At 45.2% G+C, this 1,132,798-nt stretch overlaps 8 protein-coding genes, 14 long non-coding RNA genes, 2 other non-coding genes and 4 pseudogenes across 68 annotated transcripts, besides 137 other annotated features; 13 read left to right on the top strand and 15 right to left on the bottom strand.

Moving 5' to 3' along the window:
* Window positions 1-6,749: 6,749 nt before the first annotated feature.
* LOC105370363 (uncharacterized) lies at window positions 6,750-19,118 on the bottom strand. Its single transcript, XR_007063874.1, has 2 exons — window positions 18,678-19,118; window positions 6,750-16,362 (listed from the first exon to the last, which is right to left on the bottom strand). It is a non-coding gene; the product is annotated as an uncharacterized LOC105370363 (long non-coding RNA).
* Window positions 19,119-21,158: 2,040 nt separating this feature from the next.
* Window positions 21,159-27,520, bottom strand: LOC105370362 (uncharacterized). The gene is made up of 2 exons (NR_158538.1): window positions 27,452-27,520; window positions 21,159-22,435 (listed from the first exon to the last, which is right to left on the bottom strand). It is a non-coding gene; the product is annotated as an uncharacterized LOC105370362 (long non-coding RNA).
* Window positions 21,499-21,568: a silencer, noted in NCBI's record as "silent region_5518". NCBI's record gives its function as "represses an Ori minimal core promoter by ATAC-STARR-seq in GM12878 lymphoblastoid cells {active_cell/tissue: GM12878}" and the evidence as "EXISTENCE:reporter gene assay evidence [ECO:0000049][PMID:35858748]".
* Window positions 24,859-25,382: an enhancer, noted in NCBI's record as "NANOG hESC enhancer chr13:111468190-111468713 (GRCh37/hg19 assembly coordinates)". NCBI's record gives its function as "activates a minimal SCP1, AML or CMV promoter by ChIP-STARR-seq in naive and primed H9 embryonic stem cells {active_cell/tissue: H9 hESC(naive and primed)}" and the evidence as "EXISTENCE:reporter gene assay evidence [ECO:0000049][PMID:30033119]".
* Window positions 27,521-28,140: 620 nt separating the features above from the next.
* On the top strand, window positions 28,141-31,549 carry LINC00567 (long intergenic non-protein coding RNA 567). The gene has a single exon (NR_135280.1). It is a non-coding gene; the product is annotated as a long intergenic non-protein coding RNA 567 (long non-coding RNA).
* Window positions 28,456-28,997: an enhancer, noted in NCBI's record as "H3K27ac-H3K4me1 hESC enhancer chr13:111464575-111465116 (GRCh37/hg19 assembly coordinates)". NCBI's record gives its function as "activates a minimal SCP1, AML or CMV promoter by ChIP-STARR-seq in naive and primed H9 embryonic stem cells {active_cell/tissue: H9 hESC(naive and primed)}" and the evidence as "EXISTENCE:reporter gene assay evidence [ECO:0000049][PMID:30033119]".
* Window positions 28,998-29,539: an enhancer, noted in NCBI's record as "H3K27ac-H3K4me1 hESC enhancer chr13:111464033-111464574 (GRCh37/hg19 assembly coordinates)". NCBI's record gives its function as "activates a minimal SCP1, AML or CMV promoter by ChIP-STARR-seq in naive H9 embryonic stem cells {active_cell/tissue: H9 hESC(naive)}" and the evidence as "EXISTENCE:reporter gene assay evidence [ECO:0000049][PMID:30033119]".
* Window positions 42,334-42,835: an enhancer, noted in NCBI's record as "H3K4me1 hESC enhancer chr13:111450737-111451238 (GRCh37/hg19 assembly coordinates)". NCBI's record gives its function as "activates a minimal SCP1, AML or CMV promoter by ChIP-STARR-seq in naive H9 embryonic stem cells {active_cell/tissue: H9 hESC(naive)}" and the evidence as "EXISTENCE:reporter gene assay evidence [ECO:0000049][PMID:30033119]".
* Window positions 46,486-47,383: an enhancer, noted in NCBI's record as "H3K4me1 hESC enhancer chr13:111446189-111447086 (GRCh37/hg19 assembly coordinates)". NCBI's record gives its function as "activates a minimal SCP1, AML or CMV promoter by ChIP-STARR-seq in naive H9 embryonic stem cells {active_cell/tissue: H9 hESC(naive)}" and the evidence as "EXISTENCE:reporter gene assay evidence [ECO:0000049][PMID:30033119]".
* Window positions 47,495-47,995: an enhancer, noted in NCBI's record as "H3K4me1 hESC enhancer chr13:111445577-111446077 (GRCh37/hg19 assembly coordinates)". NCBI's record gives its function as "activates a minimal SCP1, AML or CMV promoter by ChIP-STARR-seq in primed H9 embryonic stem cells {active_cell/tissue: H9 hESC(primed)}" and the evidence as "EXISTENCE:reporter gene assay evidence [ECO:0000049][PMID:30033119]".
* LOC107984613 (uncharacterized) lies at window positions 62,880-69,881 on the bottom strand. 4 transcript variants are annotated; one of them, XR_001750024.2, is made up of 4 exons: window positions 65,179-69,881; window positions 64,488-64,595; window positions 63,608-63,654; window positions 62,880-63,099 (listed from the first exon to the last, which is right to left on the bottom strand). It is a non-coding gene; the product is annotated as an uncharacterized LOC107984613 (long non-coding RNA). The 4 variants fall into 4 exon arrangements; XR_001750023.2 differs by having other exon boundaries at window positions 63,608-64,595; XR_001750022.2 differs by having other exon boundaries at window positions 62,880-63,654.
* On the top strand, window positions 78,049-78,581 carry RPL21P107 (ribosomal protein L21 pseudogene 107; annotated as a pseudogene).
* Window positions 114,458-114,597: an enhancer, noted in NCBI's record as "active region_8015". NCBI's record gives its function as "activates an Ori minimal core promoter by ATAC-STARR-seq in GM12878 lymphoblastoid cells {active_cell/tissue: GM12878}" and the evidence as "EXISTENCE:reporter gene assay evidence [ECO:0000049][PMID:35858748]".
* ING1 (inhibitor of growth family member 1) lies at window positions 117,886-128,602 on the bottom strand. 5 transcript variants are annotated; one of them, NM_198217.3, is made up of 2 exons: window positions 128,248-128,602; window positions 117,886-121,996 (listed from the first exon to the last, which is right to left on the bottom strand). In NM_198217.3, the coding sequence occupies exons 1-2, from the start codon at window positions 128,249-128,251 to the stop codon at window positions 121,293-121,295; spliced, it is 708 nt and encodes a 235-aa protein (NP_937860.1). In that variant the 5' UTR covers window positions 128,252-128,602; the 3' UTR covers window positions 117,886-121,292.
* Window positions 121,264-121,955: an enhancer, noted in NCBI's record as "H3K27ac-H3K4me1 hESC enhancer chr13:111371617-111372308 (GRCh37/hg19 assembly coordinates)". NCBI's record gives its function as "activates a minimal SCP1, AML or CMV promoter by ChIP-STARR-seq in naive H9 embryonic stem cells {active_cell/tissue: H9 hESC(naive)}" and the evidence as "EXISTENCE:reporter gene assay evidence [ECO:0000049][PMID:30033119]".
* Window positions 124,678-125,371: an enhancer, noted in NCBI's record as "H3K27ac hESC enhancer chr13:111368201-111368894 (GRCh37/hg19 assembly coordinates)". NCBI's record gives its function as "activates a minimal SCP1, AML or CMV promoter by ChIP-STARR-seq in primed H9 embryonic stem cells {active_cell/tissue: H9 hESC(primed)}" and the evidence as "EXISTENCE:reporter gene assay evidence [ECO:0000049][PMID:30033119]".
* Window positions 124,678-125,458: a biological region, named in NCBI's record as "H3K27ac hESC enhancer GRCh37_chr13:111368201-111368894".
* Window positions 124,719-124,808: an enhancer, noted in NCBI's record as "active region_8014". NCBI's record gives its function as "activates an Ori minimal core promoter by ATAC-STARR-seq in GM12878 lymphoblastoid cells {active_cell/tissue: GM12878}" and the evidence as "EXISTENCE:reporter gene assay evidence [ECO:0000049][PMID:35858748]".
* Window positions 125,099-125,148: a silencer, noted in NCBI's record as "silent region_5517". NCBI's record gives its function as "represses an Ori minimal core promoter by ATAC-STARR-seq in GM12878 lymphoblastoid cells {active_cell/tissue: GM12878}" and the evidence as "EXISTENCE:reporter gene assay evidence [ECO:0000049][PMID:35858748]".
* Window positions 125,179-125,458: a silencer, noted in NCBI's record as "silent region_5516". NCBI's record gives its function as "represses an Ori minimal core promoter by ATAC-STARR-seq in GM12878 lymphoblastoid cells {active_cell/tissue: GM12878}" and the evidence as "EXISTENCE:reporter gene assay evidence [ECO:0000049][PMID:35858748]".
* Window positions 125,549-125,718: an enhancer, noted in NCBI's record as "active region_8013". NCBI's record gives its function as "activates an Ori minimal core promoter by ATAC-STARR-seq in GM12878 lymphoblastoid cells {active_cell/tissue: GM12878}" and the evidence as "EXISTENCE:reporter gene assay evidence [ECO:0000049][PMID:35858748]".
* Window positions 126,229-126,298: a silencer, noted in NCBI's record as "silent region_5515". NCBI's record gives its function as "represses an Ori minimal core promoter by ATAC-STARR-seq in GM12878 lymphoblastoid cells {active_cell/tissue: GM12878}" and the evidence as "EXISTENCE:reporter gene assay evidence [ECO:0000049][PMID:35858748]".
* Window positions 126,339-126,598: a silencer, noted in NCBI's record as "silent region_5514". NCBI's record gives its function as "represses an Ori minimal core promoter by ATAC-STARR-seq in GM12878 lymphoblastoid cells {active_cell/tissue: GM12878}" and the evidence as "EXISTENCE:reporter gene assay evidence [ECO:0000049][PMID:35858748]".
* Window positions 126,689-126,978: a silencer, noted in NCBI's record as "silent region_5513". NCBI's record gives its function as "represses an Ori minimal core promoter by ATAC-STARR-seq in GM12878 lymphoblastoid cells {active_cell/tissue: GM12878}" and the evidence as "EXISTENCE:reporter gene assay evidence [ECO:0000049][PMID:35858748]".
* Window positions 127,139-127,328: a silencer, noted in NCBI's record as "silent region_5512". NCBI's record gives its function as "represses an Ori minimal core promoter by ATAC-STARR-seq in GM12878 lymphoblastoid cells {active_cell/tissue: GM12878}" and the evidence as "EXISTENCE:reporter gene assay evidence [ECO:0000049][PMID:35858748]".
* Window positions 127,339-127,688: a silencer, noted in NCBI's record as "silent region_5511". NCBI's record gives its function as "represses an Ori minimal core promoter by ATAC-STARR-seq in GM12878 lymphoblastoid cells {active_cell/tissue: GM12878}" and the evidence as "EXISTENCE:reporter gene assay evidence [ECO:0000049][PMID:35858748]".
* CARS2 (cysteinyl-tRNA synthetase 2, mitochondrial) lies at window positions 127,703-199,815 on the top strand. 15 transcript variants are annotated; one of them, NR_147941.1, is made up of 17 exons: window positions 134,710-134,854; window positions 135,654-135,704; window positions 139,670-139,787; window positions 143,258-143,307; window positions 153,207-153,278; window positions 153,399-153,504; window positions 158,091-158,174; window positions 164,122-164,251; window positions 173,752-173,885; window positions 177,707-177,774; window positions 190,125-190,191; window positions 193,986-194,124; window positions 195,135-195,258; window positions 196,742-196,840; window positions 197,043-197,155; window positions 198,704-198,910; window positions 199,617-199,815. NR_147941.1 is itself a non-coding variant. In NM_001352252.2 (16 exons), exons 9-16 carry the CDS (start codon window positions 173,753-173,755, stop codon window positions 199,686-199,688), a joined length of 909 nt encoding a protein of 302 aa, NP_001339181.1. In that variant the 5' UTR covers window positions 134,710-134,854; window positions 135,654-135,704; window positions 139,670-139,787; window positions 153,207-153,278; window positions 153,399-153,504; window positions 155,627-155,839; window positions 158,091-158,174; window positions 164,122-164,251; window position 173,752; the 3' UTR covers window positions 199,689-199,808. The 15 variants fall into 15 exon arrangements, 11 of the variants coding, with proteins under 11 accessions (XP_006720016.1, NP_001339181.1, NP_078813.1 ...); NR_147942.2 differs by lacking the exons at window positions 134,710-134,854; window positions 143,258-143,307 and adding exons at window positions 135,109-135,355; window positions 174,297-174,454 and having other exon boundaries at window positions 196,622-196,840; window positions 197,043-197,160; window positions 199,617-199,808; NM_001352252.2 differs by lacking the exons at window positions 143,258-143,307; window positions 197,043-197,155 and adding an exon at window positions 155,627-155,839 and having other exon boundaries at window positions 199,617-199,808.
* Window positions 128,359-128,408: an enhancer, noted in NCBI's record as "active region_8012". NCBI's record gives its function as "activates an Ori minimal core promoter by ATAC-STARR-seq in GM12878 lymphoblastoid cells {active_cell/tissue: GM12878}" and the evidence as "EXISTENCE:reporter gene assay evidence [ECO:0000049][PMID:35858748]".
* Window positions 128,529-128,868: a silencer, noted in NCBI's record as "silent region_5510". NCBI's record gives its function as "represses an Ori minimal core promoter by ATAC-STARR-seq in GM12878 lymphoblastoid cells {active_cell/tissue: GM12878}" and the evidence as "EXISTENCE:reporter gene assay evidence [ECO:0000049][PMID:35858748]".
* Window positions 128,687-128,855: a silencer, noted in NCBI's record as "fragment chr13:111364717-111364885 (GRCh37/hg19 assembly coordinates)". NCBI's record gives its function as "represses an EF-1alpha promoter that drives an FKBP-Casp9 reporter gene in an ReSE screen in K562 erythroleukemia cells {active_cell/tissue: K562}" and the evidence as "EXISTENCE:reporter gene assay evidence [ECO:0000049][PMID:32094911]".
* Window positions 129,009-129,098: an enhancer, noted in NCBI's record as "active region_8011". NCBI's record gives its function as "activates an Ori minimal core promoter by ATAC-STARR-seq in GM12878 lymphoblastoid cells {active_cell/tissue: GM12878}" and the evidence as "EXISTENCE:reporter gene assay evidence [ECO:0000049][PMID:35858748]".
* Window positions 134,182-134,301: an enhancer, noted in NCBI's record as "active region_8010". NCBI's record gives its function as "activates an Ori minimal core promoter by ATAC-STARR-seq in GM12878 lymphoblastoid cells {active_cell/tissue: GM12878}" and the evidence as "EXISTENCE:reporter gene assay evidence [ECO:0000049][PMID:35858748]".
* Window positions 134,312-134,691: an enhancer, noted in NCBI's record as "active region_8009". NCBI's record gives its function as "activates an Ori minimal core promoter by ATAC-STARR-seq in GM12878 lymphoblastoid cells {active_cell/tissue: GM12878}" and the evidence as "EXISTENCE:reporter gene assay evidence [ECO:0000049][PMID:35858748]".
* Window positions 134,742-135,301: a silencer, noted in NCBI's record as "silent region_5509". NCBI's record gives its function as "represses an Ori minimal core promoter by ATAC-STARR-seq in GM12878 lymphoblastoid cells {active_cell/tissue: GM12878}" and the evidence as "EXISTENCE:reporter gene assay evidence [ECO:0000049][PMID:35858748]".
* Window positions 142,363-142,522: an enhancer, noted in NCBI's record as "active region_8008". NCBI's record gives its function as "activates an Ori minimal core promoter by ATAC-STARR-seq in GM12878 lymphoblastoid cells {active_cell/tissue: GM12878}" and the evidence as "EXISTENCE:reporter gene assay evidence [ECO:0000049][PMID:35858748]".
* Window positions 164,554-165,173: an enhancer, noted in NCBI's record as "active region_8007". NCBI's record gives its function as "activates an Ori minimal core promoter by ATAC-STARR-seq in GM12878 lymphoblastoid cells {active_cell/tissue: GM12878}" and the evidence as "EXISTENCE:reporter gene assay evidence [ECO:0000049][PMID:35858748]".
* Window positions 182,608-182,717: an enhancer, noted in NCBI's record as "active region_8006". NCBI's record gives its function as "activates an Ori minimal core promoter by ATAC-STARR-seq in GM12878 lymphoblastoid cells {active_cell/tissue: GM12878}" and the evidence as "EXISTENCE:reporter gene assay evidence [ECO:0000049][PMID:35858748]".
* Window positions 187,705-187,764: a silencer, noted in NCBI's record as "silent region_5508". NCBI's record gives its function as "represses an Ori minimal core promoter by ATAC-STARR-seq in GM12878 lymphoblastoid cells {active_cell/tissue: GM12878}" and the evidence as "EXISTENCE:reporter gene assay evidence [ECO:0000049][PMID:35858748]".
* Window positions 187,805-187,894: a silencer, noted in NCBI's record as "silent region_5507". NCBI's record gives its function as "represses an Ori minimal core promoter by ATAC-STARR-seq in GM12878 lymphoblastoid cells {active_cell/tissue: GM12878}" and the evidence as "EXISTENCE:reporter gene assay evidence [ECO:0000049][PMID:35858748]".
* Window positions 191,638-192,137: an enhancer, noted in NCBI's record as "H3K4me1 hESC enhancer chr13:111301435-111301934 (GRCh37/hg19 assembly coordinates)". NCBI's record gives its function as "activates a minimal SCP1, AML or CMV promoter by ChIP-STARR-seq in naive H9 embryonic stem cells {active_cell/tissue: H9 hESC(naive)}" and the evidence as "EXISTENCE:reporter gene assay evidence [ECO:0000049][PMID:30033119]".
* Window positions 201,229-225,765, bottom strand: NAXD (NAD(P)HX dehydratase). Of its 6 annotated transcripts, none has more exons than NR_040103.1 (10): window positions 225,578-225,765; window positions 218,859-219,009; window positions 216,946-216,991; window positions 215,947-216,035; window positions 213,678-213,786; window positions 206,630-206,680; window positions 206,449-206,553; window positions 205,637-205,752; window positions 203,976-204,096; window positions 201,229-202,847 (listed from the first exon to the last, which is right to left on the bottom strand). NR_040103.1 is itself a non-coding variant. In NM_001242882.2 (10 exons), exons 1-10 carry the CDS (start codon window positions 225,621-225,623, stop codon window positions 202,697-202,699), a joined length of 990 nt encoding a protein of 329 aa, NP_001229811.1. In that variant the 5' UTR covers window positions 225,624-225,680; the 3' UTR covers window positions 201,229-202,696. The 6 variants fall into 6 exon arrangements, 4 of the variants coding, with proteins under 4 accessions (NP_001229811.1, NP_060680.2, NP_001229810.1 ...); NM_001242882.2 differs by having other exon boundaries at window positions 205,637-205,757; window positions 225,578-225,680; NM_018210.4 differs by having other exon boundaries at window positions 201,229-202,983; window positions 205,637-205,757; window positions 225,451-225,597.
* Window positions 203,685-204,513: an enhancer, noted in NCBI's record as "H3K4me1 hESC enhancer chr13:111289059-111289887 (GRCh37/hg19 assembly coordinates)". NCBI's record gives its function as "activates a minimal SCP1, AML or CMV promoter by ChIP-STARR-seq in naive H9 embryonic stem cells {active_cell/tissue: H9 hESC(naive)}" and the evidence as "EXISTENCE:reporter gene assay evidence [ECO:0000049][PMID:30033119]".
* Window positions 205,344-206,172: an enhancer, noted in NCBI's record as "H3K4me1 hESC enhancer chr13:111287400-111288228 (GRCh37/hg19 assembly coordinates)". NCBI's record gives its function as "activates a minimal SCP1, AML or CMV promoter by ChIP-STARR-seq in naive H9 embryonic stem cells {active_cell/tissue: H9 hESC(naive)}" and the evidence as "EXISTENCE:reporter gene assay evidence [ECO:0000049][PMID:30033119]".
* Window positions 206,173-207,002: an enhancer, noted in NCBI's record as "H3K4me1 hESC enhancer chr13:111286570-111287399 (GRCh37/hg19 assembly coordinates)". NCBI's record gives its function as "activates a minimal SCP1, AML or CMV promoter by ChIP-STARR-seq in naive H9 embryonic stem cells {active_cell/tissue: H9 hESC(naive)}" and the evidence as "EXISTENCE:reporter gene assay evidence [ECO:0000049][PMID:30033119]".
* Window positions 207,997-208,659: an enhancer, noted in NCBI's record as "H3K27ac-H3K4me1 hESC enhancer chr13:111284913-111285575 (GRCh37/hg19 assembly coordinates)". NCBI's record gives its function as "activates a minimal SCP1, AML or CMV promoter by ChIP-STARR-seq in primed H9 embryonic stem cells {active_cell/tissue: H9 hESC(primed)}" and the evidence as "EXISTENCE:reporter gene assay evidence [ECO:0000049][PMID:30033119]".
* Window positions 224,651-224,700: an enhancer, noted in NCBI's record as "active region_8005". NCBI's record gives its function as "activates an Ori minimal core promoter by ATAC-STARR-seq in GM12878 lymphoblastoid cells {active_cell/tissue: GM12878}" and the evidence as "EXISTENCE:reporter gene assay evidence [ECO:0000049][PMID:35858748]".
* Window positions 224,721-224,770: an enhancer, noted in NCBI's record as "active region_8004". NCBI's record gives its function as "activates an Ori minimal core promoter by ATAC-STARR-seq in GM12878 lymphoblastoid cells {active_cell/tissue: GM12878}" and the evidence as "EXISTENCE:reporter gene assay evidence [ECO:0000049][PMID:35858748]".
* NAXD-AS1 (NAXD antisense RNA 1) lies at window positions 224,872-228,143 on the top strand. Its single transcript, NR_182301.1, has one exon. It is a non-coding gene; the product is annotated as an NAXD antisense RNA 1 (long non-coding RNA).
* Window positions 225,051-225,210: a silencer, noted in NCBI's record as "silent region_5506". NCBI's record gives its function as "represses an Ori minimal core promoter by ATAC-STARR-seq in GM12878 lymphoblastoid cells {active_cell/tissue: GM12878}" and the evidence as "EXISTENCE:reporter gene assay evidence [ECO:0000049][PMID:35858748]".
* Window positions 225,221-225,470: a silencer, noted in NCBI's record as "silent region_5505". NCBI's record gives its function as "represses an Ori minimal core promoter by ATAC-STARR-seq in GM12878 lymphoblastoid cells {active_cell/tissue: GM12878}" and the evidence as "EXISTENCE:reporter gene assay evidence [ECO:0000049][PMID:35858748]".
* Window positions 225,672-226,599: an enhancer, noted in NCBI's record as "H3K27ac-H3K4me1 hESC enhancer chr13:111266973-111267900 (GRCh37/hg19 assembly coordinates)". NCBI's record gives its function as "activates a minimal SCP1, AML or CMV promoter by ChIP-STARR-seq in naive H9 embryonic stem cells {active_cell/tissue: H9 hESC(naive)}" and the evidence as "EXISTENCE:reporter gene assay evidence [ECO:0000049][PMID:30033119]".
* Window positions 229,911-230,411: an enhancer, noted in NCBI's record as "H3K27ac hESC enhancer chr13:111263161-111263661 (GRCh37/hg19 assembly coordinates)". NCBI's record gives its function as "activates a minimal SCP1, AML or CMV promoter by ChIP-STARR-seq in naive H9 embryonic stem cells {active_cell/tissue: H9 hESC(naive)}" and the evidence as "EXISTENCE:reporter gene assay evidence [ECO:0000049][PMID:30033119]".
* Window positions 230,412-230,912: an enhancer, noted in NCBI's record as "H3K27ac hESC enhancer chr13:111262660-111263160 (GRCh37/hg19 assembly coordinates)". NCBI's record gives its function as "activates a minimal SCP1, AML or CMV promoter by ChIP-STARR-seq in naive H9 embryonic stem cells {active_cell/tissue: H9 hESC(naive)}" and the evidence as "EXISTENCE:reporter gene assay evidence [ECO:0000049][PMID:30033119]".
* Window positions 239,080-239,948: an enhancer, noted in NCBI's record as "NANOG-H3K4me1 hESC enhancer chr13:111253624-111254492 (GRCh37/hg19 assembly coordinates)". NCBI's record gives its function as "activates a minimal SCP1, AML or CMV promoter by ChIP-STARR-seq in primed H9 embryonic stem cells {active_cell/tissue: H9 hESC(primed)}" and the evidence as "EXISTENCE:reporter gene assay evidence [ECO:0000049][PMID:30033119]".
* Window positions 279,374-279,823: a silencer, noted in NCBI's record as "silent region_5504". NCBI's record gives its function as "represses an Ori minimal core promoter by ATAC-STARR-seq in GM12878 lymphoblastoid cells {active_cell/tissue: GM12878}" and the evidence as "EXISTENCE:reporter gene assay evidence [ECO:0000049][PMID:35858748]".
* Window positions 279,374-279,943: a biological region, named in NCBI's record as "ReSE screen-validated silencer GRCh37_chr13:111213668-111213857".
* RAB20 (RAB20, member RAS oncogene family) lies at window positions 279,503-318,159 on the top strand. The gene is made up of 2 exons (NM_017817.3): window positions 279,503-279,877; window positions 317,028-318,159. Exons 1-2 carry the CDS (start codon window positions 279,706-279,708, stop codon window positions 317,558-317,560), a joined length of 705 nt encoding a protein of 234 aa, NP_060287.1. The 5' UTR covers window positions 279,503-279,705; the 3' UTR covers window positions 317,561-318,159.
* Window positions 279,715-279,904: a silencer, noted in NCBI's record as "fragment chr13:111213668-111213857 (GRCh37/hg19 assembly coordinates)". NCBI's record gives its function as "represses an EF-1alpha promoter that drives an FKBP-Casp9 reporter gene in an ReSE screen in phorbol 12-myristate 13-acetate-treated (for megakaryocytic differentiation) K562 erythroleukemia cells {active_cell/tissue: K562(+PMA)}" and the evidence as "EXISTENCE:reporter gene assay evidence [ECO:0000049][PMID:32094911]".
* Window positions 279,884-279,943: a silencer, noted in NCBI's record as "silent region_5503". NCBI's record gives its function as "represses an Ori minimal core promoter by ATAC-STARR-seq in GM12878 lymphoblastoid cells {active_cell/tissue: GM12878}" and the evidence as "EXISTENCE:reporter gene assay evidence [ECO:0000049][PMID:35858748]".
* Window positions 282,785-283,307: an enhancer, noted in NCBI's record as "H3K4me1 hESC enhancer chr13:111210265-111210787 (GRCh37/hg19 assembly coordinates)". NCBI's record gives its function as "activates a minimal SCP1, AML or CMV promoter by ChIP-STARR-seq in primed H9 embryonic stem cells {active_cell/tissue: H9 hESC(primed)}" and the evidence as "EXISTENCE:reporter gene assay evidence [ECO:0000049][PMID:30033119]".
* Window positions 283,308-283,831: an enhancer, noted in NCBI's record as "H3K4me1 hESC enhancer chr13:111209741-111210264 (GRCh37/hg19 assembly coordinates)". NCBI's record gives its function as "activates a minimal SCP1, AML or CMV promoter by ChIP-STARR-seq in primed H9 embryonic stem cells {active_cell/tissue: H9 hESC(primed)}" and the evidence as "EXISTENCE:reporter gene assay evidence [ECO:0000049][PMID:30033119]".
* Window positions 302,342-302,391: a silencer, noted in NCBI's record as "silent region_5502". NCBI's record gives its function as "represses an Ori minimal core promoter by ATAC-STARR-seq in GM12878 lymphoblastoid cells {active_cell/tissue: GM12878}" and the evidence as "EXISTENCE:reporter gene assay evidence [ECO:0000049][PMID:35858748]".
* Window positions 306,247-307,029: an enhancer, noted in NCBI's record as "H3K4me1 hESC enhancer chr13:111186543-111187325 (GRCh37/hg19 assembly coordinates)". NCBI's record gives its function as "activates a minimal SCP1, AML or CMV promoter by ChIP-STARR-seq in naive H9 embryonic stem cells {active_cell/tissue: H9 hESC(naive)}" and the evidence as "EXISTENCE:reporter gene assay evidence [ECO:0000049][PMID:30033119]".
* Window positions 309,851-310,467: an enhancer, noted in NCBI's record as "H3K27ac-H3K4me1 hESC enhancer chr13:111183105-111183721 (GRCh37/hg19 assembly coordinates)". NCBI's record gives its function as "activates a minimal SCP1, AML or CMV promoter by ChIP-STARR-seq in naive H9 embryonic stem cells {active_cell/tissue: H9 hESC(naive)}" and the evidence as "EXISTENCE:reporter gene assay evidence [ECO:0000049][PMID:30033119]".
* Window positions 313,469-313,763: a silencer, noted in NCBI's record as "tiled region #8993; K562 Repressive non-DNase unmatched - State 13:Ctcf". NCBI's record gives its function as "represses a minimal TATA promoter and a strong SV40 promoter by Sharpr-MPRA in K562 cells {active_cell/tissue: K562}" and the evidence as "EXISTENCE:reporter gene assay evidence [ECO:0000049][PMID:27701403]".
* Window positions 314,944-315,013: an enhancer, noted in NCBI's record as "active region_8003". NCBI's record gives its function as "activates an Ori minimal core promoter by ATAC-STARR-seq in GM12878 lymphoblastoid cells {active_cell/tissue: GM12878}" and the evidence as "EXISTENCE:reporter gene assay evidence [ECO:0000049][PMID:35858748]".
* Window positions 315,464-315,513: an enhancer, noted in NCBI's record as "active region_8002". NCBI's record gives its function as "activates an Ori minimal core promoter by ATAC-STARR-seq in GM12878 lymphoblastoid cells {active_cell/tissue: GM12878}" and the evidence as "EXISTENCE:reporter gene assay evidence [ECO:0000049][PMID:35858748]".
* Window positions 316,458-316,597: an enhancer, noted in NCBI's record as "active region_8001". NCBI's record gives its function as "activates an Ori minimal core promoter by ATAC-STARR-seq in GM12878 lymphoblastoid cells {active_cell/tissue: GM12878}" and the evidence as "EXISTENCE:reporter gene assay evidence [ECO:0000049][PMID:35858748]".
* Window positions 319,290-319,369: an enhancer, noted in NCBI's record as "active region_8000". NCBI's record gives its function as "activates an Ori minimal core promoter by ATAC-STARR-seq in GM12878 lymphoblastoid cells {active_cell/tissue: GM12878}" and the evidence as "EXISTENCE:reporter gene assay evidence [ECO:0000049][PMID:35858748]".
* Window positions 322,566-323,402: an enhancer, noted in NCBI's record as "H3K4me1 hESC enhancer chr13:111170170-111171006 (GRCh37/hg19 assembly coordinates)". NCBI's record gives its function as "activates a minimal SCP1, AML or CMV promoter by ChIP-STARR-seq in naive H9 embryonic stem cells {active_cell/tissue: H9 hESC(naive)}" and the evidence as "EXISTENCE:reporter gene assay evidence [ECO:0000049][PMID:30033119]".
* Window positions 326,456-326,955: an enhancer, noted in NCBI's record as "H3K4me1 hESC enhancer chr13:111166617-111167116 (GRCh37/hg19 assembly coordinates)". NCBI's record gives its function as "activates a minimal SCP1, AML or CMV promoter by ChIP-STARR-seq in primed H9 embryonic stem cells {active_cell/tissue: H9 hESC(primed)}" and the evidence as "EXISTENCE:reporter gene assay evidence [ECO:0000049][PMID:30033119]".
* COL4A2 (collagen type IV alpha 2 chain) lies at window positions 328,016-533,941 on the bottom strand. Its single transcript, NM_001846.4, has 48 exons — window positions 533,697-533,941; window positions 533,278-533,365; window positions 533,102-533,156; window positions 483,673-483,753; window positions 416,357-416,491; window positions 416,228-416,272; window positions 412,642-412,758; window positions 411,269-411,340; window positions 410,789-410,824; window positions 410,618-410,680; window positions 408,865-408,900; window positions 406,783-406,824; window positions 404,858-404,956; window positions 403,188-403,223; window positions 402,557-402,607; window positions 401,392-401,436; window positions 395,343-395,396; window positions 394,361-394,427; window positions 391,436-391,546; window positions 390,771-390,920; window positions 383,790-383,882; window positions 382,291-382,454; window positions 379,039-379,111; window positions 378,841-378,947; window positions 375,619-375,820; window positions 375,163-375,222; window positions 374,129-374,185; window positions 371,901-372,008; window positions 368,075-368,296; window positions 363,061-363,222; window positions 360,835-361,005; window positions 358,566-358,709; window positions 356,198-356,320; window positions 355,389-355,570; window positions 351,717-351,780; window positions 351,440-351,514; window positions 349,885-349,992; window positions 349,048-349,155; window positions 347,943-348,014; window positions 345,758-345,883; window positions 339,441-339,557; window positions 337,943-338,104; window positions 337,744-337,842; window positions 337,232-337,378; window positions 336,961-337,077; window positions 334,619-334,810; window positions 333,004-333,290; window positions 328,016-329,291 (listed from the first exon to the last, which is right to left on the bottom strand). Exons 2-48 carry the CDS (start codon window positions 533,319-533,321, stop codon window positions 329,034-329,036), a joined length of 5,139 nt encoding a protein of 1,712 aa, NP_001837.2. The 5' UTR covers window positions 533,322-533,365; window positions 533,697-533,941; the 3' UTR covers window positions 328,016-329,033.
* Window positions 328,681-329,309: an enhancer, noted in NCBI's record as "H3K27ac-H3K4me1 hESC enhancer chr13:111164263-111164891 (GRCh37/hg19 assembly coordinates)". NCBI's record gives its function as "activates a minimal SCP1, AML or CMV promoter by ChIP-STARR-seq in naive H9 embryonic stem cells {active_cell/tissue: H9 hESC(naive)}" and the evidence as "EXISTENCE:reporter gene assay evidence [ECO:0000049][PMID:30033119]".
* Window positions 332,624-333,123: an enhancer, noted in NCBI's record as "H3K4me1 hESC enhancer chr13:111160449-111160948 (GRCh37/hg19 assembly coordinates)". NCBI's record gives its function as "activates a minimal SCP1, AML or CMV promoter by ChIP-STARR-seq in primed H9 embryonic stem cells {active_cell/tissue: H9 hESC(primed)}" and the evidence as "EXISTENCE:reporter gene assay evidence [ECO:0000049][PMID:30033119]".
* On the top strand, window positions 333,046-338,649 carry COL4A2-AS1 (COL4A2 antisense RNA 1). Its single transcript, NR_046583.1, has 3 exons — window positions 333,046-333,126; window positions 333,474-333,578; window positions 338,297-338,649. It is a non-coding gene; the product is annotated as a COL4A2 antisense RNA 1 (long non-coding RNA).
* Window positions 333,124-333,625: an enhancer, noted in NCBI's record as "H3K4me1 hESC enhancer chr13:111159947-111160448 (GRCh37/hg19 assembly coordinates)". NCBI's record gives its function as "activates a minimal SCP1, AML or CMV promoter by ChIP-STARR-seq in primed H9 embryonic stem cells {active_cell/tissue: H9 hESC(primed)}" and the evidence as "EXISTENCE:reporter gene assay evidence [ECO:0000049][PMID:30033119]".
* Window positions 337,448-338,377: an enhancer, noted in NCBI's record as "H3K27ac-H3K4me1 hESC enhancer chr13:111155195-111156124 (GRCh37/hg19 assembly coordinates)". NCBI's record gives its function as "activates a minimal SCP1, AML or CMV promoter by ChIP-STARR-seq in primed H9 embryonic stem cells {active_cell/tissue: H9 hESC(primed)}" and the evidence as "EXISTENCE:reporter gene assay evidence [ECO:0000049][PMID:30033119]".
* Window positions 341,780-342,279: an enhancer, noted in NCBI's record as "H3K4me1 hESC enhancer chr13:111151293-111151792 (GRCh37/hg19 assembly coordinates)". NCBI's record gives its function as "activates a minimal SCP1, AML or CMV promoter by ChIP-STARR-seq in naive H9 embryonic stem cells {active_cell/tissue: H9 hESC(naive)}" and the evidence as "EXISTENCE:reporter gene assay evidence [ECO:0000049][PMID:30033119]".
* Window positions 348,464-348,998: an enhancer, noted in NCBI's record as "H3K27ac-H3K4me1 hESC enhancer chr13:111144574-111145108 (GRCh37/hg19 assembly coordinates)". NCBI's record gives its function as "activates a minimal SCP1, AML or CMV promoter by ChIP-STARR-seq in primed H9 embryonic stem cells {active_cell/tissue: H9 hESC(primed)}" and the evidence as "EXISTENCE:reporter gene assay evidence [ECO:0000049][PMID:30033119]".
* Window positions 348,999-349,534: an enhancer, noted in NCBI's record as "H3K27ac-H3K4me1 hESC enhancer chr13:111144038-111144573 (GRCh37/hg19 assembly coordinates)". NCBI's record gives its function as "activates a minimal SCP1, AML or CMV promoter by ChIP-STARR-seq in primed H9 embryonic stem cells {active_cell/tissue: H9 hESC(primed)}" and the evidence as "EXISTENCE:reporter gene assay evidence [ECO:0000049][PMID:30033119]".
* Window positions 353,641-354,477: an enhancer, noted in NCBI's record as "OCT4-NANOG-H3K27ac-H3K4me1 hESC enhancer chr13:111139095-111139931 (GRCh37/hg19 assembly coordinates)". NCBI's record gives its function as "activates a minimal SCP1, AML or CMV promoter by ChIP-STARR-seq in naive H9 embryonic stem cells {active_cell/tissue: H9 hESC(naive)}" and the evidence as "EXISTENCE:reporter gene assay evidence [ECO:0000049][PMID:30033119]".
* Window positions 354,478-355,315: an enhancer, noted in NCBI's record as "OCT4-NANOG-H3K27ac-H3K4me1 hESC enhancer chr13:111138257-111139094 (GRCh37/hg19 assembly coordinates)". NCBI's record gives its function as "activates a minimal SCP1, AML or CMV promoter by ChIP-STARR-seq in primed H9 embryonic stem cells {active_cell/tissue: H9 hESC(primed)}" and the evidence as "EXISTENCE:reporter gene assay evidence [ECO:0000049][PMID:30033119]".
* Window positions 355,316-356,153: an enhancer, noted in NCBI's record as "NANOG-H3K27ac-H3K4me1 hESC enhancer chr13:111137419-111138256 (GRCh37/hg19 assembly coordinates)". NCBI's record gives its function as "activates a minimal SCP1, AML or CMV promoter by ChIP-STARR-seq in naive and primed H9 embryonic stem cells {active_cell/tissue: H9 hESC(naive and primed)}" and the evidence as "EXISTENCE:reporter gene assay evidence [ECO:0000049][PMID:30033119]".
* Window positions 356,154-356,992: an enhancer, noted in NCBI's record as "H3K27ac-H3K4me1 hESC enhancer chr13:111136580-111137418 (GRCh37/hg19 assembly coordinates)". NCBI's record gives its function as "activates a minimal SCP1, AML or CMV promoter by ChIP-STARR-seq in naive H9 embryonic stem cells {active_cell/tissue: H9 hESC(naive)}" and the evidence as "EXISTENCE:reporter gene assay evidence [ECO:0000049][PMID:30033119]".
* Window positions 365,213-365,322: an enhancer, noted in NCBI's record as "active region_7999". NCBI's record gives its function as "activates an Ori minimal core promoter by ATAC-STARR-seq in GM12878 lymphoblastoid cells {active_cell/tissue: GM12878}" and the evidence as "EXISTENCE:reporter gene assay evidence [ECO:0000049][PMID:35858748]".
* Window positions 365,893-366,531: an enhancer, noted in NCBI's record as "H3K27ac-H3K4me1 hESC enhancer chr13:111127041-111127679 (GRCh37/hg19 assembly coordinates)". NCBI's record gives its function as "activates a minimal SCP1, AML or CMV promoter by ChIP-STARR-seq in naive H9 embryonic stem cells {active_cell/tissue: H9 hESC(naive)}" and the evidence as "EXISTENCE:reporter gene assay evidence [ECO:0000049][PMID:30033119]".
* Window positions 367,687-368,261: an enhancer, noted in NCBI's record as "H3K27ac-H3K4me1 hESC enhancer chr13:111125311-111125885 (GRCh37/hg19 assembly coordinates)". NCBI's record gives its function as "activates a minimal SCP1, AML or CMV promoter by ChIP-STARR-seq in naive H9 embryonic stem cells {active_cell/tissue: H9 hESC(naive)}" and the evidence as "EXISTENCE:reporter gene assay evidence [ECO:0000049][PMID:30033119]".
* Window positions 368,990-369,129: an enhancer, noted in NCBI's record as "active region_7998". NCBI's record gives its function as "activates an Ori minimal core promoter by ATAC-STARR-seq in GM12878 lymphoblastoid cells {active_cell/tissue: GM12878}" and the evidence as "EXISTENCE:reporter gene assay evidence [ECO:0000049][PMID:35858748]".
* Window positions 369,250-369,299: an enhancer, noted in NCBI's record as "active region_7997". NCBI's record gives its function as "activates an Ori minimal core promoter by ATAC-STARR-seq in GM12878 lymphoblastoid cells {active_cell/tissue: GM12878}" and the evidence as "EXISTENCE:reporter gene assay evidence [ECO:0000049][PMID:35858748]".
* Window positions 369,310-369,549: an enhancer, noted in NCBI's record as "active region_7996". NCBI's record gives its function as "activates an Ori minimal core promoter by ATAC-STARR-seq in GM12878 lymphoblastoid cells {active_cell/tissue: GM12878}" and the evidence as "EXISTENCE:reporter gene assay evidence [ECO:0000049][PMID:35858748]".
* Window positions 369,620-369,719: an enhancer, noted in NCBI's record as "active region_7995". NCBI's record gives its function as "activates an Ori minimal core promoter by ATAC-STARR-seq in GM12878 lymphoblastoid cells {active_cell/tissue: GM12878}" and the evidence as "EXISTENCE:reporter gene assay evidence [ECO:0000049][PMID:35858748]".
* Window positions 371,289-371,494: a silencer, noted in NCBI's record as "fragment chr13:111122078-111122283 (GRCh37/hg19 assembly coordinates)". NCBI's record gives its function as "represses an EF-1alpha promoter that drives an FKBP-Casp9 reporter gene in an ReSE screen in both phorbol 12-myristate 13-acetate-treated (for megakaryocytic differentiation) and untreated K562 erythroleukemia cells {active_cell/tissue: K562 | K562(+PMA)}" and the evidence as "EXISTENCE:reporter gene assay evidence [ECO:0000049][PMID:32094911]".
* On the top strand, window positions 377,938-384,828 carry COL4A2-AS2 (COL4A2 antisense RNA 2). Its single transcript, NR_171022.1, has 5 exons — window positions 377,938-378,202; window positions 382,939-383,134; window positions 383,506-383,542; window positions 383,638-383,700; window positions 383,869-384,828. It is a non-coding gene; the product is annotated as a COL4A2 antisense RNA 2 (long non-coding RNA).
* Window positions 381,875-382,683: an enhancer, noted in NCBI's record as "H3K4me1 hESC enhancer chr13:111110889-111111697 (GRCh37/hg19 assembly coordinates)". NCBI's record gives its function as "activates a minimal SCP1, AML or CMV promoter by ChIP-STARR-seq in primed H9 embryonic stem cells {active_cell/tissue: H9 hESC(primed)}" and the evidence as "EXISTENCE:reporter gene assay evidence [ECO:0000049][PMID:30033119]".
* Window positions 382,684-383,493: an enhancer, noted in NCBI's record as "H3K4me1 hESC enhancer chr13:111110079-111110888 (GRCh37/hg19 assembly coordinates)". NCBI's record gives its function as "activates a minimal SCP1, AML or CMV promoter by ChIP-STARR-seq in primed H9 embryonic stem cells {active_cell/tissue: H9 hESC(primed)}" and the evidence as "EXISTENCE:reporter gene assay evidence [ECO:0000049][PMID:30033119]".
* Window positions 385,130-385,179: an enhancer, noted in NCBI's record as "active region_7994". NCBI's record gives its function as "activates an Ori minimal core promoter by ATAC-STARR-seq in GM12878 lymphoblastoid cells {active_cell/tissue: GM12878}" and the evidence as "EXISTENCE:reporter gene assay evidence [ECO:0000049][PMID:35858748]".
* Window positions 392,071-393,270: an enhancer, noted in NCBI's record as "BRD4-independent group 4 enhancer chr13:111100302-111101501 (GRCh37/hg19 assembly coordinates)". NCBI's record gives its function as "activates an origin of replication core promoter dependent on BRD2, P300/CBP, MED14 and CDK7 cofactors, and independent of BRD4, by STARR-seq in HCT116 cells {active_cell/tissue: HCT116}" and the evidence as "EXISTENCE:reporter gene assay evidence [ECO:0000049][PMID:35650434]".
* Window positions 394,257-394,757: an enhancer, noted in NCBI's record as "H3K4me1 hESC enhancer chr13:111098815-111099315 (GRCh37/hg19 assembly coordinates)". NCBI's record gives its function as "activates a minimal SCP1, AML or CMV promoter by ChIP-STARR-seq in naive H9 embryonic stem cells {active_cell/tissue: H9 hESC(naive)}" and the evidence as "EXISTENCE:reporter gene assay evidence [ECO:0000049][PMID:30033119]".
* Window positions 394,758-395,258: an enhancer, noted in NCBI's record as "H3K4me1 hESC enhancer chr13:111098314-111098814 (GRCh37/hg19 assembly coordinates)". NCBI's record gives its function as "activates a minimal SCP1, AML or CMV promoter by ChIP-STARR-seq in naive H9 embryonic stem cells {active_cell/tissue: H9 hESC(naive)}" and the evidence as "EXISTENCE:reporter gene assay evidence [ECO:0000049][PMID:30033119]".
* Window positions 396,423-396,612: an enhancer, noted in NCBI's record as "active region_7993". NCBI's record gives its function as "activates an Ori minimal core promoter by ATAC-STARR-seq in GM12878 lymphoblastoid cells {active_cell/tissue: GM12878}" and the evidence as "EXISTENCE:reporter gene assay evidence [ECO:0000049][PMID:35858748]".
* Window positions 396,683-396,732: an enhancer, noted in NCBI's record as "active region_7992". NCBI's record gives its function as "activates an Ori minimal core promoter by ATAC-STARR-seq in GM12878 lymphoblastoid cells {active_cell/tissue: GM12878}" and the evidence as "EXISTENCE:reporter gene assay evidence [ECO:0000049][PMID:35858748]".
* LOC124903267 (small nucleolar RNA U13) lies at window positions 426,919-427,020 on the bottom strand. Its single transcript, XR_007063966.1, has one exon. It is a non-coding gene; the product is annotated as a small nucleolar RNA U13 (small nucleolar RNA).
* Window positions 428,729-429,023: a silencer, noted in NCBI's record as "tiled region #13414; HepG2 Repressive non-DNase unmatched - State 12:CtcfO". NCBI's record gives its function as "represses a minimal TATA promoter and a strong SV40 promoter by Sharpr-MPRA in HepG2 cells {active_cell/tissue: HepG2}" and the evidence as "EXISTENCE:reporter gene assay evidence [ECO:0000049][PMID:27701403]".
* Window positions 453,312-454,176: an enhancer, noted in NCBI's record as "H3K27ac-H3K4me1 hESC enhancer chr13:111039396-111040260 (GRCh37/hg19 assembly coordinates)". NCBI's record gives its function as "activates a minimal SCP1, AML or CMV promoter by ChIP-STARR-seq in naive and primed H9 embryonic stem cells {active_cell/tissue: H9 hESC(naive and primed)}" and the evidence as "EXISTENCE:reporter gene assay evidence [ECO:0000049][PMID:30033119]".
* Window positions 460,817-461,767: an enhancer, noted in NCBI's record as "NANOG-H3K27ac-H3K4me1 hESC enhancer chr13:111031805-111032755 (GRCh37/hg19 assembly coordinates)". NCBI's record gives its function as "activates a minimal SCP1, AML or CMV promoter by ChIP-STARR-seq in primed H9 embryonic stem cells {active_cell/tissue: H9 hESC(primed)}" and the evidence as "EXISTENCE:reporter gene assay evidence [ECO:0000049][PMID:30033119]".
* Window positions 479,865-480,365: an enhancer, noted in NCBI's record as "H3K4me1 hESC enhancer chr13:111013207-111013707 (GRCh37/hg19 assembly coordinates)". NCBI's record gives its function as "activates a minimal SCP1, AML or CMV promoter by ChIP-STARR-seq in primed H9 embryonic stem cells {active_cell/tissue: H9 hESC(primed)}" and the evidence as "EXISTENCE:reporter gene assay evidence [ECO:0000049][PMID:30033119]".
* Window positions 480,366-480,866: an enhancer, noted in NCBI's record as "H3K4me1 hESC enhancer chr13:111012706-111013206 (GRCh37/hg19 assembly coordinates)". NCBI's record gives its function as "activates a minimal SCP1, AML or CMV promoter by ChIP-STARR-seq in primed H9 embryonic stem cells {active_cell/tissue: H9 hESC(primed)}" and the evidence as "EXISTENCE:reporter gene assay evidence [ECO:0000049][PMID:30033119]".
* Window positions 487,805-488,317: an enhancer, noted in NCBI's record as "H3K4me1 hESC enhancer chr13:111005255-111005767 (GRCh37/hg19 assembly coordinates)". NCBI's record gives its function as "activates a minimal SCP1, AML or CMV promoter by ChIP-STARR-seq in naive H9 embryonic stem cells {active_cell/tissue: H9 hESC(naive)}" and the evidence as "EXISTENCE:reporter gene assay evidence [ECO:0000049][PMID:30033119]".
* Window positions 493,317-494,175: an enhancer, noted in NCBI's record as "H3K27ac-H3K4me1 hESC enhancer chr13:110999397-111000255 (GRCh37/hg19 assembly coordinates)". NCBI's record gives its function as "activates a minimal SCP1, AML or CMV promoter by ChIP-STARR-seq in naive H9 embryonic stem cells {active_cell/tissue: H9 hESC(naive)}" and the evidence as "EXISTENCE:reporter gene assay evidence [ECO:0000049][PMID:30033119]".
* Window positions 497,124-498,072: an enhancer, noted in NCBI's record as "H3K4me1 hESC enhancer chr13:110995500-110996448 (GRCh37/hg19 assembly coordinates)". NCBI's record gives its function as "activates a minimal SCP1, AML or CMV promoter by ChIP-STARR-seq in primed H9 embryonic stem cells {active_cell/tissue: H9 hESC(primed)}" and the evidence as "EXISTENCE:reporter gene assay evidence [ECO:0000049][PMID:30033119]".
* Window positions 498,073-499,022: an enhancer, noted in NCBI's record as "NANOG-H3K4me1 hESC enhancer chr13:110994550-110995499 (GRCh37/hg19 assembly coordinates)". NCBI's record gives its function as "activates a minimal SCP1, AML or CMV promoter by ChIP-STARR-seq in primed H9 embryonic stem cells {active_cell/tissue: H9 hESC(primed)}" and the evidence as "EXISTENCE:reporter gene assay evidence [ECO:0000049][PMID:30033119]".
* Window positions 500,094-500,163: a silencer, noted in NCBI's record as "silent region_5501". NCBI's record gives its function as "represses an Ori minimal core promoter by ATAC-STARR-seq in GM12878 lymphoblastoid cells {active_cell/tissue: GM12878}" and the evidence as "EXISTENCE:reporter gene assay evidence [ECO:0000049][PMID:35858748]".
* MIR8073 (microRNA 8073) lies at window positions 500,196-500,267 on the bottom strand. Its single transcript, NR_107040.1, has one exon. It is a non-coding gene; the product is annotated as a microRNA 8073 (primary transcript).
* Window positions 502,566-503,067: an enhancer, noted in NCBI's record as "H3K27ac hESC enhancer chr13:110990505-110991006 (GRCh37/hg19 assembly coordinates)". NCBI's record gives its function as "activates a minimal SCP1, AML or CMV promoter by ChIP-STARR-seq in naive H9 embryonic stem cells {active_cell/tissue: H9 hESC(naive)}" and the evidence as "EXISTENCE:reporter gene assay evidence [ECO:0000049][PMID:30033119]".
* Window positions 513,439-514,207: an enhancer, noted in NCBI's record as "NANOG-H3K27ac-H3K4me1 hESC enhancer chr13:110979365-110980133 (GRCh37/hg19 assembly coordinates)". NCBI's record gives its function as "activates a minimal SCP1, AML or CMV promoter by ChIP-STARR-seq in primed H9 embryonic stem cells {active_cell/tissue: H9 hESC(primed)}" and the evidence as "EXISTENCE:reporter gene assay evidence [ECO:0000049][PMID:30033119]".
* Window positions 520,382-521,581: an enhancer, noted in NCBI's record as "BRD4-independent group 4 enhancer chr13:110971991-110973190 (GRCh37/hg19 assembly coordinates)". NCBI's record gives its function as "activates an origin of replication core promoter dependent on BRD2, P300/CBP, MED14 and CDK7 cofactors, and independent of BRD4, by STARR-seq in HCT116 cells {active_cell/tissue: HCT116}" and the evidence as "EXISTENCE:reporter gene assay evidence [ECO:0000049][PMID:35650434]".
* Window positions 520,454-520,983: an enhancer, noted in NCBI's record as "H3K27ac-H3K4me1 hESC enhancer chr13:110972589-110973118 (GRCh37/hg19 assembly coordinates)". NCBI's record gives its function as "activates a minimal SCP1, AML or CMV promoter by ChIP-STARR-seq in primed H9 embryonic stem cells {active_cell/tissue: H9 hESC(primed)}" and the evidence as "EXISTENCE:reporter gene assay evidence [ECO:0000049][PMID:30033119]".
* Window positions 520,984-521,515: an enhancer, noted in NCBI's record as "H3K27ac-H3K4me1 hESC enhancer chr13:110972057-110972588 (GRCh37/hg19 assembly coordinates)". NCBI's record gives its function as "activates a minimal SCP1, AML or CMV promoter by ChIP-STARR-seq in primed H9 embryonic stem cells {active_cell/tissue: H9 hESC(primed)}" and the evidence as "EXISTENCE:reporter gene assay evidence [ECO:0000049][PMID:30033119]".
* Window positions 532,646-533,478: an enhancer, noted in NCBI's record as "H3K27ac hESC enhancer chr13:110960094-110960926 (GRCh37/hg19 assembly coordinates)". NCBI's record gives its function as "activates a minimal SCP1, AML or CMV promoter by ChIP-STARR-seq in naive H9 embryonic stem cells {active_cell/tissue: H9 hESC(naive)}" and the evidence as "EXISTENCE:reporter gene assay evidence [ECO:0000049][PMID:30033119]".
* Window positions 533,479-534,312: an enhancer, noted in NCBI's record as "H3K27ac hESC enhancer chr13:110959260-110960093 (GRCh37/hg19 assembly coordinates)". NCBI's record gives its function as "activates a minimal SCP1, AML or CMV promoter by ChIP-STARR-seq in primed H9 embryonic stem cells {active_cell/tissue: H9 hESC(primed)}" and the evidence as "EXISTENCE:reporter gene assay evidence [ECO:0000049][PMID:30033119]".
* Window positions 534,068-692,262, top strand: COL4A1 (collagen type IV alpha 1 chain). Of its 2 annotated transcripts, NM_001845.6 has the most exons (52): window positions 534,068-534,281; window positions 598,491-598,550; window positions 627,210-627,299; window positions 627,399-627,443; window positions 628,607-628,651; window positions 628,746-628,808; window positions 629,303-629,356; window positions 629,552-629,578; window positions 631,013-631,096; window positions 631,183-631,245; window positions 631,798-631,833; window positions 632,335-632,376; window positions 633,736-633,822; window positions 634,334-634,360; window positions 634,510-634,560; window positions 635,687-635,731; window positions 635,819-635,872; window positions 637,618-637,659; window positions 639,703-639,787; window positions 640,336-640,371; window positions 642,594-642,758; window positions 646,107-646,202; window positions 648,312-648,395; window positions 648,941-649,011; window positions 653,896-654,087; window positions 654,672-654,840; window positions 657,949-658,041; window positions 658,128-658,232; window positions 659,836-659,933; window positions 661,804-661,954; window positions 662,189-662,302; window positions 662,994-663,161; window positions 663,294-663,383; window positions 664,188-664,340; window positions 664,501-664,599; window positions 664,712-664,801; window positions 665,868-666,007; window positions 666,476-666,602; window positions 666,699-666,779; window positions 667,227-667,325; window positions 668,455-668,505; window positions 670,493-670,678; window positions 671,463-671,596; window positions 673,995-674,067; window positions 674,922-674,993; window positions 676,235-676,363; window positions 677,664-677,762; window positions 678,783-678,995; window positions 679,856-680,033; window positions 685,828-685,942; window positions 688,719-688,891; window positions 690,781-692,262. In NM_001845.6, the coding sequence occupies exons 1-52, from the start codon at window positions 534,198-534,200 to the stop codon at window positions 690,860-690,862; spliced, it is 5,010 nt and encodes a 1,669-aa protein (NP_001836.3). In that variant the 5' UTR covers window positions 534,068-534,197; the 3' UTR covers window positions 690,863-692,262. The 2 variants fall into 2 exon arrangements, with proteins under 2 accessions (NP_001836.3, NP_001290039.1); NM_001303110.2 differs by lacking the exons at window positions 653,896-654,087; window positions 654,672-654,840; window positions 657,949-658,041; ... (23 more) ...; window positions 688,719-688,891; window positions 690,781-692,262 and adding an exon at window positions 649,576-650,484.
* Window positions 557,304-557,804: an enhancer, noted in NCBI's record as "H3K4me1 hESC enhancer chr13:110935768-110936268 (GRCh37/hg19 assembly coordinates)". NCBI's record gives its function as "activates a minimal SCP1, AML or CMV promoter by ChIP-STARR-seq in primed H9 embryonic stem cells {active_cell/tissue: H9 hESC(primed)}" and the evidence as "EXISTENCE:reporter gene assay evidence [ECO:0000049][PMID:30033119]".
* LOC124903212 (uncharacterized) lies at window positions 584,541-590,783 on the bottom strand. The gene is made up of 3 exons (XR_007063872.1): window positions 590,602-590,783; window positions 589,640-589,776; window positions 584,541-584,917 (listed from the first exon to the last, which is right to left on the bottom strand). It is a non-coding gene; the product is annotated as an uncharacterized LOC124903212 (long non-coding RNA).
* Window positions 645,626-646,825: an enhancer, noted in NCBI's record as "BRD4-independent group 4 enhancer chr13:110846747-110847946 (GRCh37/hg19 assembly coordinates)". NCBI's record gives its function as "activates an origin of replication core promoter dependent on BRD2, P300/CBP, MED14 and CDK7 cofactors, and independent of BRD4, by STARR-seq in HCT116 cells {active_cell/tissue: HCT116}" and the evidence as "EXISTENCE:reporter gene assay evidence [ECO:0000049][PMID:35650434]".
* Window positions 685,430-686,061: an enhancer, noted in NCBI's record as "NANOG-H3K4me1 hESC enhancer chr13:110807511-110808142 (GRCh37/hg19 assembly coordinates)". NCBI's record gives its function as "activates a minimal SCP1, AML or CMV promoter by ChIP-STARR-seq in primed H9 embryonic stem cells {active_cell/tissue: H9 hESC(primed)}" and the evidence as "EXISTENCE:reporter gene assay evidence [ECO:0000049][PMID:30033119]".
* Window positions 686,062-686,693: an enhancer, noted in NCBI's record as "NANOG-H3K4me1 hESC enhancer chr13:110806879-110807510 (GRCh37/hg19 assembly coordinates)". NCBI's record gives its function as "activates a minimal SCP1, AML or CMV promoter by ChIP-STARR-seq in primed H9 embryonic stem cells {active_cell/tissue: H9 hESC(primed)}" and the evidence as "EXISTENCE:reporter gene assay evidence [ECO:0000049][PMID:30033119]".
* On the top strand, window positions 702,611-709,263 carry LOC101927712 (uncharacterized). The gene is made up of 3 exons (XR_931726.3): window positions 702,611-703,089; window positions 708,025-708,135; window positions 708,635-709,263. It is a non-coding gene; the product is annotated as an uncharacterized LOC101927712 (long non-coding RNA).
* Window positions 702,637-702,716: a silencer, noted in NCBI's record as "silent region_5500". NCBI's record gives its function as "represses an Ori minimal core promoter by ATAC-STARR-seq in GM12878 lymphoblastoid cells {active_cell/tissue: GM12878}" and the evidence as "EXISTENCE:reporter gene assay evidence [ECO:0000049][PMID:35858748]".
* Window positions 703,645-704,259: an enhancer, noted in NCBI's record as "H3K27ac-H3K4me1 hESC enhancer chr13:110789313-110789927 (GRCh37/hg19 assembly coordinates)". NCBI's record gives its function as "activates a minimal SCP1, AML or CMV promoter by ChIP-STARR-seq in naive H9 embryonic stem cells {active_cell/tissue: H9 hESC(naive)}" and the evidence as "EXISTENCE:reporter gene assay evidence [ECO:0000049][PMID:30033119]".
* Window positions 704,260-704,874: an enhancer, noted in NCBI's record as "H3K27ac-H3K4me1 hESC enhancer chr13:110788698-110789312 (GRCh37/hg19 assembly coordinates)". NCBI's record gives its function as "activates a minimal SCP1, AML or CMV promoter by ChIP-STARR-seq in naive H9 embryonic stem cells {active_cell/tissue: H9 hESC(naive)}" and the evidence as "EXISTENCE:reporter gene assay evidence [ECO:0000049][PMID:30033119]".
* On the top strand, window positions 706,873-706,986 carry LOC124903272 (uncharacterized; annotated as a pseudogene).
* Window positions 709,264-712,088: 2,825 nt separating the features above from the next.
* On the top strand, window positions 712,089-857,849 carry LINC03082 (long intergenic non-protein coding RNA 3082). 18 transcript variants are annotated; one of them, NR_187460.1, is made up of 6 exons: window positions 783,915-784,099; window positions 784,997-785,115; window positions 804,254-804,711; window positions 808,416-808,617; window positions 829,572-829,646; window positions 832,085-833,232. It is a non-coding gene; the product is annotated as a long intergenic non-protein coding RNA 3082 (long non-coding RNA). The 18 variants fall into 18 exon arrangements; NR_187459.1 differs by lacking the exons at window positions 829,572-829,646; window positions 832,085-833,232 and adding an exon at window positions 852,981-857,849; NR_187458.1 differs by lacking the exons at window positions 783,915-784,099; window positions 784,997-785,115; window positions 829,572-829,646; window positions 832,085-833,232 and adding exons at window positions 795,885-796,028; window positions 808,991-809,088; window positions 809,614-810,129.
* Window positions 713,511-714,318: an enhancer, noted in NCBI's record as "NANOG-H3K27ac-H3K4me1 hESC enhancer chr13:110779254-110780061 (GRCh37/hg19 assembly coordinates)". NCBI's record gives its function as "activates a minimal SCP1, AML or CMV promoter by ChIP-STARR-seq in naive H9 embryonic stem cells {active_cell/tissue: H9 hESC(naive)}" and the evidence as "EXISTENCE:reporter gene assay evidence [ECO:0000049][PMID:30033119]".
* Window positions 714,319-715,127: an enhancer, noted in NCBI's record as "NANOG-H3K27ac-H3K4me1 hESC enhancer chr13:110778445-110779253 (GRCh37/hg19 assembly coordinates)". NCBI's record gives its function as "activates a minimal SCP1, AML or CMV promoter by ChIP-STARR-seq in naive H9 embryonic stem cells {active_cell/tissue: H9 hESC(naive)}" and the evidence as "EXISTENCE:reporter gene assay evidence [ECO:0000049][PMID:30033119]".
* On the bottom strand, window positions 715,991-719,523 carry LINC03032 (long intergenic non-protein coding RNA 3032). The gene is made up of 3 exons (NR_148221.1): window positions 719,298-719,523; window positions 718,882-719,065; window positions 715,991-718,772 (listed from the first exon to the last, which is right to left on the bottom strand). It is a non-coding gene; the product is annotated as a long intergenic non-protein coding RNA 3032 (long non-coding RNA).
* Window positions 717,640-718,839: an enhancer, noted in NCBI's record as "MED14-independent group 3 enhancer chr13:110774733-110775932 (GRCh37/hg19 assembly coordinates)". NCBI's record gives its function as "activates an origin of replication core promoter dependent on BRD2, BRD4, P300/CBP and CDK7 cofactors, and independent of MED14, by STARR-seq in HCT116 cells {active_cell/tissue: HCT116}" and the evidence as "EXISTENCE:reporter gene assay evidence [ECO:0000049][PMID:35650434]".
* Window positions 719,322-719,421: an enhancer, noted in NCBI's record as "active region_7991". NCBI's record gives its function as "activates an Ori minimal core promoter by ATAC-STARR-seq in GM12878 lymphoblastoid cells {active_cell/tissue: GM12878}" and the evidence as "EXISTENCE:reporter gene assay evidence [ECO:0000049][PMID:35858748]".
* Window positions 720,076-720,575: an enhancer, noted in NCBI's record as "H3K4me1 hESC enhancer chr13:110772997-110773496 (GRCh37/hg19 assembly coordinates)". NCBI's record gives its function as "activates a minimal SCP1, AML or CMV promoter by ChIP-STARR-seq in naive H9 embryonic stem cells {active_cell/tissue: H9 hESC(naive)}" and the evidence as "EXISTENCE:reporter gene assay evidence [ECO:0000049][PMID:30033119]".
* Window positions 724,902-725,021: an enhancer, noted in NCBI's record as "active region_7990". NCBI's record gives its function as "activates an Ori minimal core promoter by ATAC-STARR-seq in GM12878 lymphoblastoid cells {active_cell/tissue: GM12878}" and the evidence as "EXISTENCE:reporter gene assay evidence [ECO:0000049][PMID:35858748]".
* Window positions 743,074-743,374, top strand: RN7SL783P (RNA, 7SL, cytoplasmic 783, pseudogene; annotated as a pseudogene).
* Window positions 775,380-775,879: an enhancer, noted in NCBI's record as "H3K4me1 hESC enhancer chr13:110717693-110718192 (GRCh37/hg19 assembly coordinates)". NCBI's record gives its function as "activates a minimal SCP1, AML or CMV promoter by ChIP-STARR-seq in naive H9 embryonic stem cells {active_cell/tissue: H9 hESC(naive)}" and the evidence as "EXISTENCE:reporter gene assay evidence [ECO:0000049][PMID:30033119]".
* On the bottom strand, window positions 786,273-787,940 carry LINC00396 (long intergenic non-protein coding RNA 396). Its single transcript, NR_126387.1, has 4 exons — window positions 787,914-787,940; window positions 787,312-787,374; window positions 787,043-787,211; window positions 786,273-786,452 (listed from the first exon to the last, which is right to left on the bottom strand). It is a non-coding gene; the product is annotated as a long intergenic non-protein coding RNA 396 (long non-coding RNA).
* Window positions 816,961-817,130: an enhancer, noted in NCBI's record as "experimental_32415 CRE fragment used in MPRA reporter constructs". NCBI's record gives its function as "activates a minimal promoter by MPRAs in K562 erythroleukemia cells, with activity observed for both the introgressed and non-introgressed 13:110676527 variant alleles {active_cell/tissue: K562}" and the evidence as "EXISTENCE:reporter gene assay evidence [ECO:0000049][PMID:34662402]".
* Window positions 822,862-824,061: an enhancer, noted in NCBI's record as "CDK7 strongly-dependent group 2 enhancer chr13:110669511-110670710 (GRCh37/hg19 assembly coordinates)". NCBI's record gives its function as "activates an origin of replication core promoter dependent on BRD2, BRD4, P300/CBP, MED14 and CDK7 cofactors, with strong dependence on CDK7, by STARR-seq in HCT116 cells {active_cell/tissue: HCT116}" and the evidence as "EXISTENCE:reporter gene assay evidence [ECO:0000049][PMID:35650434]".
* Window positions 828,368-829,567: an enhancer, noted in NCBI's record as "CDK7 strongly-dependent group 2 enhancer chr13:110664005-110665204 (GRCh37/hg19 assembly coordinates)". NCBI's record gives its function as "activates an origin of replication core promoter dependent on BRD2, BRD4, P300/CBP, MED14 and CDK7 cofactors, with strong dependence on CDK7, by STARR-seq in HCT116 cells {active_cell/tissue: HCT116}" and the evidence as "EXISTENCE:reporter gene assay evidence [ECO:0000049][PMID:35650434]".
* Window positions 843,031-843,200: an enhancer, noted in NCBI's record as "experimental_32398 CRE fragment used in MPRA reporter constructs". NCBI's record gives its function as "activates a minimal promoter by MPRAs in K562 erythroleukemia cells, with activity observed for the introgressed 13:110650457 variant allele {active_cell/tissue: K562}" and the evidence as "EXISTENCE:reporter gene assay evidence [ECO:0000049][PMID:34662402]".
* Window positions 907,498-907,998: an enhancer, noted in NCBI's record as "H3K4me1 hESC enhancer chr13:110585574-110586074 (GRCh37/hg19 assembly coordinates)". NCBI's record gives its function as "activates a minimal SCP1, AML or CMV promoter by ChIP-STARR-seq in naive and primed H9 embryonic stem cells {active_cell/tissue: H9 hESC(naive and primed)}" and the evidence as "EXISTENCE:reporter gene assay evidence [ECO:0000049][PMID:30033119]".
* Window positions 925,805-926,129, bottom strand: RN7SKP10 (RN7SK pseudogene 10; annotated as a pseudogene).
* Window positions 936,315-937,514: an enhancer, noted in NCBI's record as "BRD4-independent group 4 enhancer chr13:110556058-110557257 (GRCh37/hg19 assembly coordinates)". NCBI's record gives its function as "activates an origin of replication core promoter dependent on BRD2, P300/CBP, MED14 and CDK7 cofactors, and independent of BRD4, by STARR-seq in HCT116 cells {active_cell/tissue: HCT116}" and the evidence as "EXISTENCE:reporter gene assay evidence [ECO:0000049][PMID:35650434]".
* Window positions 982,434-983,633: an enhancer, noted in NCBI's record as "BRD4-independent group 4 enhancer chr13:110509939-110511138 (GRCh37/hg19 assembly coordinates)". NCBI's record gives its function as "activates an origin of replication core promoter dependent on BRD2, P300/CBP, MED14 and CDK7 cofactors, and independent of BRD4, by STARR-seq in HCT116 cells {active_cell/tissue: HCT116}" and the evidence as "EXISTENCE:reporter gene assay evidence [ECO:0000049][PMID:35650434]".
* Window positions 999,976-1,001,175: an enhancer, noted in NCBI's record as "BRD4-independent group 4 enhancer chr13:110492397-110493596 (GRCh37/hg19 assembly coordinates)". NCBI's record gives its function as "activates an origin of replication core promoter dependent on BRD2, P300/CBP, MED14 and CDK7 cofactors, and independent of BRD4, by STARR-seq in HCT116 cells {active_cell/tissue: HCT116}" and the evidence as "EXISTENCE:reporter gene assay evidence [ECO:0000049][PMID:35650434]".
* On the bottom strand, window positions 1,032,360-1,044,255 carry LOC105370360 (uncharacterized). The gene is made up of 3 exons (XR_931723.3): window positions 1,044,056-1,044,255; window positions 1,034,030-1,034,168; window positions 1,032,360-1,033,236 (listed from the first exon to the last, which is right to left on the bottom strand). It is a non-coding gene; the product is annotated as an uncharacterized LOC105370360 (long non-coding RNA).
* Window positions 1,033,034-1,033,534: an enhancer, noted in NCBI's record as "H3K4me1 hESC enhancer chr13:110460038-110460538 (GRCh37/hg19 assembly coordinates)". NCBI's record gives its function as "activates a minimal SCP1, AML or CMV promoter by ChIP-STARR-seq in primed H9 embryonic stem cells {active_cell/tissue: H9 hESC(primed)}" and the evidence as "EXISTENCE:reporter gene assay evidence [ECO:0000049][PMID:30033119]".
* Window positions 1,037,909-1,038,203: an enhancer, noted in NCBI's record as "tiled region #11013; HepG2 Activating DNase matched - State 8:EnhW". NCBI's record gives its function as "activates a minimal TATA promoter and a strong SV40 promoter by Sharpr-MPRA in HepG2 cells {active_cell/tissue: HepG2}" and the evidence as "EXISTENCE:reporter gene assay evidence [ECO:0000049][PMID:27701403]".
* LOC124903211 (WAS/WASL-interacting protein family member 1-like) lies at window positions 1,050,229-1,054,141 on the bottom strand. The gene is made up of 2 exons (XM_047430835.1): window positions 1,053,780-1,054,141; window positions 1,050,229-1,053,625 (listed from the first exon to the last, which is right to left on the bottom strand). The coding sequence occupies exons 1-2, from the start codon at window positions 1,054,130-1,054,132 to the stop codon at window positions 1,053,388-1,053,390; spliced, it is 591 nt and encodes a 196-aa protein (XP_047286791.1). The 5' UTR covers window positions 1,054,133-1,054,141; the 3' UTR covers window positions 1,050,229-1,053,387.
* Window positions 1,054,245-1,054,414: a silencer, noted in NCBI's record as "silent region_5499". NCBI's record gives its function as "represses an Ori minimal core promoter by ATAC-STARR-seq in GM12878 lymphoblastoid cells {active_cell/tissue: GM12878}" and the evidence as "EXISTENCE:reporter gene assay evidence [ECO:0000049][PMID:35858748]".
* Window positions 1,054,435-1,054,664: a silencer, noted in NCBI's record as "silent region_5498". NCBI's record gives its function as "represses an Ori minimal core promoter by ATAC-STARR-seq in GM12878 lymphoblastoid cells {active_cell/tissue: GM12878}" and the evidence as "EXISTENCE:reporter gene assay evidence [ECO:0000049][PMID:35858748]".
* IRS2 (insulin receptor substrate 2) lies at window positions 1,054,642-1,088,530 on the top strand. Its single transcript, NM_003749.3, has 2 exons — window positions 1,054,642-1,059,183; window positions 1,084,917-1,088,530. Exons 1-2 carry the CDS (start codon window positions 1,055,172-1,055,174, stop codon window positions 1,084,919-1,084,921), a joined length of 4,017 nt encoding a protein of 1,338 aa, NP_003740.2. The 5' UTR covers window positions 1,054,642-1,055,171; the 3' UTR covers window positions 1,084,922-1,088,530.
* Window positions 1,055,506-1,056,135: an enhancer, noted in NCBI's record as "H3K27ac-H3K4me1 hESC enhancer chr13:110437437-110438066 (GRCh37/hg19 assembly coordinates)". NCBI's record gives its function as "activates a minimal SCP1, AML or CMV promoter by ChIP-STARR-seq in naive H9 embryonic stem cells {active_cell/tissue: H9 hESC(naive)}" and the evidence as "EXISTENCE:reporter gene assay evidence [ECO:0000049][PMID:30033119]".
* Window positions 1,058,721-1,059,287: an enhancer, noted in NCBI's record as "H3K27ac-H3K4me1 hESC enhancer chr13:110434285-110434851 (GRCh37/hg19 assembly coordinates)". NCBI's record gives its function as "activates a minimal SCP1, AML or CMV promoter by ChIP-STARR-seq in primed H9 embryonic stem cells {active_cell/tissue: H9 hESC(primed)}" and the evidence as "EXISTENCE:reporter gene assay evidence [ECO:0000049][PMID:30033119]".
* Window positions 1,102,253-1,102,753: an enhancer, noted in NCBI's record as "H3K4me1 hESC enhancer chr13:110390819-110391319 (GRCh37/hg19 assembly coordinates)". NCBI's record gives its function as "activates a minimal SCP1, AML or CMV promoter by ChIP-STARR-seq in naive and primed H9 embryonic stem cells {active_cell/tissue: H9 hESC(naive and primed)}" and the evidence as "EXISTENCE:reporter gene assay evidence [ECO:0000049][PMID:30033119]".
* Window positions 1,102,754-1,103,254: an enhancer, noted in NCBI's record as "H3K4me1 hESC enhancer chr13:110390318-110390818 (GRCh37/hg19 assembly coordinates)". NCBI's record gives its function as "activates a minimal SCP1, AML or CMV promoter by ChIP-STARR-seq in naive and primed H9 embryonic stem cells {active_cell/tissue: H9 hESC(naive and primed)}" and the evidence as "EXISTENCE:reporter gene assay evidence [ECO:0000049][PMID:30033119]".
* Window positions 1,107,402-1,107,903: an enhancer, noted in NCBI's record as "H3K27ac-H3K4me1 hESC enhancer chr13:110385669-110386170 (GRCh37/hg19 assembly coordinates)". NCBI's record gives its function as "activates a minimal SCP1, AML or CMV promoter by ChIP-STARR-seq in primed H9 embryonic stem cells {active_cell/tissue: H9 hESC(primed)}" and the evidence as "EXISTENCE:reporter gene assay evidence [ECO:0000049][PMID:30033119]".
* On the bottom strand, window positions 1,111,191-1,112,951 carry LINC00676 (long intergenic non-protein coding RNA 676). Its single transcript, NR_103846.1, has 3 exons — window positions 1,112,680-1,112,951; window positions 1,112,033-1,112,192; window positions 1,111,191-1,111,267 (listed from the first exon to the last, which is right to left on the bottom strand). It is a non-coding gene; the product is annotated as a long intergenic non-protein coding RNA 676 (long non-coding RNA).
* Window positions 1,128,514-1,129,023: an enhancer, noted in NCBI's record as "NANOG hESC enhancer chr13:110364549-110365058 (GRCh37/hg19 assembly coordinates)". NCBI's record gives its function as "activates a minimal SCP1, AML or CMV promoter by ChIP-STARR-seq in naive H9 embryonic stem cells {active_cell/tissue: H9 hESC(naive)}" and the evidence as "EXISTENCE:reporter gene assay evidence [ECO:0000049][PMID:30033119]".

Raw genomic sequence — 1,132,798 nt, 5'->3', positions numbered from 1 at the left:
CACTTTTGCCACTTCTAATCAGCAATTTGCTGAAGTTTCTAGCTAAGGCAATTAGGCAAGAAAAAGAAATAAGCAGTGATGAAATTGGAAGGAAAGAGAAAAGCTATCTCTGTATGCAGATGACAAGATTTTGTATATAAAAATCCTAACGAATCTTCAAATATCTTATGAGAAGTAATAAACAAGTTTGGAGAGATTGCAGAATACAAGATCAAGAAAAAAATCAATTTTATTTTATACACTAGAAAATGAAATTAAGAAACCAATTCCATTCACAATATTATCAAAAAGCATAAATTGTTTAGGAATAAATTTAACCACAGAGGTGCAAGACTCCTACACTGAAAACTGTAAAGCATCATTGAAAGAAATTAAAGGCCTAAATATAAATGGAAGGACATCCCAAACACACGGAGTGGACAGCTTCGTACTGAGAACAGGCAATCTCACCCAAGTTAATCTACAGGTGCAGCACATTCTCTACCAGAACCCAACTGCCTTTTATTGCAGAAATTGATAAGCTGAACCTAAAATTCATGTGGAAATGCAAGGAACCCAGAATAGTCACAATTATTTGAACTAGAAGAACAGTTGAACACACACTTTCTGATTTTAAAATTTACCACAAAGCTACCTTTTCCAAGACTGTGTTGTGCTGGCCTAGGGATTGAAATACAGATCAATGGAAACGGACGGAGAGTCCAGAAATAAACCAATACACTTATGGGGAATTGATTTTTGACCAGGATTTCAAGATAATTCAATGGAGGAAATAATCGTCCTTTCAACAAATGGTGCTGAGACAACTGGATATTTATATGCAAAATAAAGAACATGACCCCTACTCACCCCACATGAAATTAACTCAAAATAGATTAAAGGGCTAATCTGTAAATTCTTAGAAAAAAGACATAGGTGTAAATCTTTGCAATCTTGAGTTAGCCAATGGTTTCTTCATTGTGACACCACAAGCACTCATAACCGACAGCAACTAAAAAATAGACATGTTGGACTTCATCAAAATTAAAAATTCTTGTGCTTCAAAGTATATTGGCAGGAAAGTGAAAACATAACCCACAGAAGGGGAGAAAATATTCAAAAAACAGATGTCTGACAATGGTCTAGTGTGCAGAATTTATAATGAATTCCTACAACTCAACAATAAAATGATAAATAGCAGAATTAAAAATTGGGCAAAGGATTTCAATCCAAATTTTTTGTTTGTACACACACTATATACAAATTGTCAGCAAACACAAGAAAGATGAGCTACATCATTAGCCATGAGGGAAGTGCAAATCAAAACCCCCATGAGAGACAATGTCACACCCACTGAGATGACTATATTCAAGAAGATGGACAAAATCATGTGCTGGAAAGAGAGGGTGGAAGAGATAGAATATGGCACCATCTCAACTTGGGTGGAGTCTGGGTGAAGAGTAGGGGAAGAAATACACAGCTGCAATTATTCTCTAAGTCTGAAATTATACCAAAAGTAAAAAGTAAAGAAGAAATGATATTCATTCCCTTATCCTTCTTCAACCTGTGTGCCAGCCATTTTGCTCATTATCTTTGAAATAATTTTGAAAAATAGTTCTCTGTACACAATTTTAAGTTATATATATATTTACATAATCCAATGAATTTTTTTTTTGGTTATCATGCATTCTATACATGCTTTAAATTGTATTTTTGTCAAAATCTTGGAATTCAGACTTGACTCACTTAGTTCATGCAAAATATCTGCCATATGACCTAATTGGCAAGGCCAGCCCCCACTGTCAAGTCAGGATGCCAAAACCCAGACACTAATTGGTGTTTTTCTAACCTTGTTTTTCTAATTCAAATAAACACATTACTATTATATATTTCTGTGGCAACCTTTTTACTTCTGAATTCCAATTTCAAGATAGGGGAGGGGAGGGGAGGAAAGGGGAGGGGCGGGGAGGGAAAGAAAGGGGAGGGGTGGGGAAGGGAGGGGAAGAGAGGAAAGGGGAGGGGAGGAGAGGGGAGGGGAGGGGAGAGGGGAGGGGAGAGGGGAGGGGAGAGGAGGGGAGAGGAGAGGAGAGGAGAGGAGAGGAGAGGAGAGGAGAGGAGAGGAGAGGAGAGGAGAGGAGAGGAGGAGAGGAGAGGTAGAAGTAGATAGTTAGCCAGGGTGAACACAGAACCCATCATGGTTTGTGAACTGAATGAGATACGCTTCCTGCACATTCAGTTTTTCTTATGGGAATTCAAGGTTCTCCCTCACAGGAGTGATGAACTTGGTCTGTACGGTTCGTGTCCAGGAGTTTCTTATTTCATATTTTCTATCTATCCATCCATCTATTGATCTACCTACCATGTCTCTGTCATCTGTTCATCATCCGTACTATCTTCTGAATCATTGGAGAGAGTGAGTGGCAGGCATAATTTATCGCTAAATTTGGGCCTTCTTTTACATTTCCTGGTACAAATATCAATGTCGGAAAATTTAACATTGACATAAAATGAATACCTAACATATAGCCCATATTCAAATTTCACCACTTGTTCCACTGTTATTTTCAGCAATTTTGAGAAGGCTCCAATCCAAGGTTGTGCATCGTAGTTGGTTGCTGGTTGTTTTTTGTTTGTTTTCGTCACTTTCAACCTGTGGGACATCCTCAGCCTTTCATGGTCCCTCATGACATTGATTCTTTGTTATGAGTACAGACCAGTTATTCTGTAGAATGTCCTTCAGTTTGGGTTTGTCTGAAGTTCCCTCATGATTGGATCAGGTTATCTATTTTTGGCTGGAATCGCCAACGGATAAACATTTGATTTATGGTGTAAATGATGTTGGGCTCCCATCAGCGCGTTGTTGTCAGAAGACACGTGGTGTTGATTTTCTCCTTACTGTTGACGTTAACTTTGATTATGTGGCTAAAATGATGTCCGCCAGCTTTTTCCACTGTAAAGTTACTGTTGTTCTATTTATAACTAATGAACAATTTGTGTCTGTGGAAGGGGTTACTTTGAAACTATTGCAAACTGTGGGGGAAAGAAAAAGAGATCAGACTGTTACTGAGTCTACGTAGAAAAAGGAAGGCATAAGAAACTACATTTTGATCTGTACTAAGAGAAATTCTTCTGCCTTGAGATGCTGTTAATCTGTGACCCTAGCCCCAACTCTGTGCTCGCAGAAACAGGTGCTGTATTGACTCAGGTTTAATGGATTTAGGGCTGTGCAGGATGTGCCTTGGTAAACATGTGTTTGTAGGCAGTATGCTTGGTAAAAGTCATCGCCATTCTCCTTTCTTGACTACCCAGGGACACAGTGTACTGTGGAAGGTCGCAGGGACCTGTGCCCAAGAAAGCCTGGGTATTGTCCAAGTTTTCCCCCAACTGAGACAGCCTGAGATATGGCCTTGTGGGAAGGGAAAGATCTTACCATCCCACAGCCCGACACCCATAAAGGGTCTGTGCTGAGAAGGATTAGTGAAAGAGGAAGGCCTCTTTGCAGTTGAGATAAGAGGAAGGCATCTGTCTCCTGCTCATCCCTGGGAATGGAATGTCTTGGTGTAAAACCCGATCATACATTCTATTTACTGAGATAGGAGAAAACTGCCTTGTGGCTGGAGGTGAGACATGCTGGCAGCAATACTGCTCTTTACTGCACTGAAATGTTTGTGTAAAGTCAAACATAAATCTGGCCTATGTGCACATCCAGGCACAGCACCGTTCCTTAAACTTATTTATGACACAGACTCCTTTGCTCACATGTTGTCCTGCTGACCCTCTCCCCACCATTACCCTACAGTCCTGCCACATCCCCTCATCAAGATAGTAGAGATAGTGATCAATAAATACTGAGGAACTCAGAGACCAGTGCTGGTGCAGGTCCTCACTTGCTGAGCGCCAGTCCCCACTTTTCTTCCTCTGTACTTTGTCTCTGTGTCTTATTTCTTTTTTCGGTCCCTCGTCTCCACCTTGCGAGAAATACCCACAGGTGTGGAGGGGCAGGCCCCCTTCAGTAAACTACAAATAACATCCTAAACCCCCCAACTGACTGAACGGACCCCTTTTTGGCCAATGGAACCCCAGAGAAACCTCAAAAACTGAGTTCCCAGCCATGATCAGGTGGGAGATTGGAGACGCCTCATTACACCCCCTTCTTTTTTCAGTTCAGACACAACTGACCAGCATTAACGTTAAAATAGAGATAGTAAAACTGATTGAATGAACTCTTTGTAACAATAAGATATCGAATTATAAACTAGACCTCAGGCCATGCCTGGCAAAGGTTAAGTCACCCACCCCTACACTTAAAGAGTAAGTCTATGTTCTACTCGCCACAAGGTATTTTTTTTAATTCCTTTTTCTCTAGCAGATAATCAAGCACTGGCCTTGAGTTAAGCAATGCTGAAGCAGCTGCAGCCCACCCACCACCAGACTCTGACTGACTGACTCCCAACTCCACCAGCTATAGCTACAGCTTTGATCGGACAAGAGACTGATTTCAGTAACTTTCTCCTGATCAGAGATCACTGACCATGGCCTGGTTCTGGCTGGTTTACAGAGGCTGCACACTCAGTGCCGTTAAGTCCCTGCCTCAAATTTTGACATACAGGTGAACATGTCATACATGGAACATATATGTTTGCTTATCATACATGCACAGAACTCCCCTTCATGAATATTCATAACCCCCTCTATATCTTGTTGAATATGTATACTCGGCCAGCCTACCCCACCCCTCCCTCCCTAGAAGTGCTTGCTTTCATTCTTTTAGCCTGAGACTGCACTTCCTGCTTGCAGGTTGTAATTCCCTTCTTAAGAAATACGGCTCTCCTTTCTAAATTTATAAAGTGTGTGATTTTAAGTTAACACCATGTAAATATGTTGCTTCTCATTACTCTTTGCAGAATAGTTTTAGTATGTATTGATGATTCTTGCTCAAGTTAAATATTAACGTGGTGTTTGCAAAATGTTGATTTTCTAACTCCGTCAGTCCTTCCAAATTTATTAATTGGCATTCTACTTTAAGTAATGTTCCCTCTTTCCCTCCTCCTTTACCTTCCTTCTTCTCTCCCTCCCTCCCTTCCTTCCTTCTTTCCTCTCTTTTTAAGGTGGATCATTAATTCTTATTTTGTTTAATGGTTTATACTCTATTACTGTTAGCATTCATTTTTATGTGCTTAATTGCCCCAGCTTTGGCCAGTAGAAAACGTCTCCAAGCTGACTTCTATGCCATTCTGACACATCCCTTTCATTTTTTGAGCATTTCCTACTTTATAGACCAAGACATTCCAGGCTTATCTTGTACTTGGCCCGTCTTTTCTCTAGAATCAGCCATTTCTCCAAAATGCCACAGTTCCTTTCACTATAGAATGGTGTTTAGAAATCAAGATCTGCATGCAAAATGTGCTCATTGCCGGGCTGCCAGTGTTTCTAGGCCCTTCCATTGGGAAATGCCACTTCTGACTCTTATTCCAAAAGTTCTTAATGATACCCATGGATCCTTCCTTGCCTTTTCCCATCCTGTAGTTCTCTCTCTTCAACACTGAGAATGCTGGCTTCTAATACCATCAATATGGTTGCTCATTTTTCTCAATTCTACAACATAGCCAAGAGTTTCAGAATCACTACACTGTACGGCAAAACATAAACCTGCTGAGATTTCAAGGTTTGCTTACAGTTTTTTTTTTCCCATCAAACTGAAGATATATAGTAAACTACTGTGTTCAGAAGTTGCTTAGATTAGTTGTTTTCCATCACTGTGGTTATGTTATTCACCTGAAATACAGTAAGTTTTATTTGTTTCTGGCTGTATTCAATTTAGAGTATTTCTCCCTATCTTTAATTATTTCATTTTATTTTCATAAGCATATGAATCATTAACCGCAATTCCAAAATTCAAAACTACAAACAAGATATATTCCCCATCCCTTTCACCCCATTCCCATCCACCTTTACACGAAAATCATTTCATTCATTTTGGGTTATCCTCCCTGTGTTGCTTTTTGCAAATATAGCAGGTATTTCAAACTCCAAAGCAAAGCACCATAGGGAGAAGTGGGATGGGTGTGAGTGGTGGCTGCCTTATGAATGGTGGCAGGGGCTCAAAAGTGAAAGGAGAGGAAGTGTGGCAGAAGAGAGGTGTTCTCAGGTAGACCAGTTTTAAGAAATAATACATATGTGTGTAGGGTTCCCCTAAAGCTCTCCATGCCTGTGAGGCCCAAGAAAACATGTTTCCCCAGAAGTTGGTGGGTGCTCAGCCTAAGGACCCACAAATTAGCAAGAGAGTTGTCAGCGACCAGGGCCCACGATACAGAGGCTTTCTTCCCCTCTATTTGAGACTGTCCTGGCCATAGGGAATTGATTCCACACATTTGGCCTCCCAAGTGCCACACAGGGGCAGAGCAATGCCTCCATGCCTAAGCTTCTCAACCTTTAACGTGCACAGCAGTCCCGAGGAATCCTGTTAAAATGCAGGCTGGAATTCAGCAGGTTTGGAGCGCCCCTGACAGTCTGCGGTGCTAACAAGCTCCCAGGTGGCACTGATAACACTCATCCAAGAACCACAGTTCACATAGCAAAGTAGAGCCCTGGGTCTCAGGTTTGGCTGCACATTGGAAACATCTGGAAGCTTAAAAAAATACACTGGTCTCCACAGCCCGTGATTCTGACAGAGGTGGTGTAGGGTGCAGCTTGAATATCAGAACGTTGTCGTGATTCCCCCGGTGAGACCAAGGGGCAGCCAGGTGAAGAACCCTGCTCTGGAAACCAAATTTGGGAATTATTTTATTATGTGTAACTTTCCATCAAATGTTGACCTTTGGTGAAGGGAGATAACGTGTCAACAATTTCTGCTGAACTGCATTGCTCCCTGAAATTCCTCCTTCCACCCAAATGAGGCTGTAATAGGAGCTTCAGGATGGAGAACATCAATTCTAATAAAGGAACATGTTTGGCCTCAAATTGACACATTTTGCAGCATATTGCTATTAGGATGTGTTTACTGACTCATTTGCCATAGATAACACTTCTTTTACAATGATGAAAAATCTTAAGCGTCTGCCTTTTTGTCTAACAATGAGTAAATTAAACATTTTCATAAGGAGGAAGGGCAAGTGTTCAGTGACGATTCTGACATGGTTTATGGAAATAATTCTTGGCTCATCTTCCTAAAGGTGCTCTACCAGGTGTCCCGTGTGCCTGGATAACCTACCTGCATTGAGATTGTGCACACACACACACACACACACACACACCGCGGCACAGAAACATACATAAGACACACACATACACACAACACACAAAAGCAATTGTGTTCTAGCCTGGTGGAACAACCCATGTCCACCAGCCTGGTGGCCTCCCGCAAACCACATTTACGGCAATGATTTGTTGAAATGGCGCCACCAGTATCTTGAATTCCCTTGCCCTTAAAGAAAAATGTCCCAGTAAGCTTTTGATCCACCGTGGAGGATCTGTAATTTGGAACCATTAAATGTATCTGTCTTTTTCTCCAAACTATTTCATGTTCTTCATCATGAGACTAACAACATGACTGAGCCGTCATGGTTCTAACTCCAGTCATAGATATTTCTGGAAAAATGCTTACAACTTGAAATGGAAGGTAACCTTGAGCACAGTTATCGTACTGTGCTCGGTGCTGGAACGTGGTGTTGCCGGGGCTATTTGTGCTTGGACCTTAGATGAAAATTCCTGTTTAAATAAATATTCTTAACTTTTTTACATTATTTCAGTCCTTGACTCTTCATCAAAAGCAAACAAGACTCTTAACCAAAAGTGGAGCAAAACTGTGCATTTGTTAAATAGCAATATCTTTGCATCTGTTATTTCTCATTTTGGCCAAAAGACCCAATTTATGCTACATCCATTCTCCAGACATGTAGAATTACCTTGCTTGTACATAACATTACCATGTGGGATGTTTTTTAATGCTTTTGAAGTCTGTGCCAATAAAATGCCCTCAGCTTACAAGCAGGTGTGGGCACAGGGCAGAGACAGCCTGTGCTCAGCCTCCTGTCTGGAGCCTCAGTTTGCTGTGCCCGTTGGGGCCAGAGAGGAGAGAGGGCTGCCTGGCCTGGTGAGCCATGGTCTCCTTTCCTGGCAAGGTTCTGCTCACTGCCCTCAGCCCAAGCTGGACCACGCAGTTCCTCGCATTCTCCTGAAGGACTCTGCTTGCAATGCAACTTAGAGTGCTGAATTAGCTTCCTGGGGCTGCTGTAACAACGAACTGGGGGGCCTTAAAACAACAGGGATTATCATCCCCCGGTTCTGGAGGCTGGAAAGTCTGAAGTCAGGATGTCAGCAGGGCCGCCTCCCTGAGACTTGGAGAGTCCTCCACAGCCCCTCCCCAGCTCCCGGGGCTGCCGTGAGGCTCAGGGTTCCTTGGCTTTAGATGTGCCGTGTCTATCTCTGCCTCCATCTCAGGCCTTGTCCCGTGGGAGTCTTCACACAGGGTTCTCGCCTCCCCATAAGGACATCATGCTGGACTAGGGCCCACCCTCATGATCCCCATGACTTCATCATGTTTGCAAGACCCAATTTCCAAATAAGCTCTCATTCACAGGTACCAGGGTTTCGGGCTCCAGAACCCTGGTTTTCACGGGACACAACTCAACCCATAACAAATACCAAGTCTGGGCTTTTCCAAGCTGTGAAAACCCCACTGCCTCGGCTCCAAGTTCATGCAGCATCCTCCGCATGTCAATCAAAGGGGACCCTCTTCATAGCAACCAACAGACCAGCGCCTCTGTGAGGGTCTCTCCAGGGAACACCAGGGTGGTGCCGCCTCTCATGTGCTCTTTCTCCCCTGCCTTCCCACAGCCCTGGGAGGACACTCTTCTTCCCCATGCTCCTCCCCAAGCCCAGCATCATCCTTGATCCTCGTCACCCTTCCTCCCCCCAAGGCACCTTTACCTCCTCCCACAGAGCCCCTTGGGTGATATGAATCTCTCCTCTCCCAGCTCCCAGGCCCCCACCTCTGGCTGCTGTGAGGTGGGGAAGGAGCCTGATCTCCCGCTTGGGCAGTGAGGGAGGGAGGAAGCCGTGATTCCTGGGCACTGATTTTTGTCCCTGCCACCCACGCCACAGAGACAAACCCTGGTTATTTAATGAGGCTGAGGACTCCTCAGTGGGAGGACAGCCCCTCAGGGAGACTGAAGCCCATCACTGCCCACTCGGCCTCCCAGCTCCCTCCCTGGATGGCCCATCCTGCCTGCTGCCTCCCGCCGCCTCGCCTGGGGCCTGCTGGTGTCCACCGTGGTCATCGCCATGGACAGGAGGGGCAGAGGCATGGTGAGCCCCTTGTGGCCTGGTTTCCCTCTTGGTTTTCCTCTGCCCTCATCCCCTGGGTGAGAAGAGCCTCCTGGCTGCCATCCACCCACTCCACATGCACCTCTGGGTGGTTCCCTCGCTGTGTCTGCAGGGACCAGGCACCATGGCCTGGGGGTTCACACAGCAGAAAGCTCCTGCACAGTCTAGAGGTGGGGAGGTGAGATAAGGGTGTGAGGAGGGCTGCGCTCCCTCTGGCTAGGCTTGGGAGGTGAGCTCACCCCAGGGCTGAGAGCTGGGCAGAGGCCTCCATGGGGGGCTGTGGGGGGCAACTGCATGGCAGGGGCAGGGGCTGGGCCACAGGCTGGGGAGAACCTGTGTGGGGCTGCAGTGGGGTAGATGGGGATACACAAGGGGGCCCTGCTTGACCGAGGAGAGCAGGGAGGCTGCCCACAGGGGTGTGCCATGCACAGTATCTCTTGGTGCTTTATTCAGTGCTCGACCCGGCATTAGGTACGTGGAGTGAGGGCCTGGGTTAGGGAGAGGAACAGGAAACACTCTTGTTCCATTACAGCCCCTGCTCAGGACCTGTCCTTGACTGCGGGCAGGGCCTGAGTATTTCCTGCTCGCCCTCATCCCTTCATTTTTTGGTCCCTTGCTCTGGCAGGAGATACTCAATGACTAACCCTAGATTGATGGATTTTGCCGACAGTGAGATGAATTCTCCTTAAGCAATTTGTCCTGTCAATGGATCAGCTTTACTCTGTGAAAACTTGATTTGCTTAACCTTTGTTTGAGAGATAGGAAACTGTCTGGCATCTCAGGGTTTGATGAATGACAGAGCTGCCAGTCACAGAGGAGAGGGAAACCGTTCTGAAGCCTAACCACCTCTGTATCCACCCACTCCCCCGCCAGGTGACAGCCCACACAGGACAGGAGTGAGCCGCGCATTTGGGACAGCAGAGACCGGCAGCAAAGCCTGAGGCTCACGGGATGGGAGTGTTGCTGGGGGCGGAGAACAAGGGCCCCTCCCGGAAAGGGCAGAGGTGACACGAGGGGGAAGGCAGCTCCGCCAGGGCAAATAAGATCAAGTCAGGATGGGCAGACGGCAGCAAAAGGAGCCACGCAGGAGCCACCCCCCGGGAAGGGAAAAAGAAAACCCCACTGGGGAACTGGGCTTCTGAGCCCACCTCCTCGTTTCCCTCTGGCCTCATCCCACCCCAGTGAGAAGTGATTCCGCTGCTGCCCACCTCGCATTTATTCTTGGCTGGACCCGCTTGCCGCATCTGCGAGGACGAAGCACCATAGACCAGGTGTTTGCACAACGGAATCTCTTCTCTCCCAGCTCTGGAGGCTGGAAGTCCGAGATCAAGGTGTGGGCCAGCAGCACTTCCTCCGGGGGCTCCTTCCCTGTCCCTTCAGCTCCCGGTGGCCGGCCATCCCAGCTGTGCCTCGGCTTGTAGATGTCCATGCCTCGCTGCAGCCTCTGCTTCCACTGTCTCGCCACCCTCTTCCCTGGTGTCCCTCTGCGTGTCCTCTCCTCTGCTTATGGAGACACCAGTCATTTGATTTAGGGCCCACCCTACTCCAGGAAGACCTCATCTTCACTCACGACATCTACAAAAACCCCATTTTCTTTTTTTTTTTTTTTTAGATGAAGTCTTACTCTGCCGCCCAGGCTGGAGTGCAATGGCATGACCTTGGCTCACTGCAACCTTCGCTTCCCGGGTTCAAGCGATTCTCTTGCCTCAGCCTCCCAAGTAGCTGCCAAGTAGCACCTGCCATCATGCCCGGCTAATTTTTGTATTTTTAGTAGAGATGGGGTTTCACCATGTTGGCCACGTTGGTCTTGAACTCCTGACCTCAGGTGATCCCGCTCACCTTGGCCTCCCAAAGTGCCTGGGATTACAGGCATGAGCCACCACACCCGGCCAAAAAACCCTATTTTCAAATAAGTGCAGATTCTGAGGCTCTGGGTAGAGATGGATTTGGCAGGGACACAATTCAAACACACTACAATAAGTGATGTCATCAAGGTAGAGAAACAGAAAAATAGAAAGAGAAAACCTCTGTCTCTGTTCTGTGTCTCTGTGATCTTATGAGAACATCCCAGAACAATGTATTCATCCTTAAATGATGTTAGGTCCAGGCAATTCAGCCCAACTCCATGTCTAAGCATCAGAAGACCCAGCTGGACCCATCGCCTTGTGTGCTAAAGACTCCAGTGAAAGCAACTGCCCTACCCTGCTGCCACTGGCCCCACCACCGCCGCTGGCTCGATACACACCAGGGCTGGGGCTGGTGGCGTCAGAGCCACATCAGTGGAGATGTCCACTGGGGAGTGTGCGGGAGACCTTGGGGTCTAACCAAGCCTGTGATCAGTAAATAGGTGAAGACAGAGTTAGCTCTAAGTCCTCTCTCTGCCGCGTACTAGCTCTGCAGCCTTGGGCAAATCTCTGAACCTCTCAGAGCCTCAGTTTCCTCCTCTGGGAAATGGAGGCATCAATGGCTACTGTTTACTGGGCGCTGTGATGTGCAGCAATGCTGTAAGGATTTCCTGCATTAACTCACTTAGTCCCTGCAATGACTGTAGGAAGAGCTTTTCATTATTACAGTCATTTCAGAGACAGGAAAGAGCTTAAGTGACCTGCCGAAGGTCACACTGCCTTAAGAAGTGGGTCTGGGTTTTGGACCAGAAGCCTGAGTCCTGACACTGAGCAACTACTCCTGTGGCTTCTCAGGCATGGCCATCAAAAGGGGACAACTGAAACATCGTGGCGCCAGGCAGCCCGAATGAGGCACTGCCATCAAATAGACACTGATGGCAGACAGCAGATGGCCCTGTGGGTGTGCTCGCAGCAAGACCTGGTGAAATCGCGAAGGCAAAGGTCTGATCGAGTTTGAATGTGTGTCCCCACCCAAATCTCATGTGGAAATGTGGTCCTGAGTGTTGGGGGTGGGGCCTGATGGGAGGTGATTGGATCACGGCGGCAGATCCCTTGTGAATGGCTTAGTACCATCCCCTTGGTCATGAGTGAGATCTGCTTGTTTAAAAGCGTGTGGCACCTCCTGCTGTCTCTTGTTCCCAATCTCGCCATGAGACAGGCCTGCTTCCGCTTTACCTTCCACCATGAGTAACAACTCCCTGAGGCCTCCCCAGAAGCTGAGCAGATGCCGGTGCCATGCCTCCTATACAGCCTGCACAACCATGAGCCAATCAAACCTCTTTTCTTATCAATTACCCAGTCTCAGGTATTTCTTTATAGCAGTGCAAGAATGGCTGAACACAAGGTCCCATATAAAGTTGCTAATTTTTTTTCTTTCTTTCCCTAGAAGCTCTACCTTCCTCACCAGGAGTTTTTGTCTCCCGTAAAGGCTTCCAGGTCTAAGTGGTGAGCAGTTTGGACTCTTTGGGAGGTGTGAATGGAATCCTCCCTCTAACTTGTGATAAATATATGAAGAAAAGTTGAACCATTCATGTACCCCGGCAACCATCCATCCATTAACACTGCTAAGGACCAGTGCTAGGAGATCCAGAGTCTAGGGGCTTCTGTGGGCCCAGTCCCTGAGGAGCCTGAAATTTATCAGGGAGGCCAAAAAGACAAACACCTATGGTAACAGGTGGAATGTGGTGAGGAGAAAAGTATTCTCCGATTGGAGGAGCACTCACGGTACAGAAAGAAGGATGAGGGGACTCCACAGGCTGGGGAGCTTGTCCCCAACATGGCCGAGGTATTCCTGGCTCTTCACAGACCCATGGACAAATGCCCCACCATCAGAGGACATTGGGTAGGCTGCCCATACACCCTCAGCAGACACTGGGCATGGTACTTGTCCACTGCGTTAGACCTTTCTTGCATTGCTATTAATAAGTACCTGAGGCCGGGCACCAGTGGCTCACACCTGTAATCCCAGCACTTTGGGAGGCCGAGGTGGGTGGATCACGAGGTCAAGAGATGGAGACCATCCTGGCCAACATTGTGAAACCTCGTCTCCATTAAAAATAAAAAAATTAGCTGGGCATGATGAGGTGCACCTGTAGTCCCAGCTACTCGGGAGGCTGAGGCATGAGAATTGCTTGAACCCAGGAGGTGGAGGTTGCAGTGAGCCGAGATCATGCCACCGCACTCCAGCCTGGGCAACAGTGTGAGATTCTGTCTCAAAAAAAAAAAAAAAAAAAAAAAAAAAAAAAAAAAAGTACCTGAGACTGTGTAATTTATAAGAAAAGAGTTTTAATTGGCCCAGAGTTCCACAGGCTCTACAGGAAGCATTGTAGCTTCTGCTTCTGGGGAGGCCTCAGGAAGCTTCCTGAGGCAAATGGGAACCAGGCACATCACATGGTAAAAGGAGAAGTAAGAGAGGTGAGGGGCAGGTGCCACATATTTTTAAATGACCAGATTTTGCAAGAACTCACTCACTGTCTCGAAGACAATACCAAGCCATGAGGGATCCACTGCCATGATCCAATCCCCTCCCACCAGGCCACACCTCTGGTATTGGGGATTACAATTCAGCATGAGATTTGGGTGGGGACAACATCCAAACTCTATTATTCCCCATCATTAGACACTGGGCATGGTGCCTGTCCATAATCATTGGACACAGGGCATGGTGCCCGTCCATAATCATTGGACACTGGGCATGGTGCCCATCTACCATCACTGAACACTGGGCATGGTGCCTGTCCATAATCATTGGACACCGGGCATGGTGCCCATCTACCATCACTGAACACTGGGCATGGTGCCTGTCCATAATCATTGGACACTGGGCATAGGGCCCGTCCATAATCATTGGACACAGGGCATGAGGCCCATCTACCATCACTGAACACTGGGCATGGTGCCTGTCCATAATCACTGGACACTGGGCATGGTGCCTGTCCATAATCACTGGACACTGGGCATGGGGCCCATCCATTATCACTGGACAATGAGCTGGACACTGGGCATGGTGCCCATACACCCTCATTAGACAATGGGCATTGTACCCATCCATTACCAATGGACACTGAGCATGGTGCCCATCCACCATCATTGGACCCTGGGCATTGCACCATCCACCATCACTGGACACTTGGCATAGCACCTGTTCATAATCACTGAACAATGGCTATGATGCCTGTCCACCATTATTGGGCATGGCACCCATACACCCTCATCAGACACTGGGCATGGTCCACCATCATTGGACACTTGGCATGTCCAATGACCATAATTACTGAACAATGGGCATGGTGCCTGTCCACCATCACTGGACACTGGGCAAGGCACTTGTACACTCTCATCAGACATTGAGCACGGTACACCATTATTGGACACTGGACATGGCGCCCATCCACTATCAATTGACCCTGAACATACCTGTCCATCATCATTAGACACTGGACATGGCGTCCATCCACCATCAATTGAATCATCATTAGACACTGGGCATGGTGCCCATCCACCATCAATTGACCCTGAACATACCTGTCCATCATCATTAGACATTGGACATGGCACCCATCGATAATCATAGCACACTTGGCACGGTGCCTGTCCATAATCACTGGACACTGGGCATGGCCCATCCAGCATCACTGGACACAGGGCATGGCACAGTCCCCACCATTGGACATGGGACACAGTGTCCATCTACCATCAGGAGACTCATAGCACTGGACATGGCACTCATCCATTCAGGCCTTTGAGAACGCCCAGAGGAACAGTTTCCTTGGGCAGCAGAGCAGCCATGGGACTCTGAGGGAGCCATGCTTGGTGGGAGTGAAGGGCAGGCGGTGGGCAATGTGGCCAGAGAGTTGCCTCACTGGGCTGACCCGTGTTCCCCAGCAGCTGGCAGCTTTGTGGGTCAGTTTCCACCCTCTCCATGGGCTCAGGTGGCCTCAAGTGTTGGGAACCACCCCACTTTAAAAAGATTAATCAATAAGTCACATTAGCAAATTCACCAACAGCAAATTGAACCCTCACTGTCTATAGGGGACATACTATGAGGAGGAATCAGTTAATTTATGCAGATAGCTAATTACCCCTACAAGTAACCAATTACGAAGCTGCTATTTCTTTGGATGAATGCTGAGCCTGCCCACTGACATCTGACCCAAAACACTGGACCTGCACTTGACCGTGGTCTGACGGAGGAAGCACCCGGAGACAATTCCAGCTGGTACAAGAGTTCACTCGGAAAGCAGGGCTTGGAGCAGGGGCCAGCGCCTGCTGCTCAGGGTCAGTTCCCCCGCTGCCAGTGTGGCTAACGTTAGCCTGGGCATGTGGATGAGAAGGAGCTTGAGGGGTGGGTAGGAACAGGAGCCCTGCCCCGGAGGCTGTGGCCATGGGTGGAGTTGGGAGAGTCTGAAGGAGCCCTCACCTCGAGGGTTGTTGTAAAAGAGTGTGAGCTCCCTTGAAAGATAAGCCGCGCTCGGGGAGCTCCATTCCTCACCCCGGAGCTGTGGGCTCAGCCTCTCAGCACCCTGGGCTCAGCCTCTGAGTCCTGGCGTGGGGAAGACGATGCCTGTGTGCCACAATTGTTGGTGGATTAAATCATTCACTAGGTGTCCATCTCCATCCGCAACAGTCACAACTGGCTTGGTGGAAGAGGTTGTTCTGTACTAGCCACAATATTTGTGATTCTCCTCCCTTTAAATGAATTAATCAATAACATCATTGTCAAATTCACCATCAGCAAATTGAACCCCAAAATTAAACATCCAAAACACAGACTGACTCAGTGGTGGTGCCAAGGGGGGCTTAGGTGGAGATGTTCACATTTGTCGAGCACCTTCACCAGGGCGTGGCCATGCCTGGCGCAGGGCTTCCAGCCCACCTGACCTTCTCTGCAGGCGCTGAACACTCCCAGCCTCCCGCATTGGGGTGGGGCCGTGTGATTCCTTTCAGGCCAATGGAGTGCAGCCAGAAGTGACAAACCCACTTCCAGGATTGTCCTAAAAACTCTCACAAAATCATCTCCACTCACCGCACCCGTCGGTCCGCTGGGAGGTGGTAAACTGAGGTCCCAAATCGTCTTGTAGAAAGTAATCTGCAGAAAATCAGACTGGACTGTGATGTAAGCCAGAAATCAGCCTGCATTGGATTCACCCTTTTCCTGTTTAGGAAAAAACAAAAAGTGCAGCTCACTCCCAGCGCTCATTTAATTTTACATAAACACGCTCTTTGAGGCTGAAGCAAATCAGATTTTCAATGTGAAAATAAAATATAAAAGCTGTTCTTGGAGTTATTTCTAAACAGAACTAGCATCAGAATTGTCTGAATCATCAGAATTGTCTATTTTTGAAAAATCAGATTCATCAAATGAATCTTCAGCCAAAAACTGTTTGAGAATGATGTTAACATCACGCGGAGGAATGCTACGTTTTCTAGGATTTGACATTTTCAGCGATTGAGAATGACTGTATTTTGTAAATGGAAGTACCTCTACTAAAAACAGAGTGCTATAAATAGAATGATGTGTTTTGTTTCCAAAGTCGATATACTCGAGCACTGTGAAAATAATAAAAACAAGATATTGTGTGGCAAAGTTATCTCGGGGTAAACGCTGCAGCCACAAGCACCACCAGTGAGTATTCTTGGAGCAAATAGGAAAGGGTTAAACTGCTGGGATTGGGGGGTTATCTGTTACCAGGCTAACGTTTGCTCAATTCGAATACAGAGCATGTATTTCCAAGAAGTTGCTGCCTGCATGGAACAAGCGACAAGTCACCTGTGGCCAGAAGCCACCCCCATTAGATTCCACAAAGCCTTAGTGCGAAGGATTGGTCAGCAGGGGAAGCTTAGAGATTGGACCAGCCTGGCCAACATGGCGAAACCTCATCTCTACTAAAAATACAAAAATTAGCGCAATCTCGGCTCACGGCAACCTCCACCTCCTAAGTTCAAGCGATTCTCCTGCCTCAGCCTCCCGAGTAGCTGGGATTACAGGCACCCACCACCATGCCTGGCTACTTTTTCTATTTTTAGTAGAGATCGGGTTTCGCCATGTTGGCCAGGCTGGTCTCAAACTTCTGACCTCAGGTGATCCACCCACCTTGGCCTCCGAAAGTGCTGGGATTACAGGTGTGAGCTACCACACCCAGCCTGAATCTCCAATTTCTAAGCCTCCCTGCTGACCAATCCTTCTTCAGAATGAAACCATACTCCTTCGGCTATTTTAATGTCAGTTCTCTTGTGTCAAAATAAAATACAAACACCCCAAGTGACACCACTCTATTAATACTGGATTCAGTTCACTGTAGCTTGGATGTTTAACTTTTCAAATTACGAGAAATGAGCCAGGCACAGTAGAGCATGCCTCTAGTCTCAGCTACTCAGGAGGCTGAGGCAGGAGGATCACTTGAGGCCAGGAGTTCAAGGCTGCAATGCACTAAAATCATACCACTGCACTCCAGCCTGGGCAACAAACCAAGAAATAAAATTATAAGAAATGATCATTCGTTATAAAATTAACCTGATATCCAATATTAAGAGTTAAGCCGGGTGTGGTGGCTCACATCTTTAATCCCAGCACTCTGGGAGGCTGAGGTGGGCGAATCACTTGAGGTCAGGAGTTCGAGACCAGCCTGGCCAAGAGAGTGAAATCCCATCTCTACTAAAAATACAAAAATTAGCATGACATAGTGGTGGTGCGCCTGTAATCCCAGCTACTTGGGAGGCTGAGGCAGGAGAGTCTTTGAACCCGGGAGGCAGAGGTTGCAGTGAGCTGAGATTGTGCCACTGCACTCCAGCCTAGGTGACAGAGGGAGACTGTCACAAAAAAAAAAATAAAGAAAGAAAGAAAAAGAAAAAAAAACTATTAAGAATTAAAGAGGCCAGGCGCGGTGGCTCATGCCTGTAATCCCAGCACTTTGGGAGGCTGAGGCAGGCAGATCACGAGGTCAGGAGATCGAGACCATCCTGGCAACACGGTGAAACCCCGTCTCTACTAAAAATACAAAAAATTAGCCGGGCGTGGTGGCGGGCGCCTGTCGTCCCAGCTACTCGGGAGGCTGAGGCAGGAGAATGGCGTGAACCCGCGAGGCAGAGGTTGCAGTGAGCTGAGATTGCGCCACTGCACTCCAACCTGGGCGACAGAGCGAGGCTCCGTCCCAAAAAAAAAAAAAAAAAAAGAAAGACGTTTGAACTTCCTGACTTCTTACACAGGCCTAGTTCTTATAACATCAGACAGACGAGCACCACCTGCGGTGTTCATTCACATACTTGGGTTGAAAAAGACAGACGCAAGCTCAGGCTGGAGTGAGGAAAGGACACAGAGAGGTTTCATATGTGGGCTGTCTCAGGATCCCGAGCCTCAGGAAGTGGCTACAACCCAAACTGCAAAGACCCCAGCACTCTTTTTCTCAGCGTTCAGCCTCCACCTGTGTATTCGCTTTGCTCCTCCATCTCTAGACGGCTTTCACTACTTACCTGGGCTCCAGGCTCCATGAAATTCTGTGTCCGGAATTGGTGGGTTCTTGGTCTCACTGACTTCAAGAATGAAGCCGCGGACCCTCGCGGTGAGTGTTACAGCTCTTAAGGTGGCGCGTCTGGAGTCTGTTCCTTCTGATGTTCAGATGTGTTCAGAGTTTCTTTCTTCTGGTGGGTTCGTGGTCTCACTGGCTCAGGAGTGAAACGGCAGACCTTCGCGGTGAGTGTTACAGCTCTTAAGGCAGCATGTCTGGAGTTGTTCTTTCCTCCCGGTGGGCTCGTGGTCTCGCTCGGTTCGGGAGTGAAGCTGCAGATTTTCCCTGTGAGTGTTACAGCTCATAAAAGCAGCATGGACCCAAAGAGTGAACAGTAGCAAGATTTATTGCAAAGAGCAAAAGAGCAAAGCTTCCATAGCGTTGAAGGAGACCCGAGTGGGTTGCCAATGCTGGCTCGGGCAGCCTGCTTTTATTCTCTTATCTGGCCCCACCCACATCCTGCTGATTGGCAGAGCCCAGTGGCCTGTTTTTGTCAGGGCACTGATTGGTGCGTTTACAATCCCTGAGCTAGATGCAAAGGTTCTCCACGTCCCCATCAGATTAGTTAGATACAGAGTTTCCACACACAGGTTCTCCAAGGCCTCACCAGAGCAGCTAGATAGAGTGTCGATTGGTGCATTCACAAACCTTGAGCTAAACACAGGGTGCTGATTGGTGTGTTTACAAATCTTGAGCTAGATACAGAGTGCTGATTGGTGTATTTACAATCCCTGAGCTAGACATAAAGGGTCTCCAAGGCCCCACCAGAGCAGCTAGATACAGTGTCGATTGGTGCACTCACAAACCTTGAGCTAAACACAGGGTGCTGATTGGTGTATTTACAATCCCTGAGCTACATATAAAGACTCTCCACGTCCCCACCAGACTCAGGAGCCCAGCTGGCTTCACCTAGTGGATCCCACACCGAGGCTGCAGGTGGAGCTGCCTGCCAGTCCTGCGCCGTGCGCTCGCATTCCTCAGCCCTTGGGTGGTCGTTGGGACTGGGTGCCGTGGAGCAGGGGGTAGTGCTCGTCGGGGAGGCTCGGGCTGCACAGGAGCCCATGGAGTGGGTGGGAGGCTCAGGCATGGCGGGCTGCAGGTCCCAAGCCCTGCCTCGCGGGAAGGCAGCTAAGGCCTGGCGAGAAATCGAGCACAGCGCCGGTGGGCTGGCACTGCTGGGGGACCCAGTACACCCTCCGCAGCCACTGGCCCAGGTGCTAAGTCCCTCATTGCCCCGGGCCAGCAGGGCTGACTGGCTGCTCCGAGTGCGGGGCCCGCCAAGCCCACGCCCACCCGGAACTCCAGCTGGCCCGCAAGCGCCGCACGCAGCCCCGGTTCCCGCTCGCGCCTCTCCCTCCACACCTCCCTGCAAGCTGAGGGAGTGGGCTCCTGCCTTGGCCAGCCCAGAAAGGGGCTCCCACAGTGCAGTGGGGGGGCTGAAGGGCTCCTCAAATGCCACCAAAGTGGGAGCCCAGGCAGGGGAGGTGCCAAGAGCAAGCGAGGGCTCCGAGGACTGCCAGCATGCTGTCACCTCTCAGTTCCACCAAGGCAGAAGGCAAACCTTATTCCAGATTTGCAGAGGGTCTAGCCTGAACCAGTCCACTATGGATGGGAAGTGGGCCCCAGAGAGCACACGGGGCATGGGGCTGGGCCTTCCCAGATCAGGGACCCTGAACCCGTAAGTCATTCCCTGCAGGAGCCACCACCCTCAGAGGACACTCAGCTCCCCACGAAGCCCTTGCTGTCCAGTTCCGCTGCTGCTTGTGTTCCCTGGACGCCACGTGCCCATTTCACAACTAAACAGTTAAATCCTCGAGGGACTCACCCCTTATTTCTAAGGGTTTTCTTAGGTGGGCAGGATGGACAGGCTGGAAGCAGAGTCCTCGGTGGAAACATTAACTGCAGAGATAACCACTTCAGAGCGAGGCAGTCCTTAAGTTCCCTGTGTCCACAGAGTCTGCTTGACAACGCCATCAGACACCTGAAAGTCATCCCCACGGTAACAGTCAGCCGGCAGCAGCTGGATTAGCGGCCCATCACCAACAGCCAACACACCTGCTGGCACTGGGGACACATCAGTGCCTCCCAACCCACAGGACGCTTTTTGAAAAAAAAAAACCTTAAGCATTTATGTACTGAAAGCTATTTTCAAGAGATATTATAGGAAAACACGGGCATAAATAAAGTTATATTGTATATTGGAATCTGGTTGAGATAATAAGTTTTAGATATGTGGTAATTTTCTACTAAACCCAAAAAAGAAAAATGGAAAGCCACGTAGCTAACAAGAAATATGTTGTGTTTATAAATACAAGTATATAGGCTGCAAGTAAACACAATAAATTTACTTGTAAATTTACAAGTACTTCACATATCATATAAAAGCAAATATAGACATTGTATTTCAGGAAATGCCAGTAAATAGAAAGCAAGCCACAATATGAAATGAATTAGAATAAATTTATATAAGATTCATACTGACAAGGCAAATGCATTACTAAAAATTCTTACAAAATATGGAGCAAAAAAATAAATTTGGATGAGTCTTTACAAAGGTATCCACAATACATGTAAAGAAAAACATAGTCCAATAAAAACGAAACAATATAGAACACAAGAATTCATTTGAAATAATTACAATGCCAGGTAACAGAAATGTCACTAAATATTTAATACCTGGTGAGCAGTAGGGAAAAAGTAAGTTCTGCTTGAACCTAGTAGCAATGTCGCCATTGCTTTAGGATCACACCTCTGGATGGTATTCAGTTCAAATCTTAAACTTTGTAGGAAAATCTCAGGTTCTGTGTCCAATCGGCTGTGACCTACGGCCGAGGCTGAGGCTGGAGCCTTTGCCCGGGTGCCTGATGATGCTGCCCAACACCAGCAGGGGGCAGTGTTGCCACCCACATGCCAGGGAACTCATGTCCCCAAAGAAAGCCATCGGAGGCAGGGACGTTCCAGGACATATTTTTGAGAAAATAACACGTATGGTACCTAAAACAACATCAAACCTCAGTTCATTTGTGAACTATGCTTGGGGGAGCCACCAATAACTCCACAGCAGCATTCAAGTCAAACCACAGCGCCTCCCAAGCATTGGGGAGCATGGGGGTCTCTGGAACCTGCACCTGCCTCCAACCGGTCAATCCGCAGAGCAGCCCTCTCCTCCCTGCGTCAGCGGCGGCACCAGTGCCATTGGTGAAGGCTTGCAGTGGACTGTGCCAACCCACCCACCAGCAATGCGTCTGGCCCTTCATAGAATCGAAGACTCCCATTCAGCTAAGAGAGATCAAGATTGTCCCCCAAACTAGAAAGCTGCTCTCAACACAGAGTTTTCATTTCGTACCTGTCAAAAGAGCAGTTTTTACTTATTTAGACATAGGTTTTTATTGATATCACTCCTTTGTATACTTAACTAGGAAAATAAGGCAAAAACAATTGGTCTCGATTCCTCTGTGCTTCTTCAGGGTACGTCTGTCTTCCCAGTCACCGCTCCAAGCAGGACTGCATGGTTGGCCTCCTTGTGCCACATCCTTTCCTGTGGCCTCAGGGGCCTGAATTGGGGGCGTTGTGAGGGTCCCCACCAACGTCTGCCAGCGGCTTCTGTCCCACAAGTTTCTATGCAGACAAGGAGACAATGCAGCCAGGCGTGTCCTGAATCCAGAGGTGGTAAAATGGGGACAAACAGGCCTCTTAGAGCTGGGAACACGTGGTGTGTGGCATCTGTAAATACATGGGTATGCAAATGTACACTATGTATGCATATATTTATTAGATATTTTATATATAATAAAATATATATTAAAGATAAAAGACATTAAAATGCTAGCAGTGTTGTCTGGTGGGGGCAGTCGAGGTGATGTAGTAACTGCTTCTTTTTTCCTTTATTTCCCCGTGTTTCACTGTTTTCTACGCAGAGCTTACATTTCTTTTTGAGTAAGATTACTTTAAGGAAACAACAATAACAAAGTAAAAACACCTACTGTAGAGTCAATACAATTTCATCTAAATCACAGATTTCTTTTCTTATGGACCTTGAAAAGCTGATTCTGAAATTTATATGGAAATAAATGAAGGACCAGGTACAGCCAGGACCCTTGTTCTTCAGGAAGGACATGGTTGGGGCTGTGCCCTCTCAAAGCTCAAGACAACTCCAAAAGCGAAGTCTTTAGAACAAGCAGCTTGGCAAGACCACGAACACACGGGCAGTGCCGCAGAGCAGGCCAAGCCCACTCTCACCCAGAAAACAGACCTCCGTTAAAACAGGTCTGCCGTGTTTAATAATGGCATATGCATAAGTGTGTAAACAGCAAATAAACACTACTCAATAAGCAGTACTGAGGCAATGCACTAAACAAAGGAAAATGAGATTCGATCCCTACTTCACATTATATTTTAAAAAATCAATTCCACATGGATTAAAGACTTCGATGTGAAAAAAAAAAGCCATTATGAACCTCTTACACGATGAGGTAGAGGTTATCTCCTAAACCTCAGAGCAGGGAGGGCTCTTAATACACTCATACATACACACAATCATGAAAATAACCAATAAGCTAAGCTATGTTAAAATTGAGAACTTCTACTCATCAAAGGACACCATCCCACCAAGAGATTAAAAAGACGAGCCAGGAAGTAGAAAAGAATGCCTGGGCATGTACCTGACAAAACATTCATATCCAGCAGATGTGGAGAATTCATATCAGTCAACAAGGTAAAAGACAAACAACCTAATAGAAAAGTGCTCAAAAATCCCCACCAGACAATTCACAGAAAAGGAAACAATAAGCTACCATTTTATACTTAAAAATCAGGCGACAGCGAATGCTGGCAGAAATGTGAATGTAGCAAAAAAGGGACTCGTTTTCAATTCTGGGGAAGGTGGAAACTCGGGTGACCACTTTGGAAAGAACTGGGTGTCATCTGGTAGATGTGAGCATGTCCGTTCCATGGCCCATAATAGCCCTTCTTTGTTGTATGCCTGGAAAAATTCTGGCCCTTATGTAATAGGGATGTTTAGAAGAATGTTCACACCAGCATTGTTTGTAATAGTAAAAATATGTAAGCAACACAAACATCTCCATCAGTAGTAAGCTGGATAAATAGATTGTGGTCTGTTCTGTGTTAGAACACTCTATAGCAGTGACACAGAATGAAACAAAGCCACTTGAATTCACATGATGTATCTTGAGCAAAGAGAAGTCATAGAAGACTACGTAATGTAAGATGCCATTTGTGTAAGGTTCACAAACAACAAAACCGAGCAGGACGTTTCTCCACTGAGACACACATAGTGGAAAACACACAGGAAAAGCACAGGAATTGTTGCATACCCTGCAGGTGGTGCCTCCTGTGCAGGGGCAGGTCAGGGTGCCCACAGGTAGGGGCATGTCACCCGGGGGTGCATATGCAGGTGTTTGTCCTTATTCTTTTTCCTTAAACAGATATGCAAATTTTATGTACTCTTTTATATGTATAATCTATTTCCAACATAAGGGGAACAATAATAAAACATTTAGTAAGAATTATGTATTATTTTTCTTTAGTGTTGATCCTTGAGGAAACATTTGCTGTACAAGAAGAGGAAGAAGAGGCTGATGAAGACTACTTTTAAGGGGATTAATTGGTATCCTTGAGGGCTTTTGGGTCTGGTGTCACTGGTTGCTATTTTTATCTTTTCCAAGCCTATGGTCTTATTTTCCTTGCTACACCTTAGTAATGACTGTGGACTTTGGGGCATGTGGTTGTGGGAAGCAGCAAGAGGGGGAGCTGCCAGCCAGGCCACTGGCAGGGACTCTCATGGGACCTGCCAAGCCTGTAAGGGCCTCCTCACAGTGCCACAGAAGCCTCGGTTCTTGTAGAGGGACCACTGCCATCAGTGTTGTCCAGCCTCAGCCCCACCTCCACCCAACTCACACCCAGCAAGCAAACTCCAATCCCACGGCAATGATCATTTGGCCCTGCGTATAGCTTTGCCTTTAAAGAAGGAGCAGGGGAGCCCCGGCCGCTTCTGTCCTGTCCAGTTGGTTACAGTTCTTGCTGTAAATTAATACTCACTTCAGATTCTTGTGAGTTCTTTTAGCAGCCATTCTTAGGTGCTTGATCAATTATTCTATATTATCTACTGACTTCCTGGGCCTACAAAATTGAAGCCAGACCCTGAAATGTGGCAATACCACCCTGTCAAGGCAAACATCACAGTGGGAACATCACAGTGGGAACAGTTGTCGCAGGTGACAACTGGCCTTCCTCCCTGCCTTTCCAAGGGGTTGTTGGAAGGAGCTGCTGCAACATTTCCATTCTGCAGATGAGAGAACTGAGGCGGCAGGGAGGTTGGGTAAATTGATCAAGGCCTTTCAAGCTGGAAGTGGCCACACAGACTGGTTTCAAAGTCAACATCAGAGTGAATGGCAGATGATGGGGCCCCTGCTGTTCGTGTACCAGGAGTGTCTGTGAATCAGAGCTTTGTGGCTTGGGGAGTGAGCCTGCCACACATTTTTGGTGAATTTGACGGTGGAAATGTTCCAGCATAGACCCATCTTGTTTTTGCATCATTCCCCCTCCTGCCTTGATTAGAAGATGCCCAGCTGGTCCAAAGGCCCCATGACCGCTGCTTCTGGGAAGCTATTTAGTCACTTCCCACAGCAATATTTGTTCCTTAAGCAAATAGAAATGTATCCATTTACACGTTTGTGACCACAGGGAAAGGCACCTGGCGCTCAGGAATAAAGCTCCACCCTCTCTTTTCACCAACAAGGACACAGAAGGGTTACGAGGCCATGAAATGCACTTGCCATTCCTTCCTTCACACTGTTCTGAAAAGCCTTCTTAACCGTAACCTACCCTACAGGCCTCTCAAAAGGAATCGATGGAAAGTCCCTTGCAGGACGTGAGATATTGACTAATGTTGCAAAAACACACCTACTTCTGAAAGAATTATCTGGTTACCAGAAGACTTTCCCTTCTGGAAATTCTCCAAGGCTGTCCGGCCCCAGGGCGGGGGTGAATCGTAAAGTACCAAGGAGCCCAAAGCCTTAGAGCACCTGGCTCAGTGGTTAAAGAAGGAAAGATGCAGATGACAGGTTTGAGGCTGGGAAAAAGAGGGAAAAATTAAAAAAAAAAAAAAAAAAACCGCAGAGGCCGGAAAGATCAGATACCTAGGAGCAGCTGACAGAAAAGAAAGCTTCAGATGTGAGCAGCAGGAGGGCAGATGCTACGGCAAGGAAGCCCCTTCTCAGACACAAAGCCCTCCACAAAACGATCCTCTAGGTGGACTTTCTTCTGCAAACATTACCCCATCCCCAATTAGAAGGATTCAGAGAATTGAATTAAGGGTTTTGAGCATATTAACACATTGAATATTTGGAAGGAAAACTAATAAAAGCTGTCTCTTACTATATTACCCATCATGGAATGGAATGCATATACACCACTGTAATAGCAGGTTCTCTAGAAGGAAACACAAACAAAAAACCAGAACCAACAGGATATGTGTATATGTATATATAGAGAGATTACTTTTAAGGAATTGGCTCAGGTGACTATGGAGGCTGGTAAATTTGAAATCTGCAGGGTGGGCCAGCAGGCTGGAGACCCCAGGAAGACCGTGTCTGCAGCCCCTGCTTGCTCAGGGAGGTCAGTCTCTGTTCCATTCAGGTCTTCAGCTGACCCGGGGAGGCCCACCTACTAGCAAGGGCCATCTGCTTTACTCAAAGTGCACGGGTTTAAATGTTCATCTCATCCAAAAACATCCTCACAGGGACATCCAGAATGAGGTTTGACTTCACGTCTGGGCCCAGCCACATGGACACATAAAATTAAGCATCGCAACCATGTAGACGCTACAGCTGTGACCGCTGTTGGTGGATTTAGTGTGCGCCAGCGTCATCTAAGCTTCATGAGGACGGGGATTTTTCTTTTTCTTCACTGCTATGTTTCCAGTGCCTAGCACTTAATAAATAAAATAAAATAAAATAATAAAATAAAAACACTGTTGACCACATGACTGTGTTGCTGTTGTTTGGGATTAGTGTGTGCGGCTGTGCATGCATTCATTTGGGAATTGGTCCCTCTGCTGGACAGACACTAAGGTGGCACCAGGGTCCCCACCTCCTAGTGTGTTCATATCTTGCTGAAATCCTCTCTCCTTGATGTGGGGGGATCTGTGACTTGCTTCTGATCCACAGAATATGGTAGAGGGATAGCACGTCTCTCCCATGATCCAGGTACATTCCCTGGCCTCCACCCACAGCTCACTTGCTCTAGAGCCTCCCTGCTGGCTGATGACGTAAGTGGCCGCACTGGAAACTTCCGCGTGGAGAGAAACTGAGGGCAGCCACGGACCTGGACCTGGGGCCCTCAGAGAGAAAGTGAACTCGGCCAACAGCCTGTGGGAACTTCCGAAGAGGTGGATTCTTTTCCAGGCCGTCCTCGGATCCTCCGCGTAAGAATACAGCGCGGCCAACACTTGATCCCGCCTAGTGAGGGCCCGGGCAGCGCCCCCAGCACGCGTGTCCCGGAACCCTGAGATAACGCACGTGTGTGGCTCCAAGCTGCTCAGCTCCGAACACAGCTGCTGAAAAGGGACGCAGCCCCCATGCAGCCGTGCGTGTCGGAGTGGGAAGACGGCCGGCTGGGGGAAGAGCCTGAGGAAGAAGATCCGTGTCTGAGGCCTGGGTCTGCCAGTCCGCGTCGCCTTGGGCAGTTCCCCGGCGGATTTCTCTGAGCCTGTTTCCTCACCTGCAAAACAGCCCATCCCTGAAGCCTTTCTCTGTTCTGCGACTCTTTTATTCCAGAGGCGGGAAAGTTTGGAAGGAAAGCAAAGGTCAAAAAGAAACCCTGGAGGGTTGAAGGTCAAGCTGCCAAGAGGGGCGGTAGTGTGAGGGGGACGTCGTGAGGGGGACGTCGTGAGAGGGGTGTCCTGAGGGGGACGTCGTGAGGGGGGAGCGTGGTGACGGGGACGTCGTGAGGGGGGCGTCGTGAGAAGGACGTTGTCAGTGGAGGCGTGGTGAGGGGGGGTCAGGAGAGGGACGTCGTGAGGGGGGCGCATTGTGAGGGGGCCGCGTCATGAGGGGGATGTGTCGTGAGGGAGGCGCGACGTGAGGAGGGCACGTAGTGAGGAAGGCGTCGTGAGGGGGACTTTGTGAGGGGGAGCATCGTGAGGGGGACTTCCTGAAGGAGGTGCATCGTGACGGGGGCGTCGTGACGGGGATGTCGTGAGGAGGGCGCGTGGTAACGGGGGCATCGTGAGGGGAGCGCGTCGTGTGGAGGGCGTCGTGACGGGGACGTCGTGAGGAGGGCACGTCGTGAGGAAGGCGTCGTGAGGGGGAGGTCGTGAGGGGGACGTGACGAAGGGGGCGCGTCGTGACGGGGGCGTCGTGAGGGGGATGTCGTGAGGAGGGCGCGTGGTAACGGGGGCATCGTGAGGGGAGCGCGTCGTGTGGAGGGCGTCGTGACGGGGACGTCGTGAGGGGCGCGCTGTGAGGCGAGTCTCTGCCCCCTCCCCCTGGAGCTCCCGCTCCTCAGCTGCCCCCCGCCGTCAGGGGCTCTTCCTGTCAGTGCCTCATGGGCCCTGCATTCGCCTCCCCCAGGCAGCGCGGTCCTCCTGGGGGAGTCAGCCTGTCTCGCCTGAGCCCGAAGGCCGCCTCCCCTTCTGCCACAGCCCCCTTTGGCTCCCGGCTCTGGAGATCTGCCCTCCAGTGGATCTGTCTGAAACCGCCCTCCCTTAGCCGGGCGGGAGGCAGCAAGCGCGCGCGCTGCGGGCAGGAGCGGTTTCTGCAGGAGGGACCCTGCCCGAGCTAAACACCGAGAAGACGGCAGGAGGCAGAAGGCGAGATGGGGGAAAGGAAGATAATCTGGAAAGTTCCACTGCAGGAAAGACAGTCCCGGTGGCCAGCTGGCCTCTCAGAGGCCCCTTAGTAAGCCGAGGACCCGAACCCTTACGGAAATGTAATTGAGACAAGCCCGAAGCAGAGCGGAACGAAACAGAACAGAGGAGACGCGGGCACAGGAGAGCGCAGAGGGAGCTCTGGGCGCTTAAGGAATGGAGACTGCAGCGGGCCAGCGGGGGCTAAGTCCCGGGGTCGCAGATGCCTGTGTGCGGGGGCAGGTGCTTGCGTGCGGGGCCTGCCCCAGCCCCTGCCTGGCAGAAAGCCCCAGAATCCAGGGGCCTCTGCCCAGAGGAGGTCTCGTCATGTGTCAAAGGACCAGGGCGAGGGCGCTGGGCTTCCCTGGGCTTCGCCGAAGGCCCTGGCACTCACACTGCGGGCCTGGCCGTGGAGGGAAGGGCTCGGGGAGTAAGTGCACGCTCCTGGCACTGTCATGCGTGCAGTGGCCCCGGCACCCGTGAGTGTGTCGGCCAGGCAGTGGGGCGGCAGGGAGCACGTTTGCGGCCCTGGCTTCAACCGACCTGGGCTTCAATTCCGAGTTCCACCGCTTTGGAGCTCTGTGGCCATGGATAATGGCTCAACCTTCCCGAATGATTTTTTTTTTCATCTGCAACCATGGAGAAAATTATAACAGCCACATGAAAGGATTGTTGAGGGGATGCAGTGAGTTCTTTCAAAGCACTAAGTAAACATCCTACACAGTTCTCAGGCCCCGGCTAAATGGGGAAAGCCCCTTGAGGATGGGGCCGTGTTAGCAGGTTACTCTCAGTCCTCAGCACTTCCGCATCCATTATTTCTCTTAATGAATTAATATCTGTGAGGCGTGTGTTATAAATAATATTCCCTAACTGGATTTAAAAGGGGAGCTTCCTGGGAATTTCAGGCTCTTTAAGGAGTGTGGCCCTTGTCACCCTGGGGACCAGGGCCACTGCGGCCAGAGGTGTCAGCCAGGGTGAGGACCTCTTCCTTTTCTTTGAGAGCAGGACTAAATTAACAAGCTGAAGCCAGCTTACCTTGGATGTGGATCATTCTGGCAGTGTTCAACTTTGAGACAAGGAAGTGTGTGACATTATTGTCAGCGGAGAGAGGCCCCAGGCAGAAGGTCACTTCCTGAGGTGTCTGGGGAGCACTGCGGCAAGAGACCCCCATTTCCCAGCAAATGCTTCCTTACTCAATCTTTCGGCTACCTGGACTTTACTACCACATCTACAGAGCCATCATTGGCTTCTAATGATGAGCCTGAGGCACCGGGGCGCCTTCTGAATCATCAGAGCCAGATGAAATTGTGTGTTATTGAGACGTGCTGTTCCCATCTTTGCAAAGAGGCCATGGATGCATGCAATGAAAGCTTTTGCTGAGCCGAATACGCTGTTAGCACGACCGTCTCCCCACTGACGTATTGCACCAGACAAACACCAGACGTCAAGGTCATTGGGAAAGCACCAACATATTCAGCCAGGCAGTGTGGGGATGCACCCCCAGTCCCGAGATGAAAACCTCCAGCCAGCCCAGCGCTTCCCAGCAGGGAGCACAGAACACCATGAAGCCTCAAGATGTTGCTTTCCTAAAACAGACCAGCGTGGTTCATGGATTTGGGGCTCTAAGTGCCCCCCATTTCCCTTCTCCTAGACCTCGTCCCCAGCATCGCGACGCTATTGGGGCTGGAGCACCCAGCTGGGAGGTTAAACTTTCCTAACCTGGGCTCAACCTTGGTTTCGTCTCTCAGTCTTAATTTTGCTTCAGCCTGGTCTGTCTTGCTGGTTTATGCTGTCATCTAACACAGGGCCAGCAATGAAGATGCTTAGTAAAAGCTGTTGAAAGGATAAATTTAAAGGTTTTAATTGTTTTATTTTACTATTTTATTTATTTTTTTCATTTCTTGAATATATAACATGCACTGGCATGCCCCTCTATTCCTCCAGCACTTACTTCTACCATTCAGAGATGAGCACGCTTACCAGTTTCTTGGCAATGCAAGTATTATATAATGCATTATCTGCATAAATATATGTCATATATACACATACATACGTGTATACACATATACAATATATTATATGAGTGACAGTATCCTAAACATACCTCACATTGTTTTTGTTTGTTGTTCTTTTTTTTTTCTTTTTACTTCTTCACATTAGTTTTTTTAACTTTCTATATTGGAAATTGTTTCATTTCAGCACATATAGCGCATCCTCACTCTTTGAAATGGCTTCATAGCATTTTATTGTATGGCAGTACAAATATTTGTTGAACCATCCCCACTAACAGACATTAAATTATTTCCGTTATCTTGCTTTGACAAATACCACCGTGCTCAGTGCACTTGTGCAGGAGTCGTTCTGCACCCTTGGGGTAGATCCATAGGCTAAACACCTAGAGTTGCTGGGTTGAAGACGTCATGCGTATTAAATTTTGTTAGCTGTCGTCAAAGAACCTTCCATGGAAATTTTACCTGTTTACAGTTCCAGCAGCAAAGATAAACTGCGCATTTCCCCCCACCCCCCCGCCCCAACCATCTTTACAAATACAGTGTGGGAACAAACTTTATTTGTACTATTCCTTGCCAATCTGATAAGCAAACAAAATTGTATTTCAGTGTTGTTTTAGTTTGCGTTCTTATTGTAAGGAGTTTGAGCACCAAGGAACTGGTTATGTATGTGTGTACAGTTTTCAGGTACTTTTTAAATTAAGTTACTGTCCTTTTTAAATATTGATTTTTAGGAATCAATATTTAAAACACACAACACAATTAACTGTTTTGGCCGTTTTCCTTTGATGTGAAGTACATGAATTTTTCCTAATTTATTATCATTTAATTTTGTTTCTGGTGATGTTTGCCATTCAGGAATATCTTAGTTTGAGGGGTGGGGAGTTGATCAAATTTCTCAATCTTTTCTTTTCTGGCTTAAAGATTTTGTGTCAGAATTAAAAAGGTCCTTTCTGAATCAGAGATTATTTAATAATTCTCCCAGTTTTTTCTGTTACTTTTAAGGTTTCATTTTTTTCATGTGTAAATTTTCCATCCATACGAAATTTACTTTGTAAATGTGAGTGGTTGGAATCCAGCTTTCTCTTTCAGATGATAATACACTTCTCCCACTGATTTCAAATGCCACTTTATTACGTAATAATATGGCATCTATTTTCTGGACTTCCTAGGTAGTTCCATCCCTCTATTCATGAACTAATGCCACATTATAATATGTTTTAATACATGGGAAACTTTATTGTTTTATTTTTCAGTATTTTCCTGGGTTTTCTTGATTGCTTAATATCTATACTACTATTTTAAATAATTTTCTATTTTCAAAAATTATATACTCACATAGTTCAAAATAAAAATAAATCAAAATGAGAGCCAATGAAATAAATCTCCCAGTCATTCCCCCAGTCATCCTATTTCCTTCCCAGGGAGCAGCCAATGGACTCCATTTCTCCTGCATCTTTCCAGAGACAGTTCATGTAAATCTCATATGTATGTGTCTTATAAAGTTTATAATTGGTTTTTCTCATTTTAAAAAATCCTCAACACTTCTCGTATTTTAAATGGGATCAAGCTTAACTTATAAATAAACTACAGAGAAGTGATTTCTGTATGATGAGGTAGATTCCTACCCGTGAACATACTATGGTTTTCCACTTGTTTTATCCTCTTCTTTATCTTGAAGTACTTTGAAGTAGTAGTAATATCCTGCAGTATTCCGAGTAGTTGTTGTTATTATAAAAGTTGTCCTTTATTCCATCAGATCTTCTGTTTGTAGTTGGCATAAATGGTTGTTAATTTTTGCCTATTAATTACACATATAATACATGAGATCCTACCCACCTTATTAAATTCTCTCAATTGCATGAAATTCTAATTAAAACAAGCTGCCGTTCTAGGACTCTGATGCCTTCTGTGTAGGGTGGCAGGAACGAATAAACAAGGAATGATTACATCTTGGAAAATACAGCACTTTACTGGCAGTCATATTCTGAGAACAACATACCACACAAACCAGGAGACCCCCAGGGACCCCCTGAGATCAAGCCCTCTCTGGCACACATAGCCCACTGCCCACTGTATCATAAGATTTGGTTTTTGCAGTTTGACCATGGTGTGTTTAGATTTCTTCTTATTGAGGCTGCTTAGGTTTTGTGGAGTTTCTTCAGACCTGCAGTGATTATATATAGCAAGGTTTGAGAAGAAACAGAAATGGATACTCTGAGTCATTTTGGAAAAGCTTACCAGGATCCTCAAGTTCTTTCCCTAGAAAGGTCTTGAAAAATCAATATAAATTCTTGACCACGTTTTTGGGTTACTTCCAACTGGAAAATCAGGTACTTTTTCTGGGCTCTACCAATGCTTCGCTTATTTTATGGCAATTTTTTTTTTTTTGTCTCTCCATCTGAACCTGTGCCAAGCCACCAGGCACCACTGCTCTCCAATGTCCACTTAACGAATCCCCCGCAGCTTGGACAATATTCCACAACCATTTCTTGGAAAGTGTATCATGACTTCTGCCTAAAAGTAACTTTTTATGTGGTGAAAACTTAAGCATATGGTTTGTCATTGGCACAGCTTTCCTTGGTCATGGTCTAATGCAGACCAAACTGGAAATAACCAAAGTTAGTGATTCTATTTGGTCATCCTCAAATGCTCAAGTGAATGAGGTCTTTTAGTGACAAAACTGCCAATGGAGGTAACAGCTACTCGCACATCCTTGACCAACACAGGATCCTCTCTCCCTGGCACCATCATCCTCATTGGCTTGTTCTCAGCTTCAGGAGATACTTTAGTAGCAGAAGAGGAGGGGGACCAGTCAAGCCAGGGGCAGGGCATGGGTTGGCAAATGGAGTTGAACAACTTGGGCTGTCTGTGTATGGACAATGGCCTCTCCCAGCCACATGTTCACAGCCCCCACCTGCCTGGGCCTAGGTCTCAGGTTCCCCTCCAGGTCCTGGTGCAGCCACTGTCCAGCACCATATGGGGCAGCCTCCCCAGATCTGGAGGGGGCTCCACATGCATTTGGGAGCCACACACACTCTGTCCTCTTGGACAGTGTGAGGCTTGTGTGCAAAAGCACCAGGACAGGTATGCCTGTGCTTGTATTAGAGTTTCAAAGCAGTCTCAAACATACACCCTGAGCTGCTCAGAATGGTAGGCATTCATTTATTTATTTTTGTTTATTTTAATCTAGGACAGCTGCAGAAAAAAATATATTCTCAATGCTAAATATACTCTTCCTGTTTAAGTATGGGTTAAGTTACAGAAGCAAACTAAAGTCCTCCTTCATCAGAAAGAAGGGAGAAGAAGAAATGAAAGAATCAAATGGGAATAGGCCTATGTGCTTTAAACACACATGTGATCTCATTTAACTTTCTGGATGGCCAAATGAAAAGGGCATTTTACTCTATTTTACAAATAAAGAAACCAAGATCTAGAGTAGTTTAGTGACTTGCCCAAGAAAGTAGGAGAACCAAGATATGAGCTCAGGTGCATCCAATCACAAAAACTTCCCAAGACTCCATTACAGCTTTTTAATAAGTTCTTTTGCATATGAGCAGAGAGATAAAGAACAAATACTTCCAAAGCAGAGGCAGTCCCAAGGCACCACTGAGAGTTTGGAAAGGGACCTCCAGCCACTTCCCAGGGGAATTTTGGACCCTGGCACCACTTCATAGGGAAGGTCTGAACCCCGGTTGTGCACCTTGGACAGGGGGGCTCTGAGCGCCCTGCTGTTTTGTCTGTCGCTGAACCTGGGTGCAGCTTTACATTCTAGGCTCAAAAACTCACAAGCACTAGGTCAAGCCATTCCGCATGAATGTCCAGCTGGCCTTTAGGAAGCAGGGCTGGTGCAAAGCAATTCTTCCTGTGTGGGGATGCCTGGCACTTTCTAAAACCTCCATCACTCCTAGCCCTGCCCACCAGATACCCTACCTAGATACCAGCAGCACTGCCAATCATCAAGATGGCCAAAGTGTCTCCATAGACACCAAACAGCTCCAAGGAGGCAGAACTACCCCTAGTAAGAGCCACCCAAGTGAAGTATTAGCAACAGAAATGAAAAAGTAGACTGATGGCTGGACCCAGTAGCTCATGCCTATAATCCCAGCACTTTGGGAGGCTGAGGCTGGGGGATCACTTGAGACTAGGAGTTTGAGACCAACCTGGGCAACATACTGAGACCCTGTCTCTACAAAAAAAAAATACAAAAATTAGCTGGGTGTGTTGACAGGCACCTGTGATCCCAGGTACCCAGGAGGCTGAAGCAGGAAGATGCCCTGAGCCCAGGAGGTCAAGGCTCCAATGACCTGTTGATCACACCGCTGCACTCCAGCCTGGGTGACAGAGCAAGACCCTGTTTCCAAAAGATAAAAAGGAAAAAAAAAGTAGACTCAATGTTTTGTAGGGACCTCTTAAGAGTTGTGTGACCTTAAGAAAGTTACATTAGTTTCCCTTCTGAGCCTCAGTTAATTTATCTGTGAAATGGGGGCTAAGAATCACCTCTTCTCCTCCTTCATTAGGTTAGTATAAATACCAAGAGTGACTTTTGAACTTTAAACCCTGCTGCACCCTCCAAATGCCTGCAAGGCCCCTGAGCCCTGACCCACTTTCCCTCTCTGCCCACAAGATCATAGGCATGGCTCCTGTCTCATTTTCTTTGGCACAAAATTCTATTCATTTGATGGTTTAGAAAGCAACCTAATAGGTTAAATAATACTTCAGCATAAATAGATAATAGCCACCATCTCTTCCAAAGCGTAACTGCATTCTAAGAAATGGCTCCCAGAGGCAAATCTACTACACCCAGAAGGAGATTCTCTGAAGTGGCTGTGCAGAAGTAACTGGGTGTCTGCCGCACCTTGGGTCAGGAGATACACCATCCAGTGGGCAGACTTGAGATCGGAGCAGCGAGCTCTAGGCTTGGCCCAGCTCAGCAGCAGTCAGCTTCTCTGTGCCTGGGTCTCCTTTTCCGTAAAATGAGGGTAAGCGCCGTTCCATCTAAGAGTACCTGTGATGAGATGAGCCAGCCATATGAAGGTGCTTTACAAATGTGAAGCAGTAATTAGGATTCATAATGCTCTCCTGCATGAGGAATAAACTACTTCACATGCTAGGAAGAACGGCCTTGCTACTCTAGGGAATGGCTCAGAGGAGGATTGTGTGCTGTTTATTTGTCGATGTAAATTTACAGGTCCAACTTCTATCTGTTGGACACCCAGCATGTGAAGGCACATTGGCAAGTATTCCTTTAAGGGTCACTGCTGATTTTACGATTTCAGGCTGCATGTCAAGTGGAAAGTCCATTTTAGAACACACCGTGAAGCCCTGAGGACAGTCTCCATTCTTAGTCACAACCATGACATGAAAAGAGCCAAAAGCTTTGGTTTCCAGTCCCGGCGAATCCCTCACTGCTTTGAAAACACAAATACATTTTTTAACTTCTCTAGATTTCGGGTTTTCTGAACTAAAAACTAGGCACAACTATTGCCTGAAAAATAATACCTGCATCTCATTGTTGTGAGAATTAAATGAGATAACGCATGTAAAAATTCACTCTGCAGTACAGTCAGATAGTATTTGGTTTACCACCTTCAGTGCAGTCATTTATAACATTTTTTTAATCTTACACCCCTATCTGTGAAATGTTTGAGCAAACCCACCCAATGCATACATAGGTATCTATAAACTATACGTACCACCATGCTGGCATATTATGTATATTATAAAACAATAAAATGTCTAAAGTATGATTTAAAGATTAAACTAATAGTACTCTAAAATAATTTTATATTATTTGTCATATTAAAACCTTTTATGCTCACTAAAATATTACTGTTCTTCATGATATTTTTAGTGGAGAGCAGTGCGATTGAACACACCTCACTATTTTTGAGAATCTTACTTTAACATTTTCTGATACAGCATCTGAAGGTCTGACTCTCAGTTCGGTTAATTTCAGTACTTGATTTTAATGGCTGTCAAACTGATCTAAAGTACTTCTCAAAGAAGCACAGATCCAGATAGTAATGAATAATTGACTTATTGAATCGTGTTACTTATGTTTCAATTTCATCTTCCAATTATGTAAACATTTTTTGTTGAAACTCAGCTGGTAATATCTTCCCTGATATCAATTAGCTGTTCTGGCAAACTAATCAGAAGGTTTACATTTTAATACGGTCATGTACCACCTAATGATGTTCTGGTCAACAACAGACCACATATACCACAGTGGTCCCGTAAGATTATTATACTGTATTTTTCCTGTTCCTTTTTCTATGTTTAGGTGTGCCTAGATACACACTTACCATTGTGTTACAGTTGTCTACAGCATTCAATACAGTCACATGCTAAACAGGTTTGTAGCCTCGGAGCCATAGGCTGTACCATCCATACTATGTGTGGTACATACATAGTGCAGTGACACACAGCCTACTGCACACCTGTTCAGGTTCGTGGCCTAGGAGCCATAGGCATACTAGGTGTGCAGTAAGCTGTATCACTAGGTTTGTGTAAGTGTACTCTGTCATTTGCACAGTGACAAAATCACCTAAGGACACATTTCCCAGAAAGTATTTCCATCATTAAGCAATGCATGCTTGTGTTTTTTAACAAATGGACTTAAACTCACCGTTGTTGGGAGGATTGTTAGATAAGATAGAAAATGATATCGCTATTTTTTCAAGTATGCAGACAGGAACATTTTCACAGGTGACATCCATTACTTTTAGCATCAATAAAAATTTTAGCCCATCTGCTTTCAAGTGGTTCTCTCAAGTTTTTTTTCCAAAAGATGTTACTTTCTTACTCATTATTTTTTTAAATCACATATTTTGAAGGAACAAATTAACAGTGTTTATTCTGGTTTTTTTTTTTTTTTTTTGCATTTGCCAAGAAACATACTTTTAACAAACATTTGTTTTCCCAATGATAGGTCACAAATTTTGAACAACTGGGTTTTTTGTAAAAGAAAACTGTGTAATTCATCTTTAAGTTCAACTCCTTTCTAACTACCCTGCTACTATTTATCCAGAATAATTTTGTGTGGTACAAAATATTTTCATGGTCATTTCCACCTCATTACAAAGTATTATAAATATTCTTTTATATTTTAATGTCTGTTTGTTATCTTTAAATCAATACATTGGTGATCTGTGGCACCTGGCTGACTTCTGCTTGTTGTAACTTCATGCAGCACACAACGGGTGAGTTTCACGTGTCTTGCAGCAACTGTGACCTCACCCCAGATTCATTGTTTTGTTAACTTCAGTCCATAAGGCTAATAGTTTTTCCATCAAAAATTTTTTATTGTAATAAATACTGGTAAGAACATATGTTCTATGGCACATCTTTCTTCGGATACACAGGGACAGATATATCTTTTTAAAATTTTATTTTTTAAACAGAATACAGCAAATATCATGAGTCAAGACACATTGGAGATAAATATATATATATATATATATATATATATATGCCTTGATTAGAAACAAGATATTTGCAGTATCAAAGTGTTTCCCCACAAGATACTTATTAATTACAAAAGGAAAAATATTAACTTTATAGGAGAAATCTGCCAGACAGGCCCTTACCTCAGAGATCAAGTTCAACATCACCAGGAGATCATATCAACCTCATGTACCCGCCACCTCCAAGAGAGGAGCTGAGAATGACCCAACATGTCCCCCACGTGTTCCTGCACCACCTCAGTCTATCCCTGAGAAAGAAATCAGACAAGCTCAAAGGGAGAGACATCCTAAAAACACCTGCTCAGTGCTCTTTAGAAGTGCCAACACCACGAAGGACCAGGAGAACCTGAAGAACTGTCCAAGTTGGAGAAGTCAAAGGAAACCCACAACCAAACACCATGTGGGATCCGGAATGGGGTCCGACTGGAAAAGGACTTGAGTGGGAACCTGTTGAAATTCAGATAAAGCTTGAAAATTTGTTCATAGTGTGGTGTCAGTGTTAATTTCCTGGTTTCAATTGCTGTACTGTGGTTATGTAAGTGTTAACATTAGGGGGACTGGCTGAAGGGTATGTGGGAACTCTCTGTACTCCTTCTGCAATTTTCCTGTAAATCTGAAATTATTTTTAAAATAAGAAGTTAAAAAGGGAACATCTATACTTTGCTCCAAGCGTGTGGCAAATCTCCCACACGATGTAGCCTGTTCTATCCTATTTCCTTCTGTCTTCAGTGACGTTTCCCACATGCGTTCCGAGAGTATTTTATGACAAGGAAATACATTTTGGTTTGCCACTGTGTTATTTTCTTTGTATCAGCAATTTGAACCACAGCTGGAAGTGTTTCCTCAATAGTATTTGACTAAAATTGCTACTAAGTCAGAAAACTCAAAAGAGGCTTCTGGAAATTTATCACATGCTTCTTGAATTTTTATAATGTACTGTAGTGAGGATCTTACAAATGATAAGAGTTCATCTCCATCTCCAAGTGTCTAGTACTTGACTGTCTTGTTTATCTTGATTTGAGACGGTTTAGTTAATATTTCAAGACACAGCATATAATTACGGTGTGGGTCACCCTTGGCGACTGGGCATGTAAATCCAGACCTCAAATAGTCTTGGTCATTGTGATCTGTGCAGCCTTCTTGTCAGACGTGATGAGATTGTCACTGTTGAAACCTGTAGAGCGGCCAACACCAGCTCGTGGGAGGGGTAGAAAGGCCATCTTTATCGTCCAACATTGTTTGCTTAAGTTTGCATCTTCACAAACAGTGTCAAGCTGATTGTATGCAGGTTTCTGTTTAGGTCAATGCCTCCCTTAGCAAGGATTAGTTTTCTTTAAAAACAGATAGTTTGTAAATCCAGTAAAACAAGTACACCTCAGCTATTTATGAGATTCCGATAAAAGCCACTAAGGCACCACTGCCCCTCTCTGGCTGGGGACCTTCCCCAGGACCCCTGCACATCCACATGGCAGTGACCACTGAGAAACAAATGCAGCAAGGGTCCCAGTGTTGCTCTGAACATCACATATTGGTAAAGTTAATTTCTCCATTTCTTAGATGAAAATAAATGTAAATAGTTCAGATTATTTTCTTCCCATTCTCCAAAGCTGTACTGTCCAATAAAGTAGCCATCAGACACATGTGGCTATTTAAATGTGACTGTAAGTTAATTGAAAATAAATACAATTAGCATTCAGTTCTGCATCTGCACAGGCCACATCTTGAGTGCCCAACAGCACAGTCCCAACCTGAGGACCACCATGTTGCACAGAGCAGATGCAGAACCTCTCCATCGCTGCAGAAGATCCTGCTGGAAACTGAAGCTCCAAAGCTTGTCCCGTGCATTGCCCTCTGTAGCTGGTGACTTCAGAGTAGCATCCCCTCAGTCGAACACTGGGGTGAGCTAGTGACTGCCAAGCGCTAGTGCACAGGCTATACCCAAAAGCCCCGGGCTGGGGAGTCTGCCATGGCGGAGGCACTCCTGTCAGCCTCCCTGGGCAGGGTTTTTCACGACTTTGCTTCTCCCAGCTGCTGGAGAACCCAGACAGACCCTAGGATGCTCTTGTCACCCTCTGCTGTGCTTAGCAACATCTGAGAAAACCATTACCTCAGGTCTAATTCCCCATAAATCAAGGCAAATAATAGCTCAAACTGTCAAAACAGATAGAGCATTATTATTTGCCCTGTGTTGTCTTCTGGGGCAGCTTATAAGAATGTCAAAGAAATACAATTCTGGGTGAAAATCCTTTAGAAGGTGTAACTATGTCCACAAAATGGGAGAGAGAGAGAGTGCGTGAACACCTTGAAGGAGAGGGGAGGGGCATCCTGGCAGGTGGGAGGAGGGCTGCCATTGCAGGGGACCGAGAGGCGAGGAGTGAGCAAAGCACTGCAGACAGACACTGCCCACTGCACAGGGAGCCGCCCGGGTGCCTGAAAGCATCGCCTTGGCATCTGCACATCTGTATTTCCAGCAGCAACTCTTGTTAGCCTGGGCAAAGAAGCAAATGCCACTTTCCAACACTGGACAAATTAGATGGGTGGGAGCTGAGATACAATCAGTCAATCAATCAGCCAGCAGCCCTGACCCCCTCACACCTAATGACAAAGAAAGTCCTTCCATGAGGTTGGGCGCGGTGGCTTAAGCCTATAATCCCAGCACTTTCGGAGGCTGAGGCGGGTGGATCACGAGGTCAGAAGTTTGAGACCAGCCTGATCAATATGGTGAAACCTTGTCTCTACTAAAACAAAACACAAAAATTAGCCGGGTGTGGTGGCGCACGCCTGTGATCCCAGCTACTCAGGAGGCTGAGGCAGGAGAATCACTTGAACCCGGGAGGCAGAGGTTGCAGTGAGCTGAGATCGTGCCACTGCACTCCAGCCTGGGTGACAGAGCCAGACTCCATATCAAAAAAGAAAAAGAAAAGAAAAAGAAAGTCCTTCCGTGAACAGCCGCTGCGCTCTCTGAACGCTCGGTGGAGAGGAGTCTGGGAGGGCACTGACATTACATTTCCAGCTGCTGTGGTGAAGGGAAGGGAAACGATGATGAAATATAGTTCAGTAGGAAAAACATCTTTTCTGCCCACTTCTCACAAGACGAATGACAGAGAAGATGAAGTTGGAATTCTTTCCATTTGCTTTTGCCTCATGGATCGGATCCTGGAGGGAGAACGAAATGCGTGGGCTGCCAGTGTGTGTGTGTGGAAGAGCTACAGCTCATTTCTGTAACAGGAAACAACATCTGTTTCTACTCAGGGACCAAATAATATTTTTCAAAGTCTGAGCTGAGCAACTAGGTTTCCTTTTACTGGAAAACCCAGTGTGGCGCCTCATACACTGGAAGCTCAGCCCTTTTTCCTAACTTGCCCTTTCTCCTGACCTGCCAGGAAACAGGAAGGCTTCTACCCTTCCATCCACGCATGGTCCTGCGGTTTCCTCAGCCCTGGCCGGGATTGCAGTCAGCGCTGGGAGGGAGGACCGGGTGCTGTGCCCAGACTGTCAGTCTTTCGTGCTGAGCCCGACAGTGTGATCCACTCTCTGTTCTGACGCTACGCTTCCCTTCCTCGGTGCCCAAGCTGAAAGAGGTCTTTGTCCATCCAACAGGGAGAGAAAAGTGCGCTAAGTTAGTTTTTCTAAACGGAGGGCCAGCACACATACCACACAGTAGAGGAAGTGCGCGAATCTTAAGCGCACAGCTCTGTGACCTTCCCATGTGTGCCTCAGGTCCAGACCCAGGACATGCCCAGGGCCAAGAGTTTCCTCTCATGCATCTCCCCAGCCCATGACCCATCCACCCAGGGATTGAGGCAACGCAATTGCGATTCCCAGAAGAATCCATTCTTCCTACGCAACGTTTTGCATCTGGCCTCTCTATGGACCTTCCAGGCAGCCTGTGGTGTAGGGGACTTGTGAGGCTAGGGAAACTGCCCAATAGACCTCCAGGTGACCCCTGCCAGAGCTGCCTAGAAAAATGCCACCAGCTGTCACTTACTGAGTGTCTCTATGCACCGGAAACCGCACCGAGGGCTCTAATCTTTATAGCAGCCCCCCAGGTGGACACTGGTTATTTCTCGTTGCCAGGCCGTGCAGCTAGTGCGTGATGGATTCTGACTTTACCCAGGTCTGTGGCTCTTTACTCTGCCCCACCAGCTCCTGCACTTGCTTCCTCCTTCCCGCCTTCTCCCCGTGCCAGGGCTGACTTGTCCACTGCACTTTGGTGGGTGCAGAGTGTTCCCAGGGAAGTGAGAGGTGGACTTGGTGATACCCACAGGCCTGAGAACCCAGACTCCGCCAGGGCACGCCAACCACAGTTCCCAGGATGGCCAGAGCTGTTAGCCCCGCCTCCCTACTCCAAGTTCAGTGCCAGCCGTTTGGCAGCTTGAAATCGACAAACACTATCCAACAAGGGTTTTGTTTATCTCAGGACAAAGGTGAACCTGAGGCTATGGGATCCCGATGGCCACAAGGGAATGCCCAAGCATTATCTGAGGATTTGCAGCAGGACTGCCCGATCGCAGATTCTTCTCTCTTCCATTTTAAGCCTCTGTTCTATGCTGGGCCACATCCATACAAATGCTTTTCTTCCCTCCACCGTGAAACGTACTAGTATTTGTTCCAGTGCAATCTGATCTCAAGACACGGCCCAGCGCTGCATCTTTCTCCAATCTCCTAGGCTGGCTCTGACGTCCCCACCCAAGTCCCAGCCTCAACGCTCCTAGTGTGGCTCTGGGTCCATCGAATCCACTTTGGGCCCCTTCAGTTTTGCAACCACTCTGGACTCACTTTCAAATGTTTTTCCATCTCAGCACCCACCTCACTCTTATCCGAGAGGTTCCCTAGTCCTTAGAAGAGGACTTGGCAGAAGCTCTAGTGTGACCCCCAAGCCAGTCTCTGAATCCCCGCCATGGCAAGAGGCCATAGGGCTTGGAAGAGCAGAAAGGAAAGTGAGTTTGGGAGGCTGGCAAGTGAAGAGAACAGGCTTGGGAGGCAAGTGCAGGTGGGCTGGGATCCAGCCTCTGCCACTTTCCAGCTGTGAGACCATTGGCAACTTATGTAACCTCTCTGAGCTCCAGGGATTTTTTTTTTAATTTGTTAAAAAAAAATTAGAATAACTGTTTCATTGGATTGTTGAGATTATTAAGATCATCAATAGGATATGTTTAATATATTCAGTATTTTTATTAAAAGATAGCAATTTTTTTTTCTACCGTTGACTTCCCTAAATATATGTATTTCCTTTTCTATAAGGCAGGAATAATACCCTACAAAGAAATCCCAGATAAGGAGTAAAGTAAGTCTGCAGTGGGTAGACTGGGTTCTGTGGTGTAAAAAGGCGTTCTTCCTCACCATGTGTGGCTTTCACCAGCATGAGTTTAAACACTTGATCACAGCAACCCACTAGGAGCCAGCTAATCTCTCAGGACGAGCACATGTTAACTAAGTTCATGAGGCAGGTGTATGAAACTGTGATGCCAGTTTATTCATTTGCATTACAAATGCAGTTTTCACGGGAACTTGCTCCCTGCTGGCAGAGCCTCTCTCCTGCCTGGAGGACAAGAAATACTCAAAGCCAATTTCCTAAGCCGATTACCCTGAGCAAGGTCAAGGTGAGCATCACTCACGTTTCTTCAATGATTCTCGTTGTTGTAAGCTTCCCTACCCCAACAGCTCTAACAATGCAATAAACCCTAAACTAACATGAAAAAGACTGACAGTGCCAAGTGCTGGTGAGGAAGTGAATCAGCTGGAGCTGGCACACGCTGCTGGGGGAGTGCAGATTGGCAAAAGGACTTCGAGAAACTGTGTGGCAGTATCTATAAAGCTGAACAAATGCCTATCTATGACAAGCAAACCAGTTCCTACATTTCTGGCTAACAAAAATGTCACATGTTCACCAAAGAACATGGACTAGAACGTTCACAGCAGCTTCATTTGTGATAGCCAAATGCTGGGAATTGCCAAAAGCCCATCAGCAGGAGAATGGAAAAATATAACAAAATACTATTCATCAGCGAAGCACCAAAATGATAGTGACACATCTAGCGAGTGGCAGGGCCAGGGTTTGAACCCAGGCACAGCGGTGCCAGAACCTTGCTCTTATCTGTGAGATGACCCCCGCCTCTGGTGCAATGTGCCAGTCACAGTACTTACAGCCATGAGCAACAGAAACTGAAGCTGGCTCTAATGAGAGTAGAATTTATTCAGAAGATAAAAAGATATAAAAAGAAGAGAAAAGAAAGAAGAAAATGTAAAAAAAAAAAAAAAAAAAGAACAGAAAGAAAAGAAAAGAAGAAAAGGAAAGAAAAGAAAAAAAGAGAAAAGAAAAGAAAGCAGGCTGGACCTACTGGGAACCTGGATGTGGAAAACCATCCCAGGGACCGAGGAGGTTACTCTGACCACACTAGCCCCTTAGTTCTTCCTCCCTGGCCACTGCTCCCTTTGCCTCTCTATAGATTCTGTCCCTCCGCGGTCATATTTCCTGCTCCCTGCTCACAGGCTCCCAGCTATGGTGGCCCTGGCTCTGAACCTCCATTCATACAACTAATGGCAGTGCTTAGGACTGACTGGTCTCAGTTATATATATATAAATATTAATTTACCCACCTAAATAGTTCATACATGCACATGATTTTCTTTAAGTCAGAAAGTGACACATTAAAAAGTTTCCTGTCTGACCCCAAGACACACCTCCCTCCTCCAAGGTCACCCTATGTTAATGTTTGTTATACCTTTCTACAGGCATTCTGTGTATAAAGAGTAATTTTTTTAAGCATCCAGGTTGGTGGAAAGAAAAAAAACCAGAATAGCCAATGAAAATCCAAAGACTTGCCCAATCTCACCAGTAATCAGGGAATGGTAAATTTAAAATTTAAGAAACCAGGCTGAGCATGATGGCTTACACCCATAATCCCAGCACTTTGGGAGGCCAAGGTAGGAGGATCACTTGAGGCCAGGAGTTCAAGACCAGCCTGGGCAACATAGCAAGACTTCGTCTCTATAAAACATTTAAAAATTAGTTAAGTGTGGTGGTACGCACATTCCTGGCTCAAGTGATGCTCCCATACTCAGCTTGGAGGCTGCGTATGGGACTCTGGGAGGATCACTTGAGCCCAAGAGGTTAAGGCTTCAGCGAGGTGTGATCATATCACTGCACTCCTGAGTGACAGAGCAAAACCTTGTCTCTCCATATATACATACACATATACATATACATATACATATACATATACATATACATATACATACACATACACATATACATACACATACACATACATATACACATATACATACACATACACATATACATATACATATACATACACATACACTTATACATATACATATAATGTCTTGCATGAGATTTTTTTAATGTCATGCATTTTTAATGCATTTTTCATAAAACCTAGCAGTTTGTCCACTAAGATATACTCTGACCAACACTCACAGTTTACACAAGAAATGTGTGCAAGCACAGTTGCAATAGAAAAAGGGGATAAACTATCACATAATTATAAGATAGAATGCCATACAGCCATTTTAAAAATAGGTCTACAAGTATCTATTCAAAATATAAACAGGTTTCTTGCTTGATCTACGGATTCTACTCAAAAGCACGAGTAGATTTTAAAATCCGAATGCCATCTCAGTTTCTACTTGTGGATGTCAAAAGCTGGAAAGAATATTTATTGCTTTCACCCTTATAACAAGAAGAAAGGCAAGCTAAAAATTCATGACTTTTCTTGAACCCATAAGAACACTGAGGTCAAAGGACATGGCTTCACTAGGAATTAGAGGAGAAACAGGGGCCCAAGGCAGACACCTGCTTACCTGGGGCAGATGCAGCCAGACACCATGAGGAGAAGCTGGTGGGAGAGCACAAGCCCTTGGGGGCCACAGATGTAGGCTGTTCCTACCATTTTGTAGTTTTTCCTACATCAGACCAATCAGGCACTCAGGGAGAACACGGGGAGTCTTGAACAAGCTTCCCTCATGTCATAAGCCTAGAAAACTTGTACTGAAGCATAATATAGAACATCAGTGAACACATGCTCTTGGCCAGCGAACATAGGCTAAAAAGCGCTAAGTAAAGGCAGCACTGGAATACTGCTGGGCAGCGGGGGAGCAGCCTCTGCAGGAGGAACACAAAACTCCGCCCAGACCTTTCCTGTCTCCTTTGGAACAAAAGCCTTAATCTGGGGAGGGGAGCACCAAAATAATTACATTTTAAAGCATTTGTCAAACCCACTGCACCTGGGGTTAGAGGGAGGGAAGAGAAACAAAACAATCTACCTTTGGGAGGACATGTGTACATTCTGGGTCCAGGACAACACCTGCAGAAGGGCAGAAGCATGTCTGAAAGCCATACCCATGAAACCCAGGGATGCAGGGTCTGGATTCGGTCCAGCCTAACACTGAGCATGATGAGAACATTGTGGAGCACATTTTTTCCCTTTCACGAGGTAGCAGGCATCAAGTCAAAGTCACAGTGAGACACTTCCGAGAGAGCTGCAAAGACAGACTCTCACTGAGACCCAGGGTCAAGAAGCCCCGCAGCTGAAGGTAGAGCAGACACAGAGAAAAACCCTCTGGAAAACCAGCCCCACCCTAAAGACAAGCTAATGTCACAAGATCTTTTGGGTGTCACTTTGCCAGCTGGAAACCTCTGTGGCCAGCGGCACCTCTGCTTGGGTTTTGCTCACACCAGCTGGGCTTGTTTCACCCACTCAGCCTGGCAGTCTGCACTCAGCTCATGCTACCAGCCCAGATTCCACACCTGCCAAGGGTGAGCCAGACGCAGAGTGGCGAGGGATATGTGGGCGAGCAAGCGCAGGGTCCAGCCACTGTACACAGCCAGGCATACTGGCTGCTGTGGCAGAACAGGCAGCCCCAGGTGCCGGCACAGGTGCCAGCTCTGTGAGAGGCTGAAACTGGACCAGACGTACCACAGGCAGCTTCCATTGCAGGCGCCAGCATCTGGACAAGGGGAATGCAATGGCACATTAGCAGGGGCACCAGGAACCCCAGAGCCCCAAAGAGGGTGTTACAGCATATCACAGACCTAGGTCAGGGAACCCCGAGGGCTGGGCTCCCAGAAGGGCCACAGCTCTTCTCACCTTCTCATTGCCTGCAACATGGCAAGCGGGGGGCATGTTTCAGCCCTGCTTGTGTTACAGCCCATTCAGTCCCGACATTTGGTTGGTGCGGAGTTCTTGTCTTACATTCAGGAAGAATGAGGTATGAGGATAACTGGAGGGTGAACAAGGGGGAGAGGAGCTTCATTGAGCAACAGGACAGCTCTTAGGAGACCTGGAGTGGGTAGCTCCTATCTGCAGGCAGCTCATCTTGATGAGTGTCCAGCTCTCAGTGGAGAGGAGACCCAGAGTGGATAGCTCCTTTCTGCAAGTGAGTCATCCCAACGAGTGTGCAGCCCTCAGCAGAGAGGAGGCCCACAGAGGGTAGCTCCTTTCCACAGGCTGGTTGTCCTGACTAGTCAAGGAGACCTGAAGTGGTTAGCTCTGTCCCACAGCTGGTAGTCCCAAAGTCTCTGAGTCTGGCTGAGTCCAGGGTTTTTATGGGCTTCAGAAGGGAGGAAGTGCATGCTGATTGGTCTATGGGTGGCCATGGTGGGCCAGAGAAAGCACTGTAAGTTCTCACTCCGGGCTGTGGACTCCACTCCTAACTGACAGCCAGCCCCCATGCTTCAGGCTATCCCTGGCTTGAAGGTGGAGCTTCACCAGGGACCCACCCCTTTCTGCCAAGGAGCCTGTCTGCCTCCTGCCACCATCAACATGTTGTCCACGTGCTCAGGCTGTTTGTGCTGAAAGGATGCCCACAGGTCCATATTGAGGTGCCCTCAGCACCTCCTCGACCTCCCTCCCATACTTGTTGGCACCCAAAGCTCGGAGGAGGCTAAGACAGCAGGGGGCTGGCATGACAGCACAGCTCTGAGTGTGCGCAAACCCAGCCAGGTTGTGATAGCACCCAGGCTTGGCCACAACTATGCTTCAGCCCTGAGTGGGTACTGGGAGCAGGGAGAGGCCAGGTGGCAGGAGCAGGCACTTTGGAGCCTGTGAAGGAAGGTGGCTTCCTGGGCCCTCAAGAGCTCAGGGATACCTGGGTCTGGAGCCATGGCTGGGCAGGTGCAGTTGCACCCAGGAGTGCAGGCCTCCCACCCTGCCAACTTGGGAGGGAGAAGGGCTCCCACCTGTTCCCAGCTCCCACCAACTTCACAGAGCATGCAACCCTGGCCATGCCTCCTCTGCTTCAGGTGGCATCTTTGCAGCAGCCACTCCAAATGGGCCACCGCTGCCCTCACTAACACTAGACCAATTTGAAGCATGCAGCACACCATGGATAACCATAGCAATGACAAACCTCAACTCCAGCTGAACTACTGACTAGACTAACCCAAACCACCACCCTAAACACCTAGCCAAAGTAAAGACATTGTCATTTTCTAACTTTAAAGTACTTTCCTTAGTTTCTGACCTCCCATTCAAGATGTCTAGCATTCAGCACAAAATTATGAGGAATACAAAAATGCAAGAAAACAATACACACCTAAAAGACAAAGCAGTGAGCAAAACCAAATAATTCAGATATGACACAGATGTTGGAACTAAATGATGGGGAATTTAAAATAACTGTGATTAACATGTTAAAGGCCCTGATGAAATAGGAAGACAATGCAAGTTCAGAGGGGTAATGTTATAGGCTGGGTGTTTTCATTCCTCCCAAATTTATATGTTGAAGCCCTAACCTTCGATGTGACGACATTTGGAGGGAAGTCTTTGGGAGATAATTAGGGTTAGATTAGGTAATGAGAGTGGGGCCCTTGTGAGGGATTACTGTCCTTGTATGAGGAGAGCAAGATCCGTCCCTCATTTCCTTCCTCTCTCTCCATGTGCATGCACCAAGGAAGGCCACGTGAGAGTGCAGTGAGAAGATGGCCACAGGCAGCCAGAAACGGAGCCTTCACCAGGAGCAGAACAAGCTGGCATCTTAATCCTTGACTTCCTAGCCTCCTAAAGTGTGAGAAATAAATTTCTGTTGTTCAAGTCATCTAGTCTATGATTTTTGCTATGGCACCCTGAGATGACTAAGACAGGTAATTTTAGCAGAAATAAAGAGTGCTGAAAATTGAATAAATGAAGATAAAATAAAATTCATTTTTTCTTGTTTTTGAATCCTCCAAAAGATAGCTGATTATCTAAACCAAAAGTAGTAGTAGCGTATTGTGTGCTTATTTATAAAATATAATAGCACCAATGATGGGAGAGAGGAATTAGGAACAAAGAATTATAAGATTCTTACACTACACGTGAAGTTGTAGACACTATAAGAAAGGACCAATTGGAAATGCTAGATATAAAAAGTGTCATAATAGAGATGAAGAATGCCTTTGAGGACCTCAGTAGCAGAACTGACACAGCCAGGGAAAGAATCAGTGAGCTTAAAGACAGGTAGAATTACCCAAACTGAAACACAAAAGAAAAATGAGTAAAAGAAAAAATGGAACAGACAATCTAAGAGCTGTAGGAAAATGTCTAACAAATGTATTATTGAAATAGCAGAGGGCAAACAGAGAAAGAAAATGAGACAGAAGAAAATTCAAACAAATAATGCTGAATATTCTAAAATTACTGACTGACAGTAAAGCATATTTCCAAGAAGCTCAAAGATCACCAAAAAAGATTTAAAACAACAATAACTAGGTATATGCTATCTAAACTGCTGAAAACAAAAGGCAAAGAGAAATTTGCAAAGGCAGTGAGAGAAAAAAAAGAGATCTAACATACAGAAGAACAAGCAAAAACTGCAACAGACTTCTCATCAACAGCCATGTAAGTCAGAAGACAATGGGTGATATTTTTAAGTGCTAAAAGAAAGAAAACTGTAAACCCAGAATTCTATACCCAGCAAAAAATATCTTTCAAAATGCAGAAGAAAAACAAAAACTGAGAGAATTCATTGACAGTGATATATACCACAAGAAATGTTAAAGGAAGTTCTTGAGACAGAAGGACTATGATATCTGCGATTGACAGAATGTCCCCCCACCCAAGATGTCCAGGTCTTAATTCCTGAATCCGTGAAGAGGGTATGTTATGTGGTAAAAGGGAATTTGCAGATATAGTTAAGATTATGAATTAAATAGGAAGATTATACTGCATTATCAGTGTGGCCCAACTCTAATTACAAAACCCTTTAAAAACAGAGAACTTGGCCAGACATGGTGGCTCACATCTGTAATCCCAGCACTTTGGGAGGTTGAAGTGGGCCTACTGCTTGAGCTCAGGAGTTCCAAACCAGCCTTGGCAACATGGTGAAACCCTGTCTCTACAAACAATACAAAAAATCAGCCAGACATGATGGTGCATGTCTGTAGTCCCAGCTACTGGGAGGGCTAAGGTGGGAGGATCGCTTGAGCCCGGGAGGCAGAGGTTGCAGTGAGCTGAGATGGGGCCACTGCACTGCACTCCAGCCTGGGTGACAGAGCAAGACTCTGTCAAAAAAAAAAAAAAACAACAAAAAACAGAGAACTCTCTTTAGCTGAAGGCAAAGAGATATGGCAAAAAGAGGGAAGTCAGAAATTCAAAGCATGGGAGGAGCTTGATCTTTCATTGCTGGACGGAAACTCATGGCAAGCAGGAGAGAGAATGTGAGCAGCCTCCAGGAGCAAAGTCCAGCCCCTGCCTGACAGCCCACTGGGATCTGGAACCTCAGTCCTACAACCACAGAAATTACATTTGGCCAGCTACCTGAATGAGCTCAGAAGTGGATTCATGCAAATGACAGCCTTCTGAACCTGCATGGAAAGCTGTGAAATATTACATGAAGCCACACTCTGAGTAACTAGGGATGTGTATTGTAAGCCCTAGGGCAACCAACCACTAAAGATTTTCTTGAAGGTTTATAAATAATAAGTCAACAGTGGAGATATATTGAAATTATAAAAGTGTTAACTAAGACAAAAAGGGAAAAGAAGCAAAGACAGATGGAATGAGTGAGTAGAAAATAGCTAACAAGATGGCAGATTTTAATTCAAACACATCAATAATGATATTCAACATGCATGGTCTAAGCGCACCAATTAAAAGACAGAGACTGCCAGCTTGGCTAAGAAGCAAACCACAACTATATGCTGTTTTCAAGGCCCATTTTAAGTATAAGAATGTAATGTTGAGGAGGAGAAAAGCTATTGGCAGAGACAAGATACGCTTGTTGTAAATTTTTGTGAACACAAAAAGAAGACATATTGTGTGTAAGGCTATATGGGCCTGTCTGTTTTTATGCAGCAAAATTATAATAATATTGACTGAACAGAGATACACAGTGATCCCTCTGTGGAGAGGAGGAGACTGAGCTTGGAAAAAGTCACCAAGGAGGTTTCAACTATATAATTACCAGTAATGTTTTATGTATTTTATTTTTAAACTAAAGTAAATATGATTCATCATTAACATTTTTTAATATTCAGGGTAGGGAGCACAATAATATTTATTATATTTATTGTAGGTTAAGTTGTATTGATATCTTTTATTCATACACATTTTAGTGTATATTACAAAAAAGTAAGAACTCCTAAAAATAAAAATATGATCATCAAACAAAGTTAACAATTGTTCCTTAGAATCATCAAATATCTAATCAGTGTTTGAATTTTCAGTTGCATCATAAATGTTATAACTTCTTTTAACAGTGTGTTGTTTGTTGGTATTGGGATCTTAATCAAGTCCAGATATTCTGAATGGTTCTTAGTCTTTCAATATATACATCTTTCAATTTTACAATTTATTTTTTCCAGGAAACTAAGTTACGAGTTATAGTTTCGATGTATGTTCACTGCTGACTTATGATTTATAAACCTTCAAAAAAAGTTTTTTAGTAGTTGCCCTAGGGCTTATAAAACACATGTGAGCTTCTAACTCTTGGTACCTCAGAATGTGTCCTTATTTGGCAATAGGTCATTGCAGATAAAATTAGTTAAGTAAAAATAAGGTCATACTGGAGTAGGGCTGTGCCCAACCCAATATGACTGGTGCCCTTACGAGAAGAAACACGGAGACAGGCAGAACAGAGCGAAGGTTATACGAAGAGACAAGGGAGGAAGCCAAGTGACGGCAGAGGCAGAGACCGGAGCGATGCATTTAAAGCCAAGGAACGCCAAGAGGGGCCACAGCCACAGAAGGTAAAATAGGCGAGGACGGGGCCTCCCTAGAGCCTTCAGAGGGAGCACAGCCCCGCGACGCCTTGACTTCAGACTCATGGCTTCTAGAGCTGGGAGACAACCCACGTCTGCTGTTTTAATGTTTTTTTATCCAAAATAAGAAAACAAAGAAAAGCAAATGGTTCTTACTATACATGCTCTTTAGCACTTGTTAATATTTAAGAATATATGTTGGAAATATTTCCAAGTAAGTGTGGCTAGAGCTGCATCATGTCCCACTATATGGAAGCACCATAGTGATTTAGTCAGTTCTCTATTGGTGGACACATTATTGCTCCCTAGTTGTTGCCATGTGAAGTATTTGTACCTCTGGATGGAAGAATGGCCTACTCTTTTTTTGTTGTTGTTGTTGTTGAGACGGAGTCTCGCTCTGTCCCCCAGGCTGGAGTGCAGTGGCGCGGTCTCAGCTCACTGCAAGCTCCGCCTCCCGGGTTCATGCCTTTCTCCTGCCTCGGCCTCCAGAATAGCTGGAACTACAGGCGCCCGCCACCACGCCCGGCTAATTTTTTGTATTTTTAGTAGGGACGGGGTTTCACCGTGTTAGCCAGGATGGTCTCCATCTCCTGACCTCATGATCCGCCTGCCTTGGCCTCCCAAAGTGCTGGGATTACAGACGTGAGCCACCGCGCCCGAAAGAATGGCCTACTCTTATGTAGCCTTGTCAAAAAACAAAAACGTGCATCTGAATCCAACTATCAATTTACAGAAAATCCCAGGGACAAAAGAATACATCAAATGGAAAGTGAAGATGCAACAAGCAAAATCCAAAGTGTGAGAAACTCCATAGGGCAAATAACTTAGTTTCTTGAAAAAAAGTAAAGATTTATGGATTGAAAGACTAAGAACCATTCAAAATATCTGGAATTGATTAGGACCCTGACACAAACAAACAACTGTTAAAACAAGTTACATTTATGATGCAATTGAAAATTCAGAATCTGATTAGATATTTGATGATACTAAGGAATAACTGTTACTTTAAGTTTGATGATTGTATTGTTGTTTTTAGGAGTTCTTACTTTTTTGAAATATATACAAAAATGTATACGGATAAAAGATGTGAAGTCTGTGATTTGTTTCAAAATATTACGATGGACTAAAAGTAGTGAGGAAATCGACAAACTGAGATTGCTTGCAAGTTGATAATTGCTAAAGTTGGGATACAGACACTCACAAATTCATTATTATTTTTTCTATTTTTGAATAAGGTTAGCATTTTCCATAATAAACAGGTTTTAATGTTGTTTCAGTGAACATACTTGTGTTCATACATCTGTTGCCATTTGTGTGATTAAGCCTGTAACATAAATTTCTGAAAGTGAAAATGACAAGTCACATTAATTTCAACGTTTATAGATTTTGTCAAATTGCCCTCCACAAGAATATACAAATATATATTCCCACAAGGCAGGAGCATGGGTGAGAATGGTAGGGCATGCAGGAAATCTTTATATATTAGAGACACTAAGCGTTTGTCTGTGACACTACCTTTCTTGTATAAGGGTAAATGCAAAACAAAAACTATTTAAAAATTAATTTTTCCTACTACAAAAAGGGGTAAGAGATTCCCCTCTCCCTTTTCTTAAAGCATTTACTTTAGACAATTTGTTATTTTACATTCTCTCTCTGTCTGTTTCAGAAGTGTGTAGCTATTTTTTAAACCTGTGTTAGTCATTTTGCGTTGCTATAAAGGAATACCTGAGGCTGGGTAATTTATAAAGAGGCTTATTTGGCTCACAGTTCTCCAGGCTGTACAGGAAGCATGGCTCCAGCATCTGCCTCTGGAGAGGCCTCAGGGAGCTTCCGATCATGGCGGAAGGCAAAAGGGAAGCAGGCTCATTACCTGGTGAGAGCGAGGGCAAGAGAGAGATGCCAGGCTCTTTTAAACAACCGGCTTTCATGTGAGCTACCGGAGTGAGAACTCATTCATTACCATGGGGAGAGCACCAAGCCATTCCTGAGGGCTCTGCCCCTAAGACCCAAATACCTCCCACTAAACCCCACCCCCAACATGGGGGACCATGTTTCAACATGAGATTTGGTGGGGACAGACATCCAAACTATATCAAACCTAAATAAGCTTCTTGCCAGCATTACAACCCAGGAATGTCTTTCCCAAGAACCTAGAAGCCATCTCTTTGAAATGCATCAAGGAAGAGAGCAGTCCCTCTCCCAGTTTCCATGGGAGAGCAGGAGCTGACTTGTGGGTGCCTGGCTCCCAGCTGCAAGCCTCTCTCCTGTCATGAAGATAGGAGAAGTTTTCTTTTTCCTTTGGATAACTACAATTAGCAAACACAGATGGCCACCCAGTTACCAGGTGAGCTGAAGATGAGCTAAGTGTGGCAAGTGGTGCTGTCAAGTCCTCCTACCTTGTTTCTACTGAGAACATGAATGTGCAGGTTGTATCGCCTAGAAGGAAAGGGGGAGATTTCTTTCCATCTTTGCCATCTCTTGGCGAAAGCCTGTGATGCACATCACATTCTGGTTTCATGCTTATTCAATTAAAAACACTGTTTTTCTTCTCTACTTTCTACTTTTGTGGCACGATCTTCTGGGTTGGCAAGACACTTTGTTTTTCATTACATTTTCCCATAAGTTGGTGATATTTTTCCATGAAGATCTTTTTAATTTTTTATGAAGTTGACTTATCAGTCTATCACAGCTCCTGCTATCAAATCTTATTTTTAAAGAGAAGTTTTTTTCTTTCTCCCCTCAACAATTTTTTTCTAGTTACAAAAGTAATACATACTCATGGAAAGTGCAATCAACACAGACATGATGTATTGATAAATGATACAATGTATGAGGATAGAGGGCATCTGCCTCATGTCTCAACTCTAGAACAACAATGACCAGCTGGGGGAAAGGCTTCCCATCCTCTGTCATACACATTTTTCAAAAAAAATTGACTGTATTCTCTGTATTATTTAATAACAGCTTTATTGCAATATTATTCACATATGATAACACTCATTTTAAAGTTTGAAATTCAGTAGCTTTTAGTATATCCAGAGAGTTGCATGATATCCCACTATCTAACTTCAGCACATTTTCACCCCACAAAGAATCCCCTTACCCTGTAGCAGGAATGCCCACTCTCCCTTACCCCCATCCCAAGTCCTAGGCAGCCCCTAATCTGCTTTCTGTGTCTATGGATTTGCCTATTCTGGACATTTCATACAAATGGAGTCATAACAACACGTGGGCTTTTGCCACCGGCATCCCTCCCTGAATACTATGTTTTCCAAGCTCCTCCATGCCATGGCATGGGTCGGTGCTCCATCCCTCTTTATGGCAGGTAATATTCACCAGATGGACAGACCACACTTCATTTATCCACTCACCAGTTGATATGGTTTGGCACTGTGTCCCCACCCAAATCTCATCTTGAATTGTAACCATGTGTCAAGGGAGGGAGGTGATGGGATCATGGGGGTGGTTTCCCCCATGCTGTTCTCATGATAATGAGTAAATTATCACAAGAACTGATGGTTTTATAAATGGCAGTTTTTCCTGCGCTGACACCAACTCACTTTCTTGCCTGCCGCCATGTAAGATGTACCTACTTCTCCTTCCATCATAATTATAAGTTTCATGAGGCCTCCCCAGCCATGGAGAACTGTGAATTAATTAAACCTCTTTCCTTTATAAATTACCCAGTCTGGGGAAGTTCTTTATAGCAGTGTGAGAATGGGCTAATACACCAGTTAATGGGCATTTGGGTTGTTTCCACTGTTATGAATAAGGTTGCTATAAACATTCATGTGCAGGCTTTTGTGGGGATATATGTTTTCAATCCTTGTGGGTATGCACCTAGGATTGGAAATGCTGGGTCATATGCACTGTGTGTGTAGCTGTCTGAAAGCTGCCAGCCAGCTTCCACAGTGGCTGCACACATATTCATCTGTAGCTTTTTCTTTTCTCGCAAATGTTCATGTCAGAGCAGTAGATTCTCCTCACTCTTTTTGACAGCTGCACTGTATGCCATAGTGTGAATATGCTGTACATTTCGTCAACAGTCCTTGAGTCATAGATAGATTGCTTTTTAATTGCTTACTGCTATAAATGATGCCTCAGTGATTTGAACACACATTCTTGGACAGTGGTGCAATGGTTTCAGCAGGACAGAAACCTAGAATGACTGAGTTAAGGGTGCATTTACAATTTTGATAGCTACTGACAAATAGTTTTCAAGTTCTTTATGACTTAAAGTTTCAGATGGCTTGAAAATTCTCTCACTATGAAGCCCAGGCTTTAATCCTGAAAGTGAATTGAGATTAATCAATTGTCATGATCTGACCATGGTTATTCAGAAACTTTGAATAAGTTCATGAGAAGATCATTCTGATCTGAATACAGGTTTCAAGAAACTCAACTGGAAGCTAAAATGTTATGCAATTCTAATATTCTGATATTAGGCTGTACATTAGGTGAGAAAATACTTGTTCTTGAAGGGAAGTTACAGTGTTTTGATTCTGAGTTAAAAAGCTAGAGAAACGGTGAGCCCATGATCATGAGCCTCTCAGGCATGGAGCGTGTGCACCAACAAAACCCGGCTTGCAGAACAATGCTGCTTGTTGTCACATATCATCTGCCTGACAAGCAAGACACAGTCACACAGCACTCTGCACTTACACACCCAACCTGTCTGAAGCACATTTGGGATTTTCCACCAGGGACTGTATTTTGGACCCATGAGGTATTCTAATAGTTGTAAAGCTTCTTTCTTTGAAATTAAGTTTTAATTTTTCAGTGACTCAAAATAACTAAAAACAAAGACTAATAAATAAAGTGATTTATTATACAGAATGAGGCACTTTCTTTGGGACAGGAGAGGGACTTTGATAATAGGGGAGGCTGTGCACATGTGTGGGGAGCAAATATGGGAACTCTCATATACCCCTAAATACACCTCAATTTTGCTGTAAACCTAAAGTGCTCTAAGAAACTAAACATTTTTTAGAAGAATGGTGTTTTGAACGCTGGCCTGAAGAAATTTTCCGAGAAAGAACTCCAAAAGCATTGATCCTGGCAGCACCATGAGGTAAATATGCACCTTGCAAGCCAACCATCTGGACAAGAACACGGTGACTTGGATGGGTCTGTACCAGCACATTTGTTCAAAACCACCTTTACTTTTTGATACGGTTTGACTCTCTGTCCCCATCCAAATCTCATCTTGAATTGTAATCCCCATGTGTCAAGGGAGGGACCTGGTGGGAGGCAATTGAATCATGGGGGTGGTTTCCTTATCATAGTGAGTGAGTTCTCATGAAATCTGATTAAAGTGTGGTATTTTCCCCTATTCTCTCTCTCCCTCTTTCTCTCCTGCAACCATGTGAAGAAGGTCCTTGCTTCTCCTTTGCCTTCCGCCATGATTGTAAGTTTCCCAAGGCCTCCCCAACCATGTGGAACTGTGAGTCAATTAAACCTCTTTTCTTAAATTACCCATTCTCTTGTAGTTCTTCACAGCAGTGTGAAAACAGACTAATACAGGAAATTGATACTGGGAGCTTGGGGAGCTGCTACAAAGATATTTGAAAATGTGGAAGTCACTCTGGAATTGGGTAACAGAGGTTGGAACAGTTTGGAGGGCTCAGAAGAAGACAGGAAGATGTGGGGAAGTTTGGAATTTCCTAGAGACTTGTTGATTGGTTTTGACCAAACTGACCATAGTGATATGAACAATGAAGTCCAGGGAAGTGGTCTCAGATGGAGATGAGGACCTTCTTGGGAACTGGAGCATACGTTACTCTTGCCATGCTTCAGTAAAGAGACTGGCAGCATTTTGCCCCTGCCCTAGAGATCTGTGGAACTTTGAACTTGAGAGAGATTATTTAGGGTATCTGGCTGATATGGTTTGACTGTGTCTCCACCCAAATCTTATCTTGAATTCCCATGTGTTGTGGGAGGGACCCAGTGGGGGGTAATTGAATCATGGGGGCAAGTCTTTCCCATGCTGTTCTCATGATAGTGAATAAGCCTCATGAGATCTGATGGTTTTTAAAGAGGAGTTCCCCTGCATAAGCTCTCTCTCTTTGCCTGCTGCCATCCATGTAAGATGTAACTTGCTCCTCCTTGCCTTCTGCCATGACTGTGAAGCCTCCCAGCCATGTAGAACTGTAAGTCTATTAAACCTGTTTCTTTTGTAAATTGCCCAGTCTCAGGTCTGTCTTTATCAGCAGCATGAAAATGGACTAATACACTGGTAGAAGAAACTTCTAAGCAGCAAAGCCCTCAAGATGTGACCTGGCTTTTTCTGAAGGCATACAGTCATATGGGTTCACAAAGAGATGATCTGAAATTGGAACTTATGTTTAAAAGGGAAGAAGAGGATAAAAGTTTGAAAAATTTGTAGCCTGACCCTGTGGTAAAAAAGAAAAACCCATTTTCTGAGGAAAAAGTCAAGTCACCAGCTGCAGAAATTTGCATAAGTAAAGGGAAGCCAAATGTTAATAGCCAAGACAATGGGAAAAATGTGTCTAGGGCATTTCAAAAATTTTCAAGGCAGTCCCTCCTATCACAGGCCCAGAGGCCTAGGAGGTAAAAATGGTTTCATGGGCCAGGTCCAGGGCTCTACTGCTGATCTGTGCAGCCTCAGGATTTGGTGCCCTGTGTCCCAGCTATTCCAGCTACAGCCATGGCTAAAAGGGGCCAAGATACAGCTTGGGCCATTGCTTTGGAGGGGGCAAGTCCCAAGCCTTAGCAGCTTCCACATGATGTTGGGCCTGCAGGTGCACAGAAGGCAAGAGTTGAGGTTTGGGAGCCTCCGCCTAGATTTCAGAGGATGTATGGAAACACCTGGATTTCCAGGGAGACTTCTGCTGTAGGGGGTGGAGCCCTCATGGAGGACCTCTACTAGGTTAGAGCAGAGGGGAAACATGGGGTTGGAGCCCCCACACAGAGTCCCCACTGTGGCACTGCCTAGTGGAGCTGTGAGAAGACAGTCACCATCCTCCAGACCCCAGAATGGTAGATCAACCAACAGCTTGCAATGTGCACCTGAGAAAGCCACAGAAGCTCAACACCAGCTCATGAAAGCAGCTGTGGGGGTTGTACCCTGCAGAGCCACAGATGTGGAGCTGCCCAAAGTCTTGGGAGCCCACCCCTTGCATCAGCATACCTTGGATGTGAGACATGGAGTCAAAGGAGATCATTTCAGAGCTTTAAGATTTAATGACTGCCCCACTGGGTTTTGGACTTGGATGGGGCCCGCAGCCCCTTTGTTTTGGTCAATTTCTCACTTTTGGAATGGAAGCATTTATCCAATGCCTGTACCCTCATTGTATCTTAGAAGTAACTAACTTGTTTTTGATTTTACAGGCTCATAGGCAGAAGAGACTTGCCTTGTCTCAGATGAGACTTTGGACTTGAAGTTTTGAGTTAATGCTGGAGTGAGTTAAGGCTCTGGGGGACTGTTGGGAAAGCATGATTGGTTTTGCAATGTGAGAAAGACATGAAATTTGGAAGGGGCCAGGGGTGAAATGATATGGTTTGGCTCTGTGTCCCCACCCAAATTTCATCTTGAATTGTAATCCCCAGCCAGGCTTAGTGGCTCACACCTGTAATCCTAGCACTTTGGGAGGCCAAGGCAGGTAGATTGCCTGAGCTGAGGAGTTCGAGACCAGCCTGGGGAACATGGTGAAACCCCATCTCTACTAAAAATACAAAAAATTAGCTAGGTGTGGTGGTGTGTGCCTGTAATCTCAGCTACTCGGGAGGCTGAGACAGGAGAATCACTTGAATCCAGGAGGTGGAGGTTGCAGTGAGCTGAGATTGTGCCACTGCACTCCATCCTGGGCAACAAGAGCGAGATTCTGTCTCAAAAAAAAAATAGAATTGTAATCCCCATATGTCAAGGGAGGGACCCGGTCGGAGGCAATTGCATCACGGGGGCAGTTTCCCCCATGCCGTTCTCATGATAGTAAGTGAATTCGCATGAGATCTGATGGTTTAAAAGTGTGGCACTTTCCCCTTCATCCTCTCTCTCTCCTGCCACCATGTGAAGAAGGTCCTCACTTCCCCTTTGCCTTCCACTATGATTGTAAATTTCCTGAGGCCTCCCCAGCCATGTGGAACTGTGAATCAATTAAACCTTTTTTTCTTCATAAATTACCCGGTCTTAGGTAGTTCTTTATAGCAGTATAAAAATGGACACTTTGTTCCTTTTTTTATATTGAATATGGTCAGTAGACTCCTAAGTAATGGGGATTAAAAATGTGTAAATGAGAAATTTCTGCTTCCAGTAATGACTGAATGGGTAATTTGGACCAGACTCTCTGTGGAGCACTACTAGAAAAGCTGGCAAAACATGCAAACATCTGCTCTGTGGTACGGGTGTGTAAAATGGTCAGGCCAATGAGTAGGCCTAGGGAGGGGAATCTGGTGCTCAGGAAGTTGAAAAAACGTAAAATAAACACAGAGAAGCTAGATGGAAGAACATAATAAAGACAATAATAGAAATTTAAAAATATTAACACTCAGTAAAGAGAATCAAGAAAACTAAAACTTGGTTCTTGCAGAAGTCTAGCAAAATAAATAATCCTCTGGCAAAAGTGACCAAGAAACAAGTGGCAGGGAAGTGGGGGTGGGGGACACAAAATAATATTCAACATCAAAAATGAAAAGGGAGCATATCTACAAAGCCTGCAGAATTAAACATGGCAACAAGAGGATGTCATGCGTAATTTTATAATTATTTGAAAATTAAATGAAGTAGACAAGTTCCCATAAAGTTACAACCTACTGTTGGTAGAACTTAACCCTTTACTGTTCGCCTGAGCATACTCGCTGGCTATGTTTGTGGCTGCAGCATTTACCCCGAGATAATTCTCCACAAAATATCTCACTTTTATTATTATCTTTGCATAGCTCGAATGTATCAACTTTGGAAACAAAATACATCATTCTATTTATAGCATTCTGCTTTTAGTAGTGGTATTTTCCATTTACAAAATACAATAATCCTCAATTGCTGAAAATGTCAAATCCTAGAAAATGTAGAATTCCTACACGTGATGTTAACGTGGTTCTCACAGTTGTTGCTGAAGATTCATTTGATAAATCCGATTTTTCTAAAATAGATGATTCTGATGATGCAGATGATTCTGATGTTAGTTCTGTTTCGAAATAACTCCAAGAACAGTTTTTATATTTTATTTTCACATTGAAAATCATTTAGATTTGCTCCAGCCTCAAAGAGCGTGTTTATGTAAAAGCAAATGAGCGCTGGCAGTGAGCTGGACTTTATTTTTCTAAATGGAAAAGGGGTTAACTTACTTATGACTTCTACCAAACATTTAAGGAAGAAGCTAAAGCCAGTGCTGGGAAAAGAGGGGCCTGATCTCCGCTCGTCTTATGAAGCCGCAAGAGCTTTGATACTTAGTTCTTACCGTAAACTAAATGTTTGTGTCCACCCAAAATTCATACATTAAACCTAATCACCAATGTGATAGATAATGTTCAGAGGTAGGGCCTTTGGGAGGTCTTGAGCTCATGGGGCAGATTCCTTGTGAATGGGATGAATGTCCTTATAAAAGAGACCCCAGAGAGCTCCCTTGCCCCTTCCACCATGTGAGCACACAGCAGGAAGGCTCCATCTATGAACCAAGAAGCCCTCACCAGACACAGACTCTGCCAAAATAATTAAACCTCAGTCTGGGATTTCCCAGCCTCCAGAACTGTGAGAAATAAGTTTCTGTTGTAAAAAGACACCCAGTCCATGGTATTTTGTTATAGCATCTGGAAGACATTTAGACAGTTCTATACACAGTATTAACCAATTTAACTCAGCAGTAAATAAAAAGCGTAACACATTGTGATCAACCGTTGCTTATAGCAGAAATGCAAGGTTGTTTTACTATCCAGCAATCCGGCTGGGCATAGTGGCTCATGCCTGTAATCCCAAAACCCTGGGAGGCCAAAGTGGGAGCATCACTTGAGGTCAGGAGTTCGAGACCAGCCTGGGCAACATAGCAAGATCTCATCTCTACAAAATGTTTTTAAAGTTAGCCAGGTTCAGACCCGGTGCAATGGCTCAGGCCTGTAATCCCAGTGTTTTGAAAGGTCGAGGTGCAAAGATCACCTGAGGTCAGGAGTTCAAGACCAGCCTGACCAACATGGTGAAACCCCGTCTCTACTAAAAATATAAAAATTAGCCAGGCATAGTGGCAGGCACCTGTAATCCCAGCTACTCTGGAGCCTGAGGCAGGAGAATCGCTTGAGTGTGGGAGGCGGAGTTTGCAGTGAGCTGAGATCGTGCCATTGCACTTCAGCCTGGGCAACAAAAGCAAAACTTCATTTCAAAAAATAATAATACTGATAATAATAGTGATAAAATAAAATTAGCCAGGTTCAATGGCATGTACCTGTAGTCCTAGCTACTCAGGAGGCTGAGGTGGGAGGATTGCTCGAGCCCACGAGTTCAAGGCTGCAGTGAGCCAGGGAGCTATGACTGTACCATTGCACTACAGCCTGGGTGACGGAGTGAGACTCTGTCTCCAAAAGTAAAAAGACAATCAATATAATTGCATACATTAACAGAATAAAGGAGAAATATCATATGATTAGCTTAATAGATGTAGATATAAATAGATGCCTTCATTAAAAGTCAACATTTATTAATGATTTCTAGAAAATCTCATAGTAAACTTAAAATGGAAAGAAACTTTTATAATATGACAATAAGTATTTACAGAAAAAAAGTCTACCACAAACGTACTCAATTATGAAATGCTGAGAGCTTTCCCTTGAAGACTGTGAGAAGATAAGAATGCCTTCTCTCTCTTTCTCTTTTCAGCCTTGTTCTGAATGTCCTGCCAGTGCAGAAAGGTGTGAAAAAGATGCTAAATGTTTAAGTATCAAAAAGGAAGAAATAAAACTGCCATTTTCTCAGGAAATATAATTGCGTGTGTAGACCATCCAAAATAATCTACGAATAAATTATCAGAACCAGTAAATTGGTTTATTAGACATAAGACCAACAGGCAAAAATCAACTATATTTCCATATATCAATAATAAACAGTAAGAAAATCAGTTTTAGAAGAGCTAAAACAAGTTAAAATAGTATTGAAAGAACATCAAAAAGTTAGGAATAAATCTGATTGACACACAGTATCTCTAGATGGAAAACCATAAACTACAAGAGTGACAAATTGAAGAAAACCTCATAAAATGGAGAGTTTAACAAGAGGAAGCCTCGTTTTTGTAAAACTATCAACACTCCCTAAAGTATTCTACAGGTCACTGAAATCCCACCACAATTCAAACAGATCTGTTTGTGAAAAATGACAAGCTGTTTCAGAAAGCTTACGTGACTCACAGATCTTGGTTTTTGAACATCATTCTTCACTCTCAGGAACCTGGACTCTGTGGGAAAGAGGCTGACTTCAGGCCAGGCATGGAGAGAGAACAAAGTGGGCCTGTCACACCCTGGACAAAAACAATGATGAGGCAGGTCCAGAGGACATGGCACCAGTGTGTGGGACTCTCCTGCCTCATCTAGGACAATGCAAGCAGCAAAGTCCCCTAAGTTCACACTGATCAAAGTAACTAAACCAATAAGGGAGGGCCAAAGAACTCTTCCTTATCATAGAGAACTGTTTCCTAGGGCTGCTGTAAAAAACACCACAAACCCAGTGGCTTCAACAACAAAAACGTATTGTCTCACAGCTCTGGAGGCTGGAAGTCCCAGATCAAGGTGTCCGTAGGGTTGACTCCTTCTGAGGCTGGGGGATTATCTGTTCAAGCCTCTCTCCTTGGCTTGTAGATGGCTGCCTTCTCCTGGGCCTTCCTATCATCCTCCTTGTGTGTGTCTTTCCACCTAAATCTTCCCTTATTATAAGGACCCCTGTCTTGTTGGATTGGGGCCCACCCTAATAACCTTATTTTATCTTGATCACCTCTGTAAAGACCAAACTCCAAATAAGGGCACATGTTGAGGTGCTAAGAGTTATGAATTTGGGTGCTAGAGGTTATGAACACACAATTAACCCATAACACCAAGGAATAAATGTAGGAACAATGGGGTTAGAAAAATCATCATTTGAAAACCACCATGTTAACAATCAACTCAGATTAGAATCATCAACAAATGCTAAAACTAATGGATTAAAGAATGATGTGTAACAGTATATTTACATAGTATCAAAGTATCTCCCTCTCAGAATAAATACTAATTACAAAAGCAAAAAAAATATTACCTGTACAGAAAAGAGGACTGTCAGACATCTCCTTAACTGTGTGGCGCTGGGAAGCATGTGTTCCTGACGTTGCTCTGAAAAGGGCATCATCTCACTTCTGTGGTTCTCCTGCCAGAAATTCACAACCTCAGTTTAATCAGGAAGAAACATGAGACAACCCCTAGGTGAGGAAATGCTACAAAATCGTGGTCAAAATGTCAAGGTCTCAAAAGAGAAAGCCAGACTAAAGAATCCCCCAGATTAAAGAAAACTGAAGAGACCTAGGAAATAAGTACAACATGTGACCCTGGACTGGATCCTGGAGCAGAATGTTTTTGCATAAAAACATGTTATTGGAACAATTGATTGGTAAAACAATAAATAAAGTCTGAGGAATAGAAAACAGTATTGTACATGTATTATTTTTACATTCTTTTTCTGATTTTGATAACTGTGCCTGTAGTTACTAAGAGGATGTCTTTACTCTTAGTGCATACTTACTGGAATCTTTAGGGATAAAGGAACATCATGACTGTGACTTACTCTGAAATTGTCAGAAAAATAATGTGTATATTACATACATATGGAAGGAGAGAGACCATAAAGCAAGTATCAGCAATTGGCGAATCTAGGTGAAGTATCTACAGAAATTCTTTGTGCTATTCTTGCAAATTTTCTGTAAGATTCAAATTATTTCAACGTAAAAACTTACCAAATTTTTTTAAGTGAGTTATACAAAAATGCAAAGGCCTGGAAGAGCCTTGCAGGATCCAGGCAGGAGCTTGCTCTGCTGGGCAGTCGCACTGCCCAGAGCTGAAGGTCAGAGATGCCGTGGTGGAGGTGGAAGACCGTCTCAGCATGTCCTAGCTGTTATGACACAACACCACAAACCAGGTGGCTTCTAACCACGGAAATGTATTTATCGCAGTTCTGGGGACTGGGAAGTGGAAGATCAAGGTGCTAGCAGATTTGGTGTTGGTGAAGCCTGGTTCCTGGTTCAGGGAAGCCATCTCTTTGCTGTGACCTCACATGGCAAAAGGGATGTGGGAGCTCTCTGGGGCCTCATTTACAAGGGCACTAATCTCATTCCTGAGGATCTGCCCCCATGAACTCCTCCCTCCCAAAGGCCCCAGCTCCTCATTCTATCACATTGGGAATTAGATTTCAGCATATGAAATGTGGGAGGACACAAACGTTCAGACCATAGTGCAGACAAATAAAACACTGAAACAGAACAGACTCCAGAAACACACTGCATGGATGGCCTCCAGGGTTGTGACAGAGGTGGCCCCGCAGAGTGCAGGGAAAGGCAGGACTTCTAATACATGTGATGGGACAATTAAGTATTTATATGAGGTGAAAGAAAAGAGAAAGAGGGAAGAAAGGAGAGAAAGAAAGAGAAGGAAGGAAGGAAGGAAAAGAAGAGGGAGAAAGAAAGATTTAACCTCCACTTGCCTCCATACATAAAAATCAATACCAGCTTACCAAAATGTGAAAAGTGAAACAGTAATGTTTTGGTAAGAAAACACAGCAAAATACCTTCATGACCTCAGAGTAGGGAAGGACACTTTAAGCAGACACAAAAAACTCTACCATAAATGAAAAAGTGCAATTTTGGATGACATTTTAATGAAGAACTCTGTCCTTTATAAGAAGCCTTAAATGAGCAAAAAATCCAAGCCATAGAGTGGGAGAAGATATTTAACTGACAAAGAGATTGTATCTCAATGATACGAAGAACTCCCACAGATATGAAAATAACAGACAACCCCATAGAAAACCAGGAAAGACCTTCACAGGTGCTTTGCCAAAGAGAGTATTAAAGTTGCCAATCGCATATAAAAAAATTCTCACCCTCATTAAGATGAAAATGATTACTTTGAGATTCTACAACACACAGAGAATGGATAACATTAAAAAGAATGACGGTAATACATTGCTGTGGTCCAAATGTGTATTTCCCACCAAGTTCATTTGTTGAAATCCTAACCACCAATTTGACGGCATCTGGAGGTAGGGCCTTTGGAAGGTGGCTAGGTCATGAGGGTGGAATCCTCGTAAGTGAGATTAGTGTCCTTATATAAGGGTTGAGGGCCAGGCACAGTGGCTCACGCCTGCAATCCCAGCATTTTGGGAGGCCAAGGCGGATGGATTGCCTGAGCTCAGGAGTTCGAGGCCAGCCTGGGCAACATGGTGAAACCCTGTCTCTGCTAAAAGTACAAAAATCATCCAGGTATGGTGCCACATGCCTATAATCCCAGCTACTCAGGAGGCTGAGGCGGGAGAATCACTTGAACCCAAGAGGCAGAGGTTTCAGTGAGCAAAGATCATGCCACTGCACTCCAGCTTGGGCAACAGAGCGAGACCCTATCTCAAACAAAAAAAGAAGTGGAGGGGCTTGAGGGAGCCTGTTTGGTCCTTTATCCCTCATGCCATGTGAGGACACAGCAGTGAGGCACCATCTATGGAGCAGAGAGCAGCCCTCACCAAATGGCCTGCTGGTGCCCTGATTTTAGACTTCCCAACCTCCAGAACTGTGAGCAATGTTTCCATGGTTATAAATTACCCAGTCTAAGATCCTTTGTGATAGTAGCTTGAATGAACTATGACACACCTGTGGTGAGGTTGTAGGAAAACAGAAGCTTTCAGACACTGCTGGTGGCCTGTAAATTGGACTACCACCTTGGAAACTGTTTGACTCTACCTACAGAGGTTAAAGATACACACACCCACTTTCACAGCAATTTCCCTGCTAGGTAAATGCACAGCCAAGATTCATGAACATGTGTACCAGAGAAGGGCACTTCACCTCTATTGTGTTATTTCCAAGAGCCCAGAACCCCACTTCAATCGTGAGAAAACAGACAAACCCAGATTGAGGGACATCCTACAAAATACTGACCTGTTCTCCTCAAAACTGTCAAGGTCACTAAAAAGCAAAGAACATCTAGAAAACCGTCACAGACCAGAGGAGGCCAGGGAGACACGGTGACTATACATGAGGTTTCTGAATGGGACTGTGACACAGATAAAGGACATTTGTGAGAAGCTGACAAAACCCACATGACGTGCAGAGTGCATGGTCCATAGCAAGGTGGCATCACTGGTTTCTCGATGCACGATGATAACATAAGATGTTGCCAACAGGGGAAATGGGGTGTGGGCTCTCTATGCGAGAGCGCTCTGTACTATCTTTGCATCCTCTTTGTAAATCTAAATTCATTCAAAACTTAAAAATTTATTTTAATAACAGGTTAGTGGGCATCCACCTGTGTATAATTGGCTGTTCTCTTTGGGTCTAACTTAAGGAGACATTTTCTTTTCTCTCTCCACCTCCACCAATGTTGTGGATTATCTATTCAACGAAATTTCATGGAAATGTATTCCTCATCTCACATTGAGATCCATCCTAAAAGGATGAATCTATAGAAGGGATTTCCTACCGGCTTACATTGAGATGCCATTTCTGTTTCTCTCACCCTGGTGAACCTTCATGGCTTGAAGGAAAGGGGCAGAAACATTTATGGTGAGACTAGTGGAGCGTGTGGGGATTAGAGAAAGAGTTTTCCAAATGGAAAAGGTCTAAGAATTCTGATCAGTAAGAAAAACAGTAGAATTAAGGACATGGACTTTAAAGAAATACATAGCAACCTGAAGGTTTAAGCCATCTAAATAATTATAATTATTTCCCAGAGCAAAAATGTAATAGACAGGCCCATCTGTCTGAATCAACTTTTACAAAACCCAGGGAAGGATTTCTGGTCTGTTTTTTCTGTATGGAAACTCAGCCACAGAGCTCAAATAATTGCAGCTCCCAATACTGTAATCCTGCAGGGGCCCATTTGGGAAGTCCCTTCCAGTCACGGAAACAACAAATCAGGCTTTATACTGAATCCGATTTCCTTTAATGTGTGGTCATTTCCCAAAGGGATCAATCAGGCTCAGAAATGGCCACAGCTGACTGGGCCATGCTGAAGTCTGACCGGTCATCAGCACAAGAAAGGCTCCGTGTGCTCAATCCCCGACCTTGAGTCCCAATCCTCCTGTCTTGTCCAGCAGTCCCTGTTGGGGGTTTAATGATCAAATCTGACAGATACCACACCTGAGCACGCTGGGCAAAGGCGCCATCCCCAGATCACTTCAGAATGAGGAAACTGAGCTCAATTTTCAGTTCGGGGCCAGACAGAGCAAAGCATAGCCAAGAGAGGCAGAATTCTCTTTCCACTGTTACTTGGACTTTTTCACCCAAAAAGGAAGATCTGGCAAATTAATTTGCATCACGTGCCCTTGCAGGGATGCAGAGGTGAAGGATTTTCCTTGACTTCTGTTGCCATTGAGATACCTTCCATTAAGTGCTGCTTACAGATTCACAAATCTTTTACAGTCACATGACAGTGGATGAGGAGCCTTCTGTGGCTGATGTTTCATCTGTACATTCCCCGAGAGGGCAGCTGCAAACTTGAAACTGGACTTGCTCCAGTGGTTCCCAACTGTGTGCTAAGGAACACTGGTGAGACCATGGACTCCCAGGAGTGCCACAGGACAGTTTCTGCTTTCAGAACACACAATCACATTCCCGGAAACTAGTAGGCGATGCCATATCTTTGTGGAGCTGGGTTTTCCTCAGCTGCTACAAAAAAAACGAGAATCAAACAAAAGTCAAGGTGGACCAGGAAATGAGGGTGACTGTGTCCAGCGATTCCAGAGACGGGGGAATTGTGTGTGACCAGCAGGTGTGCTCACTCATGAGCCAGTGGCCCTGGCTATTTAAGGATGAAATGAAATATTTTCTTTTAGTTTGATTTACGTGTGTTATTTTTGTATATTATACCTGGTTGTGAGGACATGGATATTTATTAAGTTGTCTGAGCATTATTACTTAGTAAACAAAACTGTTAGGTATTACTTTTATCCAAGGGGTGCCACGAGAAAAGCTGCCATGCCCTAAAAGGGTGCCCTGACTTAAGTAACCTTGGGAACCTCTGGAGCAGGCAATGTTGTCCTCAAACAAAGGAGGTGAAACGACTTGCTTATTTCTTTTTGAAATTCTTCCTATTATTTTCTACAAGTTGAACGGCTCATTGAGCTTTAGCCATCTGTATCAAAACCTCAAAAACATACTTTAAAATGTTATTAAAGAAAAACATCTTTTTAAAATGGAAAACATTCCCCGTGACTAAAGAACGATATTCAGTATCAGATTTGCAATTTCAATTTCCCAGTCCTCTATTAACTGATGGTTGCGTTGGCTGGCCACTTAACCGGAAGTTCCTTTTGCCATAGATCAGCACATCCTTCCTTGTCACATTAACACTCCCTTAGACGTCAGGGGCAGCAGGAAACTCCCCTGTAAGGGCAAGGTTATAAATGAAAAGCAAGCGCACACACACACAAAAGCAGCCCAGTGGCTGGGCACAGTGACTCACGCCTGTGATCCCAGCACTTTGGGAGGTCAAGGTGGGTGGATCACTTAAGGCCAGGAGTTCAAGACCAGCCTGGGCAACACGGCAAAACCCATGTCTACCAAAAATACAAAAATTAGCCATGCGTGGTATTGTGCACCTGTAGTCCCAGCTGCTTAGTAGGCTGAGGAGGGAGGATCGCTTGGGACCAGGAGTTTGAGGCTGCAATGAGCCGAGATTGTGCCACTGCACTCCAGCCTGGGCAACAGAGAAAGATACCGTCCAAAAAAAAAAAAAAAGCAGCCAGAAACCATTTAGTGACAACTCAATTAGTGAATTGTTTGGGGACAAAAATCTACGTGAAAACATTGTCTCTGATTGAACAGAAAGAACCAGAGAGGGCAGCAGACACCTCATGTCATGTCCACAGTCCTGCAAGTCATGAGAGCTGGGGCTGACCGGGGACTGAGAGCTCCTCTCCCACCTCCAGCCTCCACACACCCCAAACATGAATGCGAGCAAGACTGTTGCCTCACCTGCTGAGCCCGTCCCCGTCAAACTCACACACACATCTGCGCCAATGACGAGAACCTCAATTTCCAGTACATTCTACTCTACACTACTACTGCCGACTAAAAACGCTCAAAGCCATCTGAATTCAGTCACAGAGGCTGATAGATTCTTTCCAATTTTCTAGGCTCTGGCTTATGTCCCTGACAAGAAAAACACAAACTTCTAAACACCTGAGCAGCTCCTCAAACCATCCTGGTAAGGGATGAGAAGCTTCCACAGCCCACCCCTTACTCCTGAGCAGCTCCCCTAACCACCCCTTATGCCTGAGCAGCTTCCCTAACCACCCCTTATTCCTGAACAGCTCCCCTAACCACCCCCTTACCCCTGAGCAGCTCCCCTAACCGCCCCCATTCCTGAACAGCTCCCCTAACCACCCCCTATTCCTGAGCAGCTCCCCAACCACCCCCTTACGTCTGAGCAGCTCCCTAACCACCCCCTACCCCTGATCAGCTCCCCTAATCCAACCCTTACCTCCTGAGCAGCTCCCCTAACCTACTCTCTTAACCCTTGTGTGGGAGTGGCACCTCTTTAATTGTGAAAGGTAAGCAATCTCCCAAAATGAGATTTTCTTTTCCCTAGGGAGATAGACTCTTAGGAAGTTTGCAAAGACAGGCATGAAAGATAGAAGTCAACTACAGAGCAAGGAAAACGTTAAAGAAGCAAGATCAGAAAAAAAAAAAAGTGATTTGGTAGGCCGGGTATAGTGGCTTAAGGCTTTAATCCGAGTGGTTTGGGAGGCTTGAAAAAGAGTTCAAGGCTGCAGTGAGCTATGGTCACACCACTGCACTCCAGCCTGGGTGAGAGAGACAGACCCTGTTTCTATTTTTAAAAAAAGAAGTATGGGGGCTAAGCTATGAGGATGCAAAGACATAAGAATGACATAATGGACTTTGGGTAATCGGGTAGAAGGGTGGGAGCAAGGTGAGGGCTAAAAGACTACACATTGGGTGTAGTCTACACTGCTCGGGTGATGGATGCACCAAAATCTCAGAAATCACCACTAAAGAACTTTTCCATGCAACCAAACACCACCTGTTCCCGAAAACCATTGAAATAAAAATAATAATCATAATAATAAATGTTTTGTTTTAAGCAAAAAAAATTTCAAAGATGAAAAGTTATTAGTCCTTCCCAAGTATAATAGTTCATTTCCAAGGGGAAATGAACAACTATGTTCATACAAAAAGTTTTACATGACTGTTCATAGCAGTTTTGTAATACTCATCTCAAATAAATATTAGAAAACAACCCAAATATCCAACACCAGGTGGTAGATTCATACAATGGAATACTATTCCACTATAAAAAAAAAAAGAAATGGACTAAAATGCATGCAATAACATCGATGGATATCCGGAGAATCATAATCAGTGAAAACAGCAAAAACAAAAGGCTATGTACTGTATGATTCCATTGATGAGAACACCTAGGTAGGCAGAATTGTAGTGACAAAGTGGATGAGTGATTGCCCAGGGCCAGGTGTTGGGGAGAGGGACTCTACCACGGAGGAGTTAACAGGAATTACTCAGAGGCATAGAACCATTCTTTATCTTCACTGTGATGATGGGGACATGACTGTATCCAGCTACCAAAATTCATTAAACTATTCACCTAAAATAAGTCAATTTTAATGTGTTTAAATTATGCCTCCAAAAATTATTTTTAAAGTAATTGGCTAACATTTGTTAAAAGAAAAATGTTTTTATTCAAGATGCTATTTATTTATGATTTTAATTAATGAGCTTTATTTTTAGATTGGCTTTAGGTTCAAGGGTGAATTGCGTGGAAAGTACAGAGTTCCCATATGCCTGCTGTCTCCGCACACACGCCACCTCCCTGGCACTGTCAAGATCTCGCGTCTCCGTGGCATATTTGTTACGTTCCATAAATCCACACATCATTAGCACCTAAGGTCCATGACTTACATTAGGTTTCACTCTTGATGTTGTACATCTATAGGTTTGGACAAATGTATAACGACATGTACCCACCATTGTGTATCATGCAGAACAGTTTCACTGCCCTAAAAGGCATCTGTGCTCAGTCCGCTCGCCCCTCTCTCCCCTGTAACACCTGGTAACCACTGATCTCTTTATTATCTCCATATTTTTCTTTTGCAGAATGTCGTATAATTGGCGTCATACAGTCTGCAGCCTCTTCAGATTGGCTTCCTTCTCTTAGTATGCATTTAACTTTCTTCCATGTCTTTTCAGGCTTGTCGACTCATTTCCCTTTAGTGCTGAATAGCATCCCATTGCCTAGATGTACCACAGTTCATTCACTCACCTACTGAAGGACATCTTGGTAGCTTCCAAGTTTTGGCAATTATAGATAAAGCTCTATAAGCATTGTGTGTAGGTTTTTGTTTGGACATAAGCTTCCAATTCATTTGAGTAAATACCAGTGAGCATGACTACTGGATCCCGTGGTAAGAAATGTTTAGTTTTGTAAAAAACTGCCAAAGTGTCTTCCAAAGTGGCGGTACCATTGTGCATTTCCACCAGCAATAAATAAGAGTTCCTGTGGCTCCATGTCCTTGCCAGTAAAAAAAAAATAAATATATATATATAAATTTAAAAATTAAAAAACAAAATTAAAAAAAGAGGTAGAAAGCTAACCTGGCCATTTTAGACAGAGAAAAAATGTATCTTAGAGGAGAGGAAGATATCAAATTTACTTAAAATTAAAAGGAGAAAGTCAAGATAAAACAGAAATATGTCATGAAATTTATATAAATAGAAAATGGGCCCCTTTGTGTAAGCATTTAAAAAGAATTACATGTAATGGATGAAGAAATGTTGGCATGCAAAGTGAAAAAAAAATAAAGTCACTTATAAAGTATTTTAACATTTTATCCCAGATGGTGTTACAGAAATAAGCTGAGGGAAAACAGGCTTAACCTAAAGAACAAAATCAAAACATACAAGGATTGAGTGAAAACAACCAGTGTCCGGGAGGTGCAACGGACGCTCACCATCGGCTAGCATTTTGTTGAGGGTTTTCATGTCCCTATTCATAAGAGATATTGGTTTGGAATTTTCTCTTTTTGCAAAATATTTGTGTGGGTTTGGTATCAGGGTAATGCTGGCCTCAGAAAATGCGTGGCGAGGCATGCCTCTCTTCTATTTTCTGGAAGTGAGTGAGGAATTCATACTAATTCTTCTTTGAATAGTAGTACAAGTAAAGGGTGAGCCATCTGAGCTTTTCTTGGGAAGTTTTTAGATTCCTGCTTCTATCTCTTCCTTTGTCCCCTGCAAGTCCCCGGACCTTGCCCTCCCCAACCCTCCCAGCCTCTATCAGCCAGCCCTGTGCCAGCTCTTCATCCCAGCTTGGGCTATGTCCTTCTCCATTTGTGATGGAAAGCCAATAATCTGAGCACTCACGTGAGCAGGATTCCGTGCCTTGCTGTCACTCACATTTACATGCTGCTGTTTCTGGACCCCATACACATAGGGAAGAATTTAGACATTAATGCAGTCCCCAGGGGCATATGGTCCCTGGTTTTTAGCAATGTGCTCATCTGTCAGTGGGCCCTGGAGATGCCTCTTTTTGGTTTGAAAAAGCCAGATGGGCCTTTTCACAAGAACCTTCAAGAAATGAGAACATCCCTGAGGCTGAAACCATAGTGGAGAAACTCGGAATCTGTTCCCATTGTCATCCCTCAAAAACTGATTAGTCAAAGAGACAAAAGACTGCAGTCAACAGAGATGAATCTGTCTCTCCCTGTAGACACAAAGTAGACAATATCTGGAAGGACTGCTCTGGTCTCGTTCTGAACATCCAGATGGCTCCTACTTTGGTCACTAGGTTCATAAATGGCTTACACCAGTAATTAGGATGTTAGCCAAAAACACTATGTAAATTAGCAAAATGCTCCTCTCTTTGAAATGCATGTACTAGGCCAAAAACATGAGGACTCCATTGCAGAAAAAGTCAAGTAAACACAGTGCAAACTAATGGTTTCACAACTTAAACACTTCAGAGAAAACAAGCCAAGGCAATCTGTTCCCTCCAAACCCCCACAGATTGGGATTCTTGAAGATACTGTAAAGAAGTGTAGATATTATAAATAAAGACTCTGGATTGTCTAGCCTTAAGATGCAAAAAGGAGTAAGTGTCCATCTCCCCAGTTCATTTTTTCCATGGGAACTTCCCCTGTGTGCCCACACTAACCAGATGCATGAAGAGAATTCATCAGCCCATCGATGGCCACACACCACCTTCCTCGTGGACTCAGGGGCAATGTTCCACCACGAGCGCCTCTTACTTTCTGACCATGCTTAGAGCACGAAAACCATACTTGGTCATCTCCTACATGACTTGACTTTACCTAAACCTCTTCCTTTCTCACTAGGACCTCTGAGTGCCCAGCACAGCTTCCTACTCAGCTTCACAACCCTGAGCAAACCTTCTGGGAGGAGAGCTCCTCCCCAACCTGAATTCCAGTATTCTTGGCGCTGCCAAGGGCCTGCCCCTGAAGTCCCCGACTCCATGTCTGTGAACCTTTGTCCTTGTGTAACTCTCATTGACCACTTACATTTTCTTGCTCCTGTTCAAAGCCCCTGAACCCCCTTTAAACTCTCAAGTACATAGTACCTGTAGTGTATATTCACTGCAACACCTGACTTCCTTTGGGCTGCTTACTCACCTGATGTAGACCAAATTTGAGAGGCTGAAATAGATCTTTCCATGCCCTCCCAACATGGTTGCATAATTCAAGGCTTCCTTGACCAGGGGCTCTTTGTCCCCATGCCCAATCCCTGTAATAACACCATCTTCCCCAAAAAGCAGACTAATGGTGAGGGAAACTACCTAGTCCCAGACAGAAACAATAAACAAAATAGTCAAACCCAGAACTCCTCCAGTTCCTAACTTCAGCAACACCCTGGCCTCTAGCTCCCCTGGCCTCTAGCTCACCTGGCCACTCACTTCAGTGATACTCTTCTGAGTTTTCAGTATACTTCTTCACCTCAGCTTACAAGACTTATTGCCTTCACATGGAAAAATCAACAATGCAGATGGACTTTTGTGTCTCAGGGGCTTACTGAGCCCTACTTATTTCTCTTGAACCCTAAATGCAAACCTGAGGGATTTAACTTTTCTCTAAAGCCCTGTCCTCATCCAGTGTGTACATGTCTTAGTCCGTTTTGCATTGCTGTAGAGGAATATCTGAGCCTGGGTAACTGATAAAGAAAAGAGGTTTATTTGGCTCACAGTCCTGCAGACTGCACAAGAAGTGTGGCACCAGCATCTGCTGCTGGGGAAGCCTTGGGAAGCTTCCACTCAAGGTGGAAGGTAAAGGGGAGCAAGTGTCACATGACAAGAGGAAGGGAGCAAGAGAGAGGGGGAAGAAAGGGCCAGGCTCTTTTCAATAGCCAGATGTCATGTGAACTAAGAGTGAGCATCCACTCACTACCGGGAGAATGCAACTAGCCATTCATGAGGCATCCACCTTCATGACCCAAACACCTCCCACAGGCCCTGCCTCCAACACTGGGGATCACATTTTAACATGAGATTTGGAAGAGATAAACATCCAAACTATATCAGTAGATGACTATCTTCTCTGCTTTTCTGATTTTGGCAGCTTGCAGTTGACATCCAGCATTTACTCCAAGCTCTCACCTACAAGGACCACAAGGTCTCTAAAGAAAAAATGCAATTATGCAGCCCCCACTGCATTACCTGGGACACAATATCTTCCCTTCAGGGGAGAGTTTATTCCCTAAAGAAATTAACACTACCACCCACTCCCCTCTCCCTGAGACCAAACAATGACACAGGGGGTTTCTAAAATTGGCTACTGACAGAACTGGATCCCTAACTTTCCCCCATCTTATCTTCCTTGGATGCTATGACTAAGGAGACTGTCACTGAATCCTATGCCTGGGATTCTCCTTCCATGTCTACATTTCAAACCTCAAATCCTCTCTGTATTAGTCCGTTCTTGCATTACTATAAAGAAATACCTAAGACTGGATAATTTATAAAGACAAGAGGTTTAATTGCCTCATGGTTTCACAGGCTGTACAGGAAGCATGATGCTGGCATCTGCTCAGCTTCTGGCGGAGACTTCAGGCAACACAATCATGGCGGAAGATGAAGGGGGGAGCAGGCACATGACAGGGCCAGAGTAGGAGCAAAAGAAAGAGAGCAGAGAGGAACTATACACTTTGAAATGACCAGATCTCACAAGAACTCACTTACTATCACAAGAACAAAGCCAAGAGGATGATGCTAAACCACTCATGAGAAACCCACCCCCGTCATCCAATCACCTTCCACCAGGCCCTACTCCAACATCGGGGATTACAATTGAATGTGAGATTTGGTGGGGACACAGATCCAAACCATGTCATTCTCCAGACTTTCTTCCCCCACTTAGACTCCCCATTACCCATGGCCAATCTGCCTTTCTACACATGAAAGGGCAGGACCTGCCTCAGTTGTCCTCATTGAAGAATACAATGGCGGCCAAAGGCCGATTAATCAGGCACTTCAGCCTTGGACTCTGTGGCTCTGGCATCAGCCTCTTGGCTGTGTGCAGTTACCACTGCCCCCAAGTCAGTCCAGCCCACTGCTGACCGAGTTCTGAGCCATCCACTTGACCTCAGTGTTCCCCATGTGGTTCAGACCTGGGAACACCCAACACTTTTCTGTTTCCAGACTCACTTGCTATGAAATCCCAGTATGCCCCGCTCCTATTGCTGTTCGCCACCTTCCCAACCTCAGTGCAGCCCCTCCCTGCCCCCTCTGAGGGACGACTTCCCCATGCCTCGCCATCTGTCTTCTACTCATCCTCACCCCAGCCTTGCCAAACTCCTCTCAAACACCGCAAGTCACCTTCTTAGCAGAAGACTCCTACCTTTGGAGCACAAAGGGGGAGTTTCAGACAGGACACACCCCACAGCTCCCCACACCCATGGAGGGCCAGTTCCTGAGGCTACATTAGCCTGAGTGGCCACACAGACACAAGCTCACCCCCAGGCATAAGGTGATAGGGCCAACAGTTACTCAGAGGGCAAGCAGACGCCTGGGCTCCAACGTGATTTGGGTACGCTATGGAAACAAAGAGAGTTCAGGACAGTGCCGGGGAGCCCTCAACACGGAACCCAAAAGGAACCGGGAGCAGGACTCAAGCAGATACCTGCACCCCCACGTCCACAGCAGCGTTGTTCACAAGAGCCAAGAGGTGGGAACAACCAGTGTTCATCAACAGATGAATGGATCAACAAAACACAGTGTGTATGTCAATGGAATATTACTCAGCCTTAAAAAGGAAGAAAATGCTAGTTCCTGCTACAACCTGGGTGAAGCTTGAGGACATTATGCTATGTGAAATAAGCCAGTCACAAAAGAACAAATACTGTCTGATCCCACTTATTTGACGTCCCTTATGTAGTCAAATTCGTAAGAGAGGAAGTAGAATGGCGCTGGGGTCAGGGGAGGGGGACAGGAAGTGAGTGTTTAATGGGCACAGAGTTTCACTTTGGAAAGATGAAAAAGTTCTAGACATGAATGTTGGTGCTGGTGGCACAGCAATGCGAATGCGTTTAATGCCCCTGAACTATACACTTAAAAATGGTTAAAATAATCAATTTTGGCCTTTTCAGCCAGAACCGCCATATTCCAGTAATTCGCCAAAATGACAAAAGCAAAGGGAGAGAGGAGAGTCACTTTAGACCTTTTAGAAAACATGGAGTTGTTCCTTTGGCTACGTATATGCGAATCTATAAGAGAGGTGACATTGTAGACATCAAGGGAATGGGAACTGTTCAAAAAGGAAGCCCAACAAGTGTTACCATGGCAAAGCTGGAAGAGTCTACAGTGTTCCCCAGCATGCCGTTGGCTTTGTTGTAAACCAACAAGTTAAGGGCAAGATTCCTGCCAAGAGAACTGATATGTGTATTGAGCACATGAAGCACTCTAAGAGCCAAGAGAGCTTCCTGACACGCGTGAAGGACAATGATCAGAAAAAGAAACAAGCCAAAGAGAAAGGTACCTGGGTGCAACTGAAGTGCCAGCCTGCTCCACCCAGAGAAGCACACTTTGTGAGAACCAGTGGGAAGGGCCAGTGCTTCTGGGACCTTTTCCCTGTGAATTCATGGCATAATAGGTGTTAAAAAAAGACCTCTGGACTGTAAAAATGTTTCTTTTCATTGAATAGAAGTGTGGAGTCCTCTCCCCCAAAGAAATATTTAAAGCAAATTTTAATTGTGTCCTGATTCATATGTAATGTCTTTACTATTCAAATTTCATGTATTTCTTGCTGAAAGATGTGATGTAGCTTATTGTGCCACAAATTACTCCGTTGGTTAGAAAACAGCCAGATATTATTTATGAAATATTTGTACTGATTTGAAGATAATCCCCTAAATCATCATGGAAGAAATAAAACAATTTACAAAAATTAAAAAGAATAATAAATTTTTTTGTTATATATATTTTGCCACAATAAAAAACAATTTTAAAAATGGAACCCAAGAGGCTAATTTACAAGAGGCTTTACTGTCACTCAAGAAATTAGCTATTCTCAAATGAAAGTTCACGTTAACACCCTGAAGCGCAAGGAAAGTCCTTGGCTGACAAATATGCTAAGATAGCCAATTCCTAAGACGACTCTTCCTCAACCACTGCCTGCCTCCACTGCCCAGTCTCCTCTAGGGATGGAAGCCTGACTTAGGAGACTCAAGGCATAGTGGCTGCTGGCACAGAGGCTGAAAGGGCTCCTGGGAACCAGACTGGGTATTTTATCCACTCAGCTGGGGCTTGGAGATACCCAGGCGACTGCTCGGTCTCTCCCATGTCCCTCCCCTGAAATACAGTTGTATCAGGTCATTCTCGCATTGCTATAAATAAATACCTGGGATTGGGTAATTTATCAAGAAAAGAAGTTTAGTCCAGGTGTGGTGGCTTATGCCTCTAATCCCACCACTTTGGGAGGCTGAGGCAGGCAGATCACTTGAGGTCAGGAGTTTGAGACCAGCCTGGCCAACATGGTGAAACCCTGTCTCTACTAAAAATACAAAAATTAGACGAGTGTGGTGGCACATGCCTGTAGTTCCAGCTACTCGGGAGGCCGAGGCACAAGAATCACTTGAACCCAGGAGGCAGAGGCTGCAGTGAGCCAAGATCATGCCACTGCACTCCAGCCTGGGCGACAGAGTGAGACTCTGTCTCAAAAAAATAAATAAACAAAAACCAAAAAGAAAAGAGGTTTCATTGGCTCATGGTTCCACAGGCTTTGCAGGAAGCATGATGCTGGCATCTGCTTGGCTTCTGAGGAGGCCTCAGGAATCGTACAATCATGGCAGAAGGCTAAGGGGGAGCAGGCTCGTCACATGGCCAGAACAGGAGCAAGATGGTGGGTTGGGGAGGTGCAGGAAGTGCCACAGACTTAAACGAGCAGAGCTTGCAAGAAGTCATGATCACACAGACAGCACCAAGCCATGAGGGATCCACCTCCAGGATCCAAACACGCCCCACCAGACCCAACCTCCAGCATCGGGGATGAAAATTCAACAAGAAATCTGGGTGGGGACAACATCCAAACTGTATCAGCAGTCCAACGACCTCCACAACGTTACACATCGCAGCAAAGGAAATCCACAAGTACTGGTGGTCCAGGCAACCTCAACTTGCCCTGACTGCCAGAAACAGTCCTGGTCACAAGCAGAGATGGAGCAAGGGCAAGGGGGACGATAGCCAGTTCTCCGGTCCCTCTCCACTGGCAAATGGATTTGTTCACCTCCCAAAGTTTCCTGGGAATGAACACATTCCAATCTCAGCCTGCACATTTTCAGATGAGAGGAGCTTTTCCCTGCAAACAAGCCACTGCCATCACTGAAGCCAAGCTGTTGCTGGAAAGAATTCTCCCCACCGGAGGAATCTCTGTTTCTCTCCAGCAAGAGAGAGACTCGCTTCTCCAATACGATCATTTGAGTGCTACCACTCACAAGAGCAGCACTGTCCTCACCCCCTCAATCCTCTGGAAGTACAGAATGAGCCAAGGGAGCTCTTCAGCTCCAAACAGCCAAACTCCCAGGACCTTAGCCTGCCTTAGTCCTCGGTCTTGCCTCTAGTCCGGAAGATCCCTCAATCCTCCCCTCAGTCAACACTGACTATCCTCTTATGAAATAATTGCCACCCGCCAGTGCAAGTCTGACTCCTCCTGGACCTTAGGAGACCTGAATCTGAGCCAGTCCCACCCTCAGTACCGCCAGGTTCTCATACAGCGCACTCATGTTTGTCCCCCGACGGTCCAGGCTGCCTCTCCCCAGACGTCCCACCACAGCCTTCATACAATCTTCAGGTTCGAGACCTGGCCTTCCGGAAAAGACACCAATGAAAGTCAAACCTTGAACCCAGATGGAAGGGACCCAATTCTGTCCTCCTGTACTGGCTTCTTGTGGCTGCTCTCACACGGTCCCACATGCTCTGGCTTAGAACAACTCAAGTTTATTTTCGGACACTTCTGGAGGGCAGAAGACTGAGTCCGTTTCATTGGGTGAATTTCAAGGTGTTGGTTCCTCCTGGCAGTTCTGGGAGAGCAGCCTCTCCTTGCCTCCCTCCAACCATCACTTCTCCTGCCTGCTGCTTCCTCCTCTGACCTCCTCGTGTCCTTCCCATGAGGACCCTGATGACTAGGGCCCACCCAGATAATTCAGGACAGCCTCCCCATCTCAAGACCCTTAATTTAATCATATCTGCAAGGTCTTTGGTAACGAGTATGGAAACATCCACAGTTAAAGGGGATTTGAACTCCTAAGGTCTCCTGGGAATGCATATATTTCAATCCCAGTCTGCACATTTTCAGAATGGGAGGAGCTTTTCCCTGCCATTGGTGGGACGCATTATTCAGCCTACTGAGTCACTAATGACACAGCAAAGCTACCAGAAGTACAACCTTGGGTTCACGTTTCACAATATTAAAAATGCAAGTCTTACTCCAAGTGGAAATCCACCCCCAGCAGAAAACCTTAAACTGAGGTTCTTGCAGGAGCCCCCAGACACACATGACAATATGAAATAAACTGACCTCCAAAGACCGGCAGAAGCCTCAGATGACATGAAGCAGTCAGCTTCCACCCGAGACACTGAAACAAGGCCCTCCAAGATTCCCTACTTAATCCCCACGTCTCCCTTCCAGTCCTTCAGCCTCTGACCCTACCTTCCCTCAACACCCTGCACCCTAAGATGATGTTGCCCTGTACCATCCTCAGTGTCCTATCTCCCAGGCAGCCCCACCACACAAAGAGGAAACAGGCTGGGTGCAGTGGCTCATGCCTGTAATCCCAGCACTTTGGGAGGCCGAGGCAGGCAGATCTCCTGAGGTCAGGAGTTTGAGATCAACCTGGCCAACTTGGTGAAACCCCGTCTCTACTAAAAATACAAAAATTAGCCAAGCGTGGTGGCAGGTGCCTGTAACCCCAGCTACATGGGAGGCTGAGGCAGGAGAATTCCTTGAACCCAAGAAGTAGAGGTTGCAGTGAGCCGAGATGGTCCCACCGCACTCCAGGCAGGGAAACAAGAGTGAAACTGTGCCATTATTTAAAATAATGATCAATAGTAGTATAAATTATAAATAAAACTTCAATGTAAACATCTCTGATTATTTTCCTATGAAAAACTTTCGGAAGTGATATTGTAGGGACAAACAGGAAGTGCATCCTAAGTTTGAAACAACGGCAAATCGTCTTCTCCATTGATTACATCAATTTACAGCCCACCCCTCCCCATCAGAGCAGAAGAAGGTGGAACTTAGAAGTTTCTCTAAGTTTGTTAAAATAGGATTCTAGGAAAAGATTTGGCTAACCATGGGTCCTGGTGATCCAGAGGGGCTTCTTGGAGTCCAAGGTCTAAAGAAGCTGATGCAGAGCCACTGAAAGGCCAATGAAAAGTCACACCCTCTCCCTCACACTCATCTCTCTTTTCTGATCTAGAAATCTATTGCATTTAAGCTACGCTTTGGGTGAAAAATCTGAAAATAAGACTAGAAGGGAAAGATATTGAGAATGACAAGTTTCTCGGGGTCGGGAGGTGCTAGTTGGGAGGAGGAAGAGGGTCTGTGGGGTGGACCTTGCTACTTGGAGAGGGCAGATTTGGGTGAACAACACAGTGACCCAGGAACTTGGAATTCCCTGCTGAGGGAATTCCCTGGGAAAACTAGGAGACAGTGAGGAAATGAGAGCTCTGAGGCTGGGCAGCTTCATGAAACTGCCTGAGGTTAGGTGCCACCCAAGCAACTGAGCAATAGAATTTTTTTTTTTAATGATCTCAATGTTTTAGAATTATTTGTGTTTGGTTGTGATCCAGAACACAATTGATTTTCATAAACATTTCACACGTACTTGGAAAGAATTCAAAGCCAGGCATGATGACTCATGCCTGTAATCTCACTATTTTGGGAGGCCAAGGTGGATGAATTGCTTGAAACCAGCAGTTCGAGACCAGCCTGGGCAACATAGCAAGACCCTTGTCTTTACAAAAAAGTGAAAATATTAGCCCAACATTGCAGCATGTGGCTGTGGTCCTATCTACTCAGGAGGCTGAGGTGAGAAGATCATTTGAGACCAGGAGGTCTAGGCTGCAGTGAGCTGTGATTGTGCCACTGCACTCCAGCCTGGGTGACAAAGACCCTATCTTTAAAAAAAATCTATATATCTATATATCTATATATGTGTGTATGAATTTGTCATTGTTGAGTATAGTTTCCTATGTATGTCAGTTAGGTCAAATTAGTTAATTATAATATTATGATCTTTTTTTTAGATTTTAGGGGTACATGTGCACGTTTGTTACATGAATATATTGCATGATGCTGAATTTGGGGCCAAGTATTAGAATTTAACAAAAAATTAGCTGGGAAAAGGCATCTAACTTGAAGTATAATAAATAGCAACTTGAGATTATAAACTTTATAACTTACAAAGTATGTTTGTTCACACCTTTGTCATTTAGTTTTCATAATAACCCCATTAGATTAAGCGTGCTGGGTATTCTTAGTCATTATTTAACCCATTCTCAGGTTAAAACATGAAGTCTTGGGCAAGAAGCCCCGCTGGGAAGTGGCAGAGACCCAACCCCGTCAGCTGGTTTCAGACTTCACACTGCAATTCTTCACAGAAGGGCGACTGCTTCAGAAAACCATTCCGAGTGGATCTGACGGAGACTCGCAGCCTGACTAGTCACAGCGACTGGCGGCCAGCGTCTCCAGGCTCCTGCATCCCACTGTCAGGACCAGCCACTCCTACCCAAAGGTCAGGCCTCATGGCCGAGCCATGAAGAGACACTCATGGGGTGGCTGGAAAACTGCTCTGACTTCACTGAAGGACCTAGCAATGGTGAAACGAGAGCGGAGAGATTCACGGGCGGTGAAAGACAAGGAGCTCCTTCCTGGAGGCGCACTGGCACCTGCAGGTGTTAGCAAGGAGTTGGGGATCAGGCAAGAAGATGAAGGGGCACGGGGCAGAGGAACAGGCAGTCACAGGGCCCGTAGAGTTTGCCGCGTCCTTGGGTGGCCACACTTTGTTACTTGTAAAATAAAAAATGTGGAAACATTCAAGCTACTTTTGAAAGATCAAAAGCCTTATTTAGGAATGACTTGTGTTAGAAAGGCACCTGAACCTAGCTAACTTTTCTTCATTTGATGCAGATTCCAAACCATAAATTATCAAAGGGCCAAGATTCCAAGACGTCTTTTCCTCGGAAAGGCAGTGCGATGGGCTTCAGCAGACGTTTCAGTGTTGAGCCCATTTTAAAATGTGATGAAGAGAACTTCACAAGAAACACAAGAGACCTGGGACTCTTTGGATGAAGTGAGCCTCCATCACCCGTGCTGCAATGTATAAGGAGCCACAAAACTCATTCTGAATTCTGAATCAGGTACATGTAATAAAAAAATTAAACTTGATATTAAACTTGTAAAATGTTGTTCATTTCCCACTGAATTGGCAAAGAAAAGCAAACTAGGCTTTAAAATTGTTCAAATTTTGTTTTAAAGTAGAGGTGGGATTTTAAAACTTCTAAGCCCGTGAAATGATGGTGCAGGCATTTGTGAGGTTTTCAAAGGGGCACTTGATTAACTAGAACTAATTATCAGGGCAGAAAAAGGCTTCACCCCTGAGGTCTGTTAGTCAGGAAAGACCCTTCAGTTCCAGGGCCACAAGGAGTCCACGTCAGTAAATGCTCAGATGACGTGATTTGAGGGAGGAACTGCCAATTTATGCTTTTCTCAAAGTATCTCCCCCACCACCTCCCAGGAACCTCCATCCTTACTAAGCAGCTCAGGAATTCTTGGCATTAGAAAACAAATTCAGAAAGACAACAAAATTCTTATCACTGAACAAAACATTAGCAAGATAAGGCTATGTTTATGATTCAGATTTTTCACCCCTTTAAGTCTTATGTTAGGCAGAGCTGCTGAGAGGATTAGGAAATGGGGGCAGTTGCCTGGTAAAACCAGAAGCATTTGGCTTGAGAACAGGATTAAACAAACCAGTCCACCCCACAGCAAGTAATGTCTGAGCATGCACCCTAGCTTAGCATATTCGCTTATAAATTATGCCCATGAAATATACTAACATATATTAGAAAACATGCACAATAGCCATTCTAGAAGGATAAGATTTAAAAAATACATTATAAATATTAGTTCTAATATTTTCTTCCTGCATGCAAATGTATAATTTTGGAGAGTCTACTAAAATACTATAGGAAGTAATGGAAAAATATATGCAAACTGCATTTTAATTCAGAATATAAGAAATGCGAGTTGAAGAGAGGATGGATAAGTGAAAACAGGAAGCATGCTCTTGAGGGACTAGAAACATGTTTCTAGTTGGAGACCCTGTAGACTGGACATTTGTATTGTGTTTTCTCTTGGTTTGTATTAAATTTTATCACTTATGTTTCTAAATTGAGATAGGGCAATTTGAATTTATATTTATTTAAGATATTAAATTTCAACTTAGCTCTCATAAGAAGAGAGCTATAGCAAAGAATAAATTAAAATTCTATGTGATATTAAGAGAGAAAGGGAGGGAGGAAGAAGTAGGAGAAGAAAGGACACTGAGGCCAGAGGTATGTGAAAATGCACACTGTCTAGGAAGAGCAAAGACAGGCGGCAGGCCATCTGTTAAGCAACTGTCACCTCAGAAGGGCCAATGAACATAGTCCTAGGAAGTGGTCAAGAAAAATTAGGACTTCTTGAGTGGTCAAGAACATTGGAGCACTGGCCGGGCACGGTCACACCTGTAATCCCAGCACTTTGGGAGGCTGAGGTGAACCAATCACTAGAGCTCAGGAGTTCAAGACCAGCATGGGCAACATAGTGAAACCCCATCTCTACTAAAAATACAAAAATTTGGTGAGTGTGGTGGCATGCACCTGTGGTCCCAGCTACTTCAGAGGCTGAGATGGGAACATTGCTTGAGCCTGGGAGGTGGAGGGTGCAGTGAGCTGAGATGGCACCACTGCACTCCAGCCTCGGTGACAGAGTGAGACTCCCATCTCAAATAAATTTTTAAAAAGAACATCTGGGCATGCATGAGCATTGAGCAGCCTTGTCCATCACAGGAAGGCAACCTGGGACCCCTAATGGGGAGACTGGGCCAGACACTGCTTCCTGCCTCCCTGGTTTCACATCTCTCCAGCTTCAACAAAGGACTCTCTTCTCCAGGGAAACCTTCCCAGCTGTTCCTAAATACAGTAGCCCACCCTCTCCTTTGTGCCACTGTTGTGCCCAATACATACTTCTACTGTTGTTTTTTTAATGGTATTGCGATTATGAATGTGAGCCTCTGACTGGGAGAACACTGAAGGCAGGGAATATGCATGACCTTTGCAGGCCCAGTGTTTAGCACAGTACATGTGATGCACACTCCATAAAAGCTGATTGAAGAAATGAACACTGAATTATGAAGGAATGGACCAATGGGAGAATCCAATGATCATGGCAAATATCAACACCAAGGATGAAATGTAAAATATCATTGGAAAGTAGAAGGAATAAAAAAAATTTTTTAAATTATGCCACGAATACTTTTCTAACCTTTGCAATCTGATTCATGTAATTGGGCAATTTAGCTACAACATAAACTTTTCTACTGTCCTATTGGAGTGAACCCATGTGATTCAAATTAAAGTACAAAGTGGGCATATTGCCAGTTAATTTAACTAAAACAGATAGCTCATAAGGATAACCAACTTCCCAGGGAATTCTCTAATCTAAATTATGGTGTTGAGTTAAAGCCTTGAGAGTTTTTAGAAAGGAAATTGCTTTGATTGTGTTTAGAATTTCAAACCAATGGCCGAGTGTGGTGGCTCACACCTGTAATCTCAGCACTTTGGGAGGCCAGGGTGGGTGGATCACCTGAGGTCAGGAGTTCGAGACCAGCCTGACCAACATGGTGAAACCCAGTCTCTACTAAAAATGCAAAAATTAGCCGGGAGTGGTGGCACATGCCTGTAATCCTAGCTACTTGGGAGGCTGAGGCAGGAGAATTGCCTGAACCCAGGAGGCAGACGTTGCAGTGAGCCAAGATCGTGCCATTGTACTCCAGCCTGGGCAAAAAGAGCGAAACTCTGTCTCAGGAAAAAAAAAAAAATTCAAACCAATTTCTTGAACTTGAAATGATTGGTTTTGGCATTTATTCAAATAATACCTGTGCGTCCACTAATGTATGTCAGGTCCTAGGGTATAAAGATGAATCAATCACAGTCCCTTGTCTCTAGAAAGTCAATGTTTATTGGGCAGGAGGGAGTTGATAAAAGACTTCTATATCCAGCAATATAGCGGGCTACATATCCTAAACAACTCTCAGACTGAAGTGCTGAATATGCTAAAATGTGTTTTTTCATGCATTGCTGAGATGGCAGGAGGTTAAAAAAAATCCATAGAGGCTGAAACTTTAATGAAAACAGAAATCCTTGTTAGTACCAAAAGTATCTTTTATCATAGGCCAAAGCCAGAGCTCCTGGGCTCCTTCTTGGATGGCTATGTGGGGCCCAAGGTGCCAAGGGGAATGAAGAAGAGGTCAAGCCCCAGGCAGAGCTTCCCACCTTTTCTCATGGCTCACAAAGACTGAGGAACATCACTTGCAAGGATCTGGCCCAGATCCTGCATCAGTTGGAAAGTCTATGGTAGCCCATGCTCACAAAGCTAAAACTTTACTTCAATATAAAGAAAATGAGAATAAATTTGCCATGCAGAAAAGAACAATAAGGAAGCTTTGTCTTTCTCAACCTCGTCACAACATACTGTGTGATGTGGGAAATTTTAAGACACAGCCAGCTTTTATGAGTGTTTACAGTCTGCATTTATACCACTTATTGAAAAACCCCAAGCTGAGATTTTAACTTGGTTTCCAGATTGTTAGTGACCTCGGTCAGTTGGTAGAATAAAAGCAAATCCCCAGTGAAGAAATTCACTTTCAACTGAGGCATTAAGAATTCCTACAGGTGAAATTCCAAAGATATTAGCTTCTCACAATAAAAAGAAATAAGTAAATACATTTTAAAAATTGCAAAGCATACAAGGGAACAAGGTACTACAGCTGAGAACCAGATAGAGAGTAACGTAAAATCCTCAAAGACTTCAGAAATTAGAACTAGCAAGGATTATAGAATAACTATGTTTAATAGGATTTTTAAATATTAGAAGCTCAACGATATGATCAAAGAAGCAGGAAGTCTTAAAAATAACCAAGCATGCTTTAGAAATAAAAAACATAATTGAAAATTTTAAATTGGCTGGGTCCAGTGGCTCACACCTATAATCTCAGCACTTTGGGAGGCTGAGGCGGGTGGACGAGTATTTTCTAATACTGTTGACAGCTTCCAGTCTTCAGATCAATGAAGCTCAGTGGATCCTTAGAAAAATTTAAAAACAAAATAGACCAATCAAAGTAAAACTACAGAATTCAGAAGGTAAATAGTTCTTAAAAGCTGGCAGAAAGAAAAAATAGATCAGCATAAAGGAAGGGCAGTTGAATGAACTATTGACTTCTGTACTGTGGCAATGGAAGTCAAAAGTCAGTGGAAGAGTCTCTCAAAGTGTTGAAAGAAATAAAATATGTCACTCTGGAAATCTTTGCCTCAAGCAACTGCCTTATAAAAATGAAGGTAAAATATATATATATATATATATATATATATATATATATATATATATATATATATATATTTTAGACTGAATCTTAAAGGGTAAACTGATAGATTTTCATTAAAGAAAATCCTGAAGTCAGTACTTAAGGCAAAAAAAGCACTTCTGAGATGCAAGAAGGCATGGTAAGCAAAGATATTATTATAATAAGTTTTAATGAAAGCCAAAAAATTGACTCTATAAAACAATGTCTAATTTGTGAGAAAAAAATATCAAAATACTGGATAACAACGCATATAAATTGCTCTTTATATTATTGGGGAGGGCAAAGATATTAACTTCAGGTCTTGCAAAGTCAATGGCTACAGTAACTACTAGAAAAACAAAGAGTATGTATAACTTCTAAACAATAAAAATTGAATAATAAAATATCTTTAATTTTTTGAAAGAAAGCAAGAGTGATAGATAATATTTGTTTAGCAACATTTTTTCTTCTATACTCCTCTCTGAGTATAGAAGTGGGAAGCCAGGCTCCTTGCTGTCTGGCTTTCTGCTACATTTTGCCAGTGGAAAGCACCTGTGGGGATTGAAGAGTAGGAGGGAGAATTCATTTTTCCCCTAGTGTTTGGTGGCAACAAGAGTGGCAACTGTCAGCTAGGTGGCTCATGCCTATAATTCCAGCACTTTGGGAGGCCAAGGTGGGTGGATCACCAGAGGTCAGGAGTTCGAGACCAGCCTGGCCAACATGGAGAAACCCCATCTCTACTAAAAACACAAAAATTAGCCAGCTATGATGGTGCATGCCTGTAGTTCCAGCTACTTGGGAGACTGAGGCAGGAGAATCACTTGAACCCAAGAGGAGAAGGTTGGAGTGAGGAGATCACACCACTGTACTCCAGCCTGGGTAACAGAACAAGACTCCATCTGAAAAAAAAAAAAAAAAAGAGTGGCAACTGTCAAGTGTAGCAGGCAGCATGGTTTCAACTTCATTTTCTCTTTGGCCTCTTTAGCTCTAGGAATAACAATAATCATTTTTAGTTACTAATTTTTGGGTAACATCATACTCCCTTTCTGCTCCAGTACTTCTAATACTTTTATAATAATTTCCCTTTATGTGAAATATGTACGGTATTTTCTGTTTTCCTGACTGGGCATTTAAATGATATAGTAAGAAAGAAAGAAACAAAACAGAAAGGGCAGGATAAATAGCACATAAGCAGATGGCATAGATAAATACAAATAAGAAATCACAACAAATATAAGTGGACTAAACTCTCAAGTTAAAAGACAATGCTAGACTGGATTTTAAAAAAATAAAGAAAGAACATGTAGCTATATGCTGTTAAGCAGAGACATACCTAAAACAAGAAAAGTCTGGGTGTGGTGGCACACTCCTGTAATCCCAGCTACTCAGGAGGATGAGGTAGGAGAATCGCTTGAACCCCGGAGGCGGAGGTTGCAGTGAGCCAAGATCACGCCACTGCACTCCAGCCTGGGTGACAGAGTGAGTCTCCATCTCAAAAAAAAAAAAAATGTAAAAAGCATAATTTAAAAACAAAATAGAAATAAACAAATCCACAAACATAGTGAGGAATTTTTATATCTCTTAGTAAATGATAAGCCCCCTCAAAAAATCGTAATGATATAAAATAATTGAACAGCTTAAATAACAAATTTAACCCAGTGGATATATGAGAAAGTTGCACACTTGCTGGTTATTCTCTGTTCTTCAATCTCAGATCCGTTTCCTGCCCTTCCTTCCATGCTCTGTGTCCTGGGCGTGCTAACTCCACAGATGGCATCACCCAGATTTCATGACGCTCTGCTTCCCTATTGAAATCAGCCAAGGGGAGTCACTAGTAGATGGTCAGAGAATGGAGAAATAGAAAGGTCAGAATACATCCTCCATTTCCAGCCTGCTTCAGCAACACAATTCTGGCAATGTAATGTCTCTATAACAATGTCTCTATAACTATGGCTCCATCCTCTGACCTCAGCCTTGCAAGTAGCTGGGACCACGGGCGTGTGCCACCATACCTGGCTAATTTTTTTTTTTTTTGTGGAGATGGGTTTTTGCCATGTTTCCCAGGCTGGTCTTGAACTCCTGAGCTCAAGCGATCCACCCGTCTCGGCCTCCCAAAGTGCTGGGATTACAGGCATGAGTCACCACTCCCGGCCAAATATGTTAATTTTGAAAAGGTAAAACATAAGACTCTAGGAACAAAGCTAACAAAATATGTACTAGTCTATTGCGGGGGCAGGAGGGATCTAGAAAATTAATAGAAGACCAAAGTAAATTAACAGACATTATGTGTTAAGAATGTTTGTCCAATTTATGTGTACATTGAATGCAATTGCAGGTAAAATCTCGACAGGGCTTTTCATGGACTATGATAAGAGATTCAAAAATGTATATAAAACAGTCAATAACCAGGTGACATAGCAAGCCCTGAAAGAAAGAAAAGAAAAGAGAGGAATAGAGGAAAGAAAGAAACGAAGGAAGGAAGGAAAGAAAGAAAAGACGGCAAAATATCTAAATATCAAGATTTTTTTTTTGAATGTGGAAAAAAACATTTCTCATGTAAGACAAAAGAGCACAAACTATAAATAAATTTGACCACATTAAATCTGTAAACTTGTATTTCTGAGTTAGGTGGAAGACATATGCTGTTTAACACATTACTTCCTCTACCTCTGATATGTTTCAATTAATTCATAGAAAAAAGTGAGCCACCTGTATGCGGAGACTCATAGTGCGGGTGCAGCATCTTAACAGAGAACAAATAAAGCATGTTAACTTCAAACACCTACAAAGGAACATAGCCAAGGCAAGATTAGAAAGACACCAGATTTCTCCCCAAAACTCCTCGAATACATCTCTCATTACATTTATAATGCAATATATAATAATAAATCCTTCATTACATTTACATCATTAAAAATGTAAAAGCTGGCCAGGTGCAGCCATTTTACATTTTACATTAAAAATGTAAAAGCTGCCGGGCATGGTGGCTCATGCCTGTAATCCCAGCACTTTGGGAGGCAGAGGCTGGCAGATCACTTGAGGTTAGGGGTTCGAGACCAGCCTGGTCAACATGGCGAAACCCTGTCTACTAAAAATACAAAAATTAGTGGGCGTGGTGGCACATGCCTGTAGTCCCAGCTACTTGGGAGGCTGAGGCAGGAAAATTGCTTGGACCCAGAGGGCAAAGGTTGCAGTGAGCCAAGACTGGCCACTGCATTCCAGCCTGAGTGACAGAGCAAGACTCCATTTAAAAAATAAAATAAAATAAAAGTAAAAGTTGGCCAGGTGCAGTGGCTCATGCCTGTAATACCAGCATTTTGGGAGGCCAAGGTGGAAAGATGACTTGAGACCAAGAGTTTGATACCAGCCTGGGCAACACGGTGAAACCCTGTCTCTACAAAAAATTTTAAAATAAAATATTGGCCGAGCATGGTGGCGTATGCCAGCTACTTGGGAGGCTGAGGTGGAAGGATTGCTTAAGCCCAGGAGTTCAAGGCTGCAATGAGCTATGATCACACCATTGCACTCCAGCCTGGGCAAAAGCGCGAGATCCTGTCTCTATTTGTTGTTTTAAAAAATTTCTTCAAGTTATAATATTACAGTAGGTAACGGTGAAGAACAAGTAGGGGATATGGAAAATATAATTGGAGAAATCTTCCGGAATATATAGAGCAGTAATAAGAGAAGATATAAAAGATAAGTTAAACAAAAAAGAATTATCATTATTATTATTATTATTATTGGCTTCTGCTAACAGTGGCTTAGGTAATGCAGCTCAGGTCTCCAACTCCCAGGCTGGATGAAATATGAAACAGCATCCACTCGAAGGCTTGAGAGAGGCCCGAAGAATTATGGGACAAACCTGGAAGAAGAAAAAAACATACAATGTATATGAAACAGTAAATAACTGGGTAACATAGCAAGCCCTGAAAGAAAGAAAATAGGAATTAAACAAGAAAATAGGAAGAGGAATTCCAGAAGGAATATATTTTTTAATGGAGGAGAATAAGTTCAGACATGCAAGAAATTGAACCACCCAGCAATCATCTATTCTGAATTAATATATGCAACTGGGAAAGTGGTTCTTATGAATTGGGTCATTCCTGTCATGCCCAACTAACCCAGAGTCAAGAAGCCCGGGGGGCAGCTCTAAGCCCACACAGCATTGCTCCGAGAATTGAACCCTTCGCATGCCTGGCTGCTGAACTTCTGCTGTAACCTGAAACCAGTTTTACCTGATAACTTCTGAAACAACGTGCTGCACCTCTAAGACTAGTTTTACCCACTGCTGTCACTCACCATCAGAACTTGCCAGCTCCCCAAAACTTAACAAGTGCCAATGATCAAAGAGTAATACATAGCATTTCTCCTTTTTATAAAATCTCCAACCTCAACTTTATTCTTTGGACATCCCAAAGACCACCTGGTCTGTGTGTATATGCCCCAAATGGCAATTCTCATATCCCAAATAAAATGTTAAATTTAGAGATTTTTCTCTACAGATTTTATTTGACTTTATCATACACAGCGTCATTAGTAAAATCCAAAGCTGACTCACCTCGGGAAGAATTACTGGTTCTTGGAACAGCGGTGTGAGGTGCCCACAGTGGAGCCTTTTGAACCCCGCTGCATCTGCAAGTGGCCTCTTCTCCCCCTCCATTTTGTTCGAGTTCCATTTTATTCGTGATTTGGTTGGGAGGGTTTGTCCCACTCCTGTTGGAAAGATCTCCTCTTGGGGAAAGTTATTTTCCTCCTGTTGACCTCAGCTCCAAGGTTTGGATGAGGGGATTTTGTCCTTCATTTGGAGAAGGCCTATCGTCCTTCCTGGGAGGTACACACTTTATTTTCCATCTGCACTTGCATTCAGTTGGCCTCTGCATATTCAGTGCTACATTTAATTGGCTTTGTGTATTTGGCATTAAACTAGAGCACCCATAAAATGTAACTGTTAAAAACAAAGAAATTAGATGATTGTAAATAAAAATAAATGTTTATAAATAAACTTTTCATGTAAATGTTAAAATTATGTTATGTAAAATTAAATAATGCACATTAAATATCTGGATTGTAGCTAAATAAGATTTCTTAAAACTGAAACAAATTGCTAAATAAACAAAACGTCATTTTTGGCTTCTTAAATTTTATAAAAAGTAAATATATTTAGATCTATTAATTAAAATATGAATTTAGGAAAAAATAATTTTGCATGAGAATTTTATGTGGTAAATCTTTGTCCTATGACAAAATAATTTGTTGTTTAAAAATAAAATTATGGGACTAAGACTGGAAGTTTTAAGAAAGTGATAAAAGGTCTAAACAAGTCAAAGAGGATTTATAAAAGATGGGCCTAATGAAGTAAGTTACATGTGTAATCAGATTGTCTGGGATTGGAAATAAATTATGTATTTTTCTAAAAGTTCCACATTGGTGTCCACGGCACCGTGACACAGGACCAGAGTCTATACCTCTATATTTCAAATGAAAGTTTTCTGAAAGTATTGATCTGCTGTGAATTAAATTGCAAGAGGTTTTGATTTTTAATTTTAAAAATCTGTTTCTTTAACAGCCATCTGCTTTTTGAGATTCATTTCCCTAGTTTTAGATTTAAAATGCTGTCCTCTTCATTTAACATAATTTTTTCTTGAGCTAGAGTTTTGTTTTAGAGATTTTTCAAATGTGTATCTCAGAAGTCTAACTTTTGCTGTATTTGCTGCACATAATTTGCAGTCATATATCATTGCCTCCAACTTACTCTCCCCTTGAAAAGTCCTAGGATTATAACTCTTTCCTTCAACTTTCTTGCACACTCCTGTAACTTTATCCCCCTCTGTTCTAACTCTGCTGCCTGACACTGAAATGTTTACCCTGAAGACCTAGAAAAGCAATGTTTTGTTTAGCATAACTTGATTCTGTACTCCTGGCTTTTCTTAATATGTCTGAATTGTTCCATGTAACCAAGAAACTTCCCATGCTGTTACTAAAAGCCATATATTCCTCTGCTTAAGCTGCTAGTTTTCTTGTTTACATTCCTTTATGATGTAGTGTACACTCATAATCTTGAACACATTTTTCCTCTGTCTAATTAAATTCAAGCACCCTTTTTTTTTTATCAGGTTTGACCTCCAGGTTATCTAAATGAACTTTCTGTAACGAGAAATCATCACACTGTGCAAGGTTCTTTGCCTTTTTGGTAGCTGACCTAAGAAACAAAGATTTTATGCTTTACCAAGATAATTTCCTGTGTTGCCTTTTGTAGGTTTTTGATTACTTAGGAAAAGTGAGCTTGGAAGGGTTAATATTTTTACAATCGTGTAACTTTCCATATTGCTTTTGAAGTCTTTCAGTTGTCACTCTGGTTAAATGAATGACTATTATTTTATAGTGACCTCTGATTCTGTTTTGATCAAGTGTTTTGGGCCTTTTTTTTTTTTTCCTTTTTGAGACAGGGTCCCACTTTGTCACCCAGGCCAGAGTGCGGTGGCACAATCATGGCTCAATGTAGCCTCAAATTCCTGGGCTCAGGTGACCTTCCCACCTCGGCCTCCCTAGTAGCTGGGACCACAGATATGTACCACCACACCAGGCTAATTTTTTGGTTATTTGTAGAGACAGGGTTTCATTATGTTGCCCAAGCTGGTCTCAAACTCCCAGGCTCAAGTGATCTGCCCGCCTTTGCCTCCAAAAATGCTGGGATTGCAGGCGTGAGCCACTATGCATGACCTGTTTTGCACCTTTTGACATCTTTGACAAATGTCCCTAATATCAACTCCTAACTTAAGTTTTTTTCACCTTGAATTAACTCTGAGATTTTCCAGTCAGACCTGTGGAAAGCTTTGAAAGATATATTTCTCATCTTGTAGAGATATTAAATGATTAGGCTTATTTGGTAAATTGTGTGAAAAACATTGTCAAATAATACATGATACTAGATCTTTTAGTTACATTTACAGGTATGCTGTTTATATGTTTCTAAAATTACATAGTCATAGAAATCTAATATGCTATCAGTCATAATTCTGGTTATCTTGAAATACTATACGTAATAGAAATAACTAAATTTCCTTGTTGATTATGTTTATCAGATTTTTAACCATGACTACTCTAAGTTTTTGTCATCCACAGTTATTCTTTAAAATTCTTCTCGGCTGGGTGTGGTGGCTCACACCTGTAATCCCAGCACTTTGGGAGGCCAAGGTGGGTGGATCACCCAAGGTCAGGAGTTCAAGACCAACCTGGCCAACATGACAAAACCCCATCTCTACTAAAAATAGAAAAATTAGCCAGGTGTAGTGGCACACACCTGCAATCCCAGCTACTCAAGAGGCTAAGGCTGGAGAATCGCTTGAACCCAGGAGGCAAAGGTTGCAGTGAACTGATATCATGCCACCGCACTCTAGCCTGGGAGACAGAGCAAGATTCTGTCTCAAAAAAAAAATAAAAAAAGAAAATTCTTCTCAAAAAATTTTATAATCAGATTTGTGGAAAAGACTCCAGCAAGTACTGTTAAATACAGGTTTCTGCCACACCTAAGATAAATAAAGATTTCCAGAATTTTAATAAAGAGGCGAAGAACTCATGAAACTAATGGAGATCAAGCAGAACAAAAGTTGACTACATGAGATTGAATAACTGATGAAGATAATGCTTTTATGAGTGTTATTTGAAACATTGTTCTCTACTGAAATGCTTTCTTTCACGGATTTAAGAAAATTTTCTCTCTTAAACTATCTATAATTTATAGCAATTTGGTGAAGTATTGATATGATTTGGCTGTGTCCCCACTCAAATTTCATCTTGAATTTTAGTTTCCATAATCCCCACATGTCATGGGAGGGACCCAGAGGAAGGTAATTGAATCAAGGGGGCAGTTACCCTCATGCTGTTCTCATGATAATGAGTTATCACAAGATCTGATGGTTTTATAAGGGGCTTTTCCCCCTCTTGGCTCTGCACTTCTCCTTCTTGCCGCAATGTAAAGAAAGGTGTGTTTGCTTCCCCTTCTGCCATGATTGTATTTTCTGAGGCCTCCCCAGCCATGCTGAACTGTGAGTCAATTAAACCTCTTTCTTTTATAAATTACCCAGTCTCAGGAATGTCTTTATTAGCAGCATGAAAATGGACTAATAGAGTAAATTGGTTCTGGGTAGTGGGGCAATACTATAAAGATACCCAAAAATGTGGAAATGACTTTGAAACTGGGTAACAGGCAGAGGCTGGAACAGTTTTGAGGGCTCAGAAGAAGAAAAGAAGATATGGGAAAGTTTGGAACTTCCTAGAGACCTGATGGATGGCTTTGACCAAAATGCTGATAGTGATACGGACAATAAAGTCCAGACTAAGGTGGTCTCTAATGGAGATGAGGAACTTTTTGGGAACTGAAATAAAGGTGACTCTTGCTATGTTTGAGCTAAGAGACTGGCAGCATTTTGCCCCTGCCATAGAGATCTGTGGAACTTTGAACTTGAGAGAGATGATTTAGGGTGTCTGGCAGAAGAAATTCCTAAGCAGTAAAGCACACAAAAGGAAGCAGAGCAAAAAAGTTTGGAAAATTTGCAGCCTGATGATGTGCTGGAAAAGAAAAAACAATTTTCTGGGAGGAAATTCAAGCCAGCTGCAGAAATTTGCATAAGTAATGAGGAGTTGAATGTTAATCACCAAGACAATGTGGAAAATGCTTCCATGGCATGTCAGAGACTTCACAGCAGTCCCTCTCATCACAGGCCTCGAGGCCTAGGAGGCAAAAATGGTTTCATGGGCTGGGCCCAGGGCCCCTCTGCTCTGTGCAGCCTAGGGACTTGGTGCCCTAAGTCCCAACTGCTTCAGTGCCAGCTGTGGCTAAAAGGGGACAATGTACAGCTTGGGCCATTGCTTCAGAGGATGTAAGCCCCAAGCCTGGGTGGCTTACATATGGTGTTGGGCCTGTGGGTACACAAAAGTCAAGAACTGAGGTTTGGGAACCTCCACCTAGATTTCAGAGGATGTATGGAAACACCTGAATGTCCAGGCAGAAGTTTGCTGCAGGAGTGGAGCCCTAATAGAGAACCTCTGCTAGAGCAGTGCAGAAGGGAAATGTGGGATTGGAGCCCCCACACAGAGTCCGCACTGGGGCACTGCCTAATGGAGCTGTGAGAAGAGGGCCACTCTCCTCCATACCCCAGAATAGTAGATCCACCAGCAGCTTGCACCATGCACCTGGAAAAGCCGCAGACACTCAACATCAGGTCATGAAAGCAGCTAGGAGGGGGCTGTGCAAAGCCACCAAGGCAGAGCTGCCCAAGGCCATGGGAGCCTACCTCTTGCATCAGCAGGGTCTGGATGTGAGACATGGAATCAAAGGAGATCATTTTGGGACTTTAAGGTTTAATGACTGCCCAATTGGATTTCGGACTTGCGTGGGGCCTGTAGCCCCTTTGTTTTGGCCAGTTTCTCTCTTTGGAATGGGTGTATCTACCTAATGCCTATACCCTGATTGTGTCTAGGAAGTAACTAAATTGCTTTGATTTTACAAGCTCATAGGTAGAAGGGACATGCCTTGTCTTAGTTGAGACTTTGGACTTGGACTTTTGGGTGAATGCTGGAATTAGCTAAGACTTTGGGGGACTGTTGGGAAGGCATGATTGTGCTTTGAAATGTGAGGACATGAGATTTGGGAGGGGCAAGGGGCAGAATGATATGGTTTGGCTATGTCCCCACCCAAATCTCATCTTGTAGTTCCCATAATTCCCATGTGTAGTGGGAGGGAGCTGGTGAGAGGTAATTGAATCATGAGGGCTGTTACCCTCATGCTGTTCTTGTGAAAGTGAGTTCTCATGAGCTCTGATGGTTTTTATAAGAGGCTTTCCCCCAACCTTTGCTCTGCATTTCTCCATCCTGCTAGAAGGGCATGTTTGCTTCCCCTTCTGCCATGATTGTAAGTTTCCTGAGGCCTTCCCAGCAATGTGGAACTGTGAGTCAATAAAACCCTTTCCTTTATAAATCACCCAGTCTCAGGTATGTCTTTATTAGCAGTGTGAGAATGGACTAATACATGTGTACTTTTGTGAACACAGATAAAAGCATTTGTTTTTGTTTCCTTCTTACTTGAGTCCCAGAATTCAAAAACTATTTCTGGGTATTTTTATGGCAATATGATTATTTACCTAAGTCCAAGAAAAATCTACTCTCTCTTTATAGCAGAATACAATACAAAATATTTGTTATATTGCCAAGGCTTCAACTGAAATGTCATATTTGAAAATATAGGTCAGTTGTGGTGGCTTATACCTGGAATCCCAGCATTTTGGGAAACTGAAGTGGGAGGATAACTTGAGGCCAGGAGTTCAAGACCAACCTGAGCAACATAGCTAGATGCTGTCTCTAAAAAATAATAATAATAATTAGCCAGGCATGGTGGCACACACCAATAGTCTTATCTACTTCAGATTCTGAGGTGGGAGGATCACTTGAGCACAGGAATTCAAGGCTTCAGTGAGCTGTGATTGTGTCACTGTACTCCATCCTAGGTGACAGAGTGAGCTCTGTCTCTAAAAAAATAAATAAAAACAAAACATGCATACACCATCTGACTTCAATGGTTCTCAGCCTTACAGTGAGTAAAGAAAAACGATCATTCACTTCCCAGCAGGCCCAGGAACCTTAAGACTATAAGTAAAATCTAAAGTTTGCCTCTGTTTGGCTTCCTAATTTCAAGAGGTTTTTAAATCTGAGATTCCTATAAGATCAATGTGGGGGGAAAAAGTCATGCCTCTAAAGGAGAGCTATAATACAACTGTTATTAAATTGTAGCTCTGTACATTTTCCAAATTCTGTTATGTTCCTCTATTCCAACTTTCTTCTATAAAGGTAGTAAAGTGGGAACTTCTCTGTTCCCAAAGCCCTATTAGCTAAAACAAGATGAATTTTAAGGAACAAGTCTCATGCTTGATGTATGAGCCACAAAGAAAGTTCACCAAACTGCCAATGCTATACCAAGAGACATTGAAACTGCAAATCAGAGTGAGAAGCTGACATTTTCCACACTGTAAACAGCTTTTCCTAAGATTTCAGAACAAGACTCTGTTTCATAATGAGATTTTATCCACCTTAATACTATCTTTTTCATTCGACAGTATAATGGTATAATTAAAATTTCACAATCAGTAGCTTCTGCTGGTAACTTGAGAAAATCTGACCTAAAAAATTATTATGCTGGGCATGGTGACTCATGCCTGTAATCCCAGCACTTTAGGAGGCCAAGGCAGACAGATCACTTGAGGCCAGGAGTTAGAGACCAGCCTGCCCAACATGGCGAAACCCCGTCTCTACCAAAACACAACAGTTAGCTGGGTGTGGTATCACACACCTGTAATCCCAGCTACTTGGGAGGCTGAGGCACAAGAGTCACTTGAACCCAGGAGGTAGAGGTTGCAGTGAGCCAAGCTTGCACCACTGCACCCTAGTCTGGGTGACTGAGCAAGACTAAGACTCTATCTCCAAAAAAAAAAAATTATTTTAGTCCATATAGTGGGAAACTTTAAAAATATCCCTAACACAACTTTTTGTTCTAATTGTACTGATGGTCTTTTTTGTAATATTGGCATTCTCTGCATTGATTCAACCCAGTCATAAAATGCTACTCAGTAGCTACAGCAAGTCTCACCAGATATGCCTGGACTTTTTAATGTTTACAGTTGGTTGCCTTCAAAATTAGATTCATGACTTTGAACTATTATACAAACTGGATTTATTATATAGTTGCTGATTATTTTTTGTAGCATAGTTCTTTAAGCTTTGCTCTTACAGCCTGTCTAATCCTTGTAAAGCAAACTCTCTTAATAGAATAATATTAGCCCAGTGCTTCAAGATGATTGCTGATGCCTATGGAACTGACCATATGGAACTTGATGCTGGATTCCAAACAAACCTGTCCTGAGAGTTTTCCTTCTGGCCTCTTTGTTATTCAAATGTGTCCTGGGACCCTTATATAGACCAACCTATATTCCCCCCAACATGGGACAGACACAATTGTGACAGGTCCATCCTGGCACTGAAGGAAAATTAAGCCTAACTTCAAAATGGTTGATCAGTGCTGCTTTCAGAGAAAGATTTTGATCAAAAGGGGTAAGTGTGAAAGTTGATCATATGAATTGGGTCACTCTTGCCATAACCAACTAAAATAAATCAAGAAGCCAGAGGAAAAGAGACTCAGGAAACATAACACTGCTCCAAGAATGTAATTTTCTGCAAGCTTTCCTGCTAAAGCTGCCTGCTATAGCCTGAGACCAGTTTTATCTAACCGCTACTGAAACAACCTGCTACAACTGTAAGGCTAATGACTACCATTTTCACTCACCGATCAGAGCTTGCCAGCTGCCCCAAACTTTGCTAGTGCCAATGAACTTTCTCAAAGAGGAATACACAACATTTCTCCTTTTTATAAAACCTCCAATCTCCTTTTTATTCTTCAGACATGCGGAGGACCACCCACCTGTGTGTATGCCCCAAATTGCAATGCTTGTATCCCAAGTAAAGCATTAAATAAGTTTTGTCACTACATATTTTATTTAACTTCAACAGAACCCAGAACAGAATGACCATTTAGAATGAAGTCTAAATAATTTTTATGGATATTTGCCTATGGAGAAAAAGTTACAATCTCCCAAAAACATAAAACAATAATGAACAGTTAAGCACCTTGTGCGCGCGCACACACACACACACACACACATTTTACATTCTATAAATATATGTGTGCATGTACATGATATACATATATACACCATTGTGTTAGTCCATTTTCACACTGCTATAGAGAACTACCTGAGACTGCGTAATTTATGAAGAAAAGAGGTTTAATTGACTCACAGTTCCACAGGCTTAACAGAAAGCATGGCTAGGAGGCCTCAGGAAACTTACAATCATGGCAGAAGGCAAAGAGGAGGCAGGCACATCTTACCATGGTGGAGCAAGAGAGAGGGAGAGAACAAAGGGGAAAGTGCCACACACTTTCAAACAACCAAATCTTGTGAGAACTCAGTCACTATCATGAGAACAGCAAGGAGGAAATCTACCCCCATGATCCAGTCTCCTCCCACCAGACCCCTCCCCTGACACATGGAGATTAAAATTCAAGATGAGATTTGGGTGGTGACACAGAGCCAAACCATATCATTCTGCCCCTTGCCCCTCCCAAATCTCCTGTCCTTGTCACATTTCAAAACCAATTATGCTTCCCCAACAGTCTCCTAAAAAGTCTTAATTCATTCCAACATTAACTTAAAAGTTCAAGTCCAAAGTCTCATCTGAGACAAGGCAAGTCCCTTCTGTCTATGAGCCTGTGAAATCAAAAGCAAGTTAGTACTTCCAAGATAGAATGGGGGTACAGATATTGGGTAAATGCTCCTATTCCAAAATGGAGAAATTGGCCAAAACAAAGGGGCTATAGGCCCCATACAAGTCTGAAATCCAGCAGGGTAGTCATTAAATCTCAAAGCTCCAAAATAATCTCCTTTGACTCCATGTCTCAGATTCAGGGACCGCTGATGCAAGGGATGGGCTCCCAAGACCTTAGGCAGATCCTCCCCTGTGGCTCTGCAGGATACAGTCCCCTTGGCAGCCTTCACAGGCTGGTGTGGAGTGCCTGTGACTTTTCCAGGCACATGATGCAAACTGTTGGTGGATCTACCATTCTGGGGTCTGGAGGACAGTGTCCTTCTTCTCACAGCTCCACTAGCCAGTGCCCCAGTGGGGACTTTTTGTGAGGGTTCCAGCCCCACGTTTCCCTTCAAAGTTCTCCATGAGGCTCTGTCCCTGCAGCAGACTTCTGCCTGGACATCCAGACATTTCCATACATCCTCTGAAATCTGCACAGAGATTCCCAAGCCTCAATTCTTGTCTTCCTCTCACCCGCAGGCCCAGCATCACATAGAAACCACCAAGGCTTGGGACTTACACCCTCTGAAGCCACAGCCTGAGCTGTACCTCGGCCCCTTTTAGCCACAGATGGAGCTGGAGTGGCTGGGACACAGGGTGCCATGCCCCAAGGCTGCACAGAGCAATAGGATCCTGGTCTGAGCCCATGAAATCATTTTTTCCTTCTGGGCCTCTGGACCTGTGATGGGAGGGGCTGCCATGAAGCTCTCTGAAATCCCCTGCAGACATTTTCCCCATTGTCTTGGCTATTAACATTTGGCTTCTCTTTACTTATGTAAATTTCTGCAGCTGGCTTGAATTTCTTCCCAAAAAATGGATTTTTCTTTTCTACCATTGTACAGGCTGCAAATTTTCCAAATGTTTTATGCTTTGCTTTCCTTTTAAATAAAAGTTCCAATTTCAGACCATCTCTTTGTGAACACATACGACTGCTGTCAGGAGCAGCCAGGTTATTTCTTGAATGCTTTGCTGCTTAGGAATTTCTTCTGCCAGATACCCTAAATCATCTCTCTGAAGTTCAAAGTTCTATAGATCTCTAAGGCAGAGGCACAATGCCACCAGTCTCTACTAAAGCATAGCAAGAGTGAGCTGTACTCCAGTTCCCAATAAGTTCCTCGTCTCCATCTGAGACCACCTCAACCTGGACTTCATTATCCATATCATTGTCAGCATTTTGGTCAAAACCATTCAACGAGTCTCTGGGAAGTTCCAAACTTTCCCACATCTTTCTGTCTTCTTCTGAGCCCTCCAAACTATTCAAACTGCCCATTACCCAGTTCCAAAGTAGCCTCCACATTTTCAAGTTTCTTTATAGCAGTATCCCACTCCAGATACCATAATCCATATTAGTCCATTTTCATAGGATTATAAAGAACTACCTGAGGCTGGGTAAGTTATGAAGAAAAGAGGTTTAATTGACTCACAGGTCAGCACAGCTGAGGAGGCCTCAGGAAACTTACAATCATAGCAGAAGGAGAAGGGGAACCAAGCATGTATTACATGGTGGAGCAGGAGAGAGAGTGAGCAATGGGGGAAGTACCCCACATTTTCAAACAACCTGATCTTGTGAGAACTCACTATCATGAGAAGAGTAAGGGGGAAGTCTGCCCCCATGATTCAATCACCTCCCACCAGGCCCCTTCCCAAACACATGGGGATTACAATTGGAGAAGAGATTTGGGTGGGGACACAGAGCCAAAGTATATCCACCATATACATATAGCATATACATATATACACATATATACACACCATATACCATAAATATACACAGACGCATATACGTACATACATGTATAAAATGTGGGTATATATGTACATATACATATATGTATATGCATATAGCACATATATACACATAGAGTAATATATATGTACATGTATATACATAGGACACACACAAAAGTGAAAACTTGTAGAAATAAAAGAAACTAACAAATCCACAACCATATAAATTACATGAATACACTTTTCTTAGAAATTGACAGATTAAATAATTGTGGCTACACAATGTCTAAATAATAGGAGATTGACCACATGCAAGAATATCAGAGGGACAAAAAGATTTCTAAAAAGCAGAAATCAGGCCAGGTGTGGTGACTTATGCCTGTAATCCCAGCACTGTGGGACGCTGAGGTGGGCAGATCATGGTCAAGAGCTCGAGACCATCCTGGCCAACATGGTGAAACCCCATCTCTACTAAAAATACAAAAATTAGCTGGGCGTGGTGGCACGCGCCTGTAGTCCCAGCTACACTGGAGGCTGAGGTAGAAGAATCACTTGAACCCGGGAGGCAGAGGTTGCAGTGAGCTGAGATTGTGCCACTGCACTCCAGCCTGGTGACAGAGTGAGACTCCATCTCAAAAAAAAAAAAAAAAAAAAAGCAGAAATCATGAGGACCAGAGAATGCCTGGCCACAGCATCATAAAATCAGTGATAAAATTAATAGGATAGCTGAAGGAGAGTATTATACCTATGAAAAATTTAAAATGTGCTTCTAAGTAACTACTCACAGAAAATATAAAATTAAAAATACAGTCTATTAGAAATGAATGACATTATAAATATGCAGGATGCAAACAAAGGAGTATTTGGATGAAATTTTACGGTGTTAAATTCATGTATTGGAAAACCAGAAAGACTGAAAATACAAGAGGCTTTTAACTCAAGAAGCTATGAGAAAAAAAACTGAAAGAAATGTAAAAATCAGGCTGATAATATAATAAATCAATAAAAGAAAAATAATAACAGGCCGGGCATAGTGGCTCATGCCTGTAATCCCAGCACTGTGGAGGCCAAGGCAGGTGGATTACCTCAGGTCAGGAGTTCGAGACCAGCCTGGCCAACATGGTGAAACCCCATCTCTACTAAAAACACAAAAATTAGCCAGGGGTGGTGGTGTGTGCCTGTAATCTCAGCTGCTTGGGAGGCTGAGGCAGGAGAATTGCTTAAGCCTGGAAGGAAGAGGCTGCAGTGAGCCAAGATATCACCATCACACTCCAGCCTGGGCAACAGAGCAAGATTCCATCTCAAATAAAAAAAATAAAAAAAAGAATAGATTTAATCAATAAAACCAAATACTGGTTTATTGTAAAGATCAATTAAATGGACTAGTATGTGACAAGCCAATTTAAGAAATAAGAGAGAAGATACAATCGATAATATTAGAAATGAGAAAGGTGATACAACCAGAGTCATCAAGGTGATGAAAAAGTAAGTGCTATGTTCAACAGTATGCCAATGCATTTTAAGACCTAGATGAAATAGAACATTTTCATGGAAAATATAATATGGGATAAAGAAAATAGAAAGTGATAACACTGAGTCAAGAAGAGATAGAGGCCAGGCACAGTGGCTCATGCCTGTAATCCCAGCACTTTGGGAGGCTGAGGCGGGCAGATCATCTGAGGCCAGGAGTTCAAGACCAGCCTGGTCAACATGGTGAAACTGTGTCTCTACTAAAAATACAAACATTAGCCAGGCGCAGTGGCATACCCCTGTAATCCCACCTACAGGGGAGGCTGAGGCAGGAGAATCGTTTGAACCCAGGTGGTGGAGGTTGCAGTGAGCCGAGATCGTGCCACTGCACGCCAGCCTGGGCGACAGAGCAAGACTCTGTCTCAACAACAACAACAAAAAAAAGAGATAGAGACCCTGAAGAGAAGAAATTGAAAAGGTAGTCAAAGACTTACTGCAAAGATTATTGTTTGCCTATTATTTCTAACAAATATTCAAGGGACAAATAATTCCTTGAAGAGGAATTTGCCCTCGAAGGATAAATAAATGCTTCCAGGGCATTAAAAAAAAAAAAAAAAGGTAAACCTCCTAAATTCATTCCATAAGGTTAATATACTCCACACACACACACACACACACACACACACACACACACACACACACACACTACAAGAATAGCTTTTTTAAAAGCCCCATCTCAGAGACACAAACTTACTAATAGAATATTATCAAATCAGGCCTGTCATACCAGCACTTTGGGAGGCCCAGGGAGCCGGATCACTTGAGGTCAGGAGCTCGAGACCAGCCTGGCCAACATGGCGAAACCTTGTCTCTACTAAAAATACAAAAATTAGCCGGGTGTGGTGGCGGGTGACTATAATCCCAGTTACTCGGGAGGCTGAGGCAGGAGAATCACTTGAACCCGGCAGGTGGAGGTTGCAGTGAGTCAAGATTGTGTCACTACACTCCAGTCTGGGTGACAGAGCAAGACTCTGTCTCAAAAAATTATCAAATCAAATACAGTGGTGACTAAAAGAATAATCCATCACAGCCAGGAAGAGTCCATCCCAATAATGCCAAGATTTTTCGAAATTCATTTATTATTATTATTGTTTTTTAAGCTACATATGCTGGAATGGGATCAAAATTTACTGAATTGAAAAAAAAAAGGCCAGTATGGTGTCTCACATCTATAATCCCAACTGCTCAGGAGGCTGAGGCAGGAGGATTGCTTAAGTCCAGGAGTTCAAGGCTGCCGTGAGCTTTGATCGTAGCACTGCACTCCAGCCTGGGTGACACAATGAGACCGTGTCCCTAAAATAAATAAATAAATGGAGAAGATCCACACGTAGCTCACATAGCTATCCTCAGCCTCAACCCCAAAAAAGTATTTGACAGAATTCAGCATTAACTTCTGGCAATACTCTAAAAATACCAAAAATCATAAAAGAAACTTGCCTGTACCTGACAAAACAATATTTTTTGGAAATACCTGGCACATCAGAATAATGGTGACATATTCAAAGCATTTCCATTTGAATCAGAACAAGACTCTGATGCCTGCTATTGCCAACTGTACTTAACCTTTCATTGAAGTCCCAGCTCATTCAGTAAGAGGGAATTAAAGGACGAAAGGAAAGGAAGCAGAGATGCCCACTATCAGTCACGGGCATGGCACTGGCAATGTTGTACTGACAGTCCTCTACCTAGAAAGTCTACGAGAGTCAACTGACAAACTTCTAGAACAAATGAGAAATATCAGCAAGGTGGCCAGATCTGAGATCAACCTACAAACATTAACTTGTTATTACATGTAAATAGGAACCAATGGAGCAAAGTCATGGAAAAAAGATCCATGTGTGGTAGCAACTAAAACACAACACACCAGAAAGAAATGTGAAGAAAACTGTAAAATATAACTGAAGGCTATCATAGATAGCGTGAATAAATGGAAATACTTCATATTCTGCATGAGAAGATTCATGTTCCAAACGTATAGGTGTTCTCCAAGTTAATCTATAATCATTAACGGAAGTGATATGGTTAGGATCTGTGTCCCTGCCCAAATCGCAGGTCAAATTGTAATCTCCCTTGTTGGAGGAGGGGCCTGGTGGGAAGTGACTATGTCATGGGGGTGGATTTCCCCCCTTGCTGTTCTTGTGATAGTGAGTTCTCACAAGATCTGGTTGTTTAAAAGTGTGTAGCACCTCCCCCTTCACTCTCTTTCTCCTTCTCCGGCCATGAAGGACATACCTGCTTCCCCTTTGCCTTTCACCATGATTGTAAGTTTCCCGAGGCCTCCCCAGCCATGCTTCCTGTACAGCCTGCAGAACCATAGGCCAATTAAACCTCTTTTCACAAATTACCCAGTCTCGTGCAGTTCTTTATAGCAATGCAAAAATGAACTATACAGGAAGCAAACAGAGCGCTTGCCTTATTAAATATTAAAAAGTACTATAAAGCTAGTGAAATGAAAACAGTGAAGATTTTTCACTGACATAAATGAATAAATCAGTGGAAACTAACTGAGACACCCACGTGTCTATGAAAATTTAATATATCATAGAGCTGACATTTCATGAATGAGAAGGTAATGGAGTATTCAATACTGGCTTGAGACAATGACCATCTATTTGAGGAAATACTTAGAGGGGTTAATACACATCATTAAGTTATGGCCACTTTTACATATATTATCTGATATGGTTTGGCTCTGTGTCCCCACCCAAATCTCATCTCGAATTGTAATCCCCACATGTCAAGGGAGGGACCTGGGTGAGTCATGGGGGTGGATTTTCCCCATGCTGTTCTTGTTACAGTGAGTTCGTTCTGACAAGCTCTGATGGTTTAAAAGTGCGGCACTTACCCTTTGCTCTCTCTCTCTTCTTCCACCATTAAGACGTGCCTTGCTTCCCCTTCACCTTCCGCCATGATTGTAAGTTTCCTGAGGCCTCCCCGGCCATGCCGAACTGTGAGTCAACTAAATGTCTTTTCTTCATGAATTACCCAGTCTCAGGCAGTTCTTTATAGCAGTGTGAAAATGGACTAATACATTATCTCATTTGAACGTCGTATGAATTAACACTCTGAGGGGTAGGCATCATTACTCATTTTATAAATGAGGAACGAAGGGTCAAGGAAATGAAGAAATTCCACCCAGATCACACAGCTGGTACGTGCCAGAGACTGAAACCAGGTCCTCTGGCTTCAGGGCCAGCACTCTTTCCCTATACCACATGGCATCCCTCACATTCTTCCATTTTGTCAAAGAATTTCAGTGACTCCCCACCCTAAAAACCAAAATAAATTCCAGATGGATAAAAGAGATATTTGAAAAACATGTAAAGACTGTAAGAGAATATTTTATAATTTTGGGGGTGGGAACAACTTTCTTAAGCAAAATATAATATAAATTCTGTAAAGAAGAGAGCTCAGACATGATGATCTCAAAAATTTAAAGCTTTGTTATGACAAAGATGCCATAAACAAATATAAGATAACAGACTTGGAGAAAATTTTTGTCTGTAATAAATAGAAAAATTAATCATTTTAGAATAAATACAAATGGCCAATACCATCTGAAAAGTTGTACAAAGGCAACAGAAACAAGGGAAGCGCAAATTATATATTCTTAATACATATGTTTATATACCTAAAATATACAATATGAGCCAGGTGTGGTGGCTCACGCCTGCAATCCAGCACTTTGGGAGGCTGAGGCGGGTGGATCACCTGAGGTCAGGAGTTTGAGACCAGCCTGGCCAACATGGCGAAACCCTGTTTCTACTAAAAAAAAAAAATACTAAATTTAGCAGGGCATGGTGGCAGGCAACCATAGTCCCAGCTACTTGGGAGGCTGAGGCAAGGGAATTGCTTGAACCTGGGAGGTGGAGGTTGCAGTGAGCCAAGGTTGTGCCACTGCACTCCAGCCTGGGTGACAGAGCGAGACTCTGTCTCAAATAATAATAATAATAAAATATACAATATGGATATATTATATATGTATGTACTATATATGTAATATTTTAATTATAAATATAATGTATTACATAACTATGTATAAATGTTTTTTCTCAAGACAGGAAAAATTCTATTTGGTTAATATCCAATGACAGCAAAGGTAAGGAGAAGTAAGTACTCACAGATGCTGGTGGGATATATCTTAAAGTAGATAACATAGAAATCTTAGAGGCCTTCCTGGAACTGGGCTTAATCAGATGTCAGCATGGTGGATTAGCATGTAAGAATGGAGTTGCCTTAGCCTCTACAGATGGTGTGAAAACCTTTTTTGCTAAAATTTTATTTCTGTGTATCAATCATAGAGAAATATTCATATGCAGGATGAAAACAATACACAGATATTTATCTCGGAATGGTTTGCCATAAAGAAAAATTTGAAACACTCTAATCATTGATCATTAAAGGAATGTTTCAATTATAGCATATCCATAGGACATAATTGTTTGTGATAGTTAATAACATGTCAATTAATTTTTATGTATTGATATGGAATGACCAACAGGGCAAAGTATTACACAGGGGAAAAAAATTGCTTATTGCAAATCAATACATAGGGTATGATCGCATTTCTGTAAAAGAAAAAGTAAAGCAAAACTGTATCTTTACATAGGTATTGTTCTGGTTATCTACTGCAATATAACAATTCACCCCACAGTGTAATGGCTTAACACAGTGACATTTAATTTGCTCATGAATCTGCCATTTGGGCAGGGCTGGGAAGGGACAGTTTGTTTCTGCTCCACTGGGTGTCAGCTGGAAGCTGGGGCTGGTAGCGCCTTCAAGCGATCTTGCCCATGTATCTGATGGTTGGCACTAGCTACCAGTTGGGACCTCAGCTGAAGAAATGGCTGGAACACCTGTGTGCAGCCCTTCCAGGAGGCAGACTCCCAAGTGTGAGCATCCACAGACAGGAAGGGATCAGTCAGAAACTGTGATTGTTGCGCTGCCTTGGAAGTCTCATGGTGTCACGTCCCATGCATTCTCCACGTTAACCCAGGCATACAGGCTCCTCTGCAGTTAAGGGAGGGAAACCAGGCTCCACTCGGATGGGAGGAGTGTGAGGTTTGTGCACATTTCAAAACCACCCTAAAAGTGTGTGTATCATCTCATAGAAAAAGAGCTGTGGGCTGGTCATGGTGGCTCAAGCCTGCAATCCCAGCATTTTGGGAGGCCAAGGCGGGCAGATCGCCTGAGGTCAGGAGTTCGAGACCAGACTGGCCAATATGGTGAAACCCCGTTTCTACTAAAAATACAAAAATTAGACAGGCGTGGTGGTGCACACCCATAATCCCAGCTACTAAGGAGGCTGAGGGAGTAGAAGTGCTTGAACCTGGGAGGTGGAGGTTGCAGCGAGCCGAGATCCAGCCTGGGCAACAGAGTGAGACTCTGCCTCAAAAAAAAAAAAAAAAAAAAAAAAAAAAAGAAAGAAAGAAAGAAAAAAGAAAAAGAGCTGGAGAGATAGATGCCCACCAACCGCTGATGACTGTTGACTTGGGGAAGTTGGGAGGATTGGGAAATAGAGGTGGTGGGTGAATTGGTTAGTATGCAAACCCAGCTTGAACTAGCTTAAGAACAAAAGGATTTATTGACCTCCATAACTGACAGTTCCAGGGTTCATGTGGCTTCAGGGGTTTCAACAATGCCATCAGGACACTGTATTTCTCTCCATTTTCCAGGCTGACTCTCTGTGTGCTGGGTAAGATACCACCAGGTGTCCAGGCATACATCCTCATGGTTTAGCAGCAACAATGAAAAGACAAAAGGTATTTTTGCTGGTGGCTCCAGAAGAAAAGTCCCAGGAAAGATAGGTAGTGATGGATGTGGGGTACCTGCCCATTCATACCCTGGTCACTGTGGCCAGCAGGGTGGGGCACCTTAATGGACAGACCTTGGTCACATGCCTACCTCTTCAGCAACTGCTTGCCATTTTTGCTCTGATTTCTTTTGTGTTGACACACGGAGAATTCTCTTGTGTTTCCTCTTGGGTATGTATTTAAAACCTTTCCCTTCCCCCATATTTCATACAAAATTTGTATGTGTTTAGGGACTAGCCTAGTCCACCATGTTGAAACGATGCTCTTCATGGCTTCTATAAGATTGAGCAGACCAGCCTGGGCAACATGGTAAAACACTGTCCCTCCAGAAAATACAAAAAACTAATTAGCTTGGCAGGGTGGCGCACGCCTGTGGTCCCAGCTACCAGGGAAGCTGAGGTGAGAGGATCATCTGAGCCTGGGAAGTGGAAGCTGCAGTGAGCCAAAATCTTGCCACTGTTCCATAGCTTGGGCGACAGAGCGAGACCCTGTCTCCAAAAAAGAAAAAAAAGATTGATAGTACCAACTGACTTCCTGCTGTCTGGTTGATAGCCATTAGTTTCCAGATCTTTGTTTCTAGGTTTGACCCTCTGCTTTCCCTGCACTAGAGGAATGTTGGCCTGGCACCCTATAAAAAGATTTCAAGTCGCCCCATCATTGAAGAGAGGAACACAACGCCTTTGGTAATAGAACAATATTTTATCCCATGAACACACTGCAGTGACATAATTTCACAGTAAAGCCAGAAATGTCATTCATTAGCTTCTCCCCTATGCTGGATATTAAGAATATAAATAAAACTGTCATAAGAGTCATTCTACAAAATAACATTATAGAAATATAAGAGGAAATAAAATTAGTAAATCTGTCCATGTATTTTGGTTCCTCAAGAAACAGTATTCCTGGTATTATTAAATTTGTTCTTCTATGGTCTATTTATGTCTTATATTTTTCAAAATTTAGGTTGCACTGCATCCTCAGTGGCAGGAGTTGTAACCTCATGTAAGATCTGCCTCACACCAGTGTCCTGTGAGAGCTTATCACAGTCCTCCCGTGCTGCTTTCCTTTGACCTTTCTAGATCATTCCTGAAGTATGGAGCCACATGCAGTAAGCCTCACAAGCTGTTTCCTAATTGTCCTCACACATTCTATTCCCATTCCTCCCCTGCAGTGCAATCTAGCTGTTACTTCTGTAGACTGGGTTCTTAGCTGCTCATCTTTTTATTCTCCACATCCGACTTGGCACTTTCTAAAGAATTAACGTCTTGACTGGGCGCAGTGGCTCACACCTGTAATCCCAGCACTTTGGGAGGCTGAGGTGGGTGGATCACCTGAGGTCAGGAGTTCGAGGCCAACTTGACCAACATGGCAAAACGCCGTCTCTACTAAAAATACAAAAATTAGCCAGGCGGGTGGCTGTAATTACACGTGGCGGGTGCCTGTAACCCAGCTACTCAGGAGGCTAAGACATGAGAATCGTTTGAACCCAGGAGGCGGAGGTTGCAGTGAGCTGAGATCGTGCCATTGCACTCCAGCCTGGGAGACAGAGCAAGACTCCATCTCAAAAAAAAAAAAAAAGAAAGAAAAAAAAAAGAATTAAACTTCTTGGTCGAGTGTAGTTTTCAAAATTTGCAAAGTGAAATGGTTCTTACCAGCCTTCCAAGATGCCAAGGAAGGTCATCCTTGTATATCTTGACTTTCAACTACCTCATATTATTGAAGATCTTTGTGTCATAAAAGTATTTCATTGTTAGTTGACTTCTAATTTCTCATGTTTATGGAACAGATTGATGGTGCAAAGAGTCATAAATATTTTGAAAATTGTGTATATTGGCCATGGAAAACTATAATTTCCCCTCTTCCATCTAACTTTTACTTACTTTAAAATACAAAAATTAATTTCCATTCCCTGAACACATCCCAATTAAAGGGAAAAGAATTAAGCCAGAGCCAGTAGCTGTCAGGGTGGCACAAGCGTCTATTCAAACACAGCACCTATCAGGGCAAGTGTTTGTTTTTGGTTTTGGTTTTGTTTTTGAGACGGAGACTCGCTCTGTCGCCCAGGTTGGAGTGCAGTGGCATGATCTCGACTCACTGCAACCTCTGACTCCCGGGTTCAAGTGATTCTCCTGCCTCAGCCTCCCGAGTAGCTGGGACTACAGGCAAGTGCCACCACGCCTGGCTAATTTTTTGTATTTTTAGTAGAAACGGGGTTTCACCATGTCGGCCAGGATGGTCTCAACCTTCTGACCTTGTGATCCACCCGGCTCAGCCTCCCTAAATGCTGGGATTACAGGCTTGAGCCACCACACCTGGCCGGGGAAGTGTTTTTAAAATGGAAAGATTTGCTCTAACATAGCACCTGACTGTCCACAACAGACTCCAGCAGCTCAGTGTCCACCACACCATCTACCCCTTGGCCACGGTGAGCCTCGTGGATGGGTCTCCACCTGGTCCGCACTGTGTCTGAACACATCTGTGCTGCAGAGAAAAATCCTTGCTGCGGTGTCCTCATTGCTCTTCCGATTCCTGAATTTTCTGACACTTCTCTTATCTTTCCTGTCTTTGCTTGAGACATAGTCAATTATTGTTACTTGCAACCAAAAGATGCTCAAATAATAGAGAAAATAAGTATTTATCTAACAATTTCTTATGTTAAATAAACACTTTGGGAGACAGCAAACTGTTTCCAGGCATCTTTGTAAATGGATACATTGTTAAACTCTGTGATTGATCATTACATTTGTTTTTATAAAATTTTATAATAAAAATTTTATAATAAAAATAAAATTTATTAAATGTAATAAAAATATTACATTAATGTCTCAAATATTACATGTCTCAAATATGTAATGACATTACATGTCATTACATGTCTCGTTACATTACATGACATTACATGTCTCATTACATTAATGTCTCAAATATTAATCATTTAGAAATATTGCATTTCCAATGGCATACAGATTTATCCAAAAATATTCCCTTCACACAAATCAAACTGAAATTCCCTTTTAGGTGTGTTTTTAGAACTGGTTTCCAAGTTAGAAAAGAAAATGTTTCATGTTTAAATGTCAATTCTTGGATTCAGGCTTTACTCTACACGTCTTTATTAAAGGCCTATGGCTTAACACGAGAGACCCACGGTTCCTAACGTCCACATAAATGAGAACAGGTGCACCCATGAAACAGCATGGCTGATGAAGCGGGGGAGTGGCTCTGGCCTGGAGTAACAGCACTTCATCCTGCCGGCAGCCCCACCACCAACTCACGGAGTGCCTTTGAGGAAGTGGCTTCATCACCCTTGGGCCTCGGTTTCCTCACCCACACAGTGAAGAGATTGAATGAGATTTTCTGCCTACTCTGAATTCAATCAAGAGGTGAGTCAAAAGGAAGTTTAGTAGGCTCTGATTGCTACTAAAAATAAAAATTCGATGTATTTACTTCTGTGTTCTACAACGAGAAATGGAATTGTTTATAGAAAAGCAGCCATGGAGGACTTCCTCCTCGTGCAGCAGGAACCTGGCAGTGACCGCTAACATGCTAAGGGTGGACTTGATTCTCTTTAGCTGTAAGGAATCACAAGTCCATTTTTTAAGAATACATGTGTTAAACTAGAATAATTTGACCAAAAATATTACTCAAATTGTTATCTGTACAGTGCTCTAGCATTTCTGAAGTATTTTCAGACATTAACAAGTCTGGGCCTCCACTCCTGGGATGGGCATTATCACTGTCCTTATTTTGCTTCTGAGAACATTGGGTACAGAAGAGTGACTTCCTTGAGGTTAACCTGTGATAAACTAGTCCTGATTCAAATCTGACTTTGACTCTCATGCTGATTCTAGCACCGTGCATGGCTCCTAGTGAATTGCTTAAAACCTTGCAGGTAGGCTGGGCACGGTGGCTCATGCCTGTAATCCCAGTACTTTGGGAGGCCGAGGCGGGCGGATCACCTGAGGTCAGGAGTTCAAGACCAGCCTCACCAACATGGAGAAACCCCGTCTCTACTAAAAATACAAAATTAGCCAGGTGTGGTGGCGCGTGCCTGTAATCCCAGCTACTCGGGTGGCTAACGCAGGAGAATTGCTTGAACCCGGGAGGCGAAGGTTGCAGTGAGCAGAGATTGCGCCATTGCACTCCAGCTTGGGCGAAACTCCATCTCGAAAAAACAAAACAAAACAAACAAACAAAAACCTTGCAGGTAAATTACAATCCTAAAATTCACTGTAGGGCAAAACAAGAAACTTGAAGTAAGCATCCTGGTTTACCTGGAGGAAAATCAGAAGCATGAGAACTTGGTAGTGCAAATACCCGTGGCTCCTGCAGATCCCTTCATTCAGGCAAAGAAGCCCAGCAATTAAGACTTTTTCGCTCTCTCCTCCCGTGAGACCATGAGCGTTTCTTTCACCTTCTATGGCTTTCTCAGTTGTAAGACCCCCACAGAGCTGGGAGGACAGCACACTCCTGGCATGTTAGGCGTTCAGGGAAGACCAGCAGCAACGCCAGGTCCTGACCATGAGGAGGCCTCCGGGTGCCAGGCGGTGGTCAAGGATGCTGGTTTTGGAGCCAGATGCAGGGCGTTGGCCTTGTGCAAGTCAGGTCCCTGGCTGGAGTCTCAGCACCTTCATCAGGAAAAGCAGCCATTTTTTGGCAGGGTTGTCATAAAATATGAAGTATGCAGTGCTAGCAATGTCTAGCATATAGGAGGCAATAAATGGTGGCTATATTGATATACATACACCACGACACTGAGTACCTTTATTTAAAGTTGCCTGCTGAAACAAGCATTTTCTTGTTTCGTAGAAAATTCTACTTTAATATAAAATATTATACCATTGAAGAGTTTGGATGTGTAACTTGTGATGCCTTAGAAAAATATCCTAAGGGGCTAGGTGCTGTAGCTCATGCCTGTAATCCCAGCACTTTGGGAGGCTGAGGCGGGTGGATCACCTGAGGTCAGGAGTTCGAGACCAGCCTCACCAACATGGAGAAACCCCGTCTCTACTAAAAATACAAAATTAGCTGGGTGTGGCGTGGTGGCGCCTGCCTGTAATCCCAGCTACTTGGGAGGCTGAGGCAGGAAAATCTCTTGAACCCAGGAGACGGAGGCTGCAGTGAGCCAAGATTGCGCCATTACACTCCAGCCTGGGCAACAAGAGCAAAAATCCGTCTCAAAAAAAAAAAAGGAAAAAAGAAAAAGAAAAAAATCCTAAGCACAAAATAAATTTTTCTAACCACTTCAAAAAAAAAAAAAGAAAAAAAGAAAATTTCTACTTTAGCCAGGCACGGTGGCTCACACCTGTAGTCCCAGCACTTTGGGAAGCTGAGGCAGGTGGATCACCAGAGGTCAGGAGTTCAAGACCAGCCTGGCCAACATGGTAAAACCCTGTCTCTACTAAAAATACAAAAATTAGCCGGGTTTGGTGGCACACGCCTGTAATCCCAGCTACTCGGGAGGCTGCAGCAGGTGAATAGCTTGAACCCAGGAGGCGAAGGTTGCAGTGAGCCGAGATCGTGCCATTGCACTCCAGCCTGGGCAACAAGAGCAAGACTCTGTCTCAAAAAAAAAAAAAAAAGAAAAGAAAAAAGAAAAAGAAAAATTTTACTTTAATGGAGTTTACTGGCTCCAGTCAAGATTTAACCTGGGCTGGGCGTGGCGGCTCACACCTGTAATCCCAGCACTTTAGGAGGCTGAGGCGGGCGGATCACGAGATCGGGAGTTTGTGACCGTCTGGCCAACATGGTGCGACTCTATCTCTACCAAAAATACAAAAAAATTAGCTGGGCGTAGTGGTGCATGCCTCTAATCCCAGCAACTCGGGAGGCTGAGGCAGGAGAATCGCTGAACCCAGGAGGCAGAGGTTGCAGTGAGTTAAGATCAGGCCACTACACCCCAGCCTGGGTGACAGAGCAAGACACCGTCTCAGGGGAAACAAAAAAAAAAAAAAAAAAGATTTAACCTGTTACTCAGTTTGTAGTAGCTTCTTTTCAGATTGGGGTTTTTAATTGGAAAAATACCAACCCCATCTTTATGAACAGTCAAGTAATACAGAGTATTTGAGGTAAGGAAAGAGAACTGGCCTAATGATTTTCTTCATTCCAGTTATAGAATTCCTCTCATTCTTTTGGTGGCACAGGGGGCACAGCTCACTAATGTTTGGTTTGTTAGAAAAAAATGTAATAGTTGGATTCTCACTGATGAGCTGCTTAAAAAACAAAGACGGAATAGTTAAAATAAATACTCTGAAACAAAGCCCCTCATAAAAAGCCTCAGGAGGCAATTTTGACTTAGTAACACAACACACATTTGCTCTCCCACCTCCTTCCCATTAGCGGTGTCTTCCTAAGCCCTCCACGAGTTCACAATGAGAGCCTGTGCAGAGAACACGAGTGCCTCAAGAAATGCAGTCACGGACTAGCAATTTTTCCAGATTAAAAAAACCCCGGAAATCTAGCCCCCAAGGTGCTGAGAACTGCCTGGACTCTGCGATGAAAGAGGCACATTCTACACGCTAAAATGGAGAGGGAGGCAGACAGTATCAATAAAACCTCTCTCCATATATGCCAAGGATTCTAGAGCCATAAATTACATTAGATAGAAGGAAAAAAGCTAGATGTCCTCGAGAGCACATCATGTCTTTAGAAGTGCACAGATGAAGCTCTTAATCATTTTGCCTAAGAAAAAGATTTAATACTTTAATGAAATATTGAAGTGTTCAGGTAAGTTCCAGGTAACTTATTACCTGGAACACTACATAAATGTGAACTACAAAAGGATATCACAACTAAATGTGTACTCTTTCTAAAATAATATATAATAAGAGGAAATGGCTTTTACTTTGATAAATGCTTTATTCAGCATTGGCAACCACCGACAGTCTCAAGTATTGAGACAACTCACATAGCTCTAATCACACCAAAAGAGAACCACCAGCCAACGTCCCAGTCACTGGCAAGTGCGTGCCTGCAGGTCTGTGACTCCTGCAGCACCTCTCTCAGCACCTGGGGAGCCTGTCCCAGGAACACCATGGCTGCTCAACACTTCCTTGAACATACAACGTTTCTTTAGTCCAGTTTACAATAGAAAGTATTATATCATAACGAAAACACTTTGGACCCTTTATCTGAACTGTAATAACTTGGTTATTATACAACAAATATGCATTGAACATCTAAGTAAAAGCAACTGTTCTATATTAGATCGCTTTTCAGTAATCTATTTTTCAAAAAGAATTCAGTACCATTTTTGTCCTCATGTCGGGATTCCAGGATCTTTCTATTGTATCTAATCATGATCTAAATCCCAAATCTTGAGTGTTTTAAGTACTTATCTGTGATTTTTTTTTAATGTCCACTGGAAATAACAAGAGTGATTTAAGACTGCCAGTCCAACACGACTCTGTATTGTATCTATTTTTTTTTAAAGAATAAGTGGCTACCCACCTGTCCTTATGAGAAACTTGAAGAAAGCTAGAGAAAAATTATCCAACATTTGAATATGCCAGTGCATTTATTTATTGGAACCACCCTCTGTGAAACATACTTTAAAAGTGTAGAACTATAGACCAACTGTTAAGCAATTTATTCAAGATCAAGCCCTTAAAGGACAGGGCTGGGCTCCTAGATTGCAAGGCTTGGCCTCTGAGCCATCTCTCTTCACCAGTTGTCTACACCAAAACTGAATATGAAGAAATCCAGGATGAGCAACTGCATTTCATTGAATCTTCATTTCTATAACTTAATTTGCATTATTACCTCCAATTAATATAGAAGTGAAAAATTAGCATGAAATTTTATATAAGCAAAGACTCAAGCTATTTTTATTGTCACTGGATGTTTATTAAGTATTTTAGTTTCATAACTTATTTTCATAAACCTTTTGTTCACTATTTGTTTGGGTAAATCTCATCAAATTTAAACACCCGAGACTCTTAAATGTTCTGGAGTTTTGTGGGAAAATAAACACCTATTTGTAAGTATTGATATGTAAAAAGTTCAAATTTTAGTATATGACCAACTACAATTTGCATTTCTCTACCAAGTAACCCTCTATAATGGAATTTCACTGTAAAACAGACACTTATGTCCAGCACAAATAAAGTTCACAATAATTGTTTATCACAAGTAAACAATCAGCAAACTTAATGTTTTACTTATAATAAATACATGCCATATACTTAGATTCTAGAAAGTCATCACTCACTACTTCTTTGTGGTAGGTAGCTTCACAGAGACTGTGAAACAGATCATGGAAAGAAACTGATTTTACCATGTGCGAAGTTAAAGGGAACCACGTATCACTCAGCGCACGGTGGCTCACGCCTGTAATCCCAGCACTGTGGGAGGCCGAGGTGGGCGGATCATGGTCAAGAGCTCGAGACCATACTGGCCAACATGGTGAAAACCCATCTCTACTAAAAATACAAAAATTAGCTGGGCATGGTGGCACGCACCTGTAGTCCCAGCTACTCGGGAGGCTGAGGCAAGAGAATCGCTTGAACCCGAGAGGCAGAGGTTGCAGTGAGCCAAGACTGGGCCACTGCACTCTAGCCTGGAGACAGAGTGAGACTCCATCTCAGAAAAAAAAAAAAAAAAAAAAATGAAAACTCCAGCCGGGCACGGTGGCTCACACCTGTAATCCCAGCACTTTGGAAGGCTGAGGCAGGTGGATCACCTGAGGTCGGGAGTGCGAGACCAGCCATGACCAACATGGAGAAACCGCGTCTCTACTGAAAATACAAAATTAGCCAGGCGTGGTGGTGCATGCCTGTAATCCTAGCTACTGGGGAGGCTGAGGCAGGACAATCGCTTGAACCTGGGAGGCGGAGGTTGCGGTGAGCCAAGATTGCGCTATTGCACTCCAGCCTGGAACTCAATCTCAAAAAAATAAAAAATAATAAATGAAAACTCCACTGACCCTTTCAATATGTGGGCAAATCAATGTTAGATGCTAGTCTAAATCAGAGGTCAGCAAACCCTTTCTGCAGAGGGCCAGAAAATAGTTTTGGCTTGTCAAGTCAAATGGTTTCAGGTGCAACTATTGAACTCTGCCGTTTTGCAAAAGCAGTCAGACAATACATACGCACATAAGCACGGCTGTGTTCCGCTGAAACTTTATTTATGGACACTAGAATTTAAACTTCATATAATCTTCAAACAGATGGTGGGCTGAACTTGACAAGTGGGCAGTAATTTCCTGACCCAGGGTCTGAATACAGATTCTTTTTTGACACGTATTTATTTGCTGGCAATTAAGTAACTTCTACTTCATTATTAATAATAAGTGAGAACAATAATACAAAATTTGCTTAAGGCTTTGTCTAAATTGCTGGTGTATAAATTTTTAAGACAAATTTTAAAAGTTACTTATGTCAAAATTAAATATACTACTAGAGGAACAAACTGGCCAAGTTTCATTTATTTCTTCACGTAACATTTTTACAGCTCACATACAGCAGGAAGCACACCTTTGCACATAATTGTGACATTAGCTTCACAACAGCATCTGCTGACTGCACTTCCAATTATAATATAACAAGTGCAAGTTCATTTGGAAATGTACATTTATACACCTGATATAAATTAAAGATGGGTACACTATGATTGGTGATAGCAAAAGCATGACTTGAGGTTCCTTGACTAGACCACTTAAGAGAAGTGTACCCAAGCATTTTAAAATGGCCATTTGGGGAACAGGCCAATAGATAAAATATCTGTCATGTAAAATTTAACCATTTACCTTTTTAAAAAATAATCTTCAAACTTTAAACCTTTGTTACTGAATTGTTATATGGATATACATCATGGCAGCAAGAAACACATTTACTATAGGCTGTATTTTTGGCGACATGGCCAATTAAAAAAAATTGTTCATAAAGTAATAATATTACTTGTATTAAAATAAAAAAGCTAAATGAAATATTTTCCTTCCACATTTAATGTGTTAGGTTGAGTTTAGTCCCCCTCCTCCCGCAAGAAATCAGTCTGAGACTTAAGTGTTGAATCAAACCTATATTTGTAGTTTCTAAAATGCTGATCCACAGACCACTTTCTTGTTACACGTGTACCAATGAAAACAAAAGGCAAACAGAATCACTGCCATCCCTATGAAAGGAATGGTTCCTTTACTAACATTCTTTAAAAATATACATTTTACACTCCTTGCACCTCAACAAAGGCAGCAATGTAATAAATACACGGTTTATTTTGTCCTCCTCACACCAGGCGCCTGTCCACAAACTACCTGTTGTAAGCCCTCTCTTTTTTGGATTTCTCCAGGGCTTTGTCCATGGTCTTCTCGTTCTCCCCCCGGCACTTGGGACAGTACCACTTGCCCTTGGGTTTATGATTGAGCCCCACGCACGAGAAGTGGAACCACTCGATGGGGCACTCGTCGTTGTCGCAGCCGATCATCTCCCCATAGGAGACCTGGTTGCACAGACAGTACGTGGGTTCGTTGGGGTCGATGGGGAGGTCGGCAGGGGACGCCTCTCGCTCCGCCTTGGCCTTGGAGCGCTTCTTCTTCTTGGAGGTCTTGGCCTTCTTCTCCTTGGGTGTGCCCGAGGCGCCGTCGTCGTGGTCGTGGTTGCTGGACGCGTTCTCACGGTTCTCGTTGTTGCGCTGCCGCCGTGAGCGCTTGCTGTTGGGCTTGTCAGCCTGCGCTGCCGCCTCGCCTTTGGGCCTGTCCGCGCCAGCCTTGCCGCTGTTGCCCGCTGTGTCGCCCAGCTCCTGCTGCGCCTCGAACAGCTCCACGTGGCTGTCCACCTGCCGCGTGCGGTTCTCCACCAGCTCCACCATCTGGCTCACGATCTGGATCTTCTCGTCGCCCAGCTCCTGGCTGCGGATCAGCGCGCGCTGCACACAGTGCAGCATCCGCCGCTTCTGCGCCCCGTCTGTCTCGCGACTGAAGCGCTCGTAGCACTCGTCTAGCTCCTTCAGGATCTCTGGGGGCAAGAAGGACAGGCGTCACTCGCGAGCAGGACACCGGGACAACCCACACGGCCCCGGACGGGTCTACGGAGAGGGCTGGCAGGGAGCCTAGGGGCCAGCGCACGGCTTGCCCAGAACAAAGCCCACCAGCCACAGGCTCTCCCGGGCCTATCTGTTCCTGTGCTAACCACAACACAACACAACACAACACAACACAACACAAATGCCGGCCCAGCTTCCACAGCGGCAGGAGCCGCTCCAGCCACCCCAGGGAACCTGAGAACAGTTCCCAGGCACGCACGGGTGACAACGCCCGAAGCCATTAAGAGGAAACGTTTAAATGAGGTGCAGTGCTCGGGACCCAACATTTATTAATACTTTCTATTAATGACTATGTCTATACTGCCATCATTTTTACTCAAATGTTTCTATTTGAATACAATTATTAATATACATATAACATTATATAAACATGGTATTTATTACATTTATACACAATATACAAACATTAATAAAATATATTATAAATTATTTGAATATTTCAAATAAAAAAGGTCTTTATTTTCTTTATTTTAATATACCAACATCTAGAATACCCTGTTAAATGAGAGAATGTGTATAAATTTATATAATAGCTCTCTATGATTTAAAGAACCGGGTTAACAGTAAAGGTCCAGGATACTTTGTGACTTAGGTCCTCAGTTTCAGTCCCCACATTTATTCTAGCATGTTATCCCTCTGTATTAGTGACAGCAAGAACAGTTCTGCCACAATAATCCAGAAAACCTAGCTTTGCTTTATTATTATTACGACTTGTTATTATTTTGGAGACAAGGTCCGTCTCTGTCGCCCAGGCTGGAGTGCAGTGGTGCAATCTCGGCTCACTGCAGCCTCGACCTCCCAGGTTCAAGGGACCCTCCCACCTCAGCCTCCTGAGTAGCTGGGACTACAGAAGCACCACTGTGATGGGCTATTATTATTATTTTTTAACTGCAGTGAATGCACTAGCCTTGCTTTAAAGCGAAGCTGGTAGGTTTTACTTTTGCATCTACTGCTTAAACAAAAACATCTTCACATCTGTTAAAGTCAATGGACTTTAAAATGTTATCAAAAACAAAAGAAAACCTCTTCAGTATTTAAATGTAAACCTTCCTGGGCATGTTAGAGGACAGTGTATATGATTTTAAAGTGTAATTTGGCAAGTGTAATTAGGCAATTTCTCAAGAAACAAAAGCTATTAAAAAATCTAGTTGAAGTAAACAGCCTTGCTAAAAAGGCTACTTAAATACACAGAAATTCCAGAGTTCTTTTTCCTCAAACAGTAACCATTAAATTAAACAGTACCAGATTATTCTCCTAAAACCTTTTTGCAGTCTCTTTAAACAAGGCAACAATACTACCTTTTTTTGTTGTTGTTGAAACGGAGTTTCACTCTTGTTGCCCAGGCTGGAGTGCAATGGCGCGATCTCAGCTCACTGCAACCTGCCTCCCAGGTTCAAGCGATTCTCCTGCCTCAGCCTCCCGAGTAGCTGGGATTACAGGCATGTAATACCACGCCCGGCTAATTCTGTATTTTCAGTAGAGACAGGGTGTCTCCATGTTGGACAGGCTGGTCTCCCAACTCTCGACCTCAGGTGATCCGCCCGCCTCGGTCTCCCATGGTGCTGGGATTACAGGAGTGAGCCACCGTGCCTGGCCAACAATACTACTTGTAAACTAGGGGAGGGGCTGAGAGTGGGAGGGATTGTCTAAAATGTTACCCCCTTCCTTTCCAGATCTTATCTCCAAATAGTTATAAGACATATACCTAACACTAGAGTAAACATAAGAACTCAGGCCAACGCTGAAGCTTCTCTAAATGGTAATATTTTCCAGAGTATATTCTCAAACTAAAGACAGCTTTGAAGACTCCTAGAGGAACAATGCAGGCTGCCTGCCACCAGGAGGAAAGCCCTAGTCTCATATAGTAATTAATTATAAAAATAAATAGCTGTGTTCAACGTATCCAAGTAATACCAATTTATTCAACTTATTTATCATAATGTTAAAATATGTGTACCATTTATTTTTAAATGGATTTAGGGTTACAAAATGGTATCACTTCTTTTCATCAGTAATCAAAGTTCTAAAGACAATATTGTCATTTCACAGAAAACTGTATCATATAAATTTAAAATTTAATAACACAGAAGTTATTTTACATCACAAGCAAGCTTCCATCCAGGTGAAGCCTAATTTGTGGGCAAGAGAAACAGATATCCCATCGCAAAATTACCAAGAAGTATTTCTGTTACCTAATATTTCTTTGATACTCCAAGCAAAGTATTTTATCAACAAAGCCACTAAGTACAAATATTTATAAACAGGAACAACACCACTGCTAAATAGGAAGCCATCCTTCCAGACACTCTGCTTTTTCAATGCCAGCAACTCAGCTTCAGACACTACTGCCTTTTTTCCAAACATATTCCACACCAACATTACCATGGAAAGCAGCAGCACATGCAATTTACAGATTAAATGGGGTTGTAGCAACATTTAAATTGGTTTGTCCAATTATTTTAAATGTATTTTAATTTTACATACGGGTTGCACTGAAGTTCTTTATGAAGCGAACTTCCCAGGGGGTGGGTGGGTATTTTTATGATAATGTTTGAAAAATAATTCAAGCAACCTCAAACACCATTTTAAATCGACAAACTAATTATAATCCAAGTTTATGAATTAACATACAACTGATGCCTACTAAGCAAAAGACGTTTGACTTCCTACAGAGTAGGTCTGTGGAAGTCTTTCAGAACTACGCGGCAGAGCTCAGCATTTACACCGAAGTCCAAGGAGCTGTGACCCTTGCGACAGATTCGCTCGCTTCTCGGCGCTCCCAGCTGCGCCGCTCCAGTACTCCCGGGGGGGCAGGACTGTGATCTTTCCTGAAGCCAAAAAGTTCATCACCCTAGGTGAACATGAAGCAAGCAGCAAGCCAGGCTCTCCCCAGCAACGACAGGAGGACAAAGTGGCTCCATGAACTTTGCTGTCTGGACAGCTGGAACCCTGCACCCCGCCCCGCGCTACTTTTTTCTATCGTCGAACGATCAAAGTGGTCTCAGCCCCTGCCTTCCTTCCGTCCGGAGCCCCAGGGTCACCCCACGGGGCCCGTCCGGCCCGAGGACAGCACCTTCCAGAAAAGTTTCTGCGCCGAGGGTCCCCCTCGTGGACGCAGCCCCAGTCACTCACGTTTCCACGGCCACGCGCGGCCCCACCCTCGGGTCAGCAGAGATGCGGCCTGAAACTGTCTCCGAGCCGGCCCCGCGGGTCGCGGGAGGCGGTCCGAACTGCAGCCCCGGCCCCGAGCCCACAGGCCCGGGATCACTGCTACTGCTATAAATCCGCGCCCGAAAGTGGCCGGGCTGAGCGGGGAGAGGGGCCGGGGCGACACCCGCCAGGCCTCCAGCCAATGGGGAGGAGGCCAGCGGGAGACTCGCCCCGCACCCCGAGAGCCGCCGCCTATGGGAATCGCCGATTTGGAGGGCGGAGGCCAGGAGGAGAACCAACCACACCGCAGGGCGGAAGAGCACGGCCCGCCCCAGCAGCGAGAAGAACCAATCCAAGGCTGGAGGCCGAGCGACCCGAAGACGTTCAAATCAACTCGTCCACCCTCCACCCCGCTCCTCCCCGAAAAAGAAAAAAGAAGACAGCGGAAACACAGACCCATACCAGTTATTGCGCTAGGCCCGCCTTCATCCGCCTCAGCGACCAATCGTTCCGCAGGGGAATGATAAGGACATTCCACGAAGGACATCACAGCCAACTACTGGGGGGCTGAGGCGGGACGTTCCATAATATGCTAATGAAGTTCCTATAAAATTCGCTGCGAAGCTACGTCTCGGATAGAACGCGCAGGGGCGCCTTCCCGGCAGAGGCGTCTAGTACTTTCGGGGATAGCGGTCAATTTTTTTTTTTGCCCCCACCCAACTCTTCCGTTTCCCTACTGCGCAGCCTTGTAAACATTAGTAAACTCCGAGTGGTGATCCACATTCAAAACAGAGCCCCCAAAGCCTTGACTGACCTCGCAGGAAAGTTTCCCCAACAGCCAACAATTCCCGGCGGACACGAACTCGCCACCTCTCTCTGACACCCGGGGCGGCCAGGTCTGCAGAGAACGACGCACAGGTCCTCTCACCTGCCACAGTCCTCTCCAAGCCAGCGATCTGCCCGCGCCCCCCCGAGCGCAGCGCAGATGGGCGCCTTCCCCGCCTCCGCTCCTCCCCTTCCCTTCCCTTCCCTACGGCACACAGAGAAAAGCCCTCGTCCTCCGCAAACTACAACCGGCGGCGTCGCCCCTCGCAGTCGGCCCCTACTCGGTGTCCAGCTCCAAGTGAGGGCCGGAGGGGGCTGGGCGGGGGCGGCCGACCTACCCCGAGCGGAGTACTACCCGGTACTTTATGTAACACTCAGATTCGGGACTGAGTGGGGGGCGACGAAGAAGGGCCAGAGGAACGGCGTTGCCCGGGACCGAGGCACCGGGTCCGCGGGAACCCCGGCCCACAGCCGCCCTCCTCCTGCAGCCCCGTCTCGGCGCCCTATAGCCCCAGGCGCCGGCACATCCCTCCATCTCGCGCCGTAATCTGCACCCCCTCCTAGAGGACGCGGCTTGGACCCGCCGCCCCCTCCCCCGCAGCACCCGCCTCATCACTTCACTACAAAGAGCGCTTTGGTCGCGCAGCCTTGCAGCGAGACCTCTCGCGCCTCCTTCCTCCTCCGTGTCCCGGGCTTTGCACACAAGGACCTTGGCGAATCAAAGGCGCTCCAGACCTTTTGTTCCTGCCCCTGCCGAGGGCCGCCGCTGCGGAGCCGGCCGCTTCCTCCGGTCCACGGCAGGACCGGCCCGGCTCCGCGGCGCGCCCGGACCCGCCGGGAAGGAGGCGGCCGCCCCCGCCCATCCATCACCCGGCCGTACCTTGGTATTTCGCGTCGATCTCCCGCATCAGCGAGACATTTCTCTGCAAGTCGAAAGGCAGGGACTCGATGGAGTCCAGGTAGTCCTCCACATAGTTCACCAGGTGGAGCTGCTCCCCGTTGGCAGGACTCAACATGGTTCACCCCGGAGGTCCCCGGCGACTCGGCGCGGCTTTCCGCTTCCTCCACCCCCCGCCCCCCTCAAAAAATAGCACTGCAAAATGCAAAGCCCTCGCTCTCCCGGCGCCCCCCCGCCGGCTCCTGCTTCGGCCCGGCGGCTACATCTGCCGAGCCCGTCCGCCGCCTCCGGGTCCGCGGGGACCCCAGCGCCTGAGGGCGCGGGCCGCGGTGGCGGTGGCTCCCGGGCGCACGCCCCGGCCGGCGGCGCAGGCCCCCTCTCAGGCGGCGGGGCTGGCGCCGGGGGCCGCGCGTACGAGCGCGCACACACCGGCGGGAGAGGGCCCAGCGCCGCGGCCGCCGCTGCCCACTCGCCCACTGGGCTGGGTAGAAGAGAGGAGCGGAGCGGGCAGCGGGAAGGGGCGCGCTCCGCTGGCCGCCGAGCCGCACTTGTCCAACGTGGAAAACCCAAATACCAGTTTCAAACACTTGGGAAACATTCAGCCCCGCTGCGCAGCGCGCATGCGCCCCGGCCCCCTCCCCCGGCAACGGCCCCGCCCCCCGCCGCATTCACGCCCCTCACCGTCCCAGGCCCTGGGGGCTGCGGGCTCCAGGCCGGCCCTCGCGGGGGCGTGGCCTTGCCTGTCACTTTTTCCAGAGGCGAGGGTCGCGGAGGGGACAGCGTCAGGGCCGCTGGGGTGTGGACGGCGGGCGAGGCGCAAACTTTACTAGGAGTTTTTGGCACTTGGAGGCAGAGCCTGTTGGGCGGCACAGCACGCCCGCTGGGAAACGCAGGGGAGCGGCCTGCTTCGCTGAAAACCCGACCAGGACCTAACGGGCCGCGGGACAGAAACCTCCGAGACCATGGTACACAGCAACTACCGCAACTCGCTCCTCAGCCCCTGACTCTTCGTCCCCGCCCCACAGAGCAGTATAAGTAGGGCCCGAAACAGAACTGGCAACCGCAGTAGCCAATCTACTTGCCAACATCACTTTGACAGCCCAATCACGATGAAGAGGAGGCGGGGAGACCGTGAGTAATGCCCCCCGGACTCTTACTACTAGAAACCCAAGTCCTCCGGGAGGCGGAAGGAAGGGGAGGGCCGGGCACGGGCGGAAGTGGCGGCGCATGCGCACTGGCACCCTCTCGGTGTCCTTTGAGCTGCGGCCGCAGAGTGCGCGGGAGACCTACCCATTCCGCGGCCGGACCACCACTCCCAGCAGCCTAGGCGGCTCCCGCGCCTGCGCCATCCGTCACCGCCCTCCCTTTGTGTCGTCTCCCGGTACTCAGTTTGGAACGGCTTGGAGACAAAGGGGCCTGAGAGGGAAGCTGCTTCCTAGTGCCGAGCCCCAGAAGAGGTGGATAGGCCCGAGGGGCGCCTTCCCTAGGCCTTATCTCTTCCCGCCCTGTGTCATGGACACCGTTCTCGGAGGCCGCTCCCCACACTTGGAAAGGCCGCCCACAGTATGCAGACACCCGGTCGGCCGGCGTCCTGAGGCCATTCAGCTCCCCGGACCGCCCTCCCCCGCGTCGCCCCTCTACCCTCCCAAAGCTCCCGGATTTTGGGCTTTCTGAGAAGCCTGGACGCCACGCGAGCCCGTTGCCTAGGCGACCGGCCCCGCGCGCCGGCCCCCCCCCTTCCGGCCAAAGGGCCCGCCCCTCCTGGGCGTGGCCTCGTGCCTTTGTGCACTTCCCGCCTGGCTCTCTGGTTCCGGGGCGGCCTCGGCTTCGGCCTCCGCCCCGCTGCGGCCGCCGCGGGTCCCCTCCGGGGTGGCCCCGAGAGCTGTGTTCGCCACGCTTGGCTGCCTGCTTTTCTCTGATTTTCTTCCGCCTTGGACCCTGCTCTATTTGCATTGTCTTTTTTTCAGCAAGTCGGAGAACGGTGCCTTGTCAGTTTTCACCTTTCTCACTGGACTTTCTCTTTTCCGGAGAGCCGGGTTGGTGGTGCTGCCTGTGTATTCCACGAACTAAGCCCTGTCCCCAGCCCTTGCAGTGTTTCTGTATCAACTCCACGCCAGCGCGGTTCTCCATTTTTCTTAGCCTCTTAATTAGGACAGGGTCGGATTTCAGCTTTTATCCACCGGGTTTATCCTGTTGCAAAGCAGAGTACACAGTTTTAGACACAAAATAATTGCAGTTGAAATGGATACACATTCTGGTGGTAAGATTTGGAAACGTGGTATTTGATGGAACCCTGTTGTAACATCTAAAACTCTTTGGATTTTTTAAAAACGTATTCTGTGTAATCCAGTAAAAATTTGGATTCGTCCAGTATTTATAGAGTAGATTATTAACCGCAGTGGTGCTCATTCCAGGGCCCTGCCGGGTATTTTGTGCTATGGATGTGAGTACGGCAAAGAGACTGAATTAAGCTGTTTTGTATTTGGAATCGGATTGTTCACGTTGCAACGTTGCTGCAATGATAAATGGATGGATACTCTTTACACTTTGAAGTGGATTTAATCTTCACTTTTAAGCCCCTTCATCTCACCTACACAGCAGGAGAGCTTTGGCTTTGATATTTGGGGAAATGGCTGTTATTTTACTTACAGATCACGCTATTCTAGTCTTGGCCTAGTTAAAAGCAAATGAGTACTTTAGTTTCTACAAGATTTATTGGCCACTACTTGGTCTGCACAAAAGACTATAACACTTGGCCGGACGCGGTGGCTCACGCCTGTAATCCTACCACTTTGGGAGGCCGAGGCGGGCGAATTGCCTGAGATCAGGAGTTCGGGACCAGCTTGGGCAACATGGTGAAACCCTGTCTCTACTAAAAATACAAAAAATTAGCAGGGCATGGTGGCGCGTGCCTGTAGTCCCAGCTATTGGGGAGGCTGAGACAGAATCACTTGAACCTAGGAGGGGAGGTTGCAGTGAGCCGAGATTGTGCCACTGCACTCCAGCCTGGGCGACAGAGCAAGACTATCTCCGGAAAAAAAGAGAAAAAAAGACTACGACAAGATAACATTATGTGGAAACAAACATTATGTCGAATACAGAGTATAGAGGGAGTACAAAGTTGAATAAGGAAAATTACGCCTTTCCCTCAAAAAGCATATAAGTAATTTAAAAGTACAATAGTAAGAAATAGACCGGTTCTTCTATTCCTAGCATTCATTGGCTCTAGAATGAATAGTGTTTATCTGAACTCAAGAATAAAATTGGAAGTAATTTACCCTTTACAAAGATAAGATGGAGTTTAACCTAGGTTTTCTTTTTAAAAAAAAAAATCACAACACAGTACAATCTGAGTAATGATTTTGTTCCTCTAGTTATGTACTCTCTTCACATACACATAAACCAAAAAGGCATCTTAAGCATTCAACAAGGAATATTGACGAGTGTCTACCATGTGCCAACTACTGGTCCGTGCGCTGGGGATACAGTAGTGAAAAGTTTTTTGGAGCTTTACATTCCATAAAACTTTTAGCCCACCCCTTGGGATAAAAAGTCAAAAAAGATTTTATCTTTTTTGGAACAAACTTAGAAGATCAAGCAATAAAACATAATTACCTTTGATAACGAATTTTAAATGTCATTGAAGAAAGGTGCTTAATTTTGAAGATACGTTGAAGAATCTTGTCTCTTTCAGTTTTGTTTCCTGTGGCGTGTTGCAAAAATGGATGTTAAAACTTTTCCGTAGAACAGAAATTTCAAATGGATTAAAAAGAAACATTTAAAATTAAACTTTTTTCTAAAATTATATTTCCAGTCTAACTGAAAATGCTCAAACCTATGAGAGTCAGATATAAGAGATGAACATATAATTCTTTTTCTTTTTTTGAGACGGAGTCTTGCTCTTGTCACCCAGACTGGAGTGCAGTGGCGTGATCTCAGCTCACTGCAACCTCCGCCTCCCGGGTTCAAGCGATTCTCCTGCCTCAGCCTCCTGAGTAGCTGGGATTACGGGTGCCGGACGCCATGCCCAACTAATTTTTGTATTTTTAGTAGAGACGGAGTTTTGTCATGTTGGCCCAGGCTGGTCTCGAACTCCTGACCTCAGGTGATCCGCCTGTCTTGGCCTCCCAAAGTGCTGGGATTACAGGCGTGAACCACCGCGCCTGGCCAAGCATAGAATTGTTTAAGTTTCAAAGTGCTTAAAAAATAAATGCAAACTCATTCATCTTAAACTTGAAAACCCCTAAACCATATGCTACCGTAATCAACTCTACTTCTGATTTACAAGATTTTGCCTTGAAAGAAAATGTAATACTGAGAACTTGATTTTGTTATTGTTGTCATTAAGGACTGAGAAATGGCATTAGTGATATTTTGGAATCATTAACTTTAACACACTTCCTCGTTCTGACCTAGATTGGAGAGGGAGGTGACTTCAATTAAATGGATCCTCTTTTTATGTATATATGGTGTATTAGTCAGGGTTCTCTAGAGGGACAGAACTAATAGGATGGAGATATAGATATATATAATGTATATACATATATATGTTTATTAAGTACTAACTTACATAATCACAAGGTCCCACAATAGACTGTCCGCAAGCTGAGGAGCAAGGAGAGCCAGTCTGAGTCCCAAAACTGAAGAACTTGGAGTCTGATGTTCGAGGGCAGGAAGCACCCAGCACAGGAGAAAGATGTAGGCTGGGAGGTATAGTAATGAAGAGCATTAGCAGTCTATTTTACTTTACCTTAATATTCAACCTGCAGATATTCAATATGCAAAAAGATCACATTTCTAACCATCATTAGGTAATGAGCTATGTTTCTCCTTGTTTTGATGATCCGCAAAAGCCTTAAGAAAACAGAATTAGCTGCCGGGCACGGTGGCTCATGCCTGTAATCCCAGCACTTTCAGAGACCGAGGTGGGCGGATCACCTGGGGTCGGGAGTTCAAGACCAGCCTGACTAACATGGAGAAACCCCATCTGTACTAAAAATACAAAATTAGCTGGGCATGGTGGCACATGCCTGTAATCCCAGCTACTCAGGAGACAAGCAGGAGAATTGCTTGAACCCGGGAGACGTGAGAAAGAGGCAGGAGAATCGCTTGAACCCAGGAGATCACGCCATTGCACTCCAGCCTGGGCAACAAGAGTGAAACTCCATCTCAAAAAAAAAAAAAAGAAAAAAGAGAAAAGAGAATTGGCCAGGTGTGGTGGCTTAGGCCGGTATTCCCACCGCTTTGGGAGGCTGAGGTGGCTGGATCACTTGAGGTCAGGAGTTCCAGAGTCCCAGACCAGCCTGGCCAACATGATGAAACCCCATCTCTACTAAAAATACAAAAATTAGCTGAGCGTGGTGGCACGCACCTGTAATCCCAGCTACTCGGGAGGCTGAGGCAGAAGAATCACTTGAATCTGGGAGGTGGAGGTTGCAGTGAGCCGAGATCGTGCCACTGCACTCCAGCCTGGGTGATAGAGTGAGACTCTGTCTCAAAAATAAATACATAAAAATAAAAATAAAAATGCAAAAATTAGCTGGGCACGGTGGTGTGCACTTGTAATCTCAGCTACTGTGGAGGCTGAAGCAGGAGGATTGCTTGAACCAGGAGGCAGAGGCTGCAGTGAACCCAGATCAGGCCACTGCACTCCAGCCTGGGTGACAGAGCAAGACTGCCTCAAAAAAAAAAAAGAAAACATAATAGAATCACTGCCAGTGAGGGGCTAAAAACATTACATGAATTTTCTGAAGACAGAAGATACTATTGTTAATTTAAAAGTTGTGATGTTCTATGAACAATTCAAATATACCGCATGTCCAGATTCATGTGCAGATTTGATCTTCAGTGTTACTAAGCTGCTTTCAGAATCTCTGCTCCAGTTATTTCCTTGAATTCGTGTGTTCTCACAGATTGCAACTGAGCTTTTTGTTAATTTGCTTTATTTACTGGCACATCTAATATCTGAATCAGCTTTATCAGGTATTTTACTACCCAGATTTCTTCCCACCTGCACAATTAATCCCTTTCGTAAGGGATTAATTCATCAACATTCAACAAGCCCTTTTATTTCTTCTAAATTTTTTTTTTCCAGCCACAGCAAAACAAAACAAACAAAACCCAAGTCCTTTTCTGAATTTAGTGCAGGGCACAGTGAGAAGTTCAAAATAATGTACAATTTAAGATACTCAGGGAGATAAATATACACACAGCACTGGAAAGTTACAAAATAACATAAGGCAGGCAAGAAGTGATAATATTCAGGAGAATTTAGAGTAGTTAGGTAACATGAGTGGTTAGCATTGATGTAGGCTATAGGGTCTCCTAATTCTAACATTTTAACCTTATTAAATTAGACAATAGATTACATTAGACTACAGTTAGCTTGAAACAGAATTGCAGAGTTGGACTCCAGGATATTGAGAAACTACTCTAGGTACACACTTGTTTGTCTCTACTTAAACCTTTGCTTTTTAATAAAACACCAAAGCAAACTAAAAACAACAACAAAAAACCAGAGGAACGTCTCCTGTTTTGAGAACTGGAAAAGCAAAGGGGACTTTTTCTTTTTTTTGAGACATCGTATTGCAAGACACCAATAGAGGCACTTTTTTTTTTTTTCAGGCGGAGTCTCCCTCTGTTGCCCAGGCTGCAGTGCAGTGGTGTGACCTCAGCTCACTGTGAGCTCTGCCTCCTGGGTTCAAGCGATTCTCTTGTCTCAGCCTCCCCAGTAGCTGGGACTACAGATGCACGCCACCACGCCCGGCTAATTTGTGTATTTTTAGTAGAGACGGGGTTTCACCATATTGGTCAGGCTGGTCTCGAACTCCTGACCTCAGGTGATCCATCCGCCTCAGCCTCCCAAAGTGCTGGGATTACAGGTGTGAGCCACTGCGCCTGGCCCAATAGAGGCACGTTTGTCAAGCTATTGTGAGTAACTTTCAGAATGTTTTTGTTCTCAAGATACGGGATCATGGTGGGGGAGGCATGCTGTGTATTGGAGTGCAGACATGGTGTGTGTTGGGTTGCACACTGTGTATTGGGGTGCACACTGTATTGGGGTGTAGATGTGTGGGGGCGCACACTCTATTGAGGTGCACATTGCATTGGAATGCAGACAGTGTTTGCTGGGATGCACATGTGCTGTGTTGGGGTGCACACTGTACTGGGGTGCAGACATGGTGTGTGTTAGAGTGCACAGTGTATTAGGGGTGCACACTGTATTGGGGTGTACACTGTACTGGGGTGCAGACATGGTGTGTGCTGGGGTGCACACTGTATTGGAGTGCACACTGTATTGGGATGCTGATGTGGTGTGTGCTAGGGTGCATACTGTGTATTGGGGTGCAGACTGTATGCTGGGTTGCACACTGTGTATCGGGGTGCACTGTGTTGGGATGCTGATGGTGTGCTGCAGTGCACACTATTGGGGTGCAGATGTGTGTGCTGGGGTGCACACTGTATTGGGGTGCACACTGTATTGGGATGCTGATGTGTGTGCTGGGGTGCATACTGTGTATTGGGGTGCACACTTCTTGGGGTGCAGACTGTGTGTTGGGTTGCACATTGTGTATCGGGGTGCACTGTGTTGGGATGCTAACGGTGTGCTGCAGTGCACACTGTATTGGGGCGCAGATGTGTGTTTGGGGTGCACACTGTATTGGGGTGCACACTGTATTGGGGTGCTGACGTGTGTTCTGGGGTGGACACTGTGTATTAGCGTGCTGACGTGGGCTGTGCTGGGATGCACACGTGCTTCGCTAACAGGCCAGGGCCCGGCAACAGAAGCTTGCACTGTAAACGCTCCTCCCGCGCGGCGGACACAGCTCCAGGCTGGTACCGCGCGCACACGGACGCCTCGCAGGACCTGGGCTAATAAGGAGAGGAGATCGGCACGGTACCGCCTCTTCCCACGGCCTCCCGGCGCGGCACCGCCCTCCTCCCTCCACCCCGGGCCTTCCCCGCCCCAACCTCTTCGGGCCCTGGTTCTCCACCCTTGCCGCGGGCGACTCGAGCCAGGCCAAAGGGAGGCGCTACCTGAGGACTGCTTCCGGGAGTGGGCGTGGCCCCAAGGGCGTGGGCGGGGCGGGGCGGGGCCGTGCTGCTCTTGAGCGACCGGCAGCGTACCCGGCGTGGCTCCCGTCTCCGCCCAGTCGTAGGCGCTGGCCGCTGACATGTTGAGGACTACGCGCGGCCCAGGCCTGGGCCCCCCGCTGCTCCAGGCCGCGCTGGGCCTTGGGCGGGCTGGGTGGCACTGGCCTGCGGGCCGGGCGGCGAGCGGGGGGCGCGGGCGGGCCTGGCTGCAGCCCACGGGCCGGGAGACGGGTGTGCAGGTGTACAACAGCCTCACCGGGAGGAAGGAACCCCTAATCGTGGCGCACGCCGAAGCCGCCTCCTGGTGGGCCGCGCGGGACTGGGGCACGGGCGGGGGCCGATCGTGGCGGAGACTTCCCACGGCTGAACGGGATCTGGGCTCGGGGAGGGCGTTTAGGAAGCTGCATGGAGGGCGCCGTTCTAGAAGCTGGGGGTGCGCGGTGCTTTTGCAGGTTTGGGTGTGAATTGAGCAAGTATGAAAACCCCGGCTATTCATCCCCCAGAAGTGATTACTTTAAAAATTATATGATCATTATAACTCAGAATCGAATGTCCTTTCTTGCAAATATGTTCCACACGATGGATTTTAACTTTGTTTCCAGGTATAGCTGTGGACCAACTGTATATGATCATGCGCACCTTGGCCATGCTTGGTGAGTTTCCTGGATTTGAATTTTCATACTTCAAAGGACCATTTATTTTTGAAAGCCTTTTGCTGATTTCTTTTATCTCTTAAGTGGCAACTTAGGGATGCAGAATAATTCCTACATTCCAGGCATTGTGGGAAATGTTACAACCTCATTTGGTTCTTATAGGGATTCTGAGCACTTACACCCGTTTTACAGGTGAGGAAACTCAGGGAGACAATGGAGCACTGAAAAATGACCCGTTTTGGAACTAGATGTTTTTTGCTGGGTTTAGTGACATCAAGAGGCCTTTGCGGGGTCCCGGGGTCCTGCTGATCAGTCATTCCTGGGCCCCACCACTTCTTAGCTTCACAGCACTGAGCAGGTCACTTTATTGCTTTGAGTCCTGGTTTCTTCATCTTTGAGATGGGAATGATAACTTGGATCTTATAACAATTTTAGTAAATAATGCCCATAAAATGCTGCTTAACACTGTACCTCACATGTGAGATGTCACGGGGCTCAATAGTGATTGAGTAACTTTCCTAAGATGACACATTGAAGAGGTATTGGAACTGGGGTGAGGCTTGGTTTCTCTGACTGCGAAGTGGTTGCTCTCTTGACCTCTTTAACTGTAAGATGTACTGCCTCCTACATTTGCCAAAATTACCACTTTTCCTAATATTTTGTACATTTCCAAAATATAATGTACAAAAATGACATATTATAGATTTTTTAAAACTTAGTATTGTTCAGTCCTAGACTAAAAGTAAAAAGTTACATTTACTCTGTATACTTTTTTTTTTTCTTGAGACGGAGTCGCTCTGTCGCCCAGGCTGGAGTGCAGTGGTGCAATCTCGGCTCACTGCAACCTCTGCCTCCCAGGTCCAGTTGCCGCCTCCTGGCAGCAATTCTCCTGCCTCAGCCTCCGGAGTAGCTGGGATTACAGGCATGTACCACCACGCCCGGCTAATTTTTGTATTTTTAGTAGAGACGGAGTTTCACCATGTCAGCCAGGCTGGTCTCGAACTCCTGACCTCAAATGATCCACCTGCCTTGGCCTCCCAAAGTGTTGGGATTACAGGCATGAACCACCATGCCCGGCATACTCTGTATACTTTAAATATACATTTTTCCCCTTTACTTTGGGCTAACATACTTTTAATTATCAAAAGCATATTTCGACATCTTTCTTGAATTATAAAATATGTTGGGGAAATATTAAAAACAAAACCCCCACCCTGGAAAACCTTTCCACAAAGGTAGAAGAGAAAGAAAACAGTTCTGTTACTGAATAAGCCTTAAACCAGAAGGGGATGAGCTAAAATAACTGCAAAGACAGAAAGAAATCTCATCCTTCTATGGAGCTTTGGGGATACAGCCTGTCTCAGTCTATGAGTCTGCTGTAACAAAATATCCTAAAATGGATGACTTATAAACAACAGAAATTTCTTTCTTTCTGGGGCTAGGAAGTCCAAGATGAAGGCACCAGCAAATTTGGTGTCTGTTGAGGGTCTGCCTGCTGTGTCCTCACATGGTAGAAGGTAGAGGGAATTCTCTGAGGTCTCTTCTATGAGGGCATTAACCCCAGTCATGAGCTCTCTGCCTCCATGACTTTGTCACTCCCAGAGGCTCCACCTCCTAAAACCGTCACCTTGGGAGTTAGGGTTTCAACCATGAATTTGGAGGGAAGACAAACATTCAGACCATAGCATAACCCATTGCTTCAGGTGAGTTACAGTGTGGAGTCAGATGACAAGGTAGGCCCATCTCCTCCCAGGACACTGGGAAACGGGGCGTTATTTTCCTTGATTACATTTCAGAGGTGGGTCCCAGGTTTTGAAATTTTCTTGAGTTGTAAAACTGCCAAGAGGTTTATTTAGCCATTTAAAAGATTGACATGCATTTGAAGAGGACTGAGGAAGAAATCCTAAAAGTTGTTGGGGAGAGAATCTCTTCTCATTTCCAACTAGGAGAGTCAAGTCTTGCAGTTTAAATTTGTATAATATTTACCTTTATGACTACAGAAAAGAATACACATCTTAAGTGCGCAGCTGAATGCATGTTATAAGCTGTGTCCACACAGGGCCTTCCCAGGGGCTGGTGGGAGCTTGGGACTCTCCTGTTGACCACCTTCCTGTCAGCCTGGCCAACCCCTCCAGGCCTTTGCTGGGCTGGCCTGCCCCACCTCCCTCTCCCCATCTCAGCTCTCCTAGCATTGTACTCCTTCAGTGGTTATTTATGCAACCATCTGATGTCGTTAGCATGATGTAATTATTTCAGCTCCAGCAGGACAGGGATGCACACAGTGCCTGCTGCAGAAAGGTAGAATTTGAGCAATGGGTAGCACTCAGTTCACTGGAAAGAGACACCCTGAAAAATAGCCTCCACCATTTCCAGAAGAGGTCAGAGGGATGGAAACCCTGTTTGGGGAAAACAAATAGATCAGTTTGGTGCTAGGGGGGAGGAGCAGGGGAAGGGATGGGGCGTCAGTTGCAGCCAGACTGGGGAGGGTGCTGCGTGGTCTGGCCCAGAGAGTTTGGATTTCATGCCATGGTAGACGGAGTCACACTGGAGCGTTTTGAGGGAAGACTCTTAGCAAATGAATCATTTCAGCGATCACCCAGATGAGCACACTCACCCAGTGGATGGAGAAAATGGGGCAGAAAGAGCCGGGCTGACGGTAGCATGGTTCATGGTGGAGTCACAGAAGCAAGCTGAGGTCTCCTGATGCCATGTTCTTCAGACTTGGCTGCCCGGCACTTGCAAGGCGTGTGTGTGCGTGTTTGTGTATAGAGTGGCCCCTGTGGTCACAGCCTGCCTGCAGCGTCTCAGGGTCTCAAATTGCTCATGACCCTGCATTCCGCCAGCTCTGCCAAGCTGTGGAGCCTCTGCTGTCTCCAAGGGCAGTTCCGGGACTCAGCCTGGGCTCCTCTGGGCCAAGCAAGGGACTTGACTCTTGTTTTCATTTGCTTTAGGTTCCTGTAATTTTTTTCTTGTAAATCTCACATCTTTTAGACTCTTTCCCAACTTGAGGTGAATGAAGGAGCATGGTGATGAGAATGGTAATAATAGCTTGTGTTTTTAGAATTCATGCTGCACAGGCGGTAAGGCTGGACAGCAGTCCTGTTAGGTGGTGGGATTTTGCCAAATTTATAAGCAAGCCGACTGAGCTGTAAGAGGTTAATTATCTTGTTGAGTTTTGGAGATAGTTTTGTCCCTGGAATCAAGATTTGGTCTCAGCTGTGTTTGGAGAGGGAGGGGGTGTGTGGGAGGTTAAAGTGATACAATAACATGGCTAGGATTCCCCCACACCACCCTAAGAGAAAACAATTTTACGAACTGAAATTTAGGCCACATGGATAGCAGAGGTGAGTGTGACATTAGATAACCTTGAGTTTTAAGGTAACTTTTATGGGAAAACAGATTCTTGAGATGCTAAGTAGATTTTAAACCCTTTTAGTTTTACAAGTCTGAATTACCCCAGTGTAGTATATAAATAAGCTGGCATTTTTAAATATTCTACACTAGTGTGTGCATTCTTAGGAGTAATCTTATATGGCTTTAATGGGATCGTACTTGTTTTGATTTGGTATTTGCTTCTGTTTTGTCATAGTGAAAAATTAGAATTACTCTAGAACATGAACAAGAATGGTGAAAACACGATCTTAACTGAGAGATTGTATTATGAGTGAATTTTTATACAATTAAATAGACTTCAACTCACTTAAGCAACAACTCCAAAATTAAAAATGCTAATATTGTGTCCTGAAATTGATGCAATACCTTTGTCAGTTTCTCCTGAGAACCCTTGTGGCGCAGGCCCTGGTGCCATCAGTGAGAGGGAGTTTCCTTGTACCTGCTCCGCTGACCTGTCCATTGTGCTACACAGTAGAAGTTATGGAGCAGCATGTTAAAATGTAATGGATTTTTTACAAAGATAACTGATGACTTTGTGTAATAAAGACATCCTGACACTTTTTTTCTTTCAGCTCATATGTTAGATTTGATATCATTCGAAGGATCCTAACCAAGGTTTTTGGATGCAGCATAGTCATGGTGATGGGTATTACAGATGTAGATGATAAAATCATCAAAAGAGCCAATGAGGTAAGTGGAGAAGAGTTACATCTATTGATAATGCCATTGATTAGTGTTCTGAGCCCTTCCTGAAAGTGGTTCTTGGCCGGGCGTGGTAGCTTACGCCTGTAATCCCAGCACTTTGGGAGGCCAAGACAGGTGGATCACTTGAGGTCAGGAGTTTGAGGCCAGCCTGACAAACATGGTGAAACCTTGTCTGTACTAAAAATACAAAAATTAGTCAGGTGTGGTGGCGGGCTCCTGTAATCCCAGCTCCTCAGGAGGCTCAGGCAGGAGAATCGCTTGACCCTGGGGGGGCGAAGGTTGCAATGAGCGGAGATTGTGCCACTGCACTCCAACCTGGGTCATGGAGACTCTGTCTCAAAAAAAAAAAGAAAAAAGAAAGTGGTTCTTGTTTGCATTTTACAAGTAGTTCTCACATCTTATTGTCCATGTGTGGCCAGTGGGTGTAATCTGAGACATGAAACAGTGCTGGGTTAGCAGGGTTTCTTTGGTGCCCTAGTAAAGGAAGTTAACATCTATCGTATTGTGATCGCTGAAGGCTTTTCTGTGGCCTCGTGTCGTTACCTCCTTCTGTGGTCGTCTCCTGGCTCCAATCTTACTCCCTCCCCTGGCCCCTCGGCCTCCAAGGGAAATGACTTGACTTTCTCTTTACTGAGGGAACCAGACCCACTGATTGGACGTATTCATATTTGTGCTAATGATGCCTTTCATGTCTGTGTCTTGATAGTTTAAAAAGTACTTTTTGTATCTATTAGTATTTCAGTCTCAGAACAACCCTGTGTGCTGCGCAGAGCAGACCTTATTGTGCTTTTTTTAACACATTTTATTCCATATTAAAAAATTATTTGAAGCGATTTGAGATCTACAGAAAAATGACAAGAATAGTACAAAGATCTCCTGCAGCCACCCTGGGTTTCCTCGTGGCCATTGTTGGCTGCGTTGGGCCATCATCTTCTCTCTGTTCTAGACTTTTCCCACCAGGCCGCCTCCCCTCTCTGCACACGCCACGCGTGCCTTCAGAGCAAGGTCACTGGCTCTCGAGGCCCGCACAGCCCTCCCAGTCAGGAACCGGACATTGATGCAGTGCGCTGGTGTGGGTGACATGGACGTCAACCCCAGGTGTTGTCCCTGTCCCCGAGCGCCTCTTTCTTTTCTGTTCTAGAACCCCTTCCAGAGTCCTGTTGTCTCCTCGGTCTCCTTCAGTCTTCAGTAGTTCCCTGTCTCATGTCCTTGACACTGTCAAGGATTGTAGGACTTTGATTTTGTAAGGTGGCCCTCCACTCAGGTTCATTGGATGTGTCCCCATCTTGCAGAAGAGTCAAGAGGTTAAGGTGATCACATCTTGAGGTTGCACAGACCTTCAGGGGCAGGGCCACTCCCACAGCTCTGACTTCAGCTATCTCTGGGCAAGTACCCCTGCCAGGTGGGAATGGCCTGCGCACTTGTGGCGGGTAGCAGAAGTCTCTTTCCCGTGCAGGCTGAGGGCCCCACTGGAGTCTGGCCCACACCTGGAGTGTGGTGCCTGGCAAGCTTTGGGAAGACACAGTGGATGAGGTTGTACAGGCAGGTGGGACATTGGAGGCGCCTCCTCGGGCTCTCCCTGTTGGCTGGGGGCCAGTGCCCCGCACATCACTTCTACCGGAAGGGCTTTGGTGGGTCCTTTGACTTTAACTGCTGGTGAGGAAGACTTTTCCTAAAGAAGCCATTCTGATGAAACGCTGTCACTCTTTGCCCCACATGCTGTCTTGTGTCGGCTTTCTCCATTGCGGGTGCTTCCTCTAATCACCATTCTCTCTGGACATTTTTGCCCATTTTCACAATTCACTGTGGTTTAGCATACAAGACAGTCTATTCATTTGTGTGTTAGTTAGGATGACTGGCTATTTCCTTTTCCTGAATCTGATGAAGGAATTTAAGTAAAGCTGACCTAATTTTGATGTAGACGAGATGTAGTCTTGTGATACTTTGCCAGTTACCACTGCTTTTACCAGCATGTGTTACAGTGGAAATGTTCTAACATACATGAAGTAGAGAGAAGAGCATATGAACCCATGCACCTGTCACCGGCGTCCATGGTCAGCACCTGTTCCACCCCTGTTCTCTCTGCTTTTTGTGGAGACCACCTGTGGATTGTCCAGTGGTGGGCTGCTGTTTGGCAGTTTGACCCTCCAAGAGCATTAGACGGTGTTTGTCTTAGTCTGTTTTGTGCTGCTGTAACAGAACACCACAGGTTGGGTAATTTATAATGAATAGAAACGTATTTGCTCACTATGCTGGAGGCTGGAAACCAAGATCAAGGTGCCAGCATCTGGCAAGGGCCCTCTTACTGCATCATCCCATGGTGGAGGGCAAGAGGTCAAGGGGAGAGAAAGAAGCCCTGCCAAAAGCCCCCTGCCCCCACCCCTCCTTGGGTTTTTTTTTCTTTTTTTTTGGAGACAGGGTCACACTGTGTCGCCTAGGCTGGAGTGCAGTGGTGTGGTCATAGTTCAGTGCAGCCTTGATCTCCTGGGCTCAAGCTGTTCTCCCACCTCAGCCCTCCTGGTAGCTGGGACTCAGCTGTGCACCACCACACATGACTAATTTTTTTCTTTTTTCTATTTTTAGTAGAGATGCGGTTTCACTATGTTGCCCAGGCTGGTCTCAAACTCCTGAGCTCAAGCAATCCTCCTGCCTCGGCCTCCCAAAGTGCTAGGATTACAGGTGTGAGCCACTGCACCTGGCCGGAAAGCCCTTTTAAGAAGGCATGAAGCCCATCCAAGAGGGTGGGGCCCTCACGGCCTAATCACTTCTTCAAGTTCTCACCTCTTAATACTGTTACAAGGGCAAATAAATTTCAACATGAGTTTTGGAGGGGACAAACATTCAAACCATAGCAGTGTTTCTGGTGCTTTTTAAAAAAAACTTGCTGGATTTTTTTTTTTTTGAGACAGAATTTCACTCTTGTTGCACAGGCTGGAGTGCAATGGTGCTATCTCCGCTCACTGCAACCTCCACATCCCGGGGTCAGGCGATTCTCCTGCCTCAGCCTCCCGAGTAGCTGGGATTACAGACACCCACCACCATGCCTGGCTAATTTTTGTATTTTTAGTAGAGACGGGGTTTCACCACGTTGGCCAGGCTGGTCTCGAACTCCTGATCTCAGGTGATCCGCCCTCCTCGGCCTCCCAAAGTGCTAGGATTACAGGTGTGAGCCACCACGCCTGGCCTGGATTTCTTTTTTTGAAAAAAAAATATACATATACATACTTTTTAAGTCAGTGAGATTTGAATTATAGCATTTGTCTGTCATTGTGGCTTCCCTTCCTCTTTAACCTCCCGTCACACCCATGCATCTTCCTTTTGTGAAATGGGGTGGAACTAGTGACTAAAGATTTGGATTGGAAGTCAGAGGCCGCCTTTGGGCTGGGGCGTTTATCTGAAAAGAGGCTGAACTTTGTCATTTGTTGAGTGAACAGAGCTCTTCTCTTGTCTCTTAGGCATGAGTCAAAGGAATGGTGTGAGGTCCTTGAGGAACATTTTCACTGAGGTCTCTGTCTTCCTATTTTCTATTGATTTGTCTTTCTCATAACTGGGTAGTCTCCCACCGCATGGGGCTGTTTAGCAGTTCTAGCCTTTTCCCAATTGCTGTTTGTATTGCTTCTGGCTGTTAAAAAGAGTGCTGCTATGAACATATATGCTTTTGTTTTGTTTACTTATAAATATATTTCCTGTGGCTGGGTGCAGTGGCTCACGCCTGTAATCCTATACTTTGGAAGGCTGGATCACTTAAGCCCAGGAGTTAGAGACCAGTCTGGCCAACATGGCAAAACGCTGTCTCTACTAAAACACAAAAAATTAGCTGGGTGTGGAGGTGTGCACCTGTAATCCCAGCTACTCGAGAGGCTGAGACACGAGAAGTACTTGAACCCGGGAGGTGGAGGTTGCAGTGAGCTGAGATCGTGCCACTGCACTCCAGCCTGGGCCACAGGGTGAGACTCTGTCTCTAAATAAAAAGTTAATTAATTTCCAAAGCGGAATTGCTAGGTCAAAGGGGGAACAGTTTATTTGATATCTTGCAACTGAGAGTCAGATCATTGAGAGACTGGCAGTGCTGGAAATCGGCTCCCACTTTAAATGTATTTCTTCACATCCTTACCCCCAGCCTATAAGAGGCAGGATTTAGAAGGCAGGTGCGTGATGTCTAAGGCTGTGCGTGAATGTCTAGTCACCAGGTAACCCTCAGCAGAGGTGGTGTTTGGAAATGCCCCACTGGTAAAGAAGGAAGGTCAGTGGTTCGGGGCTTTCACCTGCCGTCGGGGCAGCCAGAGCCTGAAATGAAAGCACTTGGTAGCTTCGTGCCTCTCATGAATCTTCAAGATCAGAAAGAATTGTGTCAGTCCCCATGTCCTGGTGGCAGGGAGCTGGTAGAGGCTGAGACACTGGCTGAGTTCTGGAGGGAGCCCCATGGGACAGAGAAAGGGCCCCGCAGGGGATGGGAGGAGAGGTGAGGACACAGTGTACTTGGAGGGTGTCATGGGGGCGATGGGGAAGGTGGGGCAGGAACGTTGCCATCAGAGAAGCGGGACAAGAGCCCCGAATCCAGGGAGCAGAGAACTGCAGGAAGGAGGAGGTGGCCAGCGTGGTAAAGGGAGGAAGAAGCAAGAGTTAATTTCACAGATGCCACAAGGAGGGATTGGTTGTTAACTTTTTTAAAAATGTTATGATTAGAATATGAAAAACTTGGTAGAATTGGTTAAACATTCTAACTGTAGAGAGTAGTTAATTTTTGAACCAGAGAATTTCCATACTTGGTACACAGCAAGATCCTAAGATGGTATTGAATAGTTTCTTTCCTCAAAATAATGTCTGACTTCAATGTAATAAAACATGTATCTGAAACCCATAGTTATGAAAACATCTGTTTTTTAGTATTTAGTGAAAAGGTAATTCTTTAAGAAATGCAAATCAAAACCACAGTGAGATAACATCTCATGCCAGTTAGAATGGCGATCATTAAAAAGTCAGGAAACAACAGATGCTGGCGAGGATGTGGAGAAATAGGAACGCTTTTACACTGTTGGTGGGAGTGTAAATTAGTTCAACCATTGTGGAAGACAGTGTTGCGATTCCTCAAGGATCTAGAACCAGAAATACCATTTAACCCAGCAATCCCATTACTGGGTATATACCCAAAGGATTATAAATCATTCTACTATAAAGACACATACACACGTATGTTTATTGCAGCACTGTCCACAATAGCAAAGACTTGGAACCAACCCAGATGCCCATCAGTGATAGACTGGATGAAGAAAATGTGGCACATGGAATACTGTGCAGCCATAGAAAAGGATGGGTTCATGTCTTCTGCAGGGACACGGGTGAAGCTGGAAACCATCATTTTCAGCAAACTAACACAGGAACAGAAAACCGAACACCGCATGGTTCTCACTCATAAGTGGGAGTTGAACAATGAGAGCACATGGACACAGGGAGGGGAACATCACACACCCGGCGCCTGTCAGGGGTTGGGGGGCTAGGGGAGGGATAGTATTAGGAGAAATACCTAATGTAGATGACGGGTTGATGGGTGCAGCAAACCACCATGGCACGTGTATACCTGTGTAACAAACCTGCACTTTCTGTACATGTGTCCCAGAACTTAAAGTATAATTTAAAAAAAAAAAAAGGTAATTCTTTTTATCCAATGTAAACTTTTTTGAAGGTAAAATTAAAACTTTTATTTTTCTTCTTTACCTTTTTTATAATATAAAATTTACGATTTTAAACATTTTTAAATGTGCAATTCAGTGGCATTAAGTACATTTACAGCATTAAATGGTGCATAATTCCTCAAGGTTCATCCACCTGCAGCCTGTGCCGGAAGTTCCTTCCTTTTTATGGCTGAATAATGTCACATTGCATGTACACTCTCCTTGCTGTCTATCTTCTGAATATATATGCTTTTGTTTTGGTTCCAGGACCCCCTCCCCACATACCAAAATCCTTGGATGCTCGAGTCCCTGATATAAAATATATTTGCACTTAATCTATGCACATCTTCCCATATACTTTAAATCATATCTAGATTACTTTTAATAACTAATACAATGTAAATGCTCTATAAATAGTAGTACTATATTTTTTAAAAATTTGTATTATTTTTTATTATTTATTTAGTTTTAAGATAGGGTCTCACTCTGTTACCCAGGCTGGGGTGCAGTGGCATAATCACGGCTCACTACAGCCTCACCCTCCCAGGCTCAGGGATCCTCCCACTTCAGCCTCCAGAGTAGCGGGGACCACAGGCATGTGTCACCATGCCCAGTTAATTTTTGTATTTTTTGAAGAGACAGGGCCTTCTAAGTTGCTCAGGCTGGTCTCTAATTCCTGGGCTCAAGCAACCCTCCTGCCTTGGCCTCGCAAAGTGCTGGGATTACAGGCATGAGTCACTGTGCCTGGCATTATTTCTTAATATTTTCTATATGAGATCGATTGAACCCACAGATGCAGAACCCTAGGATACAGAGAGCCGACTGTGCTGCGTTTTCTTTACCCATATTCTTCCACCGTTGGACATTGGGTTTCTTCTCATGCAAGCTTTTAAAATGATAACAATATCTTTCGTGCCATCTGCTCCAAGACTTGTTTTTAAAATATTTTAAATTATAATAATACACTTTCCTGAGTCACTCCCTTGACTTTAATTTTTGGCACCATTTTATAGGTTGTCAGAGATGGAAAGCACAGGTTTTAAACAAATCTGGGGTAAGAATTAAAAGAGGTAGGATATATTCACATAGTAACATTTTGTTTTGTTTTTGTTTTGAGACAGGGTCTCACTTTGTCATCCAGGCTGGAGTGCAATGGTGGGATCTCAGCCCAGCGCAACCTCCGCCTCCCAGGCTCAAGCGATTTTCCTGCCTCAGCCTCCCGAGTACCTGGGACTACAGGCGTACACCACTACGCCCAGCTAATTTTTGTATTTTTAGTAGAGATGGGGTTTCACCATATTGGCCAGGCTGGTCTCAAACTCCTGACCTCAGGTGATCCAGCTGCCTCAGCCTCCCAAGTGCTGGGATTACAGGCGTGAGCTACCACGGCCAGCCAGTAACATTTTATATTAAGAAAAATCATTAAGCCAGGCACGGTGGCTCACGCCTGTAATCCCAGCACTTTGGGAGGCCGAGGTGGGAGGATCACCTGAGGTCAGGAGTTTGAGACCAGCCTAACCACCGTGGAGAAACCTTGTCTCTACTAAAAATACAGAATTAGCTGGGCATGGTGGTGCATGCCTGTAATCCCAGCTACTCAGGAGCTGAGGCAAGAAAATCACTTAAACCTGGGAGGCAGAGGTTGCGGTGAGCTGAGATCGCACCATTGCACTCCAGCCTGGGCAACAAGAGCAAAACTACATCTCAAAAAATAAAAAACAAAACAAAAAAACCGAAAAATTATTATATATGTCTCCAAGTAATTCAAGCCAAAGTTTCTCTTTTTGTGTGCCGGGACACTGGCCTGCATCACCCTGGCTTTCTGGAAGAAGGTGAAATGTTGAGGAAGGGCTGGACACAGGGCCCAGCCAGCGGGCTCCTGTCCTGGAGAGATAGCTAACTTAAAATGATTTACGATCGTTAGAGCTACCTGAGAGAATCCGAAATAGGACTAGGACCCCATTTTAGCGCCTTTCTACCTCGTCTATTTGTTTTATGGCAGTGAGAAAGCAGCACTACCCCGGTATGAGGAATGATCATATGTTTCAGGTTAAATGTAGCAAGCAGTTTGACTTTTAGAATATGAGTTTCCAGCCGGACACGGTGGCTCACGCCTGTAATCCCAGCATTTTGGGAGGCTAAGGCAGGTGGATCACGAGGTCAGGAGATCGAGACCATTCTGGCTAACACGGTAAAACCCCGTGTCTACTAAAAATACAAAAAATTAGCCGGGCGTGGTGGCGGGCACCTGTAGTCCCAGCTACTCGGGAGGCTGAGGCAGGAGAATGGCGTGAACCTGGGTGGCAGAGCTTACAGTGAGCCGAGATTGCGCCACTGCACTCCAGCCTGGGCGACAGAGCGAGACTGCCTCAAAAAAAAAGAATGTAAGTTTTCTCTCCCCAGCACCAGCAGCAGTAGGTGGGTATTCCACTTACAACTCCTTGTCATTGTAGCATTTGTGAGCCATGTCCTCCAGGACTGGGCCGTTGGTGCTGGTGCAGCCACGTGCAGAGAAGGGAGTATTGGGTGTTTGGGGTGTATTCTACCTGATGAGCCTTTAAAGTGTGTGTGCTTGTGTGTTTATATGTTGTCTCTTTCTGAACTAGATAAATTAATTCTTTTTTTTTTTTTTTTTTTTTTTGAGACAGAGTCTCGCTCTGTCACCCAGGCTGGAGTGCAGTGGTGCAATCTCTGCCCACTGCAACCTCCGCCTCCCGAGTTCAAGCGATTCTCCTGCCTCAGCCTCCCAAATGGCTGGGATTACAGGCGCCCACCACCACACCCAGCTAATTTTTGTATTTTTAGTAGAGATGGGGTTTCACCATGTTGGTCAGACTGGTCTCGAACTCCTGACCTCATGATCTGCCCACCTTGTCCTCCCAAAGTGCTGGCATTACAGATGTGAGCCACAGCGCCCAGCCAATTAATTCCTTTTTTGAGACAGAGTTTCACGCTGTTGCCCAAGCTGGAGTGTGGTGGCACAGTCTTGGACATTGCAGCCTCCATCTCCCAGGCTTAAGTGATCCTCCTGCCTCAGCCTCCCAAGTAGTTGGGACTACAGGTATATGCCACCACGCCTGGCTAATTGTTTTGTATTTTTTGTAGAGACAGGGTTTTGCCAGGTTGCTCAGGCCGGCCTAGATAAATTAATTCTAAAGTTCATATAGAACAGCAAAAAAAAAAAAAAAAGGAAGAATAGGAAAAGTCTATAAAAGATGAATATTGAGAGGGACTAGCCCTATCAAATATGAAAACTTTTATTTATTAATTTTTTTTTTTGAGACGGAGTTTTGCTCTTGATGTCCAGGCTGGAGTGCAATGGCACAATCTCAGCTCACCGCAACCTCCGCCTCCCGGGTTCAGGCGATTCTCCTGCCTCAGCCTCCCGAGTAGCCAGGATTACAGACATGTGCCACCACGCCCATCTAATTTTCTGTATTTTTAGTAGAGACGGGGTTTCTCCATGTTGGCCAGGCTGGTCTTGAACTCCCGGCCTCAGGTGATCCACCCACCTCAGCCTCCCAAAGTGCTGGGATTACAGGTGTGAGCCACTGCGCCCGGCCACCAAATATGAAAACATTTTAAAAGCTATAGAAGGTTTTTGTTTTCTCATATATATGTATATATATGTGTGTGTATATATATATATGTATATATGTGTGTGTATATATATGTATGTGTGTATATATATATGTATATGTGTATATATATATATGTGTGTGTGTGTATATATATATATATATATATTTTTTTTTTTTTTTTTCTGCACAGCTTTATGTGGTAGGATTGACCTACAATAGATTGCATGTATTATTCAGGAAGGTGCAGTTTGCCAAATGTTGACCTAGGGATGCCCCTGTGGATGCATCCGTCACCCCTGTGTCTGTGCCCCTCGGGACTCCTCCCTGCACCCCCTAACCCTCTGGTGTCCAAGCATCTGCTGATCTGTTATCTGTGGCTTTAAAGCCTGCAGAAATTAAACACCTGTACAAAGCACGCATAAACAGATGATGGAATACACCAAAAAGTCCAGAAACAGCCCTGATAATCAATGGGAGTTTGTTTTATGATAAAAGATGGCATTTCAAATCAGTAGGGGTGGGAGGTAGAGTGTTGGCAGCTAGGGGTCATCTGGAGAAAAACATAAGCCAGAGGTAGATAGAGGCGTCATAGCCGCATTCAAGGCAGGTCAGAGATTTAAATATAAAAGAGACCCCAAGGCAAATTTGATAGCCTCATACTGGGGAGGCTTTGTAAGTTTGTTTCCAAATCCAGAAGCCATTTATGAGAAAAGATTCAGAAATATGAAAGATTGCTAAGTATAAAAATGACAGTTTTTACATTTCATGAAACAACCATAAAGTTGAAAAACTGTGGAAAAATGGAAATTATATCAGCGATAAAAGGTTAATTTCTTTAATATAAAAATACTTCCGGCCTGGCACGGTGACTCACATCTGTAATCCCAGCACTTCAGGAGGCCGAGGAAGGTGGATCACCTGAGGTCAGGAGTTCGAGACCAGCCTGGCCAACAAGGAAAAACCCCATCTTTACTAAAAATACAAAAATTAGCCATGCATGGTGGCGTGTGCCTGTAGTCCCAGCTACTTGGGAGGCTGAGACAGGAGCATCGCTTGAGCCCGGGAGGCGGAGGTTGCAGTGAGCTGAGATTGTGCCATTGCACTCCAGCGTGGACAACAAGAACAAAACTCTGTCTCAAAAGAAAAAAAAGAAAAGAATTCCTAACATCCAATAAGAAAAAGACCTATACCACTCAATAGAAACACAGGTGTGGATAACTACAGGTCATTTAATGCAGATAGTTCCTAAACATGGGAGATGTTCAGATTTACTCAAAAGAGGTAAAAGCTTAAAGAGCAAAGCACTTGTCAGCTGTCACACTGACACCATGTGAAAGTTGGCTGACCCTGCAGGTGAGGGCAGAGGAAGACAGACACCTCCAGGTGTTGCTGGTCGGGTGTAGCTGGCACAGCTTTCCTGGAAGGCAGCTTGCAGGAGCGGCCAAGTCCATGAGCCTGTGCCCTCTGTCTCCTGCCTACGAGTGTAGCTCACAGGCACACTTGGGCTGCTGCAAAGTGACCTGTGCACAGTTGTGTTTGTAGTGGTGAGGATGGGATGTGCATCGGGACAGGACCGGGTAAGCACGTAGCGACACATCTGGAAGGGGGAGTAGAGGCCACCTTGAAAGGAGCGAGGCAGCTCAGTGTGTCCAGCATGATGGACCCCCAGGATTCTGTGTGCTGCGAGGGAGAGAAGCTAGCAGCACAGAGCAGAGTGTGGAATGGGCTGCATTTGGGGATTCCAAGAAAAAGATGCAAATGTATATATATAACCACGTTCATGCTTGTGGGAAAACTGGTCGCTGTATTTTCCTTCTGGGAGGAAAGCCAAGTCTGGGCACCCCTTCATGCCATTTGACTTCTCCTGGCAATAAATTACCTCTGCAGAAAAATATAGATTAAGCAACCTGCTGATCTTTATTATTTTATTTTTTATTTTTTTGAGACAGGATCTCGCTCTGTCGCCCAGTCTAGAGTGCAGTAGGGCAGTGTTGGCTCACTGCAACCTCCAGTTCCTGGGTTCAAGCGATTCTCCTGCCTCAGCCTCCTGAGTAGCTGGGATTACAGGCGCCTGCCACCACGCTCAGCTGATTTTTTGTATTTTCAGTAGCAACGGGGTTTCACCATGTTAGCCAGGATGGTCTAGATCTCCTGACCTCATGATCTGCCCACGTCGGCCTCCCAAAGTGTGAGGATTACAGGCGTGAGCCACCGCGCCCGGCCACCCCACTGATCTTTAGGCCCAAAATTGCATGGAATTTGAGACTTCCGGGGGAGTCTGAAGCGGCAAGAAGACACAGTACTTTTGGGTTTTTTCCTTTGGTCTTTTGTCCCCTGGATAGACATACATTAACTGATTTATTGTTGTAAAGGTCTGCTTTGCCACAAAACTGTACCGCAGGAGAGGGGCTGAAGTGTATTGGAGTACCAGCTATGTGCTAGGTGCTGTGTATTTTCTCTCTTTAATGTGATATTTATGTAATGTTTTCTTTTACAAAGCTGTCCTGCCCGTATATACACAGTGGTTCTTCTAGCAGTCTAAGGGATTACTAGGTAGAATATCTCCATGCTGTAAAGTAACTGAAGGCCAAGAGGTTTGATTATTGATTTGCCCAAGACCCCAAAGCTTAAACAACACCTGGGTAGCAACGCATAGTTCACCAGCTTGCTTTCTTCAGTGGGTATTCTTTGGTGGGGCTTTCTGGGTTGACTATGCCATTCAGAGCCCTGGGTCTCAGGGTCACATGGTTGGGACCTGGCCCCACGTGTGGCGTTGCGCTTGAGAAAGTTTCTCAGTATTCTAGAGTGGTAATTCCTTCACCTGTGAAATGGGGAGACTTGGTTCCCGAGGCTGCGTGGAGCAGCTCGGAGAGACTAGCAGGTGGCAGGTGCTGTGCTTGGGAGGCCCAAAGGCCATTTGAGCAGGACCAGCAGTTATGATGCCCGGCTCCATTCCAGAGCTTCACAGTGTCTTGTGCATCTGTTCATGTAGAGTTTTTCATTGAAATTATGAAATAACATGAGCGAACCTAGTCTTGTGTCTCAGCCTCCTTGGATAATGTGGCAGGGGCTGCAGATGCGTGCCCCCAAGGCCCCCACATTTGGAATTGATTGGACTGTTTTGATGGTCTATCTCCAGAAACCCAGCCATGGGACCCGAGGGAATGAGTACTCCATTAAATCCCAGTTGTAGTGTGTTAAATTACTTTCAAAATATTTCTTTAGAAGTTCCTTTTTGATCTTTCTTTTTTGTTTGTTTTGGAAGAGAGTCTTGCTCTGTCGCCCAGGCTGGAGTGCAGTGGCACCTTCTTGGCTGACTGCAACCTCCGCCTCCTGAGTTCAAGTGATTCTCCTGCCTCAGCCACCTGAGTCTCTGGGATTACAGGTGTGCACCACCATGCCTGGCTAACTTTTGTATTTTAAGTAGAGACGGGGTTTCACCGTGTTGGCCAGGCTGGTCTCAAACTCCCGGCCTCATGTCATCCACCTGCCTTAGTCTCCCAAAGTGCTGGGATTTATAGCTATGACCCACAACACCCAGCCTCCTCTTTAGTATATTTTTGACTATTTTTTTTTTCTCCTGAGGATTAAGGGATAAGATAGGAACCTAGTTTCTTATCATACAGACTGGACTAGGGTGATTTTGCCCTTGTCTTAGAAAAGTGGAGGATCCTTGGTATGTTTTGTTTTCTATTTTACTTTATTTTTATTTTTGTTTCGGAGATGGTGTCTCGTCCTGTTGCCAAGGATGGGATTGCAGTGGCACGATCATGGCTGTTCGCAGCTTCAACCTCATGGTCTCAAACGATCCACTCATCTTGGCCTCCCAAAGTGTTGGGATTACAGGCGTGAGCCGCTGCACCCAGCTGGTTTGTTTTTTACTATATAATGGAAATTGTGACATTATTTCTTCTCTAACCAGAAGACAAGGTCAATAAGCCTTTTTTTCTAGCTAAGCTACTAGTAAAAGTTCAGTACCTAAAATGAGTGCCCCCGCTTTGGTGAGTGGGTGGGGGCAAACTGAGGCCGAGGCACCGGAGGTGGCCGGGGTATGTTTGCTGTCGTGTTGTGCACGTGGGCTTTCTTGTGGCTGGGTGGTTCTGTTGCGAATGCCCCAGACTCATTAACGTGCACATCTAATCCTTCTGCAGATGAATATTTCCCCCGCTTCCCTCGCCAGTCTTTATGAGGAAGACTTCAAGCAGGACATGGCAGCCCTGAAGGTAAAGTGTGGGGCTGGTTGTTCCTGCCATGAGGGTGACAGGCGTGAGCAATGACAGCTGGTGCTGGCTGACCTGTGCTTCTCACGAGGGAAACACGGTCACGTCTCCACTTCCTTGCAGGTTCTCCCACCCACGGTGTACCTGAGGGTAACCGAAAATATTCCTCAGATAATTTCTTTCATTGAAGGAATCATTGCTCGTGGGAACGCTTATTCAACGGCAAAAGGTAGGGTTTATGTTCTTTTTTTTTTTTTCTTTTTTTTTTTTTGAGACAGAGTTTTACTCTGTCACCCAGGCTGGAGTGCAGTGGTGCTATCTCAGCTCACTGCAACCTCTGCCTCCCTGGTTCAAGCGATTCTCCCGTCTCAGCCTCCTGAATAGCTGGGACTACAAGGTGCGTGCCACCATGCCCGGCTACATTTTTTTTGTTTTGGTATTTTTAGTAGAGATAAGGTTTCACCATGTTGGCCAAGCTGGTCTCAAACTCCTGACCTTGTGATCCACCTGCCTCAGCCTCCCAAAGTGCTGGGATTACAGGCGTGAGCCACTGTGCCCAGCCGGTTTATGTTCTTAAAACTAAAACATTACTGGGATTTGGAGAAACTGGATGTATTTATCAGCTGTAGGAACATACTAAAATTTACTTCTGTCTTGCTAGGATTCCAACAGCAAAGCTGTTGTGGGGTTTTCTACAATATTGTGTCTCTTTGCGAAATGGTTGAATTAGTTCTAAATATCTTTTCCAGGGAGAGGGGAACGTCTGGACAGCTAGTCTTGGTAACAGTCGTGGAATCTAGGTGGTAGGTGTACAGGTGTTCATTGTGGTGTTATTTCATCTTTGTTTAGGTATTTTCCTAACAAAAAGTTGGGGACAAACACAGTACCTCCAGAGACCTGCTCTCTTCTTATTAAAAGTCAGCCCAGGTCACCCCCGTCTGTTTGGCTATCGTTTTTTCACAGGCCATTACGAGTGAGTTGCGGGAGTCAGAGGTTGCAGTGAGCCGAGATCACACCATTGCACTCCAGCCTGGTGACAGAGCAAGACTCCGTCCACCCACCCTCCCCTGCACAAAAAACAAAAAGTTGCAGGGCCAGGCATGGTGGCTGATGCCTGTAATCCCAGTACTTTGGGAGGTGGAAGCGGGTGGATCACTTGAGGCCAAGAATTTGAGACCAGCCTGGGTAACATGTTAAAACCTTCTTTCTACTAAGATGACAAAAAATCAGCCAGGCCTGGTATCGCGCGCCTGTGGTCCCAGCTATTCTGGAGGCTGAGGCATGAGAATTGCTTGCACCCAGGAGGCATAGTTTGCAGTGAGCCGAGATCACACCATTGTACTCCAGCCTGGGTGACATTGCCAGACTGTCTCAAAAAATAAAAATAAAAAAGTGAGTTGCAGGGCTGGGCGTGGTGGCTGATACCTATAATCCCAGCACTTTGGGAGGCAGAGGCAGGTGGATCACTTGAGTCCAGGAGTTCAGGACCAGCCTGGGCAACATGGAGAGACCCCTTCTCTACAAAAATAAAATATAAAAATTAGCTAGGCATGGTGGCGTGCTCCTGTAGTCTCAGCTACTCAGGAGGCCGAGGTGAGAGGATAGATTGAGCCCAGGAAATTCGAGGCTGCAGTGAACCATGATTGTCCCACTGCACACCAGCCTGGGAGACAGAGCGAGACCTTGTCTCAAAAAAAAAAAAAAAAAGCGTGAGTTGCAGATGTTCTGTCGCATCAGCCATGACACTTCAACATGCATCTCTGCATAAAAGGAGTCCAGATGTCATGGTCAGACCTCAGACAATGAAGAATTTCTGGCTAGCTTCGCGTGTCCTCTCTGTATTAAATATACTCACTTGTCCCCAGGGCATGTGCTGCGTGTGCATTTGTTGGTTTAGTCTCCTCACTTTTTCCCCTCCTCTTTCTTTTTTTCTTTTTTTCTCTTTTTTTTTTTTTTTCATTTTTTCTGGGTAAGCACATGTAGATTCAAGACTCTGACAGGTCAGTTTTCCTGTGGAGCAGTCTGTGTTTAGATTTGCATGTTGCTTACTGCAGGTGGTTTCATTGGTTTGCGGATGCTAATCTTTGTCTGGTGGACCCCAGGCAAGGCTGGCGTCTTGCTGTTTTGCTGCTTTGGTGATGAAGCATCGCCATAAATCCGAACTAAATCCCACCCATCCTGGCTGCAAACCCTGACCACAGCCTCATCTCTCCATGAAGTTCTCCTTCACCCAGCACAGTTGAAAGTGAACTTACTTTCTCAGCCTTGATATCTCTGCTGTACCATTTGGCAGCCAGTTCTGCACTGCCATAGTTTGCTGTTTAATGTATTCATATTTTGTCCCCATCTAGATCATAAATTCTCAGACCATAAAAACCTTTTGCTTTACTGAATGACGCCTTAAAGTATCCAGCCGACGGCTGAAGATACGTAGGTATTGAATGTTTGTTGCAATGAGTCAGAAAGCATGAAGCACTGCCCTGGACGTTCCTGTCCTTCCTGGGTCCTACTTGGAGCGTAAGATGAGCACGTGAGGCCCTGAGGATCTGCTCAGTAGGCTCTGTGTATGGAAGTAGCTTTTTACTTGTTCTAATGTGGTATATTTAGATTTTGTTTCAAAGAAAAACTTTTTTTTTTTTTGAGACAGAGTCTTGCTCTGTCGCCTAGGCTGGAGTGCAGTGGCACAATCTTGGCTCACAGCAACCTCCGCCTCCCGGGTTCAAGCAATTCTCCTGCCTCAGCCTCCCAGGAAAAACTTTTTTTAAAGGACTTAGGTGGTTGAATTAGAGTTTGCACCAGAAAACACAGGAATTAATTTTTTGCTGTCGTGTAACTTGAAATAAGATATGTGGGCCTGTGCTTCCATTTTAGGAATAAAGTGATAAATGTTCACGAGTCTTTAGGGATTCTCGTCTTCACAGGCTTGAGGATTGAATGCTGTTTGTTGTTTTGTTACTGTGTTTTATTATAAACAATTTAATGATAGTATAAATATAATTAATTCAAAATACACTTACATTCAATCAAACCCCAGTAATTTGGACTTTGTTACAATTCCACAAGGGCTTGGTTGTAATTTGATCTTTGAACTCTTGGTGAAAAACAATTTCTTCAGCAAATTGATAACATAAAGCAAAGTGAAGGGGGAATGTTTCCACCATTTAAGGGAGTGGTTTCTCTCCAGTGAAGCGCTTTTAAAGCACTGTTTATATTCTGACTTCATAGAAAGCAGCTCCCAGGGCCTGGATGTCCCCCTCCTGTCCTCTGGTTCATCCCCAGCACCGAGTGCCAGCTTAATGGTCAACCCTGAATGACCAGAGAGGACGCTGCAGGGACAGGGCAGGGTTTTCTGAGCACAATGGTCACTGGTGGGAGGAAAGGCCAGTGTGGCTTGGGCAAACAAAGCCGGGTGACATTTCAACAGAAAACCCTGCCCTGTCCCTTCAGCGTCCTCCCTGGTCATTCGGGGTTGACCACTAAGCTGGCACTCGGTGCTGGGGATGAACCAGAGGACAGGAGGGGGACATCCAGGCTGAGGACATGAGGCAGGTCCTGGGTGCAGCTTGTGTTTGCCAGTTGCAAAGTTTCCTTGATCTTACCAACACCAGTGTCCGCAGTAAGGACAGTACTGATGCAAATCAGTAACTGCATTAGTAAAAAAGAATGTGAAGACTCAAACTTTGTAAAGGCTAAAAGTTGCACCCACGCCTGGGGCCTGAGGACAGCTACATGCTGCTGTGTGGTTGGAGGGTGCTGGATGGTGGCTGCGGATCTGTGGTACTGAGAATGGCCATGGTCACAGCCCGGATGAGCATTGCCTCCTTCCTAGGGAGACACATGGCCTGGAACACACAGCGGCTGCAGCCGGGCAGCCTTGGAGCATAGGTTGGTAGTGCTTTCTTCTTGACAAAGCTCCCACTCTGAGTGCCTCCTCCCCAGCTCTGCTTTCTTAGGCTTTGTGGTGGAAGGGGCAAGGGCAGCCCAGGCTTGCAGGAGGCTCTGGAGAAGGTTCTGACCTCAGACTGCAAAGCGGACCTTGGCACTCAGCCTCACAGACACTTCAATATGCAGATGATTTTTTTGTGTGTTTTTTTTGGTAGAGATGGGGTCTCACTATGTTGCCCAGGCTGGTCTCGAACTCTTCAGCTCAAACAATCCTCCTGCCTCGGACTCCCAAAGTGCTGGGATTGGAGGCGTGAGCCACTGCACCCAGCCAGATGATGTTTTCAATCTGAGTAAAAAGGTAGTTTTAGAAGATGACTGGGCAAAGAAAGAGTGTCTTTGCTAGCTGGTGTGTAACATAAAGTAAAGAAAGAGTGTCTTTGTTAGCTGTTGTGTAACACAAGGCACAAGATCTAAATGAAGGTCAGTGATAACACTTTTCTTTTTTCTGATTAAATAATTGTCTCAGTAGTTTACAGAGAACTTACATTTGTGTTTTCACTTTCACGTCTGTGTACTCATGATATGTCCAAATCATGCATTTATCTTATAGTATTGTTTTTAATTCTGGTTAACAAATATATTAAGCCAGGCATGGTGTCACTCCTATAGCCCCACCTACTGGGAAGGTTGAGGTGGGAAGACTGCCTGAGCCAAGGAGTTCAAGGCTATCGTGAGCTGTGATTGTACCACTGCACTCCAGCCTGAGCAACAGCAAGACCCTGTCTATAAAAATATAAATACTATATATGTATATGGGGCCAAATGCTATGTTCTGTATTTAAATTCTAATTACTTGTTAGATGTTAAGGTTGTCAATATGCTGATATTCAGACTGAGAAGTGATGAATTCATAATTGTCTTTATAAACAGGCAATGTCTACTTCGATCTGAAGTCTAGAGGAGACAAGTATGGCAAATTGGTCGGCGTGGTCCCTGGTCCAGTCGGAGAGCCAGGTGGGTTGGCCGGGCTCAGCCCTGTGGGTCCCTGACCTCTGCCTCGGGTCTCAGCTCTGGGGAGATGAGATCTGGAGCGCAGACCCCTCCACTTGCTCAGACACTGGCCTTACCCAGGTCACAGCTGTGTTTTAAATTTAGTGTGGTTTCTGTGGATGGCTCCAGCTTGTGAGGCATATAGTTCAAACGGCAAGTGGGGCATCGTCCACCCCCGCCCCCAGCGTGCCTGGCTCCATTCCCTGGAGACAGTGCTGGTCACTGTCTCCTTTTTCCTCCCCAGGGTTTTCAGCGCACATGAAAACCTCATACACGTACATCATATTTTCGCGTTCTTCTGTGTTACCGTACATTTAATTCCCATACGTGTCTTACTATGTGTTAAACTTCCAATCTGTTTGAATCTCTTCCTTGCTCTATTCTGTTCCAGGGAGTTATTAGGTCAAAACATTTTTATGGAGAAGAAATAGTAAGCGCAGTATATGGAACTAAATTTAAAATAATTTGAAAAGGATACTGTCTAAGGGAATCAAACAAGAATAACAGGGACAGACCCCAAAGACTGTTCAAGGTATTTCTGGTTTTAGGCACTGTCTTTCTGCGCCATAAACTGTGCCAATGAATCCTAACCATCCATAGCACTGACCCCTCAGGTTCTTTCCTTCCCCCGCCGTGGTGCCCTGTCCCGCTCCCCGCACAGGCCGGAACACAGACGCCCACATCAGCCACGTGTGAGGCGTGGCTACCAGCAGGCCGTGTGGGCTTTGCTTACACATGTGGAGGAGAAGTTTCTGAGAGTTGTACATTCTGGCATCAGGAAGGTTTTTTAAAATTATTTATTTAATAGATTTGCTTTTTAGAGCCATTTTAGCTTCATAGCAAATTTGAGAGTAAGGTACAGAGAATTCCTGTCTACCTGCTACCCTCCACACCGCCCCCCACACTGTCAGCATCCCCCACCATTGACGCATCAGCTTTGCCCAGAGACCAGAGTTGGCATCAGGGTTCACTCTCGGCACTGTGTGCTCTGGGTTTGGGTGAATGTATAGCGACATGTTTCCACCATTCCAGCATCACGCAGGATACTTGCACTGCCCTGAAAAATCCTGTGTGGTCTGTCTGCTCATCCTTCCCTCTTTCCCATCCCTGGAAATCACTGGTCTTTCTACAGTCTCTAGTTTTGCCTTTTCTAGAATGTCATATAGTTGGAGTCATACACTGTGCACCCTTCTCAGAATGGCTTCTCTCACTTAGGAATACACAGTAATTTTCCTCCGTGTCTTTTCATGGCTGAGAGCTCGTTTCTCTTTAACACTGAGTCACGTCCCAGTGTCTGAATTTACAGCAGCTTAAGCACTCACCTACTGAAGGGCATCTTCGCTGCTTCTGAGTTTTGGCAATTATGAATAAAGCTGCTGTAAACATCCACGTGCAGGTTTTCAGCTCATTTGGGCAGATACCAAGGAGCACAATGCTGGGTCCTCTGGGAAGAGGCTTATTTGTGTCAGAAACTGCCCAGCTTCTGCCAGAGTGGCTGCACCATTTTGCATCCCCACCAGTGAGGAATAAGTCCCTGTCGTTCCACATCTTCACAGCAGTGCTTTTTAAAATAAAAAATATTTTCTTATACAAAAGCAACATATTTATATAATTTATAATGGTACAAAATTAGGAAATAGAATTACACAAAACAAAGATAATAAAACCACCATTTTTACATATGGTGAAAAAAAATTTTAATGCCTTAGTGTATGTTATTTCCAAAGCAATGGTGTTGTCTTTTTAATTTTCAATTTAAATTGTTGTAATAACACAACAATAGAAAACACCATTAAAAAATGTCCAACTTGGTTGAGCATGGTGGCTCACACCTGTAATTCCAGCACTTTAGGAGGCCAAGGTTGGAGGATCACTTGAGGCCAGGAGTTCAAGACCAGCCTGGGCAATGTAGTGAGACCCCTTGCTGTCTCTACCAAACAAACAAAAATGCCCAGCTCAGTGAATTTGTGTTCAGTGGAGACCCTGCGGTCACCCCCTAGTGGAAGGAGACAACAATGGCAAGGGAGCGAAGGCACCTGAGTCCTCCGGGTCCCACGCCCTGGCCGATAACCTCCCGGGCCCTGCCTGCCAGCCTCTCTGCCCTGCCCTGGGGGCAACTACTGCCCTAACTCTGACAGCGGCCACCTCCTCATTTTTCTGAATGGGTTTATTGCCCAAACACGTGTCCCTTAACACGACACTTAGCCTTAGCTGTTCTATATTTGTGTCTTGTTTTTAGTCCACATGTTCCTCCCCTGGCTTCTTCCCCTTGCTGCTCATTTGAGGGAGAAACGTCATGTGTCTCACGGTTCCCCCAGTGGGATTTCGCTTGCTCTGAGTTTTGGAGTGTCTGTAACATTTCCCTCTGTCCTGTGTGTTTTTTTGCAAACTGGTAGTTGAATGTAGAGGCTTAATCCAGTTCTAAATTTCTGGAGAAGGCTACTTTGTAGATGGTGTATTCCTCACCAGGAGACACGTAAGGGCTCTGCCTCTGTGTGTCAGCAGCCCTGGCCGCTCTAGGCTTAGATCCTTCACTGCAAAAAGAGGTGGCATGGTGGTGCAACTCCCATTCTGCTTTATTTGCTGGAATACCTTTTTTGTTTGTTTGTTTGTTTGTTTTTTGAGACGGAATCTCACTCTTTTGCCCAGGCTGGAGTGCAGTGGCATGATCTCGGTTCACTGCAACCTCCACCTCCCAGGTTCAAGCAGTTCTCCCTGCCTCAGCCTCCAGAGTAGCTGGGATTACAGGGGCATGCCACCACACCCAGCTAATTTTTGTAGTTTTAGTAGAGATGGGGTTTTGCCGTGTTGGCCAGGCTGGTCTTGAACTCCTGACCTCAGGTGATCCACCCCCCCCCCCCCCCCCCTCGGCCTCCCAAAGTACTGGGGTTATCGGTGTGAGCCACCGTGCCTGGCCCATTTGCTGGAATACTTTTATACAGGCAGACTGTCATCTGGTTACTCAGTGGTACAGTTTGTATAAGAAAGGCAGGACCTTTTCCTTAACTTACCAGTTTTCAGAACAAGGAGTTGGCTTCCATATTTTCCTCTGGCAGTGACCAGTTCATGTTCTTCCGTTGCTGAGAGCTCGTGGGCTTCAGTGCACATGCCGTTTTAACCCATTGCTGCCATCACCTTATTGAGCCTCGGCGTGCCCCCTCTTTTGCTGGTAGCAGCTACTCCCGAGTCCCTTACACTCAGCCCTGTTGTAGTTAATAGTTTTGTGGCTGTCTATCTGATATGGTAAGATATTCCTGGCTCATCTTAAAATAAGCTGTTTCTCCTGGAAGTCCCATTTTTCTCTTTTCTTTCTTCCCTTTTCTTCCCTTTCCCTCCCTCCCTCCCTCCCTCCCTCCCTCCCTCCGGTCACGCCCGGTGTCCCTCCCTCCCTCTCTCTCTCTCTCTCTCTCTCTCTCTTTCTTTCTTTCTTTCTTTCTTTCTCTCTCTTTCTTTCTTTCTTTCTTTTCTTTTCTTTTGTTTTTTTGAGATAGAATGTCACTCTTGTTGTTCAGGCTGGAGTGCAATGGCGCGATCTCGGCTCACTGTAACCTCCGCCTCCCGAGCTCAAGCGATTCTCCTGCCTCAGCCTCCACAGTAGCTGGGATTACAGGCACCTGCCACCACACCCGGCTGATTTTTGTATTTTTAGTAGAGACGAGGTTTCGTCATATTGGTCAGGCTGGTCTCGAACTCCTGACCTCAGGTGATCCGCCCGCCTCGGCCTCCCAAAGTGCTGGGATTCTAGGTGTGAGCCACCGCGCCCAGCTCCCATTTTACTTTTAATGGGAAATGGTGTTTTGAGAACACAGCATGGGCACCATGGATACTCATTGTTGCCATCTGTCATTGCCGTCTGTCATTGTTTCCTGGCCTCTCCCATAGACTGAGGTAATGAACGCATCTGCTCCGTAGGTCACACTGATACTCAAATTCAGGGCCACGGGGTTTCATTAACCCCTCTGTCTGTTCACATGTGTGGTAAGGACAACGGGCGTGACCGGATGACCAGTGGGCATCCACCTGCTTTAGTCCATCACGGACCAGCCCTGCCCGAGGCTTGACCACGGTTAGAAGGTTCCCATGCACGTGCCTCCTCCCCGCCCCGCGTGTCCATATGTTGGAGTGCCCAGCCTCCGCCTGCGCTGCCTTCTGTAGCCCCGTCCACTCTTCCCCCCTCCCACCGTCTCCAGGTCCGCTTTTTCCCTGTTGTTTTTGAAGCTCATTCCCCAGCAGTTTCTGAAGGAAGAGCCCTTTCTCGGGAACAGTATTCTCTGCATTTGTGCCTGTGGATGACAGTGTGCTGCCTTCTACTTCAAAGTCAGTTTGGCTGGAAATACAGTCCTTGGCCGCATTTTCTGTCCTTAAGTATTTTCCTTCGGCATAAGGTGTTATTGATGCTCTCGTTTGCCATGCACTATGTAGGAATTGTTCTGTTTGCTTGGGTGCCCAGAGGATGTTATTCTTAGTAAAGTGACTAGTAATGAAAACGTAGCCTGTCCAGTCTGACCCAGAAAAAGTATCTGTGTCTGCACTCTTTAAATTCATCAAAGGTGATGGACGCCTGTGTCAGTGCTCCCGGGTGGAAAGGGTGATATTGGGACGTTGTGCACATGGGGTGTGCCTGTCCTGGGCAGATGGGACAGCAGGTTTTGGTGAGCATGCGCCACTGGCAGCCTCACCGCACGGTGATGGGCACCTTGCTCAGAGTCTCGGGTCCATAAGCCGCGTTACCTGACACGATCACGCGCCTTTCACTCTGTGTGATTAGTATCTTTTTGGAAAAAACAACCCTGAAACTCAGTTACTGATAAGCAGAGTATTTCTCGTAAGACAGAATAAGGAAAAATGGGAAAACCCCACCTGGTCCACAGTACATTCCTGAGAAATGAGCCTCTGTGGGTTCCCGGCCGCCCAGCTCTCCCTGTGCGCTGGTGCATCTGAGGTGAAAGCGTTGCCGGTGCTCCTGTCCCTCACGTGGGTGAAACAGGAGTGAACGAGAAGCCAAGGCTCCTTCGAAGAGACACAGCCTGGGGCGTGCTGCCCACTGGCGGCTGGAGGGGCTTCCACCGGGGTGGCCGGCTGGATTTCCCTGGTGGGGGTGACCAGCTGAGTTTCTGTGGTGGGGGGTGACTATCTGGGCTTCTGTGGTGGGGGTGAGGTGGTGGTGACAGCCTGGGCTTCCCTGGTGGGGTGACAGTCTGGGCTTTCATGGTAGGGGTGACTGTCTGCGTGTCCGTGGTGGGGTGATTGTGTTTCCATGGTGGGGGTGACTGTCTGGGTTTCCGTGGCGGGGTGGCTGTCTGGGTTTCCGTGGCGGGGTGGCTGTCTGAGTTTCTGTGGTGTGATTGTCTGGGTCTCCCTGGTGGGGGTGACTGAGTTTCTGTGGTGGGGTGACTGTCTGCGTGTCCGTGGTGGGGTGATTGTGTTTCCATGGTGGGGGTGACTGTCTGGGTTTCCGTGGCGGGGTGGCTGTCTGAGTTTCTGTGGTGTGATTGTCTGGGTCTCCCTGGTGGGGGTGACTGAGTTTCTGTGGTGGGGTGACTGTCTGCGTGTCCGTGGTGGGGTGATTGTGTTTCCATGGTGGGGGTGATTGGGTTTCCGTGGTAAGGGTGACTGTCTGGGTTTCCATGGTGGGGTGATTTTCTGTGTTTCCGTGGTGGGGGTGACTGGGTCCCCGTGGTGGGGGTGACTGTCTGAGTTTCCATGTTGGGGTGATTTTCTGTGTTTCCGTGGTGGGGGTGACTGGGTCTCTGTGGTGGGGGTGACTGTCTGGGTTTCCATGTTGGGGTGATTTTCTGTGTTTCCATGGTGGGGGTGACTGTCTGGGTTTCTGTGGTGGGGGTGAATGTCTGAGCATCCGTGGTGGGGTGACTGAGCTTCTTCCCACTGATGTACCGTTTGTCATCTGCAGCGGACTCTGACAAGCGTCATGCCAGTGACTTCGCCCTGTGGAAGGCGGCCAAACCCCAGGAGGTGTTCTGGGCCTCTCCCTGGGGACCCGGGAGGCCGGGCTGGCACATCGAGTGCTCTGCCATCGCTAGGTAAGGTGCCTGCCGCTTCCTGGGGGTTGGGGCTCAAGTTCCCCTGGTGCCTGCTCAGGGCAGCAGAGGATGTGCATGGGAGCAGGTGCAGCCTGGCACGTGTGCCCATGGGTGATTTTTTGGGAAGAGATTTTTGCCGGAGTGTGACGGGCCATGGAACGGGGTGAACGAAACCCATGACACATCAAGCTTTCCTGACCTCAGCACTTCCTCTGTTTAGTGGAGAGGCTGCTTTTTGGTTCACACTTGCAGCTGCCCTGTTCCCTCACCCTTCTCTGTAGTGGCTGGTGCTTGGGGCCCTGGAGGAGAGTGCTTGCACCTACATCCCTCCTCGCTTCGCACTTCTCTAGCCCCCAAATCCCTCTCCGCCTTCCCGCCAGCTCTTCTAGCTCAGGCAACTCGCATGCCAGGGTGCTCTGTGGCGGAAATCTCCAGCTCCTCCCAGATCTTCCTGGAGTCCCCCAGCCACCCTCATGTGGGTCCTCTGTCACCAAAGCTCCTCTTCCCACTGTCTGCCTGGGACCGCAGCTGCCTGCCGCCCCCACTCAGTCACACGACACTGCTCTCCTGGCCCACTGCGGCATCCCCTACTCTGGAAACACCCTCTCTGTCCTGGTTTCTGCCTCTCAGTAGAGCTTTCTCCGCCTTCTCCCTGGTCCCCTTGGACGCACCTGAGGTGTCCACACCCTGTGGCTCTGCCCACAGCCAGGGGCACCTTGGGTGGGGTGTGTGAAAGACAGCATACCGCCCGTGCCCCGTGCTGCACAGCTGCCCATGGGGCTCGCCACAGTTAGTTTCATGTTCCTGTTTTTTTGTTTTGAGACGGAGGTTCACTCTTCTTGCCCAGGTTGGAGTGCAATGGTGCGATCTCGGCTCACCGCAACCTCCGCCTCCCAGGTTCAAGCGATTCTCCTGCCTCATCCTCCTGAGTAGCTGGGATTACTGGCATGCGCCACCACCCCGGCTAATTTTGTATTTTTAGTAGAGACGGGATTTCTCCCTGCTGGTCAGGCTGGTCTCGATCTCCTGACCTCAGGTAATCCGCCCGCCTTGGCCTCCCAAAGTGCTGGGATTACAGGTGTGAGCCACTGCGCCTGGCCCACGGTTAGTTTGTTACCGTGGTGCTGGTTTGTGTGGCCTGACCCTCTGCAGGCAGCAGGGTACCCAGCCGCGCGTTTAGACTGTTCCTAGCGTTTCAGTGTTACAGATCTCCTTAGTGAATAACCACGCGTATGTTTCCTATTTGTAGAAATGGGTTTTTTTTTTCATTATATTTTAACTTCTAGGGTACATGTGCACAATGTGCAGGTTTGTTACATCTGTATACATGTGCCATGTTGGTGTGCTGCACCCATTAACTCCTCATCTACGTTAGGTATATCTCCTAATGCTATCCCTCCCCACTCCCCCACCCCATGACAGGCCCTGGTGTGTGATGTTCCCCACCCTGTGTCCAAGTGTTCTCATTGTTCAATTCCTACCTATGAGTGAGAACATGCAGTGTTTGGTTTTCTGTCCTTGTGATAGTTTGCTCAGAATGATGGTTTCCAGCTTCATCCATGTGCCTACAAAGGACATGAACTCATCCTTTTTTATGGCTACATAGTATTCCATGGTGTATATATGCCACATTTTCTTAATCCAGTCTATCATTGGTGGACATTTGGGTTGGTTCCAAGTCTTTGCTATTGTGAATAGTGCCACAATAAACATACGTGTGCATGTGTCTTTATAGCAGCATGATTTATAATCCTTTGGGTATATATCCAGTAATGGGATGGCTGGGTCAAATGGTATTTCTAGTTCTAGATCCCTGAGGAATCGCCACACTGTCTTGCACAATGGTTGAACTAGTTTACAGTCCCACCAACAGTGTAAAAGTGTTCCTATTTCTCCACATCCTCTCCAGCACCTGTTGTTTCCTGAGTTTTAATGATTGCCATTCAAACTGGTGTGAGATGGTATTTCATTGTGGTTTTGATTTGCATTTCTCTGATGGCCAGTGATGATGAGCATTTTTTCATGTGTCTGTTGGCTGCATAAATGTCTTCTTTTGAGAAGTGTCTGTTCATATCCTTCGCCCACTTTTTGATGGGGTTGTTTGATTTTTTCTTGTAAATTTGTTTAAGTTCTTTGTAGATTCTGGATATTAGCCCTTTGTCAGATGGGTAGATGGTGAAAATTTTCTCCCATTCTGTAGGTTGCCTGTTCACTCTGATGGTTGTTTCTTTTGCTATGCAGAAGCTCTTTAGTTTAATTAGATCCCATTTGTCAATTCTGGCTTTTGTTGCCATTGCTTTTGGTGTTTTAGTCATGAAGTCCTTGCCCATGCCTATGGCCTGAATGGTATTGCCTGCGTTTTCTTCTAGGGTTTTTATGGTTTTAGGTCTAACATTTCAGTCTTTAATCCATCTTGAATTAATTTTGTGTAAGGATAGGGATCCAGTTTCAGCTTTCTACATATGGCTAGCTAGTTTTCCCAGCATTGTTTATTAAATAGGGAATCCTTTCCCCATTTCTTTTTTTGTCAGGTTTGTCAAGATCAGATGGTTGTAGATGTGTGGTATTATTTCTGAGGGCTCTGTTCTGTTCCATTGGTCTATATCTCTGTTTTGGTACCAGTACCATGCTGTTTTGGTTACTGTAGCCTTGTAGTATAGTTTGAAGTCAGGTAGCATGATGCCTCCAGCTTTGTTCTTTTGGCTTAGGATTGTCTTGGCAGTGCAGGCTCTTTTTTGAACTTTAAACCATATGAACTTTAAAGTAGTTTTTTCCAATTCTGTGAGAAAAGTCATTGGTAGCTTGATAGGGATGGCATTGAATCTATAAGTTACCTTGGGCAGTATGGCCATTTTCACGATATTGATTCTTCCTATCCATGAGCATGGAATGTTCTTCCATTTGTTTGTGTCCTCTTATATTTCATTGAGCAGTGGTTTGTAGTTCTCCTTGAAGAGGTCCTTCACATCCCTTGTAAGTTGGATTCCTAGGTATTTTATTCTCTTTGAAGCAATTGTGAATGGGAGTTCACTCATGATTTGGCTCCCTGTCTGTTATTGGTGTACAGGAATGCTTGTGATTTTTGCACATTGATTTTGTATCCTGAGACTTTGCTGAAGTTGCTTATCAGCTTAAGGAGATTTTGGGCTGAGATGATGGGGTTTTCTAAATATACAATCATGTCATCTGCAAACAGGGACAATTTGACTTCTTCTTTTCCTAATTGAATACCCTTTATTTCTTTCTCCTGCCTGATTGCCCTGGCCAGAACTTCCAACACTATGTTAAATAGGAGTGGTGAGAGAGGGCATCCCTGTCTTGTGCCAGTTTTCAAAGGGAATGCTTCCAGTTTTTGCCCATTCAGTATGATATTGGCTGTGGGTTTGTCATAAATAGCTCTTATTATTTTGAGATACGCCCCATCAATACCTAGTTTATTGAGACTTTTTAGCATGAAGGGCTGTTGAATTTTGTCAAAAGGCCTTTTCTGCATCTATTGAGATAATCATGTGGTTTTTGTCTTTGGTTCTGTTTATGTGATGGATTACGTTTATTGATTTGTGTATGTTGAACCAGCCTTGCATCCCAGGGATGAAGCCCACTTGATCGTGGTGGATAAGCTTTTTGATGTGCTGCTGGATTCGGTTTGCCAGTATTTTATTGAGGATTTTTGCATCGATGTTCATCAGGGCTATTGGTCTAAAATTCTCCTTTTTTGTTGTGTCTCTGCCAGGTTTTGGTATCAGGATGATGCTGGCCTCTTAAAATGAGGGAGGATTCCCTTGTTTTCTGTTGATTGTAATAATTTCAGAAGGAATGGTACCAGCTCCTCCTTGTACCTCTGGTAGAATTTGGCTGTGAATCCTTCTGGTCCTGGACTTTTTCTGGTTGGTAGGCTATTAATTATTGCCTTAATTTCAGAGCCTGTTATTGGTCTATTCAGGGACTCAACTTCTTCCTGGTTTAGTCTTGGGAGGGTGTATGTGTCCAGGAATTTATCCATTTCTTCTAGATTTTCTAGTTTATTTGCATAGAGGTGTTTATAGTATTCTCTGATGGTAGTTTGTATTTCTGTGGGATCGGTGGTGATATCCCCTTTATCATTTTTTGTTGTGTCTATTTGATTCTTCTCCCTTGTCTTCTTTATTAGTCTTGCTAGCGGTCTATCAATTTTGTTGATCTTTTCAAAAAACCAGCTCCTGGATTCATTGATTTTTTGAAGGGTTTTTTGTGTCTCTATCTCCTTCAGTTCTGCTCTGATCTTAGTTATTTCTTGCCTTCTGCTAGCTTTTGAATGTGTTTGCTCTTGCTTCTCTAGTTCTTTTAATTGTGATGTTAGGGTGTTAGTTTTAGATCTTTCCTGCTTTCTCTTGTGGGCATTTAGTGCTATAAATTTCCCTCTACACACTGCTTTAAATGTGTCCCAGAGATTCTGGTATGTTGTGTCTTTGTTCTTATTGGTTTCAAAGAACGTCTTTACTGCTGCCTTCATTTCATTATGTACCCAGTAGTCATTCAGGAGCAGGTTGTTCAGTTTCCATGTAGTTGAGAGGTTTTGAGTGAGTTTCTTAATCCTGAGTTCTAGTTTGATTGCACTGTGGTCTGAGAGACAGTTTGTTACAATTTCTGTTCTTTTACATTTGCTGAGGAGTGCTTTACTTCCAAATATGTGGTCCATTTTGGAATAAGTGCGATGTGGTGCTGAGAAGAATGTATATTCTGTTGATTTGGGGTGGAGAGTTCTGTAGATGTCTATTAGGTCCGCTTGGTGCAGATCTGAGTTCAATTCCTGGATATCCTCGTTAACTTTCTGTCTCATTGATCTGTCTAATGTTGACAGTGGGGTGTTAAAGTCTCCCATTATTATTGTGTGGGAGTCTAAGTCTCTTTGTAGGTCTCTAAGGACTTGCTTTATGAATCTGGGTGCTCCTGTATTAGGTGCATATATATTTAGGATAGTTAGTTCTTCTTGTTGAATTGATCCCTTTACCATTATGTAATGGCCTTCTTTGTCTCTTTTGATCTTTGTTGGTTTAAAGTCTGTTTTATCAGACACTAGGTTTGCAACCCCTGCTTTTTTTTGTTTTCCTTTTGTTTGGTAGATCTCCCTTCATCCCTTTATTTTGAGCCTGTGTGTGTCTCTGCACGTGAGATGGGTCTCCTGAATACAGCACACTGATGGGTCTTGACTCTTCATCCAATTTGCCAGTCTGTATCTTTTAAGTGGAGCATTTAGCCCATTTACATTTAAGGTTAATATTGTTATGCGTGAATTTGATCCTGTCATTATGATGTTAGCTGGTTATTTTGCTCGTTAGTTGATGCAGTTTCTTCCTAGCCTTGACGGTCTTTACAATTCGGCATGTTTTTGCAGTGGCTGGTACTGGTTGTTCCTTTCCATGTTTAGTGCTTCCTTCAGGAGCTCTTGTAAGGCAGGCCTGGTGGTGACAACATCTCTCAGCATTTGCTTGTCTGTAAAGGATTTTATTTCTCCTTCACCTATGAATCTTAGTTTGGCTGGATATGAAATTCTGGGTTAAAAATTCTTTTCTTTAAGAACGTTGAATATTGGCCCCCACTCTCTTCTGGCTTATAGAGGTTCTGCCAGGAGATCTGCTGTTAGTCTGATGGGCTTCCCTTTGTGGGTAACCCGACCTTTCTCTCTGGCTGCCCTTAACATTTTTTCCTTCATTTCAACTTTGGTGAATCTGACAATTATGTGTCATGGAGTTGCTCTTCTCGAGGAGTATCTCTGTGGCGTTCTCTGTATTTTCTGAATGTGAATGTTGGCCTGCCTTGTCAGGTTGGGGAAGTTCTCCTGGATAATATCCTGAAGAGTGTTTTCCAACTTGGTTCCATTCTCCCTGTCACTTTCAGGTACACCAATCAGACGCAGATTTGGTCTTTTCACATAGTCCCATATTTCTCGGAGGCTTTGTTCATTTCTTTTTACTCTTTTTTCTCTAAACTTCTCTTCCTGCTTCATTTCATTCATTTGATCTTCAATCACTGATACCCTTTCTTCCACTTGATCAAATCGGCTACTGAAGCTTGTGCATGCATCACATAGTTGTTGTGCCATGGTTTTCAGCTCCATCAGGTCATTTAAGGTCTTGTCTATGCTGTTTATTCTGGTTAGCCATTCGTCTAATCTTTTTTGAAGGTTTTTAGCTTCTTTATGATGGGTTCAAACATCCTCCTTTAGCTCGGAGAAGTTTGTTATTACCGATCGTCTGAAGCCTTCTTCTCTCAACTCATCAAAGTCATTCTCTGTCCAGCTTTGTTCCATTGCTGGTGAGGAGCTGCGTTTCTTTGGAGGAGAAGAGGCGCTCTGATTTTTAGAATTTTCAGCTTTTCTGCTCTGGTTTCTCCCCATCTTTGTGGTTTTTGTCTACCTTTGGTCTTTGATGGTGGTGACATACAGATGGGGTTTTGGTGTGGATGTCCTTTCTGTTTGTTAGTTTTCCTTCTAACAGTCAGGACCCTCAGCTGCAGGTCTGTTGAGTTTGCTGGAGGTCCACTCCAGACCCTGTTTGCCTGGGTATCACCAGCAGAGGCTGCAGAACAGCAAATATTGCAGAACGGCAAATGTTGCTGCATGATCCTTCCTCTGGAAGCTTCGTCTCAGAGGGCACCTGGCTGTATGAGGTGTCAGTCAGCCCCTACTGGGAGGTGTCTCCCAGTTGGTCTACTCGGGGATCAGGGACCCACTTGAGGAGGCAGTCTGTCCGTTCTCAGATCTCAAACTCCGTGCTGGGAGAACCACTACTCTTCAAAGCTGTCAGTCAGGAACGTTTAAGTCTGCAGAAGTTTCTGCTGCCTTTTGTTCAGCTATGCCCTGTCCCCAGAGGTGGAGTCTACAGAGGTGGGCAGGCCTCCTTGAGCTGTAGTGGGCTCCACCCAGTTCGAGCTTCCTGGACACTTTGTTTACCTACTCAAGCCTCAGCAATGGCAGATGCCCCTCCCCCAGCCTCGCTGCCGCCTTGCAGTTCATCTCAGACTGCTGTGCTAGCAGTGAGCGAGGCTCCGTGGGCGTGGGACCCTCCGAGCCAGGCGCAGGATATAATCTCCTGGTGTGCCGTTTGCTAAGACCATTGGAAAAGCACAGTATTAGGGTGGGAGTGTCCTGATTTTCCAGGTACCGTCTGTCACAGCTTCCCTTGGCTAGGAAAGGGAATTCCCCGACCCCTCACACTTCACAGGTGAGGCGATGCCCCACCCTGCTTCGGCTCACACTCCGTGAGCTGCACCCACTGTCTGACGAGCCCCAGTGAGATGAAGCCAGTACCTCAGTTGGAAATGCAGAAATCACCCGTCTTCTGCGTCGCTCATGCTGGGAGCTGTAGACTGGAGCTGTTCCTATTCGGCCATCTTGGAAACGGCACCAGAAATGGGTTTTAAAAAAATCACTGTTAACTCATGGATTTTAGTATACTTGATAGCAAATATTTATTTTAATAAACAGTTTTAAAAAATTAGAAACACAGGAAAGGATGATTAAGGTAAACATTTTAAGCTAGTAGCTACATCAGAGATTTTCAGATGGATAAATCCAGTCACCTCGAAACCTGTGGGCTTTGTATCCAGGATGTGTTTCCTGGCTGGGTGTAGAGGGGGTTTGGGTGGAGATAATTATCTCCCACACGAGGACTCTGCTCCATTCATGGACTCCCAGACAGCTTGAGTATTCAGCGCCGAGTAGGGTCGCCCCATTCCACCAGGAGGGAAGGCCTTGTCCCCCACGACCTGCCTATCTAAATTTTGGTGGATCTTCTTCAAGACCCAGAAAGAGATTCCCTTTTCTGCTAAGCCCCCACCACTTGCACTGTGGTTATGCGGCTCATCTGGAAACGCTTCCGTCATTCCTCAGACCTCAAACCCTGTTGTTAGTAGGAAGCATGGGCCTGACTTTTGATGAAAAAAAAGTAAAAATGTCCAGTCACCAGTCACACTTTACTTCTATGTGTTTATCAATACTTAATAGCAGACTATGGCATATAAACTGGGTTGTAGATTCATTTTTTAGATTCAAATAATTTCTCTAAAGCAGGTAGAAAACATTTAGTGAGTTTCAAATGTAATGTTATGTGAAATTCTTATTTTTGTTGAAAGATTAAATAATGAAGAGACCATTATTGTTGTTCCTTCTGAGCCTTCTCTGATTTTAAAATAGGTGTAACGTAGAGATCAGGAGCGAAACTAACATAGTGAAGGTTGTGGCCCCATAGTTCAGCTTGTGAAACTTTCACGTCGTTGTGTTGGCTTCAGATCTTCGGAAGGGAGAATTGCCCATCCAAATACAAATGAGGCCCCTCCCATCCCCTCCCCACTCCTGGTCCCACAGTCTCCTTCACAGCATTTGAACTGCAGGGAATGTTAGAGTTACCCTAAGACGACCCGTCACTAAGATGTAAAAATCTTTTTTTTTTTTTGAGACGGAGTCTCGCTCTGTCACCCAGGCTGGAGTGCAGTGGCGCGATCTCGGCTCACTGCAAGCTCCGCCTCCCGGGTTCATGCCATTCTCTTGCCTCAGCCTCCCAAGCAGCTGGGACTACAGGCACCCGCCACCACGCCCGGCTGATTTTTTGTATTTTAGTGGAGACGGGGTTTCACCATGTTAGCCAGGATGGTCTCGATCTCCTGACCTTGTGATCCGCCTGCCTCAGCCTCCCAAAGTGCTGTGTTTACAGGCGTGAGCCACCGCGCCCGGCTAAGATGTAAAAGTCTTAGAACGTCACACTACAGCGTGTGTTTCTGTGATGCCTGTTTCCCCAGGCTCGAGACCTCCGTGTGCAGTGCTTCCCCGAGCACAGGGAACCAGACCAGTGGGAGCAGGAAGGACCTCTGCGAGGTGTTGGCACCTTAGAAATTTCTCTATCTATCATTTTAAGAAAATCCACCGGCCTGCTGCGTCGCCATGCTTCTGCAGCTGGTCCAGGGACAGAGCTTCGAGTGGGCTGGCCCAGCCTCATTTCCCCCATCAACCCCATTAATTTTTTTGTATGGGTTTGCAGAAACGCGGTTTTTATGGAGGCATGGCACAGCACTGTAGGAGAAATGGCAACCTGTGTTGCTTTGAACTCTCTTACCTTGTTATTCGTAGGTGACTGTTAGTTACACTTGCAAAAGCCAAATGAAACACTGTCATGATTTTATAGTTCCATCTCTTGTTAAAATTGGAAAACCACTAAACTCTACCTATTGAAAGTAAGTAAAGGTAATTTTTTGAGTTGAAAAAGAAAGAAAGAAAAAGAGAAAAAAAGAACCTGGAGCAAAAAGAATTAAGTGCCTTTACTAGGATGAAAAGTCATGAATTACGGGCTTGTGATGACAGGATTTCAGTTTTCATTTGAATCAGTTAAATTATCATGCAAATTGATGCAAAACTGAGATCCATTTATTCATTGAATTAAAAAGGCTGGAAGGAATAAATAGACGAGGTTAGAAGAAAATATGTTGCTTGATTGAATGAATTCACTACTTTGCACTGTGTCTTGCAGTATGGTATTTGGAAGTCAACTGGATATCCATTCAGGTGGGATAGATTTAGCTTTTCCACATCATGAAAACGAAATTGCACAGTGCGAAGTCTTTCATCAGTGCGAGCAGTGGGGAAATTATTTTCTGCATTCTGGTAAGTAATAACTTCAGATTAATTTGTTCTGTTTCAATTCTAGCAGTTCTGTCTTTGTCGGCGGAACAGCTACATTTGGAAATACATAGTAGATCAGCTAATAGGTCAAGAAATGGATTTGCCTCTTAAATTATTTTTGAGTTTCAATCATTTGAACATGAGCTTCCTTGGATTGCAGCAATGATTATACCTTTTTGGAACTGACTAGAATATGGAAAATGTTTGGCAATGCTGTTCTATATAAGGTTTCTTTCAAGTAAAACTATTAAGAAGGAACTTGAAGTAGTACAATGTAACGATAATTATGAACATCCTTTCTGAAGCTATAATGTTGTCACTAGACATCTCTGCCATCTTCTAATAACATTGCCCTTTCTTCCACTGTTCAAACACCTAACTGATGAACCCCAGCTGTCTGCTCTCAGAAGTGGATGCAACACCATGAGTTAAGCAACACCTCGAACCCAGCAGTTTTGGAATTCACTTGGATGCACTGGAAGAGTCGTATTTCCAAGTTTACAGGGTCACGATTAACTAGTCTTATTACCTTTTGGGGATGGACAGCTAAGGTATTTGAGATGAAGAAAGATAAAGAGTGTTTGGTAGTGATAGGATTTGGAGATGCAAACTTCGACATCTAAAATACAGAAAATTAACAAATACTATCTTTTGAAGTCCTTGAATTGGGAAATTAGGATGTCACAGTAAAGTGACATTAAGTGCAGAAGTGCTCTGGTTTTCTGGTCCGCAGCAGAGTTCACTTGGGTTTCTTCGTGAAAGTACATGAGGCTGATTGCCCCGAAGTCACTTCCTGCAGCATGTCCTTCACCCCGGGCTTACCCTGTTGAGTCGGGGAACCCAGCAGGCGGCTCTGCCCCTACCATTACCTACTATGTCTGCCTCTCACAGTGCCCCAGTTTTTGTCTAAAAATGAAGCAGAAACAAAGCTGGCTGCGTGGCTGTTTGAGGACTTAGGAGCTGTTGTCCAGCACCCCATACCATTTCCCTGGGGAGGGCTCAGCACTAGCTGAAATCCACTTTATTCCGGTGTCGGTGGAGTTTCTAATCAGAACAAACGCCTGCCGCCCTCACTTCCGTTTCAGCTGGCGCTCACATGGGAAGGGGGTGCACGCTGCCCAGTGGTGGAATATTTAAGGCATCGCCCCTCAGGGAGCCGAGCACTGATTTCCACAGCCGGGGGCCTGCACTCCACTTTTGACCATGGGGAAGGAGGTCTCTCTTCCGTGGCCCAAGGACTTCTGAATTGTGTTCTTGGAGAGGAAGCGTGCTGGGAGCCCAGATAGTGGGGCTGAGACACTGTGTCTCAGGCACAGAGGTAGTCGTGTCCCTTGTCCCAGATGAAGAAAGATAAAGAGTGTTTGGTAGTGATAGATTTGGAGATGCAAACTTTGACATCTGAAATACAGGAAATTAACAAATACTAGTTTTTGAAACCCTTGAATTGGGAAATTAAGATGTCACAGTAAGGTGACATTAAATGCAGAAGTGCTCCGGTTTTCTGGTCCGCAGCAGGGTTCACTTGGGTTTCTTCATGAAAGTAAATAGATGAGGCTGATTGCCCCGAAGTCACTTCCTCGTTGACTTCGTTCAGGGCTCAGTTCAGCGCTCCCTGAACTGTCTGAGGAGCTGGAGTTGCTCCCTCCGCAGGCACGTTTCTGTCTGCAGGTTTATCCTGTTCAGTAGGTCAGGGTTTGTTACTGACAACCATGACCTGCTGTGAGCCCTTCTGCGAGTGTGGAGCTGGGGGGCAAGAAGGGCAGCCTTAGCTGTGCCAACGCTTCGTCCTGTCAGGTAATGAGGAGGGGCCGGGTCTAGAAACGGAGGTCGTGTTCACCTTCCGATGTGGGAATGGGAAAGCATTTGCTGTTGTTGTTGAAACAATTTCGCTCCGTCCCCCAGCCTGGGAGTGCAGTGGCACTATCTGAGCTCACCGCAACCTCTGCCTCCTGGGTTCAAGCAATTCTCCTGCCTCAGCTGTTCTAGTAGCTGCGACTACAGGTGCATACCACCATACCCAGCTAATTTTTGTATTTTTAGTAGAAGCAGGGTTTCACCATGTTGGCCAGGCTGGGCTCAAACCCCTGACCTCAAGTGATCTGCCACCTCTGCCTCCCAAAGTGCTGGGATTATAGGCGTGAGCCACTGCACGTGGTGGGAAAGTTTTGTGGCTATTTTTCAGTGATTTTTTACTACCTGTTAAGATACCAGCGATCTTTTTCATACTAGTTTGGCCCCAAACAAAACATCAGTGTCTCCTGACGCAGGAGAAGTGACACCTGTTCTCCTGTACCCAGTGGATGGAAGAGCTAAGTGGGCAGACACTATCCCAGCCTGTTAGGGCTGCTATAGCCAAACTGAAAGCGGGCGTGTTATGAACAACAGCAATGAATTCCTCACAGTTCTGCTGGCTGGGAGTCCTGCGTCAGCGCACTGGCAGACTCGGTGTCTCGGGAGGGCCTGCTTCCCATTTGTAGACGGCCGTCAGCTCTCGAGGGGCCTCTGTTATGAGAGCACTGATTCCATTCACACTGGCTCTGCCCCTGTGACCTCATCACCTCCCACAGGCCCTGCCTTCAGTTACCGTCACCTGAGGGCTGAGGATTTTGACAGGAATTTGGGAGGACATAAACATTCAGGCCTTAGCAAATGTGTTTTATTTTCCAACTATCATCAATTTTAAAAAATCAGAATCGTGCTTGGTGTAATCACATTATATAGAATTACATGTTCAAAGTTATATATGTTTTTTGGAAATCACATTCTAATTGGTTGGTTGGTTGGTGTATTTATTTATTTATTTTTGAGGCAGAGTCTCGCTCTGTGGCCCAGGCTGGAGTGCAGTGACATGAACATAGCTCACTCTAGGCCCAACCTCCTGGGCTCAAGCGATCCTCCCACCTCAGTCTCCTGAGTTGTTGGGATGTTGGGACTGCAGGTGTGCCCCACCACGCCCAGCTAATTTTTAATTTTTTTTGTAGAGACCGGGTGTTGCCATGTTGCCCAGACTGGTCTCCAAACTCCTGGGCTCAAGCGGTCCTTCCACCTTAGCCTCCCAAAGGGCTGGTATTACGGGTGTGAGCCACTGCGTCCGGCCTGGAGGACTCCTGTTTGAAGTTGTGTCAGAAAAAGAGGAAGAGTCTTCTGTTAGAAACAGAAAGCCCTTCTCTTGGAGATAAGCCTTGTAAAAAGCTACAGGCCAGGGAGAATTTCAGGGTCAGATTCAGGAGTTCCTTAAATGAGTTTGGTTTTCCTCCTGTCTTTCACATACATAGGGGATGAAATAATACCCAGGTCATCAAAGTCTGTGAAACCAACTGCAACAGGACCTCTGATTCTTCCCACTCAGAGACCCACAAGTGCCACTCTGTTTTTGGACAACGGTCAACAAGCTTCACCGCCAAGTGCCTGATTTGTCAAATGAGAGCTTTGTCGTTTCTTCAGATGCTGACCAGTATCTGAATTCAGTATCTCTGAATTACAGGAGAGGAGAAAATAGATGAAATACTGCTGTCAGTACCACGGTTGCTGGCTCTTGTTTAGCTTCTGAGTCAGCTGGGGCACCCCTGCCATCTGCTCTCAGTGTGGGGCTGGGTGTCCCTGCACCGTGGAACAAGGGCAGGTCCTGTCTTCCCGGAAGGCCCAGCACGGGTGAAGATTTGGGGGCAGATTTATACCAACATACACTGGTCTATACATTGGATATGTGCAGGTTCCCATTCGTTTCCTGGGGAGCCATGTGTCCCTGAGGCCAGAGAGTCTCCTCACCCAGCTCAGACTGAATGCTTTTGTTTTTGTTTCAGGGCATTTGCACGCCAAAGGCAAAGAAGAAAAAATGTCCAAATCATTAAAGAACTACATTACTATTAAGGTAACGTGCTTTTTGTATTGTATCTCTGAGGTGCCGATAGCTTGTGGAACCCATCTTAAAGGCTTCTGTGTCATTTGAGAACCACGGAATCCCATTCCCAGTGCCCTCTGGCCCCTTTCTTATGACGAGACCTGCCTCACCTCCCTCCCACTTTAAGTGGCTCTCCGCCTAATCGCGCCCTCAGCTGTGCGCCTCCCGCAGGTTTCCGCAGTCCCTTTCTTGGTGGAGCTTCCCTTTCTCTTTCCGTGTTTCAAGGCCGGCGCCCTCTTCCTTGCCTTTTCCTTTTATAATTGTTGTCTCCCTCTTGGTGCATCTGCTGACTTCCTTCCCGCCCTCACCCACCACCTCTTACTGGTGTGGCTTTGGGATTTGTTTAGGTTTTGCTGTTTGCCCTTAATAGGCTCAGAGCTGGCTGGATCCTTAACCAACCTGAAAAATGGCATCATGCTATGCTGCTGACACATGGAATGTGAATTTTCGTGTGAATGGAAAACAGGCACACCCACGGAGGGCTCTGGCTGACATAGTTTGAACTCCTCCTTTGTCTTCTGGCCTGTCTTTAAAGCCAGATTTAATTTAATTGCAAAATAAATGGAGAAGAATAGTATCCAGATCTCACCGCCTAAATAGCAAACCAGTGAAAGCTGTACCCATCAGATTTAGGATACACCAACAGGGACTGCTCCTCACAAAATAATTTGTATATAGTTTCCTTAAGTAGAATTTTTCCGTTTTATCCTAGGCAAAATTTCAAACCGATAGAAAAGTTGAAAGAAACATCACTATGGCTCCACCCAGATTCAGTAGTTGTGATGATTTTGCTGTATTTGCTGTGTAGGATCTTTTTCGCCTACCCAGCTTAGATTCTCCCACCGGGGAGCCTCAATTAAATTGGTAAATTAGACTCTGGCCAAAGACAGATTAGCAAGAGAAAAACAAAGAGAAATGTGTTAGAGCGTGCACGGCACACGTGGAGGTGGAGCACAGGGTTGCATGACACAGAGGAAGGTTGGAGCCCGGGGCCACGGGGTTGCATGACGCAGAGGGGGTCCAAACCCAGCCACGGGGTTGCATGGTATGCAGTGGGGTCGGAGCCTGGCCATGGGGTTGCATGACGCAGAAGGGGGTCCGAAGCCGGCCATGGGGTTGCATGACGCAGAGGGGGGTCGGAGCCCGGCCACGGGGTTGCATGACGCAGAGAGAGGTCCGAACCCGGCCGTGGGGTTGCATGACGCAGAGGGGGTCCGAACCCGACCATGGGGTTGCATGGTGCAGAGTGGGTCGGAGCCCGGCCACTGCAGGGACCTTGCTTTATTGAGCTTCACTTGACCGCACTTCGCAGATGCTGTGTCTTTACAGATTGAAGGTTTGTGGCAGCCCTGCACCAAGCAAATCTGTTGGCACAATTTTGCCAACAGCATGTTCTCACTTCCTTTCTGTGTGTCATGTTTGGGTAATTCTTGCAATATTTCAAAGTTTCTCATTATTAAATCTGTTATGGTGATCTGTGGTCAGTGATCTCTGATGTTACTGTTGTAATTGTTTTCGGGCTCCATGAACCACATCCATGGAAGACAGAACTTAGTATGTGTTGTGCATGTTCTGACTGCTCCACCAACTGTCCATTCCTTTAAATCTGCCCCTCCTTGGACTCCCCTATTCCCTGAGACACAACATTATTGAAATTAGGCCAGTTACTAGCCCTACAGTGGCCTCTAAGTGTTCAAGTGAAAGGAAGAGTCACACATCTCTCACTTTCCATCAAAAGCTAGAAATGCTTAAGCTTAATGAGGAGGGTATGTCAAAAGCTGAGACAGGCTGAAAGCTAAGCCTCTTGCACCAAATATTTAGCTAAGTTGTGAATGCAAAGGAAAAGTTCTTGAAGGAAATCAAAAGTGCTATTCCAGCGAACACACGAATGATTAGCAAGCAAAACAACCTTATTGCTGATAATGGAGAAAGTTTGAGTGGTCTGGATAGAGAAGATCAAACCAGCCACAACATTCCTGTAAGCCACAGCCTAATCTGGAACAAGGCCCTAACTTTCTTCAGTTCTATGAAGGCTGAGAGAGATGAGAAAGCTGCAAAGAAAAGTTGGAAGCTAGCAGGGGTTGGTTTGTGAGGTTGAAGGAAAGAAGACCTAGCTAAAATAAGTGATGAAGGTGGCCACACTAAACAGCAGATCTTTCGAATGTAGATGAAATTGCCTTCTATTGGAAGAAGATGCTGTCTAGGACTTTTGTAGCTAGAAAGAAGTCAATGGCTGGCTTCAGAGCTTCAAAGGACAGGCTGACTATTGTTAGGGGCTAATGTAGCTGGTGACTTTAAGTTGAAACCAGCGCTCATTGACAATTCAAAAAATCCTAGGGCCCTTGAGAATTACCCTAAATCGGCTGGGTGCAGTGGCTCACGTTTGTAATCCCAGCACTTTGGGAGGCCCAGGTGGGCAGATCATGAGGTCAGGAGTTCGAGACCAGCCTGGTCAACACAGTGAAACCCTATCTCTACTAAAAATACAAAAATTAGCTGGGCGTGGTGGTGGACACCTGTAATCTCAGCTACTTGGGAGGCTGAGGCAGGAGAATCACTTGAACCTGGGAGGCGGAGGTTGCAGTGAGCTGAGATTGTGCCACTGCACTCCAGCCTGGGCGACAGCTAGACTCCATCTCAAAAAAAAAAAAAAAAAAGAATTATGCTAAGTGTACTCTCCCTGTGCTGTATACGTGGAATATCAAAGCGTGTATGACAGCACATCCATTTACAGCATGGTTTACTGAATATTTTAAGCCCACTGTTGAGACCTACTGCTCAGAAAAAAGGATTCCTTTCCAAATATTGACAGTGCACCTGGTCATCCAGGAGCTTTGATGGAGACATACAATGAGAGTAATATTGTTTTTATGCTGCTAACAGAACATTCTGCAGCCCATTGATCAAGGAATAATTTCAACTTTTAAGTCTTATTATTTAAGAAAAATATTTCATAAGGCTATAGCTGCCATAGATAGTGATTCCTCTGATGGAGCTGGGCAAAGTAAATTGGAAACCTTCTGGAAAGGATTCACCATTCTAGATGCCAGTAAGAACATGTATGATTGATGGGAATAGGTCAAAATATTAACATTAACAGGAGTTTGAAAGAAGTTAAGTCCAACTCTCATGGTTGACTTTGAGGGGTTCAGGACATCATTGGAGGAAGTCACTGCATATATGGTGGGAATAGCAAGAGAACTATTGGAATTGGAAATGGATCCTGGAGATGTGACTGAACTGCTGCAACCTCATGATAAAAGTTGAACAAACGAGGAGTTGCTTCTTATGGATGAGCAAAGAAAGTGGTTTCTTGAGATGGAATCTACTCCTGGTGAAGATGCTGTGGACATTGTTGAAATGACAACAAAGGATTTAGACTATTGCATAAATTTAGTTGATAAAGCAATGGCAGGGTTTGAGAGGATTGGCTCCAATTTTGAAAGACATTCTGCCGTGGGTAAAATGCTATCAAACATTGGATGCTACAGAGAAATCTTTCATGAAAGGAAGAGTCAATTGATGGCACAGACTTCATTATTGTCTTGTTTTAAGAAATTGCCACAGTAACTCAGCCTTCATCAACCACTACCTTGATCAGTCAGCAGCCATAATATTGAATCAAAACCTTCCACCAGCAAAAAGATGACTCACTGAAGGCTCATATGATTATCATTTTTGTTAGCAATAAAATATTTTTTCATTAAGGTACGTACATTGTTCTTTCAGACATAATGCTATTATATACTTAATAGACTGCAGTATAATAGTGTAAACATAACTTTTATATGCACTGGGAAACCAGAAAATATGTGTGCCTTGCTTTATTGTGATATTCGCTTTATTGTGGTGGTCTGGAACCAACCCTTCAGTATGTCTGAGGTCTGCCTGTGAACCATGCTAGGCCAAACAAAAAAAAAAAAGGAGATCTGGGCTTGAGGAGGGGCAGGCAAGTTTTGGGAGGGTGACTAGGAAAAGTGATAAACAAGGATTGTTGAGTAAAATTTGTTTTGCAGATTGAGCCTCTCTATTGAGAGTTGTTAGGGAGTCCTCACCCTGCTACAGCAGGATACATCTTTTACAACTGGGAGCTTTGTTTACAAGGAAAACTTGCACCCTGTTTTTAGAGCATTTCCTGCATCTGCTTGTTCTCAGTGGTCTTTAGCTCAAAATAATCTGTATGCCAGGGAGGCATATTCAGGGCTGGCAGGCTGTGGTACCCTTCAGGGGCTTTATCTGTGTTTATGGGAGTGGTGAGCGTGTGTGTGCATGTGCACATTTGTGTGAGCATGTATGCACATGGACACCTGTATATAATGCTTGTTATTGACCATTAGGAAATACATTGAAGACATCATCACACTTCTCTATTCTGTAACCAACTCCTAAAAATAAGGATGCTTTCCTACATAATCCAAACACCTAAAAAGTTAGCAGTAATTTCTTAATATTATCTAGTCTGTAGTCTGTTTTTCTTTTTTTGTTTGTTTGTTTTTTTGTTAGTCTCACTATCACCCAGGCTGGAGTACAGTGGCGTGATCTCAGCTCACTGCAACCTCCACCTCCCAGGTTCAAATGATTCTCCTGCCTCAGCCTACCGAGTAGCTGGGATTATAGGTGCACACCACCATGCCTGGCTAATTTTTGTTTTGTTTTGTTTAGTAGAGACAGGGTTTCACCATGTTGGCCAGGCTGGTCTGGAACTCCTGACCTCAGGTGATCCACCTGCCTCAGCCTCCCAAAGTGCTGGGATCACAGGCATGAGTCACTGCGCCTGGCCTGTTTTCTCCAGTTATCCCCAAAATGTGTTTTATACTTTTATTTTTAAACGAGGAGTTGATCAAGGTTCATATGTTGCATTTGTATGTTGTGTCTTTTTAGGGTTTTTTTTAATGTGGTTAAAAAAACCACGTAACATAAAAGTTATCATCTTAACCATACAGTTCAGTAGTGTTAATATGTTCACATTGTTATGCAACAGATCTCTAGAATTTTTTCATCTTGTAAAACCAAAACTGTGGACTCACTGAACAACTTCCCATTTCCCCTTTCCCCAGGCCTTGGCAACAACCCTTCTACTTTCTGTTTCTATGATTTTGGCTGCTCTAGATCTCGTGTAAGTGGACTCACATAGTAATTGTCCTTTTGTGACTGGCTTATTTCACTTAGCATGGTGTTCTCAAGATTCACCTGTGCTCCTTTATTCCATGTCAAAATTTCCTTCCTTTAGGCTGAATTATATTTCATTGTTCTTTCTAGGTTTCTAATCTAATCTACAGCAGTCTTTCTACTTTTATTTTTCCTGTGGTGTTGACTTTTTGAAGAGATTGAGCCACTTGTCTTGTTGAACATCCCACATTTTGGATTTGTCTGTTTCATTGTGTTGTCATTTAGCTTGTTCTTCTATCTCCTGTAGTTCGTTTCACGGGAAGTGAGGGTTAAAGGGTCAGTTTGATCCAGGTAGAAGCTTTTTGGCAGGAATACCTTGTAGTTGATGCTGTGAACTCACAGTGCATTCCCTGGGGGCTGCAAGGTCAGGTTGTCCTACGATTCATGATGGTGAGTTTTACCATTTGTTAAGGAATGACTACCAGATCCCTCTACTGCAGAGTTTATTTTCTTCTTATGAATATTAAGCATCTGAGAGGTGGCATGCTGCATGGTAATTTGTTTCCTAATAAGCTTCCACCCTATGGTTTTAGAGGCTTCACTTTGATCAGGTATTTCATTGGTTATTGCAAAGTCATGGTTGTCTAATTGTTCCCTCTTTTACATTTATTAGTTGGCATTCTTCTTAAAGAAAAGTGTTTTTGTCTTTCTTTTTTTAGTAGACAGAGTCAGTGATTTATATTTATTTAGTGTATTGTCAATTCAGTCATTATCTTTTGGGTGTTGAAATCATCCCGGATTTAGCCAGGGAGGGCTCTTCTGACTGGCTCCGGTCCCCCAGGGACAGACCCCTCGGCCTCTGTTGTGCCCTCCTGCACCTGCCTGCCTTTTGCTTTCCTACCCAGACCTGCCGTTTCTCCAAGCAGCCACCCTGCCTTTGAGGGGAAATGGGATTTTGAAGGCAAGATTTGGGCACTGCGATGTTGATTGCTACCAGAGTGACACTGCGTCTACGCTTTTTCAGGGGTCAGAGCTAGGGGAGAGGGAGATAAACCTGCACATACAAAATAGATTCCTTATTTGGGTTAATTTTGATATATCCAAATAAAATTTAATATCACAGGGCTTTTTAGTTTTAGCTCTTTATTTTCCTCTCTTACTAAACATAAGAGCATATCAACTTTTTGTTTTATCTTAAAATACACACAAAATAAATTTAAAAACTTAATACCAATATTACCATTAACAGTAAAACTATTGAGTAAAACTTAAGGCTTCTCTTATTTCTTTTTAAACTAATAGCTTTATTGAAATGTAATGCACATACTATATAAGTATACTATTTAAATGGTACTGCTTAGTGGTTTGTAAGATATTCGCAGTTGTGAAACGACCACTATCTAAGAACGTTTTTTTTTTTTTCTTTTTGAGACAGAGTCTCACTCTGTCGCCCAGGCTGGAGTGCAGTGGCACAATCTTGGCTCACTGCAAGCTCCGCCTTCCGGGTTCACGCCATTCTCCTGCCTCAGCCTCCTGAGTAGCTGGGACTACAGGCGCCCACCACCACGCCTGGCTAATTTTTTGTATTTTTAGTAGAGACGGGGTTTCACCATGTTAGCCAGGATGGTCTTGATCTCCTGACCTTGTGATCCACCTGCCTCGGCCTCCCAAAGTGCTGGGCTTACAGGCGTGAGCCACCACGCCCGGCCTCTAAGAACGTTTTTATCACCCCAAAAAGAAACGCCACATCCATGGGCCATCACTTCTCACTCCCACCTCCTCCCAGCCCCGACAGCCGCTCATCTACTTTCTGTTTCTGTGATTCACCTATTCTGGACTGAAATTTCTTTTTCTCGTGGACTGCACCCCACTAAAGCTCTGTGGTCTGAACATACACTCGCGGCATGTAATGATCTCCTTTCATTAACACAAGAGGTTCATTTGTTCTGTTTGTTTCCAGTGTGGTGGTCTCTCTCTTCCCCTTTTCAATTTACTTTTTGTTTTGTCTTTTTTGAGAGTCTTGCTCTGTCACCCAGGCTGTAGTGCATTAGTGTGATCTCAACTCACTGCAACCTCTGCCTCCCAGGTTCAAGTGATTCTCATGCCTCAGCCTCCCAGGTAGCTGGGATTACAGGCCTACACCACCACACCCAGCTAATTTTTGTATTTTTAGTGGAGATGGGGTTTCACCATGTTGGCCAGGCTGGTCTTGAACTCCTAACCTCAGGTCCACCTGCCTCGGCCTCCCAAAGTGCTGGGATTACAGGCGTGAGCCACTGCATCCAGTCCCAATTTACTTTTATTTGTCATATCTGTGAAACATTTGCAGGGTTCAGCATTAACACTAAAGAGAGCATGGAGAAGGCTGGCCTGGAGCCCGCCTGCACCCATTCCTTCCCCAGCAGCCACAGTTGTGTTCTCTGTTTTGGATTCATCTTCCTGTGTTCCGTTACACACGATAGGCCAATACACATAAACCTTTCTCCTCTGTCTCATTCATGAGGCAGTGTCGTATGCATGCCGCCTCTTCCCTAACAATTTAAGTGAGGTTTTAATTTGATTATAGACATGATGGGTTTAATTTCAGAAAGTTTGAAAACTGCAGACAAGACAGAGAACCACACGGTAGAAAAATTCAAAGGTACTAAGTCTGGAAAGCAGGCCTCCTGCCCGACCACGTTCACTGTTGCCCGGCTTCTCTCCTGAAGCAGCGGTTAGTTTTCTCGGAGCAGGTGTGTGTGTGCACACATCTCCCTATAGCTGTGCTTCTCACTTTCCCTTCACACACAGTCGTGTAGTTTTGCGCTTGCTTGATTAATCTCTTGGCCTCAGTCGGTTTTCTACCATATGGAGTTGGTTCATTCTCTCGAATGGCTGTGTAGTCCAGTGTGTGGGTGCAGCTTAATTAAAGAATCCCCTATTGATGGTCATTTAAATCCTACTGTATTTTCCACTAGGGTATGTGCATTTTCAATTTTCACAGACATTGCCATGTCTGCATTATTTTTAGCAGCCTCTTAGTGGCTCATGGCAGGGAGGCACCGTGATTTTATTTCCCTGTTGTTGGGCTTGTTTGTGAGACCTGTACTCTGCAGGCTGCAGTGCTGTGATGAATATCCTTTAGCTAAATATCTGTGCACATCTAATGATTAGTGACTTGAGAAAAGTGCCTTGAGGTAGAATCGCACATCAGAAGATACGGGCACATTCGGAATGTTTTGGATAGAGCCCCTGGTGACTTTATCAACGAGTGTGATTTACATTCCTACTGGCAGTAGATTAAAATGTCTGTTTCCCAGGTCTCTCCAGCATCAAATTAGAATTTTAATCAGGTTACCTTTTTTCCTTTTTTTCTTTTTCTTTTTTTTTCTTTTTCTTTTTTTTTTTTTTGAGAGAGGGTTTTGCTGTCACCTGGGTACCTGGTGCAGTGGCACCTGGTGCAGTCCTAGCTCACTGCAGCCTGGAACTTGTGGGCTCCGGCAAACCTCCCATTTCAGCCTCCTGAGGAGCTGGGACCACAGGCATGCACTACCACACCTGCTGATTTTGTATTTTTTCTAGAGACGAAGTCTCACTATGTTGCCCAGGCTGGTCTCAAACTCCTGGGCTCAAGCAATCCTCCTGCCTTAGCCTCACAAAGCGCTGGGATTACAGGTGTGACCCACGGCACCTGGCCCATTTTTCTTGTTAATTTGTGAAGAATGGCAACTAGATTTTAAATTTCCATGCGTTTGTCTATTTGCTGTGTTGATTTGTCTATATGTATTTACTGGTGATTTTTCATTTATATTTTTGGTAGCTCGCACCTACCCTAGCCCATAGTTCCTTGGAGATGTTAAGTTATTGCCCTACATCTTAAAAATACTTGCCACATTCCTGGTTTCTAGCATAAGACCCTTTCCCGCCAGTCCTCTTTGTCTTGGAGACCACTGATAGACCTTTATGATAGCCTGGGTGAAAACCCAATGCTTTCTGCGTAATGGAGGCCACAGTCCACGTAGAAAGAGCTCAACCCTGGAGCTCAGATAATGGTTTAAAACCTGCTTTCTAGTTACTGTACGTCTCAAAGCAAGCTAGGGCCTGGCCCAGTAGAGAGGCTCTGGTGCCTGCTTCTGCCCAGGGGCTCCAGGGGTGTGTGCAGCGCTGGCATCATAGGAAGTCCCTCGGCAACTGGCATGTGTACCCAGCGGGCTCCCTGTGAGTGTGCACCCTGTTACCTCGTGAGCTCACTGGGGCTCACATGGCTTGTTACCATCCCCACCTGAAGGCCAATCCGGTCCTCCGGCCTGGGCTCTGGGAGATTGCTTACCTCCTGGAGAGTTCCAGCACGAGCTTACACTGCCGTCGCCACATTTTGCCTCTCAGGGAGCCGTGGCAGGTTGCACGGTGGAACCGGAGTAGTATAGAAACTTGCTGATATCAGCCGGCACAGAGCAGGAACACGCTAAAAAATTAATGTCCGTGTGCACCCACAGTATTCAAGAGTTTTCACATCATTGTCAGAATACTGTGTAATGAAGAAGTTATAATATGTTTCTCCTTTAGTCCGTATAAACTCAATGCTCTAGAAAGATTAGATTCCAGATTTCTATTAGAACTACTACTATAGCTCGCTGCAGTAGCGCCCGCCCCCGCAAGAGCAGGGAAGATAAGCCTTTAATGTTGTTGGGGTTTCAGAGAACTATGAGATGCGTGAAAACACATTGAGGCTAATTCTGCATGCGTTTACATTCTGAGAGGAAAACCCCTTTGAGAGAAAGCCAGGTGAAATCGTTTTTGGAATGAAGTGGGGAGCGTGGAGGCTGCTTGTGGAGTGGTGTTTCCACACCGAAACCCGGAGACCTAAATAGGGCGCAACCTGAACTGAAACCGGCAGGACATGGCTGTGTGCGTTAATTGGAACCACAGCACCTCGGGTGAGGGAGGGTGTCAAGTAAGCCTGCGAGTTGCGAATTAGAGGACCCAGGAGTAATATTCCTTTTTTCACAATTTGGGAAGGAGCACCCGGGAGATGGACAGACGGAAATGGAATTCCAGTGTGATTACTGATGAACTACTGTTGGATTGGACAGGGGCTCTTCACACACACACACACAAACACACACACACACATACCCCAGCCCCCCTCCCCACCCCAGGCCCCTGTGGCAGCCTGGTGAAGTCTGTGGACCCAGCCTTACAATTTGCTTTAAATACGTAAAATAAAATACATAGGATCCCAAAGGCCGTTGATGATACTGAAGTAGAGGAGCGGGGGCTCTGCTTGACTCAGCGGTTAGCTCAGCGTGGGTGGGGTCTGATGGCTGCCATCCTCTCGTGTGAGTTGTGGTGTGTGATGTCATCCCTGTGGGGTCACCTGTGGCAGCTGTGGCCACCATGCCAGGCTCTGTGCTTCCAGATGCGTTTGCTGCCTACACTGACCATCGAAGGAAATACCCATTTCGGTGCAAGGCTGGCAGAAATAAACACATAACTGTTGAACCATCCCAGTTCACAGATCTCCCCGCCCTCCCACCTTCTCTCTGTGGGCCCCTAGGAGGTCTGTGGACCCCAGGTTGAGCACCCCTGTGTTAGGGCATTGGCCCAGCAGCTTTCTGATTAACGCCACCCCACATGAGAATGCCCCTCACTGCCTCAGGCACAGGCAGACAGGAGTTGGGCTGTGGGGTGGGGGCTGAGCTCCTTCCTGGTAGAAGACAGACCAGACCTGCTCCATCCTCTGAAGGGACTGAGCCCTGGAGGCAGGTGGAGCAGTGTCCTCCTCCTTCCAGCTCAGCAGTCCAGGGAGCCCCCTCCTTTCTACTGGGTGGGCGAGGCCGCTGAAGCCTGAAGCAGGGACAGCCCCTTCTACCCCAAGACGCTCTTCAGTTGTGTGTGTTTTGCTCTCAGTAGGGTTGTTGAGCAGCACGGCCTTAGACTGGTCTTTTATGCCTCATAAAATACCATGTGTTGTGATGCAGTATTTTGAGCTGGACTCCGCCGTTTCCGGCTCACTCTCCCTGGCAGCTCTGTGCTCCCACGACCACCCTGCAGAGGAAGTGGGTATCTGAGCTCTGATGAGCGGGTGCAGACTGTGGGTTGGTGTCAGCCCCTGTGCTCTGGGCTTGTGTTGCTGCCCATCAGCCTAGAGAAGAGGGTATCGGGTTTACCCGAGGGAGACGGAAACGCAATTCTCACTCCAGCAAGGTCAGCGACAGCTTCCTGCGCAGTGGACAGGCATGGGGTGAGCCAGTTCTGTCTTCTGAGGTGGTGGCAGGAAAGGGGGCTTTGGTCAGAGCCGGCACCATGTGCTGCAGATCCAGGCAAGGAGCCACTCGGGCTCCCGTCGGAGCGCGTCCCTGGCCAGGGGTGCAGTCGGAGCTCGGCTTTCTTTCTTGGGGCCACAGTGGAAGCCCAAGCTGGGCAGAGCCCTCTTCCTTCTCTCCCCCACTCATCTCATCTCTTAAAAGTAGCTGCCAGAGCTGAACCCTGAGCGCCCCACAGGAGGTTTTGCTGAGGGCTGAGCTGCTTTTGCAGTGCCTCTAATGACCTCTTCTAAGCTTCCTCATGTAGAAAGCTCCACTTCTTTCTGGACAGACGTTTTCTAATTGATCTATAGGAGGATACCGGTTGGGTTCTGAGTTTTACTTAGGTTTAACCAGAAGCTGGGTGGTTTAGTCTTCAAGAGACAGACTTAGCGCATGCTTTAGCCCAGTGTTTACAAGAACTGTGCCACCAAATAGGATGAGTGAGGCTGTCGCCCCTTGGCTGGGCTGAGCTGGAGGTCAGCCGGGTCTGACGTTCACCGCAAGCTTCTCCTGGGGGTTGCAGGCAGGCCAGAGCTGGTGTGCCTCCCGCCACCTACCTGGTCTCTTCCTGAGCACAGCATCGCTCCATGCTGTCTGTCCCACGTCCCTGTCGTGCAGAAAGAGAGCCCAGGCTGAGCACAGGACACACTCCTCCTGGAGCCTGCGCAGGTGCGGATTTTCAGTGCAAACCGGCTTTCTCTTCTTGCTCTTTCCACAAATACTGAGATCGAACGTGGAAAGTTCAGTGAGGAAATCACCAGGAAACAGGTGGTAATTGTGAGTTTGGAGGGCTCATTTTCATCAAGGTTCCTGATTTCTTGATAGGTAGAGATAACTTATGTAATTGTAGAAAGTAACATATTCTCTGAACAGTGCGAAGCGTAAAAGCAAAGCCTCGTGACTGCCTGTCTCTCGCTTTACCAGGACTTTCTGAAGACCTTTTCCCCCGATGTCTTCCGGTTCTTCTGCCTGCGGAGCAGCTACCGCTCAGGTGAGCCGAGCACACGTGGAGTGGACTCCCCCCCCAGCTCGGAGACAGTCATTCTGACAGGACTGAAAACAGCAAAATGCAGGCCAGAGAATAAGCAGAACCTTGTTGAGTGAGGCTGCTGTGTGCCTTACGGTTCGGGTTGAGAGTGAACCCAGAGGACGAGGGATCCCAGTGCTGGTCTGGGCCCGGCCCACAGTGGATGTGGGCTTCCTCGTCAAGCTCGAGTCCTCTCCACTCCTTCTCTCTGGGTCTGGACAAGTCGTGAACCCGCAGCACCTCGGCTTCCTGCTGTGTGAACTGGGAGATTGGAAGGGGCCAGCCTGGCACGGCCCCTGAACATGGGAGCCCTCAAACGTGACCCTGCCTGTCCTGCCCAGGGGCAGCACTTCCCCGAACGGTGTGTAGCAGAGCAAGGTCTCCTGGATGGGTGATGACGGTTCCTCCCATGCTGCACAGTTACCTGCTGCCCCGGGCTAGGCTCTTGGCCAGGAGTTGTCTAGCACTGGCCTGGCATGGTGGCTCACGTGTATGATCCCAGCACTTTGGGAGGCCGAGGCTGGCAGATGTTTTGAGTCCAGGAGTTTGAGACCCGCCTGGGCAACATAGTGAGATCTTATCTCTACAAAAAATACAAAAGGCCTGGCACGATGGCTCACACCTGTAATCTCAACACTTTGGGAGGCTGAGGCAGGTGGATCACTTGAGGTCAGGAGTTCGAGACCAGTTTGGCCAACGTGGTAAAACCCCATCTCTCCTAAAAATACAAAAATTAGCCAGGCATGGCGATGTGTGCCTGTAATCCCAGCTACTCAGGAGGGTGAAGCAGGAGAATTGCTTGAACCTGGGAGGCAGAGGCTGCAGTGAGCCATGATCATGCCACTGCTCTCTAGCCTGGGTGGCTGAGCAAGACTCCATCTGAAAAAAATACAAAAAAATTGGCTTGGTGGCATGCACCTGTAATCTCAGCTACTCAGGAGGCTGAGGCAGGAGAATCACTTCAACCCAGGAGGCGGAGGTGCAGTGAGCTGAGATCGCACCACTGCACTCCAGCCTGGGTAACAGAGCAAGACCCTGTCTCAAAAAAAAAAAAAAAAAAAAAAAAGTCGTTATCCAGAGCTGCATCCCTGGTGGCAAGTGAGGGCTGGGGACAGTGATACTGCCCTGCCTGGCTTGACCACCTAACTGGCAATAAGGTCCCAGTGTATGGCTAGTGCTGCAGGAGCAGGGCCAGTGTCCTCTGGAGATGGTGACAGTTCCTTCCTGGTGAGCGAGGGTTGCTGTCCTTCTGGCCTCTGGTGTCCCCTCTGCTCCATTGACACTGCCGAGGCCCTGGGTCGCTGCTGTTGTCATGCCACCTCCCTCTCCCCCTTCTTGTCCCTCCTACGTAGCTCTCTTGCTCCAAATTGATGATTTCACCTTTTTAATGAAGACGATGGGAGTGGGGACATGCAGCCGAAACATAGTTTATTCTCATTCCCCCATGGGGTGAATCTATCTGGCCAGCACACTTTATGTCACACACAAAGCTTTGGTGGGTTTGGGTGAGCCCCTGGGCTGGTCCCCTATCCATCTCCCTCCCCTGTGCTGTGCCTGCAGAATTTCACCCGGCCTGCAGCTCCTGTCAGCGTGAGAGGGGCACACAGACACCTGCACCTTTGACCACCGAAAGGCTACCTTGGGCCATGTCTTTATCCTGGCTCTGACGCCACGTCGTTGGCTTTCTACTGCAAACTCAGGTTTTCTGAGACGTGGTCTGAACCTCTCCCCTGGGTGGAACTGCAGTGCATCGGCCCAGGGGACCTGCGCTCACGGGCGCACGAGCTTGAGAAAGAAGTGTGGCCAGCCTCGTGCTCGCCTGGCCTCGTGCAGCATCTGTGTGTGGTGTGCACTTACGCGTGATGAAAGCAGCCCAGCCGTGCCGTGAGAGGAAGAGTCGGGGAGGCGAATGGGCTGGAGAAACTGTTTCCGCCTGGCTCCGTGTTGCTGGAAACGGGCAGAGGCGGCGGAGATGAATCCCGTGTGCGAGCGCAGAGCTCTCTTCCCGGCTCGTGCTTGCTCCCCTCGTGGCTGGGGGCTGTGGTCCTTTCAAAGCTGTTCCCTGCGGATCCCTTCCCAGGGGCACTTTGCCCTCGGAAGCCCCGCCTCCCTTCTCGCAGATTGTGGCAGGATTAGGGGCAGCATCTTGTATGACTGTCCTAATTGTGTGCAGTTCTTTTTGAGCTTTGAATACGAAGTTTGGTCTGAAAAGAGGCTTTCTCAAGCCTGGGCAGCTCTTTCAGGAACACATTCCCAGTGGGAATTTTGGGTGGGATTCAGGAGGCACCGATCTGCCAGTGAGGGATTTCTAGGAACACAAGGTTAGTCAGGACGTGGATCCCCACAGTGGACACGACTGCCCCACCCCGCCGAGGTCGGAGGTGGCCTTGAGGAGCTGGGCCGTCGCTTGCTGTCTGAGCTTCCATCCACGAATGGTGTGGGAGTTCGGGATCTTCCCAGACATTCTTTCTTCACCTTTGGGAAGATGGAGGGGGACGGTGGTGGCATCCCTTGCAGTCTGTGCTGCGCTGACACTTTGGAGAAGTGTCTCCCATCTGTAGAGCAGAATCCTCTTTGGAGAAATGCAGCTGTCCTTGACCTTGAGGCAGAAGGCGTCTCCATCCTGGGCATCTGTCTGCCCCTCCCCATCTGGATGCCTCATCTTGCTGTGTCATTAATGGTAATCTTATTCTAACAGCCTCCCATGCATCAACTCTATCAGTCCCCGAATATTATCTTTAAATTTTGTCAGATCGCTTTGTGGGTTTCTGGCTTTTTCTCTTTTCTATCAAGCTATTCAAAGCAAAAACTGAAAGTGAATTTAGAAAAAAAGGAAAAATGTTAAGTAAGATATTAGACAGCCCTGGGGGAGGTTTTCACTGTGTTGCTTCCAGCTTGAAGCCATGTCTGATTTTGGAATTCTCGTTTTGAAGTCAGGACTTGGAGGCATGTTGAGATGTAATTTTCAGCATATGTGTCCAGATAGGCTCTTTTTATTCTTGTGGTTTTCAAAGAGCTGTTTAAAGCAGCACTCCTCAAAAGCATGGACTGTGGACTCAGACAGCCTGGGAAACAGAGTAGGCACGAGAAGGTTCTAGAAATATGTGGCTGGCTTTGCTGATATCCAAGGATATGTGATCATTGCAAAGCGATTCACTCCTGTTGTCTTACCCATCAGAATGCAGTAGACTAGAAACCACAAGAAATGAACAGATGTAAACAGAAACACTGGCCCCTCATCCAGGTGGCCTAAGAAACACCCACAGACTCTAAAGCCAGGTCTGGGGACTGCTCCTCCCTCCCTCTTTGGGCTGTCCCATCACACACAGGCACTTTCCCTCGGGAGGGCCTTCCCTAGAGGTGCCTCTGACCCCAGGGCGGGGCTCCCTCTTTCCAGAGCTAGCCATTCATCCGCACCTCCATCCATCCAGGGCGGGGCTCCTTCTTTCCAGAGCCAGCCATTCATCCGCACCTCCATCCAGTCAGTGGAAATGCACCTCTTGGCTGGAAGCACTGGGAGCATGTCTCCACCGCCACCTTGTTCTCCCACGGCAGGTGCCACTGAGCTGGGACAGACCCTGTGGTCTGTGTCCAGTGGGCCTAGGGACTCGCGGTCACTGGAGGGCGTGAGAGCCACATGTCCCGCTCTCCGTGTGGTCCCTGGGTGGCAGTGCCCTCAGAAAACACTGATTCTGCTGGACCAGGGCAGGGGCACAGCATGGTGGGCACCGCCTCAGTGACCATCTCTTCCTCCTCAGCCATCGACTACAGTGACAGCGCCATGCTCCAAGCTCAGCAGCTGCTCCTGGGGCTGGGCTCTTTCCTGGAGGACGCACGTGCCTACATGAAGGGGCAGCTGGCCTGCGGCTCCGTCAGGGAAGCGATGCTGTGGGAGAGGTAAGAGGCCCGCCTAGCACCCGGCGTGGCACCCCTCCTGTGGCCTGCTGGGTGCTGCTGGTGGGCTCTTGAAGGGGAAGAGGGGCCCCCAGGAGACAGGGCGCTGGACAGGAGGTTTGGGGTCAGGGACTGCCCAGAGAGGCCCCAGGAGACAGGGTGCTGGGCAGGAGGTGCAGGTGTGGGGTCAGGGGCTCCCCAGAGGCCACAGGGGACTGGGAGCTGGACAGGAGGTGTGGGGTCAGGGGCTCCCCAGAGGCCACAGGACACTGGGTGCTGGACAGGAGGTGTGGGGTCAGGGGCTCCCGAGACATCCCAGGGAGACGGCGCTGGCAGGAAGTGTGCCTGGGGCCCTCGGGCTCTGAGCCCCCTGCTCAGAGTGGCTTTGGGCTCGGGTTCCCTGTGCGAGGAGCGGAGCTGCTCATCCCTCCCAGTCCTGACTGTGAGGAGCCAAAATCTATAAAACACACAGGCCTGGGCCCACAGCATCGCCTCCACTCCCCACCCACGGGTGTCCTGGGCAGCGCTGCACATTCATCCCGGCATGCAGAGTCTTCCGGATGGTCTTGGTGATAACCCACCCCTGCCACTTCAGCAGGGTAGGCAGCCAGTGGCCACGGGAGGCTGAGATCCGGGAGCCCCGGGCTGGGCCTCCCCAGCCTCTCTTTGTGAGTGGTCAGCCGTGCCGTCTCTCCCCCACCGAGTCTTCCTTGCCACTCCCCTCAATATCTATTGATTTTTAAAACCATCATGAAAATGCCCACGTGTGTCTTGTATTTTAAGTGTCACAGGTGACCTCTGCTCTGGGACTTTTTCTTGGGGTAACATGACAGTTTGCAGTTGATGTTACATAATTTTCTGCTACTCAGGAACTCAAGTCTTTGGGAATATGACCTAGAGAAAGTCCCCAGATTAGAGCCCCCAGCGTCTCTCCCTGGGGAAGGACTGGTGTGGGGGCCGCCTGGGGAGAGTGGAGCTCCCTCTGCTGTGACTGTTCTCTCCTCTTCCCTCAGGCTCTCCAGCACCAAGAGGGCCGTGAAGGCGGCCTTGGCAGATGATTTTGACACACCCAGGGTGGTTGATGCCATCCTGGGCCTTGCACACCACGGGAATGGACAGCTCAGGGCGTCCCTGAAGGTAGCTCAACGAACAGGTGGCCTTGCGGTCCTGCTGCCAGGGGCATGGGTCGGGTCCTCTGGTGGGTTTTTCTCATGTCGGCTGGGTGGCATCTCTGCTGATTTCGCCTCCCGCAGCTTCTGTGGAGGAACTCATGGAGCCCGAGTCTGCCGCTGACACACGGGATGGCACCCAGCCTGGGGCTTGACCCTCCCGGGCCTCAGGGCCACCTGGGGAACAAGCTCTCAGGAGCCCCTGAGGCTGAGAAATTCTGTGTGCTTGATCCTCAGGGGACACATCTCATGTCCCCACTGCATTCATGGCCCTTTCACAGAGAGAGCTTTTGTGGGGAACTTTTTAAGGAAAGACCCATTTACCCCAAGGCACTGTTATGCAATCTGCACCCCAGTGTGATGACCACACCAAGCACCCAGGGGTCTGAGCCTGGACTCGTGGGTCACTGCAAGTGTTTGGCAGGTGGGACAAAGACCGTGAAGGCGGCGGCAGGCTTTGGTTCCTGCACGTCTGAGGGTCCCCTGCCAGGCCCTGGGAGGCGCTGCGTCAGGAGCCCCGTGACCTTTGATGACCCGGGAAGCCGAGGCTGTTTGTGCCTCTCCCACCTCTGGAAACACCTGGGGGTTCTGGCCACATGCTCTGTTAGTTGAGCATCTCTGTGGAGGTCTCCATCCCTGGCTGCGTGCAGTGTTGGGTTTCAGAGCACCAGCAGGTGGGGCAGGGTGCCATGTGCCCTTGCCGGGTGCCTTCGGTCCAAATACTGCAGACGCGCAGGGCTCGCCTCTGAGGGGGGCGGGCATTTGAGTCACAGCCGGCTGCAGGAACAGGCTGCCCCGCACTGAAGGCAGCCAGGCCGGGCTGGGGCAGGTCCCGCAGCCAGGCTGCTCCTGCACGGGAGCTCCTCCTCCTCAGCCCGTCCGCGGCCTCCTGCCTTCACCGCAGCTGCTGCCGGCACTACCAGGCTGGCCCAGCTCTAGGGCAACAGGGGCCTCTTGTGGCAAGGGGCGGGACAAGTAAAGAGGCTGGCTTTTGTCCTGCGCTTTTCCTTCCCAAGCTTTGCAATTCTGGGGCACCTGCAAACTAAGGCTAGTGTCACCCAAGGGTCTCTGTGCTTGGTAACTGATGTGAGCCACGTACCAGGATTTCCCCGTTTTCTGAGAAACCCAGCCCAGTGCCCACTCAGCCTCCACCTACCATGCGCCACCTGCCATACTCCACGGTCATGCTTCACCCGCGAAGCCTGATGAGCTAGTCACCACCCACATGACTGATGGGTAAACTGAGGCACAAGAGATTCCTCATGCACCTATAGTTGTATGGTCTGCAGTGAGGTAGCCGATGCCAGAGCTGTGTCCTCCCTCCATAGAAGCCAGGAGAAAGGCCAGACTGAAGTGACCTGCTGAAGCCTTTGTCTTTTGACATTGAATTCCGTTTGCCCACTGCCATCAAGACTGCTTTTAAGGAGCTTCTGCGACATGATCTCTTACAGGAACCTGAAGGGCCGAGAAGTCCTGCTGTGTTTGGTGCCATCATCTCTTACTTTGAACAGTTTTTTGAAACTGTTGGAATTTCTCTGGCAAATCAACAGGTAGGTCCTATTATTTTAAATGCTTAATTCTGGAATTTTCTCCATGTTGGGACAATAACCTTTACCCTTTTAACTTGGAATAGAGCATTATGATGCCACACTAATGTATTTACCTGTTTAAAAACATGTTACTTTCCTGGAAAAATAAACACACTCAGAGCCAATACTTATTAATTGGAATTGCACAATTCTACTTCTGCAGTTGGCAAACTCTCGTGCGCAGAACCAGAGATGAGTCCATCTCAGCAACAGAATGTCGCCAGCTCTGCACACACGTTTATGTTCAAAGACTCTCAGAATGTGCAGAAGTCACAGGCACAGTAAGAGAACATTTTTTCCTGACCCATTTGAGGGCAAGTTGGCGACCTGAGCCCCCTTGCCTGGCACATGTTTTGTACGGACAGGACGGGCTCCCCGACAGGCACGAGTCACCTGCACCTTCCCAGCGAGGCTCACCCTGGCTGTGCAGTGAAGGTGGACGCTGCCAGGCTTCTCCACATTCCTTCTCTTCCGTTGTAACTCAAGAGCATTTTTGCAAAGAGACTTGGATCCTATGAAAATGTCCTCTTCCTTATCAGGCTCACCTGAAACTCGTTTATTCTATCAATACAGATTTGAGGTTTCCTGCCTTATTCTTAAAGTCCCCACCATCACTTTGTATGTGGCTGACAGAGGCCCCTTGGGGCTGGCGCTGTGTCCCTGAACATCCCTGTCATTCTTTGGACACCCTTGTAGAATTCTCAGCACAAGGCGCTCTGGCTCTTTTGGGGTGTGGCTCGGCTGCTGCTGCCTGGACGGGGGCTGCCACTCTAGACCAGCTGCCCAGCACCCCGAGGGTCCCGCCGCTTGGGACTGGGGCCCAAGCAGGTGTGCTGAAGGCCTGGCTCTGGGCCAAACATGTCTCGCTGGCTCTCAACAGAGAACTATAGTGTCTTTTCCAAGTTTGGCTCATTTGTATACCTGTTGATCACCTGGTAGACTTAGTTCCCCTTTCCAGCAGTCCGGCGTCTGTTGCCAATCACATAAAAGTCGACTGGTGTGAGATGACCCAAGTTTTTGCAATGTACATGTTCATTTTTAGGGGTGGCTTTCCGGAGTCTGTTTTGAGTAAGAAAAGTGGGATCTGGCCAAGCTCTGCCTAGCCCTTGTCAAAGATATCTCATTCACCTTCCTCTGGCCGCAAGGCCCAATGTCTGGGCCCACTCTGGGCTCATATTTCTGTAATAACAAAAACTGTCTTTTATCATGGAAGCAATAACTGAGGGGTGTGTGAGGTTTAAGTAGTTTGACACCAAGGTCAAATGTTGTGTCTGTTTCTTATTTTACACACATGGATTTAACAAATAGGTACAGCTGCCCCTTCCACACCGCCCCAGGATCTGTTCTCAGTGGGAGGACAGCGCGAGGCCTTCTGCGCAAATCCCGTCCTCAGCACCTGAGGCTGTGAATCTCAGACCATTTGCCGAAACACACGTGTGCAAGCGCTCAGTCGCTGCCCCCCAGCCTCATCCTCAGGTTGCTCCTGATACCTCGGCCACAATTGCGTGAGGTCTGGAAGCCAGGGAGCGTTTGTGTTCAGGGCGGGGCGGCATGCAGCCCCCAGCCCTTTCTTCCAACTCCCGAGTGAGGATCACTCAGCCTTGCTTGGACGACAGATGCTCAGAGTTGAGTGGAGCCTTGCCCAGAGCCCAGCGCTCGCGGGCTGTACCCATCCCTGCCAGACCCAGAAAGAGGCCCAGCTGCAGGGAATCAGGGAAGCCCAGGGCTGGGTGGGTGTCGGCCCAGAGCCCAACCACGGGGTGGGGAGGGGGCATCCACAATCCACAGTCTCCGGGGGACGTAACCGCGCCCTGCTGGCTTCAGTACGTTTCAGGAGACGGCAGCGAGGCTACCTTGCATGGTGTGGTGGACGAGCTGGTGCGGTTCCGGCAGAAGGTCCGGCAGTTTGCGCTGGCCATGCCCGAGGCCACGGGGGACGCCCGGCGGCAGCAGCTCCTAGAAAGGCAGCCCCTGCTGGAAGCATGCGACACCCTGCGCCGGGGCCTGACTGCCCACGGCATCAACATCAAGGTGAGTGCCGCACCAAGGTCAGGGACATCACCCCAGGAGCCGGGTAGGTCAACAGGACGTGGGGCCATCAGAGGCCCAGACATCCCCCGTGACCATGCTTTTTTTTTGAGACGGAGTTTCACTCTTGTCACCCAGGCTGGAGTGCAATGGCGTGATCTCGGCTCACCACAACCTCTGCCTCTGCCTCCCAGGTTCAAGCGATTCTCCTGCCTCAGCCTCCTGAGTAGCTAGGATTACAGGCATGCACTCCCATGCTCGGCTGATTTTTTATTTTTAGTAGAGACAGGTTTTCTCCACGTGGGTCAGGCTGGTCTCAAACTCCCGACCTCAGGTGATCCTCCCACCTCAGCCTCCCAAAGTGCCAGGATTACAGGCGTGAGCCACTGCGCCCTGCCCATGCTTCTGAGTAGAGAAACCCACCCCCATAAAAAATGAGGTGGGAGGGCCGTGAGGGAGGGGCCAAGTTGGCTGCAGGGGACGCTGAGCACGGGGACGTGGGTCCTGCTCAGCCCCCGCCACCTCCTGCAGGTGCCTTGAAGCTCCTGGCCTTCTGCTGGAGGTAGTGGGGCCCTTTCTAAGCGCCTGGCAAGCTTTTTAGGACAGGCCGGTGAGGGAACAGGCACCCTGAACCTGATTACGCCTGTCAGCCCCCTGTGCCACATGACGTGGTGTCTGCTCAGAGTTGGACCTCACTCTTCTTCTCCAGGACAGAAGCAGTACAACATCCACGTGGGAACTGCTGGATCAAAGGACAAAAGACCAAAAATCAGCGGGCTGAGGATGGAGCACAGCCATGAACCTGCTCACGACAAGACGCACCCATGCTTCTCAGGGTCAAGGCTTTATGTTAAAGCTTCCTGTCGGGGCTGCTAGGTCAGCATTAAAGTAAGGCAACCAACAGTGTCCCACTGGCGTCTGTTTGTTAGTAACTGAGCCTAAACACTCACTGCGTTCTGTGGCTACAGACTCACCGTCGATTGAGTGAAGTAGTGTCAGACATTCAGTAGCATCCAGCAGCACACGTGCCTGTGCGTGAGACCTGCTGGCCCTGTGCCCAGGGAACAGACAACACAGCCAACAGAAGAGCAGGGACCCCGGGAGGCGGCAGAATGCAGCCTGTTTCCTCCTGAGGGAGGGGCTGGGGATGGGTGAGGTGGGTGGGCCACGCAGCATAGTCTGAAGCAGAGGTGGGACGCCAGCAATGCTAACCCCGGGACACCTCCCCCAGCAAGAACACAATCTTACGTTTTCTCTCTGGTTACAAAAGTAACGTATTCAGCATAGGAAAAATGCAGCTGAGAACCCGTCTGCAGTCCCGCTGCAGTTAACATCCTGGCAGCTGCAGGCCATCTTGGTGGTCATGGTCTGTGCAGAGCAGTGATGGGGTCGAGCTGGGCCTGGGAAAGGTTGGTTCCGGAGGAGTCAGGGCAGCCAGGCTGAAAGCCAGCTGGCGAGCTGTGACAGACAGGATTCCTGAGCGGGAGGTGGCGGCCAGCACACGGCAGGCTGCCTGGGCTACAGGACCGGTGGCCTCCTGAAGCACCCACCTTGCTCCTGATCTCACCCTTCTGTGGTAAGCCCAGCGCCACAGCTGTCAGTGACTCAGCAGGGTGACCCCTCTCCACTCTTCCTGCTCGCAGACCCTGGGCCAGGCCTCTCCCTGTCACACTGGCATCTCTGAATCCCAAGGGCACAGGCAGCAGCGGGACCCGTGACTGGGGATACGGGCTTGCTCATCATTTAACCGTGACCCTGAGGTACAGGTCTCCTGTCTACAGTTCAGAAGTCACTCACCTAGAAAATCACCCTAGTAAAGCTACCCACATAGAAAAAGTCCCCAGAGGGCTCCTTACAATGAGGCATCTCGACAGGGCTGCTCAGTACTGGGGCATTACGGGCCGCCCACCCCCCCACACTTTCCCGTTGCTCTCCTGGTCCAGGGAAGCTCCTGGGAGCGTGTCCGGCTGGAGCGAGTGCGTGAAATACGTGGGTTTGAGAAAGAACATGGAAGCAATGAGCTGCTTGTAAAAAAACCCATTCTCTCCTTTAAGCAAAGGGATGTTTTACTTAGAACAAAAACCAGACGAATAGTTCCTGTGACTGCTGAATTCTATTTCCTAAGGAAAGAAGGGGCTGCCTTGGGCTTATCCTTCAAGGTGCTTTATTGCAGCCACCACGGGAGAGGCGCTGGCGAGGAGGCCAATCTCACACAGACAGGCTTAGATATTCTTATCTCCCTGGCATCTCACACAATGTCCTCACCTAAGAAAGTTGAAAGGTGAGCTTTAGCTGTTTAAGGAAAAAAATACAATACTCAATTTAAATTAACCAGATCTGTCTTTTAATAGTTACCAGAATTTAGATGTTAATTCCCCAGAGGAAAAATGTCCATGGCACAGTTTTTCTGGAAAAGTTCACATGTAGACAGTGAAGCTTCTGAAGTTAGGCGTCAAATTAGTAGTGACAATCTTTTTTTTAATCTTGAAAGTCCCTAGTTTTAAAGAAAGTAGAATCCATCTGGGGCATGTCTGCATCACAGGGTATCACTCAAGAGTCATCATCAGGCCAAAAAGACTCTGAAGGGAACCAGGAGGGTTTGGCCCTTGCTGTGGAAAGATGCTACTGAAAGTATAAGAGAACACCCTAATGCACGCGTCAGGCACGAAACCGTACCATGCCCCGCTAAGACATGGGACCAGAGAACACGTCAACGTCAGGCCGCTCCAGGAAAACCATCCACAAAGACAACAGAAGCTAACCCGAGGTCGACACTGCCATGAAGAGTGTTGGCTGAAACCGCAGTTACCAGTGTCTTTACTGGACGCGAACATCCCTAAGGACACGGCTGTGCTGCTTCCTAAGCATACGTGACCACGATACTGTCTTTCCCCGGGTCTCCTTAGCGCCATCACTGCACCAGGCCCAGCATGCCTCAAGTCCTCCAGAGCCTTCTCCTGAGACAGCACTAGGGGCCACGTCAGACCCCAGGCTGCAGCCCTTCACCGTGCCCGTCCCCGGTCCGGTCTGCCCTGCTGGGGCCGGTGGGTATCATGGGGACCCCTGTGTAGACACGGACACCGGAGAGCGTGGGACAGGAGGCGTCTCAGAGCTCCCCACCCACACACTCAAGGGTCAGCGTCACTCATGTTTCCTTCTGTTCCCATGGTGCCTCCAAAAGGGTTTCCAAACAAAGTCATCATTGATTACCCTGGAGTATGTCAATAAGCCAAACACCAGCAGCCAGATACCACCAAGCTAGTCACCACTTTAAAAGAAGATGAGCTGGAGAACGAAGCAGCCCTCTGATGGACCCAGTCAGTGCAGTCGGGACTCAGGGAGACACCCGGGGACCCCTGCCCAGCTCCCTGCCGGAGGAAAGACTAGGGAAGGGAAGCAGAGGAGGAACGAAGGGCGCCGGCAGAGAGAGTAACAAGTAGAAACTTCGCCGATCTGGGAGCAGGCCGAGAAACTCTGTTGAGCTGCTAAAGAATTCTTCATTCTCATGTGATTTTCTTCATTTCTGTCTTCCCAGTTACTACCAAGGAGCTAAGGAAAGTTCAGGAATACTTTGTTTAGTGTCGCCATAACATCTCCAACCATGCATTAAGTTTAACCAAAAGCTGCAATATTCCAGATTCTTAAATTCTCAATGGCAACCAATTTATGCTCAAGTTGAAAATCTGGCAAGCACCGTACGCCTTCAGCACACGCGTGGGTCCGGATTTTCCCATCACACACACGCTCTCCCCCGTCCAAGGTGCCTGTTTACTTCTGGTCTGCGCGGGCTCAGGTTTCAAAGAGCTTGCTGAAGGCGGCCCCCACCTCGGCGATCATGTCGGAGGTGGTGGTGGAGCGACCGTGCTTCTGGAAGGCTTGGTGGTTGCACTGCCTGGTGAGAGAGCAGGCGCCAAACGCGGCCACCAGGAGAGGGCTGGACCTGCGGAGAGGGGGACAGCAGGAGGTGTGGGGAAGTGGGCGTCGTGGTCCGGGGGCCGCAGCTACCCTGGGCTCTGGTTTTGACTCCTGTTTCAATCTCAGGACCCCAAATTGTCAATTTCAAGTCTGATATGCCCCTGAGGAGAAAGCAGGTTTATCACAGCGAAAACCACCATTAACCCTCCACTACTCCCTGGCAGGAGGCACACAGGAAACGTCTATGTACTCGGAGACAGGTCCAGGGCTAGGGCACACAGTGGGCCAGGTGTTCCCGGGGAAAGCCAGGCGGCACAAGCTGCTTAGCCCTGTTTGACTGTGCTCTCAGTGCCCAGGTGCAGAGGGCATCTGAGGTCTGAGAATGGGGATTCCTGCTACCAGGGCTCCATCTCCTGGGGGAGGGGTGGAGGCAACTCGAGTGAACACAGCAGAATGAACAGTAAGACTCCTGCCCACACCCCTACCTCCTCGGCTCTCAAATTCATGTGGACACACCTAGTTTGGGGGATGGTCCCAGACTCTGCCATCCCGGCAATGAGGACACATGAGGCCACTGGATGACAGCCCTGCCCACCCTCCAGAAGCCCGGGTCTGCCACACCTAGCACCTGCAGCCACCACCTTGATGGGCTCACAGAAGAGAAATGGAGATGCTTAGAGGTATGGGAACTGCTTGCATTCATAAAGTTCTCTGACTACAGAACTGGGCCAAGGGCCCTGGTCCTAGAATTCTGCTGTCTCTTAAAGAAAATTCACATCTTTAAGAACAAGTGTCTAAGTAAGCCTTGACCCTGTCTGTTTTCTATCTTAGTATTCTGTGTTACACAGAATAAACCACTCAACTTCCCAGAACAGCGTGCTGCTGGGCCTTGGTTGCACCTCGGAACTCTCTGGAGAGCTCTGAAGACCACCCCTGCCCCAGGCCCCATCCACAGTGAATGATGGACAGGCCCAGGCCCAAGTGTGGGGTGGAAGCTTCTGCCAAGAGGGTTCGTCTGTGCCGAGATCTCTCCAGTGAAGCCTAGAGTTCATTGTCAGTGTTTCCAGGGCTACTTATTCAACGCATGAGCTACTGAAACAGCTTAGAAAAATCAGACGGTTTCAAAGTAGAATAAATGAAGACGTGGCCTTACCCATTTGTTTTCTGTGGTCCAGCAAGGAGCGCCCAGTGTACCAGGACGCCCAGGGAGCCCGACAGGAGGTCCCCTTGCCCTCCACACCTGCGGCTGCTGCCTTCCTGGCTGCACACAAGCACTGCACAGGGCAGAAGTGAGAGCAGGTGTCAGCATGGCCATGTGTGTGAATGTGACAGTAGCCACGGGTGTGGAAGGCCGCACGGCAGGCAGAGCCACACCCTCCAGGAGCAGCCTGAGGCTCCACTCACATCCTGCCTGCTACGGCTCTTCCCTGTTTGTTCCAAGGGTTGGAGGCAGCCTCTGTTTTACAGAAGAGGAAACCAAGACACGCAGTGGTGAGGCTGCCCCAGACCCCGCTGTGTAGCACAGCAGGTTGGTGGAGACACCTGCAGCTCGGAACCGCCTCAGACGAGCCCAAGCAGGCAGCTCTGAGCAGGGCGGCGCCAGCCTCCAGCTCCTCCCACCAGCTCCCAGGGACGGAGCCCTCACCTGCAGCCCACACTCCAGAGTTCACCTTAAACCACAGCTCAACCATACAGGGCAACACCGAGCGAGGCCTCCACCGGCCTCATAACGTCACGTATGCCTGTGTATGGGAATTCTCTATTTCTTTGAAAAATGTTTTGAAAACCAGGTGTTACATTCTCTGAACCTGTTAGACCCAAGAGAGCCTTCCAGTGATTAAAAAACCCTCATCTCAAAGGTGTCAGAGTCCCTCTGAGAACATCTGCTCTGTGTTCCTTGTGCACAGCTGTGTGTGGATGAGTGTGCGAGGGCGTGTGCGAGGCTGTGAGCATGACCATGCATGTGTATAAGTGCGAGTGTGCAAGGGCGTGCGAGGCTGTGAGCACAACTGTGCATGTGTATGAATTGCATGCGTGTGCACATATGTGCATGTGAATGTGAGTGTACAAGTGTGGATGTGCACACACCCGCCCACAGACGCCTCAGTGTTCTACCCTGATTTTGGTACCTAGTCCAGCCCCACAGCTCAGCAGGTGAGCACATTCGCTGCCCATCATCTGTCCAGGCCTGAATGGAGGGGCTTCCATTTTCAGCGCTAACAAGGGCACGGCTCCCCAGATGCCTCGCTGGCGCTGGGCCCGGCCTCTGCCCTGCTCTCACTTGGCTCTTGCTGAAGCCTCCCCAGGCTCCGTGGGAGTGGCCAGTTGAGACTCGCCACACTCAGTGCCTGAGATTCCACTACCAGCATCAGCTTCGGGGCTTTCTGCACTTTCCAGTCATTTTGATAAAAGAGAATGAAATGCAATAAAATACCCAAATAACTGCATGGATGGTGGATGCCACAGGTGAGATGAAGGTGGCAGCTGGAGACGCGGGACCCTGCACTGTGCCCTGCTGTTGCAGGCACCCTCCCGCCAGACTGCTTCTCATAACTGAGGCAAGGGAATTCAACCAACGGGTAAGGCCCACGGCTCGAAAGCCTGCCCTCACCACTGTCACCTCCCCTGGCAAAACAGTGAAAAGTCAAAACATGGACTCTGAAGAAAGTGTGGTTGACGAGCTCATCAGGAATCCCTGTGTGAATGTGTGTGAACACGGGTGTGCACGGGAGAGGTCTTCCAGGGCTCATGCTCGGTGTGGCCATGCTGACTGACCTGGCACTGGCCCATGCACAGAGGGCAGCCGCCACTCACCCTGCTGGCCGTTGGAGAGGATGTCGCGCTCTCCTTTCTGGACCACCGTCACGTTGCCCAGGGCTTGGCTGAGTCTTAGCACAGATCCATGGCTGTCATCGCTGTCCATAGGGCCTCTGAGCTATGACAACACAGGAAGACAGAGAAAAAGCAAAGTCTTCCTCAGACACACGACGACAGATAGCCCTGTCCCATCCGCCATGAGACTCATGCTCTCGTGTCTAAAGGGATCACCCAGGCACCTGTTAAAGGCCATGTAGGTGGGAGGATGCCCAGGATATCACCTGCAGTGAGTCCTCCGAGCAGGTGCTGACACGGTGCCTGCTCCAGTGCCCATCCTCTACCTCATCAGAGCAGGCTGAAGGAGGACCACCCAAGACTGGGTTCTGAGAGCTTTGCAGGAGTAATACAAATTCCAGTCGTACTGGGCACTAACATTGATGGGACACTTACCATGTGGGGACTCACGGCTTTACATAGGTTTCCTCATCTCATCCTCACAACCCCGTGAAGCTGATGCCATCATCACATTACAGATGAGGCACTCAGGACACAGACAAAGTGACCTGTCCAGAGTGCACTGCAGGAGGGGCTGACTGACCCGAGTCCCTGCCTGTCCCAAGCCCACTACACCATCGTTCATCCAATCCAAGCGCATTAATGGGAAGACGCGCCATCCGCTGGGAGAGGCACAGCGATTACTTGCAGGTGTGTCCACAGGGACAGGCTGGGCAGAAGCATGGAGCTCGTCCTTCACCCTCTTCAGGACGAACAGGGCTTGCATCTACCCTCCAGGGGGTCCACTGACTCACCACAGCGTCATACAGTCTGCTGAACTCCACGTGGTTGGGAGTGAGCACAGCCTTCCGGTAGCCATGGATGAGGGCCGGCTGCTGAGCGACCAGCCACAGGCCATCCTGCACAGAACAAGGAGCCGTGCTCACTGCACAGGCCTTCCGGGAGTCCGAGCCAGGAGGAGAGAAGTCAACTCACCGCGTCGATGACAACAGGGATGTCCCTGGCCTTTGACACTTCCAAAATGCCCTGCCAGAAGAGAAAACCAGACTGAGCACCATGCCTGCTGCTATGGTGTGGGTATGTGTCTTCTCAAAACTCATGGTGAAACTTAATTGCCAAGGGAAGGGTCCTGGGAGGTGGGGCCTTTAAAAGGTGATGTGGCAGTGTCCTCATGGGTTGGTTTAATGACCTTTAAAAGAGGCATAAGGGTCTCTCTCCTGCCCTTCTGCCCTCGCCAGATGCCGGCACCTTGATGTTGGACATCCACCTTCAGAACTGTGAGCCAGTAAACGCCTGTTCATTATCAATTACCCAGTCTGTGGTACGGCTACAGCAGCGCAAAACCGACTAAGACACTTTTCCCAAGAGTGACAGAAAATTGAGCAGACTCTTAATAAAATGCAACATCAGGCCATCAAACAATAAATGGAAAATAATCAAGTAAATGAATAAAATAGAGAAGCAGAAAGACCCAATGAACTCGCAGAGCCCGTAAACAAGGCAGGACACTGGGAACTCTGAAAGGCGAAGCCCACTGGAAACGCTATGAACAACAGCTGGGCTCCTAGGCTAACCCATGAAGACAGCCCCCGCCCCAGCAAGGGCATCCAGTTCTCCAACAGATACTAATACGCAGCATTCGGAGGCAGGAAATCTGAATTCCTGAGAATTCCCCAAATCATTAGTCATTATGTATTTTTCATATCACTTTACTTACACGTTTTAAAATAACAACAATAATAAACAGGGAATCATTTTTCCCTGATAGGATTACAGTGAAGGTTTCAAAGGTTTTCTATTAAAAAAAAAAAACTACATGTATAGATACACACACATATATGTAATATTTGGTGGTTTTTATTATTATGAGCCAATACATTGTGACAAGATTATACACTGCAGTAGCATGTAAAGTGATCCTGACTTGACAGACACCTGATAATACAAAACATTAAAATAGAAAACATTAAACAAAATGAGAGGTGACAGCATGCTGGCAGTCCTCAGAGCCCTCGCTTGCTCTCAGCACCTCCTCTGCCTGGGCTCCCACTTTGGCGGCATTTGAGGAGCCCTTCAGCCCACCACTGCACTGTGGGAGCCCCTTTCTGGGCTGGCCAAGGCTGGAGCCCACTCCCTCAGCTTGCAGGGAGGTGTGGAGGGAGAGGCGCGAGCGGGAACTGGGGCTGCCTGCAGCGCTTGCGGGCCAGCTGGAGTTCCGGGTGGGCGTGGGCTTGGCGGGCCCCGCACTCGGAGCAGCCGGCCAGCCCTGCTGGCCCGGGGCAATGAGGGACTTAGCACCCGGGCCAGCGGCTGCAGAGGGTGTACTGGGTCCTGCAGCAGTGCCAGCCCACCGGCACTGTGCTCAATTTCTCACCGGGCCTTAGCTGCCTTCCCGCCGGGCAGGGCTCGGGACCTGCAGCCCGCCATGCCTGAGCCTCCCACCCCCTCCATGGGCTCCTGTGCGGCCCGAGCCTCCCCGACGAGCACCACCCCCTGCTCCACGGCACCCAGTCCCATCGACCACCCAAGGGCTGAGGAATGCGAACGCACGGCGCAGGACTGGCAGGCAGCTCCACCTGCAGCCCTGGTGCGGGATCCACTGGGTGAAGCCAGCTGGGCTCCTGAGTCTGGTGGGGATGTGGAGAGTCTTTATATCTAGCTCAGGGATTGTAAACACACCAATCAGCACCCTGTGTCTAGCTCAGGGTTTGTGAGTGCACCAATCAGCACCCTGTGTTTAGCTCAGGGTTTGTGAATGCACCAATCGACACTCTGTATCTAGCTGCTCTGGTGGGGCCTTGGAGAACCTTTATGTCTAGGTCAGGGATTGTAAATACACCAATCGGCACTCTGTATCTAGCTCAAGGTTTGTAAATACACCAATCAGCACTCTGTGTCTAACTCAGGGTTTGTGAGTGCACCTATCGACACTCTGTATCTAGATGCTCTGGTGGGGCCTTGGAGAACCTGTGTGTCGAAACTCTGTATCTAACTAATCTGATGGGGACGTGGAGAACCTTTGTGTCTAGCTCAGGGATTGTAAACACACCAATCAGTGCCCTGACAAAACAGGCCACTCGGCTCTACCAATCAGCAGGATGTGGGCGGGGCCGGATAAGAGAATAAAAGCAGGCTGCCCGAGCCAGCATTGGTAACCCGCTCGGGTCCCCTTCCACGCTGTGGAAACTTTGTTCTTTCGCTCTTTGCAATAAATCTTGCTACTGCTCACTCTTTGGGTCCACACTGCTTTTATGAGCTGTAACAGTCACCGCGAAGATCTGCAGCTTCACTCCTGAAGCCAGCGAGACCACGAGCCCACCGGGAGGAACGAACAACTCCAGACGCGCTGCCTTAAGAGCTGTAACACTCACCGCGAAGGTCTGTAGCCTCACTCCTGAGACAGAGACCACGAACCCACCAGAAGGAAGAAACTCCGAACACATCTGAACATCAGAAGGAACAGACTCCAGACGCGCCACCTTAAGAGCTGTAACACTCACCGCGAGGGTCCACGGCTTCATTCTTGAAGTCAGTGAGACCAAGAACCCACCAATTCTGGACATAAAAATACATGCTAAGAATAATTTAAAGTATTGAAAACTAAAGCCGTGTATATTAAATGAAATTTGAAAGCTGACAAAGCATTAGCTGCTCGCCTAACAAAGTGCTCATTTCAGCCTGTTTATGACGCACATTCCAGCCATAGGAAAGTGTGTATTTGGCTCTGACACTGGTCCGAGCATTAGCAGTGTGTCCTGAAGCCCCTTCCAGGGAGGCAGGTACCTGAGACTTCATGGAAGTTTATTATTCCCTTTATTAACAATAAAAATTCTTTGTCTGCTTGCCCTGAGTTTGGCTTTACTGTTAAAACTGGCAGGCTTTTGCTAATTCAGATTTTAGATCAGTTTCTGATTTCATGTTGCAGTATTTGGCAACAATCTGACATTTTCATCTGTTTCTGTGTTTTCTTTTAATGTATTTGCAAATAGTACTCAAAAGTGAATATTCAAACCCTGGAAAATGCAATGTTACATGGGTCTCCTAGAAAGGTTTGCAGCATCAGAGCACCCAGCGCAGAAGGGTGTCCCCACCCATGGGAAAGCAAACCTTGGTACACTAGGGAGAAATCTGGGGGCATCTCTCAAAAATTTAAACGTCCTTACTCTGATTCAGCAATGGAACTTCACCCAAAAGAGTGCACAAAACACATAGATTCAGGACACCACTGATGTTAACATGAAGAAAAAGCTGAAAACAGTGTAAATGAACTAAATACACTGTAGTAGATCCATAAATTCTGATGTGGCTGTTAAAAATAATGAGTATCCACATATCCTTCCATGAAAAAGTCTCCAGGACACACTGTTAACGAGTGTGCAAAGAGCACAGTGTGAGGACAGGTGCATTGGTCAAGAGCCTGCGCTCCAGATTCAGACAACGTGGGTTCAAAGCCAGCCCAGGAACCAGAAGACTTAATGTTGTTAGACATTCCCCCAACTGATCTTCAGTTTCAACATCATCCCTACCAAAGTTGCGGCTGCCTATTCCACAAATCAGCAAGCTGATCCAAAACTGGAATGCATGGGACCCAGGAGAGCCAAAACAACCTTAAAAAGAGCGAATTTGGAGGACTCGGGCTTTCGACGTCAAGGCTTCCTACACAGCCACAGCAGTCAAGACCGGGCAGTTGCAGGACAGCTGTACAGATCAACAAAACAGAAACAACAGTCCAGAAATAAGCCTTCACATTTAGGGTCAACGGATTGTCAGGGAGGATGACAAGTTGGGAGGAAAAAGGAGTCTCTCCAGCACATGGTGCTGCAACAGCTGGACACCCACAAGCAAAAGACTGACGCTGGAGCCTCCTCCTACCACACCAGCATCAGCTCGACATGCACCGCAGAGCTAAAGTAACAACCAAAACAATAAGGCTCTTAACATGTAGGAGTAAACCTTGGGTTAGGCAGAAGCTTCTGAGATAAGACACCAACAGCACAAGGGACAAAAGAAAAAACAGCTAAATTGGACTTCAAAATTAAAAACTGTGCTGTAAACAAAACCATCGAAGTGAAAAGACAACCTACAGAATGAGAGGATATCGGCAAATCGTCTCTCTGATAAGGAACCTGTGTCTAGAACGTATATGAAGAACTCCTAAAAGTCAATAAAAAAAAGGCAAAAAACAGTTTTCAAAGTGGGGAAAGGGTATGAATAGACACTTCTCCAAAGAAGATACCCAAAGAGGCCAGGCATGGTAGCTCACGCCTGTAACCCCAGCACTTTGGGAGGCTGAGGCGGGCGGATACCTAAGGTCAGGAGTTCGAGACCAGCCTGGCCAACATGGTGAAACCCCATCTCTACTAAAAATACAAAAATTAGCTGGGTGTGATGGTGGGCGCCTGTAGTCCAAGCTACTTGGAGGCCAAGGCAAAGGAATCACTTAAACCCAGGAGGTGGAGATTGCAGTGAGCCAAGATCACGCCATTATACTCCAGCCTGGGTGACAGAGTGAGAATATGTCTCAAAAACAAAACAAAACAAAAACAAAAAAAAAGATACCCAAACAGCCAATGAGCACATGCAAAGATGCTCAACAGCATCAGCTGCCAGGAAAACGCAAACCAAACCACAGTGAGGTCGCTCCACGCCCACTAGAGTGGCTGCTAAGTAGACAACAACAGTAACAAGTGCTGGGAACGATGTGGAGAATCAGAGCCCTCGCACACTGCTAGAGGGAATGGAAAATAGTGCAGCCGCTATGGGAAACAGTGGCAGGGCCTCAAAATGTGAAACACTTAACACCCAGGAGAGTGAAAACACATCCACACAAAAAGTGGAAACCAATTTTCCATAAATTAATCAACAGATAAACCAAAGGTGGTGTATGCATACAGTGAAATATTAGATATAAAAAGGAATGGAATACTGATACATGCTACAACACAGGTAACTCTAAATATAAAATTATGCAGAGTGACATAACTAATCACTAAATAGCACACGTTGCATAATTCCATTCATATGAAATGTCCTGAACAGGCGAATCCAGAGAGACAGAAAGCATACTAGCTGAGTGGCTGCCAGGAACTGGGGAGACTGGGGAACAGGGAGCAGATGCTAACGGGGATGGGCTGCTTCTGGAGGCAATAAACATATTCTAAGGTTGATCATGGTGATGGTTGCACAACTATGAATATACTTGAAGCCACCGCATAGTTCACTTTAAATGGGTGAGGGGTATGGTAGGTAAATCATCTAAATAAAGTCGTTTTTAAAAAACCATCTCTGCAGTTTCTTTGCTACCAGATCCCACGGGCGTCTTGAATCCTTGCCAGGACTCAATCTGTCATCAGAAGAATGGGGCTATGAATAGGAATCTACCTAATCGGGTTGTTTTCAGGCCTACACCAGATGATGACCTCATTCAGGAACGTCGACGAAGTAGGAAGCCTCTGCTCCGCACCAGACACGAGCTGGAAGCTGACGAGGAGGCGGCAGCCCACGCTAGATGACCTGAGGGCTCTCAAGACCACGGCAACAGTGTACAGGAACCAGAATGCAAGGTCCAGAGTCTGGGCTGCAGGGGCAGCGACGCACACCCTCACTTCCCACCTTTCACACTTCCACGCAGTACAGTGGTTTTTTAAGATACCAGTTTTTAAATTGTGAACTTAAATTCACAAAGAAAATAACCTGAAGCAGAGCACTCTGGCTCGTTCACCTCTAATTCATCCGCACCCCCAGGATGCAGAGCTGGACAGGAAGCAGCAGCCGTGCACCGCAGACCCGCAGCCTGCAGATGGGACTCCCCATTGAGAGCCTCTCCCCGGGGATGACAGAGGGTTCTACTGCTCCTAAACATGGCCACCTCCTCCTTCCCGGTGAGCGGGTAAGACCTTAAAGCTCAAAGACGGGCTCCCGTGCTGACTCCACGCCGCTTTTCCTGGTCTGTGCAGTGTCAGCCTGCGTCTGCCTGCCCCTCAGATGACTCATCCTGCACTGCTGGCTCCATCACTCGCCGCCTTCAAGCCCCGCAGCCTCAGAGACCCCTCCATTAACTAAGCACCCAACAGAGTGCCATGCAGATGGCTGGCATTTTCAGGGTGACTGCTGATCTGGGGAACACAAAATGGCCAGGCACCTTCTAAGGGCTTCAAGCGTAGTCCCTCACTAATGCCCGGCCTCTGATCCCCATGCAGTCACCACGCCTTGCACATGTGAGCACCCTGTGGCACCAAGCCATCTGGCACACTGTGTCTTCCCCCAGGAGCTCTAACAGGGGTCCCCCGGAACTTGAGAAAGGGTCTCAGAGGGCAGCCCCACAGGAGCACAACCCCCAGCAGAGACACACCAGCCCAGGGAGCGTCAGAGGACGCAGGGAACACAGAGCTGGCAGCCATCCCCATCTTTTTATCGCCCCTGATCCCAGGTGGTATTTATTTACAGCAGGCACAAAGTGATCAGAATAACTTTCATCTTTTGGATTTAGGTGGGCATAAGATGAACTTTAAGAAAGAAATACCAGCATAAATGAGAGTCCATGCGCATATGCATGTGGGCACGGACAAGCAGGCCCGTGTCACCTCACAGCCTGATGTCAGCAGAGCATGGCGCCAGGGCTGTGTGGGAACAACGGCCCAGGAGGCTGAGGGAACCCCAGGATCCCCCAGCAAGAAGGGGGTGGCCTGGGAGATACACCCAGGCCTGACCCCAAACCTCTGTCACCTCCTCAGTCCTGCTCACCCTCTCCTCACATCAGACATAAAACAACTGAGCAACTCCACACACACACCTCCTGCAGCTGCTCCATGAGAAAACAGTCGGGCCCGGAGAGAAGCACATCTCAGCACAGTTCCTCCCCACCTTTGCACTCAGTTTCTCCTCCGTCCCTCAAATCTTATCTCAATCATGCCACAAAGAGGCACACGGAACACTACACAAAATGCAAGAGAAATGCCTCTGTTCCAACTTCACGCCTAAGGCTAAGCCTGTCATGAGGGAAGTGAGTGAGTATACACATTACCTGGACATTTCTGAGAAGCGCATCATCTCTACCCAAGCCAGGTCCTACGACAAGAGCATGCAGCCGGGGCAGCCACTTCTCCACCTCATGAACAGCATTGGGGCTGTCACTAAAGAAGGAAAGGAAGGCCAGGATGGTTACCCACAATTCCTCATTTACTTACTGTCATGTATTTGTTTACATTTTATTTTGAAAAAATAACTTATAAATAGTAATGACTTTTAAATAATTTCTGTAATTTAGATTTATTATTTAATCAGTACAGAAGGCTCCCATGTACCCTTCGCCTAGCCTCCCCGAGGTTAACGCCTCACACACCCACATTCCGGATCAGCATGACCAAGTTCACATTGGTTAATACTATTCATTAAACCACAGCATTTTCCAAATTTCCCATTTCCTCTTGATGTCCTCTTCCCATGTCAGGACCCAAACCAGGCCCCACACTGCATGTGGCCATTGCCTCTCCCTGATCTCTCTTTTAATGCCCAGATTTACATGCCTAGCTTTCAACAGTTACGACAAGTTAGAAAAAGAACGATGGCTATTTTCAAAATCATCTTTGCCCTCTAAAGTTAGCCCGTTTGTTTCCATCACATACATGTGTGGCTGTAAAGCCTACTTTGTGTGCTTATAGACCAGGCCCCACACAACGCACTGACCCTGCTGCAGTTTCTCATTCAGAACAGGGCAGGGGTTTGCTTTTTCAGAACTCCTTCCTGTTCGGTGTGACCTCTCCTAGAGCCCACTGTTAAGGCTTCTGTCCCCTTTCCTCCCCGACAAGCTCCCTTGTCAGGGTCACCCCGCACTGTGAGATGCACCAACTGTTCTCAGGCCTCATCTCCAACTGACCCAGAGTCGCACACACAGGCCCTTCTGGAGCTGTCTGGAAACAGCGGCTTCACTGACTCCTGGAGGCCCCTGCTGCCTCCTCCCCAGCCCGTGCTCCCAGCATCTGAGTGCCAAGTCCCCCCTGCCCCCAACCCCAGCCCCCCTCCGCCTCTTACTCCCTCGTCTTCCAGCTTTAAGCACCGTCCACATGTGCATGACTCCCAAGCCCGTGTCCCCACTGTCCAATGCCCTCTAGCCACGTCCCTTGGATGTCTAACTGGCAGCCAAACTGCGCCCTACACCCAACGCCTCATCTTCATCCCACCCAAGCCCGTTTCCACCACATGGAGTGACCACTCGCTCAGACCAAAACCCTTGGTGGAGTCTGTGCCCCTTGCCTTTTCCAATCCAATCTGTCGGCAAATTCCACCCCCAAACTTTCCAAACATACCCAGAATCCGGCCCCTCTCACCATCTGACTGCACCCTTCCCTCCCACAGGTCCTTACCACAGCCTCCGGCCCAGCCCCACAGCCGCGTAGGAGCCTTTATGACCCACACTGGCCCTGCCCTGCTTACTCAGGGCCAGAGCCACAGCCCTGACAGCAGCCCCACACCCTGTGGGGCCCAGCCCTGCACCTCTTGGTCACCCGACACATCACAGCACCGCACCTGGAGCTCCGCGCCGGCTCCTCTCTGGTGTGGAGAGGCCGGGCTCGACCCAGGCGTCATCACACTGTGCTGCCGCCCCAACTGCCCCTCTGCCCACTCTCACAGCCCCCTCCCTGCTGCCGCTCTCTACGGTTCCTTCACCACCTGACATCCTCCTCTCCCTTGTCTCCAGAGCAGCACAGCCCAATCCAGTCGGTGCAAACACACACAATGAAAAGTAAACAAGAGCAAACGCTCTGCTCCCGCACCTCCCAGCCACATTTCAAGCCCTCAGTGGCCACAATCCTGGACGGCAGAGAGAACACCTCCACACAGCAAGCTCTATAGCATAGGCGGTCTGGGGGAGCCCCACGGGGGCAGGTTTTTGCCTGCCCAGTTCCACGCTGACCCATGGAACACAGGCTAGGGCCTGGCACCAGACATATGTGCCGAGTGCAGGAAGGGTCTTGTTATTGCTCAGAGGCCCTTCGTTTCCACCTTCTGCAAACCTGTCACACACAGCCCACAGGGCCTCCCTGCCTCTGGAGCTGGGCCCCGGCCATTTCCAACAGGCCCAAGCTCCCCCACCCACCTCTCCACCCCGCCGTCTCTGTCTTATTCTGACCCCAGAAGAACGGGCTCCTTCATTTCCCTACTTCCTCTACAGCACCTGCTGAGAAACTCTGAGGATGGAAAATCCATCAGGACGCTTTCGGTGTCAGTGCCAAAACCCCAAATGATGCAGGAGGGAAAGAGAACCTACGAGAAGCCGGCGCAGAGCGACTCACAGAACTGGGTGGACGATCAGCTCCGGGCTGTAGGCCTTAATCACAGGTGCGGCCGCACTGGCACAGAACACGTGGGACAAGTCTGCGCCCTGATGAAGGAGCACAAGAGGCCGACTCAGGGATCGCTCCGGCATCGCTGCCCACCCGCCAGACACAGGCGTCCAGCGCTCATTACTCAGCCCTGGTGACGTGCATGAGAAACGTACTAGCTCGGATTACACCCAGCCAGGTGGCTTAGCAAAGGGCCAGGGCGCAGAGCACAATACCTAAAAAGAAAGACTTTTGCCGCCACTGCAGAGGCAGGGTCAGAGCCACACACACCAGCACGGCCCAGCTCGGTCTGGTCACCCTCCAGGAGGAAGGGTCACAGGAAGAGGCCGGCCGTTAGCACTTGCTCAGCTCATGGGAAACTGCAGGATCAGCGGCTTCAGCTGCGACCTACAAAGGCATCCCAGGTGCACTTTGGTGGAGTACAATACAAATCACGCTTTAGGTTTTAAAAATGGGCTTCAATTGAGGCCAGGTGCAGTGGCTCACGCCTGTAATCCCAGCACTTCGGGAGGCCGAGGCGCATGGATCACGTGAGGTCAGGAGTTCGAGACCAGCCTGACCAACAGAGAGAAAACCTGACTCTACTAAAAATACAAACAAAATTAGCCAGGCGTGGTGGCAGGTGCCTGTAATCCCAGCTACTCGGGAGGCTGAGGCAGGAGAATCGCTTGAACCCAGGCGGCGGAGGTTGCTGTGAGCCGAGATCCCGCCATTGCACTCCAGCCTGGGCAAAAAGAGCGAAACTCTGTCTCAAAAAAAAATGAGCTTCAACTGAAGTGATCTTGTTTATGCACAGATGTCAGGATAGACTTAACGGTGTTTCTATTAGCTATGATTACCCTAAGATATTATTTAGATTTCTATCAGAAAACATTTGCTTTAATCATATTTAAATAATCAAACTCTCTACCAGAAAAATCCCAATAAAGAAATTTTAAGTAAACATACCACTTTGAGAGCTGAGATTGCTGCAAAATATGGGGCTCCAGTGTACCTAAAAAGAAGGTATTTAGAGTCAAAAACTTCTGAGAATAAGGTAAGCATACCTTGATCAATAAATAGGTTATCAATAAAAAATAGACATAAATAATATAGACATGGTTTATCAATAAATAACAGAGACATGAAGCACACAGCACAAACCCAACACCTAAAAGATGCTCAGCAAATGTTCAATGAACATGAACCAGGTTCGACTAGAAATGTCTTTTTTTTTTTTTTTTTTGAGACAGAGTTTCACTCTTGTTGCCCAGGCTGGAGTGCAATGGCACGATCTTGGCTCATTGCAACCTCCGCCTCCTGGGTTCAAGCGATTCTCCTGCCTCAGCCTCCTGAGTAGCTGGGATTACAGGCATGCGCCACCACACCCGGCTAATTTTGTAGTTTTAGTAGGGACAGGGTTTCTGCATGTTGGTCAGGCTGGTCTCAAACTCCCAACCTCAGGTGATCCGCCCGCCTCGGCCTCTCAAAATGCTAAGATGACGGGCATGAGCCACCGCGCCCAGCCAGAAATGTCGATCTTTTACATAAAACCTTCATGCATTTCAGGAGAGTGAATCTCTGGCAGTAATGCCTGCAGTCTCCCTGCAATGTGAATGTTCAAGGTAAGGAGCTGACCGCAGGCTTCTGCCTGGAGAGAAGAAAGTGACAACCACATGTTCGGAGCAGTCGGGCATGGACAGGGTCCCAGAGTGGGCAGACCCCGTCCTCCAAGAGTCACAGTCAGCAGAGGCCAGATGGGGGCCACCTGGGACAAACAAGAAACGGCACCCACCACCCAGCTGCTTCCGCCTGGCTGTTCTGGAATCCCTGGCTCTCCAGGTCTAAGGGCACTTCAGGCACAGAAAGGAAGAGCCCTGCCCTCCGTCAGATGGGCAAATGCAACCTTTATGTCCATTCCGAGCAGTGAAATGTTTTGCTAACCCAAGAAAGAGAGACCTGGGCAAATGCTGATACCCATCACCTTACATGGCCTTCTCCTGCAAAGCGGTGTCAATAGCGTTGTAAATGCAAAAGACAGTACAGAACAGGCAACATACATGCACACACTCTTCCATCATGTGAAAACAAGCCTCACTAATAAGAGAAATGCATTAAAACAACAAGAAAGCTTGTCGACTTCACTAGCAAAGGTTGTCCTCCAAGGGCTGCAGGGAACAGGTGCTCTTGGGAGGCAACACACACTAACGCAATGGGGGGACAATTCGGCAGCGTCACCAGCATGTAAAATGCACACATACCTGATCCAGTAACAACTCTAACACACCCTATGGCACGATCAACAGCTGCAAATGGAGGGATGGGCAAAGAGAGATACCACATCCATGCAAACAGAAAGCAAGCAGAAACAGAGGAGCCACGGCAGGCTTTCCGTCAGAGGCAGAAGGTATCCTTCACACCCAAGGACAACTTACAAACAGCTACGTACCAAACACAGCAGCAAAACAGAACAGAAGCAAGCTAGGGATTTGTCAAATTTCATAAATGACTTTCAGTAACATCTTTAAATTGACAAAGTAAACCAAGAGGTTGCTGAGTGTTTCTATCCTAAATACAAAAAACATGCTTGTGGTATGAAGTCCAGTTAAATACAGAAAAGCAGAAAGTGGAAAAAACAGGCTCATTTCCCCACTACGACAAAACTTAACACTGACACACATGAGGGAGTAATTCAGTCAGGGCTCCTCAGAGTTATTTCCTAGTTAATCAAAAAGTGGATCACTGAAAAATACTGAGTGTCCTATCAGGCTGCATTTGGAAATGATTACTGAGGTCAAACTAGACAGCGTGAATGACAGTCAGGTAAGCAGCCAGCCAGCAACTGACTTTTTAAACACCAACACTGCACATCAGCTACTTACTCCTGACAGCCTCCAACTACGCCTATTCTTCCATCTTGCCCTTTGTGCTTTGTGGAAGACAGAGGAGGTATGATATTTCTCACCAGCTGCAAAGTATTTTCCATATCCTTTATCGAATGTGCTTTACGTAGCGAAAACGCTCTTTCTAAAACTGAAAGACAAGAAAAATGAATAATTCAGAAAGGTAAACAGATATTGTTAGTACACATAATAGCCCATTAACCAAAACCCTCTCCAAAGTTATTACGAATGCTATAGATTTTTACCCAATGGATTTCTGTAAGCAAATATGATGTTCAAAATTACATTAACACATGCAATTTTTTTTTTCTTTTTTGAGACGAACTCTGACTCTGTCACCCAGGCTGGAGTGCAGTGGCGTGATCTCAGCTCACTGCAACCTCTGCCTCCCAGGTTCAAGCAATTCTCCTGCCTCAGCCTCCTGAGCAGCTGGGATTATAGGTGTCTACTACCACACCTGGCTAATTTTTGTATTTTCAGTAGAGATAGGGTTTCATCATGTTGGCCATGCTGGTCTAGAACTCCTGACCTCAAGTGATCTGCCAGCTGCAGCCTCTCAAAGTGCTGGGATTACAGGCGTGAACCACCATGCCCAGCCTGAACACATGTAATTAACACATATAGTAACACATGCTATTTATTTATTTATTTGAGACAGAGTCTAGCTCTGTCACCCAAGCTGGAGTGCAGTGGCACGATCCTGCTCACTGCAACCTCCACCTCCTGGGTTCAAGCGATTCTCCTGCCTCAGCCTCCGGAGTATCTGGGATTACAGGCACCTGCCACCCTGCCCTGCTAATTTTTGTATTCTTAGTAGAGACAGGGTTTCACCATGTTGGCCAGGCTGGTCTCCAACTCCTTACCTCAAGTGATCTGCCCGCCTCAGCCTCCCAAAGTGCTGGGATTACAGGCATGAGCCACCCCACCAGGACAACATATGCTATTTCTATCAGGTTTATTTTTGAAATGTATCTGAAATTTTGGAAGACCATTTAATTTTCCAGAAAGTTTTATCAAGTAAAAAAATGCATTATTACTTAATAAACTATCACTTCATTTCAATTTCCCTTTAGGATTATTAGGTCTTTTCTCTCCTCACAAACTGGAAAGCAAGCTCCCACCTGTAATCCGCTGGGGTGCTCAGAAGTCTGACAGATTCATCATATTACTCCCAACTGTATTCCAACACTCAACTGGGTATTAATTAAATAACCTAGAAATGGCATTCTAAATATGGCACACCTCTTAAATTGGGTTCAAAGTGGCATTTAATGTATTTTCATCATCTTGAGTTGTCTCTAAACAGCTACACTTCAATTGGCCTTTCTTGAAGAGCTTCCTGTGTTATATATTTTACCTTAATATTTAAAACAGCTCGGCTATGAGAGAAATGCTGGTATGTTCTATAGAGCTCAATGAATAAAGCATACATTCTCCCTAGAATGAAAGGATCTTTGCAAATATAAACAGTATTTTTTCAAACAAGGCACTCAATATTTTTATCCTTCCAATTATCTCAGCAGCAGAGAAAAACCAGTGTCACAAGTTCCACTGACTGCAGTCCAAAGCTCACTGAGCGTTTCACAGCAAAAGAGCTTTGTCTTTTAACTCTTACAGTTTTACTTTTTACTCAACAAAACTTTTGAAGGAATTTTCTTTATGAGTAGATGTAACTGCCTTAGCTGATAGAGCAGATGCTGGGATTCCCCAAGATAAAAAGATCCTATGAATCCCCATCAACCCAAATTCTTTTTTTTTTTTTTTTTTGAGACAGAGTCTCACTCTGTCGCCAGGCTGGAGTGCAGTGGTACAATCTCGGCTCACTGCAACCTACGACCCCCTGGTCCAAGCAATTCTCCTGCGTCAGCCTCCTGAGTAGCTGGGACTACAGGCGCATGCCACCACGCCCAGCTAATTTTTGTATTTTTAGCAGAGACGGGGTTTCACCATGTTGGCCAGGGTGGTCTCGATCTCCTGACCTTGTGATCTGCCCACCTCGGCCTCCCAAAGTGCTAGGATTACAGGTGTGAGCCACCGCGCTCAGCCCAACCCCAAATCTTTTCACCTTCTTCCAGACCAACACACAAGACCCGGCACAGAATCACTATAAACTGTGGGCCAAGGAGAGACACAATGAAGCTTGCTGAGCTACCTGCAGGGGACCAATGCACCCATCCTTGAAATCCCTCCAGGAGGGCTAAATTATGGTTTTAAAACAATACACTTGTCTAGAAGAGACATTTATGGGGCCAGGCGCAGTGGCTCCCCGCTGTAATCTCAGCACTTTGGGAGGCCAAGGTGGGTGGATCACTTGAGGTCAGGAGTTCGAGACCAGCCTGGCCAACATAGTGAAACCCCATCTCTACTAAAAATACAAAAATTAGTTGGGCACGGTGGTGCATGCCTGTAATTCCAGCTACTCGGGAGGCTGAGGCAGAAGAACTGTTTGAACCCAGAAGGTGGAGGCTGCAGTGAGCCAAGATTATGCCACTGCACTCCAGCCTGGGTGACACAGCGAGACTCTTGTCTCAAAAAAAAAGACATTTATGGGTATCGATCAGCATCCTGTCTTTGTCGTGGGGAGCTGTTCTATGCACTGAAGGATGCTGAGCAGCATCCCCGGCTTCTACCCAGTCAGCAGTGCATGTACACGCACCCAGTGGTGACAACCAGCAATATCTCAACACTCCCAAATGTCTTCTGGATGGGGCAAAATGAGCCTGGGTTAAGAACCACTAGTAGAGATGCATGCGTGTAGTTTTAGCACCTTTAAATATACCAGTACTTCAAATTAAATATTTAAGGTCATATAAAATATAAATTGTGACTTATGAAATCACAGAGAAAAACAATTTAGTCAGACTTCAACTTACGGATGTTAAAAATCAACATTTATATCAATGTACCCTGCCTGATGAAAACAACTCCTAAATGGTAATACTTCATAAATGTGTATTTCTCACAATAAGAAAAGGAATAAAATGGTTCCACCAGATAATACTGTATATTTTCCAGGAGGCTTCTTTCTCCCAATATCCAAGATTCATATCTTACAAACATCTGTATCTTAAATTTCAGATTTAAGTCTTAAAAAAAGTACTATAGGTGAGGTATGAAATATTTAATGTTTATATCAAAAAGGGCAAATACCATAAACCCACACTGAACTACCCATTTGCACTTTGCCTCATAGTTGAAATAACCTATACATTACCGGAAAGGATCTGACACAAAATTAAGCTGCAGCCACGAGTCCAGGTGGAGCACCTGTCAGGTGGAGGGGAGCACCAATGCCCCTCTGCAACCAGTGTCGCCCAGCACTCCCAGGAGGGCACAGCAGGGCCGCCTCGGGGTCACAACTGCAGCACCAGAGCTCCCAGGGATGCTGTGTTCCAAGTGCTTGTCCTCTCCGCATCTGCTCCCCAGAGCGGAAAAGCTTCCCTTCTGCGTCACACTCTGCTGAAAGTCCTCCCAGTACTTTTGGTACTGGGATAGCACCTTTCTGATCTTTTTGGTTGAGAAAGAGGAGATATGCTAGTCCAGGCAAGGATACGCTTAAAACCTACAGGCTTTAAAGCTAATACTGATTTTTGTTGTTATTCAAATAATGACAAGAACACATACAATTTTTCCTGCACTTCAAGGTAAGCTTTGTTAAAATGATAAGATATCAGGGGGCTCAAACATCGAATACAATATACGAATAAGGGCCACTTTCTAAGGCGGATTTTTCTACAGCAGGTTAAGCATTAAAGTCCCATTTACCACAAGCCAAAAATATCAATTCTGAGTGTGTAAAACCCACTGCATTCACACGGCAATCTTTATCATAGCTAGGAAGAAAACACGGGGGGAATCCTGTTCTGAGCTATTCCTTTATCTTATACAGAAGGTAGTGTTTTGAAGCCCAAAATGTGCAAACCACCTTCACAGCAACTTGATCAACCCACCAGCGGGAGTCGCCTCCTCCTGCTCCTGTTCCGTTGTGAAATCTTAAGACTTTGTGAGATTCCCAGTTCCCTGGCCATGATGCTACCGTAAGGGCTGGGTCTAAGAACCCTGGAGAACAAGAAGCGCCATCCAGAAACTGAATATTTCAAGATTTACACATGAGAACAACGGCTCTCAAATGGAAGCTAGCTTAAAATTATGTTAAACTCATAATATAATTAATAGTAACTTTTTTGCTACATAATTTTAAAAATTCAAAGTGATACCAAAAGTAACTATTATTACATGTGGGGTTCTGAAACCTTTCGAGCACACAGACAACCTACATGGTAGGGGCTGACCTGGACATAAGAAGGAAGTTCTTATGTCTGGACTGGCAGAGAATCAGCACCCTACTACTGCCTGCCCACGAGGAATGTGGCACCATCCGCAAGCTGCAGCACTGACTGCTTCCATGTGGGACTCAATCACCTCGAACACAGCCTGGCACAGAACAAGACACTTGATACATGTTCGATGAAGTCAAGACATCGTGATTCACTCTCCTCACTAGCACTTTATCTTTCTTTTACAGATAAGGAAACTGGGGCCCAGAGAGAAACCTGTGCAGATGCTGTGGTTAGTAATGGACAAGCCAGGCCACAAGACACTATTTTACCAAAGTGCTGCCATGTTTTTGTTTTTATTTTTGTGGGCACACAGTAGGTGTAAAATGCTGCCATTTTAAGGCAAAATAAGAAGTATAGCATTTTCACTTGAATAGAATTGTATTAACACAAAGTAAAATCCAGGCTGCTCACCAGCATTCACCTAAGATAAACAGCTTCTGTTAGCAAAAGGGCCAAAGCAGGTCAACTAAACTTCCCAGCACTTGGCAGTGAAGCAAGTTCCAGCTGGCTTACTGACGTCACCATTTGAACTTAACATTTCAAATGTTAACACAGAAACATTTACATATAAAGATCAAAGTTCTGAAGGATAAAAAGGCCTTGACAATAGGCGACTTAAGATGTATCCCATTCGGTAACTCTTCAGACAATTCTGAGTCTGGAAGAACAGGTTAAATTTGTTTGGCTTTTGTTTTAAGGAAGCGTGTCTGGGGAAGACTATCACTGCTGCTTTGTGCTAAAAGTGCTTTTAGTACTGGAAAATTCTACTTAAAAAAACAAAAATACTTTAAGTTAATGTGAGTTATAACTAATTTAGAGCATTTAACCACAATCCCTAAGTTAACTGAAATATTTCCTAAAGCCTCAGTAATATACAACTCTACCTGGCTTTTCGTAAAAGTTTAGGCAGTCTGATAATAAATCCTCAACCAAGCGCAATGAAAAATCTTGCTACTAATCACGGTGTGTGAATTTAAGGTAAAGAGCTACAAATAAATCTCTAAATAAAGTGTTAAGAAGCCTCCCTGCTGGTGTGAGTGAGGTGCAGTGTAGAGTACCCTCTCAGCGCCACCCAGTGCATTCTCAGTGTGTGCTGATGAAAACAAAAAGCCAAACTCTCTGACGATGCCCAACATACACACAAGGTAAAATCTATCTAATGACTACAGCAACAAATGGTGCGTTTAACCATTTCGGCCACTCACTGGCTGGAGAATCCTGGCTAAGTCACTTTCTCTGAGCTTCTATTTATCTTCTATACCAAGGTGGATAACAGCAATCTCTCCTTATGAGAAATGAGATATACACGAACTACTTCCTGTATAAAATATGTTAGATACACCAATACCAACAAGGCAAACAGAAAGACAAAAAAACCCTATGAAGAGATGGGGCTCCAAGCACTTGCTCAGCTCCTGTTTAAATTCTTTCTACCTTATCCGTTCTATTTGAAAAGGCATCTCAGCGTGCAAGGACCAGCCAAGGCCAGGGCAGGGCCCTCGGGGACATCTGGCCAGCACTTCAGGTTCTGGGGATGACTCAGGTGAGCCTCCCTCCCCAAGGGACCTCCTACACGCACACACACACCCCGAACCGGGGGCGGGCGAAGGAGGCCTGGCTGGTGGAGTCCTTTTCTGCGGCCCAGGCGTCGCAATATCCAGTCCCTCTCGTCCAAGGACGTGCAGGGTCTGTACTTGCCCAGTCGCACTGGGACTTCAAATTGGGGATGCAGACACGGCCCTGCTCCTGGTGTGCGCGAAGCCCGCTCAGCCGGCCAGCTCGCCTGCACGCCCGCCGCGTCCCTGGGCCCCAGGAGGGCCCCCGTATCCAGCTCCGACCAAACAGCAAGCCCGCAGTTGGCGAGCATCTTTCCCAGACCGGGAGCGGGGACAGAGCAGAGCAGACGGATCCGACCAGCGCACCACGGCGCCCCAGGGCCCTCCTACCGTCCTCGGCCCTCGGCCCCCCGTTCCCCGGCCACCGCGCGGGCTCCGCCGCTCCTGGGACGCGCACTGGCTCCGGCCCGGCGCCACCCTCTGCCCCTCTGTCACCCCGCACGGAGGCTCCCATCACCCAAGCCGCGCCCAGCCGTCGCCGCGCCGTTCCAGGAGGCCTCCGTCCTCTCCCTACTCCGCCCCGCAGGCCACACGGCGCCCCGGCCCCGCGCGCGGGCTGCCCCTCGGCGGCGCTTCCCCCCCGCGAGCCAGCAGAGGCGGTCAGCGGTCGGGTACCTGCGTCCAGTGGCGGCCCGTACAGCGCGAGTGCGGCCGAGAGCAATGCGACAACGACCGCGCCGGCGACGGCAGTTCCGGCCCCCGCGCGTGTGACCATCCCCGGGCCAAATGGAATCGACCTTACCTCGTCTGCAAGCCCGGATTGCCCCACAGCGAGGACCCAGGGCCATCGGGCAGCATTCCGGATTCCCAGCTGCCCCCGCGCCGTCGCCGGAAACACAGCCATTGGAAGCGTTTTCCGGTTTCCCGACCGCCTCCGCGCGGCTGTCGGCAGTGGGATCCCAACTCGCTCAATCACACCCGGTTCTAGATGATTGACAAGCGCGACGCCCAACCCGGCCTGGTCCCAGCTCTGGCCTAAGAGGTTCGGCTGGAAGGCAGGTTGAAGAGTTAACAACGATCTGGTTCAGGGTCTGGTTTGTGTTTATCGGCCCATTTTTAGGCTTGCGGCGTTATAGAAAATGATTTTGCTGGCAGGTGGAGTGCCGAGGCCCACTATGTGCCCCCAGTATAGCAGTCAGGTGCCTTTCTGCTCCAGGCGCAACCTCTGCCCTGAACCCCAAACCAGCTCGCTGCGAGGCCCCTTCGCTTTCCACCGTCTCAGGTCAGGGCAGCTCCATCACTCCAACGCTGAGGCCCAAACCCCTGGAAGGCATTCTGACCTCTCCTGCCCTCCCACCCACGCTCCTCCTGTGGCTGATGGCCTCTTACCTCCACTGCCGCCCTATTTGAAGCCACCGTCATGGTGCTAAAAGAAACTTGTGGGGCCAGGTGCGGTGGCTCGCGCGTGTGATCCCAATGCTTTGGGAGGCCAAGATGGAAGGATCGTTTGAGCCCAGGAGTTTGAGACCAGCCTGGACAACATAAGGAGACCCCCTTCTCTACCAAAATTTTTTTGGAAAATTAGCAGGGGATGGTGTGGCACACCTGTAGTCCAGCTACTTGAGAGGCTGAGGTGAAAGGATGGCTCAACATGTCAGAGGCCTTTTAACCAGAGCGATTCCATCTTGAATAGGGACTGGGTAAAATGAGGGTGAGACCTACTGGGCTGCATTCCCAGGGGGTTAGACATTCTTGGCCACAGGATGAGGTGGTGGGCACAAGATACAGGTCACAAAGACCGCACTGATAAGATGACACAGTAAAGAAACTGGCCCAAAGCCTACCAAAACCAAGATGGCCACAAAAGTGACCTCTGTGTCCTCATTGCTCATTATTTGCTGATTATAACGTATTAGCATGCTAAAGGACACTCCTACCAGCGCCATGAGAGTTTACAAATGCTATGGCAACATCAGGAAATTACTCTATATGGTCTAAAAAGGGGAGGAACCCTCAGTTCCAGCAATTGCCAACCTCTTTCCCAGAAAACTCATGAATAATCCCCTCCTTATTTAGCCTATAATCAAGAGATAACTATAACTATGTGTGGAGTTAGTTCCTGCCGGTGGGTTCATGGTCTCACTGACTTCAAGAATGAAGCTGCGGACCTTCACAGTGTTACAGCTCTTAAAGGTGGCATAGACCCAAAGAGTGAGCAGCAGCAAGATTTATTATGAAGAGGCCGGGCGTGGTGGCTCATGCCTGTAAGCCCAGCACTTTGGGAGGCCGAGGCGGGTGGATCACAAGGTCAGGAGATCGAGACCATCTTGGCTAACACGGTGAAACCCTGTCTCTACTAAAAATACAAAAAATTAGCCGGACATGGTGGCGGGCGCCTGTAATCCCAGCTACCCAGGAGGCTGAGGCAGGAGAATGGCGTGAACCTGGGAGGCAGAGCTTCCAGTGAGCCGAGATCGGGCCACTGCACTCCAGCCTGGGCCACAGAGCGAGACTCCACCTCAAAAAAAAAAAAAAAAAGATTCATTATGAAGAGCAAAAGAACAAAGCTTCCACAGCATGGAAGGGGACCCAAGTGGATTGCTGCTGCTGGCTGGCGGGGGTGGGGGGGTGGGGCAGCTTTTATTCCCTTATTTCTCCCCTCCCATGTTCTGTTTCTGCCCTATCGGAATGCCCTTTTTTCAATCTTTCCTGCAATTGGCTACTTTTAGGATCCTGCTGATTGGTGCGTTTTACAGAGCACTGATTGGTGCATTTTACAATCCTCTTGCTAGCTACAGAGCGCTCATTGGTGCATTTTACAATCCTAGCTACAGAGTGCTGATTGGTGCATTTTACAATCCTCTTGTAAGACAGAAAAGTTCTCCAAGTCCCCACTCGACCCAGGAAGTCCAGCTGGCTTCAAGTCTCATAAGTATATTCAGTCAAGCAGCCAGTGCCACTGCTCTGCCTATGGAGTAGCCATTCTTTTATTCCCTTTCTTAATAAGTTTGCTTTCAATTTATGGACTCGCCCAGAATTCTTTCTTGCACAAGGTCCAAGAACCCTCTTGAGGTCTGGATTGGAACCCCTTTCTGATAACAGAGTGAAACCCTGAACTACACCTACCAGACCAAACCAGTAAGGAGTTTAACTACAGTAACTGAGCTTTACTTCATGGCAGGAAACTCTGTAACCAGTTAAGCAATGAAGTTATAATCAAATTAGCTGTCTCCATCACACACTTCTGTTTCCTATAGGTGCTGTCAGATCAGGTTCCTGATTGGAGTTCTCTTATCTGCTCTGGTTTGGAGGGCTGCCCCATTCGGGAATCTGTTTTGTTTTGCTCAAATACACTCAGTTAAAACATACACGTGTCTAAGGTTTTTCCATTTAACAGTGTGTGGCCTGGATGATGGCAATAGTCTGCTGCATGAGTGTCAATGAAAAGAGTCAAACTCTAAAATATTCGAGATTTATTCTGATCCAAAGATGAGTGACCATGGCTTGTAACATAGCCCCTGCAGATCCTGAGAACATGTGCCCAGGGTAGTCGGGCTAAGCTTGGTTTTATACATGGTAGGGATACGGAAGACATCAATCAGTACATGTAAGAAGTACGTTGGTTCAGCCCAGAAAGGTGGGACAACTCCAAGAGAGGAGCTTCCAGTCATAGGTGGATTCAAAGATTTTCTGATTGGCAATTGGTAGAAAGTTTACTTAAAGACTTGGAATCAGTAGAAGGAAGTGTCTGGGTTAAGATAAGGGGTTGTGCAGATGAGGCCTCCAGGTAGCAGGCTTCAAAGAGAATGAATTGTAGATGTTTCTTTTTGTTGTTGTTGTTGTTTGAGACAGAGTCTCACTCTGTTGCCCAGGCTGGAGTCCAATGGCACAATCTTGGCCCACTGCAACCTCTGCCCCCCAGGTTCAAGCGATCCACCCTACTCAGCCTCCCAAGTAGCTGGAACTACAGGCGTGCACCACCACACCCGGCCAATTTTTGTATTTTTAGTAAAGACAGGGTTTCACTGTGTTGGCCAGGCTGGTCTCCAACTCCTGACCTCAAGTGATCCTCTGCCTTAGACTCCCAAAGTGCTGGCATTACAGGTGTGGCCCACCTCACCTGGACTTTGTAAATGTTTCTTATCAAACTTCAGGTGCCGGACTCTTAGTAAATTATCTCCTGGATCAAGAAAAAGACCTGGAAAAGGAAGGGGAGTCTCCTCAGAATGTAGATGTTTTTCCCCAAAGAGACAGTTTTGCAAGGCTATTTCAAAATATGCCAAATGAATATATTTGGGGTAAAATACTCCAGTTTCTTTCAGGGCTTGCAATCTGTCACATTGGTATCTTATTGCTACAAAAATTCTGCTTTGTCAGTCTTAAGGTCTCTGTTTTAACGTTAATGCTGGTCAACTGTGCCTGAATTCCAAAGGGAGGAGGGTATAATGAGGCATCCATCCCCCCTTTCCATCTCGGCCTGAACGAGTGTTTCAGGTTTACTGTAAAATGCCCTTGGCACCCTCCCCAGCCTCTGCCTCTGTCATCACATGATGGTCTCCTTGTCCTCACGTGGGATTTTCCTCTCCTTTAAGGACACCAGTCATATTGGAGTAGGGCCCACCCTAATGATCTCATCTCATCTTAATTCAATAATCTATAAAGACCTCACTTCCAGTTACGGTTATAGTCACAGGTACTAGGGGTTAGGATTTAACATATTCTGAGGAGACACAACTCAACCCATAATACCTTCTGTTAATAAATTAACCTCCCTGCTTTCCTACAGCAATAGAATGATCTTTCCTATAAGTCAGATCATGTCACTCCTCTGCATAGAACCATCCAACTGTTTTCCATGACACTCAGATTAAAATTAAGGTGCATTCCATCACTCTCCGACCCCTATGTGATTGGCGCCCCCAATCACCTACAGCTGTCGGAGGTCTCCGGAGGGTCTCTGGATGCCACTGAGACCCCAGCCCCAGCCAGTTTCCAAGTTCTTGACACCAGCATGAGAAAGAATTCAGGGACACGTCAGAATGAAACGAAAGGCAAGAAGCTTTTACTGCAAAGCGAAAGCACACACGTAAAAGAGAATTGCGGGCGTGCTCAGCAGAGTGAGTCACATCAGAGTTTGAGTTTCTAATTTTATGGATTTTTTTTTAATTAGGGGGTGGAATAATCATAAGGTATTCTGGAAAAGGAGTGATTTCAGGGACTCCCTCCCCCCATTACCACAGACTTTTACCCTTATTCAAGTTTTCCCAGGATCATGGACATATCACCCTGACCAGGATTTGACCATTTTCTCTTCCTTATTTTGGGTTTTCTGTTAACCTGCGGTTTCTTTGCCTCGTTCTTATTCTAGCTGTTGTTTGGGTTTTTCCATCCTCCTGTGACCACCCAGTGCTATTCCCATTTCATTTTCCCCCTTGGAGATTTCCATCCCTTCTTCTTTTATTTATTTTCTTTCTTTCTTTTTTTGAGACAGGGTCTCACTCTGTTACCCAGGCTGGGATGCAGTGGCATAATCATGGCTCACTGCAGCCTCCCCTTCCCAGGCTCCAGCGATCCTCAGACTTCAGCTTCCTGAGTATCTGGGACCACAGGTGTGTGCTACCACGCCCGGCTAATTTTTGTATTTTTGGTAGAGATGGGTTTTTGCCATGTTGTGCAGGGTGGTCTCAAACTCTTGAGCTCAAGCGATCTGCCTACCTTGGCCTCCCAAAGTGCTGGGATTACAGGCATGAGCCACCTACCGTGCTCAGCCATTCCATCCCTTATTCTTGAGGGAGATGAGGGAGGAGGTCAGTCTTCCGTGTCATCTTCCTGCTGATTTAAGAGCACTGGCCCTGCCTACCGAGGGCATGGGAATCTCCAGCTGCTTGATCTAAGGGTCCCCAGGGGACAGCAGGAGCGTCTGATTCCAAGACAGGAAGCAGCTGGAACCCTAGCTTGAAGATCACCTTTACCTAGATCTGCTGTAACCAGAGACAGGCACTTTACAAGCAAGTTGAATATGCATGGGCCAAATATTAACGATGAGCTCACCCTTAACGGGCCCAAAAGTGGTAAAAACCAGGTACTAGAAGGTACAGCAGCTTTAACAGCATCCCACATAAAATCAGCAGGAGGGTTTTTCTTTTCGAGGGTGCAAAGGCATTTTGCCTGGTCATTTGTGCCTGAATTCCAAGGCATGGGGGAAAGTGGAGTGAGGCGTGTCTGACCCCCAGCTTTCCATCATGGCCTGAACTAGTTTTTCAGGTTTTTTTTTTTTTTTTAATTGGATCCCCTTTGGGCAAGAGGCGTGTCCATTCTACTAGGGAGGATGCAGATTTTTTTTAGTTTATAGTCCGCTTTTTGTAAAGGTATGCCAGAGGCAGTGTCAATGGCCAAGCTTTTATTTTGTCCCATATTGATGCCGGGGGGGGGGGGGGGGGGGGGGGGTGCTACCTGTGCCAGGTCTATCATGTCCCTCAGTGGGACCCCTACGGCTAAGGGACTTAGAGTCAAAAGACTTATAACCAATTAATTATTCTAAGCCAAATGGAATGGAAGTGCGCAGGCACTCATTAACCTTCGAATCTCTTTTAAGCAACATAAGAACCAAAAACCAAAAGCCAAAAGACAAGGTAACATAATTGACTTATTTATAAATTATGTGCATTGAGCCACCATAATCTGGTTTGTAGCAATTAGCTATACAAAACACAAGCATTTTGTTAAGCTGCTGAGGCATCTCTGTGACCATTAATGACTGAATCCATTAATTCAGTTGGAGGATCTGAATTAATTTTATTCCTCAGAATTGGCCCTTACAATCTTATGCTGGGCCTGGAGGGATTGTATAGTTCAAATTCTGGAGGCACAACAAACGCAAGGAGCTAAAAACATTTTAAACAAAAAGGTCACAAGCCCTGCCTAGTTTTGCAAATGATAGAAAAAAAATTAAACCTTTAAATTATTTAGTATCTAGGCATAGAATAAATATTACATTATTTCAAATAAAGGCAAAATTATTAAATGAACCTTTTTTTTTGAGACGGAGTCTCGCTCTGTCGCCCAGGCTGGAGTGCAGTGGCGCGATCTCGGCTCACTGCAAGCTCCGCCTCCCGGGTTCACGCCATTCTCCTGCCTCAGCCTCCCGAGTAGCGCCCGCCACCACGCCCGGCTAATTTTTTGTATTTTTAGTAGAGACGGGGTTTCACCTTGTTAGCCAGGATGGTCTCGATCTCCTGACCTCGTGGATCCACCCACCTCGGCCTCCCAAAGTGCTGGGATTACAGGCGTGAGCCACTGCGCCCAGCCTAAATGAACCTTAATGTATTTGAATACAGGCCTGTCCCTGTGTTTCATGAAAGCAGTTTACTTTGAGTGTCACCTTTGCCCAGGTCTAAAGATGAGGCTTTGGTCATCTTGAGTTTGGTGTCAGTTTCTGGTAGGAGTCAGTGCGTTCTTCAGATGCGACATGTGTACCCAGGAGTCAAGGCCCTGCAACTTAACAGCACGAAAATTAGTTAATAGACCCCGATAAGGACTCCCTCAAGGGGCTAAGGGAGTTCTTCAGCTGATTTGCTTCCAGTAAATGTAATTATCAGGCCAGAGGTGGTGATAGTGGAGTTCATGGTCTGACTGGAAGCTGTAAAAATGTTCACAGCCGGACGAGGTGGCTCGCGCCTGTAATCCCAGCACTTTGGGAGGCCGAGGCGGACGGATCTCTAGGTCAGGAGTTCGAGACCAGCCCGGCCAACATGGTGAAACCCCGTCTCTACTAAAAATACAAAAAATTAGCTGGAACGTGGTGGCACGTGTCTGTAATCCCAGCTACTCGGGAGGCTGAGGCAGGAGAATCACTTGAACCCGGGAGCCGGAGGTTGCAATGAGCCGGGATCTCGCCATTGCACTCCAGGCTGGGTGACAGGGCGAGACTCCGTCTCAAAAAAAAAAAAAAGTTCTACAACCTTGCAGCAATTAATTTTTATAGATTTAATAAGCCCCAGCAATAAGACACCTCAGAGACTTAATTTAGGATTTTGATTTTGAGGACGTTTATTAAAGATGTTAAAAGGCTCAAAACATCTGATCCAAACAGAAGCACAGGTCATTGTAAAATAATAGTTACTTACTTAACAAAAGTGATAATCAAAAGACTTTAAAGGCAATACAGAAGGTAATACGGATGTAAAAACCTTGACCCTTTTACATTTCAGATTTTGCAATCAAAAACCTAATAAAGACAGCATGAGAATTATAAAATCTTGTCTCTTAAGCCAGTTACCAAAAAAGCAAAGAAAAATCTGCAGTGACTGCTTCTCCTTATGAGAAGCCCACTTAGATAACCTGGAAGTCAAGTTTGATGAAAAAGTACTGGAATTTAATCAGACACAGGAAGAGTGTGTTCAAGGTTATGAGCATACCACGGGAATACATGACTCTTAGGAACAGCATGAGAAGTTTCTTGATTACACTGAAAATTTAGACATATCAAAAAAAGCCTAGAGTACAGAACGGAGGAAAACAATGTTTTCTGTTTTGACCTTCAAGATAAAACATTTCAGCCTTAGGCCGTAACAGTAAAATTGAAACCAGAAGAAAAAAGTTACAAGAGCTGACAAAAAGGCTGAGTTACCATCTCAGGCCTTCTCAACAGAGAAAAGGCAGAAACAGATTATAGAATTATTATGAAAAGCAGAAGTTCAATTAATTTTATTGAGAGCAAATCAATACTTTAAAGAAGCTTTGTTTTAACATACAGGACTATTATAAATGATTTCCTTTTTTAAAAAGTCCATTAAAACATTTTTTTTTAAATTTTTTTCTAAGAGAGCCTGGCTTTGTCACCTAGGCTGGAATGCAATGGCACGATCTTGGCTCACTGCAACCTTCGTCTCCCAGGTTCAAGCGATTCTCTTGCCTCAGCCTCCTGTGTAACTGGAATTACAGGAATGAGCCACCATGCCTGGCTATTTTTTGTATTTTTAGTAGAGACGGGGTTTCACCATGTTGGTCAGGCTGGACTTGAACTCCTGACCTCATATGATCCGCCCACCTCAGCCTCCCAAAGTGCTGGGATTACAGGCATGAGCCACCGTGCCTAGCCAATTTCCTTTTAATTATAACCAAGTTGCCTCTCCCCTCTCCCCTCTCCCCACGGTCTCCCTCTCCCTCTCTTTCCACAGTCTCCCTCTGATGCCGAGCCGAAGCTGGACTGTACTGCTGCCATCTCGGCTCACTGCAACCTCCCTGCCTGATTCTTCTGCCTCAGCCTGCCGAGTGCCTGCGATTGCAGGCGCGCGCCGCCACGCCTGACTGGTTTTCGTATTTTTTTGGTGGAGATGGGGTTTCACTGTGTTGGCCGGGCTGGTCTCCAGCTCCTAACCGCGAGTGATCCGCCAGCCTCAGCCTCTCGAGGTGCCGGGATTGCAGACGGAGTCTCGTTCACTCAGTGCTCAGTGGTGCCCAGGCTGGAGTGCAGTGGCGTGATCTCGGCTCGCTACAACCTCCACCTCCCAGCCGCCTGCCTTGGCCTCCCAAAGTGCCGAGATTGCAGCCTCTGCCCAGCCGCCACCCCGTCTGGGAAGTGAGGAGTGTCTCTGCCTGGCCGCCCATCGTCTGGGATGTGAGGAGCCCCTCTGCCTGGCTGCCCAGTCTGGAAAGTGAGGAGCGTCTCTGCCCGGCCGCCATCCCATCTAGGAAGTGAGGAGCACCTCTTCCCGGCCGCCATCCCATCTAGGAAGTGAGGAGCGTCTCTGCCTGGCCGCCCATCATCTGACATGTGGGGAGCGCCTCTGCCCTGCCACCCCGTCTGGGATGTGAGGAGCATCTCTGCCCGGCCGCCCCGTCTGAGAAGTGAGGAGCCCCTCCGCCCGGCAGCCGCCCCGTCTGAGAAGTGAGGAGCCCCTCCGCCCGGCAGCCACCCCGTCTGGGAAGTGAGGAGCGTCTCCGCCTGGCAGCCGCCCCGTCCGGGAGGGAGGTGGGGGGGTCAGCTCCCGGCCCGGCCAGCCGCCTCGTCCAGGAGGTGAGGGGCGCCTCTGCCCGGCCGCCCCTACTGGGAAGTGAGGAGCCCCTCTGCCCGGCCAGCCGCCCCGTCCGGGAGGGAGGTGGGGGGGTCAGCCCCCCTCCCAGCGAGTCGCCCCGTCCGGGAGGGAGGTGGAGGGGTCAGCCCCCCGCCCGGCCAGCCGCCCCGTCCGGGAGGTGAGGGGCGCCTCTGCCCGGCCACCCCTACTGGGAAGTGAGGAGCCCCTCTGCCTGGCCACCACCCCATCTGGGAGGTGTACCCAACAGCTCATTGAGAACGGGCCATGATGACAATGGCGGTTTTGTGGAATAGAAAGCGGGGAAAGGTGGGGAAAAGATTGAGAAATCGGATGGTTGCCGTGTCTGTGTAGAAAGAGGTAGACATGGGAAACTTTTCATTTTGTTCTGTACTAAGAAAAATTCTTCTGCCTTGGGATCCTGTTGATCTGTGACCTTACCCCCAACCCTGTGCTCTCTGAAACATGTGCTGTGTCCACTCAGGGTTGAATGGATTAAGGGCCGTGCAAGATGTGCTTTGTTAAACAGATGCTTGAAGGCAGCATGCTCGTTAAGAGTCATCACCACTCCCTAATCTCAAGTACCCAGGGACACAAACACTGAGGAAGGCCGCAGGGTCCTCTGCCTAGGAAAACCAGAGACCTTTGTTCACTTGTTTATTGGCTGACCTTCCCTCCACTATTGTCCTGTGACCCTGCCAAATCCCCCTCTGCGAGAAACACCCAAGAATGATCAATAAAAATAAATAAATAAATAAATAAATAATAAAAAAAAATTTGAAAACCAATCAACATAGTCTACCAAATTAACAGAATAAATTTAAAAATAATCATTTAAAAAAAAAAGAAACACACACAAAAAAAATAATAATTATTATAACCAAGTTAATCGCAGACAAAATTTCTTTCCTAAATTCCCATTTGCAAACCTTATGACAACTTACACAGACCATCTACGAAATGGCTCAAGCAATCCTCCTGCCTCAGCCTCCCAAAGTGCTGGGATTCTGGGTGTGAGGCACTGCATTCGGGCAATGCTTGGACTTTCTGACTTGTCCTAAACTTCCCTCTTTTGTAAATATTAGGTTGGTGCAAAAGTAATTGCGGTTTTTGCATTGTTGAAATTTGCCGTTTGATAATATATTCTTAAATACATGCAGTCATGCTATACGTCATTTTAATGCACATTTCTCACTTTTTTTTGCTAATGACTTATTACTTGCTGCTTTATTATATATTTATTTAAGACTATGGAAATAATGTTAGACAAAAAGGAAATTCAAGCAATTTTCTTTTCTTTTTTTTTTTTTTTTTTGAGACAGAGTCTTGCTCTGTTGCCCAGGCTGCAGTGCAGTGGTGAGATCTCGGCTCACTACAAGCTCAGCCTCCCGAGTTCATGCCATTCTCCTGCCTCAGCCTCCTGAGTAGCTGGAACTACAGGCGCTCACCACCACGCCCGGCTAGTTTTTTGTATTTTTAGTAGAGACGGGCTTTCACAGTGTTAGCCAGGATGGTCTCGATCTCCTGACCTTGTGATCCGCCCACCTCAGCCTCCCAAGGTGCTGGGATTACAGTCATGAGCCACCACGCCCGGCCTCAAACAATTTTCTTATTTGAGTTCAAAATGGATAGTAAAGCAGCGGAGAAAACCTGCAACATCAACAATGCATTTGACCCAGGAACTGCTAATGAACACACAGTGCAGTGGTGAGTCAAGAAGTTTTGAAGAGGAGACAAAAGCCTTGAAGATGAGGAGCGTAGTGGCCGGCCATCGGAAGTTGACAACAACCGAGAGCAATCATTGAAGCCGATCCTCTTACAACTACCCGAGAAGCTGCTAAAGAACTCAACGTCAACCATTCTACAGTCAATCAACATTTGACACAAATTGAAAAGGTGAAAAAGCTCAATAAGTGGGTGCCTCATGAGCTGAGCGAGAATCAAAAAAATTGTAATTTTGAAGAGTCATCTTCTCTTATTCTCCACAACAACAGTGAACCATTTCTTGATCTGATTGTGATGTAAGATGAAAAGTGGATCTTACACAACTGGCAACAACCAGCTCAGTGGTTGGACCGAGAAGCTCCAAAGCACTTCCCAAAGCCAAACTTGCACGAAAAACAGGTCCTGGTCACTGTCTGGTGGTCTGTGCCAGTCTGATCCACCACAGCTTTCCGAATCCCAGTGAAACCATTACATCTGAGAAGTATGCTCAGCAAATCGAAGAGATGCATCGAAAACTGCAACGCCTGCAGCCGGCATTGGTCAACAGGAAGGGCCCAATTCTTCTCCACCGCAGCGCCCCCACCGCACGTCACACAACCAACACTTCAAAAGTGGAACAAATTGGGCTGTGAAGTTTTGCCTCATCCGCCATATTCACCTGACCTCTCACCAACCAACTACCATTTCTTCAAGCATCTCGACAACTTTTTGCAGGGAAAACGCTTCCACAACCAGCAGCATGCAGAAAGTGCTTTCCAAGAGTTCGTCAAATCCCAAAGCATGGATTTTTATGCTACAGGAATAAACAAATTTATTTTTCGTTGGCAAAAATGTGTTGATTGTAATGGTTCCTATTTTGATTAATAAAGATGTATTTGAGCCTTGTTATAATGATTTAAAATTTACGGTCCAAAACTGCAATTACTTTTGCACCAACGTAGGACAATAATTTACCATACAAGATCCTTTTTCTTTTACTTTTTCTTTTCTTTTTTTTTTGAGATGGAGTCTTGCTCTGTCGCCCAGGCTGCAGTGCAGTGTCACCATCTCGACTCACTGCAACCTCCGCTTCCAGGGTTCAAGTGATCCTCTTGCCTTAGCCTCCCAAGTAGCTGGGACTACAGGCATGAACCACCACACCCTGCTAATTTTTGTAATTTTTTGCATAGACAGGGTTTCACCATGTTGCTCAGGCTGGTCTCAAACTCCTCAAGCAATCTGGCCACCTCAGTCTCCCAAAGTGCTGGGACTACAGGCATGAGCCATGGTGCCTGGCCCACATCCATAACTTTCATCACATCTTTCTCTTCCCTACTTACTGGCTCCTTTCTTCCTTATTTCAGGTGAGCAGCACCATGCTCAGCTAATTTTTTTTTTTTTTTTGTATTTTTAGTAGAGACAGGGTTTCACCATGTTGGCCAGGCTGGTCTTGAACTCCTGACCACAGGTGATCCACCCCCCTCAGCCTCCCAAAGTGCTGGGATTACAGGCCTGAGCCACTGCGCCTGGACCATTCCACAATTTTAGAGATATGTTTTCCGGTATCCTAAACTTTCCTTAATTGAAAATGACCCAGACATCCAATCAGTAATCCAAGGAGAGCTGTGGACCAAAATTTTGGGTAAAGTAATCTTTATGGAAATTTGGTTTTTAAAAAGCTTTTTTTTTTTTCTTATCACTTCCTTCAGTTTTGTGAACCCCAAAAATTTGAGACAGGTCTTAGTTAATTTAGAAAGTTTATTTTGCCAAGATTGAGGACATGCACCCATGAGTCAGCCTCAGGAGGTCCTGACGACAGGTGCCCAAGATGGTCAGAGCACAGTTTGGTTTTATACATTTTAGGGGACATGAGACATCAATCAGCATATGTAAGATGAACATTGGTTGGGACTGGAAAGGCAAGACAACTCGAAGTGGGGAGGGGTCTTCCAGGTCATAGGTAGATAAGAGACAAATGGTTGCATTCCTTTATTTGTTTTTATGAGATGGAGTTTCGCTCTTGTTGCCCAGGCTGGAGTGCAATGGCGTGATCTTTGCTCGCCGCAACCTCCACCTCCCAGGTTCAAGTGATTCTCCTGCCTCAGCCTCCCAAGTAGCTGGGATTACAGGCATGCGCCACCATGCCCGGCTGATTTTGTATTTTTTTAGTAGAGATGGGGTTTCTCCATGTTGGTCAGGCTGGTCTCAAACTCCTGGCGTCAGGTGATCCGCCTGTCTTGGCCTCCCAGAGTGCTGGGATTACAGGCGTGAGCCACTGCGCCCCGGCCAAATGGTTGCATTCTTTTGAGTTCCTGGTTAGCCTCTCCCAAGGAAGCAATCAGATAAGCATTTATCTCAGTCAGCAGAGGGGTGACTTTGAATAGAATGGGAGGCAGCCTTGTTCTAAGCAGTTCCCAGCTTGACTTTTCCCTTTAGCTTTAGTCATTTTGGGTCCCAAGATATTTTCCTTTCACAGTTTCAAGTGAGTTTCTAAGGTTTACATTTTAGCCAGAACAAATTCTACAAGTAACCTTGAGAAGTAAGTTTTATCTCAACATGGGTAGCCTAATAATAGCAGATTCAAAGCAGGCAGAAGAGAAAAGAGAGAAATAAATAGAGAGCTTCAGAATTTTCTATTTAATTTTATACTTGCAGGGCAAAAATAACCACTGGAATGCCAACAGGCTGACACTTCAGACAAGGGAATGGGACTCTGGGTTTAACACATTTTATGTCTTTCTTACCTTTTTTTTTTTTTTTTAATTTTTGAGACAAGAGTCTTGCTCTGTCACCAGGCTGGAGTGCAGTGGCACGATCTCGGCTCACTGCAACCTCTGCCTTCCGGGTTCAAGTGATTTCCCTGCCTCAGCCTCCCAAGTAGCTGGGACTACAGGCGTGCGCCACCATGCCTGGCTAATTTTGTATTTTAGTAGAGACGGGGTTTCACCATGTTGGCCAGGATGGTCTTGAACTCCTGACCTCGTGATCCACCCACCTTGGCCTCCCAAAGTGCTGGGATTACAGGCATAAGCCACCACACCCAGCCATTTCTTACCATTTAAGAAACCAGAGCTGCAAAGACAGGGACATGGGTCTTTGAAAACATTTCTCTAAAACTGTGGAATGGTTGTATCTCTAGAATGCTAACATCTGACAAACAGTTCAGGATTTCTTCCTTCCAGTGAGTCTGTCTAGTCAAGAGGCTGCTTCCAGAGAGGTGAGTTCTTGTCGAAGGTGCTGAACCTTTGGTGAGGATGATTTGGAGAGTAGATGCAACAAATCTCCGTGCCTGGTGACATGGAGAACCTAGGAATTTCGAACCTAGTTCAACTCTAAAAACACACCTGGGAAGGCAGGCATCCTGGGCATGCTGACACCCATTACGGCTCGAGGCTAGTTTTTACAGCAGCTATTTATGGAAGTTTGGTTTTTTAAAAAAAATTTTGAGAGACAGGATCTCACTCTGTCTCCTAGGCTGGAGTACAGTGGCATGATCCTAGCTCACTGCAGCCTTGAACTCCTGTGCTCAGGCGATCCTCCTGCCTCAGCCTCCTGAGTAGCTGGAACTGCAGGTGTGTCACCATGCCTGGTTAATTTTTAACTGTTTTATTTATTATTTATTTATTTATTTACTTATCTATCTATCTTAGAGACAAGGGGCTTGCTATGTTGCCCAGGCTGGTCTCAAACTCTTGGCCTCAAAGGATCGTCCTGCCTCAGCCTCCCAAAATGCTAGGATTTCAGGCATGAGCCACCACTCGCGGCTGCAAGTTTGATTTAGAAGTAAAAACAAAACAAACCCAAAGCAACAAAGCAACAAGTCAACAAAGCAACAGGGAAATACTTGCACTCGCTACAGTTTCTTAGCGACTGTTTCCGAAGCTATATTTTAAAATCTTGCTCTTCTCTCAAAGTGCACTGACTCCTGGGAGGGGAGCGCTCTTCCCCTTTGCAAAGCCAGCTATTGCTGGGGCAAAGGACACGGGAGGGTAAAAGCTCTGGGGCTGGCTGGGCGGGAGGGAAGGAAGGCTTCCTGCTGTAATGGTTAATCCTAGTGTCAATTTGTCTGGGACACAGCAACCAGATATTTGGTCAGACACATATGAAAATTGCTGTGAAGGCATTTTAAAGATGAGATTAACATTTAAATCAGTCGACTTTGAGTAAAGCAGATTATCCTTCACGATGGGGTGGGCCTCATCCAATCCGCTGAAGGTCTTAAGAGAAAAGAACCACCTTTCCTTAGAAGCAGGGAGCTCTGACTACAGACTGCCTCAGGCTCCCTTGTCCCCAGCCTGGCCCCTGCCCTGCAGACTGTGCACTTGCCAGCCTGCATGATTGCATGAGCCAATTCCTTAAATCTTTCTCAACACATACACACACACACACGCAAGCGCACGCACACACACTTGCGTGCACACACATCCTATTGGTTCTGTTTTTCTGGAGAAGCCTCTCCAACACAGCCACCAAGGGTAAAAAAAGGGATAAAAAGGCAGAAGGCTGGGTACAGTGGCTCACGCCTGTAAGCCCAGCACTTTGGGAGGCCGAGGTGGGTGGATCACCTGAGGTCAGGAGTTTGAAACCAGCCTGGCCAACATGCTTAAATCCCATATCTACTAAAAATACAAAAATTAGCCAGGCACGGTGGCGGGCGCCTGTAGTCCCAGCTACTCAGGAGGCTGAGGCGGGAAAATCGCTTGAGCCTGGGAGGTGGAGGCTGCAGTGAGCTGAGATCGTGCCACTGCACTCCAACCTGGTCAACCGAGTGAGACTCTGTCTCAAAAAAAAAAAAAAAAAAAGAAAAGAAAAAGTAGACAGGCAGATAGCACCCCAAATAAAAATCCAACAGGTGAGGCCTGGGGTAGAGGAAAGAAGGTTGAACTAGGAATTGGGGGCTGTGGGTTTCAGTTTACGCTCTGCTGACAAAAGGGATATGTGATTGTTTTTCTTATTTTTTCTTTCTTTTTTGAGACAGGGTCTCACTCTGTCACCCTGGCTGGAGTCCAGAGGGGGAATCAAAGCTCACTATAACCTCAAACTCCTGGGCTCAAGCAATCCTCCCCTCTCAGCCTCCCTCTGCTTTCTCGTGTGTAAAGTTAGGAGGCGGGGTTTGGTATGCGTGGCCTTTCTTGCTCTGAATGTTGTGGCTCAGGGTCTCATTGTTCCTCCCGTGGCCAGTCCTGTGTGTGGCTTCTGCCTGCTCCGGGCAGCGGGGTAGGTCTGGTGCTGGTTGGCCCCCTCAGCTTCAGTCTCCATGTGAAAGGCCTGGCACCTCATTCTTCAGGAACAATATTCAGAAACAAGTGGCAGAACTTACATTTTCTTTGTGATTGAAACTTGATTTTGCTACATCCAAGTGGAGGTCACATAGACTAAAGATTAGCCATTCGATCACAAATAAGAGAGGACATGTGTGACCAGGCAAAACACAAAATTAAAAGCAAAACTAACTAGCATCTTCTCATCCCAGGGAGAGGGTAGCTGGTGGTAAGGTCCGGGGATTCATGATGGAAGTCCAGCTCTGTCTCCAGAACCTTCTCCTAATCCCAGCCCAGTCTCCCACGAGTTGTGCTCTGTGTACCCGGCCTGAGGCCACATTCTCAAAGTTCTTGAGCACTCTGGCCCTAAAACCCTGGCCCCTCTGGGGACCCTGCTCACATTTCCTGCGGTGCTCAGGAGTTTGTCTCTATACTTTCCCACAGCCTGTGGGAAGATGTCCTCCACAGAAATGATTCAGTCCAAGTTCCCAAAATTGATCTCTGTGGCCGAATTTATGCTGAGACATGGCATGCCAGGAGCCTGCTCAGGAAGGGAGACACTGAGCGACCTCTTTCTGGCCTTGCTTTGCTCCTTTTGTCTAAGCCAGGGGTGTCTGATCTTTTGGCTTCTGGGGGCCCCATTGGAAGAAGAATTGTCTTGGGCCACACATAAAATACACTAACACAAACGACAGCTGATGAACTAAAAAACTCACAATGTTTTAAGAAAGTTTACGAATTTGTGTTGGGCCTCATTCAAAGCCCTCCTGGGCCACATGTGGCCCGTGGGCCTCGGGTTGGACAAGCTTGGTCTAGGCGTTTTGGTTCTCGACAGAATTTCTCTGCGTTTTCCCTTTCCACGTTTCTGCCAGGCCACCTCTCCTGTCACATGGGACGCCTCTTATGTATTTATTTGCGGGCCCATGATCTCCAGGTTTCTCATAGTTTTAGACAAGGACAAACCCGGAGAAATGCTTGGCTGAAGCTTGATTCAGCAGAACCGTGGAGCATGCGCCCTGGCAGGTGTCAGCTTCCCGGGTGGAGAGCCGCAAACCAGATCCGCCCCACCTGGTTCTCAGGGCCTGGCGGGGAAGGCACCCGGACCTGCTCAATTTCTTTTGGTGAAACTTACATATTTTTTTAAAGCACATTTTCTTGTACAAAATAGCCTTTCGGTCTATTTAGTGCAGTTTTGTTTTTTGTTTTTTTATTCATTTTAGAGATGAGGTCTTGCTATGTTGGCCGGATTGGTCTTCAACTCTTGGCCTTAAGCAACCCTCCCACCTTGGCCTCCCAAAGTGCTAGGATTACAGGCATGAGCCACTGCACCCAGACTGATTTTTAAAAATTATTTTATTATTGTGGTAAAATATACATAACATAAATGTTAGCATTTTAATCAGTTTTAAGTGTACAGTTCAGTGGCATGAACTGCATTCACACCATTGTGCAGCTATCACCACCGTCCACCTCTAGAACTTTTCATTATTTTAATCAGAAACTCTACCCATAAAACACTGACTCCCTGGTTCTTCCCTCCCCCAGTCCCTGGTACCTACCATTTCACTCTCTGTCTCTGTGAGTGTGACTGTAATTTTTCAGAATTAAGGGGAGTTACTGAAGAAAAGAAACCAAACGTTGAGTAAGCATGAAGGGACTGGAATTAACATAACACTAACAAATAATTACATTCTTATTAATTTAATTATGTTCGTAGGAGGTGCTGTTCTTCCTGCCTAGTGGAAACGGGGAGATGAGGTCTTCGTTGTCACACTTTACCCATTATTTTCAGCTTTATGATGAAGAGGAATATGGTTATGGGATACAGCCAGAGGAAAAAATAAAATTTATCTCCAGGATCAGGCAAACTTTATCTTTCAGACTTAAGGAAGAACCGGTCAGGCTTGGGTAGACTTAGTTCCCCTGGGGGCTTTTTTGAAAGGCAGAAGCACAAAGGTACATGTTGTTACCCATAAAAATTAAGTCATCTATTTTCTAAGTGATTGCCATGATTCAGCATATTTTTCAAAAGCACAAATGATCAGCGAAAATGTTGATGCAGTTATTGATCTGCTTGACCATGGCTGGGACGCTTCTCTCCTCAGCCTTCTCTCTCAGCTGCCGGTTGCAGCAGCGGCAGCACCCTCAGGGGCGGTGGGGGAGATACAGGCAGGACCCCTGGAGGAGCACAGAGCTGCCTCTGCAACTTCACTCCCACTGCAGCTCCGCAGGTCAGCGTGGGGGGCCGGGGAGCAAGCTCGTTATCAGCATCTCAGACGACCCCGGCCCTTCCCATGTTCCTCACACGTGCATGTGGTGCTGTCGGGGTATTCTTGTTCATTTTCTCCTACATCAAACTCACATTTGGATGGAGACATGTATTTCTCCATCGATTTTTTCCCATCCATTCTCCCTGCATTTACCAAAACAAGCCACATTGAACCAGAGGATCTGAGAGCATGGAATTCACCTTTCTGATCCCTATGCAGTTCAGAAAGTCAGACTGAGAGGGAGCGAAACACAGCTGTGTGTGTGCACTTCTGTATTACATATCAATCATAATACATGAAGTGACAGGCTTTTCTTCAGAGCTCCAATCTCAAAGAATCTAGAAGGCCCACATTTTCAATAAAAACCTCTAATAGAATCATAACCTAAAGGAAAAAGCACCAGGTTGAGTTTGGATTTAAAGTTCCAATTCCTAAGCTTTAAGAATTTAAGAGAGTTACTTAAACTTTTTGGTTCACAGAGTTTTTTTATCATCAAAAAATGAAATATTTGGATTAGATAAACTTCAATGTTTCTCTAAGCTCTAGAGACGTGTGTTTGGTATAGTAATATATTTGCTTATATTTAACCTTTATTTAGTTTGTAGCTTTTTTGTTTGTTTGTTTGAGATGGGGTCTTGCTCTATCACCTGTCTGGACTGCAGTGGTGTGAACATGGCTCACTGCAACCTCCACCTCCCAGGCCCAAGTGATCTTCCCACCTCAGCCTCCCGAGTGGCTCATGCCTATAATCCTAGCACCACAAGCCTCAACCACCATGCCCGGCTAATTTTTGTTCTTTTTTAGTAGAGACTAGGTTTCACTATGTTGCTCAGGCTGGTCTCAAACTCCTGGACTGAAGCAATCCATCCACCTCAGCCTCCCAAAGTGCTGGGATTATAGTCATGAGCCACCATACCCAGCCAGTTTGTAGCTTTTAAAATATTGTTTTAAAGCTTTCTAAGATGAGAGCCAGGGCCAGAACTTTGAGAGCCTGAGGCAGTAGGATTGTTTGAGGTCAGGAGTTCAAGACCAGCCTGGACAACATAGCAAGACTGCATCTGTACAAAAAATGTAAAAATTAGCCTGGCATGGTGGCAACGTGCCTGTAGTCCTGGTTCCTCAGGAGGTTGAGATAGATAACAGGATCACTTGAATCCAGGAGTTTATATTTACAGTGAGCTAGGAATATGCCACTGCACTCCAGCCTGGGCAACCGAGCTAAACCCTGTTCCTAAAAAATAATAAATAATTAAAAAGCTCTCTTAAGATGCATAGTAATGTTCTCGAGGATTCTCAGTAGTCTGTAATTTGTATACAGCAAGTTGTAAATGATACAGAGACAAATATCTCCCCTGTACCTTTTGTTAAGTTTTTCTCCAAAGTGAAAATTAGAGAAGGGTGGCTAGGTGACTTCACCTGATTAGAAGCCAGGTGACTTCATTTCCACAGATGTCATTGGTATACATGACAGTCTCCATAAGCTGAGGAGTGCAGCCTCCATGCTAGAATAGTTCCTATTTCTCAGTTACTCTTAGTGAATTGTGTAGGGCAGGAAAAAAAATGGTTTCCTCTGTCTTCTTAGGTACTGTAGCTGGGGCCTGTGAATCACACTGATAAAAGATAGATTCTTTTTTTCTCTTTTTTTGAGGTGGAGTCTTGCTCTATTGCCCAGGCTGTAGTGCAGTCACGCAATCTCAGCTCACTGCAACCTCTGCCTCCCGGGTTCAAGTGATTCTCCTGCCTCAGCCTCCTGAGTAGCTGGGATTACAGGCATATGCCACCACACCTGGCTGATTTTTGTATTTTCAGTAGAGACGGGGATTTCACCATGTTGGCCAGGCTGGTCTCAAACTCCTGACATTAGGTGATCTGCCCGCCTCAGCCACCCAAAGGGCTGGGATTACAGGCGTGAGCCACTGCGCCCGGCCAAAAGACAGATTAATAGGAGGAAAGGCATATAAATTATATTTTATGTTAATTTTTTTTTTTGAGACAGAGTCTTGTTCTGTCACCCAGGCTGCAGTACAGTGGCATGATCTTGGCCCACTACAACCTCTGCCTCCTGGGTTCAAGCGATTCTCCTGCCTCGGCCTCCCAAGTAGCTGGGATTACAGGCATGCGCCACCACGCCTACCTAATTTTTGTATTTTTAGTAGAGATGGGGTTTCACCATGTTGGCCAGGCTGGTCTCAAACTCCTGACCTCAAGTGATCCGCTGGCCTTGGCCTCCCAAACTGTTGGAATTACGGGCGTGAGCCACTGCACCTGGCCTTCATGTTAATATTTTAATAAGTTTTAATTTTTTGTGTGCATGGAGGACTTCACAGGAAAGAAATGAAGACCCACAGGAGCAGTTAAACATGGGGCTGGGGGCCAGCCGCGGTGGCTCATGCCTGTAATCCCAGCGCTTTGGGAGTCTGAGGTGGACAGATCACCTGAGGTCAGGAGTTCGAGACCAGCCTGGCCAACATGGTGAAACCCCATCTTCTAAAAATACAAAAATCAGCCAGGCATGTGGCATGCACCTGTAATCCCAGCTACTCAGGAGACTGAGGCAGGAGAATTGCTTGAACTCAGGAGGCAGAGGTTGCAATGAGCCAAGATTATGCCACTGCACTCCAGCCTGGTGACAGAGCAAGACTCTGTCTCAAAAAAAAAAAAAACAAAAAATGAAAAACAAACAAAAAACAACCCACAAAAAACCAAACAACAAAAACCGTGGGGCTGGGGTTCTATGCCCTTTTAACAAAGGGCTATAAATTGTGGAGACAGGACAAGACCAAGGAAAAAGAGTTTGGGCTTCTAGAGGTGGTAAACTGTGGAAAGGAGCATATGAGGAAAATGAACAGAAGGGAAGGGTTATAGGGTTATTTAGTAAAGCTAGTTTACGCAGACGCATCCTGGTGCCATCTCCATTGTCAGTGATGATGTTGTTCTTCCCTTCCCGGTATGAGAGATGGGGACACCCCCATGACAGAAATTTATGCCCGGCTTTTAGGCAGAGAGGGGAGGGCAGAGAGCCTTTCCTGTGTCTACTTTTTCTCAATTGCCTTCCAGTTCAAAATAATCTTTATGCCAAAGTGGCATATCTTGAGGCGGCATATTCTAATCCCCTTCTATTGTAATATATAATGGAAACTGAGACTTCAGCAGTGCTGTCTACTAGAACTTTCTGTGATGAAGGAAATGTTCTGTGCCCGCACTGTCCTATATAGTAGCCACTAGCCACATATCTGTTGAGCACAAGAAATGTGGCTGGTACAACTGAAGAGCTGAATTTTAAATTTTATTACATTTTCATTAATTTAAATTTAAATACGCATGTGTGGTTGGTGTCTGCCATATTGAATAGTAGAGCTCTAGAACATTAAGAACTTAAACAGAAAACACTCATTTAGCTTTGAGCATGAGAAATTTTACATTGTTGTATTACGTACGACACCTAATACTCCAAGTTGTTTCCTGACGGGACATTTACTTTTTAGTTTAATATTTGCCTGTAGTGCCCTCTACTGTCTCTAGGATGACTGTGTTGGGAAATGTCCCCAACTTGAGTTCCTTCAGATGACATTCTGTTCCAGGGGCCCTGCAGTTTAGCCCAGAGCTGTCATTATCAGATGGTTTGTATTTAGGTCTGATCCTTCAAGTAGAACTTCTGATGAAGATAAAACTTAAACCAATAAAGAATTATGTAATTCTATCTTATTAATGAAAGGATCATAGACCTTTGGGAATTTTTTTTTTTTTTTTTTTTTTTTGAGAAGGAGTTTTGCTCTGTCACCCAGGCTGGAGTGCAGGGATGCGATCTTGGCTCACTGCAACCTCCACCTCCCGGGTTCAAGCAATTCTCCTGTCTCAGCCTCCTGAGTAGCTGGGATTACAGGCACATGCCACCACACCCAGCTAGTTTTTGTATTTTTTAATAGAGGTGGGGTTTCGCCTTGTTGGCCAGGCTGGTCTCGAACTCCTGACCTCAGGTGATCTGCCCGCTTCGGCCTCCCAGAGTGGTGGGATTACAGGCGTGAGCCACCGCGCCCAGCCTGGGATTGTTGATTCTCCATTGTTTCGTTCAATCTTTCCTTCTTGACGGAAGTAATATCGCTGGGCGTTGTTAAAGGCTTATGTCTAACATTTATATTCTGTGTTAGAGTAAAAATAGCCAGAAAATCCAGGACTTGATTTGCATGGGTCTGAGGCATATGTGGGGCAAAGCCGCAGGAGGCCCTGAAAATGACACCAAGGAATTCAAGTCCAATCCAGAAAGTGTGGAAACCCAAAGAGTCATCTTCAGGAGGGGCCACAACTGCCATTTGTTCTATAGATACATCAATTTTATGAGTCAGAATCATTTCTCATAGTAGACTCAGAGGCAGGGAAAAAAAAAAAGAGAGAGAAGTCAGACTGGGTTCTGCTTAGGGGATGTGGAAATATTAAATTCAAAACAGTATTTGGCATAAATGTTCATGGGGAGAAAAAACGATGGCCTTTAGGGAGGAAGATGATTTTCATACTCAGTATGCCACATGAATCACGAAGTAAAAATTCAAATATCAAAGTTATATTAACTTCCCTCTAGAAGATGGGAGGACAATTAGAAACATGAATAAACCGAGCATGATGGCTCATGCCTATGATCCCAGCACTTTGGGAAGCCAAGGCAGGAGGATTGCTTGAGCCCAGGATTTAGAGACCAGCCTGGGCAATATAGCGAGACCCCATCACTACAAAAAAAATCTTAAAAAGTTAGCTGGGTGTGGTGGCGTGCGCCTTAGTCCCAGCTACTCCGGAGGTTGAAATTGTAGGATTGCTTAGACCCAGGAGTCTGAAGCTGCAGTGACTGCACTCCAGCCTGGGCGACAGAATGAGGCCCCCTGTTTTTAAAAATAAATAAATAAGTACATAAAAATAAAAACAAAAGAAAACATAAATAAGAGTACAGAAATTCATATAGGTTTAGATGGATCACAAATAAATATTTTTATTTTATCTGTTTTTTTGAAATGGGATCTTATTATGTCACCCAGGCTGGAGTGCAGTGGTGTGATCTTGGCTCACCACAGCCTTGAACTCCAGGGCGCAGGTGATCCTCCCATTGAGCCTCCCAAGTAGCTGGGACCACAGATGGCACCCCACCACGCCTGGCTATTTTATTTTACTTGTCTTTTTTCATTTTATTTATTTATTTTTTTTGAGACAGAGTATTGCTCTTGTTGCCCAGGCTGGGGTGCAATGGCGTGATCTCGGCTCACCACAGCTTCTGCCTCCCAGGTTCAAGCGATTCTCCTGCCTCAGCCTCCCAAGTAGCTGGGATTACAGGCATGCACCACCACACCTGGCTAATTTTTGTATTTTTAGTAGAGACAGGGTTTCTCCATGTTGGTCAGGCTGGTCTTGAACTCCCGACCTCGGGTGATCCGCCTGCCTCGGCCTCCCAAGGTGCTGGGATTACAGGCGTGAGCCATGGCGCCTGACCTATTTTATTTGATTTGTAGAGATAGGGTCTCAGTATGTTGCCCAGACTGGTCTTGAACGCCTGGCCTCAGGTAATCCTTCCTCAGCCTTCCAAAGTGCTGTGATGACAGGCATGAACCGCCACCCCCAGCCAGCAAAGAAACATTTTAAAGAAAAGCACGGAGTTAACAATAACACTGTCTTGCCTTCACTTCAAAATGCCAAATGAATAAATCAAATGTAGGAGTGCTCAGAAGAGCAAGAAACATTTGCAGCTCTGCATCTGCGGAAATTAAGAGACACTCTAGGTAGCCAGCTTGGCGCCTGATGAAGTTTCTAATGTGGACCATCGTGATATGGTTGTGGGTATAGATTTAATTAGACATTTGAGAGGCAGAATCAATAGGTTGAAGGCTACTGAATTCATTTAAGCAAATATGTGACTATGCTTTACATGCACGGGGCACCTGCAAGATGCTGGAGGATAACCACATGAACACGCGCAGTTTCTGGTGTTGACCCGCTTAGATCTGGCGGGTCCAGGAAACACAACTCAGGTGCCCAGAGCCACGCATGTTAGGCCATTGGAGTCCTGAGAAAGGAGGAAGAACAGCTCTGGGGGGCCACCCAAAACCTTCATACTGGCTGGCATAGATAGAATTCTGCCACTTGACGCAGGAAGGCTGGTTCTCCTCCGGGTCTGGAGGTAAATCCAGACGGGCCCAACCTCAGCACTGCGGTCCCATTTCCCTTGCTGATTGTGATGAACGAGTGGCTTTTTATCATCACTGTAGCAACCATAGCCACCAAGCTGTGAGGGAGGGAAGCCTCCAGGAGTGGTTTCTTTGCTCTTAGAGAGAGGTGAGAGACATGGGGACCAGTGTGCACATGAAGCCTGGAACTGGAAAAGCTGCCCCGTAACCCTGAGGGCATCCGACTTGAACATGAGCCAGCATTCCAAGGAGGGCAGGGCGGGAAGGTGGAAAACCTGAGTCCTTGGCGACACTGAGTGAGCGAATTCTGGACCTGCCCTGTGGGTGACCAGCTGTCCTGGCTTGCCCAGGACTTTTCAGTGATAGCACTAAAGTCCCTCCTACCTGCCAGGCATTGTGCTGAGGAATTTACATACATCATTCTCTTTGCCTCTCACCACGACTTTTTTCTAAAACTACTGGAGATAATTATAGAATCACATGCAGTTAAAAGAAATAATACAGAAACAGCTCAAATGCTCTTCACCTAGTTTCCTCCAATGATAGCATCTTGCAAAACTACAGTACAAGATGGCAACCAGAATGGTGACATTGTTACAGGCCAAATTTACAAACTTTCTGTCAGCACAAGGATCCTTGATATTGACCTTCTGTAGCCATACTCACTTCCCTTTCACCCCAACCCTCTCCTTAACCCCTGGCAACCATGGAACTGTTTTCCATTGCTATAATTTTGTCATTTCCAGAATGTTATAGAAATGGAATCTACAGTATGTAACCTTTGGAATTGCTTTATTTTCCCTCCAGCTCAGTGTGATTCTCTGGAGGTTCATCCGGGTTGCTGCCTGTGTCAACAGTTTGATTCCCTTCTCTGCTGAGCAGTAAGTATTCCATGGTATGGATAGGCCAGAATTTGTTTAACCATTCAGTCATTGAAGAGCATCTGTGTTATCTCTAGCATTGGGCTAGTATGATTAAAGCTGATGCAAGCATGTATGTGTAGTTATCATGTGAACATGTCTTCAGTTCTCTAGGATCACGCCCAGGAGTGCAATGGCTGGTCATGTGGTGGTTGCATATTTAGTTTTTGGTTTTGTTTTTAAGAAACTGCCAAACTGTTTTTTAAAGTAGCTGCACCGTTTTACATTCCTGCCAGAAATGTATGAGAGATCCAGTTACTCAAAATCCTCATCAGCATTTGATATTGTCACTTTTAATTTTAGCGATTCTGGTTGGTAGATATGTAGTTATATCACATTGTGGTTTTAATTTGTGTCTCCCTAATGGCTAGTGATGTTGAATATTCTTTCATGTCTTTGTCATCCATATATCCTCTTTGGTGAAATATATGCTCATTTTTTTTTTTTGCCCATCATCTAATTGGATTGTGTGGTTTTTTTTAACTGTTAAATTTTGAGAGTTCTTTATATATTCTAAGCACTAGTCAGTTGCCAGCTATGTGGTTGGTAAATATTTCTCCCACTCTACAGCTTATATTTTCATTCAATAGGGTGTTTCACAGAGCAAAAAGTTTTAGTTCTGATAAAGTTCAATTTAAAAATTTTTTTATTGACTATGCTTTTGATGTAAAGTCTGTGAACTCTTTGCCTAGCCATAGATCCTGAAGATTTTCTCCTATTTGTTTTTCTAAAAGTTTTATAGGCCAGGCACAGTAGTTCATGTCTGTAATCTTAGAACTTTGGGAGGCTGAGGTGGGAGAATCACTTGAGGCCAGGAGTTCTAGACCAGTGTGGGCAAAATAGTGACATCCTGTCTCTACAAAAATTTTTAAAATTAGCCAGGCATGGTGCCGTACACCTGTAGTTCTAGCTACTTGGGAGGATTGCTTGAGCCCAGGAGTTCGAGGCTGCAGTGAGCTATGATCACGCCATTGCACTGTAGCCTGGGCAGTAGAGTGAGACCCTGTCTCAAAAAAAAAAATTTTATAGTTTTACATTTTACATTTAGGGCTGTGATTCACTTTGAGTTCCTTTTTTTGTATAAGGTGTAGGTATATTTTTTTCGCTACGGATGACCAATTTCTCTAGCACTATTTGATGAAAAGGCTCTTTCCTCCATTAAGTTGCTTTTGAATCTTTGTCAACAATCCACTGGGCATATCTGAGTGGATCCATTTCTGGGTTCTTTATTCTGTCCCATGGAGCTGTGAGTCTATTCCACTGCCAACACCACGCTGTTGTGATTACTGTAACTATATAATAAGTTGTGGAATCAGGTAGAATATTTCTTTCACTTCATTCTTTTTCCAAATTGTATTAGTTCTCTCATTCCTTTGCCTTTTCATATACATTTTAGAATAATCTTATCTATACCTATAGAAACATTTTGCTGGGGTCTTGAGAGGAATTGTGGTAAACCTGTGAATCAGTTTGAAGAGATCTGACATCTTTATGATGCTGAGTTTTCCAATCCATGAACATAATATAGCTCTCCATTTATTTAGGTCTTCTTTGATTTCTTTCATGAGGATTGTGTAATTTTCAATCTAGAAGTTCTATAACTGCTTTGTTATATTTACACCTAAGTACTTCATTTTTTTCTGAGCAATTATAAATACCACTGTACTTCAAATTTTTGTGTCTGTGTGTTCAGTTCTCTATGGATGTCCAATTTCTGGTTAACAGATACAAAACTGATGTTTGCACCTTTCTCTTGTATTCTGTCACCTTGTGGAACTCACTTATCAGTTCTAAAAGATAGTTTTATATCCCTTGGGATTGTTTATATAGATAATTATGTCCTCTGAAAACAGAAACAGTTTTATTTCTTCCATTTCAATCTCTATGCTTCTTATTTACTTTTCTTGCCTTATAATGTTATCTAGAACTTCTAGCACTCTGTTGCTAGACATAGCAGACATATTTGCTTTGTTGCCAGTCTTAGGAGAAAGGTACTCAGCCTTTCACCACTAAGTATCATGTAAGCAGTGGGGGTTTTTAAATAAATAAAGGTTTTGTAGATGTTCTTTATCAAGTTGAGGAAGTTTTTCTCTGTTCCTATTTTTCTGAGAATCATATTTTTCTCTATTCCTATTTTTCAAAAATCGTGTATAGGCATTGAATTTTGTTAAATGCTTTCTGCATCAATTGATATCATCATGTGATTTTTCTTCTTTAGCCCGTTAATATGTAGATTACATTAATTAATTTTCCAGCATTGACGGAGTCTTTCATCCTTGAAATAAACCTCAACTATGGTATATAATCTTTTTTATATAGTACTGAATTCTATTTGCTAATATTTTGTTAATGACTTTGCATCTATATTCATTAGCACATTGGCTTGTAGTTTTTTTTTTTTTTTTTTTTTTTTTTTTGAGACGGAGTCTCGCTCTGTCGCCCAGGCCGGACTGCGGACTGCAGTGGCGCAATCTCGGCTCACTGCAAGCTCCGCTTCCCGGGTTCACGCCATTCTCCTGCCTCAGCCTCCCGAGTAGCTGGGACTACAGGCGCCCGCCACCGCGCCCGGCTAATTTTTTGTATTTTTAGTAGAGACGGGGTTTCACCTTGTTAGCCAGGATGGTCTCGATCTCCTGACCTCATGATCCACCCGCCTCGGCCTCCCAAAGTGCTGGGATTACAGGCGTGAGCCACCGCGCCCGGCCGGCTTGTAGTTTTTTTGTTTTGTTTTGTTTTGTTTAGACAGAGTCTCACTCTGTCACCCAGGGTGGAATGCAGTGGCGTGATCTCGGCTCACCGCAACCTCTGCCTCCCAGGTTCAAGTGATTCTCATGCCTCAGCCTCCTGAGTAGCTGGGACTACAGGCGCCCACCACCACTGCTGGCTAATTTTTGTATTTTTAGTAGAAGCGTGGTTTCATCATGATGAACAGGCTGGTCTAGAACTCCTGACCTCAAGGGATTTGCCCACCTCGGCCTCCCAAAGTGCTGGGATTACAGGCGTGAGAGCCACCGCACCTGGCCTTGCAGTGTATATATATATTTTTGGTACTACTTTTGTGTGATTTTATATCAGGGTAATACTAGCTTCATAAAAATAATTGTGAAGTATTCCCTTTTCTTCTATTTTCAGAACAGATTGTGTAGAATAGGTATCAAATATTTTTTATATATTTGGTAGAATTAAACAATGAAGCCATCTAGACCCAGAGATTTCTTTTTGGGGATTTTAAAAAAATTATTAATTCAATTTCCTTAATAGTCATAGGGCTATTCAAATGATCTATTTCATATTGGGTGAGTTGAGATAGTTTATATTTTCTGAGGAATTGATGCATTTCATCCAAGTTTTTGAATTTATGTGTGTACCTGGCTGTTTGTAGTATTGCTTTACTGTTCTTTTGATGTTTGCAGGGTCTGTAGTGTTTCATTCCTGGCATTGGTAATTTGTGTCTTCTCCCCTTTTCCCTTGTCAGTCTTGACAGAAGTTTGTCAATTTTATTGATCTTTTCAAACAACCAGTTCTTTGCTTCATTGACTTCCTCTATTGTTTTTCTTTTTTCTATCTCACTGATTTCTGTTTTTTATTATTTTCTTCCTTCTGCCTGCCTTGGGTTTACCTTACTCTTCTCTTTCTAGGCTCTTGAAGTAGGAATACAGAGTATTGCTTTCAGGGTTTTGTTTGTTTGTTGTTGTTGTTGTTGTTTTTGAGATGGAGTCTTGCTCTGTCGCCCAGTCTGGAGTGCAGTGGCATAATCTCGGCTCACTGCAACCTCCGTCTCCCGGGTTCAGGTGATTCTCCTGCCTCAGCCTCCCAAGTAGCTGGGATTACAGGCGTGCACCACCACGCGTGGCTAATTTTTGTATTTTTAGTAGACAGGGTTTCACCATGTTGGCCAGGCTGGTCTTGAACTCCTGACCTCAAGTGATCCGCCCACCTTGGCATCCCAATGTGCTGGGATTACAGGTGTGCACCACCACATCTGGCTAATTTTTGTATTTTTAGTAGAGATGGGGTTTCACCATGTTGGCCAGGCTGGTCTCGAACTCCTGACCTCAAGTGATCCGCCCGCCTCGGCCTCCCAATGTGCTGGGATTACAGGTGTGAGCCATCATGCCTGGCTGATTTCAGTTTTTTTAACATATGCATTTGGTACTAGAAATTTCTCCCTCAATATTGCATTAACTGTGTCCCACAATTTTTGATATGTTGTCTTTTCATTTTCATTTCATTCATTTAATGTCTTTGTTGTTTTTGTTTTTGAGACAGTGTCTTGTTCTGTCTCCCAAGCTGGAGTGTAGTGGCGCGCGCGATGTCGGCTCACTGCAACCTCTGCCTTCCGGTTTCAAGTGATTCTCATGCCTTGGCCTCCCGAGTAGCTGGGATTATAGCCACCCACCACACCTTCCAGCTAATTTTTGTATGGAACTTCCAGTTTAGTATGGAACTAAACTGGAAACCATGGACATGTCTACTCTTCTCAAGACAATCTATCAAGTCAATGAAATTCCAATCAAAATCTCAACAGGTTTTGCTTGTTTGTTTTCAGACAGTCTTGCTCTGTTGCCCAGGCTGGAGGGCAGTGGCGCCATCTCCGCTCACTGCAACCTCTGCCTCCTGGGTTCAAGCGTTTCTCATGCCTCAGGCTCCAGAATAACTGGGACTACAGGCACACGCAACCACTCCTGGCTAATTTTTGTATTTTTAGTAGGGACGGGGTTTCACCAGGTTGGCCAGGCTGGTCTTGAACTCCTGGCCTCAAGTCATTGTCCTCCTTGGCTTCCGAAAGTGCTGGGATTACAGGCCTGAGCCACCATGCCCCACCAAAACATAAACCAAAAGTTACCAAAAAAACCCCAAAAAACCATAAGATATGTGAGACTTTTGTGCAGTAAAATGAAATCACTGGAAAAGACATTTTTTAAGACTCAAATAAATGGAGGGTTGTGCTATGGTTTCTGTACGGAACTAAAATGGAAACCATGGGCATGTCTGCTCTCTTCAAGTCAATCTATACAGTTAATGTGATTTCAATTGAAATCTCAACAGATGTTTTGTGGAAATTGACAAGTATGGCCAAAAATTTACATAAAAGCATAAAGAACCACTATACAATTCAATAATTCTACTCCAAGGTATACACCCAAGAGAACTGAAGACATATATACAAGTACAAAAGCCTCGGTATGAATGTTTATAGCATCATTATTCGTAACAGCTAAAAAGTTGAAACAATCACAATGTTTATCAGCTGGTGAATGGATAAATAATACATAGTATCTCCCTACAGCGGAATATTTTTCAGCCATGAAAAAGTACTTTTGGGCCAGGTGCGGTGGCTCACACCTATAATCCCAGCACTTTGGGAGGCTGAGGCAGATGGATCCCTTGAGCTCAGGAGTTTGAGACCAGCCTGTGCAACATGGTGAAACCCCATCTTTGCAAAGAATACAAAAACTAGCTGAGCATGGTAGCGCATGCCTGTGGTCCCAGCTACTAGGGAGGCTGAGGTGGGAGGATCACTTGAGCCCTGGAGGTAGAGGTTGCAGTGAGCCGAGATTGTGCCACTGCACTCAAGCCTGTGCAACAGAGCAAAATCCTGTCTCAAAAACAACAACAACAAAGCAGTACTTTCATATGCTACAACATGGATGAACCCTGGAAGCATTATGCTACACGGAAGAAGTCTGACACAAAGGTCATATATTGGTTCAATTTTTGTGAAGTATCCAGAATAGGCAAATGTATAGAAACAAAGCAGACTAGTTGTTGCCTGGGGCTGGGAGGCAGTCGCTGCTCATGGTTTCTTTTAGGAGTGATGAAAATGTTCTAAAATTAAGAAAACAGTATGAGTGGACTTGCCCTACTTGCTGCTGAGAGCTGTTATCAAGCTATAGCCATTAAAAAAGTGTGTCGTTGCTGAGAAGACAGGTATACAAACTGAATTGAATAGAGAGCCCTACACAGACCCATACACCTACAGAAACTCAGTGTCTTCCCTTTCACTCCACGACTTATTTCTTACCTTTCTAACTGCCTGCCTAAACACGTCTAGGGGCTTCTCAGACATTTTCCAAGTGGTACCATGATGATGAATTTGCCCCTTATGAAAGCTGTATTAGGCTGTTCTTACATTGCTATAAAGAAATACCTGAGGCTAGATAATTTATAAGAAAAGAGGTTTAATTGGCTTATGGTTCTGCAAGCTGTACAAAGAGCATAGAGCCCACATCTGCTTCTAGGGAGGGCTCAGGAAGCTTCCAATCATGGTGGAAGGTGAACAGAAAGCCGGCATGTCACATGTGAAAAAGCAGGAGGGAGAGAGAGAGAGAGAGAGAGAGAGCAGGGGTCGGGGGCGGCGGGGTGGGGTGGCACTCACACAGTTTGCAACAGCCAGATATTGAGAGCACGCTATGAGGACAGCACCAAGCGATGAGCGCTCTGCTCTATAACCCAAACACCTCCCACCAGGCCCCACCTCCCACACTGGGGATTACATCTCAACATGAGATTTGCAGGGACATCCAAACCATATCAGAGGCATTTTATTTTTGCAAGGAGAATCAACACTTTGTTCCAGCCACAGATTCTGTAGCTAGCTCACAAATTCGTACTTTTGTCGTCTCTACAGAAGAGAGTGTGCTAACACTTTTGAAACCTTTCACTGCAACTGCAAACATAATTTGAGAGCCTGGAAGATGTGTGAATTGCATTGTTCTCATACTTGAGAAAGGTGCCAGATGCCTCTGTGTGTGTGTGTGTGTGTGTGTGTGCGTGTACACGTTTTTCTTTACAAATTTAGGAGGCACAGGCCATAAGACAATGGTGCGATGAGAGGTGGATGGAGAAGCTCTCATCATGATGAATCTTCCCACCTGGTCCACGAGTGTGCTGTGGCTTTGGGTTTGCAAACTCCTTTAGTGAAATGTTGATCCTTGACCTAATTAAATCGCTATGGTAAATCGGCTCTGATGGGCATACAAAAACGGAGTTAACCAAAAGAAAGAAAAATCGGCCTGTAATACTCATCTGTTGGTGTGGCCTCCAAGACCTCCCTTCGCTTAATTAATTAATATTTTAAAAAATTATTTGGTTGAGGAAGATGAGTCCCAGAGGTGTTAAGTGGGATAAACTAACTGTAGCAGGAGCAGGGAAGGTCTGCCCTCAGATCCCAGCTCTGCCACTTTTTAGCATGATGTGTGATATCCAAGCCTCTAGGACCTCCGAATGTGGCCTTGTTTGGAGATTGGCTCGTTGCGGATGTGATTGGTTAAGCTGAGGTCATGCTGGGGTGGGTGAGCCCCTGACCCCACATGTCCTTACAGGAGGAGGCCGTGAGAGGGTGCAGATGGGGGAGAAGCAAGCGTGGAGAACGTGCGAGAAGGCAGATGTGAAGGTGGACAGCGGAGGAATGTGCTACAGGCTGGGAGCATGACCAGGAGCCACCAGGACTAGAAAGAGGCGTGGCATTCCCCTGCAGGCTTCGGAGGGAGCATGGCCCTGCTGATGCCTTGATTTCAGACCTGCAGGACAATAGATTTCTTGGTTTTAAGTCACGCAGCCTATGGGACTTTGTCACAGTGGCCCCAGCACACATAGAGATAATAGTATCTACCTCAAAAAGTCACTGTGGCCGAAGATGAAGTGGTTCCACCGAGTCTGCCTGCAAGCCCCCTCTGCAAGGCATTCCACAGAAAACCAGCCTGAGGAGGCCCTGGAAGCTGGAGAGGAGAAGGCAGTTGCCAGCACCTCGGGGCAGGTCCAGGGTGTGCTGGCGACCGCTCTGGGTTTTCTCTTTGCTCCTTGAATCCCAGACTTGGTGTTGAAGAAGCAGCAATCCAGAGAGGCCAAGGGACACAGTGAATAAGAGCCCCCGAAAGCCAGCTCTGAAACCAAAGCCCCAGGAAACGGGCACTAGCGGGACAGAAAACGCAGACAATTGTTCTGTCGCAGCCAAACACCATGAAAATTGCGTGGTCGCACCTCCACCTGCGCCAGAGAAGGCCAAGAGGTGAGCCTAGACTTTGAGACCTCCACCCTCACCAGGCTGCGGTGAGGCACCCAGGCCCCCACCCCCACCCCTGACCTGCTGGGGTGGTGTCAGAGAAGGCTGAGTGGGGAGCCAGGACTGTCACCTCTGCTACGCAGTCATGAGCCACCCCACTGCAGTGTCAGTGGAGACCAGGTTGGGGGCCGCCACCCACTGGGCAGTAACAGGGAGCCATTTCTTGGGTGTCAGTAGAGCACAGGTGAGGACCCTGGATTTGTAACCCCTGCCTTGGGAGGCACCTGTGTGCCCTCCCTTCCCCCTGAGGGAGCAGCATCAGGGGAAGCCACAAGACAAGGCCTCATTAACATCTAGACTCTCGTAACATGATGTGCAAGCATACAGCATTCGCCAGACAGCCACGTATCACACCCAGACCAGGAAACACAGCACGTGAATGAAGAAAACCATGAACAGGTGCCTGCTCTGGAAGGACAGAGGTTGGACTCCGTGAAAAGGATTTTTTGAAATAAATGAAACATTCAGCTCAGCAAAGAAACAGAAGTTATAAAGAAGGAGCAGACAGAAATTTTAGAACTGAAAAATCCAATAACCAAAATTCAAAATGTAACTTATGAACTCAATAGCAGAACAGAGGGGCTGGCGGTAGAGGAAAGGATCAGTGAACTTAAAGACAGAAAAATAGAAATTACCCAATCTGAAAAAAGGAGAAAACCTACTGGAAAAAAAAAAAAAGGAGAGAGAGAGAGAAATGAACAGCACCTTGGAGACCTGTGGGACTATAACAAAAGATGACATTTCAGTGATCAGAGACCTGGGAAGAGACAGCGGGGTGAGGCTTTAAAACTACTTGAAAATAGTGACTGAAAACATCCCAAATTTGGCTAAAAACATAAATCTACACACCCAGAGGTTGACTGAACCCAAACGCGATAAATTCAAAGAAACCTGTGCCAAGACACATTATAATTAGACTTCTGGAAACTTAAGACAAGGGAACAATCTTGAAATCAATGAGAGAAATGAGAAAGACAGTTCCAATGACAGCAGAATTCTCACCAGAAGCCATGAAGGCCAGAAGGAAGTGATGCAACAGGTTTCAAGTGCTGGAAGAAAAAAATCCAGTGTCCTAGACCCAGTAAAAATATCCTCCAGGAATGAAAGAGAAATCAAAACATTCTCACATGAAGGAAGGCAGGAGAGTTTGTTACTGGCCAAGCTACCTTAAGTAATTGCTAAAGGAAGTTCTCTCCACAGAAATAATTGTTTTTTTTTTTTTTTTTTTTTTTTGAGACGGAGTCTCGCTCTGTCGCCCAGGCTGGAGTGCAGTGGCGCGATCTCGGCTCACTGCAAGCTCCGCCTCCCGGGTTCACGCCATTCTCCTGCCTCAGCCTCCCGAGTAGCTGGGACTACAGGCGCCCACTACCACGCCCGGCTAATTTTTTGTATTTTTAGTAGAGACGGGGTTTCACCGTGTTAGCCAGGATGGTCTCGATCTCCTGACCTCGTGATCCGCCCGCCTCGGCCTCCCAAAGTGCTGGGATTACAGGCGTGAGCCACCGCGCCCGGCCATAATTGTTTAATAAAAGGAATCCTGGAACACCCACAAGAAAACAAGAACACACTGAGCAAAAATCAAGGCAAATGTAACAGACCTCCCTTCCCTTTTTGAGTTTTCTAAACTACATTGGAGGTTTGAAGCAAAAATTGTAACACAGTCTGATGTGGTTCTAATTGTATACGTAATTTTAAAGGGAATTACTGGCTGGGCTTGGTGGCTCATGCCTATAATCCCAGCTCTTTGGGAGGCTAAGGTGGGAGGATTGCTTGAGCCCAGGAGTTGGAGACCAGCCTAGGAAGCGTAGTGAGATCCCATCTCTACAAAAAATAAAAAAATTTAGCTGGGCATGGTGGCACATGCCTGTAGTCCCAGCTACTTGTGAGGCTGACGCAGGGAATTGTTTGAGCCTAGGAGTTTGAGGCTTCAGTGAGCTGTGATCGTACCACTGCACCCTAGCCTGGGTGATAGAGCAAGACCCTCTCTCAAAAAAAAAAAAAAAAAAAAAAAAAGAAGAAAATTACTAAAGGTCTAAAGGTGGATAGGAGGACATTATGTAATAATAAGAGGGTCAATAAATCAAGAAGACATAGTAATTCTAAATGTATATGCAGCAAACCACAGAGTTGCAAAATATAGGAAGCAATGCCTGAAGGAGCTGAAAGGAGAAATAGACAAATCCATAATTATAGTAGACTTCAATACCCCTCTCTCAACAATTGATAGGACAATTATACAGAAATAAGCAAGGATACAATAAAAGAATTCAACAACACCATCAACCAACAGGATCTGACGGACATTTACAGAAAAACAACAGCAGAATACACATTCTTTTCAATTGTCCATGGATAGACTATATCCTGGGCCATAAAAGAAGCTGCAACAATTTAAAAGAATCTAAAACATACAGGGTATATTTCTTTGACCATAATGAAATCAAACTAGAAATCAAAAGCAAAAAGATAATAGGAACATCTCCAAACACTTGGAAACTAAACAGCTAAACAGCACACTTCTAAATAACGCATGGGTCAAGCAGCGGGTCTCAAAGGAAACTAAAAAGCACATTAAATGGCCGGGCGCTGGGTCTCCTGCCTGTAATTCCAGCACTTTGGGAGGCCGAGGCGGGTGGATCACTTGAGGTCAGGAGTTGGAGACCAGCCTGGACAACATGGCAAAACCTGACTCTACAAAAAATGCAAAAATTAGTTGGGCATGGTGGTGTGCATCTGTACTCCCAGCTACTCGGGAAGCTGAGGCAGAGAATTATTTGAGCCTGGGAGGTCAAGGCTGTAGTGAGCCAAGATTATGCCACTGTACTCCAGCCTGGGTGACAGGGTTAGAGCAAGACCCTGTCTCAAAAAAACACAAAAAATAAATTTCCTCTTTTATACCAGGCATATTGGACTTAGGGCCCATACTACTCAAGTATCTTAACTATCACATCTGTAATCCTAGCACTTTGGGAGGGCGAGGCGGGCGGATCACTTGAGATCAGGAGTTCCAGACCAGCCTGGACAACATGGCAAAATCACATCTCTACTAAAAATACAAAAATTAGCCGAGTATGCTGGCACATGCCTGTAATCCCAGCTACTCAGGAGGCTGAGGCAGGAGAATCGCTTGAACCCGGAAGGTGGAGGTTGCAGTGAGCTGAGATGGCACCACTGCACTCCAGCCTGGACGACAGAGCGACACTACATCTCAAAAACAAAACAAAACAAACTAGTTATGTCTGCAACAACTCTCTTTCCAAATGAGGTCACAATCTGAGGCACTAGGGTTAGGACATCATTGTATCTTCTGAGGGACGTGAGCCATCCCATGGCAGGTGGCCTGGGGATGTGTCCCGCTCTCACTTCTGCCGGCGCAGGGATGAGCAGCTGCCCACATTGCTCTTCCTTCTTTCACCCTACTGGCCCCATCTCCATGTGCTCCAAACTCCCAGTGTCTATTTCCATGGTTGGTCTGCAGCAGCGGGCTGAGGTCATCATGAACTCACGCCCACGAGTGGCTGTAACTCAGACCCAGAGGACCCGGAGTACACAGCGCTCAAACACCCATGCTGGAAGAAGAGGTTGGAATCTTCACCGCAGAGTGACCTGAAGGAATCCCCTCCCATTCATTCCTTCAGAGATGATGGTTGCTGACAGTTTAGTATTCACATCCCATACTTTTTCTGTGCATATCCAAATATACGCCGCATAGACTTAAGAAAAGATTTTACTGAATCACATTGCACAACTTTAGAGAAAATAAAGAATTCAAAAGTTTTTTTTTTTTTTTCTTTTGAGACAGAGTCTTGCTCCGTCCAGGCTGGAGTGCAGTGGTGCGATCTCGGCTCACTGCAAGCTCTGCCTCCCGGGTTCACACCATTCTCCTGCCTCAGCCACCCGAGTAGCTGGGACTACAGGCACCCGTCACCACACCCAGCTAACTTTTTGTATTTTTAGTAGAGACAGGGTTTCACTGTGTTAGCCAGGATGCTCTCGATCTCCTGACCTCATGATCAGCCCGCCTCGGCCTCCCAATGTGCTGGGATTACAGGCATGAGCCACTGCGCCTGGCCCAAAAGTTTTCTTTTAAGTGAAAGAAGCCAATCAGAAAAGGCTACATACTGTATGATTCCAACCATATGACATTCTAGAAAAGGCAAAACGATGGAGACAGTAAAAGGATCGGGGTTGCCAGGGGTTGCCAGGGGTTGGGGGAGGGAAGGATGGATAGGAAGAGCACAGAGGATTTTTAGAGCAGTCAAACTATCCTTCATGAGGGCCGGGTCTGGTGGCTCATGCCTGTAATCCCAGTACTTTGGGAAGTCGAGGCAGTTGGATCGCTTGAGCTCAGGAGTTTGAGACCAGCCTGGACAACACAGAAGCCCCATGTCTACAAGAAACAAAAAAAATTGGTTGGGTGTGATGGCTCACACCTGTAATCCCAGCACTTTGGGAAGCCGAGGTAGTTGGATCACGAGGTCAGGAGATCGAGGCCATCTGGGCCAACATGGTGAAACCGGTCTCTACTAAAAATGCAAAAATTAGCTGGGTGTGATGGCACACGCCTGTAGTCCCAGCTACTCGGGAGGCTGACGCAAGAGAATTACTTGAACCCAGGAGGCAGAGGTTGCAGTGAGCCAAGATCGTGACACTGCACTGCAGCCTGGTGACAGAGTGAGACTCTGTCTAAAAAAAAAAAAAAAAATTAGCCAGGTGTGGTGGCACATGCCTCTGGTCCTAGCTACTTGGGCAGCTGAGGTGGGAGGATCGCTTGAGCCCAGGAGGCAGAGATTGCAGTGAGCCGAGATGTCACCACTGCACTTCAGCCTGTGCAGCAGAGTGAGACTCTGCCTTGAAAGAAAAAAAAAAAGGAAAAAAAGAAAAGAAAAAACCAAACTATCTTGGGTGAGACTATAATGGTGGATACATGTCATTATACATTTGTCCAAACTCATAGAAGGTACAACATGAAGAATGAACCCTAACTTAAACTGTGGACTTTAGTTAATAATTATGTATCAATATCAATGCTTCCATTGTAATACTTGTGCCAATACTAATGCAATATTGACTCCTCCATTGTAACAACTGTACCACACGAATGCCAAGCTGTTAGTCATAGGGAAAACCGGAACAGAGGGAGTGTGAGCGGGGCATGGGAACGCTGTATTTTCCACTCGTTTTTGCACACCTAAAACTGCTAAAAAAATCTATTTATTTAAAAAATTTTTTATTGGCTGTGCATGGTGGCTCATACCTGTAATCCCAGCACTTTGGGAGGCTGAGGTGGGAGGATCACATGAGGTCAAAAGTTCAAGACCAGCCTGACCAACATGGTGAAACCCAGTCTCTACTAAAAATACAAAAAAATTAGCTGGGCGTGGTGGTGCACGCCTGTAGTCCCAGCTACTTGGGAGGCTGAGGCAAGAGAATTGCTTGAACCCAGGAGGCAGAGGTTGCAGTGAGCCGAGATCACAACATCGCAGTGGTGTGTTCTTGGCTCACTGCAGCCTCAAACTCAAGGGCTCAAGTGACCCTCCTGCCTCAGCCTCTGGAGTAGCTGGGACCACAGGCAGATGCTCCCATGCCTGGCTAGTTTTTACATTTTTTGTGAAGACTGCATCTTGCTATGTTGCCCAGGCTAGTTTCAAGTGATTCTCCCCCTTCAGCCTCCTGAATCACTGGGGGAAATGTGGACAATTTTCTACGTAACCAGCACAGAGATGAAAACTGGCAAGGCACCTGGCAGGTGTTTGTGGAGTTTATTTAAAGAGCAAACCCACTTGATCAAAGGGAGATCCCTGGGGAGGTAAAGGGCCCTGTGGTCAGGTGGGTTGGGAAGGTCCAGGATCGATTTTCAAAAAGAAGGAAGTGGGGAACAGGGTGCAAGACAAGTAGATTGAAAGGCTAAAGCGACTGCGAGATTGGGCCACGACGAAGTCGCAGGTGATGTTGGTTTCAGGGTCTGCTGTGTAGGAGCAGGTCCCCCAGAGCGGGTGGGGGATGGACAAATGGGCTGCGGGACGCCCAGCTGCTGTGATGACCTCTGGGGTGTGTGGGAGGGAGGGAAGGAGAGAGGTGGTTGTGTTGGGGAAGCGGGGCCTCTGTCTGTGAGCCCACAAGTCGCCCTGTGGTGGTTTTGTCCCCACTGCTTCCTTCCAGGTGAACTTTTCTATTTGACGTTTGGTGACATTGGGGAAGTGACATTGGCCTCCCTGCTCTCATCTGACTCAGCTCTTCCCTGCGGTGAGGGGAGGGCTCAGCTTGGCCGTCTCTGCAGAAGTTCTCCATCCAGCGGGAGAAACTGACCTGCTAACCAATGAAGGATGAAAAAGGAGCCAGGGCCAGATGATCCTGCCAGCGGAGGTCACCACGGAGCTTCCCCAGAGGCTGCACAGAATGAAGTGGCTTGCTGGGCAACAAGGCTCTGAGGTCAGGGCTGACATGGGGGGTGGAAGGGTGAGGATCAGAATCAGCATCTGGTGACGTCAGCCTGCGTTTGGGAGCCACCCAGAAGTTCCATGTGTGTCAGGGAGAGGCTGGAAGGGCAGATGGTAGCCCCTGGGGAAGGCATCCTGTCCAGCGAAGAAATGCGTTCCTTCTCCTGCAGGTTGTGAAGAGCAGCAGCAGATTTAAATTTAGTAGCAGCAGATACATTGCTTCAAATTCTGGTTTTGAGTCATGTTGAAGCCAGATACACTTTTTGCTCAAAAGTAGAAAAAATGCCCCTAAGTCCAGCATAATGGATTTGCTGAGTGCACTGTAGCCATCTGAAAATACACGGATGTGTGCAGCACAACCACACTGCACACCTTAGAATGTGGAATGATTTTGCACACCAATTCCTGGTGATTCCACTGAGGAAGTAAAGATAAAGGACTGTGCTGTCTCTTTCCTCTCTGGACTGCTGGGGTCCTTGTCCAGGTACTGGTGGGCAGCTTGGACCCGTGGAGCCTGTGGGAACCGTGGCTCAGCTCTGTGGCTCCTGCCTGGTGTACTTGGTGGGGGACATCACCTCTCACGATCGGTTTCTTCTGTAAAGCTGGAGGACAAAGCTTACTTCCCAAGGCTATTGTGAGGATTAGGTCTGATGAATGTATCTTCCAATGCTATTGTTGGGTCTTTTTTTTTTTTTTTTTCCTAATGTGTAAGTAGTCACTTCAGATCTTAATTAAGGAGTGGTTCCTGTCTGCAGATTTTGGGGGGGTCTCTGTGCCGTGTGAGCTAGTCTGTGACACCTGCGTGGCTCTATCTAGGAGATGGGAGTAGATCCCCTCTGCTAAAATTGATTGAAAAATTACAGTGGCTGATTGGTTAGCGTCCTTGAAATTTGTAAAATCTGCAACAAACCTAACTCTGATGTGTCTTACTTCACATTGTGAATATGCTCTTCTATTGCCTTCTCAGAATCCACGTACAGTTAGTGAGGGATTTTGGCTTTTTTAACAGGTAAGACTAATTTTGGTGCACATTGAGTATGTGCCACAATGCTTTACTAAATCCTCTGGATCTTTAAAGGTATGTTAGTTCTCAGAGGCTGCAGAAACACAGTACCACCAATCGGGTGGCTTAGAACAATGTCAACGCCTTGTCTCCCAGCCCTGGAGGACAGAAGTCTGAGGTGTCAGCAGCGTTGGCTCCTCCTGAGGCTGCGTGGGAGCCTCTGTCCAGCCTCTCTTCCGCTCCCGGCACCTCCAGTGTGCTGGGGCTGGTAGATGGCATCTTCGTCTCAGTGTGGCTGTGTCCAAATCCCTCCCTTTAATAAGGGCACCCGCCTATTGGATTGAAGCCCACCCTAATGACCTCATTTTAACTTGATTGCCCTGTAAAAACCTTATTTCCAAGTAAGTTCACACTCTGAAGTACGGTGGGTAGGATTTCAAAGTATCTTTTTTTGGGGGGGCGGGCACAATTTAACCCATAACAAAGGGCATCTTTGCTTCTGAACTATTAGCTGATTTAGTCTTCCTACCATTTAATGAAAATTCATTTGCAATTACAGTTGTGCTATCATTTCATTTTAGTGTTTATCTCTAAAGAAACTAAATTTAGTTCTTTATTTTCTTTCCTTACTCTTTTGTGTTGTGAACATATCATAATTTAATTTTTATATGGCTTTTTAAGTGGATGTGACTCTTGTTTCTTTTCTTCCAGCACTTTAGATCCACTCTAGAAAATGACATACGGTGCATCGCATAGAAGTGGGTAAAATCCTAATTGCAGAGGAAATTTTTCTTAGTCAAGTGCTGTATTTTAAAAATAAATGATTAGATCTCTCACAGAGTAATCCTCCCTTACATTCTGAAAAGAGCTTGCAGTCTATCCAATTGAACTGACCTTCACTGATGAAATTAAAGTGGAATTCAGCTGGAGAGCAAGTACCCAAATGGAGAAGAAGAAAGGCAATCCCTCTGGGTGGGTTTGTGGTTTTCAGCTGAGTGTGGGGATTGTGAACAACGGATATGTCCTCATGCAGAACATAGGGCCTCTGTTTCTTAGGAGTTACAGACGTGGGGAGAATTCATCCATCTTTCACCCAATTATCTATTGTTTGTCTTCAGAAGGTTTCTCTTTTCTCTTTTCCTTTTGTTAACTTGAGGGAAAAGTGCCTCGTCGGCCAGGCACGGTGGCTCACACCTGTAATCCCAGAACTTTGGGAGACCGAGGTGGATGGATTACTTAAGGTCAGGGTTCGAGACCAGCCTGGCCAATGTGATGGAGCCCCGTCTCTACTAAAAATACAAAAATTAGCTGGGCATGGTGGCGTGTGCCTGTAACCCCAGCTACTCTGGAGGCTGAGGCAGGAGAATCACTTGAACCTGGGAGGTGGAGGTTGCAGTGAGCCGAGATGCGCCCCTGCACTCCAGCCTGGGCTACAGAGCCAGACTCTGTGTCAACAACAACAAAAGGCGCCTCTTGTCGATGATTAGGGTCATAAAATAAGACCTGTTTTAATAATTTAGTATTCAACTGCCTTAGACTAAAAAAGACAGGATCCCTTAAGACCTGGGTTAAGGTCCTGGACAGCTAATAGGAAGTTGTTTCGGATGTCTCAGCATTGCTGTGTTACCCTCTTGGGTTTACATCTGACATCAATCACCTTTTCACTTCTTCTTTTTTTTTTTTTTTTGGATGGCTCTTAAGTTAGCTTAGCCCTTACTATAGCATGGTCCAGACAGTTAGAGTTCTCAGAAGCTACTTTGAATTCTTCAGCTGCTCTGGTAACAAAACCATGAGTGTGCCTTTGAGTGAAGGGCTTCCCACAGAGCCTACCTCCCCGCACTTGGGAGAACTTCCTCCGTCTCTGCTGTCCACACTGCAGGAGTAGACCCTGCAACGGAGGGACACCCGGAGGCTTTGCCATCAGCACCCTGATGCAGACGACGTGGACTCACAGAACACGGGCAGGGGGTCGGCTCTGGTGGGCATTGCCGGGTGCTGCGGCTGGGTAGGGACCCTCTTGCCATCTGCCCTGCCTTTGCCTGCAGCATCCCTCACTGGCGCAGAAGGTCTGGTGCAGACACATGGACATCTTCCTGCCCTCTTTTGTACAATGTCTTTGGTGCCGTCTCTTTAACTACAGTGATCAGCTCACTCCTTGCCTGCTTCTTGACTGATTTTCAAGTCTTGAGACCCTCCAGGGTGTGCCTTGGGAGGGGATGTGTCTCAGGAAGGACTTTGAGGGGCTTCAAGGGACAAAGAAAGAAGGATGCAGGGGTCAGCATGGTGGCCGGGCATGCTCCTCGTCAGAGGCAGGGTCCGGCCTCGGGCTCCGGTTTGGGGGCTGCCCTGGCCCCTCCCTGCTCCTTGCTCTCTGCTCTCCTGGTATAAACACTTCTTTTCTTTCTAAGCCCCAGGCTTCACCGGGGTGCCCCTGAACTCACAGGACACCTCTTCAGCTTTCCTTTAAGACTTTGGATCCTGAGGGTGTGGCCCATTTCTTTCAGAACTCTTCAGGTGTTTATAACCCAGTAATCAGGACGCTTTTCCACTGGGTCCCTCAGTCTGAGAACATCTTAGAAATGCGAGTTCTCTGACCCCCAGCCCAGGCCTGCTGAAGAAGTGCTGGGTGGAGCTGGGCTGCCTCTGTTTTAAGGTCAGCTGGGAGCCTCTGCCCTGGGCTAATACCTGGGTTTATCTCACAAATGGTCCCTGGTCCCATCCCCCAGGCTGGGGGCCCTGTCTATCCATCCATCTCACATCGGCTCCCCCACCAGACATCTTTGCTCTTGTTCCAAGCAGGGCAGGTGTGCTCAGCAGGGGAACCAGCAATTTTGCTCCCGCAGCCTCATTTATTTCCAGTGTTTGAGATGCCCATCATCCGCACGATGTTTGCCCCAGGCTGTGTTCCTGTTTCTGCTTCTCTATCCACAGGCCCTCAGCAAACTTCTTCCAGGAGGCCTGGCCTCCCCCAGTTCTAAGCATCACCGTGTCTACAGTGCTTTTGAAAACATTCAGAAAGTATAACAGAGTGAGAGAAGGGTCCTCCCCTCACACAAGTCCCAAGTTTCTAGGATTTGAAAGACTTATGTTAAAAAGGTTTTAAAATAGTTATATATTTTCCTCTTTTTGTTCTTCTACCTCCCTCTAAATGTAGGCAATTCCTTCTTTATTCTTCCCCATAGTTTATTATTATTTTCATTTTTTTTTTAGTCGGAGTCTTGCTCTGCCACCCAGCCTGGAGTGCAGTGGCACGATCTCGGCTCTGAATGAAGGAAATGAATGAAGGAAAGGAAAAGCATGAAGGGAAGATTATGCTTATCTACATGGATATCTGTGTTTAATAAGGAGAATAACAGCTACCAGATGTGATTTGCTGGATAGTGGAAAGTCACAGGACTCAAATACCTTTCCTAACGGCCTGCTAACTGCAACCTCTGCCTCCCGGATCCAAGCGATTCTCCTGCCGCAGCCTGCAGAGTAGCTGGGATTATAGGCACACCTTGGTAATCCGCCCGCCTCGGCCTCCCAAAGTTCTAGGATTACAGGTGTGAGCCACTGCACCTGGCCCTTCCCCATAGTTTAATACTTTAGGCTTAGGTTTTTCCTTTAACAGTTCAAATTCCCCTTGCTAAGCCCTAGGAACCGTCCTTTGCAGACGGAATAAGGAACTATTCCAAAGTACTTGCTGGCCGGACACAGTGGTGCAAACCTGTAATCCCAGCACTTTGGGAGACGGAGGCAGGAAGATCTCTCGAGCCCAGGAGTTCAAGACCAGCCTGGGCAACATGAAGAAATCCCGTCTCTACAAAACAAAAACCAAAAAACAAAAAACAAAAATTAGCCAGGTGTGGTGTACACCTGTAGTCCACACTACTTGTGAGGCTGAGGTGGGGGATGGTTTCAGCCTGGGAGGCAGAGGTTTCAGTGAGCAGAGATCATGCCTCTGCACTCCAGCCTGGGCAATAGAGCCAGACCTTGTCTCCAAAAAAAAAAAAAAAAAAGTTTAAAAAAAACTATTTAGAGCTGCAGTCTCACTATGTTGCCCAGGCTGGAGTGCAGTGGCTATTCATTGGCATGATCATAACTCACTGCAGCTGAACTCCTGGGCTCAAGCAATCCTTTCACCTCAGCCTCCAGAGTAGCTCAGGCCGCCACGCCGGGCTGAATGTTTTTAACATTATACCTACAGGTCTTTTCTAAGTTGTGCAAATTCGTCCATGTTACCTCCTTGACTTGCCTGTCTTGCCAGTACTGCAGCCACTGTCTAGAGCATCAGATGGTCTCTGACCGAGGAGAGAAAAGAAGATGGTTTGTCTTCTCTGTGAAAGCATTGCCTTTTCTGGTGTTTTGTGGATGTGCCCGCCTTGAAATATTTCACTTCTTACTTTTTTTTTTGAGACGGAGTCTAACTCTGCCTCACCCAGGCTGGAATGCAGTAGCGCGATCTCAGCTTACTCAGTCTCCGCCTCCCTGGTTCAAGCGATTCTCCTGTCTCAGCCTCCTGAGTAGCTGGGACTACAGGCACCCACAACCATGCCCAGCTAATTTTTGTACTTTTAGTAGAGAGAGGGTTTCACCATGTTGGCCAGGCTGGTCTTGATCTCCTGACATCAGATGATCCACCAGCCTCGGCCTTCCCAAGTACTGGGATTACAGGCGTGAGCCAAGGTGCTCGAACACTTCTTCCTCTTTACATCTCTTGATTTTGTATTCCTCACTGACTCCAGCTCAAGTTTTCAGACTCATTCAGGCTACAGATATTTATTGAGCATAACTGGGTGCTGAGAACGTTGTCCACCCCCTCTCCCTTTTCCCTGACTCCAGCCCTTGGCAGTGTGGACCACACGCAATGCCTATTATGTCTCGAGGCTTGTCCACACATCTGTCTCATGATGCATGTGGGTCTTTATGTTTGATTCCCCACAAACGGATGGCCATTCCATCCATTCTTGTTCCTTGGGAACAAGAACAGAGGCCTCTTTTCCCCCTAGTCCTCCTGTGCTGCCACAACAAAGCATCCAGACCTGGTGGCTTTGAAGCAGCTACGTTGTCGGGGTATATACCCTGGGGTTCGTTGTCGCGCACCAGGAAAGTTTAGGACACGGACGCACACGAGGAGTTTAGGAGGGGAGGTTTAATAGGCAGAAGAGAAGAGAAAGAGAAACAGCTCTCTCCATAGAGAAAGGGGTCTCCAATCGGAAAAGACTGGCTGGTGGTGAATGCGCCCGGTTTTATAGTCCAGTTTGAGGAGGCAGTGTCTGATTTACATAGGACTCACAAATTGGTTTGATCACGTATGGCGTTTACATAGCATACCAGGAAGGCTGGTCACCCCACCCTAATCTTATTATGCAAATGGGCTTTTGAGTTGATGGGCCATCGGTGCCATTTTTTCTGCTCCTTACATTACACGTGGCTGGCAGAGAAGGGAAGATGCAGCCGCCATCTTGAACGTTTCTAGACCCTAGTTCCCGCTGGCATTCACCCGTGCAAGCTCCCAGCCTGCTTGTCCATGTCTGCAGCTCCACTTTACAGGATGCTCTTTGTTAGAAAATGATCTGGGGCTGCTTTTCATGAAAAATAAAAGCCTTATTGAGGACACTCACACCCTTACTATCTGCCTAAGTGATTTCTTCTTAACTCTTATATCAGCTTCAACAACAGATGTTTGTTTTCTCACCGTTCTGGAGGCTGGAAGTCCAAGATCAAGGTGTCGGCCGGGCTGGGTTCACCTTCCCACCCATGTGAGGCCTCACATGGCTGCCCCTTGGTCCATGTGTCTGTGTCCTAATTACTTCTTATAAAGACACCAGTCACATTAGATTAGGACTCTCTCCAGTGACCTAATTTTAACTTAATCACCCTTTCAAGGCCCCCTCTTCAAGCTCAGGCTCAGTGTGTGGTGCTGAGGGTTAGAGATTCAGCATGAATCTCAGGGGGACTCACTTCAGCCCTAAACACCTGTATTCTCTAAGACACTCGTGCCGTGAATAATAACATGGGCATTTGATTATGTTCTCTCCGTTTTTCACTATTTTTAAAAGATGTGTTTATTTCTTATAGTATTCCAAGCCCTGTGCTCAGTGCCGGGGTCGTAAAGAAAAGACAGACGCGCTTCCTCTCACAGAGGGGCTCAGAATTCCTTCAGGCACCACTCACTTTTGGGATGGGCAGAGCAGGCTAGTGCTGCAGAAGAACAGATTTTCTAAAACTGTTAAGCAATATATGAACATACAATTAAACATTATTCACGTCCCATTGAAATACTGAGGGTCACTGCTGTCTCACTGTCCATCATTACGGCTTTGGTGATTTTTAAGCAGGGGAAGTGGTTTCCACACGGTCTCCATTGACTTTCTCCCGCTTGTGAGTGGATGTTTATGGCTCATCATCTCTCTGCGAGTCAGTTTGCCCAGCAGCCCCATAAAGAGGACAGAGTCCTGGATCCCCCATTTTGATGATTTAAGTTCTTATATAAAATTATAGTTAAAATGTCAGTGAACCCAAAAATATTTTCTACGCTCCAAGCTGTCCTCGAGGCCATTATCAAGTCCCAGTTCCTAGTGCAGGATCCTCTCTCAGACCCCAGATGTGGGCTCAAGCCTCTAGCACTCGACCGGAGATAATAGCAGATGCTCTCCCCCCACCCCATTCCACCACCCCTTTGAATAAGATGGAATGTGCAGGCGACCTCCATGAACGAATGTCAGGGTGGGCAATGGCGTCAGGACCGTGCGAGTGCTTTCCTTATCTGTGGTTGTCATGCGTTCTACAGTTTGCTGTGCCTCATTATTGAATAGAGGTACAGAGAGGAATGTCTCTGTTGTCAGTTCGGTTTAACCTTTCTTGGGGGTGAAATATACATACGGAGGCTAAAGCAGCTCCACCTGGGACGCGATCTGCCGGGTTCACTTCTGACTAACCCCAGTTCTGGGAAGGCCTCTAGGATTTCCAGTTTATTGTTCCTTGAGTAAGAGCAGGTCCTCATTGTAAATCCTGTCCTTAGGTTGAAACAACCTTGATGTTATCGTCCTTCAATTCCCTTGCACATCCCCTCTGAGTCACCCTTTTGCTGTAGTACAGAAGGCCTGCGTCTGGCAGGTAAGGGTGCCCAAGACACAGACACGGCTTCTGTTCGCCAATCTTTATTAAATGTTTCTTTTCTTTTCTTTCTTGTTTGTTTTTTTTTTGAGATGGAGTTTCACTCTTGTTGCCCAGGCTGAAGTGCAATGGTGCAATCTGGGCTCACTGCAACCTCCACCTCCCAGGTTCAAGCGATTCTCCTGCCTCAGCCTCCTGAGTAGCTGGGATTACAGGTGTGCACCACCAGGCCCAGCTAATTTTTGTATTTTTAGTAGAGATGGGGTTTCACCATGTTGGCCAGGCTGGTCTCGAACTCCTGACTTCAGGTGATCCACCCACCTCAGCCTCCCAAAGTGCTGGGATACAGGCGTGAGTCTTCCCGCCTGGCCCTAAATGTTTCTTTCTAGGAAACTGGGTATGTCAGCCTCTTTATTCAGCCTGTCAGTTTCCTTGGCCTTTGGGGATAGGTTTGCACAGACCTAGCCACTGCAAAACCACACTAATATAAAATTCACCACTTTGGCCAGGCATGGTGGCTCACGCCTGTAATCCCAGCACTTTGGGAGGCCAAGACAGGTGTATCACTTGGGGCCAGGAGTTTGAGACCAGCTTGGCCAACATGGCAAAACCCCATCTCTACTAAAAATACAAAAATTAGCCAGGCGTGGTGGTGCACGCTCGTGGTCCCAGCTACTCAGGAGGCTGACACACAAGAATCGCTTGAATCGGGGAGGCAGAAGTTGCAGTGAGCCTAGATCGTGCCACTACACTCTAACCTGGATGACAACGTGAGACTTTGTCTTGAAAAAGAAAAAAATATATAAGATTGTCTTTATACCCAAAATCTACCTTTTTGAAGCTTGTAGTCACTTTTATTTCCATTTCTATACAATTCCATTAAATTAGTTTTGAAGACCTAGGATAATTTTTATGATAAACAGAAAATGAACCGAAGGAAGGCACCAGTATTGAATCAAACGAAAACAGTTTCTGAAATCTAAGAAGAAATGGTGCGGGCAGATTGTTGATGTAAGTCCTTACCTCATTCTAGCACTCGCTGAAATTCTATCTTTGTCGACATCCTGTTTAAAATGGAGCCCCCTGCCACCGCCTCAGCCTGCATTCCTCCCGTCTCCTCCTCCCTTTTCTTCATCTAGCGTTTAATCAACACCAAGGGTGCTATATCCTGTGTGTTGCTGTGTATTTTGTTGGCTCTTTCTCCCAGCAGGTGCTGAGGCCCAGGATGCTGTCAGTTTCCCTCACTGCTCTATTTCTGGGTTGGGACTTAAGAGTAGAATGGGCGCTTTTGCTCCTATCTGCTGAATGAGTACATAATAAATGGATAATACATTTTTTTTTTTTTTGAGCCAAAGTCTCGCTCTGACCACCAGGCTGGAGTGCAGTGGCATGACCTCGGCTCACTGTAACCTCTGCCTCCTGGATTCAAGCGATTCTCGTGCCTCAGCCTCCCAAGTAGCTGGGATTACAGGTGCCTACCATCACGCCCAGCTAATTTTTGTACTTTTAGTAGAGATGGGGTTTCACCATGTTGGCCAGGCTGGTCTCGAACTCCTGACCTCAGGTGATCCATCTGCCTCAGCCTCCCAAAGTGCTGGGATTGCAAGTGTGAGCCACCACACCCGGCCTATATTTTGTTTTTAAGAAAGGAGGAAAGTAGCTTAAAAGAGAGTTGTTCTACAACAAAGTGTCTAAAAATGCTCCTTAGCCATTTTGCAAAATCTAAGAGAAACAATCATATTTTCTTATTTCTTTAATGAGACTGTTAATGGTCACAGAATTTCTCAGTTTGCATCTCTTTTAAAAAAATGAACTACATAATTTTCTTGGCCTCACAGCACATTTCTTTGATGAAACTGGAAAATTAAGTACCCTGTTAAGCCAGTGGTTTAAACTAGACAGAATAAACATCTAACTTGGCCCTAAGCAGCTGGTTTAAATAGACCCTTAACCCTATACTACCTCCTTCCTCAACACTGCTTCCTGCAGGTGAATACGGTGATTTACAGCCTTTAAGACATTTTTATAAGGAGTGGCTGAAATTTGATATGGAGACATTCTCTTGGTTTAGTTTTCAAAGTGCTGGAAAATTCCTTTAACTTTTTCAACCAACTTGCTCGGTGAATTCCAGGTGCCAGTCACTGGGGTAGGTGCAGGGAACAGTCCCTCCCTCCACAAACTCTAAAAGCAGCAGTGTTTCAGGTGGTGTTTCAGTTCACTAGCGAATTTATTAAAATGTGTATTGATTGAGCATCAATTGCCTTCCAGGGCCAGGTACTTGGGAGACATAAGAGAAACAAAACACAAAGATTCCTGCCCTCATGAGGCTTCTTCAAACATTTACTGAGTAGAAGAATGTGCTGAGAAAGGGACAAGGCACTGGGTGAGGTGTTGAATGAGGTTAGGACCTGCTCCCTGACCCTAGGGAATTTTTAAATTACTAGAGATGATGAGAGTCAAATGAGTCCGTTAGTCATTGTCAGGGGCTAAACTGCATCGAAGAGGCCAGCAGGGTGGTAGAAACTCATATGAAGGAGCAGGAAAGGTCTCCCCAGAGGGAGAGGATTAGAAGGGGGTGTGCCTGGGCTGCACCTCATGGAATCCCTGAGTCCTGCACAGAATTCCAAACCTGCACAGATGAGGGGTTGGAGGGCTTTTCAAGTGGGCAAACTCAGTGAGCAATGAAGTGGAGAATAGCTGGTCATGATATGCTTACAGGATGTTGCTTCTGGCCTCACCAGGGAGGGGAATTCATTCATTCTTCTGCGACTCAGTGCCTTCTTCAGTGCCCATTGTGTGCTAGGTGCAGTGGTGTTCACCAGGCACAGTGGTGAACAACACAGAAGAAGCTGCTTCCCCATGGAGCTAACACCCTAGAGAAGGAAACTGCACCATCAAACCTGTAAATAAGCCACACACAGGGCAACAGGAGCTAAAGGAGGCGGGAGAGCTACTGTAAAAAGGGTGGTAAGTGTGTGTGTGTGTGTGTGGCGGGGGGCAGGATTTGGACTTGTGGAGATAGAAAGTAGGGAGCCGTGGCAGGTCTCTGGGTAGAGAAAGCAGTGGTTATGAAAGGTTAGTCTGACAGTGATTGGGACGGCAGGAGCTTGGAGTTAAGGAGACCAAATAGGAGTGGATTCTAACTATTTAGGTGTAAGAAGGTTCCAGACAAGTGGGCGTCTGTGGGAAAAGAGAGAGAAGATGTTAGAGGGATTTATTTAGAAGGGAAAATCCATTGGGCTTGGTGATGAATTGGATATGGTTATAAAGAAGGTGAAAGAATGAATGACTCTGCATTTACAGAAGGGCAGATGAACGATGTGGTGGGTTGCCATATTGAGACATCCATGTAGAAAGGCTTAGTAGGTGGATGAAGAAATGGACAAAGAGCTCAGGTGAGAGAAGCAGACAGGGGGTAAAATTTGGAGAATCAAAAAGCATGCTCCAGGAAGTGATTAAACTTCCTGATGGTAAAAAAGTAGAAAGAAGTGTAAAAATTCTAGGTGAGCCTTGAACACCCGCTGAATAAATGGAGAGGTATACCATGTTCATAAATGGGACATTTTAATATTATAAAGATATCCACTCTTCCTAAATTTAACTATATATGTCATTAATGTGTTTCCTGAGGTTAGATACATTGATTCCAGAATTCATATGGAAGTGTAAATGTTCCAGAATAGTCAAAGCAACTTTGGACTAGGACTACAGGTGCACACCACCATGCATGGCAAATTTTTTCTGTAATTTTCATAGAGACGGGGGTCTCCCTATGTTGCCAGGCTAATCTTGAACTCCTGGGCTCAAAGGATCCATCTGCCTCGGCCTCTCAGAGTGGTGGGATTACAGGTGTGTGCCACTGCGCCTGGCCAACAGGCACCAAACCTGACTCATGTTTGTGTCGTCCCAGGCCAGGCACTGTAGCTTGTGTGAAAATTGTCAGAATCGAAATGGAGCCGCTAATGTTAAGAAAACCCTGACAAACAGAGCCGGGGAAGGCCATGAAGAGAGGGTTCTTGCGCGTGCATGCCTGATAACAAAAAGGACTCTCTGGAAAAACCGCAACCTTGCACAAAGGCCACTGCAATCTCCCACAAAAAACTAGTCCTGCAAGGACATGGCCCAGCCACTGGCTGTCCTACTTTGAACTGGCATCGCCTTCGTTATGGATCTTTGTAGCCACAGATAATTATTTTCAAACAATTGTGCAATCCGCCTCATTTTTTTTAAAGCCTTTGCTTTCCTTGCCTCTCTGAATATGCACAAGTTTACCATGGCATGCATATTTCTACTGCAAAGCTCTATTGCAAAATAAATATCTGTTTCTTTTAGAGATCCTCTCTGTTATTTAGGTTGTCACTTGCATGCAACAGGCATTGAATAAATGCTGAATTGACTTAAATTTGTTCTGAGGATGAGGCAGTGCTGGCTGAGAAGGAGCCGGGGTCTCCTGGTGCGCTTTCCACGCCCCAGAAGGTCCGCTTCCACCTCAGCCCCACACTGCTCGGTCTCAGCAACCTGACATGCCAGGGCTGAGCAGGTACGAAATACCTTGGCATTCCTGCCTTGTCGGAGTCTCAGGGCACCTACGAAGGAGGCAACGGGCCTATTTCCCTTTACAGGACACCTTCAGGACACGGGTTTTAACCTGCTCAGGGTCTCATCGCCTTTCCCAGCCAGGCCAGCGGCCAGAGTGACACTGTCCCCCAGGGTTTAACTTAGAGTCCATTCTACCTCTCATTTTCTCTAAAAAACCCCAACCAACCAACTAACCAAATTCTACACGCTGCATATTTTAAAAGCATTTCAAGGTTTATCCTTTAAAACGGAAGGAGGACCTGGGAGGCCGAAGCGGGTGGATCACGAGGTCAGGAGTTCGAGACCAGCCTGGCCAACATGGTGAAACCCCGTGTCTACTAAAAATACAAAAATTAGCCGGGCATGGTGGCACATACCTGTAATCCCGCCTACTCGGGAGGCTGAGGCAGGAGAATCGCTTGAAACCGGAAGGCGGAGGTTGCAGTGAGCCGAGATCGCGCACTGCTCTCCAGCTTGGGCAACAACAGCAAAACTCCGTGTCAAAAATAAAAAAAAAAAAAAAAAAAGAAGGAGGAAATATTTCTCAAGTAGCGACTGCAACTTCCATAGTCAAATTTTCATTCCAAGCTATAAATGGAGATGACTGTCCACTTTTCAGGACAAAAAGCTTCTTGCAAAAGTAGAAGAGCAAAAGCAAAATCCTCCACTAGAAAGCGCCCCCATCTCTAATCTGTAACAGTGAGAGCCTCAGGACGAGTTCCGCAGACGCTCATTTAAAGCAAACTTTTTCAATGACCTTGAGGGTGGCTGTACTTACACGCGGAGAAGCAAATCGACCGCAGCTGGAAAGGCGCTGGGTCGAGCGTGAGAGGAACACGGGTTTTACCTAAGGGAGAGTGGAAGAGAGAAGGGGGTTCCCCAAGGGCCCCGGCCCCTTCGCCTCGTTCGGGCCCCGCGGCCAAGCTCCTCGCACCGCAGCCCCGGCTGTGCAGAAGCGGAGGGGCGGAAGGTGCTCTCAGAACTTTCATTTTCCACCCTGCAGCAGTCCCGAGCCTCGGCTGGAGAACTCGGATGCTTGCGAAACGGCGAGGTCCAGCAGGGGCGGGACGGGGGCGGTGGGCGGAGGAGGATAGGGCGGGGCCGCGGCGGTGAAAGGGCCCGGGGGCGGGGGCGGGGGCGGGGCGAGGCGAGGCCGCCGCGGTCCGGGCCCCCGACGTGGGCTCCGTGCTCTGCACCCAGCTCCTTCCCGGGCGCGCACACGCGCTTCCTCTCTTGAGCTCCCGGGCGTCCGGAGGCGAAGGTCCCGGAGCGTTCACGAGAATCCGGGTCCCGGCGAGTCCGGGGTCCGCTCCTCCAGCTGCGCCCAGGGCGCACGAGCCGGCCAGCCTCGGGGAGAGGGCGCGGGGGCGCTGGGGGTTCTTACGGGAAGATGAGGAAGCCCGACAGCAAGATCGTGCTCCTGGGGGACATGAACGTGGGGAAGACGTCGCTGCTGCAGCGGTATATGGAGCGGCGCTTCCCGGACACGGTCAGCACGGTGGGCGGCGCCTTCTACCTGAAGCAGTGGCGCTCCTACAACATCTCCATCTGGGACACCGCAGGTGAGGCCGGCGCCGCATGAGCCACACCGCCCTGGGGCTCCGCCGGGGACGGGGGGCGCGGGGCTTCCAGCAGGGCACCCGGCCGCGCACAGGGTCCCGGCCTCGGACAGCAAATGCCTCCTTCTCGGGGTTTCCCACTCGTCCTCCCTTGCTGGTTGGGCTGAGCGCTGCCTCTCAGCCACTCAGTGACCTCAGGGACAACCCAAGTTGCAGAGAACCCGCTGGTCATTTGTGTACCTAAGCTGCCTTTGCTCCCGAGCCCCGCGTTCCTGCTCTGCCGCCCTGGGAACCAGAGACGCTCCTCTGTGGCTGCTTTGTTAGGTATTTTCAGTTTTCACGTACCCGTAGGAACATGATATCCTTTGAGATTCACTTGAGGGGTGAGCAGAGCTGGTGTTATTAGCCCCTTTCTAAGAAAAAGTAAAATGAGGCACAGAGTGTTCCCCCCTGTTGGGTTTAGTCAGGAGAGAGGAAATAAAACTGGAGCCTCCGGACCTCTTAGCCCGGAGCATATCTGCCTTTTACAGTTAATCTTCTGCTTGATCTTGGCTCAGATACGTCATATGGGTTTGGGTTGGAGTGACTTCCGGTGGAAGCATTTTTAAGATAGGTAATGAGTTATTTTTATTGTGTAGTATTTGTGACTTTTCAAAAGTACAACTTAGAGGATCTCAATTCAGGCTTTCTGTTTAACTTTGGAAAATAACACTGGTGATTGTAGCATTGCAATGGAATATATTTCCTTCTCCTTACAAAAGAATAAGATATTGTAAGTGAATGAAGAAACTGGAAATAGTGTGACACATTTTCAATGAGTGTGAGTTTTTAGAAGCCTGAAACTCTGAAAGTTCTGACTTCTTTTATGTTAGCATCTTAAAAAGTCATATACCCAAAGGCCCCGTCCAGAATTCTTAAATTGCCATCTTGGGTGTATCAGTATGCTGAATAAACAAGATGATAATGAATTCTCTCTTTAAAACTGAATTAACGAAGCTCACAGAGGTACTTCCAGTTCTCCCCCTCCCTTTTGCCTTCTTTGATGCTTTTTTATTATTATCCCAGTTAACATCGTGACTAATTTATTGGCAATCATCTTGTGAAAACAATGTCCCCCAGGTAAAGAGGTGCATTTCCCTGATCTTTGCTCCAACTCTGTCTTCTGCCTCAGGCTGCAGGATGAGGTTTACTGAGCTGACTCCCTCACACTGAGCATTTGGTAACGATGGAACACACGCTCTAGAAGTCAAATCGAACCCAATTCACGAACCCAATTTGCTTCTGTACAAAGTCAAATTGAACCCAATTTGGTTTTGTACAAAGCTTTGCCCCTCTGCTGCTTTTGCTGGTTGGCTGGGATTTACTGCTGCCCTTGGTTTACAAGTAGCAAGGTTAATGCAGGAGTGTTATTGGGGGACCCTAACCGAAACCCCTGTAGTGGCCACCGTTGGAGGCAGACTCTTAACACACGGTGTGTTTCTGGAACAAGAGCTGCCCTGCAGTGCTGGAACGGCCCCTGCATCGGAGGGAATGAAGCAGCAGTTTCGTTTCCACTGGCCTCTTGCTTCTTCAGCACCAAGGACGTGATGCAGCCGGAATCCTGATCACCAGAGATTTTGCAGTTGTGCTGATGTGACGCCCCAGATGTCTTGAAGCGTTACTGGGGGGCAGCAGCTCATTTCCTGGCATCCGAGGCTGCTGCTGCTTGTTCGAAAGATCCTAAGGGTGAATTACTAGAGCTCCTCAGAACAGAGAGTGGCCAGGCCCCTTCTCCACATTCCTGACTTCCTGTGTACACACTCAGGCGGCCCTTGCCCAGAGTTGGCAGGGACACAGGGCACCCTTGCCTGCCTCCTCGGTGGCCTGTGGCCTGACCGGGTACTTGAAGGGAAAAGAGAGGTAGGAACAGATACCTTTTCTATAATTGTTGGAAATTCAGAATTTAACATTTAGGGGACCCTGTTCTTTTCCTTCTTTTGCTGAGCTCCTAAACTTTCTCTCCACCCCACAGACATTGCTTTTCAAGTTGTTTTTGTTGTAATTGTCATAACCGAGGCAGAATGGTAAGGACCAGCCGGAGGAGGAACCATTTTGAAAGTTGCTTTTAGCCACACAAGGCAGGGTGGGCTGGGGTGGGGGTGCAGGTGTGCAGAGGGCGACAGGATGTTTAATAGTAAAAACGATTGCATGGGGGTCAGTGTACACCCAATGCCTGGCTGCTTGTAGCCTGCAAGGCAGGCAGTGGATGGAGCTGAAGAGGGGGAAGAGAGTTGGCAGGGCAGAAGTACATTACCCTATTCCATTGACACAACAGTCCTCCAGAGGGAGGTGTGATTATTTGCATGTTAAAGATGGGGCCAGGCGTGGTGGCTCATGCCTGTAATCCCAGCACTTTGGGAGGCTGAGGTGGGTGGATCACGAGGTCAAGAGATCAAGACCATCCTGGCTAACATGGTGAAACCCCATCTCTACTAAACATACAAAAGTTAGCAGGGCGTGGTGGCGCACACCTGTAGTCCCAGCTACTCGGGAGGCTGAGGCAGGAGAATCGCTTGAACCAGGAGGCAGAGGTTGCAGTGAGCCAAGATTGTGCCACTGCACTCCAACCCGGTGACAGAGCGAGACTCTGTCTCAAAAAAAAAAAAAAAAAAAAAAACAGATGGGAAGACAGGGCTGCGCGGTGGCTCATGCCTGTAATCCCAGCACTTTAGGAGGGTGAGGCGGGCAGATCACCTAAGGTCAGGAGTTCAAGACCAGCCTGGTTAATGTGGTGAACCCGTGTCTACTAAAAATACAAAAATTAGCTGGGTGTGGTGGCTGGCGCCTGTAATCCTAGCTACTTGGGAGGCTGTGGCAGGAGAATCGCTTGAACCCTGGAGGCGGAGGTTGCAGTGAGCCAAGATTGCGCCATTGCACTCCAGCCTGGGTGACAAGAGTAAGACTCTGTCTCAAAAAAAAAAAAAAAAAAAAGTGGGAAGACAGCAGAAGTTAAGTGGGATTTAGACCTTGGTTCATCCAACTCCAACTCACCTTGTCTCATTATGCCCTTTTAGGGGGCACTTGCCACTCCCAGCCCTTGTCTAATTGGGCACACAGATGTGGAGTGGTTGCTGTGCATGGGTGGGTACATCCAGGAAGCAAAAGGAGGTTGCCCAGCGAGGAGGCAGAGCCCTAGAAGACGTACTGCTGTGCTCCTCTGTGTTGCCCGGTTGCTCAGGACAGCCTAAAGTGGTGTTGCCTGTTGTTGGCAAATATAAACTGAGGCTCCCCGGTGCCGGGCACTGTTTGGGCCCTCGTTCTACAGCAGTGAGCAGGCCGGCTGGCCGCTGCCCCGCAGGCCCTGGATTCCAGAGGAGGGGGAAAGGCAGGCAAGAAGTGAATGGTACAGCTTCACATCTGATCGTTGCTCTGAAGAAAATACGACAGGCTGATGAGAAAGCGGCTGGTGTGCCCAGCACAGACCTGGTCCCCAGAGCCCTGGAGACAGAATGCTCTCCACATTTGTTTTCCTTCCCTTCTAAAGGCCGTGGCCTGGCGGCCGGGAGGCGGGGGGAGCAGGGGCATTACCTGACTCACGTTTGCATCCCCAGCACCTGGCCCTTGAAGAGCCAGCTTGGAAGGCGGCGGGGAGCCCAGACTTGCGCCACTTCCCTGTGCCGGCATCCAGCTCCAGCTGCGTCTCTGGGGACTGGGTGTTGGAGAGAGTGAGTGCATTTTGCATGTGGAATGGATGCACGTCTGTGGGAGCCTGAAGCCAGGCTGTGACAGACAGAATAGTGGCCACCGCAAAGATGAGACATCTTGGTCTCTTGAGAGTCCTCTGGCCTTTGGGTCCTTCTGAGGCACCAGCAGAAGGTTATGTGGCCACACCAGGGCCTCCTCTCCAGCACAGGCGTTCCGGATGGTGGGCCTCCTAGTGTGAGCCTCCCAGCAATCTGCCTGACTGAGGACTTCCCACATCACCAAGTCCTGCTCCTCTTTGTTCGACAATTCTTCCCTCATCCTATCTGTTCTTCCTCATCTTAATATAAACAGCAAGAAAAATCCACACCTTCAACACTTTGCTTGGAAATCTCCTCAGCTACATATCCAACTTCATCACACAGTGATGCTTCCCTCACAGCTGTGGGGCACGACTCAGCTGAGCTCTCTGGCACCACATCCTCCCTCCTCCAGCTTCTGATAACACAGTCCTCATTCAGACCCCAGGCTTCCACCTGTAATTGGCTCCTTCTGGTGGAGGTGTTCACTACGAGGATGCAGGTTTTCTCTGCTATGCTTCTCGCTTCCTTCTGATTCCTCACCAGCAGGGCTGTTCATGTGCACCTTCCTGCCAACCATCTGTTTAGGCCAATCCGGGCTGCCCTCTCATGATCCTCAGATCCTCCCAGATCTGCCATTGCCCAGTTCTAAAGCCACTTCCATATTCGTGACAGCCTCTCTCTGCTCCCAGTTCCAAAGTCTGTGTCAGTTTCCTATTGCTGCTATAACAAATTAGTTACTTAAAACAACACAAATTTGCTGGGCATGGTAGCTCCTGCCTGTAATCCCAGCATTTTAGGAGGCTGAAGTGAAAGGATCACCTGAACCTAGGAGTTCAAGACCAGCCTGGGCAACACAGGGAGACGGTTTCTACAAAGAATAAAGAAGTTAGCCAGGTGTAGTGGTGCGCACCTGTAGTCCCAGCTACTTGGGAGGCTGAGGTAAGAGGATTTCTTGAGCCTGGGAGGTTGAGGCTGCAGTGAGCCATGATCATACCACTGCACTCCAGCCTGGGCAACAGAGTAAGACCCTGTCTCAAATGAATAAATAAATAAAAATTAAAACCATAGATATATTGTCTTTAAGTAGTCTGGAGGTCAGAAGTCCCAAATGAGTCTCTCACTGGGCTAAAGTCAAAGCTTGCAGGATTGCATTCCTTTCTGGAGGCTGAAGGGAGGAACCTGTTTCTTAGACTTTCCTAGCTTCTGGAGCCTGCCTGATTTCCTGGTTTTATCCTCTCTCCGAAAAGGCAGTCAGGTCAGGTCTGTCCTACACAGCATCCCTCTGAACCAGCCCCTCTGCTTCCCTCTTCTAAGGGTTTAAAGGACCCCTGTGATTTTGTGGGATCCATCCTGGCCCTTGTTTTCAGGGTGGTTGACTGGCAGGCTCAGCGTCCCTCACCCATGTGATGAGGGCACAGGTTCTGGAGATCAGGGCATCTGCCGACCACAGCTGTGGCTGTGGCTGTGTCACCTCCTTTTGCATCAGGCTCCTCCTGTGTAATAAGGGAAGAAAGGGGCACCTGTCTGAGCTTTGTTAGGAGTCAGCCAGTTAACACTGGCAAGGTTCTCAGAACAGTGGCCAGAATGAGGAAGTACCATGTGAGTTTTGCTAAACAAACATTGTCTCCTGGCCTTGGGTGCCTGTCACTGAGGTTACACCAGCAGGCATGTTACAAAGGGAGGAGGGAGGCTCAGCTGGGCCCCTAGCAAACAAGTCTCTAATAAATGGGGAGGCCACGGCGAGAGGAGGGAAGGCTGGGGGCACTCGCGGTGGCCGTGGTAAAGAGTGAGAATAAAAGTCGCCATCTGCCACCCAAGGGCTCAGCAACCTGGGAGACCTGGCCATATTGAATTTCTTCCTTTGCTGTTTGGAGTCGAGCAGGGGGCCGGCTGATGACTGGTTTCACCCGCAGAAGGCACAGGCTGATTCACGTTTGCGCTTCCGTGGCGTCCTCTGCCCAAGCTGCGAGGAAACAGTTCCTCTGTCTGTCTCAACTAGAAGTCTGAGCTTTGGCATGAGCCTTGCAGACCCCAATGTTCTTGGTGCCAGAACCCAAGGACGGGTGGACGGCAAAGATGTGGAAGAGAGATGGGCCCAGCCTCTGGCCTCTTTAGAGGATGCTGATGGCTGAGCCACCTGAGAAGGGATCAGGGTGCAATGGCCCTGGAATCTGTGTGACAAAAGGCAGGACTGAGAAAATGGGGGACTCTGTGGTGTGGAATGGAGAGGACTGGAGCCCCAGTCCCAGGAAGTTTTTGAGTGTTGGAAGGTTGTCACGTGGAAGAGGAATTCAAGCCTCATTTGAGTTCTATTCCGGCGCGTTAGAGTAGTTGGAGGTTTGTGGTGGGAGAGCAGGTGTGGCCTGTGTGTAACAGGACGGGCTGCCTCCGAAACTCGTGCTTCCAACACTTACAGTAATTGCCACTGTATGTGGGTCCCTGCCACGTGCCAGGCTCTGTGCAGGCTCCATACTCCCGGGCTACATCCTTTTCACAAGGCTCCTCCTGGGAGGCGTCAACGTTGCCGTCCTACAGACTGGGAAGCAGCATCTTACAGAGGGGAGGCGGCTCCCACAGTCGCTCCCTGACACGGTGCCAGGGCCGCTCAGCTTCACAGCTTGGTCTTCCTGCCCTTGGGAACCCAAGGTCTGGATGCTGCTTGGCTCAGGACCTAGAGTACGGGTTTCTCAGTGGATCAGGTCCCTCCCTCCCAAGCCGAAATGCAAGGATTTTTCAAGGAAAGGCTCGTGATGGGTTTAGGATCTCAGGTTCTCCAGGCCCTCTCTGGCCTCAGAGGTGCTGTGAACCCAGGCTGGGCTCTGCAGCAAATGAAGATGCTGCTTCGCTCATGCAGGCTCTTTCCTAAGCCCCAGGCAAGATTCTGAGCAATTGGTTTAAGAGCTTTCTCTTTACCTGAACAACTGCAGTGCAGCCCAGGAGAGGATGCTGGAGTTTCTGGTTATGAAATCTTGGGCCTGGAGGAGGGAGAATGTAAGTGCTCGTTCCCGTGAAGTTAGCTAAGAGATTGGCCTGCATGCTGTGAACTGCTGTCTGTCTGAGGCAGAGCCCAGGTGGCTTTTGTGAAGGACAAAGGTGGCTTGTGGGTGAAGGTGCCGAATGAGAGGGAGAGTTCAGCTCAGAGGACCGCGAGCCCCCACCTCTCTCCTTCCAGTCCACACACAAACCTCAGCCCCCAGCCACATGACAGCTGCTCCTAACGGAATGGGGTGGAGGCTGTGTCATATGTGTTGCTGCTTCAGGTTGGAATTGTGATGATGCTGTGGGTGGGCCTGGAGAGCAGCTCTCTTTGGCAGGGACCCCATGGCTGGCTGACATTCGGCACTTTTGACTTGTGTGAGGACTGCACATTTTTTAAAAGCCTTGAGAGATTGGTGCAAAAGTGAATGCACAGCCTGCAAAACACGTGGAGCCAGGGGGATTTTATTTATTTATATAATTATTTAATTTTTTTGAGACAAGGTCTTGGTCTGTTGTCCAGGCTGGAGTGCAGTGGGGTAACCACAGCTCACTGTAACTTCAAACTCCCAGGCTCAAGCAATCCTCCCACCTCAGCCTCCTGAGTAGCTGGGACCACAGGTGTGCACCCTTATTTAAAAAAACAATTTTTGTTTTTGTAGAGACGGGGTCTTGCTACATTGCCCAAGCTGGCCTTGAACTCCTGGGCTAAAGTGATCTTCCTACCTTGGCCTCCCAAAGTGCTGGCATTACAGGCATGAGCCACTGCGCCCAGCCAGGAGTCAGATTTTAGCTGGCTTTCCTATTACATTAGTTTCTATTTTAGCCTCAGTCGGGAGAGGCTTCTGAGTGGTTTTTGAGGCCTTAATATGGTGACCCTCAGCCTGACAATTAGTGTTTGTGTGACTGGAGACCATTTGGTCAATCACATGGTCTTTCTACAGATCTGGGGCCTGACGCAGGCCTGCTGCTGGTTGTTGTAAATAAAGTTTTATTGGCACAGCCACATGCACATGCATGCACTTAAATGCATTGTCTATGGCTGCTTTCACCTTGTAATGGCAGAGTTGAGTCATTGCAACAGAGACCAGACAGCACCGAAAGCCAAACATATTTACTATCTGGCCCTTTGCGGAAAACATTTGCTGATCCCTGGTTGGGTTGTGTAAAGGAGACAATGCTTCTCTAAAAGTCTGTTCCCATAGGTATAGACGCTTCTAAAAAGGTTTAATATTCAGCAGTTGTAGGACACCAAGATTCAGTTCAACTCAACAAGCAGCTCTCAAGTTTCTACTGTGTGTGTGTACTGAGCTAGAGTGGAGTGAGGGTGGATTTAAGATGAACACCAGCTCCTACTGAACAAAAGATCTTGGAAGAAATGCCAGTTAAGGTTTGTATCTGGAAGGTCAACCTGCAAAACCCCAGGCACATGTGGGTCCACATGGTCACCTCTACTGAGGACTTCGAACAGGTGCCTTCTGGGTGCAAGGCCTCATTTGTAGAGTCCCTCTGCTTTATTGACCAGCAACAGTGGCCTGAATATGAATGTGGGTATTAAGATGGGGGAAAGAGAATTAATTGGTTGTCCTGGCCTCAGCAGGAGTGGACAAAGCGACATTATACTCGGAGATTGCAGAGCACAGTGGCCGCTTGCGAGCAGTGTGCGCTGGGAGGCTCGGCCCACAGCCTCCTGGAGTGGCGCCTGGGAATCCTGGGGTGCCAGGGGACCTTGCAGGCTCTTTAGTGCACTGTGGTTCAGGAGAAACTTAATTAAGGTCAACTGTGTTTGTTAACGAGCACCTGAGTCACACTGAATGCCTTTGGGAGACAATTTCATGCTTTGTTATCTTTAAGCTCTCTGGAGAAATAGAAATTTTTATTTATTTATTTATTTATTTATTTATTTATTTATTTATTTGAGATGGAGTCTCACTCTGTCCCCCAGGCTGGAGTGCAGTGGCATGGTCTTGGCTCACTGCAAGCTCCGCCTCCTGGGTTCACGCCATTCTCCTGCCTCAGCCTCCTGAGTAGCTGGGACTACAGGCGCCCGCCACCGCGCCCAGCTAATTTTTTGTATTTTTAGTAGAGACGGGGTTTCACTATATTAGCCAGGATGGTCTCGATCTCCTGACCTTGTGATCCACCCGCCTCAGCCTCCCAAAGTGCTGGGATTACAGGCGTGAGCCACTGCGCCTGGCCCTATTTATTTATTTTTAATTTTTTTTTTTTTTTGAGACAGAGTCTCACTCTGTTGCCCAGGCTGGAGTGCACTGGCACGATCTCGGCTCACTGCAACCTCTGCCTCCTGGGTTCAAGTGATTCTCCTGCCTCAGCTTCCCGAGTAGCTGGGATTATGGGTGCCCACCACCATGCCCGGCTAATTTTTGTATTTTTAGTAGAGACAGGGTTTCACCATGTTGGTCAGGCGAGTCTTGAACTCCTGACCTCAAGCAATCCACCCACCGTGGCCTCCCAAAGTGTTGGGATTACAGGCGTGAGCTACCGCGCCCGTCTTATTTATTTATTTATTTTTTGAGACAGGGTCGTCTTCTGTCACCCAGACTAGAATGCAATGCTGTGATCTTGGCTCACTGCAGCTTTGACCTCGTGGGCTCAAGCAGTCCTCCCACCTCTCAGCTGGGACTACAGCACCACCACACCCAGCTAATTTTTGTATTTTTTTTTTTTTTTTGTAGAGACAGGGGTCTCAGTATGTTGCCCAGGCTGGTCTTGAACTCCTGGGCTCAAGATATCGTCCCTGCTTGTTCTCTTCAAGTGCCGAGATTACAGGCATGAGCTACCATGCCTGGCTGAAAATTTATGATGCCAGATCAAATTGCCCTTCTTTCTGTATTGAGACTTCATATAACATCCCTCTCCAAGAAAAATAAATTTTGTACAAACATACACACACGTACAAACACACACGCCTAAACAGCTGTTGATTCTTAGGATAATGGATTCATCACTGCGACGACAGAGTTCCATGGTCCAGCTGGCCGCGAACGCTGGCCCAGGCAGGTTCCAGCTTCGTTTCAACCCTGGCTTCCCTGGTGCTGTCTCTTCTGCACCTCACTGAGGGGTCTTTCTGCCAGGCCTCCTGGATCTGGTCACCTTCCCTGCTCAGAGCCCCTCCAGCACTCCCCAGCTTATCACTCCTCTTATCTGCCTGCTGGCACTTGAGCCCTGATGTACGATTTGCAGTTCGTCCTGTGTGCCCTGTCTTTGCTCGGTTCTCACAGGTGCTTACAGCGTCTCTGGCCATGCCCAGCTTGAATTTTATCCCATCTTTCAGTGAAGCATTTCTTGGTCTTTGTAGCAGAGGGAAGAATTCCTCCTTCCACCAAACTGCTACAAAGTGACCTTGCACCCCATAGTACATACTGCTGGTTGTCTGTTTTTCTGATCTCTTTTTCTTTCCTTGGATTTATAAACTCCTTGGGTTTTACTCACTTGGAGTTTTCCATAGAATGTAATGTTTTGCTCTGTGATATTTTTGAAACTAAGTTTTTGCTGAAGGAAACTTTTGAAAGCAGTGGGGAAAATTCACAGACTGACATTAGCAGTTTCATTTTCTTAGCGATGTATTGACCCTGAATGATAAAATTAGTGTGGAAATATCATTGTCCTGAGTGCTGTGATACAATAGGCCATTGTGTGCGTGGTAGGGAACTGTGGGTCTGGGACATTAATTATATGGTATCCTAAAAAACTTCTTTAGTAGCTCTTGATTTCTTTTGAGTTCAATATCATTGCAAATCTATTAAAAAGACTAACATACCAGGACTGTGTTTCTGGGAAGTTGGAAAAGATGTATTTTCCCCTACTCTTCCCTCTAATTACAGCCCAAAACCTTGGATTTTATCTTAAAAGCAAACATAAGACTCTGGAAGGTGGCAAGGAGAAGGCAGATCCACTAGATACCTCGGGAATGTGTTTCAGGAAAAAACTCTAAACCCGAGTTTTTCCTCTGCTCTCACAGCGCCACAGCCATCATTGACACAGGAAACTCCTGTGAGCAAAGGTGTAGGGTTTTTCCCACACAGCGAGCAGTGGATACCAGCTGGGTGTCCTCCAGTTTAATTCTGCCACTATCTACCCGGAGGTAGCGTCTCATACCACAGGGTGAGGGCTCAGTCTCACAAGACCACCCCTTCCTTCCCCCTAGTTGCAATTCCAGGCATCTGGAATTTCTGATCCACCGGCTTCAGGTGGGGGTTCCCACGACCCCCTCTTTGGGTTCAATTAATTTGCTGGGAAACGGTTGCTTATGTTTGTTTACTAGTTATTAGACAGGATATTGCAAAGGATACAAATGAACAACCGCATGAAGAGACACATGGAGCAAGGTCTGGAAGGGGTGCCACGGAATTGGGGTGCCACAGAGTTGGGGTCCATGGAGTTGGGGTGCCACAGAGTTGGGGTGCCCTTGTGGCATGGGGGTGAGTTCTTCTTCACCTTCCTGTTGGCCTCCATGTGCTCGGCTTTCTGGGAGCTCCCTGAACCCTGTTTTCTGGGCTTCTTATGGAGACTTCATTGGTTGTCTGTGGTTGAGGCATGGGCATCATGTCAAAATGTGATTGGAAAGGCCGGGTGTGGTGGCTCAGGCCTGTCATCCCAGCAGTGTGGGAGGCCGAGGAGGGTAGATCACTTGAGGGCAGAAGTTCAAGACCAGCCCGGCCAACATGGCGAGACTCTGTCTCTACTAAAAATACAAAAATTAGCTGCGCTTGGTGGCGCGTGCCTGTAGTCCCAGCTACTCAGGAAGCTAAGGCAAGAGGGTCGTTCGAACCCAGGAGGCGGCAGAGGTTGCAGTGAGCTGAGATTGTGCCACTGCACTCCAGCCCGGGCAACAGAGCAAGACTCCATCTCAATTAAAAAAAAAAAAAATTTAAAAAAGTGTGATTGGATAAAAAGGGTGCAGTCTAAGCCCAGCAAGGCCTGTCTGTTCAGATTCCCCAGGCCTCTCTGCAGCATTCCTTCCTCTAGGGTATGGGGCAGGACCCTCTCTGGAAGGAGGGTCTAATGACCCACAATCAGATTAGAGTCCGGCCTGGGCCAGGTGAAAGGAGGACAGGAGAAGGTCAGAGAGAAAGATTTTGTTCCTGAGGCCTAAGGCACCCAACATTATAACAATAGATTGTAACAATGGCTGTAAGAATCATGAGCTAGGAACCGTGGATGAAAAGACACAGTGGTGAGTTCCCTGGATTCCAGATTCAGGGCTGAAGAAGCTAGAAATTCGGAAATGCCAAAGGGCACAGGCAAAATGAATCTGCATTCAAGAATTCAGCTTTTGTCTGAAATATTCCTTCCTGCTTAACCCAAGCTGATACAAATCAACACACTTAACTTTTAGTAGCTTATATTCTAACACAGACCAAGCTAAGCTTGTAGCTCCAAGCAAAGCATTTTGTAAATATTTGCTGATTTGTTTTGTGGACTCACAAGATGTTGATGGCAACGGATGTCTTTCCTCCCTCTGGCCTAACCGCTCTCCGCACACTGGTCTTAAGCCTCTGAAATAGCTCAGCTACCTACTGCTAGGGTTCTGCAAGGAAGTCAGGGTAGTGTCCTATGAAAAACTGGCCTGGGAAGTTTGGAATCATCACACACATGTTCAGGCCTCTGGGTTCTGTAGGGACCCAGCCCTTACCTGGCTGGAGCCCTGGGCTGTGAGAGCAGCAGGCATTTATCATGCTTCTGGGTGCCAGACATCACACTCAGTGCCTTCTGGCATTGTCCATTGTTCCGGCATCCACTTTGTGTGCTTGGTGTTATCCTCACCTCTCGGTGCAGATGAGGAAGCTGAGGCCCAGAGAGCCTAGGGAGCTTGCCACAGGTTGCACTCCAGGTTGGGGAGTGCAGATTTGAGGTGGGTTTTTGTCAAAGTCCACCCTTCCTGGCACTGAGCTGGTTAAGAGGCTACGATGGAGCCTGGACCCCTCACATTGGAGCAGTGCCCACCGACAGACCCCGCATAAAAAAGGAACAGAACAGACCTAACCAAGAAATCAGGTGAGCCCACCGCGCTCCCCTGGTGCCTTCATGAGGATGGAGGCAGGTGAGACTGAATTGTGGACATTTCCAGAATGACAAGAGTTTTTTTTTGTTTTTATTTTTGTTTTTGAGACAGTTTCATTCTCTTGCCCAGGCTGGAGTACAGTGGTGTGATCTCGGCTCACTGCAACCTCCACCTCCCAGCTTCAAGCAATTCTCCTGCCTCAGCCTCCCGAGAAGCTGGGACTACAGGTGCACACCACCACACCTGGCTAATTTTTGTATTTTTTGTAGAATTGGGGTTTCACCATGTTGGCCAGGCTGGTCTCGAACTCATGACCTCAAGTGATCTGCCCACCTGGGCCTCCCAAAGTGCTGGAATGACAGGTGTGAGCCACCGTGCCCGGCCGAATTATGGTGTTTTCTAATCCATAAAAGAAAAATTGTTGGATCAAAAAGATGTAGCATTCTAACTGAAGTTGCCTTGAGGATAACAGTGTCTTTTATTTTTGTAGTCTGTTGACCAGGTTTCCTATTTGTATTTTGGAAATTCTCAATTTTATTACTAAGAGCCTTGACGGCATAAGGAGTTGCTCTGGTGGTAGCTTCACAGTTATAGAATACCTGCTATGGGAAACTTTTTGCTCCAGGTTATATCTGAAATGCTTACCTATATTTTAAAGTAAGTGTTTAGATACAAAGAATAAATGGGACGGCCTATTTGCAATACTGTTGTGTAGGCTGATTAGCATTAGCTTGTGGGGTCATGCAGGCTTCCCAAGACTGAGGTTCCAGTCTACAGACTTTGGCCTTATAGCTTTGGCCTTAAATTATAGCCGATGCTTCCACAACACTTAATATGTGCCAGAGGCTCTGCAAAACGCTTCCCCATTTTAGCTCCTTTAATCCTCTCTGGCACCGTAGCAGGTAGCAAGGTTATTTTCCAGGAGTGGTGGAGTGGGGATCTGATCTGGGCAGACCTGTCCGAGGATTTATGCACTTAATCTCACCAGCCTGCTGTGTCCTTCGTAGAAGTGACTTGGATCCTAAAGTGAGAGTGGAACTGGAAAGGAATTGCTCCAAGTATGCATTCACTCACACAAGGTAATAAATGTACATCGGGCTACGTTCTATTTCGTGCATGGGGTGCCTGTGAACTAGAAAAGTCCTGCTGCACCCAACGATAGTAAATGAAAAACAGTTTCAACCTGTGGCCTGTCTCATCACTAACGAGATCAATGTGTTAAGATTCCTGTTAACGCTTTCCCCGTGTAGAATTAAGCGCACTTCATTCACATAGGAAGCTTGTTGCGCCTCGTGTCTGAGCTGCGCTTTCTCATTTATGCAGAGCCAGCTGATTCAGTGTGTTTGGGGCAGGGGTCCGTTCCCTTCCCTGACCTTGGCTGCTCTAGTTCAGGACAGTCTGGTTAGAGGAGGCGCCGTGTAGACCGCTGTGATTTGGCGCAACAGTCAGCTTCCTGGCCTTGACTGGCGGCATTCCAGGCTTCTGACATATGAGTCCTTGAGAAGGAGGAACACTTTCTATTGTTTGTGGTACAGAAGTTCAGCTTGGCCAGGCGTGGTGACTCACGCCTGTAATCCCAGCACTTCGGGAGACTCAGACGGGAGGATCCCTTGAAGTCAGAAGATAGGTACCAGCCAAGGCAACATAGCGAGACCCTGTCTCTACTAAGAATTGAAAAAAAATTGCCAGGCATGGTGGTGCACACCTGTAGGTTCAGCTACTGGGGAGGCTGAGGTGGGAGGATCACTTGAGTCTGGGAGTTTGAAGCTGCAGTGAGCTGTGACTGCACCACTGCACTCCAGCCTGGGCAACAGAGTGAGACCCTGTCTCAAAAACAAACAAACAAACAAACAAACAAACAAAAAACCCAAAAAACAAAAAAAAACAGAAGTTCAGCTTGTACTGTTCACAGATGCTCCAGGTCAGTTAAGATTTGTGAGCCTGGGTGTCACCCAGCACCATGCCATGACACACGCTTAGTGGCCCTGTCACACAGACCAAGGGTGGCCTGCAGAGCCGCTGAGTGCATCAATAAAAAATGAGGCATTTCTACTTAGAAATGGAAGACTCATGTGTGACTGTGCTTCCTTGTGGGTTGGAACTGCCTTTCGGGACGCTACCATCTCATGGCATAACTTGAAATGACTTATGTTGCCCAAATAGGTGAATTTAGGGTTGTACCTTTCCCTCACAGCTGTATTTGGGATCAGCAGGTTTTCTTTTTAGATGAATCAATTGGAACACTTTTAGAAAACAAAATGAAGATATGATCCTGTCTCTGAGTCTCAGTGATGTCTTCTTAAAACTGTAGTAATAAACCTTATTTCCAGGGACAGTTATGAAGCTTAAATAAGATGACAGATGTGCAGGGAGCCCAGCATGGTTCTCGACTCTCAGTAATGCAATGTCATCTTCTTTCTCCTGGCACATCATAGGTTCCCTTAGCTTTTGTAAAGGGTGATAAGGATTAAATGGCTGAGGCTTTTTTTTTGGTGCCTATCTCATGGGGTTTCTCTGCTATGTGAAGGAATCACTTTCAGAATTATGGATTGGAATGGCTCTGGTTGGACATTGACTTTTCATCTGCTTTGCTGTATGCTTGGTCCTGGCTTCTGGGTGAAGACTACAGGATCCACGGTGTTTCTGTGGAGTCAGATCATGAAACAGGAATGTAGAGCTCAGAAGTAAATGCAGCATTTTCCCCCACAGCAAGGCTCTAGTCATTAATTGCTTAATAATAGAGAACGAAGGACTGTAAAGAGGTCCTTAACATTACAGGGCATATTTTACAGACTCCTATTGTGCCCTTTTTATATGTTGCTTTGTATTTCCTTCTTTTTGAGGGGGAGTGCAGGAATTTTATCATCTTCCCAAGGTGGCACTGATGCACTTCTCTAGACTTGCCCAAGCTCTGGGGGCCCATGTGTCCACCTCAGTCACCACCTCAGCACAAGGATCTCCAAGCTCCTTCTAGTTTTAATATCCTGATGTGTGTAGAGTGAACACTCAGTGAGTGTGAACTTGCTCATTTATTCAGCACTTTTTGGAGGACTGCCTATAAATCAGATGCTCTGCTAAGCGTGGGCAAGTGGCAGTAGACAGAATACGCAGTCCAGTTGGGGAGACCGACCACAGACAAAGAGCATTCACAATACGATTTCTAACACTTGCTGTGAGGAAGAGAAGGGGGTGCTAGGATGGGCACTATTTTGGGAGACATAATACACTTATTTAATACTTTTTAAATTTTTATGAGTACATAGTAGGCGTATATATTTATGGGGTACATGAAATGTGTTGACATAGGCATGCAATGCATAATAATTGCATCGTGGAAAATGGGGTATCCATCCCTCAAACATTTATCCCTTGCGTTACAAACAACCCAGTTACACTCTTAGGTATTTTTTAATGGAGACTGTGTTAATCCGTGTTCATGCTGCTAATAAAGACATAACCGAGACTGGGAAGAAAAAGAGGTTTAATTGGACTTACAGTTCCACATGGCTGGGGAGACCTCAGAATCATGGTGGGAGGCAAAAGGCACTTCTTACATGGTGGCGGCAAGAGAAAATGAGGAAGAGGCAAAAGGCAGAAACCCCTGATAAAACCATCAGATCTCATGAGAGTTATTTACTACCACAAGAGTAGCACGGGAAAGACTATGCCCCCATGATTCAATTGCCTCCCTGTGGGTCCCTCCCACAACACGTGGGAATTCTGGGAGATACAATTCAAGTTGAGATTTGAACGGAGACACAGCCAAACCATATCAGAGACCTACTTGAGATTTGAGGGTGTGTGGTGCGTCACTTTCCCTCGGTGAGGCGCTTTACCTGTGTTTCCACACTCACTGTGGCACTCCTCTCTGGTTCTCCATGTGTCTTCCTAGATGTCACCCTCCACAGGCTCCAGTATTCCCGTCTGTCTGCGCCACACGTCTCTGTGCCTTGACTTCTTTGAGTTGGTTATGACCTAGGTCTGGCTCCTTCATTGCATGAGTTTAACGTGTCTTTATTTTTACATCTGTATTAGAGTCATGATTTTGCCCTTTTTGGAAAATTATTTTTTAACATGTGTCAAGGTAGAATTGCTTTAAAATCCCACTCATAGATTCAATGCAATCACTATCATAATTCCAATGGCATTTTTTACAGAAATAGAAAAAAATTCTAAAATTTATGTGGAACCACAGAAGACCCAAAATAGCCAGCAAAATTCTTGCTCAATTTTGAGCAATAATAAAGCTGGAAGCATCACACTGCCTGACTTCAAAATATGCTACAAAGCTATAGTAATCAAAACAGCATGACCTCAGCATGAAAACAGACACATTGACCAATGGAACAGGGTAGAGTGCCCAGAAACAAATCCACACGTTTACTGTTAGTTGATCTTTGACAAAGATGCCAAGAACCTTTGGGGGAAAGGACAGCCTCTTCAATAAATGGTACCAGGGAAACTGGATATCCATATGCACAACGAAACCAGACCCTTGTCTCACACCATATACAAAAATCAGGCTGGGTGCCTGTAATCCCAGCATTTTGGGAGGCTGACGTGGGTGGATCGCTTAAGTCAGGAGGAGTTTGAGACCAGCCTGGCCAACAAGGTGAAACCACATCTCTACTAAAAATACAAAAATTGGCCGGGTGTGGTGGCAGGTGCCTGTAATCCTGCTACTCAGGAGGCCAAGGCAGGAGAATCAGTTGAACCTGGGAGGCAGAGGTTGCAGTGAGCCGAGATCGCACCACTGTACTCCAGCCTGGGTGACAGAGTGAGACTCCGTCTCAAAAAAAAAAAAAAAAAAATAACCCACATTTGATTAAAGAGTCAAGCATAAGACCTGAAACTATAACTATTAGAAGAAAACATAAGAAAAAAGCTTTGCAGTATTGGTCTGGCTAATGATTCTTTTTTATGTGACTCCAGAAAGCACAGAGAACAAAAGCAAAAATAGACAAATGGGATTGCATCAAACCAAAAAGCTTCTGCAGAACAGAAGAAACAACCAACAGAATAAAGAGAGAACATCCAGAATGGGAGGAGATATTTGGAAAGCATACAGCTGATAAGGGATTAATATCCAAAATATATAAGGAACTCAAACAACTGAGTAACAAGAAAACAACCAGATTAAACAATGAGCAAAGGGCCAGGTGCCGTGGCTCTCACCTATAATCCCAGCACTTTGGGAGGCCGAGGTGTCAGAGGATCACTTGAGGCCAGAAGTTCAAGAACAGGCTGGGCAACATAGTGAGACCCTGTCTCTACAAAAAAATAAGAAAAATTAGCCAGGGGAGGTGGTGCACATCTGTAGTCCCACCTACGTGGGAGGCTGAGGCAGGAGGATCGCTTGAGTTTGAGGTTACAGTGAGCCAAGATCACACCACCGCACTCTAGCCTGGGTGACAGAGTGAGACTTTGTCTCTAAAATAAAAATAAAAAAAAATAAAATGAGCAAAGGTCCTGAACTGAATAGACATTTCTCAAAAGAAGACATACAAATGGCCAACAGGTATATGAAAAAATGTTCAATATGACTAATTGCAGAGACAGCCAAGTTAGCAGTACAGTGAGCTGTCAGGTCGCACCTGTTAGAATGGCTGTCATCAGAAAGACAAAGGGTAAGTGCTGGTGAGGATGTGGAGACAAGAGAACCCCGCACATTGCTGGTGGGAATGTGAACGGGTATGGCCGCGGTGGAAGACATGATGGTTCCTCAAAAAATTAAAACTAGAACAAATGATCCAGCAGTCCCACTGCTGGGTATCTGTCTAGAAGAAAGGAAATCAGTATTTCTCAGAGATGTCTGCACTCCCGTGTTCACAGTAGCCAAGATACAGAATCAACCTAAGCTTCCACTGATGTGCACGGATCAAGAAAATGTGGTAAATATACACCGTGGAGTATTATCCAAGCTTGGAAAAGGGAGAAATCCTGTTGTTTGTGAACCCGGAGGACATCATGGTAAGTGAAATAAACCAGATACCGAAAGACAAATACCACATAGTCTCACTGATGCCTGGCATCTGAACAAGTTGAACTCACTGAAGCAGAGTGGAATGGTGGTTACAAGGAGCTGGCAGGTGGGTGGGGAGAGGGAATTGGGGAGTTTTTAATCAAAGGCTACGAAGGTTCAGTTCTGCAGGCTGAATAAGTTCTGGAGGTCTAATGTAGAGCCCCAGGCAGGTGACTGTAGTTAACCAGTACCATGTGATAGGCTTGAAATTGGCTGAGAGGGTGGAGTTTCAATGTTCTGTCTGCACACCCATGGTAGCTATGTGCAGTGATAGATGTGTTAATTAGCTTAATAGGGTAATCATTTCATGATACATCAAAATATCATGTTGTACATCTGAAATATTTACAAATTTTGCTTGTCATTTATACCCCAGTAAAGCTGAGAATAAAATACAGCAAGCGTTCTGATTAAAAACAAAACAAAACTCGTCATCCTGCATGTTGTGCACATGTACCCTAAAACTTAAAGTATAATAATAATAAAATTAAAACAAAACAAAACAAAAACAAAACCAACAAACACCCTTATTATTTGGCAGTTCCTTCCCCAGGCTGTTTGCACCCCGTTCCTGCTGATGGTGGCCACTGGTTACTGTCTCCGTGTGTGAGCATCTGGGGTCTCTGATTCCAGATGTGTGAAATGTGGACACAGTGGGGAGAAAGAAATGCAACTGTGAGTATGTGTATGTGTGCATGGCATGTACGTGCATGTATGTGAGAGTGTGTGTGTGTGTGTGTGTGTGTGGCTGGACACTCCGCCTGGCACTTGAAGTAAACTCGCAGTCAGCTAGCCCTTAGGGAAGTCCCTGGAAGGAACACTGATTTGGTTAAAGGGATCAGATCCAGTTGGTGCAGGGACACTGAGGAAGCTGAGCCCCAGGCAGGCGAAGGGCTCTGGCCCAGAGAATTCCACTAATACCAAGATTAGGGCAGGCAGTTCCCTGCTAACTTGGCTGCTTTTCCTGAAAAATGAGAAGTCAGAAGGAATGGAGGAAGTTTTAAATACTTTCCAAATTGACATTGTCACTGGAAATCTTCTAGCGAATCTTGTGTTAATGAGAAGATAAGAACGAGGTGAGCTTTCATGTGGCAGTTGTATTGCTATTGTGCCTGGGCTGATAACAATTTCTGGATTGTTTGAAGACACTTCGTTCCCATGTGCTAAAGCTGGTGGCCTATTGTTTACTTAGCCAGGCACTTTTCTACAGCAGTTGCAAAAGCACATTCTAAACCTAACTAATTCCAAATCTGATTAACTCTGGCCTGTTACCCTGTGCCACAGACCCAGGCAGGAGTGATGTTCCTGAGGCCTGGGGGTCAGCTTTCACTGCTTGAGGAATCTGTTGCTGCGCCGTGACCGTGACCAGGTGGAGAGTATCAGAGGAAGGCAGGAGAGTGGTGAGGTGTGAAAAGATCAGCTGTCAGGTTTTACTTAGAGTGAGGGGTGGTCGGCTCTCACCTTGGGTTGATGAGAGGCTGAAGCGTGGCCGTCTCCTCCTCGGCAAGGTCCTCGGGCTGGCAGCAGCAGAACCCAGGACCCAGCCAGGCCTCCTGAGCCAGATTCTGTACTTTAACCCAACAGCCAGGTAACTCCCATTCCAGGGGCATGGGCAGCTGCGCGGGGCTTGCTGCAGCCCAGCAGAGACCAGCCGTGAGGGTCGGGGCAGTGGAGAGCATGCTCTTCCAGCTCCTCGCCTTCTTTGTAGACACTATTTTGCGTGAGAGAGATACGTATATATTCCATATATAATGTGGAGGTTTTTTATTGTGGTATAATATACATAACAAAATTTACTATTTTAACTTTTTTTTTTTTTTTGAGACGGAGTTTCACTCTCGTTGCCCAGGCTGGAGTGCAATGGCGCGATCGCAGCTCACTGCAACCTCCGCCTCCTGGGTTCAAGAGATTCTCCTGCCTCAGCCTCCCGAGTAGCTGGGATTAGAGGCACCCACCACTCCGCCTGGCTAATTTTGTATTTTTAGTAGAGACAGGGTTTCACCATGCTGGCCAGGCTGGTCTCGAACTCCTGACCTCAGGTGATCCACCTGCCTCGGCCTCCCAAAGTGCTGGGATTACAGGCATGAGCCACTGCGCCCGGCCTCCCTGTTTAGATTTAAAAAGTTTTCTTAATATGATATTTATAATTCAGTCTTGACTTTGAAACAGGTTAAAATGTGCTTTGAAAAGAGCTGAAATAATTTTAGTTTTACTTTATTTGGAGACATTAGCAAATACCTGCACTTTTATTTGATAATCTCATTCTAAACATTCGTTATTACAGGACAACAGAGTATCTCTTGAAGGTAAAGGAGATTGGATTACATATGCTGGCATGTGCCAGTGTGTGTTTTAAAGCTAAGTCTGTTATATACGTGTATTTTTTGGGACTTGCCTGTTTCTGTTAATATCGGAGTGTTAAAGAACATCTCTGAGTAATTTGGTTTTGTCATTGAACTATTTTTAGTACATTCATGTCTGAAGAGTGATGTGACTTGAGAACTAAGCTTCTTCCTGCTTTACATTCATCATTTTTCCAGAAGCCACGTAGTGGGCCACAGGTGGAACTACTCTACCTGCAGTTAGTGATGTGAGTGGTTCATGTGGCGTATGACACTTGCTTTATTTTTAGTTTATCCTTCAGATCATCAAGAAGAAACAACAGAAATGACACATGCAGATTTGGGTAAAAATGCATTGATGTGGCCGGGCGCGGTGGCTCATGCCTGTAATCCCAGCACCTTGGGAGGCTGAGGCGGGTGGATCACCTGAGGTCAGGAGTTCGAGACCAGCCTGGCCAACATGGTGATACCCCGTCTCTACTAAAAATACAAAAATTAGCCAGGCGTGGTGGCGGGTGCCTGTAATCCCGGTTACTTGGGAGGCAGAGGCAAGAGAATCGCTTGAGCCCGGGAAGCGGAGGTTGCAGTGAGCCGAGATTGCACCATTGCACTCCAGCCTGGGCAACAAGAGTGAGACTCCATCTCAAAAAAAAAAAACAAAAAACCCAAAAACAAAAACAAAAAACAAAAAATGCATTGATGTATATTTAAAGGTGAAAAATCCATTTTCCTGGAATAATTCTCCTCTGCCTCATATGTTGCAGTTCCGTTAACTGGAAATAGTTTTAGGTTTGGACTCTTTTTTTCAAAAAGGAAAAAAGCTTCATTTCGCGGGCAGGGGTTTGGATGGCTGTCGGTCAGTATTTGCCAAGCAGTCCTGGTAGTTGAGTCTCTGGATGTAGACAGTCATTAAGCAGGACTGCAATACTGATTTTTATTTTATTACCAATATAAACCCTTGGACTTGCTAGACTAGAAAAGTAATCATCCTCCTTTATGTCATAAAGCACAGCTATGTTTTTGAATGCCCTTTAATTGTCATAGACTATTCAGAACAAAATTAAAGCAACTATAAATGCAAGCAACTACATTGGATTACTGAATTTGAATTATTAGCTTATTTAAAAAATAAGGTCACCTAATCGCCTCCTTTCTTCCTGTGATTGATTAATTTGTCTTGAGGTTTTAGTTCTTTCTTCTGGCAGAAAAGCATTACTATTAGAGGGGTAGGGTTGTTGTCAACTCCCACAGTCATATCCGGCTGCTGGATGTTGGCTCAGAGTATTTTCTTGGTACAATTGAGCAGAGTTTTCATGAGATGTTTCCTGGATGGTGACAGGTGACCATTGTGGGGCTCTTGCCTGGCCAGGGACAGTGGAGGAAGCTTGGTCTCAGAGTAAGAACGTGAGGGAAGTGCACAGCTGAGAACACAGGATGGTTCTTTCACGGTCTCGCCCCTGCTGCCTTGCTGGGAGGAAACAGCCGTCCCCAGGGAGCTGGTTTTCTGGGAGTGGATTCAGGCATTTTGCTCTTGATGCATAGCTTGACTTTTGGGTTTGCTCAGCCTTTCTTTATTTCTTTTTCTTTTCTTTTCTTTTCTTTCTTTTTTTTTTTTTTTTTTTTTGAGAGAAGATCTCACCCAGGCTGGAGTGCAGTGGTGTGATCATAGCTCACTACAACCTCTGCCTCCTGGGCTCAGGTGATCCTCCCACCCCAACCTACCCAGTAGCTGGGACCACAGGGATGCACCACCACACCCTGCTAATTTTTGTATTTTTTGGAGAGACAAAGTCTCACCATGTTGCCCAGGCTGGTCTTGGACTCCTGAGCTCAAGCAATCCTCCCTCCTCTGCCTCCCAAAGTACTGGGATTACAGGCATGAGCCACCGTGCCTGGCCTATTTCTTTTAGATTAGGAAATACCAATAGTCTTTTTTCTTTTTCTTTTCTTTTCTTTCTTTCTTTCTTTTTTTTTTTTTTTTTTGAGACAAGGTCACGCTCTGTCACCCAGGCTGGAGTGCAGTGGCACAACCACGGCTCACTGCAGCCTTGACCTCCCAGGCTCAAGTGATCCTCCTGCCTCAGCCTCCCAAGTAGCTGGGCCTATAGGCGAACACCACCATGCCCACTGATTTTTGTATTTTCTGTAGAGATGTGGTTTTGCCATGTTGCCCAGACTGGTCTCAAACTCCTAGGCTGAAACGATCCGCCTGGCTTGGCCTTCATTCTTTTTTCTAACTCTTTTTTTCCTGATCCATCCTGGTGGAGGACCTGAAGCTGATAGTGTAGCATGGTTGTTGGGAATAGGAGCCCTGGGCTCTGCTTGCTGGAGTTCAAGGCCTGCCTCTTCCATTTGCTGCCCATGTGACCAGGGCCCCTGTGACTGGGGCCTGCATGCTTGTCTCATCTGGGCTGGGGGTGATGCACTGAGCCCCGCAGGGTCCTGGGAGCTGAACCGCTGAAGAGGCAATGCCTGCACATAGTGAGGGCTCAAGGGCGTCAGCTGTTTCTAAAAGCTGTTAATAGTGGCTGGACTCACTTTAGGAACCGGAATGTCATACATCCCAAGTCAGCGCCTGGCCCTGTTCTTCTGCTTGATTGAGGATGCAGCTCCTTATGTCTAGGAGATGGTGTTGGTCCCACCCTGAGGTTGGTCTGTTTATGATGAGACACTTTCCTCTTTATGAGTTTAGTGGCAGCTTCCTCTTCAAGGTGCGGACAATTGATGGCTTCTTTGGCTGGACAAATCATTCGTTTTTCTTTGATATCTTTTTCAGTGGTTACTGCCTCTTTCTTCTCACATATCTGAAGAAGGACAATGAACTGGACAACTTCTTGTTGTGTAAATTGGGTTAGAGGGCATTGCTTATTCCTTATACTGGTGGCATTAGGTTGATGTAAAAACAGTAAAGCGGCCGGGCGTGGTAGCTCATGCCTGTAATCCCAGCACCGTGGGAGGCCAATGTGGGAGGCCAATGTGGGAGGACTGCTTGAGCGCAGGAGTTCAAGACCAACCTGGGCAATAATAGTGAGACCCCATCTGTACCAAAAAAAAAATAAAAATAAAAATAAAAATTACCCAGGCGTAGTGGCGTGAGCCTGTAGTCCCAGCTACTTGGGAGTCTAAGGCAGAGGATTGTTTGAACCTGGGAGGTCACAGCTGCAATGAGCTACGATTGCACCACTGCACTCCAGCCTGGGTGACAGAGCGAGACCCTGTCTCACACAAAAAAAAACACTTGGACACAGGAAGGGGAACATCACATAGCGGGGCCTGTTGTGGGGTGGGGGGAGGGGGGAGGGAAAGCATTAGGAGATATACCTAATGTAAATGATGAGTTAATGGGTGCAGCACACCAACATGGCACATGTATACATATGTAGCAAACCTGCACGTTGTGCACATGTACCTAGAACTTAAAGTGTAATAAAAAAAAAATTCCCATTAAAAAAAAAAGTACAAGTAAAATAAACATAAAAACAACCCCCCCCCACCGCCCCAAAAAAAAGCCATTTTAGATATTCCTGTGCATGTGATTTCTGTGAGCTGTGACTTGTTTCAGGAAGCGAGCAGTTCTGCTGACGGGCTTGGAGGTGGCCCTGCCTCCTCCTCTCTGAACTCTGGTTGTCTGAGTTCAGTGTTCTCCGGCCCATCCTCACTGACTTCTCCTTTAGTGGGGTTCACTGAAGTTCATCATCATCTTGATTCTTCCCCGGCTTTCCTCGGGGAGAGGAAGTGGGGAGGCAACGGAAGCAGAAGCTTCTCTTGGCTGCCTGACTGTCACATGGACCTTGGTGAGAGGAGATATCATTCTTCCTGACTTTCGGTGCCTGTCTAGGGGGAGGCCATCCACCTGCCGCCCAGTCCATGCTTTAGTAGGGGTCTGAGTCACCAAGTTCCACAAAGTGGGAGGGCTTCAAACAGCAGAAGCTCATCCTCTCCCCATCCTGGAGGTAGGGTCTGAACTGGCGTCGGCAGGGCCGTGCACCTCAGGAGGCTCCAGGGAGAGGCTGTTCCCGCCACTGTCCAGCTCCTGACTGGTGCTGGCCGTCCTTGCCTGCGGAGCTGTGGCTCTCATCTCTGCCTCTGTTTCCCCATGGTCTCCTCCCCGGGGGTCTGCCTTCACATCGTCTTTGCCCCTGTGTCTCCGGGTGTCTTCTCTAATAAGGACACCAGTTAGATGTGATTAAGGGTCTGCCGTACTCCATGTGGTCACATTTTAGCTAATCACTTCTGCAGAGACCCTGTTTCCAAATGAGGCCACATTCATGGGTGCCAGAGATGAAGACTTGAATGTATATTTTTGAACCCATAATAATACATTTATGATTCCATTTTTAAACAGAAAGTGCTGTTTCCTGCCCTCTGGTTCACCTTCAAGGAGAGAAATGAAATCCATTTCTGTGTTGGAAGGCCTTGCGCGGCCGGAGCTTTGGGTACTGCTGCTGGGCTGAGAGCATGGTGTGGTCCAGTGGGCGCTCAGAGGCGCTGGGCCAGCCACTGCGTGGAAGGCCTGGGCCCAGCGTGCCGGGTGTGTGCGGTGCTTCACGGCTGCCTGTGAAAAGTTAGTCACTGCACAGGCATTTAATGGAAGGGCCCAAGCTGTGAGGCACTCAGAGCAGGCAGGAGGAGGAGAGGTGGAATCTAGGGAATGGGTTCCAATCTCGCCAGTAGAGTCTCTGAGCCTTGACTTGTAGATCTGCGAAAATGGAAAACAGAGACTTCCCAGAGTGGTTTAAGGATCCATGAAGACGTGACCCACGAAGTGGTTGTATGAATTAGCCTCATGTGTTATTTATTCGTTTCTGTAACTTCACGCCTCCTTCATGCCTGTTCCAAGCAGCCCGTGAGTGTCTGCTGTGGTCCAGGAACTGTACCTGGTGTTCAGGGTGGGTTCGGGTTGGGGGTCTCCGGCTCTGAGCAGAGTCTGCTCTGTGCCATCCAGCATGGTAGCCACTGGCCACACGTGGCTTGGACTTAGAGATGTGGCTAGTTCTAGGTGAGATGTGTGCTTTTCAAAATGAGGAAGAATTCTGAATTTAAATTTCTCACTACATTCTCCATCTCTGCCAGTAAAAGATGTTCCTGGGCTGGGCGTGGTGGCTCAGGCCTGTAATCCCAGCACTTTAGAAGGGCAAAGCGGGGGGATCACTTGAGCTCAGGAGTTTGAGACCAGGCTGGGCAACTTAGTGAGACCTCATCTCTACTAAAAATTAAAAAATTAGCCAGGCGTGGTGGTACACACCTGTAGTCCCACCTGCTTGGGAGGCTGAGGTGGGAGGATCGCTTGAGCCCAGGAGGATGAGGTTGCAGTGAGCCATGATTGAGCCACTGCACTCCAGCCTGGGTGACAGAGCGAGACCCTGTCTCTGTTTCCACAAAAAAATATTGCTGGATATGTCTTCTGCTCTTCGTTTTGGAAATCATATTTTTCCTATTTTACTGTTTAGTTGCTGAACAGCTGGCAGGAGAGGACTTGTGCATTTATGATGAGGTCCAGTTTTGTGGAGTTCACACTCTTTTGAAGCCTGCTAGGAAGCCCCCTGGGGTGCACAGTAGAGGGTGTTCATATTGGATCAGCATTTGGAAAGATAACTGCCCGGGCAAGGAACCCTCAATGAAGAAGTGACCAGTTTGGGTCAAAGTGATCCTTGCAGTTTTCTGAAAAGCCCCTGTCATGCCACTTCCCCTGCCCTGGACATTTGTTTGGCTGAGGGGCAAGGCAGGGGTCGGGGCGTGGTCGGCACCCTTGACCGGCACACTCGTACATCACGGTGGCAGCACCTCTTTGTAGGGGCTCGGCCTCAGGGGACAGCCTGAAAATGGGGGAGCTGTACAGGCCTCTCTGGAGAGCCTCAGCTTTGCAGACAGCCTCCATCCCAGGGAAGCAAGTGAGCAGTCCACGTGAATAAGGCAGCCAGGCTTCCCCAGAGAAACAGACCTGACAGAGGGTGTGTGAGCTCAGGCAAGGTTGCTTTGTTGCTGTCTGGGGGCTGAATTCCTTCGTGTCTGGAAGAGCTCAGTCTTTACTTCTCAGGCCATCAGCTGATTAGACGAGGCCTACCACATCACAGAGCACTGTCTGCTTTCTCACATCCACTGATGTAAATGCTGATCCCACCTAAAAAACACCTTCCCAGCCATGTCCAGGCTAGTGCAGGACCAAACTGCTGGGCACCGGGGCCCGACCAGATACAGTTCCCCATCACGGTGGGTGGAGGCTGGCAAGCCATTGGCTCTCTGGAGGCTTTGGTGCATGTGGGTTCTGGGGGGAGGGCCTGCCCACTGCGTGGGGCCCTTGCCTGCTAGCTCTCCACTTTCCACGTACTGGTGGGGGCAGGTGTGTCCAGCCAGGCCCTGTGCTGGCTCCAGGCAGCCCAGCTCCATTCATGCACCCAGGGACTCTTGTGGGCCTTCCTTACTGCACTAAAATCAACAAACAATTGAATACAGTGTTGGTTATAGTAGTCAATTATTTATTCTTTTCTAATGCTCCTGAGGGGATGGTTGCTTCCACATCCCATTCTCTCTTTTTGAGATAGGGTCTTGCTCTGCTGCCCGGGCTAGAGTGCAGTGGCAGTATCCCAGCTCACTGCAGCCCAACCTCCTGGGCTTAAGCGATCCTCCTGCCTCAGCCTCCTCAGAGTAGCTGGGACTACAGGCACATACCATCATACCCAGCTCATTTTTAAATTTTTTTTTGTAGAGATAGGGACTCACTGTGTCACCCAGGCTGGTCTCAAACTCAGGGGCTCAAGGGATCCTCCCACATCAGCCTTCTGAAGTGCTAGGATTACAGGTATGAACCACTGTGCCTGGCCTCCACGCACCATTATTTAACCAAGTTCACTATCGGTTTTAAAAAAACAAACCTAGAGGGAATGTAGATCATGCCTGTGGAGATGGTCCCATGACTCTCAACTTTAGCCAAAACTCATCAACTTTACAAAATAGAACTAAAATAACCTTTTGGCTCGTATTTGTGGATGCAACCTGCAAACACTGGAGAAAGCATGTCGTGGTGTTTTTGAACAATCTCTGATGGGAAGTGTGTCACAGCTCCTCTAGGCTGCGCTGCTGCTGGTGCCATTGCTGGAGTTGCTTATTTTGCTCCCATCTCTGGTCTGGGAATATGCACTTTTCCTTTCCTCAGGTTGTCACATCGATGTTTTGTGAGCTCCCTGCCAGGGGGCTGTCCGATCTGGCAAGGCAGAGAACTCATCTTAAAAGTTTCTGTTCTCCGCTGGGCACAGTGGCTCATGCCTGTGACCCCAGCACTTTGGGAGGCCAAGTTGGGAATATAGCATGAACCCAGGAGTTCAAGACCAGCCTGGGTAGCATAGTAAGTCCCCATCTCTACACAAACATAAAAGAAATTAGCTGGGTGTAGTGGTATGCACCTGTGGTCCCAGCTACTCGGGAGGCTGAGTTGGGAGGAACACTTAAGCCCAGAAGATGGAGGCTGCATTGAGCCATGATCGTACCACTGCACTTCAGCCTGGGTGACAGAGCAAGACTCTGTCTCAAAAAAATAATAATTAAATAGGCTGGGCGTGGTGCCTCGCGCCTGTAATCCCAGCATTTTGGGAGTCCAAGGTGGGTGGATCACTTGAGGTCAGGAGTTTGAGACCAGCCTGGCCAACATGGTGAAACCCTGTCCCTACTAATAGTACAAAAATTAGCTGGGCTTGGTGGTGTGTGCCTGTAATCCCAGCTACTAGGGAGGCTTAGGCAGGAGAATTGCTTGAACCCTGGACGTGGAGTTTGCAGTGAGCTGAGATTGCATCACTGCACTCCAGCCTGGGCAACAGAGCAAGACTCTGTCTCAAGAAAAAGTAAATAAATAAATAATGAAAGTTCCTGTTGTCTCAGTGTTTGCATTTCCTGGTAGGGCTCACTTTTCAATGAATTGAAATACCAAGCTTTCTAATTCTTACATTTCAATAGCTGCCCTTTTATTTCCCACTTTCACTGGGTAAATTGCTGATTTTCACTCCTGGTGCACCTGGTATTCACCTGGGGCGCTTTTAAAGCTGATACAAATGCCAGCCCCACTCTTGCCCTGGCAGCTGGGTCAGGGTCTGAGCATCAGTATTTTTTAAGTCTCCCCACCCCATGCTTAAGATGTGAGCCAAGGGTGTCCGTGGCTTCTGATGGCTATCTCAACCCACTCTTATTTAAACCAATAGTGAAAACGACACAACACTTGGGGTAGAAGCCTGGCTGTGTTTGGCTTTGGGAAGGCTGAAGAGTGAAATGGAAAGCACTTGGGCAGTTTTTGGTTCCGCAACAGTGAATCAGGATTACTGTGGGTGCTGACTTCCCTTCCCCTTCTGCCTGAACCCTGGGCCATGTCAGCTCCACTGATCTGGCAACATCCGGAGCACCCCCAGGACCAGGGAGAAGGTCATCATCTGAGAATAAGAAACGTAGAAGATTGGTCCACTGCAAAAGCGCCCAGTCGGCCCCAGGAGGTGGTGTGTAAATGGAGGGATGATGAGACCCGGGACATGGGCAGCCCTGGGACGGTGGCATCCATCCTTAGGTTTGGGAGGAATCTCACGATTTATGGAACAAGCACTTCTATTACAGGGCCTAATGTGCTGGGTGCAGCTCCAGCCAGTTCACCTGTGTGCAGATTCTGCTTTCTCAGCCACCCTTTGGCAGGTGTAACCCACATTTTAGTGACGGGGAAACTGAGGTACCGCATGTCTAAGTGACTTGCCCAAGGTCACACGGTGGGGATTTGAATGTAGTCTGTCTCTAGAGTGGGGGCTGTTTACCAGAACGCTCTGCAGTCCCTGCCCAGCGAATTAGCCGGCACTTCCAGGATAGTTCTCTGCGTAAAATTTGGAGCTCCTGGGAAGGTGGCTGCATTCTGCAAATGCCTGTGCTCTGTGGGATCACAGGGTGGAGGCAGGCTTTTCTCCTGCCCAGCAGCCCACCTCAAAGGGGCCCTAGGCCCCTTCCTCTGCCTCTGGGGGTGGTTAGACCAGACTCCCTGGGGTGCCTGTTGCCAGCGTGCTTCTCAGGGCTCCACCGCTCCTGTGTCTGTTGCCCACCTCCTTCTCCATCTGTGCCTCAGTTCCTCCTCCTGTAAAACATGGGAAAGGGAAGCCTGCACGAGCATAATAAACCCTGAGGACTCACACTGTGCTGGCCATGCTTCTTCCCATAGCTAATGCAGCGCTTCCTATCCTTGATACAGGACGGGATCGTGGAAGTTAACAGCTCATTCCCTGCTATAAATTACGAAGTCCTGTTCTGGCTTCCATTTCTCTTGTTTAGACAGAACTTAAACCTCATAAAGTGAGTGGAATTAGCTCTTTAGGTGAACAGACACAATTGTGTTTTTAGATCTGTAAATTCGAGAAACAAACCTGGTGGGACCTGCCTCCTGAGGGCCCTGTGTCTGTGTAGAGGTGGGGTGGGTGGGACCTACTTCCCCAGGGTCCTGTGTCTGTGTAGAGGTGGAGCGGGTGGGACCTACTTCCCTAGGGCCCTGTGTCTGCGTAGAGGTGGGGCGGGTGGGACCTACTTCCCCAGGGTCCTGTGTCTGTGTAGAGGTGGGGCGGGTGGGACCTACTTCCCCAGGGTCCTGTGTCTGTAGAGGTGGGGCGGGTGGGACCTACTTCCCCAGGGTCCTGTGTCTGTGTAGAGGTGGGGCGGGTGGGACCTACTTCCCCAGGGTCCTGTGTCTGTGTAGAGGTGGGGCGGGTGGGACCTACTTCCCCAGGGTCCTGTGTCTGTGTAGAGGTGGGGCGGGTGGGACCTACTTCCCTAGGGCCCTGTGTCTGCGTAGAGGTGGGGCGGGTGGGACCTGCCTCCCCGGGGCCCTGTGTCTGCGTAGAGGTGGGGCGGGTGGGACCTGCCTCCCCGGGGCCCTGTGTCTGCGTAGAGGTGGGGCGGGTGGGACCTGCCTCCCCGGGGCCCTGTGTCTGCGTAGAGGTGGGGCGGGTGGGACCTGCCTCCCCGGGGCCCTGTGTCTGCGTAGAGGTGGGGCGGGTGGGACCTGCCTCCCCGGGGCCCTGTGTCTGTGTAGAGGTGGGGTGGTGGGACCTGCCTCCCCGGGGCCCTGTGTCTGTGTAGAGGTGGGGTGGTGGGACCTGCCTCCCCAGGGCCCTGTCTGCAGTGAGCAGGGCGTCTTCATTTCTGGCTGCTCTGAACTCACGGTTAAAGTCCTGGTCAGTTTTGCTGCATTTCAGTAGTTTGTCCAACAGTGTGGCTGATCAGACATTGGAGGCGTTCTTACAGATTCAGGTTTCCCTCACCACCAGGGGTAATTGACCTCTTCGTCTGTATGTGTTGGTGACATAAAGCTGAGCAGATCACTTACGGATTTGCTACATAGACGAGTAATAATTCCTGGACAAGTCGAACCTAGAGCCCCAGGCTCCGGTCACTCACCCATCCTCCCGTCTGCTTGGCCTGGAGACAGCCCAGGCAAAAAGGCGGGAGAGTCTGGCGGAAGGCTGGGCTCCTTCCTCAGGCTTGAACCCGTGCCCCCAGCCCTGATGATGTCAGGCCCGTGTTGGTAGTGGCCACACAGGCTCGGCAGCCTGGCTCCGTTCACCAGACCAGGGTTGGCAGCTCACTGACCCTTGGCTGCATTGGTTGAATTTGAACCAATTTGTGATTTTTCTCTTTTGCCCTGTTTCTGGGGCAGCCTGGGGCTCTGGCATCCCCAGAATTGGACCTGAGGCTGTTTATTTCTCCAGGAAAGTCCAGGTAAACCACCAGAACTCTCAGTGCTTTGGCTTCACGATTGGTACTGACGGACTCCGGTCTGGGGGAGAAGGCAATAGAGATAGAGATGCCTGATCCTGTTTCCAGGGAGAGGGACTTTGAAGTACTCAGTTTAAGCCCATACTTGTAGACAGGAAATCAATATTCTGAGAGATACAGGGGCTGACATGTGTATGGGGTTGGCAGCAGGGGGCTGACGGCCCGGCTCAGAGCACATTCACAAACTTCCAGAAAACGCGTGAGGGTCCTTGGATTCAAATACACTGTGAATCTGTCAAAGCCAAGTGCAAAAGGTCAAGTTGTAGTGACACCATTTTATTTTCATTGTCTTATGTTCACTCTCATGCCTTACATACCAGAGCCCCTACTCAAATTCAATTAGGATTAAATTCAGAACTTCTGTTCCCTGCGGGACTGGCCCTTCTTGGTGTGGACAATGCGCTCATTGAGAGCAGCCTGACTCTTCCATTAGCAATCCTAAAAGCTATACATTATCTCCAAAGCAGTATTTTAGAATTTCAAATATGAAAACTGCTTGCTTGTAAATTCTTTAGCTGGGGCAACTGCATTTAATTGGTTTGCATTCATTAATGGGTAGATAACAGATTATAGGGTTCAAGCAACAATTCTTACTTTTTTCTGGCTAGCATTTGTGATTCTTCAGTTCCTGTTTCCTTTCATTACTAAGATCTTTCCTTTTATATTATTATTTCCTTTTTTAGTTTTTTAAAGGCAAATCAGGCATTTTTATCTGGAATGGAAAACTATTTTAGGCATAGGCATCAACACGGTTCTCCCTTTGGCCCTAGTGAACTATGTAACAGAGACTTGAAAACCATTCTTCCAGGGTAGCTGGAGTGCCCCTGACTCCGCATTCCCATAGTCACACTCTTGTGAAATCTGGTGGGTAGAAGCTGATGACGTTTTTAGCTCATGTAAAAACCTCATGATGCCTGGACTGTTATCTATGGGATTAGTGTCCCTGAAACAAAAGTCTTAGTACTGTGGTAATGACGAAGAAGCATTTTTCTTTCTTTTCTGTTTTTTGTTTTTTTTTTTTTTGAGATGGAGTTTCACTCTTGCCCAGGCTGGAGTGCAGTGGCGCTATCTCAGCTCACCGCAACCTCCGCCTCCCAGGTTCAAGCAGTTCTCCTGCCTCAGCCTCCCAAGTAGCTGGGATTATAGGCACATGCCACCATGCCTGGCTAATTTTGTATTTTTAGTAGAGATGGGTTTTCTCTGCGTTGGTCAGGCTGGTCTCGAACTCCCGAACTCAGGTGATCCGCCCACCCCGGCGTCCCAAAGTGCTGGGATTCCAGGCATGAGTCTCCGGCCTTTTTCTTTCCTTTATTATTACCATTTTAAATTTATTTTAGATATGGGGTCTCACTGTTGCTCAGGCTGGAGTGCAGTGGCATGATCATAGCTTATTGCAGCCTCGAACTCCTTGGCTCAAGCAGTCTTCCCTCCTCAGCCTCCCGAGTAGCTGGGACTACAGGCATGCGTCACCATGCCTGGCTAATTAAAGTGTATGTGTGTGTGTGTGTGTGTGTGTGTGTGTGTGTGTGTGTGTGTATTTGTAGAGATAGGAGCCTTGCTATGCTGCCCAAGCTGGGCTCCAACTCCTGGCCTCAAGCAATCCTCCTGCCCTAGCCTGTTCTTTTTGAAGCTAATGCCTGCTGTATTGGGTTTTAAAGGCTTTTGATCATCATCTTCTGTAGTGGGAGAATGACTGTGGATTCCGGGGACACTGTCTGATTTCTGCCTGCTGGGGTCCAGTCCAGCTTGACTGGAAACGGATTGACTTCTCAGTCTGAAGCTGACCCCTGGTAGGCGTGCGGAAGGGAGGAATGTTGCCCTTCAGGTGCTGAATTCCAGAGCACAAGCTGCTTGCCAACAGGGTGGCTCTGTCGCCCAAACAACAGCATTCCCAGGCTGGCTTTTCCCAGAAGAGGGAGGTGACCCGGGTAGCTCTCGCACTTTGACCCTCAGACTGGCAGCAGGGCACATTCTTCTGACTCCTACCGGAGCTGGTCTGGGCTCAGCTCCCAGCTCGCTTTCCCTCCACATCCCCAAAGGGCACACTGTCGGCTTTGCTGAAGGGGGAGCTGGAGTCCACGCTCGGGGCCTGGGAGACCACAGTGGTCAGTAGACAGGTCTGTCTGGCTCTTCTCACAGGACATGAGTGTGTGTCTCTGTGGGCGCCTCTCTCCAGGGTTGCCCAAGGGGTGACCAGCCTGCCTCAAAATCCAGGCAGCATCGCCCAGCAAGGTTTGAGGACTTGGCGTCATCAGAATGTGTGGCCATTTCAGAAAGATTGGGGATGGGAATGGGATGAAATTTGGTTGTGCTTCTTGGCTATTTGGCTCTAAACAGTGGTTTATTGGCAAAGGACAGTCTGCCTTAGAGAGCCACATGTGTGCAGGTGTCATGCGTTCAGTCCATGCTCCAAAGCCCCACAGACCAAGGGGCCTTAACTTCATTTGTGTCAAGACCCCTCGGCCCCCGAGGGGTACAAGCCCAGGACCCCTTCTCAGAACACTATGCCCAAGTGCGTGCAGTCACATACAAAGGTAACCAGCTGTCCTTAAGTACAGTCGTCTTGAGCCTTTTTAAATTATGATTGATATGTGGTTCATGGTCCACATATTAATGAATGAAGGCATGGCAGGTCTGAAGGGTCGTGGGCATCACGCTGGAGTGTCTGAGGCATCTGGCATGCGGATGGAAGCACCTGCTGGCCCTGTTGGTGATGAGTGCCCCTTACTGCCATTTCTGCAGTTTGCTGCCAATATTTGTGGTGAAAGGAAATGGTAAATTTCAGGTAGAGGGTGGTGAAAACAAAGATGATGTTTTCTCCCTCATTCAAGGTCATGGACCCTGTGAATTTGGTTTATGACCCCAGTGGTTAAGAGCCCTTGCTAGTGGTCGACACTGTCCACACACTCAGGGGAAGTTGCCCTCAGAGTGACATGGGACCATTTATAATTTAGAAGCTGCCAATGATGGGCCACTGTTGCATTTTGGTTTGCCTAAATGTGATCTTTAGAAAATTTTGAATTAGTTTTGAGTGCTTAAAACTTGGGAGATTAAAATCCACATTGTTAGCTTCTTTTTAAAAAATCAGAACCAGGCTTACTTCTCCCAGGCGAGGGATTGGAATGGGGCCTGGACACTCCCTGGGTGCCACCTCTCTCTGCGCCAGTGCCCCAGCAGCCTCATCCTTGTTCAGAGGCACTTGACCTTGGCGTTCTGAGCTCGAGAGTGGAGGCCAGTGCTGTCAGTCGTTCCCAGCTCTCCCTCCTCTTGGCCTAAGGGCATGGCCCGGGAGGCCACACATGCCCCAGGGAGGAGGGGATGAGCTGGCCTGCAGCAGGTGCTATGGGAGCTTCCAGGCCTGTCTGCAGAGGCTCCTTGGGATGGCGTCTGAGCACAGGTCTCAGTCTCATTCCTCTTCGAAAGCGTGCCCCCGGCAGGTGTGGTTGGGAGCAGGTGCTTTGTGGTTGGAAGATCTCACTTGGGGTTTGCTTGTTGGTGATTGAAACAAATGCATCACCAGGAGCGTCTGTGAAGCCCCTTCCTGCCAGCAGGGAGGGCCCATGCCATGCACAGCCTGCTCGGTCCTCGAGAGGCAGGTGGGGGCCAAGGTGCATGCTGCTGCCTCTCCCACAGCTGCTTCCTGAGAGCTCGTCCCCCCAGTGCGGCAGATGTGTCCAACGATGAAAAGCACGCCAAGGCTGGGAGGACATACCAGCAGGCGTGCTCGGCTCGGCCCTCCCTGCTGGGGGCTCTCACCTGCTGCGTGCACTGCACCTGTCCCAGGAACACCTGCCTTGGCCAGATCTGCTCCCCTTGTGGGAGTCTGTCCTCCACATCTGAGTATGCAGAAAGCTTGTGCTACAGACAGGGGTTCAGAATTCTGCCAGAAAGTTCCTAGGTAGCCCTTGAGTGGACTGGCAGGGAGCCGCCTGCTGGTGGGGAGGTGAGCGGGCCCCCTTGGGGATCTGTGCACTGTTGGTGGGATAGAAAGGTGGTCCTGGGGCAGACGTTGGGAACAGAACAGTACGGATGTGCAGGTGTTACCTGTGGGGAGTGTATTCTGACCCGGGTTGATTTGATTAGATGACTGCATTGTAAAAGTACACAGAGCTGGGGACCTTTTAATCTTCCTTTTTAGCCATCAGTTCGGGGGTCTCTGCGTTTAAATGTAGGACGGTGGCGGGTGTTCCAGTGCCCTGGCCCAGCCTCCCTCTAGCGCTGCTATGCCTGACTCCCCCACACTTCAGTTTCCTCATGGAAAGTGTGTGTGCCCACATCGACCTCGTGAGGCTGAAGTGCTGGGGGCACGGGGAGAGCAGATGCCCACACTCCAGGCACTGCAGGGGTGCATGCCAGCTGGCCCTGTTCCCCGCCAGACCCAGTGACAGACAGCACCTTGTCAGTAGCCAATGTGTTGACGTTGAGCTGTGTCCCGAGGGTTTGATCTCAACCTGGAAATGTTTTGGGAGCAGGTTCCCGGCTTGCCTGCAATTGCCCGCACCTCTGTCTGTTTTAAACCTGGAGGGCAGGCGGGGCTGCGGCACCCACAAGAAGTGCGAATGCTGGGGCCTGGCTCCTCAGGGATTCCGATTCCAGCGTGGGAGGGGAGATGTCCACTGTGTCCTAAAAATATCGTGAGCACCGCAGGGTGCTGTGTGATTCTGGGCAGATAAGGGCAGGTGTGGTTTACAACTGCTGTTATGAACTCAGAAGCCCTCCCCGCAGCACTTCCTGGGCAGGGCAGCACAGGGCAGCTGGGAGCACCCAGGGGGTGTAAAGGAGGAGGGTGAAGGGACATGGGCACACTTTGCTTCCGGAGTCTGCATTCCCGAGTCAGCTTCTATCTCAGCAAGGGCCTTGGCAGTCGCTGCTTTTTTCTGGACATCAGTTCTTGATTCCTTCCATCTCCAGCCATGGCTGGGGCCAGGACTCCTTTGGAGTTGGTGCTTGAAGGCAGGGAGGGCTGTGTGAATGCCTGAGGCCCGTTCTTCCTGAACATTCTTGGATTCTGTTTCCCATCTAGTCTGGGCACCCAACAGCTTGTTTTCTCGAGGGGCTGCCTGCTTTGGGGATGGTGCCCATGGGTGGCACATTCTCCATCAACTATGTTTAAGCATTTCATCCTGTGTGTGTTGCCCTAAAAATAAACATCCCTGTGGGACGTTCCCTTGCAGTGTGGCTGGTGGCTATGTTCTGAGATGAGAGATAACCACTCTTTCTGTCCCTCTCTTCCCACCAGGGCGGGAGCAGTTCCACGGCCTGGGCTCCATGTACTGCCGGGGGGCGGCCGCCATCATCCTCACCTATGATGTGAATCACCGGCAGAGCCTGGTGGAGCTGGAGGACCGGTTCCTGGGCCTGACAGACACAGCCAGCAAAGACTGCCTCTTTGCCATCGTGGGGAACAAAGTGGACCTCACTGAGGAGGGGGCCTTGGCGGGCCAGGAGAAGGAAGAGTGCAGTCCCAATATGGACGCTGGGGACCGTGTCTCCCCAAGGGCACCTAAGCAGGTGCAGCTGGAGGATGCGGTGGCCCTTTATAAAAAGATCCTCAAGTACAAGATGCTGGATGAGCAGGATGTGCCGGCCGCTGAGCAAATGTGCTTTGAGACCAGCGCCAAGACCGGCTACAATGTGGACCTCCTGTTTGAGACCCTCTTTGACCTGGTGGTGCCAATGATCTTACAGCAGAGAGCTGAGAGGCCGTCACACACAGTGGATATATCCAGTCATAAGCCACCCAAGAGGACCAGATCTGGGTGTTGTGCCTGACTTTCGAGGGCCTCCTGGACTCAGACTGTGCATGTTGGGAAGGGGTCTGACCAGGCAAGCTGTGATCTGAAAGGAGCAAGGAACAGCAAGGAATTATTTTCCAGAATGACACCCGCAGCAGAATGTTGGAGTGGAAATGATGGCTGGCTATGAAGAGGAGGTCAACGTGTGTGGTCTCCTCAGTCTCTGTCAGAGGGGTGGGGAGGTGGGAAACAGGAATCCTCTGCAAAGCCCAATCTGCAGAGTCGAGACCCCTGGTGCTCTCTGCCCCGCTGCCTGGCACTGGTCCTTTGCAGCCAGCCACCAACGGCCCCCTTGCCCTTGCAGAGGCAGAAGCCTGCGTCTGCACCTGCACCTCTGACCGTTTCAGCACCCTGGGTTGTTACCACGTCCTACAACTCTGACATTTCTTGTTCTCAAGCGTTTCTCTTCACTGTGAGTTGTCTTTGGTCCTCCCACTTGGTACTTGTATCTTGATGCTTTATAATCCTGACTCTCGACGTGTTCATTTATACAAAATCAGGAATAACTTTGTTTTTATACTGATTGCAGCAATGTTGGCTACATGTATTATTAAAGAGGATTTTTGGAACAACTTAGGTATTGAGACTGAACTGACTTCATTTGCACCCCCAGTCCCAGGGACTCTCTGTGGGGTAGGGTGGGGGGCGCTGGGGAGATGGCTGTGAACTTGAGATACGTCTCTCTTTGTGCGGAAGCTCTGTGAAATCCTTACCAATTGCAGAATATTTAGATTGGCCCATCTGTCTAGTTTTCTTGATGACTTGAATTCCAATAATAGTAGCAAAGCTTAAAGCTCTGGTTCTGCTGAAGTCTGGGGCATCTGAGCACCCAGGTCTCTGAGTCAGAAACCCCCTTCGGGTCTGCTGCTGCTGGCCGTGGGGTGGCTGCTTTATTGGAAGATGTCAGACAGAGGTGCCAGGAGACAGCAGATTTGTTTTCCCAGAAATGTGACTGAACGAAAGCAGGCTGGGGTCGGGGCTGTTTGTTGGGAGGCAATGTGGGGCAGATGGCACTGGGCAGTGGGTTTCATAAGTGCTGTTTTCTTTCTTTTTTTTTTTTTTTTTTGTGATAGGGTCTTGCTCTGTCACCAGGTTGGAGTGCAGTGGCGTGATCTTAGCTCACTGCAGACTGTACCTCCGGGTTCAAGCAATCCTCCCGACTCAGCCTCCCAACATGCTGGGATTACAGGCATGTGCCACCATGCCCCAATAATTTTTTTTTTTTTGGTAGAGTTGGGGTTTTGCCATGTTGCCCAGGCTGGTCTCAAACCCTTGAACTCAAGCAATCCTCCCTACTCAGCCTCCCAACATGCTGGGATTACAGGGTGCTCTGTTTTCTGGGGAGCTGTTCATAATTTGCTGAAGGCCTGTGCTCTCCGGTTTCTGGGCTGCTGCAGGCCTAACTTCTCCGCTCCTGTGGAGTGAGTGCTTTCAGGCAAGGAAGGGAGCTTGAACCCCAGGAGGAAGCACTGAGGCAACCCCTGCGATTGCAGGTCCTCAGCTCCCCTGAGATGTGGTTTCGGAGTTTAAAACTTCAGTTTCGCAACAGCAGCCCATTGAGAAGTGAACGCAAATCAGCCTGACTCGTGACTTTTTATTGACTTGGTTGAATATACCACTGTAGGGACAGAAGTTATATTTATTTTCTATAATGTGTATCTTTGCTAGTGACCCATCTAGGAAATAGGCTAATCAAAGAGACCTTGGAATCTTTTTTTTTTTTTTTTTTGAGACAGAGTCTCACTCTGTTGCCCAGGCTGGAGTGCAGTAGCACAATCTCAGCTCACTCACTGCAGCCTCGAACTCCTGAACACAAGTGATCCACCCACCTCAGTCACCCGAGTAGCTGGGACTACAGGGGTGTGTCAGTATGCCTAGCTAATTTTTTATTTTTATTTTTTGTAGAGATGAGGTCTTGCTGTGTTTCCCAGGCTGGTCTGGAACTCCTGGGCTCACGCAATCCTCCTGCCTCAGCCTCCCAAAGTGCGGGGATCATAAGCATGAGCTCTGGCCCTGGCCAGAGTCTTTCTTTGAAGGCTGTGAAGGGAGAGAAAGTATCATATGGCACTGTTTTTGCAGTTGGTGCTTGAAGGCAGGGAGGGCTGTATGAATGCCTGAGGCCCGTTCTTCCTGAACAGTCTTGGATTCGATTTCCCATCTGCTCCGGGCACCCAACAGCTTGTTTCCTCGAGTGGCCGCGTGCTCCGGGGATGGTGCCCATGGGTGGCACATTCTCCATCAACTCTGTTTAAGCATTTCATCCTATATGTGTTGTCCTAAAAATAAGCATCCCTGTGGGCTCCTTTTAAATGAGTTCCTCTGGGCAGTCGGCGCTGCAGTCTCTCCTATGCTAGCAACTTCCAGCTGCCCTTACAAGTGCTTTTGTAAGGGCATGAGGGGCTCATTAATTCAGCACATCTCACTGAGCACTCTCCACGGCCCTTCCTGGAGCTGAGCTATTGGGACAGTTTCAATGACAGTGCCGCCACAGGCCCCCTGGCACCCTGTGTCCTGGGCTGCATTCCAAGTGGACCTTGGATACCAGCCTGGCTCCTCGCTGGGGAGCCTGGTCTTGGGTCCTACTCCCCCACCCTCATCTCATGTGGCCTCTGTTTCCTTCCAGAAACCACGTCAGTTCTTGGAAAGCTTGAAATCCCTCGGTTGGGCAACTCAGCTGTTGGCGCAGATTTCCCCACTGGGTGTGGGTTTGAGCTCGTGACCTCGAGCATCCGTCTTTCCTTTGTACAAAGCGGCCACTCCAGGGAGGAGATGAGCAAGTGACGGTCCAGGGTTCATGGCTGTGTGTGGTCTTGGAGCTCCCTTCTGCACTTTCCAGCTGTCCATGTCCCCATGCAGATGAGAACCCTTTCCTCAATGACACCTCATAACCAGGTATTTCCTAGTGCCCTTAAAGCCTCGTGCCTGGCAGTGGTGTCAGGGAGTCCTGGGGTTGGGTATGTGGTAATCTGGGTGCTGTCAGTCAGAATGTCCCCTTCCCCAGGCTCCCAGGCCTAGTTTCTTAAAGAGTATGACGTTGCCATTTCTGGACCCAACTTCCTGGTTTAAACAGCCCTGCTGTGCCAGGAAAACAACCTCACATGAATGTTCCCAGCACATAGATCACCCCAGCACACGGGTGCCCCCCAGTACATGGGCCCCCCCCAGCACATGGATACCCCCAGCACACGGGCTCCCCCACCAGCACACGGATCTCCCCAGCACACGGGTTCCCTCCCCAGCACACGGGTTCCGCCAGCACATGGGTCCCCCCAGCACCCAGGTTCTCCCCAGCACACGGGTTCCCTCCCCAGCACACGGGTTCTCTCCCCAGCACGTGGATTCCCCCAGTACATGGATACCACCAGCACATGGATCCCCCCAGCACATAGGTCCCCCCAGCACACAGGTTCTCCCCAGCACACGGGTTCCCTCCCCGGCACACGGCTTCCCTCCCCAGCACACGGATCTCCCCAGCACACGGGTCTCCCCAGTACATGGATCCCCCCAGCACGTAGGTCCCTCCAGCACACAGGTCCCTCCAGCACACGGCTCCCCCCCAGCACACGGATCCCCCCAGCACACGGATACCACCAGCACACGGGTTCCCCCTCCCCCAGCACACAGATCTCCCTAGTATACGGGTCCCTCCAGCACACGGGTCCCCCTAGCACACGGATCCCCATAGCACACGGGTGCTCCCAGCACATGGATCCCTCCGGCAGAGGTGAGCTGCTGCTCAAGGCCCATGAGACAGACCCCATGAGACATGGAGATGGTGCCTGTCTTCCAGAGAGAAGGGGCAATGGCTCTGAGCTCGGCCTTCACTCCGTGCTCCTGGGAGACTCTAACCAGGCTGAGTCCCTCCTGAGCAATGACCACAAACCTCTGAAGAAGGAAGAAGAGTGGGACCCGGGCCCCAGAGACCCTGGTGGGAGTGCCGTGGTGTGGCCTCCAGGTGTTTGGAGGATTTCAAAGGCACAGATCCTCCCAGCCCTGGTTGGTGGAGTCCAGGTCGTATCTTCCCTTCTGTGGCCAGGCAGAGTGGCCGGTGCCCTCGTCCTCTTACATGCCCTTATTAGAAGCACAGACTCTTCTCCACAGTGTGCAGGGGTCTTCCATCCTCCCACTTCACAGAGCTGGATCTTTCGAGCCTCATTGTCGAAACAGGACAGAGAGGATGGGTGTGGTGGGTGGACGCACAGCTGAGACCCTGCTCACACAGCTGAGACCCTGCACACACGCACAGCTGAGACCTTGCTCACACAGCTGAGACCCTGCATGCACGCACAGCTGAGACCCTGCACGTGCGCACAGCCGAGACCCTGCATGCATAGCCAAGACCCTGCACGCACAGCAGAGACCCTGCACGCACAGCAGAGACCCTGCACACATGCACAGCTGAGACCCTGCTCACACAGCTGAGACCCTGCATACACAGTCGAGACCCTGCACACACGCACAGCTGAGACCCTGCTCACACAGCTGAGACCCTGCATGCACGCACAGCTGAGACCCTGCACGCACGCACAGCCGAGACCCTGCACGTGTGCACAGCCGAGACCCTGCATGCATAGCCAAGACCCTGCACGCACAGCAGAGACCCTGCACATACATGTGCCGCCTGCACTCAGCCTCCTCTGTGCCTGCTCTGGAAGCTCTTGGGCCCAGTCCTCCCTTGTGGTCCAGGCTGCCTCCTTCAGGGAGAGCTGACGCCTTCAGAGCAAGCGTCCTTGCGTGGTTATGAAGCTCTGTGTCCCTCCCCTTCACTTTGTGTTTGCCTTGAAGCCACTGGCCCAGCCCTCAGGTATCGGATCTGGAGGGCACCTTGCTGGAGGATATGTGGACCCAAGGCCCGAGAAGGTGCCTCCTGGGTCAGGGTGTCAGTGGCCGGAGTGAGACACGCCCAGGCCTTGGCTCCCAGCCCCACCCACTTCCTCACCAGGCCCTCCCAGCTCAGTCTACGTTGGCTGTTTTCTTGGGATGTCATTGTGGAAGGTCCTGCCTGGGGCATGGCGGCTTGGGAATCTGAGCCTCGGACTTTCAATGCCACGTTCCAGTTGCTGCCATGTGTTTCCTCCCCTAAAGGTGGGCTTGGTTGTTCGGGCTGCAAATGGTGGATACCCACGGATCCAGGACAAGCCTCAGCCCCTTTTTTTATCCTCCATCCAGATTTTCCCACCGGGAGAAGGCATGGGGGCCTGGAATGCTGTCTCTTGGGAGCTGGTCTCAGTTAAGTAACCAGGGTTGGCTCGTGCCTGCTCTTGGTCTGAAGGTGGCAGGCCTGGGACTGGCCACTGTCATCCCCAGTAGCACTTCCAAACCCCCTCCCTCAGCCTCACTGCGTGGCGACCTCATTCACCAGCCCCTGTGTGGCGGGCGGCTCCCATGGCCAGGGGCGAGCTCTCTCTGCTTTGAGGGAGGTGTGAGAGCCCCCTGGACAGAGTCCTCATAATCTGAATGCAAGAATTCCTTTCCCAGGAATCCTGCAGATAAAATGGATTATGTTTGTGAGTGTACAGTTAAGAATAAGCCAGCTCAAGGCAAAAGAATGGGTCCCACCCAGAGGAGAAGCGGGGTCCTGTCCCATGTGGGATGAAATGGCCTCTGCAGGAATGGCTCCAGCTTTAGGGCTGGTTTATGCCGTCACAGGACCCACATCTTCTAAGTGGCCTCCACCCCATCTGCCCTTTGTTCTTGTACTTTGGCCATAAATGCGAGGAGAAGGTCCCTGAGTCACCCTTGCATGTGGCAAGGTCCTCTCAAGTGTGAATCTGCAGGTGGGGTGGGGGAAGAGGGCTCCTGGGTGTATTTTAAACTCGGGAAGACAGCAGTCCCCTCCTGCCCCATCCCATGTGGCTTTGCAGCTGCAGCCTCTCATCTCTAAGTGTTCCTGGCCTCTGAGAAGAACCTAGTTAATTAAAATGGGCTTGTACAATGAAATTGTGAAATACCCCTCAGGTGCAGGGACTCTCGAGTATGTGGAAATGACCCCACCCTTTGAGGCTTCTGGACATGGCAGGTAATGTTATATGAAGTGCCTCGGGTGCCTGGCACATGGTTGATGCTCAGTGGTCACTGTTTTTAGGAAGTCAGCTCGGTTCCTGAAGGGAGTGTAGAGGTTTGGCTTGAATGCCCCCTGAGCACGTGGGTTGTGTTATCTTGGGCAAGTTGATTTGCCATCTTTGGGGAAAATCTCTTTATGAAATGGAGTATATTGTACCTACTTCACAGAGTAGTGGGAGGCAGGAAAAGCACCTGGGAGAGCACTTTGCAGAGGCTGGACCACAGGAGGAAGATGACCATCCTCTTCCACCTCCAACCCCAGCAAAGTAATGTCACCATGAAGCAGCCACTACAGAAAAATGGCCAGAAAGCAATGATTTTCCCTTTTTCTGTAATGCCAGAGAGACAGCCAGCTTCACTTTAAAGCACATTGCCTTGGGGCCAGGCGGGGTGGCTCATGCCTGTAATCCTAGCACTTTGGGAGGGGATCACTTGAGGTCAGGAGTTCAAGACCAGCCTGGCCAGCACGATGAAACCCCATCTTTGTTAAAAAATACAAAAAAATTTAGCCGGGTGTGCTGGTGCACACCTCTCCCAGCTACTCGGGAGGCTGAGGCAGGAGAATTGCTTGAACCCAGGAGGTGGAGGCTGCAGCGAGCCGAGATCCTGCCATTGCACTCCAGCCTCCAGCCTGGGCAACAGAGCCAGACTCCGTCTCAAAAAAAAAAAAAAAAAAAAAAAAGGCACATTGCCTTTGTGACATTTCGTTTTTCATCTCCCTTGGTTTTGGCAGAATTGTGAGAGGTGCCTGACGGGGAGGTGTAGGAGCAGGAAAGGTGCTTCTTTTCTGGGGAGGGTGTACGTGTGCCACACGTGCCACTGCACAGCTGCACACACACGTGCATCAACATCGGAGCTGTAGCCGCCCCACACAGCTGGGCACAGGCCGTGCAGGAGATGTGCCACCCATAAGTCACTCTCCCTCGGACACCGTTCAGCCTTGAGAACCTCGCTGAGTGCTGGGAACAGCAGTTTATCCTTAGAGAGGAAGGCTGAGGACTCAGAATGGACTCGTGGATATTTATTCTTTGGGTTGTTATCCAGTACTGTCTCACTTTCTTATTCAGATGGCTTCATCTTGGGAGCTCTTTCAGATGGCTCCCGTGTCCCTTCCACATGTCTCCATTTGGGGTTTTATTTGAGCACTTCCTTACTTTCTGGCACTACAAGATGTTCCAGTCTCATGGTCTATATTTCCTGCCCCCGTCTCGGAATCAGCCATCTCCCCGAGGAGCCTCGGGTCCTTTTATTGGAGAAGTGTTAGAATCCCAGATCTGGGGCCAGGTGTGCTCACTGCTCCTGCAGGGCTGCTTCTCTGAGGCCCTCTCAGCTGACAGAGTGAAGAAATACATGTGTCTGTACTAACCCCTACAGATATTTCTTTATGTGACTATAGGTGTCTATAATAGGTTAAACCCGAGTTCCTACTGATATCTCGGACTCTAACCATTGTGTCATTTCCCCACTTTGCTGTAAATTCTCCTTCAACAATGAGAAACATGGCTCCCACCATCGACCATCCGCTTAATTAATGGTTCTTTTTTTTTTTTTTTTTTTTTTTTTTGAGACAGAGTCTCGCTCTGTTGTGGGATTACAGGCGTGAGCCACCGCGCCCAACCAATGGTTCAGTTTTAGCATGAATATAGTGTCAGCACTGTTCACTGGTACTCCTGCAAGAAACAACTTTATCCACTAGAGTACAATGCTGTGTGCAGTTCTCTTTGCCTTTGTTCTTAGAGACGCCACTCATTTCCAAATTACTTATATTATTAATAGCACGTTTCCCCTACCGGCTTCAATGAGCTCCTGAAACTTCTGTGGTTTTTTCTTTTTAAATAAGTGGATGGCCCTTTTCCAGGAAGGCAGCCTCAAGGAAAAGCCACCTCCAGGTGTAACCAGAAGCACTGAGTATTTCTCAGGGGGAAGGACAGCCTTACATTTTATTGGCTGAGCTGAACTTATGCTGTATGAATACAAATAGCTCATAGATGTTTGTAGCTTGGTGCCTTCCTGAGTCTGCAGAGTGAGGCTCTTGCTGTACCACGTGTGGGAGGTGAGGATGCTGTTCCCTCGTTGCCTTCAAGACATCTGCTTGGGTTTGGTCTGTCACTTTAAGATCAGCTCAGTGTTACCCTTCCCTTCCTTGTCTAGCATGTCATGGAATTTACTTTCCAAATCATTCTCCTCCCTTCCCTGCACTGTGCATTTTAAATCACAGTCCTCAACCTCAACACATTTAGAACTCCCAGGTTGCAGCGATTCTCTACCTCCTTCCTCTTAGGTCCTGGACACGTACGAGTGCATACATACCTGCGGCTTTGGGCACGTTCACGTGTAGTGACTGATTTCATTCTCCTGATGTCACTCTGATGCACAGGTACTTTCATTCATTTTACCGGAGGCCCAGCCCACTGAAGCAACCCATCCAGGCCGTCCTTGCCAACGTGCTCTTCTTGGGTGGTTTAAAGGCTGATGTGCTCTCCAGGGCTTGTGAGTCTTCCTGGGCGCCCCTACCCAGTCAGGATGGCTGCAGACGCATCTTCATGCGCATTCCAGCAGCGTCTCTGCCAGGGGTGCTGAAAGTCACTGTCTGAAGCAGCTGGGAGATGGAAGTGATTCTGACTTTGGGGCACCCACCCTCTGGAAAATGTGGCACATCATTAGAGGGTGGTTCAAGCACACTCAGCTCTCAGGGAGCAGTTATTCCTGGCACCAAGAAACTAGCCTGGAAAAAATCTGTCTTTTGCAACATGCAGGATCCATGAAGGACAGAGCTCTGATTTTCAAGGTGCAGGATGTTCAGCGGTTCGATTCCAGATGAGGCATCTCCACTCACTATACTTCAGCGGGATCGTGGGCTCCCTGGCACAGATGTCAGGGTTATGAATTGTGATTGGTTTATATTTTATGATCCACATTTTGGAAACCAATTATTTGTTGAGGATCTTTGTCTTCTCATTTATTTTAGGTCTAGGGTGAAACATTTCTTTTATGTTTAACACTGGGCACTGACGCTGAGGTGTGATCCACACACAAGGTATCAAGCCTACCTCAAGTCGAGCAGGGGTCTTCAGGACTGCAGCACACTTTGCGGTTGCCTCCTTGGCAGTAGGGGTGGAGTCTAGAATGAATTGTTGCTTCCCAGCTTCTAGAGTTGCTGTGGTTGCGAGCTCTGGTCTCTTGATCCCCGTCTCACACGCTCTGGGCCCACTGTTTTGCTACAGCTATTGCTGTGGTGACTGGCCATGAGCAGGTGTGGCCTGACACACCGTGTCTCAGCTCTGCCTGGTTCTCTACCACCTCCACCTGGCATCTGGCAGGAGCCCACTCAGCCATGCTGGTGTGTGGTGCACCTGGGAGTGTGAGGGAATTAGCACCCTCAGGCAACCCCTGACCAGTCGAGACCGCAGCTGATGGAGAACACTTCCCTTTCCAAGCCATGGCTGGACCATCTGAGGATCCTTCCTTGGTGGATCCCCAGCAGGATCAAGCCTAAACAGCCCACAGTGGTAACCCCCTTAGTCCCATGTCCTTGAGTTGGCTTTTCTTCTTCCTGGTATCACCCCCTCCAGGTCCCACTCAGGCTTCCTGATATCGCCTTCCCATATAGCCGTGCTGTGTAGAGGTCGTGGCCTCAGCCAGCTTCTGGGGGAACACGCGCCAGGGCGGCTGCGTATCTATTTCAAATAACATTATAAGGTAGGATACTTATTTCATAATGTGAACCTTTTTCTTAGGAAAACTTCAATTTGAGATTGCATTTCAGAGGGTCAAAATAAACTGTGAGTTGAATCTCGGAGATTGTTTCTTTGAAATACTGAGCTTTGACTTGGGAAGTTATGTGGGATCTTTTTTTTTTTGTAGACATGGATCTCACTATATCGTCCAGGCTGGTCTCAAACTCCTAGGCTCAAGTGATCCTCCCACCTCAGCCTCCCAAAGTGTTGGGATTACAGATGTGAGACACTGCACCCAGCCTATGTTGGAACAAATTGAATGACTTACATTTGTGAAGTACCCTTTCTCCAAATTCCCACAAGTGCTGGTTCAGGTGTTTTCTTTTCTTTTTTTTTTTTTTTTTTTTAGATGGAGTTTCACTTTTGTTGCCCAGGCTGGAGTGCAGTGGCACGATCTCAGCTCACCGCAACCTCTGCCTCCCGGGTTCAAGTGATTCTCCTGCCTCAGCCTCCCGAGTAGCTGAGATTACAATCACCGGAAAATTTTTATGTTTTTAGTAGAGACGGGGTTTCACCATGTTGGCCAGGCTGGTCTCGAACTCCTGACCTCAGGTGATCCAGCTGCCTCGGCCTCCCAAAGTGTTGGGATTACAGGCGTGAGCCAGCACGCATGGCCTGGTTGGGGTGTTTTCTGTAAGCATTAGTGAGTTATAAACAAACACATTCCCCGAGAAATGGCTGTAATACCACGAATGGGTTCAACTCTACTGAGATGGATTAAAAACAGCAGCGTGGGCGGACGCTGTGCCTCGCATCCATCTGAGCAGACGTTTTGCTCTATGGACACGAGATTAAGGCGGTCAACAACTCGGGGTTTAAAAATATTCAGAACCAAGTTTTATTTTGTAGTCGTTACACAGGAGGGGGCAGTCAGAAGAGTACAGCTCACCCCCAGCAGTGGAGGGGTTAAATCTCAGGGACAACGTGGGGCAGTGGGGACAGCACCTCCGACCCTATGGGGTGTACCTTCAAGTAGCAAGGCTGACAATGATGTCTAGAAAGGTCTCCACTTCTGCCTGAGTTTTGCCAAACCCAGTGGTCTATAGGGATGTGGCAAAAGAATGACCTACCGCAGTGTGATTATCAGTGTTTTTTAAAATAAAGAGCACGGTTTTGCCTTTAAAATAATTCACATCAACGGTATTTGGGAGAACATGGAGCTGGCATAACATTGGCGTAGAAAGCAGGGCCAGGCCCACCCACGGGGCCCTCGTGTGGGGACGGGTGCCTGAGGCCCTGAGCCCCTCGAGCCTCTGGCCACGGCTGGCTGCCTGTGTGCTGTTGTCTCGTCTGTCCCACCCCGAGAAGGGAGTTGAACAATGTGAGTTGTCTGTGGCATTGGAAAGTGCAGTGGTTACATGGGTGTGTGCGAAGTGGTTAGCTGTGCCTTCAGGCGGTGCGTCTAGCAGGGCTGATGGGGGCCAGGGCTGCTCCTGGCTTTCTGTGGGCAGGGCTTGCCCTCCAGGGACCCCGAGTGCTTGCACCCGCTCGGTGACAGTGGCTGGCAGGTCTAAGTGCTGCTGCTGGATGCAAATTCCTTTGGTAGACTTTTTTTTTTTTAAGAAAAAAATAAAACCAATTTTTGGGTTGGCACCTGAGGTAATAAGTTAAGAATAAGCACCAAAATGGCCCTTCCTGGCACGCGCCGGCTCACAGGTTCTTCATGCACACCTGGCAGCGGCTGATGTGTGTGCGGATGAGGCCGGCCTTGAGCGTGTCGGCGGAGGGCGAGCCCTGGAAGCTCTGCTCGGGAATGGTGGTCAGCCAGAAGCTGTACTTGTTGGCGTAGTAGTGGCAGGTGCCGCGGCCTCCATTGCATTCGATGAATGGTGTGGCGCGGAAGTCCTCTAGACAGCTGCCCGGTGACACCAGTGATTGGCCACCGCCTTCGTCTCCCGCCGCCGTGTGCTGCACAGAGAGGGGGGCAGGACAGGGTTAGGAATCACAGCCTGCAGGTGGCACGGGGTCAGGGCATAGCCCTCTTCTGTGCATTTGTTTTTACTGAACAGCAAACCATGAGTGTCAATACGGACATGAGGCATCCTCGCGAATGCGCCTTCAGCAAGAGGGGGCTGGTGAAATACACATGGGCCCCCTGCAGGAGGCAGCCCCAGGCACCAGGACGTGCTGCAGAGGCAGCTGCATGGACACTAATTCACAGCCAGGCTGGCCGTTCGGTAAGAACTAGAGCCGTGACAGCAGATACGAGCGGTAGATATAATCCACTGCATTTCAGTAACAAAACAAAACATCTGCCTAATCATCCATTCAAAGAAAAATACCTGGCAGAAGAGATAACACAATGTTTACTCTTTTTAGAAGAAAAAAATAAAATTAAGATGTAGGCTGGCATCTGAGGCTAATAAGTTAAAAATAATCACCCAGCCAGGCCTCCCAGCTCCTTCTCTGAAAATGCTGATGATCAGGGAGGAAAGATGAGTGGTTTTATTTTTTTTTTTAAATCTGTACTTGCTGATTTTTCACAATAAATATGTATTACTTGTGTAATTAAATATATATTTTTTCAATCAGAGGTTGTTAAATAGTTGATTCTGAGGCTGGCTGGGAGATGGCTGAGGTCTTCAAGGAAGCCTTTTTTTTTTTTTCATTTTAAAGTTCTACTTTCTGTTGCATCAACATGTTTAGCCTTTATGGAAGCGCACGGCAGGCCTCCTGGATCCCAGAGTTGGTGTATAAGGGCCATTTGGCTTGGCTGAGCAGGCTTTGAGTGGTAAGTGGGCTTTGGAATCTGTTTACTTAGAATAGAAATATCTCAGTTCAGTTTGCAGGGAAAAAAGGGGCTGTTCTATGATATATTTGGGCAGGGGCCCCAGTTTAAGCTTTCCTTTAAATACAAAAAAAAACCCAAAAACCTTTAAAAAGTGTTCTGCTCACATAAGGCAGAAGCCTGTCCAGCCCTGAGCTGCCTGCTCTTGTCTGCTAATGAGCAGGTAATAAGAAGTGGAGACGTCCTCCAGGGCACCTCCGGCTTCACTTTGGTCTGAAGGAGCTGAGGCCATGCTGGGAGCTGCCCAAAGGAGACACCTGGGACTCCCAGAACGAGGTCAGAAGGGAGCACAATGTGAGAAGTCTTAGAGGCTGGCACCAGCCAGGTAAGAGCTGAGTTTGCTGCGCACACACACATGCATACATGCACACATGCACACACATGGTGTACACTCATGCACACACACAAATGCACGCATGTACACACACACACACACAGTGCATGCTTGTGTACACACCCCTATGCACACACGTGCATAAGTGCACACAGTCCAGGCACACGCACCCTTTCCAATGTGCTTCTCTCAGTGGACAAACCTCTGGCTTGGTACTCATAGCAGCTCATGTATCTTAAGAGAATTGCCTGGACGAGAGGCTGACCTGGAGAAGGGGCTGTGAGGGCTCCAGATAGTAGCCAGAATTGAAAAAAGAGGAACTAAAATAACGGCTGGCTAGATACTTGTAGCCTCTGCCAGAGCAGCTTTGAGAGAGGCCACCGAGGGGAGGGGAGGAAAATGACTTTTGCTGCTGCAGTCTGCATCCGGGGCTCTGCCCTTGTCCTCCCTCCCACGTGGCGCTCGCTTGTAGGGAATGCAGAAAATGCATCCTCTGGGGCCACCCATCCTCACGGACAAAAGAAGGGTGAGCCAGGCGCTAGCCTCAGCACTGCTCTCGCCTTCTGCGTACCCACTGGGGACGGTGGGGCAGTTGCTCTCAGCCAAGCTGTCCTCTCCTCTCCAAAGTCAGCTCTTATTATGCTGAGATGCCAGCAGCCCTAGTGGTACCATATGCTTGTCACCACACAGAAGGGATCAAAGAGTATTTAAAGTGCAGACGAGGCACACAGCTGTCTTGGTTTAGGTCCTGCCTCCTAGACGGCAGTCAGGGCACATCTGGAGGGGGCACATCTCCAGTACACAGATGTGTCTGCTCACTTATCCATTGTCAGGGACAATGGGGACTTTCTGTTCTCAGAAGTCAAGGTACTTCTGGCCCATCTGTCCTGACCCAGGAGCCGTCTCAACCCATGCCTTTTGGGGATGTCAAGTTCCAGGCTTGCTGGGGCTGTCAGCCATTTATGTAAGCAGAGAGTTACGTGTGCAGAGGATAATGTCTGCTTATCTCGTGACAGTCATTTGAAACCTGATGCTAATGGAACAGGGGATGCCTGACCTTTCTGGATACTGTGTAATCATGCCCTTCACAAGGGAGAGGCTCATTTATTTTGAATTTAACAACGGGAGTGAAAAAAACAGGAGCAACCAAAGCTTACTTCCTGACACAGGGGCACCCTGAAGGTCACTGTGAAACAAAAGAAGGTTGCTCCAAAGTCACCTTCCATGATAAGCTTCTGGAAAGGTAGAAATTGTGCCTGTCCCTGCCCAGGATTTAGCATCCTGTTGCTCCAACTTATCATAGCAACGATACCTATTAAAATGCCAATACTTGTTTATCTTTTCCTTCCTTTCCTAGAATCCGGATTTTTTTTCCTGTTGTTTTGAAAGATTAGCAATCACTATGTAATTTATATTTTATGTTGTGTGTGTGTGTGTGTGTGTGTGTGTATATATATATATATATATATATATAATTTATGAAATATTTAACATGCTGGGCATCCAATCCATATAGCTGGAGTTATGACAGTTATAATGCATATAAATAAACTCACTGGAAGACCCACTGTCCTCAGTGAGACTTTCTTTTCTCCCTACAATAGTATACAGATGGTCCCTGATTTACCATGGTTAGACTTAGGATTTTTGAGTTTTCGATGGTGCAAAAGCAATATGTATTCAATTCACTATTTGATTTTTGGTGGGGTTACATCCAGATAAACCCATCATAAATTGAAAACGCACTTTCAACTTATAGTATCTTCATCTTACAATGAATTTATCGGGACGGGACCCTATTCCAAGTTGAGGAGCCTCTGCTTTAATAGGCAATATTGCAAGAGACACTATGGTGCTGTGGTCTCTCCCCTGGAGGTTAAGCTAAACCTAATCTGGCCAAAGCTGAGGGTTCTCTATTTTATACCCAAAGGCGATCCGGAAGGGTGGGCGGTGCCTTCCCAGGTCCTGGTTGTGCACCTTCTCCTGGCTTTCAAAGTATCCACAGGCTCTCTATTTTATACCCAAAGGTATTCCAGAATTTTCCTCACGAATATATATCCATTTTAAGCCAGCCAGTTAATAGGTATTTCTTCAGGGTATTCTAGGTTCCAGATAGATTCTAAATAAGATCAGGATTCTAGAGAAAAGTCTCCCATATATTTAGACTTCTGGTAAACCCAAAGCAGCTGCACCTTTGGTGTTGGTGTTGTACCTAGTAAGACGGATAACAGGCAAGTTCGTCCTGGTTACACTCCTTACAAAGGCCTGGTGGCAAATTAATGAGCCCTTTCTGGGTGGAGGAAGCCCTGTGCCCAGCATGTGGCTCAGTTAGCCAAGTGTAAGCTGTGTTCCAGCTCTCGCTCGCTTCCTGGGCCAACTACCCTTGTGCAGTGCACACCCTGGACTGCCGTGTCTGATTCTTCTCACAAAGGCAGCTGTTCTTGCTGTGTCCCCAGCAGGGTGTGGTTGGGGAGGGGAACTGGGCAAATACCACATACCATGAGGAAGGAATATCCGATCCACAAACTCCGCCACCCAGCTGGGCAGTGTGGGATGGAGACATCCTGACTGTGGACCGCGATGGCGATGGCCGGGGCCTCACACACAGAACAGCGGCTGATGTAGGGCTTGATCTCGTCCTCGGCCACGGGCATCATGGGCAGCGGCGCAGTGGTAGAGAGCCAGTAGGACTTGTCGTTCCGGCTGGCATAGTAGCAGACATCACCAGGGTTGCAGTACAGGAAGGGCATGGTGCTGAACCGCGCCAGGCAGGAGCCCGCCAGCCCTGTGGAAGGAGGGGTCATGAGATCACAGTGCAGTGTGGCTAGAAGACGCACCTGCCAGCCCCAGCCAGGCCCAGGAGGCTGTGTGTCACGGACTCGCCCCAGGGCACCTGGTGGAGTTTAGCCACCTACTGGAGGGCCAGGCTAAGGCTTCCCAATTTCTTTCTTTTTCTCTTTTTGATCAGACTCCACTGGCATTTTGGAACAGCTCTGTTCTTCTACAAGTTCTCACACATACTGGGCCAAGTTGGATCACCAGGGAGTGGCGTCTTCATGGAATAGCATTTTGGGTGAGCCTTACCTTAGTGGGGTCTTAACAGCACTGGCCCCAAGAAAACTCTGATGGCCTCCAAGGGGTCGCTCTTTGACCCCAAGGAGCCACCCCAGAAGGAGTCCTGGCCCTTCTCCCTTCCATGTAGCTTTATTGCTTCTGGAGACTAAGATAGCCTTTATCTCCTGGCCACAACGAATGCTGCAGCTAAGCAGGTTTCCCTCTTCACATGGATTGCTGAAAAGCTCAGACCCAGAAGTGCAGCCACCTTTAGCAAACATGCCCGGTGCTAGGCTGCCTCCTTGGCCCTGTTCCTAGATCTATTTTTGGCCCTTATCCTTGGCGGCCTTTGCCCCGTTGTTCTTTAGAAACTCATTGTGGAGGCGGGGCGCACAGGCAGGAATGTGAAGGCACCATGAGCCAGCAACATGCTTCCCGGGGGCAGAACGCCTGATGTAACCTGCACCGAGGAGGCAGAACACAGCCAGTATCCCAGAGACCCTTCCCGTCACCCCCTCAAAGAGGACCTCAGACTAAGCTACCTCCACTTGTAATTTGTGTGTATTGCATTTTCTGTATTCGAAGTCGCGTTAATGCCTTTCAAAGGCTTCCTTAAATAAGAGCATGCACACGTGTCCATGGGTCCATTTTCCTCGGGGGGCTGTATGGGAGAGTCTTACATGAACCCCAGCCCCTCATGGCCCCTGCCTGACTCCAAGTCTACAGAACTTGGGTCAAAAACAAGAAGGAGGTGAAGTAATTGGTGGTCTCCACTGGAGAGGGGTCGGGGGTCAGACGGGTCACATGGGAGCCTGCGGAAGTCAATACCAGGTTAAAAGGCAGGTCCCTGTGTTAAGGTCCTGAGGTTTAAGGGCTTTGTAAGGCTTCTGCTTCAAAGGCCGTTTTAATCTTTCTGCACTCGAGGAATGTAGATGGACCCTTCCGTCAGGGGAACTTACCAGCCGTGGAGGGTTTGGGAGTCTCGCTGTGGCCCTTTGATCTTGGCCACTTCCGGGCCAGCCCTGAGCAGGCAACGGGGGCCGGGTGGGAGGTACCTACCCAGGTCCTGGTTGTGCGCCTTCTCCTGGCCCTCGAAGTACAGCAGGCTGTATCCACTCCAGAGTTTGTTCATGCCCACTGGGCACATGGGCTCCTGGTCCGTCTGGCTGTGCTTCACCAGGAGGTAGCCGATGCTGACGCTGCGGCCTGGCATACCCGGCAGGCCCGGGCTCCCTGGACGGCCTGGTGCACCTGCAGCCCGAGAAAGAGAGAGAGTGGACGGCCTGGTGCACCTGCAGCCCGAGAAAGAGAGAGAGTGGACGGCCTGGTGCACCTACAGCCTGAGAGAGAGAGAGAGAGTGGACGGCCTGGTGCACCTGCAGCCCGAGAGAGAGAGAGAGAGAGAGAGTGGACGGCCTGGTGTACCTGCAGCCCGAGAGAGAGAGTGAGTGGACGGCCTGGTGCACCTGCAGCCTGAGAGAGAGAGAGAGTGGACGGCCTAGTGCACCTGCAGCCTGAGAAAGAGAGAGAGAGCAGCCCCCTTGACAGCCGCCCCACAGAAACCTCGGGACCCAGGAGTGCAGGGCAGTTTCCAGGTGCGCCTAGAACCATCGCTCTCCTTCCCCAGATCTTGGGGCTCAGTCTGTTGAGATCAGGAGACTCTTGGGAAGGATTTGATCCACACTTTGTTCTCAGTAGCATGAAATGATGGCAGTGAGGGCACTGGGCACAGAGGAGGGGTCCTTTCCATAAAAGACTCAGTCAGCCATAGGTAGGCATGTGCCCCTCAGGATGTGCCCAACGTGCCTGGCGTTGGAAGTGTCCGGAGGAGTATCGCAGGCCAGCCCCCACCCCCAGCAGTGGCCTCCCTCCGCTGGACACTTCCAGGAGACATGGCTCATCGCAGGCCATGCTGACTGCGCACTTGACCACAGCCTGGGTTAGAATGTTCTTTCTGCGTGCAGCCTCCTGTAACTCCTACCCGAGGAGCACACGGGGGTGGCTCATCTGCCTCCAGCACAGCAGCTCTGTGAATATTTCTCAGCTATCCCCAGTGACCCTTTCTCCCATTGTCCCCTCCCCTTCCAAGGGACACCCATGGTCATGGCCCTTTCTCCCAGGACACTTCCCCTCCACCATCCCTAGCTTGTCTCCTACCCTGGGCGGGCTCCCATTTGCTGGCATTTGTTTTCAGGTGCACCCCACACTACCCATAATTTGCCGGCTGCGGATCTGTCCCCAGGGGCAGGGGACTGCTATTTCCTTTGACTTGGACACCAATAGTACTACCCATGTTTAATTTTCTTTTTTTTTTTTGAGACGGAGTCTCGCTCTGTCCCCCAGGCTGGAGTGCAGTGGCGCGATCTTGGCTCATTGCAACCTCCACCTCCTGGGTTGAGGCCATTCTCCTGCCTCAGCCTCCCGAGTAGCTGGGACTACTGGCGCCCGCCACCACGCCCGGCTAATTTTTTGTATTTTTAGTAGAGACGGGGTTTCACCGTGTTAGCCAGGATGGTCTCGATCTCCTGCCCTTGTGATCCGCCCACCTCAGCCTCCCAAAGTGCTGGGATTACAGGCGTGAGCCACCGCGCCCGGCCCCTATGTTTAATTTTAATTTTAATTTTAATGCTCAGACCATTGGCTCAAACTGAGCTCAGGTTGATTAAGACAAATTTTGAGGTTTTTTTTTTTCATGAATAGCTGTTATTCCTGGCCTATTTCATTCTGTATATGTGCAAATAATTTTAAAAAATAAGACGACCAGGCACGGTGACTTACACCTGTAATCCCAGCACTTTGGGAGGCCAAGGCTGGCGGATCGCTCGAGGTCAGGAGTTCGAGACCAGCCTGGCCAACATGGTGAAACCCCGTCTCTACTACAAATACAAAAAAGTTAGCTGGGTATGGGGGCACATGCCTGTAGTCCCAACTACTTGGGAGGCTAAGACAGGAGAATCGCTTGAACCCGGGAGGCAGAAGCTGCAGTGAGCTGAGATTGCGCCACTGCACTCCAGCCTGGGTGAGACAGAGCGAGACTCTGTCCAAAAAAGAAAAAAAAGTAAGACAGGGCTTCGCAGTGCGGCTCTTGTACATTTTAATAGTCGGTTTCTTTTGGCTCCTTGTCTAATCCTGACCCTTGAAGTCTACTGATCCCTGCCGCCCACTCCACAGCACCGCAGGTGTCCCAGGAAAAGGAGGGAGGCTGTCCCAGGACTCGGGGCCAGGTGTTCTGCTGGGCATAGGAGTGTAGCTGCTACGCCCAGATTAGGAGCAGGAGGGTGGGGCAGCGCCTCATTTCTGGCTTTTCTGGGCTCTCGTGTGTCCCCTTCCTGCAGACCACAGTCTGTGAGTCAGATCCAGAGCACTAGGACCTGGGAAGGTCCTTCCCCACTGTCACTCACCTTCTTGGCCAATCGGCCCCTGGTGGCCTATGGGTCCTTCATCTCCCCGGAAGCCGGGAACAGCAGACACACCACCTCTTCCTTGGGGCCCAGCTTTCCCTGGAGCCCCACGGAAACCTGCAAGCCACCAAAGAAGCGTTATGGCTGGAAACTGACCACGCCTGGCACGGCCGGCGATCCACAAAGAGAACACAAGAGGACGCAATGCCAGCAGGCCCTGGCCTTGCCCGGGCAGCCCCGAGGGGCTCCAGGCCCCAGCTCAGCACTCTACCTGGTTCTCCGGGGGGGCCCTGGGGCCCCATCTCCCCCGGTGCCCCAGGGGGGCCTCGCCTCCCCTGGGGACCCACTGTCCCTGGTTGGACGGCAATCTTCTGGGGGATTCCTGCAATCCCGGGGGCTCCCACAGTCCCGGGGGCACCTGGAAGGGAAACAGAGAGGCCCCAGTAAACACACAAGGTCGTTCCACTCTCTTGCTCCGAGTGCTACTGCGTTTCTCACCAGGGAGGCTTCTTTTGGAGCTTCCCAGACAACTGTGCTTTCTAGAGATGAGCCAGACACTAACGGGCCTGAGCCGTGACTCAGCGCCTGCCGTTTGAATATTAAGCTCTCCATTCCCCAAGGTCCTGTGACAACATCCGAGGCACAGCCTTGGTTTCCTCCCTGCTCTTTACAACATGTGACCCATGCCAGAGAGGATCCTGGCCGTTTGACCTCCAGGATGTCCCCAAGCCTGGAGAGGCTGGGCTGAGCCACTAGCTCTGAAGATACCAGACGGTCACTTACCAGGGAATCCTGGGTCTCCCTTGGGTCCCTTGGGGCCTCTGTCGCCCACCGCCCCAGTGGGTCCAGTGTTCCCCATGAAGCCTTGTTCACCCCTGGGCCCTGCAACACAAACAAGACGTTAGGGACACGAAAGTCTGTGGGGAGGGGGCTCCTCTCACTGTGGCCAGGGCTGCTGGCCCATGGCCATGGGCACTGTTACCTTTTTCTCCTGGGAGACCAAACACACCAGGCCTGCCCTGGGGCCCGGAGTCCCCGGCCCATCCTTTGGTCCCTGGGGTTCCTGGAGCTCCTGGGTTCCCTGTGTCACCTTTGCTTCCAGGAAGAGCAGCAGAACCTGGTGGCCCTGGTGGGCCCCGATAACCTGTTGGCATTAGGGACAAGAAAGGAGGGTTTAAACAGGGCCCCAAGGCCCCTGGGGGCAGTCAGGTGCACCGTCACCCATTCAGGCGACAGTCTCTGGCAAGTCTGTGGCATGGAATGACTTTGTCTATGTTTTTAAAAAATTGTCGTAAAATACGTAGAACATAAAAGTTACCATTTTAATCATTTTTAGGTGCACTGCTCAGTGGCATTCAATATATTCACCTTCACCGCCGACCAGCTCCAGAACTTTCTCATCCTAAACTGAAATCTGTCCCCGTTATACACGCACTCCCCGTGTCCCTCTCCCCCCAACCCTCAGCAACAGCCATTGTACTTTCTGTTTCTATGAATTTGATGACTTCAGGGGCCTCGTATGTGTGGAATCACAGAATCCGACCTTTTGTGACTGGCTTCTTTCACTCAGCAGAATGCCCTCAAGGGTCATCTAGGTGGTAGCAGGTGATAAGAGTTCCTTCTTTTTAAGACCGAATAAAGGCTGGGCAAGGTGGCTTACACCTGTCGTCTCAGCACTTTGGGAAGCCGAGGTGGGAGGATTGCTTGAGGTCAAGAGTTTGAGACCAGCCTGGCCAACATGGTGAAACCCTGTCTCTACTAAAAATACAAAAATCATCTGGGCTTGGTGGTGGACACCTGTAATCCCAGCTACTCAGGAGGCTGAGGCACAAAAATTCCTTGAACCCGGGAGGCGGAGATTGCAGCGAGCTAAGATCGTGCCACTGCACTCCAGCCTGGGCGACAGAGCAAGGCTGTCTCAAAAAACAAAAAACAAGAAAACAACCCAACAAAAAAGACGGACTCCTCTTGTACTGGGTGGATACTGACTGCATTTTGCTTCTTAATTCCTCTGTTGATGGACACTCGGGTTGCTTTCAGCACTCGGTGCTTGTGAGTAGTGCTGCTGTGAACCTTGACGCACAAACACTTGTTTGACGGGTGACTTCATCTTTACGCCATCTCTTTCCAATATTCAGCTCGTTCGTGATTAGGAAGTGCAAATTAAATTTAATACTTGTCTAAACACAATACAGTGAGGAAGAAGAAAGCCGTTCATACTGCACATTTCTGAGCCCCCTGCAGTTTGAATATCTGCTATTACAGCAAGTAAATGACATGGCCTGTGTCTCAGCTTCCCAGGGACCAGGTCGTGCAGGTGATGGAAATGACACAGGAGGAGCCATCATGGCTCCTGCCTCTTTGACCGGAGTCTGGGCACAGCGTGGAAATGAACGTCTGTTCTCCCCCTACATTAAGCGGGCCATTGCCAGCTCCTGCCCCTAGAGATGTCGAAGCACAGATGTATAAGTCCTGCTTACCTTTCAGGCCAAATATCCCTGGCGCCCCTTTGTCACCAGGTGCCCCAGAGATGTTGGAAGGGGGTGTGATACCAGGGAACCCCTGAAGTCCTGGGCTCCCAGGTGGGCCTCGTTCCCCTTAGGATGAAAACAGAAGAAATTATTTTCAGCGTTAGCACCCAACTTTTCAAATCTACTATTTTCCCTCCACACCATCACCTGTGGTGGACCAGAGCCTAGCGAGCGAGACAGTGATGGGAGGTGCCCTCAGGCCAAGGAACATCTCATGGTGGGGCTGGGGAGGCCCTCAGGGCGGGGTTGGGGGGGCAGGGGCTATGTGAACCCCTCCCCCACCCCAGCCTTTCTCCTGTGAGGAGCCCTCCACTGGGATCCTGTCTGCCTGTGCTCGACTTCCCCAAGGCGCTGCCCGATCATGCTTAGATGGAGCCTCAGCACCAGGCGAGGCACAGCTGGTCAGACTCTGATCCTGATATGTGTGGACAGTGGTCAGCACAGGTGATGGACAGAAGGTTGAAAAATTGCAAATGAGGCTTACAATTGACATCACTATTGTCAACCCTCCCTGCGGCTGTCCTCCAGTGCCTCGGATCCCAGCTTGGATAGAGTTGGTCTTCATTATTCACAGATTCTGTGTTTCCCAATTTGTCCACTCACTAAAACTCACTTGGAATCCCCCCCAAATCAACACTGGCATTCACAGATATACACAGAGGCAAAATGAGTCCCAGCTGAGATCCAGCAAGGTGACGCTCCTGCCTTCTTGCTGCAGCTCATACTGTACACACGTGTCCTTGTCTTGGTCTCTGTAGTGCCCTGTTTTCCACATTTTTGTGCTTTATGCTGGTGATTTTGCTGTTTCAAATGCCCCCCATGTATTGTGTTGAAGTGCATCCTACTGTTGGTAAGTGCAAGAAGGCTGTGAAGTCCCTTATGGAGAAACACATATGTAAGAGAAGCTGCATTCAGGCACGAGTGAGTGCATGTTGACTGTTCCTGAATCAGCAATCCACACTAAACAAGGTGCCGTTACACAGAAAACCAGCTTATATACTGATCATTGACAAACATCTTGTGAGCAGAGGCTTGCAGGAACTTAGCCTTGTATTTCCCCTAGGAGCAATGGTTCAGTATTCACTAAGTCAGTGTTCTTGGTGACTTCAGAACATAACTACTGCGAATAATGAGAACCAACAGTTTTTGGGTCAAAGGCTGGAGCTCTTTGGCACTAGTAGGAGAGTAAGAGGGAAATGGCCACATAAGGAAATCTGTGGAAATTCCACTCCTCCCTGTGCTGTCAGCCAACAAGACACTAATGGAGCTTTATGTGCTGTAGGGCAGTGGTGGGTAGAAATCAGTGTGGACTTGAGTGGGCGGATTAAGTCTACTTTCTCTCCTAAGCACCTTCAGCCTTTTGTTTTACCTCGGGCTGGGGACCAAGATTAGTATTAGAACCCTGCAAAATGTCAGAATGTCCAAGTGGGCAAGGAGGGCATCACTTCTGCTCTGCAGGAAATAGTGAGCTGGGCGAAACAGTGCAAATCTATAAAAATGAGAAAAGGTAGCAACAGTGGTTTTCTGTTTCCCCTCTGGCTTTATGACTAATCTACACGCATCAGCAGCAGGAAGAGATTTTCCCTTTGGAAGATCCTGGTATCCATTATCCATCCCAGGGGAAAGGATTCCATTCATGCGTGCTTCCAAGTAGGACAAAACAAACAGCAGGATAAATATTTAGAGAGGTGAGGCTTGTCTCACAAATCACAGACAACATGCAAGTGGGTTCATTAGCCCTGAGGGCATGAGTGAGCCACCATCTGTAGTTTGATATAAAATGACACCAATTGAACTGCTTCTAGCTATTGTCACAAAGTACCCGAAACAGATGGTGAGTGTCAGTAAATAATGGCAGACTCCTGAGTTAGATGATCCAGTGCAATCCGCAGACTGGCAGATTCCCACGAAAACATAATTAACTTAACTGCAGTGATGAGGACTGTTAATGAGAACACTTAGCAAACATGAGTCAGTTTGCTGGAATCTAGACGGAAACCGCTATGATTTCTCAGTAGCCCCCATGGATCGTCCTAAGTACTGACATAAAAGAGTCTCACTAACAGGGGTTCCGTGAAGGCCCATGTTGCATGACTCAAGGCCAAATCAGGAACTGATGCTCGAATGTCAGCTGCAGAAATAGGTGAGGTTGCAGACTCTAGCTTCAGTGAGCTGTGATACGGTTTGGCTGTGTCCCCACCCAAATCTCGACTTGTAGTTCCCAAAGTCCCTACATGTCGTAGGAGGGACCTGGTGGGAAGTAATTGAATCACGGGGGTGGCTATCCTCATGCTGTTCTCGTGATAGTGAGTTCCCAGGAGATCTGATAGTTTTATAAGGGGCCTCCCCCCACCCTTTACTCAGCACTTCTCTCTCCTGCCGCCAGTGAAGAAGGATGTGTTTGCTTCCCCTTCCGCCATGATTGTAAGTTTCCTGAGGCCTCCCCAGCCATGCAGAACTGTGAATCAATTAAACCTCTTTCCTTTATAAATTACCCAGTCTCTGGTATTTCTTCATAGCAGCATGAGAACGAACTAATACAAATGAGATGCAACTCATGCGAAGGAAGATGACGGATTCAAATTATTCCCATATTTTGAGAGAAGAGTGTGTGTCCTGAATGACATTATGATCAGTGTGTGAACGTCATCATGGAAGGTCGTCTTTCCCTCATCACTAGCCAGAGGCAGTGGCCTCATATGCCAAGGCCCAATGGCACTGGGCAGTGTCTGCCCTGGCCTCCAGGACCTGCTCTGAAGTCATCAGCTCATGGGCCCACTGTGACGTTCATGCAGGTCGAGGGTGGGGGCATGGCTTGCAAAAGTCAGCATGCCGCACGGTGGCTTGGAAGCCGGGGACACCGTCCAGGTCCCTGGGATGGAATGCAAGGAGGGCCACAGGAGGTCACGGAGAGTTTTGATAAATGGGTCCCACACAGATCAAATGTGTAATAAGGCCATCAATGTTACCTTAGGGGTGTTCTGAGCTACACGTAACTCTCCACTGATGTCAGAAAATTATCCTACAATTTCACAATATTCTTCTCCAGCAAGTATTTGTTGAGCACTTACTCAGGGACAAGCATTTTGCTGAGGTATTAAGTGGAAAATAAATGAGATAAATCTCTGTCCTTGGGGATGGAAATCTTAAATCTTTTTTGTGGTCAAGTACAGGGCCTGAACATCATGCTGTGTGAATCAAACGTTAACAATGCATGGTCATACAAAATGCTAGCAGCTGTGTTCTGTGACCCCCCTCTATGGGCCACTGTGTGCACCCTGTCGAAATCCCATCTCAGTTTCCTCCGCCCCTCCCTGTGCGGGATCTCCTCTCCACATCTCCTGGCCAAGTCTTCCCCGTTGCTGCATTCCCAGATGCCTTTCAGGTGACAGACTGGTAAACTGATCATCATGACACTCTGAAAACAACGCTATGTTTCAAGGCCTTTAAAGATAGCAAACATTTATTGCTGGCCTCCTGTGTGCAAGAGCTTTACCTGTAGTATCTCATTGTATCCTCCCAATACTCACAAGTGCATTTTTATTTTCATTTGACAGACAAAGCCAGAGACATTCAATACCATGGCCAAGGTCACATGGTGAAAATATGGTGCACGTGAGACGCAGAACAAGAACCCAACAGGTGTCTGATTTAAAGGTCACGGGCATGGTCAACTCTACTGCTGGGCTCCTGGGAGGATTATGCTGGTGGACTGACCCCAGATCCTCACCCCTGACTGAGGCTGTGCTGGTGGACTGACCCCAGATCCTCACCCCTGACTGAGGCTGTGCTGGTGGACTGACCCCAGATCCTCACCCCTGACTGAGGCTGTGCTGGTGGACTGACCCCAGATCCTCACCCCTGACTGAGGCTGTGCTGGTGGACTGACCCCAGATCCTCACCCCTGACTGAGGCTGTGCTGCTGGACTGACCCCAGATCCTCACCCCTGACTGAGGCTGTGCTGCTGGACTGACCCCAGATCCTCACCCCTGACTGAGGCTGTGCTGGTGGACTGACCTAGATCCTCAGCCCTGAGTGGAGGTTGTGCTAGTGGATTGACCTAAATCCTCAGTCCTGAGTGGAGGTTGTGCTGGTGGACTGACCTAGATCCTCAGCCCTGAGTGGAGGTTGTGCTGGTGGATTGACCTAAATCCTCAGCCCTGAGTGGAGGTTGTGCTGGTGGACTGACCTAAATCCTCAGTCCTGAGTGGAGGTTGTGCTGGTGGATTGACCTAAATCCTCAGTCCTGAGTGGAGGTTGTGCTGGTGGACTGACCTAGATCCTCAGTCCTGAGTGGAGGTTGTGCTGGTGGATTGACCTAAATCCTCAGTCCTGAGTGGAGGTTGTGCTGGTGGACTGACCCTAGACCCTCAATCCTGGCTGAAGCTGTGCTGGTGTACTGACCTAGATCCTCACCCCTGAGTGAGGCTGTGCTGGTGGATTGACCTAGATCCTCACCCCTGAGTGAGGCTGTGCTGGTGGATTGACCTAGATCTTCACCCCTGAGTGACGTTGTGCTGGTGGAGTCACCTTGGATCCTCACTCCTGGGTGGAGCTTCTGCTGGTGCGCTGACCCTAGATCCCTGGCTGAGGTTATGCTGGTAGACTGTCCTAGATCCTTACCCCTGACTGAGGCTGTGCTGGTGGGACTGACCTTAGATTCTCACTCCTCAGTGGAGCTTGTGCTGGTGTGCTGACCCTAGATCCTCACCCCTGACTGAGGCTGTGCTGGTGGACTGACCCTAGATCCTCACCCCAACTGAGGCTGTGCTGGTATGCTAACCCTAGATCTTCACCCCGACTGAGGCTGTGCTGGTGGACTGACCCTAGATCCTCACCCCTGACTGAGGCTGTGCTGGTGGACTGACCCTAGATCCTCACCCCTGACTGAGGCTGTGCTGGTGGACTGACCTTAGATCCTCATCCCTGGCTGAGGCTGTGCTGATGGACTGACCCTAGATCCTCATCCTTGACTGAGGCTGTGCTGGTGGACTGACCTTAGATCCTCACCGCTGGCTGAGGCTGTGCTGGTGGACTGACCCTAGATCCTCAACTCTGACTGAGGCTGTGCTGGTGGACTGACCCTAGATCCTCATCCTTGACTGAGGCTGTGCTCGTGGACTGACCCTAGATCCTCAACTCTGACTGAGGCTGTGCTGGTGGACTGACCCTAGATCCTCACCGCTGGCTGAGGCTGTGCTGGTGGACTGTCCTGGATCCTCACCCTGACTAGGGCTCTGGCAGCACCATGCAGCCTCCCAGGATAGTCTGGCTCCTGTTGGCAGAGCCCCTCCTCTTTCTCCTATCTTCAGATCAGTGCTGTGGAGCTCTGAGGCTAGGGGATTCTGGAGTTTCCAGCTGCTGGTGAGGGGAGAGGGCAGGCAGCAGATCCTGGAGAGTGAGATGTGATCTGCAAGCCTCGAGACATCCCTGCACCCCAGCAAAAGCCAGGGTTGCTGGCCTCCTTGGTCCTGACTTCCTCTCCTGTGGATGTCTGGTTCTAGCTTCATGGGGAATTGGCACTAGAAAAACTCAGGCCTTTGTGGATGGAAGCCAGAGTTTCTGTTGCCAGCATGGAGCCCAGGGTGCCCAGGCTGTCCATCCAGGTGTGCTGCCCAGCTCCCGTACCTGAGCCAGGAGATGCCCCTGGTCAGGCTGGTGAGGTGGGCGGGGTGGGGGAGGGGCCCATGGATCTCAGGAGCAGACTCTGGGGCTGTGGGCTCATGCACAATGAGACCGCAACACCCTTGGCAGACTGGCTCCCAGGAAGGTCCTGGTTTCTATCTAGGAATGTTTCTCACTGCCATTTAGACTTGAGCCCACCTTGGCTGGTGAGCAGGGAGGCTATGGGGTGGGAAGACAAGTTTCTGGGCATTTCCTACCCAAGTATGGGTCAGCGTGGCTCTGCTAGGAGGTTTAATGCATTTATTCGCACATTCACTACCCAGAGTGCTTGTTATGGCAAGGCCTGTGCCAGTGCCCCAGGCGCACAGAGGATCTGATGGGGTCTCTAGGCCAGGGAGCTTATCAGTTACTCCACGGGATGGGTGGTCAGTGCCTCACTAACACTGATGGGATAAAATAAATTGCCTAACAAACTAAGACTAGCTGAGAGGTCCTGCAACAGGTAGTCCTCCCCAGAAAAACCAGCTCTTTCCTGCACTTCTGCACAGCCTCTCCCACCCCATAGACACTCCATGGCCCCACCTCTGGGTGGGTTCTGGTTACTGGGACGGCAATGTTGGCTTGGAATGTGTGGCCTCACCTGGAGCTCCTTGGTCTCCTTTCTGTCCTGGGACTCCCACAGGGCCTGGAAGGGTGTTGGCCTCTCCTGGGTCACCTCTTTCCCCAGGAGGGCCTGGGAAGCCTGGGTCTCCGTGGATGTCAGAACCTGTGGAAGAGTTATAACAGCAGCTGATGTCGGTGTTTCCAACCATACAGTTGACTTTCCTAAGTGAAAGAACAGCTTGGGGTGCCTCAAAAGCAAAGAAACAGAGGCAGCCATGGTGATTTCAGCTTGCATTGCAATATATGGCCTCCAGGTCACAGGAGCTGAGATTTGGAAGGGATCTTACAGAGATCACAGTGGAAGCCCTTGGCTCTATGGATAAGAGGATCGAGGCCCATCAGAGGGTTCAAATTCACAGAAACAGTGGGTCAAGGAGCTGGGACCCCTCCCGGGCCTCTAGGCTCCTGGGGGCTTCTCTTCAGGCTATGCTTAATTAGGTTTTCAAAGTAAACACTATCTAAAGTCTTCCCCCTTCTCCTATCAGGTGCTCATCGCCATCATGGCAGGAAACAGCAAGACAACTTGACGAGGATTTCCCGCCACTCGCCCACTGGAACTGTAATGGAGTGTTAATGACGCAGGAGTGCGTGAATTTACGTGTAATATACACACATACAAATTCACCTGTAGACAGAGCAATATTTGGTTATATGAAATGTCTACAAACAGCACATTCTAAAAGCAGCTTTAGGATTATGGGTCTTTTTTTCCTCTTAAATGTGTTAATTTTTTTTTTTTTTAAGACGGAGTCTCGCTCTGTTGCCCAGGCTGGAGTGCAGTGGCGCGATCTCGGCTCACTGCAAGCTCCGCCTCCCGGGTTCACGCCATTCTTCTGCCTCAGCCTCCCGAGTTAAATGTGTTTAAATGTGTTAATTTTTTTTTCTCCACTGAACATAAATAATTTGTATAAATTGAAAAGAAAACAAGGTTATCTTTTGAAAAAAAGACATAATAATAAAATGATTCCCCACTTAGTGCCTGATGTCCTTCAAATGTTATTTTATTAGTCCTATAATAGATTTCAAAATTAAATGAAAAGACAAGGACATTAAAATTTAGGATGAAAATAGCTGAATTTAAAATAAAGAAGTTCCAAGAAGCTGCCAAGCCTTCCTGCACTATGCTATCTCAGCTTCTTGGGGAGGACAGGGTTAAAGGGAGGCCTTCTGTGGGAAAGTCTGATGATCCTTTTGAGGATCATCCAGTTGCTGTTATTATACCCTGGAAGGGCTCAGGATGGAAACCTTATTCTGCCATTGGCTTTTGGAAATAATGAGTCTTTATATCCCCATTCAGGGAAAAATGTGTGCTACAGTAGTTTATAAAATAAGCCAGAAAGTGCTATGAAAGTTGTTAGTTTCTTTTTCCTGTGGTAAGAAGCCCTTGGTTCACCTTGCTATGGACTGATTGTGTCATTCTCCCCAACCCCAAAGTTCCTAAGTGGAAGCCCTAACTCCAGTGTGATGGCATTTGGAGCAGGGGCCTTTGGGAGGTGATTAGGGTTAGGCCAGGTCATGAGGGTGGGGCCCCAAGATGGGGTTACTGCCCTTATAAGAAGTGACAGGGGAGAGCGGGTGCTCTCCCTCGTGAGGACACAGCGAGCAGCCAGGACGCGGCCCCCCCCAGAACCCGACCACGCTGGCATGCTGATCCCAGCCTCCAGAACTGGGAGGAAACCCATTTTGGTTGTTTTTGGCTCCCAGCCTGTGGGTGCCCAAGCGCTATCACTGTCTCCAGCATCAGAACTGCCCAGGGGCAGGTGGAAACCGCTGGCTTCCTTAGGCCAACAAAATGAAAGATCACAGACAGGCAATGGGCAGAGTGAACACTCCAGACACCTGAGGGGCGCAGGTGCATCCCACCCTCCCAACGGTGCTGCTGAAAAAGCAAGGACTCTATTTCTCTCTCCGTCTAAAAGCCTGATGAGTCCATTCAACCCAGCAACTGCCTTGAGAAACCGATTCTTAGGGATCACATCTTAGCAGCGTACAGGACCACAGGGCCCGGACCCGCCCCTCACGGCCGATCGCATAGCACTTCAGGAAGCCCACCCTGCTCTCTGAGACCCTCCATTCCCTGAAGTCTGGAGGGCAGACTCAGCACAGAGTCCCCACCCTCGACACCTCTGCGTGGGACTCGGGGCTGGGACGGCACAGAGTACCTGGGGATCCTGGAAAGCCCTTGGTGCCTGGCAAGCCGTGTAAGCCGCGGATCCCACGGAGTCCCGGAAAACCTGCGGGGGTGTCACTCATCGTTATTTATTTCACCTGCGGGGGTGTCACTCATCGTTATTTATTTCACCTGCGGGGGTGTCACTCATCGTTATTTCACCCATGGGGGTGTCACTCATCGTTATTTCACCCATGGGGGTGTCACTCATCGTTATTTCACCTGTGGGGGTGTCACTCATTGTTATTTCATGTGTGGGACAGCACAGGGGGTTCTGGGTGGGAGAAACCCTCAAGATAACTCAGATGTGTTTTGTTGGCTCTGAAACTGTCACCTGATACTGTCACCCATACAATCCTGCTAAAGCCCCACAAATAGGAAGCAGCTAAGCCACACGCTCAACTTACACGACATGTAAACTAAGCACTCTTATGTTACCTAGGAACACCATTGAACTGGAACACTGTCTTCATAGAATCTTTTTAACAGACTCACTAGGCCAGAAGGGGCCTGGGGAGTGACATGTCCCATGCCTCTTCTTGACGCCTCGCCACTGCTGTATGTTTGGTTTGTAAAAGCTGCTTGGAACAAATAGCCCGGTGTCATTTCCATTCCCTCTGGATTTCTGAGGGTAAATATTTCTAAAGCAGGACACAGCAAACAGGTGGCAATTCCTTCTGTTACATGGGCAGTGAGCATGGCAGGGTGGCCCGTCTCGGGGCTGTAAGGAGGCCCCGGGGGTGGCCCGTGCAGCACAGTGGTACACTGAGGCTGCTCCTGCACCCTGATCTTGCTGTGCGTCCCTGTGTGGCGATGACAAGTGGACCCTGAAGCCTCTCTGGGAGGCTTTCATTCATCCTTCTGGGAGGTGAAGCCCTGGGCAGATTTGTGCATCTGGCTTGATTCCCAGTTGCCTGGGGCGCCAGTATACCCTGTGCTGCTATGTTGGTGCAGACCACCGTAAGCCACAGCAGACCTGCCTTTGCTCTCGTATGGGCCTTAGAAGTCGCCCTGAGAGAGGCTGGCCTGCTCAGCGGTGCCTCCTGCACAGCCCACGACTCTGGGTCTGGGTGACCACGTGTTTTACGTGACCTTACCTGGTAAGCCCGGAGCTCCCGGCCAGCCATCATCTCCTTTGCCACCAGGCAGTCCAATCCGCCCCAGCTCTCCCTGCGACCCTGGAGGCCCAGTCAGCCCTGGAAAGCCTGGGGGTGAACACAGCATTAAGTCTGAGCACACAGGACACCTTGGGCGCTGTGTGGTGAGGTCCTGGCAGGAGGGGCAGCCGCTCTGGGAGGGGCCGAGGGCCGGAAGGGCCGCAGTGCCAGTTGGAGGAGAGATTAGAACTGTCCCTCAAGCTGGGGATGCAGGTGGTCTTAGACCCCACATACAAATTCAATAGGATTTGCTCAGCCTTGCCAGAGAGAAAATAGCGTGTAGTTTTAATTGTCGCCCTATTATCCAAATAGACGTCTGGAGAGGACCCTGAGGCAGTGCCTGGAGAGATGAGCCTCTTGGCATTCCCCGGTGCTGAGTAAACACAGAAAGCAGCAGCAGCAACAGCGTGGGAAGCCAGCCCACTGTCCGCTCTCCTTCTCTAACCTAGGATGTTCATAGGGGTTTCTGCATATTCAATGCAAGCAAAGGGATCCCTTACAAACCGTCGGCTTCTATATGAGAGACAGAGGCTCAACCGAAGAGGCACTTCTCATTCACCCCCATGCTTCTCTCCAATTCTCAGGTCTCCCCCCAGCCCAGGTGGTTGTTTCTCTCCATGCCATCAGCACTGAGGAAAGCTCCTAAGCTGGCAGCAGGCACGAGTGAGCTTCCAGGGTTGGGTGTGATTGGAGGAAATTGACAATGTTGACCGCCTTTGTTCTGGGGTCTCCGGAGGGCCTGCCTGAGGAAGGCTGTGTGGCTGCGGGAGATTTTACCTGTTTGTCCTTTAAGTCCAGGAGGGCCTTGGACTCCAGTCACGCCTGTTATCCCAGGGAAGCCGATGTCACCTTCTGTTCCCTTCTCTCCAAAGAATCCCTTCAGACCTGCAACCACAGACATGCTGCTTGGAACAAACAGACACCGCGCCCCTGTGGGTTCCCTGGAACCCCGGCTCTAGGATGTGCAGAACCACACTGCTGCTCCTTCAGGAATGGAGAGAGGCATCCAACCGTGCTCCTTCCTTAGCTGATTTTTAACCTACTTCCTCCCTCTGAGCCTGCACTAGCCAGCTTCCAAGGCAGCACCCATGTACCCATGCACCCCTCACTGTCTTAGGGAAAACAGGACACCCCCAGGGATGATGGGTACAGCTGGCCCCACCCTTCCATTGTGGGACCACAGCTCCGAAATACCGTCTTCTGGTGATGGATGCAGGGGAGGCTCCACTCCAAAGCCTTTCTGGGCCCAGAGTTTAACAAAAACCAAAATGTTCAAAGGTAACAGCAAAAATAATTCTTGGGTGGGGGTAGCGTCTCTTCCCTGACACATTTTCAGTTGAACAAGTGAAGGCATCATTAGAGACGCGTGGTAATGATGGTCCACGTTTCTGTGTTTATAAACCAAATGGCCGGACTAATGGCCTAGGGTGGCAGACACAGCCAGCCCAGCGCCGGATGGCTCAGCAGTACAGAGCTCCCGTCACTCAGGAGGAAGCCACCGGGAGCCCAGGTCACAGATAACAAAGGAGCCCGGGAGGGCTGGTAAACAGAGGCGCCTATTTCCCAGCGGCGGTTCTCTGATCCTGTGCTCAACTGAACACGTCTTTCCATTCCAGAGCAATTTCTAGATAAAGAACTGGCCCAGCAGTCTCCCCACTGGCCAACCCTGGACAGACTCCTTCCCTCCCACCAGGGCCAGCCCTGCAAGCCCCTGGGGCTCCAGCAACTTGAGCAGTGTGGGGTCCCCCCAAAAGAAAATCCCCAGAAAGAAGAAAACTATCACAGTCCCCTTGAGACGTCACTGCAGGCAGGAATTTAGGAGTGGAACCTCAGTGATGTGCAGAAGGGAAGGGAGGCACTGTGCCGCCCCAGGCCCCCACAACTCGCTCGGGCTGGTCAGCTGCCTCCATATCTCTCTCAAGCGATGGCCTGACTCCCACTCCCCCTTTCCTGGACCCTTCGCTGTTTCTGAGAAGCTCGGGTCAGCGACCACCTGCTGCACGCCCTCAGGTGTTCCGGGAGTCAGGGTGCTAGCTGGCTTTTCATCAGTTACACTTTATGGACTGCAGTGATTCTCATCCACCGAGGGTCCATTCTGGCTTTTTTCAGTATCAAAGAGAGAGACAGAGAGAGAGAAAGACTTCCTGATTTTATCTTCAGATTTAACTTAATTAAAAACGACGGTCTTTCTTGCACATTGGACTTGAAGACCTCATTCACTATCAAGTGCTTTCTGGTTGTTACTGAATTTGATCTGTTTGGCAAGTCGGGCTCCTAGACAAAGGCTCAGGGCTGTTGTTGAAGATGAAGACAAGGAAAATAACTTGCGTACCTGGTATTCCAGTGGTGCCCCGCTCCCCCTTCAGGCCTGGTCTTCCTGGTAAATTTATAGTGTCCCCGATGTCACCTGTTACATGCAAAAAAGACGGCTAAGAACAGGACTTTCCACTGGGACTTTGTGAGTTTTGCAACTTCTATTTTGTTATATTCCTAACAAGAATAATTTGTTTTAAAATACCTAACAGCACTTGCAGGTCTGAAATTGGCTCACATGCTCAGAGAGCTCTGAATTGTGGACTCCCTGTTTTCACTGGACGGGCAACACTCACCGAAATCACCAGTCGCGCCAATCTCGCCATACAGGCCTGCTCTCCCTGGGGCACCTTTGTCACCCTAAAGACAGACATGAACCATCTTAGAAGGCTGTTAGCGAAGTCAGTTGTAACTCTGAAGTTAGCTCACTTATTTAACTATCCAGTATGCTAACGACAATACTCAAGGTTTGTGATCTTGTCATTTTGTGGAAAACTCGTGTTTTTTAGTGTGTATCATAGGCGGTTTGCTTAGCTGTTCTTTTTGTTTATTTATTTATTTATTTCTTTGAGACAGGATCGCAGTCTGTCACCCTGGCTGGAGTGCAGAAGCACAATCATAGCTCAATGTTGCCTTGATTTCCTGGGCTCAAGTCATCCTTCCGTCTCAGCCTCCTGTGCAGCTGGGATTACAGGTGTGAGCCACTAAGCCTGGCTGCTAATAGTTTTTAAATTTTTAGTAGAGATGGGCTCTTGCTCTGTTGCCCAGGCTGGTCTTGAACTCCTGGGTTCAAGTGATTCTCTCTCCTCTGCTTCCCAAAGTGCTGGGATTACAGGCGTGAGCCACTGCACCTGGCCTTGCTGTTCTTATGGAACTGTGAAGTGATACAATGAAACAAGCTTGGCAACTGCATCATAATGAAGAGCATCAGTGGCCCAGGTCTCCATCACGACAGTGTGGTGATGTCAGCGGCGGCGGTGACTCTGACTACATCCTCGCTCCACCATGCTTTCCCGCGTGCACATGGTGGACCCCGTCTCAAGAGCGTATTCACGCCTCATGAAAACCCTGCCAGGCAGGCACCGTTACTTCCCAATGACAGGCAAAGGAACTGAAGCACAGAAAGGTTTTGCTTAAGGTCACTCAGCCAGCAAGTGGCAGAACCGGGATTTCAGTTTGGGCAGCCAGACTGCAGAGCTTGCTCTCTGCAGATTATAACACAGATATGGGGCTGTGCGCCTCCATCTGTGCACAGAGGGAGACTTCTCCAGAAAGACACAGGTGGCTGGTAAGGAAATTGAGAAGATGCCTGAGTTGCTCGGTGGCTTCCTGGAAGCCCTAGTTTTCCCCTCCAGAGTGGCTTCCTCCCCAGAGGGAGCATGAGAGTTCTGGTCTACCTGGGTGCCACTGGGACTTTAGTACTACAGCATCAATGTACAAGCATGGCCTAACATGAGTCGCTGCAGTATTAATATAGCTAGGCCGGGGGTGGTGGCTCAGGCCTAGAATCCCAGCACTTTGGGAGGCCGAGGTGGGTGGACTGCCTGAGGTCAGGAGTTCAAGACCAGCCTGGCCAACATGGTGAAACCCTGTCTCTACTAAAAATACAAAATTAGCTGGGCGTGGTGGCGTGCGCCTGTAATCCCAGCTACTTGGGAGGCTGTGGCAGGGGAATCGCTTGAACCAGGAGGCAGTGGTTGCAGTGAGCTAAGATCATGCCATTGCACTCCAGCCTGGGTGACAGAGTGAGACTCTGTCTCAAAAAACAAAACAAAACAAAACAAAAGCTCCTTTGTGGGAGGAAGGGGGAGGGTATCCACAGGCTGCACCTTTGTTTAGGTAATGCTCTATTTTTCTTTCTCAAAGCTTACTTTTCTGAAGCAAAACTTAAATACAGTAATGTCCACTCATCTTAAACGCACAGCTCAATGCATCTGAACTCGTGTGTCACTGAAAGACACAGAACACTGTCAGCACTCTATGACAACCCCACCTAAAGCAGCTGTGCTCCCGATACCCCATCTAACAGCCTTGTCAGTTCTTGAACTTCACATCGATGAAACTGAATCGTGTACTTTTCTGTTTCTGGTTTATTTTGTTCAACATAAAGTTTGGAAATGAAGTTAGGTTGTTGGATTTTACCAAGAATTCTCATTTATTGCTGTGTATGGAGATAAAATGCACAGATAATGCTGTGTCTGGTTAGAATATACCACGTTCATTTATTCTTTTCCCTGTTGATGGACATTTGGGCTGTTTCCTAGTTTCGAGCTGTTATGAATAAAGGTCCTTTGGATGTTGTAGGTGTCTTTGGCAGAAACAGGCATCTTTCTTTTTTCTTGTCTTTTTTTTGAGATGGAGTCTTGCTTTGTCACCCAAGCTGGAGTGCAACGGCGCAATCTCGGCTCACTGCAACCTCCGCCTCCTGGGTTCCAGCGATTCTTCCGCCTCGGCCTCCCCAGTAGCTGGGATTATGAGTGCGCAGCACCAAACCCGGTTAATTTTTTATATTTTTGGTAGAGACGGGGTTTCACCCTGTTGGCCAGGCTAGTCTCGATCTCCTGACCACAAGTGATCTGCCTGCCTTGGCCTCCCAAAGTGCTGGGATTATAGGCAAGAGCCACTGCACCTGGCTGGCATCTTTCTTTTTTAAAGTGACCTGAATAGCACACACAGACTGGCTAGAAGATACTCTCAGCTGCAGATTTTGGGAGTGAGGGGAGGAAGACCCCTGAAGAATTCTGTACACCAAGGTGGGCCAGACAGACACACAGGCAGGCCCTGGCCTGCTACTAAGGGTTCACACTGTCAGGCCTCTGAGCCCAAGCTAAGCAATCATATCCCCTGTGACCTGCACGTACACATCCAGATGGCCGGTTTCTGCCTTAACTGATGACATTCCACCACAAAAGAAGTGAAAATGGCCTGTTCCTGCCTTAACTGATGACATTATCTTGTGAAATTCCTTCTCCTGGCTCAGCCTGGCTCAAAAGCTCCCCTACTGAGCACCTTGTGACCCCCACTCCTGCCCGCCAGAGAACAACCCCCCTTTTTCCTTTACCTACCCAAATCCTATAAAACGGCCCCACCCCTATCTCCCTTCGCTGACTCTCTTTTCAGACTCAGCCTGCCTGCACCCAGGTGAAATTAACAGCTTGATTGCTCACACAAAGCCTGTTTGGTGGTCTTTTCACACGGACGCGACTGAAACACATCAAGGGGCCCAGACCTTCTGATCTGCTCCAAATGTGCCCATCCCCCTGGGAAGGCCAGCCGTGTGCTAGGGACTGTGAGAATACACTATCTTCATATGAACGAGGCTAGAAATGGAATTCTAGGAAACGGAATCTATGGGGAGCCACGCTGTGCTATGTTATACACACTGTCTATACAGCACTCAAGAAAACTGCAAGGTAGCTACTACCTTCATTCTGCAGCTGAGGGAGAAGGTGTGGAGAAGAGAGCCCTGCCCAGGGTCAGGGCTCACCATTGTTACCATCACAACAGCGTGTCTGGCCCATGTCAAGTGCTCAACAGACATCCGCTGAACAAAGGCTGAGTGAACGGTGGCCCGGATGGGAAGCCAGGCTGCCGGGCCCAGGTCTACGCTGTGATTCGGCCATGGGCTCTCAGGCCTGGTGTCACTGATGTGCTCAATTTTAGAGCTCTGATCCCTGAAAATTCAAGTTTTGTTCTCTCAAGGCCACCATGAAAAATGCAGACAACATGCTTCACCCAGCACAAGCCCACAGAAGGGCCACGGCAGCCGGTTGGACTCACATCACATCTGCATGGTGTCCAAGTGCAGCAGCTCCTTCCAGGGCTGTGTGGACCCCACCAAGCCTGAGGCTGCCCTGAACCTGCCACTGACACTCTCACCCTAGCAAATTCCAGACCAAAGCATGTCCATTCACAAGCAAAGGGGAGAGGAGCTCACAGAACAAGGGGAGTAAAAGACGCCCACTCACCCGGCTTCCTATGAATCCTGGGAATCCCGTAATTCCAGGGGGGCCAGCCACCCCAGGGAATCCTGGCAAACCGGGGATGCCGGGGACTCCGATGTCTCCCTTGACTCCTTTGATGTGGCCGGGCCTCCCAGGCAGCCCAGGGATTCCTGACAGCCCTGGGATGCCTGGCATTCCTTGGATACCTGCAGGAAGACCCTGGTGTGTAACACTCTGGTGAGGACGCAGCACCCGCCCTCCAGTTTTCAATTTTGCAGCCTGGATGCATTTTGCTGTCCTACGTGCTGTGAATCTTTTTTTTTTTTTTTTTTTTTTTTGAGACGGAGTCTCGCTCTGTCGCCCAGGCTGGAGTGCAGTGGCGCAATCTCGGCTCACTACAAGCTCTGCCTCCCCGGTTCACGCCATTCTCCTGCCTCAGCCTCCTAAGTAGTTGGGACTACAGGCGCCCACCACCATGCCGGCTAATTTTTTTGTATTTTTAGTAGAGACGGGGTTTCACCGTGTTAGCCAGGATGGTCTTGATCTCCTCACCTTGTGATCCACCCGCCTCGGCCTCCCAAAGTGCTGGGATTACAGGCGTGAGCCACCGCGCCCGGCCAGTGCTGCAAATCTTAAGATGGGAAACCGAGGTTACTCAGGCATCAGAGAACAACCCTGCGCCAGCTATGGACACACAGGGCGCCCAGAGATGAAAAGCACGAAGAAAGCCAGGTGGAGGGCACGGGCGTCTCTGGGGACGGAGAAGGGCACGAGCTGGTGCGGGCTGGGGCGGCAGGGACTAGGGGCCCCTGGCTGCAGGTCAGAAGCCTCACCTTTTGCGCCCAGGTATCCTTTCAGCCCCATAGGCCCTTCATCTCCTTTCTCTCCTTTAATGTCTTTCATTCCTGGCAGGATGACAGGAGGTGGTCCTGGGGGCCCAGGGTCCCCTCGGCTGCCTGGAAGGGAATAGAGTGCTGTCATTTTCTGGGGGCTCCAGACCACGCAGGAGAACACAGGTGAAGGCCTGGTCCCTGAGCCATAGGGCTGCACGTCTCCCCCAAGCAGGGAAGCCTTGGAGAGAGACCAAGGGCGCCGGAGAAGCCTCTCCTGTGTCCATCGGAGTAGTTGGAGTTGGGGGTGGCTCCAGGGTCCTGGGCCTGGGGCTGGTGTCACTGAGCACACAGCACCACAGTAGGGGGACGTGCCTGCCAGCAGATGCAGAGGGAGCGGTCAAAGCCAGTGTGACTCCCATAGGATGCTTTGTGAGAAGGTCATTTTGTTGTGTGTGCTCTGATGAGACCATGATGGACCTCGGTCACAAGCAGGAAGGCCCGTGAGGCAGGCGCCAGCTCCGTGCCCTCCTGTAGGCACCTTCACAGGGAGGAGAAGCATGGAAGGGAGGTCTCCGGGGGGTTCTGAGGAGCTGAGAAATTGCAGGAGGGGAGGGGCCCAGAGCTGCGGGCCGGGCGGGAAACTGTGCTAGTTCAGGCTGGGGATGCCCCGGAATCCATGCTCACTGGAGGAGTAAGTGAAATCTGGCTCAGTGAAAATAATTGAGCTTCAGTCTCTAAGCATTTACTGTGTATTCAGTACTAGGCTAGAGGCTGATGGGATCAAAATCATAAATTGGTCCTGACCCCACAGAGCGTGCCCACCAGTGGAGGGACAGACACCCCCATGGTTAACTTCACCCTAAGGAGGCTCGAGGAAATAATTACCATGGAGCTGAAAATTACTTAATCTTAAAATGTCATTTTTTTTTTTTGCCTGAAATAGCCTGAAATCTCTGCTAACAGGAAGACTATTTGAAAGCACAAGTGTGAGTAAAAATCTTAAAAAAAATGAGCACCCTAGATTGCAATTTTTATTTTGCTGAAAATTTGTAAAAGCTGTAAGTCTGAAGAGTAATTAAGGTTTTCCAAAACAGCTTATTGATGTATAATTTATATACCCTACAACTCGCTCCAGTAAACAGAACAATTACATAACTTTAGTGTACTCACAGAGCTGTGAGCAAGCAGCACCGTCTAACTTGAGAACACTTTATCCCAGAAAATGAAACCCTGGAGCCGCTGGCAGCCATGCCCTAATTCTCCCCTAACCCTTCAGCTTTAGGAAACTGCGAATCCATCGCTTCTCGGCCTTTTGGCTAAGATCAAGTGTAGGAAACTGCGAATCCACTTTTCATTTCTGTAAACTTGCTTACTGGGGACATCTCATATACATGCAGTCAGACGACACGTGGCATAGTGTTCTCAAGGCTCGCCCACGCGCCATGTCTGAGAGCCCCATCCTTCCTCAGCACTGAATGTGCCCTTGCACAGCTCTGCCATATTTTACTCATCCATTCATCAGTCGATGCATTTTCAGGCTGTTTCCAATTATGGCTGCTATAAAGGATGCTGCCATGAGATTTGTGTCCACATTTTTGTCTGTACCTATGTTTTCAATGATCTTCATCTAGGAGTAGAACTTCTGGGTAACTCTATGCTTAGTTTCTTAATGAACTGCCAAACTGTTTGGCACACTGGCCGCAGCGTTTTACACTCCTGCTGGCAGCCTGTGAAGGTTCCCATTTCTCCACCTCCTCACCAACACACACTCTTAGTCATTACGTTTTTAGAGACCACTGTGATTATTTCAGAACAAAAGCATCTGAACAGAAGTCATGAAAATGTGACTTGTTAGTAATAAACTCAATGAACGAGGGGCCTTACGTGGGGGGTCTTGAGATGCCTGTCCGCGTGAGGGTTTGAACCCACCTCATGTGTGGACCACGTTCTCTCTGGCACCGTGTTATGTCCTTCCACCTGGAAAGCTGTGTCCTCCTGTGCCTGGTGGTACTCCCTTCTCTGGGAACTCACCTGTCCCCTGCTTTTCACCGCCCCCTCTTCATGTTTACCACGGTATAATCATGGTGGAATATGTTTCATGACATATTTGGTTCTTAGCGATGCCATCATTTTGGTTCTCAAGAGTTTCCTTTGGTTAGGATTATTCCCTTATCACATGGTCAGTGTGTTGAGGCAGGGATAAAGCCTTTGAGTTTTTGTTAGCTCATTTTGTTTGTTTTGTCTAGCTTTAGGGTTCCTGGATGCATGGGTTTTCAAAAATTCATTCTGGGCAATGTTATGCCACCAAGAAAGGGTAAGGAGGATGCCACCATGACCAGGTAAGGAGGATGTTAAGAGAGGGACATACCTTTAAAACCTGGCTCACCAGCCAGACCCTTCAGACCGGGTATTCCGAAAAATCCAGCCTCGCCTTTGCTCCCTGGAAACCCGGGTCTCCCTTTGAGTCCAGGCATGCCTTGGAAACCATCCATCCCAGGTGAGCCTCTATCTCCTTCAGAGGAAAAGAGAAAAGTGCTGGGTTAGACATGAATAAAATGCATGGGACATTTCAGTCTCACGTCTCCGTAACATTTCGGCAATGTAACTCAAGTGAGAAGATTCTGAACCTAAAATAGGGATTTCCGGGGACACCATCTTCTAAGCAACTTCTCTCTGTTGACCTCTGCTGTTAACAGACAGCATTCCAGAATCAGCCTGTCTTCAGACCGGACATTGGCAACAAGGAAACACACAAAGATCAGGCAGGAAGGCTAGGAGGGAAATCTGAAGATGATGCAGGTTCACTGGCCCACAGGCCCATCAAGACAAAGGCAGAGGAGCACGCTGGAAAGGAAGGCAGCAGTAACACTGCACCTGGCATGGAGATGCGACACAGGACCGCAGAAAGTCAGACCAATGTCGCCAGCACCGGAAGGAGAGGTCAAGGTGTCTCCAGCAACAGAAAGACAGACTCATATGTCTCTAGTAATGGAAAGACCAACCCATGTGTCTCCAGCAATGGAAGGACCGACCAATGTGTCTCCAGCAACGGAAGGACAGAACAGTGTGTCTCCAGCACGGAGGGACAGAGCAGTGTGTCTCCAGCACGGAGGGACAGAGCAGTGTGTCTCCAGCACGGAGGGACAGAGCAGTGTGTCTCCAGCACGGAGGGACAGAGCAGTGTGTCTCCAGCAACGGAGGGACAGAGCAGTGTGTCTCCAGCAACGGAGGGACAGAGCAGTGTGTCTCCAGCAATGGAGGGACAGAACTGTGTGTCTCCAGCAACGGAGGGACAGAACAGTGTGTCTCCAGCAATGGAAGGACAGAACAGTGTGTCTCCAGCAATGGAAGGACAGAACTGTGTGTCTCCAGCAACGGAAGGACAGAACAGTGTGTCTCCAGCAACGGAGGGACAGAACAGTGTGTCTCCAGCAACGGAGGGACAGAACAGTGTGTCTCCAGCAATGGAAGGACAGAGCAGTGTGTCTCCAGCAACGGAGGGACAGAACAGTGTGTCTCCAGCAATGGAAGGACAGAACTGTGTGTCTCCAGCAACGGAGGGACACAGCAGTGTGTCTCCAGCAACGGAGGGACAGAACAGTGTGTCTCCAGCAATGGAGGGACAGAACAGTGTGTCTCCAGCAACGGAGGGACAGAACAGTGTGTCTCCAGCAACGGAGGGACAGAACAGTGTGTCTCCAGCAATGGAGGGACAGAACAGTGTGTCTCCAGCAACGGAAGGACAGAACAGTGTGTCTCCAGCAACGGAAGGACAGAACAGTGTGTCTCCAGCAACGGAAGGACAGAACTGTGTGTCTCCAGCAACGGAGGGACAGAACAGTGTGTCTCCAGCAACGGAGGGACAGAACAGTGTGTCTCCAGCAATGGAGGGACAGAACTGTGTGTCTCCAGCAACGGAAGGACAGAACAGTGTGTCTCCAGCAACGGAGGGACAGAACAGTGTGTCTCCAGCAATGGAGGGACAGAACTGTGTGTCTCCAGCAACGGAAGGACAGAACAGTGTGTCTCCAGCAATGGAAGGACAGAACTGTGTGTCTCCAGCAACGGAGGGACAGAACAGTGTGTCTCCAGCAACGGAGGGACAGAACAGTGTGTCTCCAGCAATGGAAGGACAGAACTGTGTGTCTCCAGCAATGGAAGAACAGTGTGTCTCCAGCAACGTTCATGGGCTGGAGGGCTCTGCTTCTAGATTGGCCTGCTTGTGCTGAAATAAACCTATCCCTGTAACCAACCACTTTGCTTTGCTTTGGTTTCAAATTCACCAAATAACCTCTGGATCTGAATCTAGGCCCCTGAGTGGACCTCTCCACAAATTTCCCTGTGCAGATGGTGATATTTACAATAAGACGATGTTTCCCAGGCAGGAGCAGTTTGTCTTGGTAAATTCATAAACTGGCTTTGTGAGGCACATTGGTCCCACCCGCGTCTAAGCAGCATTAACCAGCTGTCCTGAGGCTGCTGTCTCCTAGGTCAGGAGAGTCCCAAGGCCTCCAATCTGCAGAAGTGTGAGGCCAGCCCCACGGCCCACAGAGGCGCCCAGCAGAGCTGTCTCAGGTCAGAGTTGATTAGACCCAACCTCCCCGCCAAGGGATCCCTGGTCACAGTCACACAATTACCTTTTAGCCCGGGGGTCCCAGGCATTCCATCAATTCCTTTAAATCCAGGGCTTCCTGGATGGCCTTGCTCCCCTGTGAAGCCAGCATCTCCTCTGTCACCAGAGAGACCTTTCATGCCCACAGGGCCAGGAGCGCCTGTGTCCCCAGGGTCCCCTCTATCACCAGGCAGACCTGTCAGGAAGAGGAGCAAATCAAACAGGGTGGACAAACACACACAGGGGAAATTTCTCTTCTGCTTTTACGGCATTGAGTGTTCAGTAAGAAAAGCTCCTTAGAAGGAAAGTGGAAAACCACCATGTTGGGGTGAGTTTCCAAAGTGTGGCCGGAGCGGGACCCTGGGGCTGGCCTTTCTGGAGAGGTCTGTATCTGGAGGTTGAGGCTGTGCTGGCGGGGTGCCAGCCAGCATGGCTTTCCCACTGCAGTCTTCAGAAGCCAAGGGACAAAGCTGTGTGGATGCTGATGTGAGTGGGGGCCTTGCCAGCTCTGGCTGGGGCATGGTCACTGGGGTTAGTCAAGAGCTGGCCTGTTCCTCGCGAACATCACTGGCTCCAGCCCGGAGTTAGTCCCGGGGGACCCTCCAGCTGCCCATTTGCTGCTGCTGCCCTCTCTGGTCTCCGTGCTCCCATCTCATCACTGCTACTGTCGTGAGCTTGGCAGCTCCCGCCCACAGCTGTCCTCCCGCCTCCCCCGACTCCAAGCCGTCCAAGGGCTGCCTGCTGGGTCCCTAAAATCCCTTCTTAATGCATTTCTCTGTTAAAAACTCCCAAAGGCCCCCTCTGCCTCGGGGCTCCAACTCCTTAGCTCCAGCATTCACTGCTCCCAACCTTTGGCTCAATCTTCTTATCTAAACCCCCAGCCCCCTCAAATCAGGCTCTCTTCCCCAGCCGGTTTGGGGATCACAGGCTCCAAAGTGTTCCCTGGGCAATTCTGCCTCTGCTGGGGTGGTCCCCCTTTCCTAGAGAGCACCCCACATTCCAGTCCCAGCCTTCTCCCCGCTGGCACCAGGTACTTCTCCCCTTGGGCTTGCTCTGACCTGCCTGTCCCCGCCTCCTCTGGGTCACCGGGGACCGCGTGGCCTTGTCACTCTGCTGGCTTGCCCAGGCCAAGTGGGAGCCTTTTAATGTGTGTGTCTCTCTCCCCACCTAAAGTGTAGGCTTTAGTTCAGGACAGGCTTTCCCATGGGTCTCGTAAGCACCACACGACGCTGTGTTCAGCTGATTCTCAGTAGTTGAGAACCAGCACGGCCCTGTCGATACTGAGATAGGAGCCTGAACCTCCGGTCCAGGTTTGCTACCCCAGGAAGCCAGTGGCTAGTGCGGCAATAGGGGAGCGGGCCCTACCTGAGTCCAGCCCCCAGCTCTTGGACACAGGCGAGGCCCCACATGGGGGAAGCCAGTGTGTATCTTCAAGTGGAGTGGCAGTTCCCTACCAAGATCTGCTAAGGTCCTGGACAAAGCTGTTGCCTGACTGTGGCAAACCAGAGAACTATAGTAAGATTGAGAGTTTCCATGGAGACAACTCCTTATTAAGCAACTGCGTCTTTCCCACTTTACAGTTACGGTGTCCTTTGGTGACATACAACACTTCCTTAAAAAGCTGTTTTTCTGGACAAAACAAAAAGGGGGGAAAGTACATTGATTCCTCCAACCAGCACTGACAGTTTCCCTGGACCGTGAAGTGTAGGAGTCTGGGAACTGGCTGTACTGAGTGTGGGAGAGCGGCCTGGGCAGTGGTGGGCAATGCCCATGGATGCTGTGCCCTGCCTGCCTTCTGGGCCACCTCTGCCACCTGCCTTGGCCTGTGTGGTGGGCATGCAGCCGAGCCTCCCCTCCCCGCTCCTCTGCTCCAGCCCATCTACCCCAGGTTTCCCTGACGGAGCCACCTGCCTTTCCAACCCACACCCTGCACTTTCATAAAACCATTTCTCCTCTCCACATCAGAGCAGTGATTCTGAACTTTTGTAGGGGGAATTTCTTTCTTTTTCTTTTTTCCCGATGAGACCTTCCCTAGATCCTTAATATATACAACAGGTACAGAGGATGAGCCGATGTCTCAGGCTGTTTGTGTCTCCTTATTAGGTGAAATACATGTTCTGGTTTGGGAACCCCTGCACCTCTTAAGGGGTTCCATGGAACAGACTTTGAGAGCTCCACAAGAAGACAGTGCTCATTCTCTTGGCAGGACCAGTGAGGACCCCACTCGTTTATGGGAGGGCTGGGGTCTTACCTTCACGGCCTGGGATTCCTGGCAGCCCCAAGGGCCCCTCTTGGCCAGGAGCTCCTGGGAATCCATGCAGTCCTGGAGGCCCATACAGGCCTGGCTGGCCGGAAGGTCCTGGGAGGCCTGGCTGGCCCTTCAGCCCTGGCATCCCAGGCATCCCTTGGCTTCCTGCAGGAATCAGAGACAAGAGCTGTGGGGGCCAACTCTGGACTGTTCATCACAGACAGCATCTCCCTCCACACACTCATTCTGTAAAAAGAGCAATTCATGCTTTTCTGGACTCTAGAGAATCAGGAAAACACAAAGAAGTATAAAGGATAAAATCAGGTAAGGCACACCATCACCCAGCGGTAATGACTACCACTGGGAATTTCCTTCCTGCCCTTGTCTATTCCTATAAATAACTAGACATTTGCAGAGTTGACATGGCACTATAAGTATAGTTTTAACCTAGTTTTCTTCACTTGACATTATATTTTGAACATTTTGCCACATTTAAAAATAGTCTTTGCAAACATTTAAAATAACTACATGAATAAAACTCTATCATCTGGACACATTGAATGTATTCCATCGCATCCTCCCCATTTTTTTCACTTTTGCAAACAGCACTGTCAGGAATAGTTGGGGAGTTTTCTTTTTTTGCTATGTTTATCCATGTCCATGTCGTAGGTAATTTCTTTAGGAAACTGCCTGAGAAACTGACATCGTGTATCAAAGCAAACACTAATTTAATGTTGTTTAAAAGATACATCGCACTGATTCAGAAAGTCTAAACCCATTTATTCTACCAGTGTTTCCCCAGCACTGAGCGTTAGCACTGAAGCAAAATGGAACCCTGGCAGTCATGATGCAGTGAAACGTGGTGTCGGGGGATCCGCTTGCTTGTTCTTCATTATGATCTACGTTTCTTTCTCCTGGTTATTGATTTTGGTGAAGTTTTAGTTCTTTGCTCATATCTTTTCTTTCTTTCTTTCTTTTTTAAATGGAGACAGGGTTTTGCCATGTTGCCTAGGCTGGTTTCAAACTCCTGAGCTCATGCGATCTGCCCGCCTTGGCCTCCCAAAGTGCTGGGATTACAGGCATGAGCCACTGTGCCCGGCCTCTTTGCTCCTATTTTCCTCTGGGGAGTTTTATATTTTCCTGATAGATTTTAGTATTCCTCATATACACTGACGAATTTTCCTTCATATCTATTGTAAAGTTTATTCTGCTGCTCAAAGTTTAATTTTGCTTTCCACATGCAGGATACTAACCTTTGTATTCAAACTTCATATGGTGTGTGTGTGGGTGTGTGTGCACATGTGTGATTTCTTCTCTTCATTTTAAGTTTGGAATATCCTGTCCTGCCCAGTGGTCAGACACTAAGGGCATCTGTTTTCTTCTAGTTTTTAACACTAGCTCCCTGGACCTCCTTATATTCAGGCATTTCCCCCTCTCTTCGTGAGCCTGACGCTTGTCGCAGCTGCTCTCCGATTATTAACACCGGAGGTGCACACTCCTGCCACCACTTTACAGTCCACACACTCACGTAGCCTCACAGCCACCCTGCAGGTGTGCAGGGCTGGTCCAGGACAGGGAGGCAGACAAGCCAGGGGGGTGCACAGGAGGGGGCAGTGACAAAAGGGACCCGGTCAGTCTTGGACCAACCCAGAACCGAGAGTCAGGCTGCTGACTGCGCACTGTCTGACCACGTCAACCTGCAGCGAGGAAGAGGGCTGACTGAGCAGGAGGCGCACTCGAAGCCGAGGTCTGAAATGAGATTCTCTAAGATGCACGGATGCATCGGTTCTCACCTCCTCCTGTAGTACTGTGAGAAATGAGGACACTTCTATTTTTTGGTCTTCTATCTTTAGAGTGAAGAGCTCCAGGGGAAATGGATTGTTAGTGGGTGCTAATGGTTGTGAAGAGTTGGCAGGCAGCACTGCAGGCTGTAAAGGATTCGCAGCGATGGCAGGTCCACCCCACTCCTGCTCATTGACAAGAACAATGGGGTGGGGATCTGACAGACACCAGGTGACATTCATAACCCAGGGACATGGACTGTGGGGGAACTTGGGGGCTGAGCAGGCGAGATGGCCTCAGCAGGGGGCAGCAGGGCTGGAGACAGTCTGGGCGTGCTTCTGAGCGCTGCCCTTCCTCCCCTTCTGGAAGTGGACAGCACGGTCTCCGGGTGAATGTGCACGAATGCCCGATCCTCCGGCAAGGACTGCCTTGCAAAAATCAGGCACCGAGGTGCTTTGTGATTATTTCTTTAGAGCTGAATGTTTCAGGTCAGTTTCCACTTATAGACTATCTGTTAAAAAAGGAACAACTGCTAAAAATCAGCCTCCCTCAGTGAAATCACATCTCATTTGTGGACGTCTGCATTACTTCATTCCGAGAGTTCTGCTCAGAAGCGCAGGGTGCACCTGCGTGTGTTTGTGGCCGTCCTGCACAGCCAGTCGAATGGAAGCAGGACCCGCTGCACGCTGCTCCTGTAGCACTGGTGAGCGGAACTGAAACTGAAGTAGTTACTTGGAATGTTGATGCTTTGGGAGTCAGGATTTTTACCATCCAAAACATTCTGCCTAACAAGGCATATGAAGCTTGTCATAAAGGTAACATTGATCATGGTAAAGACCTTAATAAGACATCGAAAGTAAGCCTGCTTCCATTTGTTTTCATGCTCAAACATTCTGAAGCCTGCAGGAAGTAATTAAGTTTTAAAAAAATTCTACCAGAAGTACCCTTATGTCAAAGAGCTTGGGGCAGGATTTTGACAGCTGGGTTGCAGAACAGGTCGATGGTGGACACTCGAGTCACCTACGTATGTCCTTCACTTTGCCTTCTGTGAACTCATTTAAGTGCCTTCCAGGAAGGCTGACACACAGAGCCCCACCTCTCAGCGCCGAGTCCTCAGTTTCTGCAGACAGCGCTGATTTGCATCTTATCTTCCATAAATGACCTGGAGAGTCAGTAGGACTGGAAAGGGGAGATCTGGATGGCCGAGCACGAGGCCTCCCCATCCTCGTAATTTCACCCAACAACCTGCTCTAGCTGGCTTGGTTCAGGGTTGGATGTGTATGTGTGAGCATGCATAGGCACGTGTGTGTATGTGAGTGTGTGATCATGTGTGAGCGTGCATAGGCACGAGTGGGTATGTACGTGTGTGTATGAGTGTACGATCATGTGTGAGTGTGCACAGGCACGTGTGTGGGTATGTACGTGTGTGTGATCGTGTGTGCACAGGCACGTGTGTGGGTATGTGCATGTGTGTGATCGTGAGTGTGCATAGGCACGTGTGTGGGTACGTGTGTGTATGGAGTGTGTGATCATGTTTGAGCATGCACAGGCACGTGTGTGGGTACGTGCATGTGTGATCATGTGTGAGTGTACACAGGCACGTGTGTGGGTACGTGCGTGTGTGATGTGTGAGTGTGCACGGCACGTGTGTGGGTACGTGCGTGTGTGATCATGTGAGTGTACACAGGCACGTGTGTGGGTACGTGTGTAAGGAGTGTGATCATGTGTGAGCATGCATAGGCACGTGTGTAGGTATCTGCATGTGTGTATGTGATCATGTGTGAGCATGCATGTGCATGAGTGTGACCGTGAATGTGTGTGTGTGTGTGTGCATGCATGCACTCTGGCCATCTTAGGCTCTTCCTTGCTCTCTCAGTGAACTGTGGCACCCATGGGCGCTCCCTAGTATCAACAGCTGGGGGCACTGATCAGTCTCATCATCATCAAAACTCCCCTGTCCTGGGTCCCAACCCTTCCAGGCCTTGCTAGGAATCTCACAGGCTCATCCGAAAACCAATTCATGCTCCTGAGCTTCATGGGTTCGCCTGCCAGTGGAGGCCTAGCCTCCATCTCGCTTAGGATGCCTGATGTGGGCTGATGGCAGAATCAGGGGAGCGACACCTGCTTCCCACACCACAGAGAAGCCTCTTCGGGCTGGGGTTGGCAGCAGGGACTAACGACAATGCCATCAACAGATAAACAGTGAATGCACCGAGTCACAGTTTTAACCCACATTTTCTTTTCTTTTCTTTTCTTTTTGAGACAGAGTCTCACTCTGTCACGCAGGCTGGAGTGCAGTGGAATGATCATAGCTCACTGCAATCTACAATTCCTGGGCTCAAGCAATCCTCCCACCTCAGCTTCCCATGTAGTTGGGATTACAGGTGCACAGCACCATGCCCAGTTAATTATTATTTTTTTTTTGTAGAAATGGGGTCTCCCTATGTAGCCCAGGATGGTTTTGAACCCCTCGGCTCAATCAATCCTCTTACCTTGGCCTCCCAAAGTGTTGGGATTACAGGTGTAAGCCACTGTGCTCAGCCTCATTTTTGATTTGGAACACTGAATGGCAGGTTGCAATGATCTAGCAATCCCCAGCCTGGGGTTCACCCAGTGTGAACATTTGCTGTCCATGGCATCATCTTTCATTAAAGCTCGGGGCTCGGGTTCCCAAAGCCGATTTGGCATCAGTTGAACCCTTAAAGCCACCGGGTGCCTTGTCACTCATGAAACCAGGGATGCTCTGTCTACTTTGATAGAGATACATTGATAACACTGTAAACAACATTAAGACATTTTAAAAAATGTATTAATTTTTACACCAATAGAATTGCATTCCAGATTATTTCTATTTTCCTTCTTCACCTCTGACTAAGCATGGCCAGGGCCCATCTTTTCTTCATACCACCTGTACAGATTCTGCCAAGACAAACAGTGAGCCTGTCACGGCCCCTGTCACAGCCAGGCATATGCAACTTGACAACAGATTACATCAGTGAATCCACACCTGTCAAAGTTCTCAGATGGCCAGATCGCACTGGCTACCGTGGGTAGTCACAGTGTTGTGACAGACACATTCTAAAGGAGTGCTGGAAGGCCATGGGAGAAGGTACGCATGGCTAGCACTATAGGGCACCGCTGCTTCCTACCAAATCCCCCGGAAGGGATTGGGGTCGCCCTTGGAGGCCACTGTGCATCTGGGATGGGGCCCCCGGCTCCCCGATGGGGCACTCACCTCTGAATCCAGGGGGGCCTCTGTCTCCGGGAAGGCCTTTAAGCCCAGGCTGTCCAGGCACACCAGCATCTCCCCGTGGCCCGGGCTGAGCTCCCAGGACTTCTCCAGGGAGGCCCCTTTCCCCAGGGGGCCCATCTGGCCCTGGCAGGCCGATGGGACCTGGGGATCCATCTGGGCCAGGGAGGCCCACTGCACCTTTGGATCCTCGGGGTCCTATGAACCCTAAAAGGAAACATGGGTGGGCCCCAAACCACAAGTTAGCATGGTGACGTTCTAAGAGAAGAGTCAAAAAGAGGCTGGAAACAGCAAAAATTTGGCTATGGGGTCCTCAGAAGGCATTCCTCAGCTCGAGCCCTTGTCCCTGTCGCCCTTTTTGGAACCTACAACCTTCGCCATGTCGTTCTGTTGGTTATGTTTCTTCTGCTTGCCCCGCCATTCGGCCCCCCAGCCCTAAAACTGAGTGAAGGTGGACAAGCCAACAACGCCTCCTTGGACCTCGATTTGCATAATTCATGGGTTCCCCTGCTTTGCAAATAAGCCCCAAAGAATAGCTTTTTGTGGGACCTTCTAGGTTGTGCTGAGTGAGGAACAGCACTTCGGGATGGAAAATCCCAGGGAGGCAGGAACGAACAGGGCCGTCAGAGCCAAAACGCTGCCTGCCGTAACATCTCCCTGGTAGAAACCCGTCACTGTCGGTTGGGAAACGCTTCAAAGAGGAACGACACCCCTCTGTTGTATTGACCATGAAAATCATCAAGTCCCAATCCCAGCACTTTGGGAGGCCGAGGCGGGTGAATCACGAGGTCAGGAGATCGAGACCATCCTGGCTAACACGGTGAAACCTCGTCTCTACTAAAAATACAAAAAATTAGCCAGGTGTGGTGGCGGATGCCTGTAGTCCCAGCTACTCAGGAGGCTGAGGCGGGAGAATGGCGTGAACCCGGGAGGCGGAGCTTGCAGTGAGCCAAGATCGCACCACTGCACTCCAGCCTGGGCGACAGAGTGAGATTCCATCTCAAAAGAGAAAAAAATAAAAAGAAAAAAGAAAATCATCAAGTCCCATCTGCGGATGGAGGGAAGGCAGCTGTCCTGTGTCTTTTGTGGGTGCCACTGGATAAAATGATCTCATCAGGTCACTTCCTTTTTCGGTGCAGTCAGCCCTGACATGGCCTCAGAATGAACTCCCACAGCTGACAGTCACGCAGTGCTCAGAAGGAAAGGCTTCTGAGGTCACCACCACCCCCGCTGTGCATGCAGGAGAGAAGCCTGCAACGATGAGACTGGCAGGTGATTCTGTGGGACAAGATCAAGTACACGGCAGGCTCGGCACTCCTATGTATGGATACGGAAAAGGGAATGTTTTCTGTGTTCTGTGGGGTGTATCCCACCAAAAAGATCCAATGAGCAGGGCCCGGGGACCTCCTGGGCCGGTAAAGCCATCACTGCCTGGGAGCTGGGAGTAACTGGAATACAGAATAAAGGATCTGGATTAACCTGACGTTAATCAGCTAGACCGTACTCAGAGTTTTAACGGTGTGATTTACTCACAATGAAGAGACATGACTTTCACTGGCAATGTTACAAACTGTACCCAGGGAGCCATGCACTTGGGTTTGCATGTGTGGGTCTTAGATCTGGAATAGACTCTCTGATTTTTGCAATCCTTGAATTGGGCATTTTATCCTCTTCTGCATGTGGCGACAGAAGGGCAGTATATTTCAGCACCATAAAAAGTGACATGCGTTTCAGAAACTGATCAGTTCCTCAATCACCACCCACCCCCAGCCTGCCCCAGCCTCCCTGTTCATGACGTAAGGGCTCACATTTGATGGTGGAACAGGCTCCCAACTCACGTGGGCAACTGTCCAAATCACCTGATAATGGGTGCATCCCATCCATTCCCCCCTACAGGGGAGCCCCGTGTGGCGTTCACGCACACATGGCTGGGCACTCCAATCACAATTACCAGAGAACTTTCATACTCACAGCAAGAAGCTGTTCAGGAATTATTATCCTTCTCTCAAAATCATGAATGCTTAAACTTAGTATATATGAAATCATGAGAGTGGCAATGTTACACTTCTAAATATTTAGACACTTCCAGCAGGGCAACAAAACCACAGAGACCAACCCCTGGGGCAGAGGCATGGAGACTTCCTTTGCTTCATTCGAATGCAGAGTTGTTTTTACCAGGGCCTTGATACAGACACAGGAAGCCTGCTTCCCAATTTTGCAAAACATGGAGAAACGCATCATATGAAAGGAAACAGGGTCAGGGTTTGGAACAATCCCTACGGGCTGCAACACAAAATTCCGAAAGATACCATCTATCAGGGACGGACAGACACTTCTGCATTGAGGCTTAAATCAGCTATCTGAGTGGAGGTCAGGGGAGGGGCAGGGTTCAATTAGTCTTCACTGGGAACATTTGCAAGATGTTCAACCTAAGGGCGCAACAGTCCCGATGTTCTGTGTGATATTCCAGACATGGGGAGCGCTTTATTCAGTTTCTAGAGCCCAGTTGGAAAAGAATCCTGATAAGTGGGGGTCCTAGAAGGTTGCTCAGAATTCCAAGGGCATGGAACGATGTCATTAAAAGAAAGTATGTGTTCCCGGGGTCAGTTCTGCCTGTTCATGAGACGTCTGTGGGAGATGTGGCCGCCTCTCTCAGGGTGTGTGGTTATGAGGAAGTCAACTGTGTGGCTCAGGAACAGCCCGGTGAGAACTCCCTGGGAGGCAGGCTGTATTCCAGGGAGGAACTTTCTAGCAACAAGAGGGTTCCAATGTGCCACAGGTTCTAGGTGACAAGTGGGACTCCAGCAGAGGCTGCAGGAACCTGCCCAGGACCCTGTGGAAGGATGTTTCATCTCGGGTGGAAAGTTGTCCACAATGGCTTCCATGGTTTCATTAGACAAACACTATTGAAGATGTGTGCGGCCTGGCACAGTGGCTCACGCCTGTCATCCCAGCACTTTGGCAGGCTGAGGCGGGCAGATCACCTAATGTCAGGAGTTTGAGACCAGCCTGGCCAACATGGTGAAATCCCCGTCTCTACTGAAAATACAAAAATCAGCCAGGTGTGGTGGCACATGCCTGTAATCCCAGCTACTCAGGAGGCTGAGGCAGGAGAGTCGCTTGAACCCAGAAGGCGGAGGTTGCAGTGAGCTGAGATTGTGCCACTGCACTCCAGCCTGGGTGACAGAGCGAGATTCCATTTCATTAAAAAAAAAAAAAAAAAAAAAAAGACGTGTATGCCCCTGCAATCAAGGCAGTGCCATCACACTCATGCACATCGCCTGTGGCACAACTGCAAGACACCTATGTCTGCAGACGCCTGGCTGCATTCCAGAGCATGCTGACACGCAAGTGGGTACTCCTCACCAGAGCTGGTTAAGGGAAACCTCATTTTCCTCCACATACAGATTAATGCCTTAAGCTCTTGCAGCCACATTGTGAGAGGGCTATTTATGCCTTTAAGGGTTCTTTCAGGAGAGGATAACTTTGTGTTGCCCTTAGAATGTTTAATATTAATCATTATTAACACTGAGGACATACCTGGGAGACAGGTGTTGCGGAGGACAGCCATTCCGAAACACCTGTCTCCTTTTTCCTGCAAGATCTGTAGATAGCTTCTGCAAAAACCCAGTACAATATCAGTTATGAAAAATCAAGAATTTCTAATCTCCCAAGGACAAATGCAAAAGTTGTCAAGTATTTGTTAAAACAGCTTCTACAAAGTGGAAGATAATAGAGCTGGATGCTTATGAATCACACACAGGTTCCCGCTGGAACCCAGGGGCTGAATGGGGGTCTGATCTCAACTCACCTGGGGGTCCTGGGAACCCTTCACGACCTGCGTCTCCTGGCAAGCCCCTGGGCCCTGGTCCTCCATCAGCTCCTGCGAAGCCTGGGATTCCTCGGAGGCCTTTGGCACCTAAATAACCAAATAAACCACAAACCACATCAGGCTCCACGAGGATAAATGGGCATGGTCATGCTTGGCATCTGACTTAATGTGGATCTCATGAAACCGGGAAATGATGAGGCTGGGGGGAATATCAGCCTGAAACAGCACCTCCAGGCTTACAGAATGATTTTCAGTGTTTAAAATCCTGTTTACGGACTGGAACCATAAGAATGATAATATCCAATATTTAGATTCTACAGTGCTCTAAATGAGGGCTTTGGAGGTGGGGTCAGATGCTTGGCTATAAATTTTGGCCCTACCATTCTATCTGTGTGACCGTGGACAACTTTCTGTGCCTCAGTTTCCTCACCTGTAAAGTGGGGAGAAGGATCGCCTGCCTCATGAGGACGCCACGAGGACTATGAGGTGACTCTTTTCAAACACTTGAATCCTGCTTGGCCCAGTGTGTGGGCTCCAGAAGTGTTTTCTGATAATTGAAGGGCTGAGGTTCCTCAGCCATGTCACAAAACCCATCTGCCACACTTTTTTATCCCCGTTCCTGGCGCCTCTTGGGAAGGGGATGTGTGTGATCAAACCCACCCTCACTCTTAGAAAGTGGAGTGCGGACAGCAGGAGTGAGAGGGAGGAGCGGATGGGAGGCCAGCAAGGGGCTCCCAGTAATGGGGGCCTGGGCATGAAATGGAAATAACTGGGTATGGCTGGGGGAGCCCCGGAGCCTCAGAAACCCACACTCGCATCACTGGAGCTTTCCCGGAGACCGGCCTTGGCACACGGCTGTAGTCTGGGTGTGTGCTGAGCGTGCTGGCCTCTGGTTCTCCCTGACCACCTGAGACATGCAGAGTTGTCACCATTTTGGGGGTTGCTGTATGAGTGACGGTGTTGAAATCCATGGATGGAATTAGACCGGGGGCAGGTCTAATGGAACGCGGAAGATACAAGCTCAGTTCTCAGAAGACAACACAAGGAGCCTTTACCTCTGCTCACAGTGCAAATGATACCTCTGCATTTGTCCTGTGCTCCCCAGGCCCTGTGATCACGGTGCACTCCGAAGACCCCCTTAAGGTGCAGGGCACATAGAATGTGTCCGTCCACTTTCCTAACTCTCATTGCTGTTCATACTACACTGGTGTCGCTCTCTACAGTTTATCACGGGAAGCAGTGAGGGCATGATTTGTGCAGCAGGAAGCATCTAGAACACCTGTCTGCACTATTCATCTTGCATAGGTGGGGACTTAGTTCCAGAAGAAACAAGTGAGAACAGCTCTGGCTGTGTCTGGTGCTTGTGACACTGAGTTACCCAAGTGACATGCTTCCCCGGCCCCATCACAGGCCGAGTGGAAGAGACATCCAAAGGGGAATTCCTACTGCTCAGAGAACTTGCTTTTCTCAGGCTGATGGACACAGGCATAGAGCCACCTCTCAGGGTCCAGCCCTCCTCCTGCTTGAGTGGAAGCCCTGGCTCTGTGTTCCCCGATGCTCACAGGCCCACGGAGACCCTGGAGTGCAGGGCAGCAGAATCGCAGCGCAGGCGGGACGGCAGTGGTGGCCAGCCAGGCCTGCACCGCCAACACTGGACACGCAGGCGGCCTTAGGCATGGGCTCTGTGAAGGGCACCCAGACTCTTTCTCACATGGGCTGAGAGATGGCCTGGGCCAGCAGATAGAAGCCCAGGTCCTCCCAGGTGCTAGAGACAAAACACTCTAGCCTTGTTTATTCCCGTTTCCTGTTAATCAAAACCCAAATGAAAGCATCCTCTCCTGTAGGTTCTTCCCCTAGATCCTGGGATGGAAAGGCATAAAAAGAAAATACATAGAAGTGCAACCCCTTTCCAGTCCTAAACACGAGGCTTCCATCTCTGCCCCTGGGGGCGTTCCCCTGCAGCCATGGCTGAATTTTCTCTTCTAGCCTGGCCCCAACTAAGTGTCAGCTACCAGACTCCTTTTTCTATAGTGGCAAATGACAGTGGGCTCCCTGTAGGCGCAAGACCAGTTTGTGCTGAGATGCTGGACACGACCATGTCTGGGGTGGGGGATGCAGGACCAGAGGAAAGATGGGCGGGGGAGACACAGCAGTGTGAAGATGTGGGAGGAAGGCTGGGTGCACTCCAGGTTCCCTCCGTGCATTACCTGTGGGGCCTGGGGGTCCTGGCAGGCCTGGCAATCCCTTGGGCCCTCCTATGCAACCTGGGGACAGAAAGGAGAAAAGATGAGCCCAAGCAATCCTAAACACTGAGTCCCACGGCCTTGGGGATCCCCAAGGGCAAAAGCACGAGCTGTGCAAACCGGCTACCATTCTGGGATCAGAGTAACTTAATGATTTAATTCATCTTGGTTCTGATGTAAATAAAAGTTTAATTTCATTGTGTAATGAAATCAAAATATTCGTATAAAATGCAAACTAAGCCAGTCTAGTCAAATAAAAACTGGCACTGTGCTGGCAAACAATTGATTCCCTCCTGCAGGGCAGTAGCCTGGGTGCAAACCGAGTTAATCTGGCTGCTACCCTGCAAGTCAGTGTGGATGCTTTTCTTTTGTCTGGAAGCATCTGCCAGCAATGGAGATAGCCTGCGATTTCAAAATGAATTATTTGACTTCTCCTTTGTGACTTTGTTTACTTTCAGAGTGAACCACAGCAATCAGCCACCTTGCAAAATTAAATCAAGGCTGTGGGCACTTCTGGTTGGTGTGGCTGGGAGCAGTGACACTCCAGCTGGGGTATTGTGAGAGCCCTTTGTCTAAGAGGCTCTCTTGCAAGAACAGTCACTCTTGGAGCTTTCTTTTGTCTGTGTGCCTGGGAATCTGGACCAGGCTCCCATCTTGGCCTGACATCCTCGCCACCGTCTGGGCTGGGCTCAGCCTCCTCTGCCTGGACCCTCCTGGCAGCACACGTGCCTGTGGAGCTGAGTTGGAATGCACTGGTGCTTTCCAGTGAAAAAGGATTTCTGACAAGAGGGGTTTGGTTAAATGTCTCTCCGTCTCTACCAGGTTGTCATTCATGCAATGTATAGTGCTCACCAGGCCACTATGTTGTGCCATGGAAATCAAACGTGGCTTGCACATATTATTAATATTTCTTATCCCACGCATACTGCAAGAGCTTAACCAGCAGACCAAATGAGAGTTCTCTAGTGTCCTAAAGCCACCTGCACTTCCCAGAGTACCTGGCTGGATGGCCTCCTGTCTGTCACCTCCAACGGCCCTTTTCACATCTGTGTCACAATCTGGGGGGAAGACATAAGGACAGAGTGAGGCAATTTTGAAACAGATAAGAGTTACTGGCTCGTCTGGGGCGTGCACGTGTGTGAAGGTGTGTCGTATATGTTGCTGGTGGGGGCAGGAAGGCTTTGAAATGGGCAGGGAACGGGAAAGCCATCTCTGAACTTCCGGGCAAGGCCTCTGTCACTGTAGTCCTACAGGAGAGGCTGCATGTTTCAGCTGCTGAGGGGAGGCTGGTGGGGGCTCAGAAACCTCACAGTTGGGTCATCCCTTGTACGTGCGAGAACAGATGAGGCAAAACAGCATCCTCATCTGACTCTACTGGGAAACGTCTACACTGACAAAGGAAAGCGTGGAATGTCTCAGGACTGTGAAAGGTAAAAGGGAGGATTCCTTCATACCTATTTGTCCTGGGGTCCCTGCGGGGCCAGGAGGGCCCAGGAAGCCTGGTGGTCCAGGTAAGCCGGCGTCTCCAGGGAAACCACGTTGGCCTTTGAGGCCGGGAAGGCCCAGTCCTGGGGGGCCCATTTCTCCTGGAGTACCCTTCGTTCCAGGTATTCCTGGATAGCCTGGGTCCCCTGGAGGGCCCTTGATGCCATCACCCTGTGTGAAAATTCAGTTTATTTCTTAAAATATATACTAATGTTAAAGATCGCCTCGACTTCCCTGTTTCCTTTCCCATTTCCCGGAATTCTGAGCTATGGATCCAGAACAGAAAGACAACAGAGATGAACAGGAACCTAGTGCCATGGTCAGCCAGGTCACAGGAGCCAGTGACAGACTGTGTAGCAGTCTAAGCAATGCCACGGAAGCCGGTTCTGGAAGGCACATGTACATGCTTGAGCATTTCTCTCTTCCCACCCGCCAGCTCCCCTGCATCAGCCTGGGCCTTCATCTCCAGAACAGCGAAGGCACAGGCTTTTGTGTTCTACTGTGGGTGGAGAAAGAAACACATGATTTTGTTGTTATAATTTAGCATCGGTAAAATGGCTGTTATTTTAAGAGATGCTACGTTGTTAAAGGAAAGGAAGCTAATTTGGACAAGGAAAGAGCCGTGTGCGCCTCAGAAGTCAGGAGAGATTACAGGATTGGGAATGGAGAGGGGCTGCCCTGTGGATGAAAGCACCAGCTGCAGGGTGCGGGGGGGAGCTGGTGGGAGGTGCAGGGATGGGGTGGGGAGGCTGGCAGCAGTGATGCTGGTGTGATCTGCGCACACACCACGGCACGGCTCGGTGCTGTCCCCACGTGCTGGTGGAACAGCCATGCGCATAAGCTCCCGCTCATCTGCTGAGCCACGGGACGAGGCTGGGTGTTCTCATGACAATGAGGCAGCTGCTTATAAGAAATCAAACCCTGCTCTCCACTGACACCACAGCCCCTTCCTTGTCAAAGGCATGACGGAGCGGGGCAGGGACACCGGTCCAGCTCTATTTATGAGACCTTGATTAAGTGGTGTACCCCTGTGTTTTAGCTTTTTTTCACAGGGGAGGGGGACACAAGGCTGTTGCAGAGATCACAGGGCAGATGCCCCAAACTTAGTGGACAGCAGTGGGGATGATGCCACTGGAAGGTGGCACAGGCAGGATCACGAGTTTTCTAAAGGCAGAAGTTGACATTCTTGGTTTAGAGATGCCACCAAACAAGGAAGGCACACAAGCACTGGGAAAGTCCCTACACCCCGAGAATGGGAAGCTGAGGCTGCAAGGTTCTCCCTGACCCTAACCCTCACCCCTACCCCTAACCCTGCTCCGACCACCTGCCCCCAGCTGGGCTGGGACTGGCAGCCAGGCTTGGGAGCCGCAGGGGTGGGTGAACCCCATGGCTGGACAGGTGCACCTCCTGGTCACCAACTTCACAAGGCACCAACTCCAGGGAAGGCCACCACTACCGTAACAAATCCAGACTCAAACGGACCACACACATACACACATGAGCACACCACACACCACACATACACTCACCACCCCCACCCCACATGACACTGAACAGGCCAAAGACTGTTCCAACCACAGGAATCATCACTCATCCTCCTCTTCTGGCTAAAGTGACCAATTATGACTTTGCCTCTTATTTAACCCTGTTGCCTCCCAGATGAGATTTTTAAGATACCCAATCATAGAATTATCTGTGTTCTCTGGCCCCAAAAAACTGCACTTAAATTGTAAAAATGTGGGCCGGGTGTGGTGGCTGATGTCTATAAAACCAGTGCTTTGGGAAGCCAAGGCAGGAGAATCACTTGAGCCCAGGAGTTTGAGACCAGCATGGGCAACATAGAGAGATCTCATCTCTACAGAAAATTTTAAAAATATTAGGTGGGTGTGCTGGTGTGCACCTGTGGTCCCAGGTACTCGGGAGGTTGAGGCAGGAGGATGGCTTGAGTCCAGAAGTTCGAGGCTGCAGTGAGCTTTGATTGTACCACTGCACTCAAGAGTGTTATTACAGACATGACCCACGTTAAAACTAGAGAAGACATGGGTTATGGAATGAGGCAAATAAGCTGCGAATAGAATTCAGGCGTGAGGCTCTGAGGAGGAGAAAGAGGATTATGACTTCAATCGTCCTCCAATGATGCTGAAGTCTTAACCCCCAGGACCTAGACATGTGACCTTATTTGGAAATAAGGTCTTTGAGGGTGCTCAAGGTCAGATGAGGTCTTTAGGATGGGCCCATTCCAATATGACCGCTCTCCCTATAAAAAGGGGAAATTTGGGCCCAGAGACAGACACACAGAGAGGACAGATGATGAGAAGACAGAGAGAAGACAGCCGTCTATAAGCCAAGGAATGCCAGAGCTCCGGGAACCTGGGAGAGAGGCAGGGACAGATCCTCCCGCACTGTCTCAGAAGGAACCAGCCCTGCAGACACCTTGATGTCGGCTTTCAGCCTCCAGAGCTGTGAGACCATACATTTCTGATGTCTAAGCTGCCCAGTCTGTGGCAGTTTGTGACCTCAGCCCCAGGAAACCAGTACAAAGAGCTTAAGGAGGTACAGGCTTGGTGACTAGAGGGAGGAAAATGGAATCTAGAAAAAAAGACGTGAGAAATAAGGTTGCAAGGTCCTTCTGAGAAGAGAATGCTCCAGAGCTGGCAGTGGGAAAGGCGTGGTGGCAGGAGAGGCTCAGAGGCTGGAGGGTGCACAGGAAGGGGTCTTGTCTCCCTCCATGGCTGCCTCCCGCGCCTCTGACCCCAGCCTCCCCTGAGGAAATGATGCTGGGGTCTCTGCAGGCTACTAGGTAGCCCCTCCTTCAACACCAGTGTGTGTTTGTTGCAAAAATGAAATTGTATATTTCATGATTTACCTTGGAAAAATAGGGTTCCACCACCCATTTTAGAATAGTCTACTTTTTTTGGCGGGGGAGGGTTCTTAGTCTGTTACACCAGGAGGAATATTTCTTTGATTGTTGACTTTTAAATGTTCATTTGGAGCTTGGCTTCTAACTTAATTCACCGTTTCCTAAAAAGTCTGATTTCTGCTCATTAGAAATAGAATGAGCAGAATGAGCAGCCTGTCCTATGCACAGGTTGGTTTAGTGCTCATGTCAATACTGTTTGCTTCTGGGGTGTTTGGAGAACCTGAAGGATGAAGAAGAGAGGACGGAGCTGCCGCAGTTTGTGGCTACTCACGGGAGGGCCTGGGAGGCCGGGGAATCCATCGAGCCCATCGCGGCCTGGGCTGCCATCGTCACCTTTCATCCCGGGCACACCTGGGACGCCGGGCTGTCCCCGCTCACCTAGAAAGGGATTTGCATGTGAAGCTGCCCAGGCAGGTGCCCACAGGAAGGCTCAGTGCCCCAGGGGCCGCGTGGCCAGAGAGGAACTCACCTTTGGTTGTGATTGTTCTGGAATCTCCTTTTGCTCCTTTGGGTCCGGGAGCACCAATGTTGCCAGGCACTCCCTGTGGAAAACAGACAAAAAAATATCTTCCTTCTTTGTACTGTGAGGGCATCTGAGAAGATGGCTGGCAAGCTTTTTCATCTCACACAGCTGGCAGGCAGTCACCCGTCACCAAACCGAGCGCCACCCAAGGAGCACTTTCTGCGATGCTGGATACGCCCCCATCCAGCTGTCCAGTGTGGGGCCACTGGCCACAGTGGCTGTGGAGCACTGGAACTGCGGATGGTGGGACTGAGGAACTGGATGGTACCTTTTCTTTAATTTTAAATAATTACAATGTGGCCGGGCGCGGTGATTCACTTCTGTAATCGCAGCACTTTGGGAGGCTGAGGTGGGCGGATCACTTGAGGTCAGGAGTTCAAGACCAGCCTGGCCAACATGGTGAAACCTTGTCTCTACTAAAAATGCAAAAACTTAGCCGAGTGTGGCAGTGGAGTGTGGTGGTGCACGCCTGTAATCCCAGCTACTCGGGAGGCTGAGGCAGGAGAGTCACTTGAAACAGGGAGGTGGAGGTTGCAGTGAGCCGAGATCTTGCCACTGCATTCCAGCCTAAGTGACAAAGTGAGACTCTGTCTCCAAAAATAAATAAATAAATAAATAAGTAAATACAATGCAGTGGAAGTAGCCACAGGTGGTTGGACAGGGAAACCCAGGTCCTAGGCCCATCTTCAGTGTCCCTGGGCTCTGCCCAATGGTGCAGATGTGCAGGCCCCAGCCCGGGGCAGCTGAATCATTGCCTTCGTGTCCACAGAGGCCCCAGGGATCCACGGGCTCGGTGCCTTTTGAGAAGCACTGAATTAAAAGTCAAGGTGGCTTCCTCTAAAACACAGTCGTTTAGGAGCCAAGCAGGTTAATCCAGGTATGGAGGATAAAATTTTGTGATAATATTGAGAACAATAAATGGTATTTAATAGAAATTTGTTTCCTGCACTGAGGTTAAGGTTGAGAGAAAAAGATACTTTAGAGAGAAGCTGCCTGCAGGGACTCTCAAATCGCAGCCTGGAAAATCGCGTCTAGCTCTTTCCACGATGAGCAGGGTACCCATCAGCGTTGTGTTTTCAAACGTGAGCTGTGCTAGCTTTTGACATATCTTGGTTGACGCTATTTCCAAGAATATGGGAATGTGTGGAGTTGCTTTAATTAAATGCAATGTTGAAAGTAATTGGGAGTTTCCCTTCTAGAAAATTCCACAGATTCTTGATTTATTTAGTGCTTTGCAACATTACTTTAGAATCTAGGAGAGTTCCTCACACACAGACCAGACCCAATCGATCAATACACGTTGGGTATATGGATGGAGGGATGGGCTTATTGACCCACTCCCACACTTCAAGCGCCCTGCCACTCTACCAGTACAGATATTAAAAACCAAAAACAACAATAAAAACAAACAAACAAAAACTAACCAAAAAACTCCCAAATGGTCTCAGGTATTCCCACTTCAGTGTGGTTTCCATACACACAATCATAGAATTCAGTGCAGGACACCAGGCACAGCCAGAGGCGTGTGAACAAAAGTTCTGTGGACGTGTGTGCTTGGAAGGTTTTAGACATTTCAGGGGCACAGAATGGGGTCCATTTGGCTTCTGGGAAATATTCGGTCACGTTTTAAACAACTGAGGATCCTACTAGCTTTGCCATTGGTATATGTGCAGTTCTCACCCCACGCACTTTTTCTGAATACTAGAGCCACTTTTACTGCTAGACAGCCATGATTCAGAGATCGCATCCTTTTTAAGCTGGGATAAAATGAGCACCTGCTATTTTTTGTTGAATTTTCCTATCTGTTTTCTGAGAAAACCTAGGGCATGGATCAGCGAGGTGCCCGGGTCTCATTTTCACCTGCACAGCTCCGTGCCATGAAGCAGTTGGGAGTCATGGCCGTCAGCAACACAGCTCTGCGGGGCTGCGGTTCCTTCCATGCTGTGGGCTCAGATCCTTTAAGTTTCCTTGGCCAAGTGTCCTGACCAACTGTTTTTCCTCTATTGCTGAATATGTTAAATAATGAACTTTTTGCTTTATAAATTTCCCAGAGTTCTCTTTTTAAGTTAAAAAATCAACAAAAAGTATACTTTCTTTGTCTACATCTGAAATTCACTTTGAACTCTTTGGTCAGCTAAAATCTGCCACGGAAGAAAGGTCTGCTGCAGGTGACCTTTGCATAAGGCACAGAATAAAGGCCATGAGCTGATGTGTGTGGGGTCCACACCTCCACACAAGCACGTGCACAGTTTAAAAATCAAAAGGTCTTGCTTTTTATCAGGTGAAGGAAGCCTTCCAACAATGCTGAATCAGTTCTTGCTAAACTTCAGAAGGCGAATGTTCGATAAATAAATAATGTCCTTTACATTAAAAATGATAGGTTTTTTTGAGATATAATTCATATAGCACAAAGTTCACTGTTTTAAAGCATAAAATTCAGTGATTTTTAGTATTTTCACAAGGTTGTGCAACCATCACTCTTATCTAATTTCAGAACATCTTCATTATATCAAAAAGAAACCCCATTCCCATTAAGCAGGTACTCCCCACCCCCACCCCCACCTCCACCTGTGGCAGCCACCAATCGACTTCCTGTTTCTAGGTTGCCTGTGTGGACATTTCATAAGAATAGAATGAGAGACCATGTGATAGCATGTGTCCTTCTGTGTGGGTCTCAATCCCCATGGCATAACATGTTCCAGGTTCATCCACAGTGTGGTATGGCTCAGCACCTTGCTCCCACGTGAAGGTCAGGGCTATTCTGTGGTATAGATGCTGTATAGATTTAGCTGATCCATTCATCAGGTGACGCACATTTGGATAGTTTCACCTTCTGCCTATTTTGAAGAATGCTGCTGTGAACATTGGTGTATGTGTGTTTGTGTGGACACGTGCTTTCAAGTCTCTTGGGGATACACCAGGAGTGGCATTTCTGGGTCACGTGGTGACCCCCTATTGAACTCTTTCAAGAGCTGTCGGCTGCGGTTCCCACAGCAGCGCCCCTTCTCAGTCTCACCAGTGGACATGTAGAAAGTCCGCCTTGGGGTATGTGGGTTTTTAGAATGGTTTAGCCATGCCTTGGGTCCATGAGTGTTGCCGGTCTGAAGCTGTGTAAACTTAGGAGATAAAAGGCAAGAACGGGACACCTGGGGAGGCCTCAGAGTGTCTTGCCAGCTTCATGATGAAATTGCTCCTCACCTTGAGCCCTGGGAACCCAGGGAGGCCGTGTTGGCCGGGGTCTCCTCTGTCCCCTTTCCTCCCCGGCTCCCCGTTGATGCCTGCGAAGCCCTTGGGTCCTGGCAGTCCCGGAAGACCTTTGATAGCTTCGTCGCCTTCTGTACATCTGCATTCCCCAGCGTCACCTGCAGAGGAGGGAGAGGAGGGCCTCCTTGTTCCGCATTCCTCTTAGCGTGGCGGGGAGAGGGGTATCAGGCAGCGGGGAGAGCTGGGTGGCACACTTGGTGCTTTATGGACACTGCCTGTTCTGATGGGCACTATGACCCCCATTTCTTAGATGGGAAAACTGAGGCTCAGACTAAGTGACTCAAGTGTTCACTCATAGTCTCATGGGGTTCAGAATTTGACTCTGATGTTTACTAAAGATACTTAAAAACTGGGACCACATTCAGAGGCATAGGTTGAGTTGCGGGGAGTGTGAAGGAGGTTAAGGAATTCAGTGCTTAGAGCTGAAGATTGCCACCACTGGGCCTGCGGGCCAAGGGGAGGAGCCGGCTCCAGGGAGCCGTCAGGGAGGGCAAGAGCCCTGGCCTCAGAGGCCAAGGTCATGAAAGGTCATAGGTGAGCAGGGAAGACATGCCTGACCTCTCTTCCTCTGTTTTGCCACAGCTGAACCCAGGGAGTTGGGCAGCAAGGCAGCACCATGCTGGCGGCAGGGGTTGGCTCCCCCAGGGCACAGAGGATGCCCAGTGGGGAGGCCCCACTTCCTCCAGGTCCTGCGGTGCCTGCTCTCAGGTCATGCCCATCCACAGCGGGGTGCTGAATGCACTGCACATCCTACATACGCCAAAACGGCCAAGACGTGGTAAGTCCCAGGAAGTGCTCCCCATGTTCTGGGAGGGGAGAGGTGAGCAGGAGCACAGCCTGCACCACACCAGGGCCCACAGAGCCTCACAGAGGACGGCCTCGAGCTAGGGGCAGAGTCCCTGAGGTGACTGGAAAGGGTCAGGTGCAAAGACCACCTGTTCCAAGTTCGCCTCCTCATCAACGGGAAGGGAGACCCGGGCAAACCACGTCACTCTACCGAGTCTCAGTAGGACCAGGGATGGTGACTATACCAGCACCTTGCTATGGACAGAGCTCTCTACAGACCTCTGTTACAATGCCTTGGAGCTGAGCCCTTGAGACACTACCTGAGTGCAGCCTAAGAAATAACTGTTTTCCCTTTTAACCCAGCACAGGACTCAGCATCAGGCTCACTGCTGCTAGGAAGGTCAGTGACGAGGATGGCAGATGGAGAGCAGGGACGGTGAGCCTGGGGGCCGAGTGCTCAGACAGCACCACTGGCTCCATGCGCCTCCCTCTCAGTGCCACCGCCAAGGGGACAGGAGGCTGGGAGAGACATGCAGGCTCATTTTCATGTCCAAACACGTGAGTGGGGGATGGATTTCACCTTCTGTAAGGTGAGGGACTTGGAAAGGCCAGGCTGTCCTCATCCCGTCCCTCCCAGATGTTCTTACCTTTCCACCCCTTTGGTCCGCGGGCTCCAGGGGAGCCGGGAAGCCCAGGGAAGCCTGCTCTTCCTTTTGCTCCTTTCAGCCCAAACAGGAAGCCTAGAGAGACAACCACAGATGCAGGGCATGAGCCCCACGGACGCCTGGGGTCCCACGCAGACGCAGGGCATCAGCCCCACGGACGCCTGGGGTCCCACGCAGACGCAGGGCATCAGCCCCACGGACGCCTGGGGTCCCACGCAGACGCAGGGCATCAGCCCCACGGACGCCTGGGGTCCCACGCAGACGCACGGCATCAGCCCCACGACGCCTGGGGTCCCACGCAGATGCACGGCATCAGCCCCACGGACGCCTGGGGTCCCACGCAGACGCAGGGCATCAGCCCCACGGACGCCTGGGGTCCCACGCAGACGCAGGGCATCAGCCCCACGGACGCCTGGGGTCCCACGCAGACGCAGGGCATGAGCCCCACGGACGCCTGGGGTCCCACGCAGACGCAGGGCATCAGCCCCACGGACGCCTGGGGTCCCACGCAGACGCACGGCATCAGCCCCACGGACGCCTGGGGTCCCACGCAGACGCAGGGCATCAGCCCCACGGACGCCTGGGGTTCCACGCAGACGCAGGGCATCGGCACCATGGGTGCCCGGCATCCCACCCAGTTGTGAGGCACCAGCATCAAGGATGCCCAGGGTCCCCCCAGACACAGGGCATGGGCACCACAGAGACGCCTGGTGTCCCACCCAGCCCAGGGTGGCTTTCAGCCAAGCCTCCCCAAATGATCCATAAACCCAATTTCATAAACAAAAGCACATTTTTTCAAAAGAAAACTTAGACTATTTTGTGGCGATAGCCTTCAGGGTTGGAAAGAAATATAAGAGTCTGCAAATTTAGTTTTTCCATTAAACTATAGGGATAACAATTATTCCTTTTGAGAAACATTGAGTCCAAAGAAAAGTTTTGATTTTTTGATCATGTAACTTGGATTCCAAGACTGCTACACACTTCTGGTTCCCCCCCAAAAAACTAAAAAAAAGATGAACTCAGTTTCCCATTTTGATCTTTTTCTGATATGGGAATGGGGGCACACGTGTGCATCCCTCCAGAACACTGTTTCCTCTTTCATGCCTTACATGCACACACACGGAGTTAGGATAACTGTTATGCTAATTAAATGTTGTGGCCAATCTGGATTCAGCATGGTCAGCCATGTTGGATGACCTCGCCCACCACCTTCCCCTTGTAAACCTCTCCCCACTAGCTCCTGCAGGGCTCAATGATCCCGGCGGGGGCATCCCTGATGATGACGGTGCAAGAAACACGGTGCTCTTCACACCAGCAAAGAGCGCGCCATCGCACTGGAGAAGAAGAGTGCCATCTCGTGGCAGGAGGAGGGTGTGTGTCTGCAAGACACACAAGCTGCTGCTGGGGGCAGGCTCTGCAGGTGTGCCCTGCAGCTATCTGTCCTCCTCACTGTTAAATAATAGGGCCAGAGCTCCAATGGGCAAATGGCACTCCCCCAGCAAATTAAAAGGCATGTTGCTATACACACTACATGGAACCTGAGAGGAGCAGGGGATGAGGCCGTTACACACAGGAAGGTGAGAAAACTCCAACTTTAAAGAACCCAGCTATCTGCTTGGAAAAGAGCACGGGAGTTTGCAAGTCAGAGAACTGCCAGGTGAGGATAAATGTCTATGAGAATGAGGACATGGATACCGTCCCATGTAGTTTGCTCACTGCACGTTTACCATAGCTCATTCATTCATTCGCTCATCAAACACTTATCCCGTGCCTATGCTGTGCCAGGCTGTGTGCGAGGTGCTGTGTGTATACAACTGGAAATGAAACCGATGGACTCTCATGGAGCTTACAGCTTAGACGTGGAGACACACATTAAACACACAATGCAGGAAACACACTAATGCGGATTTTCAAATTATGGCCCGTGCTGGGGAACAGGGGAAAAGCAGCAGGGAGAGGCCCAGTGAAATGTTTTGGGGGTAGTCAGCTGAGTCCTTTCTGAGGAAGTGATGCTTCAATTAAAGCCCAAAGAATAAAAAGGAGCCCCTGAAGTGGGGAGCGGGAGGGAATGCTCCAGAGTGAGGACAGGGTTTCTAAAAGGCCCTGAAATAGGCAGAAGGCCAGCGCCCGCAGAGTGGTGAGTGAAGGGCAGATTTGCACAAAGGGAGGGGAAGAAACCGGACTTGGCTTTTACCCCGAGGGCAGTAGGAAGCCATTAAAGGGCATCAAGGAGGGAGGCTACGCGGTCTGCCATGTGAGTCTGCCGTGTGGACGACAGGCTGGAGAGGGAAGGAACAACGGGTGCCATCCTAGCAGGCTACGCGGGCGGTGGTGGTGGATAGCAAGGGCACACACAGCACTGGAGTGGAGGACCCGCCAGGATTGTGAGGGAGCCAGTACAGAATGGGTGAGGTAGGCAGAGTAGCCCAGGGCTCTGCTGGAGCTCCCGGGTTTGTGCAGGAGGGTGAGGACCAAGGGAGAGGTCTGTGGGGTGGCAGGGGGTGGGGACGGAGGAGGCCCAGAGCTCCATTTTGGACATGGAGAGCTTGAGGCATTTGTGAGACACGTGCATAGGGTTGACTCTGTGTCGAGTTAACGGTTTCTGTTAGTAGCTCAGCACACAGAACAGGGCCAGAGAGGAAACGAGCGAGTGACCAGCACACACTGCATGTACTTTCATGTGGAGGACGAGTTCATCCGGCGGGGAGTGCAGGGAGGGGCAGGGACTTCAGGGGAGAGATGTCGGGGGCCAGTGGGATTTCCCGGGAGTGGAGGGGAGAAGACAGCGTCTCAGGAGGAGAGGCGGCCGCACCCCGCACTGCTGGGGACAAAGGGTGACCGGTGACCAGGTCAGCTGCGTGTCCGGTCAGTTGTGGACTTTTGTGAGCTTTGTTCTCTGTCTCCAAGCTCTCCCTCTGTGTGATGAGACGTGCAGTGTCGCAGGTAGAGAGAAATTTAACCACACACACTTCAGAGATGTCACCATTGTCAATCTGAGACACGTCATTCATTCAGGACAAAGAGATTGTGGGCGCTCCTTACAATGGAAGCACTGGATGCTTTGCAAATTTAGTCCTAAAGGCACACAGTGGCTCTCTGAGGGTGACAGCCTTCCTCTGCCCCCTGCTGCTCTCCTTTTCTCTAATATATTAGTCATTTTAAATAAGTCCTATAGAATAGCAGTGTGCCTCTTAGATGTTTGCAACATGATTTCCACAAAGAGCCCCTGGCCAAACAAGCCAGGCCTATTTTGACTTTTTCTACGTGGAACAGAACTTCCCAGAACTCAATTCAGCTAACTGAACTAGAACAGGGGGAAGCAAAATATTTCACCCAGAAAGAAAACTGTCTTCGTGGTTTGATTTTACTGGAGCTGCAAAAGACTAAAAACTCTGGTTTTCATCAGTAGCAACCTATAAAACAGGATGAAATGTAGTTAACAAGAGAGGAATCTAACAATTTCATTCCAGGGGAAAAGTCAGAGAACTCCATGGGAATCAAGGTCATTCCTACTAAACTACAACCACACACACATTTTCTAAAGGCCATTATGGTGGACTACTTTTTGCATAAGAACTTGCTTTAAAAATGTTGATTTGGAAACCATGTGTCTCACAGGGGTAATATATATAATTAGAGGACTTAAGTTGTATGCTTTTAACATTTTTAGCTGCTAACATTGATCTGATGCCATTCATTTTATTACTTTCCTCATCAGCCCACACTACAGATCAGAAATTAAATTGTTCGCAGTTGACTTATGCTAGTAAACCACGGATTTACTAAGCAAGACTTGAAAAGCAAGATGGCATATGCTGTGACTTTATCAAAATGGAATTTAGTTACAGGAATAATGGCAACGTTAGCCTTTGATCACCGTTCTTTAAAGTGGATTTTTTTTTCCTTTTTTTAAATTGAGATGGAGTTTTGCTCTTGTTCCCCAGGCTGGAGTGCAAAGGTGCGGTCTTGGCTCACTGCAACCTCCGCCTCCCGGATTCAAGTGATTCTCCTGCCTCAGCCTCCCGAGTAACTGGGATTACAGGCATGCACCACCGCACTTGGCTAATTTTGTATTTTTGGTAGAGATGGGGTTTCACCATGTTGGTCAGGCTGGTCTCGAACTCCCGACCTCAGGTGATCGGCCCCCCTCGGCTTTCCCAAAGCGCTGGGATTACAGGTGTGAGCCACCATGCCTGGCCGTTAAAGTGGAATATTTGTATGCTTTTGTTTTTAACATGTCATGTTCTGCTCCAGAAAAAGAAAACTCAAAAGATACCATTTGCTTAGGAAATATAATGCTCATAGAAACCTAGCTCTTATCACAGCAGTCCAGGATAATGAAAAAAATTAAAGGCCAGGTGTGGTGATTCATACCTGTAATCCCAGCACTCTGGGAGGCCGAGGTGGGCAGATCACCTGAGCTCAGGAGTTCAAGACCAGCCTGGGCAACATAGTGAAACCCCCGTCTCTACCAAAATTACAAAATTAGCCAGGCATGGTGGTGGTGCATGCCTGTAATCCCAGCTGCTCAAGAGGCTGAGGTGGGAAGATCGCTTGATCCCACGAGGTGGAGGTTGCAGTGAGCAGAGATCATACCACTGCACTCCAGCCTGGGATACAGAGCGAGACCCTGTCTCAAAATAAAATAAAATAAAATAAAAAAATAAAGTTCACACTGCTCAGACTCTTTGGCAGGTTCATGATCCAGGGAAATATCTGCACCTAAAAATTTTCAGAATAATGTGAGAATATGTGGGTTTTCTAATTGAAGAAAAATTGAGAAAGTAGAAAGCATATTAAGTTAAAATTTTACTTTATAATATAAAACAGACACAGAGAAGTGACTACTACCTTTTAAATAGAAGACATTGCCTCTAATAACTCTAATGATTTTCCTTCTAGATATGTCAAAGAGAAGTAATCTTCCAAAAACAAACAATTAAAACAGAGACTTTGGGCCGGGCGCGTTGGCTCATGCCTGTAATCCCAGCACTTTGGGAGACCGAGGCGGGCGGATCATGAGGTCAGGAGATCGAGACCATCCTGGATAACATGGTGAAACCCCGTCTCTATTAAAAATACAAAAAATTAGCCGGGCGTGAGGGCGGGCGCCTGTGGTCCCAGCTGCGCGGTGGCGGGCGCCTGGGTCCCAGCTACTCGGGAGGCTGAGGCAGGAGAATGGAACGAACCCGGGAGGCGGAGCGTGCAGTGAGCCGAGGTCATGCCACTGCACTCCAGCCTGGGTGACAGGCGAGACTCCGTCTCAAAACAAACAAACAAACAAACAAACAAACAAAACAGAGACTTTGACCTGTTACTGAAACCAAACACTGTCCACTAGCAAACATGGTGTTTTTCCTCCCCGAAGGTAGGAGGCTGTAAGAGATTATTAGGGGCAATGTCAGGGAATTTAAAGTAAACTACTTTGGAAAGAAGAGGCTGTTAACTTTTGGTCAACGTCACACAGAAAGAGACTATGACCTCTTATTTTCTCCCAATGTCTCCTATATTCACTCTTGTGAGAGAATGAAATATTCCTATTAGGCATTTCACAACATCGAAAGCAGGAGTGTCCAATTTTTTGCCTTCTCTGGGCCACATTGGAAGAAGAATTGTCTTGGGCCACACATAAAATACACTAACACTAATGTTAGCTGGTGATACGGTTAGGTTTTGTGTCCCCACTGAAATCTCATCTTGAGTTGTAGTTCCCATAATCCCCAGATGTCATGGTGGGGACCTGGTTCACAGGAGGTAATGGAATCATGGAGGCAGTTTCCACCATGCTGTTCTCACGATAGTGAGTGAGTTTCTCATGAGATCTGATAGTTTTATAAGGGGCTTTTCCCCTCTTCACTCCTTACTTCTCCTTCCTGATGCCACGAAGAAGGACATGTTTGCTTCCCCTTCTGCCATGATTGTAAATTTCCCGAGGCCTCCCAAGCCCTGCAGAACTGTGAGTCAATTAAACCTCTTTCCTTTAATAAGTTACCCAGTCTTGGGTATGTTCTTATAGCAGCGTGAGAACGAACTAATACAGCTGATTAGCTACAAAAAATTGTAAAAATGTTTTTAAAAAGCTTATGAATTTTGTTGGGCTGTATTTGAAGCCGTCCTGGGCCGCATGTGGCCCGTGGGTTGGACAAGCTTGGTCTTTAAAGCATAACTCTCTGAATGCTGAAGCTGAAAGAACAGCCTTTTCTGACAGCAAGCTCCAGGCGGGACTGCATGTTTCCCTGCTGCCTGAGACAGGTCATTCTCAACTCAAGTTGAGTCACCTAACGTTATAACCTGAAAGAGCATCTTTGCTGACTCAGGGATGCACTACTGGGTGGCAGGTGGGTCCACACTCCTGTGCCTGCCGGCTTTATTGACTTTCATGGGCATTTGTCTGGGCCTTGGGGGACGGCTGTCACTTATTTTTGCAGATAATGCAGCCATCTCTTTTTGTCACCAGCTACTCTCACCTGTTCAGTTGTAGCTTTGGCTGTGCACGGGCTGAGAAGGCAGATTATCAAGGTGGCTTAAACGTGATGGAGTAACACAGGAGAGAGGCTGCCAGTCAAGGGTGAGCCCTCACCCTGGATTAGGTTTGTGGAATGTATCACCCCGACACAGAGGCAGCAATGTCAGCTCACATCTGTTTCCAGACTGCGCAGCTCAGATGTTTCGCTGAAGGATGGATTTCACCGAAGCTGCAGCAACTAAACCTCACTGTGTGGCATCCACGGGGCTGTGATACTCACAGGCTTACAGGGCTTCAGCTTCCATCCCCAGCTCCTGCGTGGACCCCAGAGAGCACCCACTACACCCTAATCTACCTGGATCCACTGCACCCTAATCACTGGCCTACTGGATTCGTTCCCAGAGTCATTTAGCAGAGAATCCCAAATAACATCCGGCTGGGACCGGGCTTCATCTGAACATTAGGCTACACCCTCCCTTTTGTTTCCCTCCACTCACCATCAGGTCCAGGTGGTCCAGGGAGCCCGGGGGGTCCTGGAGGCCCTCGCTTTCCATCAGGTCCAGGTGGGCCCCCGTAGAGCGCAGGGATGCCGGGGTCTCCGATGAAGCCCTTGGGTCCCATCTCACCCGGCAGGCCTCTCCTCTGATCTGAAACCAAACAGCATTCACCTGCAGCGTGAGTCTCCCATACCACACCGCTGCCTTTGTGTTCGTGTCCAGAGGGGCCCACTGGGGCACTAGCGGGCTTCATGGCCCCGTCAATAACTCCGATGGGTAGAAGCCATTGGTATAGTTCATTATCCTTTTTCAACATTAAAAACACCCCTCTCCTTGCCCCTCAAATAATGGCTTGATAGTTGTGATCAACACTGGGCAACAACACCTGATGATTCTCCGTTCTCTTCCCAACCCACAGGTGGAAGCATGCCAGTTACCCATCGTGGCACCATCTAACCTAGTTGGGGAGTTACTGTCATATGTGCGAGGGTTCTGTGAAGGTGTCCAAAGCATGTGTGCGGGGCTCCTTAGAGCTGCTAAGACTAGTCAGTGGGGAAAAGTAACAACGACATAGCTACGTCGTCAACGAAGTCTCCCTTGTGTGTGCTAGGACCTGAGTGCAGGTGCTTTGGGTCTCCGGTGTTGATATTATGAAGCCACATTACCTCCATCTCCGATGGAGAGGCCAGGGGGACCTGGGAGGCCCGGGTCTCCTGGCTCACCCTGGCTTCCTGGCTCCCCTTGGGCCCCTGGGAATCCCGGGTCACCTCTGGCACCTGGAAGGGAAACAAGTCCCACAGTAAGAACAAGACCGTGGTCTACGGATCGCAGCTGGCGTTCACTTTTTCATTGACTACATATTTACCAAATGCTCCATATGCTGTATGCGGCCTGATGAGGAGTTAAGATGATTAATACATGGGGTGGTCTCTCTTTTTAAGGGGCTCATTCTCCAGCAGGGGAACAGGATTAGTGAAAACCGGGTGAGGAAGTAGGTGAGTCCAAAGCTCGAATAAAGAAGGAACTAATGTGGTTGCCAATTCTGCTGGTGGCCTGGGAGCGAGGAGGCCTCACTTCCCTGCACCCCACTCTGCCCCTCAGCCCCAGCTTTAACCCTATTAGGCTCTTCTCATCCCTGTCTGCTGGATGCATAACAAAATTTGGCTTTTAAAAACTTTCACCCCTGAACAAACAAAGACAAAGTGGCATGGCTATGTTCCTTTGCTGTGTAAATAGCAACGCTTTACTGTAGAACACACTTTTTTCTAGACTATAATTGGGAAAGATGAGAAGAATGAGAAGAAAATAGGACTTTTTATCATGTAGGCATTAGGAATTTCTAGGAAAGCTTTCACTCTGCATGTCGTCTTACGAAGTTCCTTAAAATAAGGAGAGGGCTTTGCTGGGCGTCACACTGAAGTCCCACGTGCAAGGGACAGAAGGCCTGACTTCCGTGTATGGCGTCTCCTGCTCGGGCAGCTTCGTGCCGAGTGTGCAGGGGGCTGCGCTCCGCAGCCAGAGGCCCTGGGCCTGAACCTGGCTCCTCCACTTAAAGGCAACCCTGGGCAAGGAACTCAACGCCCTGCGCTTCCATCTCTCCCTCAGTAAAAGCAGCCAAGTCCATCTCCACCTCACAGGGTCACCCAGAGGGGTAAACACACTGAAAAGTACAACTAGGACAACTTGGAGCATCGCCTGGCACACAGTGTGACCTACACTCCTGTTAGCCATTGTTGATTCCATAAAAAGACACAAAATTGAAAGCCACAGACCTTCTCACTTGTTTGGAAGAATAGCAAGATTACTTTTATTTCTAGGTACCTTGGAATCATTTCTTTTAATACAAACCCCTCTATCCTTTTTGTCTTTTGACAAGTTCATGCAATGTTACCTTGAAAAAGATACATTTACTGCCTCTTTTCCCTGAGGGAATCTGCTGGTTAGTCAACCTTTGACTTTAAGAAACCCTGGAATGCAAGTCAGTCACATTCCAGCTCACCAATAACTCGGGAATGTTGTCCGGTAGAAAAGGCGGCAGGCAACCTCCGCATTTCTGAATCCGCTTGTGGGAAAAAGTGAATTTTGAAAGCACCCGCCTTTGCAGTGTGAATTCCAGGAATATAGTACGGTGAGAAGGGAGGGGTTGGTGAGAGTTGGGTTCTCAGTCAGCAACATTTTTAAAAAATGCAAAAGAAACATCGCCAGCATTAACTTAAAAATTATGTTCTTAAAATCTCAAACAGCATATTTCCTTTTTACCAAAATTATTAATAATGAGTCAAGTCAAAGTGGGCTCATGGCTCTTTTTAGTGGGTCTCAGGTTTGGTAGCCAGGTGTGCGCCATGGATGAGGCAGGAAATGCCAGCTTCGTAGTTACGGGCATCATGGAAGCTGAGCATGGATTTCAAAATATCCCCATTCACGGCTCCACGCCTCCCCAGACAGACATCTCAGGGGCTCCTGGAGGCACTGCCCATGGCCCTGTTCTGTCCTGCGTTTTGATCAGCATTGGATGAAGACATGCAAAGCCATTATTAAACTGACAGAGGGCTCGCTTCGAAGCAGGGAGGTGAATTCTTGACACCTAGGCTTAGAGGACAGGGAGACCAGGTGACCTGCTGAGTTCAAGAGGTAAACACCAGAGCGTCTGTATTTAAAAAACCCTACCCTTCACAATGCCTGTCTGATATGTTTCTGCACGTCGTCACTCAGTCAGGCGTTTGCTGAGCTCCAACTCTGTGCCTGTCCTGTTCCAGGCATTGGGAATACAGCAGTGAACAAGATGGGCTGAAATGTCTGTCCTCACAGAGCTGACTATAACATGGGCCAATGATCCGCAAAGATATATACGCACGATTATCAGGAGGAGGTTCTCGAAACATTTTTTTTTTAACCTAGAAGGATGCGCATTCTACAAGGTTCAGAGCCAAGTGCTCTAGTTGCAGGACTAGGATCAGATTTCCATATGATCTCGCCAATTTGGAAGCCGAGCCTTAATAACAAGATGAGCATTAGTGACGACATGCGCAAAGTCCTTCGTTTACACTCCAAGGTCAACTGTGACAGTGGGGAGTGGTTGTTATGTGTAAATATCTGGGAATTTAGTTGCCTTGAAGCCTGAAAGCATGTGACTGTTCACTGGTTATGAGTTATGATCAATTCCAGGTGTCGGGCTGGCAAGCAGAGGGCTTAAGAACCTTGGTGCATTTGGAGAAAAAATCCGAAGGCGGCTGGGGCTGCTGCCCTGGATATCTTCAGCGATAGTCCAGACGGCAGAACTAGAACTCTACAAGTTAAGCAGAAGTGAAAGAATTCCCCAACGGAGGGGATTTCTCACGTGTAGGTGGTGAGGACTGTCTCAGGCACAGGCAACATGAAGGTCTCCCTGTGACACATTTAAGCATGAGGGAAATTGTACATGAAGTTATGTTCTAAATTTCGTGGTTTATTTTTTATTTTTTTTATTATTATTATACTTTAAGTTTTAGGGTTGCTTAGAATATCTGTCTTGAAAGTTCATAGCTCTGTGTCCCTAACAGGAGAGAATGTGTATGCGATGCTGAACTATGCAGGTGAAATTGTTCACACACCTTTTGCTAGGGAAGGGTGAGGGGAGTAGGCAGGTAGTCCAGGGGGCCCTGGGTCTCCGGCTTCTCCCTAGAGAAAGAAAAGAGAAAAACAGGATGTGAGAATAGCCTTTTGGAGTTTTTGACAGTACACATATTTCCAAAGAAGAAACCCGAGCGTGGACCGTCAGGCTGGCAGAGCAGCTATTTCAACCAGTGGAACCACAGACAGTGCCTGGGGCAGCATCCCCATGCTAGGGTGGCAGAGCCTGGCATCCCAGCCACCAGCCACAGGTGCCCAAAGAGAACAAGACAGGCAGGGGCTCATCTCATTTTGAAATCCTTGTCGAATGCCAGGAGACTGTGCTTTCTGTAGTTCAGACTATTACATTTTGGGTAGTGATAGCCGAGCCGCCTGGCGAGGGTGGGCTGGGAGATGATGCGGCCGCAGGACCCCCGTGGAGCGCCATCTGTGTCGTAAGGCAGCATTTGTCATAAGGCAGCATCCCGCGCACCACCTTCACCTCTTTGAGCCTCACCCGGCTCAGAAGTCCTCTCCAGATGTGCCCCCACCCAGGTTCCCCACGGGTGCGTTCCCCTCTCAGCTAGACCAGCAGCACCCACCTGGTCTTCCACCTAATGGTCTCCCCTCCCTGCAAGCCCAGGAATTACTCACACAAGCCACATCCTCCCTTGGAAACCAGGGGCACCGCACCCTCTTGTTACTACAAGGCCTGCCTTCCCCAGGGCTGCTGGCTTCCTCTGTGCCTGAGCGCACCCCTACGTGGCCCTGAGTGGCAGGTGGCACCCTTCTCCCTGGCAGGGAGCACACGTGGCTCGTAGGTCACCATCCACCTCGTCTGTCCAGTGTCAGAGGCCGTGTATTTGGGGATCTTGTACTTTTTAGGGCAGGGGATGCCTCCACAGGACACCATCAAGAGGGGAGTAAGGCCAGCCAGGGTGGGCGAGACACCATAAGTGGCAAAGACATGAGAAACGGGCTCACCTTGGGTCCCCGGGGTCCATCAGGCCCTTGATAGCCATCCAGGCCTCGGCTTCCCTGCAAGAAAGATATTTGCTTTTAATTTTTGTCTCTGATGTATAACTCCAAAAAGGGACTGCAATGGCATTATTATATCTCACAAAATGAACAACAGTTTATTAAAGTCATGTATTAACCCAGTCTGTGCTCAATTTTCCCTGACTTGGGTCTCAAAAATGTCTTTTTAAGGTTGCTTTGCTAGAACCAGGAGCCAAAAAAGTCCAAATATAACACTTGGATGCTATGCCTCTGAATTCTCACTTAATTCACAATAGTCCCTTCTTCCTTTCTATGTTTTTAGTATCATTTTGTGGTTGTTGAAGACACTGGGTCATCTGTGCTGCAGATGTTCTTTGTGGTGGGCTGCAGTCAGTCTCACCCCCGTGGTGTTGTACAATCTGTTCTTCTAACCCCACGTTTCCTCCACGTGAGTCATTAGGGCTGGAGGCTGCCCTAGGTGCAGGTTCCCCTTTTCAGCAGGGATCATTTGCGGAGGATGCTGGGCACCTCTTCTCCTACAGAAGATATGAGTGTCGGGTTGCTTTTATGATTGATCGTGGGGTCAGGTGTTGACAACCTGAACCAACTGTTGAAACTCTCTCCCAGGGTAGGTTTTGAAAATCTTCATTTAGTACCAAAATAGACGCATTAAGGTTTCTTAAGTTAGAGTTTTTTCTCTTCATTAAAAAAAATCTCTGCTGGGTATGGTGGCTCATGCCTGTAATCCCAGCACTTCGGGAAGCCAAGGTGGGAGGATCACTTGAGCCCAGAAGTCTGAGACCAGCTTGGGAAACATAGTGAAACCCTGCCTCTACAAAAAATACATAATGTAACCGGGCATGGTGGCAGGCACCTGCAGTCCCAGCTACTTGGGAGGCTGAGGTGGGAGGATCGCTTGAACCCAGGAGTTTGAGGTTGCAGTGAGCTGTGATGGTACCACCATACTCCAGCCTGGGCAACACAGCAAGACCCTGTTTCAAAAATAGAAAACAACTATAACACTAAGTTTTGTTTTCTCATTCCCTTGAACATTTTTTGAAAGAAAAAGTTTATCATTGAGTCATATCATGAGGTATCTGGACAGAAGAGTAAAGCTCTCTAAAAATCTAGCAATGTATTCCCTCTTTTAAAGAACATGCATGGTTCAGCTCTCAAAATTCAGAATGCCAGATGCCACAGGTATAAGAAAGGTCCATTCTCTGATTACTTTCGAGGTTATCTTGACACCCAGGAGCAGGTGTGCTGAAAGTCATGTTGTTTAGACTGAATTGAGACGGGCTTCACTTTGTGTGTGTTGTTGTGGTCCTGTGGTTTGGACCCGGACTTTCTCTCACGCTAGGTGGAGCTGAAGACTCAAAAGTAAAGACAAACTTCTGTGATTTTAAAAATGAGGTCCTGTTTAGAGGCCACGTCATAAGCTAAGCTAGGAATCCTCAAGTACCTGGCATGACAGGAGCTGGCAGCTGGACACTCAGTGGGAGCTGTGAGCACAGCCACAGACTGGCCAGCTCAGAGGGTGCCCTGGAATTTGTCAAATCTGAGCTTCACTCTGGGCCACGAGCATCACACACCTATGCTGTGGCATCCTCAGCAAACAAAACAAGCACCCCAGACACCACGTGTTGCCATCTCTGCTGAAGGGTCCAAGACAGCATGGGCACTTTGAACCATCTGAAATGCACTGGGCATTATAGAAAACCCATTGGGGAAGGGGGACAACTTAAGAAGCACTCAGGATTCCTCTGAGGCAGCTGGAACCCCAAGAGCCAAAGCAATGAGCTAAAACTTTCCAGGGGAGTTCCCAGCGGCAGGTCAACAGGTCAACTGACTCGGGGGAGGCTGAGGGTTATGCACGACTTAAGGAGAAAATGCACCCTCAGGGTTCATCTGAGACCACTGGCAGTGAAACCCAGATAGGCGGGAACCCTAAGTCAAAATGACGATCAAAACTTTTTCCTCTCTGTTTCTCAGTGGCAAACACAACAGGGTCGGGGAGGCGCAGGGATGGCCAAGGAGGAATCACCCAGGCGCTCCCAGAGTCAGGCTGGCAACCACCCCGGGAAGGACCCAGTGGAGGCTCCGCCGGGCTCCCTGAGACCCCGCTTCCAGGCAAGGTCTGTACTCCTGCTAGCAAGCTCACCACAGAGCCCACCCTTAGGGAAAGCTGAGGTCAGGAGACTGACATGCAGATCACTATTTTAGAATGGATAACTGTGAAGGGCTTTGAAACTGCAACCTCCTTTCTCCCCGGCCCTCCCCCAAATCTAATAACTTATCACTCATTTGAATTCAGTGAGGTCATATATATGATTCATAGGAAGTTCTGATTATGCAATTTTAGAAGTACAAGGTTGATTTTATGTTTTTCAAGGGTGGAAATAACTGGAGTAAGGAAAGTCCTTGGGCAGAAGTCCTCAGGGACTAGCTGACACAAACAGATGAAAAGAATGTATGGCTAGGCTTTTTTAGGGAGATGCATGTTTCTAAAGCTTAAAAGCAGTCTGCTGTCTCTCGTGGTGTGAACTGGCCTGTTATCTTTCTGTTCTTCATTTGCCTGTTGTACCCTTTTCATTGCAGTGGCCGAGGGAGCACCTGTTAGGCTAAATAGAACGCATGTGCCTCTTGAAAGAGGCGCCTCTGCAAAGAAACCCTGCCAGCCTGCAAATGAGATGCGATTTAGTATAAAAGACTAAAGACAGTGAGAGTTCCATAAAAGAACTCAATCTGAGGTCATGTCTGCCACTTCAAGCTTTGCAGAGGAAACCTACACACAGCCACAGGGAACACTGAGGCTGCATCTGGTGAGTCCAAGTCATCGACACTGCAGCCTGTGCAAATGCAACATCCCTGAAGTCCTGGACAGTCCTCATAGAGGACAATGGTCCTATTGAGGGGGGACTTCCCACAACACGACGCGTGTTGGTGTGGCATGTATTCCTCAAAGGAGACTAGGTCTCAACGAACACTTTTTAAAATAACTCTGTGGAGTTATTTCAAAATTATAAAATAACTCTGTGGAGTTATTTCAAAATTATAAAATAACACTGTGGACAGCATTTGCTCAGTTACTAAAGATATGTTTCCCCTAGAAAGAGGAGACGAAACCATCTCTAATTTATCAGAAAATTGAATATAACCAAATTCATAAATGCTACGTCTCCATTCCTTTTTAGAAAAGGCTGGAACTAATAGAAGTTCTGACAATCTCAGTGGGGATGACAGGCAACCAATTCTGTGTTTATGTAGAGGAGGGCAAGTTCCTACCCAGGATATCTTTTCTTTTCTGGTTCCTCCCATTTTGATGCACTGTTTATGTCACCGAGCAGTTGCTCCTTGGAGGGGCTTTTGGTGTCTAGGGGGAGGTGTTGGGTGGGGAACAAATGAAAGTCATGGAGTGATGGCCACCTGGCCAGTGGGATGGCAGAGGGCGGACATAGCTGTGGTGCAGATCGGTGCTCACAAGCACGGCGGCTGCGTCATTTGTGTATGTCTGCCTATTTCCCATTTCTATAGTTGAGTAAACTGCCTCCCTGTAACCCACTTAACTGGAAATATCTGCATCTTCGCAAGTTGTTGCAACTGCAGAAAGTAAGCTGGGAAATGAAAGCCTGACGCCTCACCATCCTCACATCTGGGCCCCAGCCCTGGAGCTGCCAGGTGGCCACTGTTTACACAGCATCTTGTCTTTCATTAACTTTGGAGTTCCAGGGAGCAGCTCTGTGGAACTGCCCTTTTTTTTTTTTTTTTTTTTTTTTTTTTGAGACAGAGAGTCTCACTGTCTCTCCCAGGCTGGAGTGCAGTGGTGCGATCTTGGCTCACTGCAACCTCTGCCTCCCAGGTTCAAGCAATTCTCGTGCCTCAGCCTCCTGAGTAGCTGGAATTATAGGCATGAACCACACCCAGGTAATTTTTTTTTTTTTTGTATTTTTAGTAGAGACAGGGTTTCACCATGTTGGCCAGGTTGGTCTTGAACTCCTGACCTCTATGATCCACTCACCTTGGCCTCCCAAACTGCTGGGATTACAGGCACCTGGAAATGCACTTTTAAATACTACAAGTCCCTTGTGTTGAAGATGGAAAACTAAAGATAATTATAATTTTACCAGCACATGGTAGGAAATTAACAGCAGCACTTTAATCACATGGGGTAGGTGGAAACGGGTTACTTTTGAACGATAATGTCTGCTTTAGCCTCTGTCCCTTTACAATATTTGCTTTTCCTAAGCCATGAACTAGAATGTGGCCTCTGGGTGGGGTGCATTTGGATAGCTCTTGTTCTAGGTGTGCCGCCTTTGGGAGTACTCCGATCAGTAACTGATGTTATGAAAGGCTGGGTGTGATTACGGCAAAGCCTGGCATTGGCTCCCTGGGCTGAGTTTAGCATAAAATAACAGAAATGGGAACAGTATGATCATTGGAGGTTGCAGGAAGTCATCAAGATTGGTGTTAAGTTTGAATGGTCAAAAGCAGAATGCTGGGTCAAGACGGCCCGTGTCTAGAGCCAGTGGAGGTCAGAAAGCGAGTCTGGGAGGCAGGTCCATCTGTGGTCCTGGAACAAGCATGGCGGAACCCCCACCAGGCCTGCCGAGCTTCTGTACCAGCTAACTGAAGCCCATGGGCCTCCAGACGCCACACTACTCTCTGTGCAGCCCTGAGCAGGATTCAACGGAGTTGTGATTCTGAGGCTAGTGATTTTGATAAAACTCTATCTCTGTGCACCTACTAGGACTGAGTGATGGACATACTAGCCCATGGGCAGGCAGCCAAGCCCTGTGTACCACCGAGGTGACTGCATGTTTGCTGGAAATATGAAAACCACCTCGAGGGCGTAAGGAAATATGGCGCACCTATTGACTGCCATTCTCTGCAGCTTTAAAGAACGAGGCAGATGTGTACCTGCCGACTTGGAACATTCTCTAAGGGGCACTGGGCAGAGCAGCACAGACACATTTCTTTTGTTGCTCCGTTACATGCATGTGAAGCTACACGTCTTTGTGTGTATGTTGGCATGAGTGTGATGTGAGACCCAAGGGGCTGTCAGTGGTGGTGTCTGGGGAGCCTGCCGGGCCTGCCGTAGGAGGCGTGTGCTGTGTGCTGTGGGGTGGGACCCGCAGGCACAGTGAACAGTGAAAAGGCATCAACCACTGAACTATAACATTGTGTATGACCTAGAGTTCAGACGGTTCTAAATCTGACCTAGATTCATAATACATTTCTTTTTAAAAATTTTATCATTATTATTATTATTTTATGATGGAGTTTCACTCTTGTTGCCCAGGCTGGAGTGCAATGGCGCGATCTCGGCTCACTGTAGCCTCTGCCTCCCAGGTTCAAGTGATTCTCCTGCCTCAGCCTCCTGAGTAGCTGGGATTACAGGTACCCACACCATGCCTGGCAAATTTTGTATTTTTAGTAGAGACAGGGTTTCACCATGTTGGTCAGGCTGGCCTCATACTCCTGACCTCAGGTGATCCACCCTCCTCAGGCCTCCCAAAGTCCTGGGATTACAGGCATGAGCCACTGCACCTGGCCCATAATACATTTCTTACATAACATTTTTCTCCTAAAAAAAAGCCAAAAATCTGTCCACAGAACTCATGATAAAAATAATTGGGTTGTCATTAAACATAAATGAAGTGTCACAGTATGGGTCAATCTATAAAAAAATTTAGGTGGACCCTGGGTCACCAAGTCCAGGAGCTTCCTATGAGTGACAAGGACATGGAGGAGGGGTGTGAGGTTGGACGATATAGAAACCATGGCTGGTGGGGTCGAGTGACGGACACTTTGAAAGGGAGGAAGCAAAAGATAGTTTGCAAAAATGAGAGCCAAGGTAATGACCCGGTTCAAGTATTGTGAGGCAGGATTATCTTTGTGACTGCAAATACAAGAACCATTTTCAATGTTTTTTTCTGGAGACAATTTTCTTTCCTGAGATGCCAAGGCCTATTTATTTAACCTCTGTGGGATGTCGTGGGCCCAGAGCAGACTGCAGTTCATGCATCCAACTTACCTTCTGTCCTGGTGATCCTTTTTCACCACTCAAGCCAGGGTAACCCTGGAATGAACAAAAAACAGAAGCAAACAGCTCAGAATATGCAGTAGACATTTCCAGAGGGCTTGACTACGGCACCTGGCTGTGATCACAGCAAAATGCCGATGGACAGATTGAACAAGTCTCAGGTCCAGATTTTGAAGAATAGCAACAAATTGCCAAATTCAATACCAACTATTAATACAATTCTTTCCCCTTTACAAAGTTGTGGGGAGGTGGGGATGGGAAATAATGACTATGATAAAAAGGCTCGAAGAAAGCAGAATCCATCCTAATCTCAAAGCTGCTTCCCTGTGGAAGACGTCAGAGCCACCCCAAGACTCTCATTTCCTGAGGGAGACACATCATTTTAGCAATACTTTCATAACGTGCATCATTTCTACCACGTAAAGAAATACAGAGAAACTCACAAAGATAGTACAATGAAAAACTAAAAATGTAAAAAGGCTTGTACTCTAATGTTCTACTGTGTCTCTCTATTCTTATTTTTGGAGAATGTAAAATACGGTCTTTTGAGTGGTAGCAACTGCCAGATAGCCACCAAAATTCTGCTTTCTCTTCCTGGGCCCAGGGCTCTGACCACCCGTCCCAGCCCTCAGCTAGGTGTGGTCGTGGAGTGAGTGGGGTCAGTCCAGGCTGGGGCTCTGAAGGTGAGGTCTGTCTCCCAGGTGGCTGAATCACCGTGGACGGTGACCCCTTCCCGACCCTTACGACTAGGGACATTTTTGTTGGGCTCTTGGGACAGTCGGAAATCAATGTGTGTTTGAGATATTCTACATTTCTGGTTACTACAGACTAACTGAGCTGAACACACACAACCAGAAAGGTTTTGTGCGGTACTCGCGCCTCCTCCACGGGGAGGGCCGCGTCTGCACACCTGCTGCTGGGTGAAGACGGTGTGTCAAGATGGTTCACGGATTGTAGCCAGCGCAGCCCCCAGTGCTAGATGTTCGTGCTGGGGGGCTGCTGTGTGTGTGTGTGGGGGGGGGTGGGGAGTAATAACGGGAAATCTCTATACTTTCTGCTAAATTTTGCTGTGAATCTGAAACAGCTCTAAAAAGGAAAGCCTACTGAAAAAAACCAAACCAAACCGACAACTGCAGTTATAAAAGGCGTGGTTTACCCTCAGTCCAGGAAAGCCCATGATTCCTTCTTCTCCCTTCAAGGAAATGCCCTAGGAGAGAGCAGAGGGGGCGTAAGGAGCAACCCAGGGGCGGCCCCTCCAGCCAACAGGGCCCACGTGTCATCCTCTGCTCCAGGACTCTGTGTTCTCAGCCCCGATGGTGTCCAGACCGCCTGGCGATGCTCAACTCAGGCGCAGTGCAGGGCACGGTCCTAGGAGACCCGCCAGCCTTCCCGGGCTGTCACCCATCCAGGACTGCATGTGTCATGTCACGTGGTAAGCGACCGCGAGGGAGAGCTGGAGCTCTGAGGACAGGCAGTGACAGAGGGGACGGAGGGCAGAACCCGGTGGCGCCTGAGTGGAAGCCACGCCCCTCCGCCATCTCCATGCTCCCTTCCCAAACCTCAGAAGATGATTAGCCAGTGTTTATGATGCCAAGAGGAAGAAATTCTAGAACTGACTTCTTAAAATACAGTGTAAAAATGCATGCTAATACTGTTCTGCTATGGACAAGGGGATGAGAGACTGGCGGTGTGCGGGCCCCGAGCGCATGGTGCACCCCGTCATGCCTGGCAGAGCGCCGACAGCCCAGGAGCCACAGGGGAGGGGGCATGCTCATTACTCGACTTACTCTTATTCCTGGTTCCCCCTCACTGCCTTTTTCACCCTGTGAAGAATATGAAAAATAAGAAACGCTTATTAATTTGAGGATGGTAATGGGTAAAAATCAATCAGGGTTCATGACATGAGCTGAAAGTACTGAATCAATCCTCACACAATCATCATAAATTGATTACAACACATGACTCTTAAATTTTGCAGCTTCAAAATTCAAGAGAAAAGAGGTGTCATTTCTTCTAGATTTTCACAAGATAAATTAATTCCTGTATTCCTCTTGGTACAAGTGAAAGTCTGTCTTTCCTTCTCTCTGTTTTCCTTTATCCCCCACACCGTTCCAGGCAGATGTTTACATCCGTATGGTGGGAGAACGTGCCCAAGGAAAAGCCTTAATGAAAATACTCTTCGGAAGAAAACATTACTAGGAGGCCCTCTGAGAAAAAGATACACATGGAACATATTGAAACTTGAAGCAAAAGTGGCTGTTGAAAGCCATGTCAATATCATAGATCAAAAACATGATCTACGTTTTTCCCATTTCTCTTCGTCTAAAATGGTGAAAGAAACAGCAATTGGCGGGTCCTTTGTCCCCGTCATTTCTGAGGGTACCTTGGATTCCTGCAGGACACAACTGCCCCTGCGGGTTGGCCATTCCCAGCCCCGGATCCCACCCTGGCCTGGGTTGTAGAAAAGGTGGGAAACTTGACTCGGAAGATTGAGCACCTCCACGTGGATCAAACCTGCTCTGGGCTCCAGTCCAGAAGCTGGACAGAGGCCCTCCCTGCCGTCTCCCAGGACATTTTTGTCAACGGTCACTCATAACTCGAGCCTCAGCCACCTGGGTTGATTTCCCCCACAAGGCAGTGGTCCTGCCTGCCAAATCCGCCCCAGGATGCAGGACCCAGGACACAGGACCCAAGCCCCACCCTGCTCAAGAGTTGGGAACCAGATTCTATTTGGAAAGTTAAGATCTCCCCGTTTGGGGTTTCTATTTTAGTTCCCAGATATTCTGCGTGCCCGACATGGTACTGAGTGTTTCACAGTCGCCTGCAACCTCCTCGTCAGCTCCAGGAGGTCAGTGTCGCCATCCCCATTTGACAGGGGGAACAGGAAGCCCTAGAAAGGCTGTGGGACCTCCGAGTGGGTGGGTGGCACAGCAGCCTCCAAACGTAGAGAGAGTGGACGCGGCAATTCCTATTTCAGACTAAGAGCATGATTTCAATTAAGCAAAATGTTAATTGAATGATTCAGAAACTGTCAAAAACTGACTTTGAACCTCCAAAAAGGTGCTTCATGTCAGCAAAGAAGTAGGTTTTATTTTGCTGAACACATTTTGCTAGACAGTTCCATGATTCTGGCTTTGAATTACGGTATGACCATTAGCCTCCACCTACACTGAATGTAAGGATAGATATAAGTTTTTTTTTAAATGAATTCTCTTGTTGCTTCAGATTCATCAGAATTGAGATGATGGACTGACGACGGGATCGCACTGTGAATCTAGTAACCGTCTGGAAGAGTTGAAAACATTCTGGGAGGACCCGGTTATGTTTTCATGGGTAATGTGCCAAGTTGGTGGTGAGGCTTTTTCTACTTGGAATGTGGTTGAATACAATTGAAGAAATGTACTTTTACTCTCCTTTTTTTATTTCAACTATGAAAAGAGTCAATTTTGCTCTTTACCTTGTACTGATCTGGGTGGAAGGTGACTCCTGTGGGCGCGATGATGGGGTGGAGGGTGTCTGATGGAATCCCGTTGGGTCCCGGCTGCCCTACGTCACCCTGCATATTGTTAAGCAAAAGCAGTTGTCTTTAAATCGAAAGGAAACTACAAAACTCGAATACAAATACAACCTGGCCAAAATACTGCAGTTTTAATGTTTGCATATTACTTACCATATGTATACCTATTTACAGTATAATAACCACAAAATAGAGTAATCCTAATGTAAGTTTTTTATATCCTCCTTTCATTAGCAATCATTTAGAATTTATGCATAAAAGCCATGTAGGTTGTTTACAATTCTGGACTGCATTTGTTTCTGTGGGGTTGTTTCCTTACAATGAATTTCTATATATGGGAATTATTAGGTATGAGGGCTGAATGTCTTTATGGTTTTTGACAGGTATTACTCTACTGGTTGCCAAGATGGGCACCGAGATAAACGAAATGCTGAAGAAATGAAAGACTACTTCCCCAGCTAAAGATGTTTTTATATAATAAAAAAAATCTTAAGTAACTATAATATCCCAAGATTGCTTTAATTTGCATTTTTATCATTAGCAGAAAACACTTTTTGATGTGGTGCACAGATGGTGAAACCGATCTATCTAGAACATTACTGGACCGTTATCCTTGCATAATATTCTGGGTTTACCTCCCAGAAACTGATTGACACAAAAGAACATCATTGTCTTTTCCTTTCTTTCCACATTAAACTGTATCATACAAGTCTGAGCCCAGATATCACATAACACGGACAGCAGTAAATGGAGATGATGGGTCAGCTGCAGAAAGTGATACTCCATAGTGTACGCTGAGTGTCCACTAATAGAATATCTTAAAATACCCAAACTGTTTGTTCTCCTCCCTTGTACCTGTTGGGCCCCTGATGTTTTTTATTCATTATTTGCATAAGTCCTTTGTAGACTGTAGACTCTAACTTCATCTCCATTATATCTAACGGGACTATTCTCTTCTCCCACCAATGATTTCTTCCCAGATTTTTCTTGTTTTTATTATTTTGTTATATTTCATTGTATGGGGCTATAAATTTTTATGTGTTTGGATCTTCAATGTTTTTCTTTCTTTTTTTTCCCAGAAGCCCACTGCTTGCTAATTGTCCTTTTTTGACTTCTTCTATGGCATTAATGTAAAGAAGGAAGAGTTTCTTCTTCACACATGAGCAGGACTTGATTCAACTTACTGTGCTGTTCCATCAAAAAGCAGAAGGGAAAACAAAATAGAAATGTTCCAATCATGAGGCCAAGGGTCAGGTCTACTTTACAGTGGGCTCATGGCTTTTGTGGTGAACGCAATGGGACTGTGTTGGTGAGGTTTTGCTTGCGGGGTGTGGCGCTGCGTTAAGCCTGTCATGCACGTGATCTCACACGTTCCTCTCAAAGGCCATGAGGTCTTTGGATCTTAGCACTCTAAGGAAGGAGAAAAGCCACATGGTCCTTACGGCTGCCTTTGTGCCCTACCAGGGCTGGTCCCTGAGATCCCCTGGTCCCTGAGATGGCTCCATGTCAGCCTCTGGCTGTAGTCTCAGTCCCCTCCATCACCTCTGGGCTCCACACAGGAGAAGATGCACTCAGTGACATGTCCTCACCTCCACCTTCTGAAGATGAGCTGAGCTTATGTCTCTGTGTCAGAGTCTCGGCTAGCCTAGATGGTCTATGTTTACCGTCTTGTTGATGCAGAATTATCACTGGTATGTAGGTGACAACCTAGCACTTTGCAATGATTATTTCCCTATGCAAATGGTCTGTCTGCAGATCAACTCAAGGTAAAAGTTTTACAGCACAGAACTTAGTAATTAAAATGATTTATTTCCTGGCTGAGAAATGCTGCATGCCTCTGCTGGAATTGACCAGGCTTCCTTTACCTTTTCACCCTTAACTCCGTAGAAACCAAGTCCTCTGTTGCCCTGAAAAGATAAATAATTTCTGTAAGTTTTAAAAAGCCAATAATCAGAGAGAAATAAAATTATTTTTCTTAGAAAAAGAAACCCAAGGCCTATTTATCGGCAACTTTACTGAGCAACTATATTTGCATAATATTCTTGCTTTGCATTGTAGAAACTAATTGACAGTTTGTCATGTCAGTTGACCAAGGCCTCAGAGTGAATGAGTGGGAGCTGAGATTGGACCCCAGGTGGTGCTGGCCCTCGATCGTGAGTATATGGTCTCTGCAGACTGTAGTCTAAGAGCATGTCCCTGGGTTCTGGCCCCTGCAGATGGAAGAAGCAGCCCCATTTCACTCCCTGGACTCTGCATTTGAAGATCATGATTCGTCTTTTCTTCTGGCTCAGTCTTCTCTCATTTTGGCAAAATAATCCTCATTTCATATAAACTTTACCTATCTTTTTAATAATCTTTGGAAATTTAAAATCAATCAGAATGTAATGATTTTACGTGATTCTCTGGGCTTTATCCAAACTTTTTGTCTTCCTTTTTTACCTAAGAAGCAAAGCTAGGCCCAGTATCATAGTAAGGATTTAATAATTTCACGAACGTAGTAGCCACGTGTGGGAGGACTGACAACGCTGACCTCTAAGATTCGTGCATAGAAAAAGCAAGATGACAAATTTGTGCACATCACGGGCACTGTCCTCTTCTACTCCCAACAGCTTTGCTTCTTTCCCAGGGTTTCTGTGTGTTCCCACAGTGACAGCGGGGTCACATAAGCCCTATCTGATCTCTCTTTCTCTGCAGTCTACCGTCCGCCCCCTCCAATGTCCAGATATTTTCTGAAAATAAAAACAAAGCCTTCAATGAATTTTTGCCTTTTGCTTCTTCCCCACCTGGTGGGGAGCTGAAATCAAAGCACAGAAACGCGGCCAGGCTGGATTAGAATGCAATTTGTGTGAGTCCCCCACAGTCCCTCTCTGCCTCCTGAGCTGGTCGTCAAAGTCACCAGGAAGTGACTTGGTCAGGGGTGAGGAGGGCTGTTGATGTTTGCCGCAGCAAGGGGAGATCTGAGGCTCACGCCTGGGCTCAGGGCTTGGCTGCTGCCTCCTCAGCCCGGCCGCCTGGTCCTATTTCTGCTGCTCTTGGCCTGGGGCCCATCTCATCCTGCTCCAGGCTGCCAGGCGGTGGGGCGTCCAGCGCAAGCCCTCCAGCCAACCGGAAGCTGTGTCAGAGGGGACAGGAGCCTGGGGGCATGGGCGGTGGCAGCTGTAGTCACCAGGGGTCACAGCAATGGGCAGGCATGGCAACGTGTGGGCTTGGCACGTCCTCCATCGGGACACAGGGCAAAGGAAACGTTCCTAGATGCTTCCCGCTGGCAGCCCAGCATTTCTGAATTATGTTGCATTTTGATCAAATACTTCCCTTGTCAACTGCATTCGTTTGTCTTGGACATTTATCCAGCTTTCTCAGATAATAAGGAACCCTAGTTCTGTCCTCCGAGTTTCTAACAAACCACCTACTTTGCTGTGTTCCAATCAACTTAATAACCTTTCTGGGATGAAAACAGTATACAGCTTTGGGCTCTAGCCTAACTTGATTATCACTGAATATATCCCTAGAGGCTGACATTAGACTCCTGTAGAACCTAATTCTAGCCAGATAAGAAGAATGACATTGGCCTCCCTACAACAGATAGAGTTACATTTTGTCCATTCTCGTAAATCAATGCATGTGAATAAATGTGAACTGTCCCTAAATTGTTCTAATCTTCGTTTCAATCAAATGTTCCTCAGTGTGGTTTTCATATACCAACAGGCATGTGGTAATTAATTTGCAAACAACAAATCATTCCACCTGTTTACTTTTTTAATGTCCAGAGGCACCATGGATCTATCCTTGGAGTTTAACATTAAGTCTTAAAAACCTCCAAAACTGTTTTCATCATAATATAAACAATAAATAGTTGCCAACCAAGAAGTTTTATGGTAAAAAACAAACAAACCCACAAACACCTAAGTACCCCCTTCCCTCATCCTCACCCCCCAAAACCAACTTACTTGCTGTCCTTTTGGTCCAGGGGGTCCAGGTGGTCCCTGTACAAATACAAAGAAATGTGTAAATGGTTTTCTTTACCCCAGGACCCAGATAACATCTGGTGGAAAGCTCTGGGAAAGCCATTGACTGTATATTTAGGACACAGTGTAGGATGCATGGAGGTTTCTGATGCATTTGGCTTGGCAGAGATGACATGCTGGGGGAGAGGGACTCGGGTCAGCTCCAGTTCTCAGAATCTGCCGGCTGTCTACGGACAGCTGTTTCTGCTTTGCTTTTGTGTGTTTGGGCTTTTGACTTCACCCATGTCCTCTCTGTGTTTGTTCTGATCCCTTTGCAAGGTCCCAGGCCCTGTGACTGCAGCGACAGCTTCCCTGACTTCCTCTGGGAGTCCCCACGAGACTCCATGCAGGACTTCTTCCTGGTAGCTTGGCCAACTTTCATGGACAGAATGAATCTACAAGCTGGCACTGCAGAGCGGAAAGTCCATCTGCAGTATCATGGTGTGTCTTTCTGCAGAGCATTCAGTGTCAACACTGTGCTTAGGATTAAAGCATTTCAGATGCAGGGGAAGAGTGTTTAAGTACAAATAAGTGGATACAAAGGAGTGGATAGGGAGGGGGTTGTGGATGATTGCATGGCTCATGTGAAGAACCAAAAGCTGTCAGAGCAGCTGAGGACCTAGCAAGTACAATCTGTTGTGCCGGACTTCTCCGAGTGGTGCATTTAAAGTATGAAATCCAACCATGTGGCATGTGTGCCGTGACTAAGCCAATAACCCTATGGAGTGAAACAGCAACAGCGCCTCGTATGACCCTGATTTCAGCCACCTTGACCAGGTCTTTCACAGACGGGGCTACTTGCAAGAATGACTTTCACAGCACCGGGGAAATTTGCTTTGTAGAAACAAAATCTATTATTATTATTGTCATTTATTATAATCTGAAGAGAATTATGAGTACCCCCCAACTGTTAGTTTGACTGAGTCTCCCCAGACATATATGACTTCATTTTTTTCTCAGTATCTGTCAAGGAACTGGTGTTAGTGTCCCTTGATAGCTTGTCTCAGTCTTGAGCAATGGCTTCCTGTGAGAAGATCTCTCTCACCTGCAGCCCAAATCGCTCCTTGTGTAAGTTAAGGCCTATTTATCTGATTACTAACATATGTGGGGAATGAGCGAGTCAGGAGCTCTCGCAGTGGCCAATCCACCTTCCAGCTCATTGTGCAGTGGTGGGAGTGGCCAGAGAGCTACACAAGCCTCAGCAAGTGCCTTTTTCTGCTCTTCCCTACTTGCAATGAGCCCTCTAGGGCCATTGTGTTAAACAGTGGCCAGTATCTCACCTGCTGTAATGAGCCCAGGTGTGATATGCCTGCTAGCATGGGTGTGGCACAGGCAGACCTCCATTTCCTCCTTATGAACCTGTGGGACTTTGGTTTGCCTTGCCCAGGGATGATGGGCTGTCTGTCACTGGGTAGGTATGGGGTGGGGATGGAAGGGCACCCTGCCGGAACCAAGTCAAAATTTGACATAACTGGCAGAGAGCTGGTGACCATAATTTTAAGCCCTTATTCTTCAACCTTAACAGCAGCAAAGTGTGCAAGGAATGGTCCGTTTTGTCTTGATGTTCTCTGCTACGCCTATAAGCATCATAGTTGTTCTTAAAGCTCTCATCTGGAGTCAACCATTGAAGAAGTGGCATCTGGAAGGGATGACCGGACGATGGTCCCAGAGTGGGCACCTGTGTCCAGGTACTTACTGGTCTCCCTGGAGCTCCAACTGGACCCATCTGTCCCACATGCCCAGGGCGGCCGGGAGGTCCCTATGGATAGGCAGCGGGAGAATGTTTTTAAGAGAGGTAAACTGGTACTTGGAGTTCTGAAGCTCTTAAACTTTTGTTTGGAATATCGTCCAATAAAAATAAACTTACCTGGAAACCGACCAATCCAGGCTCTCCAGGTTCACCCTAATGGAGAAGAAATAATTTTAAGAGTGATAGCTTTTAACCATCTTTAGATTTACTTACCTTTTATTGCAGAGTTGGAAATAAGCATATCAAACAGATCAGCCCTATCAGGACCTAGTAATGTTAATTTACTAATATTAATTTTTACTAATATTGTTATTTAGTCAGAATATATTTTAGTAATATTAATATTTACTAATATTAACTACAAGTACTAATTTGGCTTGGAGTATTGTGAATATGGGAAAGAGATAAACACACAATTAAAAATAAGATTGAAAACATCCTGATCGGAAGTAAGATGACTTTTAGATTATGCCGCCATTCTAGGCATGCCTTCAGTACATTCATTCTTACATGCAAAGTTCACTTGGCAATTAACTTTGTTAGTTGAGAATTTACACTGGGTCCCTTCATTACCCCTCCCATCTCTTGCAAACGTACCCGATATCTGTCGCGCTCCTCTTTAGGCAGTGCATAAGGCTCACCTTTCTGCCCTTTTGGTCCTTGGGGCCCCTAATTAGCAGATATATTGTAAAAAGAAAAAACAACAAAAAGAGTCCATTAACATTCGGTGCAGCTATGGTAATGTGGATGACTGAACATTGACTTTTGTGGGCAAGGTCTAATTGTTCTTATGGCTGATGGGGGTTATTCTGAACACCAACCCTATATTCAGCAACAAGGGTAAGACCTTTAATTTCCTATTGACCCAATCATATCTTTCCTAGAGTTAAAACAGAAATACTTTAGGATTTAAATTATTTTCAAAACCCAAATGAATGCTCTGTCAACCAACCCTCTAGTATGCCAATGTTATTTTTATTTCTGATAATACTATTACGTGCTTTCTTTGGCATTAGTGTACTGAACATATTAACACAAGCACCCATTTGCAGAATAGATACTGGGTCATTCTTTAAAATTGGAATTGTGTCAAATATAAACAGTAGGCATATACATAATACATATGTGCATGTGTAAATATCTTTCAACATCTACTATAAGAATCACTTAAAGTAATAGATATGTTTCTTGATAATGAAATTGATGATATATAGAGTAGAAGATGACGTAGTTTATTGAAAAATTGAACCACATAAAACAGAAACAGCCGAGGAAAGGTGAACTAGCAGGTGGAGGTGGAACTGAGTAGGAGAACTCCATTTGCTTCAGGTGAAAACGTGATGAAGGTGATTAATGACTGTTCTTCCCTCCCCACTTTAAAGTTTTTGTTTTTAAATAAAAAGTCTCACCAAACAAAATTTTAGTCTAAACCTGAATTTGCAAGATTTCCTTGGAAATAAGGTAGCAACGTACTACTGAAGACACATTTCAGGATGTTTTACCAAGACCTTAAAAAATAAATGAGGCCACAAAACAGATGATTATATAAAAGTTCCTCCATTAAAAAACAAACTCCTGCATCGTATCTGCTGGAGAATAACTGCACTCCCACGTCACAAAGTATTTCATAATCTGATAAAGATGGTGATGGACAGAATTTTGTCAAGGTTTCAGCTTTTTAATTTGCGTTTACGATTCCACTATTACGCATGAGAATTTGGGAGAAAATGAAGTGACACTTGGGAGACTGAGAGTGAACAACATCAACCACAACAATGATTTTCTATCTAACATTTAAAGAATACGAAAAATGAAGTTACTTGAATCCAGAAACGTCATGTCTTGGGCGTCAACATACAGTTATGCTTCCGTTCTGGCCACAGTGAGCGGGAGGCTCCCCCAGGTTATAAAGGCAGGGCTTAGCAGGGGTCTGCCCGTCCCTGGAGCACAGGCGCTGTGGGGATACTCACGGGAGGCCCGGTGAACCCCTCAGAGCCGGGGGGCCCCTGTGGACCTGAGTCTCCCTGGGTTCCGTTGCAGCCATCGTAGCCCGGCCTTCCCCTGGGCCCACCTTGCCCCGGGTGTCCCTGGGAAAGAGAGCAGTGAGAGAATCAGCCAACCAGCAGGCTTCTAGTTGTCATGTAACTGTGAGATAAAACAGTCTTATATTCTCATAAGCCATGTTCCCGGCATGAATCCAAGGAAAAGACACCTCAAAAGTGAACAAATGAATGAATGAAAGATTAAATAAGTGAAGGCATAAGGTATCGTTCTAAGCAGGGAAAAGATTTCGAAGCAAAGTTCTGCTTCACCTGGGCTTGGGTAAGAAGTACACTGTCGGGGTTTCTTCTGTCTTACTAGTTGAGTGACTGTCTATCAGCAGGGACAAGTAAAATTACATTTCAAAAATTCTAGGAAAGATTTTAGAAGCAGCTACCTCCTTCTCAGGGATAACAGGAAGGTCCTTATCCCTGTAGAAAACAAGTAAAGGTACATTTTAAAAATTCTAGGAAAGATTTTAGAAGCAGCTACCTCCTTCTCAGGGAAAACAGGGAGGTCCTTATCAGTTGTACCCAACTGCATTTTAGATAGTGAGTTTCACAGATCCACATCCTAAACAGAGAAGACACACCCGCAACGTGATTTTATCAATGGCCTTGTCATGTTTAGAAGAGCTGATTGCCTCTTGTTTGCTTTCTTAGGAAACATGACCTTTTAGATTTTAAACATGAATATAAAGCAAGTCAGGTTTTCTGAAATGTCTGGGGGTGGGGAAAGGCAACACAGCCAAGTGTCTGCAATGACTAGAGGGACTCAGGCTAAATTTGTGGGCATCTTCACTGCATTAAGCTGGTTCCAGGAGACACACAGGGGCTGGGTTAATAATCTATAATTTATGCAGTACCTGGCCACAGCCTGTTTTGCTGTTTCTTTAAACAATAGATATTTAGCTATATGCTTTGTTATTGTGTAGTTACTTTTAAACTTTAGTTTTCTTGATAATAAACCAAACATATATTCCAGAGTGATTTTTGAGAGCATTGGGATGTCTTTTACAGTTACTTTGAGAAATTTGGAAAATTTCAAGATAAAGAAACAAACTTGGCTGGGCGCAGTGGCTCATACCTGTAATCCCAGCACTTTGGGAGGCTGAGGCAGGTGGATCACTTGAGGCCAGGAGTTCGAGACCAGCCTGGCCAACATGGTGAAACCCTGTCTCTACTAAAAATACAAAAATTAGCCAGACATGGTGGCAGGCACCTGTAATCCCAGCTACTCGGGAGGATAAGCCATGAGAATTGCTTGAGCACAGGTGGCAGAGGTTGCAGTGAGCTAAGATCGCACCACTGCACTCCAGCCTGGGCGAACAAGACTCTGTCTCAAAACAAAACAACACAAAACAAACAAACCTCAAAACCCCCACACAACAAATCCTACATATAGTTCTCCGTAACCTGAATGATATTAAGAAATAAAATAAAAAAGTAGAACTTTTATTTGCACATTTCTTTGCTTCAGATGTCCACAGCCATTGGTTGAACTGGTGCCGTCAGATGAGAGATCCAACAGGCTCAGTCAAACTCTCTGGTGAGCCAGAGGAATCCCTGTTTGTTGGCAGCTTCTCGATCTGTTTGCAGAGCTGGCACTCTAGTGGCCTTTCAAATAAAGACATAAGGGGCCCTTGCACTTCAGCTTGAGAAAACAGCTCTCCACATGTTCTGCTCCAGATTTTTAGTATTCTGTGATGCTTTTGCTTAAAATGAACTGTAATGTTTAAATTTTTCTCTATTATTTGTCTGCCGTTGGTCTTTCTTACTTGCTTAGAACTGATCTATTTGAAATTGCATGTCAATCTAATCTGAGTCTGAAATTGTGCTTCAAAGAAAAATTTCAGTTATATTGAGCTAAATGTCTGTCTCTGCTCAGCATCAAATTAGATTCACTGCTATATGAGACCACTCCTCTAAGATTTTACTGCATATCGCTTCTTATATATAACTTCTAATCAGCTAAAATGATCCAGGTCCTTCAAACTCTACATTTGTTAACTGATTACTTATGGCAGGTGATATTTATGTTAACTTAATTTGTAGTATCAGAGTTCTGCGGTTAAGAGACTGGATCCTTTGAGCAGCAGGTTCAGTAGAAAATGGTCTTCACCTGCTCACCACAATCATTCCTCCAAATTATGATTACTTCTTCCCTAGTTTGTGAGACATCTGCCTCTGATATTAAGTGAGTGTAAAGTGGAAACATGAAGGAAACTTGGTACAGATGAGTTGCAATTGCTTTCCATAATGTCATTCCATTTTAACTCAGATTTCAGCTGGAGACAAAACTGAAAGACACTCCAAAGAGTTCAAAAGAGTAGTTTAAAAATGGGTGATTTAGATTCAGGCCATTAGTATGAAAATACTTTCCTAATTTGTTTAATCTTTGGGTTGTGCAGATTCTTCATTTCTGTCCATTTCTCAAGATTCTGACTGATGTGAACATTATTTCCTTATTTGTTCAGGGCCATGTGGTAAACCCAAGTGCCTGTTTGAGCCTACCATTCAGGTAGCCCCGAGATCACTGGCTTGCAGCTCTTGTCTTGGCAAATGTGACTTCCTTTATTTTGCCCTGACTGTCTCCTTCTGCTCTGCGGATGTCTCCTCGACGGTGGGACTAAAGATCTCATGGAAACGCATGAGTTCTCTGGCACTGCCCTCCACTCACTCATTCCCTCCTTCTCTTCTGCAAGGCATGGCCCTACTCGTGCAGCCTGGGAATGGAGTCTCTCTCCCTGTGCGTGTGCGTGTGTGGTGATACAGAACCTGCCTCTGCAGGACACGGGCACACACATCTGTGTATATGTGTGAGGTTTGTGAAGCAGATGTCTCAGAACCACAGCAGTAGCCGGATGGGAGGTGGGTCAGAACGTGCGATAAACACATTGATCCCTGAGGTCAGGTCTGGCCAGGAAGCCAACCCTGGGAAATCTGCTCGTGGGTCCCTGTGAAGAAGGCTGTGAGTCAGGCTGTTTTGTTTATTTTTTTATGCCACGAGAAGTAAAGTAAACTAGGTTATAAAAACACATTTTATTGCATTTTGAGATTTTTCTCATGAACAAACCATGCCTTTTGTTTTTCGTTTTATGTGAGGTTGCTGTAAAGAACTTGAGAAGCTGCACAAATGCTCAGCAGGGCTTCATTCTGCCCATGCTCTTGGCTGAACGACTTTATATGCAGGTTGCTCTATAGTTCGAACGAGATCACAAGACTGGCTCTTTAGGGCGAGTATCTGGACAGCACTCTAGCTTTTTATTACCAAACAATGTGCAGTTTAGCAAAATCGTCTCAATTCTGAAGCCAAGTCTATAAGGACGTTTACAAAGCAAACAATTTGTTCACTGTCTGACTGAATTCCGCGGGGAGAATACGCACGTATAGTCCCCACGTGTTTTATGTCATAAACAAAAAAGGAGGTCTCATTCAAAATGTTTCTTTAAGTCACAAAATGTATTGCCTAGGATGCACGCAATGTTTTAAAATTCCAGTCTTCCATAAAACTTACAGGAATTCCATCGGCACCAGGGAATCCAGAAACGCCTCTTGCTCCCTATGAAGAAAGCAAATGCAATTAACCAAGGCTGAGATACCCGCCACCCTCATGAGGCCAGGGGAATACACCAGCGGTGCGTACCACGTCGCCCTTGGGTCCCGTTACTCCGGGGGCTCCCCTTTCACCCTTGTCTCCTTTACGTCCCTGCAGTCCCGGGAATCCTTGTAATCCTGGTGGCCCATTGTACCCCTGGGGGCCCACTGGCCCAGGCTGACCCTGTGGGAACAACAAAGGTTCAATTTCCACGATTAATCACAATACATACTCATGATCAGTTACGGTTACTTTCAAAACTACATTTTTTTTTTTGTTTTTAAAGAGCTATAATCTACAGGGAACATTATATGTAAACTATCATCTACTGCCATGATAGCTAACAAAAGAAGTCATAGAGTTTAAGAAGAGAAAATATGGAATGTGAGAAAAAAATTATCCTAAATTACTAAAGTCATGTCATTGTGAAATGATAATACTGGGTTGGGATGAAAGAATTAACTTATTTGGGTTCTTTTTAAGGTCATTTCAGTATAAAAAATTTTCCAAATGAATTTCTACAATTTTATCTCTATTTTCCTCAATATAATGCATCCAGTAACTGTGGAAATGTGTATTGCATTCAAATATCAAAAAGACCCTCAGATGTTTAAGTGGTTAATCTCTCCTTTTGTTCACATAGAGGGAAAAAAAAGAGCTTCTGAAACATATAAAAATGTTTGTCCACACTAAATAGGATGGCTGTTATTAAAAAAAGTTATAAGTATTGGTGAGGATGTGGAGAAATCAGAATCTCCGTGCGCTGCTGGTGGGCATGTGAAATGGTGCAGGTGCTTTGGAAAACACTCTGGCGGCTCCTTAACACATTAAAAAAAGAGAATCACTACGGGATCCCACGATTCCACTTCTGGGCATACAGAAAGCAGGGGCTAGCTTTGGTACACTTACACGCACAGCAGCGTGATTCACAACAGCCAAAAGGTGGAAACCACTCAAGTGTCCAACAATGGGTAGACACCCACACAATGGAATAGGACTCAGCCTTTAAAGAGGAAGGAAGCAGTCACCTAGGCTGTGACACGGAAGAACCTTGAGGACTCTGTGCTGAGTGAAATGAGCCAGTCACAAAACGACAACTCCTGTATAGAGGCCCCTTATATGCAGTCCCTAGCACGCTCAAATCCATGGAGACAGACAGTAGAATGAGGGCTGCCAGGGGCCGGGCAGAGAGGGACAGGGGGAGGCAGTGTTTTCATGGGGACAGAGCTTCGGTTTGGGAAGATGAGAAAGTTCTGGAGATGGATTGGTGGTGAAGGTTGCACAACAACGTGAAAGAACTTAATGCCACTGAATCAGACACGCCAATATGACTCAAAAGGTAATTTCGATGTTATGCATTTATTTTATTTTATTAGTACCCTGGAACTTAATACAATAAAGTATCAACCCATCACCTAGGTGTTAAGCCCAGCACGTATTTGCTATTTGTCCTGATGCTCTCCCTCCCCCCGACCCACCCACAGGCCCCGGGTGTGTTGTTTCCCTCCCTGTGTCCATGTGTTCACATTGTTCAGCTCCCACTCATAAGCGAGGACATATGCATATTTCTAATACAAGAAAAATTTTAAAATGTTACATTAAAAAAATTAAAAATAAATTTACCACAATAAAAATGTTTTAAAAATGAGAAAGGAGGGGAGGGGAAGTTCTATCTCTCCTATGGCTGGAACTAACTATTGTATTATAGTTATATTTTAACATTTCACAGGCTAGCCCAAACTTAAAAAAACGTATGTCCTAATTTCCTCTTGAGACGAATGAGTCTGCTGTTGATTCATCACACGGCACCTTTACTTGCCAAGCCCCATTTGCTGTGAAATGTCAAATTCCTGTCTTGCCCTGAGATTGAGGGGGGAACTTGAGCCATTTTTCTAGGCTTTTCTTCTGTTGCCTCTAGGTAACTTCCTAGGTAAACTGTTCAGCTGAGACGTGTCTGTCTTCACAGAATGTTCATAATGCCATTCTCAGCAATCCACACAGTTGAAGTGAAATGGGAATTTAAAAACGCAGCCCAGGGTACAGTGTTAATGTCATTGAGGCAGTAGCATGGAGGGGTGTGGGAAGATCTCACCTCCAAATTCATTACTGTTCCTAACTGGCAATTCCTTGAGATGTTAGGCCCCAGGCATCACGGGAAGTAGTTAAGATGATTTTTTGGGGTGGAAGCTATCCATGCAGATTAAGGCTGTGGATGGAAGATGATGTATCCCGAATCTTGGGACCCCTGTCCCCTCAAACCAAGGGGAGCTGGGAAATCTCCCTCAGGGTAACCTGGTCTGGACCGAAGTCAGAGTTTTAGAGACAGTGGGTTCTCCTCTGCCCTCCACGTGTCCCAGAGGGGTCCTGTCAATGCCACATCAGTACTCACCTCGGGCAGCCTAATTTCAGGCCTCCTAAGTCGTGGTGAAGCTTGTGCACTTTAGTGTCTTTGGAGAACATTCTACAATAGAAGCTATTGCCACTGTGTTTCTACCTAGGCGAGGAGACTCATGGAAGATGGGTGGCCCTGGCCCTGGACGCACGATATCCCAGACTCATTCTATCTCCAATGCTTAGTGGTTTCCTACACGACATTTGTTGTTAAGTTTGGGAACAAACTATGTTTTGATTCCGACTTTTGTGGATCCTTCCCAGTGGTGCTCAATTTTGTTTAGTTTGTGGCTATGCTAGACTATAACCTTCTTAAGATTACATACCATGCCACGAAGCTCTACGCTCCCCTCACTATGTTGAGGCCTGCGGTTTGTTAGTGTCTGCCGGCTGTCTTCTGGGGGATAAAATGTTTCTTATCAGGACTGTCGCTTTATTGCCCATAAACTACATATCTATCCAGTGGGATTATTATTATTTTTTAGCCAACCAAACAAGCAGCAGTGACCAGGGGGATTATTTCATACAGTCAACTCAAAGGGAACATCTGCTACTAACCAAAATGGAAATATGCACGTCTTATTGATGAAAACCACATTCTTATCTGCATTCGTCAACCCTTCCTCAATTCCCTTTGATGGGGGAAAGTGGCTAACCACATCATGAACTCATTTTCCTTTCACTGTCAGTAAACCCCTTTCTCATCTTTATTTCTTGGTTAGGGAGTCTGACTTTGGAATGAAAAACTCTAGTCTTTCCTTTCCTGGAGTATGCTGTAAACTTTTCTTTTTACTGAAGTGAAATTCACATAGCATAAAGCTAACCATTTTAAAGGATACAACTCGGTGCCTTTCAGTGCATTCACCATGTTGTGTGACCACCACCTCTATCTAGTTCCCAAACATTTTCCTCACCCCAAAAGGAAGCCCCAAACCCATTAATCAATCACTCCCCATTCCCTTTCCTCCCAGCCCCTGGCAACCATCACTCTGCTTTCTGTCTCTACGGATTTACCAATAAATAGAATCAGTCATACGATGTGTGACTTTTTGTGTCTGGCTTCTTTTAGTGATCATGTTTTTGGGGTTCATTACCTCATTCACTGATGGCTGAATAATATTCCACTGTACGGATAGACCACAATGGGTTCATTCATTTGTTCGTGGACATCTGGGGTGTCTCTACCTTTTGGCTACTGTGGATAGCGCTGCTGTGAATATGTGTGTGTGAGTGACTACTTGAGTCTCTGTTCTGAATTCTTTTGGGTGTGTTCCTAGGAGTGGAATTGCTAAATAGTGCTGCTGTAAATATGTGTGCACGAGTATCACATATTTGAGGTATTGCTAAATTTCTTTTTCCACACTGACTGCACCCTTTTACATTCCCACCAGCAATGCACAAAGGTTCCAATTCCTCTGTATCCTCACCAATACCTGTGATTTTCCATTTTTTGGGCTATAGCCATTCTAGTAAGTGTCAAGATGGCATCACTTCTAAACAGTCCATCCTGAGCTTCTGATGAGATGGAACATTTCACAGAATTCCATCCAGCTTCCCCGCTGAGAGAGGGCCAGGAAGAGCCTGGGCAGAATGTGAGTTAGACCTTAGTCCTCCCAGATGGATCCCTCTCCGCTGTGCACAATGTAAAGCCTGCCTTGCTGGGATTAAATGGACATTTACAGCATGGCCCGAGGAGGCCACGCTTTGGTCATCAGGATGGAGCTTCTCCCCAGGATTTCCTGCCCACTAAGGAAGTGTGGTGCATCTATAAAGAGCAGCTGGGAGGACCAGGTACATGCCAAGGGTTTTCCTCTGTGCTAATCATCGTCCTTATCAACTTCCATCCTCAGTCAAAAAGTCCCGACAGGAAAAGTTATTTTCATCTCTTTCTTTCCTTTTGTGATAAGTGACATTAAAAATAAAAATTACTCCCAGAAAGTGAAAAGAGTCTAGTTTAAATGTCTTTGCATAAATCTCAAAAGCTCCTAAATTTCTAAAGCTCCTAATATTCCTCCAACATCCTTGAGAAAAATATTTCCACAAAGTACTCAGAAGCCAGGAGACGCTGTGGACAGGAGTGGTAATGTCATGTCCCCTGCCCCCCGCCCTGCTCCCACCACCAGACCATGTAGAGGTACTATTTCCTAAGAAACAGGATAATGAACAGTATCGTTGAACTGCTTCTATCTTTTGAGATGATGCGTTGTTACAAGTTTTAAATATGGTTTCTCTCATTTTGTCCCCACGGCAACTGCATGTAGTGACACGAACTCCAGTGGAGAGGAGAGAGGACAGGGGCTCAGATGGGACCAGTGTCAGGGCTGGCCGGGGTGCACTCAGATCTGGGGAGCTGGCTGACTCCACCAGGCCCTTACTGCTCCAAGGGAGGTCTGTGTCGGCGTCACCTGGGGGCTTGCTATAAATGCAGAGTCTCAGGCCTGGCCCCAGAACTCCTGAATCTGCATTTGAACTGATCCCCAGGATACTCCTTGGTACATAACAGTTTGAGAACCAATGCACGAGACCACCATAACCCCCATCCTGGCATTCCTGAGGGAAGAGATAGGTGACTTTCAATAAGAAAAACCTCTTAAGCATGGAGTTGGGGCTCAGTAGAAAGGTCTGGCTTACTGGGTCATGCAGAGGAACATAAGAGTATTTATGTGGGTTAAATATTATCTCTAATTCAATCAGTCTTGGCCTTATACTTCAGTGATATCTACAAGACAGACTCCATTTTGACTATCGTGAGGACGGGGCGCGGGGGCTGCCCATTGTTTTCCCTCTCTGAAGTCATGGCTGGTGCGCACATGGGCCATCCGGGCTGGTTTTGGAAGCTGCAGTCTGAAAAGGCAACAAATCCAGACTTGAACCCACATTACTCAAATACCACGACCGTGGAGAGAATGCGCTCAGGGTCCCGACACTCCCGCATTCATCAATTGGGGAATTTCACTTCTGAGAAAAGAGGCAAAAGATGATCAGATACGGGCACACGCAGTGTAGCCCTACAGCTTCAGACTTAAACAAAGGTGGACAGATGGATGACGCATCAGGGCCCCACATCACACAACCCTGTGGTTTCCATTCATTGTTCATTAACCTTAAAATATTCCCTGGGTAAGGGAGTAGAAAGAGTTTCATTTATCAGAGAAGGATAAAAACAGTGTTGCCCAGGATAAAACTGGCTTCACTACACATCAGGATTTTTAATCTACAGTACAGTATTTTACTGGTAGAATAAGAATGAGCTTTTCATGACTTACCAGCCGAAATCTGAATAGTAGGAAATCCCTTCTCCTTCCTAAGCGGACTCTTCCTGTCTCACCTTTTATGGGCACTGGCGCCCAGCAGACGCCCATATCCTCTCCATTCCCCAGGGCGGACCCTCCCTCCCTTCCGCAGTGTGTTCCAGACCTTCAAGGCCTGTCCAAGGCTGCAATTCCTGGTGATCCTCCGGGGATTCCAACCTAAGACCTAGTTAATTTCTGTGAGCTCTTTGCCACACATTTCAAATACGTAAAATGTCCCAAAAGGTGGAAAGGACTACTTTTTAGGCTCTAGAAAAATAATTCCACCGGCCAAAATTTAGAAATATTCGTTGATTTTGAGGATGGTCAGTTAGCATTTCTGAGCAATTTTTAGACTACCCTGGCAAGATGAAATTAGTAGCATGTTCCAAGGTAACAATAATGTAAAGGCTAGTATTTGTACAGTATATTACACAGATAACTATCAGCAGCCTATTCCATGCAACACAGAGCTGAGGTTAAGTTGGACACTTTCTATCTCTGTCTCCTTATTTAGTATATAAAACATTTGTCCCACCCCTGGGTACTATTCTTTATTAAGAATTTCAGTTATATGAGGTAGAACTATATGGACCCTTGGAATTTCTGCCCTCCAAAATTATGTGATGCAGACTGTAGCACTAATGTCAATACAAAGTAAGTAACATCCACATGTAAAGAAACACACCTTCACCTTTATGTCACTTGATATACAGACATTTACTCCAAATGGACCTAAATGTAAGAGCTAAAGCTGTATCGCTTCTAGAAGAAAACACAGGGGAAAATCTTTGTGACTTTGGATTAGGCAAAGCTTTCTTAGATAAGACACAAAGATTACAACCTATAAAAGAAAAAGTTAGCTAGATTTAAAAAGTTTGATTGTCAAAAGATACAGTTAAAAATAAAAAGGCAGGGGACAGACTGGGAGACATATTTGCAAAACACATATCTGATAAACAACTTCTTCCGGAACATATAAAGAACTCTCAAAACTCAATACTAAAGATATGAACAATCCAACTGCAAAATTTGGCAAAAGATTTGAGCAGACACTGCACCAAATAAGTTGTACACATGAAAAGATGCTAAACTTCAGTGGTCATTAGGGAAAAGCAAATTAAATCCACAGAGAGATATAACTGTGATGGACTCAAATGGTGAACATACACAGAAAAAGGTGGCCACGCCAAGAGCTGGGAAGGATGGCACCTCGAATTCCATGGGCTGCCGGCAGGAACGCAAAAGGGTGCAGCCTCTTTGGAAGACAGTTTGGCAATTTCTTCTAAAGTTCACAGGACCCAACAATCCCACTCCTAGGTATATACCTAAGAGAAACGAAGGCCTATATCCACACCGAGACCTGTATGAGAATGTTCATCCTGGTTTTATTAAATTAGCTCACTCCTGGGATTGCTATTTGGCAATAAAAATGAACAAAATGCCCGATGTGTGCAGCAGTTGAGGCTGAATCTCAAAGGCATTCTGCTATGTGAAGGAAGCCAGACACAAAATGCTACTTACTGTCTGATGCTATTTTTATGACATTCTAGAAAAGGCGAAACTAAAGACAGAAAACAGATGAGTGGCTGCCAGGACTGGAGGTGGAGGGGAGGGACTAACTGAGAGGGCACAAGGAAAGTTTCTGGGGTAATGGACCTTCTCCATAGCATGATTCTGGTGGTTCTATCGCTGTATACATTTGTCAATATTCAATGACTTGCATGTCAATTATGCCTCAATAACCTTGACCTAAAAACAAACAAACAAAAGAGGAGCTGAGTAAAGGCAAAGATGAAGAAGACAAGCTGTGACATCACAGGCATGTTGCCCGGCGACCGAGATTATGTCCCTTCCAGGTTTTCCTGCAAATGAGCTTATGTGATAGAGAACAGTTCGAAAAGGAAGGAGAGTCTACACCTTTAAAGTGACATTTGGAAAAAAACACTTAGCCGAATGCTTTTTAAAAATGTCTGCCAGGGGCTGGGCGGGATGGCTCATGCCTGTAATCCCAGCACTTTGGGAGGCTGAGGCAGGCGGATCACTGGCCAACATGGTGAAACCTTGCCTCTACTAAAAATACAAAAATGAGCCAGGCGTGGTGGTGGGCTCCTGTAGCCCCAGCTACTCGGGAGGTTGAGGCAGAAGAATGGCGTGAACCCAGGAGGCGGAGCTTGCAGTGAGCCAAGATCGTGCCACTGCACTCCAGCCTGGCAACAGAGTGAGACTCTGTCTCAAAAAAAAAAAAAAGAAAAGTCTGCCAGGGAAATAATCTGAAGAAACCAAGACCTAGCTTTCCTTGTATGGAATCTGGTCTGTCTGATGGTGATACTGACAGAAATTTCGAAAACTGTCTGGGACACAGCCCACAGGGCAGCAGAACTGAAAGTGGGTCAGGACCGAATTAGATTCAGGAGTGAAGGCGAAGTCTGGGAAGCCACTGGTTTCTGTCATGCTTTATCTCTATAGACAAATTTTCAAATCCCAGAAGGTACCACCTATAATTCTAAGATGCTATTATATAGTTTTATCTGAAATGATTTGACTGGGGTAGATGTACATTTTAAAGCAGAGAAAAAGTGGATGATCTCCTCTTCCCCACCCATAGTATCAGTGTCTGAAAACCCCTGCTCCTTATTCTAAAAATAGGCAGCACATGGGTGGTTGTGCTCAATGGCTTTTAGCCCAAACTTTTTATATTCTGGATATGATTTTGCCTGGCATGTGTTGGAAAAGTTGATTTTCTGGGAAAGCCTTTTATTACCTCTGTGCTTTTAGCAATAAATGCATTTCATTTGTCTAAATGTGAATCATTGTGTAATAGACTGATGTGATTTCCTAAGCCTGCTTGTCCTCTAAGAAGACTTGGAGTCTGATTGTGGATGAGTTCAGGGCCCTGAGAGCCCAGACTGCACCTGAGGAAAGGGCCAGGAGGAAGCAGATTCTGGAGCTGCAGGCAGCATGCAGAGAGCTTTGGCTGTCAGGCCGCGAATGGGTATGAAACGCTCTTTCTAATTTAGCACTGCTGACATGCAATGTGTCAATGCTCAGAGCATCACCCTCATGCAGCCTGGATGTCATGAAGAGGTTACGGATGCTGTGCTGGTGGCCTCCACTTACACGGTTAGAGAGTGACAATTAGCATAGGCGGCAACTACTGAGCTACCAGGATCACACGATGATTGGCAATTAAAAGAGCTAATTGTCTATACTTACGACCTCACTCACAGGCGCAGGTTACTAATTTTCATGTGCCAATGGCACGTGCCAATATTTTCCTGGTATTCTTAGGTCATCTTCACACCCAAGAGCATGGCATGACTCATGGCTGAGATGGTGTGTTCCCATTGTGCCATGTGACTGTCATTACCCCATGGGGCCTCTGCAGGTAGTAAGCAGCTAACAGCCCTGCAGAGTCTGCCCCAGGTGGAAGCAGAGAGGAAAGGCGTGTGGGTGGCCTTCCAAAGGCGGGCTCCCGGTGAGTTGAGCAAGCAGGCCGCCTGTCTTCCAGGGTGACTGCTCAGGATCTGTGGCACAGCCCAGGGACAGGACCAAGAGTTATATCTATTTTGCATTTAGACTGAAAAGCGGTCTATATATATGAGAGAAAAAAAAATTCTTTAAGTTAGCATTATATTGAGTTGGTTCCGCTACGATAATACAAACACACACCACATTGGCCAAGTAAGAAAAAAGGTTACGAGCCAAAAGTGGGGCAGTGGGCATGGGGAGGGGGTTTGAACTGGCTGTGATGCACAGCTTTTTTCCCCTCTTATCTTTATTTGAAATGTTCCTGAATAGGACATGCTTTAAATAGAACTCCACCTTTTCTGTTGTTACAAAATGCTTGATAACCACCATTGTCCTTCTCCTCCTTTGGCTACTGCCTAGTTAACTGTTAATTTTATTTTGACTTCATTTTCTTACTCCTTTAAAAAAATTTTATCTTTTAATTTACATACAATAAAATTCACTTTTTTTGGTGTGTTATTTGGTGTGTCATTAACAGACACAACAAATAACAGAGTTGTGTAACCACCACTATCAGCAAGAGACAGCAAAGCTCCATATCACCCAACATTCTGGGTGTTGCCCCTTTGTTATCAAATGCTCCCTTCTCCAAACCTCGGTCCAACCCTCATGTTTCTCCCTCCATGTAGTTTGCCTTTTCTAGACACTCACAGAAATAGAACCACGCAGTGTGGAGTCTTGAGCCTGGCTCCTTTCACTTAGCACAATGCATCTGAGATTCCCCCAGAGTGCTGCTGCTACAGAAAGACAGGGGAAAAAGATAATTAACAAAAAAAATTCTACCATACAGAAACTAAAGAGAAACACGGCTCCAAAGTTCTTACCTAGAGTATGGATTCATTTTATTTTGGATAAAAGAATATTTCCTTCTCATACATTATGATACAAAAACAACCTTTGTCTTGCTTAATACGCAAACACAAGCCTCATTCCCTAGCAAGAGTCTTACAGATTATAGACAGTGATAGCCATTTGAAATTAGACCAATATAATATCACTTTTCACATTTACATCTCTGCTTTTTGCCATTGGTAACTGATTATTTTCCCAAAGGCTTCATAAGATGTTGGACTTGGAAGGGACCTCAGAGAGCATCTGGGGCATCTGAGAGAGATCGGGGGGGTCGGCAGCGTGAGAGTCACCTGGGGGCTCATTAGCAATCAGGCAGGGCACTTGGGCCCTCTCCTGTCCTGGATTTTAACAGGGTTCCGGGTGATCGTTCTGAAGTGGTCCCTGTCCCAGGACTGGCCTGGGCTGGCCGCCAAAGTACCAACAACGGGGAGTCTCAGACCTTGTGAATTTTCTGGTCTAGCAGTTTGGGAGTCAAGGGAAGGAGCCTGGGAAGAATTTATATATGTATTTTTCTTTTTCCTTGTTTTTTTCTTTTTAATTTTTTCATGTGAGATGGGTCATGTGCTGACATCTTAACAAGGTTTGAGAGAGGCATGTCTCACACGAGTGTGAACGCCCCAGCATCATGCTGATGACCCACAAAAGGACAGGGAATTTATATATATGGAATACATATCTTTTGAGTCAGGGTTTTGCTGTTGCCCGGCTGGACTGCAGTGGCACAGTCATAGCTCACTGCAGCCTCAAACTCCCGGGCTCAAGTCATCCTCCTGCCTCAGCCTCCCAAAGTGCTGGGGTTACAGGCATGAGCCACTGCCCAGTCAGGAGTTGATGTTTTCAGCAAGGCCCCCAAGCACTTAAGATTCACAGGCAGGTTTGGGAGCCATGGAGTGTGTCTAATTCTCACGTAGACAGGTGAGGGGGCAGCCCAGAGAGATGAGCCTCTCACCCACAGCACCTGGACCCAGTGGTGCTCTGCATGCAGCAATACCGTTCCCCAAGCCCTGAGGGTCCCACATGCTGAGGGTCCCACATCACAGTCCCGGCTGCTCACCACCGCCAAGCACTGCTGGCTCATGTCTCATTTGTGAAGCAAAGGTAAGGGGGCCTCTGAGAGACCTGTCTGCCTTGCCCCCAAGCCACTGTGTCAGCTCTGCAGGCTCTGCGAGCCACCCCGCCATAGCCTTTGCGTTTTTTTGTCCCCCACTGCCCTGGCACACCCCTTCCCACGCTGGCACAGTGCACTGCACTCTCCAGTCTAACTGAGTGCCTAGCGGTTGGGCCAGTTTCTCTGGAACCTCAGGGCCATGGCACACGCAGCCCTCGCTGCCTGAGGCTCTCAGGGTCACTAGAGGATGTGACTCAAGCATGGGCTCTCTGGGGGCATCTTCCCCTCCTCACAACTGGAGGAGGCGGCCGGGGCTTCTTCCCCATGGCACACTGCAGGGCACTGCCATACTACATCTCTGTACCCACATTTCACGTGAGACCGCGAGGCCCTTGGAGGTAGGGACCATGCCTCATTCACACTCTGTCCCCGGCATCTCTTGCAGGATTTGACACACAGAACACACTCCATGTGCTGTCTGTTAAACACATGCGTTATGGCACTGCTATTTACCCCCTCTGCCTGGCTCCGAAATTCATGTTCTTCCCACATGGAATCTTCTATTTTTAGACCACGTTTCTGACCATTATAATGACTTCCCAATTTCTGATGCCGAGCAGCAGTGGGTCATGCTGTGGAGGACTTCACCCTCTCCTTTAGTCCCCTCCACCCTCCATTCAATTCCTTCAGTCACCTTCATCTACCGGAAAACATCATCCGCAATCTCAACTCTTCTCCAAGCCCTGTGCCCGCCCAGTGGAATTTCTGATTGTTCGTTCCACCAGATGATCTGGTTTTATCACCTGCATTATCAGGGAGAATGTTTCCCAGGCCTCTCAAGTGGAGTCATAAAAAAGGAGACCACCAGACTTGTGGAAAGGAGGGCTGGGCCAGTGAGGCCCGCGCTCAGCATCTGATGAGATACATCAGACCATCTGCTGGGATCGCGCTAGAAAATGAGGCAAGGGCTCTGGAATGCCAGGACTCCCTCCTCCAAATTTAGTTCTGGTAACATTTGAACCAAGTGTTTTGAGGACAACTGTCGGTGATAAGCCAGACCTGCGTAAGCAATTCAGGGCAACTACTGTGACTCAGGGGCGTAAAGGTTATGGAGGGAAGGGGTGAGTTTGTCAATGTAGGTCTGTGAGAAAGCTATAAAAGGAAGATGTTTAATGCTTACTGAATGTCTCTGTTTTAAAATCAGATTTCAACCTTGGGTCCAAAAAAGACACGTTTTTGTTTGGTCTTTTTACTGTTTCTATGCCAGGGTATGAGGTCAGCAGATTCGGAGTGACGTGCAGTTCTGGTGGTGAACACGAGGTGGCAGGCAGTAGCATCCACCGGCCCTTGGCTGGAGGCACAGATTTGCAAGCGGCAGTGATGTCAAAGATTTTGAGATTGTTTTGGGTTACAATGACTCATCTCAGTGGGAGAGAGGGCAGCTCCCTCATTTGTCACGGGGAGCTCACCTCCCATGGGGAAAGTCCTGACTGCAGAGTTCCAAAGATGTCGAAAGAGCACATCGAATTCCATTTTCCTTTCTACAGGGTGGTGGAACAAACTCAATCACTGATTGGTTGGACAATTCCCTTCCCTTTGACTTGCTTAAAGGAAAGTGTTCCAAATTTGTGTATTGGCGGACCTGTTAGGCCCAGCCCATTGCAGAGGGTCCACAAGAGAGTGTTTCAGGTTATTAGCTTTGACCCCTGGTTGGGACTAAGCTAGAACAGCAGCTGACATTTTTACTCTAGACTGTTCACTGTTCGGAGCACTTTCCAACAGTCAGCCTATGTAGTCCTCACAAACCTCTACGAGGTAGGTACTGTCATTGTACCCATTTTATGGTGAGGAAACTGAGGCACAGAGAGGTTTGGGCCATTTGGCTGGTATATGAAAGAGAAGAGTCATATGGGGCTTTTCAAAAGAGTTCCATAGGGCATTGTCATCCACACAGACTTCCCTTGAGGAACAGACATGACCTTGGACTCTGAATACATCTTTTCCACTGATCTTCCTGAAGCGATAATTAAGCCAAAAGCAGATGGACAAATTGTCTACAAAAATAAACAATGTATGCCTGGGGTTCATGGAAATCCGTACAAAACCAAGCCAGCCACAGTCCTGCAGAGGTGATTTAAGAACATGGCTTCTCTGCTTTAACCCTACCCTGCTCAAATGTAGCCATTTCACGGCTCATTAATCCCCCTCCCTGCTAAAGAGTGATGGGTAGAAAAAGAAGGTGAAACCCAAACAAGCCATTTCTGTTACTTTTTAGCAATGCTGGTCAAAAGGTATGCAGAGGAGGCCCCTGGAGCTGCAGGCTAATACTCTGAAGTAGTAACACACTCCAGGGAAATATTTAGACATAACCTATGCTTTCTCTACCTTCTCTGAACAGATTCGTTGTTGAAAACAGGCTGCATTAGGAAGATTTTCTAAACAGCTGTGGAGTTCTGCATGCTAAAAAGGTTGGCTGTTTAAGCATATTCTGAAGCAGGGTTTAGCTGGACCTTGGAGAAGACGAGCTTTGTGTTCCAGGGGAGTTGTGGGGAATCAGGAGGCCGCTTCGCAGAGGCCCAGGTTCCTTGGGAGAAGGCTGTCGTGGCTGAGAAGACCTGTAGGGAGGCCTGGGTGCTGACCACAGATAGGAGCTGAGATGGGACGTGGGAGACGGTGGTAGAAGTCCCTGCAGTAACCCCACAGGCCGTGAGTGAGGGCTTAAGAGCATCGAGAAGAAGGCAGCTGAGAGGAGAAAAGGGCAGAATGGTGGCCATTTGGTTTGTGAACAAACCGAAGTGATTTAACACTGATCAGTTAAACACAGATTCACGTGATTTGGAGCCCCGTGCAGTCAAGAAGGAAGAGTACCAGATTTGAAGTGCTACCGGGGTTGAATCCCAGCTCTGCCAGTTCTATGACCACAGGCAAGTCACTGCCCTTCCCTGAGCCTCAGTTTCTTTATTTGGGAAATGGAAATATTCACTGATACCACCTAGCTGGGTTCTGATGATCTTTCCACCAGATGGAAGAAAGATGTCACTGTTTTGATTTCTGAACAAACCAAGCTGATATAACAGTAACATCAGTAACATATTTTGTCGTGAAGAAAACAAAAGGGTATGAAAGTGGCTTCGAATTTGACGCCAAGAAGAAAAGGAAAGCTACGGGAGAAAAAGAACAGGTGCTGGGGGTCATGTACGAATGGGAAGGTTTTAGGAAGGTGCCAGATGACAGCACCAGTGGCAGAAGCCCATACATCAGATGGTGAACTTGGAGTCCATGTCACTGAACCCCAAGGGGCTGTCCAAGAACAGAATGAGTCTCACAGTGATCAGAATTATGTTTGTTTACAGCCAGAAGCTACCCTCAGGATGTTAGCAGCAACTTAAGGTATCTAAACATACATTTGACCGTGAACATGTGGAATTATGAGCTTGGCAACAACGCCTAGAGAACAACCTGGGCTAACTTTGAGTGTGATAACTGCAAGCCCTGCGAGGGGACAGGGGACGTGGCCCACGAGTGGCTGAGCAGCCTGGCTTCTTGCTCACGGATGTCTCACGCTCCCTGTTGCCTTGAAGCTTGGTGTGAGGAAGGTTAAATGGCGGACAGTAAAAGCCAGATCCCAATTCAGTCTTCCTCATCTCTGTCTTTAAAGGTATCTAATATTTTGGAAATCACCTCGCTAGGAACTTGTACAAAGCTACTGTCCACAGTAACACCGAGTGTCTGATGCTGGTCCTGGAACCACTGGCTACCAGGGCCACCTGATGGCCCTAGCATTGGCTCTGGGGCGGGCGGGACGTGTGGGCCGGGTTTCACCACGCCGGGGTTATTGTCTGTCGTCTCTCCAGTTAACAAAGGGCTGGTGCTATCTGGACATCCTGCACTCCCCCAAGACTCCCCGGTTTGGAATGATTATTTGGGCGAATGCTGAACACACATCCGCAATTAAAAAAAGAACAACAAACCACAAGAAACTGATCTTTCTTTAGTCTGGTGGAAAGATAATGCATGGCTCATTTGTCCAGACATGAAGCCCGGGTCCTGGGTGAGAGGAAACCAAGTGACATTAAAGTCCATTCCAGAGAAGTGACTCAGCTGGCGCCCTGTTCTCATGACATGGGCGAAAACAGCCTCCAGAACACTGGTTCTTCCCAACAGCACTTGTTAAAAGAGAAATCAATAGCAGTTTTCATCCACGAAATAGAAGGCAACAACTGAGTGCAGCCGTGCTGCTCCCGATACGCTTCCTGCGCATTTGGTGTTCACAAAGGTGTAGCGGCAGCAGCGCAGACACCAAAGATGCACGCGGTTCATTAGGAACAAGGAGCATTACTGGGAGAGGGAAACTAGAGACCCGGGGTGGGTCTGCGCTGATCACGGTACATTCTTGCTTTCTTTGCGGTTGGAATATCCATATTGCGATTTACCCGTCACAGCCTGGGTGGTCAGCTTCGTAATATTAGTAAGATTATTCCTAGAAAGCTTCACCCGTGATGTTCTTGTGAGATTTTTGTGCAAGAATGTGTGTATATGTGTGCATGTGTATATGTGCGTGTATGTGTGTACATGTGTATATGTGCATGTGTGTACATGTGTGCGTGTGTGCATGTGCATGTGTATATGTGTGTTATGTGTATGTGTCCGTGTGTATATATGTGCATGTGTGTACGTGTGTGTGCATGTGTATATCTGCATGTGTGTAAACGTGTGCGCGTGTCCATGTGTATGTGTGTGTGTATGTGTGCGTGTGTGCATGTGTGTGTATATGTGCGTTATGTGTATGTGTCCGTGTATATATGTGTGCGTGTGTACGTGTGTGTGCATGTGTATATCTGCATGTGTGTAAACGTGTGCGCGTGTCCATGTGTATATGTGCGTGTATGTGTGTATATGTGTGCGTGTATGTGTGTGTGCATGTGTGTGTGTATATATATGTGTGCGTGTGTGTGTACGCGTGTCATGTGGCTGTTGTGGTCTTCTGCTCTCATTATGACCTGTGTTTGTCTCACTGTGAATGTGCTGTTCCACCAGGCAGGAGCAATGCCGCAAGGATGTTTGGCGCTTTCTCTCTGTGTCCACGCCCGACCATATGAAAGGCCTTCCACACCAGCGCATCCCGCTTCCTCACTCCTAAAGGATCCATGACCCCGACGATGGCCAGAGGGCGGCTCTGCATGTCTGGAACTTTGGATACACTGCAGTGGCAACACCTCTCACATCAGACAGGAGCGGGAGAAGGGGCAGGACTTGGGGACGGCCAGCCGACGGTGAAGCCAACTCTCCTGGCCTCACATCCCAGAGTGTGGGTTCATTCTCTTTTCAGGAAGCATGGTCATGGAGGAAATTTTTCTCTATTCAAAAAGAACCTGGACACATTCCAAAGCCACTTCCTGTCCCCCATTCACACCTTGAACCATGGTGAGCTGGTTTCTGGCCTGACACTCTTCTTCAAGGGCCTGCAATGCCACTATCCCCAGCTGTGAGGGCCCCTCCCCGCCCTGGGGACCCTTGTGGCCCCAGCACAGCTGCCCCCTCCCTCCTGGAATGGGCTCTTCTGGTGGCCACGGACCCGCCTGCGTTTCCCCTCACTCCTCTGGCCCCTTCCTGATTCCTGTTCTGCTCAACATTGGAGTTTTGCTGCTCTCTTCCCCTCCAAACTCATGAGGTGGGATACTTCATTCACACCAAACGGCTTCAGTGAACGCTCAGAGGTGGATGGCTCCTACCTCCCTCCTGGACGCCTCTGTCTAGAGGGTCTAGAGATACTTTAAACTCAGCAGGCTTCAAGTTGAACTTCTTACCTCATTTCCTCCAACCTTGCTCCCAGCAAAACTCCAAAAAACAGAAACAACCCCCCTTTCCTTCTCTGCTCCTTAACTCGGTGAATTGCAAGGCCCACAAGCCAGGCTTCAGAACCTGAAATGGGGGAGACACTGCTGTCCCCCGTCCTCACACTGCACTGGGAGGGCACTGATTCCACTGGGCTTTCCGCCAAGCATCTCCGGAGTCTGCCGTTTCCTCTGCATTCCCAGCACCTCCTTCCTGGATCGGACTTCCTCCTTGCTTGCTTGCATTAACTCTGGAACTGCCTCTGTGCACCCCATCCCACTGCACCCTCATGCATCTCCTCTCTTAGCTGCCTTCATTCAAATTCTGAAATCCAACGTGTTCTCCGACTCCTTTCTAATGTAAAAACGTGAAGGCCCCTCTGCTCCCTGCAGAGTGAAACTCGGGTCGGTGGATGTGATGCCCAGGCCTCCTGGTGCTGCGTGTGCCACGGCTTTCTAGGTGCAGCTCCTCTCTACCCTGCACTCTGGTGGCTGGAGCCCCGCATCCATGGTCCCTCACTGTGTCTGCTGACATCTCCACAACTGTGTGACGCTCTCCTCGCTACACTGGCCTTTCCACGTTTCTCCTGGTGAACTGAACTGACGCATCATTCCTCCTCGCTCACTTCTTCAGTGTCCCAGGCGGGAGCTTCTCCAAGCCGTTTCCTGCAGGGTTGGACTCTCCCACACCGGCTTTCCCACCCGAGGGGCGCAGTGCTGCCCTGGGCCAGAGAGGGTGCTCGTGAAGGGTTGGTTTCATGGTCAATGCAAGTAAATATCAATTATTTGAAATAATCTCCTCCATCCCACCGGGTTTATATCACAGAGATTCCCAGCACCATGGAGAAGCATTGCCTCCTAACTGCCCTGCCCTCTTCCCTGAGGAGGCGATCGGGGTGGGCTGCTTGGATACCAGCCGCCTCTTGCAGGATGAGCCCCAGGAGCAGGAGACCCTGCCGGGCCCCTGAAGGCATAAGGGGAACAAGGCAGACTCTGGTCCTCTACCTTTCAGCCAGCAAGGTTCAATTCCTCACAGTTTACCAGTCCTCAAATGTTTAGTAATCACCAAAGGAATGAGGACTGCTGCCAAGGATACATATACACACACGCACAGATGTATACATACATGCTTCTTAAATTTAAAAGGTGTGAAGAATAGGTGACGGAGAAAAAACATGAGAGAGAACAAAATGTATGAACTCTATTAGAAGTTAACTTCTGGCAGTGTAGTAGGAAAAGCGTCTCGGCTAATGTATAAATTACCAAGAAAAAAAAAAGAGTCCCACTAAAAAAACCAGGTACTCACATCTAAATTTCTAATTAAATTACAATTACTTTTGAAGCTCATCCCCCATAGAGAAACTTCTCCTGGGATGTGCTCTAGGATGGACCTGAGTTTTGCTTCTATTGGAGCCAGTCATGCAAGAGTGAGAGGGTCCATTTGCAAATAGAATTGCATGCAGGGTCTTGCTGTGAATTTACTGACATGCTCCTGCTTATGCTGTCACTTCCTTAAGACCAGACAGCCTGTGAACCCTGATGAGTATTTCCAGTCCTGTGCCGGGCTCTCAGCCTGGGACTGCTTGGGGCCTACACCTCGCCCACTTCTCCCCAGTCTGCATCGATGAAGGAAGCCATCAGTGTCCGTAGGGGCAGCAGATCAGCTTCTGCAGGCCACTCCCACATTTCTCTGATTTCTGACAGTCCGCTGGTTATGAACGACACTTTACTATCTGGTTTACATTTGGGAATTATGGTGAATGCTGTCATAGAATTTACTGGCTGCTCAGTTTGGCAGTGTTTTCTTTGAGCCAAATATTACTTTGTCATGCAAGACAGTAGCACTTTCTCGGAAGCTGCAAATCTGACATGCCAGGAAAGAATCCAGGCGGCAGACACTTGATCACTGCAAGAGCAGCCATGGCTTCCCCCGATCGGGATTCATCAGAACATGACCTCCAGCCACAAATGCGCTTCATTGTTTTCAGTTGTTCTTCACTCACCTTCCCAAGCTCATTCCCAGAGACCCCAAAAATGTGCTGGGCTGATACCAGCAGGTTCCTGGGATGCTCTCTTAGAATCCATTGAGCAGCATTAAAACCAAGGCCACCTACTAGTGGGAAAGACATGAGTCACTCTCCCCTCTTAGAAAACCCCAGAAACCAAAAACCAAGGGAAAAAGTGAGGTGGCTTCAAATAGTATATAAATTGCTCAATGTGTAAGTTGTCCATGCCTGCAGCTACCACGTCTTCACAAAAAGGGCAACTCAAACACATTCACCTCCACAGAGCTGAGATCAGGTGACTGGGCCCTGACTGCGGGGCCATTCATGTCCTCCAGCTTCTCCCCCTGTCTAACGTGGAGGTCCCCTCATGGTGTAAGTTTTATGCCCTTCTAGGAAAACGTCGGGTGATGGAGAAGACGGGTCTGGGAGTGGAGCAGAAAGCCAGAAGGGGCAGGAAGGGGTGGGGGCCGGGGGTGGGTCCCACACCGGGACCCACTAGTGGGCCTTTCCTGGGACACAGACTCAACCCAGGCTTCCATACAGCCTTGTTGAACACATCATGAGTCCCACCCTTCCCGAACCTCCACAATATACACCAGCATCTTTTTTGTGTTAGTCCATTTCCCAGCCATAATTCACCCTGGTGACCTCTGAAATAATCTGCTGCATTTGGATTTTACATGGATTTTCTAAAACGTTTCTCTGTAGCCCAGATCTCCCTCCAGGTACCACCCTCTTCTTCCTCTCTTCCTAACGTTTTTAAATTTTATTTATTTCTTTGTTTAATTTTGAGACAGTGTCTGACTCTGTCACCCAGGCTGGAACGCAGTGGCATGATCACAACTCACTGCAGCCTCAACCTCCTAGGCTAAAGCAATCCTCACTTCTCAACTTTCTGAGTAGCTGAGACTACAGGCATGCACCATCATGCCTGGCTAATTTTTTTGGATTATGTTGCTTACTTAGGCTGGTCTTGAGCTCCTGAGCTCAAGTGATCCACCTGCTTCAGCCTCCCAAAGTGCTGGCATTACAGGCATGAGCCACCGTGCCCAGCCCCAACTCATTTTAGAAATGGTGTGGTTTCTACCCTTGTCTCCCAGAGGCGCTAGGTCCTGTGGACCACTCCCTCCTCCTAACCTCCTCTTTCTCTGGGAGAACTGTCTGTGGCTCCTTTCCTGTCTCTCTATCCACTTGGTCTTCATTTTCTTTTCAGGGATTCCTTCCTGGACTCCTTCTTAATCAGTACTGTTTCTCAGACCCACCTCCCTGGTCCTGCTCTTCTTCTTACACACACTCAGCAATGGTGGGTCCATATGGGGACCCTCCTGTGAGCCTTGGCGGCTCCTCCTTGTTGTATTACACTCCCGGCACCTCCCTGTTGGCCTAGCACAAGCCATGCCTTGTGTCTTAGCTGGGGACAGCCTCCTGGCCTCCCCCTGCCAGGCAGTGAATTCTGAGAGAGTAGCTGCCTGATACAAGTCTGCACCCCCTGCCCATATCACAGAACCCTTCACGCAGTAGGTGTCAGCATGTTCGCTGAGTATATGAATGATTGCAATATATTGATTTTTATAAGTCTGGTATTGTAGAGGAGTAGCAGAACCTTCAAATATGAGTCGGCATCTAAACAGCTCAATTGACCCAGAAAGTTTACCTTAAAAAGGCAATGAGCAATACTAAAATAAATCTAAATACATCATACTTATATTATTTGCTAGCTTTTACTTCTTTGTTTTGAGCAGTAACTGTTATGGTCTGAATGTCTGTGTCCCTCCAAAATTCATGAGTAGAAATCTGATCCCCAGTGTGTTGGCATTAAGAGGTGGGGACTCTGGAAGGTGAGTAGGTCCTGGGGGTACAGCCCTGGTGAGTGGAATTAGTGCATCTCTCAAAGAGGCCCAGGGGAGCCTGTTGTCCCTTCCGTCATGTGAAGACATAGCAGCAAGGCACTGTCTATGAAGCAGAGAGCTCTTACCAGACACCACATCTGCTGGTCACTTGCTCTTCAACTTCCCAGCCTGCAGAACTATGAGCAATAACATTCTGTTGTACATAAATCACCTACTCTTAAGGTATTTTTGTTATAGCATGGACTACGAATGGACTGAGACAGAAACTGGTATTAAAAGTGGGATGCTGGGGTAACAAATACTTAAAAATGTAAAATTAGCTTTAGAACTGGGTAATGGGTAGGGTCTGAAAGAATCTGGAGGTGCATGCTAGAAAAAAACCTACATGGCCATGAACAGAACCTTAAGGGTGATTCTGACGAGGGCTCATAAGAAGAGGGGGGCTGTAGAGAAAGCCTCAACCATCTTAGAGATTCCCTAAGTGGTCATGATCAGAATGTTGGTAGAAATGTGTACAGGAAAGGCCATTCTGATGAGGTCTCAGACAGAAATGAGAAGCATGTTATTGAAACTAAAGGGAAGGCCATCCTTGTCACAAAGCAGCAAAGAATTTGGCTGAATCATGCTCATCTACTTGTGTTTTGTGGAAGGTAGACTTCTGAGCCATAAAATAGGATATTTGGCAGAAGAAATATCTAAGCAAAGTGAAGGTGTGGCATGACTTTTCTTGACTGCCTATAGTAAAGTGTAAACAGAGAGAAACAAATTAAAGATGGAATTTATCAAGAAACAGAGAGCAGAACTGAAAGATTTAGAAAATTCTTAGACTGTCCAGGTAGTAGAAGAGTAGAAAACATGTTCAGCAGAGAACATCGAGATTGTAGCCAAGCAAACATTTGATAAAGAGATGAGTATGGTAGAGGGAAGCCAGATGCTGCTAATCAAGACAACTGAGGAAGGACCTCCGGAGGCAATCTTTGGGGCTGCCCCACCCATCTTAGGCCCAGAATGCCAGGACCCTGGGGCCAGAACAATTTCAAGTCTCTGCTCCCTGCAATCGGATGCAGTGCTCCTCGGCTGCCCCAGCTGTGGCTCCAGTGGGTCCAGGTGTAGCTCAGATGGTCTCTCTGGAGGACACAAGCAGGAAGCCTTCGTGACCTCCACGTGGTGCCAACTCTGCAGGCACACAGAGTGCAAGAGCTGTGAGAATGTGGCCACCTCCACCCAGCTTCCAAGGGATGCCCTGGAGAACTTCTGTGACCAGGCACAGACCTGACACAGGAGCAGGGCCAACAACAGAGGCCCCACAAGGGCAGTGTTGTGGGAGAGGGGCTCCTCACTCCGTAAGGTGAGGGCTCATAAGAAGAAGAGAGTTGCAGAAAAAGCCTCAGTCTGTCAGAACACCATGAATAATATTCTGTTCATGGCAGTGTAGGTTTCTTCTAGGTGGGGAGGTGTGGGAGTGGGGCTGCCCCCAGCACCCAGAACAGTGGAGTGACCAGTTTGCCCAGCCTGGAGAGCTGCAATGAAGGCTGTGCCCAGTGAAGCCATGGGAGGCGGGGCTGCCCCGAGACTCAAGGAACCAATCCCCACCCCAGTGTGTCCAGAAGGCGGATATGGAGTCAGAGATGACTCTCAAGACTTAAAATCGAATGTTCTTTGCCCTGTTGGGTTTTGGACTCACCTGGCATCACTTACTCCTTTAGTCTTTCCTGTTTCTCCCTTTTAGAATAGAAATGTCTGTCTTATGCCTGTCCCACCATTGTATTTTGGAAGCACACAATTTATTTGATTTCATAGGCTCATACTGGGAGAGAAATGTGCCTCAGGATCAATCATACCTGGACTCTCACTTGATTTAGATGATATTTAGATGAGACTGTGGACTTTAGACTTTTTAGGTTGATTTTGGAAAGAGTTAAGACTTTTGGGGGCTATTAGAATGGAATGAATGTATTTTGCATGTGAGAAGGATATAAATTTTGGGAGGTTAGGGGTGAAATGTTACGGACTGAATGTGTCCCTCCAAAATTCATAAGCTGAAATCTAATCCCCAATCTGCTGGTATTGAGAGGTGGTGCCTTTGGGAAGTGATTAGGTCATTAGAGTGATGTCCTCATGAGTGGGATTAGTGCCCTTATAAAGGAGGGAGCATCTGTCCTTTCTGCTGCGTGAGGACACAGCAGCAGGGCACCATCTATGAATCCTGGATCTCATCAGACACCAAATCTACTAGTACTTTGATCTTGGACTTACCAGCCTCTAGAACAGTGAGAAATAAATTTCTGTCATTTATAAATTATCCAGCCTAAGGTATTTTTGTTATAATAGCCCAAGTGGACTAAGACAGTAACTGATTCACAGAAATTTGGTTTTCAAGACGTTTTAGACCAAGAGAACCCCTAAACATATAGGTGGATGTAAGCTGGTTAACTTATCTTGCGCTGACTGTGCTGAGCATTATCAGTTTCTAATGATATCAAGCTACTTAGAAAGCAATGAAGCTGAAAGTTCTTCTAAAACAAAATGAGAACTTTGAAGAAGCTTTTTAAAAGTAAGTTTTGTTTGTTTTAGTTCCCCTGGGTAGGCAAACATATAAACAGAGCTCCATTGTCTCTTCAAAACCCACTTAATTAGGTTTTCTCAAGTTTATATGGAAAACACCTTTGTGGAGTTTGACACATGCCATACTTCATATTGTTTTAACTACTCTTCTTCATTTTGAAAGATACAGATGGTACTAAAATGAGTTGGATTGATTCTCTTGAGCAAAGGCAATGCTAACAATACAAGGAACCAATCCTCATCTACAAAACAGGTTTTAGTTTTGACAAGGTTTGTACCTATGAGCTTGTTCTCTGGTCCTCCTCCCCACCTCCCAATTAACAGAAGGTAACCAATACTATGCAATAAACAAATGGGAATGAATTTATGATAAAGGGCAAAGCTGAACAACTGTTTGGATGGGACAGTCAGCTATAAAACTGAAAACTGCTGAAGCCAACTCACTGGTTAGGAAAAAAGTTGGAAATGCGTGGGTGTGTTCTCAAGGTCTTAGGAAAATTCCGGAAGTCCAGCAGATGTTTTCTGTTAGGAGGCAATGGAAGCCCCAAGAGCTACATCTTCTTCTTCATTCTCTTAATTATAAGTTTACTTATGAAATCATTTTTTTTCTTAAGTATCTCTCTGCCAATACTTACAAAATAGAAGGCTGGCCAAAGTAGTCAACTCATGAGCCTTCCTGTGTAACCAGAATATGTGTACGTGGGCAGGAAATCTCTATAGGAAGCAGAAATCTAGGTCCATCATTATAAATGCTTTATCTTCTGAATAACTCTTTTAGTTACTGAAGTGGAATTACAACTTTTTTAATCTTATCAATTATAAAAGTATATTCAGGTTTCATTGATTACAATATTTTTCCCCCTTTTGGAAAATGATGTAATTAATAGTCATCATAGTAATTTTTCTGTTTTTTTGGTTCTCTATATAAACATTAATAAATGGGGATAGATTCAAGGAATCAGAAGTTAATGAAGCATATTTTAAACATTTAGACTTTCTGCTGTCTTAATTTTGAATACGTGTTTGAATACCTATGGGAGGCTACTTTTCTTACTGCATTTGCTTTACTAGCTTCTGTGTTATGAAATCTAACCATCAACTCTTTCAGGGAGAAGGAATGAACATTTCCGTCTGACCAAAGTTTCAAAAGTCAAGAGGTGAATTAATGTTCAGAAAATACTTAAAATCTTATTTAAATTTCTCATCTGCTTAAGAACTTTTTCACTTTTTTTTCTGTAGTAGGTATCTGAAGACCAACTTTTTCACTTTTATCACATATGCAAATTGATCTCCAAAAGGTTTATTAGAGATTGGGTCTATATATCAAAAGGTACTTTATGAATGAATTAAGAAGGGAGTTTCCTATCTAGGCTGGCTAGTTAGTGAGGTTGCAGAAGCAGTCAGCATAAAAACTTTGTTAAAGTTCAGGAATCCAGCTGGCTGTATGTTTTGGAGAATTTGTCTGATTACTACACATGGTTACTAGATCTATCGTGAATATGGAACAAATTCAAGAACATTAGATTCTCTTGGCCTTGTGGAGATTACTCAATTCATCTAGAATTTTAATCGAGCATCTTACAGATGGAACTTCTGCAATTATCAAGCTTCAGAAGCCATGACCAAAGCAAACCTCACTCAAATCTTCTCTTACCCTCAAAACAGAATGTTTTCCCCTAAAAGAAGCAGGTGGCCTATCATATTCCTGCCAGGAAGATCCTGCAGGGCAGGCATAATCAGATTAAAATCAATTAGATGAACTGTGTGGGAATTTGCATTTTAAACATTCTCATGGCACATCCCCCCAAATTTAGACAATTTTTGAAAAGTTCCAATATTTTCATATATTTCACAAAACTGGATTGTGTCACCAAGGGAATGCTATGCATCTGGAGAATAAAAGGTTTCACAGGACCTAGGCTCAGTTCCACACATTTATTTTTGTCCTCTGTGGGAAAGAAAATAGGTAAAGTGGTTCAGAGATGCAAGACTTTAGGTCTGGGGCCAACCAAACTCAAAGAGCTGCTTTAAAGCCCATTATGGGTAAAGCTAGACTTCTTCATTCTCAGACCAAGTCAATACGGGAGCTCACTTATGCCCCACATGCCAGCATGAATATGTCACTAATATATGATGGCCATCAAGGTTCTCTGGTTGTTTTGTGAATGTTATCTCTCAACAAGGTGTCTGACATCACAGGCTCTGAGGGCTTACGGGAGGAACAAGATTTTATCTTTGCTCTCCTTGGTGATCTAGACAAGTGGTTTAACCTTGGGCTCCTGTGCGGATGTGTGAGTTAAGTAGCTAGTGAGGGAAAAATGTGATAGGTGTTCAATAAATTTTCTTCACCTTTCTCCCCAATGCCCTTTCATTCCTTTGACCTGCTTCTTAAACATCCTTCACAATAGTTACCAGAATACTGGGCACAGAGTGGCCTGGCTGCTTAACAACTTACACATTCTCCCAGTTTTCCTGCCAATAAAAAAAGCTTCTTACAACTAAAAACCGGCAGGAATTTGTGGTTGATCTCCTTTGATAAAATGGTCTAAGTGAGCCAAAAAAGATACAGTTATATATAAGTAAGGCTAAAAATACTTTTTTTGACTTGGCTAAAAAAAAAAATTGTTAAAAAAAAATCAACCTAAATTGATTTGGTTGATGGACTAGATGATCTCCAACTCCACCCTGCCTCTGGGCTGGGTATGTCTGATATCTTATAATGCTGACTGTGCTTTTTGTTATTTGATTCTTTCTTCCTTTCTTTCCCTTTCTTTCTTTCTTTTTCTTTCTTTCTTTTTTGACAGAGTCTCACTCTGTCACCTAGACTGGAGGGCAGTGACACGGTCTCGGCTCACTGCAACCTCCACCTCCTGGGTTCAAGCGATTCTCCTGCTTCAGCCTCCCAAGTAGCTGTGATTATAGGCATTTGCCACCACTAAAATCTAAAACCACTAAACTAAAAACAAAACACTAAAAACACCATTTGTGTTTTTAGTAGAGTCGGGGTTTCACCATGTTGACCGGGCTGGTCTTGAACTCCCGACCTCAACTGATCCACCCACCTTGGCCTCCCAAAGTGTTGGAATTACAAGTGTGAGCCACTGCGCCCAGCTCATTATTTGATTGCTAAAGGAAGTGATGGCTATACACTTATATCTCTGATCTTTTGCTTATTTACATTTACCGTTGTCATTTCTATAGGCAGTTGAGTTTTCCTCATAATAAACATGTATTTTATTATTTTGAAAAAGTTGCACTTGAATACATTTCACACCTTATCTTCCCCCCACCTAAAGGAACATGTAAAAATAGCAATAGAAACAACCAAAAAGGAGAAGGGACAAGAGAAGAAGAAAAAGGAAAAGGAAGCAGTAGGAAAAAAAAAAAGAAAAAATCTGATTTTTGATTTAGATTTTTGAGTTTTTCTAAAAATAACTTCAAAGCCCTTCAAAATGTAATGGTGTGGAGAGTTGATCTTTCGCTTTAGCCTGCATCTGTTCGCGAGTTTTCCCAGCAGAGATGACTTCTTCTCCATACGATACAGCTGCTCTTAAAGCAAGGATTTGCCCATCTTTTCCAATCATTAGGGGGTTGCTAAAGTTTAACGTTTGTGACTCTTTCTGTTGGACTCAAAATAACATAAATAAACTTGTGAATATAAAATATGGTGTAAAAGCCTTCTTCTGAGTGTCCTCTCACAGCCCCCAAACACAGAGCTGATTCTTTCTCCTGCCCTCATACCCACCCACTCCCTCTCCTTCCTGCCCACAAAGGACTATTCATCCACATGCGGCTGACACGCCCGTCTCAGATCGCTTTCTGCGTGGTCCACATGATCCATTATTCCTTCTGCTACATCGATTTGCAAGTGGTAGTTCAGTTCAGAGCCAGTACTTCTGGCCTCCAGTTTCGATTTACTCCAAAAACGTCTGCCTTGCCAAGATTGTGAAATATGCCACCTACGATGTTCTTAAAAACTGAAAAAAGTTCAAATGTTTATTAGTGGAAAAATGTGCATCCATCACTAAGTGGAAATGAGAAATAAAAATTCATTTAAAAAGTGCTCATACGGCTTACTTCCCTCCAATCAAGCCTATAAATACTGACAACCTGAAGCCTGAATCCCTATTTAAATGACAGGGACCCAGAGTGATGGCTTGTGATGCTCTGAGGGGTTCTTCGGTTCCGGGGCTGCCCAAACCACTTCCCTGTTAGACTTGTATTTGGCAGAACCTCCGTGCAGAAGTCCAAGACTGTTCTGACGCATTTGTAAGTAAACAGACTGTATAACTTATCTTCAGACAAATATCAATGGGGGCGGATAAACAGTCGGCCAGAGGAGGTTTTCCAAAAACTCTCCGACGGTCATGTGATATTAACAGGGCTACACTGTGGTCTTGGCAGGCCTGCTCGGGCCTTGAGCAACGTTATGACCAAGGATGGTAGCAGGCTGTGAATAAACTCCTATTAGTCATGTCCGTGAAGCCTGGGTGCTCAGGAGGGAGAGTGAGGCTCAAGCCTTGTGGAATTCAGTGCTCTGACTTCAAACTCAAAATAAAACCACAAAACATTTGCACATTGACTAGACCTCTGAAATCTCTCTATGCATACCATCTGACACGTTCAACAGTTTAAAAAATGAAAGGAGACAAAAATTTGCTGTTTGTAAGAAAGAAATTGCAATTCTCTACAATTTGATGCTGGTTTTATCATTAGGGATTGGAAACGCCTTTAATTCTCTCCTCACAAGAAAAAACGGTCCGCTTAGTCATTTCTAGTAAGATTCTGAATGGCTTAATCTTAGACTGCCATGGGGTTTAATGACGGGGTGGTCAGTCCCCATCATTAGCAATGTTAAAGGAGGGCGTGGTGAGATGTCTCATGATCAAAGGGCCAAGAAGGCATGTTCTCCAGAAAAGACAAGAGCCCCATTTCACAGAACATCTTGATGGCCAGATTCTACCACTCCTGGAGCTTTCTTGAGCATAAAACAATCCCCCTGCCTCAGCTGAAGTCCAGGGTGATTCAACCCAGAGGGCTACTCAAGAAAAACACGGGGCATGGAGTTAGACTGTGCACGCTCCCCCATTTCCAACGCAAGCCTGCATGGGAACCATCTTGTCCCTCTTATTTCAGAGTCAGAGAAACTTCCACATGTTTTTACAAGCATGGCTGGTTGTTAAAAATCGTTCTCAATCTGCGAGATTCAGTCACACAAATCCCCAGAGTCAGATTCACATTTAAAAGAATAATGGAAGGCCAACACTGGTATCAGTTGTAACAAATGCAGCACGCTAATACAAGATGTTAATAATCGGAGGAACTAGGGGTGAGAGGTAGCGGGAGGGGATATGGGTACACTCTGAATAATTTTTTTGTTTTTGTAAATCCAGAACTGCTTTAAAGATTAAGTCTATTACAAACAATAGAAGGGGGAGAAGAGTACATTCATTTTCACTAAAACCTTTTCTTTCTTTTGACTCGTTACTTTTTATGTACTTTATTCCATATCCCTCAAATGGAATTAGAAATGGACTTTTATTTTGAGACAGAATCTTGCTCCGTTGCCCAGACTAAAGTGCTGTGGCGCGATCTTGGCTCACTGCAACCTCCGCCTCCTGAGTTCAAGCAATTCTTGTGCCTCAAACTTCCGAGTAGCTGGGATTACAGGCATGCGCCACCAAACCTGGCTAATTTTTATATTTTTAGCAGAGACGGAGTTTCGTCATATTGGCCAGGCTGGTCTCGAACTCCTGACCTCAAGTTACCCGCCCTCCTCGGCCTCCTAAAGTGTTGGGATTACAGGCATGAGCCACTGCGCCCTGCCAGAAATGGACTTTCGCATTTGCTTCAAAAGCACAAAAACTTTTGGGGAAAAAGTTTTCAATTAGAAACAAAATGTTATATCCAGTTGAATATAATGACCACATCTAAAAATGTAAAATGAAAATCACAGGAAAAATGTGTCACGTTCTCATTTAACTTTGCAACATGAGGAGTGGGGCAGGGAGTGGAGAGAGAGACACAGACAGGATGAACAAGCACTGAGATCGTGGGACACCTCCCCTGCCATCCTCCCCATCAGGAAATCCCTTATGTGCCTTCATATAGTATCTGTCCACAATGAATGAAACCCCTTTAAAGACTGTCCTCTGTCACACAACATGGCAGTGGCAGTCACTTCCCAGGCAGTGCTCCGTAGAAGGAAGAGTGACTTGTTCTAATGTTGAAGGGAACTGGCTTTGCTGGACCTCCTAAGACACAACCACTGTGCTCCAAAGTTGCCCTGCCTGAAGGATTTGTAAGGGGAATGCTGGCAATACCTAATTATCATCTTACGCATTGATATGAGATCCAGTCCTCCCAGGAGGAGACAGGTCTCCACTGTTGACCTCTGGGCACTAGGGCCAACCCTGTGGAGGACCCGTGGCTTTGTAGAAAATGGAGGCTGCTAGGAGTTCTCCAGCTCTGGGTCCCCGGAGACGTGCTGCACCCTATCTTTCCATGTGTCTCCAGCAAGAAGCTGTGGATAATTTGACATGTGTCTGCTAATTCCATCAGATCTTTTTTACTTGTTTTGAATTTGTTCTGAATTGAAAATCAAATCTATGTCAGCAAGTTGTGGGAGTGGAGAAAATTAGGGAGTGGCCAGGGGATCTGAGCAAAGAGCACCAGATGGGCCAGAACTCTGGTGTATGTTTTGATGTATTACATGATGGAATGCATCTCACTCTAGCAAAGGCAAAGGCAAGTAATTCATCGGCCCACCCGCGGAGGAGCCCACCTCTCCAGCAGCAGTGTGGGAAACAAGACTGACTGAAGCGTGGCAAATGGCAAGGCGAGAACAAGGAACTGAATATTGGCCAGAAAATGGACCGAGAGGTCGTGTGCACCAAGACCATCCTTGTGTAATTGCACGAGTTAGGAAATGAACATAGGTCAACACAACTGGGGTACGGGTCATGCAGTCTGGGACGCATGTTTGGATTTGTGGCTGTGAAACATCCCCAAGGTATGATGGCGCTACCAGGAGAAGACCTGTGACTCAGAAGTCAACGTTCCTCTCTCTACTTGTGCGAATGTCATGTGACTGTCCTATCCTCCATGTTCAAATGCTGACCAGCCTAACCAGGTTAGAAACAGTGGACAAGTGGCAAACTACTGAGCCTCTCTGCTCCTCATGTTAAAGGGGGAAAATAGTAATAAGTGAGTTAATTACACACAGACACACACACGCACACACAGAGCAAAACAGTGTCTGGCAGAAAGTAAGCACTACATCAATGTTTTCTCTTGTTTTACGATTATAAAATACCTATTTGCCAAATTATCAAGGGAGTTAAAAGATCCTTAACCTAAAGACCTGTGAGAAAAATTTTTTACAAAGTCAAGCACAGGTGGTTCCAGCATGGATTTTCTCTCATGCTTCTACTGTCCCATCTGACTCTTCAGCACACAGATATGGTGGAGAAAGTCATCATATAGTGGCAGGGGGTATGGCCAACACCTCATTCTGCTGGAAGGTTTTTACTATGAGTCCTACAGTAATGTTTTGGGCAAAGATACTTTGACCCTCATTGTATCTGAGTCATGTAAAAAAGAATTTTTTTTTTGACAGCATCTCACTCCCTTGCCCAGGCTGGAGTGCAGTGGTGCGATCTCGGCTCCCTGTAACCTCTGCCTCCCAGATTCAAGTGATTCTCTTGCTTCCGCCTCCTGAGTAGCCGGGATTATAGGTGTGTGCCACCACGCCCGTCTATTTTTTATATTTTTAGTAGAGTTGGGGTTTCACCATGTTGGCCAGGTTGGTCTCGAACTCCTGACCTCAAGTGATCCATCCACCTTGGCCTCCAAAAATGGTGGGATTACAGGTGTGAGCCACCGGGCCTGGCCTTTTTTTTTTTTCCCTCTTTATAGTGGGATTCTCTTAAAATGGCCTAGAATTTCAGCACTAAATATAGCTGAAACTTGAGTAACTAAAATCCAATAATAAAATCCTCACTACTCAGACAAAGAATTGAAATACATTTCAACAGAAATATTTCATTTTATATAGCCTTACATTATACTGGATTGTATTCATAAAAATAGGAGTCCTAACATAATTTCCACATCCAAGTATTGCCATTTATAAATTCCAAACTTTTGAAATTATTCTTGGATGGGAGAGCAATTTAGCATTAAGAAATTGAGCCAGCGAAAGGTTCAGTTTTATATTTTAATTTTATGTTTCCCTTAAATAGCCTTTAAAATGAGCTTGTTAGAGAAAAGAAAGAGCTCAATTTTACCTTACAAAAGAAAAGCACATGAGATGAACTGTATTCAGCATTTCTCATGAATTTACACTGCCAGAAGGGATTTGAAGCCAACCTCCATACTGTTGCCTTCAGCACCACCGTGGGCCAATCCTCCCAGGTGGGCGACACCAGGGGGAGATCAACAATACTTCGCAGCTGTTCGTGTGGATATTTGCTGAATCACTGTGAGTTCTCGCTCCAGGCTAGTCAGAATCCTCCATGTAAGTTTTTCCCTTCTTATTCTCTACATGGTGAGGATGAAAATCAACCACCTGCCCCATGGCTATCAGCCCTTTCTAAACTTACAGACTTAATACAATTATTTCTTAACTTTACTTTCTTGGTCCTAAATTGTCTCAGTTCTTCTACTTCTTTCTTTTAGGACTTAATTTATAGTTAAAGAGGAGGGAGGATAGAGGGCACCACAGCAGACCAGATGGTTTCCAGAGCAGGAAATGGCCAACAATTATTCTTGACCACAGTTAGATAAGGGTCGGGAGAGGATTTTAAAGCAAGGGATTCTCAGGCATCCCCTGAGGAAACAGGAATGAGACAGGCGTTGTACTAATATGGTCTTTTTTTCTGCATGGGGTAGGGGACATCTGCTGCTGCACAATACATTTTTGGGTGAACAATTCACAGGCATTTTTCACATACTGAGTGGACACACAGGCAGAGGGGCCGGAAGAGCCCCGCGGACTCACAGCACTGCTGTGACCGTCTCTCCTCCCACTGCCCTCGAGGGTCCCAGCTCCTGGTTCCTGCAGACTTCGGGTATTCTGTCCTGGCTTCCTCCTCTTCAAAACCCACCTTTCTCCCTGCATCTTGGAGATAAATACCCAGTCCTCCTCCATTTACGTTTCAACTATAGCATCATTCTTTGAGTTTACTTAAATTGCTTTGGAACGTGAATGCAAGAATAAATCAGTTCTTTAGACTCTTCATATTGGTTCTTTTAAATCAGTCAAGTTGTTGACTGACTGACTTGTTTTCTTGATGATTCTTTATTTTACTCTTAAGTTCTCACCATATTCAACCGTGACTTTCAGTATTTCAGTATTTCTTTCAAACTCCTCTTTTTTCCTAGAATCTCAAATTTGAAGTTCTTCACCTCCTGCCATTTGTTGTTGAAAACTTGGGTCTTTGTTACCACTCCCCTCCAAATCCACCCTGGGAGCAAACAGAATGTGTGGGGCCAAGAGGAGAGAAGGCCCCAGAGGAGACACCTGCTGGGATGTGCAAGACACGTGGGGGCAGAAAGAGCCCAAGAAACCTGGGTAAATATCCAGCAAGGGCAAAGCAAAGTGAGATTTTCAGAGCAAACTGAAGAGAACCAGCAGTCCACACCTGCCAGCCGGGAACACTGAAGAATGCAGTGGTTCACTCTCAGGACGGGTGGAGGCTGCCTTTTAGCGAGCACCTGGGGACCAATGATCATGTGACTAGATACTAAAGATTACTTTGTCTACCTCGAATCCCAATGACGACCCTGAAAGAAAGGTGTTGCTCTTCTGTTTTGCAGAACTAAACACTGAGGCTTACAGAGATTAGAGAATTACTCAAGGGCATCGCGCTAGTAAGCGGTAGAGCCAATTTTCAGAGGAAGATCTGCCGGGCTCTGAATCTGTGCTTTTCACTACTCAATTTCTTCTTCATAAACATTCTTAATGACTCAGACAAAGAATGCATTGTTATATCTCTGGATATTCTTTTAACTCAACAGATCCTGACTATGATAAAACATTTACACTGGCAACAGCAGGGAAGCAACAGAGATGCTGGAACCCCGGCTGCCGGACTCCTCACAAATGACCAAGTCTGGCTACTCCTATTGGGTAAGGTTTTCTGATAGTCACCATTTTGCTTCTAGTTCTTTTGTGACCTAAAGTCACATCCCTGCTAATAGCAGAAGGGGCTCTGTAGAGGCCCTGTAGATACTGCAACTATTTAATATTTTCTTGAAGTATGAGTTTGATACAGGCAGTGGGTTATGGACCCCACCACAGCCAATCCAGCATTCTGGAAACAGAGCTTCCAACAAGACTCTTCTAGAAACAAAACCAAAGAACAAACAAAACACAGAATCCAAAGCACTACTAAAAATAAACGCATTTTTTCATGAATGAGGGAGTATCGTAAAAAGAAGTCTTAACCTCCAAGTTTCTTCCTTAAGTTGATGAATTCGTAATTCACTTGGGACCCAAATGATTGGATAAACAGTTTGAAAAGATAGTGTCAGATACAAATGAAATAGCTTCCACTTGACATATGTCTTTTTAAAAAAGGAATTTCAATATAAAAGATGAGGGTTGAATTCAGATTTGGTAATAACTGCAAACGTTTAGGATACCATGGGAACAGGGACTCATCGGCCACAGCCCTAAACAAGCGGATTACTCAGTCAAGTGTAACCGCAGGCTGCCCTGTCGCTTCTCAGGCCTGTACACAGCCCTGCCATATAGGATTCCTCTGGGGAAAACATCCTGAGAATGTGTCATTTAGAATTAACATCAAGGAAGTCAAAGGGCATGAGAATGGACTTTCCAGTCCCTAAAGAATGGTTTCCAGCTGCCCTATGGAATAACTACTGCTGAGTTCAGTGAAGTTCCCAATACACAAGTTTTAAAACATGGTTTAATGGGGTGTCAGTTTACCAGAGTGAGTGTGGACCAGGTTCTGCTCCTCACCCATGGCATGGCGTTGAGTGCAACACATCACCACTCGGGGTCCCACCCACAGACTCCCAGCGCTGGGCTAGAAGGTGTGTGGAGTCCCTCTGGCTCCAACTGCAAAGGTTTCAAGGCTCCCTGTGCAGGGTCACTGCGTGACCTTTGGGAATCTGTGGAGACAGAGACTCCAGCCACCTTCCATGGAAGTCTTCCTGGAATTCCCAACGAGCTCAAGAGCCCTGGTCCTCCTGTGATGGGACATGACCTAGAAACCCACTTTGGAGGGGAGTGGGTCTCTCCAAACTTTCCTCTTCACAGGACAATAAAAGTAGACAGCAAAAAATCCTGAGTGGGGTGATTGTGTCTTACGAATATTTACATCCTTGCACCTAGCATAGTAGCTGGCACCCAGAGCAGGCTCAATACATGCTTTTTGAATAAATGAATTGAGGCCGTTAACACTGAGAGTCTTCATCTTAAATCATCCCATGCCAATAAAATAGGCATTTAATAAAACTGAGTTAATTTCATCAAGTGTGTACTATACTTGGTCAAATGCTATTATCGAACTTAGGAAACACTGATATTTTTGAGAAGGGAGTAAAAGTCATAAAAGAAGTAGGGTAGTTTTAAAAATTTTTAAACTTTTTTTTTTTTTGCTTTAGAAAGAAAAGCACCCACTAACACAATAAACACGAAAGGCTGCTTAAACCAAATGCAGTGAATGCTTATCTTGGTCAGCTGGAGTTCACCTAAGCAAGGACTGGACCAGGCAAGGAGGCCCTGAACAGCAGCCTGCTTCTGGGGCCAGCTTTCCTCTTGGAGCCGCAGTCCTGGAGAATCATGCTGGGAGGTGTTAGTGCTCGTGAGAGTGCACAGAGGAGCACAGCCTACAGTCGATTTGATGTCCATCATCTTCCCTTGCATGGGGAGATTAATAGACCATAGGGAAGACAGAGGGGTCTGAGAAGGACTCCCTGAGCCGGGCCCTCCTGCAGGGAGGCAATGCTGACCACATCAAGCATGGGCTCCCCAGCTGTGAGGGTCATCTTCGCTGCTGCTGATCACTGCTCTGTGATTTCAATTAAATCATGAAGGGTGGATTCTCGCACACGCACACTTCTACAGATACACACATGCACAGATTAGGGAGAAGGGTGATGGTGCTTTACAGATACGAAATGTCCTCCACATGATGCACTACTTTATAGAAAAGGGTGATGGTACTTTACAGACACGAAATGTCCTCCACATGATGCACTACTTTATAGGAAAGGGAAGCGATGTGATCTTTGGCCGGGGTGAGAGCAGGTTTCAACTCCTGTTCTCATGCTGCCAGCGCTGCCACCACTCATTCACGGGCTGGGCTAGGTCTCCTTGAAGAAGCTGATCTGTGAGGACGTCCTGCATGGGTTGGGAGAAGTGTCTTGCCTTTATAAACCCAACCAAAGACATCAGACACAAAGGAAGGATGGGTCTGAGTGTCAGCTGCTTAAAGAAAGGGTGAGGTGGAAAATCTGTCACAAGGAGACAGGATGGAGATCGCAGGGCCACAGCCATGATCACAGAGGGTGAGGGCAGACCGTGAGGAGTGGAGACAGGGGAGCCAATGGGTCAGAAGGGGCCCAAGGAAAGACACAGCTTTGAAGCAGCTGGCCTGTGGGATCACACGAGGAATCTGTCCCCTGGGAGGCAGGGGGAGGTCCCGGAAGCAGTGGAGACCAGACCTTTGAAGTTTGAGCAACACAGTTTATCATGCACAAATTCTGATGTCAGAGTTTTCCCTCAAGCTATATTTAAATTTGAGTCTGTGCTGCACACTAGTAAAACTGCAATCAGTGAGCTAATCAAACCCTCGTATATGTGAGGGGTGAAATAATTTTTTTTGCTGACTCATCACAGGGACACTTTTTCACCATATGCCATATTTAAAGTCGCAAGTATTGCTCTCTGATGGATTAAAAACTGTCTCTCTCATAAACACATTCCTTCCAACAGCATTCATCTTGCTCTGTGGTCTAAAAATGGGGCAGCAGTTTGGAGCATGACAGAGTACAGGGCTCATTCTCTTTTTCGTTCAACGAGTAAAAATAAATCTTGAAATTTGGGCAGAGGAGAGGCCGCGGTGCCAGGAGTCCCAGAAACCTTCCCTTTTCAAGTAGTGTCTGGAGCACCGAGCCACGCCCACACCTACTGGCCAAGAGAAGTCACCAGCGTGCTCCCAGTGCCTCCCAAGGTGCCGGCAGCTGCCTGGCTGCGGCTGGGGAAATGCAGACTGCGCTTGAGGGCTCGCTTGCCGCCGTCCTGGAGGGGCTGTTATTAAGCCTTGTTCTCAGGTTTCATATTGCATAGAAATGTTACCTTACAGCTTAGGAATTCTGTTCCCGTGAAGCTTACATAGGCCCCTGTCCCTCAGCCTTCTGGGCCACTTTTGGCGTTTCCCTCTAAAGGTGGCACTGTCAAGTCTTCTTAACATAATCATCATTTAGTCCATTTTCAGTCATGCAGTCCACGGGGAAGCTTTAGAAACAACCGAGGCACACGTGTTTGGACTGCAGGTAAGAAGAGCAGGCAGGAGGGAAAACACACCCTCAACGCAGTTAAAGCTCTGCTTCTTTAACACACACCGAACTGTCCCAAACCCAGGCACAGCCAAGCCAGGGCAGGTCAGAGCTCCGCAGAGGTGGAGGCCGAGGTGGCTCTGAGCAGCTGCAGCAGCTGGGCGGGAGGGGCCTGGGGAGAAGGAAGCCTCAGAATCGCCTTAAAAGAGGAAACCGTGATGTCACTCCCAAGGCTGCCTACTTGGCCCCATTGCCTGCCTCCGAGTCTCCGGGCTGAGGTGTATTTAGAAAAACCGAACTCCAGATCCCGGAAGCCACCTATTCTTAGAAACAAGCGCAGGGCTCCCTCGGGGCTGCAGCCGCCTGCGTTCCTCCCCAGCTCGGGGCCCCCGACTGCTGGGCTGCCTCCTCGGGCAGGTGTGAGACTGCAGGGGACGGGTGGTGAATGCGGCCGACACTTGGCTTCCCTGGAATGGGTCCTTGTCCCTACACATTTCAGAATCCCTCTGGCCACGGAAACACCCACATGGAAGCGCCCGTGATGTCCGGGCATCACAATTCTCTCCGTGGGGACGTGAGATGCCATTCTCAAGGCCTCCAGCAGCTCAGGGTCTGGCCCTCGGCAAGGCTATTTCCTTCCAGCCTTTGGAAATAGTGATTGTGCTAATGCACCTGGTATATGTGGGTATCAGTCGCTCCTTTTTTTTATTATTATTACTTATTTGAGATGGAGTCTAACTCTGTCTCCTGGGCTGGAGTGCAGTGGTGCGATTTCGGCTCACTGCAACCTCCACCTCCCGGGTTCAAATGATTCTCTTGCCTTAGCCTCCTGAGTAGCTGGGATAACAGGCGCCCGCCACCACGGCCAGCTAACTTTTTGTATTTTTAGTAGAGACGGGGTTTCACCATGTTGGCCAGGCTGGTCTTGAACTCCTGACCTCGTAATTCACCCGCCTCGGCCTCCCAAAGTAATGGGATTACAGGTATGAGCCACCGTGCCCGGCCTCAGTCGCTCCATTTAAGTGAGTTTTCTGGATAATGTTTCCTCATTTAGCACCCAACTGTGGGCCATTTTCAGTAGACCCTTCTAGCAGCCCTTCATGGGGATGGCCAGCAGCCTGGGTTTCGCACGTCCTTTCACAATCAGTAGAAGATCCCATGCTTCCGTCTCTGTCCCACATCATGGTCTTCTAGAGCGTAAGCATCTCACTTTTCTTTTTTATCTGAGTACTCTCTACATAGAAGTGGCTGAATTCAGGTTTGTGGGCCAAAGTGGAGAAATAATAACAATGCTATTATTATTATAATTGCATATTAATATATTACATATCAATGTATTACATACTATTACACAATTATAATAGCAATAGCACTTCTCCACTCCATATGGTGCACTAGTTGCCTTATAAACTCCACATAAAACCTATGAGTATTTTCATTTCCATTTTTTACAGACAAGGAGGGATCAAAGATACTAAGGGATACACCCAATTGCATGGCTAGAAATGATGGCTGAGATTGGAGTGGGGTTGGTGATCCCCAGGAGCCATCCTACTTTTCCAGCACTGTGGCTTACACAAGAAACACACCTGAGTCTCTCTTCTTACAAAGTGAATCCTGCAGTTGTTTTGTTCTGTAACTTGAGCATGTGTCCGAAAACCTTGGAGGATTTTTTACACCAAAGGTTGCTCGGTGCAGTCAGGGAGGCTGAAAGCTACTTAGCGTTTCTCAACACTCTACACACTTTAACCAGTGTATCCGCAACTGCAACGACAATCTAGTCACACAATGTAACCACGGTCTACCCATAACTGCAACCACAGTCTATCCATATGCTGTAGCCATGGCCTATCCACATGCTGTAACCATGGTTTATCTAAACACTGTAACCATGCTTTATCCACAAAACGTAACCACGGTCTATCCACACACTGTAACCACGGCCCATCCACACGCTGTGACCACGGCCCATCCACACGCTGTGACCACGGCCCATCCACACGCTGTGACCACGGCCCATCCACACGCTGTAACCACGGCCCATCCACACGCTGTAACCACGGCCTATCCACACGCTGTAACCACGGCCCATCCACACGCTGCAACCACGGCCTATCCACACACTGTAACCACGGCCTATCCACACACTGTAACCACGGCCTATCCACACACTGCAACCACGGCCTATCCACGCACTGCAACCACGGCCTATCCACGCACTGCAACCACGGCCTATCCACACACTGTAACCACGGCCTATCCACACACTGTAACCACGGCCTATCCACACACTGCAGCCACGGTCTATCCACACACTGTAGCCACGGCCTATCCACACACTGTAGCCACGGCCTATCCACACACTGTAACCACGGCCTATCCACACACTGCAGCCACGGTCTATCCACACACTGCAACCACGGCCTATCCACGCACTGTAACCACGGCCTATCCACACACTGTAACCACGGCCTATCCACACACTGTAACCACGGCCTATCCACACACTGCAGCCACGGTCTATCCAGGCACTGTAACCACAGTCTATCCACACACTGTAACCTCCAACTATCATAATCACTGTGCCTCCCTTAGCAGACACAGAAGTCCAGGATGAGGATTTTCTTCATGGGAACAGCCTCAGATTTCTAAGCCCTTTTAGTTCATACTGTGGTTTTTGTGTTTAACTTTTTTTTTTTTTCAGACGGAGTCTCACTCTGTTGCCCAGGCTGGAGTGCAGTGGTGTGATCTTGGCTCACTGCAAGCTCCACCTCCCGGATTCACGCCATTCTTCTGCCTCAGCCTCCCAAGTGGCTGGGACTACAGGCACCCGCCACTGCGCCTGGCTAATTTTTTCTATTTTTAGTAGACAGTGTTTTACCGTGTTAGCCAAGACGGTCTCGATCTCCTGACCTCGTGATCCGCCTGCCTCAGCCTCCCAAAGTGCTAGGATTACAGGCGTGAGCCACCGCGCCCGGCCTCTGTTTAACTTTTTTGTTCCTTGCTGTCAGTTGTGAATATCACTTCTTCCCTACAGTGTACCCTCATCTCCTCTTTTCTCAGCTCCTTCTAAACCCCTATTTGCAGGGAAACTGGACCACAGAGCTTGCCTCAGCCTTCCTCACTAAGTGCTGCTACATGTCTGCTCTATGCCAGGGAAGGAGCATCCTCCAGAAGCTCGCAGTCCACTGGGGGATGGAGAGGGAAGACAGTGGCTTTGGAGGGTGCTAAGGACACAGGGCTCAGCTGTGACTTGGCTTGGGAAGGCAGGTGTTTGGGACCAGCGTCCCCCAGAAGGTGACATTGGGTGTGGGCTTTGAGCATGAGCAGGAGACAGTCAGATAGAGAATGAAGGCGGCAGCCAGGCACTCCACACGCCAGAGGACATAGCAAGTCCAGGGAATTGGGAGTAATATTAATAGCTGGACGGTGGCCTTGTTGGAGGAGCAGGGGGACTCAAGCCACTACCTGAGAGCATGGCCCGCAAGAGTCCATCTGACGTGTGACTCCCCACTGAAGCGTTGAAATTACTGGTTAAGTTCCCTTGGGACAAGTGTGATAATGCTTCACACCGAATCATAGAATTGGATACTTAAGGAGGGTTTTAGAGTTCACCTTGGACTTCCTCTGTTTTAATAAGGTGTCGAAATTCCCTTAAGTAATTAAGAAGAGATGAACCATCAAGATGGTAGCTATTTCTAGAATATCCTTCCAGGTCTTCCATGTACTTCTCTGTCATTGATGTATGATTACGACCTAATTTGCAGCTTTTAGGGCAATTTTGCTACTTTATAGATGGCTTTGGTATTTAATTTTCCTTCTCACACAGAGTGAGCCACAAGTCTAAACACACTACCACTCTTTTGATCATATTTCCTGTATGCGGCAGTGAACAGGGTAGGAACCTTCATCTGTGCAGTCTGGCAGATGCCATTTACCGCCTGCACAGCAGTCCTTCTTCCATCCTCTGTACATCATCTGCCAATGGCTCACCTCTCAGTGGCCAAGTGCATCAGTGTGAGTGTTGCTGCAGCTTGAAAAGGGCTGACACAGCCAGGCGCAGTGGCTCATGCCTGTAATGTCAACACTTCGGGAGGCCGAGGTGGTCAGATAGCTTGAGACCAGGCGTTCGAGACCAGCCTAGCCAACAGGCTGAAACTCATCTCTACTAAAAATATAATTAGTTTGGTGTGGTGGCATGCGCCTGTAATCCCAGCTACTCAGGAGGCTGAGGCACGAGAATCGCTTGAACCCGGGAGGTAGAGGTTGCAGTGAGCTGAGATCGTGCCACTGCACTCAAACCTGGGTGACAGAGCGAGACTGTCTCAGAAAAAAAAAAAAAAAAAAAAAAAAAAAGAAAAGGGCTGACACAAAATAACCACTGATTGCATCCTCCTGTTAGCATCTTGGTTTATTATGTGTATAAAACCTCCTACAATCTAAAAATCACCCCCCAACAAAATCTATTCTTGATCTGACATAAACCTATGAATGTAACTCTCAAAACCACAACTGCACTGCAGTACAGTATTAGCATTTATCAGATAAAAATACAGTTGATTAATTTCTGAATCCATCAACCCTTAAAGGGTAAAATTTATAAAAGATTAGCTTGCAATATTCAGATACAATTGTTTTTTCCCTCTCTTCCTTTTGTCCCCCAAGAGTATTGTAAATGGTACATATGGCTAATCAAATCAACAAGAAAATAACGAGTGTCCTATTTGTTTTTTCCGGACCCTGTTCTGACAGCATCTTCCATGGCTCAAAAAGGCCACATCCTAGCGTGGATACGCAGAACATGGCACTATCCCCATAAGTTTGAGCAAACATTAAAAAAATAAACAAGAGTCACTTAAAAAATGTGGTACATTAAAAGTGATGCTTAAAAGAGCTAGTTGAGTTGATTCTCTGTCAGAATCTTATGGTTGAAATTAGATAAAATCATCAGTGGAATTTTGTGTACATGTTTTATACAATAATATCCATAACTCATAATGAAATGGCCAAACTCCATTCTGAACACTCTTTCTTAAGGTTAATATAAACAGAAATCTATTACCACTAAGCTGAGTAAAAATCTTTAAAAAATTATCTGCGGATTATTTTTCTGTTATTCAAAGTGTATATTTTCAATAGGAAAAATGTGATGCAACTATTTTTGACTTTCTTAAAATGTGGTTTGGGAAATAAGTTATTCACTCATTAAAATAGATAGCTAGCGTTCCTTAAAGTTTGAATACAGGAGGAATTTTTGTTGTTGTTGATCTCTCCTATTCAAATTCCTCTTTCAAAATTGGATCAATTTAAGGAAACAATTTAATATAATTGTTAAAGTGATATTTAATAGATTCTTCAATTTTATTTACTTTGTGTGACATTGTATTTATTTTATATAATTCATTGTAAATAGAAGTTTACGCACAGAGTTACCATAAATACATCCTGTTTTATTTACAAAGTATCTAAGGAAGAAGATGATTCATGCTCCCTAGTCTCCAGCACCTGTTTTGATACTTTACTCATTTACTGCTATGTGATTCATATATTTCTCTCTGGGGAAGTGGGCGGAAGACGGGTGCACATTGTTCTATGAAAACTTCAAGTCTTGCAAGTCTTGTTTTTTCCCCTAAGTCTTTTAAAATGTGCTGTGGAAAGAATTTATTCTAATTGGCTAATCAACAAGGATGCTATAGCACTATGCAGCTGTTTATGAGAAAAAACTGTCCTCAAATACTTGTCCACCATAATTGCTTTGTTTGAAGACATTTGGAATGGAGAGGTTTAGTAATGGATAGAAGGGATTGTTTTTTTCTCTATTTATGATTCGATGAATGGAAATCCTTTTAGACTGGCTAAACTACTTCTATTTTCTGATCTTAAAGTAGTTGTTCAACAGCAGTAGGACACAAATGATGCTGGATATATATATGGCAACCGTGAAAAATTCAGTGATAACAAATACTGTAGTTCTAGTGCAAATTTGTCCCATTGAAATAAGTAATAATCAAGGCATAGCATCAAGCTTCTAGAGAAAAAATGAAATCCAGCAGAAAAAGGGAGAGCATAAAATCTCAGTATGGGTACTGAGACCTAGGGAGTGGGGTTATCATCACCACCACCATTTTAGACTAATAATAACGATGATATGAAGATGATGATGCGTTGGGTGCTTGGCTGTGTGGTTTACACACTTCCTTTCATTTGTTTCTGAAAGGGAGTGAAAAAGGAGTGAGGCAGATTCAATCCCAGACTGCGTCCAGGGTCAACCTTTCTACTAACAGGAGGATTCCCAGATGCAAATTCAAGCAGGTCGAGAACACATTGTTGACCTGAGGCTCCTTTTCTGACCTGTCCTTGAGGCTGAGAGTTCAATCACGTGTTCACTGGTATCTCCAGTTGTGCGAGACAGTCACTAATAGGGTCATAAGGACCCACCTGGCAGAAAGATGCACAGCCTAAGTTGATATCTGGTGGCTCCTGATGAAGAGGTTTAATAACTGTTATTTCCCAATAGGATTTACAGTATTTTAGATTTTTAAAGAATCATTTTTTTCCTAAAGAAATCTGGCTACGGTAGAGGAGCAGGCGGATGTCAAGGAAAGGGGACGCCAGAGTGCTGGGCGTGAGAGCCCCGTGGGTGTGAGATAGAGCCGGTGGGTGTGACATAGAGCCGGTGGGCGTGAGATAGAGTCCGTGGGTGTGAGATAGAGCCCATGGGTGTGAGACAGAGTCCATGGGTGTGAGATAGAACCTGTGGGTATGAGATAGAGACCGAGGATGTGAGATAGAGCCCGTGGATGTGAGATAGAGCCCATGGGTGTGAGATAGAGCCTCTGGTTGTGACATAGAGCCCGTGGGTGTGAGATAGAGACCCATGGGTGTGAGATAGAGCCCGTGGGTGTGAGACAGAGCCCGTAGGTGTGAGACAGAGCCCGTGGGTGTGAGATAGAGCCTGTGGTTGTGACATAGAGCCTGTGGGTGTGACATAGAGCCCGTGGGTGTGAGATAGAGCCCATGGGTGTGAGATAGAGCCTGTGGTTGTGAGATAGAGCATGTGGGTGTGACATAGAGCTCGTGGGTGTGAGACAGAGCCCGTGGGTGTGAGATAGAGCTCTGTGGTTGTGAGATAGAGCACGTGGGTGTGAGTTAGAGCCCATGGGTGTGACATAGAGCCCGTGGGTGTGACACAGAGCCCATGGGTGTGAGACAGAGCACGTGGGTATGAGATAGAGCACGTGGGTGTGAGATAGAGCTTGTGGGTGTGACATAGAGCTCATGGGTGTGAAATAGAGCCCGTGGGTGTGAGATAGAGCTTGTGGGTGTGACGTAGAGCCCTGTGGGTGTTCGATGAGCCTCCTAGTGCCCTCTTGCCCGAATATTGATGGAAAAAATCCCTACATTCTTCTAATGTGAGTGTGTGCATAGAAAACCATCTTATCTCTAAGTGAGTGTGAGAATCCGATGAGTCAGCACGTATACAAATAGAGACTTATTTAAAATATTAATATTTAAATTTTAACAGTTAACACATTAAAGCTGTATAAACAAGTGACTTATAGTTACTATGCATTAGGCAAAGGCACAGGAAAAGTTCCTCTTGTGAAAATCTCCTCTATAAAATCATAAACAATACTGATAACTCATGTCCATGCTGGTGGGAGAAAAGTCTAAATAAAATTCTCTGTTCGACCCTCCCCTCAGAAGAAAAGCCTCTCAGAAGACTTCCTTCAAGACCCACCTCTTAAGAGGCTCCTGGGGGTTAAAAAGCTGTTATCAAATGCAAATCACTCCCAGCTGGGTTGAGGCCATGACTAATGTGCTCTTTGGTGAAGTTTCTTTTCATCTGCAATCCACAGATGCTTTGCTCAAACATGGAAGGTGTGGGGACGGTTTGAGTGGAGCAGATCCTCTCAGAACAGGACTAGCTGGCAACACAGGCCATTGCAAGGGAAGGCTGGCCTGCGGAGGGCTCACTGGGACACGGGAGAGAGCTGCCTGGTGACACAGAGGGGCTGGAGAAGGTGGAGGAGAGGAGGCAGGTGGAGGAGGGTCAGCTTTCCAAGGCGGAGCGGGTTGCTAAGTAAGTCCTTCTACCAGGAAGCTCAGCTGCACCTCCCAAATAATGACAAGGGACCCAGACACCATCCTAACGTGGCTCTCATGTGTTAGGGGTGCACAGGCATAGCCACCTAGGGAGTGGGGGGCTCATCAACACTGCCATTTTAGAGATAAAACACGGTGGTGCCAAGAGATTAACTAATGTGCCCAGCAGCCCGCACTTCCGAATGGGGGTCCATGGGGAGTACTCCGACCCCAGCACCCCAGCTCCATGGTCTGTGCACCCGCCTGACACGGCACCTCCAGAGTTGGATTTGGGGGTGCATGAGAAGGGAGGAGCCTTGCAGCTTCTGCTGCAGCCAAAAGTCTGTGAGCCCCACTGCTGCCCGGCGCCCCTGGCTCCTCAATTTGAGGTATACACAGAGCCTGACACACAGTAGGAACTCAGGTATTTGCTGAGTACATGAAAGAAATGAGCTGCAAGATGGAAGGTCATGCCAAGGAATTTTGCAGGGGCTTTCTGAGGGCAAGGCTTTCCCTCGGGTGCACCTGCACGCGTACTCGCCTCTTAGCTTAGGGTGCTGAGCACTGCTCTAGCCCAGGGTCTCCCACCTTCAGCACTTCAGATAATCTGCACCAGATAATTCTTCTTCACGGGGCTGTCCTGTGCATATAGGATGTGTAGCAGCGTCCCTGTGCCCCACCAGATGCCAGAAACACCCTCTCCACAGTATGACAACCAAAAGTGCCTTCAGATTTTGTCTGATGTCCCTGAGAGGAAGCTGCCCCTTTTCAAGAAGCCCTGGTGCAGCCACCTAAGAGCAGAAGGTGCAGTCTTCTCCGTGCCTGCGGAACTAGGCAGGTGCTGATGGGTCAGGGCCAGGCAAGACTACAAACGGGGCCCAAATGCCCCCGGCTCCATGATCTCCCCTTTACAGGAGCCGGAGAGTGCGTGAGGTGGGACACGGAGGCTCTGCCTCATATGAAGCAGCTTCCATTCATGACTGTGTCCACCGACACCAATGTGGAGCTCTCCACCATGATCACATTGTGGAGAAGGAAATACACCGCGGGACCGAATTCCTTGTCTAAGGACTGTCTAGGTCAGACTGGGAACATTCTTCCCAGTGGTTCGAAGGGTTTGCTTCCTAAGTATCGTTCAAATGCTGTCTGCAGGGAATACTGCATTCAGGAAGTGCCCACTGGGGTGGGTTTTAATGCGACTTTTCATGCAGAGGGCATTTGCTTCAATTATTTCCTTGTAAAAGAAATTTCACTGATTATTTCTGTTTCTTGGAAACAACTCCATTTAGTATTTTCTCTTAGCTCTTCCTAAATCAATCTTAAAAGGCCTCCTGATTTGGCTGTAATTCCAGAATCTTTCTCCATCTCAGAGAATCTCCTGAGGCGAGGGACCCGGAGGAAAGGGCCTGGTTCTGTCTCATGAGGCCGCAGGCGCACCTCTGGACCATGGAGGGCCTCAGTTTCCTCAACTGGGAAAGGAGACTTGCTAGTGTATCAGGTCCTTCCTATATCTACAATTCTCTGAATTTGTTCCATATCTATTTTTTTGGACAAAACTTTTGTCCTCCCTTGTCTGTATTTCCTTACATCTGAGTTTTATTTACAAATGATTTGAGCAGCAAATCCTTGATACTTAAGGTTGCCAGTGAAGACCTTGAATAAAGGGAGATACAATTAAAGCTGCATGCATCTTATTTTAGCCAAGAAAGCAGAAAACTCTGCTCAGATAGAACAAAAGCCTAATGAGCCCTGTTGAAATTCTTCATTTCACATTACATCTCGATTCGAGACGCCTGGGCTATTCCTTTTGCCAAAACTGTGTAAAATGTGACCGTGGTTTTAATATTCTTACAAGCCGTGGGTTATTCTTCTGTTGAATTCCCACAAGCCCTGTTTGTTGTTTTTCAGAGCAAACCACTCACTTTTCCAAACTGGGTTTTGATTGCTAATAAGAGAAACATTTTGACAGTATACTTTTTTTTCCAGAAAAGTTCTGTGAAGAAGAAAGTTCTGTTGAAATATACTTGTGATATGTTCAAATTAGGTCTGAATAAAGCCATTAAGTATTAGGCTGAATTTTATAAAGTACGTATTCAGATGATTTTACCTTCTTTAACATGTTTTTCTATTATCTCTATTTTTAGTATTGTTTCACCAAGGTTAGCTCAACATAATGAATTTCCCCATAGTCAAAGCCAAAAATATGAAGGCGGGGGAGGAGTTTCTGTAAAGAGTTGGTCCTTGGGGATTATTTCGAAAAGCTTTTCCTGAGTCAAATGATTTTAACGGAATCACAATTCCCACCCTCCTGATTCCCCATGGAAAGCCCATTAGTTGAGGGGAGCTCAAATCCCAGTGGGGGTGGGGTGGGCACACCCAGGAGCAGCTGCAGGGATGTGCGGGGTCCTGGGATGGAGATGGATACAGGGAGAGTGTGTGCCCTTGCTCAGTGCACCTCCAGAGCCAGAAAGTAAACTGGAGGGTCAGGAGAGTGACCAGGCAGGAGTGAGGGGTAGGCTCACCACACAGGAAGGACAGCTGCAGATGAGCCGATAATGACAGATGCAACCAATACTGCATCTGGATTAAAGCACTCTGACCCCAAGCAAGGGCAGAGATGGCACCTGTTGCATGTAGAATGCAGATGTCCTAACCAAGAAACATCTGACAATGCACTCTGGTGACCATGAGCAGAATGCTACAGCTGGCATGGTGGTATAAGCAAGTCTCCCCACCCCCACCCTAGCTTTCAGGTGTATAAGACACTCACCACCCAAGTCTAAGCTGGTGGGATAATCAATAACTGAACATAGTGACATTCAACGTAATAAGTAAAATTAAAGTTTTCCCCTTAATAAGATGAACCACACTGGCCATTCTAAAGATCAACGATCACTGAGTGAAGACAGGTCTAGTTCCATATCTCAGCAAGAAAGATAACTTTTAGGATATGTCTTCTAGGCACACAATGAATTATCTATCTGCTTAATAACCTGGCCTCACCAAGGCAAGCAGGATGCGTCAGTCTCAGGAGAACACCTGAGGCTGCACTCGGCCTGGCCTCGACTCTCCAAGGGGGTTTCAGGAAGGTCCTCGGGGGCCTTGAATTACAAGTAGGGCCCCTGGGCCAGCAGCTACCATGTCACTGGGGAGCTTGAGGCAACTGCAGAACTTCAGGCCCTCCTGGGCCTGCAGAACTAGCATCTGTGCTTTACCAAGGGGCCCAGGCTGCTTGCAGGCACATTACAGCGTGAGAGGCATTCCTTCCGATAATTTGCAACATGAAACAAATATGTAATGTAAAAACGATGATTTTTATAAAAAAGTAAAGTTTCCAAAACTAATATAAAAATTTGCTAAAACCATCAAAACTATCAGAAAAATAGTGATTTTTTTTTGGGTGGGGGGGCTAATGATTATGGAATAATGAATCACAATTCATCTACCAAGAATACAAATCAAGGCAGGATGATTAAAATGTAGTTAAGCAGGTCAGAGGCTCATGTGATATCAAGCAGCAACCAGAAGAGTCACTGCAATAAAAACAGGCTCCGACCTTCTGACGCTCACAGTTCCAGACTGTTGCTCTGCCAGGAACAGTGAAGCGGGTGGAGATAAGAGACTATTTCCTTACTTATACCTTACCTAGTTCTTCTCAGTCAGATCAGAAGTGATACATAAGAGATTTAGGAATGCATTTCGTACTGTCATGAACAAGCAGGAGGCCACTCTGCACTGCAAGCTATCGTGTCTCCCCAAATATCCCTAAGCCAGTGAATGTCAGATAGTTCTTTCCTTAGCAAAAATTTTGTTCAGCTGAAATAGACACTGTGATTCTACTGGTGCTTACTCTGCATAATGATGTATAAATCACCCAAATCAGAACAGAGGCTGACAAAGCCTTAATTTACTCAGGGAATGTCAAAAGCCCAGGAAATGCTTCTGCAGCACAGAAGAAAAATTAAATGAATAAAAACTTGTACGGACCACTCCTGTATAAAGATGTAGCATAATCACGATGATTTTCTCTGTCAATTTTTTTTTTTTTGAGACAGAGTCTCACTCTGTCATCCAGGCTGGAGTGCAGCGGCGTGATCTTGGCTCACTGCAGCCTCCGACTCCCGGGTTCAAGTGATTCTCCTGCCTTCAGCTCCCAAATAGTTGGGATTACAGGTGTGCGTCACAACACTAAGCTAATTTTTGTATTTTCAGTCGAGAAGAGGTTTCGCCATGTTGGCTAGGCTGGTCTCGAACTCCTGACCACAAGTGATCTGCCCACCTTGGTCTCCCAAAGTGCCGGGATTACAGGTATGAGACACTGCACCGGCTCTGTCAAAAATTTAAAAAGACTCAAGGTCCAAAATACCTCCTTTATGAGACTTTAATGGGAGCCCTATTTGCAGGGATGCTCGCCCACAAACCCAACAGTCCCTGCAATGCCCAACTGACTGGCATTTTCTGTCATTTTGCGGATGACTGTTGCGGAAGTTCCACAGAAAGAGAAAACGTGGTAGTATCCACCATCTGTTGAGCCTCTGCACTGTGACAGGCACTGCGCTGATCTCTCAATACCATCGCCACATTGGAGCTGCTGGAGGCAGTAACTATGATTCCATTTTCAGAGGCAGAATTCGACGGCAAAGGGGAACATGGCTCACCCAGGGGCTGGGACAGAGGTGTAAGGGCTGGAATGTGATGCCAAAGTCAAGATGCTTACCCGGTGAGCCATCCTCACACCTGAATGGCGAGAAGTATCGCATCTCAGAGTCCAATTGGGCAACAGCTCTAACCCCACACATCTTATAGTGAGGAATGTCTTCTATGTGCCTTATTGGAGTAGATAAGGACTAAAGTAAAAGGGCCCCAGTAAAGAAAGGGCTTAAAACCAGGAGCTATAAGAATTTCTTTTAGGATTAAATAATCCTCTAAGGAGATTAATTGGCAGATCTACACAGTATCTCACCTTGACTTAGAGGGTAAGACTTGAACAACTTCCAGTGCATTCAGGGTGTTCTTGACTCAGGAATGCTTCTGAAGAGGGGAAAACTATCCACTTAATGAAACTACAGAAGTATAATCGGCATGAGGTTAGCAGAGTCAGGGGTGGAGCAGTGGGACAGAGCAGGAGAGTGGGAGGAGAGGAGGAGAGGGGTAACTAGGATGGATGGAGATGAGGAAAGCATTTGCTATATTTGGAGAACCTTTCTGGTTTTCAAAGAGGAGATTCCCTGTGAGCAAAGAGGAAAGCAAAAAGAGCCAAATCGATTTGCCAGTTCCTGGAACAGAGCTGCTTCCAAAAGAGGAAAGAGAGTAGGATAAACGCAAACAGATGGGGAAAAGGATGGATATTTAATTCACAAAACTGTGGCCTTATAGACTTTTGCTTCTTTGGTTTAGTGATTTTGTTTAGGGAGAGAAAGAGTTGATGTGGAAGTTAAAGGTTGAGAAAGAAAGAATAATTTTGAACAACTGAGTTTCAAGGTGCAACATCATACCCAGATTTTAAAGGATGCCCCTCAGGGAAAGTTAAGTGTTGGCTCCAGATCTCGGGTCAGAGTTTGGTTCCTTAACTCTCTAATGATGTGATTTTGGGCAGCTCACATCATTGTTCTTCAATTAATTTCCTCCTTGTAAAAGTGGGTTACATCACGGAGCTGCCCTAAGGAGGAAGTGTGAATGGATGTAAAGTGCTCCCATCGCCCCGGGACCACCGTAAGCTGTCAATCAATGCTGGGTATCATGACAATGCATGCTGACCCAACGGGCCATCGTTTTCTCCTTTTTCCTCTAATTCATACCAAGTACTAAAATTGGACGTGACACGATTATGATGAACATTAATAAAACTTCAGTTCAGTTGAAAACTCTCAAGCTGGATAATTGCTGGAGATATTCCAGGGTGCCAAGTCTCTACTGCGGCCGTGCAAAAACTGGCCACGGCTGCACAGGGCTGCATTATATCCTTGAAGAGCCTTAGCATCCAAAAGGGGGTAAAAAGAAAACGGATGCTGCCCCTTGGCATGTGCCCGATTAACTTACACTCAACAAGGGATAAGGAAAACACAGAGGCGGAAAGGAGCCAACTCCACAGATGCTGGAGGACGGAGGCATTAGGATGTCATAGATTCTCAGGCAGTTTGGCAGAGTTTGATATAATTTTAGGGATGCCCTGGATTTCTACGTCCTCACACCCTGCGGCTTGGGTATTTATCTCTCATGTGCACAACCAAGCATGTGTAAGCAGTGGCTGTAGCTGGAGGCCACTTTATTCAACACAGGAGACACCCCTGAGTGTGAATAAGCCACACATGAGGACAGGAGAGAGCAGCTTTTTGCTTAAATCCTAAGTTTTACCTAAGTCTAATGGCTGCTTCAAATTTCTTTTTAGCTGATCACATCAGGAGGACTGTTCTATAAGTTGTTCTGATTTTTGCTTTTTTAAGAAAAGTAGTCAAATATTTCACTACCCAAAGCCCTCTACCATAGATGCCCTCTGAAGGCAAGATTTAAAACGTTCTTAAGATTTGTACTTGCTACTAATGGTCCAATTAAATATCAACTCTGTGAAGGTAAAGAAGGCTAACATTTGTAAATCATTTCCCTACCTAAAAAATGCGTTCACAACACAGTTGGTACTGGTTGGGTGGCAGGTAGAATGGAAATCCTAAAGTTTGGGTTGTTCCATCAATATGAATATTCTGCAGCCCACATGTGCTATTCAAGTGGATCAGACACCCCAAATGATTCATAGTGCTGGCAGAAAAAACTTACAACTAAATCATTATGCTTCCTTTTAAACTGTGAAAACAGGTAACAGACATCCCAACTCAGAGAAATATTATGTATAAAGAAATAAACTGTTTAGTCACTAAACCACATGGCTAGTAAGAAATGGGTACACAGCTACACAGCAGCCAACATACATTAGAACCTATACCACAGTTTGGAAATAAAATCATGTGAACCAGAACAATGACCTTCCATGACATGCAGTGTGCACATCCCAGACAATGGGAAATTTAGACACACAAACAAAAGACAAACAACAAAACCTGCCCAAAGGCATAGGAAACACCTGCAATTTTTAAAATGGAACAAGCTACTAATGATTATTTCATATGAAGCTTTTAAAATAATATTTGCTTCACTGTAGTGGCCACAAAATAAGATTTAAAGCTCTGTAAATAAATCAATGGAATGATATCTACAGTTTAAGTTGGCAATTTTCTGTCTTTTCAGGTTATCTCTCTTGGCAACAGGAGAAGAGATCTTTACAAACAAGAAAAAAGCTTGCCTGCCTTCCAGAAATAACACACATTAAAAAAGAAAGGCAATGATACACAAAGAGTAAAATGTCTCCAGATTTGAAACAATAGCATAACACTGATTATTTTTATTAAAAAATAACACAAGACAAATTCCAGAGAAGAGAAACTCTACAGGATGACACTTCTCATTTCCCCATTCCTGACCTGTCAGAGAGACTTACGAGGTTCTGAAATAGCTCACAAATCACATGAAGGAAAAACGGGTCACCTGACTTGGTGTTCAGAGACGGAAACATTATTATTTTCTTAAACAAAAAAGTCTGTTGAAGGGTTTTGGGAAAGTTTTCTCTTTGTGCTTGATCCCACCCCCGCACAGGGTCCTCTGCCCCCTCTCTCAAGGAACCACCTCAACAGTGGAATGACCGGCCCGGTGTGCTGGGCTCTGAAGACAATGGGATGTTGTCAATCATTCATCAAAATACCCAGTTGTTCATGCTTCAGTTATGTTTTAAGTTCCTGCCAACTAGAGTAAGGACAATTGGAAACCCCCTGAGTGGGATGTAGCATTCTTACAGAGAGAGAGAGAGGTGAGCGGAATCTCCCAGCTCCTCAGGGTGCAAATGTGGTTCCGGCCTTGTCCACCCACTCCTGCCTCCTTTCCCCTCCATGAGCCAATTCCCTGTCTGTTCATTTCTGGAGTTCCTATTGTCTCAAAGCCAACAGCATATAGAGATCAGTAGGATAAGAACTGGGGGAGACGGAAAGACAATGAGCTCCCGGCACGGCCAACGTCAGACCCCAGGCAGAACAGTCTTTGCAGCGCCCAGGCCCCAGGCTTTCCCATATCCCAGACGGCCCGCCGCCCGCCCTACACTATGCTCAGAGAGCAGGGAGTATCGATGCTCACAGCAGAGCTACGTGGAGAGCGCCTGATGGTTTCAAAACCAGCTATTGTTCAAAACACTTAGGAACATCTGGCACAGGCTTGATATAAAAACATGATAAATTTTAAAAAGCAACAGTGTCTTCTAATAAAGTTGCAGGACATTAAAAAAACACACACTGGGTTTCATTTTAAGTTCTCAGATAAGATTAAGTGCTAAAAATAACTAAAATCCTATGTTGAGCACTGGAGGTTGAAAAGATTTTCTAGGATAGTACATTGTTATTCCCCTGGAAATACACGCATACAGAAAATATATAAATACTTGGTAAATATAAGATGTATACAATTTCAGAACATAAATGTAAATAGGTCTAGGTACATGCACACACACATACAACGCACATCATGTACACTTTAAGATCCTGAGCTTCTTTGTTGTATCATAAGTATCTTAATTGTAGGAATAATTAATAACTAATTCTATGCAATAAGATAATTCCAGAGGCTTCTCTTACTATGTCAGCGGCTGCTAGGAAAGGATGCAGAGTGCTGGTGAAGAACCCTTGTCCTCCATAAATGCCAGTTTTAAAGGACGCATCTTATTCATCTTTGTGATCAACCGGGATTTCCATTACTCATCTTTCCTTCCAAGATAACTGACATTTTTGAAGGGCACCCTTTTTGTTAAACTTTATTTCCTTCTACTAAAGAAGTCTTTTTAATCTTCTGGAATTAAGGAGTTCATTTCCACCCACAAAGTTCTTTTTGTTAACTTCCTCAGTCTGATTATTCAACTTGAGGGTATGCAGATGGCTGCATAGCTATCCCTTTTCATCCATGCTATCCTCAAAATAAAGTCCCAAAAATACTAGTAGGAATTAGCATTTAGAAATCTCCTCTTTGGTCAATAGCCATCTTCATGGACTGTCTATGTCTGAATTAGATCAGTATTAGACAAGTAGGAGAGAGGGAGAGAGGAAAATCAAGGGCAGAAGAACACCTTCAATTTCTCCATCTCCACATCAGCAACTGTAGCTGCACCTTTCCACAATTTAACAGGAATCAAAACAAAATCCTGAATCAAGTTCAAAAATTAACTGCACAAGTGGAAATCCAAGAGTGAAGAAGCAGAAAAACAACAACAACACAACAACAACAACAAAATACAAAGCTGTGCACGGTGGCTCACACCTGTAATCCCAGCACTTTGGGAGGCCAAGGTGGGCGGACCACGAGGTCAGGAGTTCAAGACCAGCCTGGCCAACACAGTGAAACCCCGTTTCTACTAAAAATACAAAAAATTAGCTGGACATGGTGGCGGGCTCCCAGCTACTCGGGAGGCTGAGGCAGGAGAATTGCTTGAACCCGGGAGACGGAGGTTGCATTGAGTCGAGATTGCTACATTGCACTCCAGCCTGGGAGACAGAGTGAGACTTTGTCTCAAAAAACAAAACAAAACAAAACAAAACAAAAAACTTGTCAAAAGTAAAAAAAACCCTTGTTTTTTTTTTCTTTTTTTTGGTAGAAATACATTACTAGTGAGCCAATGCAATGCAATAATCTGGTTGGTAAAAGAGAGTGATGTGATTCTAGGACAGAGTTTTAGAAGTACAGCTTCCAAATACAGGGGGAAATCATTTCACTTCACTCCACGTTGATCAGGCAGCGGCTAGAAAGTAAAGTTGAAATCTTAAGGTCAAGACCTAAGAAGGAAAGTGAGACGCTCAGAACAAGGTGATTAGAATGAGGTGCAGGTTTTCCTATGAAGTCAGGGTATATTGCAGCTATTGATAATTAATACTTTAGGATGGAAAAGATTCAATAAATCATGTTCTTCCCTATGCTGTGCTGCGATCAATGAATTGAAGAAAGTGGGGCTGGACAGGGGGCTGGTGGGTGGATGATGGGAGAGAAGGCTCATCTGTGCAATGGGGAGCTTTGGGGTGAGGCTGGCTGGAGTCACCTGAGTATCATTGAGGTATCTGAGTTAGTGCGTATTTGTAAGCTGAGGCGGGAAGGGTGGGATTGCTGCAGAGAAGTCGGCACGTGTTAAAGCTAAAATTTTCCTTTGTTGCAGTTTTATTAACCATAGCCTATGCCATAGTGCCACCTGTTGAGTGCTACCGATGGGCATTCTGGCTGGAAGAACCACTTGTCCATAGTGTTAATAGTGCTCTCTATTAATGGTGTTAGATTTTAAAGGTCTCACAATGATTGAAGCTCATCAGAGGGTGAGTGCTCCTTATCTGACATGCTTGGGACCAGAAGTGTTTTGGATTTGGGAGTTTTTTGAATTTTCAAATATCTGCACATACTTACTGGTTGAGCAACCCTAAACTGAAAAATCTGAAATCCAAAATGCTCCAACGAGATGACCTTTGAGTGCCAGGTCGGTGCTCAAAAGGGTTCTGATTTTGGAGCCCTTCAGATTTTGGATTTTTGGATTAGGAATGGTCAACCTGAATAGCCATACTGTAACTCTAATTGCTTTATTTATTTATTTATTTATTTACTGAGACAGAGTCTCGCTCTATTACCAGGCTGGAGTGCAGTGGTGTGATCTCGGCTCACTGCAACCTCCAACTCCCGAGTTCAAGTGATTCTCCTGCCTCAACCTCTCAAGTAGCTGGGACTACAGGTGGCGTGCCACCACGCCCAGCTAAATTGTTTTGTATTTTTAGTAGAGACCTGGTTTCACCATGTTGGCCAGGATGGTCTCCATCTCTTGACCTCGTGATCCGCCCTCCTCGGCCTCCCAAAGTGCTGGGATTACAGGTGCGAGCCACCGCGCCTGGCCTAATTGTATTATTTTAGTCTTCTTGGATTTCACATTAAACATCCTAATGCTATTATTGAGCTCAACCCCCCCCCCCCCTTTTCTTTGGCCTTAGTTGATTGTGAATTAGAAAAATAGCTTAAATATAACAAATTATGGCACTAATGTAACTATTCTACCATTTGTAGAGATTAATTACATGTTCTCAGGATGCTTCTTGACAATACTGGCTTTCTGCAGTGAAACCTCTACAGCTCAACTCCTACGCAATCCTTGAAGATGAGCAGATGGGTATCACTCCCTGGTCATCTCTCCCCTTCATGCTTTAAAGTGAAAACAAACTCATGACAAATGCTGTCCAGACGAGCAATCATTTCTAAGAAAGAGGTGAAGCTGATAAGGAAATAGAAAGAAACCTCTCTTTCTATTTATTTTCTCTAGAAAGAATGCTTACTTTATGTCTAGTCAAAGGCATGTCTACCATTAGGTTTCATTTAGTGAAGCTGTGAAATGAAGCTTATTGCTTTGAAGTTTTAAGTGGGACTGAAAGTCTCTAAGTAAAACCTTATTTGGAAGAAGAGGAACTTTCTTAGTTCAACTTTTGGGAGTTGGATTATTTTCTTTTGCAATAGTATGTAATACCTTTAATGACTTGAGGCCTTTGTGAATTTTACTCTGGATATATATAAACCTACGCCTTTTTGTCTTTCCTTAAGTTACCAGTAAAGTCTATCCAATTTCTCTCCCTGGAGTCCTTAGAACAGAGTGGATATTCATCAGTCTCCAATGCATTCTTCTGTCCTTCCTGAATACGGGGCTGGGAGAAGACTAGTCGATGTTCTAGACCAATAATTCTATCATTCTTCGAAGAGAAGTCCAAATATTTGCAAAATTTCAGGTGTTAAATGATGAGGAATTTACCCCAAGGCCTTCAAGTGCAGGAAGCCTGGCTTCCTGTTTCAGAGTTTTGCTTGAATTTTCTGGACTGCTTATTCAATCCTCTCTTTCTTTTAGGTTGCAATGGTATGGCCGGTTGGGGCTGTGAACGTGTACAGTAAAATCTGTTAAAGATTATGGATCTTGCCCTCTGTGGCTGGCATATCCCAGCTGCCTGAGGGTATAAGATCTGCCACTTCTCTAAGCAGGGTTGAAATGAGCAGTATGCTAAAAGCAACACAAACAAAAGTGAACTGCTTCCTCCAGGCTCATAGGATTCTGTTAATTTTGCTCTAAATTAGTGGAAACTCATCAGTCCTCAAAGGCCACGGCAATATTCCTTTCACCAAACCTGAGAAAGCCTGCTTTTGCTGACAGATGCGAAGCATGGGTGCAATGCACAAAACTGATTTTGATAGTAAGGTTCTCTTGACATACATCTCATTTTCATAAGACTTTTACAATGCCATAATCACCACCCTAAGTGCATTTTTTTAAAAGTAATTATTGCCATGCAGAGCTAAGACATGCCAGAACTTTAATCTTCATTAGAGAGAGACCAACCTAACTATAGAATTCATCCAACCTTCGGTTTCTTTATTCAAAACAGACTTTAAGAGGGAAGAACTGTAATAATGCCTCACAAAGACAACAATTTAATAGAAAACACGGATGCTGACAATGGAGCCAAGAACTTGTTAGGCCAAAGATATTATTTACCCAACATTAATTACTTCCATTTTATTTTGTTCTTTTTCTTTATTTCTGGTTCCAAACCTCTAAGAGTTATTCACCCCAACAGTGTTTTAGATACAAAAACTTTTGTTCCTACGGTGGGGATTTTTCACACGCTCACAGTGGCTTCGCAGGAAGCTGCCATCGATACAGGGCTTACATTGGGTTCCTGGGAGGTGTCTGGCTGCTGCCATTCTCCTAGAATGCAAACCTCTAGGCTGGACACAGAGAGGAAAGGGACAGGGGTGTTTTGATCTTTCTAATCAGTGGGGACATATGGCCTTTGGAAGGCCTGCTTTGTGCTTCCCAGGTGAGTCAGACCTCTGACACCTTGAGCGCTTCAGTGGTCTACACCACAATGAACTCATTTGGGTGAGATGCCAGAGGGCTCAGAAGTGCAGGCAGCTCAGGGCCTCAGGTTGACCAGCTTCCTAAGGACATTTTGAAATGACTGTTTCATTTAAAAATACATTTATTATATGTTTACCCTAATGTCAATGATAGTAACAGACAATGTATGCAGCCATCTTCACCCTTCGAAGATGAAGGACACTAACCATGTCCTTCTGATTTAATGATGGACAAAATAAAGCAGAGATGAAGGGACCCCATTTCCTCCTTCCTGGGGTACCCACTGCATGCAGCATTTAGGTGGCAAATTCAAAGGCCCCTCAGGGAGGAAAATGTGCATACGGTTGCTTGGTTTGATCATTTGTGCCATTTTCTCCCCTTGGCTATTATTTTACTGTCTCCAGAAGAAAACAACAACAGTAATTTCAAAACTTTGCAAAACAATCTAGTAGTTTTCTCTTTATTATTGAAGTAGTCTAGTAGAAGACCGCTCACAGGCAGGAACATTTAGAGTCTTGTGTAGACCACCTCTAAAGGACCGCTGAGATAAACCCAACTGGGAAGACTGACTGTGGACGCTGTTTCTATATGAAGGTAGCATAGCTTCAGACATTCTTCCTGCTGCATGAGGGAAGACAGATTCAGAGAAAACATTTCTATTCAAAGTAGCTTTTAGAAAGCATCTCATGTCTGGTAACTACTATGGTCTGGTCTTTTTAGAAATCCTGCAATTGTTTACTAAGAATGAATTGGAAGCGAATAAAACAAAACAATGGTCTTTGAAGATTGCCATTTCTCCTCTAGCAGAGAGGGGGAAATGCTTCAGTGCTACACTTGTCAAAACTTTCCATCAGGAGGTCGGAAAAAAGGATTTCGAAAGTCAGCATTTTAGTTTGGTTTATAAGAAGAATGGAACTGTGAATTCCTTTTGCTCTAGTTTATCAACAGTTCTGTGGAGTCTGTGTGAGGTTTTTAATCAAGACATGAAATGGCTATTATTATCTGATCCCAGCTAACTTGTCAATCTGATGGAGTGTGGAGCTTTGGAAGTGGCATTTTCTTTCATGTCCTCCATCCTAAGAAAGGCCCTAGCTTCGTTTTAGCAATGGAGTTTTACATTCCTTCAACGCTCAAATATGTATTTTCTATCAGCAACTGCATGTAAGGCACTGGTGTAAGAGAAGGAAGGAGTCAATGAACCGGGGAGGATGCCCCAGCAGCAGGGGCTGCAATGGGGCCAGGGTGACTCTTGGAGAGCCAAGGCCATTGCGTGGAGAAAGGGCAGGTTCAGAGAGAAGGGTAGGGGGAGGGGTGTGCAAAGCTCTGGAAGGCCCATTTGAGCAAGGTGTGAAGCCCTCAGGAGACTCCTTTAAAGAAGTCATGTGCCCTACCCAAGGTCACAGAGCCCTTTGTGACAAAGTCTCGAGGTTCATACTTTGGTGCGCCATTCAATGAGACATCTAGTTCTAATTAAAGAAAATGCCAGGCCGGGAACAGTGGCTCACACCTGTAATCCCAGCACTTTGGGAGGCCGAGGCAGGTGAATCACCTGAGGTCAGGAGTTCGAGACCATCCTGGCCAACATGGAGAAACCCCATCTCTACTAAAAATACAAAATTAGCAGGGTGTGGTGGCGCATGCCTGTAATCCCAGCTACTCGGGAGGCTGAGGCAGGAGAATGACTTGAACCCAGGAGGTGGAGGTTGCAGTGACCCGAGGTGGCGCCACTGCGGTCCAGCCCAGGCAACAAGAGCGAAACTCCGCCTCGAAAAAAAAAAGCAAGAGAGAAAATGCCTTGAAAAACAGGAAACTTGGCCCCTAACACAGGCAGTGGATTATGCATAGCCACAGTTGGCTACTAAAATTTAAAAACAATATGTATTCATTCAACAAATACTTAGTATATATCCACCATGTGTCAGGCCCTGCATAGGCCCCAGGAATACAGAAGTAAACAGAGCAGTCATCTTCTGGAGTTGTGGCTATGCGAGTACTTCAGGTGTGGCTAGTGAACAGGATAACTGAATTTTAAATTTTATTTCATTTTAATTAATTAAAACTGAAATTGAAATAGCTGCATGTGCCTAGCAGTTACCATACTGAACATCCAATCTCCGTTGAGTTTGGAGCCAGGGGTAGAGGGAGGATCTGGGGAGAGTGGAGAGACAGGAAACTCATAGCAAATGTGTAAGACTATTCTAGATAGTAAATCCTAGATGAAAAGAAAGCACAATATAAAGTCAGGGTTTCATGAAAGTAAGACCAAGATGGGTGACCTATTGGGCTTATATATTCACAAAAAGAATATTTTCTGAAACTTGGAGCTTCAGAGCATAATGTGGCTCTTTCTTTCCAGCGAGATTTAACCATTCTCTTGAAGTGGGACTTTTAATAAATTGTGGTAGAATTGAGTTAATTATGCAGCTGACAAAGAGAGAAGCAATTACGAATTTCTGGCCCCTCCTCCACTCGCCATCCCACCCATATGATAAATATTTTATGTCAAAAGAACCACTATAACACCATTGAGGATTTGATAGATAATGGGCCAGTTTGGAGCTCACCCACAGAAAATAATCACGGGACCCAGTTGCCACAGCCCCTGCAGCGCTGGATGAGCCAGACCACCTTTGCTCCAAAGCCACACTAAAAATAACTGCATGGTTTTGAAAGTGAGTGAGAGCTATGTGTAGACAGGGCTATAAAAGCCTGGAAGCCAGGTGGTGTTTTTGCTATTTCTGACTAATTCCTTGCCCTTTCTGTGCAGCATGTAAAAAGCTGGAGATTTCTTTTTCTAAGTATGCTGGGCACACCGTTTAAAAGTATCTGTCTGGAAAAATTGCAGTTGGTTTGCAAAGAGGTCCGACCAGCAGCACTGATGTTTTTATTCCACACATGCCCACATCTTCAAAGAACTAAGACAGAGGCCGGGTGCAGTGGCTCACGCCTATAATCTCAGCACTTTGGGAGGCCGAGGCGGGCGGCTCACCTGAGGTCAGAAGTTCGAGACCAGCCTGGCCAACATGGTGAAACCCCATCTCTACTACAAATACAAAAATTTCAGAACCCCTCTAGCCACGGAAACACCCACACAAAAGTGCCCATGCTGCCAGGGCATCGCAATTCTCTCCTTGGGGAAGATTTAGTTTTATTTTAAAATCCTGGCTATCTACATGGAAGGGTAGGGTTTATGACGGCAATACACAATAGAAGATGCCTTTGGCAAGACCGCTGCTCTCCTTAGAGAGAATATCTTGCCAATGGCTTTGCTTCATATCTGCGTGGGGCACCCTCTCCTTTCCTTCCCCAAGGCTGGGGACTTTTCTTTTTCATCTCAAGATGACCCCTCTGAGCTGACAGCAGGAGCCAAAGACAAAGAATTTTCTTGCCTTCTCGTTATCTGCCTCCAACCCGCCCCGAGCACTCGTTCCCTCTTCTCTTGGCAGCTATTTTTGCTCAGTTTCTCTCTGGTTTCTTTTACTTTGATTTATAGTGTTGAATTTAAGAAATCTGGTGAGGCTAAGGACTATTTGACCCAAGTCCAGGGACCCATAGACTGTGGGAAACTCTTAGCTACATGAAAAAATGCAGTCGCTAAACACAACTTGTTGCCCTAAGCACTCAGCCACTGCTTACTTGAGCGAGCTTGTCAATCGCAACCTTCCAGAAGCATAGTCTCCAGGCTCTCAGCTGCAGCTGCCAGGCCACAGGGGGCACTGTGGGTACCGCCTGGATGCATGCTGAGTGATGCAGAGGCCTCCACTCACTCGTTCAGGGGCTGATGACGTGGGTTCTCTTTTCCCTGTTGTCGTGTGACAGGGCCATTTGACCATCTCACTAATTCCCAACACGGAGTTATCCAACCAGTCTTCATATTTACCAGTTTCTGGAATACCCAAGTGCCTTAGGACATAGGAGGTGCCCTGTGAAGGTTGATGTCATTAAAAAATTTGAAACAACCTATCTGATCAGAGTTTATGGTCAAAAATCAGATGTTTGGGGGAGAACAGGAACCTGGCTAAGTTACTGAAATAATGAACTAAAATTGACCTTACTTGGAAAAATCCAAGACTTTCACCATCTGCTAGGTGAGTTAACAAGCAAAGCAAAGCTGTCTTATTTGTTGACTCCGATTTCCTATCTGCCCCTCTACTGCTTTCTATATTATTAACCTTTACATTGCGTGGTGCTGATAACTCTGACAGAAATTCTGTAACTGAAACTCACTTTGATGCTTCCCATTCAACTGCCTTCCATCTCCATGGTGTATAAAGAAAGAAAACTGAAAAGAGAATAGAAAAAGAAGGCTGGGTGTGGTGGCTCACACCTGTAATCCCAGAAGTTTGGGAGGCTGAGGTGGGCAGACTGCCTGAGCTTAGGAGTTCAAGACCAGACTGGGCAATATGGCAAAATCCCATCTCCACAAAAAAAAAAAAATACAAAAATCAGCCAGGTGTGGTGGTGCATGCCTATAGTTCCAGCTACTTGAGGGCCTAAGGCAGGAGAACTGCTTGAGCCTGGGAGGGCTGCAGTGAAAGGTGCTAGGGGCGGGCACCTTGTTTGGTGCTGATGATTGCCTGGTATTCAGTGGAGGGGTAAATCTGAGAACATGCAGTATCAATGAATCGAACTTATCATTTATAATTATTCCAATATGCTTACTAGAGATTATTTGAAATACAGACCCTCAAATAACAACAGAGCCCTGAATCATTTGTTAAAGTTATTTTTTAATCCACAAAACAACTGAAGAAGTGGTTAGAGAGTTAACTAGGGAACCATAACTCTTGCATAACGAGGGGAAACTCTCTTCTCACGCTGCCTATGTTCTTCCCTGCATCCCGGAGAGCCTCACTCTTCTAGGCTGACATATGGGAAGAGGAGTACGGACACAGAAGATGATTATGCTGGAAAAAGAATTTGTCTAAGTCCCCAGACTTGAGTTTTGTTTTGGACTCTGCCACAATCTGGGTGTGAGATTTGCAGAGGCCATTTCCCTCCTGAAGTCAGTGTGCTCGTACGTGAACTACAGGACATGGGCTGGCTCCTGGCTCAGCTCCTCCCAGCTCTGCCCAGGGAGGGGAAGTGGGCAGTGCCAAGCAGCCGGTACACAGCTCCTGCCTTGCCTCTTCAGGCCTCAACTCTGTGGCTTGCTGGAATTATCTATGGGACTGGGTGGTTCTGTCTGGGTGAAGCAATTCTCTCCCTGCTGGGAGAGTCTACCACTCACCGCCCAAGGATGAACAAAGCTCTGCAAATTGACCCAAAGCTCATTCACTGGTCACATGAGAATCCATTTGGAACTGGAATCCATAGTATGCTTGTGATTTCTGCTTCGTGTCCAAAAGTTATCCAGTGACGTACAACTTCCGATGTTGGCTGTCACCATGGTGACGCACAGATGAACTGGGGTACCATGCCCATAAAAGGCTGAGCTAGCCAAGTGCTGGGGTGTGGCGAGTCTGCAGCCAGGCATTTCCAGGGCTGTTACAGTAGCACCACAGGGAAGAGAGACGGGAGCCACCCCAGGGGAAGCTGTGGGAAAGAACAAACTATGCACACAGCCCTTTCGACAGCAAGCTCTGTCCAGCTGCTATTTTTATGTATTATCTTACTTTAAAAAAATACTATCAGTCCAAAAGTAGGGCAGACAGAGCAATGCTTCTGCAAGAGCACATTTGGGAAAATCTGTTAATTAATAAATAGTTAAGCCACATGCACCGGATTTGTAGTATTGAAACAGATGCTCTATCTTAAAAATGTTTTAATACAGTAGATGCAGCAGTCCTGAGAGTAATTGTCTCCTGTAACACACAGAAGAATATCTCCAGGAATAAGAAAATGGTAAATGGCATCACTGATCTCTTTCTTACCTTTTATCATCAGCTATTTCTATCACTTTATCAGTGAATGTTCAGGGTCTCACCTGAATTAACAGAGCAGCCCTGTGTGCTGATTGTTAACACACTCCAGTGACTGGCTGTGTGGTCCCTTGGCAGCACGGGCCTCGGCCCAGGTGAAATGACAGTGTCAAGCATCACGCAGCACCCAGAGGTACAGGTACAGCCAGATTTCAGGCCACATGAGTGCTGCGCGTGCACAGTGGATCCCACAGTCCAGGCCCCGGGGTGGGGGGCGGGTATCGTTTGCCTCTGTCTTTTGTACAACCCTTCAGACAGCTGCCAATCACAGCTTAATTGGATCAGTGTTGATAACCCGTCTGGATAACTAGAGGACAGCCAAGCCCACACGGAGTTTTGGATTACTCAAGTTAATCAGATTAACCAGAAGGTGTCGATTTTTCATTTTACTTGGCAAAGTATAGAAAGAGACTCAAGGTGTTTCCTTCACTAGGGACGCTGGGAAATAAAAAGGTCTCAATGCCTGTGCTGTGAATTCGTGAAATCACAGAGTCTTGGGGATCCTTAGAAATCCCCTCCTAATAACCTCACTGAAAAGACCTCTGGCATCGTGTAACAGTACACTGCTATGCAGATGCCATTATATACTGAAATAATCTGAACTAGCTATGTTTACTGAAGAATCAAATTCTCCTAAAGGCATTATGGAAAATGTTACTATGTTGATTCTGCATTAAATAATCATAGAAAGTGAAAAGAACAGATCCGGTCACCTCTACTCAGTTTGTTTGGGTTCTGTTTATCTGATGACATGGAGAAGAATGCAGAGTCGCTCTAGACACGAACTCCGTCCCACACAGCTAGTCTCACAGATATGTGTATACCACCAATTCTATCCATGCCCATATAAGGCTGAGCCAGTCAAGGGCTGCGGGGTGGAGAGTCTGCAGTCAGGCATTCTCATCACTGCCACAGAAGTGTCGTTGGGAAAATCCATAGCATGAGACCCAGGGGAATTTTACATCTTGTGAAATGGCTTCCATAAACTTAAAAATTATTTAGCCTTGTTAAGTGCTGATAAATGATCTTCAACCAGCAATTTCTAAACCATAAAGTCCCCACAGCAGGCAGAGGAATGCTTAACCGAAACAAAAATAACTGTTTTGAGAAGTGCAACTAATGATGAATGCAGCAGGTGGAGAGATGGGAGCTTTGATCAAAGGGGCAGGAAGCCTCCTCAGTTGTGATTTTTGACAGTGAAATAATGATCAGTCACAGGTCAGGAAATAGGAAGACAGTATTTATAAAGAGGTTCCCTATCACGAACTGTGCCCATTTGATTTTGTGGAGGGGACACAGGAGAGGAGGCAGCGGCATCGCACCTCAGCCCTGGAGGCCAAGCTCCAGCAGAGGGTCGTTCTTCCTGGCAGGTAGGGATGGGAAATGGCTACGGTAGAAACTGACTTCAGGATTCAACTTGGGGAAACTCATTTGGACACCCAAGGGCTGTTATAATTTCTGATTCCAACAACATCAGGGCAATTCAGGGAAGAGTTTCCAGTTGCCTTGACAACCTGGCATTTGCCAAACGAAGGTGTAGACAAGCATGTGTCCTAGGGTAGATACATGAGTCCAGGGAATAAAGGCAAGGAGGCTGTGTCATAAAACAAAATACTACTCCCCACACCTTCACACATGCAAGATGGACTTAAAGGTGCACATATAAATAATACTTTTAAACCAAGTAACACCAAGACTCAGTTTTAAAGATATCAGTTTTAAAGGCAACAGAATCAGAGATCAATCACTTTGATTGAACATATTAAATCCAATATCAGGGCAATATTTCAAATTCTGCCAGATGTAATGGTGATGATTTGGGGTACCCTTTTTTCCTCTTACTTATCTATCAGACGGACCACATCAAAGACATTCAGGGAGTAAATATTTTCAAAGTGAGAATTGTTAGCAATGATACAACTGCCAGTGCTCCCTAGTTTGTATAACTATATTGCAGTATAAATGCAACTACTTTTTTCTTTACAGAATATTTTTATGACATTTCTGCTTATTATAACTATAAAACATCATTGCTTTATATATGCACATATATACACACATGCAAACACACGTACGTACTTATAATGAACAATGAATGAAAGAAAAGATGCTTATGAAAATTAAAATTGCTCTCAATTTTGTAGGAAAGTGGTATACATTGACCCAATTTTGCATTATATTATTGTTTGTTCTAGTGGAACAGAATACAATTGATTAAATTTCTTAGCAAAGTATGCAATGACTTACTCAGAAAATTTAAGACACTCTCATTTCAAATGGAAGTACAATCAGGCACCGCATCATGACTTTTTGGTCAACAACAGACTGCACTGAAGATAGTGGTGCCCTAAGATGACACCGGATCTGCCCAGCGCATAACCCACATGTTTGTGGTGGTGCTGGTGGGGACAAACCTGCTGTGTTGCTGGTTGCATCAAAGTGTGGACATGCAGTTACATGCAGTGTATGACACTTGGTGACAAGCAACTGCGTCACTGTTTTCTGCATTTACTATACTCTACTTTTTATTGTTATTTTGGAGTGTACTCCTATTTATATGTGTACATATGTTAACTGTAAAATAGCCTCAGGCAGGTGCTTCAGGAAGAATCCAGAAGCAGGCATTGTTCCCAGAGGGGATGACGGCTCCATGCGTGTTATTGCCCCGAAGACCTTCTGGTGGGACAAGATGTGGAGGTGAAAGACAGTGATATTGATTATCCTGAGCCCGTGTAGGCCCAGGCTCCCATGTCTGTTTGTTTCTTTGTTTTTAACAAAAAAGTTTAAAAAGTAAAAAAAAATTTTTTTAATAGAAAAAAACATCGAATAAAAACGTAGAAAAAGAAAATATGTTTGTACAGCTGTACAATGTGTGTTTTAAGCTAAGTGTTATTGCAAAAACAGTCAAAAAGTTTAAAAAGTTTAACAGTTTATAAAGTAAAAAAGTTATAGTAAACTAAGGTTAATTTATTACTGAAGAAAGAAAAATATTGAAAACGTAAGTTTAGGGCCGCCTAAGACCCAGTGTTGATGGATCTACAGTGGTGCGCGGTCACGCCCCAGGCCTTCACATCCACGCACCCCGCACTCCCCAACGCAGACAGAGCAACTTCCAAGTCCCGCAAGCTCCGTTCATGGTAAATGCCCTACACAGGAGTCCCATTTTACATCTTTTTACTTTCTTTTTACTGTACCTTTTCTGTATTTAGATATACAAATAGTACTGTGTCGCAACTGCCTACGTACAGGTTTGTAGCCTAGTAGCAACAGGCTTTATCACACAGCCGGGTGTGTAGTAGGCCCGGCCATCTAGGTTTGTGTGAGTACTCTCCAGTATGTTCAAGCAATGATGAAACTGCCCAGCCACACGTGTCCCAGAAGGTACCCCGTTGTTAAGCGAGGCATGACTGTATGAGGAAGATAATATTATTTATTGCAATGCTGTGACTTACACGTCCACCTTTCTCAGGGTAGCACTGGCAGCCCCCACTGCAATCTCTTCCTCCACACGGCACATCAAACTTCTTCACACCCTGCAACAATAAAACACAAGGCAAAGAAAAGTTACCTAAACATTGCCAACTACAACATGTATTAAAATATCATCTGTTGAGAATCCTTCCAACTCTAGAAACGATTCATTCAAAACATTCAATAAGGCTTTTTTAAAAAAATAGACTAATTTTTAGAGCAGTTTTTGGTGCACAGCAAAATCGAGTGTAAGGTCCAGAGATTTCCAATATACCCCTGTCTCTCCCACCCCTGAAATCCCCCACCATCGACATCCTGCACCAGGATGTACAGGTTGGAACCAACCTGTATGCTGGTTACAATCGCTGAGTCTGCCCGCATCACCATCACCAGAGTCCACAGTTGAGACCAGGGTTCACCCTTGGTGCTGTATGTTCTATGGTCAAGGAGTCTTTAAATAGTTCTCACTAGGCTGGGCGCGGTCGCTCACGCCTGGAATCCCAGCACTTTGGGAGGCCGAGGCGGGTGGATCACAAGGTCAGGAGATCAAGACCATCCTGGCCAACATGGTGAAACCCCGTCTCTACTAAAAATACAAAAATTAGCCAGGCGTGGTGGCAGGCACCGGTATTCCCAGCTACTTAGGAGGCTGAGGCAGGAAAATCGCTTGAACCGGGAGGTGGAGGTTGCAGTGAGCTGAGATCACACCACTGCACTCCAGCCTGGGCCACAGAGTAAGACTGTCTCAAAAAAAAAAAAAAAAGTGCCTATAAACTGCCCGATGCCAAGCAAAGTCCTGGACCTTCAGCGTCAGGAGAACATTCCGAGAATCTGGATTCCATGTGAAGTGAGGAATCAGGAAGGAGCAGGCCTGTGGCATGCATGAGAAACTCCGGGGCATGGGCAGCAGCCCTGCCTTCTGCCTGGACATGTGGAGCATGTGCCTGGAGAAAATGCTGGCGGGGAACCCAGAGAGGTGGGCAGGAGTGGGCCACCACGGAGGGGAGGAGGAGGTGTCGGTGCAAACGGTGGCTCCCTCATGGGACACCCATCATGGTGATCAAAGGGAGGGCCATGTGAGGAGGAGGGACTGGCAGGTGCATCTGGCGGGATGCCAAACCCTCATCTGCACCACCGATATCACTTGCGACTTCATTTGAGGGGTGTCGGCAGAGGAAGTCCACTTTCTTTCCCCTTCGCCCTACGGGACACACTTATGCTCAGTAAGGAGGAGGAATGCCGGGAAGAGGCTTTCCTCAGGACCTATTCAGGCAAGTGGGTGACCCCATTGAGTGTTTCATCAGAGAAGGAGATACAACCTTAAGTGAGTCAGTGGGAAATGGAGGGAGTTCCCTGGATGGGCAATCCCGATGGGGCAAAAAGGTGTTTCTCATCCTTGATCTCAACATTCAGATCAAAGATGGACTTGGAGATTGGGCTACTGGACAAGTACCTTAGCTCTTCCTTTCAAATCGTGACAGTATTAAACGTTTTGAGATGATGGCAATCAGAGTGACCCTCTTTTCTCCCCTTTCTGATCAGCCGAGTCTCAGCGCAGGCCTCCTCTCCCCTGACAGGTAAGCTAGTACAACCTTCATTCCACAGGTGAGCCAGTGCTGCCCTCCGCCCTATACAGGTGACCTAGTGCAGCCCTCAGCCCCCACACAGGTGAGCTAGTACAGCCCTCCCCCCCACACACAGGTGAGCTAGTGCAGCCCTCCCCACTCACACAGGTGAGCTGTACAGCCCTCCACCCCCACACACAGGTGAGCTAGTGCAGCCCTCCCCCACACACACAGGTGAGCTAGTGCAGCCCTCCCCACTCACACAGGTGAGCTGTACAGCCCTCCACCCCCACACACAGGTGAGCTACTGCAGCCCTCCCCCACACACACAGGTGAGCTAGTGCAGCCCTCCCCCACACACACAGGTGAGCTGGTACTGCCCTCCCCCCACACAGGTGAGCTAGTACAGCCCTCCCCCACACACACAGGTGAGCTAGTGCAGCCCTCCCCCACACACACAGGTGAGCTAGTGCAGCCCTCCCCCACACACACAGGTGAGCTAGTGCAGCCCTCCCCCACACACACAGGTGAGCTAGTACAGCCCTCCCCCACACACACAGGTGAGCTAGTGCAGCCCTCCCCCCACACAGGTGAGCTAGTGCAGCCCTCCCCCACACACACAGGTGAGCTAGTGCAGCCCTCTCCCACACACAGTTGAGCTACTGCAGCCCTCCCCACACAAACAGGTGAGCAGTGGCTCACAGGTGAATCTTAATCTAGCTTTTCACCCTCAGCCAGCCTCTGCCAGCCTGCCTGGAGCCTCCCTATTATCACACAGTTACACCTAAGGGACCCTGGACAAGGCTGGCTTCTGGTGTTCACTGATTGAAACCTTATCATGCAAGTAAAACTTACCAGATGACAGAACCCTTTCCAATGTTAAGCAAATTGTATTTTACCACAGCCTTTTCACTCTCTTCTGAGTTACGTGTCAATGACTAAACAGGACTATCACTTGGGGACTCCCTCTGTAAGTTGTTTTGTGATAGCGGGTCTGCTGGAACCTTCCCCTTTCCTGTCACCAGCTGCATGTCCACGTGGAGGTGCAAGTGGCATGGCCAGGCCCACTCTGCCACTGCCGCCCAGCAGGGTCTTCCAGATAGTCCAGGGCAGAAGGGCAGGACACGCAGGCTTCTGACCCAAAACCTCCTGGCAAGAGTTGGCCTTGGGTTCCAGCAATGACTCCATGTTCCTTTTGTATGGGTGATTTTTTTTTTCTTTCAGCTAACAATTTTCTACTAGAGAACTCTCATCTGAGAGTTTCACGTTTTTTATGTTCTTCTTATAATTCTTTACCTAATATAGTATCTGATGCATCAGTTACTACTATAAAAAAAAAAAACTCCAAAAAGTGGAAAGTCCCAAACCCTTCAGAGAAAACAGTACCTTGAAAGCTTTTACATTTCTTTCCAGTGATCTTTTTGTCTTGAGTGAGGTAATGAGGCAGCTGGAGTTTATGGTGTAAAAGTAAACATATATAAAATCCTCTCACGCCCTGAAAACACGATCCTAGGTATTTGCCAATTTTTCAATGGCTCCAATGTTTATCTGCAATGGGGCTCATAAATCCCATGATTTGAATATGTGATTTCTAGAAATCCAACTCCATACTAAGCCAGAAAGTTTAGCACCAAAGCTCAAGACTAGATGGGCTGGCGCATTCATGCCTTTTACTACACGTGAGGGAGGCATGAACAGGCGCTTGGCAGAGGTCCTCAGTTGACCCAATAATTCATTGGCCAGTTGTCTGGGAAGGGCAGGCGGGCCTCCTGGGTCTATAGGGTAAAGCATCAACTCATATCCTCCATCTGCTGTTTCCCAAGCTATTTTTAATTTTGATTTTAAAGCCACTTGCCAAATCCCTCCATATAAATCAAAGGTTGAAATGATTTGAATGGTTTCAAATTGATCTAACAGACTCCTTATTCTAGGTTTACGATATTCACTGTATTTAGTTGTAGTGAGTTATTCATAACCCACTCAAAAATGAATGATGCATTCTTACTTTTGGAACTAGGACTTGTAGGCTGATTAAGATACCTCCCAGTAACACTTTTCTACATGTACCGATGGCTCCAGTGCTATATTGTGAGGGAAGGAATACCTCATTGAGAGGCAGCCCTGCTCATTCCACGCCAAGGCAGTTTCCATGGACATGCCAGCCGTGCGTGCACACACGCACGTGCATGTGTGTATGTGTGTTCCCACTGACATCTTACCTGTCCTCCAGAGAGAGTCTTAGGAATTCCAACATTTACAAGAGCCCGAAGTACCACACTTTGGAATGTGAGGTCTCCAGGAGGAACAGAAATATTGACTTATTAGGGCAGGGTGTGTGCTTCAGACAGTCTCTTAAAAACTCAACAAGTCTCTGACCTGAGCCTTGGCATCTCCTGAGAAGACATGGGTCTCTGAAACAGTCTCGAGACACAAATGCCTCCCTGAGGACCTCAGAGGAGGAGTGTGAGGACTGCTATGTGGTGTCCCATGTCTGTGGCCTGGCCACTCCCTCCAGCAGAGGCATACCGACTGCACGCACCTGCTGCCACCCTGCTCTCAGCCCTCCAGCCTATCCCTTCATTTTACTGCTTAACGCAAATCAAAGACAAGCCGCGATCCTATTCTTGTCAACTCCTTAATAAAAATGATGAGTTTCCTCCCACCCTGCAGCCTCCTCAAATCTCTGCTCACCCCCTTCATGAAGAAACACTGGCCCTGGTCCATATTTTAACTTCAGTCTCCGTGAGGCCTGTTTTTCCCTATAAGGTCTGGTTTGCCTCAGTGTTCTTTAAAGAATCCTGCATGGGTCTCACCAAGCATTTGACACACCTCTTTTTACAACAATCACAGGCTCATGAAAGAAACATCAATTCAATCCTCCATTAATTTCTCATTTCAAGTCTGAATTTCCAAGGCAGCAACTGTGTAGGGCAATTCCAATGCCCAGCTCTCACTGACGCCCCCTGCAGGTGTGCCTGGCTGCTGACCCCACTGAAGCTCGCAGGGCCAGGAGGTTCCTGCAGCTCCTACTGCAGGTGTGGAACGTGATCCAGGCTCGTGGGGCGTGCTGTAGCCGTTCAGCCCGGCTGGCCAAACTCCTGTGGTTGTCTGGGTGTCCTTCACCCCAAGGCAGGAAAGGACTCAAGGCCTGGCGGGACCAGTTTTACAGAAGGCCTGTGAAAGCTGGTGGGGGCACCCTACTCCCTGGAGAATGCCTGACTCTCACCTCCTCATAGGCACACAGAACCTCCCCACCCAGGGAACTCGGGACCACCGAGGAATCTGAACCGTATCCGGCACCTTCCTTCAACTGCACCAGTGAGAGGACACCTCACATCCCCAATTCCAAACTAACATGACAAAGGGCAAGGGGCTGGGAGGTCCTTCATCCACGCTTTCACTTTACAAATTCATTCACTCATGATCACTGATGTGAATTTCCTCTGAGCCATGCACTGTGCTGGGCTCTGGGTATAGAGTAGGGGGCAGATTAGACATTGCTCCTGCCCTGTGGCAGGTGACCAAGTAGACAAGAAGGTGAAATAAGTAAACAAACAACTAAACCCACATAATTTAAATTCTGGTAAGAGCTGCGAAGAAGAGGATGGTTAGAGAGCAAATTAGGAACAGTGGGTCCTTAAGTATTGCATTATCCTGTTCACAGAGAGGACTGGCTGTGTTCAGGCCTGCGCCCTAGGGCTCTGCTATGCTCCACTATTCCTTCTATGCCTACCTCCCAAGGCCAACCTCCCTGCCTGACAGCCTGAGGCTCTCACTGCTAGAAAGCAGAGACAGACTGGCTACCCCTAACCTCCAGGCCTAGGAGGGCACCACCTTCATGCCATCATCATCGTCATCATCATCATCATCATGATCATTATCAGGGAATCAGGAACATCCTGAGTTGGAGTGACTCGAAGCCCATTCTTCCTATGACTTTCAGGATGCTCCAACACTGCTGTGCTCCCCAACTTGCAGCTCAGGACTCCATTTCAATCTAGTGCCGCTTTTCAGTACCCACAGTTGAACATCCTTAGTCCCTACTCAGCTGACAGCCAGCTCAGTGGCTTCCCAGGCGCATTGGCCAGGAAACTTCAGACCTAAATTCCAAATCATGGAAGGAGTTTGCCTAGGGGGATGAATCATTACTTCCCTCAGCAAATGAATGAACATTTACTGAGGACCTGCAGGCAGTCCTACCTTGCCAACTATCTCATCACACACCAACCTGGAGGCCAGACCCCATTGGACTTATCTGCTCCTTCAAGAAAGGCAGAGGAATTAAAGAAGCTGGCAGAGGCACTGTGGACAAAGGGAAGGGGTGCTAAGTCTGATTATTGTAAGCTCTTGACATCTTTAGTGTTGTGGAACCAAAAGGAATAGTTCTGAAAAATAAATGTGAATTATACATTTTAGGAAATAAGTGTCCAAAGCAGCATAAACCTAAGAAGCAAGGTAGACTTGAAAGTCTCTGAGCTGCAAGGAAGAGATGAAGGACCGGTCATTCTTGCACCAGTTCTTAGGGACAAAACCCACGCCGGCAAGGGAGGAGCAGGGTAGAGAAAGCCACAGGCAGCAAAGAAGCAGGAGAGAAGGCTGGGTGCGGGGGCTCATGCCTGTAATCCCAGCACTTTGGGAGACCCAGGCAGGCAGATCGCTTGAGCTCAGGGGTTCAAGACCAGCCTGGGTAACAAAGCAAAACCCTGTCTGTACAAAACAAACGAACAAACAAACAAACAAACAAACAAAAAGAATAGCTGGGTGTGGTGGTGCACGCCTGTGGTCCCAGCTGCTTGGAGGGCTGGGGTGGGAAGATGGCTTGAGCCCGGGAGGTGGAGGTTGCAGTGAGCCGAGATTACGCCACTGTACTCCAGCCTGGGCAACAGAGCAAGACCCTATCTCAAAAAGAAAAAATAAAAATAAAGAAAGAAAGAAACAAGAGAGAGAGCAGGTAGCAAAGAAGACACTGGACAGAGAGTTTGAGGAAGATTTACCTGGAAGTTGTACCACAAATAAAATGGGAGGGAATAAGAGGGAAACAGAGAGGAAAACTGATCAGAGGCAGGGACTTAGACACAAAGTCAAAGAGGTCATGAGTGCTTGTCTGAAGGGCAGCTGCTCTCCCAGCTGGCCCCCGCCATGGCAAGTGTGCTGTGTGGACAGGGCCCATCAGCATCACCCTGGAGCTAGTGAGGAATGCAGGCCCCACCCCACCTTTCTTGGAGCAGAACCTGCTTTCTAGCATGACTTCCAGGTTAGCACACCGAGGTTTGCAAAGCCCTACACTAGGTGGTCGGATGGGCATTGTGAAAACAGGCTTTGTTTAGAGATAGTGAGAAAGCTGGAAACCACTGAACCATCACCCTGGGTGCAACAGAAGGTAGGAGTTATTACAGGTTCAGCATGTTCCATGACTCAGTGGGTGCCTGGCATGTCTGTCCTAGAAAAGTGATGGCCCTTGGACCTTGCTTTGACCTCTGTGACCTGTGCTGCATCTGGGGCGGCTCTGAGCCCTAAGGACTCAGTGGCTGAGCCTCTAATCCCTCCAAGTGCTAAAAAAAATTGTAGTTCTCTCTTTTAATTTTTTTAAAATTCAAAATATCCTTCTAGAGCTCTTCTTTTTCCTGTTCTGAAACTGGTAGCCAGCATTGCTGTGCCAATTCAAAACTGTAGGAATTGGAAATGTTTAGGAGCCAGTTGGCAGTGTATGTAAAGGCATAAGATGTGTTTTCCAGAAACCTTAGATTACATTCTACTCAATTGGAATGCAACAGACATTTTTTCCAGGTGCAGAACGGGAATCTTTGAGTGAGGGATTTCTTGGTTGACTTCATATATGGAAATTCTTTTCCTTGGAGTCTTATTTAAATCTTGGCATCATTACATTTAGAAAGATGTGGAAATTGGGCTGGGTGTGGTGGCTCACGCCTGTAAGCCTAGCACTTTGGGAGGCCTAGGCGGTGGATCACTTGAAGTTAGGAGTTCAAGACCAGCCTGGCCAACATGGTGAAACCCTGTCTCTACTAAGAATGTAAAAATTAGCTGGACATGGTGGCTCACGCTTGTAATACCAACTACTCACGAGGTTGAGACACAAGAATCACTTCAACCCGAGAAGTGGAGGTTTTAGTGAGCCACGACTGTGCTACTGCACTCCAGCCTGGGTGACGGAGTGAGACTGTGTCTCAATAAAAAAAAAAAAGAAGATATGAAAATCCATCTGTTTGCATGGATAGATTTACCATAGACATCAAATCACTCCAGATGCACAATCTAGATTCCTTGGTGAGTCTTTTACCTCTGGAAGAATAAAAGTCATGGAACCCTTTAAGGAAAACCAGGTTCTAGTTTCTTGAACCAGGCTCCTATCAGGATCAAATGCAGAATTTCTTGCTTGGAGTCACTAGCTGCCTGGCTGCCAGCAGAGACTCTGTCATTTATCAATGGGATACAGTGGAGTTGGAGCAGAGATCAAGAGTGGCAGCTGCAGGATTAAGAGGACATCCGGTCCTCCTGGTTGCTGCCCTGGCTCTTCTGTGAGTGACCCAATGACAGTGAGAAGAGAGTATCGTGTTGCCTTCACTAGGATCCTGTGCCACCAGGCAGAGGGAGAGTCCCTCCTTTGCCACCGGGGAAAAGGGTGTCCTCCTTGGTAGATGTCTGAGGAATCGCCCATCTCAAAACGTGGAGAAAACTGCCCAATGTCACTTCTCTCCATGGCAGATTGGTCCTTATATTTAGGACACTAAAAAAATAGGTTTAAATGACAACCTGAATGCCAGGAAACAAAACACATAAACAATTTAAACTCTTTGAGACTACTATTTCTCTACTACCACTGCAAATTGTCAACATATAGCAAGGGAACAAACCATGGAAATGCACCCAGCCCTCTTCAGACATGAGTATCATTTAAAGTGGATGCCATGTAGACGAATGAAAAAAAATGCTGGTCATTGTTCTCAACTTGCACATAGAAAATGAGCAGTAATCGAGTTATATGAATCGCAAGAACAAAACTCATCTGTCCCAAAACAAAGAATATTTTGTCCTCTACATGTTCCAAGAAACTTCTTGTCCAAGGAAGTCTTTTTAAGCCAATTTACCTCCAGCCAACAAGAGCCATCCTCTGAAGGGAATTTACAGATAGCTGACGATTGGATTGTGCCTAGCATCTAACCCAAATTCCCTCCACAGAGGAATACTGAAAAACCTACGCCAAGTGACAAACAAGATCAACATTACCTATTGTTAAAAAGTTATCATCCTTTTGAAAGCTAAAAAGTTATCTTTTCAAGGCAAAAAAAAAAAATCTATACAATTCTTTGTCTTTGACACAAGTCCAGTCAAGCTGGACTTTTAGAATTACTATTTTAATCAAAAAAGAGGCCAAAAGAGAAGAAAGCCAACTCGGGAACAAGGTTCTCAGTAAAGTTCTATTAGTTTATCAAAACAGGAAATATAAGCCATTTCCGCACATGCAGCTTTAGAAATTAAGGAAATAATTCCAACATGGTATTAGCAGGGCAAGGTATATGGAAGAGGAAGTGCAGGTCACAGTTGTACCACCCAGCACAAATCCTTCTTCTATATGCCGGGCAGCAAAGCCAGCCAATTCAGCTTCCTTTGTTTAACAGTACTTCAAGGGCATCCTAAATAAATGTGTTCACTCTACAGAATGGTCTTGAACTAGTCACCAGCTCAAGATGGTGAAATGCCTGAAGGACAGGGGCGCTCCCCCACGTACAATGAATAAGCCCCATGGGCTTTTCTGGAATGCCAGTGAGTGCCAGCAGTTATGACTGCGTCGATGCCTGTCCTCATGGAACTGAGAGACTCAGAGAAGGAGGGAGGAGCTCAGGCTGTGTATTTGGAACAGGAGAACCAGAAAGAAATGACAGTAGTTCAACGAGTTGGGCTAGACACTCTTTAGGAAGACAGACGTCCTTCCTGTCTGGAAGCAATCCTTTACGGTCTCCCAGACGAATACCTGAGGAATGGGATCATTCCCCATCCTGGTTCAACACGGCGGCAAGACATAACCAGGAGGCATGACGTTCGGTGCCCTCCCCTGAGTCATCGGCAACAAGCCCCGTGTTTTCATATCTGCACACCTTTACATTTTAACGAGCAATGACCGGCCAAGTGGGCCACCTTCCATTTCTCCTCAGGCAGCTCAATGTCTGGGTGTTTTCCACACACAGTGTGCTATTGGCAGGGCCACCTCTGACAGCCGTACTTTAGTGCTGGAGCTTGGGTCCTGACGGGCAGGACTGGCTCCAGAAAAAATTCAGGAATTTGACTGCCAGGGCATGCAGTGTGTGGTGGGCCAAAGGCCAGGGCCAGAACACATCCCAGTGACATTAGTCATCCTGAGACATTTAAAGCAGGCTGAATGACAGTGGAGGGATGGCAGGCAGGGCCCCAGGTAGGAACTGCTGAGAACCCAGGATGCTGAAGAGCAGGTGTGAGGGGCCAACTGGGAACATGAATGATGTAGCAAAGGGCAAGAGTTCAGGCAGAGAAGTGACTGGTCCTTTGAAGCCACAGCATCTTCTGCACAAAGGGAGGATGATGGCACCCTTGCACAGGGCTGCTGTGAGGGTTTGGTGATGTAACTCAGCCCCCCGAGCCTTCCCAGCTAAAGGGTCTCCAATGCCTGGCTCCCCGGCCTAGAGCTCCTGACACATGAATGAGAGGTGAAGCCCAGCCAACATAGTCTAAGCCAACGCTGCCTTGGAAATGCCTTGTCCTGGGCTAGAGATGATCTCAGAGCATGGGTGGGCCTGGTTTCAGGTGAGGACAGGTAGGCCATCTGGCTGAGTGAGGAAAGGGGGCTTGGCATTTCCTGACACACATCCTCTGCCCTGGCCACTTCTTCACAGTTCACACTCAGTGCCTTTCTAGAGGCGAAAAGCAGGCTGAGATGCGCCCTCTCACCAGCGAGGAAGGCAGGTGTGCACACGGGCCCGGCATGCGGAGGCGTGGACCCAGGTGTTCGCACTTGGCAGTGAGCCACGATAAGCGCAGGGGATGAGGCTCTGTCCAGAGCCAGTCTTCCCCGTTCTTTCATGGCCTCCCCTTAGTCAACAGAGCACCCTGGCCTTCACCCCGGGAGGAGCTGAGCCCTCATTTGTTGGGTGGTTTTATTAGGTGCTGGGTGGAGACTCACATGTGCCTCATCTTGAGTCATCTGGTCTAGAAGCCTGGAACCTACACAGCAAACACCCAGGGTGTAGACATGGGTGTGGGGCCGTCGTCAGCCGTCAGGCAGGCAGGACAGCGACCAAAGGGGCCGGGTTGAGCTGGGCAGCACAGGTGACAAGCAGCCTTCACAGTGGGCATACAGCAGAGCACTGGAGCCACAGAACAGGGCACTGAAATGCAGGCAATTTCCATCTCGGAGCACTGGAGGGTGCCCCGTCGAAATATGAGTTGCCTGCATTTGAAGGTTTCCTTGCCTGTCTTCGAATGTCTTGGTCACTAGAGTTCTGGGGCCCCTGCTTCTCTCACTCAAAGTTACTTCCTGAAATCTGTTCCATCACTCCTGCCATAGACACTGCTCCTTATATTGTCTATGGTGACCACGGGATCAACGGCTAAGACCGCTGAAGATTTTCATTGCAATTTAGATATATTTATTAACCCATGGCTAAATTCTCCTTTGAATCAGGTCTTACTCACTTGATTTCAAAAGTTAATCTTAAATGACTTTCTGTCTGGGATTCCCAAGGCTTTGAGTTACGCAGGAAACAACGCCCCAAAAGCCTCAAACAAGAAAGAGTTCTCTTTCTTTTCAAGTATTTTGATACTGTTCCTTCAGTACCCCAGGAAAGCTCCTCATTTCCAAATTCACCTCTCACTGGCCTTCATTGCTGGCTCCTGGCCCCCAGGTTGTGAGGGTGATAGAGGCAGCCCAGGATCCTGGCTGGGGTTGCCCAGATACATCAGCAGCGCCCCGGAGCTGGGTGTGGGCAGGATCCCAAAGCCCATCTTCTTGATGTCATCATGAAGTGGACACACAGCTGGCACTATTCTGAGAACTAACACGCACCCCAGCTACCTTGCAGAAGGTGGTCCCCCTGTGCACAGGTACACATGCCCAGGCACAGATGAGATGGAACAAGATGAGAGCCTGGGTGTTGCTATCTGACTCACGTGACTTCTGTCCCACACAGCAGCTGGGGGTGTGTCAGTGGACCAATTGCCAGAAACCACCTTCCCTTGCCCCCTGTCCTTCTCCACCCCTAATATAGATGGCCACCCTTCATGTTTTTGTAAATCACTAATGGCTGTCTAGGTCGGTACTTAGCTAGGTGGGTGCTTCTGGTATTAACCCTTTAGTTGAGAGCCCATATCAGGTTAAAAAGAACGGGTGAGGACGAGATGTGCATCAATGTGAGTCTGACTTTCTTCTTTCCCAGGTGAGTGGCTGGTGTGTTTGAGGAGGCCTCGACTGTACCCATAGGGAAGGTGAGGGTGTGAAGCCAGCATCTGCTGTCCTCTGATTCCTGCACCCCACTGCTTCCCAGGAACAGCAGGCTTCGCTTCTCCTGAGACCCGCCGACTGGGGTTCTGCTCCCCTGCATCCACTGTTCCCTCCACTTTCAAAGTCTCTTTTTCTTTCAACTACAGCGGAATGCTTAATCACTTATTTTACATGCTGAGGGAATGTGAGGATTTTCAATGCATTGAGTATGAACACCTCTGAAGTTCCATCCTCGCAAAGAACTTGCGTTTGTACACACTGTTCCTTCAGCTTGGAATGTCCTCCATACCCTCACCTTCCTTGTCAGTGTAGTCAAGACCAACTCAAACACACCAGCCACTCACCTTGGGAAGAAGAAAGTCAAATCACATTGATTCACATCTAGTCCCCACTCATTCTTTTTAAGAACAGGCTTTTCTGCTGTAACACAGTATATGACTGTTTCTGAAAAATTCTCACACTCTGCAAAACCACACAGCAAACCACCGAGGTCCATGGGAAAAACAGAGCTGGGGCAGACCACTCAATACCGATGCAACTTTGTAACTAGGGCCTTAATAAAATTGGTAGCAATCCTAATACAAATAATAGCACAGTTTAATGGACATGTTAACTTCTCAAGTAAAGAAATATTGCAGTAAATAAAACAGTTTATCTTGAAGAAAAGTGATGGCATAGTTTCATAGAAGGGGGTGTAAGGAAGTGCTGAGACTGCTACACTGCAGAGAGCAAGGACAGGATGACCAAAGATTGGGAAGAGCTGTGGAGAAAGCATTTCTAAGGAGAGTATGTGGCCTGAGCGAGGCAAGAGAGAGAATACTGCGGCCCTGGGGTCTCGTATAGAGTTCCATTCCTTGACAGTTTGCTGTGCTGATGTGTATTCTTCTACTTACCCTCAGCTATCCTGTTACTCAGTGGTACAAACACCATGCTGGGAAAAATGTCACGCATGAACTAACATGACTTCCATCTCATACTGACATCATTCTCTTCTGTTCCAATTACCTATCAGCAAGTATGAGTTAGAGGAGATGTGCTGTAACAAACAGCCTACTTCAATATTCTCTCATTGGCTACTCATTTAAACCTCAATGTTGTCGTCAAATAACTAATAAGAAAATTGGCTGCATAAAAGACCATCTTTTATGAAGGCTATTTGTCATGTCATCCTTTTAATAGCCTGAGGGATTTTGTTCTGTCTCCGTGTTGAGAAGAACAAGTTACAAGGAGCTTTTAACTCTTGTTCAAGAGGCCATCAATGTAATCATAGTTAGAAGTGAGTTTTCAGACTCATAGGTACACATGCAGTGAAGAGTTTCACATGTTACATTTAGAATAAATACCCTTACATATTTATGAGCTATGTTGTTTTTCTTCTGTTTCGTTAGGGAGAGAGTTCACCGAGACATCATCTAATATAAGCATTACCTCACACATTATCTACACTAAATTTTAATTATTTATACGGCATGCCAGTTCTTGGTATTCTTTGGCAATGAATGAAAATGTGTATGTGGTTAGTATTGGCATATAGGTCTAAGGTAAATATTTAGCCCTGTTGGTAATAAACAAAGTGGGTCCATCTCTTGAAGCTATTTATTCCAGAGAAGTACCTTCAGTTTAAGAGTTCTGTTCAAAACCTGCCCTCTGTGCTAAATTTGGGAGAAAAAAATCTGAAAAGCATGGAATGAAAGAGATCCAGGAATCCTTTTTCAGAATACAATAAGATTTCTGTTCTGGTTGGTGAAGACTGGTCTAGGCAAGGAAGGTCCCCGTTTGCATTGGCACACAGCAGCGCTGCGCTGCCCGGGCAGGCTCAGCCTCAGGTGCCTGCAGCTTTATCTTTGCAAACTTGACCATCAAAGTCCCAGGGGCTTTGGGGCCATGGACAACACCACACCCATGCGACAGCCACTTTACCTACCTGCTGGCCTGGCTTCTGGGTTAGAATTTCTGAATTTCTGCCCCGCCCTTTCTCCTGGAGGTACGCTGCCAAGTGAATCACGCCTGGCAGCTTTCAGACGGCGTGTACCTATGCCTTCCCACATCAGCAGGGATCGAGGATGCCTTTGCTGTGAACTCACACTCGGTAGTTTTTTCTCTGCCTGGAAGAAGGTCTGTGCATAAAATCTGCTCTAAGTCACAGCAGACGCCTACTCCTGGGGCCAGCAGAGGAGAGCACCCACTGGGTACGGACAGGCGCAGGCAGCACTCCGTTATTTGGGAGTGGATTATCTACCTGGATATTTCAACAGTGGATTTTCAATCCCACTCCTCTCTGCCCCTCACTAGGTTGTTGGGATTTTAATTCTTGTGTTCGATGGACAATCAGAGACCACACACACAGTCACTGCAGTATGAAGTTGCAAAGATTGCATGTTCCCTGGACTAGGTTAGACCAAGTTTTGGACGCTAACCTCTGTCGATAAGGCTAATTTGGAATTAGCATGCACACATTTTTAGGTTTGAGCACGATTTTTAGAGTCTCCTGAGTGTGAAATTTTAGGAGCCAGCTCTACCCTGCTCTCCTATACCAGTGCATGAAGACAGTTGATTTTTCTAGTCTTTTTACGCTTAATCTGGAGTGTTTGCAAGAAGATGGGTTCTTCCTGGGCTCCAGAGTGCTATGATGCTGTCTTGTGCCTTTGCCCTGCCCTAAGCTTCCAGTCGGGTGTGCGGGTCTCCAGTGCTGCAGATTTGGTTTGCTCTGAATGGCACTGTGTTTGGGAGAAACTTGATTTGCTTTGGACCAAGGGTGCCCGGGCTCCAGGCCATGTTTCGTGGGGGCGGTCTTGTGAGGAATGCTCATCCCACATGCCCTGCAGGGTCCTCATTTAAAAAATGGGTAGAACCTACTGTTCCTGCCTCCTGGGGTTGCCGTTAGGATGAAAGGAGATTAACCCACGGGAAGAGGTGAGGATAGTGCCCGGCTCCCGGCAGGAAGTACCCAGCATCCATGGTCCATGTTCTTAACCTGCATTTTATCATCTTCCCCTAGTGGGGGAAGATGCTGGTGTATTTCCATCTCACGATACAGACCTGGGGAACAGCAGGTGTCAACACTGTTATTGTTCAAGGAGATTGCTCTTTATGGAGACACTTGCATGCTTTAGGATTTTCACTGAGTAAGCATGCATATAATGCTGACTCTATATGGCTTCCAGAATTCACCTTAAAAGGGTCTTACTTGATTTAATGTTAAGTTCTAGGTACCATCAATTTCTCTGAAGTAAGATTTCAAAAGGAAAAAATTTAGTAAGCTAATTCATCTCTAATAAGTCAAATTCTTAGCTTTCTTTATTCTATCTCTCTCTTTCTTTTAAAAAATTCAATGAGTAGCTGGCTTAGGCACAATTTAAATGGCTCATCTATGCCGAATCTTGTACCCGAGGTCAACCAATGAGCCAGGGTCACTTGGGATCCAGGCCAAGATCCCCATTCTCTGTTCGTCACTATGAGCCTAAGATAAAAATTCGTGAGTCCTGTCTAAGCAACAAGGCTTGTAGTCCTCCTATGTATCAAAAGTGCTCTTATCATATTACAAACAACTAACATGCTGAGATTATAAACATCCACAAACGCGGACTTCCTCCAGTATTCTATGTGATGTCATCTGGCCCTTCTTTCATATCCGCTTTTATTATGCTCCTGTCCTTTCAAAACAGACTGTGTGCCACAGTACAACAAAAGCCAGGAAACGTCGGCCCTCTGGCAGCGAGACAGAGCTGGAAACAAGGAGAAACTGATAAAGCAGAAACACCTCCAGATGGAGAAGTAAAGAATCAATCCTGACACAGCAACTCAGCCTGGCGTCTTTAAAGCCGGTATCCCCTTACGCACACCTAAGGAAGGCTCCTGCTCTGCTCCTCTCAAAGTGGAGTTGTTACTGAGTTGTTTTCATCAGTGCAGGTGGACATTCCCCAGAAAACGTCCTCTAGCAAACACTTCTGAGAGTCTGCTAAGTGCTAAGATCTAAAAGCCAATAGGCAGGCCCCTTGTCCTTGGGAGAAGACAAGCCAGTGGCAGAAATCAACAGCCCTGAACAGTAAATCCTTAACAACACCTAATCAGCCACAAACTATGTACACCCAACCTAAGGCTCGTGAGTGAGTCCCACAGCCACCCTTAGTCACTGCTCCATAGGGGCTGGACGGCCAGCAGCTGGGATTTCTGGCTATGGGTGGGAACATGACAGAAAGCAGGGAACACAGAGCTTTGTGCAGGGCGGTGTTGGTCTGACACTCTACTGGGGAGAAGCCCGTCGTCCCGATGACGCCACGCGCTTGGATGTGTTTTAAAATGGGGTTCTGATGCGAAGGCAGCGCTGGCCACCGACCTGCTCAGTGAACACCGGAAGTGGCGGGCGGGCTTCTTTCCCTTCTCTGTCGTGATTCAGTGCTTCCTGTCACCCCCAGCACACCCCTCCCCACCCCTGGGGAAGCCACTGCCAGGAACCAGCTCCCTGACATACCATAAACAGTCAAACACTGACGACGCTCCCTGCTGCCAGGTCACTGAAATCTTTTCCCTTAATAGACAATACTCCTCCTCCTGTTGGGAGCAATCCACAGACGCCGGAACACGAGTCAGAAAGGAACAGAGTCCTCTGAAGTCCCCAGAATCGCATGGCTGAAAACGCCCCGAGAGTACCCAAGGGTCACACTCACACATGCAGAGCCTGAAGCAAGCGAGAAGCTGGGGTTTGCTCTCGGGGAACTTAACAGCCAAGGACATAGAGTGAGCTCGAGACCCTAAAGACTCTCTGTCCCTGTGCAGTTCTTTGTGCTTCGTAATGTCTTCATGAGCTACAGGACTGCTCTCCTTTCTTCCGCAGCTGCCCCAAAAGACTGGATCTTTCTGCCCCTGGGCTAGGAGAAGTACCCTTCAGAAGATGCTGCCAAAGGAACTCCCCAAGGTGGGGAGGGGATGAACCTTAAACATTTTCTTTCTACACTTCCACTCTTCTCAAGTCTTCTCATCCTCTTCCTTTATCTCTTTTTGTTCTTTTACATCTTTAGAATGAAGTCTTTGGAAAGGTGGATTTGCTGTATTTGTAGTCAGCTTACATGAGGACCATGGCCATATCTGTGGCTAGAGTAAATTGTCCTTGGCTGGGCGCGGTGGCTCACGAGGTCAGGACGTCAACACCAGCCTGGCCAAGATGGTGAAACCGCATCTCTACTAAAAATACAAAAATTAGCCGGGTGTGGTGGCGTGCACCTATAATCTCAGCTACCAGGGAGGCTGAGGCAGGGAACTGCTTGAACCCAGGAGGCGGAGGCTGCAGTGAGCTGAGATCAGGCACTCCAACCTGGGCAACAGAACAAGACTACATCTGAAAAAAAAAATTGTCCTCTTAGACTGGACTCTGCAGGGGCACCAGGTGCCCATTGGGTGAGAGGTTCTCAGGCTCTGTGAACCAGGAGGCCCATTTATTATCCACTCTACCTGTCACCCACCCTCAAGGATTCAAGCCATTCTGGCAATGTCATAAACCGCCAGGATGAACCTTCTTCCTTCCAATCAGTGTAAACAGTGTTACTGTTCTATACTGGGTTAGTTACAGGATACATTATGAGTTTATACAGCTTCATGGAGTGCCATTGTTCCATTTCTGGAATGCTTCTGAAGTGCCACAGACTGTCATTATTTGGATGGTCCAGGTTAGCAACTCCTCGGCACCGAGCACCTCTATTTTGACTCCTTCTTTGATTTTTTCCTCCCACCAAGTTTACTGAGCATCTATTATGGTCCCAGGTATTGTGCTAAGACTGAGGATACCAGGTTCAAAGATCAGATTTCCAGAACTGGAAAAGATGAGCAAGATGATTAATTCTGGGAGATCCCAGTCTTTTATTAATGAAGACCTACTTTTGACTCTGTTTTTGTTTTTTTTCCCCTATATCTGAGGCTTGTAGAGAAAGGGGCTGTGCTGCTGGAGGCTGAGGCTGACATGCACTCCCTCTGGCTCAGTCCTCACAATTGGGTCGGAGGCAGTAAACTCGTTTGAGACTGACCGGCCAGGCTTCCAAGGTCAGGGAAGCCCCTGCTCCCACGACATTCTTCCCACGAAAACTGGGTGCTACAGAGATTTTAGGGAACTTCCCTAAGATGAAGCCCCAAATATGCAAGCACCAGTGATTCCCTCCATCCAGGAATCTCATCACGATGCTATTGTGATAACATGCTGCCCCTCCCACACCTACTGTCCATCAGAATTCAGTCCTCTTTTCTCTAAACGAAGGCTTTCTGCACAAAAGGTAAAAGAAATCCAACTGTTTGGCCCATTTAAAATCAAGTCACTGAAGTTTCTCTGAGCTCAATCACACTCTTCATCTCTGAGGTTCATCTCTGTTCTTACCACATGATAACGTGAAAAAATAGTTTCTTAAAGAGCTGGCCCCATCATCTCCAGAAATGATGTTAGGGAAGGTCCGTGGAAGGCACAGGCCTGCAGTACTGAAGGCAGAGGCATAACTGCCAACCACAAGTCACTGATTACAATCCAAGAGCACCATTTTCTTCCTTTTATGGGGCATACGACTCTTCCAAACATTGTCCTGCAGATACTTAAGAAAACAAAACAAAGCCCCAAACAAAAACCCGAGCTCCTTACTCCACAAGCGTTGTGACCTCCCGGCTCAGGGCAGCAGCCAGTCGTTCTTGGCTGTGGGAGAGAACCTGGGAGGGCGGCGAAGAGCAGCCAGACATTTTTTCAGCTTGCGTCTTCAGGGGACAGAAACAAGGCATTCTTTCCTTCTGCAAATCCAGGCTAGCAGCTCAGGAAAACAATCACTCCTTTTCCCAGCTGCAGAGATGGCTGGATTGCCTTGGCTGCCTTGCACGTTTCTCCCCTAATCTTCCAGATAAACCATCCCTGGGGTCCCAGGTTTAGCTTCTCGGCAGAGGCCCGTTGTTTTCAGTGAGTGCTAACTGGGAAGGCCCAGGCCAGCTCCCTCCTGCTCTAGTAGAATTATCTGGGTTTAACGGGCTCCCTAGAGCCTCAGTGCTCTTCAGGGGGAGCATTTTACCCCCACCCCCCCCCACACACAACATTTTCTGTGTCTTTTCTCCTAGTTTTAATAGTTGGCCACATGGCTCAGTAACTGTGCCTCTCTCCTCTCTCTCTCTTTCTCTCTCTCTCTCCCTCACTGTTTTCCATTGCATTTTTGCTCTTTTTTGCCAGCTAATGGTAGAAGCTCACCATTGGAGCCTTCATATGCAGTAACTGCTCAGCCTTAACAGACTATTCCCTTCTCTCTTAAATTGATGAAAGACACTTTTTCTCTAATTATTAGAAACAACTAGTGAAATATTTATAGAATATAATAAAATGCACATGAAACAGACTCAACAAGGGATCACGGAAAGATCTAATTTAAAAATCAGCTTAGGATCCAAGTGAGCAATACGCAGTTCCTATCACGGTGGCATAAATGGTTCCTTTGGAGAGTTTTGTGTGATTCCAGAATACTGTTAATCCACACCCCTGGCCTCATTAACCTACAAAGCAACAAGAAAAGGAACTTCAAGCCCTTGGCATCATGCTGTTTACTTTCAATGCATGTTCATTTAGTGAATATATGCTCACTGCATATATTTTAGTGAGTACATATATCTTCACAAGTATCAATGCTCTCTCTATTTTTAACAGTTAAAAAGTGCTTTTCCCAAAGCTGTCCTGAAAAATGTCTTGGGGACACAGACACACACAGCAGAACCTGCTGCAGGGACTTCCCTGGGACAGGCAGACTTCAGATTCTTAGAGCCTCCAGCACTGTGTCAGAGGGCTGCTTGCGGTCAGATGTGGAGCAGGACCTTTTGGATAGCAAGGGTGTGGCTAAGGGGGAACATCAGCCTAAGCCTTCAAAAGCCCCCAGTCTGGACACCATGGGCCATGCTTTGTGAATCCCAAGGCAACCCTCTCTGAGCCTGCCACCAGTACATCCGCCCTCTGACGCTGGTCCAATCTCACTTCCACTGCCCATCAGGAGCTTCCTGCCCATGCTGCTCTGGCTCGAGCCTGGCAACAGCTTCCAGCCTTGGCAGATGCCGCTGGAACGCTTGCTGGGACCATCACTCTGGACTCCACTGCCCATCAGCTGTTGAGCCCTCACTGGCACTTATTAGTTAGGAAAGCCCATTTTAAATCTTACGTTTATGATTCCAAACAGCAGGGTACAGTGTCCTTCACACGAGCCCAGTGGTTTCCAAACTTGGCTGTGATCAGCATCATGCCGGGTGCTTCTAAAACTTCCGGCGCCCATGCCCCATTCCAGAACCGCGGAATCAGAGCGCCAGGACTGCAACTGTCACTGGCCTACAGGCTTACGGATTGAATGCAGTGAGCATATATTATACGTCCTACGTGTACAAAACAGCATCAGCATCCATAGATAAACGCAGTCTGTTTTCCTCATTTCCCCTCATTTCTCCTTGGAACTTTGAAAACTGCATTGCTAACCAGTGCAGTACCCAGAGCAACATTTGGGAACTTCTGATGTAACCTGTATAGGAACTGGTGTGAGTGTCCCGTGAAGGAGCACAGAGGCAACCCAGGCCACGTGGGAATGGATGTTGTCCAGAGGATGCCAGCCCCAGGCTGAATGTGGTGACTCTTCCCATGAACTGCTTCAGAGGGAGCAGAGGAAGAACTGCCTTTGCTGGAGGCTTCCCAGAAGCTGATCAACGAAAGCTTCAGGAATAAGGCCCTGGGGTCAAGGCTCTGTATATAATATGTTCAAACATCCTCGGGAAGGAAGCTCCCAGATGAGCTGCTTGCAGATGAGATGCCACCCCCTGAGGTCCATGTCCTGCCTCCTATATTCCCCAAGCAAAACCCCTGATGCAGATAAAAAGGGACCCCCTTTCCCCAGGAAAGGGAACAACAGTATGTTTAACTCTTTCCTCCACAACATAGTCCTTTACAGATGAAATGAGGCCTACTAGGCCAGGTCGTCGTAAGGATCAGAAAGAAAGCCCAGCCCTGGGCAGCGCGCAGGAGCCCTCCTCCAGCGGCCGCTATTGTTATCCCACCTCCCAGGCCTCTTCTAAGATGCATTTTGTTTTATGGAGCCTATAAAAACCTACTTGTCCAACTTCATTTTGATATTCGCTTCCCATTTTTTTGAATTCATCTATTTTCATGAATAGCACCATTATACTCAACTTTCCGAGTGCAGCGCCATTATGATTCCCTGCGTGTTCATGAAAGATCAGTTATGCTTGAGACAATCAGACAAATTATCAAAGAGAGCCATCAGAATATTTTCCAGGAAAAGAGGAAATGGCCTACTCTCAATTCTCTACTTCAATGTATTAGAGCAGTGGAGAAAATAGTTCAAAATAGCCGAGACTAAAAAAGTTAAAAATCAAAAAACTCCAAGAAGATACATAGAGGCAAATTTTTGCAGTCTTCATTTTCACATATGTCAGCTCTGGGGGGAAAGGTGGGTTAGAAGTAATGAAGTGGCCATCCACAGGAGACTGGATGAGTCTACATTGCCAACAGAAGCCCACGAGAGTCTTCTTTTTGCAAAGCACACTACAGGGGAGCAGACTTCCAGGATCTTGTGGAAACTTTGAACAGTGTGTGCCACAACTATCTGTTTCCCACCCTTGTTTCAAAAACGTGGTGTGAGGATAGTGAAATAGTATATGTGAAGTAGTTTAAACTCCATAGAAGAAAGGCATCTAGTAATTTTGGATCCCAGAATTTTATCTTCTTCAGTTTGAGAGTAAAATGTCACCACCTTGGAGATGGGTGGCCAAGCCTTGTCATGTGATGGGTTTGGATCAGCCAGAGTGGACATCAGGGACAAGAAACTGGAGCTCAGTCACCACTTTGGGCACCAAGGGAGCTGTATTAGTCCATTTTCATGCTGCTGATAAAGACATAAGTGAGACTGGATAATTTATAAAGAAAAAGGGGTTTAAAGGACTCACAGTTCCATGTGGCTGGGGAGGCCTCACAATCATGGCAGAAGGCAAAAGGCACGTCTTACATGGTGGCAGACAAGAGAGAGTGATAACCAAGCAAAAGGGGTTTCCCCTTATTAAACCATCAGATCTCATGAGACTTACTCTACCGCAAGAATAGTATGGGGGAAACCGCCCTCATGATTCAGTTACCTCCCACTGGGTCCCTTTCAAAACATGTGGGAATTATGGGAGCTACAATTCAAGATGAGATTTGAGTGGGGACAGAGCCAAACCACAGCAGGAGCCATGGCTGAAGCATTACAAAGAGAACTCAGGAGTCGCCTGTGTTGGAGACACGGTTGCAGGCAGTGGAGGAGGTCAGCAGACTCCCAACCACAGGATCAATGAACAGGATCCATGAATGTCTGCACCTGAGCCCAGAGGGCCAAGGAGAAGCCCAGGGATGAGAAGTGTGACACAGGCTGGGGGCTCGGCCTCTGCAGAGGGAAGATGCCCAGGGATCAGGGCAGCAGCACAGGTGAGGGACAGAGAGATAGTTGAGGTCACCTGGAGCTGGGCCCCCAGCTCTTTATCTTCCTCCTCCCTGGACTGAAGACGGGCTGCGTGGATCTGACTGTGCTGAATCAGACCGAGGGCTGAAGCAGGCCTGCTCCGGGAGAACGTTCAGCATTTTCCCTGGTCTTTTCTCTTGCACTTCTTTCTACATAACTCGGATTATACTTTCTATACAATTTTGCATCTTTACTTTGTCTTCACATTAAGCATTTCTCCATATTCCTAAATGCTCTGCATAAACAAAGCATTGTTATATACTGGCTGCATAACATTTGTTCTTGGGGAATGGAATTTTCTTGACCTGTCTCACAATATCCTGCATGGAGGCTTTTCCAAGTTTCTTAGACTATAAATCCACACTGTAAGGAGCAAATATGTTCAGCTCATAAACATCTTGAATGAGTGTGCCATGACCACGACAGGTATGAAGGAAATGGAATGTGTTTCTACTTGGGAAGGGAAGCCGCTTCCAAGTGCGAAACCTGGATTTTAGTAGAAATGAGCATGAACACTCTTTCTGGAATGCGGCCATGGGTCTGCTCCCCAGGCAGACGGCTGCTCTGTGGTCTCATCTAAGGGAAGCCTCTGGAACAGAATCCTTAGGGCATCGTGCAGGCACTTCCAACATGCAGATGGTGGTGGTGCTCACAACAGGTTAGATGCGGGCCACATCTGCTGTGCTTGATAAACAAAGGAACGAACAAACAAACCAAGCAGAGTTCCAAAGCTGGGTCAGCCTTTCTGAATGTCAAGAAGGCCGATTTTACTGTCCAACCTAAGGGCATGCGCTATTCAGCCCCAAAGAGAGGCACTGACTGTGCGTCATATTGTACATTTTTTATCAAACGCCTCTGTGTTCAGGCCGTGTCTAGGCACCTGGGGACACAGGCCACACCTGGGTGTGACCCTCGCCCTCAAAGCAAGCATGGTCACTGCCATCCAGCCGAACTCAGCAGGAGCATGGGGCCAGCACCCAAGTCCAGCTCCATGGGCGGTGCCGGCCCCACCATGACCTGACTTTCTAGACTCGGTTTCTTTGTCTGTGAGATGAGGATGACATTAGTTCCTATCTCAGAGGGTTAATCTAAAGGTCACTTGAGGTCATTCGTGTAAAGCACCTTGCCCAGGACCTAGATCGTGATAAGAACTTATCACACAAGGTAAGAGCTCTTATTATTTATAATCATAACTATACAACAAAACAGATGGGACTGCCCAAGGCCCAGAATAAAAGCACACAGAAATATGGCAACGAGTTCAGACTCGCAGAGGCAGTGGCTGTGTCCCGATATGAAAAGTTGTACATTATTGGGGTGTGGGAGCAGGACCACGGTTCGTGAGCGGTCCTCTTCCCATCTCAGGTGCAGTAGGTCGTAGCCAGGGGACACCTCAATCATAACCCATCTTAGGTAAGTTAGAAAATGTTTGGAGAAGAAAAAGTGCTACAAGAAATCGCCCCCATGAAGAGAATTAAAGAAGAGATCAGTGAGGAAAGACAGTGCTCACGGAGCCTGTAGGTACCAGAACACACCTCACAGATAGCAAAGCTGCCTCTGAATGTCACAGCAAACAGCTCAGAGGACCTGGCTTGGACGAAGTAGGCTGGATGTGGGATGGACACTGGGTCCCAGGACATCAGGGCTGCAAGAGGTGTGGGACTCCTAATGTTTTCCAAGAATAGGAAGGTGGAAGCATCTCAGATTTCATTAACAAAGAGTAAGCGGTGGTCCTTCTGTGATGATGAGAGGTACACCTCGAGGCAGGCAGCATTCAAAGAGGTACATTTCTGAGTAACCGGGCCAGTGGCCTTCAGGTGGTCACTACACCCCTGGAGGGGTCATAAGTCAAGGTCAGAAAGTAGGGTGGAGCAGTGCTTTTCTTGGACACTCAGGAATATCTCCTTAGGATGATGGGGCTGACCACATGCACAGCTGCAGCCCTTCACCCTCTGCCCTCTCCAGAAGCAAGCCTGGCTGCCTGCAAGGACCTGGTGGGTTGGGAAGCCTCATGCACCCACTTCTTGCTGACTCAGAGATACAACTTACATAGCTACCATGGGAATTTGGGCTTCTGGAAATAGCACCGTGTGTTCAGATTGTGAAGGACTTTGAGCTCAGCAGTGAGCTTCACCATTGCTGAAAGTAAGCGTGCATTTGAGAATACTGTTGATGCAGAAATATGTGACAAGTCAATTACTAAGGAAACCAGGTACTACTGGAAGGACTCATTGGTCACCTTTCAACACAGAGTTTTTAAGGATGGCAACACATGGTACAAACATAGAAGGGGATTCCTCTATTAAAAGTTAACACAGTAGAAATCTGGATGAATTCATATTTCCGTGGGCCCAACGTTTCTCTCTATCTGCCTGTGCTTGTCTTTTTAGGAACATCATGTACCACCATCAATGTTCAAACTCAAGAGGACAAAAGGAGAGAAGAGGAGGAAAAGTGCTCTAGAAGAAGGTGCTGTGTGTGGGAGCCGTCCTGTCTATCATTGCGACAGGAGAACGAACTTGTGTTGCTGCCACTATCACTTCATCCCTGGTTTACATCCCTCTTGCATTTGAATCTCTGACCGAAACCTAACTAAAGATGAGGAGGACTTGGAAAATTGTTTGCCATGGCCCTTTCCATTCAAAGGTAGTCCAGAAAGCTATTTTGGAGATCCCGCGGTTTTAAATGTGAGCTTGGGTTCTGCAAATAGCCCTTATGTAGGTTTCAATATGCATTTCAAAGCTTTTTGGTGAAGTCTACTTAATGTATACTTGGCTAATAAGCCTTTCTTGACTTAACATTGCTAATATATTCTAGACAGTATAATAAGGTTGAAAAAAGAAAAAAGTATAATGACTAAAAGGATGTAAAACCATCATTATTTGCAGATCACATGATTTTACATACAGAAAACACAACAGAATCTATTGTAAAATTTAGAATTAATGAATGAGCTTGGGAAAACACTAACCATAAAAAATTGATAAATTGGATGACAATAAAACGTAGGCATCAGCTTATTGGACATCATTAAGACAGAAAAGACAGAGTGAAAAAAGGTCTTTGCAACACAGGTAACCAAATGGGCGACTGTATTTAGGATACAAAGAGTTCCCAAGTGGGTATGGAAAATGACACCCAACAGGAAAATGGGCACAAGGCTGGAAGTGGCAGATCACAGAGAGAATAACCAAATGGCCAGTAGATCTATACAAAAGTGCTTGAACTCATTAGGAATCAGAGAAAGGCAAACATTGTGAGAGTAAATACTAGATAGCACATTCTTTTGTTGGTGGTTTTGAGTCGGTGTTTGGAATATTGCCTCCATTCCTCCTACTGCCCTTGGTCTTAGAAACTTGGCTTTGTGGTTGTGAATGATTTGAATCAAGAGCTGCCGGCGGTCTGTGAACACATCACCCTCCCCACCTCCCATGGGCTGTGGGTGCACCTCCTTTCCCACCTCTCAGCACCGTGGAAGTCAGCGGCCCAGTAACGAGGGTCAGGCGTGAGTCTGCATGGGCCAAGGCAGCCACGGCCGGCTGCTCTCCTGGCTCCAGGACTTCATCACTGTTGACGTTAATAAGCCAGAAAAATTAGGATTCGTCCCCTCTTTCCAACAGCCTGGACATCTGAGATGAGTAAAAGGAAAACTACTGCAGAAAAATTATTATGGAGATTTGGGGTAGGTTTTCTATCTCTCAAATAACCCTGTTCTTACCTCCTCTTTTAGGATGATTCTCAAATAATTGGGAACTGTAATATATGACTTTCTCTGTCCTTTGCAATGGCCTGGCACTATCACACGATTTTATTGGCATATTTTAAGACCAGTATAAAATGTTCAAGCTGATTTTTGGAGGATGGTAAGACCATTGTGATCTTTCTAGAAGAAAATTATATCAGTAAATTTCCTTTAAAAAAAAAGCTGCATGGAAAGAAAAAAATATTACTGATCCTAAGAGAATCTGAACACCCAGGGTTTATTTAAACAGCAATTTCATGAGTAGTGATGGCACGGCGAGATCGGGTAGATGGAAGACACACCATAGAGGAATGTGGTGGGGAAGGCTCCCCAGCAGCCTAATAGTCTGATTACCAAACCATTTAGAGAGGAACCACTCAGCCAAAATAGGTCAAAACAGGCAACTCTGCTGGCAGTTACTGCTAGCAAACTCTTCTTAATTGCTGTTTTGGAAACTAATTGCTCTCAGCAAAAAGTATCTAGTAGGAGGTCTTTCATTTAAAGGAGAAGGCCCAAGTCAGCCCTGCTGCATGTAGATACAGCCTGGGAAGGCACCGCAGGCCGCGGGGACCCCATCGTGCCCTGCGGATCGGAGAAGCGTTTCCAAGAGGAGAGGTAGACAGACATCGGACACTTGGAAAAACAAAGATATGCACTCTGCTTTGAACCATAACAGAATCCCAGAAATACTGGCCTGAGGAGGTTTATCCTCTTTTCAGAGTTGCTTAGATGAATTGTGAACAGGCAGATGGGGAGTTTCAATAGACTTCAGGGGATTTGCCCCAATCAGACTGACATTCTGGCTGGGAAGAGCTCTGGAGTTGGGGCTGCCCCCCCGCCTCCACCCCGCGCCTCCCAGCTTCATTCCGACTCGCCACCCACCTACACAATGAAGCCACCGAGTAAAACATCGTGTTACAGCAGTATCTTTCCACACTCGCCCCGAAACCTTACCCCTTCTAATCGCTGACACGTCAGTTGTCTGCTTAGTGACCGTTATAATACCGAAAATTCCTTTATTTAGCTTGCTTGAGATGAAGTCATGCAGCTGTAAGAGTGACTCGCAAAACAAAATCAAGGTCCATTCTCAGTTAAAGGGGCCGTGGAAAGCCTTGAGTCCTTAATGGTAAAACTCATTCTCCGTCTAATTTCATTAGAAAACTGTCACAGTGCTTCCAAATTTTCAGAAGAGTAATTTGTATTTACCAAAAAGCAAAATACACACAGTGTTCATTTGGCAACTTAAAGACATATACTTGAATCTGTCACACTTGGTCTTGTCCTTTAAACAGATGAAAAGTTGGCCTCGTCATATCGTATTTCACTGCACGCACCAACTCACCCTTCACCCTCTGGAATTATGCACTTTGCTGGGTGTGCTGAGCCATCACTGGGCGTTTTTCTCTCCTCCTGCCAGTGCCGTGGTGGTCATAACCTTCCTCTGTCTCTTTCATGGGGTGGTTGAGAATACCAGATGGATGCATCCACCGAAGTACTTCAAACAGAGCCGTGTGGACCTGGAATAATTCGCTTGGGACAAACCCTTTGAGTAAAAGAAAGTCAGGGTTCCAGCACCAGCTCTTCACAAACCAGAGGCCTCAGGCATGTTATTGACTTCCACTGGCATTTTTCCTTTGTCTGTATTTGGTATGACTGCACCTGTGCCCTCTATTTCCAAGGATGCCATGAGGATAAAGTGAGATAACACCTATGAAACTTGGCTTTGACAACCACAAAGAAACCACAACAAATATGTGGCACCCGCAGTGAGGGAAGAGGGTGGGAATGCTCTGTGGTACGGAGGGACCACTAGACGCCTTCCCCTGCAGGGCACGCCCACCTGTGGCTGGCTCTATCTTCCTTCTCCAGCTCCAGAACCACTGCAGCAAGTATGTTTTTTCTTAAAGCGTTGATTCAAGATGATGTTAGTGGGGTGGTGGAGGGTGGTTGCTGCTCTCAGAGGTCTACCGGGAATGTAAGAGTGATTGCAGTGGTGTCTTACATTATTTCAAAATTAGTGTATCTTTGAAAACATTTGCATTAAAAAATCGAATACCCCAAGTATTGAAGTAACAAGCAACTTGCTTAAAGGTCTAAACTTCTCCATTTACTTCTTCATTTTATTCAGATTAGCATGTTTTCTATTTCTGTATCTGATTATGGGCTTTAAACACATTGTGCTAAAATAGAAGAAGAATTTATTTTTCGCCAGAATACAGGACCTCAAAGAAGTATAAAATTTGTTCCATAATGTTGTTCTACAAAGCTCAATGGGTTTTGGACTACTAGAAGGTTCTGTTCATCATTTCCAAAGCAGGCTTTTAAAAACAGTGAGTCATGTAATTTTCTCAAAAAGTGATCTAATATATGAAGTGATTTAGCTAGTGAATTAGATGACAGCATGAGTTTATCAAGACTGCAGTGGACTAGGGCTCCATGGTAGCTTTGGATCCGCTAGGATCTCAGATCTGCTAGGAGACGCTGCTGGGTGACGGAGCCCGCCCGTCTCTCTGGGCGTCATCTCTCTGTCTGCTCTGGGCCCCTGGATCACCTTCACAGCAGTCTGGGCAAGCTGGTCTAGAACGAGCCCTTCAGAGAACAATGTCCTTATCTACCATCCTTACCACCGCACAGTCGTTGAATTAAACGTGCCCAGCAGCCCATTAAGGTAAATGTGTCTGAGCCATCGATTTCTTCTGAAAAGTGCGCTGTTCTATTTTCATATTTCATGAAACCAAGGGATGAGACAGAGAAAGACAGTAAAATGCTCGATGGACACAAATCTCAGCTTGCACCGCATTTGCTTCAGATAGCAGTGAACTTGCCTGCCAGGGGTTGTCTCTTCTCCCATGCCAAGCCAGAGTGGAAAATATTCCTAATTTTATTTAATGGTGGAACAGAAAAAATATCTGAATTGGAAAATTTTGAAAACAGAAACAATGTTTAACTGATTTTTAAACAATCCAACAACTGAGCAAGGAACTCATGGTCCTCCGACAGAGGCTCTTCAGGACGAATTAAACAAATTCGTAATATTTATCAAGAACGTTTGATTTTTGCCCACAAGTAAGTGTCCCAGAAGTTCCTTAAGAAGATTTTTTTCTTAAACAGATTATATTCCTGATCAACTTTTCCAGACTATTAATTTAACTGAAGACTCCTTCTTGCCTACAGTTTACTGCAAAGTCAGAGTGATTAGTCTAGGTTGATGAGGTTTGTGGTGTATGATTTTGAGTTAACAGTTCTATACATCACTTCATCATTTAAAAAACCTTTCATAAAAAAGATTTTAGGAAAATATGATAAAAACTTATTTAGACTTTACTAAGACTATGAGAAATGAATCATTTTGTGTGTGTGACCGAAGAGTTGCAAAGCTGTTTACAGTCACAACTTTGCTTCAAGCGTTAAGTTTTAAAAGATGATGGACAAGTGCTAAGACTTCACCCAGGACAACTGCCTTAACTAATGACGAAAACAGAATTAGCTGGGGTGTGGGCCACAGCAGGGAACTATTTCTCTGGAGCTGTTGGGGGGATTTTAATGCTTCACTGACACCCACAGAATGAATTCCTCTCCTAAAACAACACAAGCTGACTACTTCAAGCTGAATTTCTTTGTTTTCCAACCCAACACCCCACCCCCAATCTCTTCACTATAGAAAGACACACACTTAAAAACCATCTGGGACTATTTAAGAGAATCACTCTAAAGCACATTCAATTGCTTGTCTTTTGATGACAAGAGTCAAATGTAAAATGCAGAGTTATATTTCTGAGACTGACCTGCTGGGACGGCTGGTTGGGTGGTGGAGGTGATATCACAGATTGTGTTTTGGATGGAATCAAATGTGGTCTGTGACGCGAGGAGAAGTTTGTCTGAAATACCCGGAGTGGGTGATTGTGTGTGCTGAGCTCTTGGGGGTTGGTGAGGACCCCCCGGGAAGGGCAGGAAGCAAGCCAGTGGAGGGGTAAACAACCCAACCAGAGTAACTGGGGACGCCCAAATTCCATGGGTGGGGGCCCCCTGGGAATCATAAACCAGGGAGGGAGCAGATGTAAGAGTGTGTGTGCTGGGGACAGGCCAGCCTGGGTTAGCACCTTAGAGTTGGAGCAGGAGGGGTGTGTGTGTGCTGGGGACAGGCTAGCCCAGGTTAGCAACCACAGGGCTGGGGTGGGAGCGGTGTCTGCTGGAGACAGGCAGAGGTATCTGGGTTGTGACTCTGAGTCGCTAATTGAATATTTCTTAAAACTTCTGGGAATAAGAGGAGGGGATACATTAAACAGGCTTATCACGAAGCCAAGCTTATTGTCTATCTTTGATCAGGTCACAAAGTGGTCACGCTCTTGAGCGGGCGGGTGACTGCCATCTGAGACTGTGTGAACTGCTCTGATGTTGGGAACCAACCCACACTCAAGGGAAGGCAGTGCTGTCCACAGGTGGCCGAGCAGAGGGCCAGGTTGACCACCAGGAAATAGATTAGGAATCGGATGGGATGTAGGGGGTTCCACTGGGCACCTCCCAGCAGACCAGGAGTCACTGATGAGGCAGCCAGACAGGCGCGGGGCAGCAGGAAGGGCCCAGCGTGTCCCCTCTGTGTGACCTCGCCCTGAAGGCTGCAGGGCCCAAGAAGGGCCCCAGCATGCTGGGGTGAGTGAAAGCTCAAATGACAGATGTCCTCAAACAGCCTGTTTCCACAATTCCTGGGGCCTGCAATGTGCTAAGGGAAAGAGAGGCTGAAGAGCTATCTCTGTATTGAAACACTTTGGGCAGTACTTGCCAAGACGCCGTGACTCAGGGGAGCAGAAGGCTGGCAGCTGCCACTAGGGAGACAGACAGAGGAGGCTGAGGTTTAGGTGCACGAGGATAGAGAGGAAAGTGCAGGAATTGCACCTTTTGGGTGTTTATTCTATGCCAGACACTGTGGTTAAGTACCTTATGTACACTGTAGAATTTAATTCTACCAGCAACTTGCTGAGGGAGGATTATAAATTCATCTCACAGGGGATGCATTTTCCAATAAAAAAATTCAGATCTCCTCCCAGGTTCCACAGGGACTGATGGAGATGAATTTGAACTCCGAGGTGGAAGCTCCTCACCCCTGGGCGAAGGGCAGGTGCCATCTGGGTTCTGAGCAAATGACTTAAAATGAAATTCGGGGCTGGGCTTGGTGGCTCATGCCCGTAATCCCACTACTTTGGGAGGCCAAGGAGGGAGGATCACTTGAGGTCAGGAGTTCAAGACCAGCCTGGCCAACGTGGCGAAACCCTGTATCTACTAAAAATACCAAAAAATTAGCCCGGCCTGGTGACGCACGCCTGTAGTCCCAGCTACTTGGGAGGCTGAGGCAGGAGAATCGCTTGAACCCAGGAGGTGGAGGTTTCAGTGAGCTGAGATCTCAACACTGCACTCCAGCCTGGGCGACAGAGTGAGACTCCGTCTAAAAAAAAAAAAAAGAAATTCAGGAACAGGACACATTCATAAGGCAGGAAGTGCCTGTTTCTCCTCCTTGACAATGCACAAAGCAAAGTGTAGCTTCCGTGTCCCGAAGGGAAGGGCAGCACCTACCGGGGTAAGCAATCTGAGAAGACAGAAAGGCTGAAGCGACACGGGGATTAGAAGCCTCCAGGAGGAAGCCTCCAGTGATCAGGCAGCCTTAGTTAAGTGTTCAAGCCCAGCGTCCTTTACCTCAGCCACTGATCTTCCAATACGATTTCCCTGGGAGACACTTCTATGATCTATCTGGTTACTTAACCTTTGCTTTTATCTCTAATAGGCGGTTTCTTTCATGGAATTTTCCAAAGGACTCTGTCTGAGAGATGTTTTAACTAGAGCCCATCAATGCATGGCAGACCATCACCAGGGAGAATCAAGTATCACTCCAGGAGAAACAGGGCTGCCTTTAACAACTTAGGGAGGTAACAGGTGGGGAGGAATGTGCTTTTGACTTCATTTCAAAGAGAAAAAAATCTTCGGGTAAACTCTCCACAAAGCATTAGTGTCACTTTCTGTTTCTGATCATTGGTTCTAAATGCTTATTAAAAATGCGTTGATTTCCGATTATTATTATGGACACATGTGGCTTAAACTTTGGTAAAAGGCTGAGCTAAGGTGGATGGTGTAAGAAAGTCCATCTTTGTGGGGACGCAGACGTTTTCATACAGTCAGTTACGATGCCTCTTCTCCCCATCCTCCTTGTGCATGTGAAGGCTGCTTTTGCCATGCTAAGGGTCGAACGTGCTCTCAGGCATGACATGATCCTGGAAGGCTCAGTCCCACACGTCAAAAGATAAAGAGCTTTGTAAATGAGAAATTCCTTAACCCTTCCAAAGAACCAACAGATGAAAATTATCTTTCCCTCACCCAATTCCTAAAGCTGTATCAATCAGCAGGCAAGCGTAGGGTGGTCCTCACCACGTTTTAAAGATTGGCGGGAGATTCCAGGGGCCGGGAGGCCCCACCTACACATTTTTCTATTGCTAGAAAGCAACCACTCAAGGCAGAAACAATCCCGAGGCCAGAAGAGCCCTCCAGAGGCTGTCTTCTAGGACCTGCTGCTCACTGTGGCACCCTGGGCAGCAGCACCACCATCACCTGGGAGCATTAGGAATGCAGAGTCCCAGGAGCCCCAGACCTGCCTGATCCAAATCGGCTGAGTCAAACGTGCATCCGTTCGGGCAGTGCTGCTCCGGCCCATCTCTTCTGACCCCCAGCCAGGACTGGGGCTTCATGTCCAGTATGCTTTCTCATGCATTCAGGCGAAGAGACCTCCCCTCCCCTGTGGACTCAGATCCCTCTCCTTGTGGAAGTGCCTTCTCAGGCAAGCTCCTTCCTCCAGTAGCCTCAATATCAAGAGCCCAGCAGGACAGGTGTCAAGAAGGAGCGAGTCCAGTTATCGCCCACCAGTGGACATTGGTGGATGGTGACCACCACATCCAGGGACTGTGTGATTTTGGCCACCAGACCACCTTCCACATTCTTACCCTTGACGCCCATGAAGCTGAGTTTCTGGGAGTGCCAAGAAGGCCACTGGCCAACCTCTGCCTGCCCTGAAGAAAAGCACAGCTCAGCTCATAGACTGCTCACTGGCCAGATGCCTGGCTTCCCTTTGCATTGAAGCTCAAGAAAAAAAAAAACCATGCTATTAAATTGAAATAGTTTGGCACTCTGTCTTGCAGTTGAAGCATATTTTGCATTAGTTTGACTTTGCAGATAAGCCAATGTCTGTCTACCCAATAATTTTTTCGACTGTAATTCAAATCAAGTGAAACCAATGAGAGAGGAACCTTCAGTTGACCCAAGGTGCACATTTTTGAGGGCCATGCCTTTCGCACTCAGCATAATGATTTGTGTTGTGATTCTGAACAAAAAGTCCCCAAACTACTTAGCTTCGGTCCTGGCCAGGAATCTCGACTTTCCCTCTCTCTTTCCTCCCACCAGCTCTGTCTATTGTGTGGCTTAGACTCCAGCTGCTACAGCAGATGCCCAGCTGGGCGCTGGGGGCAGCGTGCCCATGGCTTGGTCCCTGTCCTCAGGGAGCCACCTGGGGCCTGTGCTTAGATTTGGTGTGGAGGAGGAAGCCCCTTTCCTTTGGAATTTTCTGACTTCAACTCCACCTGCCCTTATTGTATGCAATACTGCAGGTAGCAGGTAGGGGAAGCTGGCACTGGGCATCCTGCATGCTCTGTCTGTCTAGGAGAGGAGCCTGTGGGCTGGCCCCCAGCTTCCCAGACACTCATTCTCTTCAGCTCCAGGTTTTACAGCTGCAGAGACATTATATTTAGCATGACTAACTCAAAAAATATAAAAGCAAACAGCAAGACGGCTGTCCAGCTTCCACAGGGGGGGCCCTCATCCCGATGCCTGACATCATCTCAGGCAAGGAACTGCCTGTGGATGCGCTCCTCCTCCCAGGCATCGGGGCATCACCTGGTTAGAGCTCCCTGACCACAGAGGGTGCAACAGAAATTCCAGAGTCACCAGTGGGCCTCTGATGTCCAGTCATAGGAATCTAAGGCAGTGGGGCAGCAACAGGCCCTTGAACTCTGGGGAATGTAGCTCCCAACCCCTGTGGTATGGACTTCCCATGGACTGACACCTCCCCTCAATCAGCTGCAAGTTTTCATAGAATCAGTGGATCCCTATCTTTGTCTACTTGCTCCTCCTAGACTGTGCAACAGTGCCCAGGCTGGGTTGGTTGTAACAGCTGGTATTGGGGGTCATGCCAAAGCCTTCAAAATGTAAAAAGGAGATGGCAACACGCCCTTTGTTAGCCTCCTCTGGGCATCCGCCCTCCCGCTCCAGCTGACCTGACTCGGGCGGCCTCAGTAGCCTCTGATCATGCTGCCAGCTGCGCCTGCAGAGAAACCTTAACTATCTTAGGGTCCCCGTGGAAGAGTTAAATAACACACTGATTTAATAAAATTACTCCAGCATCTATGTGAAGGTCCTGTGCTGTGGGAGGACCTGGTGATGAATAAACCAAGTTCCCAGCCCTTAGCAACCTGAAGTCTAGCAGGGAAGAAGGGCAGTGACCAGAGGTGGACATCGGCTCCCTGTCTCCACTCTCCATCTTCTGACCCCAGTACCACAGGAAGAGGGGAGGCTGGTGACCGTCAGTTTGGTGAAGCCATGGGGAAGATCTAGGCCTGCACCCGATCACAGCCTCCTCTCACAGCCCCTCCCGGGGTTCCCCATATGTCTTCTCCCCTTGTCTTGACGCGTCCATCCCCTGTCCTCCTCCTGAGGAATCTCACGCAGTTCTGGGGCTTCAGGAACTGCTCCAGGAGAACTGCTTTAGGTCTGGTGCCTGCACCTGTGTGGGCAACCCAGACCTCGCTCACTGGCTTCCCACCCAGACACCCGGTTCCCTCCTGGACAGCTTCCCATGCCTGTCCCAGAGGAAACCAACTCAGTGCGGCCCAAGCCAACCTCCTTCGGGAGAGTGGTGAACGTTTACCAGAAAGCAAAACAAACATCAAGAACAGAGGCACGGGCAGGCCGCCTCCGAGAGACAGGCAGGCAGGCCAGCCCCAGGCTTCCTTGCCCCCTGCTCCTTCATCTGGAGCTGGGTCTCACATCGCCATTTCCTAAACCTCTCTGATTTGCAATACCTGACATTAACCATTTGAAACCTGTCAACCAAAGAAACAAAACTGAGTTTAAAAATAAGAACTTTAAAAAGCATAGCACTGTTACTGGGGCTTAAAAAGGAAGGAAATTCTGCCACTCACTACAACATGGATGCATCTTCAGGACTGATATGGTTTGGCTCTGTGTCCCCACCTAAATCTCACCTTGAATTGTAATCATCCCCACATGTCAAGGGTGGGGCCAGGTGGAGCTAACTGAATTATGGGGATGGTTTCCCCCATACTGTTCTCATGATAGTGAGTTCTCCTGAGATCTAGTTTTATAAGCATCTGACATTTCCCCTGCTGGTACATTCTCTCTTTGCCTGCTGCCATCCATGTAAGACGTGACTTGCTCCTCCTTGCCTTCTGCCATGATTGTGAGGTTTCTCCAGCCACGTGGAAATGTAAGTTGATTAAACCTCTTTCTTTTGTAAATTGCCCAGTCTTGGTTATGTCTTTATCAGTAGCATGAACATGGACTAATACAAGGACATTATACTAAACGAAGTAAGCCAGTCACAAAAGGACAAACACTGCCTGATTCCACTTCTGTGAGGTCCCTAGAGTAGTCACACTCAAAGTGACAGAAAGTAGAATAGATTAACAGAGGGTGGGGGAAGGATGGGATGCAGAGGTATTTAATGCACATGGAATTTCTGTTTAGGATGATGAGCAAGTTCTGGAGACGGACAATGGTGACAGTTGCACAAAAATGTGATATGTTTAATGCCACTGAACTGTCATTTAAACATGGGTACAATGGTAAATTTTATGTTACATATATTTTACCACAATTTAAAACAATGAAAAAAATATTAAAAATGGACACAGGTTTGCATTATGTGTATATATATATGTACACTCTCTATGTGTGTGTGTGTGTGTATATATATATATATATACACACAGACACATACACACACACACACACATGCACACTATATAAATACGCACATATATGAGACCTGATGTGACATTAGTAAGATTATCTTCAGATGGTTAGTTTATCAACACTGTGTTTGTAAGGTAGGTGCTATATTGATAATGTGCCAAGATTTTATTTTTTATTACAGGAAAGTTACCTAGTTTTTAAACACATGAAATATTTAGAAAGAATAAAGATCTAAGGTAATTTTTTTAAATGTGAAAGACTAAGAAAAGCCCATGAAACAGGCCTTTTTTCTATGTTTATTCTTAGACACTCTAGTTAATTAAACCCAATGAGGAAGAAAAATCAACATGAAGGCAAAAATGTTGCCTGAATCAACAGTTGTAGCCTTTTGTTCTCTCTCACTGATGAGCTAGAAGTGTTGAAAGAAGAGATGTTTTTGAAAGGTGCTATAAAAAGGAGAAAAAGGCAACTTTTAAAACGGATGAATTCTATCTACCTATGATCTTTCCTTTTAAATACACTTATTTTCTTTGAGACGCTGCTCTGTTTTGATATAAAAAGAAGCAGATGGCCTCAGAGTTAGACTTTGTTCAGAGGGAACTAAACTTTCCAGTTATTTGAAATATCTATCGGTGTCATCCCATTCCTTGTTCTGGAACTTCTAGGCAGGATTCAGTACTATTCTTAATTGCTTTTACTTCTTAAGTAAAGAATTCTTGGATTAAAAAAAAATCAAGCACCAGCATGACTAATCTGACTTCCTTCCCCCTCCTGAGTGAAATAACTCATTTGTTTCTAGACCATTAAATTCCAATCAGGTGAGAAGCAGATAACAAATCACTCTTGTTGGAGAGCAGAGAAATCGCCCAGAAATCACAGCACTGGGAGTCCAGGGGAGGTGCCAGTGGCACCCACGCGGCAGGGGGTCGCCGTAGGGGGCCAATGACTGGGTCACCCAGTGCCCGGAGGTGACCTGGCAGTGCCACCCGCCAGCCCCGCCTAGCCACCTTATGTAATGGGTTAGGACTGTTCCTGGGTTGTGCGGCTGCGCCTGGCAAAAGGAGAGCCCAGTATGCGAGAACCAGAACCTTCGGGTGGACAGAGACACATTCACAAAAGCCAAGGCAGACAGCTGAAAACTCACTGTGCGGTGTGCCTTAACTAGAAATGCGTTGACTTTTCCAACCTCTGGCGCCTTGATGTGGGTAACCACCACAAAACCTGATGTCTGCACTTACCGGCAGGAAATTGACATATCACTGAAGATACACAATTTTGGCCTACTTGCTGTTAAGATTCCTTGTTTTACAACAGGAAGGAGGAGGCCGGACAATAAGAGCTGATGACTAAGACTAAGGAAATCCTGTCTGAGCTAAGACTGTCTTGGGAGGAGAAGGGAAGAGGGCGCTGAAATCTGGCGGGAACAGCTAGGAAAGGAAGGTGGATTTCAGACAGGACAGGAGATCACCTCAGGTCCCTACTTGGTCTTGAATTGTAACTTGGATGCTTGTTACAATTAGGACAACTACCAAATAAGGAAGAAAGGGAAGGAGGTGAGGTTCTTCCCTGAAATTTCCAGCGGGAATCTTCCTCAGGGAACCCACGTCTTGGCCTGACTCACCTGGCTGTTGGAGGGTACGGGCTAGTCTGGGAGGCCTTTCCATGCTAATCTGAGAAGTAGTTGCGCTGCTAGGAAATGGTATGGAGGGAATCTTTCTGCTCTCTCAAGAAGGAAACTCTCTCCTAAGATTCTGTTCTGCATTTTTATGTCATGTTGCCAAACCAAAGCCTCTTGAGTTTTCTTGCTTTGCTAAATTATACTTGCATCTCATGGTTATTTGAACAAATTGTTCTTTGTTTATAAGTGTTTCCATTTGTTCTGGAAATAAGTTAGTTACACCTTGACTGAAATTTAATTAATATTAAAATGTTTCCTTTGGGTGACATTTCCTAAACTTAAGGAAAATGGAAATAACCGTCTCAAGGCATCAGGAAGGCGCATCTCCACCAGTTCTCACTCAGCGGCCATCTGCTCAGAGCCACCAGGGTCTCAGCACTCCAGGCACCAGAATCGTGAAGACTAAAACCTCCCCCCACAGGCCCCCGCACCCACCAGTCCTGCTGACCCACTTCCTCCTGTCCCAGTACCATGGCTAAGGTAACTCTAGGCTAAGATGACTGCACTCAGGAGAGGCCCTTCAAGGATGACCAAGAAATACGTGAGAATGGGCAAAGGGACAATTTCACCTGCAGAACCGAGAATCCTGCAGACACAACCCCCAACCTGCCCATAATGAAATATGGAATATTTCATTATTTCATACTGTTAACTAGAGTTAACAATAACTCTAGTTAACTTGAACTTCACTCTCTGTGGCTTCAAGTTCTTTAGGTATTGAGGATGAAGACCTAAAAAACAACAACCTAAAGCCAGGTAGATGTGAACTAGTGTTGATCAAGCACCGCAATGCTAAGATTGCTAAACTCTCTACAGCCAATTTCTTCTTGCTCCTCTGGGCACGTGCATAAGGTAAGAACTATTTTAACCCAGTTTTAGAAATGTAACTACAGTGTAAAGAGTTGAATACTCGCACCAACATCACCTGGCTGGGCAGCAGCAACAGCAGTTTCGAACCCAAGACCCCAGCTGGCCCTATTTCTGTGGGGCCCATGCCTGAGTCCTGACATTTCCTGTGAGCAGGGTGAGTGGGGGCTCTTATAGGTGCTTGCTGATGAGTACAACTGCATACAAAATCAATCGTACTGAACGTCTCATATAGAACAAATAAAGTGGCTCTCAAATAGTGAACGTCTGCAGGTTGCTTTCTTACCATGAATAATCCTAGATGACATATTTAAAGTAAAGTTGGGTCAGATATTTGGACAACCCAAACCATACCCGCGCGCACACACACACTGATCAGACTTCACGGTTCCTTGCTTGTCCTTGCTCTGACCCAGACACGAGTCCATGGTGTTCTAGAACTCGTGAGTGAATTATTCCTAGCAGCATCAGACATGTTCATTTAATGAACGAATGTCACATACATGAGACCCTGGGACATAGTTTTCAGTATTCCCGTTTACAGATGAAGACAAGCATTCTCAGAAAGGAAAAGTGACTTTTCCCAGTCGCTGGGCTCAAGCCCACAGGCTCCACTTCTTTTTAACAGACCACACCTATCCTCCTGTTGGCGCATGGGGACTTCCATGAAAAACAGCAGCACAAACACGGGGCGGTGAGAGAAGACCCAGCGTAAGGAAGCTGGCATTGGTCCAGGGAAAATGGAATCCCCTGTCTCTCTGTAGTGCCCACTGGGTTTCCTGTACGTCTAAGATAATTTTGGGAAGGTCTCTTTTGCCCATAGCGTTTCAGTAAGTCTTTCTCTAAATTAGGACTAGCAGAATTTTCCAACAGCCAAACATAAAGCCGTGTTTGCCCCTCCTTTTCCCCTTTACATAGCTGCAGCAGCATTTACCCCAGTGGCCCGGAGTTTCAAGCCAGACTTGGAGAGGGCCGGTTGGGGGTTGTGTCTGCAGGACTCTTGGTTCTGCAGGTGAAATTGTCCCTTTGCCCATTCTCATGTATTTCTTGGTCATCCTTTAAGGGCCTCTCCTGAGTGCAGTCATCTTAGCCTTTACTTTTCAGAGTTCATGAGGCTACTCAGTCACCCTCCCGCCTCTGTCCAGCCTCTCTGCAGAAGGGACCCTAAAGAAACAGGTCTGTTTGATGCTCCCCAGAGGCAGGTATAGTCTTTTTCTGCCTTGGCTGCTCCCATGAAGAAAGAAACCAGGAGCGTCCTCCGGCTAAGTGTGTGTGTGTGTACACGCATGAGCATGTGTGTTTATGTGTGTGTACATGTGTTTCTGTGTGTGTGTGGGTGCAAGTGTGTGTCTCTGTGTATTTGCATCTATGTGTATGTGCGTGTGTGTGTGCATCTGTGTGTATGTGTGAGTGTGGTGCAAGTGTGTCTATATGTACATGTGTGTGTCTGTGTGTGTGGGGTGCACGTGTGTGTCTATGTGTGCATCTCTGTGTCTATGTGCATGTGTGTGTGCATCTGTGTGTCTGTATGTGTGTGTGGGGTGCAAGTGTGTCTATATGTGCATGTGTGTGTCTGTATGTGTGTGCTGGGTGCATGTGTGTGTCTACGTGTGCCTGTGTGTCTATGTGCATGCATGTATGTGTGCATCTGTGTGTCTGTGTGTGTGTGAGTACAGGGTGCATATGTATGTGTGTGTTCTCTCTCTCTTTTATCTCTATCATCTATGTCTGTATATTCCATGTAGATTGATAACATATTTTCTACATATAATATACATATCTATGTTTTACATGTACCACAATTTCTGTATTTTGACGTGTATATATATTCTGTGGCTGGGGCTTATTCACCTAGCCAGTGGTTAAGAGCAGAGGTTTTAGAATCGGCAAGTTCTAGGTTTCACTCCCCACTTTGTTCCTATTGACCTACCAGGTGCCTTCCTGCACATGCCTCAGTTTACCCATCTGTGAACCATCCGTGGCTTAGAGCAGTTTGCAGCACCAGTGGCTCAGCAAACAGGATTTGCTATGTTTCTTCGCAGGGTGTTTTAGCTGCTCCGAGAGGTTCTGGAATGCTGGAAGCATCTTCAGGATGCTCTCTTAGGTTTGGTTCTGGTGATCCCACAAAGAATCTCCCAGGGGACCTCTTCCTTTCACCTAATCTGGAGCCAGTGTCACTGGAAGGCGGGGAGGACAGAGCGGGAAGGAGGGCCGGGCTGGTGGCTCCAGGGCCTGCATCGCTGCGATGCTCCTTCCCGACACAGTTTGCAATGATTGCATCACGGCTGCCAATCGGCATCTCCTTTCTCTCGTGGACAAACCATGGCTTTTGATGCAGTCCAGGGCACGTGTGTCTGACCCTGTGCACCAACAGAAGCCCTTTTCCTGGATCTCACAGGGTCCCATTACTCCACAGTCAGGGATCCAAAAACACTCAACATGTGGAAAAATATTGTTATATAATATTTACCACCAGGTACCAGATAATCAGTCCATGAAATTCAAAAACACACATTCTTCTCTAATTCCCACATGAGAGATCACTGAACTGGGTAAAAGCAACAAAACAGGAATTCTATGGGTGGGGTTGAAACAATCCCTAGGAAAAAATGCAAATCTTTCAGACTGATCCATGATTCCTTTATCATCATATACGGCTAGTTTTATCCAGTGGGAGAAAGCAGATAATTTGGGAAAAAAAAACCCACAGTAAGAATAAATACATTTTAATCTCCTCTTTTATTAATAGTTCCATGACTGTACTCCTCATCCAAAGGATCTGCTTGCATTGCTGCCAACTAACTGCAATCATTTATGTAACAAGCTCTGTTGAGGGCCCACTGTATTTCAGGCCTCGGGCAGATAAAGGTACCCATGAATCATTCCATGAGGGCCGATGCAAGATGCCCTGAACTTGGACTGTGGGAACAGCAATGTCAGCTAAAGAAGACATGTTACTGGGAGAAAAAGTGGATGATGGCAGGGCGTGGTGGCTCATGCCTGTAATCCCAGCACTTTGGGAGGCTGAGGTAGGCGGATCACCTGAGATCAGGAGTTTGAAACCAGCCTGGCCAACATGGTGAAACCCTGTCTCTACTAAAAATACGTAAGTTAGCTGAGAATGGTGACTCGTGCCTGTAATCCCAGCTACTTGGGAGGCTGAGGCAGGAGAATCACTTGAACTCAGGAGGCAGAGGTTGCAGGGAGCCAAGATCACGCCACTGCACTCCAGCCTGGGTGACAGAGTGAGACTCCACCTCTAAAACAAAAACGAAAACAAACAAACAAAAAAAGTGGATGATGGGTGAAGACAAATGTTTCAAGTCTATAGAGCTACAATCATGACTTATAATCCTCGATCCTAAAGAATTTAAAATCCTATCAGTGGAGAAGACACTTTAGCTAGACCCTGAAATGGGCCTCAGTTGCAAAGGACAGAGGCTCCAGCCATGTGCAGGTGTGTGATACCTGCTGCGGGTCACCTGATAGAAAGGGACAGGCCATCCTTATCCCCCCGGGGCTAAGGCCTGGAGTGCAGACAGGGTGTGCAGAGCAGAACTGGCAGGGGCCGGGCAGAGGCGGCTCTGCTCATGCTTCTCATTTCCAGTTATCAATGGCAGGGTGATGACAGGCAACTGTGCAAGGCAACAGCCACTGGCCATCCTGGCTCCAGGCCCCTTTCCCTTGGCCCCTAACTAACACAGAAGCTGAGGCCACTGAGAGGCTGGGACTCTGAATCCCACTGCCATGGCCTGTCCCTTTCTATCAGGTGACCCACGTGTGCAGGAGGCCTAAGTCCTCCACCAGCCACCAGCCACCTGCCACCTGCCCGTCCCTGTGGCCCATGGGGTTTCCTAGGCAGGCGGGAAGGGGGCTCCCATTCTGTGCAGCCCAGGAGGGCACGAGGGTACTGCCTGATGCGTTCCTAGGGGTGAGCGCGTATGGGCAGCACCGGGCTCCTCCACTGTCAGTTTTCTGTCCTTGCAGCGACACTGTGATACAAGCCTGCCCTTCCATCTTGGGCTCAGGAAACAACGGAGCGGCCACTTCCCTCCCCAGCGAAGAAGAGGCCCCATGACAGCTCCACCGGGCCTCCCATGTGGTGCTGCAGAAACTCCACAGGGAAACCTCCCCGTCTTCACAAATGACTCCACCCACGGCCAGGGGACAAAAATCCTTTTACTCAGGCTTCGCTTGGGTCTACCTCTGCTGTATTTTCCACTAAGTGGAAGAGACTTCTGTTCACTTACTCTATGAGAGAAAAGAATGGGAGCAACATTTCCCTCTTGCTGCCCACATCTGCTCATTCGAGACTGGCTGCTTTCAGCCTTCTCCATGCACTTGTCCATCTGACCCATGCACACCAAATGTGACTGGCTGCTGACTCCTGGGAGCATTTTAAAATTCTGAAGCAATTGAGATTTGCAGAAGAGTTGCAGAGATAGTACAGAGAGTCCCTGTATACCCTTCACCCAGACATCATGATGTCATATTGACATTTTATAAAACTATGGCACATTTCTGTGAAAACTAAGAAATCAACATTGGTACAGAAATCAACATTATCACATTGAACTGCAGCCTCCGCTAGAATCTCACCAGTTTTTCCACTAGTGCAGCTTTTCTGTCCCAGGACCCGCCCCAGGATACCAGGCTGCACTTCAAAGGAGCCGGTTTTACAAAAAAGCATGTTGCTTCAAAAGGCAGCTTCATCCAAGGCAACAGAAGACAGTGAAGCAGAGTACTCAGGAGCCAGCCAGGAGCTCAGGAGACAGGGGAGGGGCTGGAACCCAGCACCGAGGTAGGAGCCTGCCGGGTGGACGCGGGGCACCGGGGTGGGAGCCTGCCGGGTGGACACGGGGCACTGGGGTGGGAGCCTGCCGGGTGGACGCGGGGCACCGGGGTGGGAGCCTGCCGGGTGGACACGGGGCACTGGGGTGGGAGCCTGCTGGGTGGACGCGGGGCACCGGGGTGGGAGCCTGCCGGGTGGACACGGGGCACTGGGGTGGGAGCCTGCCGGGTGGACGCGGGGCACCGGGGTGGGAGCCTGCCGGGTGGACACGGGGCACTGGGGTGGGAGCCTGCCGGGTGGACACGGGGCACTGGGGTGGGAGCCTGCCGGGTGGACGCGGGGCACCGGGGTGGGAGCCTGCCGGGTGGACGCGGGGCACCGGGGTGGGAGCCTGCCGGGTGGACGCGGGGCACCGGGGTGGGAGCCTGCCGGGTGGACGCCGGCTGCTCGCACGTCCTTTGAAATTCACTCTCTGGCCACATCAACAGGACTGGAGACACCTGTGAAGTCTCCCTAGAATTAGATGCCGCCTTCTCCTTTCAGGGGTAACCAAAATAAAAATTACCGTCCTCCGGAGCCACCAATGAAATCAAGAGCAGTGAGTCACTTAGGCCGTCACCTGTCCTGACAGGGTCTCATTAACTGAAGGGAGTGGGCACCAGAGGGAAACAGCAAGAGGGGACTATCCAGGAACTCTGCCCTTTTCCTCATCTCAACTGAGAAATGTCACATATTTACTGGATTCCAGAAGCTTCTCGACACCGTGAAGATAAAAAGTCCCATGTGGCATATTGATTTCTAAGCGATATCCTGGTGCAGGCTGGATAGATTCTATTCTGGAGCTTATCTGGAAGGGCTTTCTCATCCCCAGCATCACAGCGGAGACCCCGGCTCACCCTCACAGGTCTTAGCACACCTGCACAGGCCAGCCCTCACTGCTGACCTCTAACTTACTCATGGTATGTTGATCACCTGAGAGATCCATTCCACACAACATTCTCTTCCAGGCTCCAGAGCCAAAGCACGTAAAGTGTCTTGCCCTGAAGTCAGAACCCGGTTAGCAACAGGCTGGATTAGACTTTATGGCCTCTCAAGACTATTGTGTCATTCCTGGTCCCTGATTCACAAGCTCTATCAGCCAAGGCTGGGGGTTGCAGACATTGCCTCCTACCTTCAGCAGTGATCACACAGTAGACACCAGCAGACACAAAGCATGAGGCCAGTTTCAGAGCTTTCTCTAAAACCCTCTAATCAAAGACAAACATTCTTCTTCAGATAAAAAGAATGAGACATTCTCAAACCACTTTCTAGATGGTGATCTCTTCATTATATTATCAACACAGGGTTGAAAAGTTAAATCTCCATGGCACTCAGTTTTTCCCTTGAGTTTCTCTATTATTTAAACTACACATCCATTTTCTTTCCCTCTCCCCAGAAACACAATTAAACACAGTTCTTTGATTTTTATTATTTTAGCAAAATCTTTTTTCTATTCTAGAACCTTTTCCTCTTCACCTCTCTCTCTCTGGTTGTAAACATAGCCGCCTGGTCGTACAGAGCCTGTTTCCTCTCCTGCGCTTTTCGGTTTACCCTTCCTACCCACCTCTCCTTCTGGGATGCTGCTGACAAATCTCTGCTATTATTTATCGTGGCCAAGTCCTACAAGCCACCCATGGAGGAAGACTTTAACAGCCTCCAGAGAGCTGAGATATGCTTGTTTATCCACGAGCAGAGGAGGAACCCCGTGCTTTTCCCTTCTTCTCAGAGGGCCATGTTTTGAGCAATAGCGCTTCAGCTCCAGGAAATGCAGGAAAGAATTGTCCTTCCCGATCCTTACAGAAAGCTCTGGGCCTCGTGCGGCATGAACACCTCTCCTCCCTGTACCAAAGCCTGCGGAAAGGACTTGCCACCGCAGCTGCCGGCCTGGAGGGCAGGGAAGGCGGTGGCAGCCAACAGGAAGGTCAGGCGAATTTCCTGGGGCTGGAGCCCCGAGGACAGCCTGGAAACTAAGCGGCAGGGTGGCAGGCAGGGGCCCCGCACTGATGCCTACGTGAACCCACGTCTATTGTGGCCCCAGGTCCCGGCCAGAGGTCCTCAGGTGACCACCCAGCCGGCTGCATATTTGATCCCTCAGGCTGCTGCCAGCCTCTGGAGATAGGTGACAATGCTCAGAGCGGCTACAGTGAGTGCTTTCAAGCCTCCATGAAGGTTAGAATAGGCAGCCGAGGGGAAGTCCCTTAAACAGGCCCAGGGGATACCTCCTGGCACCCAGGCTGTGCCAGACCCTCCAAGGCGCTTCACATGCACCCACACACCTCACAGCACCCCCATCTATGAGGTGGGTGGGATGAGTAACACCTCCGTTTTGGGGGAGAGGAGAACTAGGACGCAGAGGCTTGGCGAATGTCCGCCCCAGGCGGCAGCCCCTCAGCTGCCCACCAGACTGAGAACTGCACCCCGTCACCTGCCTCAAGTCTGGGATGGGACCCCTGTGTCACACTGCCTTACACGAAGCCATTTTGTGCATCTTGGCACCACATTCAAACAAGGGCACCTTTAGAAAGGGCACCTTGGACAGCAGGGAGTGTGTCCTGAGGTGCCCACACAGATCACCTGGGTTCACACTGAGTCTAGAGCCCAGGCTGCCCCGTGGGATTTCGGCTTCCTTTCCTCCCTTTGGGAAGGGTCTTGCTTCTCTCCTTCACTTGCTGCCCCTGATCCTCACAGTGGGAGAAGCAGAGGAGGAAGGAGGGGGAGAGCCTCCTTCCTAGGAATCAGTGCCCGCTCCACTGTTAGTCCACGGTCAAGACCAAGAAGAAAGCACCCACACCCCAGGAGACTCAAAGACTGAAACTCAGGAGTGCCCTCCCGGCCACCTTTCAGGCCCTGGGAAGCTCGGTGTGGAGGAAGAGGCCTGGGTTCTAATCCGTCTCATTCAGTTACAAAGACAGGAACCTTGGGCGAGGGCTGCAAACCCTTTGTGGCTTTTCTCACCTGTAAAATGGGGGTAATAATAGTTACCTAGCTCATCAGTGTGCTTGCTTGTGAGGATTAGAAGCATTAGTACAGACAAATTGGCACACAGGAAGTGCCCAATAAGTAATCACCAAGGCTCTTCACTGCCCATCCTAGCTGCTTCCGAAACAAAACAAGCCAAAGGGCTCCCAGCGGCAGCCCTTTTTCCTGAACTGACCTACGCAGGAAAGAGTCCTTGCCACAATTAAGAAAAATCTTTAATCAATACAGTTGAAAATTGAAACATTATTTCACAAGGAACAGCCATTAAAGCCAGTGGTTACCAAGAAGTGAGTAAGTAGAAGACCAGCCCCTTGTTGAACGTAACAAACTACATGTCTCTTAACAACACATATTACTAGGTCCCTAGTAAAATGATTAAAAATATCTATTTTTTTTGGTTGAGTTAGAATCTAAAGCCCAGGAAAATAAAGTGAATTGGCAAGTAATCTCAACTGCCTCTCAACCCAATACTGTAGCTCAGTGGTTCCCAGATTCTGGTATCATGTGGGGAGGCGGAGTCCCGGACTCCACCCTGGAATGTCTGACCTGAAGGTCTGAGATGGGGCCTGACTTCTTAACAAGCCTTTCAGGGTTTAGGTCTGGGGGTCTAGGGGGCCTGCACTTTGAGAAGCTCTGCTGGGCAATCAATGTTCTTGGTGCCATCCAAAGATCAAAGAGTCAAAGAGACTGGGGGTGAGCTTGCAGCAATGATGAGGTTTTGGGGAGGCATAGAGGTGTCCTATCTGCCTTAGGGCACTTGGCCTCTGTGAAGCCGTAATTCTTCAGAGTACGGAAACTGGGGCTCTGGATTTAAGAGATTAGGGCAGAGCTATGTTTAGTAACTAGGTTTTTTTTGTTTGTTTGTTTTGTTTTTAGACAGAGTCTTGCTCCGTCGCCCAGACTGGAGAGCAGTGGTGCTATTTCGGCTTACTGCAACCTCGGCCTCCTGGGTTCAAGCAATTCTTGTGCCTCAGCCTCCTGAGTAGCTGGAATTACAGGCAAGCGCCACCAAGCCCGGCTGATTTTTTTGTATTTTAGTAGAGACAGGGTTTTACCGTGTTTCTCCCAGGGTGGTCTCGAACTCCTGAGCTCAGGCAATCCACAGGCCGCGGCCTCCCAAAGTGCTAAGATTACAGGCGTGAGCCGCCATGCCCAGGCTAATACCTAGATCTTTAGACCTAGGTGCTTGGTGGTCTTTCTACCAATTTTAGGATGAGTTCAGAAAAGAATACCTGGGACTCCCACCATCCTTAGGCATGAACATATGGAAATTATAAAAGTGGCTCTAAGGGACAAAGGGGTGCAGGTGGCAGCACAACCAAAGCACACACAGCCCGATGTGGTATTTTCTAGGGATCGCCCCCTTCTTTGAGTGTGCGTGCGTGCGCGTGCATGCATTGCTTCTGGTTCATAAATCTGAGCCAAGTCTTACATGCAGTACAGACCTGTGCATTAGAATTCACAGGGTCACTGGGCTAGTTCAAATATCTAGGTTCTGATCTTAAGTCGGGGCTGGGACGAAGAGACAGACCTGAACTGGAAGAAAACTTTGGCCTGGAGTGCTCTGGTCAAAGTCTCCGAGTCCTCCTCTTACTTCCCAAACCGAGCTTTGAACCGGAACCAACAGCAGCGGAAAAGTAAAGTTAGCAGCTCTTCCCCAAGTGGGAGTAGCTCCTCATCACTCACTGCCTTTAAAATCCTGGTTTGTTTTACATCAGGGCAGAACGATGTAAAAACAACAGAATTCAAATGAAATCATGAACACGTTTGCCCTTTGTACCTGTGTACTGCTCTGGCACAGTGCGCGCTGAGGAGGGAGGGGTCGTTCCCAGGAGGAATCCACCTGGGCCCCGGCTGCCACAGGGCAGGGCTACTCCATCGGCCACAGTAAGGAGAGGAGGGACAGCGGACATCTCGAAAGCTCCCTCCGCTTTCAGCTCCTGTCTAAACATTTGAGTCCTGCACCGAATTCACCTACCAAACCTCTTCATTTTAGCCATGGTTACATAAAGCTCAGTAAAAGTGGCTCCTACTCTTTAAACAAAACGTATAAAATGGACAAAGCCTCGCAGTGCAGTCGCCAGCTGCACCCACGGTATCGGCAGGGCTGTGCACGGCCGGCGTGGAGGGGCAGGCTCGGCGAACAGGATCCCAGTGTGGCGCCCGGAGCAGCTCTTCCAGGGCCGGAACAGGACTTGGGAGAAAACGCGGTTTTTCTGCCATTGTTCCCTCGCAATGCTTCAATTCAAACAATACTAAGGTTGTCTCGTTCGCCTCCTCGCCCCGCCCCTTTACCCAGAGACTCCCATTTAAAAACACAAAAAACCCTCAGTCCGTGACAGAGACTCCCCACCAGCTCCCGAGTTCCAGGAAAACTTTTTTCGCCCTAAGCCTGGCGTCTCACTGCCTAGTGACTGACACACTTTCCTGGCCTCTACGGCTGCAGCTTTGCCCAAAGCAACGAAAACGGTGCCTCAGGCTACATTTTAAGTTCCCAGTTCCCGTGAAAGGCCGACGCTTGCAAAACACAGGATTGACGCTGGGAACCCAAGGGGAAGGAAAGGTGGAAAGCATGATGAGGGAAGAGCAAGCTTTCTCAGAACCTTGGTGGGCAGCCTGGCGAACATCCACACGCACACACACACTCGGGAGCGCACGGACGAGCTGCCTTCTCCAAGGCCACTCAAACGTCCCAACCACTCTCGGGCGCGCAAGTCCAAGCGCGGGAGCCAGGACTTACCGCCAAGACGCTCTGGGCGAGGAACCCCACGGTCACTGTCCCCAGCAGCAGCCACCTGCATGGGAAAGGGAGGAAGAGAGACGTGAACGTGCGGGCCCGGCTTGTCAGTCCCCGAGAGTTACACCGAAGGGTCCATGCGCGCGTGACCCACGGGGACCAGGCAGAAAGTCGCTTACCGCCGTAGGGCAGGGCCGGCCACCGCGCGCTGGTCTCTCCCCATGCTGGCGGTTCGTCCACTCTGGGCCCCGGTCAGTCCCACTTAGCCTAGAGGCGACAGACAAAGCGAGTTTAGCGCAGGATGAGGGAGGCAGCCCATCCTCACCGCCGGTCTCGGTCCGCGAGACGCGGGGACAGCGCGGTGCGCGGCCCGCATGCAGGGGTGACCGGAGGGCCGTCCCCCCCACGACCCGGAAAGAAGGAGAGCCTCCCGTTAGGCCCCTGTGGGTGCTCCTTGGCCGAGGAGCTCGGTCTTCGCTCTCCCACCCTCCCCCTTTCTACTCCCAAGCAGGAGAGCGTGCAGCCCTAGCCTGCACAAGGCGCTCCAAGTCGGTGCTCTCGGGCCAGGGTCTGGGCGCCGCTCGGGGGTCGCTCTCACCTCGGGCTCGGCTTCAGGGGCTGCTGCCCGAACGCATTGGCCCTTCCAGAAGCACCCGCCGGCGGCACACCGGCAGGGCGGCCGGCCTTGCTGGGCTCTCTGGGCGCCGGCCCCGGGGGCTCGGGCGGCCCCTTTCGGTCCTCGGCCTGGATCCGCGAACGCGCGGGCGCGAGGGGTTGGGACGCGGGAGCCTCTTGAGTGCGGAGCGCGGAGCCCTGGTGTCCCGGCGCACTGCAGCCACACTCCCGGGCCGCGCGCTCCCGCCGCCTCTTACCCGCGCCGCAGGGTCCTCCCCTTTGAGGCGCCGCCCGCGCACCGCCGGGGGGGAGGGGGCAGCGCCAACAAATTGGGGAGCTCGGCCCGCCGCGCTCAGGTCTCCGCTTGGAGCCGCCGCACCCGGGACGGTGCGTAGCGCTGGAAGTCCGGCCTTCCGAGAGCTAGCTGTCCGCCGCGGCCCCCGCACGCCGGGCAGCCGTCCCTCGCCGCCTCGGGCGCGCCACCATGGGGCCCCGGCTCAGCGTCTGGCTGCTGCTGCTGCCCGCCGCCCTTCTGCTCCACGAGGAGCACAGCCGGGCCGCTGCGAAGGTGAGTTCCCGGCCAGCTCCGCTCCCGGCGTCCCGCCCCGAGCTTGGGCGCCCCGAGAGGCCCCTTTGTCCGCGCCTGGACCCGTCCGCCTGCCCCTCGGGGGTCGCGCGTGGCACGGCCAGGTGCATTCTCTGGGCCGGGGTTCGTTGGGGGTCCCTGTAGGCTACGATCGCGCATTGGTGGACCGAGCCTCCTTTGTTATGGTATGGGTACTGGAGAGTTAAGGAATTCCTCCGGGGAAGGGAGGAGAAACAGCCCGCGCTGTGGCGGGGTGAGGGTGCCTGGGAGCCGGCGGGATTTGAACCCGCGTCGCGGGTATGCTCGGCAGCTGGGCGCCTTCACCCGTCCCGGGTGCGCGAGGGAGTTGGGGGCTGGAGGGCCGGGAGCGCCCACCCCGCGCTGCTCAGAGACCCACACTGGGAGCTCCGAGCTCCTAGCCCCTGGGAGCAGCTTTGGGCGTATTTCTCCTTGTCTGGAGACCCTGGTGGCTGAGGCTGAAAAGCTCTGGGCCCTTTGCCTGGAAACAGCTGTATCTGAGCTTTCCCACGACTGCTGCCTAAGGCGCGCTCCAAGGCAGAAGTGGGGCTCTTCTGGACGCCCGGCTTGAAGAAGCCACCATCCTCAACTCGTTGCCTTCTATTAATATATATTTTAAAAAATTATAACCACATTCATATTTGAGCATGAAACCAAAGTGAAACTCCATGTCATTGTTCCATGCACAAATTGTTTTTCTAGTTTTCATTTCCTTTGGTTATGTGCTTGCCCAGAAAGGATCTGGGAGATCGGTTTGCAGGAGGTTTGCAGGAGTCGAGGCTTCCAGCCGTGGACAAGCCTGGACTGACTGTTGTTTCCTTTTTTCCTTCCCCTCCGAGAGAATAAAGACTTCAGCTGTTGCTCAGTGTCACAGCCATGCAGTCCCACAGGCCGGAAGGTGTGGCTTCTGAACAGATTTTGCAGTTTCTCCCTCAAATGCTTAAAAATGATTTTTGCTACTTACCAGATTTTCCATACTTATTCTTTTACTGTTCTTAATCTTGTTCTTTGTTTTCCTCTTTAAAAAAAAATTTTACTTCTCTCCTGGAAGAATGATACTCACTAAATCCACTTAACTGTATAGAAATTGTTAACTGTTACATGCCAGAGAGAACTGGTGATATACACACACGTCTCCTAATTGAGAGCTTATCTCCCTGGAGGCAGCTTCTCCACTGGGTATTGAAAGGACTAATGATTACATCAGCAATTAACTTCAGATTGTACCTCCCAGCCCAGTCTCCCCAAACTTCATAGCCAGTTATTTAAACACTCTTTGGTAATGATGACAAAATACTTTCCAAAGAACAGGCTTGAGAGCACTTTATTTTGGTCTAGAAATATTGACCAAAAGATTGAACGCTTCCAAGGTGAGATGGTGAAGCCTGATGATGGTAAGGTAAATCAGAGAAAGTTCTTCATTGGGAAATAGGAGCTGTTTGCATTTCGATTTTCTGATGGATAATGTTAGCAAAGCAAAGAAAGCTAACTGTAAGAGCTGGCTTTCCAAACATCCAGGACTGTAGAAAGAAAGAACCACTCAGTTACGCAAATCCTGTTCTCACCCGGGAAATCAAACGCATTAATGTTGAGTTGGAGATGATTTTACTTCCCTTTAATCATTTCCTAAAGCTCAATTACATTCCCGGCCACTGTCTTTGCAGTGTCCCTTGAGGTGCCATGGACTGTTTTTAAGAGATGCAGCCTGTGGGCACTTCTGATCACAGCTGACCTCACAGATATTATCATTACTCTGTATTTTCCCTGGCTTAATTAGAGAAAAGTGCTTAATGTGCAGATGATGTATGGGTATACAAGAAAATCACTTAAAAACTGAATCTGCCTAATTTTAAAATTTGTCTCACTTTTCATGCCATCAATAACATTTTGGCTTACCTCCTTCCAAAATCAGCTGTTAGATGTACCATAACACTGAAATAGCTTCAATACTGATCCAAGCAAAACATAATTTAAAAGCACATTTTGAATGATAAGATGCTGTGGATTTGATCAGATCCTCATTCAGAAGCCAGTGGAAGTGACTGTTGGCTTACCTCTCCTTTGCACTGTCTGAATCACACTTCACCTGCATTTGTACATCCAGACATCACCTGCTGTGTGCCAGGCATGAATTGCCCTTATTGTTTTTTCTTCATGAAAGGCTGTTTAATTTTGTATTTGCTGTATCTGCTATGGTCATATTGTTTACGTACTCATGGGTGGATTTTCTAAACCATTGATTTTATCCCACGCTGAACCTACCACTCTACTCCCCGCTCCTCCCTTCCTCCACTTTTCTTCAGCAAGAAAGGAGGAATAGCTTGCAGGCTCCAGACAAACACGTGCCAGCAGTGTTCTGATTGTGAGCACCCTCTACTCTTAGTCACTCAGTTGCACTGGGCGGAATGAACCCTTCCTGCAGCAGCTTTCACACTCCCCTCTAGCTGGTTCTGTGTGATGCTTCTTAACAGATTATTTCTCAGGATTAGAAACGTGAACTTTCCCCTCAGTGTGGTGATGCTTGTCCAGCAATACTGTCATCTCCTGACCATTAGTCACCACCTCTGGGACTGAATGACCTAGAGTTCAAACTAAGTGAGATTTCATTCCCATATAAGTATGGACCATGTTCTACTGGAAATGTAGTTTAGAAGAGAAGGCTGGTTTCTGAATCAGTCCCAACAAGAGCAGCATCGCCCAGGATCTCAGGAGTGATATTGGTGAAGCTATTCCTTATATCTGCAAGCTCTTTATATTAATAGATGGAATTGGACTAGGGTGAAGGGACATAACTTTAAGACCAACCAGAAGACACAATGTTCATGTACTCTGACTAGATTCACAGAATTATCAATGCTATATATTATTAATAGTCACGTGTACACAGGATGAGTGTGCTTTAGGCACCAGAGGACCTTACATTTTATACCTGCTTTTAAGCAGATGATTTGGGGGTACTCATCAAACTCTATACCTCAGTTTCCCTGGCAGGTCTGTCCCTTCCTCACACGGACCCGTTTGTGCCTTCCTTCATTCCACACACACATCGGGAACACCTCCTTCCTGCCATGACCTTGCCAGGTGCTGGCCATGCGGCAGGGACTCACCCCCACTCTCTGTCCTCAGGAAGGTCAGGTGAGAAATATTGGAAAAGAAACAGACGAATCCAAGTCAGGCTGGTAAATGTCACAATCAGGGGAATCGAAGGGCTATAGGAACACTGAATCCAGCTTTGGGGAACTCAGAGGAAACTTCTGGGAGGGGCTTCCGCCTCTGAAATATGAGGGAGAAATAGGAACTATACACCAGCATGTCATTTCCATGTGCACTGTGATGGTGTACTATACACAGAAGACATGGTCATTCTGCCTGTCTGCTCTCAAGTCTAAGGGTCTTTGCACTGAAAGATGACCTTCAAGTTTGCTCCTTTGAGATACCAAAATGTCATTGTTTCTGTGATTAACAATCTTGGTGGCTGAACTTTGCTCTCAGAGGGGTGGAAAGAATTGGAAGGGCAGGGTTTAGGAGACCAGTGTTAAAAAAGAGCTCCCAGCTCCAACTGAGGCCCCAGTATGTGGTCCTGTCCCTTTTCTCGGAGGTGGCAGGTAGGCAGGCAGGGGATGTTTGGAAAGTTGCGGCATGGATGACTGATTCTAGTCAGGAGTGCCTTTAGGAACTGACCCAGAAAACCTACCCTTACTTGGGCCAGGCCATGAGGGAATTCACAAAACCCTACATTATTCATTAACAAGGCTGTTGGCAAATTTCTGAGAACTGGCAAGGATGGTCATAACAAGTTCAGTTATTTAGTTAAGAGCTGGTAAAGATTTTGCAGACAAATGGAACCCACCAGTGATGATCTAAGACAAACCTTTGTAGACAGTGGAAGAACATCAAGAAGTGGCTAAATGACAACAGTGGTTTTGATGAATTCTATGATATTTGTTATAATAATTGTTCCCCAAATTGAAGAAGGATTAACCTCATTAAAATGTCTCACAAGGAGGTTTGGTATTTTGAGTTCTTGGGCTAGAGTCAGCTCAAGCAACAATAGAATGCCTAAAATAATGTTAGAGCATTGTTCTTCCTGCTATTATTAAGCAACCATGAAAAAATGTCAACTATAGAACAATACAAAAGACATATTCCTACCATTCTTATGCATACAATGAAAAGGGATGTCAACCAGAGCATGTTTTAATGGTGAATTTCTTCTGAGTCTTTTGACACTGTAGGAATGACTTTGGGGTGAAGACTTTGATAGTCTGGTACACAGTGAGCTGGTTCCAGCCTCGTTTCCCTCCATTGTTCTCCTGGTCCTAACTCTGGGACATGGGTCCCTCCTAGCGCTCTTTCCGTGTCTCTGCTTCTGTCTTCTTCCTCTTCCCATGCCCCTCAGTGTGGGTGAGCTGCAGGGGCAGCTCTGCGTGGTTCTCTTTGTTCTTTGCACTCTCTAACTTCCACTGGGGGTCTGCTCCATGATGCACCATTACTCCCTGAAGGGGACTCCAGAACTCCTTCTTGAACTCCAGTTCAACGTCTTCACATTTCCACGCGACGCCTCCCCTTGGCTGTCTTGCTTTGATCTCAAACTGAGCAAATATGTTCAGGACTGAACTCATTTTTTACCTGGACTGACAACCCTTCCCGACTCTGCCATTTTGGTCCTGGTGCCCTCTGATGTTTCTGGGTACAGAGCCCAGAGACTATGAGGCTTTAGCCTTTCCTCTTCTTTATCCTCTGCATCTGCTCAGTCACAAAGTCTCCTACTTCTTTCTGGATGCTTCCCAGAGGTGCCCGCAGCTTTCCCTTCCCACGGCTGGGACTCCCTTCCAGCTCTCTTTGCCTTGTGCCAGGATCACCACTGAACCCTCATGGCCCTGCCCCTCCTCCCAGCTCTCGTGCTCTCCAGCCCATTCCTCAGGCTGTGAGAGGCTAATTGCCCTCAATTCCCTAAGTTATGGTCATAGACTTGCTGGTTCAGGATCTGCCATGGCCACCTACTATCTCACTGGGGTTCCCCCTCTTTTTGGCTTGGCTGTGCATTCCCTTTGTGGTACGGATCTGTCAAATTTTTCTGGCCTCGTTCCTTGCTACTCCTCGACATACGGCTTTGGTAACTGTAAGGAAGGATAATCTCTGCATTCCACAGAAGCTGTTTCATCTTCTCCTGCTCCCCGGCCTGCAGTGTCCTCTCGTCTTCCCTCGGCTAGCACGCATTCCACTGAAGCTCCTGAAACAGTTCGCAGCCTGCCCCTTTTCCACGTGATCCCCTCTCGAGTCAGAGTGGTAATGTGAAATATTGTTGACTATCTGGATTTTAAAAAATCCAGCCTAAATTGCAATTCTTGCTCTGCCATTCAGTAGCATTGTAATCTCTTTGAGCTTGGAGTCTCTAATACATACAGTGAGGGTAGTCGCCATGTCTAGGGAGAGCATGTGCACATGAAGTAAGCACTCGAGCGGTGCTGGTTGTGGTTGCTGCCACATGGCTTGGAGTTACATTGTCATTTGTGTCTTGGTTCCAACACTTGCCAGGACATAACTTCTTTTTAAAGCATCCCACCATGTTTGGGAGAGTGCCCGACACAGAGGAGGAAATCAGGAATTAATTACTTGTAATTGGTTCCAATTTTCTAGCTGCCATTCTCTTGGGAGCCCCCTCCCCACCCCCGGAGTGTCCTAGAGGGAGCTGCCTGCTGGCTTACACTGTCCACCCCTGTGGTATTACTAGTGAACACAAAGATGAATCTGGGCAAACGAAGGTGTTTCCCCTTAATTTGGAATTTGGAGTAGATATTCCACCACAGACTAAACATGACTTGGAAATATGTACACTGCTGAACACTTTATGTAAATAGTTTATTCCGTGGTTTAGTAATTTTCTCTGTGGAAGCTTTGCTGGATTTGGTTTTTAATCTGCATACTATAAAAACATTTCATTTTATCTGAGTTTTAAAGCTCACTTGATCTTTAAGGTACAAGACAAATGCCAAGTGTCCAAATCAGATATTAAAGCAATCTTTTCCAGGCCACTTGGGCTTTTGTGTTTCTGTTGTTGTACCTCTTACCTGATAAAGGAGAGCTATTCAACCTCCTCATCTTCTGTTGCTTTTAGAATCAGTACATTGTTCAGTTGTAAAATTACCATTGTTTAGTAATACATACACATACACATCTTAGTGTACTGTGGCCACTGATTCCAGCAAGGACCACAGCCAGAGATACTGGCCGTGAGCTGGAAGCATCCAGTTTGATGTCAGTTGCTCTATTTTCATTTCACCAAATACACCAACAATTGGGGAAGCCATTTGTGTATTCACTCATAGAGAGTGCAGCTAACTTAAATAAACATTGCTCAATTCAGCAGAAGATCTGGAGGCACACTATTCCTGTATTGGACACAATTAAAATTGTTTAAAGATTTTATTAAGTTTCTGCTTTAGAAAACAAGGATATTCCTTTGTGAAGAACAAAACCCAGTGTGTTCCAGCTGTAATTCAATGTTTTGAAAGCTATTTCCACAAACTTTTCCCAGCAGCCACACTCATCCCTAGAGATGATCCACATTCAGAAGAAAATGACAGATGATGCACGTTCAGAGGAGAATACTATGTGTCTTCATTGCACAAAGATAAACCTTGCCTAATCCTCACATTCAGCACATGGGGCATTTTTGAAGGTACTAGGTCAGTATTTGTTCTCTGTTTCAGCGTTGTACAGATAAACTCAATGATAACCATTTTGGTATTGTTTCCTTCATATTTATTAAATAAACAATATTAATATCTAATCTAATTGGTGGAAGATTTGGCTATTACATCTCTAATAATGCTTTATTTATATGTATATTACTATGTAATATAAAACAATCAAAATTTATTTTCAGATCCGCAGTTCCCTTGTGTGCAAGTAATGCCTGATTTCTGAGCACAGTGGCATTTATTTTCATATCATCCAAGAGCACCAGCTTTGAAATGTCATTTTAAAATATAAGCAACTCTTTTTTATCATTAGCTTGAATTTTTGAGTTGCATTTTAGAGTTTTTTAAAGAATGCAATGCCATTTTAATGTTACAGAATTAATACTGAGTTGTGTGTGACGTATTTGCTACCACCAGACTAAGGACCCTACGATTAGTCTGGCAAAAGAAAAGTCTGTTTCTCAAAGAAGCTGGCATTAACGGGTCAGACGTGCACACGACTTTTTGGAAAGGCGATGGCAACGTCTCAACTACATCCAGAGAGGAGACAGTCCAGGGACACACTGGTTGTGCACCAGTCACAGGCCCTGCAGGGAAATGTGTGGGCCCTGGTCTTCCTCATGTGTATGATGGGGATGAGGGCAGTTGCTTTCCTTAGGGAGCAAATGTAAGGATTAAGTGAGTTAATGTCTGTGAAGCATTTATACCGAGCTTGCTTTGTGCCAGGCACTACTCTGTTAAATTAAAGACAAATTCAGAAGCATAAACAGCAAAGTAATGACATCAAGACCCCTTGGGGCTGGAAGGGCCCACACAAGGATCTCCTTCAGCCGTTGTCCAACATGAGCTCACAGCAGCATCAGCTGGAGGGCTCCACGAAACAGCTCCAGAGCTTCTGTTTTTGGAGGTGTGGGGTATGCCGAGAATCTGCATTTCTAGCAGGTGAGGGTGCGGCTACTGACAGCCCGACTTCTTTCACTGAGGCCGCCGCTTGAGCAGCCTTAGGTGCAGGCCTGCAGTGTCGGGACGTTAGTTTGCACTCACTTTGAGGCTGAACCCCTGCGTGTAACATGGCCCTCCCCGTTCTCTTTGTCTTCTTTTTCCGTTGATTTCTGCTCCTGCCCGCAATCCCGGTTCCAGCTGTGTGGTGCAGTTTGGAAGGTCAGATGGGCGGGGGAGGAAGGTTCCAGAAACATGCATGTGGCGTGTCAGGAAGTGGAGGCTCCTGAGTGGATCTGGAGAGGGCTGGGCTGATGGTAAATGAGCACAGCGGTGCCTGGAGCAGACTCTGCCCTCCGTGGCTTTCTCCCCTCTTCGGGAGCCTGGCGTGGGTGTCTCAGAACTGATCTGCTTTCAGTCTGAGTTTTGCCATCCTCTGCGGCGAGCCTGCGAGCTTGCACACTTGGGCAGGATGCGCTCAGCGCCCTAGCTCAGAGGCCGACCCAGGGCAGAGCCAGTCAGCGGGCGCTGGGACGCAGGACTCTGAACATGGGTCCTCTGCCTCCCTCCCACCTCCTCCAGGCCCGGCCACTCGGCTTCCTGGTGAGGAATTCTTAACGACCGCCAAATCCGGTTTCTAGAGATAAAAGACGGTTGAAGGTTAGTGGTTTAAAATAACTCCTAAATTTTGGTCCGGAAATGGCCTATACAATGAAGATAAACTTACCAAAGCAGGAAAATGGGTCAGTGATGGGGGAAAATACCATCCACGGAATGGTTAGTTCAGCCTCAGCATCCGATTTATTTCGGACACATACACAAACCCGGTCCAGAATCAATAATATTAACTGGAAAAGGGGATGACACGGTTTTTATTACGTAGGATATGTAGTGGGCGATCTTCTTGAAAGATTTCTCATTCCTAGCTTATCTTTAACAAACATGTTTTTCATGTAAACATTATGCTAGCGCCAGATGCTTTTTATCAATTGTTAAAGCCTGTCTAGTCTGACTAAATAGCCATTGGGCGCCTCCATAATAATTAGATTTTGTTTTCCCAAATACTTGAAAATAATAAGATTGTATTTCTTCAGGAATTTAGGCTTTTAAAACTTTTTTTAAAAAATTCTATAATTCATACTTCTTTATTATTTCATGTTGATCATAGATATTTTCTCTTTTTTCCATGGAGGTTATCATCAATTAATATATTATGATATATGGATTTTTTTTTCTCTTGACTAGATCATTTATTTAAAACATAAATAACTTTGGGTATTGTCCTAGGCGAGAAGCCAATTTGTAACCAAAGGCCCATTTCTCTCTCTCTTTTTTTTTTTTACATCAGCGAAAGTAAAACAAGAGTAAGAATTCACATGAAAACAAAGTAGGAAGTAATAGTTTGATAGCTCAGTATCTTGCTTTTGGCCTTTAAAATTTGTTCAGTAAGTGTGTGTTCAGCGCTTACTCTGAATTAGGAAATATGCAGGTGGTTGGAATTGTTCTTATACTTTGCATTCGGACATGTGCCTGAGTTAAAGTGAGAATAATTTTGGTAATGGTATGATAGATGTTACGTTGAAAATTTAGCACTTGCACTGTTCTCTTCTGGCTCCAAATCTTTTCATTTAAGTTCTGAGACTGCAAAAGGCATCAGTTTCAGACTCTGGAGTCAGATGAGATGGATTTGAATTCCTGATGACAGTTTTAGTGATGGATTTTAATAATAAAATTAATAAAAATAAATTTATTTGCCCAAACAGCAACTAGCTGTTTGACTTTGGGCAACCTTCTTAACTTCTTTGTGCCTCAGTTTCCCCATCTATCCATGAGGGATAATAACGTATTCCTTTATTGTGTTGTGAAGGTCGCAGACACGATACTGGTAAATGAGTGACTGCCATATCATAAGATTTCATGCTGTGAAGTAGATCTTTGGTCTTCCTCTTGTTTCCTGGCATACAATTCCTGAAATTCTTGGAATCCGAAGTGATAAGTGTCTTTGTATGTTAATGAGTTGACTGGTGGCTGGCCCCCCCACCCCGCAGCTTCAGAGTTAGGCTGGTCCCTGGGAAAGACCAAGGCAGGCTAAAGGATGGATTCAGCCCCACTCACAACCTCTGGGGAGAGGGGCCGTGTAGGAGGTTGAGTTAATTACCAATAGCCAATGATTTAATCAATCATGCCCTTATATAAGGAGGCTTCCATGAAATCCCAAAAAGACGGGCTTGAGGAGCTTCAGGATGGCTGAAGATGTGGAGCTGTTCCTAGAAGGTGGCATGCCCTGGTAGGGCTGGAAGCCCTGCCCCTTCCCCTACACCTTGCTCTGTGCCTCTCTTCCATGTTCTGGGTATTCATCTGTATCCTTTGTAATACAGTAGCCTTTATAATAAATCAGTAAACATAAGGGTTTCCCTGAGTTCTGTGAGCCTTCCTAGCAGGTTAATCAAACCCCAGGAGGGGTTCATGGAAATTCCAATTTATAACCAATGGACAGAAGAATAGGTGACAATTTATTCCTGGCAATGGGGTCTGAAGTGGGGCAATCTTGTGGGACTGAGCCTTCATCTGTGGGAGCTGATGCTGTCTTCAGATAGATGGAATCAGAATTGAGTGGAATTAAAGGAAGCCTAGCTGGTCTCCCCTGAAGAAATGATTGCTTGCTTGGTATGTGGGGAAACCTCCCACACAGCCGGTGTCAGAAGCTTGTTGTGAGAGCAGAGGAAAAACTGTTGTGCCTCTTTGTATCTTCAGATGAGCATTCATAAAATGTTAGCTTTTACTATTGATTTCGTGATTATACTATCGATATTCGTATGTACTTAAAACTATGAAGTATCTTTCTTTTACTACGACTTTATTTCTTATAAGAGATCAGCTTCTTGGATAATTTACAAAATATTGGGATTATAATGATATTCAAACAATCGAATACATCTTGAGTGCATAATTCTTGAGGGCACAATTCTATCCCTAATGTATTCCAAGATGGAGCCCTTGGCTTTGAGGTATAACAATTATGAGATGAACAAAAGCAAATTGAAACAAGGCACGTTGCCGTGGTTTCGCGTAGGTGGTGGCAGAATCTCCGTAGCTTCACTTCTCATGAGATCCATCATAGCCACTCAGAGAGGAGACTGTCATAGATTTCTTCCTGTAAGCGATTTATGGGAAGGTCCTAGTTTAATAGGGCAGAGTGCAAAATGGGAATCACTTTTGAGAACTTTCTCTGGTCTCTTAATCAAGTGGGAGAGGCGCAGGGCTGAAGTTAGCCAGCACTGCACATCTGAGTTTTGGCTTGAGCACAGTGGAGACAGCTGCCCACAGCAGCTCACTCCCCGCTAGAAAGCGCACCTGTCTCCCCGGAGAGCTGGAGCTGACTTTGGAGGGGTTGCATCTCTGGCTGCCTCAGCCTGACATTTTCCATGGTAGAAAATGTCTCTGGGGCTCCAGAGGTGGGGCTTCCAGCCATGTAAATATTTGCATGTAAATATTTTAGAATTCAGCATAGGTTGAGGTCAGAAAGCCATTTACCGTGAGGCTGGGTGCGGTGGCTCATGCCTGTAATCCCAGCACTTTAAGAGGACGAGGCGGGTGGATCACCTGAGGTCAGGAGTTCGAGACCAGCCTGACCAATGTGGTGAAACCTTGTCTCTACTAAAAATACAAAAATTGGCTAGGCGTGGTGGCGGGCGCCTGTAATCCCAGCTACTTGGGAGGCTGAGGCAGGAGAATCGCTTGAATGGGGGAGGTGGAGGTTGCAATGAGCTGAGATAGTGCCATTGCACTTCAGCCTGGGCAACAAGAGCAACACTTTGTCAAAAAAAAAAAAAAAAAAAAAAGGAAGTGAACTACAAGAATATTTTGTCGTTGGCTGTTGTTTAATGGGACATTCAAAAGCTTTAATTGAATTCAAAAAGGAGTTATTTAAGATTTGGACTTAAAATCAGCCCATTCCTTTATTGTGTCTCTGTACAAACTCCGTCTCAAAAAAAAAAAAAAAAAAGAAAGAAAGAAAACCATGTAGTGTGAGAGCCTAAGAGAAAAATCTGAACATGCTGGCAGATTGAGGATGTTTATCCATTAAAGAGTCTAAAAGTGGGATCTTCACATACAACTTCATAAAGTCTTCTGAGCTCTGTACATGTCTTAAGGAAATGAGTCTGATTTGTACATTTTTACATTAAAATGATTATTTCTAGGACATTATGGCTTTTGTATATTAAGTGTGCTCAATGAACAGAACTGTAATCTAACTTCACAAAATTAGATTTTAAATACATATAAACATATGTACACATATACACTACATAAGTAGACCATGTGTGCATTTCCTATAAAATGAATGATATTCATTCATTCATGTAAGAAATATTTATTGTACACCCACTATGTGCCAGGCACTATTCTAGACTTGGAGACAAACAGAAAAGAATTGCTGCCCTCAGCATTTATTTATGGGATGAATACAGAGAAGCAAACAATTTCTGCCTTTTATCATGCTGAACTAGAAATTATTTAAAAGGATATCCCTCTCTGCTATTTTAGGGATGGTTCAACCTCCCAAATTCAACTTTGTTAAAATAGTTGTAAGGAAGAGACTGGAGTCCTTTATAGGAAATTGTGTCTACTTTGTGTCTCAGAAGTACATTCATGAGACTAACAGACATTGAGTTGTTCCAATTTTTGGAAATTTTGAAATATCTCTCCAGTAGGAAATGGGTTTGCAGAGCTCTTCTCTCTTCCCTGGGAATTAAGTACAGCTAGCCATGGGAAATACCACTTGGGTTTAGAGTGGATGAAACCATCAGATGTGGAAATACCAGATGGAGGAATGGGAGGGAGGCTGTGGACAGCAAATGTGTTTCTCCAGTGTGCAAGATTTCTTGGCACTTTGATGAGGATGTTGTGTGTCACAACTGTAATGATGCAAGAATATTGTCCTTTGTCTTAAAATTGTGTTGCTCTTTGGCCATGTCAGCCGGACCCTGTGTGAAGGGGCTGGAGGCAGGCAGAGAAAAGAGATGCTCTTGTAATCATCAGGGACACACCTCAGACCTCTAGTTCCACAGGACCCGAGTGGTCGTGCTACCATCTCTGCACAATGGCAACCCTCAGGGACAGACTGTCACAATGTATGGCAGCACCAAGAAATTGGGGGCTCGTCTCCTCCAGCTCAGCGCCTACTCAAACCTGGAGGAGTTCTGGTCACAATGAGCACTTGAGCCTTTTCTGAGAGTCAAAATTAAAATCTGGTTCCAAGGACCAAGGCTTACCAGGTTTCCTGGGCAAAAGAAACCTAATTTGTGAGTTAGGGATAAATGAATCAGAAACATGAAAACTATTGCTGTGAGAACACTCAGAGGCTTAAACAAGGAAACGCAGGTCAAAGTTCTTGGCAAAATATGTTGGCGAATTGTCCTGGACAATTGGCAGTGCATGTCCCACATTATCCTGCAACAGTGACACGCTGTTAATAAGGGAAAGGGTATAATGTGAAAAGCTCTGATGAAGTGTGCTAGGTTACAGAGCCTTTTTGGTGGAAAATAATTCTAGAAATGGTCCTTAATTTGATTCCTTAATTGGCAATTGTCTTCTTAAAGTGTCAGAGTGAGGAAGATCAGCTGGTGTTTCCAGTATGTTCAAACAGCATGTTCGAAAGTGCAGGCCTGAGTTTGGGTTGCTGTATCTGAGCCTATCTGCCATCTCTGAGCAGAGTCAATTGCCATCTCAAGTCAGATGATTGGCAGTAACTTCTAGAAGATAATGTCAAATTTTTAATACAACTTTTTCTAGTTCTATATGATGTGCACTTGTGCCATTTGAGAAACTGTAGCATTAACTTGAAAGCTATAGTTGGCAAAGCGAAGTAATTAGGTTGAGTTTCTTATCATTCATAGCCTTCTAGGTAGACGCAGCAGCCGCTACCTCTACAACATTTTACTGACTCTTCCCTGGGTCAGAGCAATGCCACAGGTGCGAGCCCCCAGCTTTGGCAGCCTGCAGACGTCCAGAAACACTTCTCTAGGTGCCACAGTCCTACACACCTTTGGTCATGTTTGCCTAAGCTTTGGGACTTTGCTAATTTGCATGGGAGGGCTAAACCTCCAGCCCCCAACGGTGGCACTGGGGAGTAGACTAAGTGTTCCTGCACGGTGACCTTGAATGGAATCCAGCATTTATCACTAGTTGAAAGAGAGTGACTGCACTTTTAGGGGGTGCTCTGGGTAAGTTGTGTAGGTGGGAATTGAGATTTTTTAAAAATAACAGCCAATTTATTTTCCCACAATTCTAGAATCTACTTATGAATTTGAGGCGTGATATCTTTGGCTGTTAAGTGACACAGATTACCTGGCAGTTGCCTTTGTATGCTAGTGAGAACCCTGGACATATCCTGTTTCTCCTGACCCTTTACATAGAGATAATTGACTTGATGACCCATTGATCCCATCTGCCTACCTGCCAGTCATCATCCTTTGAGTTCCTGTCCCTCCCTACATGTTGAGGGAGGGACCTGGTGGGAGATGATTAGATTATGGGGGCAGTTTCCCCCATGCTGTTCTCATGATAGTGAGTGAGTTCTCATGAGATTTGATGGTTTTAAAAATTGTGCTTTCTCCTTCGCTCTCTCTCCTGCTACCATGTAAGACATGCCTTGCCTCCCCTTTGCCTTCCACCATGATTGTAAGTTTCCTGAGGTCTTCCAGCTATGTAGAACTGTCAGTTAATTAAATCTCCTTACTTTATAAATTACCCAGTCTCAAGGAGTATCTTTATAGCAGTTATAGCAGTGTGAGAATGGACTAACAAAAATAACCACCTCCAGATTGGAAATATATGAAAAGTTGAGAGTCAAGAAACTATAGTCCAGTCTAGACCACAGCATGGCCTCTTTTGGGGGGCCCGTGAACCCCTTGAGATGATATGCAAATTTTTATGAATCTGTGCACAAGTGCATTTTTAAGAAGACAATGCCTGGAACTTTTATCACATTCTCAGAGATGTATGCCACAGACTGCTGGTCTAGAGGGCCTTGGTAGCAGATTTTTATAGTAAGAACTGTCAAAAAGATTTTCCAGGGAAGAAGACCCTGAATTTGGCAGTAGATAAGAATAGAGCTAAATTTGACAATGCTTCCAAAGCTTTGGCTCTCAGCGGCAGGCAGGATGCAGGCACTTCTGAGGGTGGTGGGAAAATCGGTCGGAAAGACAGTTTTGGCGAATGTTAATCTTATTGTTTGTATCAAATGTTTGGCATGAATCTCTCGAAAGACATGTGTGCAGACCCCATCTTCTCAGCTGCATTTTGGTTTCTTTCTCCATGCCCCTCCAGGGATGGCACAGTATCTGAGCATCGCCATGTAGAATCTATGCTCAGTAAGTGTGTCTCTTGATTGACTAATTGGTTGTCAAGGTCATGCTAGAAAATGGAAATTTGAAGGTGAATCTAGATTGGTTCATCTGCAGATGGTGGAACTGGCGATTATGATCCCTCTAGGAACCCAGCTCAGAGCTCTTGAAGAGGGAGACAAGAAGTAAATAACCCACTAAAGAAGCCGGGTCTGGTCACAGGAGAGGTGTTTCTGTGAACACTTTTATGAAAAGGTGCGATGTACTTGGGGGCAGTCAGGGCTCTGCACAATTAGTGAAGGCCATTGCATTTTCAGCACTTGACATGGGGTGGGTGATAAGGAAACTGACAAGTCTAGTCCCTGCCACGTGGCCAGCCTCGCAGGGCTGAGAAGGCGATGGGAGAGGGCTGACTTGTGGTCTGATTTGCCCAGGCCAGCGAGGTCCATGCTGTGACCTGGGTGAAATTACTAATGGCGCTCCCGTGCACCCCTAGCACATCCCGACATGGAAGATGAGTTCTGTGGACAGCCAGCTGTGAGGAGATGGCATGGTTAAAGCTCCCTCGCCATTGCCTCCTAGTTGCAGAAAAATATGGCAGATTCTTGGTTGCTGAGAAATGCTGAAGAAATGAAAAGACAAGATCAAGAGTTTAGATGAATTTAGTGCAAAACGTGAAGATGATCAAAGAGACAAGTGGGTGGCTAATGTGATGCCAGGCTACTTGGCATCGGTGTACTTTTTCTAGACACCAGGTCCTCGACACACCTTAAGGTCAGGAGGGGAAGCCCCAGTGTTCTCGGACAGGTGAGGTGGGAGCTGCAAGTGTCCTGAGGAGAGGGGCGGGCAGGACACTCACGTCTGTGCACGTGATTCAGGTCAGGACAGCCCCCCACCCGCCCTGTGAGCACCTCTGTGCTGGTCCAAGTGCAAAGAGGCCCACCCCTGGGGGACGTGCAATCGCCCTTGGCTTCTGCCACTGCACGGCGACCCCCCTGCCGAGTTTCACTGGCCACTGAAGGCAAAGAGAGTAGCAGAGTGCCCAGCGTCACCGGCAGGATAGACCCAAAAGTGACACCCACGTTTTAAAAAGTGGGCTGGTCCAAATGCAGTGATATTGACAGATCATTGATCACAACCAGTTATAGATTTCTTTGTTCCTTTTCCAGTCCCCACTTGCTCTCGTGCACCCAAGCTTCACTTGCTAAGCTTTAAAATGTAAAACAAAATAAAAACTAAAATAAAAGTGGGGTGGAGAGTGGGTCTGGTGGAGGTGTGGACAGGGATGATGAGCTGGAGGTGACTCCAGGGTGAGTGCCCAGAGATTTTGGTCACCTGGGGTGGTTGATGAGTAGTTTGCGAGTGAAGCTAGAGTCCAAAGGGAAGGAAGGATCGAGGAAGCCGGAGGAGCCTGTGGAAGGAATGCTATGGGTTTGTAACCTTTTAAGGGAATCTTGAGTGTAGTGTAAGCATGGTGGTCATTAGATGTACTGATTAAGAGGGTAAATCATAAAAGAAATTATGACTTGGACATAAAATTTAAACAGTGCAAGGACATGTTAATGATAAAACGAATGCTGCACAGATTGTGTTCCCTCTGGGGAGTCTGGAAATCAAAATCCCAGAAGCCGCCTGCCGAGCGCTTGTTAGCTTGCAACGCGCTCACGTGTGTCTGTGTAGCTTAGTGTGTTCGCACTTGTTGTCTAACCAGGAAAATGAACTTTAAAAGGCCTTCAACTAGGCTTTAATTAAGAGGAAAAGATGACAAAACCTACACAGCAGCATGTCAAAATTACCGAACATGAAACAGGACTCTTCTGTTTAGAATAGCACCGAGTCACCTTTGGAAGGAGTGACGCCCCTGCGAGGGTGCTGTGCCCCCCGGCAGCATCCTTTCAGCCAACCCTTCCCTTCACGCCCCTTTTCAGAAGCAGACCCTCTATTTTTACTTCCCAGGGGCCTTAAAACCCACCTGCTTGTCCTCCATGAGGATGTGGGTGAAGCGCTGACCCTCATTCCGTCTCTGGGATCTGTCCACTGGGGGCAGAACATGTTTCTGTTGGAAGACAGAGGAAGAAGCGGTGGTCCGTGCCAGCCACCTTGAGGAGCAGCCTGGGATCCGGAGCATCTCATGTTCCATTTCTTCTTGAGTTTTCCATGCATCAGGAACCTGAGATGTTGGTATTTAGCCCTGAAGGTGGCTGTGGGTATTCTCTATGCGCTTTTGGACTTTAACCCAAAATACAGATAGCGTAATTTGCAGTGTAACGTCTAACATGTTGAACTCTTTACATATTCTGTGAAGGACGAACCTGCAAGGGCACCGACTTGGAGTATCTCATCCGTTGTCTTGGGTGAGGAAACACTGACAACTGACCAAGAAATCGGTGAACTCAAGGCCTGCAAAGAGCTTCCTGAGAAGGTAGACAGGAATAGTAACAGGGCTGCCTGGAGCAGTGGGGGATGGGCAGGGGGTCAGGGTGGGTGCGCAGGGCCTTGTCCCCTCACAGGAACGAGTTGATTGCAAGGTGATGAGGAGCCAGAGATGCTGGAGAAGAGGGAAGCTGTTCTTTTGCCTTGGGAAGGGTCTCCTCTTGGTCGCGGCAGTGGATGGCACCCCGGCCTGGATCGTGCTAGAGCTGGAACTCATCACTCCAGCCCTCTACCTCCAGGCTTAGGTGCGGGGCCATTCAGACCCTGTTCTTTGAGATCAAAATCCCCTCTTCCATCCAGGAGAACTTAGGAATCCAGCACTCGCCAAAATGAGGAGATCTGGAATGGAAGCCATTGCTCTCCCCAGATACTCACTGACCTTAGTCCACTCTGTCCTCTCCTCTCCACTGAAGGGCTAGGCCTGTGACACGCATCTTTTTTTTTTGAGATGGGGTCTTGTTCTGTAGCCCAGGCTGGAGTGCAGTGGCACGATCTTGGCTCACTGCAACCTCCGCCTCCTGGGTCCCAGTTCAAGCAATTCTCCTGCCTCCACCTCCTGAGTAGCTGGGATTACAGGCGTGCGCCACCACACCCAGCTAATTTTTGTATTTTTAGTAGAGATAGGGTTTCACCATGTTGGCCAGGCTGGTCTGGAACTCCTGACCTCGTGATCTGCCCACCTCAGCCTCCCAAAGTGCTGGGATTACAGGCGTGAGCCACCGCGCCTGGCCTGACACCCATCATTTACAGGTAGCTCCCGAGGCTTGAGGCATTTCAACAACCTGTCCAGGGTTTTACACAAGGACATGGGAGGGATAAGAATGGAAAATCAGTCTGTTATGCTCAAATTGTCAGGGTTAATCAGTGTTCATTATTTCATTTCAAATGACATACATTTTTGTGATTTTTGATTTTTGTCTGTGCAAAGAAAATACATATACTAAATAAAAATAGATATAGTGAAGTGGGAACAATTCTGTCAGTTGCTCTACCCTGTGGTTAGATAATCCTTAAAATAGACATTTTGGTTGCAAGAGACAAAATTATGCTGATCTCCTGAGCCATGGATTTTTCTATAGTGGCAATAGGAGTCTCTCTTTTCACATTTTGCTATTTTACCAGCAAGATCAAAGCTGAGTTTCAAGGCTCATAGTAGCAGCGATTCAAGGCTGCGCTCAGGCTTAATTATTATTATTATTATTATTATTTTTTTTTTTTTTGAGAGGGAGTTTCGCTCTTGTTTCAGGCTGGAGTGCAATGGCACGATCTCGGCTCACTGCAACCTCTGCCTCCCGTGTTCAAGTTATTCTCCTGCCTTAGCCTCCCGAGTAACTGGGATTACAGGTGTCTGCCACCACTCCTGGGTAATTTTTTTTTTTTTTGTATTTTTAGTAGAGTTGGGGTTTCACCATGTTGGTCAGGCTGGTTTCAAACTCCTGACCTCGTGATCCACCTGCCTCAGCCTCCCAAAGTGCTGAGATTACAGGCGTGAGCCACCGCGCCCAGACCACTCAGGCTTCTTGAATTCACCAATTTCTTGGTCTGTTGTCAGCGTTTCCTCACCAAAGACAATTGATGAGATACTCCCTATTGGTGGCATTGCCACCACTTGAACGGCTCTCTTCTGAGTCTGAAAATAGTTTGTGCTTCCTGTGCTGCAGGTATTGTAGCGCCTGCATTAGCCCCTGAAAGGAAACGTTTCTCTTGGAAACACCAGTGTTGGGCTCTCATGTGCTTCCTCCTTGTATATAGATTGGAAGTGTGTGTGATTTTCAACTTCATGTCCTTGAGCCCCAGACAGCCGCCCAGGCAAGGCCATCCCACTGTACGGCGCTCAAGGACGTGCCGGCTTCTTTCTGGGTCTCACAGCAGGGTGAGCATTCTGCTCAAGTGACAGCTCATGATGCCCGGCCTTCTGACCTTTAGAGAAGAGTTCATCCGATACAATGAGAGCCCCAAATGTAAACTCACTTCATTTCATTCCATGTTCCAATGGAAAAACCGAGTCTTGGCTGTGGTGGTGCTTCTTGTTTAGAGAGGAACCGGGAACTTCACAAAGATAAGATATTAATAGGACTGGATCCTTTGTGGGCACGAAGTAGGGGAGTATTTAGATTTGCAGCTGTGTGCAGCCATTTAGACTAGATATCTGAGTGGCTGGCCTCGGGCTTTAGGGTGGGGACGGCAGGCTGTCTGGCTTGCCCCTGAGATGTCATGCGGCCTAAAGGAATTCTGTTACTATTGTTGAATGGCTGAATAAGAGCAAATGAGGGCGTTCCTTCCCTCTGACACATAGTGGGGAAAAGTGCGTCTCTGCATGTCCAGTGCCCTGTGGCTTGGCCTTGCAGCCCTCATGTCTACACCTGGGGTGCCCGGGGCCTCTCCTGCCTCTTCCTAGGTGGGTGGCCTCTGTGTGAAGAAAGACAAGACAAACAGCATCTCTGTGGGCCATTCTCCACCCTCAGCCTCAGGTTTTCCAAATGCCACTCCTGAATTTTCTGGAGTTTTGTGTCGTTTCCAAACTTGTTTCGAAGAAGAGCTTTGAACTAATGTAGCAGAATGCAAAGTGGAATTCTTCCCAGAAACGAATTCTGTTTAACTCTTTGGGTTTAGTGGAGGTGTCAAGTAGCTTGGGACACAGTCAGAAGCACACACTGTTTATCGTGTGGACTTGGGAAAAGTGAGCATTTGGGATCTTCTGCTGGTCTTGCCTGAGTCCAGGCATCCATGTAATGCAAGCTGCCTCTCTGCGAGGCCAGCAGGGCTGCAGAGCCGGGGCTCATGGTTTGTTCACCTTTGGGATCTGGGAATACAGCTTCAGCCAATCTCAGTGCCCCACGAAGTAACCCACCGCCTTTCTGGCACTCCGGGGTGCCTAGGATTTCTCTGTCCCTATAGGCGGCTCCTCTGTATCCCAGCTGGTGGTCTTACTGCCTCAGCCCCATTTTCCTGGGAACTGTTCCTCCTCTTCCAGGAATGGATTTCTTGGCATGATACTTCTGCCTCTCTCCCCCACACAATCTGAATGCCACACAAGGCTCTGGACCCTGAGGCTCCTGTCTGGGCCTGACCGGACAGCGGGCCCCTCCAGGCATGGCCATCTCTCCCTTTAGCCTGCTCAGCCCTCCTACTCTGCCTGCAGCCACCCTCAGGAGCTTCGAGTGTTCAGCACCCTCATGTGAATAAACCAGATGGTTATTGGCCTGGGTGTGATCCCAAGCCCCCATTTCCCCTCCAGTGTCAAGTGGCTGAGTCCCACTGGCTTCAGTGTACCCTGAATCTGCAGCTGCAGCCTTTGAGCCAATGCTGTCCTTGGTCGTTCTTGGTCTTGTCAGTATTGCCCCTCCATGGCAGTTTCTCCTTAGGGCATTCCCGTATCCAGTCCTTTCCCTCCTTCCAGGCCTCTCCAGACTCATAGCTCACTCATATCAGGGAGCCGATGTTGCACCTTTGCCCTCTGCACTATGAGAATCTGGGGCAAAAATTAAACGGGGTCCCATTTCCAGAGGGTCTAACCAAGGCTTTGGACAGGGGATGTGGTCATCGAGTAGTAGCTCTGAGTCAGTTTTCCCAGAGAAAAGGTACCAATACATCCAGATAGTTTATAGAGATATAAGGATTTATTATAAGGTCTTGACTCACACATGACCATGGGGGCTGAGAGGTCCCACAGTGTGCTGTCTACAAGCTGTGGAACTGGGAAAGCGATGGTATGGCCTGAAGTCCTGAGAACTGGGAGCACCAGGGGCAGGAGAAGGAAAATGTCAGGGAGCGCTAATACAACCTCCTTCTGCTTTTTGGTTTTGTTCAGGCTCTCAATGGCTTGAGTGAGACCAGCCTACTCTGGGGAGGATGGTTCTGCTTTACTCAGTGCACCAGTTCAAATGTTCATCTCATGCAGAAACACCTCACAGACCCACCCAGAAATACCGTTTCACCAGATATCTGGGCATCCCATGGCCCAGGCAAGGTGACACATAAAACTAACAATCACAGTAGCTTAGCTCAAGTGCTGATTTATTATGAGTGGTAGTATTTCCACTGCAGAAGACAGACGCTTACTAAGGGCTGCTGTTCCTAAATGTGTAAGGTACAAAGGCAGAGCCAAAACTCTGTATTCACGGATTCACGGAGACAGTCCCAGTGAGTGAGGCCCACAGGGTGAGGAAATATGCGTGGGATTCCGCAGCACACGTAAGAGCCCATCCTATTTCTTCACCATTGTAGATTCACGTTTTTGGAATGTGCATTTCCAATGGAAAATCGATGCTTCCTGGCTTCAACATTTTAATAAAAATACTTCTGGCTAGTGCCCTAGTCTTTCATTTTGAAAATAACTCATGTTAGAAAATTGATCTATTGGTTACATTTTAAACATGAAAAGATCCAAACACTGCTCAGAGTGTTCTTTCCCTGAAAGCCTCAGCCCAGACTGACGGCCATCCCCTGTGCTGCTGAGGGCATGTGCCTCGCTACAGAAAGGGCCATTGCCTTGTAATGGAATTATTCTGACATAGCCTTTAGACCACACCATCAGCTTTCCCAAGGGCAGGGACGGTGTCATCTCTAGGCTTATCTTCCTGGCCACAGCACATTGTCTGGCACTTGTCACTGTTCATTTCTCTTGGAGATGAAATAGGCAGAAAGTATTAGCTACAGTCAAGGGTTGCATCTTCTTTTCAGATGTTCAGGAGATGGTAATCTCCATCAGCATTTGCCTTACTGTTCTGATTAGGTGAATACTAAGCCCATTCGAGCCTCTCTTTTTCATATCATGAGGATGGAGCCATGTTTCTGCTCATTAAAAAGGCCTTTTACAAAAAGAAGACAGCTATGGGGAATATATTTTGCTTGCTCTATCTGTGTTAGGAAGTTAGTATTCATTAATCATGTGCTACTTCTCCATGTGTTTTGCACAAAAATCGGTGAAAAATGATGGCTTTCTACTTCTACATTCTTGAAGCGTGTGCATTAGATTTTTCTATTTCTTAAGGGACTGAAGGCTAATATTAGGATATCATGTTGACTTCTCAAGACGTTAAAACCAAAAGACCTCTGCAGCTTCCAAATCATGCTTACTGATTTCGGGATTATGCCTCCAGCCCCCAAAATCAACACCTATAATTTAAAAGCTGTGGGGGTCACATTAGTCAGATGTTAGAGAGATGCTTGTGGCTTGTGGGTTCCCAGATTCCAGAATTTGGGCTTTCCTCCCAGCTTAGCTCTGCTTGTGACAGATGTTTAAGTTAGAGAGACACTAAGAAAACTTCCAGGAGGAGAGGGGTGAAATTTAGCAGCCTCTTTTTAGATGATTCTACCTGGGGGAGCACATCCTGTCTGGGTGTGAAATTGAGAGCTGTGTGTTTCCACCTGCACCACAGCATCCAGGTGCACGCTCTGTGGGATCCCTGCCCGTTGGTGGCCTGACCTACAGACCCTTTGCTGAAGGACCCTTTGCTGAAGGCTCCTGGCCTGTGGCCATCACCGGACAGACCCTTTGCTGAAGGCTCCTGGCCTGTGGCCACCACTGTCATACAGCGCTGTTCCTTGGGCTGGAGGGAGAGCTTTTGCCACCTCATCTCCCATCCTGTCGACATGTGACAGCTTTGCCAGCCCAGCCACAGTGACTAAAGTCTTCAGGGTCATGAAAAATAACCCCCCAAATGCCACCCACTGCTGCTGTCCAAGCTCACCCCACCAGCATAAGGCCTGGCTTAGTATGGTGGGACCTGGGCATGGTGAGCCCCAGATGAGCTCACAGATGGCAGGCAGTCTTTGAGGGAAACTTTGATGTGCATGTGTGGGTGTGTGCATGAGTGTGAGAGCATGCACATGCCTGTGTGCATGTGCCTGAGTGTGCATTGTGTTCATATGTGTGCCTGTATGTGAGGGAGTGTATGCATGTGTCTGCATATGCAGATGTCTGTATACACAGAAAGGTGTGTGCAGGTGCACATGTGCGTGTGTGTGCGTGAGAGTGTGCGTGTGCCTATGGGGCGCCCAGACACCTTGGCCCTTCCCTTTGTATTCTTGCTGTTCTTAGTGAGTTTACATCATGGCTTGGGCACGGCTCACATTCTCATCTCCCTACATTAGTGACATCAACACATTTCACATTTGGCTTATTAGCCACTTCTATTCAATGTCAAAAAGCAAATGTATGATTTAAAAACTAGCTGCTGACATAAAATTTTCTAGTCTACATTATTCTTTATTTTCTTGAACCTCTCTTTTCCTGAAATCTCTGATTCGATGACTCGTCTTTTCTGAACATATTATATTATTTGATGACAGAGAGAATCAAGTAATTACTCTTCAGTCTCTGTCTTTCCTATGAAGAACTGAACATCCTTCAAACTGGGAACACTAAATAAAACATGGTAAGGAGAGAACTGAATCACAGGCAAGGCAAAGAGAGAGAAAGATACCATGCAATTGCTTAAAACTAACTGAAGCCTTTATGCTTGGAGGTGAGGCCCCAGGGCCTCAGGGGCACCTGGAAGCGACTGGGATCACTGGCTCATTTTGATTTTGAAATGTGGAGACATGCAGGAAGATTGGAGAGGGCAATGTTCCGATGGCCACGAAAGAACAAAATTGAATTCCAGAAATCACATATCAGTGAACTTAGCATGGACAATTATATTTCCAAATTGATTTTTTTTGACAGAAAGCTTGTGAATACTTAAATAAAGAGTTCATGATCCCTGGAAGCCAACACAGGTGCCCCAAAACAGGTCAGGAGAATCAGTAGGCACAGCAGGGATGCCATTCAGGGACATATACTTCAGGGTACAGACCCTGTGCTTGGAGAAGCCATGTCCCAGGGTAGGACACACAGTTATGTGAGAGCACTTCATCTCAATGACCTTGGCAGGGCCTCAAAATTCTCCCCAATTCAGAGCTCCTGCAGCCATCCTTGACTGGTAGGAATTGACACTTGAGTTGAAACCAGCTTGCCATTGCTAATCTAAAGGATGTGCATTGGAAGTGAGGACAGGGTGACTTGCGTGGATGCAGCCATGCCAGGGAAGGTACAGTAGGGATGAAGATGGCATTGAGGAGACACAATGAACAGCTTAGAATGCACAGCATGAGTAGGAAAGTGATAATACCTAAGAGTCACCACCAGCTTCCCTTGATGTGCCAGTACTCTACATGAGTCCCCCACAGTCTGCGCAATGACAGTGTGAGGTGGGTTGTCTTACTCCCATTTTATTGATGAGAAAACAAAAGGTCAAGGACTTTTCTCCACTAGTATTCAAACTCAGGTCTGTCTGAATCCAAGTTTACAATATTGACATTGATATGCCACCTCTCCAGCATTGGTAGGGAATTCTGACAAGGGGAGAGAGGTCAAATTGTAAAAGTTTTATACACTAGAAACTGGTGAGTAATTGGTGATTTGTGACCAAGGGTCTTTGCTGGGGAGAATCCTCTTAAGTAAGACTAGGTGGATAATGGTAAGCAGGCCCTAAGGTGAGGCGAGGACACGCAGCCAGGAAAACTGAAGGGAGCTGTTGTGTTTCAGGCATAAACTGATGGAGATCTGAGCAGGGAAGGTGGCCAGGGGAATGCGAAAGAAACTGTAGATGTCAGGGCCTTTTGCAGAAAACATCCACAGAACTGTGTGCCGACTCTCTGAAGGGCAGAGAAACAGATGGGTTGAGTAAGTTTACTAAAATGTGAGAGGGGAATTGATGTTCCTGCCAGATTGGTAAACGGCCATACCATTAGAAGAAGAGTCCCTTATTTTGTGAAAATTCATTGGCTGAGAGGTACTAATTATTTCAGATAGTGGAGGTAAAGTGGGTAAGACTTTACTCTTTGATCAAGGGTCTACCCAAATCTTGACTAGTCTTCTTAATTACTTAATTTATAGATTTTTGATGAAATTGAGTTTCTGTGTGAGCCCCCATAGTGGAAATCTAAGCTTCCTACTGTTTTTTTTAAACATTTTCTCTCTATATTGCAGCAGGTAACCACTTCCTCTTCTCTTTCCCTTCACTGCAGTTTGTGAATGATCTGGCTGTTTTTGGCTTATGGCACATCTGGGTTCTCCTTTGGTCCTTCTCAAGAATTAATTACTGTTCATAAAGTATTTTGAAATAATGTCAGAAAATGTCCTTCAAGGAGCACAGAGTACTTTTTGGAACATTAAAAAATTCTCAGTATTTCTGCTTCTCACGTTTTGTTTTGGGAAATAAGAATTCTGGCTGTAGGAGATGGCGGGGGGAGGTTAGTCTTCCCAGAGTCGTGTCATCACAGAACAGTGTTGCTCCTTACAGCTGTTATCCCAAGAGAAGAAAACGGGAGAGAGTGCCGGCCACGTTTTGTGGCTTACACAAGCCAGTTGATGGTGTCAAAGATGTTGTTGAGTTCTCTGGCCAAAGGATGTTCTGTTTTCTGAAAAAGTTTAGAGCTGCAGAATTGTTTTTATGCTCGAGTGGCTAAAAAAATGGGACACATGGTTGGGGTGAGGAGAAAAGCCATATTTTACTGATCCAAAGGAATTGGATCACTCCTGAAGCAAACAAAGTATAATACGGCGATCTAAGTAGATAGTTGCATATATTGAACACAAAGGCAGAGCATTAGAGTAAGAAACCTTCAGCCAGATCTCGGATGTATTTCATAACATGTGTTCGTTGAAAGAATATAAGAAAGGCTCTAGGTCTTGAAAAAAGAAAGAAAATTCTCCTTCACATTTATATTCATGTATTACTAGCAAGATTACAAGTTCTCAGAATAGCACCAAGATGAAAGAGGCTTACCAGAATTATTGAAAAGGGGATTTTTCGAGGCCACTTATAAAACCAACACACCAAATTTGGTGTTGCAGATGTAGGCGTGGGATTGTCCTCTGTCTTCAGAGGTGTAATACGTAAAGCCCATGCCATGCGGCGCTGCTAAGCCAAAGCAAACCATGATTTGTGAGCAAGAACTTGAAGATTCTATATAATTCATTTTTTGAATACTTTCTCTTGTAATACAAGCATAGAATTGTTTTCGTTTTCAATGGCATAATGGTGACTTTGTGATGTATTCATGAGAATTATGAAGTTTGGAATGTGACTTTTATTTTAAGATTTTGAGGGAACTCCTAAAGGCATTTCACTTTTGACCTTTATCTGAAACTTGTGGCTGACTATTGCTGGGTAATAGGCACCAAGTGTGCATTTTTGTTGTGTCTGAAAATCTGGATGTGCTGTTCGGCACAGATGGAGCAAACACGCAGCAAACTAAGGACCGTCAGTGGCTTCCCATTGGCTCATTGAACAAGTTAACACCACTGCAGTATTTTAGTTATTTTAAAAACTAACTTTAAAGAATCCCAAGTTCTTTATACGTGGCAAACTTCATCATTTGGTAATGGATTTAGAAATAAAAGTAAGCTCCAAATTAAAAGAAAATTGCCAATAGAAACAGAAAATATTCATAAGGAAGGGTAAGACAGGAAAGGAATATCAGGAAGGGAGAATCAAAGTGAATTCAGTAATGTGCAGACACTGGAGTTCACAGGACCTAAAGCAGGTGCAACGTGGACGCTCTCTGGAGGTGTCTGGCAGACCCAGGAGAAGACAGTGGCCACAGTAAGGAGGGCAGCCAGCCCTCTCGATGCAGGCCCACGGGAGACAGGCCAGCACTGCAGAAGGGACTCACTGAATAGTAGTGCCAAGAAAGTCAGTGTTGAGAATGAAAGAAAATACTGTGAAATGGGCACTGGTTAGAAAGTTGAACAACAACAGCAAAACTTAAAATATGAAGTCTTGGGGAGGGAAAAACTACCTGAAGCAAATCCTGTTAAACACTTCTGTGTGGCTGGTTTCTGATGCTAGGAGGTTTTCCCCTGCAAGAAAAGACACAAGTAATAAGAATTTGGCATATTTTGGTTTCCTCCTATAATCTATATGTGTGTGTGGTCCTCCAGCCCCCCAAAAGAATAGATTGAATGTGTCTAACACAGGTTCAGGATATGGGGAACTGAGCAAAAAAATACATTATATGGTTTGCACATTCAAGGAGCTTACAATCTTCCTGGAAACACTAGTCATTGAAATGATATCACAATGAAACCAACCTGAGCATTATGTACATGAGCTCAGAGAAGGAGCCCGTATTGTGGGGAGGAGCAGTACTGGGAAGCATCACTGAGAAGGGCCTCAGGTGTGGAACTGGACTCCAGAAAACCTCACCTTCCATGGGGAGCGATGATTATTGATATGTATGTGTCATAAGAAGCAAAAATAGATCAGATGTGCAGGGAGACATAGCTGGAAAAGGAAAGGGCGCTCCAGTGTATATGATAAAGATTGGTTAGGTAAGTGCCCCCCAAAAGTGCATGCAAAGCCAAGTAGGTAGAAACATAAAAAACAGTAGGACATTGAGAGCACCTGTGGCCGACTCGAAACACTTCATATGGAATTGGAAGACCCCGGGCAAAGCACTGAGTTGGGTTCCGCAGAGGAGCCAACCGTGACAGTGGGCAGATGAGATGAAGTTGGGCCTGAGGGTTTCATCATAGTCCTAGATTAAGGGAAGATATTTTACAGGAAAAAACATGATTTGTAGTTTGAGAAAAATGAAAAGGAGGTGTGGGACGCCTCTGAGCTGCTGAAACATCTAAGGTAGCATATATGTACCCAGCAATCCCACCCAACATTCCCACAGTCTAGGCAGATGGAGAAGGTGATCCTGTCAAGAGGCGTGGCTGGGAGAAGAGTGGCCATAGTTTGCAAGTCCAAAGAATACATAGAAAATAAAAGAGGAGGAAATGCCCATGAAGAAATCAGTTATGAAATCAATCAGGAGCATATTTGTTAAGCATTTACTATGTGTGGAAAATGGGTATCCTTGGGGAGGAAAGCCTTTTTAAAAAGGCTGTGAAGTCACTACATAGTACTTTGCAGATGTGTGTGTATATATGTGTATATATATATAATGATTAGAAGAATGAATGAATGGATGAATGAATGAGCACACCCAAAAGAAATGTCTAGGAAGTGCTTTCATAACCTCTCTAGTGAGTCCAGAGTATTGTATGAAATGCAATGCTTTCAAATTGTGGGAAAATACGCAGGTATTTCCAGAATCCAGGTCACAAAGACCAAAGAAGAATGATAAGGCTAGGAAGGCAGAATACATAAGATAGTGCAAAGGGAATAAAAATGTCAGATGGGCTCATAAAAATTCTGTGAATACATTGTGGAAAAAGCTAGGTGCAAAATAGCATTGGAAAGGAGGAGAAGAAAATATAAAACTCCTGTCAATGTAGGCAGTGTCTCCTTGAAACTCACTTCACCTTTTATGAGATTATCATTTATACCCATCTGCCACAATTCTAAGTGGCTCTATTGAAACTTACTAAGTTCTTCCGAGTTATTGGGAGAAAATATTATTCTAAATACGTTAACGTATGTACTTCTCAGTGAAGGGGGCTGGAAATAAGAAACTAGAGTTCCATTTGGGATCATTTTGAAAGGGGAGAAAAGGCTGGGGTAAATAGGAAAGAATTTTTTAGAAACTTTCATCAAAGGCAATAATGCTAGCATGGGTTACTTAATAATTATAAAAGATGATATGGGAATTAAGGGAAATGAAGCCAAGTGGAGATTGGGAAATCTGAAGAAAATGAAATTGCTTGTTTGAAGTGAGTGACCTTTAACTTACTCAACTTGCAAGACGTGGGTCAAAAGATAGAGGGAGGGGAGGACAAAATATGTCCAAGGGTCAGCTCTGCAAAGGATGGCCTGAGTCACCCAGAGTGAATCTGAAATGCCTGGTTCCAAGAGATTTCCATTTTATTTATGTTTACAGATTTAGGGGTTATGAGTGCAATTGTGTTACACGGACATACTGTGTGGTGGTGAGGTCTGGCTGGTGGATGCCCATCACCCGAACAGCAGTTCCGAGAGATTTGAGAGCAGAGTGCAGACCCTGGGAAGCTGGAGGTGGGTCCCACACACAGCTGAGGAAGAAAAGGGCCTTGTTGCCAGTACTCTGGCTACGAAGTTATCATAGTACCTTTGCAGGAGGGATTATTATATTAATTAGCTTAAAAACCTTGATAAAAAGATGTTCTGAAAAGATGACTCATCCTATCACAGGTTTCAGGCAAAGACAAATTGGGGAAAATAAAGAATGGCTTAGACAGAACATGTCAGCAGCCAGTTTTTAAATGACATGTTTGCCATGTGATATTTCACAGAAATGGCTACACAGAAATGAAATGTGTTAACATTGATGATACAGAAATATCCAATAAAAATAGCTTAAGAGAGTGCTTTTATGCCCTGGAATATAACTACAGAGGACCGTATTGATAAATTATATGGTAAGATTTATTGGGATGCAAATTTCAATCATTTAAGCTCGATTAACGTACTATACATTGGTTATCTAAACTGGAGTTCAAAAACCCAGATGTCTACTGAGGTCAGGCAGATAACTGGGAGCAGCCAGCTTTGTGAGAAAACGCACATCCCTGCAAAAGGATCCCAGTGGGTCCCTGCTTTTAAAGGTCTGGGAAGGAATCAGAAGCCTGGGGCCTCAATTTTAAAATATTCATTCAAAAACTTCTAGAATATGGTGCAGGCCAAACAGGGTACATCTGTGGCCCGAATCTGGCCTGCGGGTCACCAGTTTGCAATCTCTGTTCCAAAGTTAAGGCACCCGGTATCTTTATACTGCAGAGTTTTGAACTGTGTTGTATGGATTACGTAGCAGTCGTGGAATTAAAACTGGTCACAACAGCAGGAGAGCAGGTTCAAGGCCAGCATTTGTTCTGAGTGGCTGGTGTGGAGTACCACACTGAAAGTAGGGGTTTTTGAATGTTATTTTGCCTACAGTCAGAACATTTACATACTTAATGGAGTGCATAGAAATTGATACTGAGAAATTAATTATTGCCTGTAATATTTGGATTTAGTTTGTAGTAAATATCCTACAAAAATTTGGAACCCTCCCATGCAACCTGTATAAAAACGCTCCGGGTGTAGAGGAGCCTCAGCAGAGGAGATGGATTTGGCGGTACAACGAGAATCAGTCTTGAAGGCCAGGACGCATTCCCCAGGGGCCTAACAGGAGGCTCATGAACATCTGCAGTGATTTATTGAACCAGTGCTGGAAGGAAAATGACAAAATATTTGAGTCAACAATAAAACAATTATGCAGATGTTTTACGAAGCTCTGTTCCACTGTTTCGCAATCTGGGGTGGTACACATGCAGGTTTTTATTTTTTAATTGACTTGATTTTTAGAGCAAGTTTAGGTTCACAGCAAAATTGTACAGAAGGTACCAAGAGTTCCCACGTACCTCTTCTCGGGCACACGCATGGCCTCTCCCATGATCTCTACATCCCGCACCAGAGTGGGTCATTGGCTACAGTGCGTGAACCTGCACCGACACGTCACTATCCCCCGTCCATAGTTCATGCTGGGGTTCACTCTCGGTGCTGTACTTTGTATGCATTTGGACAAATAGATAATGACATCTATCCATCATTATAGTATAACATAGAGTTGTTTTACTGCCCACAAAATTCCTCCATCCTCTGCCTATTCATCCCTACCCCCTTACCTCTGACCCCTGGCAAACTATGGATCCTCTTGCTGTCTCCGTAGTTTTGCATTTTCCAGACTCTCTTATAGTTGTCTTATAGTTGGAATCGTATGGTATGTAGACTTTTCAGATTGGTTTCATTCCCTTAGTAATATGCATTTGAGGTTCCTCCATGTCTGTTCACGTCTTGATAGCTCATTTATTTTTAGTGTGAATATTCCATTGTCTGGATGTCCCACAGGTTGTTTGTTTGTTCACCTAGTGAAAGACGTGGTGGTTGCCCCCGAGCGTTGGCAGTTATGAATAAAGCTGCTGTAAACATCCATGTGCAGGGTTTCGTGTGGACATAAGTTTTCAGCTCATTTGGGTAAATAGCAAGGAGCATGATTGCTGGATTGTGTGGTGTGTTTGGTTTTATCAGAAACTGCCAAACTGCCTTCCCGAGTGGCTGCACCATCTTGTATCCCCACCCGCAATGACTGAGAATTTTTGTTGTTCCACACCCTCACCGGCACTTAGTATTGTCACTGTTCTGGGTTTCAGCCACTTTAATAGGTGTGTACTGGTATCTCATTGATTAAATTTGCATTTTCCCCATAACCTATGTGGAACGCATTTGCATATGGTTATTTTCAACCTGTTTATCTTCTTTAGTGAAGTGTCTGTTAAGGTCTTTGGCCCATTTTTTAATTGGGTTGTTTGTCTTTTTATTGTTGAGTTTAAGATGTCTTTGTATATTTTGGATAACAGTCCTCTATCAATCAAATATATCTTTTGCAAATATTTTCTGTGGCTTGTATTTCCATTCTCTTGAATGTCTTTCCCAGAGCAGAACATTTTGATGTTAATGAAGTCCAGCTTGTTAATTCTTTCTTTCATGGATCATGCCTTTGGTACTGTGTTTAAAATGTTTGGTCATCTTCCTTGGGGAATGAGCGGAAGGTGACGGCTGCGAGCAAGGATTTTTGGAAGAGAGAGAATGCATATTTTGCTTTTGCCTTTGAGGTGCTGCAACATTTAAGTAGAAAGTCCCTCAGTGCTGCCATCTGTTGCTGTGGCCACAGCTTCCCTCCTAGGGCCTGGCGTTGGCACAATCACTGCTTTATGGACATCAGTTCTCTGTTCTACATGACAGGGAGGTTCAATTAGTACATCCCTAAGCTCTTGCTACCTATACAATGTTATGATCTCATGAGCGGATACTGTGGCTATCAGTGCACAGCCAGGCCACTCTTGGTTTCTTTTCCTGACACTCCTCCCATTGCATTTCTGTCTAACAACGGTGACGAGGTTGGAGAGAGCTCCAGGGGTGGTGTGCCTGCCGCATCCTTTCACATATATTGTATATCATTTCAACTCAGCAGGATAGATGATGCTGACCCCACCTGACCAGGAGGAATTGAGAGGTGTAGGGAGTTAGTGACTTGCTCAAAGACACACCAAAGGCAAGGAATGCGGCCAGATCCAAGTTCAGACCAGCCTCCCGAGGGCTGTGTGCTTTGATTTGATCACCTGTTTCTCTTTGAATTATACGTGCATCAGATCAGAACATCTAATAACACTCATGGGAAAGGGGGCTTCCTAAAGGTGGAGTTACTGCAGGTATCCTGATGCCTGCTTTCCAACCTGCCTTGAATTTTCATTGACTTAAAGTTGAGCTACATACGACGTATTAGAGAAGAAAACCATGGACTTCTATCCCATTATAATAATTAGCTGATGATATTGTCATTATTCATACCACTGCTGTCTCCTCATTAGGTATTGTGTTCATTGGGAACAGGGCCTTAATATTTGCCCCTGTTTACCCCTAGTACTTAGCACATTTTATCTTTTATAGGCATTTAATAAATATTTATCAAAAATAAGCAAATGCACAATACAGTAGTAACGCTGTATTTTTAAATAAAAATTCATTTTTAATTTGATGAGGCCCTAGATCTTTTTGGTCTGTCTTCTGAAGTCAGGATTTTTGAAATGTAGTGAGAAAGGAAGGGAAATGGGATCATTTAGTGCTTTAAACTGCAGTGTAAGCACTCAGTGTGTCTCAGTTGTAATGCTCTTTTGGCAGATGCGCGTCTGCAACCCTGAACAAGTTTCAGCCTCACTTGACTGATTAGTTGCCCTCATTTAAAAGAGGAGCCACATCTGTGCAGCACTGATGGACACTGGGGTCAGTCTGAATGACCCTTCTAACCTCAGAATTAGAGGGTGAGTTTTCCAGACTTTATACCCATTCCCTGGTGCCTATGCTTTTGAAAGAAGAAAGAAGAAAAATTCTAGGTGTTTAGTTCTTTATTATTCAGTTGCCATAAACAATTTAAACCCCTTTTTTCCAACCAGACAGTTAACTGTAGGATCTGAGTTTGGAAACAGACTCTGTCCTAGGATCTGTGTGTTTAGGAGCGAGCTCGGCTGTCTGAAGACTTCTTCCCTGACTAGGTGAGATATATAGAGACGACACTGCTGGATGGAGTTGTCACAAGTGGAATGAGGTGATTTAGGTAAAAAAGCTTCTGCAAAATGCTGTGGATGGTGGTCTAAGATGCACTCAGCCACTAACAGAGCCTTTTTGACACAGGTAGGTCATTCCACTGATTCTCAAGACGAACCCATAATAGACCTTTAGGTCCTTCAAAATATACATCCCGCGTTAGCAGGGACCTTCTCCACTTTTCTCCATTTCGGTACCCACAACAGTGACCGACAGTTACAAGGGTTAAATGGACATTGCTGAATTCATGTGAGTGATTTGCCAGGCCCATAATGCCCCAAAGGCCCAGTAGGTAGTTGGATCTGAAAGCACTTGCTCTCTGAGACATGATCAGGCAGCCATTTACTGTCTAAAAACTCTCTGAAAATTTTAACCATGCTTATTTAAATTTTACCACACATGTGCACACACACCCCATTTATTTCCCTGGAAGGAAGGAGAAGGTGGAGGAGAACGTTCCCTTTGCTTTAGGATTCCCTTTGGGCATATCTGGCACAGAGGAGCGATGCCTGGGGTCCAGCATCCCTTATCAGTTTCCATGGGCACCTTATTGATGGTGACAGGTGAAGGGTCGGACGTTCTGACATCAGCCACATCATACTTCCATAGTAGAGGTGACATTCCAATGTGGCTTCCTTTTTACCTGCTCAGGGTGTAGCGAAAAGCAACTTCTGCCTTGTCTCACTGTTGACATCTTACCTTACTGTTGGCAAGAAAAGGATTAGGCAAATAGGAAGTGACTAGTGTTAGGTACTGGCCTTCCCGGCTTTCTTCTTCTTTTCATTTGTAGCGAAGTGTCACCATTGTGGAACATCCATGTGTGCAATGCTGAGAAGAGTTCCCCCCCTTTTCTTTTAGAGGGGACTTATGATGGAGGATGGAAGAAATGAGAATTCAGAGAGACAAGCATGGGCCACCTGCCACGCCCACAGGTGATCTGCGCTACATGCATGTGCTCAGAAGGGTTTAGGGGTTGCTCTGTGGGTTGAGGTGTTTCTTAGAAAGAAGTGTGCAATTTCGAGAGTGTTTCCACTTCAATTTTGAGTCCACTATATACTGTGAGATGCAGAAAAGGCAGAGTCAGCATTTGCCTTCTTCATGTGTTCACGTATCTACGGTCTATGTGAAATTACAGAATTATTACTTTCTCTGTCTATGGAAAAATGTGTGTAGGTATACTTCATTTTTTCTGAGTTACTGAAAAAGAAAAAGAGGTCTGACTTTTAGTTCAAAGCCATTTTTCACCTATGTGCTGTACATTACAGTTCTTAAAACAGTAAAACTTTAAAGGATATTTCTGGCGGAGAAACTTTTTTTGTTTTAAAGAGGCTATGACCAGAAATTTCTGGCCTAATTTATGTACTCCACTTTGATATTGAGTATTGACAAATATTACCTGATCTTACCCCTTGAATATGTCAATTCTTTGGGTAGTGTACCTGTAAAACTGGCTTTGAAGACCACAAATACGATGAGCTATTTAGGATTCATTTTTCAAGTAGTTAATAAAATTCTTAAATTTTGAAATAACTTCAGACTTAGAAAAAAGTTCCAAAGTATTCCCGTATATCTTTCATCCAAATTCCCCAAATGTTAATGTCTTACAAAACCACAGAACAATGATGAAAATGAGGAAAATAAAATTAAGATAATACTCTGATCTGATCTACTGACCTTTTTGGAATTTTGCCCTTTGTCCCATCGGTGTCTTTCTCTGATCTCGGCTCCAGCCCAGGATTCCATATTGCATTTAGCTGTCACATCGCCCTGGTCACCTCTAATCTAAACACATCCTCAGTCTTTCTGTGTGTATGTGGGTCAGGGCGGGGGCTGGCAGGGGTGACCTTGGCGAGTCCTGGCCAGTTATTTTATAGAAAGTGCTTCAACCTGGGTTATCTGATGTTTCATGACTAAATCCAGGTCATGTGTTCTTGACAGAAATAGCACAGAACTGACGTTGTCTCCTCCTTGGGAGGTGTGTGATGCCAGTTTCCCCAATGCCTGATGATGGGACTCTGAGGGTTGGCTCAGGTGGTGCCTACCAGGTCTCTCCATGAAGTTACTGTTTTTCTTTGGCTCCTAATATGTATCTTGTGGAAAGGGCCTTTGACACAGTATGAATATCTTGCTTCTCCTCTTACTTTGCACCGTAACGTGACTATCCCTGAGGATTCTTGCCTGAAACAGCTCTTGCTGCAACGTTCAGTGGTTGGCGCCGCTGTCTCCATCCCGTCTCATTTGTTAGTTGGGATTCTGCAGAAGGGAAGAGCTTTCCCTTTGCTCCCATTTGCTTACATGTATTCAGTTATTTACTTAGATCAGAATGGGCTTGATGATTGGTTTTATTCTATGAATTGTAATCCATTTCCATCATTGTTTTTCAAATCATCTCCAATTTGTTCTTTGGGAGCTCCTTCCAGCTGGCGCATGTGTCTTTGTGACACGTGCTGTCATTTTATGAACATGTCGTTGCTTTCCTGGAATCAGAAGTTCCAGGCTCACTTTGTTCTCTCCCTGCCCCACCCCTGAAATCAGCCTTTCTCTTAAGACTTCTGGACCCTTCTATGGAAAAACAAAAATCTAAGTTAGGGGGGCTAGGCATGCCCATTGCTACTGTGGTGTCTTTGCTTCTAGACCTAACTAAGGCTATATTCTCCGGTGACGCAGTAAATGGTCGCTGTTAGAGAAATGGACATCTCCACTAAGGGCACAGTTTCGGCCAGTGCCCCCAGCCATGGCACGTGTGTGGTGATGGTGGAGAGGCTGTGTGGAGTGGTGGAAACACTGGCCTGGGAGGTCAGAGACCTCGTTCCCATCTGCCCCACCCTAAGCCTCAGCACCTTCCAGTGTACAAAGGGGCCATGAAACGACCCTACAATGATTAACCCTACAATGGTTGTTGTGAGAACAAGTGAGATAATACAATACAAGCCTAAAACAGCAAGAGAAACTAGAAACTGATAGCTCTTCCTTTTATCTCCTTTTCTTACCCATTTGCATCAGAACCTTGGGTCCTTTATGGCAAATTACTTGCTTCTACCATTGTTTTGATCATTTGAATAATTCTCCTCTTAATTAGATGTAGATTTAGATTCTCCTTCCTTGTAGTCTGATTAGAAAACTTTAAGAGGAAGGTTGCACTGTTATGCACTAAAAACAATATTTATCAAGGAAATCGTTAATGTGCCCCTACTGGGTATGGTAGGATGAACACAGGTCAGTTTCAGGTAGATGAACTTTCCTGTTATTTCTCTGAAGAAGGTCGCAGCCTTCACAGCAGCTTCACAGTCTTGCCAGGTGATCTGCAGTGACATCTGGCTGATGCAGACCAAGTATTTCAAACTCAAACCAACAAGCAGCTGTTTGTGTTGGAGTGGAGTGCGGGGTGAAGGCTGGGGGTGCGTGGAGAAGAACGCTCTAGTCCGTTACCAGATCTGGTTTCATTCTGGCATCTCCCTAAATCAGGTCACAGCCATTTCGGCAGGTATGTGTTTCTGGTCTCGCAGTGCCAGCCTCCTGCTGACATTTCACCCTGTATGTGAGGCTTCAGACCCCTTCACCCAGCTGAGGAGGCTAACACGTTTCCTTCCTTCTGCTTGAGAGTTTTGGACCTGAAATATGATCTTTATGGTATAATCACTTCAGAATCTCATACAAAGGCCTCTTGAGGTTGATGGTGTCCAGGGCATGCAATCGGGATGCGCCCTGTGGTCAGCTGGCACCTACCCTGCCGGCAAGGGCCTGCCGTTTGTGTTGCGTCTTCCATCAGATGTCACCTGTGCTGGACACACGTGGAGACCTAGCCAGCCCCCAGAGACCCAGTTCCAGATGCAGCTTAACTTTTATATGCCTAGTGTGTTCCAGGTGCAGCTTAATTTTTATAATTTCTTGTTTCTGACACTGATCATCATAAATACATAAGATAAATGTAAAATAACACCACTATTTTCATAATTCCCAATGTACTTCATTACTTTGATTCTGTATTTCTTTTCTACATGCCTGTGAACTACAGGCCCAATCTTGCAGCATAATTCAAAAAGCGTTTTTATGACAATGTTCTCTCTATGTCGTAGGAAAAATATGTATGCTTCTGATTTTATAAAGGTTTTTAGTTTACTTATTCTACATTTTCCTATATTATTAAATTATATCATAAACAAGGGTGTTTTAACATATGCTTCGAGCCCTGGAGAATAGAAAAGTCTTATTTTACTGGCATCAGGAAATGGATTTTCTTCTAGGTATGAGTTAATTTTCTGGAACTTTCCTTAAAATGCTACAATTATTTTTCCATTGATGTCTTTACTGAAATAGGTTATGCACAGCCCTTTGTTAGTAGAGCATGCTGTCAATACAGCTGGCACTTTTCCAAGTGGCTCCGGGTCATCGTGGTGAGCCTGGATCAGTTCTCCGTGCGCCAAGAGGTGGGCCGTGGTGCTGCAAGGCGTGTGGAGGTGCGCGGAGGTTCGGCTTTTGCACGTTGGCCTCCTCTGCTGGGCTCTGGAAGGTGGTGTTCCCACTCCCTCCTCCTTGGGTTCCTTTCCACTTCTCACTGCTTCAAACAAGTCCCCTCCTCCTTGTGTCTCACCTGCCCTCGGCTGGAAGATGGGCGGATGACAGAGTCAGATTTGTTGAGCCTCCCACGTGCCAGGCGTGTGGTCCTGGAAGTCAGCTGATTTCCTTGTCCCAGTTGTGTTAAGAGGCAGGTGTCATTCCCACATGGGGTCATGGACAAGGCACCCGGGTTTGGAGAGGTAGAGCCCCTTGGCAAGCCATGCAGCCAATGGCCAGCAGAGCACAGTGGCACGGCCAGCATTTTAACTGAGGCTTGAAGCTCAAAAGCATTTTCCCTGCCACACCACCCTGAAGTCATCTGCAGAAGCCAAATGACCAAGTTTTTCTGGCACAGCAGTGAATGTTATCCTACTGTCATTCTTTTACTCGACACATTTTTGTTAAAAGCTCACTTGGACTGGCGAGGATGGTTGCCTTCTCTCTAAAGAGAGCAGAGAGCTGGCCATGCCGGCTTCTGCATACTCACCTCCCTTTCCCTCCCCTCCCCACCCAAGAAATCCCTGCCATCTTTTGCATTCAGGTCCAAGCTCCTGAGCCTGGCACGACAGGCATCAGAGTGCTCATCACAGGAGTGTGCAGAGCCATTCGTCATCCATATGCCTTTCCTGGTTTTGGACTGGCAGTGCCGGTGCTCTGAGGCAGGACACAGTTGGCATCGGCCCTGCTGAACCTGGCCCCTTGTCTTTATATGCTAGGGGTTGACTGAGGCCAGTGAATGTCTTGTATACTGTAGGTGCTTAACAGCAGTCTGTCAAACTTTCCTCCTGGAGTCAAATGTCATGAGCTTTGTGACCACTGCTTTCCAGAGAGTTTCTTTTTTCTGTATTTTTTTTTTGAGGGGGGCAGCTGTGTTCTAGGTGTTGATGATGTTTGGAGCATACCCTGTGAATAACAGATGTGCAGCTCTGTATAGGATCTTCATGGGGTTTAAAATCCTGACCTACATATTTTTTATGTATACATAAATACACATATACATATAAATATACATATAATAATAATTACCTATTGCCCTCAATGTTATACAGGACTGTGTTTTAAATTAAACATGTATTGTGTGTCTTATTTTGAAGCTATTCCAATGCCATTATTTGGGAACCATTGAATCTGAAAATCCTGAAATATTGCAAATTTTATCATAGCTATTATCTACTCCATGTTAATTTTCAGTTGTTTCCAGCTATAGATCAGTTTTCTTTGTCTAAGTGCTTCTTACACTCGTGTCACTGAAAACCTGAAGAGTACAGAGCCCAGCCCCTGTTTTGGGTGCTTGGATAAGGGGAGCTTACTGGTGGATAAGGAAAACTCCAGAGACTGAGAGCTCTTTGGAGTTTTCTGGGTGCTCCAGCACAGGGATGCTTTGCAAAGATTCCTCAAGCCCTTCTGCTTGTACAACCACCAGAAGGTGCTTTAGAGAAGGGGAGGCACTGAGATGACAGCTGTGCAACTCAGGATGCACCCAAGACAGAAAAAACACGTTCATCTTTGTGAGCTTGAGTTGGGCATCCTTTCCGCCGTTCTCCCTCTGTCCTTCTTGGAGGTGCTGAAAGTGTGCGTAGCTCCGTCTCCCTGCCCCTCCTCCCTCCACTGGGTCATGCAGGGGCTCCCTGGACACCAGATAGTGCGAGGTCCTTCCCCTCGCCTGTGTGGATGGTGGGGAGGCTCAGGGCCCACTGGGTGACCGGAAATCCTTTCTCCAGTGGGCTCATTGTGCTCTTTGTGCTCTGCTCAGCAGCCGCTGCCCTCGCTGTGGGTTTCCTTTGTGATTAATCCTTATCTGCTCAAAAAGGCTTGCTTCACATTTGCCCTTGGCTGCTGGTCCCTGGCAGAGTGCAACTCTGCTGCCTTATGCCTTTTTTAAGTTTTTGGATTCCTTTCAAATTTTCTCAAATCTCATTACCCTGATTAAACATTTTTTCGATTAAAAATTAAATTTCTAGAAAAGTGTCAGGAAGTATGCAAATAAACGCTGGCATGCTTTCCACTTGAGAGTCATCAATTGCTTACATTTTGCCACATTCGTGGTTTTACTGCCTCTCCATATTACTCTTGTTTTTTGCTGTGCCATTTGAGATTAAGTTGTAAAGGTCATCTCCCTTAGCCCCTGAACATGTCAGCGTTAGACCCAAGGACAAGGATTTTCTTTTACGTAAGCATGATACCTTTATTAAGTTCAGGAATTGTAACATTGTTGCAATTTTATATCCCATGTCCAGTGCACGCTCACTGTGCCAGTTAGCCTAGCACTGCCCTGTGTGTTTCCCCAAGTCAGCATCTGGTCTCCGCGACGTATACTGAGGCCCCACATTGCCCTGCCTTTCTTTGGGCTGCTGTTCTTTTGCTAGATGAGTTTTGAGTTTTAAGGTTTTCTTACCCCCATCCAGCTCCGTGGCCACATTTCTGCTAGCGTGACTCCAGGGCTGGAGGACCGGGGGTTGGCAGCCTTCTCTTGCTTTTCCTGAGCTAGGATTCGTGGCGACAGAGTTGGAACTACTCCAGGCGGGTTGTGACACGTCCGTCTCCCCACATGGAGAACGGTGGCTTGCCAGTTCCCCTTGCGTCCCTTCGGCTGGCCCGGAGCTTGGTGCGTGTGGATGCTGCCGTCTGTGAGCCCATTGTGAGACCGCACGGCTGAAACAGCTGAATTGGGGAATAGCTTTCAGCTCTTTATCTCAGTGGCGATCTTTCGCTGTGTGCAGTTTCCCGGGTGCAGGCCGGGGCATGACTTCATTCTTTAGGTTATGCGGCACCCCCCGCGCGGGCTGCTGGCTCAGTCCCCCTGCTTGCTGTATCTGCGTCTGGGGACCGCCACCACCCGCATCTGTCTCCACGTGGTGGCCATCCAGGACTCTCAGTGACGACACCGCAGACGGTTGAGCTGGGAGCCCTCACACACTTGCAGGCATCATCATCCCAGCAGGCATGGTGGAGTCTGGGGAGATGCGCAGGAATTCCCGCGGGCTCTTAGAGTCTAGTGTTCAGTGGAAATTCGTGCTGGGGATAAAGAATGGCCCTGGCTGGAGTGGAATTTCGATGACTGCCACATCATCTTCAGGAACTCCATTGTATTCTACGGGCAGCTCCCAAACCCAAGACTGCTGGCAGCAGAAAGGCCTCCAGGAAGGCACCTAGTGACGTAGATAACAAATCCGTTTTACGTGCCACATTTCCTCATAGGATGTGCATAGGATCTCCTTTCCTGAAAGCCAGGACTGGCATGCAGCTCCCTGGTTTGGGGTTGCAGCCACCTGTGTGGAGTCAGTTGGCTGGGCTGTGTCCTTGTCACCAGAATCAGCTCCCCTGACTCTCAGCGTCACACACTTCCTGATCCCAGGCTCACGCGCTGTGAAGCCTGGTGAAAGCACATGTGTCGTCTCTCCTGGGTTCACAGCCTGAGCTGTGCGCTATGAATGCGACTGCACACAGCTGTAGTTTAGGGTGCCTCAGGCTCAACACTGTGTGAGACTTGTTTTTGACTACTTTAATACTTTTCTTTATTTAGAATGTACCCCACACCTTTTCTGGCTTTGTGATGTACTCAAATTGCCTTCGTAGAATTAGGAAATCTGCATATGGAAAATAAACCAAAATCGTATTGCAGTCGGCGCTTTCCTCTTTCCTCTTTCTGTGATTTTCTACCTCCCTACCTTTCTTTATCCTTTCTTTCATCTGTCTGAAAGGAAGTGAGGTCACACTCCACTCATTCCCAGATCACTTGAAACATTTGGAGCCTAAGGGAGAATGGAGAAGGCAGCGAGAAGGTCTCTAGCAGTCAAGGCCGATCGATGATGGTGGGACGGCGCCCACAGCCCAGCATCTTGCAGAGCCGAGGTGGGCTGAGCTGCAGCAGCACTTGGCGATCCAGCAACAGGGAAGGAGGGGAAGAAAGCCCTCTTAAGACACAGTGAGAGACAATGGGGAAAGTGTAAAAAGCATGTCCCAGATCTCAGAGCCTAATGCCCTGGGATCACGTGGTGCAGGGGCCATTGGCCCTGTCAGCTCAGGAGCTCCAGTGGCCTTCAATCCCCCCATCAACCCCTGAGTAAGGGGAGAGGAAGGCAAGGAAGGAGAGATGGAAGGAAAGAGGAGAAAAAGAGAGGGAGAAAGAAAGAGACGGGGAAGGAGGAGACAGAGAGAGAGGAGAGGGAGAGAATATTATTTAATACTTTTGATTCACTGGGCCAAAGTAGCATGTCAAAACAATTTCCTTCTTTAAAACCTTTTGGATTTAATTAAAGTATGGAACTAGAGTTGGCATTCTTTGGTAGATTCTGAAGCATGAGGCCTGAATGTGCATCCATTGAAATACATTATTTTAACCTTTTACTTCTTTCTCCTCCTCTCCTTCCCTCCTTTTTTCCCTTATCTTTCTACCGTCCTCCCTCTGTTGTTCTTAGGAATTATTGGGAATTTGGATTTGGTTTTGGGCGCAGGTAGGGGTTAGGAGGGTGGTTGCCAAGTTTGAGTTTTAAGAGGGAACCTGCAGCCAGGTTAGTTGACTCAGCTAACTCCAGAGGACAGAATGAATGATTCTACTGGGAATGGCAAACAGGGTTCTGAGAGCTGAAAATACACATTTTATGAGGTCTGCAACTCCTTAAAGTCTATGTCTTTCCCTCCCATGAAGAAGGACCAGAGTCTGCGGTCCTTTGACCTCAGAAATAATTAACCTGGACTCCTGAGGGGTGGGTGTGGAATGCCTCCTCCCCGTTCAGCCTTCATTCCTGGCTGGGAGGGGTTGGGGACGCAGTCTGGGGTGTGTGTTGGAAAGCAGTGTCTCAGAGCAGGCTGGGAGCACAGCTGCCGCAGCAGCCCTCTCCTGCCAAGCAGTGCGAGGGATGAGGATGTCCTGAACTTTTTCTTTTGATACAGTTTTTACAGATGTGTTGGCTCTGAAAAAATGCTGGCCTACTTTTTTCTTTTTTAAATAATAGTAAACATTCAGCTGTTTAATTTTAGGTTTTCCTTTATTTACAATGAGGAATTCATTTTTACTTGGCCCTAATGTTGATAGCCTAAACTTACATTTCTTTAAAGTTTATTTGAGAGCCCTAATAAGTGTTTGTAAGAAATGATCTATAAAATAATATGCCATTTAATGATTAAATTTACATTTTCATTTAATATATAATTGGTGAACTGTTACTATCCATACAAGAGGCAAAATCTACTTTTTCATTCGTCTAGAAGATAGCATCAAATTCCATTTTGATGATAAAAATAAACACAGGAGCTGGGCATGGTGGTACACGCCTGTGGTCCCAGCTTCTTGGGAGGCTGGGGCAGGAGGATCGCATGAGTCCAGGAGTTTGAGGTTGCACTGAGCTACAACTACAGCACTGCACTCCAGCCTGGGCAACAGAGCGAGATCCCATATGCCAAAATTTTAAAATAATAATAAGAATAATACGCAGCTTGCTCATTTTAATGCATCTTTCAAAGTGGGTCTGTAAGGGCGTGGTGGGGCTCAGTTTATCTTAGTAATCTGTTTTGTGCTTGACATGGTAAAGGGTTGGGTGGTTTTCCCAATACTTCTTGATTACATGCTGTATTCTGTCTTATCTGAACCTCCGTTCCTGATTTTGAAGTATTTCATGAGGGGTGTGACATCATTCCTGGAGGCCAAGGCCGTCGTGAATTCACTGCAGACAGCTGTCTCTCCTTGGTCTGGGGTGGTTTGTCTCTGGCTTGGACTGGAGAGGATACACTGTGTATTCTTGGCTTTGAGTTCCTTGACTGCTTTCTGCTGCGTGGGAGTTTTCCAGGCATGTTTGGAGAGCGGACAGGGTTCAGCCAGCTAGACCTACCTGCCTGCTCTGGAGAAATTTGGTTCACTTGATCCAAGTTCAGATGCACAATTTATGGTGTCCAACTCTGGTCCACACACTCAGGAGCTCCTCTAAGCTCACGAGGTCCTTGGGGGATCAGTGCTAGCAGCCGCCTTTAGGGCACAAGTGTTGATGGACTCCTTGCAGCCCTTGAAATGAAATACTGGTTTTAAAATACAGCCGTAAACTGGAAGGTTATCATGAAGGAGACTTAGACCCATTGGGGAACACATCGAAGTGAAGCAGATCAGGACAGCTGGAAATTCCAGGCAGGGAGGATTAATCAGTGCAGCAGAATCAGGAGATGCGTGTTTCCCTGAAACATGTATTGTTTCACTTTCCTTCCCATTGTATGAACTCTGGACCCTGGGGGTTAAAAGCCTGGGCCATGCTTCCTCTTCTTGTACAGTAGCAGGAATGTGGGATGAAAAGCACTCCGAGATTGTTGATCTTTGTGAGATTTTTGCCTAAATAAAAAGTAGAATTAAGAGGGAGGAGGAAGATCAGTAAGATTTAAAATCCCATACTTAAGTTACGCACATGAAAGGAACTTCTGAAAAATGCTTTTGCCTTCTGATTTGCTCTAAATATGTGTCAGCTTCCAGTTGGACAGTTTAATTACCACCACTCTGGGAGGGCAGACGCATTTTGAAGTAGTAGCTGCATTTTTCATGTTGTATACTGGGAAGGCTGATGGTGGAGGGTGAGGGCGCTGGGTCCTGCCCTGGGCGGTCTCAGCCCCCCACTTGCTGGCGGGCAGGTGCAGGGCAAGCTCTTGGCCTTGCAGACCTCGCGGTCCTTGCCTGTGGGACTCAGGCAGTGACCCCCACCTCTCGGGGTGCGGTGACCGTTAAGCAGGAATCTGTTTCTGAAGCTCCTACTGCACACGGGGTACTCAAAAACACTGGTCCTCTTTCCATTCCTCCCCTAATGTGGCGTTGAAGAAACCACACTCCACCCAGTTAAACCCTCAGATGGAAGCATGGGCCTCCTGCATGTTTCTAAATTCCCTTTAAATAGGACCCAGTGTTTCCCAGCTTCCCGCCCGGTCACAGCTGGGACCCACCTGCCCTGTGCCCACCTGCCCTGTGCAGCCACTGTGTGCTGGCCTCGAAATGAGTCACTCACTGTCACCGGGGGACAGCCGGTGTCCCGGCTCTGCTCTGGCCTTGCAGAAGCTCTGAATGAACAAGTGGCAGGCACTGCACCAGGCCCGGGGTGGCAGAGGACGCAGAGTGTCCTTAGGAGACAATGTCTGGCAGAGCCCCTGCCCCTGCGCGGCTTCCCTCACTGTCTCCACCTGGGCAGCTCACAGGAAGCGCCCTCAGCTCTGATGCAAATCCCCAGATGGCTTGAGGAATTCCCCTTGGGTGCGGTTCCCTGGGCACAGCAGGATGTGAGTTCTCTCTAGGAGGGATGGAACCTGGGCAGTCCATCGCTTCTGTGTCTTCCTTCTTATCTTCAGTAATTTGAATCTTAAATTTTGAGGAACTCCACTTGATCTAAAAGCTAGGGAGCCCTTGGGCTGCTGGGAAGCCACAGAAGCAGCACTGGGGTTTTTGCTCTCCAAATCTAAACAGCGGTAGCACTTCAGGAGAACGCAGCAGCAAACCAGTGAGTTAGCAGGCTCCCAAATCCGAGAGGTGGAAAGGAAGCAACTTCAAATGTTGTTTTGAGAGAATCCAAAATTGCCCAAGAGCTAATAGCTTGGCTGTGGAATTCCATCAGAGGCAGTCCCTTCTGGGTGAAGTTGTGATGGGTCGGGGGGCTTCCTGCGCCAGGGCGGTGTGTGGGGGCTCCATTCCCCCTTCCTGGGGAGCAGGCTGCCTCTTGTCCTCTCCTGTGGTGAGCTCTGCTGTGACCACATTGGGGCTGTAAGGGGAGTTCATGGAATTGGTGAACAAATCTTTTTCACATTTTTAAAATTGTGGTAAAATACACATAACAGAAAATGTACTATTTTGGCCTTTTTTTTTTTTTTTTTTGAGACGGAGTCTCGCTCTGTCACCCAGGCTGGAGCGCAGTGGCGCGATCTCAGCTCACTGCAAGCTCCACTTCTCGGGTTCACGCCATTCTCCTGCCTCAGCCTCCCGAGTAGCTGGGACTACAGGTGCCCTCCACCGCACCCAGCTAATTTTTTGTATTTTTAGTAGAGACGAGGTTTCACCGTGGTCTCCATCTCCTGACCTCGTGATCTGCCTGCCTCGGCCTCCCAAAGTGCTGGGATTACAGGCGTGAGCCACCGCGCCCGGCCCACTTTGACCATTTTTAAGTGTAGAGTTCACCGGCTGTGAGTACAGTCATACTGTTGTGTGACCGTCCCCACCATCCACTCCAGAACTCTTTTCCTCTTGCAAAACTGAGACTCAGTACCCATTAAACAGAAAAAAAATGTCATACTGTATGTCAGCACGAGAGGCATGCATTCCGTCTTCATCTCTAGAAAGCTTGGGCCGGAGATGGCCTTTTGTACCACCCTTGCCGTGGTGACACTTGGTTTTAGTTGGCTGTGACTACTAGGGATCTATGAGTTCAGTAAGTCACAAGCCTGTCCTGTGTGGAGAGGTTACCTGTAATGGTGTGATGTGGTTTCACTGTATCCCCACCCACATCCCACCTTAAATTGTAATAATCCCCACGTGCTAAGGGTGCAGCCAGGTGGAGGTAATTGAATCATGGGGGCAGTCTACCCCATACTGTTCTCCTGGTAGCGAATAAGTCTCAAGAGTTGCGACGGTTTTATAAATGGGAGTTCCCCTGCTCAAGCTCTCTAGCCTGCCGCCATGTAAGATGTGGCTTTGCTCTTCCTTTGTCTTCTGCCATGATTATGAGGTCTCCCCAGCCATGTGGAACTGTGAGTTCATTAAACCTTTTTTCTTTATAAATTACCCAGTCTTGGGTATGTCTTTATTAGCAGTGTGAGAACAGACTAATACAGGTGGCACGGAGCAGAGATGGCACGAGATAGAAGAATGGCTCCTGACTTCAGAGTGAATGAGAGAGATGTAAGATTAGGTTGCCTGGTAGCATGATCCATGTACAGCAGCCTTCAGAGTAACGGGGATGCAGCTTTACATCCATTACGTAAAGAAGGAAGAGCGTCTGGGAAGCTGATATTTTGGCTGTGGCCCTACTATGCCATGCATGTCAGCCGACTAGTCCACCTACAGATTCAACTATTGCACAAGAACAGATGCAGAGCCCGGAGGAGAAGGCAGCACTTAGCTCCCACTTCCTTTCTTGGTCTGATTTCTGTGACCATTAAATTAATATAATTAAATTAGGTTGACTGACCTATTTCTATTTTAAATTAGAATATTTTACCATGTTGCAAACACGTTCTTAAAAATACACTTTTAGTTTCACTTGTTTTTATGAACCAGAAAGTCCAAAAACTGGACAATAAGCTCAGCATAGTGAATTGTTCCAGTAAAGATTCGCTCTGGTTTTTGAAAAGGAAAATTCATGTTAAGCCAGTTTCCTGTCTAGTCAGCAGAGTGCAACAGAAGAGGAAAGATGGACAATGTTGATTCCTTCACCTCCTTAGGCTAAAATAAGATTTCCCATCTTGTGTTTTGCTCCACCTAGATTTTGTAGACACGCTTAAAAATTTTTTTTAAGTAGTATTGTTAATGAAATACTTTCAGTTTGTTTCAGATTTGCACAAAGTTTAGAATAAATATGTCCTGACTGGAGAGTGAATCATGCAATTAGTCACTGGACTGAGTGAGTTAGAACCACCTAATTAGGGTCAATGAGCTAAAAAATAAAAATAAAACAATTAAGGCTAGACGGAAGAGGAGGAAATGGTGACTTTTTGAAAAGAAAACAAGGTCTGGAGAGTATTGCCTTAAAAAGGTAAAATGTGCAAATTAACAAGATGGAAAAAACCATTGAGTGTGGTTCTGAAAACTGAGCAAAGGGCGCACGCGTCAGAAATGGCTTTGGAAGCCAAGGGCCTCACTCCAGGGACCGGGCGGCCCCGTGTCATCTGAAGTCTTTGCATCCGCAAAGGATCCCATAGGTTGCTCAGGATCGCCGGTGAATGAGATCCTCAGGTTAAATAAATATTTTGGTGACAGATCAAGGCTGCATATATCTATCATACATGTATTTTCCACTTTTAATGCTATGAAATGCAATGAAAGACATCTAATATTAAAACTATGCTGAACTTATTTTTTGAAGATATTTAATGATTTAAGGATTTAAAATATATATATTGTGGGAACTACAGTGTATCAGCTTCTTTGCATAGTAAGACTACCAAGAGCTCTAGTTAAACCGAAATTGAAGTCAAAGCAACAACCAAAAAGTTAACATTGTTTATTACCTTATTTATTAAATTATCATTTATATCACCTGGCAATTTCAGATTGACTATTTTTTAATAAAGAGGCACATAGTTGGTGTAAATAGATGGAAATACATTTTCAAATTCAAAATATTTATTACCATTTAAATTTTCTTTTCTTTTTTTTTGAGATGAAGTCTCACTCTGTCACCCAGGCTGGTGTGCAGTGGCATGATCTTGGCTCACTGCAACCTCTGGCTCCTGGGTTCAAGCGATTCTCCTGCCTTAGCCGCCCGAGTATCTGGGACTACAGGCGTGCGCCACCACGCCTGGCTAATTTTTGTATTTTTTTAGTAGAGATGGGATTTTACCATATTGGCCAGGCTGGTCTCGAACTCCTGAGCTCATGCGATCTGCCCGCCTTGGCCTCCCAAAGTGCTGGGATTACAGGCATGAGCCACTGCGCCGGCTTAAATTTTATTTTCTTGAGTGCTGCCCGGTTCACTTTGGCTCCACGTGACTTCTGCTCATTTAAGCTTCACAGTATGTGGTAGCAAAAGGTTTTCTAGAATTTTCTGGATGTTAACATGCTTAATACAAGTTCTTTGTCTTTAGGAACCATATTTCTATTTCTACAAATCTCATAGCCTTGTTGTATTGTATGCACTGTAGGCAATGGGAAAATAAGTATTCAATGAATGTCAGTGAGAAAAGAAAGAAACGAGGGCTATTTGTGTATTACTCATTCAAATGGAAGGACCAGGGACATGGAATGAATTATATTTTCCATATTTTATGTATTTCTTATTTATTTTTATAATAAATTATGAATGGTTTAAGGCTGCTAAATATTCTTCTTAGGTTCCTTTGGAAAAGGCAAGAGTTCCTGAAGTTGTAGCACATTTCAATAGCTACATAGCATTACGCTTGTCAATTAATTAGACCATTTGGCTTCAAGAGTTGCTGGTAAACTCTATTTATGTATTCTCTTTTTTCATGTCTTAAGAGTGAGACTCCCCTCTCAGGGTTATAGTGGGGAAGTGTGGTTTGGAAAGGAGGCCTCAACATGCACTGACCTTGTACAGTTAACCACAGTGTCTCACAGGGTCCTGGAGAGATAGCTCTTGGCACCCTCTGCCACTGTTCAAATACCAGTGTATGTCATTGAGAGACCATGGCTTTGACCAGCAAAAGTTCAACTTTTCTCTGTGGTATACCTCAGTTTTTCTTCTTTAACCACAAATGTACTTGTGCTTTTAGGTAGGTCCTTTGGAAGTAGCACTTACGGTTTGCAGAGTAGCATTTTTGGTTTACCAGCCGTTATCTTCCATATTCTTATGGAGAGTTTTAGTTGCTGTTGTGCTCACATTTGCTCATGGCCTTGGAAGGATGTCGCATGGAAGTCTCCCAGATGGATCTCTGACCACTTGTCAAATGCAGAGAAGGTTTGCCGCAGGATCTCTTCCACATGTTCGTTATTCTGTAGGGTTTGTTATGTGCAGTTTCTATTTACATTATGTTTGAGTTTTCAAACCTGGTTTTAAAGATACAAATCAGATAATATTATCCTTAGAAGGTGATGTTTTCAAGAGTGATTTCTTTGGGTTTTGGGAACTGTGCAGCAGCATTTCAGAATCTATCTTTTATAAGTAGTATAAATTCTTCCATTTATTTTTGAAAAGTGGCTTTGCAAGTGAGTGCAGTTATGAAAACTACACTTTAGTTTCATTCTGGCTGGCTGGGATTAGTCTAAACATGAAGATTTTTTTAAAGACATGTCTGGTGTCTGACAAAAGAGATGAACAGCTATGATTGCTATCATAGAGACTATTTAATAGTCCCTCTGTGAAATGGAAGTAATATTAAATTAATCAATAGAATGCATTTGTTGAATGCATAGTGAGTGCGTGGTTAGATCCTATCCCACAGGAAAGAATATCTATTTGCTATCCTTGTTGCTGAAAGTATCGGATAGACCCCCCCGCCGCCGGTCTGGGGCATGAATAGAGTGTAGCTGGGTTAAAGTGGATGCAAACCCCTCACCCCATGGCCGACCTCCGCATTTCCAGTTGCACCTGTAAATACACCAGGGCTTCAACCCTCTTTAAACTTCCCAATGTTCTTCAAACTCCCTGTGCACGTTCTCATTTCCATATTTGGTTCCCTTGCTTTCTCTTTCTGGAATTTCCTCCTTTGCTTTCCCGGGCACTGACATCCTCCCTGTGGTTCTGGGCTCTGAGGTCCAGTTCACCTGCTCCCTCGAGGATGCACGTTCACAGTGCCTGCTGGTTCCTGACAGGGCAGCACCACTCAGCAAGTGGCCATCCTCCTCTGCTGTCTTCACCTCTTCCTCCCGAGTATCATCCTCGTCCAAAACCATTTTTCCTTCTCCAGCATCTTGTAGGTTTGTTGCAATCATCCTGTGGAGTCATTTAGTTTTTTTGATGTGTTTTTCCCCCCGGACTAGAATATGCCCGAAGGTAGAAACCACGCCCTATTCACCCTGTCGCTTGGGGCCCAGGACAACTCTTGAACATCTTAAACATTATATAGGTGTCTTGTCTCTAGCCGGAGATTTCATGGGGAGGAGGCTGAAATGTTAGGCAAGATTTTAAAACAGTTAGGTATGATTTAATAGATAAGAAGAACATGAGATATACAGCGTGATTTGTAGAATAAAAATCTTCACATAAAATTTGTCTAATTGACAGTAGAATTACCAGCTAAGAAAATGAGACCTATTACCTTCTCCTGTCATAAGATAAGGTCAGTCACAGTCTTTTCTTTCCTCTGCCTCCTTCCCCCTCCCTTCCTGCCTTCCCCCTCCCTTCCTGCCTTCCCCCTCCCTTCCTGCCTTCCCCCTCCCTTCCTGCCTTCCCCCTCCCTTCCTGCCTTCCCCCTTCCCTTCCTGCCTTCCCCCTTCCCTTCCTGCCTTCCCCCTTCCCTTCCTGCCTTCCCCCTTCCCTTCCTGCCTTCCCCCTTCCCTTCCTGCCTTCCCCCTCCCTTCCTGCCTTCCCCCTTCCCCCTCCCTTCCTGCCTTCCCCCTTCCCTTCCTGCCTGCCTGCCCCCTCCCTTCCTGCCTGCCCCCTTCCCTTCCTGCCTGCCTGCCCCCTCCCTTCCTGCCTGCCCCCTTCCCTTCCTGCCTGCCTGCCCCCTCCCTTCCTGCCTGCCCCCTTCCCTTCCTTTCCCTCCTTTCCCCCTGTTCCTGGTGGAATCACCGTTCTTTCATTGGGAAACCTCCTGTCTTCCCCTCATGACACTGAATTGGTCCTTGAGCCATGACCTGCCTCCCTCCCTTGCACTCTTCTCCCGCCTTCTTGCGGCTGCCCTGCTCTAGCTCCCATCCCCAAGGGCAAGGACGTCCTTGCAAGTCTCCTCATTTCCCTTCCCTCCTCATGCTAATACACTTGACACAAGTCTCACAGATGAATGCCACCAAAATCCAGCGAATGGGATAGGTCTCCCTCATCTCTAAACTTTTAGACCCTACCCAAGGCCTGCTAGAAAATGAGGTGGAAAACACTTGGCCTTTTGTGGGCACAGGCAGCTGCCCCACCAGTGTCCTTGCAGCACTCTGGCCTTCAGGCAGCCCTGTGCAGGGCTGAAGCCGACACCTGGGCTGTTCTGCTGGCACACAGACCTCCTCCGCGGGAAGTGTGCTCCTGCTGGCTTGTCCAGCCACCTTCCTTGTAATGGGCTTAGCGTGGTAGGGGCCACAGCTTCTCTCCTCTTAACCAGCAAGCTCCTTGAGAACACAGCTCATGTCTAAGTCATCCTTCACCCTCCAGATTGCAAGTACAGTGGCAAGCACATAGTAAGTGCTCATTAAATTGCTACCAAGTGAGTAAGAGTAGCAGGCCTGTTCAGTTGCATATTCCCCAGTTCTGTGGAAAAGGAGGGCTTACCTAAGTCTGCTTTTTAGAAGAGGAATTTATCTTTTTAGGATGGGGACACACAGAGAATGGCAGGAGGTCATATAATTTGGGTTACATTCCAAATCTCCACTGGAAGAGATTAGTGATGTCGCTATTCTGGGGGAGAAGATGAGCACAAAATCAGCAATGATTTAAAATATTTAATTGTTTAAGGAAAAAAAGTGGTCCTACTGCCACCACTGGTTTTACTAAACTCTGTTTTTGAGTTGCATGTCCGTCATGCTTGAAATATTTCACTAGTCACTTAGGCTTTTCATGTTTCCTTTTAAAGTATGTTACAAACTGTAGGGCTCCTTAAAGGGTCAGCTGGTGGAACGCAGTGGGATAAATAGAACATGGGCGCTGCTGTGTCTTCCTCAGAGCAAAGCCACCCTCCCGCTTCTGTGCTGTGTATCACTTCCCAGAGGCAAACGGAGCCCTCATGATATGCTTCAAAGAGAGTTCTGTTGATGGGAAAACTATCTGCATACTCCCTCTTGCTAGCCGTCCAGTAAACCTATGGATCATGGCATTAAGCTAGACCATTTGTTTGGAATTTCTCGCTTAATGTGACAATATGCAGTGCACTTCCTGGACCACAGAGGGATAGACAGCAGCTGTTGGCTAAGTCATCCTCTGATAGGAGCTAAGTGATCCTCTGTTAGGAGCTAAGTGATCCTCTGGTTTCAAACCTAGACCCAGTTGGGAGTTCTTCTGAAGGCTGAGTGCAGTAAAGGTTGTGGGTGGGGTCAGAGGGCATGGAGTTTTCCATGTGTGGTATCATGTTGGCGCTCAAAAAGTTTTATATTTTGGAGCATTTTGTATTTTGGATTTTGGGGTTAGGAATATTCAACCTGTAGCGCATTTCTTTTACAAACCTTCTCCTACTCCAATTAATCATGTTGATGGGCATGAAGACAGCACATTATACTTTATATATATACACACACACATACATATATACGTATAATTATACGTATATATAATACATACATACGTATAATTATACATATATACGTATAATTATACGTATATATAATACATACATACGTATAATTATATGTATATGTAATACATACATACGTATAATTATACGTATATGTAATACATACGTATAATTATATGTATATGTAATACATACATACACATATAATTATACGTATATGTAATACATACATACATATATAATTATAAGTATATGTAATACATACATACGTATAATTATATGCATATGTAATACATACATACGTATAATTATATGTATATGTAATACATATATACTTATAATTATATGTATATGTAATACGTATAATTATATGTATATATAATACATATAATTATATGTATATGTAATACATATAATTATATGTATATGTAATACATATAATTATATGTATATGTAATACATATAATTATATGTATATGTAATACATATAATTATATGTATATGTAATACATATAATTATATGTATATGTAATACATATAATTATATGTATATGTAATACATATAATTATATGTATATGTAATACATATAATTATATGTATATATACCTAATTATATGTATATATACCTAATTATATGTATATATAATACATACATACATATAGTTATATGTATATATAATACATACGTACATATAGTTATATGTATATATAATACGTACATATAGTTATATGTATATATAATACATACGTACATATAGTTATATGTATATGTAATACATACGTACTTATAGTTATATGTATATGTAATACATACGTACTTATAGTTATATGTATATGTAATACATACGTACTTATAGTTATCTGTATATGTAATACATACGTACTTATAGTTATCTGTATATGTAATACATACGTACTTATAGTTATCTGTATATGTAATACATACGTACTTATAGTTATCTGTATATGTAATACATACGTACTTATAGTTATCTGTATATGTAATACATACGTACTTATAGTTATCTGTATATGTAATACATACGTACTTATAGTTATCTGTATATGTAATACATACTTATAATTATATGTTTATATGATACATACATATAATTATATGTATAATACATACATACTTATAATTATATGTATAATACATATATACATATAATTATATGTATATATACATATTATATGTATATATACATATATACATTTTGTATATAAGTATATATAATATATACAATTATACATATATAATACATATATACGTATAATTATACGTATATAATACATATATACGTATAATTATACGTATATATAATACATATATACGTATAATTATACGTATATATAATACATATATACGTATAATTATACGTATATATAATACATATAATTATATGTATATAATACATATACGTATAATTATACATATATAATACATATACACATATAACTATGTGTAGAAACATGCTTTAAAATTAAATGTTATTATAAATTTGGAGATTGTAGATGGAATAGATTAAAATGTAATTTATTTGGCTGGGAGTGGTGGCTCACACCTCTAATCCCAGTGCTTCGGGAGGCTGAGGTGGGTGGTTCACCTGAGGTCAGGAGTTCGAGACCAGCCTGGCCAACATGGTGAAACCACGTCTCTACTAAAAATAGAAAAATCAGCCAGGCATGGTGGCAGGCACCTGTAATCCCAGCTACTTGGGAGGCTGAGACAGGAGAATTGCCTGAACCCGGGAGAGGGAGGTTGCAGTGAGTTGAGATCGCGCCACAGCACTCCAGCCTGGGCAACAGAGCGAGACTCTACCTCAAAAAAAAGTAATTTATTTATGATTAGGAATTAATAAAGAAGACACTTATGCCCAGTTGTTGGAATTTCTGTAAGTCTTCCCGTAAATGTGCTATCACTTTTCAGACAGCAATTATAGACTCCTTTATCAGAGTCAGTGTTACTGGGACTAAGGAGAATTAAGGCGGAGAAGACTGTGCCTCTGCTGTAAGTCAGGTGTGGGTTCAAGGTCTTTATGCTCTCAGGCTGTGCGGCCAAGATCTGAAAAGTTAAACTCCTGTCTGCCTCAGGAATGTGCTGTCTTAATTCTGTACCGGCTTGCACCTGTGCCTGTCTGGCAGCCTGTTCTCGCCGTCTTTCCCTCATCCTGGGTTCTTCCTAGGTGAACAGCCCTGACTTTTCGCAACTCAGCTGAAGTGTGCCCTACCTTGGGGGTCCCCGAGTCCCCCTCTGGCATGCCCGTGAGTCTCTGCTCACCTCCCTTGCAGCCCACGTTTTATTGTAATTTCACCTTTCCTTATCCAGCTTGCTCACACACTCAGCTCTGTATTCTTAGCACTGGGGGGTGCCTGGCCCATGCAGGCGTGCAGTAGATGGGAAGTGAATCTCACCACCTGTTAAGAAAAAGATAAGTATGACTGGGCACTGCCAGGAGCTGTGAAGGAGTGCCTGGCACAGGCCTGCTGGTGCTTCCCCTGCCCCACCCACTCACCCTAGTCTTGGGCATGGGGCCTTGGGGCTGTCTTGCGTGGGCTGGGCTTGGGAGTCAGATGTTGAAAGTGAAGGCAGAAGCCCACATGGCCGGTGCAGGCCAGGGTGGCACCAGGGTGTGGAAGGAGTAGGCCATGGAAGATGAAAACCGGGAATAGCTGGGAGAACTCCCTGCCCTTCAGCACAGCCGGGAGCCGCACAGTTCTCCAAAGCTGGAAGAAATAGTCCAACGTCTTTTTTCGTGCCTGTCTGGGTAAAATTTGCTGTTCTTCAAAGGGTGCCTGTAAAATAGGCACTGGTGGAATGAAGGGGTTAAAGATGAAAGTTACAAAGGATGGGAGCAGGGCTGGTGGGAAAAGAATCCGGGGAACCGGGAAGAGTAGCTAAGAGTGACAACTCTATGGGTGGGAGATTCCTTCTCTGGAATTAGGGAGTTTGAGTTTCATTGAGAGAACGAAATGTCTCTCAAGTCTACATATTTGCCTGGAGCTGACACTTGGTTTGGGAGGGGCTCCGTGGGACCCGGATGCTGGGGACGCACTGGCCTTGCCCCACTGTGCTAGTGCGTCAGGCCAGTGACTCACAAGCACGGGAAGGCTCGCCCCAGGTCATGCCTCCCAACAGTGTTTCCACCCATGGGTCCCAGCAGACACACACGAAGCCCACCAACTCATTTCACACACAGCCATCCAAGGAACCACTGACCCATGGCAACTAATCATACTCACATCTGCTTGCAGCTGGACAAAGACCAATGACCTGGAGGTGAAGTGCCGGTCTTCATGGTCATTCCCTCCAGGCCATCCTATTCCCCAAGCAGGAACATTTAATGTCCACCCCCGTTTAGTGGGAAAAAGGGAAGAAAAGAAGTGAAACATGAGTCAACAAAATTATATGACAGGGAAAATGAGACCAGAACTTTAGTCACATGTTGTTCCTAAGAGAAGCCAAGAAAACACCCTCATTTCCTCAAGGCGTGTGGTTTCTTGGGAGCCTTTCTGCCCTGCAAACTCAGTCTCTAATTGAGAAGCAGAATAGAGCATGTACCTCACATGTACAAATCTTAGTCATACTACAGCACAGAGAGAGACATGTTACATATTAGAAATTCACTGTTTCTCACATTTTTTGTGCTTTTTTTTTTTTTTGCCAAGAATGTATCAACTCTTGTTGTTTTCAAATTAGGGCAGAAATATTGTGTAACTCTAAACAGTAGTAGGGACTGTTTTGTTTCTATGTCTTCCATTATTAAATGGAACAGAAATATTATTTTATTTACCTAAGTTGTCCTTTCAGGGGAGTTAATGATGAATAATTATTTTCACATCTTTGGGATCACATCTATCTTACATTAGTCAAAACAAATGATGATGATAATAAAACAAATGCAGATGAAAGCACAATGATTTTGAGTTCTGTGAGAATAAGGGAGAGAAGTTAATTTTACCTTTAAAACCACAATACTAAGTATATTTTTGGAAGTTGAAAAATGTTATGCAAATGTAAGCTTTTAAGAAATCATTATTTGTACTACAACATTTGGCCTATATTTTACTGTTTTTTAAGTAATTTTTAAATGCCATGGACACTTTTTTGGGGAGCTAATTTTATTGAAGTTTATCAACTTACAGAAACATATCAAAGGCGAAGGGTACAGCTCAGTGCATTTTCCCCAAAGTGAACATAGCAGTGAACCCAGACTACGGACCAGAACATTACCAGAAGGCACGAAGTCCCTGGAGTCCTCTTCTAGTCAGTAGCCCTCACGAGTAACCAGGATCCAACGTCATCTTGTTCGGCTTTGACTTTTACAGGAATGGAGTCACCCAGTTTGTCTTCTTTTGTGCCTGCTTCAGCTTGCTGCGGGTGCTGTAGCTGGCCTGCCCTGGTGTGGCCGGGGACTCCCTTCCGTGAATATACCCCATCGTTTCTCAGTCCCTTGAACTGTTTCCAGCTGGGGCGATTGTGGATAGTGCTGCTGTGAACAGGCTTAAGCACGTCCCTTTTTCTCGAATTTTATTGAAATACAACAAAGTGCAAACATCACAAGTGCACAGCTCGATGAGTTTTTACCGACGTATACACCCGTGTAGTCACCGCCCGCAACAAGCAAAGAATGTTTCCTGCACCCCAGAAACCTCCCTTGTCCCTACCTTTGCCACACCCCCGCAGAAGGTCATCACAATTCTGACTTCTTTTCCCCATAGACAGATGCCTCCGTTCTTGAATTTCATATGATGGGATCATACAGAGTGTGCTCTCTCTGGAGAAGTTTTAAGATTCTTTTTTAGGGCATTCTTGGGCCCTGGGGGTCCATGGAGCTGGGGAGAGCCATTTTGCAGAGCCTCACAGCCACCGCGGTTAAAACAAGCGTGACACAAGCAGCACAGCGGCAAACAGGACAGAAGCTAGAAAGTCCATTCTCCACGTGCAGTCTTTGAGGTTTCGCTATCCGAAAAAAGTGTGAGTGCCTGCTGCATCTGTGTGTGGTTATCTTTTATTCACCACACCAGCATTTTGTGTGTGTGAATGAAGTGGAATTTAAAATAATAGAATTGAGGCCGGGTGCGGTGGCTCACACCTGTAATCCCAGCGTTTTGGGAGGCTGAGGCGTGTGGATCACTTGAGGCCAGGAGTTCGAACCAGCCTGGCCAACATGGCGAAATCCCATCTCTACTAAAAATACAAAAAAATTATCCTGGCGTGGTGGCCCGTGCCTGTAGTCCCAGCCACTCGGGAGGCTGAGGCAGGAGAATCGCTTGAATCCAGATGGCAGAGGTTGCGGTGAGCCGACGTCGCGCCAGTGCACTCCAGCCTGCGCCACAGAGCGAGACCCCAGCAGGACGTGATGAAGGTCAATGGGGTTTTGTCCAACTTGCCTCAGTTGGAGCAACGTACCAGTGCGCCCCTGCCGTGTGGCCGTGGGGCTTATCCCTGGGAGTGGAATTTGGGGGAAGGAGCCGGGGCCAGGGGCCAGGGCCCAGCTACAGCGGAGGCGGCTGAGCGCCTTCCAGAGGGTTGGGAATGTCCCGCTCGCAATCCCGCCGGGAGCGTGTGGGGCCCGCGCTTGCTGCGTACTCTTAATTCTGCCCAAGTAGCCCTAAGATACAGTCTCTTGCCTCCATACGCTTATTTAGTTGGGTAGGGAATTATTTAAAAGACTCCCCGAGGAAGTGCTGCAACCAGGAAGAGCCCTCGACGGCAGTATCACCAGGAAAGTATTTTGACATTTTTGCACAGCATAGGGAATGCGAGAAAGAATTTGAAAGATAAGCTGTTTAGACTTGGCAGATCTCCACATGTCCCTATTTGGTGGGATGTGAAACACATAAAAATTGTGAAAGCTGCGATGTTAAAGGTCTATCTTCCATCAAAAGCAGGAAAAAAAATCAGAAAATTGAGGACCTCATCCTGTTTAACTCATTCCAAATATGCCTTCATCAGAAGACATGTCCCAGTTAAACTGTATAACACTGCACCCTTCTCCCCTCCCTCCCTCCCTCCCTCTCTCTCTGCCACACACACACACACACACACACACACACACACACACACACACACGAGTAGCATAGCAGCTGGTATTCTTCGGTTCAGTTAAAAAGGCATTCTGTAAACAGAATGAGTGAGCTTTCCTCTTTTTGCATCCTCTGGAATGGAATTCACTGTAATCTTGAGAAGAGCGCCCTCTTGGTCTGTAGATGCGAGAAAACCAGAAATAGGCTTTATTTCTTATTAAAACCATTGACTTCTCTTCCTCCCCTTTCTTCTTTGGCACTCGTACTGTGTATTGTAAAATCTTTGTGTATTTTAAGAACTTAATATACTTTATAACGTGAATACTGATGGTGGATCTCTGAATATCTTAATTGGAGCATGAAAGAAAAGTTTCACAGTATTAATTATTTTAACATATCCTGAAAAGTTTAAGAGACTTTTAGAGAATATAAAAGATATTTGGTTTAGGGATTACTTTGTAGTACCTTTTGCATTCCTTTCATATTGTATTTTTTGTTTTCGTTTAAAGCTGATCTCTGCTATTGAAGTTATGTGTGCGTGTGTGTGTCTGACAGAGTCCACTGGGGACTATTATTATTATTTTCTTTTCTGTTTCAAACACAGTTAAGTCAGTTTGGCTTCCATTTGGAGACAACTTATTATACTCTGTAGGCCACATGGTCTATGGGGAAGAGGCTAAAAGGACTTTCAAAACTGACTTGGTTTTCATTAAGTTTGTCTACAGTTTTAGGAGTATAAATAATAAATTCACCCCCAACCCCAAGAGCTTTCTAGGGTCCTCTTTTTCCACATTGGTCTGGGGTACCTGTGTTGCTGTTGTCCATGGCTGGTCTGCTTTTATAAGAGAGACCGAGACCCCCGCCTTTCTTTCCTTTGAGAACTCCCAGCCATATTCCCCGTCTTCCAAGTGGAGACTGCCTTCGTGACCCACTTTCATCCTCATGACCACTCGGGTTAAGTGTGTGCCTCACAGGAGCACAACACAGGCATTGCTCCAGGAACTTGGAACTCATTGACCCTAGAACACCAATGAGGGGAAAACCAGGAAGAGGATGAGTACCGCACAGAATGTACCAGTTCTTCCCATTCTAGAATCTGAAACAGATGGTATGGGAGCTTATCTGTAGGGTCATCCAGACACCGGGAGAATGCAGAGCCCTCATAAAGGCCCTCAGATATGCAGCCAGCAGGGAGCCGGTGGAGTCCACCAGTCTGCATATAGCTTTAGATTTTTCTGGGAGTCCAGATGCAAGGTGTATTTCCTCAGGAAATGATGAAATGGTGACATAGCTTTTCACATGTCAGGTCACCAATGAAATTGTGAACCTGGGTAACCTGCATTATTTATGTACCCCTTTTAAACACAGTAATTTACAACAGTGAATTAAGACTTGCATTACCTGACTTTTATTTTAATTCACCATTTGAAGCTTATACATTACACCTGAGTGAAGGGGGTACTCAGGTCATCCTTTGTATTTTTTTTTTCTTTTTAGCAGTGAACCATTGAACTGCAGCTAAAATACCTTCATATGCCAGGGTGAAACCCAGCACGGGCCCTTATATGACAGAAAGGACCAGAATAGTGATATTTTAAAATAGATTTTATTTAACAAAGTAAACATACATCTTAGGATATTTGTTTGTCATTCTTGTCATTCTAAAGGCTAGCTTTTTTGTTTTTTTTTTTTAACAAAACCATTTACATAAAATGCTAGGCCACCCAGAATGTGACACAAAAATCATGATCTTAGACATCTTTTGTTCTGAAAAGCTAACCCTAATTTAGATATTTTTGGAATGATCAATTTTTTAGAATTGATAATCAAATTCCCTACACACATAAAGCCATGCATGTTTTTGGTCCAGGATTAAAAAAAATTACTTGCTTATGAAAAAGCGTAAGGTGGTGGGGGAAGGCCGGGGTCGGGGGTCAGTCCTGTCTCATCTCTGATTTTCCCCAGTGTTCCTTAGTACCTGAAGTGGTCCCCAGGGTAAAACTACCCACCCGCCTGTCACCGGCACCGGCTGGGGGTGTTTCTGTACCAAAAGCACAAGAAGCGTCTTGACCCGAGGGTCCACAGTCACAGCCTTGCAGCCTCTTATCTGCAGTCCCAGGCAATGGAAGCATTCACGGATGGCTTAAGGGCCCAGTTCCAGGAAATTCATTTTTATAACCTCCCTCAAATTGCAGAAAGATAAAGCTTCTGAGATTTTATCAACCTTTCAGAAAACTCCAGATCACCAAATAGCCATTTTCAGCTTCAATCCCTTAAATCCCTGCTTAATCTGCTCTTTCCCAGAAAGCAGCAATTGACTCACAAGTCGAAAATCCACACTACTTCAGGCTGGTGTTGAGTTTCTGCCAGCTAAGCCCAGATGACTGCTGGACATTTCCTAAATGGACTCTGCAGATACATGAGACTTAGCCTGGTGGGTTTTCCTTTTGGTATCTGTAGGAGGGGGATGAAACACTGCAGAGTTTAAAGAACAGAGATGTGTTTCCAAACTTGGCTCAAACGCAAACAGGTTGTGGGCAGTGGCATAATCCCAGCAAAGAGGCTGCCCCGAAACTCCAGGGACTTGGAGATGACCTGGTGATGGAATAGCTGGTCTGGACGGCTCCAGGTGTCAGGTGCCAGATGCCAGCGCACTCCCCAGAGTCCCCGGCTCTTCCCTGGCTACTCTGTGATCTGGAGCAGTCAGGTAATCATTGCCGAGTTCCCTGTTTGGAGCTTTGTCCCACAGTGCTGTTGTGCACGAATGCACTGTGGTTGAGGTGCGCGGTGCCACTGGATTTCCATCTACAGTTGTTACTTAAGGTTGCTTAGATGGGTAACACCAGTAACAGCACCAAGAATACAACCATAATTGGGTACTGATTTCATCAATTCTAAGATGTGCATTTATTGATGTTTTAACAACTCTGGAATTGGGATAGATCTAACAATTGATAATGTGTCATTGTTTAATTAGTACCCTTCTTGATTTCTTAGTATGGGTTTTACAATTGGTGTCGTCTTAGATGAAGTACAGCTCACATCAGGCTCAATGCTACGGGAGCCTGGTGTGAGCTGTATGTGAGGCTGCCTCCAAAGCACTCAGGGTGTACCGGGGAGACACAGAAGTAAACAACGAGAAACGTGATAAGCCTGACAATAGAGACATGCAGTCAGCAATTCGCAGGAGCCAGGTAGGGAGCAGGTGACCCTCACCTGGGGATTAGACACATGGTAGTACTGGCTGAGTTAGGTACCTCTGGTGAGGTCTCTCAGTACTGGTATTTGTCCATTTTGGAAGAACCTCCTGGAGCACAGGTTACAGATTTTGGCCTCATCTCTTTGGATGCCTCTGAGTGGTCACCAAAACCCAGATTATGAAGCAAATCTGTGCACATGGATTGATTTAAAATGTTAGGAGGTTATGAGAGTGTAGGCTGAAAATTGCCTAAAATGTGAGTCAGAGAAAAACACAGACCTATCATCTCTGGAGTTTTTTTGGACTGTTGTCAGCTGTCCCCATTTCCAAAATATAAAATTGAGAACAGCTTACTGTCTTGGAGGCACTTGTTCAGATTTAGCTTTACAAAATAAATATCTCCAGATGTGATTGTTTTATGCAGGCGTCTCCATGGCAATGCAGCTGAGGCTGGAATATGTTGTTAAAAATATACACTTTGCATGATCACAATACTATTAGTGGCATGATTTTATTTTCAGGAAATGATAATCACCTGAAGTAGAATATAAGTAAACATTTTATATCAGACTTAAAGCAGAGCCTCTAATAAAGCTTATTAACCCGATTATTCATCTCATACCTCTTTACATTCTGTCCACAATACCTGTGTCTGTCATGGTTTAAAATTGGGATTCTTCTAAGGAAATTGCAAGTGCGTGTATGTACCGACGTATTTCTATCTTTTCATGTGATGACAATTTTACATAATGGAAATTGAAGTTGGGTTCTAATTTCAACTTTGTCCTAGCGTGTTATAATAAATCTTCTAATTCAGTTTCCACATCTGTAAATGGGGATGGCACTACCTATCTTGAAATGCTTGTTATGATCATTAAATAAGATGATCGCTGACTGTGCGTGGCACCTGGTAAGCGTTTGAACACGTGGTAGCTTGCTTCCTTTCCAGCTTTTATCACAGGCTTGGATTCATTTCCTTCCATTTTAAAAGTTAATTTTTATGTTAGAAGTGAACTACAGGCTGGGCACAGTGTCTCATGCCTATAATCCCAGCACTTTGGGAGGCTGAGGCGGGTGGATCACATGAGGTCAGGAGTTCGAGACCAGCCTGGTCAACATGATGAAACCCCATCTCTACTAAAAACACAAAAAATTAGCTGGGTGTGGTGGCGGATGCCTGTATTACCAGCTACTTGGGATGCTGAGGAAGGAGAATCACTTGAACTGGAGAGGTGGAGGTTGCAGTGTGCCAAGATCACGCCATTGCACTCCAGCCTGGGCAACAAAAGCAACACTTTGTCTTAAAAAAAAAAAAGTGAACTACAAGAATATTTTGTTGTTGACTGTTCTTTAATGTGACGTTCAAGCTTTAATTGAATTCAAAAAGGAGTTCTTTAAGATTGGGGCTTAAAAATCAGCTCATTCCTTTATTCTGTTCTGTACAAACTTTTTTTTGCGCGGCCGTGTGTCCTTGAGACCACGTCATTGGGAGCTCTCAGCCTCCACGGTCTTAGGTCTGACACCTCTAAATAAGAAGCATGACATTTGGGTAGCTTTGCAAATATGGGTGTTGCCCTGTTAAACTAATCCCCGAGGGAGTCAACTTCAAATAGAAATTAACAAAGGGCAAAAAGTATAGGTGACATTGTTCACTTTTTGGGCTGAGTAACACTTGGGATTTGTTCTACTCAAGGATTTTTTTTTATCTATTTGGGCAGGGGATCTGCACCCTAAGTGGAACTGCATGACAGCCCCATGAAAACCAGTGCAGATAAGATTGTGTCCGAAGGACAGGGCAGGCTTCGCTCATAAACAAGTCAAGATGCCAGAACCATCTCCATTTGCATAGTGCCCTCGCTTTGAAAGTGTTCTTCTATTTAAAGAAGTTTTCTTTTCCTTCCAGGGTGGCTGTGCTGGCTCTGGCTGTGGCAAATGTGACTGCCATGGAGTGAAGGGACAAAAGGTGAGTTGCCGAAATTTAAATCACAACATTTCTTTGTGAATTGGACAGTAAGTACTACATTAACAGTAACCGAATAATCAGCAATTCAGGTGAAAGCCTTATTACTGTTTTGATAATTTCCCCAGAGCAATACAAATGAAGCCAAACCAGGCTTGACATTACTTCTGAGTAGTAATATTATTATAATAGCTCTTCTCCAAAGAATGTAATAGTATGTGGCAATTAATGTAGAAAAACATATTTGGTTTATTTTCCTTTTTGACTCTTGGTAGAAAATCTGTTGAATCTATCGTACTTTTTCGAATTGATGTATAAGAACTAATTTTAACATTTTTCCGGAAAAAGAAACTAGTTCCTATTCTACTTGAGGACCTTCTCTTCAAATTAGTATTTTTAAACCATCTTTTAATCCATCACATGCTTGTCTAGATTTATTTATAAAAATATTGCTTGGGAAACTTAGTGTTTCCCAAATGTAAAATTAAAATGTATTTCTTTGCAAGCAAACTGTTCCCCTCCCTTTCATTTAAGAACCAGGGCTCCAGATAAAGATAAGTTTCTCTGGAAGGCAAGTTGAATCTGTGCATTTCAGTTGGTTGGAAAGAGGGTGCCTGGCTGTTTTTTTATCCAGAAAACAGTGCAGCATCCTGGTACTGTCTGTGGGTCACCGTGGAAACCAGGTGTGGCTGTGAGGAAATGCCACCACCTTAAGCCACTCAGCCTTTGGTGCAGGTGCGCACAGCAGGTTGGGACCCTGTAGAATGGAGTGGATACTCTGTAGGATACTGTTTCCAGAAAGCTGAAGGTGTCATTCTGGCTAGCGTGTGAATTCTTACTTCCCTCCCCGGCATGCCAGAGGTTTTATGGGGCCACAGACTGATGCTTTCGAAATTCAGCAAATTCTAGTTTACAGAAAATTCTGTGGTTTCTTTTTGACTATTTGCTGAAATGCCAACATTATTATTTTAAAAAATATGCCTGATAGGTGATGGCACTAGTGTTACCTGGATAGTTTTTGAATGAATGGAGTATGTAAGGAAAGTTTCACATCTTTTCATATCAACTCTAATTTATCTTCATGCTCTGCTCTCTTACTTTGGATTTTTCTAGCGATTTCCAGTGTGCATGCTCAAGAGTTATTTTAAAGTAGACGCAAGTGTTTCTCATGCCACAGACATTTTGTTAAAAACCTAACTTGAAATATACAAGTGAGTTCACCAAACTCATAAAAATGTCCTTAAAATGATAAAATGGAGAACTTTGGGGTCCCAACAAAGAGGAATTAAGGCCTGGATCATGATTACCTCTGTTTTCCATGTGACTTTGAAAGCAGCAGGGCTGGAGCCAAGTTGGCCCTGCTCCCTCCTAGGGACAGCAGGGTTGATGTCCACCTCCATTTCCATTTGCTTCTGTCCAGCCGGCAGGCCTTGGCGGCCCCTCCTGGCTCTGGAGCTTTACATACTTTCTTATTCTATCCGCATCTATAAACTTATATATATTTTTTAGGCCAGGCATGGTGGGTCACGCCTGTAATCCTAGCAGTTTGGGAGGCTGAGGCAGGAGGATCACTGGAAGTCAGGAGTTTGAGACCATCCTGGCCAACACGGTGAAACTCAGTCTCTACTAAAAGTACAAAAATTAGCCCAGCGTGGTGGCACACACCTCTAGTCCCAGCTGCTCAGGAGGTTGAGACAGGAGAATTGCTTGAACCCAGGAGGCGGAGGTTGCAGTGAGCCAAGAACACACCATTGCACTCTAGCCTAGGCGACAGAGCAAGGCTCTAACTCAAAACCAAAAACCAAAAACCAAAAAACTTGTAACTTTTTTAACGTAATTTATTTCAGTTTTTCCCAAAAATCCACTCATCAAAACATGACAAGGGAGAATGATAGGGTGTAGCCTTCCCTACCTGTCAACTGACATCTCCACAACCTGGTAACACCCCTCAGAGCCAAGCCGCTTCCACTCCGAGTGGGCTACACATGTGTGGGGAAGGCAGGGGAGGCGGTGTCCAGCACCTGGCCTGAAGGAAAGGGGCCGCCAACATTTCATCTCAACATTGCCCAAGGAGGAGCCCTTGCTGGGGGTGGCCCCCTCTGGCCAGGCGAGGTCTGTGCCTGTCCTGGCTTGGAGCCTGCGTGGGGCTTGCGCCCTGCTTAGGACAGGAAGGCAGAGAAGTGTGGGGCCACGTGGAAGTTGTGTCCCGAGGGAGGCTCCATGCCAGCTTCCTACAGGGGCCAGCTTTAGCCTTGACACTGGGAGTCAGCAGAGCCCGGGCCAGGACTGGGATGGAAGGAGCAGGATCCTGCTCCCCTCCTTGTGTGGCCTTAGCCAGGTTTCCCACCAAGGGACCTAGGCCAGGGAGCCCAGCACCTCCAGGACTTTTTTGGCCTGACCTGCTCCTCTACACTCCTGTTTCTCCATTGCCAACTTTGGGGTTCTTACTGTTTTTTTTTAATTTTTTTTAATTCCATAAAGAACATTTAAAATAAAATGCTAGCAAGCTCTACCTTAGACCATTCTGAATTTGTGATTTAAAAGGCAATGATGATTGAATGGATTCAGAAGACCTCTTGAAGTCTAGGCCTAGGACAATAGCTAAATGGTTTAGTATTATATCATTTTAACAAAAATGGAGAAGGTCTATTTTTTTCTCATCTTGAGCATAAACATTTCAGGTCCTATGGTTCACACAGCATTGAGAAGGGGAAAGAGCCCTTCCTCCCACTGACAGAGGAAATTTTAAACAAACTTCCCCTTATTGTCTTGGAAGTCCTGTTAAAATAATCAATTTAATGATGTGAAATGCCTCAGCTTCACTGAGCTAGGGTTTCCGATCTGGTTCCCTTTCTCTCATCCCAAAGTCAGCTAAGAAAGAAATGTACTCTAGGCTGGCAGGTCAAGAGAAGAAGTGGATCTTCCTCAGTGGCTGCCACCTTCTACCTTCTGCACTTCCTGCCACCTTCTGCATATTCAGAGCGTCCCAGCCCTAGAAATGCCGACCTAGTGTAAAAACAAAATGACTAAAGGGGTTGGAATAATGGAATACAAATCTACTGGTTTAGATCACTAGTCTGCTTATGAGCTGCAACTGAACGCCTTCTATCCTCATAGAAATTATTTTGATATTCTCAAATGTCTACACATTAAATTGATTTTGATTGGTTGTTCTTTAAACAGGACAGTAGGAGGCACAGCTGAGATGCAGTTAAAGTTACCAAGCTGGGTCAGAATGTCACAGCCTTAGAAATTTGGAAATTATTACTTCTAAGACATATTTTCCCACGTCTCTTTGAGGAGCACTTTGACACTATTATTTGCAAACCATCAGTATCCTCAACAGAAACTGGAATATCTCCAGTACAAATCTCTTTTGACTAAGTTCTGCTTTCTATGGCGATATGACAGAATGGACAAAATGTCTTATATTCTGTAGATACTATAAATACATTTTAGTGCAACAGATCATTGCTGGCGTTATAATCTCATAGTTTTCAAGTAATCAATAAATACTAGATAGCTTGATCTGAGTTCAACAGTTAAATTCAGCAGGTTTCTACTGGATTTCAGAGAGTCTTTGCTGAGTTGTTTATTTTCCCACTTGCTTGGAAGGCCACTCATATCTTCAGATGTTTTCTGTTAGGTAATTAATTTGGCCTTGCACACAGTGGCTCTGTGCTCCTCCAGAGACTGCGGCAGTGTGGGAATGCTGTCTGCTTGTACTGATTAGGGTTTTGAATGCTTGCCTTCACAGAAATAGCCAAAAGTTAAGCTCTTCTTTTGAGTGATAATTTGATTTTCTCAAGTATTTAAGATAGTAGGAAAGGCAACACATTCCCAGAAGTTACTGCTATATGCTAAGGAAATTAACCATTTATGTTTTGCTAAAATAGAGTTTACACAAGACCTCTTTCAAATAATCTAACCTGGGAGCCCACGTTTCCATAACACTATCACCATAGTCTGTGACCCTGCAGTGTCCAAAAAAGGGAATTTAAAGTTAAACTAGAGATGGAAGACTGGTGTACATAAATAACAAGGCGAGAGTAAACCATCACATTCCAGGAGAATCTGTTGGGAAAACAAATACAAAAGTCTTTCTGAGAAGGAAGTGATCCCTGGGACCTGGAGCATAAAATCAAGGGACAGCTTCCCCAATTCAGCAGGACCCCAGCCTCTCATGTCCTCACTAATTTGCCAGGCTTGCTTAGATATAGACTAGGTTCTTCTGTCACACGTACATGTGAAGACACATGTTAATTGAACTGCATTAATCAGAGAAAACAGCTCTTGGGACCAGCTGATAAATGCTGTCATAGCAAAGATTTGACGGTTTCTACTATAGTGACTCCAAAAAGGGACATTCCCAAGCCACAGTCTTGTGAGCAGAGTCTCAATTAAGTAGAATTGTAGCATTTCTAGTGAGTAGTGACAACTGTGTGGATATCTCATACCTTCTTGTAATACTTTAACCCTGCTGATACCCAGATCCTCAGCAAAGATATAGAGAAGCAGCACATTATCCTGTTATTACTAATTAGATTGTCTATAAATCACAGCTCCTGTCCACATTGGCTCTGCATTGCAATAATATTGTCATCAGATAGAACAACCAAGACTGCTTTCCAAGCAGAGAACTTTGAAGATGGCATTGCTATCTGTCTGTCTAAAATGTGTATCTTATCTGATTTGAAAAGGCTGGAGAAGTCTGTGGCCAGTCTGGAAGTGATTTCATTGCTGGCCCAGGAAATCTGGGAAGAGTTTAATGTCGTGTATGGCTGAGCTTGTACAGGATACCCTTTCTTTTGTTATGGCAAACAGTTTGTAGCTTTACCAGCCATTTAGCGCCTAGATATTTGACACAATCGGTGTATGTCCATGTCACACCTTTGTATAAACCTGTCTCTCTGCATCTCAACATTTGGCTATAGCTGCTGCTTTTACACAACGGATCTAGGCTAGGATAGAAAAATCCTGGCTTGTGAGTGTCAGAGCAAGAAAGAGAAAGAGACTGTATCTTGGGCCAGGCCTGGGGCCGAGTATGTTTTATGCACATTATTGTAATATCTATTATACAGTGGAAGAAACCAACCAGCCCGGGCTTTTTCCACTTGGTGGTATTGACAGTTTGAGTGGGATAATTTTTGGTTGTGGGTCTGTCCTGTCCATTGTAGGATGTCGAGCAGCATCCCAGCCTTTACACATCGGATGCCAGGAGCACCCCCACCCCAGCAGTCGTGACATAAATATATCTCCAGCTGTTGCTGAATGTCTCCTGGCGGGGGGTGGGGGGTGCAGACTCACCCTGGATGGAATACCGCTGAACTAACCCCATCTTCTATAGCTAATAAAAGACAAATAACAGGATTCAGGCACTAACCAGAGTACGACTCAGTTTCTACTCCTTCAGATAAGCAGACCCTAATCTGAGGGAGTCGGGCCAGCTGAAGACACGGCTCAGAATATCCGAAGTCTTGAGCAAGTTCCTTTCCTCTTACTGACTCTGTGGCGGACCCACTGCGCCCCAGGCCACCTGCCAAGGACAGCAAGCCTTCTGAAGCCTTTCTCTAACGGGTCGGGACGGGGAGGACTGCTGGAGGACCACAAAGAAATGAGCCTACTCCTCTGGGGCCCTGGGCAGACCTCCCAGTTCCTGTTCTACAGGAGTCAACGTGGGCCTCCAGCCCGGTTCAACAACTAACCCACAGCGAGCCCCTGTGTGTGACAAGGGGCAGGTCAGCCAGTCAGCAGCCACTCCTGCCCCATTGTCCCCTCCTGAGACAGGTTAGGGGTGCCCAGCCCATCAAAATATGCATCCCACCCCATTCTGGATTGCTTTTCCCTGTGCATTAGGAATAAAACCTCTCTAAGGGGAAGGCATTTTGAAGTAAGCCTGTTTCAGGCCTGTGAGAGGTCTGCAGAAACACCCCCAGCGTGAGCACTGGGTCACCCCACAGCCCCTGCCTTTCGGAAATCCTGGTGTAGAGTCCGCTCCACAAGGAGCTCCTTCCTCTGTTTGAAGGCTGGTCGTCTTCACTGTGTCTCCGCGATTACCCAGGACGTGGGCATGGCCATGCTTCTCACACGTCCTCTCTTTGACTCAGGATCATCGACTTGTGCCTCTGCCTCCTCCACATCTGGAAGAGGCATCTTCTTTTCCCTTTTCACAGGCTACTTAGAGCTGGAGAGGGATTGTGTCTGTCAATCCTTAGATACATGATTAATTAATCAACGCATGTTTTTCAGTTGTTACTTTGCTGGGCACTTTGAGAGATGCAAAATGAGCACTCTTAGTATATTTCTCTCAAGGACATACAAAATAAGAAGAAAAATATTATCTGTAAGGAATACCATAAATCTAATACCTAAATACAAGAAGAGAAGAGGACAGATTTTCCAGTCTGTTGAATTAGATGTGCCATTTTACATTGATTGTTTTTTATTAGCTCCCATTGCCAGAGACATTGCAATGTCTACGTGATAAGGAGTTTAGGCTTGAGCTTGCATGCTGGTTTTAAACACATCATCTACAACATTCTAGTCGTTTTTGTGCTATATTGTAACAATTGTCAAAGTGCCTTAGAATCTAACATTACCTTTAAGGTATGGGACTCACTTTTTCCTAAGATCATAAATTTAGGGTATTTTCATAGTTGTAATTAAATCTTAGATGAAATTCCTTTTTGAGACAGGGACTGTACTTTATTTGTATTTTTGGAGAATTCAATAATCTTCAATTTATAAATATATTTATTTCCATGATCTTTCCTCTAATTTACACATGGGTAACAATAGACATAGTTTTAGCCATGTTTTCATTATGAAATTAAAATATACAAGGACAGAGTGCTTTAAATATTCCACCATATAGATAGATGGACTGGCTCTTCTCCTGTTATTCCTTGTTATTCCTAGTATCTGTGTAGAATATATTTGCATCTCCAGTAATTATTAAAGAATAATAATTACCTTCTTGTATGATTATCTTTCTTGCATATCTTCTTTTTTTTTTTTTTGAGACAGAGTCTTACTCTGTCGCCCAGGCTGGTGTGCAGTGGCGTCATCTCAGCTCACTGCAAGCTCCACCTCCCGGGTTCACTGGTTCACGCCATTCTCCTCCCTCAGCCTCCCAAGTAGCTGGGACTACAGGCACCCGCCACCATGCCAGGCTAATTTTTTTGTATTTTTAGTAGAGACGGGGTTTCACCCTGTTAGCCAGGAAGGTCTCGATCTCCTGACCTTGTGATCCGCCCGCCTCAGCCTCCCAAAGTGCTGGGATTACAGGCGTGAGCCACTGCGCCCGGCATCTTCTTTCTTTTATTGCTGTTTTTAACAGAATATTAAAAAATTTTTCCTATAAATTATATTAACCATTGTTTTAAACGTTAAAGGTGTTATGCTTCTTAGATACTAAATTCTTTACTCAAGCACATGAAAGCAAATATTTTTGTGTAGACTCTTTGAAACTTTGGATAAGTTCATTCATTTGAACTAATAATGGTGAGTTATTAATAATAACAGTAATTTATTAAGTACTTAATATGTGAGACGCACTGTGCCAGATTTGACTTAGTGAGAATTTCAAATCTAGTCTATTTAAAAAGAAATTCAATTTTCTTACTTATAAGGTGTGAAATATATACCATAAAATCAAAACGCATTAAAAAGTGTTCCTTAGTGTACAATACTAGGGGGATTTAAAAAATAAATATAAGCTTTGTTTAGGTAGTGCATTAAGCATATTTGAGATTACTAATTTTTTGAGATCAATTGAATGCCTTTGTTTATACATGTTTTGAATATTCCTGAGAGACAATAGTGTCTAGTTTAGCCTTTCCCAAAATATGATCATCAGACCATCTTTAGGATGTCAACAGATGTTTCCTCCGGGATGGAAACGGGAAGAGGTTCCAAGGACACAGGCGTTTGGGGAAAACTGAGTTCAGGTTAAATGGACATTTGTTGTTTTGCCCTGGGATGTCTCAGAGCCTGTAATAAGATAGTGTATCATCTGGACCTTCCGTGGGTGCTGCGTCATATACAGTTCCCCACACTTATTTGAACGCCCCCCTGTTTTTTTCTTTTTCTTTTTTGAGATGGAGTCTCACTCTGTCACTCAGGCTGGAGTACAGTGGCACGATCTCGGCTCACTGCAACCTCCATCTCCTGGGTTCAAGTGATTCTCACGCCTCAGCCTCCCAAGTAGCTGGGATTATAGGCGTGTACCCCCCCACCTGGCTAATTTTTGTAGTTTTAGTAGAGACAGGGTTTCACCATGTTGGCCAGGCTGGTCTGGAACTCCTGACCTCAAGAGATTTGCTGTCTCGGCCTCCCAAAGTGCTGGGATGACAGGCGTGAGCCACTGTACCGAGCCTCTGACCCTTTTTATTTCTGAAGCCAGGAACGGCCTTTGTGAAAGAGTGGATCGGTGGATAAAACCTTGATTCTAGTGTAAGTTCCCCCATCTACCCACTGTTTTTCACCAAGTTGTTTTGACCAAGTTATGCCCTGACCTGGAAATTCCCCAGAGTTGCTAAAAGAACTGAATGGGGGATACTGTACATAAGAGCACTTAAGCAACTTAAAATGTCACATGTAGGGACATATGCGTGTCATGTGAATAGCAGCTGCATTTTGAAGTTGCAATAAGTGTGAGGAAAATGTGCTTGTTAGCTCAGCTCTAGACAGATCCATGGATAGAAAGACATAGACATGGATCCCCATCCAGCTAAGTATTTGCAATCCGCAGGTGAAGCCTGGAAACCCAGAGAAATGGACCTGTTCCATCCGTGACAGAAGCGCTCCCAGGACCTAAATTAAAGGGATGTTAGAATGTTTTGAGAATCTTGGCAGGGCCATTAGGTAGTGTTTGTAGCTTTTGGATGCTTTTGGTGGAGGGAAAATGAGATGGGCTCACTTGGGAGGTCTGCCTGCAGTTTCCATCCAAATTTCTAATCAACGTTGTGGTTTTATCATCCATTTCCGGAATCATTACCCCTTAAAATGTGAGGAAAACGACTCTCCTTTTCTTCAACTCCCCAACTTTTCCAAATACCGCTGCGAGTTTTTGTTGCCAACAGCTTTTCCCAATGTGCGTGTACTTACCAACGTCCAGACTCCTCCCTCCCATCGGCCAGCCTTGCTTGGTCTAGCTATTATTCAAAGGGGAACATGCGTGAGATATCACTTCGTTTTTGCCATCTAATGGATTCCACCCCCCAAAGTATCTGACTTTGACACTCAGGCTCATCTGCAGGACCCGAGGGTGTCTTCCCTCCCCTCCCGTTGGCTGGCTAAATGGGTTAATAGAATACATTCTCTTTTCCTTTTCCGTGTTTTGTCTGGCGTTTGCAATGCCAAGATTTTTTTCCAGATGTCCCCTATTTCCTATTTCCACATACCGCACATGAATCATCATCTGGCAGAGGAATCGTGAGAATCCATGTGATCAGTGTGCGTTCCCACATTCACCTACTTTTGTCTTTTTTGATAGTTCTTTGAAAACAATGAATTTTTTTAAAAATATGCCTGAATTCAAGGGTAAAATATCAACAATGTACCCTAGAAAAGCCCCTGGAAGCAGATCTATGCTAAATGGTTTATTTTATTCTGCACACGAGGCCCACCCGTCGCTGGCTCCCCTATGCCTTGGACGTCACTGATACACACACATCCCGTTCCCGAACAGGGAGAGTGAGCTGCACATTCTCGTTTCCAGCTCCACTTCCTAGTTCTGCCCACCGTAAAATCTGCCCTTTTGCCATGCGCTGTGGGACCTGTTAGACTCAGGAGAGACCATCATACAAATTGATGGCTCTTGATTTGCAGCTGTATCTGGAGCTTACCGAATCTAGTGCAGCTTTAAAAATAGGGAGCCGATTCTGTTTCCAAGTTCAGAAGGAGCAGCAGAAAATGAAGTATCTCGAATGGCAGATCACATGCCATGACTTTTAAAGCCCAGAGCACTCTCCAGGAGTACAGGCTGTCATTGGTGTGGCCCAGCACCGGCAGCCTCTGTCCCGACTATTTATGGGAAAAAATATTTTTTTGTAAATATGATCTTGACAAAACATTGGCTGGCAGGAAAATAGCTTTCTTTTCAGGGGAGCAAAATGAGAGTGTATATTTTAATTCAAGATCAAAGACTTAACATAAAACAAACCCTGACAAATGAAAACTGGGCAATGGGATTTTCCTCCTGTTTGTTGGTAGAATATTTTGAGCATTCAAACACGTTTCTAGACAGCAAGTTGTGATGCTAGATAATTAGGTAGTGTGGGTGTGGAGAACTGCACGCTCAAAAATGGTATTAACAGACCTTCATCCTTGTGAAGTGGTTTAGCACAATGTGCAATTAAACAAAGGAAGAATTAGTCAGAGTTAACGAGCAAACCAGATGGCTCTGGGGACGTGGTGCCCCTTTGTCAGATTTTTCTTCCTTTGGCAAATCCATTAAACATGGTAAAAGTATACTTCATATAGCTTAGCTTTGGTTCGTCACATAGTTTTATGAGTTTAATGCTAACTGGCCCCAAATTCAATGATTCTGGATTTCCTCACATGAGAATCTGACACGAGAAGCTAACAGTGATTCCTGGCTAATTTCTAAAAAGCTGTAGTGAAATCAGAAGGGTTAAAGACCCTTGGTACGGTTTCTCCTTTATTAGATATTTGGACAAATACCTGAAGGTAATGAATGATAGATGTGAATTTCTTACACACGTCTTGCTAGAGCTTGAGGACTTAACCAGAGAATTTTCTGTGGGCGTCCCGCTGTAGCATGTTAGGGCCTTAGGTTAATTTGCCCTCCTAGGTGAGAAATCCACAACCCTAAGACTTGAGTACCCAAGTCTGTGGCATGTGGTGACATGCTTGATTTTGAAGTGGTTTTCCCTAGAAGATTGGTAAAGGAATGACATCTGTCTATAGTAGAGCCAGTAAATTCCTTGAGCTGGAGAACCAATGTCCACTCATCCCAGTGCCTCCTTGTCCTGTGGGCTCCTGCTGTACCCGTGGGCCTGGGTAGTGGCCAGCGGCAGTCCTGGAGCCTGCCCTACAGGTTCATGATGGAAGATGCTAGCCAGTAATAGCACAACTGAACCCCCAAGTGAACACTCTGCTAAGACCTCCAGGGAGGGAGAAGGCACGGCTGCGAGAATGGATGTCCAATGGGAAGAAATTGATCTGCAGGGGGCAGGGAAGGGCAAACCGAACGGTCATTCGCAGGCCCCAAAAGCTCAGGCAGCCGCTCAGGTGCGGTGGCCCATGATTTACGCCTCCAAATTCCATTTCCCTGTTTGACGTCAGGTTTTTCCCGATTTGGAAATGTTGGTGCTTTGAGAAATGTCCATGGACAACTGTGCCTCCTCACCTCCCCCTTCTCACTTCCACGTACAAGACTCCAGAATGTTAAAGGACACATCTCCATGAGTGTGAAACTGTTTGTCGCTGTTTGACTCTCTGTGTCCCCATGTGGGGCTCCCCAGTCTCATCGATATGTCCTGGGCAAGGGCAAGAGGCACCTCGGTGGATCTTGTTCCCACACTGACTGTCTCCTCACCACGCGGGCTGGAAATGCTGTGTGTTTTTCTGAGTCAGGGCTTTGGGAGGCAGCACCCTGTCTCCAGGTTCTTGGAGTTTTATGGATGCAACGTCATTAATCATCCTGACGGGGCTGATGTGGGTGGCAGGTGTTGGGTTCTGCCTCCTGATTGGGAGGAGGGGCTGGGTGCCCTGCCCTGAATCTGAATGTAGAGGCCCTGGGTAAACGGGTGTGCCCTGTCCTGCCTGGACCACACATCAGGAGCCCTGGGAGCAGAGGTTCCGGGCGGCTGGAGGCCTCCTTGCTTCCGCCTCTGCACGTGGAACCTGCATTTCTTCACAGGAGACCGTGGCTCCACAGGTGTCCTGCCTGTCAGGGCAGAGGAACATACCACGGGGGGACTTCCAGCAAACGTGAGGAACAGCACGCTGGCGTGACTGGGGCAGAAAGCAGAGTGGTGTTTTCTTCTTTGGGGGCCTTTGATAGGGACCTGGGCAGGGTGTGGTGGGGGCCGGAGGTGCAGTGGCTTCTGCAGGAGGCTGGGGAGGCTCCCCGTGGTCTTAGAGGAGGTGCACCACCCGTCCCACCTCACTCGCCCCCTTTACCCTTCTTCCCTTTATAAAATTTCTGCCCTTTCTGTTCCTCCCACCACAATTTCCCATCCACTTTTCCTTTCTCTCTGTTCAGGGCTCATGTACACCTGTGTGATTTTCCAGGGTGTCACGACGAGCCCTGATGACCCGCGCCTGCCACCTGTGTGCTTTGTCCTCTCTACTTCACATGTGTGCATGCACACATCACGTGCATGCACATATCACATACACGCACACACCACACACATACATATACACGCACCACACACATAACATATACACACACCACACACACATACATACCACACACACCACTTACATATACATGGAACACACACCGTGCACACCCACACCACGGGCACACACTCACACACACACGCACTTTCTTCAGGAACCTCCCAGCCCTCCCCCTCCACCACGTGGCCTGAATGGAGCCCTCCTCGTCCACCTGTTTTGGGCTTGGTTCTGCTCCTTTTTCCTGAGTGGGGGATTTTGGAGGGTGCTGCCCTTGGGCACTCAGTGTGGATTTGATGCTGTGGAAGGGGACAGGAGAGCTGGTGGGCCAAGCTGGGAGGGCAGTTACCGTGGAGTGAGAGCCAAGGCCAGCCGGCAGAAGTCACCCACAAGAGGGTGAACGTCGGAAGTGGGGCCCAAGGAAATTACTGACATTTTACAGGGCAGAGGCATAGGGCTTTTTCTTTTCCTCTTAGTCTCCCCAGGATGCTGTAATAGGATACCACAGACTGGGTGGTTTCAGCAGCAGAAGTGTGTTCCTCCCGTGCTGGAGGCTGGAAGTCCAAGATCAAGGCTCCAGCAGATTCGAGGTCGGCTGTGGACCCCTTCTTCATAGGCAGCGCGAGGGCGGGGGCTCTCTCTGGGGTCTTTTTTCTAAGAACACTAATTCTGTTCATGAGCCTCATCACTTCCCAAGGCCCCACCTCCATGCCATCACCTTGGGGGTTAGAATTTCCACACAGGAATTTGGGGCGGGGCATGGACATTCAGAACACAGCACTTTTATTATCCTGGGATGCAGGACACGTACAGTGATGTGTGGCGACAAAATGCATCCCAGCTGTGTTTAAGTAACTGTGTAATTGGCTGGAAATTTCTCAATGTGAAAAAATTCGAGTCATTCAGATTTAAAGTTGAAAACCTCCTAAGAGGAAAGAGTTGGGACTCTGACCTCTAAAACCCTTCTAAATGTTAGTGTCCTCTGAGTTGAGATCTTTCCTGTGAAGCTGGAGGTACTTCAACACTCTACTGTTACTGGCCTTTCTAGAGCAAAAGCTATTTTACTGAAAAGAACTTTGGTATGCAGTACATGTCAGAACTGTCCACTCATTTGAAGTGAAGGAAGATCAGGCCCATAATGGGTGATTACTTCACAAGCAGACATTTCCTCAGTGTCAGCTATGTTTTCGGTGATGTATTCTGAGGAAAGGGGAGCGGTGACTCTGCAGTATTGAGCCAATGTGCCTTCATCCTCCCTGTCTCTTCACATCTGCTGATGGGAAAACCAAAGTTTGTGGAATCCCCAATGCCATCTGGTTTTCCTCCCCTTTTTCTTTTCTGAAAAATCACGTTCCAAGTTGAAGCAATCATAGCTGGGAAATTTTGTTACATTTTCCTCACTGTCTGTGGTTTTTTCCATTCGCTAATCAATTTGATTCTCCATATTTTATTCCTAAAATCATTTTATCTGGGCATGTGAAGTGGACGCTAGTACTTGAAGTCACTCTATTTAAATCTTGCCTGACTTTCTTAACTAGCTGTTCTGATTTCTGTCCTCCTCTAGAGACAATTGACCAGATGCCATTTCTTTGGGCTTCCTATTGGATAAGGCCGTGAACCCAAAGGGAGGGGGAAATAGATGATAATTTAGGAACATGGGAGTTGGTATAAGCATCCGTTTCCTTTCCTGTCTCACTCATTTGCCTTTAGGAAGTTATATCGTTAATCCTAAATGTGTGTCTTCCCTGTGTTTCAAAGAAGAGTCCCCCAGCCTGGAGGCTGCTCATTCGCATTCTGGGTCACGTGTTCCCTTCCAAGGCTTCCCTGTTCTCCCTGCCACTTGGAGGGGGCGCAGGAGCCGCCTGCTGGGTGCGACGGGCCAGAAGTGGGTAGTGACAGGCCCGGAAGTGGGTAGTCATTAAAAACTTGCCTTGCACGGAAGCTACTCAGTATGTGCCCTTCAAAATTGGATTTTTAAAGGAATCTGCTTCACCCAGTGACAGAGAAGAACACACATGTTCTTTTCCATCCTGTCCAATATTTTGTTCCTGATGTAGACCCCCCCCCCGCCCCCGCACCACCACTCCTCAGGGGCATCCTGTGCTTGATAGCGGGGTGTCAGCTCTGGAAGCATGTGGGTGATTTTACTGCAGAAGCACGTGGCTTGGCAGGTGCTCCGCGATGGTCCCGCCCAGCTGCGCTTCCTGAGTCCTGTAAGGCGCGTGTATGTCCCTGTGCATCCCTTTCCCACCTGTCACCGGGCACCTCTTGCCCAGCGAGGGTGACGTTCAAATGGGCACCTGAGGACTGTGTGTGCAGCGAGGTGTAGCTCCACCCAGGAGGGTGTATTTAGGGACCGCAGGGACCAGGAAGGGCTCTGGGATCAGCTCCTCCACAGCGGGCCTCCCCGGAGACCCGAGACAGGGCTGCCTCCCTGTCCTTGCCTGATTTGTTATCCCAAAATTCTGGGCCTAACCCACGGCAGGATATTTATGTGGAATATCAAATAGTTGTTAAAAAGATGACTGCTTTCCCTGTTTCTTCACAGAACGTGCTGATTCTCCCTGTGGAGAACCAAGGGTGGGCACCTGTAGGTTTAGAATTCCCATGAGAGCTCAGTTTCCACCAAGTTGGCAATTGTATATTTGGGAATCAAGGGAAGGCCATTTCAGGGTGCATGGCTGACTGGCCCTCTCTTGCCAAAGACAAATTGCCTCAGTGATGTGTCCCAGACCTCAGACCCTGGGAGTGGGAGGTCTGGGGGCGTGGGAACCAGGTGCCCCCAACCTGCCTCTTAGTGAAGCTTCTCTCTCTTTATGTCTCTCTGTCTCTGTCTCTTCGTTTCTCTCTCTCTTTCTGATTCTGTGTTTGTGTGTGTTTGTGTGTGTGTGTGTGTGTGTGTGTGTGTGTGTGTGTGTCTACCGTACCCATACTTGGTCATCTATCGCCCAATTGATGTAACTTAAAAAAAAATCCATATACGTGGGAAAGTGTAACATGTTTATATACTCTACAATCTATTTTTATTAGAAAGTTTATACCTCATAATTTGCAAACTGTAACCCAGTTGGTCTGTTTCCACATCTTAGTTTCTAGCCGAAGATCTCAATATTTTAGTCTATTGACATTAAGTAGTTAAGAAAAAAAGGCAGGAAATGATACTGTAAGTTTAATCTTTAAAACGTCTACAAAGTAGGCATAGTGAAAATGGCATTAAATAAGGTCTTACTGATAGAAATTTTTAAATAATTGGGCCACACCTTGGATTGAAATATATCTCCATATTATCTTTTGAAAACAGGCTTGCCAACTTTATGAAGAGCATTGAGGTGAAGAGAGATTAGCAGCTCAGGGAAGACCATTTTTAAGTATTTATGAAGTAGCTATTTATTGTCTTAATTAAGCACCGGTATTTTGCATTGAGTTTGCAATTATATGCTTTTCTTATCTATTCAGTTTTAAAACCAAGATTTTAAGCAAAACACAAAAGAAAAAACTTCAAGATGTTGGCTTAATTTCTTTCTTTGGGTGACTGTATATGTTTTAAAGGAATTAATGGTGTTTACTTAAAAGAGATTAAAATTCAGTTATTTATTAATTTAGATTGATCTCACTACTGCTTTTTCAAATTAATGAGGTTAGGCTAATAGTGGGTTTTGTAAAACCTCCAGCTCTGCTGAGATTACCTTGTATTCTATGGGCAAAGTTGGTTTGTCTAGTTTTAACCTGGCAATTGTATATCTGGGAGTCAAGGGAACTGTTCTTATCTCTTAGATTCCAAGTATGATTAATGGAGTATTGAAATTATTGCAGCATGCTGGGGGAAAATGTTATCAGTGATAAGATACAGACAAGTAACTTGCTTGGGGGTAAGGAAGTAATCTGGGGATTTCAGACCGGTGTATGTCGTTAGCTACTTCCAGGCTAACCATGGAGGAGTGTGGTGGCTTTACTAAGACCCAGGCTGACCTGACAGAATAAATGGAATGTTCTATGCTTGAACTGCCTGAATTACAGAGATATTTATTAAGGAAAAAACACAAAACCTTGAGTATAAGATAAAGGGGGGAGTTTCTTGAAACTGTCATCTTTTTTAAATACTCAAGAAATTCCAATTTTCTTATGTCTGTCTTAGCCACAAAAACAGGAATGAGATACTTCCTGGGTCATGACTTGTGGGAACACTAGCAGTGTGGCCTTTTCATTCTCTTTTAAAACATTCTGTGGCTTCAGAGGAAATGCAGCTGGCTTGTTGGACATAGAAATCGTGAGAATAAACACAAAATATTTACGTGTTTAAAAAGCAGTGAAGTCAGACCAGTTTCTTTCAGAACCATTTGTACAGCATTTAACTGAATACTTGAGCACGTTTGATTTTTAAAATAATGCTGCCAGGTAAAACAGGCAGGTGGAGTCATCCCTGACTTACAGATGATGGCAAAGCTGATTTTCAGAGCGTCCCAGGGGTTGGCGCTGGAGCCAGCACCAGAATTCCAGGCTTAGGTTCTTTGCCCATCCATGCAGTGACTGAAGAGAGAGCATGAAAAGCAGGGCGCCCGGAGCTCCGCGTGCTCACCCGGAGTGCAGGTGCTTGTTTTTGCAGTCATTTGAAATTAAGATTCCTAAATCTGCACCCTCTTGTAGATTTATATCATTTTCTTGGGATCTTTCCTGAGTCACTCATGAAAATATTTTATTTTTGTTTATTTATTTATTTATTTTTTGAGATGGAGTCTGCTCTGTCACCCAGGCTGGAGTGCAATGGCATGATCTCGGCTCACTGCAACCTCTGCTTCCTGGGTTCAAGCGATTCTCCTGTCTCAGCCTCCCAAGTAGCTGAGATTACAGGCGTGTGCCACCACGCTGGGCTAATTTTTGTATTTTTAGTAGAGACAAGTTTCACCATGTTGGCCAGGCTGGTCTTGAACGCCTGACCTCAGGTGATCCACCCGCCTTGGCCTCCCAAAGTGCTGGGATTATAGGCGTGAGCCACTGCACCCGGCCCAGTCGTGAAAATATTAATTGAGTACCTACCCTGTGCCATCTGTTCGAAGTGCTGGGGGGAGGGAACGAGAGGGAATGCCAGTCACTGCCTGCTGGGTTCCAGCATCTCCTGGAGGTGCTATGTACGCGGCTCTGCACACCCTGGCAAGGGAACCGCAGGGACTACGGAACCACTCAGAGGATGGGGACCCTGGATGTCCCCTGGCAGGGCACCTGTAAAACCCAATTTTGATAAATAATTATATCTAACACATTTTTAAGGAAAAAAAAAAGAAAGGTTTTTCTTAATTGCCAATGAGCAATTCTCTCAAGGTTTAAACCTGAAGACTGTCTTGCATGCTTTTGTATTATTAACTATAATTCTTATCTTCAGAGTATTTCATCTGCAATTTTCAAGTTTACTTTTATCACAGACCAAAAAAAGAAAAAAAAAATCCATCACCTACCTTGTGGTGTTTCCTGCCTTTGCTGTGTCCTCGTTTTGTTCCACAACGCTGCCCCACACCCACATACATTATTAAGTTCACGTTAATAACATCCTCGGCTGTCTAAGTACTTAGGCACTAATTGGCATTTTTCAACATTTCTGTTAATGTAGAACATGTCTTTCGAACCCTCAGGGGCCTTGCTTTGGAGCTAATGAAAATAAAGCAAAGTGTCTTTATAAGAAAAAAAATTAGGTCAGGAGCGTTGGCTCACACCTGTAATACCAGCACTTTGGGAGGCCGAGGCTGGCGGATTACCTGAGGTCAGGAGTTCAAGACCAGCCTGACCAACATGGTGAAACCTTGTCTGTACTACAAATACAAAAATTAGCCAGGCATGATGGTGCACGTCTGTAATCCCAGCTACTTGGGAGGCCAAGGCGCAAGAATCGCTTGAACCTGGGAGGTGGAGGTTACAGTGAGCCAAGATCATGCCACTGTACTCCAGCTTGGATGACAGAGCAAGACTCCATCTCAAAAACATATATATTTTTTTCTTATACAAACTCAGAAGAGAGCTAACCTCTTATTGATATTTTGTTATCAATTATTTATGTTCCTGCAGTCTTTCTTCTTACCCCAAATCTTTTAACTAAGTCATGACCTAGAATTGTGATAAATTTCATGGAACTTCAAAAAAAAAGACGGTTGTGCTGGTGAGCAGAGGCGTGATTTCATGTGCAGACTCTCAGCACCTCCTAAGTGTGATCATTCCTGCAATGGCTGGAGCTCAAGTTGGAAGCATTCATTTATGCCATGTGCATTTCTAGGTCTTTGAGGATAGTATTCCATATATATTTTTTTTAATGGAGTAAGTAAAATCCAAAACCAAAAGTTAACCAAAGTGTTGGCAGTGGTGACTGGGCATTTCAGCCCCTGCCCTGGGTTAGGGCTCTCTTGAGGGACATTCCTCAGTTGGCTTCCCAACTCTTGGCAGGTCAGTACCAAGCCTCTAAAGTCTACACGGAGGCTGCCTCTTGCTTGGTGTGTCCTGCCATCCTTGGGGTGTCACCCAGGCAGGAACCCCCAGAGAGCTCTGTGCAACTTATTTGGAGGATGGTTTTGCTACCACTGGGCTTTTTCCAGCTTTGTCATATTAGATAAAGGCCTCCTGCTGTGCCAACACCTAGCTTCGGTGGCTGATTTTGGCCTCTGATTGCTGCAGTGTGCAACATGCACAACCATCCACACCGTCCATAGCTGCAGCAAGTGAGGTTCCAAGCCTGTAGCAGAACACTTGTTTTCTGTACTGTTTTTCTCGTTTTGAAGATGTTTTTAAAAATATATATTTGAGAAACAGAATGTTAGGTAGTAGGTTTAGAAAGAGGCATCTGTGATTTTGGTTTTAATGAGTGTTCATGCTGATAGGTTAAGCAAAGGAGAGAATGTTATCATCTTTTTTGGGATCCAAAAAACTGGATAGATTTTTTTTTCTTTTAGAATTGGCAAAACTCAGGAGAATGGACTAAATTACCTTAATGCATAAGTTTTCTATAAACTTATAGTGGAAGAAGACCAAAGAAGAACCTTTACATAAGTTTTACTGGCAGTGGGATGTTTAGCAGTGGTTTCTTAGAGACCTCCCTGTGATTACATTTGTATCTATTTTATGCATGCTTTGTAGAATGTAATTTTTTCAGTATTTTCTATTTCCATACAGCTATTTTAAAAATTGAATTTGCTATTTTTTCTGTATTGTCATTAGATTCAAATACTCTCCCAATTTATAAAATGGATGTGAAAATGCTATCCAGAAAATATCCATCATTCTCATTATTTATAGGCTGACCGCATTTACCTGTAACGCAATAGCCTCGATATTCAGGTTACTAGTTTTTATATTTAATTTTAATTAAATTTTGAATCCTAATTAAAAATATTTACCATAGAGTTCTTTTAGGCCATATCAAAGTGATTTCTCTCACTCCGCCCACAGAATGTGTTCAATGGCACTGAATATTTAATATTTTAATAGTAATATATTACTACAATGAATATTTAGGAAAAAGCCTTAATTCTTTTTTTTTTTTTTTTTTTTTTTTTTAAAGCAGAGTCTGGCTCTGTCGCCCAGGCTGGAGTGCAGTGGCACGATCTCGGCTCACTGCAAGCTCTGCCTCCCTGGTTCATGCCATTCTCTTGCCTCAGCCTCCCGAGTAGCTGGGACTACAGGTGCCCGCCACCACACCCGGCTAATTTTTTGTATTTTTAGTAGAGACGGGGTTTCACCATGTTAGCCAGGATGGTCTCGATCTCCTGACCTCGTGATCCACCCGCCTCGGCCTCCCAAAGTGCTAGGATTACAGGCGTGAGCCACCGCGCCCGGCCTGAAAAAGCCTTAATTCTTTAAGGTCCACCAGGGAGGTTTAGTTTATTTGGGGGAAAATGTATAGTCCCAGAGCTCCCTCTAGTGGCGAGCAGCTGCAGCCCACGGAGACTCCTCACCCAAGCCCTGATTGAGGCCGTTGGTTCCTCCGCCCGGGCCTGTCACGGGCTGGATCCACTGTCTGCCAGAGTTTGGGTTTTCTCCAGATCATTCAGTGTCTGAGTACTTCTTCAACAAGGGGGTGCTTGGCTGAGATCCCATGGGTGTGTCTGAGGTGCCAGGGCCCGCCGGGGAGGGTGTGAATGTGCCTGTTTCACATGAAGGCAGCGCTCTCGAATGTGCTGAGGGGTGCCAGGGCCCTGGGGTGCTGCTGTGTGGGTCGCAGGTGCCTGGAGGTGGATGAAGGGTGGGTGTCTACGGACGCCCCGACCAGGAGCTTGGCCCTTCACATGGGCATTTGAATGTGTTGTTGATGGAGCCCGGAGCCAGGAAAATACAAGTGTTTCCAGAGAACGCACTGTCTGCTGGTGTGGTTTGATGCGAAAACGGAATTAAGCTGTTGATGACAGACGCGCTGCCTGAGCGCAGGCACACGTGGAATCTGACTGAGCAGGTTCACAAGCCTTTGGAAAAAGATCATCATCATATTTTTCTTCCTTTCCAACGTGGAAATCTGACTGCTCTGGGGGACTGACTTAAAATGGTTCTGTTTAACAATATTTGAAACGGAGTACTGCTTTGGAGTAAGAATTAATGAGAGCATTTTGGACTGTTTTTTCTGAAAAAAGATAAGAAAAAACTCTTGAAGATAATAGTTGCCTCTGGAGACCTTTGCTGCTGCTCACAGCTTTACTGTGCGCTTCCATGAGTGAGTCTCCACTTTCATCATGGACAAATGTCTGGAACTTTGGTAAGATTTAAAGACCTTTGGAAATTTTTAAGATTTTTTTTGGCTGCCAGTAATTTATCAGCACTCAGTTCTCCTAGAACATTTTTACTGGATCGGGGACGTCAGATGGTTTGTTTGCTTTTGGATGGCTTTCGGGGAACTTTTAAATTGTTTATAAGAAGACCATACTGAGGGCCCCCTTGAGTTATTCTTGTGTTGAATGATAGTTCTTTAGAAAGTATTTTCTGAAGGACTCTTTTTAATTCATTTTTTTCTTTTAAGCTGATGTGCAAAGTGGATTTTCATGGATCAGAAAATATCTATGGTTTTATTTCTTTGTAAATGTGGATCTATCAGAAATATTCACTGTGCATCTCCTTTGTAACCATCGCCTTCTAGCTTTGGATTACATATGACTTGAGTGTTCAGCTCTGTCAGTCAACTTCATAGTGAATGTTAAAATTCATATTAGAATACTTGAGCCTAGAATTGTGCCAGAATTCATCATGGGCTCAGATAATGTTTCAACATCAGGATTTGTCCAATAGAAATCTCTCCTTGAACATGGACACCTGGAGACAATTCTGCATTAAATGCTATAGCTGCAGGCAGGCTTTCGCTGAGCACAGGGTGGACCTTCTTCATCACATGGACCTTATCGTGAGGGCTTGGGATTTTCCACTCAAGAATCCTGGGGCCAGAAGTCCAGTATAAAAGTTGTAGTCCAGGCTTGGCCATACGGAGGAAGGCATTTTCACTTCTAGTTTATCCAGCCCAGCTCCCACCCCTCAGACCCCAGCCACTGTTCTTTCGGCCAGGAGACTCCAGCACTGAGTTCTCTCCCATTCTTCACACAGATTTGCTCATCTCCATCATCGGCAGCCTTGGGAGTAGTCAGAACCAAGCTAATGATAGTCAGAAGGAGGACGGTGGAGGCCCATGAAATGAGGAACTTGCCCAAACAACCCCACGTGCTTTAGAAGAGGCAGGACAAGTCCCGAAGTCTCCTAGAAATAGAACAGCTCTCATGATATCTGAAAGTCATGGATTTTGAAAGATCAAAATTCAAAAGATAAAAACTTTGAATTTTGATCTTTTCCTGGGCTAGCATTGTGCGATAGGCAACTCTTGCAATGCCAGTCAGGAGCCACAAGCCGTTCTGGTTTTCACTTTTGATACAGAATTTGATAAATTACACAAGATATTAAACACTTTATTATAAAACAGGCTTTGTGTTAGACCATTTTGCCTAACGTAGGCCAGTGTTTAAGTTTTCTGAGCATGTTTAAGGATGGCTAGGCTAAGCTATGATGTTGGGTAGGTTAGGTGTATTAAATGTGTTTTTGAGTTAAAAATATTTTCTATTGGGCTGGGTGCAGTAGCTCACGCCTGTAATTCCAGCACTTTAGGAGGACAAGGCGGACAAATCACATGAGGTTAGGAGTTCAAGACCAGCCTGGCCAACATGGCGAAACCCCGTCTCTACTAAAAATACAAAAATTAGCGGCGCATGGTGGCACACTACTATAATCCCAGCTACTGCGGAGGCTGAGGTTGCAGTGAGCCAAGATAGTAACACTGCAATCCAGCCTCAGTGACAGAGTGAGACCCTGCCTCAAATATATATATATATATATGTATATGTATGTATGTGTATATATACACACACATATACATACATATATATACACACATATATATACATATATATACACACATATATATACATATATACACACACATATATACATATATATACACATATATACATACATACATATATATACATATATACACATATATACATATATACACATATATACGCATATATATACATATATACGCATATATACACATATGTATATACATATATATACACACATATATATACACATATGTATATACATATATATACATATATATACACATATATATATATATACATATATATATATATTTTCAACTTACAATGGGCTTATTGGGACATACCCCATCATAAGCTGAGGTGCGTCTGTATGTGCTGCTCAAGCTCTTGCGTATACCCACATAGTTGATGGAGGGCCACTGCACACATTTCCTGATATTCACTGTCTCAAGCTAGACGTCTGGGCTGGAGGGAGAAAATGAGAATTTCGGGAAGAAGATACAGATTTGCAGCCACGCTTTTTATGCATGATTGGTTTAATCTTTGCTGCTTTAATGTTAAATATTTAAATGCAAGAAATAATAGTAATGATAAATGTAGCTGCTAAGTGCAACAATCCACACTGTTAAATTTCATTCACATACTTCTAGTGAACACATATACATCCTTTTAAGAGTTCAGTTGTATGTCTCATAGAGCAAAGGAGAGTGAGCACTCACGCCTTCCTCTTAGGCAAAGCAGACCCTCTAGGGGATCTCCTTGCATCTGTCCCCCCTCAAACTGTGGTGGCAGTATTCCTGCCCTGACGTCAAGCCTCATGGTGTGGAGGGAGCTCCCGGCGGGGCCTCGCCACAGAGTTTTCCATGACCCCGCGGCACCCACCGCAGCTTTCCCACCCCTTTCCCAGCGGCGGCATTCAGGAAATGGTCCTGCAGATGTCTCTTCTGATGTCTCTTCTGATGGTGGTTGGGCTCAAGGAGTTGGCCTTGTGGAATTTCGGAAAGAGTTCTGCAGTCACCCACTGACTGTGACCCATCCTTGACATCATTTCCCTTTCACTGGATACTTGGTGAGCTCTGGCTTCAAATGTGAGGGCTTTCATTCCCTGAATGATTTGCAGTCTGCTCGTAAATGGAAATCTCGAGGCGCTAGATGACAGAAAGCAGCAGCAGGGCCATCGTGGTCCCGAACGCAGCTTGCCCTGCACCTCTCAGCCACTGCTGCGGACTCCAGCCAGTCTGGAATGGTGCCTAGAATGCTTGGACTGCAAAGGCGACGGGGGTCCTGTCCTGCCCAGTAACCTTTCACTACCTCTTAAAGTTTTTAGGATTCGTATGTGGAATCCTACCTCATGCTGAGCGTCATGTTATGCAATTGGCTAGTTCAGCATCCCATGACATTTTATTGAATTCAAACACCATGAATGAATAAAACAATTTCATTGCCTGTGAAGAAGTTACAGGGTTGAGGTGGAGAAGGAATTGCAGTTTCCCTGATAAGCATTGCTTGTTTCCCTTGGATGCACCCAGCACATGGAGGCTGCCATACCCAGTACACTCAGTGCTCAGTACCAAACCCGGTACCCGTACTCATTCCGTGCGTAGAGGAAGCCCCCGAGAGCTGGCAGCATCTCTGTGTGTGCTTCAGTCCATTGTGAAGATCCGTGATCCTAATATTTCAGATTGGAAAAATCCATTAAAATTTTGATTTAAAGATATGGATTCCATGTCAGCCACTGAAACAGGCCTTTGACAGTAAGAATTTTGATGACTGCTTATTCTAGGTATATTTTGTGTTAACATCAGTTTTTGTTGTTGGTAATTATATTTTCCCCCCACATTTAGAAGCTTCATGCTATTTTAACTTCAGCTGTCCTGGGTATTTGATTTGTATTTGAATTTCTGACTTAGCTATGACGGAAGCTTATTAGAGTATTTGCTTTCCTGAATCATGAACTTGTTTCTACAAGCATTGGAAGAGGAAGGGAAATAATTGGGTATTATAAAATGACTTTCTATCCACGCATTTTAAGGATTTTTTAAAAAGTATATGCTTGCTTTAGATAATGCATTAAGCAAGAATTTTAAGTTGCTCCATGCATGAAACCCTATTTCATGCCTAATTTACAATGCCTAATTTTGGTGCTAAGATTATTCTCCATGTTGTATTCTTTCATCTTTATAGACAATGGCACTTTGTTCTCCCTCCACAAATTCTGAATTTCATCATTTGGGGACACAGCAGTAGTCATCTCCGGCTTTGGCGTATGATTTTCCTTTTTTGATCAGTGCTCTGCATTGCACTGATGTTCAGGAATGAGAGCACAAGGTTCAGCTGCACGAAAACTTTCTGTGTAGTATTTTTCAAGTTTCTCGTTTCTTTCTTCCATTTTAAATAGTCTTTGCTGTGACAGACAATGGTTGTGGTTTTCATTTTTGCCTGACATGAAGTCTGTGGCCGCCATGGATTTTTGGACCTTGCCTTGAGCACACCATGGGAAACAGATGATCGAGGGTCCTGTTGCTCCCTGACTCTAACTGTGCACATTCTGCCTTGAGCTCCAGTGGAAGTGGGGGGTCACTGTGGTCACGTTAGTAGCATTGCCAGTTGCAGCTGCAAAGTCTGGCTTGGACCCTGCTAGCTCCAATAACCTTTGCACAACATGTCCAGCTCTTTGCTCTTCTTACAATCCTGGTGGAAATGTGCTAAAATCTTGGAGGAATAATTTGGCCCCATACTGCATGCTGGTCGCCAGCTAACTGTATAGCTGTTTAAGTGCTTATTCTGTCCGTTTGCTCTGCTCTGGTTCCCATAATAACCTTGGACAGGGTACAGAGTATTAGATTATTCGTGTGCACTTTTATCTGGACAAAAGATTAAGAACGTTAAAAAAATATGTGGGGAATGGCAAGAACCATGTCCATGGAGGAGTCACTTCCTTCTTAGCTCCTTCATTTCAAAGCTCTGGGGATACACAGATTGCTTAAACTTTCTGGTGACATTTGGGAAAGAATGTGTTCTTGCGGTAAAAGCAAGGTCTGGGAATTTGGATTTCTGTGTTCTGTTCCCAGCAGCACGAGGGGTCACCCAGTGACGTACGACAAGTCAGTTAAGCATCGGAATCTTAATTTCCCTATCTGTGAAATGGACATAGAAGGGTCGGTACCTTGGGCTGACATGAAGTTGGTGAATTGTTTGATGTTCTGCTGGGAACCGGCTTGCTCTAGTGACCCAGAAAAAACAGGGACTATGGTGGAGGCTGACCTCATTTCTATTTCTGGCTGTAGTGCTGACTCAGTGAGAAACTTGTAGAAATCAGTTAATCTGGCTCTGGTCCTCAGTGCATTCCATGGTTAAATTGAGAATTATAAAATCTTATCATCGCTGGTCTCATGGCGATACTGCCCATATTAATTAAGTACTAAAAATACTCCACCAAATGTATTAGAAAGCTTCTACATGGACCTGCCTTTCTCATTTCCTTCCTGTCTGATGTTGGGTTACTTGGGGCTACACAAGTCCATATTTATTTATTTATTTTAGCCGCTGTTTGGAGTTCAGTCCTATTCTGGTTTGAGCAGACTTTTCCTATATCCGAAAACTGGGTGCCCCAGATTGGTGACCTTGTGCACTGTAACTCCTTACAGCAGGATTTTCTGCCATTGTGTCCTGGGGCCATCACTGCAGGGTGTATTTAAGGAGCTCTTCATTTGAACAAGTCCTGGTCTGGGAATGTTTTTCCTTCCTCACTGTCACAGGCCTCAGGGAGAAGGAGCCAGCCTTCCCTGTCAAACCTTGGGATCAGGGCCCTCGTGGAGTCACGTCTGTGCTTCTGGCCGACTCCCTGGATGCTGCTGGCCTGAAGGGGCAGTGCCACAGTATGGGGCTTGAGGTTCTTTAATCCATTTACTGTTTGATTCAATTCTTTAGGGTTTGAAACAATCTCTCCCATATTTATCCACATACTGTGTCTAGACTCCTGACATATCCTTTCAACGAAACACAGCTCTATGGAGGTGTGGCGGCTGAGTCCCAGGTTCATAACGTCCTTCCTGCGTTTGTAAAAATGGAGCAGGCAGTTAATTCACCAGTTAAGTGCCAGGACTGGCTGAGTGGTTTGGAAAGAAGGACGACTTTGGATGTTTATGTTATGTGGTGTGTAGCTTGTCGGTTGATTTTTACTTTCAACTAATGCAACTTTGAGAAAGGCACTGAACACTAAGTAATCCTGCCTGTGATCTCCAAACTGTCTGCCTTATGTTTTTAAATCAGCTAACAATGGTTACTGAATCTACCCAATTCGTATGGTAAGGCTGCACTGAAGTCCACATGCTGTAAAGTAAATAGGTTTTCTTGATTTCTTACAATGGTTATGGGTTGTTGTTTTTTTTTTTTTTTTGAGACAGAGTCTCACTCTGTCTCCCAGGCTAGAGTGCAGTGGCATGATCTTGGCTCTCTGCAACCTCTGCCTCCCAGGTTCAAGTGACTCTCCAGCCTCAGCCTCCTGAGTAACTGAGATTACAGGCGTGCACCACTACACCCAACTAATTTTTGCATTTTTTAGTAGAGAAAGAGTTTTGCCATGTTGGCCAGGCTGGTCTCGAACTCCTGACCTCTGGTGATCTGCCCGCCTCTATCTCCCAAAGTGCTGGGATTACAGGCATGAGCGAGCCACCGCACCCAGCCCAAAAAATACTCTTGAAAGACATTTCTCATTAAAGCCCACCATCACCCCATGATGGCCCAAGGGAGGCTAAGCATCTTGCATGAGGTGCACACTGTGGACTCTGCCCACCCACATCTCCTAATGGTCTCTAAAGAGGAAGACGTCTTGGAGGCTCCATCACAGAATCTCAGCACTGAGGCTGTTGCTAACAAGAGAGTTCCATTGATTGAGCGAAATTATAACCAGTTCAGTGAAAAACACCTCGCTATTTGTTACTCTATTTACCCAAGAAATTATTTGGCATTAAGTACATATAAAGGATTGTGCTAGGAATGAGATATAAATATTTCCTGCCCTCAAGAGTTTAAAACACAGTAGAGCAAAACCACCTGAAGTAGTCGTTGCTATCTGTTTCCAGACACTCACTGTGGACTTGCGCAAGGCTGGATGCTGCTTAGATTTATTATGGGAAGTGGCTCATAGGATTATAGAGGCTGAGGAGTTCCATGATCTGCCGCCTGCAAGCCTGGGAACTCAGGACTCCTGAAGTGTAACTGGGTCCAAGGCCAGCGGCTGGAGAGCCCAAGGGGCTAGTGGTACAAGTCCCTGAATCTGAAGGCCAGAGAACCCAGAGTTCTGATGTCCAAGGGCAGGAGAAGATGGGTGCCCAGCTCCAGAAGAGAGAGAATTGGCCTCTCTTCTGCCTTTTTGTTCTATCCGGGCCTCAACTAACAATGACACCTGCTCACCCTGGGTGAGGGCAGATCTTCCTTACTGTCCATGTATTCAAATGCCCATCTCTTCCAGAAACACACCCTCAAAAACACATCCAGAAGTCATGCTTTACCAGCTCTCTGATTATCCTGTGACCCAGTCAACTTGGCACCTAAAATTAGGCATCACGGGCCAGGCGTGGTAGCCCATGCCTGTAATCCCAGCACTTTTGGTGGCCGAGGTGGGTGGATCACCTGAGATCAGAAGTTCGAGACCAGCCTGGCCAACATGGTGAAACCCTGCCTCTACTAAAAATACAAAAATTAGCCAGCGTGGTGGCGCACGCCTGTAATCCCAGCTACCCGGGAGGCTGAGGCAGGAGAATCCCTTGACTCAGGCAGTGGACTTTGCAGTGAGCCGAGATCGTGCATGCACTCCAGCCTGGGCAACAGAATGAGACTCCATCTCAAAAAAAATATATATATAGCCATCACAGTTGGTCACCAATTCCTTCCTCTGTTCTTTACTGCTGCCTTTTGCCTGACTGATGTTCCTCTTCTGTAGGGTGAAAGAGGCCTCCCGGGGTTACAAGGTGTCATTGGGTTTCCTGGAATGCAAGGACCTGAGGGGCCACAGGGACCACCAGGACAAAAGGTAAGCACGGCTGTGGGATTGGGGGTGGGTGGATGTAAGATTGCCCGCATTCTTGAGATAGCGGTGATCAATGACAATGGCATTTCTATTCTGTTCCAGGGTGATACTGGAGAACCAGGACTACCTGGAACAAAAGGGACAAGAGTGAGTACAGTTGCTACTCACAATCGATGATTCCATGCGTGGGACAGGCCCGCTTCCAGAGCCGGGCACCTTTTCCCTCCTTTCTCCTTGCCCTCGTCCTCCATCTCCTCTCCCAGCTCACACAGCACGGGCAGGCAGGCGCGAGGCAGGCAGTGAGGAGCAGCCCGTGACTCCCTGAGCCCCAGTCCTTCCCATGGGGACTGTGCACAGGCTGAGCTCCTTAGTCCTTGGTTCTGCAAACTTGCTTTCCCCCATTTGTTCTTCTTCAGGAATCTCTTCTGGGCATTTTTTAATTTGGGGGAAGGGGCAATTGATGATGTGTCCACAGTCATTAGACAGAGATGACTTCATTTAATGGAAAAGTCATGGTATTTTCAGAGCCAGCCTTGCTCTTCCTCCTCTCCACCTCTTAGTAATGATGAAATGGGAGCAGAGTTATTTTGTGCATGGGCAGCCTTATGTTTGAAGGGATCAGCAGTCAGCTTTTAAAAACTTATTTTTTTGTTTTTTTTTATTTCAATTTTTTTTGGTACAGGTGGTGTTTGGTTGCATGTATAAGTTCTTTCGTGGTGATTTCTGAGATTTTAGTGCACCTGTCACCCAAGCAGTGTACGCTCTACCTGTTACGTAGTTTTTGATCCCTCACCTCCTTCCAGCCTTCCCCCCACCTGAGTCCCGAAGTCCATTGTATCACTCTTATGCCTTTACATCCTCATAGCTTAGACGCCACTTATACGTGAGAACATACGGTATTTGGTTTCCCATTCCTGGGTTACTTCACTTAGAATAATGGCCTCTAGCTCCATTCAAGTTGCTGCAAAAGACATCATTTTGTTCCTTGTTGTGGCTGAGTAGTGTTCCATGGTGCATGGATTCCACCTTTTCTCTATCCACTCGTTGGTTGGTAGGTACTTAGGTTGGTTCCATATCTTTGCAGTGGCGAATGGCAGTAGTGTGCTTTGGGTGTAGCATTGCTCCTGTAAGCCTGGGCCATCTGCCCTAGGCTGTGCCCTCTGCTGCCTCTTGTGCAGAGTGCTCTGTCTGCTTTGTGTGTGTTCTGACACCAAAAATGAGGGCATGACTCCATTAACCGGGGAGATGCAGGAGGAGGAAGTGAGGCTTCCCGGCTCTTCACTGACACGCTTTTACTTCCGCCCTCACAGGGACCTCCGGGAGCATCTGGCTACCCTGGAAACCCAGGACTTCCCGTATGTATAGAAAACGTGCTCTACTTCTTTTATGAAATATTCTTCCATCAGGCGATTTTCTGCCTGGGTTACATTTTCACTTTCTTCATTGCAGGGAATTCCTGGCCAAGACGGCCCGCCAGGCCCCCCAGGTATTCCAGGATGCAATGGCACAAAGGTAAATCCAGAACCGAGACCCTCCTTTTTGTGTGTGTTTACGTAATTTTTGCATATTAAGGAGTCAGGTAGTGTGATTCTGTTAATAGAGTTTTATTTGCCACAATTGGAAAGTTGCTTGTCTTAAAGTTTGCTTTATTTAGTAAGGAAATACAGTTTTCCCATATTTAGTGTACCAGAAAGATATAATTGTTCCTTTCTTTTTTGTAGACTTTTATCCTAAAATTGCATTTAAGCACGAAAGTTATTACCTATAATCATTTACTACATCACGTAAGAAAATGCCATTATGGGCCTTTGTCCCTATTAATGATACTATCAAGTCTATTTCTTCTTTCATAAAGTGGTACCCAGTAGCACAGCTTGTGACAAACTGTTTTTAGGAAATGATTTTAACCAACAAATGAAGGGTAGGGCAGAGTGATGCATGCGATGTCAGGGCTGATGTGTCTGCCACACACAGTGCGTATGAATGATGCTCTGCTGTCTCCCCAGGGGGAGAGAGGGCCGCTCGGGCCTCCTGGCTTGCCTGGTTTCGCTGGAAATCCCGTGAGTAGAGGTTATTTAGGGCAGAACTTCTTTCTTTTAGTTATGACTTCTCTCTTTTCATTCCATTTCCTTTTCTTTCTTTCTTTGCTTATGTTTTAATAACTTATATTTTATATATAATATTACATGATAACAATTTTAATGCTAATGATATTTTGAGAAAAACAAAACTAACACCAAAACTTTCTTTTTTAGGGACCACCAGGCTTACCAGGGATGAAGGTACATTTTATTTTATTTTGCTTTATTGGATTCATTACAGGGAATCTGTTTACAACAAGTGCCATAGAAGCACATTCTCTTTAAACCACTTTGGCTGATCGATTGTTTCTGAACACACTTCCCTAAACTCTGTTACATGAAAAGACTGTACAAGTAACCCACAAACTCAGATCTCAGACTCTAACGTTCAGACACTTGGCACAGCTTCTTAATGGGGAATAAGCAGCGGAAGGAGGCCTGGTGTGGTGGCGAAGGCTCACTTCACCCAAACTGGGGAGGCAGATGGGAGAATGGGGCTCCCTGGGTGCCTCTCAGACTTCCCAGGAGGGAACCTGGGGCAGCTTTTCCCAGGCGGGGTGTTGATGTCTTGGGGCTCGGCTGCTGGCATCAGCCCGACCTCAGACTGTGCAGTCATGTAATGTGTCGGCTGTGCTTGGGCACAGGGCGGGGACCTCGGGCATCTGGATGTTGGGATCAGCCTTGTCAAAGGGAGGCTTACAGGTCTCAGCAGCTGCAGTAGAGATAACTGCTTACCTGGATGAAGGTGAGAGTCCCTGTGCTCGCTCCTGTGATTCAGAACACGTAGGAAATAGATCCTCATAATAGCCCTGTGTGTTAGCATGCTCCAGAGACACAGAACCAGGAGCATGTGTGTGTGTGGCCAGAGAGAGGAGAAACTGCTTCTAAAGCATTGGTTCTCATGATTGTGGGGGCCGGCAAACTCAAAACCTGCAGAGTGAGGTGGGCAGGCCAGACACCAGAGAAGGGGTGGAGTTGTAGTCTTGGGTCTGAAGGTGGTGTGTGGGCAGAATTCCCTCTTCCTCCAGGGAGGTCAGTCTTTTATCCTGTAAGACCTTCAACTGATGGGATGAGGCCCACCAGCATTATGGAGGGCCATTTGCCTTATTCAGAGTCTACTGATTTAAGTGTTAAGCTCATTTTAAAAATCCCTTCACAGAAACATCTGGTCTGGTGTTTAACCCAATAATGTGGCCTAGCCAAGTTGGCAGATAAAATTTACCATTACGCCGTGCTTTTATAAAAGTATTCATCCTGAGCCTTTTCTCAAAAGAGAATTCTTGTTTTGTGAGGAGAGCCTGTGGTCACGCAGTAGTCTTTCAACCAGAGACAAGGGCCCTTGTCTAGAGTTGGGGGTGGTCCTCGGGCAGTGTGGCAGACCCCTTTGCTTTGCCGTCTCTACATTCAGTCCCGGCTGCGGCTCAGTTGACCAGGCAGTGGTTAACGCTGGCCATTAAGACGGCAATCATGATGGGAGAGATGGCCAGGCTATTGATTTCCAGTGTAGACGGGGTCTAAATCCCAGACTTAGGCTAGTCCTGTAACACTAATATATGCCAACTATCAAAGAGTTTTCAGCTTCTTTACATGAATGTCGATATTTGCAACTTTCTATTTTCTTTCTTCATCCTCTAGGGTGATCCAGGTGAGATACTTGGCCATGTGCCCGGGATGCTGTTGAAAGGTGAAAGAGGATTTCCCGGAATCCCAGGGACTCCAGTAAGCATTTGCTGAATCATTATGAACATGTGCCACCTCACCCTCCCAGTTCGCATCTGAACTCATTTCTTTCTCATGCATTCTAGGGCCCACCAGGACTGCCAGGGCTTCAAGGTCCTGTTGGGCCTCCAGGATTTACCGGACCACCAGTAAGTTTTGGGGGCTGTCTCTCCGAGGCAATCATTTAAAAAACAACTATATTGAGGTTTGAAAATAAATAATAATTTAGTAAAAACTTTACACAGTTGTGGTCGCTCTTAATTTGGACATGGCGGAATCAGCTTCCCTCTTACTAAACGTTTGGCTGGCATCCCGGTACCCATATACCCAGAGCTGTGGGAAAGGGATGATGATAGTACCATAAACTGATACCCTGAAACAAATAATGCAGTCATGGTTGAAGGGGCTGGCGGGGTACTGCTGATAGTCACAGCCTGTGGGAGTGAGTTCAAAGATGGACAGACAGGCTGTGCCCCAGGTGACTTCACCAGGGAGCAGGGGAGATGGATTGGTATTGGTATGGTCACACCTGAGGGTCCTGCACCTGCTAGGAGTGGGGAGGGAGGGGAAGCCCAGGAAAAATATTTCACAAATAAATTATCATGTTGACCAGAGAATCTTAAGATAACGTCAGCCTGAAGAAGGGCTTAAAGCTCCCTAGAGTTCTGAATCCTATTTAATTAAAATGCTGTCTCTCCCAGGGTCCCCCAGGCCCTCCCGGCCCTCCAGGTGAAAAGGTAAAAGTTCTTTTCATTTTTTGTTCTTTGGCATTAGTATAAGGCTATCATGAAATTGCTATAGCTCACTCTTCTTATTCTTTCAGTCTCTAAAAAAAAGTTGGAAAATTAACACTATATCTAACTATACCTTTAAGTATCTATCATATATCATTTATTATCTATTGATTATCTATCAATATATTGATCTTTTCTTTCATCCATCCCTTAGTCAATACTTTGGAATCACACTGATATTTCCCTTAGTTTTCTAATGCAAGAGTTTAAAAACTGTAAATTTTTAAAAAGGTCTTTGGAATTTTTGATCAGTCATACTTTAAAAACTTTTTCATAGACATTGAATTCAGCATGATCGTTACTTTCCAGAAAATTTTATGAGAGTTATGGGACAAAGCTATTGCCTGAAATCTACCATCTTATTGCATTTTGTGTGAGGTTTGTAGAATGACTTTGAACGAAGTAGACAAATCTAATAATGAGAGCCTAATTTTTAATCCACAGGGACAAATGGGCTTAAGTTTTCAAGGACCAAAAGGTGACAAGGTGAGTGCATATTGCTCTGGAGTGCTTTCATGTTGAAAACCACAGTCCTCACCTGACAGTTCCCACCTTTGGATCAATGTCTGGACTCTTACAAGTATAGTTACTCTTCTCTGCATGTTCTTGCATTTGGTAGTTAGTGTTTTCCTTAAAATGCCAGCATTATTGAATTTATTCTAGCTTATTCAGTACGCTAGAATTTATGGAAGTGCTCTGTGATCTGACAAGCAGAGAACAACGAGACTAACTCCAATTATCTGTACAAAGAGTTCAAACTCTTCTTCGTCAGTGATGAGGTCAGACCTAGGATTTATGAGTCAAATTTAGGACTTGACCATTAGATGAGTAACCCTGTAAGCCCTGCAGAGCGGGAGTCCACCGCCAGGAAATTGGGAGTAGCACGGTGGGCAGCGGCCCCTCACCACCGGCCTCTCTTCTCAGAGGCGGGCATGTCCAGGGCCACCACCAGGAGAATTAGGACTAGCACGGTTGGCAGTGGCCCCGCACCACCGGCCTCTCTTCTCAGAGGTGGGCAGGTCCAGGACCAAGTGGGTGTGGGAGGAGATGCAGTGTGGAGCCGGGAGGGCACAGACCACACAGCAGGTGGCTTCATCCTGCAGAGAGGAGGCAAGTGGTGGGTCCCTGATCCTCTCCAGGAGTTTCCCTGGATCAGACCAATGAAGCAGGCACTGGCTAAGAAGGGATGCCTGCCATTGCTGTAGCCAGCCTGTGGAAGGCCAGATTCTCCTCTGACATCCAAGCTGGTGGAGGCAATTACAACCAGAGCGCCCAATACAGTGGGGCCTGGATGGATCTGGATGTGCAGGTGGCCTCTGCTTGCCACCCAAGATTTTGGCCCAGTCTTTTCATAAACTTTGAAATATAGTGACTCTGAAATGTATGCAGTTGTAATTTTTAGGCGTACCCGGCAGTTAGGATGCCCGAGGAGGGAGACTCTTGATGGTTGTCTTATTCTGGGATTACCTAAAATGCCTTCTTTTTTCTCAAGCTCTATTAGGTAGTTTGTATTCCTTTCCTCCGTGCCATCAGAAGCCAGTATACACTATACAGGGGCACGCAAGTCCGGAGGTGTCTTGCAGGTGTTCAGATTCCATGGTTATTCCTGAGCTAGTGGCCACCCATAGAAGAAGTGAAATTCTCCTCCTGGGTTTAGATACTTGTTGTATCATCTTCCTATTGAAATTTGATTTTCTGCAGAGGCAAGGATGATTAGAACAGAATAGAGTATAATTACATTTTAAAAATAGGTGTTTTATTTTAGGCTTTTACCTCTCTCTGCAATTTTTCATGTCTGCATAATTGTTTTCATGCCTAATTAATTTTACATTTTTATGTCGACAGGGTGACCAAGGGGTCAGTGGGCCTCCAGGAGTACCAGGACAAGCTCAAGTTCAAGAAAAAGGAGACTTCGCCACCAAGGGAGAAAAGGTATGAGTGGGCTTCATCAGTGAATACTGATTTTCTAATTTTGGACAAATTCCAAAAGATAAAGAGAAAATGGGTCAAAACTCAGTTTTTCCAGCTACATTCAATCCTGGTCTGGAAAACAGATTTATAGACTGTTCAGTCCATAAAATACGAGCCCCTTTGAGAGCAGAGACAGCTGGAACTGGATTGGTCCAAGCCTGATCTGAGGCTCACCCCGCTGGATCAGGGCTTCTTAAATGTGCCCCAAGTTGGAGATGGCTTGGTCAGGAGGAGGGAGCTGGGCTGGGGGGCAGGAGGGGGGCAGGGCCAGTCATCATGGGTCAAGCATGATAAACCCTGCCCTGCTTACATTTATACCAGTCAATGTCAAGTGAGTGCTGGAGATCAACATGAATTTCTTTGTTAATATATCAGAAAAAGGTTTTTTTTTTTTCTGCTGTGTGTTTAATGCAGCATATAACAAATGATACAGCTGTTTGATAGTGCTGATCTGTCTCTCGAATTCTTTCAGGGCCAAAAAGGTGAACCTGGATTTCAGGTCAGTACTCAGTTTCTGCCTATCATTTTTAGGTCAAAGACCATAAAGATTTAAGTTTCAAGTTTTTTTCACCTTAAGTTTAATATCTATCTAATTTAAATTTTGCTTAAATAGACGAATAAATCTCTTTGTCTTTTTATTCCTTTAAGGGGATGCCAGGGGTCGGAGAGAAAGGTGAACCCGGAAAACCAGGACCCAGAGTAAGTGCTTTCCAAAGTCCTTTTATCATAAAACAATTCTCCTTCCATGCGGAAAATCGCAGATTCACAGAAACACAAGAACAGAAAAGGCTCGTAGGGACTTCTAGTTTATCCCTTTCATGCCCCGAAGGGCTTTTCCGAGACTCTCCTGAGCTATATCAGTTGCAAGGCTTCCCAGGCAGGCGAGGTCCTTCCCTGTTTAAGGATCCAGCACTGAAGGTGCCACCGCCGGCTGTTCAGAGAGGCTTCTGAAGAGCCCTGGGCCATCCCTGAAACCTTCGGTCCTGCTCTGAGAGCAGCAGGTTGGTTGGACTTTGCCACCCAGAACACCAGACAGTGTTTGCACAGCCACAAGCCTGAGAGGCTGAGTTGCTTTTCACTTTAGGGATGGTGGTGGCGTGAGACCCACCCCACTGCCAGTCAGCTGGGATGGTTCTGGTTTCTACCTGGAAGGAGCATGCAGAAACCTGCATTAAATGAAGCATTTGCATAAGCTTGCAAATACTCAGCTGCCAATAGGCAAACTTCTCTAATGTTAGCTTTGCTACCAAGATACAATCATATTTTAGAAGACTTGTAGCTCATCGGACTCTGCTCTTTAAAAATGGAGTTCTCTTATATTGTAACTGTTTCATAATTATTCATCATATACAATATTACTTATTATTGTGGTATTGTCAACTTACATAGAACCCTCATTTACCTTGCTTGTGTTTCATAGGAGAGACAACATATTAAGCTATCTGAATCAGAGCTTTGGTGTTATATCCGTTATTATATATATATACATATATATATATTTGAGACAGAGTCTCACTCTGTTGCCCAGGCTGGAGTGCAATGGTGTGATCTCGGCTCACTGCAACCTCCGCCTCCTGGGTTCAAGTGATTCTCCTGCCTCAGCCTCCCAAGTAGGTGGGACTACAGGTACCTGCCACCACACCCAGCTAATTTTTGTATTTTTAGTGGAGACGGGATTTCGCCATGTTGGCCAGGCTGGTCTCGAACTCCTGACCTCAGGTGATCCACCCACCTCGGCCTCCCAAAGTGCTGGGATTACAGGCATGAGCCACCGCGCGCAGTCTATTATTTATTAAATACTAACGTTTACATCTTTATTCTACAGGGCAAACCCGGAAAAGATGGTGACAAAGGGGAAAAAGGGAGTCCCGTAAGTGTTTCTCTGTGGTTTTTACAAGCAGGCTCACTGTTCCTACCACTGGCCTCTGACGGTTACTGCTTCTCTCTTCGGTTTCAGGGTTTTCCTGGTGAACCCGGGTACCCAGGACTCATAGGCCGCCAGGGCCCGCAGGTAAACGCTGGCACTATTGTGAGCCTTTATCTTCACTTTCCAATTCAACCCAGAAGTCTGTTTATTCTTTCCTAGAATAAAGGACTCTGTACTCAAGGGAAAAAAATCATTTATGCTTCTTCTGGGTAAAAACACAATTTAGTGGTTTCCTTTATGTTCATGATTTTTTACAAAATAAAAATATATGAAATGTGCCATTCATTCAAATTTTTATATCTTTTTTTGGTAGTAGATTATTTTTTTCCTGATCATAAAGCAATAGAAAATACAGAAAGATATCACGAGGTAAAGAAAGCTTACCTAATTTTTTCTGTTACCTGTTCAGAAGTGGCCAGAGTTCGCCTTGTTCCTATGTGCATACACAAGCAGGCAGTTTTTAAAGGTGATAGTGAACAAGACATCTTGCTTTTTCACGTAATGATAGAAGGAGGATCTATTTCAATGGCCGTCAGTGTAATTATGATGTGAACATCCATGCCTTTTGTTGCGTGGTATTTAGGCCATTTCCAAATTTGTATGCTTACAAGTATTTTTGCTCACTTGTCTGGTCATTTCTCTGTCAAATTCCTAAAAGCGTAATATTGGGGTCCACAGTCAGACACTTGTTTTGAAATTTTTGCCACATGCAACCAAATTGCCCCAGAAAGTCCTTCTGCCAGACCAGGGCCCTTTTAGTTGGGGAACTAACTAAAAAAAAAAAAAAATCTAAAAAATATTTGTCAATCTGACAGGCAGAAAAAAAAAACCTCATTATTGCTTTATTTTTCTCTCTTAATATGAGACTAGGTAATGTAAGTCTTTACTAATATAAGAGATAATTTTGGAATAGTCATCACCAAAGGCGAATGGAAAGCTGCGGGGAGGGCCTCAGTAGCCTACGGTTAATTTATTAAAGCCAGGGACAAAAGGAAGAAACCCTTGGCTGTAATTTTTTGAGGAAGTAAAATCCTGTACATTTTAAATGGTAGATATATTTAGAATATAGTGGCTAAGATATTTATGTCCTCTAGATATTTCTAAAATCTTCTGGTATTCATATAAGAAAAATCAAAACATTCAATTCTTGTTTACTGCCTTAATTTAAAAGGAAAATATATACATTCATGGTAAAATGTACATATCTTTGGACTGTTTAAATCATTACGATGACGTTTATATAAAAATATTTGATATGAAAGGGTTAATTTCTTTGAGTTTTTCATCTACTATGGATGAGATTAAACCTTAAAGTGATCAGAATTTATCCACTAATGTTTTCAGTTAATATTAGATTTTACATTATGACCTCCAATGCAAATTTGAGAAAATCTTCACCTAAAAACATCATATAAAATGATTTATTTAAGAAAATGTATTTGGAAATCATGCTTTTATATTATTTTATTTCATTTCTCTTTTTAAAATTGAAAAACCCTGGTTGCCAGTTCCGCTCATCAATGATTCTGTTTTCCGAGGAAGTGTGCAGTTGATGGGACAAGTATCTGGGCTTTTGTAAGGAGAATAATTAGCCCCCAACTTATATTTTGCAGAGATCTTTATTTTCATGTGTCATGCGTGTGCAAAGCAAAATGAAATCTATTCATTTTTGTTGTAATCGTCACAGAATGAGAGATATTAAAGAGAGAAAAATAGTTTTAATTTACTGTAGGCACACTCTATTTTACCAGAAGAAATGTTTAATCTGCTTTCTGCAAGACAATCTTTATAGTAAGAATATGCAAGGAAAGTTATTTTTTCTTTTGTAGGGAGAAAAGGGTGAAGCAGGTCCTCCTGGCCCACCTGGAATTGTGAGTAAGAGTGCTGTCCCTGGGTCTGTGAGAGCGCTGGGGGAGGAAGGAGAGGACCCTGGGTCTGTGAGAGCACTGGGGGGAGGAAGGAGAGGACCCTGGGTCTGTGAGAGCGCTGGGAGAGGAAGGAGAGGAGATGCAGGGCACACACCCACAGCTGTCTCTAGAATTGCATTTGTTATGTAAAGTGGTTCATGCTACTTGAAATGATTTTCTAATTTGTTGTACGGAGTTTCGTGTTTATTATTTTTATTATATTTTGATAATTTCTGCACATCTTTAAATCACTGAAAATGAAAAGGTTTGCACATGAATGAGAATATTAGCAACATATTTGACTCCTTTTTTTTTTTGAAATGGAGTCTTGCTCTGTTGCCCAGGCTGGAGTGCAGTGGTGCGATCTTGGCTCACTGCAACCTCTGCCTCCTGGGTTCAAGTGATTCTCCCATCTCAGCCCCCCGTGTAGCTGTGATCGCAGGTGCCCGCCACCATGCCCAGCTAATTTTTGTATTTTTAGTAGAGACAGGGCCTGACTATGTTGGCCAAGCTGGTCTCGAACTCCTGATCTCAGGTGACCCACCCACCTTGGCCTCCCAAAGTTCTGGGATTACAGGCATGAGCCACTGTGCCTGGCCTTGACACCTTTTTTAAAAAAACGTGGTCCATTGAGGAAAATTTTTGTAAGAGAAACAGGTCATCTGTAATTTAACTATCCTGGTAAAACAATTTTTATTTTTGCAAATAACATTTTACTACTGGTCAACATACATATTTTGCATACTTGTCAGTGATGTGTGTGACATTTAAAAATGGGCATTATCATGTTTGCACATATCTTCATGGTGATCATTTTCAGTGTCCTATCAGAGAGTTGTGCTTTAATTTTTTTAGCCATTTTGCCCCCAGACTTTTTTGAAATAATGAAAATGTTACCGTTCTCTCCTTTGCTGCCTTCCTTGCAGTGCCACAGGTAATGCGTTCACACAGCCCATTTTATTTATAGATTTACATTGAAGGGTTTTACTTTCATTTTTTAACTGACAAAAATTGTATATATTTATGGTATACATCATGATGTTTTATATATATAACTTGTGGGATGACTAAGTCAAGCTATTTAACATTGGCACATTTTAATAATATCTATTAATTGATACAAAGGAATTATAGTTCAAAGGTAATATGCAAAAGTTGACTTTGCCGCTTGTCTTGAATTCCATTAATTTAGAATCAGGGCCAGTGAATTTTCTCCTTGTTAAGGAGCCGAAAGTGCCTCTTCTTGTCTTGCGACCTTAAGGAAGCGCCTACTTTTTTTTTTTTTTTTTTTAAGAGTGTTCCTCTCATAATACGTTGTAAAGTAAAACATTCTGTTTATGGCTAGTATGTACAATTAGAAATTATAAATCTAAGCCTCAAATTGATGTTACTCCATCTTTACCTCACTGGAGTGTTACAAAAGCTGCTGCCAGGCAAACTATTACAAAAGGAAGCAGAACCGCCTGCCTGGCAGGATCCTTTGCAGGGATGGTTGCAGCATGTTTATTCCATATGCTTTCGTTGTTGTTGCTGTTTGTTTCTTTGTTTGAGACAGAGTCTCACTCCGTCACCCAGGCCGGAGTGCAGTGGTGCCATCTCAGCTCAATGCAACCTCCACCTCCTGGGTTCGAGCGATTCTCCCGTCTCAGCCTCCCAAGTAGCTGGGATTACAGGCATATGCCACCACGCCCGACTAATTTTTGTATTTTTAGTAGAGTCGGGGTTTCACCATATTGACCAGGCTGGTCTCGAACTCCTGACCTTGTGATCCACCTGCCTCAGCCTCCCAAAGTGCTGGGATTACAGGCGTGAGCCACCGCACCGGCCTGTCCCATATGTTTTAGAGGCTTATCCCCTTCCTCCTTGTCCGCTACCATTGCTGCTACTTCACTTTCATATTTCTTGAAATAAAAACAAATATGTACATTTCTTCACTCATACTGCTTTACTATACAGGACTAGCCATTCCCATGCCACGGGATGATCACCTTTTCCTTCTCGATTCAGGTTATAGGCACAGGACCTTTGGGAGAAAAAGGAGAGAGGGGCTACCCTGGAACTCCGGGGCCAAGAGGAGAGCCAGGCCCAAAAGGTAGCTTTCTTGCCTTTTTCCCCCCTCCTCCTACTCCCCCTCCTTCTCTCCTCCTCCTCTTCCTCCTCCTCGTCCTCTTCCTCCTCCTCCTCCTGTTCCTCCTCCTCCTTCCTCCTCCCCCTCCTTCTCTTCCTCCGCCCCCTCCTTCTCTTCCTCCTCCCCCTCCTCCTCTTTCTCCTCTTCCTCCTCCTCCTCCTTCTCTCTCTCTCCCCACGCTTTCTATTTCTTCCCCTCTTTTTGTCTAGTTTTGACCTGTGTTCCTCCATATTTTGGAAGCATCTGCAGGCCTTGCAGGACTGTCTGTGACCAGGTCTCCTCCAAGTTCCTATTTCACTGTCACAACAGGCTTCAGGAGCCCTTCGCTGTAGCTTTGAGAGCAATGCATTTCCAGAGTGGGGGCTCGGGTGGTCTCCCGCTCTGTTTTCTACGTTCCCTTTGGCCATGGACACTTACCAATGCACCAAGCAAGGCTTTCAGTAGAGAAATAAGAAGTGTATACAAACGGGTGAACTGTTCTGTTTGATCCAACACTCTCTTTCTCTTTTCAGGTTTCCCAGGACTACCAGGCCAACCCGGACCTCCAGGTGAGACTCCTTAACTGATTTGTTATAGCATACTTGCACACCTTCTGTGCTGTTTATATTCTGAATATATAATTTATCACGAATGTTAGATATTTGCACACAATCGGTAGCAATCTTACGACATCTTTTCTAGTGATGAAAGCAGAGTAGACAAGTGCTTGTAGATAAGTATCTTGTCTTTTGTAAGTGACCACTTAGCATGTTAATGAACATGTACACCCTTATGTCTCTCCTGGGGATCCAGATCTATTCTGCCCAGCTCTGATGTAACCCCACCAGAGCCAGCCTGCCCCCCTCTTTTCCCACGGCTCCCACTGAGCAGGTCCTGTCTTTCCACAGAGCCCCGATTCTAGCACAGTCAGGCGCCTTCCTCCTCAGCGTCCTGACCACTTTCCCCTCTCTCTGGGATGTTTCCCAGCTGGAGATCAGACTCCAGGACAAAACCCCTTCCAGCTGCTGTGCCCAGCCCCAGCCTTGCCTCCCTGGACCCCGGGGCTCCTCAGGGTGAAGTCATTCTCCAGTCACTCCAGACGTGCCAACCTGTGTTTCCTGGCAGACTGCGCTTTGCAGAGGCTCGCTGTTGTCTCTGTCCATATGCGCAGATGCACGTGTGTCCACGTGTGTGCGTGTGCACCTGTGGTATTCTCCCAGGTCCCAGAGCTGACCCGATAAGCGTCTGATGGAAACGCTCACGTGCCCTAGCATTGGCACACAACGGAGTGTTCGCAGCCTTTACGCTTTTTGCTTTGTTTTTGATGTTTACATTTATTTTTGTTTTTATCCCCGTTTATTATTTTATATTTGTTTCCTTTCCAGCTGGTCTAAGTTCTTGCAGAGCCCCCTTTTTTCCTTTATTGGGAACAGACGACACCCCACACAGCCCACGCCTGGCTCAGGGCAGGGCCTTCGTCCACTCCCACTTTCTCTCTTTTCTGTAAAAACTCTGACTCTACCCTTAAAAGCATCCCTTTTGTCTCTTCTTAATTCTTGGATTCTCGGAAATGTGTGACTTCATGTCTCCTCACAGAAGCCTTGTTTACTGTCTACAGCCTTTTATCTAACCCTTAGTGGTCTCTTAACCCAGACGCTTGATAAAAAGCCATTGAAGTTGCTCTGGCTGGAGGAGTTACCCACGTCCCCCTCCCAAAGTCGCTGCGCTGCTCTCTGTCCAGTCCTGCCCTGGGCTCGCCTGTGGCCTTGACCATTGCCTCTGCCCGCCCCCAGCTCCCTGACCGTCCTCCTCACCCTGAGGGTCTGGTTGGCCTCGTGCCCGGGTAGTTCCTTCATTTTCCTCTCCATTAGACATGCTGCCCCTCATTCACCACTCAGGAAGGGCACACAGTATTTTGTGGAAGCCCACAGGGGCCGCCCCTCGGGGCTCTTGGCTGCCTTGGAGCACGTTGTGCTTGTGGCTTTTCTCCCCAGTGACAGGCTGGATGTCTCAGGCTCTGTGCCCCTTTGGTCAGCGCTCTTCCCTCTCCTCTCCATGCTGCTCTTCATTCCTGCCAAGTCTTCCTGCGTCCTGTTTCCCTCGACTGTCCTTTTTCTCACACTCTCCTCATCATAGCCTGATGCTGGGAGCAGAAGCTGGTGCGTCCCTCACAGAAGCAGCAGAGCTTTCTCCATGCAGCCTCCTGCACCACCACTCTCTCAAGCCCTGCGTCCGGCCTCAGCTCTCCCAGGGGCACATGGTCTTACCCTTACAGAGTTACAGTGGCTGAACCTGACCTGATATGTTCACACCTAATGGCTACTCTGACTTCAAACCCTTTTACAGAACCATCTTGTGTGTCCTTAGTTGTGATTTTCTGCTCTTTCTTCTAGATTGCCAACCCACTGACCATCCCTTTGCTCCAGGTCCACTTTAGCTTTGTTGAATGACATTTCTATGCCCTCATTGGCCAAGTAGAAATGCAGTGCACCCTCTACAGCCTTTTTAAAATATGTTGGGAATACTATTTGCACTGAGAGAAATTCACAGATTTTAATATCTACGTAATGAGTCCCTGTTCTTTGAAGTTAATTTGTAGGAAACATTTGACTGTCAGCATGAAATGGCAAGACACCTGCCAGCTTAATTTGGTTTTACATGTCTAAAGCAGTTCCCTTTTCAGTGATGGTCTGGTTGGATTTTTACCTTGAACAGAGTTAGGAGAATGAGTTTATGCTGTAGTTGCTAAGTGGCCCTGAGGTTACTGATGTGAGCTTCTGTCTGGTTGCAGGCCTCCCTGTACCTGGGCAGGCTGGTGCCCCTGGCTTCCCTGGTGAAAGAGGAGAAAAAGGTGACCGAGGATTTCCTGGTACATCTCTGCCAGGACCAAGTGGAAGAGATGGGCTCCCGGGTCCTCCTGGTTCCCCTGGGCCCCCTGGGCAGCCTGGCTACACAAGTGAGTTCCCTCAGAAATGGTTTAATGTGGGGTGCAAGCAGACACCAGGGTGCCGGGCAGACCCAGGTTGGGGGCTGTGATAGTCCCCCACAGCCAGAGTGTAATAGAAAGGCGTGGATTCTTCTAATCATCCATATTCCTCTAAGGGAATCTTCAGAGAATGAACCATGCTACAAAAAGCAATAGTTAAAATTTCAAAATAAAGCTGGTTTAACGGAGTAAATAACACGTTAACCACCTCTGAGACTCCTGGCATCTAAAGTTAAAAAGCAAAACTGTTGAGTTATGTAATTTTTATTGAAAACAGAATGCATTCTTCTTCATCTAGAGATACAAATGAATACTAGGACACACACACACACACACACACACACACACACACACACACCCCAGAAACAAGGAAGACAGGATTACATGGGTAAAGATTACATTAGTAAAGTCCAGAAAAGCCAGCTTTTATTCCAGAAAAGGTGAACATGTAACATGGAAGTCTTGACTCAATTAAGATGGCCGTGTGGTCCCAATACAATACCAAAGCAAATTCGAAGAAAATCTCCAAGGATTTAAGCCAACCTGTGCAATGGGAGTGTGTTCAGATACCTGGAGCCAGCCTTTGGAACCTGCTGGATCAAAACCAACGTGTGCTCTGTGGGGCCCCTGAAACACGAATCCTCTGTGGGGTTGATTGAGAAAGGATTCACAGGCTTCAAGTCCCAGCAAGATTTATTTGCTAGAATTCAAGCAAATCTTTACGAAAGGGAGTTCTCATGGATGAGGCCACTGTTGGGGGCTGGGCCAGGACTAGATGGAGCCATGGATTCCAGCCTGGCAGCTTCGATGGGGAATGTGATCTACATGAATTTGGGTAGGAGAAAGAACAGATCATGTGTGACTTTGGGGAACTTTTCTCCTCTGCTCTTGTGATTGTGTGAAACATGGGAAATGAAGATAAAATATTGCAGTCCTGGAGACACTCAATCCAGAGGCTCCTTTTCTCTGTGTGTCTGAGAGAAGGTTGTGAGCTCTGACCAAGGGGCCTTTGGGTTCCAGATTCATTCAGCGGGGAAGGGAGTGCCTGGGAGGCAGAGATCTAGCAGTGGTGACAAGACTCAACAGATCCTGCTGTCCTGGAGCAAGTATTCCATGGGGCTGACAGGGGTTACCCAAGACAAGGGAATTCTCATGAATGCAGGAGATGATAAGTCCAGGGATAAACTTAAGCAGGAGAGTCAACAGAGGGTTCTGGGGTGGGGGGTGGGCAGGGGATTGTGGTTTTAAGCAGAGTGATTTACAAAGACATGAAGGGGGTGAGGGAGCCAATGGTGGGGAAATCTGGGAAAAGGACATTCTTTTGGATGTTCGTAATTTTGCAAGTGATGAAATATAAACACACGTCATGTAAAAATATGAACTTTACACTCTTGTTAATTGAATGGGATGTGTTAGCTGAGCACATTGTAATATTTACTATTCCAGGTTTTCTAGGTGGCCTTTTTAGTCCACGTAAATTAAGTAATTCTCAATCACAGAGTATCGAGTAATAATTTAGAAATGAGATTTGTACTAAGATTTATAATGTATGTTAAAGAGGCTACATCTTAAAGCCATTGCTACCTCAGGACTTATCGATAGAGCATTAACCACACAATGCAGCCATTTGTGCATGTAAGTTCTGCCACTGCATTCTTGTCTCAAGTGGGTACAGCCAGCTCTAAACCATCTGTGGCTGCAGATACCCTTGATGAGAAGGCGTTGTAAAATGTAAACTCTAGATTTGCACTTTAGAACTCCTCAGAAATAATCACTGCATAAAATGAATTTAAATGGACTTTGGTGAGGATGTACTATTTTTTTTTTGTTTGTTTGTTTTTTGTTTTTTGTTTTTTTGTCAGGGATTTGAAGGGATTCTGGTTGAGCTGAAGCAGGCAGGAGTTATGCTCTGGAAAAGGAGTATAACAGTTACATGTCTCTCAATATTCTTGAGCATACATTTCTAGAGTCAAGGAATTAGTATACCCTAGGCTCACAGGGATGAGAGATGTGGGTTCTTTCAGTGAAGTAATTTAGGGGCTGCTCTTTGAAGCATAAACATGGAGTCCACTTTGTTTAAGACGATGGTGCCAGCTGCACCAATGTCGAAGGGCTAACGAGGAGCCAGGCAGGACCAGAGTCACCAGGAGCAGGTCCCTAGCAGTGGCTGTGGGGGACCCATGGTGACCCCACTTGGGCTTTCTTGCCTCCTGTGCTTTGTGGGGAGAAACTCAGGGAAAGACACATAAGCACATAAGCAACAAGCAAAGCAAAAGCACCTCCCCCATAGTTCCTACACAGCGGAAGCTAACTTGTTCTGCTGAGCTCTAAACCAAGTCATCAAACAAGGTGTGGGATCTTTTTAGGCATTCTGGTTCTAGCTGGGGTGGGCGAGCTGGAGAGTTGACCTTGGTTAATATATTCAAGCCCGAGGGAGGGCCCCACAGCCCCACTCCACACCCTGGGGCCCTTCTATAGTCTGGGACTCAGGGCGTCCAGGTGACAGCTGAACAGAGACTGCCCATGACTTTGTCATTAGGTGAAGACCCTGTAAGGGAGAGGGGAGGGCCTTCAGTGCTGGTGCATGAGTGTTAGGGTTATGCCTGGGCAGGGATGCTGGATACCAAGTTGTTCACTGTGTCTTTTTTCTTCAAGGATCTTGGGGAAGGAAATATAAACTCCATCTCAGTGTGTATCCAAATCATAAAACAATAAACAATACTGATATTTTTTACTAGAACCTAGGACAGATGGTGTGTACATTACTGCAGTTTATTTTTATGCCTCTTTACATAAATGATGCTCAGAATTGAATGTGAACAATTTGAGGCATTTCCTCGTGGGCAGTCTGCAGCTCTAAAATAATGATTAGTTTTGCTGTAAATTGGGTTAGAGGGGGAAAAAAGGAAGAAAATTTTTCTAGTCTCAGCTTTGACTAGATGCATGACCCTGGACAAATCACTTACCTTTCTTGAGCCTCAGTTTCTTCATTTGTAAAATAAGGGTGATGGTAGGCACTTCGCAAGATGAAATGAAATAGTATACAGGACAGGGCTGATGCACCTACAGATACTTCAGAATTTGTGAAATAGAAATGTTGGCAGTGATGGCTTGGGATGGTGAGTGGGTGGTGGGTGGTGTGTGGTGATTATGTTTTGCAAGTGGTGGATAGCCTAAGATGATTTTGAAACAAACTAAAGCTGAATTTCTAACACTTGTCAAATAGCCTAAAATATTTTGGTTTTATAATAGAGGTTGAGTTAGGAGAGGGTAAAAACACCTAGCTATGATCCTATAACTCTGACAACTCAATTTCAGATGGAATTGTGGAATGTCAGCCCGGACCTCCAGGTGACCAGGGTCCTCCTGGAATTCCAGGGCAGCCAGGATTTATAGGCGAAATTGGAGAGAAAGGTAAGAAATTTTGATTTTTTTAAAATGGTGGTTGTGTCTTTGCGTATGATTTTTTCCCACATACTTACCGGCTTTGGAGCCAAGTGGGGGTGGGCAGAGTTAGGGCGTAGGTTCCTTTTATTTGGAACCCTCTTCACAATCTCTTCCTAGAATAAGCATCTTCCGGAACTTAGTTGATGATCTGGGTGGGAAAGGTGGAGACAGCCCTGAAAGTCAGAGTTTTGCCCCTTCTCCCTTTCCGAGGACCGTGAAGTCAGTCTTGCTACAGTGGGCGTGGTCAGCAGATAAAACTCAGACTGATTTGTTACCGCAATCTTTCCATTCAGTGTTTGAGAAGAGACTTCTGTTACCAAAGAATGCTCTTCCCTCCTTCAAGCCAAGTCAAAAATCTGCACATGGAATGCTCACCAATTCTTCCAGTGGTGTTTGCATCATCAGTGTGAGCAAATCTACCGTTGATGCATTAACCAGCTTCACTCTGGGCTCTCGGTTCCATCTTTAATCTTTCCAAGTGTTTGCCTTACTACCCGCACAGGACACTTATTTATCTCTTCCGCCATCCTAGACACAGAGGTGGATTATCACTGCATCAACAGTCCTGCCTTAGAGGGGAATAAGCAATGGATATTCTGATATTTATATGCCTGTTAGTAACCCGAGAGTAGGACAAATAGGAGGCTGTCCCTCAAATCAACCCCACTGTGTACCATTTCTGCCTGTGAACTGTAAACATGTTTTAGTCTTCAAATGTGTAAGACAGAAATGATGCATGGAAAAGTTTCAGCCAGCATCTTAGAATTCTGACAGCCACATACACTGCAGGACCTGAAATGGAAGCGATCTTGGGCGTCATCACAGGGGTGCCACTGATCTGAGTCAGTGTACAGTTTGGGTTTTAATGAGTCTGTCTGCTCTAGTTACCAGGCGCTCAGTACTTTGTGAGATGGGCTCTTCCATTTTATGACAGATCCAGCGTCCAGAGGTTCTTCACACTGCAATCTTAGCTATCCATCCCCCAGATCCTAGGAGAAGCATCTGTCTTCTCGAGTCTTCCCATTCCTCTTTCGACTCCATCGTCTGCTGGGAATGCACCTTGTCTCCCCACCCACCTGAAGCCTTGCGAACAGACACACCCACGAATGCCCCAGTGCCCAGAACTTAGCTGGGTTCTCAGCTGTGTTGTACCGTGCCCCTTCCACTGATGGGCTCCTGCTCTGCCTCCTGAAAGAGCTCGAAATGAAACCATGTGCCTGCTCCCACACTTCGGGGGCATGGCCTACCTGCACTGGCCCTGTTTTACTTCTGACTGAGGGGCATCCCAGGGCAGAGTGGGCAATAGCAGTGCCCGTGTGCGGCTGCCAGCCAGGGCAGGGATGGGAAGAACATGGCCACGCCGCCTCGATGTCCCTGGCATGGGCTTCTCTGCGAGCACTTTTTGCTCTGTATTATGCCTGATTTGTGCCTAGAAACCAGACATTTCAATATTTAAGACACAGGAATAGCTAAGACAATGTAAGGTCTCTGAGCTTGGCTTGAAAATCAAGACTTCAGATGTTAGAATTTCCAAAGAAGAGCATCTCCTCTCCTTTTTCAGGGCTGCAGTCTCTCTCCTCTTCTGTCCTGGATCACATATGTGTTCTTGCTTTTGTGGCTTCTTATTCCCAAGTCCACCAACCAGTGAAGTCCATGAACTGGACTAAGCACTCAACCAAAGAGAAAGGGGATGGGTAGTTTTCACATTACAGACAAATTACAAAAGTCAAGTCTTTTCAGGCTGATAGGCACAGTTGAATTTCTGGACCACTTTTTACTGAGGCAGCCCTGTCTTTTCGCTGGGAGAAGAACTTGGATCTTTAAGCAGTGCGTCTGTGGTCACACGTGACGCGTGCTGGGGGCAGTGGGCCCGTTCATTGACAGACAGGGACGTGCGTTTGACTGCAGTTTCCACCCATTAGCAGAGAGCTGTCTGGAGGAGCCATTGCCACTGAGCAAACCTAAGTTTGGATGTAATATGTTAGTGACAGCCTTGCCTTTTTCTGTTCTCTCAGTGCACTGCGGAGACTTCTGGTCACATGTTACACGTAAGCACCTTTGTGTTTTCTTTTTTAGGTCAAAAAGGAGAGAGTTGCCTCATCTGTGATATAGACGGATATCGGGGGCCTCCCGGGCCACAGGGACCCCCGGGAGAAATAGGTAAGACCCACATGTGAAAAGGACCAGGTCAGAGTTTGCTTTGGTGTGTTGGCATCTTTCCTGTGAAAGGGATTTCACTCCATAGAAGGCCTGATTTTCGGCAGCCAATCCTAAAGCATAATCAGAAGAATGTTGGGCCCCACTTCCAGGATTTGTCCACATTGCTGGGAATGATCAAGATGGCCTCATAAAGATTTCCTAATAAAAGACAGCAGCATAACAGTTCCCTCCATGCCACAGATTCTGTTATCTCACAAGCAGTTAATGGAATTCATGTTTTTCCTTTAAGTGGTCCCTGGGTGTGTGGGCAGGGGGGCAGGTGTGGGGTGCTGGAAGCATTCCTGCTTCCGGGTGTACATGTGCGTCGGGTCACCTATTCCCTTTCTGAGTCCGTCTTGGGCATTTTAGTTATTACTCTCTTTGGATTATCCAAGCAATCATCCACTTCCTATACAGATTTTTATGCTTTTGAGTCTTAAGAAAAGGTTTTGAGAAGTGTCTCATGAATGCTGTGTTGCTGTCTTTTTCCCTCTCTCTCACGAAAGGTTTCCCAGGGCAGCCAGGGGCCAAGGGCGACAGAGGTTTGCCTGGCAGAGATGGTGTTGCAGGAGTGCCAGTAAGTAAACCTGTCTGAGTTCATGTACATATCAGAAGTTGCCACCAAGCACGTGGACAGAGTTGTGTCGTTTTGCATTTGCAAGCATGGCTTCTGCCTTGTGTGGGAGCTGGTAAGTGTTGCTGTGTCGAGCCCTCTGGAGTGACTCCATGCGGCCCTTGTCTCAGGAGAATGAGCAAGACTGTTACCCACAGAGCCCAAATCACAGCTGCCTTTCTTCTCACCTGGTCAACATTTTTTCGGCTGCTGCCGACCTGTGTTCAGGTGTGGCTGAATGGGAGTGTGTCCTTCCCTCAGGGTCTCTGGGATTTCTGGAAACAAATGGTGTCACAGGAGCCACCCCCACACAGCCACAGTGCAGAGCCGAAGTGCCGTCTTTCTGTGTTACCAGTGCTGGTAACATCATATCAGATCATCTAAAAGCTGGTTAGTCAGTAGGTTCAGCATCAATAGTTTCTATGAAAAGATCAAGGAAAGCAGATCTGTTTGCCTCTGAGGATTAGAAATATGTTTTTATTCTTCTTCTTACAGTTGAAAATTTCTGTTACAACATCTATTGTGCAGTTGCTTTTTCAAATCCATAAATGAAATATCCGGATCACATTGACATGAAACCTTTCAATGGAACAAAATACCAGCTTCTTAGCTTTTGTAGTTTGTTTTAAAAGAATCCACTAAATAGAAGAGCATAATAATAATCTTGAATTTTGAAGGACATTATTTTCTTGCATATAATGACTTCTGTTTCTGAAGTTTTGAAATCTCAAGGCATTGTTCCTCTCGTATTTTCTTTGTTCTTCTGAGCTTTGCGAGCATGGACTGGTTTCCACAATTCCTTTCATTCCTTTTTTTCTTTTTGTAAGATATTGAAAGTCAAATTTCAGAATTATTCATTTCTGATGTAGCCCTTCAAATTTTTTAATTTTTAAAGATATTGCTGGAAGCTTCTACAAAAGAAAACCAGGGCAAAAGCGAGTTGAAATAGCAATGACCCAGCTGGAATTCAGCAATCATTTTCTGCTTTTGAAGTTAGATCTTGGGCTTTTGCTCTCCAGAACTTCCCTGGTGCCTGGGGAGCTGAGTTAGAAGTTGCAATTGTTTAAGATATATCTAAATAAATTAGAAGTTCAAATAACTGGGTAGCCCTGACTGTAGTGGGGATCAAAGACAGAAGAACTTTGAAGGAAGCAGAAAAGGACGTTTTTAACCTCTATGCACCGCTTCATCTCCTGGGCTTTCCTGGTGGACTTCCTGCCTCAACTCTGGCTGAAACTCAGTCTAGACATATCTAATAAAAGACGGAAAAAGAGGAAAGAGGTGAGAAAGAAGGAATATTGAGGAAAGATCATAATATAGAAGAAAAGAAAGAAAACATACAACCCCAATTCTACTCCTTATGCCTTCATCAGGAGCTCCTTTCTTTCCGGAGTTGGAAAAAGTCTCTAAAAATAAATTTATGGGTAAATAATTCAATTGAGAAGTTAGTAATTTTCCTTTTATTGGAAGCTGTATTTGAAGCTCCGTGATTTAACTCGCTCAGAAATGTGGTTCTCTTATTTTGAATTTGGCTAGAGGCTAAAAGAGATATCCATAAACGAGCACACAGGAGAGTAGATTAAAATGTGAAATGCTCTGATTTTTCATTTGACTTAGATAGCATTTCTGTGACATTTCCTTTTGAAAGACAAGTATTTGATTTTGGGGAAAGAATAATGAATCACAAAAGGCCGACTCCCCGAGCGGATTGATGATGCCCAGGTTGGTCTGAGCAGGTTTCATGGTTCCTGGTCACTGGGAGGATGAATTGAAACCAACACTCCCTGACTTTTTCCACAGTGGCACCACTTTTTAGAGGCAGACAGCGTAGGTGTCAGATTTTCTCCAATTAATGCAGCCAATGCTAAATTTTCCAGGCAGTAGTTGAATCCTCAGCATTTATTTTCAGGGAGACGGATCAAAAGACCTTTGAACTACTTAGAATCAAGAAGTTCTGTGGCAAAGAAAGCACACGAGATGTCCTAGGGTCACCAATGTCACTGTTTTAAAAACCCAGATTTCTCCCGTAAATAGAATGATGGCAGGCAAGGTCATCATTGTTAAAATAAAAAATTATATTTTCTCACCCTAAGATCACAGTATTGGGGAGCTTTATATTTTTAGGCTGTGAGTAATCACCATAAAATAATATAATGATGTTTGCAGGTTGAGAAAAATATACATTGGTTATAATTTCTTACACTAGTATTTTTTAATGGATGAATATTGCCAGTTCAGTGTATACTTCCTCCAGTATCTCTTTTGTTCTGGATGCCAAGGATACAAAGATAGGAAACCTTGGTCCTACCCTCAGAGCCCTGAAATACTAGTGGAGAGACAGCTCTGCAAATAGACTGTCCTAATGAAGCAAAGTGATTTACAGAATGAGGACCAGAAGGCAGCCCGAGCCCACAAGAAAGGCCGCATAGAGGAGGCTAATTTTAGCTGGGATTGAAGGATGCATAGGAGCTAATATTAACTCAAGAGAAACAGTTTAAAAATCCCAAAACACCTTTCAAGTAAATAACAAATTTTCCATGACTCTCTGCTACAATTTCTGGCAGGTGGCTCATAGAAATAATTTGTTGCCTTTCCTGGGACCCAGAGCAAATAGACTGGGTGTGTTCCACCTTTCCTGAGTAGATCCAAGTGAAGTGTCCCAGGTCATAAGGGGCATTAGAGTGCGGGGCCAGCTCAGACCACTGGTAGTCGTCCATGAGAAGCTTCTGCCATGACAGGAGCGTGCTACGTCAGTGCCATCTGATCTGGCAGCTGCTGGCCAGTGGTGGCTGTTGAGTCTTTGAAATGCAGTCACTGCTGGGTACGGTGGCTCACGCCTGAAATCCCAGCACTTTGGGAGGCCGAGGCGGGCGGATCACCTGAGGTCGGGAGTTCGAGACCGGCCTGACCAACATGGAGAAACCCCGTCTCCACTAAAAATACAAAATTAACTGGGTGTGGTGGCGTATGCCTATAATCCCAGCTGCTCGGAAGGCTGAGGCAGGAGAATCTCTTGAACCTGAGAGGCGGAGGTTGCGGTGAGCCGAGATGGCGCCATTGCACTCCAGCCTGGGCAACAAGAGCGAAAATCTGTCTCAACAAAACAAAACAAGCAAAAAACAAAACAAAACAAAAAACAAAAACAAATGTAGTCACTGTAATGGAGGAACTGCATTTTTTGTGTTATTTAATTTAACTTTCCAAGTCATATTGAACAGTGCAGAGAGTTGCTGCCGACTCTCTCCATACTTCTGGAAGCCTGCTTGATGGGATTGGGCCAGGAGTCAGTGCATCGTGGTTGGTATGGAAGATGGAATGGGAGGCAGAGCAGCTTCTCCCGTTCCTTAGCCTGCGATGTTTCAGCTGTTAGGAAGCAATTCAGGCAGGAAAGCAAGTCTGCTCCATTTAGGTTAGTCCCACATTTGCTGTTTGTTTGACTTTGAGCAGGACACAGAAGTCCTTCAAGCCCCACCTCTCCCCCTGTGTAATGGGCAGATTTTACTCGCTCATCCCTAACTCTCCTTAGCACTCCAGAGGCACAGGCATAAGGTACAAGTTTTGCAGCTGGAAATGCATAAATGTGGATCCCAGTTCCAGCACTTTCTGGCTGAGTAGTCTTGGATCTATCAGCTCACTTCTTTGAGTATCAGCTTCTTCCTCTGCTATGTCCTGGTTTCCATGTTTTCCTTGCAGAGCTGCAATAAGGGTCAGAGATGCTATAGAATGGGTCATAGTGCCTAGCAGGCTGGTAACCAATGCTAGCCATATTTTCAGTCTAAAGATTGGGCAAATGTTGGTCTGTCCTTGGTTGACCAACTTCTTCCTTTGAGAAGCACATAGCATCTGTACACACAGAAGCGTGTGCATGTGAGGGATTCATACATATCTAAGAACCTTCTGCAAGGAAGTTTATGAAAAAAAATTCACATTAAGTGAATTGTGCCAGAGTTAAAATTCTGCCAAGTCGACAGGGAGTCTGAAGATGCCTTTCTCAGGCCTAAGTGAACAAGTCAATGGGACAATTGTTGGAAACATTTTCTGTTTTTCTTGTGAAACCCAAGTCTCAGGATGCTGGAGGAGAAGCCATTGGTGGGTATGGGTGTTCTTTGCAGTTTTAACTTTCCAGGAACTGAGCAACGTTCTAGTGTGAGTCTCTTGGGAAAGTCAATTTGACTCTGCTGACTCAACATAACTCATTTTAGAGCTGGCCCAGTGCCCACTCCCAGAGTTTCATCTCTCACTGGTGCCCTGGAAGTCCTTATCTCTTCTGGAATTCTGGGCATGAGCATAAAAGGAAGCCTGTTCAATATGCACAGGAGTATTCAGCACTGGCCAGGAGGTGCTGACGGGTAGCTCAGTGGGCCCAGAAGCTGGAGAAAAGGCTTCTGCGTGCTGCCGGTGGGGCTGAGGCAGCAGGCAGAGCTGAGGACAGCGATTGTTCTTTGAGTCTGTCTGTTACTGAAGCTGCACAATGAACCACACATCAATCAGAACCTTCTGACAGGTGCTGTGTGTTCCTATGAATGTTGAGCAGTTGTTAGGGTAAGAAAACTCCTGGAGGAGAGCTGGGTGCCCAAAGCCACACTATAACTCCCTCTGCCCCATCCAGGTCTTTGCTTGAAATATCTAATTAAGATAAGTGTTTTTAAGAAAAACACAAGAAGTGCAGCAGACCAGGGCTTTGTCACAGAGCTCCTGGCTTGCATCTAGAAAATCAATGATGAGGCATGAATGCATGACCATTTTCAAGAAGGTGGCTTCTTGATTCTATGGTTGCTTGTGTTACAGTCACACTGGTGTGCTTCATGGATGGGTTCTTCTGTGGATCACAAGGCTTTGTTCTTACAGGGCCCTCAAGGTACACCAGGGCTGATAGGCCAGCCAGGAGCCAAGGGGGAGCCTGGTGAGTTTTATTTCGACTTGCGGCTCAAAGGTGACAAAGGAGACCCAGGCTTTCCAGGACAGCCCGGCATGCCAGGGAGAGCGGGTTCTCCTGGAAGAGATGGCCATCCGGGTCTTCCTGGCCCCAAGGGCTCGCCGGTATGTTTATCTCCAGACTTTGAATGTGCATTTTACAGTGTGGATCTGCAAAGCATTGAGAAATGAGTAATTTGAATCATATTGATGTATTTCTATCTCCTTGATGATGGCACAAATGAACTTGTTTCATGATTCATGGTTCATGGAACAACTTAAGTCTATAAACCTAGGCATTGCCAGTTATTATTGACAAATAATTAGGTGATAACAGATCAGTGTCTTCTGATGCATTTGGGGGAACTGAACAGATGTGTTTGTGTATCTTTTTGCTTTGGATGGGAGGTGAAATCTAAAGTTAATAGTATTCATGTCATTGTTTTCAAAAGATTCCAGGTATCAACATCTCATTCTCTAAAGTATCTCCCTAAGTAGATGAGGGAGGAAGAATGCTCAGCTTAGGGAGAAGAATGCTGGTTTCACTTATTAACTACAAGGTGGCCCTCCTGGGAGGGTAGATGAAGTAAATAAATAGTGTGAGCCAGTTAACTCTAGTACTTATTGACCACAAATGTCAGAAGAATGCGATAAGGACAGGGTGTTGGTGTGTCTCTGATAACGGTGTCTTTTTCTTCTTCTCACATCAGGGTTCTGTAGGATTGAAAGGAGAGCGTGGCCCCCCTGGAGGAGTTGGATTCCCAGGCAGTCGTGGTGACACCGGCCCCCCTGGGCCTCCAGGATATGGTCCTGCTGGTCCCATTGGTGACAAAGGACAAGCAGGCTTTCCTGGAGGCCCTGGATCCCCAGGCCTGCCAGGTGAGGCCTGAGAAACTCGTGATGCAGCATGAAGTTGTAAACGGAGGTTAGGGCAGGCACCTCGGGTGCACACAGAGGCCTGGGGTTCGCATAGGCCAGGGCGCACACTTGGCTTTGATTCTTCCAGGAATTGGGGCAGGACCTGGGCAAGCCTTCAGCCTTTTGTGCCTCCCTTTCCTCATGTATGTGATGGGCCAGGTAATATGCAGGTGGAGAACTTGGGTTTACAGTCCTCATAAGTAAGTACACAGCACGCACCAGCTAAAGTCAGCCTTTGTATAGAAGTCACACCGAGGTCAAGTCATTTTCCTCTCCTTACCCATTTGGCTTTCCCCGATGAGCAGCCCATTTTGGCTTCTGTGCATCCCGAGTGGTGTGATCTCCACCTCTTCACAGTCGGCAGACGCCTGTGAATGGATTTAGAGGTCCTACAGCGCGATGACGATTTCATTCCATGGTGGTTTTAGTTGTCTGCTGTTTTTGGAGTGAATCACGCGCCAAGCTCTATGCTGAGCATTGACAACACATGGTCAAAACCACAGACGTGGTCCCTGCCCTCCTGCACAGCCTGTTCAGAGGTTTTCCAGAGAACCTGTAGCAGGGATGAGTGTGGGCTCCCTCGTCGTTCTCCTCTCCCACGACTTGCTTATTTTCAGGGCCAGCGGGAGGGGGCTGTGGCGCTAGGCCTTGCACACAGCAGGTGCTAATAGTTTATTATCTGACTGCGATTCCCAGTAGACATGGAGCACGCCTGTTCTTCCCTAGAAAATCCCGGAATGAGAAGAGGAGAGGCTAGGAATGCCTTGTGTGTAGATGAGGGAAGTAAATGCGCGTTGCTAGGAAACATTCAAAAGTTGTAAAAGTGAGTGAAAGGACTTAAGGTGATTAAAAATATCTAACTAGTAAACCTTAAAAAACATAGTTATTTATAAAGTAGCTGGGGCCAGGTGCGGTGGCTCACGCCTGTAATCCCAGCACTTTGGGAGGCAGAGGCTGGCAGATCACAAGGTCAGACATTGGAGACCAGCCTGGCCAATATGGTGAAACCCCATCTCTACTAAAAATACAAAAGTTAGCTGGGCATGGTGGCAGGCACCTATAGTCCCAGCTACTCTGGAGGCTGAGGCAGGAGAATCGCTTGAACCCGGGAGGCAGAGGTTGTAGAGAGCCAAGATCTCGCCACTGCACTCCAGCCTGGGTGACAGAGTGAGACTCCGTCTCAAAAATAAATAAATAAATAAATAAATAAAGTAGCTGGATATTTGAAATACCCAACAATAACCACGTTGGAGCAATTACAGCATGCCGTTCTGGCTCGCAAGTGTGCTGATTATGTCAATAACCATATTGAGCCTGTTTTATGAATTCCTATTCCCATTAGGGACTAATATTTCCTTATTAATATACAGTGTATAGGCTGGGCACGCTGGCTCATGCCTGTAATCCCAGCACTTTGGGAGGCCAAGGTGGGCAGATCACCTGAGGTCAGGAGCTCGAGGCCTGCCTGGCCAACATGGTGAAACCCTGGCATCTGTAATCCCAGCTACTTGGGAGGCTGAGGCAGGAGAATTGCTTGAATCCAGGAGGCGGAGGTTGCAATGAGCTGAGATCGTGCCATTGCGTTCCAGCCTGGATGACAGAGCAAGACACTGTCTCAAAAACAAACAAACAAACAAACAAAACACACACACACACACACACACAGTCCAGTTCCTAAGCATTCCAGTATGGGAAATGTCAGCCAGTGTTTGATGGAAGCCCAGGTGTAGTGTGCTAACATAACTGTTACTCTTATCCTTCTCCCTGTTGGTATAATCAGTGAGTACTTAGCATCAAGTTCTGACTCTGTTGATGGTTGTTCTTTGTTTAGAAGCGTCCCAGAAATGTCTCTTTTATGACTCCATTAGAGGTAGGGGATACCGGGTTTGATGGAGGAGGACTTCGGTGAGCCAGGCATAGGGACTTCCGATCACTTTCCCTTGGGTCTCTTGATTCCACAATCAACAAATCAAGTGCTGTCTTTGTGCTTGTGACATCTGCAGATTTCCAGAGCTGTCGAAGGGAATTAGCTTTTCTTTTGGCGAGAAACTACCATCAGAGAAACCAACTGGAGTACTCACAAATATACCCTAGCAGATGGGGAAGAAGGCTTCTGGGGAGGGGGAACAGGGCTGTTGATCCTCTCTCCCCACAGCTGTAGGGCTCCTTGGCCATCCAGAGCCAATTAGCTTCGAGATTAGAAAACAGATGTCTTTGATCTGCCAGAGCTGTGTGTAACTGTGGTAATCATAAAAGCCTGGTGCCCAGGGTGTGTGTCACCAACAGCAGGCATTTCCTAGGGTCGTTCAGTTGGCGTTTCCCACAGTCTGTAGCTAAAGAATGTGCTGGCTGTTCTAGGGAGGCCCCACATAGCTTGAACTCTTACGAGGTGTACGAAGATTCAGTGCGTGCATTCTTGGAGGGGAAGCCTTTGGTCCTTTCTTAACAGCGAAACCCTGACACTCCGGTGGCTCTCCTAGGCATGAGTGCCCAGAGGGCCGGGGCTGTGCTTCCTGGCTTGGGAGGAAGGATGGTTTTGCCTGTGTTGCTCAAGTGAGCGCAGAGCTCTCCAGCTGCACCATTACAGATAATGGATCGTTCGTAATCACCCGCGGATCATGTTGTTTGGATAATTTCCCACCAAACGACCGTAATTTAGGTCAATCTCAAAGCAACTTAGACTTTGGTAAATTGAGAGAGAACAGCAAAAGTATTTTGACTTTTTGAGACCGGCTCACTAAGAAATCACCTAGAGCCACCTCACATGTTGTTGTTGTAGATTTTTCAGCTTCTTGTGACTCTTAATTGTGGACTCTTAAGGGATTCTTGTGTCCAACAAACATCTTGGTCATTTTGGACATGCAAACGCATGGGGAGAAGCGTAGCTCTCTGTGAAAGATCCTAGAAACACCAAGGGAAGAAGTGGAGAACACAGGCAGAGGCTCTGCTCTCCGGGCACTCGTGGTGCTGGGTAGGATGTGGCGTGCAGCCCACCCACTGCGTGTCCTCCCTGTGTTCCGTGTGGTCCTCATTCCTTCATCGTTTGTCTTTGCTCTTTTTTTCCTCTAGGTCCAAAGGGTGAACCAGGAAAAATTGTTCCTTTACCAGGCCCCCCTGGAGCAGAAGGACTGCCGGGGTCCCCAGGCTTCCCAGGTCCCCAAGGTACGATTGGAATTCCAGCTCACCGGGATACCACGAGAGTTTCCTCACGTTTTTCTCACGCTGACTGTTGGTCTTTCTCACCACAGGAGACCGAGGCTTTCCCGGAACCCCAGGAAGGCCAGGCCTGCCAGGAGAGAAGGGCGCTGTGGGCCAGCCAGGCATTGGATTTCCAGGGCCCCCCGGCCCCAAAGGTAACCCTGCCAGACGGACCCGAGCCTTTGGTCCACCTGTGACTTCTGTGAGAAAAGAGGAGGTGGTAGACATCAAAACACCACAGAAGCTGGTGACCGCTGTTCAGGGAGGCTTTCAGAAGAGCCCAAGCAGTGCTGAGCCCAGTGATTTCAGGAGCTTCTAGGCAATAGCTGCCTTGCAGTGTAGGGTTTGGTTGGGAAGATGGGACGCTAAGGCTGTGCAAGCTGCATGGGCACTGCCACCAATGGTGCCCGCTGAAACCCACCCTCCAGGTGTTTGCTTTTTATCCGTGAGGAAGACTCGCAGTCCACCTGAACACAGCCAGGGTGGGTTGGGAGTTGGGGGAGCGCCCAGGGGGAGGTGCAAGGAGTCGCAGGGAGGGGCCTTTGCTCCGAGGGGAGGAGTCCTACCGGTGTTAGAGCCGTCACTTCCTGCTGAAAACTGGAAGGAGGTGAGGAGGGAATTTCTTTTCCCCCTGCTTTTCACATTTCTTAGGTCTACTTGTCCCTCAGGTAGACCTTGATCAACACACTTGTCATCACAGACCTTCTGTTCAGGACTGAGGAGAAGGTGCTGTGAGCACAAAAGGGACGTGTTGTGTAAGGAAGTTTGTCTTCGTACAACACACCACGCAGCCACACTTAGGTTGAAATCTCCTCCAGGCTCCCAGGCTTCTTACCCAGAGGCTCCAGGCCCCATCCACCCTCACTGCTGTAGGCTGCTAGCTTGGAGAACAGGAGACGGCAGCCCCTTTCCTCTGACAGCCACGCAACGCCCACCCACACCACGGCTGCTTCCCTCAGGCTGGGCGGGCAGCAGAGCATCCCTGTTCAGGAGGGCCAGGCGCTGAGGCCTCGTCACACTCACAACTCCCTCACATTCCACCATTGCCTCACACAGTGCCTCCTTCACCTGAGGCCGTGACCCATGTGACATGGAGTTGCTTGGCTTTGTGGCAGTGAGGAGGACAGACCCTATCTGTGCAGCAGCCTCACAGAAGATGTGATTCGGGTGTGTGCCACTGCAAACTTACAAATTACTGGACATCGGAGACCTCAGTGTTGCATACAAAGGGTCTGAACTAGTGGCTGGCCAGCTTCATAGCCCATCAGAGCTTCCAGAGCGGGGCCCAGACAGTGGGCAGGTGTCCTTCAGTGACAGATCCTGTGGGATCTTGAAAAGTGGGCCTGCCTTATAGACCCCTGGGGTCTGCATTTCTAATGAAGTGATGGTGGTGACCTGCCCCCCCAACCACACCTTGAGTAGATGAATAAAGTGCCCTTCTCACCTGCAGGCGCCAAGGGGTATATTTGTTTTGTTTGGGGAGAGTAGGATGGGAAAGAAAAGTTTGAAGAGAGCAGAAGAAAAGGAAAGGAGAGAGAAAGAGGAGGGCAGAGGTGCTGGAAGAGACAGCAACGCACCTGACCCCTCTGCCGGGCAGTCTCCCCTGGCCTCTTCCAGCCACCTCGGAAGGCCTCCACAGTTGACCTTCTCAGATCAGGTCGGCATCTCTGGGCAAGACTAAAAGTGAAGAAAGTGGGGAACGGCATTGTAATCGCAATGATTGTTTGTTTGTTTTTTTTTTTTGACTCTTTAAAACAGGTGTTGACGGCTTACCTGGAGACATGGGGCCACCGGGGACTCCAGGTCGCCCGGGATTTAATGGCTTACCTGGGAACCCAGGTGTGCAGGGCCAGAAGGTGAGTGCCAAGCATTCCCTCCATGACCCTTCTCCCCCATCCTTGTTATTAGTTGGATGGAAAAAATGCAGGTTGTGAACGTCCCAGGACATGTTGGGCCAGCAGATTTTTGTTTTTGATGAAATAACATAGAATAGAAAGTATCAGAGAACGTAGCACATGGAAGTAAGTATTTTGAAGGGAAACACTTGTTTTGATTTTATGAAACATTTGTTTCAATTTTATGAAATTTTATGACAGACATTTTCTTGCCTGTGTAAGCTGAAACTCAGGGTAAAATATGTTTCTTACTGTGAGAAGCAGATGAAGGCTGTTTGAAAGCCACTGTCCTGAAAGAAAGCATAGTCACCCAGGATGGTTTCTCAGCCTCAGCACTACTGGCATTCTGGGTTCAATAGCTCTTTTCTGTGGGGGGCCACCCTGTGCCTTTGTAGGGCTTTTGACAGGAGCAGCCCTCCCTCCACCTATGGGTCACCAAAAGAGCATCCCCCTTCCACCCAGTCACAACTGAAAATCTCTCCAGACATTGGCAAATGTCACTAGGGCGATCAGATTGCCCCGGCTTGAGAACTGTTGGTACAGGGTGAAGTCAGGATTCTCCTTGCCCTCAAATATTCTGCTACCAACTTGCCTATACTTGAAATTCTGCTCAGCAAATGTGAGCGACTACCGATTAGATCCTTTCCTGTCCTGATTGTAAGGAACCAATGTGAAATTGCCAGAAGGCATTGGTACCAAACGGGAGAAAGGGCCAACGGCCATCGATAAACGTTGCCAGTGATGGACCCAGGTGGGGCCTGCTCCCTGGCCCTCAGGAGAGGGCAGATGGGCACCACAGGGGCCGTGCCTCTGGGATCCCAGGGGGGTTTCTTCCGGAGAAATACCTGACAGCAGGGTGCCCTCCTCTGGTGGCTGAGGCAGAAGAGAAACCTTTGGACCTTTGTCTTTGTACAACCCGCCACCAGCTTCCCCTGATAACCTACGTTGCATTTGAACATTTAGTCAACCGCGGCAACTTGCGGATCATCTTAAACTTAGTGCAAGACTCAGGAGTTAGTAAATGCCTAATGGAATGGGAATGAAAGATTTAATTTATGATTAAAAATACCATGCTTTTTCAAGCATCCCCTTGATGGAGTTTGTTCCATTTTGAGAATTTCCTTCTGGGACAAATAGGGAAGTTACCACTGCCCACTAATGTCCAAATCCTCCCTCTCTGGAAATATCATTTGCAGACAGGGGACACCGGTGGAGCCCTGTGATTTCATGGCCACCTGCTTGCTTTGGAGCCTCACATCTATGCCTAAATCCAGGCTGTTTCCAAGGCACCTTCACCCTTTATTTTAATCATCTGTATCTATCAAAGCCCAGTGACTCATGCCATAGTTTAAAATGCTTAATTTACTGTGAAACCTTCATTAATCCAAAAAACTAAATAACTGGTGTCCATGCTAGCCCTGGAACCTTGCCATCTCTTAGGAAGAACTCCATTAACTACTCACAAATCATATTTGGCATTTTACCGGTTACTCAGGGCCAGTGCTTTGTCACAGGCACCAGGCTGCAGAGTTGAGGGGACAAGCTCAGGTCAGAAGACTTGAGAAAAATGTCATTTATCCGTGGGGAGCCTTGCTTTTCCTCCTTTGTAAAATGAAAACAATGAAAGTTACCCACCTATGGGGCTTGTGGTGAGATTGAAAAGATATAATAGGTATGAGGAAGCTTTGCAAACGCTTGAAAAGGGTTGAGCAGATAATATTCTTACTAAATGCATTGGCAGTATCTGTTAAGTCTTCACTTACGCTATTGGTTTGATAAAAATACTGACTTTGCAAATCAATTTGCTTCTCTGTGCTTTGGGGATTTTCAGGGAGAGCCTGGAGTTGGTCTACCGGGACTCAAAGGTTTGCCAGGTCTTCCCGGCATTCCTGGCACACCCGGGGAGAAGGGGAGCATTGGGGTACCAGGCGTTCCTGGAGAACATGGAGCGATCGGACCCCCTGGGCTTCAGGGGATCAGAGGTAACTTCATGCAGATCAGTCTGGAGGGTTTCGAGGACAGGATGTGCTTATTTTTGCATTCCCAGAGCCCCTACCGAGTATATTTGATATGTATTTGTTGAACGAACGATGCAAATCTTAGAGGCCTAGAGCTCGTGGCTTTCCGTTGCTGGGGCCATTCGTGTGCATGGGTCTCCTAGGCCGGGAGACGTGCCACTGCTCCTGTACAGCTTACTCTCAATTTTTCTTCTCCAGGTGAACCGGGACCTCCTGGATTGCCAGGCTCCGTGGGGTCTCCAGGAGTTCCAGGAATAGGCCCCCCTGGAGCTAGGGGTCCCCCTGGAGGACAGGGACCACCGGGGTTGTCAGGTGAGTGACATGCTTCTAGAATTATCTGTTCCCAAAAGCATGCTTTTCTGAAGCATGGGGGATGAGGCCGGGGTCCCTATAAAGTGAAGCTTAGCACAATGTATGAGATAAAAAGAGAAAAAAATAAAACTCGAGTTTGTGAAAATAGGTTTGATTGTTTGCTTAAATGTAGTCCCAGATTCTTCTCCCACCCACTGAGATGATGTGCCAAACAAAGAGACCTTTCCTTTATTGTGTACTCCGTCACGTTTCACATTTTATTCTAACTGATGTCTCTATATTATCTTTCCATAGGACGGTTAATTAGTGGTGGATAATTTCAACTAATTGAGTCCATGTCTAGAACCTAGCTTTGCCTTTGATCATAATAATCATAGAATTAAGGTGGTGCATGGAAATTAGAGCAAAACTAGCCCTAGTCCTAAGTACTGCGACAAGGCAGTGGTGGTGCTTAGGGTGGCCTTGCTGACTCTCAATGACAGGAAAGGGGAGTGCTTTTCTTTTAGAACAAGAGCCATTTGATTATCCTGATGACCCCAAACACCAACACCTAACAGATGATCCATTCAAGTTCCCAGTGTGGGCGTGCTCACGGGCTTTCTGCAGAAAGTCATAGTTAAACAGAGCACTGTACATTGTAGATCATTCTGTAAATTCTGCTAAAAGTTATTTGTGTTTCACCCAACTGCAGGCCCTCCTGGAATAAAAGGAGAGAAGGGTTTCCCCGGATTCCCTGGACTGGACATGCCGGGCCCTAAAGGAGATAAAGGGGCTCAAGGACTCCCTGGCATAACGGGACAGTCGGGGCTCCCTGGCCTTCCTGGACAGCAGGGGGCTCCTGGGATTCCTGGGTTTCCAGGTAAGTGATTTTTGAACTTCTGCCTGGATCCATCATGAAGACATGGGCCTCACCTTATTCTTTTTATGACTCAGCATTTACTGTCAGCATTCAGAGCAAGAAAATGTTCACAGTCCTTTCCTTTGGCCACAGGTTCCAAGGGAGAAATGGGCGTCATGGGGACCCCCGGGCAGCCGGGCTCACCAGGACCAGTGGGTGCTCCTGGATTACCGGGTGAAAAAGGTAGGGGAGCTGATAACCCTAGAAGCTCATTTTGTGTCTATTTCTCGATGCCACTTGGGAAATTCTCAAGTTGTCATAGATCATATTTCCCTTTAAGACGCCTACAAAAGAAGTTAGGAACATCAAGCAGAAGGCTGGGAGACCCCCTTCTTCCAGTAGGATTCCTGGTGCTCAATGCACATGGGGTTGAAACTGTGCTTGGCCAAGCAAATCAGAAAGAAGCTGGGCTTTCCTTCTTGGCACAGATGAGATTCTTCTTGTGAGAAATGGTGGAATCTTCAGCCATGCCAAGATACAGGGACCGAGTCCTTAGGCTCAGATTAACAACCTGCGCAAGTTTACAAGGCTTCGTCTTTATTTCTTATCGTTATTTGAAGTTGTTCCAAAATAATGTCTTTTACAAAGAAATACTGTAAATATGACACATGAAAAGGTCATTTGTTTTGTAGAATGATAAAATTCCTGTTCTATTATTTTGTATAGAACTGAGGGGCACTATGAATAAGAGTGATAAAGATATGTAGGAAGGAGAGAAATGTAAGTTATCTAAACCTGAAAGCCAAGTCACATGCAGTAGAGTTATTAGCGAATAATGAATTGTAGAAAATGGCTTTTTACTGCTCATTTACCTGGGGTTGGATTCTTCTGTGTCTCAGACACTGGCCATTAATGCCATTTTGGACAAGTTATGAGTGCTTTGTAGCCTTTTTGCCAGCTGCTGTCCCTGTCAACAAGAACGTGAGCCTTTTGAGCACCTCTGTGACACTGGCCCAGGCTCACCAGTGCCTTCTCTTTCCTCTGCAGGGGACCATGGCTTTCCGGGCTCCTCAGGACCCAGGGGAGACCCTGGCTTGAAAGGTGATAAGGGGGATGTCGGTCTCCCTGGCAAGCCTGGCTCCATGGATAAGGTGGACATGGGCAGCATGAAGGGCCAGAAAGGAGACCAAGGAGAGAAAGGCAAGTCCAGGAGGCTTCTCATGGCCAAGCTCGGAACCACAATGTGCCTTTCCTGGGTTATCGGGTCCTCCATAAATAATAACCAAACCAACCTGCGTTTCTGCAGCAACTTGCTTGCAAGCAAATGCGGGTCATTGCTATTTTCTTCTCTGATGTGTAGGACAAATTGGACCAATTGGTGAGAAGGGATCCCGAGGAGACCCTGGGACCCCAGGAGTGCCTGGAAAGGACGGGCAGGCAGGACAGCCTGGGCAGCCAGGTACAGTGTGGAGCTCCGGTCCCCAGTGTGGCAAGGGCTCAGGATGAGGCCTGTGTTCCCCAGCTCTTTCTGTAGATGTCAACCTGTCAGACTGCTTTCTTTATGGTTCTAGGACCTAAAGGTGATCCAGGTATAAGTGGAACCCCAGGTGCTCCAGGACTTCCGGGACCAAAAGGATCTGTTGGTGGAATGGGCTTGCCAGGTAAACTGGATTTAGAAGAGGATTCTTTAGCATGTGTGCGTGTGATACTGGTAGGGCATGTCTGCAGAATGAGATCCTCTTCAGCTGAGACGGACAGAATCCAGGCACGTGTGTCTTTCACATGAATTCACATCCCCAGCTCTGAATGGTCTCCTGCTCAGGGATGGATGACATTTGGCTGACAGAATGGCCATTGCTAAGAAAACTCACCATCTAATGGAATAAAACATGGGCTGTATACAGTCAACTTTTGATGATCTCCAAGTGACCATCCCCTTGTCTAGGATCTCCCTAAGAGACGACGGCTTCTCCATCCAGGCTTGTCAGCCTGAGTAGCTTATGGCTCCAGAGCCCTTTGTGTTAGTTCAGAAGAATTCTCCGGACTCCTCTGCTCCAATCCCGGACTAGCCTTAATGCTTTGCCATCAGTGTCTATTGTAGTGAGAGCAGCCGGGAAGAGGAGGAGAGTGCGGGAAGGGCTGGGTGGTGATGGTCCTCAGAGCTCACTCAGAAAGGGGGAGAGTTCAGATGGGAAGCCCATCTTTCCATCTCCTCTTGAGTCTTGACCAGGTGCTGTTATCACTTTAATTAAAATATAAGCATCTAGATTGCTGGTCATGCCTATGTGTGAATAAGCCTGGCTACCAGCATGCATCACAGAACCGAGTGTGCACAGACTCCGGCCTGCCCGCCTCATAGTCCCTGTGACGTCTGGCTGATGAGAGCTGGCTGTATAATAAAGAACATAAGATCCATTTTTATTCTGTTGAGAAAGTAAATATTCTAGGTAGTTAATGTATTTCTTCCCTGTCTTATAACATGATGGTCTTAAAGGACGGGAGAGACATTTCCTAGCGTGGCTCTGATGTGATCTGGGTGACTGACGTGTTCTGGGTCATGAGCCGATTGATACATGAGGGATGTGCATTCTTGTATCTCAATCTTGGCTGGTTGTGGGGGATTCACGTTCTTGTATCTCATTCTTGGCTGGCTGTGGAGGCACTTTTTCATTTGTAATACCAGCACTAGCTAAGCCCAAATCAAGTTTCAATTGTTTGTGTTTATAGGAACACCTGGAGAGAAAGGTGTGCCTGGCATCCCTGGCCCACAAGGTTCACCTGGCTTACCTGGAGACAAAGGTGCAAAAGGAGAGAAAGGGCAGGCAGGCCCACCTGGCATAGGCATCCCAGGGCTGCGAGGTGAAAAGGTAACCAGCGCTCTGCGTGGAAAGGTCCCCTTCTCCCAGCTCAGTGGAGATGCTGCCTGAGAAATGCTCAGCAAATATCTCAGCACACTCAATGAGCCATAACACACAGGGAGTCCCATAAGGCAGCACAAGTCGCCTCTCCTTCCCCTTGTATTCACTACCTCTCCCCCAAGGAAGAATCTAGAGACTGGTGAGAGGCTAAGGTGGGAGACAGCTGTCAGTGGGATAAAACAGAGAGGATGGAGGACGAAGAGGAATGGCAGGTAGAAACCAGATGGTTGGCTCTACTGCTCTTAAGTTTTCCTCTCCATTCAGAAGTGGACTTTGATTCTTTGATGAGAAATCTGGAAATGGAGTTTTGCAATGCAATATTCATTGCACCAAAATGTATACCATTATCTATAACATGCCTACAGATGCATGCCCATGGACAAATGTAAAGTTAATATGCCTGACTTTTACTTGCAGGGAGATCAAGGGATAGCGGGTTTCCCAGGAAGCCCTGGAGAGAAGGGAGAAAAAGGAAGCATTGGGATCCCAGGAATGCCAGGGTCCCCAGGCCTTAAAGGGTCTCCCGGGAGTGTTGGCTATCCAGGTAGGTGAGGGGGGCTTCTCTTGGACTTGGGGAATCTAAGAAATCAAAGAAAAGCCCAAACTTATGGATGTTCTGGTGTTTTGTTTTTTTCTTTAGGAAGTCCTGGGCTACCTGGAGAAAAAGGTGACAAAGGCCTCCCAGGATTGGATGGCATCCCTGGTGTCAAAGGAGAAGCAGGTAGAGGGCCCTCTTTGGGACACAGCCCGGGCACATAGAGAACAGTGGCCAGGGGATGGGAGGCCCCAAGGAGTTCCCATCACAGACGGGGAGCAGGGAGGCCAGCTGTCCTGTCTCCCATCTTCAGATGGGCAAACTGAGTCTAGTGCAGGTTACAGGATCTTTCTGAGGTCTTGTCACTAGCAGGATCTAGGACCTAAATCTCCAAACTGTTTTTGTGGCCATCATGGAGTTTTTGTCACCAGCTTTTGAGGGTCAGGGTTTGGTGGTGTTGCTGAAAGCACGCAGGGTCCTTTCTGAAGGGAAGTCAGAACTGACCTCAGGAAAACCAGGTGTGCTTGGGAGGGAACAGCTCCCTTAAAGGATGTCAGCAAAGGGCCATTTTGTATGGCAGCTAGGGTGCTGTGAGAGGTTATGCGGGTGTCTGATGTGACTTTTCTCTTTGAGGTCTTCCTGGGACTCCTGGCCCCACAGGCCCAGCTGGCCAGAAAGGGGAGCCAGGCAGTGATGGAATCCCGGGGTCAGCAGGAGAGAAGGGTGAACCAGGTATGGCCCAACGCCCCATTCCCTATCAGAATCAGCAGTGTCCACTCCCAGAGACCTGCAGACTGCCTGTGTTCAGTGAATAAAGCTGGGCACAGAATGGCCCCTAGACTGCACATCCCTGCAACTACTTAAACACTGATGTGGATGTGTGGAGTAGAGTGGGATGAGTGGAGGGGAAGAAGGGAAGGGGTATTTATTATCCCATAAATACTGAGGGCATCTTCCCCTGAAATAACCTGAGCTCTCAGTGGTGAGTCAGAGACACATAAAATACCTGCTGTTAGAACACTTTCCATTTCCCTTGTGGTTGCTATGACAAAACAAAGCAAAGCAAAACAAAACTCTTTTCTTTGCCCAGCATTTCCCCATTTGAGGGGAAATGGTTGGAAATATTGGTTGGCCCCTGAGTCTGCTCCTGTCACTGGTGGGCTTTAACTTGGCCATAACTTGGACAAAAGTGCAGGTGTGATGATGACAATCACATACACAGTAATATTTGTATTTAATGCAAGAGAGAGATAAACACACCATTTGAAGCAGGTTACCCCTGACTTGGGGGGACACTGGGAGGACCACCAAGAGCATCCACAGCTATTGGTGCTGGCTTTCTTTTCATTTTTTTCATTCCATAACTTTATATTCTATACATTTGTTTTTCTATACAAACAATTCATAAAAATACCCCTGCACTCCTTTCCCCCGATTTGAATCTTCCCTCAAGCCCTTTGCTGACGTTTGTCATCTCCCCAGCATCTGCTGCCCCAAATCTCTTTGGCTTTCCCCACCTCCCTGAGAATAGCAATTAGTGGATGGTTGTCTGAGAATCCCATTTGCTTATCTCCAGACGGCAGCAGGAAACAAATACTCATTTGCACAGATCATTTGTGCTAAATGCCGTGGTGGTTCTGAGCTGAAAGGTACTTAGGAAAAAGTACTAAATTAGGAACATTCAGTCAAGGGTATCTTATAACTGTAGGAATATCATTTTATTACAAGGGTGCAATTAACTAATATCTATGTACTCCACAATATACGTAGTATTATTGCAGAGTTGATAGTGCTTTGTGTTGTACCTGCAGATGGATTGTTTAAGTAAAGAGAAACGTGGCATTTTACCCTCATCTTATAGGTCTACCAGGAAGAGGATTCCCAGGGTTTCCAGGGGCCAAAGGAGACAAAGGTAATCTTTGCTCACTGTGCTCTTCCTTTTCAACCAACCGCTGCTGCCTGATTAGCAGAACAAGGGGCAGTGTCTTCAGGATGAAGCCCCATGCCTGTTGGCCAGGCAGCAACGGGATGGAGGATGGGTGCTGAGCCCAGAGGGCAATGCCTGCAAGACACATGTGGTTCCCTTCTAATTAATGGATCAAAATGGCGTGCAGTACACTCATGATCAGAATTATCTTTTACTTGGACTAATTTTGTAAAAATCCAGCAGAGAGGCGAGACCCCTGTCATTTTTATGCCTAGAAGGTCATCAGAATATTGAAATTCTGACTTTCTAGAACTGGTTATACTTATGTGAATGCAGGACAGTATGTAGCACACACCACGAGACAAAAACATGCCCTGCGCAGCCACGATGTGCTCAGTACTAAGTGCAGCTGAGAGTTGGCCAGGAGCTTGGGAAGGCAGTCTCTTCTCTCAGAGAGCTGAGCATTTCATGGGAAAGCAAAGGGGACACAGAAAATACAAGGCATGTGAGCTGCACGACACTGAAGAGAAGCCACAGGTGGCCGCAGCCAGGAGCTCACACACAGCATCCATGGGCATGCTTATGGCCCGTGGCTGGGCTGGCTGAGTGATCCCACTCAGTGGGAGGATTCAGAAAGCCCTGGAAGGCCTTGGACTTCAGCTGAGAAGGAGCAGGGGCACGGAGGTGTTGTTTCTCCCACCCCCTGGTTCTCCCCGAGACCAGCCCAGAGTGTTTCCTTGGCAGGCATGTAGTCTGACACTGGGAACCCCTGGGTTGAGAAGGATGGCCTGGTGCCGGGTGGGCTGCCTTGGGAATGGACACTTCCCTCTCCCTTAACTCACAGAATCCCTCAAACACAGAGCCCCTTGCAAATGCACCTGCTCAAGGGGTCGCTGTGGGCTGTTCCTGCCCTGCCTTTCCTACCTTGCCATGTGATCCCGCACACTCCTTTGGACATGCTGCACTGCCCTTGCACAAACTCTACGCAGCACCTTGCGTTTTCCACTCATTGCTGTGTGAAATAGCAGGGAGAATCCCCAGGAGAAGAGAATCCCAAATGACCACTTTAGGTCTTGACCCTATTTCATTCCCTTTTCCTTTGTTTTGGAAATAACCTTAGAATTTTGGCATTTTTATTGGTAAGATTTGGATACTATGTTTAAAACTAAACATAGAATTTCTTTTTCCTACAAGCTGTTACTTTTTAATTTTTTAAACCTGCTCTATTGAAGTTTCACTGACAGGTCATAAACTACAAATATTTAAAGTGGACAATTTGATAAGGCTGACATAGGTCTACACCATGAAAACATCCCCACATTCTAGATAGCAGGCAAAGCCTTCCCCCAAAAGTCTCCTCCGTGGCTTCATAATCCCCCCCTCCTGCCCTCTCCCCATTCCCCAAGCAACCGTCCATCTGCCTTCTGGTCCTCTAGGTTAGTTTGCATTTTCCAGCAGTTTACAAAAATAAAACCATACACTTCGTAGTCTTTTCAGCCTGACTACTCTCCCACGACATAATTCGTTTGAGATCCAGCCCAGTGGTTGCTCACTTCTTTCTATGGCTGAGTAGTGTCCCACTGCATGGATATAACATGATTGGCTTGTCCAGCCCATTCATGTGCTGATGGAGTGAGGCTTTCGTTTAGCAGTGCAGTTGCTGCAGATGTCTTTAAACACAATTCAGATGCCTTTGCCATAGAACACGTCTCGTGAGAAGTATGAAAACGATAGCTGGGTTCCTAGCATTCTGAGCTCTTTTTCCAGCCAGGCCATGGTCGGATTCTAGTGTGTTATTAAAGAGAAGGAGGGATCGGAGCCCTTGCTGCAGTTTCCTGTGGTGTCCCTGGAAGCTCCCTCTGAGCGGTACCTACAGGATGAGGCACGCCTCATCCCATCTCTGCCGTCCACGCTGGAGATTACTGTTCTGCTGCTGCGTTTCCCATCACCTCAAACTGTTTTTCTTGTTCAGGTTCAAAGGGTGAGGTGGGTTTCCCAGGATTAGCCGGGAGCCCAGGAATTCCTGGATCCAAAGGAGAGCAAGGATTCATGGGTCCTCCGGGGCCCCAGGGACAGCCGGGGTTACCGGGATCCCCAGGCCATGCCACGGAGGGGCCCAAAGGAGACCGCGGACCTCAGGGCCAGCCTGGCCTGCCAGGTAAGGGCATCTCGCCAGGGGCCAGGGCTGAGGACTGGGACAGAATTCACAAAAGGAAATAGCGTAAAAGAAATAGTTAAATTCTCAATTGGGCTTTTTTATTTAGAAGTCTGCAGCATTTATTACAGCTTGAAATTGTGTTTGGCCCCCATCGAGTCAAAGCTTTTCTTGTATCCTTTCTGTCAAGGAATTTAAGTAATTAGGGAGATGCAAGAAAGGAAATGATTGGACAAGCCTGGACTCGTGCCCCGTCGGTGGCGTTGGACTTAAACCAGCGCAGCACTTGGGCCCACTTGTGGGTTCTGGTGAAGACCCCCGTAGTGGTAGCACAGATGCCCGGGCACCACTGACCGCAGGCCATTTTGGACACGGAGACAGTGGCATTTCTATGTCTGTCCTTCCTTCCTTCCTTCCTTCCTTCCTTCCTTCCTTCTTTCCTCCCTTCCTCTCTCCCTCCCTCCTTCCCCTCCCCTCCCCTCCTCCCTCCCCTCCTTCCTCCCTCCTTCCCTCCCTTCCTTCCTTCCCAGACCTTCCTCAATTTCTGTCTCAAGGGTTCACATTGTCGGTCCAGTGTTTTATCAGAGATAGTAGTGTTTCTATTCCCTCCCTCCCTCCCTCCTTCCTTCCTTCCTGGACCTGCCTCGATTTCTGTCTCAAGGGTTGTCACTGTTGGTCCAGTGTTGTATCAGTGAGGGGCCGTGGGTGGCAGTATTGATAGCCCCACAGCCCAGGGACACTTGTGCATATTTAACCCCAAATGTGTGGCTTTCTTCTCTTCCATTAGGACTTCCGGGACCCATGGGGCCTCCAGGGCTTCCTGGGATTGATGGAGTTAAAGGTGACAAAGGAAATCCAGGCTGGCCAGGAGCACCCGGTGTCCCAGGGCCCAAGGGAGACCCTGGATTCCAGGGCATGCCTGTGAGTTATTGATTTGTAGATTTTTATTTTTAAAGGAGTCTTTTCTGGCCAGAAGTATTCATATGTGTCTATGTGTGTATGTATTTTGTGTATGTATATATATGTGTGTGTGTGTGTGTGTGTGTGTGTGTTACACTCCCACATCCCCACTAAATCAGTTCTTTCTTTCTTTCTTGCCAGTAACCCACATCTTTATTGGCATCAGAGTAGGAAACTATTGTAACATTTTTTTACAATCCAGTTTTCCAAGAACCATAAAAGGGAAATGTTATACTGCTGGAAATTATGGCTCAATGCCTAAATTTAAGACCTATTTACAAACTCAATGTAAAAAGCAAGCCAATGTTGTTTTGCAGAGAACAATTCTGTAAAACTAGCCCAGCCATCTCTTAGGACTGGCAGGAGGACAGGGAATTGCAGTTGAACAGTTCAAGTCATAAAAGATAACCAGCAATATTCCATCTTTCTTTACTGACCTGATCCAGATACAGAGTCTAAGTGGTGACTTAGACAAGCCTTCAGAAGAGCACATCTCAGGGTGCAATAAGTGACCAGCAGCCTTGTGTATTTCTGTGTGTGTGTGTGTGACTTTGGCTCTTTGCTGCACCTGAATATATAGCCCTTCTTAGTGGTGGTCATGGATCTTTGGTTTGATTTTTAGCTTAACCATGTCCATGGCTAAAGGATTGTGTTTACGTGGCTCGCTCATTCAAATAGCTGGATTAGCAGAGCTTTATTCTCTGTGTCTGTCTCTCTGTTTCCTCTATCTGTCTCCATCTGTCTGTCTCTCTGTCTCTCTCTAACACACGTTAGGAGAAAGAGAGAGTATATCAGGGGAGATCATGAATAGGAGGGATTTGAGACAGACCTCTGCAGTTATGTTGGAGCAAGCGGGGTTCTTCTGTAAGTCAACACATGTTCTCCCTTAAAGGGAAAGCTTTGAACTGCTCATCAGCAGCAGAGACATATCTTAGAGTCATCAGACTACTTTCTCAAGGATGGATACAGAATAGCTAAGCTTGCTGGGTGCAAAACAATACGTGGTGCTGATTTACTTCTGAATCAGTAAGTTATGAAATGCTTATAAATAATTATGCAGAACTGGCTATAAGGAGTAGCAACAGTCATGTTTACCCATTCCTTGTCCTCAAAGCTGTGTATATCTCCACAGTATAGCAAATGTGTATGTGAATGTATTTTTGGGCCCCTATTGCTATATTGCAGTTTTCCAGTAATGTAAGCCTAGGTAATTTGTCAAATATTTATGTATTCTCATTTTTATTCCTCAGTAACATAGAAATATACCCCATTCCCGGCTGGGCCTGGTAGCTCACGCCTGTAATCCTAGCACTTTGGGAGGCCGAGGTGGGCAGATCACCTGAGGTGGGGAGTTCGAGACCAGCCTGGCCAACATGGCAAAACCCTGTCTCTACTAAAAATGCACAAGTTAGCATGGTGGCTCATGCCTGTAATCCCAGCCACTTGGAAGGCTGAAGCAGGAGAATTGCTTGAACCTAGGAGGCAGAGATTGAAGTGAGCCGAGATGGTGCCACTGCACTCCAGCCTGGATGACAGAGCGAGACTCTGTCTCAAAAAAAAAAGAGGAAGAAAAAGAAATACACCCCATTCCTGGTGCCAGTCAGTGTCTGTCTGTCTCTGTATACATACTTATGTATAAATATGTGTTTGTATATATGTTTATATACATATATATTTGTTCATGTTATTTTGGTTTGACACTTTTAAAATAAGGCTAAGAAACAAATCTACGTAAGAAATAAAACAACTTGTTACATGTTGCTGTCCACGACTTGAGAAAGGAACGACTTGTTGAAATGGAAAGAAAATGAGCCCCTATTTTAAAATACACGAATATTGCCACAGTATAAAGGAAAATACTCGTTCCTTAGCATTTCTTAATTTTCTTTGCATATTTAAAATCAGTTTTCAGATAAGACATGAAACTAATTCTAAAGAAAACTGATTGCACTTGAGGATTAAGGGGAAAGTTTTCAGAAAAGCTCGTTGGCTGGTGCTGGATGGCTATGTTGCCGTCACAGGTGTTGAGGGGGCCCTGGCTCTGTCTATGGCATCGTGCTGTGAGCTGGAGGTGGCAAGGGCAGGACATTTGCCTGCTCCTCAGGCGCTTCCCCTGTGGATGGACAAGCAGAGGAGATACATGGGAGGGAAACAAATGCTTCTACTTTCCAGCTTCCCGATTGAGGCACATGCAAAGGTGTTGTTATTCTGTCATTTAAGAAACCACAAGGCACCATTTGTTCACAAATGTGCTTTCCAGAACATTGAGGGGCTGTTTCCATTTTCCAACTAGCAGGTTACTGGAGAGACTTAACCTACATATCCTGAGCAATTCCCAACCTCCTCTTTGCGTGTCTAGGGTATTGGTGGCTCTCCAGGAATCACAGGCTCTAAGGGTGATATGGGGCCTCCAGGAGTTCCAGGATTTCAAGGTAAGACAGCACAGACCTTGCTGCACAGCCTTTGCAGCAGCAGACGCTGTGTGAAGAGCTTGCTAACCTCGGGCACCTTAGCACTGATAGCACCGCTGCCATTATAGCACGAGATACTGTTCTCTTCAAATTAAAAATGGCATTTCTGTGTGGCAGCCCAATTTGTATAATCTTATGGATGCCAGTGTAAAGACATTCTGATTTTCTTATTAAGAATCAGTGGATCATTAATATCTCAATAAGAAGTCATGGATTTGGGCTATTCATTAATTTATTCATATATTAAACACACATTTTTGGGCTGCTTACCAGCTCCCCAGGCACTGCAGTTTTTACTGCTGAGTCAGATACACGTGAAAGGTGAATAAAACAGGTCGCAGCCTCAAGGTGTCTTGTGGTCCAACTGGGGACATGTGTGAATCAGATCGGGACCAAAAACAGTGCCCTATGCCCCTCCACTAGTTGGATCATTTTACAGTTGGCTGCATGCTTATAAAAATGTAGCTTCTGGGTTCTAGAAAAAAGAGTTTCATTAAAAGTTTTACACACGTGACCAGAAATAATGCTGTTTTCTTCCTTGAAGATAAATTGGAAATTTGTTCACTGTCTATGTGTGCATATATGTGTATATATGCATATATGTGTGTATATGTATGTGTATATGTATGCATGCATAAGCAGGTGTATGAATGTGTATATATGGGTATGCATATATGAGTATATGTGTGTGTATATGCATTTATCTATACATTTGTGTACATGTATGTGTGTGCACTAGAGAGAGATATATACACACACATATTTGTATATCATTGGGAATTCTGTGCAAGACAGTGCTTTCCCTCTGCTTTTAGGTCCAAAAGGTCTTCCTGGCCTCCAGGGAATTAAAGGTGATCAAGGCGATCAAGGCGTCCCGGGAGCTAAAGGTAGGAGAGTTTGTTGATCTGTGGACACCTTACTGGTGCTTTGTGAAAATGTAAAAGCCAGGAATGCACAGAATTGGGGTGTTTGGTTTTTCATATGTGAAATGACTCAAAAATCATTAAAAACAATTGATAGGGAATTCTTTGCAGCAAGTCAAGATTCCTGTAGTTGACATTTTAACCAGCGACTTGTCTGAAAGTAGAATCTGATAAATCCAGGACTGAGGGAACTCCAGGGGAGGGGTGGCCGAGGTTCTCACTGACAGGCTCAGAATTCAGAAACTTCCCAAGGCTCTCAAGTTAGCCTGAAATCAACCACTGAAAGTTATAATAGGAAAGAAAATCAATCTTGCACTTAGAGACGGAGTGCATTCCTGCTGCACAGTAAAGAATTCTTCCTGGGAAAGGTGCTGTTGGCTTCTCCACCGGTGGGAGCCTACAGCATGAAAGTCGCCGAAAACCACATCATCTCAAAAGGGAATGGTTTAAGCACAGTATTCATCCTGCTTCCTCTTTACAGCAGACCATACTTCTAGGGCATCATTTAATTTTCCAAACCATGTTTTGGGAGAGAGAATGAGAAACCACATGCCCTGAGAAGTGGAACCCAAGGAAGGAGAGGGGAGGGAGGGTGTGTGGAAGGTGAGGGAGGGTGTGTGGAAGGGGAGGGAGGGTATGTGGAAGGGGAGGGAGAGTTGAGGGTATTGGGCTGAAAACGGGGAGGCTGAGGGGAACTCGCACTTTGTGTGGTTCTTACCACATGCCAAGACTTGCCATGCAGAAGAAGGATTAAGTTCATTCGTCACTCAAAGATCAGGACCAGTGTGATACTATACAGTAAGGCAGGTTTCAGATGAGTGTGGGAAAAATGTCCTAATCGCAGAGTGGCACTCTCCACGTCAGAAGCGGGGGCTGCTTGGGAAGAACAAGCTTCTCTCCCTGCTGGGAGGGCTGGCATGAGGCTGCAGGGCAGTTGTCAGGGGTCCCAGAGCCCAGAATGCAGTGGGAAGTTACGCTGATGCCCCAATGCCTTTGCCCGAGAGTTCAGGATTTCAGGTTAAATAATAAAGATGTGCAGATTGGACATGTTTTGTGAAGATCTGATTACCTGGGTTTTGATAATGACTTTACCTTTGAGAAGTACGTTCCATTTGGATAGCTTCACCCGGGATTCTCCTTCTAAAGTTGTTTCCGCCCCAGTATGTGGACAGTGAAATTGATCAATGCCTTCCCTATTCCCACAGGTCTCCCGGGTCCTCCTGGCCCCCCAGGTCCTTACGACATCATCAAAGGGGAGCCCGGGCTCCCTGGTCCTGAGGGCCCCCCAGGGCTGAAAGGGCTTCAGGGACTGCCAGGCCCGAAAGGCCAGCAAGGTGAGAAGGCTTGGCCTGTGCAGGGCGGTATGGGGAGCCCAGAGGGGCAGTGGTCAGAGTTCCTCCTCACCCATGTATCTAAAATAAGTTTCTGGGTAATGATTATACACACACATATGAATATGAGTTTCTTACCTCCCTTCAATGCATATCAAAACCTATGACATTTTTAAAGGGACCTAAAAAAAATCCAGAAGAAAACCCAGGAAAAGCTAGAGGAACACATAACAACACATCTGTGTTCAGTTAGAAAAACATGGGCTCAAAGAACCAGATCATTACCTTTCCCCCTCCTGCCTCCCGCTCCAGATGGGGGTGGCATGTAGCAATCTGGAATGGTAAAAATCGGTGCTCTCCATCCATGCCCCCAGGAGCGCTGCCTGATTGGCACTGTCTGTACAATTCTCTGTTATTTCCTGAAACCCTAACATAGTCTTCTGCTTATTTGAGTGAAACATCTCCTATTTGAAGAGCTACTGATAAGGAGTGGGTGGGAAGTAAAGGAGAATGAAAACATTTTAAAGTTGAAAGCATCAAAGAAAATTTAATGATACTTAAGAATAAGCTAGCCAGGCTCACTGGGTCACACCTATGTAATGCCGGCTTTTTGGGAGGCTGAGGTGGGAGGATCACTTGAGCCCAGGAGTTCAAGACCAGCCTGGGCAACATAGGGAGAGTCTGTCTCTACAAAATAATAATGATAAAATTAGCCAGGTGTGGTAGTGCATACCTGTAGTCCCAGCTACTCGAGAGGCTGAGGTAGGAGAATCGCTTGAGCCCGGGAGGTCGAGGCTGCAGTGAGCGGTGGTCACACCACTGCACTCCAGCCTGGGTGACAGAGCGAGACCCTGTCTCAAAAAAAAAAAAAAAAAAAAAAGAGAGAGAGAAAGAAAGAAGAAGAACAAGCTATGTACATGAAAACAAAAAAACTATCCATGTTGGTATATCTGTTGCCTAAAAATTGAGACCCCAGTATATGGCTGAGAGGGAAAGTTATCCAGTCTCTCATTCCCTCCACATCACCTGCCTTTTCCAAACCAATCTGCCAAACAGCAAGAAACCAGGGAGAACTCAGAACGAGGTGCCCAAACACACACCCCCTTATGAATATCCAGCTGCTTCTGCAAAGTCTGTACTCGACTTTGTGGGAAGCAACTCCTGGCTGTCCGAGAAAACGTTCTCATCTGCAGTGAGACTTTATGCTTGGCTCCTTGAACACTGAAAAGGACATTTAAGAAGGGAAGAAAGAGATACAGCTTACTGCCATACAGGATCATAAATTATTTTTCCTCTGCCTCAGGTGTTACAGGATTGGTGGGTATACCTGGACCTCCAGGTATTCCTGGGTTTGACGGTGCCCCTGGCCAGAAAGGAGAGATGGGACCTGCCGGGCCTACTGGTAGGTTGCGAAACTTCCAACGTAATTACCCTTGACCAGGATCTTTGGGATAGAAGGAGCAGAACCAGGCATGGGGAAACAGCAGAATGAAGTTGGATATATCACTTGACAGATTTCCGAAGAAGTCTGTTTCTTAGAAGAAATAGAATCAAATAGAAGAGCTGAAGAAGTGTTCTTTTTTCTGTGTAGAGACAGATATTGATCAAAGTGTACGTTTCCCAGATGTTGTTGAAAGGCAGCCAATAGTGGTGGCCCATGTGGTTTCCTAAGTGGGATGTGAGCTGCAGCTGTGAAAATTCTATTTCAGCAAAGGACAAGGGAAGTAGAAATGAAAATAATGCCAGCATTGGCCCAAAGGCATGGGATGAACTTGATCTGCTTCCTTAGGAGAAGGCACACTCGAGTGTCCGGTGAAGGCTATGATGCAAAAGGCTGAGGCCACTGACTAATTGAACAAAGAGCTCAGCCCAGCAGACCTGGGCACAGTTTGGCACGTGGCACAGTTAGAGAGGGGACAGAAGCAGGCCTTGCCTGCGAGGTCCCTTACTGCTCCATTTCCATACGCAGGCTTTGGGCTGCTATGGAGGAAGAAACACCTTAAGATGAGGTTGTTTAATAATTCTATGATAGTCCTCCCCAACAGGAGCCCCACGATTCCGTGTGAATGACATGCACAGAGTCACGTCATTCATTTATTTTCATTTATTCATATATCCATTTTCATATGTGTCATATATTCATTGAACTAAATTGTTCAAGCATCTGCTCTGCACCGAGAACTGTGCTTATAAAAATATCTTGAGGTGGCAGGTAAAAAGAAAAAGTTAAGACACCATGAAGGAGGTAGGCTGCTGTATTTAGTTAGCCATGCATTCTTTTTAGACTTTTTTGGTAACATGAATAGGTAGGATACTTTGTGGAAATATAAAATATTAAAAACTCTTTGGAGAAAATGATTTTGAAAGCCTTTAGGGGAGCGTGTTTGTAATTAGGGAAACTAATTTGTCTCCTATCTTCCAGGTCCAAGAGGATTTCCAGGTCCACCAGGCCCCGATGGGTTGCCAGGATCCATGGGGCCCCCAGGCACCCCATCTGTTGATCACGGCTTCCTTGTGACCAGGCATAGTCAAACAATAGATGACCCACAGTGTCCTTCTGGGACCAAAATTCTTTACCACGGGTACTCTTTGCTCTACGTGCAAGGCAATGAACGGGCCCATGGCCAGGACTTGGGTAAGAAGCCTGCAGATCCATGCATTCATTCAGTGTAGGTGTGTTGAGTGCCTTCGGTGTGCAGTGCTGGACTCGCCTCTGCTGCTGCAGTGAGGGCAGTAGCGAGTGAAACACTGCGCCATGAGGGCGGTAGCCAGTGAAAAAGCAGCCCGGCCCCATTTCCCTCCATTGATTACAAATAATCGGTTCAACAGCTGCTGTATTACTAATGGCAAGCCAAGAAATGTGGAGACTGAATCTTCGAAAATCTTTAAATTAATAAAACTTTAGATCTCATCTTCAAATTATCAAGTAGGATCAAGATTCCTGGAGTGCACTTAACAATTTGCATTGATGCGGCTTAACCATTGCTCTTTGTAAAAAAAAAGGTCCATGTTATCCTGTCTGAAATTCTCTACAGCTGCTGAGCTCTGCTCCTCTAGTTTAGATCAGCAGAAAGCTACATATCTGTCCTCATTATCTTAATCTGACCCAGATATCCTCCACCAAACTGTGTTTTAATTTTCTCTGCCTTTAACTTTTATCAGGGTTAGAATCAGCAAGCTGCTATAGAAAGAGCATCTGCATTTTCTGCAAAACTGTTGTGAAAGACATTGCCCAATTTGTTACTATCCATCGTATAACGAACCATGTGTTAAGTTCCTTCTAGAATTCAGCTTTAGGAAAAGGTTTCTTTGTGCTGGTAAACTGGTTTTGTTTCCTTTCATCAAAAATGTCCTACATAATCCTTTATACATTTCCATTTCAGTGATTATGTTGATTATATGTTTTTGCTTGTTGTCCAGCTGAAATCCACTTTACATAGAGATAGATTGTGAATTATAAAGGAAACATCTCACATTGTCTTCTTCCTTGTCTAGGCACGGCCGGCAGCTGCCTGCGCAAGTTCAGCACAATGCCCTTCCTGTTCTGCAATATTAACAACGTGTGCAACTTTGCATCACGAAATGACTACTCGTACTGGCTGTCCACCCCTGAGCCCATGCCCATGTCAATGGCACCCATCACGGGGGAAAACATAAGACCATTTATTAGTAGGTGAGTCGAGCATCTGTAGGAACAAATGCAAAATTGAAGAGGAAAAGTCTCTAGTCTGGACAAGCATATGTTTTCTATTTTTCTCCAAAACGTTGAATCCATTGCCATTTAGCTTATTATTTGTGATATTCGAGTTTTGTAATGGAAATCTACCATAAAAATTATTTGACATAAAAGTCAGTTGGCTGGGCACAGTGGCTCATGCCCGTAATCCCAACACTTTGGGAAGCCGAGGCGAGAGGGTTGCTTGAGCTCAGGAGTTCAAGACCAGCCTGGGCAAGATGACGAGACTTCATCTCCACAAAAAATACAAAAGTTAGCTGGGCGTGGTGGTGTGAGCCTGTGGTCCCAGCTACGAGGGAGGCTGAGGTGGGAGGATCACTTAAGCCTGGGATGTTGAGGCTGTAGTGAACTGAGACCACACCACTGCACTCCTGCCTGAGCAACAGAGTGAGAACCTGTCTCAAAAAGAAAAAAGAGTCAGCTATTCTCTTTTAAAATTGTGGTGCAAAACCATGGTGAGATAATGCCAGGCTTGCAGAGATAATTTATATTTTGCCTGACTCACTGTGGTGGTTGCCTTTCCTCCTGTGAGCAAGGTGATGCCACTCGATTCTTCAGCAAGCGTTGGAACAGTGTTGCTCAATCTTTCTTTTTAAAAAGTAACAGCTTCCCCAAGGAGCCTTTTAAGACATTGTTTTCTGAATCATCCCTGCCCCTATGAATTTTTTTTTTTTTTTTTGAGACGGAGTCTCGCTCTGTCACCCAGGCCGGACTGCGGACTGCAGTGGCGCAATCTCGGCTCACTGCAAGCTCCGCTTCCCGGGGTTCACGCCATTCTCCTGCCTCAGCCTCCCGAGTAGCTGGGACTACAGGCGCCCGCCACCGCGCCCGGCTAATTTTTTGTATTTTTAGTAGAGACGGGGTTTCACCTTGTTAGCCAGGATGGTCTCGATCTCCTGACCTCATGATCCACCCGCCTCGGCCTCCCAAAGTGCTGGGATTACAGGCGTGAGCCACCGCGCCCGGCCCCCTATGAATTTTTTTAAAAGTTATTTTTAATTTTGGTAAAATGGACATAACATAACATTTACCATCTTAATAATTTTTCAGTGCACAGTGTAGTGGCATTAAGTACATTTGCAGTGTTGTTTTACCATCACCGCCATCCGTCTCCTGAACTTTTTTATTTTCCCAAACTCAAACTCTGTCCCTGTTAAACACTGACTCCACATCCCTCCTGCCAGCCTCTGGTGACCCCCCATTCTACTTTCTGTCCCTGTGAATTTGACCCCCGTAGACACCTCATGTAAGTGGAATCATACAGTATTTTTCCTTTTGTCACTGGCCTGTTTCACTCAGCATAATGTCCTCAGGGTTCATCTATATTATAGCATGTGATAGGATTTCTTTCCTACTTAGGGCCAAATAATATTTCATTGTGCATAGGTGCCACGTTTTGTTTCTCCATTCCTCTGTCACTGGACACTTAGGTTTTGTCCACACCTCAGCTATTGTGAACAATGCTGCTATGAACATGGGTGTGAAAATATTTCTTTGAGAGCCTGCTTTTAATTGTTCTGGAGGTACACCCAGAAGTAGAATTGTGGGATCATGTGGTAATTCTATTTTTAGTTATTTGAGAAACCTCCATGCTGTTTTCCACAGTGGCCACACCCTTTACATTCCTGCCACAGCGCACAGGGTCCCAGTTGCTCCACGTCCTCACCAGCATGCGTTGTTTTCTGCGTTTTTGATAGTAGCCATCCCAATGGGTGTGAGGGGGCCCCTATGAAATCGTAATACCGCAGACATACTGTGTATCTCCTCTGTTTGTGTATTGTATGTATATCTGTGCTTTATACATAAAATTATACAGATTTATACATAAAAAGTTATACAATAATACACACACTCCCCAGTTCCACCAGTTTTTGCTCCCTTGGGTGATATTGTACCCATCGAAAATGCATGTGTTGGACTGAGCGATCTCCCTTGAGTGTTTATCCGCACTAATATCTGAAGTACGTTTTCAGGCCCCAGGAGCCTCCCTGATAGGAAGTAAGATGGAAAACTGAAATTATTACCACTGAAAATAACATGACTGTCCTCTCTTTGCCTCTTTCCTTCTAATTAAAAGTTTATTGCTGGCCAGGCACAGTGGCTCACGCCTGTAATCCCAGCACTTTGGGAGGCCAAGGCAGGTGAATCACCTGAGGTCAGGAGTTCGAGACCAGCCTGGCCAGCATGGCGAAATCCCATCTCTACTAAAAATACAAAAATTAGCTGGGTGTGGTGTTACATGCCTGTAATCCCAGCTACTCAGGAGGCTGAGGCAGGAGAATTGCTTGAACCCAGCAGGCGGAGGTTGCAGTGAGCCAGGATCGCACCATTGCACTCCAGCCTAGGCGACAAGAGCAAAACTCTGTCTCAAAAAAAAAAAAAAAAAAAAGTTTATTTCTTAGAAATATTCAGAAATAATAGGAAAGTGGCCAGTGAACAAATTCATTTGACTAAGAAGCTATTCCGTAATTTTACTTTTTACATATTAAGATAATGATAAAAAAAGATACAAAGTTTTTTATATTCCCTTTAAAGAAATCAGCAGTCTTTGAATATGAAGAAAGATGTAGCAGTATCAGGTAGGAAGTGCCCTACATTCAACAGAAAAGGGAAAAGGGAAGCAAATGCTTGGAGTCACCCCTGGAGCTCCTGCCCAGCTGCCCCAGGCTGTGCCTTTAGCCCAACTCCTTTCATTAGATGAACATGCCCTGTTTGGGGGAAGACCAGGGTTACGTGCCAGGCAATTCCTGGCAGATGACAATTTAGTGAGAGAGCTATGCCACGTGGGACCATGGACCAGAGGGCTGGAAGGTGCCTCCTATGTAGGAAAATCTTAGATCTTTGATCCCCTTACATTAAAATATCTACTGACAGTTTTCTTTGATTTTTTTTGAGCTATAAGAAAACTTATTTTATAGGTCTTAAAATGGAGAATATCATTCATTACACTTCCAGAATGGCACTTTTCAGAATGCAGGCAATACTTCACCTGTGTGAGTGGCTGCCAGATATTGACTGTTTTGAGACTTTTCTTGCTCAGAACCATGCCTGATAACTAGAAGGAAAAGTAACAACTTTTGTGGGTTTCTTTTTTTAGCTTCTTTTACACAACAGGTAGAAAAAGACTATTCATTGATAGGTTTCCTGTTTACTTTCTTGGCAATGTTGACATTTGACCTTGATTCAGAGCTCCTTGACAGGAGCTCTGGCATGCCCTGGTGGTAGTCCAAAAACAGGTCTCAGAGAAGCTGTGTGTCTGAGACCAGCATTTCTGTGTGATGCATTCCTCTCAGTAAAACACCCCTGGTCTTTGAGCACCAAGAGTCTAAGTCTCTGTATGTTTTGATCCTGAGATGAGCTTCTAAAGCCAACGGGGAGGTGCTAAACCTTAGAGTCTAAGCAATGGGGCACAGCATTTCCCACTTAACATGTCATTGGACCAGAAAGTCCTGAAATGTCCCAGGACTTTACATTTCCAGATTTTTATGTCTTCCTGTTAGTTGACACATCGAAGCTCAGCATGAAGGGACCTTCCCAGGCATGTACTTGAAGCTGCTGCTTTTGCATCAAGTCTGCCTCTACTTCCCTCTCGTAGAGAGGCTGCCCCTTTGTCCCTGTCTCTGAGCAAGCAGGTTTCCACGGTTACTGAACTTAGTGGTTTCCACGACTTCTCAGGACTTACAGGTTCCTTCTCAGCTCTTCCCTTTAGGGAGGTCCGAAAGCTAAATTTTAGAAACAGCAAATGACACAAAAGCCTTCGTTTTGAGCAGAAAAGGTGGCAGTTTTCCAGCTTTCATCCGATAGTAGGGCACAATTTTCTAAGTACTTTCTAGCTTTCTGCAGACAAGACTCACGAAATAAATACTGATTGCTAATTGCTCTGACGAAAAGACCGCTGGATTGAGAGCAAGGAGAACTGCATTTTCGTTCTGTCTTGGACACAACTAACCCTGGCCTTAGTTTCTTCATATGCAATATGGAGAATTTGGCCATGTGAATTTTAAGGAATCACACAGCTCTTTAAGCCTGCAATGGGGCAGGACCCTTGAATCCCTCAGCCCAGAGACAGTCTGAAAAAGACAAAACCCTTCCCTCCAGGCTGTATTTCTAGGTCTCGTGTCTAGCAAACAGATGGTGGCAGATGTATAAGGCCAATTTCAGTCACTGTTGTTTAACTGAACCTTTTAATTCATCTGCATTTGGGTGAATAAAATAGAAAATTGCACACACCACACATACACACACACACAGACAGACACACACACAAGTCCATGGAAAATCAAATGACTCATTCAGCCCTATTCCCCCTTCTGATCCACGTTCATGCAAATGTCCCAGTATAACTAGGTGTAATTATTGACACCATTTATAGTCATTTATCAGCATTGTTAACACTCTGTTCATTTTGTGACTTGAATGTAATTATTCACTGTTGACGTTTAATTTTTTTTTAAACAAAGCATTATCCCACCATCAAGGGTTCCCTTCATTGAGAGGGTCTTAGTCAGAACACTGTGCTGTTTTAATGTGTTTCTGGTGCAGTCCCAAGGCTGAGCTGAATCAGCCTGGCTTGGGAGGCATCCTGTCCTTGGGAGGGTCCTCTGGAGGTCACTTCAGCGGCAGTGGATGCTGACAGCCTTGGACCTTGGACATCTGAGCCAAGAGGGCAGACCAAAAAGACAAGTTTCCCGCAGGAGGCCCATGTGGACATTCAGCCTTAAGTTCATTAAAGCATGCATTATTTGTCTTAGTTACTCAACTCACTAAGTGCATTTCTTATACTAAAGATTATTAGTAGCTTCAAACTGTTGCATTCCAGAAGGAGTAGCTCTTGGATTTCACCAGCATTTTTTCTGAAGCATTTATTGTGCTTGTGGAAATACGTATGCATTGTTGAAAGATTGGAAAACACTCAAATGCCCAAAGAAGAAAAGTTGCCTGTAACCCCAGCCCCTCCAGGAGAGCCACTGTTAGAGCTTTGCCTTCCTATTTTCCCCTTCTACAAGACAGACAGTTAAATAACTCGTGTTGGATCTATTTTTTAAACAATATTTTAGGGGCAGGTCTCGCTATGTTGCCCAGGCCGTAGAGCAGTGGCCCACAGGCAGGCCGAGCATAGCTCCCTGCAGCCTTGAACTCCTGGCCTCAGGCAGTCCTGCCTCAGCCTCCCCAGTAGCCAGGACTACAGGCCTGTGTCCTGCTCTAATTTTTTTTTTGAGACGGAGTTTCACTCTTGTTGCCCAGGCTGGAGTGCATTGACACAATCTCGGCTCACTGCAACCTCCGCCTCCCAGGTTCAAGTGATTCTCCTGCCTCAGCCTCCCGAGTAGCTGGGATTACAGGCATGTGCCACCACACCCAGCTAATTTTTTGTATTTTTAGTAGAGACAGCGTTTCTCCATGTTGGTCAGGCTGGACTTGAACTCCTGACCTCAGGTGATCCACCCGCCTCGGCCTCCCAAAGTGCTGGGATTATAGACATGAGCCACCGCCCCCAGCCATCCTGCTCTATTTTTGAATTGAATGTTTTAATACTGAGACAGGCTTATAAAACCAACGGGGAGGTACTAAACCTCAGAGTCTAAGCAATGGGCACAATGTTTTCTACTTAATATGTAATTGGACCAGAAAGACTGAGTGAGGATGTTGAGTGTAGGTAACGGGGCAGTGCATGGAGGGCGGCCTCTGCCCTGCACCCCGGCTGTGCTGAGTGTCTCTGCTCCACTTCCAGGTGTGCTGTGTGTGAGGCGCCTGCCATGGTGATGGCCGTGCACAGCCAGACCATTCAGATCCCACCGTGCCCCAGCGGGTGGTCCTCGCTGTGGATCGGCTACTCTTTTGTGATGGTAAGTGTCTGGGGAGACGCCATATTTCCCGGGAAGAGCCCCACTCACGCCCCATAGTCGCCTCTGTCTGGTGCCTCCACACCTTGGAGTTCTCTGCATCTCGCTGCTTAAGCCCCTCCTTCTTCCTCCAACCATCCCCTTCCAAAGCATGCCTCAAAGCCTGGCCTGCCCTGCCTGGTGACAGCAGGGGTCTCCAGCACCAGCCAGAACCCTCCCCTGCTCACAGCCAAGGTAGCTGGGATGAGCATCTTCCTGGAAATGCAGGCCCAGGCCTCTGCTTCCCTGTGGCTGCTCCACTCAGGTGCTCTACGGGTCTGTTCCAGCACCAGCAATATGAACAGCTTCTCTATACAACCAGCTTCTCCATACAACCAGCTTCCCTATATGAGCAGCTTCTTCATATGACCAGCTTCTCCATATGACTAGCTTCTCTGTATGACCAGCTTGTTCATATGACCAGTTTCTCTATATGACCAGCTTCCATCTTTGAGCAGCTTCTCTATATGACCAGCTTCTCCATATGACTAGCTTCTCTGTATGACCAGCTTCTCCATATGACTAGCTTCTCTGTATGACCAGCTTCTCCATATGACTAGCTTCTCTGTATGACCAGCTTCTCTCTATGAGCAGCTTCTGTATATGACCGGTTTCTCTATATGAGCAGCTTCTCCATGTGACCAACTTCTCTATATGACCAGCCTCTTTACATGGAGTGGAGGCCTCTTTCAGGGAAAGGAGGAAGAGAGCCTCCACGTGGGGAGTACACATTCTACTACAACATGCACGAGCTTGAAAGCAGAAGCTTGAGTTAGGGAGAGAACACCCGAGGGCTGGCCGTGGCCTCCACGAAGGCCCTCCTGGGGCAGTGCCGCCTGGGACCCTTCCCAGAGGGCAAGGACTGCTCTCCTAGCCCCAGGGCTTCCCTTTCCCACAAAAGCCAACTGAAACAGAAAACAAGGCCCCTGTTTGATACACTCATTGTAGCTTATTTTATTCTATTACCCCAGTTGGCAGTATTGATTGAATATATACAAGCCGTGAACTTGTAAGATCAGAGTTATCCCGGAATTTGCCAATTCCCAGTAAATGACCCTACACATACATCTGCACCATCATTGGAAGTCCTAGTCCCATCTTCACACTGTCAGGAATGGGCAAGTTGTACATTTGACCCACAGATGAACATTATTTATTATCTGATTGACAGGCTTCATAGCTATTTTCTTCTGTAAATTATTCCAATTGTAGAAAAAATTGGCGGGAAAGCATTTTTTTAATGTTTGAGTGAGGACGCTGAGGGTAGATAACAAGGTAACTCACGGATGGTGTGGCGTCTGCCCTGCGCCCCAGCCGTGTGGAGGGTCTCTGTTCCACCTTCCAGACGTGCTGTGTGCGAGGCGCCCACCATTGCCATTTCCTTCTACTGGTTTTTTCTTGTGCTTTTCTACACATTTTTCCAAGTGTAGAAAAAGTTGGCAGGAAAGCAATTTTTAAAATGTTCGTGCACGTGTACAAGTTTGATTGTATGATTTGCTGGGTTGATTGTACTGCAGCTACACTCTTCATGTTGCAACCACCAGATTAACAGGTTGTTGCAATAATTCGAAGTGCTGCATTGTAACTACTTTATCGAGAGAGCCAGAAAGGTTGAAAATGCTGTATAGAGAAATCAGGACACTAACAATGATGTAAGCTTGCCATGTTCATTAAAAGGTAGATTGGATTCGCCACTCCATAATCATAAGAAATACTGAGTGGAATCTCTGTGTGTCAGAGAAAGCCCACAGTTGCATTGAGGACCCACAGGAAAGCTGTTGTCACCACCAACCCTTGTCCGGGTGTCAAAAGGCCTGAAACAGTGATTGCCCATAATTTGTCTAAATCAGGAGCAAACGAAAATAGTGACGTTCTAGAGAACAGTGTCTTCCAGCACCTCCTCTGAGTTCTCAGGACGGTGGCTCTGATCTGGAGGTCTGGAGACCCCGTCCTTGCCTCTGCTCCGCCTTGAAGCTATGTGATCCTGGTCAGATCCGAGAATGTCCTCAGCTGGGAATCAGTGGAGTTAGCCTTGTCCTCAAAGGTCCCTTGTGTCTCCAAAATTCTAGAGTTCACATTTCCTATATCTGAAATAATAGTCACGGGGCTCTGTTGTAATGTCTTAGTCAAGTTTGTATGTCATTCATTTTAAGGTCTTGATTTCTGAGTACAGGAAGGTCCTACTTAAACCTGCTAGACCAAAATGCAATTTGATATAGTAGTAGCTATTTTTTTCTCTTTCTCTTGTTTTTCTCTCTTTTTAAAGAAAAAAAATTGAATGATTATTCTTTACCTTATTATAAGATAAATAGCATCTAATATAGCAAATACAGGAATGCATTTGTAAAGTCTGATTCCACATCAGTTGTTTACAACATTATTTGAACATTTTGGCTATTGTCTCATGACCCATGTTAGAATGGGTTGGAGTGTTTCAAATCTAATACACAGTGAGCTCTTCTTTAAACTCTAATGAAGCTGGGCTGGTCACCTATTTGGGAAGCAGCCATTAGACGATCCCTGGGGCCATGCTGAGCACCATGGGGCCCCAGCCATGCAGGCACTGGCTTGCGGGCCAGCCCGATAATTTGGGCACAGAGTGTGTCCTGTGGTGACCACATGAGGCTGCAGTGTGTGGCTTTCCAGAGGGAACACCCTGGCGCCTTCCTGGGAAGGATCGATCTCTTTCCTGGTGTTTGGGGAGGGAACCTCTGACTCACGGCTCGCATCTGTTCTGCAGCACACCAGCGCTGGTGCAGAAGGCTCTGGCCAAGCCCTGGCGTCCCCCGGCTCCTGCCTGGAGGAGTTTAGAAGTGCGCCATTCATCGAGTGTCACGGCCGTGGGACCTGCAATTACTACGCAAACGCTTACAGCTTTTGGCTCGCCACCATAGAGAGGAGCGAGATGTTCAAGTAAGTGGGAGCACTGCTTTTTTGCAGGCTGCTGGCCCCTTTGTGACTTTATTTTTTAATCATCCGCGATCCGTAACACCTTCCAATGCAAAGTCTCAAAGATGGTTAGCAATGAATATTTGATGCTGTTCGACATGGGCAGATGACCGAGACGATTTTCAAAGGCAGACCTTCAGTCACAGGTTTAATTTTTTCATTTACCGAAGAACCATGAAAGAAAAAGGTCATTTTCCATTTTTTCTAGGTGAGTGTACTAAAATGTAATTAAAGCAACTGAAATCTCCAAACAGAGCATGTTTGAAATACAGTATATTTAACAATCCCGGGGAGAAGAAGTGAGCAGCGTTCATTTTCATGCCATTCATAACACTGATCGTAATGTACACTTTGTGTAAGTTCTGAGTGACTTCACAAGGTATTTTTTTAGACCTGTGCAAATAAAAATTAATTTCAGCACAAATTCAGCTGAAACTGAGAGGGAAGACCCTTCCTTCCTTTTCCATTACCAAAATCTCACCTTTAAAATGACTGGCCCAAGTGGCTACTAACCTTGCTGGAGTTGACTGGGAGCCGGGCCGGTCCCCGAAGGCCAGGAACGCATAATGAACCCTCTATCCCGAGCCCCAGCTGCAGCCCCGCTGGAGCCAATGCAGGAGGCTGACGGAGCTGGCACAGCTGCTTACTGTTCATTTCCAAAACAAGCGCTTCTCACCCCTGGAGATGAGCCTTTCCATCTTCACCTTTTTGGAGAGAATTATATGGAACCCTGCTATGATCCTGTCTCTTTCCAGCTTAGATAGTAAGAGGCAGAACAACATACACGCTTCTCTAATTCGTTACTCATCCAAAAAGTGCCGCGTGCCTAACTGGTGGTTTATTGGAGCCTTTCAAGGAACTGGAAACTTGACATCCATGCTGCAGATAGAGTTTAACCATTCACTACCAAAATGAGCGCACTTTGTTCATGCCTCAGCCCTTGCGGTGTCCTCTTATAAGGTTGATAGGTAATGATGGGTTTTTTTTTTTTAACCAGCAGCCTGATACAATAAACTAAAATGTTTTCCCAAAGCAAATTAGGTAAGATCCCATTAATTTAAATAATAAACTTGAGGGTACTAGAATTTGCACCAAAAGTTAATAAAATAAGCAGCCTCAATTTTAGGATGAGGCACTCTCATAAATGGCTATTTTAATTTAGTTTAATTAATTTATTTATTTTAATAGAATTTTCTCAGTAACAATTTTAGTTCAGATTTTACCTTTTCAACAATCAAAATAATGTAGAGTTTCTAAGCTTGAGAAACACTTGGGACATTGAATGTCTTTCCCTCTTTTTGGTCTCAAAGCAGACCATCTGCATAGAAATCCTTCAAAAGTTATAAAAGTATTTCGAGGTCTAGGGAATTACTCCAGATTTATTACTCATCACATCATTCCACAAATATTTAATGAATACTTACTGTGTGTGTAAAGTGTTGCAGAGAAGAATAATATCTTCTTCTTACCCTGGAGGAGTTTATGATCTAGTGGAGGAGAATGGAAAAAAAGTGAAATTGTAGTACGAGGAGGCAGGGTGGCACAGAGGGGAATGGCCAAGGCTTCGGAGCCAGACTGATGTGGCGGGACTTCAGCTGTGCCCTATGGGGCTGTGGGCACTGGGGCAGGTGCCAGGGCCTGGGTGTGCAGCTGGTAACCTGCAGTGTTCTGTGTGCGTGGGACCGTGTGTGCACTGCACCCAGCACCTGCCTGCTCACTGGGTGGTACCAGGTTGAGGCCTGATGCCAGGGGCTGGGCTGATCCCTTAGAGATTTCCGAGCAGGGCAGGAGTGCCATGTTTCTGACGTGCTGTGAGATGATGGCCAATGGTCTGTCTCTGTGTCGTGTTTTAGGAAGCCTACGCCGTCCACCTTGAAGGCAGGGGAGCTGCGCACGCACGTCAGCCGCTGCCAAGTCTGTATGAGAAGAACATAATGAAGCCTGACTCAGCTAATGTCACAACATGGTGCTACTTCTTCTTCTTTTTGTTAACAGCAACGAACCCTAGAAATATATCCTGTGTACCTCACTGTCCAATATGAAAACCGTAAAGTGCCTTATAGGAATTTGCGTAACTAACACACCCTGCTTCATTGACCTCTACTTGCTGAAGGAGAAAAAGACAGCGATAAGCTTTCAATAGTGGCATACCAAATGGCACTTTTGATGAAATAAAATATCAATATTTTCTGCAATCCAATGCACTGATGTGTGAAGTGAGAACTCCATCAGAAAACCAAAGGGTGCTAGGAGGTGTGGGTGCCTTCCATACTGTTTGCCCATTTTCATTCTTGTATTATAATTAATTTTCTACCCCCAGAGATAAATGTTTGTTTATATCACTGTCTAGCTGTTTCAAAATTTAGGTCCCTTGGTCTGTACAAATAATAGCAATGTAAAAATGGTTTTTTGAACCTCCAAATGGAATTACAGACTCAGTAGCCATATCTTCCAACCCCCCAGTATAAATTTCTGTCTTTCTGCTATGTGTGGTACTTTGCAGCTGCTTTTGCAGAAATCACAATTTTCCTGTGGAATAAAGATGGTCCAAAAATAGTCAAAAATTAAATATATATATATATTAGTAATTTATATAGATGTCAGCAATTAGGCAGATCAAGGTTTAGTTTAACTTCCACTGTTAAAATAAAGCTTACATAGTTTTCTTCCTTTGAAAGACTGTGCTGTCCTTTAACATAGGTTTTTAAAGACTAGGATATTGAATGTGAAACATCCGTTTTCATTGTTCACTTCTAAACCAAAAATTATGTGTTGCCAAAACCAAACCCAGGTTCATGAATATGGTGTCTATTATAGTGAAACATGTACTTTGAGCTTATTGTTTTTATTCTGTATTAAATATTTTCAGGGTTTTAAACACTAATCACAAACTGAATGACTTGACTTCAAAAGCAACAACCTTAAAGGCCGTCATTTCATTAGTATTCCTCATTCTGCATCCTGGCTTGAAAAACAGCTCTGTTGAATCACAGTATCAGTATTTTCACACGTAAGCACATTCGGGCCATTTCCGTGGTTTCTCATGAGCTGTGTTCACAGACCTCAGCAGGGCATCGCATGGACCGCAGGAGGGCAGATTCGGACCACTAGGCCTGAAATGACATTTCACTAAAAGTCTCCAAAACATTTCTAAGACTACTAAGGCCTTTTATGTAATTTCTTTAAATGTGTATTTCTTAAGAATTCAAATTTGTAATAAAACTATTTGTATAAAAATTAAGCTTTTATTAATTTGTTGCTAGTATTGCCACAGACGCATTAAAAGAAACTTACTGCACAAGCTGCTAATAAATTTGTAAGCTTTGCATACCTTAGATTATTTTTATTTTGCACTTCTTCCAAATGAGAGTCACAGACTGGGGGTGATTTATAGTGACTACAACAAGGAAAAAAAGATTGGTGTTCTCCATCTCTTCCTCTTTCGTCGCCTCCTCACTCCCTCCTTTGCATCCTTCCCTCTGTCCCCCCAGAGAGCTGTCATCTATCTCTCCATCCTTCCATTCATTCACTCTACAAATGCCACTTCCCAGGCATTGGTTAAGTAGAAGATAAACAGCGATGAATAGCACACATATATAGCCATTAAGTGTGAATCCACTGGGGGTTAGAGCTGAGATTTTAGTTATATTAGGAGTGGAGTAGAGGGCTGGATTCCAAGTATTACTTGATATAGGAAAAAAAAATAGATGGCTGATTTCTTTTCCCTAATGACTTAAGCTTCAGTCTGAGCTGGATCAGAATATAGTCCACGGAGAATGAGTGAGTTACTGAATACTCAGAAAAAAGCTCTCAATACGATGATGCTCTCAGTTAACTCACCCACCAGAGCCATTGTGAAGACGAAGGACAGAATGTGAACACGCAGCACAGTGCTCCAGGCAGGCCATGCGGCAGGGACCCGATTCGCCACCTTTTCACCACTTTTGACAAAACCATTGAAAAGCGTTCTTTTGCTCTCCTTAGTATATAGAAGGGTAGAGAAGAAAATTAAAATCATTAGACTTAGTTTCTACTGAAGTTACTGAGAGGTATTAAGAGCCACTTCAGAGCATTTCGTACATGTACATATATTTTGTGTACAAAATTTTGTACACATATATACATATATATGTATAAAGTTCATTTATCATGTTTATTATATACAATTTAGTATCCCTAGGAAAGTACAAAGAAGATAATATAACACTGTGGATCCCAACATTCAAATCCCATGCATCTTATACCAGTTATTCTGAAAGCAGTTTTTATGTTTTTTAAATTAACTTACAGTAAAACTGACTTATTTGGATGTACATTTCTATGAATTGTGAACTTATAAATAGGTTCACATACCCATAACCAAATCAGCACGCAGAACAGTTTCATCACCTAAAAACCTTCAAACCTGTACTATGTATAACACGCCCAGGCACCCTAACCTGGTCTTCAACCATGGAACTCTCCCCCATCATAGATCATCTATTCAGGAATGGAATAATAGACTTGAAACTGTCTTCTTTCACTCAGCATAATGTATTTGACATTCCTCCAAGTCGTTATGTGTATCAATAGTTCGTTCCTTTTTATTGCTGAGCGGGATGGCATTTTATAGACATACCACCCTTCACTTATCTATTCACCTGTTGAAGGATATTTGGTTGTTTCTGGGTTTTGGTGGTTATAAATAGGAATAAACATTCACATTCAGGTTTGCATGTGAATGTAAGTCTTCATTACTTCATTACTTTAGGATAAATGCCCAGTACTAAGACAGCTGTGCCATAGGGGAAGTGTGTGTTTAATGTTCTAAGGAGCTGCCAAACCATCTTCCAGGATGGCTGCACCATGCTGCCTTCCACCAGCAACCAATGGGAGCCCCAGTGGCTCCACATCCCCTCCAGTATTTGACTTTGCCAGCAATTGTTCTGTGTGTGCGTGGTCTTCTCACAAGTATGTAGTGGCATTAACTATGGTTAATTTGCATTTCTCTAATGGTTAATGATGTTGAACAGTTTTTGGCTGCCTGTATATCTTGTATATCCTTTTTTTAAAGTGTTTGTTAAGCCTTTGCTCAGTCTTTTTAAAACCTTTATTTTATTTTATTTTATTTTTAGATGGGGTCTTACTCTGTTGCCCAGGCTGGACTGCAGTGGCCTAATCTCGGCTGGCTGTTAACCTCCACCTCCTGGGCTCAAGTGGTCCTCCCACCTCAGCCTTCTGAGTAGCTGGGACTGCAGGTGTGTGCCACTCACCCAGCTAATTTTTTTTGTATTTTTGTAAAGACTGGGTTTCACCATGTTGTCTAGGCTGGCCTCAAACTCCTAGACTCAGGTGATCTGCCCACCTCGGCCTCCCAAAGTGCTGGGATTACAGGCGTGAGCCATCGTATCCAGCCCCTTTGCTCAGGTTTTCAGTTGGGTTGCTCGTTTTCATACTGCTGCATTCTGAAAGTTTTTCGCATATTCTGGTTACAAGTCCATTTTTGGATAAGTGATTTGCAAATTCATCCACTTAATGATGTCTTTCACAGAGCTAAACTTTTTTGCTTTTTAAAATTTCAGCTTTTATTTTAGATACAGTGGTGTATATGCAGGATTGTTATGCAGGTGTATAGTACCAGGTGGCGAGCGTGGTACCCAGTAGGTAGCTTTTCAACCCAGGCCCCGTCCTCCCTCCCCGCTCTAGTATTCTGCAGTGTTGATTGTTCCCATGTTTATGTCCATGAATAGAGCTAAACTTTTTAATTTTGATGATATCCAATTTATCAATTTTTGTTTTCTTCCATTGGACATGCTTTTGCTATTATGGTTAAGAACCTGTTGATATACCCTCGCTCACGAATATTTTCTCTTGCATTTTCTTCTCAAAGTTTTATGGTTTTACTTACTACATTTCGATTTGTAATCATTTTTTAATTGATGAAATTCACATAACGTAAAATTCACCATGTTAAGGTGAACAATTCAGTGGCATGTAGTACATTCACAATGCTGTGCCACCGCCTGCGTCTAGTTCTAAGCCACCTGCTTCTAGTACTAAACCAGCTTCATCTAGCACTAAACCACCTGAATCTAGCACTAAACCACCTACATCTAGTTGTAAACCAGCTGCATCTAGCTCTAAACCACCTGCATCTAGTTCTAAATCAGATGCATCTAGTACTAAACCGTCTGCATGTAGTTCTAAATCAGCTGCACCTACTTCTAAACCACCTGCATCTAGTTCTAAATCAGCTGCACCTACTTCTAAACCACCTGCACCTACTTCTAAACTACCTTCATCTAGTTCTAAACCAGCTGCATCTAGTATTAAACCACCTGCATCTAGTTCTAAACCATCCGCATTCAGTTCTAAATCAGTTGCATCTCATACTAAACCACCTCCATCTAGTACTAAACCACCTGCATCTAGTACTAAACCACTTGTATCTAGTACTAAACCACTTGTATCTAGTACTAAACCACTTGTATCTAGTACTAAACCACTTGTGTCTAGTTCCAAAACTAGTTCTATCACACCAAAGCCCCATGCCCATTCAGAAGTCACACCCCATTCCCTCCCTACCCCTCCGTCCCTGATAAACACCTGTCTGCTTTCTGCCTCTATACATTTGCCTACTTTGGATATTTCATACAGTGCATGACTTTCGTGTGTGCTTTCTTTCACTTAGCATGACCTTCTCAAGGTTATCCACATTGTGGCATGCCAGTACTTCGATCACTTTTATGGCTGTATAACTTCCGTCATGTAAATATGCTACATTTTCTGTATCGACTCACCCATTCATGAACATGTGGACTATCTTGATGTTTGGCTACTGTGAATAGTGTTGCTGTGCACATGCATTTGTTTGAGCTCCTGTTTTCTTTTCTTTTTCTTTTTCTTTCTTTCTTTTTTTTTTTTTTTTTTTTTTTTTTTGAGAAACAGTCTTGCTGTGTTGCCCAGGCTGGAGTGCAGTGAGTGGTGTGATCTCAGCTCACTGCAAGCTCTGCCTTCTGGGTTCAGGCCATTCTCCTGCCTCAGCCTCCCAAGTAGCTGGGACTACAGGTGCCCGCCACCATGCCCGGCTAATTTTTCGTATTTTTAGTAGAGACGGGGTTTCACCATGTTAGCCAGGATGGTCTCGATCTCCTGACCTCGTGATCCACCCACCTCAATTCTTTAGGGTATCCACCTAGGAATGGAATTGCTGAGTCTGTGTTTAACTTTTTGAGGAACTGCCAAACTCTTTTCCACAGAGGCTGAACTGTTTTACACTCCCACCAACAGTGCTGTGGGCTCCAATTCCTCTATGTCCTTGTCCACACTTACGATTTTCCAATTTTTGATTATAACCATCTTAGTGGGTATGAAGGGGTCACGGTTTGGTTTGCATTTTCCTAATTGTTCATGATGCTGTGCATCTTTTCAATGTGCTTCTTGGCCATTTATATATTGAGTAGACATTTGAAATGTTTACTCAATTTCTTTTCCATTTTAAATTAGGTTGTTTGTCTTTTTGTTATTTATTTACTTTTGAGACAGGTTCTCACTCTTTCACCCAGGCTGGAGTGCAATGGCACAATCATGGCTCACTGCAGCCTCAACCTCCCAGGTTCCAGTGATCCTCCCACCTCAACCTCCTGAATAGCTAGGACTGTAGGGATGCGCCACCACACTCAGCTAATTTCTCTAATTTTTTTTAGAGATGGGGTCTCACTATGCTGCCAGGAATGGTCTCAAACTCCTGGGCTTAAGCGATCCTCCTGCCTGGGCCTCCCAAACTATTGGGATTACAGTTGTGCACCACCGTGCCTGACCCGTCTTTTTGTTGTTTACTTGTAAACATTCCTCATATATTCTGAATAGTAGACCCTTATCAGATATATGATTTGCAAATATATTTTCTATTATGAAGATTGTCTTTTTACTTTTTTAATAATGTACGTTAGTGCACAAAGGTTTTTAATGTTGATGAAGTACAATTTATCTATTTTTCATATGTTGCTCATGCCTTTAGTGTCATATCTAAGAATCCATTGCCAGATCCAAGGTCATGAATATTTACTCCTATGTTTTCCTCTGTCTATTTCTTCCTTTTCTTATTTCAGCCCTCCTACACACACACCTCTTTTTCTTTTTCTTGCCTCTTTGTACTCTCCAGAATTTTAAGTACAATGTTAAATAGGAGTGGTGAATATGGGCATTCTTCCCTTGTGCTTGATCTGAAGAAAAAAGCATTTAGTCTTTCATCATTAAATATGATGTTAACTATAGGGTTTAAAAAAAAAACCAGATACCTTTATCCCTGTAAGTATCATGAGTGGATATCAAATGTTGTTGAATGCCTTTTCTGCATCAACGGCAATCCCATATGCAATCCCCTATGATATGATTATATGGCCTTTCTTCTTCAGCTTGTTGAAACAGTGGATAATAGTGATTGATAATCAAAGATCAGACCAGTTTTATATTTCTGGGATAAAGCCCACTTGGTCATGATATGTTATTCTTTTTATATATTGAGCATTTGATTTGCTAGTACTTACTAGAGTTCCTTGTGTCTGTGTTAGTGAGGAAAATTGCTTTTAACTTTATTTTCTTATATTACCTTTGGCTTTTCTATCAAATAATGCCATTTGCAAAAAAAAAGAAAAATGAGCCAGGAAATGTTCCCATCTCTTCTGTTTTCTGGAAGACATTATGTAGAGTTGTTTTTTTGTTTGTTTGTTTTGTTTTTTAGATATTTAATAGAATTTGTCAATAAAACCGTTTGGTCCTGCAAATTTCCTTTCTTGGTAGGTTTTGAACTATAAATTTAAGTTACAAATAGTTATAGGACTATTCAGGATATCTATTTCATCTTGGATGAGTTAGATAACTTTTTCTTTCAAGGATTAGTTCATAGTAAGTTGTCAAATTTGTGTGTGTAGAGTTATTCCTAGTATTCTATTATCTCCATGTCTGTGAAGCCTGTAGCAGCATTTATTATTTCTTTCCTGATATTGAACATTTTCATCTTCCATCTTTTTCTTTGTCAAATTCTTTAGAAGTTTGTCAATATTATTGATCTTTTCAGAGAACCAGCTTTTGGATTTATTGATTTTTTTCTATTTTTTCTGCCTTCAATTTCATCAATTTTTTCTCTTATCTTTATTATTTCCTTTCATGTTCTTATTTTGTGTTTATTTTGCTCTTCTTTTTCTAGTTTCTTAAGGTGTAAGCATACATGATTAATTTGAGACTTTTTTCTTTTTAAGCATAAGCATTTGATGCTATATATTTCCCTCTAAGCACTGATTTACCTGCATCCCATGAATTGTGTTATGTTGTATTTTCATTTACATTCAATTCAACATAAGTTTTAATTTCTTTGATACTTCCTATGATCCATGGCTTATTTGGAAGTATGTAGCTTAGTTTCCAAATGTTTGTAGATTTTTCTGTTATATTTCTGTTTTTGATATCTGGTTTAATTTCATTATGAACACAGCACATACTACATATGCTTTCAATAATTGTGCATTTGTTAAAGTTTCTTTTATTCTTTCTTGGTGAGTGTTCCATGTACAATTGAAAAGAATATGTATTCTATTAGTGTTGGATAGATTGTTATATAAATGTAGTTTATGATCCACTTGGTTGATGGTATTGTTCAGTTCTTTTATATCCCTGTGATTTTCTGTCTATAGTTCTGTCATTTATCGAGAGATGAATGTTGAAGTTTCCAGTGTGTTTTATGGATTTCTAAATTTCTTCTTTCAATTGGAACAGTTTGCTTTTTCTATTTTTAAGTTCCATTATTAGGGGTGCACACCGTTAGTATTGTTCTGACTTCTTGGTGAGTCAACTCTTTTACCATTATACTACCTGCCTTTTTATGTCTGGGAATTAGTTTTTGCTCCAAATCTACTTTGTCTGATATTAATATAGCCACTCCATCTTTCTTTTGATTGGCATTTGCTTGATAAGTCTTCTCTATTTTGTTATTTGTATCCTATCCATATTCTTATATTTGAAGCAAGGTTCTTTCTGACAGCATATAGTTGGGTCATATTTTTCAAATCTGTTCTGGCATCTTTGTATTTTAATTAGTGTGTTTAGACTGGGCTTGTGTTTAAAGCAATTATTGGTATGTTTGGATTTAAGTCTAGCTTTTTATTATTGATTTTCTATATGCTACTGTTGATTTTCTCTTTTTCTGCCTTTTTTGTTATTTACACATTTTCTAGTTTGCTATTTTAGCTTACTTGTGTTGTTTCCTACATTGATATATTTTTAAAACCCAAGAGAAGAAAAGTGTTTCATATTTACCCAGCTATTTCCAATTTATATTTTACTTTCTTTATTCTTGATATTTCAAAGTATCTTTTAATATCATTTTTCTTATGTTTAAATAACTTCCCTTAACAATTCTTTTAGAGAAATGTATACTCTTTTAGTTTTTCTTCACTTGAAAAATGTCTTTATTTCACCTGTTCTGGGTATTTTTTTCTTCATTTGAAAAATGTCTTTATTTCACCTGTACTGGGTATTTTTTTCCACTGGACATAGAATTCTAATAGTTCTTCGCCTTCAACAATTTAAATCTGTTGTTTACTTTCTTTCCTTCTGGCCTCTATTTAGTGTCTGATAATAAACCCTGAATCATTCAAATCGGTGTTCCCCTCTAAGTAATGTGCTGTCTCTGGCTACTTTTAGGATTTCTCATTCTGTCTAATTTTCCGACATCTAATTATGACATGTCTGTGTGTGGATTGGGTTCTTTAGCTTTGTGAGTCTGTAGATGTATGCCTTTCTCTTATGGAAAAATGTTGGTGTTTGGGGGTCTTTGCAGGCCAATGACTGGGTCAGGTTCCAGGCTGCAAGCTTCAATTCACCTTCTATAGGTAGAACTGTTTTTGCGGTACTATTCAGATCTGTCCTGCATGCGTGCCCACCAACGGCCTGTCTGGGTGTGGGCAGTGTGGGCAGTTTTCAGTTTGGTAGCTGTTTAGAGTCAGATCCATGCACGCGCACATCAAAGATGAGTCCAGGAGTCCATGAACAATTTTACTGGATCTCCTTCCCTCATTCCACCGTCCCACTGAACTCCCCATTACTTTTCAGAGCCTAACATTCCTCTTGTTGACTCCTTGTTTCTAAAATTGTGTCTTTACTTACTCTGCACATAATTTCTGTGGCTGCAGCCATATCTGGGCTAAACAGCAGGAGAACTGGAGAAAAAATATGGTAAAATTGTCCTGCTTTGGTGGCACATCTAAATCTGGTTTTCTTCCCCAGTCTGTCTGCTACCGTTCACTGACAGAGTCCTCTAATAGCTGCTCCATGCACTCAGCAGGAGAGACAGGCTGGGGTGGCCTGCTAAACTTTACCTGGGACTGGCACCAGCCACAATACAGAGTACTTGTTTTGATGGTTTTAAGTATGATGGTGATAAATGGAAGAGAATGAAACGGTTCAACTTTGGTCATTTAAAAAATCTTTTCACTCTCTTTTCTAAAGCTTGAACATACCATAGTCTACCAATTTAGTTAACCATCATTCATGGGCTTTTCGATTTTAATGGCTGTATGCTGGCTCTTTCCATGCACTTTTTCACTCTAGCTTACTGGACTTTAAATTACATGCATTAGCTTGTACTCATTAGGGGTACCATCGCTTTTACACCAGAATTCTTAAAGCCTAAGACTCAGTGCACCCATCCTGTATCTGAACCCAAGAGTCATTTTGTCGTCCTCATGAAACTAGACAAATCTGAGTTCAGATGCTGACTCTGCCACTTACAAACTTGTGACCTTGGGTAAGATATAAAACCTCTCAGAGATCTGCACAAATTAGGTCATTTTTACTTGTAATTCTTCCAAATCAGAATCATAGACTGAGAAGGATTTACAAAAAAAGAGAAAACCTGTTTGGCTGTATCACTTATCATCCTTTTACTCATTCTCTGCTTCCTTCCATCTGTTCCTTCCATCTACTCATCCATCCATCCATCCATCCATCATCCATCCACCATCCATCCATCCATACATACATTCATCTGTTCATCCATCCATCTATTCATCCATCTGTTCATCCATCCATCCATCCACTGATCCATCTCTTCATCATTCATATTCTGCGTGCTTATTATTTCCCAAGTACTAGGTTAGGTACAGGATAAATGGAAATCGATAATGTCGTCCTTAAGAAGTGTTGTGCAAAAAAAAAAAAATAATAATTGTGGAAGAAACCTGTAATTTGTCAGGTTAAGGAATTAAAAAGGAGTTATGCAATAGATAGGGTGAGGTTGAGGGTTGGATTACAAATGGAATAAAGGTTGCCCACATCTGAGTGTTGCCTGGAAGATTAAATGAGAAATATGCAAGACGAAGTGCACACGGCATCTCTTCCTTCATCCAGGCCCCGAGTGAGGTCCAGGGATGCAATGTCACGGCATAGCCCCTGCCTCAGGAGACTTTATACCAATGTGGATTGTTTCTGCATTCTCCTTTACACGTGTGTCTAAATCATTCTGAGGATAATTTTGTGGTCAACTTCATTTCTACCTGAATGACAAATTCCCTATATTCAATTCCCATGATGCAAAAATAGCATTTAGTTTTATTGGGCCTAAGATGATCTCTCTGCAATATTAAAAGGTGTCCCCTAGAGTAATTTTTAAGTATCTGAGGTTTTGTTAAGATCATTCTTTTCATAATTCATATCTTCTTTAACCTTTGTTATTCCAGATTTAAGAGATGTTTTCAAGTCGTGTTCTCAGAAGCTTCTGATCCTTATCCTTCTGATCATTTGAGTTATACCTGTCTGACTCTACTATGTCTCCCTGCTGCTTTGATAAAAGACAATTTCACATACTGTGGAGGTCATCAGTCAATCTAATGTTTATTAATCATCCCCTCATTTCACATGGCTTTCTCTGGACCCCTTGGGAGGAGACAAGGTAATAAATCCTATCCTCCATCCCAGGTTCATGATCATTTGGATAGACAAGGTATATATAGAGAAAATATTTAATAATTAGAGTCCTGAAGGAGGGACTTTGCAGTGAACTTCAACATCTCAAGCCTCCTTCTTCTCCCACTTCCAAACCACCCTGAATCACGCGGGAGAAGTGAAAATATCTTTTAAAGACATCAAGAGAAAAATATTTCACAAGCCTGTTCGATAACTTTCTGAAAACACTCATTGTTCAGGGTGCTGCTTAAATGATCTTTCTGCTTCTGCCGGTGGCAAGGCCCCTCCAGCTCTGAAAGCATGCAGAGGACAGCCCATTGTTCCCTTAACGCCTGAGCATCAATCACCTGGTCACCCAACACTCAGCCAGCTCTGCGCAGAATGTTTCTAAGTGATTTTGACTGCAAGACTTTTCGCCATTGGGTCCACGTGGGAACCTCTCCCTCTGGCTCTCCTTACACCTCCACATGGGTGGACACATGGCCCCGGCCTCTGGAGGGATGGAGAGGGAGGGTGCTTCTGGAGAGAGGAGATCTGATGGGGCTGGGGTCTCTCCAACCCTGCACGTGGCACCCTGTGAACTCACAGCCTTTCATACCAGCTCCTTCCCTGGTCCTTAGCCCTTTCGTCAGTGCGGTTTAGGGCAATGGTCACCTGAACGTTTGTTTTGACAGTCACAAATTCCCAGAAACAGGGAAACGGAACTCGCTAGCGACGTTGTGTGGATGAGTTTGCTTTAGGCTGGAACAAGCCTTGCCTTTGGGTAACGGGCTTCCGGGTGCGCCCTGGCCGGCTGTGTGCGCGCGGAAGGCGGTCACCTGGGCCCCCTGGGCGCGCGCGCCGCCCGCCCGCCCGCCTGCCCCGCGCGCACCTGCAGGAGGCTCTGGCGCGCTCCCTCCCTCCCTGGCTGCGCTGCGAAGGGCGCGGGAGAGGGGGATTCTAGCAGCGCTGAATCACTTTCCCACAGCCTCTGCGTGGGGAGCGCTTCCTCTGATGCACGCCCTATTTGTACTTCCTGAGTGCGCGTGGACTGCGGGCCCTGCTCGCCGCAGACTTGCCCGAAATAGCAGCGCGCGGGCTCGGCTCCCCGCGCCGCCCGCAGCATCTGCCTCCCCCTCCCGCCTCGTGGGCAACCGGGCGCGGCTGAGTCACGGTGACACTGAGTCACTCGCCAGCGTCAGGAAATGCCTTTTTTAGACTTCCAGTTTGAAATGGAGCAGCAGGTGACTTTTTAAATTCGGTTTTGTGTTTTATCTTCAATTTCCCTGGGGGCAGTTCTTGCTGGTTTCACATTTCCCCACGACTTGCTGCTTGGGGCAAGTTCCGCACCAAATGTACCTAGGCGGAGCTCCGCCTTAAGGGATATTCATTTTTCCGATGTAAATGAGGAAATTCTGCAGACTGGTTTTGAAGCAGTCTTCGCTAGACACTCCATGCAACAGTGTGTATTTGTACGTGGGTGGACGGCTTGCTATCTGTGACGCGTTCCCAGGACAGACTGCAGGTGGCACCAGGGTCCCCTGATTGTGAAGTTCCACCTCTGCAGAATGGCTTAGGTGCAATTTATAGCAGCATTGCCCTTTTTAATTCAGTGTTTAACAAGGTTAACCTGAAGCAGGTTACTAGGTGCTAATTAGGATCTGTGGCCAGGTCAATGCATTTTTTTTTTTTTTTTAAACGGGTAACTAACTGTGTTGGAAAGAAAGTGGATGGAGAATTATTCCAAATATACTAAATGAAGCCTTTCACCAGAGTTTGCAAATATGAATTATAACAGTAAAAATACAATGAGAACTCACATTTTTAAGGAATTACAAATGAGCATCCGTGGCACTGTATGCGTCCTTACTGTCGTTGGGCGGTTTCTTCCTAAAGAAAGAAGCCCTCCTTGGTACTTAAAGAAATTCAACCTCTAGCGCCCTGTGCCTTCCCCCATGTCACTGTTAACAGCTACTGCCACACATGTATCTAGTATAGGAAGGATTGGCAGCCTCACCTTGTTGCATGGAGGGTGAGTGCTCCTGGAACACGTTAAGGAACTGAAGTTGCGAACGTGGTGAGGGGAATTGCCCTCAGAAGCAATACGGCAGGGGAGTCCTGTGAGGGTGGTTTTCTCAGCTTTGCTGGGGTAACAGGACACATTGGCTGGGACTTTCCCCATTGTCCAAATTCCTAATTAGAGCCCCAGCTAAAGCAAAAGAGGCCACAGCGCCGCATATTCTGAAGAGAGCTGCCAGCAGTTGGGGGCAGGGTTCCTGTCCTGCTGAAAGAGCCCAGCTCTGTCAGCCAACCCAGCTCTCTCCAGGCTGCACCCCTCTGGAAGAAGAGAGGAGGAGAGAGTGGGGGAGGAGGCAGGAGACTCCAGTCTGCAGGGGTCCTGTGCTTTCCCCTCTGGGAGGGGACATCTTCCTTGCCAAGTTCCCTGTCTCCACACCCCACGGCCACAGGAACATCTCAGACTTTGCGGGTGTCTCTAGCCCTGGCTGGATTCTGCTCGCACCCCCCACACCCATCTGAGGGGGCAGTTCAGAGCTGGCGGAGCAAGGCACACCCACAGCTTTGTGGGGGCCCGGGGCTGTGAGCTTTGTCTGGGGCCTGTGGGAGAGAGCTTGGCTTGAGCTCTCCTGGCTCTCTCCACAAAGAGTCTTCTCTGGGGAAAGCTATGAGGTATGCTTTGGGGTGTGAAAGGAAAATTAATCTTGGGGCCCCCAAGTCACTAAGCTAATGGGAAAAGTCAGGCTGGGAACTGCTTAGGGCAAACCTGCCTCCCATTTTGGAAAGGCTCATCAGAAACTCAAAAGAGTGTGACCATTTGTCTCTCACCTACCTGTGACCTGGAAGCCCCCTCCCTGCTTCGAGTTGTCCTCCCTTTCTGGATGGAACCAATATTCATCTTACATGTATTGATTGATGTCTTATGTCTCCCCAGCCACCTTGGGCACACACCATCAGGAGCTCCTGAGGCTGTGTCACAGGCGTGCATCCTTAACTCTGGCAAAGTAAAATTCCTAAATTGACTGATACCTTTCTCAGATATTCAGGGTTCACAGGGGGGCAGGGTGTGAAGCGAGAATGGAGAGAGAAGTTTGAGGGCTCTCCAGGGTGGAGGGCCTGGGGAAAACTCATCTGCAGACCCCCTCACCCTCACCCCGAGAATGCCTGGGGACCACAGAAGGCTCAGGGCAGTGTGGGGAGGGCCTTTACTTCCACAGTTCAGCTGTAAAAGGCTGGTCCCTTCTCCCTTGCCCCTGCCTGGTCCCCAGCCGGGAGGAGTAGGATGGGAGGAGGAGGAAGGAGAAAGATGCAAAGAAAGGCTATGCCTGCTTCATGTCCCTCCAGCCCAGAGTTCTTGTTTGTTTGTTTGTTCTGTATGTTGTGGCAATTCAACAGAGCCTATGGAAATCTTTTTAGAAAAAAATGTTTATTTTAAAAAGGCATGTGCTAAAATACGTAGTATTATAAAGAAAACTATATTAAAATGCACTTATCAAAATATTTAAAAAATTATCAACATAGTAATATACATATTTCTTTATTGATACATTAAATAATACTGTCTAGAAGACACATTTTAGAATACTGCTGAGTATAAATAATATTTCATAATACCTGAAATTATTGTAATATGATACCTATTTTTTCTATTGGTGACAATGCCTCAGATACTGTTAATACTATAGTGGTTTGTGGCCTTTAGTCATAATTGAAAGAAATGCTACATTTCAGAAGGTTGGTGAGAGTAAACATGTACTTTATCCCCCATCCAAGTTCATGGATGCTGGACTCCATGGAGCTGAATCTGAGGGTCACTGCGACAAGAATGGGCAGGGCCTGAGGGTAGCACAAGAGGATAGCTTTTATCTAGACTGGACTGGACTGTCCCTAGTCCCTAAAAGGAATCCAAAAGCTCAGGGATCTGTTCAAGTTAGTGTTAAGGGATAGGAACCACCACTTTGCACAGTGCAGTTTGCCCTGAGTGCAGGCAAGTGAGCACTTTCGTCCCCCTCAGATGTCTGTTTCAGTGTATTTAACAGAAACGCATGGGCTTTGAAACTGGACTGCCTGTGTTTGAATTATAAATGAATATGGACAATTATTTACTTACTCTGAACTCAGTTTCATCACTTGTAGAACTTTGTAGGTTGTGGATAAATTAGATGACCTGTGTAATGCGCTTAGAACGGAATGTGGCAAGGGTTTGAATGTGGGCCCCTGGGCAGTGTGACTCCCCCACAGGGTCCTTCCCCCACGTCCTTTCTCAACTCCACGAGGGTCTGTGGGTTAAAGAAGGATCAAAATGAGCCCTGTGGTTTCCCAGCAGATGTGATTGTTCAATTCTCATCATGTTGCCGTTGCTAGCAACCTGGTTATAAATAGAAAGAAACTCATGTCCTCGTTGCTATGTGATCCCCATGGCTCATATGACACAATGTCCCAGGGAAGCCAACCTTCGTCGCTACAAAATAGCTTCCTAAATAGGCCAGCAGGCATTATTAGCATCCTAATAGGTTCTGTTGATGAAGTCATCCTTATCAGGTAGTATTCCAGGGGCTTTGGGTGGCATCATTCAAACACAGTAAGCCCAGCAATGGTCCATTTTAATTATCGCTACGCTGAGCCCTGACTTAGAAATGTTGACTCCTCTGAATGTCCAGCTTTGTAACTTAATATTTGTGAGACAAGGACAATAACGCCTTCATGGCCTTTTAATTTTCCCAATTGTTTTGTATGAATTACATTAAGGAAAGTCTGAAGATACTAAGATTTCCAACTTGCTGCTCTGTGTTTAAGGTATTTATGCAGGAACAAGGTAAACGCAAAAACCAAACACAGGCCACTTTTTAATACTTTGTGTTTTATTTTGTTTTACTTCAGTTATTTAATGATAGATTTCCTTCTTCCACTTTTGTATTCTATTTCCCTCCGTCCTTTCCAAATGGGATAGTTCTGTTTAATTGAACACAATTATATGAAAAACACTTATTACTTTTAAAAAATTAAAAATCATCGCTTCTTAGGCTTTTGGCTAAGATCGAGGGTAATATCTGTTCTTATCAGTTTAAAAAATTAACAAGAAAGTATAAGAGTTATACTTTTATTATAAAAGTATAAGAACATTTTAAGAATTATAAATAAAAAATTAGGCAATTCAAGTAACCGGTTTTTCAATCATATTGAAACTTATTTTCAAAGTAAGACCCATTCTAATAGATCTCCCAAATGAAAATTACAACTTGTGACACATCCCCCAGTGTCCCTGCGCCCTGGCCATCCAGGGAACCTGAAGGGCCCTGTTCTGCTCCTGGGGCTTCACGCACCCTTCCTGACTTTGTGTTAAGCATCTGACCTTTGTGTTGGACTTGATCACGAAGTCAGACATGAGAATAAGTCTCTGTGTCAATTAGCCTTGGTTGAACAACAAGCCAACCCAAACATGACTTAAACCATTTTATCTGCTGACTGTTGCGTAGATGTGCACACGTAATTTGAACTGGGCCCCCCAGGATGGCTCTCTATGGTGCTGGCTCATTCAAGCACCTATCAGTGGATGGTCAATTGCTTCACTTATATCTGGCATTGGCTGGGGGGCCGGAGGCATATCCTGCTCATCGCCCTGCAGCACAGCCTCTTCCTGTGGTGCCACACAGTCAGAGTTCCCAAGAGCAGCAAGAGAGAGGCCTCAGTGCAAAAGCACTTAGCCTCTGCTGATGTCACATGTGCTGATGCTTCCTTGGCCAAAGGAAAGCACATGGCCAAGCCCAGATTCAGGGCTTGGTACCATGAACTCTACCTCTTGAGGTGGGGACAGGGGCCACAAAGTCACATTGCAAAGGGATGCGAATATAGGCGCAGAAATAATATACTGTTTTTCTTTTTATTTGCCATAATATACTTATGTGATATCCTTATCTGCCATAATATCCTTAACATAATGTTAAAGATTGATCATATATTCCTAAGAGAGAAATAGGATCGTATAATTCTAACCTGTCACAATATTATTGACATTTTACTGGACTTTCTAGACATAAAATGAAATTCTAATTCCCAAGAGCTTTTCCCCCAGTATTTAACATTCTTTTCTGGGCTAGATTTTTCGCCGGTCTCCCCTCTCCTTTACTACCAGGTTATTGAAGCTGTTCTTTTAAAACTACAAGGAAGAAGAAACAGAGCGCTCCCGGGAAATGTTGAAAAAGCAGAGCCCCATTCATCACAGCACAGGTTGAAGAGACCAGCTCTCCCCGATATTGGCAGAATTTCCATCACAGGTGAGGGTGTGTGTCCTACAACCCCAGCATTTAACTAAAAAGCAATTCTGTGTATGAGCTTCACGAAAAGGCAGAAATGAAGCAGTGCCCATAGGGTCTCCCTCCCTCGCCCTGCCTTCTCCTTTTAAATGCAGCTCTCTCCTTCCTGGGCCAGGATGATGTGGAACCGTTGCATGCGAGGGTTTCTAAGGGGGCGTTGTGAGGAGTCATCATCAGCAACCAATACTGCCGTTCTCACCAGTGTGAAACAGGCAGCCCCACCCCAGGGGCAGGCCCTCTTCCCCTGTGCCCTGGCCTCCCTGGCTCCAGGCATCCTGACTCCAGCCGAGAGCCCCCACCCTTTGCTGAGCTCTGAGTCCTGTCCAGCTGAGCTCCCTGGGGGCCTGTGAGTTTCTGCCTCTTTTCCTGCAGCCTCCTGTGCACTGGCAGGTGGCATCTCTGCCACTCTCCTTAGAGATGAGCCTACACACTCATTTTCTCTTTTTTTCTCTGGACAAAGGAATAAGCTTTTGAAAAGCAAACTGACAGATGAGAGCAGTGAAATCCACTGAGTGGGCCGTGGAGAACAGCTGTGTTTGAGAGGCATCTCAGCGATGTGAATGAGGCCAGGAGGAGCCATGAAGACGGCACTGCCTGTGGGGCCCCCGATAAATGATGGCACTGAGCAATTGGCAGGACTGTGGGCATGGGAGGGGTCCCTAGGCCCCACCCCCCTCTGCTCCTGTTTGTGTAATTAACAGCCCGCTTCCTATCAGGTGCTCTGCCTTCAGTGCTCTCTGCTGCGGCTCTTACCAGCGAGGACTGGAGGGGCGGCTCCTTTACCTGCCCTGTCCTGGTTTTTGCTCCCGCCTGCCCCGTGAGCCAGGGGATGCACTCACAGCTGCTCTTTTTGATGTATAAAGTGTGTTTGAACATTATGCCAAATATCAAAATGTGAAGGACTAATCCAGGATGCAAAAACGTTATGGGGGGTTGTAAATACGAACTATACAACAGTTTAGGATGCAATTATGAGTGTAAACTGTGTGCCTTATTTATACTTCATTGTCTCCAGCTTCTCAGATAAAGTTTTGATGTGTTGTACAGTGGAATATCTTAGATACTTTTTGGAAAGTTTTTACATAAGTTATATCACAATTAAAATGTTGAATTTCAAAAAAAAAAAGAGGCATTCGTTTGAGATTGCCTGGGGTCCTGTGGTTTGCTGAATAAGACTCAGTGTGGGGAACTGTAGACTCTTCCTGAGAAGCTCAATTCCAAAAGGAAAAGGAAAATGCCGACTGGGATTCCCTGACAGGCATTGGTTAGCTGCTGTCTCTGTCCACTGATAACTGGAGCTTTCAGAAAGGCATCCTCTGCAGCCCAGCATCAGCTTCTCCGCCTGCTGTTCCCTCCGGGAGGCGGCCCGCACCTCAGAAGCAGACACCGTTGTGCCTGGGTCCGGTGGCGTCTGGCCAACAGGGGCTGGATGGGGGGCAACAGCAGCAGGAGGAGGACAGAGGAGGTGTTTACTCAGGGTCTCCTGTTAGGGTGCTGTGGGGTGTTGGGTTTCTCTGCTGGAAGCTGCAGCTCTGGTCACCACCTTCTCAAACTATAGGGCTGCCCACCGGGCATGGTGGCTCACGCCTGCAATCCCAGCACTTTGGGAGGCCGAGGTGGGTGGATCACCTGAGGTCGGGAGTTCGAGACCAGCCTGACCAACCTGGAGAAACCCCATCTCTACTAAAAATACACAATTAGCCGTGTATGGTGACACATGCCTGTAATCCCAGCTACTCGGGAGGCTGAAGCAGGAGAATCGCTTGAACCCGGGAGGTGGAGCCTCCTCCCATCTGCCCCCTCCCTTGGGCTTTCTGGAGGGATGGACAAAGTACAGTATTAAGGCTACTGCTTCTCTCTGTGCAAACAGCCCTCTTCCCATTTTAGGAAGGGAGTTGTCTATGCTGGAGAGACCCCCATGAACCAAGGAGCAGCTCAAAGCGAGCTTCCATGTCCTTCCAGGGGTCTGCGGATCTTCTGCTACTCTTTTAGCATCTCTGCTCTCCTCCCCTTCCCAGGCTCTGATAGAACCCTGAGGGCCTCACTTCCCTTGCTCCTGGACTTGCAACTAGGAATACATTTAAAAAGTCTCCTCCAGAGGAGCACAATTCCAGCTAAGCCGTTTGTTGTTGCTGTGAGCCGAGATCACGCCATTGCACTCCAGCCTGGGCAACAAGACTGAAACTCCACCTCAAACAAAACAAAACAAAACAAAACAAAACAAAACAAAACAAAACACTATGGGGCTGCCCTCCAGGGCCATGGATAAGACTTCTTCCCCCTCTCTGCAGCCCTGAGGCTGGTGACCCCTGGTTTAGTGGACTAAACATTACTGCTTTTCCTAAACTCTGCCCCTATCTTGGTAAAATGTCCCTTCATCCTAAGGTCCTTAATGTCAGCTGTTCGCTGCAGCATCCTGACTAATGCACAGCTGAGAGGCAGTCAGAAGCCAGCAACAATGAGGGTGATTTTAAAAGACCATGACGAATGTGTACACAGAATACTCAGTGGCCCCAATCCCATACAGGTGCTGAAGGTGGGCTACGAACTGCACACTAAGGTTCTGTAGGGAAATGAATTAGGATTGGTGGTAGATTTTCCACTGAATCTTCTTGTAATACAGTTCTCTAAGTGCTTCCCTGTACCCACAGTTCTAAATGATCTTCAGTGGAGCGTATTTGTCTGTGTGTGTGCGTGGGTGCCTTAATACTTCTGGAAGCATCCTCTTAACCCACTGTTTTCATTTATACACATATCACCTGTTTCATGGCTAGGACTTGGTAGGATTAGACATACATGGGCCAAAGGTAACTTCAGTCAGACCCTGTTTAATTATAAAATGGCAGAGTAAAATAGATCTAATATGTCAAGGGACACACCTTAAAGCTTATCCAGCCTGAAGAACATTAATGGTAAGTAGAAACAAGCGAACAAAGAAAACCTTTTGAAGTGGCAACAGAGGGGAGGGGTGGGTGCTGGCTCCTACTGAGTTGAGGACAGAGCCATTCCTCTCACTGATGTGCTTCTTCCCTGGAGGTGAGTGTGGGGTGCATGTGGGTGTGCGTGGGGTGGATCCCATGCTGGTGCCAGGACTGCCAAAGTGTGCGTTGGTGGGAAAGAGAAGGAAGGGAGAGCAGGATCCAGTGTCCATTGTGCTGATTTTTTGTGGACACAGAAATGAGAAGGCAGAGAAGATGTCCAAGTCTTCTGTAGGAGAGCTCACCCTCTCCTGGGTAGTTAAGGTCAACCACACTGCATCCGGATCCTGCCAGGAACTTGGAACGCCCAGAGGGCTGGCAGCGACGCAGTGCTGGACATTCCCACCCCACCCGGGCTGCTGCGCTGGGGGCAGCCGGATCCACAGAGATGCAGAAGATGTTGTGGGAAGAGACCATGGGAGAGCCACAGAAGCAGAAGCGCCTCCCTCCCCACTCCCTGCACACCCACCCCCTAAGCTGGGAGCGCCCAACATGCAGCCAGAAAAAAAAAAATCGTTGAAGGCCGGTTCACATCTACTGCCTAGAGAGCAAATCCTCACTGATGTCAATTTCACGTATATGGAAGTGAATATATTCACTTCCTAGGCTGCTGAAACGAAGTGCCACAAACTGCCTGGCTGAAAATAACAGGAATTTGTGTCTCACCATTCTGGAGGCTGGAATTCTACGATCAAGGTGATGTCAAGGCCAGACTGTCTCTGAGGCTCGGGGTAGAAGCTGTCCTGCCTCTTCCCGGTTTCCGGTGGGGCCAGCGGTGCTCGCGGATGCTCCTGCAGGCTTGTACATGCGTCGTCACAACCTCCGCCTTCAGCCACACCCCGTGTTCTTCTTGTGTGTCTCGGTCTTCACGTGGCGTGCCTCTTTTTTATAAGGACAGTGGTTTTATTGGATGCGGGGCCCACCCCATTCCAATGTGACCTCGTTCTAATTAATTACATCTGCAAGGACCTTATTTCCAAATAAGGTGACATTCTGAGGTCCTGGGGGTTAGGACTTCAACATCATTTTTGGAGAAAACCATTCGACCTTTGACAATGCCCAAGTAAAACGGTTTCATTTTTAGCGAGTGGACGTTCGAGTTCTCTATTTGAGGCATTTTTCTCAAGGATTTCTAACAATAGCTCACGTTATAGGTTGCGTTTATTTTTCACCATAATGATTTTTAAAATGTCAAAGCCTTGGCCCAACGACATGGGTGAGTTTGTTTTTATTGTTAGAAAGGATTCTATGCTGCTTTCAAATGTCTGCAGGTTTATTTTTAGCTGGACAGGAAGTGCATCTTACGCTTATGTTGGTTTGTAGGCTGCCCCCTTTTTTGGAGGAATGTTATTGTTAGAAAACCACGTTCAGTTTGGAGATGAGTTTGGATTGAGCACCACGCAAATCTAAGTTATAATTATACTACTCTCCGCTATAGATTTTCCAAAATAATCTTTCTGTTCATCAGAATTTGAAACCTTTCAAATAATGGTTCCGTTTGTTATTCACAATTTCACAGCCCAGCAGCTGCCTTTTATTTGTCTTTAAATGAAAGGTCAAGAGGTTTTGATGTAACCTGGGGTTGAATTGAAGGTAGCATGTCCATGTAGTGAGATGTAAAGTGAAAAATAAAAAAAAAAAAACATAAAAATGCTATGTCGTGACCACAAGATACCAGAATCATTCTTATTTGTTATGACTAAACATCCAGTTATTTCAAAGGGAGGGAAATAGTTCAATCCAGAGCTTACCTAAATTTTTCATTGTTTCAGCAAAGGGGCTTGTGATTTGGGGGAAGTTTAGTTCTTAAGTAGAGGACCTTTCCATCAGACAAGCTGCTTGTATTTGTTGCTGGTGCCACGGATAAGCTAGTATTTCAGAAGAGAGCAAGGTAATCCCATCCTAATGCCGTAATGAGGGTCACAGTGAGGTACGGGAAACGGTGGGACTTTCCACCTAAAAATATCTGCCAGCAGTTATATTGTCAGTTGGCTGTGATCTCCACCTCCAGCAGTGAACCTTCGGGGAGGAGGTTCTTTGACCTTCCTTGGTGTGATTGCCTGGGGAAAGTGATCATTTCATGGAATCGTGTCTGTTTCTCCATCCTCTTCTTTGAGGGACTTCTGAATGAATAAGGTATCACTCTCACACCCCAAACCAACACTTTAACCCTCTGTTGAAATACTATTTAAAGGATGGTTGCATGAGGATGGATTCTATTTTTGCCTGTGACCAAACACAATGAGTCTTAAAAAATAGCCTAGATTTCTTTCTGCTTTGCCTTGAGTGATGATTACAAACACCCCAGCCTTCCACGTTGGTAAGGGCCACTCTCAGGTTCACTAGTATATCTGATGGTGACCACTTACTAAGGTGCCTCCTGTGAGCCGGGCACATATCATGTGTGTGGCACGTCCCATCTCATTTACTCCTTACAACAGCCAGATGAGCTACAACACCCAGATGGTGCTCCCTATATCGCCTTTACAGAGAGGTGACATGGTGGTATGGAGGTAGCCAGGAAAAACCGCGCGGAGGCTCCGACCATCCATCTCTTTGCTTTAGGCCTGGGATCACTTGCAGATGAACCATCTGCCCCCTCCCTTGGGCTTTCTGGAGGGATGGACAAAGTACAGTATTAAGGCTACGCTTCTCTCTGTGCAAACAGCCCTCTTCCCATTTTAGGAAGGAAGCTCTTTATGCTGGAGAGACCCCCATGAACTAAGGAGCAGCTCAAAGCGAGCTTCCATGTCCTTCCAGGGGTCTGTGGATCTTCTGCTACTGCTTTAGCATCTCTGCTCTCCTCCCCTTCCCAGGCTCTGATAGAACCCTGAGGGCCTCACTTCCCTTGCTTCTGGACTTGCAACTAGGAATACATTTAAAAAGTCTCCTCCAGAGGAGCACAATTCCAGCTAAGCCAATCATCCATTCGAACCTTCATGTCTTGGGTTATCGGTTTTCTACTGCAAGGGACGCACCTCGTTCCTTGGAGGGTTACATGGGGTTTGTTGATGGTGTAATCAATTGCCCATGTGATTTGGAAAGACAAACTCGGCGGGTTGAAGCAGGATGTATCCTTCCACATTTTAATTGCTCCCAAGAATGATCAGATAATTGCCTTCCTTTGAAGGATCCATGAGAATGTGCTGAAGTGTCCCAGCAAAACAAAAGAGAGTCTCTGAGCGGCTTCTATTCTTGTCTGGCTCTGTTGACAGCGATTGAATGCTCTGGGGAAGAGAAAAGGCTGGCAGGGAGCCTGGGCCCAGAGGAACGTGAGGAGAGCTGGGCCCCCTCCGAGAGACGTTAGTGTGCTGTGCTCATTAGAAGGAGAATGTGCCACTTGTACTGCCTTCTGCTTACTGCCCCTCCTCCAGGGAGGACTTGTTGAAGGCATGAGAAAATATGAAGCCCGACCCCAGGGCTGGCAGCTGCCGCTGCACCGGAGAGCCTGCCTCCGGGAGCCAGGGACGGGCCGACCTGAGCACACACTTCCTTCCTAGCCTTGTTACAAACATTCCTGTGAGATGGGCAATTCTAAAAGGCTTGGCTGGCTTTAAATGGAGATTGTGAAAAGGCTTAAGCACTTTTGTGAAGTCAGATGTGACTCATCTCCTGCCTGTCCTTATGACCTGCTCGTCCAAACAAGTGGATGCATTGGTGAGAAAAGAAAAGGAAAGAAAAAGGAAAAAGGAAAGAAAAAGGAAAAAGAAAAGAAAATACAACCTCGGTATTTACTTTTTTGGTGGTTTCTATGCTTGATTGTCAAAATCCCTGTGGAGATTGGTCAAAGCAACAGTTTCTGGTGTGACCGGGGACCCTGGCTGCGTTCAGGTGCTGGTTTCTAATGGAGAAGATATTTCTTTTTGTGTCCAAGAGTCATGGGTTGGGTGGTCTGGGGGTGAGATGATGTCAGGGTTCAGGCCACAGGGTGTAAATGCAGAAGGACTTCGACATTGCGGACTCCAAAGTCCTACAGGCAGGCTGGGCACAGGCAGGCCCCAGCACAGTGCCTGAGACGGACCTCTGTGTCTTGAATGAGATCACCAGTCCTGGTGGGTATTTCAAGGTTGTTATAAAGTCAGGCAATGGGACCAAGACAGAAGCTTTGAGGACAGAAACAGTGGTTCTATGAGTAGTTCAGTAATGCAGAATCAGGGCCACAGGAAGCTCAGCTTCTGCAAGCTGGTGGCTGCCTCCGTAAAACATGGGTCTTTACAAGGCTCGTGGCCGCTGCAGTTATCTGGGGTGTGCACTGGCTTTTATTCTGATCACTTGTGAGTCTACCTGTCTCCCTGTGTATTTAGTTGCCCTTCTGTTGTAAAGGGTTTAGGGCTTGGGAAGGGCTGGATTCCTGCCCCCAAGTCCTCACCCCTCCCTTGGACTAGTGCCATTGGACTGTGCCTTGGTTGTGTCCATGGACAGTTGTGCATGTGAACAGGCTTGACCACGTGCCCGGTGCACCAAGACATAAGGGCACCAAGTGCATCTCCTCACACCTCTTGCTCTCCTGAGCTCTGTCAGGAGACAGTGTGTCTCAGGTGGCTTCCTGGCCGTGAGGCTGACAGGTGTGGAACACACCTGAACTGAGCCCAGCCGATCCACCCCTGCAGCAGAACTGCACCAGCCCCCTGCTGGCCTTCAATGCAAAAAATAAAGGCTGTAGACCCATGAAGGTTGTACAGGCAATCCTGACCTCAATGGCGGGGATGGGCTGGTGCCCTCCCCCGAAGTAGGAGGGACCTCACAGTCCGTGATGACGCATTTAGTTCAGAGAGGGTGAGGACTTGGCAGCAGCAATCCCATCCACCCCGCTGAGCCACCGAGACTGTAGCCGCCGAGATGTTCAGAATTCACTTTATTAATCAGCACAAATGGATGAATAGAGCATCTTCAGGTCCCAAAGAGTCCTGGGTGAGCCTGGGTTACATGGAGGGTCAGCTGGGAGGTCAGAGGGACCTCAAGATGCAGAGCTGAGCCTGTCAGGACAGGAGGGTCCTAGCTGTAGAGACTTCGACAGGAGAAGGAGAAGGCAGGGAGCCCGGCCAGTCGTGTTTTTCTCAAAGCCCACCAACAGCAAAAGCAACAGCAGCAGCAAAACCCACAGACCTCATCGTTCCCGCAGAGCTCCTTCCTGGAGTCCAGCCACCGCAACGCATTGCCTTCCTGTCATTTGGGTGGTGTGTGCCGCATTCATAGTCATCGTTGGGGGGCGTCTCAGGAACCCCCTCACATCGCTGTCCCTTTCAATTACCCCCCATTTGATCTCCCTCTTTGAAGTGGGGCTTTGAAAGCACATTGACAGCATCATGTGGGTGACTGGCCCCGCTCTTGTACAAAGGTTTAAGGAGATTAGCTCAGCCCCTGGATAAGATGGGTGAACTTCATTGCTCCTTGGCATCCAGGCATTAATCTGTTCTCAGAGCTGCTTCTTGAAGTGGGGAGTGCCTAGGAGACAGGCTGCAGACCTCAGATAGTGAGGCCCTTTGTAGGACACACACTCTCAATAGCACTCGGCCTCCACTGTGCACAACAAAAGACATTTTCCTGAATTATGGGAGGCAAAGTCCATTAAGTGCAAAACTACGGTGGAAAAATGGCTATCACGGTTTCCTGGGAGGTAGCCCCTGTGATTACAAATCCCACAAACTTTCATACATGAGAATTCAGCAATAAACCCTGAATTTCCTGGGGGGCTGTCTCTTGTTAGTTTTTGTCAATCACAGCCTTTTGGAGTTCAAATGGTCTTCCTTGTGCTATCTGTAGTACTTCACCACCTTACGGTGCCACGATGCTATCGTGGTCCATTTCTGAGCAAAACAGATACTCCACAAATGACGTAGGTTTCCATCCTTTTAAGTCTTATTCTAATGTTGGAGAACCTGCATGCACATGTTTTTAATATCTAAATGCCATGAGAAGAAAATGTACCGATGAATTGTGTTTCAAAGCTGTTTTCAAGTTTTTAAAAAATCCCTAAAGCGAAGCACTCTCTTGTGTAGACTAAGTTGGGAAGGGTGCTCGTCTTCCTGGACCAGTTCACACGGGCTAGATAAACCATAACCGCTGAGTTAGGATACCAAATACTGCAGGAACTAACCCCAGTACCGACGAAGCTTCTGTCTGCAGAAAAAGAGTTACACATATCCTCTGGGCATTAGGAAAACATCCTCCTTGTTTCCTTTAGATTCCAAAGTCTCTCCTAGTTTCCCTCCTCTTCCCTCCCACGGACTTTGAAGGGGGAATGGAAGTCAGGAGCTGTGGCTGCTAAGACACAGAGGGCAAAGCCCTGGGAACACAGGGCTTCCCCAGCAGCCCCAGCCCGGCTGAGTGGCACGATGGGGATGGGGGCTCTTGCAGGAGCTACTGCCGTGGAAAGAGAGATTCAAAATCGCCGGTTCTGATGGGCAGCGGGAAGCATGGCTCCCATGCTTATTTGGCAGGGGCTTCCCTGGAAGTGGGATTGGACGCATATGGGTTTTGTCAGCACCTTCTTGCTGAGCAGGGTCTGGTGAAGCTGTAGAAGCTGGGGACCTTAAGTCGGTGGCCCTTTGTCAGAGATTCTGAATGGCTACCCCTTTCAGCTGTGATCCACAGAAGGCAGTTCCCGGCTCCTGCTGGGCTCCAGCCCGAGGTCCCTGGGTCCTCCCTGAGTCAAACCTGGGCGGGGGTGTGCTCGCCTTCATGTTCCGCTCTGTTAGAAGGTTTCCAAAGCAGCGCTCTTTGTGTCCCTGGGTTGAAAAAATTCTTTCCTGGAAGAGCTGTTGCAGTTTTAACTTAAGCTTTCTTTTTCCCCTAAGACCCAACTGTGTGCCCACAGGACTGGACTGAGTGGGTGTCTGCAGCCAGCTCCCTGCGGAGTCTTTGTGACCAGTCCAGTTTACACTTGGCTTTCTATTTTCTCAGAAACTGTGGTCTCCCAGGAGTCACGCCAGCTCCGGGAAGGTATGAATTCTATGAATGCTGTGTGGGTCGGTGCCACCATGAACAGGGCATGCCCAGGCACGTCTCACCCCCATGGCTTCCTTAGGTTCACCTGCTTTCCACTGGCAATTTGATTTGGCTGACAGCTCAGGTGCTCTTTATAACTTCTGTGGGGAAAATTAGAACCCTTATCTCATCAATTACATGAGGGAGGGCTTTCTATCAGATACCTCACCCCTTTCACATGTTCTTTAAAAATATCAGCAGAGATGAGTGAAATACTATTAACAACTAGTGGCTCAATCTCATTGACACAGAATGTCCAGACCCCTGATTATTTTCTGTGATGAGTTGAACTGTGTCTCCCGAAAAGTTCATGTCCTAAACTGGGTACCTCTGAATGTGGCTTTATTTAAAAATAGAGTCATTGCAGGTATGATTAGATGAGGCCATATTAGAGTAGGGTGGATTGTAGCCCAATATAACTGCTGTCCTCATGAAAAGAAGAAAACATCGTATGAAGACAGAGATGCACAGGGAGGGCGCTGTGTGAAGATGATGGCAGAGGTTGCAGAGATGCTTAAAGAGCCAAGAACATCAAGGGCCGCCGGCACCACCAGAAGTCAGGAAAAGGCAAAGAGGGTTCCACTCAGAGTCTTGGAGCATGGCCTCCCGATGCCTTGATTTCAGACTTCTAGCCTGCAGGATGATAAGACAGTAAATTCCTGCAGTTTTAAGCCACCCAGTTTGTCCTATTTTCTTACTGAAGCCCTAGCAAATGAATATACCATTTGTTGTGCACACTCACCTAGACTGGTAGATCTTTTATCCCCGTTTGAAGATAAGAACACCAGCCTCAGAGAGGTTGAGCAGTCTATTCAGCATCACACAGCTTTCCTGGAGCTCGAAGTGGTGCTTGGGCTGGTTGCCGTAGTTCTGGTCTCATCGTTTTGTTTGTTTTCTGCTTTTACCAAAAGGTACATTCCCCTGGTCTGTGAAGCAGGCGATGGAAAGGACCAACAAAGTGATTCAACAAAGTTTTGAAGTGTAATTTCCAGACATTAAGTGTTAAAATCAGTTTTGACAAGTGCATACATCCATATAACCCAAATCATGTCAAAATACAGAACTTTCCCATCACCCAGAGGGCGTTCCCATCAATTACAATCCTCCCACCTTTGATCTGACTTCTCTCCCTACAAGTCAGTTTTGCCAGTTCCTGACCTTCGTAGAGGGGGACTCACTCTATCTGTTTGGCTTCTTTCTTCTGCATGGTTTTAGATCGTCCACACTGTTAGGTACTCAGGGAATTGTTTCTTTTTATTGCTGAGTAGTTTCATGATATGAATTCACCGCAATTTGTTTGCCCATTCGCCTGGTGATGGACATTTAGGTTCTTTCCAGTTTGGGGCTATTATGATTAAAGCAGCTATACATAGCCACACAGCCTTGTGGATATTGTTCCTTTTGTCTCGGGTAAATACCTAGAAGTGGAATTGCTGGGTTACACAATGCAGGTTTATTTAACTTTATAAAGCAACTGAGAAACCATTTACAAAATAGTGAAATCATATGAAGATGAAGGCATGTCTGCTTGCTGCCCTGTGACAGCCCCCTCTTCCTCCTATGACACAGCACAGTCTAATCATGGTGAGAAAGTGAAATGGGTGCATTTGGCTTGGTAACTTGCTGATTTACAACCACACACAGATGGGTCCATGCAGGTGCTGGTTTTCACTGTCGTGTTTCGTAGACATCTCTAGACCTACATATTAAAGTCTCTGGAGGGACAAAACTAATATGGGAAAACTTAGAAATACAGTTTTATTTAAAGATAGAATTTACTTAAATATAGAATTTGTACCTAAACATAGAATTGTTTTACTTAAATATGAAATTTGTTTTACTTATAGAATTTTACTTAAGTATAATATTTGTATTTACTTAGCTATAGAATTTACTTAAATATAGAGTCAATTTCCTTGATTTCAAAAATAGCCAGCTCCTTTCCATAGAATTCACAGGTCGCAGAAGCTACCATTAGAAAATAACATGGATTTAGGGATCTTCTTGGCGTTTCCGTTTATCAAGCACATTCGCAGAATGGGCAGTTTCTTCCACATTCGATCTTACAGAAGGCTGTGGAGGACAACAGAGTAGAGAAACAGCAGGTCGTGTCTCTAAGGAGCCTGGCACAACTGCTAGTGGGGAGAGGGGAGAAGGATGGAAGAGGGTGAAGGAAGAGACGCGGGGAGCCAGGGGGAGCGGCAGGGAAGGGCCAGGGGAGAATGAGACGAAGTCCAAGAGAGGTGAAGAGGGGAGAAGCAGGAGACACGGATGCTGTGGCATAGAAGAACATGGACTGCTAGTGAATCACTCACAGAAGGTGACTCACAGAGACTGGGTCAACATCTCAGGTGGGTGCCACATAAACGTGGTGAATGGCGTGGCTTACCCCATCACTGCGTCAGGGACTGACCAGAGGACACAGAGGTGTGCCCTGCACACGCCACAATGTGTGCACAGTGTGGGGGTACAGTGAATGTCCGCAGCGGGGGGCTGGGTTTCATCTTCAGCTTTGTGGATGATGAATTCTTGATTGGGAAACCCAGCATCTCCCTGATGCCGACTACTCTGAAGATAAAACATCCACAGGGCACAGCAAGTCCCCGATTAAGGTTTTCATTGCAAGGTGGAATGTTGCCCCTTGGGTAACCGTGTGTCCCCAGGGATGGCAGAATGCCACAGCACACAGCACCTGAAAGAGACCTTGCCTCGCAATGTGGTGGGGCTGGCCCTGAGCACTGACTCTGTAATAACCAACTGTGAACCTGGGGCTGCGCCTCTGCCTCTCTATGCCTCAGTAGGTTCTTCTATGAAATGGTCATTATAATCATGGAGTATACAACATAACACAAACCACTGAGCCGTGTCCCCAGCATACAAGGTATGCTCCAAGGACACCAGCTCTTATTATCAATACTTCTCTTTACTCTTTTATTATCATGAGAGGAGTAACAGGAACACTTAGCGCTTAGCTACAAAGCATTCTATCTTTAGAAAGTTTGCATGATACAGGGTGGGTCCATTTAAGGTCTGGAATCTACCAGCTGTGACCTAAACTTGTTTAAGTTGTTATTTATTTTGTAAACCTATTAACATAAATTTTTGAATAGGTAACATTCATATGCTTCAAAAATAAGAAGTAAAACACTGAGAAATCTCTCCTGTTCCATTCACTCACCTCCTGCTTGTGCCCATCTCTACCACCCTAGGAAGCCACAATCATTTGTTTATCTGCTTCTAGTATGTATTAATGCATATAAAATAAATATATTTTTATTCTTTTTTTCTTGAGTTTTTTAGACAAAAGATTGCATACAATTCACATGTCTGACTTTGCTTTTTTATGATTAATTTAGTCTACCTTGGAGAGCTTTAAACACCAATATGCATAGAATTTGCTCCATTCTTTCATTACAGCTGCATATATTGCATACTATGGATGTACCACACTCTAACTAGTCCTCTTTTGTGGACTCTTGAGTTGCTTTTCTAACACTTCACTCTTACCAAAAATTTTGCCATAAATAACCATGTGCAGGCATATCTGTAGGGTATCTTCCCGGAATGGGTCAACAAGTATCAGCATTTTAATTTTAATTTTTATTTATTTATTTATTTATTTTTAGTTGGAGTCTCACTCTGTTACACAGGCTGGAGTGCAGTGGCATGATCTCAGCTCACTGCAACCTCTGCCTCCCAGGTTACAGCAATCCTCCTGCCTCAGCTTCCCGAGTAGCTGGGACTACAGGCATGCGCCACCATGCCTGGCTAATTTTTGTGTTTTTAGTAGAGATGGGGTTTCGCCAGGTTGGCCAGGCTGGTCTTGAACTCCTATCTTCAGGTGATCCACCTGCCTCGGCCTCTCAAAGTGCTGGGATAACAGGTGTGAGCCACTGTGCCCAGCCTAGCATTTTAAATTTTGATAGATATTGTACATTTTCCCTCTAAAACAGCATCAATTTACATTACCACCAGCAGTACACAAAGATGACTATTTCTCTTCAGCCGCAACAACAAGGTGTACTATTAAACTTATGGAAATGAGTCTAGGTCAAAAATACTATGAGTGAAGTTGAGCATCTTTTCAGCTATTAAAGGATCCTCTGATTTTTCTCTTTCTCAAACTCTTGTTCTTGTCATTTTCATACTTTTTATTGGATGGTTAGTCTTTTTTAAAAGTAATTTTTTTTTTAGAATATCTGTGATGAAAGTTACATATATTTCTGTCCTTGATTTTGAACTCAATTTTGTCTATGGTATTTTAAAATTATTTTAATTAATATTCCATGTTGGCACGTAGAATTCCTAACACAAATTCAGAATTTTCAACTTTTTAAAGGCTTCTCTATACTGAATCACCAGTTTGCAAGTTCTGCTCTATCCCAAGACGGCGGAGGAATTCCCCCATGTTTCCACGGGAAACGCTCATGGTTTCCCTATTGACATTTGGGTCTGCTGTCAGTGGTGTGCTTGTGAGGACCTGGAATCAGCCGTGGCAGGGTATTTTTGCCATGAAATTGGCAAATGCCAAATTATCCAGGGTTTTTTTTTTTTTTTTTTTTTTTTTCTTAGAGCCATTTAGTAAGCCCTTGTGAGCATGCTACCACCTTTAATCGACTTGAATTTTTAACCGGATGTCTGCCACTTCCCATAGCAGGGTTAGTGCATCCCCTGGGACGGGAGGCAGTCAAGGGCAGGCACCGAGCCCATGAAAGCCTCGACAGAGGCAGCTCTGCTCCCCTACGAGCTCCAGCAGGAAGCCCGCAAGGACCCATTTTCCCCATGTTCACGGAGCTGGACTGGAAGCCCAAGCTGGTCCAGCCGGCACGGGCAGTCAGAGGTTGGAAGCTGGGGGGGCCTCCCACATTTCTGCTGGATGCTGGGGCCCAGAGCACTGCGCTTCCTTGTCAATCAACATGTTGTGATAAGGGGAATATTGGGGGTGCATCTATCACCTCAGGGGGAGAAGCATGAGTTTAATGGTGGAGGAAAGGTTGACCTTAGTGTATGACAAATTGTTTGTTTGTTTTTTTCAATTGTTTGAGAGACCTAGATTTTCTTTAATGTTCGGGTAGGTGGGGACCAAGGAGGCAGCCAGGACAGCACCTAATCACAGGTGCTGAGAAGGGCTCAAGTCCCAGGCAGGTCCTGGTGGCTCACGCCTGCACTCTTAGCACTTTGGGAGGCCAACGTGGGTGGATCACTTGAGGTCAGGAGTTTGAGACCAGCCTGGCCAATATGATGAAACCCCATCTCTACTAAAAATGCAAACATTAGTCAGGAGTGGTGGCACACACCTGTAATCCCAGCTACTCAGGTGGCTGAGGCATGAGAATTGCTTGAACCGGGAATGTGGAGGTTGCAGTCAGCCAAAATTGTGCCATTGCATTGCAGCCTGGGCTACAGAGCAAGACTCTGCCTCAAAAAAAAGGGGGGGCTCAGGTCCCCCAATTCCTGCTTGGCACCTGGTACCCAGCTCCCATGGGAGACAGCAGGGACCGCCTCCCGCCTTCTGAACCTCCTGAGAGTCCATTTCATGTTACCTCCTTTCTTTTTGTGCTTGCTATGGATTGATCGGGGTCATTTAGTGGCTGTTTTTCTTCATATTTTATTTAAGCCAAATTCTTAAATAAACATACCTTGGAGGTGCAGGCAGATAATACCAGTGGGAGATTTTCCTGAAGTCCTGAAATTTTCTAACAATGGCTCTACGTGGAATTGTGTCTAGCACAATATTTTTTAAAAAATTAGAGTAATTCTCATAAAAATAGTCGTTGACTCATGTTCATACAAAAGAATTTTGCCTCTAATTTTTTTCCTTTCCATGTTTTTTTCTCTTTGTGCCTAACTCTTCTGCTCCCCACGCCCCAGAGGAAAACTCCTTACAATTCTTCCCTTAAATAACTGTTGAAAGGATGATGGAGACGCTCCTGGGGTGACCGAAGGAAAAAGGGGAAACCCATGGTAACATGAAATGAACTCTCAGGAGGTTCAGAAATTGTGTCTCGGGGTATTTAAAGCTCATCTGGGAAGAGCGTTAGATGCCTTAGAGGAACTTCCCCAAAGGGCAGGGAAGTGTCAAATCGGCCCCTTGCTCCGCTCCTGACTCCCCGCCATACAGGGCATTGCCGCACCTTGAGGGCCCAGCATGGGCGTTCCTGCCTCTGAGCCTCTCTCCCTGCTGCCCTTTCTGCCCAGCCAGGATGGCCACCCACTGCCAATGTGAGCTCACAAGTCATCATCTCTCTGGAGGGTCCTAGTCCCCACCCGGCCTTCTAGGCTGTGTTGTTTCCCTTTTCCGTTCCCACACCACCTTTGCTCATTTCTGTGAAAGCACCGATCCCATCGCATGCAACACTCGCCCCCCGCAGCACATGTCCTATTGTGGTGCACTCTTGAAGAGTGGGCCAATCTTATCGTTTAAAAAAATTTCCTTTGACTCCAGCTAAATGCACATGGAATATTCTAAGCAGATGTTTGAATGCATGAGTTTGCATTTGCACGCGTGCACACACACACACACACACACGGCCCTCCATAGCAAAATGCATCACTTTTTCGTTATTTAAAACATTTAGATAATTCTGGTAAAATTATGCTCTGTTTTCCCCTATGTTTTCTTCCTTGTTTTGCAATCCCCTTGTCTACCAAGGATCTCAGCAAAAAAAAAAAAAAAAAAAAAAAGTCTTTCCCTTGGATAATGCTCGTATTAGCTTCCTATTGCTGCTGTAACACATTGCGACACACTCGGGGCTGAAAACTGCACGGATGCATTGCCTTCCAGTTCTGTGAGTTGGAGTCTTGGCGGGTCTCCGGCGGCGCCCGGTTCTGGAGGCTCAGGTCGGGGAACCGCGTCCTTCCCTTCCCAGCCTCCAGAGGGCGCCCCTGCTCCTCGGCCGGTCTCAGACCTAAGCGCGCGCCTGGCCTAGGAGCGCTTGCGCCAAGTCCCAGAAGGAAAACCCGCTTTTTAGCGGGTAGAGGATCAAATGATGGCAGAGGAAAACACGCAAGCACAAAAAGAAATGGAAATGGATAGACGTTTTCCATTAAAAAAAAAACTCACTACTTTTTCTCCTATATCTTCAGTATCTGTGTCTTCTTTTCTAACACAACACAAAATACAAAACTGAATAGAAAACAAATGTGAATTTTAAAAAAAGCAGTCAACTTGATTTATCACAAACATACGTGCAAGCTATGCTCTAGCAAATATATGTCGGTGTGTTTTATGTTCGTTCAAATTACGTAAGTCACACAACAGAAGGAAATATTTCAATTCTTCATGGTCTTCTATAAAGCACACAACTTACTGGAATTGTGGGTTCTCTACCATTTGCACACATTTGAAGATTTTAATCAGATCCAGTTGGTTTTCTTATATTGCATCCTTTGGTTTTCTGATGCAGGGCCTGCAGCTGCATCTGCTTAAATGCTGAACATTTCAGGAAACTCCCTTCTGACCATGGCAGCTTAATTCACTGGTAGCCACGTCAAGATTTGAGGCACTTTTCTCCTGTTGGGCAGTCTCCGCCCTTCCTGCACCTTTTTGCAGCTGGCCACGCCCCACAGAACTCAGAGCACACCTATGCCTTGCACTGTTCTGGGACATCCTCGAGTGTCGGTGGACAGATCAATCGTCTTACCGTGGCTGCTTCTCCTCAGCCGGAGAGAGACCACTGAGGCGCAGAGGAATGAGAGGAGTCCAGCTATGGCCTAGGCAAGTCCCCTGGCCTCATGGACCTCAACCCATTGGCTAACAGAGAAAAAGTGCTGCCCTGCATACCTCATGTGATACGACTGGAAGAGATAATGGTCATAAAAACATATAGTCTTTTTAAAAAGTAGTGGAACTATCTCAGGTTCTTTAACCTTTCCTAACAGTACCCATAACCTATTTCACTGGACAGGTCCACCTAGTTCAGAGTGCAGTGAGACTGTTACACCTCCCACAGCCTGGACATCACACTCAGGACATCATATGTCTGTTGTTTTCTTTAAAAATTGCAGGGACATTATGCAGTTGGAATCACCTCTGTAGACAGCAGGTAGAGTGTGTTACTCTAAGAGGTGAACCTGCTAAAAACATCAATCAAGTCACACACAGTTGCTAAATGCTCAGTAGAAAAACAAACTCTGCTACAGGGAAGACAAAATTGGCAGAAGACATAGTATCACTCTCAGGAATTTATGGAAGAGTTGAGAGATCAGACAAAGCACATAAAACCACCAGAGAGCAATATAAGACAATATGTAAAGAAGGATAAATCACCTGAGGAAAGACAGAAACTCCACTGGCCTCAGAGATGGGAGAATGTCAAGGAAGGCTGCAGGGAGAAGGAGAGGGGGCAGCCCAAGTCTCGAAGGTATGAATTTGAGCTGGAAGAGAGAGAAAAAAAGGTCAAGTTGCCAAGGAAAAAGAGAATAGCACATAGAAGGGCTATGAAACAAACATCTGGAATGAAAACAAACCACCTCAAGGAGAGTTTACATAAGATCTGTATATAAACACACAGTTGCAGGAAGTTGAGCTTGTTTGAAGGATACAGCTAACATTTAGGAAGGAAACCTGCCCTTTTCCCCAAATATCTCTTGAAGATGCTCTCAGAGACTGACCGTGTGTCATTCCCTTAGTCATTCATTTACCAATACAAGCCAGCCACCCTCCAGTGACAGATGTGGGGGCATGAGTGTAAATGTGGCACTGGGTCTCCCCTTGGGGGGTTCCCGGCTTAGCTGGAAGGAAAAGCACACACATTCTGCTTTTATCAGCACGTACTCTGGGCTTCACCCGAGCTCTGTCTGCAGTGATTTGGGAGGACGGAGAAAGGAGCAATTCATTGTGCCAGGTGAGGGCTCTGGGAAGCATTCATATCACAGATGGCATTGCAGCAGGTTGAGGAGGGTACAGTGTTCCCCACATAGATGGGGACAACGGGCATTCCAACAACCCTGCCTGAGACATACATGGAGAGACCAAGCACAGAACAAATGTATGCAGTGGCAGACACTCCAGTGCGTCCTAGGGCTGTGTTTCAATCAGGGAGCTCATCAGATAACATGGAATGCTTTCCCCAAATGCACCGGGCAGGATCCCTCCTCTGGAGGTTCTAAGTGGCTGGATCCTGGGCATGGGGATTTGAAAAATCTCCCTACAGGATTTTGGCGTGAACCCTTTGTTAAAAAGCAAGGCGTGGGGGCGAGGGTCATGGGCGGCTGGGGGTTGAGAGGGGAGGCTGCCCCAGCCTGTATGGTGGCCCTAAAGGTAACTCACACCGAGCTCTGACATTCTTCCCTTCAGGAGATGGAGCTTCATTCCCCTCTTCTTGAGTGTGGTTTGGACTTAGCAACTCATTTCTAGCAAACACAATCAGGCAGCATGAGGATGTGCGATGTTTGAGATTGGGTTGCACAAAGGCTGTGCAGTTCCTCTTTACTTTCTCTCCTGGGCCTCTTACTCTGGAGAAGCTGGGTGCCTTATCATGCAGATACCCTGCAGCCCTCTGCAGGAACCCAAGTGGGAAGGAACTGAGGCCTCTGGCCCACAGCAGGGGGATGACATTAAACATGATCCTCCAGCTCTGGCCAAGCCTCCCAATGCCTGTGGCCCTGGCTGACATCCGGATTGCAACCTCATAAGACAGCAGGAGCCAGAAACACCCTGTATTCATCATACCTTTTTAGTTCTGATGACACATCTCCTTGCTGACACAAGAGAGCCTGCCCCTTCCAGGGCTAGCTCATTCCTAGAGACAGCAAACATGCTTTGAGCATGCTGTGGGTGCAAACCAACCTGGAACCCACACCATAGCCACCACCTTTATAGGGCTTGCTCACTCTGGGCCAATGCTCACCCTCCCTAGGTGCCCCGGGGCCAGCAGCAGACAATTAGGACAGACACCCCCAAGTGTGCTGATGGTGCCTCACCTCACTTTTCCCACACAAAGCGCAGTAAAGGCAAGAACCCAGGTCTCGTCTGCTCCCTCTGCCCCTTGACCCACTTGGAGCTTCCCTATGTGCCCCCCATGGTGTGGCGTGACCCCTTACCATGGTGTGGCGTGCCCCTGTGCTTTTCTTCCTGGGAACTGTGAGAAACAAACTGTCTTTCAATGGCAATCATCTCCTGCCCCACTGGCTTCCTCATCCTTACAAACCACACGTTATACAAAACACCCAGCTCAGCTGCTCTTGAATTCCCACCCCACAGAATCTGTGAGGTCATGAATGTAGGTTGTCTGAAGCAGGTAAATTTTGTGGTGGTTTAATTATACAGCAGCAGATAACTAACACAGCCTACGAAGATCTGGAGATTTGGAAATTAGGGAGATACTACAGTTTTCAAGGACAGCAACATGCTGAGTCTCTAATTTATTATTAGTTTTTAAAACAAAACCATTTATCTTCTCAGTTTTGATGGGTCAAGAGTTTAGGAGCCGTGGGGCTGGAAGGCTCTGGCTCAGGGCTTTTCACAAGGTTGCAGTCAAGGTGTTGATGGGGGCTGTGGCCAGCAGAGGGCGTGACTAGGGCTGGAGGACTCGGTCTTTTTTTTATTATTATTATACTTTAAGTTTTAGGGTACATGTGCACGATGTGCAGGTTAGTTACATACGTATACATGTGCCATGCTGGTGTGCTGCACCCATTAACTCGTCATTTAGCATTAGGTGTATCTCCTAAAGCTATCCCTCCCCCATCCCCACACCCCACAACAGTCCCCAGAGTGTGATGTTCCCCTTCCTGTGTCCATGTGTTCTCATTGTTCAATTCCCATCTATGAGTGAGAATATGCGGTGTTTGGTTTTTTGTTCTTGCGATAGTTTACTGAGAATGATGATTTCCAATTTCATCCATGTCTCTACAAAGGACATGAACTCATCATTTTTTATGGCTGCATAGTATTCCATGGTGTATATATGCCACATTTTCTTAATCCAGTCTAACATTGTTGGACATTTGGGTTGGTTCCAAGTCTTTGCTATTGTGAATAGTGCCACAATAAACATACGTGTGCATGTGTCTTTATAGCAGCATGATTTATAGTCCTTTGGGTATATACCCAGTAATGGGATGGCTGGGTCAAATGGTATTTCTAGTTCTAGATCCCTGAGGAATCGCCACACTGACTTCCACAAGGGTTGAAAGGCCTTTGACAAAATTCAACAACCCTTCATGCTAAAAACTCTCAATAAATTAGGTATTGATGGGACATATCTCAAAATAATAAGAGCTATCTATGACAAACCCACAGCCAATATCATACTGAATGGACAAAAACTGGAAGCATTCCCTTTGAAAACTGGCACAAGACAGGGATGCCCTCTCTCACCACTCCTTATTCAACATAGTGTTGGAAGTTCTGACCAGGGCAATTAGGCAGGAGAAGGAAATAAAGGGTATTCAATTAGGAAAAGAGGAAGTCAAATTGTCCCTGTTTGCAGATGACATGATTGTATATCTAGAAAACCCCATTGTCTCAGCCCAAAATCTCCTTAAGCTGATAAGCAACTTCAGCAAAGTCTCAGGATACAAAATCAATGTGCAAAAATCACAAGCATTCCTATACACTAATAACAGACAAACAGAGAGCCAAATCATGAGTGAACTTCCATTCACAATTGCTTCAAAGAGAATAAAATACCCAGGAATCCAACTTACAAGGGACGTGAAGGACCTCTTCAAGGAGAACTACAAACCACTGCTCAATGAAATAAAAGAGGATACAAACAAATGGAAGAACATTCCATGCTCATGGGTAGGAAGAATCAATATCGTGAAAATGGCCATACTGCCCAAGGTAATTTACAGATTCAATGCCATCCCCATCAAGCTACCAATGACTTTCTTCTCAGAATTGGAAAAAACTACTTTAAAGTTCATATGGAACCAAAAAAGAGCCCGCATCGCCAAGTCAATCCTAAGCCAAAAGAACAAGGCTCAGTCTTTGTTAGATAAGGTATCTGGGAGAGCTGCCAAGGGGATGGTAAGGGGGTGAGCAGAGATGGGAAAGCGCCACGTGGGACACCGTTCTGTCCCGCCACCCAGCCCGCCACGCAGCCCTCCACGCAGCCCGCCACCCAGCCCGCCACGCAGCCCGCCACGCAGCCCGCCACCCAGCCCGCCACCCAGCCCGCCACGCAGCCCGCCACCCTGGCCAGCCTTATCTTCTTAGTCTGTTAATCTTCTGCTGATATTGTTTGTTTGTTTGTTTGTTTGAAATGGAGTTTTGCTCTTGTTGCCCAGGCAGGAGTGCAATGGCGAAATCTCAGCTCACTGCAGCCTCCGCCTCCCAGGTTCAAGTGATTCTCCTGCCTCAGCCTCCCGAGTAGCTGGGATTACAGGCACCCACCACCACACCTGAATAATTTTTTATATTTGTTTTAGTAGAGATGGGGTTTCACTATGTTGGCCAGGCTGGTCTCGAACTCCTGGCTTCGGGTGATCTGCCTGCCTTGGCCTCCCAAAGTGCTGGGATTATAGGCATGAGCCACTGTGCCTAATATTCTGCTAATGTGACCATCCTAGACTCCGTAGTAAGAGATTCTAACTTTGAAAACAGCAGAGTTTGCCTGATTTTATTTGCTATTTTTCAAAGCGTGCTGTTTCATCAGTGCCTATGCAATGATGTCTATTTTCCATTGGGGTCCTGTCAATACCAGGTGAAAGAGGGGCACCTGTCAATACCAGATCTACTTGGCTGCTCTCCAAGAAGATCTGGTATTTACGGTTGCCCCTCTTTCAAGCTCAATCCCTATCTGTTTGGAGTCTAAAACAACCTGCAGACTTTCTTCTTCCCTGTGGGTTTTCCCTTGTTTAGTTTATTTATATCGGAAGACTCCACGAAGGGATCAGAGCGGACAGCTTGGGACTGAAGGGCACGTGGTGTCTGACTGGTTAGACAGTAGGGAAATAAGAGCTCCACAGAGGGAAGGGAATGGAGTAGCTAGCGCTTGGAAAGAGACGGCTGGGGGTTGACTTGGCAGCTTCTGGGAGTGCATGGCAGGCTTATCCCTCCGTGGAGGACAGGCCTGACTCAGCCGCCTGTCTCCATAGGGGGAGGAACAAGGCGGAGGCGTGCATGGCCCGGCTGCAGGACAGCTCAACAGCAGGAGCATCAAGGGCTGCCAGGGCCCTGCAGAAGGCACCGCTCCGCCGCAGAAACTGCCTTTTCCGTATTAGGATCATGATCCTGTAAAGGTGCAGCTGCTGTACCATGCTAATGAGCTCTTAAAATCTGTATTGCAGCACGTAAGTAAAAAGTCTGAACAAACTGTCTTAAAGAAAGAAGACGAAGAAGAATGAACTATCAGTCACTGTTGTGAGCACTCTTTGAGGAGGCAAGGAGAAGTGTGCTTTTAGAATTGACTGCGTTTTAAAGGACACAATGCCATTTTCTTGGAACTGGAGCAAGATAGAAATGTATGAATTTGTTGTCCCAGAGGGTGACGAAACTGTCTCTCAGGCAGAGTTCAAAGACCCCGAGGGACCCAGGAGATTTGTGGGAACGTCAGTTAGTGGGTTTCCTTTTTCATATGAAAAGGCTCCAGCAGTTAACCAGGCGTATTTAGGAGCATGGTGATGTGAATTTCCAAGGCTCCTCGGGGTAGCATTGCAGTTTCAGACCACACAACAAAGTGAAGCTTCCTGAAATTCAAGACATTGTTGGGGACTTATCTCCAGTAAGGATCAGTTTAGGGACACATAAGGGAGACAGGCCACGCCTCTCTCCTGGTGTCCTCTAATACCCTTAGCCAGCAAGCACCTTAGACTACGGGAAGGGGGAAAATGGGGAAGAGGTCCCACTGATGTGGATAGATGGTCCAGTAGGGGTGTTTCTGAAGCCTGTGCCTGGGGTCTTGGCGCTTTCCCCTTCTCTCTGCCGGGGCTAGTCCCTGACTCCTGGCCCCTGCACCCTATATGTCCTTTTTCTTGTCTGAGCCTAGAGACAGAAACCACCCAAGACCAATGTCAACTTGCCATGTCAGCCAGGAGCCTTCCCCTGGGTGGCAGCACACTCCACACAAAGCAGGCAGAGCAGGCCCGCTGCAGCATCCAGGCCCTGCTGGGAGGGATCCCTACTGGAAGTGCACTCACAGCCTGGTCAGCCTCATTCCTGGGCCTCTTGAGGCTCCCATGCATTTGCCAGAGCCCGCCCACACTTGCACTCCTACACTCACTTAGAAACACACACACACACTGCCACAGCCACACACACACTCACATGTACACAACCACATCAACACTCACACACTTATTCACAAACTCACACACACACTCATACATGCACACAGGTGTATACTTGCACATCCACACTCATAAATGCACATCCACAGCCCACACAACCTCATGCACATACACATATACACACATTCACACTCATCTCTACCCACACACATGCACACTTATTCACAAACTTATACATACACACACAGGCCCATACTCACACACACCCAACACAGGCAGTCACACACGCACACACCCTCTCACTCTTGCACGTGCACACACATTCTCACACACACTCCTATACTTATTCACATACACACTCTGTGACACACTCATGCTTGTAGACACTCACATGCACACTCGCCCATACCTAACATGATGTTACACACACTCAATCACAGCATGCTCACAATCAAACCCACACACTGTCACACACTCACACACGTGTGTTCTGTTGCACACTCACACTCTCACACTGGTGCAGTGCCTCCCTTGGGCACCTGCTGTCTTTGGCTCTAAAGCTTACGGAAGTGGCGGCCTTGCCCGAGCCAGGCCTAGTTGCTTGCTAGGGCCTTGTTAATGGCGCCTCAGTGTGGAGAACGGCGGGAAGTACGTTTTGCTTCCCAGGGTGGTTGATCCCGAGACCACAGGTTCCAGCCTGTCTGCCGCCCCAGGGTGCTGACAGGAGCTGCCTCCACTGCCTTGTGTGCCATGTCTATATTAAATTAGGGGTCCCCATGTCCCCAAGGCCCACTCTCCGCTAGGCTGTGCCCCTGACGTTCACAGAGGCAACACCCTCTTTGATGACTTACCAGCGTCCACAGAGTGACTCCAAAGGCCAGAAGTGCCAACAACTCAACTGGGCACTTGGCACCACACTTGGAACCTCCGACTGCCCCAAGCATGTGACCCGGGAGCCTCCTGGATCCATGCTGCTGTGGCAGCTCCCTCCAGAACTTCAGGTCCCATCGCCAAGGGATCCCTGAGAACAGGGCTGACGGAGAAGGTCTGGGCCTAGTCTTAGCAGTGCCACCCTTTTGTGGAGGGACAGTGTTCTGAGCCTCGATATCCTCCTATGGAAAACAAAGGTTTTAGGACTTTGATCTTAGTGCACTCGGGCCACTGCAATGAATTGCCACAACCTCGGGCTTGACACAAGAAGTGTGTTTTTTCACAGTTCTGGAGGCTGAGGGTCCAAAATCATGGGGTCCACAGGCCGTGGTCCCTCTGAAGGCTCCGGAAAGGGTCTCCCCTGCTTCCAGCCTCTAGTGCTGATGCAGTCCTTGGCATTGCTCGGCTTCCAGCCACATCGCTCCCGTCTCTGCCTCTGTGGTCACTTGAGGTCTTCCCTGTGTGTCTCGGTATAAATTTCCTCCTCTTAGGAGGACCTCCATCATTGGATTAAGTCCCCAGGTAAGCCAGCATGACCTCATTTTAACTCGATCACATTCACAAATACCTATTTCCAAATAAGGTCCCATTCACAGGTACGGTTTACAACTTGAACTTGGCTTTCTGGGAGACACAATTCACCCCTAACACTGACCTTCAAGATCGTGACATTTAGAGATGATGTGTAACCAGAGATTATTAATATTACAGTAAATGACATGAAGAAAAGGAATAAAGTGTCAGGCAGCTCTACCCACCAGCCTGAGCACATTTCTGAATCTAACTGGCAGCTCAGTTTGGGGGCAGTTCTCACCCTCATCTGATCTTCTGCTGCTCAGGACTGAGAGTCCTGCTTTAGAATCTGCTCAGCCCTAACATCTCAGGGCCCCACAGAGGCTCGGCCTTCCTTCAGCGAGGCTGAAGGACCTGGGAGGTCTCTGAGATGAGGTATGGGGGAGTGCCACTCTACTTCCTTATTAGGGGCGAGCTGTCTTGGAGCTGGTCTCGGTAAAGAGCTGTCTCTGCTCCTGCCCCCAGCCTGCTCTGCCATGCAGTGCCTCTGGGCAGCTTCCCAGGGCTCAGGTCCAAGCTGCAGCTCCTTGCCTCAGAGCACACACTGCTTTTAGCTTCAAAGTCATGGTCAGCACTCCAGCCCCAGCTCTCTAAGCCTGAAATTCAAAGCAATTCCCAGAGTCAGCGTGGCCTTTTGGAGGTACCCCCTGTTATTCATCGATGGAGCCCCTGTTCCCGTGCAAAGGACAGCCCACGTAATCACAGCTCCATCCTGCGCCAGGCCTCGGGGAATGAAGTTCATCCTCATGTTGGATGGCCGATGTCCTCCATAAACATTCCACAGCTTCGTAAACTCATGACTGTCTTTGAACACAGGCTGTTCCTATCAACCTTCAATCTTCAACTCTTTCCCTTGGGCGACCCCTTCCCAGAAAACCTGGCGTTTCTACACTTTCATCTTTAACGGAGTGTCTTTGATATATGCTGTCACTTCTGTAATATACTTGTGAAACATTTTCTATGACTATTGTCGTAAAAGAGGAGACCAATCCTCAAGCCATATAACAACAGCAAGAAGTCCATTGACCAACATAAACATATGTCTACATAATTAATGCTGTTTCCTCTAAGAAGCTGGCTTGCATGTGAAATGAATGAGAGGTGCTGATAATGAATTGAGAAGTAGTCGCCATACGGCTAATGGTTCCAGGACCTGTCGTTGGCTCTGGAGACAGAGTGCTGAGTTAGGTATCATGGCTCCATCTTCACCTGCTGGCTCTGTGTCCTCATGGGAGTGAGTTAACTCATCCAAGCCTTAGTTTAGGCATCTGTAGAATGGAAATACTAGTAGGCCCCATCTCCTAAATGGATTCTCAGCTTGCCCTGATGCTCCCGCTGCTGGGCTGTCCTGCAGGCCGGCCATGCACCCCTCTGCCTTGCCCTGAGGTAATCCATGTGCAATTCCTTACTGTGTTACTTGGCTCATAGAGGCACTTAGTAAATGTTAGGCATTTATTCTTAGCAATCACACTATTAACAGAAATAAAGGAAGCCAATGGAACAGTGATAGAAAAACCTGGAACTTGGGTTCAGAATGAACTCTTTCATGTTCTAGTTAAGTTTCTTCAGAAAAGTCAAAACTTCTTCCAACCTCACCCACTGCACCTCTAAAATGGGATAATAATGACATTCCCTCACACGGATGCCATGAGGCTGCAATGCATGGAAAGATGTGGAGTTGCTATTCCAAAGTTATTTATCACTAAAGTCATTCAAGCTCTGTTTTATTCCCAAGAAATAGGTAGGAGAGTTAAAGACATCTTGACTTTGTAGAATGAATGAGACCACATGTGCTGAAGTCCTTCAAAGTTTGTCAAGCTTTCACCATGTGAGGCACCACGATGGTTACTAAGGAGACACTGAGCAAGGGCCATAGATGTGGCTTCCAGTGTAGGTCTTGAAAAGGACATGACTTGTCCATGAACCTGGACTTGAATTCTGGCCCTCATTCCTCTCAATTAAGTGTCGCCGTGAGTGGCTGGGCCACTTTTGCACGGAGTTACTTTCGGTCAGCTGCCTCTGCCTGCCCTTGCTAAGTTCTCAAGAGAGCAAATGTCACAGCAGTCTGTGCCCTGGGAACAGGGAATGGGCCTCACACTGTCCCTCCCACCACATGGCCCCTGTCTTGTGCTTTAAAATATGACATCTAAAAAATGCAAACCTGCCAGTACACAGTGGAGTCTAATCTCATGATGTCAGAATGCTTGGCAGGCCTTGAGATATCGTTGAAGATAAAGCCGAAGGGGGCACTATGGGAAGTGCTCCTGCCATACTGTGGGGAGAGACTTTTTCTAAAATAACATAGGAACTGTTTGTCAGGGATGGAAGAGTTTGGTGGTGGTGGTTGTGGTCATGTCTTGGACACCATAAAAAAGGTGGGAGGAAAAATCTGCAGAGGACCTGCTGAGACACCGTGGGAAGCAGCCTGCATGGGGGCTGCCCTCTGGGAAGGAGCAGGCTGTGTCGGGCAAGTTGCTAGCTCCAGGGCCTGGGCACGAGGCTGTGCAACATGGGCCGGATTGGACTGCTCCTCACGGGACCAGCTTCTCGCTCACCTGGCAAGGCCCAGGCAGAGAAGCCTGAGGTGGGCTCCCACAATCACAGACCCAGTGCATTTGGAAACAAACAAACAAAAAACAAAACGCCAGCTCTGGCTCCCAGATATGGATGAGATGTTACTGTCCTCCTCCCACAGGCAGGTGCAGGGCTTAATCCAGGTGTTCTCAGACAGCGGTCCCTGCACCAGCAGCATCACCATCACCACCATCACCTGGGCTCTTGTTACAGGTGCAGATTCTGGGGCCCCATCCTGCACCTTGTGAATTAGCAACTCTGGGCTAAGCCCCAGCAATCTGCGTTTAGCAAGCCTGTCAGGAGACGCTGACGCCAGCTCAATTTGGAAGCTCTGGGCTTATTTAAACATAAGTCTGAAGATATACATACACATATTTAAAGTTATAAGGGGTTAAAAATAAACTGCTTTTTTCTAGTTATTCATTTTCTAGGAATTTATTGCCTTTCTAGAGATTTATTCTATGGATACACTCATATAAGTATGTAAAGATGTGGGCATGAGTTCTATTAGAAGTGAAAGTAATATAAAGGTTTATCAATAAAGCAATGGTTAAATAAGCTGTGTTGTATATACGATGGAAACCCAAGCTTCCTAAGTCTACATCTAAGTATTAAGATAATAAGGTAGGTTTATAGATACTCATCTATACACATGACTAAGATATGTTGTTAAAGGAAAAAAAAAACAAGTTGTAGAACTGTATACAGAATGTAATCCCCTAGTGTTTGTAAAAGGAGGCCACACACACACACACACACAAGCATATTAGTTTGTGTCTGGAAAATACACAACATGAGCTTGTATTAATCTAATAATATTACAACTACCCCATGATAAGAAACAAAAGTCAAAAAATTAAACGGAGAAAGAGTCTCCAGCATTTCTCTGGGCACTGCGCTTCCTCAAGCACCCCACTCTCTGGTCTGTTATTACCATCATCCTCCTCACACCAATACATAAACCCACTTCCTCATGACTGTCCTCCGTGCAAACCATGATAGAAGGTTTCCTGATCCTTGAAGGCATTAAATAGCCCTCATCACCTTTATTTCCAGACTAAATAGTTTAATTTCATCATCTAATTTCTCCTTAAAAACCTTAGTCATCTCCTTAGTTTTCTTGTGGAACTGTCTGTAGTTGTGCCAATTTAGAGATGTCAGGCTGAGGCATAATTAACTTCCCCGGATAGGTTCATGTTCTTAGGGTAGCTATGAATCAATGGTTAATCATGATTGCAGTGCTCAAGGTAATCATTGGCTGAGGTAGATATTCAATTGACAGGTAAAACAGGAGAACATTTTTTTTTTACCTTAAAAAAAGTGTGGTGTGAATAAAGAAATGAAAAGCATTTAGAGAGAGAGGTGAATGTTAAGGTTTTCAATAATCAGCTCTTGCCCACGAGCCTTGGCTGAGACAGGGCTTGACAGAGCCTCTGTACAGGGTTGATGTCCTGCGCCTGTGAGCCTGCACCCCAGGAGATCAAAGGTTCTGCAATGGGGAGCTCACGCTGATAAGATATTAAGACCATCTGTGAATCACTGATGTGGTCGGATTGCAAAGTATCAGCAAGGACAGCTGCCTCCACAAAGGAGCATGGATTCCCCAGGCTTTCCAGAGCCTTCTAAAAGACCTGCAGAAGAGAAACTAAAAGCACTGCTCTCTGCTCCAGTTGGGAGTGACAAGCCGCATGGGCAAGCATGAGTGCTTGCATGTACCTCTGTGTCCGAGACTGAGTGGAAGGGAGAAATTGAAGGGAACTCAGCCATGAGTAGATGTGAAGAAAGCACAGTTAGCATGCCAAATCTGAGTGCTTTCTTTCCTTTCACCATTCTTTCTGAAGTTCTTTCGTCACAAAAGATGTATTTACTCATTTTATTTGGGGAAAAGAGAAATATGGAGATAGGAGTTAGTTTCCGTGGAATTGTGCAAACCAGGTACAATTTTCATTTGGGTCCCGACTGTGTTGCAGGTAGCTTGGCAGATGCCCCAATGTAATAAAATCTGAATGCGGTTCTTCAACTTGGAATTCAGTGTTATAAGAATGAAAGAATTGTGAAGTATTGAAGCACAGCATGGGTGAATCATATGATGGCATAATGGCGGCTTGTAAACTGCTTTAGGCACACAGAGAAGGGGTAATCCAGGTATAAGCCCAACTTCCCTTGGGATTGGCAAAATTTCCTAGCATAGCTGAAGTAGTGGCTTATTCTTAGTGTTGGCCTGTTCTTTCTCCGAACTTTGCACTATCCTTTTATCATTTCTGCACTTAGTTTCTGTGTTAGTTATCTACTGCTACAAAAACAAATTTACTCCCAAGTTAGCAGTTTAAGCAACAACCAGTTATTGTCTCACATTTTCTATGGGTTAGGAATCTGGTAGAGGCTTAGCTGGGTGGCTCTGGCTCAGGGTCTTCCATGAGTCAAGGTGTTAGCCAAGGTTGCAGTCATCTGAAGGCTCCACCATGGCTATCACCCACGGCTATTGGCAGGAGGCCTCAGCTCTTTGCCACATGGGCCTTTCTGCAGGGCTACTTGAGCTTCCTCATGACATGGCAGGTGGCTTCTTCCAGAGCAAGCAATCTGAAAAGGGGAGGAAGCAGGGAGCCAAAGATCTTTTAATCCTATCTCAGAAGTCACACATCAGCACCTCCACCACATTCTAATTGTCAGAAGTGAATCTCGAAGTGCCTTGCACACGGAAGGGGAGGGAGCTGGGCTCCCCCTGTGAAGGGAGGGGTCCTGAAGAATTGGTGGACATAGTTTAAAACCACGGCAGCTTCCATGAGGTGGTCACACTCACTTAGTTGTTTGTGCATCCATTTATTCATCTCCCTATTTATCCAACACATTTCCATAAGTGCCTGCCAGATCCACAGCACAATGCCAAGTGCTAGGTAAGGGATGGGTGAGGCAAATAAAAAGGTAGTCCTGCTTCTCCCTCATCTGTCACCAACCCCGCATGCAGTGTTTAGGAAGATATAAGCAAGAGTAGTAGTTTAAAAAATATTTTAATATCTGCATGAGAATTTCTTAGAGGGATGGCGATGGTGTTGGTCTATGTTTCATTGAGGAACTATGTGGACAGTCACTTTCAGAGGGAAAGTAGGCTCCTGAGGGCCTCCTACATGCATGCTCCCCAGGAGCTGAAGCTGCTCTTCATGGAGGCGATCAGGTTCGAGTGCAATGCTGCAGAAGGCAGGCCGCTCACTGCCAAGGAAGGCACTCAGGTGAGCTTCAAAGGGCGCCTGGCCACAGGGAATTCTCACATTCAGCCCAAGCTGTCTGTGTTGCTATGATATCACCTTCTTCCCTATTTCCTGAAAACTTCCAGCTCACAGTGCCTTGTGTGAGAGAGTCCTCAAACTGTTGATCAGATTTGGGATCCCAGTGGAGGCTGGTGACCCTGAACTTTTGGAGATCCTGTCTGCTCTGTGCAGTGGATTGAATGTTTGAATCTTCCCTAACATTTGTATCTTGATCTTAACCTCCACGGTGATGGTATTATAAATAGTAAGTGGGGCCTTTGGGAGGTGATTAGGTCATGAGAATGGGCCCTGATGAATGGGATTAGTGACTTTATTAGACGGACCCCCAGAGAGCTCTTGCCCTCTTTTTACTATGTGAGGATTCAAGGTGAAGTTGGCCTTCTAGGACCCAGAAAAGAGACCTCACCAAAACTTGACCAAACTGGCATCTGAAATTTGGTTTTCCAGCCTTCTAAACCATGAGAAATAAATTTCTGTTGACGATAAGCCACCCAGTCTGTGGCAATTTGTTACAACATCTCAAATTAGCAAAGTCACTTTGGCACATTTTATAGTATAAAGTGAGGGTAGGCAAGGACTGAGCTGGTTGAGGTTTGTGAAGCAGGTGGGACAGGCACACAACCACACAAGGGAGGTGGGTCATCGTCAAGGAGATGGGGGTGGGGCATGTTGGGACACGGGCTCCAAGGAAAGCAGGACTCCAGATAGGCTACTTGATGGGGAGACAGTAGAGCAGGCAGTGGGTGGGACATTCAGAGAACACTGTAGAACTAGGAACAATGAAGGCAATGACGTGAGAGAACAGGAAATTACAATCAGAGATGGAAGTTTTAATTTGTGATATCACAGATTCAACATTCCTGGGTGGTCCAGGGTCTTCAGTATGGCCACGAAGTCAAAAGCTGAAAAGGAGCAGAGGTTAAGGTGATTAGGGATGAGGAGTTCACGTGGTTGAGAGGTGTTGGACACCAAGCTTGTGAGGGAGTTGAATCACTCAAGAGCCCAGCAGCACCCGAGGTGGAGACCACATCTGGTTCAGCACAGTGAGGGTCCACTGCCGGTGCTTTGGTGAGCAAAGGGAATAAGGGGGTAATGGATGAAAAATAGTGGTTGCATGGTGTCAAGGCCACATGGACTTTCCTCAGAGGCTGGAGGAGGAGGAGGTGTGAAGACATCATCTCCATATCCAGACTGGGGTCCCATGGTGTGAGGAAAAGGAGCAGACTTCTCCTGTCAGGGCTTTGGGACAGCTGGTTCTTCAGGGAGACAAGTCCTAGGGAACCCAGGCTGAGATCATGGGGAAGGTTGTGTTCATAGAATAGGAGCACCCAAGAGAACCATGGAAATGGTTGGAGATGCCAAAGGGAGCATTTTCTAGAATGGTCTTGAGTTGGGTACACAGAAGACATGGATAGCTCTGGCTTATGTCTGGTGTAACATCTGAAGAATAAAGTGTCCATCCACAGTGGGGGTGGTGGTGGTGGAGGTGCATCTTGTGGAGGACGGAGTGGGCCTGACAGTAGAAACACAGGTCTTCAACACTGGAGGGAAACTTGTTTGTCAATGGATTCAATTAAACCCAAACTTTCAAGTCAATTTATTGAAGTATGGTTGACATACACTAAAATTCACTCTTTTGAAGTGCAGAGATTGATGAGTTTTGATAAATGCGTATCTTGCATAACAACTACCACAATTGAGGTAGGAAAGTTTTCCATCATTTCCAACATTTCCCTCATGCAGTCAATTGCCCCCCTGACCCTCAGTGCCTGGTGGCTACTGACCAGATTTCCTTCACCCTAGTTTTGTGTTTTCTAGAGTGGTATAGAAATGTAACCATGCAATATGGTGTCCTTTGTGCTGGCTTCTTTTACTTCACATGATGTGTTTGATTTGCAGCCACCTGGTTCTGAGATTGTAGTCCTTTCCTTTTCATTTCTGAGCAGGATTCTGTGAAATGGACATACCACAGCATGTATAGGAATTCACCCATGAATGGATATTTGAATTGTTTTCTGTTTTGAGCTGTTATGAATAAATCTGGTATAAATATTTACATATGGGCCTTTGAATAGAAATAGGCTTTTCTTTCTCTTGGACAAATACCTAGAAGTGGGATTGCTGGGTCAAACATTAAGTGTAGTTTTTACTTTTAATAAAGTGCCAAAATATTTTTCGGAGTGGTTGTACCATTTTGCATATCCACCAGCAATGTGTGAGAGTTCCAGTTCCTCCACATTCATATCAACACTTGACATGGTCAATCTTCTACATTTTATACATTCTAGTAAATGTGTAGTGTTATTTCATGTAGTTTAGTATGCATTTCCTGAGTGACTAAATGTATTAAGCATATTTTAATGCATTTATTTGCCATCTTATTTGGTGAAGTGTATCTTCAAATCTTTTGCTCATTAAAAAATGACTTTTCCTTTCCTCCAACCCCTTCTCCCATCCTCCACCTCCTCCTCCTCTTCTTTTTTCTTTTTCTTGAATTACAAGGGTTTTTCATATATTCTTAGATACAAGTTCTTTATCAGATATGTAATTTTGCAAATATTTTCTCCCAGTCTGTAATTTGTCTTTTCATTTTCTTAATACCATCTTTTGGAGAGTATAAGTTTTTCAGCTTGATAAAGTTAAATATTTATTTTTTAAAATGTGTTTTTGCTTTTTGTGTCCTAAGAAGTCCTTGCCTATCTCAAGGCCAAATATATTTTTCCCCTATGGGTTTTCTTTCATATCCTTACTGTGTTGGTCAGGGCTTTCCTGAGGAACAGAACCAGTAGGAGATTATACCTATACCTATACCTATACCTATACCTGTCTTTATCTATGTTTATATCTGTATCATCTATATCTATATCCATACTATACATATATCTATATCATCTATATATATCTATATCTATATCTATCTCTATGTGTATATCTATGTCTAATCTATGTCTATGTTATAAGGAATTGACTTGTGTGATTATGGAGGCTAAGTCCCAAGATCTGAAGTTTGTGAGCTGCAGACCTCGAAGAGTTGATGACATGCTTCCAGTCCAAGTCCAAAGACCTGAGAACCAGGAGAGCCAATGGTGTTGTTCTAGTCCAAAGGCAGGGAAAAAAAACCCCAGCATCATAGTTCAAACGCAGCCAGGCAGGAGGAGCATTCTCTTATTTGGGGAGGGTAATCCTTTTTGCTATATTCAGGCCTTCCATTGTTTGGATGAGGCCCACTGCATTAGGCAGAGCCATCTGCCTTACTGAGCCCACTGATTTAAATGTTAAGCTCTTCCAAAAACGCCCTCATAAAAACACCCAGAATAGTATTTGACCAAACATCTGGAACCTCATGGCCCAGTCAAGTTGACACACAAAAATAATCATTGCACCTACTTTTCTATGAGAAATAAAACCACCTAGCCAGGTATGGTAGCTTGTGCCTGTAGTCCCAGCTACTCAGGAGGCTGAGGCAGGAGGATCGCTCGAGCAGCCCAGGAGTTCTGAGCTGTAGTGCCCTATGCTGATCGAGTGTCTGCACCAAGTTTGACTCAATATGGTGACCTCCTGGGAGCAGGAGACCACCAGGTTGACTAAGGAGGGATGAACTGTCCCAGGTCAGAAGTGGAGCAGGTCAGAACTCCTGTGATGATCAGTAGAGGAATCGTGCCTGTGAATAGCCACTGAACTCTCACCTGTGCCATATAGTGAGACCCTGTCTCAAAAAAAGAAAAAAAAATAAACAAACCCTGAAGCCTAGAGAGGTTCTCAAATCATCCAGGAAGTTCAAGAGGTTAGTAGCATAATTAGTATTAGAACGCAAATCTCTTGGCCCTTGGTTCTCTGCCCTAGTAATATCTATCATTTTTCTTTTATTCTGATACATAGAGTTTTTGGCTATACATGTTGCTGTCAGTCATTGACCTTTTACCCTTTCACCCTGGCTTTTGCATTTTACACATTTATGCACTGTGCCTCTTTGCTACGCTGAAGACACTTTGAGCCTTCATTCATTGTGTGTTGGCTCAGTTACTTGACCTCTGCTAATGTATGTTCATTTTTTGTGCTGCTTTTAAATCTGCTTCTCATGGCGACATGGTCCCCTTGCCACACAGTTGCTGGATTTATTCTCTAAGTGGTCATTTCTTTCCTGTCCTTCCAGTCTCTTTGGCCAGTAGGAGCACGGTCCTGCCTGGTATTAGTGCAAGTCTGTTGTCTCCATGATCGCCATGATTCACCTCTCAGCCAGGTCTCTTGGCTCAGTGCTATGCAAGTTTCCTCCTTTGCATCTAAGTCATTTTTAGAAGTGCTTCTCAAAGTGTGACCTGTAAAATCCTGTCGATTCTTGAACTGTTGGCTGTCTTTCTACAACAAGATGTAAGTATAGAAATTGAAAGTAAACATTTAGAAAGGTTTCCAGTAATCTGACATCATCATGACATCCAAGCACACATACCAAACTAGGTATTGTTGGATATGTGAGGTAGGTTGAGTGTGGCATGGGCTGTTTAGTAGCCCGGTAGTGCCACATGTTAGTTCACGAAGGCTTGGGAATTTATAAATATACAGATTATTCCTTTACCACACCTACTTTGAGAAGTACTGACCTATGCCTCTTTCAAGGCTTATAATAGTATTTTTTCTGACTCAATCAGAAAGGTGAAAGACCCTGAATGATGAATGAATGTGTTCTTTGTGTTATTTATCTGTAGATTCAGATTGTCCCACTCATGTTCCTGCTTCCTTTAAAGATTCTAGTAGTTCACCCCCAGACAGTCTGATTTCATAGGAGTAGGGGGGCCTGGGAATCTGCATTGCAGCCCCCATCCCCAGGGGATTTTGATGCAGGCATATGGAAGGTTCACACTTTGAGAAGAGGTGACCCACAGGAAGAAAAGAAAATGCTACCAGTGGCCTCCCAGTTGTCAGGATGTCGGGGAATTCTCGGGGGCTGCCATGTTATAGAGTTGTGAGTTGTGGGATCATTGGATTCTGGCCATGCTTGGTACCAGGAGATGCTCCAGTTGCCACCTGAAGCTCCAAGACAACCACAATATTTCTCTGGAAGAGTTGACTTCCTATATGGAAAGAAAGAGGCTTCATGCTGCTTCATAGTAAAGTTTTCAAAAAATACCATGCCATGTTGGTAATGAGGTCTTACTCTCAGTTATTGGAGAACCCATTAAAACAAGGTGGGCGTGCTTGGTCTTACTTCTCTTTCCTTTTTGGTCTCATTAGCATCATGACATGAGACACAGAACCAGCCAGCTCTTTGTAATAAAGTCGTTTCAAACAGAAAACAGATTTTACATGGTCTGGCTCTTTTGCTGTCATGGTTTTCCTAAAGCAAAATTCGTATCTGGTTAAGTCACTTTCTTAGCTTATATTGTTTCTAGTGCCAGTTTTAAATATACACAAAAATCCCTTAATTATTTGGAGTTCAAATGACAAGAAAGGCCAAACAACCAGACCATTGTTTGGGGACTTCTCCATTTCTTGTGTTCTTGTCCTGCTGCTATTGAGATGCCAGATGCTGGTCCACCCGGATGATGACCAGACAGCATGGAGCAGAGGGGAGGAGAAGTAAAGGTGAATGCTGTTCACAGCACTGGTGCTCATCCAGCCCCTAGAATAAGTCACACTGGGGTATTTAATATGGGGGTGTAGGTAAAAGGGAAATCCTCCCCCTAAAGGCTTTGTAGAAGAAGCAAGGCTCACTCTTTCTCCAGAGCACAAGGGCCTTTTCTCTCCTTATTGTTTGTTTGTTTTTGTTTTTGTTTTGTTTTGTTTTGTTTTGAGATGGCCCCCAGCTCTGTCACCCAGGTTGGAGTGCAGTGGCATGATCTCGACTCACTGCAACCTCCGCCTCCTGGGTTCAAGAGATTCTTGTGCCTCAGCCTCCCGAGTAGCTGGGATTACAGGCGCCTACCACCATGCCCGGCTCATTTTTGTATTTTTAGTAGAGACGGGGTTTGACCATGTTGTTCAGGCTGGTCTTGAACTCCTGACCTCAGGTGATCCACCTGCCTGAACCTCCCAAAGTGCTGGGATTACAGGTGTGAGCCACCACACCCAGCCCCTTTTCTCTTATTTTTGATAGAAGGAATTTTGGGGAATGGGGTTGCAAGCGTAACCCAGTTCTAAGAAATTTCCTGGCCAAGCGCAGTGGCTCACACTTGTAATCTCAGGACTTTGGGAGGCATGGCTCGAGGCCAGGAGGTCAAGGCTGGGGTGAGCCATGATTGCCCCACTGCACTCCAGCCTGGGTGACAGAGTGAGACCCTGTTTCAAAAAAAAAAAAAGAAAAAGAAAAAAAGAAAAAAGAAAAATCCTAAACATCTTAAAGCTTTGAAAGTAAGCCCCAGCCACAAACCCTAGGGGGAGAGCAGGCAGGATGATCAGAAGCACAGACCAGACATGGCGCTAAATAGAAGTGAATGCTGGTCAGATCAGCCTTTGAACATTTACGACTATGGCATTTAGCAGACAAGGGCAGGCATGAGAATGATTGGCAGCCTGCTCACTCGCAGCAGAAATGAAGCTCCTGCCATCAGGTTGCTGAAGGGGAAGCAGGGGCTGTGGCCTCTCCTCGAGTCAAGCAGACAACGGTGCAGGTATTGGCTCACCAGGCACACTGGCTCTGCGATCCAGTTCTAGCACAATCACGCCTTGTTCTGAGAGTTCCAGGCCCACGTTGCATCAGCTTTCAAAGGACTCTGACTAATATGTTCCAACTGCAGTGGAAGATTCTGAGAATGAACATGAGGGCAGTAAATGTCACTATTGTGTGGGGCTGAGTTTTTGTTTACCGTTTCAAATAGACCTGGCTGGGCTTGCTAGTGGCTCAACTGACAAAGCATTGTGCAATCCCGAGGGAGGTGCTGAGCTGGCGGAAGGGCTGGATCCAGCAGTCGCACAGGAGGAATTGCTCTGGTTAACTATGGGAGCCGATGTCAGCACACTGCAGTCTTAAATCCAACTGTTTTTCTTCAGCCAAACCCCCTGTATTAGCTTCCCAGGGCTTCTATTAAGAAGCACTACAGACTGGGTGGCTTAAACCACAGAAATTTATTTCTCACGGTTCTGGAGGCTGGGAAGTCTGAGACCAAGGTGTCGGTGGGGCTGGTTTCTCTTGAGGCCTCTCTCTTTGGCTTGCAGATGGCCGCCTTCTCCCTATGTCCTCAAGTGGCTGTCCCTCTGTGCCCATCTGTGTTCATATTTATTTTTCTTATAAGGACTCCAGTCATATGTGGGCTCATCCTAATGACCTCGTTTTAACTTCATCACCTGCTTACAGACCCTATTTCTAAATATAGTCACATTCTGAGGTACTGGGGGTTAGGGCTTCAATGTATGAATTTGGGAGGCACACAGCCTCCACATTACCAAATCATTGTTGTTACGAACACACAGTGAGCACAGAGTGAGCACGTGCTGTGAAACTCACTCGTTTGGTACACAGTTCTAGGAGATTTGATGAAGGCATAGTTGGGGCATATTCTGCAGGCCATTCATATCAGGTACCTCATCATTAAATAACCTAATTATGACAAATGCTACCAGAATACAGGACTCCAGAGTGTTCCCATTGAAGGAGTCCTTCAAGAGTCTTTACTTCAATTAGCCCCTCTATTGATGAGAAATGGAAGTGGTGTGGAGAGGCGTGAAGACTCACCCAAGGCCACAGGCAAGTTAGGAGCAGAGCCAGGGTGGCCTCGGTAGCCTACCCATGCCTGTCATTCTCACAGGCAGGGTGGACTGCAAGGGGGCCTCCCTGAGAACTTTCAAAGTTTACCAATTCCCCTGGGTGGTGGGATTCAGTAGGCCTGAGCACTGGGAGCTTCCATGGGGTTCTGCTACCCAACCAGGATTGAGAGTCACTGCTCCTTCTACGATAGAACAGCGGTTGGATTTCCTGCAAAAGGCCAGTTAGTAAATGTCTTTGGTTTTGTGGGTCATACAATCTCCATTGCAACTACTCAGCTCTGCTGTATAGTTTTGAATTACAACCATAGTTTTCAATCAAAAGCTATCTATAAAGATATGGATTCAAAAAAATAGAAGAGCAGGAAAAGAGTTTGGGACATCACAGAAGGCAAGATAAGGTCTCTATGCACAAGTGGAGACAAAACATGTTCACAGATCCATGAGAAAGAGACTCAGCAATATCAGTAGCTCGGGGCTCCCTGCAGAGAAGAGGTTCCAACCCTGATGGCCACACAATCATCTGGCCAATGTGAAACATTCAGTATCTCGGGCCCCACCCACAGAGGCTCTCAGAGAGAGGGTCAATGTGTGAAGACTCTGTAGTTTACCAATTCCCACATGCTATTCTCAGGTCACCAGGGTTCAGATCCATATAAAGGGATCAGGCAGTGCCTGAAAAAGCACTTTAGAGGCATTGAGATGGGAGAATGGTTGTGTTGTGAAGGTATCAGAGAGGACTTTGTGGAGATGTTGCCTGAGGGGCAGTCATAGGCTTGGAAGAGTTGATTTAGGATGAAGCGGTACACAAAGGCTGCTTCAGTCAGGAAGCTCACTGTCCAAGATAGGAACATGTGGCCAGAGAAGGGAGTTCTTGCTGTGGGGTTGGCCAGTGGGCTGGAGAATCATGTGGCCATGTGAATGCAGGCTGAGTCAGTTAGGGCATATTCTGCAGGCCAGTGATGTTCATTGTATAAAGCAGATAAAAGCAGAACTATACTAGTTAAAAAAGGGCTGGGGAAATAGCCAAAAAGTAGAAATTGAAAAGGAAGAAACGTGGAGGACTCACATGATCTGATTTCAAGATTTACTCTAAAGCAACTGCAATCACTCAGTCTGGCACTGGCAAAAGAATAGACACATCAATCAATGGAACAGAATGGAGAGTCTAGTAAGAGACCCACACAAATACGGTCCATTGATTTTTGACAAAGGTGCAAAAGCAGATCCATGGAGGATGGATAATCTTTTTAAAAATTGTGCTAAAATAATGAGAAAACCATATGGAATAAATACAAAAGTAGACTCAAACTGTATCATAGAACTAAGTGTAAAATGCAAAATCATGAAATTTTTAACTCTAAGAGGAGGAGATCTATGGGAAATTCTGCACCTTCCACTCAGTTTTGCTGTGAATCTAACACTTCTCTAAAAAATAAATGTGTGTGTGTGTGTGTTTGCTTTTTGTGTTTTGTTTTTCTCTGAGACAGAGTCTTGCTCTGTCACCCAGGCTGGAGTGCAGTGGCATGATCTTGGCTCACTGCAACCTGTGACTCCCTGTCCAAGCAATTCTCCCACCTCAGCTTCCTGAGTTGCTGGGATTACAGGCGTGCACCACCATAACTGGCTAATTTTGTATTTTTAGTAGAGATGGGGTTTCACCATGTTGGCCAGGCTTGTCTCCAACTCCTGACCTCAAGTGAACTGCCAGCCTCAGCCTCCCATAGTGCTGGGATTACAGGCGTGAACCACCGTGCCAGGCCAAGACTGTTTTTTAAAATGGGCAAAAGACTTGAAAGACACTTCATCAAACAGGATATACTGATAGCAAATGGAACATGAAAAGATGCATTAACATTGTCAAGCATTAGGGAAATGCCAATTCAATCTACCAGATGATGCCACCACAAGTGGGTAAAGTTAAAAATCTGATAATACCAAGTCCCAGCTAGGATGCAAAAGAACAGAAGCTCACACACTAAAGGCGCTGGTGCAGAGCAGTGCAGCCACTTTAGAAAGCTGTTTGATGACTTCTTTTCAAGTTAAACATACATCTACCAAATTAGCAATCCTGCCTACCTGTTTAATCAAGTTAAAAAAAACGAAAACAAGGAAAACTATGCTTACACTTTCTAAGTATGTAAATATTTGTAGCGGCTCTATTCATAATGGCTTCAAACTGAAAATCGATTAAACCAAACTCCTCTGTGGGCAAATGGATAAGCAGGCTGTGGCATATCCATGCAATGGAACACTACTCAGTAATAAACAGGAACACACTGTTGACGCGTGCAACAGGACTGATGGATTTGCCTTATGCCACTGAAAGTAGCTAGACTCAAAGATGTCCTTCTCTGTGGTTTCATTCTGAAACCTTTCTTTCTGGAAAAGGCAACAGAGGTGGAGGATAGATGAGTGGAGCAGGGCTGGCCACAGAAGGGCAGCATGTGGAATCATCTGGGGTGATGGAGTTGTTCTGTATCTTGATTGTGGTGGTGGTTAAGTTTCTACACCTTCATCAAATCTCCTAGAACTGTATACCAAATGAGTGGGTTTTACTGTATGTAAACTCAAAACTAAATAAATAAAAACTTAAAAGAAGACAGGAGATCCCAGAGTCTCCCTGGTCAGCTGTGTTCTAACCCTCCACGCCTCTTTCACTGAGTGTGATTACTCCACTCAAAACTAAATAAATAAAAACTTAAAAGAAGACAGGAGATCCCAGAGTCTCCCTGGTCAGCTGTGTTCTAACCCTCCACGCCTCTTTCACTGAGTGTGATTACTCCACTCAAAACTAAATAAACAAAAACTTAAAAGAAGACAGGAGATCCCAGAGTCTCCCTGGTCAGCTGTGCTCTAACCCTCCACGCCTCTTTCACTGAGTGTGATTACTCCCCAGGACACGGGAACACCCTTGCTGCAGGCCACGAGCTCCACCTCCACGTATTGGTGCCATGATGTGATTAGAAGACAGAGTGTTTTAGGAAGAAAATCATGGTGGTGATAAATTATGTGCCTTAGTGCTGCTCTCTGCTATGAATTGAAGAGGATTAAGAAAAGTGGGAGGGGAGGCAGGACCTCATCTCTCCCGTCTGAGAACTGTGGAGTCTCAGTGCTGCAGAGATTTTTTTCAGTGGCTGCTCTAGTTTCTCTTGGTTGAAACTCCCCTTTTCTGTCCTCCCTAAGAGGGGCCAACCTGACTGTTCTTCACCTTGGCAGGAGTGTAAGGAGGAGCTGGAGTGCCATGGTGTCCACGTCCTCCCTTGGCCACTGCCTGCTGCTGGGTGGATCCCTGAGTGGCTCTGGGCCTCATCTTTGATTTGCAAAACTGATTTTGAAATTGGATCTGGGCATCCTGCAGGGGTAGCTGAAAAGCTGGAGGTGTGTGTATGTGCAGGAACAGATGGGCTAAGCTTGTGCACTTCCATACACACATCCCCCAGAATAATTCACACTTCTCCATTTTACATACTGGGCTTCAAGTGTGCCACTTACTAACAAGATGACCTCAGTTTCCTTATCTGTAAAACGGGCCCACTAATGGTGCTTGCTTCATGGGAGAGTTGTAAGGATAAATCATGTATGCCGAACACTTCTAGCCCATAGGAAGAATTTATAAAGTTTAGCAATTATTATTCTTGAGAGTTTTCATTAGAGGTAAGTGCCCGTGAATAAAATAAGCAGAAAATCATCCCGCTAGATACTTTCTAAGGCTCCATCTAGCTCTATCATTCCATGATTTTATGATTTCACTCATGAGAAATTGGTAATAAATAGCTGTTCGTCTGTCATAGATGGTGAAGCATTTCATTTTTATGCTGACATTTGTACCCTGCAGTACTACTTCTTTCCACTGGGATACCATGAAAACCTATGCCTCCTTCCCCAGGGCATCAAATAAATAAAGAGAGTCACAGTGTTCTTCTTTTCTCCAGGAAATATGGCTCTGGCTCCCCGAGTGTCCCACAAATGCCAACATAGCCATCACATTGTCATAACAGCATGATTGAAAGTTTGCCATGTCCTGTACTGAACATTTTACAGAAAGGATCTCATTTAAGCTTTCCAAAAAATGTGGGAGGCAGGCATTATTACTACCCCATTACTACAGGAGTACCTATAATAATTGATACTACCCCATTATTATGGGCTTGGAGAAATTCAATAATTTGCCCAATACCAAGAATCTAGTAAGTGATGAAGCAGGGATTGGAATTGAGGCAGCAAATCTCCAAGGCCATGGCTCCTAACCCTACCAGAGCTGCTTCTCCAAATCCTCTTTGTTTTTTGGAGTTTGGGTTTGCCTATTTGTTCTTTTTGTTTGTTTGTTTGTTTTTTGAGTTTGCCTTTGTCATTTAAAAACTTGGTCTATCTGGAATGAATTTTGTGTATGTGTATGGTATGAAGTATGGATTCACTTTCATATATTTAAATCAGTGAAAAGTCCAAATTTTTCCACAGATCTACAGTAGAGATGGCAGTAAATCAAATTTTCCATAATCATAGGTCAGTTTCTTCATTCTCTTTTTGGTTCCATTGCTCAGTGTGCTCCAGTACTGCACACAGTTGTTTTAATGGACTTTGATACTGGGCAGCACAGATGCCCTCACCTTGCTCTCTTTTTTCAAAAGTGTCTTCATGGTTATAGAGTGTGAAATTATAGTCATTGGAGACTCAAAAGGGTGGAAAGGTGGGAGGGGGATGAGGGATGGTAAATTACTTAATGAGTAGTAGCACAATGAAATATATATATATATATATATATATATATATATATATATATATATATATATATAATTATTATTATTATTTGAGACAGAGTCTCGCTCTTTTGCCCAGGCTGGAGTGCAGTGGTACAATCTTGGCTCACTGCAACCTCCATCTCCCAGCCTCCAAAGATTCTCCTGCCTCAGCCTCCCGAGTAGCTGGGACTACTACACACCACCTGCCCAGCTATTTTTTATATTTTTAGTAGCGACAGGGTTTCACCATGTTGGCCAGGCTGGTCTCGAACTCCTGACCTCAAGTGATCTACCCTCCTCGGCCTACAATGTATATTATTTGGGTGACGGGTACCCTAAAAGCCCTGACTTCAGCACTGCACAGTATGTCCACGTAACAAAACTGCATTTGTACCCCTCAAATTTATACAAATAGTTTTAAAGAGTGTCTTAATTATTGGGTACTTGAACTTCCGTATATACTTTGCAACCAACTTGTCAAATTCCATAAAATATTTATTTGCATTTTACTTAGAATTGGATTAATTTCATGAATTTACTTGTGGTAGAGTTGATGTGATTTCAGTAGTGAGTCTTCCTATCTATTAATATATATCTGATGTGTTTCTATTTTATTAGGTTAGTTTTTAGTGTCTTTTAACATAGTTTTAAAATTTCTTCCATTGAGGTCTTATATACATGTTTGCCGGATATATTTGTAGAAACATGATTTTTCATTGCTCCTGTAGATAGTACCTTTTTAAAATTAAATTTGTTTGCCCTTGGTATATAGAAATGGAATGGATTTTTGTTAATTGATCACAAGTCAATATAACTTTGCCAAGATCCTTTATTAATTTTTGACAATTGTCTTGTAGATTCTATATTTTAATATAAATTATCATTTATTGATAAGGATTTTAAAAATATTGTCACTTCCAAAACTTACATTATTTATTTCTTCTTCTTAGCTTATTTGGATTGCCAGATTCTCCAGTAAAATATTGAATAGAAGATGTAGAAGCAGATCAATAAAATACTCCTGAAAAATTTTCCACGTATATTGAGATCATAATATGGGCATTTCTCTTTAATATATTAAAGTGCCAAATTATTTGAGTGAATTTTCTAATATAAAATTTAGCAAACTATCGCAAGGACAAAAAACCAAGCACCGCATGTTCTCACTCATAGATGGGAATTGAGCAATGAGAACACATGGACACAGGAAGGGGAACATCACACACAGGGTACTGTTTGGGGTGGGGGGAGGGGGGAGGGATAGCATTAGGAGATATACCTAATGCTAAATGACGAGTTAATAGGTGCAGCACACCAACATGGCACATGTATACGTATGTAACAAACCTGCACGTTGTGCACATGTACCCTAAAACTTAAAGTATAATAATAATAAAATTTTTTAAAAAATTTATCTTTCATTCCTAGAGTAAACCAACTTGTCCACAATGTATTATTATCTTTTCATACATTGTGGGATCAGTTTGCTAATATTTGGTTTAGCGTTTTTTCTTTTCTTTTTGCTTATGCTTTGTTTTCACTTTTAAAAATGTTCAATACAAATTTTTATATATATTTATGGGATACATGTGATATTTTGATACAAGCATATTATGTGTAATGATCAAATCTGGATAATTGGAATATACACCACTTCAAACATTTATCATTTCTTTGTGTTGGAATTTTCTGATTTTCTTTTCTAGTTACTTTGAGGTAGACAAATTATTTTTAACTGTAGTTGCCCTATTGTGCTACAAAACACTAGATGTTATTCCTTCTGTCTAACTCTTTTTGTACCCATTAGATAACCCCTCTTCTTCCCCAGGTCCCCATTGCCCTTCCCAGCCTCTGGTAACCATTATTTTCAGATCAATTATTTTTAACTCCCCTATATGAGTGAGAACATGCAGTATTTGTCTTTCTGTGCTTGGCTTATTTCACTTAACATAATATTCTCCAGTTCCATCCATGTTGCTACAAATGACAGAATTTCATTCTTTTTTATGGCTGAATAATATTCCATTGTGTGTATGTGTGTGTATAATATTATTCCTGTGTGTGTACATATATATATATATATAGATACAATATTATTCCAGTGTGTGTTTGTGTACAAATTATGTTTTCTTCATCCATCTGTTGAAATTTTCTTTATCCATTCATCTGTGTTGCACACTTAGGTTGATTCTGTTTCTTGGCTATTGTGAATAGTGCTGCAATAAACATGGGAATGCAGATATCTCTGCTATACAGATTTCCTTTCTTTCAGATATATACCCAGATTTCCCTTCTTTTGGATATATACTCAGGAATGGAATTGGTGGATCATATGGTAGTTCTATTTTTATTTTTTTTAGGAACCTCCACACTATTCTCCATAGTGGCTGTACTAATTTACATTTCTATCAACTGTGTGGGAGTGTTCCTCTTTCTGCAAGTCCTTGCCAGCATTTATTTATAATTTATTGATTGATTGATGGTAACCTTTTTAACTGGGGTGAGATTATATCTCCTTGTGGCTTTGATCTGCATTTCCTTGATGATTAGTGATGTTGAGCATTTTTTCATAGACCTGTTGGCTATTTGTGTGCCTTCTTCTGAGAAATGTCTTTTCAGATCTTTTGCCCATTTTTAATTGTATTTTTTGTGCCATTGATTGTCTGAGTTGCTTATACATTCTGGTTATTAATCCCTTGTTGAATTAATAGTTTGTAAATATGTTCTCTCATTCTGTAGGTTGTTTACTTTGTTGTTTCCTTTGCTGTGCAGAAGCTGTTTAGCTTGATGTAAGTCCATTTGTCAATTTTTGCTTTGGTTGCCTGTACGTTTGAGGTCTTACTCAAGAAATCTTTGCCCAGGTCAATGTCCTGAAGTGTTTCCCCAGTATTTTCTTCTGATAGTTCCATATATTACATTTAAGTCTTTAATATTTTTGAGAGATAGGGATCTAATTTTCTGGTTTTGCATATGGATATTCAGTTTTCCCAGCATCATTTATTGAGGAGCCTGGCCTTTCCCCATTGTCTGTTCTTGGTGCCTCTGTCAAAAATAAGTTTACTATAAATGTGTAAATTTATCTCTGGGGTTTCCTTTCTGTTCCTTTGGTCTATATGTCTGTTTTTTATGCCAGTATCACACTGTTTTGGTCACTATAGCTTTGTAGTATATTTTGAAGTCAAGTAATATAATGCCTCCAGCTTTGTTCTTTTTTCTTAGGACTACTTTGGCTATTCAGGGCCTTTTGCTGTTTCATATGAATTTTAGGATTTTTTTTTCTATTTGTGTGAAGAATGTGATTGATATTTTGATAAGGATTGAATAGAATCTGTGGATTGCTTTTGGGACTATGGACATCTTTACAATATTAATTCTTCCAATCCATGAACATGGTATATCTTTCCATTTTGTTGTGTCCTCTTAAGTTTCTTTCATCTGAGTTTTATAGTTTTCCTTGTAGAAATCTTTTACTTCTTTGGTTAAGTTTATTCCTATGTATTTAAATTTATTTAGCTATTATAGATGGGATTGTTTGCTTGATTTCTTTTTCAGTTCACAGTTGGCATATAGAAATGCTACTGATTTTTGTATGTTGATTTTGTATCCTGCAAACTTACTCAATTCATTGATCAGTTCTAATAAATTTTGGATGGAGTCTTCAGGTTTTTCTAAATATGAGAATATATCATCTGCAAACAAGAATAATTTGACTTATTCCTTTCCAGTTTGCATGCCATTTGTTTCCTTCTCTTGACTAATGGCTATGGCTTGGACTTCCAGTAGAACATTGAATAAAGGGGTGAAAGTGGCCATCCTTGTTTTGTTCCAGATCTTAGAGGAAAGACTTTCAATTTTTCCCTATTCAGTATGATCTAGCTGTGAGTTTGTCATAGATGGCCTTTATTGTTTTGAAGTATGTTCCTTCCATATCCAATTTATTAAGCGTTTTTGTCATGAAAGAATATTAAATTTTATCAAATGCTTTTCTGGCATTTATTGAAATAATCATATGGTTTTTGTCCTTGATTCTATCAACGTTATGTATCCTGTTTACTGATTTGCATATGTTGAACTATTCTTGCATCCCTGGGATTAATCCTACTTAATCATGGTGAATGATCTTTTTAATGTGTTGTTGAATTTGGTTTGCTAGTATTTTTTGAGAATTTTTGCATCTGTGTTCATCTGTGATATTAACCTGTTTTTTTTTTTTTTTTTTGATGTGTCTTTGGTTTTGGCATCAGGGTAATGCTGGTCTCAGAATGAGTTTGAAAGTATTCTTTCCTCTTCATTGTTTTTGAGAATAGTTTGAGTAGAATTGGTATTGGCTCTTCTTTAAATATTTGGTAGAATTTTGCAGTAAACTCATCACAACCTGGGCTTTTCTTTGACGGAAGACTTTTCATTGCTACTTCTATCTTGTCACTTGTTATCGGTCTGTTCAAGTTTTCTCTTTCTTCATGGCTCAATCTTGGTAGGTTATATATGTCTAGGAATATGTCCATTTCTTCTAGGTTTGTCAATATATTAGCATACAGTTGGTCACAATAGTCTCTGATGTTCCTTTGAATATCTGTGGTATCAGTTGTAATGCCTCCTTTTCTACCACTGATTTTATTTATTTGGGTCTTCTCTCTTAGTCTGGCTAATGGTTTGCCAATTTTTCTTTTTTCCTTTTTCTTTTTTTTTGAGACGGAGTCTCACTCTGTCACCCAGGCTGGAGTGTAGTGGTGCAATCTCGGCTCACTGCAAGGTCTGCCTCCTGGGTTCATGCCATTCTCCTGCCTCAGCCTCCCAAGTAGCTGGGACTACAGGCACCCGCCAACACGCCCAGCTATTTTTTTTATATTTTTAGTAGAGACGGGGTTTCCCCGTGTTAGCCAGGATGGTCTCGATCTCCTGACCTTGTGATCTGCCCACCTTGGCCTCCCAAAGTGCTGTGATTACAGGCGTGAGCCACCTCGCCTGGCCCAATTTTGCTTTTTTTTTTTTTTTCAAAAAAACTAAGTTTTCTTTCTGTTGATCTTTTGTGGGTTTTTTAGTGTAAGTTTTATTTATTTCTGCTCTAATTTTTATTTTCTCTTTTCTTCTAATTTTGAGTTTAAATTGTTCTTGCTTGTTCTTTAAGGTGCACTATTAAGTCATTTAAAGTTTTTCTATTTTTGATGTGGGTGTTTATTACTCATAAACTTTCCTCTTAGTACTGCTTTTGCTGTATCCCATAGCTTTTTGCTACACTGTTTCCATTTTAATTTGTTATCACCAATATCAATGTTTTTTCTTATTAGTCTAGCTTTGTATCAAGAATATATTATTATCATAAATTGATTTGGGGAGAATTTCTTCTTTTCTGTCCTCTGAAACAGTTTGTGTAAGGGTGGAATTCTTGATTTATTAAACATTTGGTAGAATTACAAAACCCACATGAAATGGTTAATTCTTTTTGCAGAAATTTTTTTATGACTAATTTAATATCTTTAACAGTTACATGATGACTTAGTTTTTTTTTCCTGAGTCAGCTTCAGTGATCTATATTTTTCTAGGAATTTATTTACTTTTTCCTCGTTTTGACCGTATTGGCATAACGTTGTTTGTAATTTAATCTAACTTAAAAAAAATCTTTTTCATCTCTAACATGCTCCTTTTTTCATCCATTCTTATGTATTTGTGCCTTCAATTTTTTAACTGATAATTTTGTCAAGGATGAGTCACTTTGTTCAAAAAATCTTCTTTTGTCTAGTTTAATCCTCTCTGTTATATATACATACATATAGATATCTTTCTTTTATATCACCTCTTTCTATTATTTCTTTCTGCTTTGTTTCATTTTTTTGGTCTTTTTCTAACTTCTTAAGTTGGATGCTTAGCTAATTTCCTTTTAGCTCATCTTCTTTAATAAGTTCAAAAACTTAAGAATGCTCCTACACTTAATGTCTTAATGCATTCTACATGTTTAAGTCACATAATAATACCTTAATTTTTATTATCATTATGCACTAAATTTTTCTACTATAATTTATTTTGGAGTCACACATTATTTAGGAGTGTTCTCATTTGTCCTCGATTTCTAATTTCTTAGAATTTAGATTAGAGAATGTGGTCAAACTGATCCTCTGAAATTTGTCTCTCTTTTTTTTTTTTACCCAGCATGTGACCAATATTCATATATATATTCCATGTATATTTAGAATGAATAAACATTTTCCAGTTTTTGAATGCCGCATTCTTTATTACATTCATTAGATCAAACTTCTCAATTTCTTTATCCTTCCTTATGTTTTACCTGCTTAAGCTCTTTATTACTAATATATTTTATTAAAATTCTGAGTTTATCGTTATTTCAATTCAGAATTTTGAAGATGTATTTATTGCTGTCTGACTTCCACTGTTGCTTTTGAGAAGTCAGCTGTCCGTCTAATTACTATTGTTTTACAGACATGTTTTCTCCCCAGCCACATAAGATCTCCTCTGCATCTTTGGTGCACTTTCATTTTACTGTGGTGTCCTTATTATGAACATCTCTTGACTGTACTGCCTGGAACTCTTGGGAATTTATGAATATGAAGATTTGTCTCTTATTAATTTTAGAAAGTTGACAGTCATTCTCTCTTTGAATTTCGTTCTCTCACATTTATTTATTCTCTTTCTGGGACCCTAATGAAATGCATATTAGACACTCTCACTCTATGTTTCTTAACCCCTGTTTTATATTTTCTATATCTTTGTCTCCATTAACTGCATTTGGGGTAATTTATAAAAATCTACTTTCTCAAGCAATGGTTTTCTTCAGGCTATTTCGAATTGGCTATTATCATTAAATTTTACTTCTACAACATTTCAGTGTTTGGTAGAATTTATCTATAAGATCCACCTGAAGCTGATGTTTTCTTTGTGGGACTAAGTAAATATCTTTAGTGGGCTGATGACTATTCAGACATTTGAAATTTGTTCTTGAGTTGGTTTTGACAGTTGGTATTTTTCTACGAATTTGTTAGTTTTCCATTTGTCAAATGTGTTGGAAAAGGTTGTTTAAAATTTAATTTTTAAAGCTTTTCTTCTCAACACATTCTTTTATTATTTAAAAATATACACTTAAAAATATTGAACACGTTTATTTTGGTTCTTTAGAAAATTGTTTTAATATCTGCAATTTCTGTGGGTTTTATTCTACATATAAAGAGTGTGTTCACTGACTCTTCCTCATAATTTTTTTCCTTATATGTTTTGTAATATTTGCTTGTGACTTCATGATCTTTGTAACTGTATTTATGAAAAATTATAAGGTCCCTAGAAGCACTTTATGCCAGTCTATTTCTTCTTTTAAAGTTTTTTTTTGCTACAAAAGTTGGATGAAATGAGACTTCAAGCTCACAGAAAGAGGGGCTTGTCATTAGAGAGTTTTCTATATTCTCCCTCCACCCAGAGCCAAAATCAAAACAGACAAGTATGTTTGCCAACTGTCTTGGTTGGTGTTTCACCTTTTAGGGGTTCAGCTTTATTCAGGAATCTGACGTGACCTCCCTTTTTGAGGCTCTTGTCCTGACATCCATTAAAGCCCATGATTTAAGCTAGTAGGAATTGTGTAATGTCCCTATAAAATGCTGTCTTATTGGCCCTCTTAAATTCTCTATTGGCACTTTATCATCCTTTCTCCCCTCCAAAGATTTCTTACTTTTGTACCTAGCAACCACACATTTGAAATGTAAGTATACGTATATATTTGCATATATATTTTACTTGGCAGATTCAGGTGCTGTGTATCAGGAATGTTTTTCTGTACGTGAAAGCCACTTTACTTCTGGGAATGAATTCTTTCTTTAGTTAATCTTTATAGGAAGCTGGACTGTGCTGGAGGATTTCCCATTCCATCAGAAGAATGGACCAGCCTTTCAATGGGACAGTACTATCGTCATACATCCCCATCAGTCTTCAAGGTCATAATGCACACTTTTGCAAACAAATTGAGATGTCAAGGGGTAGATGAAAGTTTTTAGAATGCTATAATTTTATTTATTCCACAAGAAGTTTAAGTACATTTTGGGAAATGGAGACAAAAGCACTCATAATTTCACTCCCTTGACATAACTTCTGTCTATATTTGTGTAATTTATCATTTTTCCTATATACATATAACATTTTCATTGCTATTGCATTGTTTAAAAAGTATTTTTTATGTTTTTAGAGTATTTATTCATCAGCATTATAAATGCAAAGGAAAGAAATTTTCCTTCTAATGGGCCCTTTCTGCACCACATTGGAAACAGAAGATCCCCTGAGGACACAAACAAAACGAGAAGTCAGCACAGTGTATTATCTCATTTTGGGACCAAACCCATTTTTTAATGGGAAGCACAAGTAATGCTTGATAATCCTGCAACAAAAGTAACCATTTGAGTGATTTGCAGGTAGGTCTCCTGAGCATAGAACTAGGCCAAGAGAGGCAGAACTGTGAAGAGGGAAAAAGCCAATGAGTTCTCCCTGGAAATCTGTATGTGGCCAATCAAGAGTCAGCTTTACCTTTTTCACCCTGAGACCGGTGCCCAACATTGAGTAGCCTTTGGTTATGTTACTCTTGGTGGCTGTGAAACAGGGTCACACCTCTCAACATCATGCTCTGGGAAGGTGACTTAGGTGAGAATGTCAAATTGCTGAAATCCCATCAGCAGGAAAGTAGAAATCTTGATAGCTGGTATGCAATCCACTGTGACCTCAGCCAAAGGTGCAAAACCTGAGGCCCCGCTGCACTCCACAGATTGAGATATGATCTCCCCCCAGGCCAAAAAAATAAATAGAATATGATGGCAGAGGGTGCCCATTCTGCAGACCTAAAGAAGTGAACTCTGGTCTCTGATCTTTGAGACAGCTGATGGATAGCCTACACCAGCTCTCCAGTTGGCTGGGCGGCTTCTCATTTGGGGTCATGTTAGTTGCCTCAGTTGCCTCAGGCTGCTTCTGGGGAATGGAACTACCTATCCACATGAAAGGTTTGTTTCTGGGCAAGTTTCTAAGGTTGCCAGGACAGTTTTACTATTACCTTAATTGCCCTGATTTCATTGATATAATCTGAATGCCAGTGGAATGTGTATGTTCTTATAAGTTTATAGAACATTTTATCATTTTTGAAAATAAACTCAATAGTGAGTTTCTTAATCCTGATTTCTAATTTGATTGCACTGTGGTCTGAGAGACTGTTTATTATGATTTCTGCTCTTTTGCATTTGCTGAGGGGTGTTTTACTTCCAATTATGTGGTCAATTTTAGAATAAGTGCGATGTGGTGCTGAGAAGAATGTATAGTCTGTTGATTTGGGGTGGAGAGTTCTGTAGATGTCTATTAGGTCTGCTTGGTCCAGAGTTGAGTTCAAGTCCTGAATACTCTTGTTAATTTTCTGTCATGTTGGTCTGTCCAATATTGAGAGTGGGGTGTTAAAGTCTCCCACTATTATTGTGTGGGAGTCTAAGTCTCTTTGTAGGTCTCTAAGAACTTGCTTTATGAATCTGGGTGCTCCTGTATTGGGTGCATATATATTTAGGATAGTTAGCTCTTCTTGTTGCATTAATCCCTTTACCATTATGTAATGCCCTTGTCTTTTTTGATCTTTGTTCATTTAAAGTCTGTTTTATCAGAGACTAGGATTGCAGCCCCTGCTTTTTTTTTTTTTTTTTTTTTGCTTTCCATTTGCTTGGTAAATATTCCTCCATCCCTTTATTTTGAAGCTATGTGTGTCTTTGCACGTGAGATGGGTCTCCTGAATACAACACACTAATGGGTCTTGACTATCCAATTTGCCACTCTGTGTCTTTTAATTGGGGCATTAAGCCCATTTACATTTAAGGTTAATATTGTTATGTGTGAATTTTATCCTGTCATTATGATGCTAGCTGGTTATTTTGCCCATCAGTTGGTGCAGTTTCTTCATAGTGTCAATGGTCTTTGCAATTTGTTATGTTTTTTACAGTGGCTGGTACTGGTTTTTCCTTTTCATATTTAGTGCTTCCTTCAGGAGCTCTTGTAAGGCAGCCCTGGTGGTGACAAAATCTCTCAGCATTCGCCTGTCTGTAAAGGATTTTATTTATCCTTTGCTTATTGAAGCTCAGTTTGGCTGGATATGAAATTCTGGGTTGAAAATTCTTTTCTTTAAAAATGTTGACTATTGCCCCCAACTCTCTTCTGGCTTGTAGGGTCTCTGCAGAGAGATCTGCTGTTAGTCTGATGGGCTTCCCTTTGTGGGTAACCCGACCTTTCTCTCTGGCTGCTCTTAACATTTTTTCCTTCATTTCAACCTTGGTGAATCTGATGATTATGTGCCTTGTGGTTGTTCTTCTCGAGAAGTATCTCTGTGGTATTCTCTGTATTTCCTGAATTTGAATGTTGGCCTGTCTTGCTAGGTTGGGGAAGTTCTCCTGGATAATATCCTCAATAGTGTTTTCCAAGTTGGTTCCATTCTCCCCATCACTTTCAGGTACACCAATTCAACGTAAGTTTGGTCTTTTCATATAGTCCCATATTTCTTGAAGGCTTTGTTCATTGCTTTTCATTCTTTTTTCTTTAATCTTGTCTTCATGCTTTATTTCATTAAGTTGATCTTCAATCTCTGATATTCTTTTTCCACTTGATCAATTTGGCTATTGATACTTGTGTACGCTTTGCGAAGTTCTCGTGCTGTGTTTTTCAGCTCCACCAGGTCATTTATGTTCTTCTCTAAACTGATTACTCTAGTTAGCAATTCCTCTACCCTTTTTTCAAGGTTCTTAGCTTTCTTGTATTGGGTTAGAAAATGATCCTGTAGCTTGGAGGAGTTTGCTATTACCCACCTTCTGAAGTCTACTTCTGTCCATTTGTCAAACTCATTCTCCATCCAGTTTTGTTCCCTTGTTGGTGAGGAGTTGTGATCCTTTGGAGAAGAGGCATTCTGGTTTTTGGAATTTTCCATCTTTTTGCCCTAACATCACCATTAAAAGTACTACAGAAGCAAGAGCAAACAAATTCAAAAGCTAGCAGAAGACAAGAAATAACTAAGATCAGAGCAGAACTGAAGGAGATAGAGACATGAAAAACCCTTCAAAAAATCAATGAATCCAGGAGCTGGTTTTTTGAAAGGATGAACAAAATAGATAGACCACTAGCCAGACTAATAAAGAAGAAAAGAGAGAAGAATCAAATAGACACAATAAAAAATAATAAAGGGGGTATTACCACTGATCCCACAGAAATACAAACTATCATCAGAGAATACTAAAGCACTTTTACTCCAATAAACTAGAAAATCTAGAAGAAATGGATACATTTCTGGACACATACACCCTCCCAAGATAAACCAGGAAGAAGTCAAACCCCTGAACAGACCAATAACAAGTTCTGAAATTGAGGCAGTAATTAATAGTCTACCAAGCAAAAAATGCCCAGGACCAGAAGGATTAACAGCCAAAGTCTACCAGAGGTATAAAGAGGAGTTGGTACCGTTCCTTCTGAAAATATTCCAAACAGTAGAAAAAGAGGGACTCCTCCCTAACTCATTTTATGAGGCCAACATCCTCCTGACACCAAAACCTGGCAGAGACACAACAAAAGAAGAAAATTTCAGGCCAATAATCCTGATGAACATCGATGTGAAAATCCTCAATAAAATACTGGCAAACCGAATCCAGCAGCACATCAAAAAGCTTATTCACCACAATCAAGTTGGCATCTTCCCTGGGATGCAAGGCTGGTTCAACATATGCAAATCAATAAACATAATCCATCATATAAACAGAACCAATGACAAAAACCACATGATTATCTCAATAGATGCAGAAAAGGCCTTTGATAAAATTCAAAACCCCTTCATGCTAAAAACTCTCAATCAACTAGGTATTGATGTAATGTATCTTAAAATAATAAGAATTATTTATGACAAACTCATAGCCAATATCATACTGAGTGGGCAAAAGCTGGAAGCATTCCCTTTGAAAACAGGCATAACGCAAGGTTGCCCTCTCTCACCACTCCTATTCAACATAGTATTGGAAGTTCTGGCCAGGGCAATCAAGGAAGAGAAAGAAATAAAGGGTATTCAAATAGGAAGTCAAATTGTCTCTGTTTGCAGATGACATGATTGTGTATTTAGAAAACCTTATTGTCTCAGCCCCAAATCTCCTTAAGATGATAAGCAACTTCATCAAAGTCTCAGATGCAAAATCATTGTGCAAAAATCACAAGCATTCCTATACACCAATAATAGACAGCCAAATCATGAGTGAGCTCCCATTCACAATTGCTACAAAGAGAATAAAACACCTAGGAATACAACTTACAAGGGATGTGAAGGACCTCTTCAAGGAGAACTACAAACCACTGCTCAAGGAAATAAGAGAGGACACAAACAAATGGGAAAACATTCCATGCTCATGGATAGGAAGAATCAATATTGTGAAAATGGACATACTGCCCAAAGTAATTTATAGATTCAATGCTATCTCCATCAAGGTACCATTGACTTTCTTCATAGAATTAGAAAAAACTACTTTAAATTTCATATGGAACCAACAAAGAGCCCATACAGCCAAGACAATCCTTAGCAAAAAGAACAAAGCTGGAGGCATCACATTACCTGACTTCAAACTATACTGCAAGGCTACAGTAACCAAAACAGTATGGTACTGGTACTAAAACAGATGTATAGACCAATGGAATGGAACAGAGGCCTCAGAAATAATGCCACACATCTGCAACCATCTGATCTTTGACAAACCTGACAAAAACAAGCAATGGGGAAAGGATTCCCTATTTAATAAATTATATTGGGAAAACTGGCTAGCCATATGCAGAAAACTGAAACTGGACCCCCTTCCTTATACCTTATACAAAAATTAACTCAAGATGGATTAAAGACTTAAACGTAAGACCTAAAAACCCTAAAAGCCCTAGAAGAAAACATAGGCAATACCACTCAGGACATAGGCATGGGCAAAGACTTCATGACTAAAACACTAAAAGCAATGGCAGTAAAAGCCAAAATTGACAAATGGGATCTAATTAAACTAAAGAGCTTCTGCACAGCAAAAGAAACTATCATCAGAGTGAACAGGCAACCTACAGAATGGGAGAAAAATTTTGCAATCTATCCATCTGACAAAGGGCTAATATCCAGAATCTACAAGGAACTTAAACAAATTTACAAGAAAAAAACAACCCCATCAAAAAGTGAGGAAAGGGTATGAACAGACACTTCTCAAAAGAAGACACTTATGCAGCCAATGAACATATGAAAAAAAGCTCAATGTCACTGGTCATTAGAGAAAGGCAAATCGAAAACCATGATGAGATACTATCTCATGCCAGTTAGAATGGCGATCATTAAAAAGTCAGGAAACAACAGATGCTGGAGAGGATGTAGAGAAATAGGAATGCTTTTATACTGTTGGTCAGAGTGTAAATTGGTTCAACCATTGTGGAAGACAGTGTGGCGATTCCTCAAGGATGTAGAACCAGAAATACCATTTGACCCAGCAATCCCATTACTGGGTATACACCCAAAGGATTATAAAGCATTATACTATAAAGACACATGCACATGTATGTTTATTGCAGCACTTTTCACAATAGCAAAGACTTGGAACCAACCCAAATGCCCATCAATGATAGACTGGATAAAGAAAATGTGGCACATATACACCATGGGATACTATGCAGCCATAAAAAGGATGAGTTCATGTGCTTTGCAAGGACACGGGTGAAGCTGGAAACCATCATTCTCAGCAAACTAACACAGGAACAGAAAACCAAACACCATATGTTCTTACTCATAAGTGGGAGTTAAACAATGAGAACACAGGGACACAGGGAGGGGAATATCATGCACCAGGGCCTGGTGAGTGTTGGGGGGCTGAGGAGGGATAGCATTAGGAGAAATATCTAATGTAGAGGATGGGTTGATGGGTGCAGCAAACCACCATAGCATGTGTATAGCTGTGTAACAAACTGGCACTTTCTGCACTTGTATCCCAGAACTTAAAGTATTATAATAATAATGATAATAGTAATAATAAAAGTTATCTTAACACTAAAAAAGAAAAGAAAAGAAAAGAAACCCACAGAAGAAGCATTTGAGATGCTTGTGAGGATTAGGGCAGTGCTGTGTGTTTATGGGCTGTGTTAACGGTATATACACACACATCTAGGCATGGGGGAGGGTGCGTGGGTATGTTTCTGTCTGAAGTTCTCTGCAATAAAGAGAGAATTTACTTGAACTCTAGGTTTTATCTTATAATGCTGATGCTATGTCCTATGCCATAATATAGCCAGGCTTTAAAAATAGAAACTTAAGTTTTCCCTCAATATTTTTAAGTAAAAAACAGATGTTCCAGAGAGCTGTTCCATGCTTATCTTAAGGCATTGAAGCACCCTCTATCCCACTACCCACTACCACAGTGTGAGGGTTGTGTAATTTATGCTAAGTTAAAAGCTAAAGTGAAGTCACATTTTCCCCTCCCCCCTTGCTTTACAGTGTACCAACAACTGTTTTTCAGAGTCACCTCTGAAGTGTTATTTGAAAACTTTGTCTTGAATTGTTAATCAAAGATGAATACCTCAGCAGCTGTCAGTCAGAAGGTGGATGCTGTGTGAATTTTTGTCTATGAATCTATTAGTAATGAGATTCTTGGAAGATGTATAAACACAAGGAAATTTATTGACATAATCTTTTGGCATTGCCAGTAAACACCTTTGCATCTATTTTATTTTATTTATTTATTTATTTATTTTAACACCAACAGAAGTGATAACCATTTTTGCACACAGAACACTGAAATCTTTTTTACCGGCTCACAATATCAGAGACCAGAGTTCTCCTTATGAGAAACCCAGGTCAGCAGTGCCCCGTGCATCACCTGGACAATGGCAGCCATTCTTTCATTTGCTAGAAGGCCCAAGGTCTTGTCGTCCACCAGGAGGCTCTCCTTGGAAGGGTGCCTTGGACTCAGGCTGTGCATAGGCACAAACGACAATGGGCCTAGTAGTCTTCATCACAGGCCACATGCCAGCGGCAGGAAAGCTTCTTTTCTACTGCAGGGAAAGCCAATTAGTGCTGTTTAATGAAAAGCGACTTCCTTTTGTTTACTTTATAGAAAAGCAAATTAAGTGTTCTAGTCATCATCAATTTAAATTAAGACTAGGAAACAAAGACCGAGCTAAAATTAATACAACTATACCTCAGTTCTGCAGTATGACCAGATAGAAAGAAAACGAGGAGTATAATAAAGAGATAGGAAAGCAGAAAAAAGTATGGCAAGGCTCTCAGAGGAAGAGGCACTTGGGCAAATGGGCAGACAGACCCTTCGCCGACACAGACACCCGGCACAAGAGGTCAACAGAACATGCAACAGCGTGTCACCCCGTCTTGTGTCTTTTGGGATACTGGCAATTGACACCTGAAAAAATCGGGTTCCCTTTTCACAGCTATAGTGATCAAGCTCCTCTTGGGACCTGCTCCATCCTTTGGAAGACGGATTCATTTATTAGCAGAAGTTTCCCATTTGTGGCTTTATGGTCTTGGGAGAGGAATCGCAGAAATATTACCTAGCTAGGAGACAGCAAACGCCTGGACATTGGTGAGGATGAAAACAGGCTCAGAAGCTAATTTTCAGGAAAAAGACTCAAATTATTACAGAACTACAAAAATGAAGAGAAAAAATTCAGACACATCGATATTCAAATTCAAGGGGGATACATTTAGGAAAAGGTAAACCTTAACCCAGCATTAGGCTTAGCCATATCTTCTAGAACACCTTATGCTAATATGGCTCCTTCAGATGCTACATTGAGTTTAGGCACCAAACATTTAAGTCTCTCCTTCTCAGAGCACTTGGGGTCAAGACCCACAGAAGGGGCTGGCCCACCCTTCGGAGGCTGAAGATCTTTGTGCTAGAGGCTCCCTCACCAGGTACCTCCTGTGGGTTTCTTCTGGGACTGGCGCTAGATGTTGTTCTGGACACTCTCTCATTAATGAGTGCCTCCTTTGCAGGCTTGAATTCTTCCCCTTCCATTCCTTCTGAAACATTGCTTTTCCCTTTTACACGCACCTCCATGTAGCCCTGAAATTCTGCGGCCATCGTCTTCACCTCCAGACAATGACACCCACCTTTCTTTCTCTGTAAGAGTGGGTTCCTGAGGGCCAAATGCATGGCTAGCTCTGATGCGTGTTAGCTCGTGGCCTCTGGCTGATTAGACGTACTCATGGGTTTTCCATTTACCAAGCAGGATTATTCCTCCTCCCTGACATGTGTTGAGAGGACAGAATGAGACAGAATGTGTGGGCACCTGGTTCAGTGGCTGGCGGGAGGGCACCCCATCCCTCAGCAAGCCGTAGGCCTGCCTGGTCCCCCTTCCTTCCCCTTCCATCCTCTGCCCACCATCGCGTCTCTCCCAGCCCCTGCTTCTGATGTCCTGGGTGTTTTGTCAGCAAATATTACCCAGGAAACAGCAAAAGGGAAAGGATACCCTAACCCACGCAGTCCTGGGGGCCGTCATCCAGGCAGAGTTGGTCTGCAAACAGAAAACCCATCTGCCTGCAGCAGCCTATGAGGAGGGAAGGCCTCTCTCTCCAGCTCACTCCAGCACCTCCTTGGTGGACTCTTGCCTGGAACCAAACGAGGAAGGAGATTCTAGGAAGGACGGCACTGGCTTTTCCTCAGGAGTAGAGGGAGTGGCAATGTCAGAAGGGAGAGTCCAGCCAGGACGCTGGAGCTGGTGAAACACCCCAGGTCCTGACTGATAGAAACCTGCCCGAGACCAGCTTCCTCACTGCGCCGTCCTTCCCGCCCTCAGGGCTTTCGTAGGCGCTGAACGCAGCGCTGTGAGTATGGCCTTGAGCACAGTGTGTGCAGGTGCCCGACTATTTTTTGTGTGTGCACATACACACACTCACACACACATAGTCCTGAGGATCATACACACAATGCTAACAGTGATCATCTCTGGGTCATAGAATCTTACTTTTTATTTTTAATCTTAGATGCAGGGGGTACCTGTGCCAGTTTGTTGCATGGATATATTGTGTAATGCTGCAGTTTGGGCTTTTCTTGAACTCATCACCCGAATAGTGAACATAGTACCCATAGGATTAATGCAGAATCAGAAAATCAAATACCACATGCTCTCACTTACTAGTGGGAGCTAAACAGTGGGTACCCGTGGACATACAGATGGAAATAACAGACACTGGGATGCAAAAGGGGAAAAGAGGGAGAGGGGCAATGGCTGGATTGTGAATTTTTGTTATCTTTTTTTCTTACTTCTCATCTCTGTATTTTGAATTATTATTTTCCACTGAAATTAATATTGTGTTACTTGTTTGACCAAAATATAAAGGGAGACATTTCTAAAAATTAGATCTATACCCCCGTTACACAGGAAATTTAAAATAGAAAACATTCTTTAGGACAGCCACAATTCAACTATAAAGTATTAGCATAAAAATGTCATTAGCCATTGATCATACTCAGAAAAAATAAAAAAGAAAATACTAAACTCCCTCAGAAGTAGGAAAAGGTGACTCCACTTCTGCTAACTTACCTGCAAACGATGGGAGTGGATAATGTGATCATTCTGGTAGGCGTTTCTTTATGTCAGGAGAAGAATGCAGGATTTGACCTCTGTAGGCATCAGCATCTCTCATGTTGATTTGCGTGAAGTTTCCAAACATCCTACTTACATCTGCTGGGATTCTAACTTTTCTGGAGGTGTGAATTGAAATGGAAGTCTTTGAGCTACCTGAAGAAAAGAGACTATTTTTTTTTTAATTAACAGAATCATCATCTTTCCAATGTTTTTGTACTACCAACTGACGATGGACGGTGAACAACTGTTGCAGACACACATGCGTGCACACGTTGCACACACTTGCTTCTTTGGGTCTCTTTGAACCCTTCACTTTTTTAGTTTAGCGTGTTCAGGATGAAAGGAATCCGATGATCAGCAATTTGATGGGTAGAGTGAGGGGGGAAAGAAGTGGCAGCTTTTTAGAGGAATTCATGTAAGGTAAGTTTGCTCGACTTGCAAGTTAAGTATCTGAATATTTAACAGCATTGTTGATAGAATGGGAAATAGAAATATGAAATTATGAAATAGAAATTGAGAAATAGAAATTCTGGGTTGGTTTTTCAAGAAGCACATGGGTCTACCTTGTTTGGTGATGACACCATTCTGCCTGGCTGACGTTCGGGCCCAGACCTGCTTGCTAATGTCACGGCCTGAATAGCTTTGCAAGGCGTGGGAGGCACGTTTGCCCTGTCTTTTCACATCTCTGCTCTAATTGTTATGGTTACTTCTTGGTACATATTGTTATTTGGAAATAAAGTCAAAACAAATTCTTTGTTGTTTTTCTTTTTTAAACAACAAAATACTAAGTGTTCACCTAGAAGTCAGATGATGTTATTAATTGTAATTGTGTGGCCTGGCTGAGTAATTCCCCATGAATCATTAACCACAGAGCATCTGCTGCTCCTGTGTGCGGAGAGTGATGTATTTAGACTCTCGAATCCTGTACATTGCTCTAAAGTTCAGAAAAATATGTCCAGAAAGAATTTCAAAAGTTTAAGGAAAATTGTGACGTTGCAGAGCCCCTTATTGAACTTTCAATGGCTAGAATATGAAGATTATACATTTATTTTTCAGGCTTGTTTGTTCTGTCAATTAATGTTCAATAATGGAAAAATTTGGTCTACCCTCTCCTTCTCTTGTCAATCACCAGTTTGAATGACAGAAAAAAAATACTCCTAAGAAGGAATAAAACCATAACAATGCAGTAGAAAATAAGACAGGAGATTTTCATAGGCAAGACATCGTGAGGAATTCCTGCAAGACAGAAGGCACGGGGATTAGAGGGCTGGGGAAGGGAGGGCAGAGGGGGATTAGAGGGGTGGGGAAGGGAGGGCAGAGGGAACTGCAACGCCGGAGCTTGCCAGGAGGGTCTCAGGGAAGTTTCACTTTCTGAATTAAATATGCAAATACTAGAAATAATTAGCTTCAAAGTACTTTACTTAGTACAGTTACTCCTTAAGGCCTTCTTTAAAACCTTTAGCTAAAGGCTGAGAACCATTCTCTAAAGAAAGCAAACCGCATGGCTAGAAAGGACCCTGAGAAGTAGAATGCAACGTCCAGTAACCCCAGTTCCCTGCAGAAGAAAGGGGAGAGAGATTATTTTTTGAAAGAAAAGCAGCTCTTTTTAGGACAGAAATACACTGAGTGATCATGTCCCAGAGTGAATTGTATCTTAGAATGGCTAGTATGGGCCATTGTTATTCTGGCAGGTTCCTCTTATCCATTCTCCGAGTGGCTTCCCGAATTCACAGAGGTTCAGGCGCTGTGGAGACCCACCGGGGGTACAGATCCACACCACCACCAAAGCACAGAAGCAAGAGTGGAGTTTCTCATTCAAAACTCTAAGAAAAACAAGAGTCACCAGATATTTGCAAAAATGAAGAGCATGAAAAAGAACAATCAAGACCGTGAAGCAAAGCAACTAACCATTGAGAGCAGCAGCAATTCGCAGAACAGAAACGAATTTAAAATGTTCTAATTAGTGTTTAGTGAGCAGTGAGAGGATAATTCCTTCATAAAACATGAATAAGTTGCCTTGAAAGAGGAGCTGTCTGAGAACAAAAAAAGAGTTCTTATTAAATATGCTAAAATTAAACCTTTCTGGATGCACGCAGAAGTCACAGAATGGATGCGATGGATGAACCAGCCGTGAGCTGGAAAATAATGTTGAGAAAAATTCAGCTTATAGAATAAATGGAAGGGAATTAACAGATACAGTAAAGATATGAAAAATAGATTCAAGACTTTCAGAAATAAGAGTGAAGTTGGCCGGGCGTGGTGGCTCACGCCTGTAATCCCAACACATTGGGAGGCCGAGGCGGGTGGATCATGAGGTCAGCAGTTCGAGACCAGCCTGGCCAACATGGTGAAACCCCATCTCTACTAAAAATACAAAAATTAGCCAGGCATGGTGGTGCATGCCTGTAGTCCCAGCTACTCAGGAGGCTGAGGCAGAAGAGTTGCTTGAACCCGGGAGGCAGAGGTTGCAGTGAGCTAAGATTGCACCACTGACTCCAGCCTGGGCGACAGAACGAGACTATGTCTCAAACAAACAAACAAACACCAGTGAAGTTAAGAGTAGATCAAAGAAATCACAGGCAATTCATGTCCTTGAGCCGCGGATCATTCAAGTTTTGATAAACGAGTTAATGGCTAAGCAGAATCATTTACGAATACAGAGCCATTCTTGGAAACATAACATGTATTTTAGAAGAGCAAAGATGGAGACAGAACCCCCAAAACTTACAGAGTGAATAAAGTATAAACAAGCACCAGGTTATATAAGAAGGGACAAGGCTCCAGCCTGGGCGACAGAGCAAGGCTCCGTCTCAAAAAATAAATAAATAAAAATTAAAAAAATAAAAAAAAAGAAGGGACAAGGCAGGCAGAAACACCAGACCCCCCATCATCTGGCAGACGATGCTGCCAGACCACAGGGTGGTGGCTTCAGAGTTGACTTCACCAATCAGCAGATACATCCTCAGTGTGTTCTACGAGCCAACCACAGTTCTGGACAAAGGTCCCTGCCTTCACGAAGCTTAGATTCTACTGTGAGAGGACCAGCAACAAACAAGATGGACAAGTAAAATACAGTGAGTGTTAGATGGTGTTAAAGGCTTAAGAGAGAAAAATAAAGCACGTAAAGGAGAAATGATACATCGAGTAGGGAGAGAGGCGGCAGTGTGGAGAGGTGTCCAGGCAAGGACTGTCTCAGAAGCTAGCTTTGAATGAAAATTCACAGGAGGAAAGGAGGCTGGAAGGAGATCAGTCTGCAGACTCCAGAATGTTCTTGGCAGAGACAGCAGAGAGCATGAAGTCCCTGAAGCAAGGACTTTTTAATCCAAGTTTTGAGAAAGATGAACTTCAACCTTGCATTGGTCTGAATATTTGTGCCTCCATGAAATTCCTATGTTGAAATCCTTATCTCCAAGGTGATGACATTTGGAGGTGGAATCTCTGGGAGATGACTGGGTCTTAAGGGTGGAACCCTCCTGAATGGATTGAAGAGGCCCCAGAGAGCTCCCTCCCCGCTTCCATCATGTGAGGACTCTGTAGAAAGATGGCCTTGTATGAACAGGGCGTAGTCCTCACCAGTGCCTTGATCTTGGACTTCCAGTCCCCAGAACTGTGGCTTACGGGATTTTGTTATAGCATCCAAAATGAACTAAGACAAACCTAGAATTCTATGCTATGCCAATATCTAACAAAGTGTTAGGGCAAAATAAAAACATTTTTAACACATGCCGGTTTTCCACCTACACGTGCTATATGTAAAAACTTAAACACACAGATATTCTCGAGCAATATAAACAGGAATCTGAGGTAGAACATGATCTGAAATATAAGAAATAGAGACAGCTGAGTAGGATTCAGAAGGAAAAATAAAAACAAATTCAAAATGAAATAAATGTGATAAGAACAAACTATTACAACACCTCAGGATGAAATTAGCAGTGTCTCAGATTACTCAACATGCTAAAATGAAGGAATGTAATAAGATAACTAAAAGTCTGATGAAAGAGCAACTGTCAACTTATATGAGCTATCCACAGAAAGTGCCAAAATCTATCTTAATTAATGAGACTTTTTTTTTCAATGTTGAAGAGACAACTGTGGCTAATTTACATCAGGTTATAAAAGCCTGTTGGTAGCAAATCCAAGTTGATTTCCATAAAATGGGTTGCCAAGCCAAGGATGGATATAGGAACAGCCATGGAAATTTTAATGGGATTGTAGCCTTAAAGGACGGGATGTGTATAAAGTCATGTACAGAGAGCATCTAAAGCAGGAATGATTTAGTGAGCGACCAAAATATTCAATGCTCAATGGTATTTAATTGTTGGATGGGTATGAAAATGCATGCTGGTTTGTATAAGCAGAGAGTTCGTTTATTGAGCCATTTCAAATGCCTTATGGATAAAGATATTTTTACAAATAAAAAAAGCCATCAGTTGTTTTGATGGCAGAAATTTTATGGAAACACCACTCATGATACTCTACTACTTCATTTACTACTGATTTTTCCAAAGATCCCATTTAAAACCATGTAAAAACATGCTGCCATAATTATTCCTGTCAACAGGAAAACACCACAGCAGTAGCAATGGCATTTTGATAGCATGTTGCCATTGATATATCTTGGAAACTTTCATTCTGTAGAACTTCATAAGCATGACAGGCAATTGCATTATAACAACCATAAGGGAATTCCACCCTTGTACCTCGGACAGATGATGTGTTTAAACACTGTCTAGGAAAGCAAAGAGTGCTTTATTTCTTCATGTGTCCACTTTGTTCATGTCTTAAGGTGTTTCAAGGAAAAGAAAGGCAGGATGTGAAAGACATTCCTTAGAATGGGTAGATTGGGCACCCTATTATAAGTGTTTATTTTAGGAGAGAGAAGGATCCGTGTTGACAGCAGGGTTTCTGCATTTGTTACGTTTGAGTGTATGATGACATTTTTATACAAAACTTAGGGCGGATTTTCTATTAGAGAAGAAGTCCTATTTGGACCTATTAGGCACTGAAGGAGTTCAGGGTGCATACATGGCTAATAGACACTTGCAAGTTCTCTGTGGAGATCTAGGGAGAGCATTGGGTTAAAGATCAGGATTCGGTGCTGCTATTCCATGAAGGGTTGTTAAAATCATGGTGGATAGAATCAGCTGGAGAAATAAATGCCGCCAGACTGGGTGGGACTCAGCACTGCCTTCTAGAAAGCATCAGGTTGGGCACTGGCAGAGACAGAAGGAAAGGAAGCATGAAAGAGAGAGAATTCAGTGAGGGTGAGTGTGCATGTGCAAGGGATGCTGGCAGGGCCAGGCCAGAGTGGGCCACTGTGTAGGAAGCCCGCGAACACAGGCTTTCAGGATTCTGTAATAACGGACCATTGGATTCTTTCCTGGGTCCCATCAACTCTAAGATTTCCTGTATAAAACTACTCTTAATCTTTCATGTAAAAAATACAGCAGTAGCGGAATTAGGTGTTTTTCTTCTGCCACAGTATGCAAGATCATAGACAAGTTGACCAATTCCTTGAAATTAAAGAAAACACATGCTATTAGGTTGGTGCAAAAGTAATTACGGTTTTTGCCTTTTTTGTTTTGTTTTGTTTTTGAGACGGAGTTTCGCTATTGTTGCCCAGGCTGGAGTGCAGTGGTGCGATCTCAGCTCACGGCAACCTTTGCCTCTGAGGTTCAAGCGATACTCCTGCCTCAGCCTCCTGAGTAGCTGGGATTACAGGCGCCTGCCACCAGGCTCAGCTGATTTTTTGTAGTTTTAGTAGAGATGGGGTTTCACTATGTTGGCCAGGCTGGTCTCGAACTCCCGGCCTCAAGTGATCCACCCACCTTGGTCTCCCAAAGTGCTGGGATTACAAGCGTGAGCCACCCCGCCCGGCCACTTTTTGCCATTTTTTTTTTTAAAAGGTAATAGTAAAAACTGCAATTACATTTGCACCAACCTTTCAGGTAGGGGAGGAGGACAAAGCAGAAATCATATAGTGGTTGGGTTGGGCAGGATAATGGCCCTCCAGGATGTCCACACCTGGATCCTTGGAGATTCTGAATCTGTGCACCCACATGGCAAAGGCACCATGCTGGTGCGATGATGGCCAGGATGCTGGGGTGGGGGGTCGTTCTGGATGGTCCAGGAGGCCCACTGTCATCACATGACACCTTACCATGGCAGAGACCTCATGCTGGGAAACCCAAGCCCAGCATGTGAGAGGCCCAGGGCTGCTTTGAAGATGGAGGGAGGGGCTGTGAGCCAAGGACTGGGCTGCTTCCGGAATTGCCAAGCCAGGGACCCACTCAGCCATTGAGCCCGGAAAGAGCCAACCCTGACGACACCTCTGTCTTAGCCAGTGGGACCCACGTCGAACTTCTGACCTCTAGCACTGTCCTTAAACAGGGCACCAAGTGTGTGGTAACTTACTACCACAGCTCAAGAAAACTCCTAAGTGCTTCTTAAACATACAGTGTGGTGAAGTTTGTATTCTTAAAGTTTATGTTTAAATAGATAAGTGAAGGAATTTTATGTATTCTTAAACTTAAAATGGCCTTGTTTGGCTGGGTGTGGTGGCTCACACCTGTAATCCCAGCGCTTTGGGAGGTCAAGGTGTGAGGATCACTTGAGGACAGGAGTTCAAGTCCAGCCTGGTCAACACAGTGAGACCCTGTCTTCACAAAAATAAAAAAAAATGAATAAATAAAAGTAAAAGGGCCCTGTTTAATCCTACATGGCTTTCTGTATATACAATAAAAATACGGTCTCGGCTGGGTGTGGGGGCTCATGCCTATAATCCCAGCACTTTGGTAGGCCAAGGTGGGGTGACCACCTCAGGTCGGGAGTTCAAGACCAGCCTGGCTAACATGGTGAAACCCCATCTCTACTAAAAATACAAAATTAGCTTGTCATGGTGGCATGTGCCTGTAATCCCAGCTACTCGGGAGGCTGAGGCAGGAGAATCGCTTGATACCGGGAGGCGGAGGTTGCAGTGGGCTGCAATCGTGCCATTGCACTCCAGCCTGGGCAACAGAGTGAGACTCTGTCTCCAAAAACAAACAAACAAACAAACAAACAAACAAAAACTATCTATCTATCTATCTATCTATCTATCTATCTATCTATCTATCTATCTATCTATGGTCTCAGATCTGGGAAAAAGAGGAATTGCTATTTATAGGAGGAGTTCTTATTCTCAAACAAACCTAGCACTTTGCTCCCAAGGAGAGAAAAACAAAACCTGCCCGAATTTTGGGGCACCTGTGTCACAATGTGATCATGTGATGCTGAGAATATTCCGGTTCCTGGGCTAAAAATAAGCTGATGACACTGTGTTCTATTAATGAGTACACGATCTTATCAGAGGACTCAGAGCTTTGATCTAAAGTTCATCAGCTTAAAGCCTTTATAATTAGCTTTCCTTGGGAATGCTGGCCTTACCTCTTTAGTCTTTATTTTGCTTCTAATTGAATGATCGCTAAGTACCTCTTACCATTGCACAGATGGATGTTGTTTTTCAAAAAGGAACATTTTTTCCTCTAAAGTCTTTCATGTAATAATTCTTGTTCCTGTTTTATTTATAACACTAGTGATTCCCATTGCTGTAGGCACAGATTATGCCAGATTGTGTTCTTCACTGCGGTCAGATCAGTGCTCTCTTCTCCAGACAGCTCCAACTTACACATGGGTTGTGTCCCGCAGCTCATGTTTAAGTCTGTTCTTTGGAATTTGGAACAGATTTTCCCAGACAAACAAGGTAATAAAAGTTGATTTGGTCTCCAGGCTGCTTTTTAATGCACAGTTGAATGGCCCAATCCTAAGTGCTAGGACCTGGGGTTAGAGGCCACTCAGTGCGGCAGAAGAGGAGCTAAACAGACCAAGAGACTCTTCGCCCTGTTTCTGGGCATGGAACTGGTAAACAACATGCCAAAGAGGAGAGGCCCATTTTCTTCCTCTCCCCAGCTCCCCCTTGCCAGCCAGTGCTCTGCTCCCATAGGCCCTCAGCCCCTCCAGCCGTGGTCAGCCCTCTCCTGTGAGGTGAGCCCCCAGCTACTCCAATGCTCATTTGCAGATGGCACCCTGAAACTGTCATCTTCAGAGGAGTGGCGCCTTCTGGAGGAGTCCCTCAGAAATGTTGCCTTCCCAGACGTGGTCCTCCTCTCCCCACGCTCCAGGGAGTTTAACTGGATGGGGCCCGTGCGGTCTTACTCGGTGAGCAAGCTCAGCACACGTTTCATAGGCGCAGCCCGTGCTGGATGCCTGCCAGTTGTGCTGACACCTGCTGAGGGTCCTCTGAGTCCATGCCATGCCCTCTCCTAGTTGTGGGCTGGGATGCTTTACACCTGCTGGCTCTGTCAGCCTGACGACTGCGGGCTGGACCAAGGATGGACATCTGTCCTGAAGAAGCCATCAGCAGAGGGCTTGTGAGCCGGGAGGGCAGCCATGCAGGGATGCTCCGCACTTGGGCTGATGATCCTATGTCCTGGGTCTCCTGAGATAGCGCAGTTCAAATGTAAGCTTTTCACCCTGAATCAATTATTAATAGTGCTCCTTTTCATACTCACAACTCCCTTAGCTCAGGCAGTAAATTCCACGGTCAGCGTACCTGCACTGCGTGGGGTGTGGCTGAGTCGTGAGTTCTGAATGGGCAACACAGGGAGGGAGGTAGGTTTGTCAGCACTTGGAAGGAGCAGTGGCAGCAAGGCTGGAAAGCCCACAGACTCACAGCGATAAGAAACTCCAGACAGAACCCCCAAACATCCTCTTCTCAAGGGATGACCTCAAGATAGATCAATCTGCTCATTGATTCAGCAAATATTTATGGAACCCATCATGCATGGCAGATGCTGCCAAGGTCAGGGGAGACTGCCATGCATAGCTCAGTGTGTCTCACCTTCCCAGAATGTGTGGCCTCTCAGCCAAGCTGGCAGGCACAGCCTGTGCATGTGACCGCGCCCTGTGGGGAGAGCAGGCAGCATAGAAAGTCCCTTCTACGAGACACCCAGATTTGTGGAGTCAGAAAAGGCTTTGCAGGAAATGGCATCTACCCTGAGCCCATAAAGGGTAGTGGTTGCAAATCAGATGGAAGGAGAGGATGGAGTGGGGTGGGGGCCAGGGTGAGCAAGGCAAATGGGAACAAGGAGAGTGGCTGCCAAGTCACCAGAGATGCTCCCGACACACAGAATCCAAAGCCGGGTTCCAGACCAGCAGTGTCGGCATCGTGGGAACTTGCAGGAAGTGCACGTTTTCAGGACTGAGCCCCGACCTTCTGAGTCAGAAACTCTGGCAGGGCCCCCACACCTGGTTTTACCAAGGCCTCAGGTGGTTCTGAGGCCTGCTGAAGTTGAGAGCTCCCTGCTCAGCTCTCAGAGCAGCTGGGCCTTCCCTGGACGCCTCCATGCAAAGGTCTCTGGAAGGCCCAGCTCCTGGGGCATCCCAGGCACACTCCACAACTATGGGACTTCTCATGCATGACACTCCTGGCCTCAGATTTGGCAGCCTCAGACTTTCCCACCCTTTCTGGGATATCCTCATGTCCAAACTCGGTGGGGTGATGATGAGCACTCGTCTTTATGTGCACATTGCCTTAGCAGAGAGAAGGGAGAAAGAAGAACGTGGTTCCACTGGATCTACGGGGCCCTCTTTTCCACTATGCCAACTTCTTGACATCTGTCTTCTGTCTGTGATTTTTCACTAAGAAAACACAAGCCACAGAATGCAGCCTGGTGCAGGGCAAAGGGCACAGATTCCGGAGTCGGCTGGCTTGGATTCAGCCTCACTTTACCACTTGCTTGTGTGTAGCCAAGAGCAGGATATCCCACCTCCTGCTGCCTCAGTCTCCTTATCTGTAAAGCGGAGATAATCTTACCTACCATATGGGATTATTGTGAGTAATAAACGGGTAAATGAATGCAAAGCCCTTTAAACAGTGCCAAGTGCAGAATATGTATCTAGAGATATGCCCTATTGTTTTGGGCTTGATGTCATCTTTCCATATTATACAGTTGTTACTGCCTGTTTCCCCAGAAAACTCCTGGGGCCACATCCTTCTGCCTGCTGCCTGTGGAAGGCACTATTTCCCACTTACATGCAAATAGCTAACGTACTCTGCTTTTCCTTGACTTCTGTAACCAACACATCTCAAATCGCCAAAACGGACCAGCAGTTATCTGGAGGGCCACCTGATGAACTGGTACACTGTAGCATGCAGTGGTTCCAGCACCCCACCCCTCATAGGCTATTAATGATTGTTTGTTAAGGTAAAACCCCATGCTTTGCTACCTTTTTAATCTAAAATTGACATCTTTTGTCACTGTGGATGCCATTGCAGACTTAGGAGTGTAAGCTGGCAGTGGCTGGGTTTTGACAAGACTTAATTTGGTGGTGCCAAGAGTGCTGCCATGAAGAGATGAGCTTGCCTGGACACAGCTGTTGCCAGCCGAGTTATAACACAAGTGCTCATGGCTTTTATCAGTACTTTTTTAACGTGGTGAAAAATCTGCCAATTTCATGTAATTTTCCTATCATAACAAACATTTTTTTTTTCATGCTGTGGGGAATTATGAAGAGTCTGTTTCATCCCCACCCCATCGCCCTTGGGTTTCAGATCAGTGGACACCGTGAGGACAACCCACACTGCTCTCAGGGCGCGTGGATGCTGAGCTTCATTGAACCTATCGGTTTGGGCATGGAGCACATTATCAGGTCTTTCTTTCTCATCTGTATCTTCGCAAGCAAACTCAACATCAAATATGAAAGTGTCTACACCTTGCATGGCATGATGAGAACTTCCAGGTTACCTTTGCCAAATTGAAAACGTATTTTAATTTTTCCAAATCACTGGAGAAAAAAAAGAACAACAAAAAATCCTCCTTAAGTCTATAATTAAAATTATTTTATGAGCTATTTTCTACCTTTAAAGTAGATGCTATGCTAATGTTCTGCTGCTTCTGTGAGTGGCTCTCACCCTGGGAGCAGGAGTGAGGTGGGTAAGTGGATTAGTTTGGAATCCCCTCTCCAGAGAATTTGTTCCTCCCTCAGGAGAAGATGGTGGGCGTTTTAATGAGCTCCACATGGTGTATTCTCCAGGCTCTTCAATCTTTCAATAAAATGTTGCAAACCAGGGCTGGGCACCGTGGCTCACGCCTGTAATCCCAGCACTTTGGGAGGCCGAGGCGGGCGGATCACCATGTCAGGAGTTCGAGAGCGGCCTGACCAACATGGTGAAACCTCGTCTCTACTAAAAATACAAAAAAAATTAGTCAGGCCTGGTGGTGGGTGTCTGTAATCCCAGCTACTCGGGAGGCTGAAGCAGGAGAATCGCTTGAACCCACGGGGCGGAGGTTGCCGTGAGCCGAGATCGCGCCATTGCACTCCAGCCTGGGCAACAGAGCGAGACTCTGTCTCAAAAAAAAAAAAAAAAAAAAAGGTTGCAAACCAGTCATTGCTGATGGGCACACCTAAAATACTGCTTTATATTTTTAATTGCCTAAAATACTTTATAATTGATTTCTTATAAGAGGTGAGTCGGGTCATTGGTGGAGATAGTTATCCTATTTTTTCTTTATTCCACTTTCAACTTTTTTCGGGGATTGGAGTAGAAGAAATAAAGAAGTGCCAGGCCCAGGAAAGAAATTAACTGATGAGCTAAGTCTGGAAGTAGTGGATTGGAAGGTTGATTGAACTGTGACTACAAGCTGGAAATGCAAGAAAAAACGACTGGAGAGAGATTGCTCTTCTTATATTCCTATGAAGAATCACAGTCACCATTTGAAATCTTATTTATTAGGACGTGACATGCCATGGACTGGCTAGCTTAGGAACAGACTGTGAGCTCCAGGAGTCAGGAACTAGGTCCACCCCAGAGAAATCTACAACTTCCCAAATAGTCTGAATATGCTTTGCAGAGAAGAAAAATCTACATCATTTTCAAAACTCCCTTTGGATAAAAGGTTCACATCTGGCAAAATGAAAGAACTGTGATGACTGTATCATTTTTAAGAGGGAACAATAATGTAAAATTTAAGGTAAGGGGGTAAAATAAATTGCCAGTAACTATGGCAGATATCTTCCTTCAGTAGTGAAGTGCCTTCAGTAGTGCCTTCAATAGTGTAGTTGTGAATCAAAGTGTTACAAATATTAGTCAATATTATAATGCAGACTATTAAAGGGGGCTTCCATTTGAGACGGAGTCTTACTCTGTCACCTAAGCTGGAGTGTAGCGGCTCAATCTCTGCTCACTGCAACCTCCACCTCCCGGGTTCAAGTGATTCTCATGCCTCAGCCCCCCGAGTAGCTGGGATTACAGGCACGTGCCACTATGCCTGGCTATTTTTTTTTTTTGTATTTTTGATAGAGACGAGGTTTCACCATGTTGGCCAGGCTGGTCTTGAACTCCTGGCCTCAAGCAATCCACCTGCCTCAGCCTCCCAAAGTTCTGGGATTACAGGCATGTGCCTGTAAGTATTATATTAATATTTATCTTTATATCCTAACTAATAGTAGTGGGTATCCCATTTAACAAGGGATTCTACTAAAAATATCATATTCAGTAGTCTCTTTTCACCCTTAATGACCTTTCAAGCCAAGACATTTCTCAAAATTCAGAGCTGTTAAAATATATCAGTATGTTAATATACTTTCAATATCTGTTTTATTGTTTTAATTTTTTAAAATTTTAAGTTAGTTTTTTATTACAAAAGTAATGTATGTATGCTTATGGACAAAGTTTCAAATGTTACTGAATGGCACAAAGTGAAAAGCAACATTTCTTTCTGAATCCCTGCCTTGTCCCTACAAGCTCACCACTCTGGACATTTTTTGGTGAGCATCCTTCCAGAAATGTTTACTCAAATGCTATTCTACTTCTGCAATTTGCTCCCTGCCTTCACGGAATATTACTTGGACCATTTTCCATGTCAGCAAATATATGTCTACCTCATTCTTTTAAAAGACCGTGTGCTGTTTGGGAGGACATTCTATAATAATTTTAACAGACATCTATTTGTGAACACTTAGCTTCCTTCCAACTGTTTTTCCAGCTTCAGGAAATTGCTGCAGGGAACATTGTACAACATATACCTGCAGCCTTGATCAAGTATTAAGTACATTTCTGGAAGTGGAATCACTAGTATAAGGGGGGCTTGCATTTTGAATCACTGATTGCTACTGTAAAAATGCCCTGCACGGAGGCTGTAGCCAATTCCACTCAAGTGAAAGGATGTTTGTTTATTCCTGGCCTCACTGAAAATTACCAAGCTCTTTATCTCGTTTTTTGTCTAGCAGGTAAAAACCTATGTCTTCTTTTTATTTAAAGTTCCTTTATAATTATATGTTAAATGTGTACATATTTTAATGTTTGTCTGTGTTTTTAAACTTTACTTATTTTTATGTAAGGTGATTTAAGTTTTTTTCTTCTGTCAATTTGTGAGTAGTATTTGCATAGTAAGGAAATTGGGTCTTGATATGTTTTCTATGTTGTAAATATTTTTAAGTGGATTTTTAATTTGTTTATGGTATTTTAAAAGCATGCATTAGTTTAATTTGTTTGATGTTTGCATAGTCATATATGCTAATCATGTTCTTCCTGACTTCTGGGAGATGATGTATTTTTAAAGCTACTTTGATTCTGTTCTCCCACTCTTTTCTCTTGCTATGTTGGTCATACTTTTTATTTGCAAGAGAAAGAAAAAAGGTTTTTGCTGATTTTTTCCTTCAATTCTTTATCTCATCAAGGACAATTTTAAGGGGTATCATAGCCCTGCCGTACGCCAGAGGGGTGCAGTGAACTAAGGCTTTGCGTGTGCTGAGGACAGGATTACTTTGTTGAGATCCTCGCATGCATATATGATCACAGCCCAGGAGGGCAGTACAGCCAGGCGGCAGGTGAGGGCAGCCCAGGGCTTGGGAGATTCCTACATTTCAGGATGGCTTTGGTGTCTGCAGGTCACATATAATTTAATGTTTTCAGTTACACTGTATCAACTTTAAAAATAATTCGGTGAGGGAAGGAACCTCGATCTTGGCATCCTGGGGTTCTGGGTTCTGACCTCTGTCCTGGCATCCCGAAGGGTCTGATGATGTTTGCTGGATGTGTGGCAGCTCCAGGGCTCGGCTGCCTCTTTTTGGTTATTTGGTTTCTTGTTCCTCCCAGTGACTGAAAACCCCTCCCTCCCTGGCTTTTTATAGAAGCTAAGAAAAGAGCTTATTTTGTGACTGCATCCGGACCTTGAGTTCTTTGGCTCTTGTGTGAGTGGATGGTGACACCAGGCCAGCTGGGGATTCTTCCCAGGCTGGGCTCACAGGCTGGGGCTGGGCACACGGAGCAGCTGCGGGAAAAGGATCTGGACACCAGCCCCCCAGCGTGTCACCGGCAGGAAGGTGAGGTGGGAACAGAGTGACGTCCATGCATGTTCAGGTGAGGCCTTTGTCTTTTCTTTGCTTGCGCAGTGGGACTTCATGCTTTAACTTGCATCGGGTGACCAGAAAATGGCAGAGGAGCCCCACCCTGGGCAGTGATTTTAATATTACGATGACATTCAAATGAGGAGAAAGGCGTGAGGGTCAGGCTGCAGTCCCTCTGGTCTTCAGGCAGCTGGACCTGGTCAGGTCCTTATAGGGAATGCCAGAGTCCTGTTTCAGTGACCTCAGAAGGCATCACTCAAAGAGATAGATAGGTCCTTCCTTGTATGGTCAGGAATTCAGCCTGGTCAGCAGATTTAGGAGCACCTCCACCCCTTCCTGCTCCGTGACTCAGTCTACTTGTTAAGGGGTGCAAGTGGGGGAGGGAACGTGCCCGGATGTGTGAGGGCCATCAGGACCTGTGTTGCTTTGTCACATGTCTGCAGGACCCAGTCTCTTTCCTCTCCTGCCTCAATTTGACAGAAAATCAAGACACCTAAGAAATTTGGGATGAAATGTTGTTACGGAAAAAGTGAGGGATGACAGTCCATGAACATGACTTTAGGGACAATAAGGGGTCTAAAAATATCCGACGAAGAACAACATCTCATCCATTTGAAAAGTGAAAAGTGGAATCTTGTTTGAATTTGTATTTCTTTGATGACTGCCAAGGGTAAATATTCTTTCCTTCCTTCCTTTCTCCTTCCTTTCCTTCCTTTCCTTCCTTCCTTCCTTCTTTGAAACAGGGTCTCGCTCTGTTGCCCAGGCTGGAGTGCAGTGGTGCCATCATGACTCAATGCAGCCTTGACCTCCTGTGCTCAAGTGATCCTTCCAGCTCACCCTCCCCAGTAGCTGGGACTACAGGCGTACACCACCATGCCCAGCTACTTAAATTTTTTCTTTTTTTTTTTAGAGACAAGGTTTCCCTACGTTGCCCAGACTGGTCTTGAACTCCTAGCCTCAAGCAGTCCTTCTGCCTCAGCCTCCCAATGTGCTGGGATTACAGGCATGAGCCACTGCACTTGACCAAGGGTAAATATTTTCTGTACGTTAATTACCTTCTGTATTTTTTGCCATGAAACTTAAAACCAATCCCTTTAAAACTTGTTTATATGGATGCCTCCATAAGCAATTCTTTACGTGTATTTAATCAAGCACGGATCTAGGTGTTGCTGTGAAAGTATTCTACAGATGTGCTCAGTCTCTGCAATCAGTTAACTTGAAGTAAAGGAGATTACACTCTGTAATGTGGGTGGGCCTCACCCAGCCAGCCATAGGCCTTACTGTTAAAGACAGAGGTTTCCATAGAGGAAGACGTTCCACCTCAACATGGCAGCACTGGCTCCTGCCTCAGTTTCCAGCTGCTGACCTGCACCACTGATTTTGGATTCGGCCGCCGCACAATCGCATGGCAAATTTCTTAAAATTGTCCTCTCTCTCATCTCCTGTTGGTTCTGTTTTTCTGGAGAAACCTGACTGATACAGTAATGGACAAGATCAGCAGCTGCGTGGAGCCCTATGTCTGAGCTAGGGATGAGGCCTTCGGAATGTCCTTCAGTGTTGACACTAAAACACATCTGCTATTTCTCTCTCATATCATCATTATCAACCAGCAGATCGCCTTGCTCAGAAGAACACTCTAGCTCTGTCATTGTTTTATAAGCTCAAAGAACAAAGAGCTGCCAGTATCTTAACCCCTCCCAAATCTAAATTAAAGGCACCATTGGAAAAGAAAAATGACCTAGATAGAGAAGAAGGGCAAGTACAGTAATTCACAACACCTTGTGCAGAGGCGAACATCTATGCTGACACAGACAAGCTCCTGGAATGCCCCGTTGTGGTGAGACTGTGGTTTCCTCACTGAGCAGGGTTTTCATCTAAAGACTGCCCTGACCCAACAGAGCCTTGAAGCTGTTTGTTGTCTGCTGACTGTGGATCAGGCATCTTGCTGGGCGCTGCAGAGGGCACAACACAAGTAAGGCACATAGAGCTCACAGGCAATGCTTATTTTGGTAGAAACATGAGCAAAGGGTGTTTCTGCTTTATTTGTTTTGTTTTTGCAAGGATGAGAGAGGAATCCAACTAGGTGCATTTGTTCAGAATGCAGGCTAAGGGGGATTCGACAGTCACTATGAGACCAGGTAGGATGGGATAGGGATATGAAGTGGAAGGATGACAATGGAGTCAAATGGAAGGAATCGAATCTATTGCTTAGGCTCCTGTGGCTTCACAGTTTTCTTCAACTGTGTTGCCTACACACTTTATAATAAAATTAAAATTAAGATGATGGCAATCAAATAAGCAATTCACAAGGGCAGATCTTGTTCTGCTTCATTATCTGATTCACCTCTGAGGAGCTTCCTGAAAGCCTGAAAAAAAAGAAGAAAAAGGAAAACACAGTAAGTGACCAAACTTTTGTTTCCAGAAAGTAAGAAAATACTAATTAGGACCCATTTATGAGACACAACAGAGTACTGGTGCTGAAGTATCCCTCTCCACATCAACAAGTAGAAACTGAACAGAATGCATGAAGCACCTGTTTTCAGACACTGAGGACCACAGCCAAGGGTGGGATTCCTGGCGGGTGCGTGGGGTGTGCTCTGGGATTGCTGAGATGCTCTCTCTGGACTGTGGCATGAGCGGGTGGAGCCCATGTACAGCATGGTGGCCTCATGGAGTTGCGGACAGATGGTAGAGGTTGGGGTGTGTGAGGAGGTGGCAAGGTTTGCAGTGGGTGTCTGACAGGATCTGAAGAAATCTGCGGAGAGTCCCCTTGAGCCTCATGGAGAACAAAGAACACTTTGAGCAGAACGGAGAGTCCAGAGTAGCCCACGCAGAAGGTTGGGGAGACCGCACTGCACACCTGCATTCAACAGGGACACAGAACGGCACGCGCCGTGCACGGGTCTCTCTCAGCTGCCAGGTAGGGCTATGCGGGGACTTCTCCAGTTAAACTTACAGGGAAGCCTGCGAAAGTCAGCCAGTCCCACCGATAAATTCACTGCTGACCAAGCAAAACTCAGCAGCCCTTACATCTGACTGATGTCCATATGAGAGAAAAGAGAGGAGGACTTCAGAGACACCCACAGCTCCAACGACAGAGTGCAGCATTTCAGCAGGATGGCATCCTATAATGTTAAACGCACAATTAAAACAATCGCTAGAGGTGAAAAGAAGCAGGGAGATGAACACCATAACCAGGAGGGGAAAAGGTCAGTGGAGACCTACCTGGATGTAGTGGGAATGTGGGAATGAGCAGACGAGGACTTAAAGCAGCTGATATTTCAGAGACTTGAAGCAAAAGAGAAACAAAAAGGTGAATGGCTGGGGATTTTAACAAAAATTCCAAACTATTAAAAAGAATAAAACACAAATTCTAAAGCTGAGAAATATAATATGGGAAATAAAAAAATTTACTGGACTGGCTTACAACAGCTTGGATATGAGAGAAGAAAAGAATAGTGCCTTTGGATGCAGGGCAATAGAAATTATCCAAATGAAGAACAGGGAAAAACTGACAATAATTCTAGATGTGTGTGTGCCTGATAGCAGAGCTTGAAAATACACGAAGAAAATGGCATAACTGGTGGAGAAATAGACAAAATCCACCAAGACAATTCCATGGCTTCAACATTTCTCTTTCAGTGATTGGTAGAACCAACAGACCAAAATTTGGTGAGAATAAAGCATATTTGAACATCATGGCAGAAAGAAAGTAAGTTATTTTCAGAAATCATGCTGGAACTGGATATCCATGTGGAAAAAAGGAACCTCAACTTCCACTTCCTACTCACTGGGTTGACTTGTGTCCTCCAAAGGTTCACACCCACCTGGGACTTCAGAGAGTGACTATTTGGAATTAGAGGCTTTGCAGATGTAATTGAAGATCTTAAGATGACTCATCCTGAATTTCGGATGAATCCTAAATCCAGTGACTGATGTCCATATGAGAGAAAAGAGAGGAGGACTTCAGAGAAACACATAGGAAGAAACCCACTAAAATGGCTATTTTTTAAATTCTTATACTTTAAGTTCTGGGATACATGTGCAGAACGTGCAGGTTTGTTACATTAGGTATACACGTGCCATGGTGGTTTGCTGCACCCATAAACACGTCATCTACATTAGGTATTTCTCCTAATGCTATCCCTCTCCTAGCCGCCGACCCCCAACAGGCCCCCATGTGTGATGTTCCCCTCCCTGTGTCCGTATGTTCTCATTGTTTAACTCCCACTTATGAGTGAGAACATATGGTGTTTGGTTTTCTGTTCCTGTGTTAGTTTGCTGAGAATGATGGCTCCTAGCTTCATCCATGTCCCTGCAAAGGACATGAACTCATCCTTTTTTATGGCTGCATAGTGTTCCACGGTGTGCCACATTTTTTTTTATTATACTTTAAGTTCTAGGGTACATGTGCACAATGTGCAGGTTTGTTACATGTGTATACATGCGCCATGTTGGTGTGTTGCACCCATTAACTTGTCATTTACATTAGGTATATCTCCTAATGCTATCCCTCCCCCCTCCCCCCACCCCACAACAGGCTCCGGTGTGTGATGTTCCCCTTCCTGTGTCCAAGTGTTCTCATTGTTCAATTCCCACCTATGAGTGAGAACACGTGGTGTTTGGTTTTTTTGTCCTTGTAATAGTTTGCTGAGAATGATGGTTTCCAGCTTCATCCATGTCCCTACAATGGACATGAACTCATCATTTTTTATGAATGCATAGTATTCCATGGTGTATATGTGCCACATTTTCTTACTCCAGTCTATCATTGATGGACATTTGGGTTGGTTCCAAGTCTTTGCTATTGTGAATAGTGCCGCAATAAACATACGTGTGCATGTGTCTTTATAGCAGCATGATTTATAATCCTTTGGGTATATACCCAGTAATGGGATGGCTGAGTCAAATGGTATTTCTAGTTCTAGATCCCTGAGGAATCACCACACTGTCTTCCACAATGGTTGAACTAGTTTACAGTCCCACCAACAGTGTAAAAGTGTTCCTATTTCTCCACATCCTCTCCAGCACCTGTTATTTCCTGACTTTTTAATGATTGCCATTCTAACTGGTGTGAGATGGTGTCTCATTGTGGTTTTGATTTGCATTTCTCTGATGGCCAGTGATGATGAGCATTTTTTCATGTGTCTTTTGGCTGCATAAATGTCTTCTTTTGAGAAGTGTCCATTCATATCCTTTGCCCACTTTTTGATGGGGTAGTTTGTTTTTTTCTTGTAAATTTGTTTGAGTTCATTGTAGATTCTGGATATTAGCTCTTTGTCAGATGAGTAGATTGCAAAAATTTTCTCCCATTCTGTAGGTTGCCTGTTCACTCTGATGGTAGTTTCTTTTGCTGTGCAGAAGCTCTTCAGTTTAATTAGATCCCATTTGTCAATTTTGGCTTTTGTTGCCATTGCTTTTGGTGTTTTAGACATGAAGTCCTTGCCCATGCCTATGTCCTGAATGGTATTGCCTAGGTTTTCTTCTAGGGTTTTTTTTGTTTTTTTTTGAGATGGAGTCTCACTCTGTCCCCCAGGCTGGAGTGCAGTGGTGAGATCTCGGCTCACTGCAAGCTCTGCCTCCCAGGTTCATGCCATTCTCCTGCTTCAGCCTCCCAAGTAGCTGGGACTATAGGTGTCTGCCACCACGCCTGGCTAATTTTTAGTATTTTTAGTAGAGATGGGGTTTCACCATGTTAGCCAGGCTGGTCTTGATCTCCTGACCTCCTGATCCACCCACCTCGGCCTCCCAAAGTGCTGGGATTACAGGCATGAGCCTCCATGCCCGGCCCTCTTATAGGGTTTTTATGGTTTTAGATCTAACATTTAAGTCTTTAATCCACCTTGAATTAATTTTTGTATAAGGTGTAAGGAAGGGATCCAGTTTTAGCTTTCTACATATGGCTAGCCAGTTTTCCCAGCACCATTTATTAAATAGGGAATGCTTTCCCCATAGCTTGTTTTTGTCAGGTTTGTCAAAGATCAGATGGTTACAGATGTGTGGTATTATTTCTGAGGGCTCTGTTCTGTTCCATTGGTCTATATCTTTGTTTTGGTACCAGTACCTTGGTACCAGTAACTGTTTTGGTTACCATATCCTCGTAGTATAGTTTGAAGTCAGGTAGCATGATGCCTCCAGCTTTGTTCTTTTGGCTTAGGATTGTCTTGGTAATGCGGGTCTTTTTTTTGGTTCCATATGAACTTTAAAGTAGTTTTTTCCAATTCTGTGAAGAAAGTCATTGGTAGCTTGATGGGGATGGCATTGAATCTATAAATTACCTTGGCCAGTATGGCCATTTTCATGATATTGATTCTTCCTATCCATGAGCATGGAATGTTCTTCCATTTGTTTGTATCCTCTTTTATTTCATTGAGCAGTGGTTTGTAGTTCTCCTTGAAGAGGTCCTTCACATGCCTTGTGAATTGGATTCCTAGGTATTTCATTCTCTTTGAAGCAATTGTGAATGGGAGTTCACTCATGATTTGGCTCTCTGTTTGTCTGTTATTGGTATATAAGAATGCTTGTGATTTTTGCACATTGATTTTGTATCCTGAGACTTTGCTGAAGTTGCTTATCAGCTTAAGGAGATTTTGGGCTGAGACGATGAGGTTTTCTAAATATACAATCATGTCATCTGCAAACAGGGACAATTTGACTTCCTCTTTTCCTAATTGAATACCCTTTATTTCTTTCTCCTTCCTGATTGCCCTGGCCAGAACTTCCAACATTATGTTGAATAGGAGTGGTGAGAGAGGGCATCCCTGTCTTGTGCCAGTTTTCCAAGGGAATGCTTCCAGTTTTTGCCCATTCTGTATGATATTGGCTGTGGATTTGTCATAAATAGCTCTTATAATTTTGAGATACATCCCACCAATACCTAATTTATTGAGAGTTTTTACCATGAAGGCTGTTGAATTTTTTCAAAGGCCTTTTCTGCATCTATTGAGACAATCATGTGGTTTTTGTCTTTGGTTCTGTTTATATGCTGGATTATGTTTATTGATGTCCGTATATTGAACCAGCCTTGCATCCCAGGGATGAAGCCCACTTGATCATGGTGGATAAGCTTTTCGATGTGCTGCTGGATTTGGTTTGCCAGTATTTTATTGAGGATTTTTGCATCAACGTTCATCAGGGATATTGGTCTAAAATTCTCTTTTTTTGTTGTGTCTCTGTCACGCTTTGGTATCAGAATGATGCTGGCTTCATAAAATGAGTTAGAGAGGATTCCCTCTTTTTCTATTGATTGGAATAGTTTCAGAAAGAATGGTACCAGCTTTTCCTTGTACCTCTGGTAGAATTCAGCTGTGAATCTGTCTGGTCCTGGACTTTTTTTTGGTTGGTAAGCTATTAATTATTACCTCAATTTCAGAGCCTGTTATTGGTGTATTCAGGGATTCAACTTCTTCTTGGTTTAGTCTTGGGAGGGTATATGTGTCCAGGAATTTATCCATTTCTTCTAGATTTTCTAGTTTACTTGCGTAGAGGTGTTTATAGTATTCTCTGATGGTAGTTTGTATTTCTGTGGGATCGGTGGTGATATCCCCTTTATCATTTTTTATTTCGTCTATTTGATTCTTCTGTCTTGTCTTCTTTATTAGTCCTGCTAGCAGTCTTTCAATTTTGTTGATCTTTTCAAAAAACCTGCTCCTAGATTCATTGATTTTTTGAAGGGTTTTTTTGTATCTGTATCTCCTTCAGTTCTGCTCTGATCTTAGTTATTTCTTGCCTTCTGCTAGCTTTTGAATGTGTTTGCTCTTGCTTCTCTAGTTCTTTTAATTGTGATGTTAGGGTGTCAATTTTAGATCTTTCCTGCTTCCTCTTGTGGGCATTTAGTGCTATAAATTTCCCTCTACACACTGCTTTAAATGTGTCCCAGAGATTCTGGTATGTTGTGTCTTTGTTCTCATTGGTTTCAAAGAACATCTTTATTTCTGCCTTCATTTCGTTATGTACCCAGTAGTCATTCAGGAGCAGGTGGTTCAGTTTCCATGTAGTTGAACGGTTTTGAGTGAGTTTCTTAATCCTGAGTTCTAGTTTGATTGCACTGTGGTCTGGGAGACAGTTTATTATAATTTCTGTCCTTTTACGTTTGCTGAGGACTGCTTTACTTCCAACTATGTAGTGAATTTTGGAATAGGTGCAGTGTGGTGCTGAGAAGAATGTATATTCTGTTGATTTGGGGTGGAGAGTTCTGTAGATGTCTATTAAATCCACTTGGTGCAGAGCTGAGTTCAATTCCTGGATATCCTTGTTAACTTTCTGTCTCGTTGATCTGTCTAATGTTGACAGTGGGGTGCTAAAGTCTCCCATTATTATTGTGTGGGAGTCTAAGTCTCTTTGTATGTGCCACATTTTCTTTATCCAGTCTATCATTGATAGGCATTTGGGTTGGTTCCAAGTCTTTGCCATTGTGAATAGTGCTGCAGTAAACATATGTGTGCATGTGTCTTTATAGTAGAACGATTTATAATCCTTGGGTACATACCTAGTAATAGGATTGCTGGGTCAAATGGTATTTCTAGTTCTAGATCCTTGAGGAATCGCCATACTGTCTTACACAATGGTTGAACTAACTTACACTTCCACCAACAGTGTAAAAGTGTTCCTATTTCTCCACATCCTCTCCAGCATCTGTTGTTTCCTGACTTTTTAATGATCGCCATTCTAACTGGTGTGAGATGGTATCTCATTGTGATTTTGATTTGCATTTCTCTAATGACCAGGGATGATGAGCTTTTTTTCATATGTTTGTTGGCCACATGAATGTGTTCCTTTGAGAAGGTCTGTTCATATCCTTTTCCCACTTTTTGATGGGGTTGTTTGATTTTTTCTTGTAAATTTGTTTAAGTTCTTTATAGATTCTGGATATTAGCCCTTTGTCAGATAGGTAGATTGTAAACATTTTCTCCCATTCTGTGGATTGCCTGTTCACTCTGATGATAGTTTCTTTCACTGTGCAGAAGCTCTTTAGTTTAATTAGATCCCATTTGTCAATTTTGGCTTTTGTTGCCATTGCTTTTTGTGTTAATCATGAAGTCTTTGCCCATGCCTATGTCCTGAATGGTATTGAAAATGGCTAATTTTTTAAAAACCTGAAAACAGCTATTGGTGAAGCTGGGTAACCACAGGAGCTCTGGTGTCCAGCGCACCCCTTGACTAGACTCTACTCCCTCTGCGGGTGTTCATCTTGGTAAGCTCAGCCTACGGTAAAAGGATATTCAGTAACTGTCTGCTAAATTGGGGAATGAAGTTGGAGCTGTGCAGTGCATGGCTGGCCCCTCCCATGAGGTCACTCAGGAGTTGCTCATTCTCATTTGAAAGGAGGTTGTCGTAACATAGTTTTATCAATGGTTCAGTTGGCAAGAGTATGTTTACTGGTGCGAATACAAATGGATTTGTCTGGAGTGCAGTGGGAGAGAGGCCAAAGTAGTCAGTCCACTTGAGGGCTGTGGGCGGGTGAGCAGGAAGCTGGATCACAGATATGGAGAAGGGGAGGGAGTCCACCAGCTCACTTCAAGTCAGGAGCGGGGGACGAGGAGCCTGGGGTGGCCTGGAAATAAGGCCATTTCAACCACCGTCTGTTTCCTGCAGATCTTTTCGAAGCCCCCCACCCCCACCACCTTTTTAAAATCTCCTGTGGTTTTGTGTACTTCTGCCTACATGGGTGTTTTTAATGCTGGTATTTACAGATTGTGTGTGTTTGTTTTATCTTAAATCTCTTACAAGAACTCAAGCATAAAGCACTCCAACAATTTTTAAAAATTAAACTAGTTTGCATGATTGCTTTGGAGGGCCTGGAGAAACAATCTCAGAAACAGTGGGTGCAGCAGTTTCTATATTAATTTTTGTACTATTGTACACTCTTTCTCTTCTAGAGCAGGCAGTGAGAGTAAGAATCGTTAGACCTAAATTTTTTTTGAAAGTAGGCTTGAAATGTTGCATTTTATTTATCTTGTATTTTGAAGATTACTATGATTTGAACATAATAGTTTATGATATGTATGATTGTGCCTTGGGAAATGTATGGGCTGAGTTTTGGAGAATTAAAATCTATTGGTCAGATTTGACAAGTGAGTACAATCACTCCTAATTATACGGAAGTGCTTTCGAGACCACTGTGCACGCGAATAAACTTTACAATCCTGGCTGTTGGGCAGAATCTAAGCTGTCCATTTACAAAAAGCATTTTCCAGGCCCAGTGTTGAAATATGAAAGGGCTCCTCCCAGACTTTCAGTCCAGCTCAATGTTTCAAGCTTTCTGCATTAGACCATGAGCACCTACAAGGGCTGTTTGGATATATATATATTTTTTTTCTTTTTCTTTTTCTTTTTTCTTTGAGATGGAGTCTGTCTCTGTCACCCAGACTGGAGTGCAGTGGCGCCATCTCGGCTCGCTGCAAGCTCCGCCTCCCGGATTCATGCCATTCTCCTGCCTCAGCCTCCCGAGTAGCTGGGACTACACGCCTGGCTAATTTTCCTATTTTTAGTAGAGATGGGGTTTTGCCGTGTTAGCCAGGATAGTCTCGATCTCCTGACTTTGTGATCTACCGGCCTTGGCCTTCCAAAGTGCTGGAATTACAGGCATGAGCCACCGCGCCTGGCCTGTCTGGATATTTTTAAGGAGGATTAGGGGATTGGGACGGGCTCTCTTGGTTAAGGAGAAGAAGCTATATTTTCCTTTTTTATTTTGTAGAGACCATGAAATAAGACATTGCTCAAAAGTGTCCTATCAGGGGGCAACCACCAAGCAGGAGAGGAGGGCTACCTCCTTCCCAAGCGCTGTTTCAACTGGACCCACCTCCTACTCCCCCTCTCCACAGGACAGTGCCTGAAATGCCACTCTAAGATTCAGTTCTTGAATCATAAGACTGTTCCAAGCAAGAAGTAGATAATTAAAAAGTGTTTTTTTTGCGTTGGGCAAATCCTGTGAAATTGCAAATATACTTACCGGTTATCAATGCTGGAGAGTGGGGGATATTACACAACTTTTTTTTTTTTTTTTAAAGTGAAAGGAAGTTTGGACTGAGAAGTCAAAGTCCTTCCCTCTGTGTGTGGACTTCAGTGGAACTCTCAGGTCACAGAGATTCAGGGTGGTCAGAGGCGGTTTGATGTTTTGGGGAGAAAGAACAGCCGTGAAGGATTCTGTGATGCAGGAGAAGGTGGGAGGCCTCAGGACAGAATCAGCAGGTCACCATGCTTTCCTGCGTCATCCACCTGTGGGCCTCTAATGTGTTTCTATGAAGTTTGCATTAAAGTTTCAGCCACTATTTTTCAGAAACATGGTCAACCTCTCCTTCCCTCCTCTATCTGCTGATAGAGTTCTACAGAAAACAAGGGAATGACTTGAGGAGGTGAGGTAATGCGAAAGGGAGACAGGTCTTTTGGGTTTCTTTCTCCATCGGCTCAGCTGTCAGAATTGCAATTTTGTTTAAATAATTTCTTATGCTCAAATTTATTCATCCATTAAAAGGTGCCATAAATGAAATGCAACTGCCATTTCTTATAGGGGGATTCTGAAGGTTGTTGGTGGATTCCTAGAATGTAGCCCGCAGAACTGTGCCTGGAACGATACCGGATCACTGCAAAAGTACAGCGAACAGGGTCGCTTTGAATATTAAAGGAGGACTTTTTCAAAGTGTATAGAGAGCAGTCAAAAGATCGCCACAGTTGCTCTGTGTTTTCGTGAGCCAGCTTTCTCGGAAGGTGAGCTGGTTCCGCTCTGCCTGGGTTTACTGTTTCAGAGGAGTGGTTCTCAGCTGCCGGACTGGCATAGTCCTGTGTTCACACAGTTTCCTAATCCTGAAACCAGCAATCACAAAGTCAGTTCCTCATCAAGAGATCAAAGTCATTCATTTTGGATACAATCATATTTTCAGGCTAAAGGGAAGGTTGGGAAGGTCAGGCATTAGAATGCTGGAGGAGTGTCCTTGGCAGAGAAGGTAAGATTGCAGACCTTGTTGTTTTTTTCTGTCTCCTTTGAGGCTCAGACGGTCTTGGAGAAACCCAGTCCGGTATTTGGTCTGAGTGACAAATCCATTGCATTTTTAATTACTGCATATCATAGGCGGTGAGACGAGACGGGTAATGATGATTATTCAGCTCAAGAGACTGGGAAGTAGTCATCTGGGTATAATTAGGGAAACGGCTGCTATCTAAATACATAACTTAGTGTAGGTCTCCAACGTTACACACTCTCAACATCCCATTAATGTGTGAAGTGATGGAGGACCCTGTCATATGATTTTAGAAGCTGCTTTGTCTGAATGCCCCCTCCCCCTCCAATGCTTGAAGTCTTGCTGAGAATTTTAAGTAAATCTGTTTTCAGTTAGATTTCGCTCAACGCAAGCAGTTCTGTTTTGTAAGTTCTTCAAGTCAGCTAAATGCTTAGGGAAACTGGTGTTTCCGTGTGAGTTAGACTCCCTGGTGGTGATGAATGCAGCTGCGAAGTGTTCTCCTGGGAGAGGTGGAGGTGGGGGGTGAAAGCGCATTTCAGAATCCCGCGCTCATCCACGCTGCGGCAGTGACTCTTGTTTCTGGACCAACTGGGCCACTGGCGTGCTTGGTGGTGAGGACTGAGGGTCCCTAGGTCATATGTGATTGACTTCTAGAAAGTCCCTAGACTGTTACATGAGGAATTGCATTTTCAAGGGAGATCTTTGAACGATCTGCCCCAGAGATTGAACAACATCAATTAACAGGAATGCAGTGGGCAGAGGACCCAAAGGGTTTCATTTTCTGTCTTTTTTAAACAATCAAAATGAAAAGGTGAGTGAGTGGTCACTGTGCCTAAAGATACATCTGTTTTTAAAAAGTCCTGTAAAAAGTCAAGAATTAATGGAATGGCTCTATTTGTGTTTATGTTTTTTAGTCAAGGAGTGCTGAGATATTTTTCCCTCAGGAAAGAGGTAGAATTCATGCTTCCTGAAAACCATTTTCTTGACGCTCAGTGGAAAGTGAACCCTAAAATTGTGTGGTCTATGGGAAATAATGGCTAGGAGATGAGGAGCAGCCTTTGTTTCCTTTTAAGTTTGTTTCCTATTATTCACACGTGTACTTTTCTGGGATTTTGTGAACATTTACAATTCACGTGAGATAAATGAAGTAGCGTATTTCCCCCTCTGTAGCTAGCATGATTTGCAGGTTCTTAAAGAAGTTCAGACTGTGTGTGTGTATCTGTGTGTGTGCGACTATGTGTGGTGTGTGTTTGTGTGTGTATGTCTGTGTGTGGGGTGTGTTTGTGTGTGTGTATGTGTCTGTGTGTGGTGTGTGTGTCTGTGTGTGGTGTGTGTGTCTTTGATGTGTGTGTGTCTCTCTGTGGTGTGTGTGTGTGGTGTGTGTGCCTGGGTGTCTGTGTGTGTGTGGTATATGTGTGGTGTGTTTCTCTCTGTGTGTATGGTGTATGAATGGTGTGTGGGGGGTATGTGTGTTTGTGTGTCTGTGTGGTGTGTGTTTGTGTGTGTATGTGTCTGTGTGGTGTCTGTATGTGTTTCTGTGTGTGTGGTGTATGTGTGGTGTGTGTTTCTGTGTGGTGTGTGTATGTCTGAGTGTGTGGTGTGTGTGTGGTATCTGTGTGTGTGGTGTGTGTGTGGTATCTGTGTGTGTGTCTGTGTGCATGGTGTATGTGTGGTGTGTGCGCTGTGTGATGTGTGTGTCTCTGTGTGTGGCGTGTGTGTGTGTGGTGTGTGTGTGCCTGTGTGTGTAGAATGTGTGTGTGGTGTGTGTCTGTGTGTGTGTGTAGTGTGTGTGTGATGTGTCTGAGTGTGTGGTGTGTGTGTGTGGTGTGTGTGGCTGTGGTGTGTCTGTGTGTGGGGTGTATGTGTGGTGTGTGTGTCTGTGTGTGTGTCTGTATGTGTGTAGTGTGTGTGTGGTGTGTGTGTGTAGTGTGAGTGTGTGGTGTGTATGTCTGTGTGTGGCATGTGTGTCTGTGTGTGCAAGTGCCAATGGAGTGGCTATCTCAGTACATTTCCGGGGAGGCTGGGCTGTGGGGAAAGAGGCCAGGTCTTGCACAGCAGGGCCCTGAAGGGGACGACAGTTCCGGAGCAGGACCCCTAGAAGGTTGATGATGGTTGCCATGCTCTTCTGACAAGGCTGGGAAACAGGATGGGAGGGACGCGTCTATCCCTTCGGTGATGGACGGCCGCATCAAGGAGTGTTTCTTGGAGATGTTTTTGAGGTTCTTGGGATGAGTTTCAACCTTCCTGCCAGCAACCACAATGTGATCTACCAAGGCCTCTGGAGTCCCCAAGTGTGGAGAACGGGATCTGCCCGCATGTCTCCCACTTAAGCCGGGAGGTTTCTGTGCAGTCCAAGAGCTCGGGGTGGGTGAGGGTTGGCAGGCATTCCGAAGCTGACAGTTGACCTGAGCCTTCACAAATGTCCTTCCTGCAGAACTCTTCAAGCTCGGTTTCCGTTGAGTGCTCTCGCCTTCTTTATAAGGACAGAAGTTAAAGACACAACCAATCCCCCAAGGGCTTCTTAAGTAAAGGACTCACGAGGGAACAGCTGATTCCCACTGGGGACCTTCACTTGCTCATTTGCAAGGAGGAGGCTGAGATGTTCTTTTCCAGTTTGAGCTGAGTGGGCAGATAAAACATTTTTTCAGGCAAGCGTGCTGAGAAAGCTTTAAAATCACCTTCGTTTTTTTCCTCAAGATTGTTTTGGCTGTTTGGGGTCGTTTGTGGTTCCATAAACATTTTAGAATTACTTGTTTCTACTTCTGTGAAAAATGCCATTGGAATTTTGGTAGGAATTGCACGAATCTACAGATTGCTTTGGGTAATATAAACGTTTCAACAATGTTAATTCCTCCAGTCCATGAACACAGGATAGCTTTTCATTTATTCATGTCTTTTTCAATTTCTTTCATCAGTGTTTTACAGTTTTCTCTGTACAGATCTTGTAATTCTTTGGTTAACTTCATTCTTTTTTTTTTTCTATATAGAGCCCTTACAAATTTATTTTTATTACTTTTTTATTATTATACTTTAAGTTCTAGGGTACATGGGCACAATGTGCAGGTTTGTTACGTATGTATACATGTGCCATGTTGGTGTGCTGCACCCATTAACTCGTCATTTACATTAGGTATATCTCCTAATGCTATCCCTCCCCCCTCCCCCCACCCCACAACAGGCCCTGGTGTGTGATGTCCCCCTTCCCATGTCCAAGTGTTCTCATTGTTCAATTCCCACCTATGAGTGAGAACATGTGGTGTTTGGTTTTTTGTCCTTGCGATAGTTTGCCGAGAATGGCGGTTTCCAGCTTCATCCATGTCCCTACAAAGGACATGAACTCATCCTTTTTCATGGCTGCATAGTATTCCATGGTGTATATGTGCCACATTTTCTTAATCCAGTCTATCATTGTTGGACATTTGGGTTGGTTTCAGGTCTTTGCTATTGTGAATAGTGCCACAATAAACATACGTGTGCATGTGTCTTTATAGCAGCATGATTTATAATCCTTTGGTTATATACCCAGTAATGGGATGGCTGGGTCAAATGGTATTTCTAGTTCTAGATCCTTGAGGAATCGCCACACTGTCTTCCACAATGGTTGAACCAGTTTTCAGTCCCACCAACAGTGTAAAAGTGTTCCTATTTCTCCACATCCTCTCCAGCACCTGTTGTTTCCTGACTTTTTAATGGTTGCCATCCTAACTTGTGTAAGATGGTGTCTCATTGTGGTTTTGATTTGCATTTCTCTGATGGCCAGTGATGATGAGCATTTTTTCATGTGTCTGCTGGCTGCATGTCTTCTTTTGAGAAGTGTCTGTTCATATCCTTTGCCCACTTTTTGATGGGGTTGTTTGTTTTTTTCTTGTAAATTTGTTTGAGTTCTTTGTAGATTCTGGATATTAGCCCTTTGTCAGATGAGTAGATTGCAAAAATTTTCTCCCATTCTGTAGGTTGCCTGTTCACTCTGATGGTAGTTTCTTTTGCTGTGCAGAAGCTCTTTAGTTTAATTAGATCCCATTTGTCAATTTTGGCTTTTGTTGCCATTGCTTTTGGTGTTTTAGACATGAAGTCCTTGCCCATGCCTATGTCCTGAATGGTATTGCCTAGGCTTTCTTCTAGGGTTTTTATGGTTTTAGGTCTAACATTTAAGTCTTTAATCCATCTTGAATTAATTTTTGTATAAGGTGTAAGGAAGGGATCCAGTTTCAGCTTTCTACATATGGTTAGCCAGTTTTCCCAGCACCATTTGCTAAATAGGGAATCCTTCCCCCATTGCTTGTTTTTGTCAGGTTTGTCAAAGATCAGATAGTTGTAGATGTGTGGTATTATTTCTAAGGGCTCTGTTCTGTTCCATTGGTCTGTATCTCTGTTTTGGTACCAGTATCCTGCTGTTTTGGTTACTGTAGCCTTACAGCATAGTTTGAAGTCAGGTAGCATGATGCCTCCAGCTTTGTTCTTTTGGCTTAGGACTGACTTGGCAATGCGGGCTCTTTTTTGGTTCCATATGAACTTTAAAGTAGCTTTTTCCAATTCTGTGAAGAAAGTCATTGGTAGCTTGATGAGGATGGCATTGAATCTATAAATTACCTTGGCCAGTATGGCCATTTTCACAATATTGATTCTTCCTATCCATGAGCATGGAATGTTCTTCCATTTGTTTGTATCCTCTTTTATTTCGTTGAGCAGTGGTTTGTAGTTCTCCTTGAAGAGGTCCTTCACATGCCTTGTAAATTGGATTCCTAGGTATTTTATTCTCTTTGAAGCAATTGTGAATGGGAGTTCACTCATGATTTGGCTCTCTGTTTGTCTGTTATTGGTGTATAAGAATGCTTGTGATTTTTGCACATTGATTTTGTATCCTGAGACTTTGCTGAAGTTGCTTATCAGCTTAAGGAGATTTTGGGCTGAGACAATGGGGTTTTCTAAATATACAATCATGTCATCTGCAAACAGGGACAATTTGACTTCCTCTTTTCCTAACTGAATACCCTTTATTTCTTTCTCCTTCCTGATTGCCCTGGCCAGAACTTCCAACACTACGTTGAATAGGAGTGGTGAGAGAGGGCATCCCTGTCTTGTGCCAGTTTTCCAAGGGAATGCTTCCAGTTTTTGCCCATTCAGTATGATATTGGCTGTGGGTTTGTCATAAATAGCTCTTATAATTTTGAGATACATCCCACCAATACCTAATTTATTGAGAGTTTTTAACATGAAGGGCTGTTGAATTTTTTTCAAAGGCCTTTTCTGCATCTATTGAGATAATCATGTGGTTTTTGTCTTTGGTTCTGTTTATATACTGGATTACATTTATTGATTGGCATATGTTGAACCAGCCTTGCAGCCCAGGAATGAAGCCTGCTTGATCATGGTGGATAAGCTTTTTGACAGGCTCTGAAATTGAGGCAATAATTAATAGCTTACCAACCAAAAGAAGTCCAGGACCAGACGGACTCACAGCCAAATTCTACCAGAGGTACAAGGAGGAGCTGGTACCATTCCTTCTGAAACTATTCCAGTCAATAGAAAAAGAGGGAATCCTCCCTAACTCATTTTATGAGGCCAGCATCATCCTGATACCAATGCCTGACAGAGACTCAACAAAAAAAAAGAATTTTAGACCAATATCCTTGATGAACATTGATGCAAAAATTCTCAATAAAATATTAACTTCATTCTTAAGTATCTTACTCTTTTTGTTGCTATTGTAAGTGAGATTGTTTTCTTGGTATCTTTTTTGAATAGATTGTTATTGGTGAAGCGGCATGCCACTGATTTTTTGTATGTTGATTTTGTATTCTGCTATTTTATTGAATTCATTGATTAGTTGTAACACTTTTTTCTCCATGTTATCTGCAAAGTGGGATAACTTTCCTTCCTCCTGTCTGGTTTGGTTGTCTCTGATGATTTTTTTCTTGTCCAATTGCTCTTGCTATTACTTCTAATATTATGTTGAATAGAAGTAGTGAGATTGGGCATTTTTGCCTTGTACTAGATCTTAGAGAAAAAGCTCTGTTTTCCCTTATTGATTACAATATAAGCTGTGGAATTTTCACAAATAGCATTTAGTATGTTGAAGGAATTTTCTTCTGTACTTATTTTGTTGAGAGTTTTTATCATGAAAGGATGTTGAACTGTGTCAAATGCTTTTTCTCCATCGACTGAGATGACCATGAGGTTATGTGGTATGCCACACTGATTGATTTGCATATGTTAGTGGAGAAAGGATGGTTTCTTCAATAAATTGTGCAGGAAAACTGGATATACACATTCAAAGGAATGACAATGGGCTCTTGTCTCACACCATACACAAAAATCAGCTCAAAGTGAATTAAAGACCTAAACAGAAGACTTGAAACTAAAACTCCTGGAAGAAAACATAAGAAGAAAACTCCTTGATATTGGCCTTAGCAATGCTTTTTTTTTTTTAATCACACCAAAAGCTCAGGCAAAAACAGCAAAAATAACCAAGTGTGACTATATCAAATTAAAAACTTTGTACAGCAAAGGAAACAGTCAGCAAAGGAAAGAGACAGCCTATGGGATGAGACAACATATTTGCAAACCATACATCTGATTAGGAGTTAGTATCCAAAACATATAAGGAACTTGCACAACTAAATAGCAAAACAAACAAACAAACAATAAAAAACCCAAAAAACAAAAAACAAATAATCCAATTAAAAAATGAGCAAAAAGTTTGCAATAGGTCCTTCTTTTTTAAAAGAAGACATACAAATGGCCAACAGATAGACAAAACAGCCTCAACATCTGTAACCATCAGGGAAACGCAAATCCAAACCACAATGAGATAGCACCTCACACCTGTTAGGATGGCTGTTACCAAAAAAGCCAAGAGAGAACAAGAATTAGCAGGGATGTGGAGAGAAGGGAACCCTGGTGGGAATGTAAAAAAGAGCTGCCATTATGGAAAACACTATGCAGTTTCCTCAAAATAATTAAAAATAGATCTACCACATGACCCAGAAATCCCTCTGTTGGGTATAAACCCAAAGGAAATGAAACCAGCACCTCACCAAGAGATCTGTGCTCCTATGTTACTGCGGTACTATTCACCATGGCCAAGATGGGGAAACCACCCCAATGTTTGTCAGTGAATGAATAGAGAAAGAAACAGTGGTGTGTGTGTGTGTGTGTGTGTGTGCCTGTGTGTGTGTGTACATGTCATCCTTAAAAAAGAAAGATATCTTGCCATTTGTGACAACATGGGTAAACCTGGGGGATGTTATGCTAAGTGAAACAGGCAGACACAGAAAGAAAAATATTTACATGATCTTACTTATATGTGGAATTTTTTTTAAAAAGTCAAATACATAGAAACAGAGTAGAATGTTGGTTACCAGGGGTAAGGAGGGGAAGAAGATAGGGAGATGTAGATGGAAGGGTACAAACTTTCAGGTATGTAGACTGAATAAGCCTAGAGCTCTGAGGTCCAGCAGGTGCAATATAGTTAATTACATTTTTTTTGTGTGTGTATCCTCAAAGTTTGCTAAGAGATTCGATTTTAGGTGCTCTTACCACATGCACACACGAGATCTCTAAGTGAGGTGATGAATGTTAATGTGTTTGACTGTAGTAATCATTCACTATGTGTATATGTGTCAAAATATGCTACAGACCTTAAATATATATACAATAATAATAAAAATAAAGACACATATAAAACATTTTAAAAAAACATAAAATCACATCTCCTCTTCCCTTGGACTTGAGATTGCCTATAAGACATGAACTCCCGAATCTCTGGGCTGTCCCATTTAAGGTGAGAAAGGAACAATCCTCTGGGTGCTTTGTAGAAATCAAATAAGTGATTCAGGGTTGGTGTAGTGAAGTAAACTACTTTTGTTCAATCATTGCCCCTAGAACTTAATAGCTGTTAGACCTTTATATCATGAATTCTCATTCTTGCATATAAAATGGTGATAACAAAATCCTTAATGCACTGATTAATTTTGAAGGGTTAGTGAGATATTTCAAGTAAAATTGCTCAATGCCATGCCTAACACAGAAAGTGCTTCATAAGGGCCAGCTGCAATGATGATGGCAATGATGATGACTCCATGAGAATGGGAAGATGGGGATTTGGGCACCTGCACTGGTCCTGCCAATGGGATGAATACCCCTGCGATGCCAGGCAAGTCATTTCCCCTCACTGACCCTCAGCCTTCTCACCTTTTTTTTTAATGTAGGACTAAGCCAGTGGATCACAAACATCCTGGAGAGCAGTGACTCTGTGATTCCATCACAAGAATATGAAGGACTGAGAAGATCTCCAGCTCTGCCCATTGCACCTTCCCATTGAGAAGCAGCATGGCACCCTGGTGGCAGGGGCTGATACTCAGCCGGGCCAGGGTGCTCTCCTGTTAACCATAACCAAGCTCACAGGACATGGGATGAGCCCACTGTGTGACACAGGGAGCGGGACACAGTCTGTTAAGTCTTGCACAGCCATGCTCTGCCACGCAGGCAGGCCTTTCCTTGGCCTCCCTCTCCCTGTTCGTGCTCATGTGAACATCCACCTACGTGGATAGACTGGGCTTTGGTTCATTATTGCTCTGTGAATTCCTCGAACTTCCGCATCTGCCCAACCTCCCCCACCCCATTGTTTTCATTGTGTTTCACCAAATGGAAATTCTAGAGTAAGCATGTGAGTCCTCTCCCAAACTTGTTCACTGTTGAGAGTGCTAAAATGCTAACCCCAGATGCTAACTGAGGGGTAGGGTTACCTTATCTTTAGAGCACTGCGAATTGTATGTTAAGTGGAACTTAATGAAAAAATAGTTAATTGACCAACATGAATATCCCCTGAACAGAATCTCCCCTGAACAGAATCCTACAATGAAACTAAGGGAGATAAATAAAGCTGTTTACCTGAAAGCTCTCTCTAATCAAGATCCTTTGAAATTTATAAAACATGGTCAATATTTGCACTGGACTTTGTAAAAATAAAGCTTGATAAGAGAAGAGTTTGAAGTGAAATGCTGCCACTTTCTATGCAATATTTGATTTAAATTTAATTCCTAGAAACCTCAGATGAATGTGGTTCATGTATCAAAGCACTCAGCATTATTTATCGCGGCCTTAAATACACAGTGAGCTTACATGTGAATGAATACATATATTATGTATCTCTCTCTATATATATACTATATAGATAATATAGTATATATATATATATAGTGTATATATACACTATATATATCGTGTATACATATACTATCTATATAGTATATATGTATATGGTATATATATCTATCTATAGATAGATAGATAGATATACTTAAAAAAACCCCATTCCCTTAAGAGCAGTTAAGGGACACCATATATCAAATTTCTTGGCACGTTGTGAATATTAATATCCCCAAAGTGTCAATGTCAAATGATTTGACTTGAAATCACTAAGCTTGGTAATCTCACTATTTTTAAACAAGGCCTAACATCTTTTAATCTTGAATACCAGCAAGTTCTCAGACTTCAGTTGTTTATTTTCTCTTTTCTTTCCTTTAAAAAATTCTGACAAGCTCTTTTCCTTGACACAAAGAAAGCGTATAAATTTTATTTTGGTTTGAACAACAGAAATTTGCCTCTCAGAATTCTGGAGATTGGAAAGTCTAAGGACTAAGCTGCTGGCCAATTTAGTTCTTAGTGAGGACTCTCTTCCTGGCTTGTAGATGGCTGCCTTCTCACTGCATCCTCAGAGAGAGAGAGAGAGAGGGCTCTTGTGTCTCTTCCTTTCTCATAAAGCGTCAGCTCTCTTGTATTAGGGTCCCACCCATAATTACCCCCTTATATGCCCCATCTACAAATAGAGTCACATTGTGGGTTAGAGCTTGGCAGTGAATAATTATGGAGGTTATTGTTGGCTTTAGAATTTCGTGGTAGAAACAATAAATTGCCTTTGTGTTTACGTTTTATTTTATTTTTTTAACATTAACATGTATTTGCAACAATGAAAACAGCAGGTGAATACATTCTGGGTAGGGGAAAAAGTTAGAGGAGTGCTATCCAGAAGTTATATTTCCTAGGAATATGGGGAATAAAACATTCAATATTGGTGGTTCTAATAGATGAATTAAATTTAATTTGATGTGGAGTGGCCATGTCCCCTGTCTCGGGATGCCGTGTGAAGCCTGGCTCTTGTGACAGCTGTTTAGATTTGCTGAAAGATGTTTTAAGTGTCCTAGGAAAGAGGTTTCCATTCATTCTAGAACTGATAGTTTTCTCTTAAAGTGTTAATTTACATTTTAATGTTGATGTGGTATCCATCTCAGGTTAATGTTTGGCACTAGGTAATTGAATTTTTAAAAATCTCATTTTATTTTCTGTCTGCTTTTGGGAGAGAGAAGTGGTTAGGTTTTTATTACAGGAAGGATTTTTCTCTTTCTCTATTATAATACCTGAAAGCAAATATATATAAGCTATACATGAAGTCATTACAATTCTTTTTTCTCATTTTATTTTCACTTTTGGGAAAGATTGCTGCCAATATTTGTGAGATCTCTTTTCAGTTCTATCTTTTACTTCTGCATGTCCGTTATCTTAGCCATGCAATGTTTAGTTTGAGGCAGTTTCACCCAAGGGACATACCTTAGAATAGACTCTCATGGCCAGTAATGAATGACTGATGGAGGGAACAGCAGTTTATAGGTTTTTTGTTGTTTTTAAGGAGAAAAATTAACACCCTTCATCAAACCTCCTCTTTCTTCCTTCTCTCCTCCCCTCCATCTCACCCTGCCTCCCCTTGGGATCTTACTCCTGTGATTAGTTTGGGTTCCACACAAAGAAAGATTTATTACTTTAATGTCTTTGTGATTTAGTTTTATGTGATCTTCCTAGGGACACCAGGGAGTACACGCTCCCCTTTCTGAATATGTTGTAAGCTCCTTTGAGGCAAAAATGAATGTTCCTGTGTTACAAGAACAGAGCAGCCCTTATCATCTTCTCGAATCTTATCTTTCTGAGTTAAACATTTGGCATCAGTGACGAAGTAAGACCAGACATTGAGGATGAGACGTCAAATCCAAGTTTGTAGAAAACACACAGTTGATGCATCTCACATCTCTCAAATTCTTCTCTGTGGACTCTATGCTTACTGTTCCTGAAGATGTTCACCAAATGGGACCAAACCTCCAAAAAAGGAGAATTTTAATTTCTTCTTACCCTACTTAGATGCTGGATTGCATAATGTGGTTGTAATCTTTAACTATTTTTTTAAAAAATATTTGAGATTAAAAAATACTTAGAGGGGCAATAGTTAGGGCAGGGGAGTGTTCAGTCCCTTTATGAAGATGTTTTTTGGCTGGGCTAGCACCTCGGCCTTGTGTTGAAGGAGTGAGAAGTAACTTGTACCACCGGCCACAGCTCTAGCTTGTGTTGGAAGTTTTGCAGAGTTGTTGATCCTCTGCCAAGTAGACCAGTGATTCCACCTAAATGGGTAAGTTGGTTTTATCATCCATTATTCCACGGAGGTGTATATTGGCTCAGGTTGAAATGTTGTTGATATCCACTTTGCACTCTGAGCAAGCCCGCCACATTCATGATTGGATTGATTGGTGTCTCACAAGAACTCCAGAGACACACCATCTCTCCTGTTTGGCAGGTGATGAACCTGAGGCTCAAAATGAACAAGTGACTTCCCAAGGCCAATGATAAGCACTAGACCATTAATTTCTTCTTTAGATGTCAAGTCCTTTCCATTCTGCACTGGCACAGACATCTCAAGTTGAGGCCTATAAGCAAACACCTATGTCCTAACCAAAAGACTAGGATTCCCAAAGAAATTATACAAGATGATTTAAATTTCCTGGACCTTTCCTTTTATGGTGTGCCTATCAGTTAGGATTCTTTACAAATAACAGATAACCCAAATCAAAATGCTTAAGCAAAAAACATGATTTTTTAAAAATCTCATGTAGCTGAAAGTACAGAGTAGGGCAGATATCAGAGTTGATTGATTCAGAGGCCAGATGATGTCATCAAGACCTGCATTCTGCAGTCACGCTTCGTCTGAAAGCTGGGTCCCTTGTTTTCTGGGAAGAATTCAGGACAATTCGCAGACGGAGAGCATTTTCCCAAGCAACAATTTTGAGAGGAACCCTGATCAGATGGTTTATGTAAAACGACCAGATGCTGTGGCCAGGGAAGGAAAGATGCTGCCCTGGTCACCCCTGGCATCATGTAGTGTCAGCCTTCCCCATAGCCCATGGAGCAGGGGAGGATAATGGGATAAAAATCCACATGGCCTCTTTAAGGAGAAGCGGGTGGGAAGGTGAACACTGGATAGTAAACTAATAACGGCCATCCGGTGTTCACATGCTACAGACATCAAAGCCTAATTCTCTTCGTTTTCAGATAGAATCTTCAACTCGGAGGCACCAGTCTCTCTCACTTGAGGAAAGAATGCGAAGGAAGGAATGGCCTGACTTCCTCATGTGTGCCCTGTTTCTCGGTAGGCACCATGTGGGGGCTGCCACACATGTGCCGAAGCTTTGGGAACGTTCCGTTTAAATACCAATTTCGATGCCAATGCCTAACATGGAGCACAAATATCCAGGTACCTCTCTGATTTCTTCTCTTATGCTTCAAACTCTTTGAGAACAGAAATTTTTCTCATTTGTGTTTGTATCATCTGTAGTATTTAGCAATGCCTTGCCTATAGTAGGTAGGTGCTTAATGACTATTGTATTCCATTAGGGCCTATTCAGTGATGGTTTAAGTTTAGAAAAGAGTTTCCCTTGCATTCAGTTTGCCAGTTTTTGATCAGCATCATTAAAGGAGAACTAGCTTTACCTCTTTAATAATTTGTTTAATTCTAAATCAGTAAAATTTTTGTGGTATGCTGACGACATGGCCTAAGCTATTGCAGGAGGTTGAGATATTCAAGGTGATAGAAAAATATCTAAGACCAAATTCCTGTCCTGAAGAAGCTCACATAGTTGTGGGAGCCATAGATAAGAAAGAAGCATTTACGAAGCACATCAAAAGTGTCTCAGAAGAGCTGTATACTTGGCCATGGGGGCAGCAGGTAAGAAGAGGAGGGAAGGGAAGAGGAGGGGAGGGAAGAGTAAGAGAGGGGAGGGAAAAGGAGGGAAGGGGAGCAGAGGAGAAGACTCCCGTAAATCACAATATCCAAATTTGGCAACTATTTTGTTCTGATTTTATTGGTTCTTCACCCAAAACATATTGCCTAAGACACCCCTTGATTCAACCTTCCTCCCTCTTAATTTCCAGAAATATGAAGTTGTCAGTAAGGTCAGCCAAAAATCACGTTTGACATGTGGTGGAAATTCTGGGTGTCCTTTGTAGATGAAACTCATATAAGCAAAAATTCTAGTGGCATTTTGGTGGGAGAAGGAAGAAAGGGAAGAGTGAGGTTAAGGAAATATTTCCAAACGTATTAATTGAACGTGTACAGGTATAACAACACCTCCAACACTGTCCTCTTCTAGTCTGACTCCTGGGGGGAAAGGGGGAGTGAGACTAGAAAGGGTTGTCAGGGTGGAACACAGGGCTGGAAGTTGGAAGGCATCCCTGGGTGCTCACCTTTCAGCTCCCGCTCAAGCATCCCCTCAGCCTGCACACCTCCAGGACTTGCTGCTTTCTGTGCTGTTCTCAACACCAGGGTCCTTTCCTCCAGAAGTGGGACCTCTTAAGTGTGAGAAAAGAACTTGTTCTTTTAAGATGGTACCTGAATGACTTTTGAAATTTAATTAGAACCTGTAGTTTTTCAAAGCCTCCTGTTATAGACCGAATGGTACCCTCCTACATTCATATACCGAAGCCCTGACCCTGGCGTGGCTGCATTTGGAGATAGGGTCTCTAAGGAGGTGATTGAGGTTAAATGAAACCATAAGAATGGAGCTCCAATCCAGTAGTGCTGGTGTCCTTGCAAAGAAGAGGAAGAGGCATCAGAGATGCACAAGCATGGAGAAAAGGCCATGTGAGGACACAGCAAGAAGGTGGCTGTCTGCAAACCTGGAAGAGTGTCCTCACTAGAAGCCATCCATGCTAGCACCTTGAACTCCAGAACCATGAGAAAATAAATTTCTGTTTTTAAGCCACCCAATCTGTGGTATTCTGTTACGGCAGCCCAAGTAGACTAGTATACCATGCAAATAGACCACCATCATACACTCTAGCATCAACGGGCACAGGGGGATTCCCTCAGCTCTCCATGTTGGGGCATTTCCTAGTAGTTTGGAAGGTGCTTTCTATGGGATAATTCATACTCATATTCCTAACAATGACTTTTAATTTGTTTTTAAAAGTGCTGATTAGCCTATGATATATTACAGATGGCTAGGCTGCCATGTTTGTATGTGCAGCTGTTTCTTGAATTGACACTTCTACGTTTTCCTACAGCCAAGTGTATTCATTACAACATTCACGGTCAACAATAGTCCATTAAGCAACACACTTCTGACTGTGGGCAGTGGCTTTTGGAGTTATCACTAATTGTGAAACTCCAGAAAGGACAGGGCTAATGTCTTTGGATAATGAAGGTCACCTTCTAATGACACATGAGCCTCTCTGGCCAGTCCCGTGTCTGGTCTGGCCCCCAGCTTACTGACTTGTAAGGATGGTTTGCACTTCGGTTTCGTCTTTCAGTTCCGGGGTTGTGCACCTGTTGCTTGCTCAGGAAGTTTTGTGTGATAATTTGTGGCCCAACTGCTGACTTCCGTGCCCATCACCAATGGCTATGGCCAGCACACTCCTGGTCCAAAGTGGTAGGAAACTTGGTCCAAAGTGGTAGGGGAAGCTTGAGGATTTAGTTTATCTTTCTTTCTAGAGAAGGCTACTTGCATATTAGGGAGTACCGACACTCTGGTGTGAATAAACAGACACCAAACTGAACTCTTTAGAGCACTGCTGGGGCTATTTACTCTACTTAAATAATTTTGTAAAACTAGGCTTGTTAAAATGGACACTAAAATAAAAACCCCTTGAGTTTCTTTGATAAGGAGAGTATCCTGACCAAAGCACCCTTTTCAAGTCTAACCACCTGGTAGATGCAGGAACATCCTTGTAGATTCAGCATCTTTTCCACTGTGTGTGGTTACAGCCATGGAGAAAAAGTTACATCCCTGTACTTCCACTGATTTTTTTCTTTAATAATACTTTCCGTGTTTTAGGATGTTAGATATCAGAGATTTCACAAGCTCTGACTGTAATAGGAGAATGCATAATGTGAATTATGCACTGCAGAGGTGAGTACACAAGTTGGCTAATGATAGGTTACATGGCTTGCAATTTGGGAGCCAGAAGCAAGTCAGCCCAGGGGATCCCTGTGGTGTGGAGCAGCTCTGTGTCTTGACTATGGTCATGGGTGTACAAATATAGATGTGATGAAGCTGTATAGAATTAATACGCATACACACACACACACAGAGTACAAGTAAACCTGGGGAAATCTGCATAAGACAGGTGGATTGTCTCAATATTAGCATCCTTGTTGTAATATTGTACTATGGTTTTGAAAGAAGCTAACATTGGGGTAAAATGAATAAAAAGTACATGGGCTCTGTCCCTATTATTTGTTACAACTGCATGTGAATCCATGTTTATTTCCATAAAAATTTTAATTTATGAAAGTTAGATTTACCTCCTAAATATAATTTTAAAATCTCTAGATGTTACCAAAACAGTGGGCGAAATATTATCTGATAAAGCACAAAAGTGCAATCGCTCTCTTAATTACTTTAACTGTGGATAATGTTTTCCAGACTGTTCTACGGATGGGCATGAAAAATCAATTAACATGCACTCCTGTTAGGCTGAAAGATGGTATCCCTATCCCATGGAAGTCTTGGGGCAGATAAGTGAAGACATTTGAACATTTAGAACTATGCTGCTGAAACAATTTCAAATTTTTTCTGATTATAAACATGAAATCAACCATAAAGAAGAAAAAATCTATTATCCCAAGATTCAGAGATGACCATGGTTAACACTTTATTATAGTTTCATCAGTCTTTTTCTCTTTTCAAATATATATTTACTTATAATAAGTGTTTCCCCGTTTTCTAGGAAACCCTCATAAACGTTTCCACGGCTTTCTGAAGCACATTCAAAGTGTGGTTGCACAAGTCTGGTACTCTCACAGTGCACATCTGTGTGGCTGTCAGGCTGGTGTCCATGCTGATGGGCTGGCATGTGTTCCAACTGGACATGCCATGCTTTATGAAATACAGCTAGGAATTATTTTGAATATCACCCCTGGATTGTACTATTTGGATTAACCATCTCTTTGATGTTGGGTAGGAAAGTTGTTTCGAAGTTTTCATTATGATAAACCATGCTGTAATGGAAATATTTTTGCCTAATGCCTTTTCTGAATTTTAGGTTATTTATTTAGGATAGATTCCCAGGAGTAGAATTAATGGATAAAAATGTATGACTGTTTTTCAGGCTTTTAATATGCATTGCCATATTTCTTTCCAAAAAGGGTGCAGTCTTCAGACATACAGACTGTGCAGGGGTTTCCAACAGTAGGCAAGCTCTCTCTCCTCTTTGTCTCAACTTTTCTGACGTTATAGCTAAAATTTGATACATACCTCGTTGCTTTAATGTGAAATGAGGTCAGGTATTTTCTTAAATGTTTGTTAATGACATTTGTGTTTTTCTTGCTTATGAATTGCTTACGTATATACTTTGTGTATTCATTGGGACAGGGGCCAAATCACGCCACACTAATGTTACTTGTCATGAATATTTGGATATTAATGGCTTTCTTTATTGAGAACTTTAGTACTTTGTAATACTTAAAAGTGTGAGAGACTGGGGACATTCAATTCTTTTTTGTAAACTTAACTGTCATCTTCTTGCTATTTCCATGTTGCATTTAGAATACAGATACCCCTTGACTTACAGTGAGGTTAAAATCTGATAAACCCATCATAAGTGGAAAACACTGTGAGTCAAAAATGCATTTAATACATCTAATCTAACCACCATCTCATAATCTAGCTTACTTTAAACATGCTCAGAACACTTACAATAGCCTACAGTTGGGCAAAATCATCTCACACAAAGCCTGCTTTGCTTGACTATCTCATGTGACGTATTGAATACTGTGCATTATGTCAAAGTTGCGATGGTTTCGTGCCATTGTGAAGTTGAAAAATTGTAAATCAAACCATCATGAGTCAAAGGCTGTCTGTGCAGTGAGGAGAGTGAGGTTTGATGTGAAGCCCAAACTACGGGCAGTGAAGGAGTAAGCGTGTATGTGGTGTTATCCAAGTCCAGGCTGCCATCTCAGTGCCCCAATCCTGGCTGATGCAAGGACACACTTTAAGAGAATAAAATCCACTTTCCGAATCCCCAACCCACCTGTCTGTACCCTGCTTACTCCTTTCTGGGCCCTCATCCTCTCCCCTCTCTCCTCTCCACAAAGAGCACATTGAGAATATGCACTCTCAGACCCCATTGCCTATAAGATGTGGAGTTTTAAAGCATTAGTCTCTGTTGGAGATTTTGCATGTCAATAGATTCAAGTCCCTACAACACACTGGAGAAACAGAATGTGAACCTTTAGGCGGCAGCTGAGAAATGAAGCAGGATTTGGAGGTTGCTCAATTGTTCTTGAGTCAACTCTCCAAGACCTAATGATTGGAACCCAGTTGGTAATCACATCATGAGAATGAAAGCGTGATTCTATACAATGACACTTTACATATTAATATGTTCATGCCACTGATGATCACATCAAGTGCCAGAAAAAAAAATTTGTCACCAGATTTCTCTATTCTCAAGTCATGTCTCTAATTCTTGAACCCCAAAAAAGTAAACAAATATTTATTTTTCCGTATGAATAAGGACATTTGGGAAATTGTGGTCTTAGCTCTGTATTTGTAAACTGTTATGACTCACTCGTTATTGCATTAGGCCTCAGCATTAAAAGCTGCCCAGATATTTACGCTTAGTACATCCCCAAAGTACAATACATGAACTTCTTTCACCAGTTGGAAGCAATAGCAGAAAATATGTAGGATTTAATGATGACCTTTCTCTATACCTTGATTTTGGCCATGGAGTAAATAGATGGAAATGACAGTGTCTTTTGCCACTTCATTTCTTCCTAAATGTCCTGCAAGTCTCCCTGGAGGTGCTGCTTTATCTGCAGAACTTTTCCAGGCCCAACTGGGTTATGGCCCCTCCAGGTATAACACACAATACTGTGTCTGGGCGGCTGTCTGCAGGGAACAGCATGTGGTAGATTTGGGGGAACTCATCTGTACCTCTATTTGCTGTCTCCCCAATGTCTCGGGGACCATGTCCTGCTCACTGCTCTGTCCCTGGAGCTATAAGCTCTTCTGGTATATAATGGGCACAAAATGAATATTTTTATCAGTGAGTGAATTTAGTGGTAGTGTGTGCCTGCAAAGACCGAGCCTGAGTCAGAAGCCTGCTCGGCAGGGCTGGGGGTGCAGCCCTGGAGGGTGGGCCTCCCCAGCCAGCAGACCCCACCTCACTCTCTGCATCATTGTCCTCACCAAGAGCACTGTGCTGCTTCCTCTGGGGAAGCCCAGCAGTGGACATTAGATGGCTGCCACCACCCTGTAGAGTTTTACCTAAAAACTTCTGTATCTTGGGTGAGGAGGTATTTTTTATTTTTTGTTTTTTATTGGTTTTTGTCTAGGAGGACAAATCCTAGCATATGTCACAAGAAGCTTGACATGGAAAGGACTCTTAAGTCCATTAGGCTTAATCAACATCCTATATCCATCACAGAGTGTATGTCAGGTGTTTTAATAATTTTTTAAATTGACAATAACTATATTTATGGAGTACAATATGATGTTTTGCTTTATGCATACATTATGGAAAGGTTCAATCAAGTTTTGTTTTTCTCTATTACATCATTGTTCTTATTTTTTAAGAGGAGCTTTCTCCCTAATGCAAACAGATCCATGCTTACCGTGACAACGACCTTCTTCGACATGAAATCCGGTGTGGGTACTGACTATTGCAGGGTCTGTTTTGATTAAGCAAGATTTTCAATGGTCAATTTTAAGCCATTGATATAAATGTACAATTGATGACTTTTCTTTATTGTTTAAGCAGTATTCTTTCTGAATCTGCAATTGCTGCATCCAATTCTTCTGTCATGCCAGGACACCCCATTCCTGGGTAATCCCGAACAACCCCTCTTGCACAGGAGAAGCATGCAGAGGACTTTTTTCTGGGTAAGGATGTAGGGTACATTTGTTTTCCAGTGGAGGCCAGGTGGAATCAATGTCCACAGAATGTCGGTTCAGCCTGTGAAGCAGAGATGAAGGTTTCTCCTCTTCATTGGATGCCCTGGGCATTGTACAAATGAAGCTGACCATACCTTGTGGATAGCATTTAAAGGCAGTGACTCCACTGGGCTTGCCTTAGAAATGGGGCTGAGTCTCACTTGTCTTTGCCTTTTGTGGAAAACTTATTCGAGGAAATCAAGGAAGTGCTGGGCTCATTAGATCCATTTCAGTCTCCTAAGATGAAAAGCTGCAGATGCATTTCTGGGACTCTTCATTCCTCTCTGAACCTCCCAGTTTCCATCTGGTCCAACCTTGCTTCAGCTGGAACTGTTTTCTTTGAGAAAGTCTGATGGTGATGAATTCTCTCATGTTTTGCCTATCTGCAGATGTCTTACTTTTGAAAGATATTCTCACTGGACATCAAATTCTGGGTTGACACTTTTCTTCTTCCAGTGCCTTCCATCGTGAGCCCTGGTCCAGCCTCTGCCATCAGTCATAGCACTGTCTCCTTGAGCGAATGTATCTCTTCTCTCAGGCTGATTTTAAGATTGTCATTTTATTTGCAGCATGATCACCATTATGTTCCCAAGTGCGATTTTTAAATTTTATATTGTTTGGGTTTAATGAGTTTCTTCGATCTGTAGGTTGGCTTTTTACCAAAATTTAAAAAATTTTGGCTGCTATTAAAAAAATTCTGTTCTGTTTCCTCTTTTTTTCTTTTCAGACTCAAATTTCATGTATGTTAGGCTGTATGATATTGTTCGAGTAGCCACAAAGACTCTGTTTGTTTAAAATACATACATTTTACTTTTTTCCAGCATGGATAATTTCCATTTTTTTTTTCAAGATTACTTATCTTGTTTCTGTAGTATCTGGTCTGTTGATTGGCCCATCGGTGAATTTTTCAGTTCCAATATTGCACTTTCAGTTCTAGAATTTGCACTTGGTTCTTATTTTATTGTTTCCATTTCCTTGGTGAGATTCTTCAATTGTTCACTTATGATAACCATATTTTCCTGTAAATTTTTGAACATACTTATAATAGTTGTTTTGAAGTCTTGTCTTCCTAAATTCAGCATCCGAATCATCTCAGGGCTCTCTTTGTAGAGAATGCTTTTTTGCTTGATCATAAGTCAGAGTCTACTGTTTCTTTCCATGTCTAGAAACTTTGGATTGGATGACAGAAATTGTGGCTGATACACTGAGAAGTCTGGACAGTTCTTCACTTACTCTATTTTCACTGATATCTCATCCTATCCTCTGCAGAAGCTGTAATTGTTCCAGTTTATGGATAAGCAAACTGAGCCTCATGTTTGCTAAAGGAACTGCCCCACATTACACAGTTAACATGTGGTCACGCTGCCACTCAAAGCAAGACTTCCTGCTGTTATCTTGTTGCTAGATTTGTCCAGTTGGAAGTGCTTTGGCCAGGCCATCCCTGTGCCCACGCCACTAAAATTTATCCTGTGGGCCAAGATTCTGCTTCCTCTGAGAGGGGACGGAGGCCCGTGTGGGACCTCTGCTGTTCCGCGGGTGGGGGGCAGGACACAGAGCTTTTTTCCCACTGTTTCTGAAAACAACTGGGAGCACAATTAGCCCTGTTAGCCCTCACTGCACTGCCGTACGTGGCTGCCAGCTCTCCAGGGCCGTGCAGTAATCCCCAGGGCCTTCTGCAGGGGCAGCGATTAGCAGAGGTGTTTACATCTCTGAAATGTACCAGGCTATAAATAGAAGCTATTTTCTCAGCATCTTGTGACACTGGATTTGTTCTTTTCTTTTTCATTTTCTTCCCCATTTGTCAGCTTTAATAAAGAAAAAAAGGAGCAAAGGGGCAAAAAAAAAAAAAAAAAAAAAAAAAAAAACTCACCCACCAATTTCAGATTGACAGAAGGAGCATTCACTTAGCTTCTCAGAAAATCTGTGGCAGAGTTCCTGGCCTGCAAAAATGGAAACAAACTCCAAGCAAAACACACTGTTCTTCTGAGGAACAGAATGAAACTCAACAATGCCAGGAAGCAGCCCCCTGCCTCAGTGATCTCAGCGACGGGTGCCCCTGAGAGCTCGGAGCTGTTTCTGACAGATTCTGGAAATGACACTCAGGCACCTTCCTGGCTTCGGAGATCTCAGACCTGTTTCCCAGAGTCTTAGAGTCTTGGTTCTAGATTCTGTTTTTGCACAGACCTGGGATCCAGGAACTGAAAACATTGTGGGGCTATGCCTTGTCCTTTCTCACTCAGTTTCCCTGGGTAGGGCACTAAGGCTGTTCTATGACGATATAATGCACAGGGGTGGATGCAATAATTCCATGGTGGGGAGGGGCAATGCCTCAGGGATCCTGGTGCATGGGGCATCTCCACCACACAGGGCAGCCCGCCTCAGGACTGATGACTGCTTACCTGCATCTTCTACACTGGTGGTCAGACATTGGAATAAGAGCTTTTCATGCAGTATCTCATTTTTCCTGACAACAAGCCTATGAAGGAAGAACTTAACCATTTCATACATGAAGAAATTGAGGTGACCAGGATTATGTAACTCACCTCAGGTCGTGCACCAGTCATGGCAGGGACAGGCTTCACACAGAATTTGCAGCCTTGGCTTAGCTCCCAAACAACATTGCCTTCCCTTTCTAGTCCCCAGGGTTGACATTCTCTAAAGGACACTGGAAAGAGCCAGGAATAAGAAAGCTGATGGTGAGATCTCTAGAGAAGGCAAAGAGTCCTGATCCTCAGCAGTTTCCAAAGCATAGGACACAATGAAAGCTTCATGACTTTGAAAAGAACAGAGGGCTGAGGATCCAGAAAGGAGACATGAGTACTGGTGAAAAGTCCTCTGTGGATGCATCTGAATGTCCTTCTCATTGAACCTGTCACTCTCCCCACTCAACAGCTGGAGGGCCACTGATGTGTTGGAGAAAAGAATAAATAAAAGAGAGAAGCTACAGGTTTGGGTTCCAAAGTTGCCCATGCTGGTTATGGTTGGGAGCCATCTTCCTCTAGGTTGTGCAGTTGAACACGGGGATGCCCTGGCAACAAGGAGAGGGGCATCTCTTAGCTCCTCTTGGTTGCCACGGAGTTGCTTCTTGCTCAAGCCCACATGACCAAGGACAGAGTCACTGTCCCCCACCAAGCAGGAGGCTTCACTTCTTGAGCATCAAACACAGGCATGGGGTGGATTTCTCCTAGGGATTCCTGAGGCCATTGTTTTTGGGGCTCCTCCCATCCCCGCATCTATTTGCACTAACATGCTCTGCAGAACGGCTCATCAGAGGGCCTCTCCCCTTCCAGGCTGCTGGCATTAGAGGAATGCACCTCAAGCTCTCCAGAAACTTTTACCTCCACTCCTTTCCTCCATCCTCAATGACTGTGGCCAAGACCACTTGGATCCCACTTTGTTCAAGCAACACATCCTCCCAGGACCCACGAAGAGTGAAGGTTCTCTTGGTTACTTCCCAACTGACCTAGAAATGAAAAGTCATTATTGAAACTCCTCCAACCAGGGAGCCCACACTCAGAACACAAAGGATTCTTGGGCCAGGGGAGAGAAAAACACCTTAAAGTTATACCTGTAACAGGGAAACACAAATGTAAATTAATTTCTCAATCAATTCCCTGCTACAAATGTTTACAAAACATCCCAGTAGTCCATCAACCCAGAAGAACATATCAGATTGATATATAGTCCTGTAACACTACTTAGCTCCAATTATACAGTGGCTCCTCAACTTGCAGTAGAATTACATCCTGATAAACCCATCATAAGCTGAAAATACTGCATCAATAATGCATTGAACACACCTAGCCTACTGAATATTGCAGCTTAGCCTAACCTAACTTAGACATGCCTAGACACTTCCATTAGCCTACAGTTGGGCAAAATCATCTAACACAAAATCCATTTTATAATAACATGTTGGATAGATCATATGATTTATTGAATACTGTATCAAAAGTGAAACATAGTGTAGCTGTCTGGGCACTGGAAATGTGGTTTCTAGTGACTGCCTGTCACTGTGGCACCATAGTACAATTAAGAAAACATCAAGCCATCATAAGTTGGGGACCGTCTGTCAATATTTCTGTGTTTCTGGGGCTTTGGCCATGGCCAGGCCCTCTTTTCTCTTTGCTCAGGCCACACAAGGTCTCCTGGCCACAGTCTCACCTCCCTAAATCTATCCTCCATCCTGTGGCCATGGGTGTTTTAAATAATGCAAATATCATCTCCTTACTTCCACTTAGAACATCCCAGGGCTCTTCCTTGCCCGCAGGTTAGGTCCAGGCACCCTTCCCTCTGGTCTCTGCAGAGTCCCATCTCTGTGATCAGCACTGGTGCTCTAGATACACCCACTGCTCCCCATTCCCTTCTCATAACTCTGTCTTTACAAAAGCACCTCGTTTGTCTCCCCTTTACATTCAATGGGTGACCCCCACTCATCCTTAAAAACCGGGCTGGCCATCATCTCCTCCAAGAAGCATTTCCTAAGTTCCCCTGAGTGATTCTGCTGTTTCCTCATGTGTGATGAGGCTGGGACTTGGCCTTATTCTTACGGCATTTATTTCAGGACAGTAAAATAACGTGTACATCTCACTGCTTCTATTACAGTGCACTCTGGAGGGCAGACATCGTTTATTCATTCATATTTATTTCCTGGTACCATGCACCAGTCTGGAAACATCCAGACTCTCAAGGAATTGTGTGTTAAGTGGATTGCAGCTCCTTGAGTAGGAGCGCTGGGGGTGTGGGGGGGACCCTCTGCACAGAACTGCATGAGCAGAAAGAACAAGAGGAAAGGAATCTGCCCCTCTCATCCTACAACTTCTTTGTAAAGAAAATTGCGCTTTAATTTTTCAACAAATAAAGTCACCAGGAAAGGACATGTTTTTCCCATCTCTGCCTGGGTTCTCGTGGGAGAGTAAAGTGGCAGTGAGAAAAGAAAACTGTCCTGGGAAAGCAGAAGGAATATGAATCGCCAGACATCGGCGTCAGGGTGTGTGTCAGCTCCACAGCTGTCAGCTGAGGAGACATCCCCCACTCAGGACATGTTCCCCAGGAAGTAGTCAATGCTGTCGCCAGTAGCATCACCTGGATCATTGGTTAATGGGTCTGAGTCGCTTGATCATTCCATGGCTATCACACTTATTTAATTTTCTAAAGACAGAAATGAAAATACGTTTCAAGAAGAATACCAAAATAAAGTGCTCAGAGAACAAGCTGTCTGTCCACTGTGTTCAAAGCATTCTAGAAAACTGTAAGGGAGGAGAAAGGCATAGCATCTAGGATTGTGTTAAGACCAATGCCACCGCTGAGGGATGTTTACTGCATGTCTTCTTTTCATAAGGTAGTGTAAGGGGAAACACATCTGTCCTTGCCTTCCAAGAGCATATAATCCAGTTACAGATAAGATAGGTGGAAGACCACAAAGGTCTGTGTTGCAAGGTACACAGGGACCTTGTTGCAGGGAGATGTCTTTGGAACACTAAAGGGACCCTTGTACATGGTTGGTGGGGACATATATTAATACAACCACTTTGGAGAACAATATGGAGACACCTCAAAAAACTAAAAACAGAGCTACCCTTAGATCCAGCAATCTCACTGCTGGGGTATATACCCAAAAGAAAGGAAATCAGCATATGGAAGAGAGATCTGCACTTCCTTGTTTATTGCAGCACTATTCGCAATAACGAAGACTTGGAAGCAACTTTAGTGTCCACCAGCAGACAAATGGATAAAGAAAATGTGGTACATATACACAATGGAGAACTATTTAGCCATAAAAAAGAACAAGAGCCTGTCATTGGTGACAACATGGGAAGGAAATAGAAGACATCATGTTAAGTGAAATAAACCAGGCACAGAAAGACACACATCACATGTTCTCACTCATTTGTAAAAGCTAGACATTAGAACAATTGAACTCATAGAGATGGAGGGTACAGGGATGGCTACCAGAGGCTGGGAGGGTGGTTGTAGGGAGGGTGAGTGGAGAGTAGAGATGGTTAATGAGCACAAAAATAGAGTTAGAATGAATGAGATCTAGCGTCTGAAAGCATAGCAAGGTGACTACAGTCAATGATAATTTATTGTACATTTTGAAATAACTAAAAGAGCCTAACTGGAATGTTGGTAACACAAAGAAATGATAAATGCATGAGGGGATGGATACCTCATATACCTGGATGTGATTATTACCATTGAATGCCTGTATCCAAACATCCCATGTACCCCATAAATGTATACCCTTACTATGCACCCATAAAAATAAAAAATGAAAATAAAGGACAGTAAAGGGAGAAGAGGTTGCTTCTTTATTATTATTATTTTTTTCTGAGATGGAGTTTTGCTCTTGTTGCCCACACTGGAGTGCAATGGCATGATCTCCACTCACTGCAACCTCCACCTCACAGGTTCAAGCGATTCTCCTGCTTCAGCCTCCCAATTAGCTGGGATTACAGGCATGCACCACCACACCCGGCTAATTTTGTATTTTTAGTAGAGACGAGGTTTCACTATGTTGGTCAGGCTGGTCTTGAACTCCTGACCCACCCACCTTGGCCTCCCAAAGTGCTGGGATTACAGGCGTGAGCCACCATGCCCTGCGGAGGTTGCTTCTTGTGAAGCGTTCGGAGCAAAGTTTTGGGTGAGTGCTTGGGGACAGGGGAGATCAGGGTGCACAGGAGAGCCGGGCAGCATCCCAGATCCGAGGAAAGTGATGTGGGGAAGATGGTGGGATGAATGTACTCATGTGACTGGGGCAACAGAGTGGGATATAAATTGTGAGCAAATGGAAGATGACCCGCAATGACGGCTTAAACTCTATCCTGTTCCAACATCTACTGCAGGTGACACACTCAAGGTCAGATTTTTAAAAGAAGTGGTATCAACCAACAGGACATTTTGGGATTGAGGACATTTTGGGAACAGAGTTAGAATAATGGTGTCAGCCTCATGTCATTTGAGAAGCAAGGATGATACAATGGAAAGAGCCCTGGACAAGCAGTCGACAAACTTTCCTTCCTGAAAAGTGTTTCTAGTGACAACTCCTCTCCCCTCCTGCAGTGAGCCTGTGGACAAGCCCCTTCCACTCCCCTAGGCTTGGGTTTCCTAATCTATAACATTAGAGTATTGAGCTAAGCCCTTAGCCATCCCCACGGGCCCTTCAAATCTTAAAGTCGGGATTTTTGTGATTCCAGAGGTAGAAGCTGAGAACAAGGATGAAGGAAGAATCAATGATGATTGGGAGATACTGAGCCTGAGTGAAGGAGGAGATGGAAATTATCACTGGCAGGAGCCGGGAGTGATGTGAGGGGTTGATGAGTGAAGATTCTAAGACAGTGCAGTTGAGGAAACCAAATAAGGATTCCAGAAGGACAGGCATTAGGCTGGCTTCCCTTCTGAAGGCTTCTCAGAGGCGGGTCCTTAGCTGCATTGGAAGGAGGAGGAGGAGGGCTTGTTGGATCAATGAAGAATGAAGCGCTCCAGGTGGCCCTCCCTCTCTGCATTAGGACTTGGTGCGGTGTTCTGCTTGTAAGTTCTCTGAGGGCTGTCTCCAATAAGGATGGTGAGGTACTGCAGAAATAGAACTGGACAGTGGGGCAGAGGCTGCTGCTGAGGCTGAGGATGGAGCGTGCTTAGTGATTCGTACATGAGAGGGCAAGAGCCTGGCCAGGAAGTGGGGGAGAGAGACACCGACCCAAGACACACAGGCTCCTGGCATCTGGGTAAGACACTGAATGCTCACAGCCGGGCTTGCTCCGGCCGTGGTTCCATGCTGGGCACAGAGCGGGTGGGTGATCATTATGCTGATGGTGTTGAAGGTCTGTTGTACACTACCGCATGACTGGTGCTGCCCAGCAGCCTCCATGCACAACGCACCTCAGAACGGACTTGGGTTTCTCCTGTTTAGGATTCTTGCCTAATCACCATTCCTTTGCACTATTGAAAAAAGCCAGAGAGACAAAGTAATTGGACCATCTCAGTCGTGTTCAGTTATGTGATGGACATTTTGTCTTCCTCTGCACAACACAAATGGCCCTCCATTCTTCCCCTAACATTTACTGCAAAGCCGCCTTGGCGATACCGATGCCGAGGTCTTGGGGAATGACCACTCAACTCATCTTCTAAGGATCTCAAAGCACATTTACTGACACTTTCTAATTAAGCTGCCCCGAACCTGAGATGGGAATGGGGAAAACTGCATAGTTGTTTCAGTTTTTCTGTAGGAAAAAAGGTACCAGTCATGGACTAGATGAGGCAAACACATAGGAATGTGAGGAGGCGGACGCACTGGGAACCTCAGGAATGAGAGGAAAGAGGTGTGGTCATCCTGCTTCTGGTATCTGAATCCTGGGAGAAACATCCTCACTTCCCTGAAGAAGGGCCCCAAGCAGCACGGGAGGCATCAAGAGCCTTCCCTCTGGAGCGCACGTGCAGCACCAGCTGGGAGAGCTCCCCTGGCTTAGGACGCTTCCCCAGCCTTGGCTCACCTGCTCTCAGAGCTCTCACCTGATGCTTTCACTCAAGACAAATGTCTCCAGAAGCTGCAAGCATCAATTCAAACCCAGCAATTGTCTTCATGATTTCTTCTAACAATTCTTCAACTTAAAAGAAGCAGCAAATAGAATATATAAATGACAAATTCACAGAAGGAAAATATAAGCCAACAAAACACTTGAAACCAAACCCTCCTTGAAATTATCAGTAAGCAAAGAAAGGGGAATGAAAACAGCAATGCAGTGTATTCGTCCCTGTGGAGTTGGGTTGGGGTGGGTAATACTCAACAGTGGTTGTGGCTAACTGGTACTCTTGCACACAGCCGGTCAGAGCTAATATTTATACAAACTTTCTGGGAAGCAAATTAATAATCACAATATAAAGTCTTTAAAATATGTATACCCTGAGACCCACACTTTCATTTCTAAGATCTTATACTGAGGTAACTCTGTTAGATAGTATTATGTTGTAGCTAGGCGTGGTGGTAAATGCCTCTAGTCCCAGCTACTCAAGAGGCTGAGGCAAGAGGATTGCTTGAGCCCAGGAGGTCAAGGCTGCAGTGATCTGTGATCACACCACTGCACTGCAGCCTGGGCAACAGAATAAGACCCTGCCTCTTTAAAAAAAAAAAAAACAGAAAAGATAGTATGATGTTCTGTGTTGAATAACAGAAACTGAAAAACGGCTTCCATCAAATAGAGGTTTATTTATCAATTTTTGTGAGTACACAGTAGGTGTATACATTTATGGGGTATGTGAGATATTTTGGTACAGTCACGCAGTGTGCAGTCATCATATCATGGAGAACTGGGTATATGTCCTCTCAATCATTATCCTTTGTGTTACAAACAATCCAATTATACTCTTTTAGTTATTTGAAAATATACAATTAAATTATTATTGACTATATCCCCTTGTTTTTTGCTCATATGACATGAGACTTAGAAGGAAGTAGTCCAGGGCTAGGATAATGGCCCTGTCATGGTGTCGGGATCCAGTCTCCTTCCCACTTCCTGCCACACCCTCCTTAACCCATGGTTTTCAGGTCTTGGTCCTAAGATGGCTGCCTGCCTGTGCTCATTGTATCCATGTCCCAGGCGAGACAAAAGGAATGGTCAACACAAACATGCAAGAGCACAGGAACAGGCCAGCCACATCTGCTGCTCTCCAAAGGGCCATCCCAGAAGTACCACTCAGTATTTTCTCCTTACACTGTATTGACCAGACTTCGTGATATAGGAGTTGAAATAATTTAGCCAGGGATATTTCCACACTGACCAAAATCAGAGTCATATTAACAAGGAAGAAAAGAAAAATAGATGTAAAGTAGGTAATTTATGTTATCTTTGACAACAGTTATTAAAGATTGCATGCAAATTTTATATACATTATATGATGTATATAACATATAATACAGAGCTATGTATTTATGCGTGTGTGTAGATAGATAAAATGGCAAAATAACTGGAAGACTCCAAAATTAGACGTTTGGTTCAGAGACATTATTTAACCATATAGTATAATTCATGCAATGGAATACTATGTAATCGATAAACATCAGGCCAGAGAAGGTTATTTCAAACTTGGCAAAAGATTATAATGTATTGCTAAGTGAGAAGTAGGCGCCATACGGCATGCATGGCAAAACACCAGTCAGGGAGGAAAAATTGACATATGTAAAGGACCACAGAAAAGTAGCCAGAAAGAAACATACCAAAATGTTAATGGTGATTATAACAGTGGGGAGTGGAATTATGAGTATCAGATGATTTTAAAAATATCTTTGTGTTTTTATTAGTTTTCCAAGGTTTCTGCATTGAACAGATACTGCTTTTGTAATCTAAAAATAAAAAGCAATAAAAAATAAAGGGGCAAGTTTAATTTTTCCTAATGGAGTCCCAAGGAAATGAGTTGTTTCATGGAATTGGGCCAAAGCAACAGTAAGTTGGTTCTGGATTTGGGTGGTTGATATTCAAGAAGTTCAGGGTTTATTTGTGGTAAGCAATCGCATGGCCTCCTGCCAGACGTTCTCGGCCTTACATGTTAGCTCTAGGACAGGTAAACAGATGATAGTTAATGTACTCGGGTTTGTTTCTCACGTCATTTTAATTTCCTATTTCATCGAATGTTTAACATTATTAATTTTTTAAACCACTTGTTGAAGATTAAAAAAAACCAGAATGCTACTGTGCATTGAGCTTACATTTCATTGTTCCCTTGAAATGATGGTTTTATTTTTAACTTTTCATTTCAAATGTTTTCCTTTGCAACTGTAATTGAAACAGCAAAAAACAAAAAAAAAAAATGTTGCATTTCCTGGGGGAAAACAGTCTTCCGAAAATGAGCAGGCTCTTTATGACTGTGCAAACAATACAAGCACAGAGTGTACTGTAAGGGGGATCTATATTTGTGTTATGTACACATCTATATTTATATGATGCACATCCTAATAAGGGCACCCTGCAGCTCTGGGACCAGCTGGAGCCCTTCTGTTTGAAATCATTTAAAGTGCCACTGACGTCAAGTTGAAAGATACCACTGCACCCAGGTTCTAACAGGTGTTGCTAAGTCTGCATTTACTCATGGTTACACACAGCTCTCCACAGCATGCAATAGCACCCACAACCAAAACCCGAGGTCCTCGCTGTCTGTCCTGAGTGCCTGGGAGCAACACACCCCAATAAATTACACATAGGTTGAAAACTTATGCTAAGGGAACCCAATTTCTCTACCTAATGTTTTCAAGGTGAAATATTCATCTGTTTTATAGACTAGGAAGTGAAGTAAAAGGGTGAAGCCCTTTCTAGTAAGTTACCTGTAAACCATGTATTATCCTGGAAAAGTCTTCACCCTTTTACTGAGTCTCCAGGGCCTAGTTTCTCATCTGTGAAATGAGGGATAGGACTCCTGTCTTGTTGGATTGCCACGTGGCAAGGCAGGGTGCCTATATGTAAATCACTTCAGCCTCAATACATGGTGACTGCCCAATAAATGACCATTGTGATAGTTATTAGTAGTTATGGTCTATTTTTGTCATCACATAGTATAATTCTTTGGAATGACCATTATCTGCTTTATCGGCTTATGTTTTTGAGGAACTTGGATCACCAAAAACCTAAAAATACTGCAGCTTCCACTAAACAGCCCAACAAATCAATAAACCAGTTCATCTAAGAATGTCAAGGAAAGTCAGGAAGAACCACAACTCTCTCTCTATATATATGTGTGTGTGTATATATGTAACTATATATATCTGTGCGTGTGTATATATATAGTTATATTATATATATATAGTTATGTAACTATATATATATAATATAACTATATATATACACACGCACACATATATATATATATATGTGTAGGTTTGTAGCTATGTGACAATTTCCGAGATGCTGGAACAGCCACCTCTCATTATTTACCCTTCTAAGGACCCCTCCTTATTGATCCTTAACTTCATTTACCTTCTTAGTTTTTCTAATTCCCTCTCAGCTGTACTTACCAGGAGGGTTCACACATTTATTTGGTGACAACTAAGCCTAAATGAGTTTATGAGGTCATTTTATATGGTCCTTTTGACAATATGAGAAGATGAGATTGAGAGAAAATGATAAAAGGGAATTCTAACACACTGACACGGAGAAAGGTGTGGTGGAATAGAAGAGGGTGGTTAATCTTAAATCACCATTCTGCTTAAGGAAGATCCAAGTCTAGTGTGTTCTTGGTAACTTTTGGAATAAAAGTGTATTAAAACATTCTACAAAATTACCTTGATAACAATAAGTATAAGTTATAATATAGTTATTAGAACAGTTTACACAGCACTTTTACATTTATCATCTTCCTAACTTAGGTCAAATAATCAATCATTCATTCATCTAGTAATGCAAAAAAAATGGTATGTTGTTTTCTGGGATCTGATTTTTTAATACCGTGAACCAGGTCCCTATTTCAGTGTGTAGCATGATTACAGGTTAGATCTGCCCACCTCAGACCATTGTCTCGCAGATGTGTGCTTATCCCAGTGAGATCTTTGAATATTTATCACGATTACTCTGGGGGAATGAAAGTCCATCCTGTGGGCAATGGAGGATCTTTGGGTATGAGTGAGAGCTGCCCTTTAATTTTTTCTCAAACCTTCTAGATTCGTATGTTTCTTGTAAAGATAAACGACATCATAGATGGGACCACCTGCTTATTTTTATCTTCTTTAATTCTTTGTGAGATTATGGCACTGGCTGAATGACAAGAGTGTGCTACTGCCACAAAGCTGCAGACTGTCCAATGGACTCTAGTCCCTATGAAAACAACATAGATTCAACTTGTTATTCATGTAATCTCTCGAACAGTGAACACTACTAAGCCCAGGCCTCAAATGAGCCACACATTGGTGCTCTCTGGGGGCTCTACCCAGAAGGGCTGGTTATTGCTGCATCAGAGATGGGGAAAGGTGGTACTCCTGCAGGCACTATTCAAGTGTAAGTGATCTGCATCTTCAGTTCTCCTCAACATCGAAGTCAAAAGAAGCAATGCTGTTACTCGAATACAATGATCAAAATCAGGATTAGACTTTGTTTTAATTCAAAAGAAAGAGCAAGTGGTATTACTTGATGTCCAGCCTTACAAAAAGCAATGTATGGGAAAGAAAAACCTAAAGAAGACCCTTGGGGAAAAGGAAAACAAGTTCTGTCTAGGGGAAGGAAAGTAGTGATGAGATTGAGTTTCTTTTCTTTGAAAATTCCCTGCTTTACAGGGATGGTATGTTTTATGTTAAAAATTAAGCTACATTTAATCCCTTAACAATGTGTCCCTGAGACATTATTATGGGCTTGTATTTGTCATGGATTCTATTGAAATATGTTCATTATTTTTTCCAGAAATGTGAAATAGAAAAAGGGGCTTTCATGGGCTCTAAACACCAGAATTCGTTATCTGTATTTAGAGCGAGGACAGATTTGTCAGAGGTTTCAGGCAGTGACTAAGAACTCAGGAGTAGGAGGGAAGAATAAGTACTGACAACTTGTTCTTGACCTGCCCAGTTATTTCAACCACAGGAAGGATATTTAAGATTCTTTGCATTATCATTATTTAGTGACTCATACTGTGGGTTAATAATTCCCTTTTTCCTACTTCTCTTGCTCCTCATAGGCCAGCATAGATCAGGGGCTCAGGGACCTGCCAGCTCAGATGTCATTTCATCCTCAGTGGTGGTCACAACCTCCAAATGTGCTTCCTGAATATGCTTGAGAAGAATGTTGTCTGTTGATGGAGCTGCTGGCTGAGAGATCTGGTTGAGAGATGGTGTTTTAGCCTGAGGTTTCTTGAAGAATTTCAATCCTAGCCCATTTCCGAGGATAACAATGCTGAACCCATTGGCTGTTACCCTTTGAGCAGCGATATTCTTCACCATCTAAACAAATCTGTTGCATATTAAAACTCAGTGCTCATGTTCTCACTTACAACCGGGAGCTAAACGATGAGAACACACGGACACATAGAGGGAAGCAACACACACCGGGACCTATCGAAGAGTGAAGGGGAGGAGAAGGGAGAGGATCAGGAAAAAGAACTAATGGGTACTAGGCTTAATACCTGGGTGATGAAATAATCTGCATAACAGACCCCCATGACACAAGTTTACCTATGTACCAAACCTGCACATGCACCCCTGGACTTAAAAGTTAAAAACCCCTCAGTGCTCCTATGACATTTGATATATTGGGATTCTTCTTCATGGTTTCTTTAATGTTAACCACCTTTTTACTGTCAACGTCAGGGAGTGTCATGGCCTCATATTCCTGAGTTTCCTGTCTTTACTGACCAAGATTGATCAAAAGCACCTTCCTCAAAGGCAAGTACATTCTCTCCAGGTCACTTCTATTCCATATATTTGTTTATGCTGGCATTGTAACATATTAATATTTTTCCCATTATCAAATTTTGTGAGAATATCAGTGGTACATTTTAAAATCTAATAAGCATTATCAGATGCCTTATGAAGATTATCTGCCAAATTATAGCCCTAATAGTAAAAGATTTTTAGCCATATTTTGTTTAATTAGCTTGTGTTGATATTTTATTACTTAGAAACTCCCACCCCCCGAACCCTCAAATGACTTGTTCCTTGAACATAAAGAATAAAATTGGGACAGTCTGTCCTCACAATATTTTCTGGTCCAAAGCAATTCCAGATGAATACATGCTTTTGAATAGAATATACCATTTTGCATCAATTACATTTCCACTGATTTAAGCAAGGATACTGGATAGGAGAAACAGTGCAATAATTTAGACCTTCAAACCCTTAGAAAAACAAATCAGCATCAAGTGTGTAAAATAATGTTCATGTGGGTAGAAAGGGAGGAAGTGCCTTAAAAGACTGGACCAGAGTCTCCTTTCTGGCTGCCCTCTGTGTGTTCCCAGCGAATTGATTTCATAGTGTCTTATGACTGCCTGCTATCTTTGCTAAGCAATCTGGCTGTTGCTGTTGTTTAAAACATTCCCCCCTGATTTTAAAGCCACATGCCTTCCACTTGTCATGCAAGCTGATAAGCACACTTTCTTTTTCACTTATAGACAACCTGCTCTGAGGCTCCTAAAAATGTTTCTGTGAGGATTGTGATTTCTGAATGTGGTAATAGCTTTTACATGATGCCTTATAAACAGGTGCCCTCTACATTAGAAGCGTAGCCAGAGCCCCCACTCTCAGGGCTTGACATCTGCGGGTTTTAGAGCGATAGCTGGGTGAGTGTGTTGCTACTATTCTGATGATGGATGACAGCAATAGATCAAGGTAGATCAACATTCTTAAGGTACAGCAGTAAAAGGGTGAGAGTAAAATGGAAATGCATGAGTGCTTTTCAAAGGCAAGAGATTAATAGCTCTGGGCATGCCAGAAATACCGGGATAACTTTTCCACATCTCTAAATGTAGTTAGCTCTCTTCTAATTAGCTTGTCCTCTGCCAGACCACAGCTGGGGGCAGCTCATACACACTGTGCCTTTAATTCCCACAACTGGAGTGGGTGGCAGTCCCTTCTAGGATATGTGGAGACGAACAGAACTGAATTTTCTGGAAGCATTATTGAATTTACTTCTTAAATGGCTTTCCATCATCTTCTAACTGGTGAGGACCAGTGACTATCATTAGTCAGGCTGCACCAACAAGGAATGGAAAATGGAGGTTACAGGCTCTATGGACGTCGACCTCTGATGGTTGAAATCTCCTTTCAATATTCCTGCTTCCTAAAAAATGTGTGGATCCCCATGTGGCCTTCTGCTAGTAATGAGGTCTACAGATCAAACTCAATTATTTCCTTATGCTATAAGACTGCCAAATTCATCTTAAAATGTCCCGGGATCATACAATGATGTAGTTTCAAGGTTTTAAAATAAAAGAAGAACCTATCAGCTTCCCCTTCAGCAATTAATAAGCTGATGTTAACAGCTCTATCTCTGTACTGACTGGTAAAGCAGTACCGTGTTCAAGATCCCTCTGAATTTATGTCAATCCCACATTTCTAATTATTTTTAGTCTGTTCTTCTTTTTCCATTAAGTGGATATATCCATGTATGGTGACCTATTCAAACAAGGTTTCCAAAATGTTAGAAGAGTAAGGACCTCTCATTGGAATCAATGATATGTTTTCTTGATCTTTAGGACAAATTTTCTCTATGTGGTAGAATTTGAGCTTGCAGCAGTGGCAGAAACTGAATGATGGCTGAGGTCATCCATATGAAGAAGTAGCTTTATCCCCACTTTATTGTAGGCCCCATCCTTGTAAGCTACATCCTAATCCCAGAACTCCTCAGAAGCTGCTCTGGTTCTGGGTTGACATACAGATAATAAAGTGGGGACAAACACAATAACTTAACAATGAGAGAAGCTAGCAGTAGTGACTTGATCTATGGCACTTACGGAGTGTCTGAAATACAAACTCCCACGAGGCCATGAAGAAATTCCCAATTAGACAACAGTGATGGATGGGCTATATTAGACAACTTTTACACCTTCTCAAGATTTCTAGGACCTAACTTCTGTATTTGACGGCTGGGACTAGTGACCTCTTCTGTTATCATGGGCTATGAGTGACTAAGCCCAGTACCACACTTTTCATAGCAAAGATTACCATCAGTTGTTTATGAAGTTCGATACCGACAAACCTGATTGATAATGGGATCTTACTATGGATCATTAGCTGAGTGCACAAAAGATTCTGATACAATGCCTCCTCTCAGAACATAGGAATGAAATGCATTTTAAAAATGCAAAGTATTACCTGTATTTCAGGCATCAAGAGAAAACAGCAAACCAGTCTGAAATTCCACGACCAATGAGCCCTGGAATATGAGTATGCTTTTAAAACAGACTGCTTAGAAGAACAAAATGTTAGAGCATAATGTAACCCTGGTAATTTCTTCATTGGAACTTTCCACCCACTACTTCTGAACGGAAAAAGTACTCTTGAGTCCTGAGTTACCCATTACACACTGACTGTTTCCTTAATAGTAGCTGGTGGATTAGCTTTTGAGTAGGATGTCCTGCGACTTCTCACTATGCCTTCATTATTCCCTTTTTATTCTGTGAAGTGGCATTCCTTGTTAGTTATGAAGTGGAAAATGCAGCTATTGTAACTCAGCATACTTGTTCATAAGAAATAAAACCAAAAGGAAATTAAACAATTTTTTTGGCATCTGTAAAGGCATTTTAAAGATTAGTTAGAATAATCCAATTTTCACTTCCTTTAAATGATACTACATTTAATTTAATGATTTCTGAATTCATTATAAATAGAATCATTTAAATTAATGTGAAAAAAATGGTGTTACCTGTTTTGAATTATTAGAATTCTTCTTTGAAATTTATATCATGTCATTAAAGAATGCCTAGGGACAAAGCTACCTTCGCCCTATTTGGTTCACTCTTTTGAAGAGGCCGTGGTCCTCTGCCGCTGAGCTCTCATAATGCCTGTTGAACAGAATGGGAAGGCCTTGAGAACCACACTGTGTGTGAACTCACTGAGTGTCAAAAGAGGAGATGATGGTGAACTCATAAAGAAGAAACTGGAGAATATACTGTGGACCTTCTTAGGACTCTGTTGTCATTGAGCTCCGGGATAATGATTCTGTCAGATTTATGTCTTATGAAGTTGAATAACTCACTCTGTGCATAATATGAGCCGTGAATCTCCTGCTCATTCCCATTTGATCATCAGATGAAACGACAGTGACAGAAAAGTGGCTGAAGCCATGTTTAAACTTTGCCTGTTCCATTTTTGGTAAGAGGTCAAAAGTCATAACAAAATCAAATATTTTGGATAATTTAAATATTTAGATTTCTGTCATTTATCTACTCTTTTTATTTGAGGACTATAGGCAAGACTACTTATTGCAATACGAATAAAGTGGAGAATCCCATGGAATGTAATCCTGGGAAGAGCAGATTGGCTGTCATGTACTTATTCCTATATCTGGGTATTTTTAAAGCAAACTTCACAGGATCACCTTCAAATCAAGCTCAGACCCTTACTGACTGCAAGTTTAAGCAAACGACTTTACTTCTCTGAACCTTGGTTAATTCATCTGTGCGTAGCCACAATGCCTACCTTGCAGAGTAATAAAAAACACGTGGAACGTTGTAGGTACTCCATAAATTCGACAATATTATACTATGCTGGTCAAAACAAGGTAAACAAACACCCATACAAATGTTTCCTCCAAAAATTTCATGGTCATTTATTTTCTACACTTACTTGCTAGTGTCTCAATTTGCTGATACACTCTACATTCTTCATCACTATTAAATTCAAGAGTAAATTTTAGGAAAAGCACAAGTAAAATGTGCAGTTGCTATGAAAGTTGTAACAGCCACTGACCTAGTGTCGGGCGAGATTCCCATTGCACTCTCTTCCCCTAGTACCTTGTGGAAACCTTCGGGAAGTATTCAATGGGCATTTCATCAGTCTCCAGTTTTTAAATAGTTCTCACTTTATGAGTGTGGCAATCAATTTTGGGTGAACCGTTTGTTTCGTAATTTGATCCTGTTACGCTAGATGCAGTTTGTATGTAACCGGAGCCTTTATGGCTTGATATAATTATTTGCCCATGTATGTTATCTTTTGAAAATTCAAGAGTTGGCCAGGTGCGGTGGCTCATGCCTGTAATCCCAGCACTTTGGGAGGCCGAGGCGGGCGTATCACCTGAGGTTGACAGTTTGAGACCAGCCCAGCCAACATAGAGAAACCCCGTCTCCTCTAAAAATACAAAATTCAAACTTAGCTGGGCATGGTGGCCCACGCCTGTAATCCCAGCTACTTAGGAGGCTGAGGCAGGAGAATTGCTTGAACCCCGGAGGCAGAGGTTGCAGTGAGCCAAGGTCTTGCCATTGCACTCCATCCTGGGCAAAAAGAGCGAAACTCCATCTCAAAAAAAAAAAAGAAAAGAAAAGAAAAGAAAAGAAAATTCAAGAGTCACAATATTTAGGTGTGGCTTAAAAACAGAATCATCCCTTGAATAAGAAGACATTCTAAGAAGAAGAAGGCCTATGACCTGAGGGTTGCAGGCTCTAAGGTCTCATGTGGAGTAGAGACAGCTGAGAGTTATTATTTTGGTTTGAGGTTCATCCAGTCTACATATCCTGTGGGCCCTGAAGACAAGTGAGACTTCACAGGCAGGGTCTTCAGTGGGCTGGGAAGAGCTGGTGCTGCGGTTCCAATGGGACACTGATCCTATCCTGGGAAGTTGGAGTTGAGCAATGGGAGGGAAGGAGGCAGAAACCAGAGATAGGAGGCCAAGGGCAAGGTGGCCCTGGTGTAGAAATGCTCTGGACAGGACGTGAGCTTGTGCTCGAGTGGCCTTTGTACGTGACACAATCAGAGATGTGAAGAAATAGATCTGCTCAAGTGAGGAACCGCATGTCACCCTCTTGGCTAGACCAGAACGTAATGCTTAATACACATTCTTTGTGGCAGAGAGGAGTCTCCTTTTGGTGCTCCCGGCACGGACCTTTTGAGTCATCACAGGTGCTGGAGCACGTCCAGGGTGATTACAATAGACAACATTATGGCTGGGCTTGGCAGTGCTACCCTCATTTAGGATCTGCTGTTTGTTCCATTATAGCATCCAATTTACCTTAGACATTTCAACTCCTTCTAAACGAAAGCTTGGTAGAAGTTTCCTTGTACCCAGAACTTCCTCATGTTTTAAAGAGGCTTGGTGCTGTGGAAACTGAGTGGGGAAAATTTGGAATGTGGTCCTGAGTGCTTGTGCTTAAGCACAGGAGTTCCTAGTAACATTTAATTGATGTGTATCTACAAATATTTACTGTGTATGCCAGCTGGCAATCTGTTTTGTACTTATCTGTGGATTTTAAGACATTTCCATGTGAGTGTGAGTGTAGAGTGTGTAAGATTTATTCGCGCCGGCAAGTGACCCAGTGGGCCCACATATTATGCAGAAATCCAAATCTCAAAGGATATCCTCATGTTCTCTTGAAAATACAGTGCCTTATTATATCAATAGATCAACTGCTAGGTGAAGCCAACCTGTTAATGTTGTGGCATAAATCTGAACAATTGGCTGATTTATTAGGGTGGTGCAGATAACTACCCAGTTAAGCCAAAACATCTGCTCTGAGGCATGACTAGATGGTTTGGACCGCAAGATCAGTTAAAATCACAAGACAGTCACTCACCAGCACTTGGGCCAGCCTTGGGTGCAGTGTCCCTGGTTTTCTCTGTAGACTGTTCCTCCCTGCAGGCATCACCCCAACATTGGGTGCAGCCCCACTTCCCAGTCCAGATATGCAGGGAGCAGGATTTAAGGAGGCACTCGTTCTCCCCTGCCTCCCCTGTATGTGCCCCACCCAGAGCATGGGTGCCTCCTTGAACTGTGCACCCTGGTCCCCTCACTTCCCTCACCTTAGTGCCAGTTCCATCCTGACTCTAAGGTCAACTGGACCTTAGGTGCCCTAAGAACTCAGTCTTATTCTCTGAGGCCCAGCAAAGTGGGGTTCACCATGTGTCTGGCCGTGACTTCATGCAACATCTGTGATAACCAGGATTATATTTTGCTCCTGTCATGATTCCAAGCACCCACTTTCCCTGGGACCATCCTATTTTCACACTTAATCCTCACAGTAGCCATGTGAAACGGCTCTTATCCTTGCTATTCAGATGAAGCTCAGAGAGGCTGTGGAAGTTGCTCCAAGTCTCATCGCTTGTGGTGATGGGGCTGGGGTTTAAATCGAGCATGAAGTCCAGCCTCCTCTTGTTTCCCAGTTCCCATAGCTGGCTCCCCATGACAGAGCTCTTTCCCAGTGCTCCAGGAAATGACCGTTACCCACTAGTATGACTAGGGTGCCATCACCCCCTTTGCACAGATACTCTGCATGGCCCCACTCTCTGACAACTGACCCTGTTTTTAGCCACACACTTGGATCTCCAAATATCACCAAGTCTTGATCTGGTGGTTGACAGGTGGGTCTCAGGAGTCCTGGCTTCACCATGTCATAGCATGTGATTTGGGGAAGTCACTTCACAGATGAGTGCCTTGCATCCCTCAGGTGTAAAGTGGAGATCCTTGGAAATATGTGCCTGGGAGGCTGCTGGCAAGACCAAATGAGGTGTGGTCAGTAAACCCCTTAGAACACTGCCTGACCTATAGGCCACATTCAAACAATGTCATCAATTATTATGATGCTTCCTAATGTCTGGGATTGGCCTTCCTCTTAAGAAACCCCATGTAGACTTCTGTGGTAGCAGCTGCTGGAAGTTTCTGTCTTCAGGGCCACCCCCAGGGCCATGTTTCTCTGAGCACCTAGAGATGGACTTGCTTCTCGGGCCTCTCCTAATCTCTGTGCCACTGCAGCTAGTTCAGCCCTGCATTAGAGAGTGAAGTGAATAGGTGACCTTCACAGGAAGTCAGTGAATGCACCAAAATGTTCAGTCGAAGAGAATGCTGTGAGGGACGAAGGGCTGGAATAAACTGGTGCACAGAAGAAACGAAGCACAAAAGATGTGAGCAAGAGCTGTGCTGACCACAATCCCCTCCCAGAAGGTACCTTCAGCATTTTGTTCACCCACAAGGCTGAAAAACATGGCTGTCATTGGTGAAAGACACTCTATTGGCCTAGGATGTTGTGAAAAGACATAGGTTTTTTTTGGTAGGGATGGTTGGGTGTATTAGGATTGTTCAGAGCTGCAGAACCAATAGTCTCTTTAGAGAGAGAGAGGAGAGAGATTTATTTTACGGAATTGGTTTGTACTACTGCGAGGGCTGGCAAGTCTGAAATTCACAGGATAGGCCAGCAAGCTGGATACTCAGGGGAGAGCCTATGGATATGACCGTTTAAGCCTTAAGGCCATCTGCTGGCAGGATTCCCTCTTCCTTGGGGAGATCGGCCTTTTACTGAAAGGCTTCAGCTATTTAGAGAAGGCCCACCCACATTTTTGAGGATCATCTACTTTGTCAGCGTCTCCTGATTTAAATGTTTACATCAACTAAAAAATAACTTCACACCAACATCCAGATGCGTTGGACCCGATATCTGGGTACTGTGGCCTGGCCACATTCACACACAACCTTAACTATCACATTGGGCCTTTGAAATTAACTGGCTGTCCAAGGCTGTCCGTCACCTGGGAGGTTCCCAAAGCAGATTATTTCCGGTCAAAGTCACTTTGTCAAGTCGTAAGTTGCCAGGGGAATTAAGAAAGCATCCCTTTAGGATGATGACTATGAGGCTTTTCAGATGGACCGATAGCATGCACGTGCAAATGGCAGATGTCTCTTTGTAGAATATTCTGGAGACATGGTGAGTTGTTCCACGACTAACCAACAGTAGACTCACACACGTGCACAACACAGTGCTGCTTTTGGTGCTGAAATAGAGAATTCTCATTGGAGAACTTAATCCTGGATGGGAAATCAGTAGAATTTTTCTTCTCTTTTCTTTTCTTTCTTTTTTTGTTTTCTTTTTTTTTTTTTTTGAGATGAAGTCTTGCTCTGTCTCCCAGGCTGGAGTGCAATGGCCCGATCTCGGCTCACTAAAACCTCCGTCTCCTGGGTTCAAGCAATTCTCCTGTCTCAGCCTCCCCAGTAGCTGGGATTACAGGAATGCAGCGTCATGCCTTGCTAATTTTTTTTTTGTCTTTTTAGTAGAGACGGGGTTTCACTATGTTGGCCAGGCAGGTCTCGAACTCCTGACCTCAAGCGATCCACCTGCCTCAGCCTCCTAAAGTGCTGGGATTACAGGCGTGAGTCACTGCACCCAGTCGGAAATGAGTAGAATTTTAAAGTTATACCCATAGAGCCTCAACTCACTATAACAGATAGTTAAAGAAAAAGCATGCCTTTGTTTTGCTCCTAATTGAAGGAACTCAGAAGAAAAGATTGCAGTTGTGTTGGGGACTGACGTTCTCATTTTTCTGCGCATCTACAGAGAGCATCAGCCTATTAATAAGACGATGAGTTATGATGACAGGAGAGAACACATTGGTGGGTATGACATGCTTCTGAGATTTTATGGATGCTGGAAGGAACAAAAATATGACCCCTTAATACTCTGATTTGTACATGGAGTACAAATTGTAATTGTTTGGGAAACAGCTCTGTCTTACTTTCACAGGAGCGGTATACATGGACAAACATTACTTTTTTAATGTCAAATAGTAAAATTGTACGGCGACAGAAGGGCCTTAGCGTATGGGGAATGAAATAGCCTGGACCTACTTGTGACCCCTTCAGAGCACTAAGCTTTCCTCTGTGGGGCACTCACAGCTATTTGGAGTGTGAATATGGGAGTTCACACGTGCTACACATGCAAATGGTAAACTTTGAAATGAAAAGTTTTCTGTTAAGGCTGACAGCATGGAGAACTTAAATTAGTTTGAATTTTGGTGAATGAGACCTGGGATTCTGGGGCCAGCCATTATTTTCCTGTAAATCCCAGGCATCGTTTCCTCGGGACCCAGGGTCTGGGTCTGCACAGTCCATCCTCAGCATCCCCTGCACAAAAGTCCTCTGCCCGGGTGTCAAAGCCACAGTCAAAATCTCACACATTACTCTGTGAAGGGCCACCTCCCCACGTCCCCCATCTCCACCCCCAGGCTCCATGTCATTCTCAGGCTCACAGGCACATCCCTCTCCCTGCCATCGTGGGATAACTCTTCCTGTTCCCTGTGTCTCATGTCTTCCTGTACACACACTCCCTTGCTATTTGCTTTTAAGACCTACACAAAATCCTCACTCTTTTATTATTCGGGGCCATCTTCTCCACTTTTACTCTAGTACCTACATGGTCTCTTCCTTGACCGCCACGTCTTCTTTTTGACTAAGCACTGGGGAATTCGATGGGTTATAGATGTTGACGCATCTTACTCTTGGACATTGCTGATCTAAAAGACAGCAGGTCCCATTCTACTGTTCACAGTTAGAGGACATCCTCCACCTTCTCCTCCAATATCCAACAATAACAACAACAAAAAAAACAGGACTGAGATCCCTTAAGCGTTTATTTGACTTAATTGCCATGAAGTTTGCTGTGAAAAAGACATAAATGTATATTTTTCTTGCAGTACTCACATAATCTGACTCATATCTGAGGAATTTGGACGTAAAACATTTTATAACAACACTGGAACTGAAGTCATTTTCATTCTCCTTGTCTGATCATACTTTCCTGAATTATTTGGGTAATTTCATGGGTAGTAAGCATCCTCTCTTTAAGGGGTAACATTTTTGAGAGTCTGCCTATCAGAGCTAAACTTGAGGGGAAAAAGAGCTGAGTTGTAGATTAGAGGAATAAATGGTCTTCCCTTTTCTCAATCTGTATGGACAAAGAAAGGAGATAGATTTTGTTGTAAGCCACAATACATTTCTTGCACTCCCGGCCTCAAGTGATCTTCCCCCACCTTGCCCTCCCAAAGAGCTGGGATTACAGGTGTGAGCCACTGTACCTGGCCATAGTACATTTCTGATCCATTAAAATGCAGACACAGACTGGAGTTAGGAGTTTTAGCTGCCCCATTTCTTTGGCTTTTGTTATTTTAGCACATGCGACATAACTTCAATGGCTGGCACCTGCATCTCTGTGCCTGGGGGCTTCTCCTGGTTCCTAGGGATTTGCTGTTTCTACAATAGGTGGGAGATACTGAGGCTCTTCACCTCCAGTTCAGCTCCAAACCAAGAACTGTTAGGAGTTGGTAGATAAATGCCTCCTCTCCCTCACCCCTTGGATGAGACAACTCTGAGTTGTCCAGTTGACACGGGTCCCAGCAGAATGAATCTCCAGTTGCCCACGGTGGCAGCACGCCTGGTTATGCACACTTCTTCAGCTTCCTTTACTTCCCTGCTTAGTTTAGTCCTTATTCTCCAGGAGGATCTTCCAAGTAAACTCCTGGCCTTTGAATCCCTGCCTTGGGCCCTCTTCAGAAGATCCTCAGACCAAGACAGGAGTGTAGATGCCAGGACTGCAACTGCACTTTTGCCACAAACAGCAAACCTGGGTGAGTCAGTCAGTTCATAGATTCCAGTTTCTTCATATGTCAAATAATTCAACTTGAGCAGCGCTGTCTCACGACAGCAATGCGACGTCTTGACACTGAAGCTAAGCTGAAGATGGTGATTGCTCTGTCATCCTCTCGTGTGCTGTTGAATTAGTATCTGACAAGCATTTCAGAGGAAAACAGCAGGAAATTTTCTTGAGATCATGGGTTCAGTAAGGTAAAATTCCATATGACTTTTCAATGGAAAGAAATTAATTTTATGTTATCTCGTCCTACTTCCATTCACACTGGTTCTCCTGCGTCGGAACTCCTATTCACTCAGAGTTGGTGTCATTTCATTTCCCTCTCCGTGAGTCCTGGTGCAGTTAGGTGGCTCCTGCAGAGACACAGGCTTACTTTTCCGGCTTCCCGCTGCCTGCGGCAGTAGAGAGAATCTTGTAGGGGACACAGAAGTGACTGAAATGAACCTGAGTGGCTGCTTGTTATCTATAGGGTAGGCGACCTAATGTTACCTGGACCTTTATCTCCGGTAAAAAGCGAACTCAGTCGCAGGGTGGAGAGAACCTCGGGCTCCATGCTCTTTGGAAACGAGTGCCTGGGGGCAGCTCTGAGAGAGTCTGCTGAATTCTTACAATTCCTGGGCGTCTCTTCTGCAAATCCTATTTGAACACAGCCTTTTCTGAGCAGCACCTCTGCCGCCTCTCCCAAAACGGCATACAGAACATGTGCCTGCACTTGCATGCCGTCTGCACACACAGAGCACCAGACCCTCCAACAGCTCAGGGGCCTCGCATCCAATGCTCAACACATTCCACGCTCACTGGGACGTTCCAGGTCAATGTTCCCTGTTTTTCCTGACTCTCTGCAGCATCATAGCCAGGGCTCCTTGGCTGTTATTTCTTCCTGCAATGCAGCCTCCGAGCTCACTGCAGGAATCTTTGAGAAATCGCAGCTCTTTGCCCCAGCACCTGACTATCGGTTTGATATCAGAGCTACTCTGAAGCCAATCATGCTACAGCAGGTTATCCTGTGATGTGCCCTTTGTGTTCCATGCCAAGGTGTCCCTTGGCAAATAAGCCTGGTTATCCATGCACAGCCTTCTAGGGCCAGCTGACAGGGACACTGTACCTGGTTGACAGTGGCACAGAGACCTCGCAAGCTACGGAAAGTGACAGTGCTCAGCCCAGCCTCAGCTCTGTGAGGTCCTTTTGCAAATTGGGTTGATTTTCTTCTTACACACTTGCTGGGAATTCATATAACTGAACTACAATATTTACCAACTTTGCATGTGTGTTTCTTTGCAGATTTTGGTGAGCATGCCAGATACTCTCCTTAAAATACATGAAGGGGAGAGAAAAAGAATAAATATGATTGAAATTTGGGGTTGCATTGCAGAAGTTCAGGACATTTATCAAGTTCTGCTCGAAAATATCTTGAGTTAGGATTTAGTTATTGCAAATAGCAGATGTCTGCATTTCCCACTGTTTTAAGAAAGGAAGTGAAGTTTATTGTTTTCCACAGATGTCATCTAAAAAAAGAGGAACAGGGTAACTCACATAGCCCCTTCCTGCTGTCAATCCTGGGATGCATTTTCTGTCTCCCAAACAGCTAGATGGAGCCCTTTCCTCTTTAATTAACAGAAAACCATTTTATGAATTAATTAACAAGTTGGAGAAGTCAGCCAACAGTGCAAGATCTGTATTGGAATTACTCATCAAACACATCTTCTCAGGAACAAGGCAGATGATGAGAGAGGACGGAGTGGAAGGGATGTAGACCAGTGCAGTCTCATAGCTGATCTGTCAGGAAGAGCCTCTCAGTAGGTCAGTGTACAAGAAAAGGGATGCATGGTAAAAAGAAAAAAAAAAGTACTGAAGCGTGTGATATGACCAATTGCATTACACAGGACGATGCCTTGAACAAATACCTTGGAATGAGTCAGGCAGAGTGGGGATATTTGCTTGATAAACCCTGGGGCTAGTTATTGCACCAAGTGGACTTTTCTCTAAGTGGTTAAGTCAAACTTGCCTGGGTTTTTCCCCCCAGGGTATTTCAGCATTCAGGAGAAAGAGGCTGTTGGAAAATTTAAACTCCAGTAACAGGTTGCAAACACAAACTTTGCTGTTTGTTTTTAAAGGGAGGTGTACAGATATAAATCTTGTCTCCACTCACCCGTAAGATTCTTGGAGACTGACATATTCCTTTTCTCTGTAAATTTAACTTAATGCTGTGTCTCAGGCAATATATACATTTTTTTTTATAATGGGCAGAAGGTTTTGCATTAAGAGGAAGTTCGCATTGAAGTTTATAACCTGATGTTATGAAGTGAGATGACTTTTTCCAACATTTTGTTTTAAAATTTTTAAATCATGCAGACAGCAAGTCAAGGGGGTTTTATTCAACACCTGTATGGACACCATTTAAGTTTAATTCTACCATCAACACTAGACTATACTCGCTTTATCACCCTTCTTTCTATCTGTAGCTCCAACCGTTCATTCATCTTGCATTTCTTTACACTTTCCCTTAACACTTCAACATACATACCATTAACTAGAGTTCAGTTTTTGTTTACAGGTTTTAATGTAAATCAACACTCTGAAATCAGTTTTGACCCATGAATACATCTATGTTACCCAACCTTTACCAGAATAGATAAGAACATTAGCACTATGACCCAGACAGTTCTCTCCCACTTCTCCCAGCCAAGTCCACCCCTCTCACTCCCAGAGGAAATTACTGATCTGATTCTTTTGCTTGTGGAAGAATTTGGAGCACATTTATTTCTCTTCATAAGACAAGATTACCAAAAGCATGTTAAACATACCATTCATAAGTTATTACATTTATTGCCTATGCTTTAGGAAACAACAGAAAGGCAAACTTTGGCAAAAGATGGCAAGGTCTTCTGACCCATAGTAACCTGAAGGCAGCAGTCCCCAGACTTTTTGGCAACAGGAACCAATTTCATGGAAGACAGTTTTTCCACAAACTGAGGTGGGGGGATGGTTTCCAGATGTTTCAAGCACATTACTTTTATTGTGGACTTTATTTCTATGATTATTACGTTGTAGTATATAATGAAATAATTATAAACTCACCATAATGTAGTATCAGTGGGAGCCCTGAGCTTGTTTTCCTGCAACTAGACGGTCCCATCTGGGGGTGATGGGAGACGGTGGCACCCAACTGTGTTGGTTATGTCTGGTCTACTCTGTATTTTTGATTTGGTTGCTGTCGCTGCAGAAACCCTGCTTCAGAAAGATAGGATGTTGGAAATGGAAGCAGGCTTTTCAATGCTTTTGTGGCAATCTCAAGATGTTCCTCCTTGACCTTAATCCAGAATGTATGGAGATTTGAAGTTGCCACAGACATACTTTTAAGGCCACCATCATTTGCAATCTCAAGCAGTTGATCCTCTTCTAGCACAAACAAAGTTGATTCACCTGGCTTACTCACAAATGGGTTGTGGATCCATTCCTTCCCACTTCCGGGGTCTTTTGTGGTTGGCAAGTAATGCTCAAGCTCTTTTGAAAGCTGAGGTAGGTGATCATGCACCAGCTGGGGGAAAGAAGGCCCTGGCTCAGCCTCTTTCAAAATCTCTGCTAATGTTTGAAACATGTCAGAAATCCCAGTGTTCACTCATCACCCCCGTAATACCAGTTTGGCTTCAAATGCGGCCACTTTATCTGCCGACTCGAACACAGTTGTCATTCTCTCCTGAAGTGACAGATTGAGTTTGTTGAGCAGGTTGAATATGTCACACAAGTAAGCAAGTTTTGCAACCCATTCTGTGTCACTGAAATGTGCCACCAGTGGTGACTGTTTTTCTAAAAGAAATCTCTGGGGCTGTTCTCATAACTCAAAGACTCTGGCCAGTGAGCTACCTTTAGAAAGCCATCTCACTTCTGTGTATCAGAGAAGACGTGTGTGCTCTGCGTCCATCTCCTCACAGAGCTGCAAGAACAGACGTGAGCTAAGGGCATGTCGTTGCTAAATTTAATCACATTCTGCAAAATGTTCTTAAGTTCAGGTGACATTTTTCGGCTAGCCAGCATGTCTCTATGGATGATGCACAGACTCACGTTCAGAACTGACCTCTTTGACCTGAGTAATGAAACTATAAAGCCATCCAGACAGACTCTGTCTGTGCATATACCGACACAAGATGACCAATTCAGTTTTCCTGATATGTAACCATTCGAAGGCCTGAATAGTTCTGCAGCTGTGGTGTTGGTTGGAAACAAAAGCACACATAACATATCCTCATGCACGTCCTCCTGAAAAATATATCACACAGAAACAAGCATTATTAGCTTTGTGGTCAACATCGGTAGACTTGTCAACCACAGTGCCTCATTAATCCTCTCTAAGAATTGTGCCTCAGTATCCTCTGCTATTTCTTCAGTTCATCTAGTTATGGTGCTACCCGAAAGAGGAACACATGCCACCTCTTGAACTGCAGCCTGCTCTAAATGTTCATGACAAATATCCCTAGCAGCCGTCAGGATCAACTCTTCACCAATAGTAAAGGGCTTCTTAGCTTTAGCAATGTGGTTAGCCACTAGGAATGATGCTCTCAGTGGAGACGTGTTTGAATGATGAAGTTGTGGCCTTGAATAATTGCTTCTGTTCTTTGTTTAACATTTTTTTTCTTTTGAAAAACTCCAAATGTTTGCCTTTTAATGCAGGGTCCTCAGTCCCTACGTGGCAATGCAGTTTTGAAGCTTCATGACCTCCTTGGATAGCTGGTCGCCATACAGTGTACAAAGCAGGCTTGGAGAATGTGAATCACCTGTTGCAATGAACGGGGAATTTAAGCAGGACTCTTGGTATTTTCTTTTAAATGCAGCTTTCTTTTCGTTGGCAGACTGAGAGTCTTCTGCTGTCTCATCATTGGTTCTTTTCCCCTTTTCAAAGAAGCTCTCCAGTGATGTTTGTTTTCTACTCATTTTGGCTGGGGTTAGCTTGTGGGCTGATCAAAACTGTGACTGAGACAAGTGTGCAGTGTGGGAAAGAGGTGTGGATGGAAGTGGTAAATAAAATAATAGGCAGGCCATGTATGGACTAAAATAAGTGTCGGATTCTGACTTAAAGCCTGCCATCAGATGCAACTGCATTGAAGTATATCAACTCACTTGCCACTACAAAACCTGCAGCTTAATTATCACTTGCCACTCACTGAGAGGGTTTTGATATGAGTCTGCAAGCAGTTGACTTATTACGGTCACTGTGCAGTCAAACCTCTCTGCTAATGTTAATGTGTATTTGCAGCTGCTCCCCAGTGCTAGCTAGCATCACTGCCTCAGCTCCACCTCAGATCATCAGGCATTAGATTCTCATAAGGAACGCGCAACCCAGATCCCTCACATGTGCAGTTCACCACACAGTTCACACTCTCATGAGAATTTAATGCTGCGCTGATCTGATAGGAGGTGGAGCTCAGGCGGCCATGCGTGCTCACCCACCAGTCACCTTCTGCTGTATGGCCCGATTCCTAACAGGCCACAGTACTGGCCCATGGCCCAGGGCTGGGGACCACTGCCTTAGGGGGATGAGACATTTGGCACCATGAGCTCCATGTGGACAAGCATCCTAAGGTGCTCACCTGGGTTTCCAGAGTATAATGGAATCAAAATTTGCTGTGATTTTTAAAAATAAGAGCTTTTGAATAAGTATACATTATAAAGTTTTTATTTACCTACTTCAATTATTCAGACGCACAGTTTTACAAACTATTTTGTAAAACCATTTTGTATTTACAGCAGAAGCAACTTTCTTCCAAAGTATGAGGTTTGAAGAGATGTGCTTTATGGACAAAGGCATTGCCATGGCTTCTGTACGCATCATCCATCATGCAGTCTTGAAATTTTCCAAGTTGCCTAAAAACAGAACGTTTGACCAACTCAGAAGTCAGTTCATCCATTTCCTTTTTACAGGACTCAGAACAGTCTTAACTCGATGGCAGGAACTGTGGGATGTGAATAAAGAAAGCAGAGACTCACCAAACTTGAGTGACAGGCCAGGGAAGTATGCAAAATTAGTCCAGCTCTCTAGATGGGCTTGACAGAGAAGAAAACCGTGTTGTGAGTACAGTACCATGTACAACGTTGATAGAGTCATTCCACTCTAACACTGGGCTCTGAAGCACAAAAGAGAGAATTTGAAATCATGTAGTATCTTCAGGTCCCTAGGAAGTTTTGCTTAGGTATTAGAGACCCAAGAGAAATTCATGTTTCTTTTTTAGTTCTGCATCATCCTTCAGTAACATGTTTTAATGTTTGAACATAGATAATGGCAAGGACAGAACCTCTGTCTAGCCAAAATACCTCCAGTGCCAGTTCCTCGGAGTGAGAACTTTGCAGGAAATGGAAAATTGGACCATAAGTCTGGGTAATGACCTTTTTTGTTGAAAAGCAGCTAATCCATTTTTATTCTGTTTTTCACAAAACAGAAATGAACAAATAATTTACCGTAAAGAATTTCCAACTGAACTTTTAGATTTGGAAAGAGATTTTCAGCAGTTGCTGTCAAGTTATTCCCTGATAGGTGGAACCCCTAATGCCTGCACAGTGGTGAGGGTCCAGTGATCTGTGACCACCCTGCGTGTGCAAGAGCTCCTGGGGGACACCCTTCATTGCAGGGCCATTTTGTTGGTGCCAAGGCTGGAAAACATGAAGTCCTGGGCTCTTTCCATGGATGTCCTCCCTTGAGTTAGCCATCTGTCTGGCCCTCTTGCAGAGTGGGCATGTGAGATCCTGTTTACTTCCAGCCTGGCTCCTTCATCATCTTCAGCTTGTTTTCGTTCTCAGATCAGTTCGCCTTCCTCTGAACCGGAGAAGCACCCCTCTGTGAAGAGGCTTGAGCCTAAATGAGACTAAACAGCATCATTCTGGGCTTTCTCCTGGAAAGCCCCTGACAGAGCACGGAACGTCATCCCTCCAGATGAGAAGAAGGCACTTCATCCTATAACACAGAAAAGCTTCTTTATGATGATGATATTCATTCCTATTTTTCCCCTAAGTCTGATTTTGAACACAAAAAGAAGAAAAATATTTAATTACTCTGAAATATATAGGCCCAAAGAATTATCAATAATGATAAGAATGGAGAAAAGTTGCTTCCATGTTAAAATTTGTTTTATTTCCACCCAGGTTGGTAGGCTGTGTGTTTGCAGATGATGATGATACTAAAGAAAGTAATGTGAACAGCTGGACTGACTCCTTTCATTCATTAATTCTACAAACATGTATTGAATATTGCCTATGCCCCAAGACTCTAATGGGTGCTGTATTCGTCTGTTCTCACACTGCTAATAAAGACATACCTGAGACAGGGTAATTTATAAAGGAAAGAGGTTTAATTGACTCACAGATCAGCATGGCTGGGAGGCTTCAGGAAACTTACAGTCATGGCGGATGGGGAAGAAAACATGTGCTTCTTTATACGGCTTCTTCACTCGACCTTGTAGTGCCGAGCAAAAGGGAGAAAAGCCGCTTATAACACCATCAGATCTCGTGAGAACTCACTCACTATCATGAGAACAGCAGCATAGGGGAAACTGCCCCTATGATTCAATCACCTCCCAGTGGGTCCCTCCCACGACACATAGGGATTATGGGAACCACAATTCAAGATGAGATTTGGGTGGGGACACAGCCAAACCGTATCAGGTGCTCAAAAAATAAGCAAATAAGAAATCATCCCTACCTCTCAAACTAATAGGAGACAAAGCTGAATAAAGGACTTTCCCTAAACATTGGCCAAAGTGAATGATTGAATAGATTTAAAATCCAAGGGGTATGGGTTCACAAAGGAGGGAACAGCTCATTTTGTTTGGAGTGATCTGAAAATGTGCCACAAAGATATCGAGGACAGCTGGACCCAGAACTTGAAGACTGGGTAGAAGTTTGCTGAGAAGCGAAGTTGAAGGGCATTCCTGGAAGAGGAACTAACAGATGCCAAAAATGGAATTAGAGGTACACAGCGCATACTTGGAACTGTGGTGGGAATGGAAGACTGGACTGGTTTGGAATCAGATGGCCCTAAGTTCTGTCCTAGATGTGCTGGGTAGGACACAGTTCTGTCCTTTGTGTGCTGGATAGGACAGGGGTGTCACCCAAGAGCTCTGAGCTTTGGTTTCTGTAAGTGGGAAGCTGGAATAATGATAACGCATCCTCCCACAGAGATAGGAGGATGGAATGAATAAGTGAAGTGAGGCCAGTGGTGATATATGTCATCTCGGGTCACTGGAGCCATAAGTGTCAGCCTACAGAACCCGGCAGCCGTAGGGGAATTCATCTAAAATGGAAGGCAGAGCCCTAGTAAGATGGGCCATCTGGAGCAGCCTGAGGAGGGGGGACCTTGTAGAATAAGCAATGGAAAGACAGCAGCATTTTTCATAGGGAAAGTTACCTAACGTTCTGAGTTTGAAATAGTTAATGCCATTTGCAGTGTGGAAAGTGGCCAAGTTAAGATGAGCCTGAAGTTGGGCTAAGCATTTGGGCAGCTCTTGCAATACACAGTGCTAGAACTGGAAAAATTGAAAAGAGGAAAGGGAAAAGTCAGCCATGGTTCTGCCACCTGTATGTCATAAGCACCTTGGTCTGTTTTGTTTTTAGTTCTTCTGTTTGGATGAGTTTTATTTGTTTGTTTGTCCTACATAATTCCACTCATATTGATGTCCATTTGCATACAAAGACCTGCTTCTAAAATGGCCTAACAGTGTATCTTGTGTGTGTCCATATTAACATACATTTCTCTTAATCCTCATTTTAAAATATTAGTGATTATGAATCTGAAATGAACTTTTTTTTTATTATACTTTAAGTTCTAGGGTACATGTGCACAGCATGCAGGTTTGTTACATATGTATACATGTGCCATGTTGGTGTGCTGCACCCATTAACTTGTCACTTACATTAGCTATATCTCCTAATGCTATCCCTCCCGCCTCCCCCCACCCCACAACAGGCCCCAGTGTGTGATGTTCCCCTTCCTGTGTCCAGGAGTTCTTGTTGTTCAATTCCCACCTGTGAGTGAGAACATGCGGTGTTTGGTTTTTTTGTTCTTGTGATAGTTTGCTGAGAATGATGGTTTCCAGCTTCATCCATGGCCCTACAAAGGACATGAACTCATGCTTTTTTATGGCTGCATAGTATTCCATGGTGTATATGTGCCACATTTTCTTAATCCAGTCTATCATTGATGGACTCTTTTGTGCCTTAAGTGCTTTGTGTATTTAACAGCTTTTCCTTAGGATGGATTCCAAGAAGTGAGATTGATGAAATTATATTTACATTTGAGAAATTTGGGGTAAATTTTCATGCTGACCATCAATATAAGGAAATGCCAGATATCAATTTATAGTTGTAAACAATAACAAGTATTATTAATTTAAAAATAACATATTAATAATAATATAAATTATTATTAATTTAAAATATTTATTACTTTAATAAGGGAAATGACATTACATTTTAATTATAATTTGTATTTCTTCAGAAACATTTTCTCATATCCCCTCTTGAATATTTGTGTTTGTATTATTTGAGTAAACACTAAATATTGGTGATTTGATCATGGTTATTATTATGACACAGAGTATGGGGTCTTTCAGTTCCAATGTTATGCCTGTAACCCATCCATCCATTCCTTTTCTCATTTATTGTTCTTAATCATTCTCAGTAGTTTTGATGACCTACTCTAAGGCAAGCATCCTTGAATCCTGAATTAACTCACCCTGGCCTCTGCTAGGCTAGAATATTACTTTCAGGGAAATGAGTTTAAAAATAATCACGTGTGCATGTGTAAGGGTGTATAGGAAGAAATGGTCTAATCTGAATTACTCTTGCAAGTTTTACTCCTGTTTTTTTTTTTTTTTAACTCACTTCTTATAGGTTCTAGACTGGAAAAGCATACATGTATTTTAAAGTGATGACTTAGCAAGCTGTAATCTATAAACCCTGGAGAAAAGAAAGTTATATAATTACCTCCCTTTAAGACTTACAAAACTGAAAACTAGCCAACATTACCACAAGTGTAACTAATATCTTTCAGAAAGAGACTAAACTGTCACCTCACTTCTTAACGTTGTTTTGACTTCCATGAATATATCCACAATGTTCTGTCTCTCTGTCTCTCTCTGTGTCTCTTTCTTTCTCTATGTCTCTCTTTTTCTCTTTCTCTGTCTCTCACATGCTCTCACTTTCTCCCTCTTATGTGTCTCTCTTTCCATCTCTGTCTCTTTCTCTCCTTATCTCCTTCAGCATAACTCCATCATCTAGTACAGTCAGACAGCAGGTGGGGCCAGGTGAAGTACTGAGCGCCTTTCGAGGTGGGGCAGGTCAGCTTGCAGTCTAGGTGTCAGGTGTCCGTGTGGGTGGACGATGGATGGTGAAGAGGTGCTAACTTGCAGGCTGAGCCTTTCCTAACTGGTGGTGAGAAGCCAGAGCCTCTCCCCAGCAGAGCTCTGTCCGTCCCCTGCCATTCCGCCATCTTTCACTGCAGTATGTAAGACTTCTGGTGCAGCACAAAGCCCAGGGCAGGCCACTGTTCACAGGAGCAAATAATTGTCCAAATTAATTAACTTATTTTCTTTTTGTATGAACATCCATGCTCAAAGCTCATTGCTCATTTAATTAAAGCCTTCAGCCTTAATCAGGATTACTTTATATGTAATTCATACATATCTAAGATATATCAACTGCTTTCATTGTTATGTGCCTGAAATGAAGACAGAGCCATATAATAATAATTAAAAAAAACTTAGGGAACTTAGGGGATAGAACTGCAAATAGGAGCTCAGTAAAATCACTATCAGTAGCATTTTCCCATGAGCTTGGTTGACTTTGGAATATTTTCTACTGGGAGATGCATTTAGGGATTTCTAGTCGCTACCATTCTTTTTTAAAAATTTTATTCTAAACACTCCACTTTCTGGTTTCTGTTTCTTTTTGAATAAATATTTTTGATAGTTTAATCTTTGGATGCTCATTCTTTTAGAATGACACATGAAACTGGGTCACGTGAGCTGGGTTGCATTGTCATATATTCCAGGGACATAGGGATTTGTAGCAGGGGTTGCATGAGAACTCTGGCAGGCCAGTTTCAGGTGACTGGAGCTGGGGATTGGCTGCGTCCAGAGCAGGTCACCAAAGCCAGGACATGGTCACCAAAGTCCATGGGTGTCTTTGGGTGGTGAGCATGGCTGCCTTTAGTGATTGCTGTACATCATTCCAAAACATCTGTGTCAATATTTGCAAGAGATTAAAAAGAGAAAATTACCTGGATTAAAGAAAATGAGGGAAATTAATATCCCCTATAAAAAAAAAGTATATGGGTAACTCTGACTTCATACATGGCTGGATTCAGGGCCCAATTTATGTCATCAAGATGCAGTTTCTTGATATCTCTTGGATCTATTATGCCCAATGTTGGCTTCATTTTCAGATTTGTGCAGTGAAAACAGGACCACCACCGGCTTTGCCCATTCAAATCTCACAGAGCAAAGAGAGTGCCCCGTCTCTCAGCAGCCTCAGTAACACTTTCATTTGCTGTGCATGAGTCAGAGTGAATCATGGTGGTCCTAGCCATGGCCGAGGGAAGGCAATCTGCCCATTGGGAAGGAATGAATTACAAACTACTGCACCCCAGGGAGCTGGAGCTGGGATCGATCCTACTGGAAATTTCATGACTTGAGATTAAGAAAAGGTGATTTGTAACCTAGAGAAAAATTAAGATGTCATTATCAGAAGAAACTTAAATGAACATAAAATAGTAAAAATAACAGATAGCTATCTGGGGATGAGGATGGGATTATGTGGAAAATATTGTAGCAAAACAGGGAATTAAAATTCTTTTAAGGAACTAGGTAAGCATTGGGTAGTCTCTCCAGAGCCTTTCTTTGTACTTGGAATGGCAGCTGGAGTTGGTGGCCTGTTTCAAAGAGCTGGGTTCTCCCCTGGCCTCCTTCCCACACCTGTGCTGTGTCTGGAGCAAAGGGTCTAAGTTCTGCCTGCTTCTGGCCCAAGGATTGGGAAACCCAGAGTCTAGGCTCCATATTGCAAAATAAGGAAGATTGTGTCCATTCTGCCTGAGTCCCAAACACAAAAGCATAGTGCTTTATGAATAGTAGGTGTATTATAATTGAACCAAACACAATCAAAGATCTTGAACCCTGATATTCTAGACTCTTGACAGTCTGCTCCCCATGCATTTGCTGTAACATGGTGTCTTTCTGTCCACATTTCACAGCCTGGGTCTTTTGACAACCTTCACATGAGGAACATCAGCTATTGTCTTGAGATTTAAATTTCACAGGCAGCACCAACAACCTAACTAGAGCATTGCTGATTATAGTACAGAACTCTGCTCTCCATCTCAAAGCTGTGCTTTGGAAGGCTTTTTAATAAAACCATTATAGACACAACACATAAGTGGGATTTCCAATGAAACTCGTTGAAGAAGCCCCTGTACCCCAAGTAAATTTGACAGCCTGGTGGAAAAAGAGAGTGCTAGATCAGTAAAACTAGATTATGGAGAATCTTGAGAACTGGACTAAAGAGTTTATACTTTTAGAAGATAGTGGGGACTCAAGACTATTTCTTGAACAATAGAGTGATATGATGAAGATGGCCTTCAGAGAGAAAGTACTGACTGGTATTTCCTGTGTGTTGACAGGGGGAAGAGATTCTGTTGGCCAACCTTATCGCTGTGACCAGCTGATCAGGTCTAGGAAGACAAGCTATGGGCGGAGAAGCTAAAGAAGAGAGGGACGGGGCACACACAGAAGGGGAGATGAAAAGAAATGGTCTATTTTGTCCCTTTCCAATGTCTGAGCTGGGAGCCTCTTGCTGCCCTTTGTCTACATTGTCTTCACAAAAACGGACTTCCTTTTTCCTGCCGTTGTGGATATGGTATTGGTTGACAAGTCAGGAATTGCCCTCTTTGACCTCTGCTGACATAACAGCTGTGGAGTCACCAGGCTCACCCCTGTGAAAGGCTCTCACCTCACATGGCTTTGGGGCTCAGAGCAAATCCCCAGGTACCACTTCTTCAAACTGCCTCTTTAGCCTGCACTATCCATGCTGGAGCTCTCTGCATCTCCAAATACTTCTCATTATCAAGGAATAAGACGAAAATGTGTGGCAGCATCACCTGTGGGCCCTGGCTGCACAGAGGGGCCCTACTGCACTTGAAGTCTTCCTGCAGAGCTCGGCAGGGGCCAGCCTTGGGTGTTTCTCAAGTAAAGAGCTGAGAGGCAGAAGATATCCTGGACCTCCACCTTTGCAGAAGAACCGAGTGTCAGAAACCGGAGAAACAGAAAAGTGAACTTTTGACTCATGGAATCACTAAGCTGATGCCCTTCAACGTGGAACTAAATTTTATACCAAATATTGTCTATTATGTTTATATATGCAGACTACCATGTTTATATATGTAGACTGTGTGATATACTGAATATCAAATTCTTCATCAATCTTTAGAAACAAAACAGTAGCAATATTTGTCTTAATCATTTAAAATGTTGGAATATAATCATTACTAAATCATATCCCTAAATGCGTAAAGAAAAATGACACCATAAGCCCTGGTTGCAAAGGTGGCTCCCAAAGGGTAAATATCAATCATTGTGGGCTGAATGCAGAAAGAACAAATCCATTTAAGTCTTCAGTTGCTACTTGGTATTAAGTGAAAAGGACCTTAAGGTTTTTATTTTAAATGTACTGATAGCTTACTGGAAAACAGGCACATTAGTAAGTATTACTGCGCTTGTTGGATAGAAAGAAATGCATGTGCTTTCACAGTGCAAAGGCCAATAGTGAAGCAAAATCACAGAGCAAAGCAGGCTTAAAGATTTCAAAATGAATTCAGAGGACCCAAATGACTGGTTTATTTACATACACTTCCCATGTAAACACAAGAATGAAAACTCATTTGATCATCAAACAACTAGCCCATGAGAGGTATCTCAATGTGATCTGATGGAAAGAAGATGGACTTCCAAGCCCAAGAAACAGCCCTTTGTTTTAGTCCAACTCTATCATTTTCTAGCTGTTTGGCTTCTGGAGCCTCAGTTTCCTCGTTTGAGACACAGTGGTGCAGGGTTAAATCGGAGAAGTAAAAAAAAAAATCTGGAGTACACGGAGTCAATGTAAATTCTCTCCCACTCCCCTTTCAAAAATATAGCTAGATTTCAAGAAACAGTCATAAAAATAGCCGGAAAGAAACCCCAAATCCTTTAGTCCTCTTTACTTTTCTTTTTTCTTATTTCGCTTCCCATTGTTTGTGATTATTTGTTCAATTTCTGGCTGTCTTTATGTGTTTACATTGCTTATCGTTCATTTACTTCTGCGTTGGTGGAAAGTTGATTATTCAAAGCATCTCTGATGGCTACTGCTTGAATGTCCTTACTGCAGGGGCTCCAGTCTTTTGGGGGCTGCATCTGCACTGCAGAGGGCTGGCTCGGACATCTGTGGATTTCAGTCAACAGAGGAGAGATTGGAAGGAGCATGTTTCTTTCAGAGTAGATAGTGGATTCACTGAATCCCCCCGCCACTAGTAAATCTCTTCTAGTAAGCCATTTGCATCCTTTTTTGTTGGTTTTTAATCCTTGCGGAGTTCTCAGCGATGCTACGAGCAATGTGCTTGCACTTAAGGTGATGGACTGTAAATGCCTGAAAAAGGAAGAAGCAGTTGTCAAAGCAAATTAATTATTAATGTTTATAGTTTTCCTGTCTTAAGGGTTTTCAGAATCTCAGTTGTTCAGTGTTTGAAGCTGTAATGTCTCCAACTGTAATTACTCAGTGAATGGGAGGCAGTGTGATTGTCACCCACAAGCATCCCCACCAGGAATGGATGAGTCGTGACCCTTTGGAGAGGCAAGTGGAGCTTTTACCTTGAGAGCCATTCGTCCTGCCAGGGTCAGGCAGTGGGAGGAGGCAGGAAAAGGGCTTGTTGCTCTGAAAATAAGACCATCTCCCAAACCACCCTACACCCTACTTCTTCCAGGTGGGAAAGACCCACAGGGTTTCAGGAGAGTCCACTGGGAATGACTTCCTTGAAATGGAGGTTCAGTCCTTTCAAGTTCTGAGCTGTGAGTGGGGGTGGCTATGGGAGGAAATCACTTTGCACAGGGTTTGATGCGACACTTCTGGGAAGCTTATGAATTCCGTAGGAGTGGGCATGAAGTTGTAAGCACGAAGGACCTGTAATACTTCAGAGGAGATGAAGGAAGGAGTCTGGCCATGTTGGAGCCATAGAGGGAATCTGGGGTTTATATAATGAATATTTCTGGGTTTTTGTTTTTATCTGCTTTTGTTTGATTTTGCTTTTACTTTGGGAGCTAAGTATTTTTTTTATCTTGACAGATATGTTTTTTCCCCCTTAGAGTAATATATATTCATGGATTAAAACTAAAGACAAAAAAAATCTCTGCAGATAAACAGAAATGCCCACCATGGCTTTGACCCCAGTACCTGGAGATAAACATGGCTGCCCCATTTCCTCTCTCTATTCATATAGCTGAAGATATTAACATACATTGCAATCAACATTACTGTTTGCTTTTTGCGTTGAACAATATAAACTCAGAATTCGTTCAGAGACTTCATGTGCTCCAGCATGTAATTTTCAGGGGCTCTAGAGTAGTCTACAGTGCAAATATCAATAATGTGCTTAATTAGGCCACCACTGCTGGACTTTCAGGCTTACTCCAACTTTTCTCTATTATAAACAGCATGTAAATGGACATATTTAAAGCCTTGTGAACATTAATCTCCATTCACATCTTTCAGTAAAATTCTGTGATAAAGAAGAACTACTGAGTTTTTAATATGGCTACTTTTATTGTTTTCCTGTGTGTTGCCAAATCACTCTCCTGAATGTTAGAAAATCAGGTTTCATTCCTTGTTTACATAACGTGTTCTTTCTAAATAAACATTTGCAGTTGATTTTCAGTCAACAAATTGCTTTTATTACTTTAATGTCTATGAAATAAGACCATTCCAGTATCCTTACCTTACAGAAATGACAGCAACAACAGCAAATATGAGTAAAGAAAAAAAATTTTTTAAAAGATGAAAAGACCACACCCTGGGCTATATAATATGAAGGGAAGTCGTGCAGACCCAGGGATCTAATCACCACTATGATAGCCAAGACTCACACTTACCTAAAAAAAGTCTTTTTCTCGTCTTGAAATCTTACCACTCTTTTACTTTTCTGTTGCCCTTCATTATATTCTGGGGGTACAGGTTTAAGTTAGTTGTATACTCTGGTAACTAGATCTCAAGTTCCTGAGTGACATGCCACTGATGTTTTCACCTCTATTTTGTCTAAATACGTAGCAGAATGCTTGTACATTGAAGGTGCTAAAATATCTGTTGAATGGAAAAATGCTTTATTGTTTTGATTCAGACTATTCCTCAAAATGTTAATATCAGCATTGGCTGAAGACGTGTGCACAGAGGTTAATATCTTTGATTATTCCTGGAGTGGATGTAAACACTTGGTGAGCAGGCGATGCAAACCATTTGCACAAAACCATTTCTGGCCAAAGTTTCATGTATATTAGCCCATCAAAGAAAACACCAGGCCTTTTTATACAGAGGCACAATTAGTCTCAACTCAGGTTAGGTGTTGAGGAAGTAGGAGCAAGTTATTCTTTACTCGGCTGAGTTTTAGGTTAATTTGCCATTTGACTATATTTAGAGAAGTTCCTTCAGTGCCTTCCTCTTTGGAGTCTATTTAGGATATGTGGAGAATTGTGACAAATATTTCTTATTTGTCCTGTTTGGTTGTCAACATGCAAATGCAAAGTTTGTTTCTTTTCTAATGGTTATAAATACTTGAGAAGAAATACGTGAAAAGAATAAATAAAGTGCAGTCTCCTGCTTGCTTCCTCAAATTAGAATGTTTGCCTCTATGAACTGAGTGACATTAATGAGAAAACCCTGGGAAAATATCAATATTTCTTAATTAACATCTTCTGGGTGGGCTTTCTTAAGAATGCTATCTCTGATCATTTGTTATGAAAAAATATGGCAATCTGTGCAGAATGGAGTTGATTTTCGACAATTGAATGCATAAAATATACTTTAAATCAGATCTGTTGTAGATACAGCCCTTATTTAAGGAAATTGTCAGAATGTACTTTAAAACTTGTGTGGTTAAGTGATTTTTGTGATTTTTTTTTTTAACCACGTTGAAATTTTGACAAGCTTTTGGCCTATTCCCACGACTCCCCATCTGGGTCCTCAAAATGATTCCTTACTTCCTCGAACATTGGCTCTCAAACACCATTCCCTTACACACAGAGCCGTGGGCTGAGAGAGAGAAAAAAGCACACTTTGTTTTCTGCTGTCAAAAGCACTGCGAAAGCAGGCTTTCAATCTCCCTGCGAGTGTAATTAAAGACTCCGATAACCTGAAAATACATTTGCCCACATTCTTTGCATATGTTTCTTTGAGCTCTTTTTATGTGGCCTGTTCAGGATCATGGTGTATTCTAGTTAATAAAGCGTTCTGGTTTACTGCAGCTTTTATTAAATGCTTAGTGTGTGTCAGTTACTGTGCAGAGGGCTGCCATACACAATTTTATTTGATCTCCATCACAACCCTCTGAGATAGTGTTGTGAGAATTCTTATCAGAAGGGGAAACTGAGGCTCAGAAAAATTAAGTGGATAGCTGTGATTTTGCATAACTTCCACACATTTTCCAAGTCTTAGTTTTTTTATGTATTACATAAGACTGGGGAAATGGTTGTCCTGAGAGAGCTGGCGTGATGTTTAGGTAAAATAATGGATGAGACGCATACAACACAATGGCTGGGAGGTGTTAAGTGCTGAGTCAAGTTTTAGAGAGTACTTGTAATATAGTAATTCCTATTTTTTTTTCAAGGAATAACAATCTGTAGACCCCTCAGATTCTGCTAGACGTATTTAACCTGCTGGGGAATAGTTGAGAGGGAGGTGTTAGCATGTCACCAGCCCACAGTCAGCTCGAGAGGCTCATACAGTTTACATGCTTGAGCCATGTCAGTTTTACATCTTGTTTTAGAGAGCTTTACACTCCCAGCAAAAAAAAAAAAAAAAAAAAAAAAAAAAAAAGTGGTGATACTGGAAATATTGTAAAGTTTAATTACATCTCATCCAATAAAAATGATTTAGGGATAATTTTACTGCAAGTAAATAGAATCAAATGGATTTTTTTTGAAGGTAGGGTCTTGCCGTGTTGCCCAAGCTGGAGTGCAGCGGTGCAATCATGGCTCAGTACAACCTCGGCCACCTGGGTTCAAGCAATCTTCCCGTCTCAGCCTCCTGAGTAGCTGGGACTGCAGGTGTGCGCCACTGCACCTGGCTAGTTTTTTATTTTTTGTAGAAATGGAGCTGCTCAGGCTGGCCTCGAACTCCTGACCTCAATTAATCCTCCCACCTGTCCTCCCAAAGTGCTGGAATTGCAGGCGTGAGTCACTGTGCCAGCCAGAATCCAATGACTTAAAACATAAACTTGATGTCTGACTTAGGTCCCACATGGTCGTCCTTTGATTAAGGATGATTTGCAGTATGAATAGTCACGATTTCACAGTGAGCCTCCTGTGATCTCACAGGAGCGTTGTGGGTGAAGCATAGGCTCTTTCTTCTCTCCTGTGGGTTGTCCTACCTTTCAGTTACACTGTCAAAAATTAGTGACTTGCCAAGCACTTCCCATTCACACCAGTGCATAAGTGCTAAGTGTGGGTTTAGATTCTATGAGATTTTCACTACTTTTTAACAAGGCATGAAGTGCTTTCACAGCGTTCATGTTTAAACTCCACAATTTTGTAGACTGCGCTACAGTAGAAAAATAGCAACATGCCTGAGCATCCTGCCAGAGCTCAGCACGGTCTTCACCTTCTATGCACTCCAAGACCTGTGAGTCAGGAAAGCATCTAGGTGGGCCAAACAATGTAAATCCATGAATACTGAATATAAAAACAGCATCTATTAGGACATCTGAAGTGGTAACTTGCTCTACAGTGTTTCTAATTTGTAGGAAAATTGCTGGAGAAAAATTTAATCTTGAACATTCTATGAGTTGGGGAACTCAGCACAAATCAAGGAAAGCTCCTTGATGATTTCGAGTTCTTTATGGGTGGGCACCACAAGGGGCTTCACCATTGTCTCTGACATTTGAGAACCCATCATGCTGTCTCAGGCTGTAAGACAAGCTTTGGATTGACAGAGCCAGGACATCAGTTGTATCGTAGCATCTGCAAGATGGATAGGCAGGTGCAGGCAGCCTTAGAAATCTGCCTCTGGCTGGGTGTGGTGGCTCATGCCTGTGATCCCAGCACTTTGGGAGGACGAGGCGGCTGGATCACGAGATCAAGAGATCAAGACCAGCCTGGCCAACATGGTGAAACCCCATCTCTACTAAAAATATAAAAATTATCTGGGTGTGGTGGTGCATGCCTGTAATCCCAGCTACTTGGGAGGCTGAAGTAGGTTGCAGGCAGTTGGAGGTTGCAGTGAGCTGAGATCGCGCACTGCACTCCAGCCTGGCGACAGAGCAAGGCTCTGTCTCAAATAAATAAATAAATAAAAAAGAAAGAAAGAAATCTGCCTCCACCACTGTTGCACAGAACTATGAATGAGCTCTGGGGTACACTTGGTTAACTTCCCTCAACTACCTTAGAAAACGAGGTCCTGCCATAGGAGCAGCTCATTCATGAAAACGTCCAGTCAGCACTCTCATTTGGCTAGAATGCCCCCACAATCTTTCATGTTAACCTTCATCTGTGATAGACTTTACTTTTTTCCTGCTGAAAACCAAAATCAAGACACAACACAACAACAACGTGCATGCTTTCAGTAACTCTTAGTTCTTCTGTCACTGCCCTAAAATATTTAGTTTTAAAATTACATATCTTTCCAGCTTCTATTTTTTGAATTATGCTTAGAAACTTGGGTTGCATTCTTCCCATTACCATTTACAGGTTTTTAAGTATTTTAAAAATCATGTAACTGTTACACTAAAATTAGGCCAAACGCATTTTAAATTTTTTTCATATAATCACCTTATTTTCTCTTGTATTTAGAATTCTTAGCATTGAAGCCCAAGGTCTGATTATCAAAAGAAATTTTGATGTGCTTCCTTAGTTCTTATTTCAGAGCATTTTCAGAAATTTTCGCAGTAGAATCCTTTTTTTTTTCTTCAAGTGATTCATTATAACTCCAGCCTATGAGAAGCAATTTAAGTGGTTCTGCTAAGGTGAATGAGCCTTGGGGTGCCAACGTCTGGGTGGCTCCTGGCTTAGCTTTCAGAACTTTCCCTGAAACACCTGCAGGTCACCTTGGGCCTCCAAGGAACATAGTTTTGCAACAGTATTCTATTTGTGAGGCATGGGCCTATGCATGCGTCCCTCTCAGGCCCCTGAGTGCCAAGACAAGTGTGTCTGGATTTCATTTGAATAAAGGTGGACACCAGCCTCCAGGGCTGCATTCTGACTTCTGTCAGGTTAAAAACTACAACAGAAGATTAAAAATCATATTTTACGACTGCATAGTTATTAATATCAATATATTGATATTATACATAGAAATATTTTCTTCAGTCTTAAAGTTCATTTATTTATTGTGATTTTAAAATAAATGTAAACATCAATTTCTAAAAGTATTGTGGACCTGCCATGCTCCCGTGCCTAACGGGTATGCCAAAGCCAGCCAACATCATCATCTCAGGGGGTGTCCCTCCGTGAGCCACGTTCCTGGGAGTAATGATAAACAGGCAAACTTTGCCTTGCAACATGAGATGGCATTTACGGTTAAAATAAGAGAGTGTCACATACAGGCACATACAGGAGGCACTGGAAGGTCTTTCACTCATTCTGCTAATAATAAAATGAAAGGACTAAAGAGAGAGAGATTTTAAAGTGGAGTGAAGTTCAAGAATGAGTGGATAATTTGCATGCAACATTTAATTGACTTACTTTAACAAAAGCTTTTTTTTTTTTTTTTCTTTTTTGAGACAGAGTTTCGCTCTTGTTGCCCAGGCAATGGGGCAATCTCGGCTCACTGCAATCTCCGCCTCTTGGGTTCAAGTGATTCTCCTGCCTCTGCCTCCTGAGTAGAACAAAAGCATATTTTTAAAAACACTTTTTATCTTAAAATAATTTTAGATTTACACAAAAGAATTGCAAAAATAATAGAGATTGTCCATAAACTCTTCATGTGAGCTCCCCTAATGTTATTATCTCACATCCCCAAAGAACAATATCAAAACCGAGAAATTAACGTGAGTACAATACTGTCCCTAAACAACAGACTTCCTTCAGATTTCACCATTATCCATGAATGTCCATGCTCCCCCAGGACCCACAGTGCATCCTGCTCTTATGCCTCTGAAGTCTTCCCCAGCCTGTGGGTTTCCTGGTCTTTCCCTGTCATTCGTGACTGTGACACTTTTGAGGCAGGTGTTTTGTAGACGCTCCCTCACTCTGGGTTTGCCTGTTGCTTCTACCAGCCCAAGGCTATGCAGTTTGGAGAGTAATGCAGGAAGGGGATGTGTGTGTGTGAGGCACGTGGTATCAGCTGACTCATCACCAGGTTAACCTGCTCACCTGGCAATTGCGTGGGCTTCTTCATAATTCATACATCATTTTTCCTGTTTCATACTCAAAATGCTGAAGCAGGAGGGTCGCTCGAGCCCAGGAGTTCAAGATCAGCCTGAGCAACATGGTGAGACTGCATCTCTACAAAAACTTTAAGAATTATCTGGGCAGGGCTGGACACGGTGGCTCACCCCTATAATCCCAGCACTCTGGGAGGGAGAGGCAGGCGGATCACAAGGTCAGGAGTTTGAGACCAGACTGGCAAATAAGGTGAAACCCTGTTTCTATTAAAAATACAAAAATTAACCAGGCTTGGTGGTGTGCACCTGTATCCCCAGCTACTTGGGGGGCTGAGGTAGAAGAATCGCTTGAATCCAGGAGGCAGAGGTTGCAGTGAGCTGTGTTGGTGCCACTGAACCCCAGCCTGGGAGACACAGCAAGAACCTGTCTTAAAAAATAAAAATTAAAAAAAGAGAAATGAGCCACTAAGTTCATTGTAGGGGAGGAGAATTAAGATCCTGGAGGGAGGACTATCGAAGAATTAGTGAACATATAGACCGTCATCATCATCAGTACATATGTTGGGAGGGATACATTGAAGCCCTACAAAATATACCTTTTTCCTTAAAGTCTTATCCACTAACTTCAGAATTCACCAAATTGTTCCAATGGTGACTTTCTATGCCTGTGTTCCTTCTGCACTTATTAGTGGAAATTGCTTCATAAGGAAGAGGGCCCCTTTCCTCCCACTTGTTTATATTAATGTTTTGAATCTTTTAATTCTCTCGCTATGGACTCACAGATACTTATTTCGTTCTCATTATTTGCCCCAGGTTTCCAACTTCAGCCGTTGGTTCCTCAGCCTTCTACGCCTTCCACTGGAACCCAAGGCTCTTTGGTCAATGGGCAGCCCGAGTGTTTGGGCTGCTTAGCTTTCAGAGGGATGTGCTGCTGATGTCTGTCCTTTTTAAAGAGGTATTTTATGCTCACAACACTTCACACATCGTTCCCAGAAGATGCATCTCCAACATCTCCCAGAATTTGTTACATGCTCAAAGGAAATGAGATCCCACTTTCTGTTTTGATGACAGTGGGACTGGAAAAGACAGATTCTAGGTTGTCAACAGTCACTGTCTTACAGCAAAGCAGTTTATACCAGGTAAAGAAAAAATAAATCTAACTGATTTTATGGGATTACTTGCTATTATGGCTTGAATTGTTTCCCACCGCCACCCCCCAAAAAAAATTTATATGTTGAAGTCCTAATCTCCAGGAGCTCAGAATGGGACCTTATTTGGACATAAAATTTTTACACATAATCAAGTTAAAATGAGGTCATTAGGGTGGGCCCCAATGCGATGTAACTGGTGTCCTTATAAAAAGGGGAGATTTGGACACAGTCCCTCGCAGGGAGCATGCCGTGTGGAGATGGTGGCAGAGATGGTTGGGGGTTGCATCCAGAAACCAAGGAACTCCAAAGCTTGCAGCAAACCACAGATACTGGAGAGAGGCATTGGGCAGAACCTTCTTACAGCCTCGGTGGGAGCCAGCCCTGCCCACACCTCCAACAAGGCCGTCCAACCTCCAGGACTGGGAGGCAGTAAATGGCTGTTGGTTAAGCTGCCCCACTTGCGGTGTTTGTTACAACAGCCCCAGCTAACTCACATGCTCACATGCCTTCTTGGGGTTGAATGCATCATATGTATAATTCATAACTTGAAAGGCCTAAAGGAGTCAAATGTCTTCTTGATTCAGAAATGTTGAAGACACTGTATCATCAGTCCTGCTGAAGGCTACACTTAACTCTATGCTGCCTTTTACAGTTTTGGCCTAATTTCTGCTCTGCACAGAGCTGATAGACACATGCTCATTTACAGGGCTGAAGTAAGTTTAGATGGGACTGCCCCCTGAATATCCCCGGCCCAGAGGTAGACACAAAGCAGCGAAGACACATTGACAAACACGCAGGTGCACAAAAGCTCCGGCTGTGGAGTAGTAAAAATCTCAAGTACTCGGAGCTGCACAGCTGCCTTTTGTTACAATGTACAGGAAGTCTTGGTTTCTATACTAAAATCATCGTCTTACTTAATTTCCCATTTTTTATAACTTTAGACTATCTGACTGCACTTAACTTGTTCTGCCCCCTTTGTACCCTGCAAGTTGCTGGAGGTGGGGACACTTTAGTCACAATCCTCAAATTATCACTTTAATTCACTTCCCAATAATTATATCTTTAGAATGTTTAACGGGATTAAACTCAGAATTCATCCCCTTCCTCCAACTCTACTCAACCCCAGAGAAAGAAAAACAAGTACACTTCACTTTTACTAAGATTATTATCCAGAAGGAGATACTGTGAAAACTTTGCAAATCAAGGGAGAACTTCCCTGGTGTCTGTATTTACTGCCTACCACTCCTCACCGCCCAACCCTGACATCAGTGAAGGGGTTTGGTTTGTTTCTTTGCCTGCTTGTTGTTATCACCTCAGTGCTTCGGGGATAGCCAAGAGTCAAGCCCCTTGCATGGTTTATGCCTCTCACCTGCTTGGACGTCATTACATTGCCCTGAGACAGGCCTTATCTTCAGCCCATGGTTAGAAGGCTGATCTGATGACAGCAGATTGTCCTGCTGTGACTTAAGAGAGGCCGCCTGTTGAAAAATCTGAGTGTGGTCCCTTCTGTGTTTGTGTCCTTGCAAATGTCTGAGCTGTCTATCACTCCAGCTGAAATTAGGTACCGGAAGGTCTTTCACTCATTCTGCTAATAATAAAATGAAAGGACTAAAGAGAGAGAGATTTTAAAGTGGAGTAAAGTTCAAGAGGGAGGTGATCAGAGACAGGGTCCTTGCCAGAGAGACCAGAGACTTGGGTGGGGCACCAGGGTGGGGACTCCAGGCCCTGGGGAGAAAACACGGGTCCTGGGAGGTTGGGAGGAGAGCCAGCAGCTGGAAGGGGCCCAGAGAAAATTGAACAGAGGGAGCCCAGGGACACGCATTTATGACACTATCGGCCCAGCCTGTGTCTCAAAAACCTCTGTGTGTTTTTGCTCTTGCTGCCTGTGCCTCCTTCTGCATATAGAGCTAGAGCTGAAACCTTACTGGGAACTGGAAGATGGAAACACAGCGGTGAGCCTGGAGCAGGGCGACGCCAGCCTGGAGGCCCTCTCTTCCTGCCCACAACCTCACCTCCTCACATCTACACTGCACACTTGCACCGGCCTTCTTTCTGCTTCTTGGGACCACAGACTGAGAAGGGACCCCCAGTCCTGCTAGCTCCTTGCTTGGTCTCAGGGTGAAGACGAGTCCCGAGTTTGAGTCCAGCCTCAAATCTGCTGACCTTGGATAAGTCACTTCTCACCGCTTGGGGCTTTGGTTTCCTGAATAGATTGAGTTAAAATCTTTGTGGGTTTTTAACATTAAAAAAAAAAGTGGAACTTGTTTTTCAAATAAAATGTTACACGAAAACTTAATACTAAAAGCAGAATAAGCTGGATTTGCTCCCGTATTCTGGGTGCCTCCAAGTATCCCCTCCCCCTCTTATCCATCCTTGTGTACCCCCTGCCACCTAGCAGCCCCCTTCCCAGTTCATCAGGGGCCATTGGAGGGAAAGGCTTGGGAAGTACAACTCTACAGAGTTCACGCTAAGGAAGAACCTTGCAGGAAATGCTTTTAAACGTAAACCAGCAACATCTAGCTTCTCCTGTGTAGAGAGCTGCCCAGACCCCACCACCAACTGCTAATTCTGATTTTTCTCCGCTGGACATTGGCTTTCTTAATAAATGTTTGGATTTTTAAAATCTACCATTTTTGAAAAAAATAAGCATTTCCGCATAGAAATCAGACCTTGTCTGCGAGCCGGAGATGTCCTCCGCGTATTCCCGGTGACAACGATGTGGCCTGTGAGCCTGCATGGGGCTGAATGGTTCTGTGATTTCCTAGCACGGAACAGAACTAGTGAATGCCGCTGTGTTTGGGGCTAGGATGCTCAGAGGCCATCCCCTCTCCTCCACAGAGGCTCGACTACTCGAAATGCATTGCTTCTGAGCCTAATATGTGTCACAATTTCACCTTCAAAGGCCAAGCATCCAGAAGCAGGAGAATAAAGATGTTTAGTAAGTGCAGCACATCGATTCCTCTTCATCTGGAGCTGCTTAGGAGCCACCAAGATTGTTACTCCTGCTCTCATTATGAATGCATTAGCATTGAACTTAATAGGAGGGTCCCCCAGAGAAAGTTAAGAAGCCTGCCTCAGAGGCCACTGCAGGGAGACGTGTGGGGCCCATGCTCTGGGCATCGCTGCATAAAGGAGACTGCACCTGCTCTGACCCCTTCCCCAAGACGTTCAGTTGCTCAGTCAGAAAGTCAAGGATGAAAAGTGTGTGTCTCTGGCTGGGTGTGGTGGCTCACACCTGTAATCCCAGCACTTTGGGAGGCCAAAGAGGGTGGATCACTTGAGGTCAGGAGTTCAAGACCAGCCTGTCCAACATGGCAAAACCCCATCTTTACTAAAAATATGAAAATTAGCCAGGTGGTGTGGTGGACTCCTGTAATCCCAGCTACTCGGGAGGCTGAGGCAGGAAAATGGCTTGAACCCAGGAGGCGGAGGTTGCAGCGAGCCAAGATTGTGCCACTGCACTCCAGCCTCGGCGACAGAGCAAGACACTCTCCCCTCTGCCCCCCACCAAAAAAAAGTATGTGTCTCCCTCTCCTATTGCAACATGAGCCTGGGGAGCATTACAGTGTAAAACTCGGCATAGAAGTATTTAAATCATTTAATGACATCAACCAGATAAAGATGTGATCACATGTCATCAATATGTGTGTATGTTTGGGCTACCATAACAAAGCACCACAGACTGGGCTGCTTACACAACAGACATTTATTTCCTCCCGGTTCTGGAGGCTGGAAGCCTGGTCTCCAGGTCTCTGCAGAGTTCATTCTTCTGAAGGCCACAAGGAGAAGGCCCCGCTCCCTGGCTTGTGGATTTGGCTTGTAGATGCCATCTTCTCCCTGTGTGATTTGATTCGTCTTTTCACTGTCCATGTCTCTGTGTCCAACTTTCCTCTTATTATTACAAGGATACCTGTCATATTTGATTAGGGCTAAACCTAATGACCTCATTTTAATCCATCATCTCTGTAACGGGCCTATCTGCAAATAAGATCACATTCTGGGGTCCTGGGGTTTAGGACTTCAGCACGTGATTTTAGGGGGAATTCAGCCTCTCATAGTCCACAAACATAAAAGGCTAGTGACCAAAACAGACAGTGGAAACACAGGGAAAAACCCAGGCTGTCCCAGGCTCCGGACGCCCCTCCAAAGGCATGCAGAGGCCGCCTCTGAAGTCAAGTGCCTCCACCAGGAGGGGTGTGTGTGAACAGTCACCTTTAAGTTTCTCAAAAGTAAACACATCCCCAGTCTGTCAGAATTCACAGGCATGACATGTGCATCTGTGCCTAAAGACCAACTTGGAGTCCACATGAAATGCAGGTGATGGGCATTTGCCCTGGTGCAGTGGGGACATTCCTGCACAGGAATGTGGCCTTGGGTGGACGCTGCCAGGTTGGCCTATGCTTGGTGGATGAGAGTTCTGTCTTTTTGGGGCTGTGATGGAGACTGGCTCATCATACAAAAGTGGGCTCAAGGCATTAAGAGAAAGGAAAGGAAGAGTTGCATGGAAGTGAAACTATCTTCTAATGGCAGAAGAGAGATCTGCTGGGAAAACCATGGAAACAGCCCCTGCGGATCTGCTGAAATCCCATGCAAGGGCTTTCTGTGGGCTGCTGAAGCCGAAATCATGGACTTGGGACTCAGGGGTAACAGTATTTGCTCGCAGACTTGGAGCTCAGCACAGAGGGTCAGTGACCCGGGGCGGGGGGCGCTGCAGCTGGAGGACCCTGTAGCCTGGATGTGGGCTTTACGCAGTGCCGACCACATGTGAGGCGGCTGCCTGTCACCTACCCTCTCTGGGTTTGCACTCTTAACACGGCTGCTCTCATATTTCCTATTGAGGCAGGCATATTCTGAGAGGGTTCCAGAAGGAGAAGAGGGGGAAAATGTAGCAGCAAACAATACTCCACTTTCCCACAGGGTGTCCAGGCACAGAATTGTCCCCTGTCCCTCTGCTTGAAGGTGGGGTGTGATCCTGCACGTCCCAGAAGGAAGTGGCTAGCAGGCGAATATCTCTCAGAGGATGCACGGGCTGGAAGCAATGTCCCAGGACAGGGAGGGGGAGCAGAGGGCATTCAGTCTGGACACGCACACACTTGGAGAGACTTTTCTGACTCCAGGCCCTGGACGGCAGCTCACTGCGAATGGGGAATAGGGATATAGTGGAGGGCAGGGGAGGACTCCCCATTTAAGCTGAAGCACTGATGTCTTGGGGAGGGGGGTAGTTAGGTGCACAGTATTTATATTTGGAAACCAAAACATGTCCATACTTTATCATAACACAAAAATAGAAAGCAAAGTGCAATACATGCTTTGTTTTATGTAGCATGCATTGTGCAAGTGTGGTGCAACTTACCATATATCATATACACAGCAAGAGTTTTCTCTTTTAAAGAAAAACATACTTTTATTCAAAAATAAAGCTTGGTTTTCTTTTTCTTTAATGAAGCAGCAATGTGGAGCTTTGTGCAGGAGGGCCATGCTGGTAGACAGCTAAGCACAGTTTTGGCAGACCAGAAATTCCCAGGTCATTTTTCCCTAGCTGGGAACACCCCTTCCATCGAGTTCCTAAGGAGCCTTTGGGGACATCACAGAAGCAGCAGAAACTGCTGCTGTGGAGAGGTGTGCCCCACACAGCTCCTTACATATCATCAAGAGCAGTTGCCATGGTGCCTCATCTTCAGAGCATCCTTGCCTTTAAGGTTGGAATATCTTGGATCAATAGTCTCCCTTCTGCACTGTCCAATAGAGCATCCACCAGCCACATGTAGCTATTTAAATTACATGTAATTTCTCAGCTGTACTAGCACCTGTGGCTGCGGCAGGTGGATCTATTGGGCAATGCTGCCTCGTATGGACCCAAGAGCAGGTGGTGGAAGGTTGAAGCAGCAGGACTTGGTTGGCAAATGAAGGCAGCCTTGAGACCTGGCTTACACTGCCAGGTAGACTAAACTTCAAGCTCCTTGAGGACAGGGGCTCTGCCCATTTCATTCTTAGCTAACCCTAGAACTCAACACATAGTACACACTGTGTTAAGATTTGTTTATAAATGAATGAAAATGTATGTAAGGAACTGGCACATAGTAGGCTCTCAATTAATGTGGCCACTATCTGGTGGGTGTATTTAAGGAGAAGGGAGCCCCTAACATCTTCCCTTTCTCAGTGAAGATCAGGTAATGAGTTATGAAACTGTCTCTAGCCTGCCTAATAAATAGCTCCAGGGTAAGGTTACTCGCTAGACCCAGACAGTCATGATATTGCTAAATGCTTGTTGCCATAAGCAATTTGTCAAGAATCCATCTATCACAAAGGATGAGAAGTATTCTAATAGGGCAGGTCAAATTGTCTAATCCCTTTTCTGTGTTATTTGAACCAGCAGCTCTGTCTGCTCAGTAAGGCTAGGTGGGGAGGGGTGTCTATGGGAAGAATAATCATCGTCAGTGGCTTGTCACGTCTTCAGAATCCTGACTTTGTAGCAGACATGCAAGGCTGCAGAAAAGTGTAACACATGCTTAGCTAAAACAAGATGCCTGGATCTCCCAGGATCTGCCTGGGAGGCTTGTGGGTTTCCTGCCATCACTGCACAGACAGGCTCCGCCACGCGTCTCTCGCGGCCTCTCTTCCCATTTGGCGGGCCTCTTGTTTAAGTTTCACACCCTCATTTGAATTCTACTGGGGCTGCTTGCCCTGCGCAGCTACCTCCCTGTTTCATCGTGAGGCTCTGTCACCCTCCCCACATCCATTTTAATTGTCCCATTTCTGCCACGTTTCTTTGGCACCAGGGGTCTTCATAACAGGGCCCAGAGAATATTTTATTTCTCCTGATTAAATCTGTTAGATTTTTTCCCCTGGGGCTTAGTGAGTTCTTTTAATTTCCTCCTGTTTATTACTTTTCTTGTCAGTGACATTCCTAATCCTTGAGTTGATATCGTGTGTGTATTTAATTACTTGCAAATGAACACGCACGAGGATAAAGGAGCTCATTTTAAAAAGCAATGCCAACTTTCCAGAGACGTTGTGTCAGTCTCAGGCTTTGGTTCCTGCAACGCTGAGCCACAGTAGGAAGATTTCCAGTCCAGTTGCATTTTTAAAGTGGCTGTAAACAATGGCGCTTTGGCTGGGAGGTAGAGAAATAAAAAATCACAGGTTGAACAAGTTGGTTTAAACTGTCCTTTCTTCCCTGCTCTCTTGCTACCCACATCCTTTTCAGTGCTGTGCCACCAGGGCGTCCAAAGACCAACTCTCTTGGCCTCCTCTCCCCAAACAAGTGGAACTGAATCCCTGAAATCTCTGCCCTCATGCCCTCCTTTTATTCCCACCACATACCACATTTTATGCGTCCTCATATGTATTTTCTCCAGGAGACAGGTACCTTATCTCAGTTAAATGTTTCATTTTGTTTAGATGATACACAACACATCCCTTTTCCCAGGTAATTTAGATAGCGTGCAGGTTTACAGTTCACTTTGGGGCTGTTGTCTCCCGCTGTACATAATGGAAGCCATCCACCCAGCCAAGGAGTCAAAGATAGGGTGAATCCAAGATGGCCAAAGATGAGAGGGGCATCCAACCAAAACAAATCAGCAAGGACATCTGAGACCATCACTGCTTGGGGACCCTAAGGCCACAGGGAATCCATGATTCAGGTATCGTGTGATCTGGAAGCCACAGGCTACAGCTGTCTGCTCAGCTGTTGTAGAGACAGGAAGACCTTTGCTTTAGACTCTGAAAAAGAATTTATCCTTCCTTCACTTTCCTTCCAGGGTCTACTTTTATGACAAACACATGTTGTTGAGCCCCTTGACTTTTCTGTCTCTCTTCCTCAGTCTGACTTACCTGTAAACTTCAACCTTGAACAGGTTATTTCACTGTTGACGTATGCTCAAGGGGTCAACATGGTTGGAGAAAATGGCACAACGAGGCCACCTGGTTGGACTCTAAATTCACAATCACAAACCTTCAAGCAGGCAGACAGTACTGACCTGCTGCTATATCTCTTTAATTTTTTTCCACTTTTCCTGATGCCCATTTGATGTCTTCTTCTCTTTGTGGAACCTCTCACACCCTCTTTTCTGTCTCCTTCTCTGGCTGGTGACCTGGTCTCATACTTCACCAAAAAATTACAAGCCATCAGGTGAGAACACACACATGTTACCAGCTGCACGTTTCTAAAACTCCCTGCGTTGAGCTCATTGTCCCTTTTTTTTCTGATTCTCTCTCTATCAGAACTCTGTCTCTTTATGTATGCTCTGTTTTCAACACACTCCTCCCTTCCCAAAAACTGTTGTGTCGATTTGCTCCAATCTGCCTTGCATTAATTTCTCCTTCCCATGTGATCATTTCCATCAGTGCTTAACATGCTCTGGGTCTTCTGTCTTTACATGAAGACATATGGGGCCAGGCACGGTAGCTCACACCTATAATTCCAGTACTTTGGAAGGCTGAGGCGGATGGATCACTTGAGGGCAGGAGTTCGAGACCAGCCTGGCCAACATGACAAAACCCCATCTCTACTAAAATACAAAAATTACTTGGACGTGGTGGTGGGCACCTATAATCCCAGCTACTGGGGAGGCTGAGGCATGAGAATCGTTTGAGCCTGGGAGGTGGAGGTTGCAGTGAGCTGAGATCATGCCATCACTGCACTCCAGCCTGAGTGACAGAGAGAGACTGTCTCAACCCAAAACTTTGTCCGCATGTGCTGCCTGCATGGCCTCCCCACTGGGACTATGCGGACACAAACCAAGCTACTCAAACCTGGCTTCCATCAGACCACACCCCCGGGACTGCTCTTGTCAACACCACCGAGAACCTCCGCATTGCCAAATCGCAATAACACATGTGTCCTTGTTTCCTCCCCTCTCAGAATTGCTCAACACAATTAGCTAATCACATGTTTCTGAAACATACGCTGTCTCTAAAATGTAAGCTCCAAGATGCGAGGACCTTGTCTGTCTTGTTGACCTTTTAATCACTGTCAATCAAAAAACTGCCCAACACAGCAGGTGCGCAAAAAAAATGCCTGTTGAATGCATAAGGGGCACTCTTTGCAGGGCTTGGCTCCTGTGAGACTGCACCCTTGGGGTTCCCTTCCTGATTCCTGCCCCCACTCTTTTCCAGCCCCTCTCCTCTGAGCGATTTCTCTGTGTTAGAGCTCTGCAGGGTTCTGCCTGGACCATCCACAGGGGAGACTGTCATTCTCATGGTTTCAATCCCTACACTCCGCAGTTTATATGTTCAGCTCTTGTGTCTCTCCTGAGATCCAGCCCTGTATGCCTAACTTCCTAGTAAGCTTCTCTAATTCAAAGTCTCATGCACAACTCATGTTTATTCAAAACAGAACTCTAAACTCTCCATCTGTCCCTCAGTGCCCCCATTTCTACCCAGACATCTCCAACCACGTGGCTGTTCAGGAAAGAATCCCGTAGCTTCTCTGTCTCCCCTGTTTGCGTTTCCTCCTCTCTGTGATCCCTCCCATCAGCACACCCCACTAAGTCTCCAAGTGACCTGTCATCTCCAGCCACGTCTCCCTTCTCCACCGCCTTCACCCCAGCACACTCCTGTCTCATCTTCACCACCCCATGGGCTTCCTGCCATCCCCCACCAACCACTCCCCTGACTTCCCACCCTTGTGGCCCCAAGGCCACCACTGAGATCTTTTTCAGAGCTCACTGGGCCCTCTTACTCGCCTACTTTTGACTCTTCAGTGACTTCCCATGACCAGTAGAAGAAAACCCACACTCCTGCCTGTGGCCTGCAAAGCCCTGCGCCTCCCGGCTTCTTCTCCCTTTTCCACAGGAACCGTGCCCCTTACACATGGTGTTCAAGATGCCTGCCTACCTTCAACTCCTCCAAACTCTCCTCTGCTTCTGAATCCTCTGTGCAACATTCCTTCCTCACAGATGCTTCCACTTCCGTCCTCTCATGCTGGGTCTTACGCCTCCAGTTCTCAGCTTAGCTCTTTGCCCCACCAAAGCCTGCTCCTGGCTGTATTCTAAAGGCTGCCCTGCCTAGCGTACTTTCTCATGCCTGCGCTTTGTTTACTTCATAGCGCTCAGCATAATTCCGTTTTTAAAAAAACTTACCAACTTACCTCTTTACTGCCTTTCTCAAAAAACTGTAAGTTTCATGATAACAGAGACCATATTTACTTGTTCACTTCCATATTCTCAATGTCAGGCCCTGTGTCTCCCCCAGATGTATCCAACAAGTATTTATTAAATAACGAGCAATGTTAGGATTTAGTATTTGTGAGCTTTACATCACATTCATCCACTAATTTCTGTTATGGGGTCAAAAATATTTCTGATTTCGCCATCTCCACCCCTCCACAATTTCTAGAGTATTAATGGACATGATAGGAGACAAAGATTCCATGTAAATGTTGGTCATACAGTTTCTAATAGGCAAAGCATATTTTATTTTATTTTATTTTTATTATTATTATTTTTGAGACGAAGTCTCGCTCTGTTGCCAGGCTGGAGTGCAGTGGCATGATCTCAGCTCACTGCAACCTCTGCCTCCTGGGTTCAAGCAATTCTCCTGCCTCAGCTTCCCTAGTAGCTGGAACTACAGGTGCATGCCACCATATCCAGCTAATTTTTGTATTTTCAGTAGAGATGGGGTTTCACCATGTTGGCCAGGATGTTCTCGATCTCTTGACCTTGTGATCCGCTGACCTCGGCCTCCCACAGTGCTGGGATTACAGGCGTGAGCCACTGCGCCTGGCCCCTAGGCAAAGCATATTTTATTATTTTCAACTTCAAACTTGTGTCTGATTGTCTGATCCAGAAATGTGACCCTGCAATTATTTTTGTTGCCGTGTGATAAATCACCCATTCATAATATTTCTCGATATCCATCTGTAATGTTAATGCTCATTCATCAGCCACAAGGCCCCTCTAAACAGTGTTATGGAGCTGAGCTGCCAGATGCTCTAATTTCTTCATGGCCACGAGACTGTCTGGAGCTGGACACTGCCTGTTTGGAGGGATATTATTTAACCAGTATGCTGTATGAATGCCTTGGTAGTTCAAGGATCAAAGTTGAACTTTATCAGCATTAGATTTCTCTTTCATCCTGAATAAAAATTTCTTTTTTTTTGGTAGATATATTTATAAAAGAAAGCTCCATTTGAAAAAAGTTGACAATAGATGGTTAAAGAGGACACATAAATTGATCTTTCTAGAAAGATATATTCATTTATACACAGAAGGTAACCAACAATGGAATGTTTCTTATGAAAACCGCATTTTCAAAATATGTAGAATTTTAAAATATACTATATAAAAATGGCTTCGTCAACTGTGAATGCAGTTCAGTGTTCATGGCTCGTGTTGGTGATCAAGTTTGGAGGCATCCTGAATAAAAATTTCTAACTGGACTTTTGCTGTAACCATTTAACGGTCTATAGCAGTTCTCAGGGGCTGAAGCATTCGGGATGCATGGTTTGTGAGGCACTCCGGGGATGTCGTTTGAAGCCTGTGAACACGGAGCAGTTCTCCTGGTCAACTCAAAGACAATTCCACAAGGTTTTTCTCCATGTCACCGCTGCTTAAACAGCTAGACTTCCTATAATCAGTGTGAGCAGTAAAATAAAAAGATATACTAGATCGTCACTGCTGGTCAAAAAACCCAAAATGAATAAAACCATTCAGAGCTCTTGACTCAATGATACACCTGACGGAAGTGACTGCCCATAAATTGGAATGGCTCCCAACAAGACTCAGGAATAGTGATGGGCTGGTTAAGGAGAGAGAAAGCACGAAAAGGTTTGCTGCACTTGGGTTTGGGTTTTACACCCCACACCCTACTTCCTAGCTCTCTGAGAAGTGCCTTCTTTATGACTGCCTTTCCCCGTTGGAAAAGTGAGGAAAAAAATGTGACCCTCCTTAAAGAGCCATTGGTAGGTTAAACTCTTTGGTACCATGTTTGATACCTTGCTATCATTAGTGTAAATTTTCTCTCAGACTGAGTCACTGCAGCACCACCCTCTGAGAGGCTGATCATGCTTACGATTTCACACTCCGCATCCTAGGCTGCAACTGGATGGCTATGATTAAGGCTGTTTACTTAAGAATTGCCCTCTGATTCTGGCTTTAAAATGCACCCATTTCTAGATATCCCTTTCTGCAGTGCAGTGGTGCTCATCTGGGGGATTTCGTTCCCCGGGACATGTGGTGGTAATGCCTGGAGACATTTTTGGTTGTCACACCTCAGGGTGGGGAGGGGGTGCTGCGGGCATCCCGGGATGCTGTGAGACATCCTACAGTGCCAGGGACGGCGCCACCCCAAAGAGCTTCCTGCCGACTCAGAATGTCCGCGGGTCCCAGGCTGGAAAACACGCTGCAGGCATTTCGTGTCCAGGGGTTCTTTTCCTTTTGTTCTTTCCCTTGACATGACTAAAAGAAATAAATGAGTTATCTTCTACATTTATCAGTGTATAAGCTGAAAAAAAATAGGGTTACATTTTGAGATTGCAAATCCCGCAAACAGATCTGGGCCTCCAAACTACTTATTTTTGGAGTTTAAAAACATATTTTATTTATTTATTTTTGAGACAAGGTCTCGCTCTGTCACTCCAGGCTGGAGTGCAGTGGCACAATCTCAACTCACTGTGACCTCCACCTCCCAGGCTCAAGTGATGCTCCCACCCCAGCTTCCTAAGTAGCTGGGACTACAGTTGTGTGCCACCACACCTGGATGATTTTTGTTTTTGTTTTTTTGTTTGTTTTTTGGCAGAAATGGGGTTTCTCCATTTTTCCCAGGCTGGTCTCGAACTCCTGGGCTCAAGTGATCTGCGCACCTCAGCTTCCCAGAGTGCTAGGATTACAGGCGTGAGCCATCGTGCCTGGCCAAACATACTAATTTTAAAACTATGCAGTAGGGAAACCCATTCCCTTTAATTACTTAGTTGAGAAACACAAATAAGAACTTTAGGCTCAGAACACTGTGTAGATTAACAGTGTAGAAATAAGTTTACAGTTATTTCAGATACTAATCTTATGACTATTCAAAATAGTTACCCATCCAAAGGTTTCATAAAGGGAACCTCGCACGAAAGGAAAAAAAAAAAAACTCTAAGGGAAAGCACATGCTTTAGAGAAAGTCAAATACACTGGGCAATTTACAAAAGAAAGAGGTTTAACTGGACTTACAGTTCCACGTGGCTGAGAAGGCCTCACAGTCATGGCAGAAGGCAAGAAGGAGCAAGTCACATCTTACGTGGGTGGTGGCAGGCAATGAGAGGAGCTTGGGCAGGGAAACTCCCCCTTATAATACCATCAGATCTCATGAGACTTACTCGCTATCATGAAAACAGCACAGGAAAGACCTGTCCCCATGATTCAATTACCTCCCCCCAGGTCCCTCCCACAACACGTGGGAATTCAAGATGAGATTTGGGTGGGGACACAGCCAAGCCATATCACTGTCACTTTTCTGAGTTTTTCCCAGGCATGTATTTAAAGCATCTATAGACTGTTTTCTTCACTTTTTGGGTCCCAGACACCCACTGTGTAAATAAGGGACTTGACCCAGCTGACCCCCACGGCCCTTTCACACTGAGATCCTGAGATCACATATTTCAGTTTTCTAAAAATACCTCTGCGGACTTGTATAGGCATTGCCAGATTCACTGTATTCTTGATTTTCCCCCCTAAAACAAAATGTTTTCTTCCTCTTGACTGATTCTGTCTTTCCCCCTTGATCTCTGCTAGACTCTGGTGTCTTTAATGTGTCCCAGGAAACAGATGTTTTAATGCTCTTTCGTTTCAAAACTGGATGCTTTCATCTCTGATCAAATAAAAAATGACATGTATGAGAAAGCACATTTCCTGACTGGTTGACACCGTTGCAGAATGACTTTTAGAATTTTTATAGTTCTGTGATTTGAAATGTCAGATGTGTCAGCAGGGCCGGTGTAAAGCCCTTGGAGTTATGTTTTGATGGTTACTCAAATATTCCAGTAAGCTGGATTAAACGACTTTCAGGAAGCCCAGCCTGAGATTCTTGCTCAGAAGGAGATGTGTGGACGTCTTGTCGGGCTGTGCACCAGCTCTTGCATAGATAATATCTAAGAGGAGCTTGAGTGCATCTTCGAATGCACCCTCACGTCTGAGATTCTTGTTCTCGAGCAGCATCGTGGTCCTCAAGCCTCCACGTGGGTGTGTGCTCTGCTCCTTCCTGGGCGGCTAGAGCCTGGACTCTCAATGCAGCAGTAAACGGAGCAGCGTTAGGAGTGCAGGGACATGGCTTGACTGACGAGTGTGATGTGTTTTGTGCTTAAATGTGCAATGCAGCAAACTTCAGCTGTATTTCATTCGTATTTTCAGAATAATTAATTGGCATTTTTAGCATGCCATTGTTTTATTTTAAAATGGTGTCATGGGTTTTTGGGGGTTTTTTTTGCCCTCTCATTTAAAAAATTACAAAATACTAATACTTCCTAATTCACATTCACCTCTGCTCAGTTCCGTTTTCTCACTATAGTTCTTTGTAAAGGAGGCTTAGGGTGTGTACCCACAAGGGGAAGGGGCCAGGTGGCCATCGCCGGGCTCAGAGTCTGTCCTAAGCCCTACCCCGCCTTGCGGCAGCCTGGCATGAACTCCACTTCCCATCTCTCCGTCCACACCTCCCAACTTGTATGTGTATTTCTTCTCCCCAGGGGTCAGTCCCTCCTAAGATTCATGATATCATAAGAAGTGAGAACAATTTCTGCATATGGCAGGAGTCTCTGTCCCCTCCGCCTGCTTCCCAATGTGACAGACCCCAAGCTTCATCATGTGAACCAGGAATAGCCACGTTCATGCAGTGTAGACGAATGAACATATCAGATCAACTGAATCTGTCTGATGAGCTACTCCATGTGATGACCTGGCCTCAGCTTCTTTCTGATTGAAGAGGCTAGAGAACCATATTATAAAACTGATTCACTGCCAGATACCTCTTAATATTTTGGTCTAAATCCATATGGTGTGTTTCTATGGTTAGTATTTTAAGCTGCAGTCGGTGATACCATTTTAAATATATTTTTAGTGGAAGGTATTATTTATAGTGAGGATTGTATGGTTTTAAGGAGAAGCAAATAAGAAAATTAAACAAACAAAAATAGCTCAGGGTGGAGATCTTGCTGTCGTATGTGAAGGAAATATTTTAAATCACACCGAGAACATGATTAGTGGAAGAAAACTTTGATTGCAGAGAAAAGTTTACTACTAACCCACACACATAGCATTTTGGGAGGGCTGCTCTGGAAAAGCCAATGCTAGAAGCCCTCTGCACAGATAAGGGAGGATTAAGGTGCCCTTTAAAATAATTAAACACCATCTGTGTACACGGAACCGGCGGCTGTGGCAGCAGCAGCAGATTCACTAAAGTTTGTGCTCTGTTGTTTCAATTATCGAACTCTGCTTCCCATCAGCTTCAAAGGAGACAAGGTCTTCCTTCATCCCCAGACAGTCGTCTATTTGTGTCTATTTTAATTCAGGATGAAAACCCGACTGCTGAGGCCCTGTCTCGCCAGATCTTTACAGGCAAAAGGGAACAGGAACGATGTCTCCGTTCACGGACATTCCAGGCAACACCTTCCCCGTGCTCCTAAATAATTTGGGCAATTTAGAGCAAAGGAGGTTTTTCTTTTATTTTCTGAATTATCCAGATAAGTTCCTCAGCTCTCTTCTTTCCTGGGTGTGGAGACCTGGCCTTTCAATATTTGATACAGAACACACATGCCTGGGAAGAAACCACATCATTTTTGAAAACTTTGGAGTAAAGGTCGTATTCAGGATATTTTACTTGAAAATGCATTATTTCTGTAAAGCTATGAGGGGAAAGCCCATTTCATTTCTGACAATATTTTTAAGGACTTGTCTCTGTGATTGTCTTTCCTCCTCTTTAGCCCTGCAAGGACTTTTATGCAATAGGTCCTCTGGCCGGCAGCGCCCCCAGGTTCTGAACACTGAACACATGGCGTCCCCACACCACTGGACATGTAACTGGGAGGACGGTGAGAGTGTGCCGATTTTTCCTTCATAGTTTTGAACCATTAGGTGTGAATCATGAATCTGAAGGATTTGGGATATTCTGTTCTTTTAGAGCCAGGGTTGGGAGCAAAGGAGAGTGGCAGGAGGTGGGGGGCTCTCTTCCAATGTGTCACTGCCCCCAGGAGGGGTGTGGGCTGCGAGAATGACCCATGCTCTGGGGCAATGTTATTCGACGCCATTTTTCTCCTTTGAAAAGTATTTTATTCTCCTTATAGGTACCCATGATTTCTTACAATATTACTTAACTCCCTGGCTACCAGCTGCATGTGCAGACATCCTTTACTTTTCAGATGTAATAGCTGAGCGTGAATAAGATTTCCTGAAGAAAGTATAATATTTTGAAATTATATTCTAAAGATTAATGTGATAGATTGTTCCCCTCTATGGAATGTAGACAAGAGTGAATTTGTGAAACATTAGAGGCGCTTGTGTTTTAAGCCTTCAGAGCAGGTGATAAATAAGGCTGAATCAAGTGTATTGATATTGGGTCCTTGTCTGCATTGACTGGTGTTTAGGAACCAACTTAGGTATTTTTTAAAACTTTATTACTTATGCAAGCAGGCAAGGAATGGTGACACTGAAGAGAGAAACAATGGATATATTTTCCTGAGTTTCGTCATATGAAGCTGAAAAGAGAGCTGTCCTCTTTCCTCTTCACACTGGGAAAAATAATGTCAACCTTGATACTGGTTTGCTGAGTTGAAGAAGTGGATGGTTGTGAAGAATGATGATGCTCCGGGGCAGGGCTGAGTGGGTGGACCAGCATCAGGAGATGGACAGAGGCACAGGGAAGGAGGGGAGGGAGGCATGGGCTTCAAGGGCAGTGCTTCCTCCTGAGAGGGCTGCTCCTTCCCTCTCCCAAGGCTGCACTCTGCACATCTCTCCAAGGTGAGGGCATCACCTTCAAGGTGGAGCATCCAAGGGAGGGCAGAGATGCTCAGCTGGGTTACGATGAGGCATTCTCTGTTCTGAAACCACAGCACTCATTTATTCATCGCCATGTTTATTTTTCTCTTTTGAGAATTGTTAGTTTTCTAGGGCTGTCTTAACAAGTCCTACAAACCGATTAGCTCAAAACAACAGAAGTTCATTCTCTCACAGTTCTGTAGGCTGAACTCCAGGTGTGGCAGGGCCGTAGTCCCTCTGAGGCTGTGGTAAGAGTTCTTCCTGGCCTCTTCCAGATCCTACTGGAGCCAGCTTGGAGCTTCTGGACTTGCTGGTACATCACTCCAATCTCTGCCTCTGTTGTTACATGGTGTGCGGAGCGTGATTCCCAAAGACACAATTCTGAAAGCCATAATCTTAAAGGTTGAAATCCCTAAAGTGTAAATCCCTAAGCTCTCAAATCCCAAAAATTGTGATCACGGGATAGTCGCATCGTGTTAGGTGGACTGTAAGCTTGGCTTCTAAAAGTGAATTTCAAAGTGTTACCAATAACATTTGTTTTCCCTGTTTAGCCCAGTGCATTTGGCAGCAAATCCAGGTGAGTGAATTGGCCTTGTGACACAGCAACAATGAAAACTTTAGGTTAACAATGCATTATTTCCTGCATTGGCATGTCTTCCAGCTGATGATATTCCAGGAGCTGTTAATGAATTAAAGCCACATTGACCTGAGGAAGCCAGTGAAACTCCTGACTGGTTTGAAAATTTGTGCACAGTAGGACAAGAAGACACTTAAGTAATGGTGCTGCTGTTCGATAACCAGGATTGTTTCCATCAAATTGGCCTGTAAATGAATGCATGCAAAATGGATGTCTGCATGCCCCAAACAACACAGAAGCACAGCACAGAAGATGGGAAAATTTAATAGGGAATTCTCTTGTCAGTGCCTATTGATCAAATCATGGAAGAATTTCAAAGAGTGGCACCATGCAGAAAATAAATATGATACAGAAAAGGCTTTCAGTAAAATTAAACATCCCTTCATGTAAAAAACTCTCAACAAACTAGGCATTGAATGAACATACTTCAAAATAATAAGAGCCACCTATGACAACCCCACAGCCAATATTATGCTGAATGGACAAAAGCTCAAAGTATTCCCCTTAAAAACAAGAACAAGGCAAGAATGCTCTCTCTTACCACTCCAATTCAACATGGAATACTGGAAGCCCTGGACAGAGCAATCAGGCAACAGAAGGAAAGAAAACGCACCCAAGTAGAAAGAGAGGAAATCAAACTATCCCTTTTTTCAGAAAATATGATTCTATACATAGAAAGCCCTATAGTCTCTGCCCAAAAACTCCTTGATCTGATAAACGACTTCAGCAAATTTTCAGGATACAAAAATCAATGTACAAAAGTCAGTAGCACTCCTATACACCAACAACATCTAAGCTGAGAGCCAAATCAAGAACTCAACTCCACTCACAATAGCCACAAAAAGAATAAAATACCTAGGAGTACAGCTAACCAGGGAGGTGAAAGATCTCTACAATAACAATCACAAAACACCACTCAAAGAAATCAGAGACAACAGAAACAAATGGAAAAGCATTCCATGATCATGGATAGAAAGAATCAATACAGTGAAAATGACCATATTGCCCAAAGCAATGTATAGATTCAGTGCTGTTCCTATCAGACTACCAATGACATTTTTCACAGAATTAGAAAAAAAAAACTTTAAAATTCAAATGGAACCAAAAAAAGAGCCTGAATAGTCAAGGCAATCCTAAGCAAAAAGAATCAAGCTGGAGACATCACACTACCTGACTTCAAACTATACTGCAAGGCTGCAGTAACCCAAACAGCATGGTACTGGTACAAAAACAGGTACATAGACTAATGAAACAGGATAGAGAGCCCAGAAACAATGCTGCACACTCACAATCATCTGATCTTCAACAAAGTCAACAAAAACAAGTGATGGTGACAGGACTCCCTATTAAATAAATGGTGCTGAGATAACTGGCTAGCCATACGCAGAAGATTGAAGCTGGACCCCTTCCTTACACCATATACAGAAATCAACCCGAAATGAATTAAAGACTTAAATATAAAACCTAAAACTACAAAAACCCTAGAAGATAACCTAGGCAATGCCATTCACAACATAGGAACTGGCCAAGATTTCATGACAAAGACACCAACAGCAATTACAACAAAAACAAAACTTGACAAATGGGACTTAAATGAACTAAAGAGCTTCTGCGCAGCAAAAGAGAATACCAACAGAGTAAACAGACAACCTACAGAATGGGAGAAAATATTTATGAACTATGCATCCAACAAAGGTCTAATATATAGAATCTGTAAGGAATAAATTTACAAGCAAAAAGCAACAACTCCATTAAAAACTGGGCAAAGGAAATGAACAGACACTTTTCAAAAGAAGACATACATATGGCCCAACAAGCATATGAAAAAAATGCTCAACATACTGATAATTAGAGAAATGCAAATCAAACCACAATGAGGTAGTATCTCACACCAGTCAGAATGGCTACTATTAAAAAGTCAAAAAATAACAGATGCTGGCAAGGTTGCCAAGTGAAGAGATGTTTATTCACGGCTGGTGGGAATGTAAATTCTTCAGCCATTGTGGAAATCAGTTTGGTGATTTCTCAAGGAACTCAAAGAAGAATTGGCATTCAACCCAGCAATCTCATTATTGGATATTTACACACAAGGAATATACATCATTTTACCATAAAGACACATACACATATATGCTCATCACAGCAGTATTCACAATAGCAAAGACATGGAATCAATCTAAATGTCCATCAGTGGTGAACTGGATAAAGAAAAACTGGTAGATCTATGCCATGGAATACTATGCAGCCATAAAAAATAGAGATAATATTCTTTGCAGCAAAATGGGTGCAGCTGGAGGCCATTATCCTAAGCAAATTAAGACAGGATCAGAAAACCAATACCGCATGTCCTCACTTATAAGTGGAAACTAAACATTGAGTACATATGGACAAAAAGAAGGGAACAATAGACACTGAGGCCTACTTGAGGGTGGAGAGAGGGAGGAAGGTGAGGATCACAAAAGTATCTCTCGAGTACTGTGCTTGTTACCTGGGTGATGCAATAATCTGTACATCAACCCCTTACGAAATGCAATTTACCTATCCTGCATGTGGACCCTGAAGCTAAAATAAAAGTTAAACAAGTAATGGGAGACAGTTCTCTGTAGATGAGAATATCGGAGGGTTAGGGACTGAAGGCTGCTTGCTGACAGCACTCTCTGCAGCTGGGGCAATGAGTTCTTCCTCGAGGGGATCTGGGATATGCATCCTGTGCCCACCACAGGCATGGATGGCATCACAATAATAGTCACTCCCTTCCACAAAGCGGGGAAGTGAAAGGCAGTATTTGGCCACTGTGGTCTGAAATGCAGCTGCACACAGGTTGAAATCCAGTTCTGTAATCCAGGCAGGGACTGTTCCCTGATGAAGACCTAGATCTAGTCCCTGGATGTGATCCTCTAGCTCCTGTTTTCTGCTGCTCTACAGAAAGTCCATCCTTGGGACTTTTACCTTTACCCCTTGACATACCCTTCTTTTTCCATAAGAAATCATCCTTGTTTGCTGATCAGTAGCTTCTTCTGTCTACAGGAATTTGGACATCAAGAGATTCTTTTCATTTGATTGTCTCTTCTTTTTTTGTGCAAAGTAGTGGTGTTTTCAAAAGCACAACTCCTTTAAAAACTTTGTGGGGTTCCTTTGAATCTGATGAGTGTTTATTCCATGCCCTAAAAGGCATACTTTTTGAGAAGATTTCTGTTTTCTTTGGGTTTCATTTGAGATTACCTTGGGCAAATACCTTTAAAATTATTAGATTCTTGAAAGTCCCATTTGTCTGAGAAGGTTTACCTAGAACTTCCTTAAATATGTCACTTGCTTGATACCCATATTCTTGACTTGATTTTGGCCTCAGACTTTAATTAACTTTGATAATTTTTTACCATTTTACTTTCAAATCTGGGAAACTCTGGGCTTTGTGTTTTATCCAATTCTACCTTAAAACCGAACACTTCCTTCTTAAGTTTACCTCTCTCTTCTTCTCCCTTATCCTTCACAGCCAGGAGAAATCCATTGGAACTTTCAACTTTCTTCCTGGATATGTCCTTAAGATCCATGAGTTCATTAGGCACATCTAAAAGAATGTTCTAAGTTACTACAGGTAATGGTTTTGCCAGTGAGTTGACAGCAAAACTGACTACATAATACAGTTAGGCTCTTCTCCAGCCTCTAGCAGCTTCATCAAGCCCAAAGCTAATGCTCTGGTTTTTGTTATGGGAGTGCCCACTTTTAGGTATCCATTTCTAGGTACTAGTTAGGCTTTATTTCATAGCAAATCATTTCAATATTTAATGGCTTAAATCAATTTATGTCTCATAATTTGGTGGGTTAGTTGGGCCATTCTGCTGGTCTGGCCTAGAGGCTGTAAAAGAAAAATTTTGCACAAGCATTTATTAAAAATATCAAGATAGATTTTGATTTAGAGTACCACAGTAGGGAAAAGACACTCCAGTATAAACTAAGCTCAATTCCCCCAAAACAAAAGGTGGGGGGCTGTTTAAATGGTGGGGCATGCTAAAGGAAAATTACTGAGGACACTGGGGAAAAACTGGGAAATGTAATTAGGCCACCTGTGTTTGCTAATTGACACATTCAAGTTAAGCTTTGTATGGTCTGAATGTATATCCCGAAGTTCATGTGTTGAAATCTTAATCCCCAATGCAACAGTATTGAGAGGTGGGACCTTTAAGAGCTAATCAGGTCATGAGGGCTCTGCCCTTGTGAATGTATTCATGCCACTGTCTCGGGAATGGGTTAGTTATCATGGTAGTGGGTTAGTTATCATGAGTGTGGGTTCTTGACAGAAGGATGAGTTCTGCCCTCTTCCCTTCTCTTGCATGCCCTCTCTCCATTTGATGCCCTCTACCAATCATACAGAGCAAGAAGGCTGCCCCCACCCCCAAGATGTGGCTCCTTGATCTTGGACTCCCCAGCCTCCAGAACCATGAGCCAAATAATCTCCTGTTGTTTATAAATTACCCAATCTGTGGTATTCTGTGATAGCAGCACAAAACAGATTAAGATGGGCTTCTGCCCTCCCAGGAGACTGGAAGACAGGAGCCCTATCTTTTTTAATGATTACATTTCAAAGAGTTGGCCCGAAGTCTTTGAGAAAGATGTTCCTGGGTTGTAAAAGCTACCTCTCAAAAGGATAGAAAAAAATATTTACAATTGCAAGTTTTCTAAAGTAAATGCTCCAAAAAAGGGAGGTCAGGGGCCTGCAATCAGGCTCTTGTTGGAACAAACAGTACATTCTTTTGGCAGCATTGAGCCTTGTCAGGCAGAACTTAAAGAGGCCAGTGTCATCATCCTAGGAATGTGGACTTGAGCTGTTAGAAACTGTGCTAGTGTTTGTTCAAGTATCTTCATGTGTGTGTGGTGGGGGTGGGGAGTACAAAATTGACAGGCTGCAGTTCCGACAGGTCAAGGTTGAGGCCAGATGAAGAGAATCCTCAGAGGAGCCCGACTAATATTTGGTCAAGGAGAGTCTTTGTCAAGCCATACATGTGGTCCCGATCATTTTCCAACTTGAGGAGGGCTGGGGGATCTTGGACAGCCTTACCTATGTATCTAAAGCTGGTGGTGGCTGCCAGCTGCTGCACTGACCCAGATTAGAGCCCCTTGTGCAGTGGCAGGAGTGTTGCAGGAGAGAGCGTAGGTGGAGCTGCAAACCCTCTTTAGCCTGGACTCTAGAACCCATGCAATATCCCTCTGTCACCTTCTGGAACAAAAGCAAGACTAGCCCACGCTCAAGGAGAGGGGAAAAATTCTCTACCTTTGATGAGAGGAGCTGCTAACTACTGTGAGTATGTGTTTTCTGACTTATCACAGTAAGCACATACAGACGTAAGACCCCCATCAGTATGTCACTCAGGATATTTTAAAAAATATATTATTGTAATTTCTCCAGTCATATGTGCATATCAGGTGATTCTCAGTTCCAGCCTCTTCCTTCTAAAAGGCAATTAAAGTTTTACTACTAGTAAAAAAACAAACATAAGAAGAACCATAACAAATATTCCAGCCAACCTGTATGATGTCAAACGTTTGTCATGATCTCAGGATGCCTCCATGTGCTTCAAGAGCATCCTCTAATGTAGTGCCCCTCAAGTCACCCTAAAATAGCTTCCTGTAATGCTCAGGTTACAGCATCTATAGGTTGGGGAAGTTCTCAAGGCCTTGCAGCTGGGCAATGACGGTACCAGAGTCCTGGTCCCTGGGTGCATGGCTTCGGCACCAACGCTTTGTCATCAGGCACCATGACCAGAAACCATACACACGTAAGGGAATCCAGAGTCCTGAAGGAGGAGAAATATTTGTAGCCAGAGTTGAGGGGAGACTTTGGGGCGCTGGATCCATCCAGTACCTCAGTTGTTCTTGACCACCCCTGCCAGAAGTTTCCCCAGATCCCCATGGGACAGGAGCGGTCTGCAGCCACCTCTTTTTCAGAACCATCTATTTATGGAGACGTTCATCCTTGTTTTGAATCAGAATCTGTCTCTTCATAACTTCCACCTCTGCCTCGAAATACCTTCCCTTCCCCCTGAGGCTCACAGCACAAGTCAAATTTCCTTTCTTTTATGACAGTTCTTTGAGTATATGAGGCAGCTTTCATAGCTGGCCTGAGTGCATTATCTGCCTCGGGCGAAATATCCCCATTGATGGTGCTTGGTGTTTTGATTATCCTGGTCTCTCTCCTCTGGAAGAATTTCAGTTTTTCTCTCTCCCACTTAAAAATTTTATTTAACTTCGGTACAAATAATACTTTTGAAACAGTTCACAATTAAAAAAAAAAAAAAAGGATCGGCCGGGCACGGCACTTTGGGATGCTGAGGCGGGTGGATCACGAGGTCAGGAGTTCAAGACCAGCTTGGCCAAGATGGTGAAACCCCGTCTCTACTAAATATACAAAAATTAGCCGGGTGTGGTGGCGGGCACCTGTCATCCCAGCTACTCAGGAGGCTGCGTCAGGGAATTGCCTGAACCCGGGAGGCAGAGGTTGCAGTGAGCCGAGATCACGCCACTGCACTCCAGCCTGGGTGACAGAGCGAGACTCTGTCTTTAAAAAATAAAAAAAAAATAAAGAATATTTGGGTTTTCGGGTGTTCAACATGAAGTACGCCTTTCCCTGCTCTCTGCTGCCCAGTCCCCTCTATTGTTCTCTAGATCTCTTTCCAGATGGGTATTTATGTGTAAGCAAGAAAAATAAATGTTTTCTTCCACTCTGTGATGGTTAATTTTACGTGTCAACTTGTCTATGCCTCATTACGCAGCTACCTGGTTCAACATCAGTCTGGATGTTGCTGGGAAGGTACTTAATAGATAAGATTAACATTTAAATCAGTGGGCTTTGAGGAAAGATGACCTTCCATAAGGTGGGTGGACTTCATCCATCTTCATTCATCAAGGATCTGAAGAGCAAAGACTCAGGTTCCCTCAGGAAGAGGAAATTCTGCCTTCAGATGGCATTTTGGACTTCTGGGATTGAAGTGTAGCTCTTCCTCGGGTCTTTAACCTAAGGGCCTGCCCGGCAAACTTTTAACCTTGCATCTCCACAGTTGCATGAGCATCTCCAGTGAGATGAACAGGTTCCTTAAAATGCCTGTCTCTCTACATATATGTATGTATGTATGTATGTATGTATATATGTATACAATCTGTATATAGATATATATACACACATATGTGTGTGTGTATATATATTCTCTTGGTTCTGTTCTATATATAGGCAAAACCCCCTGCTTTTTTTCATTCAAAATTATATTTGGGGGATTATTCTATATTAGAATATAAAGAATTTTCTATTTTGGCATTGTAGTGAATGCTGTATGAATATTCATTATATATTTCATGAGACTTTAAAAAATTTTAGGTGTTTCCAATTATTTGTTATTATTTAAAAATGGCACACTAAGTGACTTTATTTGCTTTGGATTGTGTCAGTTCATTTGCAGGACAAATCCCTACAGTACCAGAGGGTACACACTTTTTAAAAAAATAATTTCAACTTTATGTCCACATGTATTTGGTGTTTAGCTCCCACTTTTAAGTGAGAACATGTGGTCTTTGGTTTTCTGTTCGTGTGTTAATTTACTTGGATAATGGCCTCCAGCTGCATCAATGTTGCTGCAAAGAATATGATCTCTTTATTTTTTATGGCTGCATAGTATTCCATGATCTATATCTACCACATGCGCTGAATTCAATCCATCATTGACAGGCATCTAGGTTGATTCCATGTCTTTGCTATTGTGAATAGTGCTGCAATGAACATACAAATGAATGTGTCTCTTTAGTAGAATGATTGATTTCCTTTGGATATATGTCCAGTAATGGGCTTGCTGGGTCAAATGGTAGCTCTGTTCTAAGTTCTTTGAGGAATCTCCAAACTGCTTTTTAAATCTGATAGATATTAGCATGCTGTCTTAGAGCTGTTCTTATTCATGTGGCCACCTGCAGTGGATAAGAGTAGTGGCTTCTGTCAGCACAGCATGACATCAAAGTTATAAGTCTTTGCTAATCTAATAGGTCTGTATTAGTCAGGGTTCTCTAGAGGGACAGAACTAACAGGATATATATATATATATGTATATATATGTACATATATACATGTATATGTATATGTACATATGTATGCATATGTATATGTACATATGCATGTATATATGTACTATATATATGTAAAGGGTTTATGTAAAGAGGAGTTTATTAAGTATTAACTTATATGATCACAAGTTCCTAAAATAGGCGGTCTGCAAGCTTGAGGAACAAGGAGAGCCAGTTCAATCTCAAAACTGAAGAACTTGGAGCCCAATGTTCGAAGGCAGGAAGCATTCAGCACAGGAGAAAGATGTAGGCTGGGAGGCTAGGCCAGTCTCGCATTTTCACATTTTTCTGCTGCTTTATATTTGCTGGAAGCTGATTAGATGGTGCTTAGCAGATTAAAGGTGGGTCTGCCTTCCCCAGCCCACTGACTCAAATGGTAATCTTCTTTGGCAACACTCTCACAGACACACCCAGGATCAATACTTTGCATCCTTCAATCCAATCAAGTTCACACTCAGTATTAACCATCACAAGTCTGTCCTTTGTCAACTTGAGCCCATACACATCTCCTGAGATCATACGTAATATTCAAATAACAACAATAATAAGTTCATAATTATGCCTAACATAATACAATTATCCTTCATACTACCAGAAATCCACCAATCCCCAACCCAAATACTATTGCATAAAGTTAACAATACTTAAATGCTGATATGAAGTCAATAAGTCATATGTCACATGATAAAGGAAAAGGAAATAAAATGAAGATTTTTTTTTAAGTACAAGTGTATACATGCACAAACATGCTTTTAACAAAAGAAGGAGGAAATACTTATGACAGTTACAATCCCCTGTTATGCAGCTGGTCACGTGGTTGTAGATTGTATTGATGACTACCTTCTTTGATCACCCAATCTGTATTCCCTTTGCCTCCTCAGCAGGTCATATTTTTTGTTTGTTTGTTTTTTGTTTTTTGGGTCTTTTTTGTTTTGTTTTTGTTTTTTTTTTTTTTGGTGGAGTGACCCAAACCTTCATTCCTGAGGGGCCCAGACCATTTGTAGTCATGCCTGGATTGGGCTGTTGTGGTTTCCCATTGACCTTAATCACAGGGCATGGTAATACTAAGAGACACCCTAGTGGATCTCCTGTATTCCATGCATACTCTTCCTTACCTCCATTGTGGACTGATTTCATCTTGATAGTCCGGTTCAGTCAATCCCAGCCAACACTGTAGCTCCCTTCTTAGCCTGCTGACTTAGAGGTAGGTGGAGCCCAAAGTGTTCAGGTGGCTATCTTAACTTGCAGTTTAATGGAATCATTGTTTTGTCTCCCGTTGTCTCCCGGATTGTCTTCCTGATCATCCAGCCAAACCACTGGCTGCATCCCACAAATCAGTATATAACGCTGGTGGCAGCGTTCCTCCTTCTGGAACTAAGACCTCTAGGCCAGCAGAGCATAATATCGCGGGAACAGGAAGCAAAAATTTTGCTAGTGGATCACTAGGGGTGATGGTGAGTGGTGCCACTTCCACTTCCACCCCTTGATTTTTGCACCCATGAATCCTGGTTATGGAAGAAACAGTACCATATATTGGACGCTGATTCAGAGCATATACGACCTTTGGAGAAGTTTTCCCCATCCCTGCAAAGTATTGTCACCTAGTTGGCATTGTAATTGTGACTTCAAAAGGCCATTCCACCGTTCTATCAACCCAGCTGCTTTGGGATGATAGGGAATATGGTAAGACCAATGAATTCCTTAATCATGAGCCCACTGATGCACTTCTTTAGCCATAAAGTGAGCGCCTTGGTCAGAGGCAGTGCTGTATGTAATACTATGATGGAGGACAAGGCATTCTGTGAGTCCACAGATTGTAGTCTTGGCAGAAGCATTGCATGCAGGATAGGCAAACCATATCTGGAGTAAATGTCTATTCCAGTGAGGACAAATCTCTGCCCTGTCCAAGATGGAAGTCATCCAATATAATCAACCAGCCACCAGATAGCTGGCTGATCACTCCAAGGAATGGTGTTATATCGAAGGTTCAGAGTAGGTCTCTGCTGCTAGCAAATTGGGCACTCAGCAGTGGCCATAGCCAGGTCAGCCTTGGTAAGTGAAAGTCCATGTTGCTGAGCCCATGTGTAACCTCCATACCTACCACCATGGCCACTTTGTTTATGGGTCCATTGCACAATGACAGGGGTGGCTGGCAAAGAGGCTGAATGATGTCCACAGAATGGGTCATTCTATCCACTTGATTATTAAAATCCTCCCCTGCTGAGGTCACCCATTGGTGAGCACTCACATGGAATACAAATACCTTTACAGTTTTTGACCACTCAGAGAAACCCATCTACATACCTCTTCCCCAAATTTCTTTGTCACCAATTTTCCAATCATACTCATTCCAAGTCCCTGACCATCCAGCCAAACCACTGGCTACAGCCTGTGAATCAGTATAGCATCGCACATCTGGCCATTTCTCTTTCCATGCAAAGTGCACAGCCAGGTGCACTGCTCAAAGTTCTGCCCATTGGGAAGATTTACCTTCACCACTGTCCTTCAGAGATGTCCTAGAAAGGGGCTGTAGTGGTGCAGCTGTCTACTTTTGGGTGGTGCCTGCATATCGTGCAGAACCATCTGTGAACCAGGCCCTAGTCTTCTCTTCCTTTGTCAACTGATCATAGAGAACTCCCCATAAGGCCATCGGTGCAGGCTGGGGGAGAGAAGGCAGGGAGGCACGAGTGGAGACCATGGGCTTTTGAGCCATTTCCTCATGTAACTTACTTGTGCCTTCAGGACCTGCTCGAGCCTAATCACATATATACCACTTCCATTTGATAATGGAATGCTGCTGTGCCTGACCCACTTTATGGCTAGATGGGTCAGAAAGCATCCAGTTCATGATAAGTAGTTCAGGTCACATGGTGACTTGATGACTCATAGTCAAACATTCAGGACTGTGTTGCCTCCAAAATCCAAATAGGCCCACTAAGTATTGAACCTCTTTCTTGGTTGTAGGAGGGGCCAAATGCAGGAACTTGTTCTTCACCTTAGAAAGAATATCTTGACAGGCTTCACACCACTGAAACCCTAGAAATTTTACTGAGGTAGAAGGTCCCTGAATTTTAGTCAGATTTATTTCCCATCCTCTGGTACATAAATGTCTCACCAACAAGTCCAGTGTGTTTGCTACTTCTTACTCACTGGATTCAATCAGCATAATGTCATCAGTGTTAATAGTCCAGTGTGATATCTTGTGGAAGCAAAAAGTGATCAAATTCTCTCCAAGTAAGTTTATGACACAAAGCCAGAGAGTTGATATACTCCTAAGGTAGGAGAGTAAAGGTATATTGCTGGCCTTGTCAGCTAAAGGAAAGTTGCTTCTGGTGGGCTTTATGGACAGGAATGGAGAAAAAGGCATTGACCAAGTCAATGGCTGCATACCAGGTACCAGGAGATGAGTTAATTTGGTCAAGCAATGAAACCACGTCTGGTACAACAGCTGTAATTGGAGTCACCACTTGGTTAACCTTATGATAATCCACTGTCATTCTCCAAGATCCATCTGTCTTCTGCACAGACCAAATGGGAGAGTTGAATGGGGATGTGGTGGGAATCACCATCTCTGTGTTTTTCAAGTGTTTGATGGTGGCACTAATCTCCACAGTCTCTCCAGGGTTGTGATATTGTTTTAGATTTAATATTTTCTTAGGTAGAGGCAGCTCTAGTGGCATCCATTTGGCGTTTCCCACCATAATAGCCCTCACCCTACCAGTCAGGGGACCAATGTGGAAGTTCTGCCATCTGCTAAGTATGTCTATGCCAATTATGCATTCTGGCACTGGGGGAATGACCACAGGATGAGTCCAGGGACCCACTGGATGCACTATAAGTCAGACCTGAGCTAAAACTCCATTAATTACCTGACTTCCATAAGGCCCTACTTTAACTGGAGAAACACAATGAGATTTTGGGTTCCCTGGAATCAACGTCAGCTCAGAGGCAGTGTCCAATAGTCCCCGAAATGTCTGATCATTTCCCTTTTCCCAATGCACAGTTACCCTAGTAAAAGGCCAGAGGTCTTTTTGGGGAAGGAAGGGAGGAAGATTCACTGTATAAACTGTCAGTAATGTAGTAGGGTCCTTCCTCAAGGGGACCTGGCCTCTCTCATTTAGGAGGTTCTGGGTCCGTAAACTGGCTCAAGTCTGGAAATTGAGGGGCCTTGATTCTCTGTTTTTATAATTCAAATTAGTCTTTTGTCTTTTCAGAGTTTCCATGACTGTTCATGTTTATTGTTGTTCAATATGAAATTAAGGATTATATAGTCTATTTCAAATATTGATATTTGGTATTGTATTGATATTCTGTTAAGGGTTTTAATTAACTTAGGGAGAATTAGCACATTTCTGGTATGAGTTTTCTACAAGGTACACCTTGCATCTGTTCATATTTCTGTTTGTGTAATTCATTCAGACCTGCTTAAAAAGTTTTCTGATATAGATCTTTCACATGCTTAGGCATTATCTTTGCTTTATTGCTCTTCTAAATGAGGTATTTTCTTCTATTACAGCCCATGATGTTTCTTAACATGTGGTCCAACACAATTATTTATTTTGACAGCCATGAATATAGCCTTGGGTTATTTGAGATTCAATAAAATTGAATCAATTCTTCTTTATTTGAACTTTGAACTTTTGTTAATCCAAATATTTCCTAGCTCTCTTTTTTCCAATGGCTTTCATAATCTTGAACTTAATGCATGATTTTTATATTTATCTTGTTTAAATTTTATCCGATATTTCATCAACAATGTTAGCCTTTCTGGATTATTGAATCAGAATATTGGCTTCTCCTTCCAGAACTTTATCTAAAATTTTCATTAGCCACCAATGTCAACATCCAAGACACGAAAAATGTAAAACATCCCTGCCGACCAGGACAGTGCTTGTGACAGAGTCTTATGCCGTTCCACTAGACACCTCTCTCCAGGGCTCCAGCTGTTGTCTGTCTATCGTCCATCCACCCACATTTCCATCTACCTACCATGGTCTGAATGTTGTTGTCCCCCCAAAATTTATATGAACTGAACCCCCAATGTGATGTTAATAGGTGGAGTCTTCATGAGATGATTAGGTTATGAAGGTAGAGCCCTCACAAATGGGATTAGTGGCCCGAGGGAGTTTGTTTGCCCCTTTTGCCCTGTGAGATGCAGCTAGAAAATACTATCAGAGAGCAAGCCCTCATCAGACACAGAACATGCTGGGGCCCTGATCTTGATTTTTATGGACTCAAAAGCCACAGTCCTAGTACTTAACTTCAAGTGCTGCCAAGTAGCTGGATTATAGAATTAAGTCTTTTAGAATATCTGTCTGAGTGATATCTGAAATTATCCTTACAAAAGACTTTGTAGCTTGAAACTCTGAATATTCATGTAATCAAACTGAAGCCTCCCTTCATATCTTCCATGGGGACCTATACCTAGCTTTCGAATTTATATTTCAGTTTGTTGAAATAACTGGAAGAGAGACTTGTGATTTAAAAAAATGCTTGAATAATGGGTTGAAAAATGCTTACCCACTTCCGTATTTTCTGTACTGGCTTGGTAATGTGCCTCAAAGCAGGCAGATACTGGCTTGGGCAATGCTATCATTGTTCTCTGTATTTGATCTGTCCAGAAGAATGGGTCTATTAGACACTGATGCCAGCTCCCCTGGACAGTGGGATCAGAGCTATCATTGGCTAGGCTCTCCCAGGCCAGGATGACCATGGCTGGGCTGGGCTCACTCTCCCTTCCTGCTTTCATCAGCATTGCCCTCCTCACATGCCTTTCATCAGAAGCTTCCTGGTCCCCGACACCTGTCCTAGGACTGCACACAACAGAAAAGCCCATTGCTCTGGACTACAAGTTGCAGAACCTACCTCTTCTTTGTGAAAACTGGAAGAACATTTATTCAATTCCAGTCTTCTTGGTATCTCTTCTCCTCTAGGGTGTCTCAAAGGTTGTCTTAGGGTTTCCATGATCACAGTGTGTTCTGAGACATCCCCGAATCCTACTGACAGCCCCAGTGCTTCTTCCGGCCTCCTTCAACCCATTTCTGAGGCTCGGACCCTCCTTTCACTTTGGTCATTTCTATCCTTCCAATCTGATGAATAATCTTCCTGACAGAAGGCATGTAAGGAAATAAGGGGTTTACCATCACCTGGGGTCAATGAGCCCATCCGTATGAATTTCTCCTCTTGCTAAAAGACTAAGTCAGGGGATCTTTTGTGTATAGAATTAACTTTCCTGGGGCTCTTCATGTAGGTCTGCACCTGTATGTTAAAGCCTCTGGGTTATTTTCTCCTCATCCCCAGTCTACTGGTTGGAAAGCCCTCTGTGGACTTGATTAAAATATATTTTCAGCAAAACTTTGAAGCTGCTGATTTTAGCTGATTTAGTCTTTGAAAATGACCACCATATAATCTATTCCTCATTGTTGAGCTGGTTTGCCTAACTAGACTTATTCTCTGCAAAGACATGTTTTACATCATTTCATTTTTAAATAAATTGTGTTAACATGCAAATCTATAATGGACCTCTCAATCTTGAATTCTAATTCTAAGAAAGATGACAGACAAATAGACAGAAAGACAGAAAGCACATCAGAAGACAGTAAACAGTGGCTCATCACTTGGATGAAATAAGGGCTTTATTCCTTTAATAACTCTTACACAATGCTATGGTCTGAAGGTTGATGTCACTCCAGAATTCCTATGTTGAATACTAACCCCAGGGTGATGGTGTGAGGAAGCAGAATCTTTTAGGATGTGGTTAGGTCATGAGGGTGGAGCCCGCATGAATGGGATTAGTGCTTGTATTAGTCCATTCTCATGCTGCTAATAAAAACATACCTAAGGCTGGGTAATTTATAAAGGAAAGAGATTTAATTGACTCACAATTCCACATGGCTGGGGAGGCCTCACAATCATGGCAGAAGACAAAGGAGGAGGAAAGTCACATCTTACATGGTGGCAGGCAAGAGAGCTTGTGCAGGGGAACCCCCCTTTATAAAAGCATCAGATTTCTTGAGACTAATTCACTATCAAAAGAACAGCACAAGAAAGACCTGCCCCCATGATTCAATTACCTCCCACTGGGTCTCTCCCACGACATGTGGGAATTATGAGAGCTGCAATTCAAGATGAGATTTGGATGGAGACACAGCCGAACCATATCAGCACCCTTGTAAAAGAGGCTCAACAGGGACCATTCTCCCCTTCCACCATGTGAGGATGCAGCAGAAGCTGCCATTTTACGAACCAGGAAGTGGGGCTCTCACCAGACCCCAAAGCTTCTAGCTCTTTAATCTTGGACTTTCCAGCCTCAGAATTATGAGAAAGACATTTCTGTTGTTTAGAAGTCTCCCAGTCTAGGATATCTTGGGAGAGCAGCGTAAGTGGACTCATAACCAATAGCTCAACTTGGTTGTCTTTCAAGGTGTTCTATCTCAGGAGGGGTTCTTTCTCAGATGGTCCCTTGTTGGAGTGCCCTGGAAGTTTTTATTATTTATTTATTTAACTTATATTTTAAGTTCAGGGGTACATGTGCAGATTTGTTATATCAGTAAACTTTTGTCGTGGAGGTTTGTTTTACAGATTATTTCATCACCTGGGTATTAAGCCTAGTATGCATTAGTTTTTCCTGATCCTCTCCTTTCTCCCACCCTCCACCCTCCAATAGCCCTCAGTGTGTTTTTCCCATGTGTGTTCATGTGTTCTCATCATTTAGCTCTCACTTATAAGTGAGAACACGTGGTATTTGTTTTCTGTTACTACATTAGGTTACTAAGGATAATGGCCTCCAGCTCCATCCATGTTCCTGCAAAGGACACGATCTCATTCTTTTTTATGGATGCATAGTATTCCATGATGTATATGTATCACATTTTCTTTATCCAGTCTACCGTGGATGGGCATTTAGGTTGATTCCAGGTCTTTGCTATTGTGAATGGTGCTGCAATAAACATACACATGCGTATGTCCTTATGATAGAATGATCTATATGCCTTTGGTTATATACCCAGTAATGGGATTGCTGGGTCAAATGGTATTTCTGTCTTTAGGTCTTTGAGGAATTGCTGCACTGTCTTCCACAATGGTCGAACTATTTACACTCTCACCAACAGTGACTGTATAAGTGTTCCTCCTGGAGGTTTTTGTACCTCATGAAAATCTACAGTAATACTTGGGATGATTGAGATCATCCCAAATGATGGTGATCATATGTTTCTTTGGCAGATGAGATTTTGGAAAGAGTATATATGGAAGTTGAGGACCTGAAAGTTTATTCCCTTAAAGCTGTTTGTATCAGCCACCATGTCCATGGGAAATCTTCATGGAGCCACTGGTCTGCTGAATCAAGGGAGGAGATGTTAGGCTCCCCTCCCTGTAGGCCTCCAAGTCTCTCCCAGTGTTCTTTGGAGGGTGCTCTTGGAAGTCTCTTTATTTCAGTTGTTGTAGGAGGAGAAGAAACACCACAGCACCCTCAACTAGGTTTGTGTCCTGACCCCATCCTATCACTCCATTGTTCTTTCTTGCATTTCCAAGTCTCTGTGGCCCTCTGGTTCCTCTGTAGCTAATCTTCCTGGGTGGTGAGGAGTTAGTGTGGTGGTGGGAACACCTACACTGGCAGATCTCACCTTTTTATAAACCAAAAAGGGAGAGCTTCTCACTCCAGTTGCATGCCTTTTTGGCTTTAGTATTCTTAACTTCGTTTTCTTTAAAATGGGCTCCTAGTCACCAATTCTAGAAAGAGGGAAAAGGCCAGTCAGTAACTTTTATGTTGCTTCTGTGGTGTTCTTAGATTAAACACCACACAAGAGGCATCTCCTTGGTTTTTGAACCGGGAATGTTATGTTTCTCCAAAGGAATTATGTTTGTATGTATTTTAAAATCTGATGGACACTGCACTGACGTCAGTTCTCTTTCATTACATTGTACAAGATGTACAGCCAGTGCATGGTGTCTGCAGCAACAACACAGGTCCTCACCCCAGACTGACACAGAAGTCTCACATCCTCCAGGCTCACCGTGCTTCCGTGCCTTTGTCTTTTCCTCTACATCATTTTCTTCACTGGCATTTTAAATTATATGTTAATTTTGCACTGCATGCATTTTTATAGCAGCCTTAAATCTGTAATGAAAAACGAGGGACTACCTTTTGGGTCTCCAAATTCCTTTGCACTGCTTCTCTCCTAATATAAACTCTTAGAAGAATAATTATCATCTAATTTGCATCAGTTTTGAAATTTTTTGTAGGATTGAAGAGTTAGCTATTTTTAACTTCTCATGATATATGGATCTTCAAACTCGATGGTCTGTGTTAGTTAGCTACTGCTGTGTAACAAATTGCCACAAGTTTAGTGAATTAAAACAGCACCCATTTATTATCTCATGGCTTCTGTAGGTTAAGAATCTGGGCAACGCTCAAGTGGGTTCTCTACTCAGAGTCTCACAAGGCTGGAATCACAATGTCACCTGGGGTTGCAGCCTTGTCTGAGGCTCCAGGCCTCCTCCAAGCTCACTGGCTATTGGCAGAATAGAGTTTCTTCTAGCTATAGACCCCCACTACAAGAGATCATCCACGGTTTCTTGCCAGGTGGGCCTCTCACATTGTGACTGCCTACTTTAGCAGTTGATGAGAGGAATCCAATCCCTAGCCCCTGAGTGCTGGCCAGCTGTAATGTCATGTAGCACAGCTTAATCACAGCAGTGACTTCCAATCATCTCTGCCATGTTCTGTGGGTTAGGATTGCATCACAGCCACGGCCAACACTCAGGAGAATCAGGAGAAGGGATTACCCCAGGGGATGATTGAGCATCCCCCTGGGGGCTGTGTGTCTACATCATAAACTTTCACCTGTACTCTTTTTTTTTTTTTTCGATAGTCTCGTTCTGTAGCTCAGGCTGGAGTGCAGTGGCACAACCTCAGCTCACTGCAAACTGCGCCTCCCAGATTCAAGTGATTCTCAGTCTCCCAAGTAGCTGGGATTACAAGGGTGTGCCACCATGCCCAGCTAATTATTTTGTCTTTTTAGTAGAGGTGGGTTTTTGCCATGTTGGCCAGGCTGGTCTCCAAGTTTTGGCCTCAAGTGATCTGCCTGCCTTGGCCTCCCAAAATGCTAGGATTAGGCGTGAGCCACCTCATCTAGCTTCACCTGTACTTTTGACCACACAGGAATTAATAATGCAAACATGATTATACAATTCAGAATCTTCATTTCCATTTGGTATTGATGGTGTAGTCATTTAAATGTTATGCATAGTTTTATCAACGTTGTCTCCGTTTAATTGTAATCTTATGGTGAATAGGAAATAGGTCTAGCTAGTTCTTACGCAACCAATGACACAGCACGTGTGGATGGTTAATCATTCCTAACAACACTGATGAGAACTTGCTGCTTTAGAGAGATGTTCAAAAAGTTTCAATGACCGAGGATTAACTTTCAAAATCATTAAAATTCCTTCTCCATTCAAAACACGTTAGTTTAGAATTAAATTATATGGCTGAAAGAGGACAATGAGATTTGCATTTTAGTCGTAACTGCAGAAAAAGGAGAAGGAGGAAGACCAAGGGCAGGTAGAAGAAGATGAGGAGGAGAATGAGGAGGAAGAGAAAGAGAAAGAGAGGCAGGATGAAGAGTGAGGAGAAGAAGGAAGAGGAGGAGGAGCAGGAGGTGAACTGAGATGAAGAGTTCATTTGTGGATGTATAGACGGCAAGACTCTTGTGGCTTCTCTGTCCATACTGTAAGCCAACAGTTGGACAGACAAGGTTATAGATCTTGGAAAAGTTTAAACTAGAAATAGAAATGTGAATGTCATCTACATATAAATGACTAAACTGCAAGTAGTTTTGTTCATAAGCAATGAATGATTGCCTGTGAAACACATAAACAATGTGAAAAACAGTCTGCCATGGTGAGATCTCTCTAGAAAACCCCAGAGGTAAATGGATCAGCAGAGGCAGATCCTGAAAGCACCAGGAAAAGAGCAATCAGGGAAGGAGGGAGAGAAAAAGCAGGCACTAGCCTCAGGGAGATGAAAGGAAATTCATTTCTCAAGTTGAAGGGAAATTCCAAGTACCCAGGATTGAAGGAGCAGATATGACCAGGCAGATAAGAACTGAGAAACATCCCTTGGATTTGAAAATATGAGATCATTGACAACTTTTGCGGCAGGAGTTCTGAGGAAAGGTGGGGTGTGCTCCAGGTTGCAAGGTTGGAAGAGTAAATAAATAGGGAGCAAGTGGAAACAAAGTGTAGACCGGGTTTTAACACACTTGGCCAATAAAAGAAGGAAAGAGACAGCAATAGCCACGGAGCAGACATAGAATCATAGAATTTTATTTTGTTTAGTTAGGATGAGAGCCAGTTTATAAACTGGGGGGTAGAAGGAGTAAGAAAAAAAAAAGGAAATTAGTGATAGAGGAGAGATACAGGGTAACTGATGAACCAATATCTCTAAGGACACAGAAGGCTGAAAAGATTTTTCTTGAATAAGAGAAGGGTCTGGATTTCTGAGACTGATGGGGAGGGAGCGAGTGAGGAAAGGGCTATGACACTTTGTATGTGGCAGGCGGGAATTTGCAATGGCTGACGCAGATTACCCATTTCCTTGCCAATCTAGAAGGTAGATAAAGGGCTGGTCAGAGAAGAGTGGAGAGCTCGCCATGTGAGTGAAAGTTTTCCACGATCGCTTGGGGCAGGCAGGGAAATGACCCAACATGAGTAAAGGGATTGTTAAATGTGGCCTAGGGGCAGGCTGAAGTCGCAGACTAGCAATAATTCATAACTCATCCTCCGTTTTCTAAGTTTTCTCCAGGAAGCCAAAGCATCCAAGTTAAGGGGGGCAGATTATTGGATTCACCCTGAGCTAGGGTTTTGCTGCACCTGAGCATCAGAGGGACAGACCAAGAGGGAGTTGAGGGCCCCAGGGTTGCAGAGAAACAAGAGAAAACTGAACGATCAGGTGAGGAAGTCTCAGTGAACTTAGTGGGTGTGTGTAGCATAAGTGAGGGCGTGACTGTGGAGGGGTTCTGCCATTTAGTATTTCAGAGGAAGAACAGTTCTTGGAGGATGGCGTCTAAGATGTGGTGATGTGTGTCCAACTTGCGACCTCCACCAGGAAGCTTTCCCTGATGCTCAGGTGAGATATAAATAGCTTTCTCTCATTCTTCTGAGCCTGCACATCACTCTGTTCTTTTCTTAAGCTTGGCTTTAGGCACCGAGTGTGGTAGATTACAAAAATGGCCCCAATTCTCCCCACTCCCTGTGTCCAAGACTTTTGCCGATTCACTTTGCAGTTTTCTCCTCCTCTGACTCTCAGTCAGCCATGCGACTTCTCTTGGCCCGTGGGACTTCAGCCACCATCATGTAAGCAGAGGCCCGAAAAGCCTTGGGTGGTTAGGACGGCCCTTGTCCTGGCTGCTGCATCCATGTCTGAGCTGGCCTTCTGGAAGAGTAAAGACATGTGGAGCAGAGCCGAGTCCGTGTCGTCCAGCGGAGGCCATCCTGGGTGAGCCAACCCCCCGCTGACCACACAGGAAACACACAGGTGTGCTCAGCCCAGATCACAGAACCCCATGGAACTGTGAGCTAAATAAACACTTATTTTTGCATTTTGCTGAGTTTTGTGGTTGCATTCTACTCAGTGTTATTAATGATATACTAGGTTAACTCTCAACGTATCAGAGACTCATTCAGGGCAGGGCTATGAGCTCAAATAAAGTGACAATCATGGAAAATAAATGAAGAATTTCATGTCAGGTCTCAGAGAGGGGCCACGTACCTGGCTTGCTCCAAGCCCGGGAAGCCTAGTCAAGGCCGTTTGACACAGTCTGGAATCACAATTTACAAATTAGTTAAGTAAGTTAGTCCTTGTTTGCCACCAAACTAGGGAATACAGGATTTAATAAAGCAAATGTGGATACTGAATCACCCAGGCTGGAAGGTGGGAGCTGTCTGGTTGAAGTGAAGTCAATCCCTGATTTTGTTGCATGAATTCCAAGCGTTTAGCGATAAATCTCAATTTGATGAAAGGTCTATCTTTTCATGAAACTAAGAGAATAATGTATAGAAAGAGAGTCAGATATTAGAAACACAAGAGCATGCTTCATGTTACAAATGCACATGTATTTCTGTTCATCATTACAGAAGTATTTTTGTGTTTGCCAAATTTGCTCCATGCTTCTCTGTTTAAAAGGCTAGAGAAAGGTGGTTTTAATAAAGTTTTCTAATGTAATAGAACAAGCAGTAATAACATCCTGTTTGGAATCTTTGGAGGAAAAGAAAGGTTTCCTTTTGAAATGCTTTTTCAAGAATTATTTTCAACTAACTAGAAGAGGAAAAACCAGTGTCAGGGAACTAAAAGGGGGCTCCATGTTCCTCTATAGTCATGCCTTTCATGTTGTTAATTGATGGTATTGTTAGGGGCTCAGAATTACTCTATAATCAAATGAAATGGCCAGAAAGCTAAAAGCAAAGGGGAGCCTTTGAATGTGGTCACAAAGAGAAGGCAGTTTCCCATTTCTTTCATCAATTAAAGTAGCTAATGAGTCCATGTGAAATCCATAGGCAGGTCTGTAGTTTGCGGGATAGCGTGGGCACTTTATAAGGAGGTACATGGCTCATTCTTGTATGGGTACAAGTAATCCTTTAAGTGAAAGCAGTTACATAACAGGAAAGAAATTTAATGCTGATCTCTTTGCTCTTACAAATGCAATCCTGGCAACCTGTCAGCTATGACCTAAGAAACACATCATAACACTCTAGTCACATTTGGCTGTGTGTCATCCGAGGAATACATCTGTACCTGTATTTCGATACTAGCCGAGGGAGTTGAAGCAGCTGAATTTCATTTTTCATTTGCTTTATGAATTCTGTTGGTTTTCATTCACACCGGGCTGGAGGTACTGTAATAGGACCTGTTTCACAGGCCTACTTTCCTAGGAAAACACTGTGTTTCAGACAACTAGACATTCCTAGAAAGGAATTAAGGCTTAAACAGTACTCCTTAGTGTCAGGCAAATGTCCTGGAATGAGGTAACAACAACATGGCTGTGTGTGTGAGTTACAGGAGAGAGGCACAAAAGGGGAGAGAAGCCCGGTGTCCTCAGCTGACTCAATTGAGATCAGTCCTTCTTTTACAGGCAGAGGCCGGCAACTCCAGATGGTAATCGTGCACTTGTTCAGTAGCTGGTAGAAATGTGACCAAGTAGGACAGGTCCCAGGGGCACGTCTCAGTAGGTGCCCCATCTTCCAGCCTGGGATCTGTGCAGCCACTCTCATGCTACGGCTTCCTCCTGGAGCGACTTGCTGGGCTCACAAGCTCTCCCTACTTTCTCTTCTTCCACCAACACTTCCCCCTTCCCAACACAGTTAATGGAGTCATAACAGAATCTACCAATTACTGAGCAGCTAATGAATTATTTCCACAATTGTTCTAGGTCATCCTTATTACTCCCATGTTAGAGATGAGAAGGCTCAGGCTTAGAGAGGTGATCCTTTGCCCAAATTACCCAGCTAGTAGGCACACATTCCAGGTCTGCCTTGGTCCAAAGTCCATATGATGTTGAAATGGTTAATTTCACATGTTAACTTCGCCCGGGCTATGATGTGGCTGTGATGATATTTGGTAGATGTGCTTAATAGCTAAGATCAGTAGACTTTGAGTAAAGTAGATGACCCTCCATAATGTCGGTGAGCCTCAACCAATCAGTCAAAAACCCTGACAGCAAAGACTGAGATTTCCTGAAAAAGAAGGAATTCTGCCTCAAGACCGAGACAGAAATCCTGCTTAAGTTTCCATTCTGCCACACTGCGGAATTTGGACTTGAGACTGCAAGATCAGCCCTTACCTGAATCTCCAGCCTGTGGGTTTACTCTACAGAATTCAGACTTCCCAGCCCCAACAACTGCATAAGCCAGTTCCTTAAAGTCTCTGTCTCTCTCTTTATATATATATATATATATATATATATATATATATATATATATATATATATAAATATATATATATATATACATATACACATATATATATGTATATATGTATATATGTATGTATATATGTATATATGTGTATATATGTTTGTGTGTGTGTGTATATATATATATATGTATGTATATACACATATAGCCTATTGGCTCTGTTTCTCTGGAGAACCCTGGCTAATACACACATCCGTCATGCCTTATTTCTCACATGTAGCACACCCAGCTTTTCAACATGTTGACTGTAGCATGAGAAACTGTCAGGGTACAGGCCACATGGAACCTCGAAGAAGGACAAGTGTGGATTTCATGCCAGCACTGTATCTTGTTAGTGTTGTTAGCCCTGTAAGAGTTAAACAATAGCTCTAGGCCTGACAACTGGTGTGTCCCTTCCATCCTTCGGACCCCAGTGACCATCCTCTAGTCTCATTAATTCACCTCTTAACACAACTAGGCCTGGGCTCACTCTCTTCACTTGGATCCCTGCAAGATCAGACCTTTTTTCCAGGTGATGCCTTGGTTCTCAGCCATTATATTGGTTCTTCAGAGAAACAGAATAAATAGGAGATGATAGATTTAGATATGAAGGCATTAGATCTAGATATGTAGAGATGTAGGTGGATAGATAGATACAGATGTATAGACAGACAGGAAGACATACAGATCAATTGAGATGGAGATTTATTTTAAGGAATTGGCTGGCTTGGTTGTGGGGGCTGGGAAATCCAATATCCTTAAGGCAGAGGGCAGACTGCAAACTCAGGCAGGAGTTCATGCTGCAGCCTTGAGGCAGAATTCCTTTTTCTCTGAAAAATCAGTTTTTACTCGTAAGGCCTTCAACTGATGGGATGAGGCCCACTCACATTACAGAGGGTGATCTTCTTTACTTCAAGTAGGATGACTATAGATGTTAACCACATCTACAAAATATCTCTACAGTAACACCTAGATTCTTTTTGATTAAATAACCAGCACCTGAGCCTGACATGTTGACATATAAGACTACACATCATAGCTGTGCACTTCAGGAGAATACGACTGTGTATAAACCCTTATCCATAGCCCACCTGGCATTCCTGGGGCTCTCTTCTAGGGAAATCTTGGAGTCTGACTCTTGTCTATAGGCACTAAAGCCCTTACTAACATTGCCTGAATTCAGCCAAGTATCTTGAGGGTGACCGTATAATTTATTGCCCAAACTGGAACACTTTTGAGAATTAGAGGTAACTCCCTTGATAATTCTACCAGGTTTAATCTAGGACATACGTCATGTTATCCACATCTTCCTACACATAGCCTAAATGTGGCCTTTTCATCCCTTTTCCTGAGCCCACTTTTTAGGGCTCCTCTATTGCAAAGTCTTTCTAAGAAGAAAGCAGACATGTACAATGCATCACTGAAGATATTTCACTACGATATTTACATCCACTCTGTAATAAACTGTGACATTTTCTAGTATTTTCTACTTCATTTAAAAAATGTTTTTATGACAAATGGAAAAGCATCCTGTGCTCATGGATAGGAAGAATCAATATCATTAAAATGGCTATACTGCCCCAAGCAATTTACAGATTCAACGCTATTCCTATCAAACTACTAATGACATTCTTCACAGAACAAGAAAAAATTATTTTAAAATTTATATGGAACCAAAAAAAGAGCCTGAATAGCCAAGACACTCCTAAGCAAAAACAACAAAGCTGGAGGAATCATGTTATCTGACTTCAAACTATACTACAAGGCTACAGTGACCAAAAAGAGCATGGTACTGGTACAAAAACAAGGACATAGACCAACGGAATAGAATAGAGAACCCAGAAGTAAGGCTACACATCTAAGACCATATGATCTTTGACAAAGCTGACAAAAACAAGCAATGAGGAAAAGACTCCTTATTCAATAAATGATGCTGGGATAACTGGCTAGCCATATGCAGAAGATTGAAGCTGGACCCCTTTCTTACTCCATATACAAAAATCAACTCAAGACGAATTAAAGACTTAAATATGAAATCTGATACCATAAAAACCCTGGAAGACAACCTAGGCAATGCCATCCTGGATATAGGAATGGGTAAAGATTTCATCAGAAAGACACAAAAAGCTATTGCTACAAAAGCAAAAATTGACAAATGGGATCTAATTAAACTTAAGAGCTTCTGCACAGTAAAAAAAAAAATACTATCAACAGAGTAAATAGACAACCTACAGAATGGGAGAAAGTATTTCCAAACTATGCATCTGACAAAGGTCTAATGTCCAGCATCTATAAGAAATTTAAATTTACAAGAGGAAAACAACCCCATTAAAAAGTAGGCAAACAACATGAACAGACACATTTCAAAAGAAGCCATACATGTGGCCAACAAGCATATGAAAAAATGCTCAATATCATAGATCATTAGAGAAATGCAAATCAAAACCACAAGGAGATACCACCTCATGCCAGTCAGAATGGCTATTATTAAAAAGTAAAAAAATAACAGATGCTGGCAAAGTTGCGGAGAAAAGGGAACCCTTATATACTGTTGGTGGGAGTGTAAATTGTTTCAACCATTGTGGAAAGCAGTATGGCAATTCCTCAAAGAGCTAAAAGCAGAACTACCATTCGACCCAGAAATCCCATTACTGAGTATATACCCAGAGGAATATAAAGCATTCTACCATAAAGACGCATGCATGCACATGTTCATTGCAGCACTGTTCACAATAGCAAAGACATGGAATCAACCAAAATGCCCATCGATGACACACTGGTTAAAGAAAATGTGGTACATATACTCCATGGAGTACTATGCAGCCATAAAAAATATGAGATAATGTGTTTTGCGGTAACATGGATGGAGCTGGAGGCTATTGTCTTTAGCATACTAACGCAGGGACAGAAATCCAAATACTGCATGTTCTCACTTACAAGTGGGAGCTAAATGATAAGAACTTATGAACACAAAGAAGGAAACAACAGATACTATGGTCTACTTGAGTGGGGAGGGGGGAGAAGCTGGAGGAGCAGAAAAAGTAACTATTGGGTACTGAGTTTATTACCTGGGTGATGTAATAGTATGTACAACAAACCCACGTGGCACATGTTTATCTATGTAACAAAACTTCACATGTACCCCCAAACCTAAAATAAAAATGTTTTTAAATAAAAAATTTTAAAAGTTTTTACGGACCATGAAATTGTTATCTTGATCTAATAGTCAATGACAAACTGAAGTTTAAAAAATATTGCTCTATTTCACTCTTTACTCCCAACAGCCACCCCAATTGCTCCAGTCCCTTTGGCTCTGGGGGGTATTTCTTTTTCTTTCTTGTGTTTTTTTCCCTTTTGATGAACAGAGAAACCCACATTTGTTTTCTATCTCCCATTGGGATTAGACACTTTGCAGGCTGTGGTCTCTCCCACAGTAGCACATACGTAATGTCTCTCAAACCTATGCACTTAATTTTTAATTTTTTAAATAAAAACGATTTCAAATGTAACATGAGAATTGTAGAAAATCTGGAAAGCACAGATATGGCCCTGATGTTCTGCCCCTTTGTCCACACCCTTTCCTGTAGCAAGTTGAAATAGGCTTTGACTAGGGACATGCTTGACCCCGCCCCTTAACACTGGGCTTAGCTGTGTGAAGTGTTGTGGCCCATGGGATGTCAGAAGATGTCATAGCAGCACAGGCTTGAAAGGGACGTCCGGCAGGTGCTTGCCATCCTGCATCTCTGCCATCCCCACAACAAGATGCCCAGGCGAGGTGGCTGGCCCCAGGGTGAAGAGGAGGAGTGTGGAGCAGAGCCACTGCGCCAGGTCACTGCAGCCAAACCACCAGATCAGCTACAGCCCGCTGAGCCCTCCTCCTGTGAGCCAGGAGGCCAGGGTCAGAAGAAACATCTCGCCTAAATATCCTACTCACAGAGCACAAAAGAAATGAATGCTTATGATGTTAAGCCACCGTTTGGGGGTGGTGTGTTACATAGGATTTCTGTGGCAATGGATAAGTGATTCAACAGAAAAGACTACATACATATCTACCTTTTAGACAAGCACCCAGATAATTCTCATGTAAGTAGCTTCTAGGCTAAAATTTAAGGAAGTCTACATGATAGTACAATATTAGAGAATCAGCTTTTTGATCCTGGCCTCCTAAAGATTTTTGGTCCTTTTTAATTTTCTTTCTTTAACCCAGGGATGGAGATTGCATTTTTTCAGATGCCTTTTTATGGGCATTTTAAAGATGATTATATGGTTTTCTTTGTAATCTATTAATGTGATATATTAAAATATCCTTGTGCTCCTTGAATAATTTTATTTGATCGTGAACTATTGTCATTTTAATATAGACTTGGTCTGAAATTGCTAGTGCTTTATTTAGAATTTTAATAAGCTTATTCATAGCCTGTCATTTTCTTTTTTGTGCCACTTTTGTCAGGTTTTGGGATCGGATCTGTGCTGGCTTTGTAAAGTGGGCAGGGAAGCTTCCTGCGATTTCCTCTGCTTTACAGCAGTTTACATAGCCTGCTAATTATCTGTTCCTTGAAAGTTGGAAAGAACTTAGCCCAAAAACTGCGGGCTTGGCACCATTTTTGGAAGAAATGCTTGGATAATTCTTCATTTTCTTTTTCCCCTGTGATCACTGTACATTTAGATGGTATACTTAGTCTTCAATAGGTTTGGAAAATTGCCGTTTCCTATTAGAGATTCACCCATTTCTGCAAGATGTTCAACTGTGTTATCATGGAGTTAACCACCTTTATTGTGAGAGGTTTTACCATATTATTAATTTAATCTACCTAGCTATGTTCTCATTCTTCATTTTGTATATCTATATTTTCCCATTTTTCTTAAAGAGATTGCCAGATGTTTGGCATTTTAATTAGTTTTTTTGGCCTCAGTGAATGAGCTCTTAGATGTGTATATCAAATCTGGTTTTATTCTATTTTGGCCATCAATTTTTTTTTGTAAAAATTATTTCCTTCCTTTTGCTTTGTTTTCCTTATATTAACTTCCTGAAGTGAATGCTTTCATTTGTTTTCATTTCTTCTTATGTAATAATAAAAGCTTTTACGGATATGAATCTGTCTTTGAACACAGCTTCATTCTATTTTGCTGTGGTCAGAGTATTTGGCCTGTATAATTTCTGCCTTTTGAAATTCAGTGAGGTTTTTTTAAACATGTGCTCTGATGCATACTTAATTTTTGTAAGTATTCTGTGTACCCCTGAAATGAATACATGTTTTTTATAGAGGACAAAGTTAGAACAATATTGTTTTAATTACCATTATAACACATCTTCCAGGTGTGCTAAAAATTTATTTTTTTCTAACTCTTGATCTGTTAAAGACTGAAGAAGTTTTCTTTGTATTTTAATAGCAAAAATGTGTACTTTATTGAATAACACTACATTTTAAATAAATGTATGTAAAGGTATACCTTTGAATATTTCCTTCATCCTTTCTCCATCCTTTCAGTCCCCTCTCCAAAACAAAATAATAAAATAAAATAAGACAAGACGATAAGATAAAACATGCTGCCACAGGTAGCCACCATTATTAGTTTTCATATATCCTTCCAGAGTTGTTTTATGTAGATCAAGGATATACTAATATATATATATTTATTTTTACGCGTTTATTGTTCCACATTTGTGATGAAATCCTTTAAAGTCAGTCACAAACACCATGACATTGTGCGGTAAAATACTTCAGGATCCATTTAAAATTTGGGGAAAAAATTCCACTTACCAAAATAGCATTGTCATACCTAAACCTCAGTGATCATTTTTGACATTTCTGGTATAGAGCGCCTGCACAAATTTCTTCCCCTGTCTCTCAGCTGTTCCACCCTCACCGGGATGCTTGTTTTACACCTGGTTATCTCATCATTAAAGTCTTTCATCTTGTTTTTGCAACTTTTTATTACATGTTTTCAAATATTTAGAAAAATGAAAGCAGCACTATTAATTATTTCAGACATACACAGGAAGGCCCAGGCAAACGGGGACATTTAGTCATTGCACATAACAGGTAAATCCAATCATGGTAAATGTGCTCATCTGAGTGATCTCATTTACATTTATTAAGCCATGTTTTCTGATCAGTTAGAGTCACTATTATTTTGGATGCTCCACTTTGTTCCAAATTTGGCCAGTGATCCTCCCTCCCGCCTGGCTCCTATACTCTCCACATCCGCCGTGGTGCGTTCTCGCCCTCTGGTGTAACGACTTTTGAAACTTTTTGTTTCGTTTTGTTTTTTTGAGATGGAGTCTGGCTCTGTCACCCAGGCTGGAGTGCAGTGGCGCGATCTCTGCTCACTTTAACCTCTGCCTCCTGGGTTCAAGCGATTCTCCTGCCTCAGCCTCCTGAGTAGCTGGGATCACAGGCACCCGCCACCACGCCCGGCTAATTTTTGTCCCCAGTCCTGGAAGCAGCCAGTTCTTACTGGGCTCTGGGCCCTCTTCCTGGAGAATACCTTGCCAGCGTGGTATACTGTAGATTTCGTTTCCATGTCTCTTACAAGAAATCACACTGAACATATTTTTATTTATTTAATGGTCATAAAGTATCTGTTTATGTCTTGTCCATTTTTCTTCTGAATTGCTGGTCTTTCTCTCCCTGATGTATTAGAGATTTCTATGTATTAGAGATTTCTATGTTTTTGCCTGTGATGTAAGTTGCAAAGACTTTTTCTGTCATTGGATTATGCTTTTGCTCCTGCACATTTTTCTTCAGGCAGGCATTTTTTATTTTTATGTATTATTGATATTTTCCCTAGTTTTTGGACTTTTGAGTAAAATTTAGAGAAGCCTTACCAGTTGAAAATTTTTAAAGGAATTCACTCTGAAGTTTTTCTAATAGTTGTATGATTTCCTATTTCACATTTAGATATCTGATCTATGTGGTGTGCAATGTAGTCTGTGCTATGAAGTATGCAACCCACTTAATTCTTTCACTGCCATACTGTCAATTTTAAAAATTTATGGTTTTCATTTATATTTATAACTAAATTTATATCTACTCAATTGATTTGACATACACCCTTTGTTGTGTTCTAAATTGTTTTATTTGGGGTTATTCCTGAACTTTCTCTTCTGATCCACTAGTACATCTACTAAATTTTCTTTATTAAGTCTGAAAAATATGTTTAATATCTGGTAGAACTAGTCCCACCCCACTGCTTTTCTGTTTTGGATTAGTTTTTATTGTACTTTTTAATTAATTGTGTTTACATATGTTTTGTTTGTCAGTTTTGTGATCGGATTCCTTTTAAATTCCCTTATTTTTTTAAGTAATTTTTTTTCATTTAGTTTTCCTGGTATTTCTTAGTATAAAATTATTGTATATCAATGGCAACTTAAAAGTAGTTTTATCTCTTCCTTTCCTATTATGTAATTAACTTCCTTTTCTTTTCTAATTCCATTAGTTAAGACCTTCAATAAAAAGTTACAAAGAAAAAATAGTTAAGTAGTAGTGATGACAGTAGACAGCATTGTCTCATTTCTGACTTTGATCTATACATTTCATATTATGTACTTGTATATGTATAAATTATGTTTAGATATTTTCTGTTGATTTCTGTGTAACTGTCTTTTTAAAAATTAGGAATGGATTTGAAATTTAATGTCAAATGCTTTTCCAACGTTGTAGTAATGAGTTTTTAGCAAGACATTATTAATGTTTCCTAATGCTGAACCATCCATGTGGTAATATTAATTGGTTTCTTAATTGGAAATTAGGAATATTAATTGGTTGCCTAATTAGAGGCATTCAGCCATTCTTATAATAAAATCTACGTTTCATGATTTTTAAACATGTTTTGATTTCTGTTTGTTAGTATTTTACTCACAATGTTTCCGTCAGCCTTTGCAAGTGTTATTGATCTTTATCTTTTGTGAATTTCTTACAGGTTTATGAAAATAATTTGAAATACTATTTTCTTTGTTTTATGGTTTTGGACAGCTTAAATGGCATTAGATCGTTAGCTCTTCAATGTTTAGGTAGAATTTCCCTGAATAACAATCCAGACCTTTTTTTTGTTTTGTTGTGTTTTGGTATTTTCTTTATGGGTGGAATTTTTCTTTATTTCTTCGAAGGAAATTGTTCTGCTTGGACTTCTCAGTAGAATAGCCAACCTTTCTAATTTTTAATATACATTTATGGAACAATAAGTAGCTTCTCTTGACTAAAAAAAATCTTCTCTTTCAAGTATTATTTCTTCTTAATCATTTCTAATTTTGGTATGTATGGTTTCCTCTTCTTTTTCTCCCCTGATTAGGTGAGCCAGAGGTTCATCAATATTACTGTAATTTCAGGGAAGTTTTAATTTTTTTCTTTGGCTGTACTCTTTTTCTATTTTATGCTTTTATCCATGTTCCTTCAATACGTTTTGATTTTTTTTTTTTGCTAACCCTTTTACTTGAATGCTTAATTTATTTAATTTTGGTTTTTTAATTTCCATTGACATAATTTTGAGACTATGAATATTTCTTACTTTAGCTGTATGTCATAGGTTCTATTTTTATTTAATTTATATGTACATACCATAAAGTTTAATTTTTCATGTGCGGTTCTGTGAGTATAGACAAATGCATGGAGTAATGTATCCATCACTATGGTGCCATATTGAACAGTTTTCGTCACCCCAAAATTTCCTTTGTGCCCCTCTTTAGTGCCAAGCCCTTCACTAACCCCTAAACCCTGGCAACAATTGACCGGTTTTCCATTCCTGTAGTTTTGCTCTTTCTAGAATGGCATATAAATAGGCACATGCAATATATAGGCTTTTGCATGTGGCTTCTTTCACTTAGCAAAAATGAGTTTAAGATTCATTGACATTGCTGTATGCACCGAAAGTTTATTCTGCTTTATCCTGAGCAGTGCATCTACTTTGTGGATGTACTACTGTTTGTTTAGCCACTGACCATTTGAAAATATCTGGGTTGTTTCCTATTATTGCCAATTATAGAGAAAATTGCTGTAAATATTTTTCACCAGAGTTTTACAGACGTGTATTACCCCTTTCATATATTGCTGAATTTGAGTTAATATTTTGTTGAATATGTTTTCATCTATGTTCACGAGGAATACTGGGCTATGATTTTCTTCTCTCTTATCTTTGATTCCTTTTGGTATCAGAGTAATACTTGCCTCAGAAAATGAGTTTATAAGTGTCCTTTTCTATTTTCCACAGGAATTTTTGTAGAATTGGCATTATTTCATCCTTAAATGATTGGTGGAGTTTACCTTTAAAACTATCTTGGTCTGGGATTTTCTTTATTGTAAAATTTTAACTATATAAAATGTCTTTAATAGACATAACACTAACCAGGTTATTTATTTATTCTTTAGTGAGTTTTTGTAATATTTTACAAAGAGTTGGTCTATTTCATCTAAGCTGTCAGACTGATGCATTCCTTTATTATCCTTTTAATGTCTGTAAGGTCTGTAGTGATATAATTACTTTTGTTTCTGATATTGATGACTTATGTCTTGTCTTTTTCCTTTTGCTTAGTCTGTCTAGGGGTTTATCAATTTTATTCTTTTTTCCAAAGAAACAGCTTTTGTTTTCAATGATTTTCTCTATGATTCTTAGGTTTTTATTATTGCAATGGTTTCTGCACCTTGCTTTATTGTTACTTTTCCTTTGGCTAGCTTTGGGTTTAATTTTCTCTTTTTTCTTATTTCTTAAGGTGGATGCACAGATAATTGATGAGCGACTTTTCTAATATAAACATTTTATGCTATAGATTTCTTTCTAAACTATGATTTGGCTGTATCCCACCTGTTGCATTTTCAAATAAATATATTTTGAAATATTCTCTAATTTCCCTTGAAGCTTCCTCCATGACCCAAAGGCTTAAAAGTGTGATGCTAAATTTTTAGATATTTGGGTGTTTCCAAAGTATCTTTTGTTAATAATTTATAGTTTCATTATGTATGGCCAAAACACTTTGTATGATTTAAATTCTTTTATTGTTGTTAACGTTTATTTTATGGCCCAGAATATGATCTTATTTTGATAAATGTTCTCTGTGTACTGGAAGAGAATATATACTCTGCTTGTTGAAGGGAAAGTCTATACATGTCAAAGAGGTAAATTTGTTCAATACTAGTGTACAGGCCCTTCTTATCCTTGCTGATTTTCTGTCTACTTGTTTTAACAACCACTGCAAGAAGACTGTTGATATCTTGAAGAATGAGCATGGGTTTGTCTATTTTTTTTGTTTATTTAGTTTTTGCTTCGTGCATTCTGGAACTTTCTTGTTTGATGCATACACACTTAGCATTATTATTTCTTTTGGATTAATTTATTTTTCATAATTATATAATGTTCGTTTTTATCCTCAGTAATTTTCCTTGTTCTGCAGTTCAATTTTTCTGATATTACTATAGCTACTCTCATTTTTAAATTAGTGTTTACTTGACATAGCATGTTACCATCTTTTCACTTTGACTATATCTATATCATTATATTTGAAGTAGGTTTCTTATAGATAACATAGAATCAGTTGGTTTTTAAAACTTTAGTCTGATAATCTTTTTTAACTCGTGCTTTTAGGCCATTTATATTTAATGTAATCATTGATATGATTACATTAGGCTTCCAATTTTATTGTTCACATTATTCCAGATTATTCCTTTCAGATTGTGTGTGGTGGTTCATGCCCTTGATTTCAATGATACTTGATGGGGTTCATTTGAGCATTCCCCCTTTTTTCGTTGGCAACTCATTTCTCTGACAGAGTCCTGGCTGTCATTACTTACATACATATTTCTTTATTTCTTCAGTCTTTGAACAAAAACTAGTTTCAGAATTGCTAACTCACATTCCCGTGGAAAAAAAAACTCACTAACTAGAGTACAATATTTGTACACCATTCTGTTTGTTTTAATTTTAAGGTCCCTAAAATTTTTGGATTAATACATCCACAATGCTTAGCCAAGTTTCTGGTGTTTATCAGTCAATCATCCACTCTCTAACTGCCTCACCGAGGTGTGCTTTCCTATTTCTGTAGGCCAGTCATCTTAATCTGGAGGAGAATTTATTTTTGATTAATATGAGGTAGACTTTTGCTAGAAATAATGAATTAACATGGCACCAATTCCAGAAGGCACTGCTCCAGTGGCCCTTCCAAACCCAGCACCTTTTTCTGCCAGCTTCACACCCACAGTGGAAAGTGCTCTCCAACAGCCATCATTGCCTAAATGGAAGCAATTGAGTAAATATAGATACAATGGGGTGGAGTGAGGATGTGGGGAAACAAATAGTCCTAGATGCCTCAGAAAGGAGCTCTTTGTAGTGGGGCTTTTCTTGCCTATTAGAAATACAAGAGGGGAGGTGAGGAGGGGAAATTACCCAATTTCTTTCTGTATGATAAAATTGTAATTCATTTTGTATGTAACTTTTGATTCTTAGAAATTACTTCTCTGGTCTAGCAGAACTTGACATTTCTGCATCCCATTCCTTTTGAAATATTTTGTTTGTTTATTTTTAATGTTGCATTTAAGAGAATTTGAAAAGAAATATGAGGGATGTTTCTCATACAAATCAGCTTTGGTTGTAATATTCAGAGAGTCATTTTTCTTAAAGTGCCATTATCTTACTCTAAAGTCAGAAAGATCCTATTCACTTTCTAATCTGTCATCTCCTGAATAGTCGAGAATATGCACAACCTTAAATCTTTAATCTCTTTTTGGAGGAGGAATATTATTTGCTCCAGAAATGATCTGTATTTGGGGGACTTTTAGAGCTATGCTATTTAACATGAAGGCAGGGTCAGCCTGTGTTATTGAACTCAACTAGTTATTATCAATTTTGTTAAATTTAAGTAATTAATTGAATATTCGAGAAGAGGGCTTTTAACCCTTGTGCCACTAACTTACAAATAAATACGAACATTTAATACTGAAACTTTTGTGGTTTTTGTTTTATAAGTGCTTTCCATGAAATTATATTTCTACCTATTGTACAGATAATAGATATTTTCGTAATCTAAATATCCCTGTGTCATCCATAAGTGTGCTTAACTGAAAGAGACCTTAGCATACTAATGTCATACTGCTTACCTCATATTACTGTTTTAAGACAAAAACAGAACTTAATACAGGCAATATTACTAAGTTAGTTTAAAAGATGATAACTATGTGGGAAAAGATTTAAATAAGTAAACACTAAAGCAAATTTGATAAACTTTAGTAACTATTTTAATGATTAATTATGACTTGTTCTGATCTGAAGTATGTTTCTAAGCTTGAGAAATATAAATCTTTCTAACATGAAAGTGTTCATTATAAAATGAACATACAAAAGGCTGAATGGATTTTATGGAGAACACAGGTATATCCAATACCTAGATTATGATGGGGATGTTAATGTTCCACCACTGACATTTTACTATGCTTGTCTTATCACACATCTATCGATCTATCTATTCAACAGTATTTTCATTTTTAATTTCTTAACTCAGAGTCAGCCTCTGTCTTGAATGACCATTAGACTTCAAATAAACTAGATATCAATATCCCTTGAAAAACATTTGGCTTTAGATTCAGCTTTAATCTACCTCTGTTTATTATGTGTGAGGTGTTAGAAGCAAAAGAAAAATGACTTCACTGTTTATATCTGAGGCTTCTCTTTTCCCATTAGGAGGCCTTCCTGACCAACACTTCTCAGGAATACCCTTTTCATCCTCTCTCCCTTTACTCTGTTTTATCTTTTTGTCTTCAGCACTTAGCATCATACAATATTATTATATAGCTTCATACACCTGTACTGGAAACATGCTAATTGTGTTTTTTGTTTTCTTTTGTACATAATTAGATCTTAGGACTTGCCTGGCACAGATATTTTAAGTTCGTAAATGTGGGAAGCTGTTTATCTGACTTCTAAGCCACTATTTTATAAACATGAAGTTTTGCAACATCTTTCTGTACTAACAGTGTTACTTTAACTGTCAACATCTATTGCAAAAACAAAAAATCCCCACATAATTACTGTTTTCAAAAGGTGACTTATAGCACTTTTTATTGTAACACTAAAGGGCTCAGGCCTTGTTTGCAAAATCTCCCCAGACAACAGCTGCTTCTTAAGCCTAATGACCAAAGGTAAATCTTTTTTCACTTTACATTTTATTAATTGGTTTTTGTACTGGAATTTCTTCTTGTACTTTATTTTTACATCTATTAAAATTTCTTCTTGTACTTCCAAGAGTGTTTTATTTGAAACAAACTTCCAACTATTTGTATGGTATGTTTGTTGTCTACCTGAATGTAGTTTGCCTATGTAAGGTGGCCTATTATATCTCAAGACTTTTTTCTTGTGAATTGAATAGCAGAAAATCATTAATAAAAGGGATGCACTTATTCAGTGGAAATGCTGCTCACACAATAGAAAGAACATCATCCTTCACACTGTAGAAGAAATTGTATCCTTGAACACGTCACTCCCCAGGCCTGCACTATGGCTTGCTAACTGCAATGGAGTTCCATGGCCAGGAGAGGAGACCTGTTTTCCTGATATTAACTTTGAATCACATTCACAGAATGTGTGAGATAATCACACGGGGAATAGTTCTGGGTAGTGAAAACGAGGAAGGCAAGGGCAGCCTCTTCATGGCAGGTCACAGCCTGGGCAAAAGACCCTGATTCCTAAGGCCAAGGCTATCTCTCAATAAGAAATGAAAGTCGGTTTCTCAAGGAATTTCTTTAAAAGGAAATAAACGCTTCCTACCTCCTCTTCTTCAGTGAACAGCGCTCTAAGATCATACTACATTCTTGCCTAAATGTGATGCATCAGACAGAGAAAGACATCAACTACACCCTAGTAAAGATTCAGTTCCTTACCTTTTACCACATAATATTCCAAAGTAGTGGCTTTAAAAATTTTTTGCTAACCATAAAAGAAGTTTGAAAAACTATGTATTACATCTCTTTTTAAAGATGATAGCTAGACATTTTATTCAAAAGTTTAAATTGTTTGAAGGATTATCATTTCTGATTTATTGTGAATGTTAACATTTTGAAATAAAAGTGTTACATGATTAAAAAAATCAACCCAGTGGACTCTAAATGCCCCAGTAATTTGACACCCATCAGAAGCTACTTAAGAGGAAAATGAACAAGTTCTTTAATAATAGAAAATAAAATGTGTTTCATTATTCTCTATTATTTATTTCAATTTTACTTTCCCATGGAATTTTTTCTTCGTGTAAAGTTTTATTGATCAGCTTATATACTTCTTTTCAAAAACTATATATAAAATTTTTTCAAACTTTTCTAGCACATTTCCTGTGAACATAGTGTTCTGTATTTTATTCTGAGTTGTTAGTTATAATTAATAACTGTAGAAATTGATCAAAACAACATAAATATATTATAAAATTTTATGCATCATTATTAAACATAAAAAGTAAAATGTATTGGAAATGTGTCTTGGATTTTTTGTCAAGTAGTTTAAATAATCACAGATAGATATTATTTATTGATATAATGAAACAGGGCTTGGCATTAATTCAATTCCTAATTTTCATTTTCGCAGATTGAAGAACTGAGATATTTTGTTCAAATAAATCGGCACTTGGAAGGATTTCATTATGAAAATTTCACTCAATTATTTAAACCTTTTTCAAGTTGTATGCAAAAAATCACATAGTGGTCTATCATCAAATTATTTTAAATGATCTATCAGTTCCCATCTCAATCAGGACGTTTTTCAGTTTAGCTGATAGCAAAGAATATGGCATCCTGACTTGCAAAGTGACTCATTACTTAGTCATTAGAGTCATATGCTTAGCAAATTTATGAATATGACACAAAAATGCTTTGCTAAGAATTACCAAATCACTATTATCATACCTGTGGCTCTTTCACTCAGAGGCACGTATTTTTTTTTTAAACTCAAAATACTAGAAAATTGTAGAAAATGAAGAGATGCTGTTAATTTCAGTACACCTTTACCAGTGCAATATTTTAAATAAAATATGATTATCTTGTCATGGTCTTTCCATTTTCATCAAAACCTTGGAGTGGCAGACGCAGACAGAGACACGGGTGAATTAGGTTGTTCACTAAATTCCCGCTTGGTACCAAGAATCGGAAGAATCTAGATGGCATGTTTGCCAGCAGATTGGTATTTCCAAGCACACTTTTTAACCAGTTTTGGCTATTCTTACTGTAAGGTGGAGAGCACATTTTCTAGCCTGGCCACCAGTTTTTATCCCTGATTAGATAAGGCACCCTTAGCTTCAATATTTCTTGCTCTTCCTGTCTTTGTGTGTTCTCTCTCCTTAAGTTGAGAGTCCTTGTTAGATAAGATTTGGAGGCTGGAAAGTGCCATGGACTGAACGAAAGTCAGTCAAAGTTTGTTTCAGCTTATCATTGCCCCTGCCATCGCCAGAAACATTATCTAAGGTCTTTCTTAGGTGATCTGAAAAGTAGAGAAACTTATACATAAGGGAAATTCATGGAGATAAGTTTGACCGTGGCAAACTGAAAAGGCTCTCTCTTTTTTACATTCCATGCAGAGAATTCTTACTAAACTTGCAGTAGTATTAGGTTGTTGCAAAAGTAACTGCGGTTTTTGCCATTACTTTTAATTACTTTTAATGGCAAAAACCACAGTTACTTTTGCAATAACCTAATGCTTTTTTTCCTCCTTAGAAGTTGGGCTTGTTGACACTCTCAGATTAGGATCCTGCAAATGTTGGGCTTCACAACCCCCAACTAATTCTCAGTCAGTTTTTCCGGTACCCAAGTAAACTGATCAGTCCTTAATTCCTGGGATTATTATTTTTAAACATAGTGATATATTCAGCTACAAGGTATTCACTTTCCGTGTGTCCTTTTGGGAGACTCCAATGTGTAGGCCTGACATGGTTAAATTTCGGTTATTAAAAGTCAGTACAGGCTGGGCGCAGTGGCTCACGCCTGTAATCTCAAAACTTTGGGAATCTGACGCAGGTGGATCACCTGAAGTCAGGAGTTTGAGACCAGCCTGACTAATATGGTGAAACCCTGTCTCTACTAAAAATACAAAAATCAACTGGGTGTGGTGGCATGTACCTGTAGTCCTAGCCACCTGGGAGGCTGAGACAGGAGAATTGCTTGAACCCAGGAGGCAGAGGTTGCAGTGAGCCAAGATCGTGCCACTGCACTCCAGCCTGGGTGACAGACTGAGACTCCATCTCCCCCGCCCAAAAAAAAAAAAAAGTCAGTACAAACTAACTTCTAAAATGAATGTATTGTTAGTGAGTTTGGTTACTAGGTACAAATACATTGGTAGGAAGATAAGAGAATCCAGATTTGAGTGTACCTTCCTCTTTTAAGCATCAAGTCCATAGTTTGTTCTTCCCATTTCCTGACGGTAAGACACTCCTCTAGGCAGCAGAGCATCCTTTTGTGGCCCAAATACTAATTAATTTATGATTAGTACACAAAGCATGTTTCCTACTCAGCTTTTTCTAATCCTCCAAAATAATGTCCTGGGCGTTACTGAAACACTTTGGAACTGAACTGAGAAAACCATTCATTCATCCCTGTGAAACTATGTCCCATGTAGCCAACTGGACAGGCCAAGTTTCCAGCTGTGGGTGATGGACACCTGGCTGCGGAACATGAGGCAAGGGCTCTAAGGCTGTCCTAGTGCCAGAAAGTGTTTCCTTCGTTCACCTAAGACTTTCCCCAAAGATGCATTCCTCTGAGTTACAAAGGCTTTTATTGAAATGTGGGTTTAACAAGAAAGCCAGCACCTTACCCTGTTTGGGTTGGGAGCTCTCTGAAGGCAAGATCACCAAGCTGGGGGTGGAGCACATGGCGTGGGGACAGCCCCTGCCAGCATCAGGCAGAAAAACCTGGGCACCAAAAGAAAGGGGGTATGACATCTATGGCATTGAGGACTATAGCCTGAAGTGTCACATTCTTAGTGGCACAAATCCAGTATCTTAAAACCCATAGAAAGAGCAAACGCATCTTTACTGAATTCCTCCAAGGGCGGTTCCTCGGATGTGTGTCTCCCAAGGTGTCATTTGTCTTCTACCATGATGAGCCCAGCACCAGAGAAAGTGGAAGAACTCAGGCTATCATCGTTCTCAAGATTTTGATAAACCCAACTTCACATTCATTAGTTAATTAACTGAACACATTCATTAAGTACATTGTATACCAATCCCTACATGAAAATTAAAGGGGAAGAGTTTCCGTCTTCTCCTTCCCTACATCAACCTGAAAGCAAGAAGCAAACTTAATTCATTTCATTCTTGGTTATCACATTCTGTCACACAAAAATTCTGGCAAAGGGTGAAAATAATGTGTCTGTGATCTCAGTTCATCGGAATGTGATGGACTGGGATAAAATTACTCAAAGCAACTATACTTAAAGAGCTGCATGGCACATCTACTCACTGAGTTTGAAGCATGGGCTATTGCTCTCAATGGAAAATAAGTGAGAGACCATTTTCTTTCTGCTGATGCAATGTTGGTATTGGAAAGGAGGTCATGACAATAAACTCAGAGAGGATCAGCTCCTGCAATGTGGTTCTGAGAGGCAGGATGTCACAGCCACACAGGAGTGGCAGCATTAGCTTGGGTCTCATCCCTTTCGTGGCAAAGGTCCTTCTCCCGTCCAAAGGGCAGTTTGTGTCACAGTCTTTTGGGAAACCTCACTGAGAGAGATGCTGGTTGGTTCAAGGGTTTAGACTTGGTGATTTGGCCTTTAATTCTTTCTTTTGCTATGGTTTTGTTTTCACTGTCCTTGTGAGCTCTATGTTTGTGTATATGAGGCAGCAACTGTCTCCATCAAAATCTCTCTCTTAATATAGATCATTTTCCTTTCCTCGGCACTATCTGGCCAAATAACAAGGCAGTGCCATGAACACTTGCGTTTCTCAATTTTTTTTTTTTTTTTTAGTTTATTTTGAGATGGAGTCTTGCTCTGTCACCCAGGCTGGAGTGCAGTGGTGCAATCTCAACTAAATGCAACCTCCGTCTCCTGGGTTCAAACGATTTTACTGCCTCAGCCTCCTGAGTAGCTGAGATTACCACGTGCCTGGCTAATTTTTGTATTTTTAGTAGAGACAGGGTTTCACCATATTGACCAGGCTGGTTTTGAACTCCTACCTCAGGTGATCCACCCACCTTGGCCTCCCAGAGTGCTGGGATTACAGTTGTGAACCACCATGTCTGGACTGCGTTTCTCTTTTTGACTTGTGTGTCAGGTTCTTCATGCTGTAGCTAGATTACTGAATGTGTAGGCAAATAATTTCTTATGAAATCGACTTACGTTTTAAGTACAAATGAGTAGCTCACATTTTAAGAGAGACCGTGGTGGAGCCTTTGAAATTCATGTTTGCCTTTTTCTAGTTTTATGTATTTTTGAAACAGGAAGTTTAATACACTTGGTTCTCTGACATTGGGGTATAACCTACAGCACTTCCGTCTTACGTTTATGCAAGTACAGCATGAATTACAAGTCCAAGCATAAGATATTTGAGGGAACAGTATAAGAAAATGACTAACAGAACTCCCAAATATCCCATCAGAGCAACACCAATGCCCTAACTTAGAAATTCCCTAATTTAGCAATAAAAACACTGCCTGACTGAGGTTTTGTTTTCACTATGAACTAGGTGATAAGCCAAGCCCAAGGCCTCTGACACTGCAGATAAACTTGTGCTTTGACTTTCTCTGTGCAGTAGGCGTGGAGTAAGTAAGAACCTCTTCCCACTTCTATCAGGGGTACTGCAGGCATTGCTCTGAGAATTTGGACCCGACCACATTAATATTCCCAATCCACATCAGGAATGTAAATTCCATTCCTTCCGGGGTATTTTAAAGATCACACTTCTAAGTCATAAAGCCGTCTGCACCAGTGTCTTGTGAATAATTGGGTTGGTTTAGAATCTGTTTATGAACAACTGCAGCCAGGATGTGAGCATCACAGCAATCACCCATGGTGTCCACAGGCAGCGGGGGAGACAGAGCCCCTCCCAAGAGCATGATGTGTCACTCTGAGCCTGAGTGAAGAGGGTGGCTCTGAGGAAAATGCAGACTCAGATGATGGGCCGCCACCAGGGAACAGGGAGGCGTGGCGGCCAGTTGCCACACTGGAGTCAGCTGTAGGCATGATGAAAAGACACGGCGCTGGGGATTATGTGTGAGCTAACTAACTCCCAGTGAGATAGAGGGTAGCTCAGCTTCTACTGGATGTTCCAGTAGGAGGCTTACTTCCTGGCAAGCCTGGTAGAGTTTCAGGGCACAGCCGAGCCAGGACCTGGCACATCCCAAGGGGCAGAGCTGGCCTTGAAGAAGTCAGGCACTCAGAGGAGGAGGCAGTTGGCCAGTTGGTCATGCCCAATTTCTTCTTCTTGTGCACTACTTTTTGGAGTGGAAACAATTCTTCTCTGTGGCCTTTTATTACGCTGGCCTTTGCCATTGTGAAAAAAATATTTTTTATAGACAGGCCACAAAGAGGCCTGACATTTCTACTAAACAGAATGTTGAAAGCCACAAAGATTACTAATAGCTATCAGTGGATAGATCATAGATTATAAAATAAGTTGCACAGTGTGATTTTAATTTATTTGTGCAGTATTTTTATAAGAAGTATTTCTCTTAAAATTGATCTAAGAAATAAAAATTAGAGAAACAAAACCAACAAAGATTACAAACCCTTAAAGGGAAATCAAATTTGCTAAAAATCTAGTCAAAATGAAAATTATCAAATAGGCCAGTCCTAGCATTGAAAAGAAATATATATGTATGTAATTTCTGAATTTTCCAGTATTTTTCTCCACCCTCCCATATGTGCTATGTAACTAAAATCCACTCGAATGCAATCTCCTTTCTGCACTTGTTTATACCCTCTAGATAAGACACAAGTTGACAAAAGAATGGGGAAATAAAATATTTTAATAGCATTCCAGTTGGTTAAATTATTGAGTTAGCTCCTCTCCTTCTGTAACATATTTTGGAATGACTTCAAATTTTATGAATGAAAAGTCCTTGTAGTTTTTCTCTTTAGGGCATGAGTTCTTTAAAAATAAGCACTGTGTCTTACTCATTTTGGTAACACTAGCAGTAGTGCATTTTACCTGGCACATAGAAGGAACTTAACCACTGTTGAATAGAGAATTATTGCACTGGTTTTTAGTTTCTCTGCATTGTTGAGTAGTATGTGGATAGCCTTCCAGTGTAAGAGCATTGCTCATCCTGATCAAGAGAACTGGGATACACCCATTGCAGAGGTTTGGGACCCTGCTGCAGTGAATCCCAAAACCAGATTTTGGGGACTGTTATTTATACTGTAAACTGCAGCTACTCTTTCTGAAGCTGGTAAATTTTACTACTACATTGCAGGGGCCAAACATCTGAACCTGGAATCAATATTTCTGGGTTTCCTTAAGCAGGAAAAGAATGGGATTCAGATAAGAAAGACCTCTGGATCTTTTGATAAACACATTATCAGTTATCACGATTTATCCTAGCTATTATTTACATTTATATGCTAATATTTATGTTATTTATAAATATGCTTATTAGCCAAGTGTCAGAAAATATCTAGCCAGAAAAGTCATATTTTTTATGGGTTTACGTAAGGAAATATAAAAGTTAAAGGCAAGTAGGCTGTGTGTGGTGGCTCATGCCTGGAATCCCAGCACTTTGGGAGGCTGAGGCGGGCAGATCACGAGGTCAGGAGATTGAGACCATCCTGGCTAACACGGTGAAAACCCATCTCTACTAAAAATACAAAAAATCAGCCAGGCTTGGTGGCAGGCGGGCACCTGTGGTCCCAGCTACCGGAAGGCTGAGGCAGGAGAATGGCGTGAACCCGGGAGGCGGAGCTTGTAGTGAGCCTAGATCGTGCCACTGCACTCCAGCCTGGGCGACAGAGTGAGACTCCTTCTCAAAAAAAAAAAAAAAAAAAAAATTTAAAGGCAAGTAGTGCGGGTGAGGAACTGGTAACCATTTTGCCTTGTGAGTGCCGCCAGCTGACCTTCCATGATGTCTGCATCTCTGTGCCTGAAGGTTTTCTTCTGTGATCAAAACAGCTGCTTTGACCCTAGGCTAGGTAATCACTTCCCTACTACCACCGTGAAGCAATGATGCTAAACCCCAGTGACACACCAGTTCCATTGTCCCTCAGGTGTAGTCACTCTGAAGCCTGGGACTTGCATTGTTTCCCAGAGTTTCCATGGGGAGCAAAGGCTCAGTTACCCATGGTGGTGAAGGACGTAAGAACATGCCTCTTTGGACTCCTTCCCCTCCAGTCCCCTTCCTGTGCCACTTCCCCACTTTCCTGCAGAATTGGGGCACCTGTCCAATAGCCCCTTGCATCTAGACTATTGTCTCAGCATCTGATTCCAGGGGAACCCAAACTAAACAAGTGATCAGGGAAAACCCCTGCTTCAGATCACTGAATGCCCACTGAAAAATGTGAGTGGAGGATGCCCCGTGAGGTATAAGAAGGAGGACCATAAACCCCAGGCCGAGAACTCGTGGACCAGCTGTGTGCGCAGAGACGGGCTTTTCCAAAAAGACAGACAAACCATCAAGTAAGAATGTGGTGCAGGGGCTCAGAAGAGCCCTAAACCTTCTATGCCTTCTGTCCTCTCTGGTAAATATTGCCATAACTGGCTTATCAAATCCAGACATCGTACCTAAGAGGTGTGAGTGTAACATACAAGAAGGAGCAGCATTTGGGGCATAATAGTGTCTTCTTTCCAGAATTTCTCAGTGAAGCATTCTTTCATTCCCCAAGACAGAGTTAACTGTTGCTTTCTCTGTTTCTCTAGAACCCTGCTCACTTGATATATCAGCTTCCTAGGGCTGCTGTAACAAAGCACCACAAACTAAGTGGCTTACACAACTGAAACCATTTTCTCATAGTCCTGGAGGCCAGAAGTTCAACATCAAGGTGTTGGCAGGGTTCGTTCCTACTGAGCACCATAAGGGAAGGATTAGTTCCAGGCCTCTCTTCTGTGCTGGTAGATTTCAAGTCTCTTCCTGAAGCTTCAATTCTCCCTGAGGCTTCAATTCTCTTCCTCTATGAATATCTCTGTGTTCAAATTTCCCCTTTTTCTAAGGACATTAGTCATATTGGATTAGGGCTCACCCTCACGACTTCATTTAAACTTGATTACCTCTGTAAAGACCCTCTCTTCAAATAAGATCAGATTCCGGGTACTGAGAGCTTGTTTGGAGGTTCTAGCGGGGGAACGCAGCTACTCGTAAACCCTTGACCAAAGACTGGTCTTCCTCTATCGCGGATGGTTTTCCTCTTTGACCGAGCGTGCAGCTTTGGGAGGGACGCACATGGAGGGGTGACGGAGGAAAGGGATACCCGCCTGGCCAGCCAGATCAGCCGATGCAACCCTAGCGATCAGTGGGGAGACAGATGTCACAGCGAGATCTCCCTCACATCCAGATTCTGGGTACTGAGAGTGAGGACTTTCACATATGAATGTGGAGGAACACAGTCCACTCACAGAACACCACCATGAACCACTGTGTTGCCGTCATTCTCTTTCCCTTCCCCAGCACACTATGTGCCCCTCAGATTTGGTCTCTTTGCCTCTGGCATAGCTGTTGGAATATTTTTCTTTTTACTAAATTTTATTTTACTTTGGTATGAAAATCTACCCTCTGGACAAATGTTTAAGCATCCAATACGGTATTGCTCATTATAAGCACAATGTCGTAAATAGCAGATCTCTAGAGCTTTTTCATCCTGCATAACTGAGACTTCATGCCCGTTGACCAGTAACTCTTCATTTACCCTGACCCTCAGCCCATGGTCACCAGCAACCCGCTCTTCGGTTCTAGGAGTCTTACTGTTTTTGGTTCTTCATATGAGTGGAATCTTGCAGTATTTGTCTTCCTGTGACTGACTTATTTCACTTGGCATAATGTCCTCAAGGTTCATCTGTGTTGTTGCATATCCCCACATTTCTTTCTTTTTTAAGACTGAATAGTATTCTACTGTATGCATATGCTACATTTTCTTTCTTCATTGATTTGTCAGTGGACAGGTTCTCAGGTTGTTTCCACATCTTGGCTATGGTGCATAGTGCTGCAACGAACACAGGAGTGCTAATATCTCTTTGAGATCCTAATTTCAATTCTTTTGGATAAATAACAGCCAGAAATAGATTGCTGAGTCATTTGTGGTTCAATTTTTAATTTTCTGAGGGACCTCCATTCTGCTTTCTGTAACAGCTGTGCCATTTTGCATTCCCAGCAACTGTGTGCAAGGGTTCCAGTTTCTCCACATCCCTGCCAAAACATGTCTTTTTAAAAAAATAACAGCCATTCTGACAGGTGTGAGATGATACCTCATTGTGGCTTTTATTTACACTTTCCATATAATTGGTGACATTGAGCAGCTTTTCATACACCCGCCAGCCATTTGTATGTCCTCTTCGGAGAAATATCTTTTAAACACTCAGAATAAGTGAAAGAGTGAATAAAAAGTAGGTGTTCCATAGATATCATTGAATGAATGAACTGTTAGCAAATGTATAATAAGGTGCAAATGAATGATATCAGATTCTTCCTGAAAGTAGGCTTTTACTTGTGTGAAGAGTTAGTGCTACAGAGAGAACAAGGGTTGTCAGTGTCTAACAAAGGTGGGAGGGGAGCAACTGATGGCAGCAAGGATGGGAATACTGAAACGGAAAGGGTGCCTTGAGACAATAAATACTAATTTTCCGTTTTTCCTGGGGCCATCCCTGTATATGGAGCTTTTGAACTCAAAATCTTGACCTTCCTTGTACTGTAGGTATAAGTGATTTTGTGGCCACGTTGGATACCCTTGGTCAAGGCAAGTTTAGAGGTATCATTTCCTTCCTTCTGACTCATCTAAGAAAATGTTCTCTAAACTCCAGGCTATTAATGGCTTTGCAAAAATTTCTGAGTGATAATGCTGCCTCCATTACCTTTTTGGCTGGTTTGGTATGTTTCTTTTTCACTATATAATATTCATACAGGGCTGTTGCACTCATGAATGGATGAGCCTGCATAGAAAAGAGGAGATGACAACCTTAAGGAACATTTTTAAATTGAAAATTGCCCAAGACTTTGAGCCAAGCACATATATGCTAATGACATACAAATTACATACAAATCATATGCAAATATATCTTTCATCTATCCAAGTCTCCTTATGCTTTGATGTGGCCCTTGGGAAGCGTCCTGCTGCAGATCATTAATCTAAGGAGCTGATTTAACAGCTTTCTCATTCTTTGGCCTTTTGTTATCTAATTGCCTTCATTATCTGGAATAATGCATAAATGCATTTTCTAGAATTTCATAAATAAGAACCCATAATTTCAACAAAGGGATTTTTGTTTGGTGAATAGTCTTATCACATTGATCATATATACATATACATATATAATATATGCACATATATACATATATATGAAAAAGCTGTATTTTGAAAGATGTTAAAGAAGTTAGAATGCAAATAGAAGATACATTCATAATAGTTGTTACTTTCAAATTAAGCACATGCCATCTTTAAGAGCTGTCCTTTGAAATTTATTACTTTAGGTACTTGGTAAAGCAAAGCAATCACATTTAGGTACCAAATACATCTGACAAAAGCTGTAACAATAGATACTGAGATCAAAACTAATTTTAAAACTCTCTTATATCTATTGTTGAATGTAAGGCAAGTTATGTGCAAGACTTGTTAAGCATTGTTAAGGGCACCATGCAGAAGGATCAGTATCATAGTATGAGGGAACAGGGGCCTCATCTGTGTTCAGAGGCAGGTGTACAGAAAGCACTCAGTAAATGTCTGGAGATTAAGACAGAGCCACAGACCTGTTTGGAGAAGGCATTTAGCTTCAGGATGCACCCTCCAACAGCAAGTTAAACTTACACAAATTCCTGCTTTGATGGAGTCACTGGGAACTTCAGCTTGCAGAAAGAGTGACCAAGACCAGCTAATGCTCAGCTCTCCCCCACAATTCCCGTCTCTTTTTGCCCTCATTGTCTTCATTAGCTGAAATAATGTATAAATGCATCTTGAATAATTTTATAAATTAGAGGATATACTCACTGCAGCCAGTGAGTAAATCAGCAAATACTCATTGAGCATCCATAGCATGCACTACAGGGAAACAAAGAAGTAAAAGTATACACTAGCCACCACCAGTTAAAATTATCCTATAGACTGACATCTTGTTTAGCTAATGCACCCATACAGTACAAAGATCTCACCCTGAGATCAACTGCAACTAAGAGCAGGAATGTGAAAATATGAAAAGGTATCTGTCGGGAGCTAGACTTTCTCTGGTCATCCCTTTGGACACGGGTCTGGCTGCCGACACAGACTGCAATTGCAACGTATGGGAAAGCAGTTGACTCTATTCAGAGACGTGGTGTCCTGAATGGTCTTAAGAATATCATATTGCATTTAAAGGCAATTAAGGGGAAAGTTTTATTATGAATCGACACTTGCATTTGTGGTTGTATCTGAAAATCTTATACTTCCATCTGCATATTATTTATCAGTTGATTGTATCACTCACAGACATCTAAAACCTACCCTATCATTGACATGAAAGAGAAGAGACTCACAGCAGCACTTCCTTTTCTTTTCTTTTTTCCTTTTCTTTCTTTCTTTCTTCTTTTTTCTTTTTTTCCAAGCTGATGGAATCCCACTCTGTCGCCCAGGCTGGAATGCAGTGGCACGATCTTGGCTGGCTGCAACCTCCACCTCCTGGGTTCAAGCAATTCTCCTGCGTCAGCCTCCCGAGTAGCTGGGATTACAGGCACTCACCACCACGCCTGGCTAATTTTTTTGTACTTTTAGTAGAGATGGGGTTTCACCATGTTGGCCAGGCCGGTCTCCAACTTCTAACCTCAAGGTAAGATCTTTGTACCATGTTGGCCAGGTTGGTCTCCAACTTCTGACCTCAGGTGATCCACCCACCTCGGCCTCCCAACGTGCTGGGATTACATGCATGAGCCACCGCGTCTGGCCAGCAGCACTTCCCCCTTTTTTCTTTTTCTTTTTTTTTTTTTTTTGAGATGGAGTCTTGCTCTGTCACCCAGGCTGGAGTGTAGTGGCGAGATCTGGGCTCACTGCAACCTCTGCCTCCTGGGTTCACACCATTCTCCTGCCTCAGCCTCCCGAGTAGCTGGGAGTACAGGCACCTGCCACCATGCCCAGCTAATTTTTTATATTTTTAGTAGAGACAGGGTTTCAGCGTGTAGGCCAGGGTGGCCTCGATCTCCTGACCTCGTGATCTGCCTGCCTCGGCCTCCCAATGTGCTGAGATTACATGCATGAGCCACCGCACCCAGCCAGCAGCACTTCCCTTTTAAAATGGAGCCGCCATCCCAGACACTGCATGTCTGAGATGACCTCAGGCAGAGCTAACCAGCAGCAATGTCTTTTTCTCTTTAATGCATTTTGGTTTTGCCTCATTTAATAAACACTTCCATAGTACTTGCTGTGTGCCAGGTATTATCTTAAGTGTTCTACAAATATTAATTCTCAAAACAGCCGTATATGATATGGACTATTATTATTTCCAACTTTCTATGGGAGAATTGAGGCATAAAAAATTGAAACATTTTACTTAGGTTTACACGATGCAGAATCAAACCTAACACAATCTAACTTCAGGGGCTATGCTTTTAGCCACTACACTATGTGTCTGTTTCCTTGTGTAGAGCTACATGATTTCCTTAGACCTTTCATAATTTGCTGGACTAATGCAAGAATGACTCCAGAAATTAGGTACTGGAGGCAATCTGAGGCAAATTAGTTACCTTCAGAACTGGGAAAATGACCTACATCCAAAAGTGCATCAAGAAATAGGAAAAAAAAGTTGCTTAGAGTCTCAATGCAGAAAGTGATCTACCAATCTGGTTATCATCTGTAGCTATCGGATGGTTGATTTCTGTTCTGCCAAAGATATCAGCATGCACTGGAGAAGCAGTACAGGGATGATTACTCTCAGAGACCAGACTAAATATTTCAAGTGAAGCAGAACAGAAAATGCCTAAGGTTTTGGAAACTGCAGCCTGTGAGTAAGATAAGGTGGAAAGCAGCCAGACAAAAATCAAAGAAGTCCAAAGCAGCCCCTCCAGCACTTTGGAGGAAGCCAGCCTGTGATCTGGGACGCTGCTGAAAGCACAGCAACCAAAAGGGAAATGAGAACATTATCAACCGGCATGCACTCTGGAGCTCCAGGCAACCACGTGCTTCTCCTTGGAGAAGAGCATGGAGCAGGTGTGGCAATGCTAAAGTCAAACCTGCTGTTGGTTATTGACGGTGCCCATGGAGGGAGCAGGGGCTCCTTCTCCGAGGACAGCTTTGAAGCCCCTTCTTCTGGCCTTCAGCACCTACCTGACTCCCATTTTCCTTCCACCTACCTTTGGGCTATACCTTGCTCTCAAATGTGTACTTAATTTTTGTTAGTTGTTTTCTAGTCCATCAGATAGTGTAGGTAGGCATCCATCTTTTAAAAAGGGATCAAATTTTGCCAGTTTTGAGTCTAGGCAAACAGGAATTGTTACTAGAAAGTTATGAAAGTATATCAAGCTTAATTTCTGAAGGATAAGCTGGAATTGGTTGGAATTCTAGAGCAATTCCAGTTGAGTGAGCTGGAATATGTGAGTGTTACACGAGGAATCAATGCTTATGAAGCATCTAGCATGTGCCCAGCGTCATGCTGGGTTGAAGTCACTGCTCCCCAGTGGAGAGGCCAGCCTGGAGGCAGCCAGTCCCAGCTGGACAGTCATGGAGTGTCCAGGCAAGCAGCAATGGCCTGTGTTCCTGCAGACAGCACTGCTGGGCAAATACTGAGCACTGTGACTGGAAAACACTGTCGACATTGGTGCAGCTGGGTGAGCCCAACCTGTTTCAACAAGGGGGACCTACAGGTCACCAGGAGCTGAGATGTGGGGCCAAATAAGGTCAGAGACCTGGAAGTGGAGAAAGGTAGGGGCTAAGGTTTGAGTTGCCAAGAACTGGGCAGTGGTCTCTGTGAATCTCCAGTGTCTGGGCCTGGAGTAGAAACACTCTATTATGTGTATGTACCCATAGAGTACACAAGTAGAAACACTCTACTCCAGGCCCAGAAACTGGAGAGGTTTACTCCAGTAGTAAATCTCTACAATACATTTATGCAGGCATCTAAAATTTCTTAATTTTGGGGGTGCTGTGCCTTCCCTTTGACTTTCTGGTGATGAGTAAAGACCTCATTGCAGGTAATGTTTATAAATGCATAAGATAAGATATACAGGATGAGAAGCACCCTATTGTATTAAAATGCAATCCCATCTTCAGAGTCCATAGACCCCAGGTTACACAGCCAGACATGTGACTCTTGTAATTATAATAGCAAGGTTTGCTGAGGGTTTGAACCCCAAAAATGTCATATTGGATAAAAGAGCTAAGTGTTTTCCTCACCGCAACACTGGTTGCTAAATGGGCTTGGGTCTGAGTCACAGGGGAGGGAAGCTGTGGATCTCAGACATTAGGTTACCTGCATAGGAGAAGACACAGAGACCTGGGTGTTGGGTATTTCATCCAGGGCTCAAGGATAGCTTTTTTGACTCCAAATAATGTATTCTTCCTTCCATGCCAAACTGTGGCTGGGGGAAGGCTAAGGCTGCTGAGAGCAGATGATCTGAGGAGGAGCAGTCAAGGTGAACGGTCACACACGCTCCAAGGCAGGCCAGTCTTGTGCTTCTGTAGATTAGGGCATCTCAGCCTCAGCATTGCCGACACCTGGTGCTTGAGATACCTCTGCTGTGGAGTCTGTCCTGTGCACCATGGGATGTGTTGTAGCATCCTGGCCTGTACACATTCAATGCCACCAGCAGCCCCCTCAATTGTGACAATGTCTCCAGACATTACCAGATCAGCCCTGTTGAGAGCCACTGTGATGGAGCGGGATTAGATCCTGTTGCTGAGCAACTGAATGTGTTTGGAAGTGTCTCCCTCTGTTATGTATTACTCTTTAGGGTTTTCCCTCTCCATGGGGCAAGCCTCCTGATGTGGTTTGGATTGGTGTCCCCACCCAAATCTCACATTGAATTGGAGGAGGGGCATGGTGAAATTGGAGGAGGGGATTGGATCATGGGGGTGGATATCCCTCTTGCTGTTCTCATGATAGTGAGCAAAGGTCTCACGAGATCTGGTTGTTTAAAAGTGTGTGGCACTTCCCTCTTCTCTCTCTCTTTTCTGCTCCACCTTGGTAAGACATACTTGCTTCCCCTTCGCCTTCCTCCACGATTGTTAAGTTTCCTCAGGCCTCCCAGTCATGCTTCCTTTTAAGTCTGCAGAACTGCGAGTTAATTAAACCTCTTTTCTTCATAAATTGCCCAGTCTCAGGTAGTTCTTTATAGCAGTGTGAGAATGGACTAATACACCTCCCAAATTAAAGAGTGGAACATGTGATCCTAACTGTGGTATGAAGATGGGGTAGTATGCTTAAAATTGGTCACTGGAACCTGGCCAGGTGCAGTGGCTCATGCTTGTAATCCCAGCACTTTGGGAGGCCAAGTGGGTGGATCACTTGAGGCCAGGAGTTCAAGACCAGCCTGGGCAACATGGCGAAATCCTGTCTCTACTAAAAATACGAAAGTTAGCTGGGCATGGTGCTGCATGCCTGTAATCTCAGCTACTCAGGAGGCTGAGGCATGAGAATCACTTGAACCTGGGAGGCAGAGGTTGCAGTGCACTGAGATCATGCCACTGCACTCCAGCCAGAGTGCGGTGTGAAATTCAGCAGAGTGAAATTCTGTCTCAAAAAAAAAAAAAAAATCGAGGGGGAGGCTGTGCCTTCCCTTTGGCTTTCTAGTGATGAGTAAAGACCCTAATCCTGTTGAAAGGTCTCCAGCACATGGCCAATGTGACTTTAACAGCAAAATCTGCTGAGGGCTCGATCCTCTCCATCAAGTCTCCTCTCTCTAGGGGAGAGCCCCACACTCTGGTCAAGCCACTCTCTTGATTAGAAGGTACTTTCTGGGTATAGTGTACACTGCTTGGATGATGGGTGCACTAAAATCTCAGAATTCACCACTGTAGAATTCATCCATGTAACCAAACACAACTTGTACCCATAAAGCTACTGAAATTTTTTTAAAAAATGAAAAAGCAAGTCAGTGTTTTTGCAGTTGAAACCAGCCAATCCCTGAGGGCCCACACACCTCCCCAGACAAGGAATTCTCATCTGCAGGGCTTTGCCACTCAGGACAGTGATGTGAGCTTGGAGCCACAAGGCTGTAAATCCACATGGTGTGTGCCTTCATCCTTTCCTGCCTCCTGGAATTCCATGAATGCAAGCTAATATTACATTAACTTCCTTTCATCCACAGCACATGCATGCTTAAAATTGAACTTGTTAACTAAGATCCATATGGAATCCCGTGTGGTTAGATTTCATATCTGTACTCAGGCGGTTAGAACTTTCTATTTCAGGGTAGAAATCCATGGGTCTCCCTACAGAGAGGCAGTCTACCCGTTTTAAATCCTCCTAATACAATGTCTGCTACTATCTGACACATCAGATGTGTTCAACAAGTGTTTGTTGAATGGAGCCATCAGTGAGTTCATTTTATTCCCCAGTTAATTTTCTTCTGTGAGTTTGCCCCACCCGTCTACCTTTAACTTGCATTTTTTGTTTTTCCTTAAAAAAACTAGATTTGGGAAAGAATTTTTGATTTACAGAAAAGTTGCAAAGACAGGACAGAAAGTTCCCCTATGTGTCTGAGCCAGGTTTCCCTGCTGTTACTGTCTTACTTGACCCAAGGTTCATTCGTCAAACTAAGTATCTGACATTGGTGAATTAGTATTAACTGCACTCCTGACTTTGTTTGGGCTTTACGAGTTTTTCCATTAATGTTCTTTCTGTTGCAGGATCCATTCCAGGATTCCCCATTGCATTTAGTAGTCACGTCTGTCTGGCGTCCTCTGGTCTGTGGCAGTTTCTCAGTCTTTCCTTGTCTTTCATGACTTTGACAATGGTGGGGGAAGGGGTGCAGTGCTGATCATGTATCTTGCAGAATTTCCAAAATCTGTGTGTACATGGTGTTTTTCTCATGATTGGACTGGATTGGGGGGTTTGAAACATCCTTTAGGAAATATGCAATCCATTTCGCCTTTCCTGGCTTTGTGTTTTTGCAGCTAACGATTGAGCCTTTCTCTGGGTCATTATCTAAGTTAGCAATGAAGCTAGAAGGGCCTGGGGAAGCACAGATGACACCACCAGCTCAAACCTATTTTACAAATGAGTTGGGTTTGATATAGTTTTTTTTCTTAGCAGTGTTTAATTATCACAGTTTTTTTTCTTTTAATAGTTCATTCTGAAGTTGTTGGTTTTTTTCTGGACTAGGCATCAAATACACCTGCTTGGACCAAGCTCTCCTACCATTGAAAATGTGTAGTGAGGTTGTATACATGAGATTGTATGTGTAACGATATGCACATATGGTTGGGTTCACACACACATGCACACACATTAACTCATGTTAAGTCACATATTTGAGTTACTGAATCACTACATGATGAAAATTCTGTCAATGTCGTTTATCTAGATTTCAGCCAGCAGCTTAACAAGGTCCTTAACAACATCCTATAGACAAAACAGAGTAACACGGACTGATCGTAAAATTAGATGACTTTGTTTCTGGTTGAATGACAGTACCCAGAGTGTCACCCAAGACTACCTGGAAGGGAAGTGGACAGCAGAGCTTTATCATGGGCTCCACTCTGAGCTATACTTGTTGCCCCAGCTTGTAAAAATGCAAGAGGGAGGGCAAGGGTGTGTGGAGGGAGGGAGGGATGTGTGGAGTTCCCTCTCTAACTCCTTAGAGAAAAGTATCAATGCATCAACATTATCTTAACAAGCAAGCATTTTAGGCCAAACTAACCAAAAATAAGAATGTAACCTTATACAGCAATATATGATCTTTCATGAGTGTATTTGTTTGCCATGGCTGCTGTAAAAAAATACCACAAACAAGATGACTTCAAGAACATTAATTTATTCCAGCAGCTAGAAGTCTGAGATCAGAATATCATCAGTGTTGCTTCCTTCCAAGTGTGCCTGCGTTAGTTCATTCTCACACTGCTATAAAGGACTATATGAGACTGAGTAATTTATGAAGGAAAGAGGTTCAATTGGCTCACAGTTCCACAGGCTGTACAGGAAGCATGGCTGGGAGGCCTCAGGAAACTTACAATCACGGTGGAAGGCAAAGGGGAAGCAGGCATCTTCTTCACATGGTATCAAGGGTGGCAGGGGATTGTTTCAAACTTTGAAACAATCAGACCTCGTGAGAAGTCACTCACTATCATGAGAACAGCAAGGAGGAAATCTGCCCCCATGATCCAATCACCTCCCACCAGGCCCCTCCTCCAACACTGGCAATTTCAATTCCACATGAGATTTGGGTAGGGAACAGAGCCAAACCATATCAGGTGGTGAGTGAGAATCTGTTCCAAGCACCAAGGTGACTTCTGGTGATTTTCTGGCAATCTTTGGTGTCCTTTGGCTTATAAAAGCATCATCCCAATCTCTGCCTTCATCTTCACTTGGCATTCTTTCTGTGTTTGTGTCTTTGTCCAAATATTCCCTTTTATAAGAACATTAGTCACAAGGGATTAGGGATCCACCCTGCTTCACTATAACTTCGTCTTAATGAGTTATATCTGCAGTGTCCTCATTTTCAAACAACAAATAAATTTTGAGGGGACAAAATTCAACCCATAACAGTTCTGGTTACGGCAAAACTTAATGGCCTCAATCACACAGTTGATGGTGCTCACAAATTCAGACAAGGCCCAGTGGGAATGGCTTGTCTCATAAGGTCTGGAGCCTCAGCTGGATGATTCAAAGAGTTGACTTTTGACCAGAGCACCTGAGCACATCCTCCTCATGGCTGGGCTTTCTCACAACATGGCTGCCTCAGGGAGTCAAACTTCTTACCTGCCAGCTGGGGGTTCCAGGTGTGAGTGTTCTAGTGAATGGGTGCAAGATGCATTCCCTTTCATGACTCAGCTTTGGAAGCTACAGAGCATTACTTCCCCCTTACATTATTGAACAAAGCAGTTGTAAGCTCCTAAGTAGAGGGAGAGGAATTCTCTTAGACTTGATGGGGGCGCAGTTGAGTCACATTGTGGAAGGACGTGTGGGGTAGGAAGTGTTGTGGCCATTTTGGAATTACATCATCTGCTGCAGCAGCCTCTTTAACAGGGTTCGGTCTATCTGGTTGGGAGACAATCTCGTGTAGACCATTATGCCAGCCTGCCTTCTGCAATTTTCCCCAATTTTTTTCTTGCTTTGATTTTTCTTGCTTTTCATTTTTTTCTTGCTTTGATTTTGGAAAAATAATCTATTTAAAAATTCATCCTGAGTGAAACAAGACTACTAATTCAGAGTTGATGCTCCACAGGACCCTTAATAAATCATGCCAGTCCCTGGTGAGGTTAATGAGAAATTTCTTGAAAATACGAGAAAACCAATGCAAAAGCAAAGCCCTCAAGCCCATGTAACAATTCTGTGTTCACACTGGAAAAAAAAAAAACACAGTAAACTACTTTTTGTTTCAAAGAAAATTGCACAAATTCTCACGTAAAAATCAGTGGAAAGTGTTTTCATCCCAGGGCGAGAAGATACAGGGCATGTTATCAATTAGAATAGAAACGGAAGACGGCGTTTTCTGTCAAGTGGTTGCGAGTAGAATCTCTTGTTCAACAAGAACAATAATTGAAATTCTTCTCAGTTCTCCAAGAGGCCTCCATCACCTTCTCGCCATCTTTACACCACAGGAAACCCCAGGTCCAACCTTTACCACAAATGAAAAAAGTTTAGGGCTTTTCCCCTTCTGCTCACGATGGCTTTTCACCCTTCCATTCTTGTTCTCTCTCTGTTCATGGGGGTTAAGAATAGCTCTTCATGCAAGGTGGCTGCTAGAAACTTTCTTCTGGAAAGTTTACGTCATTCCAGAAAAATTAGCCACTGTGATGGCTCAGAAACCCCCCTCTCCACAGCCCCCTCATCCACACCAACACAGAGTAACCTGGAGGCCATTAGGTGTTCTGTTTAGAATTGTTTTCTCAGCATGTCCCTCTCTCCTGCTATTCCCTCAGTGGAACCCAGGAAAATATTAGCTCACAAATATTATAGTGTTGTGACTAACATTCCCAGCCCTTCCTCCCGCACTCCCCACGTGAAATCTTTGGATGTCTGTTTTTGTCTGGTCATGAGGAAGCTAGCATCCATCTTAAAGTTTATATAAAAACACATCTATTGATTTTTAGGGGGCTTGGTTTTCTATCTTCTCAAATTGTACACTAAGTTTATTTGTATTTCTTCAATGTTTAATAACTGGAATGTTTAAGGGTGACATTTTTGCCTCAGGGAACAGCTTTGGCCACAACTTTTAAATGTCACTACTTTGTAGTCTCAATATTTTATTGTCAAAATAATCTGTAATTCTAGTTTTTATTTCCTTTTGGTCTGAGAGTTACTTATTTTAATGTTTATTCACCAGTTACAGCTTTCATAAATGAGGATATTGCAAAAAAGGAAACATAAAACATAATAAAACCATCATGCATATTCCTATCCTTCAGGATGAAAAATAATGACTAGTATTTTTAATAATTACACATGTAATAGATGTATACATTATGCATAAGAGACAGAACAAGAATTAAATCCTGTAGGCAATGCTAACTTCCCCTTTGATGCTTACATGGAGTCCGATTGCTAACTTCTAACACCCAGAGCTCAGTTGCTTATGTTACATATATGCCAATTTAGATCTTCTGTGTATTTTAACATTTCTTCACAGTAGTCCAGCATATTCTGCATTTTATTCATTCCCTACTGAGGGCTGTTTCTGTTATTTTCCACTTTTTTTCCTGCTGTAAACACTGCCATAGTGATCCTCTAACGTGCCTCTTCTCTTGAACATGTAGGAGTATTCCCTAAGGTGTGCACTTAGAAGTGAAATCGTGAAACTGATGGGTATGAACATTTCTAATTTTCATAAATATTGCCCAACTGCTCTTCAGAGTTCCTGTGGCAATTCAGGTTCAGAGGCTGGAGCTTTAAATGTAATATTTTATTAATTATGTCCAGCTTTCAAATGGTCAGAATATATGGCTTATGTGATAGAGTCATGTGGACATAACGTATATATTAATAGTTATATTACATTCTCCTTGAATTCCTAAGAGATCTTACTTTAAGTTTTTGATATTATATTTCTGATGCATTAAAATTCATAGTTTTTCTATTTCCAGTTTAGATTATTCCCGTTATCAATATTAAATAATCTCAGTCCCATTTGATTTTTTTTGTATGTCCCAAAATTGTGTTACATTATACTATTGCTTTCCTTTGTAATTGCTTTAATTTTCACCCATTGTTTTATTTCTGCCACCCTCAGTATTAGTTTATTACATGCTCTACTTTTTTTTTTTTTTTTTTGTGAGGCAGAATCTTGCTCTATTGCCCAGGCTGGAGTGCAGTGGCACAATCTTGCCTCACGGCAACCTTTGCCTCCTGGGTTAAAAGTGATCCTCCTGCCTCAGCCTCCTGAGTAGCTGGAATTACAGGTGTGCACCACCACACTTGGCTAATTTTTGTATTTTTAGTAGAGATGGGGTTTCACCATGATGGCCAGGCTGGTCTCGAACTCCTGACCTCAAGTGATCCACCCACCTCGGCCTCCCACAGTGCTGGGATTACAGGCGTGAGCCACTGTGCCCAGCCACATTAACTTTAGTTGTGCTCTGCAGTTACTTCCTCCGTGCTCTTCCAGGCATGCAGTTGGGCTAGCCAAGGGTGTTTGCATGCTTCTGTTTTCTTTATGATGTAGCTACTCACTTCTGTAGCTCTATGCTTTATTGTCTTCAAATGCATCACCTGGCAAAAAAAGAAATCTAAGGTCAATTTGGTATTTCTTCCTTTTTAAATAACTTGTTTATGACCTGAATGCTTAAGGCAATTTTCTTTATGTTATAATAAAAATTCAATATTTCTAGATGTTTATTTTCTTTAATTTTTCTTTGTGTATTTTAATCTGTACTTCCAAGCTTTTTTCTTTAATTATGTTTTCATTCTCTGCCCTGCACAAAGGTAATATATTTGTTATTCTTTATTGCTTTGCCTTTTTCTACTGCATTCTGGAAGAGCTTTTCAAATTTGTTCCACATCACCGATTTATTTTCTACAGTATCAATTCAGTTACTCTTCCTCATGCTGATGCACTTGGCTTTGTCACACCTTTGAATTATTTTAATTTTTCATTTCTTGTCCATGAATGTTTCCTTTGGTTTCTGGGAGAACTTTCTTGCATGCTATTAAGGTCATTAAACAGCAAGCATTATTCTAGGTGTTATATTAGGTAGATTTTCAGAAGTATGTCTTTCCTCTGACAGTTTAGGAGGTGGCCTCCATTTCTGTGTCTCACGTGATTCCCAAGTATTTTTTGTGAGTGCATGCGCATACACTCATCCTGAAGAGGGGTTTATTCAGACCCAGGATTTGCCAGAAGTCAGTGTAGACTGAGCTCCAGCTGAGACAGAGTGCCGCCCTCCACGCCAGCAGCAGGAGCTGGTGGAGCCTGCTCTGTGTGCACAATGGCCAGGTGTTCATGTGGGGTGCTCTGTAGAGAGGGTCTTCTCAGTACCTCAGTGCGTCCGCTGATAACTGAACCATCAGAATATGCTCTGTTCCCACCGGGATTCCTCAACCCTGCCCCTGCTCCTCCGCCAGCACTTTCCTCCTTGGAATTGTGCAGCTTTCCCTGCACACTTACACCTCCAAGCTCCTTCCTAACTTAGGGTTCTGTTATGGGGTCTTTGTTTTTCTTATTTTTATGCAGACATAATAAGAATATGAAAAATAGTGATTGTGGTGCTGTGTTGGTGGGGGAGGCAGCTGTGCAGTGTTTGTCACTTCAAAACACCGCTCATCTACAGGACAGGATTGGCTGCCACGTTTCCTGTCCTCGGAGGAGGGAGCAGGGGAGTAGAGGAGAGAACAAGGTCTCCTTATCGCTGTTGGTCTGGCAGTTTGCTTTGTTCCGTGCAGGAAAGAAAGCGTGGGGAAGATCTCATTTTGGTTTCTCAGATTAGCACTCTATGGATAGAATTTCTTTTCCTAGGTATGTGTGATAAGTGTTATTCTTTGCCTTCTTTTGCTCTGTCTTGGAAGGCTGTTTCAGAGACTGCTAGCTAGAATTCATTCCTGATGACATGTATCCTGGTAGATTTTCTGAAAATCCCATTTTCTGTTATAAATGCCTTTCATTAGACATATACTTAAACATCGTTCATTGTCAAATAGTTATCAAATGACATCAGTTCCATGAAATGGTTACTTGAAAACCAATGTAAAATAATTTGTTGTACAATGAATACCTTGATCAGGAAATCACTCATCGTAGTTGGTATTAAATAAATGTGAGTGGGTTTACTGACAGGAAACGGGAAAGAAAGAAGGAGGGAAGAAAGGAAGGAAGGTGGGAAGGAGGAAAAAGGGGAAGGAGGGAAGGAAGAAAGGAGGGAGGGATGAAGAGAAGGAGGAAGAAAGAGGAAGGAAGGATGGAAGGAAGGAAGGAGGGAAGGAAGGAGGAAAGGAGGGAGGGAGGGGAAAAGGGCAGGTAAAGGCGGGAGAGGGAGGGAGGAAAGAAGGAAAGTCTGAGTTTCTGATTCCAATATCTGTAAGATAGTTAGAAACATGCATGGAATGAAGAGCTGAGCATTTTCTACCTGTAGATCAATGTCAGCAAAAGTCCTGATTAAAACAGAAAATGTGGCATTAAAATAAGCCAAGTACATTTTGTTTTATGTGCATTTATGTTAATATTTTATATTTAAGAGCCATAGCAAGAATGCAAATTCTATCTGGACAGTTTTATTGATATTTTCAGTTACAAATTTAGAAGCATAGGACATGCTATGCTTTTTATAAACCTCACAGCTTATAAAGTCACTGGAAAGTTGGCAAAAATCCACAGCATTTCTGTATTTCAGTAATAATTCCTATGCTGTTCTTTGTTGTATTCCCTTCCTCTGCCAAATGCCTTCACCAAACAATTCATTTGTTACATTAAATTTTCATTTTCTTTTTCTTTTTCTTTTTTTTTTTTTTTGAGATGCAGTCTCACTCTGTCTCCCAGGCTGGAGCGTAGTGGCACGATCTCCGCTCACTGCAACCTCTGCCTCCTGGGTTCAAGCGATTCTCCTGCCTCAGCCTCCTGAGTAGCTGGGATTACGGGCATGCTCCACCACGCCTGGCTAATTTTTGTATTTTTAGTAGAGATGGGGTTTCGCTATGTTGGCCAGGCTGGTCTCAAACTCCTGACCTCAGGTGATCGGCCCACCTCGGCCTCCCACAGTGCTGGGATTACAGGCGTGAGCCACTGCGCCCGGCCACATTAACTTTAGTTGTGCTCTGCAGTTACTTCCTCCATGCTCTTCCAAGCATGCGGTTAGGCTAGCCAAGGGTGTTTGCATGCTTCTCTTTTCTTTATGGTGTAGCTACTCATTTCTAAACCTTTCAATACCCAACTTATTAAGTGACACAACAGAGGATGCATCAGAACTCTCATCCAATAAAGTCAAGTACACTGACATGGGGAAGAGGAAAGAGTGGAATCACTTATAATTTTCCCTCCAGGAACATTGTTTTCCCAGGTAACCTTTGACTTTGTGCTAATGAGTTACATTGTCTGCCATCACCCTATATGTGATTCTGGACATACATTTGATTTTTTTGAAAGCGGCTCAATTTGGCCCTAAGCCTGCCATCCCTCCAATTGTAAACGTGGAGTACTATGAAGGGTGATGTCTATGTACTATCTAGGAAATCCTGTGAGTTTTCACAAGTGACATGCTAAAATCACAGTGTCTTTCACCTGCCAAAGATATTATCTTTAAAATTAAAAAGTGTAAAGGAATGTGAGTTCATAGCTTTTTGTGTCAACCGGAGGATCTATGAGTAAGTCATGGTCCCAAGAGTGTTGAAAGACATCAGTCTAAATACCATCCTAATTAACGCTGTTAGACAAAGACTAATTTTAGTTTACCATGGATCCACAAGGCACTGGGAGCATGATTGTTCATTATAAATGGGGGAACATTCCACTGCACTTAGACAAATCCTAAATCTGGAGCTTATAAGACCTGACAAACTTAAACAAGCTAACAATATTTTAACAAGATTTTAATAACATGTTGATGAATGCCCAGTGGGAAAGCATTTTCAATTACACCGTGACACACTCTTGTCCCTTGCTCTATAATAAATAAGGGAGTCACAGGCAGTCACTCGTGTTGCTACACTGGAGTTGTTTACTGTCTGAGGTCACTAAAGCTTATTCTGGACCACAGGTTAATGGCCAGCGTTTTTTTCTAGAAGGAATGAGTTGTGTGTGTGTGCATGTGTTCTAATTATGTCAGTTGCTAATTCAATTCCTCTGTTTATTAGGTCAGTCTATTTTCAGCAATGTTATTGTCTTAGTCCATTTTCTGCTGCTTTAACAAAATACCAAAGACTGGGTGATTTATAAATAAAAGAGATGTATTTGGCTCATGGTGGTAGAGGCTGGGAAGTCCAAGAGCATGGTGCCAGCATCTGGTGAGGGCCATCCCACAGTGGAAGGGTGGAAGGTGGAAGTGAGTCCCCCAGACAGAGGAAAAGGAGGCTGAGCTCCAGAGATGACTAACCCACACATGTGAGAGCAGAGTCCTCAAGACCTAATCAGCTCTTCAAGATCCCACCACCCAATACTCTTACACTGACAATTAAATTTCAACATGAGTTTTGGAGGGGATATTCAAACCATAGCAGGTATCCATAAAGCTGGTAGGGAAGGGATTCTTTGTTTCCCCTGATGGCGCTCTGTGGGCAGCTTCCTTGTGTTTTTTTAGGCCAAGTAAAGGACTTTGGCATTAGTAATAAAAAGTATGTAATGACAAAAAGTAAGGGAATAAAACCCAAATAAATGTTAGGCACTGAAAACCTAGAGAGGTGAAGGAAGGATGCTGTGAGAGAAAAAGCCTTAAGGAATTATTAAATTCAGAAAAATACAGCTGTATCATGGAAGGTCACAAAAAGTAAGTCATACATAATTTAATTTTATGTTCTGTTTAAAGCTAAATATGAACAGTACTTCTGCTTGGAGATGGCCCTGTCATCAGCTCAATCCCAAAGGATAGCCAGGAAAAATGTAACAAAGGGTAATTGTCAATACTATAATTTCCCACTAAATCTTTCCTCATTCTTAAACATTTCTCAGGAACGAAAAAACTTTTAGAATGGTGTAGTGTGTGATGACATAGCATTCTTCTTAATCTCCCTTCTTTCTGATTTATTTGCAAGGCAAAAGGTAGCTCCTATAACTGGGAGATTTTCTGAACTTGTTATACATATGAACTGGGATTCACCCTAAAGTACGATAGCTTTACCTGCATTATTTCATTATTTAAACCTCCTACCAATATACATGTTACCATGATTGCCTCTATTAAATGTACTATCCCTTGAAAAAATTCTAGGTCCACACAGTTTCCCTGGTGAATCCCTTTTAACCTTCAAGGATAATTCCAGTGCTACTTAAGCCATTACAGATCTTTAACAAGAGTTCTTTTTAAAAAAATTCAGCAAAAACTACAATATCAAAACCTGTGGAAGATACCGTCCTGGTGCACATGTGTGTTCACACACACACACATTCTATAAGTGAAGGCTAGCCTAATACATATATATTAGCAAAAACCTGAACTTAATAACCAATAGAATTGAGGAGCATTTGAAATACAATACTCTATGACCAAGTGTGAATGTGCCAGGGAAGAAAAGAAACCTTGCAATTAAAAGTTTTATTGTTCCTGAAAAAAATTTATATAGTTAAAAATATATATTTATTTATATTTCTATATCTTATATATCTAATGATATATTTATGTGTAATATATATTTCACCCTACAATGCTATAGGATTTCGTTACCCGACAAAGACCCTGGAAGACAGAGCTAATGTTGCAAGTTTGGCTCTTGAAATTTTTTTTTTTTTAAGAAATACATTTCTGTGCTATTTATATTGTATGAATATATAATGCAATGTTTATGTTTCAATATTAAGAAGGTAAGCAACCCAATAAAAAAATACCAGCAAGTTTGCAGAGACACTTTACAAAAGAATGCATACAAATGGCCAATAAGTATATAAAAAATGTTCCACACTGTTAGTCTTCAGGGAAATGCAAACTAGAAGCACAATGAGCTGTCAATACTCACCAATCAGAATGTCTACAATTCTAGCTTCCTGTGCTTCTTTGCAATCTATGCCTCTTTATCTCAGATAACCAATGTCTTATTGATTTTATTAGAAATTGGCTTGAAGTCTTCTAGAATTTTGTATATGTGCACAGTATTTAATCCTTTGTGCCTGTTTGGTTTTTTTATCAGCAAAATTATTTGGAAGTTCATCTGCATTGTTGCACATATCATTAGTTTATTCCTTTTTATTGGTAAGTAGTATTCCATTGTATGGCAATACAGTCATGCACTAATGATGTTTCAGTCAATCATGGGCTGCAAATATGATGGAGGTCCTCCAAGATGATATTGGAGCTGAAAAATTCCTATCCCCTGGTGACATCATAATGTCCTAATGCCATCCTTGCTCGTATGTTTGTGGTGATGCTGTTGTAAACAGACCTACTGTGTTGCCAGTCCCATAAAAGGATAGCACATACAGTTATATATAGTATGCGATATTGATGATGAGAATAAACTGTTACTGGCATATGTATTTACTATACCATATTTTTATCATATTTAGACAGTATGTCTGCTCATTTAAAAAAAAAATTAAATGTATGACAGCCTCCAGCAAGTCCTTCAAACAAAAGGCATTGTTCTCAGAGGAGATGACAGCTCCATGCCTGTTATTACCCCTGACAAACTCCCAGTGGGACAAATTGTGGAGGTGGGAGACAGGGATATTGATGATCCTGACCGTGTATAGGCCTAGGATAATATGTGTGTGTTTGTGTGTGTCTGTGTGTGTGTCTGTGTCTGTGTGTGTGTGTCTTAGTTTTTAACAAAAACATTCAAAACATTTTTTTAACAAAATTTTGAAATAGGAAAAAAGCTTATAGAATAAGGATATAAAGAAAGAAAATATTTTGTACAGATGTACAATGTGTTTTAAGCTAAATGTTATTAAAAAGGAGCCAAAAAATGTTTAAAAATACTACCGGGTGCGGTGGCTCATGCCTGTAATCCCAGCACTTTGGGAGGCTGAGGTGGGCGGATCACTTGAGCTCAGGAGTGGGAGACCAGCCTGGGCAACCTGGTAAAACCCCATCTCTACCAAAAATACAAAAAATTTAGCTGAGTGTGGTGGTGTGCCTCTGTAATCTGAGCTACTTGGGGGGCAGAGGCAGGAGGATCGCTTGAGCCTGGGAGACACAGGTTGCAGTGAGCCAAGATTACACCACTGAACTCCAGCCTGGGTGAAAGAGCAAGACTCTGTCTGAAAAAAGAAAAAAAAAAATTAAAAAAATAAATTTATAAAGTTCCAAAATCTTACCATGAGCTAAGGTTAATTTATTATCAAAAAAATAAAAATGTTTTTCAGTAAGTTTAGTGTAGCCTAAGCGCACAGTCTTTATGTCTCCAGTAGTGCACAGTAATGTCCTAGGCCTTCACGTTCACCCACCGCTCACTCACTGATTACCCCAGAGCAATTTCCAGTCCTGTGAGCTCCATTTATGGCAAAAGCCTTATAAAGATATACCATTTTTGTCTTTTATATTATGTTTTTATTGTTCCTTTTCTATGGTTAGATACACAAATACCATTGTGTTACAGTTGCCTACAGTATTCAGTACAGCCACACGCTGAACAGGTCTGTAGCCTGGGAGCCATGGCTCTGCCCTTTAGCCTAGGTGTGGAGTAGGCTGTACCATCTAGGTTTGTGTAAGCACACTCTATGGCCTTCGCACAGCAGCAAAACCGCCTGATGACCCATTTCCCAGAACATATCCTCTGGTTAAGTGACGCTGACTGTGCTACAATTCACTTATCCTGCTGAGGGGCATTTAGGTTGCTTCCAGTTTGGGTCTAATACAAATAAATTTGCTGTGAACATATGCGTACCGTTCTTTGTGTGAGCATATGTTTTTACTTCTGTTGGGTAAATACCTAGGCATGGAATGGCTGGGTTACACGAGAGGTGTATTTTAAAATTTTGAAGAAACTGTTAGACAGTTTTCTGAAGTGTTGGGTTCACCTGAAGTAAACTGAAATGTGTCTACCCCAACAGCAAACACTCAGCCTCTCTTGAACTCACCCAATTAGGTATTTATCCCTCATGTTCCATGGATAAGTTCTTCCTGGGACATCACACACCTCCAAAGCTTGGTTCTCTGCTTTATCTTACTGACCCATTGGTCATCTCTGATACAATTGGTCACTCTCTCCTTCTTGAAATGCTTTCCTTGCTTTCTTCCAAAGCAACAGACTCACCTGGGTATTTTTCTTACCCTCCTGCTCATTGCTTTCCAGTCTGTCCTGCAGGATCACCTCCTCCTCCTGAGGTCCACACATAAGAGCTCCCTGGGACCCAGTGCTCAGACATCTCGCCTTCTCTGTCTACACATGTTGTAGGTATTCCATTCATGCCTGTGGCTTTAGATGCTACAGGTTCTGTAATCCACCTATCCATCCCTCAACCTAGCCACCTATCTATCCTCCCTCACTCCTTTTATTTTCTTTATCTTTCTTTCCTTTTTTTTTTTTTTGTTGTTGTTTTTAAAGACAGTCTGTCACCCAGGCTGGAGTGCAGTGGCATGATCACGACTCACTGCAGCCATAGGCTCAAATCATTCTGCCATCTCAGTCCCACAAGTAGCTGGAACTAAAGGTGCATGCCACCATGCCTGGATAATTTTTTTTTTAAGTTTTTGTGTAGAGATGGGACCTTACTATGTTGCCCAGACTGGTCTCGAACTCCTGGGCTCAAGCAATCCTCCCACTTGAGCCTCCCAAAGTACTGGGATTACAGGCATGAGCCACCACACCTGGCCTTTTAAAAAAAAGTCTTTCTATCTCTATCTTTGACCACTTGATCTGAGTTCCAGAACTATATATGCAAATACCTGTTCAATTGATATTCTACATGTATATCTTAAAATAGACATGCATGTATTTCAGGGAGAATTCTTGATTTCTTTTCCCCCAGCCCTAACCCCAAAACCTGTTTCAATCTGGATCTTTCCCATTTTAATAAATACCAGTTCCATTCACCAAGTTGCTTAGGTCAAAACACTGCAAGTCAATATTAGTTTCTCTTTTTCCCTCTCACCCCGCACCTAAGTCATCGGTAAGGCTTTAATTCCAAAATACTATCTGAATTTGAACACTTCCCGCAATTCCTACTACTGCTCTCCTGATTCCCAACACTGCGGACATCCACACGGATCTCTTGGGGGCCCCTTCTTCACACTCTTGGTCCCTGAACTCTATATTCCACACCACAGCCAGAGCTCTACAACTGAGATGGGCCAGTGCCCTGCACAGACCTCTCCCTGGTTTTTCATTGTACTTAGAACCCCATGAAAATTCCAACCATCACCCAAGCGACGTCCTGCTGCCTTGTCCCTGCCTCATCTCACAGTGCCCCAGGCTCACCTCGTTCTACCCTGCACCTTCCTCTGTCCCTCACGTCGGCCAAGCTCATCCAGATGCAGAGAACTTTCACTAGCTCTTCTCCCTGGAATGCTTTTTATTCTCATGAAGCACCTTCTTTGTTGTTTGTTTTTTAGATATCTCATCTACTGAATAAAAACTCCCCCTCAACATCGTATCTAAACAGCCCACTCAGTGTCCCTGGCCCGCCACCTCCCTCCACTGTCTAAGGCACTTATTTCTTCATAATATGACATCATGTCTCATCGACATTGTATTGTCTGTCTCACACTAGGAGGTAGACCTTGTGTGGCAGGACTTCATCTGGGGTTTCAGCCCTACAGTCTGGGTAATGCTGCAGTTACATATCACCTGAGAATCTCTGTGCTAGATGCCACAGGTGCTTATTTTACTCAGGAAAAATCCTCTGTGAATCTGGGTGGCTCTTTAGAGCCACTGTCCTGCAGACTTTGATGCAGCAACCCAGGCAGAGGGATACACCAGCATCTTCTCCTGCACCACCCGAAACCCACTGGCACGGCAGTAGAAGACACCAAATGGAGAACTCTGCTCCAGACCTTAAATCCATTTCCTTAGAATGGACACAGCTTATAGCTACTCACAGTTCCTTCCCAAAACTTGTCACATGGCCACATCTAACATCAGGGGTGCATGGGTGTGATGGTTAATACTGAGTGTCAACTTGATGGAATTGAAGGATGCAAAGTATTGATCCTGGGTGTGTCTGTGAGGGTGTTGCCAAAGGAGATTACCATTTGAGCCAGTGGGCTGGGGAAGGCAGGCCCACCCTTAATCTGGGAGGGCATCATCTCATCAGCTCCCAGTGAATACGAAGCAGGCAGAAAAATGTGAAAAGGTTAGACTGGCCTAGCCTCCCAGCCTACATCTTTCTCGTGTGCTGGATGCTTCTTGCCCTCAAATATCAGACTCCAAGTTCTTCAGTTTTGGAACTCAGACTGGCTCTCCTTGCTCCTCAGCTTGCAGGTGACCTATTGTGGGACCTTGTGATCCTGTGAGTTAATACTTAATAAACTAATAAACTTAATAAAATAATAGGAGATACATTACTTAACAATAATACTTAATAAACTAATAGGACATATATATATGTATCCTATTAGTTTTATATATATATAATCTCCTATGATATATAGACATATATATCTATAAATATATATAGGAGTATATATATGTGTATCTCCTATTAGTTTTCTATATATAAAATCTCCTATTATATATAGGAGTATATATACAATACTTAATAATACTTAATAAACTAATAGGAGATATATATATATCTCCTATTAGTTCTCCTATATATAGTTCTCATATATATATACACATATGTATATATATTTTATATTATGTTTTTATTGTTCCTTTTCTATGGTTAGATACACAAATACCATTGTGTTATAGTTGCCTACAGTATTCAGTACAGCCACACGCTGAACAGGTCTGTAGCCTAGGAGCCATGGCTCTGCCCTTTAGCCTAGGTGTATATATTAGCTCTCCTATGTATAGTTCCCATATATATACATAACTGTATATATATGTATATGCATGTATACATATATATGTATATATATGAGAACTATATATGGGAGAACTAATATACATATACATACATACATACATACATGTATATATACATGTATATGTATACATAATATACATATACATGTATATTAGTTATATATATATATATATATATATATGATATATATATATCCTATTAGTTCTGTCCCTCTAGAGAACCCTGCCTGACTAATACAATGGGCAACCCGAGTGAGGGTGCAGCATTAGGCAACGTGACCCCATCTGTCTTCTTCATCATCCAACTTCCAGTCCCTGGAACTTGGAGAGTAGCACTTGGCTTAGCGTAGGTCTTCAATAGATTTTTGTTGAATGTGTGAACCAAAAATAAAATTCTAAGGTCCCCCAACCATCTAAATGAACTTCCTCATCAGCCACGGCTCTTAAAATTTAACCTGAAGACTGGTTCAGGCCATGATGGGAAGTGGGGGTCGGACATGCCTTATTATGCCTCTCTGCCATTAACATGAATTCAGACTTTAATAAACATTTTACATCATGTTCTCTCTGAAGCCTGCTAGCTAAAAGCTTCATCTGCATAATGAAACTTTCATCTCCACAACCTTTTATTGCAACCCAAACATTCCTTTCTTCTGTTGATCTCAGGTCTTTAGACAAACTCAACCAATTGTCAACCAGAAAATGTTTAAATGTACCTATAGCCTGGAAGCAACTCCCCACCGCCACCTGCCCCCCGACCCCACCACACCGCCTTTGAGTTGTCCCCCCTTTCTGGACCAAACCAATGTATTTCTTAAATGTATTTGGTTGATATCTCATGCCTCCCTAAAATGTATAAAACCAAGCTGCATCCTAACCACCTTGGGCACATGTCATCAGGACTTCCTGAGGCTGTGTCATGGGGTCACTTCCTCAACCTTGGCAAAATAAACTTTCTAAATTAACTGAGACCTGTCTCAGATTTTCTGGGTCTACAAATGAGATTAAACATGTCCAGATCTTGGCTTTTCTGGCTGTGGAATCATGGTTCCAAGAAAACCAAAAAACTTCTAACAGTGCTTTTGATCTGCTTTAGCCCCCTGGTTTTGGCACACTTCATTGGATGAGGACTTCTGTATGTCACGTCCTCTCCCATCGGGAATTATGTATTTGGAAATTCATTGACACAGTTGTGTGAATTAGTTTACCGTGTCATCCTGCCAAAGAGCAATGATACTTCTCACAGTGGTTCCAGTTTGGGAAGAAGGGTTTTGTAAGGGATATCTTTCTGGTGCTTTCAAACTACATGACAGAAGCAACCGACTACTTCTTTTTTTTAAACTTTTACTTTAGGTTCAGGGATCTATGTGCAGGTTTGTTATACAGGAAAATTGCGTGTTGTGGAGGTTTGGTGTACAGATTACCTCATCACCCAGGTACTAAGCCTAGTACTCAATAGGTAGTTTTTTGATCCTCACCCTCCTCCTACCCTCTACCCTGAAGTAGGCCCTGGTGTCTGCTGTTCCTTTCTTTGTGTTCATGAGTTCTCATCATTTGGCTCCCACTTATAAGTAAGAATTTGAAGTATTTGGTTTTCTGTCCCTGTGTTAGTTCACTTAGGATAATGGCCTCCAGATCCATCCATGTATCTGCAAAGGACATGATCTCATTCTTTTTTATGACTGTGTAGTATTCCATGGTGTATATGTACCATATTTTCTTTATCCAATCTATTGTTGATGGACATTTAGGTTGATTCCATGTCTTTGCTATTGTGAATAGTGCTGCAATGAACATTCACATGCATATGTTTTTATGGTAGAACAATTTATATTCCTTTGGCTATATATCCAATAATGAGATTGTTTAGTCAAATGATAATTCTAAGTTCTTTTGGAAATCACCAAACTGCTTTCCACAATGGCTGAAATAATTTACTTTCCCACCAGCAGTGTATAAGCAGGCTTTTACTTTGCAACCTCGCCAACATCTTTTACTTTTTGACTTTTTAATAATGGCCACTCTGACTAATGTGAGATAGTATCTCACTGAGGTTTTAATTTGCATTTCTCTAATGATTGGTGATGTGCATATTTTCATATGGTTGTTGGCCACACGTATGTCTTCTTTTGAAAAGTGTCTGTTTATGAACTTGGTTCACTTTTTAATGGGGTTGTTTTTTGCTTGTAAATTTGTTTAAGTTTTTTATAGATTCTGAATATTAGACTTTTGTTGGTTGCATAGTTTGCCAGTAAATTTTCCTAATCTGTAGTTTGTCTGTTTACTCTGTTGATGGTTTCTTTTGCTATGCAGAAGCTATTTATTTAGGTGCCACTTATCAATTTTTGTTTTTGTTGCAATTGCTTTTGGTGTCTTTGTCATGAAATATTTGCCTGGTCTTATGTCCAGAATGATATTGCCTAGGTGGTCTTCCAGGGTTTTTATAGTTTTGGGTTTTACATTTAAGTCTTATTTATTTTTTTGAGACAGAGTCTTGCTCTGTCGCCCAGGCTGGAGTGCAGTGGCGCGATATCCACTCACTACAAGCTCCGCCTCCCGGGTTCATGCCATTCTCCTGCCTCAGCCTCCCGAGTAGCTGGGACTACAGGTGCCCACCACCACGCCTGGCTAATTTTTTTGTATTTTTAGTAGAGACAGGGTTTCACCATGTTCGCCAGGATGGTCTCGATCTCCTGACCTTGTGATCCGCCCACCTCAGCCTCCCAAAGTGCCATTTAAGTCTTTAATCCATTTGAGTTGATTTTTGTATATGATGTAAGGAAGGGGCCCAGCTTCAATCTTCTGCATATGGCTAGCCAGTTATCCCAACATCATTTATTGAATAGGGAGTCTTTTCCCTTCTGCTTGTTTTTGTTGACTTTGTCAAAGATCAGATGATTATAGGTGTGTGGCCTTGTTTCTGGGCTTTCTATTCTGTTCCATTGGCCTACGTGTCTGTTTTTGTGCCAGCACCATGCTGTTTTGGTTACTGTAGTCTTGTAGTATAGTTTGAAGTCTGGTAATGTGATGCCTCCAGCTTTGTTCTTTTTGCTTAGGATTTTCTTGGCTATTCAGGCCCTTTTTTGATTCCATATAGATTTTAAAACAGCTTTTTCTAATTCTGTGAAAAATGTTATTGGTAGTTTGATAGGAATAACATTGAATCTATAACTTGCTTTGGGCAGTATGACCATTTTAACAATATTGATTCTTCCTATCCATGAGCATAGAATGTTTTTCCATTTGTTTGTGTCATCTCTGATTTCTTTCCCAAGAGTTGTTTTCTTTTGTTTTGTTTTGTTTAGTTTTGAGACAGAGTCTCGCTCGGTCGCCCAGACTGGAGTGCAATGGCACCATCTCACCTCACTGCAACCTGTGCCTTCCAGGTTGAAGCGATTCTCCTGCCTCAGCTTCCTGAGTAGCTGGGAATACAGGTGCACACCACCACGCCTGGCTAATTTTTGTATTTTTAGTAGAGATAGTGTTCCACCATGTTTCTCAGGCTGATCTCGAACTCCTGACTTCGTGATCCACCCACCTTGGCCTCCCAAAGTGCTGGGATTACAGGCATGAGCCATCGTTCCCAGTGTTTTTTAATTCTCATTTTAGAGATCTTTCACCTCCCTGGTTAGCTGTGTTTTTAGATGTTCTTTCTTTTTAAGGCTACTGTGAATGGAATTGAATTTTTGTATAGCTCTCAACTTGGCTGTTGTTGGTGTATAGGAGTGCTGCTGATTTTTGTACATTGGTTTTGTATCCTGAAGCTTTGCTGAAGTTGTTTATCAGATCAAAGAGCTTTTAGGCAGAGATCGTGAGCAACCACCTACTTTTAAAAGAACTGTTTTCTTAACATATTTTATCTTTTTAGTTTTAATCATGAACCATGCTACCTATTGATAGTATGCAATTTATCCTAAGCCCAGCATAAAAAACTAAAGTTGGGGGAAAAAGCAATTTTTTGATGTGTTCCTTTATTTTTGTTGATATCAACAGGTTTTGTCTGTGAACAGAAAGATGTACTCAAAGCATCTAAGAGGTCTTAGAGATCATCTGTTGTAACTCACAGATGAGCAAAGTAGAAGCTGAGATTTAATGTTCAACATTAAATTAATGTGGAGGAGGTTACTTAAAGTTACACAATTAGTTAAAGAAGTAGTAAACACGAGAACTTTGAGTTCTCGCTTCTTAGCTAGGAATCAAATTGTACAAAAAACAAAAAAATAAATTTTTATGTTTACAAGTCAGTTCTTTAAAAATTCTTGAAAATAGGAATTGAAAATCTATCTTAATTCAAATGTTTCTAGGAAAAGCTTATCTTCTCGTCAGAAAGAATATATTATTTATTCCCCACTGTGCACTTAGATTGTTATAATCAAGTCTGAATTTATTTAAAGGAAAGAAAACCTTGAGGTTTCTGTGAAATCATGTAATTCTGAGGAAATGATACAAGAAATCTTTCATCTTTGAAAGGAACTAAGTGGGAAGTGAATTAAACTTTTTTCAGCAATTTTGGGTACTCTATAGATGTTAAAACCTCAGAACTGATGTCATTTTTACCGTGCAGAGAATTAAATTCTTTCCAGCTCTTGTTAAGCAGAGATGATAGAACGTATATATATGTTGTGGGAATAATTAAGGAAAGAACTAAAAAAGTGAGAAGGAAGATCTGGCTTCTCTTTAAAAGGCCATTAAAATCTTCATAGTATTGTCTGCTTAAGCAGCACATTCCAGACCAAAGCAAGAGAGTGCATAAATGTAAAGATTAGGAGCACAAACTCTGGAATCAGGCGCATAACCGTAAATCCCACTGCCTCTTGCTAGCTGTGCAGTCATGAAAAGCCAGTGTGTGCCTCAGTTTCCTCATCTGTAAAATAGGGACGCCAATAATAATAATAATAATACCTAGCTTATAGGGTTGTTGGGAGGATTAGATTAGATGCATGAGCTACTTTGACAGACTGCACGCTGATCTGTGACACTCGCATCTTCCATGGCTGTCACCAGCAGCGGGGCTGCTCTCATATCAGGAATAAGAAGAAATCAATTCACCATCCTCAGCATTCACTGTCTGTCTTCAGTGTTCATGGCCCTTAGCATTCGTGGTCTTCAGCATTCCCTGCCTCCATCATCTTCCACCTTGACTCCATTCACCAACAGAGGCCCCGCGTTGTAAGTTTTCTTTGTAAAAACTCATTGAGTGAAGTGTTGCTCTGCATAGAGGTAAAACAACATAAAATAGTTCATGTCTCCCAGTTTCCCCTTGGATGAAGCCCTTTGCATTCTTGCCCTTGTGGAAGTTTCTAGTCCTTGCCTAATCATGACTGAGGTCCCAACTCCTTTTGCAGAGAATTACTCCGATCTTCAGAGCCTGGGGACAGAGCCTCACATATGTTCTATTTCTGCTGCCTGGACTCCCCCATCTCTTCATCCTCCTTGCCGTGCAAAGCCTCTGCCTTTCTATTCAGCCTTCTGCACAACCATAAAGGATGTCTCTCAGGACCTCAGCACACAGCACAAAGCACGCTGTTTTCTAATTATTTTTATCTTCCTTAGTAAACTATGAGCTGCTGGAGAGAAGTGATCCTGTCTTCTTCATCATTGTCTCTCCAGGGTCAGACCTGACACACAATAAATTCTCAATAAACCTTGTTGAAAGAACTATAAATTGTTGAGACAGGCCAGAAAGCAAACCTCTTTCTGAAACATCCATTCATTGGATTGCCTTGAAGTGGTCTCAGCCAAATCCACCTTTTGCATTAAGCATGTGTTACTCCCAAGTACAGCAGAGAGTGTGGCTTTGGAGTCAGGCTGGCCAAGTCATCTCTGACCATCCCAGTGACCTTGACCAAAACCCCCAGTCAAATGGAAGCGTATAGGTAACACCTCGCCAAGGTCCTGGGGTAAATGCTTCCTGCCTTGGTTCCCAGGCTCATCTGCACGCATCATCTGAGGACCTTCGGAAAATGCTAGGGAAGGTGTCTCAGACTACTCCCATGATTATGGTGTAATTGGTCTAGCCTACAGTTTGACCCTTAGAGCTTTTAAAAGACACCAAGTGATTCTGAACTGTACGTATTTAGGAACCACTGGCTTAATAGATAGTTGTTGTTGTTGCCATTCTTCTGTTACATTTAATATCATATATAATAATATAGAACATATTATACAATATATTTAATATAAATGATATTTAATCTTGTCCTGAGAGCTAGGAAGAATTAATGCAGATTGTACTTGGGAAGATACATTTATTGAAGCAACTATATCATTGTTATGAGACTGGATTTGTTCATCAGACTATTTTTATTCTCCCTGCAGGGTAAAGGACTGAAGCTGTGGAGAGCCCACTGAGAGAAGGACAGTGAAGACAGCCTACAGCCCTGGGGGGCCGTGGGGACTCTGTCTACTATGGGCAGTGCTGGGAGCAGCCTAGTGGGCCTTGGGGCCTGGGAGGGACGGTGGAGGGAGCCTCTGAGACCTGGGAGGTGGCCCAGACCCATAAAGTGTCACTTCAAGCCCATTTACCCCTCAGTCTTTGAAATAAAAGGGCAACAGTGTTGATGTTGAATCTGTAGTCAACCAACAGTGAAAGCTGTGGTTTATACCCAACAGGTGTGCAGATGAACCTTAAAGTGAGTCATGACTGAGCCCCTGACCCAGCTGTAACTTGTATGTCTTGTATTGTAGTAACTTCCCTTTATTTTCCATGGCCCCCTCAGTATGGATGTTCTATGTCTTTTTACAATCAGCAGATATCCCACATTTTTTGCCATCATGCTGATTTTTCATGTTGATCATCTTCAATATAAAAGCACCTAAATATTTATTTTTCTTTAAAAAAGGTGACAGTCTAATATTTATCATTATATGAAGAGACATTTTTGTGTTTCCACAATTATGTTTTCCAGATACAAAACATCCTCATGTATAGAATCAATAGAATTACTTAGCTACAGTTTTCCTATCATCAATATTTGACATAATGTTTGCAAATCTGTCAGCCTAAATTATGTATATATGCAGCGAAGCTTTCACTATTTTGAAATTCTAACAATAATAACTGTAAAATTATAAGAGAACTGATAAGCATTCAAAAATCAGTTTATAAAATGTTTGTGTTAAAAAATGGATACGTAAAAAAAGAGATATAATGGTGACATTAATTCCAAAGCCAAATTTCTGTTACTATTGGGAAGAAATGTCACATTTTGATGTGCTTTGTCCAGTGAAATGCAGAGGTTAGGGAGGATGTGAAAGGCAGCCCAGTGGGGTGAGGACGGGCCTGATCCGGGAAGTGGGGTGTCCCCCTCTGTGAAGCACAGCTTGTGGGGGGCGTAAGTCATTTGTCTCCACATCCCAATTCCTGAGACCCTGGTAAGTAGGAGACTGTGTAGGCTGGAATCCTTTCTTTAAAAAAAACTATCTATTTGGAACCGCATGATCTGAGCTACTGATGCGAGGACACATTCTCTATTAATAGCGCCTCTATTCTAGCTCTTCATCACATCCTATCTGTGACATTTAAAGCCACTTAAGAGACACAGCATTGGCCTTGGCTGCCTTGGACGAGTTCTTATCAACATGCAGAGGCTTAAGGGAGCATCTCAGGATAGTTCAGCGGCTGTCTCCATCAATACAAACACTGTAGACTAAGTCGCCCCTTCCGTCACTGACTGCATTCTGAACCTGCTCTGGAAATGCTTCTTCAAAGTGCAAGGCAAACCTCAGCCCAGTCTGTCCTGCATTCCATAGTGACCTCTGTGCACCTGTGTCCAACATGAAACTCATGAAAGCAAAACTGTCCCCTTGAGTCCCTCGAGGTCAGGAACCGGTCTTGTTTACCTTCATGGTACTAGATCTGAACGTGGCACCTGCCTCGCAGTATTAAGTGCGCAGTCTGGGATTGTGGAACAGAAGTCATAAATCTTTTTACTGCCTTGCTTCTCAACCTGCGGTCTATGGACTGGGGCGTTGGCATCTCCAGGAAATTTGTTAGAGATACCGAATCTTAATCCCCACCCAGACTTATAAAAGCAGGATCTGCATTTTAACCAGATCCCCAGGGGATGTGTGCACACACCGAAGTTTCAGAAGTGATGTACAGTTAACTAAATTTTACTAGGTTAACCTATTTTCATGACACTGTTTGCTTCCTGCACCAATTTTAGATAATGGGCTCTGAGGGAGGCATGGGGCAAAATGATAAATTCACAAATCTCTGATTCATACATTTGAATACACCCCATCATTAGCAAGGAAATGAATGCTCCTGATTAAAGTGACTGTTTTTGTAACGTCACTGTACTTTTCCGTTTCAAAATAAACCAGAATACAACTTGTATGTCTGTCCCATTTACAGCTGAATATTACATCTAGATAAATAATACTAAACCCCGGTGTCATGAAGGACAGCCTGCCTATTACTTCTGCGAGGGGAAAGAAATACTGCCACTCCACCACATCTACCCCATTAATTCCATGTAAAGCTTAGCTCATACTTTCTGCTCCATGATCTGCAGATCTCCGTATTCGTTTATTTCTACTCTGTATCATTCCAACTGCATTTGGGTTGTCCTCTACTACCCCCCCACCCCCCCCCCCCACACACACACAAACACTTAACATAAAAACTAAGGATATGCAACTTTCAGCTAAGCTTGACAATGAACGGTCACCCTTATGCGATATTGCTTGCTAATATCCTTTCGCTACTACTACCTTGTTTGTTGCTAATATTTGAGCTGGACTTAAAGCTAAACTCATAGGGATCCTGCGCTGTGTGTTTGTGACCTGCTTTCCTTAGAGCCACTCAAAGTCTGTGGCCTCACAGGTCCGGTCTGGCATTGCAGTGTGAAATTCTCCACGTGCCCTTGCCATGCCTAAACACAGCCCCTGGAGAATGTTCCAGCCGACATTCCCTGAGACAGCCTCTCACCCAGCCCTTCATTTAGCGAGAAGGGGAGGTCACTCGGGGTAGAAATATAGACCCAAACACCCAGATTTCTGGTCGTGGCTCGTTCTAGAGCACACGCTTCCCCTGGCATCATGTTTCTTTCTGCTGGTCACAGGAATCTGCTGCCCCCAGGCATGGAAAAGAGCAGCTACCACATGGTTCAGAGCCACAGGGACTCGAAGGACCTGCCTGGGGTAAAATGTGGAGCGGAGACACAGTGACCCCATTGTCCATAGAAGCAGCTTTAAGAAAGAACAACTCCAATGCGCATGATACAGCCTCAGTATGGAGCTCCTGGGTTTGCCTTCATTTCACCTCCTTAGTCTGCGAACCTCGCCTCCACCTGTTTCTTTCAGTGTTTTGCACGGTGTCTTGAACATAACAAATGTTTAATGCACGTTTTGTTAGATTAAAATCTTCTGAAGTATTTTATTTGGGATGGCATTTTAATTTTATGCCTGGCATCTCTAACTGATTGCTTGATAACACTGAGCAACAACAATAAAACATTTTTACATACAATATTTTGAGCCTTGACTTCAAAGGTGAGCGCAGGTTATGAGGAAAGCCTGGTTTAACCAGAACGGGAACGGATAGGACAGATCTGGAAGCACTGAACACGTTGAAGCGAAGACTCTTTTTTTCTTTTTTAAGAATCAGCATTTTAAAATAGACGTATGATGAAGATTTACTATAAATTGAATTTTATTTAAATGTACCTAGAATGACATGCTTAGTCAGCGTGGAGCTGTGTTCTGATGCGGTGTGGGCAGCGCTGGGAACGCGTCTTGGTTTAATCTGCCAGCGCCCGTTAGTCATGCCTATTGCTCCTTCTCGGGGAGAACGAATGTGACATAACCACTAAGCTAACTTTACTCGAAATCTTGGTCCTATTTTCAACCTCCAACCTTTAGACCAAGCTTAGAAAGGCTCCATCTCCCTTCATGGGTGCCATTTATGGCCACCTGCACGTGGCACCTTCGCTGGGGCTTCTCTTTGAGTGGTTTCTGATGGCCATGTCTTTTTTCCTCCAGGGATTCTGAGCTCTGTGTGAAGTTCTGTATCTCACATGATTTACATTCTGAGGCTGTGAGAGAAGCTTCCGAAATCTGGACACATAACCACGTGAGGGCAAAGCTCTGTCCACACCACCCCGCAACGCACACGGTGTGGTGGCTGGAGGCGTTCAAATAACACCTGCCGTGAAGCCTTTTAGGGAAGGGAAGCCGGCCTTGGATCACTCAGCTGCTGCTGTTTCCTGCGATCTGTGTTTAGAAACCATCAAAAACCCAGTCCCAGTGGCAGGGTCCCCTCCCCTGTTGGTGACCTGCTTGCTGACCCCGGCCACCTCCTTGCGCAGCCCCTCACGTCATCGTACTGGGGATCAGAGGCCCTGAGACCTCCCATGGCGTGAGCAGCCGCGGTGACAGGAGGTCACAAAACACTAGCCTGACACATGCCCGTGAAAACGCTGTGACAGGTGATTGGTTTTCATGTCAGCACGCTGTCCCGGTGCCTGCTTGACCTGGCTGTGTGTGTGATCAGCCCCTGCCTCGCCCAACAATTCCAACGCAGCGAAACAGATCACCAACGACATTGCCGCGCTCCTGATCATCTTGCTGTTGTGGCTCCACTGCGTGAACGTTCTAGGTGTGGCTGTGTCTGTCTTAGCACCCACTCTACGGAAAAGATGTAGCATTTGAGCTGATGAATTTAGAACTGAGAAGAACCCTTGGTGTGAACCTAACGAGTCTCCCTTCCACCGGTGAGGAGCTGCCCTGCCCTCCGGCTGTGTGGCATGTTGATGGCAGAGCTGACCTGCAATTTAAGGCATCTCATCCTCTATCCAAACGCCAGGGGGGATGCAGTGTACTGCGTTTCCATTATACTAAAGCATGATGAATGGAGTGAATGGCATTAACACCAGAAGGAAGCAGACCTGGGTTATAGGTTTGATTCTACAACTTCTTCTTCTGTGGGATTTTGAACACATCTCTAGTGCTTCTAACACATGGTTGCCTTGTTGGGCAAGTGAATCCAAGAAACTCCTACCTGCCTATCCAGGCAGGACTGGATCCGGTGATGTATTGAGGTCACTTCTTTTTTGTTTTTGTTTTTGTTTTTTGTTTTTTGAGACGGAGGAGTCTCTCTCTGTCTCCCAGGCTGGAGTGCAGGGGCGCCATCTCAGCTCACTGCAAGCTCCGCCTCCCGGGTTCAAGCAACTCTCCTGCCTCAGCCTCTCGAGTAGCTGGGACTACAGGCACGTGCCACCATGCCCAGCTAATTTTTTGTGTTTTTAGTAAAGATGGGTTTTCACCGTGTTAGCCAGGATGGTCTTAATCTCCTGACCTCATGATCCGCCCATCTCGGCCTCCCAAAGTGCTGAGATTACAGGCATGAGCCACTGCACAGGGCCTTTTTTTTTTTTTTTTTTTTTTTTTTGAGATGGGGTCTCACTCTATCACCCAGGCTGGAGTGCAGTGGCACAGTCTCGGCTCACTGCAACCTCCGCCTCTCTGGTTCAAGCGATTCTCCTGCCTCAGCCTCCCAAGTAGCTGGGATTACAGGTGCCCACCACCATGCCTGGCTAATTTTTTTTTTTTTTTTTTTTTTGTATTTCTAGTAGAGACAGGGATTCACCATGTTGGCCAGGCAGGTCTCAAACTCCTGGCTTCAAGTGGTCCACCCACCTTGGCCTCCCAAAATTCGGGGATTGCAGGCATGAGCCACCACGTCTGGCCTGAGGTCACTTCTGACTCTCAGATCAATGAATCCTGGTAAGCGGGTGTTCGCTGGAGCACCCAAGCAGGACTCCTGGCCAGTGTGTATGTGTCCGGTGCCATGCTGGCCAGCCTCCAGACCAGATGCTCAGGACCTGCTCTGAAGAGGTTGCGAAGTGATATGTAATGCAGCCCTGGTACCTAATATACAGATGTCTTCACATTGGAAACTTCACTAGAAACTAATATACAGATATCACATTAGAAACTTCACATTAGAAACTCTAGAAGAGTTTCTAGTGCATTCTTTATGTACCTTTAAATATGTGTGAATTTCAGATAAAGATTCTTCCTCTTTTTTGAAATCATCTGACATTAATTTGATCTTAAGCTCCTGGCAGCTTTCTTTTCCAGTACTGTCTGGACTCTTGAGTATTGTACTCCATAGAAAACCATCATCCTGCTAGTCTATTTGTTACCAATCAGAAGGGTTCCCTTCTCTCTCTAGCAATATTCTAGATTTCTTTCTAGGTTTTTCCACAATGCATCATACTGCTTCCCCAAACTGTACATTTACCCACCAGCTGCAAATTCCCATAACATAACTATAATTCCTTTCCATTTTCCTTTGGAAAAAAAATTAGGCTGAAGTCACTATACATATGTTTATTTGACTTGCTAGATTTTGGAAATTTTTTGAATTTTTTGCTGCAAGAACTTGATGTTTAATTTGGAAACACTGTTTATTAACCTTTATACAACTGTATTTTTACAGAGTAGAAAAGGTCATAAATCTTAGTTGGATTAGTAACAGAAATACGTTGGGAAATAACGGAAGAAGGATTTTAAATTCTGATTATTATAGGAAAAGATAAAAAACTTATTCAGTATTTGAAATACAGTTGTGTGTGCTTTTGTTCAGGCTCCTATAACAAAATACCATAAACTGGGTAGCATATTAACAACAGAAGTTTATTTATCAAGTTCTGGAGGCTGGGAAGGCCAAGATCAAGGTGCCATCAGATTTGGTGAGGGCCACTTCCTAGTTCAGACACATTATTTTCTTGCTGTGTTCGCACATGGTAGAAGGGCAAGGGGTCCTTTTTGCATCCCTTCTATAAGGTTACCAATACCATTCATGAGGGCTCAACCCCGAGACCTACTCACCTTCCAAAGGCCCTACCTCCTAATTCCATCACCTTGGGTGTTAAGATGTCAACATGTGAATTTGGGAGGGACACAAACATTTCATCTGTAACTGTACCAAAGCTAGTAAATAGCCAAGTAGACTTCATGGCTGAGTGTATTTTGCAAAAATGGTCACACAAATATATATCCCATCTCATGATGGGATATATATTTTACAGTGTATTTACTTTACAGTGTGTTCTTGACAACCTTCCACTGAGAGGTGGACCTCTGTGACCTTCCCTCATGTTCGCAGTGCCTCGGGCAGGAGACTCCGGGGACAGTGATGCCCCATCTCTCCTGAGGCTAGGTCAGAAAAGGCAATATGCTCACTTTCTCTCCGATTCTTCTATGATTTACCACATAGGCAAAATCCAGTCACTCCATCATGAGGAAGCCCAGACCACGTGGATGGTCCATGTGTGGGCATCCCAGACAACTGCTCCAATGAGTGTCCCAGCCCCAGCCAGCATCCACCACCCTGCCTGCCAGGGAATGGGACCTCTGATGATTGTAGCCCCAGCCTCTGAGCTCCAGATGAGCCCCGGGTATCATGGAGCAGAGATGTGCTGTGCCTCAAGTGCCGACCCCCAGAAAGTATGAAAGATAATAAATGATTATTGTTGTATTAAATCACTAAATTTGGTGTAATTTGTCATACAGTAATAGATAACTAAAACAGATTTTAAAAGTCACTGCCCATAGTATGTAAATTACAAGCATATGTCATGTATATGTAATTAAATGTAAATTACATGAAAATTACAATAATGTAAATTATATCTGCCTTAATTATGGACACAGAGATTAGGAAAAATACATGATATGTTATTTGCATACCACTTTCGTTATTTAACTGTAACCCCAGTTCCAAAAAATAATAAGCACAGTTTTGAAATTCTAGACAAATTCAAACCTAATGTTGGAGTGTATTTATCTTATTGATGTTTTTGTTTATAAATTAACTTTGATTTTAATTTTGCACTTGCATGTTAGGTGGCTATGCATGTAATTGGACTAAAATTTTATATGTGACATTAATAAAAACGGCATCCTCAGGACAAATACATATTCATCCTGTGGGAATCTTGTGTAGTTTTCCAGGCATCCTTGAATAATTATGTCCATGCAAAATTTAGAGTTAATATGAATTTCATTTTACATGGAGTTTTTAATATATAAAAAATCTACTGCAGAAGATATAGGTTAGTCAGGTTGACCATCTTTTTCAACATTAGCAGACATTTATAACTGATATTAAGTTAAAATGATTCAACCCATTAATGACTACTGCCAACCAGATAATGATACAATATAATGTCATATGCTAACATAAGGCCACACATATTGTAAAACTCTACTCATAGGGAATTCTAATATATAGGTAAATTTAAGCCATAGATTATGGTCAAAAACTCAATTTTAACATGTCCAATTCAAATTAATTTTGAAGAAAAGTTGACCAAAAAGTAAACCCCAAAAGATGGATAAGATTAAGTGGAGCTGAAGATGTGTGTAATTTTTGTGTTCACAGTCTTTTTTTAAAAAAGTGAAACCTAACTCTCAAAATTAAATTTTATTTTGTTTTACAGGCAAAGTATTTCTATCTTTACCTTGACATCTGTAAGCTTCCAATCAGAATAAATTTCAATACACAACTGTGCTACTGATTTCTTCTATGAAGATCTCATGCCCCATTTGCCTTGCCTCAGTAACGTAGCCATTATTCAGCGACCACACACAGACACTGCTAGCTCACCCCTAAACTTGTAGTCATTTGAGAAGTTACTATGCCCAGATGCTCTTGAAACTTTGCTTTGGCTATTTCAGTACATTTATGCTTATCCTGAAAAGAAAATAGCAGTGTGGCAGTTGCTTCTGCTTCGAAGCACCATTTTCTTTTACTTCCCTACCCAAGTCCCAAGTCCCAGCAGAGCCTGTGGTCCCAGGAACTGTGACCTGGACGCTGAGAGGGAGCAGAGGCACGCGTGCTAGGCCCACACTCGTCTGAAGATGCCAGGGGGTGCCATGCTGCCCTTACACTCATGCCCTCAGGAGCAATGGGCAGACTCATCTGACATCCTTCCAGGGCTGTTTTTCAAAACCAGAGTCAGACGGCTATTACGCTGCTCTTGCAGTTGTGGGTGGATCAGCCTCCACTCAGAGAAACAGAAACAGGCTTCCCTGAGGTCATGCGACACATCCTTTGGGACTTGGAGAAGGATATTTGTAAGTTCTAAATTAGCAAGCCAAATAGTCCTGAAGAGCTGGTCAACCTGCTGTCTAGTCTCCTAAACCTCACAGAGCATCCCATGCACAGAGCAGGTAAAATAAAAAGGGTAGCATGAATAAGAAAATGCATTATGCTTTAGCAAAGGTCTACCTGCCTCCTGACAGTTCTTAGATCCTCACAGTGGGGAAGGCACAGAAAACTTGCAGAGAGCCCGCCTGGCCCAGGCCTTGGCCTCACCTGTGGCCACCCCTGCTTTGCACCACTGCCTCCTCAAGGGACAGGTCCCACGTGACAGCGTGGCTGGTATGGTCCCTGTAGAAGTGCGAGAGAAAGCAAGGACACAGCCTACTAGCCTGAGAATGCCAAAACAGCTTCTGAGTAGTGAGCATTATGATTGCAAACCCAATTGTTCATTTTCATATGCAAATCCTGGCATACGTGCCAAAATGAAAACAGTACTGAATGGGATATACCTTGTTGACTTACATGGTCCTTCCCTCCTCCCATTCCTTCCTTCCTTCCTTCCTTCTTTCCTTCCTCCCTTCCTTCCCTCCTTCCCTATCTTTCCTCCCCTACTCCCTTCCTCCCTTTCACCCTTCCACCTTGTCTCCCTTCCTTCCTTTCCTTCCTTCCCTCCCTTGTTTTCAGTACTTTGACTAAAAAGGGACTGAAAAAAGAAGTCAAAGTATGTTTTTGACTTTCTAGTCAATGTACTCAGTGTCTCCATTAAATACACTACAAAATGTACAAAGTGTACAAAATACACTACAAAAATGTTATTTTGCAATGCATGATGCATTAACTCAGCTATGGTTTCTAACCAGGGCAGGCTGTGCTGTGTCCTCGGCATTGGGTGTCTGTTCAGCAGGCATCACAGAATGAAAGGCTGTCCATGAATAAGTCTTCATTTCACTCATGCAGAGACAACCTGGTCTTTTATTTTTTGAAACCTGTCAAAACCTTGCCAGGAACCAGAAACCATCAGGCCCGTTGTGGTTTTATTTTATCCGTGAATGAGTATTGAAAAGTAATTGTGTGGTTGGCTCTTATGCTTCTTGGATTTTTGAGATGCTTTTCATGCCAGTTAAAAAGATTATTTTATCAGTGACCTTTGTAGACTGACTCTGTAGTAAACAGGAAAATGTTCAGCCACTATGAATTATGTAATACTTTGAAATTGTCTAGACAGTGTGAGCAGGGCAACAGATGGAGTAAATTCTTAGAAATGAAATCAGTTTAGCAACAGAATTCTGAACCGAGATGGTCTCCACATCTCTCCCGCCCCTGCCCCTCTGATCCTGTCCTCTCCCCTGATGCTCCTAAACTCTTTGACCCCAAGATACAGAAGGATTTATCAGGAGTCAGGTGTGGTCTACCCTTTGCACTGATTTAGTAATGGGCTACAATGTCAGTGATTTGCTCATTTGTCATATTTCTTTCTCAGTCTTCTTGCTGCTGGGTGAAGAGTCAAGGATGACATAGCAAATAGGGACACTAACTACAGAAATTATTGCTGTGGTGCTTTATCCAGGCAGCACAGAGGGAAGGCAGGCCTGTGGTGGGTGGAGGGGGTGCTCTGGACTGCCTTGCTGTTTACACACCAGCCTCACCTTCTTCAGAAGAATGCCCTATTCCTCTCGTGGTAGAAAACTGTTCCTGTCCAAAAGAATATCTTTGAGCATAGTTACATGGTGGGAATGAAATGAAAAGATAAGAAAAAAAGCAGACTTAATAATTAAATCATCACTTACTGAGAAATCAATAAGCGTCTGGGGAATGAATAAATGTGTTAACTATTGTCAGCAGAACTTTCTTCCCAAATGAAAATAGAACAAAACTAGATGCTGAGGTCTCTGGAAGCTACAAAAAAATCTAAGACAAGAATGCAGCCTATAAAAGCTTTTACAGTGATTTGGGAGCAAAGTGTCCTGCCTATTAAGCAGGTAACTAAACGATGTACACTAGGATTCCCTCAGAGCAACAAAATGACAGAGAAGAGCAAGTTCCCCTGGTGTTGGGGAAACCAGGAATGGATTTATCGGGGATGGGAAATTTCAGCTGGTCCTTGAAAGAGGGTAAAATTTAGATGACAGAGGAGGAGAGCACAGCAGGCCACAAGAGCATCAAACAAACTTGAAGTTAGGAAATGGTGTTCGGAGGTAGCAGCAAGGGCGGTGGAGGAGAGTGCATTGGCTGTGAGGCTAGCAAGGGTTGGGATTAGGAGTTGCCCCGGAGCCCAAGCCTGGGGTGTGGCATGTCCCTAAGCATCTCATGCATTTCACGCTTGTGGCCGTATGGGTGTCCTCTGGGGCTCTTTGCAGAGACCTGCGTGCACCTCCCCGGGAAGCAGCCCAGGTTTGGTTAGGTTACCTGTCTGGTTCTCTCGCTATTGTCTTAGCGGGATCTCCCCCCAAAACAGATCTGAGACAAGAATTTATATGAGAATAGTTTATCTGGAAGGTCAGGGGACATGGCTAGCAACGGAGGCAGTTAATGAAGAATGACTTATCTCAGCATGAGAAGATGGCCATAGGGAGTGCCTTGCCACACTGAGGCCACCGTGTGTGACACCGTTGAGTCTCACATGGAGACATTCATTGTCCACACAGGAGAGGAGCAGGGTGATTACATCCCAGTTCCAACTTGCGGCCCACTCCAGGTGTCCCAGGAGCTCCCTGGCTCTACCCGAGGCCCCCAGGAAACCAGGAGTCAGGCTGCGGGTGCTCAGCAGCAAGGACTGCGAGGCAAGAGTGTAGGTGTGAACACGGAGGGAACAACTGTCATTCATCTTTGTAGTAACCATAAAACCTAGCACAGTGCTGGCCAGGAGAACTTGAGAGGCAGATGAATAAATGCAGAGTCATTGGCAGCAGAATGCTTTCTCCCCGCATGAAAACAAAACCAACTGAAGTGGCCCCTTCTAGAGAGCCTCTTTTTTTTTTTTTTTTTTTTTTTTTTTTTAAATTTTCTGTTTCTCTTGACTATGGATTCCTGAGCCCTCTGATCTAATGCCACCTTCTGACACCACAGACTACTGACTCCCTAGGTCAAGGTTCCAGGGTGGCCTCCACCCTGAGGGGCTGCCAGCATCTCCTCCTGCCCTCAGTGCGCCCTGAGTCTGCTCCCTGGGGAAGCCTGAGTCCAAGTGAGAGAGGGGTTGGAGGGAGAAGCCTGGGGGTTGCCCCAGCTTGGGAATTTCCAACACTCCTCACAAAGACAATAGTGAGAAGCAAACATGAAAATGTACTAGGAAAATTATGATCAGAAAAGCATTTGGAGACATTAATTGAAAAATTGAGTCTTTGAATAACTACTTATTGGAAACCCTTTGGATGAAATATAATAATTTATTAGTTCCAGGTAAAGTTAACTTTGACAGACTCTTTCTCCACTGTGAGAAATTCAATTTTTTTGACATGCCATGAGGGATGAAGAATGCACCAAAACAGAGGCTTGCTTCCATGATTTCCATGTCTCTTTTTAAAGGATGTGGATGATTCAATTAGCGGATTCTATTAAAATTGATTAGACACTGCAGGATTCGGTTTCCTTTCCAGCCTTCTCACCTTTCATTGTCTGGAAATTAACCACGGCAGGGTTGTTGTACCAGAAATGTTAGCAGGGTCTTTATGTGATTATTTGAGAGAACAAACATAGCTACCTTTTTCCATAAGCCTTTAAAAAATAACCTCCCCTTTTGAACCAATAAAACGCACCTCGCTGACTTCAAATCTCTTCTTTCTTTGTGCTCACCTGGAGAGAGTTGTATGTGCTGGATCTAGAAAGGAATGTCAACTTGCTGGGCAATTCACGAGGTTTTCATTCGCATCCAAGAAGCTCGTATAAGTTGGTTGGATCTTCCAGTTCAGCAAAGGTGTTTACGTAGAACCAAGCAGGAGACGAAAAGAAGATAAAGGGCTTAAGGGATTAATTGTAGTCCTCTCCGGTTATAGTTTAGACAGATACACATAGTAGGGGTATGTCTATGGTCACCTGCATGGAATTTTAATTTATCTGCGCATCTCAGAAACTAATTTATATTGTTGACCTCAGAATAAACATTAGAATAAAATATGAAAATGTGTATGATGTCCTGTATTTTGCCAGTTTTGAGTATGACTGTAAGAAACTTTGTAGCTTAAAATGGATCACATCAAGATACCCTTCATACTCTATGATGTTAACCAGCAAAGATACCTGCGAGGTTGCTTTACTTTTTTTTTCTTCCTATAGTGAGGTCCTGGTAAAAGAAAGAACATAGATTTGCATCTTCTTCCTCATGTATTAAGCAGAGATTGCATGGGTTATCATGGTACAATTTTCTATTATTTGCAAGAAGATAACGTGCTCAAATACCTCTGAATTTGAGCAACAAATTATTTTGCAAATGCCAATCTCTCTCTCAATGCCCTCTTATGTGTATATATGTGTGTGAGTGTGTATACACACATATATTTATACATGTTTGAGAAATATACATATATATATCTCTCTCATATATGTATCTCATATATATATCTCATATAGATATATATATGAGATATATGTATATCTCAAACATATATATATATATCAGCAGCTGAGTTGATTATTCATTTAACCAAAATGTATTGAACCTTCACTAGGTACTCAGAATTCAGGCCAAATGAACATGGTTTGTGCTCTTGAGGGGCTTAAGGTGTATTAGAGGAGACAACAGATTGTTTGCAAAGCCTCTTTCCTGGAATCCCTGCCTCCATTTTCACCTGGTTAAGTCCTTCTTAACTCACAGGTCTCAGTTTAGACATTGTTTCTTTCTCATATTTAATTCTATTATGGTTAGTACACTTAACATGAGATCCACCGTCTTAACCAATGTTTAGGTGTCGGTGTGTTATTGCTGACTGCAGATGCAATGGTGTACAGCCGCTGTCTGAAGCTTACTCATCTTGGTTGATTGAAACTTTATGCCGTTGATGAGTAACTCCCAGACACTTTTTTTCTTGGAAGCCTTTCCTGACTCCCCAAAGTTTGCTGTGTGCCACCCGCCACCCATGCTAGCAGGACACATCTCACATCTCACTGTGCTTTCTTGTCTTGCCCCTTACTCATCTGCATTCCTGTCCTACTTGTTTCACAAAGTGGATGCTGTTCTAAGTCTATCCTGTGCCTGGCCACAAAAAGAAAATCCACAAATATTTCATGAAGAATAAATGAGATCAGCAAGCGCAGCTCATGGTGATAAGATATTCGCTGGGGTGTGCCTGCGATGGAGACATCTAAGTCCAAAGCTTCCCAGGGAGTTCTGGAGGATAGATAAGAGTTTGTCAAAGAACAGATAACAGCCTTCCAAGTGGAAAATCAATAACAATCTTGGAGTTGCCAAGATGTGGAGGAGTGTTACCAGGACTCACAGGCAGTCCTCCACGGCCTCCATGTGGGAGAAGAAAGCTGGGTCTAGAAAGGCCAAATTACACAGGGCATGGCAGAAATACCTGAGTGGGCATTGAGGGACAGTTCCCAGTTCTAAGGTGGTGGCCACTGAGTTGAGAGACTTTAGGAAAGTTACTTAGTCCAAAGGTTGTCCAGAGAGCATTATGGATGAGCTCCACCAAACGTGTCCTGGAGGAACTTTCTAAAAATGTGCTTGCCCCGGTCCCAGCCCAAAGGCTCTGACTCAGGAGGCTGGCTATGGGCCTCCCTCTGACACTGCCGTGGCACTTGGGTGGCACCTAAGAGAAGCACCTTTACAGGCCATGGAGATGGTCGGCCATGGGTCAGAGGGTGCAGACCTGGGCCACCTGGAACAACCCTGTGAGGCACCTCAAGGTCACTCTGACCACCAGTAGCCAGGTTTGGGGAAAAACAACAAGGATTCTGGGGCCGCTTCCTCATTTTCACAAATTCCTTCCTTAGCAACGTCACCAAGCTGTCCTGAGAGAACAGACGAAAAGATAGGGGAGTGACTCCGAGAGACGCCCAGCACTGTCTTGACCTCAGAAGGTTGCTGCTGTTTGATTGTCTTCATCAGCAGCCGTGGTTGTGAAATGACTGACAGTCCTGTCGGGGATGGAATGAGCAGGCCCATCTTTCCGGGGAAGCTCCCTGAGGCTGCCTTCCCACTCAGCTCCTCCCCTTCTTTGCGATGCTGGTCAGATTCCTTCTAGATTTCCAGTCGGATTCTCATCTGGCTTCTGCTCGGCGGAATTTTTCTGAGTTTCTGATTAATTCTTCAGGAGCGATGCCTCACCCGGCATTGCCTGCACAGGGAGGGTCTCCTGGCCGTCTGTGAGCGAATGGCGCTGCCCTCTGGAAGCCGGAGCCCACGTTCCCTGCGAGGCTGCAGGGCGTCCTCCCAGCCAGCAGCTGGCTCTGCGCTGTGTGTCCGCTGAGCCCAGTCGGCCGCTCTGTCTTTTGTCTGAGCCCTCGGTCTTGGCTCATTGCCTGGCAACGTGCTGGTGCCGCCAACCTGGGAAACCACTTTCTCTTCTCTCGGTGTCACGTGTGTACTCACCCAGAAAGATGACACGACCGCCCCGGAATTGCCCGTCTTCACTCTCCCCCGCGTCGTGGCTGCACCAAGTGGTCTGCACGCAGCAGCTGTTTTATGTGCAGCGAGTGCTTGGTTATTTTTCAAGTTTTTTTTTTTTCCCCAGAAATGTGGCCTTTTTCTTTCCCTGGAAAGGAAGCTTCAATGTGTGCTTCTGGGAACGAGCAGAGGGAGAGTCGCGAAATGCATGGCTGGCATTCTCTCCCACTCCTTATCAGAGAGGCGACTGGGCCAGGTGTCTGATTTGCTTCCTGCCATGAACCTCGAGGACAAATGGGGACACCGTGTTAGTGGAAACCTATTGCTGTGTTTCCCATTTAGCGAGCCCAGGCTGGGATTTTCTTAGAAATTAGAGTGACAACCAGATTTTTATTCTCATCTATCTCAAAAAGGCACTCACATAACAGTGAATCTTGCTGGTTGACAGGAATTGGCATTGAAGCCATGATATTGTTTACCAAGACTTGACCTTTGGTGACTCAGGATTTTTCATCCCTTGCTGCAGCGTAGTTGTTTTTCATGTTTCAAGGCAATCTGAAATGACATTGAAGTCTGATGACCTTAGGTCAAGTGCTTCCTCAGAATGTTTTAAGCCTTATGATCTTGCAGAGGCAATAACATTAAAACTCATTATAAAACTTATTCTAATAAATAAAGCTGTATATGTCAAGCGCTTTCTGTGTGCCAAGTATGGTGCTTAGCACTTACCAGGAATTACCACATTTAAATCTGATGGGCACCCAGGGAGGCAGGTGTGTCCCTAACCTTATCTGTTTAATAGAGGAGTAGTTATAGTTGCCTTACTAAATCCAAAGAATGTTCAAAACACATGAGAAGACTTTGCTCTCTCCAAAGCACCATGCAGATGAGAGTGTGATTGATCTGCATCCTATCTAAGCATGTTCCTGACTCACTGTTCACAGTACAAGCACATCACGATGTTTTGCTAAGAGTGGGATAAAGGTGACACTGCTCTGCTCAGCTCTTCTCCTGGGTGAGATGCCAGGCAGGAGGGGGCCAGTGCTGCCCCCTTGACTACAGCACAAAGGGGCCAACAGAGGGCAAGAACTTAGTTCCTATCACCTCAAGCCCCTGCAGACACGAATCAGAAATTGTCATTGCCTGTTACTCTTTTATAGCATTAATTCTAACTGTATTTTCTTAAATTACAAGAACACCTGACATTTCACTATATAACTGCATGAAACAGCAATTTAATCTAATTGTAACTCATACTATTAACACCATTTTCTCCATTGAGTGATTTTTCATTAAGGTCCAATAATTACTACCTAAAAATGATGTTGGACCATTTTCAGTGTTTTAGTCATACATCTAGAGCCAAGTTATCAAGGCTGCATTTTTTATTGTCCCAGATTATGTGTTAAATACAAACTGAATATGTACTTTGGAGTGAGCTATAAAAATTTTCCTCTAGGTGTTAGAATAAAATTGTATTTTCCAAGAGCAAACTTTGATCAAAAGGCAGGATTTTATTAAAGGATTCCAAGTATTTTTATGGTCATGCACATGTACACGGACATAGATAGATAGTGTGTGTGTATAGACATAGATAGATAGTGTTATGTGTTGAATTATGTTCCCCTAATCCCAGAGTTTCACAATCTGACCTTGTTTGGAAATGGAGTCTTTGCAGATGTAGTCAAGGTAAGATGAGGTCATTAGTGTTGGCTCTGATTCAATATCACTGGCATCCTTCAAAAGGAGGAAAATTTGAACACACGTACACACACACAGAGAATGTCATATGTAGATGATGGCAGATATTAGGGTGATGAAGCAGAAGCCAAGGAACACCAAAGATTGCTAGCAGATTACCAGAGACTGAGTGGCAGGCATGGAGCATTTTCTCCCACACAACTTTCAGACAGCTGACCTCTTGACTTCTGACTTCTCGACTCCAGAACTGTGAGACAACAAGTTTCTCCTGCTTAATCTACCCAGTTTGTGGTACATAGTTAGGGCAGCACTAGGAAACAAATATAGATTTATAGATGATAAAGAGGTAGATTGATTGATAAATGATAGATGAATTGATAGATGATAGGTAGACAGGAGAGATAGATGGATGATTGATAGATACATAGATTGATAGATGATAGACTGATAGATACATAGATAGATGATAGATAGATGGATAGATAGATGATAGATATACAGATAGATAGACAGACATATACACAGGCAGACAGACAGACAGATAGACAGACAGATGGACAGACAGATGACGTGCTCTGTATCCACAGCCTTTTTCTTGTCTTCTGTAAATTTTTTATAAGAGGTTTTAAAACTTTTTATTGACATAAAATATACACTCAGAAATGTGCACACACGTGTACAGACTGATCACCCCCGCCTTCCCAGAGGGTCCCACTCCCTTTATTTCTATCAACATAGATTAGTTTACTGATTTTGGAATTTATAAAGAAGAAATCATGCCATGTACTGTTTTGTTTCTGACCCCTTTTGATTATCATTATGTCATACATTTCATCCATGGTGTTAGGTATAGCTACATTTTATTCATTTTCATTGATTAAATAGTATTCCACTGTGTGAATATATCACAGTGTATCCATTTCATGATTGAAGGACATAATGGTTGTTTTCAATTTGGGACTACTACAAATAGTATTGCTATTTTGGTGCATATTTAGTCTGTGGTGCACATTTATATGTATTTCAGGTAAGAGCATTGTAAGGAGTGGAGTCACTGAACTGCAGAGCCTGCTTAGGTTGGGTTTTAGAACCCATGTATGCCAGTTTCATACATGACTTCCAGCTGTTCTGCACACCTGCCACCATTCCAAATTACCATTTCCCTTCTTTTCAGTTTCTGCTTCCCTTCCTTCCTTCCTCCTTCTTTCCCTCCCTCTTTCCTTCTTTTCTTTCTTTTATTCTTTCTTTCTTTGAGACAGAGTCTTGCTCTGTCACCCAGGCTGGAGTGCAGTGGCGTGATCTCAGCTCACTGCAACCTCCACCTCCTGGGTTCAAGCAATTCTTCTGCCTCAGCCTTCTGGGTAGCTGGGACTACAGGCATGCAACACCACACCTGACTAAGTTTTGTATTTTTAGTAGAGATGGCGTTTCACCATGTTGGCTAGGCTGGTTTTGAACTCCTGAACTCAAGTGATCCACCTGCCTCAACCTCCCAAAATGCTGGGATTACAGGCGTGAGCCACCACACATGGCCTATCTTTCTTTTATTCGTTCCATCTCTGGCTGTCTGTTCTGTCTTCCTCTCTTCTTTCTTCTCTACTTTTTATAATTGTACCCACTCTGGTGAATGTGTAATGCTATCTTCTTTAATTTTATTTGCATTTCCCTGCTGAGTTTGCGTACCTTCTCATATACTTTCTGGTTACTTGAATAGACTCTTCTGTGAAATAGCTTTTCAGTTCTTGGCTTTTTTGGGGTTCTTTTAACATCTTTTTTCGTAAAAGTATGTAGGAATTCTTGATTTTTCTGACTACAAGCCTCATGTTAGACATACGTATTACAGTTGCATGTATTGCAAAATCTTTAACTTCTTTGCGGTTTGCATTTTCCCTTTCTTTATGGTGATTTTGATAAACAGTAGTTCTTGATTTTAATAAAGGATAATTTATCTTTTTTCCCCTTTCTGGACAGCATATTTTGCATTCTGTTTCAGAAATCTTTGCTCACCCTAAGGTCATAAAGATTCTTTACATTTCATGTTAGATCTTCAACCCATTTGGAATTGATTTTCGTGTATGGTATGAGGTAGGAGTCAAAATGTATTTGTAAAACATGGACATTCCATTATTTCTGTAGCATTTATTGAAAAAATACAGTATATTATATAATATACAGCTATATATACATATATATGATATATAATATACAGTTATATCTACAGATACAGTTATATACCCAGAATATCTCCTTATTTATGTATTCTCTAATTTTTGTCTATAAAATTTTCAAGTTGGTTACATTTGTTAGATTAATTCCTTGTTGATATCTTTTTGATGCTAGTATATTTTATATCTTTTATATATCTTATCCTATTTGTTTATTGCTGCTTTATAGAAATGCAATAGTTTTTTGTATGTTAACTTTGTTACAAGTAGACTTGCTGAATTGGCACATCATTTTAGTAGTTTATCTGTAGTTTGATTTTCTACACGTTTAGTCGTGTTGTCTGTGCATAAATACAGTTTTATTTCTTGTCTAATCCTCACACATTTTCTTTTCTTAAAGTTCTGTCTAGAAACTCAAGTAGAACAATTCAGTAGAAGTGGTGATGCCAGGCTTCTTTTCTCATGACTGATCTCAAGGTAAATACTTAAGTAATTTATAATAAAAAATGATAATTTCGGTAGGTTTTACTATAGATCATCCTCATCAGATCAAGGAAGTTTTCTTTTATTCCTAGTTATCTTTTACATCATACATACATGTTGAATTTTATCAAGCAATTTATTTTTGTATATTAAAATTACCTGATTTTTTTTTAATGCAGTGAATTACAATTACTGATTTTGCAAGAGACAATAAATACAACCAACTACATATGCTAAACCAAACTTGCACTTCAGGAATAAATCCCAACTTAGTTTGATGGATTATACATTTCATACATTGACTGATTTGTTTTTTGAATATTTTGTTCAGGAATTTTACATCTATATAAAAGAGATGGCCTATAATGTTCCTTTTTTGTAATCTCTTCATCCAACTTTGGTATTATGACTTTTCTAATATCACAAAAAGTTGTAAGTACTTCCTATATTTCTGTTATTCAGGATACTTTGTGTAAGATTAGTGTCTTTTTTCTTTCTCAAATGTTTGGAAAATTTTACCAGTGAAGCATCATGGCTTTAATGTGTGTGTGTGTGTGTGTGTGTGTGTGTGTGTGTGTGTGTGTGTGTGTATGTGTATGCAAGGTAGTATATTTATTTGTAACACTTAGGGCTTCTCAAATTTTCTGTTTATTTTCATTTTCATTTTAGTAGGCTGTGTTCCCCAAGAAATTTATCCTTTTTCTACAAATGTTTAAACTTCTTGGTATAAGGGTTGTATATATTATCTCTTGCAATATTTTCCATGTCTGTAAGGTCCACAATGATGTTCTCTTTTCATTCCTAATTTTGGTAATATTTTTCTTCTCTTTATCTCTCTCTTACTCCTCAATCTTGTCAGGGACATGCCAATTTTATTAATACATTGAGAAAACTAACTTTTTTATTTACTATCTCTTTTGCATAGTTTTCATTTTAATAATTTTTCTATTATCTCTATTATTTCTTTTCTTAAGATTTAATGAGTTTGGGTTTCCAAGTTACAGAGGTTATTTAAGATTTTGCCTTGTTATGTGTGTGCAATATATAAATTTAAGGCTATAAACATCCTAAGAACAGTTTTCACTTCACCCCTGAAGTTTTATTATGTTGTATTTTCATTATCATTTAATAAAAAATATTTTATAATTCCCCTTGGGATGACTTCTTTGACTCATGAGTTTCCTACAAGGTCATTAGTTAATTCCCAGTATTTGGAATTTCCTGGTTAGATTTTTATTGATTTCTAGCTGTATTCCACCATGGCCACATCAGATAATCTTGGTGATTTCAATGTTTTGAAGCATATTTTGGCACAACATATTTTCCATTTTGGTAAACGCTTCTGTATGCTTGCAAAAACAATTCCATTCTCCAATTGTTGATTGCATGTGTATTTATTTTGGGTGCAATTAAAGAACATTTGTGTTTCTTAATTTACTACATCAGCTTCCTGAAGAAGAAGAAAAGAACTTTAGAATTCTGAAAGCCTATGTGGCCATGATCAAAGCAGCGACTTTGCTAGTTGGGCAGGGTCTCAGCCAAGCAAAGGGGCAGAGGTCTCTCCCATCACTTGGAGGTACATGGTTGGAGATATACTTGTTCTTCTTTGCAGTGGGGTATAGAAATATTTTAGGATTTGTAAACCTGCTTCTTTCCTGTGGTGCTAAGACCCCCACTGATCCTCCCCTCCTTCTCATTGTGCCTTGCTCTTCTTTGCCTGGGCCTTCATCCATCCTTCTCAGAGGAAGACTGCAAAGCTCAGTGCGACAGACCTTTAACTGGTCTCGTTGCCTCTAATCTCTTAGCTCTGCAAGTAAGATTATTCCTCAAATCATGGTCACATAACCCACATCCTTAAACTCCTTCGAATGGCTCCAGAAAATGGGCATGATAAATTCCAAACATATTATCATGGCATGGATGCCCCACGGCCAAGCCTTAGCCTAGGTCCTTAGCCTTAGCTTCTACCTCAACTCCTGATGCACTCTGTGGCCCAGCTAGACCTCGCCACCAGATGTTTAGCATAATGCATTCACTCTCAGGACTTTATTTTATTCCACCAGCAGGGAAGGCTTATGCCGCCTAATCAAAGCTTGTTCATTCTTTAGGTTTCAGCTCCATCTTAGACCCTTCTCTGAAATTTTCCCCGAGCCCCTTCCTGGTCCCACGTTTGTTCTTCCTCTGAGATCTTATCCCAGTTAGTTCCTGCCAGTCCAGTTTCTTTTGCGTATGCAGCATCTTCTATCTGTCTCTATCTGCCCCACAAGAATGCCAGCTCCTGGAATACAGAACCCTGCTAGAGCTCTTTCTGTATCCCTACCAGGATTTCACATTGAACTTTGCAGACTCACCTCATAAGTGAATGCAGAATTGAATCCCCTAGGATCTGTTACGGTTCATAATAACTTGTAAAGTACATGTACTTCTCAGAACCAGTTTTTCGAGTGGAATGAGTCATATGAGGGTCAGGATATATCAGTGTGATATTTTGTAAGTAAGTCTAAAGCAGGAAGCATTAAGAAAGAAGTAGCTCAGAGCAAGGGATAAACAAGATTAAGTAGAAAGGGAAGTATGGGTCACCTTCCAACTCAGAAGATTAGAATTTCCACTTTCCATGTATTAAAAATAAATCTATGATCTGAAATCAAAGGTTGTGGTCAAAGCTCTCCCCTTCCTTGGAAAGCCTCTTGAAGGTCAGCACTTCAGAGTTTGCCTCTGTAGCCCCGAATTCAAATAGATCAGCTGCAAGCTTGAGATGCTCAAGATGGGAGCTATGGAATTGCGTGATAGATATTATAACCAAGAGGCAGGTTAGACATTTCTCTCTATTACACTTCATGTCCCTAACCCTTTCTGGGAAGAAAGAGAAAATGCTTCTATTGTGCACTGAAATTTAGTGGACTTCTCATCCGCTCAGCTGCCAGGCTAGAGACCTTGCCTTGAGGTTCTACCCGGCACATCGCTTGTTATCTTTTTTCTCTGCCAACAATTGCTATTATTTCTTCCTCTGAAGTTGACCTCAAATTAGACATTTCCTCTCCATTCTGTCACCTCTAATCTCCTCCTGCCCGTATTGTTTCCTGGCTGGCATTCTTGCCATTCATGTATCTCCCCTCAAAGCCACCCTCAATATTTTTGCAGCTATCTTCCTCAAACAAGGTTTAACCAGGTCACTCTGTTCTGAAGATTGCATCATGGATTCATAGTGCCTCAGCAACCATGTTCCATTTTCTCTGCCTAATTTTCAATCCATTCCTAACTTGGGCCCACCAGTTGTATGCAATTCTATTTCCTTCTTCTTTCTACAATGCAAAATTTAGTTCAGAGGTAGCATAACATTGCGGTTAAAAAAGCATTTATTTGGCTTTATGACCTATAAGCTATGACCCCTGAATAACTTCTATGTGCCTCAGTTTCCTGATAGGTTAAAGTAGGTGTAATCATATTCACCTTACATAGTTGTGGTAAATAGTAAATGATTCAATATACATAAAATGCTTAGAATGGTACTACTCCTAGTCAAAGCTGTAGGTACAGAGAAACAGATAATTATTAAGATGAAGTATATCTGCTTTCCTTTTTCAGCCCTGAACTTGCTCATACCTCTCCTTTTTATTTATTTATTTATTTTTACACAGAGTCTCACTCTGTCCCCAGGCTGGAGTGCAGTGGCGTGATCTTGGCTCACTGGAACCTCCACCTCCCAGGTTCAAGCAATTCTGCCTCAGCCTCCCAAGTAGCTGGGACTACAGGCGCATGCCACCACACCCAGCTAATTTTTGTATTTTTAGTAGAGATGGTGTTTCACCATATTGGCCAGGCTGGTCTCGAACTCCTGACCTCATGATCCATCCTCCTCAGCTTCCCAAAGTGCTGGGATTACAGGTGTGAGCCACCATGCCTGGCCCATACCTCCCCTTTTTATAGCAGTATCTAAACTCTGTAGCCTTTCAAGACTGTAACACATCCCACATCACTGACAAAAATTTAGCTCTTCTCTTCTCTGGACTCTTCCATCTTGTCCTTAACATCTGTTCTTCATAGACAGCCCCTCCAGCAAAATTTTTGGAGTAGGTTATGTTGAAATCCTCAGCTAAAATGTAATCTTCATTCATTCATTTGTTAACTTATTTTCTCAACAAACATCTCTTGAGAACATGTGCATGGTTTATGACCTTTCACTCAATAAATGTATCCTTGGTTGACCTGTAATCTGTACCTTTATAATATGAAAATAAACTTTTAACAAATGTATTGTTTCCTTTAATTTCTGCAACATTCATTGAGCTCCTATCTTTGCATTAGAAATGCAAAGATAAAACAAGAGTCCATGCCCTCAAAGAGCTCAGAGTCTAGCAGGAGATTCAAACTTACAAACTCATCATTTTAGTATCACAATATCAGAGCTTACATTCTATTATATTCTGGAAATGTTTGCATTGTTCCCATTCTGATAAAATTTCCTTCATATATATATATATAATATAAATGTATATATGTATATGTATGTACATATATATTCATATACATCATATATATATATTCCTTGCCACCTTTGTGGTGGGCAGAATAATGGACCCCAGGGATTCTGAGCCGATTCTGTCTCTGGGACATGTGATTAAGTTATGTCTCATGGCAAGGGGAATTAAGGCTGCCAATGGAGCTGAAGTTGCTTATCAGCTGATCTTGAGATAGGAGCCTCCTTCAGTGGGAGCTGGAGAGAACCACCCCACAAGTCCAAGTTCCTATCTCAAGATAGCCTTCGTTGCTCATCAGCTGATCTATAAAGACCTATAAGGGCCTTTATAAGTGAAAGGGGCAGGCAGGAGGGTCAGTGTTAGAGGGAGGCTGTGAATGGCTAAGCAGCCACTGCTGACTATGATGATGGCACCTGGCCATGAGCTGAGGAATGAGGACTTGCAATACCTTGATTTTAGCCCAGTGAGACCCCTTTTGGACTCTGACCTGCAGAATTGTAAGACACCTGTAGTAAATAGCAGCAATAAGAAACTGATATATCCTTAAAATGCAAGGTAGCAATTATCCCGGATGTCAGCATTGGTTCAGGCTAAATTAGATAAAGGGTTTCAAAAGCTTTACACTTATTAAAGTGAGAGAAAAAAATGCCATTTTAAACAGGCAAAGAATTGCGCAGTTATTGTGGTTGATCTAGGTCCATAATCCTGTAGACTTCCTTCCCCTCAGCTGAGCTGTTCAGGCATTCTCTATAGCTCTGACCACAAATCTGATTTCAGCCCGGGAGGTGGGAAGGAGCCTACCCAAGTTCACCTGCTTCTATTCCTGCTTGGAACACTCCTCCCAGTGTAGTTAAGAGTTACAGATTTATTTGGGTGGACAAGCCTCTGTCTTTCCCTCAAGTAAAATAACTAGGTCCTATGTTGTTTGCTGCTCCTGAACTATTTTGTATCTGAATTCCAGTCCTCTAAGCCTTTCTTTTCATGCAGTCCTTCCAAGGAATGCAACTCTGAGTCCAGACTTTTCACCCTTCTGCAAAATCCTCTTGACACCAGACACCTGACCATGGGATTTCCGAATGTGCCAGCTCCCAGGACCTCAGGCTGTCTTGCTAGGATGCCACCTGCTAACTTTAGTGTCGTGACGTGTTAGTCAAGCCCAATGCCATTCAGGTGCTGTCACTAGGCTCCGTGATCTTCCTGACTGTTCACATTTCCAGCTGCCCCTGCAGCTCAGGACAAGCTTAGTCAATTAGCATTTCCTTGCCCCACAAAGCCGACTCCATACTTTGCCCAGTCTTCAAGATCCAAATTTTTTTTCTCAGCAGCTGCCCCCCACCATCTCAGGGAGAAGGCAGTAGCTCTTGCACTTTGCAGTCTTTCACTGCCTTAAAGTGTCACCTCCCAGCTGATCTCTATGTACCCATCTCCCCGCCGCCCCACAGACTCCACCACAACTGCACCTAGACTCCCCTGACCCTCCTGCCTCCACCACTCACAACACCTGGGACTTTGCCATGTATCCGCACTTGTTTTCTTAAGGGAGAGAAATGTTTCTATATGCTTTATTCTTACTATTTTTTATTGTGATAAAGCACATATAACATAAAATTTGCAATTTTAACCATTTTGAAATCTACCATTCAGTGACATTAACGACATTCACGATGTTGTACACCCATCACCACCATCCCTCTCCAGAACTTCATCTTCCCAGATGGAAACTCTGTCCCCGTGAAACACTCCCCATTCCCCTCCCCCAGCCCATGGCAAACATCATTCTGCCTTCTCTCTCTGTGATGGTGACAGGTCTAGCAACTGCCATAAGGAGAATCACACAGAATTTGTCTGTGTTTGGCTTAGTTCACTAAGGATAATGTCTTTAAGGTTCATCCATGTCATACCCTGTGTCAGAATTTTATTTCTTTTTAAAGATGAATGATATTTCTTTGTTTGTCTATACCACATTTTGTGTATCTTTATTTATTTATTTTTTTTTTTGAGGCATAGTTGTGCTCTTTCACAGAGGCTGGAGTGTAGTGGTGCAATCTTGGCTCACTGCAACCTCCACCTCCTCGATTCAAGCGATTCTCCTGCCTCAACCTCCTGAGTAGCTGGGATTACAGTTGCGTGCCACCAAGCCCGGCTAATTTTTATATTTTTAGTAGAGACGGGGTTTCGCCATATTGGCCAGGCTGGTCTTGAACTTCTGACTTCAAGTAATCCACCTGAGTCGGCCTCCCAAAGTGCTGGGATTACAGGTATGAGCCACCACGCCCAGCCTTGTGTATCTATGTATTTATTGATGAACACTTATGAGTAATACCCTTGAACACGTGTATAGAGGTATCTGAGTCATTGCTTTCAATTCCTTTAGGTACATTTCCAGAAGTGGGTTAACTGGGTCATATGGCAATTCTACTTTCAGCTTTCAGGGGAACTGCCATGCTGTTTTCCACAGTGGCTGGACTATTGTACAATACATTTCCACCAGCAACGCTTGAGGGTTCCAATTTCCCCACATCCTGGCCAATGCTTCTTTTCTGTGTTCTTGTGTGTAGCTATCCTGGGCTGTGTGGTCCTTGTCCTTTCCTCACTTCTTCTCTGGCTCTTTTCCCGCAAGCTGCAAAACATGCAGATGTGTCCTCAGGTCTTAGAGCAAATTTTCTTTGGACAGGATTTTCACATGGATGTGTTTTGCTCTCAACTTTAACCCCAAATTCTTTTTTTTTTTTTTTTGCAGGAGACTAGAGTTTTAATGTTATGCAAATCAGTCTCCCCGAACATTCCATTCGAGGATCAGAGAGTTTAAGGACAGCTTGGTGGGCCGGGGGAAGCTGATGAGCCGGGAGTGCTGATTGCTCAGGTCAGAGATGAAATCATAGAGAGTTGAAGCTGTCTTCTTGTACCGAGTCAGTTCCTGGATGGGGGCCACAAGATCATATGAGCCAGTTTATCCATCTGGGTGGTGCCAGCTGATCCACCAAATTCAGCGTCTGCGAAATATATGAAGCTAAGCTCAAATTCTTAAAAGTAGTCCAAAGTCATTTGCCTTAGTCAATACCTCAGATTCTCTCCTTAATCTAACAAAATACGACATGTATAGCTGCTACATTCATGAAGCTTCGGGTTTCCAATTCTCTTTTTCCACCCTCATCCAACACAATTCCCTCTGGCCCTACCACTCCCAGTTCGGCTTGCATACTGGTGTCGTCAGCATCACCTGGGAGCTTGTGGGAGGTAGGCTCATCAGCCCTCCCCAGACATACGTAATCAGGATCTGCAGGGGCACAGGTCCCCACGTGGTTCCCTAGGCTCAGCTCTGCAGGGTTATAACCCATTGACATCCCCTCTTCCTTGAGACAATCTTGTCCCTGGGCACATCCCAAGCTGCTCTCTTGGGATGCATCTCCTGCCTCCCTGGAGGTTGCTTCTTGGCATCTTTGCTTGCCTGCCTCTTTGACCTCTCTCCCTTGACTTCAGAATCTTCCTGGGTTCTGTTCTTAGCCCCTCCTTTCAGAAACCCAACCCGTTCTTCCAGCATCATCTCATTCATTCATGTGACTTCCATAACTACTTATACAACTATTGGTCATGAAACTATCTCCAGCTCAGAGCTGTCTCTTGAACTCTAGGCCTATAATTTTATTTACCAGCCTGACCTCTCTAGCCTTATCTCCCCACTGAGTCTAGGAATCCCAGCACAGCAAAATCAAATGCCCCCAAGCTCTTCAGCTTCTACTTCTTAAGGAGACACCATCATCTTCCTGCTTACCCTGAGGTCCAATGCTAATTCCTGCTTACTTCTCTATTACAGTTAGGGACCAAAACCTGTTGATTCTATTTGCAAACACTCTATCTCAGAATGCCAGAAAACTCCAAAACATTCCTCTCTCCCAGACCTATGCTGCACAGTTTCAGAGGGTCTCTCCTGGGAATCTCCCCTACAAGCAGTTTTTCTCACAATCTCCTTCCCTCTGGGATCTGCATGGCACTGCTGTGGTGCAGCAATTCATCTTCTGTTACCTCTGCAATAGCCTTTAACTAAATTCTCACCTCTAGTCTCAGACCACTGCTACCTGTTATTTTTCAAAAATATGTATAGTCCTCTAATTCCTTTTCTTAAAAACATGCAATGTCTCCCCATTACCTATAAATGAAGGTCCACAGTCCTAAGGAATACACTCGTGGTCTTTTATGATCTGTTTAGAGTCTGTCCATTTTCTTAGCCTTGTCTTCCAGGTCTGTGTTCTAGACCATGTTTCTCAACCCTGGATGTCCGCCAGGATCACCTGTGGAGATTAAGAAACCAAGGCATCTCTGCCCAAGACTGGCCTAAACCATGAACTCTGCGAGTGGGATCCCAGCATTGGTAGCATAATAATTAGAGGACGAACAGATAAGCATTGCTGAGTTTCAAGTGCATATCCCCTCCTATGGCCTCCTGGAAGATGCCATCTTTAATCTCTACCCTATGACATAGAGCCATCTCTATTTAGGAGGAAAAAAAAAAGAAAGAAAAAGAGAGAAGGAACACTTTTCCCCTTGCAAAGGCAGCCTTTCTTGTAATATCCATAATGGATTTCACTTTCATTCTAATTTAGTAAAGATGAAAGCAAATGTAAGAAGTCCAGTAAAATATGATCTTCCAGGAATTAAGGCATGCCAGGGGACGCATTAACTTAATTGGTCTATATTAATAGAATGAAGGAAAATAACATTGTGATCTTCAGGGTGGACGATAAAAGCATATTTGTTGTCTAGCTGTAAGAGAAAATAATAAAGTCGTGTGTGTGAGGGTGTGTGTGGGGGCCGGGGGCCTGGAGGGGTTTAGACTTGTATTCTCTTCTTTAACTTTGCCTGTAAAGACTGACTTTACAGATTCTCCAATTTCAAAGAGTCCTCAGTGTGAATAAGATTTAATGAATATTCTGAATGGTGATGAAGATCATTTAAAAAATTCCAAGCAACTCAAAAGGAAAATAAAGGGGGTTTAGTCCCATATTTAGCCTCATCTTTATTTTGCCAAGATGCCATATTGAATTTTCCATCATATTCTCTATGAATCTTTCTGATTTGACCCTTTCAAATAGTAAAATATATTACTTTTAGTATTATCATCTTGAAAGACTGCTATCCCTTCCCAGTAAACCAGCAGTTAGCTAAAACAAACAAACAAACAAAAACAAAACAGCGTTTCTTAGCCTTTCATTCAAAAATTAGACTAAGAAACATATAAAAGGACTACAAAACTTTCCGAAGTACTCTTTTGGAAGTTGGCTATGGTAGTGTTGTTTGTGATCCTCTTGAAATCCCACCCACTCCCCACTAAAAACTCACAATACAAGTAGGATAGCACAACAGAAAGTAAGAAACATTTGCAACAAAACTAGGTGACATGACATTCAAAATGCTAGAAAGTTACCCACAACAGCCACAAGACCTGAGTGGCATCATCGTCTGGTTGGCAGGCAGTGGGGTAGCCGCTGGACATGAGAACAAGGAAACCACCAAGTAGCCTGCTGATGCTTACTGGGAAGCACAGGAGCCTGTATGAGAACTGAGAACTGCAACAGAAACAGGAGGTGCTTTCTTTTCTTATGCTTGGATTAATTTTTTAAAAATATTTTATTTCCATAAGAAGTTATTGTGGAAAAGGTGGTGTTTCGTTGCATGTGTAAGTTCTTCAGTGGTGATTTGTGAGATTTTGGTGCACCCGTCACCTGAGCAGTATACCCGGCACCCAATTTGTAATATTTTATCCCTTATCCCCTTCCCGCTCTTTCCCCCTGAGTTCCCAAAGTCCATTGTCTCATTCTTACGCCTTTGCATCCTCATAGCTTAGCTCCCACTTATGAGTGAGAACATACGATATTTGGTTTTCCATTCCTGAGTTACTTCACTTAGAATGATAGGCTCCAATCTCATCCAGGTCACTGCAAATGCCATTAATTCATTCCTTTTTATGGCTAAATAGTATTCCATCACATACACATACTACAGTTTCTTTATCCACTCATTGATTGATGGGCATTTGGGTTGGTTCCACGTTTTTGCAGTTGTGAATTGTGCTGCTATAAACATGCCTGTGCAAGTATCTTCTTTTGTATAATGACTTCTTTTCCTCTGGGTAGATACCCAGTAGTGAAGTTGCTGGATCAAATGGTAGTTCTACTTTTAGTTCTTTATGCAAATTCCAACCTGTGGATGAGTGCTAGGGATCCACTCTCAAACCAACAAGCCAAGCTCCCTCCAGGACTCAATGCCACAAAGAGGAGAAGCTGGTGGGAAGAGAATACAAAAGAGCAGGATAGAGATGGTAGGGAGGAGAGAGAAGGGGGGAGAGGGAGGGACAGGGATCCTGGGTGGGTGAACAAGGACCAGCCCCACACTTAATGGTTTCAGGAAAACAACTCCAGAGAGAGGTCCAGAGCCTGGAGCTGAAAACACTCTTTAGACTCATCTCTCCCTCCTAAAAATTCAGGAAAGTGAATCTCAGGTAAAAATGAGTAACAGAAAAGGGTTGCAGAAGTCCATATAAAGTCACTCCAAGGAAAGGAATAAGGAACAAAATATTGTTCCTGCAGATAATGAGATTACACCTGCAGGATAAGTCCACAAAGCAGATAAAAACTGAAACCACAGTGTTTCAAAATGATCTAAAATAAATTAGAGATTAATAGAAGATATTAAAGATCAACATAAGTCAGGAATAAAGTTGACAGAATTCAGGAAAGGGTTGAAACTTTTTTAAAAAATTTAGAAATGAGATCTAAATTACAAGAAACACATACCTTTATAGAATATTAAAAGGAGGAAACTTTTAGAAATCAAAAGGAAAAAATTCAATAAAAGTGGAAAAACCTAGATGATGGGGAAAGAAGTGTCACAATACGTACAGTAGAATTTCCCAAATAAGAAACAGTAATGACTGAACTTTGTAACTCAATCAACCTTTCCTGAAATAAAAAGAAAGACTTAAACTATCTGTTGAAATGGACCACCACAGTCCTGAGCATATGGAGTCAGCACACCAACATCTAAAATTCCCAGAAAATTATTGATTTTGCTTAAAAAAAGAGGAAAAATCATTTGAATCTCTAGGCAGAGATTAGTCAACTCATAAAGAAGAGAAAATCAGATTTGCTTCAGAGTTTTTGACAACAATGTTTAGTAATATTTATATTTATGATGCCCAAAGGAGACAATATGGGAGCCAAAGATTTTGTATTTCACCCGTCAGCCTAAATAACAGAGCGGCTCTCTAGAAGAAAATGATGTTTATTCAGGAACAAGCATTGCAATGGGAATGTGCGTGCCATAGGAAACCAGGTGCATATTCATAGAGGTAGAGGAAGACAAAGGTAGGACATTTTGTAGGAAAATGCGGAGGATCACATGATTGTTTTGAAAGGATCAGTAACAAGGATGGTGCAGTCCGGGGCAGACAGGCAGTTGCTGGGTGGATGTCCTGGAAGAAGGATTTTGTGTAAGTAGGGTTGCAATGGTCTTTGTGCAAAGCTGTGGTTTTTGCAGCCTTTTGTGACAGTTCTTGTTGTCAGGCATGTGTGCATGAGAATTCTTTCTTCACAGCCTGCCCCAGCTCCAGTTGTCAGGGTTTTTAACACAAATGACTCCATTTCGATTCTGACAACTTTCACACAGCAAATGACTGTCAAATATAAAAGTCGCAAATAGATATAAATGTGTAGAAACTCAGGGAACGTTGTTATCATTAGCCCTCTCTGAGGAGTGTTCTAGAGTAAGAGCTTCAAACAACCAAAATCAACATAAGGACAGGTGATGAAAAACATCTGAGTAGTCACAAGGTAAAATTCCACGGCGTCATGGAAGACACGTCCTTCACTGCTCGCCAGCCAGAAATGTCAGCCACAGAAGGTCCCTGCCAGGCAACGCCCAAAACATACTTAGAAGACAATGACTACAAATATGTAGTCACAAGGGTCATAACCACCTAGATTATCAAGATAATAGTCTTCTATTTTCAAAAAGGCAAGAGGAAGCTGGGTGCAGTGGCTCATGCCTGTAATCCCAGCACTTTGGGAGGCCAAGGCTGGTGGATCATTTGAGGTCAGGAGTTCGAGACCAGCCTGACCAACATGGCGAAACCCTGTCTCTACTATAAGGACAAAAATAATTAGCCGGGCATGGTAGCAGGTGCCTGCAGTCTCGGCTACTTGGGAGGCTGAGGTAGAAGAATCACTTGAACTCAGGAGGTGGAGGTTGCAGTGAGCCAAGATCGTGCCACTGCACTCCAGCCTGGTGACAGAGCAAGACGCTGTTTCAAATAAGTAAAATAGATAAGTAAATAAATAAATAAATAAAAAGGCAAGAGGAAATGGTGGCCTTTTGTTGATACACAGTGAAATCATAGTTAGAAATGTTTCATCTTCTGGGTAAAGAATGTGCCACATACATTACTATTTCCACTACTGCCTTACTTCTGCATATTTAAAACACAGTTTGCAAATGGTTACTAGAAATGATTCCATTCTTCTATGTATCTTTTTGGCACTTTGCAAAATTTCCCACCCTGAACACTTATTAGTTGTATATACCCCCAAAAGTTTTAATAAGGGGAAAATGTTTAAAGCTAACAAATAGTCACCTAAAATAAAGAGTCCATTTATTTTATTTTATTTATTTTTTTTTTTGAGACAGAGTTTTGCTCTTTGTTGCCCAGGCTCAAGTGCAGTGGAGCAATCTCAGCTCACTGTAACCTCTGCCTCCGGGGTTCAAGCAATTCTCATGTCTCAGCCTCCCGAGTAGCTGGGATTACAGGCTCCCGCCACCAAGCCTGGCTAATTCTTGTATTTTTAGTAGAGACAGGGTTTCACCATATTGGCCAGGCTAGTCTCAAACTCCTGACCTCAGGTGATCCACCCACCTTGGCCTCCCAAAATGCTGAGATTATAGGCATGAGCCACTGCGCCTGGCCTATTTGATTTTTTAAATACTGTTAGTGAAATAACTAGTTAAGGAAACACAGAGCTTGAATAAGTCTACTCTAGCCAGACCCTCACATTAGAAATAAGAAAAGCTACCTCTTTAAGGTGAATATTGTTAAGGTCATCATCCCCTTTTGAGGCAGAATCTGGTCTTTTGTGTAGTCTATTCACAGGAATATTCTCTACACCTTTTTATCTTTTTCCATATCTAATACATGCAAGGGATGAGATATTTAATCAGAAGAAAACAAGTCTGGAGGAAATTCTTTCAGTAGCAGATTTTTAAAATGTAATTAAAACAATGACTGTTGATCAGGAAATCCCTTAGCTTTGGGCAGGTGATCTCAAGTCCTCTGCTAAAACCAACTGCCTCTCTGTTTCAAGACAGTTCTCCCACATACCTTCTTTTCCACCTTGAAATACGTTAAAAGCTTTCCTAACAATAGCTTTTCTCCCCGCTGTCTTTCTGAAGCTGGCAGTCTACCCAGCGGCCACCTTGGTCCGGTCCTGTGCCCCTCCTGGGGGAGTTTTCCTGGTTATTCTTCCTGATACCTGCACATTCCACCTCTCCTCTCCACTGCCTTATTCCTGCTCACTGAGTTATCTTACTCTGTTGTCATTATACATAAAACTAAAACTAAATGAGACAAGGGCACCCCTTAAACTGAGCAGCACCTCAAGTTTCATAGCTGTCTATGTAACTTTCCAAAGTTGAATTCACACTCCTGCTCCTCCAGGCTCCTGCACTTCATGCTTTCTTCCCTTAATTCTTTCTGCTGTGGATGGAGGGGTCTGCTGTCTCCAGATGCCCAGCGGGCTTCCAAATTTTCCAGCTTCCCATTGGATCTCTTGTTCTGTGTCCTGCCCGATGGCACTGTGCTGTTTCTCAGAGCACCTCGCTAAGCAGTTTTTTCCATCAATGATATGGTTTGGCTCTGTGTCCTCACCCAAATCTCACCTTGAATTGTAATAATCCCCACGTGTCTTGGGAGGGACCTGGTGGGAGGTAATTGAATCATGGAGGCAGGTTTTTCCCACGCTGTTCTCGTGATGGTGAATAAATCTCTCTCTCTCTCTCTCTGTATACACACACACACAAACACACACACACACACACACATGCACACAAAGGGGAGCCACCCTGCACATGCTCTCTTGCTCACCACCACGTAAGATGTGCCTTTTCTCTTCCTTTGCCTTCCGCCGTGATTGTGAGGCCTCCACAGCCATGTGGAACTGTGAGTCCATTAAACCTCTTTCCTTTAAAATTACCCAGTCTTGGGTATGTCTTTATTAGCAGCATGAGAACGGACTAATACACATCTCTTCCACTGTTTAATATCCTTCCCATCCACGCTCGTCACCCTGATGCCCTCTAACATCTTCTAGAAGATATAAGCATATATCATCCATATATGTCGATATTCTTTTTAAACATAAAATATGCTTACACTGTTCTGTATCTTAACTCAAAAATAGCCTGGTGTGCCTATGTGTAATTATCTGTAAGATAAATTCAAAAAAATGGATGTTTGATTGTACGTGCTTTCATGACATAGATTTTCAGCACTTTGGAAGGCTGAGGCAGGAGGATCATGAGGTCAGGAGATCGAGACCATCCTAGCTAACACGGTGAAACCCCGTCTCTGCTAAAAATACAAAAAATTAGCTGGGCATGGTGGCAGGCGCCTGTAGTCCCAGCTACTTGGGAGGCTGAGGCAGGAGAATGGCATGAACCCAGGAGGCTGAGCTTGCAGTGAGCCGAGATGGCACCACTGCACTTCAGCTTGGGTGACAGAGCGAGACTCCATCTCAAAAAAAAAAAAAAAAACCACATGTTCTCACTCATAGGTGGGAATTGAACAATAAGAACACTTGGACACAGGAAGGGGAACATCACATACCGTGGCCTGTGGTGGGGTGGGGGGAGGGGGGAGGGATAGCATTAGGAGATATACCTAATGTAAATGACGAATTAATGGGTGCAGCAAACCAACATGGCACATGTATACATAGGTAACAAACCTGCACATTGTGCACATGTACCCTAGAACTTAAAGTATAATAAAAAAAAAAAGGAGAAAAATCTGAAATTCACCTCCAAAGACAATGCATGAATTTATATTCCCGCTGACTCTGGGTTCCACATTTCCTTGTAACCTCCCCAACATGATGTGTTTCTAATTTGATCTTTTCCAGTCTCATAAGAGACAAACAGGATCCCCTTGTGGTTTTAATTCTCGCTTCTTAGAAGAGAAGCTGAACAACTTATCATATGTTTGAAAGCCACTTGTATTTCCTTCAGTGTAAATTGCCTATTCATATCCTTTGCCCTTTTCTGTTGGGTAGCAGATTCTTCTCTTATTAATTTGTAAAATATATTTTTGTATATTAAGGAAGTGAAAATTGTGTCTATCAAACATATTGCAACTATCTCTCTCAGGTTTTGTTTGTCTTTCCACTTTGTTTATATTATCTTTATCAAGACAAATATAATCAACTTTATCCGTCTTTCCTCCCTCCTCCAGTACTTTTTTTTATGGCTTTTTGTTTCTTCGTCTTCCCTCTACTGGGAGAATTCTTCCACATTTAAATGCCTGTCAGTCATTTCCAAGTGGATCTCCTGTTGCCACTCTCAATCCACATAGAGAATCAAGTCCGTCCTTGTTCCTAACCTGCTCCTGTGGAGACCTCGCTTTTCCTGCCTCGTCTCCATCATCCTTCTACACATGCAGACTTAAAGGTTTCTCTGTCTAAAGGTACTTCTTCACCTTCCTTCACGAAACCAGTCTCTGTGCCATGACAAATCGTGCATGGAACTGTTTTCATTTATAAGTCCCCTTCAATTTCCATAGTCAACAAAGCTCCACAGACTCTCTCCTGCAGCCCCAACCCCAGGCCACCAGACCTGTAATCGTCCTCTTTGATCTCCCGGAAACCAGGCCCACCTCCCTGACCCCAACAATTTGAAAGCAAGGATTGTCTCTCACAAATTTTTCTTTTGACATATGTGTGTTATGATTCACCACCTGAAATAATTATATAACCTTTTATAAAGTCTCTACTATTTTTAATTATTACAATTGGCAAGTTGGATGCCAATAGATTTTATCCTGCTGTATCTATACTGTATAATTGCAGAGTATTTCACAGTACAACAAATACACAATATGTTTCTAAGATATTGATCTGAGTACTCTCATCTCCAGGGATAGAACTACTGAGATAATACCTACTGGAGATGCAATAGAGAACCAAAATAACGTGACTTGTTTTATTTATTAATTAATGCTGTTTTATTAATGAATTAATACTGTTTTATTAATGAAATGAAGTGTTTATCCCACGCAGCCCTCCTAAGGAACAAAATCAAAAGAAGAAATCTGGTAAATACAACCTCTATAGGTTTTTACTTTTTGATAGATTTCAATCAGAACAGGCGGGTGGGTGAAGGAGAGCGTATGTATATTTGCATGTGTTTCATGGTTATGAGAATAACCTTACAGTCTGACAGCATCGACACAGAAGAGGAACAACGAAGAGAATCAACATTTCCAAACTGTTTTGTTTTAAATGTGGACCTATACAGTTCCTATGGTTCTATACTTAGGAAAACACATTCTCTCTTTTGTTAATGAACGTATCCAGACCCTCCATCCAGAAAAGGAATGGCTGCAGTAAGTGGCGACTACCCGCGTAGCACATTCTCCTTCCAAGAACATTACTGCAAGATGCACCAGGCGAAGCCTCAGCCAGAGCCCTAAAATGAGCTCCCTCCCTCGCCAGGGGGTTCAGGCACTCCCAGGACAACTCCCACTCTGTGGTAAGGTAATTTTTTCCTCCTTAATTAAAAGAAAACAAAACTTGGAGGGCTGAAGTGTTTACCTCTACTATTGACATTTATTCCTTGTTTGGAAATGTCACTGGGTTCCGGGAATTGATCCGTGCCTGCCTTTCCCTCTCCCTTGTAGCAGCGATTTTGATATTCCAGTAATGAGCCACATCATTTCACGGCCCCAACCATGTTCACTGTGCCACTGGGAAATGTTCCCTCATCTTTTCTAAATAAGAAAAGACTAGAACCACGTGACCCACAAGGTTGCAGAATCACAAGGTTTGTTGGTTTGGTTTGTTTTCAGGTGTGAAAAATAAAAAAAAAGGCGTTTGGACAAGTTTATTCTGGCATCTCTAAAAACAGCAAAATGCTGTGACACTGATGCTGGGCACTGAGTGAGTTCATTTCTGTGAGAAAATAAACAATTATTTCTGGTAAGAATATTTTGATAGATCCTTTTAAGAGTGATCAAAACTGATTGAAAAATAATAGTAGTCCATCTTTAGAACAGGAAATAGAAAAGGTGTAACTATTTTATACATGTTTATCTGTGGAATTTCCCAAGAGAGGGACTTATCAAAATAAATAAATAAATGTTTGGTTTTTTATACTGAAAATAAGATTGGGATGAAATAAATGAAGGTTATTTAGTGTATTACCTAATTAGTGAGTAAACTTCAAAGTCCTATAGGTAATTTTCCATAAAGGATATTAAACTAAACCACATGAAGAAATATTGGGTACAGAGAATGTGTAAAACATCCTCATGCCTTAGGATTCCACAGAACGTAAATGACTTCTTAACAGATTATTTAAAAATCTATTACAAAAGTCACACATTAATCTTGATTTTTAAATATTGAAATTTCATTTCTGAGTTTTGGCTTCCAAAGTATAGCGACTTCATCTCACTACAACTGAGTTTGCTTTTTTGGCAACTGAAGAACAATCAGAAAAATAAGCAACTATTTTTCCTGCACACCCATGGGAGGGAAAAGTCCGCTGCCTCTTTGTTCATACCTTCCGCTCTGGATCTCACTGCCACCTGTTAGCTTAGGGATGGTCGCCTCCCTGGAACAGCCCTGCTGGCCTTCTCGAAGGTCTGCGTGAACACAGCCCTTGGTTCCAGCTTTCTGAAGCACACACAACAGCCTACCTAAATCCCTCAATGACACCCCACACACCGCCTTGCCATGTTGATTAAAGTCCAGACTGCTCCCTGACACTTAAAGCCCTGCAAACCACCCGCTTAAGCTACCATCCCAGCGGCAATAAGTAGCTGATTACCCCCAACCACTCTCAGTCAAGGCCACCCTCCACCCCATCCCTGGTCCTCCAGAGACACCATTCTCTTCATCAGGAAAGCCCTCGCCCTATTTCTACCTAATTAAAGAAAAATATACCCATGCAATCATTCTTAATTTTTATCCTTTATTCCTGCATATATTTTCTAAATTCTGATTAAGTGTATACATTTATGATTAAGACATTAAAAGGAGGGGGTTCTTGCCCAGTTTTCTCAGCTCCCACTGCACTGCTGCTGGACCTCTCTGATGCTGTGGAGTCACTCAGCAGAGCTGGTCTCTCTCTCCCCAGCTCCTGAGGAAGTCACTTTTGATCCAGGCTCTACCTAGGCCACCTACCACTCACCACTTTCCAGTGTGAGTGGAGCTTTGCTCACGAGGCTGGAGGAACCATATGGATTCAGGTTCGTGTCCATCAGGGTTAAATCTGGACATGTTCTCTTCCTAAAGACGGTGACACTTTCTCTTTCTAAAGGTTCATGTCCGTCAGGGTAAATGGAGACACTTGCTCTTTCTAAAGACAGTGAATGGCTTTTGTCCAGGGAGTTCCATCCAGGGTTCATGCATTTGTGACCTCCCAAGAGAAAAATAACACTTCAGCGAAAACTGGCAATTTTTACTAAAGGATGACAAGTCACATCTTTCCATCTGTGGATGTCCAAAGTGGCATCAACGTACCTTGCTACCACAGTAAATCATTGTGACTTTGTTTCATAAAAAACTCTTAAAGCCCTCGACTAATTTCAGATATGTCTAGTAGTGAAGGTGCTCTGTTGGGAGGTTTTTCGTGCAATAACAAAATAAACCCAAAATGCAGAGTTCAATACCACCACTAATCAGCTAAGAAACAAAGTCCCAGAAGACAGCACAAATAGGTGCTAGGGAATGCGTTCTCGGCTGGCACCAAGGAGAAGTGATCAGATCATAACATGTTCTTGGCATTTTTGGAAACACTCATGAAGTTTTTGAGTTTTGCTTGGTTTTCTTTTGCTATCTGACTTTGCTGTCCCCTAAATTATTATGACTTGTCATTAGACATTTTTTAAAAAAAAAAAAGAATAAAAAAGCTAAGTCTCTAGCCTATTATTTTTGAAGAGGTTTGCTATATGTTAGATCCACTATGGTAATAAGATCTATGGTTACACAGCGTGGGGCAAGGGAAAGAAAATGGATTGGGGCTGAGAAAGCTGAGTTTGAATTGCAACTCTGGCATTTATTAGCTGTGCAACAGTAAGAGGGTTAATTGACTTCTCTGAGCTGCAACCTCGTTCTCAGTAAAAATGGGAATTACTATCACTTCTTGCTGATTTGTAGAAGAGGATCAAAAGAGAAAGAACGCCCCACAAGCATTCAGAAAGTATCCATTTCCTTGATCTTCTGTGCGTAGTTACCTCATTCCCATGGACAATCAAAAGTGCTCTGTAGTTTTACTTTTTTGGTTGTTTTTTAAACACTGGCCTGCCTAAATCTCTGGTCAAATAAAAACTGACTCGAATTTTCCGGCTCAGGAATGTGTGGCTGCAACACCTGAGCTGACTGATGTATTTCTATGCCCCTGTGGGATGCGGGCTGGCGGAAGGGGCATTCTCACCTTGAGCCGGGCAGCCTGATCGGTGGACTTGGGAAGCAGGCTCACCTGCTCCTTCCTCCTCTGTGCTCACCTGGGGGTTCCTGAGCCCAGGCCATCTGCCAGCCTGGGCCTCTGCACCGGGCTTCCCTTTTCCCTTTTCCTGTCTTGAGTTTCACATCTGTCAGCTGGGGTGGGCACTGGGCTGCCCCATGCTCTCTCTGGCACCACACATGGTTCATGTCCTTCCCAAATATGGGAAAGGCTGAATCCCTTCCAAAGCATGTGTGGGATCAGGTATGCTATTATTTCACACATGTTTTGAGATTCTTGTCTTCCTTGTGAATTAACCAAGTAATGCACTTGGTAAATGGAGTCATTCGAGCGGCTTTTTACAAAAAGACCTTGCTTCTTTTACCACAGAACAAAGTATTGAGTACTTTAAAATAAGAACCTAACACAAGCCAGAAAGTGGCTAAGTGCCAGCTTGTCGGGCACAGGAGGCTGGGATTACTCAGCAGGCGTCGGAATTGTTTACCTTCTTCAGGGCTCTGTACTGGAGTCCTCCGTGTTTAAGATTTCTTTAAGGACTCAGGCTACATCTGCCCAACATGAAGTCTAGTGTTACTGGTATTGAAAAGATGGGTTGGTGAATAAAATGACTTTAATGATTCATATCCTGGAGCATTTTTGCAAAATGAAATGCAGCAATTAGATGGAGTGTTCCAAGATGTCCCTGCGCGAGGGCAGTTAGGACTTCGCCTACCACACCATTTTTAATAAATGAGGTCACGGCGTATTTATATGTACTCTCGGGGCAGGTTCTGGCTAGAACGAGGACCCACTAACAACAAAGTTACACTTCAGAGACCCCACCACTCACTCACTTCCAGTCTCTTTACCTTTAGAGCGTTTCATTATTTGGGGACAAGGCAGTAGAGAAGAAAAACAATAGGAAGATAATTAATAGGTGAAGAAAACACTTTCTTTTTCACCTTCCTCCAAAATTATCATTTTCTTCATTTGAAAAGTGAGGGCAGATAGACCGCAGTACATCCACACAATGGAACATTATTTGGGGATAAAAAGAAATGAGCTATCGAGCCATAAGGGGACACAGAGGTAGCCTCTATGCAAGTTGCGAAGAAGCCAATCTGAAAAGGTCAGATGCTGTGAGATTCCAACTGCAGGGCGTTCTAGAACAGGCAAAACTATGGGGACAGTAAAAAGATAAGTGGCTGCCAGGAGCTGGGGGAGGAAGGAACGAGGGACAAATCGGCAAAGCACAGAGGACTCTATGGCAGTGAAACCACTCTGCGTGGTGCTGCAGTGGAGGCTGCACGCCCTTCAACACTGGCCAAGACCCACAGAATTCACAAAGCCAAGGGTGAACTCTCAACTCTGGACTTCAGTCCATAACAATGTATCAATATCAGCCCCTCAATTGTAGCGAGTGTACCATATTCATCCAAGATGTTGACAATGAGAAAAACTCGTAGCAGTGGGGTGGGGCAGTGAAAAGGTATACGAGAACTCTCTGTACTTTCTGCTCCATTTTTTTGTAAACCTAAAACTGTACTTAAAAACATCGTTATTCATCAATTAATCACTCATTTATTAGTGACTTTAAAAGTGAAGGTAGCCATTTTCACCTCAAAGCATGTGTGAGACCTAGAATTCTGAGGGTCTGGTTCCTGCTGTCTCAGGGGAACCCTCAGGTTGCTGGCTTCTCTCCGTCTCCATTTTCTCTGCATTTCCTGACCGGCCCTGAAGAACCTTGCCTGGGAGGCAGAAGTGCAGCAAAGTCAGCCACCAGTTTTGTTCCCGTCGCTCTCCCTGGCCCTCTGTCCGCCCGGAACCGGAGTGCCAGGCCTGGGTTCACACCCACTTTGGGAGTTTTCAGCCCCTCCCCCACTAGGATTTCTAGTGAGAATGTGTTGTCCCTTTCGAGTGACTTTAGTGGAAGACCAACACTTTCTACCGCATTTCTTGTGCGGAGTGGCCTGTGGCTGCTTTCTCTTCCCTGGAGGATGACGGTGCTGGAGTGGGAGTGAACCGCAGATGCTGGGTAATGACGCTTTCCCACATTGTGGCAGGCCCTGTGGCTCTGCCAGGCGGGGTGTGGACGGTGCCTTTTGGCAGTTGTCAGTGGGCAGAGCCTCCATACTGGCCATCTTCTTAGTGCCAAGCCCAGTTACCGGAAGGGAACATAAAGGGAAATAAGTCCTGTCTTCACAGGACTCGGTAAAAGGGATGAACCTCTAACTCAGCAAGGGCTATGCACAGAAAGGAGTCATGGGAGGTGGGATGTTTAGGTGGGATGTTTAGGGTAGGGCCATCCCTGAAGGATCAGTAGGAGCTAACCAGGCCCAGGAGTGGGGATGGGGTAAAAGCTCTCCTGGCTCCAAACAGCCCAGCGGCTCTCTGTGCAGCTCTACAGGCGCCAGGCAGGTGTCCTATTCCATGCCCCCCACTCCTCCATGACCCTGGGGACATCCCAGCAGCACCAGAGTTCACTCGAAGCCAGATCCCTGCTGTGACCCCTAGGAGCACTTGCCTCGCCACAGGGATCATTAATTTATTATTCTTCAGGGGGCCCTTTCCAAAGGCAACCACATTACAGAGGAGGCCCATCATCTCACTGCAAAGTTTAATACATCTAACTTCTCTTGTCATATAATCTCACAGCTGGAAGGAATCTCTGAAACCCTCCATGCATATTCAAGCTTAGGAAACCAAAGCCCTGGAGGTTCATTCCAGTTAGGGTTCTTTCCCTACACTGATGTGATGGTTCTCAGAAGCAAGGCAGGCGGAACAGGGACTTGTGAAGCTATGACCACATCTGGGCACCCATCAGACATGGTGCAGGGGGAGGAATATGAATAACGGCATATTTACCACATCTAGGGCACAAATCCTCTCTTTTGCAATAAGCTTATAGATGATCCTGACCATCCTCCAGATACTGCCCACATTCTTCCACATTCCTAACTTACCCAGGCAAAGAACACAGGTGTGGAGACACTTGTGTAGTGCATGATAGTTTCCAAACACCCAAAAGTGACTTTAGATAAGTTACTACCATCAACGTTGCCAGCAAGTCCACGAAGAATTCCCAGAGTAGGTTCCCGATTGTCTACCAAGGATTGTGAGTGATGTCCACTCAATCAAGCACCATTATTTTGCCTTGATTTACCTATTGGGCATTACCTAGTGCCTTTTGATTTTCTAGTTTCCAGTTTTGTTTTATTATATTTCATTTTATTTTTTGAGACAGAGTCTTGCGCTGTCGCCCAGGCTGCAGTGAAATGATACGATCTCGGCTCACTGCAACTTCCACCTTCCGGGTTCAAGCGATTCTCCTGCCTCAGTATCCCAAGTAGCTGGGATTACAGGTGCCTGCCACCAAGCCCAGCTAATTTTTTGTATTTTTAGCAGAGATGGAGTTTCACCATGTGGGCCAGGCTGGTCTCAAACTCCTGACCTCAGGCGATCCGCCCACCTCCCAAAGTGCTGGGATTACAGGTGTGAGCCACTGTGCCTGGCTGCCAGTTTTCTTAAGAGAAGACCAGTGTGGTATATCTCTGGATACCCAGTGAATGGCTTTGCCATGTGACTGTAGCAGGAAAGAGCTGTGGAACCAACCCTGGTCATCAGCATTTTGGGCGGGGGGGTGGTTGCGGTGGACAACATCTTCAAAGGAAAGGGTCTAAAGAGCTGAGCTAAATGGCTTCTCCTAGTCAAAACAAAACGCAACTCTAATATTAAAATATTTCAGTGTAAGTTTTATGATGCCAAACTTTTAAGTTAGTTTTATAATTATGAAGAAAGAAAGTTCTATTATGGCCTTGTGTGTGTGTGTGTGTGTGTGTGTGTGTTCACTGATCTCGAAATCACTCATGTAATATAGTATTTTGGCTATAAACCCATGGGCTCCCGATGCTGAAGGTATTTTGTTCTGATAACATTCAGAACAAAATCCCACCGCATAAAGAGAAAGAGGTCCTGGGTGGCCGGAGTGAGCAGGCTCTGGGGTTTGTGTCTCACCCTCCTAAGAACTCCACAGCCACAGCCAACCCCAGCCAGCTGCACTTCTCAGTTACCTCTGTAAAGTGGCTGTAGAATCAATGTCACCAGCCAAGGTAGGCAGGGACTTCCTCAGAACAGACAGTGAGGTAGAATAAAAGAATATGCAATTGTTCCAAGTGAATCTTAGACACATATCAGAGAGAAAGATTTAGACCAGATTTGCAAATGATGGGTATGCAACCAACATTGGCCTGGGACTTCAGCTGACTCCTGTTCTTCAACCTTTATGAGTCCAAAATGATGACTTCACACATTTTTGAGAAGGAAGTGGGGATCAGGGTTGGCTAAGCCACAGGGAATGTGGCCTGCTAATCCTGAAGACAAGGGCTGTGGTTTACACTTCCTCTCTATCCTTTCCTGCCACTCAGAAGTGGCCTGGGCATGCACGCCGCATGTGCCATCACTTAATGCTGGTTTGGTTTGACTTTCCAGAAACCAGCCATTCTTCTGCTTGCCCAGATGCTGAACTTCTCATTCTTCAAGAGCTGGTTCAGATAATGCTTCTGTGAAAATGTCCCTACCCCACGTACACAGTCTGAGGCCATTTGCTCTGTGCTCCCCAAAACCACATACAGAATGGCTGAGTCACTCAATGCTATGATACAAGTCTTTGTCACCTGCCTGTCCCACTACCCTTGAGTCACTGACAGCACAGTTCCAGTCTCTTGCGTCTCTGTGTCAGCACTGGTGAGGTGCCTGCCACATTCCATGTGTTCCATAAATGTTCTTTTTCAGAAGGAATTTGAGATGAACAAGGGCTTGGGGATCATTCAGCAGGATACAGACGCTGACAGCCGGCACGCAGCGGCCACACCGGCACAGTTAATCTCTTGACTCTGACACCACAGGAAGCAGACCCCATACATAATGCTGGCTTTATTTTCTCCACGTTCAGGCTAATCAGTCCTAAACACTCTTCTTCTTGTCTCTTAAATGCCTCTTTTCCTCCACAATTTTATTTTTAAAAATGCTTCTTGTGCCTTCGTTCTATTCATATCAGTTCTCTTAATTATAAAAATAGGCTGACTTTTAAAGATTAACTTATATATTAGCCTATTAAACTATCTAAGTTATGTGGCAGATATTATTCAAAACTTACTAGTAATAGATATTTTGCCTGCCAAACCCTTCAAAATGTCATATTACACCAAAGGCTGTTGCTTAGGTTAATTTAGTCACACTAGAATTAATCCAATTAGTGCACTAATTTTTATTTTGATCTATCATGATTTCCATGAAGTGTATTCTCTGTTAGAATATGCCCTGCCAAGAATGGATATGTCATTCCATAGCCAGCAAGGAAGGGTATCGAGGAAGAATGTTTAATGGCGGGAGAAAAGACCGGCCCTCATTGTTTATTAAACAGGAAAGTGAGTTCGAATCTGTTATATTATGACCCTGAATGTGAAAAAAAAAAAAAGACAGCTTATCTTTGGTTGGGAGGCCTGGGAATGATTTTGATGATTTTGATTTTTCTTCTTTATGCTTCTAGGGATTGGGGGGATTTCTTGGATGGACAGAAATTTCTTTACATCAGGTGGGGCAAAAGCACTTTTAAAAATCCTTGGCATTTGGAAAGCTTAAGCCATAGACTTAAAACTTCCCACCTCTCCTTGAATATCCAGAGAGTCGGGGCAGTGGGGGCCCTTAATTCACAGAAAGACCAGGAGACTCTTGCTCCCCTTCAAGGTGTGAGAAATCTCCCCACCACTGCAGGTGCATGGCAGGTGGGATGTCACTAGTGTTAGAAGGTTGTGACCTGGATCTGGGGAAGGCCACCGTGTTCTGTAACTGGGTAAGTCCTTGAAGAGCAGGGGAGCCCATACACATGTTTCACCCAGGGGGCAGAAAGGGGTGTCATTTGTACAACTCCACATTCAGGTAAACGGAGGAGATCAGCCTTCAAGGAATAATGGTGGAGTCTTGCCAGGCAGGGCCACCTCCCACGTGGCTGCGTGCAGCTGCCTTCTAAGGGATGGAACAGCACCTGGGGGTCCAAGGGGTTCTATCCCAAGAAGAGATAACCCCAGAGGACGACCCAGCTGATTGGCACAACAGGATGACTCCAGACTGAAGTCAGATGGGCAGTCCTGTTGCACCTGCCAGCCTACAGTGCTTCTAGAAAAAGAGAAATAGCAGTCCTGAGTAACTGCTCTAAAACCAGGCATTTTATAATACATAAAGCGTTCTTTTGATGCCGGAAAACAAATAGCATCTTGGTCATATAGATGAGGAGACTGAGGCCCAGGGCAGTAGTAACTCAGACAGAAAGTGGTTCAGCTTCAACTCACACCTGTGTCCCCAGCCTCCACCTGGATTCCACGCCTCCTCACCACTTCAGGCTTCTTCCTCAGTGCGTGGAGCTGGCTGTGCCTTGAGTACATCAGGTAAGGCCTCTGAACTACGAAGTCCGTCTACAAAGTGAGGCTACATTCTTTCTGATGTTGACTTCACACAGCAAAGCACACCAAGGCAAAGACGGCATGTGTGTTCTGATGATGGAGGATTCCAGGAAGGCCACAATTAGAATGGCTTCTCCATGGGACTGTGCTTTCTCCTACTAGGCACCAAAATGTTGGTGAAATGGGAGCACTGCCTCTAGTGTTGGACAGTAAGTTTCTGAGTAAGTTTAATCACACATTTATATGTATACACTGTATCTAGCCCCCTTCTAAATTCCACACATATATACAATTTGCGATCCACAAATTAATTTTTCATCTTGTTGGAATGCTGGTTTCCTCAACACCTATGAAACAAGCCTTCAAAATGGCAAATGGGATCACTTCCACTTTCACTTTGATACTAAACTATGTTTGAAAGAAATGTATTAATTTTACAAGCCTGTAATGACCGCTACTTTCAGTACATTGTAAGGGCACGAGTTTCTGAGCTCCCTACAAACCAAACAAATTAACCAACGCAGCACTTCAAAACAATGAGCCAGTTAAGGTCTGTTTCTACTTTTGTTGTTCGAGTTGCTCATGCATTTGTTTTTCAGGGTTTTAAAAAATTTTTTTATTATTTTTTAAAATTTTTATGGGTACATAATATGTGTATGTATGTCTAGGGTACATGGGATGTTTTAATACAGGCATGCACTGTAAAATAAGCACATCACGGAGAATGGGGTATCCATCCCCTCAAGTATTTATCCTTTGAGTTACAAACAATTCCATTGCATTTTTTATTTTAACATATACAATTAAATTATTATTGACTATAGTCACCCCATTGTGCTATCAAATGGTAGGTCTTATTCATTCTTTCTATTTATTTTGTACCCATTGCTCATTTCTTTGGACTAAACTTCTTCTGCTTATAATCATTATTAATGTCTAGAAAGAATAATAGGCCTGAAAGCAAAAAATGCCAGAATTTCATGGGGTTATTTTTGTCCTATGGTAGATATGGGAAATTCAGTCCATAATTTTATATGAATATATGTTCATAAAGGCATAAGAATTATGTTAGCTAATTGCTGAGAATTGTGGAGAAATGGAGATTATTGGGCTTTTGAGACAGAACAAGGCTGCAGAGTACTTAGATTTCATTTAAGTTCAAAGATACACAGGAAGTGCTTGGTTGGTGCCGTCTCTGAGTGCAGCTGATGTTCAATGGATTTGGCCTGGGGGGAGGATGTCTAGGGAATCGGTTGGAATCCAGCTCTGGTATCAGACAGACTTGGTATTCCTGGTTCTGCTGCTTAGCAGCCATGTGACCACGAAAATGCTGCAGGACCCCTGAGCCTCCTTATCCACTTCTGTGAAGGTGGATTAATCATGTTCTTTCCTCATGAGATGGTACTGAGACTTGTATTGGACAAAGTAAGTGACATGTCATCCCAGCACTGAGTACAGGGTTACCATCCAACAAATGGCTGCACTTCTAAGTAGCAAAAGGGCCACAGTGTGAGTTTCCCTCTCATGGGCAAGCAGGACCAGAGCAGAGACCTCCAGGCTGGAGTGGAGGAGCAGGTGGAGGAGAGATGCTGGATGAGGAGGCCAGCACTGCTGTGAGAGTGGCAGCAGGTGTGCAGGGCTACGACCTGGTGTGAGCCCCCATGCTGCTTCTCTCTCCTGGGTTTCGCTGCTCACAACTTTCTCTCTTTTTTAAAGCACCAGTCACGGGATGGCTCTTGAGGCACTCATTCCCATATAACTCTCATTTTCATGTTCTCATTGTGACGGCTCCTGTGCCCTGTGTTTACAGGAAGCCTGAGTTAATAAATGCCTAGCTTCACCTGCCACAGGTCCAAGTGCTCGCTCTGCATTGGTTCTGCACAGAGGACACATGCAAGCTGAACAAGCCTAACTGATAGACCGAGGTTATCAGCCGGAAAGCCCTGGGTGTGTGGGTGAGGCAGCCCTCATGACCATCCTGAGGAAGCCGAGGGGCCCTTTGACCAGGAAGCCATGAGGCTGAACGGAGAATGCATCAGACACAGCAAGCAGGGCTCCAATTACTAGGTAGAGGGCACGAGGAGCCCAAGGTCACTCTTTACCCAATTACAATTTAAGCTTTTTTTCTCCAAATGTGATCATTATTCTTCCCTGATTGGATGTCATGCAACTGTGAATAATTTTATCATTTATAAATCAGAAATAATAGCATATAATGTCAAAACTGCTCTTTATAATGTGGGGAAGGAAAACAATAAATTTGTTTATCCTTTAACAGCCTCAAAGTGGATCAGAATGCAAGGCCCTTGATGCATAGAACAGTTTTGTCATTAGAAAGTGGATGGAAAGAATTTTGATGAAAGTTCTGAAGTCTTGCAATGCAAACGAAATGGGCAAGTTGGCAAAACTCTATTCTTACAGATGTTGATTAGTCTTTAAAAAAATGCAGGAAGCCAAAAAATGAAACCTCAGGTGTTTGAAAGAATCATTTTAGTGCTTGCAAAGATGGCCCCTTCACCTGCCGCTTACTGAGGACAAGTGAAAGCACAGACAATTTGTTTTTCTAATTGGTGGTTGCGCCACAGAATCAAAAGCTCACGCAATAAAAATAAAGCTATCCTGTTGATGCTTTCTTAGGGTGGGTTCCATTATTTCTTTTCTGGCTGTTAGTATTTCCCCATTGATTTAGTCCATGGTTGAGGGTGTTACTTAGAAACTGAAATATTGCAGAAGAGGTTTTGTAAGCAATATAATCATATGATCCATTATCCAGGCACCATGCCAGACTTTTAATCTCACAATAGCATCAGGGATGTAATTTTTAATATTATGTATGCCTGGGATTCTGTTAAAAATATAACATCGAGAACAATTTGGAGCGAACTGTGGTTTGATGTTTTGTCCTCACGAGTAAGATTCATTTTTTTTGAAAATGGGGGAAAAGTGTGAGTTTTGGATTAAATCACCCAAAAAGCCTGATTAAAAAATTTTCTTTAAATGATTAGGCAGATGGTTGGTTCCCATTGCATCAACAAACAAGGAAACCAAGCTGAAAGAAGAGGCACAAGTTGTTTCATCTGAGACTAAAAAAAAAGCTAGACAGGAGGCAACAGATGATGTGAGTGATACTGATGAGTCAAAAGGCGCAGTCAGCGGCAGAGTGTGCGCTTCGTCCCGGAGACAAGAGAATCAACGGAGAGAATGTTACGTCAACCACTAATTTGTTAATTAATTTTACAGAAAGGCATCTATGTCTCCTTACCCTCCCCCCACAATGGCATTTCCTCATTCCACTGTACACTGACGTGGAGAATTTTTCAAAAACACAAATCTTGTATAGTTCCTGACTATTCACTCAAGCGGTCCGGGTTATTTTTATTTTTATTTTTTTTGTCTCAATGGATCTGAACCAGAGCTTCATGTTTGTCAGTGGGTCTCTGGCCTCCTTATGAGAGGGAATTACTCGTTACACCACCATCCCCCACCCCTACAAGTATGCTGTTCACAGTGAAGTCCATCATCAGTGTAGGGAGTGGGACCCGGCCGGGGTCATTGGCTGAAATCCTGCTGCCACTAGAAATCAAGAAAAACACACAAGAGAAATAGAGAATGATGAGTGGCTGAAATATCTACTGGGAAGATATTTAAAATCCTCGGAAATGTCGAGAGTAGGGCTGTGAACCCTATGTTAGGACAAAGTAATTCACATCGCATAATCATAAAGAGATCATCTGGTCCATTGTTTTTAAAATTATTTCTTAGCAGATTCTGTTCTCAAGCAAAATCTTAGGCAGGCTTCTAATACCACAAAAGGAATAGTGAAGATAAAGGAAGAGCTGCTCATACTGGGAATATCCCAGCATAGATTATTCTACATGGTTCTAAGACATTTCTAATTCAAAACGGCAAGACTAAAGAGCAAAGAGTTTGCAAGAATGTGAATTTGCTGTTCAGTAATTGAGCTCACTGAAAACAAAAGTGCAGCTACAACCCAATCTCTTTTCAGAGCACATTGGAATGGGGTTCTTTCTAGCACTCAGTATGTTCACAACAACTGTTCAGTGAAGTATGGGGTACATGGAAAAATCTACATTGCAGTTTAGAAAACTTCCCAGTGAATGGTCGAATTCAAACACCATATGTCAAACCATTCACTTTTATTGATCAAGACAGGTTGTTCTCGTAGAGGGAAGGCTTAATTTAATGACTCTGGATAACAGGTGGCTTGGTTCATATGTTGATAACTATAGATAATGTGCTCTTGTTTTTTATAGTAGTACACACATCTTTCGGGACTGGAAGCCCCAAATAACAAAATGCCTCATTCACCAGCCTCTTTGCCTATCATCACCATCACCCGCCTCTTCCTGGTCATACCTGAGAAACTTCTCCTAGTCAAGGTACTATGGTCAGTGCCGACAGGGCTTCCACGAGCTCCTCCCAGAGTGACACCGTCTGTCTATGTGAATCAGAGAAGGCTCTTCCTTTTCCAGTACTATGGAATAATTACGAGGGATGCATTGAATCCTAGCAGCATGGGCTGTCCTCAGTAGGATGATGCTGTGCATGATGGAAAGTCACTATACCACTTAAGAGGAGCAGTTGCTGAGCCCTCATCCTTTACCAGCCCTCCACTGCTCTTTCCCATCATAGCCTCAGGGTGACTATGAAGGGGCAGCAGGAGGAGACCTTTCTGTTGAGGGCATAGTTCTGCACAGGAATCTACACATCTTGTAGGATGGCACGGGACTACACACATTGTAGCAATATGAATTTCCTGGTTTTAATATTGCAATGTTGTTCCACAACACGTAACCACAGAGGGAAGCCGCAAAGTGGATTAGAGATCTCTCCATATTAGTTTTGCATTTTCCTGTTAATCTATAATCATGTCAAAATAAAAGGTTTTCTTTAAAAAAAAAAAAAAGCCCTGGAATCTCTTTTTTTTGTTGGGATTTGGTCCTTCTCCTTGTCTTTATCCTGGGTACATCACCTCTGTAGCACAGGGTTGCAGGGTAAGAGCAGTCAACCAGGCTCTAGAACTAGAGTTGGGAAGGGCACTGGAGCCTGTGCACCAGAGGGACCCCCATACCTTCCTCCCCTGTCTCTCTCCTTCTGGGTCACCAGGTCCAGGCTGTTCATGCATATCAACTGTATGAACGGGATGGCCATATTTTGTAATGCATCTTTTGTTGTTTTGCAGTCAGTATCTATGTCCAAGTCTATGTATGAAAGACCTCTTGAAATGGATTTTTTAAAACACTTTGATGACTTTAGAGGAGAAATTCACCAAGTTTTTCAACTTTTAGGACACATGGCTTTCTAGGTACTTTTCAGTGTCACGGACACGTCCCTGTTGTGATAGCAGAGGCTAAGCAGAGGGTGCTCCCTGGCTTTGCAGTGGCCCTAGGGCAGGAGAGCCCGGGATCTTCCTCCATTGGTTTTGGGAGGTGGAGGAGATCTAGGTACTTTTTCCACTATTATTAAAAGTCTTTGTAAAATGAGTGACGTCAGAGGACACTGGAAAACCCCAACTAAAATTTTCCTTTTTTTTTATTTCTTCTAAAAAAAATAACTGGGATACATGTGCAGAACGTGCAGGTTTGTTACATAGGTTTACGCGTGCCATGCTGATTTTCTGCACCTATTGACCCATTGTCTAAGTTCCCTCCCCTCGCCCCACAATCCCCAACAGTCCCTGGTTTGTGTTGTTCCCCTCTCTGTGTCCATATTCTTATTGTTCAACCCCCACTTATGAGTGAGAGCATGTGGTTTTGTTTTTCCGTTCCTCTGTTAGTTTGCTGAGGATGATGGCTTCTGGCTTCATCCATGTCCCTGCAAAGGACATGATCTCATTCCTTATAATGTCTGCATAGTATTCCATGGTGTATATGTACCACATTTTCTTTATCCAGTCTATCATTGATGGGCATTTGTGTTGGTTCCATGTCTTTGCTATCTAGTGTTGCAATAAACATACATGTGCATGTGTCTTTATAGTAGAATGATTTAAAATCCTTTGGGTATGTACCTAGTAATGGGATTGCTGGGTCAAATGGTATTTCTGATTCTAGATCCTTGAGGAATCACCATACTGTCTTCCACAATGGTTGAAGTAATTTACATTCCCACCAACAGTGTAAAAGTGTTCCTATTTCTCCACAGCCTCACCAGCATCTATTGTTTCCTGACTTTTAAATAATCGCCATTCTGACTGGCATGAGATGGGTTCTCATTGTGGTTTTGATTTGCATTTCACTGATGGCCAGTGATGATGAGGTTTTTTTCATATGTTTTTTGGCCGCATAAATATCTTATTTTGAGAAGTGTCTGTTCATATCCTTTGCCCACTTTTTGATGGAGTTTTTTTTCTTATACATTTGTTTAAGTTGCTTGTAAATTCTGGATATTAGACCTTTGTCAGATGGGGAGATTATAAAATTTTTCTCCCATTCTGTAGATTGCCTGTTCACTCTGCTCTGAAGATAGTTTCTTTTGCTGTGCAGAAGCTCTTTAGTTTAATTAGATCCCATTTGTCAATTTTGGCTTTTGTTGCAATTGCTTTTGAGGTTTTTGTTATGAAGTCTTTGCCCATGCCTATGTCTTGGATGGTATGGCCTAGGTTTTCTTCCAGGGTTTTTACGGTTTTGGGTTTTACATTTAATCCTACTATTAAGAAACTCACTCAAAACCACACAATTACATGGAAATTGAACAATCAGCTCCTGAATGACTCCTGGGTAAATAATGAAATTATGCCAGAAATCAAGTTATTTGAAACCACCAAGAACAAAGACACAATGTACCAGAATCTCTGGGACATAGCTAAAGCAGTGTTAAGAGGGAAATTTGTAGCACTAGATGCTCACATCAGAAAGCTTGAAAGATCTCAAATTGACACTCTAACATCACAATTAAAAGAGCTAGAGAGGGAAGAACAAACTAATCCAAAAGCTAGCAGAAGACAAGAAATAACTAAGATCAAAGAAGAATTGGAGGAGATAGAGACACAAAAAACCCTACAAAAAATTAATGAATCCAGGAGCTGTTTTTTTTAAAAAAAGTAACAAAATAAATACACCACTAGCTAGACTAATAAAGAAGCAAAGAGAGAAAAATCAAATAGACACAATAAAATTTTTCAAGTATTTTCCCAAATATCAAATTTTTGAAAACCATTTGTTTACATTTATTGTAAGATTTATGCCTGTGGTCATATTTATTGTAAGATTTCTGCTTGTGGCACAAAATGCTAAGATAGCGCTTTTCCCTCTAAGATGCAAATTATATGTCAGAAACAATGAAATTGAATTAAAACATCTCCAGTGGTGCAATATTGCATTTGTGACATGGTGGCATAGCCATTGTTACTTCTAACTGTATTGTCATTCTAATGATTGTCAGCTCTGCTATTTTAAAAGGTTCCATTGTAAAAAAAAAAAAACTTAGAAAACAATATTTTATAATTATTCAACACTGACTGCAAATGAAGTGCATTTACAATTTTCCTAGGGATTTGAGTAAATTATTATTAAAGAATTAAAAGTAAAGGGAAATCTTAATCCTGGTCTTTGAAGTTCATTTGAAATTTAATTGACCATTAGGCCACCAACAATCTTGGCTCAGGACCATTTAATAACGAGAAACTCAACCTTGTATTAGGAGCAAGAGCAGCATAATTCATCAAAAACTACACACCATTTACATTGCTTTCCATGGAGATTTCTTGGGGAAAGTGTAGAACACACAGTTTTAAGTAATTTATGAGCTCTTTAGAAGTGTTATAGCAATTGAGTTTTGGCAATAATGAAAATGTTTGTCGACAAGTAGGCTTAATTTTTTTTTAACTGAGGCCATGATTATACCTCATCTCCTACCACAGAAACTCAGGCTGAAATTAACAAAGTCATGAAGGAAGGCAGTTGAAAAAATTCAGTAACGCTGATTAACAGAAACATCTTGAAGTGTTTAAATCGGTATAAAACAATAATACTGCCCTATATCCAAACAATGTCAATTTGTAAAATTGCATTGCTATTCTGAAAAATCTCATCTGATTCATATAAACCCTATTACTAAATTTTCAATGTAATAATTAATTTTCAGACTTGAAAAAGTGTAACTCTTACAAAAACCCTCTGATATGCTTATAATAAAAAGTATGACCATGATTTTTTCAAGTTTTGATCTGAAAATGGACATAACCCTGACCTCCTATGGACTTTCTATGGTAAGGATACTGATGATCTCCACCTTCTCCCCTCTTTTGAGAGGCCCAGTAAGTCACAAGGGAAGAGGGACTCTGCAACCCGGATGCTGCTTTTCCTGTGACAACCGTGTCCTGGAGCTCATCATTCCATCTCTCTGGACTTCAGGTTTCAAACCTGTGATTCTGAAATGTCACGTAGAATTATGGTTTTCAAGCTTTAAACATATGAGGACCAATTTCCTAACAAAACTATATTGACCACATATAAGATTTACCTTCATTCTCCATTGATTAAAAATATAGATACATATACACACATATTAATAAGTATACATATATAAATAAATCAGGACTTCTATTAAGTGAATGTGCACCTAAAATCTCAAAATTCTAAAATATACTAGCATATAAAATGGAATTTATTCAGTCTATAAAATCATAAGAGCTATGACTTACTGGGGACTTATCCTGTGGTAAGCATTGTGCTAATTATCCACTTGCCATTATAAGTGTAAGTATATGTTATTAGTGTAGTTATTTTATAAATGAAGAACCTGAGGCCTTGAGGGATTAACTTGCTTGAGGTCACAGAGCTAGAAAGATGTGAGTATACTGAACCCTTGCAAACTACCCTAGCCTCCAATTTTCCCACGTTCGCAGGCCACCTGTTGAACACTGCTGAGCTGACTAGTCTAAGCTTCATCATTCTGTTAGAATGTTTGGCTGCAGGTGAATTCTCTGCACCAATCACCACAACATCAGATGAAAAGGCTATACCCAGTTTTATTTATTCCACAAACATTTATTTACTTAGGTGCACAGGTAGATTCTGGATATATGCAAGACCTAAGTAAATAATTTATTAACAGTAAAGGTAAAACTGCCTTGGTTAATAAAGTGCTTCTCCTTTGGTTTGGAATGCCTTGTAGAATGATCCAGATAAGAAATGTAGGAGGTGAGGGAGAGGGTTCCAAGATGGCTGAATAGGAAGAGCTCCAGGCTACAGCTCCCAGTGTGAGCAACGCAGAAGACAGGTGAATTCTGCATTTCCAACTGAGGTACCAGGTTCATCTCACTGGGGCTTGTTGGACAGTGGGTGCAGCCCACAGAGTGTGAGCTGAAGCAGGGTGGGGCATTGCCTCACCTGGGAAGCTCAAGAGGTCAGGAGATTCCCTTTCCTAGCTAAGGGAAGCTGTGACAGACAGTACCTGGAAAATCAGGACACTCCCACCTTAATACTGTGCTTTTCCAATGGTCTTACCAAACGGCACACCGGGACATTATATCCCATGACTGGCTTGGAGGGTCCCACACCCACGGAGCCTTGCTCACTGCTAGCACAGCAGTCCGAGATTGAACTGCAAAGCAGCAGTGAGGCTGGGGGAGGGGAATCCACCATTGCTGAGGCTTGAGTAGGTAAACAAAGCAGCCAGGACTCAAACTGGGTGGAGCCCACCGCAGCTCAAGGAGGCCTGCCTGCCTCTGTAGACTCCACCTCTCGGGGCAGGGCATAGCTGAATAAAAGGCAGCAGAAACTTCTGCAGACTTAAACATCCCTGTCTGACAGTTTTGAAGAGAGTAGTGGTTCTCCAAGCACGGAGTTTGAGATCTGAGAATGGGCAGACTGCCTCCTCAAGTGGGTCCCTCACCCCCGAGTAGCCTAACTGGGATACACCTCCCAGTAGGGGCCAACTGACATCTCATACAGCCGGTTGCCCCTCTGAGACGAAGCTTCCAGAGGAAGGATCAGGCAGCCACATTTGCTGTTCTGCAATATTTGCTGTTCTGCAGCCTCCGCTGGTGATACCCAGGTAAACAGGGTCTGGAGTGGACCTCCAGATAACTCCAACAGACCTGCAGCTGAGGGTCCTAACTGTTAGAAGGAAAACTAACAAACATAAAGGACATCCACACCAAAACCCCATCTCTAGGTCACCATCATCAAAGACTAAAGGTAGATAAAACCACAAAGATGGGGAGAAAATACAGCAGAAAAGCTGAAAATTCGAAAAATCAGAGTGCCCATTCTCCTACAAAGGAACACAGCTCCTCGCCAGCAATGGAACAAAGCTGGACAGAGAATGACTTTGACGAGTTGACAGAAGTAGGCCTCAGAAGATCAGTAATAACAAACTTCTCTGAGCTAAAGGAGGATGTTCGAACCCATCGCAAAGAAGCTAAAAACCTTGAAAAAAGATTAGACGAATGGCTAACTAGAATAAACAGCATAGAGAAGACCTTAAATGACCTGATAGAGCTGAAAACCATGGCATGAGAACTATGTGATGCATGCACAAGCTTCGGTAACCAATTTGATCAAGTGGAAGAAACGGTATCAGTGATGGAAGATCAAATGAATGAAATGAAGCGAGAAGAGAAGTTTAGAGAAAAAAGAGTAAGAAGAAATGAACAAAGCCTCCAGGAAATATGGGACTATGTGAAAAGACCAAATCTACATCTGATTGGTGTACCTGAAAGTGATGGGGAGAACGGAATCAAGTTGGAAAACACTCTTCAGGATATTATCCAGGAGAACTTCCCCAACCTAGAAAGGCAGGCCAATATTCAAATTCAGGAAATACAGAGAACACCAAAAAGATACTCCTCGAGAAGAGCAACTCCAAGACACATAATTGTCAGAGTCTCCAAAGTTGAAATGGAGGAAAAAATGATAAGGGCAGCTAGAGAGAAAGGTCAGGTTACCCACAAAGGGAAGCCCATCAGACTAACGGCAGATCTCTTGGCAGAAACTCTACAAGCCAGAAGAGAGTGGGGGCCAATATTCAACATTCTTAAAGAAAAGAATGTTTCGGGCTGGGCGCGGTGGATCACGCCCATAGTGCCAGGACTTTGGGAGGCCAAGGGGAGGGGATCACAAGGTCAGGAGATCGAGACCATCCTAGCCAACATGGTGAAACCCCGTCTCTACTAAAAATACAAAAAATTAGCCGGGCATGGTGGCGGACACCTGTAATCCCAGCTACTCGGGAGGCTGAGGCAGGAGAATGGCATGACCCTGGGAGGTGGAGGTTACAGTGAGCCGAGATCGCGCCACTGCACTCCAGCCTGGGCAACAGAGGAAGACTCCGTCTCCAAAAAAAAGAAAAAAAAAGAAGAAAAAAAGAAAAGAATTTTCAACACAGAATTTCATATCCAGTCAAACTAAGCTTCATAAGTGAAGGAGAAATAAAATCCTTTACAGACAAGCAAATGCTGAGAGATTTTGTCACCACCAGGTCTGCCTTACAAGAGCTCCCAAAGGAAGCACCAAACATGGAAAGGAACAACTGGTACCAGCCACTGCAAAATCATGCCAAATTGTAAAGACCATCGATGCTAGGAAGAAACTGCACAAACTAACGAGCAAAATAACCAGCTAACATCATAATGACAGGATCAAATTCACACATAACAATATTAACCTTAAATGTAAATGGGCTAAGTGCTCCAATTAAAAGACACAGACTGGCAAATTGGATAAAGAGTCAAGACCCATCAGTGCGCCGTATTCAAGAGACCCATCTCACATGCAGAGACACACATAGGCTCAAAATAAAGGGATGGAGGAAGATCTACCAAGCAAATGGAAAACAAAAAAAAAGCAGGGGTTGCAATCCTAGTCTCTCATAAAACAGACTTTAAACCAAAAAAGATCAAAAGACACAAAGAAGGCCACTACATAATAGTAAAGGGATGAATTCAGCAAGAAGAGCTAAATATGCTAAATATATATGCACCCAATACAGGAGCACCCAGATTCATAAAGCAAGTCCTTAGAGACCTACAAAGAGACTAAGACTCCCACACAATAATAATGGGAGACTTAACACCCCACCATCACCATTAGACAGATCAATGAGACAGAAAGTTAACAAGGATATCCAGGACCTGTACTCAGCTCTGCACCAAGCAGACCTAATAGATATCTACAGAACTCTCCACCCCAAATCAACAGAATATACATTCTTCTCAGCACCACATTGCACTTATTCCAAAATTGACCACATTTGGATTAGAACTTAGGATTAATCAATTTAGATTAATCCTAATCTAATTAATCAAATTAGAACTTAGGATTAAGAAACTCACTCAAAGCTGGACAACTACATGGAAACTGAACCACCTGCTTCTGAATGACTACTGGGTACATAACAAAATGAAGGCAGAAATAAAGATGTTCTTTGAAACCAATGAGAACAAAGACACAACATACCAGAATCTCTGGGACACATTTAAAGCAGTGTGTAGAGGGAAATTTATAGCACTAAATGCCCACAAGAGAAAGCAGGAAAGATCTAAACTTGACACCCTAACATCACAATTAAAAGAACTAGAAAAGTAAGAGCAAACACGTTCAAAAGCCAGCAGAAGGCAAGAAATAACTAATATCAGAGCAGAACTGAAAGAGATAGAGACACAAAAAACCCTTCAAAAAATGAATAAATCCAGGAGCTGTTTTTTTTAAAAGATCAACAAAATTGAGAGACCGCTAGCAAGACTAGTGAAGAAGAAAAAGAGAAGAATCAAATAGAGGTAATAAAAAATGTTAAAGGGGATATCACCACTGATCCCACAGAAATACAAACTACCATCAGAGAATACTATAAACACCTCTATGCAAATAAACTAGAAAATCTAGAAGAAATGGATAAATTCCTGAACACACACACCCTCCCAAGACTAAACCAGGAAGAAGTTGAATCCCTAAATAGACCAATCACAGGCTCTGAAATTGAGGCAATAATTAATAGCCTACCAACCAGAAAAAGTCCAGGACCAGACGGATTCACAGCCGAATTCTACCAGAGGTACAAAGAGGGGCTGGTATCATTCCTTCTGAAACTATTCCAATCAATAGAAAAAGAAGGAATCCTCCCCAACTCATTTTATGAGTCCAATATCATCCTGATACAAAAGCCTGGCAAAGACACAACAAAAAAGGAGAATTTTAGGCCAATATCCCTGATGAACATCAATACAAAAATCCTCAATAAAATACTGGCAAACCGAATCCAGCAGCACATCAAAAAGCTTATCCACCATGATCGAGTTGCCTTCATCCCTGGGATGCAAGGCTGCTTCAACATATGCAAATCAATAAACGTAATCCAGCATATAAACAGAACCAAAGACAAAAACCACATGATTATCTCAATAGATGTAGAAAAGTCCTTTGACAAAATTCAACAGCCCTTCATGCTAAAAACTCTCAATAAACTAGGTATTGATGGAACGTATCTCAAAATAATAACAGCTATTTATGACAAACCCACAGCCAATATCATACTGAATGGGCAATAATTGGAAGCATTCCCTTTGAAAACTGGCACAAGACAGGTATGCCCTGTCTCACCACTCCTATTCAACATAGTGTTGGAAGTTCTGGCCAGGGCAATCAGGCAGGAGAAAGAAATAAAGGGTATTCAATTAGGAAAAGAGGAAGTCAAATTGTCACTGTTTGCAGATGACATGATTGTATATTTAGAAAACCCCATTGTCTCAGCCCAAAATCTCCTTAAGCTGATAAGCAACTTCAGCAAAGTCTCAGGATACAAAATCAATGTGCAAAAATCGCAAGCATTCCTATACACTAATAACAGACAAACAGAGAGCCAAATCATGAGTGAACTCCCATTCACAATTGCTACAAAGAGAATAAAATACCTAGGAATCCAACTTACAAGGGATGTGAAGGACCTCTTCAAGGAGAACTACAAACCACTGCTCAACGAAATAAAAAAGGACACAAACAAATGGAAGAACATTCCATGCTCATGCATAGGAAGAATCAGTACCATGAAAATGGCCATAATGCCCAAGGTAATTTATAGATTCAATGCCATCCCCATCAACATACTAATGACTTTCTTCACAGAATTGGAGAAAACTACTTTAAAGTTCATATGGAACCAAAAAAGAGCCCGCATTGCCAAGACAATCCTAAGCCAACAGAACAAAGCTGTAGGCCTCACGCTACCTGACTTCAAACTATACTACAAGGCTACAGTAACCAAAACAGCATGGTACTGGTAAGAAAACAGAGATATAGACCAATGGAACAGAACAGAACCCTCAGAATTAATACCACACATCTACAACCATCTGATCTTTGACAAACCTGACAAAAACAAGCAATGGGGAAAGGATTCCTTATTTAATAAATGATGCTGGGAAAACTGGCTAGCCATATGTAGAAAGCTGGAACTGGATCCCTTCCTTACACTTTATACAAAAATTAATTCACAATGGATTAAAGACTTAAATGTTAGACCTAAAACCATAAAAACCCTAGAAGAAAACCTAGGCAATTCCATTCAGGACATAGGCATGGGCAAGGACTTCATGACTAAAACACTGAAAGCTATAGCAACAAAAGCCCAAATTGACAAATGGGATCTAATTAAACTAAAGAGCTTCTGCACAGCAAAAGAAACTACCGTCAGAGTGAACAGGCAACCCACAGAATGGGAGAAAATTTTTGCAATCTACCCATCTGACAAAGGGCTAATATCCAGAATCTACAAAGAACTTAAACAAATTTACAAGAAAAAAACAAACAATCCCATCAAAAAGTGGGCAAAGGATATGAATGGACACTTCTCAAAAGAAGACATTTATGCAGCCAACAGACACATGAAAAAATGCTCATCATCACTGGCCATCAGAGAAATGCAAATCAAAACCACAATGAGATACCATCTCACACCAGTTAGAATGGTGATCATTAAACAGTCAGGAAACAACAGGTGCTGGAGAGGATGTGGAGAAATAGGAATGCTTTTATACTGTTGGTGGGACTGTAAACTAGTTCAACCATTGTGGAAGACAGTGTGGCGATTCCTCAAGGATCTAGAACTAGAAATACCATTTGGCCCAGCCATCCCATTACTGAGTATATACCCAAAGGATTATAAATCATGCTGCTATAAAGACACATGCACACATATGTTTATTGTGGCACTATGCGCGATAGCAAAGACTTGGAACCAACCCAAACGTCCATCAATGATAGACTGGATTAAGAAAATATGGCACATATACACTATGGAATACTATGCAGCCATAAAAAAGGATGAGTTCGTGTGTTTTGCAGGGACATGGATGAAGCCGGAAACCATCATTCTGAGCAAACTATCACAAGGACAGAAAACCAAACACAGCATGTTCTCAATCATAGGTGGGAATTGAACAATGAGAACACTCGGACACAGGGTGGGGAACATCACACACCAGGACCTGTGTGGGGTGGGGGAAGTGGGGAGGGATAACATTAGGAGAAATACCTAATGTAAAAGACGAGTTAATGGGTGCAGCACACCAATGTGGCACATGTATACATATGTAACAAACCTGCACGTTGCGCACATGTACCCTAGAACTTAAAGTATAATAATAGTAATAAAAGAAACATAGGAGGCAAGATGTTTTTAGAGAAGCTGGCTTCAAATGAGTAAATAAATGAGGACTCTGAACTTCCTTTGCTGGACACTACTGTATTATTCATCAAATCATGTGAAATGCCTAAATTTAAGGAGCTTCCCAAGGTAAACAATGGCTGAGTCTCCCAACAGGCCATAATACTCAACGAGCAATTCCTTGCTTAGATTTTAAGGTATGTCTACATTGTCCATCAACATTTCTGTGAAAATACTGTTCTATAATTTAGCAGTTCTGATATAATTTTAAATGTCTCTGCTGGAAAAAATAAAAATCTCATTTTTTATTGTGAGCATTGGCAAAGATAGAATGCTGCTCCTAAATTTGAAGCAAACAGAAACCAACCTCACTCAGATGCTTTGTGTATAAATGTGGCTCTCTCTTCCATTCAAATCAGCCTCCTTTAGCGGGTTCGGATTTGATTGGTCCTGCCTGTGATTCAAGAGGACAGTTTCAATCCAGGACTCCAGGATTACGGGTGGAGGGAATCCAACAACTACAAAATAAGTGAGTCAAATATACATGTTTGATCTAATTGTTATTTTAGGTGACATTTGATCTAATAAGACAATGTCCTTCTAAAGTCACACTCTATAACCTCTCCATTAATATAGTTTTCTAGGCTGAAAAGTACCTTCACGCACACATTATTGTCACCATGACTAATGTTAAATTATAATGCTTTAATATATTTATATAAATCCTGTTGTTACATTTACTTGCATATGGAATGTTGTTTAAAAGAAATTGTCATTCCTATTTTTAAACCATATCCCTTATTTATTCAATTGAATACATTTACTTCAAATAGTCCAAAAGACACACAATTTCCCTACAAGATTGCACTTCCTCTGGCAATACTTTAATGTGATATAATTTTGCAGATGCTAAATGTTCTTCTTTTTCCAAGTTTTATCTCTTATTTGAAATTTGACCAACGAGTATTTACTGACACTGTGTATAATTTAACAAGCTGCAGAAATCTTCCAAACAATGTTTTTAATAACAGAAATATTGTCTCAATGATACTTAGCTAGAAAAATAAACAAATGCTTCAAGAAAGTATCTCGAGAAGCATAAATATTTGATGCACACTTAGAAAGTACCAAGAGAATGGCATGCTATCTTAATTTCATTAATTGAATTAAAAAAAGAAAACCCTCAAAAGAACATGATGTACTTTAAAAACTTTTCAATACTACCATATTTTTCCTACAATTTTAATTAATAAAATCTACCAACGCTTTTACTTTTGACAAGAATAACGTATTCCAGCTCGACTTCTCAACATTTGTTTTATATTATTTTCCTGACTAAAGTATTTAGTTGCTATACCTAATCTGTGGCTCATAACATAATTTTGAACAAAAACACAGATAGGAGTTTTTTCAGGGGGACATGTCCTTGAAAATATTTGGAAGATTCTAAAACAGTGTTTGGAAGGGGTTGTTACAGGCATTGATAAAGTTATTAGAGACCCACTATGTTCCAGCCAATTAGGGTATCAGTGAACATGAACCAAGTGGAACTAATATTCCAGCAGTGGGAAACACACTGCCCACAGTGGCAATAACAGACATTCTATACTGCAAGTTAAAGGGTGACTGATGTTATGAAAAACAAAGGGAAGCAAGTCAGCAGACATGTGATCAGAGCCTTGAAGGAGACAGGAGGGAGGAGGATGCTCCAGGCAAAATCGTCCAGGCAAAGCCGTGACCCCAGAGAGAAGTGCACCTGGAGTGGCAGGAAGAGCAGATGCAGGGAGGGGCAGGGAGCTCAGAGAGGAGGGGAGAGAAGTGGATCAGCACGGGCACTGCAGTTCCTGGTAGGCTGTTGGAAAGCACTTGGCTTCCTTCCTTAGGATGAGGTAGGGATGTGGGTATCTAGGAGAAAACATTCTATACAGAGGAAAGCAAAAGGCACAAGCCTGCCTGCGGTGAGCTGAACTGTGTCTCCCGCAAAGGCATGTTCAAGCCCTAATCTCCATTACCTGTGAATGTGACCTTATTTGAAATAGAATCTTTGCAGATGTAATTCAGCTAAGAGGAGGTCACCAGGGTGGGGCCTAATCCAATATGACTAATCCCTTCAAAAGGAAGAGAGAGAGACACATAGGATGGACACTATGGGAAGATGGAGGCCAAGGATGGAGGACTGCATCTTCAGCCGAGGATTGAAGGCTGCCAGCAGAAGCTGGAGGAGGCAAGGAGGGGTCCTCCCCTGGAGCCTTCGAGGGAGCATGGCCCTGCCAACATCTGGATTTCAGACCTTCAGCCTCCGGAACAGTGACAGAATCAATGTCTGTTGTGTTAAGCCCTGGGAAGCTCACCCATCAGCTGAGAGTGAGGGTGGGGGAGGAGGTGACCGAGATGTGAGGAGCGGGGAGTAGGTGTGAGGACAATCACTGGATCATGGAAGTGTTGAACCGCTGCTTAGCCATCCTGAGTGAATGTGACGTGGGTGTCCATTTGTTTCAAGGAAGACCAGTCAGCATGGTGTGTGTGCTCTAGTGGCCCCCAGCTGGATGGGTGCAGTTTAACTACAGCATTTAAGCTGTAGGTGAGTGAGGGGCAAGGCAGTGGAGGGTATTTGCAAGGAAGTGGAAATAGTAAGTAGATTGCAGAATGAAAGCTGGATGTAGAGGCAGGCACTGAGACACGCTTGAGGGAGGAAGGGAGGACAAACCAGGAAAAAGCCAGAGAAGCAATGAGTGTGGGTCCCAGTCAAGGTTTAGTTTTCATCTTCCAATTCCTGGCACAGTACGTCACATATTTCTCTCCAATAAATTGGCTAATTAAAATAATACAGCCCCAAAGCTCTGCTTCTAAGCCAAGTAATTTGCTTAGAAAATTAAGGCTCTGGGTTTAAATGTTATAGAAGAATGGAATTTTTTAGAACAGGAAGAAGACTTAGCAAGCACCCGGCCAGACACTCCCATGTTTTTAGAGGAGGAAATACTTAAGGTAAGTGCTCTGCCCGTAATTACATAGCTATTAAATCATGGAAGTAGAAACAGGATTCAGGTTGTTGGTTGCTGTCTCGTGTTGCCGCCACATCATGGTGTTGTCTGGTTTTAGAACGTTTATGACCTCAGTTCTCCTACAAGGACACATTCTGCTGAAGGTTAATGGGGCCAGCGACCCAACCCAAGCAGGGGTGTGAGACGTGCATGGAGAAGGAACCACATGTCTTAGGTTTTCAGGGCTTACGGTTATAGCAAATTGTTTATTCAACCAAAACTCAAGCAAAATAATAGAACAATTCTGGAGTGTGTATACTGAAGTTTCAGCACATTCTCATCTATATCTTCTGCATTTCATTCCATAGTCTTTTATTTAATCTTCTGTCTGTGTTCACCCATGTGTATGCTTCTTGCTCCTCTAAGGATTTAAACATCCCCTGAGAGGACCCTACCACTACACAGGGAGGACTGTGCAGTGTTCACCACCACCAGCCAGACTAGAACTCTTGAAGAATGGCTATCAATGTGTGAACATGTCTGTGTACAAGTTTGGAAGGAAATACAGAGTTCTTCTAACCTAGAACCACCTCTGGTCATCTACAACTTGCTTGATGTAAACATCAATCAACTTAAACATGATGGAAACAACTTTGGAATGCAGTTCTTTTAACATATCACCAATATGTCTATTAATGATTATTTAGGACGGTTTGTTTTACAGAGCACATTTTAAGCATCTGGAAATATTAGAATAAAAAGTAACTATATTATTATATCTATGTTCTATTTAAATGTACTTGTCTTTCTCACTAAATTACACCATAAAAAGAAGAAAAACCTACATTTTTAAATGTCTTTTAGTAATTTGGCAAAGACAGAGTTACCAGGCCTAGGCGAAGGCGGGGAGAAGGATGGGCGTGGTGAGAAGAAATTGCATTCCCATGCAGTAATTTGCATTCAAATGTATGCCAGATGCTTGGTGATAATGTATGACAATGCATTCCCTTGGTTGTCAGACACCGAAAGAGAAAATATTAGTCATATATGGGAAAATCTGCACTACTGGCCATATCTAACGTACAATTTTGTTTCAATAAGCTGTTTTGGAGAGATTTAGACAGTTCCAACATGGCTGGGCTTGCTGTTGGCCTTCAATATACTCTTTTTTCAGCAATTTATCTATCTTTAAAATGTGAATATAAGCTTAATACTTTCATTTCCCCTCCACTGAGACTGCTGCAGCTGTAGACACCAAGAGACAGAGGCTAAAGAGGAGGTGGGACCTTATCTCTGTGCCATGGAAGATGGCGGCAAGATGGGAGCTGCCACCTGGCAGTACTTCCGCTCCTCTGAAGCGGAGCCCGGAGCCTGGCATGCTCTGCTCTCCCACATCTGGCCCTGGTGGCACCTCTGCTTGTGTCTCACCCTCCAGTTCATTCATCAGGTCTCCTCGCAGGACATAAATGTGATTTTATTGACCTGATACTTCTTTTTCCAGCGGAGCATGTTTCCCTGTCATCCCACATGACTCTGGCTGAGTGACTCCTCTCTGGGACCCCCCCCCCCCCCACCAGTGTCCAGCCCCGGAAGGAGGTGTGCGACTGAGCCTGGTAAATCATGTACCCCATTAAACCCTCCCCAGGATGGGCTCAAAGGGTGGAGACAAGCCCAGGCAGGACCAGTCAGGTGAGACTCCATCTGTGAAAGCCGGCATGCAGGTGCTGAAAGAAGAGGCTGCTTCTCCCTTGGGACTACTCACAGCAGGAATGAGTTTAGTGTGGCCAGCAGCTGTCTTTCCACCACATGGGACAGTCCTTTTGTGGCAGGAGACAACAGGAAAAGTGAAACAGAAATAAGTTGAGAAATGAAGGAGAGAGAGAGAGAGAGTTCTGTTACACCATTATTTAAGCTCCAGATCCAAATGTTTGTGAAGCCCACTCAGCTGCTGACTTTGTGCTCAGAACACAGGATCCTCTTTTTTGGACTGAGCTGCCTTAGTTGACGGAACAGACGATGGTCAGCAGACACCACTGCCTTCAAACCTTGTCTGCTTCTTGTCCTTTCTCTGTCTCCTGAAGATATCTTAAGCCGTTCCCATAACATTTCTGGTCATTTTTGATTATTGGAGCACTCACAACCTCAGACATTAAAAATCCCACTCCAATCTAAATTAAAACATTGTTATTTTTTCTTGTTCAAAAGAGCTCTTCTTCCTAGTTCAGGAATTCCCTGGAACTCCAGGCACCAGCCAGGAGAGAGGGGCTGGATCTGTCCTCCAGCTTTCGGAGCTCCAGCCGAGCAGGGAGGAATGTCTGACTTGGACATGCTTTTCTAATTTGGCTGCTTGTTCCTTTGGTTCGGCAAATATCTAGATGCTGGATACTTCTCTCTGTAACTCTGGATCTCTCAGGAGCCCCTTCCTCAGCAGGAGTCCACACTTCATTTTCCCTGTGGCCTTCCTAGGAGCAGCCTTGGAGCCAGGCTCCATCCCGTTTCATGGCATCCACCTGGTTATTGGGGAAACTCTGAGTCCCTCCTTCCCCACCTCCACCCCCAATTCAGGAATAGCAAGTCTCTCTCCCTGACACCTTGTCTTTTTGTCCTGTCTCTAAGGGCTGCTCCAGCTTTTCTGCTTTTCTACTTTGCTTGGTAAGAGTCGGTCAATGGTCTCTTTGTTCAAATGTGCCCACCAATTCCAGGTGATACCCCCATCCCTTCACCCCTCCACCCCTCCCTACCATCTTCCATGAGCTCCTGGCCATGCACTGCTTAATCCAATGCAGGTCTGGTGAGATCCACAGCTCAGGAAATCTCCTCTTGGAAGTACATCCTATGTTGCTTGATGATTCTCAAAGACATGCATTCTTGACTTGAGAGAGGGAGTGCCATAAACTCCTAACTCTCCAAACTATACCAGTTACTCCCTTTAAGGAAAGTTTCCACAATAACCAATCTCCTTTAATTCCTCTTCTTTTTTTATACTGACTGGCGGTGAGTAATGGGCAAAGGATCTTAGAAATGATTTTGGCTACTCTTTGCAAATCCTGTGGTTTTTCCCATTAGGGGAGAGGGCGATCCTGCCCCACTGTCCCCAGCCTCCAAGCCTCCACTGAATCTCTGAGGCACCAGGGAAGCTCAATTTAATACTGCATTACAATGATTTCAGCTGAGGTTGTATCTGTTGCAAACAAAGAAGTTCGGACATGTGACCTCCTGTTTCTCATTCATTCCGGAGGCCTTTGGGTCCATTTCTATAGATACTTTTTTCTCCCTGGAAGGCCCCTGTAAATGCCAGGTTTATTACTGCCATGTTTTGATTCCCTGCCATTCACTTGGCATCCCCCAGGAATTCCCTTCTGCATATGCAGAAGTCCTGAATATTCTCTTCCCCTGCTCCTTGGCAACAAGTGTGTGCATGAGTAAACAAGTCCACACAGGAATCAATATGCTGCCTTCTCCTGATGGACGCAGGCCAGTAATTTTCCATGTGAAAGTTCATGACCAATTTTCACCTTTGCTAATAATCAAACCACTTTCCCTACCCACACAGACAAGCGTGCATCTGTCTCTACAAACACATATGCAGCATAAAGAGGTGAACCACATTAAACAACAATCAAAAAGATGGTGGGAACCCTCAAAGAAAAACGAAGGAGAAGAAAATAGGAGCATTCTTTGAGAAAAGACAATAAAACACAGACACTACAGTAAACAAATGTAGAGCTCAGTGAATTGTTATAAAGCCAATGCTTTTGCAACAGCTACTAGGTCAGTGTATTCAACGGTACAAGCTGCCCGGAAGCCTCTCTCTGTGTCCATATCCCAACCACATGCTCTTCTCTCCCTCCAAAGTAACCACTACTCTCTTTTATATGAATCACTTTCTTGCCTTTTTTATTGTTGCACTTAGATTTGACATGTTTTTAAATCTACACCCACTCTATTCCATTATTTTTCTCATGGATCACCTGTTGAGGAATTGGGCCATTTATCCTGTAGTGTTTCCTACAGACTAGATCTTGCTGATCGCTGATAGCATGCAGCATTATCCAGTGCCTTCTCTGTGCAGCTGGATTCAGAGGTTTGATCAGATTCGGGTCCCTTTCCTTTGGCAAGACTGCAGGTGGCATTGTGCTCGCCCCTCAGGAGACACAGGATGTCTGCTTTTTCTCCTTTCTTGAAATAACCGTCATTGGTGATCAAGGTCAAGATGCATAGATTCATCAGGGATTGCGAAATGCTTATATTCTAATTCTGTGTTTGTTTTTATTTATTAGCTGGAATAAATATATAAGGGGACATTTCCCTTCATTTAATTTTTGGCTTCCCTATGGTACAGTTAATATAAGATAAGCAAAAAAAGTGCTTTATTCTTCCTTTTATTTATAAATATTTCAAGATAATGAACTCATTACTTATCCTCTTCTGAAAGCAACCAAAATTTTAAGATACCATTATGAACACAGGGATGTAAACCTATGTGACATATGTCAGTCCATACCTTCTTGGACCTGGTACAGAATTTGCCTTTGCTCTGAAGTCCACTCAAAATGGTAGTTACAAGAGGCACCACATATATGGATCAGAACCATTCCCCATTTGGACGCATGCTGCTTCCAAAACCCAGAGAGCTGTGCTGATTCTTAGCAGTAGGAGGTGCAATTCCAATCTTACTCTCTACCTTAGAGTGGATGTCTAGTAGCATGCTTTAGATGACTGGAGAGGAAGAGCTCTGCTGATGTGAACTTTGTTGTTTGAGTCTTCGTAAGGGCTATCTTACACGCATGATTCTAGGGTGCCACTTGCCAGACATTTTGGCAAGTCCAATGGGCAAGTCTATTTTCATCAATATGGTAGACCAGTATGACATTCTGCATGTACAACATCAAAATGATAGTGATTCCTGTAGATTACATCATAACAAAGACATCAGTATTCATACAATTCTTTGATGTGACAGTGAACACACTACTATGTTTCCATCATAAAAGCAAACTGCTTTTGATCCTCCTTCTAATGGGGATTATGAAAAATGCATTTACCAGATCAATAACTGCACACCAAATGACAGAGATTCTGATAATCTATTCCTATAAAGTGACTATCTCTGGCACAGGTGCTGTGATTAGGACCACCTGGTGAGTTAAACTGTGGCGGTCCATTCACTATCACCTGCTGCTGAAGGGGCCACAGCAGTGAATGGGATGGGAATGTAGTGAAGGCTGACATATCCTCATCCTGTCAATCTTATGTTGGATTTAATTTCTCTAATTCCAACAATCATGAGCATAGCTTCTGGTTTACTATGTAGGCCAAAAGGAGGATGTAGATTTAGGAGTTTCCATTTGCCTCTTTCTACCAAGATGGCTCTTTCTCTACAGGTCAGGGTGCTAATTTGGGGGTTCTGTCAGCTGCTAAATCCAGGGTTTCTCAATACCAGATCAATTGAGATTTTGGTCTGAATAACTCCTTGTCCTGGAGGCTGTCCTGTGTGTGGAAGGATGTTTAGCAGCATCTCTTATTTCTACAACAGGTACCAGTAGCACCCCATCCCCAAGGCCCCAGGTGAGAATCAAAAATGTCTCCAGATATTGCCAAATGTCCCCTGGGGGACAAAATCACTCCCAATTGAGAACCACTGTGCTAAATATATCTACCCCAATTATACACCCAAAAACTGGGGCAATTAACACAATGTGTGGGTCCTTGTAGCCACTAAACTTGCAGGGACTTTGGTGAAACACCTGGCCTCATTACCCCCACTGCAATCACAGGGGCAAGATGGTGACTTCGGTTTCCTAGTAGCAGTGTCTGTTAAAGCTCTATACCCAAAAGTTATCAAAAGAGCGGAGCATTTCTCTTTTCCCAGTGTGCCATTGCCATTGAACCACAGCTGGTGACTTTGGGAAGATTATTTACAGAATATTCTGGGGCGGTGGGTCTTTTCTCAAAGGTGCACTGTCTCCCCTTCAAATCAGAGGGCTCTGGGTCAGTGAAGTGGCCCAGACCTACAGCCTGGACAAGGGCCACTACTTCCCCCTGAGGAGGCTGATGTGAGTCTGCCCCTCCCCTTTCCCTTCTTCCAGTTATGAAGCCACAGGCCCATGTGTCCTGTCCATCAACATCATCCCTCAACACCATGATCAGTTATCTACTGTCACCTTGCCTTTCCATTCAAGGCCCCTGCTTGCCACCTGGCCCCACTGCTCATTCCCATAATTATGTCTACCTGTTGATTAGGTGTCACTGCTTGGCTTCTGCCATTCCAGGATTTTAGAGTCCACTATGATGCAGGTGACATGGTTGCATCACCTCCTGTGGACTCTGCCTGGAGGAGGCATTCTACCCTGAGCTCCTCAGGGAGGTCACTTCCCCAACCAGTTCCCCCTGAGGAACAATAATCAGATGGTCTACCCTTTAGTCCCAAGTAAGAAACCCATTCCAGTATTCCTACAACTCTGAGCCTTCTGACCTGTTCCTAAATACTCTCTCCTCCTCATCCACTGCAGGGATCACACAGCCCCAGATTCGGGAAGCTGTTCCAGCAGCTACTAAAACTGGCTCCAAGGTCCTTGCCAGTCATTACGTCCTATTTCATAGATGAATGTTCTCATGGAAAAAGAATTCCCCTGTATACGTCTATTATCCATAATCCCTTCCAACACCCTGAGGACCCACTCCACATTTCTGTATCTCAGACAGGTGCATTTGCTTCCAGAATGGAAACTATTTCTCAGGTTCACCTGTTCAGAGCTCTGACCCTGGTTATTGGCCTGGAGGTAATGCATGAAGTGGTGGTGCAGTTTGAGGGTGGGCACCACCTTGTAATAGATTCCCTTCTGGCGATGTTTTCACAGTCTCTAGGAAAGGGAAGCCTGCTCTCCCCCAGTGAAGAGAGGGGTTCTGCCGGCAAGGAGCTCTAGGGAGTCTGAGAGTTCAAGTTGCTCAGGCTTATCCACCAAGGGTCTCCACCCCACTCCCAGGGACCCTCTGTTTCTCACCATGGCCTTGAATTCGGTGTAGGACAGCTGTGTCCCTGCTGCATATTCAATCTGCTTTGTAGTTCAATTAAACCTGGTGCCTAATTTTCAGCACAGTCTGCTCTGAGGCTGTAGGGAATCAGGGTTCTTTGAAGACTTGCATGGCAGCCTTCTGGCTTTCCCAGTATAATTTTGTTGACAGTTGGCAAAGCTGAGTTTGCTTAATCTTTTAAGGCTCCCATATAAGTTAAACAAAATACAACCAACTCCATGAGAGTTTTAAATAACATTGTTCTATATTGTTTGATAGTCATAGTTACAAAAAAATAAACATTAAAAACCCTCAGTGCTTTCCCTTCTCCTTGCCTTCAAATCGGAGGGCTCTGGGCCAGTGGAGTGGCCCAAACCTACAGCTTGGATGAGGGCCACTACTTCCCCCTGAGGAGGCTGATGTGAGTCGGCCCCTCCCCTTTCCCACAACTCTGGGCCTTCTGACCCATGACATGCTAATGCACCGCAGGCGAGAGCCTCCGGCAAGTATGAAGCTCCTGCACTTCCAGGGCTCACCCCTACTCCACTTCCTACCTGCAATGAGGTCCTTCCTCTTTTTCACTTAGAAAGGAATTTTTATGGGTAGGCCGTAGGTGTATATATTTATGAGATACACGAGAAACTTTGAAACAGGAGGCAATGTGCAACAGTCACATCCGGGGAATGGGGTACCCATCACCTCAAAGATTCATCATTTCTTTGTGTAATGAACATCCCAACTGTACACCCTCAGTCATTCTAAAATGTGTAACAGATCATTGCTGACGGTAGCCACCCTGTTGTACTATCAAGTGCTAGATCTTATTCATTGAAACTAACTATATTTTTGGATCCATTGGCCATCACTGGGGTCCTTGTCATCCCCTGACTAGTGAACCACCCGCTTTCAGAATCCCGTACTGAGAGTGTGTGTTCTACGGCTATCCTGGCTCCGACTTTCTTGGCCTCTGTTCTGCTGAAAGCAGAGGTGGAGACCAGGGCTTACCTAGTTCTCGTTTATGTGGTATCTGTTCCCAGGAGGCAGGAATGAGAGGATGGAGGGCGCAAAGCAGAAGAGGGAGAACGTCCACCCAGAGAGGACATCCAAGTGGCCGCACCATGAGCAGCTGGTGCCTGAGCCCGTGGGGACCTTCTGAGAGGCCGTATCCATTCTGCCACAGGAACTGGCTGGTCACATGGAAAAGGCGGATGTCTGTGTCCATCACTCTCACCCTCCACCGCCTGAGAGCTGCCCACGGTGGGTGAACCCCTCCCACTTTCATGCAGCATAAGGACTCGGGAGCACTGAGAAGGCTTTTCTTTACATCTTCAGTGTCAAAAATCCCAGGGAAAGAGCAAGAGATGAGTGGTAAACTTTCAAGCCGAGGTGCTGTCGGCATGAGGGGAGTTGCAGCCTCACAGAATCTTCCACACTGCTGCGCTGGAGTCAGAGGGGAGGGGAAGGGATGTGGGACATGCACAATACCACGCGGCTGCTATGAGGGACCAGGATGGGGACACACATCCAGAGGAGGGGGACACACGGCCAGGCCAGGGGCAGGGAAGGGGACACACAGCCAGAGGAGGGGGACACACAGCCAGGCCAGGGGCAGGGATGGGGACACACAGCCAGAGGAGGGGGACACACGGCCAGGCCAGGGGCAGGGATGGGGACACACAGCTGGTGCAAGGGGCCGGTATGGGGACACACAGGCAGGCGAGAGGCTGGGACGGGGACACATGGCCAGGCAAGGGGAAGGGACGGGGACACACAGCAAGGTGAGGGGCTGGGACGGGGGACACACAGCCAGTGTGAGGACACACAGCAAGGCAAGGGGCCGGGATGGGAGTGCGCGGGGCTGAGATGGGAATACACAGCCAGTGTGAGGGGCTGGGACAGGGTCCAGGCTGGGCTCCTACATGCCCATCCAGGGTGGACTTGGTAGCACCATCCCCAGCACAAATCTTTCACCTCTAGGTCTAAAGTGGTGGCTCTGGGTCCCACGGACACAAGTGGACTCAGCCAGAGGTGTGTTCTCATGCCCATTCCACACAGGACGGTGACATGAGAGGGCAGCTATTCGCACCCCCTCAGCTGGAACTCAGTGACTCAGGCATGTCTAAGCTCCAAAGGCAGCAGGCGAGAGCCTCAGCCGGCTTAGCCAGGGGCTTGTGGGCTTTCCTGACACCCTGAGAAAGAAAGAACAGGAGAATGGATGTCGGTGGACGCGGACAGCAGGACCCGCAGCCGGAGCAAGGCTGGGAAGGAATGCTGGCAGCAGGCACCTGCCATACTGTGTCCAACAGAGGAGTGCTCTTTGACAGCTTCGGAGGGTAGTGATGCCAGTCCTGCTCAGACAGGGAGGACTCGAGGGAGTTAATAAATTGGGCTATGGGCCTTTAAGATTGATGGAATCCCTTCATTTTTATCAATGTGGTCTCATTGCAAGGGAATTGGAGTTCTCTCTTTTCCATACTCAGCTCAATCTTTTGCCTGTTGACACCTCTCATCTTCTCTCAGGCCAATCCTCCTTTTGGGTTATAGCAGAATCTCATAATCATTTTTCTTCCATTCTACCAAATTGCCTGTGCAAGATAGAGTAGCTGTTCCAAAGACTTCAGACAAAGAACAATAGCTTAAAAATATTTATACTTGAGTCAATTTTTAAAATAAATGTGAAGCCAGGCATTTCCAGGAACCCTCTTAGCCCGGTCATACTGGGTAGCAACAGACCGAGCCAAATGCTGGGAGCAGGGCATGGATGGAGGGAGGGGCTGCTGGAACCCACGGACACAGTCCAACCAAAGACATCTAGTGGCTTTCCGCAGGGGGCATCTGTCGGGTGTTTTGGAAGCATCCAAACAACAACCACGTCTGTGGACCGGGGCATCTGCGAGGCAGGATCTTCTGTGGTCTGGTTGCCATCTTGCCCCCGAAGAGGATCTATCATTCTCTAAAACCCCAAGCTCTCCTGGAGCCAAACTCAGTGCCTTCAAGAGCTTAGGGCTAACAGTAGCCTCAGGCTGCCCAGGAACTGCCTCCTCCTGTCCTTCCTGGTAAACATCCTCACTCAGAGCTTCTCCACAGAGGATGGCAGGGAAAGGTGCTAAGCGAGAACCTAATGCTCTAGGTCCTCGGTACATCATAAAACCATGATCATGCAGACTCTTATGTCTATGTCCAATTCGATTGTGAGATGGCTGAGGGCACAGGCCAGGGGGTGCTCTCACACTCCTCCCTCCTCCAGGGCGGGGCACAAAGTGCTGCACACAGGAGGCCTGCTGCTGCTCTCTTTGCTTAGCTAACAATGAGAACACGAGAGGAGTGAGTTTTGGGCCAGATTTCCTGATTAGCAGCTGCAAACATTCTGGAGCTGCGTCATGCCTATGTGCACCACATCACTCCACACATACGCTGTGCACTCCCAGGCATCCAGCCTCTGCACAGCCTGTTCCTTCTGCCCAGGTGGCAATTCCTTACTTCTTTCTCTTATTACAATTCCAGGCTCCTACGTATCTGTCCGCTGATCTCAGTATAGATAGAGCTTCCCCTAGGAAGCATATTCTAAATCCTAAGCCCCGGGGAAGGGCTTCTCTGATGGTCTCCCATGGATCTCCATACCCACTCCTAAAATAGACATGTAATCACACAGCCACTTCTCCAGGACCTCTGACCGAAACCTTGTCAAGTCAGGGACCACGTTTGTCTGCTCTCTGCGGTGTTGGGCACCCACACTGTGCCTGGGCACAGCAGATGCCCCATGGATGTTTGTTGGATGAATATACAAAAATGACGGTTACCACTTAGTGAGTGCTTATCAAGTGTCGAGTTCTGTGCCTGCCTCTCCACATAAAGTATCCCAATTTTTAAAACAGTCTTATTAGGTAGACATTACCATGCTATATTTGAAGACAAGAAGAACAAAGCCCAGAGAGATTTTAAAACTTTTCTAGAGTCCCATGCCCAAGAAATAGTAGAGATGCAATTTTGACCTTGGTCCTTTGAAAAGGAAGTGTGTTCTTTCCACCACTGGTGACTGTGTAAGCTACGGAGCCAGCAGCCAGATCAACTCGTCCCTGCTGCTTTTTGAGAGATGGGCTTAAGTAACCTCCTTCCCTTGTAGTCTACACTGATGTTTCCAAAACAGCAGACATGAATTTCAAGAAGGCACAACTCAAATCTTATTTCCCCATGAACTGTTTTCCTTTGCATATTCATAATTTATTTTTCACAACTCGTGGTTTTGTAATTGAATGTATACTGTCTTAATTCATTGCACACTCATTTCTTATTTACATAGGGCATATCCTTGAAGAGCATTTAAATGAATGAGGCTTGCACTTCTGTTCTTACATGAACCCCAGGTGCTCAGATGGCTGTGGTTGTCAGGAGGAGACAGAGTGGGGTGTAGAATCATCAGAAACAACCGTTAGTGGGACAGGGCGTCCAACTTTCTCTCATGCCACAGTCAGGACCTCACATTTAAATGCTTCCATCAAAGGGACAAAAGCAATTGATTCTATTTGTCTTCTTCTTGAGGCCACGGGATACACTTTGGAATCAAGAAAGTGGTCCCCCAAGCATAGCTCGAAACCAGAAATGAGCTGCTAGGCCTTGGGTTTGACGGTGTTTCGGATAACTGGGAGCTGCCTGCAGCAGAAAGAGTGCTCCCTTCAGGGGAACGGACAGCCAGGATGGTCTCAGGATGCCTTAACTTTCCTAATGAGGTGCCAAGGCCGTCGCGGATGCCAACTGAGGGGTAAGGCAGGTGTTGGCCCACAGCTGTCCATGCCAGACTCCTGGGGTCCATGGAAATCCCTCCAGAACAGTCCCTGGCTATGCAGCCTCAGTCCTGTGCTTAGCAGCAGATTGTCAGTTGAGCATAATGAACGTTGAACCGTAGGAACTTTTGGAGCTCGGGAGATGCAGAGGCTGTGGCCCCGGCCCTCAGTGACAGCAGACGGCGTCTTTGGGAGGCTTGGGTGGGGGGGGGACTCCTCACACGCTATGCCAGGCTGCTTCTGTGCACCGTGTCAGAAGCTCCACCTGGGCTCTCGCAGGATTTGCAAACTTGATCTGCAAAAGGTCAGAGAGTCAATATTTGGGGGTTCGTGGACCATATGGTTTTTGTCAGAACCACTCAACAGGTGGGTTGGAGCCAGGATTCTAACTCAGGTTTATTTGACTCTAAATCCTCTGAGCTCTTCCCTATGGTTACCCTGATAAAATAGTGACTGCTCACACCTTATATGCCATATATGCCAGACATTGTAAGCACAGTTCAGAAAATTAACTTATGTGATCCTCAATAATTTAATTTACTTGAACCTTTCTATGAGATAGGAATTGGCCTTATCTTCATTTTAGAAATGAGGAAACTGAGGCACAGAGAGTTTAAGTAACTTTCCTGCGGACACACAGCTAACGGTGGTGGTGCTGGGATTTGAACCCTGGCAGACTGCCTAGGAAGTCTGGGCCCCTATCCACTACACTAAAACAGAGGTGAATCAGATGTCCACAATAAAAGACACTGTATAATTGAATGCATAGCTTGGTGACCAGGACTCAAAGCGACTTCAGAGTTTAGGGGGGAGTCCATCTGGAACAGGCCCAAAGTACCCCCCAGCCCCATGAAAGGAGGACAGATATGACAGAGGAGGGCAGGAGAGGACAGCACCAGTCCCTGTGGAACCAGGCAATTTGCTCCTTGTCCAGACACTTTGCATCTAACCCATAACCAAAATTTATCGAGCACTTACAATATGCCTTACTCAATTAAGCACTTTCATTTCTCTAGAAGACAAATTAATCTGTTTTACTACATAGATAATCAGAGAATATTAAAACTAAACAAGGCTTTAAAAATCACCTAGAGGGGTCCAGCTCAGAGCAGGGGCCGGAGTTACAATCTGAAGACCAGGCTGTGGAGGCTGCACCACCGTCTGCCGAGAGGCTTGGCAGGTGGGATTTCTCTTGCTCAGGTGGCAGACAGTCCAACTCAAACTGGCCTACATCAAAAAAATGGAGACACATTGGCCACATGCTGAAAGGTCTGGCGGTGAACTCAATATGTTTACACACAATGGCATGATCTGGGCTCACTGCAACCTCCGCCTCCCAGGTTCAAGCAATTCTCCCGCCTCAGCCTCCCGAGTAGCTGGGATGACAGGCATTTGCCACCACATCTGGCTAATTTTTATTTTTTATTTTTTTGTATTTTTAGTAGAGATGAGGTTTCACCATGTTGGTCAGGCTGGTTTCGAACTCCTGACGTTAGGTGATCCACCCGCCTCAGCCTCCCAAAGTGCTGGGATTACAGGTGTGAGCCACTGCGCCTGGCCAGCAACTCATTTTTAAAGAAATTACAATCAATAATCAGCCCTATAATGTACTGGACATTTGGGTGATGAGAAAATTGAGACACACAGAGGACAAGGTGCTGGCCAGGGTGACTTAATAGAGTGGAAAACCACTGTTTTCAGGATGCCAGCACCCATTCCCACCTTGTGAAGACACTGACATTTGCTTCAAGAGAATGGCTCTGACACCACAATTTGAAAAGCATCCTATAATTCATTGCTAGGTCAGGTGACAAAGACTCAAAATGGCCTGGGAGGATGAATCCACTCCAGCACCAGGGATGGCTTGTGTCCTAGACCCATCGAACAAGCACAGAACCTCTGTCAGCCGGTCAGAGACAGCGAGTCAGCTCCAGACCTTCTGACTGAGGTACTGGGGTAGTATTTTCTGATTCTCTCTCTCTCTCTGTTCAGCTGGTGGTTGAGAAGCAATAGAGCTCAAGCACCCAGGGCTACAACTGGAGGCTGCAAAAGGGTGCAGCAGAGCCACAGATGTGGGTAAGAAATGGAGACAGAGAGCCCAGATTCCAGGGGCCGCGGCTTGTGCTGTATAGTGTTTCACTTTGTGAATATATTCTAACTTTTTGTCTGTTCTATTTTTGATGGATATTTAGCTTGTTATAGTCCTTGCTACTATTGAAATAGTGCCAGGAATATTTTTGTACATATTCTTTGGTAAAAATAAGTACCCACTTACGCTGGATATTTACTAATGCCTACAGAAGAATTTAAATCATGACAACTTTATGAATAACAAAATTTGCCAAAATATTATTTATAATTGAAAAAATAATAAAGATCAACAGGGAAATGATAGGTCATTAAATACACAGTCTTGGGAAGAAGTGTTTTGATTTTTATTTTCACCATTTATCAAAATAAAAGCATTAAATACATAAGGACATAATAAATTCTAAGAAAGCATAAGCAACACCAGACAAGGAAGAAATTTCTAAGTGTGAAAATGTATTAAGTAAACCACAATGGAAAAATTTTGAGTACATAGCAATTTTAAACTTCTGTGGGCCAACACATATAATTAACAAAATTATAACTTATCTAATGATTCAGAAAAATATTTATAACAAATACATCACAAAGGTTTAATAAACTTACTATAATCTAAATTCACATAAATTGGTGATAAAGACATTACCAAACCAAGAAAAGTTAGCAAAACTGTAGAAATGGATTTACACCTGTGCTTAATAATGAAAACACTTCAACATTTCTAGTAATCAAAGGAGAGAGGATTGAAACATGGGGACATAATTTTGCACTATCACGAGGTACAAATATTTAACACTATTAAAACAGCGCTGAAGAGAATGGGGAAAAAAGAGGCACGGTTATATGCTATTGGGCTAACTTCTGCAGGAAGCAACTCAGCAATATACATGTGAAGCTTAAAAACATGCAGAACTTCTGAATCCGTATTTCTACACTCAGGAATCTGTTCTTCCCCAGTAATAATGCGAAACACAAACAAAATAAATGTATACCATATTCATCAAACCAGCATTTATCATTGAAAGAAATAAGAAAAAAAGCAATACCTAACAATAAAAAAGTAGAGAAAAATGACTATTGACCATGTGATGGAATATGATGCAACCATTAAACGATGGCGGTCATTAGGTTATGCAGAGCAAGGTCAAGTGGCCAAGTGGCATGAGCATCACCACTCCTGCAGCAGCCTGGGCAGCTTCCACTGGGCAGAACAGACCCAGGATGACAGGCCCGTAGTATAGGACTCCATTGTCCATCACACCCCACCCCGCTAGGTAGCAGCAGTCCAGCCAGTGCAGATGTCTGTTGCCTGGAGAGAGTCTGATGCCTGAACTGCAACCTCCAAACCGCGAGATGGGGAGTGTCACTGGGGTGTCTTCAGGACCTTGGATAACTCCAGTGAGGCCGTAAGATTAGAGATGGCACCAGGAGACAGTGGGAGACGGTTGTCCACCCGCAATTGAAATAAGGACATTTCTCATCGCTTCACAGGGAGTGAAGGTGTCTGTGGGCTCGTCAAGTTGAGTAAGAAAGAAAGATAGATGTGGAGGAGGGACACAGGCTAGGGGAGAGAAAAGCTGGAGATACCAACTGATAAAAGAGTCCCCTTAGAGACAAATGTATGTGTTTGTATGTTGAACCAGACACTGAGGGGCTAGGCATTCTTCTTTGGCAGACAGGAGAATGTAAAGCAAGAGGAAGAGCAGTTACAATTCCTGTGATCCTATCTTTCACTTCATGTTGTGCTGAGCTAACAGACATGTTCTGTGTTCCAAAGAAAGAGAAAAAGAAAAGGAATCACGTTACCTAACTCACTGTTGAGATGAAAAGGGAGTGGATGGCGGGCAACTGGGACGAGCAAGTTTCTTTGCTGCTGCCCTTCGCTTCAACCGAGCTGTTTTTATGGCTTTATTATGTAAGTTAAAGTTTTTAAGAAGTTAAATGAGTGGCAAAAATCAAGCAGAATTTGTGGCAATTTTAAATGTTCTTTCAAAGGTGTGCATGGTGGGGATAATAACATTTATATAGTGATTTCATGCATATTATCCTTTTTATTCATTGCATGAACTTTACTATGATTCTGATGTCACAGGTGAGTAACTAAATGTTCAGGAATGTTATCTGCCGCAGGATCAGGGCAGCCACACTGTACACAGCCAGGGAGCCCTGTTCATAGTGTAGTATTTGTGGGTGGTGCTCCTGAAGTTGTGTGTGGCTTTATGTGGCACTCCTGACCAGCCAGAAGTAAATGGCAAAAGGTGCCTCTCAAAACTAGGTTCTTTGTCATCTCCTCCCAGGGTGTCACATTACTGAAATATGCTAGTTAAGGAAAGGAGGATTTCTCTTCTATCCTTTGTTTTCCCATACTACAAAATACAATTCATACTGCAAATAAGCTTCCATTCCTACATGATTTATTGAGGAAATAAGTCATCCTTTTAGGGTTCAATATCTTTAAATTTTTAAGCAGCTTCTTTGAAATGTATTTTATTTGGTATTGCTATCTATTGCTGTGACACTGTATTTACATCAAATGTCATTTAAAGACTATACATAAAATAGTTACATGTTCTTTCTAGTACAAAAACAAAGAATGAACCATAAAAAAGGTTTTTAGATAGAATTCAAAAAAAAATTGAAAGCCTCTGGTTTTCCCTTTTGGGCAAAACGTCTAGTCTTGATGCCCTGAAAAATCTCTGCTATAAAAGACCTCTAAGGTATAAAATAAAATAAAAATCCACATCCTTTTAAGTTCATAATGACCTCGCAAGAGTGTAGGAGAAATCCCAGGGGACAAAACAAAAGGGGGCACACACATCGTGGAAAGGCGGTGCAAGGAACGACGGCTCTGGGGGAACCTGGTAATTTCCCTACACCTTGTGCTGCGGTTTCAGTAGCCCCAAAAGGCAGAAGACAACATGGAGGCTCTTGGAAGGGAAGAGTCTCCCAGGACCTTCTCATGCAGCCAGAAACTCCAAGAGCCATGCTGAGTGAAAGGACAAACACACAAAGTCTCTGCCCTTCAAAGGGAGAGAAGGTGACTTCAATATCTAGGCACAAAGGTTGGAAGTCAGCAAACAAACCAACAGATGATGACTCAGCCATACAGCTCCACAGCCAGATGCTGGAACTATCAGACGCTGAGCCCTTCTCTCAAGGTCCTTTTTAAGGGGAACGCAAAGTTAAAGAACGACCAAGTTAAATCTATTCCAGAAATGTAAATTTTGTTTAACATTGAAAAATCAATTAATATAGTTAGCCCTACTTATAAATCAAACTAGAAAGGCGTAAGATCACCTCAGTAGGCACTAAAAAATATTTGATTAATTTTTATATCCATTCAGCTTAAATTCATTGGCATAATGGGCTAGAGGAGAACTTCTTTAAACTGAAAAAAATTGAACCTACCAAAATCTTAGCACAAACATGGTACCACATGGTAGAATCTGGAACATTCCCTTTCAAAAAGGATTAAAACAAGGTTGCTTTTACAGCATACATTGGTGGCTCTAGCCAGTTCAATAAGATGAGAAAATCTGTAAGCGACACATGAAATGGTATTATTTGTGTATTTATAAAATATTTCCCTCTAAACATCTTTAAAGCATTAAAATTAATATGAGGGTTTAACAAAATGATCAGATATAAGATAAATTAAAAATTGATTTTATTTCTCTACCCAAGCAACAAAGAGAAAATGTAGTTTTTAAAAATGGATACTGGCCGGGCGCGGTGGCTCACACCTGTAATCCCAGCACTTTGGGAGGCCGAGGCGGGCGGATCACGAGGTCAGGAGATCGAGAACATCCTGGCTAACGCGGTGAAACCCCGTCTCTACTACTAAAAATACAAAAATTAGCCGGGCGTGGTGGCAGGTGCCTGCAGTCCCAGCTACTCGGGAGGCTGAGGCAGGAGAATGGCGTGAACCCGGGAGGCGGAGCTTGCAGTGAGCCAAGATCGTGCCACTGCACTCCAGCCTGGGCGACAGAGCGAGACTCCGTTTCTAAAAAAAAAAAAAAAAAAAAGGATACTTTTTACAAGAGTAACAAAATATATAAGGTGCTAGGAATAAATCTAACAAAATATTTTAAAGATCTCTATGGGGAAAATTATAAAACGTTATAAAAAGACATTTTACAATTCCCTAAAGAAATAGGGAAACGTGCCACATTCCTGGCTAGGAGAACTCAGTACCTTAAAGATGTCCAATCTTTCTAATTTTATCTCAGTCCTAACAAGGTTTATTAAACTTGTCAAGCTGATGCTAAATCATAAGGAAAAGAGTTACAAATATCCAAGACATTCCTGAAGGAAAGTGAAGAAGTAGGTGAAGGAAATGGTCTACCAGAAAGTGAGATTTGTTAATAAAATATAGTAATTAAGACAGTGTGGTAATAGCATAAGAAGAAGCAAAAAGAACATCGGGGAAAAGAACAGAGGGCACAGAGGCTGACTCATGCAAACCTAGAGACTTGCCGTATCTGAGAAGCACTATTCAGACCAGTGGGAAAAAGTCAAATATTTGAAACACGCCTCGGAAACAATTTAAAAAAAAACTGAAATTGAGCCACTATCAGACACCATGCACAAACATATAATGCAGGTGAATTAAAGCTAAAAAAAGAGAGAGAGAGAAAGGAAATACAGGAGTAAGTACTTGAAAATTTGGCGATAGAGAAAAAAATTAAAACAAAATGAAAAAGGCACAAAACTCAAAAGGTAAACTTGATAAATTTTACTCAGTTAAAATTTAAAATTGATGTTCATTCAAAAGAAAACATAAAGAAAATAAAAAGCAAATAATAAATTTGACAAATCGATTTTTATAAAAGATTAACACATGGCCTCTATAAACAATGACTACAATCCAATGGGAAAAATTGTAAAAGACAATGACACCTTATTGGTGGAATTTTCAATTTGTACACTTACTTTCGAAAATGATTTTTATTACACATTAAAATTAAAGGTGGACAGAATTAACACTGGCAATTCTATTCTTCTGTCTAAAACAGTGTGCCTAAGAATATATATGTATGCATAAATAATTGTTAAAAGGCACTTTAATTGTTAAAAGGTGTGTAATTGTGAAACATACTTTTTAAAAAAACAAGTCATGTTCAAATAGAAATTTTAAAAACAACTACAAATAACCTAAATTTCTATTGGCAGAAGTGAAAAACAGTTATATATTTATTACAACTGAAAAAGATGAACTACGACTTCAGAAATCGTAATACATTTCTCTCAAAAACATAACGATGAACAGGGACAGAGAGAAGACTTATGGCCGCCAGGGGTGAAGGGAGGGGAACTCAAAAGTGACTGCTGTGGGCACAAAGTTTCTTGGGGTTTCTTTTTGGGGTGATGAAGATATTCCAGACTTAGAGTGTGATGACAATTTCACAGCCTTGTGATTATACTAAAAAATATTAAGTTGTACATTTTTATGGTATCTAAGTTACATCTCAATAATAAAACCATACTGTTGAGCAAGTTGCAGAAGAATATTAATAGGATGATAATATTTGTATAATGCTTAAATTTAAGTACAATGCAAAATGTTTACATACATATCCAGTAAAATCATGAAGACAGCCAAAGGACAATAATCACAAAATTTCAGATTGTGATAAGGCTAGTCAGTGGACTTCAAAATAAATATTGGTAATGTCCTACTTTTTAGGCTTGACTATGCCAATTTTAAAGTATTATTATTTATAACTTACATATATGTTAAATATCTTTTTGTATGTGTGTACTATGTTGCACAATATAAAAATCCAATAAGTAAAAAATAAAAGTTCTTAAGGTAAATAAACTGAATTTCATCAAAAATTTGAGAGAAAAATTGGAAGAAGAGTAACAATGGATAGGTGTGAAAAATAAAAGATAATAAATACCTAGTATATTGCTGAACCAATAAGGAATTCAGAAATATTACGGCAAAAATATTTATGAGGGGTGGAAAGAAGTGAATAAGCTTGAGAGATACTAAGAATAGAAAATTGACAGAATTTGGCAATGGATTGGGATTCGGGGTGAAAACTATTGCAAGAATGATTTCCAGGTTTCCAGCTGCACAACTGGATAGATGGTGACCTACTTATCAAGGTAAGAATCACCTACCAAATAATCATTAGCAAGGGCAGTTAAATTTTTATTTGCAAGAAATTAGAAACACCAAAACGAAGCAAGTATTAAGAGGTGGTTAAATGAATCATGGTACAATGGGGTAGAAGAATGGTATGCAGCCATTAAAAATCATGTTTTAAGAGATTGATGACATCTCTTAGAATGACATCTCTTAGAATATGTGTGGCATTTCAAAATGCAATTAAAATCACCATGAGCCTCTTCAAGTCCATCTCTTTAGGACTCCGATGTTACATGGAAGGCTGCAAAATCACACATTGTATCATGCATGTGCTATGAGGTAGTCTGGGAAACTGATGAGGAAGAGAAATGTTCCTGATTGTTTGTTATGAAATAATTATGTGGCTGGGGTTAAAAGCCTCTTAGGACAATCAAGTGGCAGCTTTCACTCAGACACTTTTAATGCATTGGCAAAATGGCTTCTTTTCAAGTGCACCCCAGGTGATTCAGGGTAAAAGCTCAAAACAGCACCTTTTTGCCCAAAGCTACCTTCAGAAAGAAGGGTTGTCAATTTGCTAGAAATAATTTTTGTAATCTTCTAGGGTTATAGGCACAACATGGTTATTCTCTTTCCCTTAACTTTGGAATGCTGGAGTTTTGCATGTCTATCCCTTCTCGTCCTTTTTTCCACTTTCTCTGTTACTATCTTCCACTTTCTTTCTGTTTCATCTTTCGACACAAGAATGTCCTTTGGAATAAATATTATGTTTTTATTTGTTTATTTATAAAAGGACAGTAGTTATGGTATTGTTACTTTAACCTTCTCTGTGTAGACATAATGTCTTAATCATGGCAGTTCTATTATAGTTTTTAGGCAGCATTTACATAACATGAAATTATTCATTTTAAAATGTGCCATTCAATGACAATTAGTACTTTCTAGTGGTAGATTTTTAATACATTTATGTTTAATATACATCACTGAATAAATAAGATTGCAATGAATTAAATAGGCCTCCAAACAACAAAATGCAAATTGAAAACATTTTCTACCTTGCCAGTATGCATATTGTTTCATTCGTTAAAGGGAAATCCCTGCTTAGATATAAACTTCCTAAATTAATATAAATATCCTTACACAGTTAAATATGAGTTTAGGAAGCAAGTGTTTAGGTAGCAAGGGATAATTCATTTCCATTATATGCCATTAGCTCTTGGAAGGTAGGCTTCCAATTATGAAAAACACTGATTTCATTGAAATGAGGGTTTTCTACTCCCTAAAGAGAAAGCCATGGGAATAGGTAGTTTTATTCAAGTGACCAAGTATGGCAAGAATCACCTCTCACCTCCCTCTCTGCATTAACCCCACAGATGCAAACAGACTTCTCTCTAGTTCTAAAGATTACACACTTCATCTTAATACTGTTGGGAAATGAAGAATAAGAAGAAACAAATTCTAGATTACTACAGTAGCACATCTATAAGATGAGACTTTACAGATTAATCCTCTTTGCTGCAAAACTAGATTTTTTTTTCCTCTAAAAACTTTCATCTTTCTTTGATTGGCTTTACCTGTTTTTTTCCCTCTAACAATGGTGAAGAGACAAATTGTACTCTTCTGGAACCAAATCTTGAAATATTTAATAAATACCTAATTTATCTAAATCATGTATTTACACATATTTGTTCAGAATACGTAATATGGCATAATTTGTCATTTTTTAGTCATAAACCTCCTCTGACTCCTTCACAAAGGGCTCAGGTTTCCTTGCCTTGGCCAACTCCCTTCACCAAGAAGACTCTAGGATTGGTACTTCCAGAAACCTGGAGGCCAACTGGGACCCCTCTTCCCCTCTTCCTATACTCCCTTTTCCACCTCCCTGCTCCCAACATGCTTTGCTCTTCTCTATTCTAGGTCATTCATTCCATCACAACCTCTGGAATTTCCACATCATTACAACACAAGCTTCTTTTATCCTCAGATACCAGCTCTTCACTGCTTGAACAGAGAGGATCCGTAGGGCCCCCATCTTTGTGGCCTGTAAACCAATCTGATACAGAACACAAACGATCATAGCCAATATGTACTGGCTGTGTCTACTGTGCCAGTCAGGAGCTTTCAAAGGTCTTTAATGTGTTAATTTATGTGAACTTTTCCGTAGCCACACAAAAAGTATTTAATCAGAAAAAAATTACATAAAATTGTAATCTAAAAACATAAAAGAACAATCCTGAAAAGAGTGTGTTGAGCACTTACGATGCAGCAGGTTCTTTGAGAAAGCCTATCAAGCATAGAGAGTGAACCAAAACACACCCAGGGCAGGTTCCAGAGGCTACCAGGAATGCTCCTTGAGGAGGTGCAGTGGAGAAAGGACAGCCTGCAGGACTGAGGACCAGAAGAAAGGCCAGACCCCAGTCTCCGTCTCTATTCCAAGATGATGCCAACATCATTTGGTCTCACACGTCTAGTGGCATCTAACAGTCCTCTAATGGAGAAATCTCTGGAAAGGTCTGAGCTGAAGTCAATGGAAGGGAGGTGTTAAATGTAAATGTGTCGCATTCATTCCCAGTTGCTACATGAATGCATTCTAACAAGCTGCTAGAAAGGGAGTCAAGGAAAGGAAAGATTCTGATCCATGTTCCAAAAATGCAAAGCTGAAGAGATGTTGCAAGATGACATTCAATTTGAGGAAAAGCCCATAATGGGGCTTCTTCAGCTTTGCAAGAAAACCATGAGATTAAGAGGAATGATGGAGACCCACCATCCGGACATGATGGAAGCCCCTAGGTTTTCATACCTGGGCTCCCAGGGGCTTTGACTCAAGCAGAAAAACCTGGGGACACCCAGATCTCTGCCTCTCCCTGTAGGCACCACAGGGCCCCTGGCTGGAGCCTCTTTGCTCACTGATGACAGCTATTGCTGCACTCACCATGGATGCCAATGCAAGCAGCACAGAAAAGGGGTGCTGCAGTGCTCCTCTCAGATGCCAGGTCACACTTCCAGGCTACAGCTGAACTTGCATCTTCACAGACACCATTAAAACTCAACCTACCGGCCGGGCACGATGGCTTACACCTGCAATCCCAGGACTTTGGGAGGCTGAGGCAGGTGGATTGCTTGAGGTCAGGAGTTTGAGACCAACTCAGCCAACATGGTGAAACCCCATCTCTACAAAAAATACAATAAAGATTAGCTGGGTGTGGTGGTGCACGCCTATAGTCCTAGCTACTCAGGGGCTGAGGCAGGAGAATTGCTTGAACCTGGGAGGCAGAGGTTGCAGTGAGCCGAGATTGTGCCACTGCACTCCAGCCTGGGTGACAGAGTAAGACTCAGTCTCAAAACAAAACGAAACAAACAACTCAACCTACCATGCGTCATATTTCTGCCCACAGTAGAAGCCCTTAGAGCTATCCACTTTCTCCCATGGGGTTATCCTAACTGATGTTTTCCTTTCACCCAGCCCTTTTTCACTCCTTTACCTCCCAAACACTTCCAGTGTCTTCTCTCAAGTGTCCTTTCCATTGCAACACTACTCCCATGCTTTCTGAGTCTCAGCCTTTCCTGAAAGCTGGCTGCATCCTGGGGACACTGACTCTTCTGCTCCCGGAGGATAATGCTTATTTTGCCCCTGGATTTTCCTTCGGATTCTTCTCGTTCTCCAATGTTTCTGCTAAATAGCACTTTGAATTCATAATGCAAAGACTTCATTTATTGAAAGTTCATTCTCATGGATCCTGCCCCATCTGTCATGCCTTCTCCAGGCTGCATTCCCCTCTTCCTCACACCAGGAAACCACGCACTAGATCAACATGGCTCCCATGTCACCAGGTCCCCTGCCTGGACCACTCATCCTCGTTACCCCTGGCTGGCCAGTCCCTGCTGCAATGCTCTCTGCTGTCCACTCCCGTGGTTCTTCAGCAAGCTAGTCTGTGCCCTTTCATTGCGTTTTCTCTGCTAGATTACCTTTCTGTCCCTGACTTCTAAATGTTAAGAGTAGTTGGGTCCAATCCCAGGTGCTCCAATCTCATCTCTCACAGTCACTTTCGGCAAATCCTAGGGACTTAAATGCAGCTAGATGCCCATGAATCCCAAATTAATATCTCCATTCCAAGCCTCTCCAACAGCCTATCCAACATCTTCTCTCAGATTTCTATTATGTCCAACCTCGTGTGTCCAAAATAAATCTCTTAACTCTCCCTCCCCCATCTCAGGAGAAGACCTTGTCATCACCCAGCGACAGTGCAGGACACTGAAGGTCCTCTCTTCCTCCCCTACCCCCAAATCATCACCAAGTGCTACTGAGCCTTTAGAAATTAAAGTCAATTATTTTTACACTGTTAAATATTTGATACATACTTGTGCTACAAAATTCGGAAAGTCCGAAAAGTAACACGATGAAACGTGAGTCCTCTCCCCAACCCGTCCCTTCCCCAGGAAGCCAGGTTGGCTCCTCGCATTGCCATATTTGTGAGGTCACTTGCAGTAGGTATCTGTGCACATACCCACACGTTTTAAAAATAAAAAAAATGGTTGTACTATACTATACACACTGTTCTGAAGCTTGTTTTCCCACCTCACATTATACAGTCAAATATTATTCTGGGTCAGTATAAACAGAGCTGCCTCGTTTGTGTTACAGTTGCATAGGGTTCAAACCTTTGCCATTACAAGACAATACTGTAATCATGTGTATAAGTTTCTATTCCTAACAATAATGCAATGAACACCCTTATAAAGAAGTCATTTCCCATCCACATGAGTAATTCCTGGAAATTAGATTGTGGGTCAAGGAACATGAGACATTTGTCGTTTTGACAGATACAGCCAAATTGTATAGATGCTGTTCAGTCTGTACCACCAGCAGCCTTGGGTGGGAACCTGTTTCCCAACATTCTGGCAAACACACCGTGTTATCAAACTTCTTGATCTGTGCCAATCTGATAGGTGAACTATTCTACCACATTGTGGTTTTAATTTGCATTCATCTTATTACAAGAAAGGTTAAGCAAACTTTCACACATTTAAGCCTTTCTTGCATTAATTTTCATTATTGTGAAATTTGTATTCAGGTCATTCACCAATTTTTAGAATGTTTTTAGTTTCTTATTTTTTACAGCGCTCTTTTAAAGTATTAAATAAGCATCATTAGCACTTCATCTATGATACTGGCTGCAATTTCCTTCCAGCTTCTACTTTAACTTTGCTTTTACTGTTTTTGTTTTGTTTTTACTGTATTCCCCCTACAGAATCCTATTTTAGAAAGTCAAGTTTATCAATATTTCTTTACTTTTCTACTTGGTTTTATGGTTTCATGTTTTAATATTTAATTTTTTGCTTCACCTGACATTTTAGTGAAAGGACACAGGCATCTAATTTTTATGTGTCTACAGGTATATTTTCTGGTTCTGCCAACCCCATTTACTGAATAATCTCTTATCCTCCAATGAAATAAACTGCCAGCTTTATAATATGCTTTGTCCCTTGTATCTAGATTTAGTTCTGTACCAAATACAACTGACCTTTTGATTTGGCTATGTTCATGTAGGTTCTCCACCTCCCACTGATTTGTGAGCTTCCTAAGCACACTGTCAGGGTTTGAGATTTTACTCCCTTTCCCTTAGAAAGTAATGTTAGCCCGTCACCGTTAGGTGGATGCTGGCAGAGGATGTAAGCCTTTCCGGTCAGAGACTCATGGCACAGAAAGTGGCATGACTTGCCTCTATTCCTCTTGCTTCCCGGGCAGCATGGGGCAACAGGGCGGGGCCTGTTGGATGCCACGCCTGCAGTGGGCTGTGTTTCGGCTGACACAAAGGACTTGGGTAATCCACCATTTTTGTAGCAGGAAATAAGCAGGCCCGCACTTTGTTCTGGAATGCGACCTCACCTCTTAGTGTGGTTTGCTGCAAGCACAACCCTTAAAAAAGGCTTGAGTAAAGCAAAGCCAGGGTCTTGCGTATTTCACTGACCCACTAACAGGCGTGGGAGCAGGAGAGACGCACAGAGGAGGGCCTTTCCCAGCAGACACAGCTGAGTGGTTGTGGTCGGTTTGCATTTTGATGTCCACAGGATCAGTGTCTAGTACAAAGTAGGTGCTTAAGAAACGTTGATAAATTTGACCGAATCCAACATTTCACTGGGTTAGAATGAATTTACCACCACACAGCATAACTACATCACTACATCTATTGAGTATTATTCTCTACTACACAGATGGGTCCTCACACTATGGACCCAGGCAGCGTCAAGAGTCCAAAACGGTACCTTCTAAAGGAAGCAACCTAAAAATAAAAGAAATAGAATTACTGTTTGACTCATTAAAACTAATTTCTGTGAAATGAAATTTAGAAACTTCCTCAGCTCAGAGATAAAAGTCACTTTCTCTACTCTACACCATTAGTAAGAAGAAGGTAAAATTGCAGCATTGGACATTAAAATCAAGCACTAAGAAAGTTTTTTTAAAAAAGCCAGATGATGGTTATAATATATGGCAATTTTTATCTTCAAATTATGTGTGGCAATATTGTAACAAAAGACACAAGAAAAAAATATTTGAGGAAAGAAATAGTTGAGGAAAATAGTGCCTTATTACTTAGACAGAAAGCTAATGGGGCAAAGACCTATGTTCTGGGTAATTCTTAGTATACGTTTGAGGCTTAACAAATATCTAGCACATTTTTAGTAACAATGTTTGCGGATTTTTATATTTTGAATTGAAAATGCCATAAATGCACCTTCACGATAAAGGGTGAGCCCACTTTTGTATTATTCTGTAACTAAAACATGATGATATTTAAAACAACAAAGCAAAATGATGATCTAGATATTAATTTCCTTTAAAGTTTATATTGTGAGAGACAAGGGTGCCATTTTGAAATTGTGGTGTACTTTTAGTGTGAAGAAACTTTAAAACTAGGTACAAGTTTATCAAAATAAAACAGGTAAGTATCAAGTCTCAAAAATATGTATTTCATTTTCTGTGTGCTTTTAGTAGCAGTGAGAATCATGTTTTTAAATTCTCACTTTTACTACCTAAAAGGAAATTTTTGTAGTATAAAATATAATTTTAAGATGTTTTCAATATATAATTCCTATTTTTTTTCTCTTTTAGCAAGACAACCTTGGGCTGACATTCGAAATTTTTACTAAAGAACCAGCAAGTACTAAAATGCAGGCTGATGTTTACACTTTCAGTAGTAATTCTTAGAATGTGTTTATCTGAACTGAAATCTCTACTTAACAGTCAGCGGGAAATGGCAATAAATGGCATCTGCCCTAAATTTCACAAGTTGTTGCTTTATTTATTTTCTTGTGAACCTCATTAATCCATACTCCCTCAAGTCACTTTAGTTTAGTTAATATTATTTGTGTGACAAAAGTGTTTTGAACAAGGAAAAATGGAAAATTCATGTATAAATAGCTAATCATTGGTCTTAAACATAGCATATACACGGAGGCTCAGAGGACAGGTTGGTAAAGATTACTCAAAAGGAGAATTAAAAGACCGCTCAATTCTCAGTTGTGTCATAATCGTATCTTTATGGTAGCTACATATTATAAAATGTTTTTTATTTATCCCTCATACTAGTAAGCGTCAAATTCATGATCTTTGTGAGTATACTGACAAACTACTCTCACAAGCTATTACTATTATTGATATTTTATATATCAACTTTTTTTCATCCATAAAAGTACCTCAACGACATGTTCAGTAGCAAATAAGTTTTCAGATCCCTTCACTCTATTGAATAACAGCTCTGAACACTTTGACTAACTTGAATATCTTCTATTTGCAATGCCTAAAGATTGAGAATAAAGCAGTTAAGAAGGAAGGTGTAATTTGTAAATTTAGAATTGCCAAATTAGTAATGAGTATGTAAGTTCAAATAATTTTACGCAATCAAAAAGATAGTGACATTCGATGCTTATTGCCATTTGTTATTTATGTTTTTAAAATACATTTTTGTTATGTGTCATTTTCAGAGTATGTTTTCTTTCCTATCTTACTTTTTCCAATTTGCTTTTCAATCTTTCAAGATGACTTTGGCTTATCCTAAAAAGAATGTGAGACTTAAAGGTCAATGTAGGGGAGAAATACAATTAAAAAACACTTGGCTTGCCAGATAAGCAAATCTTGATTATAACTTATTTTTGATTAGGTAAACATTCTAAAATAATACTGAATTTAGATTCTTGTTTTTATTTTGTTGGCTAGTATTCTAAACTCTTAAGTGGGCAGTGATATACATTTCTATTAAACTGTATAAGTAACTATGCAAATTGGGATATAAATTGCATTAGAAAATATGAACATATTTGCTTGATACTTAATTCAACCATAAAAAATAAAGTATTGCACTTATTAATGTTCTCTTCCCTCATTTGTCATCTGATATTGCTCTTAGTCACTCACTATCAAAATTTCTTTGTTTAATCTTACTTCTATTAATTTCCTTAAAGTTTCATGCAAAGCAAATTTATGTCAGGTTGTAAGCACCTTTCTCTCAAAGCAACCACCACTGTATTTGTGACAACTCATGCCAGAACCCTGAATCTGCCTTGGGAAGAAACATTGCCAGTTGGTGGCAGCATTCACAAGAGAGGGTCACATTTCCTCTGTTATCTTTAGGTTGAATTTCAAAACAACTCTAGAAAACAGACTCAGAGGGCTAGCCTTGGAAACAGCATGCAAACAACTGCAGAAAAGCGGAAGGTTTCTGACTATAATACAGTTCTACCAAACAGCAGAGCATGTGGCAAAAAAGCCAGGCTGGCTCCCTTCCTCCTGTTTACCTCCTGAGCAGTGTATGAAACAGGGTGAGCTTGCTCCTGGAATCAATAGGTGAATCAATGAACACAGGCTGGTCTTCCCCACTTCATAACATCTGTACTCTGTACAAGGACACTCCGGGCCACCCTCGCTGAGCATCCTCCCGCCCTCTCCCAGAAAATATAGCTGTGTCATCTTACAGACATTTTTAATGTCATCTGCTTATGATGTGCAGATTGAGAAGCAGACAATTTTGTTCTGCTCTGGCATGAAAAAAAAAAAACGTTTTAATCGGCAGCTAGGATAGCAACATGAAGCAACACACAGGACATCAATTTCATCATGCAAAATACCGGTGTATTATATTACAGGGGCCAAGCATTCCAAGGAAAAGTAATGATCTAAGAAGATGCTCTTGCATTTTAAAAATATCTACTAGTGTTATACAGTCATTAATGTATAATTTCCATTTCAATAATAGGAAGCCTTCTGGGAAAAAAAGCTTGTGTTGCTTCTTAAATCTAGAAACACATTCTCAAAATTCAAACAGAACAAAATCCAGAGGCATATTAATAAATATTTTCAACTCCTAACCGCAGTCACTTTTTAATTGGGCATTTATGTATTTCTTCAACATAATTATATTTATAATGAAAAAATGTTGAGAATACTGGATTAGCTGCATTTGTAACTACAACATATTTTTCTAAACAGTATTAATTCAATTGATAAGACTTTAAAAAAGTTATAGTAGTTTGTTCTATCATATATGCACATTAAATAATCATTTATTTTAGAAAATCCTCCCTCATAAAATGAACATTTAGGAAAGAGACTGATCCATATTTTTAACAAGAATAATAAACACACAAGTAGAAAGCCTTTATAATTTCCAAGGGGCTGATCAATTCCATTAACAAATCCTGATACTTTAAATGTTTGCAATGCCATACATAGCAAATGATCCAAACAGCAGTTATATTCTCTCATGTAAGTCATTCTGTTGCCCATACACAGAGTTAGCATGTTACAAAACTCTTGTGAAATTTCAGTTGAAACATTAGCAAATAAATTTGCTGGTAAAGTGCAAGAAGTTTCCTTATAAACCCTAGATGAGGAAAAGTCTGTCCACAGTTCGTTCATCAGAGGAATGGAATTTCTCAAATGAGCTACTGAACAACATTATCTAATAAAATGAAATATAATGAAATGGTGCCACTCATTTTAAAGATTAAATATATCCTTTGACAGAAACCTGTGAAGTTAAAAATCTTTCCCTCTTAAAATACCTTTTAAATTAAAGCTATTCTAACTAGTTATATAGCATTCCACTTAATCTGCTTAGTTTTTAGATTGAGCTCACCTAAATACAAAATACTGTCAAACACCTACAGGGCAAAGAACTAAAAAAAGAAAGAAAATTTCACAAGCAATAAAATGCTATTCACCTTTCTCCTCCCATACTTGCCTTTCCTATATGAAACAAAGAAAATAATTAGTGATGTTCATTATTGGTAGTGCTACTAGTATTTGTATTGTGAACCTGTAACATATTTTTAAATCTCTACACTTTTATATAATTGATTCTTTCTTGAAAAGTAATTATTTCAGAAGACTTCTAATAAAATAATCATTATTGTATATGATTCTGTTAAAAATAGAAAAAACAAACAAACAGAAAAAACTCCCTGCTGAAAGATATGGCCATTTTATTAGCTGTGAAAGGAAAGAAAGCTTCCAAGGAAAGATCTTGGACCATGAGAAAAAATTTCAACCAGGCTGTTTGCTGGCAAGAGGCCATGCCAGCCCCAGCCAGTCCTGCGTGCAGAGCATGTTGGCAGATGTTATTAGCTGACTTTTGTTGAAAAAGTATGGAAGAACAGTTGGAAAATCACAAGGTGTAGAACAAGCTTTAAATAAATAAATAGCTTATCTGGCAATAGAAAGGGGGAAAGAAAACAAGTTCCTCGGTTGAGGAAGAGGACTGGGATACTTCTAATTACAGAGTTTCTTACTGTTGGTTTGTTTCATGGGCTGACTCTCAATGAGAATTGAAATTGTATCATCCACATTTGTATTTGGAGGTTCTAACTGCAGAATTGCAATTAATTTCCAGTTTGCTGTAGGAAATTTATACTCTCTATGACAGAATACCACGGACATAGGTGATAATTCTTTAACCTTCTCTCTTTTGTCCCCAGTCTGGTAACTGAGGCAGTACATGGGGAAAGTGCTAACTGCCAATCCAGAGCTGCTGACACCTTAAAAACACTGGCCTTTAACACTAGGATGGCCCCAAGAAACAAGCAAACAGGAAAAGATGACACCTGCTAGCGTGTGACAGGCACAGCAAGTAAATGTTCAATACGGATATGAAAATGCAACTGCATAATAAAAGTCAACATGAAAAAGAAAAAGATTGCAAAATATACTTTCTCAGAAGAAACCATCACATGATGTTTAAAAGTGGTGGTTCCTTTAGCATTGTCTACTGATGGCTGGCAACATACAGGAACATAGAGGTGGCCCATTTACATCCTCATAAAAGTGGGATGTAAGTGATCACAAAGCCAATAAAACTACACCACATTTTCTTCAAGCACCAAGATAAGAATCCCTTCATCTTTCCTGACTAGACATATTGCTAGGCAACATTTGTGAACGTAAGAAAAGGTAACAAGATCTAAAAAGAACGCCGAAGCATAATGTTCATAAAGGTGGCGCCCCCAACACACACAATCATACACACATACCTATACACACACAATCACACAATCTATTATATAAACAAACACGCACACATGCACACATAGGTGCACAGACTTAAAATGGCATTTCTTGAGGTATTTTTTTTTAAGGTATGATTTAAAAATGGAAGATCAACTTTAAACACACCTTTTTGAGGCACACTGGGTGATATTTGCCACAATGATTATTCTTCCCAAATTCAGGCTACTGATCAATAATCCTAACTGTATACATGCTAAAAATAAAAACGCTATAATCTTTGTACTAGTCAGGGCTCTCTTGGCACATAAAATTAGCCAACACAATCTTCAAGTCACATGTTACAAAAACATATTAAAATATATATCACTCTTTCAAAAATTACACTTATTTTCTCTTAGATTAAGATTTTATTACTTTTAAGATACTTCTATGAATTATAGAGGACATCCAAAAGTAAACATCCGGGACTTAAAAACAATAACCAATATTATAAGATAAATTATTGCTGTAAATTATTTCATGAAGGCACAATTAAAAAAAAAATAAAATAAACAGCCAAAGCCTGTTTTGTTGAGTTTTCTTCGTTGCGCAGGATCGGGAGCTTGCTGGGATCTGAACTCAGGAAGCCCTCACCTCACCCTGACTTGGTCATTGAGGAGACGTAATTGCAGGGGTGCTTATTTGCTATAGGCTTTGAAAGTCACAAAAGCCCAGTAGATACATGAATTCGAAGCAGTTCTCCAAGGGCATCTCCAACTTGGCAGTCACCGCCCGCACCGCGCACACAGGTAGTGGACGCCCGCCCACCTGCCCGTCTGCTGGGCGCAGGGCGCTCCTGGGGTGGGGAGGGCGCTCCTGTGGGGGGAAAAGGGGCGCTCCTGCCTCGGAGGGGGAAAGGACGCCCCTGTGGAAGGAAGGGGGGGCTCTTGAAGCGGTGTGGTGAGAGGACGCTTCCGAGGAAGGAAGGGGGTGCTCCTGCAGCGGTGGGGGGAGAGGACGCCCCTGCGGAAGGAAGGCGGCGCTCCTGCGGGGGCTGGAGAGACGCCCGCGCGGTCTCCCGGCTCAGGGACCGCTGGCTCGCGGGTCCGCCCTCTCCCCGGCGCTATGGAAACCGCACTTTCTCCGCCTGCCGTCCCCGATCTCTTTCTCCTATTACCTCCCAAACGCGATTTCAACTTCCCGACAAGCTGACAAGTGAATGGCGCAGAGGACGCCCCGTAAAGCGCCCGCGAGCGGGTGGGACACAGGCGCCCCCTCCGCGCCCCTCTGTCCTCCACGGAAGGGCGCGCGCCGCTCTCGATCTGGAGCGCGGTGCTCGCGAACCCGCGGCCGCGGGCCCTGGAACCTCCCCGCGTTTCGCGGCTGCGGGGGGACGGAGATGCGGCCGGGAGACGGGGACGGGAAACGGGGGACGGGGATGGGGCGCGCCCACCCCGAGCGCGGGAGCGGCCGCCCTCGCCCAAAATGGGGACCCCGCGCCCCGAGAGCACGGCCCGGCTCGCCGCCCATGCTTCCACTGCAAGGCCGCAGCCCCCGCCGCCGATCCCGATCCCCCGCCCCGCCCAGCCGCGGCCCCGCCCGGCGCCCCCTCCCCGGCGGAAGCTCAAGCCCAATTAATTGAGTCCGAGGCGGGAGGGAAGGGCCCTGCGCGCCGTGGCCCGCCCCGCCCCTCTTCCGCGCCCCTTTTCCCGCCCTGGGTGGCATCTCCTCCGCCGGCATCCACAACAAGCCGCTGATTAATGAGGCCGGGGCCGCCCCACCCCGCCCGGCCGGGCCGGGGCCTTCGCGGGAGGGGGAGGGGACGGCGGGAAACGCGGCCCGGGGAGAAAGGGGGGCGGGGCGGGGGCGCGCGGCCCGCCCCCGCGAGCGCCGCGCCGATTGGCCGAGCGCGCCGTCCGTCGGGGGGCGCGGCGCCAATGCGAGGCAGCGGGGCGGGGCGGCCGCGCTGTGTGTGCCTGCGTAACGCCGAGTCACATGTTGTTTTGCTCTTCTTAGTTCAGTCACTCGGTGCGCGATGTGTTACTCACTGTGCGGCGGGGACCGCGACGAGCCCGGGTCGCCGTTGGCAGCAGCAGCAGCAACACCAGCAGCAGCAGCAGCCCCGGCGGCGGCGCGGACCCCGAGCGCCCGGGCGCACCCCGGCTTCCCGGAGCGCGACGCGGCGGCAGCAGCCCCGGTGCGGCCGCGCGCGCCTTAGGCTCGGCCCCGCGGCTCGGGGACCCCGACTCCCGGCCCAGCGAGCGCGTCCCCCGGCGCCGCCCGAGAGCCCGAGGAGGCAGCGGCCGCAGGCAGCCGGGGAGGGGGGCGGCCACCGCCCGCGCCGGGCATCCTCAGGAGCCCCAGAGCGCGGAGGGCGCGGCGCCGCCGAGCGGTGCTGGCCCCCGCGGGCCTCCCCGGACCTTCCCCACCGCCTGGGCCCGAGGGACGCGTGATCGGGCGGGCGGCCGGGCGCAAGGGTGGGAGGGAGCCGCCCCCGCCCGCGCCCCCTCCGCCCCTCGCCCCAACCCCTGGGCGCCGGGCCCGGGCCGCGCGGCCTGAAGCGCCCGCGATGGCGAGCCCGCCGCGGCACGGGCCGCCCGGGCCGGCGAGCGGAGACGGCCCCAACCTCAACAACAACAACAACAACAACAACCACAGCGTGCGCAAGTGCGGCTACCTGCGCAAGCAGAAGCATGGCCACAAGCGCTTCTTCGTGCTGCGCGGACCCGGCGCGGGCGGCGACGAGGCGACGGCGGGCGGGGGGTCGGCGCCGCAACCGCCGCGGCTCGAGTACTACGAGAGCGAGAAAAAGTGGCGGAGCAAGGCAGGCGCGCCGAAACGGGTGATCGCTCTCGACTGCTGCCTGAACATCAACAAGCGCGCCGACGCCAAGCACAAGTACCTGATCGCCCTCTACACCAAGGACGAGTACTTCGCCGTGGCCGCCGAGAACGAGCAGGAGCAGGAGGGCTGGTACCGCGCGCTCACCGACCTGGTCAGCGAGGGCCGCGCGGCCGCCGGAGACGCGCCCCCCGCCGCCGCGCCCGCCGCGTCCTGCAGCGCCTCCCTGCCCGGCGCCCTGGGCGGCTCTGCCGGCGCCGCCGGGGCCGAGGACAGCTACGGGCTGGTGGCTCCCGCCACGGCCGCCTACCGTGAGGTGTGGCAGGTGAACCTGAAGCCCAAGGGTCTGGGCCAGAGCAAGAACCTGACGGGGGTGTACCGTCTGTGCCTGTCTGCGCGCACCATCGGCTTCGTGAAGCTCAACTGCGAGCAGCCGTCGGTGACGCTGCAGCTCATGAACATCCGCCGCTGCGGCCACTCGGACAGCTTCTTCTTCATCGAGGTGGGCCGCTCGGCCGTCACAGGCCCCGGCGAGCTGTGGATGCAGGCGGACGACTCGGTGGTGGCGCAGAACATCCACGAGACCATCCTGGAGGCCATGAAGGCGCTCAAGGAGCTCTTCGAGTTCCGGCCGCGCAGTAAGAGCCAATCGTCGGGGTCGTCGGCCACGCACCCCATCAGCGTCCCCGGCGCGCGCCGCCACCACCACCTGGTCAACCTGCCCCCCAGCCAGACGGGCCTGGTGCGCCGCTCGCGCACCGACAGCCTGGCCGCCACCCCGCCGGCGGCCAAGTGCAGCTCGTGCCGGGTGCGCACCGCCAGCGAGGGCGACGGCGGCGCGGCGGCGGGAGCGGCGGCCGCGGGCGCCAGGCCGGTGTCGGTGGCTGGGAGCCCCCTGAGCCCCGGGCCGGTGCGCGCGCCCCTGAGCCGCTCGCACACCCTGAGCGGCGGCTGCGGCGGCCGCGGGAGCAAGGTGGCGCTGCTGCCGGCAGGGGGCGCGCTGCAACACAGCCGCTCCATGTCCATGCCCGTGGCGCACTCGCCGCCCGCCGCCACCAGCCCCGGCTCCCTGTCGTCCAGCAGCGGCCACGGCTCGGGCTCCTACCCGCCGCCGCCCGGCCCGCACCCGCCTCTGCCGCATCCGCTGCACCACGGCCCCGGCCAGCGGCCCTCCAGCGGCAGCGCCTCCGCCTCGGGCTCCCCCAGCGACCCCGGCTTCATGTCCCTGGACGAGTACGGCTCCAGCCCAGGCGACCTGCGCGCCTTCTGCAGCCACCGAAGCAACACGCCCGAGTCCATCGCGGAGACGCCCCCGGCCCGAGACGGCGGCGGCGGCGGTGAGTTCTACGGGTACATGACCATGGACAGGCCCCTGAGCCACTGTGGCCGCTCCTACCGCCGGGTCTCGGGGGACGCGGCCCAGGACCTGGACCGAGGGCTGCGCAAGAGGACCTACTCCCTGACCACGCCAGCCCGGCAGCGGCCGGTGCCCCAGCCCTCCTCTGCCTCGCTGGATGAATACACCCTGATGCGGGCCACCTTCTCGGGCAGCGCGGGCCGCCTCTGCCCGTCCTGCCCCGCGTCCTCTCCCAAGGTGGCCTACCACCCCTACCCAGAGGACTACGGAGACATCGAGATCGGCTCCCACAGGAGCTCCAGCAGCAACCTGGGGGCAGACGACGGCTACATGCCCATGACGCCCGGCGCGGCCCTCGCGGGCAGTGGGAGCGGCAGCTGCAGGAGCGACGACTACATGCCCATGAGCCCCGCCAGCGTGTCCGCCCCCAAGCAGATCTTGCAGCCCAGGGCCGCCGCCGCCGCCGCCGCCGCCGTGCCTTCTGCGGGGCCTGCGGGGCCAGCACCCACCTCTGCGGCGGGCAGGACATTCCCGGCGAGCGGGGGCGGCTACAAGGCCAGCTCGCCCGCCGAGAGCTCCCCCGAGGACAGTGGGTACATGCGCATGTGGTGCGGTTCCAAGCTGTCCATGGAGCATGCAGATGGCAAGCTGCTGCCCAACGGGGACTACCTCAACGTGTCCCCCAGCGACGCGGTCACCACGGGCACCCCGCCCGACTTCTTCTCCGCAGCCCTGCACCCCGGCGGGGAGCCGCTCAGGGGCGTTCCCGGCTGCTGCTACAGCTCCTTGCCCCGCTCCTACAAGGCCCCCTACACCTGTGGCGGGGACAGCGACCAGTACGTGCTCATGAGCTCCCCCGTGGGGCGCATCCTGGAGGAGGAGCGTCTGGAGCCTCAGGCCACGCCAGGGCCCAGCCAGGCGGCCAGCGCCTTCGGGGCCGGCCCCACGCAGCCCCCTCACCCTGTAGTGCCTTCGCCCGTGCGGCCTAGCGGCGGCCGCCCGGAGGGCTTCTTGGGCCAGCGCGGCCGGGCGGTGAGGCCCACGCGCCTGTCCCTGGAGGGGCTGCCCAGCCTGCCCAGCATGCACGAGTACCCACTGCCACCGGAGCCCAAGAGCCCCGGCGAGTACATCAACATCGACTTTGGCGAGCCCGGGGCCCGCCTGTCGCCGCCCGCGCCTCCCCTGCTGGCGTCGGCGGCCTCGTCCTCCTCGCTCTTGTCCGCCAGCAGCCCGGCCTCGTCGCTGGGCTCAGGCACCCCGGGCACCAGCAGCGACAGCCGGCAGCGGTCTCCGCTCTCCGACTACATGAACCTCGACTTCAGCTCCCCCAAGTCTCCTAAGCCGGGCGCCCCGAGCGGCCACCCCGTGGGCTCCTTGGACGGCCTCCTGTCCCCCGAGGCCTCCTCCCCGTATCCGCCGTTGCCCCCGCGTCCGTCCGCGTCCCCGTCGTCGTCTCTGCAGCCGCCGCCACCGCCGCCGGCCCCGGGGGAGCTGTACCGCCTGCCCCCCGCCTCGGCCGTTGCCACCGCCCAGGGCCCGGGCGCCGCCTCATCGTTGTCCTCGGACACCGGGGACAATGGTGACTACACCGAGATGGCTTTTGGTGTGGCCGCCACCCCGCCGCAACCTATCGCGGCCCCCCCGAAGCCAGAAGCTGCCCGCGTGGCCAGCCCGACGTCGGGCGTGAAGAGGCTGAGCCTCATGGAGCAGGTGTCGGGAGTCGAGGCCTTCCTGCAGGCCAGCCAGCCCCCGGACCCCCACCGCGGCGCCAAGGTCATCCGCGCAGACCCGCAGGGGGGCCGCCGCCGCCACAGTTCCGAGACCTTCTCCTCCACCACGACGGTCACCCCCGTGTCCCCGTCCTTCGCCCACAACCCCAAGCGCCACAACTCGGCCTCCGTGGAAAATGTCTCTCTCAGGAAAAGCAGCGAGGGCGGCGTGGGTGTCGGCCCTGGAGGGGGCGACGAGCCGCCCACCTCCCCACGACAGTTGCAGCCGGCGCCCCCTTTGGCACCGCAGGGCCGGCCGTGGACCCCGGGTCAGCCCGGGGGCTTGGTCGGTTGTCCTGGGAGCGGTGGATCGCCCATGCGCAGAGAGACCTCTGCCGGCTTCCAGAATGGTCTCAACTACATCGCCATCGACGTGAGGGAGGAGCCCGGGCTGCCACCCCAGCCGCAGCCGCCGCCGCCGCCGCTTCCTCAGCCGGGAGACAAGAGCTCCTGGGGCCGGACCCGAAGCCTCGGGGGTCTCATCAGCGCTGTGGGCGTCGGCAGCACCGGCGGCGGGTGCGGGGGGCCGGGTCCCGGTGCCCTGCCCCCTGCCAACACCTACGCCAGCATTGACTTCTTGTCCCACCACTTGAAGGAGGCCACCATCGTGAAAGGTGAGGAGGCCCTTTGCCTTGGCGTCTGGCGGGAAGGAGGGGCGGGGCGCTGAGGGAGCCTCTTGGGTTTCACTGCTCCCACTTTTTGGGGACCTTGACCCAGAAGCCGACAGCCTGGCACTGGCTCCTTGTTTTGTTTTTCTGCGGGCTGCCCTGTTCTCTTCCTTCAGAGAACTTGCCAGGAACATTCGTCTTGGAGTTGAATGTGACGTTTTCCGCGTGGGAGGGAGACTGATTTTTTGAGGCCCCACCCATTCACCCATTCTGTGCGTCCCACAGCCCCCTGTCCCTTAACACAGTGGAAGTTCTCCCAGACCGGCCACACTAGAGGCCGCGGGGCACCCGACTGTCTTCATCCGGCTGCGTGGGTCCGTCCTTCTGGAAGGACCTCGGGTCCGGACCGCTGCCCTCAGCCGCAGCTTTCACCTTTCCCTGTGTTCCTGGAGCTGGGCTCCGCCTGATTCTTGGTGAGCTTGAAGGTTCAGACCTGAAAGTCATTTAAGAAATGAGCATCCATTTTGATGGCTGCTAATAGCGACAGTTAACCATTTCCGTTTTACACACAAACTGTGGGAGCTTTTCCATCAGAGGCATTGTTTTTCTCGGAAGGGGTGAAACGGTAAGGCTGCACACAGCCTAATGCAGTGGTGTTCAACTTGAGCATATGTGGGAGTTACCTGGAGGCTTTGCTGAAACATGGATCTCTGGCCTGTGTTAACCCCGCAGTTTCCGATGCTGTAGCTTTGGGGCGCGGCCCAGGCTGTGCATTTCTAGTGAGTCTCCGCATAATGCCGATGCTGCTGGCCGGGGGACCACCCTGTGAGGACCCTGCCCCAGGTGAGACTCACCTGGGGAGGATTGAAAAATTACCTGTTGGGCCTCACCCCAGACCCGTTGAAGTGAAACATGAGATGGCTAGGAGGCAGGGACGGACATTTTTCAGAGTTGTCCAGGTGATTTGAATGTGCAGCCAGGATTTACAATCAGTGCTTTGGAGAAAACAAGGGAAAGACAAAAAACACAGGTCTTCTCAAGAACAATTGGATAGGAGGGTGCCTGGTATTGTTCTTCCCGTTCTGATCAAATATCCATGAGGAGAGAGAGCTGATGCAGAATGCAGCTGGTGGTGCATTCTGGCTGTCTAAACTTTGAATGGTGTTTGGGGTCGGGGAGATGAGAGGGAAAGGTGAATGCTCAATTCGGGAGACTTTATTTAATTTTGTAGCTGTTTTCTTTGTAGGGTTCCTAGCAGGATAGAGGCTTTGTGGGAACAGTGAAACATATAGTAAAATTTGGATGCTGGATTAGATGTGAGCCTAAGGTGTAAACAGTCTTCAAGGGTCATGAGATGAGGATCAAGGTGGGCTGGAGATTCACAGCCTTTTGTTCTTAAATAGACCAGTTTAGTGCTATCTAAATCCAGCATCTGTTTTATAGTATACTTAGGACTGTCGGTCCATGGGATTTAAAATTATAGCTGTGGGGTGAACTCCCTGTTATTCTAGTGTAATAGAGAAAAGCTATTTCCTTTATTAAAACCGTATACTAGAAGATGAAGAGTCACAGAGAATTATCAGGAGTGTGGTGCTTCAGCATCCAATTAAATCATTGGAAGTCGCCAGAATGTATCCTGTGAACAGTGATTCTCAGCTGAAGGTCACTTTGGTTGGAGTTACTTATACACTATTGCTAGTGTGTCAGAAAGTTGAAGGATTAGCTGCCTTATAAGACACAGACCATTATAAACACAGCAGCAGCAGCAGCAGTATAATTGAGTGGGGAAAAACACACATATTTATGGTCTGCACAAATGGGTATATGCCAGAGTGAACATGAAAGTAAATTACATCTTACCCGAATCTGATTCTAATCAGAAAACAGCCAAGAACATAACACCTTTTCCTGCTTTCAGTGGAGCTGGTGGGACAAACCTGGACTGGGTGGAGCTGGGGCCCCAGCAGTGGGCTCTGCCATAGCAGGCGCCATAAGCTGGAATTTGTGCCTCCAGGCCTGGAGGGACGCAAGGCGTTTCTGATGAAGCCGATACATTCAGAATTGGGGTCCAAATAGGAAATAATGCCCTTTTCAGGCTAGTGAAAATGTTGAACTCTAAGAGATAAGTTTATTTAGAGACTGGATTGAGCTTTTGTTTAAGATTTCCCACCTGCGTAAAATTCCTTTCAGCCCATAGGATTCTTGATTCTGAAGTCCAGACAGAAGCCTGTGTTCTGTAGCTGCTGAACAAAGATGAGAGATCACTGGGGCTGCTGTTTGTCCGAAGTTTGTGTGGGTATCATGATGAACCCTCTTCTAAGAAGTAAAAGGATCTTTTAAATCAAAATAGACAACTGCAGTCAGTCCACCATGCCCAACGACATTTAAAAAAAAAGAAATATCTGCCCCATTGGGTTTCTAGTAAAGTAAGTTGAACACAGAGAACAGCAGAATAGGAAAGGCTAGTGTCACCTTAGTCCACGTAGCACCAAAGTTGTGGTCCGTTGAGACAGAAAGGAAGCATTTAGGAACTTGGGATAAATACCCACTTTTATTTAACTCATACATGCACTAGAAATTTGTTTGGGATGCTCATAAATACAGAGTTCACAGTAGATCAGTGTCCTTTGAGGAAATGATTTGTAGAAGGCCGACTTGCAAAGCATTTCTTTGAAGATGAAATAGAGAAAGCACTTCCTGGGCGGCCCCCTGCCCTGCCTGGCTCTTAGAAGTGGCCTGTGTTTCCACCCTGAGCTCTTCCTGTTCTGCATGGGAAGACCTCGTTAGTGATGCTGATGCAGAATAATTTTGGGGTTATGTGGGTAATGTTTGGTATTTGCATAAGTGATAGCAGAGAGGTAAGGTTCCAGCCATGTCTGGCACTTGTTTACAATAGAATCGTGAATGGGGGTGGGCTTTCAGTGCAAGAGCCAGTTAAAAAGTATATCTCAGGTACATCTGTTTTTATTAGTCCAGAGCAAACTCAAAATTATGCATCTTATTTGAGGGCAGGTTAAGGTTACTTATCATGTGTTTTTGGTGTGTGTGCATGTGGAAAACTCTAACCAATTTGTTAGGTTTCGTTGTTGTTTGGGAATTGGAAAGACGCTACTGAATTTCCTGTGCTTTAAAACTGATTTTTAAAATTAACTTTATATGTTTTTGTGTTAGGATGGTAGATTGATGAATGCCATAAAATTTGCTGTTTTAGTATTCCTTTTTAGTGATTTTAGGGATTTTATTCTAAAATTGGCGTATATATATGTATGTATGTATAAGACAGATTAGATCAGAATTACTACTGAAAGTATCCATATTTAAATTTTGTTGAATAAAAGGATTATCATTTCTTAAGGGGAAAGAATGATAAGAGATATGTTTCCAAAGGGACAATAAAATCACGATTTATGTTGAAAAGTTTTGCCTTTTGAAGTCGTAAAGCAGAGAATTTTCCTAAATTCAGAAATCCAGTGAGGTGATTGACAAACCACACAAGTTTTCTGTTTGCTGTGGCGGGTGCTAGTTTGCTTTAGTTGGCTGGCTCTGGCCATAATAAGACAATAGCGTGCACTGCTGCTGCCCTATTCGCAGGAGCAGACAACTAAGGTGCTAATGAAAACACACACCGGCTTTCGTGAATGAAAGTCACATGACTTGTTCTGTTTCCTTTATTGAAAGAGAAACCTTTACAAAAATAGTACTTCATAGAAGGAAGCATAGTATGTGGAACACTAAACCAGGAATCAGGAAACCAGGTTTCTAGTTGCTGATCTTAATGAGTCATTGTGTGTCTATGGGAGAGCCACTTAATCCTGCCTTCTCACTTTCCCTGTCTGTAAAATGGGGGTAATTATAATCCTCCCCTTTCTGTGTCACAAGGCCGCTGGAAGGTAAATGAGGTCATAAACATCAAGAGTGTTTTAAGCTCTTCTAAAGGAAGATGCTAATAAATCCAGTTGTTGATACTTATTGCTTTGAAACCATGAATGTATACAGGAAAGACACTTTTGTAAATGGGTGCTCTTAAATTGAAACAAACAGTAACAGCATAGTCTGAAAATGGAGCCAGCACCTTAAAAATTGCTTACCTTTACTGCTTATTGCTAGTTCCGCTCCAGGCTCCCAAGAGCCATTGTTTTCCCCCTTTATGTAACTTAAGATCTGTTCATAGATATTTATGAACAGATTGTAACAAAGTGGTGTTCTAAATTACATAGTAAAGTAACAATTAGGGAAAACAGTATGGTAATCCTGAAACTATGTTAAGACTGAACTTCTGATTACCTTTTATTACTGGTTTTTATATTAAGAGATGTTGACAAGATGAAAATGTATAATTAGAATATACATTTTAAAAATCGCCTCTTAATGCCGAATGCATTGAAAGAAAAACAGAACCCTGAGGTTGTTTGACTACTCATTGTTTAGTCTGGGGGTTCATTCTTTGGGGTCGATTTAATGAGGGTGGTCATTCCTGCAGTTTTGATGGTAGCACTGTGCTTATCAAACATAGTAGGAAAATGCGTGATTCTTTTGTTTTTCTACCACCCAAAAAGGAATCTTAGTAGAGAATTGATATTTTATTTTCTTTAGAAGTATGAGTATTTAAAATGAGGCTCTTTTTTCTGAAGAGAAGAACTTGGAAAAGTTTTAGTAACAGCATGAGTATAATGGGTTTTCTGTTAAAATTCCCACTAATGCATTTTCTTTAGAAACGTAGTTCTAAGAGCTAATTTTGGTATCAGATTTGGCAAGTAGAAAGGGTTTTTGTTTGTTTGTTTTGGTTTTTTTCTAGGGGGAGTAGCACAGAATCAAGTGTTCCCATTTCACCTTATAAACTTAAGGGAAAATGTAACTTTATTCTTTCATCTGCATTGCCAAGTAGAATGAGGAAAACACTGGGTGAGGCAAAGTGCTGTGCCCCCCGCCCCCCATCCTGCATTTGGACAGCTGTAATGCAGGTGGATTCTCTGTTTCATTTCTCTAGTACGGATGACAGCAGAATGTATATTTCTATACAAGATGAACAAAACGTTTTAATGTTGGCGTTTTAATGAACAAATGAAAACAAAATTTTCTGAATGTCCAAAAGTATTGGTTATAAACACATTAACTGTCAGATCATGATTTTTGTGAAAAGAATGCTGTCCAAGTTTAGATAGGGACACTCTTTCTATATTTAGTTTGAGTGGGTTCTTCAAGACTGCAGTGGTTATTCTGACTCATTTCAGGTAGATTATTGTACACAGAGTTCAGTGCTAGACTTTTCTGAAGAAAACTAGTAAAGTCATCATTTGGCATGGAGGAGATGATGGGGTTGATGATTGCTACTGATTTCAATTTCTTTCAAGATAGCTACAGAGACTTACATTAACTGGGTGCTAAAATACAATGCATAGGTGAAGGTTAGTGTAGAAAGAGTTGGAGTATATGTTGTATACCAACATTTTGCTCTGTAGGTGCAAATAATGCAAGATGCTTCTGTGTGTTATAGCTTTATTACTTAAGTGAATTCATTACATAAGAATTCTGAAATAGATTGGATTAAAACTTATGGGTTACATGTTTACAAATGATAAAATAGTCAATTTGGTGGTTCTGATTAATTTTCTATTAGACTAGGAAAATACTAAGTTTGTATAGAGTCACTTTTATGTGTCCAAAGACACTGTAAAACTTGAATGGGTAAAGGTGAAGCCTTGGAAACTCTGTCCAGTTTTCTTATGTCATATATGATATCTATATACACAAGGTTTATAAAATATTCCTTGCTTACTGTGTTTTTACTGAAATTTGGAATATTTGATCAAATATTTTGACCCACGATATATTTTTTAAAGATAACTGATCACACGCATTGCACCCTGTAAATGCTGGGTTTTTTTCTTTTTTTTTTTTTGAGACGGAGTCTCACTCTATCACTCAGTCTGGAGTGCAGTGGTGTGATCTCGGCTCACTGCAACGTCCACCTCCCGGGTTCAAGCGATTCTCCTGCCTCCGCCTCCTGAGTAGCTGGGACTAGAGGTGCATGCCACCATGCCCTGCTAATTTTTTGTATTTTTAGTAGAGATGGGATTTCACCGTGTTAGCCAGGCTGGTCTCGATCTCCTGACCCCGTGATCTTCCCGCCTCAGCCTCTCAAAGTGCTGGGATTGCAGGCATAAGCCACTGCGCCCGGCCTAATGCTGGATCTTTTAATATTCATTTTAAAGAGTATCAGGTTTTCCAGCAACAAATATTTGGGGCTGGTGTGTGTGTGTGTGTGTGTGTGTGTGTGTGTGTGTGTGTGTGTGTTTCCATAATATCTCATCCAGTCATGCTCCAGGAGGCTGGATATGATATTTTTCTCCATAACTGAAATTCAAGGATTAATGATGTGTTCTTTGTTCATGTTGAAACTTTATAACTTAAGCATAGTCTACTGCTACTTTATCCCTATACAGTTAGTACAAATACTTGAGTCAGTTATTACGGTGTGGTATGAAATTTCAATTGTTTTCAATGCATAAAAACAGATATTATGATATAGTTCATTATACTATGTGATTTTGTTACTTTACAATCCTATTATACTGTGTGATTTTGTTACCTTAAAATCCTTATGTTTATGTTAAGAATGATTCATTCTTGGATGAGCTTGGTGGCTCATGCCTGTAATCCCAGCGCTTTGGGAGGCCGAGGTGGGTGGATCATCTGAGGTCAGGAGTTCAAGACCAGCCTGGCCAACATGGAGAAACCCCATCTCTACTAAAAATACAAAAATTAGCCAGCCATGGTAGCATGCACCTGTAGTCCCAGCTACTCAGGAGGCTGAGGCAGGAGAATCACTTGAACCAGGGAGGCAGAGGTTGCAGTGAGCTGAGATCGCGACACTGTACTCCAGCCTGAGCAACAAAGAGTGAAATTCAGTCTCAAAAAAAAAAAAAAAAAAAAGAAAGATTTTGCATAGTATTAATGCTTAATCTTTAATATTTAAGAATATGATACAGTGCTTTCTGTATGCATTCTATGGACTTAAATAAGTCAATCTTTGGCCTCCAAAGTATAAGTGTAACAGATAATCCCACAACTTGGTAGACAACTGGCAACTGAAGATTTTGAAAGAATCTTATTGAAGTTGAATGCAATGACGATGTACCATTATTCTGATCAATATTGACGGATAACTGCCTGCCACTCTTCTCTTGGGGTTAAAAGAGTTGTGTAAAATTCAAAGGGTGTTTTTCTTCCCTTTATAGTGGTAAGACATTTTCCTATATACAATATGGTATAATATTCCAAAAAATCCTATGGCATAGGCAGAACCACCATGAACCCCATTCTTTGGAATCAAGAACCTACAGTGTGGAGAGGCCAGATGACTTGCTCCAGATCTCTGAGCCAAAAGGAGAAGGAGTGTCGGGTTCAACCTCATAACATCTTGGTATCCCTAGCCCAGTTCTCTAATGTCATATTGTCTGCTTGGGAAGCTCATATGCAATAATTACATTAGGATTTTATCCTAGACCCTTGCCTCAAGCAACATTTAAGTTAATATTTTGCTGGAGTGATAGTTAATCATCTCCCCCTTTTTCTTCCACTGGGTATCAATTCAAAGGAAAATGGGGACCATTGAGGAGGAAGACTGGTAGGAAAGCGCTCTATTTATTGAAATCAGTTTTTACATCCTCCGGTTTGGAGAGTTTAGTATTTGATACTATTTTCAAGGCTGTGATGTTACTAGTGAATTTTAAAGTTGACCATCAAGTTGGTGATGGATCTGTTCTGGGGACTCCAGTCATGCTTCCTGGACCTCTAGATGTGTCAACAAAGTGGAAAACTTAGATTGCTCTGGCTGTCTTTCATTACCTCTTGGTAAAGCAAACTGTATATGATACTTGGTAAGATACCTCCCCACCACCGCCACCATCAAATACATTAAAACTCTTGCAACTCAGGTGGTGACAATACGAAAAAAATATACAAGGGTGTTCTGAGAAGGAAGAGTTGAGAACCGTTGATAGAATGTAACTTAGTTATTTAAGGTTGTGAAAACAGAGGCTGTGTGAGGTCCGGAGTCTTAGTCAAGGTCACTGATTCAATTAGTGGTAGAGTTGTTTGTAGATATCATCAAGAAAGAGTAGGAGAATGTGATACAAACAATGACACATCTCAGTTGGTTCTTTGTATCTTGATGAATAACTTTCTCCCAGGATACAGCCTATGCTCTTTAGAACAACTTAGTATTTGTGGAAATGATATTAGTCTTTTTACTTTGGAACATTTTAGTAACTTTCTTCATCCATAGACTAAAAGAAACCCTGAAAGCCAGAAATAGAGAATGCAGAATTCCTTAATGAAGAAACGCGTTATAAATCAGAGAAATATGGCTGTTCATGACTATGTGGACGGTGTCTACTGAGTGGGGAGAAGATTTGGCAAATATTTAAGGTCATGTATTTACTTTATCAAAGAAAAGGAAACAAAGTTATTGTTTCATGAAGACCCCCAGTGAAATCGAAAGGCCTAGATTATCTAGCAGAATTGAAGGCGGCTCTGTGTAACAGGTTCAGCCTGGGCGGTGACACAGTGATGAGTCAGCGGGTGCATTCGGTCACTGCTCTCTGTGTCTCTAAGACAGGTGCTTGTTCTATAAGTGAAATATCATATATTCCCCATTATGGATAAGTCCATTAACATTTTTCTAAGAAATGAGTCATTAACCTATTTAATGAGTTTATTTGAAAACTAATCAATTTAGAATTTGCCTAAGGACCAATAACTAACTAATCAGTTGTTGCTAGGTGGTTATCTTCTGGGGAATTGAGTATTTTGTCAGTGCCTTTTTATTTTTAACAGCCCTTGTTTTTTTCTTTTTTTTTAATTCTCAGGAAAAAAATCATTTAGCTGGATTTTTATATGAAGATAAATAGTTTTCATACAAATTTAATTTCACAGAAGCTGCCATTATTCTAATGACGTGGGTATAACCTCACTTTCAAAAGCAGAAAGAAACACTTTAGCAAACACATAAAAATTCTTAAGATATTCACACTTTAAAAAATGTAATAGGCGGCCGGGCGCGGTGGCTCACGCCTGTAATCCCAGCACTTTGGGAGGCCGAGGCGGGTGGATCATGAGGTCAGGAGATCGAGACCATCCTGGCTAACAAGGTGAAACCCCGTCTCTACTAAAAATACAAAAAATTAGCCGGGTGCGGTGGCGGGCGCCTGTAGTCCCAGCTACTCGGGAGGCTGAGGCAGGAGAATGGCGTGAACCCGGGAAGCGGAGCTTGCAGTGAGCCGAGATCGCGCCACTGCAGTCCGCAGTCCGGCCTGGCCGACAGAGCGAGACTCCGTCTCAAAAAAAAAAAAAAAAAATGTAATAGGCAAATCTGTGGCCTGGAACTCTTGTGGGCAGTGCAGTGTTTGCTTTGTGCAAGCTGTCAGGCCTCTCAGCATCAAGAGACAGTACCTCCTTCCTGGCCAGCACCCCCAACGGTGAGCGCCGTGACCCACCAAACAGCAGGTGAGATTGGAGACCTGGCTGGATGAGCAAAGCAGGAAAGCAGTTTTGCTATCCGGGCGAATGGAGTTACGGACCTTCTTCCAGGTTAAGAAGAAAGCCACGTTCGGAGCGCCCTGTGTTGCAGTGATGGGTTTGTTGAGCACCCACCAATTTAGTCAGGAAAACTGATGCAGACGTGTGGTCTGGGGGTCTTCATGAATCGGCCAGAAGCCTTTTCCCCAGCAAGGTTTGGGTGCCTCTGGGAACTTTTGCCTTCTGCAGAGGACCTGGGAAGAGCGTGCACCTACCTGCACCGCTCCGTGCTATGAACCACCGAAAATAGGGACTGAAGTCAGGGACCATCTGACCACGTGAATTCCCGGGTCTGCGGCAGAAGCCGCCCCCGATCCCGTCATCTCAGTGGCCACCCTCACCCATGACTGCCCTGCGCTGCCTGGGCCCAGCGCATGCCGGGTGAGCCTCTCTGCCCTCCTTTCTTTGTTCGGGACTTCCCATACCCAGATGGATGGATAAATAAGGGGAATTGTGAAGCAGGGAGAAAAGTTTTGGAAATAGGCCAGAATTTCTTTACTAAATTTAAAAACCATGCACATAATCCTTTAGAAACTCCACGCAATAAGCAGGATTAAGCAAGTCGTGGATTAGAGTGTATTGAGCAGAGACTGTTTCTGTTTGAAGAGGTCAGAAATGGAGGTACTGGGACCCTAGTTTACTGTGGACATTGCAGGGCTTCTGAACTTCCCAGACAGCAGAAATTCCTGGAAAAGTAGAGTCTTGTGGTCAGTTTCTTACCCCACACCTTTGGTGCATTTTAAAAAAATAAATTACTAAAGTGCTTTGCTTCAGTTTTATTCTGGTATGATAGTAGGTATTCACTTTTTATTGTCTTCCTGCATAAAAGCAACCTAAAATAACGTTTTACATACGCAAATGAAACAGAAAACAAATCCATAAGCTACCCATACCCTCTTCCAGTTCTATATATCAGGTGAGTGTGCTGAGACTTGTACAAATAACTTATGTTGTCAAGTAGACATCTACTAAATGTATAGTTCAACTGAAAGTATATTTGAGTATGCTTTAGCAAAATGTGTTAGTTGCAAAAGTACCAAATCTCTTTTTCTCTTTTAAAGTATTATAAATCCAGGATTGTAAATTTATTTTAATTGCAGTTTCAGAAAACTAACTTTAATTTAGCTGGCTGAGAAAGCAAAAGAGAAAAAAATTAAATATTAATATTGAACTGCATGAAAATACTAGATACAAAGGCTACACAAAACCCTTTTAGATATAAACATCCATGAATTTGCATTCATTGATGCAAAGACATTGTTGAGATTATTTGTTCTGACAAGTTTTTTAAATGAGAATTTCTCCTAAAGGTTTTGTAGCTTCTACATGTAAGGGCATTTTGGTGTTTGGGGACAGATGAAAGTTTCAGTGGTCCAGTAGAAAGGACACACCTTGGTTCAGTTTGCCGTCTTACTGTTATTTGCAGCTTAGCTTATCAGTGTTCCTAGTTCGAGATGAAATAATCACTGCAATGAAATGTCCAAGTTTTCCCAGCAGGGAGCATTTAATGAAGTTCTTAGAACAAGTCTGGGTGATACACATTCATCTGTGTGAGTCTTGATCTGTCCAGGTTCGCTGGGCTGTTTAGAATCACTGGGTCTTCAGCCATTTCCAAAACGCAGAACACAGTTGATATTTTAAGCCAATCAATGTATTGAGAGTTCAGCGTGTGTCAGCACAAGAGTAGATGTCCTGGGAGATGCAGAAGAAATGTGAAGCCTGGCCTCTGTTCCCTAGGTGCCTTCAGAGTCAACTTGGCAGCATCCCACCGGGCACCATTTTCTGGGCAGCCCCTCTGATCCTTTTCATAAGTGTCCACCCCGCAGGCAATCTTGGCTGAGCACAGAGAATGGGATGTTTCACGGGATGTCTCTGCTGCGACAGTGGATATCCTTGCTGGAACATTCACAGTACTGGTCCCATTCACAGCTGGGACCACTCAGATGTTTCACCCCTTCACCCCTGCGTGAACCTGGGGTGCATCAGATGAGGTAGTGTTTGTAAGTTTTCTTCTCTGAAAAATAGTAGCTTTGATTCTGCTGCTATCCCGATTCCTAGATGTCAGCTTGCCCTGAGCTCTTGGCGGCCTTGCCTCCAAGCTCTCCTGGTACTTCATTCTGTGCTCAGTCTTTGTTGTAAATGGTAGTATTCCAGAAACTTCCCCATTGTCAGGTTTCTTGGCTCCTTTTTGTAGGCAGCCCCAAAGGCTGCGTTAAGGGTATTGATCACATTCTTTCTATAGGCATCCCTAGCCTGTTCAGGAAAGCCCCCTCCTTTCCTGCCAGCCACAGCCCCCACCGGCTCAAAGGGCTGCTTGCCGCTCTTGGCCTCCCTGCCCTCCATGGTGGTGGCCAGTGTAGGCGAAAGAAGGAAGTCCCATTGGGTTGGGGAGCTCCAAGTCACCCACCCGTGAGGCTGATGGGGGAGTTAGTCACAGATGAGTCTCCTCCCATTCTCACCTTTTGCCACCTTTTGCAGTTTTCAGAAAAAAAGAAAAATAGGAACTTTACTTATGGGTTGCTTGAGAAAGGTAGAAAGTTGGGGGCAGAAAGGACGATGGCAAAAATGGTGAGATCTCCCTTTAATTTTTAAATGTATTCAAACTGTTAAATTTCTGCATGTTTTCATTACAAAGATGACAATTGTTGCATATAGACTATCTCAAAAATACTTCATCCATTTGAGCAATATGAAAGAATAGGCTAGAGAGAAACAGATTTGGTTTTTCAAGCTAAAAAGAATAACAGAAAGTGGGCGAGTCTTCAGTGAGCTGTCTGCCTTTGAAACCTAGGAAGTAAACTTAATTTGGATGTGCATTTAGGAGATGAAGCACTACAGGTGGTGAAATGCTCTAGCAATGAAGCAGGGAAGGGAGAGGGGGGAAAGGAAATTTGAGCCAAGCAACCTGAAGGTCAGGGGAAGCCGGTCTTACAGATGTTAAGGGAGGAATCCAAGTAGGCAAAGGGGATGAACAGCAGTGCAAAGGCTCTGGGGCAGCAGGTTGCCCGGTATGTTCCAGAACAGGAAGGAGGCCAGTGTGGCTGGCATGGAGAGCTAAGGCTCAAAGGAGAAAGTGAAGAGAAAGAGGTAGTAAGGGACCAGGAGGAATTGAGCCCGGCCAGCCGTGCTACTGATGTTAGCCCACATGTCACAGTGTGTGAGGGAGATAGAGTCCTTGGGAACAATAATATGCAGAGCTTTTAAAAACTTTCATACTGTAGCCATCAATTCCATCATCATGGTGGTGGTATCCCTGGGTGGTGGTGGTTACTTGGTAGAGTATACGTCAACTCGAATTTCTTCCTCAAAAGTATATAAAATTTGAAAAGACCTAGAAGTGATCTAGTGGAATGAAGACGCTGAGGTACCATTGAGGTTGGGGAAACTACTGGGACGTGCTTACAGGATAAACTGCAAAACAAAAGCACAAGTTTGTAATCATGGAATGACATGCCTTATTCTGAAAACTTAACGTTTGTAGCGTACCTTATAATTCATAAGACATTTAAAAATGGTATTGAATCCCAATAACCTATGCGTAGGGTTGGATCTTGTTGTTATCCCTGTTTTTTAATGGAAAATCTGAGGCCTGAAGATGGTAGGCCATGTATATGCCTGCCCCGCCGTTGAGCCTGGCTCCTGCTGTTGGAGAAACTTTCCCAGTCTGTAGAGAGAGGATGTGGTCCTGGCAAGCCTGGCTCCTGCCTGATTCTGTATCTTCTGGTAACACACAGCCGTCATTTAAAAAAAAAAAGACAAGGTCTTTCCCTCTGACAGACTAAAAGCTGAATCCGCTTATTTCGAACTCTGCCTTGAGGCGGGATGCCCCGTGCATTATGGTTAACTAGGACCTGCTAACCATCGGCTTATCAAACAAATCAATTTCACTCTTCAGCTAATTTGGAAATGAAAATTATAGAAGTTAGAAAAAATGTGCAGAAAAAGTATTATTCCAATGTATTATTCCATTTGTTTCATAGAGATCCTGGCTTCACAGGAAAGAGCCAAGGGCATGGGTTTTGCTGAGGGCGTAAGAGCTTGGGGAAGGTGAGGGCTAGGTGTGTACGGGTGCCCTGATGTCCTCTTAGCCTGCTGGTGAGGAAAGTGCATGTTTAATAAATGGGCTCCAGCCAACTGTGTGCAGTTATTTGTAGCCTGCATAATTTTAAAAATGTGGTTGAGCATTTAGGTCTATCTTCAGAATTTAGGCTCCATTTGACTTAGTTTTCCTGAAATATGTAGAAAACTAATGGTGAAAGAGGACCTAATTCTTGAATTATCTGCTTGAACTGTGTTGCTAGTTATTCCAAGTAGAATTTGTAAAATGGTCCATCATTCTCTAAGCAAAATGAGGGAAATAACAATTATTTTCTAGAAATTTCATATATATTGAATATTACAAAATCATGTAACTAGAAATGTTTAAATGGTCACACTGGGCCAGGCACGGTGGCTCACGCCTGTGATCCCAGCACTTTGGGAGACCAAGGCTGGTGGATTACAAGATCAGGAGTTTGAGACCATCCTGGCCAATATGATGAAACCCTATCTCTACTAAAAATAGAAAAATTAGCTAGGTGTGGTGGCGCATGCCTGTAGTCCCAGCTGCTTAGGAGGCTGAGGCAGGAGAATCGCTGGAACCCGTGAAGCGGAGGTTGCAGCGAGCCGAGATTGCACCACTGCGCTCCAGCCTGGGCAACAGAGCGAGACTCCATCTCAAAAAAAAAAAAAAAAAAAAAAGGAAAAATGGTCGAGCTGATTTTCCAGAATGGAATATCACTGCGTGATGCTCTCTGGGAAGAGAAGGCATTAAGTCTGTAACACACAGGACAGAACTACTGTCTATTCTGTACGCATCTGCTTGATCCTCAGTTTTGTCACCTTGGTTACTAACAAGGTGGTTAGAAAGTTACATCTCTCTTGAATCCATTCTTAAAGGCCTTCAAGGACTCAGGCACAGCCTTGGGAAACCAGGAAATGTGACTGTGTCAATCACCACACAGTCCAACTTCCTTTTCGTGTAGGAAATGTTTTCTTTATCATTAATTGATCAGTTCTCCCCTTTCCAAACTTCTGGCAATTTGGGAAATGGAATCTTTATGTTGCTGGGTATTTTCTCCTTCCACACCTCCTTCTCCTTGCTGGACAGGAGGGGAGGGCAGAAGACGTGTTTGTGGCCACATTCCCGGTGTGGCCCGCCTGGACAGGAGCCAGGGTGCACACTGACCTGCACAGCCTCTGGCCTCTGTCCCTGGGCCTGAGAGGCAGGAGCAAGGGGCCTGTCCTCACTCTGAATCCAACTGCTGGTGACTCAGGGCACCCTGCTGGACCCTCCAGGAGAAGTTGGGGCCCACGTTTCTAGGCTGCCCACTCATCCAAACCTCCCTCCATGTCCCTGACCAAAGCATTTCGCAGATCTGGGTCCTCTGGTGTGTGAGGCTCCTCCCAGCCCATGAGCATTGGAAAATGTCTACAAGATCTTTGCCATTTTAGGTTCTACCGAGGCTAAAGAATGTATGTTTCCTCTGCTTAGACTTAAGTTTTTGAGTAACTTTATAGACACTTTGGCATTTTGGCTGAAAGGGCATGTGCAGTAACTGAATATGACTTGTGCACTGTTTCAGTGCCAGTGGGTCACATGCAGGGGAGTCAGAGCCAAGGTGGATGAGGCTGGGATATCTACATGCTTGGTGGGGAGTTGGAGTCAGGGTGGATGAGGCTGGGATATCTACATGCTTGGTGGGGAGTCGGAGCCAGGGTGGATGAGGCTGGGATATCTACATGTTTGGTGGGGAGTTGGAGTCAGGGTGGATGAGGCTGGGATATCTACATGCTTGGTGGGGAGTCGGAGCCAGGGTGGATGAGGCTGGGATATCTACATGCTTGGTGGGGAGTTGGAGCCAAGGTGGATGAGGCTGGGATATCTACATGCTTGGTGGGGAGTCGGAGTCAGGGTGGATGAGGCTGGGATATCTACATGCTTGGTGGGGAGTCGGAGCCAGGGTGGATGAGGCTGGGATATCTACATGCTTGGTGGGGAGTCGGAGTCAGGGTGGTTGAGGCTGGGATATCTACATGCTTGGTGGGGAGTCGGAGTCAGGGTGGTTGAGGCTGGGATATCTACATGCTTGGTGGGGAGTTGGAGTCAGGGTGGATGAGGCTGGGATATCTACATGCTTGGTGGGGAGTCGGAGCCAGGGTGGATGAGGCTGGGATATCTACATGTTTGGTGGGGAGTTGGAGTCAGGGTGGATGAGGCTGGGATATCTACATGCTTGGTGGGGAGTCGGAGTCAGGGTGGTTGAGGCTGGGATATCTACATGCTTGGTGGGGAGTCGGAGCCAAGGTGGATGAGGCTGGGATATCTACATGCTTGGTGGGGAGTTGGAGTCAGGGTGGATGAGGCTGGGATATCTACATGCTTGGTGGGGAGTCGGAGCCAGGGTGGATGAGGCTGGGATATCTACATGCTTGGTGGGGAGTCGGAGCCAGGGTGGATGAGGCTGGGATATCTACATGCTTGGTGGGGAGGAGGAGCCAAGGTGGATGAGGCTGGGATATCTACATGCTTGGTGGGGAGTTGGAGCCAAGGTGGATGAGGCTGGGATATCTACATGCTTGGTGGGGAGTTGGAGTCAGGGTGGATGAGGCTGGGATATCTACATGCTTGGTGGGGAGTCGGAGTCAGGGTGGTTGAGGCTGGGATATCTACATGCTTGGTGGGGAGGAGGAGCCAAAGTGGATGAGGCTGGGATATCTACATGCTTGGTGGGGAGTTGGAGCCAAGGTGGAGGAGGCTGGGATATCTACATGCTTGGTGGGGAGTTGGAGTCAGGGTGGATGAGGCTGGGATATCTACATGCTTGGTGGGGAGTTGGATCCAAGGTGGATGAGGCTGGGATATCTACATGCTTGGTGGGGAGTTGGAGTCAGGGTGGTTGAGGCTGGGATATCTACATGCTTGGTGGGGAGTTGGAGTCAGGGTGGATGAGGCTGGGATATCTACATGCTTGGTGGGGAGTTGGAGTCAGGGTGGTTGAGGCTGGGATATCTACATGCTTGTTGGGGAAGAGGAGCCAAAGATGTGGATTTCCTCTGTCTCCACATCCTTGGGCAAGGACTGGTGATCAGCTGCTGCTGTCTTATTTTATTTGCTTCTCCAGTAAATGAACTTTATATAGTTGGTAGCTTGGCGTTTTCCATTTTGCATTACTGAAATTTCAATAAATAGTGCTTTAGTTAGATGTAAATCTCTGTCATTTGTGGCAGAGGAACTTAAATGTCGGCCTGCATTTTAGGGCACCTTTTTGTATAGAGCAGAGAGAAGGGAAGTGCTGTCCCCCAGTGGCCTGGACCAGGCGGAGCCCAGCCTGTTGATGATGCATTGTGTGTGCTTGGCATGTGTGACGTGGCAAGGGATTCATGTTCTCTGTGGGCAGCTGCCTGAGTAGTAGACATGTGAGGCCCCTTCCCGGGCATTTTGTCCTGTCCTCAGGACATGAAGAAAGCAGCTAGGCAAAGGCACTCTTTGCAGCTTTAAATGGCCTAGAGTTACCCCCAGAAAAACAATTCTACTTCTGTTCCACTTCTGTCCAATTAAAACAAGTTTGTTCATTTTATTTTAGGAGCAATTTGCCATTGTTTTTGTGCATTCGGCAGTTGTTTATTTGCTGCTTGCAGTTGTGGTTGTTCGTGGTATCATTCACGAATACAATTTTGAACGAGGAAGAGCTGTGATGACAAATGCACTAAGAGACACCACTGTGGCTCTCCACAAATTAGCCAGAACATAAGGGTGGGAGGAGCCTGTCTTTCCCTGGCAGCACAGGGCTGCCTGGTCTTAAGAAGTCTGTAGTTGAGAACACAGCATGTGGTTACATGTATACATTATTTGAAGGTGCACAAAGCAAAGGGAAGCCAACCACAAAATGCCAGTTGTGCTAGTAGCATGTGCTTCTTTATGAATGAAAGAACATACGCATTTTTGGTATTAATTATTTATATATTTTATACATGAAATCTCATTTGACAGGTTCCCTGTGACTCCACTGGGGAATTCAGGGTGGGAGAGGTAGTGCCCCCATCTTCATAAGAGGGAGCAGACTTAGAGACATAGCTGTAGAGATTACACAGCTGGTAAGAAGTGGTTCCTAGATGCTAGCCCTGGGGACCCGGCTCTGGTGTGGCGACAGCGCCTTTCACACCTGTATCCTGAGAGTCGTGGGAATGGCATGTAGTTTAAAGTACAGAGATGGGGGCATGGAGTCATTCCTAGGCTCCCAGGGAAGAGCAGGATGTTTTTGATATGGCCGATTAGGAAGAATGGGCACTTTGATCTCTGCAAAGAGAGCCTGCGCTTCAGTGACTAAGTAGGATTTGACCCTTCAACCTTGACTCTAGTAGATGGCTCAGTTAAAGGCTACGTGGTGATTCTTAGGAGGCTTTTAAATTAGATAGATGGATTTGTCCCTGGAGAGACAAAGCTGAAATCCTATATCACATAGATGTTATAGACCGAGGAGGGGGGATTTACCTACAGTTATTTAAGCTTTTAAAGTAGAAAAAAGGTCCAGTTGAAATGATATATAACAACAGGCTATCTGGAGATGGATATATTGTGAATAAATAATTATTCTACATTCTCTTAATTTGGCAGCAAAAATATAATTAGGTTTTATAATTTCTGATATAAACAATATAAACATTGTTATGGTGTACATAAAATTTTTTTAGATTAGTAAGAAAACCATACGTATAAACATGTGTTAAGTCTGAGGAAAGAATTACGTCGTTCATTGGCTATTTGCGATTTTAATGCACCTTATATCACTTGGCCCAAATACTCTTAGGGCAGAAGCATAATGCTTACATTCACATTCTCAAATGACCCAAGAAAGAGAAAAGATTTGGACCCTTAATGAGTTGTAGATCTCATATATAAACCTTTACTTCTGTTAAAGGAAGAATGCTAGTGTAGGATGTATTTAGCAATGATTAGATTTATTGAGCACTTTTGTGTTATGCATGAAAAATCAAATAGAATAGCGGTAGCTAAGAGAAATTCATTCCAAAAGTGTGCTGGCTTCATAAATGATTTTGTGATGTGTGTCCTCTTTTTCAGTAGGGTCTGTAACAGGATAGTGTGGTTTTTAGTAGATAGTATTGCATTTCTAAAGTACGTAAGCTTGCAGATAATTTTCAAAGGGATATCAATTAGTTTCCCAGTATAACACACAGATGGAAATATATGGTGTTTTTCTGACAAATTTGCCTGTTTTTCTTCGCATTGTCTTCCTTAGTAAAGGTTGCCATGTTCATGTGCTCCTTGAAGGATTAACAAACATTCTGTGAAAGGTCAGGTAGTAAAGAGTTTAGGTTCATTGCCATGCAGTCTCTGTCACAGCTGCTCCACTCTGCTTATGGTGTGAAAGCAGCCATATGTAAATGCGTGAGCACGGCTGTGCCCAAATAAAACTTTATTTGCAGAGACAGGCAAGCCAGATCTGGCCTTACTTTACTGACCTCTGCTTGGAACGTCACTCTCCAAGTGGGCTGGAAAGGGTTTTCTTTTCTTCTGGGTCTCACGCAGTCCTAAAGCTTCGTTCTGTTTTAGAAAACTTTGTTCTCTTTTAGAAAACTTTATTGAGCATTTCTGCCTGTGAGAAATGGCATGAACCACATGGGGTTTTCGCTTCAATTTAATACCTATAAGCTTTACTAAGGACCTGACCAGCAGGCTGCTGGCTGCTGGGGACAGGGAGGTGAGAAGGCAGGGCCTGGGCATCAGCTGGCAAGGAAGACCAACCATGGAGCACACCCTCATCGACTCACAGGCTTCACTGAATCTTGTGACATGCTAGCATGCTGTTTAATGTCCTTCGAGGAGAGTTTTATAAAGAGCTAGTGGTTCACTGTGGAAGTTGACACTCTGGGGCCCCAGGTGACAGTTGCAGGTGTCTCTGCTCCTGCCCTGTCCCACCCATCTCATTGTCACCAAAGGGGAGCAGAGAGGAAAGTGTTCTGGGAGAAGTTGAGGACCCTGTTCTTCCACAGACTGGCAGGGAGGCTTCAGCAAGTTGTTCGTGCTTCCTGGTCTGGGTTTTAACTAAAAAGGGTCTAACATTTCATAATTTAAAAGAAAGGGTCCACCCGCAATTCTTGGAACTTTTTGTATCTCAGGTGTTTGTGCAGAAGAATCATCGATACTGTTTCTCCTATGGCATTGGCGGCTGCTGCAGGGGCAGTGGGCAATTCTTGCCATAGACGAATAGCTCACTTCATGCACATGGCAGGGTTTTTAACAATAACACTCAGAAAAGAACCGTGTACATTCTGTGTTACACAATCTGCTGTAGCCGTGCACTGTAAAATTTATACAGGCTCCTGTATAGGAAAGTTGAATGTGTAGAGGGAATTGGAAGTGCAGTAGGTAAAAGTTTAGGAGGCCTGATTTTCCTAGTTTTGGATGATTAAGACCAGGTCTTATGTGCAGGATTAAACAGGAGTTAAAGGGGGAGATACCTTTTACTAAATCCAGCCTGTGAGACAACTAGATTGTCTCATCCTATTTTGTATTGTGTCATTAACATCAAGTTGCAACTTGATATTCGGAATTTTTTTTACTAACAAGCATTCAAAATGAAATGATTTTAATTGTCAGTGGAAGTGATGAGCTCATAGAAAAGAATGTTTTCAGTCTTTCTCAAGGAGGGCAGCAGGAAAGCAAGTTATTGCCCCTGTTTGTCATGGGGAACTTATTCTTCCATATTTTCCTTTTAAGTTAGTTTTTTTTCCAATTTAAAAGAAAAGTTCAAGTAACCGTTTTTCCTAGAATCTCTGGCTTTTGTTATCATACCCAACCTTACCTTTTTTTTTTTTTCATGTTCTTAGAGTGTCTTGCTTTAGTAAAGTCTGGAGATACTAAATTATCGGGTTTATTTTTCTCAGAATTGCTCCTGCAACTGAAAAGTCAATTTTCCCTTGTAATTCTGTGTTTAACATAAAAGGCTGAAACTGGGCACTGAGATGTACCTGTACGATATGTTTGAGCTCATGGAAGGTTTCCTTGCTTTCGGAATCACATTTGCTACTAGAAATACAAATTTTAATTTTAAGAAGTGTATCGTTTCATTTTGTCAAGTACATCAGTATTTGTAACACTCCTAATTCAGCTATGGCTGAAAATGTGAAAGCATCTTTACCTACTCCATGAATTTGGCCTCTGGGTGGTCCAGTGTTGCTCACCAAAGGCCTGTGAGGCCCCATGTCCCACAGCCGTGCCATGGGGCCCTACGTGGTGGCCGTAAGCCCCTCTGCAGAGAGGACCGGGGCCTCCCTGGGCAGAGCTGCCACGACCCAGGTGTATATCCTGGATTTTGAACATCGAAATGTAACATTGGAGGCAAACATGTCCAAACCCAAATTGTCAGGAGAAATTATGAAGAAAAAGGATTGGTGAGTCAGACTGTGTGCCGAAAATGCTGCCTGATTTTATTGGCTGGAGCAAATTGACCTTATTTCCAACATGTTCTAGGCTTGATGCCCACTTCAGTTTTCTGTAATGTGATTGCAGTCATGGTGCCCAGCTCCGTGTGACATGTCATTGTTGGGACATTGTTCCATATATTACAAGGAAGCTTTCCTCCTTGTCTTAATCACAATGTTTTCTAGTGATTTGTTTTCTTTCCTCCTTTCTCTCTTTCGGGGGAGTCAAGTTGAGCAGTTTGAAGGTGGAGCTTTTACTGACAGCTCTCTCCTTCATTTGCATTCTGATTGCTCTTGTAAGTGGAGGAGAAAAGGGGAGGAATTATTGCCCATCTGCAGGGCATTATGGTGAGTGGCACAGGGGACTGTATCCCACGTATGAATGTCATCTGTCACAAGCGACAGCAGAAAGGAGATGCGGAGTGGATACACTGCACGACATGTCACATGGAACAACTCTCATCTCTGCTAAAAGTGTTTTTGTTTGTTGGTTTTATTTGCTCAAATAACTCTACGTGGATACGTCTGTGGATGGATTTCCTCACAAAGCAACGTCTAAGGGACAGAGTAGTACAGTGTGTAATGAGCGATGTGACAAATTCAATGAGTATCAGTAAGTTTACATTTTTTATATAGATTACCTGTAGCAGCAGAACTGGTGTGTGGTGTTCTGTCATTGTGTTCATGAGCAACACGTGAGTCTTATTGTTTTCTTTTTGGTTTTGCCATTACAGCTGATGAATTCAGAAAATCTCTTCCTTCTTAGTGAATATTCAGGGTAGAACAGCCATAAAATTAATAATTCTTTGCTTCTACTAAAATGAACACAGATAATACAACAAATAAATTTTTGCTGGAATCTCATCTTCAGGAAGCCTGAAGTTTGATCATATTTAAAGGTTGAGGATGTCAGATGATTAGTGTTAGAAAATTGTTGGTGTGTTTTTTTCCCCTGGTCAGGATGAACCAGGCTGATTTTCAGGGTGAGGGATAACTTCAGTTACTTTGAAAGTAAATGAATATAAAGGCAAAAGTTTACTCTCATTCCTAGGTTTGAATCTCTGGAGTGTTTTCCAGCTTTCTTCTTCCTGGGGTAGGGGAGTGTCACTGATGAGTGGGTGGCTGTCAGGTGGGTGGTAGGTATCGTGTTGCCGTGGTGGTTTCAACCAGGGGCACCAGCTCTTGGTGTTTGGTGTCTGAAAGCTGTGTGTGAACTACAGAGAGCCCTCCTGAGCCCTTGCACGTGTTAATCATTTAGCCCTATGCCTGGGGCCTTTAATAGTATGTGTGGCAAAGATTCTACCACCAGCTCAATTGGAAAAAGGTATTTGAGACATCAGTTCAGGCAGATGGCTTCTGTCTTAGACCTTCTTTCTCTAACAAATGAATAAAAATGATACTTAGGGTTTCAAAACAGATCCCTTTTTTCCACCATAAATTCTTAGTACTGATGCTTCTTAGGTCTCTGTTGTATCCCAATCCCTCTGCTGCGGCTGGCAGGTCCTAGTCATCTGGGTCCAATCTGAGGTGTGCTCCAGCCTTTTCCTCGCTGCCCTTTTGCACCTCCGCAAAGGATTGTTTCTGCTGGTTAATTCTGTTTAAATCACCGCGAGCGCTTCCAAGCATCCCAAAGGGTCACCTGGAATCAGCCTCAGCCTCCTGGGGTGGGGGGATGTCTAAGCAAGCAGGTCTGTGAGAGGCAGGGCACTGGGGAGCAAAACCACAGGCCTGTGCCCGCTGAGCACACCCAGACCACAGTTCTCGCTTTACCGTGAAAGGAGGCGGCCGTTGAAAGCGGTTGTATTAACCTAACAGGAGACAGGCTAGGTGAGACACATGCACGTTGTGCTTGCTCTGGTGCACGTGTGTGCATGTAGATGTGTGTGAAACGCTGCACAGCTGACACCCCCATGCCTGGCTCTGAGCGGGTGGTCATCCTGTTTCTGGTCTCCCTCACCTCAGCTCTCTTGTGTCCTTTGAGTGTGCCATTAACAGGTTCATCTTCCTGTAATAACCCTTCCTTCCTCCCTTCTCCTTCCCTTTCCCCTTCCTCCCTCCTTCTTTTTTTTTCTTTCCTTCCCCTTCCTCTTCCCCTTCCTCTTCCTCTTCCGCTTGCCCTTCCTTTTCCCCTTTCCTTCTTTTTTTTTTTTTTTTTGTCAGCCATCTTCCCCCAAGTTATCAGTGAGGCCTTGCACCAGAGTAGAATTAAAAAAAGAAAATTGTTGAAAGGTCATTGCATGAATAAATGCATGGATGAATTACTTCCTTGCCATTTATCAGCTCTTTTCTTGCATAATGCTAATGCTTAGAAATTAACGTTTTGATAACTGTATTCTACTTCCAAAAAATAAAATTACATGTTCAACTTAATTGGAGCTCGCAAAGATGTAATGATAAGAGTTGAATATTACAGCGATACAGCATCCTAAAAAAAACAATGAAAATGTCAGTGGCCTCATGAAATCACAAATGAAAATGGAAAGTAATTTTTTTCAGCAATAATTTACCCGCCATTTATATGACAAAGTGCTTAAGTTTGAGAAACTGAAGAACTTACTAGTTTAGCTGTTTTCAAAATAACAGACTTAGAGTTAACATGAGATAATTCAGCCACATTTAGCTAATTGTTAGTGTCAAAATAAAATAAGCAATTGATTAGAAATTCTTCTGTCAATGGATTTGCAGAGTCTCAGTTACCTGCTTGTGGTGGCCATGGGATTCTTCCCAAATCAGGGTCTCAGGGACAAAATGCAAGCTCATTTTAGGGTGAATTACAAGTCTCAAGGTGTGTTTTAGCAAATGCCTGTTTTTTTTTAGGGGATACAAACAATTAGATTCTCACTGAAGTCTCCTGGGATTGAAAATCACAACAATAATGAATCAGATAACTCAAAGACAGATCTTTCCTTAGGAAGAAATTAATTCTGTTAAGGTTCATTGGCAGAACATTGTTTACTTATTAAATTTATAATGGACATAAAGCTTTTTAAAAATAACAAGATAGGCCGGCCGCAGTGGCCCACGCCTGTAATCCCAGCACTTTGGGAGGCCTAAGTGGGTGGATCACCTGAGGTCAGGAGTTCAAGACTAGCCTGGCCAGCATGGTGAAACCCCGTCTCTACTAAAAATACAAAAATTAGCCAGGCATGGTGGCACGTACCTGTAATCCCAGCTACTTGGGAGGCTGAGACACGAGAATTGCTCAAACCTGGGAGGTGAAGGTTGCAGTGAACCAAGATCATGCCACTGCACTCCAGCCTGGGTGACAGAATAAGACTCCATCTTAAAAAAGACTAATAATAATAATAAATAAAATAGATAAAACAGCCTCAGAATGTCGCGTTGTAGGGAATTTTAAAATGTCCACTTTGTATATTGACAAGTATTTTTTCTGTAAAGCTTTTGGGGTTTTTGGGGGGCTATAGCATGTAGTGCCTCGAGTTCATAAGGAGATGTGGTTTTGAGGGACTCACTCTCAGCTTCAGGGCACACTGGAAGTTTCTGTCTTGTTGAGTTCAGTCCTCTAAACTTAAGATGGAGAGAAAAGAATTTGGTTCACAAAAAAGTAAGTCAGGGAGTATGATAAGAGGCTAGGATCAGAATTCTAAAGGATTTTAGAAGAGTGTCCAGAAATGCAGTTGGTATAAATGCATCTGCAAAGGAAGGAAATGTACCTGTTTGAGAGCAAAGCGGTGCTCACCCTCATGTTGCTGAGTGATGAAAATGAACAGTATGTCATTTTGGTTAAAAAGCCAAGAAGCTTAGAAAGAAGAAAACAGCACGCTGTGAAAGGTCAAAATCTTCCAATTTGTTCTGTCCCTTGAAGAAGGAATATATCAAGTAAAAATAGGCCTAAAACACTGGAAATTGAGAAAGGTTAAAGAATTTTGATCCTTCATCCTGGAAGGGAGGAAGCAATTAGATCTGGCCACGTGTCCTCAGTCCCTGTCCCCTCTGAGCACAGCGAAAGGGTAAATTACTTAAACTGGAACATATGAAAGTTTGAGTGGATAAAAATAACCCTTTCCTAATGTTGAGGGTTATGCAACAACACATGAGGCCGTGCAGGAACCTTCCATTGCTGGGCACGTTCAAAAAGAGGTAGATGATCCGGTTGGAAGTTTTCTGAGGGCAGAAGTGTGGAGTTATTAGTTACTCCACTTTCATAACATAATGCACATTTGTAGAATAAACATAGTTTACAGAGCATTGTAATGTGTGTCATAGTTTTTCATCTCTGCAGCCCTGGGAGGAAGGCAAGTGGATTCTGTGTATCCCACACAACACAGGAAGCATCAAGGCCTAAGGAGTTACAGGGGTCATTCCATCACACAGACACGCAGTGCAACCTAGGAACTGGCCCTTCTTTTTCTATCTTGTTCGACAGAATGATTCACAAAAACACATGCGAATATTTTTCTTAAATTGAAAATACGAACCTAACTGTCTAGACAACTCACCATGAACCTAACAGCTCTGCTTCCAGGAAAACTCAGAGTTTTCCCACTGAACTCACCTCTGGAAAACAGAATGAATACATGTTTCTTTCTCAAAGGTCATCAGTTTATGAAAATGACCCAGGTCCTAGCTGTGGGTTAGAGGGGCCCTTTCTGGAACTCCAGAGATTGCTCTGTTCTCCTGAGGGTCTCTGCTAACTTCCCTCCTTTCTTTTTCAGAGTGAAGATCTGTCTGGCTTTATCACCAGGATGTCACATGTCAGAGAGTATCATTAAAAGAAGACGCTCAGCACTGTTTCAGCCCGAAGCTGCTTGCAGTTTTCTTTTGGATCTGAGCAATGACTGTGTTTGGAAACATCTGTGGACTCTGTTAGATGAGGCACCAACAAGGCAAGGTCACCTGCCTCTTTCCCTTGTTCCCGGATGGGGCATTCATCATTGTGCTGTTTGCGTTTTGTTTTGTTTTGTTTTAACAAAATTAGCTGAAGAAGTTATTCTCAAGAAAATTGGATGTTTTCATTGGCCTTCTTAAATTGTGGCCAGTGTCTTTTAATTTCTTCTTCTTTTCCTTTTGGCAAAGCAGATATAACCCTCAGCATGCTAGGAGAGTGCACCCGTACCTATGGAAGTGGTAAAATCTGGTATTTACTGGCTTACACTCAAAACGACCACAGTCCTACCTCAGTTCAAGGTAAAGCCGGATTTCCGTGGCGGGGGTCCCACAGGACCTCCTGTAGTAGCCCCTGCGCTGTGTGTCTGGAGCGCGGTCCTCGGCCTTATTGAAATGGTCCAAGTAGACAGCTGCTTGTTGGATTCCAGTGCAGGTACCTGCGATGTTTACGTCCACACCGAGCCCAGTGTGGGACTGACATTTCTCAATGGAAGTGAAATTTGGGATTGGACTTTGAAGACGGATTACTAAATAATAATTATTATATGTAACTGAAGCAACCTACTTTTGAAAATCAACTGTATTGGGTAGTGGGAGGTGGGAGGGAAGGGCTTTGGGAAGGGGATGAATATCTCTTTTTACCTTTAACAGACTTGTTTAATCTTCTCGATGTAGATGTTTATGTAGGTACTTCACATTGCAAACGCCTTTTATTCTATTTACAAGCTCAGATGTCTCTGCTCTCCTGAATCTTGGGCATGCCTTTCTGTAACCAAAAATCCCTGTAGGCGTGCTAGCAATTCCAGGGTGGTCCGGGTTTGGCAGATTTGATTTTTAAAAAACGTATTATCTTTAATAAAATGTTATTATGTCAACCAGTGAGGCTGCCCTGAACAAAAAAAACAAAAAGAAAAAAAAAAAAGGAAAGAAAGAAACTGATAAAAAGAGGCATTCCAGCCCCTATGTTATTGATGGAAAAAGAAAAAGAAGAAAAGCAATCTCGCAGTACATGTTACTTGTCGAAAAAATTCCGGACAAGACTACCCTTGTTTTATGTTTTCAGTATTCTGAAAATACCAGTGTGTGGCAGTTCTCGCAGATGTTACCTAAAACTGCTGAACTTGACCGGCAGAATGTTCTGCCGTTTTCTGCTCCCTCGACACTTGATTGGAGGGCTGTCGACCTCTCCTCCCGTGGGGGCTTCCCCAGTGCCTATCTTCTCTGATAGTCATGGAGAGGTTACACTAATTCATTGGAGATGTAAGTTGTTGGTTTTGTTTTGTTTTGTTTTTAGAAAAATATATATAAATATATAATAGATATCTATCGCTATAGAATAATGCATTAATAAAATGAGGCTTTTTTAGAGGAAGACCAAAAAATTCAATGTCTTAAAAATATATTTAATGGCAATGCAAAAGTCTTCCTGCTTCCGTGCTGAACTTTAGAACAGAGGATTGTATTGCAAGACAAAGTTGAATGTAAAGTGATCTCCCTGAACATTTTTAAGGTTTTACTTTTCTGAAATTATACATCACAGCAGTGCATAGGCCATATAATGTTAGCTGGAAGGTCAATTTCAGTGTATGATATACTTTATTAAGATGTATAAAAATCCTGAAGTTTTTATTTAGTTTTGGGAATAGGCATCAATGGGTGGTATTTGCTTTGTAACTCCCCCCAGGTACGATAGGGACTGAATATGGACCCTGCTGAAAGCAGTGTATTGACGCATATTTAACTCGCCCTCTATCCGTAGAGTAGTCATGACACTATACAGATGGTTCGTGTTCATACTGCAGCTTAAAACAAGCAAAATACACAGATGATAATATGCTAAATTTTCCTCTATCCTGTACATTTCACAAAAAGGCATATGCAATATTTACATTTTTAATTTAGTTTACAGAATGGAACCAAAATGTATAAATGTTATGTTTGCTAAAACTTCACAATGTATATTGGGTCTTTGTACATTTTGCCTGACTTACCTTAAATTTAAAATATTTTTTGCTATATAAACTTTAACAGTTATTAAACAGTGTTTTCTTTTTGGGTACGTATTGTTTCTGGATATCAAGATGTTAAATATATTTCTTGCTATTGTGATATGACAAGAGACTTAACTTATCTTGCTCTGTCTTCCACTGTACACGCTGTATATAGGGGTCAATGTGATGCTGCTGGAGACGAGAATAAACTGGACTAGAATAGTGCATTGTATTTAGTCTGTATTGATCATGGATGCCCTCCTTAATAGCCATATGCAATAAAATAAAGTACATTATTTATGAAATGAATACAGTCCTGAAGATTTTTTCTGTACGAATTCTCTGTTTAACATAAAGCCAATCTACTTTTAGAGTTTGGGAGTAAGTGAGGAAATACTAGGCTCCTAAAAATACTTGGATACCCCTTTTAATTTTAAAACTTTTATTCTGGAAGCCAAAAAATACCTGCCAGATAACAACATTTATGAAAAGTAAATGTGTTATATAACAAAACAGAACATTCGATGTACTCTACAAAACAGAGTCCTTATGACGTGCTGGATGCCATTCTAAATACATAACAAATATTAACTTCTTGATAGCTCATGACAATCTTAGGAGGTAAGAATTGTCATCCTCATTCTACAGAGGAGGAGCCCGAGGTACAAAAATGCTAAGAGACTTGTGTGAGAGCACACAGTCCATGAGTGGTAAAACCAGGACCGCTCCCCAGCTCTGCAGTCCAGAATCTGCTTATGCACCTCTGCTTAGTGCTCCCTTCCTGATGTGCACACAGAAGATACACCAACGTGTACATCAAGAATGCTCCCTCCATGACATGCACACAGAAGATGTACCAATGCATACATTAAGAATGCTTCCTCCGGCCGGGCGTGGTGGCTCACACCTGTAATCCCAGCACTTTGGGAGGCTGAGGCAGGCAGATCACCTGAGGTCAGGAGTTCGAGACAAGCCTGACCAACATGGAGAAACCCCGTCTCTACTAAAAATACAAAATTAGCCAGGCGTGGTGGCGCATGCCTGTAATCCCAGCTACTCGGGAGGCTGAGGCAGGAGAATGGCTTGAACCCGGGAGGCAGAGGTTGCCGTGAGCCAAGATAATGCCATTGCACTCCAGCCTGGGCAACAAGAGCGAAACTCCGTCTCAAAAAAAAAAAAAAAAAAGAAGAAGAATGCTGCCTCCATGACACAAACACAGAAGAAGACATACCGATGCATACATCAAGAATACAAAGAAGAAAATCATCAGATCCAGGAAAATGCAATTCAGGAAGCAGAAAATAGAAAATTGATGCTGTGAATTTTTATCCAGGAGAGTTTTACCTCCTTGCTTGAAACATTTGTCCGTGCATCCACTTTGCCCTAAAATGATAGTCATGTAATAATGTGTGTGTTATCTTTTGAACAAATAAAATCAGTGCAATTTGGAAGGTGATTTTTAAATTACGGTTGTTAAGTCAGCAAGATGGACTCACACTGTGGTGTGGAAACCTGTGATGGGATAGCCACAGGCTGCATCCCCTGTTTGTGCCTGGATGGTTTGTTCTGGGGGAGCCTGTTAGTCACACAGAGTAAGAGGCCTGATCTGCAAGTCTTGATATACCTGAAATCTGATAACCATTTCAACAATGAAAGGGCAAATGATGCAGTCATTCCACAGGCCTCATCTAAGGCAGGAACGGACAAGTGATTTATCTGAAAGAGCCATTGTGGAGAAAGTACAGCAAAATGGAGTTGTTTCAAAGGTCCACAGATTCTGGAAATACCACTCAAAACCAATGCAGGGCCTTTTCCAGAATGTTAAGTGTTATATGACAAGATGAGAAGACTGCAGGCTGCAATAATTTTGGAAGAATTTGGTTCTAACCCACTGATGGCCTCGACAGGCAGCTTGCAAGAGGCACCTTAGCTCATGGTACTGTCATGATATTTGAGTCCCATCCTTGAGCTGATCTGCAGCTCGTCCTTCCTCAAACCTTCCTTAAGCATTGCTTCACAGATTAGATGGGTTGCTCATTAGTGCATATCACTGTGAGTTGACCAGGGGTAATAGCATTTGAGTGAAGCTAGCATTACTTGACATAGCAACTTTTGGATGGCACCAGTTGAAGGACAGAGGGGACGATTCCTCCACTGAGAATGTGCAGTGTCTCTTCCCTGTCATTGCCCCAGTAGTATTTCTCTGAATTCTATAACCAAGTGAAATCTGATGTTTATGGGTCTTGCTTTGGCAATGATACACAGATGATAGACCTAGCATGCTGCAGTTGATAGCTTGAAAACATTAAGCATCCCTTCAGGAGCTCCTTTTAGATTTTGACCCTCACAGCTGTGTCTTTCCTCTTGTCTCTTCAGCCTTGTTTCCCTCTGCAGATCCCAATGACCCTAAATAGCAATTTGGTGGTTTCTTGTCCTCTTATCATTAGTGCCTCCTTCATTTCACACTGGTCCCGCTTTCCTACCTGAGCGGTCAGATGACTCACAGCCTTTCCGCTGCATCTGGAGACTCTGTCCTATTTTAGGCACTTGGTTCCTCTGACAGGAGCTCTGTCTGAGTTTGTGCCTCTGAACTTTTCTTTTTCTGCATTTCAAAATCCTCTCCTTTCACCTTGGAACTCAAAAAGTTCTAAATTTTTACGAAAATTACTTATACCCCAGGAAACCTACCCCAGCTCTTTTCCAGCCTGTCTGGGTGTGTCAAATACATATCAGGAACTGTACAACGTGCTCCTGTCTCTCCAGATCTTTCTGGTTATGACACTTAATTCTCAGATGACATTGACAGAAAACATACTGATTGATAGATTTTTCTAGAAAAGATGCATAAAACAATAAAGGAGCTGTATTAATTAGCATGCATTTAGCTGCAAGTAATTGAAACCTCAATTCAATGGCTCTTAGCTGATCTGAGCTGCTATAACAAAATGCCATAGACTGGGTAGCTTATAGGCAATAGTATTTTTTTTCCCTCACAATTCTGGAGGCTGAGAAGTCTAAGAACAAGCTGCTATAATGTGGTGTCTGGTGAAGGCCTGCTGCCTGCTTCATAGATGGTACTGTCTCAGTGCCCTCCCGTGACAGAAGGGTTGACCTAGCTCTCTGGGGTCCCTTTCATAAGGGCACTAATCCTATTCATGAGAGCTCTGCCCTCATGACTGAATCACTTCCTAAAGACCCCCACCTCCTAATACCAGCACTTTGGGGATTCAAATTTTAATATAGGAGTGGTGGGAGGACACAGACATTCAGACTGTAGCAAGCTCAGAGCAGTAGTTCTCAAACTTCAGGACTTCTTAGAATTATCTGGAGGGGCTTGTTAAAAACAGATTGCTGGACTCCACTCCTAGACTCTTCTCAGCAAGTCTGGGGTAGGGCCCCAAAATCTGCATTTCTAAAAATTTCCAGATGATGCTGATACTGGTCTGGGACCACACAGTGAAAATCACTAAATTGCAAAGGGATGTGTTAACTCACACAACAGGAAGCCCAGGGCTGGTTAATTAGGCAGCTAAGTGGCGTGCACAGAAGCCCTGGATCTCTTCATCTTTCTACTCAGCCATCCTCCCGATCTTTGCTTTCATTTCAGACGCTTGGCCCCCTGTGTTTCTAAGATGGTTGCGGCAGCTCCAGGCAGCATGTCATCTCATAACAATGTCCAGCAAAGCAGTGTCTCTTCCTGGGGTGTCTTTTTGGAATGATGCAAATGACCCCAGAGCCACCCCACCACCAGCTGCCTCTGCCTCACTTCCATTGTCTGGGATTGGGTCCCAAGCTCCTGGTTCCATTGATTATGAGGAAGGAGATGGCTGATTTACACTAAAAGAGATGCACCCTCCAGGGCTGGGAGGTGTCCACATCCCATGAAGAGACAGTTGAACAAAAGCTGGGCATTGGAAACCAGGAAAAAGGAGTACTGTCACTTCAGTAGCAACTAACAGTGTCTGCTATAACAGCAGAAAATGAAAGGGCCATCCTTTTCAAATGCAATTATATCTCTAATGTATGATCTCCATCTACAGCGATTTTGAAAGGGGGGATTTAAAATAGGGTAAAAGTAGAACAAAATTATGAATCTAGCATGGTCAAAAAGAGGATGGCGTCATTGCTTCACTATAGGCTTCACGTATCTTTGCTTTTGTTATTAAATTTTGTGCAACATGGGAAGCTGTTTTATAAAAGATCAAGATATAAAGGATTGGAAAATTGGACATTTGAAGGTACATCAAAGAGCTAGGACTATTTAGACTGGAAAAGAGGAAACTACGTGGTGATTGATTAGCATTGATAACATTAGGGGCTATAGATAAAATAAAGATTAGTCAGCTGACCTCCTCAAAAGATGATAAAACCAGAGAAAGGGGTAGAATACAATTAGAAAAATGTGTCCGATTTCCATAAAAAATAATTTGATAATAACGAGGGTTATTAAATATCAACTTTGAAATAATTGTTGATTTCATTGCCTGGAGGCCTTAAAAAATAGGACTTTGCAGCTGTCTTTCTTCGTAGTGATGGGAGAGGGGACATAGACCACATAATCTCGACCAGCCCCTTCCCCCAGGGGCTCAGCATCGCACAGCTGAGGAGGCAGCCACCCCCTTTGTTGCTCATGTCAACAGCTCCCCTGGACTTGCACAGGGCATGGCCTGAAGCCTGAGATCCTGGCTTCTCTGAGGATAAGAGAACTACTGAGCATGGATTTAATCAGCAAAAAGAATCACCATAGTTTTTTCTGCCTAGTTTAGTCTGTAAAGTGTTTACCAAAGTAGTATTTAGGAATCTGAAGGAAAGATCTGAAATTTGAAGGAAGGATCAGAGTATGAGGTCCATCCTGAATAGTCCAGATTCATAAGATTATAAGATCATAAGATCATGCTGATAGAGCAGCTCTAAATCATGTTGCTTAAAGAGGTTTTTAAATACAGGACAGCCAAAGTGACAAAGTGATCTTTATCAAATAGCCGGGCCCTCTTGCTGGCACCTGTAGTCCCAGCTACTTAGGAGGCTAAGTTGGGAGGGTCACTTGAGCCCAAGAGTTGGGGGCCAAACTGCACAATATAGCTAGATCCTGTCTCAAAAAAGAAAAAAAAAATAAATGCATGTATAATTCAAATTCTCCTTCCTCCCCACTCACCCATTATCTTTTAGGAAAAGTCAAAGTTCCTGAACGTGGTAGGCCTGAGACATAAGGCACTATATGAACTGGCTTCTGCCTAATTCCCCAGACACATCTTCAAGGCCCTGTCCCTCCCGCTCCACCCCTCCCTGTGTCTGCACCTAAGCCTTCCTAGAGCACATAAAGTGCACCTAGCTCAAGTAAGGAGGAGAACATAAAATGAAAAGACAAAGAATTGCTGAACCTAAAAACAAATGTTTATCTACCAAGAGTTACTATTTCCTAAAAGATCCCTTGAGGAAAGGTATGCAACAAGTTAGAAGCATTTTTAAAAATACCATTTAAATGCTATACAGCATTGCTTCACTTCTTCCTTTGAAATCTGAGGACATTCATCATCTCATTTCCATTCACCTCTCCTTTCTCCTTTTTCCCCACCTTAACATTTGTCAGTTACATTATTTTCTGCATTTTCAAGGTAAAAAAATACATTTTTTCTGTAATGTAATTCCTATGAGTTTAAAATACTTATCCTTCATTTACATTGATCCATTTCATGCCACCCGTTCTTTGAACATGCTTATTTTTTAACCATCTATTAATTGCTTGGATTTTGTTACTGAAAACAAACAACTCAAAACTTCTTTCCAGACACTTTTTAATATGCTCTGTTCCCTGAGCTCTCTCATATTTGAGAGGTAATTTGCCTGTTGTCTTTATAGATGAGCAACAAATTGGCTATGTAGATCACTCTTAGGTCCCATACGCCTTTCCAAAGAAGTTTGTGACATTTCTCCAGCCTTCTTATTTATTGAATCAGGAGATTTTGATGAGTGGTTTTCAAGTTCAAATTACTCTGGGGAAATTCACCTTGCACAAAGGTGCCCTAAATATACAACCCTATCTACCTAACCAGACTCACCTTCTGCCTTCTACCACCCCATGAACCCAGCGTTGGTCACAGTTGCACTGATCCTATCACCAAATTTTAATCCTTTTATGACTCGGCTTTGCATAAAAATTTCATTTGCCCTAGAGTGTTGAAACCTCTTTCTTCATCTAGAGACTTGTACTGACTCTTCAAGACAACTCTACCATGTGTCAGGAGAAGGAAAACTGGAAATATCCAGTGAATGCTTCCAATGACTATAATGCAACCTGATTTCAACTCACCTAAACAGAGCTAGTGACCCACTTCTCCAGATTCTCAAACCACTCTGCTTACCCTTCTGTTACGGCACCTTCCAAGTTTCACTGTATTATCTGTTTATCTGTGTTTCTCCCACGAGGGGGCTCCTTGATGGAAAGGATCACATTGCAGACATGGTAGCTAGCAAAACTGTGTTACTGTAACCGCTGAGCAACTCTGTTCAGACATTTATCTACCTCTCATTCCATATTCACACACCTCTGAGAACTAAGTGCTATTAAGAAAACTGAAGCTCAGAAAGGTTAAACACCTTGCTCAGGGTCACAACTAATAAGCAGTGAGTCAGAATTCAAAGCATTTATTCCAATTCCAGCTCTTTCCTACTGTGTTTTAGTGAACCTAACACAATACACGACACATAGTAGTAGGTACTCAACAAATATTTGTTGAATATTTGAATGAATGCATTTGTCTTGTATACATCTAGAACACTCGCAGGCTAAGAGACTAGGTTGCCTTGAATGATTGTATTCTATATTTGCACAATTTCTTCAACAATTACGCTGTTTTATTGGCTTTATGAAGGCATAACATTGCTCAGAGAAGTAAAGTGCATTCGTTGAATTATAATAAGTGACTAAAATTGAATCCCAATGGTTCTCTGATATATGTATAGGAAACCTTTAACTATATATAGCAGAAAAGCCAAAACAACAATGGCTGGAACATATATAATGTTTTATTCTCTCAGATGAAACTAGACAGATGTGGGCATTCCAAGGCTGGCACGGGGTTTCCATCACTTCCCAGGACCCACCTTCCCACCGTCATTCAGCTTTAGCATTTTCAGTGCACACCTTTCTGTCTTCAAGGTGCCTCATAGTCCAACGTGGCTCCTGAAGCTCCAGCCATCACACTGGCTTTATCCACAAGAAAGGTGAAAGGGGAAAGTATAAAAATGGGTGCCTCTGCTGGGCGAGTCAGCTACTTTATAAGTGAGTCTTCCACTTAAGTCTTGTACGCTGCATATTTGAAACACCTCACTGAGAACATTTCCTTTCTCCATGATTGATTTCTGCGACTAATTTCTATTGCATTCTCCTCCTCATCCGATATGCTTCTGGATACTGGAGATCGAGTGGAGAGGAAGCCTGAGTGCCTGGACTTATAAGGCCTTCTTCTGGTGATCAGCAAGTAAAACAAATATGAAACACAAGATGAAGATAAGAACCGGGAGGAATAGCCCAGGCGTGGGGGAGAGAAGGCTGGTTTCCAGGGGATGGTCAGAGGCGGCCTCTCGGAGAAGGCAACACTTGATCAGAGTTCCCAAAGGGCCTACTGTGGGGACCTGAAGGAAGAGCAGCGCAGCAGGTGCAAAGGCCCCGGGGTGGAGGCATACTTGACATGGTGGAGACCAGGAAGGAGGGCCACGACTCGGTCCCTCATCTCTCATTCCACTTTTTAACAGTTCTCTATTTAGAACTCCCATGTTTCAATGAGAACCTATTATAGAAACAGTCTATCAAAGTCTTGCCATTTAAGGGTGATCATTAAGAGCTTTGCTTTACTTCTTCACACAGAGAAGGGGTGGGAGAGGAGGAAGGACAGTGTGAAGCAGACAGACAGAAACTCCCCTTTGGCTTTGAAGGTGTATTCTTTGGGGGTGCCGACATATTCCACAAGACAAGGCAGGGCACAGGGAGGCTGGGCGTTCACGTAGACAGTGTGTCTTCCAGCAGAAGGTGTGCGTGACGCCCGCCTGCACAGGAACGGGTGCAAGCACTCAATACCTGGTTTCTATCGGGGCACTGCCTGGGCTCTGCTGTTTCAACAATGCACTTGGCTTCTTCCATGACCCAGAGTTGCTGCAGAAACCACTGCTGAGAGTACGATTGATTCTCTGTATGCCGACGTGTCCAAGGACAGTTAGTAGGAGCGGAGGTTTCAGGGCATCAAGGAGTACTGTCCTTGCACACGGGCAAGGTACTGATAAGCTGTTGTCTGAAGCCCGAGAGCCGGTGCACCCTGCCGTGACCAGGCGCAGCTCTGTGCTGCAGGATAACGCGAGCTATCTCATCACTGTCTCATCACTCAAAAGGCTTCTGATGAAGGCCGTGGCTGAATGGGTTCGGTCTCATGCTAACAAAATCTTGATGCGGATGCACCCTCCATCCCATGTTTAAGATCTTTAATTTTATGGGTACGAGTAATAAAAAATAATCAGGCTGTGTATTTTCTGTATCCACTGATATAAATGTTGGCATCAGCATTATTATAATCTTAATTACCATCATTGGTTACACGTGCTAAAAATGTTCACGCCGTCTAAAAGAAAATAAAAACAAGCGGCGGCAGGACCCCTGCTCTCACACAGTAAAGGGCAATAAACATTTATCGACATGCTGAGGAGAGGAGATTGTCATATCCTATTAAAATAACCAAAGATAAGGTTTTAAAGAATTCAACCTGTCGGGCTGTCTTTTCATACGAAGGCCAGAGACTTCCCGGAAACCGCGATGTCCGCAGTGGCGTGGTAGGATCTGGTTGGTAACTGTGCACCGCGGGGTATGTGAGCGCAGGCGCTCCCGGAGCAGCGACACAGACCTGTTCATTTGAAAGGCATTAGAGGAGAAACTCCTGCGGTCAGCCTTGCCAACCTCCTTTGTCCCCGTGGATGTGTCTGGACACCCTTCATCACCCTCCCTCGGGGGACGGGAAGCCTCAGTTAAGAGCGAGGCCCAGTGCCCTCCCTCCAGGAAACCCCATAACCTTCACTTCCAGGGTAAGGGGCTTCGTCTACACAAGCTCCACCCGTCAGCCCCAGCAGCCTTTGAGCTAGAGCTGGCGGAGGGCACCGCCTGGCTCTGCTTCTCCTCCACCGCCCTGCCCTTCAGAGAGCCAGGCCAGGGAGTGGAGGCATGAGGGGCGAACCCTAGGGGCGTTTGCCTGGGATTCTGCTGTTGGCCTCCCTGCTGGGTGTGGCTGAGGCCCGATGCCCACTGCTGCATGGCGCCACGGCAGCCCTTGCCCCGCCACCCCATCCACAGCCCTAAGGAGGCTTCCTCAGCCGCTCTGTGGAGCTTTCGAGGATCCGCTTGAAGATGTCAGCACACTCCTCCCTGGCCGGCAGCCAATAGTTTGTTTATTGCTCTCAAAGCACACTCACACTCTTTCCTCCCGTCCAGTCCATTTTCTGAAAACACTGAGCTCTTGGCTCACGGTCAATGCCTTCTGCTTTTATCTGCTCGGCCTGAAACAGTGACGTCCAGCCAAGAGGCCAGAGCTAGGGCTCCTCCGATGCTCCTCCGATGCTCCAACGGTGGTGGCCCTGCTCCTCGATGAGGCCGGTTCCCGCAAGGCCGATGCTTAGGCATTTCAGAGAGATGCACTCTCCCTCTTCTTATCGCTTTCCCCTTCTGCTTTATTAAAATTAGGTGACTTTTCAAGACTCCATGCAAAAGGTGGCATGCATAGCTCTGGCCATGCAATAGAAACTAAAGTAAGGTTCCCGTGTATAATCCAATCACACAGCTGCCCCGCCTTGGTCTCACACCAGGTCTGCAAGATGGCAGCCCCTTTGGTTTGCCCTCCAGCCTTCTCTTAAGTCCTGGAGCCGCTCTGGTAATTGAGCCTTCCTTCTGGCATCCTCTGGAAGGCTAATTGAATACAGCAGGAGGCAGTCACAGAGCTTTTTAGCATTTCTACTTCCTTTCATTTGCACACTTTTCCAATAGGAAGCAAAGCTACTCAATTCAGGAGAGAACTCCCCTCTCTTCCTACTTAACCTTTCTCCTGCATACACAATCGGGCTACTCAAAGGTATGCTGTTTCCTTTCCGCTAAAAGTTTCCTCCTAATTACCTCGAGGCATCCAGGTGTGGCTGAAAATATGCTCAACCCCGGGTGTAAATATCTGCACCTAAGGGCAGTGAGTAGCAGAGCAAAACAGCTTGTGCAGGGCGCAGTGTGCTTAAAACAACCTGCAGCTATTTATCGGGTGACTCAGACAGGATGCAGGGGCCAGATGGTTAGCATCTTGCAAAGGCTGACGGGCACTTTCATTTGATTGTTTAAGAATAAGTTCACACCGGAAAGGGGATTTCACACGTCCTCTTCCATTCTGGATTTTCAGTGTTTCATTAAGCTACTTTATAAACTATTATCTTGGAGAAGAAACAAAAAAACTTTTAATTATGTTTCCTTTGCATTGGCGGTCAGGCAGACAGATGAAATTTTTAATTATTGAACTGCTCCAAGGTGTGCCTGTAAGTATATCTAAAATATGTCTTGAAATAGTTATTGTACCTTTTTCTAGAAAATGATAACTTCTATGTTTTCTTTGTAAAATAAAAACCCACTTGTGACTGGTATACAAGGAAGAAGCTGACCTGAAGCTGTCTAAATAATAAAGGCAAAACTAGTAGACCCCCAAAAACGATAGAGCTCACTCTTCTCTGTCTCTGGCACGTGGAGAAGGCATGAAACTATCAAAGGCCCCAGGAATTGAACTTGGGAAAACTTGGTTCAAGTCGGGTGGGGCAGTGGGCAAAGGGTTGATGTTGTTGAATGTCATGGACTTCATAATCAGTAGGCATAAGGATATGATCGCTTAGATGTTTAGCGTGGCAGTGAAATAGTAAAAGTGCATAAAGGTAGTCTTTAAAGAGTGAGCGAAGCACCATGCCGGGTAGGTATTGAAGCCATGTCAGTTACTAAGCTGAACATCAACAATTTGCTTTGGTGCTTTGGCACATACCTAAAATTGTCAAGTGAGTCCTTTATTGAAAGGTAAGGATGCTTGTTGTCTAGTTTCTTTGGATGTTTTTATTTGGAAAACCTTGGGTGAAGTGTCATTAAATAATATATGATACTGCTTTTCCTTCTTTCCTTCCTCTTCCCCTTCTCCTTCCTCTCTCTCTTCCTTTCCTCTTTCTTTCTTGACAGGGTCTCACTCTTTCACTCAGGCTGGCATGCATTAGGTGCTATCAGAGCTCACCACAGTTTCGAAATGCCAGACTCAAGGGATTCTCTCACCTCAGCCTCCTGAGTTGCTGGGACTACAGGCATGCACCGCACCTGGCTAATGTTTAAAAATGTTTTGGCCGGGCGTGGTGGCTCATGCCTGTAATCCCAGCACTTTGGGAGGCCGAGGCGGGTGGATCATGAAGTCAGGAGTTTGAGACCAGACTGGCCAACATGGTGAAACCCCGTCTCTACTAAAAATACAAAAATTAGCTGGGCGTGGTGTCACACGCTTATAATCCCAGCTACTTGGGAAGCTGAGGCAGAAGAATCGCTTGAACCTGAGAGATGGAGGTTGCAGTGAGCTGAGATCATGCCACTGCATTCCAGCCTGGGCAACAGAGTGAGACTCCATCTCAAAAAAAAAAATATTTTGTAGAGATGGGGTTTCTTTTGTTGCCCAGGCTGGTCTTGAACTCCTGGCCTCAAGCGATCCTGCCCACCATGGCCTCTTAAAGTGCTCGGATTACAGACGTGAGCCACTGTGCCTAATAATGCTTTTCAAATGTCAACATGCACACAAATCTCTCTGGCGATCTCGTTAAAATGCAGAGTCTGATTCAGGAGGTTGGGTGGAGATTGAGAGCCTCATTTCTAACCAGCTCCTGGGTGATGCTGATGTTGGGCTGGGGCACGCATTTCGGACAGTGAGGGGTGGGTGATGTGAAGCAGACAGTAGACAGGAAATGCATGTTGAGAAGAGGAGCTAAATCCTGAAAGTCAGTGGCCCTCACCTTATTCGTTCTTCCTCAAACTCTGCCTTACCCAGGGGGCACAGTAATACGCCTTACAAGTCCTGAGGTGGAACAGGAGGATGGACTCACAGACATGGCAGGAAGGGAGCTGGGAACCAGAACTGTCTGGGCTCTGAGGCTGGAGTGCTGAGGGCCTCCGCCCTGACTAGGGGTGTCTGGTGGAGGATCCAGCACAGACCCACTGGCTGGAAGGATCCCTGTAAAATCCCTGAAAGAGAGGAGGAGCCTCACCCCAAATGAATGCCTCTTCTCTAGGCCTCTCTGCAGCCACCCATGCATGCCAGAGGTCCATGCAAGATTTGCCTTCTGGAGCTTGGGGAGAAGTAACCAGAAGTCATGTAAACATCATGGTCTTGATTCTTTCCCTTCCTGCTGATCCTGTCTCACTCCAGTGTGGCCCTCAATGACTTTCCTTCTCCTTTTCTGCAAATGTACCTGACGGCTTGCCAGACAGAATTTCCATGCTTGGTTAGAAAGGACGATGCAGCTGAGATGTGAGATATTTATTGCCTCTCGACTGGAGTTTGTGTGACACCGCACCTTTCATCCGCACGTTTGTCTCCCATCTCATAAAGGTCAGAGTTCTCATCTGTGCACCGCTCTCTTGCTTGACACCCCTTCCCCAGGTGCCCTCATCCCCCCATGACTTCAGCTCCCTCATCTACATCCTCAACTTTGACTTCCACCCTCACATCCACTGCTGCCTGCGCGGCAACTCCCAGGGCTGTGCCATGGATGCCCCATGCCTAGCTTCTCAAACAGAAGGTCTCACCCTGCCATGGCCTGCTCCTCCTGCTGAATCTAAGCCCCACTCAGCCATTGCAGCCAAACATACTCTGCCTCTTCCGAACAAGACCTGGGCTGGCATCTCACAAGATCGCATGGCCTGAGTCCATCTGCATGCCGATGGCACTCAAATCCACTCTGCATCTCCACATGCCTAGCCTGCACATGCCTCAAAACCAACATGATCAAAGCGTGGTCTTTCCTGAACAGACCCACCCAGCCCACCCCTAAGGTGCCCTCCCACCAGCCTTCTCTGCACCGATAAACGGCACCACCAGCCGTCCACACACTCAGGCCAACCAGCCGAGCACTCGCCAGGACTCCTCCATCTCACAGCCCACATTCCATCCTTCAGCAACTCTGTCGCCTTGACCTCAGAGCATATCCCGGTCTCAGTCCAACCTCCTCTCATCCCTTCCCCTGATAGAAAAGTCGCCATCCTTTCTTGCTTGGGCTACACAGCAGCCTCCTAAGTGGCCTCCCCCTGGCATCCTTCCCCTCATTCCACTCCATTCTCCCTACTACAGTGCAGCGTCAGCCAGTTCAGATCCCTCCCATGTCTTCCAGCACACTTGAAGCAGAATCTGCCCTCCCTTCCAGGGTGCACAAAGGCCTACTGTGTGTCACGTCCATTCGTGCCAATATTGCACATCCATTCACCTTTAAATGTTGTTGGGCTGAGGGTACGACTGGGAAAGGAGAAAATAAAGATCTAATTTTGATTAGGCGATTCATGTTCACACAATCATTTGAACTGAAAATGCCCATCTGAATGCCCACACAGACGTCATCTATATGAATTGGTATAATCAGCACATGAGAATAAAAGTCCTTGCCTGCACTTTCCTCTTTTCCTTTATAACAGCAGTGCTCGCACATTCAATTCCGGCACGGTCACCTCTGACTCGCTCGTCACTGCCGCTTGCCATCACAGGTGTTTCCTGGTCAGTCACTGTCCACTGGCTGCATCCCATGGTGCAAGCTCATTCTGGAACCTTGTCTTTGAGCTGCTTCCTCTCGTTCTATCTTCTGCAGATACCACTCCTCTGTGGTCTGGGGATTTTCTCTGCCAAGAACATCATGCAGTTTGGGGGTGCAGTTCCCATTTGTCTCTTGACAAAGGGAAACACAAGTGGATTGAAAGCAAAAACATAAGGGCTCTTTCCCCGAAGCCATTCCTGAATCCTGAAACTGAAAGAGGGGATCCAGAGGAAGTGTGGAATTAGTTATCATGGAAAAATCCAGGGTGGAAATAAATTAGGCTAATGATAAAATAATTGAACAACATTCTTGGGTCTGACTTCTTAAGCCACAGTGTTAGAAGTTGGCATAGAATCTGATCCCTTATGTTACAGGATCATCTATTTCATGCCGTATAATATAGTACAGTAGGCATAATCCTTTTGGGGATAGACTTGGATTAAATAAAAATTATGAAACTTAATGTCACTGTGTCTTCAATCATTTTCTTTTCCTTTCTTTATTATTATTTTGAGACAGAGTCTCACTCTGTGGCCCAGGCTGGAGTGCAGTGGCACAATCTCGGCTCACTGCAACCTCTGCCTCCTGGGTTCAAGCGATTCTCCTGCCTCAGCCTCCCCAGTAGCTGGGATTACAGGCGTGTGCCACCACACGCTACTAATTTTCGTATTTTTAGTAGAGACGGGGGTTTCACTATGTTGGCCAGGCTGATCTCAAACTCCTGACCTTTTGATCTGCCCGCCTCAGCCTCCCAAAGTGCTGGGATTGCAGGCATGAACCACCATGCCCAGCCCGATCATTTTTCTTTTTAATCACTTACAAAACATTAATTTTCAAAAGGAGAAAAGAAGGTGGGGTAGACTAGGATCCAGGAGAAAAGTGTGTTCACCTGTGTGGGACTCAGCAAACATTTGACCTCTCGGGGCCTCACTTTCCTTCTACCTGAATCATCTCACAGGTGACTGAAATAGATTAATGCAGCAAATATCTATACTGATCACCTACCTTCTATCAGTGCCCCTATGCCCCAAGGCATGGGTCCTTCATACAATTCTTTTAAAATAAATTATTACAAATTGATATCAAATTATTATTTGGAGACAGGGTCTTGCTCTGTTGCCCATGCTGGAGTGCAGTGGCATGATCATACCTTATTGCAGCCTTGACCTCCTGGGCTCAAGCGATCCTTCCACCTCAGCCTCCCAGGTAGCTGGGACTACAGGCACATGGCACCACGCCTGGCTAATTTTTTGGATTTTTTTTTTAGTAGAGATGAGGTCTTGCTATGTTGCTCATGCTGGTCTCAAGATCCTGGGTTCAAGCAATCTGCTCTCACAAAGTGCTGAGATTACAGGTTTGAGCCACCATGCCCAGCCAATTAGATAAAATTATTATAAAATAAATTAATTTTATAATAAATGACAACCATTCAAAATAAACCCTGAAGATCCTTTACCCAATTCACTAAGTTACATTGTATATGACAGATTATAGTATCAAACGGCAAGTCTCAGGGCCATACACTAAGCCTTATCGGGAACTGAAAGTGATCCATCTCCAAGATTTTGAACACAGAAGTTCCCCTGCTTGGCCACAGCGCCCCTCTTCCCTTGTCCTTTTCCCCTTCCTGGAGCATCCTGGGGTAGACTGACTGTCAAAACAGCCCACGCGTTCCGCTGTCTTGCCCTGCCCTGCATCCAGCCTGCGGTGATGTCACTTTGTGGCTCTTCTCATCTGGAAGTAGAGGGTATTTCTCTGCACTCCTGAGTCTGGCCAGCCTTGCAACTCACTGTGGCCAATGGAATGTGGAGGAAGTGGCAGGTGCCCGTCCCAAACCTATCCTCAGAAGCTGTCTGCTGGGAAACAAGCCCAGGCAAATCTGCGAGATGAAGAGAGACCACACGGAGCCGGCACCAGTCCATCCGGTTGTCTCAGACACGTAGGAAGCCCAGCAGGATGAGCCGTCGCCAGCCCCCCATCCCGACTCACAGACTTATGAGCAAAGGTCAAGGTGTGCTGGTGTCCGCCATGAGGTTGTGTGGTTGTTCAGTCCCGTGTCCAGGTGATGGACACCTCCTGTCCCTCCCCTCTTCCTCATTCTCCCAGCCCATCTCCGTTGCACAGTCTCACGTACCTTTCTGTCCACACTGATCCTGAGGCAGCTGTGTGAGCATAAACTGAGGCAAGAGACCAGCCCAGAAAGGCTGACAGATTTCAAATCTCAGACCCCAGGTGACCTTGTGGTAAGGGACATTCCTCACCCTGGGTGGCAGGTGACACTACAAGTCAAGTCGGTAATTCTAATCTCAACTTAGGTCCCATTGATGTTTTGTTATTCCTGTCTCTTTAAATGACACCTCAGGTGACTCAATACATGGACTTTTTCACTCCCTCCCCTTCGGCCCACTTACCTGCTACTAGGCCTGCTCCACACAAGTGATCTCATATCCAGGAGGTGGGGTGCCCCAAGCAGGAGTCCCCCTCCTCTCCCTCCTCTCTTCTTTAAGCTGTCCCTGCTCCTCCTCACACACCCCAGCTTCCTGCATTTTGCTTCATGCTCAGAGCTAGCCAGCTGTTCAGCAAGCACTCGATCAGAGGCTGTTCTACGACAAGGGCATCGTTCCTGCCTTGAGTCACTCTCAAGCTAATCAGCGTGGGTGGCTGGTGGAAAACATGCCTGTGAGAAAGCAAATGAGTGGATGGCATCATTGGGACCTCATATAAAGAACAAAGACTCATGGAGACACTAGAAAATGGAACCGCCCCAGGGAAGCTCTATAGAGAGAAAATCCAGCTACACCTTGGAAGGAAAAAGACCTTTGTCCAGATAGAGAAAGGAAAAAATAGAACATCCATCTACTTCTTGCCTCGCCACTTATGCCGTGCTCCTTTGCAATATGGACTCTGCCACCCTCAGCCGTTGACAGGGCTGTGTTGACAACCTTCTCGATGCCACCGTTGCAAGAGCTCCCAACCCCCTGCAGCAGCAGCTCACTCTGTTGACTCCTTCCTGCCTAATAAAGGTCATAGGCACCATTCCTTAGTGCTAGTTGTCACAAGACCTTGCACCAAACACCTTACGTCTTATTTCACCCTTGCAACAACTCCCATTTACAATGCAGAGAAGCGCTGACAGGGCGCTCAGATAGATGTCCCAGGTTACAAGACCACACTAGCAGAATCATGGCTTCACCCTGAGTCCGGCTAATTCCACATCTATGCGCAGCCACCCTGCCCCTCGCCTTCCCTGCAGGGCGAGTGGCTGAACATTTTCTTTGGCTAGTGCAATGGCCACCCCTTCTTTCTCCCTCTGCTCTCTAAATGTCCTTGACCCTCAACTTCCCAACAATGACTTCCCATCCCTCACTTCCTTCCTGTGTGATCTCCTTCTCTGGAGATCCCTTACTGCCTTTCTCTCTTTGCAGCCACCTCTCAAATCCCAGAAGCCAGGATGTTACATGTGCAATTTCCCTGCAAGGTGCCTTAATTTGGTTTTCCTAATGGCATCTTAAATTCAACATGTCCAGAATGGATCAGTGTCTTCCCTGAAAACCAATTCCATCTCTTGACCATTTTCTCTAAGTCACTGGGGCTAAAATTTAGAGGGCCACTTATTTCTGACAGCTCCCTCCCCACATCCTTGGGCCCTCCCCACATCCAATCAACTCCTGTCTGAAATGTGACTTGTAACCGCCCCTCCCTTGCCATTCCCACTGATAGCACTTTACTTATTACTTGTTACTTCTTGCTGGGCCACAGAAACGGCTGGACTCACCTTCCTGTCTCTGGTTTATGTGCCATTCAGAGAAACTCTGAGACATCACCTGACGAATCATTGTGATGCTCAGCTTGCAGGATCCCACTTCTCTACTCAGGGACCCCCAGTACTTCCCCGTTCTTACTGAATAAAGTCCAAATTCTACACTTCAGTGTTCTAGCCCCTTATCACGTGGGCGGTGAAACCTTTGGCTGCATCTCGGACAGCTCATGGGCAGGTCCCCTCTGCTGTCACACCCAGAGTTAGGAAGGCCTCAAATTCACTCCCTGCACACTTGCTTCCCTGTCTCCTGGCAAACTGCTTTCTCTTTGTTCTTAACTCTGCCTGGGAAAATCTTCCCCATCCTTGAAGGCCTTTCTCCACTGTTACCCCTGCATGAAGACCTCACTGACCCCCCAAAAAGTGTTTGACCCAGAACACTTTGGCTTTTGCTTATAATATTTACCTCTGACTTGGGGCACGTGTTTCATTCTCTATTTGAGTGTATGCTCTTTGAGGGTAGGAATGAGTGACTGTCTGGCCTACCCTGAATCTTGACTCTCATGAATCAAGTTTTATAAATTGACTCAAAATAATAAGTTAGAGTTACAAGAATAAGGTGGTAACGGTGGTTTTATAATTCAGAAATAATCCTTTTAAAAATGTAAAAAATACTCTAAAAAAGTCAGCTGTAGAGGTTTGCTCGTGGTTGCCAAGGAGCAAAGACTTTCAGAGAGCTTAACTCCAGTGGGTTTGAGCCTCTTTCTGATTAAAGCATCAGTGCCAATAGCATTGGATCCCTCCAAGAATGTGGTGTTTGGGACTTTACCATCATTTGTTTGTGGAATTGTGTGTAGGTCTGAAAATTCAGGCCTGTGGGGAACTAACTTTGAATTTTGATAAATGACTTTCGTGGTCAGTTCGGGTCACCCAGCTACACTCTGTTGTGTATATTTTGGCACATCTGCTCTTGAAAGATATGATTATATGTAACTCCAACAAATATATCAAAAGTGTGTTTTAATTTTTTTGCCTTTTAGATTTAATGAACCAGTTCCTAAGAGAACCCTACATGTTTCTTTAGAAGACCTAACCAATTGATACTGCATTATGACAAACCCTCTACCAGAATTTCCTCATTCATTCAAAATTATGTTTAAACCCATAATGTCCACATTCTTTTTTTTTTTAACATGAGGAGACATCATAAGAAATGAAACAACAGTTTGAGTCAGGGCAACAGAGTCCAAGTTTCCTTCCAAGAGGCCAAGTTGTTTTAGCAGAAAAGGACATTGGCGCCAAAACCCACACTAGGTCCACCGGCAGCAAACACAGAATGGTGCCCTCACTCTAGGAAGCTGGCTGTTCCATATTTTTATACTAGATTTAAGGTTCAAAATTTCATGTTGGTGTTCATAAATGCAAACACACAAGCCAGCAAAGAAAAAGGAGAGTTATTTAGTTTATATTTTCTTCTCCCATCCTTTCTCTCTCTCTTTCTATGCAAATGTTTCAATCACATAGGTTTGACCAAATAGCTGCGTCTTACACCATTCTCCTCTATGTAAAGATGTAAAGCAACTCTGCACTTTTTTTTTTTTTTTTTTTAAGACAAAGTCTCACTCTGTGGCTCAGGTTGGAGTGCAGTGGCACAATTTCGGCTCACTGAAACCTCTGCGTCTTGGGTTCAAGCGATTCTCCTGCCTCAGCCTCCCGAGTAGCTGGGATTACAGGTGTGTGCCACCACACCTAATTTTTGTATTTTTATTAGTCAGGGGGTTCACCATGTTGGCCAGGCTGGTCTTGAACTCCTGACCTCAGGTGACCTGCCTGCCTCAGCCTCCCAAAGTGCTGGGATTACAGGCCTGAGCCACCCCGACCGGCCATGCACTTGGTTTTGAGAGCAGCACAGTGGCGGTCTGTTCTCCCTGCCCGCCTGCTCCAGGGAGAGGAGTTGCTTGCTCCCTTACAGCCCTCACCTCCCATGGGACCCTGCAGGTGCTGAGGGCTCAGGCGCAGCTGCTGCCAGTCGTCACAGCCATCTCATCCATTCCAGAGTTGTAAATAGGCTGATGATTCCGTTTTTTGTTCCCAGAGCTGTATATCCAGTGGCCTCCTGGAGTCACCTACTGGGATGGCTGATGATCTCCAAAAGTGTCAACACTGTCCCAAACTGAGCACCCCGCCCCACAGCAGAGCCCTGCCCCAGCGCCTCCTGTTCTGGCTCTATGGCAATTCCCTCTTCCCAGCGGCCGCAGCAAGAGTCGGGTCCCCTGCGCCCTGGCCCAGCCCCTGCCGCCCCTGCCTGGCCTGGATGTTGGCAATGGTGGTTTCCCAGTGCCCTGCCCCCACCCTTTCCCTTACCCCTTTCAGCCCGTTCCTTACTAAGAAGCCACCGCAATGTTGGTGAGAAAGTGGGTCAGATGTGCCACAGCCTTAGGCCGCTTCAAAGTCTAACCACGTCCTGAAAACCTTCTGGTTTGGTTCCCAGCTCCTGCTCCGATCTCGCCTCTATTTGAAAACCACCATCCCCACATCGGCCACCTCTCAGTCACCCCATCCTCTGGCTCACCCCCGAGACCGCTGCCAATTGGGGGGACCCGTCCATAGCACGGATGGCGCTGCTTCCGGCACCTGCGCCGCCCGAGGGTCTCCTGGCCATGGCCTGGGGGTGCCACGCAGCCGTGGCCACCGCATCCTCCCTCAGTGCTCCCCACGGCTCTCAATGCGCTCCCCAAGTGCTGACCACGCGCGCCCCCACGGCTCCCCGACAGCTCCGCCACGCCCTCCCCACGGCTCTCCACGCTCTCCCCAAGTCCCCAACGGCTCCCCCAAGCGCTGCCCACGCTCCCCCACGACTCCCCCACTCCCTCTCCACGTGCTCCCCACGTGCTCAGAGGAGCCTGGACAGGTGGATCCGGGTTGCCCCGGGGACTCATTCAGGGGTGAGCACACCTTGTACTTTTCCCTCGTTGTTTCCCTCCTTCCCCTCCTGGAAATGCCTCCTGCGGAAACCACTCAAACCCTTGTCTCAGGACCATGGCAGGGGTCTCCTTTCTTACAGGGCTGGCTGCTTCCTCAGTCAAGGCTTCTTTGGCTATTTACTTATCTAAAATGAAAACTCCAGCCATATTCTCAGTATTTCATAGCCTCCTTTTCCATGTTGTTCTCATTCTTTAAAGTACTACCTATTTCACCTACTTGTAGTGTTCTCTGTATCCCTCTCCTACCAGAATGTGACATGGACGGTAATGTCAGCCTTCTTCACTCCTGGTTAAGCAGACTTGAGAAAAGGGCCTGGCATACAGTAGGCATTCAGTAAATGCTTTGTGACTCTGTCGAGAGGTGACAGCATGCTGGCAGCCCTCACAGGCCTTGCTCGCTCTCGGTGCCTCCTCGGCCTCGGCGCCCATTCTGGCCGCGCTTGAGGAGCGCTTCAGCCCGCCGCTGCACTGTGGGAGCCCCCTCCTGGGATGGCTGAGGCAGGAGCCGGCTCCCTCAGCCTGCGGGGAGGTGTGGAGGGAGAGGCACGGGCGGGAACCAGGGCTGGGAGCGGCGCTTGCGGGCCAGCTAGAGTTCCGGGTGGGCGTGGGCTTGGCGGGCCCCGCACTCGGAGCGGCCGGGCAGTGAGGGGCTTAGCACCCGAGCCAGCAGCTGCGGAGGGTGCGCCAGGTCCCCCAGCAGTGCCGGCCCACCGGCGCTGCGCTCGATTTCTCGCCGGGCCTTAGCTGCCTCCCCGCAGGGCAGGGCTCGGGACCTGCAGCCCGCCATGCCTGAGCCTGCCCCCGCACCCCCGCCGTGGGCTCCTGGCGGCCCGAGCCTCCCCTATGAGCGCCGCCCCCTGCTCCACGGCGCCCAGTCCCAACAACCGCCCAAGGGCTGAGGAGTGCGGGCGCACAGCGTGGGACTGGCAGACAGCTCCACCTGCAGCCCCCGGGCGGGATCCACTGAGTGAAGCCAGCTGGGCTCTTGAGTCTGGTGGGGACTTGGAGAATCTTTATGTCTAGCTAAGGGATTGTAAATACACCAATCAGCACTCTGTATCTAGCTCAAGGTTTGTAAATGCACCAATCAGCACTCTGTGTCTAGCTGATCTGGTGGGGACTTGGAGAACATTTATGTCTAGCTAAGGGATTGTGAATACACCAATCAGCACTCTGTATCTAGCTCAAGGTTTGTAAATGCACCAATCAGCACCCTGTGTCTAGCTAATCTGGTGGGGACTTGGAGAACCTTTGTGTCTAGCTCAGGATTGTAAACGCACCAATCAGCACCCTGTCAAAACAGACCAATCAGCTCTCTGTAAAACAGACCAATCAGCTCTCTGTAAAATGGGCCAATCAGCAGGATGTGGGTGGAGCCAGATAAGGGAAGAAAAGCAGGCTCTCCGAGCTAGCGGTGGCAATCTGTTAGGGTTTGTGTCTGTCGTGTGGAAGCTTTGTTCATTCGTCTTTTGCAATAAATCTTGCTACTGCTCAGTCTTTGGGTCCACACTGCTTTTATGAGCTGTAGCAGTCACCACGAAGGTCTGCAGCTGCACTCCTGAGGCTAGCGAGACCACGAACCCACCGGGAGGAGCGAACGACTCCAGACGCGCTGACTTAAGAGCTGTAACAGCTTACCGCTAAGGTCTGCAGCTTCACTCCTGAGCCAGAGAGACCAGGAACCCACCTAGAAGGAACAAACTCCGGACATGCCGCCTTTAAGAGCTGTAACACTCACCGCCAGGGTCCGCAGCTGCATTCTTGAAGTCAGTGAGACCAAGAACCCACCAATTCCAGACACACTGTCATCAAAAAGTGGGATATCTTTTTAAACAGAGATAACATTGCAGAATCTTGGAGTTGGAAATAGACCTCAGCTGGGGTTTAGTCCTGTTTTCTCCTCAGAGCAGAAGTCCTGGGATGCCGTTCTGGACTGATTGTCAGTTTTTTCTCCTGTCCTTGAGCTATTCTAATGCCAGACATCTGTGGCTTTACACAGCCAGGCTTTCAGTTAGAGAACTTGGTTAGCTCAGGTCAACAAATGCTGCTCTGAGAACACTGACTCCCATGTGGGGAGACTCTGCACCTGGAGCTCCGGGAGAGCCGGCTCAGGCCTCTTCCTGCTATCCAGGGAACTGCAGTGGCGTTGGAGGGCCTTGCTGGGGCTGGGGCTGGGGAGAAGGGATTCCAACCCTACTGATAATTCGTTTGGAAACACCGGGCTGTGGATTTCAGAAGTTCTTGGGCAGCCTGATTACCACTGGCAGTGAGCCGGGGACGAAGCCGAAGCTATGAGTGACAGACGGAAAGAACTGGGGGCTTTGGTGAACCAGAGAACACTTAGCTCCTCCAGCCCTGAAGCAGGCGTCACCGCAGGGCTTATGGTCCTAAGAGCCACTTAGTTTCCTTATTCATTAAACTAGTTTAATTTGGGTTTTCTGCATCCTGGAGGACACCAAGTCGGTGTGCGGAGGGACCCTGTAGACACGTGTGCAAAGAATAAGCCGACGATCATGGAATTTCTGATGACGCCACTGACACGTGGGATGGAGGCCTCCTTCCCAGGGCACCCCTACACTCATGACAATGAATCCTGGCTCTTATTCACCCCTTTGGATTTCACAAGCAAGTAGTAAGTAGAAAAATAGTTTCATTTTATTTTCAGTACATCAACTGAATGTGCTAATACTTGTATCCACTTCCACATGTAAGAACTCTGTTACATAAATTTGAGAATAATCTGCTCTTTGCTATTTTGACTTTATTTTCACTGCAGATTACCAATTGTCCCTACAATTTGCGTTTTATAGTTTACATCATCGTACACTTGATTTTATAGGGAACAAAAGGTTCTCAATAATTACAAAGAAATGTGTTGATTTAACATACTCCAAGAATCTCATGAACACAGTCCAAATAATAATTCAAAATTGAAGGTGGTATATTGGGCTAAAGTGTCCAGCAACTAAGGAACTAACGATGACTTAACTTTTATTGTCTTGGGTCACAGACACATAAAATTGACTAGAAAATTAATCCTGGTATATCTTTTGTATCTTCAACATCACTATGAATATTCTACTTTTTAAGTGACATGGAAACATTCAAATTGAGACATGGAGTCTGAGAGTGACACGGGCTGCTGGAGTCCACACCCTGTTGACCAAATCCACACCTTTGGTGGCCAGCTCCGTTTTGGTTTTCAAACTTTAAGCTCCATTGTATCCCCAAAATATATGAATGAAAACAAATCAATTTATTTATTTTCATTTTAGTTATTTATTTGAGACAGGGTCTTGCTCTGTCGCCCAGGCTGGAGTGGGTTGTTGTGATCTCGCCTCATTGCAACTTCCATCTCCTGGGTTTAAGCGATTCTCCTGCCTCAGCCTCCTGAGTAGCTGAGATTACAGGCACGGACCACCTTGCCCGGCTAATTTTTGTACTTTAGTAGAGAGAGGGTTTTGCAATGTTGGCCAGGCTTGTCTGGAACTCCTGACCTCAAGTAATCCTCCTGCCTCAGCCTCCTAAAGTGCTGGGATTACAGGCGTGAGCCACCACACCCGGCCCAAGTCAACGTATTTATAATATGTGAATTGTTTGCACACCTATTTCAAGCACTGGAAAAGAAAAAAAAGAAAAGAAACAGGTCCATGAATGAGGTAAGCAGAGTTGGACCCAAATACTTCAATGCCTTCTCAACAATTTCTTCTAAATGGCTTCCCGAAATTAGCTCTGCACGACCTATCTTTCTTGGGGGGTGGGGAAGCGATTACTTTTTAAAAGCCACATTAAAGTGTGTGTTCTATATCACGATGGCAGTTAAGGGAGGGGAGGCGTCTACAGCTGACCTGGGGAAGTTTTAATCATTGAACTATGCACAAGTGGGGCCGGGGCGGGAAGCGGCAGGAAAATGAGGCACCTTCTGCAGAACCTAGCCAGCCTGCAGGCGTTCCTGATCTGAGGAAAACACTTTAATTAATATGTAAAACAGCAGTGGGGAGAAAAGCAAGGTTAATTTCCAAACCACATCACTACCAGCGGTATTTGGGTTATGAAACCTTGGGAAACTTCTAGGAGATCCTGTTTGAAGGCACAGAGGTGCTTTTGTGTGTGAGTAGCTTCTGAGATGCTCAAAAGCTCTTTTATCTGCCCCCTGCAGTGGTATTGCTCTTTCTGTGTTTAAAAACACTGCCTTTGACTGGCAGGCTTTTGTTTTTAATTTGCAGTGCATCCTCCATTTTTGTTTGGAACTTGCCTGAAAGCAGCGTTTAGGGGAGAGAGAGCTGTTTGATTTCCTTTGTTGCGGCTTTCTTAGCTGCTGGCTACCTTTGGAATGTGTGACACAGGCGTCTCTCCTGGTTAGGAAAATGTTCTGTACTTGCCTGGGGTGAGACTGTAGCTCATTTCCTGGGTTGAGATCTAAAATCCTGAGCAGAGTTAAGTGTATCAAATAGTGGCTGTGCCAAGGATCAGTGTCTGGTGGAGACAGCGGATTTTCCAAGGTCATGGAAGTGAAGAAACAGCTGACAAGTCTTTCCCTAGCTTGAGCAGAAACAGCTCCATTCAGTGCGTGAACAATTAACTCAATTAGAGAATGTGCAGCTTTCTAAAGACGCGTCCACTGTGAGTGCGTGTGCCTGCGTTTCCTGCCTCCCTCTCCTCACAGACACCTCAAAAGCAACATATCTGAAAAGTCCTCTTAGCTACCCTGTCTAGGAGAAGTCAGAGGCTTGAGGACGATACTGTGTTCCTCCCACCGCTTGGTATCCCACCAACACCCGCTCCTGGCCATTAGACACTCAAGCATCTTTCAAGTAGGGAGATGACTTTTTTGGGGGTCATAGACTCCTTTGAGAATTAAAGTTTACCCCAGGAGGAAAATAATATCTGCACATACCAAGATCAGCACACACTTTCAGGGGTTTTCCCATACCTACTTTAAGCCCAATTAGGATTTCTGTACTAAAATCAATCCCTCTGTCCCATTTCCTCTGCCACAGCCGTATGTGCAGCCCCACGCGTTACTTACATCTAGCCTGGAGGGTTAACTTTGACTTCCCAGCTTCTGGCACAATTTCCTTCTCCATCGCAGGCCGGAGTGGTCTCCACATTCCCCAAGGGCTCACCCATGACCTTTAGAAGAAAGTCCAAGCACTAGCTTGGCACTCAAAGTCTAAGGAATTCTTCATCCCGTGCTCCAGGCACATGAAATGCCTGTGTTTTCGTGAGCAAACGTTTCTCCTGTGGCCTTCCAGTTTCTCCCAGTACATCCTGTGGACTATCGTGGAGGATTTGCATTGCAGTGTGTGCCTCTCAGGTCCATGTTGGAGTGCCCTGCGTCCGCCTCCCTCTGCGCGGTCCACTCAGCTGGGTGGCGTCACTGGTGACTGGGCTTCTGCCTCCTTCCTTTCACTGGGAGACTCCTCAGTCAGAGTCTGGGTCTTCATCTCTAAACCCCCCGGGGCAGCAGCAGTCCCTGATTTTGACATAGGAGATTAGGACTGCAGCTTGTAGGGAGGTGGTGATCCACGGAGGGGCTTCTTCTGAAGCTGACTTTTGTAGCAAGCACAGTGTTCCAACTTACATTAAATACACGTGGGGTGGCTTGATATGACGATGGAGAAGATCCCACATTGCACAAGGTGGGAGCTAAAGCCCCAGTCCTCGCCCTGCAGCTGTAGTACACAGCTTCACAGTTACGTGCACTGCCACATGTATGTAATAATCTGGTATGTAACAGGTGCTTGTTGAATATTTGTTGGATGAATAGATGAGTGACCCTAGAAAAACACAATGCAGACCTATGGGTAGAAGAAGAAAAGAACCTGGAGTTTCCTGGAAGTTAGGGGTTCCAGCCCACCTCTGTCCACAGCCATGTGATCTCACACACACACACACACACACACACACCTACACCTGCACCCATGAGCCTCCCCACTTTGTCAGGGATCATGATTCACAGGTTATGCTGCATCTCCTAACTTTTCCATTTCTTTGCACTCACTTTTTCACTCCATTTATAGGCACACAGCAACCCCGTCTCCTGCAATGACCCCTGCTCCAGGCCTCACATAAACCACCTGCTATCTGTACTCGGCAGCCCTGGTCCGAAGGCAAACACAGTCCTGGTTGCCCCACCTGACGCAATTGCTCCTAGCATTTCTTATTCACTCTCCAGCTTTCGCTTGGCTCTACCCTCTGCTGAAACAGCTAACCCTCTTGCCTGGCAGAGTCAAGGAAATTTTTGAGTCCAGGGCCTTCAACCTTGTGTCTTCAGGAGCCTCTGCAAAGCTGGGTGCCATGTAGGTGGGCTCTCTCCTTCCACTCCCTGTCGTCTTCATTCTCTAGCCCTCCGTATCACCCTTCTGGGCAATTCTTTCTCAGCTCACTTAGCGAATGTAAGGAAGTGTTTCATTTTCAGTCTTTCAAATCTTTTTTCAAATACTTCGTATTCAATCATTTCCTCTTCTTGGATAGAGTTTTGTGTTTTAAGTACAGTGTTATCCAATGGCTAGATCCGCACCTCTAGCCAGCTCACCACTCTGTGGCCCAGACTCTCTTTGCCAACTGTTTAACTCTCGTGTATAAATGACAGGCAGCTGCATATGTCCATATGTCCAGCTGTCTGTTCTGCAGTGGGTCACTTATGGGATCAGATTGTACATCTGCCTGTTTCACTTCAAATTGCCTCTTCTTTGCAAGCATCCAGGGGTGTCTTGCCTCACATACAAACAAACACAGAACAAAACTAAAAACCTCAAAGGAATTTCTGTGTTGAAGAGGTTTTAATGGTAAAATAATTAAGTTTACTTGCGATTAAAAAATAATTGTAAATTTTTATTAAAAAACCCTCAAAACTATCTTGCTGTATTTTTCTTTTATTATAATCAAAGTTTAGGCAAGAAGAGGGGTATCTATTGGCTCATGAAGTTTAACAGTTCCCTGGATTGACCTAGAACAGTGCTTTTCAAAATAAGCATCAGGCCCATCTAGAGAGCTTGGAAAGAGATCTCACTGAGTCAGCTCCATCTTCCAGAGTTTGTAATGCAGTGAGTCTGGGAGCTGAGGTTGAGAATTCGCATTTCCAGCAAGGCCATGAGGCTGCTGCTGCTGCTTTGGGGGCCCCACTTTGAGAACTCATAGCGTCAGGCACCACAGGACCCAGATGGTCAATGATATCCGGAGAATCAAGTCTCGCTTTCCCCAGTGACACAGAAAGTTCCTGGCACTCCCAGGCTAACATCCTCTCTGGAGTTGGTAATTTCCAAAAGAGATCTTTCCAACTTCCATAAAAACTTCAAAAATATGACTCTGGTGCTACATGAGCTACCTGCTTACCCCTGGGCCAATCACTGATGTTCCCTGTGGGGTAACCTGATTCTCTGGCCTGGGTCACATGACTCGCCTTGTGGTGGGCAGGCTCCCTTCGTGACTGACAGCTTTCCTGCCCGCCCCACATTCAGAATCCTATCTAAAGCAAGGAATGTAGGGCAAACAGAGTGTTTTTAAAGTATATTTCAATCTCTATATCTATCTACCTGCCTACCTGTCTGCCTACCCACCTATTGATCTAGGCCAGTTACGTAATCTCTCTGAACCTCATGTTTTATTTATCCAGATAAGTGATTCCATAATACTTACCTTTCAGGCCATTGTGTGGATTAGAAATATCACCTGCTTCAAACAGCCAGCATATTGCCTGCATCAACTATGTAGAATAAATGATAGCTAGATATGAAGAGGAAATTGCTTCATCCTTGACCCTGTCTCCCCCAGTAAAGGTGGTTCATTAGGTGTCTGGCGCCAGATAGGGTGGGGCCAGATTGAGGATGCTCACCCTATCACTTTTCCCCACTCATCTCTAACTCCTTGACCAGTGACTATGACCTCTCCATGCACTCATGTGTATATGGAGGTTTTCCATTGGAAAATGAGGCATATATTACAGAAACACCCATCACATATCTGTATCCCTTTGGTGAGAGGTGCAGGGGCACGTGGAGTACTCCTTCCTGCTGCTAAGTTCATTTTTGTGTGGCTTTCACCGTTTGTTCCCTGTTGAAGCCTTCTCCAAGCTTCGGGTGTTCACAAGTCTCCAAGGGCTCTGTGAGATTAGAACTTCCTTCCTCTTTCAGCTGATAATTACAGCTCTGTGGTTCTCCCTTGTAGGTCTTTCCTTGAGCTCCAAAACAGAGTTTTCCTGCAGTGGAGCTTCTATTCGGATAATTAGGGCACTCAGTTGTATTGGAGGAGGGTTGAATTAACTACCTCTGTCTCCTGTGCTACTTGGTTCTGGGCTTCTACACATCACAGCTACCTGGAGGATAATCATCATGATAATAACTATTATTTACTGAGCTGATGATGCCCTAGGCAAGATTCTTTTTCCATTGCATTCTCCCAAAGCCTAGAAGGTAGCTATTCAATTTTACAGATGAGGAAACTAAGGCTGTGTGAGCTAAATGCCTCCGCTAAAATCACACAGCAGTACAAAGCGTGGCAGGGTGGGGAGGCCCGCAGAGTTGCGACCCCAGCCCAGCCTGTGAATGCAGACTTTCTGTGTGAACTGCGCTGTTCTTGCAGCTCTCTTTGGACCTGGATTGAAGTTTTCCCATGAAGAACTGGGGAACATTGAATTGTTGATGTTGTTGTTGTTGTTGCTCTGAATTGGATTACATATAAATTCTCTTTTCCTTCAATATTCAGTGAGATTTTGGCAGTCAATGGAGACTCATTGCCTAATGGTTGCCATGGGTGATTTTCTCAAATCACTGCTCCGGGCCCAGGGCCATCAGAGCAATTCACCATGCTGAAGAGACGCCTTTGTTAGTCCAAAGGCAACCTCAGGTAATCAACTGCTTGACCCACCTCTGATTTTAAGCACCAAATTAATTTTAGACGTTGCATAGAGAAAGGTCGATCCTCCTGTTTTCTCTGGGAGTGGCAAGTGAGCAGCTCAGCTGGAGCGCGGCAGGGTTCTGCCTGTGTCCCTGTCCTCACCCCATCTCTGCTTTCACCAAGCAAGAGCTGCATTTGGGGTTGGCCGGGGCTTTCTCACCTCTGGAGATTCCTGGTCCAATGTCATTGGCAAGCACGTGACCTGAGAGAACCTGAAGATTAAAACACTGGCCTTCGAATTCTGAGAAGTCCTGTCATCATCTATCAGGGAACTTAGCAATACCACTTCTTTTCATAGCAGATATATTTATGTGCTTGACTTACATTTTAATGGTTTATAAAAGCTAAAAGCAATCGCAGTTTGGGGGGCCCTACGTGGACTTCCCTGCAATTCTGTGATTGTCCCTTAATGAAGTCAACAAACACAATGGGCAGATGAATGAATGCTCCCAACCTAATTAAATCTAACATTTGAGAATAAAATAATACTAAATATGTAATCTCATTTCCATTTGGAACCAACTAGAGCTTCTTTGAAATTTGGGGCTATTTGGAAAGCATTATAGATCACAAATAGATGGAACCATAATGGAAACACATTACCGCTCAAGAAGATTGAAAATAGCCCTCCCGTAAACCTAGTGTTGTATCTCTGTACTTGTGAAGGAAAAGACTCTACTTTGACCTGAGTGGGCTCTGTTGAATAATATTGAAAATGCACAGCTGAATGAGGCTGCATTAGACTGTCCCAGCGGGAGAACAAATCAGAAGTTATGTTGTTGATGCAAACCGTTTTGTCTGGCCACCTTTCTAACGTGCTTGTTTTTCATTTTCCTCTTTTTCTGTCTTTTTTGGGAGGCTGGGGGGTGGGGTATTACCTAGGGAGAGGGGAAGCCAATCACCATTTGACTGTGTGTTGAATTTAAGGACGCCTAGAGGTGAAAAGAGGAAACCTTATGATTGAATTTTGCCTACTAATGAAAGTTCATATAAATCAAGGCTCACATAGCTCTTATATGAATAAAATATTATACCTGGAGGCAGGAGGATGTGATCTATTTTACTATCTTCATTAATCTGCAAATTTGCTGTTCAAGGCTGTGGCCACATATCACTGTGGAGAAAAGACATTCCCTTCTGCACTGCTGTTTTCTCAGGTCCAGAACATGCTCTTTCTTTAGTATGACACATGTCTTTTTTCTGATAATCACCTGGCTTCACTTTTTGTAAGGTTTACAAAATTCATTAGGCATATTCAGGTTCAGAGGTTGGTGAAGTGCTTGAACCATATCTTTAGGTGATTACTATCCCGCATGCTGCATTTTGTAATGATGATGCTTTACTCAGTTATAGTCAGGTCAAACAAGTGACAATGATAAAGACCATTGTGGACGCAGCACAGTCACTGACTGGACCTACAAACACACTGGCAGGGCTGTGTTTGCCTTACAATCTGGGCTTTATAATTAAAGGAAACATCAGTGCTTAAGCCCAGACCTTTGGTGGGGCAGTTATCATGAACTCTGGAAGATTCGATCCATTAAATATTTTGGTTTGTTCCAATCAAGCAGTGTTCATGACCTACTTTGACAGGTATTTGGGATGTGCAGTCAGGTGATTTTTCTTTTAAACTATCTTATCAACCAAGCAGATTCTTCCATGTGGCCATCTGCTCAGTTTTGCAGCCCTCAGCTGTTCTTGGAGCTAGAAAAAAATTCTCCTGTGGAAAAATCAATGTACTTCTCTCAAGGAGATGGAGATTTAATATGTTACAGGAATAGATGCAGTAGAAATTGATAACCCTTGTTATATCTCCATTTGATTGAGAGATCTTAGGGTAAATAAAATATGGCTCAATTTACAGTCAGATTACTTAGGTTGTTATTTTAATAACTAATTCAGTAATTTTAGAAAGTAGGAGAGTAAACTTATAGCATTTTTACACTAAAATAGATTTCAGACATCCTTCATGTAGGTAATGTCTTGTTGAGACTATTTTCCTGGTGTTTTTGAAACTGTGGTTCTGTTTGTAGTTTCGTAAGAGCTTTGAATTTGGCTCCATTTGGGGTTCAGCAAATTAGTGTAGTTTGTTCTGGTTTTTATTTGAGGTTCTGCTCGGGATGAGTCCCAGGAATGGATGCCATGTTTGTGAACAGGGCCCACTTTCATCTGAGCATGTCAATAACAGGAAAAGCCAGATGGGCAGCAAGCCTCCACCAGCACCCCCACCACATCTGCACTCATACCCACCCCTCCGTGTTGGCTCCAGAGGTGAGAGCTGTTTTCTTTGTTCACCATTTTAGGGTGAGCCCAGTGAAAGGCAGGCAGGGTGTCCATCGGTGGATACATATGGAGATCAAGATGCCTGACTTCCATTCCCTACCCCAGCACACCTGCTGGCGGGATCCAGGCACACAGCTCTCAGCACTGTGTTTGCCCTTGAACCAGTGAGGGGTCTCAGTCGCTGACTGGAGGGGGCGGATCACGATCCAGCAAGGCCTCTGAGTGCCAGACAGTGTGCTAAGCCCTCTGTACAGTTAGGAGATCCCTGTGGAAGGTGATATCACCCCCATTTTTATGTTCAAGGAAAAGCAGTCCCAGAAAGGACTCGGGTTTGAGTCCCGCGGCAGTAAGTGCTGGAGGTAATTCGAGCGCGTTTTGGCTTCCTGGCTGTTCTGTGCTCTGTCCTGTAGCCTCCATAAATACAGGTAGTTGGTGACCTAAAGATTGTAATCTTTAGCATTTTTACAAGCCAAACATCTGTGAAAACCACAGTAGTATCATTATAAAAATCCCATGTAAGTATAAATAGTATAGTAAAATTAAATAACAGCAACTCCTCTTATTTGAATATAGCAGTATTTTTAGGCCAAGGGTTGTTTTGGTCAAACATGATCCCTATATCTGGAAAACCTGGTATTTTTGGGACATAGTTTCCCTTATTCTTGCTGCAAGAATGACTTTTTCTGGATTAAAAAATAGACTATGGGACTACTACCTTGTTTTTCTGTTTACAGAAGTAGGCTGACTTACGGATGTGGGGGAATTATTCATTTACGATTATTTCATGAAGCCATTCATCTTCAGGTCTTCCTTCCAATAAGGAAGACCTGAAGTTCAATTAGTGGCTCCCTTACAATCTGAGCATAACATGAAATTTACATAAATCTCTACTTCTCTTTTGCTTTGGATTAATGAAATCAAACAGGCAACTAGAATATGCTGCCAGTGCAGAATATGAATAAAATAAATAAAGTATTTACCCCAGCTGTGATTGTTAATTTTAGTGTATAGTGAGACTCCTACAGTGTGGTTTGTTATAGATTTTTTTTCTTTTTGGTTCCTTTTTTTTTTTAATTGAGGAATTATGTTTTCTGTTTTTATCTCTTTTTTTATGTGTGTTTTGTGGTTTATACTCCTGGATTTTCCTATTAGTTTTACCCCTCCTAAAATTCTAGCTCATCGTACTTAGCTATGTTTCAATATATGATTACAGTGACCCTTTAAGTGAACAGAATGATCCCTTTGAACCGTGGAATAGGTGAACGACCTTTTGGAATACACACAGACTCTGGTGCAATGTAGCCAGAAAAACCAAACAAATTGACAGCCAGATGAAAAGCGATTGGTTCAATTGAGGTACACCTGCCAAATCAGGGCTGCCAGCTGGGAAATTCTTACGCATTTTCCTAAGTGGCTGTTACATAAAATATTGAGCCTGCGTGTATCTGTTAAGTCATCATGGCTCTGATATTTAAAGAGCCTTGTTCTTTTATTTTTTCCTTCCTGGAATGGGGAATCAAGAGACCAGGGTTTACATATTGAAAACAAGAAACCAAATCAAACAGTGGCTTATTCTTTAAAGTAAACAGAGCAAAGGCTATCAGTGGCAGATGTAACCAAGAGCTGGCTCTATGCAGACAAAGAGGAGATTATGAAAACAAAAATCTCTTCCACTGAAATAATTATGTTTAATTACTGATCCAGGAACTGCATTTAACGTTTTTCATTTGCACAAATCTTAAGGGTAAATGAGGCTGACAAATACTAATCAGGAGACAGGGGAGATTATTTCATGGTTTTGGGTGGGATGAGCATCTAAAAGCCTATCCTTCTCTCTGGTTTTGCCGGCCTAGACCCTACGTCTCCCTCAAAGATCTGCTGAGACCAGAACTTTGAGCCCCACTCTTCGGGGAGTGCCAGCCCATTCTTTCCAACCTTCTTTCTTCTGCATTTCTGAAAACCACAAAATTGAGTTATCACTGCGGCAACACCTTGTCACTTGGCTGAGCTCTTTCTCTTTAGCTGATAACTTGGGGGAACAAAGCCTGGTTCCATCCAGGGTTCATATTTGAAAACTAAATAACAAAACATAGAATACTTGAATGAACTCTATTCTGTCTTGTATATTGTCCCTGGCATACCATCTGCACTGAAAGCTGCTCAGAGGCAGGGATACTTCATGTCTCTTTTTTCCCAGCTCCCAGCAGGATATTGAGTCAATCGTGAATGATGGATGGATGGGTGGATGGATGAATGGACGGATGGATCTGGGATCGTGTCCAAGTGATTGCACTGTGGTTCTTAAAGTTTATTCAGATATTTGGAACAAGATCATAGACTATCTCCTACAGATAGTAAAAAATTCAATCCTTTAGCCAACTGGTGGAAGGAGATCAAGGCTATCCATCTGTAAGATTGCTCCAGAGTCATGCCTGATGCCATTTCACAGAGAATGTCAACCCTGCTCTTGCTTTACTGTGCGTTTCCCGTGGCAGGGCTGATCTCTGAGAACTGTGAAGTAGTTGTTGATTGTTGTTGTTTGGTTGTTAGAGTCTGACCCTTGTTGGAGTCATTCCGTGTTCTAAAAAGTCTCCACTCTTTTAGAGAAAATCACAGTGGGCAAGGGTTACAATGGCAGCAGAATGTTTCCTGATGAGATCAATGCACCCTTCAAAATCCCATGACTGACCCTTCACCAAAGGTCCTAAACAGAATACCACCAAGGAGTTAAGGACTGTCCAGTAACGCAGGTATTGCCAATTCACTTCTTTACCCTAAAAAACAATTCTTGCTTTGAGACTCCATCAGCAGTCCCTGTAAATATTACACAAAGCACTAATTTTCTTCTTCTACAAAAGCAGTAATTTCTGTCTCCTTTACTCTTTTTTTATGAAGTTCTATGGAGAACTGTTAAATATTTAATTCCTGCTGTGTATGAGAGATCAGCTCTGATTTCTAAGTACAAAACTAAACTTCAGCAAGCTATAAGAATAGTCTGTAGTCCTGGTGATTGACACTGTGATAATATATCTCTAAATGGTGACTGTGTGAACACAGTATTACAGTCTTAAGAAATAGATTTGGTACAAATAATTATTACTAGCTTGTGTGGTATATGTTGCATGTATGTGATACATGGTGTCACGTGGTGTATGTACATAGACCATATATGATGTGTTTATATAGGCGTATATATGTGTATACACACACCCTTTTCAGCCTTTTTGGATATGGTCTCGATTTCTTTGCAAAACATATTTATTTTTTCATCCCAAGAAAATATTTGTCTTGCAGAAGTGCACTGGAAATACTTAGGTTGTTGATTCAAAATAATTATCCTTGAAAAAAGCATGATTTGTGTTCAGTCTCACAGCACCATTTGATTGCTTCCCATGCCCTACAGAACTATATTTATAAAAGGATTTTGTCCTTTTGCCCTTTCCATAACTCACCATCAACTGTGAATCAAGTTTCAGTAACAATGGAGGCTGTTTTCCTGAATCAACAGGCAAGCTTTATTGCTTTTTCTTTTTCAGGGCTTCTTTACTTGCTCATTTTCCAGAGTTCTGCTGTTCTAGACTCTCATTTATATTAATCAGTCAGAGTCCCTCATCTGCTTACTGAATTTGCTGTTGCCTGGAAGAATTTCCAAGTACTCTTTTGCAAGGAAAACAACATATTTTGTAGTAGGAAGTAGAAGTTGCCCACGGGCCACTTACAATCCAACTTTCAATCAGCAGCTTGAATTAGATATTTGGAGTTAGATTTTTTTGTGTGTCTTGTTTATTTTATAAAAGGACATTCTTATTTCTCATTTTTGAGTTTAAGTTGGCTAATAAATGTATAATGTGACTTTCCTAAGAAGTCACAATATTACTTAATATATATTACTATATTATATAGTATTTATATATTATATAGTATTATATATATTATAATAAGTATAATAAATATTTACTTATTATGTATTTATTAGCCAGTAAGGACTTCTAAATGGCTTTCTAAATAAAGCAGATTTTCTTTTCTTGTAGTAAAAGCAAATAAAATAAGACCAAAAATATTTCAGAGTATTATCAAATATCCACCACACCTATACTCCCTCAGAAGCTTCTGTTTCTCCCTCCCTGCTATCAATTTAGTTACAATGTAACCTCATTAAAAATAGGTTCCTTTCCTCTGGGGCACCTCGTAGGATGGCTTCCTCCAGGAAGTTCCCAAAATATGGGGATGGATAGCCGGGGTCATCTTCTGCCAGCTTTGGTCTCTACATGCTTATACCCACTTCAGCCAGGTCCCACTTCCTCTAGGACTTTCCGTGGCTTGATGCCTAGGCTGGCTGGGTCATCGTGAAGGGGCCAGAACACAGAATTGCAGGTAGGAAAAACCCTAAGGTTTATGTGTGGGTATTACCTGAAGGCTTTGAGGCAGGTGCCTCTTCTAGATGATCTCAGTGAGTCTCCACTCCAACTCTGGCACAGCCCACTGTGGCAGGTCTTAAGCTTCAGAGAGGTTTAGGAGTTGGCCTAGTCGCAGACAGCAGGTGGGCAAGATGGGCATGACTGCAGGTGAGCACGAGCCTGCCTCTCTGCAGCTTTCTTCCTGGTCCCAATCCTTCTGGAACAGAGGTTCTTGCCCTGTCCTCCTATCGCTGTGGTCTTAGACCTGCAGGCTCTCGAGAAGGCTCCTTTTATACATCTGCTGTTTACCTCCCGCAGATGCTTGGAGCTCCATTGGTCACTTGCCCCATCCCTGCTGGAGGTAAATCCTTAAGGCTCCTCATATCCTGCCCACCATTCACTCACTCATTCACTCATTCACTCTTGTAGCCTCTTACCCACTTCAAGTCATTTATTACATTCACTCACTCACTCACTCATTCATTCTTGTAGCCTCTTACCCACTTCAAGTCATTTATTACATTCACTCACTCACTCACTCATTCATTCTTGTAGCCTCTTACCCACTTCAAGTCATTTATTACATTCACTCACTCACTCACTCATTCATTCTTGTAGCCTCTTACCCACTTCAAGTCATTTATTACATTCACTCACTCACTCACTCATTCATTCTTGTAGCCTCTTACCCACTTCAAGTCATTTATTACGTTCACTCACTCACTCATTCATTCTTGTAGCCTCTTCTTACCCACTTCAAGTCATTTATTACGTTCGAGGCACTAGGAAAGAATTTCCCATTTCAAAGACATGCAGTTTTCTGGAGTGGATGACCTCTGCTCTAAACATGATACTAATAATAGTTGTTATTATTACCTATATCAACAGCAGTATGGATTGAATTGTGTCTCCTCCAAATTTATGTGATGAAATTTGAAACTCCCAGCATCACATAATATGATTATATTTGGGGGACAGGGTCTTTAGAGAGGTAATCAAGGTCACTATGGTTGCTGTCCTTAGCGAAAGGGGAAAGTTGCACATAGACACAAGCATAGAGTAAAGACGATGTGGAGAGACTCAGGGAGAAGATAGGCGTCTACAGCCAGGGAGAGGCCTGGAGCAGAGCCTCCCTCACAGATGTCAGAAGAAGCCAGCCCTGCCACCACCTGGATCTTGGACTTCTGGCCCACAGAACCGTGAGATAATCAATTTCTATTGTTTAAGCCACCAAGTCTGGGGTACTTTGTTGTGACAGCCATGGTAATGTAATACAAATAGGAATAATATATATATGGAAATGTAGGCCTTCGCTACGTGCAAGGTATGGTGAAAATTGCTTTTAGTGCAGAATCTTACTTAAATCTCACCCAAACCTTCATATTACCAGCACTACTAAGATTTAAAGATTAAGAAACTTATCCAAGACCAGACAGCTAGTAGATGAGAAACCCAGGGTTCAAACCCACACCTGTGACTCTGGAGCCATCACCTTTAACCATCACTTTGTCTTATTTTCCCCCAGGCTGAAAAAGTCCTTCCTACTCACTGGATGTGAGTCCTGCGTGTCCCATTGTAAACTGTCCCTCTGCCTCAAATGTCAACAGCAACATTGAAACAACAGTATTTTTTTTTTCAAATCAGTATAATATTCAGAGGACATTAAATTAAGTAGGCATTCTCATATTCTTGGTCTCCACATAGCAGAAAAATCTGTTAGAATGAAGAAGGTAATCTCATTAGTGAGGTATTACGTTGACCTGAGGAGCAAATGCTGTTGTTGTTTCTGGCAACAGAGGATTTTGTCCCTGAACAAAAGTTAGCCTGGCACTGTGAAGTAGGCTTTTATATGAACAGGTCACTCCTTGCAACAGCAACAAGTGTTGCTTCAGAATGAGCCTGGCTCCTGCCATGTGGGTCAGGGCTGACAGCAGGGATTTCACATGTGACAGATGACTAAGGGTTTATGTGGACATGGAAGATTTGAGGCTCCTTTCTGCCCCCATCCTCTCACTGAGGCAATTGAAGATCTTTTTCTCCTAGCAGACCTAGAAATTGTTTGCCAGTGGGGGCAGAATGAGGGAGGGGCTTTGAAACTCAGTTGCTACAAGTTAGCGTGTACGTTTAGATGAACTCATGTTAACAATATACTTTTCCAGTGGATCCATTCCAGATTAAACTGTGGTCTTTGAGTTTCTCAACTTCCTTTTTCTTATTGTTTGATATTTATTGCTTTTTAAAAAGATTTGCTAATCTTACACGCAAAACTTTCAGACAAAGACTTCAGGGAATAATCTTTCATACAAAGATTTCAGGCAATAAATTTCTAGTGTTTATACAGCTAGCGAATAGAACTTCTTCCTAAAATTGTTTGAAGCCCAAAATCTAATGGCAAGAGATTGGCTCTCATTTTTGGTAGCCTTGATTGAAGCCGATTGATTGAATTGCTGTTCCTGTCAATCTTGTGACATTCTTACACTAATGAGGTAAAATAAATGCTGAGTCCTGAGGTCACACCAGTCCTCGCTGCACATGTCCTTCACCTGACTTGATATTTTGAAATTTTTATCCATAATGAGAAGTTGAGATCTATCGCCCCTTTTTGTGTGTGTGAAAATATGGCTGGTTTTACTCATTGGTCTGTCCTTGTAAACAATTACACTTTCTCAACAATTGAGATTCCAAACTGTGAGCCGACCCTTGCTTCCACAGAGAGAGGAGATGGTAGAGAGGCAGGAAGCCATGGAGTCCTGTGGGATAACGGCCCCCAGAGGACAAGGCGACGTTAAATGATGGCATGCATGGTACCCATCCAATAAGTTCTATTCTAGTTTTCCCCATCGATGGGCTTGACTATGACCAGGGAATCATACAGCTTTGGAACAGAAAAGAATCATCTAGTTGTGGTCAAATGTCACACTTTTTGGGAGAAAAACCTAGAGGTGAGGGAGACACAGTGACTTGTTCAAGGTCACATAACTAGTAAATGTCAACGCTGGGATGATAAACCGAGTCTTTTGGGCATGAGTTCAGTATTTTTCAACAGAATTCACATACTGCTATTTCACAAATTAGACCCAGTTTACTAATTGTTGCCTTATGCTAGATCTTGAGAGGCAACAGCTGTGTTTGTCCTTATCCTTTGACACCCAGAGCCTAGCACGGTACCTGGGGCACAAGAGAAACTCAAATGTGTTTGCCAAATTAAAGCACTAAGGAATAAGCACATTTCCTCTTAATGATCACTTTCAAAATAAATCTACTATTCATTTAGGAATACTAATAGCTTTGACCCTTCACTTGCTCACGATTATGGTTGCCTAAGGTTAAAAATAAGGTAAGGTAATGAATGTAAATTCATCTCTGTCTGGCTCTTTGTTATTGGTGATAGTGAAAAGTTTCATGGCAAAAGAAGATACAAATCAATGAAAAAAATGGAGTGGGGAGATACCTTCTGTCTGTGCTGCGTGTGTTCCCCATGATCATAAATGGAGAAGTGGAGGCAATATTAACGAAATGTGCACTTACAAAGCCTGTGCTCAGCAACTTTTGATAATATTTAAGTCCATTAGGGCCTACCCATACAGTCATAGATCCGAAGAGGTCGATTAAACTTTGAAGAGCTTGTTTAGCTTTGTTGCCTCCAGGAAGTCCGTAGGAAAAAGTATCAGAAAAGCATAAAACAAAAAAAAGTTAAAAAAAAATTATTTCTTCTATGTGGTGTGGTTCCAAGAAAGGACTATAACAGGCTTCTGCCCTAAATTGATCAGTGTAAGCTGACATTTGAAGATAAAGCATAAATACTCTAAGACTGTAACATACTATACCCAGAGTAGTAAGAACAATTAAAAATAGGCTCCTGGGGAAAAAAAAGATTCCTAAAACTGAAGAGAAATTCTCTTTTTCTATTATATAAGCTATATACCAATGTCCCTCAACTTATGATACAGTTACATCTGGTATGGTTTGGGTCTGTCTCTCTGCCAAAATCTTATTGCAATCCCCACTGTTGGAAGAGGGGCCTGGTGGGAGGCTATTGGATCATGGGGGTGGATCTTCCCCTTGCTGTTCTTGTGACAGTGAGTTCTGGTTGTTGAAAAGTGTGTGGCACCTCCCGCTTCACTCTCTTCCTCCTGCTCCAGCCATGTGCCTGCTTCCCCTTCGCCCGCACATGATTGAAAGTTTCCTGAGGCCTCCTGAGCCGTGCTTCCTGGAGAGCCTGTGGAACTGTGAGTCAATTAAACCTCTTTTGTTTATAAATTATCCAGTCTCAGGTATTTCTTTATAGCAGTATGAGAATGGACTAATACACATTCCTATAAACCCATTGTAAACTAAAAATGTAAGTCGAAAATGCATTGAATACACCTACCAAACGTCATAGCTTAGCCTAGCCTACCGTAAACGTGTTCGGAATACTTAACATTAGCCTACAGTTGGGCAAAACCACCTCACACAAAGCCTGTTTTATAATAATGAGTTGAATATCTCATATAATTGACTGAACAGCCTCTTGAAAATGAAACACGGAATGGTTATTTCAGCTCTGGAAATACAGTTTCCACTGGATGTGTGTTGCTTTTGTGCCATTGTTAAGTCAAAAAATCCTAAGGCAGGGCACATCTGGGTTTTTTTTTTTTTTTTTTTTTTTGAGAAGGAGCTTCACACCATCGCCCAGGCTGGAGTGCAGTGGCGCCATCTCAGCTCACTGCAACCTCCGCTTCCCGGGTTCAAGAGATTCTCCTGCCTCAGCCTCCTGAGTAGCTGGGACTACAGGTGCCCGCCACCATGCCCGACTAATTTTTGTATGTGTTAGCTAGAGATTGTAGCTGTGTGAGTGTGGTTTATTTCATACGGAACAGAAATGTTTCTTTTAGTAGAGACAGGGTTTCACCATGTTGGCCAGGCTGGTCTCGAACTCCCGACCTTGTGATCTGCCCTTCTCGGCCTCCCAAAGTATTGAGATTACAGGCGTGAGCCACCGTGCCTGGCCCATCTGGGGTTTTTTGTAGTGTATCTTAGTTGCAATCTAGAAGAATCTGATGAGTTTTCACTGTGTAGGCTTATTAAGACTTGCTATATTTTTACTGTGTCCTTTACCTTCTTAAAATGCATTTATAATTTAAAAAGTCTGATCTCATGTATATAAACAATCCTCAGAAATAATTTGAATATGTTCTAAGTAAAGTTAATAATTTTCAATTATACAAAGGCCAATAGTGGGTTTATTTTGTTTGTATTCCATGCAGACTTAAGTTGCTTGCAAGATAATCTGGGAAATTGTAGGCTTTTTGGTGGTGTTATAGAATCCAGAATTTGGGAGTCTCCACTGTAGACCAAATGCTCTGGAGTACGTGAAATTTGTCTATCAGCAAATCAACAGACTAGTTAACCTTTCTCCAGGCAGTGTCTCCCCTCCAGCCCTCAGGCATTTTGCCTAAATCCCATTTCTTTTTCTCTGCCGGCTGTCTGCTAATCCCTCGGAAAGTGTTAGCTGATAACTTAAGGTGTGACCACTCTCAGGAGTATTGCATTTCAAAAGAGGCCTCCAAGATAGAAAATACTTCACTTAAAGGAGCTAGACAAGGAAGGAAGGTTGTTATTTTTTAACCTGCTTGTAAGTTGAGTTCCAGGCCATTTAACTCAGTCTTTAGCGAGATCCTCTGTGAGCTTCCCCACTGCATGAATTTCCCTCCAATTCTGAGAGCCAGTGACTCTGGACGGCACTTCCTCACTTGAAAGCATCACATCACAATCATTTCGGCCTAAAACTTATTACTCATCTGTGTTAGCTAGAGATTGTAGCTGCGTAAATGTGGCTTATTTCATCCAGAACAGAAACATTAAAACGATTCGACTCCTGCAGGACATCTTAATAGTGTGTGAAAGGAAGAATTCATATTTCCAGAACTCTGTACCTGTTACAGCTCAGGCGGTCTATGCTTTCATAAACATAGTGACATATTTTATGCATTGATCTTAAAACCCTATTACAAATTCTATTCCATATTTTCTTAGACATTTGGACACACTTAAAGCTGAAGCAACCATGTGTCAGGGTTCGCTCATTAAGGTTTTCTGCTCAAATCTGTATGAACAATGTATAGATGACATATACCTATATATGTAAATATGTATATAGATTATGCCAGTATCTTCCATTTATTCTCATATAATTAGAGTTATAACAACAATGATTTATATGTTCAAAAGCAAACATTTATTGAGTTTATTCTGTGGTCAGCGGATACTAGACATTAGATGTGCAGATAGAAATGTATATAGTTCAGGGCCCGGTGCAGTGGCTCATGCCTGTAAGCCCAGCACTTCGGGAGGCCGAGGCAGGCAGATCACGATGTCAGGAGATCAAGACCATCCTGGACAACGTGGTGAAACCCAGTCTCTACTGAAAATACAAAAATTAGCTGGTGTGGTGGCGCTCGCCTGTAATCCCAGCTACTTGGGAGGCTGAGGCAGGAGAATCGCTTGAACCCGGGAGGCAGAAGTTGCAGAGAGCCAAGATTGCGCCACTGCACTCCAGCCTGGGCGACAGAATGAGACTTCATCTCCAAAAAAGAAAAAAAAAAAATAACAGAGCTTTAGGTTATGAGGGGTTTTGTCTCCTCATCCCATTTCAGTTTTTCTGAAAAAGTGAAGACACTTAACTATGCTCACAATTTCAGGAAATATGCTCAGTTTTCAGTTTCTTCAGCTCTTACAGTTACAACTATCTAATCTTTATTTGGGTTGGTCAAAGACTGCAGCCAACAATCTGAGAATATGCTTCCTAAAGTGGCTTTGTCTTGTATATTTAATTGAGGAAGGTATATTTTATATTCACACATGCACATGTGACTTCTATCTTCAGATATCAATGGTCAAACTTAGGAAGTGCAGCAGAGGTGAAGGAGTAGTCAGCTTTCTTCCCACTTGCTCTTGCAAATTGGTTGTGATCTGTACCCATGGGTAAACATCTATTTTGGCACACATACAAAAATAAAATCAGAATCTAGAGTTGGTAAAATTTGATGAATGATTCCTAGTAATTTAGTTTTCACTTACAACTCTAGAAATTTTTTAAATCTTTTCTGCATAACAATATTGTTTTTTAAGTTTTGGGTATAAAAAAATGACATTCTCCCTGAAACAAGCAGGCAGCTCTCCATTCAGCAGAAAGTTATGCAATAAGATATAAGGGATTGCAGAGACGTTCTCCATCCTCCTCTCTCTCTCTCCCTTCTAAGGGGAAAACCTCCTAAGTTACCTTGGGCAGGTGCCTACATTTGGTACTCCTGGACAGCTCAGCCATCTGCCAAGAAACAATTCTATATAGATGCCTGACCTGCTCAGTTCAGAAGGAGTTTTCTTCTGACTGCTGCTAAATAAGCCGACTGAATGATACATTTATTTGTTAATGGATACTCTTTTTTGGCTCTCAATTTAAAAACATTTTTTAATGGGCAATTGAAAAATATACAGATGAAGAGGCCATGGTCTAATGAGAAGCCATGGAGTCATCACCCAGCTTCAGCAGCTATAAACTCAGGATCAGTCTTGTTTCACCTAGAGCTACAGTAGAGAAACAAAGTGTTTGGAAAACTGGAGAATCAACAATCTTGGTGAGCAGTGTGTGTGTGTGTGTGTGTGTGTGTGTGTGTGTGTGTGAGAGAGAGAAATCTGTAGGTTTGGGGCTTTATTGTTTTTCCTAATATGTAATATAGCTTGTGCATCCATATAATATTATTATTGGAAGTATGGCTCCAAAAAATTTTAGGCCTATATTTTAATTTTAAACTTAATGACTAAATGTGTATATTTTCAAGATATCAGATATCCACATGTAAACAAAAAATACGGTCAACTTTCTGGAAGTTCATATCTCTAGATAGCTATCTCTGTGTGGATAAAACATCTAGTTTATGTTTAACAATGAATGAAGAATGGGCTCTGGTCATAGCTGAACAGGGAACCTGGGGTTTGGCCACTTCAGGGTGACCTCAGGCAAGTCATTAAATCAGTTACTTGGGTTTATACTTTCCTGTTTCTTTCATTTATTTATTAAACATATATTGAGTGGATTACTTTCTACCAGGCACTGCAGAGAACAAAACAAATAAATCGCCTTTCTAGATATAAAGTGGCTCCAGTCCAGAGGGGATGAGAGTAGAGGCTGGATATTCTGTCCCTAACCTTTTTGGCACCAGGGACTGGTTTCATGGAAGACAACTGTTCCACAGACCACTGGGGGTGGGGAGATGGTTTTGGGATGATTCAAGTGCGTGCTTTATTTTTATTATTATTATATCGTAATATATAATGACATAATTATACAAGTCACCGTAATGTAGAATCAGTGGGAGCCCTGAGCTTGTTTTCCTGCAACTAGACAGTCCCATCTGGGGATGATGGGAGACAGTGACAGATCATCAGGCATTAGATTCTCATAAGGAGTGCACAACCTAGATCCCTCGCATGCACAGGTCACAATAGTGTTTGTGCTCCAATGTTCCTGAATCTAATGCAAGTGCTGATCTGACAGGAGGCGGAGCTTAGGTGGTAATGCTCCCCGTGGCTTGTGGCTCATCTTCTGCGGTGCAGCCAGTTCCTAACAGGCCATGGACCTGGTACCAGTCCATGCCCTGGAGCTCGCGGACCCCTGCTCTAAAGCTACTTCCGGCGCTGGTAGTATGTTTTTAATTATTTCTTTTATGTTAATTTTATTTTCCAAATAATTCCCTATTCTCCAATAATTACAGGATAAAACCTTTAGTCTAATATTTGAGATTTACCACACTGTTGTTCAAATCTGCCTTCCCAACTTACAATTCTACTTCTCCCCTGCTAAAATTATTCTCTCTAGTTACAATGAGTTGTGGACAGGAAGTTTGCTTCATTCATCTTTGTATCCACAATACCTAACATAATATCTGACCCAGTGTAGATGCTCAATAAATGATTAATGAGTAGTAGATAAATGGAAGCCTCAGTCTATCTCCTTTCTTGTCTTATAATATTATACCTTGAGTATGTGGAAAAAAGTACTGAAAATCTTTGATTCTTTCAAGGTGCCCAGGGTATGATTTATCTAGAGGATCTTGAATTAATAGCTAGATTTCATTTCCAATTTATGAAACAGATTTCAGGGTCTTTCAGGAACTAATAATTTTTGAAAATTACTTACTCAGCTTCCAAAGGTTTTATCAGTCATGATAAAGGTATACTATGATACTTGCTGATTACATACAATTTCAAGTATTTAGATGTTTGGAAATACGTGGATGTTATTAGTACTATGTACATAAAATTTGTTTTTGAATGTCCTTACAATCTTGATAGTTCTTTAGAAGAAAATTTAAAATGATTTTACTAACTCTGCTTCATCTAACATAAAATCCTGAAAACCTCAAATGATAGTACTCCTTGTGCCTAGAGCTGCTGGAAAGCACCTCTGAAGCACTGTCATGGAGTTTGTGTTTTTCGAACCTTATAATGAACAGCGAAGTGGGAAGTTTCCAGGCTTAGGTGTTCTTTCACGAGGAGGAAGTTGGGTTTAACACCCGTCTTAGTAGT

This window comes from Homo sapiens, chromosome 13 (assembly GCF_000001405.40).
Source record: "Homo sapiens chromosome 13, GRCh38.p14 Primary Assembly".
Taxonomy (NCBI): domain Eukaryota; kingdom Metazoa; phylum Chordata; class Mammalia; order Primates; family Hominidae; genus Homo; species Homo sapiens.
The sequence above is the reverse complement of the archived record's forward strand: the minus strand, read 5'-3'. Positions and strand labels throughout refer to the sequence as shown.

Bases quoted from the DNA above. Each gene is read 5' to 3' on its own strand.
- ING1 (NM_198219.3), bottom strand. From the start codon at position 127,075: ATGTTGAGTCCTGCCAACGGGGAGCAGCTCCACCTGGTGAACTATGTG. The intron at 121,997-126,939 runs GTACGGCCGGGT...TCTTGCCCCCAG, and splicing joins GATCGACGCGAAATACCAAG to AGATCCTGAAGGAGCTAGAC.
- CARS2 (NM_024537.4), top strand. From the start codon at position 135,132: ATGTTGAGGACTACGCGCGGCCCAGGCCTGGGCCCCCCGCTGCTCCAG. The intron at 190,192-193,985 runs GTGAGCCGAGCA...CTTCCTCCTCAG, and splicing joins GCGGAGCAGCTACCGCTCAG to CCATCGACTACAGTGACAGC. The intron at 198,911-199,616 runs GTGAGTGCCGCA...CTTCTTCTCCAG, and splicing joins CCCACGGCATCAACATCAAG to GACAGAAGCAGTACAACATC.
- NAXD (NM_018210.4), bottom strand. From the start codon at position 225,550: ATGGTCACACGCGCGGGGGCCGGAACTGCCGTCGCCGGCGCGGTCGTT. The intron at 216,992-218,858 runs GTAAGTAGCTGA...CCTTCTTTTTAG, and splicing joins GTAGTTGGAGGCTGTCAGGA to GTACACTGGAGCCCCATATT. The intron at 202,984-203,975 runs GTAAGGCCACGT...CTTTCTCCTCAG, and splicing joins GGACCACAGAAAACAAATGG to GGGCATATCAGACTTGAAAT.
- RAB20 (NM_017817.3), top strand. From the start codon at position 279,706: ATGAGGAAGCCCGACAGCAAGATCGTGCTCCTGGGGGACATGAACGTG. The intron at 279,878-317,027 runs GTGAGGCCGGCG...TCTTCCCACCAG, and splicing joins CTCCATCTGGGACACCGCAG to GGCGGGAGCAGTTCCACGGC.
- COL4A2 (NM_001846.4), bottom strand. From the start codon at position 533,321: ATGGGGAGAGACCAGCGCGCGGTGGCCGGCCCTGCCCTACGGCG. The intron at 412,759-416,227 runs GTAAGTTTTATG...TCTCTTTCCCAG, and splicing joins CTGGTGCCGATGGAATTCCT to GGACACCCGGGGCAAGGTGG. The intron at 361,006-363,060 runs GTAAGACCCCAG...TCTTCCTGACAG, and splicing joins AGGAATCCCAGGCCGTGAAG to GTCTGCCTGGTGATAGAGGG.
- COL4A1 (NM_001845.6), top strand. From the start codon at position 534,198: ATGGGGCCCCGGCTCAGCGTCTGGCTGCTGCTGCTGCCCGCCGCCCTT. The intron at 664,341-664,500 runs GCAAGTCCAGGA...TCTGATGTGTAG, and splicing joins AGGAGACCAAGGAGAGAAAG to GACAAATTGGACCAATTGGT. The intron at 670,679-671,462 runs GTAAGGGCATCT...CTCTTCCATTAG, and splicing joins GGGCCAGCCTGGCCTGCCAG to GACTTCCGGGACCCATGGGG.
- LOC124903211 (XM_047430835.1), bottom strand. From the start codon at position 1,054,132: ATGGGCGGCGAGCCGGGCCGTGCTCTCGGGGCGCGGGGTCCCCATTTT. The intron at 1,053,626-1,053,779 runs GTAATAGGAGAA...TTCCTTCCGCAG, and splicing joins GTTGAAATCGCGTTTGGGAG to GGGCGTCCTCTCCCCCCACC.
- IRS2 (NM_003749.3), top strand. From the start codon at position 1,055,172: ATGGCGAGCCCGCCGCGGCACGGGCCGCCCGGGCCGGCGAGCGGAGAC.